Here is an 850000-nt window from a genome sequence, read left to right on the forward strand (position 1 = left end):
AATTAGCAGCGCCGGTGGGTTTCAAATGCGGCGATCAGCCTATGGGAAATCGTATAATACACTTTGTTATTGTAACAAAGTGTATTATACTGACTGCCTCCTCCGCTGATGGTCACTCGTCGTGCGACCATCAGAGAGGACGGCAGCCCTTACTGTGAGCACAGCAACACCTGTTTTTACCCACACAGACCCCCCGATCGCCCACCCCAGCCCTCAAGAACACCCCCTGAACACTCCAGCACACCACATTTGGCACCCAAGAACCCCCATAAAACCCATCAATCACTCCCTGTCACTACCTAGCAACGCTATCCCCTCGGTTAGGTCCCTAACTGCCCCCCTAGGGTCCCCTGATCACCCCCCCCTACCCTCAGATCCCCCCCAGACCCCCCTCCCAGACCCCCCCCCCCTGTATACTGTATACAGCTGTATAGCTGCCTTACCCACTGATCACCTGTCTATCACCCCTTGTCACCACCACCAATCAGAGCAGACCCTAAACTGTCCCTTGGGGGCACCTGATCACCCACCCAGACCCTCAGATTGCCCTCAGACCCCCCCTCCTGATAACCTCCCCAGTGCATTGTTTACATCTATTCTCCCCTGTAATCCCTCACTGATCTCCTATCGTCACCCCCCTGTGTCTGCCACCCACCAGATCAGGACCCAGTCTGCCCCGTGCGGGCACCTAATCAACCCCCCCACACCCTTAGATCGCCTTCAGAACCCCCCACCACCCCCCCCCCCCCCCCCACCCCAATCACCTTCCCAGTGCATTGTATTTGATTGTGCTGACATTCAATTTCATTGTGCTGACATTCAATTTCATTGTGCTGTAATTGTATTTGATTGTCCCGTGATTGTCCTGTGATTGGCTTTGATTGTCCCGTGATTGGCTTTGATTGTGCCGTGATTGGTTTGATTGCCCTGTGATTGGCTTTGATTGTCCCGTGATTAGCTTTGATTGTCCCGTGAATTGAGTGGCCTGCGATTGCCCTGTGATTGCCTTTGATTGTCCTGTGATTGTTTCTGATTGCCTCTGATTCCCCACTCGCCACCACCCCCCTGTCACTATCCTAGTGATCTAAAAACAGTGATCAGTGAAAACTGTCACTTTTTTGTATCACTAGTGTTAGGCCAGTTAGCTAGGCCCCTTTGTGTCAGTTAGTGCTCAGCCCACTGCACCACAGTCACTAATTAGCGTCATCACTGTTGCTAATCAACATTGGTACTATATAGTATCTGTAAGTGATCATTACTGATCGCAGTCAGATCTATTGGGGTCACTAGGATCCACAAAAAAACCCTGCAGTGTTTGCCCGATCAGGCCTGATCGTTCGCCTGCACTTGCGTTCAGCCCGCCCCACTGCAGTGACAGAATTTTTTTTCTGATCACTGCAAAAAAACACTGTACAATAGCTGTGGCACTGTAAACCTCAGTTTTGATTTATTTTTTTATTAAAACTCAGTGACCACAGCTTTCTACCTCTCAAATACTCCCTTTTGCTAGGTAGGTGCTCTTTTTTCTGGGTAGTCTCAGAGGAATACCCCCTAAATTTAGCAGACCACCATGGCAAGAAAGGGGTATTCCGATGATGAGGTTCTCAGGTACATGGCCCAGTCGGATGAGGACGATTGGGACGCCTCATTCGACGAATCTTCCGGGTCAGAGTTTGAACCTGAATTGAGCAGTGGCTCACTGACCGATAGTGATGACGAGGTTGAGGTCCCGGCTAAAGCCAGGCGTACCACACCCCATGTTGTTGGACCGCAGGTGGCGCAGGATCGGCTTTAAGGGCAGCAGAGTGGTGTTCGTGCTGGTCTGAGATTTCATGGTGGGGCAGGCACCAGCAGCACAACATCTCCTGGACCTAGCACCAGTACTTCCGTAGACCCTGGTGAAGTGAATGGAAGTTGAAGCATGGATGGAGCATGGAAGTTGAAACTGGTTCGGTGGCACGTGCAGTAAGATCCCAGTCGCAGCCACCAAGAAGACGGGCCCGTACTACCCCTAGTTTACCAGAGGTGCTGGCAAACCCAAATTGGCAATCCCCTGATTCCGCCGCACCCGTACTTCCCCCTTTCACCGCCCAGTCTGGAGTCCAGGTGGAGACAGATAATCTAGAATCGGCCCTAGACTTTTTCTATCTGTTCTTCACCCAGGATCTCTTAGACTTAATTGTGGCAGAGACCAACCGTAAGTCCACACAATATATAACCGCCAATCCGGAAAAGTTCCTTGCCCAGCCTTTTCGGTGGAAACCAGTCCAAGTTTCCGAAATTAAAATTTTTTTGGGCCTTCTCCTTCACACGGGACTAGTAAAGCAGAATGTGTTGCGGTCTTATTGGTCTACGGACCCAGCATATCATGTTCCCCTGTACTCTGCTGCCATGTCCAGGACACGATTTGAGAACATCCTGCGCTTCCTGCACTTCAATAACAACGAAACCTGTCATCGAAGTGACCACCCTGATTTTGACCGGCTCTACAAAATTCGACCCCTTATAGACCACCTGTCATCCAGATTTGCAGATGCTTATACCCCTGACCAGGACATCTGCGTAGACGAGTCCCTCATATGTTTTACCGGGCGCCTTCGCATCAAACAGTACATCCCAAGCAAGCGCGCCCGGTATGGGGTGAAACTGTATAAGCTCTGTGAAAGGGCCACAGGCTATACATCTTATTTTAGAGTCTATGAGGGAAAAGACTCAAAATTGGAGCCGGTCGGATGCCCTGACTACCTGGGGAGCAGTGGAAAGGTTGTGTGGGACTTGGTGTCACCCTTGTCCAGAAGGGGTACCATCTTTATATGGACAATTATTACACAAGTGTGGCCCTCTTTCAGCACTTAAAAATAGAAAAAATCCGATGCTGTGGCACCGTGCGGCCTAGTCGCCGGGGCTTCCCCCAATGGCTCATTACCACCAGACTTGAACGGGGGCAGAGGGCCGCCTTGTGTGCTGACCACCTGCTCGCGGTGAAATGGAAGGACAAGAGGGAGGTTTACTTCCTGTCCACCATTCACGCAGACACGACAGTTGAAATTCAACGGTGAACTGAGGTCATTGAAAAACCCCTTGTCGTCCACGAGTATAATACTAACATGGGAGGGGTGGACTTCAATGACCAGAGGTTAGCGCCCTATTTAGTTGCCCGAAAAACAAGGCGCTGGTATAAAAAAGTGTCTTTTTTACCTCATTCAATTGGCAATTTACAACAGCTTTGTTCTCTACAGTAAGGCTGGGAGAACTGGATCGTTTATTCAATTTAATAAACAGATCGTGGTGGAACTCCTGTATCCAGGAGGTGCCGTGGCCCAACCCCAAGATGCAACTAGCCGGCTGCGTGGAAGGCATTACGCCTATCCAATTCCGAGTACCCCAGGTCACCGAATCCGAAGAAAACGTTGTCGTGTCTGCAGCAGGGCTGGCATAAGGCGTGACACCACTGTTTATTGTCCCACCTGTCCTGACCAGCCTGGCCTATGCCTAGAGGAGTATTTTGAGAGGTACCACGAGCAGGTACACTATTAGAGAGTAGGGAACTCCAAACACAGCGGTAGGCACACAAGGGTCTCTCAGTGCTATTTCACACTGCTGCGATGCGTTAGGGCAAAATGCCTAGCGAAAGTCACACTTTGCGGTCCCCCCCCTACGCCGGAAGTGCTTGACTTACTAGTGCATGCCTACGTTACTGCGTGGCTTCTGTGGCAATATCGATCGGCCCGGAAGTTATGTTAGTCTATGGCGACGCAGTTCATTACTAGGCCAAATGCTACTCTTGTGGCATTCCCTGGAGGTCTGTTTTGGACGATACGGTGCGGCGGCTCAACCCACCGGATTTGTCAATATGCAGTGTGAAACCAAACGTCTGGTTTCGAGAGATCGTAGTACACAGGGCTGTCAGAAACCTCTCCTTTCACTTGGGACAAAATGCGTAATGTACTTTGCCACAACTCTGTGCGATTTGCACGTCGCACATTGTCCCATGGGGGAGGAGAGGTTTGTCCTCGGGAGGTAAGTTAAAAAAAAAAAAAAAAAACAGGTAAGCAAAGAAGTTAATGTTTGGTTTGCAATGTTAAGGTTTTTATTAAAAAAGTTTAAAGTTTATTAATGTTAATGAAGTAATTGCTTTGCTGCTTGCTTGTTTTTTGGGGGTTTTTTTGTATTTTTTTTCTCTTTTTCCATCCAATAACCTTCCAGGTGGACTGAGCGAACGACTAACCAGCTGCAGCACTGATGGTGCATCCTGACAGAACATTGCGCGTCTGTCAGCGTACACACAAGGCGGTGCATGCAGCGCTGCAGGACGAGATTTCTCCTCTGCAGTCAAAAAGATATGTTTGCCGAGGCATATGGGCCAAGGAGTGGTGTTGGGGTTCATACGCTTTGGCAAGCACTTTGTATCAAAAAAGAACTCAGGCAATGATTTATTCATCCACATCGATCGGTGTGAATGGATAAATCAGGTTTGCCAGGGCATACGAGCTGGTGGGTTTGGATTTTTGGGGCGGCAGCTCCTATGTCCTGGCAGACGCCAGGACATAGGATATTTTTTTCATCCACATTGATTGATTGATTGATTGATGTACATTTTTCCTTTCAGCCCAGAGTGCATTACCCTTATGCCCAATATAAGGAGTATAGCAGAAACTCCTAATACTGGCCATACATGTAATGATTGCAGAGACCCTAAAATGCCAGGACAGACCCCACGAATGATGCCATTTTGGAAAGCGGACACCCCAAAGTATTCCGTTAGATGCATGGTGAGTTCATAGAATACTTTATTTTTTGTCACAAGTTAGCAGAAATTGTGTTTGTTTGTTTTTTCACAAAATGTCATTTTCCGCTAATTTATGACAAAAAATAAAATTTTCTATGAACTCACCATGGCCCTCATGGAATACCTTAGCGTGTATTATTTCTAATATTGGGTCATTTGTGGGGTTTGTTAACTGTCCTGGCAAGTGGGGGGGGGGGGGGGGGTGCTAAATTGTAAGCACCCCTGTAAAGCCTGAAGGTGCTCATTGGACTTTGGGCCCCTTAGCACAGTTAGGGTGCAAAAAAGTGCAACACATGTGGTATCGCCGTACTCAGGAGAAGTAGTATAATGTGTTTTGTGGTGTATTTTTACACATACCCATGCTGGGTGGGAGAAATATCTCTGTAAATGACAATTTTTTTTATTTTTTTTACACGCAATTGTCCATTTACAGAGATATTTCTCCCACCCAGCATGGGTATGTGTAAAACTATAAATTGTAATGACTCTATTGTATGTGGAATGTGGTCAAAATGAGATGGGAATTGGTTATGAGGAAAAATATGATCTTAATAATTATTCTCTTATGCATCATGCCAACAAGTAAATATATAAGCTATTAAAGGAAGAGAATTGGCTCTTGGGTGCATAAGAAAATACAAAACAATCTTTATTATTTTGGTATTAACATACAAATAAATACATATATATAATTAGAAACCCCCTTAAAAACAGTGAATGATCCCCCTGGGCAACACAAGGAATAGTGAGGCTGCAGTCCTCACAATACCTCGCAAGAAAAAAGAGTTCCACTCCAAGTAAAAAAACCACAGATGATAAATCAATGTAAAAAATGGCTGATATGAATCCACTTGTAACAAAGAAGCTAAGCCTCAGAAGATCCCGTCACATCACAGTGACGCTGGTTGTTAGACACATGCCAGGCACCCACATCATAAAGGGGTGTATTTTTATTCATATGCTGTGACTTGTAACGATCAAGGAAAAGTACCCATGGAGCAATCCAGCATGAAAATACAGGTCCATAGATCCAGGATCAAAGGCGTATGGCAGAGAAATAGATAAGCCACAGACTGTTCCTGTATGCTGACATAGGTAAATTCTAACAATCCCCCAATCGCAGGGATACAGAGCCTTATGCACAGATGATAGAGGCACAATGTAGCAAGCCAGAGCTCAAAGGAGTTAATGCCGGCAGTTGGATATTAGCAAGCAGCAGGTGCCAAGCCAGCCATGCAAAGCTTCATAGTTACCATCCTGTAGTGCACGAAGTGGATCCAAGGAAATGCTGAAGCGTGGATATGGAGTGGCTCGCTTGTGTGTGCCCAGGAGATATGGCTGCCCAAACGCCTTACATGTTTCGCCGCACTAGCGGCCTTTTCAAAGGCAGGCAGCAGAAGAAACATCACCTCTGAACGCCAGAATGGCGTTTTTGAAAGCCGCCGCCGCCGCGCACGCCCCGCCCCCTTCACGCCCACATCGGACCAAGCGTCCGTAGAGCGTGTGGGCGGCAACCCGCTGGAGCGCAAATGCGCTCATGCGTGCCTCAACCAGGAATACTCGATAATTAATGCTGTCATTCAAACCTCTAGGTTCTGTTGCTTTTAGCTCAAAAATCTTAAGTTCACCATGGATTGTGATCAGCAGTCGATTCCTTTTCTTGATGTCAGAATTGTTGTCAGTGCCGACGGACATGTATCCACCCGATTATTTCGTAAACCCACAGCATCCAATGCATATTTACATGCAGAGAGTGCCCATCCTGAACATACAATACGAGGAATACCAACTGGTCAATACCTTAGATTACGACGTAATTGTACAGAAGATCCTGTCTTCGAAAGGGAGGCGAAAATGCTTCGCTCCCGTTTCAGAGAAAGAGGATATCATTATTGACATGTGTCTTTCCTCTTCATTCTGAATTTAATTTGATTTAAAGGAATACTATCGATGTATGCATTTATTTTTAAATGCTGTATGTTGTAGCACACATTAGGACAAGTACTAGGAGCAATTTGATTCCTCACACAGCTGTTCCTCTCAGCTGTAAAATCCTCCGTCAGTTTTGGCCGTCAGTGTTTGATACAAATGTATCTATATGCTGACTGCTCCCAGAGGGCTAAGCCCATGTCTGCACAGGGGAGTTGCTATCAACTCCTCAGTTTCTAGTTTAATTATCACCTTGCTGAAAGAATCTTATTGATATGGTGGTAAGGGGTTAAAGATTCTAGCAATGTGTGTTTATTATCTTTGCTTCTCTTGACTGATAAAGATACTAATAATGCTAATTGTAAACAGTGGTCTGCCCCTCTCAGCAGCTTGTAAAGTGGATGCAGCCTGGAGTGAATCACCTCAAGCAGCAGCCAGACTGAGTGTAAACACAGACTATTGTTTATAGCTAGTTATATTCCAGCAATATTACAGCTCATTTAGTTACCTGTTACCACCTCAGATCAGCCTATTTCTCCTCATGTCTCCTGCATGCTGTGAGTGACACAGTGAAATATATTTGTGAGCTGTGTGGCAGAGTAACCAAGCAGCTCAGGGTGACCCAAACTACTATGAGCTGTGTGAGAAATGAATTTTTAAGCAGGGATAGTGAGAGAGAGACCTGGGTGAATAAATAAAGTGCCCCTAGCACTAGTGGTAATGTGTACACTAATATACAGTATTAAAAAAAAAAGTCGTTTCAATCGATAGTACTCCTTTAATGCAATTCTGGGCCCTTTGCCTGTTTGGCTTCATGAGAGACACCCGGGATGGTTTCTGGCTTCATTTCCACCACACACGCCCTTTGGCACCATTGATGCCAAAATAGCGCTGCCATGCCACCCTGTGGGATCTCTCGTGAATGGGACCCATATTTATATGTTAGCATTTATGTATTTTTTGAGGTCACACCACTTTCGGACTCTGTTTTGGTCCCTAGGGATGTGCCCATTTTCTTAGTAATATCAATGTGTTAGTCCTTTTTCTTTGTTATTGTTTTTGTTTTTGTTAGCTAGTTTGTTTTGTCTTTTTAGACAAATAAAGCTACATATATCCCCGGATTGCCGCCAGGAGCTGATGCCCGCCCCTCCTCTTACTTCCGCCCGCCTTTGGGCTGTGCCAGGCGTCCCGCTATTCAGCCTCACAGGGATGCGACTAGTCGCTTCCTGGTTGAGGCACGCATGAGCGCATTTGCGCTCCAGCGGGTTGCCGCCCACACGCTCTACGGACGCTTGGTCCGATGTGGGCGTGAAGGGGGCGGGGCGTGCGCGGCGGCGGCGGCGGCGGCTTTCAAAAACGCCATTCTGGCGTTCAGAGGTGATGTTTCTTCTGCTGCCTGCCTTTGAAAAGGCCGCTAGTGCGGCGAAACATGTAAGGCGTTTGGGCAGCCATATCTCCTGGGCACACACAAGCGAGCCACTCCATATCCACGCTTCAGCATTTCCTTGGATCCACTTCGTGCACTACAGGATGGTAACTATGAAGCTTTGCATGGCTGGCTTGGCACCTGCTGCTTGCTAATATCCAACTGCCGGCATTAACTCCTTTGAGCTCTGGCTTGCTACATTGTGCCTCTATCATCTGTGCATAAGGCTCTGTATCCCTGCGATTGGGGGATTGTTAGAATTTACCTATGTCAGCATACAGGAACAGTCTGTGGCTTATCTATTTCTCTGCCATACGCCTTTGATCCTGGATCTATGGACCTGTATTTTCATGCTGGATTGCTCCATGGGTACTTTTCCTTGATCGTTACAAGTCACAGCATATGAATAAAAATACACCCCTTTATGATGTGGGTGCCTGGCATGTGTCTAACAACCAGCGTCACTGTGATGTGACGGGATCTTCTGAGGCTTAGCTTCTTTGTTACAAGTGGATTCATATCAGCCATTTTTTACATTGATTTATCATCTGTGGTTTTTTTACTTGGAGTGGAACTCTTTTTTCTTTTTTCTTGCGAGGTATTGTGAGGACTGCAGCCTCACTATTCCTTGTGTTGCCCAGGGGGATCATTCACTGTTTTTAAGGGGGTTTCTAATTATATATATGTATTTATTTGTATGTTAATACCAAAATAATAAAGATTGTTTTGTATTTTCTTATGCACCCAAGAGCCAATTCTCTTCCTTTAATAGCTTATATGTGTAAAACTACACCCCAAAACACATTAAACTACTTCTCCCGAGTACGGCGATACCACATGTGTGGCACTTTTTTGCACCCTAACTGCGCTAAGGGGCCCAAAGTCCAATGAGTACCTTTAGGATTTCACAGGTCATTTTTAGACATTTCGTTTCAAGACTACTCCTCATGGTTTAGGGCCCCTAAAATGCCAGGGCAGTATAGGAACCCCACAAATGACCCCATTTTAGAAAGAAGACACCCCAAGGTATTCCGTTAGTAGTACGGTGAGTTCACAGAAGATTTTATTTTTTGTCACAAGTTGGCGGAAATTGATTTTTATTGGTTTTTTTCACAAAGTGTCATTTTCCGCTAACTTGTGACAAAAAATAAAATCTTCTATGAACTCACCGTACTCCTAACGGAATGCCTTGGGGTGTCTTCTTTCTAAAATGGGGTCATTTGTGGGGTTCCTATACTGTCCGGGCATTTTAGGGGCCCTAAACCGTGAGGAGTAGTCTTCAAAACAAATGTCTCAAAATTACCCTTGAAATCCTAAAGGTACTCATTGGACTCTAGGACAGTAAATACACCCCACAAATGACCCCATTTTGGAAAGTAGACACTTCAAGGTATTCAGAGAGGGCTATGGTGAGTCCGTGGCAGATTTCATTTTTTTTTTGTCACAAGTTAGCAGAAATGGAATTTTTTTTTTTCTTCACGAAGTGTCATTTTCCGCTAACTTGTGACAAAAAATAAAATCTTCTATGAACTCACCATGCCTCTCACTGAATACTTTAGGATGTCTTCTTTCCAAAATGGGGTCATTTGGGGGGTATTTATACTATCCTGGAATTTTAGCACCTCATGAAACCTGACAGGTGCGCTGAAAAGTCAGAGATGCTTGAAAATGGGAAAATTCACTTTTGGCACCATAGTTTGTAAACGCTATAACTTTTACCCAATCCAATAAATATACACTTGAATGTTTTTTTTTTTATCAAAGACATGTAGCAGAATAACTTTCGCGCTCAAATGTATAGGAAATTTTACTTTATTTGAAGAATGTCAGCACAGAAAGTAAAAAAAGTCATTTTTTTTGACAAAACTTATGTCTTTTTTGATGAATATAATAAAAAGTAAAACTCGCAGCAGCAATCAAATAGCACTAAAATAAAGCTGTATTAGTGACAAGAAAAGGAGGTAAAATTCATTTAGGTGGTAGGTTGCATGAGCGAGCAATAAACCGTGAAAGCTGCAGTGGTCTGAATGGAGAAAAAGGCTCTGGTCCTTAAGGGGCGAAAAGACTGTGGTCCTCAAGTGGTTAAAGTTTGAAAATAAATAAATGTTTCAGTCACCATATGCCTCTCACTTCAGGTTCCCTTTAAAGGGACTCCGAACAGTGCAGAAACTATGGAAAGATGCACATCATTTTAAAGCTCTCTTTCTCCTCTTTCCAATGATATATAAACCGCCACCCTACGCCTTTTAGTTTTCGCAATTGAAATTGCCGCGGCCGCGATTTCGATCGCGAAAATAGAGAAAACTAAAAGGCGGCGTAGGGCGACGATTTAGGTGTCGTCAGAAAGAGGAGAGAGAGAGCTTTAAAATGATATCCATCTTTCCATAGTTATATTGTATTACACAGGGCGACTTTTTGTCAAAGTCAGCAGCTGCATTCAGCAGAATGGAGCTGCTGACACTGGGGAAAGTGTCGTCCTGTGTAATACAATATAACTATGACTTGATGGATATCATTTTAAAGCTCCCTTTCTCCTCTTTCTGACGACACCTAAATCGTTGCCCTACACCTTTTAGGGCCCTTTTCCACCAGCGCGTTTGCGCTGGCTGAATCGCAAAACCGCAAACCGCTAGCGATTTTACAATCGCTACGGTTTGCTTTTTAACATAGGAATCGCGGTAGGTCATTTCCACTACCGCGATTCGCTTTTGTCGGGAACACGAACGCGCGGCGGAGCGATAATTGCCGCAATTTTGCTATGCAGTGCATAGCATAGCAAAATCGAGGCCGCAAACGTCGGGGGAATCGCCGGTTTTGCGATTCAGCAATCGCTAGTGTTCAGCATGAACGCTAGCGATTGCAGGTGGAAAAGGGCCCTTAGTTTTCTCTATTTTCGCGATCGAAATCGCGGCCGCGGCAATTTCAATCGCGAAAATAGCGAAAACTAAAAGACGTAGGGTGGTGGTTTATATATCATTGGAAAGAGGAGAAAGAGAGCTTTAAAATGATATGCATCTTTCCATAGTTTCTGCACTGCTCGGAGTCCCTTTAAGCTGCATGTATTTGCAAAAAAGATTTGCATGATTCTGAAACAAAGAATTGTTTGCATCTCATTGACCATCCCTAGTTGTGTGTGAAGTGCCTATTAGGCCTGGAACCCACTACAAATCGCTAGCATTTTTAAGTACTTTTTGTAAGAGATTTCATGAGCGATTTCCGGTGCTTTTGGGAGCAATTTTAAAAAGTGTAAGCTTTTTGCCAGCGATTGTGTAGCGATTTGCGATTTTAATTCTGATTAGTCCTTTCAATATATCATCTATTTTTTTTTTTTTTTAGTTTTTTTTTTTTTTTTTTAGTTTGGAGTAAATCTCACTTAAATTGCTATTTGTAGCGATTCATGAGCGATTTGCCAGCGCTTCAATACTTTACACATTGAAGCACAGATGCTCCCAAAATGATGCATGTCCTGCGATTGCGATTTTGCTAATCTCAATCGCTACTGTGGAATTTGTTACATTTCTTTGCATTGGCAGAGTTTAGGGAAAGTGCTAGCGATTTAAAGCGCTCCCCAAACGCTCAAAAAAAGCACTGTAGTGGGTTCCAGCCCTCAAGCTAACTGACCACAGCTGTACCAGTTGCCTGTTTGTCCTGGTCATATCTTTGGCTGCAGTAGAGTCCGAATCAAACACCTGGAAAAAAAATGAGCTACCACATGCCTCTAAGGGCTTGTTCACACTACAAGAGCTTTTCTAAGGGCTCGTTTCCACTGTTGCGACGCGATTTCGCCGGCATTCCGACGCTTGTAAAAACGCATGCGGATGCGTTTCCGCATGCGTTTTTACCCGTGATTTCGCGTGCGATTTCGCATGGCAGGGTGCCATGCGAAATTAACCATGACACTGCCAGGGCAAAATAACATTGAAAAAGGTGCGAAATCGCACGCGAAATCGCGGGTAAAAACGCATGTAACAAACGCATGCGTTTTTACTATTAAATACATTAGCGGCGATTTGCACGGATTCCCGACGCAGGCGAATTCTGTGGGTCCCGTCGTGCAGATTTGGCCCGCCGCCAAATCGCTCCCGCACGCCGCACATGTGGAAACAGCCCCGGCCACTTCAGTGTAACAAGCGAATCCGCATCTCGTTGCCGCATGCGGATTCGCTATGGTGGAAACGAGCCCTTAGTGCTTTGTGATTTTAAGGCTGCTTTCACAGTGGGACGTTAAAGTCCCACGTTACAGCAGCCTGTAACCCAGCCCAACTCACAGCAATAAGAAAATCAATGGGCTGTTCACAGTGCCCACGTTGCGTTTAAGTATAACGCTGCACGTTAAATGAAAGCGCAGCATGCTGTGCGTTATACTCGTTTTTGGCTGTGTTAGACTGTTTGCACATGCTCAGTAATTTTTTTTTTTAAATGTGCCGCATGCGCCGTTTTCGTTCGATCCGTATCCGTCAGTACGCATCAAGAAACATGCGTTGCGTTAGGGGCACGTTATGCGACCTTAACGTCGCATCAAACGCAATGTCTTAGTGTGAAAGAGCCTTAAAAGCTTTTGCTAATGTTCTCCTATGTGTGTGTTCTCACTAGAGCAGTGGTCCTCAAACTAAAGCCCGCGGGCCGAATGTGACCCCCTGAGGCTTTTTCACCGGCCCCCCACTTTAAAAATCTATTACTTATAGATGCCGTCCAGTGCATCTTTACATATCTGAGACCCACATACAGAATAGCAGTGCTGGCACGACCCATCCACATGGGTCCAAATGGACTGCAGGTTGTCACCTGGGTATGTTTCACTGTCTGTAGTAAAGCTGTTCTTCGGGCGACACATGAATGGCTGCTTCTCCTCTGGAGGAGTTCACCTCTGTGTTGCAGGACATACTATCTGCACATGCTGTGTTGGGGGGGGGGGGTACTATTGGATTTGGTTAAGTGGGAGACATAAGGACTGCACATGTTAACAGGTAATAGTTTATACTACCTAGGCTCAATGTAATGATTTCTACATTTCATGTATACTTTGGCCCCCAGCAGTCTGAAATATGTTGACCCGGCCCTTGACCAAAAAAGTTTGGGGACCCCTGCGCTAGAGCGATGTGATTTTGTAAAAATCCCCTATAGTATTGCATTAGCAAGAGCTTTTAAAATCTTTAGCGCATAAAAAGCTCTTGTAGTGTGAATCAGCCACTTCAGGTTACCTGCATATATTTACATAAGATTTGCATGATTCTGAATGCATCTTATTGACCATGCCCAGCTGGGTGTGTAGTACCTATTAAGCTAACTGACCACAGCTGTAACTGACTTTTTGTAGGAATCTGCTGATTGCTGTGTTGTAGAGAAGCTGGCAGGTTTGGGCTGCTACTGGTAATTGGTTTTCTCTGGATTTCATACTCTTTCCCTGGCTTATTCTTTCATGTCCGTTAGTTATTTTTCCAATGTTTTAACTTTCCACACTGCACTGCAATGTTTTTGTTTGAGAGACTATTATCCTCTCAGACTAGCCCATCCTAAGACCCATCTTGCTGTACCCCAGAGCATTTACTTGGGTAAAGCTACGTAGCCGTGTCGCAATTTTTGAAGTTTTTTTTTGTGTGATTTTTTTTTTTTTCTGTGGTTTTGCAATGTGAGTATTTGTGCACTATTAAGCAAATAATGGGTACTTATCCGTTAGCCGGGCGCATCCGGCAGGTGGCGCTGTTGTAGCGAATTTGGATGCGCTGTTGTATCTAATTTGTATCTAATTCCATTCATAGTTACTGAACGTAGTACTGTGTGAATGGAAGCGCCGCAGGTGGCGCTAATTACATTGTTGATACGCACGATACAGTGTGTTAATGGCAAGGAATATACATTGTATTTGAAGTGGCCGGAATGAAAATGAAGGCGGCGGCAATGTAACACATGAAGCCGCCGCCGCCTTCGTCTGTTCTCCCCCTTTGCCCTCTCGCTTCTATACAACACTGCCAGCTGGGGGGGACACGCGTGTCCCCCCACAGTCGTTCGTCGCAAGGAAACAAGCAGGCTTCCCTGCCGCGACGAACGACTCTGGGGGGACACGCATGTCCCCGCAGGCTGGCAGCATTGTATACAAGCGAGAGGGCAAAGGGGGAGAACAGACGAAGGCGGCGGCGGCTTCATGTGTTACATTGCCGCCGCCTTCATTTTCATTCCGGCCACTTCAAATACAATGTATATTCCTTGCCATTAACACACTGTATCGTGCGTATCAACAATGTAATTAGCGCCACCTGCGGCGCTTCCATTCACACAGTACTACGTTCAGTAACTATGAATGGAATTAGATACAAATTAGATACAACAGCGCATCCAAATTCGCTACAACAGCGCCACCTGCCGGATGCGCCCGGCTAACGGATAAGTACCAAATAATGTTTTGTGACGCACAGAGATTGTGATCATCACAGTGCATGTACTCCCATGCAAAGTGCCTTAATCGTTTGTATTCACATTCATGTCTATTATATGCCGTCGCATGTTCCTTCGTAGGAAGATGGATCATGGAAGGCTCATTCTTTGGGTCGCGTCACTGAGCGTTCCCTAATCCATCTATCGGTGAGTTATGTCTTATGTGACTTATTTGAAACGATTCAGTTTCCCAGAATCCATGTTTACTACCACTCAACTGCTGCATAGGCATGAGCATGGATGGGCTGATTAAACAGGTGTGACCGCGGGTGTTTGGGGTTAAATTAAGTCTGTAGGATAGTGTGCGCTCCATTCCGCATTATAGCCGAACTGTGAGCCGCGTTCTCCTTCCTCCTTCTGCGCTTCCTCGTTCAAGCTGGAAAGAGGAAGCTTAGTAGTGAGTCATGGAATGCAGCTCATAGTTCGGCTATGATGCAGAATGGAGCGCACTATCCTATAGACTTCTGGGTAATTTAACCCCCCATCACCCGCGATCACACCTGTTTAATCAGCACCTCATTACCATTTCAATTCCGAGTAGCTTGCTACTTGAAATTACTTGAAAGCACATCCCTGGGGATGAGATAGAAATTTAATTTTAGGTACTTTTTGTTTTCACAACAGGAGACACATTTACAGTGTACAGAACTAGATCCTTGCACGAGGCTAATTAGATTTGGAAAGAAGCCTTGCAAAATTGATTGGTTATGTGTAAGTATTGTTATCAGCTCAGGTAGAGCACCTGCATAGAGCAGGAGAAACTGTGCAGTTTTTAATGTTTATTTTAGTTTGGGCTAATGCAAAAAGAGGATTGAAATCAAGGGGCTTTATTGCTGTCGGTGTCCCCATTCCTTCATTTCTCTGTGTCCTCATGAGTTAGCAGTGCAGCGTGGTGGAATCAATCAGCATAACGCAATGGGGTACCACATAGCGCGCGCGTTAACAGGTGCAGCGAAAGCATACTTACAGGTAGTCCCCGACTTGCGAACGCCCGACTTATGAACGACCCGCCGATATGATCGTCGCGATGTCATTTCCACACGGGGAAGTTTGAAAGAGCAGCTTCAAAGTTCCCCGGGTCCCGGCGAGATGTGCCGTAGCGGCAGCAGTTTTGAACTTACAGCATCGCTTAGCTTCCTGTATGTCACATGATCTACAGGAAGCAGTGCTGTATACTAGTTGGAGCAGGAGGTGGAATGGCTGGGATGGGCAGACTATGGCCCTGGGGCTGCATCCAGACTGTTCAGCGTCTCTGCCTGACCCATTCTCAGTGCGCACAGTTGCTTAGTGCTTCATGCAGGAGAATTGATTCAAAACACCGGCAGAGCAGAGGCTGTAAGTAACTTTGTGTGTAATGCATGTGACCTGTGCAAACACACCTGAGACATGGGTTAACCTCCCTAGCCTTCATTTTTCCCATGATTTATGTGCAAAAAGGGAGCCAATTCGTTTTCATAACCATTTATTTATTTATTTTTCCCTGTAACTTCCCAAAATGTGTCAAGCAAGGGTCTAGTATACAGTGCAGGAGAGTATTGACGTGTATGCATGTCAATACCGTTCACAGCATGTTTTGTATTGACTTGTATGACAGTCAATACCGCTAGGGAGGTTAAAGGGAACCTAAACTGAGGATATGGAGTTTTGCTTTTCAAACAATACCAGTTGCCTGAGGGCCCATTCACACTAGAAATCGCTAAACGCTAACGCAAAACGCTGTGCGTTTTTCTGGCGTTTTTTCCTAGTGATTTTTCACTGTATAGAGAGCGTTTTTCCAGCGATTAGCGTTTTGCGATTTTTAGTTCAATTCAAATACTTTTATTGAATTGCTAATCGCTCCAGAATCGCTCAGAAAACGCTGCATGCAACGCGTTTGAGTTTCAGCAAATCGCTAAACGCTTAGATGAGAACACTTCCATACACTTTCATTGTGCACACGTTTTTCAAATCGCTAGCGATTTTCAGCAAAGCTGAAATCGCTCTGAAAACGCACAAGTGTGAATGGGCCCTGACTCTCCTGCTGATCCTGTGTCTCTAATGCTTTTAGCCACAGCCCCTCAACAAGCATGCAGATCAGGTGCTCTGACTGAAGTCTGACTGGATTAGGTGCATGCTTGTTTCAGGTGTGTGATTTCAGCCACTACTGTAGCCAAAGAGATCAGCAGGACTGCCAGGGAACTGGTATTGTTTAAAAGGAAACCTCCATATCCCTCTCAGTCAAGGTTCCCTTTAAGTTACTGTTCGTGTTACTTCTATGTGTAATGCATCACTGCATGTTTGTAATGGTAATTAGGTACACCTGGCAGTGCTTTACGCATCTAGCTACTGTGTGTAACATGTCTACCGCTTAGGAGTTATGCTACATACACACTTGAAATCTAAATGAAAGATATCAGACCAATTTTACCCCCTTCCATGTAGTATGAGAGCCATACTCTACACAGTCTTTTCTATGGAGCTGAACTCAACATCCGATAAAAATCTTTGCAAGATGCTGGACACAAAGATGCTGTACACATTCAAAAGATCAGTATCTGCAAAAGATCTGTTCCTGCAAAATGCATTCATAGTCTATCTGCAGATCTCATACACACCTTGTTTAACAGACAATCATCTGCAGAATCAGATCCACCAGGATGGATTTTCAGATCTGCAAATGATTGTCAGATATGCAGATGAAGTCTGTTAAACAAGGTGTGTATGAGGATCTGCAGATATCATAGACTATGAATGCATTTTGCAGGGACGGATCTTTTGCAGGAACAGATCTTTTGCAGATACTGATCTTTTGAATGTGTACAGCATCTTTGTGCGCATCATCTTGCAAAGATTTTTTATCTGATGGAGGAGTTCAGCTCAATAGAATAGACTGTGTACAGTATGGCTCTCATACTACATGGAAGGGGGTAAAATTGGTCAGGTATCTTTCATTCATCTTTCAAGTGTGTACACACCATTAGGGCCTGTTCAGACTATATGCGTTCCTAGCCGTTTTCAGGGAACGCGTACTGGTACCAAAAACGCATAGAAACGGCTCCTAATGCTTTTAAATGGGCTAGTTCACATGTATGCGTATGAGACGCATACGTTTCTCATCCGCATTGCTGCACGCAGTTCTGTGCGATACGCATAGAAACGGACGCAATGAAAGTCTATGGGCGCGTATCAAAAACGCGTACTATTGCGTTTTTAGCGTCCGTTTTCCTCTGCGGTTCCCATAATTCTTTTTTTTCCCCTGGGTCACGTGTTTGTGCAAAACGCAATAGAAAACGCATTCAAACGCAAGAAAAACGCATGCGTTTTTCAACTTGCGTTTCTTTGAATTTATACGCGTTCTACAAACGCAGCAAGTATGAACAGGCCCTTACACGTTACCGCAGTTTTAATGAATATAGCGCTTTAATATGTAGATTTAGACCCCTGGGCCTGCTATACAGGCACTTTGCACAGATGCATGGCCTTTATAGGAAATTGATTTGCACACCAACAGATAGGTGGAAGTGCATTAAGGCCTCTAACGTCGCACGTTAGAAAATGTTTCAACGCAGACTAACGCACAGCAATACTAAGTCTGTGCGACATTCACAGTGCACACATTGTGTTTGTGTGTAACGTGTAGCATTATTAGAAAGTGCTGCATGCTGTGCATTATACATGCTATTAGCTGCGTTAAACTGTTTGCACATGCTCAGTAATTACTTGAAAGCATACTTTACATTGCCTTTATGCTCTACTGTATGCAACGGTAACGGGGCATTAAATTGCGTTGTGACTTTTTTGGGGCGTTGCATTGTAATTTGCCTTAAGGAAAGTTCTTTGTTACATGGGAATCCTCAAATGATTGCCCTATTTCATTCCATATTGTTTTTTTGCCTTGTTTTAGAAAGAAGAACACGATATTCACTCAAAACGAGAGATGGAGGAAAAGAGCATTGTAATAGAGATTCCAGAAATTTTGAAAAAGAAGCTGGAAGAGGACTGCTATTACATAAATAAACGCAAGCGGGTAGGTCTCTTGCACCTTTGGAGCTTTACATTTGCTCGCTAGAGTTGGGCCGAACCTCCGATTTTCGGTTCGCGAACCGGGTTCGCGAACTTTCGCGAAAGGTTCGGTTCGCGTTAAAGTTCGCGAACCGCAATAGACTTCAATGGGGATGCGAACTTTGAAAAAAAAAAATAATTATGCTGGCCACAAAAGTGATGGAAAAGATGTTTCAAGGGGTCTAACACCTGGAGGGGGGGATGGCGGAGTGGGATACATGCCAAAAGTCCCCGGGAAAAATCTGGATTTGACGCAAAGCAGCGTTTTAAGGGCAGAAATCACATTGAATGCTAAATGACAGGCCTAAAGTGCTTTCAAACATCTTGCATGTGTATACATCAATCAGGTAGTGTAATTAAGGTACTGCTTCACACTGACACACCAAACTCATCGTGTAACGCACCGCAAACAGCTGTTTGTGTAGTGACGGCCGTGCTTTACTGGTGCGCACCATGGCGAGAGTGCAGGGAATGCAGTGGCGGGTTCACTAAACAGAACAGGTATGCAGTGGCGGGTCCACTGAACAGAACAGGTATGCAGTGGCGGGTTCACTTAACTGCACAGGTATGCGCACTGATGCGGTGGGTTCACTGAACAGAACAGGTATACAGTGGCGGGTTCACAGCACAGGTATGCAGTGGCGGGTCCACTGAACAGAACAGGTATGCAGTGGCGGGTTCACTAAACAGAACAGGTATACAGTGGCGGTTCACTAAACAGAACAGGTATGCAGTGGCGGGTCCACTGAACAGAACAGGTATGCAGTGGCGGGTCCACTAAACAGAACAGGTATGCAGTGGCGGGTCCACTGAACAGAACAGGTATGCAGTGGCGGGTTCACTAAACAGAACAGGTATACAGTGGCGGTTCACTAAACAGAACAAGTATGCAGTGGCGGGTCCACTGAACAGAACAGGTATGCAGTGGTGGGTTCACAGCACAGGTATGCAGTGGTGGGTTCACAGCACAGGTATGCAGTGGTGGGTTCACAGCACAGGTATGCAGTGGTGGGTTCACAGAACAGGTATGCAGCCAGACAGGAACAAGCTAAGCCTAACTAATCTTTCCCTGAGAGACAGTCTGCAGCAGCTCGCCCTACTCTGACTAATGCAGGCACACGAGTGGCCGTAATGGCCGCCGCTGCCTGCCTTATATAAGGGGGGGTGGGGCTCCAGGGGCTAGTGTAGCCTAATTGGCTACACTGGGCCTGCTGACTGTGATGTAGAGGGTCAAAGTTGACCCTCCATGTGCATTATGGGGCGAACCGAACTTCCGCAAAGGTTCGCCTGCGGGACGCGAACGCGAACCACTGAAGTTCGCATGGAACCGTTCGCAGGCGAACCGTTCGGCCCAACTCTATTGCTCGCTAGAGCACGTATGCAATACCATGTGATGCTGTGCAGGTCTTTTTTTTTTTTTTTTTTTTTTTTTTATATACTATATATTTTGTAAAGAGATGGCCGTGCAAAATAACAATCCCCGCCTTCATGTTTTCTAGTTTGAGAAACCTCATCACCATTTTTACATTGTCCTTTTGGCAGGGTCTGTATTCTGGTGAAGAGGACCGCAAGCTGGGTACTCAGAATTTCCCTAAGGCCAGGAACACTTAGCAGAATCTCGTGTGTTCCCCATAGCACATAGTGGAAAACACATGCAATTCTGCTAAGTGTGACCCTGGCCTTAAGCGGCCGTCGCTCTCCATTCACTGCTACATTCACCTGATTGGAGTAAGGCCACATACACACATCAGACCATAGTCTTTTGAAAATGAAAGATCACAGACCAATTTTACCCCCTTCCATGTAATATGAGAGCCATACCTTCACAGTCTTTTCTATGGAGCTGAACTCCCCATCAGACAGAAATCTTTGCAAGATGCTGCACACACAGATGCTGTACAGACACAAAAGATCAGTATGTGCAAAAGATCTGTTCCTGCCAAAGATCCGTTCCTGCAAATTGCATTCATAGTCTACAGGATCTTCTAAAAAAATTAGCATATTGTGATAAAGTTCATTATTTTCTGTAATGTACTGATAAACATTAGACTTTCATATATTTTAGATTCATTACACACAACTGAAGTAGTTCAAAGCCTTTTATTGTTTTAATATTGATGATTTTGGCATACAGCTCATGAAAACCTAAAATTCCTATCTCAAAAAATTAGCATATCACGAAAAGGTACTCTAAACGAGCTATTAACCTAATCATCTGAATCAACGGATTAACTCTAAACACCTACAAAAGATTCCCGAGGCTTTTAAAACTCCCAGCCTGGTTCATTACTCAAAACCGCAATCATGGGTAAGACTGCCGACCTGACTGCTGTCCAGAGGCCATCATTGACACCCTCAAGCAAGAGGGTAAGACACAGAAATTTCTGAACGAATAAGCTGTTCCCAGAGTGCTGTATTAAGGCACCTCAGTGGGAAGTCTGTGGGAAGGAAAAAGTGTGGCAGAAAATGCTGCACAACGAGAAGAGGTGAACGGATCCTGAGGAAGATTGTGGAGAAGGACAGATTCCAGACCTTGGGGGACCTGTGGAAGCAGTGGACTGAGTGTGGAGTAGAAACACCCAGAGCCACCGTGTACAGGTGTGTGCAGGAAATGGGCTACAGGTGCCACATTTCCCAGGTCAAGCCACTTTTGAACCAGAAACAGCGGCAGAAGCGACCAACCTGGGCTACAGAGAAGCAGCACTGGACTGATGCTCAGTGGTCCAAAATACTGTTTTCAGATGAAAGCAACATTTGCACGTCATTCGGAAATCAAGGTGCCAGAGTCTGGAGGAAGACTGGGGAGAGGGAAATGCCAAAATGCCTGAAGTCCAGTGTCAAGTACAGGTCAGGCGCTTCTGCAGCTGTTTCTGGTTCAAAAGTGGCTTTATCTGGGGAATGCGGCACCTGTAGCCCATTTCCTGTACATGCCTGTACACTGTGTCTCTGGATTTTTCTACTCCAGACTCAGTCCACTGCTTGCACAGGTCCCCCAAGGTCTGGAATCGGTCCATCTCCACAATCTTCCTCAGAGTCCGGTCACCTCTTATCTCCTCTCCTCTTGTGCAGCGTTTTCTGCCACACCTTTTCCTTCCCACAGACTTCCCACTGAGGTGCCTTGATACAGCACTCTGGGAACAGCCTATTCGTTCAGAAATTTCTTTCTGTGTCTTACCCTCTTGCTTGAGGGTGTCAATGATGGCCTTCTGGACAGCAGTCAGGTCGGCAGTCTTACCCATGATTGCGGTTTTGAGTAATGAACCAGGCTGGGAGTTTTTAAAAGCCTCAGGAATTTTTTGCAGGGGTTTAGAGTTAATTCATTGATTCAGATGATTAGGTTAATAGCTCGTTTAGAGAACCTTTTCATGATATGCTAATTTTTTGAGATAGGAATTTTGGGTTTTCATGAGCTGTATGCCCAAATCATCAATATTAAAACAATAAAAGGCTTTGAACTACTTCAGTTGTGTGTAATGAATCTAAAATATATGAAAGTCTGTTTATCAGTACATTACAGAAAATAACGAACTTTATCACAATATGCTAATTTTTTGAAAAGATCCTGTATGAGATCTGCCGATCATCATACACACCTTGTTTAACTGACATCCATCTGCAGATCAGACAATCATCTGCAGATCTGAAAATCCATCCAGGTGGATCTGATCTGCAGATGAATGTCTGTTAAACAAGGTGTGTATGATGATCTGCAGATCTCATAGACTATGAATGCATTTTGCAGGAAATGATCTTTTGCAGGAACAGATCTTTTGCAGATACTGATCTGTTGAATGTCTACAGCATCTTTGTGTCCAGCATCTTGCAAAGATTTCTGTCTGATGGGGAGTTCAGCTCCATAGAATAGACTGTGTAGGCATGGCTCTCATACTACATGGAAGGGGGTAAAATTGGTCTGTGATCTTTCATTTTCCAAAGACTATGGTCTGATGTGTGTGTGTGTATGAGCCTTAAAGGATACCCGAACTGACATGTGACATTATGAGATAGACATGTGTATGTACAGTGCCTAGCACACAAATAACTACGCTGTGTTCCTTTTTTGCTTTATCTGCCTGAAAGAGTTAAATATCAGGTATGCAAGTGACTGACTCAGTCCTGACTCAGACAGGAAGTGACTACAGTGTGACTCTCACTGATAAGAAATTTCCCTTTTTTTAAGTCTTTCTTGCTCTCAGAAGCCATTTTCTGCTAGGAAAATGTTTTATAGTTGGAATTTCTTATCAGTGAGGGTCACACTGTAGTCACTTCCTGTCTGAGTCAGGACTGAGTCAGCCACTTGCATACCTGGGGCTTGATTCACAAAGCGGTGCTAACTGTTAGCACGCCTGTGAAAACCCCCTTAGCACGTCTAAACAAGCTTTTCGCGCATAAAACTTTATGCGCGCAAAACTTTATGCGCATAAAACTTTACGCGCGTACTGCACAGAGCGCAGGGCGCTCCGTGCGAAGTGCCCATTAAAGCCTATGGGACTTAGCGCGCATAAAACTTTGCGCGCGTAAAACTTTGCGCGCGCAAAGTTAGATGCTCGATCTGATTGAGAAATCCGGTGCTAACCTACTTAGCACCCTGGTTAGCGCGTCTAAAGACTTTAGACATGCTAAGTAGGTTAGCACCGCTTTGTGAATCAAGCCCCTGATATTTAACTCTTGTAGGCAGATAAAGAAAAAAAGGAACACAGCATAGTTATTTGTGTGCTAGGCAGTGTACATACACATGTCTATCTCATCATGTCACATGTCAGTTCGGGTATCCTTTAAGGCGCCATTCACACTTATCAGTGCACATTCTGCATGTGATTTCTTGAATGCTTAAATCTGCATTTGTGATATATTTTATTTATTTTTAGGGGGTGGGGGGTATTTTTGAGAGGAATGTCTTTGCAGGGTTTTTTATGCGCGTTTGTATGCACACTTTTCAGATTTTATTTTTTTTTTTTTCCCTCCGTGCAAAATCGCATGTGATTTTTCTGCACTGCTATTGACTTATATTGCATTTTAATTGGATGTCACACACAAAAAGCAAAGGAATGCTCTTCAGGTTTTCATTAACTCTATTCCCTGCATCATACAACATGCATTAACCACTTCAGCCTACAGCTTCGAAAATCTTATGCATCCGAGCAATGTTCACCTCCCATTCATTCGCTAATAACTCTATCGCTACTTATCAAAATTAATTGATCTATATCTCGTTTTTTCCGCCACTAATTAGGCTTTCTTTGGGTAGTACATTTTGCTAAGAGCCACTTTACTGTAAATACATTTTAACAGGAAGATTAAGATAGAAATGGAAAAAAAATATTATTTCTCAGTTTTTGGCCATTATAGTTTGAAATTAATACATGCTACGGTAATTAAAACCCATGCATTTTATGTGCCCATTTGTCCTGCTTATTACACCATTTAAATTACATCCCTATCACAATTTATGGCGCCGATTATTTTATTTAGAAATAAAGGTGCATTTTTTCAATTTGCATCCATCACTATTTACAAGCTTATAATTTTAAAAAAATTAATAAGATACTCTCTTGACATGTATATTTAAAAAGTTCAGACCCTTAGGTAACTATTTATGTAGTTTTTTTTTTTTATTGTAATTTTTTTTTTTTTTTTTTAATACAAAAATGTATTTGGGTAATTTTAGTTAGGGAGGTAAATAGCCAATTTTAGATGTAATGTAATGTATTTTTTTATTCAATACAGGTATGTGGGTGCAGTTTACTATTTGGCCACATTCAAAAAAATTCCTAGATGCAAACGATGTCGCATCTAGGAACTAAAATGAAGAGAAGTTGTTTCCTGGGGGCAGAAATACCACGCTCTCTGATGAGAAAGCGTCGGTATTTCTGCCGGGGACTTAGATCGGTGAATAGGAATTATTTTCCTATTCACTGATCGGGGGGGGCAGCGGGAGTGCGGGCGCGCGCCCGATCGCGCGCACCACACGGCTGCAGCACCACTGCCTATCTGGACGAATATATGCGTCCAGATATGGCGAAGTGGTTAAATTTGCATGCAAGCTGGAATTATTAGCATCTCATTGATCGTGTGTATGTCTATAAAATCCATTAGCCTTCTGCCGCTGGCCAGGATCCAGGTTGGATACATTCACAGGTTCCCTGCATTGGATCACTGGAGTTGTCGAGGACAGTATTCATGTACACTTTTTTCTTTTTCTTCAACACTGGTTTGCTTTAAACATATATTGGATGTAAAAAAGAAGAAAAAAACACAGTACCGTATATACACGAGTATAATCCGACACCCCCCCCCCCCCCCCACGCACAAATTTATACCCTAAAAAAACAGGGAACAATTATTGACCCGCGTATAAGCCGAGGTATATCCAGTATAGGTAGCCATGTGCAGATGTCTGCAATATGGGTAGCCAGCCATAGGTGCTCCAGTATAGGTGGCCAGGTGTAGATGTCTGCAGTATAGGTAGCCAGCCATAGGTGGCCAGGTGTAGATGTCTGCAGTATAGGTAGCCAGCCATAGGTGCTCCAGTATAGGTGGCCAGGTGTAGATGTCTGCAGTATAGGTAGCCAGCCATAGGTGCTCCAGTATAGGTGGCCAGGTGTAGATGTCTGCAGTATAGGTAGCCAGCCATAGGTGCTCCAGTATAGGTGGCCAGGTGTAGATGTCTGCAGTATAGGTAGCCAGCCATAGGTGCTTCAGTATAGGTGGCCAGGTGTAGATGTCTGCAGTATAGGTAGCCAGCCATAGGTGCTCCAGTATAGGTGGCCAGGTGTAGATGTCTGCAGTATAGGTAGCCAGCCATAGGTGCTCCAGTATAGGTGGCCAGGTGTAGATGTCTGCAGTATAGGTAGCCAGCCATAGGTGATCTAACATAGGTGGCCAGGTGTAGATGTCTCTAATATAGGTAGTCAGCCATAGGTGTGCCCCTTTCCCCATAGGCAGTGTGCCCCCCTTCCTCCCCTTGCAGGCTGAAAGATTATATAGAAGGAGAGGGGATCAGCGGGACTCAGCCACGGGCCGACTCTTCCCTCTTGTCGGGTCCCCTCTCCACGCCTGAAAAAAGAGCAGCGGCAGCTGGGTGTCTCACCTTCCGGGCGGCTCCAGGCAAAGATCTAATGTCTCTGGGCTCCTCCGTGTACATCGTGGCTACTACTTCCTGTTAGCCGCAATGGTACATGGAGGAGCCCGGAGACATTTGATCTTTGCCTGGAGCCGCCCGGAAGGTGAGGCACCCAGCTGCCGCCGCTGCTGCTGCTCTTATTTCAGGCATGGAGAGGGGACCCGACAAGAAGAGTCAGCCACGCTGAGTCTCGCTGTTCCGCTAATCCCTTCTCCTATCTAATCTTTCAGCCTGCGGGGAGGGGAGTAGGGGAGAGAGGAGGAGGGGTGCGCATTGCCTGCAGGGGAAGTGGGGGCGAACTGCCTGGGGGGAGGTATGCCTGGCCACCTATACTCTCTCGAGTATAAGCCGAGACCCCCACTTTGGGACCACTTTTTGGGTCCCAAAAACTCTGCTTATACTCGAGTATAATACGGTAAGTTGTTTTTTTTCTTTGTTTTTTTTATACAGGAATATGGAAAATACTTTAGATGGGAACAAGCCCATTGACTAACATGAGCTCTCAGTACTGATGGTAGAAAAGCCTGAATTAATGCACTAAGTGTGAATGGCACCTGATACAACTTATGAAATTTTTTTTTAGTCCTCAAAACATGTCTGTGTTACAAGCTGAGAAAGTGTGGTCAGTATTGAACAGAATGTAAGACCTTGTGTTTTTTTTTGTTTTTTTTTTTTCAGCTCGTTAAATTACCTTGTCAGACCAACATAATTACTATTTTGGAATCCTATGTAAAACACTTTGCAATTAACGCAGCGTTTTCTGCCAATGAAAGAATAAGGCATCCTCAAACTACTTCGAATGTCAACATGAATATACATTATATTCCACCTGAGAAAAAGTAAGGTTCTGAAGCCTTCTCTTCTGTCTTGTGCTGTAAAGTTTTAGAATGTTGAGGCTGTTACTTCAGAGTTAATGCCAAGACTGTAGTAAACAAGCAGTTTTCCTAATATGATTTGGCTGCAGATTTGGGAACTATCCACACAGTGCTGTCTTCAATGTTTTATTGCAGTCCTGTAAGTCATTTTCCACTGAAGATGGCTTACCACAGAAGTAGTTTGCTAGTAACAGTCCAGTGTTTCCAGGAACCCTTAAGAAGAGGAATATTGATGCTGCTATTGCTGGCTTGTGTAAACAAAAGCTAGTTTCCTAGCTGTCATGCATGTCCTCTGCGGAAGTTTTAGAGACCAGCATGACCGCCAAGCTTGTAATATTTTTGAGAGTGGTTGACAGTGGCATCTTATAGTTCTGCCAATGCAAGTTTCTATTAAAGCCCCAAATCTACCCTTGCATTTTTTTAAGGAATTCATTAAAATGCCGATTAAGATAAAAAAATGCATCTTTATAAAAAAAGCCTTGGATTAACTTGTGTTTTAACTTCCCTATCCATGAAGTTATTCAGTGCATGCTTTGTTTACTCAGTGGGGTAATTTGAACTCTTGGGTTGCAAATCAATGAGCTGTTGCAAATTGTCTACATTACAAATATTTTTGGGCGAACTGATATATTGAATGGGATGATACAGGCTTCATCAGCATTGGTCATGCTTATGTGTGCTTTTTCATATTTTTGATGATTTTATGCAGTTTTTTGTAAAATTAAAGTTTAGTTTTTTTTTTTTTTTTTCTTCACTATTTCATATCTTTGCATTTGGAATAATAATAATTTTTGGTACTGCATAGTGATATTTAGATACTCCATGCCTTCTTTTTTACTTTTTTTTTTTATATAGATTACTTTGGGCTGGGGATTTTTCCATATTTGATTGATTATACAGTGGTATGCAAAAGTATTCCGTTTTCCACATTTTGTCACATTACTGCCACAAACATGAATCAATTTTATTGGAATTCCACGTGAAAGACCAATACAAAGTGGTGTACACGTGAGAAATGGAACGAAAATCATACATGATTCCAAACATATTTTACAAATCATTAACTACAAAGTGGGTTGTGTTTCATTATTCAGCCCCCTTTGGTCTGAGTGCAGTCAGTTGCCAATAGACAATCTGATGAGCGCTTATGACTAGAGTGCACCTGTGTGTAAAATAATGTCAATACAAATACAGCTGCTCTGTGACAGCCTCAAAGGTTGTCTAAGAGAATCTTGGTAGTAACACCATGAAGTCCAAAGAACACACCAGACAGGTCAGGGATAAAGTTGGAAAATTTAAAGCAGGCTTAGGCTACAAAAAGATTTCAAAAGCCTTAAAGAGGAACTCCAGTGAAAATAATGTAGTAAAAAAAGTGCTTCATTTTTTACCATAATTATGTATAAATGATTTAGTCAGTGTTTGCTCATTGTAAAATCTTTCCTCTCCCAGATTCACATTCTGACATTTATTACATGGTGACATTGTTACTGTGGGCAGGTTATTTAGCTGTTTCTAGCTGCTCTGTCTGTTACAGACAGCTAATAACAGCTATTTCCTGTCTCTGAACATTGTTACATTGTGGCAGTTTGCCAGCAGTACCGCGGTATTCAGAGCCTCTTGTGGGAGGGGTTTCAGCACAAAATCAGTCACACAGCGCCCCCTGATGGTCTGTTTGTGAAAATCATTGTCTTTCTCATGTAAAATGGGGTATCCGCTACTGATTGGGAAAAAGTTCAATTCTTGGTTGGAGTTTCTCTTTAAACATCCCACAGAGCACTGTTCAAGCGAACATTCAGAAATGGAAGGAGTATGGCACAACTGTAAACCTACCAAGACAAGGCCGTCCACCTAAACTCACAGGCCGAACAAGGAGAGCGCTGATCAGAAATGCAGTCAAGAGGCCCATGGTGACTCTGGACGAGTTGCAGAGATCTACAGCTCAGGTGGGGGAATCTGTCCATAGGACAACTATTAGCCGTGCACTGCACAAAGTTGGCTTTTATGGAAGAGTGGCAAGACGAAAGACCTTGTTAACAGAAAATCATAAGAAGTCCCGTTTGCAGTTTGCCACAAGCCATGTGGGGGACACATATAAAAATGTGGTAGAAGGTGCTGTGGTCAGATGAGACCAAAATTTAACTTTTTGGACAAAAGCTATGTGTGGCGGAAAACTAACTTCACATCACTCAGAATATCAATGTCCAATATGGTGGTGGCAGCAGCATCATGCTCTGGGGGTGCTTCTCTTCAGCAGGGACAGGGAAGCTGGTCAGAGTTGACAGGAAGATGGATGGAGCCAAATACAGGGCAGTCTTGGAAGAAAACCTCTTGGAGTCTGTAAAAGACTTAAGACCGGTGAGAGGTTCACCTTCCAGTAGGATAACAACCCTAAACATAAAGCCAGGGCAACAATGGAATGGTTTAAAACAAAACATATCCATGTGTTAGAAAGGCCCAGTCAAAGTCCCGATCTAAATCCAATCGAGAATCTGTGGCAAGATCTGAAAACTGCTGTTCACAAACACTTTCCATCTAATCTGATTGAGCTGGAGCTGTTTTGCAAAGAAGAATGGGCAAGGATTTTAGTCTCTAGATGTGCAAAGCTGGTAGAGACATACCCTAAAAGACTGGCAGCTGTAATTGCAACAAAAGGTGGTTCTACAAAGTATTCACTCAGGGGGCTGAATAATTACGCACACCCCACTTTGCAGTTATTGATTTGTAAAAAATGTTTGGAATCCTGTGATTTTTTCATTCCACTTCTCACATGTACACCACTTTGTATTGGTCTTTCACGTGGAATTCCAATAAAATGGATTCATGTTTGTGGCAGTAATGTGACAAAATGTGAAAAACTTCTAGGGAGCAAAATACTTTTGCAAACTAATGTATATACTCTAAAGCCAGGGCTGTTGAGTTGGTACAAAAATCATCGAACTCCTCAGTTTAAGAAACCGACTCCAGGTACCCAAAATTGCTCTGACTCAGGACCACAGCCCTGTCCAAAGATTTGTTCGGTTTTGAAATTAAAAAAAAAAATTACCTGTTGAAGCCAGATTTAAACCTTTTACAGGCTGTATAATATGGATCCCTTACAGCAGGACTAGACAAATCCCAGGAGTCATATAGCCAAGGCTCGTTTAACATTTGCTTATGTCTCATTGATTTGATAGCTTGGCTTCTATATTCCATAATATTTTGTCCATCTGTTTCACAGTATTGTTGGTTGTTTTTCGTTAAAGGCAACTGAGCACCTGCTCTAAAAATATATAAAATTAACTTCCCCATATATCAATAGTGTCTAAATTGCACAATTGAAACAAACATGTCGCTAACCCAGTCAGACTTCAGTCAAAGCACCTGGTCTGCATGCTTGTTCAGATTCTATGGCTAAAAAGAAAGACAGAAAATCAGCAGGACAGCGAGGCAATTTGCATTGTTTAAGCGGAAATGACCATGGCGGTTTTCATATACCAGTCACTTCAGGTGTCTTTAACCATTTAACGACCGCCTAACGCCGATAGGGGTCGGCAGGTCGAAGTGGTGTTTCAATGGAAACGGCCGCTCGTTCAAACAGCCTGCGAGCCTCGTATTGCGGCTCGCAGGCAAAATGTAAACACGCGGGGAAGAAATCCCCTGTGTTTACATCATACGGTGCTGCTGTCACAGCAGCGCCGTAAAGAAGATTGGCGATCCCCGGCCTCTGATTGGCCGGGGATCACCGCCATCTGATAGGCTAAAGCCTATTAGAGGCGGTACAGGACGGTTCGCCGTCCTGTGCCGTCGGCCGCACAGAGCGGCGGCGATCAGACCTCCCCAGCAGGACATCCCCCTAGTGGGGAAAAAAGGGGTGGGAAGTCTGATCGCCCTGCAGCAATCCTGATCTGTGCTGCGGGCTGGAGAGCCCACGCAGCACAGATCATCCAAAACGAGCCTGGTCCTTAAGTGGGTAAGAATGAATCTGTTATGATCTCAATGTGTCAGCAAGACTGTATGGTGACATGTATACTAACTTTTTGTTCATTTTTGTTTTTTTTAGTGTTGAGCTTTGTAAAGAAATGGTGGATGGCTTAAGAATTACATTTGACTTCACCCTTCCATTAATACTTCTCTACCCCTATGAGCAAGCACAGTATAAGAAAGTAATCTCGTCCAAATTTTTTCTTCCCATAAAAGAAGTGGTAACTGTTGGCAATAGGTAACTTAACAGAAACAACTTTTTTTTTTCTTCAAATAATCAGCTGGTTAGTAGGAACACCTGAACTAGATATTTTTTTTTTTTTTTTTGTCCTCAGAACCCAGGAAGAGGTGTCGCCAAGCCCTCCACTCTTAAATCCTCCGACACCTCAATCAACAGATAGCCAGCCCACTACGGGCGAGTCTGTGACACCCAAAAGACGGAAGACTGAGCCAGACATTTTACAATCCCTAAGGCGCTCCACACGTCACAGTACAAGTTGTGATAGGATGTCTGAGAGCAGTGCTTCTCCTCAACCCAAACGTCGGCATCCAGAAACTCCTACCTCAATGCCCAAACTCTTCCTACACTTGGAAAAAAGTATTGGCTATTTTTATTTTATTTCATTTTGTGATCGTAAAATAAGCTTGTTATAAGAATTAGGGAGAGGTTTTTAAGTCTGTTTTTGTACTAAAACACTTTGATGAAAAGAAAAAAGGTCAATTGTGCAATTTGTCACAGTAGCTAAATGTTTGTATGAAAAAATGTGCACAGTTTGAAATCACTGTATGCAATTTCAACAGCATGATGAATGGAGAGTGAAACGGCAGACTTGCAAGCTAAGGCCTTGTTCACATTGTGTTCGGCTCGCGTGTCCGTCTGCGGGGTTTTTTTTTTTTGGGGGGGGGGGGGTTTTATGCACTTTTTTTCTGCGAATTTTTCTGCACGTTCGCTCGTTTTTGTGGCCAACTTTGTAAGCGACTTGTGCTTCCGTCTTTTGATCCAGAAAAAATTTTTTTCTCTCAAAACGCTCACACAATCGCTTGCCAAAACGATTGTGTGAGCGTCTTGCGTTTTTCCTATACCTTCCATTGAGTAAAAAATCGCCTCCAAAAAATGACCCAAGCACCGCTTTTCAAAGCGGATCACAAACGAACCGCTCTGATATGAACTCTCTCATAGACAATCATTGCACAAGCGCTTTCAGGGCGATTTTGAAATTCGCCTGCTCTTCAAATTTTACAAAAACGCCTATAATATGAACAAGGCCAGTGTTCTCCCCAGAATTTTTTTCCAGCCGGGTGGCATGAAAAAGTAGCCGGGTGGGAAATTAAAGGGAACCAGAGACGTTGGGGGAAAGGTTTTATACATACCTGGGGCTTCCTCCAGCCCCATAAGCCTGGATCGCTCCCACGCCACGTCCCCCGCTGCCTGGATCTGCCGGTACCGGGTCTTGTCATTTCCGCGAGTCGGCCGTAGGACGCGGCCAATTGTTTGCATCACAGGGGCTCCCTCCATATACCTACGCATGCGGCTGCAAACTGCGCAGCCGCATGCGTAAGGGTATGGAGGGAGCCCCTGTGATGCGGACAATTGGTTGCGCCCGCCGGAAGTGACAGGGCCCGGTACCGGCGATACAGGAAGCAGAGGATTGCGGCGTGGGAGCAATCCAGGCTTATGGGGCTGGAGGAAGCCCCAGGTATGTATAAAACCTTTTCCTAATTTTCCCTATCCTTCCTCTCTGGTTCCCTTTACGGTCACCATGTGTGGGGAAGGAGGGTGATGTTGTCTGCTACTACTAGGTGAGAATGGAGAGGGAGGATCATGCTGGGTGCTGCTTGCTGGGGAGAAGAGTAGGTGGAGCACGCTGGTTGTTACCTGGTGAGGTAGTCATGCAAGCCACTGCTGATAGGGGTAGAGGATTACACTAAATGATGCTAATGGAGAAAGAGGCATCTTGCACTGAGTGGTGCTGTTTTGATGGGCAATCAGATAAAGTGCTGCCAAAGCCGGATTAATACCAGAAAGGGGCTGTGGACAGGGTGACTAATTAGGGCCAAAACCACACATCCCCACAGACTGTTTTGTTATCTCATTCAAAAAGTCTCACAATAATTTTGGCTGACAGTAGTAGTAAACCCAGCGTAGACATGCTTGTTGTTTGTCTATGCTAAACAGCATGCACTACAAAGGAACATAAAAGTGCTTGGGGGTTTCTGCTGTGGCTTCTACCCTTAAACAAAATCAAGTACTGGTAAGCAGACATACATACTGTATACAGGAAATACAGTATATAGAGGACAGAGGGGGGTTGAGTAGAAAAAGGTGAATACAAACTGAAGGGAAGAGGAATAGGTGTGAGTCTGGGAGATAGATTGCCTTCGAGGGACAGAGAGAGAGTGTGAAAAGGACTGGGAAAGGGGAAAGAAAAAAAGAGGGAGAAAGTGTGTAAGAGACAGAGGAAAATGTTTAAGAGGGAGAGTGAGAAACAGACTAATGCAGAAAAGAAAATGTGAGTGCACAGCACACTGCAGGAAGTCTGCAGACTGATGTCCAGGACAGCTAGCTATGTAACGTCTCCGGGCAGAGCAGTGGGGGAAGGGAAGCAGTAGTAGCTAGCTGTAAAGTTTTCTAATACCTGTCTTGAGAGACGGCAGCTGAGTCACAAGGATTCCTTTGCTGGGGGGCCATTACTGATATCAGATAACCATCTGCCCTGCTGCTGCTCTCCCCGGCATGAATGAGCGTTGCTCCACGCTGTTCTCTGTGCCGTGACCTCTGATCGGGGAAGGCTGGGGAACGTGCTGAGAAAATTCCTGCATGATGGTAAGACAGGAGGAGAGCCCGTTCTCTGCACTACTCGGGCAGATCAGTGACTCAGAGGGAACACAGCAAGCCCACGTTCTCTCGGCTCTTTCTCTGTGTGCCCCGACCTCTTCAAAGCTCCCGCGGTCTGGCTGGCTTGTAATGTCAGGAGCTGAGGAGGAGGGCGGAGATTGTATCAGAGTGACAGCGGCCAGCTCCAATGCCAAAGCCGCTGTGCACTTGTGCTGGATGAGTGTGGAGGACGGCAAATATGCCGTAGACAGGGATTAGTGATAGTGATCACAGCAGCCGGGCGGGGACTGACCACCAGCCGGGCGCTCCGCCCAGTTAAAAGGCTCTGGGGAGAACACTGAAGTCCTAAGTCCTTAATGTTGTAGCAGCTGGTCATCCATATCAAGTGTCCATTACTTGCTCAGGCTCCATACATGCTAAAGCGATGTCAACAGAAATGATTGTTCTGCTATATCGGCAGCATACTTGTCTCCCTGTATGCCTTAAAAAAGGCACTCACCACACACACACACACACACACACACACACACTCACACACACGCCTACCTTAGTCTTACTTAGGTTGGAAGGTCCCTTTGGTATATTAACAGCTAACCAACCCTCTCTCACTCTGAGCATTTAGAAAAAGTGTTGGATACTGCACTGGGGGGCTGTTGGAGGGTTGATGCTGATCTGCCACTAGGCCTCCCTTTTGTGTTAGTCTGTGGCACCTGGATAGCCAGAGGGGGGGATCTGATGTGCTTGTGAGTAGAAATGGTCAATGCGATGCAAATACAAGTTGACGTGTGATTATACAGGTCCTATATGCAAATTCATACAGTTTGAAAATGGACCAATCAGATTCACCCTATCAGTACAACTCTGGGAATGTTCACATCTGTGTCGCAACAAATTCGGTTACCCATATCGCAGTGCTGGGTAACTTGTACATCGTGTTTCTATCTGGTTGTTGGAGGTAGATGAGATGGCTTTGTACACAGCAATGAGGCTTCTGGCTAGCTAGGGAGCTCCCACATTTCTAGCAACTACATCCTTTTAAGAATTGATCCTGGGTCACATGACTGACTTTTCCAAATTGAATTTATCTGAAACAGCTGCAGCAAGTATGAAAATTGTAACATTTACAAACCATAAAAAAAATGAAAGGGAAAATTAGCGATTTATGAAAGGTGTAAATAACAGATGAACTAAACAGTGAGTTCATACTCTGTGTTGTTGTTTTGCGTTGCAGCATGTGAACACGCACTGCCCATACATTTGTATGGGTATGTTAATATCCCAGTATTGTTACAGACCACATTATCCTAACAGACATTCTACAATGCATTTATGGATAATGTGTGCACAAGAAAATAATGTGCATATTTTATAGTGCAGTGTGTGTATTGCATAATATCTAGTTGTAGTGGTGGCATTGTGCAGCACACACAGTGTGAGCTTGACCTAAGGCCCTAAGCTGATGAAGCATTTGACTTCAATGTGCTGACCTGTAGCAAAACTAGCTGCATGCCTTTTGCAGGCGTGCGATACTATTGTAGCTCCAAAGATCAACTAACATTTATTTTTAAGAACTGGGTCAGCATTGGCACCTTTAAATTCTCACAAAGGCTACATTTCCGCTTTAGAATCAAGTTTGTTGCATGTGTTTTCACATATCTTAATATGTACTGTATTTTAAAACACACGTTTAGAGCTGCCGGAGAGATGGTGTAACACTTGCATTAATAAAAACCTTGAAAGTATGTCTTACAAATACATGATTCTAGTGTTCCTGCCTTTTTTTTTTTATTCTAGAAACACCTGTTCATAGTGGTTCATCCTCACCAATCACATTAACTCCCAGCAAAGAAGGGAGTTCTGTGTTCTCTGGACTAGAAGGAAGGCGAAACAATGAACTTAATGAGGTAACTTCAAGAGGAACTTGGAAGTACCGCGGGCAAAATGTAATAATATATTGTTTTCACGTATAAGGTTAAATTAAGATATTGTACTTTTGCTTGTCTATTCTATTCTCTTACAGATGTTGCTGAAAGTAATCAATATGGCAGTATTTCCTGGGTTGGGATGACAATGGTAGTTTACTTCCATGATTCTGTTCCTTCCATTGTGATGGTATTACCAGCAGAGCTGCAAACTGATGTCAGCCTTTGTAATTCAGTGCTGGGTATAAGTGGCAAACGGTTACCACTCGTTCTGGATTCACCTGTACCCCACACTTCAGCACTGAACCTGTAAACGGGGTAAGGGCAGTTCACTCACAGTTCACAGTTCAATGCGCTTCATGGCATGCACCACGTGACTCCGATACTGCCTCTTTTTGTTTTTGGAAGGAGAAAGTATGAAGTCCACATGAAACGTGCCATGAAGCATAAGCAGGTTAACCCCATCCCTGCCTGCAGGTTCAGTGCTGAGTGCTGCAGAAGCGTGGTGTTGGAGTTCGGAACTTCATTCACCTGAACACCAACACTGTTCAACATACAGCTATCCACTGTACAGCTAGTGCAAGAGATAACAAGCCCCTCTTCGGCCTATTCGCTAGGATAGTGCTGTGGAATCAAAATGTTGCCATCAAGATATTCAAAACCTGTTTTTAAGTCTGCAGGCTTTATTTGGTCTATTCCAGGCATGGGTAAACTTGGCCCTCCAGCTGTTAAAGAGAATCTGTATTGTTAAAATCGCACAAAAGTAAACATACCAGTGCGTTAGGGGACATCTCCTATTACCCTCTGTCACAATTTCGCCGCTCCTCGCCGCATTAAAAGTGGTTAAAAACAGTTTTAAAAAGTTTGTTTATAAACAAACAAAATGGCCACCAAAACAGGAAGTAGGTTGATGTACAGTATGTCCACACATAGAAAATACATCCATACACAAGCAGGCTGTATACAGCCTTACTTCTGAATCTCAAAAGATCACTTGTGTGTGTTTACCTTCTGTCCCCAGCTTCTCTCATGCACTGAACATTACAGGCTTCCTGTAGACAGCTCTGCCTATGTCGTTAATTCCTTAGTATGTGACAGACCAGCTCCTTTCACAGCCTCCAGAGGAGGATTTTTATCCAGCTCTCTTCTATCACTGATAAGATAGCAGAGAAGCTGCTGGCTTATGTAAATAAAACACACACTGGAGTGTGCATAGAGGAACAGTTCAACACTGAAGAACTTGGCAGCCTTCCAGACACAGGCTGACAAGTCTGACAGGGGAAAGATACATTGATTTATTACAGAGATGGTTATAGTAGAAAGAGCTGCAGCAAGCCAGATCACATTAGAATAGGTTTAGGAACTTGTAGGATGGTAGAAAAAACGTTGTAATTTTTGTTACAGAGTCACTTTAAGGAACTGCATGTCCCACAATGCATTGCAAGAGTCTGACAGCCACAGTCATGACTCATAAAGGCAAATGCATTGTGGGACTTGTAGTTCCTTAACAGCTGGAGAGCCAAGTTTGCAGATCACTTGTTCTATTCTTGTGGACCTTATCACAGGAGCAAGAGAACTGTAAATATAGGCGCACAAAATTACTCTACTTTTCCGAAGTTTTGCATCATTGAAAGCTGTGGTGTTGGCCATTGTTCTGTTTCAGCGTTTCATGTAATGAGTGTGTCGTGAAGGCTTTTCTATTCCTAGAGCTTGTGTATATGCTATTTTTTAAAGGACACTTGAACTGAGAGGGATATGGAGGATGCCATATTTATCCTTTTCAACAATACCAGTTGCCTGGTGGTTCTGCTGATCTCTTTGGCTGCAGTAGTATCTGGATCACACATACCTGAGGGCCAGTTTCCACTTGTGCGGTGCGAATCGCCGCGGTAAAAATTTGCATGCGGATGCGAATTTCGCGTGAGTCTATGCGAATTTTCATGCGAATTCGCATGGATGACGATTAATGCGAATTTAACCATGGCAATGCTGGTGTGTTTTTCCATTTTCTATACGAATTCGCATGAAAATTCTTAAACCCAAACCGCATGCGAATTTCATATTAAATACATTGTATGCGATTCGCATAGCGGCATGCGAATTCTGATGGCTCTGCCATGCTAATTTTTTCTGCACAGAAAACTGCAAAGGAATCCTGACAAGTGGAAACAGTCTCATTCACGTGTATTGCTATGCGAATTTGCATGTGAAAAACTCATGCGATTTCGATATAGTGGAAATGGGCCCTCAAACAAGCCTGCAGCTAATCTAGGCAGACTTTAATCAGAGCACCTGAGCTGCATGCTTGTTAATGGTCTGTTGCTTAAAATATCAAAGGCAAAGGATCAGCAGGACAGCAAGGCAACTGGGATGTAAATGGAAATAAATATGGTAGCCCTCATATCCCTCTCAGTTCAGGTATCCTTTAACAAAAGCAGACCATATCAGTGTAACTAGCTTCATGATCTTGTCAAATTCCTCTTTATTCCAGTTTTGTAAGGCATATGTACAGTGGCGTAGCTAAGGAGCTGTGGGCCCCGATGCAAGTTTTACATGGGGCCCCCCAAGCACTCTATACATAACTAATTGATACGGCGCACCAAAATCTACCAATGGCAACTACAGTGTCAGAGGTGCAAGAAGGGGATGGGTAGCAGTTTGTTAATGATTAACACTATTCAAAGTATCTATAGAAGTGATTATTATGCGCACAGGACCAATAGAGAGCTAATAATGCAGTTGAGGGAGGGCCCTTCAGGGCCCCACTGGCTCAAGTGCCCCGATGCGGTCGCTACCTCTGCAACCCCTATTGCTACGCCCCTGCATATGTACTTGCTTAGTGACTAAATAAGGCCTATAAACCTTAATTGCACATACAAAATTAAAGTTTTTGTATTCAACATCAATGCAGTATACTTAAATGGCATGTATTGAAATGCTGGCTTTGTCCTAAACAATCCAGCCAAAATTGTGTTTTCTTGAAAATGTATACTACTGTATATTTTGACCAGTATGAGTGTTGCGTTAAGTCCATTTTGCAGTCAGTCTTGTTCAGAAATGTAGCTCTGCTGCCATCTCCTGTTTGTATGTCACTCTGAAGGTTTAACTATGACTGCAATTTCTGAATCTCTATTCTTTTAGAGCAATGAAAATACATCAGTTTCTAAGTAGTTTACACATAAAGCTACTAATTCTATCACAAAGCATGTTAAATATTTAAGCCGATCTTCATGTAAAGTGTACTTTTTTTTTCTTCTTTTTTTTCCTTATTGCTTAGGTAAACCCAAAATTGAATAATGCAAATTCTAAAAAGTGCAGTCTACATTTTCATAGTTTTAGGACCACTAGGGCTTGTCATTTCTTTTTAGGAGATATGGAGTGTTGAACCTACTTCCTGTGAACTGCAAAGACTCCTGTTCCTGTAGAAACCTTTTTTCCTGTAAAAGTGGGATTCTGGGAAATGTAGTGTGGCACCTACTGTTTTTACTTTGTGTGTCACATGGACACATCTGACTTAAAGTGGATACGAGATGAACTTTTACTCATTGCATGTTTGATTGGTTTTTTTTTCCCTATTGTTTATAGGGCATTCCTCAAGCTAAATACTTTTTGTTTTAATACTCTAATTCCCTATAAACTAAACAAGCCACGCCCACAGGTTTTCAGAGAGCCAAGGCACGTTCAGACAGTAGCAAGGTCTCATGGGAGCTCAGTCTGGGCAGGAGGAGGGGGAGGTATTACTAGCCAGAGATTTCAGAGGGAGGAGGAGGGGGGGGAATTTAGGGTTGTTGTTTTTTTGTTTGTTTGTTTTTTTTTTTTTGTTTGTTTTTTTTGCTCAAGATGCAGTTAAGCCTGCCGATGCCATGCCCCATCAGGCATTTATAGTGCTCATGTTAAATTAATCAGGATCCATTGATCCTGTTTTTTTTTTTTTTTTTTTTTATTCTGTTGATCATTTTATGTAAGCCTAAAAATAAGACTATTTGGTTGCATCATGTCAGGTTGCATGTCGTGGAACCTGAAATGAGCGGAATTTGGAGGCTGACCTCTTCATTCCCTTATAAAGCATGCCAGTTGCCTGGCTTTCATACTGAGCTTTAGGCTTTAGTTATCACTTGCCTGCAAGGAGTGAAGTCAGACCAGAGCCAAAGCACCTGATCTGCATGTTCATTCTAGGTCAGTGACTTTATAGTATTAGATGTAGAGCATCAGACACCAGCTGGTATTATTTAATGGAGACCGAAGATGGCAGCCTCAGTATTCTCTCACTTCAGATTCTCTTTAGGATGCAGAGATCCAACTCCTAACGAAACACTGTAAAGGGTTTTGTACCGGTTGTTTCTTCTTGGTGATGCTTTATTGTGGCACAGTCGTTCATGTAAGACTTTATGCAGTCCACATTCTGGCACCCTGACAGCAATAAGTCTTCTGTGATTGTTCTTGGGATGGACCATGAAGATGTGTACAATCTTTTAGGTTTTTAGGAGGCCCTTAATTAAAAAAAAAATCTGTTCTATCCTATTTAACCAGTTCGCATTCAGTCGTTTTTCACTGCATCCGAGCAATGTTCACCTCCCATTCATTAGCCTATAACTTTATTACTACTTATCACAATGAACTGATCCATATCTTGTTTTTTCTGCCACCAATTAGGCTTTCTTTGGGGGGTACATTTTACTAAGAGCCACTTTACTGTAAATGCATTTTAAAAGGAATAAGAAAAAAACGGCAAAAAATCATCATTTCTCACTTTTCGGCAATTATAGTTTTAAAATAAAACATGCCTCCATAATTAAAACTCACGTATTGTATATGCCCATTTGTCCCGGTTATTACACCGTTTAAATTATGTCCCTATCATAATGTATGGCAACAATATTTTATTTGGAAATAAAAGTAAATTTTTTCCGTTTTGCATTCATCACTATTTACAAGCTTATAATTAAAAAAATTGAAATATTTCATCTTTACATAGATATTTAAAAAAAAGTTTAGACCCTTAGGTAAATATTTTTTTTTTTTTTTAATTGTAATGTTTTTTGGTTTTTTTCAATTAAACATTTTATGTGGGTATTTTTGGGAGGGTGGGATTTAAATTGTATTTTTTTTTTAGTAAATATGTGTATTTTTATTTAACATTTAGCTGTAGTTTACTTTTTGGCCACAAGATGGCAGCCATGAGTTTGTTTACAGTGACGTCACTCTAAGCGTAACACATACGCTTAGAGTGACGTAGGGGAAATAGGAAGCAGAAAAAGCTAGGCTTCCGAGAGAAGCTGTCGCTTTTTCTGCGGGGGAGAGGAATCAGTGATCGGGCACCGTTCACTGATTCGCTGGCTAACAAACCACGGGCCGGGAGCGCGCGTGCACGCGCGCGATCGGCCGCGGGAGCGCACATGGCTTCCTGGACGTGAGTTTCACGTCCAGGAATGTCAAATAGTTAAGCAATACATTGGTGTTTTATGTCCATGTAAATTACTTTTGTAGCAGAAGGCTTTTTCCTATAAAGAAATAGATTGAAAGCTGTTGGTTGTGGTAAGACATTTTCATGTAATCAGTTACAGCAGCATTCTATTTATTTTAGACAAACTGTATTGTCTGATTTCTTAATATAATCCCCACCTTTATTTAGCATATCTTCTTACAATATTTTTAATCCCCTTGTTGTATTGGTATCCCATGCCTCAACTATGAGGACGGTTCATGTTAATGCTGCTGAACAAACTGTTACGGGTGTTCTGCAGTCATGTGATAACCAGTGAAGGGAAATAAGTGAATATCTAACAGATGCAAGTTAAAAGGGAACTCCAGTGAAAATCCTGTAATAAAAAAGTGCTTAATTTTTACAATAATTATGTTAAAATTTAGTCAGTGTTTGCTCATTGTTAAATCTTTCCTCTCCCTGATTTACATTCTGACATTTATCACATGGTGCCATTTTTACTGCTGGCAGGTGATGTCACTGGAAGGAGATGCTGCTTGCTTTTCTGGCCATCGGAAACAGCTGTTATTTCCCACAATGTAACAAGGATCCCACAGTGTGATGTCACGACCTCAGAGCTGTGAGGCACTGACTTCACACTGTGGGAGGGGTTTCACCACAATATCAGCCATACAGAGCCCCCAATGATCCATTTGAGAAAATTAATAGATTTCTCATGGAAAAGGGGGTATCCACTGCATTTTAGGAAGAAGTTCAGTTCTTGGTTACGGTTTCTCTTTAAAGGCAACCAGAAATGACAGGAATTTGGAGGCTGGTATCTTTGTTCCCTTATAAACCATGCCAGATGCCAACTGGTATTGGTTATAAGGTAATGAAGATGACTGCCTACATATTCCTCTCACTCCAGGTTCCGTTTAAAGGGAACCCGAAGTGAGCATTTTTGTAAAACAAAAAGCTACCTTATTTATTTATTTTTTTGCAGGGGGGGGGGGGGGGGGGGCGCACGCTAGCTGGATCAGGTAGCCTTAATTACCGCCTCTCCTGTGGGCAGATAATTGCTTTCGTTGTTGGTGACCCCTGGGGTCACGAGGCTGCAAGCTCTGCTTCGTGTCTCATCACAGAGCACGGAGTGGCGGGGGAGAAGTACAGCTGCCCAAAGAGAGCTGGGGAAGAGAATGCCCCCAGTGGAGGTTTTGCAGGAGTCACTGGGGGTGGTGAAAGGCAGCCCAGTGATATTGTTTACAGCCCCCTAGCTATTAGAGGTTGCTGTCAGTTGCTTGTGTTGTGGAACAAAACAATCGGGGTGGGGGGGGGGGTGCGACCCATACATTTGAAGGCATAGAGGCCCGAGTGGGGATGGATTTCCTCACTGAATTTTATACTGTGGTTTTGTGAGTACCTCATCACTTTGTATTTATCCAGAACTTGACATTAATATATTACACCATAAGGGGCTCCTGGTCTCTCTCTGGGTTTTTCCTGTACCTCTAGGAAGTCTTGGGACTCCACTAGACTACACACCTCCCCGTTTTGCAGGAGTGTCTCTCCTGCAGAGAACGACCCTTCCCCCTTGAGATTGCTGACAGGCTGCATGTCTGCAATTTTGGGGTGGGGGGGAGGCGCAGAGAGCGGCGCATAGGGGACACAGAGGCATCTCATGGAGTAGGGACATGCCTCTGCCCCACATGCCATCTTGGGTATACTTTAAATTACCCAGAAAGGAATACCTTGCACTGCACATAAAAGCAAACAGCTGTTACTTTCTTGATGACCCTCATAGATCCCAGATTTGTAGAGCCCTCTGACTTTTGCTTGCCATTTAGTAGACAGGAATCCATATTAAATGCTTGAATTCCCATAGAAATCTGTTGTACGTTGGCGTAATACCACATTTCACCAGCAGACAGCACCCTGGCCAAAGAGAACCTGGGCATGATGGATGTAGCCCTTTTTATACTACTACACAAAGCGGTCCCACACAATTGTTTATGAATATTCTGTTTAATGCAGACAAGTGATTTAATTGTGCTGCTCCTCCACCGAAGCAGCACTCCATCTGTTCCAGAGTTTTTGTATCCTACTGTATGTGGCTGCAGAGCAGAAAAGCTATTTGGAGAGAGCGCTTAACATAAGGCAGCAGGACAGGTGGTGTACTGCAGATTGCAGTAAAATCCAACATGCAGCACCAGCTGTACTCTATTCAACCTGTGATGAACAGACACTCGTTCACAAAATAGACATCAGCCTTAACATAATGGCTTTTTTTTTTTGTCTAAAGCCTTTTTAACAATTAAACACAGTTTTCATGTATAAAGACAAGTTTAAAGTCAGAGGAAGTGGAATGTTTGTGCTTTTATGTGAAACTGCTATTAATGTGTTTTAATAGACCCCTAGAGAAAGCCATGATAACGTAATGAACGCTTGCTTTCTGTAGGTGTTGTCTTGGAAACTAATGCCAGAAAATTACCCTCAAAGTGATCAGCCCCCTCCTCCTTCTTATATATATGGGTCACAACATCTGCTCCGCTTGTTTGGTAAGAATTGTTTAATTGTTGTAAGCACACCGTTTCTTTGACACTTGCATAAGTACATCAGCAGACTTCATTTGGAGTGTATCAGCATAGAGCACATCAGTACGGTGCTATAATCTTCATTCACACAGAGTAATCAGTGTTTCAGTGTATTAACTGCTGTTAGAAGCTAGTCATATACAGCAAGCACAGGATCAGTCTAGGATTAATTTGCTGGAGTATAATCTGAAGGCTATCTTGCTGAATTTAATAGTGTTTATTATAAACCTGTTGTCAGCTATAATGCAATGGACAACTGATGAGAAGGAATTTTCCATGTTTCCCTATGAGTCAGTTTACATCTATGCATCAAGTTATGACACACAAATGTCAACCTACCCATAGGGAATTCTTTCTTTCTCCTCAACTGCCGTTGCATTATGCTGACAGGAATTTATTCAGTATAGGCCAGGCTTGAGCACACTAATGTGCTTCTGTCTGCTTTTCAGCAACACATCAATGTTACAGATGCTGAAAGCGGACAGAATGGATACAGGCCCCTTATGCTACGTACACACATGCGACAACGATCGTTCGTTGTCAACGACGAACGATCTTTTAATTGACGAAAGAACGACCGAAGTAAAGTTAGTTGTAAAAAGTGTGTAACGATCACATCGTTAGAACGAACGTTACACCACGTAAAAGCACTTAATGCGCCTGCGCATAAAATTGTAAAGTTCCTTGGAGAAAAAGAGAAATGCGCATGTCCAGCCTGGTACGAACGATCGTTTCCAACGATGTACCACTTTTGCTAACGATCGTCGGTGGTAAAAATCCGCCAAGACAGAACTTTGTTTTGTAGCGATTTGCCTCGTTCGTCGTTTGCCTTAATAGTCGTTGGTTCGTTTTTTGTAACGATCGTCGTTGGTAAAGATCGGGGAACGACTATAGTCGCATGTGTGTACGCACCTTTAGTGTGCTCAGGCCCTATGATCCGCTGTATGAAAGTCAATGAGATCTGAATAATTCTGGCTTGCAATTTAAGTTATATGCAGCTTAAAATTTGACCAGGGCAGTGGCTGCATTTGGTTGTCTCTTAAAACCTGCATACAATTTGTGTTAAATATGCTTGCAAGCTGGAATTCATAACCCCTCATTTGAAAAATAAAATTATAATCTGCTCTTCACTAAGAAACGTGCTCATCTGGCCCATCTGCTCCCAAAACTTCTATTACAACCTGATACCCCAGTGCAGTTTATCATAAAACTGGCCTTTAGCAATGCTTTCACTCCTCAATTAACTAACAAAAAAAATGACTCTACTTAAATTTTGCAGTCTCTTGAGAAATTAGGAGACAGACTCTGTAGTCTGCTCCCATTGGGCCCGATCCAGTTCCCCTTTTCTCCTAAATTTTCTCACAGGAGATAATTTTTTTTTTCATCTTCTGTTTAAAATAACCTTTGCACTCTGCAATTGAAAAATTACTGTCAATGTTATTTTGAGTATTTTCATACTTGGTAGTGGTGTAAAAGACATTTTGTATTGATATTGGGATCATATCGGGTAGGAAAAAACTTAGGAGAAAAGGTTAACTGGATTGGGCCCATTGTCTTGAAGTTTCTCTTGGCTTATTCCTGATCTGAGCAAACAAATGCCAAAAAAAGCAAATTCCACTTTGACTGAAACTGACAAATTGCATGTGAGGAAACTGACATTTATTGCTAATGCTAATTAGATTTAGGATATGTTCACACTGTGCCAGAGCTGTATCTGTATTGTACAAATGTGCTGCTCCACAATCGTTTGCAGGTTCCGCTCTAGACTGGAGGCATTACATGGCTTCACATGCTATTCATTGAAAGCATATAAATGACCTCTCTCAACCGCTATAAACCGTTTACCCATTTGTTGTTATAGCACAATGTTCCTGCTAAGTACACCCGATACAATTTTCTCTCAGATTTACCTGCCAGATCGACTTCCAGCATGTCCAATCTGAATTTCGATCGCTTTTCCACTTTTTTTTTTTTTTTTTTCTTCCTTAAAGAGTAACTGTCAGGCTGCAGAAGCTAATTTAAACCTCTATTCTCCTGTGTTAAACAGTTTAGACAGAAGCCAAAAGACATTACTAAAGATAAAAATCTCTCTTACATTTAATGTGTGCTTATCACCAAAGCTAAGCTCCTAAGGAGGACGCAAGCCGCATTCCATACTGCAAAGCATTCTGGGGCCCTCCCCTCGGCTGCTAAGGAGAAGACGGGATCAAGTTTCAGCAGCTTCTAAACTCACAGCACAGATAAATCTCCAGGAAGATTACTCTGCAGGAGTCCGCTATTGTTCCTAGCCACATGGCTCATTAATATTCACTGCACACTGTGTTATTCTGTAGGAGCTGTTCTGTGATCAGAAGCAGGCAGGACATGACGACACATTTGGCTTCACAAACATGGAACCTGCCATGGGCTGTCAGGAGCATCTATCTCTGCATATACTATATACAAATTCTGTGAAATCCAAACGTGGACAGTGAAATGCATATGTAATGTAAGTACAGCCAATCTTTAGCTACTGATATATGTGTTTATTTTCTCTGAGACCTTATACCTAACAGCTCCTCTTTAAAATAAAACTGGACGAAAATAGATCAGAAAATCAAAATTCAGATCGGACATGTTGGAAAAAATTGATCTGGCCGGTAAATCTGCCAAAAAATTGTATTGTGTGTACCTAGCATAACACATAGGTCTTTGCCTGCTTTGTTACATCTGTCTACTAAACCAGCTTTCAGGAGACCAGAACACAAACCAAAATTGCTGTGTTCCCTTATCAGATTTTCTCACTTCCTGTACCTGGCAGTCTCCATATAAACTATTAGTGGGCACACAGCACCGCAATAAAAAAAAACAGGAGCCTCTAACCCCTTTTACCAAATCATCCAAAACTAAACTAGGAACTGAGCTTGTTGGTGTTTTTACATTTTAGTTTTACGGCTATACTGAACATTACAAGATGACAGTGTAAAAACATTGCTATTTTTTCATCTAAGAATTTCCAAACTAAGTGGTGGTCTATCAATTTTATTTTCTAGTGAAACTTCCAGAAATAATGGGGAAAATGTTCTTTGCTGAAAAAAACCTAAAGGTTTTGGTCAAGCACTTTGAACTTTTTTTGAGGTAAGTGTTTTTAGAGGACTTAAAATTGACCTAGCTTTAAAGCGGCATTGTCAGCCCTACTATGCCAGGGAAAAAAACACATAGAGAAGTAAATAAATACTTGTTCTGCGTACATAACAATATATGGATTGTACTGTCCTCGTTTTGATTTTAGTGAATTTCATATTGTAAATAAAGAGCATTGTGTTCTGGCATTTGCCATTTTGCTTCCCTCTGACTGAAGCTAATCAATCATTTCCTCCCTTTTTTTTTCTATCTCCCACAAACTGCACTGTCACAGCTTGCTTTGTAAATGTGAGCACAGCAAGATCAGATTTCAGCCTCATGTCACTCTGAACTGCCCCAGCCAATCATTGAGAAGCAGGAATGTGGGAGGGGCGATGACAAGCTTCTTCTCGCCAGCAATGTTCCAACTAGAGCCAGGCTGACAGATGAGATTTATTACAGCAGAAACATAGAATTAGATTGTAGTGATTGCAATGCAGGGTAAGGTTCCAGGCTGCACAATGAACACAGCAGTGGGTAAATGGAATTTGATTTTGTGGCTGTCAATCCTTTTAAAAGTACTCTTAGCTTTAAAATGAACCTTAAACGGAACCTTAACTGAGTGCCTGGCAACCCTCCTGACCTCTGACTGCAGTAGTGGCTGAATCACAACCCTGAAACAAGCATGCGTCTAAACCAGTCTGACTTCAGTCAGAGCACCTGATCTGCTTGCTTATTGAGGGTCTCTGGCTTAAGAGCATTAGAGACACAGAATCGGCAGGAGTCAGGTAACTGGTATTTTAAAAGGAAAAATCCATATCCTTCTCAGTTTAGGTTCCCTTTAAGTGTGGTGGTGTGTGTGTGGGGTAGGGGGGGTTGAAGTTCCCTCAGTTCTCTCCCAGGCTTCTCCATTGTGCCACTCTGCCCCTCCAATGTTCATCAACTGGACCAGTAACTGGTTACTGTACATACCTGGTCCTGTTCACGCATGGCCGGAAATGTTCTCTAAAGCGCATTGATCGAGGTGACATGCTGACAGAACCGTCCATGTGCAGTAGTCCACAGATGATGATCCAGTCAGAGTTTTCAGAGGGGCATAACAGAGAGACCTGGGAGGAAACTGAGGGACACAAAATATTGACATTGGTAGATGATATGAATTAGTAGACATAATTTTTACAATGACAAATGTAACATTATAAAAATGTATAGCAAATTCCCATGTATATCTAAAAAGATCCCAAAGGGTGAGGGAGCCTTGCCTCTTGTTGGCTTATAATTGAAAGGAATAGGGGTAATATACAATATGTATACCTAGAGGCAGTATATTTTTTTGTTATATGTAGTAAGTGGCACAACTTAGCCAGACGAAATTATCCCCTTTGTGTGCATTCATTAGTGAGCAGCGGTGGCTGTGTCATTGCAGCCAGCCGCTGTCGCTCAGGGACGCCATCTCCGCCCTCCTCCTCAGCTCCCGGCAGCTGTGTGGAGGCGCGGAAATGCAGGTGAGGTCACACTCAGCTCAATTGTGCTTAAGATCGGAGAGGAAGCGCGGCTCTGTACTTAGTGGAATGTGCAGCCACTCAGCTAGACAGTGTCCTCCTCCTCTCCCTGTACTCTGTAGCTCATATGAGCTGAAGAGAGAAGAGAACACGCAGCCCTGTTCTTTGTGTAATGTTTTTCTAGACTCTCTCCTCCTCTCCCTGTAGAGGTCCTCTAACTCTGTCCCAGCCAACCAGAACTTTAGGATGCTTGACCCTTTGACCACCATGATTATCCTTTCCTTCCAGTGCTTTTCCCGGCCCTGATTAATGCCAGAAGTCTGTGTCACTGGTGTGTGGGCGCTGCAGCTTGGGGGGGGGGGGGGGGGGGGAAGCGAGCCAATGTACAGACGGCTACAGACTCGCCCAGGGCAACGGCAGACAGAGGCACAGAGTGATTAGTGAGAGGCACCCTGGCCCCTTTACAGCCACATAGCAATATCCCATGTGAGTGAGTGTCATTTCAACCAGCAGCTAGGTTCAGTCGGCAAATTTGAAAATGAAACCACCAAGATTTTTTTCCCATGTTTGCTATATACATGGGTGGTGTAAGGGGGAATATCTGGGGCCATAGCATGATATTGATAAGCTGCCTGCTTATCAATATCATGCTATGGGGCCATAGCATGATATTGATAAGCTGCCTGCTTATCAATATCATGCTATGGTCCAGAAATCCTCTTTTCCACACTGGGACCACCCATGTATGTAGGAAAAGCTGCTAGTTACATTGTCAAATCAACAGAAGGGAAGTTAGAATCTTAAAGGACACTTTAGCTGTTAAAGGAAAATGGCCAGTTACTTACCTGGGGCTTCTTCCAGCCCCTTAACCACTTGAGGACCACAGTCTTTCTACCACTTAAGGACCAGATCCTTTTTCTCCATTCAGACCACTGCAGCTTTCACGGTTTATTGCTCGGTCATACAACTTACCACCTACCACCTAAATGAATCGTACCTCCTTTTCTTGTCACTAATGCAGCTTTCTTTTGGTGCTATTTGATTGCTGCTGCGAGGTTTTTTTTTTTTGTTTTTTTTTTTCTTTCTTTCTGTGCTGACATTTTTCAAATAAAGTAAAATTTCTGTATACATTTTTGTCCAGATTTGTGCTACATGTCTTTGATATAAAAAAAATCCATTCAGTGTATATTTATTGGTTTGGGTAAAAGTTATAGCGTTTACAAACTATGGTGCCAAAAGTGAATTTTCCCATTTTGAAGCATCTCTGACTTTTCTGACCACCTGTCATGTTTCATGAGGTGCTAAAATTCCAGGATCGTATAAATACCCCTCAAATGACCCCATTTTGGAAAGAAGACATCCCAAAGTATTCACTGAGAGGCATGGTGAGTTCATAGAAGATTTTATTTTTTTTGTCACAAGTTAGCGGAAAATGACCCTTTTTTTTTTTTTTTTTTTTTTTTTTTTTTTTTGTGACGACAAAAAAAGTTTCCCTTTCTTCTAACTTGCGACAAAAAAAAAAAAATGAAATCTGCCACGGACTCACCATGCCCCTCTCTGAATACCTTGAAGTGTCTACTTTCCAAAATTGGGTCATTTGTGGGGTGTGTTTACTGTCCTGGCATTTTGGGGTGCTAAATTGTAAGCACCCCTGTAAAGCCTAAAGGTGCTCATTGGACTGTGGACCCCTTAGCGCAGTTAGGCTGCAAAAAAGTGCCACACGTGTGATATTGCCGTACTTAGGAGAAGTATTTATTATAATGTGTTTTGGGGTGTATTTTTACACATACCCATGCTGTAAATTATTTTATTTTTTTACACACTTGTCCATTTACAGAGAGATTTCTCCCACCCAGCATGGGTATGTGTAAAAAATACACCCCAACACACATTATACTACTTCTCCTGAGTACGGCGATACCACATGTGTGACACTTTTTTGCAGCCTAGGTGCGCTAAGGGGCCCAACGTCCTATTCACAGGTCATTTTGAGGCATTTGTTTTCTAGACTACTCCTCACGGTTTAGGGCCCCTAAAATGGCAGGGCAGTATAGGAACCCCACAAGTGACCCCATTTTAGAAAGAAGACACCCCAAGGTATTCCGTTAGGTGTATGGTGAGTTCATAGAAGATTTTATTTTTTGTCACAAGTTAGTGAAAAATGACACTTTGTGAAAAATACAATAAAAATCAATTTCCGCTAACTTTTGACAAAAAATAAAATCTTCTATGAACTTGTCATACACCTAACAGAATACCTTGGGGTGTCTTTTTTTTTTTTTTTTTCTAAAATGGGGTCACTTGTGGGGTTCCTATACTGCCCTGGCATTTTTACGGGCCCAAACCCGAGTAGTCTGGAAACAAAATGTCTCAAAATGACTGTTCAGGGGTATAAACATCTGCAAATTTTGATGACAGGTGGTCTATGAGGGGGCGAATTTTGTGGAACCGGTCATAAGCAGGGTGGCCTTTTAGATGACAGGTTGTATTGGGCCTGATCTGATGGATAGGAGTGCTAGGGGGGTGACAGGAGGTGATTGATGGGTGTCTCAGGGGGTGGTTAGAGGGAAAATTAGATGCAATCAATGCACTGGGGAGGTGTTCGGAAGGGGGATCTGAGGGTTTGGCCGAGTGATCAGGAGCCCACACGGGGCAAATTAGGGCCTGATCTGATGAGTAGGTGTGCTAGGGGGTGACAGGAGGTGATTGATGGGTGTCTCAAGGTGTGATTAGTGGGGGGAATAGATGCAAGCAATGCACTGGCGAGGTGATCAGGGCTGGGGTCTGAGGGTGTGGGCGGGTGATTGGGTGCCCTAGGGGCAGATAGGGGTCTAATCTGATGGGTAGCAGTGAGAGGTGGTGACGGGGTGATTGATGGATGGGTGATCAGTGGGTGATTAGATGGCAGAACAGATGTAAACAATGCACTTTGGAGGTGATCTGAGGGTAGGTCTGGGGCAATCTGATGGTGTGGGAGGGTGATCAGATGCCCGTAAGAGGCAGGTTAGGGTCTGATCTGATAAGTGGCAGTGACAGGTGGCAGTGACAGGTGGTGGTTGACGGGTGAATGACAGGTGATTACAGGGGAGAATAGATGTATACAGTGCACAGGAGGGGGGGGGGGGTCTGAGGTCGTTCTGAGGGTGTGGATGGGTGAATGGGTGCCCTAGGGGCAGATAGGGGTCTGATCTGATGGGTCGCAGTGACAGGTGGTGATTGATGGGTAATTCGTGGGTGTTTAGAGGAGAACAGATGTAAACAATGCACTTGGGAGGTGATCTGACGTCGGATCTGCGGGCGATCTGATGGTGTGGGTGGGTGATCAGATTGCCCGCAAGGGGCAGGTTAGGGACTGATTGATGGGTGGCAGTGACGGGGTGATCAGTGGGTTATTACAGGGGGGCTAGAGGCATACAGTACACGGGGGGGGGGTCTGGGGAGAATCTGAGGGGTGGGGGGTGATCAGGAGGGAGCAGGGGGCAGTTTAGGGCATAAAAAAAATTAGCGTTGACAGATAGTGACAGGGAGTGATTGATGGGTGATTAGGGGGATGATTGGGTGCAAACAGTGGTCTGGGGGGTGGGCAGGGGGGGGGGGGGGGTCTGAGGGGTGCTGTGGGCGATAAGGGGGAGGGGGGGAGATCAGTGTGCTTGGGTGCAGACTAGGGTGGCTGCAGCCTGCCCTGGTGGTCCCTCGGACACTGGGACCACCAGGGCAGGAGGCAGCCTGTATGATAGGCTTTGTATACATTACAAAGCCTATTATACATTTAGTTACCGGCGATCGGGCAGCTAGTAACCCTCCGGCGCTTCCGAACGGCCGGCGGGTTACAGTGCGAGGGGGCGGAGCCTGTCACCGGCGGCTGATCGCGCCACAAATGACACGTACGCCGCATAACCACGCCCACTGCCGATGAGCGTATTGCGGTCTTTTAGGCCCAGCCTTTGCCGCTGCCCATCAGTTGGGGGCTGTCCTTAAGTGGTTAAGTTGTTCTTGTCCCTTGCAGTTGTTCCGCACCGCTTTGTTCCTCTCTGAACGCTGCATGTGCGGCCACGAGTCACTCGCCTCCCATCACATTCCCGTGACTGGTAGCATTCTGCACCTGCGCAGTAAGGGCCCAGTTCCACTATTGTGTGGCGAAATCGCTGCGGCAAAATTCACATGCGGATGCGAATTTCGAATTTTTGTGCGAATTCGCATGGATGACGATGTATGCGACTTTAACCATGGCAATGCCGGTGTGATTTCATGCGAATTCGCATGAAAATTCGTATACCAAAACAGCATGCGAATTCCCTATTAAATACATAAGCGGCGATTCGCATGCATTCCACTTGCGAATTCTGCGGCTCTTTTGTGCGTTTTTTCACCGCTGAAAAAAACACACCTCAACAACGCTACAGTGAAAACAGGCCCATCCACTTGCATTACATGTGCGAATCTGCATGCGTTGGACGCATGCGGATTCGCGATAGTGGAAACGAGCCCTAACTAAAAATTGCTACTGTGCATGGGAAAAGCACTCCTGGTCACTGGAGCATGATCGAGGAGGTGCGAGGCTAAGTAACAGCAGCGTGGAATGGTGATGAGGGCAGCTGGAGGAACTGGAGAGAAGCCCCAGGCAAGTAACTAGCCTAATTTCTCTTCAGTTAAGTATCCCTTTAAGAGATTTCCACTACAAAAGACGGAGCATAGTCTGTCAATTTATTTGGGGGGGGGGGGGGGGGCTGGGTCCCACCTAGTGGCACCCCTTCATAACCTTCCCCACTCGGCTACTTTTTCATACTACCCGGCTGGAAAAAATGTCTGGGGAGCAGAAAAGTCTAGTAGTATCAGGATGTAGCACTCTCCTCTGTCTCTTGCCATGAGCAGGTGGTTGCAGATTTGGATGAGGGCAGTTTCAGTGTTGTGATGTTTCCTGAGGCCAGACTGGAATGCATCATAACTGTTGTGTTGTAAGATGTTGGCTTCTAGCTGGAGGTATACAGCTTTTTCTTAATTACCTCACCCTAAAAGGGAATGTTAGAGACAGGTATCTGGGTCCAGGGAAGGTTTATTTGAGGAGAGGCCTGATGATTTATTCCTTCAGTAAAGCAGGAAATATCCTTGATTTGAAGGAACAGTTTACAATGAGCAAGGAGAACACATCTTTAGAGATGGTTCTGATGGATGGGATTGTTTCATGAGAAAACTTTGTGCATGAGTGGGATTTGACTTTGGTCGTTGTGTTGCAAGTTCTTTGTTTTTGCTCCTATAGTACATATTGTATTCTCCCTAAAATTAACTAACACTTTTGGTTATACCGTAGTGGGTTGAAACACCCAACTGCTTCTTGCACCTTGGGAGTATTTTCAACAGAAGCTTCTCTGTTAGGCTGGCTTTTGTTACTGTACGTTTAATGCTCTATATCTTTGTGGTGATTTAAGTGCTCAGGATATGTTAGAGCCTAGTCTTGCACAAATACTTTCAGCCAAACTGGTTCAAAGGACCTGTGCGAACTGCTGCACTGAGAGGTGTACTGCTTCTTTTTTTCCTCTCCCCAACATCTAATAATGTGACTGGGCCCTGACCTCGCCTCCTTGCACTTACATTCACTGAAATGTGCAGTGATGATGTCACACTGGGGCCCTCTGGCTGGTCTCTGAAAGCCTCTGGAGGTGGCCATCATGTCAGAGCAAAGGGCTTCCTGCAGTCACTTCTAGAAGGGACCATGATGGTGCTCATGCTGCTCACCTACTATAACCTCTCTCCCCGTTCCCAATATATTGATATGGAGGAATTGTATCCTGGTATGTGTTGCAATTGGAGAGTGTGTGCAACAATGTGGTGCTGGGGGATATAAAAACTGTGTATTCACAGGTATTGTTAATCCTTTTTTTAATGCATTGTTTTACAGGTTTCTTGCTGAGTATCATGAAGACTTCTTTCCAGAGTCTGCTTATGTGGCTGCCTGTGAGGCCTACTACAGCACCAAGAACCCTCGTGCCATTTACTGAGATGTCATCCTTTCCGTCATTGACCCAGTCTGTGAACTGCTTGGATACCCTATGATTAAGCTGTACATTTCATGAGCGCTTTGTGTGAATTTGTGACATGAACTTAAAGTTTTGTATAAACCGACGAAAGGTAAAGGGAATTGGGACTACTACTGCGTTCCTTCTCAGCACTTCATGGTGGATGAAGAATTAACAAGATGTCAGTGTTGTCAGCTGACCTCATTTATTTGGAAAAGACTTGGTCTTAAGATTGTCATGTTAAAATGTTTCATAAATAAAATTGTACTTATTTAATTATGTACAATATTTTGTCCTAGTAATGTATGCACTTATTTTATTATGTACAATATTTTGTCCTAGTAATGTATCTACTGGTGGTATTAGAGTGGTGAGGGATAGCTTTGCAGAGTTGTTTCTGAAATCTGTTGTCAAGAGCCGGTTCACACAGAGGCTTTCATGTTGTCTACCGCCGGCCATGGCACTTGTTGTGTAAATGCTCCCATGCACATGAATGGGCGAGTTGTGATCCCTAACTTTCCACTTATAATCTTTATTTTTATCACTTATGTAAGTGGTCGATGGAGAAGCCTGTTGGAAGCTTCTCTACAATACAGAGCTTTGAACCCATACAAGTAAATATTCTGTAAGTTTAGTTTTTTTTGGCATAAAATAACTATTTAAAAAGTGTTACCATGTTTTTAAATTCATTGCCATAGATAATTTATTAATTATAACTATTATTGTTGATTCACTGGGATCACCTGTAATTTCATTTTAAGCTCCACGCCATGCTGCCTGCCCTCCAACCCAAACACCCCCCGACTTTCAACTTTTCAAACACCAGGTACCCCCAAAAGTCCACAGACAATAGCTTGTTAGCGTGTTTAAAGGCTCAGCTATGGGATTTTCTGGTCTTCATTGGAAAAAACAGCTCTCTAGGTTCCACTCAACTTCATAGTGCCTATGAAGTTCAGTGGAACCTAGAGAGCTGTTTCTTCAATGAAGACCGAGGAAATCCCACAGCTGAGCCTTAAAAGACGCTAACAAGCTATTGTCTGTGGACTTTTGGGGGTATCTGGTGTTTGTAAAGTTGAAAGTCTGGGGGCACAGACTGATATCGCCTGCTTTGTAGAGCGGACCCAAAGGGGCTGTTATTTCTGCCTGAAGAAAATTGTACTACTATGCCTGCTCACAGCGATGGGGTACAGTGTTTATATTTACCTTTTTTTTTTTTTTTTTTTTTTTTTTTTTTTTAGGTGACCCAGTGGTCAGGGCCAGCGCTGTCACAAAGACCTAGTGGGCAATTGCCCCAGACCTCTGCAGGGGCCCCTGCGCTGCCAGACGCAGCTGCTCCCTTAGGCCCATGCACAGCTGATGTCCCCCTGGTGACCGATGCTGCACTCCCCTCCCTGGATCAGATGTGTCCGAATCCTGCTCATCCCTTCCCATGCAGTTTTCCTTTCCTGTCTTCTCCCTCCAATGTAGGATTCAAGCAATGACAGTCACTGACCCTCAGTCCTGTTGACAGCGGCTGTGGTCTACACTACAGTGATGGCATTGTCCTTTATCTATAAGTGCCCCCGCTTGATGAGGTCATCAGGTCAGGACCCTTACAACACAGGAGAATGCCGGCACTGTACTGTAGACCACAGCCGATGTCAATGGCGGGACAGCGGCCCTGCCAGAAGAGGAAGGATCCAAAGTCTTCTCCCTTTTTTCAAGATGATTTATGCCTGGTACACACAATGCAATTTTGCAATCCAATTTCCGATCGTTTTTCTTATCAATTTTGTATAGAAGTGATCCGAAAATAGATCGGGAAAAAAAAACCAAAAGTCAGATTGGACCTGTTGTAAATAATCCTTTTGACTGTCAGTATGCAGCAGAATTCAAACTGCACAAAAGTGTATAATGTAAAATGTGTATGGTACAACACAGCATGGGTTAAAACACTTCACCTGGGGGAGGGGGCAGCAGAAGGGAAATGAGTGTACCTGAGGGGGTGACACAGCACAGGGGAAAGCAATGTTCACCATGCAGCGGAACTACTTCAATAAAAAAGGTATGAAGAATATGCATGCATTATTAATGCAAGATACACAGCATGCAATTTACAAACACATAGATGGTTCAAAACTATTAAAGACCAGCCCAATATGATTTTCAATATTTTCTATCATTGTTTTATGTAAAACTTTTATAAAAAAGAGTAATCATATCAGACATGTTTGAAATCATGAATTATACCCATGTAATGTGAAAATACATGGTTTGTACCTGACATAACACTAGCCCCGTTTCTAGGGGCAGGCCAGGTTGGTGTCCTGCTGGGCCACAGCAAGGGAGGGGCAAAGTGAAGGAGGGGGTTAATGGCACAATGAGATTCGGCCACAGGAAGGGGGGGGGGCCTGTCTCTTCCCTCCATCTCCTCGTTTCCCACTCCGTGCTCCCCTTTTCTTTTAAGAAATGTACAGGAGTGGAGTGTTAGTAAAAACTCACCTTCCGAGCTCCAGGCGATGATCACGCGCCGCCGGGCTGTTCTGTGTAAAGTGCCGGTTCCAGGAAGTAGTAGTAGCTCACACTACTTCCTGTGAGTGCGTAGAAGGAAGAGGATGAGTCAGGCCCTCCTCCCCGTAGCGGAGTCCCATTTTGTTGCTGCTCCCCCTCCTCTGTAATTCCCCAGCCTGCGGAGGAGCACATATACCTGGCTAACCTATACTGGGGTACCTTTGGCTGGCTACCCATACTGAGGCTAAAGGTGAGTACACACATCAGATAAGTCTTTGGAAAATGAAAGACCACAGAACTATTTTACCCATATTTTACCCATTTCCATGTAGTATGAGAGCCATACCTACAGTCTATTCTATTGAGCTGAACTCCCCATCAAAAATCTTTGCAAGATGCTGCACACAAAGATGCTGTTCATATGCAACAGATCAGTATCTGCAAAAGATCAGTTCCTGCAAAATATACGTTCCTGCAAATTGCATTCATAGTCTGATATCTGCAGATCTCATACACACCTTGTTTAATGGACATCCATCTGCAGATCAGATCCACTAGAATGGATCTTCAGCTCTGCAGATAATTGTCTCACCTGCAGATGGATGTCCATTAAACAAGGTGTGTATGAGATCTGCAGATATCCTAGACTATGAATTAATTTTGCAGGAATGGATCTTTTGCAGGTACTGATCTGTTGTGTGTACAGCATCTTTGTGTCCAGCATCTTGCAAAGATTTTTATCTGATGGAGAGCTCAGCTCAATAGCATAGACTGTGGAGGTATGGCTCATGCTATATGGAAGTAGGTAAAATTGGTCCCTGATCTTTCATTTTTCAAAGACTTATCTCAGGTGTGTACCCAGGGACACCTCTAGCCCCCCCCCCCCCCCCCCCATGAAAATAATTGTAATTCAGCACGGTGGCATAGTGGTTAGTGCTCTTGCCATGCAGCGCTGGGTCCCCGGGTTTGAATCCCAGCCAGGTCAACATCTGCTAGGAGTTTGTATGCTCTCCCCGTGTCGGTGTGGGTTTCCTCCGGGCACTCTGGTTTCCTCCCACATCCCAAAATCATACAGATAAGTTAATTGGCTTCCCCCTAAACTTGGCCCTAGACTATGATACATGCGCTCTACGATACATACATAGACATATGACTTTGTTAGGGAGATTGTGAGCCCCACTGAGGGCAGTTAGTGACAAAACAATATACTCTGTACAGCGCTGCGTAAGATGTCGGCGCTATATAAATACTTAAATAATGTTTCACTAGAAAATAATCATAATGTGGCAATCTTTTACTAGAAAATAATTGTAACGCAGCAATGGTTCACTAGAAAATAATCGTAACGCAGCAGTGTTTCACTAGAAAATAATCGTAACGCAGCAATGTTTCACTAGAGAATAATAATAATGTAGCAATGTTTCACTAGAAAATAATCGTAACGCAGCAGTGTTTCACTAGAAAATAATCGTAACGCAGCAATGTTTCACTAGAGAATAATAATAATGTAGCAATGTTTCACTAGAAAATAATCATAACGCAGCAATGTTTCACTAGAAAATAATCATAACGCAGCAATGTTTCACTAGAAAATAATCGTAATGCAGCAATGTTTCACTAGAAAATAATCGTAACGCAGCAGTGTTTCACTAGATGATAATCGTAACGCAGCAGTGTTTCACTAGAAAATAATCGTAATGCAGCGGTGTTTCACTAGAAAATAATCGTAATGCAGCGGTGTTTCACTAGATAATAATCAGAATGAGGCAATGTTTCATTAGAAAATGATCATAATGCAGCAATGTTTTGTGTTTGGCTGACTTCTAGTGCAGGGTGATGTGGAGGAGACAGCTAGGACAAGGTGGAGGTTCATGGATCTTGTTGTGGGCCACATGCGATTCTCTTACCAGATCCAAAGGCTGGTGGTGTGTGAACAGAGTTCTCCTGCAAATTCACACATACAGAGGTTGGCGCTCTTAGTGTGGTCCTGCACCTGTGAGTATACCTTTACTGTCCCCCTTGACACAAATGGCTATACATACGATTAGCCATCCAATAGGCTACCTACTAGCGGGATCATAGAATACATATACATTCGATTTTTTTCAAATCAGTACCCCCAATGTTCAGATTATATGTTGTAGCAACTACCGCAACTACTATCAAGCTAAGTGTGCACAATTCAAAAGTCCTTCAAGCTTTATGTGGAAGCACGTTAGCAAGACAGTTCAGACACTTCATATATCCTCTTGCCCCTGGATATAGTAAACAAACTCCTCCTTCCAATCCTCACTGCTCCTTATATCATTTCCCAAGAGAGGGTTTTATGGATAGTGAAGCCTTCACCACACCCCAGTGAGATGCACTCACCGTGTGTTAAGACCTGCTGATAGGTCAAATGGAGCCTTGGGACAGTTCCCGGGTCGTCCCCCACCACTCTGGCAATGTATCAGACCTCTTCACCTGTATACAGGTATTCTTTGTTCCCTTAGTACCTCAATAAAACAAATGCCTCAAATAGTGTAATACTGCTTCTTTAATAAAAAGGTTAAAAAATCCATTACACTCACAGATTAAAAGATGTCATCTGGCATAGAGTATTTTCCCACGGGCTCTCCCCCGTAATGTTGGCCGGTTGGCTTAGGCACACCCCAATGTATCTGCAGTCCACACCGCCGCGCGCTCGGTGAGTTCTCCTGCCCTGGGTGATGCCGCCGTCCGCGTGTGTATACTGGTCTCTTCCGCGTCCAGGCCCCGCCTTACATGTTTCGTCACTCGTGACTCATCAGAAGCTGGGGCTGGACGCTTCCAGAGACCTTTTACGTGTGCGACTCCTCCCCTCCCATGACGCATTACTATACGCGTCCTGCTCCGTCGTCCGCTCGCTTCCTGTTTGCGTTCCAGCTGCGCTCCATTATCTACAATGTGCACATCACTGATATGTATTCATTATCCGCTGCGTGCGCACCACTTCTACATATGCCGATGTTATTTCTACTCTGCATATACATTAATAGGCGGCCCGCCACATGTACCTTTGACTTAATAATCCTATCTCCCAACTCCATTAACTGAATTTAAAATTTGTAATTGAACAAACAATTTATAATGAACCTTTCAGCAGCTGGGCTGATACCTACATGCCCCCATACATCATATGTGTGCTCTTCTCTTTCTTAAAAGGACTTGTTCCCCCCCCCCCATTTTCCTCCTATCAATACCCTAAACCCAAGATCTTTATTTTGCATTCCCCTGGTACAGCTCAGCTGCCTCAGGTTTAACATTCCACACAGTCCCACTGCATACCAATTCATCATAAAATTTGTAGTTAAAACACCATTTTCATATATTCGAGGCTATTTGTATGTTTAACCAGTGTTCTCATATCCCCCCCCCCTTCTTTTTCCCAGAGGTCCATTGTTCCACTAGATCCATACCATAGGGACCCAGAATCATCCCCTTTATCTACTCCCCCAGAAAGCATACCAAGTCAATGTCTATATTAAGACCCTCTGGTCTAAGGGTCCCCATGCTATAGATCCATTTGGTCTCAGCCTGCGATACCCTCTTTATCCTATTGCTCCCCCTCCAATGAGGCAGGACCTTCTCCAATCCACAAAAAGATAATTCCTTAGGATCACATCTATGCTGGTTGCCAAAGTGTGACGATAAACTATGGTTACTGTATCCCTTCTTCACATTTCTCACATGCTCCCCCATCCTTTCCTTTAGGGTTCTCGTGGTCCTTCCTACATACTGCCATCCACAAGTACACCATGCCAGATATACCACATACCTGTCATTACAGGTAATGAAGTCTTTGATTTGAAATTCTCTACCATTACTATATGATGTAACCTTATTGGTCTTCACCCCTTTGCTTTCCCTACAAGCTTGGCATGTTCTACACGGAAAAAAACCAGGAGTCTGCCACCCCTGCATCCTCACTTGTTTTTTAGGCTCCACACAACCTGGAGCTATTATCTGTTTCAAGTTTTGTGCCTTTCTATATATAAATTTTGATTGATGTGGTATTATCCCCCTAAGTACATAATCGGTGGCCAGAATTCCCCAATGTCTACGTATTATATTCTGAATCCCCTTATACTGGGTGCTATACCCAGTGATGAATGCCATTTCATACTCACCTCCATTGTCCTTCTCCTTTTTGTCTTCCAGCAATTCCCCCCTTTCCATTCCTCTCACTGTATCCATCTGTTGCTCTAAAGTTGTTTTATCATATCCCCTTTCTACAAATCTATCCCTCAAAATTCCAGCCTGTTCATCATAATCCTGGATGTTACTACAGTTTCTTCTCATTCTCAAAAACTGGCCCTTGGGGATCCCCTTTATCCATGTGGGGTGGTGACAGCTCAATACAGATATGTATCCATTTCTATCCGTTTCTTTAAAATAACTCCTGGTCCCTACTTTCTCATCATTTTTTGTAATTTCCAAATCTAGGAAATGTATACTCTTTCTGCTTATTTCTGCTGTGAGGGTTATCCCCAGGTTGTTAGCATTCAATTGTTCCAGGAATGTTTTCAAATCATCGGGCCCTCCCTCCCACACAAAGAACAAGTCATCGATAAATCGACTCCATAGTTTTATTGGGGCCTGTCCTTCCACTATATTCTCTTCCCATTTCCCCATGAATAAGTTGGCGAGGCTTGGGGCATAGCTCGCCCCCATAGCGCATCCCCTATGCTGTCTATAGAAGCATCCATCATGCCAGAAATAATTTCTATCCAATGCGAATTTCAACAACCTTAAGATATACTCCTTTTGTTCATCCTCCAAACTGTCATCTTTATCCATGTAGTATTTCACTGCCTCCAACCCCAATTCATGCTGTATATTTGTGTACAGTGCTGCCACGTCAGCCGTGACCAATATATCCCCTTCATTCAAGTTCTGCCCTTCTAGTTTCTGGAGCATATGTTTTGTATCCTTCAATACATTAGGCAATCTGGCCACCATAGGTTGCAAATATTCATCTAAATACTGTTCCAATTTATGTGTAACTGACCCCAGACCACTGATTATAGGCCTCCCCGGGGGCTTTTCTTTATTTTTATGAATTTTTGGCACTTGATATATAATTGGTATTCGCGGGTTATCTGGCACAATGTACTTGAATTCCTCATCAGTTATTAACCACTTGAGGACCTAGGGCTTTCTACCCCTTAAGGACCGGCCACTTTTTTTCCATTCAGACCACTGCAGCTTTCACGGTTTATTGCTCGCTCATACAACCTACCACCTAAATGAATTTTGGCTCCTTTTCTTGTCACTAATAAAGCTTTCTTTTAGTGCTATTTGATTGCTCCTGCGATTTTTACTTTTTATTATATTCAGCAAAAAAGACATGAATTTTGGCAAAAAAATGATTTTTTTAACTTTCTGTGCTGACAGTTTTCAAATAAAGTAAAATTTCTGTATACATGCAGCGCGAAAAATGTGGACAAACATGTTTTTGATAAAAAAAAACCCCATTCAGTGTATATTTATTGGTTTGGGTAAAAGTTATAGCGTTTACAAACTATGCTGCAAAAAGTGAATTTTCCCATTTTCAAGCATCTCTGACTTTTCTGACCCTCTGTCATGTTTCATGAGGGGCTAGAATTCCAGGATAGTATAAATACCCCCCAAATGACCCCATTTTGGAAAGAAGACATCCCAAAGTATTCACTGAGAGGCATAGTGAGTTCATAGAAGATATTATTTTTTGTCACAAGTAAGCGGAAAATGACACTTTGTGAAAAAAAAAAAAAAAAAAAGTTTCCATTTCTTCTAACTTGCGACAAAAAAAAATGAAATCTGCCACGGACTCACCATGCTCCTCTCTGAATACCTTGAAGTGTCTACTTTCCAAAATGGGGTCATTTGTGGGGTGTGTTTACTGTCCTGACATTTTGGGGGGTGCTAAATTGTAAGCACCCCTGTAAAGCCTGAAGGTGCTCATTGGACTTTGGACCCCTTAGCGCAGTTAGGGTGCAAAAAAGTGCCACACATGTGGTATTGCCGTACTCAGGAGAAGTAGTATAATGTGTTTTGGGGTGTATTTTTACACATACCCATGCTGGGTGGGAGAAATATCTCTGTAAATGACAATTTGTTAATTTTTTTTACACACAATTGTCCATTTACAGAGATCTTTCTCCCACTCAGCATGGGTATGTGTAAAAATACACCACAAAACACATTATACTACTTCTCCTGAGTACGGCGATACCACATGTGTGGCACTTTTTTGCACCCTAACTGCGCTAAAGGGCCCAAAGTCCAATGAGTACCTTTAGAATTTCACAGGTCATTTTGAGAAATTTCGTTTCAAGACTACTCCTCACGGTTTAGGGCCCCTAAAATGCCAGGGCAGTATAGGAACCCCACAAATGACCCCATTTTAGAAAGAAGACACCCCAAGGTATTCCGTTAGGAGTATAGTGAGTTCATAGAAGATTTTATTTTTTTGTCAAAAGTTAGCGGAAATTGATTTTAATTGTGTTTTTTCACAAAGTGTCATTTTCCGCTAACTTTTGACAAAAAATAAAATCTTCTATGAACTCACCATACTCCTAACGGAATACCTTGGGGTGTCTTCTTTCTAAAATGGGGTCATTTGTGGGGTTCCTATACTGCCCTGGCATTTTAGGGGCCCTAAACCGTGAGGAGTAGTCTTGAAACGAAATTTCTCAAAATGACCTGTGAAATTCTAAAGGTACTCATTGGACTTTGGGCCCTTTAGCGCAGTTAGGGTGCAAAAAAGTGCCACACATGTGGTATCGCCGTACTCAGGAGAAGTAGTACAATGTGTTTTGGGGTGTATTTTTACACATACCCATGCTGGGTGGGAGAAATACCTCTGTAAATGGACAATTGTGTGTAAAAAAATCAAAAGATTGTCATTTACAGAGGTATTTCTCCCACCCAGCATGGGTATGTGTAAAAATACACCCCAAAACACATTATACTACTTCTCCCGAGTACGGCGATACCACATGTGTGGCACTTTTTTGCACCCTAACTGCACTAAGGGGCCCAAAGTGCAATGAGTACCTTTAGGATTTCACAGGTCATTTTTGTTTCAAGACTACTCCTCACGGTTTAGGGCCCCTAAAATGCCAGGGCAGTATAGGAACCCCACTAATGACCCCATTTTAGAAAGAAGACACCCCAAGGTATTCCGTTAGGAGTATGGTGAGTTCATAGAAGTTTTTATTTTTTTGTCACAAGTTAGCGGAAATTGATTTTAATAGTTTTTTTTCACAAAGTGTCATTTTCCGCTAACTTGTGACAAAAAATAAAATCTTCTATGAACTCACCATACTCCGTACGGAATACCTTTGGGTGTCTTCTTTCTAGAATGGGGTCATTTGTGGGGTTCCTATACTGCCCTGGCATTTTAGGGGCCCTAAACCGTGAGGAGTAGTCTTGAAACCAAATGTCGCAAAATGACCTGTGAAATCCTAAAGGTACTCATTGGACTTTGGGCCCCTTAGCGTACTTAGGGTGTAAAAAAGTGTCACACATGTGGTACCGCCGTACTCAGGAGAAGTAGTATAATGCGTTTTGGGGTGTATTTTTACACATACCCATGCTAAGTGGGAGAAATATCTCTGTAAATGACAATTGTTTGATTTTTTTACACACAATTGTCCATTTACATAGAAATTTCTCCCATCCAGCATGGGTATGTGTAAAAATACACCCCAAAACACATTATACTACTTTTCCTGAGTACAGCGGTACCACATGTGTGACAATTTTTTGCAGCCTAGGTGCGCTAAGGGGCCCAACGTCCTATTCACAGGTCATTTTGAAGCATTTGTTTTCTAGACTACTCCTCGCGGTTTAGGGCCCCTAAAATGCCAGGGCAGTATAGGAACCCCACAAGTGACCCCATTTTAGAAAGAAGACACCCCAAGGTATTCCGTTAGGTGTATGGCGAGTTCATAGAAGATTTTATTTTTTGTCACAAGTTAGTGAAAAATGACACTTTGTGAAAAAAAAACCAATAAAAATTAATTTCCGCTAACTTTTGACAAAAAATAAAATCTTCTATGAACTCGTCATACACCTAACAGAATACCTTGGGGTGTCTTTTTTTCTAAAATAGGGTCACTTGTGGGGTTCCTATACCGCCCTGGCATTTTACAGGCCCAAAACCGTGAGTAGTCTGGAAACCAAATGTCTCAAAATGACTGTTCAGGGGTATAAGCATCTGCAAATTTTGATGACAGGTGGTCTATGAGGGGGCGAATTTTGTGGAACCGGTCATAAGCAGGGTGGCCTTTTAGAAGACAGGTTGTATTGGGCCTGATCTGATGGATAGGAGTGCTAGGGGGGTGACAGGAGGTGATTGATGGGTGTCTCAGGGGGTGGTTAGAGGGGAAAATAGATGCAATCAATGCACTGGGGAGGTGATCGGAAGGGGGTCTGAGGGGGATCTGAGGGATTTGGCGAGTGATCAGGAGCCCACACGGGGCAAATTGGGGCCTGATCTGATGGGTAGGTGTGCTAGGGGGTGACAGGAGGTGATTGATGGGTGTCTCAAGGTGTGATTAGAGGGGGGAATAGATGCAAGCAATGCACTGGCGAGGTGATCAGGGCTGGGGTCTGAGGGCATTCTGAGGGTGTGGGCGGGTGATTGAGTGCCCTAGGGGCAGATAGGGGTCTAATCTGATAGGTAGCAGTGACAGGGGGTGATTGATGGGTAATTAGTGGGTGTTTAGGGTAGAGAATAGATGGAAACACTGCGCTTGGGTGGTGATCTGATGTCGGATCTGCGGGCGATCTATTGGTGTGGGTGGGTGATCAGTTTGCCCGCAAGGGGCAGGTTAGGGGCTGATTGATGGGTGGCAGTGACAGCGGGTGATTGATGGGTGGAAGTGACAGGGGGTGATTGATGGGTGGCAGTGACAGGGGGTGATTGATGGGTGATTGATAGGTGATTGACAGGTAATCAGTGGGTTATTACAGGGGAGAACAGATGTAAATATTGCACTGGCGAATTGATAAGGGGGGGTCTGAGGGCAATCTGAGCGTGTAGGCGGGCGATTGGGTGCCCGCAAGGGGCAGATTAGGGTCTGATCTGATAGGTAACAGTGACAGGTGGTGATAGGGGGTGATTGATGGGTGATTGATGGGTAATTAGTGGGTGTTTAGAGAAGATAACAGATGTAAACAATACATTTGGGAGGTAATCTGACGGCGGGTTTGCAGGCGATCTAATGGTGTGGGTGGGTGATCAGATTGCCCGCAAGGGGCAGGTTAGGGGCTGATTGATGGGTGGCAGTGACAGGGGGTGATTGATGGGTGATAGGTGATTGGCAGGTGATTGACAGGTGATCAGTGGGTTATTACAGGGAAGAACAGATGTAATTAATGCACTGGTGAATTGATAAGGGGGGGTCAGAGGGCAATCTGAGCGTGTGGGCGGGTGATTGGGTGCCCGCAAGGGGCAGATTAGGGTCTGATCTGATAGGTAAAAGTGACAGGTGGTGATAGGGGGTGATTGATGGGTGATTGATGGGTAATTAGTGTGTGTTTAGAGGAGAGAATAGATGTAAACAATGGATTTGGGAGGTGATCTGATGTCGGATCTGCGGGCGATCTATTGGTGTGGGGGGGTGATCAGATTGCCCGCAAGGGGCAGGTTAGGGGCTGGCTGATGGGTGGCAGTGACAGGGGGTGATTGACGGGTGATTGACAGGTGATTGACAGGTGATTGACAGGTGATCAGGGGGATAGATGCATACAGTAAACAGGGGGGGTGGTCTGGGGGGGGGGTCTGGGGAGAATCTGAGGGGTGGGGGGTGATCAGGAGGGGGCAGGGAGCAGGGGGGGGATAAAAAAAAAATAGCGTTGACAGATAGTGACAGGGAGTGATTGATGGGTGATTAGGGGGGTGATTGGGTGCAAACAGGGGTCTGGGGGGTGGGTCTGATGGGTGCTGTGGGCGATCTGGGGCAGGGGGGGGGGGGAAAATCAGTGTGCTTGGTGCAGACTAGGGTGGCTGCAGCCTGCCCTGGTGGTCCCTCGGACACTGGGACCACCAGGGCAGGAGGCAGCCTGTATAATACACTTTGTAAACATTACAAAGTGTATTATACACTTTGTATGCGGCGATCGCGGGGTTAACATCCCGCCGGCGCTTCCGTATGGCCGGCGGGATGTTGCGGCGGGTGAGCGGCGCCAGGCGGAGGCGGAGGATCGCGTCACTGATGACGCGATCGCTCCGCCCATGCCCCTACAAGGACCGCCGCCAATTGTCAATACGGCGGTCCTTGCGGGGTGCACTTCCCGGCCGCCAATTGTACATACGGCGGTCGGGAAGTGGTTAATCCTCTATCCATCCCCTCCCTCAATATCTCTCTAAGCTCCTTCATATACTTACCTGTGGGGTCACCCCTCAACAGGGTATACGCTTCTCTATCAGCCACCAGTCTATCCAGTTCTTCCTTATATTGTTCCTTATTAAGGACCACTACCCCCCCCTCCCTTATCTGCTGGACGCACCACCAGCCCCTTATCATCCAACATTTCCCGCGCAATCGATTTCTCCTTCCCTTTTCTGATTTCTGGCATTTTATTCAGATCATTAATAACCATGTTTTTGAAGACTTCGATGGCATTATAACTTCCATCCTTGGGATTAAAAGTAGATTTGTTCCTTAAATTGGTGTGTTTGAACCTGTGATTCACCATTTCCCTCCCCCTTATATCTTTTCGACCCGCAAAAAACTTTTTTAAGTGCAATTTCCTCGTGAATTTATTTATATCTATATATGTATCAAACTTATCCAGACCTTTTTTTGGTGCATATTTTAAACCCTTATCTAATAATTTCAATTCCTCCATATTTAATGTGACCCCACTTAGGTTATATATCCCTTCACCTATAGATTTCTCATCCTTTTTATTCCCCCCCTTCCCCCCCCTTGTGCCTCGTCTTGACCTTTTTCCTGGATATCCCAGATACGGGTTTCCATTCCTCTCTTCCCTCCTCCATTCTCTCTCCCCATACCTCGGGTCCATCCCTAAAAAAGGTTCAATCTGTCTCTGTTGTCTAATTGGGTCATATCTGTTAGAGATCGGTACATTGTAGTAAGATTGGGCTTCAAACCTCCCTTCCCTCCCATACCCCCCATTACCACGTCCTGCGTCTCTAGGTGGACCCTCTGTGCCCCCCGGGGGCGAGCCCGTGGGAAAATACTCTATGCCAGATGACATCTTTTAATCTGTGAGTGTAATGGATTTTTTAACCTTTTTATTAAAGAAGCAGTATTACACTATTTGAGGCATTTGTTTTATTGAGGTACTAAGGGAACAAAGAATACCTGTATACAGGTGAAGAGGTCTGATACATTACCAGAGTGGTGGGGGACGACCCGGGAACTGTCCCAAGGCTCCATTTGACCTATCAGCAGGTCTTAACACACGGTGAGTGCATCTCACTGGGGTGTGGTGAAGGCTTCACTATCCATAAAACCCTCTCTTGGGAAATGATATAAGGAGCAGTGAGGATTGGAAGGAGGAGTTTGTTTACTATATCCAGGGGCAAGAGGATATATGAAGTGTCTGAACTGTCTTGCTAACGTGCTTCCACATAAAGCTTGAAGGACTTTTGAATTGTGCACCCGTAGCTTGATAGTAGTTGCGGTAGTTGCTACAACATATAATCTGAACATTGGGGGTACTGATTTGAAAAAATCGAATGTATATGTATTCTATGGCCCGCTAGTGGGTAGCCTATTGGATGGCTAATCGTATGTATAGCCATTTGTGTCAAGGGGGACAATAAAGGTATACTCACAGGTGCAGGACCACACTAAGAGCGCCAACCTCTGTATGTGTGAATTTGTATTATTAAAAACAGAGGAGGCGAACTAGTGGTGTGCGAACATCTACCAGTCATATTAACCATCCGTGTCAGCGCGAAGTGTGTCTCAAGAGTTTTTTCAGTATTTTTACACACAACGCAGCAGACATGGATGTGTTTGAGTATAGAGCTCGAAGAACAGTTAACCTTGATGAGGTGTTTATTGATAATGGGGAAATAGGGAGCACAATGCAGCAGGAATTCAAGAAACTACACACTGTAATGAGTAAAGAACAGAGCACATGGTGGATCTAGCTGCTCTTACCAAATATGATAAAGAAGGAATTATACCCAAGAGATTAAGGTGGGACCTCATGGCCAATGATGGGGAGGATGATGAGTTAAATGATAAAGAGTGGGAGGAATATTTTGACAGATGTGGACAGGGATTGGTAAAATTACTCCTAAAAAGGAAAACTAGGAGGCTGGAAAGATTAGGGGGAGAAATAGATGAGATTAAAACAAAATTAGCACCAGTCAGTAACACAGAAGAGTACAAAGAAAGGTCCAAAAAGATAGCAGAAGTGCTGGACAAAAGTGAAAAAGAGATTAAAACAGAAAAACAAAGGAAGTTCCAGAGGGATGCCGATGCAACTAGAAAGAAGGAGGCATATAAATGGCAGATCAGAAAGAAGGAGGAGATAAAGGCAATGGAAATGAAGGAGAAATCTGAAGCTAATAATGGGAACATAAATGTACAAAATCCACCTAGGGAGGAGGTACGGATGAATGAGAATAGGGGAGAGAGTGGTACACCTTTGGGGGCAGTGGGTCACCAGAGAGGGGGGTGGGGGGGCACAGGGGGTCCACCTAGAGACGCAGGACGTGGTAATGGGGGGTATGGGAGGGAGGTTTGAAGCCCAATCTTACTACAATGTACCGATCTCTAACAGATATGACCCAATTAGACAACAGAGACAGATTGAACCTTTTTTAGGGATGGACCCGAGGTATGGGGAGAGAGAATGGAGGAGGGAAGAGAGGAATGGAAACCCGTATCTGGGATATCCAGGAAAAAGGTCAAGACGAGGCACAAGGGGGGGGAAGGGGGGGAATAAAAAGGATGAGAAATCTATAGGTGAAGGGATATATAACCTAAGTGGGGTCACATTAAATATGGAGGAATTGAAATTATTAGATAAGGGTTTAAAATATGCACCAAAAAAAGGTCTGGATAAGTTTGATACATATATAGATATAAATAAATTCACGAGGAAATTGCACTTAAAAAAGTTTTTTGCGGGTCGAAAAGATATAAGGGGGAGGGAAATGGTGAATCACAGGTTCAAACACACCAATTTAAGGAACAAATCTACTTTTAATCCCAAGGATGGAAGTTATAATGCCATCGAAGTCTTCAAAAACATGGTTATTAATGATCTGAATAAAATGCCAGAAATCAGAAAAGGGAAGGAGAAATCGATTGCGCGGGAAATGTTGGATGATAAGGGGCTGGTGGTGCGTCCAGCAGATAAGGGAGGGGGGGTAGTGGTCCTTAATAAGGAACAATATAAGGAAGAACTGGATAGACTGGTGGCTGATAGAGAAGCGTATACCCTGTTGAGGGGTGACCCCACAGGTAAGTATATGAAGGAGCTTAGAGAGATATTGAGGGAGGGGATGGATAGAGGATTAATAACTGATGAGGAATTCAAGTACATTGTGCCAGATAACCCGCGAATACCAATTATATATCAAGTGCCAAAAATTCATAAAAATAAAGAAAAGCCCCCGGGGAGGCCTATAATCAGTGGTCTGGGGTCAGTTACACATAAATTGGGACAGTATTTAGATGAATATTTGCAACCTATGGTGGCCAGATTGCCTAATGTATTGAAGGATACAAAACATATGCTCCAGAAACTAGAAGGGCAGAACTTGAATGAAGGGGATATATTGGTCACGGCTGACGTGGCAGCACTGTACCCAAATATACAGCATGAATTGGGGTTGGAGGCAGTGAAATACTACATGGATAAAGATGACAGTTTGGAGGATGAACAAAAGGAGTATATCTTAAGGTTGTTGAAATTCGCATTGGATAGAAATTATTTCTGGCATGATGGATGCTTCTATAGACAGCATAGGGGATGCGCTATGGGGGCGAGCTATGCCCCAAGCCTCGCCAACTTATTCATGGGGAAATGGGAAGAGAATATAGTGGAAGGACAGGCCCCAATAAAACTATGGAGTCGATTTATCGATGACTTGTTCTTTGTGTGGGAGGGAGGGCCCGATGATTTGAAAACATTCCTGGAACAATTGAATGCTAACAACCTGGGGATAACCCTCACAGCAGAAATAAGCAGAAAGAGTATACATTTCCTAGATTTGGAAATTACAAAAAATGATGAGAAAGTAGGGACCAGGAGTTATTTTAAAGAAACGGATAGAAATGGATACATATCTGTATTGAGCTGTCACCACCCCACATGGATAAAGGGGATCCCCAAGGGCCAGTTTTTGAGAATGAGAAGAAACTGTAGTAACATCCAGGATTATGATGAACAGGCTGGAATTTTGAGGGATAGATTTGTAGAAAGGGGATATGATAAAACAACTTTAGAGCAACAGATGGATACAGTGAGAGGAATGGAAAGGGGGGAATTGCTGGAAGACAAAAAGGAGAAGGACAATGGAGGTGAGTATGAAATGGCATTCATCACTGGGTATAGCACCCAGTATAAGGGGATTCAGAATATAATACGTAGACATTGGGGAATTCTGGCCACCGATTATGTACTTAGGGGGATAATACCACATCAATCAAAATTTATATATAGAAAGGCACAAAACTTGAAACAGATAATAGCTCCAGGTTGTGTGGAGCCTAAAAAACAAGTGAGGATGCAGGGGTGGCAGACTCCTGGTTTTTTTCCGTGTAGAACATGCCAAGCTTGTAGGGAAAGCAAAGGGGTGAAGACCAATAAGGTTACATCATATAGTAATGGTAGAGAATTTCAAATCAAAGACTTCATTACCTGTAATGACAGGTATGTGGTATATCTGGCATGGTGTACTTGTGGATGGCAGTATGTAGGAAGGACCACGAGAACCCTAAAGGAAAGGATGGGGGAGCATGTGAGAAATGTGAAGAAGGGATACAGTAACCATAGTTTATCGTCACACTTTGGCAACCAGCATAGATGTGATCCTAAGGAATTATCTTTTTGTGGATTGGAGAAGGTCCTGCCTCATTGGAGGGGGAGCAATAGGATAAAGAGGGTATCGCAGGCTGAGACCAAATGGATCTATAGCATGGGGACCCTTAGACCAGAGGGTCTTAATATAGACATTGACTTGGTATGCTTTCTGGGGGAGTAGATAAAGGGGATGATTCTGGGTCCCTATGGTATGGATCTAGTGGAACAATGGACCTCTGGGAAAAAAAAGGGGGGGGGGGATATGAGAACACTGGTTAAACATACAAATAGCCTCGAATATATGAAAATGGTGTTTTAACTACAAATTTTATGATGAATTGGTATGCAGTGGGACTGTGTGGAATGTTAAACCTGAGGCAGCTGAGCTGTACCAGGGGAATGCAAAATAAAGATCTTGGGTTTAGGGTATTGATAGGAGGAAAATGGGGGGGGGGGAACAAGTCCTTTTAAGAAAGAGAAGAGCACACATATGATGTATGGGGGCATGTAGGTATCAGCCCAGCTGCTGAAAGGTTCATTATAAATTGTTTGTTCAATTACAAATTTTAAATTCAGTTAATGGAGTTGGGAGATAGGATTATTAAGTCAAAGGTACATGTGGCGGGCCGCCTATTAATGTATATGCAGAGTAGAAATAACATCGGCATATGTAGAAGTGGTGCGCACGCAGCGGATAATGAATACATATCAGTGATGTGCACATTGTAGATAATGGAGCGCAGCTGGAACGCAAACAGGAAGCGAGCGGACGACGGAGCAGGACGCGTATAGTAATGCGTCATGGGAGGGGAGGAGTCGCACACGTAAAAGGTCTCTGGAAGCGTCCAGCCCCAGCTTCTGATGAGTCACGAGTGACGAAACATGTAAGGCGGGGCCTGGACGCGGAAGAGACCAGTATACACACGCGGACGGCGGCATCACCCAGGGCAGGAGAACTCACCGAGCGTGCGGCGGTGTGGACTGCAGATACATTGGGGTGTGCCTAAGCCAACCGGCCAACATTACGGGGGAGAGCCCGTGGGAAAATACTCTATGCCAGATGACATCTTTTAATCTGTGAGTGTAATGGATTTTTTAACCTTTTTATTAAAGAAGCAGTATTACACTATTTGAGGCATTTGTTTTATTGAGGTACTAAGGGAACAAAGAATACCTGTATACAGGTGAAGAGGTCTGATACATTGCCAGAGTGGTGGGGGACGACCCGGGAACTGTCCCAAGGCTCCATTTGACCTATCAGCAGGTCTTAACACACGGTGAGTGCATCTCACTGGGGTGTGGTGAAGGCTTCACTATCCATAAAACCCTCTCTTGGGAAATGATATAAGGAGCAGTGAGGATTGGAAGGAGGAGTTTGTTTACTATATCCAGGGGCAAGAGGATATATGAAGTGTCTGAACTGTCTTGCTAACGTGCTTCCACATAAAGCTTGAAGGACTTTTGAATTGTGCACCCGTAGCTTGATAGTAGTTGCGGTAGTTGCTACAACATATAATCTGAACATTGGGGGTACTGATTTGAAAAAATCGAATGTATATGTATTCTATGGCCCGCTGGTGGGTAGCCTATTGGATGGCTAATCGTATGTATAGCCATTTGTGTCAAGGGGGACAGTAAAGGTATACTCACAGGTGCAGGACCACACTAAGAGCGCCAACCTCTGTATGTGTGAATTTGTATTATTAAAAACAGAGGAGGCGAACTAGTGGTGTGCGAACATCTACCAGTCATATTAACCATCCGTGTCAGCGCGAAGTGTGTCTCAAGTGAGTTCTCCTGCAAGGCTGGCGGTGGAGGCTGTGCAGTTCATCGGGCAGGGGTCCTGTGTGCTCCTCGATTCAGCGCTGGAGAAGCGGGTCAGCTGATATGCCCTTTCGGGCGAGGAGCCTGTGTGCCACTTCGCCGTCGGGGGCCTCTTGCCTCTCTCAGCAGGGCTGGCGGATTCTTAGCAGTGCTGGTGGTAGCAGAGTAGATCGTGCGTGCAGATGGTGGGTTGGGTTGGGAGCCGCATTGGAGGCCTCTGGACTTGTGGTGTCGGCTGGCCACGTGGTCCGCTCCGCATCACTCGTGCAGCGGCTGCGAGGTGGAGGTAGGTACAGGCAGACCTGGTGATTGTCCCGGGACGCAATAGTCTGGAGTTGGAGAGCTGCGCTCGGAGAGGGCGTGCTCACCATGCGGGTGGCCGTGACCGCACGCGTGAGGTATGGAGCCTGGCAGGGACCTTGAATGTGGCAGCTGTGTAAGCTGAATCTGTTCAGAGCTGCTAACCTACTATACAAAGCAGCGCCTCCCTCTCCTGCAGCGCCCGAGGCAACGGCTTGGTCGGCCTGGTGGACCAGGCGCCCCTGTGTGTACCCACCTTAAATATCGCATTGTAAATAATAATCTCAAGCACGGGGGGCCCAATTTTTACACCCTTTCCCTGGGAGAATTTTAGCCTAGAATCTGCCATTTGCAAAGTAGCACTATCCGGATAAGTCTACAAAGGACAAAATTGTTAGGTAAAATAAAGTGCTACTGTGCAAATGTGGCCCGTGTAGGAACATTTTGTTGAATGGATTAACCACTTCCCGACCGCCTAACGCACAGAGGCGGCCGGGAAGCAGACTCTGCAAGGACCAGCTCACCCACAGAGGCGGCGGTCCTTGTAGGGGCATGGGCGGAGCGATCGCGTCATCCGTGACGCGATCCTCCGCCGGCACCTGACTCCGCTCACCCGCCGCAACATCCCGCCGGCCATACGGAAGCGCTGGCGGGATGTTAACCCCACGATCGTCGCATACAAAGTGTATAATACACTTTGTAATGTTTACAAAGTGTATTATACAGGCTGCCTCCTGCCCTGGTGGTCCCAATGTCCGAGGGACTACCAGGGCGGGCTGCAGCCACCCTATGTCGCACCCAAGCACACTGATTTCCCCTGCCCCAGATCGCCCACAGCACCCCTCAGACCCCCTCCCCCCCCTGCCCACCCCCCAGACCCCTGTTTGCACCCAATCACCCCCCTAATCACCCATCAATCACTCCCTGTCACTATCTGTCAACGCTATTTTTTTTTTATCCCCCCTCTGACCCCTCCTGATTACCCCCACCCCACCCCTCAGATTCTCCCCAGACCCTGCCCCCCCTGTGTACTGTATGCATCTATCCCCCTGATCACCTGTCAATCACCCCCTGTCACTGCCACCCATCAATCAGACCCTAACCTGCCCCTTGCGGGCAATCTGATCACCCACACCAATAGATCGCCCGCAGATCCGACGTCAGATCACCTGCCAAGTGCAGTGTTTACATCTGTTCTCTACCCTAAACACCCACTAATTACCCATCAATCACCCCCTATCACCACCTGTCACTGTTACCTATCAGATCAGACCCTAATCTGGCCCTTGCGGGCACCCAATCACCTACACGCTCAGATTGCCCTCAGACCCCCCCTCATCAATACGCCAGTGCATTAGTTACATCTGTTCTTCCCTGTAATAACCCACTGATCACCTGTCAATCACCCATCAATCACCCCCTGTCACTGCCACCCATCAATCACCCCCTGGCACTGCCACCCATCAATCACCCCCTGGCCTTGCCACCCATCAATCACCCCCTAACCTGCCCCTTGCGGGCAATCTGATCACCCACCCACACCAATAGATCGCCCGCAGATCCGACGTCAGATCACCTCCCAAGTGCATTGTTTACATATGTTCTCTCCTCCAAACACCCACTAATTACCCATCAATCACTCCCTGTCACTGCTATCCATCAGATTAGACCCCTATCTGCCCCTAGGACACTCAATCACCCGCCCACAACCTCAGAACGCCCTCAGACCCCAGCCCTGATCACCTCGCCAGTGCATTGCTTGCATCTATTCCCCCCTCTAATCACACCTTGAGACACCCATCAATCACCTCCTGTCACCCCCTAGCACACCTACCCATCAGATCAGGCCCTAATTTGCCCCGTGTGGGCTCCTGATCACTCGGCCAAACCCTCAGATCCCCCTCAGACCCCCTTCCGATCACCTCCCCAGTGCATTGATTGCATCTATTTTCCCCTCTAACCACCCCCTGAGATACCCATCAATCACCTCCTGTCACCCCCCCCCCCCCCCCCAGCACTCCTATCCATCAGATCAGGCTCAATACAACCTGTCATCTAAAAGGCCACCCTGCTTATGACCGGTTCCACAAAATTCGCCCCCTCATACACCACCTGTCATCAAAATTTGCAGGTGCTTATACCACTGAACAGTCATTTTGAGACATTTGGTTTCCAGACTACTCACGGTTTTGGGCCCGTAAAATGCCAGGGCGGTATAGGAACCCCACAAGTGACCCCATTTTAGAAAAAAGACACCCCAATGTATTCTGTTAGGTGTATGACGAGTTCATAGAAGATTTTATTGTCCTTGTGAATGCTCGCCAAAGATTCCTAAGGGCTCATTCACGCTAAGTGAATTGCAGTGAGTTTTGACGCACTACACATAGAGCTCTATTCTCAATGAGTTACCGCATGAGTTAAATTAGGTAGTGATAAACGCCGACCAAAATATCTCCATTTTGAAATTCACAAAAAAAATGTTCTCTCTAAATTACCTCATGCGGTAAAAGGGTGGTGATTACCTCAAAATTTATCTCCAATTTTAGATTCTCAATTGAAAAGTTGGTGTTAATTAAAGGGATACTATACTGTAGGGGGATCGGGGGAAAATAAACTGAACTTACCCGGGGCTTCTAATGGTCCCCCGCAGACATCCTGTGTTGGCGCAGCCACTCACCGATGCTCCGGCTCCGCCTCCAGTTCACTTCTGGAATTTCTGACTTTAAAATCAGAAAACCACTGCGCCTGCGTTGCCGTGTCCTCGATCCCACTGATGTCACCAGGAGTGTACTGCGCAGACACAGACCATACTGGGCCTGCGCTGTGCGCTCTTGATGACATCAGCGGGATCGATCACATGGCAACGCAGGAGCAGTCGTTTTCAGACTGAAAAGTCTGAAATTCCAGAAGTGAACCGGAGGTGGGGCCGGAGCATCAGTGAGTGGCTGTGCCAACACAGGATGTCTGCGGGGGACCGTTAGAAGTCCCGGGTAAGTTCAACTCATTTTCCCCTGACCTCCCTACAGTATCCCTTTAAGGATTTTTTTATCACCTAGAAATGGTAGGCGATAATGATCACGTCTCTGCTTTTGGCCTTCAGGATGGAGCCTTTTGAGCTTTGTTTGCTCGAGTTTATGTCCATTTTACATAGAAGGCAGAAAAGACTAGTGTGTCTAATCTCAAGGCGCACTTTCAGACCTCGTACAGTCTTTTTTAGATGATTTTATAGATGCCAAGGAGAAAATTCCTCTCTGCTCTAAAAGATAAGCAACAGCATAATAACCTTTAACCACTTGCCGACCGCGCACTCCTAACGCGCGTCGGCAAAGTGGTAGCTGCAGGACCAGCGACGCACATCTGCGTCGCCGGCTGCAGGCTAATTAATCAGGAAACAGCCGCTCGCGCGAGCAGCTGCTTCCAGTCAATTCACGGCGGGGGGCTCCGTGAATAGCCTGCGGGCTGCCGATCGCAGCTCGCAGGCTAAATGTAAACACAAGCGGAAATAATCCGCTTTGTTTACATTTTTACAACGCTGCTAACAGTAGCAGCATTGTACCAGATCAGCGATCCCCGGCCAATCAATGGCTGGGGATTGCTGTCACATGACAGGCAGGAGCCTGTTAGAGGCTGCACAGGACAGATCCGTTCCTGTGCAGCCTCCGATCTCCGGGGCAGGGAGGGAGGAGAGGGGGAATCCTGCGGTGGAGGGGGCTTTGAGGTGCCCCCCCCCCTGCCAGCCACACGCATGCAGGAGCGATCAGACCCCCCCCCCCCAGCACATCATCCCCCATGCTGTACCAGCATGGTATTTGATCTGTGCTGGGGGCTGTAGAGGCCACCCAGCACAGAACTTAAAAATCAGTGCTGGTCCTTAAGGGGGGGTAAAGGCTGAGTCCTGAAGTGGTTAAAGAAAAAACATTTTTTGTTACAGCTGATACAAATCTAACAAAAAATCTCCAGTGTATGTACTTCCTGCTTTCATGGAAGCAGACATAGGGTTAATATTCTGTGTTTACACATTAGCTGCTCTGCTGAGGCAGCCAGCTGGCACAGCTGAGAGCTCAAATTACAGTTGTGATTATTCACAGATGAGGGGGAATTAGACAGGCTAAATTATATACATACGAGGTGCATTTATATGTTTTCATTCTGTCCTGCGCAAGAGTTGAGGTCCAACTATAAATGTGACAGGCTTTCCTGGGTCGTTTCTGTGTAATGGGTGACAAGCATATAGGCTGCCCTACAGTGGTCAAAAAAAGCTTTTTTTCCTGTACATATTACTGTTTTATCACCTGTTTTACCACACTTTTATCAAACATTTATCACACTTGGTACATTTTTAGTGAATACTCACTATTTTCACTATTTTTAGTGAATTATCACTGGAGGTAATTTTTCACCCAAAAAAGTTACCGCACATGGTTTTGTGAATAAAGCCCATTATGTGCGTTTTACATGGTAACATGAACATCCACAGACTTTCATTTTAACATTCACACTGCAACAGTGAGTTGCTGTGCAGTGCATTTCACCTTGTTGGAAATGATTAAAACTCATGGAAATGTGTGATAGTGTGAATGCTAGCACATGGGATTATACAGATGAGTCCAGCTGAATCAGCTGGTTTCCTTTCCCTCTAAGTCACTTTACAGTGGTTCGACAATGTAGTAAAACCCATTTATTAGCTTTTTTTTAATTTGTGCATTTTTAATGCATTTCAACTAACTGACTAGTGTGCTGCTATGTTACAGGCATGTTGCTACGCTCTTTCAGAAATTGCCTCAAATTACTTCATACATGGCCAGCATTTTAGTCTATCCATTGGAAGCTTGCTTTACCCCAAGTAGACTCCTCAGTTCTGAATCTTAAAATTCAAAATGTGTAAAATCTGAATAGTCACAAGCATTCAAAGAAACTCACCCCCATGAGTGATATGTGGTAACATACTATAGGTTTTCCATTTCCAACGTTTCTGAAAAATAAGACTCCTCTTATCACAGTTATGCATCTTCCTGAGAGGTGAAATGAAAGCTGATTTGTATTGAAAAAGTCACCCGTACTACACAGACAATTGTGCAATTTGATGTTCGTTTTAGTAAAGCAGAGCGGAGGGGGGTGCCGATCGTCGCGGAAACGGCAGGGAGGTGAGTGGATCCTCTTTTCCCCCCTGCCGCCTCAGCTGTCAAACTGATCACTGCGATCAGACGGCGATCGTAGTGATCACGTGATCAGCAGCCATACGCGATGGCTGCTGATCACTCGGGGGAGATGTCGGCTGTCATATGACAGCTTAATCTCCCCCTCCGGGTGCGCACGATCACGTCGGGGGCGGAAATTGCGGGCCGGCGTAGATTTTACGCCGCATCAGGCTAGAACAGCCACAAGTGCGGTGTAGAATCTAATGCACGTGGTCCCGAAAAGGTTAAGGATCACTTTAAGTGATCATTCCCTAGTTTCCCTGGCTCTTATTTAGTACATTGCCACACAAAGGAAGTTGCAGGGCATGCTTCTTTACTTTCCTCTCAGACTTAACTAATGCAGCCTGATTGGCTGAAGCCTCTTTCCCCTTTGTTTCCCCCGCCACACCTCTGTTCCTCTCTGATTGGCCAATATTTCTCATGCTGAGACAATGCACTTTCTATTGCAGAGCTGGGTGGGAGTGCCTGAAGACTGGGAGGAGGGCGGGCAATGCATACACAATCAGGCAGAGGAGAGAAAGGAAGGAAATTACATCAGGATTGGCTTCTAGATAGACACAGTTAAAATGTAGAATCCTAAGAAGGATTTGGTTTTTTTTACTTAAAAAAAAAATGAAACCGTGAACAGTACAATACATATGTAAGTAGAGCATTTATTTCTCTCCTTATATACAGTGGGTTGCAAAAGTATTCGGCCCCTAGAAGTTTTCCACATTTTGTCACATTACTGCCACAAACATGCATCAATTTTTTTGGAATTCCATGTGAAAGACCAATACAAAGTGATGTACATGTGAGAAGTGGATCGAAAATCATACATCATTCCAAACATTTTTTACAAATAAATAACTGCAAAGTGGGGTGTGCGTAATTATTCGGTCCCCTGAGTCAATACTTTGTAGAACCACCTTTTGCTGCAATTACAGCTGCCAGTCTTTTAGGGTATGTCTCTACCAGCTTTGCACATCTAGAGACTGAAATCCTTGCCCATTCTTCTTTGCAAAACAGCTTCAGCTCAGTCAGATTAGATGGACAGCTTTTGTAAACAGCAGTTTTCAGATCTTGCCACAGATTCTTGATTGGATTTAGATCTGGACTTTGACTGGGCCATTCTAACACATAGATATGTTTTGTTTTAAACCATTCCATTGTTGCCTTGGCTTTATGTTTAGGGTCATTGTCCTGCTGGAAGGTGAACCTCCACCCCAGTCTCAAGTCTTTTGCAGTCTCCAAGAGGTTTTCTTCCAATTTTGCCCTGTATTTGGCTCCATCTATCTTCCCATCAACTCTGACCAGCTTTCCTGTCCCTGCTGAAGAGATGCACCCCCTGAGCATGATGTTGCCACCACCATATTTGACAGTGGGGATGGTGTGTTCAGTGTTGTGCAGTGTTAGTTTTCTGCCACACATAGCGTTTTGCATTTTGGCCAAAAAGTTCCATTTTGGTCTCATCTGACCAGAGCACCTTCTTCCACATGGTTGCTGTGTCCCCCACATGGCTTGTGGCAAACTGCAAACAGGACTTCTTATGCTTTTCTGTTAACAATGGCTTTCTTCTCGTCACTCTTCCATAAGAGCCAACTTTGTACAGTGCATGACTAATAGTTGTTCCATGGACAGAGTCTCCCACCTGAGCTGTAGATCTCTGCAGCTCGTCCAGAGTCACGATGGGCCTCTTGACTGCATTTCTGATCAGCGCGCTCTTTGTTCGGCCTGTGAGTTTAGGTGGATGGCCTTGTCTTGGTAGGTGTACAGTTGTGCCATACTCCTTCCATTTCTGAATGATCACTTGAACAGTGCTCCGTGGGATGTTCAAGACTTTGGAAATATGTTTGTAGCCTAAGCCTGTTTTAAATTTCTCAATAACTTGATCCCTGACCTGTCTTGTGTGTTCTTTGGACTTCACGGTGTTGTTGCTTCCAATATTCTCTTAGACAACCTCTGAGGCTGTCACAGAGCAGCTGTATTTGTACTGATATTAGATTACACACAGGTGCACTCTATTTAGTCATTAGCACTCATCAGGCAATGTCTATAGGCAACTGACTGCACTCAGATCAAAGGGGGGCAAATAATTATGCACACACCACTTTGCAGTTATTTATTTGTAAAAAATGTTTGGAATCATGTATGATTTTCGTTCCACTTCTCATGTGTATACCACTTTGTGTTGGTCTTTCATGTGGAATTCCAATAAAATTGATTCATGTTTGTGGCAGTAGTATGACAAAATGTGGAAATCTTCAAGGGGGCGAATACTTTTGCAACCCACTGTATGTGTGTTTTTTTCTGAGATAGTATGGTTGACAGCAGTGGCGGACACAGCCAGCAGTGGGCCCCTGTGCAAAATTGTAATTGTGGGCCCCCTATGACCTGCGGCGCGCGTAGCGCGCCGCGGCAAAATATGGGCGTGGCTAAATTAGTGGATAGAACCTGCGGCGCGTAGCGCCGCAGCAAAAAAATGGGCGTGGCAATGACCGGATGAGGGCGGAGCTAACTGTAACTTAAAGCGAACCCGGGGTGAGGGTTTATTTCCTTTTAAACAATACTAGTTGCCTGGCGGCCCTGCTGATCTATTTGGCTGCAGTAATAAACTGAATTACACCAGCAACAAGCATGCAGCTAATCTTCTCAGTTCTGACAATATTGTCAGAAACCCCTGACCTGCTGCATGCTTGTTCAGGGTCTATGGTTGAAAGAATAAGAGGCAGAGGACCAGCACGGCAGCCAGGCAACTGGTATTGCTTAAAAGGAGAGAAATATGGCAGCCTCAATATTATTCTCACCTCAGGTTCCCTTGAAAAGTGCAACGCAAAGACAGTGGGCCCAAGTTTTGGTGACCCTTTCCCCAGAAAATTCACATAATTGTGCAGGTTTTCTCAAGAAAATACACATATATGCCCAGAAAATACGTGCAATCATGTTGGCAGATATGCCCAGAAAATACGTGCAATCATGTCGGCAGATATGCCCAGAAAATATGTGCAATCAAGTCGGCAGATATGCCCAGAAAATACGTGCAATCAAGTCGGCAGATATGCCCAGAAAATACGTGCAATCAAGTCGGCAGATATGCCCAGAAAATACGTGCAAACAAGTCGGCAGATATGCCCAGAAAATACGTGCAAACAAGTCGGCAGATATGCCCAGAAAATACATGCAATCAAGTCGGCAGATATGCCCAGAAAATACGTGCAAACAAGTCGGCAGATATGCCCAGAAAATACGTGCAATCATGTCGGCAGATATGCCCAGAAAATACATGCAATCATGTCGGCAGATTTGCGAAGAAAATACATGCAATCATGTGGCAGACCTGCCCAGAACATACACCTGCTAATATAAATAAAACAAAAACATTTACTCACCTGCAGCAGCAGACCTCCTGTCCCAGCCTCCATCCGGCGCGCAGCTCCCATGGGTGGTTGGGTGGATAGGTAGCCTAGTGGGTGGGTGAGTGGGTGGGTGGGTTGGTAGCCTGGTTGAGTGGGTGGGTTGGTAGCCTGGTGGGTGGGTGGGTAGGTAGCCTGGTGGGTGGGTGGGTAGGTAGCCGGGTGGGTAGGTAGCCTGGTGGGTGGGTGGGTAACTAGCCCGGTAGGTAGGTAGGTAGCCCGGTGGGTGGGTAGGTAGGTAGCCTGGTGGGTGCGTGGGTAGCCGGGTGGGTGGGTAGGTAGCCTGGTGGGTGGGCTGGTAACTAGCCCGGTAGGTAGCCGGGTGGGTGGTTAGGTAGGTAGCCGGGTGGGTGGTTAGGTAGGAAGCCTGGTGGGTGGGTAGCCGGGTGGGTGGGTAGGTAGGTAGCCGGGTGGGTGGATAGGTAGGTAGCCGGGTGGGTAGGTAGGAAGCCTGGTGGGTGGGTAGGTAGCCGGGTGGGTAGGTAGGTAGCCGGGTGGGTAGGTAGGAAGCCTGGTGGGTGGGTAGGTAGCCTGGTGGGTGGGTAGGTAGGTAGCCTGGTGGGTGGGTAGGTAGCCTGGTGGGTAGGTAGGTAGCCGGGTGGGTAGGTAGGAAGCCTGGTGGGTGGGTAGGTAGCCTGGTGGGTGGGTAGGTAGGTAGCCTGGTGGGTGGGTAGGTAACCTGGTGGGTGGGTTGGTAACTAGCCCGGTAGGTAGCCGGGTGGGTGGTTAGGTAGGTAGCCAGGTGGGTGGTTAGGTAGGTAGCCGGGTGGGTGGTTAGGTAGGTAGCCGGGTAGCCGGGTGGGTGGGTAGGTAGCCTGGTGGGTGGGTTGGTAACTAGCCCGGTAGGTAGCCGGGTGGGTGGTTAGGTAGGTAGCCGGGTGGGTGGTTAGGTAGGTAGCCGGGTAGGTAGGTAGGTAGCCGGGTGGGTAGGTAGCCGGGTGGGTAGGTAGCCGGGTGGGTGGTTAGGTAGTTGAGTGGGTGGTTAGGTAGGAAGCCTGGTGGGTGGGTAGGTAGCCGGGTGGGTGGTTAGGTAGTTGGGTGGGTGGTTAGGTAGGAAGCCTGGTGGGTGGGTAGGTAGCCGGGTGGGTAGGTAGGTAGGAAGCCTGGTGGGTGGTTAGGTAGTCGGGTGGGTAGGTAGGTAGCCGGGTGGGTAGGTAGCCGGGTGGGTAGCTATCCGGGTGGGGGGCCCGACTCCTATCCTCCCTCCCTCCCTTCCTTCCTCACCTCGGGGGGCCCCCTCCCGATATGCGCGGCGGGAGAGTGAGCGGCAAATGCAGGAAGTCTTCAGGGCTCTCCAGGCATCCGCTAGAGGCCCAGCCGCTGAGTCTCCAATATGTCTCCAACTGGAGACATATTGGAGACCAAGCGGCTGGGCCTCTAGCGGATGCCTGGAGAGCCCTTCCTGCATTTGCCGCTCACTCGCTCTCCCGCCGCGCATATCGGGAGGGGGCCCCCGAGGTGAGGGAGGGAGGGAGGATAGGAGTCGGGGGGCCCCCGGGAATAAAATAATAAAAAAAAAAAAAAATATTAAAAAAAAAAAAAAAAAAGTACTTAATGCCATGGGCCCCTGAAGAAAACGGAACTTCAGGGGCCCTCGTGCGGCGGCACGGCCTGCACGGCCGTATGTCCGCCCCTGGTTGACAGCTCCTCTTTAAACTCTTATTTTTTCTTAAAGGGACATTTTTTTTTTGTTGAGATAGGAATTGTTTGGGAAGTGCTGTTAAGTATGGGTGTATACATTTGACTGCTAATCTTTGTTTACTGTTATCAAATTCCTTTCACACTTCCCTGCTGATTAGCCTGATTCTGACTGGCCAGTGAACCTTGAGAGGAGGGGGGATTCCCTCACACTCTATCAGTTAATCCTGTGTGTAAGAGAAAGTTCTTAGCAGCTGTCTCTGAGAGCTCTCTGCAGAAAGCAGAGGAAATGTATCTTATGTGCAACATAAACATTTGTAGTGTGTCAAACCTGATACCAGAGCCATTGCATATAACTCTGCTTCAATATTACACTGTTCTTAGCCTGTCCGACTGCAGAGATTCATCTCTGCAAATTAGACTTTCCAAACATAGCTAAAATCTACACACAGTGAATTACAGCTCTTGCCTCTGATATTTAACATGAAAAGTAATGCCATACAACAATATCCTGCGCCTAAACTAATGTTAATGATGTCCACCCTATTTGGGGAACCAGTAGTGATGCCAAATTCCACACCAAATTACTCCAATTCACTACTGTCTACTTGATATATAACATTTATTACAATATGTTATTACAAAATCACCCTGAACCCATTAAAAAGAGCAGTACTGCAATGACTCGCCTAAGCTAGTTACACAGCCGGCTGTGCCACACACTACGGTCCCCACTGCATACCAGCACTCATGCATACATGACAGTCATTATACTCCCAGGAGTCTCGATGTGCTGTCTGCAGCCAGCAAACTGTGCTCAGTTAACTCCGGATTATAACTTTTCTTTCATGCATAGGCTGTTTGCTAGGTGATGTGTTAAGTTAACATGTCCCATATAAAGCAGGCTGGATTAGTTGCATCATGGACGCTCACACTCAGCGCTAGTGGTTAGTGGCACAAGCATCTAGCACACATTGCATAGCATGGGTTGCCGCTGAGGGCTCTCACCACCTCCTGCGCATTGTCCCGCTCTGCCTGGATCTGTTGCACAGTCCTGTATTGTGTGTCCTGCGTCTCAATCAGTCCACTCCGCGCAATTGGCGTCTTGCATATTTACCAGCCTGCCACACAGAAACTCCTCCGTGATGTCTCAGTGTCTCACCGCCCGGGACCCGGATGTGACGTCACCGCTCTGCTCCCTGCATCACTAGTATCGGCTGCCCACCAGCCTTCGTCAGATGACCATGCTATGCGATGTGTGCTAGATGCTTGTGCCACTAACCACTAGCGCTGAGTGTGAGCGTCCATGATGCAACTAATCCAGCCTGCTTTATATGGGACATGTTAACTTAACACATCACAGCCTATGCATGAACAGCCTATGCATGAAAGAAAAGTTATAATCCGGAGTTAACTGAGCACAGTTTGCTGGCTGCAGACAGCACATCGAGACTCCTGGGAGTATAATGACTGTCATGTATGCATGAGTGCTGGTATGCAGTGGGGACCGTAGTGTGTGGCACAGCCGGCTGTGTACTAGCTTAGGCGAGTCATTGCAGTACTGCTCTTTTTAATGGGTTTAGGGTGATTTTGTAATAACATATTGTAATAAAGTTTATATGTCAAGTAGACAGTAGTGAATTGGAGTAATTTAACATGAAAAGTAGGAAAATGTTTACTCAGCTACTTCGACATTATTTGTACATTGTCATTTTAGAACACTTGGTTTGATAGTGTACCTTTAATTATTTTTTTTGTGCCACTTTACATTTGCTTTAAAAATTACAGTTTGTGCTCTGAAAAAAATAACATTTACTGGATCAACGCTACTAGTCTGGATTGAAGAAGGCCATAGAAAGCATTTCTGCAAGGTACCTGAAATAGTGGTTAAACTAAATTGGGTGAAGATGGTTGAATGTATATCTATAAAAAAAAAAACAACCTTTTAGCCTATTGCATTGTTAGTGAATAATGGCATTTGATGGTGTTTAGTTTTTTTCTCGTCTGCTAGCCGTAAAGATGACGTGAAGGCTGATTGTGGATTAAACAACATGAACAAATTACATGGGGAATATCAATCATTTCTTGAGCTCTTTTCTAATTTTAACTTCTCACTTTGCAATGTATTGATTGTTTTTTTTTTTGTTGTTTGTTTTTTTGTTTTTGTTTTTCCTCTTTTTGTTTCTATTTAAAGGATGCAGTTACTGTATGTATGAACAGGCTTATATTTTAGACAGCAAAGCATGCTTCAAAGCTGTAGTCATGCCAACTTAGGTTATATGCCTACGTTCTTCCTGGGGCAGCTTAAATTCACTGGGAACCATGTAGTGCCCCTATGAAAAGCAAACACTGCAGTACAGCAAATTGACAAAGCAAATGTCTCACTGACCTCAAATACCTGTGCTGAAAGCCTTCACAAGCTTAGTACGGCTGTTTAAAAATCATCACCGGCTTTCTCAGTATGACCTGCAGGCTAGTGATACTTTGCTACATTTTTAAATTCAGCTGGAAAAGCACTTACGGTACATGACTTGATTTTTTTTTTAAATTGTATGTAAACTCCTATGGCTAGTATAAAAAAATATGGCAAGTGCTCTCATGTCTGTCTTGGTAACATTTGTACATCTTTCAAGCTCTGCATAATTGTGTTCAAGTGCAGAGCAGTTTCTAGGCTAAAATGTACCCAGGGTGAGGGTGTAAAAATTGCGCCCCTCCCCCCTCGCGGAGCCAGGTATAGGTGCCCCCAGTTTAGCCAGATATAAGTGCCTGCAGTTTAGGTTAGCCAGGTCTAGTTGCACTCAGTATAGGTAGCCAGCTATAGGTCCCCCAGTACGGAGCAGTGCTTTTCAGCGCTGTTAGATTTGGGCGCAGCCATAGACTGTAGTGGGAATCAGTCTATAGCGACGCTCAGTGAGTAACGTTGGCTCCGTCAGAAGACGGAGCCGAAGTTGCTTAAAAAACACAATAATTCGGCCTCCAGCAATCGCTGGAAGCCGAATTATTTAATTCTCCCACTATCCATGGCAGCCTGAAGGGGGTATAGTAATTAAAACGGCCTGGACTTGTGCAGCAGCACAGGCTGCTGATCCTCAGCCATATACCGGCTGTATCCTGCGTCCAAGTCTACCGGCGCCGATTTCAAATGTACTCCCCCCAGTATAGGTAGCCAGGCATAGGTGCTCCAGTATAGTTGCCCCCAGTATAGGTTAGCCAGGTAGGTGCCTCCAGTATAGGTAGCCGGTATAGTTGCCCCAGTATAGGTTAGATAGGCAGGTGCCCCCAGTAGAGGTTAGATAGGTAGGTGCCCCCAGTACAGGTTAGCTAGGTGGATGCCTCTTATAGGGAGCCAAAATAGTTGCCCCCAGCATAGGTTAGCGAGGTGCCTCCAATATAGGTAGCCAGTATAGTTGCCACCAGTATAGGCTAGGTAGGTAGGTGCCCCCAATATAGGTTAGATAACTAGGTGCCCCCAGTATAGATTAGATAGGTATATGCCTCCAGTATAGGTTAGATAGGTAACTGCCCCCAGTATAGGTTAGATAGGTAGCTGCCCCCATTATAGCTTGGATTGGTAGCTGACCCCCAGTATAGGTTAGATTAGGTAGCTGACCCCCCCCCCAGTATAGGTTAGGTTAGGTAGTTGCCCCCAGTATAGGTTAGATTTAGGTAGCTGCCCCCCAGTATAGGTTAGATAGGTAGCTGCCCCCCAGTATAGGTTAGATTAGGTAGCTGCCCCCCAGTATAGGTTAGATAGGTAGCTGCCCCCTAGTATAGGTTAGATTAGGTAGGTGTCGCCCAGTATAAGTTAGATTAGGTAGGTGCCCCCCAGTATAGGTTAGATAGGTAGCTGCCCCCCAGTATAGGTTAGATAGGTAGCTGCCCCCCAGTATAGGTTAGATTAGGTAGGTGTCGCCCAGTATAAGTTAGATTAGGTAGCTACCCCCCAGTATAGGTTAGATTAGGTAGCTGCCCCCAGTATAGGTTAGATAGGTAGCTTCCCCCCCCCCCGTATAGGTTAGATTAGGTAGCTGCCCCCCAGTATAGGTTAGATAGGTAGCTGCCCTCCAGTTTAGGTTAGATAGGTAGCTGCCCTCCAGTATAGGATAGATAGGTAGCTCCCCCCCCCCGTAAAGGTTAGATTAGGTAGCTGCCCCCCAGTATAGGTTAGATAGGTAGCTGCCCTCCAGTTTAGGTTAGATAGGTAGCTGCCCTCCAGTATAGGATAGATAGGTAGCTGCCCCTCAGTATAGGTTAGATTAGGTAGCTGCCCCCCAGTATAGGTTAGATTAGGTAGCTGCCCCCAGTATAGGTTAGATAGGTAGCTTCCCCCCCCCCCCGTATAGGTTAGATTAGGTAGCTGCCCCCCAGTATAGGTTAGATAGGTAGCTGCCCCCCAGTATAGGTTAGATAGGTAGCTGCCCTCCAGTATAGGATAGATAGGTAGCTGCCCCCCAGTATAAGTTAGATTAGGTAGGTGCCCCCCAGTATAGGTTAGATAGGTAGCTGCCCCTCAGTATAGGTTAGATTAGGTAGCTGCCCCCCAGTATAGGTTAGATTAGGTAGCTGCCCCCAGTATAGGTTAGATAGGTAGCTTCCCCCCCCCCGTATAGGTTAGATTAGGTAGCTGCCCCCCAGTATAGGTTAGATAGGTAGCTGCCCTCCAGTATAGGTTAGATAGGTAGTTGCCCCCCAGTATAAGTTAGATTAGGTAGGTGCCGCCCCAGTACAGGTTAGATTAGGTAGGTGCCTCCCAGTACAGGTTAGATTAGGTAGGCGCCGCCCAGTATAGGTTAGATTAGGTAGGTGCCCCCCAGTATAGGATAGATAGGTAGCTGCCCCCCAGTATAGGCTAGATTAGGTAGGTGCCCCCCAGTATAGGTTAGATTAGGTAGGTTCCCCCAGTATAGATTAGATAGGTAGCTTCCCCCCAGGGTGGGTCGGTAGGTAGGTTGGTAGGTGATCCCCCCAATAATAAAGGGGGATGTCAGCCGCGGGGAGGGCAGCCCGACCTCTCCCTCCCTTCCTCTCCGGGCGCACTCCTGCTCCCCCCTCCGATGCAGAGCGGAGCAGCCAGCAGGGAAGCGCTAATAGTAACAACTCACCTCCCTGGTTCCAATCGCTGGTCACTAGCCGCTGGTCTCCTCCTCTGCACACACACTGATACACACGCTGCTTCCAGCTAAACAGGAAGCAGCGTGTGTGCAGAGAGAAGACCAGCGGCTAGTGACCAGAGATTGGAATCTGGGAGGTGAGTTGTTACTATTACAGCGCTTCCCTGCTGGCTGCTCCGCTCTGCATCGGAGGGGGGAGCAGGAGGGCGCCCGGAGAGAAAGGGAGGGAGAGATCGGGCCTCCCTCCCTGCGGCTGACATCCCCCTCTATTACAGCGCCCCTTCTTTAGCGCTCAGGGCGGCCGCACGGCCCAAGAAACGGCCATGTTCAAGTGGATGAAAAACAGTGATAATTAATAATTACACATTTTCTGCACACTTCTTTCAATAAAGAACAATGAAATAAAAGATGAAGCAAACTTCCAAAATGTCAGTAAATCAGTTTTGTGAGCTTGCATTAAAGTAACTGGTACTAAGCTGCCAACTTCTGCAGTTAATTGCAAAGCCCTCATACATGCTATCTAAACCAGTTTGCTAGATACTGTATGTTAGGATGAATAGTGGGAATAAGTAAAAAAAAATAAAAAATCCCTTGCCCAGTTCTAAGAATGGCAGCCGAAAGTCTGGATCCCCAGGGAGGTGGGTGAGAAACGCCTGCTGTGCACATTGTTCTGCATAGACCTCTGGTGGGATTACCACTCTTGGCATGTCTTTTACACCCCGAGCTGTACTCGTGATTACCGCTAAGGAGGTGAATAATACCAAGAGATTTGTGTTTAAGAGAAGTGGTCAGATAACTCATTGGAAAAATGTAGAGCTTTTGAAGAAACGTGTTGGCGAAACAAACATTTTGAGAAGATATTAATTGCAACTGTTATACTTCTCCTATGTTTAAAGCAGCAGGGACAGCCATACTATCACAGGAAAAAAGATACATTCTTGTGCTTTCCACCATTTGATTTCAGTTGATTTTATATAGTAAATAAAGAGAAAACTGTTCCAGGTATTTTCCAAGGCTCAATAGTGTAATGGTTGAAGATGTGTATACCGCACTACTTCCGTTAACAACTGGTCCATCAGACCCTCCCGCTGGGCGGACGTTCAGCCGACAGTGGCACGTGTGTACGTGCTGTTGGAAGGCTGTTTCTGAACAATCCGCCCAGCGGGAGGGTCTGACGGACCCATGGTTGCCATCGGTATGGCATGTGTACACACCTTAAGGGCTCCGCCTCTGACATAGGAGATCTAGGTTCGAATCTCGGCTCTGCCTGTTCAGTAAGCCAGCACCTAGTACTCTACACAGTAAAGAGTTCCTTGGGCAAGTCTCCCTAACACTGCTACTGCCTACTGAGTGCGCTCTTGTGGCTGACTCACAAACGTGAGTCTGACAGGAGAAAAGCGCTATACAAATATAGGCGGTCCATCGGCGTGACACGGTCGGCAAGTGGTTAAAAACGCGAATGCAATCTCTGCACAAAGCGCTTTTGTGAGTGTTTTGCATTTTTCCTATACCTTCCATTGAGGCAAATCGCCTCAAAAAATGGTCCATGCAGCACATCTGAGCAGATCGTAAACAAACCACTCAGATGCAAGCTATCTCATAGAGAATCATTGCACAAGTGCCTTCAGGGCGATTTGGGAAAAATGCCAGCGCTTCAAAAACTCCAAAAGTGCCTCCAGGGTGAACACACCCTTACTTCCTTTTTTTTCCCCCTCCAGCCTAAAATGGTGAATGAATTTGCAGCCCTCCAGCCACTAAGCTCTGTATCTAGAAAGTGCACTGTGTATCTAGCTTGCTTTGTAAACACATGTGAGCACACCATAGATTGTATTTCAGTAGCTTCTGCAGAGGGGTGAAGTGTATTTCCCTTCTCAACCTTGTGTCGCACTGAACTGCCTTCAGCCAGTTAGTGAGCAGCATGAATGTGGGAAGGGAGATAAGCTTTCCTCTCCTGCAATTTACCAAAATAGAGCCAGGCTGACTAAGATAAGATTAATTACAGCAGAACCATTTATGATTATATTGGAATGCTTGCAATGCAGGGTCAGGATGTAGACTACATAATAAACACAGAGCAGGGGGTAAATGGAATTTTACGGCTTACAATCCCGCTTTAAGTCGAGAAAAGAACATGCTAACGGAAATCTATACTTTTTGGTTAAAAATATTTTGTAAAGGTAGTTGAACTGTAACTTCATAGTACAACCGGTATGATCAATTAAATTAAATGCTTGCAATTTCTGCATTGGATTTCCAAGCTGCATGAGCTTGCATAAAATTAGCATGATCTTTGAATTATTAATATCTCATTGACCAAACCTACTTCCTAGTGCCAATTACTAGGTGTTAGCAGGTGAACAGCACATGAAGGAAGATCACAGGAACAACATGTGCTATTCTGTTTCCAAGTACGTTGTGTTTAACCACTTTACCCCCGCGCGTACGGATTTCTCCGCCCCTTTTTCCATCCTTTCACCCCCAGGGACAGAGAAATCCGTACTCTGCGCACTCCCGCCGCTGTCCGCGCTCCCGCTCGTAAACACGCCGCCCGCCGCTAGTAAACACGCCGCCGCCCGCTCGCCCAGAGATCAACGAACGGGAAAATCCATTCCCGTTCGTTGATCTAAGCCCCGCAATGATCTGCTGCCACTCGGCTGAGCAGCGCGATCATTGTGAAAAAATAACAAAGTCCCAGCCTCTTTCTACTTCCTGCAAGCGTCCGGAAGGACTCTTGCAGGTCGCATGAAACAAATTGGTAATGTTGCCATCTTGTGGCCAAATAGTAAAACTACACCCTAACCATTTTTTACACACAAATAAACTTGTTTTACACAAAAAATTAACTCCTTACCTCCCACACTCCCCAATTTTTTTTTTTTTGTAATTAAAAAAAAAATAAAAAATTTACAATTTAAAAAAAATACATAAATAGTTACCTTAGGGACTGAACTTTTTAAATATTTATGTCAAGAGGGTATAACACTGTTACTTTATAAACTATGGGCTTGTAATTAGGGATGGACGCAAAACTGAAAAAAATGCACCTTTATTTCCAACTAAAATATTGGCGGCAAACATTGTGATAGGGACATAATTTAAACGGTTTTATAACCGGGATAAATAGGCATATACATTTAATGGGTTTTAATTACAGTAGCATGCATTATTTAAAAACTATAAAGGCCGAAAACTGAAAAATAATAAATTTTTTCCCACATTTTTTCCTATTTTCCCATTAAAACACATTTAGAATAAAATTATTCTTGGCATAATGTCCCACCTAAAGAAAGCCTAATTGGTGGCGAAAAAAAACAAGATATAGTTCATTTCATTGCGATAAGTAATGATAAAATTATAGACGAATGAATGGAAGGAGCGCTGAAAGGTGAAAATTGCTCTGGTGGTCAGGGGGTAAAACCCCTCAGTTGGGAAGTGGTTAAATAATTTTTCAGTTTTGTCTAGTAAAGCATAGCTGGCTGCTGATTGAAAAGTAATGCCAATTTTTAACAATAAATACATGTGCTGGTATCTGTTTACATCATTTTTTCAATGAAAGCATTCTCTTTAACTTTCACTGCCATCACTCCTCATCATTGCTGTATTTGCCATTAAAGGACAACTGAAGTGAGAGGGATATGGAGGCTGGCATATTTATTTCCTTTTAAGCAATACTAGTTGCCTGGCTATCCTGCTGATCATCTGTCTCTAATACTTTTAGCCATAGACCCTGAACAAGCATGCAGTAGATCAGGTGTTTCTGACATTGTTGTCAGATCTGACAAGATTAGCTGCATGCTTGTTTCTGGTGTGATTCAAACGCTACTGCAGCCAAACAGGTCAGCAGGGCTGCCAGGCAACTGGTATTGTTTAAAAGGAAATAAATATGGCGGTCTCCATATTCTTCTCACTTCAGTTATCCTTTAACAGCCAAAGACTAGAACCACCCTGTCATGGCAGCCAAAGTACAGAATGAAGGTTAGGGCACAGTGAGCCACTGCAAACCAATCAAGTGACAGGCAGCCTATTGGACCAATCAAAGTCATGTCCTTTAAAGTGACTGGACCTGAAGGGGCTGAGGGCGGGACGAATGGAGCGCCCGTTTTTGGCAAAGATCCGGCGTAAGTTACCAGCGCTCGCTATACTGCACTACCGCAGCATAGTGTGCGCTCAGCACCCGCTTCTTTGACTGTGCTTAACTACGCACACTACTCTGCCACTAGCGCGCGTAGTGTGCTCAAAGTAAATAGTAAATAGCGCTGCTATATTAGCACTCGTAACTGTAATTTACTCTAATGCTTCATACACACTTGAGATAAAAGTCTTTGGAAAATGAAAGATCACAGACCAATCTTACCCCCTTCCATGTAGTATGAGAGCCATACCTACACAGTCTATTCTATGGAGCTGAACTCCCCAACAAATAAAATCTTTGCAGGATGCTGCACACACAGATGCCCATACACACTCAAAAGATCATTATCTGCAAAAGATCTGTTCCTGCAAAAGATCCATTCCTGCAAAATGCATTCATAGTCTATGAGATCTGCAGATCATCATACACACTCGGTTTAACAGACAATCATCTGCAGATCAGATTCACCAGGGTGGATTTTCAGATCTGCAGATAATTGCCAGATATGCAGATGAAGTCTGTTAAACCAAGTGTGTATAAGGATCTGCAGATCTCATAGACTATGAATGCATTTTGCAGGAATGGATATTTTGCAGGAACAGATCTTTTGCAGATAATGATCTTTTGAGTGTGTACGGGCATCTTTGTGTGCAGCATCTTGCAAAGATTTTATCTGATGGGGAGTTCAGCTCCATAGAATAGACTGTGTAGAGTATGGCTATCATACTATATGCAATGGGGTAAAATTGGTCTGTGATCTTTCATTTTCCAAAGACTGTTATCTCAAGTGTGTATGAAGCATCACTGTTTGGCAGTGCTATTGTTAGTGAATCAACCCCAAAGACTGGTCAATTTACCTTCCCAGGAGAGACTGCCTAAAAAGCTCTGGTGAGTGAATGAGTAGCTAGTTTTTGCAATTAATACATTTTTCATATTTTGTTAAAAACTGGGTGGTTTGTGGAGAACACTTCATATTTTGCTGCTACAAACATTTTTGATTCATTCTGTACTAAAAATTGACTCAGCAGCACTGAAAAGGCCTGGTGTTTCTTTAACAGTTTCACAGCATCAGAACTTTGTTTCTCTTATACAAGCCTCATTTTTAGCTGCACAGAAGAAAACTGCCCGGTCAGTTTTCCCCTGATGCTGTGCAAAGCATGATGGGATTTCTGATGTTGTTGTTCTCGTTCTGCTGTTTTGGTGCAATTTTTTTTTTACATTTTGAATTTGACATTTGAAGCCTAGTGTGTGCAGCTGGGAGGGGTTATCCGGACACAGGACAGTTGGAACTGTGTCTCATGCTCCCTGTCACCTCCTTTCAACCAAAAAGATGGCTGCCCCCATGAATCACAAACATTTGCCTGTTCTTTTAAAACAGTGTGGGTAAAAGATTTCATTACCTATCTATTCTAATTAACATAACTAATGTAACTTAATGACAGTAAGTTTGTTTAGGCTGAAGTTCCCCTTTAAGAATCATCTCTGTTAGAGGTGCAGTGACATAGCTAAGGAGCTATGGGCCCCAGTACAAGTTTTACACTGGGCCCCCCAAGTACTCTATACATAACAATTGATACAACACACTGCCAAGGACAACCACAGTGTCAGAGGTGCAAGAAGGGGATGGGGAACAGTTTTATTACTACTATTCAAAGCATTTATAGAATGATTTTTTATGGAGTGATTATTACAAGCACAGGACCAATAAAGAGCTAATACTGCAGTTCAGAGCTCCTCAGGGGCTGCAGGAGGGCTCCTCTGGCCCAAGGGCCCCAGTGCAGTCGCAACCTCTGCAAGCCCTATTTCTAAACCACTGAGGCTAGTCATGTGATTGGCAGAAAGTGGTATGGAAGCACAGAGCGTGCTACTGCCAGGAAGAACAGAAGAGACAGCGTATCACTGGAGCAGGCAAACATTACTTTGCTCCGCTGCTCTGCTATTTTTGGAGATGGTTTTAAGGGGAAAGGTGTGTAGATGTATGTATTTGATTTTCCCATTTACCAGGGGTTGGGGGCGGGCTTGGATCCAAGAAGGGAGCCCCATGCTAATTTTGCTGGGGGGGGGGGGTGGATTATTGCTTCACCTTATTTAAAGAAAACCTGAACTGAAAATAAAAGTCAAAATAAACATACACAAGTCATACTTACCTCCTGTGTAGTCTACCCCTCAATCTATTTTTCCTCTCCTGCATCCTATTTGTACACTGTGATCAATGGAATTCTCCGTCCTCCATTTTGAAAATCGCTATTACCCATAACAGCTTCCTGGTCAGCACACTGTTAAACTGTAACATCGCCCACTTGAGCCATAGGGAAACATGGACACATCAGTTCTCCTCTCAGCTGTAACTGACAGCAACTGATACATAACTGACAGCAACTGATATATTTCAGTTCTGACAAAATGTTGTCAGAACTGGAAGGGATCACTGTAAGAAGAAAATGGCGAGCTTCTGAGAGGAACTATTGGCAAGGCAACTATGTAATGTTCATTTGAAGTTACCTCATGTGTTTATTTTAAATAATTTTACTCAGTACAGGTTCTCTTTAAAACTGACGATGCTTCCATCAGAAACACTGTCACCGGAGTGCTCTTTGGATTGGAGGCAGTGTGCTGTCTTTCTTTTGCTATTTACATTGATGGACATTAGAAACTCTAGAGGGCCACATAAAATGGCATGGAGGGCCAAACTCAGCCCATGAGCCTTGTGTTTGACATCTATAGCCTAAAGTGTCTTGTTAAAATACTTGAAAAGTATAGTCATGATTTGATCATTTTTATTTTCTTTAGCGATAAGAAGCTACATTTTAACTCATCTTTATGATATTGTCCCTTGTGCACTTTAGATTCTAGATTATTTTTTTGTACATGATCTCTGCTCTTTGTACTGCCTTGTTGAATGAGATTATTGATGTAATGAACTTCAGGCATGTAGATCAGGTTTTTCTCCATGTAGAGGCAATGTAATAAAAGAATCTTTGTTAGTTGACATAACTTAGAGGAAGCTCACAAAAAGATAAATCAAAGTCATAATTGAAAGTAAACATTGGCTCAGACAACTCCATAAATTTATCTCAGACATCCGTTTCTGATGTCACTTCAAATACCACTTCTTGAGCTCAGCTCTTGTTAAATCCGCAAGTCTTAATACAATTAGTCCATTACTGTCTAAAGGGCACACATTGCTGTACACTTCCTTAAGGTGCATACACGCACAATTACAGTCACTGCAAGGATACGATCACTCTGGCAACAATTCAGGTTTAGAGTGAACCGAGCACCATTTTTAGCACCTAGGGCATCTCAATAGCACATTAACCCTTTCCACTTGGAGTTTTTTCCTAAAGGGAGTCGTTTCTGCTCGGAGTTTTTTTTTTTTACAGAAATGCATTCTCCCTCTTACTCTCTCTCTCATTTTAACATGGAACATAACATAGTAACATGGTATATCTTGTTTTAAAGAACACATTATAACGTTTAGTTTAATACCTTATTTGGACAGTTTGGCATCTTCTATTGGCTGGCAGCAGAGAAGAAAGCCAAGGTATGGTAAATTTTACAGCAATTTCCTGGGTGTAATCCTGGCTTGCGTGAGCAAGTTTCGCAATAATAGGTGGTTTTATGCTCGCCACCCGGTGTCTTCATGTCACTACACACAATGCTATCTTTGGTATTTCGATTGGGAATTAGAGAAATGAAATGCTGGCTACTATTTGGACGCTCCTCCACGTCCATTGCATAGGATGCCATTGCTCCTCTATGCAACTTTGCAAGAAATCTGCAATGGAATCTGCAGAAAAGAATCTGCAAGAAGGAATCAGCAAGGAATCAGTAAGGAATAAGCAAGAAAAATTAAATGCAGTGGTCACTTCCTGGTAGCGCTGATTGCGTACTTCCGGTTTCAGCCAGGGGGGTACTAGCGGTGTGGGCATATACAGTGGCTTGCAAAAGTATTCGGCCCCCTTGAAGTTTTCTACATTTTGTCACATTACTGCCACAAATATGAATCAATTTTATTGGAATTCCACGTTAAAGACCAATACAAAGTGGTGTACACGTAAGAAGCGGAACGAAAATTGTACATGATTCCAAATTTAAAAAAAAAAATAACTGCAAAGTGGGGTGTGCGTAATTATTCAGCACCCTTTGGTCAGTGTAGTCAGTTGCCCATAGACATTGCCTGATGAGTGCTAATGACTAAATAGAGTGCACCTGTGTGTAATCTAATGACAGTACAAATACAGCTGCTCTGTGATGCCCTCAGAGGTTGTCTAAGAGAATATTGGGAGCAACAACACCATGAAGTCCAAAGAACACACCAGACAGGTCAGGGATAAAGTTATTGAGAAATTTAAAGCAGGCTTAGGCTATAAAAAGATTTCCAAAGCCTGGAACATCCCATGCAGCACTGTTCAAGCGATCATTCAAAAATGGAATGAGTATGGCACAACTTTAAACCTGCCAAGACAAGGCCGTCCACCTAAACTCACAGGCCGAACATGGAGAGCGCTGATCAGAAATGCAGTCAAGAGGCCCGTGGTGACTCTGGACGAGCTGCAGTGAACTACAGCTCAGGTGGCGGAATCTGTCCATAGGACAACTGTTAGTCGTGCACTGCACAAAGTTGGCCTTTATGGAAGAGTGGCAAGAAGAAAGCCATTGTTAACAGAAAAGCATAAGAAGTCCCGTTTGCAGTTTGCCACAGGCCATGTGGGGGACACAGCAAACATGTGGAAGAAGGTGCTCTGGTCAGATGAGACCAAAATAGAACTTTTTGGCCAAAATGCAAAGCGCTATGTGTAGCGGAAAACTAACACTGCACATCACTCTGAACACACCATCCCCACTGTCAAATATGGTGGTGGCAGCATCATGCTCAGGGGGTGCTTCTCTTTAGCAGGGACAGGGAAGCTGGTCAGAGTTGATGGGAAGATGTATGGAGCAAAATACAGGGCAATCTTGGAAGAACACCTCTTGGAGCTGCAAAAGACTTGAGACTGGGGCGGAGCAGGACAACAACCCTAAACATAAAGCCAGGGCAACAATGGAATGGTTTAAAACAAAACATATCCATGTGTTAGAATGGCCCAGTCAAAGTCCAGATCTAAATCCAATCAAGAATCTGTGGCAAGATCTGAAAACTGCTGTTCACAAACGCTGTCCATCTAATCTGACTGAGCTGGAGCTGTATTGCAAAGAAGAATGAGAAAGGATTTCAGTCTCTAGATGTGCAAAGCTGGTAGAGACATACCCTAAAAGACTGGCAACTGTAATTGCAGCAAAAGGTGGTTCTACAAAGTATTCACTCAGGGGGCTGAATAATTACGCACACCCCACTTTGCAGTTATTTATTTGTAAAAAATGTTTGGAATGATGTATGATTTTCATTCCACTTCTCATGTGTACACCACTTTGTATTGGTCTTTCATGTGGAATTCCAATAAATTGATTCATGTTTGTGGCAGTAATGTGACAAGATGTGGAAACCTTCAAAGGGGCCAAATACTTTTGCAAGCCGCTGTAATCTACATGCTGGGGCACACTAGGGGAGAGAGATCGGGCAGTGTTAGGGGACTGATGTGCCTGCAAACCGCCGCTATATTTATGTGGTAAGGGTTAAAAATGCATTATTAAAAAAAACTTCCATTTTACCATTTATTTTTACATTTAAAGTTTTTAGCAGAGGTTTTATTGGCCTACTTCAGCAGGCCTGCCCATCCGACCCGTCCAGCAGAGATTTCAGACATCTAATGACTTAAGTAATTGTTTTATTGCACTCAAGAAGTAAACAATACATTTTAATCAACAGAGGAGGTCACTGGCGAACTGAGGGGGCTATTCCGGGTGTCTGGAACCTCCCCCCTGCACTGAGCTGTGTATTCAGCCAGGGAAGCCCGCATAATATAAACAGCCTCATTCTCCCTCCCTTCTTACTTCTGGTGCTTCCCTCCAGCTAATAGAATGAGAGAGGCAGCCCAGCTTCCCTCACAAGAAGATGCAGCCTGCAGTGAGAGAATGTTGATTATGGAGTCCTGGACTCTCCACAGCACAGAAGTGTCAGACATGATGAAATTAGAGTACAGGCAAGCTGGTAAATATACACAGCATGATGCAGAGCTTGCCTGGACTCAGGGTCTGTGGGCAAACATCTGTCTGGTCTCTCCCCATTGTTATAATGACTGCATGTGTGGGTAAGGTGTTTAACAAGCTGAAAAGTTTTTGACAGTCCCTAGACTCCAGGAGGGCTTCTTTCTGACTTGTGTGAGAGACTGACAGGGACAGGAGTCCGATTACAGGCAAGTAGCCTGTGTGATGTGGGCAGAGCCGGGACAAGGTCCTCCAGCGCCCAAGGCTGAGACACCAAAGTGCGCCCCTCCATCCCTGCCTCCCCAGCCGTCACACACTGATTGCTATTAGACTAAGAGGTGCCACAGGGCCCACAACCTCCCCAACACCTTAATATCTAGTTATCTGGCTTGCAGTCACTGCCATGTATCCCCTTTTCTTATTTATTTCTGCTTCAAACATAATTAGGAATGACAACTGAATGAATTCTGCGCCCCCTCCTACACTGCGCCCTGAGGCTGGAGCCTCTCCAGCCTATGCCTCGGCCCGGCCCTGGATGTGGGACTGCAATACAGATAAGTTCTCTGCTCCATCTCAGGCTATTCTCAATTTCTCCACTCCTCTCTCTGGGCTAGTGCACGCCCAAATGACAATAGCAATCGCTAGCAATTTGTGAGTGTGATTTTGTGAAGTGATTTTCAGAGCGATTTTTGAATGAATTGCCCAAAAACATGCTACATGCAGTATACCTGTGATTTTGAAAAAATCACAACGCTGCTGTGGGAACACCCACATAGGGTAACATTAGCCAAGCGCTTTTCAAATCACTGTTGATTTGAAAAACGCTCAGAAGCACTCTTGGTGTGCACCAGCCTCCTTCATTCACCTTTGTTTCCCTCTTCCCCTAGAGCTGGCTGTGTGTTCTTGTCATACAGGAAAGCTAAATAAAAGTGCAATCCTGGTGAGGCAAAATATTATTATTTAGTATTTATATAGCGCCGCCATCTTCCGCAGATGCATATATCCCTGCATCATATGGGTATCGCTTGCGCTATGTGACACTATGTAGCATATTCCACTGAATTGTCCAAACTAAGTCTATCTCCTGTTCCTCTCTTGGGGAGTTGTTCCAGCGCTGTACCCCGTTCACATTTGCTGCTACCAGAAGCCCTCAGAAACACTCGTGTCCTTGAGTACTTCCAAAGATAGGCAGCTCCGTAATACGCCAGCGCACTTTTGTGCATGGGCAGTATGGAGCCACCTGTATTCAGAAGCACTCGGGACATACGTGCTTCTGGATCTTTCAGGAACCCCCCCCTTAAAAATCCTGCGTTTGCCCCTGGAGGTGGGTAATTAGGACAACTGCTTCACAAAGATTATCCAAAGGGAATGTGTTAAGATAGCATCTTTGCCATCTGTAAATAAGGACAGTGAGAAGGGGAGGGGGGAACATGGCAGCTCCTATAGCCATTACAAATTCCAGGGTAAGAAAGGATGCTTAGTTCCCTTTAAGCCCTTTGCAGGTATGTCACTAGCACCCAGTGATGAATTCTGTTGCTATGAAGGGGGGTAGGAGGGGCAACACATGGCACAAGATGGAGTGGCATAGGTGGAAGGGGTAAAGATGGAGAACAATGGACTCAGCCGGTAGACCGGATCTCTTGCTGATGCACAATAGATTCTGGGCAGAGTTGGCTGAGAACCATCTAGTGTGTGTATGAGACAGTAACTCCTAAGAAAGTAAGATGGGGGGGCACATCCTTCATACCCTCCCCTCACCTGCTATTGGAGAAGGACATGGCTGTTGTAGCCACTAATCTGGGATGGGTGGCTATGGCTGTTGTGGCAAGAAAACTGTGTGATTGGTCTAGAGCACAGATGTCAAACCAATCCTATGAGGGCCGAGATCCTCACACATTTCTGATACAGCTCAAATAAATTGATGGGTCTGAATCAGGAAAGGTGTGGTCCATCAGGTAGAATACATTCCTTTCTTTCTCAGTCCATCCTAAACACTGGCATGGATCTGGCCCTCCAGTCCTGGAGTTCGACACATGTGGTTTAGAGTATCTTATATGTGTTAGTGGTTTGCAAGAGGAGCCTACCACTCAACATCCTATGAGAATGGGTGTGGTCTTGATATGAAGTTGGCATTGGGACAATTTGATGGCACTGCTAGTGTGAGGAGGAGCCAGGCAGTACATTCAGAGCCCATGTAGGCAGTGGCATATGAACACAAGGGTGCAGAGAGCGGCCCACCCCAGGTGATGACAGAGAGGGGTGATAAAGGTGGTGTAAGTCACACTTAAGTGCAGGTGCCTCTCTACTGCATGACACATTGAGGCCAGCCTGTAGCTTCTGTGTGAGTCAGTAAGTGTGTGTGTATGAGAGTAGTCCCGCCCCCTCCTCTGTCCTAGTGTTATGCTATGCTGTGATCTGTCATGGGAGATCAGAGAAGGGAGACAGGCTGTAGTGACATTCAGCCTCCCCTTTCAGTGAGACTTCTTCTCCCTACCCCCCTTCACTCCGGGCAGCACTAATAAGGTCCCGGACTTGCATAAATGAGACTTCAGTGTCCTAATGTTACCGTGCTACTTTCTAGTAAGTACTGTCAGACAGCAATAAGCGTTTCACTTGCGTGTGGTCCGGTATTGGTCATGGAGAGAATCCGAAGACATAACAACAAAAGTTGTTTAGGTGATACCTTTAATGTCTAGGAGAGGGATAGGAGGCGCCCGTGGAGTCAAGAGCTGGTTTGTAAGTATACTTATACTCTATGTTGTTATAACCAGGGTAGGTTAGAATAAGAATAAAATTCTCCTACCTTAAAGAAATAGTATGCTAGACGTGGTATCTTTAAACATTTCTTACGGTTTATTGTTCAAATAAGCACTTGACAGTCAAGTTTTATGAGTATAACAACTACACTAATACATACACCTCTTGGTGACCTGACGATATCACACCAGATCGGGCTCCTGGTCCCTCTGTGTCATTTTTGTTTATCACAAGAATCTTTAATGACTAACTGTACCAGATTCCTTTGCAAGCTTTCGAAACTTTACGTTTCTTCTTCAGGCATGTTTTAAGCCGCATCTACACGCATAGATGCGGCCGCGATGTTCCTTATCAATCGAGCCGCTGATGCGGCTCGATTGATAAGATCCGACAGGACGGATCTTGCTTCTGCCGATTCCCTGCTCGCTGCCCGCGAGGGGACAATGGCAGGGAATCGAGCGGAAGATAAGCGGCGCCGGCGGGGACAAGCGGGGAATCGAATGCGGCGGGGATGCGGAGGGCACGCGCGGGGACGCGGAAGAGGCGATCCGGTGGCTAATCGAGACGCCGGATCGCAGCCTCATCTACACGTGTAGATGAGGCTTTAGATCTATTCACTCCAAAGGCTCTATACAATAGGTAGAAACATCCACACGTTAAACAAATTAGCTAATTGCCAGCACCTAACCAAAGGTATACACAAACTCTAATTAAATTAGCTGTTAAAGAACAGGTGGTAACAGGTGATAACAGTTGATACAACAGGGCATAAAAGGTTGGAAAGCCAGCAGGGCCTGTACAGATTGGATGCAAGTTTCCAGTGGCAGCATCAAACAATGAAAAACGTCATCAGTTACCATATATATTGGCAGATCTGAGGGCTGCGGGGGATAGGTATTTGTGAAAGTTTGAGTGTCTTTCCTGTCAGTCAGGTAATGCTTTTCTAATGCTCATAATTCTCCATGAACCCAGGTTTGATATTAAGTCCATGTTTCAAAGTCCCGACCAGTTTCATGAATTCATGTTTCATGAATTCATATTCGCATGTCCTTCTTTCATTACCTGACTTAGAACCTACCCTTAATATGGTGACTCTGAAGTCCTCCATGCTGTGGCAGATCGCAATAAGAGAACAGAGACGCCAGCAGGATAAAAGTAGATAAAACCTCTAAAATTTGCTTGGAGGAAGGGGTGGACTTACCTCCAGTACAACGACTCGAAAGACTGTCTGATGAATTATAAACATTTATTAAATAGTACCCCAAGGATGCAACACGTTTCGCAGGCTCAGCTTGCTTCATCAGGCAATAAGATGGTGAGAAAGATTTTGCTTTTTGATATTGATGTTATCTTCTGGGGTAACACATATTTAGAGATCAGATCCAGATAAAGATAAAAGTATAAGATATTTTTTTTTTAATATGTTCATAAAAAGTATACAAAAATTATATATAAATATATACCATTATATCTATGCTCCAAAATAAAATTAATTCAATATAAAACGACATATGAGGGATAAAAGAGAGCGGCCAAGATAAAAGAAAAACGGTAAGGGGGGTGTTTAATATATATTTTTTAAAACTTCATTCAAACCCTCCCGAATGCAGGAGGCTACAAAATCATATATAAAGCCTGTGTATGTGAAAGTATTTTGTATGGTTCTGATCCAGCTCTGAAACATGCCTGAAAAAGAAACTTAAAGTTTCGAAAGCTTGCAAAGGAATCTTGTACAGTTAAGGTAGCCATACACTGGTCGATTTGCCATTAGATCAACCAACTGACAGATCCCTATCTGATCGAATCTGATCAAAGAGTATGGCTGCCTTTACTGCAAACAGATTGTGAATCAGTTTCAGGCTGAAACCGATCACAATCTGTTGAGCTGCTCCTGCCGCCTGTCCCCCCCCCCCCCCCCCCCGTATACATTACCTGAAGCTGGCTCCGGGTCCTCTTCTCCGCGCTGCACCACATCCCAGCATCCCGCACCGCATCCCAGCGTACACTGTGTCACTCCGTGACCAGGAAGTTCAAATAGAGCGCCCTCTATATACGCTGGGATGGAAGCAGGAACAGAGCGGTGCAGCGCGGAGAAGATGCCCGGGAGCCAGCGTCAGGTAATGTATACTTGATCGGATCGGCCGCCGCTAACGACGCGCTCCCTACCCGCGGGCGATCGACGGTAATTTCCCGCATGGCGCGATCGACGGTCCGATCCGATTTCGGGAGGAAATCGGATCGGCGGGTGTGTTTAGCGCGAACGATTGGCAGCAGATTCGATCCCAGTGATCGAATCTGCTGTCAAAACGGGCGCAAATCAGGCCAGTGTATGGCCAGCTTAAGTCATTAAAGGTATCACCTAAACAACTTTTGTTGTTATGTCTTCGAAGTGTTTCACTGCCAAGCTGCCAAGAAGTTTTGATTTACTGACCTAAAGTGAGGAAAAGAAATTCATTATTACTTATCTGGGGCTTCATCCAGCCCCCTGCATCCCTTCAGGTCCCTCACTGTCCTTTCAGTCTACTCTGTTGTGTGCCTGTCTAAAATCTCGCCGACTGGACCAAAAATGGGCTACTGCCCATGTGCTGTCTCAGCCACGCGCCACACATTCTGAGAGCATTCTGTGCATGTGCAGTTGCAAGTTTTACAAAATGCACATGCCTAAAATGCTGCCACCACTGGAGCTCGATCATGGAGATGCATAGGGCCGGGACAGCGCATGGCGTGACAGTTGCACAACAGAACGGACTGGGAGAACAGCAAGGGACCTGAAGGACTACAGGGGGCTGGGAGAAACCCCAGGTATGTAAAAATCAACTTCTTTCCCTCACTTTAGATTTTCTTGAGGCTGGTTTTTCACCAGGTGTTGCATTTGCAGTGCGATGCTCCACCTCCATCACACCGCAGCGCGGAAAACTACATTCATCTGACCCTGGGGCAGAGTGTGCCGCCAGGGTCATATGCATGAGGCCGCATGCCCTTTGCCGACCGTCAGCCTCAACCAGTGACATACTTCCTGCTGGACAGTAAGTATTGTACGTCATTGGGATTACTTTCCCCATCGTATTTGCATGCATGCTTTACAACTGCCGCCAACAAATTTACAATCCCCGCATCACCCATCTATTTACATGAGTGCCACCCTATAGTAACGCGCTGCGAGTTGGCGGTCGATCGGAAACTTCTGGCGCGACGCGGAAAGCGTTGCCTCGCATTGTCATTGTTACCCTGCAGCAAAACAGGTTAACGCAATGCACACTTGCTAGGCAAGTGTAAAAGGGACCTGAAGTTAATTACTTACGTATATGTATTGATTTAGCGTTGACATGTGCAGCACTTTATGAATTTAGGGTCCACAATCACGTCCTTCAGAGGATTTTACACTACCTACATTACCTTATTATGTGTTTGGGGTTTTCTTTACTTTGAGAGGGGAACAATGCCTTTTTACCTGTAGGATCACTTTGCCTAACTGTTTTGGGAGTAAATTTGGACCCACTGCGTTTGAGTTACACTATTACTTTACAGTTAGCTCTGCTCACATACTGTCATGGCCTTGGCCAATTATCGCCACTACAATGAAGCATGCTGCACTCACTCCTTTCCCCAAAATTTGACCGCAATGCACTTAGCAGGCCACTGTAAGATTCTTAGAGGGTCTTGCAAGGTATGGCCCTTATTATAGCCAAAGTGAACCTGTGTTTCAGTCAAAGATTATGTGCAGAGTTCTCTTGCTATACAGATTCTAGAAGGCCAGGCAGAGAGTGGAATAGAAGAGAGAACATTACAGGGAATAGTAAAAGGTCAGAACGCAGCATTATCTATGGGATGTGCAGACTAGCTGTCTGAGCCTGGGATGCCCAGGGCCATACAATGCCAAACAATGCCTGGTGTTTCTAAACACCAGTTTCTGAGTATTTAGGGTACAGGGCATCGGCTTCGCGCTTGCGCACTAGACGGATGTCAATCACAGAGTTCTGGATGTCAATCACAGAGTTCTATAGGCCAATAGCAAGCGTTTAATAGGGGTGACATCTGGAACTCGCCCATATCCCACCTTCGGGGGCGTGTTGTTAGTTAACACTTGTGGATCTGGAGGTTTCTCCTTTTATAAGGTAGATCCGTATAGGTTTGTAGCTAGCGCGCTCATATTAATCAGCTTTGCTCAATATCTGTATTATTAACTACTGATGTTTGCTTTGCTTCGTATGTTTTTCAATATAAGTTTGTAACCAAGATTATACCGAGTATCCCGGTTGGATACAATAAAGACTCTCTTAACTGCTCTGGCGATCAATTCTGTGAAAGTCTGCTATCGGCTGTATACTTTCCGAAGGTGATAAGGACCAGCACTAAGGCTGTCAGGTAGTCACACACAGGGACTAAATATTTGATTATTACAGCGACATTTAAATTTTTTTTGTTTGATGGGGGGGCGTCTATCAGCACCAGGTGTCAAATAACCAGGTACGCCACTGCCTGTAGGTAAGTATGTATGAGGAGTCAGATCTATCAGAATAGAATAGGTACAAAGGAAAAGCTGTTTATATACAAATTGCACAACCGGTATACAGAAACTGTGCAGTAAGGTCATTTCCAATACTCATCCCTCACAGAACTTCCACAGGAGGTCAGTATAAGGCTTCTTTGACACAAACTTTCAATCACATATTCAAGATTCATGAAAAATGACAGTTTTTCCAACATGCACTGAAAACAGACCTATTAATATCCTGTTATTTGTGTGGTAGCCTTGTGTTATATAGTAGCAACAGGTCTGATTAACAAACAGCCGACATTAAAGTTGATCCTCTGGCTCCACTAATTTGAGCTCTGAGTATCTTGTATGCTAATTGCTGCCAAATCATTAATGAACTCAATACAGGGACGTTTGAGGAAGAGCTAGTAAATATGCCAGCTTTTTATTCCTTATCTCCACTGGAAAGATTTCTTCTCACTTACTAATCGTGGTGACCATGTGAGGAAGATATATATAAAAATATACTCCTTAAAGTGAATCTTCAGTGTGATAAAACGCGGAAAAGCTGCCGCGTGTACTGACGGCAAGGCGGCTGATTCCGCGTCCAGCACGGCGGTTTGCACGCAGCAGCGTGCGTCTGGTGTGCCTGGGCCTATTAGTTCACACAGGCTGAGGAATACGCATGCACGCGCGCGCTGAGAGGTAGAACCTTTATGACAAACAAGGAGGGATCAGTTGACCAGGTTGGTCAGCTGACCTCAAAGCAAGTGGCTATTGGTTGATCGCGGATGGGTGGCACTGGAGAGCGCCGCGCTATATATAGTCACTGCTGGTCAGTCTCAAGTTGTCTGCCGTTGCGAACACTACGTGGAAGCACTCAGACCTTAGTCAGATCCTACAGTGTGTTAGAACCAGGAGGACCTGGGAATTCACACTGAGCCAGATTACTTCTGTGTATTATTGTGTTATCATTCTGTTATACTTCAGACTAGTTCCAGGATGTCGAGACCACGGACCTCACACCCAAGATTAGGGACTCTGTGTTATCATTCTGTTATTCTCCAGACTAGTTCCAGGGTGTCGAGACCACGGACCTCACACCCAAGTCTAGGAATACCCTGTACCATCATATTATACTCCAGACTAGTTCCAGGGTGTAGAGACCACGGACCTCACACCCAAGTCTAGGCATTGTTGATATCTGTTATGACCTATTGCATTCCTGACTATCCCTCTGCTTTCTGATTCGGTACCTACGCATATCTTATTACCTGTTGCCAACCCTGCCTGACTTTGGATACCGAATCAGCCTTCTGTCTATGTACCTTGTCTGTCTGTGTGTTGCCGACCTGGCTTGCCCAACCTTGAGAGCTATCTCTCTCCTTAACCTCCCCGGCGTTCTATTGAGATCGCCAGGGAGAAGAAAAACTATTTCATGCAGCCAACTGAAAGTTGGCTGCATGAAAGCCCACTAGAGGGCGCTCCGGAGGCGTTCTTCCGATCGCCTCCGGCGCCCAGAATAAACAAGGAAGGCCGCAATGAGCAGCCTTCCTTGTTTTGCTTAGATCGTCGCCATAGCGACGAGCGGAGTGACGTCATGGACGTCAGCCGACGTCCTGACGTCAGCCGCCTCCGATCCAGCCCTTAGCGCTGGCCGGAACTTTTTGTTCCGGCTACGCTGGGCTCAGGCAGCTGGGGGGACCCTCTTTCGCCGCTGCTCGTGGCGGATCACCGCAGAGCGGCGGCGATCAGGCAGCACACGCGGCTGGCAAAGTGCCGGCTGCGTGTGCTGCTTTTTATTTGAAGAAAATCGGCCCAGCAGGGCCTGAGCGGCAGCCTCCGGCGGTGATGGACGAGCTGAGCTCGTCCATACCGCTCAGGAGGTTAAGAGATAGTCTCCAGACCTGCTAGTGACATCCACCTTTCAGGTGTCACTCACCCACAGGTTCTTCCTACCTTCAACCTGGGACTCCACCCCTTTGGAGGTCTCAGGCTGTTGGACAGTTTTTGCACTTCTCAAAGGCAGTATCGCCCATACTGCCTGAGACCACCTGCTCCCCGGGTGGTCTTACTCAAAGTCATTACTGTTGCACCAAACACTCACATTATAAAGGTGTCCAGAGGTTAGTTATACTTAGATTATCGGTGATTCTGCAGATCATCAATAATCAGGTATAATCTGTATTCTTGGTGATACTGCAGATCACCAATAATCAGATTCTTTGTGTGTGCTGACACCGATCGTTACATTCAGACTAAAAATCGACTCAGCAGCACTGAAAAGGCCTAGTGTTTCTTTAACAGTTTCACAGCATCATAACTTTGTTTCTCTTATACAAGCCTCATCTTTAGCTGCACAGAAGAAAACTGCCCGGGCATTTTTCCCCTGATGCTGTGCAAAGCATGATGGGATTTGGGATTTCTGATGTTGTGGTGTAATTTTTTTTTTTTTACATTTTGAATTTGACATTTGAAGCCTAGCGCGTGCAGCTGGGGAGGGGTTATCAGGACACAGGACAGTTGGAACTGTGTCTCATGCTCCCTGTCACCTCAATTTAACCAAAAAGATGGCTGCCCCCAAGACAAAGATGGTAGCCCCCATGAATAACAAACATTTGCCTGTTCATTTAAAACAGGGTGGGTAAAAGATTATATTACCTATCTATTCTAATTAACATAACTAATGTAACTTAATGACAGTATGTTTGTTTAGGCTGAAGTTCCCCTTTAATTACAGTTCTTTGTTCAGCTGTCACTGGGCCAGGTAGGCCAACTGGATCCCAATCCCATACAATAATAACGCTTTTACAACTGGCCATTGCGTTAGCTGTCTGATGTACTGCCCCCATCGCATCGAACCGCACAAAAATGGCAGTCATATGACCCTGTGGCAGAGTGCACCGACAGAGTCATATGCATAGCGCCCCTCCTTTATGCTCCTTGCCGCTCCTCGCCACGTGATGTACTCCCTACTGGACAGGAAGTACGTCGCTGGGATTCATAGGTTTCCTTGTTGTATTTCTGTTATTCCGCACATGGGCGTTGCACCGCGGCCACCAACATATTTAAAAGCCCTGTGTCACCCATTGACTTACACACATTTTGTGCTGGTATGATGGGTTAAATGCCATAATTCTTTTTAGCCAATAACAAAATGTATGTACTCTGCCTCTAAAGGTGTGTACATACCGTATTTTTTGGAATATAAGATGCTCTGGCATATATATATATAGACACACCTAGGTTTAGAATGCACAAATCGGGGGGGGGGGGGGGGTTTGGAACAGTAAACTTAGGTGCGTCTATAGTGCAGGGTCGTCTTATGGACCTTCTACCCCTAAACTACCTCTATCTAAGCTACACTAACCCCTGCTGCCCCCCATTTACATTACATTACACTAACAGTAACTCCTAATGCCATACAAGCCACACTACACTACACTACATTAACTCCTGCTGTTCCACCACATAATTCCCCTCGTTACCTACATTAAATACAAACGTATTTCTTTAATACTTACCGATCCTAGGAAAGAAGGGTGCTGCTAGGGACACAGGAACCATAGGATTGGACTGCTCTAGATCCTGGATTGCTGCCGGTCTGGCATGATTGGAATCCCAGGTCCCTTGCAGTTTGGCTCAGAGTGGCAGGTCCCCGTTGTGCTGCCAATGTGCTGGAGGTGGAAAAGCAGTGACATCGATGGCCAGATTTCTCCTGAAGCCAGAGCAGCTGCAGGAGCCAAAGTCACGTGGACAGCTCCAGCTGATGGCCCATGTGGCCCAAGCTGCAAATCGTTCAATCTGCTGCAGGGCCGGTTTAAGCAACAATGGGGCCCCAGGGCAAAATAAACCTGGGGGGCCCCCCCAACATATACCCCGGAACAAAAATCGGCATTAGGGGACCTTTTTTGCAGCTGGTATAGTCAGGGTGTGAAGTCCCAATCGGTCAGAGCTCCACATTCTGGCTATCCCAGCCTGCATGGGGGACAAGGGGTTAAAAAGTTTCAGGAGGGGGGACCCCACATAATTAAAAAAAAAAAAAAAAATTCCCACACTCTAAACATAAAAATTTTTTGGGAAAATAGGAAAAAATGCCAGGGATCTTCATACAGCCATATTGCGGCTGTATAGCGATCCCTGGCCAAAGCATTGCGGCTGCGTGTGGACCCCCTGGAAACCCCGTCAGGAAATGTATTGCTCTTTCGTTTGATGCATGTAAAATTACACTACCGTTAGGTTTGCTACTAAAAGTGACATTTACCGCATTTAAAACTATACTTCTTTCCTTCTAAACTTTAAAATCGATTTTCTCAAAAACTATAAGGTCTTTTTGAAAAAATGTTTTTTCCTCTTATTCCTAATGATCTCCTTAACATATCCTGCAAATTTAGGGTTTCTAGCATTTAAGGTGGATTTGTTATTAACCATTAAAGTCGGCAGGTTTTTAAATGTTTTTTTTTTCCTTTGAAACTTTAAAATCGATTTTCTCAGGAACTATAAGGCCGATTTGAAAAATTTTTTTTTCCTCTTGTAGCCACTGGGGGCCCCTACAAGTTCTGGGGCCCTGGGGCAGCTGCCTCCTCTGCCTTAATGGTAGCGCCGGCCCTGATCTGCTGATCCTCTGCCATCCAGGGAACAGAGTGCAGGCTGTAAAGGAGGAGAGACGCTGATCCCCTACTTGTCCACCATTCAAGGAGAGCTGCTGATCCTCTGTCTGCCCACTAAGCCAGTACCTGTAGACTTTACATCAGAGGCGCTGCAGGAGCCAGAGTCAAGTGGGCGGCTCCAGCTGATGGCCCACGTGACTCCAAGCCGCCGATCGTTTTTGTCTGCTGATCCTCTGGTGTCTGGGGAGCAGCATGCAGGTTGCACAGGAGAACTACCAATCTCCTGCTTGTCCACAACTCCTCAAGGAGAGCTGCCGATCCCGTCTTCCCACCGAGCCGGTACCGGTAGACATTACATGGGAGGCGCTGCAGGAGCTCCAGCTGATGGCCCACGTGACTCGAAGATGCCAAGCGCAGAGCGTGCGCGGGTGGTCCGTATGCTGCAGGAGAGCCAATGCATGCTGCACAGAAGGAGGAAGCAGGTTGCAGGACTCCGTGCCCGCGGCTGGATAGGTGAGGCTTTCTGATATGTCCTGCACCTGCTTATAGGACATTTGGCTGTGCATCTGGAATATAAATGCACTGACTTTTTCTCCCCACTTTTTTGGGGAGAAAAAGTGTGTCTTATATTCTGAAAAATACGGTACATACTTCTTCACTTTTGTCGCCTGTTGGGGACCGGGACCAAATCCTCTTGAGCGACATCGCTGGCCAGCCTGTACAGACATGTGTCAGCTGTGTAGCAATCAATTTTTCTGACTAATTGTAACCCTTCAAAAATATGACCAATGTACCACACACATTTGTTATTTGTTGAAAAAATTAAGAAAAATTTCCAGCATTCCGGATCAATAAAAATTGAAAAAATGGTACTAATGCAGGGGGGTAGGCAATCATGTAAACGTGAAATTTAAGGGCTTGTTTGAAGGCATTAAAGGAGGGAGAAAGTCTGTTGGATGGTGGGAGCAACCCTAGTGAAGTCTTGCTGTTGCACGTGGGAGTAGCAAGTGCACGGTGCGGACAGTCCCAATTTGTTGGAAGATGGGAGGGGTCAGGCCAGTAAATGCCTGTGGACGAGATCGGAGGTGTAGGCTGAGCAGGTCATGTATACTGATTTTTAAGCCAAGCACAGAATCTTGAAGTTGATCCTGTAGTGGATGGGTAGACAGAGTGGAGTTGTAGGAGCGCTGCAATGGGAGCAGTTGATCAGTCTTGCTGCTGCATCATTACGAATTGAAGGGAGGCAATGTTGTTTAAAAGGAGGCCTGACAAAAAGGGGTTGCAATAGTCAAGTCGGCAGATGAGGAGTTTGGTAGCATCAGGGGAAAGGAAGGAACAAATCCTGGAGATGTTGTGAAGGTGGAAGTCGCAGGATTGGCTAATGTTTTGGATGTGGGGTGCGAAGGAGAGGGACAAGTAAAAAATGAGTGTTGAATGTACACAATTTCTGTCAGTTGAAGATAATGTTGAGGAACTGTCAATCAGCACTGAGGAATGTTATATTTTTGTTCATGGAATAATATAACAAAAGTTTATCATAAATTAAAAAGGCATAAAACATCAGTTCAAAAACTTGTAAATATAAAATATGAATAAATACATGCACTGCTAGTCGGCATAGTTTCCTATCCCTGGAACCTTTAAATGTTCTGTTAAAATGAACTTAAAGTGAACCTCCAGACTAAAAATCTACTGAGCAGAACTGAAAAGGATTGGTGTTTCTTTAACAGTTTCACAGCATCAGAACTTTGTTTTTCTTACCAAAGCATCATTTTCAGCTGCATTTTTAGCTAAGCTCCACCCATCAAAGAAAACTGCCTGGACTTTTTCCCCCCTGAAGCTGTGCAAAGCATAATGGGATTTCCTATGTTGTTATTCACGTTGCCTAGGAACTGGGAGGGGTGATCAGCACACAGGACAGTTGGAACTGTGTCTCATGCTTCCTGTCACCTCCTTTCAACCAAAAAGATGGCTGCCCTCATGAAATCAAACATTTTCCTTTTCTTTTTTAAAACAGGGTGGGTAAGAGATTATATTACCTATCTATTTTAATTAACATAACTAATGTAACTTAATGACAGTATGTTTGTTTAGGCTGAAGTTCCTCTTTAAAGTGTAATTTACAGCAAGTTTTGATATTATTATCACAATTAGCTGGGAATGTGCACGGCATGAGTGCACCTAGATGAGAACAATTAGAGAACAGCTTTATAAGTTAGGTCTACGTAGGGTAGTTTCTAAGCCCTCTGAGGGCCCTTTTACACTGGGGCGGTGCGTCAAATTGACGCACTGCTACCGCACTCCAATGGAAACCTATGGGGGAAATCATATTTCCTGCATCGCGGTGCGCTGGAAGTCCTTAATCTGACGCGCTTCCAAAACTACATTACCGTGTACACCTACGTCACTCTGCGTTGGACCGGAAGTCATTAAACTCTATAGTAATGCAGGGATTTAAAAAATGTTGGCGGTGACGATGAGACAACGTGCATGCACGGAAGCGTATTTTTACAATATGCTTCCATACACTTCCACGTTCCAAAACCAGAAAGTGACCGCAAGCATGCGTCACTTCCTGTTTGGCCGGATGCCTAACAGAATACCGTGTTGTAACGCGGTATTCCCTAAAGGCCTGTTTTTTGTGGTGTGGTGCTGACGCCAGATTGTAGTGTGAAACCGGCCTTAGGGTGGGTAAGTATCTCTGTGTACCCAGACATCAGAATCAAGTAGCCAGATACTGGCATTAAATGGACAGGAATGCACTCTCAAGGCAGCATGTCGTTATTTAACAGTATACATTGTTTTCCATGTGAAAATATGTTATTTCAACTGCACCGTATTAAGCAGCTCACACACTTTTATGTCTTTGTATTTTTGCTGTGGATAAATTTTACATTCGATACACTTCAGTAAAACATCAAGGCCAACCTACCATTTAAATCAATCTGACATTACATGGCCTACAGTCGGGTGGTTTATTGCACTGTACAGCTCATATACTTTTTAGAATTCATTTTATTACATATTTTTCGGGGCACTATTTCCAACTCAAGTGGCAAAAACCTGTGTAGAATATTAAGCATCAAACAGATTTTATGTATGAAAAACATAATATTTCAAAGGAGTGCTGTATAACTTTGTACTAGCAGCTAAATTGCCAAAAATACAATTTCAAATTCAGTGTACAATGCAGTGAAATTAGTCTTTTATTTCCAAATTCCTTTGCTAAAAAACTTTTCAAGAATGTCAGCACAGGCAGTTCAAAACTATGACTACCAAAAAGAATCCACTAATTTATGATGGAATATTTTGCTTAAAAAGAACTGTTATACCAAAAGATTAAAGTGGTACTCTGGAATTAGTTTAAAAAAAAAGTAATAACAATAATTTGTCTGATTATTATTATTATTAATTTAAGGCATGCCCACCTTTTTTCTTAGATGTGGACTGCATTTATTGTATTAAGTATATAGACAAGAGATTTAGTACATACAGCAATACCAAGGTATATGAAAAGACAAAAAAGACAAAGACAAAAAATATAAATTTGTAAGAGGATAATGAGTAGATAGAAGATGCAACTGGAGTCAGAAAGCTGTATCTAAGATAAAACTTGTTTGATGACCCCCAGTTTCCACCTCTTCTAACACTAGGTAGTTACTAATTTGGGGGAAAAAGGGGGAGTTGGTTTGATTGACAGAGCCACTATTTATTTATGTTCCTTCTTATTGGAAGCAACAGAGCAGATAATATTGGAAGACAGTGTAGGGTTGCCATCCAAACAGTGAGCCCTCCTTGTCACTGGCTGTGATGAAGGCTGAACCTACTGTTGACAGCTGACCAGGTCCAGGGTGGTAGGGCTATAAAATACACCAATGTTAGCAGGATGATCCCTGTCATGCTGTCTACAGTCATCAGCCAGTCAAAATTGCATATCTGATTTCTGCACATGGAGTTTTGGAAATCAGTGGAACAAAGCTGCTTTCAAACACCAATTTGGCATCTGTCAGGCTCGGCCATGCTCTATGCAGTGGAAACTCCAAAATATGCAGACGCCCAGGATTTGATGCAAGTGATGTTTATTTACAGTGAAAGGTACATGCAATGTTCGAAGAAGGGTTTCCAAACATAATCCAAGAACAGGTATGCAACACAAGTTCAGGAACAATATGCAGGAATATTACCCAGAGGCTGGCAAACAGATACAAGTCCAGGAACAGATATGCAGGTTTTCCAGGAACAGATATGCAGGTTTAACCAGGAACATGCATACAGGCAAGGAATCCAGGAACTCAGGACAGGAACAGGTATAAGGGGCATGGAATCCAGGTAACAGGCATACAGACATAGAATCCAGGAATCAAGACATGAACAGGCATTCAGGCATGGAATCCAGGAACTCAGGATATAACACTAGATACAAGACAGCGATCAGGAGCTGAGGACCAGCTGCTAGAGCTTTGCTAGACAACTCAATGCAACAGCAAAGCCTGCTTGGAACTCAGGATCCTAAATGCTTCCACTAATGGAGCAATTACCCTGCAGGTGATGGAACACTCCCATGCATATGCATATTGGATCAGATCCACTGCTAGCTCATCCCTGCAGTGGCAGACAGACCGAGAGTCCTGACAGCATCAAGCTGTCTAATCCACTGAATGATGAGCTTGCCTGGGTTGGGTTTCCCAACTACCCCGAGCAGCTGATATGACTGGGCAGTCAAATACACCGCAAACGTCAGGAGCACAAATCAGAGAGGAATGGGAACTTACCATCTTACTTGGGTCCCTGTCAGACCATCACCTGCTCCCTTTATTTGTGCAGGTTTCCTTTGGGTACACTGATTTTGTCCCACATCCCCAAAACTTACAGATTAAAGTTAGTTTGAACCCCAAAAAATCGGCTGTAGACTAATAATAATTTTTCCTGGTCTGGTTCAGATTTGGTTTTTTGGAACCCTAAGTCTGTTGTTACTAAATGAAGAGCATACACTTTTGGAAATGTAAGGTTGTTGACACTAATTGAAATGAAGAGCATACAAAATTAATTAGATAGCAGAACTATAAACAAACCAAAGATCTAGAAGGACAAAAAACTGTGCTTACATGCACAGAGGAACTCAGATGTAGGGAGACACTTCCTCCTGATAGCACAAAAGTCTGAGATTTGAAGCATCAGTTTAGAACATGAGGAGACCCTAAATAGTAAACCACACTACTAACTAATTTGGACAAGCAAGATCAATAAATATATGTATATGTAGCTAATATCAATAACATTTCAAAATGTGCAGAAAAAGCCCAACAGATACATGGCAATATAAAGTAGACAAAGAAGGCTAATAAAACGCACCAAACTGCTATGTATGAATAATGAAAAACGAAATGTTATTGAAGCATATGAATATAAAACAATTAAAAAGAGAACTTCTGCAATAAATCCCGTAATCAACAAAATAACATGTATATCTTCAATGGGGCAGCACATCACATGATCCAATAGGATAAAGTGCTAGTGAGGTGTGGGGAGGTGCTTGATGGCACAGTACTGTTCACATCTCCGTAGGTCTCCTGACACTGTCCTCTGCACTGTTGGTTCTCTGTGCCTCTTGCACTCTGGATTGTGGATTTCCTCCACATACTTTATATGCACTTCAGCCCTCTTTTTCCATGGACTTTTCACAGATTCCTCTTGATGGGCTGTTTTATGCTTGCATACTTGTTTGCTTTCACATCTTGAAATATAGACACTTATGAATGTGCCACTTAATTTAGGCTACATTGTACTGTATTTTTGATGCACTTTATTATTATCTTATGCACTAGCACTTTATCCTATCAGATCGTGAGATGTGTTGCCCCATTAAAGTTAATATGTTATTTTGTTAATTATGGGAATTATTGTCACCCAGCAGAAGTTCTGTTCTTAACCAGTTCGGCCTATCTGGACGAGCTTCCTCGTCCAGATAGGCACTGCTGCTTCTGCCGCATGGTGCGCGCGATCGGGCGCGCTCCCGCGCGCACACCCGCCGCCCGCCGCTAGCCCCCCGATCAGTGAATGGGAATATAATTCCCATTCACCGATCTAATTTCCCCGCAGAAAAACCGACGCTTTCTAGTGAGAGAGCGCAGTATTTCTGCCCGCCAGGAAACTTCTCCGTGAACTTTAGTTCCTGGATGCGAGATTGTTCGCATCCAGGACTTTTTTTTACTGTGGCCATCTTGTGGCCAAATAGTAAACTGCACCCACATACACTTTTAATAAAACAATTCTATTATTTTACATTTAAAATTAGGAGTTTCCCTCCCACACCAAAAATTACCCACATACATATTTTATTTTAAAAAAAATAAAAAAAATACAATAAAAAAAACCAACATAAATAGTTACCCAAGGGTCTGAACTTTTTAAATATGCATGTCAAGAGAGTATGTTATTATATTATTTAAAATTATAAGCTTATAAATAGTGATGGACACAAATTTAAAAAATGCACCTTTATTTCTAAATGAAATATCGGCACCATAAATTGTGATAGGAACATCGTTTAAACGGTGTAATAACCGGGACAGATGGGCAAATAAAATACATGAGTTTTAATTACGGTAGCTTATATTAATTTCAAACTATAATGGCCATGGAATTTCTTTCTTAATCTTCCTGTTAAAATGGATTTAGAAAAAAATAATTCTTAGCAAAATGTAGCACCCAAAGAAAGCCTAATTAGTGGCGAAAAAACAAGATATAGATCAATTCATTGTGATAAGTAGCAATAAAGTTATAGGCAAATGAATGGGAGGTGAACGTTGCTCGGATGCATGAGATTTTTGGCACTGCGGTGCTGAACCGGTTAAATAAAAATGTAATATCAAACTTATTTTGAGCAATTTTTTTGCTTAGTGGGAGCGTTATACAGTATGTATTTTATTGGTAAGATTCTAAAATATCTCCTTGGAGAAAAATGAATAGGATATGGGCCAATGGCCCTTATTCCTTTAACATTTTCTCCTAGTTGATATTTTCACACCTTATCAATAAAATATCTTTTAAGCCATCAGAAAGAAAGAAAATACTTAAAGGATACCAGAACCGAAAGGTTCTGGTAAAAATGATAGCTGCAGTGTGTGGGGGGTTAAAAGTACATACCATCCACTCCTCTGGCCCCCCTCCGACTACCGCCAATTAGCATGTGACGCTTGGTGTAGTGGAGCGCACACGCAGCCCAGAGGAAACAGAGGGATCAGCGTGCTTCTGAGCCGCTCGCTATGCGCCAGCCAGAAGTGAAGAGGGGAGGACATACTGCGCACACAGGCTGCAGTATGTCCGGGTCAAGCAAGTCGCCGGACACCGGGATGTATATTACACTAACCGCAGCAGACGGAGGGGGGCAGGAGGAGCGGATGATATGTACTTTTAACCCCCCACACACTGCAGCCATCATTTTTACCAGAACCTTTCGGTTCTGGTATCCTTTAACCAGTTAGCATTTCAGGGTTTTTACCCCTTAAGATTCCTGACTATTTTGGCAAGTCAGCTATGTGGCAATGATACAGCAATAATTTTTTTTATTACTTATGTCATCAACACATATTTTTTTAGGACAATCTAGGCTTTCTTCTGATAATATTTGTTTCCAATAATTATTTAATTTCATAGGCATTTTGTAGGAAAACAATTAGGCGTAAATGCAGAAAAGACAAAATTTTTTCATTTTACACTCTTTATAATTTTTACATGACAAGTGCCACAGTTATAAAACACCTCTAAATATATTATTTATTATATTATTTATTACTTATTCTGGTTAAAATGATACCCTACATATTCATCACTAGTTGGGAATGTGGCCAGCCTGTATGTTTGTAGCGATTGGATCCGATCGCAATGGCACACAGTTTGGGGACCCCAGTGCTGTACAGATACATTGCTAAGCAAAAGCATAGCGCTGTATCTGTACAGCGTTGGGTCTCGGAACTGTCACCCTAGTAATCACATCCGATCGCTATGGGCGGCAGCCATTAGAAGTGTCCACTGATCTTAAAGGCAACCTGAACTGAGTAAAATTATTGAAAATAAACACATGAGGTAACTTCAAATGAACATTACACAGTTACTTGTCATCAGTTCCTCCCAGAAGCTCATGTGGAAAGAATTATGGAAATTTATAATGAATCTGTTAATCTTTATATATATATCCTTTATATTCTTATGTGGCTATAAGGACCACATGCACAGAATCAGACTAGTGTGTTAGAGTGACACTTTAAGTAATGGAATTATTATTACCCTAAGAGTTATCACAATATCACTGAATATATGTTATATATGTTTTTGAACCATTTACTGTGCACAGTTTCCTATGTCCTTTTCAGTAAAATTCCAGAACACCTCCCTTCCCCCTCAGTGTCATGGTGTACTAGGCACAGAAGAAACGACTCTTTGAAAAGCAGTCTGAGCCAGTTTTCTGAAGGGGGGGTGACTTTGAAGGAAACGAAACTGAGGATATTGCTTCAGGGGACCTCCTTGAAAGGCTGACTTTCAGGACAGAGAGGAGTCAAGCGACCCCACCCAAAAGGAGAACTGAATATGCTGGTTGGACTTTTACCAGAAAGGACTGCCCAAAAGGAGGAATATTTTATCATATTAATTAGGATTTAAAAGTTCCCTGCACCCAGGAGAAATTCACTTTTCTACTGCTGTGCAGGGCCTGTGTTAGTTGCAGACTCTATATGCTGGCTGAGAAAAGTCCTTGGCCAAGTGAATAAAGATTTCTACGTTTTTGGCACTCAATGGAGAATGTCTCATGTGTAAGTTAATTTTCCTTTAACACTCACCATTTTCTTCTGACAATGATCTGTCCAGTTCTAACAACATTTTGTCAGAACTGAAATATATCAGTTGCTGTCAGTTATATATCAGTTGTTGTCAGTTATAGCTTAGAGAACAACTGATGTGCCAGGAAATGTCCATGTTTCCTTATGGCTCAAGTGGGCGATGTTACAGTTTAACTGTGTGCTGACCAGAAAGCTGTTGTGGGGTAATGGCCATTTTCAAAATGGAGGACGGAGAATTCCCTTAATCACAGCGGACAAACAGGACTCGGGACAGGAAAAAGATATTGAGAAATAGACTACGTGGGAGGTAAGTATGACCTGTGTATGTTTATTTTGACCTTTCATTTTCAGTACAGGTTTTCTTTAAGGCTAAGTATAGGTGACACAAAGGGTTAAGTAGTTAGTTAAGCATTAATACTTTGCTGGGGGGGAGGGGGTTGAACACTTTATCTTTTAATGTGGACACTGTCACGTTAAAACTTTTTTTTTTTAACTGTGAATTTTTTTTTCTGTTTACATTAATAAGTGCTGCTATTAGCAGCAGTCATTCACATTTAAGTGAGTGCACAAGCATGCATGAGAGCGTGCACGTACATGTGCACATGCAAGAACGACGGGCGCGCACTTGTGGCGGGGGTTAAAAGTGCAGGATGTGAATTTCACAATTGAAATTTACGGCCAAAAATCTAAACTGGTTAAAATAATTTTGACAGTACATATTCACTTACTTTTTGATATTTTTTCAATTACAGGGTGCTTAAAGGGAACCTAAACCGAGAGGGATATGGATTTTTCCTTTTAAACAATACTAGTTGCCTGGCAGCCCTGTTGATCTCTTTAGGTGCAGTAGAGGCTGAATCACACACCTGAAACAAGCATGCAGCTAATCCAGTCTGACTTCAGTCAGAGTACCTGATCTGCATGCTTGTTGAGGGGCTGTGGCTAAAAGTATTATAGATACAGAATCAGCAGGAGAGTCAGGAAACTGGCATTATTTTAAAAGGAAAAATCCACATCCTTTTCAGTTTAGGTTCCCTTTAAAAGTTATTTTAAATAGAATATGAGAAATTATCTCCCAGGAAAAAACGTAGGAGAAAAAGTGAATTGACTACGGGCCTGTGACTCTACATGTATTTATGTGACATTTTTTTATTCATGTTACCTTTAATAGTTAAATTGTCATAGTTCTTTTAAAGAGGAACTCCAGTGAAAATAATGTAATAAAAAAAGTGCTTCATTTATACAGTAATTATGTATAAATGATTTAGTCAGTGTTTGCCCATTGTAAAATCTTTCCTAATCTCCCTAAATTTACATTCTGACATTTATCGCATGGTGACATTTTTACTGCTGGAAGGGGGTCACTGGAAGTAGCTGCTGCTTGCTTTTTTGGCAGTTGGAAACAGCTGTAAACAGCTATTTCCCACAATGCAGCAAGGTTCACAGACAGGAAACTGCCAGGACCATGGTCCTCACAGTTTCCTGTGGAAGGGGTTTCACCACAATATCAGCCATACAGAGCCCCCTGATGATTCATTTGTGAAAAGGAATAGGTTTCTCGTGTAAAAGGGGTATCATCTACTGATTGGGATGAAGTTCAATTCTTGGTCACGGCTTCTCTTTAAAGAGAACCTGTACTGAGTAAAAATATTTAAAATAAACACATGAGGTAACTTCAAATGAACATTACATAGTTACCTTGCCATCAGTTCCTCCCAGAAGCTCGCCATTTTCTTCTGACACTAATCCCTTCCAGTTCTGACAATATTTTGTCAGATCTGAAATATATCAGTTGCTGTCAGTAAAATATTAGTTGCTGTCAGCTATAGCAGGTAGCTGTACCAGGTAATGTCCATGTTTCCCTATGGCTCAAGTGGGCGATGTTACAGTTTAACTATGTGCTGACCAGAAAGCTGTTATGGGTAATGGCCATTTTCAAAATGGAGGACGGAAAATTCCCTTGATCACAGTGAACAAACAGGACGTGGGACAGGAGAAATACACTGAGGAGTAGACTACATGGAAGGTAAGTATGACTTGTGTATGCTTATTTTGACTCTTAATTTTCAGTTCAGGTTTTCTTTAAGTAACTCATAAACACTGTAGTTAGTGATGTCATGGTAGCGTAGGGGATAGCAAGAATCCCAAGTCTAGGCCAGGACACTATTTGCTTGGAGTTTGTGTGGGTTTTCCCTGGGTACCCCGGTTTCATCTCATATCTTGAAAAGTATACAGATCTTAATCCCCCTCCCCCCCCCCAAAAAAATGGGAATAATGTGAACATAAAACAATAACTGACTATGGTACGGATTTGTTTGCGAGCTTCCAAGGAACAGTTAGTGACATGATGTAAAAGCACTGCGGAAGATTTCAGTACTATATAAATATGCTATAATAGTTATCTCCTAATTTGCTTGCTTTTATGTGATTTTTTACTTTCTGAAGATGCCAAACCATCCAAGTAATTGTTTTAAAAATGACTACATTTGCTTCGGAGGAACAATGACATCACAAAATTGTTTGCAAAATGTACTTGTAAGTGAATCTTGTGGATTATAAATGCTATTTTGCCATTGCAACATCCAGAGTTATAAAGAAATTGAATTCCAAATGTCGCCACTTGTACTACTGAAGTGTTACTTCTAATAGTTGGATGCATAACCATTATGATAAAATGCAGGCAATATACCCTAATTATTTTATTGGACTTCGAGAAAAACTAACTTGTAAAAATGAAATGCTTTTGTGAAAGAATCTAACATGAACAACATCAGAGCTGTTTCAGTCTCCCCACTGCTTGAAAACAATTGTGAGCAATTAACTGCTGCAACATCCCTGAAGCTCTCAGCACTCATAGAAAATGAGAACTCTCTTGCTGCAAATGTGGTTACATCTGTCTCTGGTTTCCATGTCAACACAGTTAGGCATATTTGTAAAATTCTGGCTTATGGTGTAGCTGTTGCCTGCAGCTCCCAGGAGATCATGTCAGTAAAGGTACACACAGTCAACACGATGGATAGTCAACAGAGCTGAACTGAATGGACAAATATAATGCTGAGTTTTCTACATTCATAATTGTAATTAAACTTTGCCAAACCTAATATAGTGATAGCATTTGTGATTACACCACATTCCAGTGGCCAGTACTGACTGAAGGTAACCTAGCAGCAATTAGTGCCACGTACAGATGAGAACATGGATGCTGCATTCAGAGCCCACATTTTATATACAAACTTCATGCACCATTCAAGGTCTTACTCATGATATTATAGTGATAGATTACAATATATATATATATATATATATATATATATATATATATATATATATATATATAATGTATTTTATTTTTCTCCCAGGTGAGCTGCATATGTGCTGCAAAATAAAAGATATGAGTTTTCTGCAGGAAGATTGCATAAACTCTGCAATGTGAGTTCTGCATGTGGTGTTTACCAAACAGTGTATGCTATGATAGCTACAGGTAAGCATGTTTTGCCACATCCCAGTCTCCATTCGGCTACATTGATTGGGTGGTTTTGAAACATGAATTTTCTGAAACTGCACGCAAGCTTTCTTTTGGTCCATTCCTGTAGACTAATAGGAGTCATTGGCAGGAAAATTCTAATTAAATCCCCTATGGAAAATTCAGCTTTTGAATTTACTCCTGAGCATTCCAAATGGTCTATGTGAATGAACCAATAAGTGGTTCTAGAAATAGCTCAGATGAGCTGCTAGGGATGAGTGTTGGTGTTCGAATTCGTTGTAGTGAGTGAATGTGAACATGCCAATATTCCCGACAGCCGCTGTTCAGCATCCGAATGAGTGGACGGTCAGGAGAAGGGTCAGGAGAAGTTTACTGCCCTGCATGTCACGTTACACTTCACGTGACTTCCTCCTTACGGTTTGGGTTTGTGTCATGGTAAAGACAAGTTGACACACAGGGCAGTAAACTCCTCCTGACCCATAACTGAAGCAAAAAGTATATAGAAGACGAACAAATAAAAAAAAAAAGCCTGAAGAACATGTTTCATTTTTGTGTATTTATTTGAAATAAAATAGTGTTCCTCTATACTCGAAAAAAACTTCTCTGGATTGTGCATGTAATTCATATGCAAGGTAATTTGGATGTGGATTATGGCAATAGAATGCTGGAAATACAATTAACAAGCGGACACATAATTGCATTCCAGTTGTTCTGGAGGTGTGTTTAGCCTACCAAGACAACAAATGGACAATTTGCATATTCAGCAGTGATGCACTGTGGGACACCTCAGATGCCCACTCCAACTTGAATACTTGCAAATACCTTCTGTTTTAAGAAGGCACATTTCTGTTGTGGATATGTACTGTTACGGATAGTCTACTATTATCTGTGCAACAGTACTTTCATCTGTGCGCTGATCAGCTATACCTAAACAATGCTCTTATTACTAATGCCGAAACCTGATCTCTCGCTAAAGTAAACCACTCATCCCTTAATCCCTTACTAATGCTCAACCTACTTCTCTACCCTAATGTAAATCTTTTGACTCTGGCCCTGTTCACAGTGGTCAGTTGTGTTGCAGAATTATTCTGCATTACAACTCACAGATGGGTCCATTCACATTACTGCCCTGTATGGGCTTGTTCACACTTAGGGTGTTTTTGCAGGGTTGTTTTTTTTTTGAGCACCAGCGATTTTAAAAATGCCTTAAAATCGCTTGTGCAATGAATCCTTATGGGATAGTTCATATCTCAACGTTTTGTCTGCTTTCCGCTCAGCAAAGCTTTGCATGTCCATTTTTAGAGCAATTTTGGAAGGTATTAGGAAAAGCGCAAAACGCTCACAAAATCGCTTTATGCGGCGATTGCGTTTGCGCTTTTAAGAATAAATACATAGTATTTATTATTTTCCGGGACAAAGCGTTCACTTCCTGACTTGCGTCAGGAAGTGAAAAAACAAATCACTCTGCAAAAGCGCTTTGAAAAGTGCTTTACAAAAAATCGTACGCGAAGGTAAGTGCCAGGAGGAGAAAAAAAAAATCACTCACAAAATCGCAAAAATGCTGGCTTCAGCGATTGTGATTTTAGATCTGAACAATAAAAAAACTAACAAAGAACAGTAGTTCCCTTAATAACCGCACCACTCAATGAGTAATTAATAAATTCATCATCTTTATTCAACAAAATACTAAAAACACATAATGGCCGCCATGCAATTACCATATTTGTCAATGCATAATAATATAATTTTGAGTGTGGAGTCGCACTTGCTTGGCTTCCATCAATTTCAGATGGTCAGGTGTGCAGATCCAATAGTCCCGGACACCATAGGACTCAAACTGTAGCAAATGAAGAAAAAGATCCGCACCACCTTCAGAAAAGCTTAGTCTGTTTTATTGGAAAAAGACATACAAATTTAAAAAGAACTTTAAGGCAGGACAGTCCACTGTTTCGGGCTCCTGCCCATCTTCATGCTGCCTAGTTCTGAAGTGACATACAAAAACACCAACATATATACAGAAAAACAACCAATCACTGAGTATATACTAATTAGAGGCCCTGATGGGAAACAGCCTATTTACATATCTAGTCACACCTCCAACTCACCCATTGGTGGATCTGAGCAAGATCCAAACATTCAAAAAATAACAATCAATAATGGCTGAATAAAAGATCAGGCATACCTCTAAGATGTATTGGCAAAATATCAGCCAAAACGCCATGGTGGAATATGCTGATTAGCAGAAAAAAGAAATAATCCAGAAAGTAACATTTTATTATAGAAAAAAAAAAAAACATCAAAATCCGCATGGAAATGACGCATAAATGCGTCAATAAGACGCGACGCCATATCCGCATACGCGTACAGATGACGCAATAATGCATATCCTCTATCCAGACTACTGATGACCAAAAATACGCATCTATGCCGGACGTATATACGCATGAGACAAGCGCTCAAAAAATGACGCATGAACGCATCAAAAATTACGCATCAATAAAACAACTGCCTAGAAAGTGCCACATGAACGCGTCCTAACTATACGCAATCTTTGCGACTAAAAATACGCGTCAAAATTAACCAAACACTATTGCGGGGACCCTGGGTCGCCTAGATTTTGGTGTATAAACAAAAAGAACATTGGATGGGACTGAAGCCATTGGGTAGCCTGAGGAGAAAGAGGCACAGTAGGTGAAAATAGTATGATCAGAGAGTGGATGGGGAGGAGGGAGGGTTTCTGAGAGGGGGAGGGGGGTAGGAATAGGTTGGGGAAGTTGTTCACATTAGTTAAGCTGACGCCTGTTGCGTCAAGACCAATAATCTACCTGATATGTATAAAGTGTGGATTTATATCAAAAATTTAATAAAACACTTTACAAAAAAAAAAAAATTAACCAAACACCAAAAAATGTCAAAAAGTAAAAAAAAAATGCCAAAAAAATGCTAAAAAAAATGTCAAAAAAATGTCAAAAAAAATTTCAAAAAAATGCCACAAAAATGCCATATATGAAAAAATTAATTCAGCAATGTCCACCAATGGTATACAAAATCAAATGATTGGTAGTATAATAAAAAATATCCAATAAAAGAAAGCTAATAAGGCCTATAAATATATACCTATGAGTTTATCAGTATCACCAATCTAGTCTCAAATCATACTCTTTATTTAACCCACTATTCACAGTGTCAAGTTCTCTGATCCATTTACATTCTAACTTCAATAATCTAGACAATCTCTCGCCCCCTTTATTATCCTGTTTAACCCCATCGATGACACAAACCCTAAGCTGACTAACATTGTGCCCAAATGTAGTAAAATGCTCTGAATCGGCCTGATCCACATTCTTTTTGCGAATGGTAGATTTGTGCGAGGCCAAACGATCTTTCAATCTCTGTGTCGTTTGGCCAACATAGCACTTACCACATGGGCATTTAAGTATATAAACCACCCAACGAGAATCACAAGTGTACCTATCTCGTATGGCATATCGTTTACCACTCATAGGGTGAAAAAAGGTATCACCCTTAATGAGGCTATTACAAATATATGGCTTTGTAAACAGGGAAAAATGCCACATTGCTTTGGTTGTTTATTAATATCAGAATGAACCAATTTACTCCTAAGGGAGGGTGCTCTTTTGTAACAGAACATAGGGGGGCGATTAAATTCCTTAATATAAGGTAATTAATCCCTAAGAATATTCCAATGTCGTCTAATACAACGTTCCACGTGACTACTGACTACACTATAAGTGGAGACAAATGCTACCCTATCTTGTTTGTCTTGTCTACCAGAGCCTCTCCTTCTCCTACCCCCACCTGGTCTGTTATCAAGTTGGTTTAGAAGTAATTTGGTAGGGTATCCCCTTTGCTTAAAGCGTACCACCATTTCGGGCAACCTCAAGTCTTGTTTGCCCTCCTGGCTGACAATTCTGTCAACCCGTTGGAACTGTCCACCAGGGATATTATGGATCATGTGCTGCGGGTGAAAACTCCTGAAATGTAAAATAGCATTCCTGTCGGTCTCTTTACGAAAAAGATAGGTCACCAAGTGTCCATCTTCCTTGATAACCATGGTGTCTAAATAAGAAATCATCAACTGATGATAATTGATGGTCAATTTAATGAAGGGACACTTCAAATGCAGGGAACTGACAAAATCAACTAGGGTCGAGTGTGGCCCCGCCCACAGACAAAAAACATCGTCTATGTAACGAAGCCAACATCTTGCATATTTCTGAAAAAAAGAATTGGTATAGACAAAGGCTTCTTAATAAAGACCCATAAAAAGGTTAGCATAGACAGGGGCCACACTCGACCCCATCGCCGTTCCCCTGCATTGAAGATAAAAAGACCCATCAAAAAGAAAATAATTTTCTCTCAAAATAATATTCAGGAGCGCCAGCAGGAAGGCCCTTTGAGAGTCGTCAGATATCAGACGGCTAAATGCTCACTTAATCCCCCGAAATCCTGGGGCAAAAATCCTTGACTTTCAAAGTCGTGGATTTTGCTGCCCGGGGGAGGCAGAGCTTTGGGCTGTAGCTCTGCCTCCATTCGCGTCAATCTGTGTGGATCTCCGCCTCTTCCCGTCCCTCTCAGTGAAAGATGACTAAGAGGGGCGGGAGAAGGTAGAGATCCACGCAGATTGACAGGAGTAGAGGCAGAGCTACAGCCCAAAGCTCTGCCTCTACACGGAAGTGATCCCCAAATCTTCCCCGGGGGATTTCTGGGGGATTAAGTGAGAGTTCAGTTGCGGGGATGCAGCGTTTCAGGTAGGGCATTAATGTTTAAGAGGACTAGGAAATAAGAAATCAAAACTTGTTTTTTGTGAGTCTTCAGACTCTCTGTAACCTCCCATCCTAACATAAAGTATTTCCTAAACCCCTAACCCTAAACTCCAAATGTTAAATTGAACTTCCCCCTACCCTACGCCCTATACTAAGGGTCCATTTTTCACAAGGCTATTACATTTGACATGCATTTTGCCATATGCAAGTTTTCAAGATATTTTATGTGAATTTTTACTTGACAAACGTTACATGGAAAAATGGATGTTTGGTGCACAAATCTACAGCAACATTTTTTTCAGCTCAGAACAGACTACATACAGTACAAAAAGACCACGTTTAAAACCACGTGGAAACTATTAAATCTATTAATTTTCACAATGCAAATTTGCACTCAGTGGAAATGGACCCTAACCCCACCACAATAATGCCTAATCCAAACCCCAACCAATGCTTGCCATTTTTCATTTCCCTTCTCCAGGGCTTTTTTGGATGCTGACAATTGGCTATTGTTTCTAGCGAATAAATTAGATGCCTGCATTTGGATATACTAAGGATACTTCAAGCAGAATCATCTCTGATTCCTGCTGTGGTTATGTTAAGGTGCCCATACATCTAGCAACTTGGTGGATGATCCACCATCCGATTCGATAATTATTATTGAATCGGATAAAAATCGTTGCTGCCAAGTGCATGCCTGATCAATGATGCGACCAATTGCCAATTTGATCGGAAGTGGTGCAAGATTTCAGGCCGTTGTGATCGATCGGGGGACGTGACGGGCTCGGACAGTTCACAAGAGATTTCTGCATGAAATTGATCAAGAAACGGCCTGCGGTGTACCGACAGCCGTCAGATCTTTCTCAAATCAGATTTGATCAGAGAGAGAGATTTGACTCTAGGTAGAATCTGCCCATCATCGCCTGATATATGGTTACCTTTATCGGGAATCTTGGCTACAAAATACTTTTCTTTTTCTCTCAGATATTCTGACATCACCTTGCAGGGGATGATGGAGGAGGGATTGAAATAGTTTAGAAAAATATACATATACTTAAAATATAGCTTTAAAATTACCATCACTATGCTAACAAAGAGTACTAGGTATAAAAAAACTTATTTTTTATAATAACTGAGAACAAGGATATATATATATATATATATATATATATATATATATATATATATATATATATATATATATATATATATATATATATATATATATAGTGTGTCTTCCGTACATGACCAAGTTTGAGAAATCACACCTTAAGTAAAATGGCTGACTAGCCATAAATACAAAGCCCATTTGTTCAGAGGTAAAACTGAGATCAGATTACCACTGCAGTATCTCTAATTCAGTCAAATCACATGACACTAAAAGCATATCTTGTTTCCCGTTATCTCAGTGGCAAAACCAACTGTCCTCCATTACAAATGCCATCTCCATCCGTGCTGCACCCTTGATATTAATGAGCACAATCTATCGCCTCTGTCTGATACTAAAGTAAATTTGGAGAAATCTACACATATGAACTATGACTACAGACTTATATTAAGAATATTTATTGTCCATAATGGAGAAAGACTTTGTAGGAGATGAATGTCAATATATTGATCCTACTCTCTGGGACACGTATGGTGAAGATGAGGAGAATGCAGAACAATTTATTTGCCAGTAAGTGAAATAATTCAATTATTATAAGATTGGGGCAATATATTTAATGATAAAAATTACATATGTACGGTAAATAGAAATTAATTTGATGCAAAAAAAATGTATAGCTATGTTTACCAATAAGGCAAATATGACTTTCTCATACAGCAGCAACGTGTGCATTGGGTCAATTTAGTTGAAACTGCTTTGCAAGAATGTTAGTAAGAGCGTTAGTATAAGACGAATCAAGCAGTTTATACAGTGAGCATATTGAAAAGTAGTTGGAAAATAATGAAAAATAACCTTATAATGTCTCTGTGAAGTTTTTGGGTTATTTTTGTTCCGCAAAGTTAAATAACAGAGTGAGGCAATTATATCATGTGCAAGCTTACAATGCCGAACCACAAACAGAAGACAAAATATTGTCCTTCGTAAATTAGTCCACGACAAACAGCTGATGATGTAATGAATATGTTGCAAATAATTTATTTTGATATCCAGTACTCATTTGATTACTGTATACTGCTTAAGAGTCAGAGTAACTGGATTATTTATTATCTATCTATCTATCTATCTATCTATCTATCTATCTATCTATCTATCTATCTATCTATCTTTCTTTCTTTCTTTCTTTCTTTCTTTCTTTCTTTCTTTCTTTCTTTCATTCTTGCTACTGTTTATTGTCTTCTCATTTCAATGTGTAGCTGCAGATGCAGTGGCAAAATGCGTTTATATTGTGCTCTCAGAGTAAAGATTTTATCCCATGTTACCGATAATTGCTAGCTAGTTAAATCCAATTCTCCCTTGTGCATAGAAGGTGAACACTGCGGGGTGCTTATGAACTGCAATGTATAGTCATGGAAACTCATGATCTTTATGACTTCCTTGATGATGCCCTTCATGTAACATATATAATATTATATTTGTTGGAAAAAAAATACATTGTTCTAACTACGTAAAGTTTGTCACATTGCATTATCCTTTCTATATTTAAAAATAAAGTACAGTAGACATTGAACACTGAATCTCGATGACAGAATACCTAGACAGCAGCCCATGGGGACCCAGAACCACCCAGAAGAGGTGATTTGCATATTCAGGAAAGATGCATCATGGGAAACCACGTTTGCTGATTTTAAAGCGGTATAAAACCCTGACATAATATTCAATAAAAACATGTTTTCCTACTTTTTATATGCCATACAGTTAGCATATTTGCTTTTGTGCATAAGTATTATTATTTATTTAGAAATTACAAACTTCCAAAGTACACTTTCTTGCTCTGAGAGCTGACTTTGCATTTTATTCATAACTGTGTTTTTTTCATTTTGAAATATAAGCAGAAATGCTTTCTGACTGTCTGTCTGTGTTCAGGAGAGTCTGCAGTGTCAGAGAAGTGTTTAGATTCCTCCCTTGATACAATTAAACACAAGATAACATTTTCTCCAGTCTTGGCATTGAGCTTTTCTGTCCTGTGTTTAACCCTTTGAATGCTGTTCTAGTAAAAAAAATATGCTGGTAGTATATACTATGCTGTAAATAATGTTTTAGAGCAAAGAAGATTTTCTAGGTTTCATTCCGCTTTGAGCTGAATTATCACAAAATTCAAATATATCAAAAAGAAATTCCCATTTTATCTCTTTCTTGCTCTCAGAAGCCAGAAGTGTTTTATAGTTGGAATTTTTTGAGTCAGGACTGAGTCAGCCACTTACTTACCTGATATTTAACTCTTTCAGGCAGAGAAAGAAAAAAAAAGGGAACACGGCATAGTTATTTGTGTGCTAGGCACTGTACATACACATGTCTATCTCATCATGTCACATGTCACTTCGGGAATCCTTTAAAGAATCTTGTTTTTCTTTCTTTAAAAATGTTGCTGGCATTACACAGGGCTGAGAAATAGACTTTGTGAATTAACATTTAAAATATGCAGTAAAATGAAATTATTAGAGAAAAGTGACCTCATTTTACTCGCAAATATTTCTGTTTGCATATTGGGCATATTATACGGTTGGCGCAGTGAGTTTATAAAGTTGTCCGCCGACAACCTTTTACTGCAAATGGCCACAATTTAAAAGGCGTTTTAGATAAAATGATAATTTGGAAACAGCACCATAATGAATCTGAGAGCCTTGTTTATTCTCAGGCTAAATAATGTGAAGCGTGAGATGCAGTCAGCCTCCTTAAATGAGTCACTTAGTTGTGAAAGTGACCTATGAACTGAATATATCTCAGACATCTGCCTTGTGCAGCAGCACCAATTATCTCTTAAAATGGGAGAATAATTCTATAATACATAAAGAATTCTGATATGAAATGTGCCAGGTTTTGAATTCTAATATTCTACAGGTAAGTTCCTTTGGGAGATATCCAACTCTCAAAATGGGCATATGGCCATCAACCTGTGATAAATTGCTTCATGTTGTATAATTCATACTGTATAATTTTATAGTAAGTACAAGTACTTACATTTTGGTGATGTATAGCTGAATAATACGACTTATTTTATTGGTGTGAGTGATGTTATAAGAATGTAGGACATACAGTATATAACTGCTTAGCTATCTTACATAGTTCCAGATAGCTCTAGTGTTTTCTGATCTCTTCCTCTTCCTGCAGCCTTAAGGTGTACCTGAAGGGAAAAAAGTGCCCCTAGGGAAGGCTTTCTCAACCAGGGTTCCTTGGGTACTCTGCAGGGGTTCCTTGGCATCTCCCCCCATTGTGGGGGTTGGGGGAAGTATGGTAAAGAGCACACTACAATAGTGGGTACTGTAAAAAGAAGCATTCAATTATGAAGAAGAAGAATAAGCACTAGAATAAGGATACATTATAATAAAGGGCACTGTAATAAGAGGTAATGACATAAACGGCCACACCAGACCATGTCACCTGCAACATAAATTCAGGGGTTACTTGAGATCCAAAAATCACTTGCAGGGGTTCTTTGAGATCCAAAAGGTACCGTATATACTCACATATAAGCCGACCCGTGTATAAGCCGAAGTACCCACTTTTCCCCAAGAAAAGAAACCAAGAAAAAAGTGATTGTTACATAGTTACATAGTTACATAGTTATTTTGGTTGAAAAAAAGACATACATCCATCGAGTTCAACCAGTATAAGCCGCCTTGAATCACAAATAAGCCGCCTCCCCAGTAAAGCCCCATCCACAGTAGCCAGATGTTCCCCCAGTACAAGTAAGCCCTCTCCCCCATAGCCAGATGTGCCCCAGGATCATACAGCTGTGTCTCAAGAAGCCACTAGATGGCGTCATAGATATGAGGCACAGCAATTGCCACACAGGAAGAATCCCCGATCATTGCTCCGCTGACACGTTGCTTGCACACTCTGCTCCACAAGCCAGGGGACACAGGTAGCGTTGAGCAGCACACTCTGCACACCATGTTGCTGGGGATGGGGGGCATGGACATAGTAGGGCACAAGCTGGTAAGAGCAGGATTACTAGTGCAAAATCCTTACGGTCCTCTGCAATTAACAAAACCTGCTACACCATCTGTTTTGCTACACTGACTCGCATATAAGCCGAGGGGGTAACTTTTCAGCACATTTTTTGTGCTGCAAAATTAGGCTTATATGCGAGTATATACGGTATTTGCAGGGTTCCTCCAGGCTAAAAAAAAAAGGTTGAGAAAGGCTGCCCTAGGGTTTACTTACCTCAGGAGGGGGAAGCCTTCTAAAGAAATTTCCCCCTTCCTCCTCACCAGAAGGAATCCAGTGCTGGCTTCACCGAAAACTCCCTTGCAAGCACAGTAGTGGCTATCCAAAGGGCTCTGGCGGAAATAGTGGAGCCTGATTAAGTCTAAGCTCTACTGTGCAGAAGCAGACAGTTCATACCTGCACAGCAGAGTGGAACCAATCAGGCTTTGTTATTTCCACCGCCGCATGTAAATATTTTTGTCAGTGTTGCTGTGGGGGAGCCAGCACTGGAACGAGCTGGCTGCGGAGGACAAGGAAAGCCTCATTAGGATACCTAGGCTTCCCCCTCCCAAGGTAAGTACCCTCCACGGTCACTTTTTCCCTACAGGTTTACTTTAACAGCTTGGCGACCACATAATTAATATTGAAAAAAAGAAAGTTTTGTGCGCTGCCTCACAGTCCACTAGAGAAATATAAGTCTTCGACCTCGTAGTCACCAGGTAAGGTCAGAGTATACAGTTCTGTTCTTCTTCGTATCCAGAGTACCTCAGACAAAAGAAAACAGAAAACACTTAATCGCGCAGACCATCAGTCCACCAGATCTTCCACCAACTAAAAACCCGTGTGGTTATTAAAAGGTAACACCTTCTCCTCGTGTTCCACCACCCGTAGGTAATAACCTCACCTTTAGCCTAGGCTGCCCAGACCCTACAGACAGCTATCAATGCATATGAAAACACCACTTCCGGGTTCCAGCTTCCTTCAGACCAATCACGATGACTCACACGATCCCGAATATGTTAAAAAAATATATACACATATATCATTGTGTAGGCTGCTAAAAAAACTCCTGGAGGGAGGTCACTAACCCACCAATTAGCACCGTGCTTCCAAATCTAGGGGACCACCAATCTACTCAAAAGTGATCCACCACCAGCAGGACCGTGCTCTCCTTGAATCCAGGCTGCCCCAATCACAGACAGCTTCTTAGCATGTTTGGTGAGCGATCCTCAGCACAGGCTTTTGCTCAGTATGTCACTCCCTCACAGTCAAAAGCCAAACAAGGCAGCCTACTGCAACTAAACAAACCTAATATAGTGTAAAATCATTTAATAAGATCAATGTAAAAAGAGTACTACTCACAAACATAATAAAAGTTCAGGCATATCATGTAAAAAAATTGTATATAATTATATAGAACACTCTCGGCGCTGGAAATGGTTACTATTCTACAAGCTGCGTGTTGCGTGGAGGGATTCCCCAACCCTCAAAATTGTACTAGAAGATTATATAAATCACTAACACGCGCTTAGTCAAATTTCAACACTTTATTTAAAATTAAAATGTTATATCCTCAATCATTACCCACACACACTTGTATTCCACATCCACACTCTCGAGAGGCCTCTCCACTTACTACAACCTCCTAATCTATCCTCCTTTATAAAATTAATTGGATATATATTTCCTAAAAAAGTAATTGATTGCGTAATGGATCTTCCGTTTTAATCCCTTTAAAATTGTGTCGCCACTTATTTGCAAAAATGAAGGGAAAGAAAAAAGCGTTACTCCACTCTTAATTTTGTAGAAAATAGTAAATGTCACTTTTTAAAAGCTGGCGATATGGTTAAAACTCACAATTTCCTTATTGACAAGTTCATCATTTCTTTAGAGCAAAAAATGGAAGGGGGCAAAAAGCATTGCTTCACTCTTAGTTTGCAAAAAAATACAATGTCACTTTTTAAAGCTGATCCATTTGGATTCATTTCTGGACATCTTCTGAATATAGTCCCCCCCTCTTTTCCCATGACTTATAACCTCTCTCTACTCTTGAATCCTCCTGAAGAAGGCCAACGGCTAAATCGGCTGAAACGCGTAAAGGTGTCTATTCAAGCTAACTGAATGCCCATATAAATCTACATAAGCATTGGGAATGGTGTACTGCTAGCGCGCAGCAACCGCCAGCAAAGTACCAAACAGCTTAGAGAGGTGACGTCACCCATAGTAGTATAAGCCAGTAAACAGAAGACGGGAAGAACGGAGCGAGCGGACTTCCGGTGACCTAGGTGGAAGTGACGTAGGCTGTCCAATAACGTCTATCTGGTAAGCGGCGGGCAGAAGGGGATAACCCTGGACGATCGGAGCGGCATAGAAGCTGACTGCACACGGGGGAGATAACGGACGGGACTCCCTAAAGAAGTGATGCACTTGCCAAAAAGGAAACTGTGAGTTTGTAACTACAACGCCAGCTTTAAAAAGTGACATTGTATTTTTTTGCAAACTAAGAGTGAAGCAATGCTTTTTGCCCCCTTCCATTTTTTGCTCTAAAGAAATGATGAACTTGTCAATAAGGAAATTGTGAGTTTTAACCATATCGCCAGCTTTTAAAAAGTGACATTTACTATTTTCTACAAAATTAAGAGTGGAGTAACGCTTTTTTCTTTCCCTTCATTTTTGCAAATAAGTGGCGACACAATTTTAAAGGGATTAAAACGGAAGATCCATTACGCAATCAATTACTTTTTTAGGAAATATATATCCAATTAATTTTATAAAGGAGGATAGATTAGGAGGTTGTAGTAAGTGGAGAGGCCTCTCGAGAGTGTGGATGTGGAATACAAGTGTGTGTGGGTAATGATTGAGGATATAACATTTTAATTTTAAATAAAGTGTTGAAATTTGACTAAGCGCGTGTTAGTGATTTATATAAATATCATGTAAAAAGTTCAGAGGACGTCTCCTCCTCCGTGCACTGCCACCTTCTGCCCGCTTAGCCACACCCAACGCGTTTCGTCCTATGACTCATCAGGGGCTATCAAACTATTTCCACATTATTAATATTATTTAGTATTTATATACTGTAGCGCTAACATCTTTTACAGCACTTTTACAGAGGATAGTCATGTCACTAACTGTCCCTCAGAAGGGCCCATCACAATCTTATCTATCTTGTTAGGTGCATATCTATCTGATTGATAGAGCAGCCAGTGGAAGGACATCTTGTGTCAGTTAGAATCTGGTGTTTATAAAGAATATTTTATCGTTTGTGAGCTGTGTGTTTATCTGATGTCTATTTACTTATCACTTATATAACTTTTGATACCTTCTATATAGTCTTTTTCTTGAAAGTAATGTTGGACTCTGAATACAAATACACACTTGTCCCTGTTTTCCTTTTTCCTTTATTATACTGCTCACAATGTAATCCCTACCATAGTCATGTCATGTCTAGCATAGTCTGTATCCATTTTTAGGGAAAGGTCAATCAAATGCCAATTGTAAGTTTTTGGGATATGGGAGGAAACCGGAGTGCCCATTGGCAATCCACTAGCTGGGATTTGTACCAAGGACCCAGTGTTACCCACTACGCCACTGTGCTGCCACATTGAGAATGCCAGTATGAGATGGGAGCCAGTTTGTTACCAAAATATTTAGCTTTGAAAGGTGAAATGGCCAACTAAAACAGAGACTAATACATTTAAAAATAAAAAACCCTGGGCAACCAATAGAGCCAAAAATACAGACTGATGCATTAGCTAGATAAGTTAATTGGTTAGAGATATATGAGTAAAAGCTAGGCACAGGGTCTCTTTCCAGTGAGCAATCTCATGTTAGTTCAGTTTAATATTTGTCCCTAACCTAATTTGACTGTGACAGTAGAGTTCCAGAGCCAATGTGTTGCCTTCTCAGACAGTCACATGCAAATAAAGGGTGGTGGTTACTACCCTCTCAGATGTGAATATAAATAAAAACCTCAAAAATACAACTGACGAATCTATGAATTATGGATCAGAGGTCAGTTTTAAAGAGTAACTGTTAGCCCCCAAATTGAAATTTAAATCTGTATTGCAATGTTTTATTTAGTATTTCAGTGAACCAAAAAGCCAATGCAGAACTTTAAAATCAATCTAATTTTTTTACAATGTAACCTTTTTCCCCGCTCCGGACGCAAAGCCGCATATCTGATACTGCTTAGCATGCAGAGCATGCCTATGTCTGCCCGACCCCCCTCTCCCCACCAGGACCAGGTGCCAATATATTCTCCCCACCAAACAGCTGACCGCTCTGACACGGAGAGAGAGCGGCAGCACTTCCAGCGCCGTCACCGCAGAGCAGCCGCCGCCGTGCATCTCTCACATGTGATTCTCTCACATGTGACTCGGCGGCGGCTGCTCTGCGGTGACGGTGCTGGAAGTGCTGCCGCTCTCTCTCCGTGTCAGAGCGGTCAGCTGTTTGGTGGGGAGAATATATTGGCACCTGGTCCTGGTGGGGAGAGGGGGGTCGGGCAGACATAGGCATGCTCTGCATGCTAAGCAGTATCAGATATGCGGCTTTGCGTCCGGAGCGGGGAAAAAGGTTACATTGTAAAAAAATTAGATTGATTTTAAAGTTCTGCATTGGCTTTTTGGTTCACTGAAATACTAAATAAAACATTGCAATACAGATTTAAATTTTTAAATTTGGGGGCTAACAGTTACTCTTTAAAGGATGTATGTACTTGTGCAGAACAGTTATCCAGAATGCCCTTGTCAGCCCCCATAAAGGTCTCTTCAAATTCCTGGTACCTGTTCTCCCATGTCCACACTAATAGGCATCGCGGAAATGTAGACATACAGTATGAGCTGAATAGATTAGCACACTCACATCAGTTGGCTGATGGTGTAATGGTTAAGGGCGCTGCCTCTGACACAGGAGACCAGGGTTCGAATCTCGGCTCTGCCTGTTCAGTAAGCCAGCACTAATTCAGTAGGAGACCTTTGGCAAGTCTCCCTTACACTGCTACTACCAATAGAGCGCGCCCTAGTGGCTGCTGCTCTGCTCTGGCGCTTTGAGTCCGCAAGGAGAAAAGCGCAATATAAATGTTATTTGTCTTGTCTTATTTGTCACTCTTTGTGCTCAAGATTTGTAAAATTGTAAACTTAATGTTTTATGTACTTGACCTTTCACTAGTAATGTTTTGGATTTTATATACAACAACACACAGAAGTGAAAGTTATGTTTTCAGAAATCCTAAAGAGTACTCCAATGCATTTTATTCATATGTTTCCAGTTACCTGTTTGCTATATTATTGGGGCACCACTGATGAAAACCATAAGAATGGTGCAGTGATAGTCATACATCTGTGAAGGGACATCCAGTTGCTTGACTAGGCGAATTATCAGTAATATTATTAATAATAATAATAAGGATTTATATAACACAATCATCTTTCATGGTGGTGCACAGAGTAAGAAACAGACAAGCTTACATACAAATACAGGCACTGGTACATAATAGAGAAGTGGTAGACAGTATTAGTATAGTAGTAGTAACCAATCTATAGTGATTGACAAAACATACTGCATTTAACAAAACACAAAAGGGGGGAGAAATCTGCCCAAGCGAGTTTACAATCTAAAGGACTAAAGGAATAGTGAGGGAAGAAAAGGGTTGGGAAATACATACATTTTTCATCCTGGGTTGACCCTTCTTATTTATTTACCTTGGAAGAGGGTGGATACTTGGGAGTACCCTTTTCCCTAAAAGGGGCTCACAGATTCTGCTATAACTCCAGCTTGATTAGACAGAATAACAGTTAGTGAACTGTCCAAACAACTCCCCAGTCTTATCACCTACATGAGGTAGAATAGTCGGGAGGGGGGGGGGGAATCTACCCTGCCCACCTCCTCTGCTCTGCTGAGACAGGTGTGTTTTTGTAAGCTACATCTTATCAGTGATTATAGTTCTAGTCTTTAGTCATTTTGTGCATTATGAGTACAATATATATGTATGCTATTTCACTAGAAGGAAAAATAGTAGTGTGGCACTCCCATTCAAATATGCAGTAAAAAGGAATAAAAAGCAAAATATACTCTCACCACCTTTGGCTGGGTCCTTGCTGTCAGTCACATGTGGGATGTGTGCTCCGTAAAGTCACAAGAAAAGAAGCAGCAAATCTATGTAATGGAGAGAAGAAAATACGTGCACCTTCCGCCCTCTGATACTCGTGTTTATTTCAGCAGTGACAAGTCAATCACATTGGATCCCTTATAGCGGTCTTCATGGTAACAAATTAACTTGTGAGGCAATGGTGGTGGAGGAGGTGGGTGGCGGATAAGGACGGCGGAGAGCGACGGCCGTTTCGTGTCACAAGGTGGAACGCAGCGTTACCAAGTGTCTCTGTGACACGAAACGGCCATCGCTCTCCGCCGTCCTCATCCGCCACCCACCTCCTCCACCACCATTGCCTCAAAAGTTGGTTTGTTACCATGAAGACCGCTATAAGGGATCCAATGTGATAGACTTGTCACTGCTGAAATAAACACATGTATCAGAGGACAGAAGGTGCACGTATTTTCTTCTCTCCATTACATACAATATATATATGTGTGTGTGTGTGTGTGTGTGTGTGTGTGTGTGTGTGTGTGTGTGTGTGTGTGTGTGTGTGTGTGTGTGTGTGTGTGTGTGTGTGTGTGTGTGTGTGTGTGTGTGTGTGTGTGTGTGTGTGTGTGTGTGTGTGTGTGTGTGTGTGTTTGTGTGTTTTAATTAATCATTTTTCTCTTATTGAAGCATTTACATGTCTTTATTCTATACAAAATGTTTTACTTTTCAGGGTGACATTATTAAATGTAGAACTTTTGTTACCAGTAAATAATTTCTTACAGTACATAGGTGTGAATTGTAAGCCTAAGGCCCTGTTCACAGTGCTCAGCTGCATTACAGAATTACTCTGCATGTGAACTCACTGCCCATACAACTCTATAAGGCTGTTCATAGTACTGGGTAAAACAGATCACATTATTCTAACTTGCTGCGTGCGTTATGCAGCTGACCACTGTGAACCCAGCCTCAGGCTGATTTCACAGTGGTCAGTGTGTACTGCAATAGAGACTGACCATAGACTTTAATACAAAGCCTGCATGCAGCGAGCTAGAATAATGTGATCCATTACAATGCAGTACTGTGAACAGGTTCCTAGAATTGTATGGGCAGTGAGTCAAGCAAAAATGAAATTATTTAATCCAGTAATGTTCTTGCAGTAATCATCCTACATCCATGAACATGTAAAAAAGATGAGTCCCAATTTTAAGTTACTGTGCATCTCCACATTCATGAGAAAAAGAGAGAACACCAAGAGCCCAATATAGTGTAGTATGTACTGGTAATGTATAATTGGAAGAGTAATAATATTAATTTAATACTCACAAACCAGGGTTACCAATTAGGCAACCACTGTCAAAGCAGGTGGGGAGATTGTCCTGACCCCACTCAGGATTAAAAAGTCGCTCTCTGTAGTAGAAGAAGGAAGGGTACAACCCTCCACCAAAGGTGGACCCGATGTAGATAATAGGATAACAGAGGCGCCAATAGGATAAAAAACATTAAAAGAGCTTAAAAACCAATCTTGGTAATAGAGGAGGCAGTGGTGGACTTACCTCCTCCAAGCAGAACATACGACTGTGGATTTTCAGTCAAAACTATTTTATTGGATACTCCAAATAAAGTGCAACGAGTTTCGCGGGGTATAAACCCACTTCATCAGGCAATAACAGTTAGGAGTAAACAGCATCTGCCAGTATCATCAGCACTGAGCGCCTCTGTCTGTCACAGAGGCATTCAGTGCTGATGATACTGGCAGATGCTGTTTACTCCTAACTGTTATTGCCTGATGAAGCGGGTTTGTACCCCGTTAAATGCATTGCACTTTATTTGGAGTATCCAATAAAATAGTTTTGACTGAAAAGCCACAGTTGTATGTTCTGCTTGGAGGAGGTAAGTCCACCACTGCCTCCTCTATTACCAAGATTGGTTTTTAAGCTCTTTTAGTGTTTTTTATCCTGTTGGCGCCTCTGTCATCCTATTATCTCCACAATCATGTGTGTACTTGTGTATTGTATGGTCAAGCCCTTCCCTGCCAGGCATTGCACTAGAACTGTAGAATCCATTTCATTAACTAACCAGTCTGTTACTGCACTTGACTGAGCTGTGGCCAGGGATGGTTCTCTCATGAGGCAAGGTGAAGCTTTTGCATCAGGTGGCAGAGATTACAGGGGCAGCATTTTTGTACTCTGTTCACACTAACAGCATGCAGTCAGAGTAGGAGGAGCCACACAGCCAGCCAGTGTGCAATTGTGTTGAGCTGCAGCATGTCATGTAAGAACATTAAATGAAGCAGAGTAAAGTATCAGGTGTTGTGCGATCATTCCAAATTGGGTTGGGGGGGGGGGGGCGGGGGGGCGCATCCTCACAAGTTTGCCTCAGGCAGCAAAAAGTCTAGAACCGGCCCTGGCTGTGGCATCATGTACATACATGCACAAGCTATTTCTTTCAACAGATACTGGTTTCACTGGTAATTATGTGTAATAAGATTAGGTCTGTGGAATAAGATGCTTTACTGGGAAACCTGATTAATCTTTATGTAAAATTACACAAGACTAAATGGGTTTTAATGATATTTAAAGCATGGAATTGAAAATCAAGATGAAATACGATATTTAGGTCAGTGCTGGAAGCAGTTTCTCTGGGCGATGCACTGGATTGCACATGACGTACGGAAGGCTCGCGTGGACAGAGGTAAACGTGATCACTTCTTGTGGCAAAACCTGAGTTTTCTAGGGCTTAATATCAGGCTGTGTGTATGCTGAATCAGTAAGACAAACATGTCATCGGTTGTCTTGAGCTTTGCTAGTAAACAATTGAGTGATCTGCAAATATGTCAACAAAAGACGACCATATGCTTTAGATCAAGCTTGGTTGTTAGGAAATAGACTGAACTTAATAATTATCTTTTATCTGCATGCATAGATATGTCACACACATATTTGTGAGTAGTTTATATGTTCAAACACATGTATTGGCATTGCTTTTTGTATAAGGGCATTGGAAGGCATAGTTACAGATATATGTATGTTTGACATGTTCTAAATGGGTACCCCCATCTGACTTCAGAACAGGCTGACAGTTTTCAGCAATGTCACAGCTTTTTCTGCAATGTGTACACAAAATGAGCTGCCCCCCTGAACATCATCAGGAAGTCTTTTAATCATATATACAAGTGAGATTGGGTTTAATCCTGCAGTAATCTCTGAACAACCTTGTACAGTTTCCGACTGATCACAGAACTGAGTAATTTCAGCTTATCCACAAGAATGATCATTGTGCCAAGTAGTGTAATGGGGACAGGAGCTACAGCCACATAACTGTGACTATGGCACCAATTTAGGAAGGTTAGAAAGCAGCGAGGAGCTTCAGTGATCTAGGAAATCAGGACTGGGTTATTTGAAAGATGATCTGTTATTAGGTGGTTAGATTCTCTGCTCTTACCTGTGTCATATCATATCATTATAGGGATTGCTAAAAGATATATGAAAAAGTAATTATGTGATTGCCAAAACACAAAGCACCTACCTACAGTGCAAATATTTGTAATATTTCTAAGTAGCTTGGAAATTAATTAGAAAAATGTTGAAATGCAGGTGCTGCAGATGTCTATAGTTCCATAACTGATCCCTCTGCGACAGTTCCATGTTGAGTGCTGTACAGATGAGTCACAAGCCTACAAGCTTGGGACATGTACTGTTACTATGGAGGGGAGTGGATGGACAAGGGTGTGATAAACAGAAGGGCTGCCTCTAGGGGTGTTGCTAGGATTCCAAAAGATCTGGGACACCCTCAGAGGCACCAAGGATAAAAGTCATGGCCATGACAGGAGGTGGGGAAAGCCAACTGTAATGTAACAGGGTAACTCGATGGAAGTGGACCAGAGTTTCTTCCCAAAACACAGTTAGGCAAAGTGACCCTAAAGGTAGATGTGTCACACACACACACACACACACACACACTAAGGCAGTGTTTCCCCCCATGCAGCAAACATTACTCCACATATGAAATGCAGCGAACATTACCCCACACACATAAAATGCAGCAAACACACCACATAAGAAGTGCAGAAAACATTACCCCACATAAGAAATACTGAAAACATTACCTCCCCTCCCCCCCACATATCAAATGCAGCAAACATTAGCCCCACATATCAAATGCAGAAAATGTTACTTCCACATATCAAATGAAGCAAATGTGGATGAGCAAAAACAGAGGAAATGTGCAAAATATTGGGCCCCATATTGCCTGAGTTTTGTTATAACTCTGTCTGTAGGTAACAGAAGAAAATAAGAAGTACTTTGGAAGAAGGTGGTTAAATACAATAAACATGTTGTTATTTATGTGCCTTGTGATGGCCTCTTTCATTGTTCACAGTAATAAAGGTCATCTGCCATGTTTAAAGCTTCAGCCTGACTGATAAGCCTAATAAGCCTCTGGACCTAGTAGCTTCACCTTCCAGTAGTTGATAAAACACCCGGCTACATATAAACAAAGGGTTTCATTATTTCTTGTAGGAAAATCAATGAATATGTAGGTAAAGGTATTGTACAGGCAAAGGAGTGCTATACTGATATAATATAAATGTAAATAATAAGGGTGTCTCTTGACCAGACAACCTCACATATAGAAAGCAGGTATTTACTGCGGCTACTAAAGCTAATTTCATTTTATTGGAGATGTTTTATGTCATGTTATTACAGCAGTTTGACATTGTGCGATGTGATTTGTAGTATCTAATATATCTGTTCATAAACCTGCAGGTCTGTTTATTTCTAGTCTATTTCCCATTGCAACTCATATAATCGAGATCCATTTGGTAAATCTAAACATAAAATGTTGTCATGTAAAGATTTATTGTGTGTGTATTGTTATTGTTCACCCTGTGTATTATGTACACTAACTTTTAATTCAATTCTTAATTGCTCCTGGAAGTCTAAAGTGACCCCGGGAAATGTGGAAAATATATATATATATATATATATATATATATATATATATATATAAAATATATATATATATGTATATATATATATATATATATATATATATATATATATATATATATATATATATATATATATATGTATATTTTACAGGCAGGATACCTGTAAAGCAGGGTTGCGAGTAAGGTGTTACTGTAACAGCAGATGAGGAAACTCACCACTTGGGCATCTAGAACTCTTGCAGCTCAGTACACATTCTGGATGATACTCAGCCAAGGCAGTTGTTCAGAACCATCTTGGCTGAGAATCTCGCATGTGTACAGGTGTCCCCTGACATTGCCTTAAGTTCTGGCATGCCAGATCTTTATCCATAACAACCAAATTGTTCTTCTCCTTGCTCAGCCCACTGGAAGCAACTCCATTGCCTGCCAGAAATCGATGTCCCTCTTCCCTTTTCCATAGACCATACAAAAAGATGTGTCCCTCAGCTGTAACCATTGGGTAGTACTGTACACCACAGTGTCCCTAAGGATCCAGCTCACGGTTCACTGCTGACATCAACTGAGTATGTGTACTTAGCTTAAAGGATACCCGTATTGAAAATATAGTGTTCCCTTTTACTTACCTGATGCTTCTTCCAGCCCCTGTAGTCTTGTAGGTTCCTTCCTGTCTTCCCAGTCTTCTTCCTTGATCCACTGTGTGGGCCAGTAAAGTGCATGACTTAGGATCTGTTAGAAAATAATATGGATGTGAAGTTTTATATAATTTCAAACGATTTATTTGAATGCTTTTTGAATGCTATATACTTAAAGAGACTCTGAAGCCAGTTTAAAAACTAGTTTTTGACCTTTTATTTTGCTTAAGGATGATGGTCACTGCTAAAATGCTGCATTCCCGCGGCAGAGCAAAGGTTTTATAACCCCCTAATCTTAGGGCAAAAATCCATGACTTTAAAAGTCATGGATTTTGCTGCCCAGGGAGGCAGAGTTTAGCGCTGTAGCTCTGACTCCATTCACGTCAACCTGCTCAGGGATCTCCGCCTCTCCCCTCTCTCAGTGAAAGACGACTGAGATCAGGAAGCTCTTCCCCGGTTTTTGCCCTGGGGATTTGGGGGTTATAAAACCCTCATTCTGCCGCAGGAATGTGGCGTTTTAGCAGTGGCCATCATCCTTAAAGCGGAATATAACCCTGCATTTCAACTTTGCTCTAAAACATTATTTACAGTATATTATATGCAACCAGCATTTTTTTTTTTACTAGACCAGCATTGGAAGGGTTACACAGGGCTTTAAAATCCCTGGAGATTTTTGCAGACGCATCCGAACTTGAGTTAGATACTTTTTGTTTACACAAATGTATCTAAGTGTTTATTGTGACTCATCTCTCTCACTGAGAAGGAGTTGGAGGACAGCCAAAGAGTGTGTAACATTTCTAAATATATACATATAACTAAATAGAATGTAACTATCTGAACGTCTGCACGGAACTTAAAACCTCTGTGTTTAACCCTTCCAATGCTGGTCTAGTAAAAAAAAAAATGCTTTTTGCATATAATATGCTGTAAATAATGTTTTAGAGCAAAGTTGAAATGCAGGGTTATATTCCGCTTTAAGCTAAATAAAAGGTAAAAACTAGCTTTTTTAATGGCTTCAGTCTCTCTTTAAAGAAACAGAAACAAAAAGGAAGGAATATAAAAAGTAAAAACTCATTGGAAAAGTTTATTGCATTAGGGTCTAAGTCACTTGGCTGTGATAATGCCTTTCAACATCAGCACTAAGGAGTACTGATCTACATCATTTTACTGTATATTAACCTCCATCTCCATCAGTCTTTGCAAGAATTGTTTCCGGTAATTCAGGCTGTATAACTTATGACTTATATACTAGAGATTATCTGTCTTGTGGAATTACATAATGGAAATTACATCTCTTTCTTATGATGAATCCTAAGAGAAATTAGGTTTTTAACTCAACTAACAGGCCTTTAAAAGCTCAACTATAGTTTTATTACATCACATACATTTTAATACAACTGTGAAATTTAAGTTCAGCCTCTCACTGCTCTGGAGGTTTAATGCAAAGGTAGCAAAACAAATACACAAGGGAAGCTTTATCCAGTTTACCCTTAAAGGACAATTGACCTGAGAGGGATATAGAGGCTGCCATATTTACAGGATTTACTTTAGAACAATACCAGTTGCCTGGCATCCTGCTGATCTTTCATGTATCAGTAGAGTCTGAATCACACACCTGAAGCAAGCATGCTGCAAATACAGTCAAACTTAAGTCAAACATCTAATCTGCATGCTTTCTCAGGGTCTATGAATAAAAGTATCAGAGGCAGAGGATCAGCGAGCCAGACAGGCACTGTGTCTTATTTAAAAGGACATAAATATGGCAGCCTCCATATCCCTCTCAGGTCTGTTGTCCTATAAAAAGGTGTGAGGGAGGAGAGTACATCTACCTTATTCCACTCATGGGACTTGATTCACAAAGCGGTGCTAACAGTTAGCACGCTGGTGAAAAGCCCTTTATCACTCCTAAACTCAGTTTAGGCGTGATAAGTTTAGGTGTGATAAGTTTAGGTTTGATAAGTTTAGGCGTTATAACTATAACACCAACTGGGTTAGCACCACAGTGCACAGCTGATCAAAAGTTTTGCGCTAGCAAAGTCTGGTGCACTTCGCATAGAGTTTAATGGCGCTGCTTTGCGTGCGGGACTTTGCGCGCGATCTAAACTTATCTAAACTTATCACGCCTAAACTTATCACGCCTAAACTGGCTTTTCACCAGCGTGGTGCAATGGTTATCACGCCTAAAGTCTCTAACTGGGTTAGCACCACTTTGTGAATCGAGTTTCGCACAGAAAAACGGTTATCGCGTGCAAAAATTTACATTTGCACGTTAACACAAATTTATCACGCGAATGCGACCATTAACGTGCAAAAATTAGCGTTAACAAATTTTTGCACGTGATAACCGTTATCACGTGAAATTTCGCGCAAAGCACATTTCACAGCATGCTAACGGTTAGCACCATTTTGTGAATCAAGCTCTATGTCTGTATTTGCTGCCTTGCTCTTTCCCCACCTTGCACCATATCTGTCTCTGCCCTTTCCTCCACCTTGCACCATATCTGTACCTGCTGCCTTGCTGTTTCCTCTGCCTTGCACCATATCTGTCTCTGTTGCCTTGCTCTTTCCTCCACCTTGCACCATATCTGTCTCTGCTGCCTTGCTCTTTCCTCTGCCTTGCACCATATCTGTCTCTGCTGCCTTGCTGTTTTCTCTGCCTTGCACCATATCTGTCTCTGTTGCCTTGCTCTTTCCTCCACCTTGCACCATATCTGTCTCTGCTGCCTTGCTCTTTCCCCACCTTGCACCATATCTGTCTCTGCCCTTTCCTCCACCTTGCACCATATCTGTACCTGCTGCCTTGCTCTTTCCTCCACCTTGCACCATATCTGTCTCTGCTGCCTTGCTCTTTCCTCCACCTTGCACCATATCTGTCTCTGCTGCCTTGCTCTTTTTTCCACCTTGCACCATATCTGTCTCTGCTGCCTTGCTCTTTCCTCTGCCTTGCACCATATCTGTCTCTGCTGCCTTGCTCTTTCCTCTGCCTTGCACCATATCTGTCTCTGCTGCCTTGCTCTTTCCTCCACCTTGCACCATATCTGTCTCTGTTGCCTTGCTCTTTCCTCCACCTTGCACCATATCTGTCTCTGCTGCCTTGTTCTTTCCTCCACCTTGCACCATATCTGTCTCTGCTGCCTTGCTCTTTCCTCCACCTTGCACCATATCTATCTCTGCTCTTTCCTCCACCTTGCACCATATCTGTCTCTGCTGTCTTGCTCTTTCCTCCACCTTGCACCATATCTGTCTCTGCTGCCTTGCTCTTTCCTCCACCTTGCACCATATCTGTGTCTGCTCTTTCCTCCACCTTGCACCATATCTGTCTCTGCTGCCTTGCTCTTTCCTCCACCTTGCACCATACCTGTCTCTGCTGCCTTGCTCTTTCCTCCACCTTGCACCATATCTGTCTCTGCTGCCTTGCTCTTTCCTCCACCTTGCACCATATCTCTCTCTGCTGCCTTCCTCTTTCCACCACCTTGCACCATATCTGTCTCTGCTGCCTTGCTCTTTCCCCACCTTGCACCATATCTGTCTCTGCCCTTTCCTCCACCTTGCACCATATCTGTACCTGCTGCCTTGCTCTTTCCTCCACCTTGCACCATATCTGTCTCTGCTGCCTTGCTCTTTCCTCCACCTTGCACCATATCTGTCTCTGCTGCCTTGCTCTTTTTTCCACCTTGCACCATATCTGTCTCTGCTGCCTTGCTCTTTCCTCTGCCTTGCACCATATCTGTCTCTGCTGCCTTGCTCTTTCCTCTGCCTTGCACCATATCTGTCTCTGCTGCCTTGCTCTTTCCTCCACCTTGCACCATATCTGTCTCTGTTGCCTTGCTCTTTCCTCCACCTTGCACCATATCTGTCTCTGCTGCCTTGTTCTTTCCTCCACCTTGCACCATATCTGTCTCTGCTGCCTTGCTCTTTCCTCCACCTTGCACCATATCTATCTCTGCTCTTTCCTCCACCTTGCACCATATCTGTCTCTGCTGTCTTGCTCTTTCCTCCACCTTGCACCATATCTGTCTCTGCTGCCTTGCTCTTTCCTCCACCTTGCACCATATCTGTGTCTGCTCTTTCCTCCACCTTGCACCATATCTGTCTCTGCTGCCTTGCTCTTTCCTCCACCTTGCACCATACCTGTCTCTGCTGCCTTGCTCTTTCCTCCACCTTGCACCATATCTGTCTCTGCTGCCTTGCTCTTTCCTCCACCTTGCACCATATCTGTTTCTGCTCGTTCCTCCACCTTGCACCATATCTGCACCTTGCACCATATCTGTCTTTGCTGCCTTGCTCTTTCCTCCACCTTGCACCATATCTGTCTCTGCTCTTTCCTCCACCTTGCACCATATCTTTCTCTGCTGCCTTGCTCTTTCCTCCACCTTGCACCATATCTGTCTCTGCTCTTTCCTCCACCTTGCACCATATCTGTCTCTGCTGCCTTGCTCTTTCCTCCACCTTGCACCATATCTGTTTCTGCTCGTTCCTCCACCTTGCACCATATCTGCACCTTGCACCATATCTGTCTCTGCTGCCTTGCTCTTTCCTCCACCTTGCACCATATATGTCTCTGCTCTTTCCTCCACCTTGTACCATATCTGTCTCTGCTCCTTCCTTCACCTTACACCATATCTGTCTCTGCTGCCTTCCTCTTTCCTCCACCTTGCACCATATCTGTCTCTGCTGCTTTGCTCTTTCCTCCACCTTGCACCATATCTGTCTCTGCTGCCTTGCTCTTTCCTCCACCTTGCACCATATCTGTCTCTGCTGCCTTGTTCTTTCCTCCACCTTGCACCATATCTGTCTCTGCTGCCTTGCTCTTTCCTCCACCTTGCACCATATCTGTCTCTGCTGCCTTGCTCTTTCCTCCACCTTGCACCATATCTGTTTCTGCTCGTTCCTCCACCTTGCACCATATCTTTCTCTGCTGCCTTGCTCTTTCCTCCACCTTGCACCATATCTGTCTCTGCTCTTTCCTCCACCTTGTACCATATCTGTCTCTGCTCCTTCCTTCACCTTACACCATATCTGTCTCTGCTGCCTTCCTCTTTCCTCCACCTTGCACCATATCTGTCTCTGCTGCCTTGCTCTTTCCTCCACCTTGCACCATATCTGTCTCTGCTGCCTTGTTCTTTCCTCCACCTTGCACCATATCTGTCTCTGCTGCCTTGCTCTTTCCTCCACCTTGCACCATATCTGTCTCTGCTGCCTTGCTCTTTCCTCCACCTTGCACCATATCTGTTTCTGCTCGTTCCTCCACCTTGCACCATATCTGCACCTTGCACCATATCTGTCTTTGCTGCCTTGCTTTTTCCTCCACCTTGCACCATATCTGTTTATGCTCGTTCCTCCACCTTGCACCATATCTGCACCTTGCACCATATCTGTCTCTGCTGCCTTGCTCTTTCCTCCACCTTGCACCATATCTGTCTCTGCTCTTTCCTCCACCTTGTACCATATCTGTCTCTGCTCCTTCCTTCACCTTACACCATATCTGTCTCTGCTGCCTTCCTCTTTCCTCCACCTTGCACCATATCTGTCTCTGCTGCCTTGCTCTTTCCTCCACCTTGCACCATATCTGTCTCTGCAGCCTTGCTCTTTCCTCCACCTTGCACCATATCTGTCTCTGCTGCCTTGCTCTTTCCTCCACCTTGCACTATATCTGTCTTTGCTGCCTTGCTCTTTCCTCCACATTGCACCACATCTGTCTCTGCTGCCTTGCTCTTTCCTCCACCTTGCACCACATCTGTCTCTGCTGCCTTGCTTTTTCCTCCACCTTGCACCATATCTGTCTCTGTTCTTTCCTTCACCTTGCACCATATCTGTCCCTGCTGCCTTGCCTTGTAAAGACAGGCTCACTTATCTGGTCTTCAAACCACATCTCCTTTAGTATATCACTAATTATAGAATTAGAATATTTTGATTAGAAGACCAGACATACTGAAATAACTTAAAATATGTGGAATAGCATAATAACATTTTTAATGATCTCACATACTACACAGTTCCATCATAAACATTGCAATGAAGCGAGACAGCTGAGTTTGCGCATATAGTGGCAATCAGTTATTCAAGCTGCTATACATCCTGTTAAATAATATTTGTGCTCTGCAAAGATTTTGGGATTGTGCAGATATATCAATTCAAGAAAGCCCAATAGTTGTTCTTTGTCAGACACAATTTCTGCCAAAGCCACACATTTAGCCAGAACGTTCCTGGTTTTAATTCAACAAAGACTGCTGGCAATGCATTGTCAAATTTTATTAATGCTTCAAGCAGTATAGGCTGTGAGTAAGGAAAATTGTGCATTACAGATTTGAAGTAAACAATCTATCTTGATTTATATACGTACATTCCATCTTTGTACGTGGCAAGAATATGAACTATGAATCTGGAGAGAATCTAAACACCTAACTATTACTGTTGTTCTACTGGGATGTACCTGCGGTAAGGCTGTGTGTTCAGATAATTCTTACCACATTTGAACACTGAAATAAAACACATAATGGTATATGGCTTTGGCTTGAAAGGTTATAAGGCAGAACTAAATTCTCCAAACCCAATTGCTCTCCAGGTAGTCATTCTCTGTTAGAAAATACTATAACAAAAAAAAACTATTCACAAGTTTTGTAGTAGACATAGTCCTGGCACAGTTTTGTCAATAAATATTTGGACGCTGATAAAGTAACAAAAAAGACAAGAGTCCTGGCAGACTCAAAGCACCAGAGCTGCAGCCACAAGGGTGCATTCAGTAGGTAGTAGCAGTGTTAGGAAATAGGTGCAGGTTTACTGAACAGGAAAAGCCAAGATTCAAACCCAGGTCTCCTGTGTCAGAGGCAGAGCACTTAACCACCAGTACACTACCCAGCCACTAACTGTGAGGCATGGGGGGTTAGGGTTAGGTACCACCAGGTTAGTTTAGGGTTAGGTAGTGCCAGGGGGGGATAAGTTAGTGTGGGCATCAAGAGGGAGGGCACATGTTAGGGTAGAATTATATTAGGTCATAGTAAAATATTGGTAAAGCTTAGTGGCTATCTGCGGCAATCTTTCTAAATTGGGCCCTTTTTACATGTATGCTGTAGCTGGGTGATTGTGTAAAAGTGCACATTTTATTACATAAATCACAAAATGAATACATATTATTGAAAAAAACACATATGCACCAGTGAGCATTCTTAATTGTTACACTAAGAAACTGCTGTAGTAATGGAATTGGACAAATGCAAAATTATGTTGAAAAGCAGATTTTGTTAATTTCAATGGTGCACAATGGTTGACGTTCCCATGGGTTAATATAATACTCAAGATAAGAAGCTCCTGAATTGAGCGAGGAACATTAAAAGGCTCCATAGTCTTAGTCCAGAAACTAGATTGTGAGCTGCTCTGAGAGAAGGTTAGTGACATGACTATGGCAAGTAATACTGCTGCATGTTACTGTATATTCCCAACAAGTACAGGTTATCTCAATGGTATAGCAAGTTCCCATATTTATTATACTTGATGTATGAATGATGAAGCGCTTGACTGAATCAGTTTTCGTGTAAATAACTTTCAGAAAACTAAGGATAACTGGTTCAACTTTGTGATCCCTAATGAGAAGGTGCCACTGTTTCTTGACTAATTTATGTATCTATTTATGTTGTTGCAAAGTCTAATATAGCCATATACTATATATTTAGCCATGTTTGCTCTTCATAGCTGTCTCCATAAACTGGAGGCAGATGGTAATTTAAAAGTTCAGTCATTATCTGTGAGAGTGAATTGAATGAGTTTTTTCAATTCATCAGCAGCATATTTTTGGTTTGGTTAATATGACATACTGATCATACTGATCTGTGACATACTTTAATCCCATCTTTGTGAGGAATATTGCTTTGAGAGACTCTACATTCTCTGTAACAGGCTGTGAATTTACTGGTAAGTGATGAATATTGTGGTATTTATTTAAAGTGTACCTGAATGGAAAGAAAATGCCCAAGGTAGATACTTACCTCATTAGAGGGAAGCCTCTGAACAGTCCAGAGGCTTCCCCCATCTTCCTCCACCTCACTGATCCAGCGCTGGGACCCACTGAACATATTAGACAAGGATTTGTCTAATAGGTTTGCGTGGCCACGCCTTTTCCTCCATACATGGGCGGCTCCAGGTGTGGGCTATCAGTGCACCTGCACAGTGTGACCATGCTCATTCACGGATTTTAAAAAAGTACAGGGTGCCAGTGAGCATGGGTGGGACACATGACGGTTGGAGAAGACTCAGTATTCTCCAGAGGCTTCCCTCTACCAAGATAAGTATCTGACTTTTTTTTGGGGGGGGGGGGGGGGGAGGAGGGGGCACGACTAACAACACAAGTTTGCTTTAATAAATATTGTGTTCTACAACTGGTAGTATGTTTGACTAGCAGCTTCAACTAGAGATCTGCATCTGGCAGTGTACCTACAATTGCTAAACTGGGCTGTTCTGTTCAAAAATAGCTGTATTCAAACAAACTGGTTATTGTACTTTTATGTAATCTTTGCTTTATTATAGAATTTCCATGGTCATTTTTCTGTCAAAACTGATTTGATCTAGAAAAGATAGCTGACTTTATTAAAGTGAAACTTAACTGAAAAGCAAAGTGAAGAGATAAACAATTGTATCTATCCTCCTACTCATGAAAATGACTTTTAGATATCCCACAGTTTTATATTATGTTTTAAAAGGTAAAAAGGCAGATTTATCGTTTCGTCACAGCTGAATGTAGCAGTCTGTCTCTGTGTCTCAGAGTGCTTAAATGTATGAACTATTGACCTTTTTTTATTTATCCTCTCTTGGCAGAGAAATGGGCCTAGGCTAGAGCAAAGTATTTCAGGGCCCGTTCCCACTAGGGCAATTAGCGGGTAAATCCCGCTAATCGCCAAAGTGCTAGCGCTAACGCAATAGTAACCTGATGGCAGTGATACCTCTGCCACGATTGCCATTGATCGCGGGTGTTTTACGATTAACGGCAATTGCGAAACGTGTTACCTGCCGCATTTTGCCGCGATTCTTGAACGATCATGGTACAGTGCTTGAACAAGTGCTGATCACGATCGTCGGGAATCACGGGAGTGTACAGTGATTTTACCATACTAATCGCGGCAAAATCACCCGCGCAATACAGTAGCGCTAAGGTTTTGCTACTATGTAGTGAGAAAGGGTTCTTATAGCTGTAATTCCTTATCAGTAGTCTGACTGGGTCCCGACTAGACAGTTGCATAGCAGAATATTAACTCTTTCAGGCAGAGAAAGAAGGAAAGCATCACAGCATATTTATTTGTGTGCTATGCACTTTACATACACCTGTCTATCTCATCGTACCACTTGTCAGTTAAGGTTCCCTTTAAGTGGTTAAACCATGTTCAAAGCATGTTTCAGCCATTCAGCCAAGTGGCACAGAGAAATCAATGTTGTAAAAAACATGTGTTTTCCACTACATTTCCATTAGTTTATGATCTACCACTCACACAACAGACTGGTGTGTGGTGAAGTCCCAACTCTTTGGAAATAGTTTTGTAACTTTTTGTTAGCCTGGTGAGTACCAACAATATTTTAGGATGTCCTCCAAAATCTTTTTATTTGACCAGATCAGACTTGGATAGTAAAGAATAGCGGTATTTCATTTTTTTAAATGTGGAAGAACACTCACACTTGACTATCATCCCCTTAATTCTTCTCCCAGTAAAGTATTAATCCCAGATGTTTGCATATTTCTGTCACATCCAAATACTATATGTAACTTTGGATCATTTTCATCAATAAAACAAACAAGCAAAATGTTTGGACTGAGTTGTGTATTTGGGGTTTGAGTATCTATATTTAGGACTTAAAGTGGACCCAGACCAAACATTTTTTTAATTCAAAATATTTAGTTGCACCACTCTGACACATGCAAAGATAAATAAACACTCCTTCAAGCCTATGAGCATTTCAGTGCATGCTTTTCACCCTTCTCTTTTCATAACTAGGGTTATACAGGTGGCAGCCATTACCAATTCCTACTTTGCCAGACACCTGCTACTCCACCAGTTTGCCGGTTTCGGCCCCGGCAATATGAAAGGAAGGGAGGGGTTACTCTAATAAATGTAAAATATTTTATATTTGTCATCATGCAGCTGAAAAAAGGCTGCTATTTTTATTATAATTTAGAAAACAGATTTTATTTCTGAAATCTTGTATTTTTTTATTTGGGTCCACTTTAAGTAAAAAAACAGAGATCACATTTAAGTTTTATTCATGCAGAAATATTTAAAATTCTGTATGGTTTAAAAAATGTTTACACACCAATTTATAATTGTTTTATGTATTCCTTTATGATTTCTTATTTCTGATTTTGTGATAAATAAAGGGTAGTTGTATTTAGACAGTAAAGACAATCCTGATGTGTTGTTGACTCTGTTTTTGCAACATACATCTAAGCTCTAGTGATATTGATATTAATGCTGCAAACTTACAAACTGACTATAATGAATTTGTGGTGCTTGTGTGGATGCCTATATTACTTATTGACTTACTAGCTGAGGTTGAAATATAGTTTTACACTGAGCAAAATCAGCAATCGAAGCTTAAAGTGCATTAGTTGAATACCTCCTACCCATCGATCTGTAGAATGGCAGTGATGTAAAGGCATTAAGCCTAAATAAGAAATATTATTGACAACATCTTCTAACTTCTTTGTTAATAACATGCATTTCACAAAGCTTGGGTTTGGGGTTCTATTACTTAGTTTCAATTATTTTAGACACCCTCTTCATGTAGCGAATAGCGATCTATATATGGAACTAATGTACTGATTCTAATGAAACAAGCATTACATAATATGAATATGTTGTAAAGCTATTTACATTAGACGTTTGAAATATGACCTGTGTACTCTGTACAATACATTTTAGTGTGGAGTTTAAATAAAGATCAAGCTGCTAGTTGGAGTTTAGCTTAGAAGAATCGTGAGCATGGGCATTCGTAATGTGTTAATACTTCAACTTTACTACATGACATTTCTTGGGCTTTGCAGCCTATTTGCACATCTGCAACCACCTGCTATCTTAGTGGAGGTGCACAGCTGTGTTTTCATTAATAACATGTCATTGGTCATGTTAGACATGTGCCTGTGACTGCAGCATCCTGGAATATTGGAAATCCAGGTGAGATACATGTACATCTGAGGGTTAATGTAAACGTAATGTAAGGATAAACAACTTCAAATAGCGTGTATCCTCCTAAAAAGAGAAATGTTTCTGAATATCACATGGCCACCTAGAGTGGGTTGCTAATATGAGTAGGGTACCTGTACAATACAATAATACATACAATATAACGTTTTAACTTATTATGTTATTTCAAAGACTGCTGTATTTGCTGGTAGCTGCATACAGGACCAGGACAAGGCCCACCAGTGCACCAACGGCTGAGATGTCAAAGTGAAATCTCCCAGTGATGAATTTCATACAACATTGTAGTCATTATACCCTCCTGGCCCCAAAGTACAGCCAATAACTCCTCAAGCACACATTCAGCCATTAACCTTCTGCCTGTAACTCCATATCCCCGCCACCATCACCCAAATGCATGCTGCCTGCAACTCCCCAAAACCCATGCTGCCTGTAATTCCCCCCTCTCTCCCACCCACCATCACCCATAGGGAGCCCCTGTCTCCATTTCACCCCTCACCTCCCACCATCATCCAAACACTTGTTGCCCTTAATTCTCCCCTCCCTCCCACCATCACCCAAACACTTGCTGCCCTTAAATCCCCACCCAAACACGTGTTGCCTTTAATTCCCCCCTCCCTCCCACCATCTCCCAAACACTTGCTGCCCTTAACTTCCCCCCTCCCTCCCACCATCACCCAAACACTTGCTGCCCTTAACTTCCCCCCTCCCTCCCACCATCACCCAAAGGGAGCCGTCTCTATCAATTTCCTACTTGTTTCATCCCGTGCAAAGTGATTCCCGCAGCAGAAGCCATCACCCCCATCACGTGAGCTGCTTTCTCTCTTCTCCCTTCACTCGCCCTGACCTCCGTGCTTTCGATTAGCTTCTGTCTTCTGACATCGGGAGGCGGGGCTACGCTACAGCACGGAGGTCAGCGCGAGTGAAGGGAGTGAAGGGAGAAGAGAGGAAACAGCGCACGCTGATGGGGGTGGCGGCTTGTGCGCGGAAATCGCTTTGCACAGGTTTAAAAAGCGCAAGTAGGAAATTGAATCCCTTTGGATGATGGTGTGTGGGAGGGAGGGGGGTATTAAAAATACACCGGTATATTGGCTATAAGTTGGGAAATTTAGGACTACTCGTGTATAAGTCCCCCCCCCCACACACTTTTATACTTTGAGTCAGTCCTAAATTTCTCGACTTATAGCCGAGTATATACGGTAATTCGATTTTCGAGTGAAAATGCCATCGAAAATAAGTTTTGTTATTTTTCATGTTTTTTGTAAACTTACGCAGTAAAATACAGCTTTTTCAAATTTTTGTGTTAAAAATAACGGTTTTCCACGTGTTTGCACTGTTCACTGTAAAATCTAGATTTTCGCTGAAATTTTCTTGAAATCGAAAATAGCATTTTCGATGCAAAAATTACCTCGGCGAAAACTCGCAAGCAACACTGCTCAGCATTTTTAAAAGTGCAAGACTAATTATTTTAATGCTGTGGCAATGATGGCTTAATCTACAACATGCATTTTCTATGCTCTGTTTTTCTTATGCTTCTCTATTTGTATTTTCTTGAAACTATTTATCTTTCTATGTTTAGTGAGATTATTCACCAAGCTTTAGTAAACCCATGTTGTCAATCTCACTCAATCACATGCTTGTTAATAAAGTTGTTTTTATTATAGTGCAATGTTTAGGTTTCCCATACATAAAATATTAGCGTGTTAAGAAGCTGTAGAAGATACAGGCCTTAATAATTTAAACATATTCAGTTATTTCTCCAGCAAACCAGGCACGTAAATCACAATGCAGTAAATTACCAATTGCAGCTTTTCTGTAGCAAACACAGGCCAGTTCTATTTTTAAAGACAAGGAATTCAGAGCATGTGGGGTCTTATTATCAGCATCGCTTTCTGTGCACCAGTCACCTTAGCAACTGGGAAAGAGAATGATCCTAATTAGTTATGTGTTATTGATTTGCGAGCCACCGATGCTGAGATTGGCTTTTATGTTGAGGATTAAATTATCTACGTATATAATTTAAATTACTTTGCAAACTGTGTTAATTGCAGAGATTGTGTGACACTACTAAAAGTCACTCAAACTGATTTGCTTTCGTTATCAAAATGAATAATCTTTTACTATGCCATCAGTGTATGTTTTACCTTAGAATTACGTATATAAAAATGAACATGTTAAGAGTGAAAATGAAATATGGAAAAAAACTTTAGCTTTGAGACCATGAGAGTTGCTCACTACCACTTCAATCACTATGATAGCATAATCACTATGCCGTCACACTTTTTAAGTGTAATCACTCAGAAACTCTCAATGCCTTGAGATCTGTGCCTTTGGATAATTATTAGAGTATCGTTGAAGTTTAGGTCGGTGTGTTAAAGAGGAGCTGTCAGCCATACTATCTCAGGAAAAAAAAACCAAATATATAAGTAGATAATTACTTGCTCTACTTACATAATATATGTATTGCACTGTCCACGCTATGATTCCTGTGAATCTTATAAAGGAAAAGTAGAGAATCCTATTCTAGACAGGTTCCATATTTACTGTGGCTATTTTGAAGCCAGTCGTGATGTAATATCCGCTCTTAGTCTCTTCTGCCTGATTTGCCCAACCTTCACTATAGAAAGTGCATTGTTTCAGCCTGAAAAATTTTGGCCAATCAGAGAGGAACAGAGGTGTGGGATGGGAAAACAGGAGGGAAAGAGGCTTCAGCCAATCAGGATACATTAGTTAAGTCTGAGGGGAGGAAGGGAAGCAAAAAAAGACAACCCAGCATGCCCTGCAAGTTCTCTTTTGTATACCAAATTTTCTGTGTACCAAATAAGAGTCATGTAAACTGGGGAATGATAATTTATCAACAACAAAAGTAATAGTAATTTTAACTTTTGGATTGGCTGATTAGCATCCTTATTACTTGTTTACCAGATAAAAATAAAGAACTGATTTTTTATTTTATGCCCGACAGTTACTCTTTAAAGTGAATCTATTCTGAATTCTTACCTTTACCTTACTCTTGATGTTCTTTAGTTCCAAGTGCAAAAATGTGCATGCAAATTTAGTTAATTACATACAAATAATTGTAATTTAATTACAATTGTAATTGTGAAATGTAATTAAACTTAATTGGCATGCATTTAAAAATCGGAATGCAAAAATCCACATAAAAAGTGCAAACAAAAAAATAAAGAATTGGATGTAAAAATTTGCAAAATGCAGCATCGCAAAAACAGAAGAATGCAAAAAAGCCAGGCAAAAATTGTAGATTAACCTCCCTGGCGGTAAGCCCGTGCTGAGCACGGGCTATGCCGCCGGGAGGCACCGCTCAGGCCCCGCTGGGCCGATTTGCATTATTTTTTTTTTGCTGCACGCAGCTAGCACTTTGCTAGCTGCATGCAGTGCCCGATCGCCGCCGCTACCCGCCGATCCGCCGCTATACGCGTCGCCGCAGCCGCCCCCCCCCCCCAGACCCCGTGCGCTGCCTGGCCAATCAGTGCCAGGCAGCGCGGTGGGGTAGATCGGAGTCCCCTTTGACGTCACGACGTCGATGACGTCGGTGACGTCATCCCGCCCATCGCCATGGCGACGGGGGAAGCCCTCCAAGAGATCCCGTTCTTTGAATGGGATCTCTTGATCTCCAATCGCCGCCGGCGATCGGAGGGGCTGGGGGGATGCCGCTGAGCAGCGGCTATCATGTAGCGAGACCTCGTCTCGCTACATGAAAAAAAAAACGTATTTGCTGCCCCCTGGCGCATTTTGACAAACCGCCAGGAGGGTTAAAGTGAGTGTGCAGGCACCCTTAGGGCCTATTTCCACACGCGATTTCAGGCTGCATCCAAAATCACATGCAGCCCCCCCCCCCCACAAAAAAACATAGCATCCACTGCAGTTTGCCACAGGCCGGAATCCATATAGCCGTACATGGCTGATTCATAAATGGATGCGGCACCCAGTGGAAATAGGCTCTAAGTCACAAGAGTTGAAATGCACACTCAGGCACGTGCAGAGGGGGGTGCTCTGGGTGCCCAGGCACCCCCCTTTTTAAAATCAGCAAAAAAGGCCCCTCTGATCGCGCAAAATAAGCCCCGCCCCCTACCGCGGTAAGCCCCGCCCACCCGCGAGAAGCTCCGCCTCCACCTGGGGCACTTTCAGGTGAAGAGGCCTGGATAGGAATCCTAGTGTGGCATACTGACCTCACCCTCCACCTAGGACCCATACTGACCTCTACCTCCCCAAGCACCCATAGGGACTTCTCCCTCACCCACAGGGACCTCTCCATCCACCTAGCACCCACAGTGACTTCTCCCTCCCCAGCACCCACAGTGACCTCTCCATCCACCTAGCACCCACAGTGACCTCTCCCTCCTCCTAGCACCCACAGTGACCTCTCCCTCCACCTAGCACCCACAGTGGCCTCTCCCTCCCCCAGCACCCACAGTGACCTCTCCATCCACCTAGCACCCACAGTGACCTCTCCCTCCTCCTAGCACCCACAGTGACCTCTCCCTCCACCTAGCACCCACAGTGACCTCTCCCTCCCCCAGCACCCACAGTGACCTCTCCCTCCCTCAGCACCCACAGTGACCTCTCCATCCACCTAGCACCCACAGTGACCTCTCCCTCCTCCTAGCACCCACAGTGACCTCTCCCTCCACCTAGCACCCACAGTGACCTCTCCCTCCCCCAGCACCCACAGTGACCTCTCCATCCACCTAGCACCCACAGTGACCTCTCCCTCCACCTAGCACCCACAGTGACCTCTCCCTCCTCCTAGCACCCACAGTGACCTCTCCCTCCACCTAGCACCCACAGTGACCTCTCCCTCCACCTAGCACCCACAGTGACCTCTCCCTCCACCTAGCACCCACAGTGACCTCTCCCTCCACCTAGCACCCACAGTGACCTCTCCCTCCACCTAGCACCCACAGTGACCTCTCCCTCCCACAGTGACCTCTCCCTCCCACAGTGACCTCTCCCTCCACCTAGCACCCACAGTGACCTCTCCCTCCAACAGCACCCACAGTGATCTCTCCCTCCCACAGTGACCTCTTCCTTCACCTACCACCCACAATCACCTCTCCTTCCCCAAATCTAGCAGTGATCCTGCCTACCCCAGCACCCACACTGACCTATCCTTCCCCAGCACCCACAGTGATCTTTCCCTCCCCCAGAGGCTACCCTCCTGTCCCCTGCAGCACTTACAGGGACCTCCCATCCCAAAAGCAGCACCCACACTGATCTCTCCCAACACACAGCATTCACAACTACTCCCTCCTCCAATAACTACAATGACCTCTCCCAGCACCCACAGTGACCTCCCCTTCCTCCAGCACTCATACTGACCTCTTCCTTCCACAGAACCCACAGTGACCTACCCTTCCACCAGCACCCACACTGACCTCTACCTCCCCCAGCAACCACACTGACCTCTACCTCCCCTAGCAGCAACTATGCCATCCATAGCAGTACCCACAGTGACCTCCCACCCCCTGCACCCACAGCAATCCCACCAATATTCAGCAACCACATTACACTCAACCAGTAACCCCCACTATAGCAAGCACCCAGTACTTGCACCAAGCAACTTTCACCTAATATGTATATCCGACCTCCATATAGCACTTAGTACTTGCATCATTCACCCTATAGCTGGCACCCAGTACTCACACCCTCTTGGCACAGTACTTGCACATTATCTGAACTCACATAAACCAGTACTAGCACCCAAAGTACCTGCACTCAGAATCCACATGACACACGATGCCCACCCCTAGCTAGCACCTAGTGCAGGAAATGCACCAAGTATTTGCACCAATGTACCTGCACCCAACACCCACATGTTTCATCTGCAGTAGTTCCAGTTGCACTAAGCCTCCACTTGGTGCCCAGCACAAACACCAAACACTCACATATGACATCTAGTACTTGCACCCAGAACTCACAAGGGCTTGAGTAACTGCAATCAACACCTACATGATGCTTGACACCAACCCATACAGCCAGAATGCACATGACACCCTGTGCCAGCACCCAGAACCCACATGGCACCCAGCTTCTGCATTTAGCACTCACATGACAACAAATACCCCACTAGCCAGCACCCATTACCCAGATGTTACCATGTACTCGCTCCCAGTACCCACTTGGCACTCAGTATTTGCACCTAAGACCCACATGACACCCTATAACCCCCATAATCAACACCCACATGGCATAGTACTCACACAGCACAAAGTTCCAAAGCCATTATATGCACCTAGTACCCATCCATGGCCAGCACTCAAATAGCAACCAGTACCCACCCTTGGTCTGAACCCATATGAGACTCAGTTCTCTCCCATGGCACACATCCAGACCACACATGGCACTCCCTGCTCACTCATGTCCAACACTCACATGGCTCCCTGTACCAATTAGCACTCGCATGGCACCCACTATTGTTTATCGCCTTCTGCTACTCATTCAGCACCCAATACAGCATAGCATCCACTGCAAATAAACACCCAATACAAACTGGACCTTGGTACCCACATCAGCTTGACACGGACTGTACTTTGACACATCGGCACCCACTGCAAATTAGCACAAACTGGACCTTTGCGTCTTACCACCCACTGCATCTGTGCACCCACTGCACCTTGGCACTTACTGCAGTTTTGCATCTACTAATGCTTAGCAACCACTGCATATTGGCAACCACTGCTTCTTTGCCTGAAAAGAAGCTTGGGTGCTGATCTAGAGGGACAGAGGTCCCAGTAATGAAAGGTGAATCCATGCCTACATCAGGCTCCACTGTGCCCACTCTAATAGTGCGCACCTATGACTGCTGATTTGAGGGTGGTGGCACCAAAGAAGTTGGTTGGAAGAAGACACAAGGTCTGCCTGATACTTCTATAAAGGTATAAAGGTGTGTGTGTGTGTGTGTGTGTGTGTGTGTGTGTGTGTGTGCGTGCGTGCGTGCGTGCGTGCGTGCGTGCGTGCGTGCGTGTGTGTGTGTGTGTGTTGGTGGGGGGGAGGGGTTAAGACTGCCTAGTGCTTTCTGGAGAAGGGGTATTACATACACAATTTAGCTGCCCCTTTTTCAAATTTGAGCACCCCCCCCTTGAGAATTCTCTGCACGGCCCTGTGCAGACTCATCTTTGAGTGTTTTCTCTTGTGTAGACAATCCTGTCTACTTGGGTCTGTTAAATTTTCAGTGTCATTTTCTGTTGATTTAAGTGAATAGAGCTGTGATAAACCGCAAACAACATGGATGGTAACAGAGATCAGATCACACTTTTAATTTAGCTGAATTGTGCTGATTTTGGTAATGTCCTTCAGTGGTGATTCTGAGTTAAAACTTGTTATTTACAGTATGCCTTAGATATGCTGTACATGCCTGATGTGTCATTTATGTAAGTACAATACAGCTGCAAATGTATCTCACTTAAACTGTGTCATCAATTTTCAGTAAAAATGTGGGAGATTTTGCAGAACACCAGTTTTTAGACAAAGCAACTATAGGTTTTAATAAAAATATATGAAGGCATTCATAGAAGCAGAGGGCTGATAACAGATGATGGCCAGATTGCACATATAGCCTGCCAATTATATTTATTTATTCATGCTCTGATTCCAGTTTGTCCCACATGTTTGAAATTAGACATCTTTAGTATAGTATTTTAGAAATATCAAATGTACCTGAGATTTGTCTAAAAGTCTGCATTATATGTCTGATTCTCCAATTTTTATAATTATGTTATTGAAATTCTATACTATGGAATCAGGCTCGGATTTACATCACAGGAGCCTATAGGCACAAACGTTCTGGCGTCCTAGTCTCCACCCACAAATCCTGACGGGAATGCTCAAAAAATCGCTCTGCAAGTGTGCTGGCTGGCGCAGCTGTCACCTTTTCCCTTTCCTCTGCCTAGCCTACTTAGCCAGAGGTTTCTCCCAGTATTAGGTAGCCAGAAGTACCCCCAGTATTAAGTAGCTAGAGGTGCCCCAACAATGACTTAGCAATAGGGGATGCAGAGGTTGCAACCACATTGGGGTCCCCGTTAGGGGTCCTCCTTCATCCATCTTATTAGCTTGCAAGTGGTGCTATGTTGGTAAAGAGCACCTCTATATGTGCATTGGGAAGTGATAATCCTTAACAAACTGTTTCCTTACTCTTAATACACACCTCTGACACTGAAATTGTCCTTGGTAGGGTATGGGACTTTCTATCAATAGAGTGCTTGGGGCCCCATTTAAAACTTGCACTGGGACCCCAAGCTCCTCAGGTACACCACTGTGCCCCAACTATTAGGTAGCAAGCAGTGCCCCCAAGTATAGGTAGTAAGAGGTGCTCCCAAATATTAGCCAGATCCTGTATTAGGGCATGTCCAGCATCCTCTCTATGGCGGGTCACATGAGAGACACACCCTGTAGCCATGGAGATAGGGCACTGGACTTGATGAAATCAGGTCAGCAGCATGTCTCAGTGGGCAATAGCGAGGACATCAGATGCGTAGACAGCAGGGTCTGATGTTAACACTCATGCACTATGCAGCAGTGCATTTTAACAATGCACTCACACCTGCATTCTGTTCTCAAAAAGCAGCGCTCAGTAGATACAGCACATGTATAGGGCATTTTTATATTCTGTACATTTAATATAATATTGGATGCAGCAGAATATGTAACAAAAAATGGACAGACTGTGAAGAGCTTAATTTCTCTAGTAGTCAAAGCGTACTATACCACTCTATGTGCCACACTCTGGAACCGCTGCTCTTACGGCAACATCCTGCGCTTCTGCCTTTGCCCTCTGCTGGCAATGACAGAGGGAGTTTCAGTGTGGAGCAGATTTTCACACATATTTTTAACATGTGCACTAAGCCCCGTTGAACACCGTCCCGGCATTCAGCTCTGTGTAACATGCGCAATAAGCCTCCGGGCCATGTTGAAAGTAAGGAGGACAACTGCGTCCGCATGGGTTAAAAGTGGTGGGGGGTTTAGTGAAGGAGTGTTGGATGGCACTAGAGGGTGCATGGCAAATAAAGAGAGACATACGACAGCTGGAAGAGTAAAGGGGGAAAATTTTAAAAAGGATTATACCACCTGCATTACAGGTGATATGTAGTAAGCTTCTCCTATAGGAGTCTTGTGCCACATATCCTGCAGCAAATTAATTCAATTTATACATTTAGAAAAACACTATTAAAAAACACACAAACACACCAGTGGTGTAGCTAAGGAGCTATGGGCCCCAGTGCATGTTTTACATGGGTCCCCCAAAGCACTTTAAACATAACAATTGAGACGGCGCACCAAAACCTGCCAAGGACAACACAGTGTCAGTGGTGCAAGAAAGGGATGGGAAACAGTTTGCTAATGATTATTATCATTCAAAGCATTTATAGAAGTTATAATTACAATCAAAGGACCGATAAAGAGCTAATACTGTGGCGGAGCGATGGCTCTACGGGGCCCCTCTGACCTAAGGGCCCCGGTGCGGTCGAGACCTCTGCAACACCTATTGCTATGCCACTGACACACACAATGCCCTATACATGTGTTATAATTACGTTGCAGGGTTAAATGTAGTGCTTTTGCGACGGGAGTCCCTCATTGTATCAATAAAAAAATAAGCAGCATAGTAAATGCAAAATAATAACTGCACTTTACTTACTAAAAACAGTGAGCCAGCATTAGGACCCTGCAGTCTAACTGTTATCACTACTGCTGGGAGAGGAGGGGGCAGAGAGAAAACTGAAAGGCAGAGTGCACACACACTACCTTCAGCAGACACTCTGGCAGGATTGATGCCAGGTGAGACTGACATTGTGTGTACATTAGATGCTATTATGCCACAGAACTATACGATTATGAAATACAACAAATATACATGACAGTACTGGAAAACATGCACAATGCTGACTTCCCACTCTGTAACTTAAAATAGGGAGTAACAGGAATGAGCGTAGTTCAAACCAAGCACCTCTATGATAGAGGCGTTCTAGTTACTCCCTATCTTGTCTGATGAAGCGGGCCATACCTGCGAAAAGTGTTGCACTGTGGAATAGTCAAATAAAGACAATTTTTGTCTGAAATTCAACAAAATCGAGTCTTCTTTTGGGAGGTCAGTCCACCACTACCTCCCTTTTTGTTTTAAATGTATTTTACATTCTGATTGGTGCCTCAGTTCAAGTGTTTCTTACCGGACTTTTTTTATCTGTCAATTTATTGATTGCGGAAGGTCCTTCCTTTGAGGAAAGGAAGAAATTGTTAGTGAGATCAGTACAGTCATTGTGCTGTCTTATTTTAAACAGTTTTGTTCCTGTGAAAGTAGCAAGTAGCATTTGTGGTGTTGAATAAATTATTTGTCAATTCTGTTTTATCGAGACTCAAGTGAGTTTTCTTTTTTTGTAAGAGGGAGGTGAGTCCACCTTAACATCCCCCTCTGCTTTTAAGCGGTTTTTAAAACGTTTTACTCTACTCTGGCGCCTTTGTGTACCGAGTTTTTGTTGTTCCTGTGAAAGGTACTTCTACACCTGAATATGAAAGAGCTTGTAATGTACTCTCTAATAGTGTTGGGCGAACAGTGTTCGCCACTGTTCGGGTTCTGCAGAACATCACCCTGTTCGGGTGATGTTCGGGTTCGGCCGAACACCTGATGGTGTTCGGCCAAACTGTTCGGCCATATGGCCGAACTAAGAGCGCATGGCCGAACGTTCCCCGAACGTTCGGCTAGCGCTGTGATTGGCCGAACGGGTCACGTGTAGTGTTGGGCGAACATCTAGATGTTCGGGTTCGGGCCGAACATGGCCGCGATGTTCGGGTGTTCGAGCCGAACTCCGAACATAATGGAAGTCAATGGGGACCCGAACTTTCGGGCTTTGTAAAGCCTCCTTATATGCTACATACCCCAAATTTACAGGGTATATGCACCTTGGGAGTGGGTACAAGAGGAAAAAAAAATAGCAAAAAGAGCTTATAGTTTTTGAGAAAATCAATTTTAAAGTTTCAAAGGGAAAACTGTCTTTTAAATGCGGGAAATGTCTGTTTTCTTTGCACAGGTAACATGCTTTTTGTCGGCATGCAGTCATAAATGTAATACATATAAGAGGTTCCAGGAAAAGGGACCGGTAACGCTAACCCAGCAGCAGCACACGTGATGGAACAGGAGGAGGGTGGCGCAGGAGGAGAAGGCCACGCTTTGAGACACAACAACCCAGGCCTTGCATGAGGACAAGAAGCATGCGGATAGCAATTTGCGTTTTGTCGCCATGCAATCATAAATGTAATACAGATGAGAGGTTCAATAAACAGGGACCGGAAACGCTAACCCATCACAGATGTTCATTGTTCATGTTACTTGGTTGGGGTCCGGGAATGTTGCGTAGTCGTTTCCAATCCAGGATTGATTCATTTTAATTTGAGTCAGACGGTCTGCATTTTCTGTGGAGAGGCAGATATGCCGATCTGTGACAATGCCTCCGGCAGCACTGAAACAGCGTTCCGACATAACGCTGGCTGCCGGGCAAGCCAGCACCTCTATTGCGTACATTGCCAGTTTGTGCCAGGTGTCTAGCTTCGATACCCAATAGTTGAAGGGTGCAGATGGATTGTTCAACACAGCTATGCCATCTGACATGTAGTCCTTGACCATCTTCTCCAGGCGATCGGTGTTGGAGGTGGATCTGCACGCTTACTGTTCTGTGTGCTGCTGCATGGGTGTCAGAAAATTTTCCCACTCCAAGGACACTGCCGATACCATTCCCTTTTGGGCACTAGCTGCGGCTTGTGTTGTTTGCTGCCCTCCTGGTCGTCCTGGGTTTGCGGAAGTCAGTCTGTCGGCGTACAACTGGCTAGAGGAGGGGGAGGATGTCAATCTCCTCTTTAAAGTCTCCACAAGGGCCTGCTGGTATTCTTCCATTTTGACCTGTCGGACTCTTTCTTTAAGCAGTTTTGGAACATTGTGTTTGTACCGTGGATCCAGAAGGGTATAAACCCAGTAATTGGTGTTGTCCAGAATGCGCACAATGCGTGGGTCGCGTTCAATGCAGTCCTAGGCCGAAGAGGTCATAGCCTAGGGTCACAAAAACCTGTTTATTTGGGCTATTTCAATGGTAGTGATGGTGACGTACATAAATCTCAGCCATGGCCGTTAGCAACGTCTGAATTTCACGAAATGTCTCATGCAGGTAGAAGACATATTGTTAGACTTGGATTCCAAAGATGGGGTCCCTACATCTCTGCAAACCAGAGTTACAGGGGTCCAAAATTGGTAAAATCCCCCATAGGCTTTCATTGGGCCTCCTATTTACAGTTCCAAAATCTCACATCTTTTCAAAGGGCAATTGATCAGCAGTGGCAAATTTTCTAGCATTGTAGGGACCCTTAATGGGGAACATGACTGGTGAGTTTCGGGCCCCTAGGCCAAAGAGGTCATAGCCTAGGGTCACAAAAACCTGTTTATTTGGGCTATTTCAATGGTAGTGATGGTGACGTACATAAATCTCAGCTATGGCCGTTAGCAACGTCTGAATTTCACGAAATGTCTCATGCAGGTAGAAGACATATTGTTAGACTTGGATTCCAAAGATGGGGTCCCTACATCTCTGCAAACCAGAGTTACAGGGGTCCAAAATTGGTAAAATCCCCCATAGACTTTCATTGCCTCCCTATTTCACTTTCCAAAATCTCACATCTTTTCAAAGGGCAATGGCTCAGCAGTACCAAATTTTTTAGCATTGTAGGGACCCTTAGGGGGAACATGACTGGTGAGTTTCGGGCCCCTAGGCCAAAGAGGTCATAGCCTAGGGTCACAAAAACCTGTTTATTTGGGCTATTTCAATGGTAGTGATGGTGACGTACATAAATCTCAGCTATGGCCGTTAGCAACGTCTGAATTTCACGAAATGTCTCATGCAGGTAGAAGACATATTGTTAGACTTGGATTCCAAAGATGGGGTCCCTACATCTCTGCAAACCAGAGTTACAGGGGTCCAAAATTGGTAAAATCCCCCATAGACTTTCATTGCCTCCCTATTTCACTTTCCAAAATCTCACATCTTTTCAAAGGGCAATGGCTCAGCAGTACCAAATTTTCTAGCATTGTAGGGACCCTTAGGGGGAACATGACTGGTGAGTTTTGGGCCCCTAGGCCAAAGAGGTCATAGCCTAGGGTCACAAAAACCTGTTTATTTGGGCTATTTCAATGGTAGTGATGGTGACGTACATAAATCTCAGCTATGGCCGTTAGCAACGTCTGAATTTCACGAAATGTCTCATGCAGGTAGAAGACATATTGTTAGACTTGGATTCCAAAGATGGGGTCCCTACATCTCTGCAAACTAGAGTTACAGGGGTCAAAAATTGGTAAAATCCCCCATAGACTTTCATTGCCTCCCTATTTCACTTTCCAAAATCTCACATCTTTTCAAAGGGCAATGGCTCAGCAGTACCAAATGTTCTAGCATTGTAGGGACCAGTGGCGTAGCTAAGGAGCTGTGGGCCCCGATGCAAGGTTTACAATGGGGCCCCCAAGCACTCTATACATAACAATGGATACGGCGCACCAAAACCTGCCAATGGCAACTACAGTGTCAGAGGTGCAAGAAGGGGATGGGGAACAGTTTGTTAATGATTACCACTACACACAGCATCTATAGAAGTTATTATTATGAGCACCGGATCAATAGAGAGCGAATACTGTAGTTGAGGGAGGGCCCTTTGGGGCCCCTCTGGCCCAAGGGCCCCGATGCGGTCGCTACCGCTGCAACCCCTATTGCTACGCCCCTGGTAGGGACCCTTAGGGGGATCATGACTGGTGAGTTTTGCCACTGCTGAGCCATTGCCCTTTGAAATGGTGTGAAATTTTGGAACGGTAAATAGTAGGCCCAATGAAAGCCTATGGGGGATTTTACCAATTTTGGACCCCTGTAACTCTGGTTTGCAGAGATGTAGGGACCCCATCTTTGGAATCCAAGTCTAACAATATGTCTTCTACCTGCATGAGACATTTCGTGAAATTCAGACGTTGCTAACGGCCATAGCTGAGATTTATGTACGTCACCATCACTACCATTGAAATAGCCCAAATAAACAGGTTTTTGTGACCCTAGGCTATGACCTCTTTGGTCTAGGGGCCCGAAACTCACCAGTCATGTTCCCCCTAAGGGTCCCTACAATGCTAGAAAATTTGGTACTGCTGAGCCATTGCCCTTTGAAAAGATGTGAGATTTTGGAAAGTGAAATAGGGAGGCAATGAAAGTCTATGGGGGATTTTACCAATTTTTGACCCCTGTAACTCTAGTTTGCAGAGATGTAGGGACCCCATCTTTGGAATCCAAGTCTAACAATATGTCTTCTACCTGCATGAGACATTTCGTGAAATTCAGACGTTGCTAACGGCCATAGCTGAGATTTATGTACGTCACCATCACTACCATTGAAATAGCCCAAATAAACAGGTTTTTGTGACCCTAGGCTATGACCTCTTTGGCCTAGGGGCCCGAAACTCACCAGTCATGTTCCCCCTAAGGGTCCCTACAATGCTAGAAAATTTGGTACTGCTGAGCCATTGCCCTTTGAAAAGATGTGAGATTTTGGAAAGTGAAATAGGGTGGCAATGAAAGTCTATGGGGGATTTTACCAATTTTGGACCCCTGTAACTCTGGTTTGCAGAGATGTAGGGACCCCATCTTTGGAATCCAAGTCTAACAATATGTCTTCTACCTGCATGAGACATTTCGTGAAATTCAGACGTTGCTAACGGCCATGGCTGAGATTTATGTACGTCACCATCACTACCATTGAAATAGCCCAAATAAACAGGATTTTGTGACCCTAGGCTATGACCTCTTCGGCCTAGGACTGCATTGAACGCGACCCAGGCATTGTGCGCATTCTGGACAACACCAATTACTGGGTTTATACCCTTCTGGATCCACGGTACAAACACAATGTTCCAAAACTGCTTGAAGAAAGAGTCCGACAGGTCAAAATGGAAGAATACCAGCAGGCCCTTGTGGAGACTTTAAAGAGGAGATTGACATCCTCCCCCTCCTCTAGCCAGTTGTACGCCGACAGACTGACTTCCGCAAACCCAGGACGACCAGGAGGTCAGCAAACAACACAAGCCGCAGCTAGTGCCCAAAAGGGAATGGTATCGGCAGTGTCCTTGGAGTGGGAAAATTTTCTGACACCCATGCAGCAGCACACAGAACAGCAAGCGTGCAGATCCACCTCCAACACCGATCGCCTGGAGAAGATGGTCAAGGACTACATGTCAGATGGCATAGCTGTGTTGAACAATCCATCTGCACCCTTCAACTATTGGGTATCGAAGCTAGACACCTGGCACAAACTGGCAATGTACGCAATAGAGGTGCTGGCTTGCCCGGCAGCCAGCGTTATGTCGGACCGCTGTTTTAGTGCTGCCGGAGGCATCGTCACAGATCGGCGTATCCGCCTCTCCACAGAAAATGCAGACCGTCTGACTCAAATTAAAATGAATCAATCCTGGATTGGAAACGACTACGCAACACTCCCGGACCCCAACCAAGTAACATGAACAATGAACATCTGTGATGGGTTAGCGTTTCCGGTCCCTGTTTATTGAACCTCTCATCTGTATTAAATTTATGACTGCATGGCGACAAAACGCAAATTGCTATCCGCACGCTTCTTGTCCTCATGCAAGGCCTGGGTTGTTGTGTCTCAAAGCGTGGCCTTCTCCTCCTGCGCCACCCTCCTCCTGTTCCATCACGTGTGCTGCTGCTGGGTTAGCGTTACCGGTCCCTTTTCCTGGAACCTCTTATATGTATTACATTTATGACTGCATGCCGACAAAAAGCATGTTACCTGTGCAAAGAAAACAGACATTTCCCGCATTTAAAAGACAGTTTTCCCTTTGAAACTTTAAAATCGATTTTCTCAAAAACTATAAGCTCTTTTTGCTAAATTTTTTTCCTCTTGTACCCATTCCCAAGGTGCACATACCCTGTAAATTTGGGGTATGTAGCATGTAAGGAAGCTTTACAAAGCACGAAAGTTCGGGTCCCCATTGACTTCCATTATGTTCGGAGTTCGGGTCGAACACCCGAACATCGCGGCGATGTTCGGCGAACGTTCGCGAACCCGAACATCTAGGTGTTCGCCCAACACTACTCTCTAAGCTTTATTGCTTTTGTAAATAGTTCATTAGTGTGTAGTATCAGTTTATTTCTATTTACTATTCACTTTTAAACACTAGCAATTGTTTTGTCAATTCTTCGGTATTCCCAAGATTTATATTTTAACCTTGTATTTTGATCTGACCTCAATTGATTTAAAAGATGCTAATGATATACCTTAAATGATAAGACTGCCTTCAGTATAAGGTATAATGAGCACTTTGTAGGTATCATGGAAAGCAGCCTTCACTTAAACTGGCACATGTCAATGAATGCTGAATAAATCATATGTGGAGTTAGGCAGTAATCACTGTTCACTGGATGAGATTCACCGACAATTTAAACACCTGTCTTTCAATCTCTGCTTTAGGCTGGATATCGTTCTCCATGCTTTCAGTTAACCAAAAATAATTCTCTTAATTTTTTTACATCAGCTGACATCATTATCTATGCTAAAGGAAAACGCTCATAAATGCATACCGTATATAAAAAACACTTGTCACTGGGACTGACTGAAGAAGGGAATCTGTGCTGTAATAGGGCCATGATATGTGTATTTTGCCTGTACACACAGTATGCCTGTACTGAGTTATAGGCACATTAGGTCGACACTATACACATATCATCCCTGCTGTTGCTACTCATATTTTTTAAATTATGTGAAGCAGACTTTGAGTGGGTAAAGTTGCTAAAAATGAAACCAGATTCCTCTATTTTGGAAAACGGTGATAACTTTTTTAGCCAAATCTGTGAAGCTTACTAAGCGCTCCTAAAGCAAAAAGGGAAATGCATTACAAGGTATCCAATGATGTCATGGAGAACTAGAACCACTAGAATTTTTGCAGAGGAACATATTATGTGCCTATTTACTCACTCTTCTCCTTGCATTATTATTAACTTCTTGCTCTTGTGCTGCTGAACACTTAAATAACATCCATGTTATGAAATAAAAATGATACTTAGGATATTTTTTTCAGTAGAGAAGCTTTTGACAGAATTTTTGCCTGCTAGAGAGATATTAGTAGTATTAGATATATTAAAAATGAGTAATACCTTCATAATTCCTGTAATCCAGCATTTTTAAATGTACCTTCGTTCCTTCTCAAATTGGAGCAATGCCCTGACCTTATGGTAAAAGTGGATAGAGATGAGCGTAATGGCGTAATTACGATTTCGAGAAATTTCGCGTAATTAGTGTAATTACGTTTATGGCCGTAAGTACATAATCGTAATGAAGAAGGATTTCGCGAAATTTCGCGTAAGCGTAATTTTCGCGTAATTTTCGCATTGCAACGGGTATTACGAAATTAATGCGTATGGCCATGCTCCCGAAGCGGAAAAGTTGACGCATGGATCAATGTTAGGTAGCCGCCGACTTTAAGGGTTAATAGCAAAGCCCCCTTAAATGCTAAGAGCCTCAAATTTGGAGAATATATTAAGGAGATCAGAAGGAATAAGAGGAAATTTTTTTTTTTCAAAAAGACCTTATAGTTTTTGAGAAAATCGATGTTAAAGTTTCAAAGGAAAAATGTAAACATTTAAAAACCCGCCGACTTTAACGGTTAATAGCAAAGCCTGCTTAAAGTTTAGGAACACCAAATTCCCAGGTATATTAAGGGGATCAGTGAAAATAAGAGGAAAATTTTTTTTTTCAAAAAGACCTTATAGTTTTTGAGAAAATCGATTTTTAAGTTTCAAGGGTGAAAATGTCTTTTAAATGCGGAAAATGTCCGTTTTTTTTGCACAGGTAACAATAGTGTATTATTTTCATAGATTCCCCCAAGTGGGAAGAGTTTTACTTACTTCGTTCTGAGTGTGGGAAATATAAAAAAAAACGACGTGGGGTCCCCCCTCCCAGACCTCTTTAACCCCTTTTCCCCTATGCAGGCTGGGATAGCCAGAATGCGGAGCACCGGCCGCATGGGGCTCCGCACCCTGACTATACCAGCCCGCATGGTCCATGGATTGGGGGGTCTCGGAAGGGGAGGGGCAGCCAAGCTTTCCCCTCCCCCTCCGAGCCCTTGTCCAATCCAAGGACAAGGGGCTCTTCTCCACCTCCGATGGGCGAGGTGGAGGCCGCGATTTCCTGGGGGGGATTCATGGTGGAATCTGGGAGTCCCCTTTAAAAAGGGGTCCCCCAGATGCCCACCCCCCCTCCCAGGAGAAATGAGTATAGAGGTACTTGTACCCCTTACCCATTTCCTTTAAGAGTTAAAAGTAAATAAACACACAAACACTTAGAAAAAGTATTTTAATTGAACAAAAAACATAACCACAAAAAAAGTCCTTTAATATTCTTAATTAACCATTAATACTTACCTGTCCCTTTAAATAAATGATCCCTCGAAATAGCCTCGGAAATGTTCTATCAGTTACAATGTAACAAAGTTATTACAATGTAACAACTTTGTTACATTGTAACTACGCCGCACCCGACGTCACTTGCCGCCGCCGCATACGCGTCTGCGCTGCACGGACCCGACAGAGCTCTGAGCTATATAGCTTTTAACTCTTAAAGGAAATGGGTAAGGGGTACAAGTACCTCTATACTCATTTCTCCTGGGAGGGGGGGGTGGAAATCTGAGGGACCCCTTTTTAAAGGGGACTCCCAGATTCCACCATGAACCCCCCCCCCCAGGAAATCACGGCCTCCACCTCCACCGCCCATCGGAGGTGGAGAAGAGCCCCTTGTCCTTGGATTGGACAAGGGCTCGGAGGGGGAGGGGAAAGCTTGGCTGCCCCTCCCCTTCCGAGACCCCCCAATCCATGGACCATGCGGGCTGGTATAGTCAGGGTGCGGAGCCCCACGCGGCCTGTGCTCCGCATTCTGGCTATCCCAGCCTGCATGGGGGACAAGGGGTTAAAGAGGTCTGGGAGGGGGGACCCCACGTCGTTTTTTTTTAATATTTCCCACACTCAGAACGAAGTAAGTAAAACTCTTCCCACTTGGGGGAATCTATGAAAATAATACACTATTGTTACCTGTGCAAAAAAAACTGACATTTTCTGCATTTAAAAGACATTTTCGCCCTTGAAAATTAAAAATCGATTTTCTCAAAAACTATAAGGTCTTTTTGAAAAAAAATGTTTTCCTCTTATTCCCACTGATCCCCTTAATATACCCTGGGAATTTGGTGTTCCTAAACTTTAAGCAGGCTTTGCTATTAACCGTTAAAGTCGGCGGGTTTTTAAATGTTTACATTTTTCCTTTGAAACTTTAACATCGATTTTCTCAAAAACTATAAGGTCTTTTTGAAAAAAAAAATTTTTCCTCTTATTCCTCCTGATCTGCTTAATATATTCTCCAAATTTGAGGCTCTTAGCATTTAAGGGGGCTTTGCTATTAACCTTTAAAGTCGGCGGCTTTTTTATATCATACGGAGCGTTACGGTTTAACGCGAAATTACGGTAGCGTTTAATGCGAAATTACGGCATGAACGAAACGCGAAATTACGCGTTGAAAATTACGCTTACGGTATTTTCAATTACGATTTTAATGGCAATTACGCTACCGTAATTTCGCATCATAATCGCAAATTTCGCATGCGTAATTTTAGTAATGCGAAATTACGAAAATTTCAGCTCAACTCTAAAAGTGGACAAATATCCAAAGCTCAGAGAGGAGAGGACTGTGGTTAGTGGTCTTATTGTAAGAGGTTCGTGTTGCTTTTTTGGTGGTATACTGTTGATTTTCTCCAGTCCCTCAGATTCAGTTTCTCTGCTGAGCAATGAGAAAAGGCATAAAGTGATCCTGAGCTGAAGCTATGGATCAAAATGAGATACTTACCCGAAGAGAGGGAAGCCTTAGGATCCTATTGAGGCTTCCTTCGGTAGTCTGGTGCCCCCCGTCGCTGAGAGTTGCTCCCCTCCAGATTGGGCCTTGTTCCTCCTCTGTTATAAGCATGGCTGTGCAGTGCAGTAGCCACCAATGCACAGTAGCATGGAGCTGCTCATACACGAGCGGCTCCGGCTTACTGTGCATGAATGAGCTTCTGTGTGGCAACGCTGCAGGAAGAGGAGCTGCGCGGCCCTGATATGATTAGCCACAATGCTTTTTTGCTAATCTTCCAGCGAGGGGGGACATTAGAATACTGAGGGAAGACTCAATATCCTGAGTCTTTCCTCTCTATAGGTAAGTATCTCATTTTGTACCTGAGCTTTGGCCCTGGTACTATTTATAATGCAAAAAAAGTGTTTGAAAGTTGTTTTATAGGATTCTGTAAAATATAAGTGTTTGTTTTTTTTTTTAGCTTTTTTGGTGTGTCTTTTACAAATATAAATGGGATTTTGGATGCTCATGATAATACCTTTACCTGGCAAGCCCTAGAATCTGGGTTCTTTATTTACATTTTTGAGAATGCATGGCTCTTGACCCTTAAAGAGGAACTGTAGTGAAAATAATATAATGAATAAAATTGCTTATTTTTGTACAATATTAATTTATAGTTTATTTAGTCAATGTTTGCCCATTGTCAAATCTTTCCTCTCCCTGATTTACATTCTGAAATTTATCACAGGTGGTGACATCTTTAGTCCTGCCAGGTGATCTGTACGGAATGTTCATTTCTATGCACATAGGGAGATATTGCTTGCTTGGCAATTGGAAAAAGCTGTTATTTCCCACAATGCAATGAGGTTCACATACAGCAAACTGTCAGAACCTTGGTCATGACATCACACTGTGGGAGGGTTTTCACCACAATACCAGCCACAGAGACCACCCGATGATCTGTTTGAGAAAAGGTAAAGCTTTCTCATGGGAAAGGGGGTATCAGCTACTGATTGGAATGGAGTTCAATCCTTGAATGAAGTTCTTCTTTTAGTGCCAGAACCTTTTTTCCCCTTTTCTTCTGTGATCACTGTGATTGGCTCACGGTTATCAGAGGGTCAGGAGCCAGTATATGGAGCTCATCTGTCATTAGACAGCAATGGGAGGTTGAAATCTACTCCCTGGCAGTGATAAGGGGCTCCAAACAGAGCATAAATTTCAATCACATACATCCGCAACCAGTGGGTGTATGCTGGAAAGTTCATGAATGAATGGTTTGCGTGATTCACTGATTTTCTTGCAGTGATCTATTATGGGAGTAACTTTTTAAAGACTATAGATATGGCATCCCTGTTAGCAGGAACTATGAAATATGTGCACGGCACAGGTGGCCCCTAGCCAGTTGTTGGGAATGGGCTCTAAGAATGGGAGTTTGGCGAAGTTACATTTATTTAGGAAGTGAGGAACAGAGCAAAGAGGTAATATGTATTAATGATGCATCTTGGGGAGAGTTGTGCTCCAGTACTCAGGTAACGGTGTGGGGTGGAGCAGGCCTCTGATTATGTTAGGGAGTATAGAGATGTACACATAATAAGGGGGTATGGTAGATAAACATCATGCCCCGAGGAGTGGGAACAAAAGCACAAAACATAGTGAAAGTGAAATTAGGTAACAATGTTTTGGATTGGTATGTATTCACCATGTAGTTATAGATGGCATGAGGGCATGGAGCAATAAGCCTGACGCAATGCAAGAAATGTGCCATGGCAGTGCAGCAATTATTCTTTGACTCTAAATATGATGGCCACTGGAGGAGGGAAATACACAGATGACATAATAAAGGAGTAATTAAAATACAACATTGGGTGGGAGGCAGGAGCAACACAAAACCAAAACATGGTGCCAAAAAGCATGGCGGAGGTACTGTTACCTCACCAGAATAACTCACAACAAGAAAAAACTATTTCCTGGAACTCACAGGTATTGAACTATGAATACCACAATATCATGGGAGCATGGGGCTGGCAATGGCTAAACCAGAAACAACAATCAAAAGGACAGACCCTGCTTCACATTCAGTAGAAAAAGTTTATTAAAGCATGAAAAACATCACTGCATAAGCACCATAGTGTTACTTTAAAATCATACTTCACTGCTGGTGTAAACAAGCGCAGCCGGCTGGGCTCACACATGCACCTTCCACTTGTATCACATCAGTCACAGCCGGGATCCCTTCACTCATCCACTGTATAGCAGGGGACTATCTATAAGTACAGCAAGCCAGAGTTCAGCAAAATTCCAAGCAAGGAGATGTAACAAACCCTGCATAGGGCTTAGCAAAGCCAGTAGAAGCACATGCAGGTCACAGAGGGCGAGGGTAAAGCATGGATTCATAAAGCCTGAAGCATGGAATTGCAATAAACCAGCTTGAATCTGCCTCACTGAGGCTCTCACCACTCAGGAACAGTTTCTGGTCATCTCCCATCTACTGTATCAGGAACATGGCAGTCTCTTAGCAGGCAGCTTTCACTACCCTGGGCAGTCCACATGCTCAGCAGGGCAGGCAGGGTCCTAGGTGTCTCATGCAGCTGATGGATAGCGTGTGCACACGTGTTTTGCCAGCCAGTGATCTCTCCAGCCACACAGACCTTCTCTTGTATGTCCTCCCACACGGTCAGCCGGCGCCAGGCTCCGTGGTAGGCTTCATGCAGGGTGTGTGGTCGGGCAGCGCTTGGTAGTCAGTGAAGAACGCCTTCACCACGCGTATCGGCCGCTTCCGGCCTTAATCATGTGATCTGGAGGCAGTAGTTCAAAGCTGCTACTTAAATAACGTCATGCAGCAGTGTAAAGGCTTCACCTCTCTTTGCTGCCATCATGTGGTTGTTTTCTTTAATGCAGGCCATGTATTGTGATTTCTCCATTCGCTTGAAAGCGGCCATTAGGTCGCCTCGTATCATCGCCATCTTGTGGATAATTCTCTAACTGCATTGTGTCCTTATTTTCCTCAATGCAGTACGCTTATTTATCATCATATATGCGCATCAGTACGGCCAAAAGGACGCTTACAGACCTCGCCATCTTAGCTTGATTTTCTCATATGTTTGTATATATCCATCCAAGCGACAACAGTTCAATTCCAAGGACTATTTTCTGTTATAGGTAATAGAAGCGGTTACGATCACACTGGGTTGCAAGGAGTGGGAGATATGTTATTCTTATACTTCCTGTCCTTGGCTATGTTATCATCATTAAAGTTTGGGCAGGTATTGATCTACTTAGCACACAAACCCCAGGTGTGTGCAATCGCTCCATATTTACCATTGATTCATAGCCACCCATATTTGCATCCATTGATGTCTGGCCACCATACTCACTCAGCTGTTCGTGACATTTGCACATTCATCTCACATCATCCTATCCATCCTATAGTTTAGGACATGGCTGACTGATACACCCTAAAACCCACACTAAGACACGTGTGTGCCCCTGTATGGGTCCCAGATATCATACTCATCAGGGATTATTTCACTACTGTTAAATTTAATTATCCGATCAAAGTATTGTGTTCCTACAAAAAAGGGAGCAAAGCTAAATTCAGTATTGAGGCCATTTGGTGTCAATGTGCCTAATTGGTATATCCACCGCGTCTCAATTTGTCTCAAAGTCTTGTCTAGGTCTCCACCTCTTGCCGGAGGCTCCATCTTATATATACCTTTAAATTTTAGTAAGGTCGGGTTAGCATCGTGGAAGAGGTGGAAATGTAGACCTACAGGTGATTTGTCATAATTGTCTTTACTCCTAATTATCGACATATGTTTTTGAATACGCTTTTTTAGTTCATTGGCTGTTTTCCCCACATATAGTAGCCGGCACGGGCATTCCAGTACATAAATTACATATTTTGTATCGCAGTTTATGAACTTTTTTATGTCGTATTGCCGGCTATCTCGTGCATTTCTAAAGGTAGATGTACGATCAACAAGGCTGCAGACATTGCATCTGCCACACATGTACATGCCTTTTGGTTGAATATGGGGGCCCAGCCACATTGTCTTTGCTTTTATCATGGTCGAGTTATAGTCTGATCTTACGAGCATGTCTTTTATATTGGGTGCGCGTCTAGCGGTCAGTAGTGGGCGCTCCCCCACCACTTCTCTTAGGGTCGGGTCCAGTTGTAATATATGCCAATTTTTGGCTAGCGTCCTTCTTAATTGTGACCAATGTGACCCATATCGCGTCACTATTCTAGTGGGTCCCTGTCCGTCATTATTACGGTGTCTTCTAGTCAGAAGATCTGGCCGCTCAGTTTTCTCGGCTCTGTCTATCGCTGTTCTAATTGTCCCGGTGTCATACTTCCTTTCCAGGAATCTTTGTTCCGTAGCTTTTAGCTCTCTTTTAAAGTCCGAGTCACGGGTACAGCTACTGCGTGCCCTAAGCATCTGTCCTACTGGTATCCCCTTAATTAATGATGGTGGGTGGAAGCTCCCTGCATGCAGCAATGTGTTGCCTGCAGTGGGCTTACGATAAGTTTTGGTTATGAGAGTCTTGTCATGTTTCTCAATCATCAGGTCCAGGAACGTAATTTTCATCTGGTCAATATCGAACGTCAACCTAATATTCCTGTCATTTTGGTTGAGCTGATCGAGAAATGTCATAAGTGCCTCTCCAGACCAGGAGCACGTCATCGATATAACGAATCCACAGGGCGGCGTGCGCCCCAAATTCCACATGCCCATAAACCTCACTGCTTTCCCATAATCCGAGATGCAGGCAGGCATAGGCTGGGGCGCAGGCCGCCCCCATCGACGTGCCCCTGATCTGGCGGTAGTAGTCTCTAGCAAATCGAAAGCAATTGTACTGTAAAATGAATTCCAATAGTTCCACGATGAATTGAGTTCTTAAAAGTGGAACTCCTCCTATCTCCCGCATGAAGAACTGTGTGGCCGCAATTCCAACCTCATGCGGTATGGAGGTATACAATCAAAGTATGATTTTAAAGTAACACTATGGTGCTTATGCAGTGATGTTTTTCATGCTTTAATAAACTTTTTCTACTGAATGTGAAGCAGGGTCTGTCATTTTGATTGTTGTCACCAGAATGACTCAACATCCATATTTGCTGTTTGCCATGCGTATGTGTTTGTCTGTGCCCTGCCCTGCCCCTCTGAGACATATTGCTCCTCCCTGAAGGCACACCATAATTAATGACTGCCTCTCTGCTTCACCCCACACCACAATCTTAGGTCACCTAAAATAAATGTAGTATACCACCATTTTTACTGCCAACTTCCCACCCATCTCCTTCCCACATATCACTCTCATTCTTAGTCACCTTCTCCTCTGTTAGGCTTAATATGACCTTTGCGGTACCCAAAGGGCATACATTTTCTAAGCCTGATTAGTGATTATGAAAACTGCAAAAACTTAGGTTATGTCTATAAAAAATTTTAATGAAACCTTACGGTAATTCAAATAAAAAACAAGTAAACCTTTTTTTAATATATTTCTAAACTTCTTATTTAAGTAAAACAGCAGCTAAAATTTTCATAAACAGAATTAATGACCATATTTCTTTTTCTCTGAAGCAGCTGTTCTACCCATACTATTGTACAGTATAGACAGTATAGACTATGTTATTACAGTATAGGCATCTTCATCTCTACATTAAACTGGCCTGCGCCATTTGAACACACTGCCCACAGAACATTTTTGAAAAATGCATGTGAAAATGCACATGCAACATAGCTATTATCAGAATCAAAATTGTTTATTTCGCCAAGCATGACTGGGTCCTGCCCGGAATTGGATTTGGCACAATACAAGCCTCAGAATAGATAATAGTATAGAAAATAGGTACACACCAAGAACATACAGTAAACGCAGAGTAACATTATGTAAACAGTTCTCAAAAACAACATGAAAACAATGATCAGTTAAACTTGTTAAACTTTTGAACATATGGTCAGGTTGACTGGTTGGCCGCAGCTTGTGGTGGCAGTATGTGAAGGAAGTTCAGGAGGCTGACAGCTGATGGAAAGAAGGAGTTCCTGTGTCTAGCAGTCCTGGAGGAAATGGCCTGCAGCCTCTGACCCAATGGGAGCGGGTTGAAGAAGCAGCAATCCGGGTGAGAGTCGCTGACGATTCTCAGTGCTCTAGACAGCAGTCTGGTGTTGTACAGGTGGGCAAGTGAGGGGAGGGGCCGGCCAATGATCCTCTCTGCTGATCTGATGACCCTCTGCAGTTTGTCACCAGCGGTGGCGCCAGCATACCAGACCAAGATGGAAGAGCAGAGGATCAGAATGTCTTGGGCCATGCAGAACTTACTCAGTTGGCGAAGGAAGAAGAGTCTCTGCTGGGCTTTCCGCAGGGAGGCAGTGATGTTGGCCTTCCAGCTGAGGTTGTGGAGATAGTCGTGCCCAGGAGACGGGCATAGGGTACTCTGGCCACCTCTGTGCCGTCAATGTAAATTAGGGGTTGGGGCAGATCCTCTAAAGTCAATGCTCAACTCAACAGTTTTAGCCGTGTTGATCACCAGCCTGTTCTGTTTGCACCAATGGCATATTCTCTCCACCTGCTGGTGGTATGCCTGGACATTATCCCTGGTGACAAGGCCAACAATGGTGGTGTCATCGGCGAACTTAATGACCTTTACAGAAACATTGGTAGATCTGCAGCTGTTCGTGTAAAGGGAGAAGAGCAGTGGAAACAGGATGCAGCCCTGAGGTGTGCCTGTGTTTGTGGTCATTTCTAGTGAGTAGATGTCCTCCAGCTTAACAACCTGGGTCCTGTTGGTGAGAAAGTCTGTGATCCATAGACGCAGGGTGGGGTGGACCCCAAGTGCGACAAGATTCTCCTGGAGAATGCGTGGGCAGATGGTATTGAATGCCGAGCAAAAGTACAAGAGTAGTATTCTGGCATATGCATCTGGTCTGTCTAAGTGGTCGTAGATGTGCTTCAGGCTGATATTTATGGCATCATCACTGGACCCGTTTGCCCTGTAAGCGAACTGGAATGGGTCCAGCAGGGAGAAGGTGGAAAGCTTAAGGATGGATAGGACCACCCTCTCCAGGGTCTTCATGATAACAGACGTCAGGGCCACAGGCCTGAAATTGTTGAGCTCAGAGACTGCCTGTTTCTTAGGGATATGGTGGATCTCTTGAAACATGCAGGGACTTTGCTTTCCTCTAGTGCAGTGGTTCCCAACCTTTTCCAGGTCGTGACACATCACGACAAACATTCAGATATCCGGGACACGTCACATCATGCCAAACATTCAGATATACATGACACGTCCCGTATGATAGACAAGAGGGGCTCAGTAACAATCTGATGATGCTGCAGGCACAATGAGGGGCTCAGTAACAATCTGCTGATACTGCAGGCACAATGAGGGGCTCAGTAACAATATGCGGATGCTGCAGGCACAATGAGGGGCTCATTATCAATCTGCTGATACTGCAGGCACAATGAGGGGCTCAGTAACAATGTGCTGATGCAGCAGGCACAATGAGGGGCTCAGTAACAATGTGCTGATGCTGCAGGCACAATAAGGGGCTCTGTAACAATGTACTGATGCTGTAGGCACAATGAGGGGCTCAGTAACAATCTGCTGATGCTGCAGGCACAATGAGGGGCTCAGTAACAATCTGCGGATGCTGCAGGCACAATGAGGGGCTCAGTAACAATCTGCTGATACTGCAGGCACAATGAGGGGTTCAGTAACAATGTGCTGATGCTGCAGGCACAATGAGGGGCTCAGTAACAATCTGCTGATGCTGCAGGCACAATGAGGGGCTCAGTAACAATCTGCTGGTGCTGCAGGCACAATGAGGGGCTCAGTGACAATCTGCTGATGCTGCAGGCACAATGTGTGGCTCAGTGACAATCTGCTGATGCTGCAGGCACAATGAGGGGCTCAGTGACAATCTACTGATGCTGCAGGCACAATGAGGGGCTCAGTAACAATCTGCTGATGCTGCAGGCACAATGAGGGGCTCAGTGACAATCTGCTGATGCTGCAGGCACAATGAGGGGCTCAGTAACAATCTGCTGGTGCTGCAGGCACAATGAGGGGCTCAGTGACAATCTGCTGATGCTGCAAGCACAATGAGGGGCTCAGTAACAATGTGCTGATGCTGCAGGCACAATGAGGGGCTCAGTGACAATCTGCTGATGCTGCAGGCACAATGAGGGGCTCAGTGACAATCTGCTGGTGCTGCAGGCACAATGAGGGGCTCAGTGACAATATGCTGATGCTGCAGGCACAATGAGGGGCTCAGTAACAATCTGCTGGTGCTGCAGGTACAATGAGGGGCTCAGTGACAATCTACTGATGCTGCAGGCACAATGAGGGGCTCAGTGACAATGTGCTGATGCTGCAGGCACAACGAGGGGCTCAGTGACAATCTGCTGGTGCTGCAGGCACAACGAGGGGCTCAGTAACAATCTGCTGATGCTGCAGGTACAATGAGGGGCTCAGTAACAATCTGATGATGCTGCAGGCACAATGAGGGGCTCAGAAACAATCTTCTGATGCTGCAGTGCCCCAGTATAGCTAGTATAGTGCCCCAGTATAGTGCCCCAGTATAGCCAGATTAGTGCCCCAGTATAGCCAGAATAGTGCCCCAGTATAGCCAGAATAGAGTATAGCCAGAATAGTGCCCCAGTATAGTGCCCCAGTATAGCCAGTATAGTGCCCCAGGATAGCCAGTATAGTGCCCCAGGATAGCCAGTATAGTGCCCCAGGATAGCCAGTATAGTGCCCCAGGATAGCTAGTATAGTGCCCCAGTATAGCCAGTATATTGCCCCAGGATAGCTAGTATAGTGCCCCAGGATAGCTAGTATAGTGCCCCAGGATAGCCAGTATAGTGCCCCAGGATAGCTAGTATAGTGCCCCAGTATATTGCCCCAGGATAGCTAGTATAGTGCCCCAGTATAGCCAGAATAGTGCCCCAGTATAGCCAGAATAGTGCCCCAGTATAGCCAGAATAGAGTATAGCCAGAATAGTGCCCTAGTATAGCCAGTATAGTGCCCCAGTATAGCCAGTATAGTGCCCCAGGATAGCCAGTATAGTGCCCCAGGATAGCCAGTATAGTGCCCCAGGATAGCTAGTATAGTGCCCCAGTATAGCCAGTATATTGCCCCAGGATAGCTAGTATAGTGCCCCAGGATAGCTAGTATAGTGCCCCAGTATAGCCAGTATAGTGCCCCAGGATAGCTAGTATAGTGCCCCAGTATAGTGCCCCAGGATAGCCAGTATAGTGCCCCAGTATAGCGCCCCAGGAAGGGAAGAGGACAGTCCTGCGGCCCAACTGGGAGCGTCCCGCGGACCACAGGCAGGTTGGGGATCCCCGCCCTAACTCACCCCTCCATAGCCACCACTCCGCCCCTTCTTCTCCCTGAGCCGCTCATTCGCACCGTGGCTCCGTCCTCGATGCGCTGCCTCCGCCCTCTGCCTGTAGTTAGTGCAGATCTACAAGAAAATGGCCGCCGCATGTCTGCAAATGTGAACATTTTCTTGTAGCCCTGAGAAGGGCGATCTGCGGGGGAGACGAGCAGGGGGAGCAGAGAGCGGCGACACATAGCTGGTGCTGCCGCGACACATGAATGTGTCGCGGCACACCGGTTGGGAACCTCTGCTCTAGTGACTTGGCAAAAATGGCAGTGAGGATGGGAGCAAGTCGCTGCACGCAGGTTTCAAGGCAGGCTGGAGACACGCCATTCGGGCCCGAGGCTTTCCTAGCATTTAGTGTAGACAGGAGGTGCAGAACATCATCCTTGCACACCTCCGGGGAGGGGGAGCTAAGACTTGAGACGTTGTTCTCGAGGGCTAAGGGGTAATTGGTGGGGACATGTTCCCTCACCCTGACGCTGCCTGGCTCTCAAGCCTGCTATAGAATTTGCTGAGCTCTTCCACTAATTCGGGGCTAAGTGATGCATGTGTGTGTGTGGGGGAGGAGGGGGTAGGGTTGCAGCTGGTGGCAGCTTTAAGCTCTTTCCATACAGCTCATGAGTCATTCGAGCGCAGGTTATGTTCCAACCTCTCAGCAAACTCCCTTTTAGCAGCTCTCAGATCCCACTTTATGTCATTCCTCACCCTCCTGTAGTCCTCCAGGATGCTCGACTTGTATGCCGCCTCCTTGCGGTTCCACAGTAGCTGTAGTTTGTTGGATAACCACGTCTTTTTTGTTTGGGTACACCTTGAAGAATTTGGTCGGCACACATGAGTTCTCGCAGAATCTGATGTATGAAGTGATATTTATAACCAGACTATAAAAGAATGCACACAATATGAGTTGCACTACATGGGCGTTATAACGCAATGTGCATAGCATGAATGAGGATTTATTACAGAAACTAAAAATCCGTACCATGTGAACATAAGCCCATAGTCCATCAGTGGTGCCTGTGGCACAGTTTAAGAACTACTGCTCTCTAGTAACTTCTATGTACTGTAATCAGTTTCTTCATTCTCCCTGTTATATATGGGACAATTCTTCTTCTTCTTTCTGTACTGGGTGGCCCAAATAAATTTTGTACATAATTAATGTTCTCTAACTAATGAGTGAAGCACAAGGCTGGCCAGTTGCAGTTATCAGTTATGTTGCTGAATGTAAATTACATTATTTTATGCCTTGGAGAGTCTCCAAATGAGTAATAATTCTCAGTGTTTTGTATACTTTCTTTAGGACATGGAATTAGCAATATATTCTCCCCAATAAGTCTAGAAAAATGAATCTCAGAAAGTGACTTTTTATGAATGCTAAAACTCTTCTGTAGAACATTGTGTCTGAATATCCAATTTTCTTTTCCTGCTGGTACACATTATAATATTGGCTGTGTCTCTATACTTGCGTCATAACTTATACGGTTTTATATTATTAGATGAAAAAAATGCTTATTTGAAAGTGTGAAACAAATCTAATATCAATTTGTAGATATAAGCATAAAGTACTGTTTAGTGTTCATCTGATCGTCATGACTGCAAGATAAATTGCGAACCAAAAAAAGAGAACAAAGCTTAAATTTGTTAAATTTTGTATTACCTTCCTGATGCACAATATTGAGTACATCAAATATAACAAACTGCCAGCTTTCAGAACTGCTGCACACCTTTCTTGAAATAGTTTGTTTTGCAATCATATTTATAAATTATGATATTCTGTATATGTGTAGACCAATGTCTACCAAAGTGTGAGGCATGTACCATTTGGAGGAAAGTGAAAGTTGCTGGGATTTTGCAGGCCGAGGGAGATTACATTCTGCATTACTTAGCGTCACCTAGTGGTTGCGCCTGGCTAACGGAATAGTACCAACAAAGCATATAACAGTCAATTGACAGTGTAACATAGTATACATCACAGTAGGGGCATGACAGAGCTTTTTAAAAGGAGTACAAGCACCTTCCACTATAATTATAGTAGTAGAACAGGCTAACCTCAAAAATGTTTTGGTATTATTACCGTATAGTACAAAACACCATAAGAAGTCAGAGACATTATAACAAGAGAAGAATAACATAAGGGCAAAATAAATGTTCATACGGGTAAACATCACAAAGCATCAATAATATTTGGGGTCACATCCATATTCACGATAACAGACTCAGTATTATGCAACCAAACCCCCCACAGCTTAGAAAATTTTAAACCAGATCATCTAGCCACCCAAGTCATTTGGTACAGGGGTAAGGCTGTATTTATCAATTGTTACCAAAGGGTTAAAGGGTTCAGAAGATGTTTTCCATTCTAGAGAAACTATTTTTTTAGTGTAAAAAAATAGCAATCTAACCAATAGTGTTTTATTACTACCCAAATGCAGATCATCCAGTAAGCCCAAGAGACAGGATTTGTATGAGGAGACCACATGAAGACCCAACTCATTATCCATAAAATGTTAAATTTTATTTCCGAATGCCTGTATCAATGGACAGTTCCATGCCATATATATAAAAGTACCTGGCCTAGTCCACATCTCCAACAAGCATCACTTATACCTTTGGAAAACCAAGAGATTTTTTGAGGCATATGGTAAATCTGGTGAAACCAGCGCAATTGTATGAGTTTGTCTCTGGAACTGAGCATGGAGAGGGAGATGGTATTCCATAACCATTTGAGGCCAAGTTTTAAACTTATTCAAAAAAAGATGATTGACGTATTTCACTCCCCTCTGAAGCCAGAAACCCACACCATCTAAAGACAGAAATTCAGGTAATTTCGGATTGCTCCAGAGAGGAGCACTTGATGAACAGTTGGATCTATTCTCACTCACCAGTCTCCGGCATTTATAATTAATAGTAAGGGCCTGTTTCCATTCCACGCGGATTCTGGATGCAGAAAGGCATTCATTGGAGTCAGTTTTTCTGCATCCAGAATTCGCGTGTAGTGGAAACAGGCCCTTAGGGAATATTTAAGAAAATCAATTCCTTCCGATACACATATATCCCCCCGATAAATAAGATTACATAATGCTCCGTATGAGTAGGCCATGTCTACCTCCGCATCCAGAGAAGCGTCATCCCTAATACAATGAAGCCACTGATACACATAGGTAAGTTGACCCACATAATAATATAATTGAAAGTGAGGAAGGGCAAGGCCTCCCTTGCTCATTGGTAAACGCAGTGTATCCAAAGATAGTCTAGGGCAGAGGTCTGCAACCTTTAAGACATAAAGAGCCACTTGGACCCGTTTCCGAAAAGAGAAAAAAAACTGGGAGCCGCAAAACCATATGCACAAATCGTTAGCAGATATGACCCCCATATGCACAAATCCTTCAGCAGATATGACCCCCATAAGCACAAATCGTTAGCAGATATTACCCCCATATGCACAATCCTTCAGCAGATATGACCCCCATATGCACAAATCGTTAGCAGATATGACCCCCATATGCACAAATCGTTAGCAGATATGACCCCCATATGCACAAATCGTTAGCAGATATGACCCCCATATGCACAATCCTTCAGCAGATATGACCCCCATATGCACAATCCTTCAGCAGATATGACCCCCATATGCACAAATCATTAGCAGATATGACCCCCATATGCACAATCCTTCAGCAGATATGACCCCCATATGCACAATCCTTCAGCAGATATGACCCCCATATGCACAAATCGTTAGCAGATATGACTCCCATATGCACAAATCGTTAGCAGATATGACCCTCATATGCACAACTTGTTAGCATATATGACCCCCATATGCACAACTCGTTAGCATATATGACCCCCATATGCACAAATCGTTAGCAGATATTACCCCCATATGCACAGATCGTTAGCAGATATGACCCCCATATGCACAGATCGTTAGCAAATATGACCCCCATATGCACAGATCGTTAGCAGATATGACCCCCATATGCACAGATCGTTAGCAGATATGACCCCATATGCACAGATCGTTAGCAGATATGACCCCATATGCACAAATCGTTAGCAGATATGACCCCCATATGCACAAATCGTTAGCAGATATGACCCCCATATGCACAGATTGTTAGCAGATATGACCCCCATATGCACAGCTCGTTAGCAGATATGATCCCCATATGCACAGCTCGTTAGCAGATATGACCCCCATATGCACAGCTCGTTAGCAGATATGACCCCCATATGCACAGCTCATTAGCAGATATGACTGCCATATGCACAGCTCATTAGCAGATATAACCCCCATATGCACAGCTCATTAGCAGATCTGAAAAAAAAAACATTTACTCACCTAGTCAGAAGACCTCCTGTCACGATGTCCTCCTGTCCGGACCTCCGGTCCCGACCTTGTGGCGCGCAACTCCCACGATCCTCCTACTACGTCACGTCCTGCCGGCCTGCATTACACTGCAGGGCTACGGGAAAATGGCCGCCCGAAGTCCTGCACTGCACTGGTCCGTCGGCCTCTCTGATAGGCTGCCGGCCAGCGACAGCACACGCGTCACACGCGCGCCGCAGCCAGTCAGCCACTGACACTGGAGCCGCCTAGGAGCCGCGGCGAAGGTGGAAAAGAGCCGCATGCGGCTCCGGAGCTGCAGGTTGCCGACCCCTGGTCTAGGGGCTCAGTTCGCCCATAAAAAACTTTGAACCATGGAATTTATTTAGGCAAAATACCCATGCCTAGTGCCCCTCCAACTTAAAATATTTGTTGATGTTCTGATTGCATCATACAGTAATTTAGTCCTCTGGCAGAATATGTCTCCTACTCCCCCAATGCAAGCATCAGACCTGAGAAAAGGAAACTGAGATAAAACTCCCAGTGCTGTGATTTACTTAATACAAAACCAAGAAAGGAAATAGTTAACTAGTACATATCAGCCTTTATTATGAAGACAGGATGTTTGCAAAGTGATTGATGTTAGCTGAATTCCTGTTAAGCCCAAATGAGACAGCTATTTCTTTAGCGATGAGATTGCATTTTATTACATAATTTTTTAAGCAATTGTGATTTCCATTGAATTGAAATTTAGCAAATGTATTTTCGATTTCTCTCCAGTCATAAACATTGCTATAGGAGGCTCGTAACACCCCTAGTAATGCTTTTTATAATTAACGTTTTAGCGGAAACTCAAAATCGAATCCCTGCTATGGTCTAATGTTCTTATCATTGTTTGAGGGCACCATTTGGGGGGGGGGGACACCAATTAACTTACCTGTATGTTTTTGGGATGTGGAAGGGAACCAGACTGCCTGGAGGAAACCCACACAAACATGAGGAGAACATACGTACTCTCCTGGCCCAGATTTAAAATTAAATATATAAACACAATTAAGCAGCATGGTGGTGTAGGTGTTAGCACTCTCACCTTGCAGCACTTGGTCCCCGGTTTGAATCCCAGCCAGGGTACTATTTGCACGGAGTTTGTATGTTCTCCTCATGTCTGTCTGGGTTTCCTCCGGGCACTCATGTTTCCTCCCACCTCCCAAAAACATACAGATAAGTTAATTGGCTTCCCCTAAATTGGCCCTAGACTAAATTGTCCCTAGCCTACAATACATGTACTACACGATAAATACATAGACATATGACTATGGTAGGAATTAGATTGTGAGCCCCTCTAAGTGACAAGACAATTTACTCTATGGAGAGCTGTGGAAGATGTTGACACTATATTAATACATAATAATAATAATAATAATAAAAAAGGAGTGCTGAAAACAAGAAATGTAGGCCTCTTTCACAGTGCAACGTTAAAGTCGCACGTTAAAACAACATTTAACGCAGAATAACTCACTACAATGAAAAATCAATGCCCCATTCACAGTGCACACGTTACATTGGTGACTAACGCTGCATGTTAAGTGAAAGTACTGCATGCAGTGCGTTATGCACGTTATTAGCTGCATTGGACTGTTTGCACATGCTAAGTAATAATTTGGAAACATACTTTTCATTGCCTGTATGCTCTATTGTATGCAACGATAATGGGGCATTAAGTTGCGTTGCAACTTTTTTGGGGCATTGCGTTGTAATTTGCTTTGCGACTTTAACGTCGCATCAAAACGCAACGTCCTACTGTGAAAGAGGCTTAACCACTTCCCAACTGAGGGGTTTTACCCCCTGACCACCAGAGCAATTTTCACCTTTCAGCGCTCCTTCCATTCATTCGTCTATAATTTTATCATTACTTATCGCAATGAAATGAACTATATCTTGTTTTTTTCGCCACCAATTAGGCTTTCTTTAGGTGGGACATTATGCCAAGAATTATTTTATTCTAAATGTGTTTTAATGGGAAAATAGGAAAAAATGTGGGAAAAAATTTATTATTTTTCAGTTTTCGGCCTTTATAGTTTTTAAATAATGCATGCTACTGTAATTAAAACCCATTAAATGTATATGCCTATTTATCCCGGTTATAAAACCGTTTAAATTATGTCCCTATCACAATGTTTGCCGCCAATATTTTAGTTGGAAATAAAGGTGCATTTTTTTCAGTTTTGCGTCCATCCCTAATTACAAGCCCATAGTTTATAAAGTAACAGTGTTATACCCTCTTGACATAAATATTTAAAAAGTTCAGTCCCTAAGGTAACTATTTATGTATTTTTTTTAAATTGTAAATTTTTTATTTTTTTTTTAATTACAAAAAAAAAATTGGGGAGTGTGGGAGGTAAGGAGTTAATTTTTTGTGTAAAACAAGTTTATTTGTGTGTAAAAAATGGTTAGGGTGTAGTTTTACTATTTGGCCACAAGATGGCAACATTACCAATTTTTTTCATGCGACCTGCAAGCGTCCTTCCGGACGCTTGCAGGAAGTAGAAAGAGGCTGGGACTTTGTTATTTTTTCACAATGATCGCGCTGCTCAGCCGAGCGGCAGCAGATCATTGCGGGGCTTAGATCAACGAACGGGAATGGATTTTCCCGTTCGTTGATCTCTGGGCGAGCGGGCGGCGGCATGTTTACTAGCAGCGGGCGGCGTGTTTACGAGCAGGAGCGCGGACAGCGGCGGGAGTGCGCAAAGTACGGATTTCTCCATCCCTGGGGGTGAAAGGATGGAAAAAGGGGCGGAGAAATCCGTACGCGCGGGGGTAAAGTGGTTAAATGTATTTCACACTTTAAGTTTTGTTTTTGCCTGTACATGGGTTGTCTGTATGAGGTTAGTATCAAGCATAATGTGGGATGGGAAGGGGAAGCTTAGTTTCAGGGAGAGATCAGAAAACAAAGCTTAAGCTAGTAATAAAGTATCCAGAGAGCAGATAAAGATGGGGTAGTTTGGTTAAGCACATTAACATAATATTGGAGTTAATGTGTCACACATATATCCCGTGTCAAGGTGATATCCAAGTGCACCAGCCGCAAATTATACCTTACATTTAAGCACTAATATACTGTATTTATGGAACCTTGTTACATTTTTGCATTTTAAAATCAAGGGGAAAAGACACAGAATGTTCTTTGTTTAGTTGCCATGAATTTATAGGCATGTGGGTATATACGGCTGCACAGTTACCATAGTAATGTTCATTATTTTTAGAATGGACTGATTCTTATGAAACATTCTGACATTAGAGGGCTAACTAATGATGATTTGTGGTCTGAATGATACCATGCACTCCTGTTACCAGAGTGACCTGTGATACACCAACAGCTGTCTCATTTGTGCCCTGAGGTAACGTCTCCTTCAGTTTAATCTATTCCTGTATCTTGTGCTTTAGATTCATATGTGAAATAATGTGCTGCATTCTGTAGAATGTTACGATTTATAAAGGAGTTGGTGACTAGAGATTCCATGGAAATTTCCAATCTGAAATGCAGCAATTTCATTTCCACGGATCCGCATGAGCATCCCTATTGGTCATCCCTATTGGTCAGTACCTTTAGCGAGGTCACACTTAGGCCCCATTCACATCTGAGCGGGAATCGTGCAGGTTCCCGCTCACCGCCAACCGCTAGCTAGGTTTTTAAAACCGCTTAGCAGTAGAGATGGCTCGAACCTCCGATTTTTGGTTTGCGAACCTCGAAAGCGAACCTCTGCAAAAAGTTTGGTTTGCGCGAACTTACGCGAACTGCAATGACTTCAATGGGGAGGCGGACTTAGAAAATTAGAAACATTTATGCTGGCCACAAAAGTGATGGAAAAGATGTTTCAAGGAGCCTAACATCTGAGTTTTTGCATGGGGGAGTGGGATACACGCCAAAAGTCCCGGGGAAAAATCTGGATTTGACGCACAGCAGCGTTTTAAGGGCAGAAATCACATTGCATGCTAAACTGGAGGGCCAGGGAGTGTAATTAGTGTACTGCTTCACACTGACACACCAAACTCACTGTGTAACGCACCGCAAACAGCTGTTTGTGTAGTGACGGCCGTGCTGGACTACTGCGCACCATGGCGAGATTGCTCTTCCTCGCTTAGTGATGTAAGGTAATGTTTGACTGCCTTATCAACTTTCGATGGTTCTTTCTCTACCATTTTTAAAGCTTACATCTATTTTTTTAAATACTTGTTCTGCTTGCTGTTCAATACCTTTAACGAGAATCTGTTATGGAGGGCAAGTCTGCCATTCATTCAACTGTGTGACTGATAAACAAGTTTCCATATTACTTTCTCAGTACCATGGTGACCACGGGTAATGGCCGGGTAATCAGGGTTCGATTCCGGTACGGAGTGGGAGCCTGAGAAACGGCTACCACCACCACACCTCCAAGGAAGGCAGCAGGCATGCTGTTGGCAAAGGAGCAGGTACGGCTACCACCACAAATCCAAGGGAGGCAGCAGGCATGGCTGTAGGTAGGACTTTCGAGGCCCTGCTGTTTATGAGACGATTGATCTTTAAATCCTTTAATGAGAATCTGTTATGGAGGGCAAGTCTGCCATCCATTCAAGTGAAAGGTATGCACTGACTGCCAGGTATAATACAATGTGCAGTCACAGATGCAGTGAAAGGTATGCAGTGACTGCAAACAGCTGTTTGTGTAGTAACGGCCGTGCTGGACTGGTGCGCACCATGACGAGAGTGGCTTTCCAGCCTATATGGTCGCCGGGCTGAGGTAGCTCAATGACAGAACAGTGACTGTTCAGCTGATCAAATTTGGTCTGTCCACAATGAAGCAACGACCTTATTATCTTGGATGTGCCCCCCCCCCCCCCCGAGACACTCATATAGCCATCGGTCATTGCTTCATTGTGATACGCAAGCCCCTTCACCTTGGTAAGGTAATGATCACGAAGGGGAATTGGCACATGTACATGCTTTTTGCTTTGTTGTTGCAGCTGCAGTGCAGCCAGAAAAATTAGGCAGCCATGTACACGCACCAGAAAAATTATTTTAGCGGCCACTGCTAGCAGCGGCCTTAAAAATTCAGGAATACGCCTGGACCCTGTTGGTGGTGGCGGAGAAGGCAGTCACACTGCGTGCAGGCAGAGATGCTGTGATTGAGGACTGACTTAGTCTTCGGGCAGGCCTGACCGTGCTTTGCAGACCACGTGGTCAGATGGACTTTTGACCCAACGCTGTGTGCCACATTTCCCCACATTCCAAACATTTCCACACCTCTGAGCCCTGGGGTGATGGCACTTTGGTGGTGGCGGCCGACTGAGTGTTACGTGGGGTGTCAGAATCACAGCAGGAGGAGGAAGATATGTCACGGTTCCATGTGGAAGCTGAGGAAAATGAGGTGTTCTGTGTTAAATAGTCAACTACGTTCTGACAATCTTGGGGGTTGATGGCACGCACCTTCTGAACACTGTACTTTGGTCCAGGGCAGCACAAAATCATGACAGCACGACCTCGAACAGACCTGCCAGGTGGCCTGCCTTTGCCTGTTTTGCCCATATTGGGGGGGATGAAGTGAAAGGTATGCACTGATTTGACTAATACAATGTGCAGTCACACAGGTGCAATGAACAGGTATGCAGTGACTGGTATCAATACAATGTGCAGCTGTCACGCACACAGGTACCGTGAACAGGTGCAGCGACTGACTGGTATATAACACTGTGTGTGCTCACGTAGGTAGGTAGGTGCACTGAACAGGTGGGTATGCAGTGATTGGAATTACAAATGTACAGCTGTCACACACACAGGTACCATGAACAGGTGCAGCGACTGGTGGTATATAAAACTGCATGCGCTCACGTAGGTAGGTAGGCGCACTGAACAGGTGGGTATGCAGTGATTGGTATTACAAACGTGCAGCTGTCACACGCACAGGTACCGTGAACAGGTGCAGTGACACTGTGTCTGCTCACATAGGTAGGTAGGTGCACTGAAGAGGTGGGTATGCAGTGATTGGTATTACAAATGTGCAGCTGTCACACACACAGGTACCGTGAACAGGTGCAGTGACACTGCATGAGCTCACGTAGGTAGGTGCACTGAACAGGTGGGTATGCAGTGATTGGTATTACAAATGTGCAGCTGTCACACACACAGGTAGTCACTGAATGTGCTGGGCCTGGCAGTGGCACAGTAGGAATTACCAAGGGGCCAAGGTCCCACCAGCAGCTGGTATGGTGTCATGGAGTTACACCACCACAGGACATAATCAGACACCCGTGGTGTTAAAACCGCTGCCATTAAAGTATAACTGTTGGGCATAAAATAAAATTCAATTATTTAATTGTATCTGGAAAACAAGCAATAAAGCAATAAGGGTGCTAACCAGGCAATCCAAAAGTTTAAATCCCTATTACTTTTCTTGTTAATAAATGATCATTCCCCAGTTTTCCTGACTCTTATTTGGTACACACAAAATTTTGTACAAAAAAGGAAGTCGCAGGGCATGCTGGATTGTCCTTTTTTGCTTCTCTACTTCCCCTCAGACTTAACTAATGCAGCCTGATTGGCTGAAGCCTCTTTCCCTCCTGTTTTCCTCTCCCACACTTCTGTTCCTCTCTGATTGGCCAATATTTCTCATGCTTAGACAATGCACTTTCTGTAGTGATGAGTGGGCAAATCAGACAGTTGAGAGTAAGGGAGGCAATTACATCAGGATTGGCTTCAAAATAGCTACAGTTAGTATGAGAAATGCTAAGAAGGATTTTCTCTTGTTTTACTATAGAAAAATCACTAAAATCAAAACGTGGAGAGTGCAATACATATCTTATGTAAGTAGAACAAGTATTTATGTACTTATATATGTGTTTTTTTCTGAGATAGTATGGCTGACAGCTCCTCTTTAAGCTGCATTTAAATTGTGTCATAATAGCACCTGTGGCAGCAGATGGGATGCTGAACTGCTTCATAGTAGTCGGGCTGCCCATCTTAAAGTGGATCCGAGATAAACTTTTACTCATTGCATAATTGTGTTCCTTTCATATAGTTTATTGGGCATTCATCAAGCAAAATACTTTTTTTGTTTTGTTTTGTTTTAATACTCTAATTCCCTATAAACTAAACATGCCTCGCCCACAGCTTTTTCAGAGAGCCTTGGCACTGTAGCAAGGGCTTATGGGAGATCAGTCTGGGCAGGAGAAGAAGGAAGTTACTAGCCAGAGATTTCAGAGGCAGAGGGGAGGAGGGAGGAGGAGAGCAGAGTGAATTTGTCACAGGCAGAGAGCTGGCGAAGCTATCAGCTTTGCCTGTGTGTAATCTTTACAAATAGCATGGCTGCCCTCATTGTATCACAGGAAGAAATAATCATATTCTGTTGAAGCTGTTTGTAGCTAGATTTGCTGTGTAAACTATCTAAACTTTAGATAAGATATATTAACGTTACTTGTTATAGTTAGTTTTTCATCTCGGATCCGCTTTAAAAAGGGCTGAGAGGCAGAATGTGGTAAATTATAAACACCTTTCTTTTCTTTTGCTATGAATTAACTAAAATATTCAGTTGGGAGAATAAGTCTAAGAATGGTTTATAGGAAAATGGTATCGGTAGTAAATGGTAATACTGTAATATATTTTCTACAGCTATAAATTAATTAGAAAGTAAGAAAATAAATAAAACACTATAAATCAAATGCATACAAAAAGAAAAAATAGGTTAAAAAAACAAGTAATTTTAATATACATATCTAAAACATATGCATGTCCTTAGCAATTTTTCAGTAGATCTGCATTGTTTTTCTAATTTAAAGAACATGCATGTCACAATTGGGAACCATTTCAATGAATCCAGATGTGGCTTAAAAATAACCATGTCATGATTTTCTGCATCGTATCAGATCATCAGATATCTGTTGGCATCACAAATAGAAAATTGCCATGTCATTAAATGAATTGCTGCCTTCAAAGCATACACCAATATACATAATTGGCCAATTCTGTCCACGTCCACTTCAAATGTATCATTAGGGAGCTTCAATTCATTGTCCGAGCGCTTCCTACAACAGCAGAGGACAATGTGCATCTGTCAATGGAGGAACCTATTGTATGGTAATTACTAGCATTGTCGCCCATTTGCAAGTTTATATAGACTGTTAAAATCATATGTCAGGTGGTTCCTTTTTACTTCTACCAAAATATATGTTTTTAGTTTTTATTATATATAAAAAAGAGGTAAATTATTTGTTTTATGTAGTCATATTTTGTTATGTGTGAAGACACTTAGAAAAAAAAAAGAGAATATATTTGTTATTTTTATTTTTTCAAACAGATTCATCATAATTGTTAATTCATCAGCAATATGAAATTAAAAAAAGCATATAATTTGAGAAGGCATATATAATACAATGCCATTTTTTGTTCACTACCGTTACTGTTCTTTCTTTCAAATTGCATCTGTCAGTAAAGTCGCACCACGCAAGAATCAATGGGATGGCTAACATGGGGGCAGCAATGTCTGCTGATTGCAGGAGAAAATCTGCATCATAATTATTCTTATCTCCTATCTTGCTCAATAGTTCTCTTCAAGCAAAATGTACTGAGATGGAAGTTACATGCTGTCCTTTTCTAAAATGACACAAAGAAAAACTATTTACTTCACCATGTTTTTACTTCCACTTTTTATGCAAAGGAACTGTAACTAAAAGCTTTGGAGCATTATTTTAATTCACTGCAAAAAGAGACATCTAGTCATTTTTTTATTCAAAATGATTTTCTTTTTTGTAATCCTGGCATGGGCTTTGTTTACAGGGCCAGATTTGTACTTTTAATCACCCTAGTCAGGGCTAGGCAAACTTTGCACAGCCTGCATGCTGCAGATCGCAGGCCGCATTCCTAAAATACCTTCTCTTCTCCCTTCCTGCAGAATTGTAAGCAGAAGGAAACAGAGGGTTAACACTCACCTAATTGTCACTTCCTGCATTGGGTTTCCATAACCACAGGGCATCACGTGACATGCCGTCAGTGTGTAACATGGCCATGGAGTTGCAACGGAGGCGATTAGGTGAGTGTTAACTCTCTGTTTCTGTCTGCTCGCAACTCTGCAGAGAGGGAGGAGAGGAAGCTACAGTGCACACAGGCCGTACTTTGCCCAGTGCTGCCCTAGGCCAATTGTTGACCAGTGCCCCCCCCCCCTTCTCCCTCTGACCAATCACAACAAAAGTAATTGCAATCAAAGTAAAGACCATTTTTAAATGACCATAAATATATATGTAGTGCCCACACATGCCTACCCAACAGGGGGAGTGAAGAAAGCAATCTCTGATCAGTATTGCTTATGGAATATATTATTGCCCTGTCATATAATTAAACATACCATAGGAGATACAACCTATTTGCTGAAAATTAGCCTAATATACAGATATACAAAGAATATCCTATAACACGAGGACCTGCTTAATTGATAAATATTTAAGTCAACTGTGTTACAAAATGCTATGTGCCAGGCATAGAATAAATTGCATAAGTCCAAGTTGTATTCCTAAAGTGCTAATGTGACAAAAGTGCATGCAAAAGGAAAATAGAAAAGTGGAAACACCAAATAATTAATGTGCATGTGTGGCCAAACAATCAAAAAACTGCCTGCAAAATAGCATAGAGCATCTGAAAGTCTATGTGAACCAAGAGTGTAAATGTTACATTTTTGTATCCAGAGAAGTAGTGGGCTGAGAGTGAAAAAATGTGAATAGTATAACCGCGGGTGCAAGACTAGGAAAGAATAGACACAGCCAAAAAAACAAGATTAGAGAACTGGTAAGACAATTGTGATATACAGTAGCTTACTAACAAATCAGGAGTGCAGGATCCATATAGCTGCTCTGCGTGCGGAGCCCGCGGTCAACCTCACTATTATATGTTCGCTTTCTCAAAATTACATATGCTGCAATGTGCAGTGCTGAGCGAGGCTGACAGGGACACAAACTGTATAATGCGGGATGCTTGCTGAGTCACCCAAGCCCTCTTTCCGCCCAAGACACTGGCCTCTGTGGCCTGTGCTTAAGGAGAACCCGAGGCATATTTTTTAAATCTAAATAGGACACAGAGGCATGTTCTGTGCACATTGACATGCCTCTGTGTCCTTCTATTGCCGCCGCCAGTCCCCCCATGGCTCTGCTGTCCCCCATGCAAAATAACGCCAGGCTAGTGACAATATGCTTGTTGCTAGCTTGCTATTTACCTTGTATTTGTCAATTAGCTTCTCTCCCCCGCCTCCTCTATTGCAGGGCTTCCCCTCCTCTGTCCCCTCACTCACCGCCTCCTTAAGCTTCCTCTAATCGGAAGCTAAGCTGTGACTCAGGAAGTACTTGGGGGGGCTGGTGGCAGCAATAGAAGGACACCGAGCCGTGTCATTGGGCACAAAACATGCCTCTGTGTTCTATTCAGATTTTAAAAATCCGCCTGGGGTTCTCTATAAATCCGTCTCTGTTTGTTAATTTGTATGAATTATGCATTTATTGTAAGGGGTCCACTCTAACAATGCCAACATATTTTATGTAGCTGAATGAAGATTCCTTCCAGCAGCAAAGACTAGTGATGAATAGGGAAAAGTGCATGCATATGTGTTTTTACCTTTTACTTTTAGTGGAGCCAGCTGCTACTTGCTCCAGATATGCAGAGAGTCACAGGAGTATGCATTTCATGGCTACATACCCATTGTGTAAGATTTCTATCACTTCCCACAATTTATGATATATTGGGTTAGTAAGTTAGTACAGTGTTTCATACTAGAAACTGAACTGTGCACTTGACCAGCCAGTGCACTGGGGAGCTGACAGTCAGTAAATTCATTACCTTCAGCCTCCCATGTGAAAGAGGCCTTTTAAATATGTACTGTACTGTACACATACATTAGTGACCCATAATGGAGTGGGTGGGTGCTACATTTTGTATATATTCTGGTACATCAGAGGATAGCTGCAGCTTTACAGTGCTTAAGTACAGGCAGAATGGTCAGTAATGAATAACACACATATAATTTGTTCATGTTGCACCCTTTATGATATTTTTCTACATAGGGACAATCTTCTGTATGTTAAAACACATTGCCATCAGCTACCACCTGGGCATGTATAGCACTGGATAAAGTTCATCTTGAATATTGTACCTTTTATTTGACAATTTACATGTTTGCATCTGATTAAAGAAGCCTTGAGCTATTGAAATAGTTAAATCCTGGATCTTGACTTGTAGGCAGTCTAGTGGATACAACCCAGTCTGGTTGACTACCTGGTGAATAATGCATTCTAAGTAGTAGTGTCAATTTTACACTCTAGTAATGCATGTGCAGGAAGATCGCAGCATCAGTAATGCTGCAAATGAACAGTTTTCATTCACGTTTCCACGTCTTCAAACTCACTCTAAAGAGACTGTATGCCAGGTTCCTGAAGTTTAATCTGGACAAGATTGAGCTTCTGATATTCCCGCCCCACACAGCTGCACCCCTCCCAGATATGCATATCATGATTGACAACAACATCAACCCTACCCCCCTAAGCCCCTATTGAGGCAGATACACTTCTGCAGACCGCAAACGTGCAGCAGGAGGCACATTTGCGGTTTGCTAAAAACCTCAAACCACTAGTGTGCACTATCTCATTTAAATACATTAGCCAAGCGTTTTCACAGGTGGGTGCTGTTTAGCGGATCACTGCTAAAACTGCTCGGTGTGCACTGGGGCATAAACAAAAGGCTACAGAATGTTTATGGAGATGAGACTATTAACAGGAGCAATGTGCACAAATGGATGAAGACATTTAAAGAAGAGGAAACCAGGACTGAAGACAAAGCATACAGTGAAAGACCATCAACTGACTACCCCTCCTTGATCAAAAACAAATTCTGTGTGACTTAACCACTTCACAGCTCCAGTACAGTATATCTACTCCCCTGCAGACTTCATCTAACCGCCCAGGGGAGTAAATATACGTACTCCCGCTGCTACCACTGCTGAAAGCGCTCCCGCTTATTTGTGCGCTCGTTCATGTTGCCATCTGCCCGCCAGGAGATCAATGAATGGGAAAGCAATTCCTAATCATTGATCTAAGTCCCCGTAGCAATTATCGGCGCCTTTTATGAGAAGCTGCACGATCATTCTAATAAATAAAAGTTTCCCATCTTCAGTACACTTCCTGTAAGCATACATATTTCGCTTACAGGACATATAACAAAAAAAAGACTGAGGCCATCTTGTGGCCAAATAGTAAAACTACATCTAAAAGTACTTTTTTTAAATGCAAAGACCTGTTTTTACATTTTAAATTAACCCCTTACCTCCCACACTCCCCAATAGTTACCAACATTTATTTTTTTTGTAAAAAAATACAATGAAATAAATTTACAATTATAAAAAATGCATTAATAGTTTTCTTAGGGACTGAACTTTTTTAATATGTATGTCAAGACGGTATAATACTGTTACTTTATAAATTATGGGCTTTTTATTAGTGATGGATGCAAAACTGAAAAAAATGCATCTTTATTTCCTAATAAAATATTGGCGCCAGACATTGTGATAGGGACATCATTTAAATGGTGTAATAACCGGTACAAATGGGCACATTAATTACGTGGATTTTAATTACGGTAGCATGCATTATTTAAAAATTATAATGGCCGAAAACTGAAAAATAAGGATTTTTTTCCATTTTTTTTTCTTATTTTTCCATTAAAAAACATTTATAATAAAAAAATTCTTGGCATAATGTACCACCCAAAGTAAGCCTAATAAGTGATAAAAAAAAACACATTTAACACATTTCATTCTGATAAGTAGAGATAAAGTTATTGGCAAATGAATGGAAGGAGCTGAAAGGTGAAAATTGCTTGGATGCTGAAGGGGTAAAACCCCTCAGTTGTGAAGTGGTTAAAGTGGACCCAAATTAAAAATACAACATTTCAGAAATAAAATCTATTTTCTAAATTATAATAATAAATAGCAGCCTTTTTTCAGCCGCATGAAGACAAATATAAAATTATTATTATTATTATTATTTTTTATTTATATAGCGCCAACATATTACATTTATTGGAGAAACCCCTCCCTTCCTTTCATATTGCCGGGACAGAATCCGGCAAACTGGTGTTGTAGATAGTGTCCAGCAAAGGAGGAATTGCTAATGGCTGCCACATGTATAACCCTAGTTATGAAAAGAGAAGGGTGAAAAGCATGCACTGAAATGCTCATAGGCTTGAAGGAGTGTTTATTTATCTTTGTATGTGTCAGAGTGGTGCAACTAAATATTTTGAATTAAAAAAAATGTTTGGTTTGGGTCCGCTTTATGAGAGAGCATGATGCAGTGTTGAAAGAATGTGTTTTTAGTTTGGTGATGATCCAATTACATGTCTTCAAAAGTTTTAAACATATCATTGTTGAATAAATAGTGTAGTAAGGTTGAAGCAGGTTATTTGGGAATGTGCGCTGGTTAGAGCCCAATGCAAAAGCGGCAGGTACTTGATTTGGCTATTGGGATTTTTTAAGTATTCAAACTAATTATGAGTCTCTGCGTTATCTCAGATGGCTACTATAAAGGCCCGTACTCACGGGCTGCAAAACTCGCCTGTCGCCAGCACACGTGAGCGTGTGGGCGACAGGCCGGCGACAGCTTCTCGCCAGGTCCCTCCGCGTACACATGCGGAAGAGGGACCAGCGGCAAGGCGGAAGCTGTCGCTGACGTTCCTCCTCCCCCCGCCGGAAGCTCACCGGAAGGTCTGTGAACCTCAATGGAGGTTGCTGTCGCTAGTCCGCGTACTCACGCGGACTAGCGACAGTTGCGGCGGGGGGGCAGCGGCGACTGTCGCCATGCGATTGAAAGTTTCAATCGCATGGCGACATAGCGACGGGCGACAGTTCGGGGGCGCGCGCGCGTGCGACGGCCCATACTCACGGGCGACCTGTCGCCGCAACACGCGCGCGCCGCGTGTTGAGGCGACAAAAGTCCCTCGTGAGTATGGGCCATAAGATACCCTATGTAACTATGAATGTCTTGCTTGATATCCAGGTAGGTGAATTGATTAGTTACATGGTAACATACAGTTATTTTGGTTTAAAAAAAAGACACCGTCCTTTACATTTAACCAGAAAAAGTGGTACATCACTAGCCTGCACCCTCACATATGCCAGATGATCCAGAGGAAGGTAAAAAACCCTTACAAGGCTTGAGACAATAAGCATTAAAAATCCTTCCTGAGGGCTCTGGGCAGTTAGGTAAGTGGCATAAAAGTTGTTGGGCTGATTTCAGAAAGCAATGGCTGTACAAGATGTTTAGTAATATTCATCCATGCCCAGGCCATTTCAATCTGCTTAAAGAAAACCTGAACTGAAAATTAAAAGTCAAAATAAGCATACATAAGTCATATTTACCTCTTGTGTAGACTACTCCTCAATTTCTTCTCCTCTCCTGCGTCCTGTTTGTCCACTGTGATCAATGGAATTCTCCGTCCTCTATTTTGAAAATGGCCATTACCCCATAACAGCTTTCTGGTCAGCACACAGTTAAACTGTAACATCGCCCACTTGAGCCATAAGGAAACATGGACACATCAGTTCTCCTCTCAGATGTAACTGACAGCAACTGATATATAACTGACAGCAACTGATATATTTCAGTTCTGACAAAATGTTGTCAGAACTGGAAGGGATTATTGTCAGAAGAAAATGGTGAGCTTCTGGGAGGAACTGATGGCGAGGTAACTATGTAATGTTAATATGAAGTTACCTCATGTGTTTATTTTAAATAATTTTACTCAGTACAGGTTCTCTTTAAGCTGCAATTTCAGGAATTGTGACCTGTTTGGCTATGCTTATCCATTCAGTCACTGAGAGGGAGGTGAGCCTGGAGAAACAGTGCTCTCTGGAGTTGCGGTATGGCAGGTTGAGTGCGAGGACAACCCAGGAGCACTTTCATTCTGGCTATGGGCAGCAGCAGGAACTTTTTAGGGCACTCAATGATGTCGCTGTGGTTACATTTAATTAACACTTCCCTATAAGGAAGTATGGTTTGGTTTCAAAAATAGTATGTATTCTTAAAAAATATAAAGTCTCATTAATATAAAGTATCAGGATATATATTTAGTATACATAAAACGGTCGTAAATGTTATTTATATTATGTCATGCTTATTTTACTTCCTGTATCAGTAAACTAAATATAAATTGCAATCACTTTGGAATAAATAATCCTATTAACAAAGGTTAACATTACAATTACTTTAATTAAGTACGTCTTGCTGAGATGTGTATGACCATTGCTATTACTAGAATCATTAGTGCATACCCACATAGTGGCAGCATGTCTGTGGGTCTGTAACACTCTGGAAAAGAAAAGTCATTTATATTGTAGCCTGCTGGAAAATTGGTCTGATTTGCGTTGATTGTCATTACATAAGGAACCACGAGAAAATCTCTTTGGGATTATTATGCTTGAGATAAAAGAATACCCTTCATTCCAGCTCTACAGAATGCTAAGATTAATGGAAAACATTATTAGGTGAAGAAAATACAGTTACTCCAGAATGGTCCTATAAGATAGCTTCTGACTGGGAGTGTTAAAACTGCTGCCAGTCACTCAGTTTGTGTTGGTGAGGAAAATAAGCAATACACTACTCATTCAGATAGTGGAAAAATCTGCAATGTTTTCATAGAAAAATTGAAAAAATGTAACGTTTTTATTTTATCGTGTGTGGCCATCTTTATACTAGTTTGACGGGAATCAGTTAACTTACCAGTATGTTTTTGGGATGCGAGAGGAAACTAAGCACAGGGAGAACATAGAAGAACTCCATTCAGGTATAGGGATGGTCCTGCCTAGGAGAACTCACAGAGAAGGATTCTGATTTCCTGTGATGACTTCCCAGTTTAACACGTGATCATGACCAGCAAATCAGAGCCTTACAAATCTTTCAGCTGATGAAACGGATCACATTCTACTCTGTGAGTTCTCCTATTCAGATAGAGTCCTGGCAGAGTTCTGAACCTAATGCTAGGAGTAGACCATGAGTTTTTTTTGGCAGATAGATGGCTCAATAGATCATTTCCGACAGGTCCGATACGATTTTGATTGTTTTCCTGATTGATTTTCTCATAGAAGTGAATGGAAAACGATCGTAAAATCAATTGGTCAGTAAATTTGCCAAAAAAACTACTACTATACACCGCAATGCCTAAATCTAACATAATGAACTGTATAACTTTCATTTGAAAGGAAAAAAATTAGAAGGAAAAAAATTAGAAGAAAAAAGAGTAATTTACTTTACATTCATTATTGAGTTGAATAACTGGTTAACATTCAATGAAAACAGTTTACCTAATTTTCACATTAAAACATTAATGCAACATTACTTTTAATCATATTTCCATGCTAAGTCCATATGGTTGCTGTGTGTGTTTATTCATAACTCATTTTCCTCAAACGTACAGAAGATAATGCTGAGATAAACATCTTACCTGCAATTATTTTTCTGCATTTCAAATAATTGAAAAAAAATAATAAAATACATTGAATAGGGCGTACTTATGGCAAAACATCTAACATAAAATGTTAGATAGTTACCCAAGTAGAAGGAACCCTCTAGATAGTCCAGATACTTCCTATCTCCTCCCCCCCCCACCCTCTGAACATATCTGACAAGAGCCTTGTACTTGTGGCCACGCTCCCCTTCTTGTCCAAGCGTGGGCGTACTGCACATGTGCGAGTTCAGCCATGCCTGCACAGTAAGCTGAAGCTGTTCATGATTGGCTTTGTGCTACTATGGAGGTGTTGCTGTACTCCCATGTGTGCAGTACAGCCACGCTCATACATGAAGGGGAGTGCAGCTGTAAACTAGAGGAAGGTTATGGCCAGCGGCTGTAGGGTTTGGGAGGACATGAGAAGTCTCACGAGCATTCAGTGGCTTCCCTCTACTTCAATGATTGTGTAACTTTTTTCTTCCAGGGACATTACAGGTTTCCGTTACAGATTTTAAAAACCCATATAGACAGAAATATTTCCATACATCTGCGTGGGCACTTTTTTGGATAGTTTATTTTGTGTGCATAGAAGCTGCTTGATAAGCTGATGTCAAGCAAGTCCATTCCTTGTATCACAGACTGGCATTGTTATCTCATCAGTCTCATCAGAGAGAAGCAGGTCATGGGATCCTGTAGCTTTCTGTACACCATAAGCAATGACAGGTTCTACTGAAGTGAATGTGGAAAAGGCACATGTTCACATTTCTGTATTCACTGCTGGCACCTTATTGCTCCGTGGACAGACAGGCTACAGGACTATTTATGAAATAATTGTTTGTTTGCCCTTGTTACAAATTACGTGCTTGGCATCTGGATCACACAGTTGTGTGTACCTGAATATACCACAATGGAGGCCATTTTGGGTTATTTTTAGGTGCAGGCATCAAGGTTTCATGGCCACAATTATCTGCATGTGCTGGGGCAACTTGTACTTTAAAAAGCACAAATGTAACTATGCACGTCCTGTTACCAGTCAACTCAGATAGCAAACATTGCTGTATACTCTGCTGATCAGATTGTGTCCATACCTTTGTATGTTATTTTTGAATCTGTGTTCCTATAGTTACCCTGCTTGTTATTGAACTTGACTTAAACTTTCCAAAGACTTTGGCTTGAACACAGCGTAGATTGTTCACCACCAGCCCAGACTTCTTCTAGTCTTACCATTTACAATAATCTGCCACCTGCCCAAACCTTTCAGTTTATCTTTGAACAATACATCCTTCAGACACGAGCCTGCAACTAGGCCCAAAGGAACCTCCTGTTCTCTCTCTCTCTCTCTCTCTCTCTCTCTCTCTCTCTCTCTCTCTCTCTCTCTCTCTCTAAGGGACAACACTAAAGCCACAACCTGGTGACTATTTGCACTGGAGCATTCGGTCACTCACTAGGGGTGGCAGCCTTTGCAGTGTGCTCTGGTGAGGACCAATAGCCACTTGGATTCCATGTCCTGAGGGAGCCCAGCTCATGCTAACTACTAATGCCAAGGTAAACAAGTCTACTGTTTTCTGAGAACCCTGCATTGTGATGACTATCAACTTTTTTTTGTTAATGCAATGTGGGACTGTATTTATTTATTTTTTAAATATACCTGCCCCCAAACCTCATTAACGCATTATTGACCATGCAGGATGGGTAACTAGGACAGCCAAATCCATGAAAGTCTTGGATATCAACCTACAATCTTAACTTAGATATAGGCACCTTTATACTTATGTCAGAAAATGCACTACTTCTACAAGAACATTGTTGCAATTACAAATGCGTTGGTATTGTCTTATTTATTTTGTGTTGTTGACACATTAACAGGTATTAGGGCCCTTTTCCACTATGAAATGATCGCAATCGCGTTTCAATTTCCACCATGCGATTGCAATTGCGATTGAGCTATTATACTCATTACAGTACAGCTCAATCGCATACAAAATGAGGCAGGAGGACGATTGCGCTTTGACCAAAATCGCATCGCAATCGGATCGCACTAATGGAAATTGCTGCTGCAGTTTCCATTAGTTTAATGTACCTTGCGATTTGCGATCAGAATCAAATTGCAAATCGCAGGCCAGTGGAAAAAGGCCCTTAACACCACAGAAAAAAAAAACTAGAAAGCACTCAGTTTAACCCAAGTTATATAGGCAAGTCCAGTCACAAGCATATGAACAGTATTTATTGATCCTGAGAATTTTTAGGAATACAAAATATGAAGAATGCATCAATTTAACTGTAATAGGTATAGCAATGACCTGTTTTATTGTGGCGAGTAGAATGCCATCATCCTCCATTTAAGAACAATAATATTTCAGGGATTTTTCAATATGCTCATTTCACATTTTTTGCACTGCAGTACTTTTTAATCTTGCAGTCAGTAGAATAATATTGTTTGTCATGCGGATTTAAGTGTGAAAGCATACATCGCTGTATTTGGTCTTGTGGCTTCTACATTCAGAAACATACTGCTGTGCAACAAATGACAACCCCTCAAGCTAAATAGTTCCATGTGCACCAATACTGTCAACTGCTCAGTGCAAATTCAAAGTGAGACACAATAGCTTCAATCCCTCACATGAAAGCCAGCACAGGTCTTTGCAGGCGAAAGCTCCTTTCACTCCGTTAAACAGCATGGACCTCTGTGATAATAATCCACTGGGACTTTTCACAGTGATTCAGTAAGTAATCAGACTGTAATGTGTCATCTGTGTTAACGTGCTTTAAAAGCTATAGATTCATTAAGTTATCAATTACTGTGAGGCTTGAGATACATATACTTGGGTTTCCTGGGAACTTTTTCTTGAAGGCTTATTCAGGCAAGGCTGTGTGCTTGTTCTCTGTAAATAGCATGAACGTCATTGCTCATTATTTCTCAGTTTTATAATTAGAGCGCTGGTGTGATGGCTCTATAAGCTTGTTCGCTTACTTCTCCTTTTGGCTATTTCAAGGGCAGGAGTTTGCTTTGATGTCTGCTGGTGATTTAACAGGAGGAAGGCTCCTGAGCAATGGAGGAGATATGAATGTATTTTCAAGTTTAGTGGAATTAATCTTTCAGCTTGCATCACAGCTGTAAAGCACAAAGCTAAACATGGTTCATGCAAGTAGGATGTGCTGACTTTCCAATTAAGGCTCAAGCAAAACTACACATCAAAAAACTTTACATGATTAATTTACAAATGCTAAAAATATACTTTTTGCGTCAGATAGATAGATATTTTTTACATACATTTGCAGTAACTCAATATGCCAGCCTGGCTATTTTATTTGAATTACATATGATATGTAAAAAATGATCATGTGTACTGGAGATGCCGTAGGATGGAAAAACAAAATACAGTAATGCATAAATCATGATGATTTTTGGGTTCATTTACAAAACTTTTCTCATGAATTATTCCTCATTCTCTGTATTACACCTTGTCTATATAAAAGCTTTTAAAGTAAACCTGAGACTGATAAAAATGAAAAATTGTACATACCTGGGACGTCCTCCAGCCCCCTAATCGGTCACTCGCCATCCTTTCGGGCTGCCTGGATCCTCCATTAGATGCCCCACTAACTCAGTGCATCAAAGCAGTATGCTTTGGCCTGGCCACGTGCACACGCCCCATCGCCAGAAACATGGGGAGCAATCTGAGCCTGCACAGTACTACTGCATTGTGATCTTATCACAACCCAACATTCTCAGTGTGAAATGTGGAGTATGAAGTTAGTCAGAAAAATTATTATTATTTATTTTGCTTGGAAAGTTCTGAAAAAATATGTTTTTGAAAAAAATTCAAATTAGCGCACGCCTTGCAATGCAGGGTAACACAAGTCATTTGTCACATGGGCATAACATGCTTGGTTCACGTTCTTACTGACACAGGCAACATGCCATGCCAAATCTGTCACAAATCATAAGTCGTCTTTGATTTGCCACGGTAATGTACATGCAGATAAAGACCAAAGCAGTCATACAGCTCTCCTCATGTCCAGCAAACAGGCAGGGCCAAAACTCTTAAAGGACAACTAAAGCGAGAGGGATATGGAGGCTGCCATATTTATTTCCTTTTAAAGAGACTCTTATGAAAAAAAGTTCCCCTGAGGGGTACACACCTCGGTAGGGTTACTCACCTCGGTAGGGGTACTCACCTCGGGTGGGGGAAGCCTCTGGATCCTATCGAGACTTCGCCCGTCCTCCTGTGTCCCACGGCAGTCTTGCTGCCGCTCACGGAACGCACAGACGACAATTTGTCAGGCTGTGCAATATTTACCTTTTCTGGCTCCAGCGGGGGAGCTGTTGCGGCTCTCCTCTCGGAAATAGACGGAAATAGTCGATCTCTGTCGGGTCCGCTCTACTATGCAGGCGCAGAAGACTTGCGCCTGCGCAGTAGAGCTGACCGACAGAGATCGGCTATTTCCGCCTATCTCCGAGCGGAGAGCCGATACTGCACCTGTGCTGGAGGCGGGAAGGTAAATATTTATATCCTCGACCGTTCGGAGAGCTTTATCGCTGCTGCCATGGGACACAGGAGGACGGGGGAAGCCTTGATAGGATCCAGAGGCTTCCCCCACCCGAGGTGAGTCCCCCAAGGGAAACTTTTTTTAATTACAGATTTTCTTTAAGCAATATGTCTTGCTATCCTGCTGATCCTCTGCCGCTAATACTTTTAACCATAGACTCTGAACAAGCATGCTGCAGATCAGGTCTTTCTGACATTATTGTCAGATCTGGCAATATTAGCCGCATGCTTGTTTCTGGTGTTATTCAAACACTGCTGCATCAAAATAGATCAGCATGGCTGCCAGGCAACTGGTATTGTTAAAAAGGAAATAAATATGGCAGCCTCCATATGCCTCTCACTTCAGTTGTCCTTTAAACAGGAAATTAGGCTGTCACCAGAATAGCTGTGCATTTAAGCAGAGGTGTTTCAATCACAAAACTTGCTGGTCAGAATTATAAGTATTCCTTCATGCATTTCCACTGTAAGTTTATCTGCCAGTCAGCAGAAAAACAGAATGCTGCCCAATCAGTATACTTTATGTTCTCATAGTTACATAATATCAGTTATCAGCCATAATGTTTGTTCATCACAGGTCAATTTAGGACCCATGGATTACAGACTTGTCAATGAGAGAAACATCTTTTCAAGGTCATGCTTCATAATACGTCATCTGCTGTGTGAATAGTTTGCCCCACTTCCTATAGACTTCTCTAATACTAAATTGTAATATTTTATTTTATTTACCTGCCTACATAAAATCAGTAACTACCTGCAAACTAACAGTGTTATTCCAACAGTGTGAGTTAAAAATATTTTACAGCAGTGCAAATAATAGCACTGTAACATATTTTACAGCAGTGCATAGTCAGGCATACTTTCTATCATATTGAATATGTCTTTTGTTTTGAGGGGATATAATGTTGCTCTTAGGTTTGCTCTATAAATGCCCTTGCTACATACCTCATCGGATCCACATTTCAATATAATACCCAGGAAAAAAATGAGCAATGAATTTGCTTGAACATTTATCATGTTTAGTGGGACAGACAATGTCTGAGTGTAATTGCTTTTGTCATTTGAGTCAGTGTTCAAGTCACCACGGGCAAATTATATTGATAATCTTTACATAGTCACTAGGCAATTTTGAGTGGCTGTGCAGAGCCTTTGATCTGGACTGTCTATTTCATGCTAAAAGGGTAATGTGCCATTGCAAGACAATATCTTTAGAGCCACTGGAGCAGAAAGTTATGTAGAATGACAAAAAGAAAGTTCCCAACATATCGGACAGACTAGTACAGGACAAAGTCATCCACATATCAATATACCTTGTCAGTAACTATTACAAAGCAACTTATGATTCTAAATGAATTCTGTATTCCTACTGAGCCGTACCTATTATGGATGATCAATGAGATGCAAATATATCCGAGTTCATGCAGGATTATGTAACTATTATGCAAATGTATGCAGCTTGAAAATGGGTCAATCATTTTAAACCTTGGTGGGACTTGATTGGTCCATTTTCAAGCTGCATATATTTGCATAAAAATGTACATAACCCTGCATGAATTTGGAAATATTTGCATGTCATTGATCATCCCTAGTACCTATGCATGCTTACCTTTGTCATTGTTCCTGGGTACAGTTATGTATTTTGGAACCTCATGGCTTGTAGAGAAATAAATATATTGATTATTAAACAAGAAAATATGAATTCGCTTAATTTTCAGTTTAATCTTCAAGTTTTTTTTTCCCCAAGATTAACCAGTAAATTAAATAAATAGGGTAATATACAAGTAAAAACATATTGGCAGTCAGCTGCACAGTGATTAATTTATCATTATCTCGTAATATCCACCATTTAATGGCCTACATCAACAACTCCGTAGAGGGAGAGCTATTTCGGTATAATCACATTGCAACTGTGCATTTTGACAGCACAGTGCTGAGCCTCACAGGGAAATGTAATGCAGTACATCACACTATTGTAAGCACTATAAATATGTGAGTCAAAATGGAAAATCTTCAGCTGTATACATCAATAAAAGTATCCTGTAGAGTGAAGCAAATTAGAGCAAATTAATCGTACCGCAATGTAATTGTTGTATACAGCTGAACTTCCTGTTAAGTTATTATTATTTTTAAAAAATGCAAGACGCTATAGTTTTGAAAGGAGCTATTAAAAAATGATAGCTATTTTCTGCTGTATTTTTCCAACATGAAAGTGAACTCTGGGGCTGTATACTAAGGAAATTAGGCTGTACCTCAAAATCCACTTAGAAAACCTGTACTTAAAATGAAAAATAAGTATTTCTACTTGCTAAAAGGTTTGTAAATACTTAGTATATGCAGCACATCTCTAGTATATGCAGCACATCTTTAGTATATGCTGCACATCTCTAGTATATGTTGCACATCTCTAGTATATGCTGCACATCTCTAGTATATGCTGCACATCTCTAATATATGCTGCACATCTCTAGTATATGCTGCACATCTCTAGTATATGCAGCACATCCCTAGTATATGCTGCACATCTCTAGTATATGCTGCACATCTCTAGTATATGTTGCACATCTCTAGTATATGTTGTACATCTCTAGTATATGCTGCACATCTCTAGTATATGCTGCACATCTCTAGTATATGCTGCACATCTCTAATATATGCTGCACATCTCTAGTATATGCTGCACATCTCTAGTATATGCAGCACATCTCTAGTATATGTTGCACATCTCTAGTATATGTTGCACATCTCTAGTATATGCTGCACATCTCTAGTATATGCTGCACAACTCTAGTATATGCTGCACATCTCTAGTATATGTTGCACATCTCTAGTATATGCTGCACATCTCTAGTATATGCTGCACATCTCTAATATATGCTGCACATCTCTAGTATATGCTGCACATCTCTAGTATATGCTGCACATCTCTAGTATATGCAGCACATCCCTAGTATATGCTGCACATCTCTAGTATATGCTGCACATCTCTAGTATATGTTGCACATCTCTAGTATATGTTGCACATATCTAGTATATGCTGCACATCTCTAGTATATGCTGCACATCTCTAATATATGCTGCACATCTCTAGTATATGCTGCACATCTCTAGTATATGCAGCACATCCCTAGTATATGCTGCACATCTCTAGTATATGCTGCACATCTCTAGTATATGTTGCACATCTCTAGTATATGTAACACATCTCTATTATATGCTGCACATCTCTAGTATATGTAACACATCTCTAATATATGCTTCACATCTCTAGTATATGCTGCACATCTCTATTATATGCTGTACATCTCTACTATATGAAACATATCTCTAGTTTATGCAGCACATCTCTAGTTCTCTAGTATATGCTGCACATCTCTAGTACATGCTGCACATCTCTAGTACACACTGCACATCTCTAGTATATGCTGCACATCTCTAGTATATGCAACACATCTCTAGTATATGCAACACATCTCTAGTATATGCTGCACATCTCTAGTTCTCTAGTACATGCTGCACATCTCTAGTATATGCTGCACATCTCTAGTATATGCTGCACATCTCTAGTATATGCAACACATCTCTAGTATATGCTGCACATCTCTATTATATGCTGCACATCTCTAGTATGTGAAACATATCTCTAGTTTATGCAGCACATCTCTAGTTCTCTAATATATGCTGCACATCTCTAGTATATGCTGCACATCTGTAGTACACACTGCACATCTGTAGTACACACTGCACATCTCTAGTACACACTGCACATCTCTAGTATATGCAGCACATCTCTAGTATATGAAACATATCTCTACTTTATGCAGCACATCTCTAGTTCTCTAGTATATGCTGCACGTCTCTAGTATATGCTGCACATCTCTAGTATACACTGCACATCTCTAGTATATGCTGCACATCTCTAGTATATGCTGCACATCTCTAGTACACGCTGCACATCTCTAGTATATGCAGCACATCTCTAGTATATGCTGCACAACTCTAGTATATGCTGCACATCTCTAGTATATGAAGCACATCTCTAGTATATGCAGCACATCACTATTATATGCAGCACATCTCTAGTATATGGGGCACATCTCTAGTATATGCGGCACATCTCTAGTATATGCAGCACATCTCTAGTATATGCAGCACATCTCTAGTATATGCAGCACATCTCTAGTATATGCAACACATCTCTAGTATATGCGGCACATCTCTAGTATATGCAGCACATCTCTAGTATATGCAGCACATCTCTAATATATGCTGCACATCTCTAATATATGTTGCACATCTCTAGTATATGCAGCACATCTCTAGTATATGCAGCACATCTCTAGTATATGCGGCACAACTCTAGTATATGCAGGACATCTCTAGTATATGCAGCACATCTCTAGTATATGCAGCACATCTCTAGTATATGCTGCACATCTCTAATATATGCTGCACATCTCTAATATACCAGCTGGTGCAAAACAATTGTCGGAGGACGGGGGCTCTGTGTGCAGGGTGTCATCTGGACGGGTGATGTAATCCTAAGGCTTTACAACTAATATTTGATACTACTATTGTTTTACACGTTGGTGCAATAAATGCTTCAAGTCAAGCTGCTGGTGCCCACGCTTTTCTATTGTGCTGAACATCTCTAATATATGTAAAAGAGAGAGAACCGAGAGCCCAATATAGTGTAGTAGGTACTGATAATTGGATAATGTAAATAAGAGTATAAGGATATACTCACAAACCAGGGTTATCTCCAGGCAACCACTGTAAAGGCAGGTGAGGAGATTGTCCTGTCCTCACTCAGGGTTAAGAAGTCTCTCTGTAGATAAGAAAGAAAGGGGTATCCCCCTCCACCAGGGGTGGATATTATATAACGTAATAGAGGACAGAGGCACCAAAAGGATAAAATCAATCAGTAAAAAGTCTAAAAATGCTTAAGAGGCAGTGGTGGACTTACCTCCTGCAAGCAGACACATAAAGCTGTGTATTCACAACAAAGTAGATTTATTGGTACACTCCAGAGGATGATCGCAACGCGTTTTGCAGGGTTAAACCTGCTTCATCAGGCAATATACAGTAGGAGTACACAACAGCAGTCCGTCCAAGTAACACCTGGCGCCAGGTGTTACTTCAAATCGCTCTGCTAAAGCGCTTTGAAAAGTTTGTTTGCTTTCTAGACGCTTGAGACTCAATATTTAAAATAGGCCTAACTAATATAGTAATATACCCCACTCTATATGCATGCAGTAAAACCTTGAACTGAGAGTAACTTGGTTTGAGAGAGTTTGGAAGTACAAGTAAACATTTTTGATGATTTTTTTTTTACTTAATATACAAGCAAGGTCATGATATACAAGAAAAAAAAAAGTATACATGCATCACTTCATCACAACTGAGCTGATAGTTCTCCCTTTGACACCGCAGGATTGTACTTAATATGAGTGTAGGAACTGTACAATGTCATAGTTCCATGAAATCCTCAAAAATAGGCAAAAGCAACTGTGGTTGGATACATTTCTTGTTAAAGCCACACACGCAAAAGGTTAGGGAGAACCAATAGATAATAATGATTTGGTTATAGTGACAGTCTTGATTACATATTTATTTTATACTGTACAGTCCTTTGTATCAAATATTTTTCTATAACTGTTTTTGGATTGTGGAACGAATCACTTGAATTAACATTAATTCTCATGGGAAAATTTGCTTTGATAAAAGAGTACCACGGTTCCACTGTAAAATGAACTTTGTATTAAATGGTAAAATACAGTAATTGAAAGTATATTTATATTAATATAACAGCAATTGAAACCAGTCTTTAGGAAGAATTTGGACTTCACCACTGTGAGGACTGCTAGCGATTTGTGCTGGTTGGTTGAGACTGCTGGTTAATTGAGTTCCAGATAACATTGACAATATAATGCCTTTAAAGCCACCAGGAAGAAAGAAAACACTGAAAATAATTTTGATAGTACTTTTCCCCTTACCTTTTGGTATTTTCTAGGTAGAAAAATGCTGAAACAATTGGTATTTTTTTTAATAAAGATGAAAAATTATCTCCTAGGAGAAAACTTAGGAGAAAAAGTTAAGTTAATAAAGGCCAAAGTGAATTGAATGAGGGCCACAGAGGTGACTTATTAGCATTTTTAACACCAAGTCAGCCGTATACTGTTTTCCAGTAGTTTTCCTGTAAAAAAAAAGATATAAGGCTTCCACTGTAAATCGCAAATCTGATATGGATTTGCACTTCCAGTTTGTGGTTTTCACTGGATGCCAGCAACACAAGAAGAAAAATACAGAAAAAAAGCAGCATACAGAACCTTTTTTAATCGCATACGAAATTGGAATCACATATAAAATTGGAATAGCATGTAGTGTAAAAGAGCCCTAACAGCTGTAAACTTAAATTAAAGATGACATTTAAAGTAATTTAACCACAACATTTGTGTAGTGAAGACATACAGTATGTTATATAAATATCCATACTAAAATGTACCTAGTAACACTTAAGCCTGCTTAAAATATCTTAAAGTTAGACATCAATCAATAACGTAATAGCCATACTTCTAATGGGAACACAAAGAAAATAAATATAATAAATATATTAAAAGCATGCATTTTATCATTGGGAAAAGTAAATATATAGGTGCGTAGAAGTTCACTTTTGCTGGAGTTGGTCACATCACTTATGGTTGAATATGAGTTATGTTACAAATAACCTTCATTTTCTCTATGTCCTTGGCTGGATTAAAAAAAGAAAAAATTTATTAAAATGATGTCTTTATTTGGGCCCTTATAAATGGAGTGCTGACCTATATTGTATAATGCATTAGTATCAATTGTGGGAACAACCTGTTCTGTCAACTAGTGGATACAGAGGCTAAAGTTGTTGCAAAGTGTGCTTTATGAGATGTGGTCATCACTACCATATATGTACAAGATTCCTTTAGCGATAACAGAAACTGTTCCGGAGTGCTCACATTTCCTGCTGATGACTGGAGTTACAGCATATTCATTGCACTATTATTAAATAAATCTCCAAGTTAGCAGGTGATGACAGCAGCTGAAAGGATGCATGACTCACTCAGCAAGCTGCTTATATTTTTATGTTTTCTATCTGCAAAGGGTTGGTAGTTACAGGTGCTTATAAACTTTAATGTTGCTTCAATCTAAGTGCGTAGCAGGACATATTCCCTCTATTGTATGACTGAGCAATTACATGAGGTTAAGGCATTTAGAACAAAAAATATATAATTTTTCCCACTTATATTGCCAGACTTGAACAGAACCTAAAATATGACAATTTAAAAGAATGTAACCATGGATATTGTCTTATCAAGGGACATGAAAGAAGCTAATGGCATTGAGTGACCAATAGCTATCTGCTGTGTTGAACATTTTTGTGAGTTTGTGAACTGTTTTGCCAGACCTGCATCTGAAGCAATCAGTCAAACATACCTAAACTTACAGAGACATATGTGAAACACGATGCAAATCATAGGTAGAAATTTCCAATGAAAGACTCAGGCCCATATTTAATACATGTATATTGTTTGCCTCGCTGCGCCTCAATGACCATACATTTAATGCTTCAATAAAATTTATTATAAAATTAATTGGTCAGGATAAAAATTAATGATATTGAAATGTCTCCCAAGCTTTTACTGAGATCAGCTGACCTCACCACACTGCATACCTTCATGCACACTGCTCCATTCACAACCTGGATTGGTTAAATCCCCCCCCCCACAAAAAGCCAGCTGCTGCCGCCCGTGATCGTGTAGGGAGATTCTATCCCAATTGCGTCTGGTAACAGGCTGCAGGCTTGTCCTTTGAATGTGGCAGCGTGATTAACACCCCAAAAAATAAGTGCATGCAAAATAGTTAAAAACATAAAAAATGTAAAAAAGGATTCCGTTAGTCACTTGTGTTATAATTCATAACATTCATATGCTCCGCACACCACGTATTAAAGCGTATTGTGGATAGATTCAAATTGTCAAACAATTCATAGCAGTCTTGCTGCTCCGCATATAGCGTGTGGCTGATAGACTCACGCGTCCTTCACTGAACGGTTAAGAAGTTCAAGACTGGCAGCCAGACTATGATAGTCCTTTCCCGCAGCTCAACGAGCTCCCTTGTCCCGGCCGGAGACACCAAGAGCCCGGAGCCGCTTGTAACTTGCGATGGTATTCTCCGTGGACCGGAAGTTTCAGGTGACGTCAACACTCCGTGTCCACCAATCAGGGCCTACGCGTTTCGGCAGGGAAGGCCTACCTTCATCAGGGCCTTCCTGATTGGTTCTCCTCCTCTGTCCTTTATCGCTGTGTCTCCACCTCCTCCACTCATCGCCATGGTAACTTATAATCACAATTCTTCTTCCATTTACGTAGGTTGCATCCTTGTTATTAATCTGTAAATGTTCTGTCTCAGAGATCCTTTAGAAAGCAAAAAGTTCTGCATCATTGTTCAATCCGTACGGGGCCAGACCATTCAAAGAATATATCCATTTTGTTACTTCTCTTGAGATTTTCTTGATAAAATCACCACCCCTCCAATCTTTCTCTACCTGTTTTATAGCATAAAATTTTAATGAAGTCAAGCTGCCACTGTGTTTTTCCTTAAAATGTTTACTCAAAGGAAATTTGTCATTCCCCCCTTTGATGTTATTAATATGCTCCCCAATCCTAGACAGTAATTTCCTTTTAGTTCTACCCACATACTGCTTTGGACAGCCACACTCTATAACATATATTTCTCCCATACTTGTACAATCTAAATTGTCCCCGATGTTGTACTCCTCATTTGTTACACATGATTTAAACTTACTTATGGGGTCTATGTGTCTAGTATTTCTACAAGGATTGCAGAAGCTACATCTTTTGAAATGACCCCCCCCTCCCATTTTTTCTCCCCCCTCTTAAAGGTACAGTCGGTGCAATGATACTACTTAAATTGGCGGCTCTGCTGAAGGTGAATTTGGGTTGTTCTGATAAAATCTCATTTAGTGTCTTATCTTGCTGTAGTATATGCCAATATTTCCCGACAATTTTCTTAACTTTATTGGGCTGTTGTGTATATTTCATTTTGATACTCAATGGTGGTGAAGTCGGTTGTCTATTTCTCGGTTTCAATAAATCCCCTCTGCTACAATTACGTACTTCCTCCTCAACCCTTTCTAATGTCAGTTCATTATATTTCCTCTCTGTGAATCTCTTTTTTAAGGTCACAGCATGTTTATTATAATCTGTCAGTTCTGAGCAGTTCCTACAAATTCGTAAGAATTGACTCTTTAGAATGTTAGTTAGCCACTTCATCATATGACAGCTATCCAGATATACAAAGCTATTTGTATCAACTTTCTTAAAGAAAGTTGTGGTTTTAATCTTGCCTGCTTCTATAAATATTTTTAGGTCTGAAAAATGGACCACTACACTGCTATATTCACTACTGAAGGATAAATTATACTCATTGGTGTTCATCCATGTGAGAAATGAATCCAATTTCGCTCCTCCCCCACCCCACACAAAAAAGGCGTCGTCAATAAACCTCCGCCATAATACTAGGTCCGCACCTGGGCTCTCTGGGCCCCCTAGAACAAACTTCTCCCACTACGCCATAAAAAGATTAGCGAACCCACGTGTGAACCTAGTCTCCATCGCTGTTCCTACCCGCTGTAAATAATACTGTCCATTATAATAAAAAAAATTGTGGGTTAAAATAAAATAAATGGCTCTCTCGATAAATCTGACCTGATCTAGTGGGATATCTGTAAGTGTTTCCAGAAAGAACCTGACCGCCTCCAAACCCCTCCTGTGGTAAATTACTGTATATAATGAACTCACATCGGCCACACATAATATATAATCATCTTTCCAGTCTAAATCTTCTAAAATTCGTAAAATGTGGCCTGTATCTTTAATGTATGATTTGGTTCGTATTACCGCTTTCTGTAAAAATTGATCTATATATTCTGATAAATTGGCTGTTAAGGATCCAATACCTGAGATGATTGGTCTCCCAGGTGGGTTATCCAATTTCTTATGGATCTTGGGTAAATGGTAATATACTGGTAACCGTGGATGGGTTTGGAGTATGTAATCAGCTTCCCTATCATTTAAAATTCCTTGTTCTTTCCCCTCTTCTATCAATATCTTCAATTCTTTCTGGTAATTAATGCTAGGGTCCCTTTGGAGTTTCAAATAGGTTCGATCATCAGCCAATTGTCTGTCAGCTTCTTTGTTATAGTCCCCCACATCTTAAACAACTATTACCCCTCCCTTATCAGCTGGTCTGATGATAATTCCCGTATCTTCCCTCAGTTTCCTCATAGCCTGTTTCTCCCTTATAGTCAAGTTGGAACTTCTGTCCTCCCGCATTTTTCTAATATCCCCCATTACCATTGTTTCAAAAGTAGTCATTGAGTCACTCATCTCGTGGGTAGGGTTGAATCTAGAGCGATTCTTTAAGTCTGTATGTATGAAGACTTCTTTACCCTCCTGGGCAACTATTGGGGGTTTCTTTATAAAATACTTTTTAAGGCATAATTGCCTCATATATTTCTTTATCCCTACAAATGTGATTCTTTATCCCTACAAATGTGATGAAGGTAGGCGTTCCCTGCCGAAACGCGTAGGCCCTGATTGGTGGACACAGAGTGGTGACGTCACCTGAAACTTCCGGTCCACGGAGAATACCATCTCAAGTAACAAGCGGCTCCGGGCTCTTGGTGTCGCCCTGATGAAGCTTGGTGTTGCCAAGCGAAACTAGTCGGTGATTGGCTGCATCCATCCAGCCCACTGACCTCCGACCCGCTAGGCGATGATGCGCTAGCAACTCCGCAAGCACACGTGGAGACTGGCGTCTTGCGGCGCCAGCTACCGGGAATAGATACTGCGTGAGAGGGCCGTGTTGATGGACGGACTCTGAGCGACCAGAGTGATTCAGCTCTGTGGAGACCTCCCACACTGGACGCCTGCATGCATGTGCATACTACCCGCTCCATAGCAGGAGAAGTTCAAACTGCCAGTGCCATCAGATCACACGCCGGATTACATCTCAAGGTGGGGGCCCCCTCTGGAATACAATATCTGCAGCCTGCCTGGGTGGCTAGCATAATATAGCCAGGTGAAGCTGAAGTGCATTACTCCCGACGGACTGTTGGAGGTCGTGAGTATCAACACTCTTGTGGTCAATGCAATGTTATTAGGCATGCCGGTTCCCTTGAATGAGACTTAATCACGTCTGTTCGTTTGTTGCTGGACATGCTTGCTTAGCAATTGCCACCCTTCTCCACGCTGCTTCCCTCTTGTGCTTAGCCCTTTGCGGATGGACTGTAGTTTGTACTCTATGCGGGGTACCCCAAGCCTGATTTGTATGTATGGGGAGGTGTGTCAGTACGGTTGGTGGTAAGCCTGGTGTTAATGACAACAGCGCTGTTGCTTTTTAGCTTCGTTGTTTGATGCAATAGTGGTCTCGTTTTCATGTTCAGCCAATAAAGAATTTTTCAATTTGCATACACCGGTGTGTCCCTAGGAGCCTTTTTTTCACAATTTTGTTATCACAATGCGGTTCAGGACCTTTTTCCAATCGGAAAGGTGATGCTTTAATACATTCATTATGTTCCCTCATATCTTGTCCCCTTTCCCCGTTACACGCGGCTCCGGGCTCTTGGTGTCTCCGGCCGGGACAAGGGAGCTCGTTGAGCTGCGGGAAAGGACTATCATAGTCTGGCTGCCAGTCTTGAACTTCTTAACCGCTCAGTGAAGGACACGTGAGTCTATCAGCTACACGCTATATGCGGAGCAGCAAGACTGCTATGAATTGTTTGACAATTTGAATCTATCCACAATACGCTTTAATACGCCGTGTGCGGAGCATATGAATGTTATGAATTATAACACAAGTGACTAACGGAATCCTTTTTTACATTTTTTATGTTTTTAACTATTTTGCATGCACTTATTTTTTGGGGTGTTAATCACGCTGCCACATTCAAAGGACAAGCCTGCAGCCTGTTACCAGACGCAATTGGGATAGAATCTCCCTACACGATCACGGGCGGCAGCAGCTGGCTTTTTGTGGGGGGGATTTAACCAATCCAGGTTGTGAATGGAGCAGTGTGCATGAAGGTATGCAGTGTGGTGAGGTCAGCTGATCTCAGTAAAAGCTTGGGAGACATTTCAATATCATTAATTTTTATCCTGACCAATTAATTTTATAATAAATTTTATTGAAGCATTAAATGTATGGTCATTGAGGCGCAGCGAGGCAAACAATATACATGTATTAAGTATGGGCCTGAGTCTTCCATTGGAAATTTCTACCTATGATTTGCATCGTGTATCAATATACATGTCCTTAAATCGATGAGGTTTTGAGCAAACCCCATAGCTCTTTCTGCAGCCCACACTATTATTGATACAAAGCGCCACAGTCATCCAATCCATATTTAATCCATTTTTCTCCTACATTTTCTCCTAAGTGATATTTTTACACTTGGTCATAAAATGCATTTTAAACCACCAGCAAGCAAGAAAATACTCAAAATAATTTTGATAGCACTTTTTCACCTACTTTTGGGTACATTTTCAATTGTAAAATGATTAAAGTTACTGTAAAAAGAAGATGAAAATTATCTCCTAGGAGATAACTCATGAGAAAAACTTAACTGCATATGGGCCATGAAATATCTGAGAGAAGATGCAGGTGGAATGGCAGGTCTTTAACAATAAGATGAAACTCTTTGACAATAAGATGTAAGTTCAATCTGCTGACATTGGGCCTACTGTCATCCCACCTTCTCTAATTAACTTTATAGTTCACAATTGTTACAACATGACTCTCCGTTCACAGATACCTTGGGTTTTTTCTTTAGAGCCCTGCAAGACATTACCTTTTTGCTGCCTGCTTAGGTATTGACCACTGATTGATGCTCTGACCTATCAACACCATCAGCAACACAGCTCATGCTTTTCTTTCCCTTACCTTCCCATACCTCCGCCCAACATGTTTTGTCACTAAGTGCGCCTGCACATGTTGGGCGGAGCTGGAATGCAGAAGTGAATCCATGTGTTTCTGGTGAGGATGGGGAGCGGACGAATCGGAGTGCACAGCAGCATCACTATCCCAGGTGAGCCTGGCCGGCAACACAGAAGCGTGGTACAGAGCCCACCAGTGGCTCACAAACAGGGGAGAGCCTGTCGCTAAATTACTCTATTTGACTTTATCTTCCATTTACATGTTAGTGTAATGTTTTTTATTATCATTAAATATCTATGGTTGTACACTCTGCAAGGCTTTTAATTTGAATGTTGGCTGGATACTGTTACATTTGGAGTGGTGAGGAGGGATCAAGGAAAGGATAAAGAGGTGGGGACAACTCATAAACGGTCCCAAGGTGTCCGCTAGCCCGAGAGACAATCTTTGAGCATGGGGAGTGCCAAACAACGGGTGTGGTGGAGGCTATCCCTGTCTTGAAAACGTCATTTGATTCCCTGGTGCAAGCTGGCCCTGATTGGCATATAGACTCTTATGTGATAATCATCTTATGCAGTGCACATTCAGGAGTGTGGACTTATATAACTGGACTATTGTGTAACGCTTCCTCTTTTTGGATAATAAAGTCCGACGCAGGGATTGAAAAGGGTTAAGTACATTTCATGGCAGTATAAAACACATTCTCCCCTCCTTCATACTAACACGAAGCCAACTTTTCCTCTGTTTGTGGCAACCATGATGAACATGTAGAAATAATCACACAAAATGAATATTTATAGAAGACGAAGCATATCGCTAAGATACACTGGTGTTCTTTCTCAGTAGATACACCCACAGCCTGGCAACAAAGGATGCAGGAAAGCAGGGGAGGACTGGGACCTTTTGGCCTGGGGGGACAACACAAACTAGAGGCCCGTTTCACGGCATCCCCAGCCCAAAGCCATAGCTTTCTTGTGTGCAAATCTTCAAATTGTGATGACTAACAGCCCCAGCCACACACACACACACACACACACACACACACACTATGTACCTGATGTCTAACCCCATTTCTCCGCACAATCTACCTGTCTGTCTGATGCCTAACCTTAAAGGAGTTATCAGGCTTTTTTTTTTTTACGAAAATAAGTGCTACTTACCCAGGGCTCGTCCAGCCCCAAGCTCCCAGCATGTCCCTTGCCGCAGCTCTGCAGTCAGCTGTTCGCTGCCGCTGCCTCCCAGCCCCTGGCGATGACGTCAGGCCAACTGCGCCTGTGCGAGCGGCGCTGTCAATCACCGCCACATGGACCAGAGCGTACTGTGCAGACGCAGAACTACTGCGCCTGCGCAGTACACTTCGGTCCACGTGGCGGTGATTGACAGTGCTGCTCGCACAGGCGCAGTACAGGCCGACACCCAGGTCAGACTGGTGCCATCGCCGGGGACTGGGAGGCGGCAGCGAATGGCTGACTGCAGAGCTGCGGCGAGGGACATGCTGGGAGTGTGGGGCTGGAGGAAGCCCCGGGTAAGTAGCACTTATTTCATTAACAATGCCTGATAACTCCTTTAAACAACACCCCCCCCCCCCCCCCACACACACACACACACACACACAAAACTACCTACCTGGTGATGCCTAACCCCACTCCTGCCCACCCACCATACAAACTACTTGTCTGACACCTACTCCCCCCCCCCCCCTCCAACTACCTGTTTGACAGTGCCTAACTGCCTGCCTCCCCCCTCCCCTGCCGCCAATCACACCACAAGAAGAAAAAACGTTCCCCCTCAGGCCAGGGTCAGAATGGGGATGATTATCACAGAAATTTTTTTTTAGAGGGCACTGGCCTGGGCAGAGAATTGAATTTGACAGCAGTAGCAGGCAGGCAGCAAAGTGTGAGTAACTCAGTGACAAGAAGGGAGAAGAGGTACAGAAACAAAAATTTTAAAAACCACCTTCTCCTCTGGCAACCTGGACCCGACCTCCTCTATCCTCCTGTCTCCTCAGTCCTACACCTCCTCCACAGCAGCAAGCAGCTATAGGTGGCATCTCCGACTCCCAGCCCCCAGAGTGTCCGACTCCTCCAGCCAGGACAGCCAGCCAGCCACTCGTAGCCGCAGCTCCAGGCCCCCAGCCCCCCCAGCACAGAAAGCTGAAGAGTGAGACAGCTCACTCCGACGACACCTCAGGCACAGCAGCACAGGGGAGGACTGTGTCCGACTCCTCCAGCCAGCCACTCGTAGCCACAGCTCCAGGCCCCCAGCCCCCCCAGCACAGAAAGCTGAAGAGTGAGACAGCTCACTCCGACGACACCTCAGGCACAGCAGCACAGGGGAGGACTGTGTCCGACTCCTCCAGCCAGCCACTCGTAGTCACAGCTCCAGGCCCCCAGCCCCCCCAGCACAGAAAGCTGAAGAGTGAGACAGCTCACTCCGATGACACCGCAGGCACAGCAGCATATTGCGGGCGGCAATGGCTCCAGGCGGGGGGCGGAGTCAAGCAGGGTCAACCCACCTGGCCGGAGAGGACCTAAGCTATTTGTGTCCTTGTGCCGCTCACATCCACCGCAGGAGCAGCCACGCACAAGGGCACACCACGGCCGGCCGCCTCAGCCCCTTCTTTAATTGGATACTTCAACTTGCTGGGAAATATCGCGCGAGGTTGCGATCCCCACTGCGAACCTGTCACCTGTGGTATGTCTGAGGCCGCTGCGTATAGCAGTGGCCAGCCCTGATTACTTAAGATTCGGGCAGCCCGGGGGGCAATTGCCCCCCGTCCCCCTGGGCCAGTCCTCCCCTGCAGGAAAGCATGATCTGCCAAATAGATGTCAGACCTAATGTACAAATGTTCTGTGTGAGCAAGTTAAAGATTTTGCTTTTCGGAAATGTGTAAAGGACAAATAAACAGGTGAAATGTAGCTTAATCAACTGGCAGAAGAACAAGGATTGAGGTGGTCACAATCGTATCCAAAATGCTGGAGCTGTCATTTTCTGCTCCTGTCAAGTTAGTAATTTTGTCAGTATCTCTTATTCTGCAGTTATGCAGATAGATAGGCCTAACATACCAGTGTCTTTTAGAGTTTGACAATATTGGAGAATTCAAGTAATCCTGCAGATCTGACATGCAGCTATTAAAAATTATCTGCTATTTAGTGCCAAGAGTTGTTATATATCAAGCAGGTTAGTGAATCAGATGCTGTTCAGATTCCTGTCACATGTGCAGCTGTGAATTTTAAAAAAAAAATAAGTCCAGAAAGCCCTAATTTAATGAAAAGCAATTGTCATTGTGGTAGTGACCAGGTCTGAAGTGTCACATCCACTATTCAATTAAACTGCCTTATGTGACTCCTGTGAGGGTTGCAAATTCAACTAACAGCTGAAGATTATAAATATATGAAAGGCAGGTTTGCTAAATAACTTACATTCTCCAGTGAGGAAATCTTATTAAATCAAATCAATTTGCTCATGCTATAGTTGACTCTACGTGAATTACAGCTTAACTGACGTGGAAGGGTTTTACTAGTCAATAGGGCATCTATAAGGTGTGGCAGTGGGGTTAGTATTGGGAATTAGAAATACAGAGATTTTAGGATTCAAGTAAGTGAGGAAACAGAAAGCCTAATGACAATATATGGGTAGAGATGGGCCGAACGGTTCGCCGGCAAACGGTTCCAGGCGAACATCGGGTGGTTCGCCTTCGCCGGCGAACTTTCCCGGAAGTTCGATTCGCCCCATAATGCTCTATGAGGGTCAACTTTGACCCTCTGCATCATAGTCAGCAGGCGCATTGTAGCCAATCCGGCTATACTAAGCCCTGGAGCCCCACCCCCCTTATATAAGGCAGGCTTCGGCGGCCATTAGCCTCACTCGTGTGCCTGCTAGAGACAGAATAGGGACAGCTGCTGCAGACTTGTTCTCCTAGGGACAGATTAGTCAGGCTCTTGCCTTCTTAGCTTGCTTAGCTGAATCTTATTGCTATAATAGCGCCCCAGAAAAGCTCTTTTCAGAGCTCATCCTGCTCGTGTGATCAATTTTTTTTTTCTGTGTTTGAAACTGACACTTGTGTTTCTTAGACAGCATTGCTAATTCATCCTGTTTTTCCCACTGCCAGCAGCAGCAGCACATTCAGTGACTACTACCTGTGTGTGTGAGACACTTGTGTTGCTTAGACAGCATTGCTAATTCATACTGTGTGTCCCACTGCCAGCAGCCCACCAGCATTCAGCAGCACATTCAGTGACACCTGTGTGTGTGACAGGGAGCTGCACATTGTACTACCTACCCAGTACTGCATTTACCTACTACTAGTACCTGTTGTGTTTAGTTAACCCACCTCATCACTGCATACACCTACGTTTGTGTTGAGTGAACCCACCTCGCTGCACATAACTACCTTTTGTGTTGAGTGAACTTGCGTCACTGCATATAACTACCTTTTAAGTTGAGTCAACTCACCTCACTGCATATCTACCTTTTCTGTAGAGTGAACTCACCTCACTGCATATAACTACCTTTGTGTTGAGTGAACTCAGCTGACTGCATCTAACTACCTGTTGTGTTCAGTGAACTCACCTCACTGCATATATAACTACCTTTGGGTTGAGTGAACTCACCTCACTGCATATCTACCTTTTCTGTTGAGTGAACTCACCTCACTGCATATAACTATGTTTGTGTTGAGTGAACTCAGCTGAGTGCATCTAACTACCTGTTGTGTTGAGTGAACTCACCTCACTGCATATATAACTACCTTTGGGTTGAGTGAACTCACCTCACTGCACATAGTACCTGTTGTGTTCAGTGAACTCACCTCACTGCATATATAGCTACCTTTGGGTTGAGTGAACTCACCTCACTGCATATCTACCTTTTCTGTTGAGTGAACTCACCTCACTGCATATCTACCTTTTCTGTTGAGTGAACTCACCTCACTGCATATAACTACGTTTGTGTTGAGTGAACTCAGCTGACTGCATCTAACTACCTGTTGTGTTCAGTGAACTCACCTCACTGCATATATAACTACCTTTGGGTTGAGTGAACTCACCTCACTGCACATAGCTACCTTTTGTGTTCAGTGAACTCACCTCACTGCATATATAACTACCTTTGGGTTGAGTGAACTCACTGCATATAGCTACCTGTTGTGTTCAGTGAACTCACCTCACTGCATATATAACTACCTTTGGGTTGAGTGAACTCACCTCACTGCATATCTACCTTTTCTGTTGAGTGAACTCACCTCACTGCATATAACTACGTTTGTGTTGAGTGAACTCAGCTGACTGCATCTAACTACCTTTTGTGTTCAGTGAACTCACCTCACTGCATATATAACTACCTTTGGGTTGAGTGAACTCACCTCACTGCATATAGCTACCTGTTGTGTTCAGTGAACTCACCTCACTGCATATATAACTACCTTTGGGTTGAGTGAACTCACCTCACTGCATATCTACCTTTTCTGTTGAGTGAACTCACCTCACTGCATATAACTACGTTTGTGTTGAGTGAACTCAGCTGACTGCATCTAACTACCTGTTGTGTTCAGTGAACTCACCTCACTGCATATATAACTACCTTTGGGTTGAGTGAACTCACCTCACTGCATATCTACCTTTTCTGTTGAGTGAACTCACCTCACTGCATTTAACTACGTTTGTGTTGAGTGAACTCAGCTGACTGCATCTAACTACCTGTTGTGTTCAGTGAACTCACCTCACTGCATATATAACTACCTTTGGGTTGAGTGAACTCACCTCACTGCACATAGCTACCTTTTGTGTTCAGTGAACTCACCTCACTGCATATATAACTACCTGTTGTGTTCAGTGAACTCACCTCACTGCATATATAACTACCTTTGGGTTGAGTGAACTCACCTCACTGCATATCTACCTTTTCTGTTGAGTTAACTCACCTCACTGCATATATAACTACGTTTGTGTTGAGTGAACTCAGCTGACTGCATCTAACTACCTGTTGTGTTCAGTGAACTCACCTCACTGCATATATAACTACCTTTGGGTTGAGTGAACTCACCTCACTGCACATAGCTACCTTTTGTGTTCAGTGAACTCACCTCACTGCATATATAACTACCTTTGGGTTGAGTGAACTCACCTCACTGCATATATAACTACCTTTGGGTTGAGTGAACTCACCTCACTGCACATAGCTACCTTTTGTGTTAAGTGAACTCACCTCACTGCATATATAACTACCTTTGGGTTGAGTGAACTCACCTCACTGCATATATAGCTACCTTTGGATTGAGTGAACTCACCTCACTGCATATCTACCTTTTCTGTTGAGTGAACTCACCTCACTGCATATACCTCGCTTCCCCCCGAGATGGACAAAATGGACAAACCAGGTAGAGGAAGAGGTAGAGGAAGACCCAGAGGAAGGCCACCTGGCACTGGCAGGTCTGTGCGAGGTGGTGTTGCTGTGATTTTGTGCGGACCTGGACCAAAGTACAGTGCTCAGCGGAAGGCACGTACCATCACTTCCCAAAATTGTGAGGACGTGCTTGAGTATGTAACACAGAAGACCTCATCTCCCGCAGCCAGTGTTACCAGCGCTAGTACAAGCACCACATCCGCTGCATTTGACACTTCGCAGGAGTTATTTGGTGGTGGTGGTGAAATCACTGATTCACAGCCACTACTGCAACAACAAGAAGAAGGCGCAGGTACACCACCTCATACGTCTGAGTTAGGTGGCGATAGTATGGACGTAATGTGTGAGGAGGGGCATGATGAACCACCTGAAGTTGGTGCAGTTGTGGAGTTGTCTGAGGAAAGCGAAGCTGGGCAGGAGGATTATGATGACGATTATACGGATGCCACGTATGTTCCCAATAGAGGAGATGACCAGGGGGACAGTTCAGAGGGGAGCCAGAGAGGAGTAGGAGGAGACGACTCCATGATAGAAGCAGAGGGAGCTCGTCCTCAGAAGCTGGGGGCAGTGTCCAGCGCCATGTATCGCCAGCTATGGCCAGCCAGCCAACATGCCCTTCAACGTCAGCTGCTGATGACACCGTAGCGCCATCACCCCAGGGGGGCTCAGCGGTTTGGACATTTTTTAACGTGTGTGTCTCAGATCAGAGCAAAGCCATCTGTTGTCTCTGCAAGCAAAAATTGAGCCGTGGAAGGGCCAACTCTCACGTAGGGACAAGTGCCTTACGAAGGCACCTGGAGAGAAGGCACAAACAGCTATGGGAAGAACACCTGAGGAAAAGCAGCACCCCTCAAAAGACAAGCCACACTCCTTCTCCTCTTCCTCCTTCAGGTGCATCGTCTTCATCCACTTTCTCCCTTGAACCTTCACAGCCACCCTCCTTCACACCGCCTCTGCCCTTGAGCGGTTCCTGCTCCTCTGCCCACAGCAGTAGCCAGGTGTCCGTGAAGGAAGTCTTTGAGCGGAAAAAGCCAATTTCGGCCAGTCACCCTCTTGCCTGGCGTCTGACAGCTGGTGTGGCAGAACTATTAGCTCGCCAGCTATTACCATACAAGCTGGTGGAGTCAGAGGCTTTCCTTAAATTTGTGACCATTGGGACACCGCAGTGGAAGATACCAGGCCGCACTTATTTTTCACGAAAGGCCATACCCAAACTGCACCATGCAGTTCAGAGGCAAGTAGTGTCATCTATTGCGAAGAGCGTTGGGTCAAGGGTCCACCTGACCACGGATGCCAGGTCTGCCAAGCACGGGCAGGGCCGCTACATTACGTACACAGCCCATTGGGTCAACCTGGTGACCGATGGCAGCAAGCAGGGAGTACGTGGTTGTTCAGCGGACCGACTTGTCACACCTCCATGGCTTGCAGGCAGGCCTCCTGCCACCTCCTCTCCTTCTCCTCCAGCAACATCCTCTTCGCTGTCAACCTCCTCCTCCTCAGCTGAGTGTCAGTTGAACTCTAGCGGTGCTGCCATCTCCTCTTCCTCTCCAGCTACACAGCCCCATCTCCCCAGAGCCTATGCTGCATGCCAGGTACGACGGTGTCACGCAATTTTAGACATGTCTTGCCTCAAAGCGGAGAGTCACACTGGAGCAGCTCTCCTGGCTGCTCTTAACAAACAGGTGGAGCAATGGCTGACCCCGCACCAGCTGGAGATCGGCAACGTGGTGTGTGACAACGGCAGCAATCTCCTTTCCGCTTTGAATTTGGGAAAGCTGACACATGTACCCTGCATGGCACATGTGCTGAATCTGGTCATGCAAAGATTTGTCTCAAAGTACCCAGGCTTAGAGGACGTCCTGAAGCAGACCAGGAAGTTGTGTGGGCATTTCAGGCAGTCTTATACGGCCATGGCATGCTTTGCGGACATTCAGCGGAAAAACAACTTGCCGGTGAGACGCTTCATATGCGATAGCCCGACTCGCTGGAATTCCACCCTGCTCATGTTCTCTCGCCTGCTAGACCAGGAGAAAGCCGTCACCCAGTACCTGTACAACTACAGTAGAAGGACACAATCTGGGAAGATGGGGATGTTGTGGCCCAACAGCTGGACACTGATGCGAAATGCATGCAGGACCATGCAGCCATTTGAGGAGGTGACCAACCTGGTGAGTCGCGCTGAAGGCACCATCAGCGACTTGATCCGCTATGCTTACTTCCTGGAGCGTGCCGTGCGTAGAGTGGTGGATGAAGCTGTGGAGGAGCGGGAACAGGAACAGCTACGGCAGGAGGAGTCGTGGGACCAATTTTCAGCCGAACCACAGGTTTCCTTAACACCTGCGGCACCACAGAGGGGGGAGGAGGAGGAAGAAGAGGAGTCGTGTGGGGAAGGAGAGGAGTCAGACTCGGATGATTATGAGGAAGGTGTTTCTGTGGAGGAGGAAGAGGCCGCAGCGGCAGAAGAACAATTGCAGCAGCCGTCACAGGGGGCTTCTGCTGCTCCACGTTCCCGTGGTATTGTTCGTGGCTGGGGGGAGGAAGAGGAGTTGCGTGACGTCACTGTGGAAGAGCAAGAGGAGATGGAGAGTACGTCTGGATCCGACTTTGTGCAGATGGCCTCTTTCATGTTGTCCAGCCTGTTGAATGAACTGTACTGGGTGGCCACGCTACTAGACTCTCGGTACAGGCACAAAGTGGCAGACCTGTTAGCAACTCAACACAAGGCGGAAAGGATGCAGCACTTGCAGAACAAGCTGTCAATTATGCTTTACAATGCATTTAAGGGTGATGTGACAGTACAACGCAATAAAGGTACCACTGGCAGTATTCCTCCTCCTCCTCACCAGTCCACGCAGGCAAGGACAGGACGCTCCAGTGATCTCGGGGTGATGTCGGACATGCGGACATTTTTTAGTCCAACGCCTCACAGTAGCCCTTCGGGATCCACCCTCCACCAACGCCTGGACCGTCAGGTAGCCGACTACCTGACCTTAAGGGCTTGATTCACAAAGCGGTGCTAACCTACTTAGCACGTCTAAAGTCTTTAGATGCGCTAACCAGGGTGCTAAGTAGGTTAGCACCGGATTTTTCAATCAGATCGTGCGCTAACTTTGCGCGCATAAAGTTTTATGCGCGCAAAGTTTTACGCGCGCTAAGTCCCATAGGCTTTAATGGGCACTTCGCGCGGTGCGCCCTGCGCTCTGTGCAGTACGCGCGTAAAGTTTTATGCGCATAAAGTTTTGCGCGCGTAAAGTTTTATGCGCGAAAAGCTTGTTTAGACGTGCTAAGGGGGTTTTCACAGGCGTGCTAACAGTTAGCACCGCTTTGTGAATCAAGCCCTAAGTGTGGATGTACACACTGCGACTGCGAGCAGCGATGATGAACCCTTGCTCTACTGGTTGCGCATGCTTGACCTGTGGCCAGAGCTGTCCCAATTTGCCATACAACTTCTCTCTTGCCCTGCGTCCTGTCAGAAAGGACCTTCAGTGCAGCTAGAGGCATTGTCACTGAGAAGAGAAGTCGCCTAAGTCATGACAGTGTTCAGTACCTTACCTTTATCAAAATGAACGAGGCATGGATCTCTGAGGGCTATTGCACGACCGAAGACTAAGTCAGTCCCCACACACAGCATCTCTGCCTGCAGGCCGCTTGACTGCCTTCCCCGCCACCACCACCAGGGTCCAGGACTCTAGGCGGATTCCAGAATTTTTAAGGCCGCTGCTAGCAGCGGCCGCTATACTAATTTTTCTGGGGCGTGCACATGCCTGCTTAATTTTTCTGGCTGAACTGCAGGCGGCTGCAACAAAAAAACAAAAGGCATGTACATGTGCCCATCCCCCTTCGTGATCATTACCTTGCCGCGGTGAAGGGGCTTGCGTATCACAATGAAGCAATGACCGCCGGCTATATGAGTGTCTCGGGTAGGGGTGGCACACCAAAGATAATAAGGTCGTTGTTTCATTGTGGTCAGACCAAATTTGATCAGCTGGACAGTCACTGTTCTGTCATTCAGCTACATCAGCCGGGCGACCATATGGGCTGAAAAGCCACCATCACCTGCACTCTCGTCATGGTGCGCACCAGTCCAGTACGCCCGTCACTACACAAACGGCTGTTTGCAGTAACTGCATACCTTTCACTGCATCTGTGACTGCACATTATACCTGGCAGTCAGTGCATAACTTGCACTTGAATGGATACAGTTTTAAACAATTGAAAAATACAACCATCTACATTTTCAAACAATTGAAAAATACAACCATCTACATTTTCAAACAATTTAAAAATACAACCATCTACATTTTCAAACAATTTAAAAATACAACCATCTACAGTTTCAAACAATTGAAAAAAAAGGCAAAAAACGTGCCCTCCGTAAAACATTCTTGGCAAATGCTTTCGATTTGGTTTGTCTACCGCTGGGTCAAGGGTCCATCTGATCACAGATGCCTGGTCTGCAAAGCACGGTCAGGGCAGCTACAGCATGGGTCTCAGCAGGCTCCCACTTCGGGCCGGAATCCAACCTTCATTCCCCGCCCATTACCTGTGGTGACAATGTCAGACTTGCCCACCTCCATATGATTCTCGTGAAAGGAATGTGGTGTCATCTTTGCCCGCCATAACTGGTTCTCGTTAAAGGATTTAAAGTACATTCATTTCAAATACAGCAAGCCCTCGATAGTCCTCCTGTATTGTTATTTTTGGTCACTACCTCGGGGCGGGCGGGCGTGCATGCCTGCCTGCTACCCTCCTTGGATGTGTAGTGGTAGCCGTTGCTCAGGCTCCACACCGGATTCCATCCCTCATTTTCCGGCCATTACCCAGGGTCACAATGCCAGACTTGCCCACCTCCATAGGATTCTCATTGTAGCGGTACTGAACAAGTACCGCTACAAGTAGAAAATGTAATTTAAAAACAAAACGTAAGATTTTAACAATGCCATGGAAAGTTGAGAAGGCAGTCACACATTACCTGACATCACTGAGTGAGGAAGAGCAATCTCGCCATGTTGCGCAGTAGTCCAGCATGGCCGTCACTACACAAACAGCTGGTAACTTGCGGTGCGTTACACAGTTAGTTTGGTGCGTCAGTGTGAAGCAGTACTCTAATTGCACTACCTGATTGATGTATACACATGCAAGATGTTTGAAAGCACGTTAGGCCTGCAATTTAGCATTCAATGTGATTTCTGTCCTTAAAACGCTGTTGTGCTTCACATCCAGATTTTTCCCCGGGACTTTTGGCGTGTATTCCACTCCGCCATGCCCCCCTCCAGGTGTTAGACCCCTTGAAACATCTTTTCCATCACTTTTGGGGCCAGAATAATTTTTTCTATTTTTCAAAGTTCGCCTCCCCATTGAAGTCTATTGCAGTTCGCAAAGTTTTCCGCGAACCAAACCTTCCACGGAAGTTCGCAAACCCGGTTCGCGAACCTAAAATCGGAGGTTCGGCCCATCACTATATATGGGTTGCAAATGAAATAAGCTTACTGCTCTTTGTTTTAATTGTACATATTTATACAGACAAGACACAGAACATTTATATCGCACTTCTCTCTTCGCACTTCTCTCTTTGCTGACTCAAAGCACCAGTCACTAGGGCACACTTAGTAGGCAGTAGCAGTGTTAGGGAGTCTTGCCCAATGTCTCCTTACTGAATAGGTGCTGGCTTACTGAACAGAAAGAGCTGAGATTGGAACTCTGGTCTCCTGTGTCACAGGCAGAACTCATAACCATTACACTATCCAGCCACGATAGAGTGAACAATTCTCCATGACGATTTACTTAGGGCAGTAAAAACTTCACATCGCTTCTGACCCCTCAGTGGAGCTTATAGTATTATGTCCCTGCCAGTAAGATTGATGAAACCATTTGATTTGAATCAATTTATCACGGGCACTAATAATCATGGACTTGTAAAGGCTCATATACATGGGGCACAACTGTCGCCACAAACACGTGGCACGCGCATGTTGCGGCGACAGGTCCCCCCGTGTGTATGAGGTGCGCGCTACGAACCGTCGCCAGTCAGAGCTGTCGCCAGGCGATTGACGTGGCCAATCTTTGGCAACAGATGTCACCGCAACTTTGCCGCAATTGTCGCTAGTCCGCCACGCGTACTGCATGTGTATGCGGACTAGCGACAGCAACCCATACTCCATAAACGGAGCTTCCGGCGGGGGGGGGGAGGAACATGTGGCGACAGCTTCCGCCGCATCTCTCTCCCTCTGTGCGCCGCATGTACAGCAGCTGCACAGAGGGACCTGGCGACGAACTGTCTCTGTTTGTTTGTTTTTTTTTGTCTGTTGCCAGACTTCTGTGCCTTGTGTGTATGAGGCTTAAGAGGACTCTAACTAGTTTGAATCTTCTAACCCAGAACTCTGTTTGCCTTTGTATTTTGGCCCTATCCTATCTACTGTAGCTGACTTCCTTCAGTAGAACAGAATATATCCTTGATCCTTGTTTAGATTTGTCCTTATCTAGCATCAAAAGTGTAAATTCAGAAGACTCAATGCAGACACCTGACAAGCCCATTTGGACTCCAACAGCATCCTGAAATGAAAAATAGTGGAACAGTGAGTGAAGAGGCAGGCCACTTTCACATTTAAGAAGGATTTGAAATTTCCTTCCCCCACAAATATATCCAGCCTGCATGATTCATTAAAAAAAAAAATAAGGCTGGCACTTGTGGGTTTATTTATATTTTAATTAATTTTTATAAAAAGTATAAAATATTAATATACCAGTAATATTTGAGAATTAATTATTAACAAAGACCTGACAAAATCCATGCTATTTGCTGGTAATCATTAGAGCCAACTGAAACACACAGTGAATTTTTATCATGCCATCAATAGCGTCCATCTATCTGTGACATAAATACACAACCAGGATTTCTTCCTGTTCATTAGAGATGGCCAGAACCTCCGATTTTCGGTTCGCGAACCGGGTTTGCGAAGTTCCGCAAAAGTTCGGTTCGCGCAAACTTTTGCGAACCGCAATAGACTTCAATGGGGAGGCGAACTTTGAATACTAGAAACATTTATGCTGGCCACAAAAGTGATGGAAAAGATGTTTCAAGGGGTCTAACATCTGAGTTTTTGCATGGCGGAGTGGGATAGATGCCAAAAGTCCCGGGGAAAAATCTGGATTTGACTCAAAGCAGTGTTTTAAGGGCAGAAATCACATTGAATGCTAAATTGCAGGCCTAAAGTGCTTTAAAACATCTTGCATGTGTATACATCAATCAGGGAGTGTAATTAGAGTACTGCTTCACACTGACACACCAAACTCACTGTGTAACGCACCGCAAACAGCTGTTTGTGTTGTGACGGCCGTGCTGGACTGGTACGCACCATGGCGAGATTGCTCTTCCTCAGTGATATCAGATAATGTCTGACTGTCTTATCAACTTTCGATGGTTCTTTCTCTACCATTGTTAAAGCTTACATCTATTTTTTTTAAATTACATTTTCTGCTGGCTGTTCAGTACCTGTAACAAGAATCTGTTATGGAGGGCAAGTCTGCCATTCATTCAACTGTGTGAAACTTTCGATAGTACTTTCTCAGTAGCATGGTGACCATGGGTAATGGCTGGGGAATCCTGGTTCGATTCCGGTCCAGAGTGGGAGCCTAAGAAATGGCTACCACCACACATCCAAGGAAGGCAGCAGGCACGCTGTGGGCAAAGGAGCAGGAACGGCTACCACACATCCAAGGAAGGCAGGAGGCATGGCATGCACGTCCCGATGTAGTGACCAAAAATAACAATACAGGAGGACTTTCGCGGCCCTGCTGTATATGAGATGAATCAACTTTAAATCCTTTAACGAGAATCTGTTATGGAGGGCAAGTCTGCCATTGTGACCACGGGTAATGGCCGGGGAATCAGGGTTCGATTCCGGTCCGGAGTTGGACCCAGAGAAATGGCTACCACCACACATCCAAGGAAGGCAGCAGGCATGGCATGCACGTCCTGAGGTAGTGACCAAAAATAACAATACATGAGGACTTTTTAGGCCCTGCTGTATATGACACTGATCGACTTTACTACCTGTAACGAGAATCTGTTATGGAGGGCAAGTCTGCCATCCATTCAAGTGAAAGGTATGCACTGACTGCCAAGTATAATACAATGTGCAGTCAAAGATGCAGGGAAACTTATGTAGTGACTGCAAACAGCTGTTTGTGTAGTGACGGCCATGCTGGACTGGTGCACACCATGACGAGAGTGCAGGTGATGGCGGCTTTCCAGCCCATATGGTCCCCGGGCTGAGGTAGCTGAATGACAGAAAAATGAGGCAGGCATGTACACGCACCAGAAATATTATTAAAGTTCAGGAATCCGCCTGGAGTCCTGGACCCTGTTGGTGGTGGCGGAGAAGGCAGTCAAGCGGCCTGCGGGCAGAGATGCTGTATGGGGAGCGACTTAGTCTTGGGGCAGGCAGCCAGTCACACGGCGTGCAGGCAGAGATGCTGTGTGTGGGGACTGACTTAGTCTTCAGGCGGGCAGTAGCCCTCCGGGATCCTTGCCTCATTCATTTTGATAAAGGTGAGGTACTGAACACTTTTGTGACTTAGGCGACTTCTCTTCTCAGTGACAATGCCTCCAGCTGCGCTGAAGGTCCTTTCTGACAGGACGCTTGAGGCAGGGCAAGAGAGAAGTTGTATGGCAAATTGTGACAGCTCTGGCCACAGGTCAAGCCTGCGCACCCAGTAGTCCAAGGGTTCATCGCTGCTCACAGTGTCTACATCCACACTTAAAGAGAACCAGAGACTAAGAAGATATAGATTTATACATACCTGAGGCTTCCTCCAGCTCCATAAGCCTGGATCGCTCCCATGCCGCCGTCCTCCGCTGTCTCTGTCCGCCGGTACCGGGTCCCATAATTTTGGCCAGTCGAACCAGTCGACGCAAGCGCAGTGCGCTCCCTCCGTACTGCGCAGGCGCATGCGTACAAAGCCGGAGGGAGCCCCTGCACATGCGTACAACTGGTCGCGTCCGGCGGAAGTGACGGGACCCGGTACCGGCAATAGAGGCAGCGGAGGATGGCGGCGTGGGAGCGATCCAGGCTTATGGGGCTGGAGGAAGCCCCAGGTATGTACAGCATAACATCTTTTCAATTTTTCAGTTACGGTTCGTCTCTGGTTCCCTTTAAGTCCAGGTAGTCGGCTACCTGCCAGTCCAGGCATTGGTGGAGGGTGGATCCGGAAGGGCTAAGGCGAGGCGTTGGACTAAAGAATGGCCGCATGTCTGACATCACCATGAGATTGCTGGAGCATCCTGTCCTTGCCTGCGTGGACATGGGAGAAGGATTACTGGCAGTGGTACCTTAATTGCGTTGTGCTGTGACATCACCCTTAAACGCATTGTAAAGCATAGTTGCCAGCCTGTTCTGCATGTGCTGCATCCTTTCTGCCTTCTGGTGAGTTGTTAACATGTCTGCCACTTTGTGCCTATACCGAGGGTCTAGTAGCGTGGCCACCCAGTACAGCTCATTCCCCTTGAGTTTTTTTATACGGGGGTCCCTCAACAGGCTGGACAGCATGAAAGATGCCATCTGCACAAAGTTGGATCCAGACATACTATCCATCTCCTCTTGCTCTTCCTCAGTGACATCAAGTAAGTCCTCCTCCTCCCCCCAGCCACAAACAATACCACGGGAACGTTGAGCAGCACAAGCCCCCTGCGAAGCCTGCTGCGGTTGTTCTTCTGCCGCCGCCTCCTCCTCCTCCAAAGAAACACCTTCCTCATCACCCGAGTCTGTCTCCTCTCCCCCAAATGACTCTTCCTCCTCCTCCCCCTCTGTGCTGCCGCAGGTGTTGAGGAAACATCTGATTCTGATGAAAATTGCTCCCACAACTGTTCCTGCCATAACTGTTCCTGTTCACGCTCCTCCACAGCTTGATCCACCACTCTACGCATGGCTTGCTCCAGGAAGTAAGCGTACGGGATCAAGTCGCTGATGGTATCTTCACTGCTACTCACCAGGATGGTCACCTCCTCAAACAGCCGCATGAGCCTGCATGCATTTCTCCTCAGTGTCCATTTGTTGGGACAGAACATCCTCTTCTCCTCAGATTGTGCCCTTCTACTGAAATTGTACAGGTACTGGGTGACGGCTTTCTCCTGTTCTAGCAGGCGAGAGAACATGACCAGGGTCCAATTCCAGTGAGTCGGGCTATCACATATCAAGCATCTCACCGGCAAGTTGTTTCTCCGCTGAATGTCCGCAAAGCATGCCATGGCCGTGTAAGACCGCCTGAAATGCCCACACGACTTCCTGGCCTGCTTCAGGATGTCCTCTAAGCCTGGGTACTTACACAAATTTTTTAATGACTAGATTGAGCACATGTGCCATGCAGGGTACATGTGTCAGCTTTCCCAAATTCAATGTGGAAAGGAGATTGCTGCCTTTGTCACACACCACGTTGCTGACCTCCAGCTGATGCGGGGTCAGCCACTGATCCACCTGTTTGTTAAGAGCAGCCAGGAGAGCTGGTCCAGTGTGACTCTCCGCTTTGAGGCAAGACATGTCTAAGATGGCATGACACCGTCGTACCTGACATGCAGCATAGGCCCTGGGGAGCTGGGGCTGTGTAGCTAGAGAGGAGATCGCAGCACCAGTAGAGTTGAACTGCCACTCAGCCAAGGAGGAGGAGGACAACGACAGCGAAGAGGATGTAGCAGGAGGAGAGGAGGTGGTAGGAGGCCTGCCTGCAAGTTGTGGAGGTGTCACAAGTTGGTCTGCTGCACAGCCACGTACTCCCTGCCAGGTTGACCAAATGGGCTGTGTAAGTTATGAACCTGCCCTGACCGTGCTTGGCAGACCAGGCATCCGTGGTCAGAGATGACACCACTTGCCTCTCAACTTCACGGTACAGTTTGGGTATCGCCTTTTTAGAGAAATAATTGCAGCCTGGTATCTTCCACTGCGGTGTCCCAATAGCCACAAATTTACGGAAGGCTTCAGAGTCCACCAGCTGGTATGTTAACAGCTGGCGAGCTAACAGTTCCGCCACGCCAGCTGTCAAATGCCGGGTAAGGGGGTGAATGGCAGAAATTGGCTTCTTCCGCTCAAAGATTTCCCTCATGGATACCTGGCTGCTGCGGGCAGAGGAGCAGGAACCGCTCAAGGGCAGAGGCGGAGTGGAGGAGGGTGGCTGTGAAGGTGCAAGGGAGAAAGTGGCTGAAGATGCTGCACCTGAAGGAGGAAGAGGAGAAGGAGGGTGGCTTTTCTTTTGTGAGCTGCTTTTGCTCAGGTGCTCTTCCCATTGCAGTTTGTGCCTTTTCTCCATGTGCCTTCGTAAAACACTTGTCCCTACGTGAGTGTTGGACTTTCCACGGCTCAATTTTTGGAGGCAGAGAGAACAGATGGCATTGCTCCGATCTGAGGCAGACACATTAAAAAATGTCCAAACCGCTGAGCCCCCCTGGGGTGATGGCACTATGGTGCCATCAGCAGCTGACGTTGAAGGGCATGTTGGCTGGCTGTACATAGGTGGCGATACATGGCGCCGGACACTGCCACCAGCTGTTTCTGATGACAAGCTCTCCCTGCTTCTTTCAGGAACTCATCTCCTCCTACTCCTCTCTGACTCCCCCTCTGAACTGTCCCCTTGGTCATCTTGTCTCTTAGGTACCCATGTGGGATCCGTATCATCATAATCATCATAATCATCCTGCCCAGCTTTACTTGCCTCAGACACCTCCAAAAATGCACCAACAGCAGGTACTTCATCATCTTCCTCCTCACACGTTACGTCCATAGTGTCGCCGCCTAACTCAGACATATGAGGTGGTGTAACTTGCTTAGCGCCTTCATCTGGTTGTAACAATAATGGCTGTGAATCAGTTAATTCCCCACCAATTAACTCCTGTGAAGTGTCAAATGCAGCGGCTGTGGTGCTTGTTGTATTGCTGGTGGCTGCGGAAGATGAGATGTTCTGTGTTAAATAGTCAACCAAGTCCTGACAATCTTGGGAGTTGATGGGACGTGCCTTCTTCTGAGCACTGTACTTTGGGCCAGGGCCACACAAAATCACATCAACATGACCTTGCACAGACCTGCTGGGTGGGCTTCCTCTGGGTCTGCCTCTACCTCTGCCTCTACCTGTTTTGTCCATTGTGTCCATATCGGGGGGGATGAAGTGAAAGGTATGCACTGACTTGACTAATACAATGCGCAGTCACACAGGTGCAGTTAACAGGTATGCACGGAGTGGTATATCATACTGCGTGCACTCACGTAGGTAGGTGGGTGCACTGAACACAACAGGTAGGTATGTGCAGTGATGAGGTGGGTGCACTGAACACAGGTAGGTATATGCAGTGATGGGTATTACAATGTGCATCTGTCACACACAGACAGGTAGCGGACAGGCACAGTGACACTGCATGCGCTCATGTAGGTAGGTGGGTGCACTGAAGTGAACAACCGGTAGGTATATGTAGTGATGGGTATTACAATGTGCACCTGTCACACACAGACCGGAAGCAGAAAGGCACAGCGACACTGCGTGCGCTCACGTAGGTAGGTGGGTGCACTGAAGTGAACAACAGGTAGGTATATGCAGTTATGGGTATTACAATGTGCACCTGTCACACACAGACAGGTAGCGGAAAGGTACAGTGACACTGTGTGTGTTCAATTCACGTAGGTAGGTGGGTGTACTGTGAACAACAGGTAGGTAGGTATATGCAGTAATGGGTATTACAATGTGCACCTGTCACACACAGACAGGTAGCGGACAGGCACAGTGACACTGCGTGCGTTCAGCTCACGTAGGTAGGTAGGTGCACTGTGAACAACAGGTAGGTAGGTATATGCAGTGATGGGTATTAGAATGTGCACCTGTCACACACAGATAGGGAGCGGACAGGCACGGTGACACTGTGTGCGCTCAGCTCACATAGGTAGGTGGGTGCCCTGTGAACAACAGGTAGGTAGGTATATGCAGTACTGGGTATTACAATGTGCACCTGTCACACACACAGGTAGTAGTCACTGAATGTGCTGGGCCTGGCAGTGGCACACACACACAGTAGGAATTATCAAGGCTGTCTATGCAACACAAGTGTCAGTGGTAAACACAGAAAAAAAAATAGATTACAAGAACAAGATTAGCTCTCAAAAGAGCCGTTCTGGGGTGCTATTTTAGCAATAAGAGTCAGCAAGGAGCAAGCTAAGAAGCCTACAAGAGCCTAACTAATCTTTCCCTATGAGAGTCTGCAGCAGCAGCAGCTGTCCCTTCTCTATTTACTGCAGGCACACGAGTGAGTAAAATGGGAGGCGATGCCTGCCTTTTATAAGGGGGGGAGTGGCTCCAGGAGGGAGTGTAGCCTGATTGGCTACAATGTGCCTGCTGACTGTGATGTAGAGGGTCAAAGTTGATCCTAATGGTGCACTATGTTTACCAAACTTCCGGTAAAGTTTGCGGTTCTCCGCGATTGCGAACCCCTGGAAGTTCACCGGGAACTGTTTGCCGGCGAATCATTTGGGCCATCTCTACTGTTCATGTGTTACTGCTGTTTATAAGGTCAGGCCAAAGCATGTACATAGGTCTGGTTGTGTGCCTGGCACCTTGTCTCTGTAGTCCCTGAAAGAGTGTTGCCTGAGAAATAGATCTGACTCTTCTTCTCAGAGAAACACACACTGAATCGTTAACTAAGCTTTCATGTCAACTCAGTGTGACTCATACCATATCAAAGTCATCCTGCATCAAACAGATATAAAGGCTGTAAATTACGATTTCAGAGAGAAAGAAATAACAGTTTGACAGTGTAAATACTTAAAAATCAGACAAATGTCATAGGATCTGTCATGCTTACTTTGTAGTGGTGTATACATTTACAACCTTTAGTTTTGATTATACATATGCATTTTATCACAATCTATCTATGCACAATGAAATAGGTCTAGTGCATGAAGATGCTCTCAATAACCATTTACATTGTAAATAAACATAGAAGCAAACTGAGATTGGCATGTAAAAAGTAACGGAATGTAGTGCTCCCAACGCCAACTGCTATATACATTTTTGTCTCTGTGTTCCCATTTTAAGCTGCTAAAAAAACGTACATTGTCCTGTAAAAAAACAAGGTATATGTATTCTCACACAAATACTTAGGGCCCTTCACACTGGGATGGTGCGGTAAATTTACCGAACCCCACCTCAGCTTGATGAAAGTCTGTAGGGTAGTTCATACTACCCTCATTGTGGTACGCTGCACCAGAGCATACCTAAATTGCTGTGTGGCTCCCCTGGCGACTTGCGGCGATCTGCGTCAGGCCGGAAGTCATGTAAGTCTATGATGATGCAGGGTTTTTTAAAAATGTTAGCAGCGGCATTGTGGGCGCGCATGCACAGATGCATATTTTTTAAATAAGTTTTTCAAACCACTAAGGGCTTGATTCACAAAAGGGTGCTAACTTGGTTAGCACGCCTAAAAGCCCCTTAGCACGCCCCTAGCCCTTTAGGGCATGCAAAGTTTCGTGCGCTAAGGTAGCGTGCGCAAAGTTTAGCGATGCACGGTGCACGCGAAACTGTGGCACCTGGTGCGCCCAAAACGTTGCACCGAGTGCGCCCTATTAAACATTGCACGGTGCGACATTTCACGTGCACCGCGCAACGCTAAACTTTGTGTGCGATAAATAAAAGCTTTGGGAGCTCTAAATGCTTAGCAGTGTAGTTAGCACGCACAAAGCTTTTAGGCGTGCTAACTGAGTTAGCACCCTTTTGTGATTTGAGCCCTAAGTGAGTTTAAGTAAACGTCACTTCCTGTTTGGATGTCGGCCAGAAGGGGATTACCACATATTAAAGAGGAACTTCAGCCTAAACAAACATCCTGTCATTAAGTTACATTAGTTTTGTTAATTAAAATAGATAGGTAATATAATCTCTTACCCACCCTTTCTTTAAAAAAACAGGGAAATGTTTGTGATTTCATGAAGGCAGCCATCTTTTTGGTTGAAAGGAGGTGATGGAGCATGAGACACAGTTCCAACTGTCCTGTGTCCTGAACACCCCTTCCAGTTGCTAAGCAATGAGAGCAACATCAGAAACCCCATCATGCTTTGTACAGCATCAGGGGAAAAAGCCTGGGCAGTTTTCTTTAATTGGACGGAGCTTAGCTTATGTGCAACTAAAAATTAGGCTTTCATAAGAAAAACAAAAAGTTCTGATGCTGTGAAACTGTTAAAGAAACACCAGGCCTTTTCAGTGCTGCTGAGTAGATTTTTAGTCTGGAGGTTCACTTTAATACGGTAATCCCCGAAGGCTTGTGTTTGGTGGTGCGGCCTCCAGGGCGTCAATCTCTAGTCTGACACCGGCCTTACATATAAGGGTATTTTAATAAATAGTTTTAAATAGTTTTTGAGTTGTTAGTGCTGTTCACGTTCCTATCTAATAAAATGTCCATAACTTCTACAGTAGCTCTAATAGGAAGTGGACATATCTCTCCAACAGGAGTAAAGAAAGCAATAAAGAAACATTATATTATGAAAACATGCTAGATGCAGCATTTGTTTTTGCCACTTTTGAGGGATTGCAATTCATATTTTAAATACAGTGCAATTGCAAAAGTTCTAAAATTGCAAAAATGTAAAAAATATGCGATTATCACATAAAAAACACAGTGGCAAAACGCTAGCGTATTGCGATCGCCAGTGTGAACAGGGCCTCAATGTGTGGTGTGGATTTTCTGAAATGGTGCTGTGCAATTGAAGAAAAAAAGTACATCACACCATTCTGTTCAAATTGTGAAAGACCTACACCAACTCATCTATCTCATACTTTTCCTGGCCTTTTATATCCTCCTTCATTATTCACACTTACCTACTACAGACGCCACATGTAACTAGATAAATAGGGATGAAAAGAACTGCTTTGTGTATAAATAAAAATATCACTGAAAGGTTAATTTTTGTTGTTGTTGTAATTCATATGCTAGTCTCTTGTGTGCAGTCTTTTCTTGACTCTCTGGTGCCTTTGCATACTTCAGCAACATAATATTGTAGTTCAGACATTTTGAAGATAAGCTAGGGCACTACAGTATGCAAACAGCAAAAGGTTTCAACAGTTTGACACGGCTTTCAAACACTTGCTTACACTTATGTATTCTCAAGGAGAATGTGTTCTTTTTTTGTTGCATTAAAAATAGAACAGATGAGAAAAAAAGCAAGATAAGATTTTGCTGCAGTATTCAAGTTTAATACCTCAGAACATAGCTGAAATTAGCTTCGGCTGTAGCAATGCTATGGAGAAAATAAGTAATAAATAAAGTGGACCTATCACTGAAGTTACAGTGCATAATAGCATATTTACAGTGGCTTGCAAAAGTATTCGGCCCCCTTGAAGTTTTCCACATTTTGTCACATTACTGCCACAAACATGAATCAATTTTGTTGGAATTCCACGTGAAAGACCAATATACACTAGTATACACGTGAGAAGTGGAACGAAAATCATACATTATTCCAAACATTTTTTTAAAATAAATAACTGCAAAGTGGCGTGTGCGTAATTATTCAGCCTCCTTTGGTCTGAGTGAAGTCAGCTGCCCATAGGCATTGCATGATGAGTGCTAATGACTAAATAGAGTGCACCTGTGTGTAATCTAACGTCAGTATGGATACAGCTGCTCTGTGACGGCCTCAGAAGTTGTCTAAGAGAATATTGGGAGCAACAACACCATGAAGTCCAAAGAACACACCAGACAGCTCAGGGATAAAGTTATTGAGAAATTTAAAGCAGGCTTAGGCTACAAAAAGATGTCTAAAGCCTTGAACATCCCACGGAGCACTGTACAAGCGATCATTCAGAAATGGAAGGAGTATGGCACGACTATAAACCTACCAAGACAAGGCCGTCCACCTAAACTCACAGGCCGAACAAGGAGAGTGCTGATCAGAAATGCAGTCAAGAGGCCCATAGTGACTCTGGATGAGCTGCAGAGATCTACAGCTCAGGTGGGGGAATCTGTCCATAGGGCAACTATTAGTGGTGCACTGCACAAAGTTGGCCTTTATGGAAGAGTGGCAAGAAGAAAGCCATTGTGAACAGAAAAGCATAGGAAATCCCATTTGCCGGTTGTCACAAGCCATGTGGGGGACACAGCAAACATGTGGAAGAAGGTGCTCTGGTCAGATGAGACCAAAATGGAACTTTTTGGACAAAATGCAAAACGCTATGTGTGATGGTATAATAACACTGCACATCACTCAGAACACACCATCCCCACTGTCAAATATGGTGGTGGCAGCAGCATCATCCTCTGGGGGTGCTTCTCTTCAGAAGGGACAGGGAAGCTGGTCAGAGTTGATGGGAAGATGTATGGAGCCAAATACAGGGCAATCTTGGAAGAAAACCTCTTGGAGTCTGCAAACAATTGGAGACTGGGGTGGAGGTTCATCTTCCAGCAGGACAACGACCCTAAACATAAAGCCAGGGCAACAATGGAATGGTTTAAAACAAAACATATCCATGTGTTAGAATGGCCCAGTCAAAGTCCAGATCTAAATCCAATCGAGAATCTGTGGCAAGATCTGAAAACTGCTGTTCACAAATGCTGTCCATCTAATTTGACTGAGCTGGAGCTGTTTTGCAAAGAAGAATGGGCAAGGATTTCAGTCTCTAGATGTGCAAAGCTGGTAGAGACATACCCTAAAACACTGGCAGCTGTAATTGCAGCAAAAGGTGATTCTACAAAGTATTGACTCAGGGGGCCGAATAATTATGCACACCCCACTTTGCAGTTATTGATTTGTAAAAAAATGTTTAAAATCATGTATGATTTCCGTTCCACTTCTCACGTGTACTCCACTTTGTATTGATCTTTCACGTGGAATTCCAATAAAATTGATTCATGTTTGTGGCAGTAATGTGACAAAATGTGGAAAACTTCAAGGGGGCCAAATACTTTTGCAAGCCACTGTATCTGCATCTCACTTTTCTGGCACCAGTCCTGGCACTGCCTTGATTAAAAAAAAAATCATTTATACTGCCTTCTCGGCTCCAGCTTCTGGTTCTAGGAGTTTTCAAAAACATGTGTTCCATAGGTGGCCTCCACATAATCTGTTGGTGAAAGTAGGGACCTGAATACCAGAGACAGGCTCCATGTTCAGCACAATTGATGTTCCTGACACTGAACCAATGGCAGGGACGGATCTGGGGGGGGGGGGGGGGGGGCAAGCGGGTATCTTTCCCCAGGCGCAGTTTGTTGAATTCTTTAAAAAGCGGCAAAATGAATGGCAATTTAGGCGCCAAAACCTGACCTTTAGGCGCCAAAACCTGACCTTGCCCAAGGCGCAACTTGGTCTTGATCCGTCCCTGACCAGTGGTAGAATGGAGAGGCCCCTTGTGATTTCCAGTTCTGACTTATAACTGTGGTGTGTATTTACCAGTTATCATACCACTGCCTGCTCTGAAGCTGTGCATAGTGTTCAATGACAGTCTGTTCACATGTACACCTGTATTATTGGTTTTCAGCTTTGACTATCTTCTTTTCAGCTGAGCAAATCTTAAGGGGCAAAACCAAGGATTTCTATAATGGATAAGATTAGGATGTCTCCTTAAACTTTGTCTCTTGTATCTTTTGTTACAGATTGCTAAGCTAGCTCATGGTGAACCAGAACTCCTAGAAGTGTGTAAGGGGCTAAAAAGGACCAAAAAGCCCTTTTATTATAAAAAAATAGGCAAAACAATTTTCCTACTTAAAACAGAAGGTATTTGTGAATATTCAGGTTGGAGTGAGTATAGGATGTCTCCCACAATGCATCACTGCTGCTGAATATGCAAATCGTCCCTTTGTTGTCTTTAAAAGCTAAACACACCTCCAGAATGGCTGGAATGCAATGATGTGTCAGCTTGTTAATTGTACAGAGCCACACGTATCTTTTCTGAAACTATCACTCAGTTCATGACATAGAGGGTCCAAATACTTGTGTGAAGCAAGTTCTGCCTGTAAACAAACCTCTGCATTTGGTAGCCTCTAGTTCTTACAATCACATCAGGCCTTTTATGATCATGAGAAAGAATCATTGCAATGTAAACATTACTCATAGATTTCTGTACAGGGGAGAGCAGGGGTCAGGCGAGAGCCATAAACGCCACATATTTTAAAATGTAATTCTGTGAAAGACATACAATATGTTTCAAACTGGCATGGTGTGCATGCGCAGCAGAGGGTTCACGTCCCTGTTGCCATGGTGATGTGTACACAGTTGATCCTGCGGGTAGCGGAAGTGTCAGACACGTCTTTAGCTAGTACAATTAGCTAGCTGATTCACTTTGTTGGATGAGATCCCCGCACTTTGGCCCAAGTGGCTACTTGTTAAGTGACAGGCAGCCTATTGGGCCAATCAGTGTGGGGAACTCGTCCTACAAAGTCACTGGACCTGACAGGGTGCAGAGTGGGACAATTGGAGCAGCTTTTCTTTTTGGGGGTAGCGTGAGTAAGTTTGTAATGCATACTACAGTAGTAGCGTGCCTACTTTGAAAATGTTACTTGCGCTGCTACACTAAGCTGCACTGCTTGAGCAGTGTATCTTAGTGAATCAACCCCTACTCATTTCTCTGTAAGCCAGATGTAGCCATCAAAAGAGCCACATCTGGCTCCCGAGCCATAGGTTCCCTACCCCTAGGGTAGAGTATGTGTCAACAATTCATGTGGAATAGAGTGGATAGAGAGGAGAAAAAGGAGAAAAAAATTATATATAAATAGAAAAAAATGCTAACTCTGGTATAATATCTCAAATTCCTTTTTTGCCATACTGATTATTAAGGCATTTTGGTAATCCCTCTTTGCCCTATTGATCAATTTTTGTGGCAATTATCTGACTCTAAATATGTAAAAAAAAATGCATGTTTGTTTTTTTTTAAATGACATTTTTTAAATTATTTGTCTTCTTTATTCATAAAGCACCACTATATTATTAGATTAAAAACATTAGTCAAGCTATAGTTATAAGGACATGACATCGTCGCGGGGGCAATGCATCTTCAGACTTGTATTCTATTGTTTCCCACATATGTGGCACTCAGTGCCTTAAGTTTTCTTCTTGATAATTTTATTGATTCATCGGAAATTATGATTGTTTATATTACATGATATGTGAATTTTGACTTTATGTTAAAAGAGACAAATTTCCAATTACTTTCCAAGTATGTGTGTGCTTTTGTTTGCTGGCAATATTTTGTGCAGAAATTGACTGAAATATTGTAGCCTGTAGGTATCTTTAAGTGATAGGGCAACATAGGATAGAGTAGGTAAAAGAGATTCCAACTGCTAGATATGTTGACATTTGGCAAGACTGATCCCTCTATGACGTGAAGTTGGGTGAGGTCAAGCAGTAGCACAAAGGAGGGCAGCAATTTCTGAAATGATTTCAACATAATCAGAATTTACTTGCTCAGTATTAGTTATGAGCATTCATATTTTTAGTTTTAGATGAGTTATCATTGGTAGTGCCCAGTGTGTATGTGTATTGGAGGGGGTGCATAATTCTAAATGTTAAAACTGCTCCTGGGAGTTAGTTGTTAGCTAAAGAACGGATGGGGAAATGTATAGAGGAAACAGGTTCTGAGAGTCCATTTGGGAGCAGCACAAGAAGAGTTGATATTGTTGTACGCTGTAAGATGTTATGTTTGAGTGCTGAGTGGATGAGTGAAAATATCAGTTTGGGATATATGTGTGTATAATGCCAGAGATGTATATGGGACATGACCCCTAATGCAATTAAAAGGCAATAAAAATAGTTTGAATTTTATTGCGGGTTGGACTGGAACAGCCTCTCCTGAGAATCTAGAGTGTGTACAGCAACACCCGATCCACTCGGTGGAACATCTCAGCCAAGATCAGGCAAAGGGCATTGTTCTCTAACGCAACCCGCCCCCTCCATCATGCACCACACTGTCAGTTCTCCCCTGTAATGAATGGCGGAGATGCCGCCGCGCGGTCTGGAGGCGGGGCGGCTGTATCCGCATTCAGACCGGCGGTTTCCGCACAGCGACATGTATCTGGTTTGTCTGGGCCTTCTAGTGCACATGGAGGGAGAGTTACGCTAGAAGACAGGACCTTTATGCCAACAGGAGAGGGATCAGCTGATCCGGAGGATCAGCTGATCCCAGCGGAACTCCTGATTAGCTGAGCAGCTGGGGGCGGCGCTGAGCAGTGCTGGAGTATATATAGATCTTGCCTTTCAGTTGCTGGTTGTCTGCCATTGCGAATACTTACGTGTGAGCACTCAGACCACAGTCAGATCTTACAGTGTGTTAGAACCAGCAGGAGCTGGGAATTCACACTTAGCCATATTACCTTTGTTTATGCTCTGTTATACTCTAGACCAGTTCCAGGATGTTGAGACCAAGGACCTCCCACCCAAGCTTAGGATTGCTGTGTCATTACTCTGTTATACTCTAAACCAGTTCCAGGGTGCTGAGACCAAGGACCTCACACCCAAGCTTAGGATTGCTGTGTCATTATTCTGTTATACTTTAGACCAGTTCCCGGGTGTTGAGACCAAGGACCTCACACCCAAGCTTAGGATTGCTGTGTCATTATTCTGTTATACTTTAGACCAGTTCCCGGGTGTCGAGACCAAGGACCTCACACCTCAGATTAGAATTGTTCTTATGTATATCTGTTATGACCTTCTGCTTTGCTGACCTCTCTCTTGCTTTCTGATTCGGTACCTCTGCCCATCTGTCTACCAATTACTGACCCTGCTTGTATCCGGTTACCGAATCAGTCTTCTGTCTTTGTACCTTATATGCTCGTGTGTTGCCGACCTGGCCTGTCTGACCTCCCTAGCTGTCACTCGTTCCCCGAGTGATTAGTCTGTCTGTACTTCCTTGGCACTAATCCACCAGGTGTCAGTTAGCTGCAAAGACCACCTGTACTTCAGAGAGGCCTTCCTGCAGTGCAGCCAGTGGTCTCTTCCCATTAGGAGTCCATTGGCTGCAGTACAGTCTGACTCCATTGCATCAGGGAATCACTGGCTGCTGCTCTATCTCATCTCTAGAGATAGCTCCTGCTCGGCCATAGGTCACCTGCTCCTCATGTGTCCACTGGCTGCAGTGGTATCTGTATCTCCCGCTCCATGGGAGATAGCCTTCTACTGTTGCACCCAAACATTTACACATTATTAGGTGTCCAGAGGTTAGTCATACTTGTATTATTGGTGATTCTGCAGATCATCAATAATCAGGTATACATCTGTATTCTTGGTGATACTGCAGATCACCAATAATCAGATTCTCTCTGTGTGCTGACACCAATCATTACATCCCCCTTTACAGCAGCAGTTTATGTTGCTATCCTGCAGATTGGCGACACGTCTATACAGCCTCAGCCCTGACCTGAGCCCCTACATTTCTCATATGCGTGAAGGCGAAATGCCATCCAATCTGCAACCATTAGGTAGCACACTGGCAGGAAAACTATTGGAGTCACACAGATATGTCCTTCCAGGTCAATTTATTGGAAGATGCCGGACTAAAGAGAGCCTAACAGATGTGATTAAGTGTACATGTTTACAAGTGGATGCTAATTACCTGTGCACTGCATTTTACAATTTTACAACCTGTGTACTACATATTACAATTACATTACAACTGTATGCTAATTACCCGTGCACTACATTTTACAATTTTACAACCTGTGTACTACATATTACAATTAAATTACAACTGGATGCTAATTACCTGTGCACTACATTTTACAACCTGTGTACTACATATTACAATTAAATTACAACTGGATGCTAATTACCCGTGCACTACATTTTACAATTTTACAACCTGTGTACTACATATTACAATTAAATTACAACTGGATGCTAATTACCCGTGCACTACATATTACAATTTTACAACCTGTGTACTACATATTACAATTACATTACAACTGGATGCTAATTACCCGTGCACTACATTTTACAATTTTACAACCTGTGTACTACATATTACAATTAAATTACAACTGGATGCTAATTACCCGTGCACCACATTTTACAATTTTACAACCTGTGTACTACATATTACAATTACATTACAACTGGATGCTAATTACCCGTGCACTACATATTACAATTTTACAACCTGTGTACTACATATTACAATTACATTACAACTGGATGCTAATTACCCGTGCACTACATATTACAATTTTACAACCTGTGTACTACATATTACAATTAAATTACAACTGGATGCTAATTACCTGTGCACTACATTTTACAACCTGTGTACTACATATTACAATTAAATTACAACTGGATGCTAATTACCCGTGCACTACATTTTACAATTTTACAACCTGTGTACTACATATTACAATTAAATTACAACTGGATGCTAATTACCCGTGCACTACATTTTACAATTTTACAACCTGTGTACTACGTATTACAATTAAATTACAACTGGATGCTAATTACCCGTGCACTACATTTTACAATTTTACAACCTGTGTACTACATATTACAATTAAATTACAACTGGATGCTAATTACCTGTGCACTACATTTTACAACCTGTGTACTACATATTACAATTAAATTACAACTGGATGCTAATTACCCGTGCACTACATTTTACAATTTTACAACCTGTGTACTACATATTACAATTAAATTACAACTGGATGCTAATTACCCGTGCACTACATTTTACAATTTTACAACCTGTGTACTACATATTACAATTAAATTACAACTGGATGCTAATTACCCGTGCACCACATTTTACAATTTTACAACCTGTGTACTACATATTACAATTACATTACAACTGGATGCTAATTACCCGTGCACTACATATTACAATTTTACAACCTGTGTACTACATATTACAATTAAATTACAACTGGATGCTAATTACCCGTGCACTACATTTTACAATTTTACAACCTGTGTACTACATATTACAATTAAATTACAACTGGATGCTAATTACCTGTGCACTACATTTTACAATTTTACAACCTGTGTACTACATATTACAATTAAATTACTACTGGATGCTAATTAACCATGTTCTTGTTTCAGTTAAAATGATTTGAACATATTATTTCATAATTTATTTTACAATTTGAATTTAGTAAGTAAATAGTCCAAGCTTTCCTTTCACCCTCTGCAAGAACCATGAACCAACAGTAAAATAAGATAGAGCAGTTACTCTAGCTGCCCACTTAGAAGCCTGTGCACAGTAATATAACACTTTTATGAGACAATAATCGCATCTCAATAACTTACCCACGTCATAAACAACTGATTCATTTCACTGTCTTTAAAACTGCTCTTTAGTTTATCATCCTCAGGAATAGCACATAGTTACGTAGGTATGGCATCTTTGTGCATTTATCTTACATGAGGATTATTGAGAAAGGTGAGTTAATGGTAAGCTCTCCCTTCCTGTAAATATAAACCGCCAATAATAAAATCTTATGTAGGATAACTGTCTACAGTAGCATTCTAAATATAGCCTCATCTTTAATTCAGGCTGTCTGCTTCTACTCAGATTTTAAAGACAAGAATGACATTTTTGTAACCATTGGATTAATTAACATGTTCAGTTATTTAGTCATCTCTATAACCCAGCACAACTAAAATGGTGAAATATCTGTTACTATGTGAATTATATATTTCTGATTACACTATTTTAATGTTTCATACATACAGCTAGGCAGGCATCAATGCCCATTATCCAGGGTACAAAGGCATGCACTGAGCTGACTGGCTTAGTTAACGTAAAACCTTGGAAACTGTCTACATTCTCTTTGATCTGCACTGTGTTTGATGCTTGCTGATCTCTACATCCAGCGCCAGGTTCTGCCATTTTACCGTCCAGGAGAAGGACTAGGATACAGGGAACCGATAACCGTAATAATGCCATCTATTAAAAAGGGTGCCTCATTCACATTAATGCAAATCTTTTCTCTATTGGCGCCAGGTGTATAAAAAGGTCGCCGCATTAATATAAAACAATTATTTTGTTTGTAAAACGGCATTGTGAAAATATAAAACAAATATATCGCTTTCATTTCCATACCAAATTTATCGATTATAATAACCCATTATTTATCAAATAATCATTTCTAAAACCATATAATTGTTTCCAAAACTGTTCCCTATGCTTTCTCAGAAAAAAATCAATTACATTTCAGCTTTTTGAACCACAATGAGAAGCTTCCGCTATTCTCACCTATGTTACAAATTATCTTTTTTTAACTTACTTGCTTAACCACTTGAGGACTGCAGGGCTAAACCCCCCTAGTGACAAGGCCATTTTTAGCTAAATTGGCCACTGCAGCTTTAAGGCCAAGCTGCAGGGCCGCACAACTCAGCACACAAGTGATCCCCCCCCCCTTTTCTCCCCACCAACAGAGCTCTCTGTTGGTGGGGTCTGATCGCTCCCCCCATGTTTATTTTTTTTTAAATAAATATTATTGTTATGAGATTTTAGGGAAAAAAACTGTTTCTTTAAATTTATTCCCTCCCTCCCTCCCTCCCCACAGCCGGCCAATTATGGCGATCGGCTGTCATAGGCTTCTGCCTATGAGAGCCGATCGCTCTCTTGTCCCCCATGGGGACAGCCGTGTCACACGGCTGTCCCCAGTGCAGCGCTGCTGCTCATCGCAGCGCTGCACAGTGTAAATAGACGGCGTAATCGCCGTCTAACAGTCTCCCGAGCGGCAATAGCCGCTCGGAGACTGAAGGCGGGGCGGAGCTCCGCCCTCCGAGCATGAGATGCGCGCGCACCATGCGCGCGATCTCATGCTAAACAGAGCCCCAGGACTTTACGCCAATTGGCGTTAGGCGGTCCTGGGGCTGCCGCCGCGGCCATGCCTACTGGCGCGACGCATGCGGCAGGAGGTTAAACTTATATAGAAAAAGTTAATTTTTACGTTTTGACTCATCCATTATCATTTTTTTTATTCTATGTTAAATAAAACCATAAACATTGATGTACTAATTTAAATTACACAAACAAAATGCGGGATTAAGGTTTGGCACCACCAAGAGGGGTCTTAGAGTTGGGCACCACCAGGGGGTTCTTAGGGTTAGGCACCACCACAGGGGTCTTAGGGTTAGGCACCACCAGGGGGGTCTTAGGGTTAGGCAGCCCCAAGGGGGTTTTAGGATTAGGCACCACCCGGGGATCTTAGAGTTAGGCACCACCGGGGGGGGGATGGGTCTTAGGGTTAGGAACCACCAGGGGGTCTTAGAGTTATGTACCCGCAGGGGGTTTTATGGTTAGGTAACACCAAGAGGTACTAAGGCCCGATACGCATCTGCATTTGCCAACGGGAACCGGCTGTACTGCAAGGCTCAAGTAGTGTTGGGCGAACAGTGTTCGCCACTGTTCGGGTTCTGCAGAACATCACCCTGTTCGGGTGATGTTCGGGTTCGGCCGAACACCTGATGGTGTTCGGCCAAACTGTTCGGCCATATGGCCGAACTAAGAGCGCATGGCCGAACGTTACCCGAACGTTCGGCTAGCGCTGTGATTGGCCGAACGGGTCACGTGTAGTGTTGGGCGAACATCTAGATGTTCGGGTTCGGGCCGAACATGGCCGAACTCCGAACATAATGGAAGTCAATGGGGACCCGAACTTTCGTGCTTTGTAAAGCCTCCTTACATGCTACATACCCCAAATATACAGGGTATGTGCACCTTGGGAGTGGGTACAAGAGGAAAAAATTTTTTTGCAAAAAGAGCTTATAGTTTTTGAGAAAATCGATTTTAAAGTTTCAAAGGGAAAACTGTCTTTTAAATGCGGGAAATGTCTGTTTTCTTTGCACAGGTAACATGCTTTTTGTCGGCATGCAGTCATAAATGTAATACATATAAGAGGTTCCAGGAAAAGGGACCGGTAACGCTAACCCAGCAGCAGCACACGTGATGGAACAAGAGGAGGGTGGCGCAGGAGGAGAAGGCCACGCTTTGAGACACAACAACCCAGGCCTTGCATGAGGACAAGAAGCGTGCGGATAGCAATTTGCATTTTGTCGCCATGCAGTCATAAATGTAATACAGATGAGAGGTTCAATAAACAGGGACCGGAAACGCTAACCCATCACAGATGTTCATTGTTCATGTTACTTGGTTGGGGTCCGGGAGTGTTGCGTAGTCGTTTCCAATCCAGGATTGATTCATTTTAATTTGAGTCAGACGGTCTGCATTTTCTGTGGAGAGGCGGATACGCCGCCGATCTGTGACGATGCCTCCGGCAGCACTGAAACAGCGTTCCGACATAACGCTGGCTGCCGGGCAAGCCAGCACCTTTATTGCGTACATTGCCAGTTTGTGCCAGGTGTCTAGCTTCGATACCCAATAGTTGAAGGGTGCAGATGGATTGTTCAACACAGCTACGCCATCTGACATGTAGTCCTTGACCATCTTCTCCAGGCGATCGGTGTTGGAGGTGGATCTGCACGCTTGCTGTTCTGTGTGCTGCTGCATGGGTGTCAGAAAATTTTCCCACTCCAAGGACACTGCCGATACCATTCCCTTTTGGGCACTAGCTGCGGCTTGTGTTGTTTGCTGCCCTCCTGGTCGTCCTGGGTTTGCGGAAGTCAGTCTGTCGGCGTACAACTGGCTAGAGGAGGGGGAGGATGTCAATCTCCTCTCTAAAGTCTCCACAAGGGCCTGCTGGTATTCTTCCATTTTGACCTGTCTGGCTCTTTCTTCAAGCAGTTTTGGAACATTGTGTTTGTACCGTGGATCCAGAAGGGTATAAACCCAGTAATTGGTGTTGTCCAGAATGCGCACAATGCGTGGGTCGCGTTCAATGCAGTCCTAGGCCGAAGAGGTCATAGCCTAGGGTCACAAAACCTGTTTATTGGGCAATTTCAATGGTGGCGAGTCTGACGTACATAAATCGCAGCAATGGCCGTTAGCAACGTCTGAATCTCACGAAATGTCTCATGCAGGTAGAAGACATATTGTTAGACTTGGGCTCCAAAGATGGGTTCCCTACATCTCTGCAAACCAGAGTTACAGGGCTCCAAATTTGGTAAAATCCCCCATAGGCTTTCATTGGGCCTCCTATTTACAGTTCCAAAATCTCACATCTTTTCAAAGGGCAATTACTCAGCAGTGGCAAATTTTCTAGCATTGTAGGGACCCTTAGGGGGAACATGACTGGTGAGTTTCGGGCCCCTAGGCCAAAGAGGTCATAGCCTAGGGTCACAAAAACCTGTTTATTTGGGCTATTTCAATGGTAGTGATGGTGACGTACATAAATCGCAGCAATGGCCGTTAGCAAAGTCTGAATCTCACGAAATGTCTCATGCAGGTAGAAGACATATTGTTAGACTTGGATTCCAAAGATGGGGTCCCTACATCTCTGCAAACCAGAGTTACAGGGGTCCAAAATTGGTAAAATCCCCCATAGGATTTCATTGGCTCCCTATTTCACTTTCCAAAATCTCACATCTTTTCAAAGGGCAATGGCTCAGCAGTACCAAATTTTCTAGCATTGTAGGGACCCTTAGGGGGAACATGACTGGTGAGTTTCGGGCCCCTAGGCCGAAGAGGTCATAGCCTAGGGTCACAAAAACCTGTTTATTGGGGCTATTTCAATGGTAGTGATGGTGACGTACATAAATCGCAGCAATGGCCGTTAGCAAAGTCTGAATCTCACGAAATGTCTCATGCAGGTAGAAGACATATTGTTAGACTTGGATTCCAAAGATGGGGTCCCTACATCTCTGCAAACCAGAGTTACAGGGGTCCAAAATTAGTAAAATCCCCCATAGGATTTCATTGGCTCCCTATTTCACTTTCCAAAATCTCACATCTTTTCAAAGGGCAATGGCTCAGCAGTACCAAATTTTCTAGCATTGTAGGGACCCTTAGGGGGAACATGACTGGTGAGTTTCGGGCCCCTAGGCCGAAGAGGTCATAGCCTAGGGTCACAAAAACCTGTTTATTGGGGCTATTTCAATGGTAGTGATGGTGACGTACATAAATCGCAGCAATGGCCGTTAGCAAAGTCTGAATCTCACGAAATGTCTCATGCAGGTAGAAGACATATTGTTAGACTTGGATTCCAAAGATGGGGTCCCTACATCTCTGCAAACCAGAGTTACAGGGGTCCAAAATTGGTAAAATCCCCCATAGGATTTCATTGGCTCCCTATTTCACTTTCCAAAATCTCACATCTTTTCAAAGGGCAATGGCTCAGCAGTACCAAATTTTCTAGCATTGTAGGGACCCTTAGGGGGAACATGACTGGTGAGTTTCGGGCCCCTAGGCCGAAGAGGTCATAGCCTAGGGTCACAAAAACCTGTTTATTTGGGCTATTTCAATGGTAGTGATGGTGGCGTACATAAATCTCAGCCATGGCCGTTAGCAAAGTCTGAATCTCACGAAATGTCTCATGCAGGTAGAAGACATATTGTTAGACTTAGATTCCAAAGATGGGGTCCCTACATCTCTGCAAACCAGAGTTACAGGGGTCCAAAATTGGTAAAATCCCCCATAGGCTTTCATTGGGCCTCCTATTTACCGTTCCAAAATCTCACACCATTTCAAAGGGCAATGGCTCAGCAGTGGCAAAACTCACCAGTCATGATCCCCCTAAGGGTCCCTACAATGCTAGAAAATTTGGTACTGCTGAGCCATTGCCCTTTGAAAAGATGTGAGATTTTGGAAAGTGAAATAGGGAGCCAATGAAATCCTATGGGGGATTTTACCAATTTTGGACCCCTGTAACTCTGGTTTGCAGAGATGTAGGGACCCCATCTTTGGAATCCAAGTCTAACAATATGTCTTCTACCTGCATGAGACATTTCGTGAGATTCAGACTTTGCTAACGGCCATTGCTGCGATTTATGTACGTCACCATCACTACCATTGAAATAGCCCCAATAAACAGGTTTTTGTGACCCTAGGCTATGACCTCTTTGGCCTAGGGGCCCGAAACTCACCGGTCATGTTCCCCCTAAGGGTCCCTACAATGCTAGAAAATTTGGTACTGCTGAGCCATTGCCCTTTGAAAAGATGTGAGATTTTGGAAAGTGAAATAGGGAGCCAATGAAATCCTATGGGGGATTTTACCAATTTTGGACCCCTGTAACTCTGGTTTGCAGAGATGTAGGGACCCCATCTTTGGAATCCAAGTCTAACAATATGTCTTCTACCTGCATGAGACATTTCGTGAGATTCAGACTTTGCTAACGGCCATTGCTGCGATTTATGTACGTCACCATCACTACCATTGAAATAGCCCAAATAAACAGGTTTTTGTGACCCTAGGCTATGACCTCTTTGGCCTAGGGGCCCGAAACTCACCAGTCATGTTCCCCCTAAGGGTCCCTACAATGCTAGAAAATTTGCCACTGCTGAGTAATTGCCCTTTGAAAAGATGTGAGATTTTGGAACTGTAAATAGGAGGCCCAATGAAAGCCTATGGGGGATTTTACCAAATTTGGAGCCCTGTAACTCTGGTTTGCAGAGATGTAGGGAACCCATCTTTGGAGCCCAAGTCTAACAATATGTCTTCTACCTGCATGAGACATTTAGTGAGATTCAGACGTTGCTAACGGCCATTGCTGCGATTTATGTACGTCAGACTCGCCACCATTGAAATTGCCCAATAAACAGGTTTTGTGACCCTAGGCTATGACCTCTTCGGCCTAGGACTGCATTGAACGCGACCCACGCATTGTGCGCATTCTGGACAACACCAATTACTGGGTTTATACCCTTCTGGATCCACGGTACAAACACAATGTTCCAAAACTGCTTGAAGAAAGAGCCAGACAGGTCAAAATGGAAGAATACCAGCAGGCCCTTGTGGAGACTTTAGAGAGGAGATTGACATCCTCCCCCTCCTCTAGCCAGTTGTACGCCGACAGACTGACTTCCGCAAACCCAGGACGACCAGGAGGGCAGCAAACAACACAAGCCGCAGCTAGTGCCCAAAAGGGAATGGTATCGGCAGTGTCCTTGGAGTGGGAAAATTTTCTGACACCCATGCAGCAGCACACAGAACAGCAAGCGTGCAGATCCACCTCCAACACCGATCGCCTGGAGAAGATGGTCAAGGACTACATGTCAGATGGCGTAGCTGTGTTGAACAATCCATCTGCACCCTTCAACTATTGGGTATCGAAGCTAGACACCTGGCACAAACTGGCAATGTACGCAATAGAGGTGCTGGCTTGCCCGGCAGCCAGCGTTATGTCGGAACGCTGTTTCAGTGCTGCCGGAGGCATCGTCACAGATCGGCGGCGTATCCGCCTCTCCACAGAAAATGCAGACCGTCTGACTCAAATTAAAATGAATCAATCCTGGATTGGAAACGACTACGCAACACTCCCGGACCCCAACCAAGTAACATGAACAATGAACATCTGTGATGGGTTAGCGTTTCCGGTCCCTGTTTATTGAACCTCTCATCTGTATTACATTTATGACTGCATGGCGACAAAATGCAAATTGCTATCCGCACGCTTCTTGTCCTCATGCAAGGCCTGGGTTGTTGTGTCACAAAACGTGGCCTTCTCCTCCTGCGCCACCCTCCTCTTGTTCCATCACGTGTGCTGCTGCTGGGTTAGCGTTACCGGTCCCTTTTCCTGGAACCTCTTATATGTATTACATTTATGACTGCATGCCGACAAAAAGCATGTTACCTGTGCAAAGAAAACAGACATTTCCCGCATTTAAAAGACAGTTTTCCCTTTGAAACTTTAAAATCGATTTTCTCAAAAACTATAAGCTCTTTTTGCTAAAAAAATTTTTCCTCTTGTACCCACTCCCAAGGTGCACATACCCTGTAAATTTGGGGTATGTAGCATGTAAGGAGGCTTTACAAAGCACAAAAGTTCGGGTCCCCATTGACTTCCATTATGTTCGGAGTTCGGGTCGAACACCCGAACATCGCGGCCATGTTCGGCCTGTTCGGCCCGAACCCGAACATCTAGATGTTCGCCCAACACTATGCAAGGGACCCCGAGCAGTGATTAAAAACAAAATCTGAACTTACCTGGGGCTTTCTCCAGCTCACCGAAGGTCGGGAGGTCCCTCGGCGTCCTTCTGGCTCCTCTCCCGGTCCCTCAGCAGAAATGGCCGGCGTGACTGTACTGCGCATGCGCGATTAACATTCTGACATTTATTACATGGTGACATTCTTACTGTGGGCAGGTTATGAAGCTGCTGCTAGCTGTTTTGGTTGTTGGAGACAGCTGTAAACAGCTTTTTCCTGTCTGTGAAGCTTGTTACATTGTGACAAACTGTCAAAAGTACCGCGGTCCTCAGAGCTTCTTGTGGGAGGAGTTTCACCACAATATCAGTCATACAGCCAGCTCCCCCTGATGGTCTGTTTGTGAAAAGCAATAGATTTCTCATGTAAAAGGGGGTATCAACCTACTGATTGGAATAAAGTTAAATTCTTGGTTGAAGTTTCTCTTTAAAGGAGAGGTCCAAGCTAAAAGAAAAATCAAAATCCACGGCGTGAGTCACGTCGTATAGCCGACATCATCAGGTTTGTACTGCGCAGGCGCAGAACATACATGATGACGACGTCGGCTAGACCACGGGATGCGTTTGGTGGCGCGCACAAGAAGCCGACCCGGAAGCCGAAAGGCGAAACTGTTCTCCTGAGAGTATTGAAAGTTTAATGCCATTTTGAACTTAGCCAGTAAAGCCTTCCTCGATTTATAGCAGTGTCCCTGCTCTAACGTGCTTCAGTCTGTATGTGTGGATGTGTGGCGAGTGACATTGGTGGTTGTGACAGGGTGGCCATCCCATGCTGTTTAAAGCACTCTCTATGTTTGTAGCTATATACTTAATAAAATGTATACTTTTATAATACTCATGACATTTCGAGCTTATCTTATATTGTTGGTGTTTGCTAAGCTTGTGGCCAGACACATGTATTCCACTGTTTAGTTACCACTTTCAGATGAAATTATATTGTTAATATCCATTTCGTTGATAAAAAAATATTGTTATTATCTACCAATACTGTTAGTTTTTTAAAGCGGAATATAACCCTGCATTTCAACTTTGCTCTAAAACATTATTTACAGCATATTATATGCAAAAAGCATTTTTTTTGTACTAGACAAGCATTGGAAGTGTTAAACACAGAGGTTTAAAGTTCTGTGGAGAGATATGCAGAAGTTCAGATTGTTACATTCTATTTAGTTATATGTATCTATTGAGAAATGTTACACACTCTTTGGCTGTCCTCCAACTCCTTCTCAGTCAGAGAGATGAGTCACATTCAACACTTAGATACATTTATGTAAACAAAATGTATCTATGTCAGCTTCCGATGCGTCTGCAGAAATCTCCAGGAACTTTAAAGCACTGTGTAACCCTTCCAATGCTGGTCTAGTAAAAAAAAAAAATGCTGGTTACATATAATATACTGTAAATAATGTTTTAGAGCAAAGTTGAAATGCAGGGTTATATTCCGCTTTAAGTGTGAAAGGTGTATATTATTGTAATAATAGTGGTGAATGAAAATTGTTAATAACCATAATAAAACAGTTCTAAAATCTTACTGACAAATTACTACAGCTTAACCTAACCCAACTCTCACACAGAACCCCCCCCCCACCTCCCACCCTCTCTGGAGACCAGATCAATGTGCAAAGAGTGTAAATCAGAGAAAGGAAAGATTTTACAGTGAACAAACATTGACTAAATAATGTATAAATGAAGATTTTAAAATAAAAGCAATTTAAATCATCAAGTTACATTCAGTAAAGTTCCTATTTATAGATAACTATGTCTTACTGAGCAGCGAGACCTCTGCCCCAATAGATATATTTTTATAGTGTGAGAAAACGCGGAAAAGCCGCCGCAAGTACTCAGAGTAAGGCGGCTGATTCCGCGTTCAGCATGGCAGCTTGCGCGCAGAGACCTGCATTCACTGGCTTGACGGAGCGCAGAGAAACCGCCGCATGCCCAGAGAACAGGGCGGCGGATTCCGCGTCCGACGCGGCGGTTTGCACGCATAGGCCTACTTCTGTCAGTACTGCTGAACGCGGAGAAAACGCCGCACGCTCAGACAGCGGTGCGGCGGATTCTGCATCCAAAACAGCAGAGGCATTACAACACGTCTGGTGTGGCTAGGACTGATAGTCCACATAGGTTCAGAAGGACGCGTGCGCGCGCGGAGAGGCAGAGCATTTATGACAACCAGAAGGGTGTCAGCTGACCAGGCCGGTCAGCTGACAATTCTTTCAGTTTTCATTGGTCCAGCACTTAGGGGAGGCGCAGGAGAGCGCTGGTGTATATATACTGGGTGCTGGTCATTCCTCTGGTGTCTGGCGTTGCGATCACTACGTGGTAGCACTCAGACCTTGTCAGTATCTGTGTTACATTAGACCAGTTTCCAAGGTGTTGATGACCAAGAAACTCACACCTTAGTCTAGGAAATTCTGTTATTATCTGTGTTATTATCTAGACCAGTTTCCAAGGTGTTGATGACCAAGGAACTCACACCTTAGTCTAGGAATTGTTGATTATTTGTTATGACCTTCTGCTTTCCTGACCATTCTTCTGATCTCTGATTTTGTACCTTTGTCATTCTGATACTCTGTTGCCAAACTCGGCTAGTCTTTAGATTCCGTATCTGTCTCCTGTCTCTGTACCTGATCTGTCTGTCTGTTGCCGACCTGGCCTGTCCGACCTCGAGAACTATCTTCCCCGTTTGGAGATAGTTCACAGACCTGTCAGTGACACTTCACCATTGGTGTCACTCACTCTCTGGTCCTTCCCACTCTCAGCCTGGCTCCGCCCCTTGGGGAGCATCAGGCCATTGGAAGGAATCTGTTCTCTGAGCAGTATCTCTTACTGCCCTGTACCCCCTTTACAGGGATCCTCTTCAAAGTATTACTGTTGCACCAAACACTCATATTACTCAGGTGTCCAGAGGTTAGAGATATATCTGATTATCGGTGATACTGCAGATCATCAATAATCGGGTATATATCTGTATTCTCAGTGATACTGCAGATCACCGGTAATCAGATCCTCTCTGTGTTACACCGATCGTTACATATAGGTTTTCTTACAGGGGAAATTCCATCTTGCTTCAGGTCATCAATTTAAATATTTAGGAATCACAATAATAAAATTGTCAAAAGAATTTAGCAAGTAGAATGTACTCCCCCTTGTAGACCCTATTAGGAGGTGCCTGTCTTCCTGGAACTTCCTTAACTGCCAAATCCCTCAGTTAGAAGAGTCAGCTTAATTAAAGTGCTCTACATTTTCCAACATTCATCAATTACAATTAAGAAAATCTTTTTTTTTATTTTTTTCTTTTAACAAAATAAATGGTATCCTGTCCTCTTTTATATAATGTGACAAAAAAAATCAAACTGAAACTCACTACAAAGACTGTCAGTACAGCTAGTCAGGGCCCTTGAGATCTTAGCATTTGTGTGTGTGTGTGTGTGTACACAGCATATATATATATATATATATATATATATATATATATATATATATATATATATATATATATATATATATATATATATACAGATTGTTATCAAAAGCAGTTGAGGGTGCTAATAGATGTTACAATGTTACAATAGTTTGTTAGGGTTGATTTTGGTGTTTTTCATGCTTTAATTCCTGAGCTGAGCTGGCTGAAACCGTTGCGCGTGTTGTTTACCTTGTGGCCAGCGCGACCCAGGCTTCTCTCCTGGCCACCTGGATCCCCTTTACCTCGATCTTGTTCTGGGATCCCGGTAGCCAATCAGGACGTCAGAGCAGCAGTGTGTGGGATGACCTCGGGCGCCTTGACGTCATGCAGGGGGTGGCACTAAATGTTACAGTGGATCTGAACTTTTGCACAGGGCAGAAGGAGAACATAGAGGAATGCGCTCTGTATGCAAATAGGGAGCTTAGCCTGTCTAATTCCACCATCTGGCCCCCGATCTGCTATACAGGGCAGAAGGAGAACATAGAGAATGCGCGCTGTATGTATATAGAAAGTTTAACCTGTCTCAACCCCCCATCTGGACCCTGATCTGCTGCACAGGACAGAAGGTAAACAGAGAGAAATGCTGCCTGCACGTATATAGAGTTTAGCCTGTCTAATTCCTCCTCATTTGTCTCTAATCACAATTCACAAGTTGCAATTTGATCTCTCTCCGTGTCACCGGAGTGCCATGGCAGAGATGGCAGATAAGCTCATTTGAAAGCACAGGATGTTAACAATATAGCCATTTGGTTCCCAACTGCTTCTGAGTTAAGTGCTTCCGCCTTACTGTTACCAATTTTTGCCTGGATTTTGACTACTCACTGCCTGCAAATGTCCTCAAGACAGTAGCGCTCAGTTCACATATTCCATTCTCCAGAATCTTTCCGGGCCTCCTTGTCATATGAACACACCTCAATAAAAACATATAAAATCTGCAATAGTGCAGACTGTGGGCATGACCAAAGGAACAGTGAGGAGGACGCTAACCACTATAGACAGCGTGAGACGAGAATTGCCATGGCCCGGGACCGGAGATCGGTATAATCTTGTTAATGCTTTTACTTGGTTTTATAATGTACGCGCATTACTTACTTTTATATTGATTAAATTTACAATTTTACACATTGGAAGAAATTGTGCTTGTATTTGAGGTATACACCAATAGAGCTTAAGAGGAGTTGTCCTCCAAGTGACTGCTTGAAGTATAGGACCTTTTGATGCAACAGTGAAAAGCAGGGTCTGCAGCTCTCTCATATACGCAGTGACGCTGAGCAGGGAACTATAGGGGACTGAGGGGAGTGTGTGATAAGCTGGTGGTGGTTTGCCATATCCCCTTTTACCCGCACACCTAGAGCTACGTACACACATGCAACAACGATCGTTCGTTGTGAATGACGAACGATCTTTTAATTGATGAAAGAACGACCTAAGTAAAGTTAGCTTTTAAAAGTGTGTAACGATCTGATCGTTAGAACGAACGTTAAATCACGTAAAGCAACTATTGCGCTTGCGCATCAAAATGAAAAGTTCCATGGAGAAATAGCGAAATGCGCATGTCAAGCCTAGTACGAATGAAACGTTTCCAACGATGAACTACTTTTGCAAATGATCGTTGTTGGGAAAAATCCACCAAGCTAGATCGTTCGTTTTTAACGATCTAGTTTGTCCGTCGTTAGACTTAATGGTCGTTGGCTGCTTTTTTTTAAACGATCGTCGTTTGAAACGATCGGGGAACGATCGTTTCAAACGACTATAGTCGCATGTGTGTACGCACCTTTAGGGAGTGGAGAAAGTCACACTGGTGGTGTTATGCTTAATGAAATAACAGTCTTCACTATTGCATATTTTATATGTTTTTATTGAGGTGTGTTCATATGACAAGGAGGCCCGGAAAGATTCTGGAGAATTGAATATGTGAACTGAGCGCTACTGTCTTGAGGACATTTGTAACTTATGGTTTGGTAACTATATATAGAGCCAGCGCACCACCTTGTTGTAAGTTCTGATTGTTGATAGCGCTGCATACTACTTGATTGAACTCACTGCCTGCAATCATCCTGGTAATCATATTGTAAAAGAACATGAGCAATTAACACAAGAATTCTCACCACAAAAACATTTCAGCATAGGTTTAGACACCAGCAATTAAAACATACTGTGTTAGCCCACTTCCACCAGCAGAAACTGAGAATTAAAATCTTTCATCTTATACTACTGTAGCATACTTAAGACACATAGGTTACAGCTCCTAATTCATTACTCCATACAGCACTGTTAAATGCAGAAAAACACAAATCTAGTTTAAATGTTAGGCAAAGCTGCCATCAGAAATGTCAGAATTCTGTTACTGGTCCTCCATGACAAAGGGGAAACTGCATTGCCCCAATATAGTTGTCAGCTTTGTCCCTCCTGTACCCTTGTGCTGGTAGCCTTGATGCCAGATTGAGGACCAGAGGATTAAGACATCTTCCTATCCATGAGATCATCTGCTGTAACTGGTTAATTCAACTATATCCTATATCAAACATCTTTGTTTCTATCCATTGGTTTTAACAAAAGTCAGAAGCTGCATTTCCAGTGCCCATTTAGCAAATAGACTGAAGCTTTTAGCCTATATCATGGGCATGCCTTAAAAGCACCCTTTTTTGAGAAAAAAAGGTTTACCTTTATAACTCAGTTATTTCCCTTTAATCTAATCCAAGGCCATCAAAACTCTAGAAAAGGGAGACCCTTTTATTAGCTACCCTGATGCTCAAGTACTGGATTGAATTAATAAACAAAATGATCCTCTTTGAGGACGTTTCATAGTACCATCACAAACGACCTACCACATTTAATCAGATTTGATCTAATGTAGCCATGTATTGAGTTGGATGAAAAATATCAGTAATTGTATATTACCAATATTCCACTATCCACTAGCCTCACACTTAAATAATAACTCCCCTCTGTAAGCAAACCCCTTTCTACATATCTAGCCCTAACCCCTGTCCTTAACCTCCTTAGCGATATGGACGAGCTCAGCTCGTCCATTACCACCGGAGGGTGCCGCTCAGGCCCCGCTGGGCCGATTTTGCTATTTTTTTTTTAAATCATGCAGCTAGCACTTTGCTAGCTGCGTGAGGGATTCGATCGCCGCCGCTCGCCGCCGATCCGCTGCTACCTGACGCGAAAGGAGCCCCCCCTGCATACCCCGTGCGCAGCCTGGCCAATCAGTGCCAGGCAGCGCTGTGGGGTGGATCGGGACTCCGGATGACGTCACGACGTCGATGACGTCATCACGATCGTCGACATAGCGACGGGGGAAGCCCTAAAGGAAATCCCGTTCAGAACGGGATTTCCGGATGGGCTAATGCGCCGGCGGCGATCGAAGGGTAGGGAGAGACGCCGCAGGGAGGGGGGAATCATGTAGCTAGCGCTAGGCTAGCTACATAATTTAAAAAAAAAAAAAAAGCAAAAAATAGTGCTGCGCTGCCACCCTGGCGATGTTAATAGAATGCCAGGGTGGTTAAAGAGGAGCTGTTAGCCATACTATCTCCCCCCCCCCCCAGTTTTCAGGCACTCCCACACAGTTCTGCAGCTATGTGCATCCTCACAAATCATTGTGTGACTTTGCAGACATGGTTTATCTGTATGGATCAGATTTCATCTGAGTCACTTTCTCAGCTTCTCAGCACAAGAAATATTGGCCACTTAGGCTAATAGAACAGAGGTGTGGGAGGGGAAACCAGGAGTGAAGAATCTTCAGCTAATAAGGCTGCATTAGTTATGTATGAGGAGAACAGGGGAGGAAAAAAAAAACAACAAGCATGCACTGCAACTTCTCTTTTGTGGCAGATGTACCAAATAAGAGCCAGGGAACCTGGTAAATGATATTCTATTGAGAAGAAAATTAAGAGAGATTTTTAACTTTTGGATTGCCTGGTTAGCATCCTTATTATTTGTTTACCACATTAAAATAGAGAATTGATTTTTGTATTTTATGCCTAACAGTTACTCTTTAAGCAAACCCCTCTTTACCTGCCTAACTCTGCCAAAGCAAACCCATCTTAAATTCCTAATGCTAATCTCCTGTGCCTCACTGTTAACTCTATCCCCCCCCCTACCCTATCCACCAACACTAACATTCCTAACCCTAATCCTAACCTTATCCTATAACCCTATTGCAGTATCTGGAGCTCCTTGGTGATATAGCTAAAACTGATATCTGATGCTCCCCGGAGCTGATATCCTGAGTTAGGCTATACAGTAGATGAGTCCCGATGCCTGTTAAATTACCTAATTCTGATGTCTGGCATTCGGCTATATGATAGAGCCCCAACATCCCTGCCAAACATCAACATTCAAACCAGCCCCCAGTGCTCAAATGAACATCGCTAGGAGGTGCCAAATTTAAAGGGACTCGGAGCTCTAAAAATAAACGAAATTGGTACTTACCTGGGGCTTCCTGCAGCCCACCGTAGGTCGGGAGGTCCCCCGGCGTGGTCCTGGCTCCTCTCCCGATCCCTCCACCGCATACTGCACCGCTGGGACGCTCTTCATCATCATGTCGGCCGCTGTGCATCATCACGGCGGCCAGCGTGACAGTACTGCGCATGCACAATTTAACCGTGCATGCGCAGTACTGTCACGCCGGCCGCCATGGTGACGCGCAGCGGCTGACGTGATGACAAAGAGCGTCCCGGTTCAGGAAGTGGGAGCCTGACACCCGGCCTGGGTGTCGGCAGTGCGGTATGGGGTGGAGGGACCGGGAGAGTAGCCAGGACCACGCCGGGGGACCTCCCGACCTACAGTGGGCTGCGGAAAGCCCCAGGTAAGTACCAATTTCGTTTATTTTTAGAGGTCCGGGTCCCTTTAAGTGATTCGAGAGTTGGGATACTTGGTCAATTTCCATAAAAGCAGTGCTCAATTAATTTAGTTACTACACATTTATCAAGTTCACACTTGCACTTAGATTCAAGTTGGTTGAAGTCTTGACCCCATTTTCACATGCTAAATACATCTCCCTTATGCTGTGGAAGTCTTTCTATAGCTGGTTTTGAGAGTTGGCACCATACAGCCATTATATATACTATGCTTGGGTAGGCAAGGGGGGCAGTGTAAAATCCCTAAGACCTGTAACTCTGTAACTACACCACTATATACCTAGCAGGCATACAGTCATTAGTTGCTAAGGAAGGAATCGTGCAGTTAATTGTACTCCTTGAACTATTTCTATTTTTATGTGGGCATTTCTCTGTTTTTTATGTCCATTTCACATTTTTATCTGTAACATTATATTAGTTTTTTTCTTCAATAAAATGTATTTCAAAATGTTATTAAGCTTCTCAGTAAAGCAGTACACAATAAATAAAATGTTGGCATGTCTGCAGACAATGTGTGAATGTAGGTGTTTATTTCACATATGTATAGAAGCCTGTGCCCAGGGTTTTAATGTAATATGTAAATCAGAGGAAATTGCTCTAACAATATTAAGCTCCTTTTATTAATATGTTAATCACTTCATAATATTACCATGATTGCATAATATGTTTATTTAGCTGGTAATTGAAAACCATTGTAACTTGTTATATGCTTCATTTTTTAAAATTGCTTGTTGCTTGGATGTTGGACACACACACACGTACGCATGCACGCACGCACGCACGCACGCACGCACGCACGCACGCACGCACGCACGCACACACACACACACACACACACACACACAGTCTATCTTTAATATATTGTGATGCTTTAACACTTGTGAACCCTTCTGATTGTTCAATCTTTCTATCTAAATACTACCTAAACGCAATCTTTTTCATGCAAGTCCCAAAGTTAAATTAGGGAAAACCCAATTAATCAAATGAGCTTGAGGGCCTGTTTCCACTAGATGCCGTGCGTCATGCGAGATGAGCGGCGGCACTTGTTGAGCGAGTACGCAGCCGAATCCTGGAAGCCATGCAATGCATGGCTATGGGATTCGCTACCACCCACACAAAAAATGCTGCAATGTTGGCTGAATCGCTAAGGCGAGCGATTTCGGACAATGGCTGCATTATCCACTATGGCAGAGTTTCCCTGTGTGATTCGCTTGCGGGGAAACTCTGTGAATTTAGCCCGATTTCTGCAGCAGTAGAAACGGGCCCTTAAACATCAAGTCTGTTGTTTAATCTATTGCAGAAAATAATTCAAAGTTACATATTTGTGTTTAGCGCAAGAACATTTACCTTTGCTTACAGTAATTGTGCCCCCTTCAGGTAGTAATAACTGCAAAAAAAGAAATGTTTCAAGTGGCTCTTGATCAGTCATTCACACAGGATTGGAGGAATTTTAGGCAATTTTTTTCTCTATTCAAAATCTTTATTGACAGTTTAGAAAAGGAGCTTTATGAGGAGAAAGATTTTAATCAAAACCCGTTAAAGCGAGGTAAAATTCTGTCATAACATTCAATAAGAATGTGTTTTCCTACTTTGTACTATCAAATTTGCTTTTGTGCATAAGTACTATTGTCTGTTTACAAATTACAAGTTCCCAAAGTACAGTTTATCTACTCCGAAAGCTGTAGATAAGTGTAGATGTTTCGGGGCTTTACACTTCTATACCCCACGAGGTGGGTCTGGCTGCTTCTGCTTTTTTTCTGAGGGAGCATTACCCTGACTCCCCCCTCCACAACGAATTTCTGATAGAGGTTTTGGAGACGGTTTTGGAGTACAATTGTTTTATGTTTGATGGTCGGTTCTACCGCCAGACCAGGGGCACATCAATGGGGGCTTCCTGCGCCCCAGCATATGCCTGTCTACATCTGGGGCTCTGGGAGTGGCAGGACATCTACCCCATGGGCCTCTTCCAGCTGCATGTCTTCCTATGGTTGAGGTTCATTGATGACGTGCTCCTGGTCTGCCGGGGGACCAAAGATCAGTTGCGCCAATTCATTGATGAGTTGGGCAATAACGAGAGGAATTTGAGATTCACGTTTGAAGCCAGTGGGAATGAGTTGACCTTTTTGGATCTGAGGATCCGTAAGGAAAAAGACAGATTGGTGACTAGTACCTATCGGAAACCGTTGGCAGGGAATACCTTGCTCCACTATTCAAGCCACCACTTGATTTCCCCAAAACAGGCAGTACCTAGAGGCCAGTTTCATAGGCACAGGAGAAATCGCATGTTGGAGCAGGATTTTGAGAGGGAGGGTTATGAATTGAGTTTCAGATTATTGCAAAAAGGATATCTTGTGGAATTAGTGGAGCAGGAATTCCAAAAAATGAGGGAAAAGAGTAGAGATGAAATCCGCGCAGAACAATCACCTAAGAAAAAGGTGGAAGATAAGGGGAATGGTGACCTAATTAGGTTTGTGACTGCTTATGGAGCACATTGGTATGGCTTACAGAACATATTGCAGAAACATTGGAATGTGTTAGTGTTGGATAAGAGGATTGCCAACATTATTGGTAAAATGCATTATATGACAGCAAGAAGGGCCCCAAATCTAAAACATATGTTAGTAAGGTCCGAGTTTAACAGCATACAAAAAGATACCTGGCTGGGCAGATTCCCCCAGAGATTGGGAATGTTTAGCTGTGGAAATTGTAATGTATGTGGGTTAGTAGAAAGAACGAAAACTTTTTCTAATGCTAAAGGAACAAGATCGTTTGAGATTTGAGATAACATCAATTGTGATTCTGAAAGAATCGTGCATTGCATCACTTGCCCCTGCAACCTCCTGCATATTGGGAAAACTAAGAGGGGATTGGGAACAAGGATTGGTGAACATGTAAAAAATATTGAAAAAGCAGAAAAGGATAGCCCATTGGGGTCACACTTTGAAAAATATCAAAGTAAGGACCCTTCAGGTCTGCGTTTTAAGGGGATTATAAAACAGAAGATACCCAGAAGAGGGGGAGATATTGAAAAAGAATTGTATAAGATCGAAACGATGTGGATCTATTGTTTGAGAACCAATATACAGCATAGCTTAAATTCTGATATAAATATGGTGTATTTTCTGGATTAGAAGATGGAACTGTAAGATTGAGGTGTATTATGATAATCTGAAGCAGCATCAGTGATGTGAATCGCTCTGTGTAAGAGGAATGGAAGCACTATGAAACAATTGTGTTGCTGAGAGAACGTGAGTGAAATCGGGGGTTAACAGGGAGGCTTGAATATTGTTGAATCCCTCCCCCATCCCTCTGTTGTGGAAGTGGGCAGAGTTGTGATGAAAAAGGATTAAAGGAAGAAAAAAATGACAAGCCTCTACCAATTTACGCTTTGAAAAAGCCCCGTGGACGGGGCGAAACACATCAGCAGGAGGGCCTGGTCCAATCTTGTGAGCGCTCACCCTTCCGAAACACCAAGCTGTGCCCGTGGAATCCCCCGGAGTAGTTTGGCGGCAGACAGGCGGCGAGGTGACGCACAGCATCAGGCAATAATGGAGACATGACAGCCCTGAGCGGAGCTCCCTCGCGAGAGGCGGATTGAAGCCTTCATACTGCCGGAGAGGGTAGCCTATCCAACACAGTGCCATTGGTGATGTATACATTATTTGCTGTGAATTGAGAGATAAAACTTTGTACGAAGTGCCTGCAATTTGTGTTTAGAAGATCTCAGTGGCGAGACAGTCAAATATACTTGGACTTTCCTATAACAGCTCCTTGATGAGTATTTAGAAATGGACAGTGATAGTGCTGCAATATTGCAGGTTGATCAGCTATCACAACAATACACCGTAAGGGATCAAGTGGTACAGCAGAGTATAGTATGGCCATACATTGAACTGTGTGTGAGTGGAGGCCTCGCGGTGTGCACTGGTGGCGGGCGCACACAAATGTCAATTGCGATCGGTGGACCAATCTGATTGGCATAGGCGTCAGCTGGGCGATCTGATTGGTTATTACCATCGCAGTGACAGTGGGATGATACATAACATAATTAGCGCTCTGGTTGTGACCAATGTTTTTTAATGGTTTTAAAGGGGAGGGTTGATGTTTTTTCAACTGCTGAACATTTTTTGTATGCCACAAATAAAGATTTTGTATAAGGACATGTAGAGATGGAGGTTTCATATCGTTTTGCATAGTTGTCCAGGGTACCTCTTATTGAGTAGTGCTATCGATCACATGTTGGCCACCCGATTCTTTGATAATTTACTGCTATTGCATTCTATTGCATAGTTGCGGTGTGTATATATATATATATATATATATATATATATATATATATATATATATATATATATATATGTATATATATATATATATATATATATATATATATATATATATATATATATATAGTGATGATTTCTCAGCTGTCTCTGCTTTTACTATGTGAAACAGCTCCATTCCAGCATGCTGCAAGTGTTTAAATTACTAGGGGCTTGATTCACTAAGACAAGGAGCACACCTTATCAGAGTTAACACGCCTTATCAAAGTTAACATGTCTTATCAGAGTTAACATGCCTTATACAAGTTAGCACCCCTTATCAGAGTTAACGTGTTATCAGAGTAGCATAATGAGCGCTACAAACTTATGCCTGCTAACTGGCAATGACGAGAGCTCCACTGGTCCTGCCCTGAGCCCCTGTGGGTCCAATCACTTTAACCACTTCCCGACCGCCCACTACACAGGGGCGGCGGGGAAGTGGAGCCCTGCAGGACGGCCTCACCCACAGAGGCGGCGGTCCATTTAAGGGCATGGGCGGAGCGATCGCGTCATCCGTGACGCGATCCTCCGCCGGCGCCTGTCACCGCTCGCTCGCCGCAACATCCCGCCGGCTATACGGAAGCGCCGGCGGGATGTTAACCCCGCGATCGCCGCATACAAAGTGTATAATACACTTTGTAATGTTTACAAAGTGTATTATACAGGCTGCCTCCTGCCCTGGTGGTCCCAGTGTCCGAGGGACCACCAGGGCAGGCTGCAGCCACCCTAGTCTGCACCCAAGCACACTGATTTCTCCCCCCCCTGCCCCAGATCGCCCACAGCACCCATCAGACCCCCCCCCTGCCCACCCCCCAGACCCCTGTTTGCACCCAATCACCCCCCTAATCACCCATCAATCACTCCCTGTCACTATCTGTCAACGCTATTTTTTTTTTATCCCCCCCCCCGCTCCCTGCCCCCTCCTGATCACCCCCCACCCCTCAGATTCTCCCCAGACCCCCCCCCCCAGACCACCCCCCCCTGTTTACTGTATGCATCTATCCCCCTGATCACCTGTCAATCACCTGTCAATCACCTGTCAATCACCCGTCAATCACCCATCAATCACCCGTCAATCACCCCCTGTCACTGCCACCCATCAATCAGCCCCTAACCTGCCCCTTGCGGGCAATCTGATCACCCCCCCACACCAATAGATCGCCCACAGATCCGACATCAGATCACCTCCCAAATCCATTGTTTACATCTATTCTCTCCTCTAAACACCCACTAATTACCCATCAATCACCCATCAATCACCCCCTATCACCACTTGTCACTTTTACCTATCAGATCAGACCCTAATCTGCCCCTTGCGGGCACCCAATCACCCGCCCACACGCTCAGATTGCCCTCTGACCCCCCCTTATCAATTCACCAGTGCATTAATTACATCTGTTCTTCTCTGTAATAACCCACTGATCACCTGTCAATCACCTGCCAATCACCTATCACCCATCAATCACCCCCTGTCACCCCCTGTCACTGCCACCCATCAATCAGCCCCTAACCTGCCCCTTGCGGGCAATCTGATCACCCACCCACACCATTAGATCGCCCGCAAACCCGCCGTCAGATTACCTCCCAAATGTATCGTTTACATCTGTTATCTTCTCTAAACACCCACTAATTACCCATCAATCACCCCCTATCACCACCTGTCACTGTTACCTATCAGATCAGACCCTAATCTGCCCCTTGCGGGCACCCAATCACCCGCCCACACGCTCAGATTGCCCTCTGACCCCCCCTTATCAATTCACCAGTGCATTAATTACATCTGTTCTTCCCTGTAATAACCCACTGATCACCTGTCAATCACCTGCCAATCACCTATCACCCATCAATCACCCCCTGTCACCCCCTGTCACTGCCACCCATCAATCAGCCCCTAACCTGCCCCTTGCGGGCAATCTGATCACCCACCCACACCATTAGATCGCCCGCAAACCCGCCGTCAGATTACCTCCCAAATGTATCGTTTACATCTGTTATCTTCTCTAAACACCCACTAATTACCCATCAATCACCCCCTATCACCACCTGTCACTGTTACCTATCAGATCAGACCCTAATCTGCCCCTTGCGGGCACCCAATCACCCGCCCACACGCTCAGATTGCCCTCAGACCCCCCCCCCCCCCCCCTTATCAATTCGCCAGTGCATTAATTACATCTGTCCTTCCCTGTAATAACCCACTGATCACCTGTCAATCACCTGCCTATCACCTATCACCCATCAATCACCCCCTGTCACTGCCACCCAACAATCAGCCCCTAACCTGCCCCTTGCGGGCAATCTGATCACCCACCCACACCAATAGATCGCCCGCAGATCCGACATCAGATCACCACCCAAGCGCAGTGTTTCCATCTATTCTCTCCTCTAAACACCCACTAATTACCCATCAATCACCCATCAATCACTCCCTATCACCACCTGTCACTGTTACCTATCAGATCAGACCCTAATCTGCCCCTTGCGGGCACCCAATCGACCGCCTACACGCTCAGATTGCCCTCAGACCCCCCCTTATCAATTCGCCAGTGCAATATTTACATCTGTTCTCCCCTGTAATAACCCACTGATTACCTGTCAATCACCTATCAATCACCCATCAATCACCCCCTGTCACTGCCACCCATCAATCACCCCCTGTCACTGCCACCCATCAATCACCCGCTGTCACTGCCACCCATCAATCAGCCCCTAACCTGCCCCTTGCGGGCAAACTGATCACCCACCCACACCAATAGATCGCCCGCAGATCCGACATCAGATCACCACCCAAGCGCAGTGTTTCCATCTATTCTCTACCCTAAACACCCACTAATTACCCATCAATCACCCCCTGTCACTGCTACCTATCAGATTAGACCCCTATCTGCCCCTAGGGCACTCAATCACCCGCCCACACCCTCAGAATGCCCTCAGACCCCAGCCCTGATCACCTCGCCAGTGCATTGCTTGCATCCATTCCCCCCTCTAATCACACCTTGAGACACCCATCAATCACCTCCTGTCACCCCCTAGCACACCTACCCATCAGATCAGGCCCCAATTTGCCCCGTGTGGGCTCCTGATCACTCGGCCAAACCCTCAGACCCCCTTCCGATCACCTCCCCAGTGCATGGATTGCATCTATTTTCCCCTCTAACCACCCCCTGAGACACCCATCAATCACCTCCTGTCACCCCCCTAGCACTCCTATCCATCAGATCAGGCCCAATACAACCTGTCATCTAAAAGGCCACCCTGCTTATGACCGGTTCCACAAAATTCGCCCCCTCATAGACCACCTGTCATCAAAATTTGCAGATGCTTATACCCCTGAACAGTCATTTTGAGACATTTGGTTTCCAGACTACTCACGGTTTTGGGCCTGTAAAATGCCAGGGCGGTATAGGAACCCCACAAGTGACCCCATTTTAGAAAAAAAAGACACCCCAAGGTATTATGTTAGGTGTATGACGAGTTCATAGAAGATTTAATTTTTTGTCAAAAGTTAGCGGAAATTAATTTTTATTGGTTTTTTTTCACAAAGTGTCATTTTTCACTAACTTGTGACAAAAAATAAAATCTTCTATGAACTCGCCATACACCTAACGGAATACCTTGGGGTGTCTTCTTTCTAAAATGGGGTCACTTGTGGGGTTCCTATACTGCCCTGGCATTTTAGGGGCCCTAAACCGCGAGGAGTAGTCTAGAAAACAAATGCTTCAAAATGACCTGTGAATAGGACGTTGGGCCCCTTAGCGCACCTAGGCTGCAAAAAAGTGTCACACATGTGGTACCGCCGTACTCAGGAAAAGTAGTATAATGTGTTTTGGGGTGTATTTTTACACATACCCATGCTGGGTGGGAGAAATTTCTATGTAAATGGACAATTGTGTGTAAAAAAATCAAACAATTGTCATTTACAGAGATATTTCTCCCACTTAGCATGGGTATGTGTAAAAATACACCCCAAAACGCATTATACTACTTCTCCTGAGTACAGCGGTACCACATGTGTGGCACTTTTTTACACCCTAAGTACGCTAAGGGGCCCAAAGTCCAATGAGTACCTTTAGGATTTCACAGGTCATTTTGCGACATTTGGTTTCAAGACTACTCCTCACGGTTTAGGGCCCCTAAAATGCCAGGGCAGTATAGGAACCCCACAAATGACCCCATTCTAGAAAGAAGACACCCAAAGGTATTCCGTACGGAGTATGGTGAGTTCATAGAAGATTTTATTTTTTGTCACAAGTTAGAGGAAAATGACACTTTGTGAAAAAAAACTATTAAAATCAATTTCCGCTAACTTGTGACAAAAAAATAAAAACTTCTATGAACTCACCATATTCCTAACGGAATACCTTGGGGTGTCTTCTTTCTAAAATAGGGTCATTAGTGGGGTTCCTATACTGCCCTGGCATTTTAGGGGCCCTAAACCGTGAGGAGTAGTCTTGAAACAAAAATGACCTGTGAAATCCTAAAGGTACTCATTGGACTTTGGGCCCCTTAGTGCAGTTAGGGTGCAAAAAAGTGCCACACATGTGGTATCGCCGTACTCGGGAGAAGTAGTACAATGTGTTTTGGGGTGTATTTTTACACATACCCATGCTGGGTGGGAGAAATACCTCTGTAAATGACAATCTTTTGATTTTTTTACACACAATTGTCCATTTACAGAGGTATTTCTCCCACCCAGCATGGGTATGTGTAAAAATACACCCCAAAACACATTGTACTACTTCTCCCGAGTATGGCGATACCACATGTGTGGCACTTTTTTGCACCCTAACTGCGCTAAAGGGCCCAAAGTCCAATGAGTACCTTTAGGATTTCACAGGTCATTTTGAGAAATTTCGTTTCAAGACTACTCCTCACGGTTTAGGGCCCCTAAAATGCCAGGGCAGTATAGGAACCCCACAAATGACCCCATTTTAGAAAGAAGACACCCCAAGGTATTCCGTTAGGAGTATGGTGAGTTCATAGAAGATTTTATTTTTTGTCAAAAGTTAGCGGAAATTGATTTTAATTGTGTTTTTTCACAAAGTGTCATTTTCCGCTAACTTGTGACAAAAAATAAAATCTTCTATGAACTCGCCATACTACTAACGGAATACCTTGGGGTGTCTTCTTTCTAAAATGGGGTCATTTGTGGGGTTCCTATACTGCCCTGGCATTTTAGGGGCCCTAAACCGTGAGGAGTAGTCTTGAAACGAAATTTCTCAAAATGACCTGTGAAATCCTAAAGGTACTCATTGGACTTTGGGCCCTTTAGCGCAGTTAGGGTGCAAAAAAGTGCCACACATGTGGTATCGCCATACTCAGGAGAAGTAGTATAATGTGTTTTGTGGTGTATTTTTACACATACCCATGCTGAGTGGGAGAAATATCTCTGTAAATGGACAATTGTGTGTAAAAAAAATTAACAAATTGTCATTTACAGAGATATTTCTCCCACCCAGCATGGGTATGTGTAAAAATACACCCCAAAACACATTATACTACTTCTCCTGAGTACGGCAATACCACATGTGTGGCACTTTTTTGCAGCCTAACTGCGCTAAGGGGTCCAAAGTCCAATGAGCACCTTTAGGCTTTACAGGGGTGCTTACAATTTAGCACCCCCCAAAATGTCAGGACAGTAAACACACCCCACAAATGATCCCATTTTAGAAAGTAGACCCTTCAAGGTATTCAGAGAGGGGCATGGTGAGTCCGTGGCAGATTTCATTTTTTTTTGTCGCAAGTTAGAAGAAATGGAAACTTTTTTTTTTTTTTTTTTTCTCACAAAGTGTCATTTTCCGCTTACTTGTGACAAAAAATAATATCTTCTATGAACTCACTATGCCTCTCAGTGAATACTTTGGGATGTCTTCTTTCCAAAATGGGGTCATTTGGGGGGTATTTATACTATCCTGGAATTCTAGCCCCTCATGAAACATGACAGGGGGTCAGAAAAGTCAGAGATGCTTGAAAATGGGAAAATTCACTTTTGGCACCATAGTTTGTAAACGCTATAACTTTTACCCAAACCAATAAATATACACTGAATGGGTTTTTTTTTATCAAAAACATGTTTGTCCACATTTTTCGCGCTGCATGTATACAGAAATTTTACTTTATTTGAAAAATGTCAGCACAGAAAGTTAAAAAAATCATTTTTTTGCCAAAATTCATGTCTTTTTTGATGAATATAATAAAAAGTAAAAATCGCAGGAGCAATCAAATAGCATCAAAAGAAAGCTTTATTAGTGACAAGAAAAGGAGCCAAAATTCATTTAGGTGGTAGGTTGTATGAGCGAGCAATAAACCGTGAAAGCTGCAGTGGTCTGAATGGAAAAAAAGTGTCCGGTCCTTAAGGGGTAGAAAGCCCTAGGTCCTCAAGTGGTTAAAGGACATATCCCCGCACTTTGATTGGCCCAATAGGCTGCTTGTCAAGTTTCCTGCCAAGTGACAGGCAGCCTATTAGATCAAAGTGCAGAGATAATGTCCTTTAAAGTGACTGGACCCGCCGGGGCTCAGGGCAGGATGAGTGGAGCTCGCGTAATTGCCAATTAGCGGGCATAAGTTTGTAGCGCTTGCTGTGCTACTCTGATAAGGCGTATTAACTCCGATAAGGCATTTTAACTTTGATAAGGTGTGCTAACTCTGATAAGGCATGCGATTTGTCTTAGTGAATCAAGCCCTATGTGAGTTACAATTAGTAAACAAAAGATAAGATATCACATCTTTGGATGCAGCAAGAAGCTGCCCGCTGAAATAGAAAGTGCTGTGTTAACTGGTTGAATGCTACTCTGCTACCAATTTTTTGTGGTCGTACGTTAGGAAATGCTGAGTTTCATACCACTTTAATGTAAAACCGGATGCTGGGACAGTAGAGGACCCCAGACTGAATATGTGCTGTAATTACAATGCCAAAGGCCAGAGAATTCTTTTTTTTTTTCACAGAACATTTTCAACTTCTGCTTTACCCAATCTTTTGTAGTTTGACTTGAGTTGTTGTCTTGATACATGACCCAGTATGTATTAAGTATCCGTTTATGGTGGGACACCCTCACATTTACCTACAGAATTTAAATGCATGAGACAGAATTCAATAGTTCTATCAATTATGGCAAGCCATGCTTGTATAGAAGCAATAAAATAGACTAAGGGCATATTCACAGTGGAACAGTGCGTTTAATGCAACGTTAAAGTCGCAACGTGTGTGTGTTAAGAGGTAACGCACTGTAAGCAGTGAGTTACCACAATGCAACATTTTCAATGCGACTTTAACGTCGCACTGTGAGCAGCCCATAAGATTAGCATTGCAGTGCGGTAAGCTGTGTTATAAGACTTTATAACGCAGCTACGCAACGTGCCACTGTGAATGCGACCTAAATCCACAATGGAGGAGGAGGTGCTCCCCAAAATAATGAAATATAACAATTTTATTAAATGGACAATTAAACACTCTGTAGATTTACCTATCGAGTGTCTGATTGTCCATTTGATAAACTTGTTTACCTTTTGTGGGTTGTCCCTTCGTTTTGGTGGTCAGACAGTTTTATTTCTTCTTATTTTTTATTCATGTATGTCATTATCTTTTTGGGCGCCTCCTCGCTCCAACTGTTACCTACACCAGCCGCCACGGCGTGGGGAGCGGGTTAGAGTCACAGGGTCCCATACCTCCAGACCCTGTTTTTTCAAGAGTGCGACCTGCCGCAAGAGCTCGAGAGAAGACGGCCCGGATTTTCCTCACTGGCATATTCACTGAAGTTGCGAGTCTTTGCAACTGACACTTGTGAGTATTATTCATTTTCCTATGTGGCTGCTCATAGCTTGGATATACTACACTATTGGTGGCTCCTGGTGTTCCTGTCTTACTTTTTGTTCCCTTTGGAAGGTTGTTCGACTCCATTGGACTGCACACCATTGCTAAATCCACAATACTGTCTCCATCACGTTTTACAGGCATGATAGGGCTCTTTTGCCAGAATGTTGTTTACCTTCTAGAAAACATAACACTTTTTTTTTCAAGCTAATGAGTCCTATTTTTATCTAATCTGTCCACAGAATCATTTTTCAAAAACCTGTAAACTGTACACTGGCAGCAATAATGTTTTTTTTTTACTAGTAATAGCCTTTTCCTAATAATAGCTGAATGGGGGATACCCAAGTTTGAATGGGGCTTCTACCGCATCCAGTCAGCATTGCTAACATAGTTCTACTCTTTGTGAGAGCCAAAGTTGGCTGTAAGAGAGGTTTAGTCAATATGTAGGCAGAAGTGATTGCAGGAAGAAGGCAGAGTTTGTGGGAGATGGCAGGAAGAGAGATGTATTCAATAGCCAAGCCGAGGTCATCAGTGATCAGAAAAGTAACCAACATCAAAAAAACCAAGTCAAGAACAAAAAAACCTCAAGCAGAGTAACACTAATCGCTCGTCAAGCTGATAAGAACTGACAGCAAACTGGGGCTTTCAGAAGGGGTAGAAATACCTTCCTTGACACTCCAGCAATGCTCAGTTGTAGGGAAGTATGTGCGTATTGCATATGCAAATACCCCCATGAGCATAAATAAAAAAACATGCCCACTGAAAAAGCTTCCAAAAGCAATTGGAGACAGGTTCTAACACTGTCTCCAATTGTTCCATGTTTGGCTATATACAGATATTGGCACTTCAGTTGGCCTAAGGAAGTGGGCATAGACCGCGAAACTCATTGCCAGTGCATAATAAACTCTTACTTGGTAATTAACCACTTCACCACTGAGGGGTTTTACCCCCTGAGCACCAGAGCAATTTTCACCTTTCAGCGCTCCTTCCATTCATTCGTCTATAACTTTATCATTACTTATCGCAATCAAATGAACTATATCTTGTTTTTTCCGCCACCAATTAGGCTTTCTTTAGGTGGGACATTATGCCAAGAGTTATTTTATTCTAAATGTGTTTTAATGGGAAAATAGGAAAAATGTGGGAAAAAAATAATTATTTTTCAGTTTTCGGCCATTATAGTTTTTAAATAATGCATGCTACTGTAATTAAAACCCATAAAATGTATTTGCCCTTTTGTCCCGGTTATAAAACCGTTTAAATTATGTCCCTATCACAATGTTTGGTGCCAATATTTTATTTGGAAATAAAGGTGCATTTTTTTCAGTTTTGCGTCCATCCCTAATTACAAGCCCATAGTTTATAAAGTAACAGTGTTGTACCCTCTTGACATAAATATTAAAAAGTTCAGTCCCTAAGGTAACTATTTATGTATTTTTTTTAATTGTAAATTTTTAATTTTTTTTTTAATTACAAAAAAAAAAAAAATGGGGAGTGTGGGCGGTAATGAGTTATTTTTTTGTGTAACACTCATTTATTTCTATGTGAAAAATGCTTAGGGTGTAGTTTTACTATTTGGCCGCAAGATGGCAACAGTAACTTTTTGTTTATTGCGACCTGCGAGCGTCCTTCCGGACACTCGCAGGAAGTACTAGGAGGCTGTGAGTGTTTTTTTTCACAATGATCGCGCTGCCCATCGGAGAGCAGCGGATCATTGCGGGGCTTAGATCAACAAACGGGAATGGATTTTCCCGTTCATTGATCTCCGGGCAAGCAGGCGGCGGCGTGATTACTAGCGGCGGGCGGCGTGTTTACGAGCGGGAGCGCGGGCAGCGGCGGGAGCGCGGAAAGTACGTATTTCTCCGTCCCTGGGGGTTAAAGGATGGAAAAAGGGACGGAGAGATTCGTACGGGCGGGGGTAAAGTGGTTAAACCATTGTCGTCTAGAGGTAAGCCACCTCTTTATTTCTAGTTTTAGTTGTTTTTAATATATTTTATACTTCTTGGGCTCTTCCTCCCCGTTGTGAGTTTTAAAGGGATCTTGAAATGAGAGGAATATGGAGGCTGTTGTCTTCAATCTCTAATAAACAATGCCACTTGTCTAAGTTTGTGCTGATGCTCTGACTTCAAAACATTAAGTCACTGGCCCAGAATGAGCATGCAGATCAGATGCTTTGATTCTGGCCTGACTCTACTTTCTACATTCCCAGAGCTTTTTCACCAGTTTTCACATTATCTATGTTACATTTTTAAGCCCCTGAAGAGCAAAAATACAATATCATTAAGGTAAGAAAAGTAATATTGAAATAAAGTTAATCAAGAACAACTTACTTTGATTATTTAACAATAACAATAACAATAATATTTATATAGCGCTTTTCTCCCTGGGGACTCAAAGCGCTGTGACCCTGCATTATGCAGTCTCAAAGGCTAGGGAAAAGAGGTGAGTTTTTAGCCTTTTTTTAAAGCTGTCCAGAGAGGGAGCCTCTCGTACTGATTGTGGAAGTGAGTTCCATAGAGTAGGGGCTGCGTAGGAAAAGGCCCGAGCACCAAATGTTAAGTGTATCCTGGGAATAATCAGCTTCATCTTGTTGGCAGAGCGGAGGGTGCATGGAGGGGCATAAAGTTCCAATAGATCCGCTATGTATTTGGGTCCCATGTGGTGTAGAGCCTTGAATGTCAGCAGGCAGATCTTAAAATTGATTCTACATTTTACTGGCAACCAGTGAAGAGTTTGCAGTACTGGGGTGATGTGTGAGCTGCGGGGGGCATTGGCTAGGAGTCTGGCTGCAGCATTCTGTACTAGCTGTAAGGGGCGCAGAACATTTTCTGTAGATCTGATGAACAGGGCGTTGCAGTAGTCTAGGCGGGAGGATACAAATGCATGAACCAGGGCAGGTAGGTCTTCAGCTGGGATAAGGTGTTTGATTTTCGCTATATTTCTTAGATGGAAGAAGGAAGACTTGACGACAGCTGATATCTGCTGTTTGAGTTTTAGATTTCCATCCAGGATCACCCCAAGGTTTCGCACAGAGTCTTTATACTGTACAGTATCTCCCCCAATTGCTAGTTTGAGGTGGTGAGCGTTTTGAACTTTATCCATCATGTGTGGACCACCTACCACCAACACCTCTGTTTTGTCAGAGTTCAGCCTCAGCCAGCTGGTGTTCATCCAATTTTGTAAATCCACTAGACACGCATTTATGGATGCTGATGGGTCTTGGGTGCCAGGCTTGAAGGACAGATACAGTTGTGTGTCATCTGCATAACAATGGTATCCTAGGCCATAGTTCTGGATTATTTTGCCCAGTGGGAGCATGTAGACTGCAAAGAGTAATGGTGATAGTACAGAACCCTGTGGAACTCCATAGGGAAGTGGCACTGGATTAGAGTAGTGTGTGCCCAGACATACTTGCTGTGTCCTGCCAGATAGGAAGGTCTGAAACCAGCTAAGAACAGTACCCTTTAGGCCACAGTAATTCTTCAGTCGCTGGATTAGTATTTAGCTTTTTATCAATTTTTATCAGGGTGAGGTGATAAATAAGTCATTTATGAGAAGTTTTGTTACAGGTGTGTGACTCAAAATGAACTAAAAAAAAGCTTAAAGAGAATCTGTATTGTTAAAATCACACAAAAGTAAACATACCAGTGCGTTAGGGGACATCTCCTATTCCCCTCTGTCACAATTACGCCGCTCCTCGCCGCATTAAAAGTAGTCAAAAACCAAAACAGGAAGTAGGTTGATGTACAGTATGTCCACACATAGAAAATAGATCCATACTCAAGCAGGCTGTATACAGCCTTCCTTTTGAATCTCAAGAGATCATTTGTGTGTTTACCTTCTGTCCCCCTGCAGCTCTCATCCACTGAATACTAGTGACAGGCTGTTTCTTCCTGCAGACAGCTCTGCCCCTGTCTGTAATTCCTCAGTATGTGTCAGCCAGCTCCTTTCACAGCCAGAGGAGGATTTTTATCCAGCTCTCTTTTCACTGATATCAGATAGCAGAGACGCTGTTGGCTTATGCAAATAACACACACACTGGAGTGTGCATAGAGGGGCCTGGAGGGCCAGGGGGCGTGTATAACAGATCAGCACGGAAGAGTTTGCAGTTTTCCAGACACAGGGCGACAAGTCCGACAGGGGAAAGATACGTTGATTTATTGCAGAGACGGTGATAGTAGAAAGTGCTGCAGTAAGCCAGAGCACATTAGAATAGGTTTAGGAACTTGTAGGATGGTAGAAAACAGGATGACATTTTTGTTACAGAGTCTCTTTAATGTGACTGCCAGGCAACTGGCATTGTTCATAAGGGAATGAATCTGGCAGCCTCCATATTCCACTTATTTCAGGTCCTTTTAATTTACCTACAAGAAGTGAGCCTGGTCAACTGCTTTTTCAGAGGCTAAATATACTGACAGGCTGTAAATTAACTATTTATAAATATTGATTCTGACTATGCTTTCTGGGATGCAATCTAAATTCTTTTGCAGATAAGATTAATTTGACTGTACTCAAGGTCTTATAACAATCCATAAATATCACCTTAATGATTACACACAACAAATGTTTTTGTTTGATGGAAACATTTGAAGATCCTTTTCTATGTCTTGTTCATTAACTTTGCTCAGATAATTACGTTTACTGCTTTTGTAGGAATGCATTTCAGACAAGTTGTCAACGTATGATGCGTAGTGGCTGGATAGTGTAATGGTTAAGGGCTCTGCCTCTGACACAGGAGACCTGGGTTCAAATCTCAGCTCTGCCTGTTCAGTAAGCCAGCACCTATTTCAGTAAGGAGTTTCTTGGGCAAGTCTCCTTAACACTGCTACTGCCTACTGAGTGCGCTCTAGTGGCTGCCTCGCAAGCGCTTTGAGTCCGACAGGAGAAAGGCGCTATACAAATACTGCCAATATTATTATTATTATGATTTTTTTTTTACTGTAATAGTACATTGTAATGTCTTACACACCACCATATAACCTATTTGTTGTGAACCACCCTCTTTTGATTAATTTTGTGTGTTACTCTTTATGTAATGGGATCAAAATGTCGTACTGACAAGAGAGTGTGAATCACAGCCGCTACACATGCAATAATTTCCCGAATGTGACTGATATGTGCAGGCAATGCATTATGATGCTTATCTAATAAAATAATGCAAATGATTGCGGGATGATTTATCCAGGCAGATGCAAAGAAAACAAAACTGCAACAGTGTAGTAGACGAAGAAAGGAAACAATTAGGCTTTAGTTGGTAAAGAAAAGATGCTGACTGGTTGCTCTTGCCAACCACTCCTATTTCCTCCACTTTTTTGCCTAGGCTTTGTTAGATTACTTGTAGTATAAACGTACTGACTATATAGAACTGGAGTAACCTGTAACAACTGACAGGGCCGGTTCTAGACTTTTTTGCTGCCTGAGGCAAACTTGTGAAGATGCCCCCCTCCTCAGTCAGGACAACAGTGCCACCTCAGTTCAAGAAGAGTACACAGTGGCCGGCACTATGAGATAAACTGTCAATGGCAGATTACTTCTGAGGAACTTATGGGAGATACAAAATACCACCTAGTTGCCAGCCTCGGAAGAAGCACCGCCGTGCGAAACGGCTGTAAGGCTACCCACTTTTTGCTCCGCACCCACCGCCACCCACCTAAGACATGGTAGGACATCTATCTCATACAACTTTGTATTGAATGTCACCCATGCACGGAATCACTGCTTGTGACCTATGTACCTATGATAACTACAATCAATTCACATGTATGCTTCACTTGATGCTTTGAACAGTGAATACACTTCAATCCACTGCAGTGCCTGATAATATTCATTTTCTTCTGAATGATCCACAACAGTGCCACCTCCTTCCTTCTGCTGTGCAAGTCAAATGAAACACTGCTTCTTTCCTGCCTCCCCCTCCTCATTCACTGCCACACTCCTCACACAGCACAATAAGCTGGTTTTCCCCAATAATGACCTCTTCACCTTGCTCTCCTCTCGCTTCTCCTCCTACTCTGCACACTCCTACTCTGCATGCTGTTACAAAAATGATGTCCCTGAAATCTCTGTGTCTGATGCAAATGTTTCATCTTGCTTCGTGAGAGAACCGGCCCTGACAATGGCAATTAATTTCACAACTCTCTAAACAAAGAAACTAACAGATGAAATGGAAATAGTTGTTACTAGGCTAGTGCACTTTTCACAAAGCCACTAGGGGCTGATTCATCAAGACACATGGCAAGAAAACCAGAGCAAAGCAGAAACAGCTCCCCACATCAACCAATTACATTTCAGCTAATAATTAATGTAAGCATTCTGGTTTGTGACTGTGGCAACTGCTTCCCTTTTGAAGCAGGTTATTTCGGCACATGGCGCTGAGCCCGTGCACCGAAGTTGTGTGCCGTCATATGACGCACGGTAATTCGAGGCTCTTGCGGCTGCCAGACCCCGATTTATATCTCCCTCCAAGTTGAGACAACTCGCAGGGGGAATAGTATTTAACGCCTCCTCGTAGTTTAGCGCCAGCAGGGAGAGCTATAATTCGGCTCGCCCTGCGCCGTACTGAGTGGCGCCCAGCCAATTTGTACTCTTCCCTTTTGCTCAATTTTTTTTTGTACCCATCATATAAAGCCAGCTTCATTTTGCCTAAGTGAAAAAAAACACTGATGGCTGCTAGGGGTGCCCGTTAATGGTACAATATTTTCCTCAGATGTGATCATTCTATCAGATTTGCAGGATCGTGAGTTTAGAAGTTAAGTGGAAGGTAATTATGAATTGTTCCCTGACAGGGCCAGTTCTAGACTTTTTGCTGCCTGAGGCAAACTTGTGAGGATGCCCCCCTCCTCAGTCAGGACAACAGTGCCACCTCAGTTCAAGAAGAGTACACAGTGGCCGGCACTACGAGATAAACTGTCAATGGCAGATTACTTCTGAGAAACTTATGGGAGATACAAAAATACCACCTAGTTGCCAGCCTCGGAAGAAGCACCGCCGTGCGAAACGGCCATTAGGCTACCCATAAATGGGTCGATTAGGGCACTTTCTTTCTTCAGATATGATCGTAAAATCAACATAGAATCATTTTACACAAAATTTTCTCCACATACTATATGGTTCCCTGTACTATTTATTATTATTTAGTATTTATATAGCACCAACATAATCGGCAGCACTGTACAGAGTATATTGTCTTGTCACTAAATGTCCTTCAGAGTGGCTCACAATCTAATCCCCACCATAGTCATGTGTTTTTGTATGTATGTATTGTAGTCTAGGGCCTATTTGGGGGAAGCCAATTCATTTCTCTGTATGTTTTTGGGATGTGGAGGAAACCAGAGTGCCCAGAGAAAACCTGGACAGACACTGGAAGAACATACAAACTCCATGCAGATAGTGCCCTGGCTGAGATTCAAACCGGGGACTCAGCGCTGCAAGGTGAGAGCACTAACCACTATGTCACCGTTCTGCCCAATTCGATCATACAAATCTGATCAAATTATCGCATCTGAGCAAAATATTGTACCGTTAATGGGCACCCTTTAGCTCCGCTCAGGGGCAATAGGGGGTGCAGAGGTTGCGACCGCATCGGGCCCCTGAGGCAGAGGGGCCCTCCCTCAACCATAGTATTAGCTCTCTATAGGTCCTGTGCTCATAATAATCACTATTATAGATACTTTGAATAGTGGTAATCATTAACAAACTGTTCCCCATCCCCCTCTTGCACCTCTGACACTGTAGTTGCCATTGGCAGGTTTTGGTGCGCCGTATCAATTGATATGTATAGAGTGCTTGGGGGGCCCCAATGTAAAACTTGCATCGGGGCCCACAGCTCCTTAGCTACGCCACTGGCTCTGCTGGAGTTTCTTTTAAGGCTGTGCATTTATGAACTTCTCATTTACAGTGCCACAGAAGATGATAGCGCTATATAAATCAATAGTAATCATAATTAGAATAATTTTTGTAATGAACTGGGATCCCATGCAGCATCTAGCAGTCTTATATTGAGAGATCCAAAACATTATTTATACATGTACATGCTAATTAAATGAAGATATATTTAGCACACAACATTTTTACAGTTGAAGTAGTCTTTTTGTGAAATATATTTGTACATTGAACTTGTGTTGTTTCTAAATGTAACAATAAACAAGTCCTGAAATGTAAAGTCCCCAGTTTGAGGAGCAGATATTTGTGTGCTTTGATTGAGCTGCAGGAAAGATTGATCTCTGCCTGACTTATTTGGAACAGGCATATTATCCTTCCACAAGTAGAGGAAAGGTGTGTTTAGCATAGCAGTAAACTCTGAGGCTAGCCGAATGATGTCAGTGGTCTTGTAGAGCAGAAGGCAGTAGTGTGAGCATTATGCAGAGGCAAGGGTGATTTACTGCATCTCTGAAGCTCTCCATCCTCTCTGTGTGCTGCTTCACTGCATGCACTGGCTGCTCCTACCTCCTCCCCCTCTTGTTTCTCTTTCACTGCCTGGGATCAGCAGTCTTCAATGAAGAAAGCCCAGTAAAGATGCTTGCAAGAGCTACATGGACACAATCTGATCACTGTAAAAAGCCTACTTGAAACTGTAGATGCGGCAAGGAGATTGAACACTGGCCATTGTCAGATTGGCAGATCTCAGCGGTCATATTGGCTGGGTGCAGGAACAGAATCAATGGTCTTTCTGAGTGATTCATTCTCAAACTGCAGACCTAGGATGATACCGTGCTGCATTCTGATGTAGGAGAAATCCTATATTTGTTTTAGCGTGTGGAGGCAGGGGGATGTTGCTAGACTGAAGGAAGACAAGAGAGCCCAGCTGCCTGCATGGACGTGTTCAGCTTTGCTAAGATTGCCAAGCTCTCCAGGTAAGTTTCGCACTTTCACATTGCATGGATGGGGAGCATGTGTGACCAGTGCTACTGTACCTCCTTAAAGAGCAAGAGTAGGAGGGGGCAAAAAGCAGGAAATCATCTACAGACACATTACTGCTGCTTCTACAATAGCCAAGCTCTTAAAATATAATTGATGGTTACAGTCACCTTCTAGTGACCAATGACTGTATGCTTGTGTGATCTTACATTTACATTGGTGAAATATGCTGATTGCCGGTTAGTGCATGCTGATTGAGGCTAAGATATCTTACCCCTTACTGTCTGATACTGTCAGTTTCATTCTGTGTCAGATTCTCAATGTTGCTATTTATAAGTAAATATCCAGAAACGTCCAGAGATCAAACTGTGCTATACTGCCACTGGTTGCTGCCTGCTATTATTATACAATATATACACACTGATGAGCCCTATATTGTATCTCTCTCTATCTATCTATTACATACATGTATCAATATGTTATGAAGCATAACTAATATGTATTTAGTAATGAATCTAATTCATGCAAACGATATAACAGAATTGCTTAAGACTTAATCAGGCCTTGATCAATATGGCAAGCATATTGTGTCTATGTCTGAACTGAGGTTAGCTAACAGCTGTGAGCACTGTTTTCATTTATGTTGCAGTAAAAGACTAAATTCTACTTATATTGCTGTGATGTGAGGGTATAAAGTGGCATCTTGTAAAAACTCCTCTTTATCTAACTAAGGAAAAAATTGAAAGTATGAACATGTGATGCTTGTGTGTCTATGAGTATGGCCTGCTTCTATTTTTTCTTATTCATTATATTTGTGTCGGAGTTCGGTTATATCATTGCAGATTATTGCAAATCAGATTCCCTGATGATCTGTATTGCTCTTCACTAGGTGCATTGCTGATAGGAAATGTGATTTTTTTTTCTTCAGTAATTGCCTTTAGGCTTTACAAATCAAGAAGGCCAAGGAAAAATACCTGATTTAACTTTTAAACTTTGTTTATATACAGGAGGATGCGTCCACTAAATTAAAAATATATGACATGCAATGTCAAGAACTGCTCATCATAGAATATAAATAGAAACACATATTGATCCATTCCAAACTAACAATTTAGATTTCCTGGTAGGTACTGGAGAACGAGTGCATTTGTATTTGTTTTGTGTCTGAGATTCTGATATTGATATACCTATATAGTCCTAGAACACCTGCTTTAGACAGTATTAGGGGCCCACTCTCACTATATATATTTATTTATGGAGAATGCAGCAAGAGGACTGTGTGGGCACAGGATTGGGACAGAATAACTAACTATGGCAGAGATATCTACCATTGCAGGCTCCAGACTTATAGGATCTAGAAATGTCATTAGACCCTGGAATGTACCACTTAGTCTTCTAAAGTGCCTAAAGTTTGATGTTTTAGAAAAATAGCTTCACAGCTAGGAAGGTGGATTCTATAGGCAATTAAAACAGCTGAGTTTCAGTTGACCTTCTCTTAAGGGCAGGAGCAGGATTACTGTCATGATAGCAAAGTTCCAAGTTCATGTTTGCAGAAGCTCACCCAGGCTTAGGGAACTCTAGAAATCATATCCTAACAGAATCCTAAGAGCTGCCATTAAAGTGAAACACCCCTTGTGTTGGAAGAAATCCATTTGGTTCAGCTGTAATCACTGAAAAGGTTTAAAAAGAAACTTAAAGTTTTGAAAGCTTGTAAAGAAATCTTGTACAGTAAGTCATTAAAGGTATCACCTAAACAACTGTTGTTGTTATGTCTTTGGGTGCTCTCCATGACTAACACCAGACCAAACCCAACCTTAAAGGTTGATGACAAATATTTCTGGTTTGCTTACATTGTTTTTCTGTGCATAAAAAACACAGCTATTTCAAAATGTGTTTTAAGAGAACAGGACTGTCAAAGTCTGCTGCGGTAACTGGATGAGTCTATAAGGAGCTCATGTTCTGTGCAGGTAGTGCATCATTCAGGAAGATGGCAGTATTTAGGCAATCTACACTCCAAAGACAGTATTGATTCCAGGTTTGCCAAGCAGAACAATTTCAGCTTTGGTTGGTTTTTGGAAGTTCATAACTGGCTGCAAACTGAAATATAAAAGGATTTTAATACTAATAATTGAATTACAAAGATGCCTGTGCAGCGGTGATGTACGTTTACAGCAATGTTTCAACCGAAGTGGAATTTAACAGTTTCCGTTATGTTAAGTGGTTAGATTGCCTTCTGTATTACCATATGGTGATGAATATAGCTCGGAAAGGAATATGAAGGCAGAGACTCGCTGTATTTAATAATCGTTACTGAACATTGATGGTAAGATTTCTTTTATCTTGTACATTGATTGCTGCGCCCCAACTGGAACGACATATTTACCTCATAAGTCTTTACCATCACATTAGGCAGATCATTTAGTGATTTGGACAAGTCAAATGAAGGAGAAAGAAGTGAGATAAACCAGCAAAAGGGAACCAGCTACAATCATGCTTTGTCAGCCAATAACTTGCTGCTTGACCTGCAACACTTCATTGTGAATGTAGTGTTCAGGGGTGTCCCACGCCAGCAGGAAACCAGCAATGCCTTAAAGCAAACCTAAACTTATGAGGTAATGAATTGTATGTGTAGTACAGCTAAGAAATACAACATCAGTAGGAAAGAAAAAAGTCTCATATTGTTTTCCAGTACAGGAAGAGTTAAAAAACTACAGTTGTTATCTATGCACAACAGCTTCTCTGAGCTCTACGACCCGCTGGGTTGAATACAGTCCTGTTTTCTGAAGCACGTAAAGCGGAGCTGAAGTAAAAAACAAAACTAAGAGTTTCATTTACCTGGGGCTTCTGCCAGCCCCTTGCAGCCGTCCTGTCCCGCGCCGGTCCTCCATGATCCTCTGTTCCCCTGTCGCCAGCTAGTTTTGCTTCGGTCGACTTGTAAGTCGATGGGCCACCGCGCCTGCGCAGGACAGGATAGCTGCAAGGGGCTGGCAGAAGCCCCAGGTAAGTGAAACCCTTTTGTTTTTTTATTTATTTTCAGTTCCGCTTTCAACAGCCAAGAAACAGTGAGAGACAGCTTGGGATAAGGTTTTACTGCTGGGAAGTTCAAAGGGTCATTATTTCTGCTTTGTGTTATAGCATAAAAGACAGAGTGTGGTTTCTAAATTGCAAATATGACAGAATGATGCAATGTTTTAAAAACAGCTATATAACTGAATATAGAAATATGAGACTCTTTTCTTTGCTACTAATGTTCTGTTTGTTATCCGTACTACACATACAATTCATTATTTCATACTTTTTTTTTTGCTTCAGGTTTTCTTTAACAAACAGTCATTTTATGACTGACTCAGCCTACCAGGTTCAACTGTCACTGAAATACCCCTTTTGACTGGATGAACCTTTTAATGTAAAAGAATAGTACTAAAATATCAACCAGTAATAAAGATAAGCAATTCCACACAAACGTTTGTTTACCCCTTTGTGTATTGAGTGATACTAATATAAAACATTCACTATTAACCCTTTTGATGTCAGTTTTCCATATTTTTTCCCTAACATCCCAAGTAATCACTTATCACTTAATAACAGTTCACTAATCATTGTGCCACTGTTTAGAAAAAAATCATTTAAATAAACACTAAAAAAGCAACATTAAAAAGATTAGCAATATAGGAAGCTGTATTCAGGCCCAGATTTACCTCACAGGAGCCTATAGGCACAAATGTCCTGGCACCTTAAACTTTGCGCTCCATAAATCTACAAATCCCCACCAAACTGAACCGCAAGTGTGCTGGCTGTTCAGCTGTCACTTCTTTCTTACTTCCCTTGCCCATCATAGGTAGCTACAGGTGCCCCTTAGTATTAGGTTGCCAGAAATACCCTCAATATTAAGTTCCACAGATTTCATCTGTGGAATGCCGACTCGAGAGCAGGGTAAGTAATCTCTCATGTACACTCTCATTAGGACTCTGCATAGGGAAGGAGGGAGGTGCTCAGGTAGAGGAGTGAGCCACATTTCCATCATCAGGCGCCTGTACACATGTGCCTACAGTGCCTTATGGAAAATCCGGCCCTGACTGTATTTCTAGCAAAAAGTTAAAGAATTGTATATGCAAAACTGTAACTAGCTTATAATAATACCTTTACTAAGCCAATTATTATAAAATAATGGCCCTAAAATTTATTTTACTTGACCCATATAAAGATACCTAGTCTGTAATGTAATATAAGTTTAATTTATCCCCATATGTTCTAACAGAGTGCCTGTAACAGTGAAATCTGCTGTGTGTAGAAAGGATATGTTTATTTTTGTGGAGAGGAGAATATTTTTCAATATTTTTTCAATATTTTATTGCTCTTGTTTATTATTTTTACTTTTATCTTTTTTTATTGTAGTTTCTCCACCACATAGGTCATGTAGTACCAGTATTATATTTGTACAGATCAGGTCCTCTTTAGAGATAACAAGGGTGATCAGACCTTAGTGTATTGCCTGTATGGTACCGGAGGACATCATATGCAGAGAGTTCCCAACTTCCTTCTAATCTGAGCTGCAATAGCTGATATGAAACAAGAAGTTTTCGGTACAGAATCCATTCTGCTTCCAGAACGGAGATGAGCAAACATGGAAGTTTATGCTGGCTCTTCTCCAGCTGCTTGACATCCTCTATGAGCCATTCTGGCCATCACAAAGGTGAGGAAGGATATGAAAGGCAGGCAGTAATTGTGGGTGGAGCATCATTGGGGGTTATATACAAAGCTGCCCAAACGAGAAGTAATTGATAGAAGATAGATAAGCTTGTTATCATTGTCATGATTGTTGCTATTATAATCAGAATAACCTATTTTGCCAAGTACAGACATGGGGTTGTACCCGGAACTGGATTTGGCTCATACAGGTTCTGGAAGGATGGGGTGAGGGATAATGTCTGAAAGCCAAGAGCCGAGGCTGCCATACTACGGCGCCACCAGCTTATAAACTTGTTTAAAGGCCTTTAACGAGTGCTGGTCTTTATTGGGTCTCAGTAGCAGGTACAACCATGATGGGCTCTACTGATAATTGGCAATCACAAGAAGGTGCTTTGACATACCTTTATTATGATTCCTTCCTGCACCTCCTCTGTGCCCTTGTAACACCTTAGATTTAACCAGTTCAGGACCACAGACTTACACCCACCTAGTGACCAGGCTATTTTTTACAATTCTGCACATGGCCATACAACTTAGCAGCCAAATATATTTCCCCCCCCCCCCCCCATTCTGCCCACCAACAGAGCTTTCTGTTGATGGTCTCTGATCACTGCTGCAGGCTGTATATTTTTTTTTTATTTCAACACTCCCTACCTCCTTCCCCCCCCGAGACCCCGAGAGCCAATCAGCATAATCATCTCTCATAGGCGTCAGCCTATGAGAGACGATTGTTTCTGAGCCTCTCCTGGGGACAGCTCAGTGACAGAGCTGTCCCCTGTACAGCGGTGCACTAGTTCGCAGCATTGTACAAGCGTTAGAAACCATTTTTTTACAATTTCCAACTGCTAGCCATGATCGCGGTCTAGCAGATTGATGTCAGAGCTCCGCTCCATCATTCAGCAGGGATGCGCACGCATCTGCACTTGTGATCCCTGCTAATCTCCACCCACAGCTCTTGATGCTGATCAGCGTTAGGCGGTCCTGGGGCTGCCACCTTCTCGACGCTTATCGCCGCTAGGCGGTCAGGAAGTGGCTAATAATTTTCTGAGTTACTGTTTGCACAAGCATTTGAAATGCCATGGCAATGCCTGGGCTAGTTTGGTTTTAACATTGGGGCCGATTTATCTCAACCACTATGAGTAAAATTGAAGTACAACTGGAGTAAAAGTGGAGAACTTATTCAGAGTGACCAGTTAGAATCCTTGATCTTGGCAGAGGGTTCACCTTTGTACCACTGTTGCTTCAATCTTCTTTTTGCAGGTTTTGGTATAGCTAAAGAATTCCTACTGTTCACTCTGAAACAAGGCTTCACATTTGCCCCAGATTTTCTCCTGATTTCCTTGCATGATTTTGATAATAATGTCCCAGAATAGGCTTTGATAGATATGCATGTCTGGTATTAGGGCAGCGGATGAAGCTAAGGTCCCACACATAAGAATATGTGTCTATAGAGTATGAGAGTCACATGAGTAGCTAGTTCTAGCTAGTAATGTTATCCAGTGTTGTTATTAAGAACTATGGCACCCTGCACCAACTAGTTGTTGCGGAATCTCTGAGTTGTTAGCGACTGCACTGGTCAAGATAAGTAGCTAGTGTTGATGTTCAAATTCGGATTATAGTTCCGAAGTCACCTGAACAGAACACCACACTTTAGCACCATTCAGCACTGAACCTGCGGACAGAGTCAGAGGCATTTCATTTACTTGTGCTTCATGCCATATTTCATGTAACTCCATACTTCCTTCTTCCAAAGCTGAAAGGAGAAAGTATCTTAGTCTCATAAATTCCGCCATGGACTGCAAGTAAGGGAACTCCCCGACTCAGTCCGCAGGTTCAGTGCTGAATGGTGCTGAAGTGTGGTGTTCAAGTGAATTCAGAATGTTCCAAATTTGAACACCAACACTATTTAGTAGCAGCTCCTTAGACATTTCAGTACCTGTTACTTTCCAGCATGTTTCTTGCCATACCTAGCTACAAAATTTCCTTTAAGGCTGCCCTACACAATACAACCAAATAATTCAGTTTTTATGATCATTTGATAAAACAATCAATTATAAAAGAAACATTTTATGGACTGATTTTGTTGAGAATTCGCTAAAATGCCTGTGCATGGCCCCATTTTAAGCAAGTCTGACTCAAATGAAGGCAACAAAAAATATACTGGGAAGAATCCGCTTAATTTGATGTTCCCTCAATAGAGACTACATGTTAAAGGGAACCAGAGAGGAACGGGGGGGGGGGGGGTGAAAAAAGAAAAAGATTTTATACATACCTGGGGCTTCTTCCAGCCCCATAAGCCTGAATCGCTCCCACGCCGTCGTCCTCAGCTTCCTGGATCCGCCGGTACCGGGCCCGTCACTTCCGGCGGACGCGGCCAATTGTCCGCATCACAGGGGCTCCCTCCATACATGTACGCATGCGGCTGCGCAGTTAGCAGCCACATGCGTATCTGTATGGGGAGAGCACCCTGTGATGCGGAGAATTGGCCGCGTCCGCCGGCCGACTTGCCGACTCGCGGCAATGACGGGACCCGGTGGCGGCGGATCCAGGCAGCGGAGGACGGCGGCGTGGGAGCGATCCGTGCGTATGGGGCTGGAGGAAGCCCCAGGTATGTATATTGCATCCTCTCTGGTTCCCTTTAAAGGACACCTGAAGTGAGAGGTATATGGAGGCTGCCATATTTATTTCATTTTACACAATACCAGTTGCCTGGCTATCCTGCCGATCCTCTGCCACTAATACTTTTAGCCATAGACCCTGAACAAGCATGCAGCAGATCAGGTTTTTCTGACATGATTGTCAGATCTGACAAGATTAGCTGCATGCTTGTTTCTGGTGTTATTCAGACACTACTGCAGCCAAATAAATTAGCAGGGCTGTCAAGAAAATTGTATTGTTTAAAAGGAAATAAATATGTCAGGTCCACCTTCTTCAGCTGTCCTTTAAGGCATTGAGTATTGTGACATTATTGACCAATAGAAACGTTTGTAAGTTCAACTCTCCCTGGACCTCATATATGAATTTCTAACTGTAAAACAGTTTATTTTCTTTGAACAGAAACCAGTCTGCTTCTTCATTTCCTATTACTAATATAAGGTACAAACTGGTTGGTAGGAGAGAAGCAGAAACATTTCTACAGTCAGACACTTCATGCATGCCCATTCATTATCATTTTCACTTTGGCAACCTCTCTGGACCTACCGGTCATTTCAATCACAGAGATGCTAGAGCTGTAACTGCAGATCACTTCTCATTATGTATTTGCTTGTCATATGCTCAGATTCGGTTGTGCTGCTCTGTGATAGGTGTGCTTTAGTTTCTCATGACAGTTTTCTCATGACACATTCTGCTGTCTGACCCTCAGGCTGCATAATAGGTTCCAGGCAGTCACACTGAGGCAGAACATGTTTAGTTTCACTGAACAGGAATTAGAATGTTGCCGGGGAGTCGGAGTATCATGGTGGTCTCCAGAGGCCTGAAGCTGCTGCTTTCCCTGGTAAGCTCCATTTTGACAGAATCTCTCTAATTCTACTGCCAGAGTAGTAGTCGGTATAGTCTGTCACGTCCTTTCCTGAAAACTGTCAGCTGTTGAACTGTCCACTTATTCCATTGTACAGAATATGACCTATAAGATAAACTATGACACTGAGGTGTTTGTTACTATGAAGAGAAAATCAGGTGTTGATGGCAGGGTGGTTATACAGTAGTTTACAATATATTTTCAATAGAAGATAATTCACGTTGTGACGACTTTTTGCATACAAATGCATTTAAAAAATTGCAAAATCACACAAAAGAGTTTGTAAAAAAAAATTGTTAATACAGAAACCTGCATGTGAAAAAATAGCACGCTTATTTCCACAGTGACAACTCTGGAACCACACTTAACCTTACATTCCATTATTTCTGAAGTTCTTTGTAATGTTTAATAATGTTTTGTTTTTTTAACCCAGACTCCCTGACTAAAACTTGGGTGAACTTAGAAAGAGAACAACCTAATATCCCAATCTTCAACCACCTAAACCTTATCTGGTCATCCCAACCTCTTCCTCGAGTCTCCCACCCCACAATATTAGCAATAATTCAAGCTTGGAAAACCCTAACCAAAATACAAGCTCATGAAGCAGAAGTGATTCCACCTAACATCCCTGTATCAGCACTGAAATCTATAATTCCCCACATTAATCTAAAACAATGGATAAATGCAGATATCCTGCTTCTCAATGACCTCTTTTCTCATTCCTCACTAATCACTTTCTCCTTCTTAAAGTGGAAATACAGCTTGATGACAAAGATGTTGTGATGATCCGCTCAGCTGGCTGCACAGGCAGACAGCTGTTTGTCCATTCCTCTAGTCTGTGGGCTGCAGGTCTCTGGAACAGAGACCTGTCTTTTCATTGCAAGTTTCTGTTCTGTTCTCTTGCTGGGGAATTTGCATACATTCGTTATGCAAATCCTCTACCTGCCTTCTTTGATGACTGGCACTATAAGAGCTTTATGTTTCCCAGAATGCTTTGCTGGTCATTTCCCTTCCTTGCTCAGTTCCTGATGGACACTGCTGGAGTGTCAGCCATTGCTATCTAGTATAGTTAATTCCTGGGGGTTGCTTTTGGCTCCCCTTCTAGCCCAGTCAGGTTGTATTATCTGTATTGCCTGTTCTGTCTTGTCTTGCCTGTTTGCCATTGTCCTGTCCCTATGGTGGTTGACAGGAAATGGTTCTGATCTATGTTCTTGGAGTATAGCTGGTGCAGCGGTTGCTACCAGCTATCTCTTCTGTTCTGTTTCCTGGGATTGCGCTAGCTACTTTGTGCTAGCGCTGGGGATCCTTCTGTTCTGTTTCCTGGGATCGCGCTAGCTACTTTGTGCGAGCGCTGGGGATCCTTCTGTTCTGTCTTGTCGGTCGCGATTGCGCTGTCACCAACGGCGGTTGATAGCGAATCGTTCTGTCTTGCTGAGATCGCACTAGCCGCTAGCGTTAGCGGCTGTGGATCTTTCTGATCTATGTTCCTGCTTGATTCACACTTGCTCTGGCGGAAGAGCGGTGGATCCTTCCTGCCTAGTTCTTGTTTTTCGTGTGTCTGTCTTGTCCGCTGCGCTTGCTACAGGCTCGGTGAGGTAACCGTTAAGCAAGCGCTCGCGTCCCCTGTTTCATGTTTGTCTGTTTATGGTTAGTTAGGCGTGCTTGTCTCTATTGTGCTTATCACGTGGAGATCGCGCATAACCGCTTGCACTGTTGCGAATGAGTGCGGTGTTCGCGGTTAGCTAGCGGTTGTTGTTTTCCGTATCTCCTTATTGTATTTGCTGTGCCTTTGCTACCCTTGTATTCTACTCTGTTCTGCCTTGTGTCACGTCTCGCGATCGCACCTCTCGCGATCGCGTTCCTATTTCGTATCTGCTGTTGTGTGTGCGTGGTCGCGGAGTGGCGACTGGATTGGCGCACACACATACAACCTATCCCTTTTGCTCGATCTCATTCACTATCGCCTCTCTTGCGATTGCATTCTGCGCTTCGTACAATTCCTGTCTGGCACTTGTGGAGGTACAGAGGATTGGTTCCTCTGCACTCCCCAGCACCATCTGCCAACAGGAATTTCCCTCTACAGGTGCGTAGCACCTTTTGCTGGGTTCCTGCAAATTATACGCTTGTGGAGGATCTCCGCCGTGTCAGCGCACGCGGTGTGCGCTGATCACGGGGAAAGTTCCACAATCATGACAGATGTATACATACCTACAAATATCTCATCTACACAAATCATCCGCTATTAATTTCAAATCTCTTCCCAAGAAAATATGGTAATTAATCTTCCCACACAAACAACATATAAGACCAAAAGGACAGATTTCCATTTACTATAAACTCCTAATATCCTCCTCAGGAAACCTACTCCAACAACCATTAAAGATGTGGGACTTAGATCCACAAGCTTCAATAACACTAGACTGCCTTAAAGAGACACTGAAGCGAAAAAAAAATATATGATATAGTGAATTGGTTGTGTACTATGAATAATTACTAGAAGATTAGCAGCAAAGAAAATATTCTCATACTTTTATTTTCAGGTATATAGTGTTTTTTCTAACATTGCATCATTCTATAATATGTGCAGATTACACATCACTCAGCATTCAAAATGAGTCTTTCAGAGCAGTCTGTGAAGTAATGACCTCTCCTCTAGCAGAGGAAAAGTAAATAGTCCAGGAACAGTTGAGATAATAAAAGTCAGATAACAGCCCTCCCCACGACTAACTTAGTCGGAGAGCTTAATGGCTTGTTTGCATAGAGATAACAACTGGAGTTTCTCAACTCTTCCTGTACTGGAAACAATTACACTGATGTACTGTATCTGATCTTAATGTTTTATTTCTTAGCTGTGCTACACATACAAATCATAATATCATCATTTTTTTTCCACTTCAGTGTCTCTTTAAGAAAGCCTTATCAGATCTAAAACATAACTCTAAATGCATCACACATCTAGAAACTACAAAAAAAATATTGTTTTATTATAATTGGTATCTGACCCCAACAACATTGATCACATTTTCATTCCGATACTCTCCCTTATGTTGCAGATTATGTAATAAGCAAGGATCCCTAGTCTATATTTTATGGGATTGCCCCTACATTATACCATTTTGGTCCCAAATCCTCAAAATAATATCTCTAATTACATCCCAGGTCACTCCCCCAAACCCTTTACTAGGATTATTACTAGTGAAAGTGGAAATATTCTCGACTCCACACAGAACAAAAATCACCCATATTATCTGTGCAGCACGTCAACTAATACTCTCCAATTGTGGTAACAACCAAATACCATCACTAACCCAACTCCGTAACCTGGTAGATCATAACCTAAACATGGAAACCTTATTCATCAAACGTTCCTCCCCTGGGAGATCAACTGACCACCTTTGGATCCCGTGGGAAGAGATTTCCCCTCATTTATCCTTATAATAACTCCCCAATCCCTCAAGAGGGACTGCCCCAGAAAGATAAAATATGGGAAAATTGGAAAACCCTAACTTTACTTCACAACTTAAAATAAAGTGGAATATAGACTTCTGGTCTCCCAAAACTAGATAGACCATTCTAAAATGCTGCAGCTCGTGTCCGAAAATGGGACATGTCCTGGTGCAGCTCTCCTGTTTAATCATAATGGTTACTCATATTTCCTAACAGTTATGAAGCCAGTAAACAGAGTTTAAACGGTTTCCTCTTGTGTTTTATAATAATATTCTTGGTACTGTACTCTCTGCTACTGTTCTACCTTTGCACCTGCTTTCAAATTATGATGTTATAGCATGACAGAAGAGTGATATGCTTCGTTGTATGTGATTATTCAACATGTATCTCATTTACAGTACTATAAGACTATGCTAGTACTGTTGTATTGTTCTGTATTGTTTGACCTATTAACCCAATAAAAACTATTGAAATTAATATATTTTTTTTAATACTGGACAGGTGTGTCATCTGAAATGGTGGTTCTAAAAAGTAGGGACCGGGTTCACACTGTCTTGAGGAGGAGAAAGTACAGGCATTGTGCATATGGCATTCATTAAATTTTTATAGATCCCATTAGTAAATCTGAGCAGTAGAAAAGGCTCCTCCATGGATATAAGTGGCCACAGCGACATTCGATAGTATACATTTTAAAATGCTTGGATTCTTAGGAGACAGACATATTGCTGGATGCACAGGTACAAGGCTTGTAGGAAAGTTGTGCCTCCTGAATATGCTGTAGGATAGATACAGACTCTCTCTGGCAGTGTCTTGTGACCAATGATGCTACTTCTTGCAGGAAGTTACTCTATACTGTTCATTCATTCAAACTGCACAATAGAGACACTGCAATAGTCAACACTAATTGTCTGCAGGGCCTGCTTTTCTTTGTATTTTGTGATTTCCCCAATTCCCACACTCCATTCATCTTACACAACCTTCACCCAATAGTACGTAGCCCCCCGGGTATGTAGCCATATGTGACCCCTAGTAAAGGTAGCCAGAGGAGCCCCAGGATTAGGTAGCCAGAGTGCCCATCATGCAGAGTGGTAAGCAGAGTGGAAGAGTGAAATGACCCACATCTCTAGGATCCATTGATGGAGGCACATGATGCATCTTCCTGCAAGGCAACCTGGTCTCCATTGCTGCACATTGTCTGTTATCACGTAACCTGCTGGTGCTGGTGGGTCGCATGAGGACAGATGCTTCTGCAGCCAAGGAGACCAGGACATCTACCCAGAAGATGTGTCATGTACATCTGTTTCTTGATCCTAGCGAGGGTAATCACTTCACCCCTCTGCTCCACTGCACCATCTGCATGGACTTGCTTCCTCCCCCTCCATCACTTCACCATGGATGGTGACCTGTCTCCAGGGCCAGCTTTGTACTCTTTACCACCCTAGGCCACTGTCACCAGCCACCCCCTTCAGTACCCCTTCCCTCTAGTAAAGGTAGCCTGATGACCCCCCAGTATAGGTAGCCAGATGACTCCTCCCTTCTTTCCCTCCAGTATAGGTAGCCAGATGGCTCCTCCTCCTTCCCTCTAGTATATGAAGCCAGATGACTCCTCCCCCTTTCCCTCCAGTATAGGTAGCCAGATGACTCCGTTAATCCTTCCTTTTCCCATCCCCCCCACCTTTCAGTATACATAGCCAGCTTGCCTTCACACCTCGTCTCCACTGCAGAAGCTTCCTCTTCCTTTCCATCTCCAATGCTGCCCAAGTCCATAGCCGCCGGCCACAATGCAAACATGCACAGAGAGCAATGTGGCCGCTGTACATGCAGCTAGCAGCAGAGTTCTGCGGTCAGGCACTTACCTGATCTCCCTGCATTGCAGCATTTGCAAGCTTGCAAATGCTTCACCAGTTTAGCCTGCTGCTTTGGTGCCCTTCCTGCTGTGGTGCCCTAGGCCATGGCCTAGGCCGGCCTTGGCCTAAATCTGGCCCTGCCTGTCTCATCTTCCCTTACAAAATGGCCTTGAAAAAGGTTCATGAAAAGCTGGAGGCAAACTGAACTACCATAGCTCTTGGACCCCTTAGCAACAAAAAAAGTTATTATTTTTTATAATTTTAGATTTTTATAACGCCAAAATCTGCTGAAGTGATTTACAATAGAGAATGAAAACTATTACTTAACCTCTTGCCGACCGCGTCACGCCGATGGGCGTGACTGCGGTGGCAGCCCCAGGACTTCCTAACGCCGATTGGCGTAAAGTCCTGGGGCTCTGTTTTGCAGGAGATCGCGCGCATCTGCTGCTTGGGGGGCGGAGCGGCTATTGCCACTCGGGAGACTGTTAGATGGCGTGATCGCCGTCTATTTACATGGTGCAGCGCTGCGATCAGCAGCAGCGCTGCACTGGGGACAGCCGTGTGACACGGTTGTCCCCCTGGGGGACAAGAGAGCGATCGGCTCTCATAGGCAGAAGCCTATGACAGCCGATCGCCATAATTGGCTGGCTGTGGAGAGGGAGGGAGGGAGGGTATTTAACCTGCTGAGCGGTCTGGACGAGCTCAGCTCGTCCAACACCGCCGGAGGCTGCCGCTCAGGCCCTGCTGGGCCGATTTTAATGAAATAAAAAGCAGCACACGCAGCCGGCACTTTGCCAGCCGCGTGTGCTGCCTGATCGCCGCTGCAGCGCGGCGATCCGCCGCGTGCAGCGGCGAAAGAGGGTCCCCCCAGCCGCCCGAGCCCAGCGTAGCCGGAACAAAGAGTTCCGGCCAGTGCTAAGGGCTGGATCGGAGGCGGCTGACGTCAGGACGTCGGCTGACGTCCATGACGTCACTCCGCTCGTCGCCATGGCGATGTGGTAAGCGAAACACGGAAGGCCGCTCATTGCGGCCTTCCGTGTTACTTCTGGCCGCCGGAGGCGATCGGAAGAACGCCCCCGGAGCGCCCTCTAGTGGGCTTTCATGCAGCCAACTTTCAGTTGGCTGCATGGAATAGTTTTTTTTTTATTTAAAAAAAACCCTCCCGCAGCCGTCCTGACGATTTAATCAGAATGCCAGGGTGGTTAAAGAAAAACAGGGTTTAAAAAAAAAAAAAGCCAACAATAATATTTATTTAAAAAAAAATAAACATGGGGGGAGCGATCAGACCCCACCAACAGAGAGCTCTGTTGGTGGGGAGAAAAGGGGGGGGGGTCACTTGTGTGCTGTGTTGTGCGGCCCTGCAGCTTGGCCTTAAAGCTGCAGTGGCCAATTTTACTAAAAATGGCCTGGTCACTAGGGGGGTTTAGCACTGCAGTCCTCAAGAGGTTTAAGGACTACTGTAGGGGGAAAAAGAGTTTAACTTACCCGGGGCTTCTAATGGTCCCCAGAGACGTCCTGTGCTCGCGCAGCCACTCACCGATGCTCCGGCCCCGCCTTCGGTTCACTTCTGGAATTTCTGACTTTAAAGTCAGAAAACCACTGTACCTGCACGGCTGTGTCCTCGCTCCCACTGACGTCACCAGGTGCGTACTGCATAGGCGCAGACTGTACTTTTTCTTCTAACTTTAACATCGATTTTCTCAAAAACTGTAAGGTCTTTTTGAAAATGTTTCTCTCTTGTTACCACTACCCTCCTTAACATACCCAGCAAATTTGGTGTTTCTAGCACGTAAGAGGGCTTTGCTATTAACTGCTAAAGCCGGAGGCTGTTGAAACATTTCCCACACTCTGCGCGAGAACTTTAAAATCGATTTTCTCAAAAACTATAGGGTCTTTTTGACATTTTTTTCCTCTTGTACCCACTGTCCTCCTCCACATACTCTGCAAATGTGGTGTTTCTAGCACATAAGAAAGCTTTGCTATTAACTGCTAGATTTGGCGGCCATGAACTTTCATGTAAAATGCGAATGCAAATTTTTTTTAAAAAAATTTGTGTTACATGCAAACGGCAAACAGCCTAAGTTCCGCCGGTATACTGTTGGGGCCATCCCTATGCAAAACCTATGCGATGTACACAGTGCAGCCGGTGCGATCTAATGGAGTGTGGTAATACATTACTGCATAAGCCACACATTAACAGTCATAGCACAGCATGCTTTTTATTGACTGTATGCTTGAATGTATGCAACGCAGCTGCACTATGTGCAACTTTTCTGTTCTTATGCATTCTTGTTTTTACAGGGAACGCAACGCAACACCCACTGTGAACATGATGATAATGGACAAAAGCTCTAAAACACTTGATTTGTATTAACTGTTCTACTTTTTTTTTCTGATAAAACAGTAGAAAGCATTAAATGCAAGTTCATAAGTACACTAAATAAAGTTGGTCTAAAGCAATTTCACAATTCATATGATTTGATGTGAAGAAAACTGCAGCTTTGCTGATGTTATTCTCAAACATGGAGAACAAAAGTGCTTCAGTTGCAGGATTTTCCAGATTTCTATGTGGGTAATCTTCCTAAAGGATTTAACTCTGATCACCACATCAATAAAGAAGCATTTCCAGCTCCAGCAGTGCAGATAGTGTTGTCTTCCAGCTATCCACCTTTTATAATCAGCACAGTGTAAGAAACAAACAATACTGCAGTCAGTAAACCTTTTCTCTATGTATCTTATCTATAAATAAATTACATGTTCTTCCTTCCTTATTAGAAAGCAGTGCAGACAGTCATGATTATGTATAGAGAGCAGCCACTCATAGCTAACCAATAATTTCCATGTGATGATTCTAAGGTAATTTGTACATTGTTCTCTACCTTAACTAAATAAGTCAGTCTGAAGCACAGTCATGTGCTCCTATACTTTCATCACAATACAGCCCCTTGTAACATCTGTGTGTATATATAGTCGGGTGCGCCTATACTTACATTATAATACATCCCCTTGTAAAATCTGTGTGTATACATAGGCATGTGTGCCCAGGGCTGCCTTCAGAATTTTCTGGGCCCCATACTCTGCAACCCTACGCTGCCCCCCACACTACACTCTGCCTCCATACTGATATTTTACTACAACTAAATCTAAACCTATTCTTACACTGAACAAAAACACCACAATGAGAGTAGCGCAGTATATGAAAAATTGCTGCTAAGCGGTAGTGGGCAGGTTCCAAACCCCAGTAATATGGAAATAGACAACAGTATATACTGTACCTCAGCGCAACCAGATAACAGACACCACCGCTGAATGTATGTAAACAGCTGCGGTATAGGATAAGATATTTGAGCGCTCAATGTTACTGCTCATGCAAATCTTTCCTGCTTATGAGCTTAGCGAAGTAATTGGAGCAATACAGTACCTCCTCCTGTAGCAGTAGACACTTAGTTTCTTTCAAAAGAGGGTACACAGATCTTAAAAGTAATCCCATATTACATATAATCACATATTCTACAAACCTTAGGTTTCCTGCATGGAAAGAAACCTTTTAGTTCATAGGAGGTCTTATTTCATGAATGCAGTTCTTTACAAGCTTATTCCCTAGGTTTTTTGGTCTTCTATACCCTATTTTCGGTTTACCTGGAAGTACAGGGCCGATAACCGGATCTTCTTTTAGAATTCTCCAATTATCTGAAAGCACCCTTTTGAATTTCTTATCATCACAGGAAAAAGTGGTGACAAAAGCAAATTCTGATTTACCCCGACAGTTATCATTCTTCCTCAACTTCTTGATCAATCTGATCTCTCTCCCCTCCTTCAGTACCTTCAATCTTTCTTCATATATGTGGATTTTATCGTAACCCTTCCCCACAAAACGATCCTGGTTGTGTGTACACAGCTTAAAGAGAATCTGTATTGTTAAAATCGCACAAAAGTAAACATACCAGTGCGTTAGGGGACATCTCCTATTACCCTCTGTCACAATTTCGCTGCTCCCCGCCGCATTAAAAGTGGTTAAAAACAGTTTTAAAAAGTTTGTTTATAAACAAACAAAATGGCCGCCAAAACAGGAAGTAGGTTGATGTACAGGATGTGCAAACATAGAAAATACATCCATACACAAGCAGGCTGTATACAGCCTTCCTTTTTAATCTCAAGAGATCATTTGTGTGTTTCTTTCGACCTGCAGCTATCTTCCACTGAAGTGTCAGGCTGTTTCTTCCTGCAGAGTGCAGACAGCTCTACCTGTATGTAATTCCTCAGTTTGTGAAAGCCCAGCCAGGTCAGAGGAGGATTTATCCAGCTTGTAAAAGATAATAGAGCAGAGAGAAGCTGCACTAATCTAAATAATACACAGGCAGTGTGCAGAGAGGGGCCTGGAGGGGGAGATGCATCACAGAACCACAACACTGAAGAACTTGGCAGCCTTCCAGACACAGGCTGACAAGTCTGACAAGAGAGAGATAAGTTGATTTATTACAGAGATGGTGATAGTAGAACGTGCTGCAGTAAGCCAGAGCACATTAGAATAGATTTTGGAACTTGTAGGATGGAAGAAAACCGGATGAAATTTTTGTTACGGAGTTTCTTTAAGTATTGACAATGCTATTCAAGTACCTTAATCAGTTTTGCAGTACTATTGTTTATAGGATGTAAATTTCACTATTACTGTAAGTTTCATCATAAAATCCTGTAGCACTTGTAAGATGTCAATAACATCATTCAAAAGCTTTAGCTATAGCATATTACCCATTATATGACAGGTGAGCACTCATGAGGATTCCTGACAGAACCAATGATGACTACTGTCTTGGATAAAGTTACTACTTAACAGATTTTTTGGGGGAAACATAAATGAACTCTCATTTCTTTAGTTTGCATGTTGAAAGATTCTCATTGCTCTATCATGGATGCTTCGTGCAGTGACCATTTACTACTATCATTTGGCTCTTAACTGCAAACAGTTTTTGAGCACATAAGAACAGGTTCATCATTGTTCTTTACTTAAAATTGTACTTTACTTAAAGTGGATCTGAACTCTTGCACAGGACAGAAGGAAAACCTAGGGACATTAACCCTGTATGTATTTAGGGAGTTTAGCCTGTCTAATTCCTCATGTGTGTCTAATCACAAGTTGTAATTTGATCTCTTCCCTGTGTCACATGACTGCCACAGCAGATATGGCAGATAAGCTCATTTGAAAGGACAGGCTGTTAACAATATGTCTGTTCCCATGAAAGCAGGAAGTAGACACACTGCAGATTTATTCCAGGATTTGTGTCAGCTGTAGCAAAGAAATGCTTTTCTTAAAGGTTATTATGCTGTTGTGTATCTTTTAGAGCAGAGAGGAAGTTCTGAGTTCAGGTCCACTTAAACTTGTCAAAAAATCAATATCAAATTGTTTTGCATTTAAAGTGTTTGGACACTTTCAAAACATTTTTCTACCTTTGCTTGCATGAGATGATTAGAGCATGTATGAGATAGAAACACATCACGTAATACTGTATTGTTTACTGTGGCCTTGACCTTTTTTAACATGTTTAATTTGCGAATATGGCTTTGTGAAAAGTCAGTAACTGCTAGAGGTGGTTAAAAAATGTGGATTGCATGAACATTTAATGCAACTGGAACATTTAAATACACTCTCGATGATTTTGATTGACTGGATTACTAAAATTTGCATCAAATGTAGTTACATGTCAAAATTAATAGCAACTAATTGACCAGTTTTATTATTCACAAAGCCTTATTCACAAATCAACTATGTAAAGAAAGTCTGATGGGTTAGCAGATTCACAGGGGATAAAAACAAGAACACCTAGCTGATTAACAAGGGATATTAGGCCTGGAACCCACTGCAAAACGCTATTGCTAATCGCAATTTCTAGCGTTTTTAATGAGTGGTTTGTAAGCCATTTCATGAGCGTTTGCTGGCGATTTTGGTAGCATTTTTAAAAAGTGTAAGCTTTTTGCCAGCGATTGTGTAGCGATTAGCGTTTTTAATTCTGATTGGTCCTTTCAATTCATTTTCATTTTTTTACAGTGTGCAGTAATGTAAAACCCCTAGCAAAATCGCTCTGTGCAGGTTTTGACGAGCGATTACGCCAGCGTTTATATACTTTACATTGCAGAAACGCTAACGCTAATCACTAAACGCTAAAAATGCTGCATGTTCTGCGTTTGCGATTTTGGTCATCACAATTGCTCTAGTTGAATTTGGCACATCGATTAACATTAGCTGAGCATTAAGGGAAATCGCTAGCGTTTTGAATCGTTTCCTAAACGCTCACAAAATCGCTTTAGTGGGTTTGAGCCCTCACTCTGACTTGTTTTAGTAGTAGACACTCATACTACACTTTCCAGTTACATTTCAGTCTGACCACAAGTGTTCTGTCCTTCTTATATGACTAGAGTTAAAGATTAATGTTATGTTCATGCAAATTGCAGCATAAGCCATCCTCCAATGTTTGTCCATGTTGACTAGCAATTTAGGTTTTCTTTATAACTTTTTGAAAATGTTCTGCTGACAAATCTGACAAATTCGGATGATGATATGATGGAAATTATTTCCTGTGCTTTTCTCTGGGTCTGTATTGAACTATTAGGCTAGGTTCACAAAAGGACATTGCTGTACAGCGTAATGGATGCATTGTAACATTGAACATTGCATTGCAATACAAAAGCAATGTGCAGTTCACAGTGCAGTGCAGTCTGATGGAGTGCATAACGCCAACGTTAGCAGTACAGTAAAGCATACTTTTCATTGTGTGTATGCTTTACTCTATGCAATGCAACATGCAGATAACGCGTTAGGCCGCTTTTTCAATCCATTGCGTTGTATCCCTGCTGTCACAGGTTATCATTCTGTTATATACCTTGACAAAGGGGACCCGCCGTGGCCCTGAAACGGTTGTTGGTGACTGGAATTAACAGGTTATGTGAAGATACCACACTGAGCTTGCATTGAGTGTGCGGACCCTTTGGATTTTTTGCTTCCCTGTTGTCACAGGAATGCAGTACAACGCCCCCTGTAAACCTAACCTAAGGGGCTAAAAATTGCAGCCTTACTGTAAAACATCTGTATGATTGAAGTACATAGATTTTTGCACTCAGAATAAGGTTAAAAATGTTTAGTGCGAATTTGCAAAACTATACTTACAATAGATTACAATTTTGCTTTGAATTTTCACCTCTCCTTCAACCAATATTCACTAATAAAACTGCTCTTCTTTCACATCCTTGCCACAATGCAGGAAGTACCCTAAAACAAGCTCCACGACTGCCTTCAATGAGTCCTCGTCCACCCCCAACAACCTCTCGGTGGGAGTCTCCCAAGGTTCGGTCCTTGGCCCCCTACTGTTCACCCTATACACATCCTCCAATGGCAAGGTTATCTCCTCCATGGGTTTTAACTATCATCTGTATGCAGATGACACCCAGATCTACCTCCACACCCCTGACATATCCACCACGACCATGGACAAGGTCTCCTCCTGCCTATCAGCCATCTCCTCCTGGATGTCCGCTAGGTTCCTGAAACTAAATCTAGACAAAACTGAATTTATGATCTTCCCAACCCGGCCATCCACGAACCTCCCAGATGTGCATGTCACTGTTAACCACACTACCATTCGCCCTACCTCTCAAGCCCGCTGTCTGGGTGTCACCCTGGACTCCGCACTCTCCTTCACTTCCCACATCCAAAACCTCACAAAGTCCTGCAACTTCCACCTTCGTAACATCTGTAAGATTCGCCCTTTCCTGACCTCTGCCACCACCAAACTCCTCATCCATGCCCTCATAATTTCCCGCCTTGACTACTGCAATGCCCTGCTGTCTGGTCTCCTTATGACCCGAACAGCCCCACTGCAGTCCATCATGAATGCGGCAGCCAGAATTATCCACTGCCCCCATTGCTCCACCGCGGCAGATCCCCTCCTAGAATCCCTCCACTGGCTTCCAATCCAGTCCAGAATCAGATTCAAGATACTGTGTCTGACCTACAAATCTGTCCACAAAACCTGTCCAACCTACATTTCCGATCTTACTCAGAGGTACACACCTAGCCGCTCACTCCGCTCTTCCAATGAACTTCGCCTAACCGCCCCCCGCATCAGCCAGTCCCATGCACGCCTCCAGGACTTCTCAAGAGCTGCTCCAACACTATGGAACTCCCTACCTCCACCCATTAGGGCAGCCCCCTCCTTCAACATCTTCAAGAAAGCCCTCAAAACTCACCTTTTCACTCTGGCCTACTACCCCTCACAAGTGCTCTAAACCCACAGCTGAACTCTGGTCCCCTACCATTCGTGTCCTTACCTCTCCCTCTAGATTGTAAGCCTTTGGGCAGGGTCCTCCTCCTTTTGTGTCCTACCTGATATTGCACCTCCATTACTGTGCACCCATGCTATGCATCTGAGTGAACCTAACTTGCCTAATCTCCATGCTCCATCCAGTGACTGACTAAGCATTACCTGGTACTCATACTGTGCTGTGTGATCTGGTTTTCTTGTATTCCTGTATTGTCATATTGCTGTATGTCACCCCTAAATATTGTCTGTAACCTAAATTAATGTTCAGCGCTGTGTAATATGTTGGCGCTTTATAAATACAATAAATAAATAAATAAAACAACAAATAAAATGCGCACATAGTGCAAAGAACTGCTTTCTTAAAAACACAATCAGCACCCAGTGCTTCACTCCAGCGGGATATGCCACCACCTTAGGGATATACACAACTGGGTTCTCCGTCTCGTGAATCCATTCACCAGATGGCAACAGCTGACGTTACGCTGCACAGGCCGCCCGGTTGGACGCACTGCCCCGAGTTCCGCTGCCAGGGTACTGAGTGGTCGTATGCCGGAAGCCTGTGGGAAACTGGTACAATAAAGACAAGTTTTATCGTGGAGCCGCCCGATGTTTCTTTTATTGATACGCATGAAGCAAGTCGCCATCTGGTGAGTGGATTCACGACAGGGGGAACCCAGTTGTGTATATCCCTAAGGTGGTGGCACATCCCGCTGGAGTGCAGCACTGGGTGCTGATTGTGTTTTTAAGAAAGTAGTACTTTGCACTATGTGCGCACTTTATTTGTTGTTTTAGGGTACTTCCTGCATTGTGGCAAGGACGTGAAAGAAGCACAGTTTTATTAGTTATAAGTTAGTTATATTTGAATTTAAAATTTTTAAAATCATGCACGAAAAATGCAAGCAAAAATGTGAATGCAGTAAAATGGGATTATAGCAAAACGGTTACGATTTTGCACGCCTCCCAAAGGAACCTTCCAAATATGCTAACGTGCAACCATGACATCACTTCACTGGTAAGTGGCATGCACAACATTTAATTTTCACACAGTCTGAACAGTTCATCTGCAGACAAACATTCCGTTAACCTTTTCTGTTCAGTTGCTCAATCAGCTCAGCTATCTTCTTTTCCTTGTAAAATCAGCCATCAACTCCATTTGATCCTGCCTTGAAAGTTTGTAGACTTCAGAAATAAATAATTGTCATATCATTATATGATAAGAATTATCTAGTTAGTTCTGATAAAAAAAAATCAGATCTGGCATTAACTGAGTGATTTCTTTTTTAATTTTATTTTTTATTTTGTATACACAAATAGTGAAAGTACAGCAACCATTTCTTTCAGTCAAGCAACTCTATTATTTATTGTGCAATAAGAAGAACATGTGGAGTTTCAGATCGATACTAGGATGTTAGGTTCTGGGAAAGTGACTACACCATGGGTACAGTATTAGAATCCGGTGTGCAGAAAGAAAGCTGGGGAATACACAATAGCTATGGAACTGGTATAATGTGAAAATATTGTATTTATTTTGCTTTTAAGCATCATATGTACCATTTTGGCAACTGGGCTTTTCAGTGCTGCCATAACAACAAATAAGTGGAATCATGGAGTTATACAGAGCATAAGCAAGACAAGAGTACATGTTAAAGCATCTGTCCAGCTTCACATTTCATTGCACCAACCTAATCACCCTAATTACCATTATATGGAAGAAAAAAAAGTTGTGATCACGTGACTGTCACTGATTGTTTTTGTCTTCCATAGCTCTTGTTTGGATATTATAAGAACATTTGTCTAAACTCTTCCCATCACTCTAGTTGCACCTTCCATGGACCAATATGGCTTAGAGGTGGAGTGCCATGCTGCCCATACCCCTTCTCATGTCCTTATTGGGAGGTATAGGGAGTGCTACAAAAATTGTAAGATATTGTCCTGGAAATACTAAGATACAGATGTGCCCAAAGAAACACTAACAATTAAAACAACTTTTTATTTTAATACTCTATATTAGGATACACATTACCACTAGTGCTAGGGGCACTTTATTTATTCACCCAGTTCTCTCTCCCTCTCTCGCTGCTTAAAAATAATCCTTCATTCCTCATACAGCTCACAAATATACTTCACTGTGTCACAGCATGCAGGAGACATGAGGAGGAGGCTGATCTGAGGAGGTAACAGGTAACTAGATGAGCTGTAATATTGCTGAAATATAACTAGCAGGGAGATGTATATACAATATTCCTGACTGACTGACTGACTGACTGACTGACTGGCTTGCTTGTGGTGTAACATTCCAGGCTGCATCTATTTCATAGGCTACTATGAGAGGGAGAGACACTGTTTGCAAAGGCATTATCAGGATCTTTATCAGTCAAAGAACAGAAGACAAGGAACACATGTTGCTGGAATCTTTAACCCCTTACCACCATCTAAATAAATGATTAAACTATACACTCAGGAGTTGATAGCAATCCCCCTGTGCAGGAACATAGTCTAGCCCTTTAAGAGACAGGAATTTTTGTATCTAAAACTGATGGATGATCTTACAGCAGAAAGGCAGAGATGAGTGAGGAAGGAAATTGCTCCTAGTACTTGTGGTAATGTGTGCCCTAACATACAGCATTTAAAAAATGCTTTAGGCAGGGAACACACTTGTTTTTCAGTTTTCTGTGCGCGTTTTTCTGCATACGTTTTCTGCACACCAAGTGTGTCTCTATGCAAGAAAATGTGCACGTTTTTTCACAGAAGCTAATGTAATTGATACAGAAAACTGACAAAATGTGCAGAATCATGATGCAGAATGTCAGTTTTTTTTCTGCGTGCAAAAAACACATTAAGGGCCCTTTTCCACTAGCAATCGCTAGCGTTCGCGCTAAACACTAGCGATTGCTGAATCGCAAGTGCAGGAAACTTCCCGGCGATTGCGTTCACGATTTTGCTATGCAATGCACTACATAGCAAAATCACGGCAAAGATCACTCCGCGGTGCGATCGCGTTTGAGTAAAAAACGAATCGCGGTAGTGGAAATTACCTACCGCGATTCCTATGTTAAAAAGCAAACCGTAGCGATTTCAAAATCACTAGCGGTTTGCGACTTTGCGATTCAGGATCGCAAACGCCGCTAGTGGAAAAGGGCCCTAAGGGCCCTAAAAAACTAATCGCGGTAGTGGAAATTACCTACCGCGATTCCTATGTTAAAAAAGCAAACCGTAGCGATTTCAAAATCACTTTAGGGCCCTCAGGGCCCTTTTCCACTAGCGGCGTTTGCGATCCTGAATCGCAATGTCGCAAACCGCTAGTGATTTTGAAATCGCTACGGTTTGCTTTTTAACATAGGAATCGCGGTAGGTAATTTCCACTGCCGCGATTCGTTTTTTACTCAAACGCGATCGCACCGCGGAGCGATCTTTGCCGTGATTTTGCTATGCAGTGCATTGCATAGCAAAATCGTGAACGCAATCGCCGGGAAGTTTCCTGCACTTGCGATTCAGCAATCGCTAGCGTTTAGCGCGAACGCTAGCGATTGCTAGTGGAAAAGGACCCAACGTGTGAATTAGCCCATTGCTTAAAATGAGTTCTCAGTTTTTCTGTGCAGAAAACGCGTACGAAAACTGTCAGATGTGTTCCCTGCCTGTATCAATAGTATTCCTTTAACTAAATTAACATTTTCTCCAAAATAATAACAATTTTCTTTTGTGACTGACCTGTGTGTATTTTAGTGTAACTAGGTACATTATGGAGAACCACCTCTCTGCCTCCAGGGTTGGAAACGTTTACACCCTTGCACCCACCCATCAATTAGGACAATGAGTACGAGTTTAGCATTTATATCGGAGTTGATAGCAGCAGGTACCCTTTGGGTTAATATAAAGGTGGATATCTGTATGTTTGCTTGCACTACCACACCTCTGCACTTGTGCTTTATCATGTAACCAAGATGAAGCCCCCTTTTAGGGGTGAAACACGTTGGGTTAGTGTGGTTTTCAATATACTTTTTCGTGGGGGTTGTAGCTCAACAAAAAGGTTTTACCCACATGTGTTGCTAATCATTGATTATACTGTGATATTCTGATTAGGAAGGTTGTCTCCTTATATGAGACAGTTGTTGGTTTTTATGTACTCCTATTAGTTTCACTTTTTGTTTGCTACATATGTTTCCAGTGGTCTCTTTTATAGAAATCCCTAATGAAGACGTTTTAGAGATATTGCTAAATTCTCCTAAGTTTTCTCCTAAGTGATATTTTTTCACATTATAAATAAAATACCTTTTAAAGGGAAGGTTCAAGCGAAATAAAAAAAAATGAGTTTCACTTACCTGGGGCTTCTACCAGCCCCATGCAGCCATCCTGTGCCCTCGGAGTCACTCACTGCTGCTCCAGTCCCCCGCTGGCAGCTACCTAGGAGGTCGGCGGGACGCATTGCGTACATTTTTACGCATTCCCGCTAGTGCAGGAACATTAACACATACATTTTTACGCATTGCTGGTTCAATGCGTAAAAACTAGCAGGAATGCGTAAAAATGTACGCAATGCTTCCCGCCGACCTCCGAGGTCGGCAAGCTGCCAGCGGGGGACTGGAGCAGCAGTGAGTGACTACGAGGGCACAGGTTGGCTGCATGGGGCTGGTAGAAGCCCCAGGTAAGTGAAACTCATTTTTTTATTTTGCTTGGACATTCCCTTTAACCTCTTGAGGACTGCAGGGCTAAACCCCCCTAGTGACCAGGCAATTTTTAGTTTAAAAGGCCACTGCAGCTTTAAGGCCAAGCTGCAGGGCCGCACAACATAGCACACGAGTGATTCCCCCCCCCTTTTCTCCCCACCAACAGAGCTCTCTGTTGGTGGGGTCTGATCGCTCCCCCCATGTTTGTTTGTTTTTTTATAAATATTTTTGTTTGTGTTTTTTTTTAAAAAACAGCTGTTCCTTTAAACCCCTTCCCTCCCTCCCTCGCTTCCTCCCCCCAGCCAGCCAATCATGGCGATCAGCTCTCATAGGCTTTACCCTATGAGAGCCGATCGCTCTCTTGTCCCCCAGGGGGACAGCCGTGTCACACGGCTGTCCCCAGTGCAGCGCTGCTGCTGATCGCAGCGCTGCACAGAGTAAATAGACGGTGATTACGCCGTCTAACAGTCTCCCGAGCGGCAATAGCCGCTCGGAGACTGAAGGCGGGGCGGAGCTCCGCCCCTCAAGCAGGAGATGCGCGCGCAGCCTGCGCGCGATCTCCTGCAAAACAGAGCCCCAGGACTTTACGCCAATTGGCGTTAGGCGGTCCTGGGGCTGCCGCCGCGGCCACGCCTACTGGCGTGACGCGGTCGGCAAGAGGTTAAGTCACCACCAAACAAGAAAGTACTCAGAATAATTTTGATAGTACTTGTTTGTCTGTGTTTTGTACTTTTTCAATTGCATAGAGCAAAAGTTATTTTAAACAGAAGATGCAAAATTATAACCTAGGAAAACTTTGAAAAAAAATTGGATCAGGCCCATTAGATCTAGTGTTTTAGTGGTCTGATATGAGCAAGATGAAGGTTGCAAAAGTATGCTGCCTAATAATGAACTTAAGCCAGGTTTTCCGGATCTCTTATGTTTTTAATCAATGTTCGTGCCAGGAGAACCTTCCTGATTGATGCTTTTTAAGGGAAATACCATCTTTATTAAAAAAAATACCATTAATATAGATTGCTGCTGGACAAGTCCTTCTTTACTTTAGTGGATACCTGAGTTGCAATGAAAGAGTGTTCTTTTACTTAACTGCAGCTTTTTCCAGCTCACGTAGCCTTTAGGTCTCTCACTGTTCTTCCGCTCCTCTTCCTTGATCCACTGTGCGGCCCGGGAAAGTCTACGACTTAGCCAAGTTGCGCACTACTGCTTTTACGTCTTAATGAACTGCACATGCACAGAACGTTCTCAGCCATGGGAGCATGATCAAGGCTAAGTCGCTGACTTTATCCAGCTGCCAGAGATGGATTAAGATGTAATGGGGCCCTAAGCAAGGTAGTAGATTTGGGGCCCCCTTGTGGTCCTTTTGGTAAGCTGAAGTGAAGAGAGATCAAAGATGGTGGCAGGTGGGTCCCTTGATACCCACTAGGCCCCGAGCACCTACTTAGGTTGCCTGGTGGATGATCCTGGTCTGCCAGCTGCACAGTGGATCAATGGAGGAACAAGGGGGGAGGGGGGGATGAGGCTACAGCAAGGGACCTACAGACTACTGGGGGCTGGAAGAAGTCCAGAGTAAGTAAAAAGTCACTCTTTCATTTTAACTCAGATTTCCTTTGAATCAATCCCAGAGCCCTGTGTCCACTGGCATCTGGTGCATAGGCCACTCCCTTGCAGAAAAAGTCAGTGAGGTTAGGTAGAGGGATAGACATAGCACCATGGTGCTGTTCTGCCCTCGGATAGAGCTGCGCACCAGAAGCTGGCAGACACAGGGCTCCGGAAGTGATTCAGAGAAAAAAGACTGGCAGGTAATTATAAAGTTATATTAGTAGAGGATCCATAGAATGTGACATTGTGACTGAATAGAATCTTTAATACATTAAATTATCTCTCTATTTCAATATACAGAGAGCAACACATTTTGAAAACTGACAGTAAGCTCTATTTGTTCCTCTTTGCAACCTTGGCAACAGTACTCTGTGTATCTGGTTGCCATGAGACTATCCAGACCCTCCCACCTTTCTGCGTGAGTCATTTGCGGCACAGGGCAGGATACTTTCTTATTCATTTTTAACACCTGGAATAATCAACTGGTTATAATAACCGTTTATACTCACACCAGTTTACATCAGACTTTGGCATGATTGTATTTTATATGTACATAAAGATAAAGTAGTCAAAGTGAAATAGTGTTCCTTGCATAATAGAACAGCAAACTAAAAGCACTGAATATTTCACAGCAAATGTGAAATTATCTCATTAAATGTTTTTTGCTAACCATGCCCATGTATACATAAATCCTTAACAACAATATTAAATTGTTGTTATATATGCATGATTAATAATAGCATAAAATAATATGATCTTCATAAATTTGAGAATTAAACATTTAGCAAATCTATTGCAATATATTACATCATTGTCACTCAGTGACATCAACACAATCAGCATTCAGACAGAGCAAGGAGATTGATGATCACTAAGACCAAAATAAAAAGGTTTCCTTAGATTTTTTTCAGGGGTGCGACATCAGAAACATAGACAGCAGAATCATTGTGTGAGGTTAGTGGAGATAAAAAATAAGACAAATAAACTGAATCCTTTTAAAAGATTTTCCAGGGCACGTCAGCAGCGCCCCAGCACAGCAGTAGCAGTGTTCTCAGCATATTTGATCAGGCATGTAGGTGGACAATGAAGAATAAGACAAAAATAGAATTCCTTTCTAATACTACAGCACAAAGGTTTACCATCTTTAGCATCTTACAGTGAGCAGTCTGCCCGGCAATGCAGAAGAACAAAAAATAAATATTTATAAATGCTTTATTTTCACAAGACTGGAGAGAAACCACTGGAGAAGCTTCGGTTACAGTATTATTAGGCTGGCAAGGTTGAAAATAAAAATGTAAAAAATCATTTGGATACTACCAGAATTGATCAGCAATCACCCACATATAGGAGTCGAATCTTCCATGTACAGTAGCAGTTACTCCCAGTTCCATGTGAAGCCCCTTAAGAATTTATTTTTATAGGCCAAGTACTGTATTTTTTGGACTATAAGACTCACTTCTAACTATAAACGCCTGCTTACGTGAACTACAGCAATGGATGAATGACAACTGGCTGAAACTAAATGCAGACAAAACTGAAGTCCTTCTGATAGGAGGGCAGAGCATGATAACAAAACAACTTAACTTGCAGTCTTCACCACTGGGAATAGGAGGCACGGATCTGCGCAGCTCTGATCATGTGCGTAGCCTGGGAGTTCTAATTGATTGGGATTTAAACTTCAGAACTCAAATCTCTGCTGTGGTGAAATCATCCTATTTTCACCTGAAGAACATTGCAAAAATCAAGCACCTCATACCCCCAGAAGATCTGCCAACCTTAGTCCACGCCTTCATCACATCCCGACTGGACTACTGCAATGCTCTCTACACTGGCCTTCCAAAAAAGGTCTTGTACCGACTACAGCTGATACAGAATACTGCTGCCAGACTGCAAACCAACCAACCCCGTCACTGCCACATAACACCAGTCCTGCACTCCCTTCACTGGCTACCTATAGAATGGAGGGTCCTATTCAAGATCGGCCTACTGACATTTAAATCCCTGAATAATCTAGGCCCTGGATACATGAAAGATATGTTGCAGCTGCGTAGCAATTAGTGTTGGGCGAACAGTGTTCGCCACTGTTCGGGTTCTGCAGAACATCACCCTGTTCGGGTGATGTTCGAGTTCGGCCGAACACCTGACGGTGCTCGGCCAAACCGTTCGGCCATATGGCCGAACTAAGAGCGCATGGCCGAACGTTCCCCGAACGTTCGGCTAGCGCTGTGATTGGCCGAACGGGTCACGTGGTTCGGACCCGAACGCGCTCTGATTGGCCGAACGGTCACGTGGTTCGGGTAAATAAATACCCGAACCACGTCATATCTCCGCCATTTGTCTGTGGGTTTAGCTTTGGGTAGGCAGGCAGGGTAGTTCGCGCTCCAGCCACGCTAGCCAGGGTCCCCCCTGTCATTGTGTCACTGCTGGGAACAGTAGTACACCGCTTGCTCAGCCACACTATATAGCATTCTGTTTACTGCCACTCTGTGTACCTCGCTCAGCCACACTATATAGCATTCTGTTTACTGCCACTCTGTGTCTGCTGGGAATAGTAGTACACCGCTTGCTCAGCCACACTATATAGCATTCTGTTTACTGCCACTCTGTGTACCTCGCTCAGCCACACTATATAGCATTCTGTTTACTGCCACTCTGTGTCTGCTGGGAATAGTGGTACACCGCTCGCTCAGCCACACTATATAGCATTCTGTTCACTGTTCTGTGTCTGCTTGGAATAGTGGTACACCGCTCGCTCAGCCACACTATATAGCATTCTGTTTACTGTTCTGTGTCTGCTGGGAATAGTGGTACACCGCTCGCTCAGCCACACTATATAGCATTCTGTTTACTGTTCTGTGTCTGCTGGGAATAGTGGTACACCGCTCGCTCAGCCACACTATATAGCATTCTGTTTACTGTTCTGTGTCTGCTGGGAACAGTAGTACACCGCTCGCTCAGCCAGAGTATATAGCATTGTGTTTACTGCCACTCTGTGTACACCGCTCAGCCAGACTATATACCATTGTTTACTGACACTCTGTGTACACCGCTCAGCCAGACTATATACCATTGTTTACTGACACTCTGTGTACACCGCTCAGCCAGACTATATACCATTGTTTACTGCCACTCTGATTCTGCTGGGAACAGTAGTACACCGCTCGCTCAGCCAGACTATATAGCATTGTGTTTACTGCCACTCTGTGTACACCGCTCAGCCAGACTATATACCATTGTTTACTGACACTCTGTGTACACCGCTCAGCCAGACTATATACCATTGTTTACTGAAACTCTGTGTACACCGCTCAGCCAGACTATATAGCATTGTGTTTACTTCCACTCTTTGTCTGCTGGGCCTGGGAACAGTAGTACACCGCTCACCCGCCTCTGTATAGCATTGTGCTCTGTGTCGCTGCTGGGAATAGTGGTACTGTATAGCATTTCTGTGCTGCCACTGTACTGCTGCCAGTCAGCGTGTACTGTAAGGATAAGTGAAATGAGGAAGAAATCCGGTGAAAGAGGAAGGGGCAAGGGAAGAGGTGTTTCCCCTGACGGTTCACGTACAGGCCACAGGGGAGCACCCACTCATGCAAGGCCTGGGTTGTTGTGTCTCACAAAGCGTGGCCTTCTCCTCCTGCGCCTCCTCCTGTTCCATCACGTCTGCTGCTGCTGGGTTAGCGTTGCCGGTCCTTGTTTATGGAACCTCTTATCTTTATTACATTTATGACTGCATGGCGGTACAAAGCATGCTATCCGCACGCTTCTTGCCCTCATGCAAGGCCGGGGTTGTTGTGTCTCACAAAGCGTGGCCTTCTCCTCCTGCGCCTCCTCCTGTTCCATCACGTGTGCTGCTGCTGGGTTAGCGTTACCGGTCCCTTTTCCTGGAACCTCTTATATGTATTCCATTTATGACTGCATGCCGACAAAAAGCATGTTACCTGTGCAAAGAAAACAGACATTTCCCGCATTTAAAAGACAGTTTTCCCTTTGAAACTTTAAAATCGATTTTCTCAAAAACTATAAGCTCTTTTTGCTAATTTTTTTTTCCTCTTGTACCCACTCCCAAGGTGCACATACCCTGTAAATTTGGGGTATGTAGCATGTAAGGAGGCTTTACAAACCACAAAAGTTCGGGTCCCCATTGACTTCCATTATGTTCGGAGTTCGGGTCGAACACCCGAACATCGCGGCCATGTTCGGCCTGTTCGGCCCGAACCCGAACATCTAGATGTTCGCCCAACACTAGTAGCAATCCCCGCATTCTCAGATCAACAGGTTCTAATAATCTAGTCATACCCAGAGTCCACTTGGAAACTTTTGGTCCCAGAGCCTTCTGTCATGCTGCCCCTACGTTTTGGAACTCCTTACCTCAACAGATCAGGACAGCCCCATCCCTGGACGTGTTTAAATCCAGACTGAAAACCCACCTGTTCAGTCTGGCATTTGCAGAAATATAACTTTTGTTGTGTGAATACTTCATCCTACTAATTACTGAATCTGAGAGAGCCTAAGCGCTTTGAGTCCTATGGGAGAAAAGCGCTATAGAAATGTTCTAGAAATGTTATTGTATTACTTCTTCTCCCCCAAAAGTGGGGAAAAAAGTGACTTATAGTCCAAATGCAGGGAGTTCCTGACTTGTGAACACCTGCCAATATGAACCTCCGACCCACCGCAATGTACTGTGTCCATGAAGAGGAGGATACAGGGGAATAAACGGAGGGATATATATTTCCCCTGGTTTTTGTCCTCTAATCCTAGGTGCGTCTTATGGTCAAGAGCGTCTTATAGTCCGATAATATAGTAACTTTACATGTAGGAGGGATGTGATTTAGCAATTGCCCAGTGACACCAACATATTATATAAAAATGAAATAGACAGTGCCCCCCTTCTAAGTGCATATCTCCATGTGCAGCCTCCAATGGATAGCAGACTCACTCAAGGGAATATGACCATCCTTCTCCTTTAAGGTTGCAGAGGTATGTTATTTTTCTTTAACCACTTAGGTCTATCTGAATGGATATATCCATCCAGATGTCTCCCATGCATGCTCCCGCCACCTTCTGTTTGCCCGGAGATCAATGAATGGTAGCACTGTTCCCATTCATTGATCTATGTCTCCGTATGAAAAACCGACGGCTTCTCTGAAAAGCCGCAATTTTTCTGAGTTTCACGTCATCCCTTCGGTTCCTGTAAGCGAGAGCTCTCACTTACAGGATGAAAAACAAAAAAATTGTGGCCAAATAGTAAAACTACATCTACATACCTTTTTTTTTTAAATATACACAATCAATTACATTTAAAATTATCTGTTTACCTCCCCACTCCAAAAAAAAACAAATAAAATTTGTAATAAAAAAACAAAACAAAACAAATTACAATAAAAAAACAACAACATAAACAGTTACCTAAGGGTCAGAACTTTTTTAATATGCATGTCAAGAAAGTATATTACTATATTTTTTACAGAGAACCTGAACTGAAAATTAAAAGTCAAAATAAATATAAAGACATCGTACTTACCTCCTGTGTAGTCTACTCCTCAATCTCTTTCTCCTCTCTTGCATCCTGTTTGTCCACTGTGATCAATGGAATTCCCTTACCTCCACTTTGAAAATGGCCATTACCCCATAACAGCTTCCTGATCAGTACATTGTTAAACTATAATATCGTCCACTTGAGCCATAGGGAAGCATGGACATTACCTTGCACATTCAGTTGTAACTGACAGCAGCTGATAGATAACTGACAGCAACTGGTATATTTCAGTTCTGACAAAATATTGTCAGAACTGGAAGGGACCACTGTAAGAAGAAAATGGTGAGCTTTTGAGAGGAACTGACAGTGAGTTAAGTATGTAATATTCATTTGCAGGTACATCATCTGTTTATTTAAAAATTTTCACTTAGTTCAGGTTCACTTTAAATAATAAGCTTGTAAATAGTGATGGACGTAAATTGAAAAAAATTCACCTTTATTTCCAAATAAAATATTGATGACATACTTTGTGATAGGGACATCATTTAAATGGTGTAATAACTGGGACAAATGGGCAAATAAAATACGTGGGTTTTAATTATGGTAGCATGTATTATTTTAAAGCTATAATGGCTGAAAACTGAGAAATAATGAATTTTTTTTTCATTTTTTCCTTAATATTCCCGTTAAAATGCATTTAGAAAAAAAATAATTCTTTGCAAAATGAACCACCCAAAGAAAGCCTAATTGGTGGCAGAAAAAACACGGTATAGATCAATTCATTGTGATAAGTAGTGATAAAGTTATTGGCGAATGAATGGGAGGTGAAAGTTGCTCGGATGCATAAGGTGAAACGACACTTAAAGGGAAGGTTCAGGGAGGGGATTAAAAAAATAAAAATACATTTCCACTTACCTGGGGCTTCCTCCAGCCCGTGGCAGGCAGGAGGTGCCCTCGCCGCCGCTCCGCAGGCTCCCGGTGGTCTCCGGTGCTCGACCCGACCTGGCCAGGCCGGCTGCCAGGTCGGGCTCTTCTGCGCTCCATTTCCTGGCACTTCTGCGTCCCACGCCAGCGCGCTGACGTCATCGGACGTCCGCCGGGCTGTACTACGCAGCTTTAAGGCTGAAGTGTTTAAAGGACACACCTGAAGTGAGAGGGAAATGCCATATTTATTTATTTATAATCATTATCAGTTGCCTGACATCTTGCTGAGCTTTCATGCATCAGTAGCGTCTGAATCCCACACCTGAAACAAGCATGCAGCAAATCCAGTCAAATGTCAGTTAAACATCTGTAAGCTTGTTCAGAGTCTATGGCTAATAGTATTAGTGGCAGAGAATCTGCAGGACAGCCAGGCATTTTGCATTGTTTATTAGGAAATACATATGTCAGCCTACATATCCTTTTTACTTCAGGGATGCTTTAACTGTTAATTTTACTTGATGGATCTCAGTCTCCTCCATATTTATGCATTTCAGAATGAGAGCATAAGGGTTGGCTACAAATGCCTCCCAATTTTGCTTTGACTATCTTATGTTTTGTCTTTTCTAATCAGCAGTCTATCTGGCACCCATTGTGCAGATACCATACTCATGGCAAAATATCACTGAGGATGGGCTGATATTGCTCATGAGATATTGGCAGTGATGCATCATTTTCCCATTACTATGTGTTACACGTTTTCACTATGTCATCAGTTGTCCAAGTGCATGAAAGTCCAGTGAGGGGTCATCAACAAAGACCTGGTTGTCATATTTGAAACTGGCTAGCTACCTCCAAGGTAGCCTTCACAGCCATGTGGAACTACTTCATCAGCATTCCTTTATTGTGGAGGTATCATTTCCCCACCCTATTGGTGATTGTATCTTTCTTAAGCAGAGTGCAGTTTATATATATAAAGAATTAGTACTGATATATGCCACATTTTACTCCCCTCATACTCTTTTCTCTTCAGTCTTAGCACTTTTCAGTTGACTCTCATACATTGCCAGTTTTCCCTGAGGAGGATTTGCATTGGTCTTATAAAGTGACCATTGAAAATCTTCTTCAGGGAGAAATCTCATTGGCTGATAAGCTAAGCCAATGGAGAACCCCAGCAGGAGGCTCAACAATGCTTTTCCGGTTCTCTCTGAATACTGTAGTCAAGCAGTGTTCCCCAACCCTGTCCTCAAGGCCCACCAACAGTGCAAGTTTTGTGGAAATCCACAGAGGTAGTTAATCAACTCTGTTGGGACACTAATTAACTCACCTGTGCATGTTTGTGGTTTTCTGCAAAACATGTACTGTTGGTGGGTGTTGAGGATAGAGTTGCTATAGTGCAGTAGAGCCGTCAAAAAGCAGTATGTCCTCTTGGCTGCCAGCAGCGAGAGGTAGCCAAGGTGCCAAGTGTATTTGGCAGAAGAGCAGCACTGTGGGAGCGTGAAGTGACGGGGTTGGGTGGGCTCAGTTTTTTTATGCTAAATAAGTAGAAAGTCAAAGATGACCTATTTACAAGATGGACACCTGAGGTCTCCTTTGTAAAGGATTCTCCCAGATGCCAAAAAAAGCCAGTGGCACATGGTCAATACAGGCTGTTTTACCTGCTCTGAGCAGGTGAAAAGTTCTTGCCTATGCTTGATGGGAAGCACTGCTTCCTGACCTGCAAAACCGGGAATTGCATATGGAAAAAAAGAACTTGCTGGGCGATTAAATCTCCAAAGGGAGTTCTTTTCCACATGACCAGGTGATAAATTAAATTGAATTAGGTGACATTCCCTAAGCTTCATTTTAGAACTCACCAGTTCTTAGTAATGAAAGTGCAGCGTGCTGTGCTTTATACTCGTATTTGGCTGCATTAGACTGTTTGCACATGCTCAGTAATGTTTGTTTTTGTTTTTTTAAATGTGCCGCATGCGCCGTTTTCATTCTATCCGTATGCGTCAAAAAGTACACATCACGTACGCATCAAGAGACGCATAACGCAGTGCAATGTAAGGTCCAACTTCAAAGCTAACATGCGTTGCATTAGGGGCACGTTATGCGACCTTAACGTCGCATCAAACGCAACTTCCAAGTGTGAAAGAGCCCTAAATTTAGAGACAACAAAAGGCAATGATTTGTACCCACACACACACAAAAAAACTCTTGTATCCCTCCTGTGCAGCAGAGAGAGATGCCTAGTAGCAGTCATTAAACAATGACAGTTGTTGTGCTATTGCTCTTGCACATCATGCTCTGAGTGGCTATGGAGAAATATGAGCAGGCAGCAGGAAACATGTAAGAGAGTAGCTGCACACCAATGCTGGAGGCTGAAAATGTCGTAAACCAGTTCATGCAATTTGCCAAACGTGGATAAATAAGTAAATCAATTTAATCCCCAGTTTGTTTACCTCTAGAAATAAATATTCAGACAGTCCACTTTCCCTGAAAATCTATACACTGTTATCATAATGTTGTTATCCGTTATGGTTACATTGCTTCAGGCATGTTTTGACAGAGACTATTATTTGCAGAGATGGGACGCCTCTATGGGGATTCGTTTCTCCACCTCCCTTGCCAATTTATACATGAGATTCCCATGTCGCCCATCCGGTATGGTATGGTTGGTATACTAATGATCTGTTGATCATTTGGAGCTGCCCTGCCTCAATTTTTTTTTTTTTATCCCCAACAACAGGAATTAGGTTTTTTTTTTCCATGGTACGTGATCATGGGCGTCCACAGAAAATTTTCCAGGGTGGGGGGGGGGCAAAAAGGTGGGGAAGAAGAAAATTTCGGTGAAGTTGTGCGGCGCAACATGAGGGTTACGTTGTGCGGCACGCGTAGCCGAAAAATGGGTGTGGCCATGGACAAGAATGTGGGTGTGGCCAAGGGTGGAGACACGTTTTCATGAACTTAGCAATGTGGAACATTAGATTAGGACAGTGGTGGCGAACCTTTTGGAGGTCGAGTACCCAAACTGCAACCCAAAAGTCACTTAATCTATCGCAAAGTGGCAACAACAATTTAAAGGGGAACTGAAGAGAGAGGTATATGGAGGCTGTCATGTTTATTTCCTTTTAGACAATACCAGTTGCCTGGCAGCCCTGCTGATCCTCTGCTTCTAATACTATTAGCCATAGCCCCTGAACAAGCATGCAGCAGATCAGGTGTTTCAGTGGTTCAGACTTGTAAGTCTGATCTGACAAGACTAGCTGCATGCTTGTTTCTGGTTTTATTCAGATCCTACTGCAGAGAAATAGACCAGCAGGGCTGCTAGGCAACTGGTATTGATTAAAAGGAAATAAACATGACAGCCGCCATATACCTCTCTCTTCAGTTCCCCTTTAAACTACATACAAACGTTTTAACTCATACATGAACATTATGGAAAATCCAAGTTGAAAATAAACTGTGAAGATAAACAATTTCATACATCCGACTCCTGAAAAATGTATTCTTTTTTTCGAACCTCCCAGTTTTATTTTGCGTTTTAAAAAGCTAAAAAAGTAGGTTTAATGCTATTGTCTCATATGATGATGATTCAGCTTTTCCCACAGTCTCGCAGTTAGCAATCATGTGACCCCCAACAAGACAAATTCAGCAATCATGAGGCCCCCAACAAGACACATTCAGCAATCTTGAGGCCCCCAACAAATCATGAGGCCCCCAACAAGACAAATCCAGCAATCATGATGCCCCCAACAAGACAAGTTCAGCTATCATGAGGCCCCCAACAAGACATTCAGCAATCATGAGGCACATAAATAGACTGCATTTCACATAAAAAGGCAGAATGCCCCCTTAATATGGTAGGCACCTCTCACCTGGCTTCTCAATTCTCCTCTACTGACTGCTGTGCCTGGCAATACTGTTTTTGGCTGGATTGGGGATGACGTGTGGGCTGAAAGGCCTTGCGGTGATGCTGTGGCCAGGCTGGCGGTGATGCTGTGGCTGGACTGGCTGGCGGTGATGCTGTGGCTGGGTTGGCTGGCGGTGATGCTGTGACCTGGCTGGAGAGGCATTTTTAATCCAATTCGGGTGGTGCCCACTTCTAACATAGATATATCCATTACGATCAGTGCTTTTAAAGTGATTTTTTTGTGACCAAGACCCCTCAAAAACCTGTATTGTGAGATCTAAAAAATTCACCTCGTGCCTACTGGCTTCAAAGGTTGATGTAATATTACAATCATTTATATTCAAGAATTCGAAAAAAGTGATCAAAGATTCCACGGTGCCCCCCCCCCCCCCCAAACTATAAAGAGGTCGTCTATATACCTCCTCCATACTACCACACCCCGTGCTTCAGTGCAAGCCAAGACCTCTTCCTCCCAAAGACCCATAAATAAATTTGCTATACTCGGGGCAAAGCCCACCCCCATGGCACAACCCCTGTGTAGTTTATAGGAATCACCCCATGCCAAAAATAATTTCTTTCCATAGCAAACTGTAAAACCCTCATAAGAAAACCTATCTGGAGCTCTGGTGTTTTTCCTTCCTTTCTCATGAAATATTAAACTGCCTTGATTTCCTTGTCCTGTGGTATGTTCGTGTATAGGGAGGATACGTCAGCGGTGACCAAAAGCATTTGTGCATCCACCACCCTACATCTACCAACACCTGTATGGTGTGTTTGGTGTCCCTAACGACATATGGCAACCTTACTACAAGGGGCTGGAGGAATCTGTCCAAATACTGGCCAAATCTACGTGGAGGAAGATGGCGTACGGCGTCCCTCTGCTTTTGTTTACTTCCGGTCGTGGCGTGCTTCCATTGGAGGAAAGTAGAGGATGACGTGCGGGAGGGGAGGGGAAGCGCTCATATTTAGTAACAACTACTCACCTCATTGGACATGCACCTGAGTCATAATTGACAGAACTAGTTGGGCGGGGTCTCTAATGAGAAAGTGGTTCAGTGTGGTGCACGGACGGCGTGAGGGATGACAATTTCGGGATTTCGGTCTCAAGTCTATGCCCAGCCTGGTGGCCACCATATGAGGGAGAGCCCATACATAAAACTCTATGCGCTTTATTACTTTCTGGACATGTGAGTGTGCATTTTTTATATTTTAATAAATTATTGAACGGTTTTACGCTATAAGAGGCCATGTGCTTTTATTTTGAGGTGTTTGCTTTATGAAGAACTTCCATACTATGCAAGTTGTGGATTGTTTGAGGCTGGGGATCGCCTGAGAGTATCCCAAGGCGCAATAGACCCATCTAACTGAGGGTCTGTGGATAAGGGTGAGTGCCCAGCCTTAAGGGTGTGGTGGAGGTGAATTTCACACAGAAATCTACGCATTATTGAATGCCCACTATTATTACTTGAAGAAGTATATGGGACTGGACAAAGTCTGTATGGACTATTGATCCTAATACTCAGTAGCAAGGACTTGCCTAAAGCAGTAGTGCGATCTGGGTTATATGTTGTTTATCTGTATAGTAGTATTGGAATCGTACACCACCCGCATAGCAATAGCTATTGTTAATTATCATACCAGCGCAGTGTTTTTTAAGTGTTTTTTTCTGGATAATGGAAGATATTACACAGGCTGCCCAGAGCAACTGCAGCTCTGGGCTTCCAATATCGCTACAAATAAAACACAATGGCAGCGCAGTACGATGTTGCGCTGCCTTAGTTCGCACTGTGCTGCCTTAGCGATAGCAAGCATTCAGACAGGAACAAGACAGGACTATAGATTGGAGAGTAACTAGTAGCAACCGCAGCTCACAGTCACGTCCACAGAAGCAAAGCAAGCAGGCTAATAACAGTCACCAGCAAGCATCCACCCAGGCAAGACTACAGGATAGAACATAACTAATAGCAACTGCAGCCTATAGTTACATTCCCAGAAACTAGAGTAGCAGGAATACTACCAGTCACCAACGTGGTGATGGCAGAATCCAAGCAATCTGGATAATGGACTTTACTGCCCCACCGCGGATGCAGCGAACGTCCATCAAGCATGGAACTAGGCAATACACAATAATAAGAAAAATAACAAATGGCTCAACTAACGGATAAATATATATTAGCAAGTCTGCATATATATTCATCAAGAACTAGCTAAAGCACAAGTAATGAGGTTGCATAGAACTATACAGAGTAACAAGGTGCCCAGCAGATCAGCGTACTGACCACTATGGAGGGCGGGGTATGAAATGGGAGGCATACTTTTATGCTGGCATCAGCCAATGGATGCAGGTATGCAAATCTCCACACAGCTGAATGGTAATCACTCAATCCTGAGCTGGCTTGATTACCATTTGCTAGCTGGCTGTGAATGCAAAGGAGCCCCATAAGAAATACATGCAGTATTATATAACAACATGCATGCAGGAAATCCAGGGCTATCTGGCCGCAGCTCAGCTGCAACAAGCAATTGGTGGAATGATGACAGCATCCTGAGCTGCCCAGAACTGCAGAGCGATTGCAAATGACAATGAGACCCATTGCAAATGCACAACCGAATGCAAGCAGATAAGCCAGAACTGTCCATTTGCAGCTCCACTGCAATGGACAGAATATGCTACAGGAGGGTTCCTTACACCTACAGTGCTTACCCGAATCATTCCCTTGCATCATGGAGGTTTGGTATCCTCTGTAGTTCTCAGTGAACCTATAATTTGTAACACCTTTTAAGTTATGATCATGAGGCTACACACCATACACTTTTTCTATAAGTCTAAAGGTCTGGAAACCAAGTAAAGTTGACGTAAACTTTAAGCTAGGAATTACTTTTCTGTTTTATACATGTCTTTTTTTCTGTAATATTGAGCAGATGATGTTTATTAAAATGGACCAGTTTGTCATAACATTTTTGTTGCCAGTGTGACGTCCCCGTGGGATATTCCACCTGCCTGTAAAAATTACACCAATTCCTTTAGGCAAGATACAGTGAAAACACAAATGTGCCTTTGCTTAAATACATATACAAAACACCCAGCACACAGGCATGCAGATGCACACAAGGGACAATGGGGTGAAAGCCATTTATCTCACCATATGCTTTTGTATTATGGCAGGAAGCTAGAACTCCTACAGAAGTTCTAAAGTGAACATTCAAATTCCATACTGATTGTATCACTGCTGGAAATTACATTCAGAAGAGTAGTCGCTGTTTACAGATTAGGCATACATTGGTGGTTGAAAGTTTGTGAACCCTTTCAAATTTTCGGTATTGTTTGAAAGTCAGATGATGTGTAGGTCACATTCATATAAAATATAGAACAGAACACAAGATTTCACAAACATTCTAATCAAACACCACTGATGCTCACCAACATTACTCTTTCGCTTCTTGTTTTATAATAAACAGTAAAATTCTCACTCAATGCAATTTACCTTGATGGACTGTTAACATTAATTTAAAAATTAAAGAGCTTTGTAATATAATTTTAATACTGCATTTTAAGTGCACTTATGAAAAATGTGCTATAACTAGGGGTTAACAACAAAAGGTCCGCACCAAACCAGGATCCCAGACAATGGCTTTATTTAGGACATATCCAATATAAAAATATGCACATGTACATGCATCAAAACGCTGACATGTTTCGAGCTATCTCAGCTCTTAATCATAGCTAGTTACAAAATGACAGAAAGTCCTATAAATAGGAGGACATCCTGTGCTGGCCACTCCCGACCCCACCCCAAAATGGGGGGGGGGAAAGGTAAAGAGGGGGAGTGGTTTACATGTGATAGACAGGTAATTACCTGTGAACACACTACAGAAGCAAAACACTGTACACATGTGTTAAAACAGTATAAAATACACAATGCAGAAAACAAGTACTGTACCAAAGTGAATGCTGTTAATAAAATATGGCAAAGAGCAGCGCGGTTGATCACAACATCAAATATAAGTATATGAAACACCTATGGCAAATAAAATCCCTGCCCATGTATGAAGGGACGACACATGTACACATATATGAGTAGACAGAAGTACCCCACTAACGTAGGTGGATCATGTGGGGGGGTTTTGTGTGTCGAGAGGAAAAGAAGGGGGGGGGGGGTTTGTTTGGCCACATTCCACCAGGCCCCTGAGGCAGAGAATAGCCGAACACTATCTAGGAGCAGGGTGGTCAACCACAAACATTTCGAATGTGGCCAAACACTTTAGAGAGGTACACGGGGGCAATATGATGGGTTTTCAATTTCAGGGAATAGAGAGAGTCAATCCACCGACAAGAGGGGGAGATTTGTATAAAATTCTTCGTAAGAAGGAGGCTATGTGGATTCATCGCTTGGGATCTAGGCTACCCCATGGCCTTAATGCAAGGTTGGACCTAGCACTCATCATGCACTAGCCTGTTCTACTTCCTTCAAACAAACCCCCCCCCCCCCTTCTTTTCCTCTCGACACACAAAACCCCCCCACATGATCCACCTACGTTAGTGGGGTACTTCTGTCTACTCATATATGTGTACATGTGTCGTCCCTTCATACATGGGCAGGGATTTTATTTGCCATAGGTGTTTCATATACTTATATTTGATGTTGTGATCAACCGCGCTGCTCTTTGCCATATTTTATTAACAGCATTCACTTTGGTACAGTACTTGTTTTCTGCATTGTGTATTTTATACTGTTTTAACACATGTGTACAGTGTTTTGCTTCTGTAGTGTGTTCACAGGTAATTACCTGTCTATCACATGTAAACCACTCCCCCTCTTTACCTTTTCCCCCCCCCATTTTGGGGTGGGGTCGGGAGTGGCCAGCACAGGATGTCCTCCTATTTATAGGACTTTCTGTCATTTTGTAACTAGCTATGATTAAGAGCTGAGATAGCTCGAAACATGTCAGCGTTTTGATGCATGTACATGTGCATATTTTTATATTGGATATGTCCTAAATAAAGCCATTGTCTGGGATCCTGGTTTGGTGCGGACCTTTTGTTGCATATCGTGGGCTTTGCTAACCTGATCGAGCACACTCCAGTGATTGGTGGGTAGAGCGGTGTTGACACTTACTTTACTAACTAGGGGTTAAACTGCGACTTACACAATTCACTACTATATTACAATATATGAAAAATTATATATAATGAAAAAAAAATACATTATAGAAAACATATTCAATTTTACTGCATGATGGGTAATTATTGGGCTACTATGAGTTCACCTACAAATATGAACAGTGATTTAAAAAATAAAAAGTAAAGGCTGTGGACCCATGTAGCTTTTTTTTGGAAGTTCCTTTGACAGGTCAATGACTGTATCAGGGGCAGTGTATAATTTCCCTTCTCTACTTTACTACTGCATGGGAAATCACTTTCAGTTTGCAACCTCAAATAATAATAATGTATTAATACATAAGTGTTTTTAAGAATAAAAATGAAGCTCCCCAAAGCCTTCCTAAACATGTAATTAACCATTCAGGAGGATAGCCAGGAAGACAGAACCGGTGAATGTGGGGATTCACCCCCCCTCCCCCCCAACACAGATGATTAGGGGGCTTATGTTCCTATCTGGTTGCTTCCTAGATAAAAGGGTAACCAAACAGCCACCCCTACCCAAGTAAATAAAGAAAAAGGTACAATGTTGTGCTGGTAGATGATACGTGAGTATATTGTATTTGTACATATGACCCCTAAGTGACTGATTAAGGTGAATCATCACTATCTGATAGATACGTTTAGAATTGCCAGCACACTAAATACATTGACAAAATATTTTATCCAGCACACTGGCAAATCTTCCCTCATAGTTTTAAGCTGCTTATGCTACCAGCAAACAAGACACAATGCAGTTTATGCTATTACAGAAATGGCCAGTGCAGTTACAAGCTGAAGGCATGAAATTTGTGGTATTCTGACCGGAACAAACAACCAGGATGTGTACTGGGCATTTATCCTCTTCAAATGCCTTTCCAATGTATTTAAATTCTGATAAATAGAGCCTTACAAGACCTCATTAAATTTCATTATGTTGTAAAACTTTCACAATTGATCAGAAAAAGAGCCAAAGATTAATGATGCCTGCACATCCTAACTAAAACATGTGAAACAAGAGGCCAATTGTTTTCTTCTCAATATAGTTCACATTAGTTTCTTCTCTCTTCGCCTGAAAGATAATCTTAGCACAATAATGAGTTTCATCAGTAATGTTTGCTTAATAAGTCAATTAGCAGAGACTTCAAAATAATGCATTTCTGACCATTGCTGAGGTTAAAGTTTTTGATGGAGTAATGCATCCCTTTAGTAAAGCTTAATTTCCCCTGCTCATTACTGGGAAAAATGTCCTTATGCTTTCCTTAGTAGGGATGGCAATGCACAAAACTCATGGAGAAGCATGTGATCAGTTTATAGATCTGTAAGGTTCTGATTTGCTGTGTTGACTTCCTGGTCTAACACATGACCAGCAAATCAGAGCCTAACAAATCTATTGTTCTGCTTAGCATTGCCATTGCTATTCCTTAAGGTGGCCACTAATGATCCAACCTTTTTTATCCAATCTTACCATTTCTATGTAATATAAGGGAACTGACTAAATTATCCATTCAATGTATTTACTCAATTTACTCTTATACTACATATATTTGGTAAGATTGGATGAAAAAGATTGGATCATTAGTGGCCACCATTAGCTTCTGCATAAAGCTTCTTACAAATCTTGGCCCACCATGTTAAAGGGATGGCAGTGTGGAGGCCCTGCACACATGCCCAACCCCTATAGATTCTGCAGTGGTTACTGGATTTGGGCACACTGCACTTCCTCTAGAACCAGGAGAGGTCAGGAAGAAGTTTCTTGTAGTGGTCATGTGACTGCCACCAAAAAGCTGATGTGATCTTTTATTTTTCAATGAGAGATGTCATGCTTGGACATTGGGTGAGGCAGTGATTTCTGAAAATCCTTTTCATTCCCATGTGCTCAAATACGTATGTACAGAATGATCAGACCATCAGGCTTCTGAAAGTCTGAATTTCTGTTTTCTCAGATAAATTATTGTTAGTTCATTTGAAGTAGCATTTCAACAGAGTTCACAGATGTCTCCGCAGCTACTGAACTTAGGCTCAACGGATGACATGTTGCTATTCAGTACCCTACTGGGATCAACCATACCATGAGAGTAGAGTAGAGACAGCAACTTAGATTTATAATTTCAAAGCTAACAATTCATAATGTTTTTGCTATTAAATTAATATAGCTAACAAACTGAGCTGAATTTGAAACCAAGGTTACATTGGATAGAGCTTTCTGCTGGCTTGGAAGAGAGTATTTTTGAGCTCTAGTCCATGAGTTCTTCATAACACCTTGATTTAACAAAAAATGATTTAAAAGTTCCACATTCAGTATTCTGCTACCATGATCATTTTTGGCAGAGGGCAACCAGGCAGTTGCCTAGGGAGCTATTTCCTGGCAGGGGCAACAAAGGACCATGACAAGGACACTGTTATTTCTTGAATTGTCATACACAGCTGCTGGGTAGATGATGGAAGAAATGCGTTCATAAAGTGAGCTATAGTATTTATCCAGTCCAAATAAGTTGGTAAAACCTAGAACAGGCCTCCATTCAGGCCAAAAACAGTGATTTAAATAGTACCATAATGGTTTGTCAGGATCTGTTAGTATGTTAGTGCGGTGTCCTAGTAACACAGTGGTTGAGTGATAATGGATGCCCTGCATAGGGCTTCAAAATGACCTGCTAGCTAATTGCTAACTAGATTATTGGAAATGAGCTTAAAACTTGGAGTAGACCAATCTCTCAATAATAATGGTTTTCAATGGAATTCCTGGCTCAGTGTACCTACCCATCTGTAGCATAAATATATTCTGATGACTCAGTAATCTAGAGTGCAGGTTTACAGTAGAGTTGGGCCGAACGGTTCGCCTGCGAACGGTTCCATGCGAACTTCAGTGGTTCGCGTTCGCGTCCCGCAGGCGAACCTTTGCGGAAGTTCGGTTCGCCCCATAATGCACATGGAGGGTCAACTTTGACCCTCTACATCACAGTCAGCAGGCCCAGTGTAGCCAATTAGGCTACACTAGCCCCTGGAGCCCCACCCCCCCTTATATAAGGCAGGCAGCGGCGGCCATTACGGCCACTCGTGTGCCTGCATTAGTCAGAGTAGGGCGAGCTGCTGCAGACTGTCTCTCAGGGAAAGATTAGTTAGGCTTAGCTTGTTCCTGTCTGGCTGCATACCTGTTCTGTGAACCCACCACTGCATACCTGTGCTGTGAACCCACCACTGCATACCTGTGCTGTGAACCCACCACTGCATACCTGTTCTGTTCAGTGGACCCGCCACTGTATACCTGTTCATTGAACCCACCACTGCATACCTGTGCTGTGAACCCACCACTGCATACCTGTGCTGTGAACCCACCACTGCATACCTGTGCTGTGAACCCACCACTGCATACCTGTTCTGTTCAGTGGACCCGCCACTGCATACCTGTTCTGTTTAGTGAACCGCCACTGTATACCTGTTCTGTTTAGTGAACCCGCCACTGCATACCTGTTCTGTTCAGTGAACCCACCGCATCAGTGCGCATACCTGTGCAGTTAAGTGAACCCGCCACTGCATACCTGTTCTGTTCAGTGGACCCGCCACTGCATACCTGTTCTGTTTAGTGAACCGCCACTGTATACCTGTTCTGTTTAGTGAACCGCCACTGTATACCTGTTCTGTTTAGTGAACCCGCCACTGCATACCTGTTCTGTTCAGTGGACCCGCCACTGCATACCTGTTCTGTTTAGTGAACCCACCGCATCAGTGCGCATACCTGTGCAGTTAAGTGAACCCGCCACTGCATACCTGTTCTGTTCAGTGAACCCACCGCATCAGTGCGCATACCTGTGCAGTTGTTCTGTTTAGTGAACCCGCCACTGCATACCTGTTCTGTTCAGTGAACCCACCGCATCAGTGCGGTGACCATATGGGCTGTAAAGCCACCAAAACCTGCACTCTCGCCATGGTGCGCACCAGTAAAGCACGGCCGTCACTACACAAACAGCTGTTTGCGGTGCGTTACACGATGAGTTTGGTGTGTCAGTGTGAAGCAGTACCTTAATTACACTACCTGATTGATGTATACACATGCAAGATGTTTGAAAGCACTTTAGGCCTGTCATTTAGCATTCAATGTGATTTCTGCCCTTAAAACGCTGCTTTGCGTCAAATCCAGATTTTTCCCGGGGACTTTTGGCATGTATCCCACTCCGCCATCCCCCCCTCCAGGTGTTAGACCCCTTGAAACATCTTTTCCATCACTTTTGTGGCCAGCATAATTATTTTTTTTTTTCAAAGTTCGCATCCCCATTGAAGTCTATTGCGGTTCGCGAACTTTAACGCGAACCGAACCTTTCGCGAAAGTTCGCGAACCCGGTTCGCGAACCGAAAATCGGAGGTTCGGCCCAACTCTAGTTTACAGTACATCATATGGTTATCTTATTTTAAAAGTTTTTTGTTTTTGCAAATGACATATATAAACAAAGCTGATTGAAAATTCTTAGTTATTTAAAAAGTTTGTTTTGAAAACATGAATGCACAATTAGGGTGTGTACAACTTATAAATCTACAGTATATTTGTCAAGGCATAAATTAGACCACACCAGGGATTCATTAAGCCCCTTATACATGCCAAATTAATGTTGCCTGACAGTGATTGGGACCCTCGAGCAACATTGCATTGCAGAGGCTGTGCAGAAGTGTCCTTTTTCTTAGTGGGAAAGGCTTCATATAAGGTTTTTGTGCTGGAAGGTTCAATGGTTCATTACTTCTGTTTTTCAACTCACTATTGCATATTTTTTAGTGCTACTAGAATTCAGTCTTTAAATGAAGCCTTACATTTAATGTAAATTGAATATAAATATATAGGATTCCGTTTGTATGTTCAAAACAGAAAGCAGAGGCTGTAGTGGACAAAGTATACCACACTCCTCCCCATCCCATCATGATCCACACTTAAAGTAGTCAGACCAAAACTGGGAGGAAGCAAGAGCCAGTCTACATCTGATGCACAGACCACTTCACTTTTCTTCCCCTTCCATTCTCACTGCTGTGATGTTAACTTCTTGTAGACAGCACTGCAGTTATGGCACATTGGCCTCAGTTCAATAAGATCATGCTGGGGTTAATAAGGCAAGAGAAAACTTAGCACACACATTGATCTTGCCTTATTAAGGTGTAGAGATGAGTTTTCACAGTGAGAGAGTTATCTTATCATTTCTGTCCTTAAGTTACCACCTCTGTAGTTATTTTCACATGCAGTCAATTAACAGCCTGTCTTTAAAGGGAACCTAAACTGAGAAGGATATGGATTTTTCCTTTGAAAAAAATACCAGTTGCCTGACTCTCCTGCTGATCCTGTGTATCTAATACTTTTAGCCACATCCCCTCAACGAGCATGCAGATCAGGTGCTCTGACTGAAGTCAGACTGAATTAGCTGCATGTTTGTTGCAGGTGTGTGATTCAGCCACTGCTGCAAACAAAGAGATCAGTAGGACTGCCAAGCAACTGGTATTGTTAAAAAGGAAACATCCATATCCCTCTCAGTTAAGGTTCCCTTCAACTTTAGAATTCTGTAGTTATTTTAAGGATTAATTAGTTAACTTTAGAGAACTCTCCTTAACTTAAAGGACAACCGAGATGACATGTAACATGATGAGATAGACTTGTGTATGTACAGTTCCAAGCACACAAATAACTTTACTGTGTTTGTTGTTATTATTTCTCTGCTTGAAAAAGTTAAACATAGGGTATGCAAGGGTATTACAGCCATAAAACACTTTCATGTCAGTACATGGCTTCTAAGAGCAGGTAAGAGATAAAAAGGGTCATTATTTCATAGATTTGAGCACTGACACACTTCAATGAAAGTGGCATTCACTAGAGACAATGAAACAGTAAAAACTTAATAACTAGATTGAAATATAAAATAAAACTGTGGGATATCTAAAAAAGTCATTTTTTGGAGACTGGGGATAGATACAGTTGTTTTTCCCATCAGTTTATTTTCCCCTCAGATGTCCTTTAAGGAAAGAAGAGTTAAGTTTACTACATGCCTTATCAACATGGTGATAACACTAAGGGCCCGTTTCCACTATCGCGAATCCGCATGCGTTGCCCGCATGCGGATTCGCACAGCCAATACAAGTGGATGGGCCTGTTTCCACTTGTCAGTTTTGCTGTGCGTTTTTCTGTGCAGGATTTTTCTGCATGGCACAGCCCTCAGAATTCGCCTGCGTGTGGAATGCAGGCGAATCACACGCAATGTATTTAATAGGGAAATCGCATGCGTTTTCCCCATGCGTTTTTTGCCACGAATTCACATGCAATTTCGCATAGGTACCCATGTTAATTCACACAGGCAGTGACATGGTTAAAATCGCATCACCCTAACCTATGCAAAATCAAATGCGAAATTGCGGCAAAAACCGCATGCGGAATCGCACCCGCATGCGATTTGCCTGCGGTGATTCGCCGGCGATTCCGCAACGCTATAGTGGAAACGGGCCCTAAAACAGCTCAGAAATGTTATTAACCACTTAAGCCTTTCTGGACGAATATGTTCATCCAGATAGGCTGTGCACTTTCCAGTGTGCAGTGCGTGCAATCGTGCGTGCTCCCATGCGTGCTCCTGCCTACTGCCGTTATCCCCCCGATCAGTGAATGGGAATATACTTCCCATTCACCAATCTAAGTCCCCCGCAGAAAAAACGACGGTTTCTCATCAGAGACTGCGGTATTTCTGCAAAAAAAAGTTCCCCATCTTCATTCTTTTTTCACTGTGGCCATCTTGTGACCAAATAGTAAACTACACCCACATAAATTTTTTAATAAATACACATGGGCGTCCGCACATAAAGCCAGGGGGGTGCCGCTGCCTCCCCCTGGCCGCTCGCTGCCCCCCCCTGGCCGCCGCTCACCCGCCCTGAAGCCACCGCTCACCCCCTCCTGGCCGCCGCGTCAGACCTCGATCAGGTGGCGACCAATAGTGCGGGTGCTAGGACCTAGCACACCGCACTGATATGCGGAAGTGAAATCACTTCCGCATATAGAGTGGGTGCGTCCGGCGCCCGCACTTACTGGTCGGGTCGCCGCTGATCGAGGTCTGAAGTTGCTGCAAGGTGAGGGGGAAGAGCGGTGGCTAGAGAGAGGGGGCACCTGTCACTCACTGCCTAAATGGGGATCCGTTACTCGCTGCCTAAAGGGGTCCCTGTCACTCGCTGCCTAAAGGGGTCCCTGTCACTCACTGCCTAAAGGGGCTCCCTGTCACTCACTGCCTAAAGGGGCTCCCTGTCACTCACTGCCTAAAGGGGCTCCCTGTCACTCACTGCCTAAAGGGGTCCCTGTCACTCGCTGCCTAAAGGGGTCCCTGTCACTCACTGCCTAAAGGGGTCCCTGTCACTGGCTGCCTAAAGGGGTCCCTGTCACTCGCTGCCTAAAGGGGTCCCTGTCACTCGCTGCCTAAAGGGGTCCCTGTCACTCGCTGCCTGACCTGGGGGGTCCCCTGTCACTTCCTAACCTGGGGGTCCCCTGTCACTTCCTAACCTGGGGGTGCCCTGTCACTACCTTACTGGGGGTCCCTGTCACTACTTTACTGGGGGGGTCCTTGTCACTTCCTAACCTTCCTAACCTGGCGCTACCTAAACTAGGGGGCAGCATTTACTTCAACCAGCCAAGCACAGCCCAGCATCACTGCCAGCCAGGTCACAGCATCACCACCAGCCAACCCAGCCACAGCATCACCGCCAGCCAGCCTGGCCACTGCATCACGCAAAGCCTTTCAGCCCGCACGTTATCCCCAATCCAGCCAAAAACAGTATTGCCAGGCACAGCAGCCAGTAGAGGAGAATTGAGAAGCCAGGTGAGAGGTGTCTACCATATTAAGGGGGCATTCTGCCTATTTATGTGAAATGCTGTCTATTTATGTGCCTCATGACTGCTGAATTTGTCTTGTTTGGGGCCTCGTGATTGCTGAATTCGTCTTGTTGAAGGCCTCATGATTTTTTGGGGGCCTCAAGATTGCTGATTGTCTTGTTGGGGGCCTCATGATTTGTTGGGGGCCTCATGATTGCTGAATTTGTCTTGTTGGGGGCATCATGATTGCTGAATTTGTCTTGTTGGGGGGCCTCAAGATTGCTGAATGTGTCTTGTTGGGAGCCTGATGATTTGTTGGGGGCCTCGTGATTGCTAAATTTGTCTTGTTGGGGGCCTCTGGGAAAAGCTGAATCATCATCCTATGAGAAAATAGCATTAAACCTACTTTTTAGCTTTTTAAAACGGAAAATAAAACTGGGAGGTTTTAAAAAAAGAATACATTTTTCAGGAGTAGGATGAATGAAATTGTTTATCTTCACAGTTTATTTTCAGTTTTAATGTTCATGTATGAGTTAAAACGTTTGTATGAAGTTTAAATTGCTGTTGCCACTTTGCGATAGATAAAGTGACTTTTGGGTTGCAGTTTGGGCACTCGGCCTCCAAAAGGTTCGCCACCACTGTCCTCATCTAATGTCCCACATTGCTAAGTTAATGAAAATTTGTCACCATCCATGGCCACACCCACATTCTTGTCCATGGCCGCACCCATTTTTCGGCACGGCGCGCTACGTGCACCGCACAACATAACCCTCAGGTTTTTCAGCGCGCACATCTTCTCACTTCTTCCCTGCCTTTTTGCCCCCCCTGGAAAATTTTCTGCGGACGCCCATGTAAATACATTAAATTACACTTAAAAATTAGCTGTTTACTTCCCCACACCAAAATTTACCCAAGTACATTTTTTTATAAAAAAATTTTCTTTAAAAAATTACAATTAAAAAAACATAGTTACCTAAGGGTCTAAACTTTTTAAATATGCATGTCAAAGTACTATATTAAAATACTTTTTTAAATTATGGGCTTGTAAATAGAGATGGACGCAATTTGAAAAAATGCACCTTTATTTCCAAATAAAATATCGGTGCCATACATTGTGATAGGGACACAATTTAAATGGTGTTATAAGCGTATAACATACATGGGTTTTAATTATGGTAACGTGTATTAATTTCAAACTATGACGGCCAAAAACTGAGAAATAATGATTTTTTTCCATTTCTTTCTTAACCAGTTTGTCCTCCTTGACGTAGTTGTACGTCAAGGAGAACATGGGCGCTCCCCCGCGCTCCCGCAGCCGATCACACACGTGCACGCGCGCTCCTGGCCGTGGATCGTTAGCCCAGGAATCAATGAATCGTGCCATGGTGACCGATCACTGAGTCCATCCCCCGCAGAGAAAGCAACAGCTTCTCTCGGAAGCTTCGCTTTTTCTGACTTCTATGTCCATCTAAGCGTACATTGTATGCTTAGAGTGACGTCATGTAAACAAACTCAAGGATGCCCTCTTGTGGCCAAAAAGTAATACTACATCTAAAAGTAAAAAAAAAATTAAATACACATATATTTCCCCAAATCAAATACTATTTACATCCCAACCTCCTAAAAATACCCACATAAAATGTTTAATTAAAAAAAAAACACTACAATAAAAAACAAACAAACACATAAATATTTACCTAAGGGTCTAAACTTTTTAAATATCTATGTAAAGATTAAATATATCTATTTTTTTTATAAGCTTGTAAATAGTGATGGATGCAAAAAGGAAAAAATGCTCTTTTATTTCCAAATAAAATATTGTCGCCATACATTGTGATAGGGACATAATTTAAACGGTGAAATAACCGGGACAAATGGGCAAATACAATACATGGGTTTTAATTATGAAGGCATGTATTATTTTAAAACTATACTGGCCGAAAACTGAGAAATAATGAATTTTTTCTGTTTTTTCCTTATTCTTACTGTTAAAATGCATTTACAGTAAGGTAGCTCTTAGCAAAATGTACTACCCAAAGAAAGCCTAATTGGTGGAGGAAAAACAAGATATGGATCAGTTCATTGTGATAAGTAGTGATAAAGTTATAGGCTAATGAATGGGAGGTGAACATTGCTCGGATGCATAGAGTGAAAACGACCGAGGGCTTAAGTGGTTAATATTCCTGTTAAAATGGATTTAGAATAAAATAATTCTTAGCAAAATGTACCACCCAAAGAAAGCCTAATTGGTGGTGGAAAAACAAGATATAGATCAATTCATTGTGATGAGTAGTGATAAAGTTATTGCAAATGAATGGGAAGGGAAAGTTGCCCAGATGCAAAAAATATACAACCCTGTGGGCTTAAGTGGTTAAAGACAGGAAATAAGCTTAGTGAATTGAGGCCTTTGTCATAATAATAATAATAATAATATGCCAAGCTGCAGTGCTCACCACAAATAGTTAAAGTTAACCAAGCACAATTTGTTTAGCACCAATGGTATCTCAGTATTTAAAATGCATGCCAATAATGCGGCTCATTATTAAAAAAAAATGTACCTCTTCTTTTTACATTTAAGAGTTTAGCAGAGGCTTTTTATCCTACATCTGAGGCCTGTCCAATCTCATAAATTTCAGGCAGATAAGGACTGATGTAATTATTTTATTGCACACATTAGCAGAGAGAGCAAACGAAAGCTGGGGGGAGACAGAGGATACTATGCTTCGAAGATGTTGTCTTCACACCTTCCCCTGTATAAATAATGGGCAGCTAGAAGGGGAGGGGGAACATGGCAGCTTCTATAGCTATTAGAAACCAGGAAAAAGGTGGCACTTGGTTCCCTTCTTTTAGCTACTGGAGAATATTAGCTGCTCCCTGATCTCTCTAGCAAGGTACATTCACTCTGCTATAACACAGTAATATGACTAGAAATGTATACCCCATCTCATGGGGGACTTCCAAGAGAATGCCAGAGGACCATGGTGCTAAATCCACAACATAATACAGAAAGGGTATGGTAATAACCTCCCGCTTGCACTTGTATGCACAGGATACACACAGCAACAGTTATATGTGACATAAAATTGTTTTGTGTTATATTTCAAATTAATAGGCCTCTTTAAATTAACAGCATTTTAATGTAGGATACCAGTTCTATATAAATAATGCATGTAATGTTTACTCTTACTTAACAACACAGTTGCCTTCTAATGAGAAAATTGATGTTACATGTCTATTCTAGTTCCGGATGTTCCAAACAAAGTCTCTTGTTGCCCAGCAACCAGTTATGAATACAGCTTTCATTTGAGAAAATCATTGCTGCAGGACATGTGCCATAAACAAATTGAAATTCTGTTCAGTATATATAAGACATGTGTTTAATTTGACACACTAATATGTTGTACCTGTCAGCTTTGGTTTTCTTGAGCACTTGGTTCTTGGCTCTTAAAATAATGTGCCAAACAACCATCAAATTGGACTAAAGTACCACTGCTTGTTGCAATAACTTCAATGCCAATCCTGTATGCAAGTGAGTGACTGAGGAATGTATACTGTACTTACAATAGCATTATGTAACCCTCTCACCATGCATGATATTCTTTTACTGTACAGCTCAGTGATGGCAAAGCTGAACGATTCAGAGCACTTCTGTGTGGCCACTGAAATGCACAAAAGCCTGTAATAGGGTAAATTAAAAAAGGCACAGCAAAAAAAGTGGTGCAGGGTGATGCCGATAATGGCTATTAAGGTTATTTAACGTTTCAGAAATGTCCTAAAACTTTAAATAACCTTAGTAATAAGATGTCATTATCCACATCTCTGATACATTACCTGGTTCCGGCAATCACGTCTCCTCCACTTCCTGTTTAGTGTGCAGGAGTCCTGCAGCCATCCAATCACCATGCGGGCACTGAAGCCGAATGATGATTGGCCGGCTGGAGAACAGTTGCAAACTAACAAGAAATTTAAGGAGACACAATCTCTCTCACCCTCACTCTAAACCCTCCCTCTACCTATGCCTTAACCTTACCACTCCACCCCTGCGCCTAACCCTGGACCTCTCCATCCCCGCTCCGCTGCCTAACACTAACCCCCCTGCCTGTACCTGACTCCCTGCCGCCATAGGCGGCAACAGTACAATACCCGATTAGTGGCAAGCAGGTTAAATTATGGTGCCCAATAAATAATGGGTGCTATGCGGCCACTATTTATCTGGCACGATAATTTACCCTTCTTGCCACTAATCGCGAATTGTACTACTGCCCCCTATGGCAGCACCTTTTTTTATAGGCGCTTGTCATGGGCCATTTTATCTGCTCCCTTGAAATATGCCACTATGATTTTTGCCATTTAGCATAACAGTTAAAGTAGAATCTACTGTATATAATCAGCAGGTTACATATTCTGTCATATAATAAAATAAGCAGCTAGCTATGATAAAAAGGTAGCAACAGCGATAACAAGAAGTTGCAGTGCATTTAAATTCACTCGCCATCTTTGTATAGTATTGATTTTCCTTTTCTATTTTTATACTGTTGAAAATATAGGTTTTGTGCTTGGCTGTTATGACTCCTGTCACTCCTGTCATTTGCTGAAAGCAAGGGGCTAGACCAGGCATGGGCAAACTTGGCCCTCCGGCTGTTAAGGAACTACAAGTCCCACAATGCATTGCAGGAGTCTGACAGCCACAGTCATGACTTATAAAGGCAAATGCTTTGTGGGACTTGTAGTTCCGTAACAGCTGGAGGGCAGAGTTTTCCCATGCCTGGGCAAGACACTGTAATGTAAAGACAAAGCCCCACATTGTAACTCTAGCCATGATATTTATACTGTAACCGCAATCTTTTGCTTAAAGGACCACTATCACGAAAAAGTTTAAAATGCATGTGTATGCATACTTTTAAGAAAAACATTTCTCCCAGAGTAAATGCACTATAAATGTATTGTCTCCTCTTGCAGATCTGACAGGTTTGGACTAGTCAATCTCCTCATGGGGGATTCTTATTCTTTACAAGAGCACTCTATGGAAATAATTTGTATAAAGATGCCAATCAGCCTACTTGCTTGCACACTATTTAGGCAGTTGAACAGGGCAACTGCCATTGAGTGAGTGCTTTTGAAAATAAAGAAAACCCTGAGACTCCCCCATGAGGAGGTGGCTTGGTCCAAAACCAGGTTTTTCAGATTTTTACAACCCTTCTTTAAGTGATAGCAACATAGGAGAGCATTATTTTATAGTGCATCTTACTCTGGACCAAATGTACATTTTATACATATGCATAGGCATGCATCTTAAAGTTTACAATTTATTGCTCCTTTAACCCCAGCCTAAAGTTACATTTAGTATAAACTTTGTCTTTGATAGTTAGGTTGCTTCTATTTGCAGACACTCTTGGTAGATTATAACAAATACAGTAGGTTTCAATGAGGCTCCACATAGTGTCCTGTGACCAAACCACACAGCCAGGCAGGAACCAACAAGTTTTACAAAGATTACAAAGCACTTAGTAGCTGTACTGCAATTTGACATAATGCTATTCAGTCAAATTGAATTTGATTGGGTGTTGATGGAAATGTCTAATGTTTGTACGAGTGGTGCTGGCAGGAATATGTGTATGTGGAGGAAGGGAGTGTGGAGGGAAATGGCTGCAGTGGTATATGAGCAATGTAATCATAGCATTTTACTGCAGCTCGATTAATATCAGACAGGGTTTCTCATGGAATCTTAGTATGAACTTATAGTCCAACTGGCTGTCAATAGTCCTAGACCAGGGGTCTCAAACTCGCGGCCCGCGGGCCATTTGCGGCCCTCGATACAATATTTTGTGGCCCTCGCTGGCAAAAGCTTCCTTATAGTTTGCTTCAGTGCTCCCAAGTAATCCGCCGCATCCCCGCCGCTAAACGAGGGCTGCAGAGAGCCCCCAAATCGCCCGGGGGGCAATCCGCCGCCATTTCCTGGAAGGGGCAGAGCTTTCAGCTTCAGCTCTGCCCCTCCTGACGTCAATCGCCGCATGGATCGCCGCCTTTCCCCGCCCCTCTCTGTGAAGGAAGAGTGAGAGGGGCGGGCAGAGGCGGCGATGCACCGCGATTGTGAAATTCCTTATGCGGCCCAGCCTCATCCTGACTTTGCTTCCTGCGGCCCCCGGGTAAATTGAGTTTGAGACCCCTGTCCTAGACAAATAAAGTGAATACAACGTTTTCAGCTTAATATTTACTTCTGTTAGCAACGATATTGCATTATTTAATAGGAATTACTTTGCTTGTGGCTTTTTTTCTATCATTGCTGAAATATGTTCTTCTAACTGTAGCCATTAAATGAGTTTTGCTTCGTAGATTATTTGATTAAGACCTGCGGAAATAAAAAAGATGATGCCATGAACATTAATCTCTTACTACCTTGCAAAAGGTGTTTTCAGGATGACTTTTTTTAAACAAAGCTATTGCTTGCTATTTTGTGATATGCTGATTGACTGTATGGGCTAGATAGATTTAATGACTTGAAATTGTAAAAAGGTGTAACACTTTGCTTGTGCCATGATTCTAACAAGCAATATAAACTGCTATATCAGCAGTATATCCTCTGAGCAGTATCTATTGGCGGGAGTTGTACTTTCCACAGTGTCTAATGCATTTATATCAGCTTTAAGAGCACAAAAACAAGAATTCTGTTCTTTTACTCTTTATGCTAAAGCTTAATGAATGTACTTAGTTTTGAGGGTACACATAGAATGTGCTCCTTCCAGTATTTTTATTAGAGCTATTTTACACCAGGCAGAATCACCTTTATTAAAATCGCAGAAGTGCTGCCTGTAGTATTTTTGCAGTGATTGTGATTTTGTAACAAGTATAGAAAAGCAAAAGCACTGTAAAAATTGCTTCAAAGGCACTTTTTTGTGTGTAGGAAATGGCCCTTAGGCCTGGAGCCCACTACAGCGCTTCCTGCAGTACTCTCTGATCACCAACATTCAGTAAAGTGCTGCAACAGTGGAACCCTATGACAGTGGTTCCATTTGCAGATTTGTGATCTCAGAGCAATTGCAATGTGCTGCATACAGGATTTTCGGAGCAATCCTAGAGCTATCACATCGCTACAGGGCCAAATCATGATTGCTTGGGAATCGTGTTTAAAAATGTGGTAATTTGCAATTTGGAAATGACAAGCAGTTTCTGAAATTGAAGCAATTGCAATATGCTGCATACGAGATTTTTGTAGCGATCCCGGAGCAATCCCATTAATTGGCTGCAGGGCCAAAGTGGAAATGATAAGTGGGTACTTATCCGTTAGCCGGGCGCATCCGGCAGGTGGCGCTGTTGTAGCGAATTTCAATGCGCAGTTGTATCTAATTCCATTCATAGTTACTATGGTAACAGGTGGCCGCAGGTGACGCTAATTACATTGTTGATACGCAACGTAACGATACAGTGTGTTAATGGCAACGAATATACATTGTATTTGAAGTGGCCGGAATTAAAATGAAGGCGGCGGCAATGTAACACATGAAGCCGCCGCCTTCGTCTGTTCTTCTCCCCCTTTGCCCTCTCGCTTCTATACAACACTGCCAGCTGGGGGGGGGGGGGGACACGCGTGTCCCCCCACAGTCGTTCGTCGCAAGGAAACAAGCAGGCTTCCCTGCCGCGACGAACGACTCTGGGGGGACACGCATGTCCCCGCAGGCTGGCAGCATTGTATACAAGCGAGAGGGCAAAGGGGGAGAAGAAGAAGAACAGACGAAGGCGGCGGCTTCATGTGTTACATTGCCGCCGCCTTCATTTTAATTCCGGCCACTTCAAAACTATGTAAAGGCAGAAGTGACTTTTACATCACTTCTAATAACACAATGCCACGCTGTAAAACAGAAATCAAACTGCACTTACGGATGGAACTGATAAAATGATATAAACAAAACGGCACTTATGCTTGCAAACATAATACATCTTGAGCTGGAAATTGCAAAATGCATTGCACTCCGAAAGGAAATAATAAATTCACTTATTATTAGCCACTTCACCTCTGCTAGTACAAACAGTTCTCAGTCAATATCGGGCTGTTTTCTCTCTTTTGTATATTTTTTTTATTACACAGGCAGCTCTACTGAAGTGTTCTTGACACAGATAATCCTGTTACATACTTTTTAAAGACAGGCAGGTCTTTCATTTAGTGCCGGATATTTTATCCTGTAAAGTACATTAAAAATAAAAAAATTCTACCTTTTGAAAGAAGATGCATGTTTTCATTTTGACAGGTCAAAAATATTTTTTTTAAAAACGTACCTGAAGTGTTAGGGCATTTCCAATGCTCCGAATTTACAGTGAAATCAATAGGCTGCCACCCAAATTGCATTTGTGGCAAAACTGTAATGTTACTATGCTATGTTTTGTACAGTTTATTTCTGCAATGTATCATGTTTATTTTAAACTCTGTTGGTTGTCAGCTATTATTGAGATCTTGTATTGGTGCTGCTTCAGATAGCTGTATGGGATAAATTGCTGAGTTGTCTGCAGCCGTGTTTACATATTCAAACAATGGCCCCAGATAAGACCAGGGCTAGGTCTTGCTGGAATCTTCTGAACTAAAGCCTGTGATAAGACCAAGGAGATCTAGGCTTCTCTGGAAACTTCTGTTTGAGGACTATCTAATGCTGGGTACACACGATATGTTTTTCTGTTCGAGATTCCATCCGATCTTGTTTTCCACTCGATTCTGTGCTCGATTCTCTTATTTTCCGCTCATTTTTCTTATGAACCTAAAAAACGATCGGAAGGAATATCGGACATGTTGGAAATTATCTATTGAACTAATCTATCGAGTGGAAAACCGTATGGTCTGTCCCCAGCATTAGGGGGAGCAGTGTTGGAGTGCGAGTGAACAGTCTGCGGTGTATCTGTCCATGGTGGTTTGGATTTTTACTATTGCGTGAGATACATTTTTTTTCTACTGCTCGAGATGGAATAAAGGAGAGATCTTCGAACTATTGGTCTTCCCGTGGTGTACAGATACTCTTCTCCTCATAGCATGTGGGGAAAAAGTGTATGGTATGCTGCAGGTTTCCGCATCATGCATGTGAATCACTATAGCCGTGCATTGAAGAGCTAAAGGGATTCACAAATGCCCACTTCATTCACGAATTAAGCCACTTGTGCAAAGTGCTGTGTTCTACTGGGGATGCGCAGATATTATTCCTGGATGCACAGCACTCGTACACAGTTGGCAACATGGCCAGAAGAAAAGAAGGCCTTAAGCAGCAGCGGTGGGCTCAAAGAGCTCAGGTAAGTATCTACATTTTACCCCACTCCTCATCGCAGAGTGGCTTTAAATGTTCAATATTACTATGATTTATAATGATGGTTAGCAAAATATGTATTTTTCTTCATTTCACACTTCATTTCTTTCATCACACTTCAGGCTGGTTTTGCACTGCCGGCCTGCAGTTGTAGTGCGGTGTGATTGACTGATCACTTTGCACTGCAACACCATAAAAAGCCTATGGAGATTACTGTGGCAGTGCGCAGTAATCTGCATTCTGGCTGCAAGCCAAGCAGGAAGTGAGGCTCTCTAGCACCCACTTCCTGTTGCCAAAGTTAGAATTGCGCAGAAGTGTAGTGTCAACATACACTTCCGTGCAAACATGTGTGGCAAACAGTTTAAAATATGTGCGGCACGATAGACTTACATGACTTCCAATCGCCGCTGTGCATGCTGGACACTAATGCGCGGATGCTCCAGCGTCACCCAAGTGGCAAATTGAGGAGTTCTGGCACATCACACCACATGAGTATGAAATGCCCCATAGACTTTAATTGGTGTAGCATTACCCTGTGGTAAAACAGGATAGCGCAACACACCACCAGTGTGAAAGGGGCCTAAGAGTTCTAAAGGCTTTCTATAGTGTCTGTTCTTTACCCACACATGGGATTGCTGTGATTGGCTAAGCAGAGATAATACATAGCCTGAAGCTGCTCTCCAGACAGCTATAGAGCCCACTGACAAGGAAATAGCAAGCTCCGAGGCTGCTACTCTTGAGGTGGACCATCAGCTGCCTGCAAACATATAAATGCTGGTTCAATGGAACTATGTGGATGAGAACTGCTGTCAGAATGCTGCATGAATACTGCACTAAGTAGATCAGTGGTTAATGAATTTTGCAAACATCCATAAATTCCCACAAGTGTGGACAGGGCCATTTAGGGATTCCATGCCATTGCCTGGATTGTCATTGGCCCTGGAGAGTGCCACGCCCAGATTAAGCCTGCCCACAAAAATAACCCCACGCCTGAACGAAGCCCCACCCCTGCGGGTGTTCGATCTCCCACTTTTGCTGCCTTTGTGCAGCAGCAGGAGGTTTGATGTCCTGAAGAGCATCAGCATAGCCAGTCCCTGGAGAGCAGACATGACAAGACACAGAACCCTTATTTCAGGCTTTTCTCTTAGCAGACTCAAAATGCCATAGCTGCAGCCACTAGGGGCACTCTATAGGCAGTAGCAGTGTTAGGAAGTCTTGCCCAAAGTCTCCACACTGAATAGGTGCTTGTTTACTGAGCAGGAAAAGCTGAGATTCGAACCCTGGTGTCCTGTGTTAGAGATAGAGCCCTTAACCAGTACACTATACAGCCACTCCACAAGGACATCACAAAGTCCAGATAGTGTAAGTTGCAGGTAGCCTCCACTGTGTCCCTCTGCACCTCCCTCTGTACCTCTGTCCATTCTTCTGTCTCCCTGTGCCTTCTTCTGCCCTCCTTTGTGTCTCCCCCTGTCCCACTGTGCCACCTTTTGTCCCCCTGTGCCTCCTTCTGTCCCCTTGTGCCTTATTCTGTTTCCTTGTGCCACCTCTGCCCCTTGTGCATACCTCTGTCCCACTGTTCTTCCTCTGCCCCCTAGTGTCTCCTTTTTTCCCCTTTGTGTCTCCTTCTGTCCCCTTGTGCCTCCTTCACCTCCCATGCCACCTATGCCCCCTGTGCCTCCCCCTGTGCCTCCTTCTGTCCCTCTTTGTGCCCCACTCTATCTCTCGTTGTGCCTCCTTCTGTCCCCCTGCACCTCCATCTGTCCCCCATTGTGCCTCCTCTTTTCCCTCTGTGCCACCTCTACCCCTTGTGTTTCCCTTTGTGCATCCTTCTGTCCCCCTGTGCCACCTCTGCCCCCTGTTTCTCCCTTGTGCCTCCTTCTGTCCTCCTTTGTACCTCCTTTTACTTTGTGCTACTTCTGCCTCCCTTTGTGCCTCCTTCTGTCCCCATGTAGCCTCCTTCTGTCCCTCTGTGCCACCTCTGCCTCCCTCTGTCCCCATTTGTGCCTCCTTCTGTCCCCTTGTCCCTTCTTCAGCTACCCTGTGCGACATCTGCATCAAACTGCCAGCCTCACTATATCCCATATGGCTGTTGGTATCTGAAACCAGCATCTCTGTCATTCATTGTGGGTAGATAGGCCTCCTGGAGATGTGCTGGAACCTTTAACTGGGAATGCCCTTTTTGTACTATGTTTAACTGATTGAAAATTCAGTTTTTACCAGCAAGTTTATTGGTTGTGTAATTGTACTTCCTGTGCAAAAAGCATTACTTTCACCTTGTAGTCTATTACTGAGTTCACTGTTTTTCATTTGATTTTGTATTTCTTTCCCCATTATGTACCACTGAACCATAAATTTCCCCAAATGTGCAGTATGCAGCAAGTTTAGCCTTCTGGGACATTTTCCTCTCTATACTGCTGCTTGCAGTCTAATTCCTGTACCACTCGATTCATACTACATCCAATTTAAATTTCTTTGATGGCTTAGTACAGAGTAAATTTGGCCTTTTGGGACATAGTTTATGCAACAAAGGCAAACACAGTACCAACTGGAAAATCCAAGCAGCAGTTAATAGCTTACTTGCCATTAGTCAGTAATTTACAGTTGCATCCATCAAAAAGAAGATGGCCTATTAAAAGATAGGTAAAGCTGAATCGCAACACAGGTTACGCAAAACAGTCTTTGCTCGCAGAGACATATCAGGGCTGAATGTGTCGTTGGTAAATTTCTGTTCCCTGGAGGAGATGTAGATCTATTTTTACTAATTTCCTTTTAACAAATCCACAACAAGCACTCTGAACAGAATATGTACCACTTCATTCAACTTCAAATGACAATTAGAAGAAACCGTTTTTTCTTTTTACCAAGTGGAGACATAATTGTTTGAGTGTGCAAAATGCAGTTAAAAAAGATACAATAAAATGGGTAGTGTGTGCTGGTAAAATGTGTTTTTCAAAAGTCAAGTTTTTGGTTCTGTAGCACAGGTAGTTCCCAGTTAAAGAATGAGATAGGGACTGTAGGTCTGTTGTTAACCTGAATCCATTCTTAAGTCAGAACACTATGCCATCGCTGTCCCCCGTTCCCCCTATGTGTCCTCTTCTGCCTCCAGTGTCCTCCTATGTGCAACCTCTGTTCCCCTGTGCCATCCGTCACCCCCTCTAGTCACCTCTGCACCTGTGTCCCCTTTGCCCCCCTCTGCCTCCACTGTGTCCCTCTGTGCCAAAACTGCCCTGTGTCTCCTTTTGTCAACTTGTGCCTTATTCTTGTGCAGCAGAAGCACCAGCGCTTCTCTCATCTGATCGGGCTGCCACCAGTTATAAGTGACTTCCTCTCATCCCTCAATGCTCCCTCTAGTGCCGGCTTCTTTTTATCACATAATTACACATGACATGCAGGAGAAGCTGGCAATAGGGGGAGCAGAAAGAGTGAGAGGTCGTTCATCACTGGAGACACCCCCGGAGCAGATGAGAAAAGTGCTGCTGCTTCTGCTGCACATACTCTTCAAGATGAATGGGGCTGGGGGAGCATAGGACAGGGAGTCTCCAACTGCATGTGGAGGGATGACATCATCACGTTGGGAAACAAAGCCAAATGCTTTTCTGATTGGTAGATCAGTGAGCACCCCAAAACAAACCATCGTCAGCCAGCCATGGGAAATGGCACTTAAACTCTTAGGTCTTATTCATTGTGTGTGGAGAGGTGTTTTTTTTAAAACCCTAATTCATCTTCCAAAAATAAACTGTTTGATTTGTAATGAAAAGTTAAACAGGGTTATTTTTATTCAGAGTTCAGATGTTTTACGCCCTAGAAAAGAAGAGTGAATCAAAGCATGTTAAATCTAAGAATCCGTTTGTGCATTTGTTTGTTCGGCTTTACTGAAAGTGGTGCCACAGAGCCAGCTGTACCATCTGCGGGTGAATTGTTTCTTTAGAAAGATTGAAATTATTTGATGTCAGGGTATTTTTCAGATAGGTCAGCAAAGCTTGTTTTACAAAATCATCTTCCAGTTTCAGAGACTAATGTTCGATGTGCTATTAACTACACAGATGTTTGATTTTTTGGGGGGTTTATTTATAATTTGGTGGCAATTAGGAGACTGGATCCAAGGAAATGATTTGCTCAGAAATCATGTTGCTATTATTCTGGGGATTGAGTTACATGACTGTGTCGCATTAGGAGTGCTGTCTCTACTGACAAGCAAAGTGACTGGAGGAAAGGGAACATTACATTGCTTATCCCCTCAGCAGAAACAAAATTTAGATAATGAACTCTTAATCTGCCAAACGGAATGGTAAATAAGTCCGTCAATTTGGAATGAATCTGAATACTTAAGGATCCTTATGTCATTGAAACACAGGATCCTCAGTGATTTGGGGGATTAACTCTATTTATCTTCAAATCACTCTGCTCAGGTTTTTATTTTATAACTCACAAGAAGAATACATAACATCTATGAAAAATACAACTGATCATTAAAGAAAAGTTACAATACTATAGTATTTTTATTTTCAAACATGAACATTTCCACTTTGTAATCAAATGAATGGTTTTGTGTATGGTGATGCAAAGTAGATTACAAACCAAAGCTAGCCAGAGTTCAAAGGGCATTGCATTCTTAATGTATTACCCATTTCAAGTGAGCTCATTTGCCTTCTACCATTGTGTTAACTCACAAAAAAATATCACTTCTGAAGTAGATACATATATATTTCTCAGTACTAACCTGAGCCCTAAGAGCTAGATGAAGGAAGCCTCAACTCAGATGAAAACCATTGCCTAAATGGTTGGGCTGGACTGTGAACAGAGATGCAGTTCCAGTTTTACAAAAAAAAATGTAAATCAATGGTCAGTCCAGATGAAGCAGCTGATCTATCAGTTGCGGTTATATGGCACAGAGGGGGTGAGTTGGGCACCTTATCAGGGTTGCCGACCTAATTTTTAATTTGTCACACGTAAGGATCACAGGCTTTTAATCTGCCCCCCCCCCCCCCCCCCAGTGACCAGGCTATTTTTTACAAATTAGGCCACTGCAGCTTTAAGGGCTCGCTGCAGGGCCATACAACTCAGCACACAAGTGGTTCCCCCCTCTTTTCTGCCTACCAACAGAGCCTTCTGTTGGTGGGCTCTGATCACTGCTGCCATGTTTGTTTGTTTTTTATTTTTAAATCAATTTGCCTATTTTTCTTCCCAGCCCTCCCTCCCTCCCCCTACCAGCCAATCACCGTGATCAGCTGACGTAGGCATCAACCTATGAGAGTCGATTGCTCCTGATCCTGTGTAGGGGACAGCTGAATGACATGGCTGTCCCCAGTACAGCGCTGACTTAGATCGCAGCACAGTACATTGTAAATAGATGGCGGTTTTGCCGTCTAACAGTCTCCTAGCAAAAATCGCCGCTGGGAGACTGATGATGGAGCGGAGATGCGTGTGCATCGGCACGCACGATCTCCTGCAAAACACACCCCCAGGACTTCACGCCAATTGGCATTGAGCGGTCCTGTGGGAGCCGCCGCATTCACGCCAATTGGTGTGGAGTGGTTAAGTAGTTAATACCATCCTTTCCTGATTATGGTACAATGCCTCTGTCTTACTATTGCTTTTTATCAAGAGAACCCCTATATTTTTCTTAATTTGTTGTGGGGAAAAAATGCTTTTCTCTTTTTTAAGACCATGTACAGTATCTCAAACACATCAAGAAAGGAAAGAAAAAGAAACAAAAGCAGGGGAAAAAAAAGAGATATCTGCTGGGTGCATTCAGGAAACCATGTGCTCTATGCATTTTGGAGGGGTTCTCAGTGTTGGGGGAAGAGAATCATGTTTAGACAACCATCTGCTATCAGGTAGGGCCATTAGTAATAGCACTACCTGTAACCATGATCTATGGTGACCATGTGTTCAGAAACTGCTCCATTCTGTCCTGAATGGTATAAATTATTTGTAGGATTTCTTGAATAAAATTAATCTCTGTGAATAAAGCGTCAGTGACTGTGTATCCTTCCAATGCCGTGTAATTAGACTTTGGGCAGCATTTATCATATGGCTTCTTTTATACACTTTAATCTGCCCAGTGTTATGTTGCAGCAGAAAGAAGGCTGGATCCTGTGGGATAGTGGCTAGATGCAGGGCAGGGGCCGAGGCAGAGGCGAGAGAGGCTCCAGCCTCAGGACGCAGTGTAGGAGGGGCACACAACTCACTCAGCTATCATTCCCCTATTGTGTTTGAAGCAGAGAGAAATAAGAAAAAGGGATACATGGCTGCGACCAGGGCCGCCATCAGAAATTTTGGGGCCCGTCACAAATCATCAGTACGGGCCCCCCCCCCCCAACTGAGAAATGTGCGTAGCCATTACATGTTGGCAGAGCTAGTTGGAGGCTTGCTGTCCACAAATTAATCACGAATAACCACGGTGGATACTCGTGATTCAAGTTAGCTCTAATTGCCACAGCTGAGCGGCTAGATGCGGCGGGGTTAATTACCCAGAACGCCGCTCTCCGCCCAGCGTTTCAACGAGGTGCAAGTGTCCGAATGGACGCGTTGCAAGACTCGATATCGAGCACTTCCTCCTTCAAGCCGGAAGGAGGAAGTGCTCCATAATTTTTTTAGAACCTCCCAGTTTTATTTTCTGTTTAAAAAAGTAGGTTGAATGCTATTGTCTCATATGGTAATGATTCAGCTTTTCCCATAGTCTCGCAGTTAGCAATCATGTGACCCCCAACAAGACAAATTCAGCAATCATGAGGCCCCCAACAAGACAAATTCAGCAATCATGAGGCCCCCAACAAGACAAATTCAGCAATCATGAGGCCCCTAACAAGACAAATTCAGCAATCGTGAGACCCCCAACAAGACAAATTCAGCAATCATGAGGCCCCAACAAATCATGAGGCCCCCAACAAATCATGAGGCCCCCAACAAGACAAATTCAGCAATCTTGAGGCAATGAGGCTCCCAACAAATCATGAGGCCCCCAACAAGTAAAAATTCAATCATTAGGCCCCCAACAAGACAAATTCAGCAGTCATGAGGCACATAAATAGACAGTATTTCACATAAATAGGCAGAATGCCCCCTTATTATGGTAGACACCTCTCACCTGGATTCTGACAGAGACCCCCAGGTAAGTTAGTGAGTGACATGGAGCCCTTTTAGGTAGTGAGTGAGTGACAGGGAGCCCCTTTAGGGAGTGAGTGAGTGACAGGGAGCCCCTTTAGGGAGTGAGTGAGTGACAGGGAACCCCTTTAGCTAGTGAGTGAGTGCCAGGGAGGCCCTTTAGCTAGTGAGTGAGTGACAGGGAGCCCCTTTAGGGAGTGAGTGAGTGACAGGGAGCCCCTTTAGGGAGTGAGTGAGTGACAGGGAGCCCCTTTAGCTAGTGAGTGAGTGACAGGGAGCCCCTTTAGGGAGTGAGTGAGTGACAGGGAGCCCCTTTAGGGAGTGAGTGAGTGACAGGGAGCCCCTTTAGCTAGTTAGTGAGTGCCAGGGAGGCCCTTTAGCTAGTGAGTGAGTGACAGGGAGCCCCTTTAGGGAGTGAGTGACAGGGAGCCCCTTTAGGGAGTGAGTGAGTGACAGGGAGCCCCTTTAGCTAGTGAGTGAGTGACAGGGAGCACCTTTAGCTAGTGAGTGAGTGCCAGGGAGGCCCTTTAGCTAGTGAGTGAGTGACAGGGAGCCCCTTTAGGGAGTGAGTGAGTGAGTGAGTGACAGGGAGCCCCTTTAGGGAGTGAGTGAGTGACAGGGAGCCCCTTTAGCTAGTGAGTGAGTGACAGGGAGCCCCTTTAGCTAGTGAGTGAGTGACAGGGAGCCCCTTTAGGGAGTGAGTGAGTGTGACAGGGAGCCCCTTTAGCTAGTGAGTGAGTGACAGGGAGGCCCTTTAGCTAGTGAGTGAGTGACAGGGAGGCCCTTTAGCTAGTGAGTGAGTGACAGGGAGGCCCTTTAGCTAGTGAGTGAGTGACAGGGAGGCCCTTTAGCTAGTGAGTGAGTGACAGGGAGGCCCCCCCCCAGCCGCCGCCGCTGCTTCCCCTACCTTGCCAATGCCAGCAGCGTCAGACCTCAAGATCAGCGGCGACCCGACCAGTAAGAGCGGGCGCTGGACGCACCCGCTCTATATGCGGAAGTGATGTCACTTCCGCATATCAGTGCGGGCGCTGGGTCCTAGCGCCCGCACTATTGTCGCCGCCTGATCGGGGTCTGACGCGGAGGCGGCGGTGGCTAGAGGGATGGAGGGAGGGAGCAGCGGCCAGGGGAGGTTGAGCGGCGGCCGGGCGGCACCCGCTAGGGCCGCGGCGGGGATGGGGCCCCCCTGCAGGCCCGGGCCCGTGACGGGAGTCACGGATGTCCCCCCTGATGGCGGGCCTGGCTGCGACTGCAAGCCAGATAACTAGAGATTAAGGTGTTGGGGTCCTGGGGCGCCTCTTACTTTAATAGCAATCAGTGTGTGATGGCTGGGGTGGGTGGGAGGGATGGAGGGGCGCACTTTGGTGTCTCAGCCTTGGGTGCTGGAGGACAGTGTCCCAGCTCTGGCTGGATAAGTGAACTGGTTAAGAGTGTCATAGAAGACCAGGGTTCGAATCATGCCGCTTTCCATTCAGTAAGCCAGTACCTATTCAGTATGATGTCCTTGGGCAAGTCTCCTTAACACTGCTACTACCTACTGAGCACATCCCTAGTGGCTGCAGCTCTCTAGAGCTTTGAGTCTAACAGGAGAACACATGTATACAAATGTTGGAGCTATTATTATCTTCTTTCTTGTATTTTTTATTTCACCCAGTTTTTACATTTTCACTTGCTAGCAGGTGCAGAAAAAATATTTTGTATACAAGATAACATCTGTGAACAGAACTCAAAATGTCTTCCATTCTGTTTGGTAGTGTCTATTTATAGTATAAATATGGCATATCTACTACTTTTTACAAATATGTATGCTGTTGTTTAAAGAGAACCAGAGACAAAGCACCCTCATGTATTTTAGCATATATATCAATGGGAACAAGACAGTAAACACCTACCCTGCTCTTTGTTTCATTCTTCTCTGCTAAATCTGCCTGTTATCAGCTGTGATAAGAATCCCCGACTGAGCATTCAGTCTAGCTTTCACCGGAATGATTATAGCTGAGTCAGTCTTCTGTGATGTCCTTTTAAGCCCAAGCCTGCCCCCTTGTGGCTCTGCTTTGCTGCTTCGAGGATAAATAGCAGGAAAGCAGAGCCACAAGGGGGCAGACTTGGGCTTGAAAAGACATCACAGAAGACTGACTCAGCTATAATAATTCCGTAAAAGCTCGACTGAATGCTCAGTCGGGGATTCATATCACAGCTGATAACAGGCAGATTTAGCAGAGAAGAATGAAACAAAGAGCAGTATAGGTGTTTACTGTCATGTTCCCATTGATATATATGGTAAAATACATGAGGGTGCTTCGTCTCTGATTCTCTTTAAAGGGAACCTAAACTGAGAAGGATATGGATTTTTCCTTTTAAAATAATACCAGTTGCGTGACTCTCCTGCTGATCCTGTGTCTCTAATACTTTTAGCCTCAGCCCCTCAACAAACATGCAGATCAGGTGCTCTGACTGAAGTCAGACTGGATTAGCTGCATGCTTGTTTCAGTTGTGTGATTCAGCCACTACTGCATCCAAAGCTCAGCAGGATTGACAAGGAACTGGTATAATCTAAAAGGAAACATCCATATCAGTTAAGGTTCCCTTTAAGGCTCTTTCACATTTTCTAGATAAAAACTATAGAAAAAACTGTACAATTTCCTAAATGCACACAAAGTTAACATTTTCTCTAAATTCTGCCATAAAGAAAACCCATCAGTCCTAAAAGAAAGTCACATTGTTTTGGGTACTGTAAAAGATAAATATGCTATGTTAAATGATTGAGGTGTCAAATTGCAGAGAAAAACAAACACAAATAGATTTACCATGAAGTAGATTTAATATCAGAGTAGCACAACAGTCAAAGTGATAAAATTCAGAATTAGTTTACAATGACTTAGAGTGAAATCACAAACCGAAAATTGATTAAATGATACTTTAAATGATCATTCAGAATTTTCCAACTGTTTAGATTTACTTAAGAGAAACTATTGCTTAGAATATATTACATTGATAATATTATTACAATTGTGTTATACATATTATTAAAATATGCTTACTCTAATTTCCATCCTTCAGCTGTAATTCGTATAGGTATTTAACTGGCATAATAAATATAATGTACAGTACATTTATGATTTACTGCTGAATTTTATTGAAAAACAAATGCCACAGGGTCAAAGCACAGGATTTTAGTAAGCGTGCCATGTTTCTGTTAACTTGACAACACCGCCCGTTACACACGGAAATGTTATCACAACCCACTTTCTTCCTAAACAGATGTTTTAGGTGGGTACCTATGTGTTGAAGTACACCGTGGTTTCTTGTATCTCTCTGTGGCATCAGTGACACATTTCCCTGCAGTATTTCCTTTCTCCAATACCCATAATAAGGCATAAAGGAACATATCATTCTCTTGGAGTAAACTCCAGAATTATTTTTCATTTTATACAACAAGGCAGTTAAAGAGCATGACTCCAATACATGGTTTTGCAACCGTCAGGGCAAACTGGCTGCAAGTGGGAAAGCAGGTAAAAGGTGAGTGTTAATGAAATCCAGTCACAGATATGCACTGAAAACAATATGTATCTTTACTTTAAAAGTGAGCAGTAACATTTTACTAGTCAGGGACTGTCCTGTTTTTCAATTGTATTTTTGTTTATGGTTAGCTCCAGCTGGGGTCAGTCTGTTGTACTGACCAATACACCGCTGGCTTGATGCTTGACCCCAAAGCATCATGATTCTCCATGCTTTAAAAGGCTTAAACCACTAGTGCCAAGGGCTTGCGTACCTAATGGAAACCTAATATATGCAAATACAGTATATACTTGGCTTATCAAATTAAACAAAAAGTGTTGAGTGAGAATGACCTTACCTGGCATATGAAAAATGTACTGTGCTTTTGTCCTAATGCCATTAGTGGTTTTAGGTGTGTTTGAGTCTTTCGTCAATGTAACAAATTCTGACTGGATCATTGGAGAGGCCTGGCAGAAGGTCTACAAAAGTTAACCTCTAGCCGACCGCCTCACGCCAATTGGCGTGAACGCGGTGGCAGCCCAAGGACTGCCTAACGCCAATTGGCGTATAGTCCTGCGCATCCTCACTTCAGTGATGGAGCTCCATTCCGTCATCAGTCTCTCAGCAATGATCGCCGCTAGGACAAAATCGGGTAGACGAAAAAAAAACAAATAATCATTTTTATTATTAAAAAAAAACAAATAAAAAAAAAACAGTGCCTGCAGCAGCGATCAGAGCCCACCAACAGAAAGTTCTGTTGGTGGGCAGAAAAGCGAGAAGGATTCATTTGTGTGGACGGATGTGTGGCTCTGCAGCAAGCCATTAAAGCAGCAGAGCCCTAATTTGAAAAAAAAATAGCCTGGTCACTGGGGGAGGCAGGTAAAGCCTGTGATCCTTAAGGGGATAAAATTAGGTAGAAGGCACAAGGTTTACAGATACTTTTGCTGGGGCTTCCCTTTAGTATTGTGATGGTAGTGAACCCTGGAGAGACATTGGCTGGTTGTCAGTCAAAATGTTTTCAGGACAGTTGATATAGATTTGAAGCATTTTTAGTGAAAATGTTTTTATATAAAATTAGATGTACGGTACATGCCCTACATAACTCTGGTATAAAATGAGAACGTCTTGCATACAGTATATAAAACGTAGATGTGTATAGGGAGCCGTGTCAGCTTAGTCTCGACAAAATGTTGAGGAAGAACATTCTTTTAGTATGTTTCTATAAAGTAGTTTCTTTAGTATGTGACACCACCAACATTACACAGTATTAGACTTATCATTTAACACTTATTCGATGGGATAGGATGGGACCATTTATAGCTAAACAAGTTATTATAACTAAAATGCTTTTAGAAATCTATTGACACAGAATGAATAACCAGCTGGAACAAATGTATCCAGCTAATGGCATATTTACTAAAATAATTTAATACAGACGTATCATTATTTGATCGGTTAAATCAGATTTCTCAGCATTTGTCTATGCTCCCTGTATTGTCTATTTGCATGTAATTACATCAGGATATGGATGCTTTCAGTGATTCTTTCTTTAGAGGGAAGTATTGAGGTTCCTAAGGCAATAAAATTACTTTGCCTCTGTTTAATCATTACATAGTTTCCTGTACACAGCGTTTAAAGGTTACAGCAAAATGAATGCATTAGTAAAGAATAGATACATTACAAAGGTGTTAGGATGCTTTAAGAGTAAAAAAAAAACCCCACATATTTCTTGTTTAGAATGAAAAAGGTGTATATACAAGCATTCTATTAAGTGCCGTACCCATGGTTCATTTTGACAGGCAATCGTTCATTTTGCACAATATAGTGTAACCGTCGCTTAATAAAAATTTGTTGAACGACATTTAAAGATGGGTGACGAACCACAATTATCATCCATTTTGAAAGACCCTCATGGCAGATCCCATTGAAAATGGACTTTAGTGAAAATATTGTTTCATTTGAATGATGCACTATTGTTCACTTCCGGTTGTTTGCACCATGCGAATGCGATGTTGAAAGATAGACTGGGAAACGATCGTTAGTCGGCAGAGTTCCCCAATTTTAATCTTTCGGTGGGCACTTAGCATTAGAATTCTAGGCATAATACTTAGGACACCAGTGAACACCTCTACTGTCCTCCACATCCTACTGTACACTAATTTAGTACTGACATAATTTTTTGTATTACTTTTTCAAATAGAGGACTTAGATTTGGAGAAAAACAACACAATCACTAATGTGTGGATGTATAAAATCTTTTCCATTTAAAAACTGTACTTGGAAAGTGTACCTTAAAGGATATCTATAACCTATGATACACATACATATAAACATATGTACCTGTTCTCTATGACTCACTGATCTTATTTCTGTAAATGTTGCCGCTCCCAGACGCTGTTTTCATAGGATTTTTTACATTTACTAAATATATGGCTGCATCTCCAGAACTCTTTCTGGATTTTCTTGCCCATATAGGAAAAAAAGCCAATTTAAAAATAAATAAGAAACCATTAAAATGGAGGCAGGGAGCAATTAAATTCACACCAATAAGGTCAGAGGGTCTCACTGAACAAATAAGTATGTTTCCTCATATGTATTGCAGTGTTCACTTACTTCAGTGTGTCCCGGCTCACTCTCTGCACTATGAGCTGGGTTGAGCCAGCTACACACACAAGCGTGCACACAGGGACTGGTGTTATGCAGGAGATGGCAGAGACAGGGTGGGAAAAAGTGAACAGTTCAGCCTCTTCCTGTCTCAATGTCTCTGACAATAATGTTGAAGATTTTAACGGCAAAATACAGGGACTGGCAGCAGCTTGGAGAATACTGACCCTGCAGACAGCTATGACAGCCTTCAAGGCTTATACCACTGCTGTCAGTTTACATTTCAGAATATGATTACGGTATCCTTTAAAGGGAACTGAGCACATTCTCTTTCAATGGAATCTCTCCTGGCATAGAAGCTGCCATGTTCCCCCCTCCCCTTCTCACATTCCTTATTTACAGAAGTCAGAGATGCTATCTTGACACATTGACACAAACTAGGTCTTTGAAGAAACAGTCCTAATTACTAACCCCCTTTGTTGTCTAATAGCATTGTTTACCTCTTGGTAATTAGCCCAATAAAACAATTAGGAACCTGAAAGCTCTGCGGCCGGGGACGGCCGGGCAGCCCTGCTGAAACAGGGTAATTAATCTACTTTGAATGTAAAATACAAGGTAAAATGAAAGTTTATTTTAATAATGAAACAGATTGTCGGCATGCATTTTTCATGTGCTATAGAAATGTCCTGAATGATAAAAAAGGTGCTCGGTTCACTTTAACTTAGTGGCAAGCAACTTAAATAGTCAATATTTTTGATATGCAGTTTTTCGTGAAAGTTACTGTGATGCCTGGTAGAGCTCCTGTTTTCCTTCAGCCACTATACCCCAATCTAGTGCTGTAGCTCTGAGCTAGGCCCACGGTCTTTACCTATAGACAAGCCCCCGCTTGAGCAGGACACTGGATATGTCTCCTGACTTCGGTTGTCCCCATGTCTTAACGTGCAAGGTATAGAGGCTGAGGCCAGGAAAACCAGAGTACCACCAGAGCAAGCAAGACTATGCAGCTGGGTGATATTAGGTAATAGAGCAGAATGCTCTTGTGGAGGAGATTACACAGATCACACCAGGAGCTATGAACAAGGGAGCAAGATTGCTCAGAGTGACTGCAGCTCTGAGCTTCCGATAACCGCCACAATAAACAAGACACAATGGTTGTTCATTGCGACCGCAGCACTGAGCATCTGATGTCCACCACACTGAGTAACAAGGACTGACAACAGAGAGACAGATAGAATGCTTGCCAATCTAATCACTGCCCCAGCGATAGCAAACATTCACACTGACTCGGACAAGACAAACAAGAAGGAGCATACCTTATAGCAACCGCTGCTATAGTCACATTCACAGGAACAGGACCAGCAGGAACAGACAGACAGAAGGATTGTTTGCCAATGTAATTGCTGCCTCAGCAGTAGCAAACATTCACACAGGTTCAGGCAAGAAAAACAGGACAGAACATAACTAATAGCAACCACAGCTATAGTTACATCCACAGGAACGGAATTAACAGGAATACTACCAGTCTCCAACGTGGTGTAGGCAGTCTCCAAGCTATCAGGAAAGTAAAGACTTCACTGTACCCTGTGGGTGCAGTGAACATCCAAGCAGGCAAGACAAGGTAATGCAATACAATTCAAACTTCACACAAGGAACCCATCAGTCAACTAAGGCAAAGCTAAACGCTATGACGGGCAAGGTGTGCTTTTCTATGGACATCAGCCAATGAGAGCCGACATGCAAATTCCCACACAGCTGAATGGTAATCATCCAATCCACTGTTAGGCTGATTGAAGACTGCAATCAGACTGTGAATGGAAAGGACTCTCATTACAAATGCATGCCAAATTATGCAACAATATGCATGTAAGAAATCCAGAGCTGTCTGGCTGCAGTTCAACTGCAGCAAACCATAGGTGGATTCATGACAACATCCTGAGCTGCTATGAACTGCAGAGTGATTGTAAATGGCAATACGACTTATTGCGAATACTGTCAAAACTAAGCATCCAAATGCAGGCAGAGAAATCAAAACTGCTCGGTTGCAGCTCCACTGCAACCGACAGGACATGCTACAGGAAGGATCCTTACAGTTACTTTCATTTGTTCAGTTTTTACAGCTTAAAGAGGAACTCCAGTGAAAATAATGTAATAAAAAAAGTGCTTCATTTTTACAATAATTATGTATACATGATTTAGTCAGTGTTTGCTCATTGTAAAATCTTTCCTCTCCCAGATTCACATTCTGACTTGTATTACATGGTGACATTGTTACTGTGGGCAGATTATGGAGCTGTTTCTAGCTGGTCTGGCTTTAACAGACAGCTATTTCCTGTCTGAACATTGTTACATTGTGACAGTTTGCCCAGAGTACCGTACGGTACCAGAGCCTCTTGTGGGAGGGGTTTCAGCACAAAATCAGTCATACAGCGCCCCCTGATGGTCTGTTTGTGAAAATCATTATTTTTCTCATGTAAAAGTGGGTATCAGCTACTGATTGGGATAAAGTTCAATTCTTGGTCGGAGTTTCTCTTTAAAGAGAAACTCCAACCTAGAAATGAACTTTATCCCAATCAGTAGCTGATATCCCTTTTTACATGAGAAATATAATGCTTTTCACAAACAGACCGTCAGGGGGAGCTGTATGACTGATTTTGTGCTGAAACCACTCCCACAAGAAGCTCTGGGACCGCGGTCCTTTTGGCAGTTTGTTACAATGTAACAAGGTTCACAGACAGGAAATAGCTGTTTACAGCTGTCTCTAACAGACAAAACAGCTAGGAGCAGCTATATAACCTGCCCACAGTAAAAATGTCACCATGTAATAAATGTCAGAATGTAAATCGGGGAGAGGGCAGATTTTACAATGAGCAAACACTAACTAAATCATTTATACATAATTATGGTAAAAATGAAGCACTTTTTTTACTACATTATTTTCACTGGAGTTCCTCTTTAACCTCATCCTTCAAGCTAATTTATAGTCAAATGATTTTGTAATCTTGTTTCTTCATATATATATGTGGCAATGGAAGACTTCATCATGAAGCATTACAATTCCATTCCAAGCCATCACAGGCCCTGCCAGATGATGAGCAGATGGCTTTACTGAGCATTATATGGCATAACTTGCTCTTAATTAATAGCCACTGGATACATCCATTAATTAAACACCTTTGCTACTACTTTGTTTCATCTTTCAATCTGTCTGCGCAAGAAATATTTGATCACTTCAAGTTATTGGTATTGAAGGGAAAAGGTGTTATCTAGTTAAGGTATATTTATCTAAATAATTAGAAAGACTAAACTGAGGTCTATGCACTGAGATCTCAGTGTTTTTTATTTATTTAAGTATTTATATAGTGCCGACATATTACGAAGCGCTGTACAGAGTATATTGTTGTCATGTCACTAACTGTCCCTCAGAAGGGCTCACAATCTAGTCCCTACCATAGCCATAGGTCTATGTATGTATCGTGTAGTGCATGTATCATAGTCTAGGGCCAATTTTAGGGAGAAGCCAATTAACTTATCTGTATGTTTTTGGGGAAGTGGGAGGAAACCAGAGTCCCCAGAGGAAACTCAAGCAGACATGAGGAGAACATACAAACTCCTTGCAGATGCTGATCTGGCTGGGATTTGAACCAGAGACCCAGTGCTACAAGGCGAGAGGACTAACCACCACGCCACCATAGGTATGTGTGTGTTTGTGATGTGTGTGTTTGTGGTGTGTGTATGATTAGTGTTTGCTGCCTGTGTGTTTATTGTGTGGTGTGTGTGTGTGTGTGTGTGTGTGTGTGTGTGTGTGTGTGTGTGTGTGTGTGTGTGTGATGATGATGCACAGTATGTGTGGTTGTGCTATGAGTGTGTATGTGTGCTTTGTTCCGTATCCCACTTATTTATATAAGACACACCTCAGTGACCACAACTGAAGTCTAAAATCTTATTGGTTGCTAAGAGTTATACAATTATTTGCATAGCGCTATTATATTAACACCTTTGGTGGTATTCCCGACCCATCCTGAGGGGGGTGGGGGAGGGGCAGATGCTGTTACTTGCAATCCGAAACTTGGGTCAGGGTAGCTGCAGGGAGGAATCTGCAGAGCGCACAGCAGTGTAGCATTTAGAGCTGACCTCCGCCAGGATCTGGACAATTGCAGCCTGTCTGCTTCCAGTCCATCAATGCTCCCCATCTCTCAGGTGAGATCATCATCTGTCTCATGACGGCAGATGCCGATCTCACCATAGAAATAGGGCCTCACCTGGAGGACAGGAGGAAGAAATGCAGCGCTGGATCCTGGGGAGGTGAGTGCTGGGCAGGGGCTGCTGGAAAACCTCTCTGGGAGTCTGGGGTATGATTCTTCTGGATTTTAGGGACTAAAAGCACAGAAAAAAATGGTACCGCTTTTAGATCCTAAAATCCAGAAAGAATCATACTGCCAGGGAAGTTAAATAAGCTCCACTCTTTTAATAGAGCAGGTTAAGAAAAATTAGCAGATAAAATATTAATACTGTTTATCTTAAATAATTCATGCAGTTGGCATCAATGTTGCGCTGTTGATCTCTGGACTAAAAAAAAAGTTATTTTTAGATATGTTTCATTTATGATACATTTTTCTTTCATATTTATCATGTTACTTTTAAAGCATGTCAGGTCAGTCTGTTAAACATAAAAAGAAACAAAGCAGCAGCAGATAGAAACTTGAGCTTGCCTCACCTCCATCTTACAGACAAATCAGGTACAATTTTGTATTATGTTGTATTGCCTTTCATTAACATTCCATAACTGGTTACATGTTCAGTAAAGCGAAACACATATTTCACAGCTCAGGTGTAATACAAGATGCAACCATCACCAAAACGCAGAAGTACCAGCGTGACCTGAACTGTCATTTTCCAGGATGGCAACTTGGAGAGGAAGAAAGCCTTGATCTCTCTTCAACACTTCAAAGATCCAGGTACTGGTTTTCTTTTTCTAGATGTGAATCATATTCTGTATGGTTAGATAAATTGGTCTTTGCTATGCAAAACATCTCCATCCTTGCATTTTTAATGTATATGAATGGTGACTTCTTACATAAAACAATATTGGTTGACTTTTATAGGCATATGGAACACAAAAATGTGCCTGTTTTTCATGTGATGTGCACCAATCACCTATCACTGCTACCGATCTGTTAATCCCTGCATACCCTGAAAACCCGATGCTTGACAATTCCCTCTGGGGAATAAAAAAAAATGTAACCTTGTCTTCATCTAAAATAGTAGGCTATGAATAGACATATAAAAAAAGTCTCCTGCTTGAATAATTAATGATCGGTTTGTGCAAGAAATTGATTACTGTTGTATTGTTCATAATGTCCAACAGTGAGAGGTCCTCCTCCATAGGAGTAAACATGCACAATAACCTGCTGATTTTCACAAAAAATCTACAGTCTGTACTTTGTGTACTGAGATGATTGTATGGAATATAGTTTGCTATGCACAATGTTTTGTGCATTGCACTTAAACTATTTATACATGATTCATTTTTATAATATCAAAATAGGTCTGCAAAAATTGATAGTGCGGTGACTCCTCCCCCTAACTTGTCATAACTCACTAGCCAGGGATGAGCTGGGAATTGGTATTATGTACTCTTCAAATCCCGCTCAATTCCTTTGTTTGCTACTGAGAGTACCCTGTGGCCACCACTGCAGCTACAGTAACTAAGGACGGTGTGGTCATGTGATTGGGTTCTGTAGTGCAATGCCCACTCTCCTTGAAGCTGCTGGTTTTCTGAAGGGATCCCTGGATCTTGTTGCTGATTCTTACAAAATATATTTTTCTGGAATGACAAGAAAAGGAGCTGGAAGTGTTAGGCTTGCTAATGAGATCTTGGAGTCACATGACTGACTTTTCCAAAGGCAAATTCTATGGAATGGCTATGTCAAGTACGAAAACTGGTAAATAATGCTATAGCCCTGTATTCACTATTACAAGCAATGAAAAATCCCTGACAAAGAGCTTAGCTGTGGACAGCATGGAGAGAAAGAGAGATAACCTAAGTATTGATTTTTCAAGTATGACTGTATCCCTGTTTCTGTTACATCCTGTCCAGCAAGAGAATAAGTCAATAAAGTAGGTCACTTGTTTTTGTGACAATCCTATCGTAACGATTGCTCGTTACCTACACACATCTCCACTGTCCTGCGCTGGATCCTGTAATGGTAGTGGAGTGTAACAATTGCTCGTTTCACTCCACCCACAAAGTCTCATGCAGCTCCTTGCTTTGCCGACCCGACAGACTTCCAGGTTCTGCGCCCCCCTGTTGCTAGGTGTACACGTGCGCCTCTCCTCTGTTTTATGCAGTGGCCATGGGCGGTACTGCATGCTCCGTAATTGAGAGCCAGGGTACCCTGTGCTCTCACTGTTAGGATGCTGTTGCATCCCTGGTCACAGCCATTACCTCCCTCCCTTTCTAATATGCTCTCTTCCAGGTTCCCTTTTCTGGGTCCCCCCTTCTGGCATTCCCTGTTGGCTTTCCCTTTTTGCTGCTATACTCTGCCTGTCAGTCTGCCTGATGCCAAACCTTGGATCCCCTCCTGTAAATCCCAGCCTGTGAATCAGTTCCTGCCAGTCTCCTCCAGACATTTATCCCTGCCTGCCAGATCCCTTACTGGAGAGCTCCCCTGTCAGTATATCACTGTCCTGTCAGTTTCCTTGCAGTCACTGCCCTGTCTGTCTCCTTGCATATCACTTTCCCACCCGCAACATCCCGGGGATTCCCCCTGTCTGTCAGTTCCCCTGCAGGAACTCTTCCAGTCAGCTGCACTATCCCGAAGATTCCCCCTGTCTGCCAGTTCCCCTACAGGAACTCCTCCAGTCACCCACAGCATCCTGGGTATTCTCCCTGCCTGTCAGCTCCCCTTCAGGAGCTCCTCCAGTCAGCCGCAACATCCCCGTGATTCCCCCGCCTGCTGTTCCCCACTGGGAACCTCCCCAGTCAGCCAGCTCCCTTCCCGGGGATTCCTCCAACTGACCGATCCCCTCCTGGGAACCCCTCCATTCTGCTTCTCACTTCTCTGAATTACCCAGCCTGTCTGTTCCCCTCCTGGGACCCCCACAGTCTACTCCATTTCTGGGTTTTCCCCTACATGTCCGTTCCCCTTCTTGGAACTCCTCCTGTCAGTACCCTACCTGGGATTCCTTTTAGGTTAGGCCTTCCTGCCCAGCAAGCCTGTCCTGGCCTGATAGCTTAATGGTCTGATCCGCTCGAACCCCCTATCCCGTTAGGTACCCTCTATTCTTCCCATCACTGGTGCAGTAGTCCTGGGGGTCGTGACCTGGCATGCACCAGGCAGCAAAGTAGTCCGGCCTCCTACTAGGGGTGATGGCCTATCATCCCTTACGGGGTGCGCTGGTGAAGACCCGTGCTAGAGTTGATTCCACGCCCTGGGGCTATTCGCTATTCGCCCCTTGATACCAGTGACAGGATCAACAGAATCCTAACAGTTCGCAAGAACCCTGACAGTTTTGAATTGTTAGTCTTCACTGCCTAAAATCAAAGTCATTTGGGCACTTATTGTATTATTAGCTAAATAGGGTAATGTTAGTGCGATAGTGTTTGTTCGGTTTATTTTAAATGTTAATATATTTGCGTTAAAGAGAGTCTGAAGCGAGAATAAATCTCGCTTCAGACCTCATAGATAGCAGGGGCACGTGTGCCCCTGCTAAAACGCCGCTATCCCGCGGCTTAACGGGGGTCCCTGACCCCCCAAATCCGCTCCGTACAGCGGGGGATCACTTCCTGGTTGGGGCAGGGCTAACCGCCGCAGCCCTGCCCCACGCGCGTCTGTCAGCGCGTATCTCCGCCTCTCCCCCGCCCCTCTCAGTCTTCCTTCACTGAGAGGGGCAGGGGAGAGGCGGTGATGCACCGCTGACAGACGCGACTGTAGGCAGGGCTGCAGCCGTTAGCCCTGCCTCCAGGAAGCCATAAATCACGACCATTCTGCGACCAAGTGTTGCAGTGGTAGCTTTGGGGGTGAAGGGACCCCCGTTAAGCCACGCTATAGCGGCGGTTTAGCAGGGGCACACGTGCCCCTGCTAACTATGAGCTCTGAAGCGAGATTTATTCTCGCTTCAGAGTCTCTTTAAGCGTTAAGGTGTATTCTAGGTTTAGTTTAGGGCTATGGCTGATAGCAAAACGATGTGCAGAGGCGCCAGAAGGATAAAAGATGTCTAAAAAGTTTAAAACATTCGGGTGGCGGTGGTGGACCAGCCACTCAAAAATGGACTTGATGCGTCAGTTAAGGAACATACAATTTATTCACATACTCCAAAGACAGTATCGCAACGCGTTTCACGGGCACAATCCCGCTTCATCCGGCATTCAACAGTAGGAGTATTACACTAAAAAAACGACAGAGATGAAACAGGCACATCAGAGTGCTGCACAAGTAATCCATGTAGATAATGTAATTAAAAAACATATAATATGCACCAGCGTTAATCCGACTGCATCATGGAATATAAGACATATAGTATGGTAACAGTTGCCAACTTTATACTGGTGGTAAATGGTGTTTAAAATAGTATATATATACAATACCCGGGGATGTGGTGAATAAAACGTATACAGGGATATGATGAATAAGGAGGTGATTAGAGAGACACCTCTATTGTGTCCAAATATCCTGTGTGATATCTTAGAGGAGAAGGTGCTGGGGGAAAAAAGAACCAGGAAGGTGTGGATTCTTATAAGCAGAATTTCTTATAAGCAGGGCAGCGGGGGGCTCTAGGGGCCAGGAAGTGAGGGAGGGAAAACGAGCACGTGAGGAGAAAGTATTTGGTAGGGGAGCGTGTAGCAGAGTACAATTAGAACTTCGGACTGCAATAAATAAATAAACCACTAAACAAATAAATAAACAAATAGCCACATTTACCTTGCGCAGGTCCAGTGTACGCTTGGCACCTCTGTGGCTTTGTGTCAGCGTTGGACCTTTAAATAGAAGTATGTTGGTCTGGAGGGGGTGTGGAGATGCGGGGGGGTGGTGGCCAATGGCTGCCCGTGATGTGGAAGTGTAAGCCAATCGGAATCCGTGTATGTGCGGGGTTCTGGCGTCTCACTGCGCCGTTGGTAGTAGGAATGCTAGTGAGGGATTAGGCGACAGGGATAGGGGGGCGTGGTACAATACCACGCCCCCCTATCCCTGTCGCCTAATCCCTCACTAGCATTCCTACTACCAACGGCGCAGTGAGACGCCAGAACCCCGCACATACACGGATTCCGATTGGCTTACACTTCCACATCACGGGCAGCCATTGGCCACCACCCCCCCGCATCTCCACACCCCCTCCAGACCAACATACTTCTATTTAAAGGTCCAACGCTGACACAAAGCCACAGAGGTGCCAAGCGTACACTGGACCTGCGCAAGGTAAATGTGGCTATTTGTTTATTTATTTGTTTAGTGGTTTATTTATTTATTGCAGTCCGAAGTTCTAATTGTACTCTGCTACACGCTCCCCTACCAAATACTTTCTCCTCACGTGCTCGTTTTCCCTCCCTCACTTCCTGGCCCCTAGAGCCCCCCGCTGCCCTGCTTATAAGAAATTCTGCTTATAAGAATCCACACCTTCCTGGTTCTTTTTTCCCCCAGCACCTTCTCCTCTAAGATATCACACAGGATATTTGGACACAATAGAGGTGTCTCTCTAATCACCTCCTTATTCATCATATCCCTGTATACGTTTTATTCACCACATCCCCGGGTATTGTATATATATACTATTTTAAACACCATTTACCACCAGTATAAAGTTGGCAACTGTTACCATACTATATGTCTTATATTCCATGATGCAGTCGGATTAACGCTGGTGCATATTATATGTTTTTTAATTACATTATCTACATGGATTACTTGTGCAGCACTCTGATGTGCCTGTTTCATCTCTGTCGTTTTTTTAGTGTAATACTCCTACTGTTGAATGCCGGATGAAGCGGGATTGTGCCCGTGAAACGCGTTGCGATACTGTCTTTGGAGTATGTGAATAAATTGTATGTTCCTTAACTGACGCATCAAGTCCATTTTTGAGTGGCTGGTCCACCACCGCCACCCGAATGTTTTAAACTTTTTAGACATCTTTTATCCTTCTGGCGCCTCTGCACATCGTTTAGTCAAGATTTCCACCCTGGGTGGAAGGGTGATATACCCTCTTTCTTCCTTCAGAGAGCGACTTCTTAATCCTGAGTGGGGACAGGTTTAATCTCCCCACCTGCCTATACAGTGGTTACCTGAGCGGTAACCCACGTTTGTGAGTATAATACTTACTTGTCATATTCATTCCAGTTGGTTCTAACATACTACACCATATTGGGCTCTCGGTTTCTCTCCTTTTATGGCTGATAGCAGGCTTACTTTGGTTGTTAGTGTAAAGGTGGCCACACACCATACAATTTTTTTTAAATATCTGTTCAATTTAAGAATTGCAATCAATTTTTCTGACTGATATCAACATTTCAAAAATATGACCAATGTACCACACACATATGATCATTTTTTCCCGAATTATGATAAAAATGATTGGAAACTCTGAGAAAATTGGTAGGGTGTGTATATTAATACATTTACAATCTAACACACACCACACAATCTTTAGAAAAATTGAAGAAAAATTTCCAGCATTCGATAAATATTGAAAAAAAACGGGAAATCCGATCGGATTTTTCGGTCAAATTAAAAAAAAAGCTTTCGATTTTTTCAGGAGACCTGATCATATTTATCGAATTGCTGTAAAATCAGATCATTTTATTGTATAGTGTGTGGCCACCTTAAGGCTTTATGTACAATGTGTGCATCTTCAGTGTACAGCAAGCTCGTGTACATATTGTTGCATGCAATAACACAGTGCAATGTGCATTTAAACAAACCTAAAGAGAAAATAAACTTATGATATAATGAATTGTACTACAGCTAAGAAATAGAACATTAGTAGCAAATAAATGAGTCTCGTATTGTTTTCCAGTACAGGAAGATTTAAAAAACTTAATTTGTTATCTATGGAAAAGAGCTTCTTTAAGCTGCTCGACCCACTAGATCAAATACAGTCCAGCTTTCTGAAGTAAGAGACAGTGAGAGACAGCTTGATATAAGGATTTACTGCAGGAAAGGTCAAAGGGTCATTATTTCTGCTTTGTTTTATAGTTTAAAAGACAGAGTGTGCTTTTAAAACTGCAACTGGATCAACAGGGATATGTGAGGGAGCAGGCTGCTGTTGTACTTTGTTCTGTGGTTGAACTTGATGGCCGTATGTCTTTTTTCAACCCAAATACCGTATATACTCGCATATAAGCCGACTCGCATATAAGCCGAGGTACCCACTTTTCCCCCATAAACCAGGAAAAAGTAATTGACTCGCATATAAGCCCCCACCCCATTATAGCTTCGGGATAAATAACCAAATGTGCTCCCATTATGAGACATCCCCTCTTTCCAAAGCCAAACAGGCCCCCAGTATGAAGCAGCTGACCTCCCCATAGCCAGATGTGCATCCATGTCTCTGCTAATTACCCCTCACATCTGCTTAGCACCCAGCCTCTTCTAGACACACATCCTGCTGACAACCAGGGACATTGCCCAAGACAAATCTTCTACACCCTGGAGTCTGGACTCTTAAATGCTGCTAACAGGAGTGTATTTCCCCATGATGGCAGATTAGAACTATCACCAGACAAACACAGGACAAATCAGTGAGGTGAAGCTGGACTCACCAGGGCACTAAGTGCTTCTCACTGATCTGCAAAGCTGCAGGCACAGAATGCACCTGATCCTTGAGACACACAGCCCACATCTGCCATAAATAACTTCATTCTATTCTCCTCTGCATGTCTCATCTCCATGTGCACTCACGAGCTGTCTTCCTGACTGCTGCCATCTACTGGGCATGTGCGGAAAATAGCAAAGCATGCAGGGAGATGTAGTTTCTTGAAGCCCTGAATTTACTTGTAACTTTGACTCACTTTACTCTGCTCCCTCCTCACACGCTGAAGCCGGGCAATGTACAGTTGCTTCTTGTATTCTCAATACTGCATCCTCCGTGGCAAGGCTGTGCTGTTATGTGCCAATAGATGTGTTTATGTGACAGGCAGCCACACGCTGTTATATTATGCCCGGATCTGTATACTGCCATGGCTCCAGCTCACTATCAGAGCTTCATGATAGTGAGCTACAGCCACAGCAATATACAGATCCGGGCATAATATAACAGCGTGTGGCTGCCTGTCACATAAACACATCTATTGGCACATAACAGCACAGCCTTGCCACGGAGGATGCAGTATTGAGAATACAAGAAGCAACTGTACATTGCCCGGCTTCAGCGTGTGAGGAGGGAGTGGAGTGAAAGTTACATCAAAAGGATGCCTGCTCCGTAATGCTGCACGCTCTGGGAACGCTGGGGAACATCAGTCTGTTTACTGCTACACTAACACGCGTCATGGGAAGGACAGACATAGCGGGGGCACAGCCAGATGACTCGCATAGAAGCCGAGGGGTAGACTTTTCAGTACATTTTTTGTACTGAAAAATTCGGCTTCTATGCGAGTATATACGGTAACTATATAACTATGTAAGAATGATGCAATGTTATTAAAAAAAACTATATAACTGAAAATAAAAATGAGACTTTTCTTTGCTTCTAATGTTCTATTCCTTAGCCATACTATACATACAATTTATTATATTAAAAGGTTTTTTTCGCTTCAGGTTTGCTTTAAGTGCATGTCAGTGATACCACTCACGTTGTATGAAATCTGAACAATTAGCTTTTTAAATGCACTACTTCAGCAATATTGATGTGTCTTGTTAGTTTAGTGAACAGTTAAGCCAAAATCTCTGCAAGCAAATTAAATGGTATTCCTTTGCATCCATATTACTGTGCCAAAATTGCAGGTGCCTCTAGTAAGGTTTAGATTGCCTCCATCATTCCCAGACTCTTACCTTACTGCCACTTTATGATGTATGTTTCACAAGCTATACCAGGTAGCAGAACTCTGCAAGATTAGTGGTGGGCCTGTGGTTTCTTGCGGCTGTAGCCGCACGCTATAGTGCATTGGAATTTGGCTACATTTGATTATACAAACACCCTATTGAGCTTTGAGATTGAGATATACAGCTTATGTCCTTTATGCCCACATTTCCTTCCCCTTTATACATTCCATTATAGGGCTGGCTGTGGGAGAGTTACCTACCAGGTTGAGTGGGGAAGTTAGTGTTAGATAGAGATAGTGGGAGGTTGGTGTTAGAAGTAGGCGGATTGGTTGGTGGGAGTTTGGTGTTAGCATTAAGGGATGGAAAGGGTTAGGGTGGGAATTCAGATACAGAAGGTGATAGAAGAATATTGGTATGATTACTAAAAAATACTAATACTTTACTATCGAGAATAGTAGAATATCAGTAAAATTACCAATATTCTACTACCGGTAGCCTCTATTTCATGTGTGCATTTTGTCCACCACTTTGCTTCTCTACACTGTTTATATTCGCTTGGCATATATATAAGGGGATGGGGAAAAGTTGGGATAATAAGGGGATGGTGAAAAGGAGAAGCGTGTATATCAGGAGAGTCCAACCACACTTCAGATGAAGACACTAACTGAGGTATAAAGGTGGCTCCTAATGATCCAATTTATAGCGAAAAATCATTTGAGCGATCAGATAATTCTGATTGGAAGTGAAATACCGTAATACATCTTTCAGTACACCATCAACGAACCAATTTTTTGCTTCCTATTTATCACAACCGACAAGAAAATCCAAATTTTGGAACAGCGAAAATTCAATCGGACGACTCTTGTTATAATCGTTTATAATCGATTGTGCCTATCAATGGTGCAAACATGAAGACTCTTTCCAACACATACAGTAAATGTTTCAGCCCGGTTATTATCGTAGAAAGCCGAGCAGGACGGAGTTAGCATGCATGAGCAAGGTACCGGCAAGTAGACTTTCAGGGATCCCACCGCTGGAATGAGACTGTGGAGAACAAGGGAAGCTTTTTTTTAGGATCCAGATGCTTTCCCCGCCTGAGATAAATACCCACTAGGGGCACCTTTTTTTCACTTGGGGGTTCCTTTAAGTAAAGAATATCTGAAGAATTCTGTCATTAAAAACCCTACAAAAAGTTTTCTTCACACTGGAGTTTTTTTTCTTATAGACCACCCATAACTGAACTTTAAAGAGACTCTGAAGCGAGAATAAATCTCGCTTCAGAGCTCATAAATAGCAGGGGCACGTGTGCCCCTGCTAAAACGCCGCTATCCCGCGGCTAAACGGGGGTCCCTTCACCCCCAACCCACCCCCCGCAAAAGTGTGTCGTAAAAAGGTCGCAGAATTTCCCTTCCTGGAGGCAGGGCTAACGGCTGCAGCCCTGCCTCCAGTCGCGTCTGTCAGCGGCGCATCGCCGCCTCTCCCCCGCCCCTCTCAGTGAAGGAAGACTGAGAGGGGCGGGGGAGAGGCGGAGATACGCGCTGACAGACGCGCGTGGGGCAGGGCTGCGGCGGTTAGCCCTGCCCCAACCAGGAAGCGCTTCCCGGGTGTATCGAGGGGGATTTGGGGGTGAAGGGACCCCCGTTAAGCCGCGCTATAGCGGCGTTTTAGCAGGGGCACACGTGCCCCTGCTATTTATGAGGTCTGAAGCGAGATTTATTCTCGCTTCAGACTCTCTTTAAATATAATTGTACAATCAAGGCGGGACTGGAAATAAAATCCAACTCATTCAATTTCTTATACTTTCATCGATACACAAGACATTTCAATAAATTATGTTAAAGTTATGCTCATTCATCGTTCAAGCTGTATGTGAACTCCGATAGCAGAATTCCCTTAAGGCTGAGTGCAAGATAGCCCAGTATTATTTTTTTATTTTTAATTAAATGATATGGTACATTAACATAAATCAATGTACCAAACTGTGAGGGTTGATAAGCCGTAGCAAGCAAATGCTAAATACAGTCTACCGTAGACATAATAAAGAGGTTCTTCTTAGATTTGTGATTTTGTTTTCTCTTAGAAAGGAGTAAGTAAAGAAAGGCTACTTTACTGTTTAGTGTAATTCACGTTGCAGCATATGGTAATTAGTTATTCTTGTGCTGGGAATGTGACAGATGGTAGAAGTAATGGTAATGATGATTATGTGTTTAAACAATGGTTGGTGTTATTGTTGTGCGTTGCATACATAGAAAGGCAGTGCTTACTTCCTGCAGGTTATGCAGCTTCCATGTTACGAAGGGGCAGGAGTTGCTTTCTCCCATTTAATGCATCCCCATAACACCCTGGTGTTACTTGCTTTGGGTAAAGAACTGTCCTACACTTGTGAGTAAAGCTTTGGCTTTACATGAAAGACTAGAGGTGAATTAAATCATTGCTGGCAGGATTCTTATCAAACATCCGGTCAGATCATAAAAATCTCCCTACTTAGTTTCATGAACATGGCAGTTTAAATCTGACGCTAACTAGTGGAAAAATGAAGCTCAAATGAGTGCACGTTTGGTTGTGTCATAAAAATGTCAGGGTTAATGGATGCAGCATCAATCGGCAGCTTGCTGGCATCATCACCAAATACATGGCACAGTAAAATTTGCCATTTCTAATTTTTTAAGCAGTAAAGTGTTTAACAACTGATGAATGGCAAACTTGACTGCTGATTTCACAAAAATTTTGCCTAGCAAAAATGGGGCCAATTAACTGTGAGATTTACCTCTTTAAATTTCACTATCTCTTACATAATGCACCTCTTGGCCCATATGCAATTAATGTTTTCTCCTAAGTGTTATATTGATATTATAGTGACATTTTTAAACTTGCCTTTTAAACCACCAGCAAGCTAGAATATACTCAAAAAACGGGCAGCATGGTGGCGTAGTGGTTAGCGCTCTCGCCTTGCAACGCTGGGTCCCTGGTTCGAATCCCAGCCAGGTCAACATCTGCAAGGAGTTTGTATGTTCTTCCCGTGTCTGCGTGGGTTTCCTCCGGGTACTCCGGCTTCCTCCCACATCCCAAAAACATACAGATAAGTTAATTTGCTTCCCCCTAAAATTGGCCCTAGACTACGATACATGCACTACACAATACATACGTAGACATAGTACTATGGTAGGGATTAGATTGTGAGCCCCTCAGAGGGACAGTTAGTGACAAGACTATATATACTCTGTACAGCGCTGCGGAATATGTCGGCGCTATATAAATACTAAATAATAATAATTTTCACAGTTGTTTTCCACCAACTTTTTGATACTTTTTCAATTGCAAAGTGCTGAAAAGTTATCCTATAGAGAAAATGAAAATGTATCTCCTTGGAGGAAATGTAGGAGAAAAAGGAAATTGCATATGAGTCCCTGGCCCTAATTCAATTCTCTTAAAGAGACTCTGTAGCGAGTCTAAATTCTCTTTTTTAACTTGTATTCATTTTAAGCACCATAAGCCCTGCTAAACTTCCGCTATCCAGCGGTAAAATGAGGGGTTTATACCCCCAAATCCCCTCTGCAAACTCCACCACTTTCTTGGTCGTGGATTTTGCTGCTCATGGAGGCAGAGCTTTGAGCTGCAGCTCTGCCTCCATGCTCTTCAATCTGCCGGCATATCTCCGCCTCTCCCCGCCCCTTTCAGAGAAGGAAGACTGAGAGGGGTGGGGGAGGCGGCGATCAGCTGGGATTGACGCATGAAGAGGCAAAGCTACAGCCCTAAGCTCTGCCTCAAGCAGGAAGCGCTCCCCGGACACAGGAGTAGGGATTTGAGGGGTATAAACCCCTCGTTTTGCAGCGGGATAGCGGCGGTTTAGCAGGGCTTATGGTGCTTACTGCTTAAAATGAATACAAGTTAAAGAAGAGAATTTACACTCGCTTCAGAGTCTCTTTAAGTTTTCTTTTAGGTGATATTTTCACATCATATCAATAAAATGCCTTTTAAGCCACAGCAAGAAAATACTCTGAATAATTGTTCCTTATTACCTTTAACCTTCTATTTAGTATTATTCAACTACTAAGTGCTAAAATGTTATTTTGAACAAAAGGTTAAAAATGATCTCCTAGGATAAAACTTAGGAGAAAGGGTTAATTGAGTCGCACAAGAGTATTTGGAAGGCTTCATTTAGTTATAGCAAATCTATTTATGTTTATCTGGCCTGAGTGCTGAGTCATTCTCACCTCAAGTATATGATGCCGGAATAATCTTTCATCAAACCTAGCCATCAGTATTGTATCATCTTTTTTCTATGAATCCACTTATTTATTTGTATCTCTGCCATTCATTTGAACAGAGAACCCGACCAACAAGCATGGGTGTTACGTTTTCACAAAAAATGATGGTACACATTCTCCACTTTTCATCTGGGGAAAACTATTTTGTGATCTGGTCATCACTTTATACATATTAGTGAATGGTGTAAAATGGTGTCAAAGTGGTGACCCCATCAGAGTGTTAATCCTGTATGAAAGCTGAAAATTACCAATTTTATAATTATGGCAGCATAAAATGAGCCATTGTTTCTGCAGAATTAATAGGAGTTGTCTGATGGATAGCCTCTTCCCTCTTTTATAAATATGTCCTATGACTCTTGCTAGCTTTCAAAGCTACAAAGTGTATGCCATGCACAAGCACAGGCAGAGCATTTTAAATTCCATTGCCTGCCACTGCAACCCAGCACTGTGTTGCCAGCCATGGAAGTAACTGCTGCCTCATGGAACTTCTCATATTCTCATATCTCATTATCAGAACAGTCTGTTAAGGTTGTAAACAATGGTACTTCCTCTCTGCTCCTTTATGTACCAAAGCCGGGACATTTCTACAAATTATGGGACTCCCCTGCAAAACTTTGATGGGGCTCTCCAACGTGCACATTCCTTTCCTTAAAGAGGAACTTCAGCCTAAACAAACATACTGTCATTAAGTTACATTAGTTAGGGAATATAATCTCTTACCCACCTTGTTTTAAAAGAACAGACAAATTTTTGATTTCATGAGGGCAGCCATCTTTTTGGTTGAAAGGAGGTGACAGTGAGCATGAGACACAGTTCCAACTGTCCTGTGTGCTGATCACTCCTCCCAGTTGCTAGGCAACATGAATAACAACATAGGAAATCCCATCATGCTTTGCACAGCATCAGGGGAAAAAAACCCGGGCTGTTTTCTTTGATGGGAGGAGCTTAGCTAAAAATGCAGCTAAAAATGATGCTTTGGTAAGAAAAACAAAGTTCTGATGCTGTGAAACTGTTAAAGAAACACCAAGCCTTTTCAGTTCTGCTAAGTAGATTTTTAGTCCGGAGGTTCACTTTAAAGTGTATCTGAAGTGACATGTGACATGATGAGATAAACAAGTGCAAACAGTACTAGTGCTAAAACCCTCCCACTATGCACGATAAACTATAAACCACAACAAAAAGGTTATATGAGTTGATAAAAATAGAATGAAGGAAGTACTTCTATATAAATCCAATGTTTTTTCAGATATGGCAAAATCGATAACTGATATTTGAACGATATTAAAAATTTGTTCTGTTACAGAATATAAACATAATGTAAGTTAACACAGTTAAAATGAAGGGAGTCAGATATTGCAAGAGTAACGTTTTTATCATTTGTGTCCACTCCACTAATACTTTGTATTGGTGTCAATGGCGATACTCATTTTGTCTGCAAGCGACTGGCACCCAAATTGTCTCCTTCCGATGGGGGGAATTACAATGGCCAGACTGGTTATATGAACTATGGCAGATTGACCCCTAGACTGCGGGGTCACCAAGGGAAGATAGGGAAAGGAGTGTGAATATTGGGAGGATACTATAAAAGTTTTGCTAGGGGGCCCTATAATAAAACTTCTATCCCGGTATCTGAGCTAATATAGTTCAATAAAAAAATACAGCTATAGTAACAAAATATCTGCTAGACATAAAAGGCATTGTGCACCAGATAAAAATATTACATCATTTACAGAGCCAGAACGCCTCCTCACATGACACACGTATGCACTATATTGGGTTTTACAGAAAGCTACACTTTGAGACACAAATATAGCTTTCTGAGGAAAAGGGGAATATGAACATGATTCATAACAACCAATGCTGCAGTAGCTGTCAGCAATAGGCATTGCGATCAGTTTGCATCGTCTCATAAAGATTTATTTCAAGTGTCATAACATTTCAGAGGTAGTGAGGGCAACATGAAACAAGCATTAAAATATTTTCTGTGCAACAGTAGATTTAGAAAAATGACAGTTGTATAGACAGTGACCTTTTGAACATACACTTAAATTGTTGCAAATACAGAACATGAAAGCTGGGCATATATTTTTCACATAATTATATGCTATGAAGCTTTGAATAAAACACTTCTTGGTTGGGATATAACAGTGTTTCATTTTATCTATATTTGCTTTAATGTCAAACAAGGGTCAATCTACAGTCTACTGATTATTAAGAAAATGATATGCTCATGCTATTGATCATATCCACCAATAAGCTTTTAATGGGAAAATCAATAGATGTTACATATTGTAGTGCGACATAGAACTAAACATAGTGGTGAAAAAAACAACAATCGCGTTTCTGCATGAAATGCATTAAAAAGTAATATCATTATATAAATAGACATGCGGTGGCAGACATGTTCAATAAGATAGAAAAAAAGCTAAATGCACCTCAATATGCTAACAAATAAATGGATTATTTGTTCATTATATTTAACTGCCATGCCTCTACACACATTGTTCCTTCTGCTCCAATGCCTAGGAACTAATGGCCATATACTCATCTGCTCTAGATTGCTTTCTCTTCAGGACTTAAGTCTGGCTCTATTGGACATAATGCACTCACAGAGGTGTATTAGGTTAGACTTTTCAAGCTGTGATAGCAAATATTGCCAGCAGGTGATGCCAACACGAGAAAACGGACAGTGAGCAGAGACAATGACTTGCAGTGTGGGAACTAGGTCCCACTATAGAAAAGGGTAGAATAGTGTAAACAAGTACTCAAAATAAAAATGCACTGTTCTTCTAGTTGTTTACACAGCACAAATATTGTTACATTTTGAACTTATAAAGTCTATGTCTTTTGGTAGCCTTTTTTGTCTTTTAGGTAATGTATGTGTTTACTCTAAATATAACACTAAATACGTAAACGTAATCACTGCTGAAAATTAAGGTTGTGCTTAATGGAGACTAGGTGTCAGTGTAGTGATTACTGTTATAAGCAGTTGTTCTGCATTTCCTTGTCCTGCTGCATATTTGTATCCTACTGGTTGCAGCTCTTCTCTGGGTATATGCTCCACATATTTTGTTATGTATTCTACTAATGTTTAAAAGCCTTGTATGTCATGCAGGGTGCAAGTAAATTTCTTCCATAATATACAGTATATGCTGATGATAGATCTATGTCCACAAAAATGACAGTTTAAAAGTGGTATGAAATTCAGCATTTCTTCTTTGCTCTAAAAGATTATTTACAACATAAAATCTACCACCTCAAAAAAATGCAAACAACATTCAAACAGTTAAACACAGCTCTACTCTGCAGGGGTCAAGGGGGAGCACTGTTAGCCTAGAGGGTGACTGGGGGGCTTGTTGTCACTGGCTCTGGGGCCTTTGGTTTGGCAATTGCCTCTCCCTTATGACCTTGTTTTTCCATCCATGATGTTTGATCAGTTCAATTAGTTTCAGCTGGAAATCGGTCAAAATTAAGATTGGCCGACCATTTTGGGGCATCGATCTCCGGCATATTCAATCCCAGGGATCAATTCTCCTTGGGAAAATCAATTAGTGTATATATTTCTATAGCTTCTGAATTCAACTGGTCTTAAACATATACTGTATGTTTACAAATGTACGGACAGTGTATCTGTAGTCACAGAAAATGATACAATTCTTTTCAAACCATACAGACAGACAGGTGACTGTCACCAAATGAACACATCAATTCACTGTTAGTGCATACCAAAATGCATTCAAATGTATTAAAAATTTAAATAAAAACCACAAAGATACTCACATAGAGGGCCCTTATTACAAGGGACCAGTCACTTAAAAACAGTATATAATGCACTTCCAGTACTATATCGAACAGATTAGTTGTAGAGTGTTGCCCAGTCTCCAAAGTTGTACCGGTTTCGGCATTGCACCGTCCTCAGGAGCAGATCAGCGGCGGGGTGACTGCAGCTATCACCATTTGATGTTTAGGTATTCAGCGCTGAGCATAATAGTGCAAAGAAAATTATACAGTGTATCATAATGTGAAAAATGCAATGATACAGAGATCCAATATGTCCTAGCTAAATTCCAATGCACTATTTTCATATGCAGTTGTTTTCATTTCATTGCTTTCATCTGGTAGTTGTTGTCTGAAAAATTCTGTGGGGATTCCCTATGGTATTCAAGCAGTAAACTACAATCTGCATATCTCCCTAAACAGCAGATCACTAAAGTGTTCTCCTCTCTCTCTTATCTCTTATTTAGACTCCCTCTTATCTAGCCTTTCCTAGATAGAATATGCTTTTATGCTGGGCATACACGGCGTCGAGGGGAGGATTATCAGTCGAGCCTCATGGCTCAATTGATAATATCCGACGTGTCCGATCACCACGGGGATCGATTCTGCGCTCGATCCCCGCGGGCGGACAATAGCAGCGAATCGAGCGGGTGATAAGAAGCGCCGGCGGGGATGAGCGGGAATCGATCCGCGCGGACGAGCGGGGATGCGGCGGGGGTCGATCTGGCGGCCGGATCGACCCGTGTATGCCCAGCATTACACACACCCCTCTAATTCTGTGAGAAAAAGTTTGGGCTATTTTTACCTCATGGCATGCTGATATAGTTGGAGCAAAAAAGCCCTTCACAAGGTTGAGAGATGCAACAAAGAACCCTCTTACTGACCCAGGGCCGGATTTAGCATAAGGCACTGTAGGCACGTGCCTACAGGCGCCTTATGACGCTGAAGCGGCTCCTCACTCCCCATCGCAGGGTTGCCAACTGCCCGCTCTGCGAATTATCGGTCCGCATTGGCACTTTAAGCTGTGGGACCTCCCTCCTGCCACCTACTGTACGCTCTGCTGTGACTGACTGTCAGACGGAAGAGGTCCCGCTCCTTCCTGCACAGCAGCCAGTCAGTGAGAAGAGAGCAGCGGCGGCAGATCCAGTACACAATTCGAAATGGCAGAGGCTGCCTGAGCATTCCAGTCCTGTCTGCAGCTGTCCTACCAAGTTTCTTCCTCAAGCCCGGACTAGTGCCGCTTGAGGTAGACAGGACAAGGGACATTGGCCACGCAGACATCACTAGCCGACAGACACTCCATGGTAAGACGAAACCTCCTCTCTTCATTTGTCTCTGGAGCCCTGAACAGGCCAGCCATGCTCACACAGCCAGCATCTCTCTGTCTAGTATGTCTGTAACCCTTTCACTGCTGCTGGTGTTAGCTGAGTTATCTTGCAGCTTTGGCTCTTATCTACAGTAATCTGTATTGCACAAACTCATGCACATGTGCACAGATTTTCTTTCCCTTAGGGCTGCACACTGATATATTGAATACCTCAAAAGCAGGACTGTACATTTAATGAAAACTTAAGTAAACATTATGTGGCTAGTGTAACGTAAACAGGGTTTCTTCTATCCCACTGTAGGCCTTCTGGTCCTGATTCTGGTCCATTCTGTGCCAATCCATTTTGCAGCTATTTCCTTTGAAAGTTGTATGTGCCTCCTCAACCATGCTCTTACGTTTGCTGAGTTTTTAAAAATTGTTATATAATTATTATTACACTAGTGACCTTATCCCATTTCAAAATGGGATAGGTCTGTCTCCGCGTGCCGGCGCTCGCGCACCCGACACGCACGGGCACCTGCCACGCGCACACCCACCGCACACCTGGCCGCCCGCTCACACGCCCGCCTGGCTCCCTGGCCCCGTCCCTGTCCTCCTGTCTGTGTGAGGCTGGGTTTGTGCTGCGCACATGCGCAGTAGCAAAAAAGCACAGACCAAGCTACACAGAGACAACTGTCCCTGCTGTATGCAGGGACAGTTGCCTATTATTATATAGGATTGTCATATGCTGAACATGCCTGACTAGGGCAGGTCAATTGAGGATGTGTGTGACCGTGCATGCTCAGTCAGCCAGCTTTTAGAGAGGCACAACTGCTGATCGGATCAGGCTGGAAAGACAGCGAGGGACCTGAAAGACTACATGGAGCTGGAGGAAGCCTAGGTAAGTATAAATCATTGTGTTGCATTGGTCTCAGCTTTACTTTAAAGTGATTCTTAAGGGAACCTAAGGTTTCAAGTGTATCTTGCCTCGGGCTTCTTCTAGCTCCCGTTAGTATTTCAGGTCCCTTGCTGTCTGTCCAGTCCGATCCGATCAGTACCTGTGCTCCACTAAAAGCTGGCTGACTGAGCCAGTTGCTGGCTACTGTGTATGGGTGTCCACATATCTCATCAATTGCTATCCTGTAGTCTGGAACATTTGGCGCATGCACTGTAGCAACTTTTACGAACTGCGCAAGTGTAGAGCATTTCCGGCCATGGCCTGTGTTAAGGGGCGGAGTGTAGGGCGCTAGAACCTCGGGGGGGGGGGGGGGGGTATTTATTATGGGCCAACTTACAAACTGTCCACATGCCTTTTCCTAATGATGTTTAAATCACCACATGAAAAGTACATTTCTCCCAGAATAAAATGCTCTATTTATTACTTTTCTCCTATGTTCCTGTCCCTTACAATAAGTAGTACGACTATGACCGATCTGACAGGTTTTTAACTGGTTCATCTCCTCATGGGAGATTCTCAGAATTTCCTTTATTCTTTACAAAAGCACTCCCTGTAAATGACCCACCAGCCTCCCTACTTCTTTGAACATTTTTCTGGCAATTGGACTGAGCAACTGTCATCAAATAAATTTTTTTTAAAATAACCTACTGTAAGGGACAATGACTTAGCAAAAAGGTTATAGTGCATTTTACCCTGGGACAAGTGTACATTTTATGCATATGCAAATACATACATGTTACATTTTACTATTTTTCATGATAGTGGTCCTTAAATGATGTAAATAATCTGCTTGTTGCATGTTTTGTCCATTTAGACTTTAAGGCCAATATAAAGGGTAAAGTGGGATAAACGGGATCAGTTTGCTAGCCAGAGCAATGGAAGATTGATTTTAATTGGTGGAGTTATTGCACTTTGCACATCTCTTCCCTTATCGAATGATCACAGTGTTGTCATTTTTGAGAAATGACCACTGCACAACTTGAAACTGTTTATGTATCGTGGCCTTATTTTCTTCTATGATTTATTATAGGCTTGTTAAAGAGACACTGAAGCCTCAAAAAAAAACAGTTTTTACTGTAGAGTTCACTTCAGCATTAATGCCCTACCTGAAACGCCGCATCCCTGCAGCTGAACTCACAATTAATACCCCCGAAATCCCCCGGGGAAGATTTGGGGATCGCTTCCGTGTAGAGGCAGAGCTTTGTGCAGTAGCTCTGCCTCTACTCCCGTCAATCTGTGTGGATCTCCGCCTCCTCCCGGCCCTCTCAGTCTCCTTTCACTGAGAGGGGCGGGAAGAGGTTTAGATCTGCGCAGATTGACGCGAATGGAGGCAGAGCTACAGCCCAAAGCTCTGCCTCCCTGGGCAGGAAAATCCACGACTTTGAAAGTTGTGGATTTTTTCCCCCGGGATTTCTGGGTTTTTAATTACGAGTTCAGCCAAAGGGATGCGGTGTTTCAGGTAGGGTATTAATGGTCAAGAGGACTTTTTTTTTTTTTGGAGACTTCAGAGTCTCTTTAAAGGGATACTGTAGGGGGGTCAGGGGAAAATGAGGTGAACTTACCCGGGGCTTCTAACGGTCCCCCGCAGACATCCTGTGTTGGCGCAGCCACTCACCGATGCTCCGGCCCCGCCTCCGGTTCACTTCTGGAATTTCAGACTTTAAAGTCTGAAAACCACTGTGCCTGCGTTGCCGTGTCCTCGATCCCGCTGATGTCATCAAGAGCGCACAGCACAGGCCCAGTATGGTCTGTGTCTGCGCAGTACACTCCTGGTGACATCAGCGGGAGCGAGGACACGGATGTGCAGGCGCAGTGGTTTTCTGACTTTAAAGTCAGAAATTCCAGAAGTGAACTGGAGGCGGGGCCGGAGCATCGGTGAGTGGCTGCGCCAACACAGGATGTCTGCGGGGGACCATTAGAAACCCTGGGTAAGTTCAGCTCATTTTCCCCCGACCCCCCTACAGTATCCCTTTAAGTGAAGTAGAAAACATCTTGTACATGAAATAACATTTTCAGAAAGTGTAACATCAAGTTGTAGTTGTGAGTAAAGAGTTGTGTCCATCCTTTAAGCTGCTATGCCAACTTATGGATTGAGCTGCTGAAATGATGAATTATGATAGCATGTGGCTTATCACTTGCCAGCAAACATATCAAAAGCAGTGCCATCAAGGTTTGCTTATCCAGCGCATAAAGCACGAGTACTGTTAAGAAGAATTATGTATAAACTCCACAGCACTGAAAAATAGACAAATCAAAGCACCTTGAGGAATGGTATGCTTCTAAAAAAGCTATACTGTAAACTTGTCAGGTTGGATATAAAAGAGTTATCGCAAACAAAAAATATTTGTTTTGAAGACAATGCCTTTTCACCTTACATTGCTTGATGTGTAATTAAACTTTTTGGGGTGAGAATCATGGTTAATATTGTAGGGCTGCCATTTATGAAAGTTTCTGATCTATAGCAATGCTATCTTGGAAATATAAACATAGTTAAGGATTTTTTTTTTTTTTTTTGCTGAAGTATGTATTGTTAAGCTATTCCTGCGATTGAAAGGACTTTAGAGTAACCCTGAACTCTTGCACAGGACAGAAGGAGAACATAGAGAAATGCACCCTGTATGTATTTAGAAAGTTTTGCCTCTCTAATTCCCCCTCATATGTGACTAATCACAAGTTGTAATTTCAGCTCTCCCCTGTGTCACATGACTGTCATGGCAGATAAGCTCATTTTAAAGCACAGGGGGCCATATGCAATCCTTTTTTCACCTGAGTTTTCTCCTTGGTGATATTTTCACAACTTGTAAATAAAATGCCTTTTAAACTACCAGCAAGCAAACAAATACTCAACATAATTTTGACAATACTTTTTCACCTACTTTTTGGTACTTTTTCCATTGCTAAGTGCTAAAAAGTTATTTTAAATTGAAGTTGAAAAATTATCTCCTAGGAGAAAACTTAGGTAAAAAAGTTAATTGCATATGGGCCAGGATGTTAATATGTTTGCTTCCATAAAAGCAGGAATTAGACACACTGCAGATTTATTGCAGGATTTGTATCAGCTGTAACAAAGAAATGTTTTTTTGTTTAAAGTTTATTATGCTGTTGTGTATCTTTTAGAGCAGGGAGGACGTTCTGAGTTCAGGTCTGCTGTAAAAATAGGAACATGATTTGAAGCCAAGCTACAGTGTGGTCTCCCGACAATCTGCTGTAGTGTAAGCCATGATTGATCGTTACATGGTAAATGATAAAAGCTTAGGAGGAAAAGTGCACAGAAGTACCGAGCTGTGATTAGATGTGATGTCACATGATTAATTATGGTTCCTCGCTACACTGAAACCTTGTTGACTTTCGGACAACCATGAGTGATTTTTGAATACGCATTACCGGTTGTTTATTGTAAATATCAGCAAAAACATTATCTGTTAACCTTTCCAAACAACATAAATGAGATATTTTGTATAAGCTGCACTGGGCAGTTATTCTTCTCCTTGTATGTGGTTTTTATAAGTATACTTTGTAATGTTATAAATGACTCGAAAAAAAGGTAGTAATAACAATCAACTTAATTTGTTGCAATAATAATAGGCACATATAACAAGTAATATTGATAGTTTATTCCAGTGAAAAGTAATGATAAAGTTTATTTTGCAAAACATGACTGGCCCCCAAATTGAACCTTTATTTTTTGATAGATGCTGCTCAGTAAAATCACACCCAATTTTTTTTTCCATCTCTCCTGGTTTCCCCGGGAGAATTTTATTTTGCAGATGTTCTCCATCTGCATCTGATCCACAGCAGAGCATATGGTTCCTGGTCTGTTAACATTTAAGGGATACTTGTTGCCTAAATTAAGTTTGTGTTGCTCTTTGCAACAAACACCTACATATAAAATTCTCACACCTTGCACGTTTACAGTTTAAGGGGTGTTATAGCCTGGAATTAAAATAAATTTATTTGCGGTTTGGCCATTTTATTTTGAACAAACATATTTAGTCTTTTGACAAACCATTTAAAAAAAATTGTAACATACACAGTGAACAAACAATAAAATGAGTCACAACAAAGTAAAGAGGTGCCCTGGTATAATAAAAGCATCTAAAAACATTTTAAAAATAATGAATAATATGAGGTATCTTACCTAAATGACGAAATCTCTGTAATTTTGTTTTTCAACAATAAAAGAAATCTTTGTAATTTATACAAAAGATTTTTATTAGCACAGGCAACGCGTTTCGCGGATCTCAGCCCACTTCATCAGGCCAATAGCAGTGCCAAATAGAAAAAATCATCTGGCATAGGGAGGCTCCCTATGCTAAAGGATTTTTTCTATTATGCACTGCTATTGGTTCGATGAAGCGGGCTGAGAGGTAAGATACCTCATATTATTCATTGTTTTTAAACTGCTTTTAGATGCTTTTATTATACCAGGGCGCCTCTTTACTTTGTTATGCTAAGTTTACCCCTGAACAGACACTGACCAAGGGGTGGTGACATACCACTAGTGGAGCCACCCCTGGTGGAGTCCCAATTTTTCTTTTTCCACTAAGAGAGCGACCATCACTCTGGTTCTGGATAGGACCGTCCCGAGTGGAGTCGGGTTCATCGTTGTCTCCACCTGCTTCCTATGGTTGGTTGCCCCCAGCAACCTTTCCTTGTGAGTAGTGCCTTTTACTTGCTTACATCCATTGTGTTTTTTACGTATTGCACTACTGGGCTCCCGCTTTCTGTCTCCTGTGCCTTTTCCTACAGGGTGCTGAACCACCCCTACCGTTATCGAATAAAATGAGTCATTTACTGTTTGAATAATTACTAACCAACATGAAACAATACAAACTAAAACCGATCACACATTAAATATTTCACATCTACTGAGTATCTACCAGTTTTTTTAAAACAGATCAAACGAATTTTGATATATTTTTTTATTCGTTCTTTGCGCCCTATCTTATTTTTTTAGCGTTAAACAAATAGAAACCTTTGATAGATGAACACTTATGCAATGTACTGTTTATGGTCCTGCTGAAAGCAGTTCGAAGAGCTATGCTCATCCTGTTTAGGGACCAAAGTTTTAAAGGGGATGCAGGTGCTGAGGCGAGTGGAGTGGTCAATTTACATACAGTACAAACAATCAATCAGTAACCCTCTGCACTCATGATACTCACAGCTGCTAGAACACTAGTGATAAAAAAAAAAAAAAACATCTAGGCTGCAAATTGTATTCGGTTGCAGAAATAGAGGATGTTATCTTCCAAAATAGACTGCATTCAACGGCATTCTGTACTAGACCCTTTCACCAGAGGAAACCTTTCTACAGAGGAAACCTCAACACTGGTGAAAGGGTCTCTGTTGCATGCAGTCCATTTTGGAAGCTAATATCCTCTTTTTCTGCAACCGAATACAATTTGCAACCTAAGGGTTTTTATCAATACTAGTGTTCCGGCTTGTTATAACATTCTTTTAAAAAAGTGTTAATTATGTGATTTCAGTGACTGCCTCTAAGGGTGTAGCTTTTTCTAAAAAATATGTGTAGCTAAGGTAAACAATGGGATTAAAGAGAAACTCTTATGAATGCAATATGAATAGATTCAAATTTGGCCAAGGCATGTGTCTATTACTGCACCACTTCCTTAGCCTACTGTTAGAGTTGCTAATGGAGGATATTTTTGTTATAGTTGTCTCGTTTCTCCCTAAGTAATGTTAATACAGAACCAACAAGAGACAAAAATATGCTGAATATAAAGATACATCCTTTAAGAAAATAGTGAGTCAGGCCTGTGCATTGGTATAGAATGTATAGTAAAATTCCATCTGGGAATATTTTGTGACTTTACTCACTTTTCTAGTCATAACATTTTGACAGTTTCTAAACATTAGGAAAACAGAGATGTTTATAATAAATGCCTGCCTGCAAGAACAATTTATCTATTACATTGTCTTATTCCATTAAGGATGGAACATAGATGTTGCAGTAACTACAGGAAATGCTAAGCAAAGTTTTAATCTGCAGGTGAATTAGAACTTTTGGGTCAGTAATAGTACTTCAATCCTAAATACCCGCTTTGCTGAGAAATTTGTGGATAAGGGTTACTTTTAGTCATTATGCCATGTTTTGAAGGTGTTCAAGTGATGTATCCACATCCTGGTTGTATCCTGGGTGAGTTTTGGTCAAGAGAATCACTTTAATGATTTGCAAGTACCATAAGTAGTGTTATACTGTTTACTACTGTTCAGTTCAGGGACAGTTTAGCCAAACTGGTCCAAATGTTTGGAAATGACTACCTTAAATAGCTTTTAGATAAATGGGGAATAACTCCTGACCACTATCCATCATTTCTCAATAATACACAAATAACTAAGGAGAGATAGATATTCATCAGATAAGGGCCCATATGCAATTTACTTTTACTCCTAAGTTTTCTCCAAGCTGATGTTTTCACAACTTGCCATAAAATGCCTTTTAGGCCACCAGCAAGCAAGAAATGTTTCAAAATATATTTGATAGCACTTTTTCAACAACTTTTCGGTAGTTTTTCAATTTTAACAAGCTGCAAATTTAATTTAAAGAGAAGATAAAAAATATCTCCTAGGAGATAACTCAGGTGAAAAAGTGAATTGCATATGGCCCAAGGAGAGATAAACCACAAGTTAAGAGTAATAAGGAAATATAAATTGTGAGTTAATAAGTGAGGTAAGATACTTCATGAAATAAGTTTTCTGAATCAACCCCAAACTCATGAAAAGATGGGAAATCCACAACAAGCAAAAAATGCTGATTGTTTTATTACTTTTCACAGCATTCACTGCGTCAACTTGCGCATTTGTGAAGTATTACTTTAGAATGACACTTTGCAGTCACTGAGATATTACTTAGCATTAAAAACACAGCAAAGCTGCAAAGTAATGACTTTTTAGTTTTATAAATAGACCTCTAAGGACACTTCTGCTAAAGAACACTTATTCTGTAAGTTTTTTCCTGAAGAGGGTATGTGTACTTATGACACCGTATTCCTAAGGGCTTCTTGCCAAATGCTGAAACATTCAGTGTTCTTAGGATTAATAGAAAACTATTTCTGAACACTAGCAGAAAAGAAAAATTGAATTGTTGCCTACGGCAACATTCAGAGCCCAGTATTGTCTAAAAAATAAATGCAAGTAAGTGACCATTTGTAATATCACTTCTTTCCATATGTATAAAGGTTCCTCAAGTTCATCTTTCAAGTGAAGTCTTCTAACAAGTAAGCACTGCAAATAGATACACCTCCCCTTAGTGTGAACAAACATCTAAAATATATTTCCTCACAATATAAGTGCTTATTTGGCAGTGTAATAAATGATGGCGGAATATATGCTAATGGCAAAGTGTGGCAATAAATATAGCTGCACTGGATGAGTTACTGCAGCAAGTTTTTAGATCAGTGTTTCTCAAACCTGTCCTGTGACTCCCCAACAGTGCAAGTTTTACAGGCAACCTCACCTATGCACAGGTGGGGTAATTAGTGTGTCAGCTAGGTGGATTCCATGTAGCTGAGACACTAATTACCCCACCTGTGCATAGGTGAGGTTGCTTGCAAAACAAGCACCATTGGGAAGTCATGAGGACAGGTTTGAGAAACACTGTTTTAGATACATAGAAAATATTGAAGGTAGGGCATTGACTGCTCACTCAACCATTTGTGCACTACTATCATTAATTTAATAGTCATTTTGATTTGTACTAATACACAATAGCACATTTAGTACATTATATATACTGTATACTGAGTAGCTGATTTTGGAAAAAATACAAATACCGGTATTATACACTCCATAAAGATTTTGTAGCTTGATCTTTGCCATGATTTTAATTCAACTTTCAAAGGGAATATTAAAATAGGTAACCACTGCCTGTAATTAATTCCCCATAGTTAATGTATTCCACAAGGATTTTTTTTCCTTATGCACATTTATTTTAAATCTTTTGCATACATTTTCAAAACTGGAAATTTGAACTGGCGTCAGAGATGGCCAATGGGATGCACATCATTTGAGCTTGCATGCAGCTTGGAATTGGGCTAAACCAAACTGTCAGTACATGTCATTAACCCAATTGCAAGCTGCATGAAACGTTATATGAAACCCTAACTTCCCGAACCCAAATTCCCCTAACCCTAAGAATACTAGCTTTTATTTTTTTTGGTTCTAATAGTGCTAATTTCATTTCCTTTAACCATAACTTACCTTACTCGTCTAACCTCAATTTCCTGGATACTTTTTTCTTGGAAACAGAATTCTACTAAATCTAATTCTTCTGACTCTAATACACTAACCGTAATTATTTTAAATGTACTACTCCTAATTATAGTTCTTCAAAATAAGGGTTTAAGGCTTAGAGATAAGTATATTATTTACTATATATATATTTGACATAAACCAAGGTTATTTGTTTCTAAAATGCCCCCCCTCCCCCGAGCATAATCTCAGTTTATACTCATGTCACTATACACACCTGGTGTCTAGTGGTCTCCTCTCCCATACAGCGTACCCAGTGTCCCACCCCTCTCCTATAGCATGTATATCCTGCTCTTCCTCCCTCCCTGCATTTGCTCGCTAAATGTTAGAGGTCATATTCAACATAAAGAAAGCCAAAGACTTGTTGAAAGCAGTGTGTTTGGCCCCAGATTGAGTAAAAAGCTTTTGCACCCCCTCCACTGCTAGTAAACTCTGCAAAGGAATGCAGGGGGGGGGGGAGGGAGTCAGTCATTAGACACCAGGTAAACATGCTATATGCAAGGGAGGGGACATAAGATAGGTTGTACGGGAGAGGGAGCGATGACCACTAGACACAAGGTATGCTGTACGGGGTAGGGATGGGGGAACCACTAGGCACCAGGAACACTGTATGGGAGGGGTATCCATTAGACACCATATAATGTTGTATTGGGGAGGGGGGAAACTACTAGACCCCAGGTATGCTGTATGGGGATGGTGGGGGAACAACTAGACACTATGTAATATTGTATGGGGTAGGGAGGGTAAAACGCTATACACCAGGTACGCTTCTTAGGGGAGGGAGGATGGACCACTATACATCAGGTACGCTGTATGGGGAGGGAGGGGGACCACTGGACATCAGGGAATTCTATATGGGGGATGGAAGCAGGGCCACTAGACAATCTGGAAAATAAGGGGATGCTCAAAGTATCAGCCTGGATTTCTACCCTAGGTTTATACTTGATTCAAACAATGTTTCTAGTTTGAAGGAAAAACGAATCAGATCGGTTCTTATTTGCGTATATACAGAAGGTGAATTAAGTGAGTTAGTGTTAAGACAATGAGGGTTTCAGAAGTTAAGAGAATTTAAGTTTAAGGAATTAAAGTTGGGCAAAATTTGATTCAGGTTAGGAAAATGGGTCTATAAGAATAAGAGGCTGCGTAGACAGTTCAGCTCTCATTTTAACATTACTTTTTATGTAGCTTGTTCAACAACTGCAGGTCGACTGCAATTCTTAAAATGTAAAATATATGTGAACATATACAGATAGGAAGTATGTTTCTTACAGAGTAAAATGAGCAATAAACTACTTTTCTCATATGTTGCTGTCACTTAATGTAAGTAGTAGAAATCTGACAGAACCGACAAGCTTTGGACGAGCCCATCTCTTCATGTGGCGTTCTCAGGGTTATCTTTATTTTCATAAGCACTTAGTGAATGGCAGTTGTTCCATCCAACTGCCAAAAAGTGTGCAGCTAGCACGCAGGATGCCCCGCATCTTTTTATAAATCTTTCAAGGAGTGTCTTTATAAAGCATAAAGGCCATGCTGAGAATCCCCTATGGAGATATGGACTAGCCCAAAACCTTTCGGTAATGTCAGATTTCTACTATCTACTGTAAGTGACAGCAACATATGAGAAAAGTAATTTGTGACTCATTTTAGTCTGGAAGAAACATGCTTCTTATTTGTATGTGTTTACATGTAATTTAAATTTTAAGATTTTCACGACAGTGGTCCTTTAACCATATTTTTTCTGACTCTAACCCTAACTCTGCTGTGCAATAACAGCTCATTCCTACTCCTTATAAAAGTCAAGTATTTTTTCCATGCCAGCAGGAGAATTTTTACCCAGGTATCAACAGGACCTGTTTTTGACAATCAGTTTTTACTGAGCTAGTAGACACATTTGTATACAGTTTTTTTGTGTGAAAATTCTCCCAGTGACGAAAGCAGCAATGTTGTGGTATGTTTAAGTCTGGCTAATGCTTATTTGACCTACGGTGACTGCTCATATGGCATCAAAACACCTAAAAATCAAAACTTTGCATGCACCTGCTTTGTATTTCAGTTGTAAAGCTTGATTGAAAGTTAACAAGAGTATGGTTTATTTTTGGAGTTCTGATATGCTGTGTTGGCGGATAATTGACTTGCACTGGGGCAAGGAAAACATCTGTTTGTTGCTAAAAAATAATTTGCAGAAGAACACTTCCTAATATTTGTTTTTTAATAGCTATCTCTAAGGATTCTCTGTGAATATCAGACAATCTGTTGTTTTCAGGAACAAAACTGTAATTCATTACCTTTTTTCTGAGGCATTTGCCAAATAGATATAATAATAAATAATAAAACACTGTATCTGAGAGAATAAACTGTTACATTTGTACTGTGTAATTTCATTAGGATTATATTCAATTACAATGAAAAGTAAAAAACATAAAATGATTTTTTGCTGAATTTTATTTTTTACTTATTATTTGTACTTACACAATCCATTAGTTAATATACAAATATATTTTGATGCTCAGTTTTTAATGCTTGCTGAGATTTCTAATAAGAAGGTCCAGCTCAACAGCTTGCCTGGTAAGTATATAAAATAAATATGAAAAGTTCTTCTGAATAGTAATAAAGGTTGAAAAAAGACTTGCACAGAAAACATGGGCACCACTAAATAGATGCAGCAATCAAGGATTTATTCCATATGTCCATTTACATGTGGAATCTCATATAGTTTTACAAGGTGCAAGAGAAGGCGCAGGCAGGCAGTTGCCAGGGATAAGTATCAAATGTTCCTATACTTATCTCTGAACCTTCCTACCCACACCTCCTCCTTCACCTTTTGTAACTGCATCCGATTTCACATCTGGATATCTTAAATAAATCACCTTGATTGTTGCAACTACTTACTGGTGCCCACTAGTAATGGTCACATCTAAGAGAACTCATTGAGAAGCATGTGATTAGTTTGGTCAGGTGACAAATATGAAAGTCTCTGATTTGCTAGTCATGATTAGTGTTGGGCGAACAGTGTTCGCCACTGTTCGGGTTCTGCAGAACATCACCCTGTTCGGGCCGAACTAAGAGCGCATGGCCGAACGTTACCCGAACTATCGGCTAGCGCTGTGATTGGCCGAACGGGTCACGTGTAGTGTTGGGCGAACATCTAGATGTTCGGGTTCGGGCCGAACATGGCCGAACTCCAAACATAATGGAAGTCAATGGGGACCCGAACTTTCGTGCTTTGTAAAGCCTCCTTATATGCTACATACCCCAAATTTACAGGGTATGTGCACCTTGGGAGTGGGTACAAGAGGAAAAAATTTTTAGCAAAAAGAGCTTATAGTTTTTGAGAAAATCGATTTTAAAATTTCAAAGGGAAAACTGTCTTTTAAATGCGGGAAATGTCTGTTTTTCTTTGCACAGGTAACATGCTTTTTGTCGGCATGCAGTCATAAATGTAATACATATAAGAGGTTCCAGGAAAAGGGACCGGTAACGCTAACCCAGCAGCAGCACACGTGATGGAACAGGAGGAGGGTGGCGCAGGAGGAGAAGGCCACGCTTTGAGACACAACAACCCAGGCCTTGCATGAGGACAAGAAGCGTGCGGATAGCAATTTGCATTTTGTCGCCATGCAGTCATAAATGTAATACAGATGAGAGGTTCAATAAACAGGGACCGGAAACGCTAACCCATCACAGATGTTCATTGTTCATGTTACTTGGTTGGGGTCCGGGAGTGTTGCGTAGTCGTTTCCAATCCAGGATTGATTCATTTTAATTTGAGTCAGACGGTCTGCATTTTCTGTGGAGAGGCGGATACGCCGCCGATCTGTGACGATGCCTCCGGCAGCACTGAAACAGCGTTCCGACATAACGCTGGCTGCCGGGCAAGCCAGCACCTCTATTGCGTACATTGCCAGTTTGTGCCAGGTGTCTAGCTTCGATACCCAATAGTTGAAGGGTGCAGATGGATTGTTCAACACAGCTACGCCATCTGACATGTAGTCCTTGACCATTTTCTCCAGGTGATCGGTGTTGGAGGTGGATCTGCACGCTTGCTGTTCTGTGTGCTGCTGCATGGGTGTCAGAAAATTTTCCCACTCCAAGGACACTGCCGATACCATTCCCTTTTGGGCACTAGCTGCGGCTTGTGTTGTTTTTTTCTGCCCTCCTGGTCGTCCTGGGTTTGCGGAAGTCAGTCTGTTGGCGTACAACTGGCTAGAGGAGGGAGAGGATGTCAATCTCCTCTCTAAAGTCTCCACAAGGGCCTGCTGGTATTCTTCCATTTTGACCTGTCTGGCTCTTTCTTCAAGCAGTTTTGGAACATTGTGTTTGTACCGTGGATCCAGAAGGGTATAAACCCAGTAATTGGTGTTGTCCAGAATGCGCACAATGCGTGGGTCGCGTTCAATGCAGTCCTAGGCCGAAGAGGTCATAGCCTAGGGTCACAAAACCTGTTTATTTGGGCAATTTCAATGGTGGCGAGTCTGACGTACATAAATCGCAGCAATGGCCGTTAGCAACGTCTGAATCTCACGAAATGTCTCATGCAGGTAGAAGACATATTGTTAGACTTGGGCTCCAAAGATGGGTTCCCTACATCCCTGCAAACCAGAGTTACAGGGCTCCAAATTTGGTAAAATCACCCATAGGCTTTCATTGGGCCTCCTATTTACAGTTCCAAAATCTCACATCTTTTCAAAGGGCAATTACTCAGCAGTGGCAAATTTTCTAGCATTGTAGGGACCCTTAGGGGGAACATGACTGGTGAGTTTCGGGCCCCTAGGCCAAAGAGGTCATAGCCTAGGGTCACAAAAACCTGTTTATTTGGGCTATTTCAATGGTAGTGATGGTGACGTACATAAATCGCAGCAATGGCCGTTAGCAAAGTCTGAATCTCACGAAATGTCTCATGCAGGTAGAAGACATATTGTTAGACTTGGATTCCAAAGATGGGGTCCCTACATCTCTGCAAACATGAGTTACAGGGGTCCAAAATTGGTAAAATCCCCCATAGGATTTCATTGCCTCCCTATTTCACTTTCCAAAATCTCACATCTTTTCAAAGGGCAATGGCTCAGCAGTACCAAATTTTCTAGCATTGTAGGGACCCTTAGGGGGAACATGACTGGTGAGTTTCGGGCCCCTAGGCCGAAGAGGTCATAGCCTAGGGTCACAAAAACCTGTTTATTTGGGCTATTTCAATGGTAGTGATGGTGGCGTACATAAATCGCAGCAATGGCCGTTAGCAACGTCTGAATCTCACGAAATGTCTCATGCAGGTAGAAGACATATTGTTAGACTTGGATTCCAAAGATGGGGTCCCTACATCTCTGCAAACCAGAGTTACAGGGGTCCAAATTTGGTAAAATCCCCCATAGGATTTCATTGCCTCCCTATTTCACTTTCCAAAATCTCACATCTTTTCAAAGGGCAATGGCTCAGCAGTACCAAATTTTCTAGCATTGTAGGGACCCTTAGGGGGAACATGACTGGTGAGTTTCGGGCCCCTAGGCCGAAGAGGTCATAGCCTAGGGTCACAAAAACCTGTTTATTTGGGCTATTTCAATGGTAGTGATGGTGACGTACATAAATCGCAGCAATGGCCGTTAGCAACGTCTGAATCTCACGAAATGTCTCATGCAGGTAGAAGACATATTGTTAGACTTGGATTCCAAAGATGGGGTCCCTACATCTCTGCAAACCAGAGTTACAGGGGTCCAAAATTGGTAAAATCCCCCATAGGATTTCATTGCCTCCCTATTTCACTTTCCAAAATCTCACATCTTTTCAAAGGGCAATGGCTCAGCAGTACCAAATTTTCTAGTATTGTAGGGACCCTTAGGGGGAACATGACTGGTGAGTTTCGGGCCCCTAGGCCGAAGAGGTCATAGCCTAGGGTCACAAAAACCTGTTTATTTGGGCTATTTCAATGGTAGTGATGGTGACGTACATAAATCGCAGCAATGGCCGTTAGCAAAGTCTGAATCTCACGAAATGTCTCATGCAGGTAGAAGACATATTGTTAGACTTGGATTCCAAAGATGGGGTCCCTACATCTCTGCAAACCAGAGTTACAGGGGTCCAAAATTGGTAAAATCCCCCATAGGATTTCATTGCCTCCCTATTTCACTTTCCAAAATCTCACATCTTTTCAAAGGGCAATGGCTCAGCAGTACCAAATTTTCTAGCATTGTAGGGACCCTTAGGGGGAACATGACTGGTGAGTTTCGGGCCCCTAGGCCGAAGAGGTCATAGCCTAGGGTCACAAAAACCTGTTTATTTGGGCTATTTCAATGGTAGTGATGGTGACGTACATAAATCGCAGCAATGGCCGTTAGCAACGTCTGAATCTCACGAAATGTCTCATGCAGGTAGAAGACATATTGTTAGACTTGGATTCCAAAGATGGGGTCCCTACATCTCTGCAAACCAGAGTTACAGGGGTCCAAAATTGGTAAAATCCCCCATAGGATTTCATTGCCTCCCTATTTCACTTTCCAAAATCTCACATCTTTTCAAAGGGCAATGGCTCAGCAGTACCAAATTTTCTAGCATTGTAGGGACCCTTAGGGGGATCATGACTGGTGAGTTTTGCCACTGCTGAGCCATTGCCCTTTGAAATGGTGAGAGATTTTGGAACGGTAAATAGGAGGCCCAATGAAAGCCTATGGGGGATTTTACCAATTTTGGACCCCTGTAACTCTGGTTTGCAGAGATGTAGGGACCCCATCTTTGGAATCCAAGTCTATCAATATGTCTTCTACCTGCATGAGACATTTCGTGAGATTCATACGTTGCTAACGGCCATGGCTGAGATTTATGTACGCCACCATCACTACCATTAAAATAGCCCAAATAAACAGGTTTTTGTGACCCTAGGCTATGACCTCTTCGGCCTAGGGGCCCGAAACTCACCAGTCATGTTCCCCCTAAGGGTCCCTACAATGCTAGAAAATTTGGTACTGCTGAGCCATTGCCCTTTGAAAAGATGTGAGATTTTGGAAAGTGAAATAGGGAGGCAATGAAATCCTATGGGGGATTTTACCAAATTTGGACCCCTGTAACTCTGGTTTGCAGAGATGTAGGGACCCCATCTTTGGAATCCAAGTCTAACAATATGTCTTCTACCTGCATGAGACATTTCGTGAGATTCAGACGTTGCTAACGGCCATGGCTGAGATTTATGTACGCCACCATCACTACCATTGAAATAGCCCAAATAAACAGGTTTTTGTGACCCTAGGCTATGACCTCTTCGGCCTAGGGGCCCGAAACTCACCAGTCATGTTCCCCCTAAGGGTCCCTACAATGCTAGAAAATTTGGTACTGCTGAGCCATTGCCCTTTGAAAAGATGTGAGATTTTGGAAAGTGAAATAGGGAGGCAATGAAATCCTATTCGGGATTTTACCAATTTTGGACCCCTGTAACTCTGGTTTGCAAAGATGTAGGGACCCCATCTTTGGAATCCAAGTCTAACAATATGTCTTCTACCTGCATGAGACATTTCGTGAGATTCAGACTTTGCTAACGGCCATTGCTGAGATTTATGTACGCCACCATCACTACCATTGAAATAGCCCAAATAAACAGGTTTTTGTGACCCTAGGCTATGACCTCTTCGGCCTAGGGGCCCGAAACTCACCAGTCATGTTCCCCCTAAGGGTCCCTACAATGCTAGAAAATTTGGTACTGCTGAGCCATTGCCCTTTGAAAAGATGTGAGATTTTGGAAAGTGAAATAGGGAGGCAATGAAATCCTATGGAGGATTTTACCAATTTTGGACCCCTGTAACTCTGGTTTGCAAAGATGTAGGGACCCCATCTTTGGAATCCAAGTCTAACAATATGTCTTCTACCTGCATGAGACATTTCGTGAGATTCAGACTTTGCTAACGGCCATTGCTGCGATTTATGTACGTCACCATCACTACCATTGAAATAGCCCAAATAAACAGGTTTTTGTGACCCTAGGCTATGACCTCTTTGGCCTAGGGGCCCGAAACTCACCAGTCATGTTCCCCCTAAGGGTCCCTACAATGCTAGAAAATTTGCCACTGCTGAGTAATTGCCCTTTGAAAAGATGTGAGATTTTGGAACTGTAAATAGGAGGCCCAATGAAAGCCTATGGGTGATTTTACCAAATTTGGAGCCCTGTAACTCTGGTTTGCAGGGATGTAGGGAACCCATCTTTGGAGCCCAAGTCTAACAATATGTCTTCTACCTGCATGAGACATTTCGTGAGATTCAGACGTTGCTAACGGCCATTGCTGCGATTTATGTACGTCAGACTCGCCACCATTGAAATTGCCCAAATAAACAGGTTTTGTGACCCTAGGCTATGACCTCTTCGGCCTAGGACTGCATTGAACGCGACCCACGCATTGTGCGCATTCTGGACAACACCAATTACTGGGTTTATACCCTTCTGGATCCACGGTACAAACACAATGTTCCAAAACTGCTTGAAGAAAGAGCCAGACAGGTCAAAATGGAAGAATACCAGCAGGCCCTTGTGGAGACTTTAGAGAGGAGATTGACATCCTCCCCCTCCTCTAGCCAGTTGTACGCCGACAGACTGACTTCCGCAAACCCAGGACGACCAGGAGGGCAGCAAACAACACAAGCCACAGCTAGTGCCCAAAAGGGAATGGTATCGGCAGTGTCCTTGGAGTGGGAAAATTTTCTGACACCCATGCAGCAGCACACAGAACAGCAAGCGTGCAGATCCACCTCCAACACCGATCGCCTGGAGAAGATGGTCAAGGACTACATGTCAGATGGCGTAGCTGTGTTGAACAATCCATCTGCACCCTTCAACTATTGGGTATCGAAGCTAGACACCTGGCACAAACTGGCAATGTACGCAATAGAGGTGCTGGCTTGCCCGGCAGCCAGCGTTATGTCGGAACGCTGTTTCAGTGCTGCCGGAGGCATCGTCACAGATCGGCGGCGTATCCGCCTCTCCACAGAAAATGCAGACCGTCTGACTCAAATTAAAATGAATCAATCCTGGATTGGAAACGACTACGCAACACTCCCGGACCCCAACCAAGTAACATGAACAATGAACATCTGTGATGGGTTAGCGTTTCCGGTCCCTGTTTATTGAACCTCTCATCTGTATTACATTTATGACTGCATGGCGACAAAATGCAAATTGCTATCCGCACGCTTCTTGTCCTCATGCAAGGCCTGTGTTGTTGTGTCTCAAAGCGTGGCCTTCTCCTCCTGCGCCACCCTCCTCCTGTTCCATCACGTGTGCTGCTGCTGGGTTAGCGTTACCGGTCCCTTTTCCTGGAACCTCTTATATGTATTACATTCATGACTGCATGCCGACAAAAAGCATGTTACCTGTGCAAAGAAAACAGATATTTCCCGCATTTAAAAGACAGTTTTCCCTTTGAAACTTTAAAATCGATTTTCTCAAAAACTATAAGCTCTTTTTGCTAAATTTTTTTTCCTCTTGTACCCACTCCCAAGGTGCACATACCCTGTAAATTTGGGGTATGTAGCATGTAAGGAGGCTTTACAAAGCACAAAAGTTCGGGTCCCCATTGACTTCCATTATGTTCGGAGTTCGGGTCTAACACCCGAACATCGCGGCCATGTTCGGCCTGTTCGGCCCGAACCCGAACATCTAGATGTTCGCCCAACACTAGTCATGATCACGTTCTAAAGCAGGATGTGATCATAGCAAATCAGCTTTTTAAATCTATCAGCTGATCAAACAAAGCACACGCTTCTCCTAGACATGACCATCATTAGTGCCCACATTTTATTCCCACAGTGTTTATAGTGTTTATTGTAATTACAGTGGCTTGCAAAAGTATTCGGCCCCCTTGAAGTTTTCCACATTTTGTCACATTACTGCCACAAACATGAATCAATTTTATTGGAATTTCACATGAAAGACCAGTACAAAGTGGTGTACATGTGAGAAGTGGAACTAAAATCATACATGATTCCAAACATTTTTTACAAATCAATAACTTCAAGGTGGGGTGTGCGTAATTATTCAGCCCCCTTTGGTCTGAGTGCAGTCAGTTGCCCATAGACATTGCCTGATGAGTGCGAATGACTAAATAGAGTGCACCTGTGTGTAATCTAATGTCAGTACAAATACAGCTGCTCTGTGACAGCCTCAGAGGTTGTCTAAGAGAATCTTGGGAGCAACAACACCATGAAGTCCACCATGAAACACACCAGACTGGTCAGGGATATTGTTATTGAGACATTTAAAGCAGGCTTAGGCTACAAAAAGATTTCCAAGGCCTTGAACATCCCACGGAGCACTGTTTAAGCGATCATTCAGAAATGGAAGGAGTATGGCACAACTGTAAACCTACCAAGACAAGGCCGTCCACCTAAACTCACAGGCCGAACAAGATGAGCACTAATCAGAAATGCAGTCAAGAGGCACATGGTGACTCTGGATGAGCTGCAGAGATCTACAGCTCAGGTGGGGGAATCTGTCCATAGGACAACTATTAGTCGTGCACTGCACAAAGTTGGCTCTTATGGAAGAGTGACAAGACGAAAGCCATTGTTAACAGAAAAGCATAATAAGTCCCGTTTGCAGTTTGCCACAAGCCATGTGGGGGACACAGCAAACATGTAGAAGAAGGTGCTCTGGTCGGATGAGACCAAAATGAAACTTTTGGCCAAAATGCAAAACGCTATGTGTGGCAGAAAACTAACACTGCGCATCACTCAAAACACACCATCCCCACTGTCAAATATAGTGGTGGCAGCATCATGCTCTGGGGGTGCTTCTCTTCAGCAGGGACAGGGAAGCTGGTCAAAGTTGATAGGAAGGTGGATGGAGCCATATACAGGGCAATCTTGGAAGAAAACCTCTGCAAGTCTGCAAAAGACTTGAGACTGGGGCGGAAGTTCGCCTTCCAAGTGTATTATACAGGCTGCCTCCTGCCCTGGTGGTCCCAATGTCCGAGGGACCACCAGGGCAGGCTGCAGCCACCCTATGTCGCACCCAAGCACACTGATTTCTCCCCCCCCTGCCCCAGATCGCCCACAGCACCCCTCAGACCCCCCCTGCCCACCCCCCAGACCCCTGTTTGCACCCAATCACCCCCCTAATCACCCATCAATCACTCCCTGTCACTATCTGTGAACGCTATTTTTTTAATCCCCCCCTGCCCCCTCCTGATCACCCCCCCCACCCCTCAGATTCTCCCCAGACCCCCCCCCCCTGTGTACTGTATGCATCTATCCCCCTGATCACCTGTCAATCACCTGTCAATCACCCGTCAATCACCCGTCAATCACCCCCTGTCACTGCCACCCATCAATCAGCCCCTAACCTGCCCCTGGCGGGCAATCTGATCACCCACCCACACCAATAGATCGCCCGCAGATCCGACGTCAGATCACCTCCCAAGTGCAGTGTTTACATCTGTTATCTACCCTAAACACCCACTAATTACAAATCAATCACCCATCAATCACTCCCTATCACCACCTGTCACTGTTACCCATCAGATCAGACCCTAATCTGCCCCTTGCGGGCACCCAATCACCCGCCTTCACGTTCAGATTGCCCTCAGACCCCCCTTATCAATTCGCCAGTGCAATATTTACATCTGTGCTTCCCTGTAATAACCCACTGATCACCTGTCAATCACCTGTCAATCACCCATCAATCACCCCCTGTCACTGCCACCCATCAATCACCCCCTGGCACTGCCACCCATCAATCTGCCCATGGGGGCAATCTGATCACCCACCCACACCAATAGATCGCCCGCAGATCCGACGTCAGATCACCTCCCAAGTGCAGTGTTTACATCTGTTATCTACCCTAAACACCCACTAATTACCCATCAATCACCCCCTATCACCACCTGTCACTGTTAGCCATCAGATCAGACCCTAATCTGCCCCTTGCGGGCACCCAATCACCCGCCTACACGCTCAGATTGCCCTCAGACCCCCTTATCAATTCGCCAGTGCAATATTTACATCTGTGCTTCCCTGTAATAACCCACTGATCACCTGTCAATCACCTGTCAATCACCCATCAATCACCCCCTGTCACTGCCACCCATTAATCACCCCCTGGCACTGCCACCCATCAATCTGCCCCTTGCGGGCAATCTGATCACCCACCCACACCAATAGATCGCCCGCAGATCCGATGTCAGATCACCTCCCAAGTGCAGTGTTTACATCTGTTATCTACCCTAAACACCCACTAATTACCCATCAATCACCCCCTATCACCACCTGTCACTGTTACCCATCAGATCAGACCCTAATCTGCCCCTTGCGGGCACCCAATCACCCGCCTACACGTCTCAGATTGCCCTCAGACCCCCCTTACCAATTCGCCAATGCATTAGTTACATCTGTTCTTCCCTGTAATAACCCACTGATCACCTGTCAATCACCTGTCAATCACCCATCAATCACCCCCTGTCACTGCCACCCATCAATCACCCCCTGGCACTGCCACCCATCAATCACCCCCTGTCACTGCCACTCATCAATCAGCCCCTAACCTGCCCCTTGTGGGCAATCTGATGACCCACCCACACCAATAGTTCGCCCGCAGATCCGACGTCAGATCACCTCCCAAGTGCAGTGTTTATATCTGTTCTCTACCCTAAACACCCACTAATTACCCATCAATCACCCCCTGTCACTGCTACCTATCAGATTAGACCCCTATCTGCCCCTAGGGAACTCAATCACCAGCCCACACCCTCAGAATGCCCTCAGGCCCCAGCCCTGATCACCTCGCCAGTGCATTGCTTGCATCTATTCCCCCCTCTAATCACACCTTGAGACACCCATCAATCACCTCCTGTCACCCCCTAGCACACCTACCCATCAGATCAGGCCCTAATTTGCCCCGTGTGGGCTCCTGATCACTCGGCCAAACCCTCAGATCCCCCTCAGACCCCCTTCCGATCACCTCCCCAGTGCATTGATTGCATCTATTTTCCCCTCTAACCACCCCCTGAGACACCCATCAATCACCTCCTGTCACCCCCCTAGCACTCCTATCCATCAGATCAGGCCCAATACAACCTGTCATCTAAAAGGCCACCCTGCATATGACCGGTTCCACAAAATTCGCCCCCTCATAGACCACCTGTCATCAAAATTTGCAGATGCTTATACCCCTGAACAGTCAATTTTAGACATTTGGTTTCCAGACTACTCACGGTTTTGGGCCCGTAAAATGCCAGGGCGGTATAGGAACCCCACAAACTGACCCCATTTTAGAAAAAAGACACCCCAATGTATTCTGTTAGGTGTATGACGAGTTCATAGAAGATTTTATTTTTTGTCAAAAGTTAGCGGAAATTGATTTTTTTTTTTTCACAAAGTGTCATTTTTCACTAACTTGTGACAAAAAATAAAATCTTCTATGAACTCGCCATACACCTAACGGAATACCTTGGGGTGTCTTCTTTCTAAAATGGGGTCACTTGTGGGGTTCCTATACTGCCCTGGCATTTTAGGGGCCCTAAACCGTGAGGAGTAGTCTAGAAAACAAATGCCTCAAAATGACCTGTGATTAGGACGTTGGGCCCCTTAGCGCACCTAGGGCTCGATTCACAAAGCGGTGCTAACCCAGTTAGAGACTTTAGGGGCTCGATTCACAAAGCGGTGCTAACCCAGTTAGAGACTTTAGGCATGATAACCATTGCACCACTCTGGTGAAAAGCCAGTTTAGGTGTGATAAGTTTAGGCATGCTAAGTTTAGGTGTGATAAGTTTAGGCATGCTAAGTTTAGATAAGTTTAGATCGCTTGCAAAGTCCCGCACGCAAAGCAGCGCCATTAAACTTTATACGAAGTGCACCAGTCTTTGCTAGCGTAAAACTTTTGATCAGCTGTGCACTGCGGTGCTAACGCAGTTGGCGCTTAAACTTATCATTCCTTAAACTTATCACACCTAAACTTATCATGCCTAAACTTATCACACCTAAACTTATCACACCTAAACTTATCATGCCTAAACTGAGTTTAGGCATGATAAAGGGCTTTTCACCAGGGTGCTAACTGTTAGCACCGCTTTGTGAATCAGGCCCCTAGGCTGCAAAAAAGTGTCACACATGTGGTATCGCCGTACTCAAGAGAAGTAGTATAATGTGTTTTGGGGTGTATTTTTACACATACCCATGCTGGGTGGGAGAAATCTCTCTGTAAATGGACAATTGTGTGTAAAAAAAATCAAACAATTGTCATTTACAGAGATATTTCTCCCACCCAGCATGGGTATGTGTAAAAATACACCCCAAAACACATTATACTACTTCTCCTGAGTACGGCGGTACCACATCTGTGGCACTTTTTTACACCCTAAGTACGCTAAGGGGCCCAAAGTCCAATGAGTACCTTTAGGATTTCACAGGTCATTTTGCGACATTTGGTTTCAAGACTACTCCTCACGGTTTAGGGCCCCTAAAATGCCAGGGCAGTATAGGAACCCCACAAATGACCCCATTCTAGAAAGAAGACACCCAAACGTATTCCGTTAGGAGTATGGTGAGTTCATAGAAGATTTTATTTTTTGTCACAAGTTAGCGGAAAATTACACTTTGTGAAAAAAAAACAATTAAAATCAATTTCCGCTAACTTGTGACAAAAAAATAAAAACTTCTATGAACTCACCATACTCCTAACGGAATACCTTGGGGTGTCTTCTTTCTAAAATGGGGTCATTAGTGGGGTTCCTATACTGCCCTGGCATTTTAGGGGCCGTAAACCGTGAGGAGTAGTCTTGAAACAAAAATGACCTGTGAAATCCTAAAGGTACTTATTGGACTTTGGGCCCCTTAGCGCAGTTAGGCTGCAAAAAAGTGCCAATCATGTGGTATCACCGTACTCGGGAGAAGTAGTATAATGTGTTTTGGGGTGTATTTTTACACATACCCATGCTGGGTGGGAGAAATACCTCTGTGAATGACAATCTTTTGATTTTTTTACACACAATTGTCCATTTACAGAGTTATTTCTCCCACCCAGCATGGGTATGTGTAACAATACACCCCAAAACACATTTTACTACTTCTCCCAAGTACGGCGATACCACATGTGTGGCACTTTTTTGCACCCTAACTGCGCTAAGGGGCCCAAAGTCCAATGAGTACCTTTAGGATTTCACAGGTCATTTTGAGAAATTTTGTTTCAAGACTACTCCTCACGGTTTAGGGCCCCTAAAATGCCAGGACAGTATAAGAACCCCACAAACAACTCCATTTTAGAAAGAAGACACCCCAAGGTATTCTGTTAGTAGTACGGTGAGTTCATAGAAGATTTTATTTTTTGTCACAAGTTAGCGGAAATTGATTTTTATTGGGTTTTTTCACAAAGTGTCATTTTCCGCTAACTTGTGACAAAAAATTAAATCTTCTATGAACTCACCGTACTACTAACGGAATACCTTGGGGTGTCTTCTTTCTAAAATGGGGTCATTTGTGGGGTTCCTATACTGTCCTGGCATTTTAGGGGCCCTAAACCGTGAGGAGTAGTCTTGAAACGAAATTTCTCAAAATGACCTGTGAAATCCTAAAGGTACTCATTGGACTTTGGGTCCCTTAGCGCAGTTAGGGTGCAAAAAAGTGCCACACATGTGGTATCGCCGTACTCAGGAGAAGTAGTATAATGTGTTTTGGGGTGTATTTTTACACATACCCATGCTGGGTGGGAGAAATCTCTCTGTAAATGGACAATTGTGTGTAAAAAAAATCAAACAATTGTCATTTACAGAGATATTTCTCCCACCCAGCATGGGTATGTGTAAAAATACACCCCAAAACACATTATACTACTTCTCCTGAGTACGGCAATACCACATTGTTATAAACTGTTCTTATCACCTTGCTTCGACACCAGTAACTTCTTACAGCAGTTACGTCTCACAGACTATTGAGATCACTTGACTCTCCACACAGCAAGCAGGAGATAGACTTTCTCAGGCTTCTTCAATGTTTACGTTATTTATTCAGGAAACAGGAATACAGATAGATACATTCATCATATCCTAGCCATGCCAATCTTCATGTTGCGTTACAAGCTCGTGATTAGACTCCCTGCTGAAGTCAATCAGGTACCTTCTTCCTAACTACGTTACACTAAACTACCTATGTACAGCATACATTATATCAGATTACAGAAAGGAAGAACATGCTTAGAGGTCCCAGTCGGCCTTGCGAGCTAGTGCGGAAGGAAGAAGCAGAATGCTCTCTCCATCACTCACTCCGGATTTAATACCGACTAGGAAAGAGTTAAATATGACATCATCTTCGCCACCCCCTAGATCAGATTATTGGTGGACCCACTCGTGGTGTCATCATACACACCTACTTGATTAATAATCAATGAGGCATTTGACCTATATGCAGAACTGTGGATGTTTAGTAAATATGGCTGATGTTTACTGTTCCTGTGGTGTACGTGTGGAGGTCAGAATAGGCCGATGGCCTTCTTTTGGGAACATGTTCTCAGTATCTGCGTGTATCCTCTGCTACACGCAGACCCTGAGATGCCTCTGCTTGCATCACAAAACCTCTATTTATTTTAAAGGCATACACTGCGGACAAGCCTTTTACATAAAACTCAGGCCAAGTAACTGAGGCCTACTTAAATTATAACACACATGTGTGGCACTTTTTTGCAGCCTAACTGCGCTAAGGGGCCCAAAGTCCAATGAGCACCTTTAGGCTTTACAGGGGTGCTTACAATTTAGCACCCCCAAAATGTCAGGACAGTAAACACATCCCACAAATGACCCCATTTTGGAAAGTAGACACTTCAAGGTATTCAGAGAGGAGCATAGTGAGTCCGTGGTAGGTTTCATTTTTTTTTGTCGCAAGTTAGAAGAAATGGAAACTTTTTTTTTTTTTTGTCACAAAGTGTCATTTTCCGCTTGTGACAAAAAATAATATCTTCTATGAACTCACTATGCCTCTCAGTGAATACTTTGGGATGTCTTCTTTCCAAAATGGGGTCATTTGGGGGGTATTTATACTATCCTGGAATTCTAGCCCCTCATGAAACATGACAGGTGGTCAGAAAAGGCAGAGATGCTGGAAAATGGGAAAATTCACTTTTTGCACCATAGTTTGTAAACGCTATAACTTTTACCCAAACCAATAAATATAGGCTGAATGGGTTTTTTTTAATCAAAAACATGTTTGTCCACATTTTTCGCGCTGCATGTATACAGAAATTTTACTTTATTTGAAAAATGTCAGCACAGAAAGTTAAAAAAATCATTTTTTTTGCCAAAATTCATGTCTTTTTTGATGAATATAATAAAAAGTAAAAATCGCATCAGCAATCAAATAGCATCAAAAGAAAGCTTTATTAGTGACAAGAAAACGAGCCAAAATTCATTTAGGTGGTAGGTTGTATGAGTGAGCAATAAACCGTGAAAGCTGCAGTGGTCTGAATGGAAAAAAAGTGGCCGGTCCTTAAGGGGGGTAAAGCCCTAGGTCCTCAAGTGGTTAAAACAAAACATATCCATGTGTTAGAATGGCCCGGCCAAAGTCCAGATCTAAATCCAATCGAGAATCTTTGGCAAGATCTGAAAACTGCTGTTCACAAACGCTGTCCATCTAATCTGACTGCGCAGGAGCTGTTTTACAAAGAAGAATGGGCAAGGATTTCAGTCTCTAGATGTGCAAAGCTGGTAAAAACATACCCTAAAAGACTGGCAGTTGTAATTGCAGCAAAAGGTCAGCAAAAGGTCGTTCTATAAAGTATTGACTCAGGGGGCTTAATAATTACGCACACCCCACTTTGCAGTTATTGATTTGTAAAAAAATGTTTGGAATAATGTGTGATTTTCGTTCCACTTCTCACGTATACACCACTTTGTATTGGTTTTTCACATGGAATTCCAATAAAATTGATTCATGTTTGTGGCAGTAATGTGACAAAATGTGGAGGATTTCAAGGGGGCCGAATACTTTTGCAAGCCACTGTATATACTTTCATTTGGAGCACACTAGTGATTGTATTAAGTTTGAGCTCTGTGTTATACTGTCCACATAGCAGCCAAAGGGCTGATCCCTGTGACTCCATATGGACATCAGGTGTGTAGGTAAGTATGTCTCTCCCTCCCACCAAATTGAAAAAAAGACATGCATCCACCATGCTCAACCTCTTAAAGGAATCATCAGAGAAATGAAAAAATGAGCTTTACTTACTTGGGGCTTCCATTAGCCCCTGGCAGCTGATATGTCCATCGCCGCAGCTCCGGAGTCCCAGGATCCCCTCCGTTTCAGATGCTGACCTTGCCAGGTCGGCATCTACTGCACCTGCACAAGCGCCACTGTCAATCACACTCACATTGTTGGAGTGTTCTGCACAAGCGCAGAACTGCTGCACCTGCACAGAACACTCCCAACCTGGCGATGTTGGCATCTGAAACTGAGGCGATCACTAGACTCCGGAGCTGCGGCGAGGGAACATATCAGCTGCCAGGGGCTGGAGGAAGCCCCAGGTAAGTAAAGCTCATTTTTTTATTTCTCTGTTGGTTCCTTTAAAGGAGTACTGTAGGAGGAGTAGAGGAAAAAGAGTTGAACTTACCAGGGGCTTCTAATGGTCCCCCACAGATGTCCTGTGCCTGCGCAGCCACTCACCAATGCTCCGGTCCCCGCCTCTGGTTCACTTCCGGAATTTGCAACTTTAAAGTCTGAAAACCACTGCACCTGCGCGGCCGTGACCTCCTTCCTGCTGATGTCAACAGGAGTGTATTGAGCAGGCCCAGTACGGTCTGCGCTTGCGCAGTACGCTCCTGGTTACATCAGCAGGAGTGAGGACATGACCACACAGGCACAGTGGTTTTCCAACTTTAAAGCCAGAAATTCCAGACGTGAACCGTAGGCAGAGACGGGAGCATCAATGAGTGGCTGTGCAGGCACAGGACCTCTGAGGGGGACCATTAGAAGCCCCGGGTAAGTTCAACTCTTTTTCCCTCTACCCCCCTACAGTAGTCTTTTAAGGCATCACGTTGCCACACCAAGAAACCATAGCTGTGGATGACCTTCAAAGTAATGAAAGTAATCAAACTACTGTTAGATGCAAGTACATAATTGGTAAAAACATCCAGAGAAAAGATATTCCACATCTTAACCACTAATGTGAAGAACACTTTCTTAACAGGTGGTAAAATTTGCTTTCCTCCATGTGTAGTTAAAGGGATGCTGTAGGGGGGTCAGGGGAAAATGAGTTGAACTTACCCGGGGCTTCTAACGGTCCCCCGCAGACATCCTGTGTTGGCGCAGCCACTCACCGATGCTCCGGCCCCGCCTCCGGTTCACTTCTGGAATTTCAGACTTTAAAGTCTGAAAACCACTGCGCCTGTGTTGCCGTGTCCTCGATCCTGCTGATGTCATCAAGAGCGCACAGCGCAGGCCCAGTATGGTCTGTGTCAGCGCAGTACACTCCTGGTGACATCAGCGGGAGCGAGGACACGGGCGTGGAGGCGCAGTGGTTTTCTGACTTTAAAGTCAGAAATTCCAGAAGTGAACTGGAGGCGGGGCCAGAGCATCGGTGAGTGGCTGCGCCAACACAGGATGTCTGCGGGGGACCATTAGAAGCCCCAGGTAAGTTCAGCTCATTTTCCCCCGACCCCCCTACAGTATCCCTTTAATGTTCTTTTGCACATACTTTGGGATAAAATAAAAACTAATTTTAAAGGCTTTTTGTAAAGCTTGACAGGTTATGTCCACAATCAGTCTCTATACCCCAGTCTATTTCCGTGACTCTGAGCCCAGCCCACGGTCTTCACCTATAGACAAGCCCCCACATGAACAGGACATTTTATTTGTCTCCCGACTACAGTTAATCCCAGGTCTTAATGTGAAAGGTATACAGACTGAAATAAAGTGGACAATAACCCCCCAGAGCCCCACTGAGGCAAGTATCAACAGAGTTCAAGAGTTCACAAGTGTCAAACTGTAATGGTGCCTTGATGATGAGGCCCACAATGGTGATAGGCAGTAAGCAGATCCAGTGACAGGTATGGGTGATCCAAGCATTAAACAAGAGTGTCCAGGTAACAAGCAGAGGTCGGTTCAGGCAGCAGGAAAGAGTATCCAGGTAAAAAGCAGAGGTCAGTCCAGGCAGCAGTCAAGAGTATCCAGGTAACAAGCAGAGGTCGGTCCAGGCAGCAGACAAGAGTATCCGGGTAACAAGCAAAGGTCAGTTCAGGCAGCAGACAAGAAAGGTGAGAAAGGTGAAAACAAGCCAAGGGTCAAATTCCAGATAAACAATATTAGTAAGTACGCACCCAGCAACTAGCCACAACTATGCTCTCACAGATGATGAGTGGGAGCAATCAGCACATTTAAATATAACTCTCATCCTATCAGTGGCCAGCCACACTCCACACAGCCAATCAGACAGCAGCACATCCTGCCTAAGTGTCAGCTGTAACATCAGCTTACACTGCGCTGTCAGCTGACCGCAGTCAGCTGACTACTGTTTACCCTTGCGGAGGGTGTACTGAGAACGTGCCCTCCGCCTATCAGGAAGTACGGCCGGCATTCCAGCCTGTACGTCATCAGCGAGGAACAATCGCCGAGACCCGGAAGTGGAGGTCTCAGCCCGCTTCTCGTCGCAACTTTCAGTATAAACATATAAGTTGATTAGGTTGCTGCTAAATTGTTCTTTCTACGCTAAATAAACCCAGTTTGTCTAACCTTTATTGGCAAGTGAGCCCCTTCTATCCCTTTTATTAATGTACTTGCACATTTTTTAATATGTTTTATTTCATTTTTTAGTACTAATCTAAACATTAATGTTGAATTTTAAAGATAAATAAAAAATACAACATTATATGTCAAACTTTAAACACGTGTGTATATGTACATTCATTCTGCATTTGGTCTAGATTGCTCAATGCCTTTAAGTGGATCTGAAACGCAGAAGTAGAGGTTAAAATATGAATGAGATTCTATTAAGCAGTGTTAACCTGCCTTGCTTTGTGTTCTGGCTATTTTTACACATTTGTTGTGCTTTCATGATTGTTTTGAACTTAGTGGGTGCCTTGGAGGCCAAAACCAAATGCTAATCATACACAAATGAAGTACTATTCAAGTCACTTATTCAAATGCAAATCAAAATGAAATGTAAATGTACACATACTCTAAAAGCTATTTTTTTATGTGTGATTCATTTCATTTCTGATTGTTTAATACCTCTGGAAAACTGCTAGGATGATATAAACTGCATTATTCTCAATAAGAGGGGTTGCCACTATGTATGGTGGCTTTGCAAATAAAAAAAAATCCTGATGGAGATATTTTACTGGTGCTTACTAGTGAATTTACATTCACAGTAATCAATGGAAAATACCTACTGGAATCACAAGCAAGTGTCAGTCAGCACCTAAGTGCAAGTAAGCATAAGTCAGTGCCCATTAAAACCATTAGCCAGCACCTGAAAGGTGGCAGCACCAGTTAATGCCTATCAGCACTGGGTAAAAGCACTAGTCAGCAGCGCTAGGCAATGCCTATCAGCATTGGGTAAAAGCACCAGTCAGCACCAGATAATGTCCATAAACACAAGGTAAAATACCTAGTCCGCACCAGCTAAAAACATTTGCAAGGGACAATCAGTGATAGTGGATCCCACAGGAACTTCCCAAACTGTCCTTCAGACCTCGGCCACAGTCTGGGCCATCCTGCACATTCCAACAGCACTCCTCTCTATATCTGAGCACAGCCATACTGCGCCATAGAGCCACTCGTGCTCGAAGAGGAGCATGGTCGAGATATTGAAATCTGACACATATGGAGTCTACATGATTTGCAAACCATCACATTCTGTTTTTTATTAGCATTTGGTATAGTGCAACAATTTTTTTTTGTAAATGGGATTAAATATACAAACAACTTTTTGTGTTCTAAAAATCTCATTCATTTTGCATAGCAATTTCAGTAATTTGTAATTCACTTACTTCAGCCAACAGTCTAGCTAGATGACACTCATTATGCATCTGTTAACTGTTAGGTACCTAATTGAAGATGAAAAGTGTCTCATAATGGTCTAAGTAGGCATGATCATAGCAGATGGTATTGGTGCAGCCTCCCAATAATTCCCCAAAATATCGCTGTCAGAGATTTAGATTGGGGACCTGATTACTAAGTAATCAGAAGGAGTCTCTGTCATGTGTGATCAATAAATAAGTTGTAGGCGGGCACCTCATTTTGTTTCCCTAATTTGAGATGCTGAAGCCTTGAGGGTGAAAATCAGCAATAATTATCTACTAGGGTTAAGCAATGAAATGGGGGAGTGTTTGTGTTGATAGGAAAGGGAATAGCAGAGAACCGACAAATGCTTATCCTAATGCAGTGTCCTTACTCACCACACAGAATCCATATGTGCCCAATATGCCAGCACAGAGTTATATCAAGAAATAAATCCCTGTTCAGGAATAGTTTTTCCAGTTTGATACAGATAGTCTCTTTCAACCATTTCTCAAATCAGTTTTCTTCTTCATCTAAAATGTAAACCTTCTCATCCTCAGAAGAGCATCCCTTATTAGTTATCTCTCTGGTGTTCATCCATACACCTACCCAAGGGTTGCTTGGTCTCCCCGATGTTCAAATAATTACACTCTTCTATATACTGGCCTGCATAAACCTAGCTGCTTTGCTTTTCTTTGAGTTTTGGATCATTAGGTTGTTCCTGTCTTAGCATGTTGCTGGGTAAAAATGAAAACAGGAATGCAACGTTCATTGCTTCTCTGACACTCCAGCTATGTACAGGATCAATATATTGCTGTTTCTCCTCAGTTTTTTTCTTTGGTCTGAAGCTACCTTTTGACATTGCTGTTGTGTTTACAAATGTCAGGTTTGAGTAACAACAAACATTTTAACTACTTAAGGATCGAACTAATTGAAATCTACCCTGTTTTGGGGGTCACCTGGCTGGCAGGGCATACGTTTCATTAGCCGCCGCTGCGCGCATCCGCCGTTTCCATTGCTGCTGCCGATCTCGCCGCTTAATCCCCGTCGTCTGTAGCCACAGCTCAATGGCTCTGCCTGTCGCTTTCATTGGCTCCTGGTCCTGTCTTTCAATGTAAGCTGCTCCCATTGGCTTACATTGAAAGACAGGGTCAAGAGCCAATGAAAGCGGCTCCTGACCGGCTCACAGGAACTCATAGAGATTACAGAGTGGGTGACCCAGGATCCCGACGTGCGGTGGTTGCGACGGGTATGTGCGGCGATTCGCCAGTATTCCATCGGAATTTAGCCGCTTCTGTACCAGCGGTCTCTGGTCCTTAAAGAGGAACTCCAGTGAAAATAATGCAATAAAAAAGTGCTTCATTTTTACCATAATTGTGTATAAATGATTTAGTCAGTGTTTGCTCATTGTAAAATCTTTCCTCTCCCCGATTTACATTCTGACATTTATTACATGGTGACATTTTTACTGTGGGCAGGTTATGTAGCTGCTCCTAGCTGTTTTGGCTGTTAGAGACAGCTGTAAACAGCTAATTCCTGTCTGTGAACCTTGTTACATTGTAACAAACTGCCAAAAGTACCGCGGTACTCAGAGCTTCTTGTGGGAGGGGTTTCAGCACAAAGTCAGTCATACAGCGCTCCCTGATGGTCTGTTTGTGAAAAGCATTATATTTCTCATGTAAAAGAGGGTATCAGCTACTGATTGGGATAAAGTTCAATTCTTGGTTGGAGTTTCTCTTTAAGAGGGCAGAGACCGCTGGTACTTAAGTGGTTAAACAACTCCCTGGTATTTGTTTTCCTTATGCATTTCCTCTGTGCTACCATCTAAGTCCAGTGGTGCAGAGTTTTGATAGTGCCCAGCGTGTGTTCTAGTATATCATGAGAGTCATTCAATGAACTAAATTCTGTAACTTTTTTTTTTTAATTTATAGGGGTTACAAAAAGCATTTTTCCTAGCAGCAGAAAGCGATCTATTGTACGGCAACACATTTCTGTTGCCTTCAAGGTTAAGAGTTAAAAGACATGTTCTTGCTGATTGTTGTCAGAGAAAAATGAACATGATCTCTGCAAGTAATTAATACTCTTGGCATAGCGCGGCCTATAATAGCCACTAATTGTGTGCAGGTGGAAGATATGAAAAAAAAAATATGGCCATGATCTGTAAATTCATGGAAGTGAGATTCTCTAAATTAAAATGATACATGCAGTCTATGTAAAGGGAACCTTAACTGAGAGGGATATGGATGTTTCCTTTTAAACAATACCAGTTGCTTGGCACTCCTGATGATCTCTTTTGCTGCAGTAGTGGCTGAATCACACACCTGAAACAAGCATGCAGCTAATCCAATCAGACTTCAGTCAGAGCACCCGATCTGCATGCTTGTTCTGGGGATGTGGCTAAAAGTATTAGAGACACAGGATCAGCAGGGGAGTCAGGCAACTGGTATTATTTTTAAAGGAAAAATCCATATACTTCTCAGTTTAGGTTCCCTTTAAGTGTATTGAGAAAAACGTCACCAATATAGATGACTTTGTTTTCTAGGATCTATGGTATATTTTTAAACTAACAAGCCCTTGAGGGCAATGCATTTGAGCATATTTTATCTACAGACAGTATGATGTCTTCCCATGCATATTCACTCAGTAAATCTGATCAAAGTTTTTCATTGAATATTTGACAGATGGTTTAAATAGTTTCTTAGCATATCACAAAAATGCACACACCAAAGTGATCTGTGCTCTTTTCTTATTATCGTGGCATAACGTGCCCACTGCTATACTGTAACGGAGAAGTATAGAGGAAACCAAACTTGCATGTACAGTATATGATTTACCTCTTAGAGGGTACCAAAGTGCATCTAGACTATGAATAAAATGCTGAACAGCTGGTCAGTATGCAAATGCTGTGCCTTTCTGCTCAGCTGACCTAGCTATTACACTCACTGAGCATTGACTTGTACGATTAAAGCTTAAACTTGCCTATTTCTGAAGCTAGTTTGCATTCTCATTGTTAATTCAAGTTTGCATGTCTCATGAGTACTGTGTGCAGTTACTAAGTCATGTCTAAGCACCATCTTTCATTTTTTTTTCTTTGGTCATTTTCCCACAGAGAGGAGAACTGCTCACCTTTCTATAACTTTGTTGGCAATCATTGTGGAAACCTTACAGTTTTTTTTGTTTTGGTATTAATCTTTAAAGAAGCTGTCCTGGAGTCATTTAAGGTCTTACCCCTTAGTCAAAAAGGAAAACTGGATCATAGGTTGCTATAGCAGACGACAGTGCAAAGTGTTTAATCTGTTAAAGTCCATCCTTAGGCAAAGATATAAAACTTAATCTAATAGTTTAGTAATCCTAGTGCTAAAAAAACTTTATCTATTTGTGTGAAATGAAGCTTCTTCAGCTAAAAACTTGCTTGAATTTTGGGTCATATGACCAGAAGCAGCTCAGTTGAGGAAGCTAGTGTGAGGCTCTGTGGGCGTGGTTGCTGGTCAGGGGCAAACCCAGGATTTTCAAGGGGGGGATTCCAGAAAGGTCTTTTTCAGCAAGCCGCACACTACCGTGCATGTGTTTGCCCACTAAATGTACAAAATGCGCTGTGTTTCCCTACAACAAATACACATGATGCAGTAGTGTTTCACCAAAATATATATAATGTGGCATTGAGTAGGTATCTAGATAACCTCCTTTATTATGGATAACCAAATTACGCCCTCTTCAGTATAGGGGACCAGATGACCCCCCATTTATCGCACAGATAGCCAGAGGAGCCCCCCCCCCATTTACAGTATAGGTAGCTAGATGACCCCCCAGTTAAGACAGGTAACCACATAAACCCCATTTATAGTATATAGCCAGATGACTTCCCGTTCAATAAATCCCCCCTTGTATTTCGCCAGATCCCCCTTCTATATATCCAGTGTATATGGTCAGATCTTCCTTGTATATAGCCAGATCAACCCTGTATCTAGTCAAATCCCCCCGTGTATATATAGCCAGTGTATAAAGTCAGATTCCCCTGTATATAGCCACAGTATATAGTCAGATATTTCTTGTATATAGCCAGATCCCCCTTTTATATAGCCAGGGTATATAGCCAGATCCCCCTGTATCTAGTCTGATTCCCCTCTGTATATAGCCTGCGTATATAATCAGATCCCACTCTGTATATAGTCAGATCCCATTTTGTATATAGCCAGTGTATATAGTCAGATCCCACTCTGTATATAGCCACAGTATATAGTCAGATCCCATTTTGTATATAGCCAGTGTATATAGTCAGATCCCACTCTGTATATAGCCACAGTATATAGTCAGATCCCACTCTGTATATAGCCACAGTATATAGTCAGATCCCACTCTGTATATAGCCACAGTATATAGTCAGATCCCACTCTGTATATAGCCACAGTATATAGTCAGATCCCACTCTGTATATAGCCACAATATATAGTCAGATCCAACTCTGTATATAGCCACAGTATATAGTCAGATCCCACTCTGTATATAGCCACAGTATATAGTCAGATCCCACTCTGTATATAGCCACAGTATATAGTCAGATCCCACTCTGTATATAGCCACAATATATAGTCAGATCCCACTCTGTATATAGCCACAGTATATAGTCAGATCCCACTCTGTATATAGCCACAGTATATAGTCAGATCCCACTCTGTATATAGCCTGCATATATAGTCTGATCCCACTCTGTATATAGCCTGCATATATAGTCAGATCCCCCTGTATATAGCCAGATCCCACTCTCTATATTGCCTGCATATATAGTCAGAACCCCCTGTATATAGCCAGAGTATATAGTTAGATCCAGTAGAGGTGACTGACATAGGGGAAAGATAGAGAGAGATAGGGAGAGTACCAGGATTGAGGGAGAGTGCAGGAGTACTCACTCAGCTGCTGGGCAGGACGAGTCACACAGCATGTCACTGCAGCCAGAGTTAGAGCTAAGAGCTTACTTTCAAATTGGTCTCTGCAGCCGGGAAAAGATAGGGGGCGGGGCGGAGCCTGCATCCTAAATGGAAACTGCAAATGCCTAGCAGTGCGGGGGAAACAAGAAAGAATTTTGTCGCGTCCTGCACACAAGCCTGGACTGTTTGTGTGCTAAACAGCTCTGGTGCCTGGAGCTGACTTCTCCACTCTCTCACCTCTGTGTGCTGCCTGTCATCGCCCCTGCTGAGTGCTGACATCCTCCCTCTGCTTCCGCTCTCTCTCCAGCCGGAACTAAAGATTTATTGTCGGCTGGGGAGGCCAGTGTCATTGCGCTGTGATAAAATAGTCCCTATTCACCTGCCTGCCTCTGCATTGCAGAACTGAGACGGGGTTAGGGTAAAAGCATGATGGGGTAGGGAAGGACTAAAGGGAAATTTTAAATAAATAAAAAAGACCATAGCAGCAAGTATCAGCCCCTCAGCAGGGGGGGGGGGTTCTGGGCATCGGTAACCCCCCCCCCCCCCTGGGTGCGCCACTGCTTGTGTTGTTTTGTTTTGTTTTCATTATTCTTAATGTTAGACTGCAAGGATACCGGCACAGACTGAAATGTTCAGAGAAGATTGCAGCCTATATCGCTGACAGTGTGTGGCACAGGAAGTTGCCAGTGTTTTGGCTAGTGATCAAGTACTATAGACGCAATTTTATTTTATGTTAGCTAGTGAACTCTTTGGGGGCCACCCGCAGTAAAATCTACACTGCACTTGTGGTTGCTTAAAGTGAACCCAAGGTGAGAGTGATATGGAGCCTGCCATATTTAATCCTTTTAAACAATACCAGTTCCCTGGCAGCCCTGCTGATCTATTTGGCTGCAGTAGTGTCGAAATACACCAGAAACAAGTATGCAGCTAATCTTTTCAGTTCTGACATTATTATCAGAAAAACCTGATCTGCATATGCTTGTTCAGGGTCTATGGCTGAAAGTATTAGAGGCAGTCTTTGGTAATTCTTCTTCTTTCCTTCCTGGTCCCATTGTTTTAATCCAAGATAGCCATCAGTCGTGCTCCTTCTGGCAATCAGTTTTATTGGTTGGCTTTGGTTGATACAATTTGGATTGGATTGCAGTGGGGTGTGGTAGCACCCCAGTGGAAAATTAGAGGTGAAATGAAACATGGCATCAACGTGCATCCTATATTTGTGAATACAATATGTGAAACTAATATCTGTTTTTTTAATATTAGAGCTAGATAAGTTGTTTTTTTTATTTCCTACTGTGTTTGTGGTGAAGTACGCTTGCTCAGTGCTGCGTGTGCCTTTATTTTACTCCTCCCTCCCTAATCCTAGATGAGTCATGTGCTACTTAGTGTCATTGCTCCCTTTGTCCAGAACAAGCAGGGATGGATGGACATCAAAAATGAAAAAAGAGACATACAGATGCCACTGCCAGACTGCTTACATATCACTTTAATAAAGACTAAAGCAATGCACTGTATGTTAAGTACAAATGATATGAGGATAATTAACTACTTTAAGACCGCCTCACGCCAATGGGCAAGACCGCAGCGGCAGCCCCAGGACCGCCTAACACCAATGGCGTCAAGTCCTGGGGCTGCACTTTGCAGGAGATCGCACGCAGGCTGCGCGCACATCTCCTGCTCGGGGGGCGGAGCTCTGCCCCGCCTTCAGTCTCCGAGTGGCGATTGCCATCTTTACATATAGTACAGCGCTGCGATCAGCAGCAGCAATGTACTGGGGACAGCCGTGTGACAGAGAGCGATCGGCTCTCATAGGCTGAAGCCTATGACAGCCGATCGCCTAATTGGCTGGCTGGGGAAGGGAGGGGTTTTCTAAAAAAAAAAAAAATTAAATAAATAGTAAAAAATATTTAAAAAAACTGAACATAAATATTGATTAACTGGGGGGCGATCAGACCCCACCAACAGGGCTCTCTGGGGGGAAAAGGGGGGGGGGAGAATCACTTGTGTGCTGTGTTGTGTGGCCCTGCAGCTTGGCCTTAAAGCTGCAGTGGCCATTTTAGTAATAATTAGCCTGGTCTTTAGGGGGGTTTACCACTGTGATCATCAAGTGGTTAAAACTAAATCATGCCCCATTTACCACCTGTCCAACCAGGTTCTCAGTTAATAGTAAATTGTATATCACTGGCTCTCAAATATTCCTGGCAAAGCTTCAAATATTTTCAGAATGATGCACATAGTAAAAAAAAACTGCAGCCTAAAGAATTATGTGTGCAATAGCCTCTCTATGGTATATGAGCATTTGCCATGAAACAACATTGGATACATATGTGCCCTTACTGCAAAATATTGCAAGGGATTAAGCCGCCACCATCCGTATTTAAGAATGCTCTTTTATTGAAATTGCTTCATAGTAGACTGTCACACTGAGTGTGCTCAGTAGATTATCTATGTGAAGCGTCACGTCAATTAAATAACATTAACACCTATCGATCACTACCCTGCGACCCCCTATTGGACATTAAGAACCAGATCACACAAATCATACAGAAAGCCTTAAGAGACAATCTTATTGATGATAATCTTGCCATATTCCTTCCAATTTCCTAGGACACCTGTCCTATAACTTTGTCCGAAAATTTACAAGTCCCTACAATGTCCACCCGGCCGACCGATCGTGTCGTGCATTGACTCGGTACTTTCACCTTTGTCCAAATATCTGGACTATATTTTACATCCATATGTTACAGCACAAAAATCTTACCTTAGGGACACGGCAATGTTTCTTGAGGCTATTGCCTCATTAAAGGACATTCCACATTCCACAAGTTTATTAGTTACAATGACAGTTTATTAGTTACAATGCATGTTGAGAGCCTCTACACCTCCATCCCACATGATGGGGGTGTAGAGGCTGTTCATCATACATTACCTAAATTTAAGGTAAGACTATCTTCTCACAAATCAGTGATTCGCAATAAATTAATTGCACAGGCGGTTTCAGCCCACTTTGTTGCGCACGGACATCACGTTAACCAGCTGTGGTGTCAGACCATTGAGGGTTTCCCCCCATTAAAAGGGGTGGTAGTAGGCTTAAAACACTACTATTTAGAGAAGTATTTTGGATAAGGACACTTGATTGTTTACATCCTAGAGGTTTGAATAGGGAAAATGACCTCACACCGCTGCTGTAGCGGCTCTCCGTTCGCAAGAGTTTATTTATTTGTCCGCAACAGTTTTTCTATTCCATCTAAAATTTGGATTAATATGGTTGTTTCCATGTATGACAATGTGTTATTATTCTGTGCTGCCTGCCTCTTTCTTTCAGCAGCACTGACCTGGCTGTGGCTGTGTCTCCGTTTCCATGGCGCTGCCCACCTCGGAGACCTGTTGCCATGGTAGTGGGGGAGTGTTGGCGCCGGTGTAGTGATGTGTGCGCGTCAAGGTACGCATGCACGCATTACTATCTTACATAGCATGTGACCTTTTCGGCGCACGCCCCCTGCCAGTGAAGCATCGGAGCTCCGATGGGCCACGTGACGCTGATCGCTCCCCTGCTCCAATGCGGTGGCTGCGCCTGGCTCCATGGGCGTAGTCAGGCCGCAGATGGCTGAGGGTTCTTCCTGGACGGACGTCAGTGCTGGTGGTTGCAGGGGGGGGGGGGGGGCAGCCATCCATTCGAATAGTTCTCAGTTTTCCATCAGGTCCTCTCTGATGTTTAGGACCTATGATTGGTTGGTGGATTGCCTACCTAAGATTGGTTGTTTGAATGGTGGGTGTGTATAAATATGTGTATATGGATATGTTATCTCAGTCTGTCACATGCTTGATAAAGGGAGACATCTCGAAAAAGCACTCAGTGTGACAGTCTGCTATGAAGCAATTTCAATAAAAGAGCATTCTTAAATACGGATGGTGCCGGCGTAATCCCTTGCTATGTTTGTATCCGGGTGGTTACCGGACGGCCTGGGCACAGCCAACTGAATTTTGGAAGGTGTGCCTCCTCCTCCATACTCACAATTTACTGCAAAACATTTATTCCTAAGCATACCTCCCACCCACATATACAATAGCCTTCCAGCTGACTTGTTTCCTCGGGTTGGATACAGGACCTCTGTGCCCTCAGTAATGTATAATCCGTGAAGTCCTCAACCATGGGAACTCCCTGTTGCTTCCTTACCATAATATAACCCCTAGGAGCGTAGCTTAGGAGCTATGGGCCCCAGTGCAAATTTTACATTGGGCTCCCTTAAGCACATAGCAATTGATATGGAGCACCAAAACCTGCCAAGGACAACTGCAGTGTCAGAGAGGTGTAGGCTGGGGATAAGAACAGTTTATTCATGGTTGAAACTAATCAAAGCACATATAGAGGTGATCATTAGTACTAATAAAGCTCTAATAAAGCAGTTAAAGGAGGGTCCTTACAGGGCCCCTCTGGTCCAGGGGCCCTGGTGTGGTCGCTACCTCTGCATCCACTAATATCACTACCCCACTGATAACACCTATGCTTCAGCAGCTAAGCCATGCTGTTATGTCATAGCAGGATTGTGATTGCTGAAGTGTACTTGGTTGGGGAGGCATGTTTGCAGTACTGCTAGAGGAAACCATGAAATACAGGATGAAGGTTTTTCAATTAAAGTGAATCACAAGCTCAAATATGGGCATAGGCCCATATGAAATTCACTTTTTCTCATACGTTTTCTCCTAGGAGATAATTTTTCATATTTAATTTTAAACAACTTTTCAGCACTTTGGAATTGAAAACATATAAAAAGTAGGTGAAAAGGTACTGCCAACATTATTGAGAGCATTTTTGTTGCTTGTTGTAAGGCATTTTATTAACAATGTGTGAAAATATCACCTAGGAGAAAGCACAGGAGATAGAGCTTATTGAATATATGGGGCCTAGTCTCTAGTTCCATCCTGTGGAAGTCTGCCTGGTCAGGCTAAAATGCATTGCACTCTATACAACCTATATACAGTACATTTTATTTTATTTATGCTTTCGGAATAGATGTGCAATAATGTATTGTGTTTCATTACGAAGAATTTTAATGTAGTGGCATCCATAACTGTTGACTAGAAAGTCTTAGAAATTATGAGTTATAGTTCCAGCATACTCCAGCATTAAATAATTAAGCTACTTTGCAGTAGCCACTGCTTAAAATTTTATAGAGCAGCTTCTACTTTTCAAATAGTGTTTTAAATTTGTTTGAATTCATAAATTAATAAGTGAACGCTGTGAATGATAACTCTTTCAGAAGAAAATGCCTATGTGCTCTCTGGTGTAATTAAACCACATTTGTTATGATCGTACAGTAATAATTTACGTAAGTGTATCTATTTTGAGATAAATCAATTACAGAATTAAAACCTCTTCAATTATATTTGGAGATTGTACAGCTCCAATGAAAAGGCCGAAGATTGATGAGATGAAATGGAAAACGAGTAATGGACTGAATACACAATACAGTATAGTCTTAAAGGGACTCCGAGCACCTCTTATGGGTATGCCTTTAAGACTCCGACCAGTACTGCAAAGTACTTAAAGATGCATACCTTTCTGTAGCTTGTGCTCTCCTCTTTCATTTGATGCCTGAATCGCCATTCGATTTCAATTTAAAAATCGCGGCTGCCATCTTGGCTATGTTATAACTTCCTGGTCACCCCTGTCTTTTCTGTTAGAGAAGTGCATCACTAAATGAAGCAGAAAGAGGAAGTGACACACATGGCCATTGCAAGAGGCTACTCTAGAGGGGTCATAGCACCACTTAGTTGGAAGTCGTCTGGCTTAAAGGCATGCCCATGAGAGTTGCTTGGAGTCCCTTTAAGTTTTCTTTTTAATTGATATTTGGACCAGTTTTTGCTTTATAATACATTTATTTAACAAATATGTGATGAAAGTGGACCTAACCCTGGAATTAACCAGTATCCACACCTAGGGCAGCCAATGCTAAGTTTTGATGGAAAAAAAGTGTTAAGTGATGATGATGCCACAAACATTGTACTGATAATTGGCTGATGGAAAATTATTTTGCAGTTCAACTTTCTTTTGCTCACTAAAACATGCTGCTTTTCTCACACACAGATCATCATGTGCAACCTACCCAGTGTCCTTCTCCCTGGGCACTTGGATTTGCATATGAGCAAGAGCAGCAAGTTTCAGTGAGCAAAGAAAGTTAGGCTGCAGATCATTGTCCACTGGCCAATTATTAGTGCTATAGGTTTTTATTTTTCCTTTGGTGGCTCTTGTAAGGGCCAAGAATACCTAGGTGAGAAGTAGGGAGAGACCGGGAGCCCAATGGTGCAGCATCGTTAGGTATAAGGAGGATAAAATCATATAAATATATACTCACAAAGGTGGGTTGCAGTTCCTGCAACCACCGTATAGACCTGCAGGGAATTAACCATCCCTGCTCGGTACTCCAGGTCCTGCTGGATACTGGATGGTTGCTCTCTTGTAGTACGATATATTTTCCAGAAAAACTGCAAAGTTATTACCTCCAAAGGAGGTCTGACTGGTAATGTAAGTTCAAACTGACTGGTAATGGGCAGAATGGAGGCGCCCAATGTATGTTCTAGTTTGGTATTTTTAAATGCAAATAGAAAAAATTATATAATAAAAAAAAATCCCCTATCCCCTATGTATTTTGTATTGACCTGAGGAAGCGGCCATGACCCATGAAACGCGTTGTAAGATTGCTTTTTGTATAAAAACTTTTTTCCAGTTGAACTGGTGTCTATATTTTATGGAGAGGTAAGCAATTACCTCTTTTTATTTTTTTTATTTGCATTTAAAAATACCAAAATAGAACGTACATTGGGTTCCTCCATCCTACCCATTACCTGTAATCAGTGCACTATCATCATATGACTGAGCTCCATTATAACAAAGAAGTAAGCTTTTTTTTAACAACAAAGGTAAACTATTTTTGTTGCTAATTTATTTTGGCTGACTTATGCATGGAGAATTGATCATTGTAGGATGTAGGTCTACTTTCATATCTAAGAAACAGGACAGTATGTAGTATGAAGTACGGCAAACAGGCAAAAGGTAGTGCATACAGGAAAGTAAGAACAATTGAAAACTTTAAAAGAAGAGCAGGAAGCATAGTAACATGAGTTTGAACTGTAAAAGTGCCTCTTAGTTGTAGGTGTGTTGACCAATAAGGCATGCACTTTTAGCTGCCAAGGACTATTCATTTGTCCTCATCAGTGCCAGGCAAAGAATTATAAGTATTATGTCTTGCTGCATGCATCAAAAGAGGGCATGCGGAAATGTGGGCTGTGGGTGAAGCTGCTAGTAGAATGCAATATTACTAATACATTTTACTATTGGGCTCTGGCTAATCTTCCACTACCTACTCCTAACACTGACCTCCCCCTACCTAGGCCTTACACTAACCCCCCATCTATGGCTACCCCTAGTACTGCCGGTGTGGGTTCCAGCTACTTATATTTTTGGTAGAGGAATATTTAAAACATTTAACCTCTTGAGGACCAGTGGTTTATACCCCCTAGTGACCAGGCAATTGTTTTACAATTCAGCGCTTCATCATCACTTTAACAATTTATTGCTCGGTCATACAACTTAGCACCCAAATGAATTTTACCTCCTTTTCTTGCCACTAATAGAGCTTTGTTTTGGTGGTCTCTGATTGCTGCTGCAATTTTTTTTTATTAGTTAAAATTGATTTTTTTTTAATAAAAAAACCTATTTCTTTTAATTAACTCTCCCCCCAAATTAGCCCTAGACTGCGATACATACACTACACTACCTATATGTAGGCATAAGCCTATGTATGGGATTAGGTTGTGAGCCTGCCCACCTGCACTTTGATGCCAATCAGCTTTAGGCAGTCCCCAACGAGCCACTCTCCCACCGCCCATCAGTGTTAGGTGGTCGGGAGAGGGTTAAAGTACCTTAAAATTGAAGTCCCGGTTGCTAATTTGGTCATTTAAAAATGCTTTTGTCCCTGATATTACACATTATTACCTAGATGCTTTTCTATGAACAAACTGAACTGTCATGCTGATGCCTTTAAATGCTGCATTACTGTCAAACTCTACTAAATGGCATCAACTTTCTAGAAGTATGCATTATTCTAATACTGGGAGCTGAAAAGTTACAAGTACAAATGTTGATTATGCCCATATATCATTTCTCCAGTTTCCAGAAATAAATAACTTTCCTGTAATGTATTGCCATCTCTGTTTCTTTTTTTTTTTTTTTTACTTCCGCTGCCACATTGTATTATTGTAATATTTTAAAATAAATAGAATGCATTGGTCCATATGCAATTCACTTTTTCTCCTGAGTTTTCTCCTAGGTGATATTTTCAAACTTGTCAATAAAATGACATTTTAACCACTAACAAGCAAGAAAACACTCAAAATCATCTTGATGGTACTTTTTTAACTATGTTTTTGTACTTTTTCAATTGCAAAGTGCTGAAAAGTTATTTTAAAAATAAGATGAAAAATTATCTCCTAGGAGAAAACTCATGAGAAAAAGTCAATTGCATATGGGCCATTATGTCTTATCAGGATATAACTTACAAGTATAATTTAGGATCTTGTTTGCTGATATGTAATTTATCTTAAGTATAAATATATATCTGTAAAGCAGGCCTATTGCGTCCCATGAGGTAAGGTGGCTGCTGCCGTGCAGCAGATAAACCCCAATCTCACTTAGTGAGATTCTCGTGAAATTGGCAGTCAAGATCACCATGCAAGGTTCACCATTCTTGAAGTGTGAAAAAAATAAAATCAACATTTTTTTACACTGCAATGTATAACATTGAGTTAGGGTTAGGCACCACCAAGTGGGGTCTTAGGGTTAGGCACAACCAAAGGGCATCTTAGGGTTAGGTACCACCAGGGGGGTTTTAGGATTAGGCACCACCGGAGGGGGGGGGGGTGTCTTAGGTTTAGACACCAGCACCCCCAGGAAAGGGTTCTATGTGAGAGTAGAGAGGAGTTAGGCCATAGGCATCTCTTTTCTTGGCTATTTCACTTTTCTCAGCTATATCATTTTTCTGGGCTATACCTGGCATCCTTTTATTACCGAATTTTATGACCAAATTTACATTTCTCTGCTATATCCAGCACCCTTTTATAACCGAATGTACATTTCTCGGCTACATTAGGAGCCCTTTTTTCCAGGCGCCCTTTTCAAATGAATGCCTATGCTGCACAATCATGAGGCCATATGCAATTCACTTTTGCACCTGTGTTTTTTCCTAGGAGAACATTTTTCATCTTTGATTTATAATAAATTTTTAGCACTTTGCAATTGTAAAAGTGTCAAAAAGTAAGTCAAAAAGTCTTATCAAAATTATTTTGAGTATTTGTTTGGTTGCTGGTTGTGAAAACTCAGGAGAAAAAGTGAATTGCATATGGGCCTTGGACTCCAAACGCCAAAAACTGATATGCACTGTGCGCACACATCAATTTTTCTGGTGCTTCGTGAATCAGGGCCAGTACCACCACAGACCATGCTGACTGAAGGTAAATGTACAGTCTGAACCTGTGCTTCCCAAATATTACTGTTCATTAAGAATAAAATATGTATAAATAAACTAATTATGTTAGGTTTGCTCATCTGTTCTGCACAGCCTGCTGTGACGAAAACACCATGGTAGCTGCTGTGTGGGCCATGTCGAACTGTTTCCTCACACCCTCTACACACTGCTCATCAAGTGGCATCCAGTCCACAGCATTTTCAGTAGCAGGCAGTTGTGACATTGAGGATGCCCATACCACAGCTGTTATTTTGGAAAGGATATAGGTAGAAAAAAAACAACGTTTTGTAAGAAATAATACCTTTTAATGGCTAACTAATAGAGTTAAATGATGCAAGCTTTCTGGGATCTAGTCCCCTTCTTCAGGCATATTTCCAGATGTAAGCTGAAGTAAAACACTGATGCAGGTAAATGGTAAACACGAAGATGACAGTTGTGTTGGTTACTGTTTATCCGTTAGGTGTCAGGTGATCAGCAGGCTGGAGCCAGTGAGTTAGTGCAACCATACATGAAATCCAGCAGGTTTCTGAAGATCATGAAGCCAAATCAATCATGTTACATAAGGTGTCATGAATCCTGTTCCACAATTTAAACCTTCTGTTAATGTCTTGAACATTTTCATAAATTTGTACTCAGAAACTTTTCTTGATTGATCATTTTTGAAGTTACCCTTAAGAACAAGTACTTTTAGATCTTGCATGCTGTGTCCTGGTTCACAGAAGTGTTGGCCCACTGGTGTGTCCATTTTACCCTCATTAATTTTAAAGCGGTGATGGTTCATTCTTGTGCGCAGTTTTTGTCCTGTTTCTCCTATATAGATTCCTCTTGAGGGGCATTTCATGCAGCGTATCATGTATACAACATTGGATGACTCGCAGGAAAATTGGTCTTGTATTTGATGATATTTCTGTGAGTTTGGTATTTTGTATTTTGGAAAGGATAAAAAGACATAGATTTTCTTCGATTTACTGTAAAACTCTATACGTCATACTTCCACACTACACAAGCCATTTTGTAAGTTAATGCCATAAAAATCACTACATTTTAACTTTTAACTCCAGTCTGAAATGCCAATAACTTTTTAGAAGACGTCCTGGAATCCGAAGAAACAGTATATTGCATCACTGGTGACAGTTCAAGCACTTCTGCCTTTTTCAGATGGACTTCATGTTCTTTGGGTCCTGGATTGGGAAAAATCATTTTTAGCAACATATGCAACTTGTCTGCCTCTAGAAGTAATCTTTATATAATCTTACTTTAAAATAGAAAAAAGACGCAATTAAACGCATGTCTAAAGGTCTGTACAGTATAAAGCAACACAAACACTTTAGATCATTGTCACAACATTTCTCCATTTTCCTTCTTCTGACCAGAGATTACTTTGTGCTGGCTTAGTCAATGTGCAGTCATTTGTGAAATTATTATTTCAAAGCTTACATTTTAGCCAAACAGGAGACAAATTAGATTTCCAGTCTTCTCGTAGAAAGTTATTTTCTCTTGTCTATGCAAAAGCTGCTTGTTACACATCGGGACACCAGGACACAGCTTTATGAAGTATAGCACATTTGGCAGACATTTAAATCTTTATTATGTTTAACGTTGCAGTCCAGCTATGTTCACCGATGGCTTGCTTGGATATTGGGTGGAGAATAATTTCTCCTCTCTTATTTTTTTTTAACTTTAATTTATAGATGCAGAAAAATAGGCTCTGACTCTTCTTCAAAGATAGCCACTTTTTACTACCCTGCCCAATTACAGGAACTATAGCAAGGTAAGCATGTCAGCTGACAGGGTTCCTGTCCTCTTACCTTGCCTATAGTGCCGATGACCAGCAGTGATGGCATGGACAGCTATGGCTGAGGCATCAGAAGACTTGGTCAGTCACATAACATTCATTGCTGCATTTTTTTAGAAAAGAGCCTTTCAGATTACAGAAGAGGAGGACCGGGGAGCATTGAGAGCCTTAAGGGAGAAAGGAGTATCTAGGGGCATAGCAACCAGGGCCCCTGGACCAGAGGGGCCCCCTAGGGGCCCTCCTTCAAGTGCTTTGTTAGCTGTTTATTGGTGCTGTGCTGGTAATTATCACCATTATGGAAAGGGATTAGCTTCTGAGGACTGTTAAGTGACATGACTATGCACTCTGTACAGTGCTGCGGAAGATGACAGTGCTATAGAAATACTAAATAATATATTTTAAGAAATGTTTTTGGTTGTTTTCAATGTGCTTTCAAAATGGTTTAATCTACTTATAACAATTTATACAATGATGTAACATGTAACAACAACATAAAGAAAAGTATTGTATTGTTTTTACATGAAAACAACTTTGTTTGTATCTCTAAAACATTGTAACTTGAGTCTTCTATAAGTAGCGGACTGTCTGTGTACACACACACACACACACACACACACACACACACACACACACACACACACACACACACACACACACACACACACACACACACACACACACACACACACACACACACACTTATACACATGCACACTCATACATACATACACATACACATACACACACAAACTATCACAACCAGACAGGACCCTGGAGGTCCTCTAGTAGGCAGGCATTTTAGCAAGTAAGAAGATCTGACACATTGTCATTGAAGCATGGAATTTGGCATACAAAGTGTGGCGAGAGCATATGCAGAATGTCTACAGAACTGATTTACGGAGCCACAACAGGCTGTATGTTGACACATAAACTGCTGCTAGAAACATTACTGTCCGCTATTCCAAAAAGATGATCATTGAGCTCTCAAAGTGACCCACAGTAGCATTTTCATCATATTTCTCTGCAGCCAACTGTGTTCATTGCAGTAATTATGAGATCTATTATTCATTGAAATATATTTTTACATAAATATATTTTATTTGGGCTTATGTTAAGCACGTAAGGTCAGCAAATGAGATGTGCGTAAGCTAATGCCGACTGAGAGCAGCAATTGTTGAAAGTGCCGACTGGCTGGCTTTACCATAAATACGAAAAAAACCTTGCAGATCGCAATGTGGTATATAAACCTATCGTTTCAATATTAATGTAATCCTAAAGCCCTAAAAAGCCAATAAAACCTAACTTGTATTAGCTGTTCTTAAGTATAATGATGGTACTCTCCATAGATATTGGTTGCAATATGCATGTAAGATGGTATCAAACATATAAGACGCATGCGGCTCCTGGACAAATCAGACACTGCCACTGACTTTAATAAAAATTATCGGCAAGCCAACGTCAAAATTGAAATTTTGGGCACACAGCAGTAGCGAAGCAGATGCTAGCGAACAGCTTGCCAGTGAATCTCTATGGGCATTCTGGCCCTATACTACTTCCGAGTCGCAATGTCCCGGAGAAGTACGCCTGCACATGTCTGCACGCGTCCTTTAGTGTGCATGCCCTGGACCAGCAGTGCGCGTCCCTGATTGCAATGATGCGCACTGCCGGGCCAGGGCTTGCGTACTAAAGAACGCGTGCAGACACGGGCAAGCATACTACTCCAGGACATTGCCCCCCCAGGAAAATAATCATAATGCAGCATCGTTTCACCAGAAAATAATCATAATGCGGCAGTGTTTTACCAGAAAATACACTTATTGCAGCAGCAGTTCACCGGAAAATATTCGTAAGGTGGCAGCGTTTCACCAGAAAATACACTTATTGCAGCAGCATTTCACCAGAAATTAATCATAGGGCAGCAGCGTTTCACCAGAAAATAATAGTAATTATCGTAATTCAGAATGGTAATTCACCAGAAAATAATCGTAATGTGGCAGTGTTTCACCAGAAAATACACTTATTGCAGCAGCAGTTCACCGGAAAATATTCGTAAGGTGGCAGCGTTTCACCAGAAAATACACTTATTGCAGCAGCATTTCACCAGAAATTAATCATAGGGCAGCAGCGTTTCACCAGAAAATAATCGTAACGGGGCAGCGTTGTCAGAAAATAATCGTAATGTGGAAGCGTTTCACCAGAAAATACACGTAATCCGAGCAGAGGGAAAGAGTAGAGAGGGAGAGGCAGCATAAGATGTAAGAGGGGGGTAGAGGAACAGAGAGGGGGGGGGATAGACAGCATAAGATGGAAGAGGGTGCAGAGAAACAGAGGGGAGAGGGAGAGACAGCATAAGATGGAAGAGAGTGCAGAGGAACAGAGAGGAGTAGAGACAGCATAAGATGGAAGAGGGGGCAGAGGAACAGAAAGGGGAGAGGGAGAGACAGCACAGCACTAAAGCACAGGTTTACAGCTTTACCAGCCTACAGCCTAACCAGCTTTCAAAAAAAAAATCTAGTATCAAAAGAGCAGGGCACATTCTAGCAGCGATAACAGTATTGGGAGTCTGCACACAGGACAGGAAGTGTTCTTAGCAGCCTGCCTGCATACCTTCTCTTCTGCCTGTGCATGCAGCTTATCATCTCTGGAGTAGTGATGGGTCGTTTGCGAACGAGCCGGCTCTAAGAGCTGGCTCTTTGCTGTGAACGACAAGAGCCGGTTCTCAGTTTTGAAAGAGCCGATGCCTCAGCCGCCCCACAGAGCTCTGCTTTGCTCTGCAATAAAGGGCGCTGAGGCATGTTGGGAGATGTAGTCCTCCTCTTGCAGCTTGTAGGAGTGTATGGGGCGGAGCAGAGAAGTAGCAGGAGGGATTGCCCCAGTCAGAGAAGCAGTCTGGAATTGTCATGGAGATGGGGGGGTTTTACTCCGATTCTGAGTGGTGTTTAGTGATATTTAATGAAGAGCCGATTCAGAGCTGTAAGGGCCGGCTCTTTAATGGGAGCCGATTCAGAAGAGCCGATTCTCCGAGAAGAGCCGGATTTCCCATCACTACTCTGGAGCAGAAACGTCCCTTCTCCCGGGCTGTGTTGCTGTCTTGTGCGGGGGCGGGGCTCCAACACGGACACATCACATTCTTCTCTCTGTGACTGCATCTGTCCCCTGGCTGTCTCGCTCCAGTGTCTGTGTGCAGCCAGTGACACAGGTGGGGGGTCAGACTGTCGGGGGCATAAGCTGGCTAGCCGCTGGCTCCTGGTTTGACTGGTGTGGGGCGGAGTTAAAGGCTGGGCCACACGAGGTAAACACTTTACCTGTGTGGCTACTGAGAAGAAGGGGCGCGGCTTTAAAGGAGGAGCCTGGCAGAGAAGAGCAGTATTGATTGCTCTATTGGCTGGGAAAAATTGGAGGTGGAGGCACTGCTGAGCACATGGTACCGGGGACTGAGTCGGGAGGTAATATAATATTAAAAAAAAAAACATGGTTACGGTAGCAGCGGCGGGGGAATGCGCCTCACCACCTCATGGCGCCCCAGGCAACCGCCTATACTTGCCTGGTGGGTGAGATGCCCCTGGTCAGGAGTCAGAAAGAGTGACTGTCCGGGGGAGGGGGCAGTTAAGGGATAGGCGCCAGGAAGGGGGTTTGTGCAGTAGGGGGTAGTTAATGGTTAGGTGTCAGGAAGGGGGAGTCAGGGGGGCAGTTAAGGGTAAGGTGTCAGGGGTAGGGGATCCTCCTTTAGCTGTAGTAAAATTTTGGCAACAGTAAACAATATTTTCGGCTTAGTCCAAATGAACAGCTGCTAGTGCACCTGCGTAGGATCACGGTAGGTATATATTTACCTCACCACTGTTCGGGGGTCACAGCACTGGATTGCCGGGACATGGAGGATGGGGGAAGCCTCTTTAGGATCCAGAGGCTTCTCCCTCCCAAGGTATGTATCAGTTTTCTTTAAAATTCAAAGGTTATACATATTTAATATGCACAAAAATATTGCACAATGAAATATAAACCACCCCTCCAAAAAACAATTTCTCCAGGGTAAAGGTTGATGCTGGGATGTATGTATGAACCAATACCACATAAAGCCTATGTAGCCTGGTGAGCCAATAAGTGAATGCCAAAAGAGGAAGTGATGGATGAGAAACAATGAAAAAGATAGGGGAGGTGAAAAAGCAAAGAGATCATACACAATGTGCTGTAACTACAAGTGACCAATGTAGTGCAGAGACTGTGTGATGTATAATGTGCACAGCGGCGTGAATGGACCAGGTGCAATGTGCACAGCTGTGCTTTAAGTGGAGAGGCTTACCAGGCTACGAGGTGGAGAGGAAGGAAGGGATTGAGTGACCCCCACTAAGGGCCTACCATACTATCTTTAGTTCTCTACTCTCCCTCATAAATACATATTGCTCGTTTAATACAGTCCTTATGGTTTATATTTACAAGACATGCTGTACCACATACAAGTACTAACTGCATGTAAGGGCCTCACTCTTTATTTAATAAAGATAAGCACTTTGATGGGTTTAGTAGACTCATGAAGCCAATTATTTACTAATTGCTATGTTACTGTATACCTCTGCTTTTTGACATTATGCTATTAACAAAAGCCATTTATGTGACATGTCCACTTTAAGGGAGGAACAAGCTCCTCAAATGATTTCAGTGGCTAGCGGCAAGGCTGCTGTCAGAGATGTCCCTGTCCCTGAAGGCAATTGCATCATTTTACTAATGGAAGCTGGATGATGGTAATCCAATACATTCTCACATGTGTCTAGTAAGCTTTTAGTTTGAGATGAAAGCACAATACAAAGAGATTGCTGATGTGGTATTGATATACCACTCTAGTTACTGGTTTCCTTATATCACTGAGGAGATATGCTTATAGGAAGGAATAACAACCATTATCTTTTGTTCCTCACATATATTTTAATCTTCTATAATAAAAACAGACATTCTAGAAGGTTAATTAGTCTGGCTGCATTACTGTATAAGGAAATATATGCAAGATAATAATTACAAATGACATAATGAAGATAAAATAGTTACTGTATATCATTTTGCAAACAACACAACTGTTGTGGGTGCCCATGACTTTTTTTTGTGCAACTGCTACAAGTATTTTCTGTAAATGAACTTATGAGATGATTAACCACTTCTCAACCACAGGTTTTTTTCCCCTTAAAAACAAGAGCAATTTTCAAATCACGTTCCTTCCATTCATTCACCAATAACTTTATTGTTACCTATCACACTGAAATGATCTAAGTATTGCTTTTTCTCACCACAAATTAACCGCTTAACAACTGAGGGGTTTTACCCCTTTAGCATCCGAGCAATTTTCTCCTTTCAGCGCTCCTTACATTAATTCGACTATAACTTTATCATTACTTATCGCAATGAAATTAACTATATCTTGTTTTTTTCGCAACCAATTAGGCTTTCTTTAGGTGGGACATTATGCCATTTTAATGGGAAAACATTATGTTTTCTCATTAAAACACATTTATTCTAAATGTGTTTTAAAGGGAAAATAGGAAAACATTTGGAAAAAAAATCATTATTTTTCAGTTTTCGACCATTATAGTTTTTAAATAATGCATGAAACTGTAATTAAAATCTATGTAACTTATTTGCCCATTTGTCTCGGTTATTACACCATTTAGATTATGCCCTATCACAATGTTTTTTCAGTTTTGCGACCATCCATAATTACAAGCCCATAATTTATAAAGTAACAGTGTTATACCCTCTTGATATAAATATTTAAAGATTTCAGTCCCTAAGGTAACTATTTATGTTTTTTTTTTATTGTAATTTTTTTTTAATTTAATTTTTTATTACAAAAAAAAATTGGTAACAATTGGGGAGTGTGGGAGTTAATGAGTTAATTTTATATTGTAAAATAATGTATTTGTATGTGAAAAATGTTTTTTGGTGTAGTTTTATTTTTTGGCAGGAAGTACACTTGCAGGAAGTTCATGGAGGCTGGGAAACTGTTTTTTTTTTCACAATGATCACGCTGCTTCTCATAGAAGCAGCCGATCATTGCTGGGGGGCAGAGATCAATGAACGGGAATGTTTTTTCCCGTTCATTGATCTCCGGAAGAGCGGGCGGCGGCGTGCACGATCGCGGGAGCGTGCGCACATGCGAGCGGGAGCGCAGACAGCGGTGGGGGGTGCGTATATCTACGCTCCGGACGGGGAACTGAAGTCCAAAGGAGCGTAGATATACTGTACCCGGGCGGCGAAGTGGTTAAGCTTTCTTTGGGTCATACTTTTTGCAAAGAATTATTTTATTTTATATGCATTTTGAAGGGAATAATAAGAAAAAAATCATTATTTCTCAGTTTTATGTGCTTCAAAAGATAAATCTACGTTTTATTTATTACAATGTTTAAATTGTGTCCCTAGTTCAATGTAGTACCTAGTAAAATGTATGGCGATAATATTTTAGCTGGAATTAAAGGTGCATTTTTTCCGTTTTGTGATTTTCTCAAAATTTTACCCTCATGACATACATATTAAATAGTCCATAAATTAACTATTTATGTCTTTTTTTTAAATGGCGTTTTTTTTTATTTTATTTTACAAATGTTTTATTTTGGTGACTATGGGGTAGGGGTGTAAGGGGTAACAAACAGCATTAGCGCGGTGATCGGGTATGGCGAAGTAAACAAACAAGAATGTATATCTACGCCCCTGGTTGTTAAGAGAAGTTTCCAGGCAGGTAAATATACGTACCAGCATAGTAAATAGAACATTAGTAACATAGAACAAAATTTCAATCTCAAAAAAAGGAATTTTTAAAATGCCCTTAAAACCCACCTGTTCAGGCTTACCTACCCCCCCCCCCCCCCCACCAGAGCCTTAATACATTCTGCTGCCCACCTTTTCAACAGGTGCTCCTAAAGTATCTCTACCCCTGCCCTTTAGAATGGTAGCCTAAGGCAGCCCCCCCCCCCCCCCCCAGTTTTACCAGTTTTATCATACATCCTAGCTTTTGGGCACCCCATTTGTGGACTGAATGGACTTGAACTATTATTACCGAAGAAACCTACCCTACCCTATATGATGCTGTTTATTGTAGTATATTGTTTCTTCGCCTGTGCTCCCTGTATGTCCTAACTATTATGTCAACACCCTTATATATTGTGCAGCGCTATGTTTGGCTTTGTTTACATCAGGGCTGTTTCTGTTCGCTTTTCACAGCGCACTGCCCTGTGCGATCAGCAAGGTATTGATTTTTCCCCTGTAACTAAATGTAGCTGGTTCACATCTATGCGCTGGGCTGAGCAGCGTTACAAAAACGTAGTGTTGCATGCATTTCTGTGCGCTGAGCTGTAAAGCGTACATCAATGCAAGTGAATGGGTGCGCTTTTTTAGTGCACAGAAGCGCGTACAAGCGCATAGAAGCGCATGCATTTTTTACCCCTAATTGAAGAAAGAAATACATTTACATACAAAAACAAAGTTTTATTGACGACTGCTGCTGCTACAGTAAGCAAAACGTGTTTTAAAGAAGTGCAGCACAACGCACAGAAACACGCACTAAAGCGCACACAAGCACATGCGTTTTTTTACCACACGCTTTCCCGCGTTTTTCAGTGCAGCAGATGTGAACGAGGCCTTATATGTTAACACTTTATAAATACAATAAATAATAATAACAACAAACAGCAGCCATGATAGTCTGGTGAGAAATCTCCTAGATTCTTCTGCAAAACGAACAGAAGTAATGATCCTTTGAACTTTCCAACACTCAAACATTATGAGCATCGTTTCCTCAGCCAGATTAAGGTGTTTTGTCTTCTATACTCTTTTAGGGATATTGACTTTCTGTTTGATGGCTTCATTTGCATAGACAGCAGTCTTACTCCTTGCTGTACAGGAAAACAGAAAGGAACTTTGATAAATACTGAAAAATTATTCATTGGTAAGGCTGTGAAAATGTTTCCTGTGAGAAAAGTCAGGAGAATAGTTAACTAAATTGGGGCTAAATATTGATAAGAAGATGATAATTATTGGTGTAATTATAACCTGGCTTGGTGTATAGCCAACACTTCAAATACAACAATGACAGTCTGTTGGATCCCTGTGACTGATCATCTTTACACTATATCTGTTGCTGTCCTATTTTTGATGTAATATCAATTATATTACTATAATATTTTTATATGATTAGTAAGCAATAGGGTTATATTTTACCCTCAAAAAGTGTCCAACATAAATCATCCACAAAACCATCAAAACACAACAAGTGGACACCTGAAATAGTTTTATCTTCCTGCCATCGTCCAACTGATTTTTGTACTACATTGCTAATGCTAACCAGCCTTTACGTATTGAAAAAAATTAAACTGTGCACTAAGAAGCTTGTGAAATGAAGATATATAGTTACCACCAGAGCCAACCTTTTTATTCTTCTAGCTGAATTGGGCTCATAGTAGTAGACAATGATTTCTAGGAAATCCAGTCCACATTTTTGGATCACACAAACTTTCCACTGCTCTCGGGGCTTTAGTAACTCAAGGTCAATGAAACAAATTTGAAAACGTTTCAGGATTTTATCAGAAAATGAGATATTTCTATAAAGCTGTTTAAATCTGATCCTGAATCTCAGTGACAGATACGTCCGCCACTGAACAGCCTAGAATCGGTGGTACAAAGTGTTATCGAGGGTTACATTGCCCAATATCTCCACACTTTCTAAGACATTTACGCAGCAAAGTATGCTTTAAAGTTTGAATGTGTCATTTGTGTGGTATTATTACCTTATTGGTCATTTAACTTGCTTTTAAAAAGATATTCTGTGATGATATTAGTGTCAATGAAAATGGAGCTTATTTGAAAAGTGCAAAAAGACTTTGCTTATTGTTGAGCATTAAAAGTTCCACGATATAGGCTTGCACTGGAAGAGATATTTTAGTGGAAATGTCACCGTTTAATTGTGTTGTATTTTTCAGCCGCTGAAGAGGTATTCTTTGTCTTCTTGCCATATTGCTCTTTTTTCTTCTGCTCATTATTTGTCCACTCCCGCTCTGTATCTGTATTGCCAACATCTTAAGTACAGTTGAATGGTAACCTATCTATGTGCAGTTCACACATAATAAGTAATTACAAGAATTTAAGTCACTGGGGCCAAAACCACTAAATGTGAGCACTGAAATGGGTCAGCCGCTTGCACAAGAACCGGAGAGGGAAATGCTGGCAAATGGAAAGGGAGAAAATAAAATAATTCCCTTTAAAAGCAGTCTTGCAAAATCTGTTTTTGATTTGACAAAACACAGAGAAAACCCACCCTGTGTGTATTTAGAGATAACAGCCTGTCGAATTCTCCCTTATCTGCTAGTAATGAGCCACTGTAATTTGAGCTATCAGCTCTGTCTGATCTCTGAGCCCAGGTGTTTGCTGTTCAGACAGGCTTTATGTAAACACAGGAGGTTAACCATTTCTGTGCTCCCATGAAACCAGGAAGTTACTACTCTGCAGAATCTCATCAGGAATTCTGTGGGCTGTAACAAAGAAATGTTTTTCTGTAAAGGTTATTATTCTGTTGCTTATCTTTTAAAACAGAGAGGAACGCCTGGGTTTAGGTACGCTTTAAGTAGGACTAAGTTTGATACCACAGGAGGGGAAAGAGGTAAAGTTGTACAAAAAATGTAATGTTGCTCTATTTTAAAGTTTAATGTATATAACTTCTTACTAACATTGCTTATTTAGTATGCAAAATCATTGATACTGTCATGCTAGATAGACGTCATGCACAATCGTTAATATCCAATTTAAGTGTTTACCGTACTTTACATGCTTGTACAAAACTGTTGTTTCTGCAGTGCTTTATGGAGAAAATTCTCCTTTACTGTCTTCCAAATGGGTGCATGAGCTACCATATTTAAGGATATGTGGGCCATTAAAACATTCAAATAGCACTGTGTTGTTGTTTTTTTTTGTGGGGGGGGGGGGGAGAACAATCAGCAGGGGCGCCTTTAGCCATTTTGTCACTCCAGGCGAGAAAACATGTGGCGGTGCCTCAAACCACCTCCCCCCCCCCCCCCCCCCCGTGGCACGCCACCCCCCCCCCCCATGAAAATAATCGTAATGTGGCAGTGTTTCACCAAAAAATAATAATAATGCGGCAGCGTTTCACCAGAAATTACACTTATTGTGGCAGCGTATCTCCAGAAAATACACAATGCGGGCAACGTTTCATCAGAAAATACACAATGCGGCAGCGTTTCACCAGAAAATACACAATGCGGCAGCGTTTCACCAGAAAATACACATAGGCAGGGCTCCACTTTCATGAGGCACAAAGTGGGACAGAAGGAGGCACAGGAGGACCAAATAAGACACACAGGGCAACATAGGGAGGCACAGGGGCACAGAGGCATGAGGGTCAGAAGAAGTCACAAAGGAGGACAGAGAGAGGCACAAGGGAACAGAAGGAGGCACACAGGGGAGCACAAGGAGGCACAATGGGCAACAAAAGGAGGCACAATGGGGGACATAATGAGACACAAAGGAGGACAGAAGGAGGCACACAGAGACACAAGGAGGCACAATGGGCAACAAAAGAAGGCACAATGGGGGACAGAATGAGACACAAAGGAGGATAGAAGGAGGCACAGGAGGACAGAAGGAGGCACACAGGGGGACACAAGAAGGCACAATGGGCAACAAAAGAAGGCACAATGGGGGACAGAGTGAGACACAAAGGAGGGCAGAAGGAGGCACAGGAGGACAGAAGGAGGTCCACAGAGGGGCAGCGGGTGGTACAGGGGGACAGGAGAAGGCATGAGAGCCAGAAGAAGGTACAAAAAAGGACAGTGGGAGGCACAGGGGGACTGAAGAAGGGACACAGTGGGACAGAATGAGGCACAAAGGGTGGCAGAAAGAGGCACAATGGGGGACAGATTGATACACAATGGGGGACAATAGGAGGCACAGGAGAAAAGAAGGAGGCACAGGGGGACAAAAGGATGCACAGGAGAAAAGAAGGAGGCACAGGGGGACTGAAGGAGGCACGGTGGGGGACAGAAAAAAGCACAAAGGGTCCAGAAGGAGGCACAGGGAGACAGTAGGAGGATCAAAGGGGGACAGATAGAGCTACAGGGAGACAGAAGAAGGCACAAAGGGGCACAGAAGGAGGCACAGGGGGACAGAGGAAGGCGCAGTGGATAGAGGTGGCAAATGGGGACTGAAGAGACACATGGAGACAGAAGGAGGCAGAGTGGGACTGAAGGAGGAATAGGGGGGCAGAGGTAGCACAGGGGGACAAATAAAGGCACAAGGGGACATAAGGAGGCACAGGGGGACAGAAGGAGGCAGAGGTGGCACAGGGGGACTGAAGGAGGCACATGGAGACAGGAGGCATAAAGGGAGACAGAAGGACAAACAGGAGGTCAGACATGGTACAAGGGACTCAAGGAGGCACAAGGAGACAGAAGGAGGCACCAAGGGGGGGGGGGGAAGGATGTACAAGCCACAGAGGGACACAGTAGCAGCTGCCTGCAACTTACGCTAAGCAGATGCATTAAAAGCAAGTAATAGTAGCACCCGTGGGTGCGGGCTTAGTCAGGGTGTGGCTTCATCCAGGGGGTGTGGCTTAATCCAGCAACATGGCGCCCCCTAGGACCAATGTCACTCCAGGCAATGGCCTGTACAGCTTATGCCTTTAGGCTTCCCTGGCAATCAGAATACAAACAAACAGTGCCATTGGTGGGATTTGAACACATGGCTTGAGCATCAAGGCAAAAATACTTATGTCTTCACCAGATGCCACGATGACTGTGATCAATTTAGACCCATTTGATAACCTACAAATATTTTATAATTCATTAGGAATGATGGGGGTATATTTACTAAACCGCGGCACTCAGAATAATGTGTGTAAAGTCTTACATAGGATGAGTAATGCATTGCATGTAATGTATTGCCTTCTGCTTTACTCATCGTGCAGTAAGGCTTTATGCTGTTTTTTTCTTATGACCGCTATTTAGAGACTATACCCCTATTTCACATAAAATGTGAAACATTTTGACTTACGTGATTGATTAAACTATCATTTAAGCTTTTCAGAGAGCAGCATTAAATTATGAGCTAGAAAATGATATTTGATTGTGACATTTCCTTAGAGTGATGCTGAAATCTAGCCATAGACAGCAATATAAACACATTATAACTTACTTACATAAAAATTCGAACTATATTTTTTATTAACAGATCATTGAAACTGTATGAGAAGAGGAAAATGTGATTTGTTAATTTCACGGCCAGGAACTAGAAATGTATGGAATGCAACCTAATGGAATATGACAGTGTTGGTAGAGTTGTGTGTGGATGTGATAATCATACTCAACTCATTGAAGACCTACAGTAATTTTAATCTTCAGAATAGTGTTGATTGTAATCTGCTCATTCCAATTTAGGGGCTAATAGAAAAAGCCCCCATACATGCTATCATCATCAAAAGTGTCAAGTATGTTAAGGGGCTAAGTAGGAAGTAAAAAAAAAAAAAAGACTGTGTAGTTTTTGAGAAACTCGATTTTAACTACTTAAGGACCGCCTCACGCCAATGGGCATGAACGCAGCGGCAGCCCCAGGACCGCCTAACGCCAGTTGGTGTCAAGTCCTGGGGCTGCAGTTTCCCAGGGAATGGGCGCACGCATGCGCGATCATTCCGTGGCTGTTCACGGAGCGGAGTTCCGTGAATAGCCTGCTAGCCGCCGATCGCGGCTAGCAGGCTGCTTGTAAACGTAAGGGGAAAGAAAGCCCCTTTGTTTACATGCATACAGCGCTGCGGTCCCCGGCAGCACTGTACGAGATCGGCATGTACGAGATTTCAACTCAGAAAAATGACAGTTTAAAAATTATTTTTCCTTTGTATTCTTAAAATCAAGTGTCTAAAAAACTACAAGGTCTTTCTGAAAAATTTGACTTGTTCCCAGTATTCCCCTTAACATACCTAGCAATTCTGGTGATGATAGCATTTCGCAATTTTTCCAGATTTTCCTGTAATTTTGTGTCGACTTTAGCGGTTAGTAGCAAAGCCTCCATGGCTTTGCTACTAACCGCTAAAGTAGATACAAAATTACAGGAAAATCTGGTAAAATTGTGACATTGGAATTCCGGATTATGTTTACAGTACATGCGAAATTAATTAAAATGTCTCCCGAAATTTCACATTATAATTTTGCATTGTAATTGCAAATTATGATACAAAATTACGATTATGTAAAATCTTTGTTCATTTTTGATATCATGCACACTCCTGAACTTGTTAAGCTGCCATACTACCTGTTTAACATATTAAATGCTGCCCAGATAGTACCAGATATTGTGGCAAGCAGGGAATCATGCAATGTTCATGCAGGACTCTACATTGTGACATTTTCAAGACTGAAAATATGATAAAGTCTGTCAGTTGGGTGACTATAACACTTGGGGAAGCTATATAGTTAAAACTTATATAACTTTTATAGTTGGGCGACTATAACTAACACTTGCACCCATCATAGCTTCTGCATTTCACTGGTGGTCACAGTGATGGGCTATATTAAGTGGTGATCACAGGGATGATGGTATATATTAACTGATCTAGAATACATTTAGGCAACAAATTGACAATAAGTGACATCAGAACACGAAAAAATGGCAAATATAATGCACAGAATGAACCTGTTTAAGCCTAAAGAAATACTGAGGTGAAAACATGGTGATAAACATAAGTATTGTTTTTCCCTTAAAATAAGACATCCCCGAAAATAAGATCTAACTTATATTTCAAGTATAAGTAGGCAGACCAGGCACCGTCACTCGTGCTGCTTTATTCCTTCTTTATGCCATAGACAAATGCATACAATACAGTCATCGTGCAAACAACTGCTTCAAACCTGGCTTCAGGATAGTGTGGAGGTGTACGGATGTTCAGGTGACCAGGGGGGAGTGGTAAAGGACGGCACTACAGCCGTTTCGCGCTGGACCGGCGCTTGTTCACGTGCGTGTGTCCTGTAAACAGTTTACTGCTGGCCCCCTCCTTCAGCAAATCGGATTTCCCTCCATTTTACACTGTGCATAATTCAGATCTCAGATCAGCGGGGAAAGACAGCTAAATTTGTAAAGTAACAGTATAACGTATACAGGAAGTAAACAGAGATCACTTCCTGTATATGGCGGCATTGATACTGTACAAGTTTATCTGCCTTTCCCCGCTGATCTGAGATTTGAATTATGCACTGTGTAAGCTGGAGGGGGATTTGACTTTCTGAAGGAGGGGGCCAGCAGCAAAGGAGGTAAATTGGCGATGGCAGCAGCGGGGGGAGAGGGGGAAATAGGCCTATTTACACTGGCTTCATAGTAGGGGGTTCTTCTGGCTATATACTGGGGGGGTTGGAGGGTGTCTGGATATACACTAGGGGTTTCTGGCTATATACTGGCCGAGATCTAGCTAAATACTAAAGGGGAGGAAAGGGAGAAGAAGTGCCCAAATATAAACAGCACCAGACCAATCAATAGTATCATAAATAGTATCAATTTTATTGGGAACAATTAACACAAATAAAAAACATCTAAAATCACCATTGGTGACAGCAGCGAGGTATAATAAATTATTGTATCCAAAAAATATATATCAAATCACAAGGTCCTCAAAAATCCTCAATATATCATAATAATACAAAATGTTATATATCACAATACCACAATATTAGCAGCATAAGTCCTAAAGACTCAAAGTCAATAAATGTGTCCATAAATATGCATACCATAAAATGCAAAAAAGTAAAAAGTATATTGCACAGTGATCCCGATTATAAAATTAAATAGTGAATAAGTAGGATATATATGTGTATATATCACAATAATTATAGGCAGTGGAAAGAGCGGAGTAAAGACTCTGCAAGTCGAGTATCCATTAGACAGAAATTCCGTGCAAAATAGGAAAAGAGGAGTGAAAGTTAAGCAAAGGACTTTCGTAAAGTGGAGGATGAGGGCCGTAAGCACCACCGCTGAATGCCGTAATGCATCTCGCGGGTCCAACCCGCTTCAGAAAGAGGCAAATTGTAAGTGCATGTAGCCGCTAAAATTGTGGTATTGTTATATATAACATTTTGTACTATTATGATATATTGAGGATTTATGAGGACCTTGTGATTAACTACTTTGGCCTCCTGGACGTACTAGCTACGCCCAGGAGGCCATGTGCGCGTCCGCGCGCTCCCGCGGCCGCGGATCGTTAGCCCATGAATCAGTGAATCGGGCTATGGTGCCGATTACTGATTCCTCTCCCCCGCAGAAAAAGCGACAGCTTCTCTCAGAAGCTCCGCTTTTTCTGGCTGTTGCGTCCCCCATACGTCCCTCTAAACGTATGTTATGCTTAGAGTGACGTCATGTAAACAAACTCATGGCCGCCATCTTGTGGCCAAAAAGTAAAACTACAACTAAAAGTTTACATCCCACCCTCCCTAAAAATGCCCAAATAAAATGTATATTATAAATATAAATATAAAAAAACAAAAAACATTACAATAATAAAAAAAACAACATGTAAATATTTACCTAAGGGTCTAAACTTTTTAAATATCAATGTAAAGATGAGATATTTCTATACTTTTTTTATTATAAACTTGTAAATAGTGATCGATGCAAAACGGAAAAAATGCACCTTTATTTCCAAATAAAATATTGTCGCCATACATTGTGATAGGGACATCATTTTAACGGTGTAATAACCAAGACATATGGGCAAATACAATACGTGAGTTTTAATTATGAAGGCATGTATTATTTTAAAACTATAATGGCTGAAAACGGAGAAATTATGATTTTTTTCCGTTTTTCTCTTATTCTTCCTGTTAAAATGCATTTACAGTAAAGTGGCTCTAAGCAAAATGTACCCCCCAAAGAAAGCCTAATTGGTGGCGGAAAAAACAAGATATAGATCAGTTCATTATGATAAGTAGTGATAAAGTTATAGGCTAATGAATGGGAGGTGAACATTGCTCAGATGCATAAAGTGAAAACGACTGAAGGCTGAAGTGGTTAAATATATATTTTTTGGATACAATAATTTATTATACCCTGCTGCTGTCACCAATGGTGATTTTAGATGTTTTTTATTTGTGTTAATCGTTCCCAATAAAATTGATACTATTTGTGATACAATTGATTGGTCTGGTGCTGCTGTGTATATTTGGGCATTTCTTCCTTCCTAGTGATGTTCTATTGCCCAATTAGCACACTCCTTTCTTAAATTTATACAATATAAGACCTAATATAATAATAATATATATCAATCTTTGATGGTGCTTGTCCAAAATTGATTTTGAAATACTAAAGGGGAATCTGGCTACCCTCACAAAATATAAGACTTCCACCAAAATAAGCCCTAGCACATGTTTTTAATAAAATTAATATAAGACAGTGTCTTATTTTCGGGGAAACACGGTATGTACAGTGCAAAGAATACAAATATCTAGGCTGTTTCTTTTTTTTCTTTCTCTGCCTGAAAGAGTTAATACTCAGGTATGCAAGTAACATTTTGTTTCCAGTCAGGAACTGGTTTCAACCTGGTTGGACTATAGAGAAACCCTCACTGATATGGAATTGCAGCCATAAAACATTTTCCTGGCAGAAAATGGCTTCTGAGAGCAGGAAAGAGATAAAAAAGAAGCCAATAGTTCATAGATTTTAGCTCTGGCAGACTTTGTCATTGTGCAGAGACAATGAAACATTAAAAACCTAAAAAGCAGAATTAGGAAGCTTGATGTCTAGGATAGAGGCAATGCCTCTTTCACATGGGGGACTGTAATCACCACAGGAAGCCTCTGAACCACAAGCTCAGTGACAACACTATTACTGGTATGTTCAGAAGTGCAGTGGCCTGATGTATAGGTAAATGTAAATAATACCATAGCACTTACCTTCCTCAAAGGTAGAAATGTAGATGTTATGGTCTACCCAGTTACAGGAACAAAATAATCTTCCCTGTTAAAATGAAATCTAAATCTACCAATTTTTCAGCTGCTCTGAATAATTAAAAAAATGCTAGTAATTGATCAGCATATGTCCCTGAGGAGAAACTATGCCAGTGCGAATTTACGCATCGTAGTTTGCATCTATGCATCGTAGTTCGTCGGTGACGTTTCAAAACTACGCTTACGAATTTATGCGTAGCGAAGTACCACTACGCGTAGCCTATGCCCACTATGCGTAGTTAACATGTGTATTGCGTAGTGAACTACGAATGCGTTACTCGCGGCTAATTCTCCACGTGCAATTGTATACATACAAATTTACGCATTGGAAAGGGAATGTACGCATAAAAGAGTTCCAATTATTAGCATATAAAGAGGAATTAATGCGTAAAATGTTCTGCATATTGACATAAGCATCTGCATACACTACGCTTTGCACTACGCGTAATTGCGTATTTTAACGCGTAATCTACGAAATGCGTACGAAACGAATATTTGATTTCGAAGCCGTAGTTTGGCGAAGCGTAATTACGCAAAACTACGCATAGTTCCAGCGTAGCTAAGTTGGCTGACTACGACCATCCCTGGTGAAAAGATCTTGGAATCGTTTTTTTGTGGGCTTTGAATTCAGCTCTGATTAAAAAGTATTCTTGGAGAGGAATGTATAGCTGTAAGCAAAGCAGTCAGCTTGGTGAAGTGACTACAGACTGCATTTTGAAACTCTCCTCGAGCAAACTCCTGATACGTGTGGCTGCTAATATTCATGCAGGATGACAGAAAACACCTTTGACATTTAACCAAGCAAACAGATTTATTATGATATGGGCTTCGGGCTTTGCAAGTGCATCTACTGCTATCAGACACCCATTCTTTACTATCCCTATTCACAAGTTTATAAGTGTTGTGATCGTTTAAAATAAATTAATATGAAAATGATATCCATTAAATTATAAATCAGAAATCACATAAAAGGCAAGACATCTCCACAAAGAACCGTTATTTTAAGACAGTCACAGCGCAAGTTATTTCTGAAATTGTGCAAAAATGGTTTAAAGTCTTCAGATAGCAAAAAGTCATAGCCTTGCATGTTGGTGCTGGATGATCTGAGCCCAGGATGACTGTAAGTCTTAATGGTGCCCATACACCGTACAATAAAAAGTTCGATTTTTCCCATTTATTTGACCAAAATGATCAAATCGAATGAAAGTCAAAAAGAATCTTTTATTTTAGATCAAGAAAAATGTTAAAAAAAATCTTTATATTCGATCTAACAAAATAATTAAACAAAATTATCTAATCGAAAAAAATGAAAAAATTGTATGGGCACCATTAGGTTTGGATCACACTGTCATTTAAACATGTTCCATTTAGCGTCAGCGTAATGAAATGGAATAGATCCAAACAAATAAGAACAGATCCTATGAATAGCATTAGGAGTCCATTTGTAACAGATCCTTTCAGTCTGTTTTGGCAAATAGGACACAAGTATGGGGAGTCTGCAATATATTCGAATTGAATGGTGGATGCGAATGTGTTGTGAGTATACTGAGCGGTGGTGACAGGTAATGGAACATATGGATGAAAAACTGATACTCAATGTTAAAAACATAAAAACTTGTTTTAAACTGAAAACGGATCAGTTTTTACAGGGTACGTTTTTGATCCATGCAGTGTGAACTGAGAATTATTGTGGTTTCAGTAGTTATAACCAGACTTATTTTAGAAAAAAATCTGAGCTTGTGGCTGCTTATTCTTGCCAGGGCAGATTTTAATGTCCACATTCGCGCCCTGCAGCAGTTCCTAACACTCTTGCCGACCCAGTGATGCTTCAGCCTACTTGCCCTGCTGTCACACTGACAGCAGACCTCCATATCTTGGTCAGGAGCCAATTTCATTCACCCCTGACCCCATGATCACTGTGAGCCAATCACAGTGATCATAGCTTGTTTTAAGAAAACCCAATATGAAAAAGGTTAAACAGAGAAATTAAAATGAACAACTGACCTCCTGGGCACCATGTTGATAACAAACAAGCTTAAAAGTGACCCGGCAGTAAACCATAGGAATATAAACTGACGCTATGAAGATAAAGTATCCTCAGTAAAAACAGTTTCAGTGGTTGGAGCAAGCAAAGTAGATGTGAATAAAGTAAACTGAGCTTGCTTGCTGAATAGTGAAGCCATCCATCACTCTAAAGAACCAATAGGTAGACTTTACAAGTCAAATAGAAGAAACTTTCTCCTGACACTCAGAGACTTCCTGCTGACTCTTTGCATAAATTCCTGCCTTGGAACTAAAAAAAGTCCTGTTGTGCAACTTTCTCTGAAGATAAGCTCTGATTACTTTATCATTATGTATGTTATGGCCAGAACCCAAAGTCTGGCTACTTCGGGTTCTGGCCGGGCAAAATGCACAGTGGCCGTCTCACTGCAGCCAATGTTAGAAATGAAAAAAAAGATTTCCTGATTCCCCGGCGGCCTCCTTATACTCTATGACAAATGAAGCCGGCTTCTCGGCTCTGATTCCCCAGCGGCTGCCTAATTACTGTTTCAATGTGTCAAATGAAGTCGGCTTGCCAGCTCTGGCTCCTCTCCCTGCCCCCCCTCCTATTTAGCTCTGGCAGCCCGGGACACTAGTGTCCCCCCCAGAGTCGTTCGTCGCTGCAGGGAAGCAGAGCGGGAATGCTGCAGACATTGCTTCTGCCAGCACCCGCTCTACAGAAATGAACGTCAGGAATCCCTGCTTCCCTGACGCAACAAATGACTCGGGTGGGGGGGGGTTACGTAAGTGTCTCGGGCTGCCAGAGCTAAAGAGGAGGGGGGGCAGAGAGAGGAGCCAGAGCCTGAAAGCCGGCTTCATTTGACACATTAAAACAGTAATTAGGCGGAATTAGAGCCGACGAGTATCGAGAGTATAAGGTGGCCGCCAGGAATCTCTGAAATCTTTTTTTTCCTTTCTAACATTGGCTGCAGTGAGATGGCCACTTCGCACTTTGCCCGACCAGAACCCAAAGTGGCCAGACTTTGGGTTCTGGCCACAACACATATACCATTTATATTGGTGAGTTCAAATCAGGATCACTTTAAAGGACTTACGAGGCGAATATAATAAAAAAAGTTATTTACCTTATTGCAACGGCAGACCTCAGACCAGACGGTCGGCGCCTTCCTTGTCATTTTCAGACTCTCCCCTATCTTAATCTATGCTTTATTAGATGACCCGACCCTCCCTTGGGTAGCTTTATCTGATGGCGATTAGAATCGCCGCTTTAAATTTCAGATGCCTGCGAAGTTTGCATAGCTGCTGTTGCGGCTGCGCATGTTTCCAGCCCTGTCTGTGGTCCATCCTAGCTCCGTGCATGCTGATATACGTCATGTGGGCATCCCCACATGACCACCCACATGACTAAGTCAGCCACGCCCCCTGTAATCATGCTGGCACAGCGCTGCTACTGTATGCTGAGGGGGTGCGGCTGACTGGAACACAACGTAGTCATGTGGGCGGTCATGTGGTGACGCCCACATGACGTATAACTCAGTGTACGGAGTGATGATGTGCCGCGGGCAGGGCTGTAATCCTGCGCAGCTGCTGCAATTTGAACTAAACAGACAGAGGATTTTTAAAGCGGCTATTCTAATCGCCCTGAGATAAGGCGACCCTGGGCTGGGTCGGGGCCTGCAATGATAAGGGGATTGAGAGAACAGTGCATCTGGAAATGTCAAGGGAGCCACGGATCGTCTGCACTGAGGTCTGATAGTGCACTAAGGTAATTAACTTTTTTTTTTATTCAGCTCGTAAGTCCTGTAAACAAATGTCTAAAACTTTTGAAGTCTCAACAAGCAACTTTTACTCTGTAATCCTAATGTGTAATATATTAATATATTATTATTATTATAATTATTTTATTTTTTTAATTTATAAAGCACCAACATAGTCTGTGGCGCTATAAAAGTAGGAAAACAAACAAGGGGTACATAATGATACAGATAATGATATACATCAAATATGGACACTGGTACAAAAAATACAGACTTAATGATTACAATGACAGATGTAACATGATGAATAAAATGTATAACAGAAATGGAGACCGAGAGCCCAATATAGTGTAGTAAGTTTGAACAATTAGAGACATATGAACATGTAAGTAATATACTTACAAACCTGGGTTACCATTCAGGCAACCACTGTATACGCAGGTGGGGAGATTAGACCTGACCCCACTCAGGATTAAGAAGTCGCTCTCTGCAGATAGAGGAAAAAAGGGGTTTTCACCCTTCCACCAGTGGTGGATGGATTGCAATAAGAAGATGTAGGAAGGAAGGGTTTGGGTTCCTGGAGAACTGGCAGACTTTGCAGTAGGCTACAGGTTCTACAGCAGGGATGGGCTGCACCTTAATGGGGAGGGTGCAGCTGCATTGGGGGAGAAGATGGCTAAACGGTTGGAGAAGATTTTAAACTAGGATCTGGGGGGAGGCGGGAGGATAAAGTCTCAATACGTAGACAAGATGAGGTAAAAAGACAGTGGGAACCTAACATTATGGGGGATGGAGAGGGGGGTGGGGACAGTTTAAAGATTAAGGAGGTTGGTAAAAATTCAAGTAGCCCATTTCATGTAAACAAAATTGGTAAATGTGGCGGTAAAAATATAAAGTGCATGGTAACCAATGCTCGGAGCCTTGCAAATAAAATAGACGAACTAGAGTTCATTCTGATTGACAAAGGCTATGACATTGTGGGAATAACCGAGACATGGATGGATGAAAGCCATGACTGAATAGCTAATTTAAAAGGATACAATGTGTTTAGGAGGGATAGAACAGGGAAAAAAGGTGGAGGGCTTTGTCTCTTTGTTAAGAATTCTCTTACAGCTGTCCTCAACGATGAGATGGAAGAAGATTGCGAAGATGTGGAGTCCGTTTGGGTAAATATTCATGGTGGAAATAAAAGTTGGCAATTGCTTATTGGGGTATGCTACAGGCCACCTCTTATTAATGAAGCTGCAGAACTGCGATTACTACAGTAGATTGAAAAAGCTGCAAGTAAAAATTAGGTCATAATTATGGGCGACTTCAACTTTCCAGACATTGGCTGGAGTATTGTGGCTACCCATTCTGGTAAAAGCAGCAGATTTCTGGCAGCACTACAGGACAATTACTTGACTCAAATGGTAACTGAACCAACTAGGGGGAATGCGTTACTGGATCTGATCATTTCTAATAGACCAGATAATGTATCAAATGTGCAGGTTCAAGAACATTTGGGAAATAGTGATCACAACATGATAACGTTTGATCTGGTGACTGATAGGCCACGGGGCAGCGGGACCACTAAAACTATGAGTTTTAGAAAAGCAAAGTTCAATCAAATTAGGCAGGCACTAAGTTTGGTGAACTGGGATAATGTACTACAAGGGGAAGACACTGAAGGGAAATGGCAAGCTTTTAAACTTATACTCAATCAATATTGTAGTATGTATATCCCATATGGAAACAAAATATCTAGGAATAAAAAAAGCCCTCTATGGATGAATAGAAAGGTTAAAGATAAAATGAAGAGGAAAAAGAATGCCTATAAGGTCTTAAAACAGGAGGGGACCGAGGCTGCACTAAGCAATTATAAGGAGTGCAATAAAAATTGTAAAAAGAAATTAGGCAGGCAAAGATTGAAGCTGAAAAACAAATCGCTAAGGATATCAAATCTAACCCAAAAAAGTTTTACAAGTACATTAACTCTAAAAAAAAAAGGTTGACTGTATAGGACTCCTAAAGGATGAGGGTGGGAACTCAATGGTGGATGACCAAGGTAACGCAGAGTTATTAAATGCTTTCTTTGCTTCTGTCTTCACAAAAGAAACAGCACTGTTGCAAACTACAGAGGCGGAAGAGTCTCAATCTTCTAACTGTAATATTAAATACTTAACGCAGGAAGAAGTGAAGGCAAGACTAAATAAATTAAAAATAGACAAGGCACCTGGCCTAGATGGCATGCATCCTCGGGTCCTAAGGGAGTTAAGTTCAGTTATAGATAAACCCCTTTATCTTATCTTTTGTGACTCTCTTGCAACTGGCAGAGTCCCAGTGGATTGGCGTACAGCCCACGTTTTCCCATTATTTAAGAAGGGCAAAAAATCAGATCCAGGAAATTATAGACCTGTAAGCTTAACATCAGTTGTATGCAAACTATTTGAGGGGTTACTAAGAGATACTATACATGACTTCATAGTAGAAAATAATCTTATTTCTCAGCATCAACATGGGTTTACTAAAGACAGGTCCTGTTTGACTAACATGCTCAGCTTTTTTGAGGTAGTGAATGCTAATATGGATATTGGGAATGCTGTAGATGTGATATACTTGGACTTTGCAAAGGCCTTCGACACTGTTCCCCACAAAAGTCTGGTGCAAAAGTTGAGGATGCAAGGACTGAGGAAGAGTCTGTGTTCATGGATAGGGAACTGGCTAATGGACAGAAAACAAAGAGTTGTGGTCAATGGATCATACTCAAAATGGGAGACTGTTAGCAGTGGGGTCCCACAGGGGTCTGTTCTGGGTCCAGTGCTCTTCAATTTATTTATTAATGACCTAGTAGATGCAGTAGTGAGCAATGTTGCTATTTTTGCAGATGATACAAAATTGTGCAGAATCATCAACTCTCAGGAAGATAGTGTCATATTGCAACTGGATCTGGATAGGATGGCTATATGGGCACATACATGGCAGATGAAATTCAATGTTGACAAATGTAAAGTCATGCATTTTGGACGTACTAATGGTCTAGCACCATACAAAATAAATGGGAGACAGTTGGGGACATCAAACTTGGAGAAGGACTTAGGAGTACTCATTGACAACAAGTTAAATAATCATACTCAATGCCAAGCAGCTGCAGCTAAAGCTAACAAAATTTTAGGATGCATTAAAAGGGAAATAAAAACTCGAGATGCTAGCATATTATTGCCCCTGTTTAACTCTCTAGTAAGGCCACATCTGGAATATGGAATTCAGTTCTGGGCACCACATTACAAAAAAGATATTGCAGTTTTAGAGCAGGTGCAGAGACGAGCAACAAAATTGATACGTGGGATGGAAGGTCTCACTTATCAATAAAGGTTAGATGAACTGGGTTTATTTAGTCTAGAGAAAAGACGCCTTAGAGGGGATCTAATTAACATGTATAAATACATCAGAGGGCAATATAATAGCTTGGCGGATGAGCTTTTTGTCCCTAGGCCTTCTCAAAGGACTAGAGGACATGATCTGCGCATGGAGGAAAAACGTTTTTGCCATTTATTTAGGAAAGTGTTCTTTACAGTAAGAGTGATTAAGATGTGGAATGCATTGCCACAGGAAGTCGTTATGGCAAACTCTATACCTGCATTTAAAGGGGGCTTAGATGCTTTCCTTGCATTGAAAGACATCCATGGCTACAATTACTAGGTAATGCCTAGTGATGTTGATCCAGGGATTCTATCTAATTGCCATCTGGAGTCGGGAGGAATCTTTCCCTTTAGGGGCTAATTGGACCATGCCTTGTAAGGGTTTTTTCGCCTTCCTCTGGATTAACAGGGATATGTGAGGGAGCAGGCTGGTGTTGTACTTTATACTGGTTGAACTCGATGGACGTATGTCTTTTTTCAACCAAAATAACTATGTAACTATGTAAGATACAGAGGCGCCAGAAGGGTAAAATTTACTAAAAAGTTTAAAAAGTATTTGGGTGGTGGTGGTAAACCAGCCACACTTAAAAACAGACACGGTGCTGTTGATTGTAGATACAATAATTTATTCGCATACTCCTAAACAATAGCTGCTAAAATGTATAACAGAGTGCAAGATATGAAATGACTAACAAAGTCCAAGACACAAAAGGGTGGGAGCGCCCTGCCCTCGTGAGCTTACAATCTAAGGGATGCTTGGTTGTTAACATGATAAAACATTGGCTGTCTATTCCATTTACAGGAGAAAGAGAGAACACCTAATAAATTATCAAATAGGAATGTGCAGAAAAGTTTCCTAAAATGCAAATGGATCAAATTCAGGACGTGAAAACTAAGTCAGCAAATAAAAGCCACTGCCAATAGCTGCCAGTCAACCAGTAACAGTGTTTATGAACTGCCAGTTAACCAACTAGTAGCTAGTGGCTTTTATTTGTCAGCAATGCTTTTAATTCTTAAATCAGTATCTGGAAGATATCTATCTATCTATCGATATATATATATATATGTATATATATATATATATATATATATATATATATATATATATATATATGTATATATATATATATATATATATATATATATATATATATATATATATATATATATTACAGCAGCTTTTGGCTGTACATCCTAGTATAGTAAATTCACCATAGTAGAAGCGATATAGCTATGAAGAAGACTGTTTCTGAGATTTATGGCAAAGCACAGCCACTTACAGCAGGCACACATTTTACATTTTTTGAATCAGAATACGAATGGATGTGCATTTTTCTGTTTATGTATTTTTAAGAGTTCTTGTTCAGCTCCACTTTACATACTTTGAGATTGCACAGATGGAATACAAGTGGCAGTTAACTGTCTTTGAGGACTGTCAAGGGAAAAAGAAGTATAACAATAGCTTCCCTGTGGCATGAAATGTAACAAGGTTATAGTCCCTTGCAGAGTAAAACTGCATTCTAGATACACTCTGATACACTACAAACTTTCTTTGCAAATAGAATGTGTTGGTTGAAAATTCAATAGAAACTACGTGCTATGGAATACACAATCAACACCTTTATTTGATGCTTGTTTTACAATTACGTTTGTTGTGTTGATTTAAAAATGTGTCTTGTATAAAATGTTTCCATACCATCCAAACACAGTACTCACATTTTTTATCAATCATATATAATATATTTCTATATTATTTAATGTACTAAAACAGAATTTAGTGAAAACTGTTTTTTGGGGAAAAAAATAACATTTTCATTTTTACTTTAACTCTAATCAGTAATTCTGCTATGCAATGGGTAATAAACATCAGGATTAGTCCAATTTACTTATAACATCTGCCCATTGCTACCTGGAAAGCTTATTTTTTGAAGACTTTTACAGAAGCGTCACACATGGTATTCCCTGACTGTATGCAAGCCAGATGTTATAATGTTTTACACTGAGAATATATAATAATCACTATAATCACCATTATCTATGCTAGGTAAGAAACCCATTTGCTTTTTTTAACTCTTTGTATTTAACAAATAACCAAAAAAGAAAAGGTATCAAAATGAGCAAAAATTCTTTGCTTCCACATAAGCTTCTGGTATATTTTATACATCTGTACAGTTGCACAGCTTCTCGAAATAACTGTGTGTAGTAAATTATTGAGTTACAATGTTACAGCAGTCATTGTTGTATATTTACAAATATTAAAGCGAACCTGAACTGAAAATAAAAAGTCTAAATAACCACACACAGGTCATACTTATCTCCCGTGTAGTCTATTCCTCAATCTATTTTCCTCTCCTGCATCCCTTTTGTCCACTGTGATCAATGGAATTCTCAGTCCTCCATTTTAAAAATGGCAATTACCCCATAACAGCTTCCTGGTCAGCACACTGTTAAACTGTAATATCACTCACTTGAGCCATAGGGAAACATGGACATTACCTTGCACATTCAGTTGTAACTGACAGCTGCTGATATATAACTGACAGCAACTGGTATATTTCAATTCTGACAAAATATTGTCAGAAGTGAAAGGGATCACTGTAATACGAAGAGGGTGAGCTTCTGAGAGGAACTGACGGTGATGTTAGTATGTAATATTCACTTTCAGCTATGTCGTGTGTTTATTTTAAACAATTTTACTCACTTCAGATTCCCTTTAAAGCAGCTGCATGGTGGGTGTCCATCTGCTGCATGTCTTAATCCTCGTACAACCACCCGACTTCAGACATCTGATAACAGCCACCTCAGCCAACAATCCGGTGTGTGTATGCCACCCAAAAATCCCCGACGCCCAACCTGAGAGCGATCTGACGGCCGGATCTACCCAACCCCAACAATGCTGATCACCCTGTGTTTCCATCACTCCCCCCATCCCCTGCATGACGTCAAGCGTGAGCCACTCGTTCTCCCTTTGTCGTCCCCCCACAGCAACACAGCATGTCGTCAGCTACACATCTGACACACGTGTGTTTAGCAGGGCTCAGCAATAACCCCTATGGGGATCAGCTTCTGATCCAGATGGGCGACATTAGTTGTGAATGTGTACGAGCCCCTACGGGGTAGGCCTGTTGGAAACTTAGTTTAAATCCGAATAGAAGGGTTGGGTATTGGAAGTTAAAATAGATGAAGAGTGTAGCTGCATTGCATGCCTTTGTTGTTCAGTCACTATTCAGTCAAATCCAACTCTTTGTGATACACAAGTTGTGTTCACTCTTTGTGAATACAAGTTTATAAAATAATGTTTCTTGTTGTTTGTAAATTATTCTTGAGCAGCAGGTGTGTGTAGCTCCTGCCAATGTTTTATTATGACACTGACTCCCTTTTATGCTATTAATTACGACTTGAAAGGCTGCACAAACTTAGTGCAGATACAAAATTGTAATATACAAACTTAATGCAGATACCAAATTGTAATATACAGTATAATTGTGTTTATATAAATTCTATCACAGTAAACAATAGGGTAGGAGACTAATGGTCAGGAAAAGGAATGTAGTATAATTTATGCTTACATGTTTCTAAAACATAAACATATTTAAAAGTAATAAGTAACTAGTTTGTAAGAAGTGAATGTCTCTGACAACTGCTCAGTGTTACCTCAGAAGACTACCAAATGCAGCCATTAATTCCACAGCGCTGAAACAAAGAATGCTAATTAGTTTTAAGTAGCAATGTCAAATAGTGAGTCACTGTTCCTGCACAAAAACTGTAAGGCACAAACAGAAGAAATGACTAATAAAAAGGTTGACTAATAAATAGGTTGAGGCATAATTAAGTGTCCAATATGTTCCCCGTGTCTTCCTAAATATGCATAATAATCATATATTTGCTTATATAATCAGATTCCATCTTAGTGATTTAATAAAAAACTTTACTAGTTTCAGGAGTCAGAACATACCACTGAGTTTTATGTGTGTTTTAAAGGGAAGATCTACGGAAAATAAAAAAAAAAATACTAATCCACTTACCTGGGGCTTCCTCCAGCCCGTGGCAGCCAGGACGTGCCCTCAACGCCGCTTCGGAGGCTCCCGGTCTTCTCACCCGACCTGGCCAGGCCAGCTTCCTGGTCGTGCTTCTCCTTGCGCTCCAACGTGCGTCTCACACGGTTGCGCTGACGTCATCGGACGTTCTAAGGACTGTACTGCGTAGTCGCAGAACTACTGCGCCTGCGCAGTACAGCCGGGAGGACGTCCAATGACGTCAGCGCAACGGCGTGAGACGCACTTTGGAGCGCACAAGAGCCCGACCAGGTATTATCCCTTTGTATCCAAAACATATATACCATATAGAATGTAATCAATATTAAGGCCTGCCATCTGAACATAGGTGATACATAAAATATTTCCCTTACTGATGCATACAAAGTTCTTAAGACCTTCACCTCTATGAACCTAAGGTATATACCCCTTTCTGGTATTTATTTATTTTTGTTCTCCACTTTTCCCCCTATACTTCCAGTGTTTATCTTAAATATACAGTTAACTGCTCCCTAAAATACTCCAGTACCCCACATTAGACATAGATGTTTAGTAAACCTTGTCTTCCAAGCCCAGAGTGGCCATGTTAATTGGAATGACAAGACATGTTGGTCAGTTTCTTTGTTAATTCCTTATAATTCTCTGATGTTGCTTGTATGAACAGAATATTATCAAAAGGAAATCTGATTTGTATGTTCTGTATCCTTGTTTGATAAAAAATGTTGGTACTTTTCCATTAGCCGGGCGCATCCGATAGGTGGCGCTAATTACATTAATAGTCACGTAACAAAAGTGTAACACTGTCAGCCGGGGGACACGCGTGTCCCCGAGAGTCGTTCGTCGCAATAGCAGTACAATAGCAGTCGCAAGAAACAAGCAGAGCAGGGAGGCTGCAGACATTGTTTCTGGCAGCACACGCCCTGCAAGAATGAATGGCAGGATTCCCTGCCGTAATGAACGACTCTGACGCGTGTCCCTCGACTGCCAGTGTTCTATACGAGAGAGGCAAGGGGGAGGAGACCGAGAGCCGAAGCTGGCGGCTTCATCTGTTACATTGCCGCCAGCTTAATCTAATGTAATTCTGTTATGTGCCTATTAAATTACATTTGTTTCAAGATACACTTTTGTTACGCGACTATTAATGTAATTAGCACCACCTATCGAATGTGCCCGGCTAACGGAAAAGTACCAAAATTTTCAATAAAAAAACTATTGAAATAAAAAAAAATAAAAATAAACACAGTCTATCATTTTTCTCTGGAGCTCCTAAAAGTAATAATTAAGTAAGTCAAGCTTTTTATATTTATTCATTGTTCATAGGAATAGGGACTTTTTTTTACTTTGATGTTAAATAGCCTTTAACAGGCAAATTGACGGCAAATTTAACAGGCAAATTGATTGCTTATGCTACGTCCAGTCATGATCAGGGGCATTACAAGATAAGCTGTTCTGCTGAGCTTCATTGTGTATTTGAAGTAAGCACAGGATAAATTGAAAATTGTTGCCAGTTTTGTTAAATCTCATGTGATTGAGTTTTCCAAAGGGAATTACAATGGAAAAGCTGCATCGAATATGAAAATTGTGGGAATAATGGCATAGCTACCTTTCCATTTTACAGTTCTTTAAACAAAAAAGTACAGTGTTATTTTAACATATTCTTACAAGTGTATTATTCATTGTGGTAAGTACTCAGAAAAAGATTTCTTTATATTTCATATTTTAATTTCTAAAATATGAAAAATTTCATTTTTTTAGTTCTTTTTTTTTGTATTTGCCAACTTTACCAACAAATGGAGCTCCATACAAAATTAAAATCCAGTAACAGGACTAAGTTTCATAGCCTAATGTTTGGATTTTATAGACTGTAGCCTGGGTAAGACATAAATGATGCATCTCTCTCGCCACTCTTTCATACAAGCAAACTCCAATCTTATTTACGTTATAATTTCTGAGGCTGCCTTAAGGCATTCAGGCAGTGTTGGGTTTTATAATTATTCAGTCAGCGTAATTGGAATGCAAAAATAGATGCAGTAAGTATTATTTGTAACAAAAGTTTAACATAATTATATTTACATAAAACACCAGGTACAGACTTTCCAATAATCATTTTGAAATCTACTTTGACAAGAATCAGCATAGTTGTCCTTAAAATCTTAAAGGACAACTGAAGTGAGTGGTATATGGAGGCTGCCATATTTATTTCCATTGAAACAATACCAGTTGCCTGGCAGCCCTGCTGATCTATTTGGATCCAGTAGTGTATGAATAACACCAGAGACAAGCATGTGGCTAATCTTGTCAGATCTGACAATTATGTCTGAAACATCTGATCTGTTGCATGCTTGTTCAGAGTCTATGGCTAAAAGTATTATAGGCAGAGGATCAGCAGGATAGCCAGACAACTGGTATTGTTAATGGCTGGATAGTGTAATGGTTAAGGGCTCTGCCTCTGACACAGGAGACCAGGGTTCGAATCTCAGCTCTGCCTGTTCAGTAAGCCAGCACTTATTCAGCAGGAGACCTTAGGCAAGTCTCCCTAACACTGCTACTGCCTATAGAGCGCGTCCAAGTGGCTGCAGCTCTGGCGCTTTGAGTCCGCCAGGAGAAAAGCGCTATATAAGTCTTTGGCCTCAAATCACTAAGATCATGCTGGAGATAATAAGGCAAGAGAAAACTTACCTCCACACAGTAAGAGAGTTATCTTATCTCTTCATTCCTTACGTTACCTCTTCTGCGGTTAATTTACCTCTTCTGTAGTTAAGTTACCTCCTCTGTAGTTATTTTCACACACAGTTAATGAACAGCCTGTCTTTAACTCTGGAGTTATTTTAAGGATTGAAGAGTTAACTTAAAGACAGAAGAGTTAACTTTAGGCTTGCCTGAGGTAAAATGTTTCCTGAATACTACATGCCTTATCACCATAGTAACAACTCTAGAAGCGTTATTAAAGACAGGAGATAAGCTTAGTGAATTGAGGCCTTTGTCTTTAAAAAGGAAATAAATATGGCAGCCTCCATATCCCTCTTGCTTCAGATTCCCTCTAAGATATCTTAGCTGAACATACACCAAAGCTGTATGAGCACTCTTTATGCTAGGTACACACGATACAATTTCCTGTTAGATTTACCTGCCAGGTCAATTTTTTCAGCATATCAGATCTTTAATTCGATAGATCTTTAATTCGATAGATTTCAGAAAATCGATTGGAAAATCAATCGAAATTAGGATCAGACATGTTGAAAAAAATCGATCTGGCAGGTAAATCTAACAGAAAATTGTATCATGTGTACCTAGCATAAAGGGGCCCATACACTTACACGATTTCCCGCCGATATACAGCAGATTTGATCACTGTGATCGAATGTGCTGTGAAATTGTTGCGCAAACGCTGACCAAACGTTCGATTTCCGTCTGAAATCGATCATTCCAGTCGATCTGTCCGCGGGGAAGATCTTTCTCGATTGCTGGCGGGTCGGGAGTGTGTCGATAGTGGCGTTCAAATGTTTGACGACCGACGCTAGCAGCAATACATTACCTGTTCCGCTGGCGTGTGTCTTCGCTGTCCCTTCTCCGCGCTGGGCTCCGGCTGGCTTCAGAGCGCCCTCTACGGCAGCAGCAGCTCCACAGGTTGTGAATCGGTTTCATTGTGAAATTGATTCAAAATCTGTTTGCAGTGTAGTCAGCCAATAGATCCCTCTTTGACCAGATTCGATCACAGAGGGATCTATCTGCTGGTCGATCTGGTGGCAATCGACCAGTGTATGGCAGCCTTAAAGGTAGCCATACACTGGTCGATTTGCCATCAGATTCGACCAACTGACAGATCCCTATCTGATCGAATCTGATCAGAGAGGGATCGTATGGCTACCTTTACTGCAAACAGATTGTGACCCGATTTCAGCCTGAAACCGTTCACAATCTGTTGTGGTGGTGGTGGTGCTGCCACCGCTTCCCCCCATCCCGCATGCCCGCATACATTACCTGCTCTGCCGGTGCGACTCCAGTCCCCAGGTCACCGCTGCTCCGTCTCCGCTCTGGTCTCCGGCCCCGGCATGCTTTACTTCTTCCTGCCCGGCAGGAAGTTTAAACAGTAGAGCGCCCTCTACTGTTTAAACTTCCTGCTGGGCAGGAGGAACTGAAGCATGCGGGAGACCAGCGCGGACACGGAGCAGCGGTGACCGGGCGTAGACGTGCCGGCAGAGCAGGTAATGTATGCGGCTCTATTGCGTCGGTCGTCGGGTACTCGAACGCCGCTAGCGACGCGCTCCCTACCCGCGGGCGATCGACGCTAATTTTCCGCACGGAGCGATCGACGGGATCGGACGAAAAGGATCAAAATTCGGCGTGTAGCGTGAACGATTGGCAGCAGATTCGATCCCAGTGATCGAATCTGCTGTCGAAACGTCGGCGAATCAGGCCAGTGTATGGCCACCTTAAGAGTTCATACATACACTGTGCTATGATTAATCCCTTACATTGTCTTGTGCATACAAAACAAAGTCATTTCCCATTGTAGCAGAGACTGTCAGAAGGGCCGCTAATTACCAAGTCTAGGATTGAGTAACAAGGACTCCTGCTCTTAGGAGGAATACATAAAGAGGAAAGCACCTGGACAGTTCATTCTCAAAGAGAGAATAGATTCTTAGGGCTTGATTCACAAAAGAGTGCTAACTGTTAGCACGGGCATTTTCACGCGAATTATCGCATTGCGCGCGATCGCGAATTTTCGCGCGAAAACCATTATCGTTTCGCGTGAAAATTCACGATCGCGCGCAATGCAAAAATTCACGCAAAAACGGCCGTGCTAACAGTTAGCACTCTTTTGTGAATCAAGCCCTTTGTGTGTAATAGAGTGCAAACTGAGCATACAGTCAGATTACAAAAATCCAAGGCATGAAAATTGAAAAGGAAGAAAAAATGTACCCATGTGAGATTTCATAAATACTTTTGCAGCACCAACATACAGTATAACATATACAGTATTCACAGCATTTTTTTTTTGAAAGTGGATTTTGGCTTTATATGCACCTAGGCAGATCATTGGTATTTGACATGGACACATTAGTACAGAGTAAAAAAAAAACTGTTGTATAATTGTTTACTATAATTGTAGTATTTAAATTGTCAAGGGGTTTCATGGGGAAGCTGGGGGCATTGCAGATGTCTGAAGCCCACTCACCAATCACAGCAGCACATGACAAAGTGCTGTTAAAAGTGGGAACAGAAGCAAAAGCTCCAGGGATACCATTGTATTGGCTCCCGTCACCTCTACTTTTCTGCAAGTGTCATTGTGATGGTAGGAAACACTTACAGTACAGCAAATCTTTCATGGAAGTCTATATGGCTATGCTCAAACAACATAAAAAAAAATCTCACATTCTTTACAGCAATTATTGTGCTGAATAATCTGACCACAACTGTGTGCTTAATATAAAAACATCAGAATATATAAGGCTGCCCACAGTGTACTTTCACTGACTAGCATTTATTGGTCTTTACATACCAACTTGATGAAAGCTGATATTTGCAATGAATTATCCCAAAAGTCAGGCATATCTGTACGTAAGTACTCAGGGCTTTCCGTTACATCAACTGACTAGAAATATACACAGCTTACAAGTAAAGAAACATGTGTCTTACCTTTTAATGCTACCAAATGAAAGAAAACAAATATATCAAAACCAATCTATGTATTTTAAGCTATTACAATATGAAAAATATAAATACATTACTGGTGATATATCACAAAGAATGTAGGGTTTATTGAAATTATATGGGTTTACAAAGTTATTGTACGTACTTTTAAAGGTGGTTCAAATGTCTTAAAAAGAGGTTTTAATCTATATTGCACTATTGATTTTAGCTCGTTTTTTTAAGGTTTTGATGTGTGGTGGCTACCATTACTTACAGTAAAAGATGTCTTACTGCTACACCTACCCCTCCATACTAAAAGTGATGATAACATCTGCACAAGGATGACTAGTAGTACAGAGAAATAATTAATAACAAGAGAGATTTAGATTGTAAGCCTTTGGCAGGATTCTCCCTTCTCTAGAGTATTCTATATGATTGTGTGCTCCTTGCCTATGACAGCCTTGTACTTGTATTACTGGGCCTACCTAACCAGCCCAAGCCGCATGATCATGTATCGTGTACTGTGCTTGCCATGTATAGCTTTGTCCTATGTTGTATAACCTTGTTATGTCTGTCATCCTTGTATCATTGTATGTATTTATTGTCCAGCGCTGCATAATATGTTGGTGCTTTATAAATATACACTGTTTGCACTCACGTAGGCAGGTGGGTGCACTGAACACAACAGGTAGGTATATGCAGTGATGGGTATTACAAATGTGCACCTGTCACACACACACACACACACACACACACACACACACACACACACACACACACACACACACACACACGTACCACCATGAACAGGTGCAATGACTGGTGGTATTAAAAATGCGTGCGCTCATGTAGGTAGGTAGGTAAGTGCACTGAACAGTGAACAGGTGCAGTGATTGGGATGGGAGTACAAATCTGCAGCCGCCTGTCACATACACACAGGTAGTCACTTAATGTGCTGGACCTGGCAGTGGCACAGTAGGAATTATACCAAAGGCAAGCTGCGACTGACTGACAGGGCTGTATATAATGCAAGTGGGCCACACACACACACACACACACACACACACACACACACACACACACACACACACACACACACACACACACACACACACACACACACACACACACAAAAATAGATCACAAGAGCAAGATTAGCTCTCAAAAGAGCTGTTGAGGGGTGCTTTTTTTAGCAATAAGAATCAGCAAGGCGCAAGCTAACAAGCCTACAAGAGCCTAACTAAGCTTCCCCTATTAGAGTCTGCAGCAGCTCTCCCTTCTCTAATTACTGCAGGCACACGAGTGAGTCCAATGCCTGACGCTGCCTGCCTTTTATAAGGGAGGGAGTGGCTCCAGGAGGAAGTGTAGCCTCCAATGTTCAAATGGTTAAGCAAAAGGTCCACGTTAGCACACCATTTCAAGATGCACATGCACACGTAATTGTTTTGGGGCCACGGCGGGTCCCCTTCTTCAGATAGTGCAAACAAAATGTTGTTTTGTTTGCACTATCTGAAGAAGGGGACCTGCCGTGGCCCTGTAAGGCTTGGTGGTGTATTCTCCACAGTCAGCATGCAACGCATGAGCTGGCGTGGAGGAGGTACACACACTAGCACCAGGAAACAGGCTATCCCTAGTATAGTGGAGGGGAGGACTGACTCCAATAGGAGATTGTGGCGCACAGAGCCGGTGCAGATCTGACAGCCACAAACAATGCTTTCGTTATAACGTCTCAGCGCAAAGTAGCGCTGAACGCACAAATCAGAACTGAGGAGATCAGGACAGGTAGACAGAATGAACGCTTGCTAGCTAGCGGCTACTTAGCGACAGCAAGCGTCCAAAACCAGACAGACTGGAATGAGGCAGCCAATGCGTTGCGGCGATGGCGTGCCTCACAAAGACAGGACAGGATAGTCAGAAAATAGCAGGATCGAGATAGATGAACGTAACACAGATAAATATACAATAAGTATGTTTTCCTAGCGTATTACAATTACAGCTATCAATGAAACTATTTGTAACGTCTGACTAACATATGTATATATCGGCAATGAACCGACATATGACATAAGCAGGAACGCTGACTAGGAATGGAGTAACACAGGGAACAGGACTCAGAAGGATTCGCTATCTCTTCGCAGAGATGAACGCAATCCACAAACGGTAACAGAACAGGATTCAGAAGGATTCGTTATCTCTTCGCAGAGATGAACGCAATCCACAAACAGAAACAGAACAGGATTCAGAAGGATTCGTTATCTCTTCGCAGAGATGAACGCAATCCACAAACAGGACCAGGAACAGGATAACTAGCTCAGCACGGGTGTTCACGGTACGCGCAAACTACCAAAACGTGCTGGAAAACTGACTAACTGAACACAGGATATAAACAGTTCGTGTACGTATACATCAGCGACACTGATGTATCACGTAACACAAATACAAGGAAAATAATAAACGTGCTGGTATGCATATATATTGGCAATGAACCAATATATGATGCAAAACCAGCAAGGTATCTTTAGAACAAGAAACACGATCGGGGGCTAAAGCGACAGCAAGGCAGGCTTAAGCTGAAGCTATGAAAACCCAAGGAAACCCTGCAGGAAGCAGATCTTTATATTGAGGTCATCCAATGGGAGCAGACATGTAGATTCCCACACAGGTGAATGATAATCAGTCACAAGCTGACAGCAGGGAAAGACAGACAAAGCTATGCAACTTGCATGGAAATAGATCAGAACTGCCTGAGCTGCAGCACTAATACTTCCAGTAATAGCTGCTGCAGCAGCGATCATTACAGTACCCCCGCCTTTAAAAGCGGATTCCAGACGCTTTTCAAAACCGAAATTCCCAACAAAATAGTCTGACTGATAATTCATGATGACCGGGACAGCCCGGCAAGACCGAATTCCAGAATCAGTCCCCACAAGACTGGACCCATCAGAACCAGAACCTACAGAACCACGCCCATCAGTACCACAAGCCCCAGTGTGACACCCATCAGAACCATGATTTCCAGAAGAAAGCCCTCCGAAATTCCCTGAGCGATACCCACCGCCTTCCAGGAACCGTTCAGAAACGCCAAAGCCTTTGCAATGCCCACCGGTACTGTCTTTACCAACACAAAACCCACTGTTGAACCAGTCCAAGGTACCAGGACAAGTTTTCTCAGAGACCTCCCAGAACACCTTGAAGCTCCAAAGAGATCCCCATAGGTCAGAACGCCCCTTAGGCTCACATGGAGAACTATCAAGAACCCCTATGGAACCTAGGGCAATTCCCGAGTCAGGGCCACAAGGACAAACATCAATATCAGGGCTTTCAGGGACCAGAACCATCTCTGGGCATGCAGGCAGACTGGCAACATCAGAACGTGTTCCCACTAAGGAAGCATCAGAGCACGCTAACACCTTAGACACACTTGGGCATTCTGGCACACAAAGAACATCTGGGCACACCGGCACAAGAGAATCCTCTGGGCATGTCAAGGAACTGTGAGCCTCCGGGTCAGCCAAGACAGGACCAAAACCAGGACTGGCCAAAAAAAAATCATCATGACTAAACTTCGCAACCACTGGACTTTTACACGAGAATGCTGGATCAGACTTAGATGTCGCTGATTCCAGCAAAGTCAGTAACAAATCAGATTCAGGGGCACCAACAAAACAGGACAAATCTTCTGATGTATGCACTGAACCAGATAGGGACTCCACAACTACCTCTGGACTGGACAGAGACTCATTTAATACACTGGATTGGAGCTCATGAGGCGCTGCAGAACAAGTCAGTATTGCAGCAGCCCCCACTGGACTAGGCAAAACTGAGGAATTCCCTGGACAGGAAGGGGACTCTGGAACCTCTGCCACAGCGGCCAGAGAACTAGAATCTTTCAGGATACAGGGCTGGGTTTCAGAAACACTCATCAGACCGGACTGAAATTCTGAGATTTCTATTATTTTGACCAGAGAATCAGAATTATCCATGTTACAGGGCAAGACTTCTGAAACATTCAGAGGACAGGGCTGGAGTTCCTCGGCTGTTACAACACTGGAGAGGGACTCAACATTGGTTAAATCAGACTGTGTACAGGGCAAGGTATCTAACACACTTGCTGACAAGGACAATATTTCAATGGCTTCTGCTTTGCTGGGCAGAAATTCATCAAGTTTTATTAGAGCAGACTGTAATTCCAAAACAGCTGCTAGACAAGTGAATATTACTGCAACACCAACTGAGGTAAGCAGTGCCTCAGACCCTTCTGCTAGAGGGTTTGAAATATCCAAAGTACTGGGTGAAGCATAAGACTCTGCGACCACAGCTTCACTGGACAGGATCACAGAACAGTCCATATTGCAGGGCAAAACCATGCAAGCACCTGCTGGACAGCATAATGATTCTGTGACCTGAGTTTCATTGGAGAGATCTACTGCACAATTCATGGTACAGGGCAAATTTATTGGAAAATTTTCTGAACAAGGTAATAATTCTGCGATTTCAGGTTCACATAGCAGATGCTCTGAGCTATTCACGAAACTAGAGCGAGGTGTAGAAACAGGAAGATCAAGACACAATGTTTGCGCATCTGCTGGATCAGACAGGAGTTGAACTTTATTAACACAGGTAATTTCTGCAGAAGTGTTTGCAGAGACAGGCAATATTTTTCTGGTGTCTGTTTCACTAAACAAAGAGTCATGAGTACTGGCTAGGCTGGACTCGGAAGTCAGCAGGACCTCTGGATTCTCTGCTGAGAAATTTGCGCAGGGCAAGGTTAAGAATGTATCAGTGGCTTCTGTTTTACTGGGAAGTAACACTGAGTTATCCATGGTACAGGGTGGAATTGCAGGAACTTCAATTTCACACAAAAAGAGCTCCGAATCACCTGCTGAATCAGCCAAAGGTGCTGAAGCAGGCGGGTCAGAACGCCAAATTTGCGAATTCGGAGTCACAAAAAAATCATCCAAAATCAGTTCCCACACATCAATCAAGGGAGCCACACAGTCATACCTACACACACCAGCCTCTATTAGGTTATAGGCTGACTTAATGCATGCGTTCAATACCATTTCACTTTTTGCACTGTAAAATTGACAAAATGAACTTGAATCATTCTTCCATTCACAGACCAGGGCTTCCATCTCTCCCCTCTCGAATGGAGGATCCCATGCATACTTAACAGGCAGATCATGGTTTGCAGATATGATTGTGGCAGGCACATGTATAGGGTTAATTAGCAGGTGATTGGCAGATTCCTTATTCTTAAGAATTTCCAATACCTGTAGCAAGTGTTGAACTGTAGTGTATGCAAACTTCCCTTGGTTCACAAATAAGTTGATTTGTTCAATACTCTGTAATATCTCATCATAATCATACTCAGATAATTCTTTTAAACAAAAATCTTTATTTTCCCTAGCCAGGGAGGAAAGTTCATTAGTAGTTTCATAAGTCCATTTAACTCCCCTGAAAGGCAATTGCATTTCATTATCTGTTAATGGCAGAATCTCATTATAGGTCTCAGTCGCTAAGGATAACGATTCTGCAGATTGGACACGTTTCTTAGAACGTTTGCGTTTTGCCTTTGACCTTGCGGTTTTTGGTGATTTATTCAAAGCTGCAGGAAAATTATCAGTAACACTTTCTGCTTGCTGCTTATTCTTGCAAGCAATTGAAGGAGCAGCTGATTGGCCTGCTGCCAGGAGTTCATTAAGAGGAAAAGGCAATGGATCTATGCGCAACCAGTTATGGATCACAAACGCTAGAAATTCCAGCGGTCTATCTTTCAAATCGGAATGATTGAGAACATCAAATGCCCACTGGAATAATTCCCCTTTAAACAAAATATAACTTAGTTGGAGTGCCCAGGTTGAAACAGGAGTCGCTTGGAGATCAGGATTGGTCAGGAACCTGGCACATTCAGAGAAAAACTCATTTTCTGTTTCAGAGCTAAGTTCTTCAAATTTCTTAAAGGAACAGGAACCATATTTAACAGTGTCATACTTTCTGGGAATCCCCCCCACAATGGGGATTGGTAATGGGGTTTTCATAATGTAAGGCTTGGTGGTGTATTCTCCACAGTCAGCATGCAACGCATGAGCTGGCGTGGAGGAGGTACACACACTAGCACCAGGAAACAGGCTATCCCTAGTATAGTGGAGGGGAGGACTGACTCCAATAGGAGATTGTGGCGCACAGAGCCGGTGCAGATCTGACAGCCACAAACAATGCTTTCGTTATAACGTCTCAGCGCAAAGTAGCGCTGAACGCACAAATCAGAACTGAGGAGATCAGGACAGGTAGACAGAATGAACGCTTGCTAGCTAGCGGCTACTTAGCGACAGCAAGCGTCCAAAACCAGACAGACTGGAATGAGGCAGCCAATGCGTTGCGGCGATGGCGTGCCTCACAAAGACAGGACAGGATAGTCAGAAAATAGCAGGATCGAGATAGATGAACGTAACACAGATAAATATACAATAAGTATGTTTTCCTAGCGTATTACAATTACAGCTATCAATGAAACTATTTGTAACGTCTGACTAACATATGTATATATCGGCAATGAACCGACATATGACATAAGCAGGAACGCTGACTAGGAATGGAGTAACACAGGGAACAGGACTCAGAAGGATTCGCTATCTCTTCGCAGAGATGAACGCAATCCACAAACGGTAACAGAACAGGATTCAGAAGGATTCGTTATCTCTTCGCAGAGATGAACGCAATCCACAAACAGAAACAGAACAGGATTCAGAAGGATTCGTTATCTCTTCGCAGAGATGAACGCAATCCACAAACAGGACCAGGAACAGGATAACTAGCTCAGCACGGGTGTTCACGGTACGCGCAAACTACCAAAACGTGCTGGAAAACTGACTAACTGAACACAGGATATAAACAGTTCGTGTACGTATACATCAGCGACACTGATGTATCACGTAACACAAATACAAGGAAAATAATAAACGTGCTGGTATGCATATATATTGGCAATGAACCAATATATGATGCAAAACCAGCAAGGTATCTTTAGAACAAGAAACACGATCGGGGGCTAAAGCGACAGCAAGGCAGGCTTAAGCTGAAGCTATGAAAACCCAAGGAAACCCTGCAGGAAGCAGATCTTTATATTGAGGTCATCCAATGGGAGCAGACATGTAGATTCCCACACAGGTGAATGATAATCAGTCACAAGCTGACAGCAGGGAAAGACAGACAAAGCTATGCAACTTGCATGGAAATAGATCAGAACTGCCTGAGCTGCAGCACTAATACTTCCAGTAATAGCTGCTGCAGCAGCGATCATTACAGGCCCCTAAACAATTGTCATGTCCATGTCATGTGCTTATGAAGCAATAAATTGAAGCATTTTGCATCTTGAAATGATGTGCTAACCTGGATCTTTTGCTTAGGTATTTTGAAGTAAAGATGAAAAATTATCTCCTGGGAGAAATCGTAAAAAATAATTGAATTAAATAAGGGCTCTACTATGTTATCTCTTCTGAAAATAATGTTTTCTCATCCCTTGAGAGTGTTATGTATTCAAAGGCAGCACTTGCATATAATTTAACTGTGAATTATTGCTGGTAAAAAAAAAAAACAACCAATAATGAGAAGAGGAACAGAGAAAATTTAAGAAATCTCAGTACACGCCCACATTTGGGTTTATCTTAGTTTGACTGAGGTAGTAGTGATTCTGAGCAAGGGAGAATTACATTCAGCATTTTTAAATGGTCGTTATTTTATCTCTAGATGGTGAAGTGGTCTGAAAGTCAGCATTTCTACTTTGCTCCAAAAGATTCCTCACAGCTTGAAAACTACTATCCCAGAATTTTTTTTTTTGCAGAACATCACTGAAATGGTTAAACAAAGCACTTTGTCCTGTTATTCAACTTTAAATCTGCATCCAAACTGGAGATAACAGTATCTTTGTTTGCATTAGAATGTTGATACATGAGTGTTAACACAGTGTAACAGGTGAAAAGGAGCTCTATGTGCTTCAAGCACACAAACAGCTCAGAACAGCTAATTAGAAGATGTTAATATATAATAAAAAGCAGTTTGAATAAAATGCAAGATAAACTACACTTTGGAAACTTGTAATTTGTAAAAAGACAATATTACTTATGCACAAAAGCAAATATGATAACTGTATGAGTAATAAAAAGTAAGAAAACACATTTTTTATTGAATGTTATGTCAGAGTTTTGGACCACTTTAATTTTAAAATATGCATTTGTGGTGTTGGCTCAGAATGAGCTAGGAATATGGAACAGTTGTATTTATTTTTAATTCAATACAGTAGGAGTTGGGGTAGATAAGTTGTTATAAATCCTAAATTCTGTTAAGAGCATCATCAGTGATCATGTTTGTGCTTCAATCTTAATCTACTAGCTCATAAAATCTTTTATAGCCCTGTGTTATATTGCAAGAACATGTCTCATATATTACATTGATCTATTGCATCCAAAGGAAAAATAACGTAGATTCAGCCTGACAGTTTGTTTGCGTTCTAGATCTAAATAGCATTTTTTGTTTGTACATTTTCAAATTCAAGAATCAACCATTGCCCCCGGCTCATTTATCCTTCTCTATATATTTAACAAACACACCAAGCTCCAACAGTAGACATTAAATTGGCTCCGCTCTCAGTGGACGTTATTCAGTAATATGGTTTATAGGCTAATTATAAGCAGTGCTCATAAGATATTTGTTTTCTGCATTAAAGTGTTGCTGGACCCTTGAAAAGTAAATTATCTTTAGTAACACTGCACATTGTACTTTGCTTATTGTTTTATTACCTTTTCCTAACACTGCACAGTAAATCAATGTTCTCACAGCACATTCTCCATGCTGGTAGAATATTAATTTACTGATGCAGCTCAATGGCCCTGCATGATCTCATGCATCACCTATCTCCAAGTCATGTAGATTTAAATTACCCACTGCAGAAATCATGAGAGAAATAAAGGCCTCCTGCTGTATTTTTAATGTATATGTTAAAGACCAATGTTTCCCATTTAAAAGAGCAACCACACCTATACCAATAATTTTCCCAGCACCATTTCGAGAAATGTTTAGTGGGAGTAGTTCATTTTGGTGCCTGGCGCTGAGCACCGAAGCTGGGTACCGTCATAGCAGCAATGCCAAACCCCAAATTACATCTCCTTCAGCTCGGAGGGGGAATAGTATTTAACGCCGCCTGGGAGTTTAGCGGCAGCAAGGAGAGTCGTCATTCGGCTCACCCTGCGCCAAACTGCCGGCACCATAATAACACGCACCCATGTTTCGTACCTGTCTAAAATGTTAATTTTATTTACAGTATGAAAACAAATATTTATAAACACTAGTACAGTTTCCAGAAGTCATTTGTTTAGGATGTGCTGATTAGGGTTGGAATCACATCTCAGTGGCCTATAGGGTTAAAGAAATTATTGAAGGAAAATCACCAGGAGTGAGTAATGAGTGAATAATCCCCTTAAAGGCAACCTTAACTGAGTACAAAAAAAAATGTTTTACTTACCTGGGCGGCAGATGTCCTGTGCCTGTGATGTCACTCACCGATCATCTGGCCCCCCGCCATGACTGTTCAGTTTTTAGCAGTACGCCTGTGCCGCTATGTCCGCAAGCACCTTCAATTGCTGTCCCATCCCAGTGGCCATCTTGCACCTGCGCAGTACATGTACTACGTACGTATGTACGCGTAGTACTACGTATGTATAAGTACTGAGCAGGGGCAAGATGGCTACAGGGACGCTAGAGGGACTGCACATGCACACTGCTCGGCGAGTGATCAGTCGCCAAAAATAAAACTGAGCCACGGCGGGGGACCGGATGATCGGTGAGTGCTGGTGTGGACGCAGGCCGTCTGCAGGAGGCTGTGAGAAGCCTCAAGTACGTGAAACTCTTTTTTGTACTCAGTTAAGGTTCCCTTTAACTATATTAATTTTTGCAGTTTATGCACCAGTTTAGGCTCAAATGTTTTCCCATATTTCTATGAGCACACAGTTGTACAACATTGTGATGTCTATGTGGAAGTTAATTTTTTAGTTAATGCCAAATAAATCACATTTAAAGTTCCTGGTCTAGATTCTAGACACTGGCCCCTTCCTGCAAAAATAACTGCCTGTGGTGTAGGCTGCAATTTTCTTAGAAAGATTTTGACTGTGCCAACTACCTTCAAGTCTGAACAGAAGATATAATGCAATCTAGACACTTGCAACCGCATCCACAGAATATGAAAGTGACTCACTCCACTCTGTTGCTTCTGGTCATATGATCACATACAATACAGAATTTATAGCTGCATAAAGCACCTTTCACACAAAAATTAGGAGAAGTCTGATTTGTACTAGGAGATGGGCTTCAGTCTTTGAATATTGTTGGACATTCATAAACTACACTTTAAAAGATTGCTGAAAACAGCATTTCTGCTGTTGAAAACACTGTGGAGAACATTTATCAAGAGTGTCTGAGACAAAATATTGGTAGGTTTTTAGAAATCTGTGCAGAACTGTCTCAGGCATCTTAACAACTCACTAGATAGTGCAGTTTCCTTCTAAAACTGTTGTAAAATAGGAGGAGTTAGTAAGGCTTTTCAGACAATGCAGTGTGTAAGGAAAATTGCTGTTGCTGAGGTAACCAACACATCTGCTGTATACTGGCAGGCTGTGAGTGAGGAATTCAGCAGGGGGAGGAGCCTTTTACAAATCTTGCCTAGCATGCACTGCTGCACTATCTGTAGAACTGCTATTAAGCACTTTTTAATCTGTGACAGTTTAAGGATGGATTTGCACTTTTCTTAACTGTAGTGCAGTTCTAGATATTCATGCTAAACTGCCACTATTAAGTAGGATTTAAAGTGTAACTGTCGGACATAAAATCAAAAACCAATTCTTTATTTTTATCTGGTAAACAAGTAATAAGGATGCTAACCAGGCAATCCAAAAGTTAAAAATCACTATAACTTTTTTATGTTGATAAATGATCATTCCCCAGTTTACCTGACTCTTATTTGGTACATTGCCGCACAAAGGAAGTTGCAAGGCATGCTGGGTTGTCTTTTTTTTTTTTTGCTTCGTTACTTTTCTCTCAGACTTAACTAATGCAGCCTGATTGGCTGAAGCCTCTTTCCCTCCTGTTTTCCCCTCCCAAACCTCTGTTCCTCTCTGATTGGCCAATATTCCTCATACTGAGACAAACGTTCTATTGCAGAGCTGGGTGGAAGTGCCTGAAGACTTGGAGGAGGGCGGGCAATGCATACACAATCAGGCAGAGGAGAGTAAGGGAGGAAATGACATCAGGATTGACTTCAAGATAGACACAGTTAAAATGGAGAACCCTAAGGAAGATTTTCTCTTTTTTTCTATAGAAAAATCACTAAAATCCAAGTGTGGACAGTGCAATACATTCATACAGTATGTAGATCAAGTATTTATCTACTTATATATGTGTGTTTTCTTTTCTGAGATAGTATGGCTGACAGATCCTCTTTAAGAATCTTATTATTATCATGCAGAATTGTCCTTTGCTTGTTAGAACTGTTTAAGAAGAAAAAATTATATGATAATGGTTTGATAAATCTGGCCTAGGGGGATCATGAAAGGAGATAAATAGACTTTTTCACACCTCCAATTGTATGAAAACTGATGGGCTGCTTTTTTGTACTCACAGTACACATTTTTTCTTATGCCTTCAAACTGATTCAAAAACAGCTAAAGAAAGTGTTTAAAACCTTCATTTCTGGTAACCACTGAAGGTGAAAAATTGAAAGGTAGAAATTACACATCTTACTACTATTTAGTTCTCCATGTAATGACATTACATTAAGTTATTCTTTAACCACATTTATCAAGAAATTCCGCTCCCCAAGTGACGTTCCACCACACAGATGGCAAATCAAGCAGCTTTTAATGACATTTAGTGTAACATAGCCAGTTCCTCAATATAATTTAGTTACACTTTTCTAAATATGAGAGTTTCCCATGCAGTAAAATGCATTATGATGCAGTAAAATGTCTGTGCTTTACTTGCATGCCTACAGAGAGGTGGAACTATCTCTAAGGGCTCGTTCACACTAGAGGTGTTTTCAGCCTTTTTTCAAGCGCAGGCGATTTTTAAAATCGCCCCCAAAATGCTTGTGCAATAAATGTCTTTGAGAAGGTTCATATCTGTGCTGTGCATTCAGCAAAGCGTTGCCTGGACCATTTTTTAGGCGATTTTGCTATAATGGAAGGTATAGGAAGAGCGCTAAATGCTAACAAAATCACTTTATTGGGCGATTGCGTTCTCGTTTTAAAGAATAAATACATTGCATGTATTATTTTACAACTCAAAGAGTTCACTTCCTGACTTGCGTCAGGGAGTGAGTTAAAAAAACGCTTGGGAAAAGAAGTTAGAAGTGTGCTTTTCACAAAAACAGAATGCCCACCCAAGAGCCGGGAATCGAAAAAAAAATTTGTGACAAAAACACCCCAATGCGAACGCTAACGCGAGCGGAACGCACTGTGAACGAGCCCAAAGTCACTATTAAACCCAGCAGTAGTTTATAAAAGGTTTCGTAACAGCACCAATTCATTTGAGTGTAATAATTCTACAAATACTGCAATTAATTTTAATTTCCTACTTATTAATTTTTGTATTATTATACCACCTTTATTCAATTCAATTAATTATAGTATTCCCTCCAGGATACCTAGCAATATTCATTATTAGGAGTAATAGGAGTTTGAAAACTTTCATCCAGAATGTAACAAGCAATTACATAGCTCAGACTGGTATGGGTGGCATGCATAGTTATAGGTCTAATATATATTAATATATATTAAAGGGCAATACAAATGTGTGGATGTACATAAGGGTGTACTTAGCAATGATACGTGTGCAAAGCAAAGGCCTCGTGGTTGCTGCTTTGCAAACATTTCCAATAGTGGCATGGCCTTCAGTCTTTAGGCATGAGTGCCCAGTGGAAAGTCTAATCTTGGTGCATACAAGACTTGTTGTACACCTTATGAGCGTAGTTGATTTAATCAGCCATGAATAATATAAGTATGTAATGTCTTACCTAACAACAAATTTGCAATTCTGTGCAATCTGTACTGTATTGAGGTAGCCCTGCTAAATACCATAACCAGCACAATCATCGCCTTACCCACATCTTTCTTTCTTCTTTAGTTCAGCAACATAGCTTAGGCAAATCCCCATTCCCAATCTGCAGGCTGTAAATGAAGCTCCCTCTGTTAGTTTGCCAGAAATGCACAATATAGTAGATATTGACTGGCATAGGTACAGCCTTCCTCTTTAAGTGCGTCAGCTGACAGTAAAAGCTTCAGTCCAATTAAATATATAATTAATACTATGCCTCCCCCATTCACCACTATACTATCAATAGCACACAAAATTAAAAAAAAAGACCACAAATCCTTTAATTTTTATTACAACAGTAGTGATCATGTGACTCCTGCTGGGCCCTGTGGTTACCAATAGTTGGGCCTTGTAGTTACCAATTGGTTGGGCAGTTCTCTTTGAGAGACTGCCCAATCCAAACTTTAACACACAACCACCACCAATGGCTGAATCACCCCATCCATAGACTACGGTACTATGAGATTAAGTGGCAAGCTGTCCCAACATCACTCACAGTTGGTCACTCCTCCCCTTCCAAAATGCCTACAATTTTTCCAGTTCAGGAGCAGGTTACTGCAGTCATAGTTTGACTATAAGAAATGTAATTATTCCTTAGTTAACTTGTTACTGGATTGTAGGGATGAGTGAATAATATGGCGATTTCCTTTTCTCCATAATGTTTGCAAAAGTGTCTCATTTTCGCACAGATGAGAACATTTGTGACAATATACTGTATTTTTGTGTGCATTTTTAAATGTTCACAGAGATGAAAATGCTTGCAAAGATCTATGGGCATATTAAATCAGCTATATGTTAACAAAAAATGTAGAGCCCGGTGAAGATGTAAATTTCAGTGTGAATATGACTGTCGAAAATGTGAGCCTATCCGCACTAAATTGTTAATTTCAAAGTAAGAAAAAGAGCAACTGGCACTGCTGTTAAGTGCTGTTTATTAATTCTGTGCAGTGTTGTATTTAGCGCAAGATGTTAAACAAAGTATGGACAAAGTATGAAGCGCCACAAGGCGTGAAACGGCTACAGGCTTTCTGTGCCCGCTCGCAATGATTGAGACAAGCTCCGGAGCCCCGGTATGTCTATTGTATACGTTGTTTTACATCTTGCACTAAATACAAGCTGCATGTAAGCATTGCACGGAATTAATAAACAGCACTTAGCAGCAGTGCTAGTTGCTCTTTTTCTTTGAATTTTTTTGCACCTCTTTACATTTTAATCGAGAGCACGCTGCAATCGTACCGGGGAAGAGATCCGCATAAGTATACATCTATGCACATTGTATTGCTGATTTGCTAATCTTCCTTTTTTACATGTTAAATTGTGAATTTTGACATTTTTGGAATGCAGACAGAATTATACAAAGGACACACTGAAAAACTTTCTGATAATTCAAAAACGAGATACTTTCTTTTTAACCACTTAAGGATCACCAGCTTAAACCCCCCTAGTGACCAGGCAATTTTTTACTAATTAGGCCACTGCAGCTTTAAGGCCTTGCTGCAGGGCCGTACAACCTAGCACACAAGTGATTCCCCCCCTTTCTGCCCACCAACAGAACTTTCTGTTGGTGGGCTGTGATTGCTGCTGGTGTGTTTGTTTATTTTATGTATAAATATTTACTTGTTTTTTTTTTAAATGAATGTTGCTATTTTTTAAATAATTTTCTGCCCCCGCTCCCAGCCAATCAGCGTAATCGGCTGTCATAGGCATCAGACTATGACAGCTGATCGCTTTAGTGCCTCCCAGGGGGACAGCCGTGATCGCCGTGATAGACAGTGATTGCCGCTAGGAGTTTAGCTCCGTCATTCAAGCAGAGATGTGCACGCATCGGTGTGCGCGACCTGCAAAACCCCGCCCCAGGACTTTACGCCAATCGGCGTTACGTGGTCGGCAAGTAGTTGATTGTTAACTTTAATTGTTCTTCTGATGCAGCCTAATGCGTACCTGCATAATCCAGATAAACCAACATAAAAGCATCTGTGACTTTTGCCGATACTACTGAAAAACCCTGAGATAATTTGTCATTGGATTAATATTTCATCTCTCCACAATAATATGTTAGAATATGACATAATGTCCCCAAGCTCTGAGATAATAAATCAGAATTTCAAGATAAGCCAGAATTGTGATCTAATTTATCAGAAATTTGAGAAAAGGAGTCAGATTTATGAGATATCTCGGGCTTCAGTCACCATTTCAGCCCGGTGTGTCATAGAAGCAATGATATACATGCTTAGCTGCACAACATGGTTACATTTGTACAGATTTGTGCTGTATCTGTGTACCTGGCACTGAATGAGTGTCTTAAACAGGAAGCACATTGCTAGGGGCTGCATGAAATATGCCTGGAAGCAATCTTTCAACCACATTACTTGCTGTATATCTACATATGTGCATTTCTGGGTAACTTCAAATCAACCCTCCTCATCTTGCAGCTCTCCAGCTGCTGTCAAACTAAAATCCCAGCATGCTTTCTCTCCATTTCTCCTCAGAATAAATGCTGTATGTTGTTCACAGCTCATGCTTCACTGTGTCGTTTTTTAGACCTGCTGAATAACCTCACGTTAGAAAGGTGACTGTTTAAGATGATCTATATTGTGAATGTTGATGCAACACACATAACCGTGCTTCAGAAGATCCTAAATGCCGCATATTTTATTCACAGCTGTATTCAGCACATGCAGCACAGCTGCAGCCCAACGTGGGATGATTGCAATGCGTGCTTAGACATTATTGAGGTATACACTTATCACAGCAGACCAAACACTTTACTTGTGTTAGATTCTGTAAATATGTTTGAAATACCAGTACTGCATATAGCTGGCATTATTCAGTGAAATGTCCTTCTACCAATAGATAAAGCAACTATAGGTGCAGTCATAGTAAATAAGACTACATTTGAAATTATGTTACAGTAGTTCCCAATTATCCCTCTTAAAAAAAAGATAAAACATCTTGTCTTAGGTACACTTTAATATAAGTGTTTATTTTCATATTGCTTTTCTTGCATTATTTTCAGCACTTTTTTGGTTGCTGGGTGTTCAAATATTAATTTGTAGAAAAAATAGTTGAAGGTGTAATAACTCATAAGATAAATGCTTCTTAGACAGGACCCATGGGAAGTCTCATCCTCCTACTCCCACCAAGTCCAGCCCCCCACTCCTCTCTCATTTCCTCCTCATCACAAAAACAGATGAGTTAATTGGCTTCCACCTAAAATTGGCCCTAGACTACGATGGTCATATGACTATTGCAGGGACTAGATTGAAAGTTCCTGTGAGAAACAGTTAATGACAAGACTATATACTCTGTGGGGAGGGGGGGTTCAGAGAGGGGAAAGTAGGTATTAATGTATTTTAATGTAATTTAATACATGTAAAATGTGTTGTTTTTTTTATCATGTATTGTTTTTTTGAACACTAGATGTCCTCACACTCTCTGTCTCTGTGAGACAGAGAGGGTGTTGTAAGAGCAAATCTCACTGACTTCTCATTTAAGCCATGAGCTTTGCTTACGGGCACTGTAATTGGTTCAGGGAAGGCATCTTCCCTTTCCCCAATCATGGCCCTGCGAGTCCCGGTGGTAAGCGCACCGGGGGGGGTGCTTGGCGCGATCGCGAACGGTAGTGGTGGTGAGGGGGGACGTTTTAAAGCATCTGTTAGTCTGTTAACAGGGACCAACAGGACGTTAAAAACAGCGGGTGGGTAGTAAACAGCAAGAAATTATGTGCATGTGATTTGATGGAAATATACATACAATCTCTTTAAAGCCCAAGTCTTTTATTTAACAACTATAAAGTCAGATGTATGAGAAATGCCTTTAGAATTCAGACTAATTTTCATAAAGCTAAGATGTTTTACCTCAGAACACTGATATATTACCTCAGAGACATAATCTTAGGTTTTTGACATATCTCACAGGACTACTGGCCACCCTTAAGATATATATATCCCTGTATTCGCTTGGACTGGGCTGGTGAATTACTGCATTGTGTACGGCTAGCTTGCAGACGCCACATATAACATATTTCAGTATTTTATTTTTTTATGCTTTTTATCTAATATTATATAAAGTTAGCCTAGTTTACACAAGTATAAATCATACAAACTGAAAACATTGTCCGTTCCATGTTTCCTGTCACATCAAAGTCTAGGTGCCGTCTCATTTGTTTCCACTATGGATCACTAAAACCCTTTAAAGTCAGCTTCTCCTTCTTTAATGATCCAGAGCTGCTCATTGTAAGGAATGGGAAGCACAGTAATTGGGAAGGTAATATCAGCCTGTGAAATTCAACAGCATGCCTGTAATGAGAGCTCATTGGGAATGCAGCCCTGGCTGTTTCAGCATTAGGCATTCTCCTCATGTTTCACATAAATGCATCCTGTCCTCATGAGAGGACGGGCAGTGCATTGCTTTTCCTCATTCAAACTATGTGTTAGGCTAAAGGAAGATTCAGCCTGTTCTAAACAGCTTCAAATATCTTGAACCTTTAAAGAAAAATAGATAGTTGTCTGCATTTGTCCATGGGTTGATCTGAGTGTCAGATTCTGTTAGGTGCAGTTAGTTGTTTTCCTTCTGCTTAGAATTACGGACTGCAGTATTGCGTGATCTACCTGATGGAGGCTAGGAGTGCAACAGCAACACAGGATAACTCTTCAGCCTGGAGTGTGTAGCTCTGGATCAGCTGCCTTCACCTGTTGTCTTCTGCTTTCTTATGTAAAGTGCTCATTGATCAGGGAAAGAAAAGCATGGCTGGAATGTAAGGCATCCCAATTTAAATGTCACTGGTTGTGTTTTGACAGCACATTTTAAGCAGTAGCTGCCTTCTTTTTAGTAGCTTTGTGTCTCATGTGCAGCGAAGGCAGAAGCTGTGACTTTGTCACAGCCCAGAAGCCATTTGATTTACTGTGAATGGAGAGCAGCAGCATCAGCAGCAGTACCAGAGAGGGGAGACAGAGGAGAGTCTTGAATGTGAACTTGACATGTTTATCCACAATGCATTCAAAGGGAACTGCAGAGTTCAGAGGCATCTACCCCTCTCTTAGTGATCTGCAGACATTACTTTACTCCCAGGCTCTTGGGATGCACACTGCAAATACCGAGTGAAGGTAAGCTGTGCAATTATTCCTCAAAGCTCTTCTATTCGTAGTCAGGTAGTGTGACGATGCACATTTCTAGAAGAAGCTATTTGTCATTGAGACAGTGATGACATTTTCTCTTGTTAATGCAATAGGTAAATAAATAATGTTATTATCTGATAGTGAAATGTTGCAGTGTCACAGACCATGCTTAATTCACCATAACCCAAGCAAAAAATGCAATAATATATATCTGTAGATCACCGTATATGTCTTTTTTTTTAAACTGTCACTGCTTCGGGGCACTTGATTTGATCCGTCTTGAAAAGCTCAGCGCTTTTGAGCTGATATTGGCACTATAAGGCCATTTTTCATAACATGGTTAAATGTATATAAGAATAATTGTGGAATGTGGGCTTCCTTTGGTGGAAGTTGCAAAACAAGCAGAAGACAAATGGCCCTGGGTCAGAGATCTACGCACATGGTGATAAATTATTTGGCATGGGTTTCTGCTTAGTACTTATAGAGTGGCGAGCCTTTTTTCTATCTAGAAGTATTCTTCTTGACATTCAAGTTAATAAGAGAGTTTCATCAAAACCGTATCTCTTTCTTCCTTTGTATTCAGGCATTATAATATGCTGCTAAGAGAATCCTTATGTTCAGCTTCTTGGATATTCATCCTCACATAACTTGGGTTTGATGGACATATAAGGCGTCTTCCAATAAAACTGCTTGTCTCGGCTTATTTGCATACTTGATATCTGTATTAGTTATCTGTGTGAAATTGATTTGTTTGATATGCAAGTTTATATGAAAGTTAAAGGATTAGGTTACACAAATAATATTTTTTACCATAACCGTAATGCTTATATTAATTTAATGAAATGAAACTGCTGAAAGCTAGAATCTGATTTGTTACTCTGGAAAAGGGGGTGTACAGCACTGGTCTATGCAACATCCAATACATTATATCCAGTATTACATAATATACTAAATGTTTGCTTGCATTGAATGATTAAGACCTAGCATTCTATTTAATTGGGCCAAAAGCAATATGCACAGTCAAATAGCCAATAGCTAGTGAGATTCTTATTTTATGCTTCCATATGATCTCCACTGATGGAATTAGAAACATGATCAGTCACTGTACAGTCTAATGTAATGTTGCTGCAGGAGATGTGAGGCATGATTTGGTTAAATGTGCACAAGCTTATAATATAATACAGCCCACTATATAAAATAACCCGCTATGTCTGTTACATTCAAGAATACATTCTTGCTGTGCTTAAGATTTGCCTCTCTATATGAGCTGACATTTGTTCCCTATAGACTGCTTTGTCCCTGTTGTACCCACACTGTTACATTTTCTAAGTTTGTTGCACTGCAGCCAACATAAGGTTTGCTATGGATGGCATTGTTTTTGTTGCTTAGCAATGAGAAAACTTGCTGTTACTGATTTTGGCTTCCATTAAAGCCCAACTTAGCTTTAAAATGGTAAACTGAGCGGCAGAATAGTGTGTGAGCACCTTTAGACACACTGAGGTGGGTTTAACCTTTTACATCATCACCACAAAAATCCCACAAGATATGATGTTTTATTTTTCAAGTATGCAATTATTAAAATAGAGCTTAGTCCACCTCCACAATTCCAAACTCAACTACAACAGCTGAAGTCAAGCATTACCTTATAATACACTCCAGTTTCTGTGGTTCCCAGGGTAATTATTAAATGGACTGAAGGCAAGACAAGACACAAAACATTTATTTTGTGCTTTTCTCCTGGTGGACTCAAAGTGCTTGAGCTGCAGCCACGAGGGCAAGCTTAGTTGGCAGTAGCAGTGTTGAAGGGGTCTAGACCAAAGACTCCTTGCTGAATTGATTCCTAGCTTACTGAACAGGAAAAGTCAAGATTTGAACCCAGGAGATTTTATGGCAGTGTCAGACACCTACAGATACATTCATCCTATCATTTTATCACATTAGTACATGATTGGTGGACTTTGGGATATGCTACCATTAAAGTTAAACTAAATATATCTAATGGATGAGCACTGCATATACAAATCTGCCAATGTAGTTTGAAAATATGAATAACATTTATAACATCTTTATTCTGTGCATTAATAATGGCATAAGCCATGTTCAGTATCCATGTATATCCAGAGATCACAGATGACCTGGAGGAGGTTCTTTATTAGAGAGATGATGATGATATCTTGTTCAGCACAGGGAATATAGAAGGATGGGTGGAGGGGAAGAAACCTTAGACCTCCATTTATGTACTGCTGATTTCAGTCATTGTGTTTTGTCAACTGTCCTGATTAAATATAGACACCAGCAATTTTTAGCATGCTATATTTAAACAAAGCACCTGATTGTGAAAAGACATGCAAATCCGACTACTTGAATAAAGTCCAAGTGGATACTCTAGGAAAAAGAAAACTATGACAAATACAGCTGCTGAAAGTGTAGTAATTAAACCAAGATATGGTTAAAACACTGTGTAAAACTACTCACTCTCTTAGGGCCCTTTTCCACTAGCGGCGATTGCAATGCTGAATTGCAAAATCGCAAATTGCTAGTGATTTTTAAATCTCTATGGTTTGCATGTTAACATAGGAATCGCGGTAGGTAATTTCCACTACCACGATTCGTTTTTTACTAAAGCGCAATTTTTGCAGCAATTTTGCTATGCAGTGCATTGCTTAGCAAAATCGCAATCGCCGGGAAAATGTAGGACTTAGCTGAATCGCAATTGCTAGCGTTTAGTGCAAACGCTAGCGGTTGCTAGTGGAAAAGGGCCCTTATGGTCACCTAATGGTAAAAACCTCTTGCATGGGTGACTAATGAAATGACCTGTTTCCAGTCAGCTTTGTTTACTTCTTCTTGGAGTCACTCTTCTCACAGAAGAATTCTTCTCATATAACAATAGTGTTAAAGTAACCTGACAAAAACAACATAGATTTTTGGGTCAAGGAAACATACAAGGAAAGTAAGGACCACAAACTCAAGAGGAAATATACTGTAGGTTGTGATTACTTACGTTCTGCTGAGGGCAATAAGTAGAAGAGAGATATGTGTTGAATCACTGAATAATGTGTTTCTCAGAGGTTCTCAGGTTTATGTGTACGTATATATATATATATATATATATATATATATATATATATATATATATATATATATATACACTAACAGAACTCAAGTCGTTAAACTTGGGGAGGTCACCTCTCAACCAAGGACAATGAACACGGGGGCCCCTCAGAGTTTCCCAGTGGTGTAGGGAGAACAGGCTGGTCCTTAACTCATCCAAAACCGTAGAGCTGATTGTGGATTTCAGGAAGCATGCCCCCTCCCCCCCACCAATCTTTATCAATGGCACCGAGGTTGAAAGAGTAACCAGCGTTCACCTTCTGGCCACCACCATCTCCAAAGACCTGAGCTGGAAGGCAAACACAGCCCTGACCCAGAAGAAAGCCCAGCAGAGGCTCTTCTTCCTCCGCCAATTCAAGAAGTTCGGCATGGCTCAAGAGCTACTAACGTGTTTTTACACCACCACCATCGAGTCCGTCCTCTGCTCCTCCATCCTAGTCTGGTTCGCTGGCTCCTCCACCAGAGACAGGTAAAAACTTCAGAGGGTCATTAGATCAGCAGAGAGAATCATTGGCAGACATCTCCCTTCGCTTGTCCACCTCCACAACTCCAGGCTGCGCACAAGAGCACTGAGAATTGCCGGCGACCCCTCTCACCCGGGCCAACGGTACTTCTGCAGACTCCCGTAGGTTTCGGTCCATCGCCACCAAAACCTCAAGGCAAAGGAACTCTTTCTTTCCCTCAGCTGTCACCCTCCTGAACCCCCTGTAGGTCATTCCATCCCCTCCACCACTGTATTCTGAACTGCACCTTGCCGCCCTGCTTGCTTTCTTATTTGCTTTTGTTTGCTTTTTTTGTTTTGCTTGTATTTATGCCTTGTTTGTTTATGCCTTTATGCATTTTATGTCCTGTTATCTATACTCTGTTATCTATACTTTTATCTCTACTCTGTTAATTGCTGTGCCAAGCCCAAATCCGAGCATGACCCTGTCGTGCCTGGCGAATAAAAATGATTCTGATATATATACTGTATATTCATATAAGGAGGAGACTTAGACCCACTTAAGATATAAGTGATTCCATCTTACACTACTGTGCCTTTATGTCTTTATCTTTTCGGGCACCTCTACACCCTTCTAGTATATGCAGATATGTATATGTATCAATGTGTCATTTTTCCTAATGTCATGACTTAAAGAGAACCCGAGGTGGGTTTAAGAATGCCATTAGGACACAGAGGCTGGTTCTGCATACAATGACCAGCCTCTGTTACTATACTGTGCCCCCCAAGGCCCCCCCCCTGCGCTCTGCTGTCTCCCATAAATAAAACTGCCGTGCTAGCGACATGCAGCGTGTCGCTAGCAGGCTGGTTACCTCTGAGTGTCTGTCACCGCTGCTCCCCCGCCTCCTCTATAGCGCCGCTTCCCGCCTGCACCCCTTCCCTCCTATCAGCGGGAAGGGAGGGGACGCAGGCGGGGAGCGACGCTATAGAGGAGATGGGGGAACGGCGGTGACAGACACTCAGCGGTACACAGCCTGCTAGCGACACACTGCATGTCACTAGCACAGCGGTTTTATTTATGGGGGACAGCAGAGCGCAGGGGGGGGGGGGGGGCCTGGGGGGGCACAGTATAATAACAGAAGCTGGGCATTGTATGCAGAATCAGCCTCTGTGTCCTAATGGCATTCTTAAGACCCACCTCAGGTTCTCTTTAAATTCAACTTTAAGAAGTTATAGTTTTCCATTAGCGAACAGTAATTTTTTAAATTTGTAGTTTTTTTAGAGTCTTTGACATTTACATAGCATTTGTGAATTTATTCCTAATTTGCATGTACTAAAACTTCAGTTTTATTCTGCTAGACTACTATTGCCTAACCAATATTATTATCAATCTGATTCAGAACTAGTATAATTGCTTAGTTAGTAAGGGATTAAAAGTAAGGTATACATATCCAATCATGTTCTCAGGAAAATGCTATTCTAGGGATGATTGGGTATATTATATGAACATGGGTTAAGCTCAATATTCCTGATTTCACTACATTTATATTGTTCTGCTGAACTCTAATTACAAAGCCTCACAGTGCCTGATGTGATTCCAAGACATAAAAGACTTGCTGGATGCCAGTCTTCTAGCTCCTTGGCAGTTGGCATTGCACACTGAGTCAATGCTGTGCATTTTTAACCTCATATGGAATGTTAAACTAATTGCCTTGAGAATTACAAGGGGACCTTTTGTGGCATGCCGGATGATTTTTTTTAGCAAGATGCTTTGTGATTTCTATTGGATTTGTGAAACTGTCTTCTGCACCATGCACTACTTTTCATCTCAGCATTTTTTTTTTAATTTTAAACTTAAAAAAAATTCAATAAAATAAAAAGAAAGACACAGCCTCTTTAACACTTCTCCTAATCCCTATGCAGTCATGTGGGGCTCTGCAACCTGGCCAATACCAGCCCACATGGTCTATGACCATGACCTTCGGTACTTTTCCGTTAGCCGGGCGCAACCGCTAGGTGGCGTTAATTACTATTCCCCCTCCAGGCCTCCATGGATAGTAGGGAAAGATGTAACTCCAGCGATCACTGGCAGCAGAGTTACATCTTTCCCTAATATTCATGGCGGCCTGGAGGGGGAATAGTAATTAACGACACCTCAGCGATAGCTATCTTTGCCTACTATCCACGGTGGCATGGAGGGGGAATAGTCATTAGAACCACCTAGCGGTTGTGCCCGGCTAACGGAAAAGTAACCATCTTTCTCTTCTATTGCAATGCCCCCTTGGCCCATTGTCCATATTATCCCCACCTCATGCTTGGGGAGATGGGAGTAACTACCCAACACATGAGATGGTAGGTCCTGGGGTGAGCTCATAATAGAATCTAATAATAGGGGGCACCAGATGTCCTTCCCCTCCCACGTAATTAGGTAAAGGGGGCATTTTTGGCCCCCTAAACATTTAGATAAAAGTGCTAAAAGTAAATTCTTTATGAAAACCCTTTTTTAATATGTGTACTTCTTTTTTCATCTGTTTATATACGTTATCTTCTGTTCTGTAATGTTCTTTCTTCTTCTGTGTATGTCTAGCTTGTAAGAAAATTGTAAGGGTCGGCACCACTTAGAAAACAATAGCTCTTTATTATAGCATAGCATTTAAAAATAGCTTTTTATTATAGCAATATAAAATCCATCAGCAAAAATGTATGAGGTACAAGAAATAAAAATTTCTCTACCTCATAAATTTTTGCTGATGGGTTTTATATTGCTATAAGAAAGAGCTATGCCAACCCTTAGGCCTTTTTCACAGAGCGTCGTTAAAGTCGCACGTTAGAAGATGTTTTAACGTGGACTAACGCACAGCAATATTAACTCTGTGCAACATTCACCGTGCACACATTGCGTTGTGTGTAACGTGTAGCAATATTTAGAAAGTGCTGGATGCTGTGCGTTTAGTAATACATCTGCTGCTTTGTGTGTGTTGCACATGCTCAGTAATGGGTTTTTTTTATGGAATGCATGCGCCGTTTTCGTTCCATCACTGTGCGACGAAAATGGCTAAAGAATGTACTATAACGTCCAAGTTATAGTCTTTCAATGCATTGCATTAGGGGCACATTATGCGAACCTTAACGTCGCATCAAACGCACCGTCCCACTGTGAAAGAGGCCTTAAACTTTTCTTTTTGGACTTCACTCCTAGTGCTGTGTGGACTGGGGGTCTCAGTTCACTTTATCTCCATATATGAGTGCTTTCCCAGATTAAAATTTTCTGTCTATCTTGTAAAGTCATTTTTTTCTAATATTATTGTATTCTTACCGTATTTTCATCTCTTAACTTCTCTCTTCTACTTTAAAAACATATTTTGTTTTGTTCTTCAATCATTCAGTTCTTCTGCCTTCTTTTTATTTTTTATAAATTCTTCATTGTAGAGTCACCCTGGCTGCAAATCAGCAAATACAGCTGACACTGCCGGGCACCACCAAATCACCACTTCCTGTCAAACTATGTCACAATAAGAATAAGGACGCCCCTAAAGAAATCATCATTAACTCTCCTTCTGGGACCCCTTGTTATTGCTTCATTTATTGTACCAATGATGATACTCCCTGAAAAAGGTTCCCCATTGGTCAGATCAAAGGACCAACAGGGAACTGTGATGTGATATGCAAAGATGCATCATTCCAGGGCTCCCTATATTCTCCTGTTAAGGTGGAACACTGACCAAGCATCTTTGAATGTTCTACCAGAATCCCTCATTGGTTTTCCAGCTTAGTTAGGGTAACACATAGATTTGGAGAGTGAGGTCAGGGGGTAGAGCTGGGAGACTGTAGGAGAAACAAACCTCCATCCAGAACATTCAATTACATGCCTCAGAGATAGGTTAAAGCTCATGTCATTTACTAGGATGGCCTTGGGATACTTGTACTTCACAGGAACGAAGTGTCGGGTAATTGTAAGACCACCATCTGTTTACAGGAAACCACTAATGCTCTAATAATCTTAAAGGGAACCTAAACTGAGAGGGATATGGCTGTTTCCTTTTAAACAATACCAGTTGTGTGGCATCCCTGCTGATCTCATTGGCTGCAGTAGAGGCTGAATCACCTGAAACAAGCATGCAGCTAATCCAGTCTGACTTCAGTCAGAGCACCTGCTTTGCATGCTTGTTCAGGGGCTGTGGCTAAAAGTATTAGAGACACAGGATCAGCAGGACAGTCAGGCAACTGGTATTAATTTAAAAGGAAAAATCCATATCCTACTCGATTTAGGCTCCCTTTAAGCCTTTAGGAGCAGGTGTTCATTTGCAGGTAATGCATTGTTGAAATGCTTAATTCCAATAGTTATAATTTACCGTAATTTTCCTTGACCCATTTTTTTTTGGGGGGGGGGGGGGTGCTTTAAATAAGTTGCAAGTAAGAAAGTAGATTTAATAAAATTGTGCTTTTACTATGTTCAGTAGCCATTATAGAATCAAAGTTTGACATTCTAATTTTTTACCTAAATATAAATCCTGAGAATGCTTATTGTTTAGTGTCTTTCAAGACTATATACTCAAGCCTTCCATCCAGTGATTATTTGCAAATTGCAAATTATGCTAGCTGTTCATTTTATAATTCATAAAGTGTTCTGCATGTTCAGCTTCATGGAACAATAATTATTATCACTTCTTTTAGAACAATGAGTTTCTAGGTAAACAAAGTGTTAGGAAAAAAATGACCAAAACAGTACTCCTCATTTTTCTAGCATCTCAGATTTTTTTTCCTTTCAAAATGTAACAATAAATGTTGAAAAAACCTCAATAACCTCAACTCCGCAAGGACACTGTTCAGCAGGAAAAAAATTTATCTCGCTCCCTCCTTTACACCACATACTCACTCGTTATTTTTTGTGCTGTTTTTCTTAAACATGTATCCCACATTTCTTCGTTCTTTCACAATCCTGGTTCCTGCCCTAATCACAATACTGTAGCATCCCTACTCCTTGGCTAGCCAACATATGCTTTCTTCATACTGAGGGCATTGGCAGTTATTCAGCTGTACGTGTGCACATATGTCATAGTAATGCTAGTTTGCCATTACTTAGCTGTAGAACCTATTCAGTAAGGAGTCCTTAGGCAAGACTCCCTAATACTGCTACAGTCTACTGAGTATGCCCCTAGTGACTGCAGCTCTCAAGTGCTTTGAGCTTGACAGGAGAAAAGTGCTATACAAATCTTGGTATTACGTGGCTAGTAGCTACTCTGTAAAACCATATCAATTCATGTCTTGCAATGATGAACACCAGAGACCTGAAACAGCTGTCTGCTCTGGATTATATGACTGTAAATTTAAATAAATATAAATAGGTTATAGGAACTCTGAACACCAGTAGATCTAGATGTAAGCATTGTCAAGCAGATAAAGGAATGATTTGTATATTCAGCTACTAACTAGGAGTTATATGTCATGGGAGGTCTTTTTTGCTCTTTTTTTTTTTTTGTAAGAGAACATTTAGGGTCATTTTAGTCCCTTACATGAGTGAATGAGTGAGGTATGGTCCACTATTAATCATGAAGCACATCTGCCGACATTAAATCAACAGATGTTGATTCAAGTAGTGACTTTTATAACTAACTGTACATAGTTTTCTTGCAAGCTTACAAAATCTTAGTTCAATTGTTACAGTGCAGAAAATTGAATAGTTATTTAGGTTACTAGGTTATCATCCTTAGTTCAAAGGTTTTCTGGTCCTGCATGCTTCAAAACCTTCCTTTCAGAACTATAACACTCATTTATTTAGCACTATGATTTGGCTGGTAAAAATGATGGCATGTTACCATATGATGATTATACTCACTGTGTCCTTATATAGAATGCCTATTTAGGATAATTATTTTTTTGTATTTTTTGTTAGGTTTAGACCACATTGCTGGAAGCGCATTAGTATGGTCTTTATTTGGTTTTTAAATGTCTCTGAGGCTTGCACAGTCTGCAGAATGTACTGTTGCTTTCTTTCGTTCCCCTGATAATGCTATCAGTAGAATTAAGTTTCTTGTTAACTAGTTGGTTTCTGGGGTTAGGTGGTTCTCTGAAGGCTAGAAAAAAAGAGCATGGAAAGATTTCTGCTAGAGACTCATCTTCTGTTATGATGGGCTGTCCCTTAACCCCCTTGGCGGTATGAAAAATACCGCCAGGGGGAAGCGCAACAGTTTTTTAAAAAAAATTTTTTTTTTTTATCATGTAGCGAGCCGAGGGCTCGCTACATGATAGCCGCTGCTCAGCGGCACCCCCCCAGCCCCGCCGATCGCCTCCGGCGATAGGCGATCAGGAAATCCCGTTCAAAGAACGGGATTTCCTGGAGGGCTTCCCCCGTCGCCATGGCGACGGGGCGGGATGACGTCCCGATCCACCCGATCCACCCCTCGGCGCTGCCTGGCACTGATTGGCCAGGCAGCGCTCGGGGTCTGGGGGGGGGGGGCCGCGCGCCGCACCGGATAGCGGCGATCGGGCGCGCGGCGGCGGCGATCGGGGTGCTGGCGCAGCTAGCAAAGTGCTAGCTGCGTCCAGCAAAAAAAAAATTAAGTAAATCGGCCCAGTAGGGCCTGAGCGGCACCCTCCGGCGGCTTACCCCGTGTCACACACGGGGTTACCGCTAAGGAGGTTAAAGCAACAGGGACAGCCATACTATCCCAGGAAAAAAAACACATATATAAGTAGATAATAACTTGTTCTACTTACATAACATACAGTATGTATTGTACTGTCTACTTTTTTATTTCAGTGAATTCTATGTAGTAAATAAAGAGAATTATTTTCCTGGCATTTGCCATCTTGATTCCCTCTGACTGAAGCCAATCCTGATGTCATTTCCTCCCTCCCTTTTTTTCTCCCAGAAACTGCACTGTCATAGCTAGCACGCTTTGTAAATATGTGAGCACAGTATAGATCAGATTTCTGCAGCTCACTGAACTGTCCTCAGATGATCGGCGAGGAGCAGGAATATGGGAGAGATGATGACAACCAGCTTCCTTCTCATTTGCAATGGAAAAATAGAGCCAGGCTGACTGAGATAAGATGTACTACAGCAGGAAATAATCTGAATAGATTGGAGTGCTTGCAGTGCAGGATAAGGTTGCAGGTTGCATATTAAACACAGAGCTGGGTAATGGAATTTGATTTTATGACTGACAATCCCGCTTTAATGATTTTGCATATGCCTTCTAGTTTTGAATTGTACATAGATACAAGTGAAATGTGTTTTTCTTTCTTTACATTACCAATAGTTTTCCTCTGGGTTTTAAATGCTGCATTTATGCTAGTGGAGATGGTTCTGATTCTCTGTCCTTATGGAAAGATTCAATATTCCTCAAAAGTGTTTATTGCTGTGCTGGGTGTCATGCATGCACAGTGGTATCTAGTGGCCTGGCTGTTTATGAAGGCGTGCCTTGTGTATTGTGGGTGAAAGCTGACATTGCAGTTGTGTTTGCCACTATCAGTGGTTTTCTATATATAGATGTGTGCTATTATTCATAGGCACTGAAGTGTCTAAGACTTTTACAGAGTTCATAGAGAAGTCTGTTTTTTAATTGATTGATGGGGGGAATGTGTTAAAGAGACTCCGTAACAAAAATTGCATCCTGTTTTTTATCATCCTACCAGTTCCAAAAGCTATTCTAATGTGTTCTGGCTTACTGCAGCACATTCTACTATCACCATCTCTGTAATAAATCAACTTATCTCTCTCTTGTCAGACTTGTCGGCCTGTGTCTGGAAGGCTGCCAAGTTCTTCAGTGTTGTGGTTCTGTGATGCATCTCCCCCCTCCAGGCCCCTCTCTGCACACTGCCTGTGTATTATTTAGATTAGGGAAGCTTCTCTCTTCTCTCTTATCTTTTACAAGCTGGATAAATCCTCTGAGCAGGCTGGGCTTTCACATACTGAGGAATTACATACAGGCAGAGCTGTCTGCACTCTGCAGGAAGAAACAGCCTGACACTTCAGTGGAAGATAGGTGCAGGGGAAAAGAAACACGCAAATGATCTCTTGAGATTCAAAAGGAAGGGTGTATACAGCCTGCTTGTGTATGAATGTATTTTCTATGTGTGGACATACTGTACATCAACCTACTTCCTGTTTTGGTGGCCATTTTGTTTGTTTATAAACAAACTTTTTAAAACTGTTTTTAACCACTTTTAATGCGGCGAGGAGCGGCGAAATTGTGACAGAGGGTAATAGGAGATGTCCCCTAACGCACTGGTATGTTTACTTTTGTGCGATTTTAACAATACAGATTCTCTTTAAATTTTGAGTGGGATTGCTTTAACTTGTTAACTCCTTTACACCTTATAATAGCAATATTTGTGTAGCAATGGTAAATACGTGGTTTCTGCTGTGAGATGTTGGAAATTTCCCCTCTAAGTCAACCATGAAAAAGTTTGCATATTGTGGTGCCATTTTGATGCTCATATCTGTCTCTATAAGTTGTTATCATTAAAAGGGTAATTAAGGGTAAGGATGAAGAAAATGAGTAATGAGCATTGTCAGATCCTTGGCACTGCATTGTTTGTTAAGTAAAAATAACAGAAATCTGTGACATGCCTTGACCCCCCCCTCCCCCCGTCTAGAATATCATGCCTTGACCCCCCCCCCCCCCCCCCCCCGTCTAGAATATTACTGTAAGCATGAATGGAAACAAGCAGTGTTTTGCTGGTAACTGTTGACTGTGAGGAGTTTAAGAAATCTGTTGTGTCCTGCAGGGAACTAGAGACTAGACTAGAGTCTTAAAATAAAATAAATAAATAAAAAAACCTAAAAAAAAACTCTTAAAATATTCATATTTTTATCATGGGTTTGTCTGGGTTTACTGGAGTATTTTGGGCAGCATGTAGAAGTTGCCAAATTGGTGATCCTCACATTGCACCGTTAAGCTCTGAAATTAGAATTAGTAGGCTACATAGTTAAATAGTTATTTGGGTTGAAAAAAGACATATGCCCATCGAGTTCAACCAGAAAACAAAGTACAACACCAGCCTGCTCCCCTGTAAGGCGTCTTTTCTCTAGACGAAATAAACCCAGTTTATCTAACCTTTCTTGGTAAGTGAGACCTTCCATCTCGTATCAATTTTGTTGCTCGTCTCTGCACCTGCTCTAAAACTGCAATATCTTTCCTGTAATGTGGTGCCCAGAACTGAATTCCATATTCCAGATGTGGCCTTACTAGAGAGTTAAACAGGGGCAATATTATGCTAGCATCTCAAGTTTATATTTCCCTTTTAATGCATCCCAAAATGTTTGTAGCTTTTTGTTTGTTTTTGTAGTAGGCATTGTCTTTTGATTAACTGTTACCTGTTTTCACCTTAGGACACCTGCATAGCAATCAACATAATAATAAAACATTATAATAATAAAATATTGAATGTCACAACAAAAACAGCACTTATGTATTTCTATGACTGGAAATGCACGTTCATTTTTAGTGTCAGGAGTTCAACACAAAGTGTTAGGTGAGAGGCTCTAGACACCAAAAGCAAGTGAATTAAATGTATTGAATGATCACCTTGACCTATAAATGTTCTGAAAATAACTGCATTGTTTGTACTATGTTCCAGTGTTATAAATGACTGTATAGTTGAAGATCGTTGTCCTATCTAGGCATCTTCTGAACAGAATTAATATATGTTGTACTCCACACAATTCTATCCTTGTCAACACACAATTCTACCTTACCATCACCATTAACTTACAGCTTCACTCAAAACCAGATTATATACTGTTATCATCTGTAAAATTGTATTATTTAAAGTTTACTAAATTTAACATCGTTGATGCACTTACATTTTTTTTTAAAGTAGTGTTTTTCATTTTACCTTCCCAGCAAAGGATGCAGCCAGCTATGATATTTTAAACATGCTGAATTATGCTTTCTTGAAGCCATGGCAACAGTGTATTATCTGGTAGACATAACCACTTTAAATGTTCATGTTGACATCACCATTTCATTTTGCAGTAGGTGTGGAGGGAATAGGTTTTGTTGGAGTGAACAGATTTCCATCAGGAACTAAATCATTAGTTTTCTTTTCCAGTTTACTCATATAGCAGGTTGGAATACCCCTTACCCCAGTCAGATAACTGCTAAAGTATGTCATTTCACAGTTTAGCCACACAAGGTGCAGTTAGCAATAGCAAGGCACATAGATGAGCTCTTAACAGTATAAGTAACAATATTGTGATGCATTGGTGTTCAGCACCAATTGGTGTACACAGGGCCGGCCCGCTCATGAGGCGGGGTGAAACTTTTGCCTCAGGCGGCACTTCTAGGGGGCGGCAACCGCCCGTCCGTGGGTGCGGGGGGGGCTGGCTGCTGAGCTGGAGGGGTAGCGGGCAGAAGGGGGGTATTGGGCCTAGTGGCGGGGAGGGGGGTCGGACCCCCCTCCCTCACCTGGGTCCCTCGATCTGTGCTCCACCTCCAGCTTTAAATGGTTACATAGCAGCCGATAGTAAGAGGGATGGGTGGGAATCACTTACCTCTTCTGGTTCCAGCGTGCGCTCCACTGATGTCACTTCCTGCAACGCCGCCCATTGTATTGTAAGTGGACGGCGTTGCAGGAAGTGATGTCAGTGGAGCGCACGCTGGAACCGGAAGAGGTGAGTGATCCCCGCCCGTCCCTCTTACTATCGGCTGCTATGTAACCATTTAAAGCTGGAGGTGGAGCGCAGATCGGGGGACCCAGGCAAGGGAGGTCCGACCCCCCTCCCCGCCGCTAGACCCAATACCCCCCTTCTGCCTGCTACCCCTCCGGCTTGGCGGCCAGCCCCCCCCCCCACGCACCCACGGCTGGGGGGGTCGGCAATTTTTTCTAAGTTTGCCTCAGGTGGCAAAAAGTCTAGGGCCGGCCCTGGGTGTACAGCAACCGCCCTGAACTTTTCTTCATCTGACCTGATCTCCGCCATTTTTCTCTATACCTAAACAACATTGTTTTACGAATGCACAGTCATCTTACCTAGCTAGCCAGAGCTGCATAATGTATTGTCTTTGTGTTGTGGGGGCTGCCATCTTGCTTTCTTCAAATTCTGATGACATTCAACAGCATTTTCCTGATATTATACAGTTATTTTCTAGAGTCTCTGAGATAACTAACTTTGTTTACACAAGAGGGTGAGGGAAAGTGCAGTGAGTAGCTACTATTGGCAACTGAAACTAATCAATAAAGGCTTGTACATACGCTTGACTTAAGTCAGCCTAGACGGCTGATAACGACCGTCTCAGTCAATAATCAAACGTGTGTACGGCAGACCCCGACCGACGACCCCCAAGCGATCCACCCGACGGATCTACTCACTCGATTGGCAGCCAGCTAGTTTGAAGACGACGCTCCCCCGCCTGACATGTGACATCACACATGTGCCACTCCATGCCCCCTCACATAGCTACAGTGCACGTCGTCCGCTACGCAACTGACATGCATCTGTACTGGCCGGCCCAGCTATATCACCAAGGGGATTGGGTACCGATCCCTGATGGGTGTCATCAATCACAGGTGTGTATGCACCTTAAGACAAGTGTTGATATCTCAGCACTGGGGAACTGCAGACCCCCCCCCCCCCCCCCCCCAAAAAAAAAAGGATAGTAATGCCTTGCTGTCTCAGAGGAGAAAGTACAGATGTGTTTATATAAGCCATTGTCGGTAATCTTTAGGGGGTCTGTAAGCCACAACGGGGGACCTGAGGATGTGGTGGGAAGCCTCTATAGGATCCAGAGGCTTCGCTCTTCTTAGGTAAGTATGTGATTTTTGACCTGAGCTTCGGCGTTGGTACACTTAAAAAAAAACAACACAACAACAGCACACATCTAGAGTTCAGATTCACATCCAAGGGAATGTTTTGGTGCATAAGAGTGCCCCCCAAGTTACTGTTTATCACTTTAGTGCAATTCCTTTTTTAACATCTTTTTCAATTACTTGCAACCTGCTTTTAAAGTTCACTAAAGTAGCCATTTCTGTCTGTATATATAGACTGTGGCAGTCTTTTAGTGGCAAGTGTATTCCATACTCTAGTGCTGATCCTACACAGTCCACTCTGTTTCTGCAGTGACTTTGCAACCTTTGTACTTGTAAGTCACTGCAACACTTCAGCAAACACAGTGACAGGTTTGCAATGGCAATTTAGACAACAACATGCAGGATAATAAGAAGTGGCCCAGTGAAGGATATTTATGACTGCACCTGCTCTGGTAATGTAAATCTGTCACACACTGCTCCTGTTTTGTGAGGAGCAACATCTGACAGATTTCATAAATCTCCACATATGTGTTATGGTATGTGTTTACATGAATAATTTGTAGCTTACTACCCTTTACAGTTGTGTTAGCGGTCACAAGTAAGTTTGTCTAGGCAAAAAGAAAATGTTAACTGTGGAAGAGTTTTATGGAGTCTGGCAGGTGATCAATGAGTGAGAGACTCATGGATATTAAAGACATTTTCAGCTCAACCTCTTCTTCCACCTAGTCAGACTCAAGCTCACAGTAAGTTCTGGGAGGTCACACCTCTCATTTTGCAGGTCACTTGGCCTGTGAAGGCTTAAATGTAGACACTGCTTTTCCTTAGAAGGAAGTAAGTTTTGAGTTTCATTGTATGGAATATCTTTGTTCTCTCAATCTGGATGTGTTGAGTCCTGAGTCCCCCATAAACAGCCCCAACATTAGATGCTAAAAAGCTCTGCAGACTGCTTGCTTTTACTGCCTCAGTTTATGATGGGTTTGTCAGTATGGAGGTAGGGGAAGCATGTTCATTAGAAGAGGTGGTCTGGTATTCAGTACTGGGTCATTCACTCTAATGCATCTTCAATGTTCTATGGCTATATAGGATTTTCAGCACAATACATGGCCTTGTAGAAGCTGCAAAGTTATATTCCAGGTTGATTGTACTGAAGCTGATTGGTGAAAAAATGTCCAGTTTTTTCTAGCGCACAACACATATCAACAATTCACTATCCTTTGGTCTCCCTCATAAAGCATTGTTGCTAAGTGTTGACTGTATTCGGAAAGTAGCATTGCCAACGGAAGTTGTGTACTTATTTTTTTTTTTTTTGGGGGGGGGGGGGGGCGACAGTAATACCAGATTGTAGCAACAGAACAGAAACATCATAAATAACAGACCCCTTTATAACTAGATGGACTAAAGATATATGCACGCAAAGTCATGTACTTTATATTTTTCCCTATGGTACTGCAAACCTGTAACTGTAGGCACAATCTAACTATAAAATAACTGCCTGTTTTAAAATGGTTTACACCATGGCTAACTAGTACTGACCCTGCAACACTGATGCTAAATGTCTGGTCTAATGTGATGCTAGAGTGATGCAATAACCCTCACTGCACCAAGCAATTGATGAAATTATTTCCAGACTTTCACTCATTAGACGATAAGAGAAAACTCTACATTCTACTGGGAGAGGAGGAATCCACAGTGACAATTGTTGCACGCTATGACACAGTATATGCCACAGCCTGAGCATTGCATACATCAACTGTGAATCTATAAAATGTCCACAAACTACTAATCCACTATACATCTACCCCACCCCCAGGACTCGCCCCTTTCATGTCCTACATTTCTCCTTGTTCTGGTAATACCTGCATGTATCTTTGTCATGCCAATAAAGCTATTTTTGATTTGATTTAATTTCATTTGATTTGAAGAAAAGTAAAATATAGTTTACAGCTATACTGTGCAGACAAGCATCACTGATGCACAATGCTTTGTTTAATGCATATATTTTTAGGCTGTAGTGAAATAAGATCCACAGTGCAATAAGCAGCAAAATCAGTTTACAAAACAGCAATACAATACAAATCCCTGAATAAATTGTACCATTCCTAACGCAAAAACCTTACACACAGTAGTAATCAGTGTCTCCCTTCCGCCTAAATATAATCCTTACTTTACTATGCCCTAGGCATAGCCATGATCTCACTAGCTAGCTCACCAGCAAATTCCAGTTTCTAAAAAATGTTTGGTATTTGAATACCATGAGTGGAAACTTACAGTATATTGCATTATCACAGACAATGAGTCAGAGGATTGTTGTACCAAACATGGGCCCCGATTCACTAGTCTACACTGTCTGCTGATAACTATGGAAATAGTGTAACTTGTGTAATGCACGCAATCTATATGTTGCAGGCATAGGGGTCCATCTGCAATTACATTTTTCTCCTAGGTAATATTTTCACACCTTGTCCTAAAATGGCTTTTAAATCACCAGCAAGCAAGAAAATAATCACAATAATTTTGATAGTATTTTCTCAACAACATCAATTTTAAAATGCTGAAAAGTTATTTTAAAGAGAAGATTACAACTTTCTTCTAGGAGAAAAAGGTAATTGCATATGGGCCAAAGTAATTGTATGTGGGCCAATTAAGTTTATTTCCTGAGTTATCGCCTAGGTGATATTTTAACATCTTGTCAATAAAATGCATTTGACCCGCCAACAAGCAAGAAAATATTCAAGATAATTTTGATAGTACCTTTCACCTACTTTTTGGTACTTTTTCATTTGCAAAGTTCTGATAAGTGATTGTAAAGAGAAGATGAAAAATGATCTCCTAGTTATTAGTGGCCTCAATTGAGGAAGGTTCTGGTTACTGGGGTCCTTCCTCCCATTTCTGCTATGGCATTGTGAAGTTGGTTCCAATACTGTCAATTACACAGTTATATAAAATCCTCTATATCACCACGAGTAGCTGTACATCTTTTGAGGATTTATGCGTAAGGGAGGTTAGACCAGACCATATTGTGGCGCAAATTTATAAGATTCTTCTGGATCTATACCCAAGTTTATTTGAGCATATTTTTTCACAATTGGAGGATGACTTAGGGAAATCTAGTTATACAGGGCAAGTCTGCCATACATTCAAGTGAAAGGTATGCACTGACTGCCAGGTATGCAGTGACTGGTATTACAATACAATGTGCAGCTGTCACACAGGGGCAGTTAACAGGTATGCTCGGAGTGGTATATTACACAGCGTGCGGTCACACAGGTACTGTGAACAATTATGCAATGACTGGTATTACAAATGTGCACCTGTCACACACACACACAGGTACCGGACAGGCACAGTGACACTGCGTGCGCTCACGTAGGTAGGTGGGTGCACTGTGAACAACAGGTAGGTTTATGCAGTGATGGGTATTACAATGTGCACCTGTCCCACACCGACAGGTACAGGACAGGCACAGTGACACTGCATGTGCTCACGTAGGTAGGTGGGTGCACTGTGAACAACAGGTAGTTATATGCAGTGATGGGTATTACAAATCTGCACCTGGCACAGTAGTAATTACCACCAAGGGGCCAAAGGCCAGCTGTGACTGACTGACAGGGCTGTATATAATGCAAGTGGGCCACACAAAAAATAAAAATAGATCACAAGAACAAGATTAGCTGTTGAGGGGTGCTTTTTTAGCAATAAGAATCAGCATGGAGCAAGCTAACAAGCCTACAAGAGCCGAACTAAGCTTTCCCTATGAGAGTCTGCAACAGCTCTCCCTTCTCTAATTACTGCAGGCACACGAGTGAGTTCAATGCTGACGCTGCCTGCCTTTTATAAGGGGGTGGGGCTCCAGGAGGGAGTGTAGCCAGATTGGCTACAATGTGCCTGCTGACTGTGATGTAGAGAGTCAAAGTTGACCCTAATGATGCACTATGAGGGCGAATCGAACTTTTGGAAAAGTTTGCGGTTCTCTGCGAACGCAAACCACAGAAGTTCGCTGGCGAACCGTTCGGGCCATCTCTAATAAAGGCATGTTACATGCTTTTTATAATGCCCACTTATCTTTACCTGTGCTTCCAGTACACAGTAAAGATTACTTGGGGTCAGGGTGTATTGAGTCCAAGTGGACTGACATTTTTCTTCCCACATAAGATTCCATGGGCCATATGCAATTACATTTTTCACCTGAGTTTTCTCCTAGGTGAGGTTTTTTAAAACTTGTTAATAAAATGCCTTTTAAACCACCAGCAAGCAAAAAAAAATACTTGAAATAATTTGGATGTTACTTTTTCACCAATATTTTGCTACTTTTTCCATTACAAAATGCTGAAAAGCTATTCTAAATCAAAGATGAAAAATTATCTCCTAGGAGAAAACTCAGGAGAAAAAGTGAATTGCATATGGCCTCATGTCACTACTTTTCACTAGCCACTGATTGGATGCTGCAGAGGCCCAGGAAATTAGAAAGAGGTGGTGCTCATATTTATATTGGAAAAGAGTCTGTGTGGTGTTAGACAATCATCACCATGACAACTAAGTACCGCTATGAAGCTTTGATCGATTAACACAGGGTCAGCAATGCATAAGGTGAACATAGGCAATTCCTGTCATTTTTTTACACCAGAATTATACTTTAACAGTAGGATTCCGTTTTGTTACTTTTTTTATTTTTTTTATTATGTTTTTCCTCAGTGATTCTTCTTGTTGTAAATAACTGCAAAAGATTGAAAACCACAGCAGTAAGATGGAGTGTTGTTTAATGTGTTGCTGGAGATACCATCTTTAGGTTGTGTACACTGCGACTCCAGTGGAATATAAGAAAATCTCCTTTTACATTGCATTTAATTGGTTTTCTCAGGCAGCATTACAAAGAAAAAAAAGGAATAAAAGTACAAGGGTGCCTCATTATACATATGATTCATTTACATGAATTTGAAATAACACAATCTGTTAGGTCAGCAATTATGTTGAATTGCACAAGCTGTTTAAAATAAAAACAATTCAGGCAGGTGTTTTGGTGATTCTTGAATGAGAAGCAGTAATAGAGAAAGATGAATATATTGTCTTCCCTCAACTTGTAGTGTTTTATTCTGTTTGATTTGGTAGTCTTCAGATATTGGCTATGATTTGGGACTCTAGACTCTAGATATGGACTAAAGCCTTGTGCACACTAATGAGAATGGCTGCCTGCAGGGATCGTGGCACAATCCCTTGGGTGATAAGCTAGCAATGTGTTCTATTGATATGGTGGTGGCTAAGCAGAGGCCAACCAGGCGGCCACCTGGAGCGCCATGCGGGGGGGGGGGGAGGTGCTGCCACGGAGGGACTGTTGTTTATAATTATATTCCACTCTTGTTGATGAAAGAAAAGCAATTCAGAAAATTACTTAGGATACCCACAGTGCTTTGGAGCACTTCATAAACAAACATTCCACAGAGCTGCACCTGACAGGATTAAAGATATCACCAATTGCAATGAATTTTCTACTGCAAATAAGGATGAGGAACGTAGATGTCCAGAAAAATATATAGCAGCCTAAAGAGCTTTATCTGAGAAAAATGTTTTAGTGCAGGGAAGTTCAAAGGGCCATTACTTCTGTGGTGCTGTTTTTCTCAGCTCACCATGGCAGCTTTGTCTAGGTTGCTGATTAGAAACCATTCTTAAAGTAAAGTCTTAGTGGATTGAACATTAACTTTTGTCAGTTCATTTCTTACGTTAATTATGTTCTCTTGAATTAAAAATGGATCCATTTTTTTTATCAAACTTGATTAAATAAAAACACTAGAATACATGTGTTGAACATATTGAAACCGATGCATGTGCTGCTAGACCTATAAAGGAAAGATTTCAATACCACAAAACATTTCTCTTTACCCTTTGTTACTAAATCATATTACTTTATGGCTGTGTTTTCTTTAATGAGCATACGCTTATTAGTTACCTTCCTTCAAAATTCCCTTCTTTTAGTTGCTAATCCACTTATTCTTAATCTTTAATAATATATTGTTGTCCATTGTAATTGATGTTTCCCTAGCTTAGTCTTTTTTTTCATCTAATGCTTTAGTCCACGTCATGTTCAGAAAGCAGCTACCTTGAAGCACAGCTTGTGCTATTTCTTCTTCAATTGTAAATGTATATGGCAAGTGGGTGCTGTACAAGGTGATGTGACTGCAAATAATCATATAAAGTATTCAGTGTCCGTCTCCTGCATGGTCAGCATAAGATAGCTGCTTTAAGCTCGGAGACATCGGGCATTTCATTATCTGTCCTCCACAAGCAGAATTAATTATTTTTACTTTGTAGGGGAATGCTGTCCAATTGCTGCAGTAATATCCAATATGCCATTGCAATGTCTTGTCCTAGAATATGTTATGCAAAAAAAGACAAAATAAAGTAAAACAAATGGAAACCTCTGAAAGCTTCATATTAATTGTAATGTTTTTTTTTAACCTTGTATTACTAGAAAGACATGGGTCTCCACCGACAGAAGCAATAGATTTTAATTATACATAATATGTTTAGAGGTTTAAAGCATGTTTGAAGAATAAGAAGCTGTCAGTTCATAAAGATTCATGGAAAGTGGAATATAAGAGAAATAAGAAGGGGTTGGTGACAGAGGACTAAGAAAAGTATCAGTGTTCTAGCAATGAGTTCAGCACATGCTTTACTGGCCAAAAAGGGCATGGGCTGGATGGCCTTTCTAATGCTGCCCATACACAGTACAATAAAAAAAAGTTTGATTTTCCCATTTGTTTGACCAAAACTATCAAATTGAACAAATGTTGAAAAGAATCCTTTTTTTTAATCAAGAAAAACAAACAAAATAATCATTATTGGAAACATTTTTTAGAGATTCAATTATATTCGATCATTTTCCGGATTTTGGTCAAATCGAACGTTCGTGTATGGCACCTCGAAAACAACTTTGCAATTTTTTCGATCTTACGGAATAATCAAATGAGATTATCTAATTGAAAAAAATTGAAAAAATCATATCATGTATGGGCACTTTTGACTTGATTCCTCAGGTAACAACTACAGGTCATGGTTCTAATATTCTTCACTTTACATAGGTGTTTTGGCCAATTAAAAAACAAACAAACAAAAAAACACGTTATGGATTCTGTGAAACAGAGTGAGAATTTCTTTTTTTTTTTACTGCCATCTGTGTTCACATGGTCCATCACTCTCTGTCCGCGGGTCCTCCATTGACCTCCAAGGCTTTTGTATAAGCCCTAGTGGCTTCTGGGACAGGTAATGAAAAACAGCAATATAAAAATTGACAGGTGTTGTAATTTGAACTGGCAGATGTCCGGTAGGTCAACAGAAATTTACCAACAGTAGAAGCGATTACAGAGGTGAATGTAGAGTGAAAATCAGCAAGGTCTCACTCTAACTTTCAACATGCTACTATTATGTGCTATGTGAACTGCCATTTTGTATTCTTAGCAACTGATTGGATGTTTAAAGGAAACCCAGAGAGACTTCACTGCTCCTTTTCTTCTGTAAACCAACTGGACTGTTGCAATGTGACAATTATATCAATGTAAACAGCTTAAAGAGAACCTGAACTGAAAATAAAAAGTCAAAATAACCATACACAGGTCATACTTACCTCCTGTGTAGTCTACTCCTCAGTCTCTTTCTCCTCTCCTGCGTCCCATTTGTCCACTGTGATCAATGGAATTCTCTGTCCTCCATTTTGAAAATGGCCATTACCCCCTAACAGCTTCCTGGTCAGCACACTGTTAAACTGTAACATCGCCCATATTAGCCATAGGGAGACATGGACATTACCTTGCACATTCAGTTGTAACTGACAGCTACTGATATATAACTGACAGCAACTGGTGTATTTCAGTTCTGACAAAATATTGTTAGAACTGGAAGGGATCACTGTCAGAAGAAAATGGTGAGCTTCTGAGAGAAACTGAAGGTGAGGTTAGTATGTAATATTCATTTGCAGCTATGTCATGTGTTTATTTTAAATAATTTTACTCGCTTCAGGTTCCCTTTAAGTAACTAATAAGAATCCCTCTCATCTGGCAATAAGCTCCGCCTCCCTGATGAAACTTTATTTGTAGGACATTCAAAGCGCATGTGCAAACACTGACTAAATAATGTATGAATTAATCTTGTAAAAAAATACACAATTTTATTAATTACATTATTTTCAGTACAGTTTCTCTTTAAGTTCCTATACAGTCATATTTAGATAACTTAAAAAGTGAAAGTACCATATGAAACAGTGTTCAAAACAATTGTACTTGTTAATTCACAGTTATGTTTTATTTCATGAACTTTAAAAAACAGAAAACAAAAGAAATAATCATTATTGCAAGTGGAAACATTTGGTTAACCTGGTAAGTTAGCATTCAGTAACATACCCACTGGAACATACAATGTCACAGCTTGTATTCAGCTAAAGCCACTGACTGCAATAGAAATCCATTATATGTTTAGAGCAAAAGCTGCTGGCATAAGGCTGAGAATGTTCAAAGACCCATTCAGTAAGTTTCCGAAAGATAAATTGGCATAACTAGTAGTTTTTGGTTGTGCTTTCAGGTCCCCTTTAATTTTACCAAAAATCACCACAGCTTTGAAGGACATTTGTAGCCAGGTACAGTATATATACATAAGTAGATAAATTCTTGTTCTCCTTACATAACAAATGTATTGTATTCCCCACGTTTTGATTTCAGATAATTTTATATCCTATATAATAATTCCCTGTGTCCTTGCGTCCTCCAGTGTCCCTGTGTCCATGTGGTTAGGCCAGCGCACATGCACGGAATGAGGGCGGATTTTGGATAGCACAGGAGGATGGGTGCAGGGGCGGGCATGTGCTCATTTGTTGCGGCGTGCGTGTGATCGTGTACACGCTTGAGCACAGCTGGATGCGTTTGTGCATGGCTGGGAGTGCGGCCGTTGCAAGGGGTGAGGTAGGAGAAGGGGTGAAGGGGGTCACGACCGAGTCCTAGCGCCCGTTTGTAATTGGGCGGGCTTATTTCTAGCAGTAAATAAAGCGAAAATAATTTTAGGCATTTTCCACCTTTACTGTCTCTGACTGAAGCCAACTCTGATGTAATTTCTTCCCTTACTCTTTTTTTTCTACTATGGCTAAAATGGTGTATGCACTGCCAGCCCTCCTCCCCACTGAGCTCTGTACTAGGAACTGCACTGTCATATCTAATTTGCTTTGTAAATACATGTGAGCAGAATATAGAGCATACAGCAGACACCTTTATGATTACATAATGATTGCAATGCAGTGTCAGGATGTAGACTACATAATAAACATAGAGCAGTGGGTAATTAGAACTTGATTTTATGGCTGTCAATCCCGCTTTAACACTGTAATGTCCAAGTGTAACACTGTTGAGCATCCTATCACATAGTATATGGAAGCCATGACAATTCAAAGAAGTGGTGGATACAAGAGAGATTCTGCACACCAAGTTGTGAGATACAGTTTCAATCTACAGACAGAACACACCAGGGAAAGTGACGCATGAATATCAGTGCTAAACAGATTAGCACTAGCCCAACTGGTTTTTTTATAAGGTTTATTTGAACTTTAAGCTATAAAGTGAATAAAATAGATTGTATAGTTGTAAAACAGATGTATGCCAGTATTTAAGTCTTCCATGTATCAAACTTTGCACAAAGCTGTTAATTTACTTTGGCTATGGAGGGTATCAAGTAAGAGTTTAAAGAGGAACTTTAATCCAGGATTGAACTTCATACCACTCAGTAGCCAATACCCCCTTCCCCATGAGAACTCTTTACCTTTTCTTAAATACTTTACATAATCAGGGACATCTCTATGGCTGATATTGTAGTCAAACCCCTCCCACAGTGTGATGTCAAGTTCATGACCCTAACAGTTCGCTGTCTGTGAACCCTGTTGCATTGTGGGAAATAACCGTTGTTTCCGACTACCAAGCAAACAGTATCTCCCTCTGTGCATAGAACTCCCAGTAAACTAACATTCTGCAGAGATCACTTGACAGGACTTAAGATGCCGTCACCTGTGATAAATTTCAGAATGTAAAAAGGGGCGAGAAAAGATTTTACATTGGGCAAACAAGTAATTTATAAATGAATATTGTAAAAGAATAAGCAATTGTATTCATTATGTTATTTTCGCTACAGTTCCTCTTTAAAGTCATCCTTTATTGTTTTTTGTACACTGATTTGTTTCCTTTAAGCGTTGAGCTTCTAAATTGTATATGTAATTGATGGAACCCCATTGTTGATAACACCTACAGTAAGCAGTTTGCAGCTCTGTAGTGTTAAAATACATTAAATTCTGTCATGTTCAATAAATCAAACCAACCCAAAATATACTAGAGAATTTCTGGATAGAAATGCTTTTGAAAGTAATCACAAACTGCAAAATGATATATGAAAGCCATTGGGGAATGGGGATGTGCTCCATTCCAAATAATGTATACTGACTAGCGTGCTTGTGATTTATTGTTTTCTTACAAAGTTATTATTATTAAACTTGTAAAATTATTTTTTGCACTAGTAAAAAGATACAACATGTATTTTTTGTTTTTATTGTTTGCTGAATGTGTATGTTTGAAATGTTTTGCTGTGTTTAATGTTTCGCAATTTAGTACCCATAAAATTCTGCCAGCTTTCATTGCTCCAGCTATTGTAAACGGTATTTAAAGATGAATTTATAATTAGCGTTAAGCTCAAATTTTGCCTAATTGTAATTTCGCATCAAAATTCACAATTACGATGCAAAATCATAATGGAAAATGTGTTATTAATTTTGCTTGTAATTGTAATTATGACCCCTAATTTTGAAATTTCTCCTAATTATGCAAAAATGCAAAATATGCTTCTTTGGGAACAAGTTAAAAAAATGATGATCGCAATGTGCTAATTTTGCCTATTCAGAATTATGCATAAAATTTGTGGGATTGTAAAATCACAGTGCAGATCCCTATGCATTTTGAATCCTAGCTATACCAGCCTGCATGGTTGTCAAGGGGTTAAAGAGGCCTAGGAAGGGGGATCCAAAAATGCATAAACTGTGTATACTGAACTCAGAATTGTATAAACCTCTTCCACACCACACATTATTTCCCCTTAAAAACCAGAGCAATTTACACATTCCCTCTCACATTAATTATTTTTGCCACAAATTAGACTTTCTTTGGGTGGCACTTTTTTTTTGTTGCTAAGAATTATTTTATTTTATATGCATAAAAACATAAAAAAGGAAAAAAAAAATATTTCTCAGTTTTCAGCAATTATAGTTTTACAATAAAATTGCTATGATAGACAAAACCCACACATTTTATCTGCCCATTTGTCCCAGTTATTACAATATTTAAATTGTGTCCATAGTACAATGTATGGTGACAATATTTTACCTGAAAATAATGGTGTATTTTTCCCATTTTGTGTTTCTTTATACTATATCAATAATTACTAGCTCTAATTTGTAAAAAATAATAGTGATATACCCTTATGACATAAATTTTAAACAAGCTAAGTCCCTAAGGTAGATTGTATTACTTTTTAAAAAAATAATAAGGCCCATATGCAATTAACTTTTTCTCCTGAGTTTTCACCTAGGTGATATTTTTAAACTTGTGAATAAAATGCCTTTTAAGCCACCAGAAAGCAAGAAAATACCCAAACTAGTATTGATAGTACTTTTTCATTTACTTTTTGGTACTTTTTTAATTGAAAAGTCCTGGAACGTTATTTTAACCACTTCTCAACCACAGGGTTTTTCACCTAAAAACCACAGCAATTTTAACATTTCAGGGAGGCAAGGGTTAATGGGTTTAATGGGGGTATAATTTATTTTTTTTAAAAACTCACTGATGCTGATCACTAACTAATGCTGTGTTAGTTATCTGAGATCCTCTCACAAGTGATCTCAGTAACTGTAACAGCATAGTGACTGATACAATGTTTACACACATTCTGCATGAATGAGCATTGTCATTGGCTTTGTGAACACATGTTCACATCAGCCAATCACGGACCAGCGGGTGCCAAACGCGTATGCACTTCCGCGTGCGAATTTAGAAAACATTTTTTTTTATTTTTTAAAATTGAAATTTATTAAAAACTGTAAGTACTTTTTGATTTTTTTTTTACTTGTTCTCTCTATTTCTACTAGCATACCTAACATATTCCAGTTTTTACATATTTATGTGAAAATCATTCTAACTATGCCTTTATAATTTTGTTTCCCATGCAAAATTTATTAATGGATTGCTTTAATTCTATTTCAAAATCATAACTACATGTAATCGTTATTGTGAAATGTATGCACAATTTAGCACAAGTGAAAATTAATACATTATGGTCATGACTTATAATAAAAACAAAAAACAGAAATGTGCCTTCTGCAGACTAAAGCATCATGTCTACAGACAACAACATTAATACTGGACACCAGACAAAAGGTGTAATAAATAGCTAAAACACAACTATGTTACCAAACAATAGATTATTAATTATGTATTTTCTAGATTTACTGCAGATTGCCCTGCCCAGACAATCTATCCTTATTTCTAGACAGGGCGAGACAGCAGCATACTGATAAGGCATCAATCTATGTCCCCTCCTGTAATATTACAAGATATCCAGATTAATTATGGAGGTCCAGACCTACTAGAATTTCTGTATGGGGCTAAAAGGAAAATTCTAGTAATTCTGGTTGTCCTCTATAATTTATCAGGGTATCCTTTTACCCTTCGGCCATGCAGTCTTACTATAAAGTCAAATCAATCCATACCTTGCATCGATGACGATGAAGTCCACAAAAGCTGGGAATGCCTGCTTGTAAGTTGAGTAATACGCTATGTAAAATGATTAGGTTATAGGTGGATATGTACCAGCTGTTCTTGATATTTGCCTACATTTTCATGGATATAAAGGAATGATCTGCATATTCACTCACTATGCTGAAGTGATTAGAAGAGTACTTGCTCATGTGACTTACATTGCACCCTCCCTGTTTTAGTGTAGATACCGAGCGTAAATGGAATTACATGAAGCTGATAAAAATACAGAATTGTGTTATGTTCTTTAAAGTTTTGCTGATTCCAACATTTAGAAAAGGTCTTTTCAAAATGTGTAAAATATTACACATCTTCATTGGGGGTGTGTTACTAAAGGTAGAGAAGAAAAGTGCAGTCAAGTGAACCTCTTCATATAAAAATGTAATTTACACAGGTGTTTTAAAGGAAGCTTGAAGTGAGAGGCATATGGAAACTGCCATATTTATTTCCTTCTAAACAATACCAGTTGCTTGACAGGGCCGTTGAACCCTTTGGCTGCAGCAATGTCTGAATCACACCCAAAGCAAGAAGTTTTGAATTAGTATAACACCATTTATTGGCTAACTTAAAAGAATAAGAGTAAGCAAGCTTTCGGCTATGCAGCCTTCGTCGGGCTTCAATCAATTCAGTCCCAACACACTCAGCCTAGGGGCAGAAACAGTACTGAAGCCCGGCAAAGGCTGTACAGCCAAAAGCTTGCTTACTCTTATTCTTTTATGTTAGCCAATAAATGGTATCATCCTGATTCAAAGCGTCTTGCTTTTACAGATGGCTAACACCATCAGTAAATGAATCACACCTCCGAGAAAATTATGCAGCTAATTTGCTTAGACATCAGTCAGAGCACTGGATCTGCATGCTTGTTTAGAGTCTACGGCTAAAACTATTAGGGTGCATACACACATCCAATTTTGATTGGCCATTGATTGCCCAATTTTACCCCTTCCATGTAGTATGAGGGCCAAGAGATTTTGGCTATGAACAGACTGTTTAGGTAAGTTCTCATACTAAATGAAAGTGGTAACATTGGCTAGTCCAAGTCTGTATATCCACACCTAGAGGCAGATGATCAGCAGGATAGCCAGGGAATTCCTATCATTGCAGGTATGCTTTAAAACCTAAGAACATCAGGGTACATGAGTAGGTATTTAAGCGACCCCTGATTCACTTTAAAGGTATATCACAATTATTACAATATGGTATTTAGAGTTATATAAATATGCACATATAAGCAGAGTATGGTCAGTTTCCATTGAGAACGGCCCAATCAGCACAGAGCAGAGCCAACCAGTTAAGTGTCTCCTCTGCTTTGTTTTTTGGGGATTTTTTTTTTGAAACCTTTGTTTATTTGCAGATTATTTATAGAGGTGACAATTGTACAAAAATATTCAAATAGCGCTGGACAATTACTGACCGAACAAGGGATCGCAATAAAAAGTCAAATTGTTAAATAACAGGTGTCCTGGGCCAACTAAAGGGCAAATGATTCACAATCAAATAGTTATTGTACATGCAAAATAATCCTGAGATCATTGCCATAAACATAACCAAAAAAATGTAAGGAAAACCATAAAAAAAAACATCAAAAGCTCCGCTTTATTTTACATCACATTTGTGTCCAGAATTGGATGTGTAGTACCATAGGTGGATATGGGCAACACATCTACTTGTCCTGAAAAACGTAGCTGGTCGGGAGTCTGTGTTCAGTTTAAAGTGTACCTGAGGCACGATGAGAAAAACATGCGTATTTACAGTGCAAAATATATTAATAACCAGGTTGTTTTACTTGTTATATTTTGCTGCCTGAAATAGTTAATTTTTAGGCATGGAAATGACAGCTTCTGTTTTGTCAGTAGCTTGTCAGGAATATAGTAAACATCACTGATAAGCAAATTACAGCTATACAAGTTTTACTGGCAGAATACAACTTCCGGGAGCAGAGGGAGATTTAAAAATAAAAACCCATCAATAGTTCATATATTTTTATTTAGAGACACTTAATAGGCTGCCTCTGAGCAGAGACAGCAAAGCATTCAATTTACTTTGTACATGTTTAAATATAAAAACAAACAAACCATGTTATATCTTAAAAAGTCATTTTTAGGAGAAGGAGGATACATACAATTGTTTTTCTCATCAGTTTATGTTCACCTCGAGTTCACTTTAACGGATCCATTTTTTTAACAAGTGGAAGTGGATCCTATTTTTAACAATAGTATCCGCTTCCTGTGTTCCTTTGACCTGCAAAAAATGTGCCCAACAGGTACGTTTTTGCAGCAAGTGGGAACCAAGCGGGAACCAAGTGTTACTAAGGTAGATTTGTGCTGCAATTCAGCAAACAAATAAATGTAAATTTACTGGTTTTACATTAGGAAAATATTCTTTTCACCCGGATTTTTTTTATTCCGCTGAGACTTTTGTTCAATTTTATTTATTCTTGTAAACACTTATTCTTTAGTGTTAATAAAAAGAAGCAGGGAAGGTTGAATAAATTGATATACATTAATAGGTTGTGCAAATTATTTAACATTATCACATTACTCTAAGCAAAGATAATCAAATTTCTACCTATACTTCCATTGTAAAACACTGCAAGCATATGGGCAAAGAAATTCCAAGCTGACAGGTATAACGGATTGTAGTGAATATATTATCATCTAACCAGCAGAGTAAAAAAGCTGCCTTCTGATTACCTTGTATATATAATCATTTAATAGGGTTATTGCACAGCATGTAAAATTAAGATCAACTCATTCTAGTTGTCTAATTAGTCTACCAATTTCATTTTTTTATCTGTCTTGCTGTACTAAACCATAAATTATCTAACGCAGATTTTTATTGCAGCTTGTTACACCATTTTAGGAAACTGCAAGGAAAATATATAAAGTAATAAAGAAATCTGCTAAAAGTAGGACTTTTTTAATGCACCATTTTAATGCACAATGCACCATTAAAAGCTTATTGGATTTCCAAGAAAATCACACTGAGGGCTCGTTTTCACTATTGCGGTGCGGAATCGCCTGGATTCCACCGCTGATTAAATCGCATGCGGATGCGATTCCCCATGCGGTTTTTGCCGCAAATTCGCATGCGAATTCGCATAGGTGAGGGTATATGCGATTTTAACCATGTCACTGCCTGTGTGAATTTACATTGGTACCTATGCGAATTTGCATGCGAATTCGCGGCAAAAAACGCTTGGGGAAAACGCATGCGATTTCCCTATTAAATACATTGCATGCGATTCGCATGCGATTCGCATGCATTCCACTCGCAGGCGAATTCTGCGGCTCTTTTGTGCGTTTTTTTCACTGCTGAAAAAAATGCACCTTAACAACGCTACAGTGGAAACAGGCCCATCCACTTGCATTACATGTGCGAATCCGCATGCGTTGGATGCATGCGGATTCGCGATAGTGGAAACGAGCCCTCATAAGGAACCCACACTATGGTGGTTTTCAGCATTCCTTTCTAATGACCAGATGATCCAGTGATGATATGGTCTGTGGCTTGGTAATAATTCTGACCTGCATGCACATTTAATGCAATATTTATGCAGGGCTGGATTTCGGGAAAAACCACAAAGGCAGCTGCAGCCCAAGCGGGAACCAGGACATGAAAAAGAGGTTACTACATATGAAAGAGGAGGCTGCAAATGGGGAGCAACACATGAAAAAGGGAAAAAGGATGCCCGAGGGAGCTGTTCATGGAAGAAGTGCTGCAATATATAGATGTTTTTACAAATGTTATTTGTTGTTGTTGTAATGTTACACATGGAAGAGGGGGCTGCACAAAGAAGGGGAATCCCAACACACTTGCTCTATGGGGCAGAAAAAGTATAAATCTGACCTTGTCTTTATGCAAAACTGAGATATTCAAATACCCTTTTGCTGTCGCAATTTCAAGCTCCATACAATTTACATTACATTTGTATGCAAACGATTTGCATCTCATTGACCATCCTTAGTGATGTCTATGTATTGCACCATGATTTCCAGGCTTACAAGGGTACTACGCACTTACTGGTGAAGATAATTGTTTGCTTTTATGAAATGCCATATGCTACATATAGCCTAAAGATCTTTATCCATTTCCTAGAAGAAAGTGACAATCTGCTCACTGACATGAGCCTGCGTACCTGCAAAACCCTTATGCTAGGTACACACGGTGCATTTTTTCAGTCGATTTTCCATTCAATCAATTTTTGATTCAGTTTTCCATTTGATTTCCCACTCGATTCTCTTATCTTTTCTTATCAATATCCATTCCCTTCTATGAGAAATCGAGCAGTAAAACGATTGAAAGTAATATCGGACATGACGGAAATTATCTATCGAACGAATCTATCGATCGCAAAAACGTATTGTGTGCACCTAGCATAAGTCCTATTCTACGTTACAGAACATTTATATAATGTGCATGCAATGTTGAATCCCTCTCTGTATTTCAGAATGTATTCTTTTATATATATCTCAGCAGAATAGCAAGTTGCTGCTTTGCTAATGTCTGGTAGCTTCAAAAGACTATTGAGAATATTAAAAACATGATTGTTTATAATTATTTTCTAAATATGACAGCAAATGGACAATGGTCATTAATGTCATGAAAGAGGTTACAACAACAACAAAACATGTGTAAAGCGCTTTTCCCCCGTGGGACCTTATGGGCAACTGTAGATCTGCTGAGATCTGATTTAATATTGAGTTTCCGATTTTTTTCCCCAGCTTTTATGTTTTCTTCCAATGCCAACGAAATAAATAAACATGGCAATGCCAAAGCATTTCTAACACTTTTCTAGGGAAAGTGGTGCATTTTCAGATATAAATGCAAAAGTGTCAATATTTGTGGTCTTCGCTGTACCTGCTCCTGGGTGATCTACCTGTCACTAGAGAAATATGGCTTTTAGCTTAATCTGTCTCTTTTTATTTGGCTGTCATTGATATATATCTGTCATTGGCACTATGTGCATATCATTGGAAGTTGTTGGCAATATGTGCATGTCATTGATATAAGCCTGTCACTACTATTATCTGCATATTTTTAAAACTTGGCGATATCTGCAAGTCATTGCAATAGGTTTGTCACTGGTATTATGTGCATATCATTGACATTTATTGGCAGTATCTTTGTGCCAACAGTTTCCGTTTGTCATTTTTGTTAATTGCAAATCTTTGTTTTCTTCCTGACATATAATTTTTACCTGCTTATATCAAAATCTACCTGAATGTGTTATTGAGTTTTAGCAATAATGTCTGCTTAGTACTTTGATATACTGTATATTTTCAGTGTTGTGTTTGCCCAGGGCTGGATATAGACCTTTTCCTGCTTGACGCAAACTTGTGGTTTGGAATGATCGCACAGCACCCAAAAAGTTTTACCCTCAGTATAGGTAGGTAGGTAGGTAGTCAGGCATAGGTGTCTCCAGTATAGGGTAGCCAGGTATAGTTGCCCGGGTATAGGTAGTATACTTGCCCCCAGTATAGGTAGTATAGTTGCCCCAGTAAAGGTAGCTAGTATAGTTGCCCCCTGTATAGGTAGTATAGTTGCCCCAGTATAGGTAGCTAGTATAGTTGCCCCAGTATAGGTAGTATAGTTGCCCCAGTATAGATTGTTAGTATAGTTGCCCCAGTATAGGTAGCTAGTATAGTTGCCCCAGTAGAGGTAGTATAGTTGCCCCCAGTAGAGGTAGTATAGTTGCTACAGTATAGGTAGTTAGTATATAGGTAGTATAGTTGCCCCAGTATAGGTAGTATAGTTGCCCCAGTAAAGGTTAGCGAGGTAGGTTCCCCTGTCCCCCTGCCTCTCAAGCTGCCGCTTACCTTCTTAAAAAGTGGCAGCCACCTCCTGCAGTAGGATAAGCTCGCTGGGTCCCCCTCGTCTTGTCCTGCTTGTAGTAGACCTCAGATCCACATGACACGCCACTGCTCCCATAGCAGCAAGTATACCAGAAGTAATTACTGCGGTGGCCAGGAGCAAGAGGGGTGGGCAGGATGATGACTGAAGCTTGACACCGCCTGAGGAAGCAGCATCATGGGTGGGATGGCCCTGTGTTTGCCCATAGGAGGAATTTTGACAATTTGACATGAAAGGCATCTTAGTAAGGGGGCTTTTAGGACCATTGTAGTCCCTTACACACCCCAATGAGTTCTGGGTCACCATGAGCTTGCTGGTTAGTCTGTGCCACATGAAAGGCAGTGATGTTTCCTTGTGGTTTAATAACATTAGCCATACTGTATTATTATGACCCCACCAACAGCCCATAAGGCCTCACTTCCTATTGTAATGACACACAGGGATGATATTGTGACCTTGAACATCACTGGAAAGAGAGTGACAGGGATCTCCACACACACAAACAAAAATAACATCTAAGAATGGCACCGTTTCCCAACTCAATACAAGCGTAAATACAATGTTGGCTAGTGTACAGCACTAAAACATTTAGAGCTATTTTATCTGATGGTTAACCTGCGTGGGTGAAACAGAAATGTTTTCTACTTTCAAACAACTGTGGTACTGCCAGACACAGCTATTGTTACAGTAAAGAGCAGTGTGTACAATCAGTCTGTTGTAAAAGACAAAAGTCTGTAAAAGACAAAGAATTATGACAATGTGACATAAGTGGCAGTAATATTTGCTTGTGGCTTAGTAATAACATGAGCCATACTGTATGGGAACAGGAAGTGCAGACCATAGCTACAGCATGTGACCTTCGCTCACATACTTTAAGTTACATATATTAATGCCTGCTTAGTAAATTGCTATATATTTTCAGTGTTTTTCCCCTTATGAGGAATATGGACGATGTGACATGAGGGGCAGTGATGTTTGCTGGTGGCTTAACATGAACAATGCTGTATTATTTTCACCCAGCCCACAACCAATGAAGACCATGGTCCCTTGTTGCCACATAGCAACATGCATACTGCATTTTCCCTCTGCTCCCTGATAATTTCAGATTTTCTTTCTCTAATAAAACCCAGTTTTGCCCAAAGAGTTGGGTGAAGAAGGCCAGGTCACCAATAATGTGTTTAAGGGCCGCATTATACGCTGCTGTGTTGGGTTAAATCATTTATTATGTAGTGCTGGATCTGTTGAATCAGATGACCCCACTAGTGGATCAGGCATCTGCTTACCATAGACACAAACAAATTCTTAGAGCCACCCCTGTAGATTGCTTATATTACTAGTGTATGTGGCTTTGTGATTTACATAGAGCCATAAACTGTTATTGTTATCCTCTCTTGCCTGTTTGTTTATTCCTTTGAGTGTTAGTTCTTCTTTAGACTTTAGGCAATGTGAAATACTTATTAGTACACGATTTCAAACTCAGCCGTAACAGCTTAAAGCTTTTATTACTTGGTCCTTTAGAAATGTTTCATTCAATCAGCGAAATAGAAAGCATTTAATACGCAATACCAAGGGCTATTTCACGTACATATTGCATTACCTGTATTTCTCTTTTGTATCACAAAATCTAACTAGTGCAGCAACAGGGACTTCTCCTGTCAGCAGTGACCCAACAGAGTAATTACAGGACAACTTGTAATGTTTTTTAACAAACCTCATTAGGAAACTGGTTGTTTTGGAAAAGAAGAAGATCCCAGAGTTTACTTTCAAGCCAAAACTTTTTAATGTAATACTGAAACAGATATAAATAGAATAGGGGGGATTATAACCTCTGTCCTTGTTTTTTACTGCTGTGTCAATAGGTAAAGGGATATCAGGACCCAGCGCTGCAAGGCTGCCCAATCATGATGAGGATAATGGTGTGCACCTCTTTAAAGTGGAACTAAACTCAAAATTTCCTCCCTGCTCCGAAAGATTAGCCACAGCATGATAACCTTCATGGAAAAAAAATCTTCTTATGAAAACCTTAAAAAAAACGGAAGTTCTTCTTGGTTTCATTTTTGCAAAGGATACTGAAAGGGTTAAGCTTCAGTGTTTACTATATGGAGAGCTGCCTTGACAGAGTTCTTCTGCAGTCTAGTCTAAGAACTAATTAGACACATTAACCTGCCTAAACAAACAGTGAACACAGAGTTGTGAGTTTCTTCAGCAACTATAAGTGGAATAAACACGTTTCATTGTGTGCTGTGCAACAGTTTGGGTCCACTTTAAGCAAGTGTAAGCAGGATACTAAGTTTGGGAGAATCGTTTTAGAAAGGACGACAAGATATATCAATAGCAAAACAAACAACTGTATTTTGAATCAGGGGGAGCTACAACCTTTCTATGGCTTCCATTGCTCTTCCTCTCTTTCTGTTCTAGGCCATGTTCACCTTTGCTGTTGTGTTGTGTTCCTTGGGATAGCAGGAACGGAATGCAATGGATCGGGAAAGCAGTGCTGCGCATTCCTTTGCATGTTGTGTAGGGTACAGTGAAGCATACAGTAAATGAAAAGTATTCTTCATTTTCATTGATAACACACGTGTTTAGCAGTAATATACCGCATGTAGTGTGTTACTACCATATCTACCACTACTAGTGCTCCTGCCGCACTGTGAATGTTGCATTTGTGGTGCATTGCAGTCCGGTAAGCTGCATTAAAATGTGGCTGTTACACTGCACCGCAATGTACCACTGTGAACATGGCCTAAATGACACACAGGGATCATTTTATTACGTTGAACATTACTCGAAAGAGAGTGACAGGAATGTGGCCCAACACAGACATTAACCATTTATGCCGCCTGGAGTGATCCTCCCATCCAGGCGGCTGCTGTGCTGCTGATGCGTGCTTCGGCGCACTCCCGTGTGCGATTGCACACGTACCCATGCACCCCCATGCCGCCCCTTTGTAGCCCAGAGACCAATGAATGTGAACATGGTTCCCGTTCATTGATCTAACTCCCCAGCAGAAAAACCGACAGCCTCTTATAAGAGGCCGCAGTCTTTCTGAAAAAGAAAGTTTCCCATCCACTTCTACATTTTTCAATACAATAAACACACATTATTACATTTACAATTAACCCTCCTGGCGGTTAATTTTTTTTGCCACTTAGGCAAAAATCCTTTTTTTTTAATTTTTTTTTTTGTTTCATGTAAAGCTACCAGAGTGGTAGCTACATGAAACACCACTAGAGGGCGCATGTGTCCCTCTAGTGCGATCGTCGCTGGCATCAATAGCAAACAGGGGAACGCGTATATAACGCGCTCCCCTGTTTGGCTTCTCCTGTCACCATGGCGACGATCGGAATGACGTCATGGACGTCAGCCGACGTCCTGACGTCAGATGCCTCCGATCCAGCCCATAGCGCTGCCCGGAACTCATTGGTCCGGGCAGCGCAGGGCTCTGGCGGGGGGGGGCCCTCTTGCGCCGCTGTGTGCGGGCGATCGCCGCAGTGCGGCGGCGATCGAGCTGTACGCGCGGCTAGCAAAGTGCTAGCTGCGCGTACAGCATTTTAAACTGAGCAAATCGCCCCACCAGGGGCTGAGGTATCTTCCTGCGCGGCATAGCCCGAGCTCAGCTCGGGCTTACCGCCAGGAAGGTTAACTGTTTGTTTCCCACACCAAAAATTACCCAAATAAAAGTTTTAATGGGAAAAAAAATTACAATTAAAAAAAGAAAACAACATAAATAATTACCTAAGGGTCTGAACTTTTTAAACATGCATGTGAAGAGGGTATATTACTAACATTTTTTAAATTATAAGCTTGTGATAGTGATGGACGCAAAACTGAAAAAATGCACCTTCATTTCCAAATAAAATATTGGTGCCATACATTGTGATAGGGACAAAATTTAAATGGTGTAATAACCAAGACAAATGGACAAATAAAATGCATAGGTTGTAATTATGGTAGCATGTTTTATTTTAAAGCTATAATGGCCGAAAAATAAGAATTAATGATTTTTTTCCAATTTTTCTTACTAATCCTGTTAAAATGCATTTAGAAAAAAATAATTCTTAGCAAAATGTACCACCCAAAGAAAGCCTAATTGGTGGCAGAAAAAAAGATATAGATCAATTCATTGTGATAACTAGTGATACAGTTATTAGGTAATGAATGGAAGGTGAAAATTGCTCTGTTGCATAAGGTGAAAAATCCCTGCGGGCTGAAATGGTTAAGGAACGCCTGTAACAAAAAATCTTCCTCTGGGAGATACAGTACTTACCTCGGGAGGGGGAAGCCTCAGGGTTCCAATGACCCAATGAATATAGAATAACATAATCTATACAAGTATTTTATAGTCAAAGCAAAAAACAATGGGAGCTTGGTTTACCAAGTTTACCAATTTTACCAAGTATACCAAGTCAAAAGGTTGCAAATTGTGATTATTCGATATTCTTTTTTTTGTATCGTGGAAAAAAGTGGTCATCAACTCTACATACTTTTCATTGGTCATCCTTTTCACGCATTCAGGGACCCTAAAGAGGCCAACTAGCTCCCTCCCCATGATTTCAGCCCAAAACATGACTCCGCTACCTCCTTCCTGATGTTGCAGCCTTGTTAGAATATGGTGGCCATCTACCAATCATCCTTCACTCCAACCATCTGGACCAACCAGGGTTGCATGGCACTCATTAGTAAACAAGACCCACTGCAGCCTTTTCTGCTAGTGAACATTAGTTAGGGGTGGCCAAATAGAAGGTTTATTCATAACTGTAATCCTCTAGAGGATCCTGCATCTTTATATTTGCGGGACTCTTGAGGTACCAGCAGCTTCAAATATGTGTGTGCTGCTTTGCAATAGCATTTTGCCAGCTGCTCTCTTAATCTGATGTATTTGTCTGGCAGAACCCTTCCTCATTTTGCATGAACCCGTGTGTGCACTAAGTCAGCCACAAATATTTTAACAGTACGATAATCAGGGTTATGTTTTTGTGAAATATCTAAGGTTTTCCTACCTTGTCCAAGGCATTCAACTATTGCACACTTTTTTGGCAGTAGAGAGATCATTTTTGTTCCCATATTCCTTGAAAATGGTGGTCTGCTTAATAATGTGAAATATCCTTCTTTAATAGTTTTTACTTTAATTAGGCTCACCTGGCAAACTAGTTATCAGAGTTGTCCGGGATTAATTTCAGTGATCAAAAGATCCCTGGGACACAATACCATGAGTTTAATTGAAAAACAAAATATATAATCCTTATGACACGTAAATACAATTTGCATAATAATTTGAAATGCAGTGTAGGGATCTATCCATGTGTGACTATTCATGGATATTACTTTGGAGCTGTCAGTCCTTACATAAATGCCATTTTTTAATTATGCAATAAACATATAACTTTAAGGTTATATGTTTATTCCACAGTTCACTTATTTCTTTGGAAATGGGGATTTGTTTTTACATTTACATAAAAACCCATACCGAAGAGCAACTATCATCTGGAAGTCCTCCTGAAAATGCCTAGTCCAAGCAAGCATGGGTTCTTAATCTTCCTCACTCGCTGATAGAATTGGGCTACAAATAAGCCCCCCTGATCAATTGTTCCTCCAAAAACCATTGTTGAGTGTATGGTGCCTCCAGACACACTGATTCTCAATTTAAATTGACTTAAAAGAAATAGTTAAGCCAGGCTCTCCATCTGGACTATTGCATGTCACAAGATTGTTGCTGTTCAGGTTATTTTACAATTACTGCAGAAATTAAAACAAAGTTGTTCCTATCAATGAATATTCATTTCTTCAGTAGAACATACAGTTTTTCAGGTCATGAGAAACGTGAATCGTTCACTTTACTCTATACAATGTTGTACAGTAATATGTTGACACTATAGAAAACAGGAAAAGCAACACATAAACAGGTGGCCATGCAAATGTCTCTGTGACCACTAGTCAAATGAATCAGTTCAGCCATGCTCAACTAAATAATAGTAAATAACTTATTTTAATGAGATTGCTTAGGTGCCTTGACATTTCATTTATTATGGTTACAAACCATGTTGTTGGCTGAATAAATTAAAAGCTGGGCAAGAGTAAAACCTGGAAGGATTGCTGTACAGTTTGTCTAATAGCTCTGTCTGCTGTTAAAAGTTATTGTTGTTTTGCAGTCATTATTTTGCAGACAGAAGATGAGCTGAACCTTTTGATTAATATATGTGAATTAATTGTCTTCATGCCCTAGTTGCTAAAGCAGGATTTAATACTGAGTTGTGACCTTGGATCTTTGTTCTTGTTGTTGGAATGGGTGTTGAGTACACTTGTAGTCCTTTTCCCAATGCTATATCAAGTGTTTGACGTGTTGGGTTGGATTGCAGCAAATGGACCTTTGCCTCAACTCAAAGAACAAGTAGAAAAGTCAGGTTTGAACTTGTTACTCTGTCTAGGGGGCTTAAATGAATGTCCTTGCAGACGTATTTTGGGCGATGGAAAGGATGTGCATGTGCTTTTTTATTGATTTATTGATGTAGTACATTTATTGAAAGCAGAGGGAGCTTTTGACTGCATTGTTTCAGTTTTTACTTCATGAAAAAAGTAATTCTGAACCAGACTGAGAGACCATTTAAAGGCTCAGGAACCCTTTACAGGTGTTTTGGATTAATTAACTGATTAGAGTCTGACTCTTTGAGCCTAGAATACTGAAGCTTTTCACAATATTCTAACTTTCTGAGATTTTGATTTTGGGGTTTCAGAAGCCATAATCATCCAAAGTATAACAAATGATAAATGTTGTAAGCCATAATCATCAAAATTATAACAAATAAAGACTTGAAATATCTTGCTTTGCATGTAATTAGTCTATTTCATATATTAGTTTCACCTTTTAAGTCGATTTTCTTTTGCACAATATTCTAACTTTTCGAGTTTCACCTGTATGTTAACTTCACAACTAAATTGTATTGCTTTCTACAATCTCTCTTTATGGTTGCATCAGATGAAAACTAACTGATTTTAGTATCAGTTTGAAAACATTGTGTATTATTTGCTTTCTTTTTACAAGATGACATTATTTATTGTTATTTGGATAACCCAAAATGCATAATTACACTTCATATAGCCTAAAAGTATGTGGTTGCCTTCTTATTGGAGTGGTTGAGAGGTCCAGGATCATTGTCTGCAACCTCTTCTTGTTCCGATCAGCCATCTTCTTCTCTCCTTTGCAGCTCTGTAATCACCGCTAGAGGTCCAGGCTGCGCTTCAGTCACAAGACAGTGAAGCCTGGACCTCTAGAGGCGAGTACAGAGCTGCAAGGGAGACAAAATGATAGCTGCTAGGAATGAGGAAAGGTAACTATAAATACAATCATGATTCCAATGCCCACTCTGCATCACATACACAGGGGGAGACTAGGGGGAGACATTGGGGCTTATCCACCGGCCACATATTTTCAGTGGTTTTTTTTTTGCAAGTAAAAGTGGCTGGATAGCGTACTAGTTAAGGGCTCTGCCTCTGACACAGGAAACCAGGGTTCTAATCTCGGCTCTTCCTGTTCAGTAAGCCAGCACCTATTCAGTAAGAGACCTTGGGCAAGACTCCCTAACACTGCTACTGCCTATAGAGTGCGCCCTAGTGGCTGCAGCTCTGGCGCTTTGAGTCCGCCAGGAGAAAAGTGCAATATAAATGTTTTGTGTCTGTTTCTACATTAGGGCGGGCTTATACTCAAGTATATACAGTAGTTTAAGTGAGCCCACTTTTCAGACATATTTGGAGTGTGAGCCCAGCATCTTGGCTAAAGTGGATCTGCAGGCTGTTACCACTGTCTACTCTAAAGTAAGCCTCAAGGCAGAGATGCAGCTGTGATGACTGGTTATTCTGCTTGCTAAAGAAAGGTGCTTTTAAAGAGCTGCTTTTCTTTATTAAAAAAAAAAAAGCTTTTAAAAAAATAGAATAGATATTATGAGGTATGTTCGCTAAAAACAAGCTTAGAAAGAGATTGTGATGTGCTGCTGATGGTGTGCACTCCACCATAGCATTGCTTTTTTGCAGTACCACGTTGAATAAGCCTGATACTTGATCGTATCAAAACAAAATAGACAAAGGTCACAAATAAAATGAGAACAAAGTCAAAAGCAACCTTTCTGTTATGGTGTTTAGTCAATTGCTGTAATAGCTGCTGTATACTGTGCAATCTACAAATTTCCACTTCCCATCTGGCTAGATACGTCTTTTTCAGATTTACAGGATAATATTTGCTGCAGTGATATACTGCGCACTAGTCCATTCCTTGGCTGAACAAATCTATAACTTACATGTACCTCTTACCAATGCACTATAATGCATTTTCATTTTGTTGAGTATATAGCAACAAGATACTAGAGGGAATGTACACGCCAAGGACTGAAAATCACTGGAGGGAAAAAACATTACTATTAAATGGAAAAGCTGTAGTACGAAAAAAAAAATGCCACCATTTAATATTATCCAGTAGTTTAATGTCTTGGGTTATAATTAAACCTGGGATTTTGCTTTGAGACTTTGGCCTTTAATGAACTAATTACATATGAAGAACAAACTATTTAAACAGCCAGTTCTATTTAAATTATCTCCAGAATAATCAAAATTATAATTACCAGGAGGGCAGAAAGAGAAAAATATTACAAGTCTAATTTTTTTCAATGCACTGCAGCATTTAAGCTAGCAAAATTACTAAGTCTTGGAAGGTATCTTGCAATATCCACAATAAATACATTGTCTAAGGATTGAAATGTGTTGTATTAGTAGCTGAAAATAGAAACACTGCTGAGTTAGGATGGGACAAGTGATATTTCCAGGTGCTATTGGCTGATGTATAGATTGGAGTGGGAAGGAATTTGTACTTTTAAAACAAATTTCCAAGCCCCACACTTAAAGGATACCTGATTTGAAACTACAAAGTGTTCTTTTACTTAACCTGGGGCCCCTGTAGCTTGTCTGTCACTCATTGTCCTCCTGGACCTCATCCTCAATCCGCTGTGCAGCCCAGTAAAGTGCACAACTTAGTTTAGTTGCGCACTACTGAGCATGCGCAGGAGCAGCTGCGCACCTCCTTAATTAGCGCTCCTGTAGTCAAAAGCATTCTGGACATGCGCAGTACATTAAAACTCATAACCACCTATGCACAGAATGCTCCCGGGTAAGGGAGTGTGATCAAGGAGCCGTGCTGCTAGGCCAGCACATGCACAGTAGTGTGTGAGTTAGCTAAGTCACACATTTTACTGAGCCATACAGCGAGTTGAGGAGGTGAACTGAGAGAACAGCAAGGGACCTACAAGACTACGGGGGCTGGAAGGAGCCCCAAATAAGTAAATGAACAATCTGTACTTCCAACTTGGTTATCCTTTAAAGCAAATTTGAACTGAAAATAAACTGATAAAATAATTAATTATATATATCCTCCAATTCCTAAATATTACTTTTTAAGAACTTTGTTGTGTTTAAAGGTGAAAAGAGTAGGTTAATCTTTTTTATTGTCTCAGCTGAATGACACTGATTTTTAGTGTTCCAGAGCCACAATGAACAATAGACGATTTTCCTGCATTAGTTGTCAGTAGAGATGGCCTGAACGGTTCGCCGGTGAACGGTTCCCGGCGAACTTCCTTGGTTCGCGACCGCAGAGAATTGGTGAACTGGGAACTTTTCCGGAAGTTCGGTTCGCCCCCAAAGTCCATCATTAGGGTCAATGATGCTTGCAGGCTGCTTGACTGCTCCGCCACCACCAAATTTTAAGGCCGCTGCTAGCAGCAGCCGCTATAATAATTTTTCTGGTGCATGTACATGCCTGCCTAATTTTTCTGGCTGCACTGCATCTGCAACAACAAAACAAAAGGCATGTACATGTGCCAATTCCCCTTCATGATCATTACCTTGCTGCGGTGAAGGGGCTTGCGTATCACAATGAAGCAATAAAAGCCGGCTATATGAGTGTCTCGGGGGGGGGGGGGGGGGCACACCCAAGATAATAAGGTCGTTGCTTCATTGTGGACAGGTCAAATTTGATCAGCTGGACAGTCGCTGTCATTTAGCTACCTCAGCCCGGCGACCACATGGGCTTGAAAACCGTCATGGCCTGCACTCTCGCCATGATGCGCACCAGTCCAGCACAGTCGTCACTACACAAACAGTTGTTTGCGGTGTGTTACACAGTGAGTTTGGTGTGTCAGTGTGAAGCAGTACTCTAATTACACTCCCTGATTGATTTATACACATGCAAGATGTTTTAAAGCACTTTAGGCCTGCAATTTAGCATTCAATGTGATTTCGGCCCTTAAAACGCTGCTTTGCATCAAATCCAGATTTTTCCCCAGGACTTTTGGCGTCTATCACACTCCGCCATGCCCCCTCCAGGTGTTAGACCTCTTGAAACATCTTTTCCATCACTTTTGTGGCCAGCATAAATTTTTCTAGTTTTTCAAGTTTCCATTTGAAGTCTATTGCAGTTCGCGTAAGTTCGCGCAAACCAAACTTTTTGCGGAAGTTCTCGAACCCGGTTCGCGAAACGAAAATCGGGGGTTCGGGCCATCTCTAGTTGTCAGTGAAAATTATGCTTTAGTCCCGCTAAGTCATTCTAGAGAGAATCTAATTTACATATCAGAATTCCTAACCCTTACAGTGATACTAAGGAAAAATAGCACAGCTTACTTTCATGCAAGAATGGCACCATACAAAACATGTATATCTCATCATGTCACAAATCACTTTAGTTACCCTGTAGCCTCCATGGCGGTAAGCCTGACCTGAGCACGGGCTGTGATTTCCATGTGCGCAGCGCTAAGCTGCGTGCTCTTCTGAACTGGGCCCCGTGCGTGATCAGCGCTGCCAGCGGGACCCAGGCTTCTCCCCCCCCCCCCCCCCGAACCTTTTTTCCCATTTTTTCAGCCGTCGGGATCCCCAAGTATATATATATATATATATATATATATATATATATATATATATATATATATATATATATATATATATATATATACTGTGTATATATATATATACTGTATATATATATATATATATATATATATATATATATATACACACACACATGTAGGTACATGTATGTATATGCTTGGACATGCATGCATGTATATGTGTAGGTACATGTATGTATATGCTTGGACATGCATGCATGTATATGTGTACATACATGCACATACATACATACATACATACATACATACATGTACATACATACACCTACATACATACACGTACATACATACATGTACATACATACCTCCATGTACATACATACATACATACATGTACATACATGTACATACATACATGTACATACAAACATGTACATACATACATAATAATAATAATAATAATGGCAGTATTTGTATAGCGCCTTTCTCCTGTCGGACTCAAAGCGCTTGCGAGGCAGCCACTAGAGCGCACTCAGTAGGCAGTAGCAGTGTTAAGGAGACTTGCCCAAGAAACTCCTTACTGAAATAGGTGCTGGCTTACTGAACAGGCAGAGCCGAGATTTGAACCCAGGTCTCCTGTGTCAGAGGCAGAGCCCTTAACCATTACACTATCCAGCCACACCACATACATACACCTACATACACCTACATACATACACATACATACATACATGCACATACATACATACATATATGTACATACATACATGTACATACAAACATGTACATACATACATACATGTACATACATGCACGTACATACATACATGAACATAAATACATGTACGTACATGTATGTATGTACATACATGTATGTATGTACATGTATGTACATACATGTATGTATGTACATGTATGTACGTACATGTATGTACGTATGTGCATGTATGTGCATGTATGTATGTACAGGTTTGTATGTACATGCATATATAGAGAGAGTTAAAGCCTCATTTGTCTCTAATCACAAGTTGTAATTTGATCTCTCCCCTGTGTCACCTGACTGCTATGGCAGAGATGGCAGAAAACCTTATTTGAAAGCACAGGATGGTAACAATATAGCCATTTTCCCAACTGCTTCTGACCTAAGTGCTTCTGCCATACTGTTACCGATTTTTGCCCTGATTTTGTCTACTCTCTTATTTGTACAGTTTCAAAATTCTTAAGTGTCTTTATAAATTTAATTAATTCACAAAATTTGTGTTCTAGTCTTTTATTTATATGCAGAATGTCTACCAGGCTTTATTCTGTCATATTTTGGTAAATTATGACTTAAGAATTGGAGGCCGAAAATTCTAGAAAAAAATGTACCGCTTTTGACTCCTAATTCCAAACAGAAATGCACCACCAGGGAGGTTAAAGTCAATTTATTCCTCCATGCAAGAGGGTTACTGCAGAGTGTACATACTGTAATTAAGTGCCACACTGTTTAGGTGTGTACTGTTTAGAAGCCCAGCTTTACATGTCTTTGAAGATGCATGACATTTAGATATGACTATATGGTTGGTAACATTTGGTGTGGTCTTCTATTGGCACATACACGTATTTAATTTAACACTAATGTAAGCTTTAATTATAATAGTGACCATGGATATCCCTGTTAAGAACGAAAACAGTAATAGTGGAAATAGACAAACCCAGGCAGGATCTTTGGCTTGCTCCCTTCAAGTTACAATGCAAGCAAATACAAAGTACACCCAGCCTAACCTACAATTGTCAGCATAATGCTCATTGATGGCTGATACTGTAACTGAGAAAATGTAGAAGATGCATGAAAGGTATGCAACAATGTCATATAGAGGTGGTTTAATACTTATTAAAATGCTATTCATAAACAAGCTTTAGAACCTTGAATCGTAATGTAAGGGAGTGTAATTGTGTTTTGTGTTTAGTAATTTATTGTATCACATTTCCTGTAAACGTGTGTGTATACATGCATATCTCATCTGGCACTGTATCATTTTTTTGCTCCCATATACATAGTAATTTCCATAACATGCTATTATTTCCTGTCATACTGACTGCAACGTGCCCTGATGTTCAATTAGTTATTAGTATATTTATGTCCGTTCCTTCACCTATGTGTTAAAAAGCAAAGAGCACATGAGTCAGATCAGGGAAGTAACTAAAAGTAGAGAAAATTGCCCTGGGTATAAATGTTACTCATCGGATGCAGCAAGGTGCGTGTCTAAAAGCAAATGTCACAAAGTCCTAAGCTATGTTTTACACTAAAAAATATAAATGCATCATTCTGTAAAACTACTATATTTCAGCATGGGAAAATCTGAAGTTTAATGTTACAAAACAAAAATACTTAAAATTGGAGAAAAAGAAACCCAAAAAGCAGCACCACTCAGTATGTTTGGTTTGGAGCATATTTACATATGCTCTTTATTATACATAATCAGTCAAACAAAATACCCTTCATGATGGTTCAGTATTAAAAACAATTTAAAAAGTACCCCATTAAACTCAAAGCCAATGGTAAGGTCATTTGCAAGTAACCAATAGTGAATAGTGAATTGTAATGTAAACCAGCGCTGGGCAAACTATGGCCCACGGGACATATCAGAATCAGAATCAGATTTATTCGCCAAATACGTCAATGACATACCCGAAATTGCTTGTGGTTCACATGGCATAGGCAGAGAATACATAGACGTTGACATACATCCAATACTACAATAAATATACAATACAAGAATACATAGACATTAACATACATCCAATAGATATACAGTACAGAGATATGCAATGGTACATGTTGCTCTTCCATTTGGAAACTATTTGAGGCAGGCATGTGGGGCATACACTTTAATCAGTTAAACCTCTTGAGGCCATTTTGTGCCGGGGCTTGGGGCCAAACTGCCCGGAGGGAGTTATGAAGTCCAGAGTGGCCCGCTGGTGGATGTGTTGACTACAGAGGGGGAGGAACTGGAATTTAACAGTAATATCCATCCCACGTGTGCTGTAAATCCGACCAGCGCCTTCCTCTTCTCCCCCCGCCCGCAGATTCGTGAGTGGGCGATAAGCGTGGGTTAACATTCATCTAATCGCCACTTTCAGCATCGCATCTCCATGTCAACAGGGAATCACATAACATGCCGTCGGGACGTGCCAGCATATTATACACTGACAACCAGCGTTGTTGCTATAGAGATGCGACGCTGGAAGCGGAAATCAGGTGATTGTTAACCCACGCTTATCACCTGCTCACGACTCTGCAGGGAGGGAGGAGGGAAAATATATTAGGAATGTGGCCCATGGTCCGCAGCATGCAACCTGGGCCGCATAAACTTTGCCCAGGCCTGATCTAAACCATAATTTGCATACAAGCAATACCTGTGATAATAAAGTAAAATTGCTAAACATCTACTCAATGATATCTCAAAAATGTATATATGGGAAAGAGTGCATAATGAAGACATATATTTAGCCCAGACAATGATGGAGAAAGTGCAGGCAATGAGGGACGGAGGACTCCCCCAAACAATATTGCTTTCTGCATCAGCTATGGTCAGAAAATGTAATTTGTCTGTGCATGCATGGAGATCCTGGTTGCATATAAATTTGTTGTATAGTGTTGTTTTGAGACACTCTCCATCCACAATAATCACTAATGGTGTATCTACAGCCTGAAGATGTCTTGTCTTAGAATGGGGAGGGGGGATATCAAACTACTTCTTTCTACAGGTCTGCTTTGACTTACTGCTTGTAGACACTTGAAGACAGGAAGTGAGGCCATATGTATTTTTTTCTGCAGAGATAACAGATAAGCAAAGATAACACAATACCTTCATATAACTTTTCTATGAATTTGGATATAAATTGTCTTTTCCACATTTTTTTAACTAACAGAAATCTTGTTTGAATTGTAGAAATATATTAAACTTCAAGTTTAAAGTGTAACTGTCGGCAGAGCCGGATTAAGGCTAAATGGGGCCCTAAGCAAAGTAACTGATTTGGGCCCCCCATCATGTTGTAATGGAATCAGAAGATGCAGCTGCACAGCAACATGCCGCACACACCGGGGCAGCCGAGCTACTGGTTGCTATGGGCAACAGCCCGCTTTCCTCTGTGGGTGCACAATGCAGGGAATAGCAGCAGCAAAATGCAGAGTGAGAGATGAATGGCTGGGACATTTGCACTCAGGGGCTGGGGCACCCCTGTGAAGAGGGCGCCAGATATCACAGCAGCAGCACTTTCCCCTGCATCTCCAGCCTGGCAATAGCAGAAAGCTCTGGACACCGCCAAACCGGAAGCCATTCCCAAGACAGAATTACATAACCACCTCCACCACCGAACAACCGATTTCATCCCAAACTAGACAGCCACCATGCAGCCTCCATCCCAGTGAATACGATAGTCCAGCAGAGAAGGCAGCCGCAGCGGGGGAGAATGACAGCACCAGATGACTCACATTCATCTATTGCGATCCAAGCAATAGAGGTCCCGTCATCCGGAGCCCATCTGTCTCCTCTAGAGTGCTGCCGCTCTGTTACTACTACTATTACTACTTCCTGTCTGATCTGAGAATCAGGAAGTTCAGAGCGAGCGGCTGCACTGTAGAAGAGACAGATGGGTTTCAGATGACTGGATCTCTATCGCTTGGATCATGGATAGGTGAGTGAGCGTTTGCCATCTGCTGCTATCATTCTTGCTGCAGCTGTGGTGCTCTGTTGGAAGGGAGGGAGGAGTGGGCAGCAGCAGAACACACAGTAGCAGGAGGGGGACCTAGGAGGAGAGCCTGGCTCTGAAGACAATCAGCAGCACACGGCATCATTTGACAAGACAAGACAAATAACATTTATATTGCGCTTTTCTCCTGGCGGACTCAAAGCGCCAGAGCTGCAGCCACTAGGACGCGCCCTATAGGCAGTAGCAGTGTTAGAGAGACTTGCCTAAGGTCTCCTACTGAATAGGTGCTGGCTTACTGAACAGGCAGTGCAGAGATTCGAACCCTGGGCTCCTGTGTCAGAGGCAGAGCCCTTAAAGTGACTCCGAGCAGTGCCTGTGGGTATGCCTTTAAGCATACCCACAACTAATTAATTACATCCTCACACCTACCAGCATGATGTTTGTAATTATATCCCCCTGGGTTCCTTATATTTCATTGCATTGTGCTGAATCGAGCTGCCGACTTTGGAGAAAAGTCATCCCGTGTAATACAATGTAACTATGGAAAGATGCATATCATTTTGAAGCTCTCTTTCTCCTCTTTCCAATGATAGATAAACTGCCACCCTATGCCTTTTAGTTTTCTCTATTTTCGCGATCAAAATTGCCATGGCCGAAATTTCGATCGCGAAAATAGCGAAAACTAAAAGGCATAGGGCGACTGTTTATATATCATTGGAAAGAGGAGAAAGAGAGCTTTAAAATGATATGCATCTTTCCATAGTTACTGCACTGCTCAGAGTCCCTTTAACCATTATATCATCCAGCCACCGCTGACAGGATGGCGAGGGCTGGTTTATGTGCTGATGGGGCCCCTTTGACTCTAAATGGGGCCCCAAGCGACTGCTTTTGTTGCCTGGTCAGTAATCCGGCCCTGACTGTCGGGCATAAAATCCAAAATCAATTCTTTATTTTTATCTGGTAAACAAGTAATAAGGATGCTAACCAGGCAATCAAAGTAAAAATCTCTATTACTTTTCTTATTTATAAATGATCATTCCCCAGTATACCTGACTCTTATTTGGTACGTTGCCACACAATGGAAGTTGCAGGGCATGCTGGGTTGTCTTTTTTTGCTTCTTTATTTCCCCTCAGATTTAACTAATGTACAGAAGCAAAAAAGGACAACCTAGCATGCCCTGCAACTTTATTTTTGCGGCAACATACCAAATAAGAGTCAGGTAAACTGGGGAATGATCATTTATAAACAAGAAAAGTAATAGAGATTTTAACTTTTGGATTGCCTGATTAGCATCCTTATTACTTGTTTACCAGATAAAAATAAAGAATAGATTTTTGATTTTATGTCCGACAGTTACACTTTAAAGGACCACTATTGTTAAAAAATTTATAATTTAAAATCCATATTTATAAGGAGTCCATTTCTCCCAGAGTAAAATGTGATGGAGCAGAGTATTCTGTACACGCAGATAGGCACCCAGTATAACTCTTTACTGAAGAAAAACATGCAGAGATGTATCATACACCACCATCAGGAAATGCAGCTTACTTAGAATGGAAAGGATGACAGAGTGAATGCAGGACAAAACAACACGATAGAGGTCATTGCAGCACTTTACATTTGAAATTTGACATTTTGTGGTTGCTTTACCATACTGCAATTTAACTAATATTGTTGTTACTACCTACAAAATGCACCATAAATTACTTTTCCCCTATGTTGCTGTTACTTGCCTGAAACTAACACACAAAAACAAGCTAGAGGGAAGGGGAGGAGCTCACCCCAGCCAAAGCTACAGGAGAGGAGCTAGGACAATTTTTGAAAGGAAACATGAGTCTGTTGGACAGCATGTGTAACATGACATGTTGTATATTTTGAATTTTACAATTGCTCATGATAGTGGTCCTTTAAATGTCTGCTTAGCTACTGAGGGTCAGTAACAGTGCAAATAACTTTGCATTTAGTTATGAAGAAAGGAAATAAAGTTGTGTATTCAGCAAGGGCTGGTTTACACTATACATGAGTGTTGCATTGCGTTGTAAAGTCACGGTCATGTTTTCTATTGCAAGGTCCATTGCAATGTCCCCTGCAGGTCCTGAGGGCATTTTCTGTCCATTGCATATAAGTTGTCCAATGCATTAAAACAAAGGAAAGGGGAGTAACTACAAATCATGGGCCCCCTAGCAAAATATAGATCCCCCCCCCCCAATGTTCACACCCCTTACCTTGCCATCCCTTGGTGACCTTCACAGCCGGAGGGCCTACCTTGCAATGATAATAAAACACGAATCAGCTGATTTCTACGTGCGGCTCTTAGAGCCAAGCACCGAAACTGAGCGTCGTCATAGCAGCAATGCTGTGATGCGCACCCCGCATAGCGGTAATTTGGGGCTCTGGCGTCAGACCCCGAATTACATCTCTCTCCGAGTTGCAAAAACTCGGAGGGGAATAGTATTTAACGCCGCCTCGGAGTTTAGTGGCAGCAGGGAGAGCCGTCATTCGGCTCTCCCCGTGCCGAACTGAGCAGTGCTGATATAATATGCACCCCATAAAACAAGTATGGCCACAAAATGATCTTCATATCCATGACAAGTCTAGCCAAAAAAACACTTACTCTGGAGGATGGATCCCTGGCTGCAGAGGCTGCGCTTCTGTAGTTTCACCCCTGGAAGGGCAATGGATATAGCACCCTAATTTTGAAAGAAACAATACACATTATGCAGTACTCACAGCACCAACCAATTCAAATCCATTGGCTTCAGTATAACTAGTTCATTACCATAGATTTGTATAGTGCACTATCTTATAAGTCCCAGTAGCATTTTTTTCCTTGTGCTATAGACACATTTGGCCTTTCCTGCACCAAAGCATGGGCACAGTCTGCCTGAGGAGAGTCTCTAATCACTTCAGCTTCCAGACTGCTGCTACCCAGAACTTGTTTCTAGCCATTAACAGAAAATTCTTGTAATGAACCAATCTTTCCTGACCCAGGAAGTGAAAGCGATCTAGCTAATGAAGGCACTGGCAATAAATTAATGAACACAACTGCTGACTACTTCCTTCGCACCTAATAGCTTTCATTTGCTAAGTTGCTTTCACTTCCTGCTTCAGTGGTAATGGGCATGTTAGGATAATTTCCCTCTGAATGAAGTTAGCTACTTCTTGGACTGAGACCAGTGACCATGCATGAACTTGTCCTCCTGAATGATGCATGTTTCCTCCGTACATATCTCTCAATTTAAACTCCCTTAGAACTTGCATACAAAGAATTTTGAGGTCGAGTCACTTTCAACCTTCATCCTGATCTCAAACTAAATAAAACTGTTTATTTATGTTTAGAAAAAGTGAGAAAGATGCCCTATGTTGAAACTTTAAAAATGTCAACTGAACTGCTGAAAAAGGTCCATTTACACAACCCCTTACACTTTATCCTCCAGGTGGTCTTGCACACCTCAGTCATAAACCAGGAAGGTGGTTGGCATTGCATATAAGTTGACAGTCAGCCACAGTCGAATCAATATCCACAAAGTGGCCAGCACACCTCAGTTGCATACCAAAGTCTTTACCCCACCATTTCAGTTCACCGACAGTTGTCGCGGGGCCTCACAAAGTAGTATGTATATGAACAAACATACGACTTTGTTAAAGCCAATAGCTGAAAAGACACATTTAAAGAGATTATACAGCTTAACCACTTAAGCCCACAGGGTTGTTCATTTTTTGCATCTAAGCAACTTTCCCCTCCCATTCATTCGCCAATAACTTTATCACTACTTATCACAATTAAATGATCTATATCTTGTTTTTTCCACCACCATTTAGGCTTTCTTTGGAGGGTACATTTTGCTAAGAATTATTTTATTCTAAATCCATTTTAACAGGAGGATTAAGAAAGAAATGGAAAAAAAATTCATTATTTCTCAGTTTTTGGCCATTATAGTTTTACATTAATACATGCTACTGTAATTAAAACCCATGTATTTTATTTGCCCATTTGTCCCGGTTATTACACCAATTAAATTATGTCCCTATCACAATTCATGGTGCCGATATTTTATTTAGAAATAAAGGTGCATTTCTTCAATTTGCGTCCATCACTATTTACAAGCCTATCATTTAAAAAATTATATTAACATACTCTCTTGACATGCATATTTAAAAAGTTCAGACCCTAAGGTAACTATTTATGTTGTTTGTTTTTTTTATTTTTTTTTTTTTTATTTTTTTTAATAAAAACATTTATTTGGGTAATTTTTGGTGTAGGAAATAAACAGTTAATTTTTAAATGTAATACAATGTATTTTTTTATTAAAAAATACATGTGGGTGTAGTTTACTATTTGGCCACAGTAAAAAAAAAGTCCTGGAAGTGTATGGTCACGCTTCTAGGAACAAGAAAAAAGACGGGGAACTTTTTTTTGCAGAAATACTGCTGTCTCTGATAAAAGACCGTCATTTTTTTCTGCGGGGGACTTAGATTGATAAATGGGAATTATATTCCCATTCATTGATCGGGGCTAACGGCAGGAGCGTGCGTGCGATCGTGAGCACCGCACACTGACAGCAGCACATCTTATCTGGACGAACATATTCGTCCAGATAGGCTTAAGTGGTTAAATTATACATTACATGGAATCCCTTCTGGTAAAAAGTCATAACGCCTTTCAGATCTCCCCTGAGCTCTGGAAGCCATTGCTTCAAGCCCATAGCCCCACCCCCTTGCAGCCAAGTGCCATGGCATCCTCTGTATCAGAAATACAGAGTGCCACAGAAACCTCACAGCACTCGTCTGCAAGGGGCTGGGCTATGCACTGGAAGCAATGGATTCAGGGGCTCGGGGGGGGGGGGGGCTGGGGGCTAAAGACCCGGTAAGTCGTTACAACTTCCTACCAGAAGGGAATTCATGTAATGTTTAATTTTAGCTGTATAGTCTCTTTAAGCTAATTCCAAATTTATGGGGTTTTTTACATGATATTCATAATCAATATGGCAAACCTTTTTCTCTGGGGAATCACAAAGCATGTAGTTGCTAATTTCTATTACATTTTAGATGATATATGTATTCAACACAGTGACAAAGAATCTCTTCATTTTTAATAACCGTACACCTTTTACACTTGTTTACCGCTCATTAAACAGCAGCACCCTTTTGACTGTCCAATAAATAATTGCAGTTAATGAACGCTTTCAGTTGTTATGTGTGTCTGTTTGAAGAAGAAGAATATATTCCTGAGCTAATTCACACAATCTTAGCAGCATTCAAGCAACACAGATTAGAAACTGTCAGTGCTCCAAATGTCAAAGTTAAAGCAGTTTTGTTCATCACAGAGAATGAATAACCAAAGATGCGTGAAGAACTTCACTTGTACCTTTATGAGGAAGCAGTAAGAGGTCTCTGAACGTTATGCATTGAGTACAAGAAGCTGCTATACTGCTGACAACAACATCGCCAGGGCTGGTCCCTCCTTTCCACTCTCAAAAATATGTATACAGTATATTAATATATGTAACACCTTGTTCTTGATGGAATTTATGGTGAGCCATAAAATGTAAACAAATTAATTTGAGCAAGTAAAACATAAGCCACAAGAAATAAAGCCGGAAGTGGAGGGCAGTAAATGTACCTGCTGTGCTGGCTTCTCATTTTTCAGCAAATGACCGCCCATAACCATTAGGGAGACTGGCACCGGCTACCCTGTTAGGTGACTATTGCTGCATGCTGTATATTAGGCATTCTGAGGACCATGGTTACACAATCTGTGTCTGCTAGCTGTACATCTCAGCCTGTTATCATCAATGCAGAAATACACTTAGCATAAATACAGTTTATATTCTACGGATGTGTGAAATATTTCCTTTCATCTAGTGACTCCGCTTGTTTTAAATTCATAATTAAGCTTATACAGCCTTCAATAAAATGATCTGATGCATGATGGGATAATGTCAAACAGTACTGCAATATACATTTTGCATTAAAATAGGTCATACCGTAAAATAATAATAATATATATATAGTATATATCAGGCCCACCTTTAAATCTGAACTACTGTAATTTAGTCTGAAAGGTGACTTTGGATTGTGCTAAGTTAGTTTTAAAAATAAAGCATTATGAAAGCACTTAGAGGGGAAAAAAGGGAAAAGTCTTACTCAAAAGAGAGAGAAAGAAGCCTTTTAGCTAATCAAAATGAAAAATTGTTTGGTGTATTAGTGAAATAGCTATAAATACAGTATCTGTGGTGTTCCCAGTTCAACTATTGCTTCTTTCAGTTTTCAGTGAATGTTTACTACTGTATGCAGATAACACCCAGCCAGAGAAGAGCACAGAAAGCCTCCCAGCTCCAGCCATGGATTTGGGGATGGAAAGGTTCCTCACAACCTATCTGTGGTCAGCCACAGATAATAACAATGTCCCTCTTGGTTTATGTCTGCAGACTGTCGATAGAACAAGCTTATTATAGGAAGAGTCACGTTGAGCTATGCTACATCTTAAAATGTAATTGCAATTTTGGATTTTAATTATGCTATGTGATTGCAAATAGTTACTTCTGAGATAAAACAAAACAGTAATTTGCTTGAAATGATTGTCTAACTGCCTGTAATTTGTTCCTGAAGTAGCAATGACAACATTATTAATGGCCGTAGCTGCCCGCTTTCACAGTGAAGAAGGGAAGAGAGTGAGTATTGCAGGTTTAGCCCAAAATTCCATGCAGTTAGCTAGACTTCAATTCCAAACCAGAGCTGAATTAAGGTCATACAGGGTTTCATTGTTGGTAACCTGGCTCTGTCATCAACACGGTGGTTTTCTGCTTAGTGGAGCGATAGTGGGATGATTCAAGGTATACATTTTCAGTGCATGGCATGGATTAATGTGGCTCTATGTGGTAGGACTTGAAACACCCAGAGTTAGAGATTCCCCAGGGCCAAAAGCCCTCTTACTAAAAGCCCTATGCAAAACATGTATGCATGTTGTATTATTGTGGCTCTGCACAATTAACAAGCTGACTCATCATTGCATTCCAGTGTTTCTAGAGGTCGAGCGCAGGAGATTTGAGTGCAGGCGGTGCCACAGTGTTTTAAAAGTAATTTGAGCACTGTCTTTTGACGGTGCCAAATTACTCACTGAGCGAAGCTATAGTCATAGGAATTACGACTATAGCTTCGCTCAGTGAGTAATTTGACAGTGCTCAAATTACTTTTAAAACGCTGTACTTCAGCCGCCAGCAATAACTGGAAGCCGAATTACATCTTTCTCCACTATCCATGACAGCCTGGAGAGGGAATGTAATTAGTGCCGCCGGGACTTGTGCAGGAGCAGGGTATGCCGTATATCGGCTTTATCCTGCACCCAAATCTCCCGACGGATATTTCATAGGTATGCCTGGAGGTGTGTTTATCTTTCAGGGACAGCAAAGGGATGCTTTGCATATTCATCTGTGATGGATTGTAGGAGATCTCATATGCTCACTCTAACCCGAACAGCCACAAAATCCTTTTGTTTTAAGAAGGAAAATTTCTATTTTGCAAAGCACATTCAGCGAGAGGGCTTTTTGGTCTTTTTTAGCCCCTTACACACTCCTAGGAGTTCTGGTTCACCATGGGCTTGTTGTGTAGTCTGTAACTCTACGTGGTTTAGGACCTTCCACATAGAGCCACATTAATCCATGCCATGCACTGATGAGGACCAACCAGTCTGAAACAGTTTGTATGCATGTTGGATTATTATGGCTCTTTACATTTAACAAACTGACACATCATTGATTTATTGTAGGAGACCTCATATGCTCACCCTAACCTGAATAACCACAGAGGCATTATTTTTAACATGCAAATAAATAAAAGTTAAGTTGTATTTTAAAGATATTTATAATCTATGATCAATATTAGAAATGCTTAGAAGTCTTTTTGTAACACAAATATGCATAATTTGACTGTGCTGATAGAGCTTGACTATGCCATGGAGATCTGTGTGCTGAGCAGATGGCAGGTTAATAAGTATAGTATCAGCAAAGATGGCACAGGTCTAGATGGGGTATAGAATCTAAGAGGGAACCTAAACCTCACCATTCGCCTCCTCTTATTTCCTCATGGGTTTGTGGTCAAGAACCTGTAGTAGACCACGGCTAACTTAGCTCCCAAATAGTTCTAGATCATCCCCCAACTAAAACTTCTGTTCAGTTCATTACCAGCAGCCTGAGAGTAGGAGCCAGCGGATAAAGAAAAGAGGTCAAGGTCAGAAACCATGACAAAGCAAATGATCCAGTGCTTTTTATTGCACCCAATTATGGCCAATTTTAAGGCAGCAGCACACATTAGCGTTAACATCAGAATTCAGTCATCTAGGTGAGTGCCGTGCTTAGGTCCTTGTGTGTGTCCAAAGGTCTGGCCATCATCTCTTCCCACATGCTACAGGCACATGCTATTACATGGGAAGATGTGACCACAGTCACCATGGCAATCAACCTGACAAGCTGTTTGCAGACTTGTTTTGATTTTTTTTCAAATTAAATGCATTCTTCTTTTGTGAACAGTCTTCATGTATCACCACAAATAAGAATACAATTCAGAAAGCCATTTGGCACTCATTTTATAAAGAAGCTGCCTGCGCAATTTTAATGAGGGGTTGGGTGCTTTTGGAACTTTCTGTTTAATAACACTGACAAGTAAAGCTTGATTAAAAACACAATAAAATTCTACACTGCAGTAACGATACAGCAGGGAGCTTGCATGTTCCATATAAATACATCTTAACGCACAAGTGTATAATTATTGATAATGCCAGCGACAATTAGATATAAAAATAATGTAGTGATCAGCATGTTGAAGAATGAATAGGTTTCTCTAGCATCATTAATTTACAAAAAATATAGTATGTGGATAGAACTACTAATTCTGAATGACGATATAGTGTATCACAATGGTTAAAGAAAAATAATGGTAATAATGTTGAATATTGTGTATTAAAAATGTGAGAAATTCCACGGCCATGTGATGGAGAGTGTTTTTTTTCTATAGGATGTTTCACTATCATTTTGGGATTGGGATTTTGAGGAATTATAATGGATTCCAGTACCATGGCTTAAAACTGGTGTAGGAATTTCTACCAATAATTTGATAGCATTATCTTAAAGAGTAGCTCAAGTCAACTGAACACATTTTTTTTTATTTTTAAAAATGTTTTAAATACCCAAGCGGCATTCTTGCTATTTGATTCTGTCCATTATTTGGATGGCACCAACAGCACTGCCATCTTCTGGATGGCTTGTAAGCATCCATAAATGGATTGAGGTACGTCATGAAAAGACCCTACATTTTTTATTCTTTTTTAGTATTTATATAGCGCCAACATCTTACGCAGCGATGTACAGAGTATATTGTCTTTTCACTAACTGTCCCTTGAAGGAACTCACAATATTGTCCCTACCATAGTCATATGTCGATGTATGTATCATAGTCTAGGGCAATTTTTAGGGGGAAGCCAATTAACTTATCTGTATGTTTTCGGGATGTGGAAGGAAACCTGAGTGCCCAGAGGAAACCCACGCAGATGCAGGGAGATCATACAAACTTTTTGCAGATGTTGACCTGACTGTGATTAGAACCAGGGACCCAGTGCTGCAAGGCAAGAGCACTAACCAGTACGCCACCATGCTGCCCACAACCACCTGTGGGTTTGGGTGAAAAAGTGATGAGGCACTTTTTATTGGGTGGTGCAGCTGCTGATTTTGACAGGGATCCATGCAGGACAAGTAAGAATTATTTTCTACATCTTACAGATTTTACTACAATCTACACTCAACAAAAGGATTATTAGGAACACCTGTTCAATTTCTCATTAATGCAGTTATCTAATCAACCAATCACATGGCAGTTGCTTCAATGCATTTAGGGGTGTGGTCCTGGTCAAGACAATCTCCTGAACTCCAAACTGAATGTCAGAATGGGAAAGAAAGGTGATTTAAGCAATTTTGAGTGTGGCATGGTTGTTGGTGCCAGATGGGCTGGTCTGAGTATTTCACAATCTGCTCAGCTACTGGGATTTTCATGCACAACCATTTCTAGGGTTTACAAAGAATGGTGTGTAAAGGGAAAAACATCCAGTATGCGGCAGTCCTGTGGGCGAAAATGCCTTGTTGATGCTAGAGGTCAGAAGAGAATGGGCTGACTGACTGAAGCTGATAGAAGAGCAACGTTTACTGAAATAACCACTCGTTACAACTGAGGTATGCAGCAAAGCATTTATAAAGCCACAACACGTGCAACCTTGAGGCGGATGGGCTACAACTGCAGAAGACCCCACTGGGTACCACTCATCTCCACTACAAATAGGAAAAAGAGGCTACAATTTGCACGAGCTGACCAAAATTGGACAGGTGGAAGACTGGAAAAATGTTGCCTGGTCTGATGAGTCTCGATAGAGTCAGAATTTGGCGTAAACAGAATGAGAACATGGATCCATCATGTCACTTGTTACCACTGTGCAGGCTGGTGGTGGTGGTGATGTAACGGTGTGGAGGATGTTTTCTTGGCACACTTTAGGCCCCTTAGTGCCAATTGGGCATTGTTTAAATGCCACGGGCTAACTGAGCATTGTTTCTGACCATGTCAATCCCTTCATGACCACCATGTACCCATCCTCTGATGGCTATTTCCAGCAGGATAATGCACCATTTCACAAAGCTCGAATCTTTTCAAATTGGTTTCTTAAACATGACAATGAGTTCACTATACTAAAATGGCCCCCACAGTCTCCAGATCTCAACCCAATAGAGCATCTTTAAGATGTGATGGAACGGGAGCTCCGTGCCATGCTTTGCTTGCATGCTTGCTTTTTTGCTGATGCTGCTATTGCAATACTGTTGCTTGGAATAGGAGTGTGCTGGGACTTTAAGGAAGGACTATACCACTGCTTCGCACTGCTTCATACCGCACACAGCCTGTGTATTCTTTCTGATCTCTCTGGACAGTCTGGAATTACATTAACACGGGCCCAATGCTTGGATTTGCATCCATACAGGCTTTTGGACTTCTTTGCTGTTAGACAGCTTCCATGAGTGGATTCAGGGGGCGATATTAACAAGGCCTTGTCTTATCAATTGGTGCATATGGTTGGTGTGCTTGGCTGAATGGATGATTGGCCTAGGGATTAGAGGGGACAGTTGAGGCTGTGACTGCAGGTTTAGTGATTAGGAATATCTGTCTGGGCAGTTTTAATGAATATATAATAATCATTTTTCTAATAATGAAATGTATACAGTTTTTCATAAATATTGTCTTGCTTGGGGTTTTTTTTTGGTCCATACCATCCACTATTTATTTTTCCTTCCTAATTGGTGTTGTTCCGTGCCCTGGATGTGCATCCCACAAATCTCCATCAACTGCAAGATGCTATCCTATCAATATGGGCCAACATTTCTAAAGAATGCTTTCCGCACCTTGTTGAATCAATGCCATGTACAATTAAGGCAGTTCTAAAGGCGAAAGGGGGTCAAACACCGTATTAGTATGGTGTTCCTAATAATCCTTTAGGTGAGTTTATATAAGAACAGCAATTTTATGTAATGGTTTAATTTTGCTTGAGGTGCTCTTTCAAGGACAACTGAAGTGAGAGGAATATGGAAGCTGCCATATTTATTTCCTTTTAAGCAATAGCAGTTGCCTGGCTGTCATGTTGATCATCTGCCTACATACTTTTAGCTATAGACCCTAAACAAGCATGCAGCAGATCAGGTGTTTCTGGCATTATTGTCAGATCTGACAAGATTAGCTGCATGCTTGTTTCTGGTGTGATTCAGACACTACTGCAGCTAAATAAATCAGCAGGAAAGCCAGGCAACTAGTGTTGTTTAAAAGGAAATAAATATGGCAGCTTCCATATACCTCTCTGTTCAGTTGTCCTTTAAAGACTGCTACTAGAAAACAGTGTGGCTCTAAAATGTATTACAAATGAGATCTATGTGACCATCTATGAGACCTCATGGGTCTAGTCTGCAAAGACAACAATCAGGGACCCTCCAACACTTTGTTACTGTGCATGCACCCAGATGCGGCCATTAATATGGATGGTTGGGTCTGGGAGCTGGCAGGCAGTTTGAAGAAAAACCTCAGCTAATGCATGGTTCAAAACATATATTCTATGCAACATCTGTTACTAAACCGGGTACAGTGTTGTTAAAGTACTGTACCACCTCCACCACCTCCAGCCACTTGTAAGTGCTACTCCCGCTATGGAAGCCGCTGACTGGCAGCAAATTCTCCACCTGTGTGCCATTTTCTGAGCCAGAACACAGTGATACAATCCATCATAACTGGAACATTTGTGACCATAATTATGAAGCCTCTTCCTCATGGTGACTCATCTCAGGCAGTTCTAATTATTCAATCATATTTATACCTGGGAGAGGCCATTCTTAAGGGGAACCTGAATTGAGAGTAATATGGAGGCTGCCAACTTCATTCTCCAATAAAAAAAATGCTAGTTGCCTGACTTCTGTTCTGATGTGCTGCCTCTAATAATTTGAGTCACTGGCCCAGAATGAGCATGCAGACTCTGGTCTGACTCCACTAGCTGCTCAGGTGTGTGACTCCGAAACAACTAAAGCCAAAAGCTCAGCTTGACAGCCAGACAGCTGTTATTGTCCATGACACAGGTAGCCTCTGTGTCCCTCTCACTTCAGGTTCCCTATAAGTACAGAAAGCCCCTGATTTGTGACTGGTATTCTAAAGGAAGACACTGAAATACTAGAGATATTGGCCAATCAGAACATAACCCTGGGCACCAAGATTTACCCAATAAAAACTTTCTGTGGTCCTCTTTACATCAAAGTGGTGAGATCCTCTTTCACCTTCTTTCTTCTAAATTGTCCTGTGACATACAGTACAAATTGTCCTGTGACATACAGTACTATGGTCCATAATAAAGGAACTTGATCTAAGGGATATCGTGCAGACACCCCTTCTTTGCTACTATGATTTTTTGTTTTGACATCTGTGACAATTATAATATGCATTTATAACGTAATTTGTTATTAAGTTTAAAGTAGATCCGAGATGAAAAACGAACTATAACAAGTAACTTGTCTATACATTGTATCTAAAGTTTTGATATTTTACACAGCTAATCTAGCTGCAAACAGCTTCAGCAGTTAATGATTATTTATTCCTGTAATACAATGAGAGTGGCCATGTTCTGTTTGTCACATTACACACAGGCAAGCTGATAGCATCTCCATTCCTCAGCCTGTGAAAACTTCACTACCCTCTCCTCCTCCCTCCTCCCCTCTGCCTCTGAAATCTATAGCTAGTTACCTCCTCCTCCTCCTGCCCAGACTGAGCTCCTATAAGCCCTTGCTACTAAGGCTTAGAGTGCCAAGGCACTCTGGAGAAGCTGTGGGCGGGGCTTGTTTAGTTTATAGGGAATTAGAGTATTAAAACAAACACAAAAAATATTTGGCTTGAGGGGAGGCCCTATAAACTATATGAAAGAAACACAATTATGCAATGAGTAAAAGTTTATCTTGGATCCACTTTAAGTTTGCTAATACAACTTTGGAATATGCTTTGTGGTTAGGAATTAAATTGTAATTTAACACTTATAGGTTACGCATATCGCCTGGATGTATGTTTTTTATGAATATTCTATCTGTTGTAGATGTATGTTTAATGTCCACTTATGTGTAGGGGAATACTGTAGTGTATTGTGCTAATGGCAAACTTTACTGACCACAGTATTCTGTTTCTGAAGATTTTGCCTTACCACTATAGAAACATTAAAGCCTTTTTTTTCTTTTTGTAGTCAGGCATTAACACAGTGTTCAGCCTTAGAGAACAGATGAGGTGATGGTATGGCTGTGATTGCAGCATTTAATGCCAGATTCAACTATAGAATCGTATTATACAGGGCAGGAACTCAGTATCTACATCTACTAAAGATGCGTGGGTGTATGAGCTATTCATTCGCTCTGAAGCTCTGGAAGAGGATATCATTAAACCATTCACATTCTACTTTCCCAGCATATAAATGCATGCCAATACGCCAGGACTCAGTCTAACATCTTCCAATAAGACTGCTGACATTCACTAAAAACAAATTGCAGTAAATAAAGTACTGTATAAGCCCAAAAAATTAAGTAGGTAGAAAAAAACAAAATTTTGTAAAAGTAATACCTTTTAATGGCTCACTAATAAAGTTAAATGATTCAAGCTTTCTGGGATCTAGTTCCCTTCTTCAGGCATATTTCCAGATGTTAGCTGAAGTAAAACACTGATGCAGGTAAATAGTAAACACTTAAATGGCAGTTGTGCTGGTTACTGTTTAGCAGTTAGATGTCAGGTGATCAGCAGCTTGAGCCAGTGAGCTCATGCAAGCATACATAAAATCTAGCAAGATCATGAAGCCAATTCAATCATGTTAAATAAGGTGTCATGGATCCCATTCCACACTTTTAAACCTTCTGTTATTATTATTATTATTTAGTATTTATGTAGCGCCGACATCTTCCGCAGCGCTTTACAGAGTATATTGTCTTGTCACTTAACTGTCCCTCTGAGGAGCTCGCAATCTAGTCCCTACCATAGTCCTATGTCTATGTATGTATTGTGTAGTGTATGTATCGTAGTCTAGGGCCAATTTTAGGGGGAAGCCAATTAACTGATCTGTATGTTTTTTGGGGATGTGGGAAGAAACCGGAGTACCGGGAGGAAACCCATGCAGACACGGGGAGAACATACAAACTCCTTGTAGATGTTGACCTGGCTGGGATTCGAACCTGGGACCCATCGCTGCAAGGCGAGATCGCTACCCACTATGCCACCGTGCTGTTAATGTCTTTAACATTTTCATAAGAAATTTTTCTTGATTGTTCATTTTTCAAGTTACCCTTAAAGGGACACTTAAGTCAAACAAAAAAAATGAGTTTTACTCACCTGGGGCTTCCAATAGTCCCCTGCAGCTGTCCGGTGCCCTCGCCGTCTCCCTCCGATCCTTCTGGCCCCGCCGGCAGCCACTTCCTGTTTCGGTGACAGGAGCTGACAGGCTGGGGACGCGAGTGATTCTTCGCATTCCTGGACACAATAGCGCCATCTATGCTGCTATAGCATATATCATATACCATATAGCAGCATAGAGGGTGCTAATGTGTCTGGGAACGCGAAGAATCACTCGCGTCCCCAGCCTGTCAGCTCCTGTCACCGAAACAGGAAGTGGCTGCCGGCGGGGCCAGGAGGATCGGAGGGAGACGGCGAGGGCACCGGACAGCTGCAGGGGGCTATTGGAAGCCCTAGGTGAGTAAAACTCATTTTTTTTTGTTTGACTTAAGTGTCCCTTTAAGAATAAGTGCTTTGAGACCTTGTATGCTGTGTCCTGGTTCACAGAAGTGTTGGGCCACTGATGTGTCCATTTTACCCTCATTCATTTTAAAGTGGTGATAGTTTATTCTTGTGTGCAGTTTCTGTCCTGTTTCTCCTATATAGATTCCTCTTGAGGGGCATTTCATGCAGAGTATCATGTAAACAACATTAGATGACTCACAGGAAAATTGGTCTGGTATTTAATGATATTTCTGTGAGTTTGGTATTTGTATTTGGCTTGTGCACAAGATATAAGGGCAAGTCTCACACCTTGTGTTATTGCAGGGTAATGTGCCTGGAGTTTTTGGTGTAGATAATGCACTTCTGATAATCATTTGTCTCAAATTGGGAGGCTGTCTGAAAGCAAGCAGTGGTAAATCAGGAAAAACATCCCTCAGGCGTTTGTCTTTATGGAGTATCGGTTGCAGGGCTTTCAATATCTTCCTCAGTGTCCTTAATCTTGGGTTGTAGGTGACCACTATTGGGACTTTGTTGTTTTCAGTCTTTGGGGTGTACTTCAACAGTTCCTCTCTAGATTTTAAAGAGGAACTCCAGTGAAAATAATTTAATAAAAAAAGTTTTTACAATAATTATGTATAAATGATTTAGTCAGTGTTTGCTCATTGTAAAATCTTTCCTCTCCCAGATTCACATTCTGACATTTATTACATGGTGACATTGTTACTGTGGGCAGGTTATTTAGCTGTTTCTAGCTGTTAGACAGCTGTAAACAGCCATTTCCTGTCTGTGAACATTGTTACATTGTGGCAGTTTGCTAGGATTACCGCGGTATTCAGAGCCTCTTGTAGGAGGGGTTTCAGCACAAAATTAGTCACACAGCGCCCCCTGATGGTCTGTTTGTGAAAATCATTCTATTTTCTATCATTTCTATTTCTCATGTAAAAGGTGGTATCAGCTACTGATTGGGATAAAGTTCAATTCTTGGTTGGAGTTTCTCTTTAAAGTTACTCTGTGTATTTGATCATCAACGATTTGTGGATGATATCGCTGATCTATGAATACATTACATAGCGACATAAGTTTTCTGTTTCTGTCCTCTGAATTAGAACATATGCGGTTATACATCAGAGCCTGGCTGTAAACAATAGATTTTTTGGTGTGTTCCGGGTGGAAACTATTCCACTTGAGGTAAATATGCCGGTCAGTTGGTTTACGGTATATGGATGTTTGTAAAAATCTATCTTGTATATAAATTGTGGTATCCAGGAAACTGACATGGAACTGTTAAAAAGCTGAGAGTTAACTTGATGTTCTGGTGGTGCTCTAAGAAGTTTTTGTGGAATCTGATTAATTCTTCCTGTAATGCTGTCTAGATTAATAGGATATCATCTATAAATCTGAAGTAAGCCCATGGTTTAATTTCACAAGTTGAAAGGAAGTTTTCCTCCAATCTGGCCATAAATAAATTTGCACACTGGGGTGACATTGTACTTCCCATAGCCCTGCTCTTTGTCTGTAGATATAGATAATTCCCAAATGAAAAATAGTTATGAGTAAGTATATACCTAATGATAAGTTGTATTGTGGGCTCTGTCGGTAGTTCATTCAGCTGAAGGAAATGTTGGCAAGCTGCAATACTGTCCTCGAGTGGGATGTTAGTATAAAGGGATTCAACATCCATTGTAGCCAGGATAGCTCCCTCTGGGATTGGACCCATGTAGTAAAAAAATAAAAACAGCTGAGTTTACTAAACAGTTTGTAAAATGTCAATTCACTAACGCTGTTACTGCATGGAAAATGACCTACATACCTATTTACCAACTAGTAAAGTAAATTACAGACTTGTGCGGTAAATTCCTTAAGAAAATGTAAATTCACAAAGATTAGAGCATGCGGTAAAACAGGTCAGATATTCAGTATTTTACCTCCAGCTTAAAGCTGTCAGTAACTAACACATAGGCATTTGAAAAGGTGGTAAAAGGGAGGAAACAGAGCAGGGAAAATGTGAAAACTAATTAAACTATTCTGGAAAACTGGAAAGTTACTAATAAATACATATTTCTACAATTTTGCAATATTATTATTATGTACTAATTAAAAATGGTTTATGAGATCCTACTGGTTTTGAGCTGAAGCAAATTTTATGTTAACCTTGGACTTGCACTTTACTTAAATTATAACAATCAGCATATCACAAAAAACAATTCTGTCTGTATCACATCTTTCATCCATTTTCCATGCACTACAATACTCGATCAAATACCAAATGAAGTACTGCATGATGCCTTAAAATCCTGAATAAAATACTGCATGAGGTAAAAATCTTAGTGATTGTCAAGCAGTCTTTTAGTAAATTTTCAAACTATTACCACATGTGTGAAAATCTTAGAGAATTTGTATAAAAAAACCCCAAACTCTAAAATACAGAATGCAGTATTTTACCAAACCTGTCTAAAGGGTAAAGGGGCCCATACACTGCTCAATTTTAGCCATCAATCAATTGATCAGAAATTGATTCTATCATTCGACTTGGCAGGCAACTGACAGAAATCTCTCTGATGATCTGCTACAAATCTATAAGTGTATGGCCCCCTTTAGTGAATTGAAACCATAGTGTTTGGGCCTTCCTCTGGTTTACTATTATATCTCCAAATTATCAGGGGGGGGGGGTGTCTGTGTTGCTGATATTGTAGAGAAACCCGTCACACAGCATGATGGAACCTTGTTGCCTTTGTAGGGAATCATGGCTGTTTCCAACTACCAAGTGAGTGTGTGTGTGCATATATACTATGTAAATATATATATATCCAGGGCCGGATTTACCACTAGGCACTGTAGGCAGGTGCCTATAGGCGGCAAGCATGTGAGAGGCGGGTACTGTCGGGTCTGATGAAGTCATCGCCGGTAATTCGCATCTCTCTGGGAAATGCAGAAAGATTTGGAGCGGTGCGTGCAGCGTCCACATCAAGTTGGGGCAGTTCCACTGAAGTAGGGTGGGGGGGGGACGAATAATGCTCCTGCTCTGGCCTTGATAATACAATCCCAGACCTTTCCTACTTTTACTTATGAGAGAGCAGACTATAGAGCAGAGACTGAGATCCACCTCCCTGGCTCCCCTTCCAAGCTCCTCTCGTTATCAGCTTTTAAAGTTTTCCGCTCCCCGTTCCAAGTGTATTAGTTGTGGCCACTTAACTCCGCCCCCGCTCTGTCCCTGTGCTACACGTGTTTCTTGCTTGCAATGCCGCTGGGACTGATCGTAAAAAGCCCAGCGAGTGCTTACCGTGGAAGTCCTGCAGCTGAGCCCTGAGGGGATCGTGGGGCAGCACAGACACGGCAGGTGAGAGACTGGGCTTTAGCACACAGGCTGTATCTGGTCAGAACTCCGTAGAGAGGGTCAGGCTGAACGACTATAGGCAAGGCAGCTGCATGTTTATGTTTGGCCAGGCTGCCTGTGACCTTTGCTGAACTTGTCAGCTGAGATCCTGGCCTCTGATATGGGTATGCACAGGATGTTTTTTCACTGTCCAGCGAGCATCATGAATGATGTCTGTGACTGCTCACGGCAGGATTCCTCTCCCCTATACAACCCTCCCTGGCTGCTTAGAATTCCTGGACTATAGTCTGCAGCACTGACAGGTAGGAGCTGCAGAGCAGTGTGTACCTTATATTGAGACAGAGAAGGATTCATAAATCAGATCATGCACATAGTGTCACAATGATAAGGGCATCAGGAGGAGTTGGGATCCATTAAAAGGCTGTGGCTGACGGTGACCTGTCAGGTGATCCAGGCTTTAGGAGTGGAGTGGAGGTAGGAAAAGGTTTCCAGAAAAATAGCAAAATATTTGTTAAAGTGCACCTGGGACCAAAATGACAACCGTACTTGCACAGGTGAAGTATGGCTGCGCTTGTGTCAGATGAGTGTGGCCACGATCAGATTATCCACATTACTTCAGCTGGAGGAACCCGGGCTGAGGACAGTATGGGAAGCTTCTCCTTAGGTAAGTATGTGTTTCTGAACCTGCAGTTTTGTTCTGGTTCTCTTAAAGGATTCAGAAAATATGGTTGTGCCTGCGCTAGCGATTAAAAACAGAACTCAAAATGCTCATTGTGTGAACCAGCCCTTACATCTGCTGCTGGACGAGGTAAAACCTTAGAGTACATGTGTTTAGGTGCATGGAGTTTTGAAATGTGTGGTTTAAAGGGAACCTGCAGCGAAAAGTGTATGAAGGATGCCATATTTATTTCCTTTAAAACACTACCAGTTGCCTGGCTGTCCTGCTGATCTCTTTACCTTCAGTAGTGTCTTAATTGCACACCTGAAACAAGCATGCAGTCAGAAACATCTGATCTTATGCTTATTCAGGGTCTATAGATAAAAGTATTAGAGGCATAGAATCAGCAGGACAGCCAGGCAACTGGTATAGCCTTAAAGAGGAACTCCAGTGAAAATAATGTAGTAAAAAAAGTGCTTCATTTTTTACCATAATTATGTATAAATGATTTAGTCAGTGTTTGCTCATTGTAAAATCTTTCCTCTCCCAGATTAACATTCTGACATTTATTACACGGTGACATTTTTACTGTGGGCAGGTTATTTAGCTGTTTCTAGCTGCTCTGTCTGTTACAGACAGCTAATAACAGCTATTTCCTGTCTCTGAACACTGTTACATTGTGGCAGTTTGCCAGCAGTACCGCGGTATTCAGAGCCTCTTGTGGGAGGGGTTTCAGCACAAAATCAGTCACACAGCGCCCCCTGATGGTCTGTTTGTGAAAATCATTGTCTTTCTCATGTAAAATAGGGTATCAACTACTGATTGGGAAAAAGTTCAATTCTTGGTTGGAGTTTCTCTTTAAAGTGGATGTGAACTCAGAACTTTCTCTCTGCCCTAAAAGATACAAAACAGCATAATAACAATTAAAGAAAAACATTTCTTTGTTACATCCAATACAAATTCTGCAATGAACCTGCAGTGTCTTCTTCCTGCTTTCATGTAAGCAGACATATTGTTAATATCCTGTGCCTTCAAATAAGCTTAACTGCCTTATCTGCCGTGGCAGTCAGGTGACTCGGGGAGAGATCAAATTACAACTTGTAATTAAACACAAAGGAGGGGTAATTTGACAGGCTAAATTCTCTAAATACATGTAGGGTGCATTTCTCTGTTTTTCCTTTTGTCCTGTGCAAGAGTGCAGGTCCACTTTAAAGGAAATAAATATGGCAACCTCTATATAATTCTCCTTTCAGGTTCCCTTTAATCCCACCAGAAGAAGTGGGTGTGACTTGGAGAAGGGTGTGACCTTGTTGAGGGGCGGAGTTTAGGGCGCCAGAACTTCTGTGCCTATAGGCTCCTGAGACGTAAATCCGGCCCTGTATATATCGTTTAGCCTATTACATCTGTCTGTTTTTTTTGAGTCTGCAATCAGTAAAGATGATGACCTGCAGGCTCAAACAACATGAATTATTATGTAGCGAGTATCAATAATTTCTTTATTTATCTTGTTAACTATTTATTAACTTCTCACTGTGCAATGCATTGCCTTATTTTTTCCTCCAACCACTATCTTTTGGTAAAGTTCCTTTCTAGTAACATTTTCTAAAATATAAGTAACTAGGTGACCTAAGGCCGTTTAAAAACAGGCTCTAGGTCAGTCCCCACCGCCGCATCGCACGGCCGCCCACCCGTCTCGCGCGCCTGCGAGCGTGCACGTGCCCGCTATCACCGCGCACACGTGCCCGCTCACGCATGCACACACGCCCAGCCGGCCCGCTCCCTAGCCCTGTCCCTGCGTGCTGTCCCAACGGCTGTCAGTGCTTGACATGTGCAGTAGCGCAAAGCACTGACACAGGGACAGACGTAGGGACACTTGCTCTTTATTAGGTAGTATATGTATAGCAAATGGAGCAGTTTTTTATTATCTTCATGAAAGCGAAGTTACACTTAAAATCCTCTTAGTGTAAGTAAAAAATCACAGGGCTGAATACATGAATTTAATCATAAATTGTTTATTTCTGCTATTCCCCACATGGAAATCTCCATTAGCAGTTGCATCTCATCTTGAAGTACATTCCACACTTATTTCTGCTTTAAAGTTAATCATAAAGAGAGTTTCAGAGCAGCCGGAAAACAAACTATTCTGGTATTGGTCTGTGACACAACCCATCGTTCTGCATCCAAAGTGCAGGAAGAGGGACATATTCTGTCTGCTGCATATTGTTACAGGCTTGCTTAATTGGTTGACATGAACAAATAAATGAAGCAGCTAAGCTGCCAATGCTAGTAATAAAGCAGGCATCGGGGAGAACACCGCTAGTATTGTACACTGTGTATATCTTCCTGCTCCTGTTTCACGAAATCTGTGGACATTTCAGCAAATATGCCAAAGGCTTTAAAGTACATCATAAGCTGCAAGCGCAAAACTCTCTTCCTGAACACCAGCCAAGAGAAAGAATTTGTTACTCAGTGGAGTTTAACATGCCATATGTTGTGGCAAGACATCAATCTATTATAAATCACTAGCTTGAGAAAAAAAAGAGAGAAGCAATGGAAGAGGTGACCCACTTTAGGTCTTATGAGCCCTACTGGCAAATTGTTCACTTTATGTTTCCAGTTACGAACTCACATAAGAAATAAATTCACTTAACTAAGAGCTATTCATAAGAAAGAGTGGCTAATGGCACGTAATGCATAGTGCAAGCAGCAAAGATGATTCGGGCTTAAGCAGCAGTTTAGCTTTAAAGAGACACTGAAAAAAAAAAGATGATATTATGATTTGTATGTGAAGCACAGCTAAGAAAAAAAACATTAAGATCAGATACATCAGTGTAATTGTTTCCAGTACAGGAAGAGTTGAGAAACTCCAGTTGTTCTCTCTATGCAAAAAAGCTATTAAGCTCTCCGACTAACTTAGTCGTGGAGAGGGCTGTTATCTGACTTTTATTATCTCAACTGTAAGTGAACTGTTTACTTTTTCTCTGCCAGAGGAGAGGTCATTACTTCACAGACTGCTCTGAAAGACTCATTTTGAATGCTGAGTGTTGTGTAATGTGCACATATTATAGAATGATGCAATGTTAGAAAAAAACACTATATACCTGAAAATAAAAATATGAGAATATTTTCTTTGCTGCTAATCTTCTAGTAATTATTCATAGTACACAACCAATTCATTTTATCATATATTTTTTTTCGCTTCAGTGTCTCTTTAAGCAGTTCATTGCAGTCTGCTCAGTTGTTGCTAGACAATGATACAGATGTGTTTCATTTAAATTATGATATACAGATAAGCAATAAATATGCATGGAACAAAAAAGTAAAAGAAAATACTATCAAACCCAAATAATTTCAGCAGTCATGTAACAACAATCTTAGGACCCTTTTAAATGTAATGCGTTGCTTTGTGTTTTTTTTCTCCATAGCAGTGCATTGTGAAAAAGCTTCAGTTTTTAACTGTATAATGTGAAAGAGGCCATAGGGAAACATGGACACTGGACTGCACTTTCAGTTACAACTGACAGCAACTGATATAGTGTAAAAGGGCCCTTACTGTGCAGCAGAGCTTCCCAGTCCATCAGCAAATACAGACAGATAAGCCTGCAATATGTTTCAATGCCAATAGGACAAGTTACTAGGTCTTTACCTGGGACTCTTATCTCACCACTTTACTGCTTAAGGCCCATTCACACTTGAAAAAGGCAAAACGCTAGCGCATTAGCGTTTTGAGCAGGTCATTTTACCGCGATTTTCACTGTAAATTACTGTACAAATCCGCGTTTGATAAGTGATCCTGGTTGACACTTCTATAGCATGCTAATCGCAATCGCTGGAAATACTACATGTAACGCATTTGTAATTGCTAATCGCGAAGCGTCCACAATCGGAGAGATCATGCCATGCAGTTACTATTGCACTAGCATTTTGTCGATTAGCGGTAAACGGTCGCTAATCGCCCTAGTGTGAATGGGCCCTTAGTGGCCTTTAGTTACAAAACTCACAATCCTTTATGCTAAGGCAGTTCTCTGCAATCACGGCAACAGTCATTGACTGGTATACAGTGCACACTCAAATTTCCATCTTCATTTGCCATGTAAAGTAATGAGATCAAATAGTTGGTGCTAAAAAAATATATCTTCTTTTTTTAGTATCATTTTTAGGGTTATTTTACTGCCAGATGACAGACAGCAGAATGATGGCATAGTACAGTATATCGTTCTCTTGCCATGCAAGATTCTAAGGTTCAAATGTGGATCAGGGCACTATCTGAATGGAGTTTGTATATTTTCCTTGCGTTTGTATGGGTTTCCTCCAGATACCCATAACCCCAAAAACAGATCATCCCAAAAACATAATAATACGTTAATTGGTTTCCCTCCAAAATTGTCCATGGAATAGTGTAGGGACATAAGATTGTGACTGTGGTAGAGTTTAAATCGTGAGCTCCTCTGAAGGACAGTTAGTAACACGACAATGCATTCTGTAAAATACTGTGTAAACTATTGACACATTCATTGAAGTATACCAGAGCTAAAACCTATGAACTATTGAACCTTTTTCTCTTTCCTGCTCCCAGAAGCCATTTTCTGCTAGGAAAGTGTTTTACAGTTGTAATTTCTTATCAGTGAGGGTCACACTGTAGTCTGACCCAGTCCTGACTCAGACAGTAACTGCCACTTACGGTACATACCTGATGTTCAACAGAGACAGAAAAAAAGGAACACTGCATAGTAATTTGTGTTCTTGGCACTGTACATACACATGTCTATCTCATCTGAGGCAAACTATTTGGTGCAAATGGAGGCTCCAGGCATGTATGGGCAGTAGATCTCATGCCCACCACTCCCCCTGTTCACCTCTGTTCCCCTCCATTCCGGTGTAAATGCCCCCAAAAGTCGCGGCCAGTTTGCGTGGCCAGGCTGACCAAGTTATGCACCGCTGTGCATGCAATGGCCCAGTGTCCAGTGTCCCTGTTCATGCTCCCAGCCAGGAGCTCCCTGCAAATGCATACTTTGTAATGATTTGTAGTGCACAGCATATTTGGATTCATTAAAGGATAAGTGAACTGAAAATAACATAAATATGTTAATAAGCCAAGGTAATATGATCAGTGAAATGAAAAAGAATGCACAAGTCATGGAAAAAAATGTTTCCATTAAAAGAGGACGAACCAACCACTATTTCTTAAATAATTTTAAGCTAATGAAAGTGACAGTGATAGACCTTCCCCTTGATGTTCAGCTTGTGTCTCGTTGGTAGTTGTATTTAGCTTCTTGTCTACCACTATAACTATTTTTCTGAACATTCTTGCCACCATGTTGAGGGAGGTTAGCTACAGTTACATGGACCTTAAAGTTCTGTCTGTAATTCCCTCTCGGCTTTCTCACATAACTCTCTCATCTGTTCTCTCTGCTCCATGTTCTGTGTGGGACACATAATAAAACCAAACAGCAGAGTGACTGACTACTTTTCTTCACATAGGATAAATGACTAGCTGCACGTTAACAGACATGTGATATTAATTAAAAGGACAAAGCTAGTTTGTAAAATCTTTCTACTCCAATTATTTTGCCCATTTCACAGAATATATCTGGAGGCTAAGCAATCCTTCATCTATTTTCACACTTCCATTGTTATACTCAATGACAGCAGCATGCAGGTATTATTGAACAATGGCTTCTCATTTAACCACTTTACAAGAGGCTTACAGCACTTTTTCAATGAGCTGCAAGGTTGGTTCTTTTTTCACAGAAAAGTACCAACAAATTTCTCTAGGACAGTATATGTAAAGTTAATATGCTGGTGAACCATTTTATTAAATGGGACCAAGTAAAACAAATGCTTCCCAAACAAATATGACATCCGGCAGGTTTACTAAATAATATTATTCTAAATAAAAATGAGGCACAAAATGTGTACTTCTGATTCCTTTGCTACAAAATGGAAAGTACAAGCTATAGAGGTGAAAGAACTTTGCTTGCTTATCTTATGCTGGGTACACACGATCGATGGGTAATCTGACAGGAAGTTGCATACTGTGTACATGTCCAAACTGCTCCCGATCAATAACGGGATCAATTTTCCCACAATAACTTCGGAAAATCAATCCGTTTATTGAATGGGAGCAGATCGGACATGACGGAAATAATCGCCCGATTCCTGTCTATCGCACGGGAAGTAGCATCTAGTGTACCCAGCATTACAACAGAGAAACCGAGAGAACCTGTTGCTGCAAAAGGGAACCTGTGGGCAGCACTGTATGAAATCAGCATTTTATATGGGGAGGAGAGGAGGAGCAATGGTGCAGCACACAATGGAGCAGCTTCCAGCGGGTGGGGTAAGGAGGGGAACAATGTTATATGGGGTTGTTGTGTGTTTAAAGATCCCGTGTGAGCTTGCAAATGGGTCTTTTTTTTTTAATTTCATGTTCACTGCAAATTTAAATGGAGATTTTATTCACAAATTATAAAATATTTGCACAGTACTGAGACATACTTACAAGTTTTAGGAAAGTGGACTTTCACTTTTACAAATTTACAGAATAGCTTAACAGATGTTTTTTTCTTCTCTTGCAGTCATAGATCAAAGTCTTCAGGGTGGCCTCCACCCACTGGGACCTGGAATTTGCCGCAGGGGCCACCTTATGGATGGGAGATGGCGACAAACAGAGACGGGAGAGACTTCTTCATCAGGTACTGAACCAAAATACTGTGTATTAAATAAAATGATGAACATAGGGACTAGCTAAACAGAATCATGCACACAGTATATAGTGCTAATTTAAACTGTAAACAACTGTAACTGTAAACTGTAACCAAGAAACTCAGCAGAAATTCAGCAGAAAAAAGCTGCACAGGAGACCAAGAAGACCAAGGGTGATATTTAATTTTGACAGAGTAATATAAGAACCTTGTGTTGGGAGTGATTTTTAGCATCTGTGTGATGTTCCTGTAGCATGGCAACAGTCCATTGTCTGGTGATTGAAAAGTCCCATATCTTATTTTCCATCTGCAGCTAGGAATCCTTAGGTTTTTTGTACTGAGTGTTTTTTTTGTATGCGGAGGGAGTTCCAAATCCACAAGGATACCAGAATCCCAGATTTCTGTCCACAGCTCATGTGCCGGCAATCCCAATTACCACTTCTACCTTAAAACAGGAGGATTAGCCATACTATGCCAGGGAAAAAACACATATATTAATAGATAAATACTTGATTTACTTACATAACACATGTATTGTACTGTCCATGTTTTGATTTCAGTGAATGTTATATAGTAAATGAAGAGAATTCTGTTTCTTGTGGGGGCCATGTCTTTTGCCCACAGTTAGAGGCTAAATCCTGATGTCATTTCTTCCCTTAACGTTTTTTCTTGTCTCCTCCAATCGCTGAGTCAACTGAGCCTTGCTTGTAAACAGGAGTGAGCAGAGGATAATGTTTCAGCTAGGCACCAGTCTGCTCAGCCAATCAGTGAGAAGCAGGAAGGTGGGAGGGTCATTGGCAATGGCACAGAAAAGAGCCTGGGGTACTGAGTAAATATATCAACAGCAGAGAGATTTCTGAATAGATTGGAGAGTTTGTACTTGCAGAGAGAGATGTCTGGCAGCATTTTAAACACACTGCAGTGTACTGCAATGCACTAGCTGCCCTGTGAACAATGCATAGGTGGCGCATTGTTATGACTCACCACAACTTAACCTTATAGGTTGCAGAAACAGCATATGAAAATTCAGACTTGCAGATGCAGAAAACATAAACTGCTATTTATTTCTTAACTTGGGAACAAACACAAATCATTATATATATTTATTAAGGAATATATTAGGTGACACCTTCGTTTAGAGCTTTACTTATTGGATTCACTGACAAGTTTTTTCAAGTTTAGGAATGGTTTATTTTTTGCTGCAGTGCAGTAGAGGTAGAACAGGGAACATCAGAGTTTAGCTATCGGTTGCTAAAGTGGACCCAAATTAAAAATACAAGATTTCAGAAATAAAATCTATTTTCTAACTTATAATAATAAATAGCAGCCTTTTTTCAGCTGCATGATGACAAATATAAAATATTTTACATTTATTGGAGGAACCCCTCCCTTCCTTTCATACTGCCGGGACAGAATCCGACAAACTGGTGGAGTAGGAGTTGTCCGGCAAAGGAGAAATTGCTAATGGCTGCCACGTGTATAACCCTAGTAATGAAAAGAGAAGGGTGAAAAGCATGCACTGAAATGCTCATAGGCTTGAAGGAGTGTTTATTTATCTTTGTATGTGTCAGAGTGGTGCAACTAAATATTTTGAATTAAAAAAAATGTTTGGTTTGGGTGCACTCAAGTCTGGTGACGTTAATATTATATATCAGATAATATTTTATAATTAATATTTTGATAAATCTTTGATTTATTTATGTTTGCCAAACACAATAAAGGAATAATATAAATAAAAGAGGAACTACATACAGTATTTCCTCTAAATTATGGTATCAATTGCCTCACTTGCCCCCTGTTTATGTATGCAGCCACCTCATTTTCATTATGATTCACGGTCCACCAGTTAAGCAAGTTTGCAATAAACAATGCACTTTAGGTGGTTTATTCAACAAATGTGTTTTTTCTCGAAGCACTTGTCTGAAAGGTAAAATAATCTGTTCTGGTTAAAATTACTATTTAAAATATCGGTATTTCATGACAGATGTGACCTGAAAATATATAGAAAGCTAAATGAACGATTGTGAAATAATAGTAATGCTGAACGAAAAACATGTATCTGCTATAATCACAAAATAATTCCCTAAAATCATGAGTCCACAGCTGGCACTTAAAGAGTTTGATAGATAATCATGACATGCATAGCATATTAATGCAAGTATTTACCGTATTCAAATGCAATTAGTAAAATAAAGATACATTTAAGTAAGAGGAAGAATTGAATTTGTGAAATGAGGAAGGACAGAAATATGGACGGTATTTGCAGAGCTGCATAGACCCTGGCAAGGGGCATGGATCTCCATTTCAGTTTGGGTAAGTGCACAGATGCTGCATTAGGAACCTTGAACACCTTGCAGAATTGGATACACATCCAGACCTCTGGGACTGTTTATCAGCAGAATATATTCTGTGCAAGGAATGTGATAGCAGAAACATGGAACTGCCATTATCTTCTGAAAGCTTAGATAAGTCTCAGCAGCAACAAACGGCAATGGCTCGGATATATTCCATGCTGCAGCTTACATTTTTATTATTTTCCAAATTAGTGACAACTAATGGATTCAAAGCAATCACTTTGAGCTTAACGTTTCTAAAATGCATTTTAATTAGTTGAAATGCAATGTTTCTCTTATTGAAATTTGTATTGATAATGATAGCAAGAGCGTATCTGTCTTTCCAGTTTTCTTCCGTGTTGCAGGATTCTATGGCTAAATGCATTTTATCTGTTCATATATTTAAAGCGGATCTGAGATGAAAAACTAACTATTACAAGTAACTTGTCTATATATCTTATCTAAAGTTTAGATAGTTTACACAACAAATCTAGCTGCAAACAGCTTTAATAGAAAATGATTACTTCTTCCTGTGATACAATGACAGCCGACATGTTGTTTGTAAACATTACACAGAGGCAAGCTTATCTGCATCTTGAGCAAAAAAACCAAATCCCCCCTCCTCCTCCCCTCTGAAATCGCTGGCTAGTAATACCTCCCCCTCCTCCTGCCCAGACTGAGCTCCCATGAGCCCTTGCTACTGTCTGAAAGTGCCTTGGCTCTTTGAAAACCTGTGGGCGTGGCTTGATTAGTTTATAGGGAATTACAGTATTAAAACAAAAACAAAACAGTATTTGGATTGAGGATTGCCCTATAAACAATAGGAAAGGAACCCAATTATGCAATGTGTGAAAGTTCAGATCTCGAATCCACTTTAAGGCGATAGCTGAATCTCAATTTGTGTGGTTCATGGGACCCTCTATAGGCTATAGCAATGTAACCTACAGACATGATGACAACTGCTGACTTCTAGCTTTTAAACTAATGTTTATGGATACAGCAGATGATAACCAACAGAGGTCTGCTCCTGGGAAGAATCATCAGCACAGGCAGTGGCATAGCAATAAGTGCAGAGGTGCAACCCCATCATGGTCTCCCTCAACCGCAGTATTGGCTCTTTATTGGTCCTGTGCTGGTAATAATCACTTCTATAGATGCTTTAAATAGAAGTGATCCTTAGCATTAAGGATTATTAGCACCTCTGACACTATGGTTGTCCATGGCAGGTTTTGGTGCACCATATTAAAGGGAATCTGTAGTGAAAATACACTTTTGAGCTAATTATTTGTATGTGTAGTACAGCTAAGACATAGAACATTAGTAGCACAGATATGAGGCTCATATTGTTTCCAGTACAGGAAGCATTAAGACACTTCAGTTGCTATCTATACAAATGAGCTTCTCTGAGCCCTCTGACTAATTTAGTCAGATTGCAATGCTATTTTCTGATGCCCTTATCTCGGCCTGTCTCTCACTGTTTCTTGTTTACTTAAGGTTTTACTGCAGAGTTAATGACCCTTTGAACTTTTTTTAGTTAAAAATACAGAGTATAGTTTGTAAACTGCAAATATTAGAGAATAATGCGATGTAAAAAATAAAGCTATATAACTGAAAATAAAAATATGAGACTTTTCTTTGCTACTAATGTTCTATGAATTACCTGTACTACACATACAATTCATTATATCATAAGGTTTTTTTGTTGTTGTTGTTGCTGCAGTGTCACTTTAATTGTTATATATAGAGTGTTTCGGAAGGGGGGGGCGCAATGTAAAACTTGCACCGGGGCATAGCTCCTTAGCTATGCCACAGAGGTAAAGGCTGCTCTTGGGATAAGTAATAATTGTGAGTGCTTGAGAAATGTGTTTCTGTTGGTATTATTAACATTATCATCCTTGGCAGAATGACCTTCAGATGGTGGGATTATTCCTGCACATTCAGCTACCACTGAACATCTATGAGGAAAAAATCCCATGTAGTTCAATTTTCACAATCAGCTTTGCCACTGGGAAAAAAAATTCTTGAAAACTTGTTTCCTTTTTGCTCTCCCTAATTTACTGGTCTATTGCATCCTGTAGAAGGCTACCTCTAATAATGTGGCTTATCATAACATGTGCTACTTCCCTTTCAGTGTGTCATTGTGTTTACTGTAACATGGTAACACTAAAACAAATGTAAACTAGGAAAATCAGTACGATGGGTTTGCATAAGCAAGCTGCTGTGTGCTGTAGTGGCAGGTACTGGTCATGGGTAATAATAATAATAATAATAATGGCAGTATTTGTATAGCGCCTTTCTCTTGTCGGACTCATAGCGCTTGCGAGGCAGCCACTAGAGCGCACTCAGTAGGCAGTAGCAGTGTAGGTTTACAGAGACTGACCCATACTGCTTTATTCATTCTTTCACCCATGGCTGAATTTTTTGGCATGTGATATGATACCATCATTCAACCTCTTTCTACAACATATATGTGGCTGTTGTAAGTATATGGTTGTTGGACCTTCACATAATAGGGGTAGAGTACTAAGGATTGACTACTGGAATGTAATATTTGTGAATTGTACCTAAAAGGAAAGAAGCAGGAAGGTTGCCTACAGCAGCTAAATGTGTTCTTTTTCATTCCCTTGCCAATGCCTAACATTTGTATAAGCCTAAAGATGATATCTGAAGTTGGGATTTGGGAAGGAATTTTACCCCTTCTAAAGATGGGCACACACCATACAATTTTTTAAATACATTTTTCTGACTGATTGTAACATTTCAATAAATATGACCAATGTACCACACACCTATGTTAAATTTTTCCCCAATTATGATAAAAATGATTGGAAACTCTGAGAAAATTGCATGGGTGTGTATTTTAATAAATTGACAATCTAACACACATCATACAATCTTTAGAGAGATTGAAGAAAAATATCTGGCATTCCGGACAGATAAAAATCGAAAAAAAATGGGAAATCCGATCGGATTTTTCAGTCGAATGAAAAATCCGATCGTTTTTATTGAATTGCCATAAAATCGGATCATTTTATCGTATCGTGTGTGGCCACCTTAAGGCTAATTTGCCCAAGTCTTGTAAGAGTTTTTTGTAATCCTCTGGATCAACTGGGTTATGTGCAAATTCAGGACAGTGATCTTTTTCTTTCTTTTTTTTCCCTTTTTTTCCTGGTTGAACTTGATGGACGGATGTCTTTTTTTAACCAAACAATGTAACTATGATATTAATATACATATATGCTGCATTCATGTTATAATAACCAACTTAGTTTAGGTCCACACTGCCACCTACTATTAAAGACTATTAAAGTGAAATGTGTTGTGAGCTTTGACCCCTCAACAAGAAAAACTCTATAAACAGCTGCTCAGAGCTTGAATTAGTAATCTAAAAGGTCACATCATTGGCTGCTGCTCAGAGTCAAAGGACTGCATTAGAGAACTGTAGGTTCACCCTCTCAGATCACAATGTATGCATTTTGTGCTGCTGAATGTCCTGATTGTACAGTGTGATGAAGCATGTATGTATCTATGCTCTCCACTGCTGTCTGTGTTGTACTATGTACAGAGCTATGGAAGATGTTGGCTCTGTATAACAGAACTGAAAAACATTAATAAGGTTCCCTTTATTTTTTGGGTGAAGCCCTATGAGGAGATGGACAAGTCCAAAACCTGTTGGTAAGAGGTCAGAGCAGTCAGATTACTTATTTCTACTGTAAGCGACAGCTACATTAAAAAAAAGTCATTTACTGTGCATTTTCTCTGGGACAACAACAACAAATAACAACAAATAACATTTGTAAATCGCTTTTCTCCCGTGGGACTCAAAGCGCATAAGCATGGCTCCGACCATCGTGGTACAGAGGAAGAATTTTATAAGTCTGGAAATGCCAGGCTAAACAGGTGGTTTTTCAGTCTGGATTTGAATAGCTCCAGGGATGGTGCTGTCTTTACTGGGTGTGGCTGGGAGTTCCAAAGAGTAGGGGCAGCATGACAGAAGGCTCTATCTCCAGATTTTTTGAGGTGTACTCTGGGAGTGACCAAGTTTATAGAACTTGCTGATATGAGGTTGTGAGAGGTGTGGTGCAGCTTCAGCAAGTCCTTCATGTATCCAAATGTACACTAAATATGTACTGTATGTATCAATACAGTATATATGTTACATTTCACTGCTTTTCTTCATAGTGTCCATTTTATGACATTAAAGTAACAAATTGACTTGTACAGTGATGACATATGTCATATATGTTTTACTAAAATAGAGTAACCCTTTGATGTCCAACTCCAAACAGGAGTGTTCCCCCTAATGGTCAGGCACTTCAACAATTTTGAAGTGCCTGACCATTATTGTTATTATTATTCAGTATTTATATAGCGCCAACTAGGGTTGAGCCGAAATTTCGCGTTACTATAATTAGCAAGCGAAATTTGCTATTACGGCACGAAATTATGGTAGCGTAATTGCCATTAAAATCGTAATTGATAATACCGTAAGCGTTATTTTCAACGCGTAATTTCGCATTTCGTTCATAATGTAATTTCACGTACAACTATACCGTAATTTCACGTTAAACCATAACGTAATTTCGCATTTCTTCGTAATTTCGCGAATTTCGTAATTACTTGTTAGCTATAAAAAGAAATACATTTTAATTTTGAAAATGAAAGTAATTTCGTTTATAATAGTAATTACTAGACACAGGAAAGTGTCTGGGTATTGGAGACTGTCCAATCATATTACAGGCTTCTTTTGAGATACATCCTAAACAACCAATTGTAGTTTGACCCACCCTCCTAGTATAGGAGTCTGTGTTCATCAACAGCCAGACAGAGAGTGATATATATTTCTGTTTATTTCTTTAAGTACTTGTTTTAAGTGTCAGTAACAGGCAGACACATATAATCCCTTTATGTAAGTTTTGTGTTTTCCACTGAGCCAGTGAAAGTTATTTGGATTTATTTTCCTTTTTTTTTTCTCATTTTCGTTTTTTGTACTTTTAAATTGTTTTATTTAATTTAATTTTGCTAGTTTTATTTTTTTTCCAACAATTTCTATTGTATTGTTGTCCATCCCCTACAATAAAGTTCTATCTGTGTTACTACTCCCCAAAACTTTAGTAACATGTCTGGAAGACGTGGTGATCGTGGCATAAGCAGGGGAAGTACTGCTAGAACATTTCTGTTCGGTGATTTGTCAGGCAGGGATCAGCCAGCCTCAGGCAGGGGACACTCCACATCAAATGTGGGACAATCAGTGACAGGCAGGGGAGGGTCTGATACAGGCAAGGTACAATCTGCATGAGCCAGGGGACAATCCACAGCAGGCAGGGTTACATCATCAGCAGGTAGAGTCTGCATTTCTTTCATGCCTGGAGGGATTCTGGGAGGCATCTCTCAGTCACTTCTCGGCACTTCTGTCAGTCTCCTGTCCTCGCTGGTGCTGTAGCACGTGCAGGCAGCCTCTTCCCCTATGAGATTGCTCAACTTCCTGTTGTTTTTGTTCGCATTAGCCAATCAGAAGCGAATCAGCGGTAGTCAGACGAACGCTAACAAATTTTCGCATATGAACGCTTTTTCGCGTTAAATAATGTAAAAACTAAGCATGCGCAGTTCAAGGGTGTATTGACAAGAATGTTTCTACGCATAGACCAAGCTTTTTCGCAATAATTACACTGTGATCAATGAGAGTAATATGAACTATCGCGAAATTACGTTACGTAACTATGCTTACAAACATTTGCATGCAAGGCAAACGTAATTTCGCGATACCCACCGTAACGCGAAAACTACGCGAAAATTAACGCTTACAGTAATATGAACTATCGTGAAATTACGTTACGTAACTACGCTTACAAACGGTTGCATGCAAGGCAAACGTAATTTCGCGATACCCACTGTAATGCGAAAGCTACGCGAAAATTACGCTTATGCGGAATTTCGCGAAATCCTTCTTCATTACGATTATGTACTTACGGCCATAATCGTACTTACACTAATAACGCGAAATTTCGCAAAATCATAATTAAGTCATTACGCTCACCTCTAGCGCCAACACATATTTTTCAGTGCTGAACAGAGTATATAGTCTTGTCACTTAACTGTCCCTCTAATCCCTACCATAGTCGATTGTCGTATTGTAGTCTAAAGTCAATTTATGTATAGTGCTGTGTTTGTACCGTTGTCTAGGGCCATTTTGGGGGGAAGCCAATTAACTTGTCTGTATATTTTTGGGATGTGGGAGGAAATAATTAACTTGTCTGTGTGTTTTGGGGATGTGGGAGGAAATCGGAGTGCCAGAGGACACCCACACAGACGCGGCGAAAACATTCAAACTCTGTGCAGATAGTGCTCTGGCTGGGATTTGAATCCAGGGCCCAGTGCTGCGAGGCCAGAGTGCTAACCACTACACCATTATGCTGCCCACCATGAGCTCCTTCCCTGATCATCACCTGCAGCACAGGCTTGCGGGACGGCGCAGTGCAATGCTCTCAGAATGCTGTGTCTGTGCCCGGCATGTTGAACAGCATCAGGGGCGCCGCGAGGCATAAAGCGAACCAAGCGGTCGCTTGGGGCCTCACAATCTTAGGGGCCTCGGCGGCTCCGTGACGTCGGCGTGACGTCACTTTTTCCCCGCAGCCCCGCCGGGCTGGCAGAGCAGAGCAGGGCTACAGGAAGATGGCCGCCGCCGAAGCCCTGCTCTGGAGACTATGTCTCCAGTACAGGGCTTCGGGTGGCCATCTTCCCGACCCGTAGCCCTGCATGAATCAGCGCGGGAGATTGGAGGAGGAAGCCAGGAAGGGAGCTCCGTGGGAACTGCGTGCCTGAGAAGCCGGCCGGGAGAGGAGACCAGGGAGAGAAGACTTCTGCCAGTGCCAGCCTGCCAGGTGAGTAAATTCTTTTCTTTTTGCAGCCGCAGCCCTAATTGCGAATTTGCGATTGATTTCTGCTGAACTGTGCCCTAATTGCATTTGATATCTGCTGAAAATGTGGCCCTAATTGCGATTGATTTCTGCTGAACTGTGCCCTAATTGCGTTTGATATCTGCTGAAAATGTGGCCCTAATTGCGATTGATTTCTGCTGAACTGTGCCCTAATTGCGTTTGATATCTGCTGAAAATGTGGCCCTAATTGCGATTGATTTCTGCTGAACTGTGCCCTAAATGCGTTTGATATCTGCTGAAAATGTGGCCCTAATTGCGATTGATTTCTGCTGAACTGTGCCCTAAATGCGTTTGATATCTGCTGAAAATGTGGCCCTAATTGCGATTGATTTCTGCTGAACTGTGCCCTAAATGCGTTTGATATCTGCTGAAAATGTGGCCCTAATTGCGATTGATTTCTGCTGAACTGTGCCCTAAATGCGTTTGATATCTGCTGAAAATGTGGCCCTAATTGCGATTGATTTCTGCTGAACTGTGCCCTAAATGCGTTTGATATCTGCTGAAAATGTGGCCCTAATTGCGATTGATTTCTGCTGAACTGTGCCCTAAATGCGTTTGATATCTGCTGAAAATGTGGCCCTAATTGCGATTGATTTCTGCTGAACTGTGCCCTAAATGCGTTTGATATCTGCTGAAAATGTGGCCCTAATTGCGATTGATTTCTGCTGAACTGTGCCCTAATTGCGTTTGATATCTGCTGAAAATGTGGCCCTAATTGCGATTGATTTCTGCTGAACTGTGCCCTAAATGCGTTTGATATCTGCTGAAAATGTGGCCCTAATTGCGTTTGATTTCTGCTGAACTCTGCCCTAATTGCGTTTGATTTCTGCTGAAAATGTGCCCTAATTGCGTTTGATTTCGGCTGAAAATGTGCCCTAATTGCGTTTGATTTCTGCTGAAAATGTGCCCTAATTGCGTTTGATTTCTGCTGAAATGTGGGCCAAATTGCGTTTTTATTTTCTGGTGTCTGGGGTAACTGTTGCTGCATTTATTATTTAATGGTCATAGTTGGCTATATTTGCTGTGCTACGGTTAAGCTTCGCCCATACAATGTCATGGCCGCGCCAATCTTTCGGCGCGCTACGCGCGCCTCAATCACCCCAACATCCATTTTTTCCCCGCAAACAGCCCCGCCCCAATCCGCCCTCCTGCTCCACCCACATGTCATGGCCACGCCCACTTATGCGGGATAGCCACACCCATTTTTCGCCGCGGCGCGCGAATAGGGCCTCTTGCTACAGTCCGCTTGGGGCCACAAAAACCTTAGCTGCACCCCTGAACAGCATGATGATGCTGCAAAGCTAAGCTGAGAGTCGGCTTTTAATCGCTTCAGCTAGGCATTCTGCTTATTACATTATCAGAGGGAACATGCTGTGCCTTCAGTTGCACTTTCATGTTATCACAACTGTTCCATTTCATTCTTCAGCTGGATGTCATTTTATAATAACTGCTTTTAAAAGCTTTTTTCCTTCACAAATATAACCCCAGCACACAGTTTGCAGACTTAATTTCTCTATCCCAACCCCCACAGCCACACATCTACTAACAGCTCACTGCCTCTTCTAGCAGTCTGTACAGGTCAGGCTATAGACAGTCTGTGTCAGAGAATACAGTATCCCTAGCAATGCTGTCAATACTACTGGGAGTTTCATCAGTGGTTCAGGGTGCATTATTACAATGGAAGTGCAAAGTGGAGTGTGAACATTTCTCTGATTTTTAAAAGAAAAAAACTTTAGTGATGAAGTGGTTGAAGTAAATCTGAAGTGAAATTAAAAACAAAAAAACAGATACTTACCTAAGGAGAGGGAAGGCTCTGGGTCCTATAGAGCTGTTCTCCACACGGTTCCCTCGTTCCCCTGCAGCCTTCTCGTTTAAATCTCCCACCGCAGCGGGAAACTTCGGGAGTCTTCGGGAGCCTGAGTACTCCCAAAGATAGGCAGCTCTGTACTGCACCTGTGCGAGTGCATGAAAGAGGGTGCTCACGCATGCACAATGTGGAGTAGCCCGTTTTCAGGAGCCCAAATGCTTCCAAAGACTTTTGAAACGCACCCCAAGCGGAAGAGAGCAGTCTGAGACTGCTAATGGGAGAGCCTGCGGGGACCCTGAGGAGAATGGGAAGGCGCTATAGGACCCAGAGCATTTACTCTCCTTAGATAAGTATATGTTTTTTTTTTGTGTTTAGTTTTTTTCAATTTTGCTTCAGACTTTAAAGAGAACCCGAGGTGGGGTTCTGACAATGCAATCCACATACAGAGGCTGGGTCTGCCTATACTGCCCAGCCTCTGTTGCTATTTCAATCCCCCCTAAGCCCCCCCCCTGCGCTCTGCTATCCTCCATAAATCACAGCCGCGCTGTCAACACACAGCGTGTCGCAGTGGGCTGTGTTTATCTCTGTACTGTCAGTCTGCCATCTCCTGCATAGCTCTGGTCCCCGCCAGCGTCCCTTCCCTCCCTGCTGATTGGAGGGAAGGGACGCGGGTGGGGACCGGATCTATGCAGGAGGCGGGGGGAGCACGCAGAGTGACAGTACAGATGTAAACACAGCCCGCACAGCGCGGCTGTGATTTATGGGGGATTGCAGAGCGCAGGGGGAACTTAGGGGGGGGGGGGGTTGTAATAGCAACAGAGGCTGGGCAGTATAGGCAGACCCAGCCTCTGTACGTGGATTGCATTGTCAGAACCCCACCTCGGGTTCTCTTTAAAGTCTGAAGCAAAATTGAAAACCCTGTCAGAACCCTGCCTCGGGTTCCTTTAAAACCATGTAACTGATAGATATAGAGAGAGACATGCCCTTCAATAGGCTCATTACTAGTCTGGGGTTATTGAAACATGAGTTTATTTTATACCTAAGATACAGTATTACATTACTGCTGCCATTTTTCTGCCATATTTCTAAGCTCAAATCTGCAGTTATTGATATTGTACTAATGTGCTTTAAAAGTACATTAACATAACAACAGTCACTTCAAATGATTTTAATATGGTCTGTGAATATATTTATTCCGTTTTTCTTTTTTTAATTTTGTTTTATAACCGCACTTTAATGATTTTTTTATCATTGCTATCCCACTGTGCACAAGCTTTGAATAGATTTGTGAGGTTTTTTTTTTTTTTTTTTTACATAGTGTTGTTATCTTAAATCTTGAAGCAAAAAAAGCAGCCAATTTTGACATAACAGTGCGGCAAGCCAGTGTATTCACCCAATATGTTGTTTTGCTCAATGTAATTTCCCACCTACACATAAAACATAAAAACACCATGGCAGATTTGCTATTGTTCTATCTTTGTCACTTGCAGTGAAGTATCTTATATTCAGTGGCAAGCTGTCCTGCTGAGCTTTGATCCATTTAGGTTGGCTTACGACTAGAACAAATCATTTGTTCTACAGAACTTTTCTTCCTTTTTTCCCCTACCCCTACTTAAAGTACTTCTGACCTGAAGTGGGGGGTGCTTGCATTTTATTCATACCTTTGTATATGTAGTGCTGTGACATATGTCACTGCACCATCCTTTTTGTCTAATGGAAAGGATGGAAAAAGGGGTGATGGGAACCCGGAGTAGGTGAGTTATGCTGTGGCATTTTTTAAAAAAAAAAACAGCCCTTTAAAATAAGGATCAGGAATACTTTAGAGAGGAGCAGTCAGCCACACTATCTCAGAAAAAAACACATATATAAGTAGATAAATACTAGCTCTACTTACATAACATATGTATTGCACTGTCCACATTTTGATTTTAGTGATTTTTCTATAATAAAAAAAGAGAAAATGCTTAGGATTTTCCATCTTGACTCTGCCTATCTTGAAGCCAATCCTGACATAATTTCCTCCCTTACTTTGTCTGTGTTTGCATTGGCCACCCTCCTCCCAGTCTTTGGACACTGCCACCCAGCTCTGCAATAGAAAGTGCATTGTCATTGTGTGACTCTGCAGATTCTCAGCATGAGAAATATTGACCAATCAGAGAGGAACAGAGGTGTAGGAGGGGAAAGCGGGAGGGAAAGAGGATTCAGCCAATCAGGCTGTATTAGTTATGTCTGAGGGGAAAATAAAGAAGAAAAGAAGAAAACCCAGCATGCTTTGCAACTTCCTTTGTGCGGCAGATGTACCAAATAAGAGCCAGGGAAACTGTGGGGAGTGATCTTTTATGGACAAGAAACGTAATAAGGATTTTTAACTTTTGGATTGCCTGGTTAGCATCCTTATTACTTGTTTACCAGATAAAAGTAAAGAATTGTTTTTTCATTTTATGCCTGACAGTTATGCTTTAACAAGTCAAGACACGTTTCAAATGCTATTTCAGTTCAGTGTAAGGATTTTACACTCAGTATTGCATATCCATTGCCATTTGCCACGTGTGTGCAGGTGATATTGTGGGAGGCCATGTCTATGCTTTTGTGAAAATTGCTGCTAATTGGGAGAATGTACCTTCTATATTCACATACTGTATGTACCACTTTTCATATATGACACAAGTTTGCATTGGCATAGCAAGTTGTATGGCAGAGGTTCCAACTGTGCCAGGGTCCAAAGACCAGAAGGGCCCACATGGGACTGTCCACCGTTACTACATTAGCTCTTCATTGGTGCTTCACCTTGTGTCAAACAGTAACTGTCCTTGCAAAGATAGTTTTGGTGGTCTGTGTCAGCTGATTATTATAAAACAGTGCTGCAGGGGAAAGGAAATGTAAAAATGTGCACTTGTCTTACCAAATACTAAACTCCCAAGCAACCATTGCTATAGGAGCAACCAATTTAACTCCAAGATCTCTGTAGACTTCTGGAAGACATTTACAGTAAAATAAGACACAGTAAATCCACTGGGCAAACAAAAGTGCTGTTGCCATGGGTTTAAAGAGGAATTGTCAGCCACAAAATCAAATTTCATTTACCCACTGCTCAGTGTTTAATATACAGCCTACATCCTCACCCTGCATTGCAAGCACTCCAATATGTTCAGAAATGTTTCTGCTGTAATAAATCTTATCTCAGCCTGGCTCTATTTTTGCTATTGCCAACGAGACGGAAGCTTGTCATCGCCCCTCCCATATTCCTGCTCCTCAGTGATTGGCTGAGGGCAATTCAGGGCTGAGGAATTGGCTGAGGGCAGAAAAAAAAGTACATAAAGTTCAAAACGCTCGACCCCCTGAATAACAAACTAATGGGTGCAGGATCTGGAGAGCCAAGCCAATCCACAGATATGTACAGAAGGATCCGCAAACCAAACAGTGGTTGAAAAAACGCTGGTATTCTTTATTCAAAAATTCCACATGACAGGTGCAATACAATCACAGAGTTCAACTGACGCGTGTCGAGCTTACAATCTGCCCTTAATCATAGTTCAATAAATGAATCATAGTTGAATAAAGAATACCAGCGTTTTTTCAACCACTGTTTGGTTTGCGGATCCTTCTGTACATATCAGAAAAAAAATTAATGGAGGAAATGAGATCAGGATTGGCTTCAGTTAGAGACTTAGACTGAAGATGGCAAATACCAGGAACAGAATGCTCTTTATTTACTATACTAAATCCACTGAAATCAAAATGTGGACTATACAATACATCTGTTATGTAAGTAGAACAAGAAGTTATCTACTTATACATGTGTTATTTTTCCTGGGATAGTATGGTTGCCCCTGCTGCTTTAAAATTACAGAAGTTTTTTTTTTAAACACATGCCCGGTTAATATAGCAATAATCTAAATGGTACTACCTATAGCTGTTTTTTTTTCCTTGCACTATTTAAACCTTATGGAAGTTAATGAAAGGATGTGCATACAATAAATACAGTAGGAAATGTGTCACTGCGCTGTTCCAGCATTCTACTGTATGTATAAATCTTAGTTAGTGCTTTATCTTTTTCATCTGTGTATGAGTTATAGCACCACACAGAGAGCCCACTGAACAACAAAGCTGCTTAAAACTCACTCATGTACTGGTAGTCCTTTTACAGAGGACACCATGTGCTGCTTCTTGCTTTACATGCAAGCAACAGTAGCACCAGTGGATTGTTGTCAGTACTGCACTCAGCGGGTGGCACTAGAGACACAAGACATGCAACTTTCATCTAGTGTTGTGTGCCGTATATGCTCCACTACAGCAACATTATTAGTCATAAGGGATGTCCAGAGCTGTGCTTGTTTTATACATTTACAGTGACGGTATTGTAAAAGTAAGTAAAAGAAGATAATGCTGTTTATCCTTTTTGATCACGTGGAGTATGTTTGATCTATCAATCAGCATGTTTTATTGATAGAAGAGTACACATCTATTTTGTGGCAAATAGGCTTAGACTTTGTTTGTACATATGTGCCTGCTGATAAGACAGCTTTGTTTAGGCTTATTCCTTAGATTTGATTCAGAACCTCTCTGGGCACTATTAATGTCAATTGCCCTTGTGCATGCAGTTTTCAAATGACACAATCCTTTGGAATATTGGTGTGTGAATAGTGAAGTTTAAACTACTTGTTTCTTTTTGCCAGGAAATGTTATTTTAGTGACCTGTCCGTATCCGCCGCTGCCTCCGAGCTCCCTCTTCATACACGTGCCCAACATGGTTGCCAGTGTAACGTGGGCACGTGTATGCAGACGGAGCCCAGAGCCAGCAGCGGACATGGACATGTAAAGTATACTGCAGCAGGGGGGATAAACTTATACTCATTGCATAATTGTGTTCCTTTCCTATAGTTTATATGGCATTCCTCAAGCCAAATACTTTTTTTGTTTTTGTTTTAATACTCCCTATAAACTAAACAAGCCTCGCCCACAGCTTCTCCGGTGCTTTGGCACTTTGAGACAGATGTAGCAAAGGCTTATGGGAGCTCTGTCTGGGCAGGGGGATACAAGCCAGAGATTTCAGAGGCAGAGGGGAGTGACATTTTCACAGGCTGAGGGCTGGAGATGCTGATCAGCTTGCCTGTGTGTAATGTGACAAACAGAACATAGCTGCTCTCGTATCACATGAATAAATAATCATAATCTGTTGAAGCTGTTTGCAGCTAGATTTGCTGTGTAAACTAATTAAACTTTAGATAAGATATATAGACAAGTTACTTGTTATAGTTATTTTTTCATCTCGGATCCGCTTTAAAGATTATTATGCTTTTGCTTATCTTTTAGAGCAGAGAGGACATTCAGTCCACTTTAATATATGTTCAGGTCCGCTTTAATATATGTTTCTGCCATATGTTCAGAAGGTGTGATATACTGTTCTGCTGCAGCTTCTTTCATTTACAGTAACTGAATATTTTCTCTGCTGCATCTCAGGCTCACCACCCTATTATAAGCAGCGCACGCCGGTAACCTTAAATGCCCTTAGTATCGTGTAACTATCTCTGTTTTATCAGGGCAGCTATCCTGATGTGCTCAGACTCTCACATCTTCAAGAGCATGCCGTAAAATAGACAGCTAAAATGGAAAAGTGTTTCATTTAATGCACTTACAAACCATTTTATAAAATAAAAATAGGACGTTACAGTGCATGTCCTTGAGATTCCTTTACTATTAGGATATTTCTTTTTTTAAGGGTACATTTATTTTTAAAGCAAAACGCACATACATATATGTCTATGGGAGCATAATGAATGTTACAAACACAAGTAATACTAACTTAGAGACAGAGAGCATACAATGAAAGTATATGGATTTGAAATATGTCTAACTGGAACACGTAGCAGTTTGTGACTGCTGTGCTGCTTCATGCATTCAATTAATATAACGGTGAAATATGATCTCTCCCACTTCAGCCTTCTAGTGAAGCTTTTACACTCAGTATTGTCTCTAATTTCAACACAAATCCAGGATTTGAATAAAGTCCAGATAATTTTATCAGTTTTCATTATCTACAACAATCTATCAGTTTTCATTATTTACAAAGCAACCAGGTAGCTTCAACTGGATACCTTGATGTGTTTTAGAGGATATTCTGTTACTCTTACTGAGCAACTTATTCATGAAGTTTATGCCCTAAGACACATGTCTTCTAGGGCATAAATAGCTGCATGGCTGTAGCTGACTTATTTTACATTTATTCTTTGTTTTGCTATTCCCTAGATAAATTGGTATCTTTACAGAATTGTTTTGCAAACAAATGCTGTATGACAAAAAACAAATTTCACAAATGTCACTGTTCATGTGCATTTTCAGTACAATCCCTTGTTATAGCTAAATATTTAGAGTAAGACATTTTGCATATCCCTACCAGTATTCATCTCCCCTATTATCCTAGAGCACAGGAAATACAACAAGATCAGACAGTGGGGTCAACTTCAAATGGATTTCCATTAAAGAGATCACTGGTTTCCCATTAAAGAAATGTACATTTTAAAAAACGTACATTTAAAAAAGGGTACTTTGGACACATGAGAAAGCCGCTAGTGGAATATTGGTAAAATTACTAAAATATTGGTAATATTTATTCATTTTTACTATGACCTGACCTAACCTTACCCTCACACAAGCCCTCCCTCTTTGAAGCCTAACACTAAGCAATGCCCCTACTGACGCTTAGCCCTTAGGACCCTCCCAGCGATGCTTATAAACAAGACAACCTGCTGATGCTCAACCCTACATTTTCTTCCACCATAATGCCTAACACTAAGGACCGTCCTGCTAAACCTAACACTAAGACCCCCCCCCCGTCCGCCGATGCCTAACACTAGTTAACTCTATTCTGGGTGCTGCCAAATTGGCCGTACTAGCCGTAAACCACAGCTATTAACATAGGCGCTTAAGGCAGCGTCCATTTTACTGGAGCACCTCCGGCACACAAATTAACTGCTTAAAAAAAGCCTTGGCTATGGCAAGAAAAGCTATGTGTAGAATGATATTTCTGCAGCAAAGTCTTCCATAACTTTTTGCCAAATATTTTTGAGTTTAGTTACACATTAAAGTTTGGGATCAGTCGTGTAGACTTAGCTACAGTTCAATGAAAAGTGGAGTAGAATTTGTGCAAAAATGAGGTAGACAATTAGATGAAAAATTCTGATTGGTCACTCTGAGTAACTATGTTGTCTCTGCTTCTGTTTGACACCAGATTTCCTCCAATTCTCTTTGCACCGGTTTTGTTAAGTATTTCTTATCTACCAACCACCCCTAATAAAAATGTCTTTAACTTTCAAGGATAATTATTTAATTATTCACTGTCACAGTCAAATTTTGTTAAATGCTCTTCAGCTGTTTAGTTCATCAATATTCACATAGGCATCCTGAAAATCTGCTTTCACCTTTCTTAAGTTTGTAATACATTCATGCAGAAATCCCTACAGTGTTGGTTTTACTGCAAATCATACTAATGTTTCTAATTGACTTTGCAAATCAAAAGCTAAGGTGAGATTAGATTGAGAAATGCTATGTTAGCCTATTGGGAACACATACATGTTGAATAGGTTCCTGCCTGATTAAATCCCTCCAAAGTTTACTGACTGGGGTCTGGCAGCCCCTTGACCTAACTTATTATTTTTAGTCTTGATGACTTTGACTCACTCTTCCTGGCAGTGACTTTGAACTTCAGTTTAGCTTAATAATGGTCTGTGGAGGGAGAAATAAAAGAATTACAGAGATCACTTTTGTGACACGCATTTCAAATTTTTAGACAGACAGATTAGGGTCAGGATTGGTCACCTGGAGGAACTGTACTGACACACTTCTCACAAACTTCAGTCTAATTCCAGTCTCACTTTGATCAGTAGATTTAAAGGTATACAGGTTTCTAGCTAGACCAGATTAGGATTGCTTTGTTTGTTTTTTTAGGGAGAGGAACAAACTAACATGTAGGTGGCATATACAATTACTAACTGACATATTTAGATTGACCTTTTGCAAAATGAAACTCATGTGCATGAGTTTTTTACAAACAGAAATAAAAACACTGCTACTATTGATTAAAATAGGAACATTTATTTCTCAAAAGACTGCAGTAATTTGCTACACAACTGCTTGATCAGTCATTCGACTGAACCATACATACTGCAAGTGAACATTAGAGTTGGGCCGAACGGTTCGCCGGCGAACGTGGTTCGCGCGAACTTAGGTGGTTCGCGTGCGGGTACCGCACGCGAACGTTTTGCGGAAGAAGTTCGGTTCGCCCCATAATGCACCTGAGGGTCAACTTTGACCCTCTACATCACAGTCAGCAGGCCCAGTGTAGCCAATTAGGCTACACTAGCCCCTGGAGCCCCACCCCCCTTATATAAGGCAGGCAGCGGCGGCCATTACGGCCACTCGTGTGCCTGCATTAGTGAGAGTAGGGCGAGCTGCTGCAGTCTCTCATATAGGGAAAGATTAGTTAGGCTTAACTTCTTCCTGGCTGCATACCTGTTCTGTTCAGTGAGCCCTCAGCCCACTGCATACCTGTACTGTGATCCTGCCACTGCATACCTGTTCAGTGATCCTGCCACTGCATACCTGTTCTGTGAACCCACCCACCACCACTGCATACCTGTTCAGTGATCCTGCCACTGCATACCTGTTCTGTGAACCCACCCACCACTGCATACCTGTTCAGTGATCCTGCTGCCACTGCATACCTGTTCTGTGAACCCACCCACCACCACTGCATACCTGTTCAGTGATCCTGCCACTGCATACCTGTTCTGTGAACCCACCACTGCATACCTGTTCTGTGAACCCACCCACCACCACTGCATACCTGTTCAGTGATCCTGCCACTGCATACCTGTTCTGTGAACCCACCCACCACTGCATACCTGTTCAGTGATCCTGCTGCCACTGCATACCTGTTCTGTGAACCCACCCACCACTGCATACCTGTTCAGTGATCCTGCCACTGCATACTTGTTCTGTGAACCCACCCACCACCACTGCATACCTGTTCAGTGATCCTGCCACTGCATACCTGTTCTGTGAACCCACCACTGCATACCTGTTCTGTGAACCCACCCATCACTGCATACCTGTTCAGTGATCCTGCTGCCACTGCATACCTGTTCTGTGAACCCACCACTGCATACCTGTTCTGTGAACCCACCACTGCATACCTGTTCAGTGAACCCGCCACTGCATACCTGTTCTGTTCAGTGGACCCGCCACTGTATACCTGTTTAGTGAACCCGCCACTGCATACCTGTTCTGTTCAGTGGAGTTTGGTGTGTCAGTGTGAAGCAGTACCTTAATTACACTACCTGATTGATGTATACACATGCAAGATGTTTTAAAGCACTTTAGGCCTGTCATTTAGCATTCAATGTGATTTCTGCCCTTAAAACGCTGCTTTTCGTCAAATCCAGATTTTTCCCGGGGACTTTTGGCGTGTATCCCACTCCGCCATGCCCCCCTCCAGGTGTTAGACCCCTTGAAACATCTTTTCCATCACTTTTGTGGCCAGCATAATTATTTTTTTTTTTCAAAGTTCGCATCCCCATTGAAGTCTATTGCGGTTCGCGAACTTTAACGCGAACCGAACCTTCCGCGGAAGTTCGCGAACCCGGTTCGCGAACCTAAAATCGGAGGTTCGGCCCAACTCTAGTGAACATATGCATTCATTAAACAGTGCATCGACCATGCATCTCTCAACCATCTTTGTAGAGGGCAATGCACGTTACAGCTCACACAGGGCATGATTTCTGGAAAGACCACAAAGGCCAGGGCCTTTTGCGGCTGCAGCCTAAGAGGGCACCCGGGCATGATAGAGGGGTTGCTACATATGAAAGAGGAGGCTGAAAATAGAGAAAATAGAGAGCAACACATGAAAAAGGGAAACTGATGCTCAAGGAAGCTGTTCATTAAAAAAAAAGGGACTGCAGTACATGGATAATACCTATGGAAGAGGGGGCTGCACATGGACTGGGAGGGCTCAAGAAAGGGTAGACACAACATACTTGGCCTACTGGCACAAAAAGTATAAATCCAGCCTGCAGTTGACACCATTTACAAATGTGTTCACAGTCACACCATTTACAAAAGATTCAAATGCGGTCTTGAGTCAGCCCCAATCTCTCTGCAAGGATCAGCAGCTTATTTCACCAAAAAGCCAGGCTAGACAAGAACAAAGGTTTGCCATAAAAATAATCATAAATAGAATAAAATTGTAGTACAATTGATTTTAGCCCTTAAGAGTGATCAAAAGACACGATTTATTCATTTATCATTTCACTTTGACTTAAGATCCTTTTACTGCTATTTATGGTCGTTTTGTCTAATCGCATGTGCCAGTTTTGCGAAACTCATTTTTGTGGATGATTTAGAAGTTTGACAAAAATCTTGCTAAACTGGATTGGATTGTGAGCCCCTCTGAGGGGCAGTTAAGTGACAAGACAATATACTCTCTTTAGCGCTGCTGAAGATGTCGGCTCTATATAAATACTAAATAATGATAAACCACCAGCAATAATTTTGGTCATCGCTAGTCAATGCATATCCTCTCTGCACAAAGTCTGACCATACTATTATGTCTAAAAATAGGAATGAGACATTTCAAGATGGAAGGTACCACAGTAATTTCATAAGATTCAAGAGATAATCAAGAGAGGGAACAAAGAAGTCTGTTTTTTTACTCCAGTTACTTGTCTCTCCTGTCCCTTTATGATGTTGGAGACACTAATGTGTCTGTAGTTTTGGTGTGAGACTAGAATAATAACATAAACATATGATTTAAGATCATAATCTACTTAATGTAAGTCAGAGACGCTGCTATGAATAAAATAGTGCTTATTAAATTACAAATAATTCCTCACCCTTCATCCCTCAATCATACCATCTTAGTCTGAGCTCTGATCAAATTACACCAACTGGGTCCTGCTACAATTTCATTTCAAATCTTTTCCTCCACAAAATTGCTCTACAGGAGTCTATGCCGTAAAGCTTATTAAAGCTAAATAAATTGTTATTTTATATGTACAGCATGTAACCTAGACCTTGATCCATTAAAAGCTGTGGCTATATAAATATGCATATGTAGTGGCAGAGTGAAGGCAACGTTAATTCCATGGAGACATCGAGAAATGTATTTCTAGCCAAAAGGTCAGCAATGCATTAGAGAAAAATGGGTTAGTAGTGGCCCTCTGGCAATAGTGTGTTGGATAATTTACAGTAAATTTTTAATACATTATTTTGAAGTGTCCTGTGTGCAGGATTCAAGTGTCATGTAGCCTTTCTGGAGACACGACTCCCAGTAAAATGCATTATTCACGATGTGTAAGGGAAAAGAAGAGGGCTGACAGATCATAGTTACTGCTTAAATACAAAAGGACTGAGTGGGATTCTTACTATAAGTAAGGAAATGTTACAGAAATCAAGCTTAGCAAGGGATGTATTATGAAATCTTCACTGAAAATAGTTGCTATAGAGACTGACCTAAAATGTATATTTTTGTGTTCTGTTATTTATTTTTCTCAATAATGTGCACAGCCTAGCCGAACATTTACATTTAATTTATAAGCAAAATTAGGCACTGAATCAGAATCAGATTTTATTAACCAACTAAGTTTATACCGGCGAGAAATGTGGTTTGGCAGATGTTCAACTAACACTGGCAATATACCAATCAAACAGGTACTATAAGGCTTCTTTTAGATGGGCAGCTGAAGATGGTACATTTATCATCCATCAGCTGCTCTTATGCACTCGCCAGACACTTACTAGCCCACTGTGGGTTTCTGCCATTGAGTAACACCCCCACATGTCAAGGGCTGCCACACAAGGTGTTACAACCGCTGCCATTAAGTTGCCTTTACATTGTACCCGAATGTCACTCGTGGCCTGCAGACTGCACTCTGAACTATTCGACAAGTGCAAAACAGGCCTAAGAATGGTTAGCAGTTTGAAAAGAGTTAATTTTACAAGCATACAGATCTTGGTAGACAGCTCCGTACTCCATCATCTGCAGCATTATTATGAGTATTAGAGGCAGTTGAGAAGTTTCTTACTAAGCACAGCCACCGCTTGGGGGAAGAGGCTATCTCTGTGCCTGGAAGTGTTTGTTTGACACAGTTGCCATCTCAACCCTAAAGGTGGAAGTTGGAAATGAAGTAAGCAGGGTGAGAGGGGTAAGTGGCAATCTTGTTGGTTCGGTTTTTGCACTAGCTGTTGCAGAGGACCAGTAGGGGGGCAAGCTGCAGCCAATGCAGATATTGCACAGGGTAGGAGCCTTTGCTGCTCAATTTTAACATCTGATCTACCTACCTATCCTATCTACCAGTTTATTTTATAAACTTCAAGGAATAACCATATTTTATATGCCTATAAAATAAGCAAGCTGAAACAATACCATGTTTCTTTGCACTATACAGAGTAAAACTAAAAGCATTGGGTCGTTGAAGTTAAATAATCGTATTCAATGCCAAGCCATTGCAGCTAAAGCTAATAAAATTTTGGGATGCATTAAAAGGGGAATAAAAACTTGAGATGCTAGCATAATATTGCCCCTGTTTAACTCTATAGTAAGACCACATCTGGAATATGGAATTCAGTTCTGGGCACCACATTACAGGAAAAATATTGCAGTTTTAGAGCAGGTGCGAAGACGAGCAACAAAATTGATACGAGGGATAGAAGGTTTCACTTACCAAGAAAAGTTAGATAAACTAGATTTATTTAGTCTAGAGAAAAGACGCCTTAGAGTGGATCTAATTAACATGTATAAATACATCAGAGGGCAATACACTCACCTAAAGGATTATTAGGAACACCATACTAATACAGTGTTTGACCCCCTTTCGCCTTCAGAACTGCCTTAATTCTACAAGGCATTGATTCAACAAGGTGCTGAAAACATTCTTTAGAAATGTTGGCCCATATTGATAGGTTAGCATCTTGCAGGTGATGGAGATTTGTGGGATACACATCTAGAGCACGAAGCTCCCATTCCATCACATCCCAAAGATGCTCCATTGGGTTGAAATCTGGTGACTGTGGGGGCCATTTTAGTACAGTGAACGCATTGTCATGTTCAAGAAACCAATTTGAAATGATTAGAGCTTTGTGACATGGTGCATCATCCTACTGGAAGTAGCCATAAGAGGATGGGTACATGGTGGTCATGAAGGGATGGACATGATCAGAAACAATGCTCAATTACCCCATGGCATTTAAACAATGCCCAATTGGCACTAAGGGGACTAAAGTGTGCTGAGAAAACATCCCCCACACCATTACACCACCACCACCAGCCTGCACAGTGGTAACAAGGCATGATGGATCCATGTTCTCATTCTGTTTACGCCAAATTCTGAATCTATCGAGACTCATCAGACCAGGCAACATTTTTCTAGTCTTCAACTGTCCAATTTTGGTGAGCTTGTGCAAATTGTAGACTCTTTTTCCTACTTGTAATGGAGATAAGTGGTACCTGGTGGGGTCTTCTGCTGATGTAGCCCATCTGCCTCAAGGTTGTATGTGTTGTGGCTTCACAAATGCTTTGCTGCATACCTTGGTTGTAACGAGTGGTCATTTCAGTCAATGTTGCTCTTCTATCAGCTTGAATCAGTTGGACCATTCTCCTCTGACCTCTAGCATCAACAAGGCATTTTCGCCCACAGGACTGCCGCATATTAGTTGTTTTTCCCTTTTCACACCATTCTTTGTAAACCCTAGAAATGATTGTTGTGCGTGAAAATCCCAGTAACTGAGCAGATTGTGAAATACTCTGACCGGCCCATCTGGCACCAACAACCATGCAATGCTCAAAATTGCTTAAATCACCTTTCTTTCCTATTCTGACATTCAGTTTGGAGTTCAGGAGATTGTCTTGACCAGGACCACACCCCTAAATGCATTGAAGCAACTGCCATGTGATTGGTTAATTAGATAATTGCATTAATGAGAAATTGAACAGGTGTTCCTAATAATCTTTTAGGTGAGTGTATAAAAGCTTGGCGGATGAGCTTTTTGTCCCTAGGCCTTCTCAAAAGACTAGAGGACATGATCTGCGCATGGAGGAAAAACGTTTTAGCCATTTATTTAGGAAAGGGTTCTTTACAGTAAGAGTGATTAAGATGTGGAATGCATTGCCACATGAAGTAGTTATGGCAAATTCTATACCTGCATTTAAAGGGGGCTTAGATGATTTCCTTCCATTGAAATACATCCATGGCTACAATTACTAGGTAATGCCCAGTGATGTTGATCCAGGGATTTTATCTGATTGTCATCTGGAGTCGGGAAGGAATTTTTTTCCCTTATGGGGCTAATTGGACAATGACTTGTAAGGGTTTTTCACCTTCCTCTGGATCAACAGGGATATATGAGGGAGCAGGCTGGTGTTGTACTTCGTTCTCTGGTTGAACTCAATGGACGCAAGTCTTTTTTCAACTCAGATAACTATGTAACTATGTAAAACCATTGGAACCCAAAGAGTACACAGCAGAATATCCATACATGTTAGAGGAACCAGCAGGAATATTTGCACTAGCAATGAAGCATTGTGTTCAGTAGCATTCACAGTATACCTTTTTATAGGGGTGGAATGGAGTTTTGGGATAAGGTTTAACCTCTGCATGTGCCCAATGTGTTTTCAGTGGATGGATCACTCATTCTGGACCTGCTTTACTAATGTTTTTCGGAGCTGGAGATCATTGGAGAATAAACTGTGCTTAAAAACTACCCTGGATTTAATATACATTTTCTGCTATTTGGTTGCAAAAATTCAGCTCTCACCTGGTTTATGTCAGGATTAGAAGACAAGACAATATCACATCTATATCGTGCTTTTCTCATGGCAGACTCAAAGCACTTTAGAGTTTGCTGCTTTCCATGTGGCATTATAGAGCTCTGCCCAAATACTCCTTACTGTTTTATGTACTGGCTTAATTTGGAATTCTAACTTTGGTCAAAGACTCGAACAGGTAGATGGGAGCAGGTTAATCAAATCACTTGGCATCAAGTGTCTTATACAGGGACATGACTTGAAAGAACACGGAAGTGTTATGGAAAGATAAACAACATTAACATTATGCAAATGCAATCATGCACACACATTCGCATGTGCTTTTCAATAAATCTAGATCAGTCTAGATAAAAAATTAAAAACTCTCACTGGTCTGTGCACAATTGCAATCCCTACTTTGCCAACTTTTCAGAATTTCTCACTATTGTCCACAGTGTCCAGGGCATAAATTAAAAACGTTTACCACCTTATAAACATTTTTAGTAAATTTAGGGCAAAGTGCTGCTCTTTTGTTTTTTAGTCTGCATCACCTAAATCGGGCCAAATTTACTACTGGTGACACGACAGGAAGTGAGTAAATACCTCCATTCTCCAACAGGAAGATAACAGTAAAAACAAATCTATGAGCAGGCGGTGCAACAACTGTTCATGTATCTGTCAGAAATGTTCTCTTACTTGCTAGCAGAACAAACAGTGGAGCCTGCAGAAAATAGTATCGGCAGTCAGTCAGTGTGTGGGTGTGTGTGTAAATTTTCTACAAATCCTGTACATTAGCAAAAGGCACAGAGAGACAGTGATGCAGGTGTTGAAATGTAAGCATCTTCTATATCACTGATAACAGATGATTCCATAATAAACTCAGTTAACTTGTTACTGTTTTCCAAAGCAATCTTTTAAACCAATGTTTATGACAGCATAAAGTTCATTTCACTTGCCATACTGAGCCAATTTATCTACATGACTCATTGTAAACACCAGAAGCGAAGGCAATGTTGTTTTCTTTCTTTGCACATTTAAAATGATTTGTCCATTACTGAGTGGAATAATGAATGAAATTTTATCAGAAGCACGGAAAAAGTCCAAGAAGCCTACTGAAGTTTTCTTCTATGTTGCAGTAGCATAATTAAAGATGATTTATTTTTTTATTTTGAGCTTAGAGGAAAAGATATGCAGCAGATTTTCGGTAGAGCTTTTCTGCTAAAGTGGTGGCAGATTGGGCATTTACAATATTCTAACTGAAGGAACACATTAGTAATATATTATGAAAGATTATCTTAGTTATTAATTCTTGAGTTAGTTATTAGTTATTAATTAATTCCCATTAACAAGACGTAATAAGTGATGTATGGCCTTATAATAAGGATTAGGGCAAATTAGCAAGATAGATGCAAAGAAAACTTCAAGTGGTCTGAAACGCTGACATAACATTCAATAAAAATGTGTTTTCCTACTTTTTATTACCCATGCAGTTATCAGATTTGCTTTTGTGCACAAGTAATATTATCTGTTTACAAATTACAAGTTCCATAAGTACAGTTTATCGACTCTGAAAGCTGCCATTGCATTTTCATAGTTGTTTTTATTACATATTAACATCTTCTAGTGAGCTCTTCTCAACAGTGTGCATACTAGAAGCAGCTCCTTCTCGCTCAGCACAGCTAACAATGTAACAATTGAGGAATGTAAACATCTCTGGATGTGGATCATCAGCTGAAGGGGATTTACAGTGCAGGACAAAGTGCTGTGTTTCACTGCTTGAATGCTGTTCTGATACAATTGTTTTATGCTAGTAGGTTTAAGGTTGTAAGGTTGAATCTTTTAGAGCAAAGAAGAAATGCTGAGTTTCAGACCTCTTTAAGCTACGAATCAGAGTGTGTTTCATTTAAAATGAATAAGCATGGCTAGGTGGCAAGCATTACTAGAGTCCTAGGTTAAATTTTGATAGGAATTGTACCCTGTTCCTTCTGTGCTCAGCAAGCAGAAGTTAGGAGAGAAAACACACAGCAGCAGCACCATGTGTTTCCTTCTCAAAGGCTCTTGGCCTACTCAAAACAAAAACTTTATTGAACAGAGTCTATCCAGCTTTATACAGACATATGAATACTTTTTTTTAACACTGCCCTCTGTGGACATAACTCGTGTTGCAACATAAGGACATAGCTGTACATAATAGAGCCTTGTACCCTAACATATCTCAAGTCAGAATACTATCTGCATGTACCTTTTGTCTTTTGTGGGCTTCTCTGGGAACCCTTGTTTTCTCCCACACTCCAAAAATATATACTCATATATACTCCTACACATATGTTAAATGTATTCCCCTGATACTGGCCCTTGACTGTAATAAGGTTATTGGTCTATGGCAGAGGTCATTAGGGACATTAGACTGTGAGCTCAGTATTTACATTAATTATTTAGTGTAAAAGTTCTACAGAAAATGTCAGAGCTCTATAAATGAATAATAATGATAATCATAGGTTGTTATTGATTGCAGCTGCATCACTTTTGTCTTTTTTACTTTTTTGCAGATGTTTTGATAGACTCTTGTTTGAGCTTTTGAATAATCTCTCTTGCTGCAGAAGATGTTTTTTGACCTATGATAGTGGTAGGAACTATATATACATGATGACAGACCGCTGACTTCTGTCACATAGGCTATGGTTTCAATGCCATTAGGTGGCCTATCCATGTTAGCTGCAGAGTAAATCTGCAAGGATGAATTTTCTCGAGCATTTAATACTTTTCCAAGATTTATTCAAATCATATTGTTAAAAAAAGAAAATGTTCATTCACACTGTCACTTGTGGGCCAAAGGACACTTGAGGGCTGGAAACACATAAGTTGGCAGCTCACGTTGCTATTCTGCTTGACTATTTCATTTAACTGTCAATTTATGGCTGATAGAAAATGCAGCACCACAGATCACACTCCTCTTGTACAAGATTCTCAATCATACTGGAGACATGCTCAAAATAAGATGCGTTCTGAACTGCATATAAACTGTTTACAACAAGAAAAACAAGAAAAACATACCACTGAAGTGTTCAAATATTACAATTTGGTTTGCATCATGATTTCATTCTAGGCGTTTCATCATGGGAGGTTACACTACATGTAGAGTTCCTATATTATCAGTACTGTTCCAGTGTGACTGAGCAGAGCACACAGCAAGAGATAGTGGTCTATTGCATTAGTTTATAAAATAAGACTGTTATTGTACTCCAGATATTACATTGTTAGACCGTGGGAAACAGTAAGATAAATCTTTCTTCATTTCTTTTTTTGTTAACTGGTCTTGTCATTTCTAGGAAAGTCAATGATGTTTTTTATGTTTTTTTGTTAAGTAACTATATTAAATCTTCTACACACAAAATCATCTTTCTCTGTAAATAGTAATGAATGATTGTTTTGTGTGACTTTGTGATGTCTCTACAAGTATACTTTTGTCTTCAGCAGCTGACCAAGCAGTGTTCACTTACAGCGGGTGGCGTGCTGTTTCTTTCACCCTGCAATCTACATAGTATTTAACATGCCAGTTGACATCGCTAAGCATATACTGTATATCTATAGAAGAATCACTTGAAAGACTAAAGATAAGTACAGATCATAGCTTTCAAGTCCTGACTATAATGTAAAGTATGTACACAGCTTTGCACATCAATAAAAGCATTATCAGAGACGTGACTATAGTCAGGGCCGGTGCTGCCATTAAGGCAAAGGGGGCAATTGCAACAGGGCCCCCTACGCTGCCGGATGCCCCGACTGGGGCCATTGCACTATGTATGGCTGCATGTCCAGGTATCACATTAGGCTATGTAGATCGCAGACATCTGGCTACCTCAGAGTGCATGTGAGGAGTCAGGTCAGGTGTGGGCAGTTCCACCAATTAGTACATCCCGATGCGGAAGCACAGGGCACTGGAAAACAATGTTGTGCACCTGATAGCAGAAGTGTATGTTGCAGTGCCGATAGTTGTCGGCAGTTGGAGAAGCCTGCCCTGGGAACTGATTTTCCTGGAGGGAGAAGGGGGGCCCCGTGTTACATTTACCCAGAGCCCCTGTGCCAATTGAACTGGCTTCGCACTCTAGCAAACCCACTGTCAAGCTTATTAAAGTGACACACTAGCATATATATTATAAAGCAAAATGTCTCGAGGGGTATTTAGGATGAAGTTACCTACAGCAGGGGTCTTTGGAAATGCATCCTTTTATACAGGAGTACATACTGTAAACATATTGAGAAACACTGGACTATAAACATACACATTCCTTCATTCTCTAGGTAAAGTATATACTTTTGAGTGATTATGTTTCTCCCTTCTTGGCTAGGTTGGTGTATGTTTTTTATGTGTTATTATCAGAGACATGAAGGTAGATCTTACAGCAGATGTACTGATGTCAACAGGCTCTATATTCAAAGTTAAAAGATGAAGATATAATCATCCAAGCGAACACAGCACTCAGTACATACAAATTGGAGCACCATTCAGTACATAATATTGCAAAGAAGCCTCTGCTTCAATAATCTAGTTGTTTTCCTATTATACATTTGACTGCTTCCATTCCTAAGGGCAGATACAGCTTTTAATATTTTACTTTTGATGTATTTTCACTCCTGCTCCTTGTCTAGCAAATTAAAGCACAGCAGAGTCTTCAGTGCAGGAATAGTTTGACTCTGAAGATTACATCTTGTGCTTTGCTTATAGGTATTCTGTGGTTATATATACTACACTGTTTTTTCCCCGAGATTCTGTATTGCCTAAAGTCCTATCTCAGATAATCTAAGTTACAACCCTGTTTTTTTTCCAGTTTCCATCAAACCATGTTAGCATCCTGCAAGCATTACAATATTCTGAAGTTGTAAACAGAAAATAAATAAATAAAAGAAACATTTAAATTAGAACTCCATTCTGCTGGTTTGCATATAGGAGAAAAGCGTGTTAAGGGGGCTGTAGTAATGCTAAAATCCACTGTTCCATTTTACGCATTCATGGTTCAGCCACCTTGCTTTCCCATCTTACTGTGTTGGGGTGTCAGGAATGCTGGTTGGTAGGATCTCTGTTTCCTCTATTCCTCTCACAAAGACACAAGCAGCAGCAGAGGCAGCAGAAGCCGGCACTAGGGGAGCCGTGCCGGACAGGAGAGGTCTGCAGTCAGCACATTGACAATGGATTGGGTGAGACACACTGTTGATACTGCTAATTATACAAAGAGGAGTGGGATACAGATAAAGGGAAGAAGTAGATACTGGGGGGGGGGGGGAGACACACCAGGGAGGGGAGTGGAAAGAGGGAGCTGGAAACACACAGGGGACACACTGGGGCCAGAGGGAGACACACTGAGGACAGAAGGGGGGACAGAGGGGGATGCACGGGGGATGGAAGGGTACACACTGGGGACAAAAGGGGACACATGGGAACAGAAGGGGAGACATGGAGGTCACAGGAGGACATAATATTTGGGGGAGAACATCTACAAGGCACTCCTAGAACATGTACACACTAGGTTTAGTATATTTATTTCCCCTGGTTTTTACCCTCTAAACCCAGAGCTGATTCATCCATTAGGCTAAACTAGGCAGTTGCCTAAGTCCTGGAAAGTATCTAGGGGCATGGTGGATGCTAGCCCTCTCCAAATTTACTAAAAAATCCAAGTGATCATCAGCGGTGGGCAAAAGCTGATATCTTATCTAGGGCCCCATTTCATTGTAATCCTTCTCTGTCTAAACCTAGGTGCGTCTTGTATTCCGGAGCATCTTATACACCCAAAAATACGGTATTTACTTATGAAGTGTACATTAGTAAAAAAAAGCTGCACTGAAGCTTCCAGCATGGGGCTGTGTCTGGGCAAAAATCTCCAGGTCTGCACTGAAAGAGCATTGAGCAATAGAGATCTCAGCATAAACTGTGCATGCGGAGTCTAGGGCTTAGCATATGAATGGCACATATCAGCAGCAAGGGAATGCTAGTCTAATGCAATATAAGAGAAGCGTCAGGCACACAGATAGGATCAGCATTGCAAGCCTATATAGTAAGGCAAAGACAAAGGTGGTAACCATCCAGGTGATGCTCACTGTGCTCAAGGCAAATTGACAGTGCTTGTAACACATCCAAAGCGAAGAAAAAACTATTGAGGCTCAATAATAAATGCGAGCAAAGACCATATTGGTGCGGTGGTGGGTCCACAGACAATCAGACCATATTGGGGGCAGACATAATTTGCATAGGCTGAGGCTAGGCGATCATGTTGTGCAATAACCTGATGGTGATTGGGGGAATAGATTGTGTAGGAGCGCTCCCTCCTGTTTTCATTGTTTTTCATGTTTTTTAAAGGATGACCGTGCCACTGTAATTTTTGTACCAATAAAGTTTTTTTATAAGCACTTGTAGGGACACTTGGCTTTATTCACTTATGAAAAAACTAATGAGTCATTTATTCACCAAACCAAAGGCTTGTGCAATGTTACAATATTTGAGGTAAACACAAAGAATAAAATAACAAGCATGAATACTTAGGGTCTTGGTGGCACTGGGGGCAGGAGTGTGGCCATGGGCACCAGGGGTACATGTTTGATGACCATTTAACCTGCCTGGCGTTCTAATTCCCGCAGCCCTGCGGCCACCGGAACGTTTTTTGCACATGTTTTTTTATCATGTAGCTAGCCTAGCGCTAGCTACATGATTCCCCCTCCCTGCAGCATCCCTCCCTGCCCTCCGATCGCCGCCGGTGCAATGACCCGTCTGGAAATCCCGTTCTGAACAGGATTTCCTGGAGGGCTTCCCCCATCGGCATGGCGACGAATGTTGTGACATCATTGACGTCATCGTTGACGGCACTGATTGGCCAGGCAGCGCATGGGGTCTCGGCTGGGGGGGCCCTGTATCGCGGCGGGTAGCGGCGGCAATCGGTTAAGACACGCAGCAAGCAAACTGCTTGCTGCGTGTTTAAAAAAAATTATTCAAATCGGCCCAGCGAGGCCTGAGCGGTGACCTCCGGCGTCTCTTGACGAGCCTAGCTCGTTCAGAATGCTAGGGAGGTTAAACCTTAACTTCCTCTGAGGCAAGTGTGCACTATTTTTGCTTTAAGAATGCTAGTCCAAGCCCATAAAAAAAAAAATATGACTATGTGATCATGCAAATCACAGAAGTAAGCAGTGTATTTTAGTAGTTAAAACATCAGTAAGGATTTCTTTACATTGACCCTAAACTACCCATGGCTGGGTTTCAGGCAAGGCCACAAAGGCCATGGCCTAGGGCACCAGGAAACCAAGGGGTGGGCTGTGGGCAGCAGGGTGGCAGCAGCATTTAGCCTGCCGAACATTCGTCCTGCTACACAGAGTTTGCACATAGTGGTGGGAGGCTACCAACAGCCGGATCTAGCACTCACGGGAAGAAGGGGCAATGAACAGGCACTTACAGAGATCAATGAGCTGCCTGTCACTCACCGAATGTGCTGCTCACCAAGGGACGGGGGAAGAATCTACACCGTTCACAAACTGCTGCTCTGCAACCAAGCTGCATTTGACATTCACATGTGAAGGCAATTTTGCAAACCCAGCAAGCCAGGTAATTAAAAAAGAATAATGCATAAAACGCTTTGCAACACACAAAACTTTTTGGATTGCACATTATGATAAATTCTGCACAACATGCATGAAAAAAAAACACAAACTAGTGCTTTAAGGTAAAATTTTATACAAACCAGCTTCATAATCAAGCCTTTATGCAATGCTTACCACTGGCAGCGAATGTCTTTATTTAATGAAAAGTGTAGCTGTTGACAGCAAACAACTTGGTAGCATATGGACAATACACAGACTGTAGAGTGTGGCATGGATATTTAGCCAGCACTGGAGCACCATGGTGGTCACTTCACGCTGATCAAACTCCCTTATGTCAGATCACATGACGCTGCCTAATACTGTGGGTTTTAGCGCATAAAGCTTTGCTGTAGGCAAAAACTACAGTTGACAGATCAAATAAAATTAGTTGCTTGGACAACAATGCTTAAAAGAGCTAAATATAAAGCACATGATTCCCTTGTCATTGATAGAAGGAGGTGGAGACCCTGACAGTGCTGTAGTTCATTGTTGGATAATAAATCTATTTGGGCTACAATATCTATAAGATCTCGACAGTAAGCCATGGACCATTTTTGTACTTATAATAAGGTAAGCAAGCATCATTCTGTCTGAGTGCCTTTCATGCAGTTATGTTGTTCTGTGTTTAGCTGCTTTGTATTTTGCTTCAGAGAGAGGAAAAAGGGAATAGTCACATCAGCTGTACTTAATGAGGAGAAAGCTTCTGTTCAGATGCTTCATGTTTAACTCCAGCATAGCTTGTACAGAATAAAGAGTAAAGCAATTTACAATTCAGAAGGTTGATGATTAAGAGCATCGCTGTATACCTGTGTGTAGTATTCATTCATATGACCATGTAAGGCATAGAATGCTGAAAGCTGTATTTGCATTTGCAAAGCAAATGTCTATCCCACAAGTTTATATCTGCTAAGCCAAGGAGGTGCAGGAAAGATGATTATATAATGACCGTTAACTCATGTGTAGCTATTCATCCTGTCATTTCCCATAATTACCTAATACATAAGTTTAGCTCAGCAATCAAACTACCATAAACACATATAGTAATACCTGTAAAAGCTCAGCCCATCGGATGCTGCCATAGGCATATAAATCAAATTGCATGTGCATGCATAGTAGCTGTCTGAATGGGATCCTGTTAAATGATAATCTCCTCATTTATCCATACTCTCTGGAATTCCCTGATAATAAAAGACTAGAGGTCAATAATGCTCTGGACCAGCAAGAGATAATTCTCTTCTTGATTGGAAATCAATTGAATAGTGGCCATCTATATACTGCCACTTTGCCCACATGAACTTGATTAGAATTCTGCACCTTAACGCAGTGTCAATGCCTAATAACTCCTACCCTCACCTGTTCCACAGAGCTTATCAAACATGCCCAATCACTCTTTCAATCCATAAACTGTCCAAACTGATTGAAAGTTGTCAAGTCAACAATCAAAGTAATTGATCCAGTCCCCAAAAATCTACCCGTGTGTGACCAGCCTAACCATATAACACGTCATTTACTGTATATGCATGCCAGTTTTAAGGTTTTTACAACTCCTGTTCAGTCTGTAGCCAGTAATGATTAACTAAACATGGCAAAAAAACTTAGGTTTGTTGTAGTGAGTAATTAATTTGTATGAGTAGACACAGACAAGAAAATAACATTTATATTGCGCTTTTCTCATGGCGGCCCCTAAGCACCATAGCTGAAGCCACTAGGATGCGCTCTATAGGCAGCACTACACAGTCCATTTTATGAGGGTGGCTCTGCCTAATTAAATATAAAGTACAATGCCTGAAAGAATCAGAGGGGCAGATTGACTAACTGCCGATAAAATTTACATGCACAGACAAGGGTGTAATATATCTCACCACAAGTCAAAAGATCATAGACTAAAAAATGAAATGTGTGGCCTGAAAGCATTAATTAGTGTGTTTTAGAAATATCTCTGTGTGTTTCAGTGCAATGTAATGTCTCTCTCTGTATCTCTGGGCCTGATGCCATTAAATGAGATAAAAGACTCACTGCATATGAGTCTTTTATCTCCCAACATTGCATCTAAGTTAATGAGCGATTCAGTTTTAATGTTACATATCTCTGTTAGGATATCGAGGCATTATGAGCATATTAATCAAGTAATACAGAGGGACTTTAAGTGGGATTTTAGATAAAACCTGGATGTGGTACTGTCTTCATTAACAAGAATTACTTATCACCTCTGGTTTTTAAATTTTGTTTTTTCAATCATTATTTTAAGAATTTTTTTGCTACCCCCCCCCCCCCGGCCTTTTTTTCCCCTTTCATCTCATGCTGGCCTATGTTGTCAGAGCCAGTTTGAGCCAGACAGCTTGTCAGAGCCAGTTTGAGCCAGACAGCTGGTTGAGCCAGACAGTACGGGGCTCCTCCACCTGAAAAATACCCTCCTACATGGTCTGTGACATGGTGTGGACTCTTCAAAAAGGGAGAAGAAATCTTTGCCTTCTTGTAAAACTCCAGCCATGTCAAACAAAATGGGCTCATCCACTTATTGCCCACGTGGTGATTAGCTGAAATCTCTATATAGTGCAACCCAATGAATAACGCTATGTTTTACACTACTATGAGTATACATCTGCCTGGATTGTTGTTATGGTGGTTCTTTTTTACCATGTCTTTATTGTTTGTCATGTTTGTGGCTCGCTACTATTGAGTAGCAACTTTGTAAAAACTCAATAAAAATTATCTTAAAAAAAAAAAAGTGTGCGTTGCGGACTGGTCACATTTGCAGTCTTATGGTCTGGAAGATGTACAGCCACACTTCTTTAGTGGTATGAAACTGGTCATGAGATGGAATTGCAATAATCAGAATATGAACTGCAGAAGGAAGCACAGCAAAAAAACTCCAAACATCTGAAATAGTATCCATGCCCCTCAAAACACTTACACAGTTTTTTCTTTTGTTTTTGTCTTTTGTTGATTCGTCAGAAAAGTTCAGCTATTTAATAGAAATTGCTGTATCAACAAGAGTTGCACAGTGCAGTTGAAAAGCGAGAAGAGAAACTACAGATTAAATTACTGGTGCTTGAACTTGGACAGCATTTTCTTCATGCCTTCACAGAGCACTTTCAATACCCTTTATTGCAACAATTAGGTAATTCTATGAATCTTGAAAAGATATGCAAAGCTCATTAGGTGGATGCAAATGAGTGCAGTGATGTGGGAGCAGGGACATTATACTTACCCTTTCATTAGGCAAAAATTTCTTACAGACAGCAAAGAGGGGTTAGATGTTAAATGTGCAAGCAGAATCTGACCCCTCCAGAGTATTCAATATGCTGCTTTAACCCCATTCTGATTAGAGAAAACCTTAAATTACTTAATTCCTTTTGTCTTCAGCAAAGCTTTATCCTCAGGTATTCTCTGAAATAAAATGCACTAACTGGTGGAAGAGGCAGAAAACTGCAGGTATAAATTGAAACCTTGCACTGTATCTATCCTTCCCTCCTTCCCCATCTTCCTGTTGGGCGTTTTAAACTCTGATGTAGTCACTTATCTCACGTGAAATTGGTGTGGGGTCATTTGGTTGGGGCCCAGTGAAGTCTCTCCTCTTTGCTCTTTGTGCTATTGTCTTCCTACTCTTAGGCATTTGGTGGTCTTCTACTTCTTCCTTCTTTCATTTTTACTATTTTTTGTTGTTCTTCCTTTTCTTGAAGCCCAGGTTTGCAAATATTATATGGAGTGCATCAGTACTGCCTCCGGTCAATGGGTAACTGCCTGGCATATTTTCAATCTATGGCCTCCTATTTTCTAAGATGCAAGACTTAAGCCCGATAGGGCCTCTGAGTCCGAGATCCCAAATAGTTGTGCACTTATTTTATGTAGTATATAATGTCATGTCAGCGCTGCAGAATATGTTGGCGCTTTAGAATTACAATAAATAAATAAATAAATCATTGTTAACACTCTTGGCTGTCGGCCTATAGTATTGTCTATTTTATTTGATATGTGATATGTTTGCAAGGAGTGCTTTATATAAAAATGGTCTTCTTAAATAAAGAATCTTTAAAAAAAAGAGAGAACTTGAGGTTACCTCTATTATGAACAAAGGTGCATTTGACTGCTCTGTTCTGACACAAAATATAGCACGCTGCCTGAACTCTTACATTAACATTTCTTACAGAACAGTGATTTTTATAGGGTCAGAACTCTTAACTCTGAGCTTTTGTTAAAGCCACACTGGAGATTTCAGAATGAGCTAATTTTCCTTGTAGGCAAAAGTTTCAACTCTAAAGATGAAGTACATCACTGGGCTCATTATTCTTAGGCTGTCTTGGGGCTTAATAGGGTTTTTTTGTGGAATCCATGTAGATGTGATCATCACTGCCTGTTGTTATTGCTTTGAAAGCTAAAATTCACCCATTTTCACTCTACTTCAAAGCTGTCCCAGCAAACACAGAACTCCTGCATTGACAGGTCCCCTTTTCCAAAGCAGGTATTTTGGGCACCAGCGGCACTGCGGTAAAATGGGGGCACCAAAGACCACAATGATAATTGTGGCTATGCCGCTACCCAGGTGGTAATTTACCCCCCGATAACCCCCAATTACCCCCCGATAAATATCTGGATTAGGCTGCCCACGCCTAATAAATTTAGTGGCGAAGGAGGTATGTATATCAGTTGAGGTTACAGCGGGCGATCAGTTAGGGTTAAAGGACTTACGAGGCAAAATAGGTTAAAAAAGGTAATTACCTGCATGAAATATCAATGCACGGAGGACGCCATCGGCGCCCTCCGTGCCTTTCCGCCGGGTCCCCGCAGCTGAATGTCCCCCCCGGGCCGGTCCTGACCCCACAGACCGGGTCGGGCTCTCCTGCCTCTTCCAATATGGCCGATGGAGATAGCCGCGGCTGCGCAGTCCACATATGCGCGAGTGCGGCTGCGCAGCTCTAGGGCCAACCCCCGATCCACTCTACAGGCTATTTCTCTACATATGTATATGTGTTTTTTATTTCTAGGTTAGCATGGGTGTCATTTGTTCTTTAACTCCACTCACCACTCTTTGTTATTGGCCTTAGCTGGTGGAAAAGTGAGACAGGCTGCTGACAGCTCATATGGCCATTTTACTTAAAGTTGTACTGAATCGATTATTAAAATGTTACCAATCCTATACAATAAAAACTAACTGTCCCTGTGTCATCCCTTCCCTGTCTGTGTGTCAGTGGATATTTGTACTGCGCATGTGCGCAGTACAGACAACCGTTGGGACAGGAGGACGGGCCAGGGAGTTGGGCTGGTACACGTGCGGCAGGCGGGTGGACGTGCGCACTGACTGGCGGCGGTGGCGGCGTGAAGAGACCATTTTTAAACGAGCTTAGGCCAACTAGTTACATATAAAAAGATAAAAAGATAACAAAAAGGACTGCAGATGAGCTGAACAACTACTAATGCAGTTTCACAGCGAGTGCATTCTTTCTGTTAGATGGTGCAGTACTTTACAGCACGTATTGCTATTAATATTTTGTAAAACTAATAATGTTAGCGCTTTAATTGCGAACTCATATGTAATGCTTTAACTTCATATCTGACCTTTCTGTAGAGACTTTATCGGTAATTTGCATTATCCTCCATGAGAAAATCCGTTTTCAGATTTTATGGAGTGTGATGGCCCTGCTTAGTCAGGTACTGGTTTGACTCATTGAGCAAAATTACTGTCCTCTGTAAGATACAGGAAGTACACTAGTTCTGAGCACAGAACCTCAAATGGGACCTTGTAAATTCTGACAATGACCATGGCAAGTTTTGGGTTTGCAACATATTAAGATCCAAGCTCAGGCCTGGTATTTTATATACATTTTATATAACAGAATTTAGAATAAATTAAAGGGAACCTGTGAAAAAAAGAGAAAAGGTAGATACTTATCTTAGAGAGAAGCCTCTGGATGATCTAGAGCAGGTGTGTCAAACTCAATCACGTAAGGGGCCAAAATCTAAAGCCTATTCTAAGTCAAAGAGCAAATTGCTTAGTAAGATTTGACATTTATTGAACAGTCTCAAGCTACGTGGCATAACTATAGCAAACATGGGGGGCAGCTCCTCCCCCTTCTGCAGAGTACTGCCCCAGTGCTACTTACCTGCCCCAGTGCTGCTTCAGTAAGAAAATCTTCAAGATGAAATGTGGCCCAAGGCAAGATGCTAGCCCGTGTGGGTTTGGATGCCAAGAGGGGGGGCCATGGGTTTTTGCTGCACCCCACCTCAAACTGACAATATTTCAACTAGAAACTGTCACCAGTGTGCTCCTCAGGTTGGGAAGGCAGTGTGGTGTCATTGTTCCTCTGCTTACAATGATGCACATTTGAAGCTCTGGAGGGCCATATAAAATGGCAAGGAGGGCCGCATATGGCCCATGGGCCTTGTGTTTGACTCCTGTGATCTAGAGGCTCCTCTGATTCTCCTGCACCCCACTGCTGCTTGCCGGGACCCTCCTCTTCTTCACAGCCTTGCTCCTTTCCATGTACGAGCATGGCCGCGCTGTGAAGGTACAAGTGTGGCATGTGTAGTAGCACAGAGCTGCTCATGCATAGAGATAAAAAAAAGCCATGCATATGTGGCTTCACGCAACTTGCACCACACCCAGTGCAGCCAAGCTTGTACACAGATAGGAGCACGGCCATGAGAACATATTCCACAAGGCTTGTCAAATATGTCCAGAGGGTCCTAGCACTGGAACAGCAAGGTTGAGGAGAATGGGGGAAGCCTCAGGACTATCAAGAGAATGGATAGTATAATGGTTGAGGGTTCTGCCTCGGACATAGGAGACCTGGGTGAATGTCTCAGCTCTTCCTAGTCAGTACACAGAGAAAGAAGTCGAACACCACTGATGAGGTGCTGGACCAATGTTTATAATCCACAAAAAATTCCAGAAGGTCCGCACACTCTAAAGTACCATGTCCTGTTTATTCAAAACACGTGACAAACCATTCCACAACCAACGAGTCGTTTCGGGGCCCCGTGGGGTCCCCTTTGTCAAGGCTACAGTACAGAATGGGCCCCGAAACAACTCGTTGGTTGTGGAATGGTTCGTCACGTGTTTTGAATAAACAGGACATGGTACTTTAGAGTGTGCGGACCTTCTGGAATTTTTTGCTTCCTATTCAGTAAGCCAGCACCTATTCAGTAAGGACTTCTTGGGCAATGGGCAAAACTCTCTGCGAGTCCGACAGGAGAAATGCGTGATACAAATATAGAAATTATTATAACTAATGAGGTAAGTGTTTAACTTTTGCTGAAATTTTCACCACAGGTATACTTTAAGCAGGAACAAGTTTTTTAAAACATTGTACTCTGCAACGTAAAGAGACAAATAAACCTGGTGCAGCAATGCATTGCTCCTCAACAACATCCAGCTGCCTGCTAAAAATCTTCCATCTCCCACAAAGGCAGGTTGATATTATGTCTCTCCGCAGCCTATAATTCATCAGGGACATAAGTCTTCAGATGTCCCCATCTCCTTTATGCCCATGTGACTAAAAGAGGGAGGAGTTCAGAATGAATGGGCGTAAAAAGATAGCTATAAGTCACTGAGGATTTAAACACTGGTATAGGAGTTATAAAATAATTTCTTGAAAAACTACAAATTTGTTTACAAAATGTTTTATGCATTATAATTAATTTAAAGTTATGTTATACTAAATGCATGTAGAAAAAGAATACTGTGCCCAGAGTGTTTCACAAACTTAATAATATATTATGTACCCTTTCACAAAAAATATTTGGACTATTTTACTTCTTGGTTCAGATGTCATACTACAGTGGCTTGCAAAAGTATTCGGCCCCCTTGAAGTTTTCCACATTTTGTCACATTACTGCCACAAACATGAATCAATTTTATTGGAATTCCACGTGAAAGACCAACACAAAGTGGTGTACACGTGAGAAGTGGAACGAAAATCATACATGATTCCTAACATTTTTTACAAATAAATAACTGCAAAGTGGGGTGTGCGTAATTATTCGGCCCCCTGAGTCAATACTTTGTAGAACCACCTTTTGCTGCAATTACAGCTGCCAGTCTTTTAGGGTATGTCTCTACCAGTTTTGCACATCTAGAGACTGCAATCCTTGCCCATTCTTCTTTGCAAAACAGCTGCAGCTCAGTCAGATTAGATGGACAGCGCTTGTGAACCACAGTTTTCAGATTTTGTCACAGATTCTCGATTGGATTTAGATCTGGACCTTGGCTGGGCCATTCTAACACATGGATATGTTTTGTTTTAAACCATTCCTTTGTTGCCCTGGCTTTATGTTTAGGGTCCTTGTCCTGCTGGAAGGTGAACCTCCGCCCCAGTTTCAAGTCTTTTGCAGACTCCAAGAAGTTTTCTTCCAAGATTGCCCTGTATTTGGCTCCATCCATCTTCCCATCAACTCTGACCAGCTTCCCTGTCCCTGCTGAAGAGAAGCACCCCCAGAGCATGATGCTGCCACCACCATATTTGACAGTGGGGAAGGTGTGTTCTGAGTGATGTGCAGTGTTAGTTTACCGTCACACATAGCATTTTGCATTTTGGTCAAAAAGTTCCATTTTGGTCTCATCTGACCAGAGCACCTTCTTCCACATGTTTGCTGTTCCCCCACATGGCTTGTTGCAAGGATTTCCTATGCTTTTCTGTTCACAATTGCTTTCTTCTTGCCACTCTTCCATAAAGGCCAACTTTGTGCAGTGCACGACTAATAGTTGTCCTATGGACAGATTCCCCCACCTGAGCTGTAGATCTCTGCAGCTCATCCAGAGTCACCATGGGCCTCTTGACTGCATTTCTGATTAGCGCTCTTCTTGTTCGGCCTGTGAGTTTAGGTGGACGGCCTTGTCTTGGTAGGTTTACAGTTGTGCCATACTCCTTCCAATTCTGAATGATCGCTTGAACAGTGCTCCGTGGGATGTTCAAAGCTTTGGAAATCTTTTTGTAACCTAAGCCGGCTTTACATTTCTCAATAACTTGATCCCTGACCTGTCTGGTGTGTTCTTTGGACTTCATGGTGTTGTTGCTCCCAAGATTCTCTTAGACAACCTCTGAGGCCGTCACAGAGCAGCTGTATTTGTACTGACATTAGATTACACACAGGTGCACTCTATTTAGTCATTAGCACTCATCAGGCAATGTCTATGGGCAACTGACTGCACTCAGACCAAAGGGGGCTGAATAATTTCGCACACCCCACTTTGCGGTTTTTTATTTGTAAAAAATGTTAGGAATCATGTATGATTTTCGTTCCACTTCTCACGTGTACACCACTTTGTATTGGTCTTTCATGTGGAAGTCCAATAAAATTGATTCATGTTAGTAGCAGTAATGTGACGTAATGTGAAAAACTTCAAGGGGGCCGAATACTTTTGCAAGCCACTGTATAAACTAAACTTACATGTTATTCATCACCAACCTCTTCTCACGTGTAGCTAGTTCTTTGTGATTTTGCCATTGAAAGAATGTCACTGAATGGGATTTTTTTTGTTAGATCCCATCTGTGCATTTTGCACAAAATTTCATGCAGGAACATTGCCACTTACATCTCTGTGACACTGGACAGCCAACTGAATGTTCTCAGCATAATTGTGATTTATTCCCCAAATACCTATGTAGACCTCAGCCCATAGGAGGTTGGGAACTCTGCAGTAAGCTAGAAGTAAGACTGGGGTAGGCAGAGCCGGATTATCGATCACCCACAAGGCAAACCTAGGCAGCTGCCGAGGACCTAGATAGAGTCAGATGCAAGCCCCTCCCCCCCACCCCACCCCACCACCACCCCCACCACCACCAATCTTATTAAAAGAAGCCAGGTGATCATCAGTGGTGGCCAAAAACTGCTATCTTGCCTAGGGCCACATTTTATCATAATCCTTTTCTGGGGCTAGGGAGCTTAAGTTGACTTTACTGTTGACTCACTGTTATGACAAATGTGCTTCAGTATGTGACAGTTTCAGTACTTGTACTATTGCTGAGTGGGTTTTAGTGTATCGAGCACAACTATATTATTTTCTCCTATACATGTTTTGTTCAATCCCAAAAATATTGAAGACATTGCATAAAGAGTCAAGTGAGCACAGATTTTATTATAGAAAATTACTTCTTAGAATTACTTCTTAAATTAGTCCATGACTGGGTGGTGCATGGATTATTAGTTTCTATTAAAAGTCTATATTCTTAGACAATTGGTCCTCCAGGCAGCACAGCGTATCCTTGGAAACTCCTGCTGGGAGAGCCAGATGTTTTGCTCATAAAAATAAATATACAACCCTGTACTGTATTACTAATATGTTCATGTGAATTGATATTTTACACAAATGTACATGAACTGAGATCATAAATGGATTAGACTCACTGACATGTTTCCATTACATAATAATGAATGTTGTGAACTGATGTACAGATTTATAGGTTACTGTCAAGTACTGGAAATATGAACATTGCACACTAGAATTCATTAAGAAGAGCTCTTAGAAACTAGGGTTTGGGGCTGTTTTTTTTCAGAATTCAGAGCTAATTCTTGATATATTCAATTTGCATTTAAAATATACCTATGACCCCTACAATTGTTCATACCACTACTATCCTTTTTAAGAATTCAGAGCTAATTCTAGATATATTAAATATATACCCATTACTCATACAATTGTACACATACCACTCCTATCCTTTTTTAAAATTTAGAGCTAATTCTAGATATATTCAATTTACATTTAAATATATATCCATGAACCATACAATTGTACACATACCACTACTATCCTTTTTAAAAATGTAAAGCTAATTATAGATATATTCAATTTACATTTAAATATATACCAATGAACCATACAATTGTACACATACCACTCCTATCATTTTTTAAAATTTAGAGCTAATTCTAGTTATATTCAATTTACATTTAAATATATACCAATGACCCATAAAATTGTACACATACCACTACTATCCTTTTTCAGAATTTAGAGCTAATTCTAGGTATATTCAATTTACATTTAAATATATACCCATGATCTCTACAGTTGTTCATACCACTCCTACCCTTATGAAATCAGTAGTGCCCTTCACAGTTACTTTGACAGAAAATATTACAGTAGCATTTCTTTATACTGCAAAAAAAGCAAGCATGTACTTCCTATCATTTTGTTATAGTTTAAATTTTCCATAACGCATCCCTGCAGAATTATGATATTTGTTTAGTTTTTAAAAGCTTGACCTACAAATTACTTGGATATGAACTCATTTGAATGCATTTCTGTCTAGTGCAGAATGAAAAAAAGAAAAGCTAGAACATGATTTCTAACAGAATCAACAACATCTCACCTTTCCTATTTTTACTGAGTTCATAAATAAAACTGTCTTTTTAGTCAAAGTCAATAAACAGGTATTAAACTGTTTATAGAACTGTATTACAAGAGTAGAGCCTACAAATATACTGTGTTTCTATACATCCCCTGAAACTACAGTAAAGCACAGTAGTTCAGCACAGTATTTCCCACTTAGTGGCTAAAATGAAACAATTAGTCTACCAGATGATGGAACCCTAGTTGTGTAAATTTCCCAGAATCCCAAAGACCAACTACTACACTGCAATTCAGACTTTTAAGAAAGAGTTTAGAGTGCATTGCAGATGTGAACAAGGAACAGAATTTGCACAAGACAAATGTAGACTGGAGACCTTGAAGAGAAATAACCGTTTGAATAAAAATTGTGAAGGGGAGTTCCCTTTTTTCAGTATTGCTGTTATTTCTTGTAAATATGTTTACATGTCAGTGTTGTTGTTTTTTTTTGCTTTGACTCTTTTGCATGCTGGATTAACAAATACGGTTCCAAAAGACCTTGGGCCATATGCAATTAACTTTTTCACCTTGTAAATCATTTTTCAACTTCAATTTAAAATAGTTTTTCAGCACTTTGCTTTGTAAAAAATACCAAAAACTAGGTGAAAAGTACTATCAAAATTATTTTGAGTATTTTTTTTTTTTTTGCTCATTGGTGGTTTACAGGGTATTTTATTGACATGTCTGAAAATATCACCTAGGAGAAAACTCAGCAGAAAAAGTGAATCGCATATGGGCCCATGACCCTTATTCAATTAACTTTTTTTTTCTTCTAGGTGATAATGTTTCATTTTCAGTTTAATATATCTTTTTAGCATTCTGCAATTGAAAAAGTTCCAAAAAGTAGGTGAAACAGTACTGTCAAAATTATTCTGAGTATTGCCGTATTTGCTTAGGCTCAAAGGGCACTTTATAGATAAGGTGAGGAAATATCACCTGGGAGAAATAGTGATGCACACAAATACAAAATATGGTCACCAATAATATTTGAGGGTTGTGTATGTGGTTGTTTTTTTTTTTGGGGGGGGGGGGGCAGTTGGGGATCACCTTTACTAGCAACTGATAAGTGTACTTTTTATGACCATATGAAGAACTTTAAGTGGTTTGGGGGGAGGGGTATTCCACCTACACCACCAGCTGATATTGTTTTGAAAACTAGGGCTAATGCCCAGATAACAAAATCTTACTGTTCTCTGTGGAGCTATCCTACTGTATTTAGTCTTATGCTATACATTCAATGCTTGCAAATTGGGCCAGTAGATAGAGCCCTAAATTAACATCCCATTTTCATTTTTATAATTAATATCTTCATACTAAAAGAAACATTTAAAAAGTAGTTTTAGAATTAAAATAAATAAAACAACAATGACAAAAATTATATGCATTACAAACATGCTGACAAAAATCAGAAACTATCTTACACTTTTCCTATTGCTATACCAGGTAGTATACTTAGTGTGGCAGCCCAATGTCCACACTATTTTTTATTACTTTTTGCAATGGGATTGATTACAAATAAAACTGAATTCCTTATCTGATAATTTTACATGCAAATACAAACATTAAAGAAAAAGCCCATTGCCAAAAACACCTTTATTCGATATAGACAGAATACTCCCATATTGCTCATAAACTTTAATGGAACAGGTAAAGCTATAAATGCACCATGCCACTAACTTTCAAGGTGACCTAACCAAACTTGATGAGTGGGGAGTAACTTGGTAAGTGAGGTGCAGTGTGGATGTAACAACATACATTTTTTTTTACCCTGGAAAGGAAATTGGTCTAAGCTATTTAGTGGTTTATGCCTCTTCCTGTGTCATCTGGGGCTCCTGAATGTGTTTATTTCCTAGATGCGCCTGATAGGTATTTACAGATTGTACATGCACAAGAAATAACATCTATGATACATCATTTGAAGGTGGTGGGTGGAATATGCAAATAAGTCTTCTATGCTCTTTAACCCAGGTGCACCTCAAGAACCGATGGTTTATAGTACAACTAGAGCTTATTAACTTTACAGAGACAAATATAATGCACATTACAAACAGCTGTTATAGACAGTTTTGGCTTTTATCACAGCAAGATTGTATAACCATAATTAGATTCAAAAATGATATGAGTGTAGAGTGTAGTCATTGATTAACTGATATAAGATACCATCAACATTACCCCTATTCCCTATGCATAAAATGAAACAAAATAGTATAAGTTGGGAAAAAACGACTGTGTGCTTGTTTTGTAGTTAAAGAGTAACTGTCAGGCTACAAAAGCTAATTTAAACCTCTATTCTCCTGTGTTAAACAGTTTAGAAGGAAGCCAAAAAGGCATTACTGAAGATAAAATTCTCTCTTACATTTGATGTGTGCTTATCAGCAAAGCTGTTAGACCCAAGCTCTTAAGAAGACGCAAGCCGCATACCATACTGCAAAGCATTCTGGGGCTCTCCCCTCGGCTGCTAATGAGAAGTTACAGGGTCAAGTAACAATAGCATGTAACTCAGTCCAGCGCACAGCACTGATAAATCTCCCAGCAGAGTACACTGCAGGAGTCCGCTATTGTTCCTAGCCACATGGCTAATTAATATTCACTGCACACTAGTGTTATTCAGTACGAGCTTTTCTGTGATCAGGAAGCAGGGAGGACATGACGACACATTTGGCTTCATAGGAGACAGACAAACATGGAACCTGCCATGAGCTGTCAGGAGCATCATTCTCTGCATATACTATATAAAAATTCTGTGAAATCCAAACGTTGACAGTGAAATGCATATGTAATGTAAGTACAGCCTATATTTAGCTACTGATATATGTGTTTATTTTCTCTGAGACCTTATACCTAACAGCTCCTCTTTAAATATAGTAATCATCAATGACAAAAATCAGATATGCTGTAGAGTGATTATTATTATTATTTACCCATCACGATATATGAGAACAACAACAAATACAGTAAATCCATCCAACCTGTATTAGTTGAAATGAAATGTATTTGTCCCTTGTACAACATGGCAAATCGAATTGAATCGAATCGAATCCCGATCGGACATGTCAGATTTAATTGAATCGTAAATAGAATCATAATTGAATCGCACAAATAATCGTATTGTGTAGATTGGGCTTAAAGGGACTCCGAGCAGTGCAGAAACTATGGAAAGATGGATATAATTTTAAAGCTCTCTTTCTCCTCTTTCCAATGATATATAAACCGCCGCCCTACGCCTTTTAGTCTCCGCTATTTTCGCGATTGAAATTGCCGCGGCTGCGATTTCGATCGCGAAAATAGAGAAAACTAAAAGGCGTAGGGCGACGATTTAGGGGTCATCAGAAAGAGGAGAAAGAGAGCTTTAAAATGATATCCATCTTTCCATAGTTACATTGTATTACACAGGGCGACTTTTTCCTAAAGTCAGCAGCTCCATTCTGCTGACTTTAGGACGACCCCTAAATCGTCGCTCTACGCCTTCTAGTTTTCTCTATTTTCGCGATCGAAATCGCGTCCGCGGCAATTTTAATAGCGAAAATGGCAAAAACTAAAAGGCGTAGGGTGGCGGTTTATATATCATTGGAAAGAGGAGAAAGAGAGCTTTAAAATGATAGGCACCTTTCCATTTTATGAATGAATTTTAAATATTAAGTTATTTTTTTTTACTAAACTTCCTCTTTAAGACTCCTGTATACAGCCTATTACTATATCAGCATTAAATGACACCTGAAGTAAGAGGGGTATAGAGCCTGCCATATTTATTTCCTTTTAAACAATACCAGTTGTCTGGTGTCCTGCTGGTCTTTCATGCCTCAGTTCTGTCCTAATCTTTTGCCTGAAGCAAGCATGCGGCAAATCCAGTCAAACATCTAATCTGCATGCTTGTTCAGGGTCTATGGGAAAAGTTATTAGAAGCTGAGGATCAAAAGGACAGCCAGGCAATTTGCATTCTTTAAAAGGAAATAAATATGGCAGCCTCCATATTCCTCTCTCTTCAGTTGTCCTTAAAATATAACTGACCAAGGACTGGACCATGTTTGGCTGCACATCATGCCAAGATTACTGAGGCTGGTGACAAATCAGTAGATGGTAGTTGTTAATCTTTTCACCTTTTCTATCCTCAGTGAGAAGAAGATAGAAACTGCTTAATCCCAAACATGTTGAATTGCTATTTCCTTAGCTAAGTCAGTGCACAGCATGACATCGGCCCATCCGTTACAATGTACAATATTAGTCTAGCTTAGGGGAAGATGCAATCATTGGTTTGTTTATGATGTATACAGAACAATCAGTCCGTGGCAAACAAATTTGTTTCCGCTTGCACACTTTAGCTGAGAAACCATCAATAACCAAAATTATGCAAGGCTATATGTTTCTTAGCTGAATTGTATTGATGAACTTAATCTAGATGCCAGTTCCCAGTGGATGTGTTTTCCCAACAGGGGTCCTGATAATTGCTCACATCTGAAACCCATCAAGATTAACAGTCTCATTAGTAAATAGAGAAGATAAGGTAATTAATCAATGAGTGGAATGTTCTTTAGGCACAAAACATTGGAGTATCGATTGTGCCTAGCAAATAAGTTACCATTGCCATTGTTCTTGCTTAATATTAGAATTAGAAAAACAGCATTAGTGTTTAAATTATTTGTGCATCTTCATTAAAGGGCAAAATTGTGCATGAATACATTTCAGGTTTGTAAACTTTAAGTATTTTTGGAAGCTTAGTATAAAAGCACTAGGTAAATAAAAGCAAGTGTAAAGTTACACTCCGCTTATACACCTTTTTCAAATTCAGTTTTTTTTTCTTTTATACAGAATATATGGTGCTGTTTTTTCAGTCCAATTGGATGGTAAAACTGATACACATACCTCATTAGTTGATCAGAAAAAAATGTATTGGAAAAGTAAAAATACACAATTAGACTATCTGGGTAACAGGACATAAACACGGCAAAAATGCATCCATAGATTTTTTTTTTTGATTTGCTACAGAGCAATATAAAAAGTCAGTAAGAAATGTAATACATAAGCAACGGATATCCAAATAATTCAAAGTACCAATTTAAATGAATGTTGCTGTATACAAGAGATCAAATCCACCTATAAATAATCACTCACATGCAGCAAAATATACATAAAAGTGAGTACAAGGATTAATTCTCCCACAAATTAAAGTAAGGACTTATTACCCCAGACTTATTACCCCAGTGAGGCGCTACTCCTGCTACTGCTGAAATTCTGTTTGTCCCCACGTTTGTTGCCTGATGAAGCGGGCGTGGCCTGCAAAACGCGTTGCACTTTTGAGGTACTATATAATAAATGTGATTACTATTATACAGACAGTCTTTTGTGTCTGCTTTATGGAGGTAAGTCCACCGCTTCCTCCAAGCAAATTTTAAAGGTTGTATCCACTTTTACCCTGCTGGCGCCTCTGTTCCCCGTTTGCTGTTATTACCCCAGAGAATGCTGTTTATGAGCACAGCTCCTTTCTCAGTGGATAATGGCAAAAGATGCAGGTTGGCAGACAGCAATATGCAGAACTTTAAGTGAAGAGATCTTCAAGGAGCTCAGAGTCTGCTGGTACATATGTCTGACAATAAACAAAAGGATTGGGACAGGAACATCTAAAGGCTGAACACAAATTAAAAGATGTGTCCCATTATCAAAAGTAAAGGCACCACTGCATAGCCTACAGTTAGCTTATTGCTATAGCCCTCACACCTTCATAGGTACTTTAGGGAGGGATAACTAGTATCCAGAATCTCCCCTAAGACCTGGGCCATTACAGTGTCTGGGGACAGGCACAAGTCGAGACACCAGAATGTTTGCAGACATCCTGCATCTCACAGCACCGTGCTGCCATTTGCACTATATGCCGCCCCTATCCTTCCTTTACGGTTACAGTTGACTTTAGATGTAGCAGTAGTGTGTCTGCACAGCATGGAACAGCTCTGGGGAACTTGAAAGAGCACAGACCCAGGTATGAGTACAGCCCTGTGCCCCTTCTGTGTGCTAATAAGAAGTTGGGACCATGCAAAATGCTTCACTTTCCCCTTCATTACAGATGTCAGCTGTCCTCATTATTATCTGTATTCACTGAATGTGCCGCAGAGGCCAGTGGATACAGATAACAATAACAATGCTTGCAATCAGCCCACTTCTCCTGTCCCTCCATCTCTCTCCCACCATACTCTAAAAAAATTTTTTAAAAGTAAGTTTGTTTTATTCTATTTACTATTATTTATTTACAGTATATAACAGAGACATCTTCTGCAGTACATTACAGAGTACATAGTCATGTCACTGACTGTTCTCAGAGGAGCTCACAATCTAATCCCTACCATAGTCATATTCTAATGTCCTACAATATTATTATATTGTGTGTGGCTGAGAGAGACCTTTCATGAATCCCCCTCTTGAAAATCCTGGGTTTGCTCCTGATCTTAATCAAATAGTTTCTGCCCTTTTTTACACTGCAATGTTCTACCTATGTGGGTGGAGTATCTTATACTATCACATATCAGTTCAATCTCCCTTGCATGTTGTGCATTGAAATCAATGTAATAGGAAGGATTAGTGCATGGCTGCATGGCCTAAAACTGGTGGCATGGCCTAAAACTCTTTGTACAAAGCCTCGTGCTGTGTAATGATCATTGTGCTACTTCACAGTGAAAGTGGCAATGTAGTGTTGGTTTCAGTTTCTCAATTTTCCTACTAAAAATAAATTAGTAAGCCTTGGCATAATAAAGAGCTAAGTGGAAGGTATGTGCACTTTCTGGATATTTGCTGTTCTCTTTGCCTTTTCCTATATCTTTCTGCTCCCTCCTCTCTAGGCTGTGTGTAAAATAGGTTAATTATTAACAAAAGCTTCATTCCAAACCACCAACCCTGCATCGCCTGCCAACTGACAATGATGATTCTTTGCACACTCTCCCTGAAGCTGGATAGTGGGATTTGCTAATTGCTACTTTGTGATCCTAAAGTAGGTTGGATCATAGTCTGAGAGGACTGGTGTATTTAGTGGCTGCATAGTGTAGTGGTTAAGGGCCCCGCCTTTGACATGGGAGACCAGAATTCGAATCCTGGCTAGGGTCAGTACCTATTCAGTAAGGAGTTCAAGGCAAGACTCCCTAACACTGCAGGGTGGCCTCTTGAGCGCGTCCTAGTGGCTGCAGTTCTTGAGCAATTGAGTCCGCCAGGAGAAAAGTGCTATACAAATGTATGGATTATTATTTAACAGACATCCATAAGCAAGAATTTACAGGAAGGCTAATGATAGTCCAAAATATTTAGGGTAACAGTATATATAGTAATATCATAAACTGGAGCTCCTCTAATATTTAATTAAAAGTGACTGGGGAAGTGATGGAACATCTTGTATAGGATGTTGTACTAGAGTGTGGTTACCCTTTTTAAAGCCAAATTCAGAGGCTTTCTGACTTAGACCAGTTTTTTTTTTTTTTTTGCCATATGTAGCTCAGTAATTAATTTTAATCGCCCTGTAATACTTTAACATTTTTAGAACTAGAACAATTTGTATGTGTTACACCAGTGTAAATTTCAGTTTTTTTATCTGATAACATCCATTTAATGACATCATAATTTTATGCTAAATTAAGCTTTCTTTGTAACACAGTGATATACTATTTGTATTGACAGAAACATTTTTAAAAACAATGAGCAATTTAAAAAAAGAAGTAATATTTTTTTTTTTTATTTAATTAATTCTACCTGGCATTTTGTCCAGTGCTGCTGATTGCAAGGATCTAAGTGATTAGAATTATTTCTTTTGCTGATTCTTGGTTTTTGTATTCTTTTTTTTTCATAGCATTTTCCAGTTGCAATCAGTCACAAATTTAGGGGAAGACAAGGGAAAACAGCTTCTCTTGGTAATAGGAAAATAAAGCAATGGGGCATTCTCTTACAGTGCAGGCCTCCTGTTCAGTGGCATAGCAAAAGGGGGTGCAGAGGTTGCGACTGCACTGGGGCTCTTGGGCCAGAGGGGTCCTGAGGAGCCCTCCCTGAACTGCAGTATTAGCTCTCTATTGGTTCTGTGCTGGTAATAATCACTTCTATAGATGCTATGAGTAGTAGTAGTCAGTTCCCCAATAGTAGTACACTGTTCTCCATCCCCTTCTTGCACCTCTGATACTGTAGCTGGTCTTGGTTGGTTTTGGTGCGCTGTATCAATTGCTATGTGTAGAGTGCTTGGGGGGCCCAATGTAATACTTGCACTGGGGCCCATAGCTCTTTAGCTACACCACTGCTCTTGTTTAATGGAGGACAGAGCATGAACAAACGTGTAAAGGGGGTGGGGAAGTGTGGAGCAGGTGGTGCAGTGTAGAGCAGGAAGCACTAGTGCTTGGCTACACTGCCTGACTTTGGCAGTCCAGTCATGAATTAGACACCTGAAAATATGATCGGCAAGGGGTTACAGATGTTATTATGATCTGATTGGTTCATTGGGTGAGAGGGCTATACACCACTTTCCTAAATCCTATCCTATAAATGAATAGCAACCAAAATAAAATGTTGTCAGGCAATACTGATTTGCAAGTCATTTTAGCAGCACTAAAAAATATGACTCTTTTAGCACAAAGGCAATTCTGTTTTCTGGGACCAGCAGTACTCCGCCTCTCTACCTTGCCAATAAGCAGAGAGGGAATTTAGCGAGTGTCGTGCCATAGTGACGTTCCTTACCTTACCATACTTCAATAAGCTGAATCAGCAATTAGTGCTGAATCTGATCACCGGTATATGGCAGGCATCTTCACACTTGTCAGAACATGGACTACAAATTAGCTAGGGTCTATAAATTGCAGCACATTCATTAAATGTTTGAATGGCCAAAAAATGACAAGCAGACTAGCAAGACTGTCCTCAAAAGTTTTCGCTGTGATATGTGATATATTAAATAAAATGATCATGTTGAAATTGTCATTCAAAGATGCCAAGATACTATACTACTGCCATACTAATAAACACCTGTCTACTTCTACAAAGGTGGAAGAACAAAATACCGCCTACTCTGCATAAGGAAGAATGGAAAGAAAATGTGGTACCTACCTAAACAAGCCTTACAAAGAATACACCACTGACATGAATATATTACATATAGCCTACCGCTCTCCTCCTGACAGAAGTGTGATTTGCCAGTATATTCACTGAGTACTTTTTTTAGGAACACCCATGATCCTGGTTTCACAGGGGCCTTGCGCCCAGGGCACATGCCTTAGTTCTGCCTGCAGGTGCCATGAATCCCCATTTACTAACTGCTATGAACTGCAGTTGGGAAAAAAAGTGACAGATTAATTATTTTTTTTAGAACAGATGTTCATTACAGCAGCCTACTGTGCACTGTACTGACATCCTCAACAACACAAACCTCATTAACCAAACACATGATTCACAGTGCTGTCACCTCCAGTGTTTGTATTGAGAACAAACTGCTGGGGAGGTTTGTGCTGCTAACATTGCATTAAAGGACAACCGAGGTGACATGTGACATGATGAGATAAAGATGTGTATGTATAGTGCCAAGAACACAAATGACTAGGCTGTGTTCCTTTTTTTATTTCTGTGTCTGAAAAAAGTTACAAATTAGGTATGCATGTAACAGTTTCTGTCCGGGTCGGGACTGGGTCGGACTATAGCATAACCCTCACTGATAAGTAATTACAACCATAAAACACTTTCCTGGCAGTAAATGGCTTCTGAGAGCAGGAAAAAGATAAAAATGGTCAATAGTTCATAGATTTGCGCTCTGGCAGACTTCAATAAAGGTGCCATTGAGCAGAGGCAATGCAACAGTAAAAACTTAAAAATGATATTTAAATATAAAATAAAACTGTGGGATATCTAAAAAAAGTCATTTTTAGGAGAAGGAGGATAGATACTATTGTTTATCTCATCAGTTTATTTTCCCGTTGGATGTCCTTTTAGCAGCTTTAAAAAAAACATGGATCTCCACCAGACTTTATATCAGTTAGTAGTTGAAAACATGGGGCACTAAATAGGAGAAACGTGCACTCAGCTTATCCCCAACCCATTGCTCACCCATAATCACTCATGAAGCAATGGGAACCTCCTAGCCCACAATGCAGAGAATTAATAAAGCATATGAATTGTTGTTGTTAAATATTTCCTGAGCACTATTCCAGCTAATCTATTTCCAGTGTGCATTAAGCTGGTTCTACAGTGTTGCAGAGCCACCAGTGTTGTTGCTCTGAAAAGTCAAGAAGCATGCCACCTGCTGGTTATTTTAGGTACTTGTGATACACTGATGATAAGAATTGACCGCATAAAATTGTAAATAATTTCCGGTTCCGGTGCCTCATGTAGGGGCCATGTCTTCCTGTGCCTTGCTATATAGCAACCTGTGCTAACCCTACCTTATCACTGCCTGAAATCCTCCCGGTATAGGCGGGCTATATCCCTGGACTGCTGCTACAAACCTCCATTAAAAAGTTTGTGGTGAATACACAGCAGAAGCTGCAGACAGCTTCCAAATCGAAGGACCGTGTGGTCTTCCATGCAGCAATGGCATCACAGTCTGACCAGCACTCAGCCACTAAAGAGGCAGCCTCCAACACTCTATAGAGGGGTAAGCTGGTCATAAACTATAAGAAATTGGCTGCCTAAAGGTGGCCATAAACCTGACGATTATGGTCAGAATCGACAAAAAGACACATTTATCTCTGATCGAATATAATTAGAGATACATTTGTCTCTTGGTTGAAGCTGTCCATAAACTACAGGCTGATTCCCATCCGATTTCAGCATGAAATCTTCAGGGAATCGCTGAGCCAGCTGCATCTGCAACGCTGCTGCCCCCCAATGTATAAACCTGCTCCCCCAGTGTTTGCATTTATACATTACCTGTCAGGTAGCAGCCTCTGTGCGGAGACAGTCCATCTTGCCGGGGCAGCTGCATAGCTGCATGCACGTGCACAGGCTAGTGGCGCATAGCGTCTGACATCAGACGCCATGCGCTGCTAGCATGTATGCAGAACCCAGCAAGATGGATGGTCATCGCGTTGAAGTTGACACTGGACAGTTAATGTATAAGTGTATACACCGGGCACATTTATACATTGTGGCGGCAGTGGTGAGGGTTTCGCCGTTTCATTGCTTGTTCCGAAAACGTCTGCCGTACCGCCGCACACCCGACCAACCAACTTCAGCCTGACATCTTGCGGCATGCACGATTGACAATGCGACCAATTTCCTTCCTGATTATAATAATTGAATTGGATGGTCGATCGGCCGCCAAGTCGTCTGATGTATGACCACTTTAAATTGCATCACATCTGCAGCATGACTTAGCTAGCATTCTCTCTAAAGCTATGGAGGCACACATGGCATCACTCACCTTGCAGCTGCAACAACATTACACACGGCTGAACGAGGTAAAACACTGCACTAGCTCCCTGAAAGATTCAAGGGCAAACCTCCAGAAGCATTTTGATTTGCATGAAAAAAACAGATCATACTGAGTGACAGCCTGTGTGGAGGACCTGGAAAATAGGTCCAGACCAGTGCTGGTCAAACTACAGCCTGCGGCCTATATGCACTGTGAATTCGGCCTACCACAGATGGACAGATTCCTCTACTCCCTCCCTGCAGAGTTGCGAGTGGGCATTAACAAGAGGGTTTACTCAACTTATTGTTGGCACGTACTGATGGCAACTGTTCGCCAGGGGGATATACAAGACATATTTGTTCTGCAAGATACATTTGGTGCTTTTAGAGGTCTCAGAATAAACAAAAATGTTTTTTGTCAGAGGAGGGAAGTATCAGTGTTGGTTTCACAAATTGTATCACATATCTTGGTATTATGGTCCCCAGGGATGCCGCTCAACTTTATCATCATAATATTACGCCTCTGATTAAAGCGGAATATAACCCTGCATTTCAACTTTGCTCTAAAACATTATTTACAGCATATTATATGCAAAAAGCATTTTTTTTTACTAGATCAGCATTGGAAGGGTTAAATACAGAGGTTTAAAGTTCCGTGGAGAGATATGCAGAAGTTCAGATTGTTACATTCTATTTAGTTATATGTATCTATTGAGAAATGTTACACACTCTTTGGCTGTCCTCCAACTCCTTCTCAGTCAGAGAGATGAGTCACATTCAACACTTAGATACATTTATGTAAACAAAATGTATCTATGTCAGCTTCGGATGCGTTTGCAGAAATCTCCAGGAACTTTAAAGCACTGTGTAACCCTTCCAATGCTGGTGTAACGATCGGTGTAACACAGAGAGGATCTGATTACCGGTGATCTGCAGTATCACCGAGAATACAGATATATACTCGATTATTGATGATCTGCAGTATCACCGATAATCAGATATATCTCTAACCTCTGGACACCTAAGTAATCTCTGAGTGTTTGGTGCAACAGTAATACTTTGAGGAGAGCACCCGTACAGAGGGTGCAAGGCAGTAGGAGGTACTGCCTAAAGAACAGATTCCTTCCAATGGCCTGAGGCTTCCCAAGGGGCGGAGCCAGGCTGAGAGAGGGAAGGACCAGAGTGTGAGTGACACCAGGGGTGAAGTGTCACTGACAGGTCTGTGAACTATCTCCCAACAGGGGAAAGAGTTCTCGAGGTCGGACAGGCCAGGTCGTCAATAGACAGACAGATCAGGTACAAAGACAGGAGACAGAATCGGAATCCAAGGACAAGCAGAGTTTGGCAACAGAGTATCAGATATAGCGATGTACCAATTCAAAGATCAAGAGAGTGGTCAGGAAAGCAGGAAGTCATAACAGATAATAGCAATGCCTATTCTTAAGGTGTGAGCTCCGTGATCATCAACACCCTGGAACTAGTCTGATATATAACAGAGTGGTAATACAGTTCCCTAGTCTTGGGTGTGAGTTCCTTGATCATCAACACCCTGAAACTAGTCTGAAGTATAACAGGATAGTAATACAGTTCCCTAGTCTTGGGTGTGAGTTCCTTGATCATCAACACCCTGGAACTAATCTGAAGTATAACAGAATGATAATACAGTTCCCTAGTCTTGGGTGTGAGTTCCTTGATCATCAACACCCTGAAACTAGTCTGAAGTATAACAGAGAAATCACAACACAGATTTTAGCAAAAGGTCTGAGTGCTACCACGTAGTGATCGCAACGGCAGACACCAGAGAAATGACCAGCATCCAGTATATATACCCTAGCGCTCTCCAGCGCCTCCCCTAAGTGCTGGACCAATGGGAAGTGGTAAAATTGTCAGCTGACCGGCTTGGTCAGCTGACACCCTTCTGGCTGTCATAAAAGCTCTGCCTCTCAATGCGCGCGCGCGTCCTTCTAAACCTGTGTGGACTATCAGTCCCAGCCCCACCAGATCTGTTTTGCAAAGTATCCGCTGTGCAGGACGCGGAACCAGCCGCACCGCTATCCGAGCACGCGGCGGTTTCTCCGCGTTCCGCCATGCGGACAGATGTAGGCCTATGCGTGCAAACCGCCGCGTCGGACGCGGAATCTGCCGCCTTGTTTACTGGGCATGCGGCAGTTGCTCCGTGCTCCGTCAGGCCAGTGGATGCAGGCCCATGCGCGCAAAGTGCCATGTTGAACGCGGAAACAGCCGCCTTACCTTGAGTACTCGCGGCGGCTTTTCCGCGTTTTCTCACAGCTGGTCTAGTAAAAAAAAAATGCTGGTTGCATTTATTTTTGTTTGTTTTAGAGCAAAGTTGAAATGCAGGGTTATATTCCGGTTTAATAAAGTTCTGATGGAACTATCGGGATGGTAGGACCTACCTACATTTCTGGGCAACTTTTATACCCTTTACAGACACTTCCTATCCTGTTGAAGCACAGAGATGTACAGGCTCTGACAAATGCTTTTAAAATGTTTTTATTTTACGGAAAGAGAGCGTGGATTCCCCTGGAAGTCTTGCAAAATCCCAAGGAATCGATAAGGGCAAAGTTGCCTAATCTAAGGGTGTATAATGTTGCTGATATTGTAAGACAAGGTAAGTAGAGATGGCCCAAACTGTTCGCAGGTGAACAGGAACCGGCGAACTTCCGTGGTTCGCGATCGCGGAGAACCGCAAACTTTTGTGGAAGTTCGATTCACCCCCATAGTGCATCATTAGGGTCAACTTTGACCCTCTACATCACAGTCAGCAGGAACATTGTAGCCAATCAGGCTACACTCCCTCCTGGAGCCCCCCCCCCCTTATAAAAGGCAGGCAGCGTCAGGCATTGGACTCACTCGTGTGCCTGCAGTAATTAGAGATGGGAGAGCTGCTGCAGAGAGAGCTATAGGGAAAGCTTAGTTAGGCTCTTGTAGGCTTGTTGGCTTGCTCCTTGCTGATTCTTATTGCTAAAAAAGCACCCCTCAACAGCTCTTTTGAGAGCTAATCTTGATCTTGTGATCTATTTTTTTTGGTTTTTTGTGTGTGGCCCACAGACACTTGTGTTGCATAGACTACCTTGGTAATTCCTACTGTGCCACTGCCAGGCCCAGCACATTCAGTGACTATCTGTGTGTGTGACAGGCAGCTGCACATTTGTAATCCCAATCACTGCATCTGTTCACTGTTCAGTGCACCTACCTACCTATACCTACATTAGCGCACGCATTGTTAATTCCACCATTCATTGCACCTGTTCAGGGTACCTGCCTGTGTATGTGTGTGTGTGACAGGCAGCTGCACATTTGTAATCCCCATCACTGCACTTGTTCACCTTTCAGTGCACTTACCTACCTACCTACGTGAGCGCAAGCAGTGTAATATACCACCAGTCATTGCAACTGTGTGTGACAGGTGCACATTTGTAATACCAATCCCTGCATACCTATTCACTGCACCTGTGTGACTGCACGCTGTTTAGTATACCAGTCCGTGCATACCTGTTAACTGCGCCTGTGTGACAGCTGCACATTGTATTGTAATAACAGTAACTGCTACCAGTTCACTGCACCTGTGTGACCGCACGCTGTGTAGTATACCAGTCCATGCATACCTGTTAACTGCACCTGTGTGACAGCTGCACATTGTATTGTAATACCAGTCCCTGCATACCTGTTCACTGCACCTGTGTGACAGCTGCCCATTGTATTGTAATACCAGTCACTGCTACCTGTTCACTGCACCTGTGTGACCGCATGCTGTGTAGTATACCAGTCCATGCATACCTGTTAACTGCCCGCCCGAAGACTAAGTCAGTCCCCGCACACAGCATCTCTGCCTGCACGCCGTGTGACTTCCTGCCCCATGACTAAGTCGGTCTCCACACACAGGGATGCTCATCCGGATTCCGGATAACCGGCTAACCCGGATATCCAAACTTTTTTTCACTATCCGATTCGGATTCCCGATTTTTTTTTAAATCCGGATAGCTATCTGCGGATATTTGGACGCATAATCCAGATATCCACGGATATTGCAGATATCCAGATCCGAAACCGATTACAAACATAAAAAACCCTCCTCCCTCCTCCTCCTCATGGATCTTGTCTTCCAAGGATTTGTAGGATGTCAAAAGCAAGCTCACGTACATTGACCAGGAATTGAACCCAGGTCAACTGCTTGGAAGGCATCTATGCTCACCACTATAAACATTACAGGCTGAAGCCAGCCAGTTCACTCATCTCTTCAACTACAAGAAAGGACCAGGAGTAGTCTTAGCTACCGTGATATCTATGTTACGGCAGGGCCCTTATTACACTTTCTCTTACAGGGCTATGGAAACCGTTTTGCCCATGCGATAAAGCGAGGTGCAAAAATTAAATCATGTCTAGCAGAGGATGGTTTCGATCCATCAACCTCTGGGTTATGGGCCCAGCACGCTTCCGCTGCACCACTCTGCTGCCACACAGTGAATGCTTAGTTGTAGGAAAAAGTGGCGTTAAACTTCTTGGAGCAGACTTACTTCCTCCCTCCAAAACACACACATACATCCCCATAAAATCATTTAGCAGCAACTGCGTGCACAGTCTCTGTGGCGCAAATTGGTTAGCGCATTTGGCTGTTAACAGAAAGGTTGGTGGTTCAAGGCCACCCAGGGATGGCCTTGCCTTTTGTGTTCAACAGTTGTCCGAAGAGAACCTCAGATTCCTTGTAAGGCAAGAGACACTTGGGCATGTAATATGTCAACAACAACAACAACAACAACAAATAACATTTGTAAAGCGCTTTTCTCCCGTGGGACTCAAAGCGCATAAGCATGGCTCCGACCATCGTGGTACAGAGGAAGAATTTTATAAATCTGGAAATGCCAGGCTAAACAGGTGGCTTTTCAGTCTGGATTTGAATAGCTCCAGGGATGGTGCTGTCTTTACTGGGTGTGGTAGGGAGTTCCAAACTCATCATGATCATAAGCACTTGTTTGAACAGTGTTTTCTACCCGAGGGAGGGGGAAATACAGCAGAAATACAGCAGAAAATCAATACTGAAGTCTACGCTTAGTTCAAGTAGATGCAGATCATGCCCATGTACAAGCTGAACCTGTGCTTTGTATATACCGGTATACAAACTTCATCGTCCAGTAAAATTTATAAGCTCCGTAAATGGTATTGTGAGGAAATTCTAATCATTAGTGAGTCTCATTCAATTCTTTGATAAAGTCCTTGACATTACTTTCAGTACTTTCAATTTTCTCTAGCATATGTACTTCCAGATGGCTTAAATCAAAGGCTCCCACTGTGCTGCAAAATGACCTTCTATTAAATGCCAAAGTGACTAGGACTAGTAGATAATTTTATTCTGTTTACCATAATAAGACAATAAAATTTTTTGAAATAGGGTACACAGTATATGGCTGCAAAAGATTGTGTTTTCTTGTTTTCTGCTGGTTTTATTGCCATTTCTACATAAATTCTGCTTGACATTAGAGCTAAAGTTACGTTTAAGAGTTAATTTGCATTATTGGGTGATGTCCAGTCTCCCATACTGGCGTCTTCTCATCAACTCATTTTCAAATTCATTCTCATGTCATTGTCTCATCTATGCAGGAAACTATTCATACGCATGTTGAAAGGGCACCTCTAACATCTCCAGTTCTTCTCAATGCCCTGAGTGACTGGAAAAAACATTCTACTCAGCGCTGTTTGAGCAAACAATGCTATGCAGTGTGTGTGGATTATTTGTAGGTGATGGGTTCACCAAAAAAGCCTACCAGGTGGAGAATGATTACTAACAATTAATCTTGTGTATTCAGGAAAGTGTCAATGTAGTAGCCAGTAGTTAGTTTATATGTTTGATCCCAATATGTAGTCCAAATAAGTCAATAAATATGAATTCATTTCAAAATGTTTATCAATCGCAGGAAGCTTTTATCTGTACTGTCCTTCTCGAAGAGACTGCCTGGTGATGTCACAAAAAAGCCAAATTCAGGGTACAGATATAAAGAGATGCTGTAAACATGAATTGCACAATCTATAGATCACAAATAAGAAAACAGAAAGCATAACTAGTTATATCTGTCAATGCATTCAGCTTGCTATGCTGAATTGTTGTTGCTTTAAAGAGGAACTTTAACCGAGGATTGAAGTTCATCCCAATCAATAGCTGATACCTCATTTCCTACAAGAAATCTTTACCTTTTCTCAAATAGATCAGCAGGGGTGTCTGTATGGCTGATATTGTGGAGAAACCCCTCCTACTGTATGTCATGACCATGGTACTGACAATTTTCTGTCTGAGAACCTCGTTACGTTGTGGGAAATAACTCCTTTTTTCCAACTGCCAATAAAGCACTACCACCCTTTGTGCATAGAACTCTCAGCAATGAACATTCCATACAGATCACCTGGCAGAACTAAAGATGTCACCACCAGTGATACATTTCAGAATGTAAATCAGTGAGGAAAGATTTTACAATGGGTAAACACTGACTACATAATCTATAAATGAATACTGTAAAAAGTAAGCAAGTTTATTCATTGTTATTTTCACTACATTTCCTCTTTAAATGCAACCATCCTGGTAGCAGATGGAGCCAATCTAATTCCTAAGCTGTTCAGGTTTTTACCCAGACCCAATGGTTGCCTTAAGTAGCATCACATATGTAACAAGCATGTCACCGAGGGGGTAGAACTCCTGATATGCATACTAGTTCTGGATCACTAAGTAGAGTACAGGTAATAGTCGCTTCTCGGCCTTTTGGCTAAGATCAAGTGTAGTATCTGTTCTTGAAATTTTTGGGGGGACCTGGAAGGATGGCACTGTGGCAGGGTGTCCTTCCTGGTCGTAATTCCCAGGGACTGATGGAATGGATCTATACCATGGTCGAGGCTGAATGGCTGAGGGCTTTGCTTAGGCGTACTGCCCCTGGAAGTGGCGCTCCAGGTGCACCCGAAAAAACCTGAGATGTGGCAGATCTCAGGCGGAAGTAGGGTGCTTTGGTCTGTACTGCCCATATGCAAAACCAACTAACGCAGCTACCCGGCCTTTTGGCTAGGGAGAGTGCGGAATTTTTATCACTCCGGCCGCAAGGTCGGGGCCAGCTTGCTGGCACGGGGACTTCGGTTTCCACCCGGCTCCCTCTCGGGGGAGCCACCCAGACCATGTGGACACGGTTGCCACATGGCCAGGCCCTTTGGGTAACCACTGGGCGCAGTAGGGGTCCTCCTCGGAGGACCCCAGGATCCTTCAACCCCTCGGGTGTTGGAGGATGCCACCCCCTGAGCCGAAGGCAAAGGGGGAAGGTTCCCTTCGGGGAACAACCGGAAGGGCCCTGCAGCATTGTGGGGCCCGTGGCTACTCGTGCACGTTTTGTGGGGGTGCTTTAGGGCACTCACGCTTTTTCCGTGCACGGGGCTAATAGCCTTGCTTACCCGGGACCTCTGTTGCATGCAACAGGGGCCAAGAAAGCTTAAAAAAAAAAAACAAAAAAAAAAACAGGTAATAGTCGAGAGAGAGAAGGTGCAAGAGGAAAGTAAATAGTATTTTTAAATGAAATAGAGATGACTGCCTTTATACCCACTGACTAAATGTTTCCCCAAGAAGGTAAGGTTAGTGTGATGTGTAGTTTTGAAGCTCCTAGTTAGTCTTAAAGGTACCGTGAACACATCCTGCAATTGTGTTTTGCGTCTCTTGCTTAGAACTCTCTGGCAATCTGCTCTTGCGACTGAACACTTGTGTATGGATTCTGACTTTCCTACACAGGCATTTGTAGACATTTAAATTATTGATTTGATTAGTATAATGGCATAGCTAAAGAGCTATGGGCTCCAGTGGGAGTTTTACATTGGCCCCACCAAGCTCTGCACATAACAATTGCATGATATGGAACACCAAAACCTGCCCAAAACATTGTCCAAGAGGTGCAATCAGGGTGGGGGAACAGCCTGATAATGATTACCACTGTCCAGAATGCATATACCATTGATCATTAACAACATAGCACCAATGAAGAGCTAATACAGCAGTTGAAGATGGTCCCCTGGTGGGTCCCTCTGGTCCAAGGCCACTAGTAGGATTGCAACCTCTGCCTCGCCTACTGCTACACCACTGGATTTTACCCAAAGTAAATGAAAAGTTCTGGCTTGAGTTCTACTTTAAATAAACCTTTAAGGCAGGGCAATAGTGTGCTCAGACTTAGTACTATAACTAAAACAACATCCTATTGTTCTAAATTCAGATATTAGTTCTGTAATTCACCTACCTGAATAAATCCCCCCAAATCAAATGATTTGATTATGCTGGTGTTACGTCCTTTCAAGTAAGTGAGTAATGAGATCAATTTCAGCATTAGCATTACCTTTTAAAAAGTGACAGTACCAAAATCGTATCTTCATTTTAAAGATCAATTACGGTGTTTCATGTTGGAATGATTCATCAAAGCTGTCTGTAACATCAAAGTTTATTCAAAACATTTTAAACTCACAGAACATAAAGCTTACCCAGAACTAAAAACAATAACTGACAACACTTACCAGTACGTTTTTTTTTTTTTTCATTCTGCTGGGTTCTTCTTCTATTACAATTTCTTTTTGCTACTGACGGAGAAAGTCATATGGTAGCTTTTGGGTTTCTTTAAGCCTTACACTTTCCTCTTTGTTCTGGGTCACCTATCAGCTGTTTGTGTATTCTGTAGAGAAAGCCATGACATTGCCAAAGTTAGGGAACTCATAAATGGAATCTAAAATCAAATGAAAAATTGGAGCAAGCAAAGAAAAACATTCTGCATGACAGTAGCAATTATTGGCCATGGTCAAATAAACCTGGGTCCTGAGCTTTCTCACAGAAGATGTTTTGCATTAGACAAAAAATGAACCTAATATTAGATGTATAATTGATCTTCAATGAAGGAAGAAATACCTAAAAAAATGTATTTTAAATGTAATTTTATTTTTTTATGCATCCCTTTCTTACTGTCTATGTCGAGGAACAGAATCTTGGCACTGCTGGTGTATAGAGCAACAGTGGCCCTTTATTTGAACAGTTCAGGTCAAGGGGCTTATCTTCTTCACTATCCACCCACCGTTCATTAATACTAGTATGGCCACCATGCATGCTAGCAGTTGGCTGATAGTGTAATGGTTAAGGGTTCTGCCTCTGACACAGGAGACCTGGGTTCGAATCTCGGCTCTGCCTGTTCAGTAAGCCAGCACTAATTCAGTAGGAGACCTTTGGCAAGTCTCCCTTACACTGCTACTGCCAATAGAGCGCGCCCTAGTGGCTGCAGCTCTGGCGCTTTGAGTCCGCAAGGAGAAAAGCGCAATATAAATGTTATTTGTCTTGTCTTTGTCTTGTTATCTAACATCTGTACTGTTTAAATAAAGGACCACTGTTGCTTCATACATTAGTAATGCTGAGATTCTGTTCTTCATAGATATTATCCACTTGTTTTGTCATCTTAGAGAGCACACTGATAGAAGCGGACTGCCATCTCTCTCACCCTAAATGGTAGTGCCGACTGTCTCTTATTTTTCCGCTTTCTTTGTTACGGGTCTACTTTAAACTGAACTCAAGACAAAGGTATTACTTTTCCTTTAAAACTGTGGATATCATTTATATTTTAAAACAAGTACTGTACTCCCAAGGTTGGTGAAGGACTTGTTAAACTGGCAGTATTGCCTCTATCCCTTCTCTCCAATGTCCAACATTTTCGAAATAATATATTAGAAGGACATGCTGCACCTTGACCAAGATTTTATCTGATAAATGTGTCAGGCAGCACAAGATGCTGTTGCAAAAAGCTGAACAGACAAAAACTAGAAATGCACTTGCTGGTAGCTCTTAGGGTCTTCCATAGCTGCAGCTAGATAATATCATCTATATATCAGATATTTTGTTCTTCCACACAGTGGGCTTGATTCACTAAACCATGATAACTCATAGCATGGCCGCGCTAGCGTATTTGTGCGCAATCGCAAATTTTTGCACGTGATCGCAAAATTTTGTGCGCGATTGCACATGAAATTGCTAGCGTGGCTGTGCTATGAATTATCACGGTTTAGTGAATCAAGCAAGGGATATAGCCAATCCATTGGCCAACAGAAAGTGAAGAAAGATCACCTACCATTCTGTAGCATTCAAAACAGATCCAGTCTGTAAATTGATAAAGACTGTGTAATATTTCAGTAATGTGTTATTTACCACCTCCACAGCTCTTCCTGAAGGCACAGAAGCTACTTCATATACTGATTATTTACAGCACTGATATATGGTCATGACAAGTTCCTTCAGTATATAGCAGCTGCGATTGGCTGACAAAAGGGCAGTAAATATCGAGAGCTTACCCAGCACCAGGGCAGACCCAACACTCCTGAAAATAGGGATGACTTCAGCAATATACAGCAGGGTACTATTTTAGTAACCTCTTAAAATATAAATGTAAGTTCATCACTGGCCACAAACTGCTAATGTTCCTTCTTCTTACCAGTCCTATTGTGTATTTTTTTATTTATGTAGAGTCTGTCAACATTCTTAAGTTTAATTGGCTGTTATGTAACTTCCGAATTTACATGCCATCGCATTATTTTAAATGAAATCAACATGTAGGTTCTTTCGGCAAGCTTCATTGCTTCTGGGCTCCATGTATTCTAGTAATTAACACTTTTTGTCATATCCCTTTTGTTAAATGTATAATTGCAAAGCACTCATACAAGTTAACAAGCCAGTCAGTAATGGAAATAATAAGGGTGTCATTTCTTGGGAGAAACTTTGACCACTCATCATCACACATAACCCAGAAAACTTGATGTTTCTTTTTCCATTCACTTGTTCACTGAACTATTAAGCTAGAAAGCAAACAGCTGAACCATAGCTTATTTATTATTTCTTCTTCTGCAGTCACTTGACGCAGGCAGGCACATTTGAAGACCCTCGAATTGAAAGTTGCCAAATCAACCCTCCTTTGCCGAGGAATGTGGAGATGAGGAGAGATCCGGTTCTGGGCTTTGGATTTGTTGCTGGCAGTGAGAAGCCTGTGGTTGTCCGTTCAGTAACACCAGGTCAGTTATGCTTCTTAAGGATATACATGCATAAATGATACAGTATAATATATATATTTTGCATATTTATTCATGTTTTGATATGTTTATTTCTTTATATAGCTTGTGCTGTCCTTATATGCATATATGTGCATTACCATACTTACTTTATTCTTCTTCAGTAGTGTTGGGCGAACAGTGTTCGCCACTGTTCGGGTTCTGCAGAACATCACCCTGTTCGGGTGATGTTCGAGTTCGGCCGAACACCTGACGGTGCTCGGCCAAACCGTTCGGCCATATGGCCGAACTAAGAGCGCATGGCCGAACGTTCCCCGAACGTTCGGCTAGCGCTGTGATTGGCCGAACGGGTCACGTGGTTCGGACCCGAACGCGCTCTGATTGGCCGAACGGTCACGTGGTTCGGGTAAATAAATACCCGAACCACGTCATATCTCCGCCATTTGTCTGTGGGTTTAGCTTTGGGTAGGCAGGCAGGGTAGTTCGCGCTCCAGCCACGCTAGCCAGGGTCCCCCCTGTCATTGTGTCACTGCTGGGAACAGTAGTACACCGCTTGCTCAGCCACACTATATAGCATTCTGTTTACTGCCACTCTGTGTACCTCGCTCAGCCACACTATATAGCATTCTGTTTACTGCCACTCTGTGTCTGCTGGGAATAGTAGTACACCGCTTGCTCAGCCACACTATATAGCATTCTGTTTACTGCCACTCTGTGTACCTCGCTCAGCCACACTATATAGCATTCTGTTTACTGCCACTCTGTGTCTGCTGGGAATAGTGGTACACCGCTCGCTCAGCCACACTATATAGCATTCTGTTCACTGTTCTGTGTCTGCTTGGAATAGTGGTACACCGCTCGCTCAGCCACACTATATAGCATTCTGTTTACTGTTCTGTGTCTGCTGGGAATAGTGGTACACCGCTCGCTCAGCCACACTATATAGCATTCTGTTTACTGTTCTGTGTCTGCTGGGAATAGTGGTACACCGCTCGCTCAGCCACACTATATAGCATTCTGTGCACTGTTCTGTGTCTGCTGGGAATAGTGGTACACCGCTCGCTCAGCCACACTATATAGCATTCTGTTCACTGTTCTGTGTCTGCTGGGAATAGTGGTACACCGCTCGCTCAGCCACACTATATAGCATTCTGTTTACTGTTCTGTGTCTGCTGGGAATAGTGGTACACCGCTCGCTCATCCACACTATATAGCATTCTGTTCACTGTTCTGTGTCTGCTGGGAATAGTGGTACACCGCCCGCTCAGCCACACTATATAGCATTCTGTTCACTGTTCTGTGTCTGCTGGGAATAGTGGTACACCGCTCGCTCAGCCACACTATATAGCATTCTGTTCACTGTTCTGTGTCTGCTGGGAACAGTAGTACACCGCTCGCTCAGCCAGAGTATATAGCATTGTGTTTACTGCCACTCTGTGTACACCGCTCAGCCAGACTATATACCATTGTTTACTGACACTCTGTGTACACCGCTCAGCCAGACTATATACCATTGTTTACTGACACTCTGTGTACACCGCTCAGCCAGACTATATACCATTGTTTACTGCCACTCTGATTCTGCTGGGAACAGTAGTACACCGCTCGCTCAGCCAGACTATATAGCATTGTGTTTACTGCCACTCTGTGTACACCGCTCAGCCAGACTATATACCATTGTTTACTGACACTCTGTGTACACCGCTCAGCCAGACTATATACCATTGTTTACTGAAACTCTGTGTACACCGCTCAGCCAGACTATATACCATTGTTTACTGCCACTCTGATTCTGCTGGGAACAGTAGTACACCGCTCGCTCAGCCAGACTATATACCATTGTTTACTGACACTATATAGCAGACTATATAGCATTGTGTGTACACCGCTCAGCCAGACTATATACCATTGTTTACTGACACTCTGTGTACACCGCTCAGCCAGACTATATACCATTGTTTACTGCCACTCTGATTCTGCTGGGAACAGTAGTACACCGCTCGCTCAGCCAGACTATATACCATTGTTTACTGACACTCTGTGTACACCGCTCAGCCAGACTATATACCATTGTTTACTGCCACTCTGATTCTGCTGGGAACAGTAGTACACCGCTCGCTCAGCCAGACTATATACCATTGTTTACTGACACTATATAGCAGACTATATAGCATTGTGTGTACACCGCTCAGCCAGACTATATACCATTGTTTACTGACACTCTGTGTACACCGCTCAGCCAGACTATATACCATTGTTTACTGCCACTCTGATTCTGCTGGGAACAGTAGTACACCGCTCGCTCAGCCAGACTATATACCATTGTTTACTGACACTCTGTGTACACCGCTCAGCCAGACTATATACCATTGTTTACTGCCACTCTGATTCTGCTGGGAACAGTAGTACACCGCTCGCTCAGCCAGACTATATAGCATTGTGTTTACTGCCACTCTGTGTACACCGCTCAGCCACACTATATAGCATTGCGTACTCTGCCAGTCAGTGTGTATATTGCTGGGATCAGTAATACTCCACTCACCGTCAACCACTATATGAGCTCAACATGAGTTCCCCAGAGACCTCCGCTGTGAGCAGCACTCCCAACAACAGCAACAGCCAACGCCCCACGCAAGCTATAACATCCACCCCAGCAGCCAGTGGTCAGCAGCAGCCCTCCCCGGAGGAGAACGTTGTGTCCATCAGTCCGTCGCCAGAGCGATTAATGAGGGCTGCCATTGAGGAGATGATGGGGCCTGATGTGGAGGAGGAGGTCTGGCTCAGGCCAGCATCCCAAGTTAATGTTGAGGACGATGAGGGGTCTGTGTCTGGGGATGTTGGGGTGGCAGAGGTGGTGGGTGGGTCAGACTCAGGAGAAGAGTTGTATGATGAGGATGATGATCGGGACCATCTGTATGTGCCTCAGAGTCCGACCCCGGAAAACATGTTGTATCGTGTGTTTAGGTACTAAAATCTGCGTTCCCTCCCAGTAGTGTTGGGCGAACAGTGTTTGCCACTGTTCGGGTTCTGCAGAACATCACCCTGTTCGGGGTGACTATATAGCAGACTATATAGCATTGTGTTTAATGCCACTCTGTGTACACGGCTCAGCCACACTATATAGCATTGTGTTTACTTCCACTCTGTGTCTGCTGGGAACAGTAGTACACCGCTCACCCGCCACTGTATAGCATTGTGCTCTGTGTCACTGCTGACAATAGTGGTACACCGCTCACCCACCACTGTATAGCATTTCTGTACTGCCACTGTACTGCTGCCAGTCAGCGTGTACTTTAAGGATAAGTGAAATGAGGAAGAAATCCGGTGAAAGAGGGAGGGGCAAGGGAAGAGGTGTTTCCCCTGACGGTTCACGTACAGGCCACAGGGGAGCACCCAAGAAAACCCACTCAATACTGCCCATGTTGTCCAGGACAACAACCCTCACAGATCCAAAAGAACAGGACCAGATAATTACTTGGATGACCTCTCAAGCGTCCAGCAGTGGGTTAAGCAGCACCAGCACATCACGCACGAGGTCCGAGTCCTCAGCCAGTTAAAGTCTGGGCTTTCTTTGAAGACTGCACTGAGGATGTTACCATGGCGATTTGCAAGGTGTGCAAGACCCGCCTGAGCAGGGGGAAAAGTATTAACAACCTCTCCACCACCAGCATGAGCCGCCACATTCTATCCAAACATCCCACTCTGTGGGCAAACGCGGCAGGACAGGGTACCACCAGCAACACTGCCTCCCTTGGGTTCACCAGACTCACCACCAGACCCGCCTCAGCAGCAGCAGTAGCCCAGCCATTGCGTGGTTCACAACATTCACAAACATCAGACGATGCTGACACTGTCACTTTCCGGACTAGTGCTCTTGAGGTCTCCCAGTGTTCATCAAACACAACAACCAACAGCCCTTCGGTGTGCAGCGCTACGGTTGAGTTGTCTGTCTCTGAGATGTTTGAGCACAAGAGGAAATTGCCAGCAAATGACCCCCGGGCCGTGGCAGTAACAGCCAGCCAGCATAGCCAAGCTTCTGGCCTGCGAAATGCTGCCATATCGAGTGGTGGAGACAAACAGCTTCAAGGGCATGATGTCAGTGGCCATCCCACGTTACGTTGTTCCCAGCCGCTACCACTTTGCGCGCTCTGCAGTGCCTGAGTTGCATGAGCACGTGGTCAGCTAAATAACCCGAAGCTTGAAGAATGCCGTTGCCTGCAAGGTTCACCTCACCACTGACACCTGGACGAGTGCGTTCGGCCAGGGTCGATACATCTCCCTTACCGCGCACTGGGTGAACCTTGTGGAGCCTGGCAGCGATTCCTCACCTGCTACGGCGCGGGTGTTGCCCACGCCGCAAACAGCTGGATAACAACAGCAGCACCTACCTCTCTGACTCCTTCTCCTCCAACGCATCTCAAAGCTGTACCTCATCCGGAAATGCTAACCCAGCACCAGCAGCAGTAGGATCGTGGAAGCAGTGCAGCACAGCTGTTGGCATGCGTCAGCAAGCGTTGCTGAAGCTGATCTGCCTTGGGGATAAGCAGCACACAGGGGAGGAAATTTGGAGGGGAATAAAGGAACAGACGGATTTGTGGCTGGCACCGCTGGACCTGAAACCGGGCATGAAGCTAGACACCTGGCACGAACTGGCAATGTACGCAATAGAGGTGCTGGCTTGCCCGGCAGCCAGCGTTATGTCGGAACGCTGTTTCAGTGCTGCCGGAGGCATCATCACAGATCGGCGTATCCGCCTCTCCACAGAAAATGCAGACCGTCTGACTCAAATTAAAATGAATCAATCCTGGATTGGAAACGACTACGCAACACTCCTGGACCCCAACCAAGTAACATGACCGATGAACATCTGGGATGGTTTAGCGTTTCCGGTCCCTGTTTATTGAACCTCTCATCTGTATTACATTTATGACTGCATGGCGGCAAAAAGCATTGCTGCTATATCCGCACGCTTTTTGTCCTCATGCAAGGCCTGGGTTGTTGTGTCTCACAAAGCGTGGCCTTCTCCTCCTGCGCCTCCTCCTGTTCCATCACGTGTGCTGCTGCTGCTGCTGCTGCTGCTGGGTTACCGTTGCCGGTCCCTGTTTATGGAACCTCTTATCTTTATTACATTTATGACTACATGGCGGTACAAAGCATGCTATCCGCACGCTTTTTGTCCTCATGCAAGGCCTGGGTTGTTGTGTCTCACAAAGCGTGGCCTTCTCCTCCTGCGCCTCCTCCTGTTCCATCACGTGTGCTGCTGCTGCTGCTGCTGCTGCTGCTGGGTTACCGTTGCCGGTCCCTGTTTATGGAACCTCTTATCTTTATTACATTTATGACTACATGGCGGTACAAAGCATGCTATCCGCACGCTTTTTGTCCTCATGCAAGGCCTGGGTTGTTGTGTCTCACAAAGCGTGGCCTTCTCCTCCTGCGCCTCCTCCTGTTCCATCACGTGTGCTGCTGCTGCTGCTGCTGCTGGGTTAGCGTTGCCGCGTGGTCCCTGTTTATTGAACCTCTTATCTTTATTACATTTATGACTACATGGCGGTACAAAGCATGCTATCCGCACGCTTTTTGTCCTCATGCAAGGCCTGGGTTGTTGTGTCTCACAAAGCGTGGCCTTCTCCTCCTGCGCCTCCTCCTGTTCCATCACGTGTGCTGCTGCTGGGTTAGCGTTGCCGCGTGGTCCCTGTTTATTGAACCACTTATCTTTATTACATTTATGACTGCATGGTGGTACAAAGCATGCTATCCGCACGCTTCTTGTCCTCATGCAAGGCCTGGGTTGTTGTGTCTCAAAGCGTGGCCTTCTCCTCCTGCGCCACCCTCCTCCTGTTCCATCACGTGTGCTGCTGCTGGGTTAGCATTACCGGTCCCTTTTCCTGGAACCTCTTATATGTATTACATTTATGACTGCATGCCGACAAAAAGCATGTTACCTGTGCAAAGAAAACAGACATTTCCCGCATTTAAAAGACAGTTTTCCCTTTGAAACTTTAAAATCGATTTTCTCAAAAACTATAAGCTCTTTTTGCTAAAAATTTTTTTCCTCTTGTACCCACTCCCAAGGTGCACATACCCTGTAAATTTGGGGTATGTAGCATGTAAGGAGGCTTTACAAACCACAAAAGTTCGGGTCCCCATTGACTTCCATTATGTTCGGAGTTCGGGTCGAACACCCGAACATCGCGGCCATGTTCGGCCTGTTCGGCCCGAACCCGAACATCTAGATGTTCGCCCAACACTATTCTTCAGGCCATGCTTTCTGCTTAAGAGTGTTGTACAGTAGTAATTTTGCTTTTCTGCTCCTCTCTCAGAGCATGACCGAGCCTACTAACTAAATACATGGTTAGGCGGCTACATTTCCCAGAATCCCATCTTACAGTACAAATGTGTGTTAACATGATAAGGTGAGACTTTGTAAGGCACAAGAGACAGGTTGAATAACAAATCTCTGGTAACTGGAAACAACAAGCTCTAGAGATGTTAAGCCTGTCTGACAAGTGCAGCTAAGCAAAAGATTAATCTCCAAGGATGATTCTTATAATTTACACAAATGTAAGTGTTTGCTTTCATAAATTTGCTTTGTTCATTATTGAGTTTAGTAGGGCCTCAATAAAGCCAAAGTCCATGAGAGCAGTTTGGCCACGTCTACAATTTCTTTTCACCCTCATAAACTGAGATTTGGGAATGTCTCTCTTCAGCATTTAGGTCCACATTTCTGTATGTATTTAAATTGTACAAGTAAGGGCAGAGGTCATTCCCATTGACCTGGTAATAGGATATCTTTCTCTCAGAATTACAAAGACTACACAAGGTTTCAGACTGGGCCATTCCCACCCTGAACATTGTACCAATATATCTTAGCCATACCAATGCATATCAATTGAACATATCTTTTGTGTACACAAAATCCCTTTAATACATCTCCATGAAAAGGTCAGCGTAGAATAGCACTTTATTCTGGCCTTGAAGTGGACCCAAACTAAAAATACAAGATTTCAGAAATAAAATCTCTTTTCTAAATTATAATAATAAATAGCAGCCTTTGTTCAGCTGCATGATGACAAATATAAAATATTTTACATTTATTGAAGAACCCCCCCCCTTCCTTTCATATTGCCGGCAAATAATCCGGCAAACTGGTGGAGTAGATGGTGTCCAGCAATGGAGGAATTGCTAATGGCTGCCACCTGTATAACCCTAGTTGTGCAAAGAGGAGGGTGAAAAACATGCACTGAAATGCTCATAGGCTTGAAGGAGTGTTTATTTATGTTTGTATGTGTCAGAGTGGTGCAACTAAATATTTTGAATAAAAAAAATGTTTGGTTTGGGTCCGCTTTAAAAAAGTACCAGGACACATTTCTTGAGGCTGTGGCTGGAGGGGGGGTACTATGGGTTGTATTTCTGATCTTTCTGTGAATATTTCATGAGAATAGCTTGAGAAAAAAAGCAGTTATTGCAATCCATGCTACGATTGCTGTATTGGATGACATTGCTGAGAACACTTGGAATGACTAAAGCTTACCTGGAAATGGCTTGGAATGGGTCCTTACTAAGGCTATAATGTCTTAATACTTACTGGATTCCACTAACCCCACTAGTGTCCAGATAGGCTATAGCTTGCACACAGAGCTTTTAAAGGTGTTCACCCAATCACATCCATCCATCACATCCATAGTGCCCAAGTAGATGATTACAATAGATGCTAGTAGATTCATCTACACATCTACGTATAAAATGTTACAATGGCTGTGGTACTATGAAAAATGTGTAAAATTATAGAAGTCACTAGAAACAATGATGATGCTCAGGGGCGTCGCTAGCCCTGTTTTAGGGGGGCACGTGCCCCCAATCTTTCCTGGGGTGCCACGGATCTCCGCCCGGCTGCCCCCTCTGTCAAGACAGCGGCTTCCTCCAGCCGCCGCGTCACTGACACTCGTCTCAGACCTCAGGATCAGGCGGCGAGCCGGCGACCAATCGTGCGGGCGCTAGGACCCAGCGCCCGCACTGATATGCGGAAGTGACATCACTTCCGCATATCGAGCGGGTGCGTCCAGCGCCCGCTTGTACATCTGGTCGGGTCGCCGCTGATCCTGAGGTCTGCTGAGAGGTAGGGGGGGAGCGGCGGCGGCTAGAGGGGGGGCCTCCCTGTCACTCACTCACTCACTCACTAAAGGGGCTCCCTGGCACGCACTCACTCCCTAAAGGGGCTCCCTGTCACTCACTCACTCCCTAAAGGGGCTCCCTGGCACGCACCCACTCCCTAAAGGGGCTCCCTGGCACGCACCCACTCCCTAAAGGGGCTCCCTGGCACGCACTCACTCCCTAAAGGGGCTCCCTGTCACTCACCCACTCCCTAAAGGGGCTCCCTGTCACTCACTCACTCCCTAAAGGGGCTCCCTGTCACTCACTCACTCCCTAAAGGGGCTCCCTGTCACTCACTCCCTAAAGGGGCTCCCTGTCACTCACTCACTCCCTAAAGGGGCTCCCTGTCACTCACTCACTCCCTAAAGGGGCTCCCTGGCACGCACTCACTCCCTAAAGGGGCTCCCTGGCACGCACCCACTCCCTAAAGGGGCTCCCTGTCACTCACTCACTCCCTAAAGGGGCTCCCTGTCACTCACTCACTCCCTAAAGGGGCTCCCTGTCACTCACTCACTCCCTAAAGGGGCTCCCTGGCACGCACCCACTCCCTAAAGGGGCTCCCTGGCATGCACCCACTCCCTAAAGGGGCTCCCTGGCACGCACTCACTCCCTAAAGGGGCTCCCTGTCACTCACCCACTCCCTAAAGGGGCTCCCTGTCACTCACTCACTCCCTAAAGGGGCTCCCTGGCACGCACTCACTCCCTAAAGGGGCTCCCTGGCACGCACTCACTCCCTAAAGGGGCTCCCTGTCACTCACTCACTCCCTAAAGGGGCTCCCTGTCACTCACTCACTCCCTAAAGGGGCTCCCTGTCACTCACTCACTCCCTAAAGGGGCTCCCTGTCACTCACTCCCTCCCTAAAGGGGCTCCCTGTCACTCACTCACTCCCTAAAGGGGCTCCCTGTCACTCACTCACTGCCTAAAGGGGCTTCCTGTCACTCACTCACTGCCTAAAGGGGCTCCCTGGCACTCACTCACTGCCTAAAGGGGCTTCCTGTCACTCACTCACTGCCTAAAGGGGCTCCCTGGCACTCACTCACTACCTAAAGGTGCTCCCTGTCACTCACTATCGGGGTCCCTGTCACTCACTACCTAACTGGAGGCGCCTGTCACTCACTAGCTAACCTGGGGGTCCCTGTCACTCACTACCTAACTTGGGGGGGCTACCATATTAAGGGGGCATTCTGCCTATTTATGTGAAATGCTGTCTATTTATGTGCCTCATGACTGCTGAATGTGTCTTGTTGGGAGCCTTATGATTTGTTGGGGGCCTCATGATTGCTGAATTTGTCTTGTTGGGGGCCTCATGATTTGTTGGGGGCCTCATGATTGCTGAATTTGTCTTGTTGGGGGCCTCATGATTGCTGAATTTGTCTTGTTGGGGGCCTCATGATTTGTTGGAGGCCTCATGATTGCTGAATTTGTCTTGTTGGGGGCCTCCTGATTTGTTGGGGGCCTCATGATTGCTGAATATGTCTTGTTGGGGATCACATGATTGCTAACTGCGAGACTTTGGGAAAAGCTGAATCCTTATCATATGAGACAATAGCATTAAACCTACTTTTTTAGCGTTTTAAAACAGAAAATAAAACTGGGAGGTTCTAAAAAATTGAATACATTTTTCAGGAGTAGGATGGATGAAATTGTTTATCTTCACAGTTTATTTTCAACTTGGATTTTCCATAATGTTCATGTATGAGTTAAAACGTTTGTACAGTATTTAGTTTAAATTGCTGTTGCCACTTTGCGATAGATACCGGTAAGTGACTTTTGGGTTGCAGTTTGGGCACTCGGCCTCCAAAAGGTTCGCCACCACTGTCCTAATCTGATGTCCCACCATTGCTAGGTTCATGTAAATTTGTCTCCACCCGTTACCACACCTATATTCTGGTCCATGGCCCACCCATTTTTTGGTGCGGCGCGATAAGCACGCCGCACAACGTGATCGTCATATTTTTGGCACGCTAGCTGCAGTGTGCTGAATTCTGCTGCCTACAGTATGTACAGTATACGCTGTTCTCTAGTGCTTGCACTGTGTGCTGATTTACCTCCAGTGTGTACAGTGTAAGGTGTTACTCTGTGCCTTTATTGATTGTAAACCAGCTGTATTGTATGCTGATCCCTGCTACTTTCAGTATGTACAGTATTAGCTGTAAAGCCTGGTACACACATGCAATTTTGATTAGCCAATTTTAGCTCTGTTCATAAAATTCATTGTCTGTTGGCCCACTTACTGCACGGGGGTGGGAAATTGGGGGTCAGTGATTGACCAATCAAAATTTTATGTGCGTATACATCTTTGATTTATGCCTATACTGATTGTAAATGATCGAAATAAAGGACAGGGGGCTCCGTCCAATATTTCGATGGGCAGGCCCGTTATCCGTAGCTTACACCGCTGCTAAGTTCATGTACATTTGGCCCCACCCATGGCCACGCCCACTCACCACATTGCCACGCCCATTTTTTGCCGCGGCGCGCTCCCCGCCTGGTGCCCACAGGTGCCACTGATCTCCAAGGACCCTAGAAACGCCCCTGATGATGCTCTTCTGTTTTAAATGGAAATACAATATAGTTACAATTGGTTCTTGTTCTGAGTAACTATGGTGAAATGTACCTGAAAATACTTTCTGACACAGCCTCCACAGTTGTATGTGTGTGTTGTGCCATATTTTACTAGGGCACTTCATATAAGGATTTGTGCTTCTTCATTCAGTCGCTACCTGTTTATCATGGGAAATGATAGGCATTGCTATTGGACAGAAGCTGGGATAAATAAATTATCCACATGGAAAGCTCTTTATTTCAATCAGAGGAGCAGACTGATAGCTTTGCATTGAACAAACAATAAAGCACAATCAATGCTAAGCAGGGACACTGTCTGGATGTGTAATGAGCAAACTTGTCTATTCCAAGTGAATATAGTTTGTTTGCAAACTATATATAGAAACACGTTTACATTAGACATTTTCTTTAAAGCAGACCTGATGTCTCCAAAAAGATTTCACAGGTCAATACATACGCACAATAACTATTGCCAATAGCAATCAGGACCCAATCGCTAAAGCTACAGCTCCAGTCACAAGTTTATACAGACATGTTGCTTAGCTACAGTTATGCTGGGCAAACACAGCTCGATTTTGCCGCTCGATTCTTCTGCTCGATCGATCCCCCGCTCAATTTTGCAGGCGATTCTCTTATCTTCCGCTCGTTTTTCTTATCTTTTTCCATTATCCTAGATGCAGAATTAAGCGGCGAAACGATCGGGCAGGAGATCAGACGTGTCGGAAATTATCTATCGAGCCATCTAAATAACTCAGAATCGAGCCGTGTATTCTCAGCATAGGGCAACATATACTGTTTCTATAGTGCTGGAAGGAGGCATGATGGGGCTGTACACAATAAAGAAGCTATCACATGGGAGGGGAAGGGAAAGAACAATGTGCTTGTTTGCCTCTACTGTTTAAGAGTCAAGCTCTGTCTACTGTGTGTAGAAGGCATAACGCAAAGATGGATTCATATTAAATGGGGCCCAAGGCAAGGTAGTAGCTATGACTCATCTTTATGGTCCTTTTGGTAATCTGAGGTGGGAGAGTTGTCAAAGAAAGTGGCTTTTAGTCCCCTGAAATTCATTAGGCCCCAGGCACCTGCCTAGGTTAGCTTGTGGATGACCCTGATCTGGCTTAAAGTGTACCTGGAGGGAAAAAGTACTTACCTAAGTAGAGTGATGTTTCTGGAAAATCCAGACTCTTCCCTCATCCCTCTTCTTTTTGCCATTCCAGCGCTGGGACTCCCAGAGCTCATCAACAAGGGCTTGTCAACAGAGCTCAACCACACTGCACAGTTGCAGACAGCTCTTCACCTGCGCAGTACTACGGAGTCAAACATACTCAGCAGAAAAAGTTGCTCCTTGCTACAGCACAGGCGCAAGCTGTTCTGCGCCTGCACAGTGCGGCCATGCTTGTTCACATACAGGAGCGCAGCCGCAAACTCCTGAGGGTCCCAGTGCTAGATCAGTGGCCAGGAGGAGGACATGGGAAACTTCTGGAACATTTAGACATTTGCACAGGTTTGCATTAAGTCTTCATGTTCCTTGCTGTCACAAAGCCTATCCCCTTTATCTCCAGCTGACAGCTGATTGTTACAATCTGCTGGGAGGGAGCTTTGGTAGATCCTATTTTTGCCTGTACTTTCATGCAAGGATGTCTTCATATAATGTCATCTCCCAGCTGGGACCAGGGATATCTGATGATGGGATGGTTGCAAACTTTTGGGAACATGGACTTTTGTGCGCACAACAACATTTCAAGGGACCTGGGTGCAAAACTCACAAATAGCCAGCGGCTAACACAACATCCCAAAATAAATTAGATTGTTGGTGTCACATATCCAACAGGCATGTGGGTTAAGCAGCTCTGTCGGCCTCAAGGCCAATCTCATAGATGTATCCAACATTGGACAAATGTCTGATATGAGATAAAAAGCCTAAGAGCAAACATACCTGAGGTCCCCACAGGGCCATGAGCCCCTAACCTCATAGGGTGCAGTCTGACATCGGGGGGCGGAACCATCAGCAGATTCCCCATGTGTCTCTGCACACACCAAACAATACACAGCAAAGAAATTGGTAGTCACCCAATCAGGCTGATAACCATCATGTGAAGAGCTCACAAGGCTGGGCAAATACATAGAGCAAAATTTAAAGAGACCTGGGCTCAAAACTCACAGATAGCCAGTGGCAATATTGTGCTCACAACAGCCTTATTTTATGACTCAGTCCATTCAAGAGAGATCAGTAAGGTGAACGAATGCAGCCTTAGGGCCTCATCATGCTATTTGTCGCATAATATGATATAACATGCAAGGACAGCAGAGGTCACTTCTGACTATATATACTAGCCTCTGCAAAGGCCAGGTTGTGACATCTGCAGGATGCATGTCTGCATATTGAATATCCGATAGATAGAAGAAGTGCAGGCAGGGCCCACCAAGACTTTGGAAGCATGCAGTTTAGTTTGCATGAAAAATATACGTTTACTAAAATATCTATATTAACGTCTAACATAAAAACTGATGATAAAGTCCCTTTAAAATGTAGCTGTTCTATGGTTTAATTACTTAGAATTATGCAACAAGCAATTATGCAGAATTTTACCATTAGCAGCAGAAGCTCGATATATGCTTATAGCCTTTGCTGGCAGGAAAGTGGAGTGATCTCCTGATTCCCCCCACATCTTGTCTCCTAGGTGACTAAATACTTAACTTCTGACTGAAAAGCAATTTGTATGGTGAAGTTGTATTATTTTTTTCCTTCTGTGTGCTGTTGCGGTCCTGAGAAAGGAACCCTATGCAGTCTGAAAACATTGACTCTGCGGAGTGACTATATCATGTGAAGAATGAAAGTGATATTTACTTTATCTTATTGTGAAGTGCTGGCTATCTCTGAAATTATTTTGCCACAATTAACAGCCCTTTGTCTCAGTAAATAACACAAGAATGCTTATATAATGCTTAAACAAATTGTTGTAATGTATACTGTAATATAATGACTGCTTATTTTCTTAACAAGAGAAACTGTGGATAGATTTGTAGGTTAGAATTAAGAGTTTGATCTGGATCCTTTGGTTAATTGGTAAACAATGAAGTACTTGACAGAGAGGAGCAACAGGGGAAGAGTGTGAAGAAAGATGACCTTCCAGTTTGTGTGTAAGTACGATCACTGATAAGTAATTACAGCCATAAAACACTTTCCTGTCAGTAAATGGCTTCCTGGAGCAGGAAAGAGATAAAAAGGGTCAATAATTCATAGATTTGAGCTCTGGCATACTTCAATGAAGGTGTCATTGAGCAGAGACAATGAAACAGTAAAAACTTAAAAACTACTTTTAAATATAAAATTAAAATGTGGGACATCTAAAAAAGTCATTTTTAGTAGAAGGAGGATAGATACAATTGTTTATCTCATAAGCTTATTTTCATCTCAGATGTCCTTTAAGCATCACCCATGGGTGGATATCTATCAAGTAAGCAAGTACTGTAAAAGTGTTATGTGCTATCTTATAAATAACATGGATGCAGCTGAAGTTGGGCTAGTGGGCCCAGAGCTCTCTGACATAACTTATATTATGCCAGCGGCGGGTGCTAGCGCCCTCACAAAGTCTCTGTCTGCTTAGAGAAACTTGGACTTTTTAAACAAGATTTGATAATCAGTTTAAGCATTTTGCTGCTGAGATGGGTATTTGGAATATGCAACAATGTGTGTGCGCACACTGCAAAAGGCCAAAGGGTGGCATTGTGTACTTCCTTGGTGTACATGTTCAGTCTGGTCTTCTGCACTGACACTGTCCAATAACATAGTTACATAGTTACATAGTAACGCTCTTGCAGTACTTCCTGTGAGAGCGTGATTGGACAGTGCAGTGCAGGAGACCAGACCAGCAGCTCTCGGCAAGTGATTCCCGCTCGCTGCCGCTGCTGGCTGCAATTTTGGAGTTGGGATCGTGGAAGGGGTGGGCCCTAGGCGAGGAAGGGGGAGGCTTCCCCCCCTCCCCACCGCTTTGTGCCCATTGCATTTTGTGGGGAAATCTGCCGCCAATCTAATTGCATTTTGTGGAGAAATCTGCTGCCAATCTGAATGCATTTTGTGGGGAAATCTGCCGCCAATCTGATTGCATTTTGTGGAGAAATCTGATTGCATTTTGTGGGTAAATCTGCCGCCAATCTGAATGCATTTTGTGGGGAAATCTGTTGCCAATCTGATTGCATTTTGTGGGGAAATCTGATTGCATTTTGTGGAGAAATCTGCCGCCAATCTGAATGCATTTTGTGGGGAAATCTGTCACCAATCTGATTGCATTTTGTGGGGAAATCTGTTGCCAATCTGATTGCATTTTGTGGGGAAAACTGATTGCATTTTGTGGAGAAATCTGCCGCCAATCTGAATGCATTTTGTGGAGAAATCTGCTGCCAATCTGAATGCATTTTGTGGGTAAATCTGCCGCCAATCTGAATGCATTTTGTGGGGAAATCTGTTGCCAATCTGATTGCATTTTGTGGGGAAATCTGATTGCATTTTGTGGAGAAATCTGCTGCCAATCTGAATGCATTTTGTGGGGAAATCTGCTGCCAATCTGAATGCATTTTGGGGGGAAATCTGTCGCCAATATGATTGCATTTTGGGGGGAAATCTGCCGCCAATCTGATTGCATTTTGGGGGGAAATCTGATTGCATTTTGTGGAGAAATCTGCTGCCAATCTGAATGCATTTTGTGGGGAAATCTGTCGCCAATCTGATTGCATTTTGTGGGGAAATCTGTTGCCGATCTGATTGCATTTTGTGGGGAAATCTGATTGCATTTTGTGGGGAAATCTGTTGCCAATCTGATTGCATTTTGTGAGGAAATCTGCCGCCAATTTGATTGCATTTTGTGGGCATTCTGTCGCCAATATGATTGCATTTTGTGGGGATATCTGCTGCCAATCTGATTGCATTTTGTGGGGATATCTGCTGCCAAACTGATAGCATTTTGTCGGGAAATCTGCTGCCATTTGACTACTTGATGAATTATCATGAGGCATGCAACTACTTGATTATTTTATCTAAAATGTATCTGGTCGGACCTAATCTCTGTGAATAACACCGCTACTTATTTTGTGTTTTTTTTTAAGTCTGCCCATGACCCATCATGACCATGCCCATGTTCCAGTGCATTGTGACACCCATTTATTTTTGCTGTGGCGCGCTGCATGTGGACATATCCCTATTGGAGACTGTCCTCAGACGTGCTCACAATCTATTCCCTACCATAATCATGCAAAATTTCTAGAGTACATGTGTATGTGAGCCCAAAATGGGGAGGGGATCGGAGGGGGGGGGGGTGGGGCAGGCTGAAACTTTCTTGGTGGGCCCTTAGTGTCCCAGTCTGACCCTGGTCTCCTTATTCCGTACGAGGAAGGGACAGGCACTATAAACACCTGAATGTCAATCCTTAAACAGTAGGTTACAGGTTCACTTTATGCACACACATCTGTGTATGAAAATGTGTAGAATCATTAAAACAAGGACCTGCAGTGAGCTGGGCCATGAGTTATATAGGATGTGTGCCATAGGGCAGATATCTATGTAAGTAGTGGATGCCTAAATATGAACTATGGGGTAGCCTAAAACCACTATTGAGAGATTTGCTATCAGAATCCATAAATGCACTGAACATAGCCAATGCTAGTAATCTAGTGTAACATGGTTGTTGTTTTTGTGGCGACATAGTCTCCTGTATCACCTGTATCACAGTAGCAGTGGTTGCCTTCAGTTACAGGTCAGTGATCATTCAGCGTCCTTTAAAGAGGAACTTTAACCAAGGATTAAACTTCATCCCAATCAGTAGCTGATACCCACTTGCCCATGATAAAATGTGATACATTTCAGAATGTAAATCAGTTAGAGGAAAGATTTTACAATGGGTAAAAAATGAGTAAATCATTTATAAATAATTATTGTAAAAATAAATCTCTTTTTTTCATTAAATTATTTTCACTGCATTTCTTTTTTAATATTAATGATTTCAACATTATTATAGTGCTTGTCTCCTGTCTGACTTAAAACACTAAGGATGCACTCTGCAGTGTTAGGGAGTAGGGATGGTCCAGCCTAGGAGAACTCATGCAGAAGCATGTGATCAGTTTGATCAGCTGATAGATTTGTAAGCCTCTGATTTGCTGGTCATGATCATGTGTTAAACCAGGAATTCATCGTAGCAAATCAGAGGCTTACAAATTGATCAGCTGATCAAACTGATCATGTGCTTCTCCATGAGTTCTCCTAGGCTGAGCCATTCCTATTAGGGAGTCTTGCCCAAGGACTCCTTACTGAATAGGTACTGACTTACTGAATAGGAACAGCCAAGATTTGAACCCTGGTCTTCTATGTCAGAGGCAGTGCTCTTAACCAGTACATTATCCAGTCAATGCTATAATGGCAACAAAATGCAAATAACTTGGCAGTACTTCATTATTCACCTGTAACATATTGCATGCAGATGTACAGAACAGACCTTATAATCCCCCAGTGTGTCCTGTTCCCCCAGAAAAAGTGGCCCCTGTACAAAATGGTTGGGAAACCCAGCCAGCACCTTACCCAGTGGCGTAGCAATAGGGGGTGCAGAGGTTGCGACCGCACCAGGGCCCTTGGGCCAGAGGGGCCACGAGGGTCCCTCCCTCAACCATAGTTTTAGCTCTCTATTGGTCCTGTCTGGTATTAATCACTTTTATATAAATTGCTATGTATAGTGTGCTTGGGGGGGGGGGGGGGGCCCGATGCAAGTTTTACATTCTGGGCCCTGCCAAGGCATAGCTCCTTAGCTACGCCACTGACCTTACCAAGAGGCTGCAGCCTGTGTGGCAGCAAGTGTGACCAATGAGTAGGTTGCCATTACCCTAGAATTCTGCAGTGATAAGGATGATACGATTTGCAAGGCATTGTCTTTCCTCCTCACCCTATTAAACTGGAATCTACAATGAAGTAGTAGCAGTAACAAATGTATCCTTTTTGTGGCGACACATTTAACGATTCAGGAAAGGTTGCAATTAAACTTCTAATCAAATACTTAGTTAAGTGAGCTGGAATACAACTATAATTAGTTCTATTTAGATGCATATTTGTTATGCTAACCAAATAGCCATCCTGCTATTCTTGAGCAGCAGTGCATTGAAGAGATTGATTAGAAAATAAAAAGGAAAATCTGCCAATCTCAGCCCTAAAATACATTTCTCTCTATAAAAGTCACCAAACATCATTTAAATGACTTATTTGCTGCGCTTACTGCTACATATTTTTCTCTTTTTCAGTTCATATCAAAGTGCAGCAGCTGATAAATTAACTTACCCATGCAGAGGCATTTATTTTGCTTTGCTTGATTCCTGAAGCAAGCTCATTCGTATGCTACATGCAGCCTGTTACAGACTGTTCCAAGTGACTAGACGTCACACACGTTGGGACACTGCTGACAGAAAAGATTGCAGTGAGAGAGTACAAATGAGCAAGCATAAGCCGTAACTTCAGGGCCAAGGATTCCTTCCTATTCCAAAGAGGTTATAAAACATGAGAAACAAACTCTCACAACAGAACAAAAGAAATTTAAGAGCAAGGCCACTTGGCTGTCAGGTTGCCTCTGGAACAAACCCTCTATTCTTATTTTACTTACCTGCCAAAAAAAGTACTAATCCACAAGGACATTTTCACCACGTTGCATGCCTATAACTGTGCTGGTGGCTAAATTCACTGAGTTGATGCGATCGGGTTATCAGAGCAGAATTACAAATAAGACCACAGCATTCACTGTATACAAGTAATGTCAGCCTTGTTTAAGATGTTATTATTATTATTATTATTATTATTGTGCATTTATACAGCACTGTATTTTCCAGTTGTAACTAAATGTCCCTTATTTTGCTCACAGTGTAATCCCTTCCATAGCCATAGTCAAGTAATGTTCCTGCTATAGTCTCATGGCAGTTTTGGAGGAAACCCAATAACTTACCAGTATGAGTTTAGGATGTGGGAGGAAACCAGAGTGCCTCCAGGAAACCCACTCAAGCACAGTGAGAATGTGCAAACTCCATGCAGATAGTATCCTAACCTAGTTGTGAACTTGGGATTGTAGTGCTGGCACTCACCACCACCTTCAATCAGTAAGGGGACAGGCAAAGCTGCCACTCAACAACCCCTCTCACTGGGATGAATAAAGGGGTTGCAGCACAGGCATCAAAGCCTGCAGGCTTCTGACAGCAGGCTTCAAGAGAGCGTCAGTGGAAGTTGTTTGTTCCTGGACCAAAACATAAAGCAACATAGGTTATGTGACGGTGCTGCTGACCTGTAAGATTGGGATACTCGGTGATTCTTTTGAAGCTTTGGAGAAGGGATGCAAGGGGGAAGAAAAGCTTTATGTGGTAAGGAACTTTGAGTCTCTGAAGTTGTGTGGAGTAGGGCCATTTCTGCCCTTGGTGAGGCCTTCATGCGGGTGAAATACACTTATATGCTTCATGTTAAATCACCGTTTTTTTAGGAAACTAATGGGCAGATCAAGTGTTTTTTGGCTCATACACAAGAGAACCCACTTCCCATTTGGTTAGTATTGTTTTAAGAATGTAGCGGTGCTGAGACAACTACAAACCTTGTTAACACATTACCAGCATTATTATGTTAAACAAGTACCCTTCTAGGCATTCACAAAAGCCTTGGTTGGTTGGGTGGGTCAGTCAGTCACAGTGCATAATAGTTCTATACAAAATAGTTTGTCTGGGTAGTTCTCAGATCCCCATACCCCAACTGGCCGCCTGATAACAGAAGCAAGGGTTTAAGGGAAGACCTAGTTGTCCTAAATTTGGATAAACAAGATAAGCGCTCTCCCCCCCCCCCCCCCCCCCGTTTTTCTGAGACACTATACAAATTGTATAGTGTTGCGTTTTTCTGAGACACTATACAAATTGGCCCAGTGAGTAACAGTTGAAGTCAATGAAAGACACAGGCATTTTTAATATTTAATTATCTTTGTCTTCTTTAAAGTTTCTCATCTTCATCAACTGCCTTTTACTGCAGTATGGCTCCTTTTGTGGTTGACAGAGGTCTTTTCTTGAAAAGCCACCATGCCCACCACTGATGGGAACAGAACTCTCGAAATGCAGGTCTATGTTGCCGTCTTAACAACAGGGATACATCCACAAATTAAACTTAATGCTGGGCCATGAGATAACATAATCAGACACACACAGGGCCGGTTCTAGCTATTACGGGGCAAAAGTAACTTGCCCCCCCCCCGCCATCCTCCACCGTAAATCCACCCCAAGGCTCTCAAGCTTGTTGCCAGATCCCTTCCTACCCCACCCATCACACAATATCATCAGGTGTCTATCTTATGTTCCCTCAAAAGAATTGTTGGGATCCCCATTATTTTCCTCCTCCTTTCCCCAACAAATGCAAAGTGTACACATAGCAGAGTCTTACATAATTCAGGCAGGACACAGGAGGCATCACTTCACTCTATGTTTCAGACTTTGGCTGTGTTTTAACCCTGGCAACAGGTAGTGCAAATTAGCCCTGTACCCATGGGTCACAATAGCTAGAGTTGGGGTGGGGAGGAGACACTTTGGGGGGGCCTCTAGAAGCTCTAGGGCCATGGGCCAATTGCCCCTTTTGCCTCTATGGAAGTGCTGGCCCTGGACACATAGTGTATCACATACTGTCCTGCTGCAACAGTTTACTAGTAATGTTGACACCTGCTGTTGAGTTGAGTGTGAGAAGTGGCGGAACAACAGGGGGTGCAGAGGTTGCAACTGCACCGGGGCCCTTGGGCCAGAGGGGCCCCAGGCGGCTCTCCCTCTACCACAGTATTAGCTCTTTATTGGTCTTGTGCTGGTAATAATCACTTCTATAGGAGCCATGAATAGCAGTAATCATTAACAAGCTGTTTCCCATCCCCTTCTTGCACCTCTGACACTGTGGTTGTCCCTGGTATTGTGTTGTATTAATATGTTATGTATAGAGTGCTTGAGGGGCCCAATGTAAAACTTGCACTGGGGCCCAGAACTCCTTTGGTACACTACTGGGTGTGAGTACTCTAGTTGAGAGATATTAAGTAATAAGTCTGTCATTACAGTAAAACTAGAAAAAAATGTATTATTATTATTTAATTAATTATATAGCTGCAACATATTATGCAGCACTAGACAATAAATAAGGTTACAGACAATGATAATATGGGTGACAGTCTCTGAAAGACAACACAATACAGTTTATAAGCTATAAGATGCAGAATGCCAGATCATGCACTGGGGTTGTAGTCACAGTTAAGGGATATAACAATTGTTTCTGCTGTGTCAGCAATTCTTGGAAGCCTTCTACACCAAACAATATACCATTGCCAGGGTTTTCTAGCAAGTTTGCTAGAAAATTATAGAAGCTGCAGACTGACATGTTTTTTATGTATGACATGCGTATTGAAGTTATATAACTCATTATCCAGCAGTGGAAGATGCAAAACATTTTAATATTACTTGAAATTGGTAACGGGGTGAATCAATGGAATTGGTCAGAGAGTTTGAACACTGATTCTGGCCTGGTCTTTTTAGCATACGTGTAGAGCCGGGACAAGGTCCTCCAGCACCCAAGGCTGAGACACCAAAGTGCGCACCCCACCTTCACCCCCACCTCAGCTGTCACACACTGATGGCTGTTAGGCCCGGTTCACAATAGCGTTTCGTACCAAAACTGTCAGCTCCAACGGATCCGTTGTCCGTTTGAACGGATCCGTTGTGGACTAGTTTAAATCTGTTTCCGGTCCGTTTCAGTTCCGGTTGTATCCGTTTTGCATACATTTTGTGTCAGTTTATGTTTTAAAGGGGAAGTTCTAAAATTAGCATTAAAGATAGCTATATATACACCAGAGCTCTGAATGATCTGTAAATACATTGTGGTCATTGTTGGAGAGAGAGTTTTCTGTTTGGACAATGTATCCAGTGTATTTCTACAGCTTCTGGCTTGGAATAGCCTAGTTTTTAATTTTCACCTACCACTATGTGGGACGGAGGCCTGCTCTTCGCAGGAGATGGTGGGTGCACCCTCTGCTCCTTGAAAGGTTGCCCCTGCACTTGGACAATCAGGTCCTAGATGCTGCATGGCCTGATGTCTTCCATCTCTTTCCAGAAATCAATGAACTGGGATGGATCCCACTCATGCAGCCCCGCTAGGCCCATGTCCCAAACAAGCCAAGATGGCCGCTGTACCATAGAGAGTACACGGGAAGCGGCTAGAAATGTCAGTTTTTATAGCCAGTGTGTTTTTAAGTTCCGTTTTCTATTGGTTCCTATTGCCCTATAACCTTCCATTTCAGATCCGCAGTGAGTAAAGGTCCGGAAAATTAGGGCCTGCAGCATTTTTTTGATCCGGGGACCGGAAAGTAGGTAACGTATCCAGATGGACGGATGTGTATGGTCCCATAGATTAACATTGGATCCGTTCGCGTCCGTTCCATTTGTACAGTATACGGTCCGGCTCCGACCCGCAAAAAAATGCTAATGTGAACCGGCCTTAGAGTTAAGGCCCATACACACGTCGGATTTCCGTGAATGACGAGTCGTTTCAACGTTCCGTCGTTCGCCCGCTAAATTGGGCGTGTGTACAGACTGTCGTTCACTTGATAAGAGTGAGTTTGAGCGATCCGCCGGGCACCCAACACCTTAATCTCTAGTTATCTGGCTGGCAGTAACTGCTATGTATCCCCTTTTCATATTTCTCTTTGCTTTAAACACAATAGGGGAATGATAGCTGAGTAAGTTGTGTGCCCCCTCCTACACTGCGCCCTGAGGCTGGAGCCTCTCTGGCCTCTGCCTCGGCCCAGCCCTGCATACGAGGATACTGAGTTTTATATCTAAACTAGGAAGATGCAAATTATGACCACTCTATGAATTTATGGTATGGCCTAGACACTTCACCTACCTATCTATCTATTTTGGACTATAGCAATGCCAGAGGTAGGCGCTCACAGTGCCTGCAGGGCACCTAAGTTTCACCTGCCCAAATAAGTAGTGCGATTGAAATGTTATCCTATATACATAAATTATGCATACTCTTCAATTGCATAAAAATACAAGACACTTCAGGTAGCAAAAACAATGACCCCCCCCAAAAATTAGCATACAGTTCTAATCCAGGAATCAAGGATCTATACACATAGCATCACTAGCTCCACGATAGTTCTCCAACTTATATGCTGTCAACAGTACAGTGAGTTCAAGTCCTTAGGTGGCTATAAATCTCCTCTCAGGTACAGAAGAAAGCCTTCACCACACCCCTGTGAGATACACTCACCGGATATAAGGACCTACTGATAGGTCATAAGGAGCCTTGGGACAGTCACCGGGTCGTCCCTCACCACACTGGCAAGATTTAATCCGAATCCAAGGCAGCTTCAGTATACTCTAATCTTCCTCAGCCTCACACCTCAATAAAAAGACTCCACATAGCGTAATACTGTTACTTTAATAAATGATGAGTCACGTAGTGATGAAACATGTAAGGAGGGGCCTAACGTGGAAGAGACAGCACGAACACACACGCGGCACGGAGGGATCTCACAGGTGGGAGGACGGAACTGACTGAGCGCGCGGCGGTCGGAAGTCCACCAGAGCAGGGGGATACCTGTGCCAGCCGGCCAACATAGCGGGGGAGAGCCCGCATGAAAAAACTCTACGCTGTTTTTACTTCATGGAAATTGTAAGTGCAACTGATTTTAAAGGTTTTATTAAAGTAACAGTATTACGCTATGTGGAGTCTTTTTATTGAGGTGTGAGGCTGAGGAAGATTAGAGTAGACCTGAGAGGAGATTTATAGCCACCTAAGGACTTGAACTCACTGTACTGTTGACAGCATATAAATTGGGGAACTATCGTGGAGCTAGTAATGCTATGTGTATAGATCCTTGATTCCTGGATTAGAACTGTATGCTAATTTTTGGGGGGGTCATTGTTTTTGCTACCTGGAGTGTCTTGTATTTTTATGCAATTGAAGAGTACGCATAATTTATGTATACAGGATAACATTTCAATCGCACTACTTATTTGGGCAGGTGAAACTTAGGTGCCCTGCAGGCACTGTGAGCGCCTACCTCTGGCATTGCTATAGTCCAATTTTATCTCCAGAGGGGCGACCCAGTGCACAATTACTGTTGTCAGCGCAAAGTGTGTTTTTTTCATCTATCTATCTATTTGTCTGTCTGTATTGTATAGTCATTTACTTTTTATATCAATGAATCAGAAGAATTGGTGAGTAGAAAAGAGATCACTGACTCCTCTGCATACGTTGTAGTGGCTGTTGGTGATGCAGACTCTACAGACTCAGAAATAATGACTGTAGACTGGGAATGAATAGTGTACACTCTTTAGACACATCAGTTACATTCTCCTCCAGTTCAGACTCAAGACTATCAGCATTGCTTGCTTTGTGTAGCACTGAAACGTGAATCTCTTAGCCACACATTTTGATTGGAATGTAATCTGAGAAATAATACTAAGTTAAAAATAGAATCTGACTGCCATTCTGTAAATGTTAAATGAAATAATTGAATCAGATTAGACACAGTGCTTTAGCCTTAAGGTGCAAATTAACAGTACGAATTTTAGTAATCGTGGCTAGCTGGTTAAGTGGTAAACTTAGACAAGCTGTATTGAAAATAACCGTATTAATGTTTTTGAGTTGTTGTTTTTTACAGTATTTAATTATAAATATTTAGCTATTGTTTGTCTATGTAAGTGGAATGAAATCCAGCATTTCTTCTTTGATCTAAAAGATGATTTACAGCATATAATACTAACACTTGCACTTTACCTTTAGAACCCCCTGTAAGGAGAAAATAGGTAAAGGTTACGTACCTCAGTAGAGGGAAGCCTTTGGATAATGCAGAGGCTTCCAGAATCATTCCCGAGCCAAGGGCCCTCTAAACATATCTAACAAGCACTTGTCATATTTGTTCTTGTGGCCGCACTCCTGCCCATGTACAAGTGCTGATGTACTGCGCATAAGCGCCTACAGTCCACACCTATGCTGTAGCATTAAGCCGCTCGTGAGTAAGCAGCTTTGTGGTACTGTGGACAATACTCGTGCATGCAGATAATGTTTCACAAAATTATTTGTGAATGCTTTCTTTATTGAGTCGAGAAGTTATTAAGATGGCTCTAATGCTGCTCTGAAAACAATGATGTGCATCAGCAACAGATCTCTCTCCCTGCCCTATATATACTTTTTTTAATGCTAAACTGTGTTTTGATATGTAATATAATATTCTGTGCCTGCCTCCTGACATTGGCCTGCCCACCCCCTCTCCACCCCACGCCCCAGGTAGGGCCCAGAAAGATCTGATCCATAGGCGTAACAATCACCCCTGCAACCCCTGCCATTGCAGGAGGGCCCAGAGCCTTTGGGGGCCCCTCCTCCTCTCTCTCCCCAACTGCAAGTGCAGCCAAATGGTGAAAAAAAATTCCCGGTTCACTCACAAAGACTGTGTGCAGGAGCGTGTGTCATTTTTTCCTGCTTCCAGACGCTGCTTCACAGCAGAACACTCTCTGCTGCCATTCGCCGGCTTCCGATCACGTGACCTGCATGGGAATCCGGGCCCAAGGGGGCCCCATCCTATCACTTTTGCAGTGGGGTCCTATTAAGTCTAGTTACGCCCCTGATCTGATCTCTGTAATGGATTTACAGTAAGTACTACAAATTTGCACTTTTACCTGCATGTTCATCAGAGAACAAAAAACTTGTTCCAACCTTTATAAACGAGGTGTTATAAAAGTGGCAATCAGGCTTTGAAAAGTGGAAATCTGTTTTCAGATGATCACGTTTTATAAACAGGTCCCTCATTATTACAGTCTGCCTGGGGCAGCTTGATGTACATTGGTACTGAACATTAGACAGGTTTTATGGTATTTCATCTTTTGCTGCAGACAGATGTGTCCACTCCATATTGAGTAGGAAACATATTTCTATTTGCATTATGGTATCATTTTTACAGACTTGAAAGAAGCCAGTATAAAGCAGTCACACTGTGTATTTGCTTGTCGAGGTTCATCAATGACATGACTCTGCTTTTAGTATTGTCTACATGACCCTGCGCTCTCTCAGCTGCCTTGCAATGCGGCTCATGTAAGCATGGCTCACCAGGGTGCGTGTCTCCTGCTGCTTACTGCAGAATTATCTTACTGGATCACCACACGCTTTGCTGTGTTTTCCTTATTATACATGAGCTTGTTTCATTAATTCTTCAACACAGAGCTTCTAGCTTCTACAGCTTTATTCTCTCTCTGTAGTTTCAGTCACTCACTGTTTCCACCTCAGTACACTGAGAAAGTAAAAGTGAGCATTAGGTGCAATAAAGAATAGGCACAGTTATTTTACATGCATAGATTAATGCATTGGGGTTGATGTAAATCTATCCATAGCTTCCACTGCACACATAACAAGATTTCCTCTTTTTCTCTGTTTGTCATTTGTGTCAGGCCTAGATTTACCTCACAGGAGCCTATAGGCACAGATGTTCTGGCACCCTAGACTTTGCCCTCCATGAACCTACAAACCCACTGAATGGCACCGCAAGTGTGCTGGCTACCCCAGCTGCCACTTCTCCCTTACTTTCCTTGCCCATCATAGGTAGCTACAGGTGCCCCTTAGTATTATGTATCCTGAAGTACCCTGCTCGAGGAGGGGAGTGAGCCCCCTTTCTATCATCAGCCGCCTGTAGGCACGTGCCTACAGTGCATTATGGTAATCCAGCCCTGATTTGTGTATTTCTTAACAGTTGATATTTTGAACTCTTGAATACCCAGACTAACTTTACTGTGTTATTATTGGTAGTCTGAACAACATTCTACGGTGATATTGCTTTTGAAAACACAAATCATTTATTACATTTAAATCCAGTGGCGTAGCTACAAACCTCTGGGCCCCGATGCGGAATCTGGATGTGGGCCCCCCCCCCCCACGGCAACAACAGCCCCCCTCCCCCGGCAACACCCGACGCACACACATATCCGAATCCCTATAGCCAGCTATAGGTCCCCCCAGTATAGGTAGCCAGGCATAGGTACGCCAGTATAGTTGCCCCCGGTATAGGTTAGCCAGGTAGGTGCCTCCAGCATAGGTAGCCAGTATAGTTGCCCCCAGTATAGGTTAGATAGGCAGGCGCCGCCAGTACAGGTTAGCTAGGTGGGTGCCTCTAATATAGGTAGCCAGAATAGTTGCCCCCAGCATAGGTTAGATAGGTAGGTGCCCCCAGTATAGGTTAGTTAGGTAGGTGCCTCCAATATAGGTAGCCAGTATAGTTGCCACCTGTATAGGCTAGCTAGGTGCCCCGAATACAGGTTAGACAATTAAGTGCCCCCAGGTTAGATAGGTAGGTGCCCCCCAGTATAGGTTAGATTAGGTAGCTGCCCCCCAGTATAGGTTAGATGAGGTAGGTGCCCCCCAGGATAGGTTAGGCAGCTGCCCCCCAGGATAGATTAGGTAGCTTTCCCCCAGGATAGGTTAGGTAGGTAGCTGGCCCCCCAGGATAGGTTAGGTAGGTAGCTGGCCCCCCCAGGATAGGTTAGGTAGGTAGCTGGCCCCCCAGGGTAGGTTAAGTAGGTAGCTGCCCCCCCAGGATAGGTTAGGTAGCTGCCCCCCAGGATAGGTTAGGTAGCTGCCCCCCCAGGATAGCTTAGGTAGGTAGCTGCCCCCCAGGATAGATTAGGTAGGTAGCTGGCCCCCCAGGATGGGTTAGGTAGGTAGCTGGCCCCCCAGGATAGGTTAGGTAGGTAGCTGGCCCCCCAGGATAGGTTAGGTAGGTAGCTGGCCCCCCAGGATAGGTTAGGTAGGTAGCTGGCCCCCCAGGATAGGTTAGGTAGGTAGCTGGCCCCCAGGATAGGTTAGAGTAGGTAGCTGCCCCCCCAGATAGGTTAGAGTAGGTAGCTGCCCCCCAGGATAGGTTAGGTAGGTAGCTGGCTCCCCAGGATAGGTTAGGTAGGTAGCTGGCCCCCCAGGATAGGTTAGGTAGGTAGCTGGCCCCCCAGGATAGGTTAGGTAGGTAGCTGGCCCCCCAGGATAGGTTAGGTAGGTAGCTGGCCCCCCAGGATAGGTTAGGTAGGTAGCTGGCCCCCCAGGATAGGTTAGGTAGGTAGCTGGCCCCCCAGGATAGGTTAGGTAGGTAGATGGCCCCCCAGGATAGGTTAGGTAGGTAGCTGGCCCCCCAGGATAGGTTAGGTAGGTAGCTGGCCCCCCAGGATAGGTTAGGTAGGTAGCTGGCCCCCCAGGATAGGTTAGAGTAGGTAGCTGCCCCCCCGGATAGGCACGGAAGCGCTGTAGGCGGAACTCACCTCCGTCCCTGCGCCGCTGGTCTCCTCCCGCTCTGTATAGATGTTGTTACACACTGCTTCCTGTTTAGCCGGAAGCAGTGTGTAACAGCAGATCTATGCAGAGCGGGAGGAGACCAGCGGCGCTTGGAACGCAGGCAGGTGAGTTCTGCCTACAGCGCTTCCGTGTGCTGCGCACTCTGCATCTGAGGGGGAGGGGGGGGCCCGGGGAGAGGTCGGACTGCCCTCCCCACGGCTGCAGCTCCCCCCTCCCAATAACGCAGGCAGGGATCCCATCTCCGAGTCCAAACGGACATGGGCCCCCCGGGCCCCTCCCCCGCCTCTTCAGGAGCCGGGCCCGGTCGCCGAGGCGACCGTTGCGACCACAGGCCCTACGCCCCTGTTTAAATCCCTAGTCTACACTCCTCAATTTTCCATTTTTAGTAAAGACAATGGCATAGATAGGGATCATTATAGCAGCCACAGCGGCTGCTATGTGGCCCCTCTCCAAGGGGGGCCCAGCAGCCAATCATGGACAAATAGGTCACCAGATCAATGGGGGTTGCGGCGGAGAGGACACTACTTGTTATCAAAAGTGTGCCTTTCAGAAACAGCTGTTTCCAACCTCCAAGCAACCAGTATCTCCCTCTGAGCATATTATATCTATAAAAAAAAACAACCTTTTAGCCAATCACAATATTAGTGGGTGTGGTTATAGATAATGTCGGTTGATGCTATCTATTTATTGCCTTGTCTGCCAGTAGTAAAGATGATGACGTGAAGGCTCATTGTGGATAAAACAACATGAACAAATTACATGGTGAATATCAATCATTTCTTTAATTTCTCCCTTTGCAATGTATTGATTTATTTATGTTCCCCTGTTTCACTAAAATTCTTCTTAACAGATTACAATGCACTTGTGAAAATGGATAAGGTAATTATCTGGCATAGTTTGAACCCAGCATTTGGTGTCAACAACTTTTATACAATATGTGCTATTATGCAGTAAAAATCCATTCACTGGCCCTTCTTGCAGATGATTGGGGTACTGCATCTAAACTAGCATGAGATGTAGCTCTGAATTTCTGGTAGACTAATGCTGTGTCGTCATATGGTCATTGCTTTGAGAGTCTAAATAGGTAAATCGCTTGCTTTCTAAGATTCACAACAGGTGTTAGAGTATTTATTTTTAATTTACCAGAGATTAGTTTATTTGTATTGGTCTCTACTCCTGTCTTGACTTTTACTATATAGTAATAATGTCTCTTGGTAGGCCAGTAGTGCTGTGACATTGAAGTAAATGAAAAGTCAAGGTAGCTGATAAAACATTCATTAACAGGCAGATAATCATTTTAATAATTCACAAGACTGAGGCTTTGTTTTGTTTCTCAGCTATTCTTTGGAGATGTTGCTTGGTCGTTAAATGATCATTAAAACAATGTTAACTCCTTGTAGGCGACTATTTCGAAGCAGCCATGTCGAACACTGTAATGTTAATCCTGAAAGCTGTGATAGGAAAAAACATATTATGTTAAACAAAAGGCACTTCTCTGGCCTTTGTTACAGGTATTTGTTGTTAGGTGTCTTTGGCTTGGTATCCTTTGTAGACATTTGTTCCAATAGAATGGCAAAACATGAGAGTGGTACATTGTACATGACGTGATATAGATAGTTTTACCTGTCTATCCTCTACTGAAGACCTATTGAATGGTCCAGTTTTCCAAACCTTCTTGTAGTACACAGGTGATTCTGTGCTAGCATTCTACTAAATGTATATTATTTTATATTTTATTTGTAATTCTGTACATAGATGTGAAAATTGTCCTGTTAGTGGTCGCCAAGAGCACATACCTAAACATGGTCCATGCATGCCCAGTAGAACAAAGCACTTGTGAATGGAGGAAAAATGCTGTGCATGAATGACTTTGTTCTGCTGGACATGCATATACCTTGCTCATACATTCAAAGTCCAAATGCACTTGTACACGGTGGGAGCAGGGCCACTAGAAACATATTTGACAAGCTCTTGTTGCATATGATTAGTGGGTCCCAGTGCTGGCATGGTGGGCTACAGGAGGAGCTGGGAAGGCTCTGGACTATTTAGAGTATTTCCACGACTGAGGTAAGTATCCAACTTTTGTATGATTTAATCACTTAACCACTTGCTGACCGCCCACTCATAATGCGTGTCGGTAAAGTGGTAGCTGCAGGACCAGCGACGCACATCTGCGTCGCCGGCTGCAGGCTAATTAATCAGGAAACAGCCGCTCGCGCGAGCGGCTAATTCCTGTCAATTCACGGCGGGGGGCTCCGCGAATAGCCTGCGGGCTGCCGATCGAGGCTCGCAGGCTAAATTTAAACACAAGCAGAAATAATCCGCTTTGTTTACATTTTTACAACGCTGCTAACAGTAGTCAATCCAATCAGCGGCCGGGGATCGCTGTCACATGACAGGAAGGAGCCTGTTAGAGGCTGCACAGGACAGATCCGTTCCTGTGCAGCCTCCGATCTCCGGGGCAGGGAGGGAGAAGAGGGAGAGGGGGAATCCTGCCGTGGAGGGGGCTTTGAGGTGCCCCCCCACCACCCACATGCATGCAGGAGCGATCAGACCCCCCCAGCACATCATCCCCCTAGTGGGGAAAAAAGGGAGGCGATCTGGTCGCTCTGCCTGTTATTTGATCTGTGCTGGGGGCTGTTGAGCCCACCCAGCACAGATCTTCGAAATTAGCGCCTTGAGCTTAAGGGGGGGGGGGGGTAAAGGCTGAGTCCTGAAGTGGTTAAGGTACACCATGGACAACATTCTCAGTAGTAAAAGTTCATCTAACTAACAAACAAATACAGAAAATTTATATTGCACTTTTCTCCTGGCGGACTCAAAGCGACAGAGCTGCAGCCACTAGGACGCGCTCTATAGGCAGTAGCAGTGTTAGGGAGACTTGCCTAAAGTCTCCTACTGAATAGGTGCTGGCTTACTGAACAAACCCAGGTTGCTCAGAAACAGCCTTATCAGTCCGCCGACAGCAAGTACACACGCGCTACTGTCGCCTAAAATTCCGCCCAGCGGGAGGTCGTTGGCGGCCCTAGTGCGTGTATATGCAACTTTACACTATCCATCCATAGTAATAGTTAATTAAACCAGGGGTGCCCATTAGGTAGATCGTAATCTACCGGTAGATCTCAAAAAGACTTCTGGGTAGATCCCACAGCCGCCTGCCTGAGTGTGACATACACATTCTACTCTGTCTCTGACTTGGATGAGCTTAGTGCGATATGCTGTCTTGAAGTTCTGCACAGTAGTGTAGAGCAGTTAATGCTCTCCGCTATTAATATTTATAAAATTACTATTTATACATGTATGCCAGAGACTGGACAGTAATTATACTGAAGTCAGTCACATTTTTTCACATTCCCTTCTTATTTGTTTATTTTTCTACTAGTCTTTCAATGAATCATGCCTGAATGATAGACGAGTGTTCTCAGACTAAAATGTAACTAATACGATCACAGACCTAAACTAAGAGCCTGAGTTTGTCAAGAATAAGGCAGAAATTAGTGGGAGTCCATTTTACCAACAGATATCTTATTCTCTGTATGATGTACCGTAATATGTGTTTCTTATTGAAAAAAACAAATTAAGGTAATAACTGCAGCAAAAAAATAAATAAATACCCATTATATCTTTCAACACAATGATAACTTGAGCTTCTTTCTGATTACAGGTGGACCCTCTGAAGGTAAATTAGTCCCAGGGGACCAGATCATAATGATAAACGAGGAGCCAGTCAGCAATGCTCCAAGGGAGCGAGTGATCGACCTTGTCAGGTACTTGATATGTTTCTGCTTTTAATTCTCGGTGCCTAGCAAGAGCCTTGAGCCTGTGGCCTAGAGTCATAAAACATCAAACCCAGCAGGACTTATGTTTTCCTGCACACACGCTCGGCTCAGTGAACAAATGTGAATTTAAACTGACAAACATACGAAAGGTGTCATCTTATGTATCATGTGGACAATAAGCAAATCATGGTAATAGTTTAAAGTGGAATTGATCATCAAACTGTTACAGTTGCTTAGTTTGTACATTATCTAGATGTCGAATTACCCAATTTTAAGGCTGGCACACCAATGGAAGCAGAAGTAGAAATCCAAGAGTGACTTATAAAAACTGTACTCAACCTAGTTTTGCAGCTCTTCTCTCACTATCACAGCCATTTTTGTGAGGAAAAATAATAGCATGTCACACAATGCCTGGATGACCAATACCATCTGCACATGCAGGCAGGAGTCATATGACAAAAAAACAAAAACACAGGGCTGGTCATGTTGGTTTCAGATTTTGACGAGGGACATCCAAAATCTGCAGAAATGTGGCTAAAGGTTAGGTTGACTTTATATATATACTCTGCTTTAAGATGGACCTAATCAGAAAGACTGTAGACAGTGTACATTGGTGCCGACTACCAGTGAAAGGAGAGGCTTCTAGATGGTATGTATTAATCTTGAAATTTAGAAGGGAGAGAAGCAGAATTATGTGTTTTTATGCTTTTTACTTTAACTTTTAGAAAGGTATTTTAGTACCATTTGATGTGCTGGCATTAAGGAGAACTCTAATTTTGCACAGCATACAATGAAAAGTCTTCATTCCACATACAGATGCTCACAACATTCTAACATGTGTAGGGCTTTGCTATTAACCTTTCAAGTCAGCCTATTGACTTTAAAGAGGGATTGTCAGCCAAAAAATCAAATTGTATTTACCCACTGCTCTGTGTTTAATATGCAGCCTGCAACCTTACCCTGCAACCATTGCAAGCACTCCAATCTATTCAGAAATGTTTCTGCTGTAATATATCTTATCTCAGCCTGGCTCTATTTTTGCCATTGCCAATGAGAAGGAAGCTTGCCACTGAGAAGGAATCCCTCTCACATTCCTACTCCTCACTGATTGGCTGAGGGCATTTCAGTGAGATGCTGAAATCTTATCTATGCTGCGATCACGTGTTTACAAAGCAAATTAGCTATGACAGTGAAGTTTCTAGGAGAAGAAAGAGTAAGGGAGGAAATGACATCAGGATTGACTTAATTCACTCATCCCTAGCGAAGAATTAACCTTAACCTATTTTAGTTCCTGGACGTAGTTTCTACATCCAGGAACCATGCGCGCTCCTGCGGTCGATCGCGCGCGTGCACGCGTGCTCTCGGCCCGCGGTTCGTTAGCCAGGCAATCAGTGAATCGGGCTATGGTGCCCGATCACTGATTCCTCTCCCCCACTGAAAAAGCGAAAGCTTCTCTCGGAAGCTGCGCTTTTTCTGACTGTTGCCTCCCCCATGCGTCTCTCTAGAGTGACGTCATGTAAACAAACTCATGGCCGCCATCTTGTGGCCAAAAAGTAAAACTACAACTAAAAGTAAAAAAAATAAAACTAAACACACATTTACATTATAAAACTATTGTTTACATCCCACCCTCCCAAAAATACCCAAATAAAATGTTTATTAAAAAAAAACAAAAAACATTACAATAAAAAAAACAAACATGTAAATATTTACCTAAGGGTCTAAACTTTTTAAATATCAATGTAAAGTTGAAATATTTCTATATATTTTTTTTTATTTTAAACTTGTAAATAGTGTTGGGCGAACACCTGGATGTTCGGGTTCGGGCCGAACAGGCCGAACATGGGCCAGATGTTCGGCATGTTCGGCCCGAACGCCGAACTCAATGGAAGTCAATGGGACCCCCGAACATGCCCATTTTGGGGGCCCTATGGGGTCGCAGGCATAAGGGGGGAGCATGCCCCGATCGCGGGGGGGGGGGTCGGAAATTCCCCCCACCCCCTCCGCTAGCGCTCCCCCCTCTGCCCGCTTCCCCATAAAAAAAGTTTAAGGCAAGTTAAATAGTACCTGGTGGCTGGAACTGGCAGTGGAGTGAGGAGGAGGAGGAGTCCGAGTAGCAGAGTGACGCATTGAGGCCGGGCAGCGGGCGGTTCAGCGGTAGTACCCTTGTGGTACTTCCGCCCTTTCTCTGACCTCACGTCCTCTACGTGATGACGCATACGAGGGTACGCGTGACGCGTACCCTCGTATACAGAGGACGTGAGGTCAGAGAAAGGGCGGAAGTACCACAAGGGTACTACCGCTGAACCGCCTGCTGCCCGGCCTCAACTCGTCACTCTGCTACTCGGACTCCTCCTCCTCACTCCACTGCCAGTGCCAGGCCAGCCACCAAGTACTATTTAACTTGCCTTAAACTTTTTTTATGGGGAAGTGGGCAGAGGGGGGAGCGCTAGCGGAGGGGGTGAGGGGAATTTCCGACCCCCCCCCCGCGATCGGGGCATGCTCCCCCCTTATGCCTGCGACCCCATAGGGGGGCCGTATTGCGGCATGTTCGGGCGAACAGGGCCCTGTTCGGCCGAACAGGGGCCCTGTTCGGCCCTGTTCAGCGGGCATTGAATAGTTCGGGCGAACCCGAACTAAAAAGGCCGAACACCATCAGGTGTTCGGCCGAACTCGAACATCACCCGAACAGGGTGATGTTCTGCAGAACCCGAACAGTGGCGAACACTATTCGCCCAACACTACTTGTAAATAGTGATAGATGGAAAACGGAAAAAATGCACCTTTATTTCCAAATAAAATATTGTCGCCATACATTGTGATAGGGACATAATTTTAACGGTGTAATAACCGGAACATATGGGCAAATACAATACGTGAGTTTTAATTATGGAGGCATGTATTATTTTAAAACTATAATGGCTGAAAACTGAGAAATAATGAATTTTTTTCAGTTTTTTTCTTATTCTTCCTGTTAAAATGCATTTACAGTAAAGTGGCTCTTAGCAAAATGTACCCCCCCCCCCCCCCCCAAAGAAAGCCTAATTGGTGGTGGAAAAAAACAAGATATAGATCAGTTCATTGTGATAAGTAGTGATAAAGTTATAGGCTAATCAATGAGAGGTGAACATTGCTCAAGTGAAAACGACGGAACGCGAATGGGTTAAGCAAACTGCACAAATTCATCAGGAATCGGAATTTATCACGGCACATCTCTAATTTTCACAGATTCTTAGTTGTTTGGAGTTGAGGCTTTAATTAGACCAATGTTTTTTTGGGGTGTCACTTTACTGTTGCATGCATGTCCCACAGTATGAACTAACTTAAATAAAAATAAAAGTTAAAATTTATCAAAAGAAAAAATGTCACTGGATCTGGAGGTGTTTTGTGCTCCCTACATAGCTTGTGTTCATATCCTTCTAATACAACAATACATGCAAACAGTTAGTGGGAAGCTGAAGGAGAACTTGTATCCTGCAGGGAAAAGTGACTCACACAAATAATTTCTGCTTGAGTTAGGTTGGACTACTGTACATGCCACCGTTCATTCAGTATTTACTTAGGGTTCATTCGGCTGCTTTGAATTATATTCCTCTGTTTAATGAATTGTGAAAAAGATAGCTGGTTTATGATTGCTCTTTTTTGCTTGCTATTCACTTCTAGCATCCTCTTCATATTAATTATCAGATAAAATCATAAATTAAATTGGGCATATAGATTTCAATGTTTTTACAATCCACTTAGCTGGTATTTTATGCAGCTAAAGATTAAAAGGAGTCTGAAGTAAAAATAAAGCTCTAAGTTAAACAATTATTTATACAGAAATACTCATATATTGGATTTTCCTGGATGTCCATAGTCTTATTTTGATTTTTAAGGTTTCAAAAAAAATCTCTGTTTGAAGATTTAACTGCCTCACTCTCACTTATCGCCACTGTTTATGTTTATTTAGCTCGCATACAGATTAAGGGCCTAAGCCCACTAACGCAGTTGTGTCCACTTCTGTCTGTTTTTCAACATCTGTAATGCCTAGTACACACCATACAATTTTCTGTAAGATTTTTCTGTTCGATGTTCTGTAATGCTGGGCATACACGGAATAGATTATGCGCCGGATCGAGCCGCTAGCTCGATCCCGGCGCATTTCCGCTCGTACCCGCCGGTGCCTGGATCGATCCCCGCTCGTCCCCGCCGGCGCTCCTTATCTTCCACGGGCGGGGATTGAGCGGGGTCATCGGACCTGTCGGAAATTATCAATCGAGCCATCAACGGCTCGATTGATAAGAAAGAAACTAACCGTGTATTCCCAGCATAAGATTTTCTGTAATTAGATTATTTTCTGTAAAGTACTGGTAGAGGCTGGTCATTATCTCTGGTGCATTGTCTTCTGGTTATCTCCTGCCGAGTAGAACAATGCTTAATTGCTTGGCAGATAGATGGTTAGGTAGATAATTTCCAACATGTTAGAAATTATCTATCTGGCAGGTAAATCTTACAGAAAAGCTTATGCTGGGAATACACCATACAATTTTCTGTAAAATTCTCTGTAAGATTTACCTGCTGTAAAGAATAGCGGAGATGCCGCCGCAGAGACTAGCGGCATGGCGGCTATCTCCGCGTATCAGCTGGCGGCCTCTGCCGCGCGGTTGAAAACTCGAGTTGTGCCTGGTCCTTCCATTGCTCACAGGTTAAGGGCTATGCGCGCGCGAGCAGAGCAACAGGACCTTTATGAAGCTAAGAGGGGAGTCAGCTGATCCTGCGGTCAGCTGACTCCAGCGGGCATCTGGATTGGCTGAGGGATGGGGGCGGCGCTGTGGAGCTTGCTGGGTATATATAGAGCAAGCCTGTCAGTAGCTCCGCGTCTGCTGTTGCGTATGCTATATTGTGTTAGCTCTCAGACCTCAGTCAGTTCCCAAAGTGTGTTAGAACCAGCCGGAGCTGGGAATTCACACTTAGCTAGATTCTGTTGATAGCTTAACCACTTCACCACTGAGGGGGTTTACCCCCTGACCACCAGAGCAATTTTCACCTTTCAGCGCTCCTATCATTCATTCGTCTATAACTTTATCATTACTTATCACAATTAAACAATCTCTATCTTGTTTTTTCCACCACTAATTAGGCTTTCTTTAGGTGGGACATTATGCCAAGAATTATTTTATTCTAAATGTGTTTTAATGGGAAAATAGGAAAAATCTGGGAAAAAATTAATTATTTTTCAGTTTTCGGCCATTATAGTTTTTAATTAATGCATGCTACTGTAATTAAAACCCATGAAATGTATTTGCCCTTTTGTCCCGGTTATAAAACTGTTATAAAATTGTCCCTATCACAATGTTTTGCGCCAATATTTTATTTGGAAATAAAGGTGCATTTTTTTCAGTTTTGCGTCCATCCCTAATTACAAGCCCATAGTTTATAAAGTAACAGTGTTGTACCCTCCTGACATAAATATTTAAAAAGTTCAGTCCCTAAAGTAACTATTTATGTATTTTTTTTTTATTGTACATTTTTTTATTTTTTTTTTAATTACAAAAAAAAAAATTGGGAGTGTGGGAGGTAATGAGTTAATTTTTTGTGTAAAAGTAATTTATTTGTATGTGAAAAATGTGTGGGGTGTAGTTTTACTATTTGGCCACAAGATGGCCACAGTAACTTTTTGTTTTAATGCGACCTCCAAGCGTCCTTCCGGAAGCTTGGAGGAAGTACTTGGAGGCTGGGTAAGATCACAATGATCGCGCTGCCCATCGGAGAGCAGCGGATCATTGCGGGGCTTAGATCAACGAACGGGAATGGATTTTCCCGTTCATTGATCTCCGGGCGAGCGGGCGGCGGCGTGTTTACTAGCGGCGGGCGGCGTGTTTACGAGCGGGAGCGCGGACAGCGGCGGGAGTGCGCAAAGTACGGATTTCTCCGTCCCTGGGGGTTAAAGGATGGAAAAAGGGACAGAGAAATTCGTACGGGCGGGGGGAAAGTGGTTAAAGTACTAGTGCATTGTTTATTTGTTATGACCTATTGCTTCCTCTGACTATTCTTCCGTTTGTCGATTCTGTACCTCTGTCTATCTGATTCACGTTGCCGACCCAGCCTGTCCCTGACGTTGAATCAGTCTTCCGATTCTGTACTTTGTCTGTCCGCTCGTTGCCAAACTCTGCCTGTCTGACCACTCTACCCGCACTGGTGGGCCCTGCCACCAGTGAGGGAAATCAGTTTCCTGCACCAATCTCCTAGGTGTAGGATACTGCCTTCTAGTCAGGATACCTGCTCTTCAGGTATTCTAGGCTGCAGTACTATCTGTGTCACTTGCTAGGCTGCAGTACTGTCTGTCTCACTCCAGCTTAGACTGCAGTACTGTCTGTCTCTCTCCAGCTTAGACTGCAGTACTGTCTGTCTCTCTCCAGCTTAGGCTGCAGTAACGCCTAAATTAAATCGGGCTACAGTACCAATTGTATCAACTACTCCTAGGCTGCAAGACAGTCCACTCTATCTGTCCTTCATGAGAGCTTGTGTGCTGCTCTACTGTGGCTCTCCCCTTATACTGTGCACCAAACACTACTGGGCTGTAGTACGCTCTGAATCACTTGATCTATAGGTGATCAGTTATCCAGCATTATTGTATCATCCACTTTAGCCTTCTTACCTGCAGTACTGTCTGACTCACCCCGACATTAGGTGAGCATAAGCTGCAGGCTGGGTCACCTGCTCCTCGGGTAGGCTCCTTCATCTGTATTACTGTTACACCTAAACACGATCCTTCACTGGTTGTCACGTGTCAGGCTATACTAGTATTATTAATTTATTGGTGATACTGCAGATCACGAATCGTTACACCTGCCAGATAGTTAAATTCCAACATGTTGGAAATTATCTATCTAATCATCTATCTGCCTAGCAAGTAAGCATTGTTCTACTCAGCAGGAGATAGCCAGAAAACAATGCACCAGAGATAATGACCAGTCTCCCCAGAAAATAATCTATTTATGCATTCTAACAGAAAATCTAACAGAAAAATCTAACAGAAGAATCTAACAGAAAATTGTATGGTGTATTCCCAGCATAACAGACAGTGCAGTGTGTCCTAGGCATAACATTGATGTGCAACTGAAAAGTGGACACAACTGCATTAGTGGGCTTAGACCCTAATGACGATCTATTAAACTTCTCATCTGGTCCATGCAGTCAGCAGTGTTTGCCCTAGCCACACACACAATTTTATTACCACTAATTAGTTAGAATTACACATCAGTCTACTGTAAATAAACTGTGGAGTATTGTATATATATATCTATATATATCATCATCATCATCATCATTATCATGCTACATCTCAGTTCAGGTACACTTTAAATAAAGAAAACCACTACATTACATTTTTGTTCACAACTGCAATTCCCTGATAATATCTGCCGTTGACAAATAGAGAGGCATAAGTATAGGTCTCATTGCTGATGTTACTTCTACTTACAGATATAGACTAAATGGTGTGTAAATAAGGTTTGGTATCCAATGCCACAAAGCCATAAATCCAGACTAATGGCCAGCACACCAAATAAAATAAATCATTTTATTCTTGATTAGTCCACATGCATACCGGTAATTCCAATTTTTCGGGGTAAATCAGGGCCCCTTTCTTAACGAAGTGGATTATCAGTAAAAATATCAGCAACTGAAATATATTGAGATTTTTCCAGTCTCATGCTAGAACCAGCTTTCTACATAAAAATAAAATAAGTAACAAACATAGTGACCCATGGATAAGTATGGCATGCTTGACATCTTGATAACCCTGACACATTTGTGTGAATTTTAGTCTGTTTGACTTTTTGAGTATACTCTACAATATCTGCATTAAATATTTCAATCCAGATGTAACCTAACTGTTTTCAAGCATATAACATGACATGCATGTTAATATGGCAGGTGGTTGCTTGTATACTATACATCACCTGAAACACAATTGCAACAACCATGGGAGGTTGGACTCTATTTTGGTTGATCAGCTGATGAGCCTGTAGGTTACCAAGGCAACATGAATGTTCATTAGCTCTTGGGCCTCCTGCATCACTGCATTATTTATTCTTGTTGTGTAACCAGTGTGTTTTCTTGTATATGTGTAACATTGATAATTTTATATACAGTATATATAAATATATTATTGTTTTCTGGAGGAAAAGTGACATCCTCTAGATTGTTTGCTTGCAAGGACAGGGACCTCCTAGTGTTTCTTGTTCTGATGTAATTTATCATATGAACATGCACCAGTATTGGTGATGTCTCACACCAATAATCAACATTGTCTGTATTTGTATTTTTATTGCTGGATGTCCTGATTGTACAGAATTTTGGACCACTCATGTATCTGTGCTCCCCACTACGTTTTGTACAGTGCTACGGAATATGTTGGCTTTTACATAGTTACATAGTTATTTGGGTTGAAAAAAGACATACGTCCATCGAGTTCAAAAAAGGAACAAAGTACAACACCAGCCTGTTCCCTCACATATGCCTGTTGATCCAGAGAAAGGTGAAAAACCCTTACAAGGCATGGTCCAATTAGTCCCAAAAGGGAAAAAAAATCCTTCCCGACTCCAGATGGCAATCAGATAAAATCCCTGGATCAACATCATTAGGCATTACCTAGTAATTGTAGCCATGGATGTCTTTCAACACAAGGAAATCATCTAAGCCCCCTTTAAATGCAGGTATAGAGTTTGCCATAACTACTTCCTGTGGCAATGCATTCCACATCTTAATCACTCCTACTGTAAGGAACCCTTTTCAAAATAAATGGCTAAAACGTTTTTCCTCCATGCGCAGATCATGTCCTCTAGTCCTTTGAGAAGGCCTAGGGACAAAAAGCTCATCCGTCAAGCTTTTATATTGCCCTCTAATGTATTTATACATGTTAATTAGATCCCCTCTAAGTCGTCTTTTCTCTAGACTAAATAAACCCAGCTTATCTAACCTTTCTTGGTAAGTAAGACCTTCCATCCCACGTATCAATTTTGTTGCTTGTCTCTGCACCTGCTCTAAAACTGCAATATCTTTCCTGTAATGTGGTGCCCAGAACTAAATTCCAAATTCCAGATGTGGCCTTACTAGAGAGTTAACCAGGGGCGATATTATGCTAGCATCTCGAGTTTTTATTTCCCTTTTAATGCATCCCAAAATTTTGTTAGCTTTAGCTGCAGCGGCTTGGCATGGAGTGAGAATCTTTAACTTGTTGTCGATGAGTACTCCTAAGTCCTTCTCCAAGTTTGATGTCCCCAACTGTATCCTATTTATTTTGTATGGTGCTAGACCATTAGTACGTCCAAAATGCATGACTTAACATTTTTCAACATTGAAATTCATCTGCCATTTATATGCCCATATAGCTATCCTATCCAGATCCTGTTGCAATATGACACTATCTTCCTGAGAGTTGATGATTCTGCACAATTTTGTATCATCTGCAAAAATAGCAACATTGCCCACTACTGAATCTACTAGGTCATTATAAATAAATTGAAGAGCACTGGACCCAGTACAGACCACCCAGTACAGGCTTTATATAAATAAATAATAATAATAAACCGTATGATATCATATAGGTCAGGGGTACGGATCGTTGCAAGATGTTAAAGATATACATATATTTAATTTGCTGTTTTGAATACACAGTTAAGTGCTTATCAATTTCTTTGCAAAAAGAAACTATGTATGGCTTCAACACATTGTAATTACAACTGTGGATTATGCTGTAAAGAATAAATGCACTACATTTACTGGATGTGTAGGCCAATGGCCATTACTCTGGATTTTTATGCTTCTGTGATCATGCCAATCAAGAACGCCTGCATTTTGGTCTAACACAAGGGTTTGTGAAGGGTCACGAGAGGTTCATTTTTTGAACCAAGCTCATATGATATTGTGTTATGCTAATAACCATATAGTATGTTACGGATACTCACGTAGCGAGACATTACCAAAACAAATTGTGCTGTTTCCATCATCAGATCTCTTCTGCACTCATTTTGAATATATAATTTGCTTTCTCATAAGCACATAATCTCATACAGCAACACCTACTATATATTCATATTGGAATTTACCCATTTATAACATTTTATCTTTCATAAGGTAAGAACACCACATTTACTCACTGGTTCACTGAATAGTAATAAAAACAATATGAATAACTACTGTAATAATACAAAATAATATTAATCAAGAAAGTGTGTCTATGTACACCATGATAAATTCTAAAACAGCACTGATTTATGAGTTATCTCTGCTTAAAATAGTATTTTTTTTTTTGTTCCCAGTGCTTTTAATATTTCCTCTTCAGAAATATTGTCCAGTCATGTTCATTTTTTAATGGGTTTCTTTTTTTTTTCTTAAAATTTTATATGCTGAATGACATATAATAGGTCTCTTTGCGAGACCAGTCTACAGATATAATTCCAGGGTTCTGAGTGCATAGTGTACTATGTGACGTCATAGAATAATTGCATGTCGAAAACAAAGCAATGACCATCTTTCTGTAGAAATATTATTCATTGTGAGTAAAATTATTATAGAAGCATTAATCCCACAGGAAAATAACCACTATAAACTATTGTTGTAGTAAAGGTCACTTTAGTTCTGTAACAGGTTCCAAATATATTATTTAGTTCATTGACATATCTATAGACAGTGGTTACAGCAATGATAACGTTTATCTTGTGATGTTCAAAATTGGCCATCATAGAGTAAAAACATGTTGGTAAATACCTTTTAGGTAAGATGTCCTTGAGGTCACATAACTACTGGCCACATGTCATCCATGCTTTGTATCGTTAAACTCTAGCTCACTGGCAATCTGCAATATGGCTTATTGTGACGCACTGCAGGAGCATATTACTATGTCTAGGTGCAGTGCTTAACCTCTTAGGCTTTGTTCACATCTAAAATCCAAACCGCTGACGCCAGAGATTTTTCGATTTGTTGCACGATTTTTTTACCTCCTCCCGGTGCTTACTTGCACGTTACTATTTTGTGTAAAGTGCTCTTCAAAGTGCTTTTGAAGAGCGATTTGTTTTTTCACTTCCTTCCTGATGCAAGTCAGGATTGGAAGTGAACTCTGAACTTTTTTTTGGGGGGGGGGGCAATTAACTTATCTTATGTTTATGGAAAAATGGGAGGAAACCAGAGTGCACAGGGTAATGCTGACATGATACAAACTCCATGCAGATAGCACTGAAAGGCAAGAGTGGTATCCACTTCACTACTTTGCCACCCACTATTATGGATACTTTATTACCATGGACACTACCTGCATGGTTTCTTTGGATGGGGGTTCCAGTTTCCCCCTAAAGAATATAGTACTTGAAGGTTAATTTGCTTTCCATTCACATTTATAGGGTTACTAACATTATGAGCGTCACTGTGAGACTGTTAGGGGTGAAAACTGTCCAGTGTTGTCTACACAGTACTAGGCAAAGTGTTGGTATGGCATCATGTATAAAATAAAACAGTTGTGTTTTGTACAGTTATTCATATACCATTTTCTAAAACATGCCTACAGATCTACACTTAAAATATCTATTTAGTTATAAATCAAACTTACAGTAACTGTTACTACTGTGCCATCCACCGACAAATCCACCGCCCTATTTGCAGATCACAGGTATGCAATAGGTGCTGATTTTGTGTGAAGAATATTAGAACCAGAATTTGTTCCTGAAAAGGTTAACTTCATTTGAAAAATGTGTATTCTGATTACAATAATAAAACAAAAAAGTATTTGTGCATGGAGAACTAAGTACTCAATTAGGAGGAGCAAAGTGGGAAAGCTAATAAACCATGCATATACATTCACCAAATCTCCGTAGCATAACTTATTTTCTAATTAAATAAGACCAATGTACTTTCCTTAGCACTATAAACTGACAAATTATGCATATTAACATTTATTGTAGGAAAGACAATGTTTGAAGAAAATCACAATGTTCAGCCCAAACAGATCACCAGTTCTGCAGGCAGAAATGACTACAGGCATATTATACAAAATGAACTTGTTTTTACCTTCCAGCCCTAATCCACAGTACATATGGGTTAATGATTTTGTGTCTAGGGGTACACATTAGTCAAAGCTAGCTGCCGTTATGAGATGCAACAATTGCAATGGTTACATAGATGAATATGTAGGTGGAAAAGAAAACGTGTCCATGAGCTTCAACCTCTTGTGCCTCACTGCACCTCAATCACTAGCCTCCCTAGCGGTATTGACAGATATATACGTCCATATAAAACATGCTGTGAACAGTATTAACATGCATACACATCAATACTCTCCTGCACTGTATACTAGACCCTTGCTTGACACATTTTGGCAAGTTACAGGAAAAAGAGGTTATACAAATTAATTTTATCCCTGTTTGCACAGAAATCCTGGGGAAATTAACCTCCAGGGAGGCTAGAAAAGAAAAGTCACAAGGGCAGAAACTATCTCCCTTACTGGATTAAGGGATCACCTTTCCATATCTAGCAATCCTAGCTGTGCCTATGCCCAAATTAAGCGGTTGGCACCCCAAAGCTGCAAATTTGGATTGTGGCCTATAGAGGCACTGATTAACAGTAGTGATGGGCCAAATATCAAATTTTGGGTTCGTGAATTTCGAATCCAAATCTCCGCAAAAAATCGAGAATCTCCATAGGCTTCAATGGCCGCCGACTTTAGCGGTTAATAGCAAAGCCCCCTTACGTGCTAGAAAAACCAAAATTTTAGAGTATCTAGAGGGGGCAGTGGCTACAAAACAAAAATAGACTACAGTATATAGTTTTTGAAAAATTAATTTTAAAGTTTCTTAGGAAAAAAGTATATATTTAAATGAGGTAAATGACAGATAATATAGCAAACCTAACGGTAGTGTAGATTTACATGTATTCAAAAGAAAGTGCAATGAATTTTATGACGGGGTTTTCAGGGGGAAGACCGCCTGGAAACCCCTCCGGAGTCACAATGCTTTGGCCAGGGCTCGCTATAAAGCCGCAATATGGCGGTATAAAGATCCCTGGCGACTTTACCTATTTTTTGAAACTTTTTTTTTTTTTTTTTAATGTTCAGAGTGTGGGGAATTTAAAAGCCTCTTTAACCCCTTGTCCCCATGCAGGCTGGGATAGCCAGAATAAGGAGCTCCAGCCCGCATGGTCCATGGTATGGGGGGCTCTGGGGGGTAGGGGCGGCCAAGCCTTCCCCTACCCCCCTTGTCCAATCCACAGCCAAGGCTCTCTTCCCCACCTCTGGTGCCCCAGGAGGAGGTGGGGGCGAAGACTCCCGGGGGGAGTTCATGGTGTCATCTGGGAGTCCCCTTTAAGAAGTGGACCCCCAGGTGCCCACTCCCTCCCAGGAGAAATGCGTATAGGGGTACAAAGTACCCCTAACTCATTTCCACAAAGGGTTAAATGAAAGAAAACCGCAACCACGAAAAATGTTCCCACGCCAATATCCTCGAAAATATCCTCTCATCTTGCGAGCTTGATTGTAGCAAAAGATCAAAGACAAACATCCCACACTATACAACGCCGCTCCCCATCGCACAGCACAGCTCTAGCTATATTCTCTATAGCTAGAGCATAAAAGGATCTTTGAATTTTGGCGCCAAGTCTCCCCATTGGTCTATTAACAGACCAATTGGGATCCTCCTGAACCTCCTGACTTGTAGCCACTGTCCCCCTCTACATACCCTGAAAATTTGGTGTTTCTAGCACGCAAGGGGGCTTTGCTATTAACCGCTCAAGTTGTCGGCCATTGAAGTCTATGGGAAAAATGTGAACGCAAATCTTTTTGTAAAAAATTTGTGTTGAATGCGAATTTTGAATACCGCTGGTTCGCTGCGAAGTCTCCGACCTCTTATTTTCCCCCATTCCTTTAGATTGTAAGCTCACTACTATGTGTCTGAGATTTTGTTGTTTATTTCATAGCTCACACTCTATTATACATTTTATTCATCATGTTACATCTGTCATTGTAACCATCAGTTTAGTATTTTGTACCAGTGTCCATATTTGACTGTATCATTATGTACCCCTTGTTTGTTTCCTACTTTGTACAGCGCCACGGAATATGCTGGCGCTTTATAGATCGATAACAATAATAATTAGTAGCACAGATATGAGTGTCATATTGTTTCCAGTACAGGAAGAATTAAGACACTTCAACTTCAGTTGTTATCTATGCAAAAGAGAAAGCAGTGCTCTTTTCTGAAGCACTTATCTCAACCTGGCCCATATGCAATTCACTTTTTCACCTGAGTTATCTCCTAGGTGATACTTTTAAATTTGTCGATAAAATGCATTTTAAGCCACCAGAAAGCAAGAAAATACTCAAAATAAATTTGATAGTACTTTTTCATTTACATTTCGGTACTTTTTTAATTGAAAAGTGCTGGAAAGTTATTTTAAATAGAAGGCGAAAAATTATCTCCTAGGTGAAAACTCAGGTGAAAAAGTGAATTGCATATGGGCCCCTGTCTCTCACTGGGCCATATTCAATTCACTTTTTCACCTGACTTTTCTCCCAGGAGATAATTTTTCAACTTTGATTTAAAAAAACTTTTCAGCACTTTTCAACTAAAAAAGTACCAAGAGTAGTTGAAAAATTACTATCAAAATTATTTTGATTATTTTCTTGCTTTCTGGTGGCTTAAAAGGCATTTTATTGACAACTTTAAAAATATCACCTAGGAGAAAAGTCAGGTGAAAAAGTGAATTGCATATGGCCCCCTGTGTCTTGTTTGTTTAAGGTTTTACTGCAGAGCTAATGACCATTTGAACTTTCCTGCTCTGTTTCATAGTTTAACTACTCTACGACCGCTCCAAGCCAATGGGCGTGGCTGCGGCGGCAGCTCCAGGACCGCCTGACGGCAATTGGCGTCAGGTCCTGGAGCCGACTACTGCAGGAGATCGCACGCAGGCTGTGCGTGCATCTCCTGCTTGGGGGGCGGAGCTCCGCCCAGCCTTCAGTCTCCAAGCGGCGATCGCCGCATCGGGAGATTGTTAGACGGCCCAATCGCCGTCTATTTACATGTACAGAGCTGCGATCGGCAGCAGTACTGTACTGGGGACAGCCGTGCGACACGGCTGTCCGTTCCATAGGCTGGGCAGTGATCGGCTGTCATAGGCTGAAGCCTATGACAGCTGATCACCCTGATTGGCTGGCGTGGGGAGGGAGCCACATTTATTAAAAAATAAATAATATAAATATTTATTTAAAAAAAATAAACAACTGTGGAGCGATCAGACCCCACCAACAGGGAGCTCTGTGTGCTGTGTTGTGCGGCCCTGCAGCTTGGCCTTAAAGCTGCATTGGCCAATTAAGTAAAAAAATAGCCTGGTCTTTAGGGGGGTTTAACACTGCGGTCCTCAAGTGGTTAAAATACAGAGTATAGTTTGTAAACTGCAAATATTAGAGAATGATGCAATGTTATAACTAAAGCTATATAACTGAAAATAAAAATATGAGACACTTTTCTTTGCTGCTAATGTTTTATTAATTACCCGTACTACACATACAATTCATTATATCACATGTTTTTTTCTTTGCTTCAGTGTCACTTTAAAGGTGGCTACTAATGAAACAATTTGTTGAACAATCGATTATGAATGATTCTTTGTATGAACGATCATAAATTATCGTTTGGGACCACTAACAGACAAAAATCTCCTAACCAATCCAATCAGATTAATGAAATCGATCCAAAATTGTGGTTCGATCCCATCATTCTGATCGGATTGGTTAGGAGACTTATGTCAATTAGTTGTCCCAAATGATCATTTACATTCGTTCATACAAAGAATTGTTCATAATCAATCGTTCAGAAAATTGCATCATTAGTGGCCACCTTTCACCAGATGTGATCTTTCCAAGCACTTTTTATGATCATAAGTAATCATAAGGTCATTATTGATTGGTCCTATAAATGGGACAATTAGGGCATTTTTTTTTCTTTAGATATGATCGTAAAATCCAACTGTCAGATCAATTACATTTTCTGTTCCAATCAACCAAATAATCGTTTTACATCAGTTTTCACCAAACACTGCACAGATTTCTGTACAATTTGATCATAAAAAGGGTGTCGAAAGATCGCATTTGATGAACAAATTGGGTATCTTAAGATGACATAATTTTCCCCAGTTTCTATTTCGATCTTAGTTCATAGCTGTATAGTTTAGTAGAAAAGTAATACATTCATATGAAAACAACTGTAAACAGTGAGAGAGGAATAATAAAGTAAATCAATACGTTCTTGGGAGAAACTGGTGGAAGCAATGAAGACAAGTGAACAGAACAAAAGCAGACATAATTAAGTGGAGAGGAAAATGATAAAACTGTCTTCTTTTACATTCACCTTGCCATAATTATTTTACCAACCAATCACACTTCATAGAATAAAAATGAAAATTGCAACACTGGCAATAGAATAATGAAGTTCTTTTTTATTCAGGGAAAATGAACTTCAGATTCTAATTAGATTTAACAAAATATAGCTAGCGCTCTACTTATTTATCAGTCTATAAACTTGAGCAAACCTCCTGCTTTGCTTGTCTCAAGGGTAGGAGACAATAGAGGGAAGAATATAGCAGATAAAAGAAAAGGGTAAAGGAACAGTATAATCTTTAAAGAGGAACTCCAGTGAAAATAATGTAATAAAAAAGTGCTTCGTTTTTACAATAATCCTCTATAAGGCCTCTTGCACACTGCAAGCGATTCCGATTCAGATTCCGTTTTTTAATCAGTTTTTACATCCGATTCAGATTCTGATTTGCAGTTTGCTCCCTGCACACTGCAAATCAGAATCTGAATCGGATGTAAAAACTGATTACAAAGCGGAATCTGAATCGGAATCGCGTGCAGTGTGCAAGAGGCCTAATAAAACCCTAATGTCTCTGCATCCCATGTCCCTGTGTGTGTGTGTGTGTGTGTTTGTGTGTGTGTCCCTGCTTCCAGACTTGACACCTGTGAACCTCATTGCATTGTGGGAAATAACAGCTTTTTCCAACTGCCAAACAAGAAGCAACATATCCCTGTGTGCATATACTGCAGACAGAGGTGGAGGATGGGCGAGCGGGGCGCATCTGTGCTCGCATTGCCGGGGAGTGGGAGGCAGCGCCCATAGCCTAGCGCCCGTAGCCTAGCGCCCATTTTTTAATGGGTGGGCGTTTTTACAAGTTATGTATAACTGATTTAGTTAGTGTTTGCCCATTGTAAAAATCTTTCCTCTCCCTGATTTACATTCTGACATTTATCACATGGTGACATTTTTACTGCTGGCAGGTGATGTCAGTAGAAGGAGATGCTGCTTGCTTTTTTGGCAGTTGTAAACAGCTGTTATTTCTCACAATGCAACAAGGCTTCCACAGTGTGATGTCAGAACCATGGTCCTGACATCACACTGTGGGAGGGGTTTCACCACAATATCAGTCATACAGAGCCCTCTGATGGACCATTTGTGAAAAGGAAAATATGGGAAAGGGCGTACCAGCTACTGACTGGGATGAAGTTCAATTCTTGTTTCAGTTTCTTTTTAAAGCCCCACTCCATTCACAGGTTTTTTACCTAGATCTGTGTAGGTTATTAGCAAAAAAATTGTTTTATATGTGTTGTAGCTCATCGATTAGCTGATATCAAGCCACTGGCCACTATCTACACCACAAGCTTTTACTATTGCAATATTTATGGTTCCACCAATTTCTCTCTGCCCAAGGAGGGGAATTCCAGAGCCTGCGGGATGAAGGGAAACCAGGATCCCAATGGTGCGGTATCATTAGGTCAAAGGTATAAGACAGAATTGTGGGAATTGGATACTCACAAGAATGGGTTGCAATCCTGCAACCGCCGCATGATCCTGCAGGGATTTTAAACCACTCTCACTCGGTATATCGGATCTTCCTTGGTCCGGGTGGTCACTCTCCTCCTTTGTTCTTCACTACTTGTAGAAAACTACTGCCAGTGGAAACTAACCCCTCTAAAAGAGATGTCTAAAGACAAGTGTGTTTATATGATGTTGGGGAGGCGCCCACAATGATGTATACAGGCACCCATGCTCAACACAGTTCAACATAATGGCCTCACTTCATAAAAGGCTTTGCGGTAAAAAAATCTGGGAGGGAAAATACCGCATTTGGTATATGAGACCTTTGTGTGCTAATTCATAAAGATTTTCACAGCTGCCTTTGAAGTTCGGTAAATTACCGCAGCCCATTGAGTGGGACAGCAAAAGTGTAGCGATATCTCTCTTTTGTTACAAACTGTAATTAAGGATCCCTGCACAGATGACTCACACAGACTTCCCTGCACAGATGACTCACACAGACGGCTCCCTGCACAGATGACTCACACAGACTTCGGCTCCCTGCACAGACTCACAGAGACTTCGCCTCCCTGCACAGACTTTCGGCTCCCTGCACTTTGCATTGTTAAGACCTCACCAGAGGTGTCGGTAATTATCGTCTGACTTACCGCTTGGTGAAGGCTTTATGAATTGACATTTCATGACAATTTACTGACGTGTTGGAGGTAACTACAGCCAAGTTGGTAATTTTCCTCACTGCTCGGTAAGTTCAGTTTTTCATGCGGTAACAGCCTTTATGAATTGACACTTTGCTAAGTGCTCGGGAAAGTCTGCTGTTTTCAGCATTACCGCATGTGGGAATGCTTTATGAATTGAGGCCAATGTATTTTATTGTTGTATTGACCTGAGGAAGCGGGCAGAGACCCACACAATGGGTTGTCAGCAATTATTTTTATATAAATATTAAAGATTCCTTTTTTCAAAATTCTGTTTTGAGTCATCACAAGAGGTAAGATATCTCTTTTTTTATTTCTGTGTAGTTACCCACTCCAGAAGACACACGTATTGGATGCCTCCCCTCATGATATAAACCCACTTTTAATATTGCTTGCTGTAATTTTCTTAGAGAGCTCTGTCTGTGCCTGCTCCCTTCCAATCTGAACAGCAAGATGATGCAATGCAAGCAGGCACACCCTCTAAACTTTCTCAACTCAGTGGCTTCTGGTCACATGATCACATTTTTAAGGCAGGAACTTTCACCACAGAAGCAGAATTTCACTGAAAAAGATCTCTACTTGGAGAGAATTTCTTTGTAAAATTCAGGTTGATTATGCTAAAGAATGTTTGCAATAAGGAAGCTGTATAGATGAGATGCAACATGCTGCACTTTACCTATAATCTGATTTAGAAATGTGGAGTGGATTGGAACTTGATGTTCTTAAGGGGAACCAGAAGTTAGGAGAAAACAGAGGCTGCTATCTTCTTTCTATATATAAACAATGCCAGTTGCCTGGCAGAGCTCTTGTTTTTTGTTGTTTTTGCATTACACAACTTCAACAAGCATACAACCAGAGAGTCACACCAGAGTCAAGGCATCTGAAGCATTCTCCTTCTGGATCAGTAACTTAAAGGATTAGAGGCAGAACATCAGCACAGAACTGGTATTGATTATTAAGTGAATGGGAACTGATTTAAAAAAAATTAGGCCAGATACTTACCTAAGGAGAGGGAAGGCTCTGGGTTCTATAGAGCTTTCTCGCTGCTCTCTCGGTCCCTGTTCCAGCACTGGTAGCTGTATTCAATCAATTTGGTCAAATGCTGCTCTCACTCTGCCTCGAAGGAGGCTTGAGAAGTGTTTGGAAGTCAGACAGGCCACTCCATACTGCGCATGCACGAGTGCCCTCTATCGCACACTCGAGCATGTGCAGTATGGAACTGCCTGTCTTCGCTAGGACTTGGCTCCCGAACACTTCCGAAGTCCCCATGGCAGGGGTTTCATACGGAGGACCTGTCGCTGCAACAAGGGAACCAGTAGAAGAGAGGGAAGGCTCTATAGGACCCATAGCCTTCCCTCTCTTTTGGTAAGTATCTAGTTTATTTTATGATTTCCAATGACTATTTCTCTCATTTCAAGTTCCCTTTAATGTTTTACGTACAATGCCTACAGTGGCCTTATCTGGCAAACCACCAATTACTCGCCAGATGTAAAAAGATTGGGATGAAAGGCTGTGTTCCCACTTCAGCTCAGAGCGGACATTTTTTGTCTGTTCTCCACTCATTGCAAAATTGACAGTGAACGGCTCCTACTTTATATATAGGAGCGGTTCACACTTGTCAGTCTGTAACAGATCCATTGCGGTAAGCAGGCTGCACATCTGTGCTGTTTGCGATAATCCCAGGCAGGCCAATGCGTTCCCCATATAGCCTATGAAGGTAACACATCTGCCCCGGGCTACAGCCGGACCACAGTGGATCATAGGAGTGGACACTTAACTATCCGCTCCCGCTGGCCACATGTAGTCCGACAGCAAATGGGAACTCAGCTGAATGGTTGATTTCGGAACTTGCACCACCTAAAATTGATCATCTGAAGCAAGTGAAGTGTGGTCCAGCATTAGTTGAGGGGCAGAAATGCAGACATCAAACCAACAAACATTGATTCCGGTAATACCTTTAACCTCATGAGCGTCATAACGCTTTGTTAGATTCAGAGTCTCCCAGTATAAATCTATTAGGTTATGTGGCTGCATAAAGCTAGCTAGTATAGCTGCAAACCATTCCCGATGCCCCCGATCCAGCCGCTATATACATACCAAGCCTCTATCCAGCGATCGCCGCAGTCTCCCTGCACAGCTCTGGTCCTCTCTTCAGGGCTCTTTCACTGGGCACGTGACGGCAAAATGTCCTCCGCCTCTCAGATGCTCCCGCAGATCTGCCTGCAGGCAGCTGCAAACATTTGGTACATGCCTTGGGGTGGCGCCTGTCTCCTGTATGAACAGATCAATAGGCAGCAGGTGTCTGTTAAGCATTACATGAAGCTGGTTCTCACACCACAGAAACTGTTCCATGTGTCAGCCTGCTGATGTGTGGATACAGATGTTAGGATCCAGTTGCATTACACAACAACTGGATAGTTTTCATTCTCCAGCAGATATTATATTCTTTTACTGCATTTATTAGGCGCCAACACATTACACAGCCCTGTACAATAGATAAAAGGAGTTAACATACAGGGTAGGACAAACAAGGTGCACAGAACAAGAAACAAGATCATGCTATGGAGTTGAATGTATTTGATACAATAGTTCAAGTCAGTTCTAGTTCATTAATGATCCAATGATCAAGCTGGAAACAAAAGGGGGAGGGCCCTGCCAGAGGCTTACAATCTAAAGTGTAGGGGAAGCAACATATTAGGTATGTCTGCTGAGAAGGTGCTCAAGAGGATGGTACTCGTATGGGGGGATAGGTAAGCATGAAAATGTGAGCTTTGAGTGCTCATTTGAAGGAATTAAAGGAGGGGGTGAGTCTGATGGCTGTTGGGAGTGAGTTTCAAAGAGTGGGGGCAGCCCTGATGAAGTCTTGCAGTCTGGAAGGGTGAAGTGCGCAGTGCGAACAGGCACAGGACAATGGAGGATCGGAGGGGACGGGATGTATGTGCCTGTGCAAAAGATAAGGGATGTAGATCAGGCAGGTCCTTTGCGCCAATTTGTAGGCCAAGCACAGGATTTTGAAGTTGATCCCGTAGCGGATGGGGAGCCAGTGGAGAGATAAGTCTGGATAAGTCAGATAGGCAGCTGAACTTCATGGCAACACCGCAATTCAGTTAGCCATGTGAATTAGCCTTGAATTAGCCCTGAATCTAAACGAATGTACATATCTGAGACTAAAAATCCAGGGTTAATACATTACTATTCACTAGGTATACATTTTTTATCAGGTAACACTAGATATACATTTATATTGACACACAATAAAATAAGAAAATACGGCCTACATATGTATAAGGATAGTTTACAGGCCTCAGGCTGTATAAAAATGAATACGCTCCTGACCTGGATGTATGTATTAGCAGGAAAGGATATATGCTAATTGTGTATCTGTGTCTGTAATTCCAGTAAATCACCCCCAGTGTAACCACACATATAGCATTTGTGTAAATGCCGTATAGAAAGTGGAGGGAGTTATCGGATGGCTGTGGGTGTGTTATCCCTCTGCAGCTTATACAACATTTTGTAGTAGAGCTCTTTTGCATAAGTGGAGTTGCATAATTATGTTTACTCCAATAGGCTTCACTTGTCGCCCACAGAATCAAATTGTACTATTCCATCCTAAGCGCATGTTTAGGCAAGGATGCACTTGAAAGGCGAGAAAAAAATATATGTTACATTGCATCTGCAAGTAGCTGAAATGAAACGCCGGTATTGACCCTGACATCATACAATAGAGATGATATTTCAGTTTCTGCAGCACAGAAATAACATTTATTTTCTATTTCCTACATGCCATTGCTTGCAATGTATTCAGACATTACACAGTCGCTACAAGTCTTTTATATTAATGTATAAGGTGCTTACTATTAAGTGGACATAGAGAATTTCTATAGCCATATTAATGCAATGCTGACCACTCACTATAAGATTCCTTATCAGGTTTTATCATTAAAAGCTCCTGAATGTTGTGTGAGGGATTACCTAGACACTCATATTACACAATGGTTGGCTGACAGTGCTGTAGTTGATCTGACACTATTCAAATCTGAAGTGAGATCTTGCTGACCAGCATTAAGTAAAACTCCATGCAGAATGTCCAGAGCACCTCTGGAGCATACATTTGAAAAAGTCGCGAGCTAATTTAGGTGCGACGTTAAACAACAACATTACTAGCAAAATCGGTAAATAACAATTTATGCACAACATTAACGGCCCGTTTCCACTATCGCGAATCCGCATGCGTTGCCCGCATGCGGATTCGCACAGTCAGTACAAGTGGATGGGACTGTTTCCACTTGTGCGTTTCCCCGCACGTTTTTCTGTGCAGAAAAAATCTGCATAGTAGGGCCCTCAGAATTCGCCTGCGTGTGGAATGCAGGCGAATCGCACGCAATGTATTTAATAGGGAAATCGCATGCGTTTTCCCCATGCGTTTTTTGCCGCGAATTCGCATGCGATTTCGCATAGGTATTAATGTTAATTTACACAGGCAGTGACATGGTTAAATTCGCATACAGCCTTACCTATGCGAAATCGCATGCGAAATCGCGGCAAAAACGCATGCGGAATCGCACCCGCATGCGATTTGCCTGCGGTGATTCGCCGGCGATTCCGCAACGCTATAGTGGAAACGGGCCCTTAATAACAAAATCGATAACAAAAATGGTAACTAGCGATTTAATAGCGGTATTTAATTATCAGTAAATTTACAGATAATGTTGAACCTAACTGTAACCTAACCTCTCCCTTCTCTCACACAGAACCCTCCCCTGGTGGTGCCTAACCCTATGACCCCCTTGGTGGTGCCTAACTTTAAGACCCCCCTGGTAGTGCCTAACCCTAAGACCTCCTTGGTGGTGCCTAACCCTAAGTCCCCCCTGGTGATGCCTAACCCTAAATCCCCCTGGTGATGCCTACAGTGATGCTCATCCGGAATCCGGATATCCGGGTTAACCCGGATATCTGACCATTTTTACGCTATCCGGATCAGATTCCGGATCCCGGATAGCTATAGAAATCCGCATAGCTATCTGCGGATAGTTTGATGCATGACCCGGATATCCGCGGATATCCGCGGATATCCAAATCTGAAATACTGTAACTAAGGTGATGACGTGGTGGAGCCAATCAGAGGGCTCCCAGCAGAAGCCCTAGCAACCAATCACAGAAAGGAACACTGGCCAGCCCCACTGTATAATAAGGAGAGCTGCCATGATGAGACAGATCGTTCTGGCTTGCTGAATGCTTCCTGAGAGACATGCTGCAGTGCTGGTGGCCTAGCGAGGGCTGCCTGTATACAGTTATAAACCTAAAGCTGTTCATTGATTAACCCCCTCACTACTCTATAGTAATCGTTATTTAGCTTGATTGATTATCTCATAGTGTGACAGAGTGTGTGCTGCACAGCTGCAGTGCTGTTGCTGGGCCAAGGGCTTTACACAGTGATAAGCTCAGTGATTAACCCCTTCACTATCACTACAGTATAGTTAAATCATTCATTAGCTTGATTGATGTCTCATAGTGTGACAGTTAGAGTGTGTGCTGCACAGCTGCAGTGCTGTTGCTGGGCCAAGGGCTTTACACAGTGATAAGCTCAGTGATTAACCCCTTCACTATCACTACACTATTGTTAATTCATTAATGTGTTAGTGTGCACTAGTGTCTTCTCCTTTGCTGTCTGACTGTCACTTGGCACGTGTCTCTTCGCACGTGGCACGTGGCACTTGGCACATGTCACTTGGCACTTGCCACGTGGCACTTGGCACGTGTCACATGGCACGTGACACGTGCCACTTGGAAAGTGCCACGTGACACGTGCCAAGTGACAAGTGCCAAGTGACACATGACACTTGGCAAGTGACACGTGCCAAATGCCACGTGCCAAGTGCCACGTGCCACGTCCGGCAGGCTCCTGGCAAACGTAACACCTGCTGCTGCTGCATTGCCCTGCTCCTGCTGCCTGTGCAGCTCCCACCGCCGGGCCAGGGTGCCACAGGCCACTGATACCACCTATATTTAATCCAAAACACAATTGCTGCATAATTTTTTGGAGGTGTCTTGGCTGAAAACTGTCATGTCCCAGTTGTGCGGTTGGACTTTGGACACAATGTGGGCTGCACGACCGCTGACTGGAACCTAGGCCTGATGTTAATTGACAGCCATTTTTTTTAAGTCCCCACATCATCAATTAGTGTTCCCCTTTGCAAAATAATGATGATACATGCCTCATTTACCCTAAAAAAAAACCTTTTAAAGCTATTTAAAGGGCACTTCCGGTTTTTCTATCCAGATATCCGAATAGCCCGGATATCCGCGGATAATGCAACCGGATATCCGCGTTCACGCGGATATCTAAAAGGCTGGATTCGGATATCCGAACCGGATCCAGATATCTAGGTATCCGGATCCGGATCAATTCGGATTTTAAAAAGCACTATCCGAGCAACACTGGATGCCTAACCCTAAGACCCCCCTGGTGATGCCTAACCCTAAGAGCCCCCTAGTGGTGCCTAACCTTAACACCCCCTAGTTGGGAACTAATTTAGGTGCGACGTTAAATAACGTCATTACTAGCAACGTCGGTAAATAACAATTTATGCGCAACATTAAATAACAAAATCGATAGCGAAAACCGATAACTAGCAATTTAATTGCAGAATTTAATTAACGGTAAATTTACAGAAAATTTTGAACCGAACAGTAACCTAACCTCTCCCTACTCTCACACAGAACCCTCCCTTGGTGGTGCCTAACCCTAAGACCCCCCTGGTGGTGCCTAGCCCTAAGACCCCATTGGTGGTGCCTAACCCTAAGTCCCCCCTGGTGGTGCCTAACCCTAAAACCCGCCTGGTGGTGCCTAACCCTAAGATCCCCTTGGTTGTGCCTAAGGGATCGGTTGAAAAGGGCGCCCGAGCTGCCTGTATGAAAAGGGCGCCGCCATAGACATCAATGTTATTTCTGGAAATATGGGCTACAAGGTGTAGAAAAGGGCGCCCGAGTTTTGATATAGGCTACAAGTGGGCTCCCCTTTGTAGCCCATATTTTTTCGGCTACAAGGTTTTCGGCTACAAGCGGCCTCTCCTTTGTAGCCCATATTTTTTTCGGCTACAGTAAGGTGCCCCTCTGTAGCCCATATTATTGACCTTTTTTTTGTAGCCAAAGTTTTTATATGGGCTACAAGCACTGTAAGCCGAATTATTTCATTCCCCCACTATCCATGGCGACCTGGAGGGGGAATAGTAATTAACACATCCCGGAGTTTTTTTCTAGCCGAAGTTTGTATATGGGCTACAAGCGCTGGAAGCCGAATTATTTCATTCCCCCACTATCCATGGCGGCCTGGAGGGGGAATAGTAATTAACACATCCCGGAGTTTTTTTGTAGCCGAAGTTTTTATATGGGCTACACCAGGTGCCTTGTTTTTTTTGTAGCCGAAGTTTTTATATGGGCTACACCAAGCGTCTTTTTTGTAGCCGAAGTTTATATGGGCTACACCAGGCGCCTTTTTTGTAGCCGAAGTTGGTATATATATGGGCTCCACCAGGCGCCCTTTTTTACCGGCGCCCTTTTCATGTAGACCCTGTGCCTAACCCTAACACCCCCTGATCCCCTGTACCAATAATACAATACATTTCAATTCAATTACAGCCACCCGCTAAATAGCATAACGGCTTTCTATATTACGATAAATGACAATTATGCCCACATATAGTGATAAATAACAATTGTGCCCACATACTGTATATCAATAAATAACAATTGCGCTCATTTTTGGCCGCAACTTTTTCAACTGCTCCTCCTCTGGGTTTACATTTAAGTTCCCCTAGTCAGTAGCAATGAAATGTAGGCAACTTGCAGCAGAAGTGGCAATACAGTCTGTTTATGTCACTCATCAGGTTAGAGACACAGCATGAAGCAAGGACTTCTACGGATGCCTAACCTTAACCGATCCCTCTCCCCACCACAAATTGTCTAACCTTAACCGACCCTCCCCCCCCCCCCCCCCGACCGATGCCTATCCCTAACTGCTCCCACCGCTATCCCAGCTGCAACATGCCTACCTGACCCCCCAACTGCTACATAATACTAACCATCCCCCAATCTCCATCCCCGCTTACCACTTCTTCCCATTGACCAGACAGAATGTTACATGTGCTGGATCACTGTTGGAGACTGTTGGAGGAGCAGTCGCCAGGACAGGTGAGTTTCTCCTTGTCCAAAGTCCAGGGGTCTCTATACACCTAGAGGAGAGAAACCTGGTGATCTGCTATCTGGGGCCCTGAGGAGGCAGAAAAAAAGGGATCCCAATGCAGCTTATGGGGGATTGGGGTTAAAGGGGCTCCATGTCATTGTTGCCTATGGTCCCCTGAGCCTAGAACCAGCCCTGGGTGGTGCGCAAACTTCCCCGATGCCTAAATTAACTTGATTTGATCTGGAGAGCTGAAAGAAGCCCAGTGTATTACATTTTGTTGACTTATCAGGAGCCCCCATGGGGAAAAGGACAGTGCAAATGTTCACTACCTTCCTCTTATCATTTACTCACTACTAGAGATGGTAAATGAAATGATAATAATTGAATGCACATTTTACGTGAATTTATGTAGCAAAGGAATGCAGCCGCTGCCTAAGGTTCAAATCCAAGCTTGATACAATAGCATAATAATAGTATAAATAATTGCTTCAACTCATAATAGTTAAAATATCATTGACCATCCCTGCTCACAACACCAATGTTAAATTGCACAACTGTTTCCCTGTTCTCCAATCTCAGAAGCAGTCACACTTAGGCCTTGCTTATACTGAAGCATTTCACTGCAATTAACCACTGAGTTTTACTGTTCCCCAACCACTCTTGCAAGGAAAACCCATTTCAAGTAATGGCCCAGCCAGTATATATGTGAGTAGTTAGAGAGCATGCAAAGAACTGGAGGTATGACAGCCCATACACCAGCTAGTAGTTGTGGCATTAATACTATAGGGTTAAAGCATGAATAGTATAGCACTAATTAAAAAAATAGCATTTGTCAAACTGCGACAATGAATGCATGAGACAATGAATATGCATGGCACATGTATCCAGCAGAGTTTTAAGCAGGTTGATAGAAAGGAGGGGAAATATTTACCATCTGTTCACATTGCACAGTAGGCACCATCAAGTATCCTTTCAGCTATGCAAAGCACAAGCTTGTTATACAGCTATTAAGGCATTTCATGTTCCTATGCCATAGCCTGCTAGTCGCTTTCTCGTTACACCACAAAAAATCAATCTTCATGTCTGCTCTATCATTTGTGATTCGTCTTTCAAAAGTTCTGCTTTTATTTCCCGGGGCCCTGCTTCAAAATACAGTTTTATTGATTATTTGGTCATTTAACAAAAAGTACACAATGTGCACAAATCATGATAATATCTTGAGGCAGAGACATTGCTCATGTTTCAGCGAATATGCCTTCTTGTAATTCTCATACACTTCTGGTTTGGTATCCCGTAGAAGTAACAGTATTGACTTTATGTACACATGAACTGAAGCTATAATCAAGGGGCATTTATTATCTATCATACATGCACTGCCGTTTATACAAGACCTTGCATTACTGCCACTTCAATAAATAATGAACGTTCAGAGGATTTTCCAGGAAATGTCTGATGATTATAAAGATTTCAAGGGCTTCTCAGGTTTATGTCAAAGCTTTCACCATTTTATCTTTCTTTTTTTTTTGGCTTGCTTTTTTTAAAATAAATGTTCTAAATATAAACATTATATACATACACTGTGACTTTTCTACATCACACATTAAATTTGCTATGAGCAGGTATGTTTTAGGATCCAGTCTTTGATTCCCTTTAATCCTCTGCTTTACCTTGTCCAATGTGGTAAGTTAATGCAAGGAGAAGAAATGTTTGCAATGGTTTGGTATCCCCAATACAGTATTATTAATATTTAGTATTTATATAGCGCTGACATCTTCTGCATCTTCAGGGAAGCTGGCAAAACGTCCAATTATCATCAGGACTGGGTAATTAGTATTGCTGTAATGTGTATTTATGGCCACTTGTCACTACATGGACTACTACTACATGGACATGCTAAACTAAATAGGAGGCACTATACTGGGCAAACACTATAATAAAAAAACCTATAATGGGTGTGCTATAATGGGGAGGACACTGTAGAAGAAGGTTCTATAATGGGAGCACTAAATGGAGACCCCATCCTATTGGACATTTAATAGGGACATTGTATTGCAAGAATGGTTTGAAAGCTGTAAGAATGGAAAACAGTGTTTAGCTACATCTCAAAACCATCTTGTAATCATCATATAAAATGTCTTCTTTCCCACATTTACCATTATAATTTTAATTACTTTTGCAAAAGTATGAGAAAAAGTACACAAAGTAGAAAAACTCAGTTTATTTCAAAATTGTCACAGTATATATTACTCATTGAAGCAGCAACAACATGGGCCTAATCCACTTCATTCTTTCAAATCAAATCAAAGATAGCTTTATTGGCTTGACCAAAATTCATACAGGTATTGCCAGAGCAAGGGGAAAAGGGGGACATGGAAGGGGGTGGGGTAGGGGGACAATGGCTAAGCAATCTGTGGACCTTTTTAGGTTTACAGCTCCGTTATGCTCCTCTCAGTCTGTGGAATGCTGTGACATAGAGTGCAGCGATTGTCACTGTGGATTCCTCTTCTCCCAGTAGGATATATGTTTTTCTCTCATCTTCTAATGTAAGAAAGTCTGGGAATAGTTCCACCTATTTCTCAAAGTAAGTGTCCCTGGTTGCAGTATATTTGGGGCAGTGTAGCAGGAAGTGGCTTTCATCCTCAAGGGTCTTCTGCTCACAGTGTTGGCAATAGTCTCTACTCCCTGGGTTTGTACATCTGTCTGTGTCTCCCAGACTCTATTTCGAGGTTGTAAGAACTCAATCTGTAGACACTCAGGATTTTCCTCTCTTGAGAGTTTTGGAGCTTTTCCCGGTATGGGGCCATTTTATATTCTCTTTGTAGAGACTGATATATGGCTAGCTTTTGTTACTGTTTAATTTAATTCCTCCATTTTTCCAAATAGTCCTCTTTGCTCTTGGCTGTAGTGTGTTTTATCTGGACTCTTTATAACCTGTGGATCAGGGGTTGGAGGGAGTATAGAGCTGACCACTACTTTCTTCTTAGTTTTCTTCTAGGTGATACACATCTAAAAGGCCTTTTAAGTCACCAGCAAGCAAGAAAACTTGTAAAAAGCATTTTTAAGTTAAGTGTTTAAGTTATTTTAAATAGAAGATGAACAATTATCGCCTAGGAGGAAACTTGGGAGAGAAAAAGTGAATTGGATTGGGTCCAATATGTGTAAATGGCATATTTAGCTGAATACAACTTGTCCTAATTTGCATCAGAATTGTTAAATGTGAAACTATAATGATTGAACACCAACCAGCATTGTTTGTATTGCAAATACTTTGTAATCTCCTCTCCCTCCCACACCAAGCACCTGTATGTGAATTATTTTAGGAAGTGTGTGTGTGTGTGTGTGTGTGTGGGGGGGGGGTTGAATAGTTGGCAACTTCTGATCCTCATCCAACCAACCTCCCTAGTGACTAACAGGTGGTGATATATTTGGCCGCACCCCTCCCATGTTGTAGGCTTGACCAACTACACTAAAAGGGGGGAGGGGCAGTTCGAGAGAGGTAGAGGATGCCTTAACTCCACTAACCGTGTACAACAGCAATGTCGGATTGTAATGTTTTGATGTTTTGCATAATGACACATTTTCATAATATCATTTTCAATGAATATTTTTTCATGTTTGCATTCGTATGAAATGTGATTATAAAATGGAGCTTGGAAGGCTTTATCGTACATTTCCTGAATGCTCTGAGCATATTTTTTCATTTATTAGCCCTCCAAAAAACATTTTTCCATATTCCAGAGTGATGCTGTAGATTTTGTACCTCATCTTTCATCTCTGATTCAGTTATAATAGATTTCAGTTGATTCTTTACAAGTTATTTATTGAGCTTCCTCATAAGGTAGTTTATAACAGAATGTCTCTGCTTTGTATGTCAAGCTGCATTAGCAATACAAATCATTGCTCTGTGTTCCATAATTTTCCCATTCATTAAAGACATTAAAAAAATGAAAGAAGATTTACTTAGTTTAGTCACATTAAGCCTGTGGCATAGTCTGATCTAATATTCTGCACAAAATTAAAAATAACTCATGAATGCTTCCTACTGATTATTTGGTTCAAAAGACAAGCACACTTCCCTTTTATGGATGCCACAGAAAGCCTTAGCATAAGAGAAAAGCACAGACTGGGCCGTATGAAGCACAAAGTACAGCGCGAGTTCATGGACCTTTTTCGGAATGCTTTTCTTAGCAACACATTGAACTGTTTTGTGATGGAAAGAGTAAAATACCTGGGACAACAGTTTATTGCTCTTAAAGAGAAACTCCAACCAAAAATTTAACTTTATCCCAATCAGTAGCTGATACCTCCTTTTACATGAGAAACCAATTCCTTATCACAAACAGACCATCAGGGGCCGCTGTATGACTGATATTGTGGTGAAACCTCTCCCACAAGTAACCCCTCCCACAAGAAAAGTTCAAACTTTTGTGGGAAATAACTGTTTACAGCTGTTTCCAACTGTCAAAAACCATGCAGCAGCTACATCACCTGCCAACAGTAAAATGTTCACTGGAGTTCCTCTTTAAAGAAAACCTGAAGCAAAAATAAACTTATGAGATAATGATTTGAACTTATGAGATAATGAATAGTACAGCTAAATGCCTGGTACGCACAATGAGATTTTCTGACAGATTTACTGCCGGATCAATTATTTCCAACATGTCCGAGCTGATTTCCGATCAATTTTCCATTGCATTGAATGGAAAATCGATTGGAAAATCAATCAGAAATCAGATCAGACATGTTGGAAATAATTGATCTGGCAGTAAATCTGCCAGAAAATCTCACTGTGTGTACCAGGCATAGAGAATAGAACATTAGTAGCAAAGAAAAGAGTATCATATTGTTTTCCAGTACATGAAGAGTTAAAACACTTGAGTGGTTATCTATGCAAAAGAGCTTCTCTGAGGTATTCGATCCACTGGGCTGAATATAGTCCTGTTTTCTGAAGCATTTAAAAGCCAAGAAACTGTGAGAGACAGCTCAAGATAAGGTTTCACTGCAGTAAAGCTCAAAGAGTCATTATTTCTGCTTTGTTTTACAGCTTAAAAGACAGAGTGTGGTTTAAAACTGCAACTGTGATAGAAATATGCAATGTTATAAAAAAAAAAGAAAAAAATCTATATAACTAAAAATAAAAATGAGACCCTTTTCTTTGCTACTAATGCTCTATTTATTATCCGTACTACACATACAATTCATTATATCATAAATTTTTTTCACTTCAGGTTTGCTTTAACCACTTGAGGACCGTAGGCTTTACCCCCCTTAAGGACCAGACCCTTTTTTTTCCATTCAGACCACTGCAGCTTTCACGGTTTATTGCTCGTTCATACAACCTACCACCTAAATGAATTTTGGCTCCTTTTCTTGTCACTAATACAGCTTTCTTTTGGTGCTATTTGATTGCTGCTGCGATTTTTACTTTTTATTATATTCATCAAAAAAGACATGAATTTTGTCAAAAAAATGATTTTTTTAACTTTCTGTGCTGACATTTTTCAAATAAAAATGAAGTAAAATGAATAAAATAAAGTAAAATTTCTGTATACATGCAGCACGAAAAATGTGGACAAACATGTTTTTAATTAAAAAAAAAACCATTCAGCCTATATTGATTGGTTTGGGTAAAAGTTATAGCGTTTACAAACTATGGTGCAAAAAGTGAATTTTCCCATTTTGAAGCATCTATGACTTTTCTGACCACCTGTCATGTTTCATGAGGGGCTAGAATTCCAGGATAGTATAAATACCACCCAATGACCCCATTTTGGAAAGAAGACATCCCAAAGTATTCACTGAGAGGCATGGTGAGTTCATAGAAGATTTAATTTTTTGTCACAAGTTAGCGGAAAATTACACTTTGTGACAAAAAAGAAGAAAAAAAGTTTCCATTTCTGCTAACTTGCGACAAAAAAAAAAATGAAATCTGCCACGGACTCACTATGCTCCTCTCTGAATACCTTGAAGTGTCTACTTTCCAAAATGGGGTAATTTGTGGGGTGTGTTTACTGTCCTGGCATTTTGGGGGGTGCCTAATTGTAAGCACCCCTGTAAAGCCTAAAGGTGCTCATTGGACTTTGGGCCCCTTAGCGCAGTTAGGCTGCAAAAAAGTGCCACACATGTGGTATTGCCGTACTCAGGAGAAGTAGTATAATGTGTTTTGGGGTGTATTTTTACACATACCCATGCTGGGTGGGAGAAATATCTCTGTAAATGACAATTGTTTGATTTTGTTTTACACACAAGTGTCCATTTACAGAGATATTTCTCCAACTCAGCATGGGTATGTGTAAAAATACACCCCAAAGCACATTATACTACTTCTCCTGAGTACGGCAATACCACATGTGTGGCACTTTTTTGCACCCTAACTGCGCTAAGGGGCCCAAAGTCCAATGAGTACCTTTAGGATTTCACAGGTCATTTTTGTTTCAAGACTACTCCTCACGATTTAGGGCCCCTAAAATGCCAGGGCAGTATAGGAACCCCACTAATGACCCCATTTTAGAAAGAAGACACCCCAAGGTATTCCGTTAGGAGTATGGTGAGTTCATAGAAGATTTTATTTTTTGTCACAAGTTAGCGGAAATTGATTTTAATTTTTTTTTTCACAAAGTGTCATTTTCCGCTAACTTGTGACAAAAAAATAAAATCTTCTATGAACTCACCATACTCCTAACGGAATACCTTTGGGTGTCTTCTTTCTAGAATGGGGTCATTTGTGGGGTTCCTATACTGCCCTGGCATTTTAGGGGCCTAAACCGTGAGGAGTAGTCTTGAAACCAAATGTCGCAAAATGACCTGTGAAATCCTAAAGGTACTCATTGGACTTTGGGCCCCTTAGCGCACTTAGGGTGTAAAAAAGTGCCACACATGTGGTACCACCGTACTCAGGAGAAGTAGTATAATGTGTTTTGTGGTGTATTTTTACACATACCCATGCTGGGTGGGAGAAATATCTCTGTAAATGACAATTGTTTGATTTTTTTTTTACACACAATTGTCCATTTACAGAGAGATTTCTCCCACTCAGCATGGGTATGTGTAAAAATACACCCCAAAACACATTATACTACTTCTCCTGAGTACGGCGATACCACATGTGTGACACTTTTTTGCAGCCTAGGTGCAATAAGGGGCCCAACGTCCTATTCACAGGTCATTTTGAGGCATTTGTTTTCTAGACTACTCCTCACGGTTTAGGGAACCTAAAATGCCAGGGCAGTATAGGAACCCCACAAGTGACCCCATTTTAGAAAGAAGACACCCCAAGGTATTCCGTTAGGTGTATGGCGAGTTCATAGAAGATTTTATTTTTTGTCACAAGTTAGTGAAAAATGACACTTTGTGAAAAAAAACAATAAAAATCAAATTCCGCTAACTTTTGACAAAAAATAAAATCTTCTATGAACTCGTCATACACCTAACAGAATACCCTGGGGTGTCTTTTTTCTAAAATGGGGTCACTTGTGGGGTTCCTATACCGCCCTGGCATTTTACGGGCCCAAAACCGTGAGTAGTCTGGAAACCAAATGTCTCAAAATGACTGTTCAGGGGTATAAGCATCTGAAAATTTTGATGACAGGTGGTCTATGAGGGAGCGAATTTTGTGGAACCGGTCATAAGCAGGGTGGCCTTTTAGATGACAGGTTGTATTGGGCCTGATCTGATGGATAGGAGTGCTAGGGGGGTGACAGGAGGTGATTGATGGGTGTCTCAGGGGGTGGTTAGAGGGGAAAATAAATGCAATCAATGCACTGGGGAGGTGATCGGAAGTGGGTCTGAGGGGGATCTGAGGATTTGGCCGAGTGATCAGGAGCCCACACGGGGCAAATTAGGGCCTGATCTGATGGGTAGGTGTGCTAGGGGGTGACAGGAGGTGATTGATGGGTGTCTCAAGGTGTGATTAGAGGGGGGAATAGATGCAAGCAATGCACTGGCGAGGTGATCAGCGCTGGGGTCTGAGGGCGTTCTGAGGGTGTGGGCGGGTGATTGAGTGCCCTAGGGCCAGATAGGGGTCTAATCTGATGGGTAGCAGTGACAGGGGGTGATTGATGGGTAATTAGTGGGTGTTTAGGGTAGAGAACAGATGTAAACAATGCACTTGGGAGGTGATCTGACGTCAGATCTGCGGGCGATCTATTGGTGTGGGTGGGTGATCAGATTGCCCGCAAGGGGCAGGTTAGGGGCTGATTGATGGGTGGCAGTGACAGGGGGTGATTGATGGGTAGCAGTGACAGGGGGTGATTGATGGGTGATTTACAGGTGATTGACAGGTGATCAGTGGGTTATTACAGGGAAGAACAGATGTAAATAATGCACTGGCGAATTGATAAGGGGGGGTCTGAGGGCAATCTAAGCGTGTAGGTGGGTGATTGGGTGCCCGCAAGGGGCAGATTAGGGTCTGATCTGATGGGTAACAGTGACAGGTGGTGATAGGGGGTGATTGATGGGTGATTGATGGGTAATTAGTGGGTGTTTAGGGTAGAGAACAGATGTAAACACTGCACTTGGGAGGTGATCTGACGTCGGATCTGCTGGCGATCTATTGGTGTGGGTGGGTGATCAGATTGCCCGCAAGGGGCAGGTTAGGGGCTGATTGATGGGTGGCAGTGACAGGGGTGATTGATGGGTGATTGACAGGTGATTGACAGGTGATCAGTGGGTTATTACAGGGGGGATAGAAGCATACAGTACACGGGGGGGGGGGGGGGCTGGGAGGGGAGTCTGGGGAGAATCTGTGGGGTGGGGGGGTGATCACGAGGGAGCAGGAGCAGTTTAGGGAATTAAAAAAAATTAGTGTCGACAGATAGTGACAGGGAGTGATTGATGGGTGATTAGGGGGGTGATTGGGTGCAAACAGGGGTCTGGGGGGTGGGCAGGGGGGGGGGGTCTGAGGGGTGCTGTGGGCGATCAGGGGGCAGGGGGGGGAAATCAGTGTGCTTGGGTGCTGACTAGGGTGGCTGCAGCCTGCCCTGGTGGTCCCTCGGACACTGGGACCACAAGGGCAGGAGGCAGCCTGTATAATAGGCTTTGTATACATTACAAAGCCTATTATACGTAATGATCGGCGGATTTCTGTATTGCTCCGCCCGCCGGCGCTGCTAAGTGGCCGGTGAGCTGGAGACTAAATCCCCGGCCATCGATCCCTGGCGGAGGATCGCGTCACGGATGACGCGATCGCTCCGCCCATGCCCGTACAAGGACCGCCGCCTCTGTGCATGCAGCGGTCCTTGCGGGATCCACTTTCCGGCCGCCCCTGTGCAGTAGGCGGTCGGCAAGTGGTTAACCACTTAAACGTGAGCGCGGCAGCAGTCCCAGGACCGCTCCATGCCAATTGGCGTGAACGTCCTTCTATGGGGCTAGCAGGAGATCGCGCGTGCCGATGCTCCGCTCCGCCTTCAGTCTCCCAACGGCGATCGCTGCTCTGAGTCTGTTAGACAGCGAAACTGCCGTCTAATTAGGCTTTACAGCGCTGTGATCTAAGGAAGCACTGTACTGGGGACAGTCGTGTGACATGGCTGTCCCCCTGGGACACAGGGGAGCGATCAGCTCTCATAGGCTGAAGCCTATGACAGCCAATCGCAGTGATTGGCTGGCTGGGGGGAGGGAGGTTTAAAAAAAAAAGAAATATTAAAATTTATTATAAAAATAAACATATAAATATTTATAAAACAAAACAAACACAGGGGGGGAGCGATCAGATCCCACCAACAGAGAGCTCTGTTGGTGGGGAGAAAAGGGGGGGGGATCACTTGTGTGCTGAGTTGTGTAGCCCTGCAGTGAGGCCTTAGGGGGGTTTAACATTGCGATCCTCAAGTGGTTAAGCAAGTTACTGCAGTGGTCCATCTAATGCTCATTTCCTCCTCTCCATCAGTGGGAAATCTGCTCCGTGAAGTGGTGGTGAGGAGTATTTTGGTCTGTTTCTAGTCACTCTATACAAGGTTTGTCAAACCGGTCCTACGAGGGCCGAGATCCTCACACATTTTTGATACAGCTTAAATGAATTGATGGGTCTGAATCAGGAAAGGTGTGGTCCACCAGGTAGAACACATTCCTTTCTTTCTCAGTCCACCCTAAACACTGGCATGGATCCGGCCCTCCAGGCCTGGAGTTCGACACATGTGCTCTATACCAAATACGTAGAACTCCAGTCCTTAAGGGCCATATACATGCCAGTGTTTAGGATGGACGGAGAAATGGAGAAATGTGTTCTACTTCATGAACCACACCTTTCCTGATTCATCCCATCAATAATGTGAGCTGTGCCAAACTTGTGTGAGGACCTCGGCCCTTGAGGACTGTAGTTCGACATCTCTGCTCTATATCCTATGTGATCCTTGTACCTTTAGGAGTTCTTGGGTTGATTTCAGGGGGTTAAAACAATCTATATATTTAATAGGCTAAGTGCCTCAACCTTCAAGCAAGAAGAAGAAGTAGTGCCCTGCACCCAGAGCCGGTACAAGCAAGAAGAAGGGGCCGGTCTAAGCAAGAAGAAGTAGCGACCTGCCCCCAGAGCCGGTCCAAAGAAGAAGAATGGGCCGGTTCAGAGCAAGAAGAAGAAGTAGCGCCCTGCCTCCAGGGCCGGTCCAAGCAAGAAGAAGGGGCCAGTCCAAGCAAGAAGAAGTAGCACCCTGCCCCCAGGGGCGGTCCTACACTTGCCGCCGAGCTGAAGGGGGTAGTGGGCAGGAAGGGGGTATTGGGCACAGCGGCGGGGAGGGGGGTCCACCTGGGACCCCCATCTGCGCTCCCCCTCTAGCTTAAGTTCAGCAGCAGCGGCCGCTATTAGGAAGAGGCAGTGGGCAGTTGGCTTTCGCGTTCCAGCGTGCGCTCGACTGTCATCACTTCGCGCGGCATTGCAGGAAGTGACGACAGTGAAACGCACGCTGCAACGCGGAAGAGGCAAGTCATCCCGCCCGCTGCCTTCTACTAATAGCGGCGGCTGCTGCTGCTGAACTTAAGCCGGAGGGGGAGCGCAGATGGGGGACCCAGGTGAGGGAGGGGGGTCAGACCCCCCTCCCCGCCGCTGTGCCCAATACCCCCTTCCTGCCCGCTACCCTCTTATGCGCCGTATGCTACGCCGCGGGTCCACTAGTTATAACTAATGAGTAAATAAGCCCAAAACTGTTTTTTAATTTATCAAAACATATAGGGATGTTATAAAAGTATTTAAACTCAAATATGGAGTGCTCCCAACAAATCCCTGCTCTATATAGATGCAAAAAAAAAACTTTTTAAGGGAGACTTGGTCTGAGAGGAATATGGGGACTGTCATCCTTATTCTATGTTTAATAATGACTTGCCTGGCTCTCATGGTCGTTTCAGTATTGAGTGCGTAACATGTCTACAACAAGCATGCACCCAGGCAGTCTGAGTTTCAAATAAAACGAACAGGATGATTTATAAAAATGTCCCAACAAAAAGCTAAAATGAGCTTCTCTGTAAACTAGAAGCCCATTTGTAAGGCATAGCTCTACATCATAGTGACAGTCTGTAATAACTTGCTGAGATCATTTAAATATGCTAAGATTGCTGAGATAATTAAAAATAATGAATAGTAACAGCCTGCATGGAAGTCTTCCTAGGTGCTACTAAAGAATACTAAAGAATGAAAAAATTTGTCTGCAGGACGGAAAAATGTCAACAGTTTGAAGCATATGCCTAGGCAGGACGCAGGGCCACCTTCCCCGCTTTCTGATTGGAGCTGGGGACAGTGCTCTGTGGTGTACACAACAGAAGACCCTGATGCACACTTGGGGACTCTCTACAAACCTTTATAGGATTGCTTATCAGTGGCTAAGCAGTGGCTGAGCAGATGTAGTCATTAGAACACTTGTGCAGAGAGCTTCTTCTCTCTGGACCTTTAGTTGTCAGGTTCTAGACAGAGAAAAGAATTTTTTTTTTCCTGGACTGCCAGAAGATTTACAGCCTTTCTAGACACTGCTGCACTCCAGGAAGTGTCAGGAAGGTCTGCATGACAGACGAAAGCTAGTGCTGCTATTTAATGACTTTCAGCATTATACCAGCAAGCACCCCCCTCAGAACTTGCAACTCTAGTCAAGCGTCTGATAAGTGCCTTCATGTGCTTCATGGTAGGACCCCCCTGGCGGGGCCCCAGAATCCCCTGGGCCCCATACACCACTCCTCCCACTCATGGTCTATCTTTGGCCCTGACAGGACAGATGAAGTGATAAGCACTGTGCTACTGTATGAGAGGGCCATTGTAGTGTTCCCTTCTAGAGGTGTGCATGGGGGTGGTAACTGCAGTAATCCCAAAGTAACCCACAGTGATGAGGATAGCTCAGTCCCCTTTAGGCTCAGTTCACACTGCACGGGTCAAAAACGAATCCATTTTCAGTTTCAAACGCATCCGTTTTTCATCCATGTGTTCTGTTCCGTCACCCATCGACACCTGTTCGGTATACCTGCGACACATTCGACAGACCTATCGATCCGGAATTATCACAGACAACTTATACTTGTGTTCCATTTGCTGGGACAGACCAAACAGATCTGTCACAAATGGACCGATGTGAACGGATTCATTGGGATCCATTCCATTTCGTTGCACAACTTTTTTTTTTGTACAATGTGAACTGAGCTTTACTCCAGTAGCAGTGTTGTAGGAATAGGGGATGAAGAAAACGCAATTGATCTTCAGTCCCTGGATACTGAGGCCCATCTAGAGCTGTTGAAATCTGATTTCCTTTATTCATTAGTGGCTGTAATGATCACCACTTTACGTGTTTTGAATAGTGTAATTATTTTTTGAACATGTTTATTGGCACATCTGCAAAGTAGACTATAACATACAGTGTATCGTATCCAAATATGACCAGGGTAGGGCCCTAATTGAGCCGACCTTCTGAATTACCGTAACATAAGCTATGACACCCAATTGGAGTTATAAGGCCACAGCTTTATTACAGTGTTAACATTAAACATTAGTTGAGCTGTGACAGCGAAACATTGAAATAAAAAGATGATTAAAAAGGGGGAGGGACAAGAAACACATCTTACAACAACAATCATATTTCCATTAACAGATGGCGGGGCGCTTGAGCGCTCTGCAGGTCCCTTGACAATGCCCTTGCGTGCTGGCCACTAGCCTTCGGCTTACATTATCACATTACACCACCACTCCTCACTCCATTATGCATTATCCATTATCATGATATTTCATTATGGGATCCTCTTTCGACTCATTCATTGGTTATGCCAGCTCAGTGGTGAATACTTTCTCGATGTCCAAAGATACGGCATTGCCAAGGACCCGCCCTCGGCTGCGACGAAGTCTGTAGGGATACAACAAGTTTGCATTGTTATGGGGTGTTCCCAACACCCCTCCTGCCACTTGCTACCGACGAGCAAGCGGCAATGGGCGGGTGGGTGGGAGAAGTTTGCTGTATCCACACGATCCAAGAAGGGAGGCTGAATGGCCAGCCCCCTGGTCTTATAGTGTCCTGGCCTCAGGCCAGGACACTCCACCTTTACTTCACACCTGGCGACCCTATTGTCTCTGGACAGTCCAGCTCAGAGCCCACCCGGTCACGCCCCTTCTCGCCCTAGCTTCGCCCAGCTCTCAGGTTACTTGACCAGGGTAGGGCCCTAATTGAGCCGACCTTCTGAATTACCGTAACATAAGCTATGACACCCAATTGGAGTTATAAGGCCACAGCTTTATTACAGTGTTAACATTAAACATTAGTTGAGCTGTGACAGCGAAACATTGAAATAAAAAGATGATTAAAAAGGGGGAGGGACAAGAAACACATCTTACAACAACAATCATATTTCCATTAACAGATGGCGGGGCGCTTGAGCGCTCTGCAGGTCCCTTGACAATGCCCTTGCGTGCTGGCCACTAGCCTTCGGCTTACATTATCACATTACACCACCACTCCTCACTCCATTATGCATTATCCATTATCATGATATTTCATTATGGGATCCTCTTTCGACTCATTCATTGGTTATGCCAGCTCAGTGGTGAATACTTTCTCGATGTCCAAAGATACGGCATTGCCAAGGACCCGCCACAGCATTCGTCCTTGCCCTCTCAAGGGCGAATGCCCGCCCATACGCAGAGCGCTGCCTCGAGAGCCTCTCTCAGGCCATATAAGAAGATGGTGTTGCCCAGATCATTTAAGTGCACGCCGTCCCTCTCCAGGTGCCCTGCCGGCCTTTCGAGCAGCGTGTGACGTACCGCTACCCCCCCAGACCTGAACATAAATTTCGAAATGGCTCTATTGATTTTTGCCCGAGACTGATTTAGGACCTGCTCGGGCTTGCGCGGGCGCCAAGTTAGCCTGGGGATGATTTCCGACCACACTATGGTCATATGGGGGCAGAGTGACCACATCCGCGTGAATAGTGATATTAGCTCCTGCATCAGTAGATGCTGCTGCATATGCCCGACGTCGTTACCCCCTATATGGACCATTAGCACGTCGGGGGACCGCCTTGCTTTCACTAACTTAAAAAATTTTTGGGCCAGCCTCACGACTGTCAGACCTCCCTGGCCCAGCCAGTGAACCTCCACGTTGTCGCTTACCTGCCCGAGGTGACGGTCTCTGTCTCGCTTTGCCGCTCGTCGCTCAGCCCGCACTATGTATGAATGCCCCATTATCCACACTATACATTTTCGTCGGCCTGTGAGGGATGATAGTCATTATAACATGCTACAGTACGAAAAAGAAAACAATTTTTTACGAACTGAAATCTGGACAGCGTAGTTCCGTCCTCGTGCCGCAGGAGCGGACCGGTTCGGTCAGACTGCCCCTGCATAAAACTTGTGTACAGTTGTACCGGGCAAGCCCTGCTCCCGGCCATCTCCCTGAGCCTAAGGGTTACTCCTTTGGCCCTCTGGTCCGTTTTTGACCTGGGAATGTGCACCCATAAGCTGCCGTGGGCTATCGAGATATCCTTTCGCTGTATCCCCCCCCCCGCTATTTCTATTGGGGCCTACCAGCTCCCCCACCCTTAAAGCTCCATGGAAAGCTAACGCAAAAGCCAGCTGGAACAGCCGAATTTCGTGTGCACTGCGGCAATGTACCTCCAGTGCGTTCAGTAGTTCGATCAGCAATGCCAGCGTGATGGGCCTTCGGCAATCCCCTCCCAACTCCTTCTTACCCCTACGTCTAACACCCTTGACCACCTGGCGAACCATGAAGACCTTGGTTAAATCCTCCTCCCCCCTTAACTTAAACAGGAACGCCAATGCCGCCATGGCCTTGTCCACTGCGGAGGGTGACGTAGCCGTGGCACATATGTTGTCTAGGAAATGGAGCATAAGGCTCCTTTTTTCTTCGGGATTCCCCGTTGGGCGCCTGATTTCTAAGTCCGTCCACCTATTCCATACCCTGTTGTAAGCCCTCCAAGTGGTTGGTGAGATGGACTGTCTCACCCAACTCGCCAGTCTGTCGAGACTGTGTCCCATAGGCCTGGTGGAGTCTGTGTGGGCCTCTCGTCCGCCTCTGGGGCCAACTTCCGAAAACGGTCCAGCTGAAAACGAGACAGTGCGTCAGCTATCCCGTTCTCCTTACCGGGGATGTGTACTGCCCTAAAGCTAATGTTATGCTGCAGACACTTTAGTACAAACTGCCTGATGAGACTCACAACTGGGGGTGATGATGAAGTCAGACTATTTACTGCTGCGACTACTGCCATGTTGTCCGTGCGAAATCGGACTGCTCTGTTGGCTAGCTCGTGTCCCCAGACCAACAGTGCTACTACCAGCGGGAAGAATTCTAGAAAGGCCAGGTTCTTCCCCAGTGGTGATCGGAGCCATGGGTGTGGCCACCTGCCGCTCACCCACCGTCCTTTGAAATAGGCTCCAAAGCCTGTGGACCCCGCAGCGTCGGTGAAGAGCTGCAGCTCCTCGTTCGTGCGCCACTCTTGGGGCCACAGTGTTCTCCCATTATAATCTGCCAGGAACGACTCCCAGACCCTTAAGTCATCTTTTGTCTCCCGGTTTAGCCTGATGAAGTGGTGGGGCTGCTGTATTCCTTTCGTCAGAAAGGCTAGGCGCCTGCAGAAGATCCTGCCCATTGGCATGACCCTGCATGCAAAGTTCAGTTTACCCAGTAGTGACTGTATTTCGCGCAGCGTCCTTTTCCTGGCTGCCAGGGATTTACCCACTTCAAGCCTGAGGTCACTCACCTTGTCCTCAGGTAGTCTAAATTCCATCGCCTCTGAGTCTATCTCTATCCCCAGAAACTTGATCTGCCTCGTTGGGCCCTCGGTTTTCTCAGCCGCTAATGGTACCCCGAATAAGTCAAATGTGTCTACAAGCGTGCGCATCAGCTGCCTGCACTCGCCCGACCCGGCCGGGCCCACGCAAAGGAAGTCGTCCAAGTAATGAACTATGCCTTTGGAGCCGCTCTCGCTCTTTACTACCCATTCTAGGAATGTGCTAAAGGCTTCGAAATACGCGCATGATATTGAGCAACCCATGGGCAAGCATCGGTCGACATAATATCTTCCCTCAAACTTGCACCCCAACAGGTGCAAGCTATCCCTGTGCACCGGCAGCAAGCGAAAAGCCGATTCTATATCTACCTTGCCCATAAGTGCCCCTTGGCCTTTTCCTCTCACCAGGGCTGTTGCCCTGTCAAAGGATGCATAGTGTACCGCTGCTAAGTCTGGGTCGATCCCGTCGTTTACCGACGTGCCCCGTGGGTGCGATAGGTGGTGGATGAGGCGATATTTACCCGCCTCTTTCTTGGGGACCACGCCTAGGGGTGATATGTGTAGATTGGGAATGGGTGGGTGTTGAAAAGGACCTGCCATCCTTTCCATGGTTATTTCCTTATCCAGTTTTTGCGCCACTACTTCTGGGAATTGGTAAGCGGATTTTAAATTTTTGCACCTGTCATTTGGGTAGGCCGTTTCGCATGGTATTCTAAACCCCTCCCGAAAGCCATATGCTAGAAGGTCGGCCTGTTCCCTATTGGGGTACCTATCTAGCCATGGGGCCATCGCCCCAACGTTAACTGGCGTGATTCCCTTTTCCAGATCCTTGCTCTTTCTTGACTCCCTGCGCATTTCTGCTTCTCTTGTAACATTTTGCCCCTGGGTGCCCGCTGGCCCCACAGACTGCGCAATCGTGCTTGTACCTGCATGTGGTTCCCCGTTTGCAGGTGTCATTGTTGTAGTTCCAGCATAAGCCTTTTCTTTGCTGGGCCAGCGAGGCATCCGCCCCGCCGGCACCCGCGTGAAAGGGGGTGTTCTGGCCCCCTTTGTACCCGCCCCCGTATTCTGGTTTGGCGGGGCTACTCAGCGACATCCATAGCATGATGTCCCTGTGTTCCCACGTCAAAGATGACCTGGCTGACATCCTTTGGCGAAACTGCTCATCGTATATCAGCCAGGCCTTCCCCCCGTATTTATGGTATGCCTCTCTGATGCCGTCTAGGTAACAGAACATTGCTGCGCATTGTTCTGGTGTCTTTTCCCCCACTATGCTGGCGAATATGTGGAACGCCCTGGACCAGTTGGGGAATGTCCTGGGTATCAACCTATACATCCTCCTTATGTCGTCCTCCTCCTTGCGGTGCTCCTTGCCCTTTTCCCATTTGTCTATGTTAAAGTTATCCAGGGGGAGCACCGTGAAAATGTCAATGTACTGACCCTTCCAAATTTTTTCCTTTGTTTCTTCTGACACGTGGAAACCTAAGGGGCCCGCAAAACAGATGTAGGTGCTGCTCTTAGCCGAATCGGCTAGACGGGGTGCCCGCTCGGGCTTCTCGGTCGCTGCCACCTCTGGGGCTGCGGCGGCCTGTGGTTGATCGATCCCAACCTCTGGAACCGAGCCGCACACCTCCGCCTGTTTCGCGGGCCTTGTTTCCTCACCCCCACCCCAGGCCCCCACCTGCTGAGTGGTATTATTTGCCCTAATGGCCTTTAGAATTTCCAGCAGTAAAGACCGCTGGTCCCCCTCATGAGAATCACCCTTAGTAGTTGTAGAAGCATGCATTTCATTGTCAGTCGTTCTGTTAGTCTCACCTGCTTGGTTCTCCGCTTCCTGGAGTGTCGCTGGTCCATCCCTTCGATGTGGCCCCTGAGCTACTTGCTCCCCGGAGCCGTGATGGGCGACCTGCGGAGGTAATAACAAAGAGGCGACCCCTTCTGCCCAGTTATACCGCTGCCGCGCGCCTTGCTGCTCCCGTCCTTCGGCGCTGCTGCTGGCCCGGTCTTGCGCCTGATCCCCCATCGTTTCCCACGCGCCTTCCTGGTATCCCCATCCGCCCTCTTGTTGGCCCCCGTATTGGCCCTGTTCCTCCTCCTGATCCCCCCCGCTCTCCCCCCCCTCTTCCGACGAACTCACCTCTGCGGCTTCCTCTGGCTGTTGCTGCCTGCCTCTGCCCCCTTCCCCCCCGCTGGGCCTCTGTGCTGCCGCCTGCCCCCAACCCCGGCTTCTTGCAGCCCCCCTGCCCGCTGCTCTCCTCCCCCCAGGCTTGCGGCCCCCCCCCCTGCGCTGCCCTGTGACCTTCCGTCCTCCTGGGGCCCCTTCTGTCTGCGGCTCCTGCCTCCCCCCACAAGCCCCAGGGACCATGCTGGGGCTCTGTGGTGAGCCCTTCACTTGCCCCGGTGCCTGGAGGCTCGGGGCTGGGCTGGGTCCCCTTCGGTGGCCATGTCTGTGCGGCCTATGGGTGGGGGTGCTAGGTTGGTGTCTGGATGGGGAGCGTGGGCGCCGCGCTGTGGGGGTTGATGCCGGGCCCCCCCTGGCCCCACCGCCGTGATCCCCTCCACTCTGGATGTGCTGGCAGGGGCTCCTGCCCGCATTGTCCCGGCGGCGGCCATTTTGCTGTGGGCTCCGGGAGCCAGGACGGCGGCCATCTTTGTGGAGTCCCGGGCTGCGGCCATCTTGCGGGGGCTCCTGATGGCGGCCATTTTGGGTTGGGCCTCGAGGGAGAGGGCGTGGGCCTGCTGCCTGCTGCCGTCCGGGCGCGTGATTCTCCGGACTCCAGTCCCCCTCCGCCTGCCCACTGCGCTCCCCGCAAACCGCCGCCGCTTCCTGGGCCCCAGTGTTCCCCGCGCTGGCCTCCGCCGCGATGGGACCTGCTTCCCCCCTCCCCCCACTAACCGCCGCCGCTGGTCTCCCCTGCCGGCTTGCAGCTTGGGACCGTGCCCCGCCGCCCCCCGCGCCGACCTCTGCAGAGATGGGACCTTCCTCCCCCCGCCTCCTACTCCTGGCTGGTGAGCCTGCGGGGCTGAAGCGGACCGGAGGCCTTCTTCTCCTCGTGCCCCCGGGCTGCGGGGCCCCCGCCAGGTTAGTTAGCTGGGCCTGAAGCCACAGCATCCCCTGCTCCCCGGGCAATGCCCGCACCCGGTCCCAGAGCTCCTGCATGGGGGCATCCATGGCTGTTCGCCCCTGCAGCTGCTCGGGATTGAGGAGTGTGGGCTGGGGTGGGAAGGCTTGTGGGGGTGAGATGGGTGGGATGCTAGCCAGCGGCCACCTGGGGCACTTGGAGGGTGCTGACTAGGCCCTGGAGTGCTGCGAGGGGGCTGCTGTGCTGTGTGGGATGGATGGATGGCACCAGCGGGTTGGGGGGGGGGGGGGGAAGGGAGCCTGGTGTGCCCAGAATCGCCTTGGGGAGAGACGTAAGGAGAGGTAGGGAATTGGTTGCCTGCAGCTGCTACTCAGCGCTGGGTGAGCTGGGCCACCGGGATGTGATGAGGTTTGGCCGGGTAGGGGCAGCCGGGATGAGTCTGCTGGATGGATGGGGCTTACAGGGGCTGCAGCTAACCACCGGGGAAAAGACTGCTGTAGAGTGGGCCTGATGCTGGGCGATGCTGGGGAGGGACTTCTGGCTAAGGCCTAGTAAGAAAAGAAACTCCACTTACCCCAGCCTGAGCTCCAGCGAAGTTTGCTGTATCCACACGATCCAAGAAGGGAGGCTGAATGGCCAGCCCCCTGGTCTTATAGTGTCCTGGCCTCAGGCCAGGACACTCCACCTTTACTTCACACCTGGCGACCCTATTGTCTCTGGACAGTCCAGCTCAGAGCCCACCCGGTCACGCCCCTTCTCGCCCTAGCTTCGCCCAGCTCTCAGGTTACTGGAGTAGCTCATAGCGGAAGAGAGCAAACGTAGGCAACAACCAAAAAGGTTGGAATTGTCAGATTGTATCGGAGTTCACAGGCATAAGTTCCACGTAACACATCTGTGTAGACTCCTTTGCAGCGAATAGCAGTTTAAGTTAGTCATAAACAACATTATTACAACAGGCAATAATACCTGAGCAAACAACTGTTCATGGAATGAAGGCTGTTTAGGTCTATGTTAATCAAAGAAAAATAATTGTGAATTACAACAGTTTTTGATCATTCACTACTGTCCTGAGAATGTAAAGAATTACATTATGCAGAGACTGTTAGATTTTTCTTGACTCATCCAAGCCACGATGAGCCCTCAGTACAGCTCTAGGATACAAAGATGGTGTTGGGGAGTAATATGATGGACCTGGTTGTGTAATATGCATAAGTACTACAGTACTGTGCTGATAAGTCTGCTTTTACATTCCTTGTTTGCTAAAATAAAAACTTCAACTATTTCTAATTACGGAGAATGCTTTTCAAAAAAGACAGATCTGGTACCAGAGTCAACCAAAAAGTGCCTGCTAAAAGGGTTTGTTTGAATGACTCTTAGTACCTAATCGGTATGTAGATGTCCGATTCATAAGCATGTACCGGAATTAGCAATATTTGTAGTGTTCATTTGGATTCTGAAGCTGGCTGTGGCAGGGCTGACATCCATTCTAGGAGTGATCTGGCAGCACTGCTATTTCCTGACATGCTTATCATCTGGAATGCATGTCTTGTTACTAAGGATGCTAATGGTAAGACCACGGGTAATACACAAGATGCTTGTAAGTGCCCCCCATGGCTTAAACGTGCTATTGCAATTTCATGTGCCAAATACCTGTGCTCTTATTAATGATGATTAGAGACAGGGACTGCTGTTTCCATCTGGAGTGCTTGAAGTGCTTGTCTATGTTTGTTTATCTGCTTAACAAAGAAACACAATATGGTTGTACAGCATTTTTGTTTGTTTCAGTTTATGAGAAATGTGTGGGGTGGTGATGAGGGGAATGATGATAAACTGCTTGGGAAGGTAAAGGAAAAAACTGATGGGGACCAACACAAATAGGGACAAGATTCTGCCTACACACTTGTATTTTATACCATGAAAGCAATATGTTTACTTAAAGCCTGAAGCGGAAAAAAAGTATGATATAATACATTGGATGTGTAGTACGGATAAGGAATAGAAAAGTCTCATGTTTTTATTTTCAGTTATATAGCTTTTTTTAATAACATTGCATCATTCTGTCACAGTTGCAGTTTTAAAAGCACATTTCGTCTTTTAAACTATAAAACAAAGCGGAAATAATGACCCTTTGAATTTTTCTGCAGTAAAACCTTCCCTCAAGCGGCAGGGCCGACGCTACCATAGAGGCAAAGGAGGCAGCTGCCCCAGGGCCCCAGTGCTTGTAGGGGCCCCCAGTGGCTACAAGAGGAAAAAAAATGTTCAAATCGGCCTTATAGTTTTTGAGAAAATTGATTTTAAAGTTTCAAAGGAAAAAAAATACACATTTAAAAACTTTAATGGTTAATAGCAAATTTTCCTTAAATGCTAGAAACCCTAAATTTGCAGTATATGTTAAGGAGATCATTAGGAATAAGAGGAAAAAACAATTTTTCAAAAAGCCCTTATAGTTTTTGAGAAAATCGATGTTAAAGTTTCGAAGGAAAAAAGTATACTTTTAAATGCGGTAAATGTCACTTTTAGTAGCAAACCTAACGGTAGTGTAATTTTACATGCATCAAACGAAAGCGCAATAAATTTCCCGACGGGGTTTCCAGGGGGTCTATACGCAGCCGCAGCGCTTTGGCCAGGGATCGCTATACAGCCGCAATATGGCTGTATGAAGATCCCTGGCATTTTTTCCTATTTTCCCATTTTTTTTTTTTATGTTTAGAGTGTGGGAATTTTTTTTTTTAAACTTATGTGGGGTCCCCCCTCCTGAAACTTTTTAACCCCTTGTCCCCCATGCAGGCTGGGATAGCCAGAATGTGGAGCTCCGACCGATTGGGACTTCACACCCTGACTATACCAGCTGCAAAAAAGGTACCCTAATGCTGATTTTTGTTCCGGGGTATATGTTGGAGGGCCCCCCCAGGTTTATTTTGCCCTAGGGCCCCATTGTTGCTTAAACCGGCCCTGTCAAGCGGTCTCTCATTGCTTCTTTGACGTATTAGTGCTCCAGAAAACAGTACTGTATTTGACCCAGTAGGTGAAAGAGCTCAGAGAAGCTCTTTTGCATAGATAAAAACTGAAGTTTGTTTTTAACTCTTCCTGTGCTGGAAAATAATATGAGACTCTTTTCTACTAATGTTCTATTTCTTAGCTGTATGACACATACAATAAATTATATCATAAGTTTATTTTCGCTTCAGATTTGCTCTACATGACTGGTTTTAGAAATTTGTGCAGCAAATTGTGACAATGAGAATTGTACTGTATGTGCAGAATGTAGAAGTGCTAGCAATGGAACTTTTCTCCAACTACTTACCAAATAACTGTGTCCATATGTATAAATAACTATACATCATCAATGTCCTTATTATTACCCAACACCCACTCATGCCTGAGTCACTTTCTGCATTTAATATTGTCTGTGTTCAGTAGAGCATTTTACAATTTGAATGCCTTTTTTTCCTACAGAAGCTGCAAGGAATCCATTCTCCTCACGGTTGTGCAGCCATACCCAGTAAGTACAGCCACAAACGGTCATTGCTTTTAAGGCCCCTTCTGATACTCACGTCCTGCGGGCCCAGCAACAAGTGTGGACATCAGTATAGCCGCATATGCATAATTGTTCTGAAATGTAAAACAAGCCAGTCAGCATAAACTAAGCATGCAATGAAAAATGACATAATCAGAGGTTATGGGGCATTGCCGAGCTGCTTGCACTCCTCAGCACCCAAAAAACTAGCAGACTGTACAGAAGACATTTACTATGATGCTCCCAATGATCATTTGGGAATATCGTCTGATGTTTGTGTAGAAATCCCTAATGCCCTGCTGTAGTTGGGTTCTTTAAATACTATTTTATTTTCGGCAGTGGGAAGATACCCCCTCCCCCTTATTGCAGGGGTGTGACTACAGGGGAGCAGCCCCTGCGATTGCAGAGGGGCCCAGAGCTGTAAGTGGGCCCTAATTACTACTTCACTTCCTCAGATCAGGTGTTTTTGCGGCTATACTGATGTCCACACTTCTTGATGGGCCCACAGGCTGTGAGGGTCAGAAGGGGTTAGCGAAAGAAGGGGTGTGAACATTGGGGGGTCCCTTCAAAGTTTTGCAGGGTGCCCATGATTTACAGTTATGGCACTGCCCCATTGTGCCCCATTGTATTATATATGTTTTTCTGCAGAGAGCTTAGCATGTGTGTGCTGACTGCTGAGATCACTGCCACTATGTCACTAAACAGGACTCCAAAATATGGTTTTAGGCAACAGATAAGTAAAGTCTGTGTGTGATTAAAGCCCAGCTAAACTTTTTAATTTACAAACACCAGAGTTTAACCTCTTGTAGTTCCAGGACATTGATTCTACGTCCTAATTAGTGCTGCTGTATGTTCCAGGACGTAGAATCTACGTCCTGCATTAAAAACAGCTGTCTGCTGCCGCGCGTGCCCGTGTGCACTCCCATGTGTTCACGTGACCGTACACAGTCTTATGAATGATTGTTGCTAGCTAATGGCAACAATTATTCAATAAAGTTAAGAAACAAAAAGTTGTAAAAGTTGAAAAAAAAATGTAAAGTGACATGGTCCCAATAAAATAAACTTTTTGTTTACTATCCCCATTTAATCATTTACCACAGCCTAGCCTATTAACCCCTGCAAAACCTATACCTGTTTTTAAACTTTTAATGACTGCCACCTGTAGCGTGATTGGATGCAATCGCTAGGGCGAAATATTCGGGCCCTGATGCTCTACAGATGTATTGATCTGCCATTGCCTAGTGATGCATCTGTACAGCTCTATGGCCCCTGAACTGTCACCCTAGCGAACGCATTCGATCATCGCGGACGCCAAGGCTGGGGATAACGGTCCGCCACATGCTCAGCTAGAAGTAAAATGTGGCATATGGGGTATCGCTGTAATTGTGGGACATGGTGTCATGTGAAAATTAGGAAGGGTGAAAAATGAAAAAATGGGTATTGTCTGCATTTATGCCTAATTTTTCCCCATAAAATGACTATAAAATAAAATAGATTTGGGAAAAAATATTACCTAAAGAAAGTGTAAATTGTACTGGAAAAAACAAGATATATATCACTAAGATGACATAAGTAATTAAAAAGTTACAGCTGTATCAAAACAACACAGCTAAAGTGTCAAAAATGTCAGGAACCTTAAAGGGAAGGTTCAGGGACTATCTGAAAAAATAAAAATCCCCATCCACTTACCTGGGGCTTCCTCCAGCCCGTGGCAGGCAGGAGGTGCCCTCAGCGCCGCTCCGCAGGCTCCCGGTGGTCTCCGGTGGCGCGCCCGACCTGGCCAGGGCGGCGGCCAGGTCGGGCTCTTCTGCGCTCCAAGGCCCGGCACTTCTGCGTCCCACGCCGGCGCTCTGACGTCATCGGACGTCCTCCGGGCTGTACTGCGCAGGCGCAGTAGTTCTGCGCCTGCGCAGTACAGCCCGGAGGACGTCCGATGACGTCAGCGCGCCGGCGTGGGACGCAGAAGTGCCGGGCCTTGGAGCGCAGAAGAGCCCGACCTGGCCGCCGGCCTGGCCAGGTCGGGCGCGCCACCGGAGACCACCGGGAGCCTGCGGAGCGGCGCCGAGGGCACCTCCTGCCTGCCACGGGCTGGAGGAAGCCCCAGGTAAGTGGATGGGGATTTTTATTTTTTTCAGATAGTCCCTGAACCTTCCCTTTAAAGAGAACCAGAGATGAAGCACCCTCATGTATTTTACCATATATATCAATAGGAACATGACAGTAAACACCTACTCTGCTCTTTGTTTCATTCTTCTCTACTAAATCTGCCTGTTATCATCCCTGATAAGATTCCCTGACTGAGCATTCAGTCTAGCTTTGCCGGAATGATTATAGCTGAGTCAATCTTCTGTGATGTCTTTTCAAGCCAAAGTCTGCCCCCTTGTGGCTCTGATTTCCTGCTATTTATCCTCAAAGCAGCAAAGCAGAGCCACAAGGGGGCAGGCTTGGGCTTGAAAAGACATCACAGAAGACTGACTCAGCTATAATCATTCCGGTGAAAGCTAGACTGAATGCTCAGTCGGGGATTCTTATCAGAGCTGATAACAGGCAGATTTAGCAGAGAAGAATGAAACAGAGAGCAGAGAAGGTGTTTACTGTCATGTTCCCATTGATATATATGGTAAAATACAGGAGGGTGCTTCTTCTCTGGTTCTCTTTAAAGTGAACCAGAGATGACATGTGACATGGTAGACATGTGTATATACAGTGGCAAGCACACAGACACTTATGTTGTGCTCCTTTTCGTTTTTCCCTGCCTGAAAGAGTTTATAATTAGCTATGGAACTGACAGTTTTTCTCCAGTCAGGACTCAGTCGGCACACTGATAACAAATTACAGCTATAAAAACACTTTCCTAAGCAGGCTGTGAGGGGAAAATATAAAAAAGTCAATAGATCACGTATTTTTACTCTGGGACTCTTGAGACACGGCCATTGACCAAAGACTATGAAACATTAAATCTGCTTTGTAAATGTTTATATATAAAATAAAACCTTGAGATATCTAAAAGAGTCATTTTAGGAGTAGAAGGACAGATCCAATTGTTTACCTCGTTAGTTTATTTTCATCACTGGTTCCCTTTAAGGGGTAAAAACCTTGGAACACGAACCAGTTAAGGACAATATACAAATTTCCTGCAGGCATTACCTGCTACCAGGTCTCCCTTTATTTATTATTTACGCTGATGAACCATGCTGCTGTTTATGAATGATCCGGAATGGCTGGGGAAAAGCCACAGCAGGCATGCAGCAGTGAAGGTGATTCCCTCATCATAAATAATTAGTAAAGAGAATATGGGAGCTTTGTGTAGTGATTGTAAGGCAGGGGAGACCCGGTGCTTATAAGTTTTATTGAGCTATAAATGACAGCTATCTGCCCTTCTAGCTCCTAAAGTGATGAGCAGAAAATGTGACTAAAATACTGTACAAATTCTGAACCAGAACTTTGCAAGCAAATGATCTGTCACTGTTTTTTTTCAGAAGGACTGTACAGCACAGAGCTGCGCACGTTAGTTATAGCATTGACAGGCTTGTACACAATATGGCAACCTGTGCCTGGACAAGACTAAAATCACTGGGCAAACAATCCAAGGCCTAACTACAGGAGAGCAGTCCCTGTGACAGCTCTGGGCCCCAACTACTTCTTCATTCCCATTGATAAAGGGGTCTATCCTTCAGATGAGGTGTTTTCGTGGCTACACTTGTTATGGGTGTGAAGATTATGATGTCCACACTTATTTTATGACCCTTTCATGATGGGGCCCCAGGCTAGGGAGAGGAAGGTCCATAAGACATCCCTGTACTACAGGCCCATAAGACCCATAAAGTCCACAAGACACACCAGGTTTAGTATTTTTTTTCTCTCATTTTTACCCTCTAAACCTTGGTGTGTCTTATAGTCATGGAGCATCTTATATTTCGAAAGATATGGTGTTTTTAGAACATTACCTTTTTTCCGTAGATTTTTATTTATTTATTTATTTTTTAAGCCCAATTCCAGTAAATATTAATTTTTAGTTTTTAATAATGCAATACATTATAATTTTTGATATCAATAATTTATGTTGGATCTTTTCTTTTCTTCAGTCCCCCAAATCAGCATTTATTAGTGCTGCCAAGAAAGCAAGGTTGAAGTCCAATCCAGTGAAAGTTCGATTTTCAGAGGAGGTCATAATTAATGGACAAGTTTCGGTAAGTACACATAAATACTATGTTCAGATATTTCTACTTGCTAACAATTTGTTAAATTCTGTAACTACAAACAGTACGTACAGTATGATTTATTACTACTGTTTAATTAGTAGTGGTATTATTTTATTTTTATCTAGTGAGCGTTTCACCCTTTTTCACCTTTTATAAGCATACAGATGAGTGAGTACTACTAAGAATGTTAACTAATTGTGGCTGATAAGGAAATGTATACAAAAGTAATTACATCCTTGGCATCCCATATAAGCTTTCCACTGAAGACGAAAGAACAGTGTTTAACTTTTTGAATGCTGTTCTGCTGTTTTTTTTCTAGTAGTAGGTCTTATGCTGTAAATAATTTTTTAGAGCAGAGAAGAAATGCTGCGTTGCAGATCAATTTAAAGACCTTCTCAATGGAATCGCAAGCAGTTGAGGTGATAAAGCCTATGACGAGGACTGTTAGTGGGGCTGGACAAGGTCCTAAACCCCTGCTGGTTTGGAACCTTTGACCTGGATCCAGTTATCAACTGCATGCATTGTTTCGCTGATGTGCTCTTTGAATACACAGGATGCTGCGTCGCCGCTCCTGATGGTATCCTGAGCATGACACGTGAGTTGACATCACTGGCATTGGTTCATGTCTGGACGCACTTACTTGTACACGCAGCTGGACCCACTGAGTAGGCGGGCCACAGCATAATGTGTATTCAAAGAACGCAGAAAATCAGTGTGTAGCAAGCACCCAAGGAGAGAAAAGGTGATGTGCTATGACTTGCAGTGTCTCTGCACTCCAGACACTCCAACGACTCCTCCACAGTCAAGTCAGCACCATCCGTAATAGTAAAGCTCTTTATTGATTAAACAGCAGCATGACAGTCATCATCATCAGCGACAGCAGCGCTGTTTTGGTCAACAGACCTTTCTCAAGCTGCACAGATTAATCTCACAGATTAAAGGTGACATTAATCTGTGCATCTTGAGAAAGGTCTGCGCTGCTGTTGCTGATGATAATGACTGTCATGCTGCTTTTTAATCAATAAAGAGCTTTATTATCACGGATGGTGCTGACTTGACTGTGGAGTATTCAAAGAACGCATGTGCCCAGCATTACCTGAGGAATTGTGCATGCGCAAGGATTACAGGGGATTAATGGATCCAGGTCAAAGGTCCTGACCCAGTGGGTGGTCAGGGCCTAGTCCAGCCCAATTTATAAGGAAAAAAAAGGAGGCGTTCGGGGGCAAACATAGGACACAGTCTGCGTCAGGATAGCTGTAAGGGGGAAAGTAGGTACAACATTTTTTTTACATCACGTCACCTCAGTTATCCTTTAAGTCAAATGGTACAGTACAGCCAATTAAGCATGGTTACCCCCCCCCCCCCTTCCCAATTTAAAAACAATCCCGGCAGCCATTTTACAGTCTGCCTTGAGTCAGTGGTAGGGAGAGCAGAAGCAGGAGATTTGGGCGCATGAGACAAGTGGACAAAAAGGGCGCCCCATTCACTCCCATTATAAATATCGTTTAATGGGCGCCGAACAGGGAAAAAAAGGCGCCGGAGATTATTAACTTTTTAACAAACGGCGCCCGGAGATTTTTAAGGATTTATAACTATGTTTGTGATGATTTAACTTTACAAAATGAGCCCGTGACGAATAACGTTTATAAAGATACTAAATCACTATTTCTAAAACATTTCTAAAACATTATTATCCACCCAAAAAAATTAATTACATTTTTTTTTTACATTTTTTATTTATTAATGTCTGTAAAACATTATTATCCATAGGGGGTCTTAGGTTTAGGCACCAACAGAGGGGTCTTAGGTTTAGGCACCAACTGGGGGGTCTTAGGTTTAGGCACCAACATGGGGGGTCTTAGGTTTAGGCACCAACAGGGGGGTCTAAGGTTTAGGCACCAACAGGGGGGTCTTAGGTTTAGGCACCAACAGGGGGGTCTTAGGTTTAGGCACCAACAGCGGGGTCTTAGGTTTAGGCACCAACAGGGGGTCTAGGGGTTAGGGATAGGTACAGGGAGGGTTTTTAACAAATGTAAATATAAGTTTCAGTTTACAAATAGGGAAGATTAACGTTTTAAGAATTGCCGATCTCATACACATTATTTAGTGATTTATAAATTCTTAAAACACTATTTGTAAACGAAATTCTACACAATATTTCAATAAATGATAATACTGTTTATCGTTTACACCACGCGCCCTTTTTTCCCGACGCCCTTTTTTGATGTACGCGGGAGAGCTGTTTGATGAACCAATAGATAGAAGTTCTGTGCTATCCAGTGCTATGTAGCTGATACCATAGGAGTTCTCCTGGCGTTGTCACCTGATGCTGTAAGACAAAGCATTTACATAATGCTGACCCAGTCTCACACTGCGCAAACAGCATATTTTGTGGCGCTATTTATTGGGGGGACAGCAGAGCTCGGGGGGACTGGCGGCAGCAGAAGAAGGACACAGAGGAATTTCACTGTGAACAGAACATGCCTCTGTGTCCTATTAAGATTTAATAAATCCGCCTCGGGTTCTCTTTAAAGGTCATTATGCTGTTGCTTATCTTTTAGAGCAGAGAGGAAGTTCAGAGTTCAGGTTCACTTTAACTGGCAATCTGCAGCCAAGGTCCCATGCATGGAACATTTGTGTTTGTTGCCCATACACAGGGCCGGTTCTAGACTTGTTGCTGCCTGAGGCATACTTGTGAGGATACGCCCCCACCCCCCGATTAGGAATGATAGTGCAGCACCCAACAATTTACTCTGCTTCATTTAATGTTCTCACATGACATGCTGCAGCTAAATACAATAGCACACTGGCTGGCTGTGAGTCTGTGAGAAACTAACTGCTCACCCTCAGCCACTCCATTCCTCCTCAGGAAGGTACACACAGTACAAACATGCTGCCCCTGAAATCCCTGCGCCTTATGCCAATGTTTCACCTTTCTTCATGAGAGAACTGGCCCTGCCCATACCAACCAGTCATATTTCTTGTTTTATCTCAAGAATCATGCTCAAATACCCCTTTTTAAAATTCGAGTTTGGTCGAATTCGAATAGTAAATTATTCGAGGTCAGTCGAATATTCGAGTCGAATAATTTTTACTATTCGATTCGACCTCGGACTTCGAGCTCACTATTCGAGTCGGTATTCGAGCTCACTATTCGAGCTGACTATTCGAATTGGCCTTAAATAGCTTCCAACACTTGTTTTGAGGGTGAATGATGCAAGAAACATCTTTTTTTCCAAGTAACAACAGCAAGTGATTATGTGGGGATGTTCCTTTAAAAAAAAATGTGGAAAGAGAAGTTGTGTCCTAAATTTTGTTCAGTAGTGTTACTGTATATACTTGTTCTTCTTCTTCTTTATCTTTCTTCTTCTTCTAGATCTTCTTCTTCTATATCTTCTTCTTCTTCTTCTTCTTCTTCTTCTTCATCATCATCTTCTTCTTCTTCTTCTTCATCATCTTCTTCTTCATCTTCTTCATCTTCTTCTTCATCTTCATCTTCATCTTCTTCTTCATCTTCATCTTCTTCATCTTCTTCTTCTACATCTTCTTCTTCTTCTTCTTCTTCATCTTCTTCTTCTTCATCTTCTTCTTCTTCATCTTCTTCATCTTCTTCTTCTTCATCTTCTTCATCTTCTTCTTCTTCTTCTTCATCTTCTTCTTCTTCATCTTCTTCTTCTTCATCTTCTTCATCTTCTTCTTCTTCATCTTCTTCTTCTTCATCTTCTTCTTCTTCATCTTCTTCATCTTCTTCTTCTTTTTCATCTTCTTTTTCATCTTCTTCTTCATCTTCTTCTTCATCTTCTTCTTCTTCATCTTCTTCATCTTCTTCTTCTTTATCTTCTTCTTCTTTTTCATCTTCTTCTTCATCATCTTCACGTATTTCTCTTTTCAATTTTTTTTAAAGAAATGCAGCTATTTTTGAGCGTAACAAATAGCTGGTGGGCGCACGCATGTTGGAAGCGCCATTGTATGTGCTCCCTGGCAGTGGAAACACAAAGACAGCAGGAGGTAAATTCAGCAGCAGGAGGAGGAGGATGAGTGTGTGGCAGCAGGCAGTCAATGAGGCAGGCAGCTCGCCGTGACATAATAGCCCTGGTACCTAGCGGTGATACCAGGGCTGTAAATAAACACAACAGGAGGTCCCAGACAGCGGTCGTGCAGCCCACATTGTGTCCAATACACAACTGGGACAACACAGTTTTCAACCCGGGCACCTCAGAAAAATTAAACCTTTTTTTTTTTTAATGGTTTTTTGGTTTTTGGTTTTACAACCAATATAGCTATTGTTTGACGTAATAGCTGGTGGCAGAGTGGCAGCAGAAGAAGGTAATGCTGTGTACCCTGGCAGTGGGAAACACAGACAGACAGCAGCAGCAGGAGGAGGAATGGAGGAGTAGGCGAGCAGCTATTGTTTGACGTAATAGCTGGTGGCAGAGTGGCAGCAGAAGGTAAATCATCTGTGTACCCTGGCAGTGGGAAACACAGACAGACAGCAGCAGCAGCAGCAGGAGGAGGTGTGGAGGAGCAGTGTGAGTGTGGCAGCAGGTAGGCAGCGTGACATAATAGCCCTGGTACCTAGCGGTGATACCAGGGCTGTAAATAAACACAACAGGAGGTCCCAGACAGCGGTCGTGCAGCCCACATTGTGTCCAATACACAACTGGGACAACACAGTTTTCAACCCGGGCACCTCAGAAAAATTAAACCTTTTTTTTTTTTTAATGGTTTTTGGTTTTACAACCAATATAGCTATTGTTTGACGTAATAGCTGGTGGCAGAGTGGCAGCAGAAGAAGGTAATTCTGTGTACCCTGGCAGTGGGAAACACAGACAGACAGCAGCAGCAGGAGGAGGAATGGAGGAGTAGGCGAGCAGCTATTGTTTGACGTAATAGCTGGTGGCAGAGTGGCAGCAGAAGGTAAATCATCTGTGTACCCTGGCAGTGGGAAACACAGACAGACAGCAGCAGCAGCAGCAGGAGGAGGTGTGGAGGAGCAGTGTGAGTGTGGCAGCAGGTAGGCAGCGTGACATAATAGCCCTGGTACCTAGCGGTGATACCAGGGCTGTAAATAAACACAACAGGAGGTCCCAGACAGCAGTCGTGCAGCCCACATTGTGTCCAATACACAACTGGGACAACACAGTTTTCAACCCGGGCACCTCAGAAAAATTAAACCTTTTTTTTTTTTTAATGGTTTTTTGGTTTTTGGTTTTACAACCAATATAGCTATTGTTTGACGTAATAGCTGGTGGCAGAGTGGCAGCAGAAGAAGGTAATTCTGTGTACCCTGGCAGTGGGAAACACAGACAGACAGCAGCAGCAGGAGGAGGAATGGAGGAGTAGGCGAGCAGCTATTGTTTGACGTAATAGCTGGTGGCAGAGTGGCAGCAGAAGGTAAATCATCTGTGTACCCTGGCAGTGGGAAACACAGACAGACAGCAGCAGCAGCAGCAGGAGGAGGTGTGGAGGAGCAGTGTGAGTGTGGCAGCAGGTAGGCAGCGTGACATAATAGCCCTGGTACCTAGCGGTGATACCAGGGCTGTAAATAAACACAACAGGAGGTCCCAGACAGCGGTCGTGCAGCCCACATTGTGTCCAATACACAACTGGGACAACACAGTTTTCAACCCGGGCACCTCCGAAAAATTAAACCTTTTATTTTTTTTAATGGTTTGTTTGGTTTTGGTTTTGCAACCAATATAGCTATTGTTTGACGTAATAGCTGGTGGCAGAGTGGCAGCAGAAGAAGGTAATTCTGTGTACCCTGGCAGTGGGAAACACAGACAGACAGCAGAAGGGCAGTACACAGCAGCCCACTGTAGGTGTAAAATGTGTGGCTGCAGGCGACGTAATAGTCAAAGTGAACCAGGCTGGCTTAGTGAGCAGGAGCCAGGAGGTGGTAAAGGGTGGTAAGGCACATTAACGATGGTTCCGGCAGCCAGTTCATGTCCCCCTCTCGCCGACAACAGGGGCCAGGAACTCGCCTTCCACCCACGCCTGGTTCATCTTGAGAAACGTCAGTCTGTCCACAGACTTGTGAGACAGACGTGAGCGTTTCTCGGTGACCACGCCACCAGCTGCACTGAAGCAGCGCTCGGACAGCACGCTGGAAGGGGGGCAGGACAGCACTTCCAGGGCGTACTGCGCCAGCTCGCTCCAGATCTCCATGCGCTTGACCCAATACTCCATGGGATCAACAGGGGCATCGCTGTCAAGCCCGCTGTACGACCCCATGTAGTCAGCCACCATGCGGGTCAGGCGCTGGCTGTGACCGGAGGAGGATGCTGCTGCATGCATCTCCTCTCTAGTCACTGCTGCCGGAGCCTCTACAGTCCTGTAGAGCTCGTGGCTGAGAGACAGCAGGTCTGTGGGGCGCTTGCTGCTGCTGGATGCAGGCACCTGCTGCTGCCTCTGTGCTGGCTGCTGGACAGTGGGGGTGGAAGGCTGGGGGAAGGCTTCCTCCAAGCGCTCAACAAGGGCCTGCTGCAAGCTCCTTATTTGTTGCGCTGGGTCTCCTCCTGCAGGCGGCAGGAACTGGCTCAACTTCCCCTTGAGGCGTGGGTCCAACATCATGCTGATCCAGATCTCCTCCCTCTGCTTCATCTGGATCACCCTGGGGTCCCTGCGCAGGCACGTCAGCATGTGCGCTGCCATTGGGAAGAGGCGGGCCACGTCTGCTGGCACATCGACGTCAGTGCTGTCCTCATCCTCCTCCTCTGCCGCCTCATCCTCTCTCCACCCCCGCACCAACTCAGCTGCGCTGTGCTGATCCCCCTCATCAGCAGCCAGGTCAGGGACCTCCACCAAGTCCTCCTCCTCCTCCCCCTCAGAGGTGGACTGCGCAGCTGGTTGCCGCTCCTGCTGGTCCAAGGCTGCCGCTCCCTGTTCCAGCAAAGCATCGAGGGCCCTGTTCAGCAGAGAAACCAGGGGCACCCACTCGCAGACCATAGCATGGTCCCTGCTCACCATGTTTGTGGCCTGCAGGAAGGGAGCCAGCACAAAGCACACCTGCTGCATGTGCCTCCAGTCATCATCGGGGACGATGGACGGGATGTTGCTGGTCTTGTCCCTTCTCTGAGCTGCGGAAACAGTGGCCAGGGCAAGGTACTGGTTGACAGCGTGCCTCTGTTCAACCAGACGCTCCAACATCGCCAGGGTGGAGTTCCAGCGAGTCGGAACGTCAAGGATCAGCCGATGGCGTGGCAGATCCAGCTCCTTTTGCACGTCTTCCAGGCTCGCACAGGCTGCAGCCGAGCGCCGGAAGTGACGCACAACATTCCTTGCCGTTTCCAGCAGTTCGCCCATCCCCTGGTAGGTGCGCAGGAACTTCTGCACCACCAGGTTCAGCACGTGGGCAAGACAGGGGATGTGGGTCAGGTTTCCCCTGTCTATTGCGGCAACCAGATTGGCCCCATTGTCGGCCACCACCTCTCCGACTCTGAGGCCTCTGGGGGTCAGCCAAATCCTCTCCTGCTCCTGGAGTTTGGCCAACACATGGGTTGCCGTCAGCTTGGTCTTCCCAAGGCTGACCAAGTGCAGCAGCGCTTGGCAGTGGCGGGCCTTCACGCTGCTGCTGAGGCGGGGGGTTTGGCCAGGTGTGCCGGAGGATGGCAGAGGATCGGAGGAACCTGCTGCAGTTCCCCTGACCCTGCGGGGTGGCACCACCCACTGTGTTGCTGCTGCTGCTGTGCCCGCTGCTGCTCTCCCATCCTCACCCCCTTCCACCAAGCTGACCCAGTGGACAGTGAAGGACAGGTAGCGGCCTGTCCCGAAGCGGCTGCTCCAGGAGTCCATGGTGACGTGGACCCTTTCACCAACCGCGTGCTCCAGCCCTCGCTCCACATTGGCCATCACAAAGCGGTGCAGTGCAGGAATGGCCTTGCGGGCAAAGAAGTGTCTGCTGGGGAGCTGCCAGTCTGGGGCTGCGCAAGCAAGCAGCGCACGAATGTCGCTCCCCTCCTGCACGAGCGTGTACGGCAGGAGTTGGGAGCACATGGCCCGTGCCAGCAAGCCGTTCAGCTGCCGCACGCGACGGCTGCTGGGAGGCAGAGCCCTAACCACCCCCTGGAAGGACTCGCTCAAAAGGCTCTGGCGTGGCCTTTTGCTGGCACGGGAATCAGCAGACACAGCGGAGGAGGCCACTGAGGACTGGCTGCCAGAACAGGCCTCAGTGTCGGCGGCAGGAGTTGCAGAGGGGGGAGGAGCAGTGCGTTTCCGCACTCCTGCTGGTGCTGCTGGAGGAGCAGGAGGGCGGGTGGCTGCTGTTGCTGCTGCTGCTGCTGAAGGCTGTGCAGTGATGGGTGTGGTGCCACTGCCAGCACCAGATGCCTTCAGCCTCTGGAACTCCTCATGCTGGTGGAAATGTTTAGCCGCAAGGTGGTTGATGAGCGAGCTGGTGCAGAACTTTAAGGGGTCTGCACCTCTGCTCAACTTCCGCTGACAGTGGTTGCAAGTGGCGTACTTGCTGTACACAGTGGGCATGGTGAAATATCGCCAGATTGGTGACTTAAACATCCCCCTACGGCATGGAAGCGCTGCTGCCTGTCTCCCTGTGGTGGTTGGGGGGGGGGCTTGGGGGGCTTGGGTGCGGCTGGTGGTGGTACTGGCAGATGCTGCTGCTGCTGCTGCTGAGCCTGAGACACCAGCAGGCTGTGGGACCTGCCTACTGCTGCTGCCAATGCTTGCAATGATGCGCCTCCTTGCAAGGCCCACAAGAGCATCCTCCTCCTCCTCCTCAGAGCTGCTGAGGACGACATCCCCTGGAGGTGGTGGCACCCAGTCTCTGTCTGTCACCGGGTCATCATCATCCTCCCCCTCCTGAAACATGTCCTGCTGGGATGAGGACCCCCCAAACTCCTCTCCTGATGCATGGATGGGCTGCTTGACTGTCGCCACAGTCTTGCTGTCCAATCCCTCATCCCCCAAAGTGCCCATCAGCATCTCCTCCTCAAGATCGCCAACAACAGCAGACAATTTACTCATGATGCCTGGGGTCAAAAGACTGCTGAATGACAGGTCGGCGAGTGACGGTGAACTGGCCTCCTCCCCAGACCCTGCTGGGCGGCTGCTGCGAACAGGGGTGGTGGTGGTGGTGAGGGTGGAGGCCTCGGATGCAGAGCTGATGGCGGGCTGCTCATCCTCCGTCATGAGTGCACCACAGTGTCTGCATCCTTTTCCTCAATGGGACGTTTCCGACCCGGCTGGAGGAAAATGGGAGCAGGTGCTACACGCTGCTGCTGCTGTGTCTCTGCAGCGTGAGTTGCAGATGCTCCTGCTGGGCGGCGCCCAAGGCGTCCACGGCCAGTGGCTATGGGAGGAATGTTAGCCACTGACGCTGCTGCTGCTGCTGCGGAACTGTGCATGGTGGCGCGCCCGCGGCCGCGGCTTGCCACAATGCTGCTCCCTCTCCTCCTGATTCCCTTGCTGCCCTTCCCCTTGCCCAAACCGCGCTGGCTGCCACTTCCAGACATCTTCAATGTTTTGGGCGTATAGAGAAAAGTTTTTTAAAAGGGCGGCTGAAAAGTGGGGTACTTTAATGGAGTGGGTTGGTTGGTGAGGTGACTGAGTGAGTGTCCCCTAGTACAGTAAGTAAGTAGTAACAGTCAGGAAGTACAACTAGCAGTTACAATAATCAGTAGTAATCACAAGTAAATTTAGTGTGTGTACACTCAGACAGTGAGTGCACGCACGCAGGAGCTAGTAGCCTATGGACAGTGACTGAGTGTCCTAGACTCCTAGTACAGTAAGAGTAAGTAGTAACAGTAAGTAGAACTAACTAATTACGATAATCAATCAGCGATCAGAAGGAAATAGAGTGTGTGTTGTGTGTGTACACTCAGACAGTGAGTGCACGCACGCAGGAGCTAGTAGCCTATGAACACAGTGACTGAGTGTCCTAGACTCCTAGTACAGTAAGAGTAAGTAGTAACAGTAAGTAGAACTAACTAATTACAATAATCAATCAGCGATCAGAAGGAAATGGAGTGTGGGTGTGTGTACACTCAGACAGTGAGTGCACGCACGCAGGAGCTAGTAGCCTATGAACACAGTGACTGAGTGTCCTAGACTCCTAGTACAGTAAGAGTAAGTAGTAACAGTAAGTAGAACTAACTAATTACAATAATCAATCAGCGATCAGAAGGAAATGGAGTGTGGGTGTGTGTACACTCAGACAGTGAGTGCACGCACGCAGGAGCTAGTAGCCTATGAACACAGTGACTGAGTGTCCTAGACTCCTAGTACAGTAAGAGTAAGTAGTAACAGTAAGTAGAACTAACTAATTACAATAATCAATCAGCGATCAGAAGGAAATGGAGTGTGGGTGTGTGTACACTCAGACAGTGAGTGACCGCACGCAGGAGCTAGTAGCCTATGGACAGTGACTGAGTGTCCTAGACTCCTAGTACAGTAAGAGTAACTAGTAACAGTAAGTAGAACTAACTAATTACAATAATCAATCAGCGATCAGAAGGAAATGGAGTGTGGGTGTGTGTACACTCAGACAGTGAGTGCACGCACGCAGGAGCTAGTAGCCTATGAACACAGTGACTGAGTGTCCTAGACTCCTAGTACAGTAAGAGTAAGTAGTAACAGTAAGTAGAACTAACTAATTACAATAATCAATCAGCGATCAGAAGGAAATAGAGTGTGGGTGGTGTGTGTACACTCAGACAGTGAGTGACCGCACGCAGGAGCTAGTAGCCTATGAACACAGTGACTGAGTGTCCTAGACTCCTAGTACAGTAAGAGTAAGTAGTAACAGTAAGTAGAACTAACTAATTACGATAATCAATCAGCGATCAGAAGGAAATGGAGTGTGGGTGTGTGTACACTCAGACAGTGAGTGCACGCACGCAGGAGCTAGTAGCCTATGGACAGTGACCGAGTGTCCTATACTCCTAGTACAGTAAGAGTAAGTAGTAACAGTAAGTACAACTAACTAATTACGATAATCAATCAGCGATCAGAAGGGAATAGAGTGTGTGTTGTGTGTGTACACTCAGACAGTGAGTGCAGTGCGCACACGCAGGAGCTAGTAGCCTATATGAACAGTGACAGTGAGTGTCCCTACGGGTACAGTAAGAGTAAGTAGTAAGTAAGTACAACTAAATAACAATAATCTATCAGTAATCAGAAGGAAATAGAGTGTGTGTACACACAGACAGTGAGTGAGTGCACACACGCAGGAGCTAGCTAGTAGCCTATAAACAGTGACAGTCAGTGAGTGTCCTACTCCTAGTACAGTATAACTACAATACTATTAGTAAAGGACAGCAGAAATACTGGTATAGATGAGAGAAATAAACAGAGGACAGCTGCCCACAGAGGCAAGGCCCCCCTGAGGCCTAAACCTGTAAGCTTGCAGCAGCTGCCTGTCTCTAATGTAACACACAAGCTACTAACTAAAATACAATGTCTATCTAACTAACAACAATATAGGTGTATATGGCAGGTGTAGGTGAGCAAAAACGCTAGGTAAATGATCACAATAGAGCACTTGCTAAGCCAAAGCACAAAGGAGCAACTCTCTCTCTGTACAAGTCTCAGGCAAGCATGGAGAAACGGAACATGGCGGCCGCTATTTATAGGGTAGGGGCTGGCCAGGGTCCCCCTCTGTGATTGGCTGCCGTCAGAGGGCCTGGGAGCCCTCTGATTGGCTCTAAGGACATCAATCTGGGCTATGACGCTATTCGAGCTCGGTACCGAGCTCGAATAGCGCCGGGTTGCTCGAATAGCTCGAATAGTGAATGGGCTATTCGAGTGTACTCGGATAGCCCATTCGAATAGCTCCAGCTATTCGGAGCTCGAATACCGAGCTCGAATAGCTGGAAAAGAGCTCGAATATTCGAGCTACTCGAATATTCGAGCTCTGCTGAGCACCACTGATCAGTAGTACAAATGTGAACTGGGAACAGTACAGATATTTTAGGGGAGCCAACGGTTGTTCTCAAGTCTACCAACAAATTCAAAAGTGATTCAAATTAGAAAACTTACAGGCAACCAAAAAGAGAACAAAATAATAGCACATGATTTTTATCATACATTATTTTTTACTTTTTAAGCACATTTTGATACAGATTTGCTTTAACTCTACTGGCTTCCATAGTTCTTGCTATCATGTTTGATAAATAGCAATTTAATACTAATAACACTTTTAAAAGGCCACTCAATATTAGTAGATGTAAAATACATAAATATGAGAAAGCTAAGATTATTATGCAAAGCATATGTGGAAAATATGTGAAAATCGCATTGCCATTAAATAAGCAGGATAATTGTGTTCTTTTGGATCAGCGAGTAGAAATATTTTTAGAGCCTGACTTTGAGCATAAGAAATCGTGTGATGATCTGTTGACAAGAATAGAAAGCTTGTTTAAAGCTTCAATAAGAGAAATAATCGGAGAAGACAACTGGGGCGAAGGCTGTTGAAAGCTTTGCTAAGTCTTATCTGAGTCACTGGCACCACAAAATCTGCTATTAATTAGTGAATCACCAACTCTAATACAATCCACAATGTTGTGATAAAAGCCAAGCAACATGTTAATAGCCTTCATACCACTGACGTTCAAAACAAGAGAAAAACGCCCACAGACTGCTTACAGCACAGTACATTTCCCTCAGAAAGGCAGTGCCGTTAACCCCTGTAATCCGATCAGCATTTAGCAATAATTTAATTACCATTGCTAAATTTATTTTTTACATAATTAAAGTGATTCTGAGCTAACATTATGCTTTTTCATCCAAGGCAATATATCGATTGTCAGTTATCTTTTTCAGATCACATATAGCCTCAGACCTTAAAGAGGAACTCCAGTAAAAATAATGTGATAAAAAAGTGCTTCATTTTTACAATAATTATGTATAAATGATTTAGTCAGTGTTTGCCCATTGTAAAATATTTTAAGTCCCTGATTTACATTCTGACATTTATTACATGGTGACATTTTTACTGTTGGCAGGTGATGTAGCTGCTGCATGCTTTTTTGGCAGTTGGAAACAGCTGTAAACAGCTATTTTCCACAATGTTCACAGACAGGAAACTGCCAGGAGTACCACGGTCCTCAGAGTTTCTTGTGGGAGGGGTTTCACCACAATATCAGACATACAATGCCCCCTGATGGTCTGTTTGTGAAAAGGAATAGATTTCTCACGTAAAAGGGGGTATCAGCTACTGATTGGGATAAAGTTCAATTCTTGGTCGGAGTTTCTCTTTAAGGTTCTACTAAAGCATAGCTTTTAATGTCTCTTTTTTAGAGGGATAGTCCATCTTTTGGGGCTAAATACCTGTCCTCCTTTGCACCTCAGTTGTCCCTGTTTTCGGTTTTAGGTAAAGGCAATTAAATATTTTACTTAGCTTTTGAAAGTGTCAAATCTCCATGTCCAACAAATGAATAATTTCATTGGTTAAAGTGGACCTGAACTCTTCCACAGGACAGAATGAAAACATAAAGAAATGCACCCTGTATGTATTTAGAGAGTTTAGAATGTCTAATTTCCCCATCTGTAACCAATAACAACTGTAATTTGATCTTTCAGCTGTGTCAGCTGGCTGCCTCAGCAGAGCAGCTAAATTGTAAACACAGGATGTTAAAGAGACTCTGAAGCGAGAATAAATCTCGCTTCAGAGCTCAAAGTTAGCAGGGGCACGTGTGCCCCTGCTAAACCGCCGCTATCGCGCCGCTAAACGGGGGTCCCTTCACCTCCAAACCCCCCACTGCAACACTTGGTCGCAGACTTGGTCGCTCCTGGAGGCAGAGCTAACGGCTGCAGCCCTGCCTCCTGTCGCGTCTATCAGCAGCGCATCGCCACCTCTCCCCTGCCCCTCTCAGTGAAGGAAGACTGAGAGGGGCAGGGGAGAGGCGGAGATACGCGCTGACAGACGCGCGTGGGGCAAGGCTGGGGCGGTTAGCCCTGCCCCAACCAGGAAGCGCTCCCCCGCTGCACCGAGGGGATTTGGGGGTGAAGGGACCCCCGTTAAGCTGCGGGATAGCGGCGGTTTAGCAGGGGCACACATGCCCCTGCTATCTATGAGGTCTGAAGAGAGATTTATTCTCACTTCAGACTCTCTTTAACCCTATGTCTACTTCCATGAAAGCAGGAAGTAGACACACTGCAGATTTATAGCAGGATTTGTATCAACTGTAACAAATAAATGTTTTTTTTAAAGGTTATTATGCTGTTGCTTATCTTTTAGAGCAGAGAGGAAGTTCTGAGTTCAAGTCCGCTTTAACTTTTTGAAAGCAATGTGTTTTTTCTGGTGTCTGATTTTGCTGGTAAAAAAAAGCATTGACTACAAATGCTTGAATTTCTGCACTCAGCAAACTGATTCATAATAATCTGCACAAAAAGAAGCGTGTCAAGGGTGTATTATTTGCTTGAATTGTTTTGCACTAGTAGTTTTTTTATTCTGTAAGGTTTCATTTACGTGGACATAGACAGTTGGGGTCCAAACTAAAGAAATTAAACACAACTTTTGCTGATTGCACTCAGGTACACTACACCTAATATATTTAGCCAAATAAAACATGTAACATTTGAAACAAGCTGTGTGCTAAAAAATGTGCAATCATCGTATCCCCTACAGCATTTAGTGGAGAAAAGATTTAATCATACTAGGCTTTCAAGTGGAGACAAGCAACAGTAATATGCAAATAATGCTAATGAAGGGCATCCCAATGATTTATACACAATAGCAACAGCATGGCTCCTTCAGTTCCCGCCCTCTGAAATCCCTACCTACCCTATGCTAGTTAATAGCTACTAGAAGCTTTGATTCACTAATGCCAAATTCTGCCTCCAGGGTGGAGTTAAAGAGAAGCCTTTAGCTATACTATCTCAGGAAAAAAAACACATATAATAGTAGATAGATACTTGCTGTACTTACATAACATATGTATTGGACTGTCCACATTTTTATTTCAGTGAGTTTTATATAGTAAATATAGAGAATCCTGTTTCTGTCAGTTTGCATTTTGGAATCCCTGTGTCTGAAGCCAGTCCTTATGTAATTTCCTCCCTTAAAGAGACACTGAAGCGAAAAAAAAATATGATATAGTGAATTGGTTGTGTACTATGAATAATTACTAGAAGATTAGCAGCAAAGAAAATATTCTCATAGTTTTATTTTCAGGTATATAGTGTTTTTTCTAACATTGCATCATTCTATAATAGATTACACAACACTCAGCATTCAAAATGAGTCTTTCAGAGCAGTCTGTGAAGTAATGACCTCTCCTGTACCAGAGGAAAAGTAAATAGTCCAGGAACAGTTGAGATAATAAAAGTCAGATAACAGCCCTCTCCACGACTAACTTAGTCGGAGAGCTTAATGGCTTGTTTGCATAGAGATAACAACTGGAGTTTCTCAACTCTTACATGGAAACAATTACTGGAAGCAATTACACTGATGTATCTGATCTTAATGTTTTATTTCTTAGCTGTGCTACACATACAAATCATAATATCATCATTTTTTTTTTCGCTTCAGTGTCTCTTTAATCTGTTCCCTCTCGTCTTTCTGATTTAGTATGCTTACCCGCCCTCCTCCTAGTCTTCAGACACTCCCACACAGCTCTGCAGCAAGAAGTGCATTGTCACAAATTTGTTGTGAGACTTTGCAGACCTGGGTTATTTGTATGGACCGAATTTCAGCTGAGTCACTTTCTCAGCTTCTCAGCACTGGAAATATTGGTCAATCAGAGGGGAAAAGAGGTGTGGGAGGGGGAACTGGGAGTCAAAGAAATTTCAGCCAATCAGATTGCATTAGTTATGTCTGAGGGGAAAAGGGGAGGAAAGTAAAGAAGAAAAAAAAACAGCATGCACTGCAACATTTTTTTGCGGCAGATGTATCAAATTAGAGCCAGGGGACTTGGTAAATGATATTCTATGGAGAAGAAAATTAAGAGTGATTTTTAACTTTTGGATTGCCTGGTTAGCATCCTTATTATTTGTTTACCATATAAAAATAGAGAATTGATTTTTGATTTTATGCCTAACAGTTAGTCTATCATCACTTAATCATTTATGCCTAACAGTTAGATCTATCATCACTTAGGCCTCGATTCATCAAGACTTATCGAATTGGTTAACGACAGTTCGGTAAAATACCGAATTCGTTAAGTTGATTTCAGGATGCATCAAATTTATCTACAGCTGTTAACGAGCATTCGGTAATAATTCGGTAATCATTCGTTAATGAGAAGGATGAAGCCGGCACCATCGATTAGCTCTTAAGGTTTTATTTAAAGACTGTCATCAGGTACATCATAGTACAATCAGCGACGTTTCGGAGCGTTGGATCTAGCTTCTTTATCAAGCCATGACAGTCTCAAAGTATAGCTGACACACTGAGTTTTAAATAGTACATCACATTTCAATACACCAATCAAAAACTGTCTAACTGTCTAGCCAATCCCCTTCCGCTATGTATAAAGCGGACTTGATGGGGAACTTCTCACGTATGGTGTGAGCCAATGAATTCAAAAACCACTCACCTGTGTGCATTCCCTATCTCCAACAGTTCGCACCAGCACCGCCCCACGCCACCCTCGCAAGCAGTAGTACACACCCATCATTCACACGGACCTGATGGGGAACTTGCGGGGAGGCAGCGCTGTAACGTCAGAGACGTTACCAGGGAGACGGAGAGGCTTGAGACTGTCATGGCTTGATAAAGGAGCTAGATCCAACGCTCCGAAACGTCGCTGATTGTACTATGATGTACCTGATGACAGTCTTTAAATAAAACCTTAAGAGCTAATTGATGGTGCCGGCTTCATCCTTCTCATTGTCTTCACTCAGATGGTACTGAGTTAGCCGTGGCACATCTACTGACATCTCCAGGGGGTAGTGCATATCTGTACCTACTACGGTAATCATTTGTTAGTGATGCGTTAAAACGGAAGAAAGTGCAATTCATGAAACCGAAAGTGGGCGTGGTTTAGCGTTAAATTTAGGATTAGTTATCTCCTTCACTGCTCTGTCGTTATTCCTGTCAGATCATTGCTGACAGAGAAGATGGAGCCATTTGAAGTGGTTATGTATCAGCTGAGAGTGATTCAAAGGCGCAGAAGGGCAAGAATAAGGTCTAGAGCCAGATCAATTTGCAAGAGAATAGATTTATTTGCTATGCCAGGACATCTGCATTTCTCTTGTATCATCTTGTAAGAGAACGCAGGCAGTGCCAGGGTTAACTAAATTGCTAGCTGCACTACATTTTTTTTCAGAAAAGTCTCCTATCAAGTCGTAGCTGGTGAAATTGTGGGATTGTCCCAAGCCGCTTCCAAAATCCTGGTCCATGTGTTAAGCCCTATTCAGAATGTTGCTACGTTGTGTTCAAAGGACTGCCTTTTACCCACAATTCCATGGGAATCTTATAGCCTTGTGTTAAATTACCGCTGTAAAATGGAAATATCGACACATTACCGAATGGTTATCGAATTCACACCGAATGCGGTAAAACCTTGATGAATACAACTAGAAATCGATAAACTTTGAATTCGGTAATTTAACAAACTGGAAAAGTTATCTCAAAGACAATGATGAATCGAGGCCTAATCTCTTATAGAAAAAAGTTATTTTAGTCTTTTTATTTTTGTACACAATTATAAACCTTTTCATTTTTACATTTCACAGGAAACAGTCAAAGATAATTCCCTTCTTTTCATGCCAAATGTTTTAAAGGTGTACTTAGAAAATGGACAAACCAAATCTTTTCGCTTTGACAGTGGCACTTCTATTAAGGTGAGTCTAACACCCCACAAAGGGATTAATGAGAAAAGTAGTCTCCAGTATAACATGATATACTGTTTATATTTATTCTGCTTGATGGGTTTTTAAAAGGTTAATTTCTTTATAAATGTTTGGATTTCAGTTCCAATAATAATGTTTATTTCCTCCAGCTCACCCCTAATTCACAGATATTCCCCATGGTCACATATATATATGTGTGTGTGTGTGTGTGTGTGTGTGTGTGTGTGTGTGTGTGTGTGTGTGTGTGTGTGTGTGTGTGTGTGTGTGTGTGTGTGTGTGTGTGTGTGTGTGTGTGTGTGTGTGTGTGTGTGTGTGTGTGTGTGTGTGTGTGTGTGTGTGTGTGTGTGTGTGTGTGTGTGTGTGTGTGTGTGTGTGTGTGTGTGTGTGTGTGTGTGTGTGATCAGCCTGTCATTTAACCTCCATACCATTCTTCCATGTGGGAGACCTGCAGTGTCAGAAAACAATGATCCCAATATGACCTGCAAAAGTGAGGATCTATGTAGGGAATGGAAGAATGGGTTGGAGGTTAAATGACTGGCTGGTCACACAACGTCCAAAACCCCTGCAGCAAATCCTAGGACATCCTTTGTAGTGCTCCCCACCGCCAGCACCACCACCACCACAGTAACACCTCTAGACAATGGACAGAATGGAAAGGAAGCTTATTGGTTATAACAACCCTTCCCTTCCCCATAAGTGTGGATTGGCATGTCCACTATTCCCCCCGTGCAGGGGCAAACCCAGGATTTTAAAGGGGGGGGGGGTTCCTGAAGGGCTATTTCACATTAGACAACGTGTGCAGGAGCCGTTTCCTGCACGCGTTAAATAGGCTGCGTCGTGTCGTCGGGATGTTGCGGTGCAACGTTGAGTAGTGGCAGTAGTAATTTATTAACCAGACGGGAAAATGCCGATTCCGGATGATAAAAAGCTCCTGGGTGCGTCATACCGCAATGCATCGAAACACAGCGTCGGGTGTGAAAGGTAAAATTAAAGTCTATAGACTTTCATTTTACCTTGGTTAACGCAAAGTTTCCACTTTGCGTTGAAACGCCGAAAAAGGGCTCTAGTGTGAAAGAGCCCTAAAGGTCTCCCTCAGCCATGCACAATATAATATAATAATAAATGTCCAATCTGCTCCTGATCGACAACGGGATTGATCAGGAGCAGTTTGGATACAGATAATAATGAGGACAGCCGACATTGCTAATAAAGGGGAAAGTGAAGCATTCACACAACAGGACACAGGGATGTGCTCATACCTGACTCTGTTAAGTTCCCCAGAGCTGCTCCATGCTCTGTACACACGCTGCTGCTCCATTCAAAGTCACCTGTAGCAGGGAAAGAAAGGGGGCAGTGCTGTGAGCTGCAGGATGCCTGCAGATATTCTGGTGTCCCCAGACACTGCACTGGCCATGGTCTGAGGGGAGGGGGGGGGGGGGTTCTGGGCAGCTGTAATCCCCCCCCCCCCCTGCGTTTGCCTATGCCTCTTGAAAGTGACTATGGGGAGCCAGACCATTTTGATAATGCAACAGCTTTCTTTTAGGTGACATCAGGAGACCAGTTGGAAACCCCAGCAAGGGAACCACAGGAAATATATTGTGCAAATGCGGCATTTTGTTAAGTGTTAAAGGGACTCCGAGCAGTGCAGAAACTATGGAAAGATGCACATCATTTTAAAGCTCTCTTTCTCCTCTTTCCAATGATATATAAACCGCCACCCTACGCCTTTTAGTTTTCGCTATTTTCGCGATTGAAATTGCCGCGGCCGCGATTTCGATCGCAAAAATAGAGAAAACTAAAAGGCGTGGGGCAACGATTTAGGTGTCGTCAGAAAGAGGAGAAAGAGAGCTTTAAAATGATATCCATCAAGCCATAGTTATATTGTATTACACAGGGCGACTTTTTGTCAAAGTCAGCAGCTGCATTCAGCAGAATGGAGCTGCTGACACTGGGGAAAGTGTCGCCCTGTGTAATACAATATAACTATGGCTTGATGGATATCATTTTAAAGCTCTCTTTCTCCTCTTTCTGACGACACCTAAATAGTTGCCCTACACCTTTTAGTTTTCTCTATTTTCGCGATCGAAATCGCGGCCGCGGCAATTTCAATCGCGAAAATAGCGAAAACTAAAAGACGTAGGGTGGTGGTTTATATATCATTGGAAAGAGGAGAAAGAGCGCTTTAAAATGATATGCATCTTTCCATAGTTTCTGCACTGCTCGGAGTCCCTTTAAGTATTCCATAGTGTTAAGTCGCGAGAGCAGGAGGAAGGTGGCAAAATAAAAATTCTCTTCATTCAGTGCACTGTGTATTTAGCACTGAAGCTGGTTTTTCATATCTACAATGTCCTTAGAAGCTGCAATAATTATTTGAAATTACAGTTTGTAATTAGTTATTTATATGACTGTAATTATATATTATAGATTATATAAATAATTTATAGAAATAAAATGATGGAATAAAGGAATATTGAAGGGTATTAATAAATCAGATACTTATATAAACGTTTTCTTTTTCTAATATGTATTTATAGTAATAAGTATTTATTGAATGCTTCAATAAAGAATAACAGAGTCACCCTGAACCTTTTGATGATATATTCCATCAGCCCATTCAGCCATTTCTGCAGTGGATATACGCTCTCATGTTCTTTGAGCTTTGTGGCAGGCGGCTGTTCCTCTCTAATTTTCTAGGTGACCCTAGTTTGTAACCTTCTGTTCTCAGTTATAGTCATTGTTTTAATGGTTTTCAGGTCCGAGTTACAGCTCTATAAAGAATTGTAATAACATACTGTTAGAGCTGTTCTGTGGTGAATGCCTGCCTTCAACACTGCCAACACTTAACCTAGCGACAACAACAAAAAGGTCTCTACTTTGTTTTTTTTGTGCAAAGGTACAGTTACAGATGTAAGCTTCAAAACATTTCCTTTTTTCAAATACAGCTTTATGGCCATGAGGCCGTGATCTACCAATCAGGCGGTCGCGATCTACCGGTAGATCGCGATCGACCTATTGGGCAGCCCTGCACTAGAGCATCTTTCCTTTATGGATCATGATAGAACCAACAGGTGGAATTTCAGACTTCACTCTCAAAGTCAGCTAACTGCTTATTGCTTTTACTGAGACAAGTGCATGGCAGCCGCAAGCCAGAGTAATAGCATAATATTAATATGTTGTCCTTTCCATCAAATCTCCAAAAAACATGTAATGTTCAGAATAATGTCAAATCAACACGTTACCCATGAAGTTTTATGTGAATCGTATCCTTCTTAGCTTGTGTGAGACAGAAATTAGAGCTGCCATTATAAGAAGATTATATGTTAATATCATCCAATCAGGCAGAATCATATCCCTGATCAAGTTTCAACACTTGGATTTGTAGATGACTGGAAAGTAGTGTTGCCCTAGAAGCTTCCAATGTCTCATTAGTGAGTGCAATGAGTCTCTAAGCTGTGATATTGCAACCAGTAATGTTTAATTGGTGCTGTAATCTAACTAATCCAAAATATGACTGTCTCCTTCCCCATTACTTCTTTCATTGTGCTTAACATTTCCCGTTTAACAATCCATGCCATCTGTCTGTGCCGCATGTGGAAGCAAAGCTTTGTAGGACAGATTAAAGCACACTTCTGTACACCTCTATTTTTAGGGGTTTATGTAAAATCTGTATAACTGTACTTGCCCCCAATACACATTCTATGTATGTTTTTTCACTGTGCATGAATTAGATGAACTATGCATTGCTCACAGATATAGCAATTTACAAGTAAGACATATGCACCATTTTAAACTCCAGCAGTTAGCACTGTTACTATTTTGAAAAAAAAAACATTTCAAATTTCCCTGTACAAAAAATAGACATTTGATCTCTATTCTATCAGCTAAATACACATCTGCAGTGGCGTAACAAAGGAGCTTTGGGCCCCAAGTACTGTATTGATTTGGGGCCCTAAAACCAACCAAGGGCAGCTGCAGTGTCAGGGAGGTGGAAACAGAGTAAGCAAACACTTTGTTAAGGATTACCACTATGCAATGTACATATAGTGGAGTTCATTACTACCATAGCACCAATAAAAAGCTATTAAGATGGATGAAGAAGGGCCCCTAGTGGGCTCCTCTGGTCCAGCTGCCCAGTGCGGTCACAACCTCTGCAACCAGAGGCGGACATAGGCCTGCGCAGATGCACAGGGGCCCCATGTCCTCTAGGGCCCATGCAGCTACACCACAGTTAGGGCAGATTATCCTCTAGGCCCTCCTACATGTATGTCTCTTTGTAGCTCATGAGGAACAGTGAAAGTTGCTTGTGGCCCAGTCATATACAAGTATAAAATGTGTGCTACATTAACACCGTGCCTACAGCATGTAACCAAGGTTCAAGAACTTTTATGTTATTCACATTAATGGATCCAACTATAATTTGTTATGACAGCATCCACTCACATGGAGCCCCCTTCATTTACTCTGCACTGGGGCCCGCTGCTGGTTTTGTCCGCCACTGTCTGCAACCCCTATTGCCCATCTTAAATATAATAAATGTGCAATGTCTTGTTCACTAAAAGATATGCAATTCTGTCCAGCCTGCCCCTTGTTTCAAATAGCCCAGCAACACATAACAGCAGAGATATTACAACTCCAGAAGCAGGCCTTGCAGACACAAGGGGTCCCAGGGCATCCAAAGAAGGGGGTAGGTGACTTCTTGTCTTCCCTAGCTGCCTCTGATACACAGCTCCCCCTCCAGAGCAGGTCTTGTTGTGAGCACGTTTGACATGGTGGCTGCTCTGTTATGGGGATGGGGTCATGGTGGCCACATTTTTTTATGAACCATGGCCCTGGGGGTTGCTAGGAGACAGAAGGATCTGAAGTGCAGAACATCCAAAAAAAGCAGCTCTGTGCTAACACCCTTCTCTTTTCTGCTGCTGAGCAACACAGGTTAGACAAAGCCCCTCCCCAGTCTTATAACAGGCTGACTAGATAATGCCGGATCACTGAATAATGGCGCACAGCGCCTATGCATAAAAATGGCACCGCATTAAAAAGATACTTATCGCTATTTATCGTTAGTACTTCATAATAATGGCGCACAGGGAAAAATGAAGAAAAACGGCACACAATAACGTTATTTATCAATAGCGCAGTTCATATGCCAAACAGCAGACGTTATTGCGCACAGTAACATTATTTATCAATAGCTAACCTACATAAGCCAAACTGTAGAAGTTATTTTACTGCAAAACGGTGAATGGATTTAATGTAACACTGTCAAGGTTACGGTTAGGCACCACCAGGGGAGATTTAGGGTTAGGCACCACTAGGGAGGTCTTAGGGTTAGGCATCACCAGGGGGGTCTTAGGGTTAGGCACCACCAGGGGGGTGCTTAGGGTTAGGCACCACCAGGGGGGTGGTTAGGGTTAAGCACCACCAGGTGGGTGGTTAGGGTTAGGCACCACCAGGGGGGTGGTTAGGGTAAGGCACCACCAGGGGGGTGGTTAGGGTAAGGCACCACCAGGGGGGGGGTTAGGGGTTAGGGATAGGTACAGCGATAAGCGACAAACGGATTAGCGGCAACACCATGCGCCATTAATCGCAGGCGCCATTTTCAGATGGATCCAGATAATGCAGCTCACTGGGTAACTTAGTAACTGGCTCATTATTCTCATGCTATAATCAAACTTGCATTGTCAAACTGTCAGTACTAATTACCTGATGGGCTCACAGGGTGGCTCTTCACGTTCTTATCTGAGTGTGCAGGTGCGCAAGGATCGCTTCAGGCTGACACTGAGGCATAATAAGGTTGTTTTACTGATTGTGAACAAATGAATGCATTCAGTCATTTTATTTTTATTGAGCACATTGTTGGAGCACATAGTTTTTATAGATAGAGTGCTTTGCACTAACTGTTTCCTGTTTTTGCAGGATGTTATAATAACACTCCAAGAGAAGCTTTCAATTAAGTGCATTGAACATTTTTCTCTGATGCTGGAACAAAGGACTGAGGGAGCCGGAACCAAACTTCTATTATTACATGAACAGGAGACACTATTTCAGGTTTCTACATTTTTCAAAATAATTGGCTTGGCATGTCTAATCAGCATGGGGCAAATGCAAAATCTCGCTGTAAGATTGCTTGAGGTTTAGAAGGTGAAAATGCACATTATTGATTGACTGAAGACCATCCAAGGTTTGCTTACAAGGTTTTCAGACAACAACATAATAATTGAATATGCAATCTATATATTACTACAGGGTATAGAATATACATAAGCATATAGCGAGTAATATGCAAAACACCAAAGTCCATTAAGGTCACTGTCTTCTCGTTGTAACTGTGTTGTTTTGCTAATCATCTGAAAAATGGAAAACAAAATACCAAAGAGAGAACAATCCTTCTTGAGGTTTACTAACGGCTGGTTAACCACTTGCCGACCAGAGGATTTTTCAGTGATCGGTGCTGCGTGGGCTCTGCAGCCCGCAGCACCGATCAGGAGTGCTGCAGGGCGATCAGACTACCATCCTTTTTCCCCACTAGGGGGATGTCCTGCTGGGGGGGTCTGATCGCCGCCGGCTGCATTTGCTTAGCGGGGGAGGGGCTTTTCAAAGCCCCCCTCCACAGCGTTCTCCGCCGTCTTGCCCGCTCCTTCCCTCTCCCTGTGAGCTGTGCAGGACGTATTTCCGTCCTGCACATTGAAGGATAGGCTTCAGCCTATCATATGCCGGCGATCCCCGGCCAATCAGAGGCCGGGGATCGCCGATCTGCCTTACGGCGCTGCTGCGCAGCAGCGCCGTATGATGTAAACAGCGGGGATTTCTTCCCCGCCTGTTTACATTTTGACGGCGAGCCACGATCGGCGGCTCTCCGGCTGTTCACGGAGACACCCTCCGTGAACTGACATGGAAAGGCCGAGGGGCCGTTTCCATGGTAACCTGCAGACGACCAGTTTACGGCAATCGGCGTTAGCTGGTCGTCAAGAGGTTAAAGAGGTATTCAACTCTGACATAACTTTCTGTAAAAACCTGTTTTCCTACTTTTTATTACACATACACATCTTATTTGCTTTTGTGCACAAGTTTTATTGGATGTTTACAAATTACAAGTTCTCAAAGTACAGTTTATCTGCTCTGAAAGCTGCCGTTGTAATTTATTGCATAGCTGCTGTATTTATATATTATAAAGTATCCAGCGAGAATGCGTCTTCTCCTGTGTACACTTTTGACTTGTATTCAGCAGAGACACTGCTAGCAGCATTTATATTATCTTGTTTGCTTTCTAATCAGATACTATTGTAATAAATTCCTCAAGTTTAGCGACCCCAACTGAAGAAGAAATTGCTGTGTTTAACTGTTTGAATGCTGTTCTGTTACCAGTGTTTATTTTGGTAGTACCTTTTTGCTGTAAAGAATCCTTTAGACCAAAGTAGAAATGCTGAGTTTCATACTATTTTAAGTTCCTGATCCATCGCCCTGCTGATAATATATGGCAATTGGAAATCCTGTTAGATTTCATCGCCTCTTATGACAGAAGTTTACAACCTCTGATCACTCACCATTGGGGATGATCTGGCCAAAACTATAATTTATACCAGAGAAGAGAATGGTCATGAATATGCTTTTTCCCTTGCAGAATTCCAGTTTCTCATGCTGAATGTCTTCCATGTATTTTACAAAAATGTCAGGGTTTTTTTTTTCAAAAAATGCAAAATGTTGCAAAAAATTATCATTGTTAAAATATAATATGTCCTATAAAATTCCACCAAAGCTAAACGGCCATATTCGCTCATCACTACTCAAAATGAAAAGTCTTCTTCATGCTGCTGATAGAATGGCTTCACTTGAGTTCTTTGTTGAAGCTGTCCTGCCATTTGCAGAGATGTATTTCTGGCCACACCCTGTCAGATTGATCTAGCAGCTTTGTATTACATCACCTAAGGGTGCCCATCCACTTATAGATGGGCCAAAAAAATATCTATGGAACTGCCAGATATTGCACTGCAGATAGTATTTTCCCCCTTGGGGCCCCAAAGCCAGCTGATAGGCCCCTCAGGTGTCCCCCAAGCTAATATGTTCCCCAGGGATCCATGCAGAATACACAGTGGAGTGAACTCACCACTTACCTACCTTTCAGCCAGTGGGCTTCCATCTGTGTCTTTCAACCTTCATCTCCCTGGCTCCTGCTCACTATGACCTGGCAGCGTACTCATGTAACATGCTGCAGAGTCATAGAGAATGGCTACCGGGGAGATGAAGGTGGAAAGACAAAGACCGGAGGAAGCTTTTAAGCTGGACAGTCACTACTAGTGGGGAAGACCTGGGGGGCCTTTCACTGGATATGGGGCCCTAGGAAATTGCCAAGCATTGTGCCATTGCCCCACCCCCTTTCAAGTTAGATCTTCCATCCAGATAGAAATCAATCAAAATTATGATTGTGTGAAGTGTGCAGTTAAGTTTCACTGTGTTGATATCAAACATCCAATTTGATTCTGCAAAAAAATACAGAAAATTTGCTGCATGACAGCTTGCTTAAAATTTTGACGGTTAAACGTTACAGAGCATTATTGCAACTTCACTGTTGGTTAATTCTGATGATCTCACAGATATCTAACAGATTAATCTGCCAGTGCGTGGCCAGCATCATGTGTGGATAGCTTATCAACATCTGCAGCAGTACTGCCAGCACTCATATTGTAGGTCTTTTTGCAAAAGACAACCTCTGGATATGATGCTGGGCATGTGAACTCAACTTCTGTGGTCAACTATGGCTAGGCCTAATCTGAGTGGAACATGTCCTGACTCCTGTTAAACTGCTGTCCTGTTAAATCATGCTGCAGCTCAGTTTCATGGTGGTGGCAAACGTCCTATTGCCCAGGGCATCTTTATGTAGAGCAACAATTGTCTAAGTTTGAATTCACACAAGTTCTCTTCTTCACACATGTGACTCACCTATCCAATAGCAGTAGCTATACTTTCTACACATGCTGCATGCACCTATTGCAGCAGCCCTAACACTCCTGAGAGTCTGTGAAACACTTCCTCTAACATCAGGGCCAATTAACAGCAGGTGGGTGGGGTTCCTGGTGTTCCTTGCTGCTCTGAGCCCAAACAAGCACGTGACCAAGTGCTGTGTAGCATGAAATGGCTGTGGTGCCAATCCTGTCACCCCTGCACCCACCTCATCCCTCCTGTCACTCCAATCACAAGCTGATGTATATGCCGATGTATATTTAAAGTGAACCTAGATGGCTGTACCTCTGATAAAAGCAATAAAGCAATGGTGAGACAGTGCCCAATCTATCTTGCACTAACTATTTAAAATCTATTGTCCCAATACTACATGGAGGTGATAAAATTGGTCAGTGATTGGCCAATCAAAACTGGATGTGTAAATGCATTCTTAAAGGAAACCTGAGACGTGTATACTACTGTATTTATACTTATGAGTAGCTTCCTCCAGCCCCATGTGGTCTGTGGTGGACTCCCTCGTCATTCTCCCTGACCACTCTGTTGTCCCGTGGTCACCTCTGGTACCTTCTTCAGTTGGACTCTTCTGTGCATTTGCAGCCCAGCCACACGCACTTCCTTATCACATTCTTGTGGCTGCGAGCATTCGCGCCTGTGCAGTAGTACTGCGTAGATTCAGGATGCTACCAGCCATGGGAGCGCGACGGCAGCGTGTGCGCAGGCCTGGGCCGTGCATGCACAGAACACCACAACTAGCTCCAACTAAAGAAGAGGTGACCATGGGACAGTGGAGAGGCCAGGGAGGACAGCGAGGGAGCCCACGGTCCTCATGAGACCTGGAGGAAGCCAAAAATATGTATAAATCAGGCACAGTGTACCATCTCAGGTTCACTTTAAAGCAATAACACCAAATTTAACCCATCTGCTCCACATTTACACCTGAGACCCTGTTAAAAAAAATGAAAATGTCTACTTGGTTAGAATTTTGACATTCTTCACTTAGGGGTGTACACACTTTTGTTGTCAGCGGTTTAGACATTAAGCTGTGTTGAGATGTTTTACAAGCTTTGCACTGATTACTTTACATTGTATGAAAGTGTTATATCTCCAGTGTTGTTCCATGAAAAGAAGTAATAAAATATTTGAAAAATGTGGGAAGTTTTCTCCCTATTGTGAGCTACTGTATATCATTGACACTGCTATAAATTTTCTGTATTTAAGTAAGTGAAATGTCATTTCTTGGCCTATGGCATGCCTAGGTGACTCAGAGGCCCAGCTCACACATGATGAGATGTTTGTTCAGGATAAGTTTTGTTCCAAAGGATCCAATCGACCTGCTCCGGAGGGACCCAGTTGCCTTTGAATATTTATATGTGCAGGTAAGGGATGAATTTTCATGTAATATAGCTGTTTGAGTATATGCATGATTCATAGCTATATAGTATTGCTGCTGTTTGCCCTTTAAGTTATATCATCTTGTAGGATAATGTAATTCAATCTAAAAATTATTCCTGCAGAAGAATTTGTCTCATAATGAATCTTAATGTAACTGCTGGGCTGTTGATGAATGCATAGAGCAGATCTCTTCCCTTGATAATTTATGCATATGATAAATGTTTGTGCTTATTAAAATGTAAGACATTGTCTTGCAATAACACTACCAGACTTGCTCTAACTGTATGCTATGTATCAGGTGCTGTTTGCTCATTCATTTTGAACTACTCTCTGCGACATTGTTATTACGTGAGCCTAATGCCCCATCTGCTGGTTGATTTCAGAGTTGCAATGATGTGGTTCAGGAGAGATTTGGACCAGAGCTGAAGTATGACATAGCGCTGAGGCTGGCAGCACTACAGATGTATATTGCAACAGTCACCACCAAGCAGACACAGAAAATCTCTTTAAAATATATAGAGTAAGTATGAGGCCTGTTTCAGCAGTGATGGTTTTTGTGACACATTCAAATTATTAAATGTATAGGTTTAAATATAGTCTTACATCAGCCCAAAATTATTAGAATCTCATTCAGTATGCATTCTGCTCTTTAGTCCTTACTGGAATATTCACATAGGTCCTGTGTCTGGAAGCACCAGGACCCCACGACTTTCTTTTGAAACCTGGTGGCTCTTTAGACAAGAATGGAGTCTAGCAAGAAATCACTTGATGGGCAAACATGTAAAAAGGGCACAGGGTCAATTTGGGCACCATGTGACCCCAGTAGCCTAACTAAGGAGCTTGGGACCACAATGCGAATTTTACATGGGGCCCCAAGAACTCTATTGATATGAAGCCCCAAAGCCTACCAAGGACAGCTGCAGCGTCAGAGAGGTGTATTTAGAGTAAGTAAACTTGAAAGTTTTAAATTTTAAATAGAAAGATTGCCCACAAATGCGCTCCTCGTTCTAATATCAAATTACTAATCACTTTACTACACTTTAGTTTAGCTCTATTGGATCACTCCTGCATAAAAAGTGTGTGTATCACTTTGAATAATCAATGAAGTTGGGGTAATATGCAGAGCGTTCAACAATATCTCGTATCTACTTTAAACTCAGTTTACATATATGCATGCAATCCCTAAAATGTCCTCATAGGATCAATATATAAAAAACAATAAAAGCCAAAACAGATGAAGTATAAAAGAACAAAAAATAAAACAAAAAGTCTCTGAAAAAAGTCCTTCAGACTTCTTGACACTATGTTCAATTTTCCACCGGCATCATCCAGCTTAATAGTATTAGATTACACTCACCAGATAAGATTGCTGATCAAATGAAAATCAGCAGAAACGGCTTCTGGCCCAGCCAGTAGATTCAGGTTTCCACAGTCCAGATATTCCAGGTTTATCACTCCCCACATGTAAAGGAAATGGAATGGCAATAGTGTGATACTGCTATAGCAGGGTATGATCACCAGCTTAAGTGCTCCCCGTTAACACAGCAAAGCATGCAGTGTGCCACCACCTTATAATAAATCAAGCCTCTCACCAGATTGTCTTGCTAACCAGAAGCAGGTCAGCAAACAGCGCTTTTTGGTGAGTATGGCATTCACTTGCTTCATATCACACTTTGCCTATGACTCAAAACAGGCTCGACATAGTGTAAATCCGTTTTTATTCAAAACTGTTAAAAAGTAGTGCACTTACAATTTAAAAACTTCTCATGCGCATATAAAATCCTACTGAGCTCGTCCTGGCGTCTCCTCACTCTGCCTGGCACCGCCCTACTAGTTTTGTCCAATGAGCACCAGCCCCTGATGGTCATTGGATGAAAATACCCAAATTACCTGCCTTGCTTGATGGGGGTTCTCACACTTATTCGTCCTATTTAATAATATCCAAGTGTCTCTCCATCCTATGTCCCTGCGTCAGTTAGAGATGGCCCGAACCTCCGATTTTCGGTTCGCGAACCTACCGCGAAAGTTCAGTTTGTGCGAACTTTCGCGAACCGCAATAGACTTCAATGGGGAGGCGAACTTTGAAAACTAGAAAAAATTATGCTGGCCACAAAAGTGAGGGAAAAGATGTTTCAAGGGGTCTAACAGCTGGAGGGGAGCATCGCGGAAGGGGGATACACGCCAAAAGTCCCAGGGGAAAATCCAAACACAACAGGTAGATATATGCAGTGATGAGGTGGGTTCTCTAAACACAACAGGTAGTATATGCAGTACTGGGTATTACAATGTGCACCTGTCACACACACAGGTAATCACTGAATGTGCTGGGCCTGGCTGGCAGTGGCACACACACAGTATGAATTATCAAGGCTGTCTATGCAACACAAGTGTCAGTGGGACACGGAGAAAAAAAAATCACAAGAACAAGATTAGCTCTTAAAAGAGCTGTTGTGGGTGCTATTTTAGCAATAAGAAATCAGCAAGGAGCAAGCTAACAAGCCTACAACTGCCTAACTAATCTTTCCCTATGAGAGAGTCTACAGCAGCTGTCCCTTCTCTAATTAGGGCAGGCACACGAGTGAGTGTAATGGCTGGCGGTGCCTGCCTTTTATAAGGGGGGGGGGTGGCTCCAGGAGGGAGTGTAGCCTGATAGGCTACAATGTGCCTGCTGACTGTGATGTAGAGGGTCAAAGTTGACCCTAATGGTGCATTATGGGGGCGAACCGAACTTCCGGAAAAGTTTGCCTTAGATGGCGAACGCGAACCACCGGAAGTTCACCAGCGAACCGTTCTGGCCATCTCTAGTGTCAATGCCTTTGCGCTACTGCGCATGGCCTGCACTGACAGCCGTTGGGACAGGACGCAGGATGGGCCAGGGGGCACGCACGGTGGGTGTGCACGCGCGTGGCCTCGCTGGGGTGGCGGCGGTGACAGACCTAGCGCCTTTTTTTAAACGGGCTAAGGTTGCCTAGTTTTACATAATAAAGATTACATTTTTTGTCATCTCTTTCATATTGCAGAGATTTGCTCACTTCCTGTAAGTAATGGGGACACAGATAACAACAGAAATCCATTTGTTGTGCTCTTTATAACATACATATAACTATTACACAACATGGTAGGGACTAGATTGTTGAGCCCCTCTGAGGGACAGTTAGTGACGACAATATACTCTGTACAGCGCTGAGTAATATGTCGGCGCTACATAAATACTTATATAAATAAATAAATACATAAATAAATAAATTTTAAGGTATGAAGAGAAATGTCCAGCCCCTCCGGAATCAGTGTGACCTCAGCATGACGGTAATGCCCTCTCTAAGTGCCTGTTCGGAACAAGATCGCCCACAAGGGATCCTAGGAAGGTGTCTAGGGCATGGCAAATGTCCAGGCGTCTGGCTGCCATCTCCTCTAAGGCCCTGCCCGCACTTCGTCTTGCCAAATAAGCCAGATGGAAAGCAAGGAGACTCAAAGCTGACTTCTTTTTTAGCACCCTATTTAACCTTAACCTGTGTCTGTGTACATCAGCAAGGTTTCTTTTGCTGGACTCGCCTAAAATAAAACTCTGGTTACTTTAAGGCGCTCTATTAACTGTGTCAAATATTTCTTTCTAATGTAATTAGTTAAAGCTAAAACAAACTTTCATATTGGTAATCATCCATGAAATCAGGCAACAGTAAATTAATCTGATAAAAAAATAAAATTGGAAAGCGAGAGCCCACTGTAGTGTAGTATGTAATGAGATCCAAGAGAGGAATGATACTCACACGCATGGGTTAAGGCACTAAGGCAACCATTGTGTGGGCTGGTGTAAAACATAAACCCAACCCCACTTAGGTTAAGAAGTCACTTCTTTTAGATATGAAAATAAGCGGTAACACCCATCCACCAAGGGTGGACAACAAACTGCTGAAGATTATGAAACAGAGGTGCTATGAAGTAAATGTCAGTTTAAAAATGGGAGGTGGTGGACTTACCTCCCAATTGATGAGCCTCAATCGCGTCAGATCCAATCAAACAAAAAAAAAACTTTATTGGAGTACACTCCAATTGTGCAATGCATGTCACAGGTAAATACCCGCTTCCTCTGGCAATAATGGAGCCACTGTCTTGCGGTCCTTTACCATTAGGGCCCTCCTAAAATTAACCTACTTTTTTTTTCTCTTTTAGTACAAATCCTCTTCACTTCACTACAATCCTCTTATATCCTGGGCAACTCTTGTACCAAAAGAGTCCCCTCACCTTCAGTGTTTCCAGCAGATAGACAGCTGGTCATGTGCTTCCCCCCAGAAGCACATGACCAATATGTTGCTTTGCTGATGCAACATATTGGGCATCATTTACAAAAACTTTTTTTTAAGGCTGGAGAGATATGGTCCAGCAAACATTTGAAAATATGATTGCAGTCAAGTGTATGTATGTACAGTGCAACATTTTTGCATTAAATGCAAGCTGTTTTGGATTTAGACTGATATTGCATCTTCTATTTTACTGACATTTAAGAAACATTATATGACCCAGGTAAAGGTTAGAAATTTTTTGCCACATAATAGATGGCATTTTTTAATACTACTAGGTCATTTTTGCTGGGTCAATTAGCTCCTCTACTGTTCCCAACCTTAGAGGACATTTGTAAATCAGGTCCAGAACCTGGACAACTGTGTTTTTGGGGGGGGGGGGGGGGGGGGGTTGCATTGTACTTCTTAAAAAGGTGGAACAAACAAAAGATATCTTTTCATGAAATAGTAAACCATATTTGTTTCTTTGGAAACATATTTTCAATCTTTTTTTCTCTTATCCCGCTCACCCCACCTCTCTTTCCTTCTTTCTTGAGCACACCTCTCCAATACACAGCTGCAATATGTACACTTTATCTTTTGTAGCAAGTGTGATTAGCCACATTTATTTTCCAAAGCAAAAAAAATATTCCCACAATTACTGCAGCAAGCTGTAGGAGCACTTTGCTAGAGTTGCGGGTCCTGGAGACAGCTACATTAGATTACCTACTTATTAAAATCACCTAGTGTTTATTACCTTGAGAAAGGGGGCTTTACAAAGCTCCAAAATGTTGGCTTGATAAAGATTACAAACATTTCATTGCAGAGGACTTCAAAAGACACATCCGAGCACAAGGAAAATAAAAAAAAAAATACACTTACCTGGGGCTTTCTCCAGCCCCTGCTAGCTGTTCTGTACCCTCGCCACAGCTGCGCTCACCGTTGGTGGCCAGGGGTCCCCTCTGGCGCAAGATCCCCACTGCGCATGCGCAAGACATCATCCGGTCTCAGTGGCATAGCTAAGAAGCTGTGGGCCCCGGTGCAAGTTTTACACAGAGTCCCCCAAGTGCTATATACATAACAAATGATACAGCGCACCGAAACCTGCCAAGGACAACCAGAGTGTCCGAGGTGCAATAAGGGGATGGGAAACTGTGTATTAATCATTACTACTATTCAAAGCATCTATAGAAGTGATTATTATCAGCACAGGACCAATAAAGAGTAAATACTGTGGTTGAGGGAGGGACCCTTGGGGCCCCTCTGGCCCAAGGACCCCGATGCGGCTGCTACCTCTGCACCCCCTATTGCTACGCCACTGTCCAGACTGTACTGCGCAGGGGCTGTAGTTCTGCGCCTGCGCAGTACAGTCCAGATGACGTCAGCGCGACCAGTGAGCCACATGCCAGAGCGCAGAAGAAGCTGACCCGGAAGCCGACCTGGCGAGGTTGGCATCTCCACCAGAGGGGACCGGGAGCCACCGGAGCTGCGGCGAGGGCACAGGACTGCTGCCAGGGGCTGGAGGAGGCCCAAGGTAAGTGGATTTTTTGTTTTTAGGTTGCTAGTACCTTCCTTTTAACTCTTCCACAGGAGAGAAGCAAAACACAGAGAAACCCACACTGTGTGTATTTAGAGATAACGGCCTGTCTAATTCTCCATTATTTCCTAGTAATGAGCGACTGTAACTTGGGCTGTCAGCTGTGTCTGATCTATGCCACGGTGTGCCGTTCAGACAGGCTATATGTAAATACTGGAGATTAACCCTGTATGTGCACCCATGAAAGAAGTAACAGCTCTGCAGCATCTCAGTAGGAGTTCTCTGGGCTGCAACAAATAAATAAATAAATGTTTTTCTGTAAAGGCTATTATGCTGTTACTGATCTTTTAGAGCAGAGAGGAAGTTCTGGGGTTAGGTCTGCTTTAAAGAGACACTGAAGCGAAAAAAAATATATGATATAATGAATTGGTTGTGTACTATGAATAATTACTAGAAGATTAGCAGCAAAGAAAATATTCTCATATTTTTATTTTCAGGTATATAGTGTTTTTTCTAACATTGCATCACTCTATAATATGTGCAGATTACACAACACTCAGCATTCAAAATGAGTCTTTCAGAGCAGTCTGTGAACTAATTAACTCTCCTCTAGCAGAGGAAAAGTAAACAGTTCAATTACAGATAACAGCCCTCTCCAGGACTAGTCGGAGAGCTTAATAGCTTTTTTGCATAGAGATAACAACTGGAGTTTCTCAACTCTTCCTGTACTGGAAACAATTAGACTGATGTTTCTGATCTTATGCTGGGAATACACGTTAAGTTTTTACTTTAGATAGATGGGTTTGATAGATAAATTCCAACCTGTTGGATCTGGTCGATTCTACTTTCGTTTCGATTCTCCTCATTCAAGTGAATGTAATTGATAAGAAAAGATAAGGAATCGAGAGGAGAATCGAGCAGTGAATCGAGAGTAGAATCGAACGAAAGCGAAAACGACGGCAAAAACGAACGCAAAAACGCATCGTGTATTCCCAGCATAAAGGGCCCTTTTCCACTAGCAGTCGCTAGCGGTTTAACGCTGAACGCTAGCGATTGCTGAATCGCAATTACCGGCGATTCCCCGACGTTTGCGGCCGCGATTTTGCTATGCTATGCACTGCATAGCAAAATCGCGGCAAATATCGCTCCGCCGCGCGTTCGCGTTCCTGTAAAAAACGAATCGCGGTAGTGGAAATGACCTACCGCGATTCCTATGTTAAAAAGCAAACCGTAGCGATTGTAAAATCGCTAGCGGTTTGCGTCTTTGCGATTCAGCCAGCGCTGGTGGAAAAGGGCCCTAATGGTTTTTTTCTTAGCTGTACTACACATACAAATCATAATATCATCATTTTTTTTTCGCTTCAGTGTCTCTTTAAAGGATGCTCAGAGGTGACACAACCCAACCAAAACATTTGATTTTGAGTTTTTTTTTCAGCAAAATTTATATTAAAGATCTAAAGAAACACTGTATGGTGTATGGCCAGCTTTAGGATGTGTGAATCTGGAATTGTACACTTTGGCCATATACCTTTTTTACATATAGATTCAAGTTGTGTGCGACTGTCTATATTTTGCCCTTTTAGATTTGTTCTTAAAAATGCAACACTTAACTATATCCTAAAAAATCTTGCATCAGAGTTTTCATTTTTTTCTAGAAGTTTAATTTCCCCCACTGTTTCTACATCTCCCAGCATTCGTAACCCCTGCTAAATACCAGCTATTGAATCTGACTTGCTCCACATTCAGAGTGAACCTACTTAAAGCGGGATTGTCACCATAAAAATCAAATTTCAACAGCAACTGGTCTGAATGTATTAAGTGATAAAGATGCTAATCCTTCATTCAAAACTTTTTCTGCTGTTATGATTTGGAGTTATCACATACTTAAGGAGCAATGGCCCTTCAGTAGTCAGTGCCAAACAGTTGCATGTTGGGGGTTCTTTTTATCTATAATATATTCCTCCTCTTCCATTTATTTCTATGCCTAGCTGCTTATCTGAAACACAATACTCTGCTCATTTGTGTTTACAAGCAAGGCTGAGGAGAAAAGAAAAAAGTAAATGGCAGAAATGACATCAGGATTAAGCCTAAACTGTGGGAAAAAGACATGGTTCCCACCAGGAACAGAATTCTCTTCATTTACTATATAACATTCACTGAAATCAAAACGTGGACAGTACAATTACATGTGTTATGTATGTAGATCAAGTATTTATCTACTCATATAAGTGTTTTTTTCCCTGGCATAAAATGGCTAATCCTACTGCTTTAAGCTGTGTACACACTTGAAAGATTTATGAAAGATCACAGACCAATTTTACCCCCCTTCCATGTAGTATGAGCGCATACTCTACACAGTCTATTCTATTGAGCTGAACTTCCCATCAGATAAAAATCTTTGCAAGATGCTGTACACAAAGATGCTGTACACATACAAAAGATCAGTATCTGCAAAAGATCTGTTCCTGCAAAATGCATTCATAGTCTATGATATCTGCAGATCCTCATACACACCTTGTTTAACAGACATTCATCTGCAGATCTGACAATCATCTGCAGATCTGAAGATCCATCCTGGTGGATCTGATCTGCATATGAATGTCTGTTAAACAAGGTGCGTATTGAGATCTGCAGATATCATAGACTATGAATGCATTTTACAGGAACTGATCTTTTGCAGGAACAGATCTTTTGCAGATACTGATCTTTTGAATGTGTACAGCATCTTTGTGTCCAGCATCTTGCAAAGATTTTTATCTGATGGGGAGTTCAGCTCCATAGAATAGACTGTGTAGAGTATGGCTCTCATACTACATGGAAGGGGGTAAAATTGGTCTGTGATCTTTCATTAATCTTTCAAGTTTACTGAAAGCCTAGGCTAACCCTTCCTTTTATTCCTGCTCTAATAGTGCATGTATACCATCTTTGTAAGGATGTTAAAGCGAATAGATACCTTTGGACTCCTAAAGATCTGTCCTGTTTATCTATAGAAGTGGAATTAGCTGTACCATACTGCTAAGCTTTTCTTCTATGTTTGCACATTTTGGTTGCAGTTGTAATAGTCAAAAGTTCAATTTCTGTGAAATGTGGGAGGACAAATAGCTATTTTAAATACTTGAGACAGCCCTTCTTCCCCTGGCAGATGGAAAATGTCTATTGCTCTTTCCCCCCTCTATTTTATTACTAATATCCACATATATCCACAATAACCTGCGGCCAAGAAGGAACAGAACAAAACTTCACATATTCTCGAGTACAAACTCTGACATGCTTGAATAAATGTATCACCGATTTACATTCATATTCATACATACATCTATGTATTAGGTCATCTTTATATAGCTGGGAAAGGGGGGGGGGGGGTATCCATACGCATTTATATAAAATATATAGTTTCTGAGCCTAGACGAGTGGACAAAGGAACTGAAATAAATTCAGTATTAAATTGGAATAATCCTTGGTCAAAAGGACATATATAATCCAGGTCCACTTTTCATGCCTGTTCGGTAGGAAAAAAAGAAGTTTGTATATTAATTAAACCAGCCTCTTGGAATACTCTACTTGCAGTCCATCATTTAGCTGTGGATATGGGGTGCTGTGCACACATAAGCACTATAACATCTCATTAGGTCCTGTAGATCCTGAGGAAGTAGGCATCACATAAAAAAAATAAAGGTAAGTGAAATATATTTAATTAGGCATTTAAAGACCAAGGATTGAACTTCATCGCAATCAGTAGCTGATATCCATTTCCAATAAGAAATCTTTACCTTTTCTCGAAGAGATCATCAGGGGGGTCTGTGAGGCTGATAGTGTGGTAAAATCCCTCCCACAGTGTGATGTCAGGACCTAGGTCCTGACAGTTTCCTGTCTATAAGCTTTGTTGCATTGTGGGAAATAACAGCTGTTTCCAAATGCTAAGCAACCAGTATCTCCTTCTGTGTATATATAAATCTATAGAAAAAAAGCCACCTTTTAGCCTATCACATTGGTAGGGGGTGTGGTTACAGATAATGCTGTTGGTGCTGTCTGCCAGTAGTAAAGATGACTATGTGCAGGCTGATTGTGGATCAAACAACATGAATAAATTACACGGTGAATATCAATCATTTCTTGATTCCTCTTCTATTCCACTGTGCAACATATCGATTAATTTTGTCCCCCTTTTTGCTACAGTTCCTCTTTAAAATGGTGAGGCTAGCGTTAGACATTTACATTTGGTCCTGTGGCTAGAAATAGGCTGCATACTATACATATGAATAAAAATATGAATAATAAAAACATGCCTGTCTCTCTACAGAAAAGAATGGGGTTTAGAAACCTTCCTTCCATCTGCTGTGCTGCAAAGCATGAAGGAAAAAAACATAAAGAAAGCACTGTCCCACCTCGTCAAAGCCAATCAAAACCTGGTCCCTCCAGGCAAAAAGGTAAGCCATTTTAATCTAACAAAGCTATAATGCAAGTAAGGAGAACATGAAAAACATCTTCTGCAAGGGCTGTCTGGGATTCGCCTTGCTGTGTGCAGGAGTATATAGATACACTAATACTTTTTTTCTGCATCAGATGTAGACTTGTTTGCATTATAAAACCAATGGCAATCTTGTGTTCTTCTATTATTGCCTGAAAATAGTTAAGATAACCTTATTCTACCTAACTGAAGTACATTTCCTAAGATACTTATGCATTTACAAAAAAAGGCATGATATAATCTAACACCAAATGGAAGTGCTTAAGTAGCTGCCGTCTGAAATAAATAGCGACTTTAAATTGTTACTCTAAAACAAACTTAATCCGTCGCCCACGCAAAAAGAATAGCATCGTCTTTATGGTGATTTTCGCCTTCAGCTTTTCATACTTGACCTGTGGCAAAACGATAACTATATTTTATAATGCAATTGTATACCATGTTCTGGAACATTTCTTAGTATTACAAAAGATACATAAATGATGAGGTGGATTTATTCCATTTTACCTATTTAGCTAATAACAGGAGTAACAATGGAGAAAAAAAATAGCCCTAATGTGGCTGTATCCATCCAGCGAATTAGATAATAACTTCACCAAGCAATCTCATCACAAGATCAAGCTGGCAACATAGAAAACTTTGTCAAATGTTCTCCCATATGTCAGTGTGCACAACTGTCAAACCTCCTTTTGTACTGTACCTTACACAACCACCTAAACACCTTGCTTGCTCAGACTTGCTGTATGCTATGGGGCGGGCCATCTGGGTTTATACTCATGTGCAGCAAAATTGTTATGAATTTGAAAGCTAGGGGTAAATTTACCAAACTTTAGCTTTTTTAAAACTATAAAGAAGAATAAAAATGCTTAGAAATAGAACATTTTCCCTTTCTCCTTGAGAGCAGTCATCATGGACCCTACTAGTTGATATTTACTTTTGCTTAAACTTCTCCATCTTCTGATACAGACACACACAGGAGGATTTCAGTGAAATAAGTACAGAATTATGTCTAGAAAGAAATCCCTAGAAGTAACCCTTGGAAAGGCGTGGTCAAACTTCACAATCCAATTGTCTTCATGACAAGCATGTGAACATGCACATTTGACAATTGTTCTAGAAAATAAACCTTCCTTCAGCTGAGATCCAATCACTCACTAACATGCCAGCTCTACCCTTTCCCACAATCTCCCAAGCCCCTTTTTACAATGGTCCTTTACCATCTAACCCTATGGCATTGCCACTAAACTGAATTGAGGGGGTGGCAAATAGCTGTCATGGACCTACAATAATCAGCAGTTTATGCGGGTGAATGGCACATGTGCCACACCCTCTTATAGAAGATCAATTTGATCAAAAGGCCGCACTCACGTCAGTGGGTAAGCTGGTGCCGGGCCCCAAGGCTATCAATCACAGTTATCATGAAGGAGTCCGCACACAGACTTATCGGAGCAATACACGTAAATTGTTATTGTCCCATCACATGTGTGTGAATAAATAGTCTGACCTGCATAGGCCTATGCAGGTCAGACTATTTATTCACACACATGTGATGGGACAATAAAAATGTACGTGTATTGCTCCGATAAGTCTGTGTGCGGACTCCTTCATGATAACTCTTACAGAAGATGGGATCATGGGAGACCAGTCTGCTATGATGATGTTGTGCCCCCTTCACTACATATACATTCAAGAAGCCAGTAAAAGATGAGGTGTATGGGCAGTCAATTAGCTATTATTCTGCACTGTGGTTTCCCATGATGCTTCACTCCTGAATATGCTCGTCATCTTTTAGTAAGAGGGTTTTTTGGTCTCTTTTAGCCCCTTATACTTTGCTAGTGGTTCTGGGTGACCATGAGCCTTCTGGGTATTCCATCATTCGGCACTGTTCACTGTAATTACTATTTAGGTTTCCTGTAGGTTTTCCAGCTTCCTCCTTTAATGTAGAAATGTACTGTTAGGTAATTTGTTTCTGACTTAATTTAAGTGGATTTGTGTGTGGATGCTTAATTGTAAGAGAAACATTACAGTACAGTATTAGATTATCGTCCTCTTTAGAGCAGAGGCTAATGTGCATGATTCTATACATTCTGGAAAGTGCTGTGTAATCTCTCTGCAGTGCTACTACATAGATTTGGGAATCAAATGCAAAAAAACCCCAAAAAAACCTAAGGCAGTTCCCTACCTTTAACTAGATAGCAAATTTAAATAATCTTATTATTATGTTTTTGTTTTGTTTACAGCTATCTGCTCTACAAGCCAAAGTGCACTACCTGAAGTTTCTTAGTGACTTGCGCTTATATGGAGGACGTGTATTCAAAGCTAAATTGGTTGTAAGTGCTCTATTATGCAATACTTTATGCACCGTCTTGAAAATTCAGGCACATAACTGCCCATAATTTTTTTTTTTTTTACTGCAATAAGCGCTTTCTGTATCAATCAATGTGTAATTAATTTTGAAAGCTGGTAAAATGGTCATCAATATTTTCTGGGCAATTTCCCTTATGTCTCCTAGATTGAGTAGACATGGAAATTATTGAAATCATTTTCCAGCTGTACAAATATACATGTTGCCTCGTTGCTTTAAATTTTAATATCCTTCCCCATCCATATTCATTTAATCAACAAATGCATTTATAATGTTTACTCCATTGCGTAATTTATTTTTAACCTTGGCTTGATAAATTGGTCAGCAGAGAACTAGAAAACGTAACCCTTCAACTTCCTTGTGCTTACAGCAGGGAGAAAAGCATTCAGATGTGACCTTGTTAGTTGGACCCCGATACGGCATTAGCCATGTAATCAACACAAAAACAAACCTAGTTGCCCTTCTTGCTGACTTCAGCCACGTCAATCGGATTGAAATGTTTACAGAAGATGACATCACAGTTAGAGTGGAACTTCATGTCCTTGATGTGAAAGTAAGTACAATTTAAAACCACTCATAACCGCTCCATGTAGCACCCAACTTTTTCAGTGACAGTAGAAGTTATGATAGCAACCAACAGGAAATACAACATTATGAACCATGCCTAGAGGCAGATTATAATGCTAGGCACAAACCATACAATTTTCTGGCAGATTTAGCTGCCAGATCAATTATTTCCAACATGTCCAATCTGAATTTTGGAAGATCAAAAAAATTGATCGAAATTCAGATCGGACATGTTGGAAATAATCGATGTGGCAGGTAAATCTGCCAGAAAATTGTATGGTGTGTACTTAGCATAAGAGTTCAAGCTGTTTCCTGCTTCTCTAACTGCTAGTTGTTAATGGTAGGATACGGGATTAGGGCTGTGTGGGTTTTTCATTATCATTAATAGCGATGAGCAACAATGCCAATATTGTGTTTGCACAAATTTTCCCAAAATAATTGGGAAATTCAGTTTTCGAGAGGGGATAGAATCTGAAAATCATTTTGCAAGCTCTGATAAAATACCACAAAGAAATTTTCGTAGAAGCAACACTATTGTGAAAATACATTTGCAGACATACTCAGGGGGTTGCCTGATGTCTGAATGGTTGACAAGGTGACAAGGTTCATGGGTCAATAGTATTGTATGGAATAACGGGAGTCCTAATATGAAGTGAAAGGAAGTTCGTTATTTTCACATTAGCAAGCATATTTTGAATATGGCCCTTATTTTAAAAAAAAATAATTTTTGCTTTACTTTCTTATATCTGCTTTCAGTGACCATAAAGTGAAAATATATTAAACATTTATTTTTGGAAGTATTTTTTGAAATAAAAAATAGCATTTTCAATGCAAAAATTACTTTTGGCGAATATTCGTGAGCAACACAAATCATAAATCTTTAGAAAACAAATCTTCCAAATTTCTGCAGATACGGCAGTTCTAGCAATAATATTGTTACCTATGCAAACACCAGAGCAATAAAACTGAACTGAAACAGGCAAAGCTTACTGAGAAGCCATGAAAACATTCATCCAGATAGAGTCCTACCACCAGAAGGTTTGTCTCTCGGTCAAAGTGAAACTTATGAAGTAGGAAGGAGGGTGCCAAACCTTGTAAAGCTGAGTACTCACCACCCGAAGGGTCCAGTGACATCCCCTTGACATTCTGCGATTCCTCTTCCTGCTCGAGATGTCACGTGATGTTACACAATGGCACATGACGGGTGAGAATTTCCCAGTCAATCGATCACGTTATTTTGCGCGGAGTCGCCGGGGATCTTAAAGATCCGATCCGCCATGGTGGTCACTATTGGCGCATCGCTAAACGTTGTTCGCGTGATCGCACGCCTGTACCTGCATCGTGGAAACAAACTCTTGCCAATAAAAAAAAATCATCAGGAAAATCACATGGTGGGTACGGGCCTTAAGCCAGCTTACAAGGGAAAAATTACAAATGGATAAACTTTCCTAAACTGTTGTCTTATGGATATGGCTACATTCACAATGCAAATCAGAATAGAGGGACAAGTAAATCTGAAAGTCATTTTGATACAAAATAATTCATTGATTTTTGAGTAGCAAGCATATGAATGAGATATTTTATTGAAAACTCACATTATTTAAATCATTACAATCATGAAGACCTTCAGTTGTTGCGTGAGTGTGAAATACCTTTAGAGGGATGTGGCCCTGGTCTGCTTTGTCCAGCACCCTAGATCAAGTATTGAACATAAAAAAACACAAATAAAATGTTACTCGTGTATCTAGGATACAGAATTTTTGAAATGCTTTTCATTGCTGTAGACAGTATCTCTATTTTCTGTAAATCCATAGTGTATACACTTGGCCCAGATGTATTGCTGTATCCAAAACATTCAAAACAATGCAACTGTACTGGTAAAGAGCATGTCTTAGATCAGTAAATATCTACCTTTTCAGCACACGTACCCCTTTGTGGGTGATCCCTTAGCAAATGTACCCCCTAAAAGTGGCTGTGGCCTTGACATGATGTGGGTGGAGCCAAATACTAGAGAAATACAGGTAGTCCCTGGTTAACAAATGGGATAGGCGGCGGCAGGTGGTAAGTGGTTTTACATGGAAATGGCTGCTCCATGTCAGTTCACGGAGGGTGTCTCTGTGAACAGCCTGTGAGCCTCCGATCGCGGCTCGCAGGCTAAATGTAAACACGCGGGGAAGAAATCCCCGGTGTTTACGTCGCAAAGCGCTGCTGCGCAGCAGCTCCGTAAAGGAGATCGGCGTTCCCCGGCCTCTGATTGGCCGGGGATCGCCGGCATCTCATAGGCTGAAGCCTATCAGAGGCGGTGCAGGACGGATCGCCGTCCTGTGCCGCCCATGGGAAGGAGGGGAGGGAGGGAAAGAGAGGGAGGACAAATATCGCTGCGGAGGGGGGCTTTGAGGAGCCCCCCCCCTGCTACACGCAGATAGCAGGTGGCGATCAGACCCCCCCAGCAGGACATCCAAAAGGGGGAAAATCTGGTCGCCCCGGCTGCAACACGATTTGTGCTGGGGGCTGGAGAGCCCACGCAGCACAGATCAAGGAAAACAAGCCCAGTCCTTATGTGGTTAATTTTTAAAAAGAAAGTTAATGCGAAATCTGCTGTTGCATATTTGTAGCAATTTTGGTAAAATCTGGTATCAGAGGTGACAGCTGACAACGTGTATCTGCAGAGGCATCAAGTCTGTTCCTCTTTTTAACTTTTGTGTCACAGTATTTTGCAAACCCACATTTGCACATATTTGTCGCTGGGCAGGAGTGACAGTATGATTGCCTTGCACTAGTCACGCAGTATAACAGCACACACAATGAAAATCTATGGGCATCAGCAAGGAAAAAGATTGGAAAAAAAAGAACAGTTTTTTCCACCACCAGCCTACCTATCCACTTCACTACTAACACCGCTCCTTCTCCTAATAATAGCTTTATAAAAGCTTTTGGGATCAGTATTTTTAACAGTGATACAGTAAGAGCTCCCTCTCACACGTCCAGCCACATGCAGCAACAGTCTACAAATGGCGCTGGATGGAAGAGCCTCTGCCACCTCCTTTGACTTCCCCTCCCCTTCCCGTGGCCTGCTCCTCTGCTCAACCATCCCCGCCCCACCCCCACCCCGAAAAACTATATTTTTCATGAATTGTATATGTGTATATAATACAATACATATATACAGTGTCTGCAGCACAGTTTAGAATTGATTATCAGCTGTTAATCTCCCCATAGCGCCGCTATGCTCCATACACAGGCGCTCATGGGGAGATGTGTAGTAGCCTAGCTAGCTCTCTGATTGGCCCAAATGCTGCCTGTCACAGCAGCAGCGCTGATTGGCCGCGATGGTGGTGCGGGCGGGAGCACGCGCTGCTGTGACAGGCAGCATTTGGGCCAATCAGAGAGCTAGCTAGGCTACTACACATCTCCCCATGAGCGCCTGTGAATGGAGCATAGTGGCACTACGGGGAGATTTAATAGCTGATAATCAATTCTAAATTGTGCAGTGGTTCTCCGCCATTTTGTCCGCAGCTCCTGGGGAACCCCCTGATAGGTACTGATGTACCCCCAGGGGTCAGTGGACCCCAGGTTGAGAACCACTGTCTTAGATGAGAATTCCTTTGTCTTGCAGACAGCAAACCACCTTAGTTGTGACCTTTGTAAACTACCCTTTGTAAACTACCCACCACAACCTAACACCAAATAGCTGTGAAATATCTCTGTCAACTAACACATATCTGGATTGAAAGCTTGATTGAACAAGGTCCAACTCCTCCTCTGGTGTCATTGTTTGTACTTGTTATCTATGCATATTCATATTGATTCTATAGTGCAACTTTAGGTGCTTGCACTTTATAACTAAACGTTAATAATAACAATTATACCTGGGAATTTTATAACTTTACTTTTGAAACATGCACTGCAAGACCTTCATTAACTAGAATGATTTCTTTATTTGTGATGTACGGCATTTTCTCTTACAGCCTATCACATTGCTTATGGAGTCATCTGATGCCATGAACCTAGCCTGTTTAACAGCAGGATATTACCGACTTTTAGTTGATTCTAGACGTTCTATATTTAATGTGGCAAACAACAAAAATACCGGCAATCGTGAAGCAGGTAAATGTTATTTTAAATCTTTAGCCACAGTTTAAAATAACCTTATGGGTGGTGTTGGTGTTCGAGTTCGGAACACCTGAACACTCCTGAACACCATTTCAGCACCGAACAAGCAGACATCAGGGGTAGTTTACTTGCTTGAACTTCACAGCACGTTTCACATTCCTCCTTCTGGCTTTGGAAGGAGGAAGCATCAGAGTCATGTGAAATGCACTGTGAGGTGCAAGTAAGTGAACTTTGCCTGACCCTGTCTACTTCATTGGTACTGAAATGGTGCTGAAGTGTGGTGTGCAGCAGTACTATCCATTTGTTCTGAATTCGATATGCCAAATTCGAACCAAGCAGATATGTCTGTTAGTCTAGCACAAGGATGTCAAACTCCAGTCGTTGAGGGCCGAGGTCCTCACACACTTTTAGCACAGCTCAAATTAATTGATAGGACTGAATCAGGAAAGTTTTGGTCCATAAAGCAGAATACATTTCTTTACTTCCCAGCAGGTCCTAAACACTGGTATGAATAGGGCCCTTGAGGACTTTAGATCAACACCTGTAGTCTAGCATGATGGTTGTTGGACCATCATTTGCACAGATGACAGCAATTTAAAGCTTTTACTTACCGTCAATATTCATATATATTTTCATTCCTGATCATGGGTGATTCCTTGTCATGAATTGTTTCTTCTTCAAAGCAGTTCGCCAATAAATATATATTTAATATAATTAAGGCCCCATTCTCAAAATTATTGTTATTGTACTGCATTTTTAAAAATTAAATACAAATCTGTTTTTTGAAAACACGTCTGTGATGAGCAGTGGTGTTATTCTGGCTATATCCTAATAGACTGGATTTAGATGACATGATCTTTCAACCATCATGTGACATCCAGTGATAGGAGTGAAGACTAGCCTATCCCTCTCTGAAACAGGCTTAACAGAAGGGCAGCAGATGTTAGTGAGAGAGGCTTGTGTTCATTGTGGGCCCCATAGACTTGAATATCTTTAAAGTAAACCTGAGGTGAGAGATGTGGACAGATGTGGAGGCTGCCATATTTATTTTGTTTTCAAATTCGCTTTTTTTTCTCTAGGCTTGTGCAAAGGACTGGAGAACATAATCTGCACATGGATAAAAAAAGGTTTTGCCACCTATTTAGAAAATAGTTCTTTAGAGTAAGAGTGATTAAAATGTGGACTGTATTACCCTAGGAGGTAGTTATAGCAAATTCTGCATTTGCATTTAAAGGGTGCTTGGATGCTTTCCTAGCATTGAAGGACCTCCATGGCTATAATTGCTAGGTAATTTCCGGCAGGGTTGATCCATGTTATCGGATTGTCATCTGGAGTCGGAAAGGATTATTTTCCCCTTTTAAGGATAATTGGTTGCCAAGCCTTGTAGGGTTCTTTGCCTTTCTTTGGATCAACTGAGATACTGTATGTGAGGGTGCAAGCTAGTGTTATATCATATTTTCTGGTTGAACTCAGTGGACATATGTCTTTTTTCAACCTAGCTAACTATGTAATTATGTAACCAAGGTACGAGTTGCAGATTGCTATTTAATAGGTTCTTTAACCTTAAAAAGTAAATATGTGTGGTAGATACTAGACATAAAAACGTGCTTCTATTTCTGAGATAAAGCACAAAGCCAGACGTTACACTTTCCAGATCCCTTGAAGGTAGTCCCTCTGATTAGTCCTGTAATGTAGGCCTAAAATATGACTTCTGATTAGCATGCATAGCTGGTAGCATGAAAAAAAAAATGTACAATTTTTTGGCTTTCTTAAAATTCCTTTTTGGGTTTTTTCCCCTAGGAAACGAAATCCGAGCTAAACTTAACTATCATGATTGCGACTGGAGTTATTTACCAAAATCAGCAATATTTGCTTATGAAGAAAATCAGGAAGCGCAACAAATATTTGTAGACTTAAAACAAAGAAATATTGATGTTTCAGAGAGTCCTTTACATCACAATGACCACAGGAGCTTGTACATAGAGACTACATTTAATTCAGGAGAACTTGACCAGCAGCTAACCAAACAGTGTGACCATATAGATTTAGAGAACAGCCTTGGTGTCAGTCAGTCATCATTACTGTCTCTCTCAGGGCTGGAACACTCTAACACAGCACAAGACTCTCCCAGGAGTGCGAAAGTGTCTTTTATATTTGGCGAACACAACCTAGACACCATAAATCCTCAGACACTTGGATATGAAAGATTGATGGATGAAAGCCCCGAAATGTTAGATAAACAAAGTGTAATTTACTTAAATAATGCCAATGACATCAAAGACCTAGATTTGGCATCAGATGCTGAAAGTATTAATTTTGCTGCTAATGCTGTTTATGCAAATATAGCTGAGAGTAAAATATTTGGAGCTGCAGATGGGATTGAAGAGCCCTTACTGCATGACATATGTTATTCTGAGACCACAGATGATGTTGAGGATGAAGATGAAGCCAGTTGTGAGGAAGACATCATAGTGTCGGAGGAAACTAGAACCGATATTCTTAGCATGTCAGGTTCCAGTGATGACATCATTGATCTGACCTCACTTCCGCCACCTGAAGGGGATGACAATGAAGATGACTTCCTGTTGCATTCTCTAAACCTGGCTATTGCTGCCCCACCTCCTGGTTTCAGAGACAGCTCTGACGAAGAAGATAGTCAGAATCAATCTGCCCAAGCTACCTGCATATCTAATGATGACATTCCTGTCTCACTAATTGATGCAGTCCCAACAAATGCAGATGAAAAATGTGAGACAACCTTAGAGGAAATCGTAGTCATTTCAAATCTACAAGCGATGCAAGATTTGACTGTATCAGAGGAAAGCCAAGCAGATGACACCTCAGGTTCTTTCACCATTGTGACGTTCATTCATTAGTATACATCACCCATCATTTCATCCCCTTAAGCCATTTTTTAATTTATTTTTTTGCATTTTGTATTACCAACTCCCAGTCTATTCCCTGTCTTATCCATTGGACTTTCAGTTGATTTTATATTTTAAATTTGCAACATACATGATTCTTAGAAGGTATGCTAATGGTGTAACAACTGTATGACAAAAATATTACTGTGTTAGTAAAGTGTCTATTAACACTGTCTTTTCTTTTGTGGAACACAGGTGTAACCATATTAAGAGCGTATAGTCCTGAATCATCATCTGATTCTGGTAATGAAACAAACTCCTCCGAAATGACAGAGAGTTCAGAACTGGCTTCTGCTCAGAAACAAATGGACAGTTCAGCTCGTGTAATTTTGTCGACTGGCGACGGATACCATTCTATGTTAGCAGAACAGACTGATTTTTCTACAGCCAAGATCCACACTGGAAGTATGTCTCTTAAATCTTCATCTTCCTTAATGAATCGGCAAGCTGTGGAACTGCAGTCAAAAGCTGTGCCTTCAAAGCAAATGCTTCATTCAGATAACATTGAAATGGAACCAGAGACCATGGAGACAAAATCTGTCACTGACTACTTTAATAAGATGCAGATGGGGTCATTGGTATATGCCTGCAAAAGGAAAAACAAACCAGACACAGAAATAAAAACGCATTTTGATGTCAATGTTGCTGTCAAAAAGCAAGTGGGTAAGCGAATAGAAAATGATGGTGAACTGAAAAAATTTGAAACTCTTCCATCAAAAGACTGTCAGCATCTCAGTAATTTTAGTTTAGAAAGAACTGCTTTTCGTAAGGACAATCAACGATGGTACAACACCACTGATAAGGGAGCAGGTGAAAAGTTAGCCGCCGGCACAATGTATGCTAAGACACTACCGAGGCTTACAGGTGTAGCAAAAAATGAAAATGAATGCAAGGACAACATGGGTACTGAAACGCCTCCTTCTGAACAAGATGATTTATTTATTTCCAATGCAAATTTCATTTCTTCTTCCAAAGAACTTGGTGATTCGGAGACTGATGACACCTCTGTAGAACATATTTCTAAGCTGGCAGACGCAGATCAGAGCATAAGTCGGATTTGTGAGTATCATGTCTCTAAGAATATGTCATCATTTCAGAGTGAAGGACAATTTTCTCTGCAGAGTTCTCAGTGTTCATCAGTGGATGCGGGCTGTAGCACAGGTAGCAGCTCATGTGCAACCCCAGTGGAGTCCCCAATGTGCACATCAGATGCAAAACATATTTTGTCTGATGGATCACTGAAGAGTGGAAATTATGTAAGCCCTGATGAGAGACAATGTATTGTTCCAAATCATGGGACATCATATCCAGAACTGCATCAACAAGGTGACACTGCATCTCTCAGGGTCAATGTCCCTGCACATACATCAGCGAATGCAGATCCACTGTTTGGAACCTTAAGAGATGGATGTCATCGGATTTCTAAAATTAAAGAAACCACAGGTACATCAATAACTGATTTATACATTGGTAGGGTGTTTCCAGTGAGTTCAAACTGGAACTTTAAACAATTGTGTTTTTGCTGTTTATTTTGCTAATATTTTTATTACAGCAAATTACTCGAACATGTTCTCTTGAACAATACAAATGTACTAAATGTACAAAATGTAAATGTAATGTTTATAGTCTAATGTCCCTACCACATTTTAGGGTCCACTGTTTTTGGAATTAAAACTTACTTACCAGTAGCTTGGTTGAAAAAAAGGTATTTGTCCACAATGTTCAACCAGGAAAAAACACAATCTTTTATCATCATAAATCCCAAAACAAAACAAACAAATAAATGCAATTTCTGGATCAACTTTCTACTTTTAATGCATGTAAATATAGGTAGTTCTTGATATGTTATTCTCCTAGAAAAACCTTGAATCCCTTTTTAAAGTTCCATTGTGTCCACAAAAACTAATTCTGATTTACTCACAGTAAAGCTCGTAATACATAAGTGGATAACAGCAGATTCAAAAAGCAGATGTAAATCGTCCAAATATTAGTGACTAATATCCCACCTCACCCCACTTAAACTTGATCAGATTTTGGTACAAAGCAATTAAGCGGTCAAAAATAAAATTTCAGGTTTATAGACTTCATGTGGTTGGGCCAGTCGATTGTCTGATTCAATCCAAATGATCAAATTTGCTGAATATTAACCTTTGCCTGCTTACCTTAACATGCCAACTGCTGCAGATCTCCCCTGGGAGGAGTACATTTCAAATCGGTGCCGGTATATGGCTGATCGTGCTTCTGCACAAGTCCGGGCCGTTTTAATTACTACTCCCCCTCCAGGCCGCCATGGATTGTGGGGGAATAAAATAATTTGGCTTCCAGCGATTGCTAGAGGCCGAATTATTGTTTTTTTAAGCAACCTCGGCTCCGTCTTCTGACGGCACCGACGTTACTCACTGAGCGCTGCAATAGGAGTGATTCCTATTATAGTCTATGAAGGCGCGGGCTGCGCCCAAATCTAGCAGCGTTGAAAAGCACCACCTTTAAATATTTAATTCAGCTTTTCCTTGGAAGATCATCCATGCCCCTCATTAACTAAGTGTCTCTCTGCAGAGGTGTGGGGAGTGTGGAGTGCATGCAGGGGGTGGCGCTATGCATATAACCCTGTTGGGAGCACTCTGCGGCCAGCAGGGTCATATGAATCGCCAGTTGCAGTGCAATGCGAGGGTGTGGAGCATCACACCTCAAAGCTCTCCTCATGTATAAAACCGGCCTCAATGTGCATGTTTTGGACAGATGGTTCACACGAGATGAACAAATCCTCCACCTTCCATTTGTTAAAGTGAAGAAAACCTCCTATCTATAAACAAGAATGCTGTAGATATAACCTCACCTTACTTGATCTGAAGAAGCCACGTAGATCTAGATGCCCTGCTAGTAGATTATAGATTCAATAGTAGCAATAAATGCCAATCTGCAGCTTCTACATCTAGCAAGCTAGCAAGATACTTACTTTTACAAAGAGAGACATGGATAAAAGGGACAGGGATAGAATGTTGTCCTTATACAAAACATTAGTAAAACATCAGTTTAGTTTTGGGCACCTATTTAGAAGAAGGATATTCTGGAAGTGGAAAAAGTGCAGAGAAGAGCCATTAAAGGGAACCTAAACCCTAGCAGCTAGTTTCGTTTTTGCCAACTCGGAGTCAGCGGGCCTCCACACGTATCATTACACTCGTTACCCCGGTAACAGGACACTATAGCGGGTGCCAATGTGTACAAAGATATGTGTTGACACCCGCTATAGCGTCCTGTTACCGTGGTAATGCCATGTCATGATACGCGTGGCGGCCAGCCGACTCTGAGTTGGAAAAAACGAAACTAGCTGCTGGCAGGGGACCAGAGGATTCAGGAGTGATGTTGAGGGCACAGGACAGCTGCAGGGGGTGGGTAAAAGCCCCAGGTAAGTGAAACTCATTTTTTTCTAGGGTTTAGGTTCCCTTTAAGTTTGTCTAGGCCATTTTTGATGTTATGTGTGGAATCTCTCACATTTTTTCTGCTTTTTTTGTGTTTTTCCAGTGCCAACAAAATAAATAAACATGACAATACCATTTGTAGCTACAACAATTTAATGGAGAAGAGGTGCATTTTCTGACATAAATGCTAGGGTGCAAAAAAAGGGAGCACACCGCTCTGTTTTCATAGGACAACACTGAAGATATGACACTTTATTACAATGTAAAGTAGTCAGTGTACAGCTTGTATAACAGTGTGAATTTGCTGCCCCGTCAAAATAACTCAACACACAGCCATTAATCTCTAAACCTCTGGCAACAAAAGTGTGTATACCCCTAAGTGAAGAATGTCACATTTCTGTCAGCGCCGAAACATGTCAGCCCGATCAATGTTTCGATCTATTTTGGGCTGAAATCAGTTGAAAGGATCGATTGGACATGCTGGAAAATATTGGTCGCAATTGTTCGATAGGGTGTTCAATATCATGACAACTGACGTATCCGACGCTGCTGTCTCACAAGTGTAAAGTTGCCCCCGTGCCCAGGTACAGTGTTTGAAAGTCTCACCTCTATGCCAGCATGATTCCTGGTCTCCTCCATCATTGCCACCATGTCTTCCATCACAGCAAGTGCCTCCATTGTGTGGCACCAGGAGCATGTGACGTCATAACACACGCCTGGTTCAACATGGTACAGGTGCTCCGAGTGACGGCGAACATGGCGGTGATGTCGGAGGAGGTCAGGAATCACCTTGGTGGAGAGGTGAGTTTTTATGGAGCAGGGAACCAGGGGGACACTTTATGGAGCAGGGAACCATGGGGACACTTTTATACTTGGGGGGCCGGTTTGCTGAAATCTATCGGAAATTGGTCTGCGGTGTATGATCAGACAACAGATCCCTCTCTCACCAGATTCAATCAGAGAGAGATCTGTCTCATGGTTAATATGCCCATATGGGCTGAAGACATGAATTACTGAAACCATCTCCTGTGGTCTGACGAGATAAGATAAGATAAACTTAGTTGGATTCAGATGGTGAACATGTACCATGACAAACTGAAGCAGAGCATGATAATGGCCACAACCACACCTTTAGAGATGACCACTGCCTTGCTAAAGAAACTGAGGGTAAAGGTGCTGGATGCATGTCTCCAGACCTAAACCCTATTGAGCATCTGTGGGCATACTTAAATGGAAGGTGGAGGAGCACAAGGTCTTTAACATCCACCAGCTTTATAATGTTGTCATAGAGGAGTGGAAGAGGAATCCATTGGCAATATGTGGAGCTCTGGTGAACTTCATACCCATGAGGGTTAAGGCTGTGCTCAAAAATATTTGGCACACAAAATATTGTCACTTTGGGCACAATTTTGACATTTTTCATTTAGGGGAGTACTCACTTTTGTTTCCAGTGTTTTAAACATTGATGGCTGTACACTGGGTTATTTTGATGCAACAGTAAATATACACTGTTATAAGCTGTACACTGACTACTTTACAGTTTATGTGTCATATGTTCAGTGTTGCCCCATGAAAAGATATATTAAAATATTTACAAAATTGTGAAAGTTGTACTCACTTCAGATAGATACTGTATATGCAGATGACAGCCGGACCTACCTGGCCAGTGGCCACCACTGACTTGTCCCTTCTGTAATGGGAAACAACCCAATCATGGATGTCTCACATGAACTTTAAATGCAGTCTAGACCACACTGGACTAATGTTCTTCCTTTTCTGATCTTCAGTAACGTATTTTGATATTAATTATACATACAATATACTTTTTTTCTCCAAGTATTTGAACAAGAAGCAGCTTCACACTGGCACACCTGTGATCACGCTGATGTTAGACCTGAAATCTCCTTCATACCTTTCCATTAGGGATAAGTGGCATAATTTTGTGGCAGAAAGTGTACTTCCACGTCAAGGAGTAATTCCTGTGCATGGATTTGTCCTCGAGGATTCATTCACATCATACGTGCTGTTATGCGCATTTCAGCAACGCGTATGTTGTGCGACATGCAAGAACGGCAGAAGTGCATAGATTGCACTTCTGCCGTTCAGATCATGCACGCTGTGCAGCAATGCGATGTGGTATCGCACTACTGCATGCATTTTTTGCCTAATCGAGGCACTGATCCATTCACTGTAGTGAGTGGAATCAGTAGCCCAGCGCACAGAAGGGCAGATGGTGTTCGATTGGGCACGTTGCATCCTGCTTGCACAGTCAGTCTGCGTCAATTATGTGAATGTGGCCTGAGCTCACTGCTGCGTTTATAAAAACGCATGAAAACTTATGCGTTTTCCAAATGCATTTTAATGTGTTTTAATGCATTAAACCCATTTCAAAAACGCTTGAAAAATGTGTGCGTTTTATGCATTTTTATAAACGAAGCAGTGGGCTTAGGCCCTGAATGCTGCTAATAGGATGGTGAGATTAACTTTACAATTAAATCTATAATGTACTGGATCCTGGTTATTACTTTGAAATAGGAAGTACTGTAAACATGGTGTACAAACCTTGGAGAAACGTAATTATGATTGATCATTACAGTTAAATTACATAAATATAAATCATCTGAATAGTCTTTTTAATTACCCTTTGGTTAGACTAAATTAGTATTTTGGTGAAGCTGTCTTCACATTGAGTAAAATTGACTTTAGTTACCGTATATATATTTTCAACGTACTTATTTCAGAAATGCTTAACAAAGATCTCTGCTTTTCTACTACCCCTAGTGTAGCTTTGACAGAACCTGCAAAAGGAAGACGAGGAGATGGCATGCCTGCAGCTACTAGTAAACACCCCAAAGGTGACCCAACTGCATCATCCAGCATTTGCTCAGACTCAAATGTGCCAACTCGGAATCCAGAATCTCTCCTCCATTTTCACCAAGGGTACCAGGCATGTGCAGCAGAACCCAGCCCACATCAATATGATACCATGGGAGGAAGTCTGAAAATGCCACATAACAGGAAGGTATTAAGACGTAGCAGCAGCGTCATTTCGAGATCTTCAGGCATGGAGGCATCGATCAAGAAAATTTCTTCAGTAAGCTTATGCTTGGATGCAGCAGAGGCGGTGTCCTCCAAACCAGAGAAAAGGTTTGAGCTCCCAATGGGGAAAAGGTTATCCAAAAGTTGTTCCCATAGTTCTGTAAATTCTATCAGTGAGAACAAGGACAGTAAACGATCTGCTACATCTGGTTCTATACAAAAGGTACAGAAACAATCAAGATCACTCCCTCTGCTCAAATTAGATGCAAGCAACTGGAGATGTCGAGGGCCCTTTAGTTATTGCTTCCAAAACAGGAAAAGCAATGGTGAAGAAGAAGAGGACGAATGTGAACAAGTAGATAATGGGAATAATAATGAGTGCAAAGAACTATCATGCGTATATGTACCACAATCACCAGCGGAAGGGCAAACAGGTGATATGCCCACCCAAAGTGGCAGCAAAGAGCTAGAATCTCCCAGAGCCACTGCAACAATGTCCGCAAAATACACTAAGGATGATCAGATTGCTGGGCAATCTGAATTAGATGTCCAGAACACAGACTTTGATGAGAAGATTGCCAGAATAAATGCACTAAAAGAAACAGTTTATGCAATACCAGATGGATTTCATGCTGCTCAAAAAGATGCTAACGAGTTACTCTGCCTAATACGATCAAACAACACTGGAAAGGGGGAAGATGCAAGGTTAGATACCCATGACCAGGAGCTGTCCCAATGCAAACAGCGTCTGTCTGTTGAGTCAAGACAGCTTGGAAGTGCCTGCAAGAAAATGGCCACCGCAGACAAAGGCCCAGACGAAATGCTGTCGGCCATGACTTCAAGCTTTCAAATCCTCTGTTGTCTAACAGAAGCCTGCATGAGACTAGTCAAAGCTGTAAGCTCAGAGACACAGCAGCAAGAAATAATAGAAAAAATAGATGAGGTGGTATTGAACTACATCTGTTTGCTGAAAGCTGCAGAATCAACATCAGTAAAAATGTTTAATGATCCCAGTGTTAAACTTATGGCTCGACATTCTAGTACTATGGCTGCCGTTGTAAGCACACTTACGCGTTCTCTTAAAATGCTTTTGAACAAATAAATTCAGAAAGTCATTTCATAAACTACCTTAATAAAGCCATACACAAGCCTTTTACTTTTACTTTACTTATGTATAGAACAATATAGATTGCATTACCTCACTCTTAAGCTCCAATATGTATTCTTCTTCTTATAGACACAAAGCTGAGAGACTAATTAGCAAAGAATGCTAACATGGTGCATCCTCTTGCAGAAGGTTAGCGTTCGGAAACACAAAGAATCATGGATGCTTATCTTGCATTATCTGCAGGCACATTATATGAACATGTAATCCTTGCTGCATCTTCCTCTTTTCCGCCAGCTCATGTCATGTTAGAGATAGGAAATGGAAAAGTATTGTAAATAGACAGTATTTAATATTTTAAATTATAATTTTTAAGCTCTGAAAATGATTAAATATGTTTCAAATCAAAAAAGGTACTATGATTTACTAGAGAATATATAAATATAAATATATATATATATATATATATATATATAATAAATTGATTTTTTTGTTCATGCTGTGTATTTGTTGTTCTTCAGTGGACGATATGATACCAGGTGTGTTACAAGTGTGCCTTTCCATAAGAACTGGTAAAAAGTACTGTATTTGGTTAGAGTAAGGCCTGGTTCACATTGACCTAAAAAACGGTAGGTAGCCGAGATGTAGTTGAACGGATGAGAATAAAGGCAAATTGATCCAATAATAACCAATGGATCTGTTCATATTGGCCCATTTGAACGGATATCTGCAGGATGTTCCGCCAAACAGACCGCAAGTTTTGGTCTGCTGCAATTTTTTTCCATGCGTCGCATTGACCGTGAGCTAATGGAGCAGAGGGTCATGGATGGAAAACTGATGCCACGCATCAGTTTTTACATGGATCAGTTTTCCATCCCTGCCAATGTGAACCAAGCCTTATGCTAAATACACACCATGCAATTTCCTGTCCAATTGATGGGAATCGGACAATTATTTCCAACATATTCAATCTGCTCCCATTCAATAATGGGATCAATTTTCCTAAGTTATCATGGGAAAACTGATCCTGTTATAAATCAGGAGCAGTTTGGACATGTACACACGATACAACTTCCCGTCAGATCACCCATCAATCAGATGGGAAATTGAATCGTGTGTACCCAGAATAATGTCCCTTTCAATGGAAGGCTGATGGCAGTGCTTACAAGCACCAGCAGCTTACATGCACCAGCTAGATAGTTGCTATCACTCTGCATAGACGATGGCAAGGTTTCCCCCCTATGGAGGCACATTTGAGTCTGGCTGCGCTCAAGCATGACATGTCCCATTTTTTTGCGCTGGGCAGCACTATTGTGTGTGAACTGATGAAATGCCTGGGGCTACATATGCTGCCATTCAGCTGCATGAAATTGCAGCCAAAAGGTGCTTGGGGCTGCCAGCCAGGAGACTGAACTTCCCGACGAGAGCAGTTCAGCCTCCCATGTGAAAGAGGCCTTACTGTTGGCAGAGAAGTACCACTGAGGGAGAGGTATAGGAACATACACTATTTTAGCACCCCCCCCCCCCCCCCCGCAAACTCGATACATTTGCTTATCTGGATAAGTCTGTGTGGGGATGATTTTAGAACAGCTGCGAGGCACAGCTGTGTGACGTAAGAAACTGCTCCTAGTACTTGTGGTAATCTGTGCCCTAACATACAGCATTTAAAAAAACAATGCTTCAATCAATAGATGTCCTTTAAATCATTTGTGGAAGGTAAATGAAATCCTGGAAACATGACTTGCTGAGTTCAGAAACTGATAAGCACTATTTAGTAATCTTCCCACAGACCTAAAGGTGGCCATACACTTATAGATTTGCAGCAGATTCGACCATCAGATAGATTTCTGTCAGATGCCTGCCAGGTCGAATCTGACAGAAATCTATCTGATGTGTGCCACACACTAGGAACCGATTTCCAATAGATTTCAGAATGAAATCTATTGGAAATCTATCTAAATGCATTATTGGACCATTAAGCCGCATCTACACGAGTAGATGCGGCCGCGATGCTAGTTATCAATCGAGCCGCTGATGCGGCTCGATTGATAAGATCTGGCAGGACGGATCTTCGCACCGCCGATTCCCTGCTCGATCCCCGCGAGGGGACAATGGCAGGGAATCGTGCGGGAGATAAGCGGCGCCGGCGGGGACGAGCGGGGAATCGAATGCGGCGCACGCGCGGTGAGCGGGGACGCGGCGGGCACGCGGAAGAGGCGATCCAGCGGCTAATCGAGCCGCCGGATCGCTTCAATGTCCCATGGTGTAGATGGGGCTTTAGATCCAATGCAACTCTATGGGCCATCGATCTGCTGGCAGCAACAGATCGTCCATCCTGTCAGATAGATCAAATCCATCGAAATCAATCAAAATCGGTCACAAATCGATCGATAGATTTGAAAGAATCGATTTCTCGATCGATGGCTGCAATCGACTAGTGTATGGGCAGTGTATTCACAGTATATGTAATAACCAGTGGTAGTATCATTCTCTGAACTAAATAATTAATTAATAATTAAACAGTAGGATATAGAAAATGAGGGGAGTGGAACCGACAAACAACGCATAGTTTACAAAAATATCAAAAATATTTTATTAATCCAAAGACTTGCTCACAAACAACACTCAGATTAGAATTATAATTAAAATATAGCTAGGTGGCCACCCCGTAATCACACCGGCGCCTTCACATTCACACCAAACCAGCTACTAAAGGATCTCCATATCAATGGGGTCTATTGCCTAAAGACCGGGTCAAATGTTCCTTGTCCATTGAAGGATGTAAACCCAAATCCACAAGGCTGTGTGGCAGCCAATCCACTTAGGCAAATGGTTTATAGAAAGAGTTCTAAGATATTAGTACAAGGTTCCAGCATGTTAAGCCACAGCAAGATAGTCGTGATGGCGGCCAAGCCAAAAGGAAGCACATGCAGCAAGAAAAGGCAGCATTGCATGCATGCACAGTAACAGTTCTTATCTTACCGACCAGTTGATATCAGGATTTCACCTGGATCTGGGCTACCAAGGTACCTTGCGTAGGTGTCACTCCGTAATCTGAGACACAATGAACAGGATTGACCCCAGTATGTTGAAATAGGGAGGTGATGTCTGTAGATCCAGGGAAGCAGGTGATCCAGCCAATAATGGCTACCGTATAGGGAGTAGATGGTATTGATCACTCACATACAAGTCTCAATAGGAGTTTGAAGTTTGACTCCAGTAACGGTGGATCAATGGAGTGGTGCCTACTCCAATAGCCTGGTCACAGTGTGCAGCGTGGTCCGGCAGAACAGGGAGCCCGGCATCTAGCTAAAAAGCACATCCACGCCAAGCGAACCCGACATGTTTCGCTGGCAGACAGCCAGCTTTTTCAAGGGAGGCGTAGCGAAAAAGCTGCTTCATTGCAGAAGACCTTTTGAGGACGCCGCCAGAGCGGCGGAAGTACGTGTGCTCCCAGCAGCCCCCGTGCCCCCCCCGCCCACCGGCCGGAAGCAGGAACTGATTCACCTGCGCTCCAGACGGAAAGCAGGAGGGCGGGCAAGCACTGTGACCCACCCCCAAACCCCCACACCCGGAACGCAGGAATTGCGCAAATACTGCGGCCCACGTGGGGGGAGAGGGGGGAGGACAAATGGAGCGTGTACAGGTAAAGTTCAGAAATGCAAAATTCACAATGCTGGTGGTGTATAAATGAAGTACACCACCCATCAAGCATATATTACTCAATATCACCACATACATAAGATAGATACATCAGAGTGACTTGATAGTGTCCCAAAATTAGAAATTGGTAAATTTAAGTAAGAGTGCATGGCCATTACAAATGATGCCATGCCTTGCACAAAAAAAGTGCATTAAAGAAAAAAACACACATAGGGGACAAGGGTGACACCCCATATCCATCTCCTAAAAGGAGCTATGACGGTAAGTACATAGCAGGGACATGAAGCTAATGCCGCAGTGGGACCCCTCACGTGAACACAGGGGAGGGAGTGCCACAGTCAATCAGAGTGGGAGGAAAGGCGAAAAGCTAAATGATTCATTAAGTCCAGGGGGCTCAGTGGCTGCCAGTTCATAGATCCAACGAGCCTCTTTTTGTAAAAGCAGACGGTCCAAATTGCCACCCCGTATGGTGCCATGTAACCGGTCTAAGCCAATAAATCGTATTTGGTCAAATCTGCCACCATGCATGGTCCTGAAATGGCGAGCCACAGGTGTCAGTACAGATAGGTCAAACTGGCCACCTTCTCTATCTCTCTTCTTGCCCCGGATGTTGGCAATGTGTTCACCAATGCAAGACCGAAACTCACGCTTGGTTTTGCCCACATAAAAGGCACCACAAGGGCAAATAAGTAAGTAGACAACCAAAGTGGTATCACAGTTTACATAGTGTGCCAGTGACCACTGTCTGCCATCCGGAAGCTCGACATCCCTTCCGACCCTCACATAGCGGCAGGCAGAACAGCCTCCACAGGTATATGTGCCTGTCACACGGCAGTGTCGTGATCCGGTGTTTGATCCCTGGAAGTGGCTACTAACTAAAATGTCGCCCAGGGAGGGGGCCCTTCGAAACGACAGTGCCGGTCTAGGGGGCATGAGAGGTCCAATCAAGGGATCGTTCTGAAAGATGTACCAATGTCGTTGCAGGATATTGGAAATTTCCGAGTGTTCATTACAAAAACGTGTAACAAACCTAGGGGTTTTATCCGCCTGTCCCCGGGTAAATGGTCTACATATCAAGGAGTCCCTCCTACTACAACGGGCTCGCTCGAAAGCCCTTCTTAGACATCTGTCACCGTATCCCCTCGCTCTGAATCTGGACCTCAATTCTCTAGCCTCACGTCGAAAGGCCTCCTCACCGGAACAGTTCCGGCGGATGCGAAGATACTGGCCAGTGGGGATACCCCTCACCATATGGCGGGGATGGAAACTATCCGCTCTGAGTAGGGAGTTTGTGGTAGTATCCTTCCTGTAGAGGGAGGTTATTATCCTGCCATCATTATCCACAGAGATCATCAGATCAAGAAAGGGGACACTTGTGCCCGAGAAATCAGAAGTAAAATGAAGATTTCGATCGTTTACATTCAAAATTTGAATGAATTCATTCAGAAGGGACACAGTGCCAGACCATATAATGAGGATGTCCTCTATGTACCTGTGCCACGACAAAATGTGGCACAGGTACATAGAGAGAGCCTCACTGGAAAAGACTTCCCTTTCCCACTCCCCCAGGTACAGGTTGGCATAAGACGGAGCACAGGTTGTGCCCATCGCCGCCCCCTGCACCTGGAGGTAATGGGTCCCCTCAAAGACAAAAAAATTGTTAGTTAAGAGATAGCAGACAAAAACATATTGTGGGCTACAAATTGAATCCCAAGCTCACTCAAGAATGTCTCTACTGCCTTTACACCCTTTTTGTGCGGGATGCTAGAGTAAAGGGCCTCCACATCGAGGGCCACCAATATTGTACCCACCGGTACTTGTAAGTCATTCAAGATTCGTAAGAGATGCGATGTATCCCTAGTATACGATGGCAGAGCCTGTACGTGGGGCTGGAGATGTTTGTCCAAATAGATACTTATTTTCTCAGTCTGAGACCCGCACCCGGAAACGATAGGGCGTCCTGGCGGTCTCTCTAGTCTCTTATGGACTTTAGGTAAAGCGTAAAAGGTTGGTAAGACCGGGTCTTTGACCTTCAAAAATTGTGCAGTCTGAGCATCTACAACCCCACGTTCCAGAGCTCCATCAATAATTTGAAAAAGGGTAGCCTGACATCGCTGGACCCTCGATGAGGAGGCCCGCACATAGCACTCCCGTCTTCTAAGGATGTCCATGCACATATCCCTATATGCCGGCACTGTCATCACTACAACATTCCCCCCCCTTATCAGAAGGTTTTATAATCCATGAATTCTGTGTTCTAAGGAAATCAAGAGCCGTACATTCCTCATTTGTTAAATTTGGCACCATAGACAATTTTTGACGTTTAGCCCTCAAAGCTGCAAATTCCTCCTCAACCACTGATATAAAAGTCCTCAGGTTGGGGTTCATGGAGCTGGGTGGAAAGAAGGTCGACCTATTGCGTAATCCAAGCTCAAATAAAGAGGGGGGGCGACTCACCGTGACAGCCGCGCTCATCGCAGGTGTCATGGAGCAAGGTATTTGTGAGTCATTTGATTCCGATTGGAGATTTTCTAAAATCTCCAATGCTTTCATGTCTTCCTCTGTCCACTCCTCTCCATCGCCCAATCCTCCCGAGGAAGCCGCAACTGTTTTTTTCTTTTTAGAGGCCAAAGACTCAAGTAAGATCCGCCTCCCAAAAAGGTGCAGATCGGTTACCAGGTCAAAAGTGTTTATTGTATGGGAGGGACAGAAACCAAGGCCCTTAGACAACAAAGAAGTAATTGGGGGTGGCAATTCAGAGCCAGTCAAGTTAATTACCTGTAAATCAACCCCCGTCTGATTCCCAGTATCTACTTCTTTGAAATCACGCCCTGGCCTCTGATCTGATCTAAAAAAACACTCTGTACAGGGGAGGAGCCAGATGAGCCCCCAGATGCTGAGTAGCCATCTGAATCGTCCTCTCCCATCTGTCCCATACCCTGGTAGTCCCCACATGGTTCCCTGTTCTTAGCTTTTTTATCTTTATCTTTCTTGGGATTTATGGGTCTTTTAGATGTGACGTGTTGGCGTGTTGGCCTGACTTTTTAAGTCTAGTGTTGTTACTGATAGGGCTTGTATTTGCTGAGCTGGAACTCAAAGATTCAGTCGGAATAGCACCGCCCACCGAGGAATCTGATTCGGTTGGAATAGGTGCTGATGGATTAGGGGGATTTTGTTTAGGTCTAGGCTTACGTGGATTCAGACGTTTTATTCCCCACCTATAGGCTTCTCCTATCCTGTAAGCAGTTCGGTCCCTTAGGACCTTTTGGTCTCTCTGGACTACCAAATTTTTATTAAACTTCCCAATGTGACCTTCAAGTTCACTGTTACGTTTTTTGTATAGAGGGTCCTCCGCCCACCCTCCAAGGGACTCGGTGACCTTTTTAATTTCTGTCTCTATATTAATCAGTTCCGACTCATCTAATTCATTCATCAATGACATGCAGACCTTGGCACAATTCTCAAAGTTGGTCTGCCATTTGATCTTAAACTCCTCGCTCAAATTGGACCTGTGAGGAAAAATCTGAAATCTAAGCCAAAAGGGTGAAAATAATTAGATTGTCACATGTGAAGAGCAAATATATACAGTTATTAGTGGGCTCTTAGGACAGGTTTGAGAACATCTGTGCTGGAAAATCAAGACACGTGCTACTAGTACTACATAAAGTGAGAGTCCAAGAAAAACTGGTTTGGAAGCCATGTCAGGTGTTTCATCTCTGTCTCTTTTGGGAGATTTCAGCTGGCAATGCATTTTGTTAGTTACAACTGTCACTGATACAGGAAGAGGTGAGAAATCTGTCCCTCAGACAACAATGAAAAGTAGACATTATTATAAACATTTTAGGCTGGTAATAAGCTGCTTTCGTAAAAACCGGACTATTTCTTGACATCTGTTTCCAAAACAATCTCATCCTGAGCCCCAGCCTGTCCTGTAAGTGCCTCAAGCACCTATTCTGCATACTTGTCCAAGGTCTGTTTCTTAAAGGGAACCTAAACTGAGAAGGATACAGATTTTTCCTTTTAAAAATAATACCAGTTGCCTGACTCTCCTGCTGATCCTGTGTCTCTAATACTTTTAGCCACAGCCCCTCAACAAGCATGCAGATCAGGTGCTCTGACTGAAGTCAAAGTGGATTAGCTGCATGCTTGTTTCAGGTGTGTGATTCAGCCACTATGTATCTGCAGGACTGCTGGGCTAAGGGTATTGTTTAAAAGGAAACATCCACATCCCTCTCAGTTAAGGTTCCCTTTAAAGGGACTCTGAGCTCAGCCAAAAAATGAAAGTTGTACTCACCTGGGGCTTTCTCCAGCCCAGTGCTGGTCGGGAGGTCCCACGGCGGCGGCCTGGCTCCTCTCCAAGTCCCCGCTCCGGAATGGCTGACCGGCCGCAGCCCGGGCGACACTCGGTTGAGTGTCGGGCTGCTCCTTCCGCGTATGACGCGGCTGACGTCACACGCCGGCCGCCTCACGTCATCACGGCGGCCGGCGTGGCAGTACTGCGCATGTGCGGTTAAAGCGCGCATGCGCCGTACTGCCACGCCGGCCGCCATGATGACGCGAGGCGGCCGGCGAGTGACGTCAGCCGCGTCATACGCGGAACGAGCAGCCCGACACTCAACCGAGTGTCGCCCGGGCTGCGGCCAGTCAGCTATTCCGGAGCGGGGACTTGGAGAGGAGCCAGGACGCCGTCGTGGGACCTCCCGACCAGCACTGGGCTGGAGAAAGCCCCAGGTGAGTACAACTTTCATTTTTGGCTGAGCTCGGAGTCCCTTTAAGGATACTCATAGTGATAGGGATGTAATAGGGATGTGGAGGCAGCCATGTTTATTTCCTTTTAAAGAATGACAATTGCCTTCTAGTTTCCCTGATCCTTTCAGCTGCCGTAGTATCTGAATTGCATACCTGAAACAGCATGCAGGTAATATGGCCAGACACCTAATGTTAATACTCATTTTAGGCCAGTAGCTGTAAGTAGAGACACAGGATCAGCAGGACAGCCAGAAAATTGACATATTAAGGCAGCCTTCACTTTCCTCTCACTACAGTGTCTCTTTAAAGTATTGAATATGGAGGATCAACAGGACAGACAATAGGTATTAATATAAGGGAAACGTTCATCTCACTACAGGGACACTTTAAACTAATACTATACAGTGGGATGCGAAAGTTTGGGCAACCTTGTTAATCGTCATGATTTTCCTGTATAAATCATTGGTTGTTATGATACAAAATACTAGTTAAATATATTATACAGAGACACACACAGTGATATTTAAGAAGTGAAATGAAGTTTATTGGATTTACAGAAAGTGTGCAATAATTGTTTAAACAAAATTAGGCAGGCGCATAAATATGGGCACAACAAAAAATAAATGAAATCAATATTAAGTAGATCCTCCTTTTGCAGAAATTACAGCCGCTAAACACTTCCTGTAGGTTCCAATGAGAGTCTGGATTCTGGTTGAAAGTATTTTGGACCATTCCTCTTTACAAAACATCTCTAGTTCATTCAGGTTTGATGGCTCCCGAGCATGGACAGCTTTCTTTAACTCACAGCACAGGTTTTTCAATTATATTCAGGTCTGGGGACTGAGATGGCCATTCCAGAACATTGTACTTGTTCCTCTGCATGAATGCCTTAGTGGATTTTGAGCAGTGTTTAGGGTAGTTGTCTTGTTGAAAGATCCAGCTCTTTTCCTCCATGCAAAATGCCCCTTGTTATGCCCAAATAACTCAATTTCAGTTTCAACAGTGCAAAGCACCTTATTCCAAAATGAAGCTGGCTTTTCCAAATGTGCTTTAGCATACCTCAAGCAGTTATGTTTGTGCTGTGGGCAGAGAAAAGGCTTCCTTTGCATCACTCTTGCATACAGCATCTCCTTGTGTAAAGTGTGCTGAATGGTTGAAAGATTCACTGTGACTTAATCTGCAGCAAGATGATGTTGTAGGTCTTTGGTGCTGGTCTGTGGGTTGACTCTGACTGTTTCATTGCTTCTGTCTATCCGAGATTTTTCTTGGTCTGTCACTTCCAGTCTTAACTGAGCCTGTTGTCTTCCATTTCCTCAATATGTTCCTAACTGTGGAAACAGATGACTGAAATCTCTGAGACAGCTTTCTGTATCCTTCCTCTAAACCATGATGGTGAACAATCTTTGTCTTCAGGTCATTTGAGAGTTGTTTTGAGACCCCCATGTTGCTACTCTTCAGAGCAAATTAAAAGAGGGGGGAAACTTACAACTGACCCCCTTAAATACTCTTTCTCATAAATGGATTCACCTGTGTATGTAGGTCAAGGTTCACTGAGCTTACCAAGCCTATATGAGTTAAAATAATTAGTTTTAAAGGTTTTGGAATCAATAAAATGACAACAGTGCCCACATTTATGCACCTGCCTAATTTTATTTAAACAATTATTGCACACTTTCTGTAAATCCAATAAACTTCATTTCACTTCTCAAATATCACTGTGTGTGTCTGTTAACAAACATTTTTTATCGTAACAACCAAAGATTTATACAGGAAAATCATGATTATGATTAACAAAGTTGCCCAAACTTTTGCATCCCACTTTATATAAAAAAAGTAAATAGTATGACTAGACATAACATTTTCCCAGTACAATAAATGGCATCATTAACCACTTAAGTACCAGCGGTCTCTGCCCCATTAAAGAGAACCCCTGCCACCGCCGCTCCCCCGCCTCCTCTATATCAGCACTCCCCGCTCGCATCCTTTCACTCCAATTAGCGGGAGGGTAAGGATGCGGGCGGGGAACGTCGATATAGAGGAGGTGGGGGAGCGGTGGTGACAGGCACCACATAGGCAAAAAGCCTGCTGGCGACAATCTGTGTGTCGTTAGCACAGCGATTTTTGTTACAGGGGACAGCAGAGCACAGGGAGGTCCTGGGGGCACACAATAGGGCAACAGATGCTGGTGATAGTGTGCACAATCAGCCTCTGTGCCTGTAACGATCGGTGTAACAGAGAGGATCCGATTATCGGTGATCTGCAGTATCACCGAGAATACAGATATATACCCGATTATTGATGATCTGCAGTATCACCGATAATCAGATATATCTCTAACCTCTGGACACCTGAGTAATATGAGTGTTTGGTGCAACAGTAATACTTTGAGGAGAGCACCCGTATAGAGGGTGCAAGGTAGTAAGAGATACTGCCCAAAGAACAGACACCCACCAATGGCCTGAGGTTTTCCCCAAGTGGAGGAGTCAGGCTGAGAGTGAGAAAGACCAGAGTGTGAGTGACACCAATGATGAAGTGTCACTGACAGATCTGTGAACTATCTCTTAACTGAGAAGATAGTTCTCGTGGTCAGGCAAGCCAGGTCGGCAACACACGGACAGACAAAGTACAAAGTCAGGAGACTGATTCGGTAATCCTAAGGCACGCAGGGTTTGGCAACAGAGTATCAGATATAGCGAGGTACCGAATCAGTGATCAGAAGAGTGGTCAGGAAAGCAGAAAGTCATAACAGATAATCAAACAATGCCTAGACTTAGGTGTGAGCTCTTTGATCATCAACACCCTGGAACTAGTCTGAATAATGACAAGATGGTAACGGTAATTCCTAGTCTTGGGTATGAGTTCCTTGATCATCAACACCCTGGAACTAGTCTAGAGAATAACACAGATAATATACAGTATTCCTAGTCTGGGGTGTGAGTTCCGTAGTCATCAACACCCTGGAACTGGTCTAGAGAATAACACAGATAATATACAGTATTCCTAGTCTTGGGTGTGAGTTCCGTAGTCATCAACACCCTGGAACTGGTCTAGAGAATAACACAGATACTGACAACAAGGTATGAGTGCTTCCACGTAGTGATCGCAACGACAGACACCAGAGAAATGACCAGCACCCAGTATATATACTATAGCGCTCTCCAGCGCCTCCCCTAAGTGCTGGACCAATGAGAACTGATAGAATTGTCAGCTGACTGGCTTAGTCAGCTGACTCCCTTCTGGCTGTCATAAAAGCTCTGCCCCTCAGCGCGCACGTGCGTCCTTCTGAACCTGTGTGGACTATCAGTCCCAGCCACACCAGACATGTGTTGTAACCCATCCGCTGTGCTGGACGTGGAACCAGCCGCACCGCTATCAGAGCATGCGGCGGTTTCTCCGCGTTCAGCCATACCGACAGATGTTGGCCTATGCGTGCAAACCACCGCATGGGACGCGGAATCCGCCGCCTTGTTCTCAGGACATGCGGCGGTTTCTCCGCATTCAGTCATGCTAACAGATGCAGGCCCACGCGCGCAACCTGCCGCGTTGGACGTGGAATTAGCCACCTTGCTCTGAGCACCCGCGGCTGCTTTTCCGCGTTTTCTCACAGTGCCCTACTAACATTATTAAATCCAACCTCGGGTTCTCTTTAAGGACCAGAGACTGCTGGTACAATAACAATGGAATCCCGACTAACCGAATATACCCGCCGCAACCCGGAATCCTCAGGACATCCACTCTGCCGTCTCTATGACAGCAGAGTCATGTGAGCCGGTCAGGAGACGCTTTAATTCGTTCCTGACCGTGTCTATCAATGTAAGCCTATGGGAGTTGCTTACATTGATAAACACGGCCAGGAGCCAATTGGCTCCTGACCAGCTCACAGGGCTCTGCCGTCATTGAGACAGGCAGAGCAAGTGAGCTGCGACGGAACACGGCGGGGATTCAGCGGGGAGATTGGTGGGAGCGACGAAAACGGCAGGTGCACGCTGCGATGGTGATTGAAATTTACATCCTGCCAGCCAGTTAACCACCAAAACAGGGAGTAGATTTCGATCACCTGGGTCCTTAAGTAGTTAAGTAAGCCAAAACCAAGGGGTAATTCAGATGCATTTTGTTTTTAAAGCATACCTGAATTAAAAATAAGGGTTGGTCATACCCAGGGGTTCCTCAGTGCTGCAATAGCTCAGAGTCCCCTTAGCTTAGCCGGCCTGTGCTCAATCTTTTTTCTCCCCCACCCCTGAGCCCAGTTGGAGCAAGGGCACATTCTCTGTCGTCTCCATGTTATCCCTTTGGTTGTGCTCTCGAACAGCTGTGCATAAAGATCAGGTGGGTTCTGGGTATGCACGGTTTGGATACATTTGTAATGGCACATGGGCAAGACACTTCTGGGCGGGGGCCGAGGTTACAGCCATGTGAGAGGGACCAAGCATGCACCCTTCATGCAAGCACGGGAGGGGGGCAAAGCAAGAAGGTGGAGGGGACACCAGATAAGCTGACATCAAGGTTATGGGAGACACTGAAGAACCCTCAAGTATGTCCAGCACCTATATTTAAATGTAGTTCAGGTGTGCTTTATAAACTGATACAGATTTTCTTTGTTAAGGGACATCTGATGTGTAAGGGGTATGGAGGCTGCCATATGTATTTCCTTTTGAGCAATATCAGTTGCCTGGCTTCCTGCTGATCTTTAATGCATTAATAGTGTCTGAATCACACACTTGAAAAAGCATGCGGCTGAGCACATGAGCTGCATGGTTGTTCAGGGCCTATGACTAAAAGAGATAGAGGATCAACAGGACAGCCAGGTATTATGCATTCTTTAAAAGGAAATAAATATGGCAGCCTCCATACCTCTTTCACTTCAGTTGTCCTTTAAATGTAAGCAACTTATTTCAAGATTCTGAATGTTATAGTCATTAAACATTATTATACCACAGGGCATCACTAGAGTATTCTCCACTTCTACGTTAAATTGTCCAAAATGTGATCATTAAGTGTAATTACAATTATATTACTCCAACATTCATCATAAATATCTGTCAGGAGCAACAATGTCAACACCTACAGGACATTCAGTTTTATAAATCACGGCTCCAGGAATTAAGCTGCTCCCTGAACAAAGTATGATCAATAACATCAATAGCTATCATAGCAAGATTCAAAGCAGAGCAGAAATGAATGAAGTCAAATGAGCTCAACAGGGAGTCCCATGAGCTGGATTCTATACCTGTGTACTCATGGAGCACTATATGGCTCTTTATAGGATCATATTAATCCATGCCTTCTGCTTACCTAGTGGATGGTATAATCACAAGCATCTGCATATTTTATATATACACTACGGTATTTAGTATTTATATATCACCAACATCTTCCGCAGCACTGTACAGAGCATATTGTCTCGTCATTTAGCTGTCCCTCAGAGTGGCTCACATTCTAATCCCTACCATAGTCATAGTACACTACATTGTATGTAGTGTAGGGCCAATTTAGGGGGGAAGCTAATTAACTTATCTGTATGTTTTTTTTGGATAGTAGAGGAAACCAGAGTGCTTGGACGAAACCCATGCAGGCATGGGGAGAACATACAAACTCCTTGCAGATGCCTGGATTTTGAACCGGGAATCCAGTGCTACAAGGCGAGAGCACTAGGCACTATGCCACTATGCTGTCCATGGATTATGTGGATCAAACACAGTGCTTGAATTCATTTCTAATGTGTGATCATTGTTTCCAGTAGCTGAAGAAAAAAATAAACTAGTAATAATGATGATTATTTACATATTTCATGAATTGTATGTATAGGGGGAAAAGTGACTAAAATGAACAAAGTCGTCAGGCTCAGCAAAAGTTGATTGCTGAACACTGGAAGAATGCAGTCTGGTCTGCAGAACCTCGAATTGTGCTGAAGTTTGGTGGCTTGGAATGTAGTAGGATGAGAGATTTGTTTGCATGATTGTGCAGCTGACATATAGGCAAAAATGTGCTTGATGAAGTCTTGTCAACATGAAGCAGAATCTCAAAGCAGTGTTTACAGTATCGCCATCTCCTAGAATCCATGCCAATAAGGACTGGGTGTATTTTGAGAGCACCACACAGTATTATTTGTGTGTAAACATACATATATCCAGGCACATCGCCTCTAGTTAGGACATTAAATAAATTATTAGGGAAAGGGAGGTGCTGAAGGGGGTGTGGTTAGAAAACAGCAAAAATCTATTAACCCTTCGCACACTCACATGCAAATGTTCAAACAATTGCATTCACAGATTCACTCATCCAGGCACAACTGTTATCCCTACAGCTAAATTAAAAGCCAGGGTTTTAGTTCACAGAAGAATGCATTCTTATGCTTAATCACCTATACTGCGCAGAAGTACCCAGGTAAACATAGGTGTCCTAACTCTGGCCCTGTAACATGCATAGTGCAGACATGCAAACACATTCATTGCATCAAACCTATCAATGGATTAGGAGCACACATCCTAACTTCCTCTCCTGGGAAAGACAGTGCATCTTACCAATCGCACAAGGGAGCTAATGTTATGTGTCCATGTGCACCATGCGCATACACCAGCATAAGCTGTCTGCATGCTGACAAACATACAGGGGAAGGGGGGAGTGCACCGAATTGGACCCTAGCCACAGGGGTCAATGATAAGAATAAACATACATATATCCAGGCACATCGCCTCTAGTTAGGACATTAAATAAATTATTAGGGAAAGGGAGGTGCTGAAGGGGGTGTGGCTAGAAAACAGCAAAAATCTATTAACCCTTCGCACACTCACATGCAAATGTTCAAACAATTGCATTCACAGATTCACTCATCCAGGCACAACTGTTATCCCTACAGCCAGGGGCGGCGCCAGGGGGGTGCAAGGGGGTGCTCGAGCACCCCCTAGAATTGTCCAAGCACCCCCTGGAGTGAACTGACTTCAGGCGTCTAAAAGACGCCAAGTCAGTTCACACAGCGGCAGCACGGAGCAGCAGGCAGGGCTACGGTAAGATGGCCGCCCGGAGCCCTGTTCTGCAGACTTCGAGTCTGCAGTGCATGGCTTCGGGCGGCCATTTTCTCGTAGCCCTGCTCTCTGCATGCAGGCAGGAAGTCTCGTCGTGACGTCGGGAAGGAAGAGGATCGTGGGCGCGCGGGCGCTGCGCGCCACAATGAGGTCGGGACTCGGGACAGGAGGTCGGGAAAGAAGGTCTTCTGGCTGTAGGTGAGTAAATGGGTTTTTCTTTTCTTTTTCAGGTGATGCTGATTGTGCATATTGGGGTCATATCTGCTACGGATTGTGCATATTGGGGTCATATCTGCTACGGATTGTGCATATTGGGGTCATATCTGCTACGGATTGTGCATATTGGGGTCATATCTGCTACGGATTGTGCATATTGGGGTCATATCTGCTACGGATTGTGCATATTGGGGTCATTTCTGCTACCGATTGTGCATATTGGGGTCATTTCTGCTACCGATTGTGCATATTGGGGTCATTTCTGCTACCGATTGTGCATATTGGGGTCATATCTGCTACGGATTGTGCATATTGGAGTCATACCTGCTACCGATTGTGCATATTGGGGTCATATCTGCTACCGATTGTGCATTTTGGGGTCATATCTGCTACCGATTGTGCATATTGGGGTCATATCTGCTACCGATTGTGCATATTGGGGTCATATCTGCTACCGATTGTGCATATTGGGGCCATATCTGATAACAATTGTGCATATTGGGACCATATCTGCCACCGATTGTGCATATTGGGACCATATCTGCCACCGATTGTGCATATTGGGACCATATCTGCCACCGATTGTGCATATTGGGACCATATCTGCTACCGATTGTGCATATTGGGACCATATCTGCTACCGATTGTGCATATTGGGACCATATCTGCTACCGATTGTGCATATTGGGACCATATCTGCTACCGATTGTGCATATTGGGGTCATATCTGCTACCGATTGTGCATATTGGGGTCATATCTGCTACCGATTGTGCATATTGGGGTCATATCTGCTACCGATTGTGCATATTGGAGCCATATCTGATAACGATTGTGCATATTGGGGTCATTGGACGTGTTTTTTGTTAAAATCTGCTCACATTACGTGTATTTTCTTGAGAAAACCTGCACAATTATGTGAATTTTCTGGGAAAAGGGTCACCAAAACTTGGGCCCTCTGTCTTTGCGTTGCACTTTTAAAGGGAACCCGAGGTGAGAATAATATTGAGGCTACCATATTTATCTCCCTTTAAGCAATACCAGTTGCCTGGCTGCCGTGCTGGTCCTCTGCCTCTTATTCTTTCAACCATAGACCCTGAACAAGCATGCAGCAGGTCAGGGGTTTCTGACAATATTGTCAGAACTGACAAGATTAGCTGCATGGCTTGTTTCTGGTGTAATTCAGTTCACTACTACAGCCAAATAGATCAGCAGGGCTGCCAGGCAACTAGTATTGTTTAAAAGGAAATAAATATGGCAGCCACCATATCACTCTCACCCTGGGTTCACTTTAAATTACAGTTAGCCCCGCCCTCATCCGGTCATGACCACGCCCATTTTTCCGCCGCGGCGCGCTTCGCGCGCCGCAGGTCGTCAGCTCCCCCGGAAATTGGTCCAGCACCTGCATAGCACCCCCAAAAAAATTTCCTGGAGCCGCCACTGCCTACAGCTAAATTAAAAGCCAGGGTTTTAGTTCACAGAAGAATGCATTCTTATGCTTAATCACCTATACTGCGCAGAAGTACCCAGGTAAACATAGGTGTCCTAACTCTGGCCCTGTAACATGCATAGTGCAGACATGCAAACACATTCATTGCATCAAACCTATCAATGGATTAGGAGCACACATCCTAACTTCCTCTCCTGGGAAAGACAGTGCATCTTACCAATCGCACAAGGGAGCTAATGTTATGTGTCCATGTGCACCATGCGCATACACCAGCATAAGCTGTCTGCATGCTGACAAACATACAGGGGAAGGGGGGAGTGCACCGAATTGGACCCTAGCCACAGGGGTCAATGATAAGAATAAACATACATATATCCAGGCACATCGCCTCTAGTTAGGACATTAAATAAATTATTAGGGAAAGGGAGGTGCTGAAGGGGGTGTGGCTAGAAAACAGCAAAAATCTATTAACCCTTCGCACACTCACATGCAAATGTTCAAACAAATGCATTCACAGATTTACTCATCCAGGCACGACTGTTATCCCTACAGCTAAATTAAAAGCCAGGGTTTTAGTTCACAGAAGAATGCATTCTTATGCTTAATCACCTATACTGCGCAGAAGTACCCAGGTAAACATAGATGTCCTAACTCTGTATTATTTGTGTGGTGTTCCTAATAAAGTGCTCATTCAGGGTAACCCTAAGCTATCATCAATATTGAAGGGATTTTTTAAGGGATTTTTTTTCTATAGATAAGCAAAAATTCTCCCTACTTTTGTAATCCTTTTTAATAATTAGTTTACCATTATCATTTACTTTTAACATTTGCAAGATATAGAGCAGAACCGATATTGCAAAAGTAGAATTTCCCTTCACAGGAAACCTGATTGATAGTCACTTTGAAAAAATAATAGCAAATAAACATTTCCACAAAAATATAATACATTTTCACTGAAACACAAGTTGAACTAATTTCCCCTTAAGGACAGGAGCATTTTTCACCTTTCAGCGCTCCCCCCATTCATTAGCCAATAACTTAATCACTACTTATCAGAACAAAATGATCTATAGCTTGGTTTTTTTTTTACCACCAATTCGGCTGTCTTTGCTAAGAATTATTTTATTCTAAATGCTAATTTAAATTCTAATTTTAAAGTGGCCTGAAACTCTGACATAATTTTCAATAAAAATCTGTTTTCCTACTTTTTATTACTCATACAGTTATCATATTTGCTTTTGTGCACACGTAATATTGTCTGTTTACAAATTACAAAGTGTGGTTTTTCTTACCCTGAAAGCTGCCATTGCAATTTATTATTTTTCTATTATAACTGCTTTTTTATTACATATTAAAATCTTCTAATGAGCTATTCTGAACACTGTGTGTGCCTGAAACAAAGGCAGTTTCTCAGAGAGTGTTTGTTTACATTCCAGTGTTGATACATTTGTGTTTTTCAAGATACTGTTATCCACAGTTTGGATACGGATTTGAAGCTAAATAGCAGGAGAAAGTGCTTTGTTTAACCATTTCAGTGATGTTCTGCTAGAATTTTTTTTCGTGGATAGTAGCTTTCAAGCTGTCATCTCTTAGAGAAAAGTAGAAATGCTGGCTTTCAGACCACTTTAACGGGAATCATAAGAAAAAAAAATGGAAAAAAAAATATTTCTCAATTTTCAGCCATTATAGTTTTAAAATAAAAAGTTCTACTGTGGATACAACCCACACATTGTATTTGCCCATTTGTCCTGGCTATTGCAAAGTTTAAAATATTTCACTAGTACAATGTATGGCGCCAATATTTTATTTGGAAATAAAGGTCGATTTTTGTGTCCATCACTAATTACAAGGCCATAATTTTATAAATAACATTATTTTTACATACATATTAAAAAAAAAAACAGTTCAGTCCCTAAGGTAACTATTTGTATTTTTTTTAATGCATAGAATGTATTTAGGTAACTATGGGAGAGGGTGGGAGTTAAGGGGTTAATTTGAAAAGTAAATATGTGTATTTTTATTAAAATAAATTAATGTAGGTATAATTTTACTATTTGGCCACAAGATGTCCTTGCGCATTATTTCCTGTTGGCGTACTATAAGTACATGAATAGGGAGTAATGCGTTCACGTGTTACTGTGGTAGTTACAATAATCGCGGCGTCTCATAGATGCCGGCGATCATTGACATAGGGACTTAGATGAATAAATGGGAACTGCGGGAGCACACACACACACACACACACACACACACACACACACACACACACACACACACACACACACACACACACACACACACACACACACACACACACACACACACACACACACACACACACACACACACACACTAGCATATATTAGAGCCCCCACAGAGTGCAGCACCTTTAGCTATTGCCCCATTTGTTCTCAGAAAGACCAGCCCTAACAGCATCAGCCAGACTGATTGTGGGACTCCTGTGGTTGTTAAACAGAACAACAGAAAAAGTGGGGAAAAAGAGAAAACTCAAGAAGTGCGATCTGCATCCACAGCACTGGCCTAATGTAGTGTGCAGCTCAGGATTCATGGTAACACACACACACACGCCCCCCCGCAGAGTGCAGCACCTTTAGCTATTGCCCCATTTGTTCTCAGAAAGACCAGCCCTAATAGCATCAGCATGCCCAAATATGCATGATGAGCGTAATATTCAATCAGTCACGAACAGTCCTCATAGGGTTAAACAATGAATGTACACCTGTGGTAAAAGAATATCATTATTTGCTTGCCTTTCGGTAGTCTAGTTTCCTAATTATGATTTAGACCATTTAGCCTTTCTCCTGAATTTTCTCAAAGGAGAAGTTTACCAAAGAGAGGAAAGGACAATACACAGAGGTGTATCAATCCAGTATGAACATACGTCTGTGCTTACGTAGGTAGCTTTGCATCGGGTCTGGTATACTTTAAGTCTGATAATGCTTTTTAAAGGACTACTGTAGGGGGGTAGGGGGAAAAAGAGTTGAACTTACCTGGGGCTTCTAATGGTCCCCCGCAGACATCCTGTGCCCGTGCAGCCACTCACTGATGCTCCGGCCCCGCCTCCGGTTCACTTCTGGAATTTCTGACTTTAAAGTCTGAAAACCACTGCGCCTGCATTGCCATGTCCTCGCTCCCGCTGATGTCACCAGGAGCGTACTGCGCAGGCCCAGTATGTCCCAGGAGCGAGGACACGGCAACGCAGGCGCAGTGGTTTTCAGACGCTAAAGTCTGAAGTTCCAGAAGTGAACCAGAGGCAGGGCCGGAGCATCGGTGAGTGGCTGCGCGGGCACAGGATGTCTGCTGGGGACCACTAGAAGCCCCGGGTAAGTTTAACTCTTTTTCCCCCTACCCTCCTACAGTATCCTTTGAATTACTTTTTAGTTCAGATATACTTGCTAGGTGCTGATTAATTTTTACTCTTAAAGCGGAACTGAAGGATCTTTTTTTAATACAATGTGATAATATGGGTATGTACCTTTAACGATGACATACCTCTGTGCGTCCTGTGGAGCTCTTTGTGTGTTCTCTCCATCCCGAGATTCTGCCAGTAAACAGCATCGACTTATAAGTCGATGCTAAAATCAGGCAGACGAGTCAGTTTTCCTCTCCCTGCAAAATGGTTTACTTCCCCTCAGGCCAGGTACCCGCCCTTTCTCCGCCCCACCAGTGCCACTCCACGCTCGTTCCTTCAGCGCAGCGTGAGCGCTGATATGACACATGAACGAGGAGGAGACAGGCCTCTGTACATTCCTTCCTTCTGATCCCCCAGCGTTAGGCTGTAAATCCACCCTCCCTCCATTGTGCATCCCTTCCTTCTGATCCACCAGCGTTAGGCTGTAAATCCCCCCTCACTCCACTGATCTCCCCCCTATTGTGGGCAGTGTCCCTGGCAGCGCTGTGAATAGGGCAGCGGGTGTTTTACTCACGGAGGCTCTTTCCAGCGATGAACGAGTATCCTTTTCTGCATCCAGCTCTGGGCTATTGTATACAGTCAGCCGCGTGTACTGTTTACAATAGCCCAGAGCTGGATGCAGAAAAGAATACTCAGTCATCGCTGGAAAGAGCCTCGGTGAGTAAATCATCCCCTGCCCTATTCACTGCGCTGCCAGGGACACTGCCCACAATAGGGGGGAGATCAGTGGAGGGAGGGGAGATTTACAGCCTAACGCTGGGGGATCAGAATGCACAGCAGAGGGACGGGGGATTTACAGCCTAACGCTGGGGGATCAGAGGGAATGCAGAGTGGAGGGAGGGTGGATGTATTGCCTAACGCTGGGGAATCAGAAGGAATGAATGTACAGTGGAGGGAGGGGGGGTTTACAGCCTAACGCTGGGGAACAGGAGGAGGAGGAAGGGATGCACAGTGGAGGGAGGGTGTATCAGCTGCTACAAATCTCCATGGCTGCGTTCACGAGCCTGGCTCGTCCATACCACTTTCAGCAACTGTTAGCTGGACGAGCCAGGCTCCTTCTTACCGCTTAACCGCTAGGGAGGTTATTACAAACAGTACAAGTGTACTCACAATGGTAGCTGGGCTCTTGATTGAGAGTGCACGAGAGGACAAGTTACGCATGTGCAGTGCTGTAATCCTCTCGTGCACGCTACCACAAAAAAAAAAATGCATACTAATGAGGAGCAGTAACCCGGAAGTTATCAGGCACTGCGGCCATCTTGGCTGAAACCAGGAAATTAATAAAAATTACAAAATACAGTGATTGCAGCAGCGGGGAGCGGCAAAAATCATACAGACAGATAGAGTTTATAATTTAGAATCTACTGGTATGTTTATTTTTATTATTTTTTCTATATTGCAGTTCCGCTTTAAGTTTTCTCCTAAGAAAAAAATGTTTTAACCTCCTGAGCGATAATCCCGAGCTGAGCTCGGGGTATGTCGCGCAGGAGGATTTCTCAGGCCCCGCTGGGCCGATTTGCATAATTTTTTTTTGTTACACGCAGCTAGCACTTTGCTAGCTGCGTTTAACTTCCGATCGCCGCCGCTCGCCGCCGATCCGCCGCTACCCGCCGTTCCGCGCAGCCCCCCCCTCCCCAACCCCTTGCGCAGCCTGGCCAATCAGTGCCAGGCAGCGCTGAGGGGTGGATCGGAACTCCCTATGACGTCAAGACGTCCATGACGTCGGTGACGTCATCCCGCCCCGTCGCCATGGCGACCAGGGAAGCCCAGCAGGAAATCCCGTTCTGAACGGGATTTCCTGCTTACTCTGATCGCCGAAGGCGATCGAAGTGGGTGGGGGGATGCCGCTGCGCTGCGGCTATCATGTAGCGAGCTCTGGGCTCGCTACATGATTTAAAAAATAAAAAAATTTAAAAAATAGTGCTGCGCCACCTCCTGGGCGATATAATTGTATCGCCCAGAGGGTTAATCTTCTTTTCAAAATACCTTTTCAGCACTTAGGCAATTGTACTAAGTACCAAAAAGTAGGTGAAAAGGTACTTTACTTTATTATTATTTTCTTGCTTACTGGTGGCTTAAAGTGTACCTGAGCAGGCAGGACACAAAGGTTTTATACATACCCGGGGCTTCCTCCAGCCCCATCCACGCATGTTGCGCAATCCAAAGACTCCTGGATCCTGCAGTAGAAGCTCCGTTGTCTTCGGCCAGTCGGCGCAGGTGCAGTTCTCCCCCGCGCGGTCCCCTGTTGCACTCCCACAGCTGGGAGGGTTCTGCGTCTGCGCAGTATTGCACAGGCACAGAACGCTCTCAATGGGGCTGGGCTGTGCATGTGCAGTACGCTCCGACTGGCAGAGATAACGGAGCTTCTACCAGAGTATCCAGGAGGCTTTGGAAGGCTGCGAGAGAGCGACAGGTGTGGAGAGGGCTGGAGGAAGCCCCAGGAATGTATGAAACTTTTATGTCCTGTCATCTCAGGTTTCCTTTAGCAGACATTTAATTTATAAGGTGTCTCTCTTTTCTCTTAGGAGTGAAGGAAACTTTAGTTCAGGTTTGCTTTCAAGAGTGGTGTCACACAACATGTGATGACAGACATAAAACACAGTGGCTGGAGTCTATCAGGAAGAGGTTTCTTCCTACATAGAATTTCATGTCCCTACTGGGGTGTTATCAGGTTTTTGCTGACATCATAGTTCTCTGGTTTACATTTTGCAAAACTGAGTTTGGGATATTTGGGGAGATTATTCAGTAGAATCAAACTTATTACACTTGTAGATGGAGTCTAAGTAACTTGCTGCATATATGCAATAAACTGAATTAAGCAGAATTACGTGCGTAAATGTGCATATGCTCTACTCATTGTGCTTAACTACTTCCCGACCGCCGTATAGACAAATGGCGGCCGGGAAGCAGACGCCGCAAGGACCGCCGTATTGACAAAATGCGGCGGTCCTTGTTTGGGCATGGGCGGAGCGATCGCGTCATCCGTGACGCGATCCTCCGCCTCCGCCTGTCGCCGCTCACTCGCCGCAACATCCCGCCGGCCATACGGAAGCGCCGGCGGGATGTTAACCCGACGATCGCCGCATACAAAGTGTATAATACACTTTGTAATGTTTACAAAGTGTATTATACAGGCTGCCTCCTGCCCTGGTGGTCCCAGTGTCCGAGGGACCACCAGGGCAGGCTGCAGCCACCCTAGTCTGCACCAAGCACACTGATTTTCTCCCCCCCCCGCCCCAGATCGCCCACAGCACCCATCAGACCCCCCCCTGCCCACCCCCCAGACCCCTGTTTGCACCCAATCACCCCCCTAATCACCCATCAATCACTCCCTGTCACTATCTGTCAACGCTATTTTTTTTAATACCCCCCCCTGCCCCCTGCTCCCTCCTGATCACCCCCCAACCCCCCAGATTCTCCCCAGACCCCCCCCCAGACCACCCCCCCCCCAATGTACTGTATGCATCTATCCCCCCTGATCACCTGTCAATCACCTGTCAATCACCCGTCAATCACCCATCAATCACCCCCTGTCACTGCCACCCATCAATCAGCCCCTAACCTGCCCCTTGCGGGCAATCTGATCACCCCCCCACACCAATAGATCGCCCGCAGATCCGACATCAGATCACCTCCCAAATCCATTGTTTACATCTATTCTCTCCTCTAAACACACACTAATTACCCATCAATCACCCATCAATCACCCCCTATCACCACCTGTCACTTTTACCTATCAGATCAGACCCTAATCTGCCCCTTGCGGGCACCCAATCACCCGCCCACACGCTCAGATTGCCCTCAGACCCCCCCTTATCAATTCACCAGTGCATTCATTACATCTGTTCTTCCCTGTAATAACCCACTGATCACCTGTCAATCACCTGCCAATCACCTATTACCCATCAATCACCCCCTGTCACCCCCTGTCACTGCCACCCATCAATCAGCCCCTAACCTGCCCCTTGCGGGCAATCTGATCACCCACCCACACCATTAGATCGCCCGCAAACCCGCCGTCAGATTACCTCCCAAATGTATTGTTTACATCTGTTATCTTCTCTAAACACCCACTAATTACCCATCAATCACCCCCTATCACTGTTACCTATCAGATCAGACCCTAATCTGCCCCTTGCGGGCACCCAATCACCCGCCTACACGCTCAGATTACCCTCAGACCCCCCCTTATCAATTCGCCAGGGCATTATTTACATCTATCCTTCCCTGTAATAACCCACTGATCACCTGTCAATCACCTGCCAATCACCTATCACCCATCAATCACCCCCTGTCACCCCCTGTCACTGCCACCCAACAATCAGCCCCTAACCTGCCCCTTGCGGGCAATCTGATTACCCACCCACACCAATAGATCGCCCGCAGATGCGACATCAGATCACCACCCAAGCGCAGCGTTTACTCTCCTCTAAACACCCACTAATTACCCATCAATCACCCATAAATCACCCCCTATCACCACCTGTCACTGTTACCCATCAGATCAGACCCTAATCTGCCCCTTGCGGGCACCCAATCACCCGCCTACTCGCTCAGATTACCCTCAGACCCCCCCTTATCAATTCGCCAGTGCAATATTTACATCTGTTCTCCCCTGTAATAACCCACTGATTACCTGTCAATCACCTATCAATCACCCCCTGTCACTGCCACCCATCAATCACCCCCTGTCACTGCCACCCATCAATCACCCGCTGTCACTGCCACCCATCAATCAGCCCCTAACCTGCCCCTTGCGGGCAATCTGATCACCCACCCACACCAATAGATCGCTCGCAGATCCGACGTCCGATCACCTCCCAAGTGCAGTGTTTACATCTGTTCTCTACCCTAAACACCCACTAATTACCCATCAATCACCCCCTGTCACTGCTACCAATCAGATTAGACCCCTATCTGCCCCTAGGGCACTCAATCACCCGCCCACACCCTCAGAATGCCCTCAGACCCCAGCCCTGATCACCTCGCCAGTGCATTGCTTGCATCTATTCCCCCCTCTAATCACACCTTGAGACACCCATCAATCACCTCCTGTCACCCCCTAGCACACCTACCCATCAGATCAGGCCCTAATTTGCCCCGTGTGGGCTCCTGATCACTCGGCCAAACCCTCAGATCCCCCTCAGACCCCCTTCCGATCACCTCCCCAGTGCATTGATTGCATCTATTTTCCCCTCTAACCACCCCCTGAGACACCCATCAATCACCTCCTGTCACCCCCCTAGCACTCCTATCCATCAGATCAGGCCCAATACAACCTGTCATCTAAAAGGCCACCCTGCTTATGACCGGTTCCACAAAATTCGCCCCCTCATAGACCACCTGTCATCAAAATTTGCAGATGCTTATACCCCTGAACAGTCATTTTGAGACATTTGGTTTCCAGACTACTCACGGTTTTGGGCCCGTAAAATGCCAGGGCGGTATAGGAACCCCACAAGTGTTCCCATTTTAGAAAAAAAGACACCCCAAGGTATTCTGTTAGGTGTATGACGAGTTCATAGAAGATTTTATTTTTTGTCAAAAGTTAGCGGAAATTGATTTTTATTGGTTTTTTTCCACAAAGTGTCACTTTCCGCTAACTTTTGACAAAAAATAAAATCTTCTATGAACTCACCATACTCCTAACAGAATACCTTGGGGTGTCTTCTTTCTAAAATGGGGTCACTTGTGGGGTTCCTATACTGCCCTGGCATTTTAGGGGCCCTAAACCGCGAGGAGTAGTCTAGAAAACAAATGCCTCAAAATGACCTGTGAATAGGACGTTGGGCCCCTTAGCGCACCTAGGCTGCAAAAAAGTGTCACACATGTGGTACCGCCGTACTCAGGAAAAGTAGTATAATGTGTTTTGGGGTGTATTTTTACACATACCCATGCTGGGTGGGAGAAATTTCTATGTAAATGGACAATTGTGTGTAAAAAAATCAAACAATTGTCATTTACAGAGATATTTCTCCCACTTAGCATGGGTATGTGTAAAAATACACCCCAAAACGCATTATACTACTTCTCCTGAGTACGGCGGTACCACATGTGTGGCACTTTTTTACACCCTAAGTACGCTAAGGGGCCCAAAGTCCAATGAGTACCTTTAGGATTTCACAGGTCATTTTGCGACATTTGGTTTCAAGACTACTCCTCACGGTTTAGGGCCCCTAAAATGCCAGGGCAGTATAGGAACCCCACAAATGACCCCATTCTAGAAAGAAGACACCCCAAGGTATTCCGTACGGAGTATGGTGAGTTCATAGAAGATTTTATTTTTTGTCACAAGTTAGCGGAAAAAGACACTTTGTGAAAAAAAACTATTAAAATCAATTTCCGCTAACTTGTGACAAAAAAATAAAAACTTCTATGAACTCACCATACTCCTAACGGAATACCTTGGGGTGTCTTCTTTCTAAAATGGGGTCATTAGTGGGGTTCCTATACTGCCCTGGCATTTTAGGGGCCCTAAACCGCGAGGAGTAGTCTTGAAACAAAAATGACCTGTGAAATCCTAAAGGTACTCATTGGACTTTGGGCCCCTTAGTGCAGTTAGGGTGCAAAAAAGTGCCACACATGTGGTATCGCCGTACTCGGGAGAAGTAGTATAATGTGTTTTGGGGTGTATTTTTACACATACCCATGCTGGGTGGGAGAAATACCTCTGTAAATGACAATCTTTTGATTTTTTTACACACAATTGTCCATTTACAGAGGTATTTCTCCCACCCAGCATGGGTATGTGTAAAAATACACCCCAAAACACATTGTACTACTTCTCCCGAGTATGGCGATACCACATGTGTGGCACTTTTTTGCACCCTAACTGCGCTAAAGGGCCCAAAGTCCAATGAGTACCTTTAGGATTTTACAGGTCATTTTGAGAAATTTCGTTTCAAGACTACTCCTCACGGTTTAGGGCCCCTAAAATGCCAGGGCAGTATAGGAACCCCACAAATGACCCCATTTTAGAAAGAAGACACCCCAAGGTATTCCGTTAGTAGTATGGCAAGTTCATAGAAGATTTTATTTTTTGTCACAAGTTAGCGGAAATTGATTTTAATTGTGTTTTTTCACAAAGTGTCATTTTCCGCTAACTTTTGACAAAAAATAAAATCTTCTATGAACTCACCATACTCCTAACGGAATACCTTGGGGTGTCTTCTTTTTTAAAATAGGGTCATTTGTGGGGTTCCTACACTGCCCTGGCATTTTAGGGGCCCTAAACCGTGAGGAGTAGTCTTGAAACGAAATTTCTCAAAATGACCTGTGAAATCCTAAAGGTACTCATTGGACTTTGGACCCTTTAGCGCAGTTAGGGTGCAAAAAAGTGCCACACATGTGGTATCGCCGTACTCAGGAGAAGTAGTATAATGTGTTTTGTGGTGTATTTTTACACATACCCATGCTGAGTGGGAGAAAGATCTCTGTAAATGGACAATTGTGTGTAAAAAAAATTAACAAATTGTCATTTACAGAGATATTTCTCCCACCCAGCATGGGTATGTGTAAAAATACACCCCAAAACACATTATACTACTTCTCCTGAGTACGGCAATACCACATGTGTGGCACTTTTTTGCAGCCTAACTGCGCTAAGGGGTCCAAAGTCCAATGAGCACCTTTAGGCTTTACAGGGGTGCTTACAATTTAGCACCCCCCAAAATGTCAGGACAGTAAACACACCCCACAAATGACCCATTTTGGAAAGTAGACCCTTCAAGGTATTCAGAGAGGGGCATGGTGAGTCCGTGGCAGATTTCATTTTTTTTTGTCGCAAGTTAGAAGAAATGGAAACTTTTTTTTTTTTTTTTTTTCTCACAAAGTGTCATTTTCCGCTTACTTGTGACAAAAAATAATATCTTCTATGAACTCACTATGCCTCTCAGTGAATACTTTGGGATGTCTTCTTTCCAAAATGGGGTCATTTGGGGGGTATTTATACTATCCTGGAATTCTAGCCCCTCATGAAACATGACAGGGGGTCAGAAAAGTCAGAGATGCTTGAAAATGGGAAAATTCACTTTTTGCACCATAGTTTGTAAACGCTATAACTTTTACCCAAACCAATAAATATACACTGAATGGGTTTTTTTTTTATCAAAAACATGTTTGTCCACATTTTTCGCGCTGCATGTATACAGAAATTTTACTTTATTTGAAAAATGTCAGCACAGAAAGTTAAAAAAATCATTTTTTTGCCAAAATTCATGTCTTTTTTGATGAATATAATAAAAAGTAAAAATCGCAGGAGCAATCAAATAGCATCAAAAGAAAGCTTTATTAGTGACAAGAAAAGGAGCCAAAATTCATTTAGGTGGTAGGTTGTATGAGCGAGCAATAAACCGTGAAAGCTGCAGTGGTCTGAATGGAAAAAAAGTGGCCGGTCCTTAAGGGGTAGAAAGCCCTAGGTCCTCAAGTGGTTAATACTTTACTCGCCCCGTTTTTAGAGGTGGGCAAGGACATGCAGCAGGTGGGGCGCAGCAGATGGAAGAGCGGAAACTTACCTTCCGTGATCCACACGCTGCATATCTTCTTCCTCCTTCTGTCCTATACTGCATCTGCATGGAACTGCATCTGGCAACTGCATCATAAGGCCCCATTCACACCTAAAAACTTGCGGAAGTGATTTTTCCGCGCTTTAACACAGAAAAATCAATGGACACTTTAGCGATTTTTTCGCGATCGCGTTTAGCGCTTCTATAGCACTGAAACGCGATCGCCGGGAAATCGCCTGAAAATGGTGCAGGCTACATGTTTGCATTTGGCGGTTTTGCGTTAATTGCCGGCGATTAACGCAAATCGACCAAGTGAGAACGGGCCCATAGGGTATCATTGCACTAGTGCTTTAAAAAGCGCTAGCGCTTGAACGTTTTGCCGAAATCGCCAGCAAAATGCTCTAGTGTGAATGGGCCCTAACAGTGTATTCAAGTCTACGAAGGGGCACAATTTTTACAGCCTTGCCCTGGGAGCTACATGGCCAAGAAACTGCCCTGGACTTTACACATGTTTCTGCTTAACACAGTTTATTGTATACACCCCAAAATCATAGTTCATGCCACCCTTGTGGTGCTCAAATGGTTCCTTTTATATTTTTCAACACATCAAATAACTAGAGAGAGACCTTTTTAATGCTTCTGACAAATACTGATATATCAGGTACTGGTTGATTAAACATTTATTTTATTGTTTTTTAACGAAAACAAAAGATCACTGTAGGTGCTGTAATAGTATTTAGGGTGTTGTGAGCATAATTAGTCATTAAAAAAGGCTGCATGCTTTCATTTTAAGGAAGTTTCTCATATCCCTATTTCCCCATTTCATTTGTAGAAAGGATAATGATGTTTGTGCATTTGACTATTTTTCCTTTATCTGAAAGATTCACAACTTATTTTGCAATGTCTAAAAAATATCAAGATTCTTTTATCTGTGACAAACTGCACGCATAAACGGAACAAAAGGCTCATAGGTCAATCTCACTAATGCAAGGTTAACAAACTATGTAAATATTTAAATGCAATTCTTGTCTAAATAAAGAACAAAGGTCTTCAACAAAAAATAAACTCCTGCAATAATGAATAGCATAAATCAATGTCTAAGTAGTAAGTACACACACACACACACACACATATATATATATATATATATATATATATATACATATATACATATATATATACACCTTGTTATTATGGAATTTAGTGGCAACAGAAGCATGTAGTGTGGAAAGAATGAAGGTTTCCTGCACTAAAAGGACCGTGTGCTAAAGAAAAATGAAGAAGAAGGGACCGCAATGCAATGGTGACTGTGAACATGGCTTAAAAGTTCAATGCTATTAAAGGACTTCTGTAATGAAAGGGATATGGAGGCTGCCATATTTATTTCCTTTAAAGCAATACCAGTTGCCTGGATATACTACCGATACTCTACCTCTAATACTTTTAGCCATAGAACCTGAACAAGCATGCAGCATATCAGGTGCTTCTGACAGTATTGTCTGATCTGAAAAGGTTATATGCATGCTTGTTTCTAGTGTGATTAACACAATACTGCAGCCAAATAGACCAGCAGGGCTGCCAGGCATATTGTTTAAAAGGAAACAAAATATAGCAGCCTCCATAAACCTCTTGTTACAGTTGTCCTTTAAAGAAACTGGAGAAATTTCTGTAGAGAGCTTTATTTTTTTTCAAGTTTCTCTATTATTATTATCTATTATTTGATAATACCATTCAAAAGACAATTATTTTACCCCAGGTTACTTTCTTACAGTATAGACTGTCTAGAATGCCATTGGGTCAGATACTGAGTTTGTATTGAGTAAAAGCAGATTGAATCATTAAACCTCCAGATGAAGAGTGCTTGAGTGGTGAGTTTTTTTCACCAATAGTTAAAAAGAATACATATCTGATTAGGACAAAGATTGATTGAGAGAAGAGAAAGGAAATATGCTTTCCAATCTGAATTTACCACTTTCCATCCATCCAACGGTTGCAAAGATTTGAGGTTAGTCAACAATGGTCTAAAGCACACCATATACACATGGATTTTTACCGGCAGATGCTTGTATGGTAACTAGCAAACAAACACAACGTACACAAATTTGAATATTACTCAAAAATAAAGTTTATATGCATACACAATTATACTAAGAAAAATCTGTCATCAGTGCTGTTTTTAATTAACCCTCTGGGAGATACAATTATATCGCCCAGGAGGGGGCGCAGCACTTTTTTTTAAATTTTTTATTTTTAAAATCATGTAGCGAGCCCTGGGCTCGCTACATGATGGCCGCTGCGCAGCGGCATCCCCCCACCCACTCCGATCACCTTTGGCGATCAGAGTAAGCAGGAAATCCCGTTCAGAACGGGATTTCCTGCTGGGCTTCCCCGGTCGTCATGGACGTCGTGACGTCAGAGGGAGTCCCGATCCACCCCTCAGCACTGCCTGGCACTGATTGGCCAGGCTGCGCAAGGGGTCAGGGAGGGGGGGGGCTGCGCAGCACTGCAGGTAGCGGGGATCGGCGGCGAGCGGAAGTTACACGCAGCTAGCAAAGTGCTCAGCTCGGGATTATCGCCCAGGAGGTTAAGAAACACAGAGAGCCCAATATAGTGTAGTATTTATTGAAAAACATGGATAAATGTAAGTGTGAGATGAACATACTTATAAACATGGGTTACCTCTTAGGCAACCACTGTAGATGCAGGTGAGGAGATTAGACCTGTCCTCAGTCAGGATTAAAATGTCGCTCTCTGTAGATCAGAAAAGTAGGGGTAGTTCACCCCTCCACCAGGGGTGGACACAGTATTATCATAAGAGAACAGAGGCGCCAGCAGGATAAAAGGTAATAAAAGTTTTAAAATTTGCTGGGAGGCAGTGGTGGACTTACCTCCGGAAAGCAGACTCAAAATACTGTCTGAATTAAACAAATAAATGTATTATTGGTACCCCAAAAGATGCAACGCGTTTCGCAGGCGCAGCCTGCTTCATCAGGCAATAAGATAGGGGACAAACAGTAGCTCGTCAGTAGCACGAATAGCACCTCCACATCTTATTGCCTGATGAAGCGGGCTGTGCCTGCGAAATATAAATGCTCTTATGTAATTCATAATTATTTCTCTGAAATATTTAACTGCTTTTCAACTTTCAAGATTAAGAATCACAACTAGAACAGCAGAATATGAAGTAGGGATCAAAATAACTTAATTACACTCTGCCCTGGTGGCTGACTCTGATCTCTGCCTGGCATATTACATCACTCTCAAATGTTTTTGTCTGGGAGTGCTGCTATATCTGTAATGTAAAGCAGCATTTATGTGCTTTGGCTTAGATTCAAAAAGCTTTCTAAAATAAGCATAGAATGATGCTTATTGATCTGCTTTTTTTCTTCATTGCCCTCCTTTATGTATTATTCTGAAACATCAGACATATTTTCAAAGGCATTGTTTCAGCTAGTTGAATGAAGCAGTGATTGAAGCAATGCTCATTATCCCAAACGCTAATATCAAATGCAGAGGCAATTTGATACAGGAAAACAAAGCCGACAACTATTTAAAGTATGTATTGTTTTGCATTGAAGGAATGCTATCCCAAAATGATCACAGTTCATGAGGATATTGTTGGCCTTCCAATGCACAGCATTTATTGTGTAGTATCTGAGATCTATTTTCTTTTTGACTTGCAATAATAAAAACATTCCCATTCACACTTGTATTCCACCAAGGACGAGTGGTTAATTATCTTTATTACATGGCTAAGAAGACGCAAGCTCAAGGACACAACAATGGTTATGGCTAAACAATAAAGGAAAGCAATCATAAGAGGAATTTATATTCAAAATTTCAACACATGAAATCTTTCTCAAAATTCTCAACTTAAAAATGTCTACTTTTTCGTTTACTTTAATATATTCCTAATAGCCTTTAATTAACCACTTGAGGACTGCAGGGCTAAACCCCCCTAGTGACCAGGCCATTTTTAGCAAAATTGGCCACTGCAGCTTTAAGGCCAAGCTGCAGGGCCGCACAACTCAGCACACAAGTGATTCCCCCCCCCCCCTTTTCTCCCCACCAACAGAGCTCTCTGTTGGTGGGGTCTGATCGCTCCCCCCATGTTTATTTTTTTTTTTATAAATATTTGTGTTGTCACTTTTTTTAAAAAAAAACCCTCTTCCTTTAAATCCCTTCCCTCCCTCGCTCCCTCCCTCCCCACAGCCGGCCAATTACGGCGATCGGCTGTCATAGGCTTCTGCCTATGAGAGCCGATCGCTCTCTTGTCCCCCATGGGGACAACCGTGTCACACGGCTGTCCCCAGTGCAGCGCTGCTGCTCATCGCAGCGCTGCACCTAGTAAATAGACGGCGTGATCGCCGTCTAACAGTCTCCCGAGCGGCAATAGCCGCTCGGAGACTGAAGGCGGGGCGGAGCTCCGCCCTCCGAGCATGAGATGCGCGCGCACCATGCGCGCGATCTCATGCAAAACAGAGCCCCAGGACTTTACGCCAATTGGCGTTAGGCGGTCCTGGGGCTGCCGCCACGGCCACGCCTACTGGCGTGACGCGGGCGGCAGAAGGTTAATAAGATTTCTTCGTGTGGCTAACAGAAGCTGAACATATTTTAACTGCATTTTTTGTACATTAAATAGTGAAATAAAGGTGTAGATTTGTCTGTCAGTTATAAATATGAAGAACAGGAAGAAGTGGAAGACTGGATCTCATGGATTACAGAGGACCTGATTCACTTAAGTAAAAGGTAACACTGATGAATTGGCAGCCATCGAAAATAATTAATGAAAAAGAATAAAAAAATGTACAAAGTTCATTAAAAAAATAGAATACTAAAACATAAGAATATACTTCAAGCAAACTTGTGGAAAAGAAAAAAACAACACAAAAGATACTAACCTCTGTAGAGGGTAACCTCTGGAGGATCCAGAGGTTTCTCAGATCTTTCTCAAGTCCGCCACTGCTCTCCAGGACTGTCTTATTCTTTGGGTCCATGACACTATTCGTGCACAAGCGTGACCGCACTGTGCAGGCACAATGATGGCCCACGCCTGCGTAGTAGCACGGAGTTGCTTGTGCATGGAGGAAAAAGCTGTGAACAAGCAGCTCTGTATTACTTATCCAGAAGCTTCTCTGTACAGAGGGAAGTATCTAACTCTTGTGGCTTTTATTGCTTCAGGTACATTATAATACAGTATCACTCAAAAATGTAAACTTTCTTAATATGAAAAGTCCAAAAAGCTACCAATTACAAACAGCTTAGTAAAGTAAATCTGAAGCTAATTAAAAAAAAATAGATACTTACCTAAGGAAAGGAAAGGCTCTGGGTCCTATAGAGCCTTCCCATTCCTTTCACCATCCGGACGTTCCAGTGCTAGATTCCCAGTTCAAATCTCTGCGGGAGGATTCAGTAGTCTTCAGGAGCCAGAGCGCTCCCCAAAACAGGCAGCTCTGTACTGCGCATGCGCGATCATGCGAGACAGCGTGCTTGCAAACGCACAGTAAGGTGCAGCCTGTCTTTGGGAGCACTCGGGCTCCAGAAGACTTCTGAATCCTTGGGCAGTGTCAGATCAGTCAGAGACTGCTAACGTGGAGACGGTGCTGGAATGTGGGGACTGTAGGAGGAACAGCATGGCTCATTAGGAACCAGGGCTGTGCCGAGGCAGAGGCAAGAGAGGCTCCAGCCTCAGTGCGCAGTGTAGGAGGGGGCATAACTTGCTCAGCTATCATTCCCCTATTGTGTTTGAAGCAGAGAGAAATAAGAAAAGGGGATACATGGCAGTGACTGCAAGCCAGATTACTAGAGATTAAGGTGTTGGGGGGTTGGCGGCCCTGGGGCGCCTCTTAGTCTAATAGCAATTAGTGTGTGACAACTGGGGTGGGAGGGATAGAGGCGCGCACTTTGGTGTCTCAGCCTTGGGTGCTGGAGGACCTTGTCCCGGCTCTGTTAGGAACCAAAGTCTTCCCTCTCCAGATGAGTATCTGTTGCTGTTGTTTTTTATATTGGCTTCAGACGCCCTTGTTACAGCCATATGAGTAGAGTATTACAATAATAAAATAAATTACACATTAAATAAACCTTATCAGGATCTCTAAACAATAATGAGTCATTTGGTATGTGATGCTCACATCAAAGCATCTGCCAGAGTTCAGGCTGCTGGTCAGGAGGTTAGTATATCCTACTCTCCCCCCCCAGCAGGATTTGGTTTCTGCCTCTAGAATTGCTTTAGTTACAATTGTAGCAATTTTACTCTTAAAGGATACTCATAACTTCTTCTATAAACAGTAAAGGGTTGTTCATACTTATTATTAGTCTCATATTTAAATTTTTAGATTTATAGCTTTTTTTATAACATTGCATAATTCTCTAATATTTGCAATTATAAGCCACACTCTGTATTTTAAACTATAATGCTGGGCATACATGGGTCGTTTTTGAGCCATTTAGATGGCTCGATAGATCATTTCCAACACATCCGATCTCCCGCCCGATCGTTTCGCTGCTCGATTCCGCATTGAACACAATGGAAAAAGATAATAAAAACGAGCGGAAGATAAGAGAATCGCCTGCGGAATCAAGCAGGGAATCGATCGAGCGGAAGAATTGAGTGGCAAAATTGAGCCGTGTATGCCCAACATAACACTAGCAGAGCTAATGACCCTTTCAACTTCCTGGGAGTAAAAAAGTTATCTAAATCTGTCTCTGTTTCTTTGATGTGTTAGTGCTCCAGAAAGCAGGGACCGAATTGGTGGTGGAGCTCAGATAAGCTCTTTTGCATAGATACCAACTGAAGTTTCAGTTTCCTGTACTGGTACCAATATTAGACTCATGCCTGCGCTACTAATGTAGCTGTACTACACATACAAATCATCATAAGTTTATTTTCACTGCAGATTCCCTTTAAATTTCTGGTTAGTTCAGGCTAAACCATTTCAGCCTAGGAAAAAGTCACGTGTGTAAGCAGATCATTTGAGGCAGAAAGTGTTGTACAGATGCTGCTTGCCTCTTTGTCAAGCAATTTGTACTGCTGCATGTATTGGGGGAAGGGGGGGGGGGGGGGGGGAGAAATCCACTAGGTTCTAGGTAAAATAAGAAATTACCATTTCAGCTGAGGAAGATCTAAAGTGTGTTGATACATTGCTTTGAAAAGCAGTTTTTAAACAATTATTTTTGGTTACTAACTGGTTGAAGTTACAGTTAAAAAAAAAAAAGTTTTGAAATTGAAATTTGAAGTTCATCTTTAATACACCAGGTGCATAACTTGTTCATAAAAACACACATGCATCAGCTACTAGCACTACATTTGATATAAAAAAAAAATCATGGTATTAACATTTCTCTTGAATACATTAAAATAAAATCACTTTTAAATAATAATATTTAAAAAATGCTTTACTGAACATATGTAACTTTATAATAAATCCTGAAAAGAAAAAAAAAGGTGGTATCAAAACTTGTTTACAAAAAGAGACATGTAGCGTATAACTGAACTAGGATGCCGAAACATTTTCTGCATCTTGTTTTAGTGATGTTTGTTTAAACATTTAATAATACATTTAAAATAGTACTGTACAGTCTACTTTAACTGTTGACTTTGATCAGAGATAACCTTCCAAAGCAAACAGTAGTATTACTTTGATTGGCAGCTTGTAATGACTATATGCAATGAAACCATAAACTGACCATTAAAGTACTACAATAAAGTGAAGCATATCCCCAGAAAAGCTGGCAGTATGGGGCATCACAGAATAGAATTGGAATTGTGGATGCTACGTAGATCTTCATTTTTAATTTTATTTAATACAATGTGCAGTGATTAAAGCACCGGTAGACCACTAAAGCAGAATCGGGTGGATTGAGGGTCAGACCATCAGTGCATGGTTATAGGTTACTCAGGCAAGGGATGCATTGTGGGAAGAAGCTGGGCAAGTAGGTGAAGTTTCCCACATTTCCCGCCCACTCTTTTCCTGTCTGACCATCCCCTGGGGCGGACTTCCTAATTCTTCCATAGCCGGCCACATGGCAAACTCGACTGCCGGGTTTATGAGCCTCTCACTAAGTAGTTTTGGGCCCAATCCACTGTGAATTTGACTTGGTCAATCTTGCTCACTCACCCCGTGACATAATCCACACTCCAACTACTGAACTCAAATATGCCCTTTTTTAGAAAGGCGCTTTATAAATGTTCTGGTTGCTGAAGCAGTATCTAACAGATGAAAACCCACAGACCTTGTAAAGTTACAGGTACAAAGGAGCTGTACAATCTGCAGCCACAAAGAAGGAATTATGGGCAGGGCCTCCACCATGCTCTGCATTGAAAGCACTTGAGGTAATGTATAACAAGTTCCAGTTACACTTCAAAAATAAGGTTGTGCCCCTGCTGACCCTGCCTAGGCCACAGCATATCTAGGATTTGCACACTTCTGGCCCTGGAAACAGACTCTGTATTTTAGCTTACAGGAAACATTCTATACTATTACAAGCAAAAGCAAATGTGCACAAATGGTTCCATGCTACTGAGCAGGCGTGAGCTCACTGGTGCCTATGCAGTGTGGTTGTACTCCTACACCGATGGAAGCACAGCCGCGATGATGGAGAGAGTCTCAGCCAGCAGAGGAGGGATTGTGGAGGATGGGGGAAGTCTCTGGAGCCTATGCAGTGTGGCTGTGCTCACAGATGGATGGAAGCACAGCAGCGACGATGGAAAGAGTCTCAGCCAGCAGAGGAGAGATTGTGGAGGATGGGGGAAGCCTCTGGAGTCTATGCAGTGTGGCTGTACTCCTACACAGATAGAAGCAAAGCCACGATGATGGAGAGAGTCTCAGCCAGTAGAGGAGAGATTGTGGAGGATGGGGGAAGTCTTTGGAGCCTATGCAGTGTGGCTGTACTCCTACACAGATGGAAGCACAGCCGCGATGATGGAGAGAGTCTCAGCCAGTTGTGGAGGGTTTGTGGAGGATGGGGGAAGTCTCTGGAGTCTATGCAGTGTGGCTGTATTACTACACAGATGGAAGCACAGCCACGATGATGGAGAGAGTCTCAGCCAGCAGAGGAGAGATTGTGGAGGATGGGGAAAGCCTCTGGAGCCTATGCAGTGTGGCTGTGCTCCTACACAGATGGAAGCACAGCCGCGATGATGGAGAGAGTCTCAGCCAGAAGTGGAGGGATTGTGGAGGATGGGGGAAGTCTCTACAGTCTATGCAGTGTGGCTGTATTCCTAGACAGATGGAAGCACAGCCACGATGATGGAGAGAGTCTCAGCCAGCAGAGGAGGGATTGTGGAGGATGGGGGAAGCCTCAGGAGCCTATGCAGTGTGGCTGTGCTCCTACACAGATGAAAGCACAGCCGCGATGATGGAGAGAGTCTCTGCCAGCAGAGGAGGGATTGTGGAGGATGGGGGAAGTCTCTGGAGCCTATGCAGTGTGGCTGTGCTCCTACACAGATGGATGGAAGCACAGCTGGGATGATGGAGAGAGTCTCTGCCAGCAGAGAGGGATTTTGGAGGATGGGGGAAGTCTCTGGAGCCTATGCAGTGTGGCTGTGCTCACAGATGGATGGAAGCACAGCAGCGACGATGGAGAAATTCTCAGCCAGCAGAGGAAAGATTGTGGAGGATAGGGAAGCCTCTGGAGCCTATGCAGTGTGCAGGGCCGGTTCTAGCTCCAGTGGGGCCCTGGGGCAAAAGTAACTTGGGGGCCCTCCTGAGCACCCCCAACCCCCTCCATCACTAAGCTGCCATAGGTAGTTCCCCCCAGTATAGATAGCCAGACCTCTCCCCAGGGTTAGGTAGCCCCCCAGTACTGATAGCCAGATGTGCCTCCAAGGATTAGGTAGCCTCCCCCCAGTACAAATAGCCAAGTATGCCCCCCAGGATTAGGTACTCCCCTCCCCCTCAAATAACAAGTGGCAGTGGTACCCCCCAGTATTAGGTAGTCCCCCCTAGAATAGATAGCCAGATGTCACTCGTTTTAGGTAGCCTTCCCCTCCCCCTATATATGCAGAGCAATGCAAGCTGAAGCAAAAGCAAAACTCGCCTGTCAGCTGCACCGAGAACTTCAGCAAGTCTTCTTCCCATCACACACAGTAATGAGGCGCCACTAGGGGGCAGCAGAGAGGAAACACAGATCTGTGCAGCAAGGAGACTTGCAGAAGTTCCCAACCCCGCTATCACGTGAATTTTACTGTAGCTTCCACTGCATAGCTCTGCATACGGCAGGTAGGGGGGCACTCGGGCGGGGGGGCTTCCTCCTTCGCCTGCCTGCCGCTGCCTCCCCCAGCAGCCGCAGTACCCAGCAGCCAGGCCGGATACATTGAATTTTAAACTATGCGATAGGACAGGCTTGGGGGGCCCCCTAGGCTCTGGGGCCCAGGGGCAATTGACCCCCTTGCCTTAATGGTAGCGCCGGCCCTGGAAGTGTGGCTGTGCTCCTACACAGATGAAAGCAAAGCCACGATGATGGAGAGAGTCTCAGCCAGTAGTGGAGGGATTGTGGAGGATGGGGGAAGTCTCTGGAGCCTATGCAGTGTGGCTGTGCTCACAGATGAATGGAAGCACAGCAGCGATGATGGAGAGAGTCTCAGCCAGCAGAGGAGAGATTGTGGAGGATGGGGGAAGCCTCTGGAGCCTATGCAGCGTGGCTGTGCTCCAACACAGATGGAAGCAGAGCCACGATGATGGAGAGAGTCTCAGCCAGCAGTGGAGGGATTGTGGAGGATGGGGGAAGTCTCTGGAGCCTATGCAGTGTGGCTGTGCTCACAGATGGATGGAAGCACAGCAGCGATGATGGAGAGAGTCTCAGCCAGCAGAGGAGAGATTGTGGAGGATGGGGGAAGCCTCTGGAGCCTATGCAGCGTGGCTGTGCTCCAACACAGATGGAAGCACAGCCACGATGATGGAGAGAGTCTCAGCCAGCAGTGGAGGGATTGTGGAGGATGGGGGAAGCCTCTGGAGGATGCAGAGGCTTCCCCCTACTGTCGTATGTAACTTCATTTTTTTAAAGGGGCACTATGGCGAAATTTGTAAAATTTAAAATATGTGCAAACATAAACAAACAAGAAGTACTTTTTTTCCAAAGTAAAATGAGACATAAATTACTTTTCTCCTATGTTGCTGTCACTTACAGTAGGCAGTAGAAATCTGACAGAAGTGACAGCTTTTGAACTAGTCCATCTCTTCATAGGGGATTCTCAGCGATGCTTTTATTCTTTATTAAAATATTCCCTAAACATCATTTAAACAATGATGCTGGCCAGCTTCCCTGCTCCCTACACAGTTTTCTGGCAGTTGGACAGAGCAACAGCCATTCACTAAGTGCTTTTGATAATAAATATTTCCCTGAGAATCCCCTATAAAGAGATGGACTAAAACATGGTCCAAAACGTGCAACATAGGAGAAAAGTAATTTATCTCATTTTACTCTGGAAAAAAAAAATCTCATTTTACTCTGGAAAAAATGTACTTCTTATTTGTATATGTTTGCACATATTTTAAATTTTACAGTTTTTCGCTGTAGTGCCCCTTAAAGTTACAGGGGTGCTTTAACCACTTGAGGACTGCAGGGCTAAACCCCCCTAGTGACCAGGCCATTTTTAGCAAAATTGGCCACTGCAGCTTTAAGGCCAAGCTGCAGGGCCGCACAACTCAGCACACAAGTGATTCCCCCCCCCCCCTTTTCTCCCCACCAACAGAGCTCTCTGTTGGTGGGGTCTGATCGCTCCCCCCATGTTTATTTTTTTTTTTATAAATATTTGTGTTGTCACTTTAAAAAAAAAAAACCCTCTTCCTTTAAATCCCTTCCCTCCCTCGCTCCCTCCCTCCCCACAGCCGGCCAATTACGGCGATCGGCAGGGGCGTAGCAATAGGGGGTGCAGAGGTAGCGACCGCATCGGGGCCCTTGGGCCAGAGGGGCCCCGAAAGGGCCCTCCCTTAACTGCAGAATTAGCTCTCTATTGCTCCTGTGCTCATAATAATCACTTCTATAGATATTTTGAATAGTGGTAATCATTAACAAACTATTCCCCATCCCCTTCTTGCACCTCTGACACTGTAGTTGCCATTGGTAGGTTTTGGTGCGCCATATTAATTGTTATGTATAGAGTGCTTGGGGGGCCCCATTGTAAAACTTGCATCGGGGCCCACAGCTCCTTAGCTACGCCACTGGCGATCGGCTGTCATAGGCTTCTGCCTATGAGAGCCGATCGCTCTCTAGTCCCCCATGGGGACAGCCGTGTCACACGGCTGTCCCCAGTGCAGCGCTGCTGCTCATCGCAGCGCTGCACCTAGTAAATAGACGGCGTGATTGCCGTCTAACAGTCTCCCGAGCGGCAATAGCCGCTCGGAGACTGAAGGCGGGGCGGAGCTCCACCCTCCGAGCATGAGATGCGCGCGCACCATGCGCGCGATCTCATGCAAAACAGAGCCCCAGGACTTTACGCCAATTGGCGTTAGGCAGTCCTGGGGCTGCCGCCGCGGCCACGCCTACTGGCGTGACGCGGGCGGCAGAAGGTTAATGTATGCACATGTCAAAGCGTACCTGAGATGATGTAACCCACAAGAGGGGGTATTTGCGATACAATGGGCTAGATTTATTCAAACCAGCCACAGGAGAATTGGAAGAAAAGTGGGGCAGAAGTGAAGATGTGGCTCATATTGAGCAACCTTGGGTCAAAAATCCTTAGTCTGGCATTTGCACCACTTTTGTTTTGCACTTGTTTTGATAAATCTGACTCTCAGTCTTTCATCGCGGGGTACATTCTCTAATAATGCTGAGAAACACTATTATAAGCTACCGTATGTTTGATGAGCAAGTGCATACATTTGATGTTTTTCCCCCACTATCCTGAAAAATCCATTTAGTAACCATCTAGTAATTTGTCTTGACAAATATAAGTTTTATACACTGTGCTAATCATTCAGGCCTATTGCAACCACTCAACGCTCCTTAGATAACACATTCCTGTTTTATAAAATGGTCTAGCAATCCCTTACTCTTAATAAACGTAGGAAGCAGTAACTAGATTCTCTTTGTCACTATCGCAATGTAGCATGAGATAAGGAAAATACATTCTTATAGGCAAACGAAATTCCAGGTCTAATTTATGGCAGTTCTATAATGAAATTTGAATTTACAATGAATGCCCGAAGTATGGTTCTTGCTTGAAAAATGTAAATGCTTACTGTACAACACTCTGCAGCACCATCAAGATCAGCTTTACGTTCAGCATCAAGTTCACATTGCTTCTTCTACAACTTCATCCCTTTACATGCAAACAAATAGTTTGTCAGTTTATCATTGTGGTCAACACCACCCATCTTCTCATTATATCTGACCATACATTCAGCATTGACAATGTTTTTGCCAGTTCTTCCGTCAATACATCTAGTGCCAATCATTGAGCAGGAATCAGTAGTAGTAAGCACATAAATATCTCTTTTGCCTTTCCATTCCAGGCACTGAAGAATCACTTTACTGTATATTACCTACATGCTCACTTGTTTCAGCTTTCCAGTTGTTACCTGCTTAGGCATATCACCCTGATTAGGCAACACAGTCCCAAATGAGCCAAACTTCCAGTCATACAGATCATGAAACATAAGGCTACTAAAGTATCTGTCAACATACACCATATAACCACATCCATGTATTTGATCACTAAGAAGATCCATCCCCACCCTATGTTTGACCATGCTCTGAGATTCTGTTTTGCTTGTATAGATTTGTCAATCAAGCTGTTTATCCTGAATTGAACCTACAATCCTAATATATTTTCACTTTTTTGGGTTGTAAACCCAAAAAGCAATGTGGCCTTACCACAGTATTGTATCTTCACCCAGTGACAAGTCACGTTCTGGAACACAGACTGCCGTAGTTTATTGAAGGTACCTAGAATTCATCTCTTTGATGTGAAACAAGATAACCTGCCGTCTGTTGTATGTTCCACCACCACACCATATGGAAACAGACTCACCAGATATGAAGACCCCAAAAGGCCTAATAGCGCATCGGGACACTTAGGGCCATCCCCTACCCCCACAGAGCCTTCTGCCTGGAACCGGGTCAAATCAAATCCTTATGTGTACACCTCCTTGCATCACAAGATATATCCTCAAAAGCAGAAAGAACCTCACATAGTGTAAAACTGTAAAAACTTTATTTGACTCTAAAATACTATTGCACTCACAGTATGAAGACTTAATTGTAGGGCATAGAGTTTTTTGTACGGGCTCTCCCCCGTTATGTTGGGCTCTGGCTGCCTGTGTATGTCCCGTTTGCTTTCCATTTTTGAGGATATATCTTGTGATCCAAGGAGGTGTACACATAAGGATTTAACACGGTTCCAGGCAGAAGGCTCTGTGGAGGTGGGGGACGGCCCTAAGTGTCCCAATGCGCTATAAGACCTTTTGGGGTCTTCATATCTGGTGAGTCTGTTTCCATATGGTGTGGTGGTGGAACATACAACAAACGGCAGATCCTATACACAGAGCAATGGAGAACTTTAATTGGATTGGGACTTATGATTGTAGCAACAAATTGCTTTCACTTTTTACTTTAAATTTTAGTAATTGTATGTAGGTTGTGTAGACGCTACCCTCTCTTAAAGGATTTTGGATTGTGCATAGAAGGAGCAGCTCCTACATTGTGCAGTATATGATCGCTGGGGGTATCTGGTTGTAGCGCCCGTCTCTAGTTTGGAAGTGACACAAGATCATATCCACCTTCAGTATCACCTGAAACTAGTTACAAATCATGACAGTACCAGCTCCTTTCAAACCCCTTTTATCCTTTTGGCGCCTCTGTTCTCTCTTATATAATATTGTATCCACCCTTGGTGGAGGGTTGCGACCCTTTCTACTATCTACAGAGAGCGACTTCTTATTCCTGAGTGGGGTCAGGATAATCTCCCCACCTGCCTTTACAGTGGTTGCCTATTGGTGACCCATGTTTGTGAGTATAACAACTATTACTCTTTGTCATTACCCCCTTTGTCAATACATCCTACACTATTGGGGCTCTTGGTGTTCCTCTGTTTATCTCGTATGACAGTCCCAAAGAATCGTGTTATAAGAACTTCAACAAACCAGTAGGATGACATATCAGGTAAGACCAGTGCTGGGCCGAAATTACGCATTAGCGTAATTACGCATCGTAATTCACTACAAATGCACCGTAAGCGTTACGTGTAAGGTTACGGTATTACGCGTAATTAATTACGCGTAGACCGTAGGTTACGTTATTACGCGTAACAAATACAAAGATGCTTTAGAGAGCTCTGAGCTATATAGCTCAGAGCTCTGTGTTCCGTGCAGGACGCTAAGTCACGCCGGCTCTCGCTGCCCTCCCCGCCTCTCCCACATGTCACCTATATACATGCTGGCACCCATGGGTGCCAGCATGTATATGGGTGACAGGTGTGGGCGGAGTGGACGGCGGGAGCCGGCGGGGACTTATGTATGCAGCGGCCGGCGGGTGAGCGGCAAGTGACGTCGGGTGCGGTGGAGTTACAAAGTAACAAAGTTGTTACATTGTAACAACTTTGTTACATTGTAACTGATTATATTTCCGAGGGTATTGCGTGGGAACTGGCTTTTAAAGGGACAGGTAAGTATTAATGGTTAATTAAGAATATTAAAGGACTTTTTTCGTGGTTATGTTTTTTGTTCAATTAAAATACTTTAATTCTAAGTGTTTGTGTGTTTATTTACTTTTAACTCTTAAAGGAAATGGGTAAGGGGTACAAGTACCCCTATACTCATTTCTCCTGGGAGGGGGGGTGGGCATCTGGGGGACCCCTTTTTAAAGGGGACTCCCAGATGCCACCATGAACCCCCCCCCCAGGAAATCGTGGCCTCCACCTCCACCGCCCATCGGAGGTGGAGAAGAGCCCCTTGTCCTTGGATTGGACAAGGGCTCGGAGGGGGAGGGGAAAGCTTGGCTGCCCCTCCCCTTCCGAGACCCCCCAATCCATGGACCATGCGGGCTGGTATAGTCAGGGTGCGGAGCCCCACGCGGCCGGTGCTCCGCATTCTGGCTATCCCAGCCTGCATGGGGGACAAGGGGTTAAAGAGGTCTGGGAGGGGGGACCCCACGTCGTTTTTTTTTAATATTTCCCACACTCAGAACAAAGTAAGTAAAACTCTTCCCACTTGGGGGAATCTATGAAAATAAAACACTATTGTTACCTGTGCAAAAAAAACTGACATTTTCCGCATTTAAAAGACATTTTTGCCCTTGAAACTTAAAAATCGATTTTCTCAAAAACTATAAGGTCTTTTTGAAAAAAAAAAAAATTTCCTCTTATTCCCACTGATCCCCTTAATATACCCTGGGAATTTGGTGTTCCTAAAGCAGGCTTTGCTATTAACCGTTAAAGTCGGCGGGTTTTTAAATGTATATATTTTTCCTTTGAAACTTTAACATCGATTTTCTCAAAAACTATAAGGTCTTTTTGAAATTTTCTTCTTCTGATCTCCTTAATATATTCTCCAAATTTGAGGCTCTAAGCAATTAAGGGGGCTTTGTTATTAACCCTTAAAGTCGGCGGCTACCTAACATTGATCCATGCGTCAACTTTTCCGCTTGGAAGCATGGCCTTACGCATTAATTGCTAGTATGAAATTACGCGTAAGGCAATAACGTAACAACCTGCATTACGGTATTCTTACGCGTAATTGCGTAAGGGCTATGCGTAATTACAGACATGAACGTAAATAAATGTCTACGCCGTAAGCGTAATTCCGTAATGCGTAATAGCGTAAAATTACGCGTAATGATCCGTAAGCGTAGTTTTTTCCATTACGCCCAGCACTGGGTAAGACCATCATGATATATAAAGCAAAAAACAGCTTGAGCTCCTCAGCATTCATGTCTTGTCGCTGACAAAATCAAGGAGATGGTGGCAAGATATCTATAAGGTTACTTGCATTGAATTGGGTGGCATACCGGTTCGTTTCCTCAGAAGGTACATCAGATCCTCAGAAGTCAGACAGAATAGCTGGATTAATACCAATGTAGTTTGATTTATTGGTACTTGAGTACCTGGCTGAACTGTGATTGGTATATTTGTTGGCTCAAAGCTTTGTCCATGTTGATGTAATGCTGGATTCACACCATACAATTTTTCGTCCGATTTACCTGGCCGATTGATTATTTCCAGCATGTCCGATGTGAGAATCAAACGATTTTTTGAGCGATTTTATGACCAATTTCCGTTAGTTTCTACGGAAATCGGTCATAAAATCATTCAAAAAATTGTTTGATTCTCAGATCGGACATGCTGGAAATAATCGATCGGCCAGGTAAATTGGACGAAAAATTGTATGGTGTGGATCCAGCATAACATGATGGTGAACATGAAACATTCTCCTGACCGCGACCTCGTCCTCCACACCTTCAAGATCTTGAGTGACTCCTGCCTCCACTGCATGCTCTTTGACATTTTATCCCAATACCCTGTTGTTCCTGGAAACAAAATACCTTAACTTGTTCAAGACCTTCAAAGTGCCCAATAAGCCATAAAAGCTGTGTTTTGCCTACCTGCTGAATCCAGCGCTGGAGACTTGGGGGCAGCCTGCGCCACCAAAGGCAGTAATAGGAATTACGGCTATAGCAGTGCAGAGGGAGTAACTTCAGCGCCATCAGAAGACGGCGCTGAGGTTACTTTTAAAACACAGTATTTCGGCTTTCAGCAATTGCTGGAAGCCGAATTAGATAATTCCCCACCATCCATGCCGGCCTGGAGGGGGAATAGTATTTAATACGGCCGAGAACTTGTGCGGCAGCAGGATCAGCCATATACCGGCTGTATCCTGCACCGAAGTCTCCCGTGCCGATATCTCTCGTACGCCTACCTGCAGGTATCTGTTCTTCTGCATTCAAAGATTCTGAACTCTCAGTCGAATCATTGTCACTGTCGGAAACTTCTAAATTAGATTCACCTATTAGTTCCTCCAACATCTCAACCGTAGAACATCGCCAGTGCAGCAAACAATACGTGTCACTCCCCGCACTCTCTGAACTAACTATGAAATGTCAGCTGTTTGAGCCTACCTCATTTGCATAATTGACTCCCATAGACGTCGGTATCTGGCCGAAGTAGTTTTGGCAAAAGGACGTATAGAGACATCTGTGGCATATGAACGCGAACATTAGGAAACATCTAAAGACGTCGGCAGAAGTCTGTGAATTAAGGGCACAACCACATTAACACATTGTAGTATGTTGGGTAAGGCGCTTAGCAAATATATGTTTTTATATTGTAAGGGTACATTCACATTGGCGTGCTCACTGTGTGGAGCAACAAATTGCAGTGGAATAACATGAGGCAAACATGTATGGTTCAGAACAACATGCGCATTTACAGTTGCAGTGAAGCAAAGTTTTCATGAAGTGCATGCTTCACCGTATGCCTTGCATTGCGCACATAACTCCCATTGCAGCATTTCCCCTCCATTGGGCATGCCTGTTTATACAAGGTACGCAACGCACACCCCAGTGTAAGACTAGGCTAAGGTTACATTCACAGTGGACGTTGCGCTCCCTTTAAAAGCAGGAACGCAATGGAACTTAAAAGTGGCACTGCACATTATCCGCGCATTGTGCCGCACACAGTCAATGAAAAGTATGCTTCCCTTTTACTGTGGACATGTGCATTTTGGGGTAATGCACTGCTGCATGCCGTTACACTGCACCAGCCGTACTATGAACATCACACAGGTGTTGCATTGCAGTGTTACGTCGCACTGTGCACGTAGCCAGGCTAGTTTCCACTTGCAGCTTCCTGCTCTTATCTGCACACTGTTTATGTTATTCTCTCTCTTTTTAAATTATAGTGTGCTGCAGCCAATAAAAACATGATTTAAAGAGAAACTCCGACCAAGAATTGAACTTTATCCCAATCAGTAGCTGATACCCACTTTTACATGAGAAAAATAATGATTTTCACAAACAGACCATCAGGGGGCGCTGTATGACTGATTTTGTGCTGAAACCCCTCCCACAAGAGGCTCTGGTACCGTACGGTACTCTGGGCAAACTGTCACAATGTAACAATGTTCAGACAGGAAATAGCTGTCTGTTAAAGCCAGACCAGCTAGAAACAGCTCCATAATCTGCCCACAGTAACAATGTCACCATGTAATACAAGTCAGAATGTGAATCTGGGAGAGGAAAGATTTTACAATGAGCAAACACTGACTAAATCATGTATACATAATTATTGTAAAAATGAAGCACTTTTTTTATTACATTATTTTCACTGGAGTTCCTCTTTAAGTGGAAACATAGCCTTAGGCTAAGTTCACAGTGCTCAGTTGCGTTGCAGAAAAATTCTGCATGTCAACTTACTGCCCCTACAATTCTATGGGCCTGTTCACAGTAACTGATCGCGTTATTCTAACTTGCTGCATGCAGACTTTGCATTAAAGTCTACAGTGGTTTGCAAAAGTATTCGGCCCCCTTGAAGTTTTCCACATTTTGTCATATTACTGCCACAAACATGAATCAATTTTATTGGAATTCCACATGAAAGACCAACACAAAGTGGTGTACACATGAGAAGTGGAACGAAAATCATACATGATTCCAAACATTTTTTACAAATCAATAACTGCAAAGTGGTGTGTGCATAATTATTCGGCCCCCTTTGATCTGAGTGCAGTCAGTTGCCTATAGGCATTGCCTAATGAGTGCTAATGACTAAATAGAGTGCACCTGTGTGTAATCTAATGTCAGTACAAATACAGCTGCTCTGTGAGGGCCTCAGAGGTTGTCTAAGAGAATATTGGGAGCAACAACACCGTGAAGTCCAAAGAACACACAAGACAGGTCCAAGACAGGTCAGGGATGACGTTATTGAGAAATTTAAAGCAGGCTTAGGCTACAAAAAGATTTCCAAAGCCTTGAACATCCCAAGGAGCACTGTTCAAGCGATCATTCAAAAATGGAAGGAGTATGGCACAACTGTAAACCTACCAAGACAAGGGCATCCACCTAAACTCACAGGCCGAACAAGGAGAGCGCTGATCAGAAATGCAGTCAAGAGGCCCATGGTGACTCTGGACGAGCTGCAGATATCTACAGCTCAGGTGGGAGACTCTGTCCATAGGACAACTATTAGTCATGCACTGTACAAAGTTGGCCTTTATGGAAGAGTGGCAAGAAGAAAGGCATTGTTAACAGAAAGCATAAGAAGTCCCGTTTGCAGTTTGCCACAAGCCATGTGGGGGACACAGCAAACATGTGGAAGAAGGTGCTCTGGTCAGATGAGACCAAAATGGAACTTTTTGGCCAAAATGCAAAACGCTATGTGTGGCAGAAAACTAACACTGCACATCACTCTGAACACACCATCCCCACTGTCAAATATGGTGGTGGCAGCATCATGCTAGGGGGGGGGTGCATCTCTTCAGTAGGGACAAGGAAGCCGGTCAAAGTTGATGGGAAGATGGATGGAGCCAAATACAGGGCAAACTTGGAAGAGATCTTCTTGGAGACTGCAAAAGACTTGAGACTAGGGCGGAGGTTCACCTTCCAGCAGGACAGCGACCCTAAACATAAAGCCAGGGCAACAATGGAATGGTTTAAAACAAAACATACTGTATCTATGTGTTAGAATGGCCCAGTCAAAGTCCAGATCTAAATCCAATCAAGAATCTGTGGCAAGATCTGAAAACTGCTGTTCACAAACGCTGTCCATCTAATCTGACTGAGCTGGAGTTGTTTTGCAAAGAAGAATGGGCAAGGATTTCAGTCTCTAGATGTGCAAAGCTGGTAGAGACATACCCTAAAAGACTGGCAGCTGTAATTGCAGCAAAAGGTGGTTCTACAAAGTATTGACTCAGGGGGGCACACCCCACTTTGCAGTTATTTATTTCTAAAAAAAATGTTTGGAATGATGTATGATTTTCGATCCACTTCTCACATGTACACCACTTTGTATTGGTCTTTCACGTGGAATTCCAATAAAATTGATGCATGTTTGTGGCAGTAATGTGACAAAATGTTGAAAACTTCAAGGGGGCCGAATACTTTTGCAAGCCACTGTATGTCCAGTGAGTCTCCATTGCAGTTCACACACATTTTAAGCATTTTAAGGCATGTGATATGCAACTGACCACTGTGAATCTTTTGCTGTCTGACACTAATATAAACACACTATTTATAAATAATGACACCGCATAGTACAGATGACCTGATCATTATTGAAAGTGCACATGTATATATACTTAGTCCAGCTTGGTAAGGTATACGGATGTTGTCCCTCACATTATTAGGTTAATGTAGAAGTCATGAGTCAGCAATACTGCCGTCAAACAGGATAATCATAGATATCCGTTCCTGAAGTCCAGGAGGAAAATCTGATACGTGACAGCTTTCATAGGTTGGTTAGAGCAAGCATGCAAATATGTACTGTATGGCCTAGTGCACACCAGAGCGTTTCGGCTGCAGTTTGCGATCCGCTTGCGGGTGCGGATCCGCTTGGGTAATGTATTTCAATGGGCTGGTGCACACCAGAGCGGGAGGCGTTTTGCAGAAACGCATACTCCCGGGCTGCTGCAGATTTTGGATTGCGGATGCGTTTCTGCCTCAATGTTAAGTATAGGAAAACCGCAAACCGCTCTGAAAAACGGCACTTCAGAGCGGTTTGCCAGGCGTTTTTTGTTACAGTAGCTGTTCAGTAACAGCTTTACTGTAACAATACATGAAATCTACTAGACCAGCTGAAACGCTGCAGAAAAATAAGAAAAAGCGTTTCAAAATCTGCTAGCATTTTGCGGATTTGCTAGCGGTTTTTGGTGTGCACTAGGCCTACATGTATATACTGACACCACTGTCATTTACATTGCAGAAAAGACAGAAGATAAGTCAGCTATATCATTCATCATCTGTGTAACTAGCTGGCCAGAAGGGATTTCTGTCCCTTTTGCCCTGCAGTTTTAATCTAAACAACTGTAAAATTAAATTACTGAAATGCAATTAATTTAACCCTATTTTTTGTATGCCTGTTGTTCAGAATACTCTCACCTTTGAAAAAAACCTAATAATCAAACAAACCTGAACCGATCACACAAAAATACAATTAGGCTTTCTTTACATTATAAATCGCAAGTGCTGAGCGTTTTCAAGCGATTCCTGTCGTTTTCTGAATTTTGTGTAAGCTCTTTTGATGAGCGATTGAGATTTTCACTTCCTGACGTCAGTCAGAAAATGAACTCATTGACCCTGAAAAGAATAAATACAATGGCCTTGATTCACAAAAGAGTGCTGTTAGCACGGGCATTTTCGCGTGAATTTTCGCATTGCGCGCGGTCGCGAATTTTTGCGCGCAAACACGGATTTTCCCACAAAATCGATATTGTTTCCACGCAAAAATTCGCGTTTGCGTGCAAAAACGTTATCGTTTTGCGTGAAAATTCGCACGAAAACGCCCGTGCTAACAGTTAGCACTCTTTTGTGAATCAAGCCCAATGTATTTATTCTTAAAAGCGTTTGAGAAATCACTATACAAAGTGATTTTTCAAGCGCTTAGCGATTTCCCTGTACCTTCCATTGAGCTCAAGCGCTCAGAAAATGGTACAGGCAGCTCTTTTGGAAGCGGATCGAAATCAAACCGCTCATATGTGAACACTCTCATAGGGAGTCATTGCACACTTTTAGGGCGATTTCTAAGATCGCCAGCACTTAAAAAAATATACGCAAACGCTCATAGGGCTTGATTCACTAAACCGTGCTAACTTATAGCACAGCCGCGCTAGCGTTTTCCGTGCGTTTTTGCCCACAATCGCGAAATTTCACACTCGAATTTGCGCCCGCGATTACGCATGAAAAATTTGCGATAGCTTGTGAAAATTCACGATTGCGCATGAAAACGCATGCAAAAATGCTAGCGCAGCCATGCTACGAGTTAGCACGGTTTAGTGAATCAAGCCCATAGTGTGAACAGGTCCTAAGGCTTGGTTTACAGAGTGGTCAGTTGCATGACGCACGCGATATAATGAGTGTGAACTGCAACAGAGACTGGACATAGACTTTAATACAAAGCCTGCATGCAACAAGGTAGAATAATGTGATCTGTTACAACGCAAGACTGTGAACAGACCCACAGAATTGTATAGGCAGTCAGCTGACATGCAGAAATATTTTGCAACACAACTGAGCACTGTAAACTAGCCCTAACTGTAAAGGTGCAGTTAGCTTTGAAAAACTGCTCTTGACTAGAGACAGTCAATGAGATGCAAACAATTCCAAGTTCCATACAATTTGCATGTCTGCATGCAAGCTAAAATGATTTGCATCTCATTGGCAATCTCTCTTCTTCACTAAACCCTGGTGGTCCCCATTAGAATCTGCACTTCCCAGATGGTGGGAGCATGACACACTTCCTGTGATCATACTCCTAACTGGGGAGCAGCCACGTGTGAGGAGAAGGTGGGAGTAAGAAGTTCTGCCTTTACTACACCCTCAGCAAATGGGAAACTACTAGGGCACAGCAAGGAGCAGCTTACAAAACTAGCATCCTAGAGCATAAAGGGTGCTTAAATCTCTAGTTCAGCCTCCCTTTTTTAATGGGTATGATAGTAAATTTGCATTTATTAGCTACGCAGAAGGTTTTTTGTGTTGCAAGTCTGTACTTTTTTTAAATAAATGCTCTGAATGTTCCAGGCAGGCTCCACCATGTAGCTTCTCAGTTCAGTGCAATTCTGTGCAGTTTTACAGGACACAAGCTGTCCAGACTCCTCCCCTTACACCACCATAACCCATACATTAAGTACCTAGAGAGTTGCTGGGAAGAAACAGCAAACAGTTTTACTCTCTGAGCACAGATCACATCCCAGCCCACCTCCTCCTTCTGACAGAGTCTCATATTGGTAACTGCAGAGCAGGCCACAAAGAGTAAGGGTGCGTACAGACATGCGACTATAGTCGTTTGAAACGATCGTTACCGACGGCATTGCCCGACGATCGTTCGTAAAAAGTGCACAAACGATCATTAAAACGACCGACCAACGAGATATGTCGTTGGTAAAGAACGATCCATTCTGCCAGATCTTTTCCAACGACCATCGTTCAAAAAGTAATGTCTGTACAACGATCGGTCGTTGATCGTTCGTTCTCAAAGCTTTGCACATGCTCAAACGGTTCTTTTTGACACTTGTGTTTGAAATCAGTTTATACATCATGTTGCGCACGCAACGCTCGTTCCAAGATCGTTCGTACACGAACGATGTTCAAAGTAGCCTTTCTTCAAACGATCATCGGCCGATACCTCCTTTAACATCGTTCGTCGTTCAGAACGAACGATCGTTATCGTATGTCTGTACGTACCCTTAGACTCCATACACAGGCTAGATGAAACTCATTCGATAACAACCCCCGTTGACGAGAATCCAGAGCGTGTACAGCAGCTGCCGACCCCTCTCGGTCAGTGATCTGTCCTGATGGTTAGCTTTGGATGAGTGACAGCTGAAAGCATTGTTTTTCTTACTTACCCCACCTGTTGCGTGAGGTCAATCCTGCACCGCTCTTCATAGGGTTATTTTATTAAAGAGTAACTGTTAGGCATGAAAAACAAAGTCAATTCTCTATTTCTAGCTGTTAATCATATAAAAGGAATGCTAAAAAGGCAATGCATAACTTCAAAATCAGTCTTACTTTTTTATTGCAGAGAATAATCCTCATGTCCCCAGCTCCTTAGTACGCAGTAATCAGCCGCAAAAGAGAAGTTGCAGTGCAGGCTGAAGGGCTGGGGGGGGGGGGGAGGGGGGGGGGGGTTTCTGCACAGACACAGCTAGTTCAGCCTGATTGGCTGCAGCCTGTGTCACTCTCACTCCTTTTCCTCTCATTGGCTGCCTCCCATGACTGTCCGTGTCTGCCCCCTCCCCACACTCCAGCCCGACAGGCATCTCTGCCGATTCATTTAGGCAGTGGCTGCCACCATTGCATCCATGGGGACCCCCGTCCCTGCTACCATTTCCTTAGGGATTCCCTGAATTTCCTTAGGGGTTCTCATGGATGTGGGGGTGCCGATATAATGCTCGCTATTGCTGTGCGGAGGAGGGGGGAGTAAGGGAGGAAATGACCTCACCATTGGCTTCAAAAACAAGGAACACCAAGAGCCCCAATAGTGTAATATGTACTGGTAAATGGTTACTAGATAGAGTAAATGTTAATACTCACAAACCAGGGTTACCATTAGGCAACCACTGTAAAGGCAGGTGGGGAGATTTTCCTGACCCCCTCAGGAATAAGAAGTTGCTCTCTGTAGATCAGAAAAAGGGGGTTCAACTCTCCACCCAGGGTGGACTCAATATTATGCAGGAGAACAGAGGCGCCAAGAGGATAAAAGGAAGCTAAATGAGCTTAAAAAACAAATTCTTGGTAAATAGAGGAGGTAGTGGTGGACTTACCTTCTCCAAGTACAGTAGACACACAACGACTGTAGTAAAGACAGTCAATATATTTTATTAATGAACTCCAAATATGCAACGCGTTTCGCAGGTTTGATCCCGCTTCATTAGGCAATAACAACGGAGCAATAGCATATGTGGTCAGTTGAAGAGCCAGGCACCTCTGTGTCAAACACAGATGGCCCCTGCAGCATTTCCGACCAATACATGCGACCAATATTGGGCTGAAATTGGTTGCATTGTCGATTGTGCATGCTCTTGGCAGCACCAATTCAATAATTATCTAATCGGATGGTCGATCGGCCGCTAAGGCGCAAGATGTATGGCCACCTTTATTATCATCTCACTGACCAGCTCTACTAAAAGCTAAAAAAAACTCTCAGGCTAAGTTCACAGTGGGACGTTAAAGTCGCGCGTTAAAACAGCATTTAACGCAGAATAACTCACTGCAATGAAAAATCAATGCCCTGTTCACAGTGCACACGTTGCGTTGGTGTCTAACGCTGCACGTTAAGTAAAAGTACTGCATGCTGTGCGTTATACACGTTATTAGCTGCGTTGGACTGTTTGCACATGCTCAGTAATGACTTGGAAGCATACTTTTCATTGCCTGTATTTTTTACTGTATCTGCTGTATGCGACGGTAACGCTGCGTTGCCACTTTTTGGGCACGTTGCGTTGTAAGCTTGCGGTGCGACTTTAACGTGGCATGAAAACGCAACGTCCCACTGTGAATCTAGCCTCAGTCCATTGTTAAAAAAAAATAAATCCTGTGTCATACCATGTCACTCACCTATAGACTTCAACTCCTTTATCTAATCTTTTTTTTTACTTTCCCTAACAGATTTGATAAGAAAAACAGATAACAATCATGTCCTTATAATCACAAGTGATACGGTTACAGAGAACATGGTAGTTGGAAGCCTAGTACACATGCAAGATGAAACTTGGCTGAAGCAGCTGATAACAACTGCCTCTCCCGAGAATCTTGCATATGTACCTTATGCTGGATCCACACGGTGCGTTCGCGCACTCGATTTCCCGTCGATTCGTTTATTTCCAACATGTCCGATTTGGATTTCGATGGATCGTTAGGTCGATTTGGCATACTTTGCATGCGAATCGACCTAACGATCCATCGAAATCCAAATCGGACATGTTGGAAATAAACGAATCGACGGGAATCGACGGTAATCAAGCGGGAAATCGAGTGCGCGAACGCACCGTGTGGATTCAGCATTACAACGATAACCCCATGCCTCGGCCAGCAATCATCAGCCTAGCAGATCCATCCAGCCAAAAGCATTGTTCTCCTCACCGCCACAATGCATGCCCATGGATGTGAGTACACAGAGATGTAGATTGCGGTGGTTGCAAGCACAAAACGTACCCTTAGACCCTGGAAATGCAGCACAGCTGTGGGCTTTCCTGTATATGTGGAATACAGTGAAGTATGGAGTCAATGAAAAGTATGCTTCAATGTCACACACTTTGTGGTAATGAGCGCACGGTTCGCACCACACCGATGCATTCTGAGGGCTGCATAAGTTTTATATTGCAGTGTAGCGTCCGTTACGTCACACTGCGGTGCCCCACTGTGAACGTAGCCGAAATCTGATAACCCTTTCCCCCCCACCTACAGGTATCTGCCCCCATGTCTTTTATAGAAGCAAAACAGTTCACCTATGCTTTTAGGGCTCAGCCACACTATAAGCACTTTTCTGAGCGCTTTGTGATTGATTTTCGATTTCTGAGCGCTTTTTAAAAATCACTCCCATTCACTTTTATTAAAACCGATTTTTATACGATTTTTACCGTGATTTTAATGAAAGTGAATGGGAGCGATTTTTTAAAAAGCGCTCAGAAAGCGCTAATCAATCACAAGAGCTCAGAAAAGTGGTCTTATAGTGTGGTTGACCCCTTAGAGTTATTGCAAAGCAAGGGCTGTACCACTATGGCCCTATTTTCACATGAACCATGCAGATCTGGGCACATGATTTCATGCAGTTTCCAGACACTGCACGCCTTTGTACACGATTAAATGCTTGTATTCTCCATAGCCCTGCAACATACTATTATGCTCAAATGTGCGTGGTGTAAAAAAAAAAAAAAAAAAAAAAAAAGCAATCTGCTATCAGTCTTTTTCCCCTTTATCGTTTCCGAATGTTCACATCCATATGTTGCATACACCTACAAGCTTATTTTCAGAAGTAATTTTGAAAAAGTTTTCCAAAATAGCTGCCACAGGCACCTAGATTATTTTAAAAATTAGATGCAGTCTGAGGCCGGTTTCAGACTACAGACTGGCGGTAGCGGTGCAGCTCATGGGCCGCACCGACAAAAACATGCCTTCAGGGATTACCGCGTTAACACATGGTAATCACCTTCTGGCTGACAGTCAAACTGGAAGAGACGCTCCCTTGCAATCACTTCGCGGTGGCATTGCGGCACATGTGCGTGGAAGCACTACGGAAGTGCACAGAAGCGTATTGTAAAAATATGCTTCCGCACACGTGTGCCGCAATGACACCGCGTAAATGTTTTAAACACCCTGCGTCGCCATAGACTTACATGACTTTCAGTCTGTCGCAGGAGCCGCACGGTAACGTAGGTATGCACTCATTTTAGGGGACTTCCGGAACACGGCACCGTGATTTAACACAGAATTACCTTGCCCTGCAGTAGGAATGCAGTAAAATGCTGCACTGCACCGCCCCAGTCTGAAATGGCCCTGAGGGTTAAGGGCTGGTTCACACTGGGGGTGACTGCCATGCACTTGTTGATTGACGGCAATCGGCAAAGAGCTAGTGTAGTGTCACTCTATGAGTAAGCTCATACTATCTGCGCATGCTGTGTTGGTGGCATACTATCTGCGCATGCTGTGTTGGAGGGCATACTATCTGCGCATGCTGTGTTGGTGGCATACTATCTCCACATGTTGTGTTGGAGGGCATACTATCTGCACATGCTGTGTTGGTGGCATACTATCTACACATGTTGTGTTGGAGGGCATACTATCTGCACATGCTGTGTTGGAAGGCATACTACCTGCGCATGCTGTGTTAGAGGGCGTACTATCTGTGCATGCTGTGTTGGAGGGCATACTATCTCCACATGCTGTGTTGGTGGCATACTATCTCCACATGCTGTGTTGGAGGGCATACTATCTGCGCATGCTGTGTTGGAGGGCATACTATCTGCACATGCTGTGTTGGTGGCATACTATCTGCACATGCTGTGTTGGAGGGCATACTATCTGCGCATGCTGTGTTGGAGGGCATACTATCTGCACATGCTGTGTTGGAGGGCATACTATCTCCACATGCTGTGTTGGTGGCATACTATCTGCACATGCTGTGTTGGAGGGCATACTATCTGTGCATGCTGTGTTGGAGGGCATACTATCTGCGCATGCTGTGTTGGAGGGCATACTATCTGCACATGCTGTGTTGGAGGGCATACTATCTGCACATGCTGTGTTGGTGGCATACTATCTCCACATGCTGTGTTGGAGGGCATACTATCTGCACATGCTGTGTTGGAGGGCATACTATCTGCACATGCTGTGTTGGTGGCATACTATCTCCACATGCTGTGTTGGAGGGCATACTATCTGCACATGCTGTGTTGGAGGGCATACTATCTGCGCATGCTGTGTTGGTGGCATACTATCTGCACATGCTATGTTGGAGGGCATACTATCTGCACATGCTGTGTTGTAGACATACTATCTCCACATGCTGTGTTGGAGGGCATACTATCTGCACATGCTGTGTTGGAGGGCATACTATCTGCACTTGCTGTGCTGGAGGGCATACTATCTGCACATACTGTGTTAGAGGGCATACTATCTGCACTTGCTGTGCTGGAGGGCATACTATTTGCACATTCTGTGTTAGAGGGCATACTATCTGCGCATGCTGTGTTGGTGGCATACTATCTCCACATGCTGTGTTGGAGGGCATACTATCTGCACATGCTGTGTTGGAGGGCATACTATCTGCGCATGCTGTGTTGGTGGCATACTATCTCCACATGCTGTGTTGGAGGGCATACTATCTGCACATGCTGTGTTGGAGGGCATACTATCTGCGCATGCTGTGTTGGAGGGCATACTATCTGCGCATGCTGTGTTGGAGGGCATACTATCTGCACATGCTGTGTTGGAGGGCATACTATCTGCGCATGCTGTGTTAGTGGCATACTATCTCCACATGCTGTGTTGGAGGGCATACTATCTGCACATGCTGTGTTGGAGGGCATACTATCTGCGCATGCTGTGTTGGAGGGCATACTATCTCCGCATGCTGTGTTGGAGGGCATACTATCTGCACATGCTGTGTTGGAGGGCATACTATCTGCGCATGCTGTGTTGGAGGGCATACTATCTCCACATGCTGTGTTGGAGGGCATACTATCTGCACATGCTGTGCTGGAGGGCATACTATCTGCACTTGCTGTGCTGGAGGGCATACTATCTGCACATGCTGTGTTAGAGGGCATACTATCTGCGCATGCTGTGTTGGTGGCATACTATCTCCACATGCTGTGTTGGAGGGCATACCATCTGCACACGCTGTGTTAGAGGGCATACTATCTGCACTTGCTGTGCTGGAGGGCATACTATCTGCACATGCTGTGTTAGAGGGCATACTATCTGTGCATGCTGTGTTGGTGGCATACTATCTCCACATGCTGTGTTGGAGGGCATACTATCTGCACATGCTGTGTTGGAGGGCATACTATCTGCGCATGCTGTGTTGGTGGCATACTATCTCCACATGCTGTGTTGGAGGGCATAGTATCTGCACATGCTGTGTTGTAGACATACTATCTCCACATGCTGTGTTGGAGGGCATACTATCTGCACATGCTGTGTTGGAGGGCATACTATCTCCACATGCTGTGTTGGAGGGCATACTATCTGCGCATGCTGTGTTGGAGGGCATACTATCTGCACATGCTGTGTTGGAGGGCATACTATCTGCACATGCTGTGTTGTAGACATACTATTTCCACATGCTGTGTTGGAGGGCATACTATCTGCACATGCTGTGTTGGAGGGCATACTATCTGCACTTGCTGTGCTGGAGGGCATACTATCTGCACATGCTGTGTTAGAGGGCATACTATCTGCGCATGCTGTGTTGGTAGCATACTATCTCCACATGCTGTGTTGGAGGGCATACTATCTGCACATGCTGTGTTAGAGGGCATACTATCTGCGCATGCTGTGTTGGTGGCATACTATCTCCGCATGCTGTGTTGGTGGCATACTATCTCCACATGCTGTGTTGGAGGGCATACTATCTGCACATGCTGTGTTGTAGACATACTATCTCCACATGCTGTGTTGGAGGGCATACTATCTGCACATGCTGTGTTGTAGACATACTATCTCCACATGCTGTGTTGGAGGGCATACTATCTGCACATGCTGTGTTGGAGGGCATACTATCTGCGCATGCTGTGTTGGTGGCATACTATCTCCACATGCTGTGTTGGTGGCATACTATCTCCACATGCTGTGTTGGAGGGCATACTATCTGCACATGCTGTGTTGTAGACATACTATCTCCACATGCTGTGTTGGAGGGCATACTATCTGCACATGCTGTGTTGGAGGGCATACTATCTCCACATGCTGTGTTGGAGGGCATACTATCTGCACATGCTGTGTTAGAGGGCGTACTATCAGTGCATGCTGTGTTGGAGGGCATACTATCTGCGCATGCTGTGTTGGAGGGCATACTATCTGCACATGCTGTGTTGGAGGGCATACTATCCGCACATGCTGTGTTGTAGACATATTATCTCCACATGCTGTGTTGGAGGGCATACTATCTGCACATGCTGTGTTGGAGGGCATACTATCTGCACTTGCTGTGCTGGAGGGCATACTATCTGCACATGCTGTGTTAGAGGGCATACTATCTGCGCATGCTGTGTTGGTGGCATACTATCTCCACATGCTGTGTTGGAGGGCATACTATCTGCACATGCTGTGTTGGAGGGCATACTATCTGCGCATGCTGTGTTGGTGGCATACTATCTCCACATGCTGTGTTGGTGGCATACTATCTCCACATGCTGTGTTGGAGGGCATACTATCTGCACATGCTGTGTTGTAGACATACTATCTCCACATGCTGTGTTGGAGGGCATACCATCTGCACACGCTGTGTTAGAGGGCATACTATCTGCACTTGCTGTGCTGGAGGGCATACTATCTGCACATGCTGTGTTAGAGGGCATACTATCTGTGCATGCTGTGTTGGTGGCATACTATCTCCACATGCTGTGTTGGAGGGCATACTATCTGCACATGCTGTGTTGGAGGGCATACTATCTGCGCATGCTGTGTTGGTGGCATACTATCTCCACATGCTGTGTTGGAGGGCATAGTATCTGCACATGCTGTGTTGTAGACATACTATCTCCACATGCTGTGTTGGAGGGCATACTATCTGCACATGCTGTGTTGGAGGGCATACTATCTCCACATGCTGTGTTGGAGGGCATACTATCTGCGCATGCTGTGTTGGAGGGCATACTATCTGCACATGCTGTGTTGGAGGGCATACTATCTGCACATGCTGTGTTGTAGACATACTATTTCCACATGCTGTGTTGGAGGGCATACTATCTGCACATGCTGTGTTGGAGGGCATACCATCTGCACTTGCTGTGCTGGAGGGCATACTATCTGCACATGCTGTGTTAGAGGGCATACTATTTGCGCATGCTGTGTTGGTAGCATACTATCTCCACATGCTGTGTTGGAGGGCATACTATCTGCACATGCTGTGTTAGAGGGCATACTATCTGCACATGCTGTGTTGGAGGGCATACTATCTGCGCATGCTGTGTTGGTGGCATACTATCTCCGCATGCTGTGTTGGTGGCATACTATCTCCACATGCTGTGTTGGAGGGCATACTATCTGCACATGCTGTGTTGTAGACATACTATCTCCACATGCTGTGTTGGAGGGCATACTATCTGCACATGCTGTGTTGTAGACATACTATCTCCACATGCTGTGTTGGAGGGCATACTATCTGCACATGCTGTGTTGGAGGGCATACTATCTGCGCATGCTGTGTTGGTGGCATACTATCTCCACATGCTGTGTTGGTGGCATACTATCTCCACATGCTGTGTTGGAGGGCATACTATCTGCACATGCTGTGTTGTAGACATACTATCTCCACATGCTGTGTTGGAGGGCATACTATCTGCACATGCTGTGTTGGAGGGCATACTATCTCCACATGCTGTGTTGGAGGGCATACTATCTGCACATGCTGTGTTAGAGGGCGTACTATCAGTGCATGCTGTGTTGGAGGGCATACCATCTGCGCATGCTGTGTTGGAGGGCATACTATCTGCACATGCTGTGTTGGAGGGCATACTATCCGCACATGCTGTGTTGTAGACATATTATCTCCACATGCTGTGTTGGAGGGCATACTATCTGCACATGCTGTGTTGGAGGGCATACTATCTGCACTTGCTGTGCTGGAGGGCATACTATCTGCACATGCTGTGTTAGAGGGCATACTATCTGCGCATGCTGTGTTGGTGGCATACTATCTCCACATGCTGTGTTGGAGGGCATACTATCTGCACATGCTGTGTTGGAGGGCATACTATCTGCGCATGCTGTGTTGGTGGCATACTATCTCCACATGCTGTGTTGGTGGCATACTATCTCCACATGCTGTGTTGGAGGGCATACTATCTGCACATGCTGTGTTGTAGACATACTATCTCCACATGCTGTGTTGGAGGGCATACTATCTGCACATGCTGTGTTGTAGACATACTATCTCCACATGCTGTGTTGGAGGGCATACTATCTGCACATGCTGTGTTGGAGGGCTTACTATCTGTGCATGCTGTGTTGGAGGGCATTCTATCAGCACATGCTGTGTTAGGGGCATAAAATCTGTTCTGGTTAAATGGGAAACATGAGAGCTTACCATCACAATAGGCACTGTCTACAATACCTATGCTCAATGTTATGTTTTTCTACATCTACCCCACAGAGCTGCAGGGAATCCACCGAGAATGTTGTGAACACTGAACACAGAGGTGTTGTCTATCACCCATAAACCTGGTTCAGATTGTGCATGAAGAATGTGTAATAGAGGAAGAATCTCCTCATTCTCCTGCAGAGTACCTGCACGTCATTCTTACATGTACCCACAGTTACACTGCCTAGGACCTGATAGATGTTCTTTGTTCCGGTTTGTACCTTTTACAAGTACTCTTATCAAGGACTAGTTTTAGTCTAAAGGGAATAAATATGGCAGTCTCCATATCCTTCTCACTTCAGTTGTTTTTTTTTTTAATTCCTAAGCGTTGGCAGTTAAGAGATGAATTTCATGTTACATACTTTCAATCAACAAGATTGTAATATGGAAATTAGAGGAGTCGCAGTCGAGGAGTCGGTGGAATCCTAAACTGAGGAGTCGGAGGATTTTTGTACCGACTCCACAGCCCTGATACTATCTGCACATGCTGTGTTGTAGACATACTATCTGCACATGCTGTGTTGGTGGCATACTATCTGCACATGCTGTGTTGGAGGGCATACTATCTGCACATGCTGTGTTGGAGGGCATACTATCTGCACATGCTGTGTTGGAGGGCATACTATCTGCACATGCTGTGTTGGAGGGCATACTATCTGCACATGCTGTGTTGGAGGTCATACTATCTGCACATGCTGTGTTGAAGGGCATACTATCTGCACATGCTGTGTTGTAAGCATACTATCTGCACATGTTGTGTTGTAGACATACTATCTCCACATGCTGTGTTGGAGGGCATACTATCTGCACATGCTGTGTTGGAGGGCATACTATCTGCACTTGCTGTGCTGGAGGGCATACTATCTGCACATGCTGTGTTGGAGGGCATACTATCTGCACATGCTGTGTTGGAGGGCATACTATCTGTGCATGCTGTGTTGGTGGCATACTATCTGCACATGCTGTGTTGGAGGGCATACTATCTGCACATGCTGTGTTGGAGGGCATACTATCTCCACATGCTGTGTTGTAAGCATGCTATCTGCACATGCTGTGTTAGAGGGCATACTATCTGTGCATGCTGTGTTGGTGGCATACTATCTGCGCATGCTGTGTTGGAGGGCATACTATCTCCACATGCTGTGCTGGAGGGCATACTATCTCCACATGCTGTGTTAGAGGGCATACTATCTGCACATGCTGTGTTGGTGGCATACTATCTCCACATGCTGTGTTGGAGGTAGGGCTGCACGGTTTTTCGGTTTAAAACTGAAACCGCGGTTCGTGGCAAGACGATCTGCTGATTGTCAGTACCTTTGGTTTTTCGGTCCACTGTCTGTAATACCTTGCTTCTGGCCCAGCTGTGCGTGGATTGGCCAGAAGCAGTGAATATGTATAAATGTTAATGAGCGGGGGGCGGATCCACTCGAGCGAGCGGCCGGCACATGCAGCATTACCAATCACTGGCTAGCGATGGAATGACGGCAGGGGTAGGCGGAGCTGTATGCTCTGTACAGCTCCGCCTACCGCTGCCGTCATTCCATCGCTAGCCAGTGATTGGTAAAGCTGCATGTGCCCGGCCACTCGCTCGAGTGGATCTGCCCCCCGCTCATTAACACTTATACATATTCACTGCTTCTGGCCAATCCGCGCACAGCGGGGCCAGAAGCAAGGTATTACAGACAGCGGATCGGGCATTGCGGACCATGAACAAACACAACTCCCTCCCCCCGCAGTGCGAAAAGCAGGATTTGAAAAAAATCGGGGAAAAATTGAAATTGCCATTTCTGAGAGAAAAATCGCAATTTCGATTTTCCCTAAAATCATGCAGCCCTAGTTGGAGGGCATACTATCTGCACATGCTGTGTTGTAGACATACTATCTCCACATGCTGTGTTGGAGGGCATACTATCTGCACATGCTGTGTTGTAAGCATACTATCTGCACATGCTGTGTTAGAGGGCATACTATCTGCGCATGCTGTGTTGGTGGCATACTATCTGCACATGCTGTGTTGGAGGGCATACTATCTGCACATGCTGTGTTGGAGGGCATACTATCTGCACATGCTGTGTTGTAAACATACTATCTCCACATGCTGTGTTGGAGGGCATACTATCTGCACATGCTGTGTTAGTGGGCATACTACCTGCGCATGCTGTGTTGGTGGCATACTATCTGCACATGCTGTGTTGGAGGGCATACTATCTGCACATGCTGTGTTGGAGGGCATACTATCTCCACATGCTGTGTTGTAAGCATACTATCTGCACATGCTGTGTTAGAGGGCATACTATCTGCGCATGCTGTGTTGGTGGCATACTATCGGCGCATGCTGTGTTGGAGGGCATACTATCTCCACATGCTGTGTTGGAGGGCATACTATCTGCACATGCTGTGTTGGTGGCATACTATCTCCACATGCTGTGTTGGAGGGCATACTATCTGCACATGCTGTGTTAGAGGGCATACTATCTGCGCATGCTGTGTTGGTGGCATACTATCTGCGCATGCTGTGTTGGAGGGCATACTATCTCCACATGCTGTGTTGGAGGGCATACTATCTGCACATGCTGTGTTGGTGGCATACTATCTCCACATGCTGTGTTGGAGGGCATACTATCTGCACATGCTGTGTTAGAGGGCATACTATCTGCGCATGCTGTGTTGGTGGCATACTATCTGCACATGCTGTGTTGGTGGCATACTATCTCCACATGCTGTGTTGGAGGGCATACTATGTCCACATGCTGTGTTGGAGGGCATACTATCTCCACATGCTGTGTTGGAGGGCATACTATCTGCACATGCTGTGTTGGTGGCATACTATCTCCACATGCTGTGTTGGAGGGCATACTATCTGCACATGCTGTGTTAGAGGGCATACTATCTGCGCATGCTGTGTTGGTGGCATACTATCTGCGCATGCTGTGTTGGAGGGCATACTATCTCCGCATGCTGTGTTGGAGGGCATACTATCTGCACATGCTGTGTTGGTGGCATACTATCTCCACATGCTGTGTTGGAGGGCATACTATCTGCACATGCTGTGTTAGAGGGCATACTATCTGCGCATGCTGTGTTGGTGGCATACTATCTCCACATGCTGTGTTGGAGGGCATACTATCTCCACATGCTGTGTTGGAGGGCATACTATCTGCACATGCTGTGTTGGTGGCATACTATCTCCACATGCTGTGTTGGAGGGCATACTATCTGCACATGCTGTGTTAGAGGGCATACTATCTGCGCATGCTGTGTTGGTGGCATACTATCTGCGCATGCTGTGTTGGAGGGCATACTATCTCCACATGCTGTGTTGGAGGGCATACTATCTGCACATGCTGTGTTGGTGGCATACTATCTCCACATGCTGTGTTGGAGGGCATACTATCTGTGCATGCTGTGTTGGAGGGCATACTATCTGCACATGCTGTGTTGGAGGGCATACTATCTGCACATGCTGTGTTGGAGGGCATACTATCTGCACATGCTGTGTTAGAGGGCATACTATCTGCGCATGCTGTGTTGTAGACATACTATCTCCACATGCTGTGTTGGAGGGCATACTATCTCCACATGCTGTGTTGGAGGGCATACTATCTGCACATGCTGTGTTAGAGGGCATACTATCTGCGCATGCTGTGTTGGTGGCATACTATCTGCGCATGCTGTGTTGGAGGGCATACTATCTCCGCATGCTGTGTTGGAGGGCATACTATCTGCACATGCTGTGTTGGTGGCATACTATCTCCACATGCTGTGTTGGAGGGCATACTATCTGCACATGCTGTGTTAGAGGGCATACTATCTGCGCATGCTGTGTTGGTGGCATACTATCTCCACATGCTGTGTTGGAGGGCATACTATCTCCACATGCTGTGTTGGAGGGCATACTATCTGCACATGCTGTGTTGGTGGCATACTATCTCCACATGCTGTGTTGGAGGGCATACTATCTGCACATGCTGTGTTAGAGGGCATACTATCTGCGCATGCTGTGTTGGTGGCATACTATCTGCGCATGCTGTGTTGGAGGGCATACTATCTCCACATGCTGTGTTGGAGGGCATACTATCTGCACATGCTGTGTTGGTGGCATACTATCTCCACATGCTGTGTTGGAGGGCATACTATCTGTGCATGCTGTGTTGGAGGGCATACTATCTGCACATGCTGTGTTGGAGGGCATACTATCTGCACATGCTGTGTTGGAGGGCATACTATCTGCACATGCTGTGTTAGAGGGCATACTATCTGCGCATGCTGTGTTGTAGACATACTATCTCCACATGCTGTGTTGGAGGGCATACTATCTGCACATGCTGTGTTGGAGGGCATACTATCTGCACTTGCTGTGCTGGAGGGCATACTATCTGCACATGCTGTGTTAGAGGGCATACTATCTGCGCATGCTGTGTTGGTGGCATACTATCTCCAGATGCTGTGTTGGAGGGCATACTATCTGCACATGCTGTGTTGGTGGCATACTATCTCCACATGCTGTGTTAGAGGGCATACTATCTGCACATGCTGTGTTGGTGGCATACTATCTGAACATGCTGTGTTGTAGACATACTATCTCCACATGCTGTGTTGGAGGGCATTCTATCTGCACATGCTGTGTTAGGGGCATAAAATCTGCTCTGGTTAAATGGGAAACAAGAGAGCTGCCCATCATAATAGGCACTGTCTACAATACCTATGCTCAATGTTATGTTTTTCTACATCATTTTATGCATGCTCCGGCCCCCCAGCAGTCTGAAGTATGTTGTCACCAGTCCTTGACCAAAAAAGTTTGGGGACCCCTACTGTAGTAAGTAAAACTAGTTTCTCTTTAAAAATGTGAACTGGTAACATTCTATCAGAACTGGGCCCTATGCAGAGGTCCACAATTCAGATAGATTTGGAACGAGTTGGGCCTTAACCTGGAAATTGTAACATTTGTATCTATGGCAACTGCATCGGGCCCCAAAACCGTCTGTAGAACGTTCTACAACAGTGGTAGGTCTGTTCCCACATGATGATCTGCAGCGTCTGTGAGGCAGGCGATAATGACATCCCGCCGCTCACAGCAAGCTACAGGTCGCCTCCTCTCCCATTCATGCCTGATAACAGCAGCGAGCGGCTAGACAGACGGCAGCATGGGGGAGGAGACTGAACCACCATGCACAGAGGAGGGGGGAGCTCCGGCCACCTCCATCACTTCCTTCCCAGCGCGCGTCTCTTCCCTCCCGCAGCTGCTTCCCTCCCCGGCAGCCACATGACTCTGAGCTGCGCACCAGCAGAAGGGCAGCAGGCATAGTATTCCTATCATTCTGTTATTTATCCACTCTTCTCTCCCGTCCGCACCCTTCCCGGATTCTCCCTCCCCTCCTCCTGGTCTCGGCGTGGCCAGACTCAGCCTTTCCTCCTTCTCCATCCAAGAGAGTGTCCTTCTGCCGGTCGCCATGCCCAATATCGTGCTCTTCAGCGGAAGCTCCCACCAGGACCTCTCGCAGAAAGTGGCGGATCGCCTCGGCCTGGAGCTGGGCAAGGTGGTGACTAAGAAGTTCAGCAACCAGGAGACCAGGTGGGTGAAGGCGGGACACGTGTGCTGGCCGGTCAGCCAGCTCTCCATCTTCCTCCATAACATTCATTGCATCATCATGCGTTGTAATGACTCATAGCATGCCCCAGTCACTGTGGAAACTCAGCAGGGTCAGCAGTGATGAATCAACTCACATTTCATTTTCCCTTAGTTGCTTAGGAGAGCTCCTTCCATCTGCATGGACACTGTTTAGCAGCACCTGTTTTATCGCTAGCTATACGCCATGCAATATTGATTATATTATGTCAGCAATAATCTCAATATTGATTGAATCTTGTCTAATCTTACAACTTCTTGGTAGTATGAGAGCTTCACTAAAGAACCAGTTCAAAGTATTATCTGTTGGATCTCATATTACATAGATATGGATGGTACAATCAAGATTGCATGCTGTATGAGCAGCATCCAGGAGAGCAAATTTCTAGTGTCCCCGGAAATCGGGGCAAAGTGACTGATATTTACAATGTTCTCTACAGAACATTTTTTTTTTCTGACAATGCTTGATCAGACATAATGGTCTTCACCGACCACCATAGATTTGAATTTGTAGAGAATTCGGTATGCTTTGAGATTCTTGCCCACTGTCTTGTAGCAATGCATTGCACTGTGTCACAAGAAGAATTTAACAACTAAGGTGACTTTCCCCTTGATTTTGTAATCTACAGTACTATATTTAACAGGGTACTCTGCTATATCTTTGCACAGGGCTTATCAGATTCAGATACAAACTACTAATTGACTGTTTGATTTATCTGTTGGTTCATTCACTTTCCTAATCTGATTACTTATGCTAAAACTCCATTCACACCCTAGACCACAGTTGTCCAAAAAGGAGCAATCCCTGATGGCACATATTTGAATTCAACAATGGCACATAAACTGTCTTCCGGTTAGCTTGTTTCTGGAACCGTGAAAGTGAGGATCCGCAAGTGCAGGATTCGCAGGCGATCGAAAAGCGATGTAAAAGTGTCCCTAGTGTGTCCCTGCCCATGCCGTCATTGGGAGACCTATTTTAGAAAAATCGCAGTCCACTTTCATATCATAAATGAGGTCTTCAGAAACATTGCACGCCAAAATAAGTTCAGGAGATAAAAGTTAATCACATTCAAATTATTACTTGTCCTTCCTGTAGCTTAATTCTATTATATTTCATTTGTTATGGAAAGTGCTGCTTAGACCATGCCTGTACTGTTTAGATCCAGACTGAGGCTGGCTAATGCTGGAATTCATGTGCTTACTCCCGCAGGGCATGGAGAGGAAGAGCAAGCACTACTGTGTGTAGTTTTGTCTTTCTAACCTGCTGATTTGTGGCCATTCAAGCTAGGCATCCTGTTGACTGCATTATTTACATTTCTAAAGTCTCTGTTCTCAGTAGTGTTTGGTTTTGTGAAGATTGTTCTTACGTCTTTCATTTGTAAAGGAGGTCATGGATTTGAAAGGGGATTTTATAATGTATTTTTTATTTTTATTCAATGATACATTTTTGTTTTACTAAAATGTTAACAAGGTAGAGACAAAATATTACCAATGGGTATTTATTATGCAACATGTGAAGCCTGCAGGTGCACATCCAACTTAGGCCTCATTCACATCATACGTGCTGCCATGCGCATTTCAGCAACGCGTATGATGTGCGACACGCAAGAACGGCAAAAGTGCATAGACAGCACTTTTGCAGCTCACATCATATGCGATGCGCTATCGCACTGCTGCATGCAGTTTGCGGAAAGCGCTGCACTGACCCGACCCATTCACTGTAGGGAATAGGATCAGCAGCATAGCTGTGTAGATGGCATGGGATCATGCGCGTTGCTTTCCGACCGCATGGCCATGTGAACGAGCCCTTAGTCTGACCATCCGGTTTCCTCCCACATCCCAAAAACATATAGATACGTTAATTGGCCCTAGACTGATACATACACTACATGAAACATACATAGACTACGGTAAGGATTAGATTGTGAGCTCCTCTGAGGGACAGTCAGAGACAAAACTATATATACTCTGTACAGCATAGCAGAAGATGTCTGTGCTATATAAATATTAATAATAATATCCAACCCAGCTGATGAAGGAACAAGCTGATTACTGATCTATTAAATGGTGGGTGCCTTCACAACACTTAAAGAAAACCTGTAACGAAGAAAACCTCCCCTGGGGGGTACTCGCCTCAGGTGGGGGAAGCCTCCGTATCCTATTGAGGCTTCCCCCGTCCTTGGTCCCACGGTGGCTAAAATCCTCCCGGAACGGCGGCAATGTAAATATTTACCTCCCCGGCGCAGTATCGGCTCTCCGCCTCGGAGATAGGTGGAAATAGCCGATCGCTGTCTGGCCACTCTACTGCGCAGGCGCAAGTCGCCTGCGCAGTAGAGCGGACCCAACGGAGATCGGCTATTTTCACTTATCTCCGTGTGGAGAGCTGCAACAGCGCCCCCCGCTGGAGCCAGGAGAGGTAAATAAATCAGCGCTTGTTGAGGGAGGATTCCGGGACTCTTCGGGCGAACCAGCACTGGACTGCCTGCAGCTACAGGAGTGGGGGGAGCCTCATTGGGACCCTGAGGCTTCCTCCTCCCGAGGTGAGTTTTTTTTGTTACAGGGTCTCTTTAAGGTGTGCAGACCTGTAATAGATGTCGCCCATCTCTGGGCAGGCCTGTACAGACGCAAAGTCGGCTGTGTAGCTGACAACGCGTTCTGTTAGGATACGGGGGTGGAGGGACAACGGAGTGGGGAATGAGAGATCAAAAGACTCGTCTGAGTCTCTTGGGGTCGGGGGCTGCCATTCACATGCCTGATTATCAGCTGAGGGGGTTATCGGCCTCTTCAGCCAACTGTAATCAAGCGTGTGTATGAGGCTTTAGTAAAAATGTCTTAGGCCTGGAACCCACTAGAGGTTTTTTTTGAGCGTTTAGGGAGCGCTTTCAATCGCTAGTGATTTCCCTCAATGCTCTGCCAATGCTAAATGGATGGGACCGATTCTACTAAAGCAATTGCGATTAAGGAAATTGCAGTCGCAGGACATGCAGCATTTTGGGAGCATTTCCATCCTAATGTATTCTATAATAAGCGCAGGGAAATCGCTCCCAAAATCGCGTGCAAAATACGATCACAAACCTCTAGCGATTGCATTAGTGCTTTGTGCTTTTCAGTGGGTTCCAGGCCTTAGTTGTATACAGTTTAGACATTTATCACCTAAAATGCCAGATTATTGAAGAGTACTGCACAGACATGCTTGCATGTACTGCATAGACATGCAAGCAGAAAATTCTGTCATATGGAGAGGGAGAAGATGAGCAGGAGGAGACTGCTGCAAAACCTAGCAGGGAAATGTAGCCAAGGGATTTTTAATACGTGGAACTGTCAGATGAGATTACAGTAGATCATTTGTGAATCAGATATTACTCTTTTTTTCTTTCTCTTTCTGTTTACTTCTATAGCTTTGACATCTTTTGCAGCATTTCAGAGTGCTTTGAAGAATTGATGTAACAAGGAGCGCAAGATCTAATGTCTCTATCATAATCTAAGGCCAGTTTTTGGGTAACCAATTTATCAGTAATTTTTTGGGATGCAGGAGAACATGTAGGCTGCGCCGATATTTTTGGTGACATATATGAACCTGTTACAAGGCAAGAGTGCTAGCCATTCGGGCATTGCTCTCCCTGCGTTTAAAATAAAAATATATTCCTGCTAGAGGGCTACCACCTGGTGTATTGTACAGCTTCTGCTTAAAATGCTTAAAATCAGGTTTTGCAAGCTTGGTAACAGAGCTGCATCCTACATTTGAAACATTGTTTAACTACACTCTTATGTGCATCTGATGTAGGGGTCACAGTTTACTGGACGAGTCTGCATTCTTGGCACAGGGAATCGTACGCGTTGTTCAATAAAAAGCTGCAGTTTCTTCCCTTCTTTCATTTCCCCCCCCTCCGCTGCAGAATACTGCACATTGCTCTCAGTGCGCTGCAAATGTGAATTTGGAAGCATTGTGTGTGTGTGTGCCCGCATTGCAGAAAACACAAGCGAGACCCGTGCCTGAAGGGTTTTCCCCCAGGCGATACAAGTACAGCAAGTATTTCCTGCTTAAAATGCAGCATTGCTTACAAAAACAGTGGCTAGCAGGCAGATAAGTCTGACTGGAAGAATGACCACTGCTCACAGAAAACATTTCGGGTGCCTTACAGCGGTCCTCCCACTCACTGTCGTTCAGATGCACACTTTTTTTTTTTTTTTTTATTTTTTTTTTTTATTCAATCTGTTTTTTGGATTGATCCCATCAATCTGATCATATTGGTGAGATAGTTTCTGATTAATTACCGTGGAAACGATTGATGTTCTGTTGATGACCACCTTTATCGACCCTTTCCAGATTAGTTACCTGTTCTGCCAATTTGCGCCATAATGCTGGGAATACACGATTTGTTACTGGCGCTCGATCCTGCAGGCGATTCTCTTATCTTCCGCTCGTTTCTCTTTTCTTTTTCCATTCACTTCTATCAGAAATCGAGCAACAAAAGGATCGAAAGGGAGATCTGACATGTCGGAAATTATCTATCGAACCATCTAATCACCTCAAACTAGTATATTCCCAGCATTAGATATTGGACAATCTTTCAGCAGAAATCTTTTCATATATAGTAATTGCATTACTGCCACCACTAGTTCTGTACTGTCCAATGCCATAGGGTGCGTACACACGCACTACAAAAGGAAACGACTGGTCTGCCGGACCCTCCCGCTGGGTGGTCTATAGCTGACAGTATGCGTGTGTGTACGTGCTGTTGGTGGACTGATGAGGCTGTTTCTGACCGATCCACTTAGCGGATCGTTCAGAAACAGCCTTATCAGTCCACCTACAGCACGTACACACGCGCATACTGTCGGCTAAAGACCGCCCAGCAGGAGGGTCCGGCGGACCCGTCGTTTAGTCTTGTAGTGCGTGTGTACGCACCTATACACATGGATGGGAACACCACTCACACTGCACCACTGGAGTCTGATCTAACATGATTTGGGGATTGATTAGAGAGCAGCAATTGGTTTTAATTTCTGCTTCATTTACGGCTGGGGTGTCAAACTTGAATACAAAGTGCCCTGAAATTGAACACTGGGACATAGTCAAGGGCCAACCTCAATGTCTATTTGGCCACCTTCTACCATTACAAAAACCGCCCTAGTGTCTAATGGCACCCCTCCAACCCCTCCACAGTTTCCTAGTGTCTAGTGGCCGCCATTCTCCCCTATAAAGTTCCATAGTGTGGAATAATGGTTTACGGTAATCAGAATTGAGAACCGATGGTACCACTGCATGCTTTAACTTTTTACTGATCAATGTCATGAGAAGCTTATGTGGCTGTCTATCCACTGCCTGAAAAATGGCCACTTATTAACTTTCCATTAACTATTCATGTCTAAAAACATCAACCCAGGGCCTCATTTTTAAATTTATATTTGGTTCATTATTTTTTATATTTTCTGATGAATAAAAAATGCACTTTTGGGGTTTATGATAGGACATTTTAAACCCTTCTTCCTGGGTGCAAGTAGGACAGCCATCAAGTGTTGATTGTAATCAGCTGGTAAGTCTTCTTTATCTCAGACAGACATGCTTGCGTGGTTTAGAAAGTGAAAGTTGCTGCGTCTAGAACTGCTTAATACTGATATAACACATCCTGAAGTTAGCTTTAATGCCCAAGCGTAAGCAGAGAGAAAACCAACTGACTGACAGGGTGCAGCAGCCTGAAAACTTTGCCCCATTCCAAGCTTGAAGTTGAAGGTTGTCTGCACATGCAGAACTTCCTTCTTTATGGCACTAGTTTAAAGAAGAAAACTCATCATGTGACCAGATCAATAATCAGTACAGTAAGTAGTAGCTGCTTTATTCCAACTGACGTGTTGCAATACATTAAGAACCTGTCAAGGTATGTAATTATTTCCCCAACTTTACACATAGTGGACAAAACTGGACCCTGAAGAGTTAAGCCTGGTACACACTTTCAAATATGATTGGCCATTCACTGACCAATTTTAGCACCTCCATGTAGTATGAGGGTGAACAGATAGTGAATACTTTGAGCAGATTGTATAGGTAAACCCTCATGCCACATGGAGGTGGTAACATTGGGCAATCAATGGCCAATAATTGCATGTGTGTACCATGCTTTAGTATTCTTGGGGCAGTAGTGTGTCTACATGCAGCTCTTGTTCAGCAGACATTCAGCTTTTTTTTCTGGTAAAGTAAACTGGCATAGTGCTTACACTGTGTGGAAAGATTCTAAAAACAGGGATCTTGTTAAAAGTTCCATAACCAAAAATAAAATACAAATTCTGTTCGGACGAGGAATAGTGCAGGATGACTTCATACTGTCATCTTTTGTGCTTCTTACACGTGCACAGTTGCTCTCGTCCACAGGGATCGGAACATGTTTCCCTTGGGCGACAGTTTAAGGCTGAGAGTTGTGCTCATCACTAGCAATACATGTTTAGCTATCTATGGAGAGGGTGTAGGAACATCAGAGTGGCTTCTGGTGAGCTGGGTATGGAGGGGAACAGCAGGCTTGGGCGGTTGTGCATCGCTGTTGATAAAGATCTTACACGCATGTTCTTTATGGGACGTCGGAGGACACCTATACACATACTAGATTATTGGCCCGAAAGTCCTCTAACTTTCCAGATCAGACAAAAGGATGCTGAAGTGTCAATGTCACAGGAAATTGGGTGTCTGCTGCCGTGGCACGGGTGACTAAAGGTGAACATACATCTATTGATTTTGCTATTTGGTTAGATCATTTCATGCATTCTGGACGGCCCCATAACCCACCTATTTCATAGTTTGCTACTGATGTCCCCATTTTATATCCATGTATCATTGGTGACTTATGTCCTGCATCAGGTGTTATTACCAAGATGGAACAGTATGCTTAAACAGTGCCAGCAAGGACCACTGTTCCAAAAATCTTCTAATTTGGATGTGTTTATATATATATATATATATATATATATATCTATATTATAAATTTTAAGTGCATTTTTTCCAGACTAAAATGAGCCATAAATTACTTCTCTCCTATGTTGCTGTCACTTACAGTAGGTAGAAGAAATCGGACAGAACCAACACGTTTTGGGCTAGTCCATCTCTCCACAGGGTATGCTCAGCATGGCCTTTATTCTTTATAAAGACACTCCCTGAAAAAGATTTATATAAAGTTGCTGGCCGTCCTCCCTGCTCACCGTTCACTTTTTTGGACGGAGCAACTGCCATTCACTAAGGCCTAGTGCACACCGGAGCGTTTCCGCTGCGGTTTGCGATCTGCTTGCGGGTGCGGATCCGCTAGGGTAATGTATTTCAATGGGCTGGTGCACACCAGAGCGGGAGGCGTTTTGCAGAAACGCATACTCCCGGGCTGCTGCAGATTTTGGATTGCGGATGCGTTTCTGCCTCAATGTTAAGTATAGGAAAAACGCAAACCGTTCTGAGAAACGGCACTTCAGAGCGGTTTGCCAGGCGTTTTTTGTTACAGTAGCTGTTCAGTAACAGCTTTACTGTAACAATACATGAAATCTACTATACCAAAACCGCTACACAAAACCGCAAAATGCTAGCTGAAACGCTGCAGAAAAATAAGAAAAAGCGTTTCAAAATCTGCTAGCATTTTTGCGGATCTGCTAGCGGTTTTTGGTGTGCACTAGGCCTAAGAGTTTTTGAAAATAAAAGAAATCCCTGATAATCCCCCATGAGGAGTGGGCTAGTCCAAAACCTGTCGGTTCTGTCAGGTTTCTACTACTTACTGTAAGTGACAGCAACATAGGGGAAAAGTAATGTATGGCTCATTTTACTCTGGGAGAAATGCACTTCTTATCTGTATAGGTTTACTTAAATTTTAAGATTTTTGCGACAGGCAATGTGCAGTACAATAGAATAAGTTTGAATTTATTCACCTGAATAATACTTGAATGGACTTGCGGAAAAATACAGCCAAACATGCTGGTAATCAGAAAAAAGTGACATTCAGAAATAGCAGCACTTTTTTTTTTTTTTTTATCCCCACATCTAGAGGCAATGGATCACCACGTTTATGTTCTTAGCCACTTTTATAATATGGTGATCAGACCTGATTAGTAGTTTTGAGGGCCCATGGAGATCACCACCTTGCACTGACCATCTCCTTAGGACATTAAAGTTTGATTGTTCTACACAAATACCCTTCAGTGGGCCACATACTGCAACTTATCAGTGGTCGGTCTCCGCTAGAACAAATGGTCTAGAGTGGCAGACCGTTACACTAGCTGAAATGATCTCGGATTGCCACTTTTGTGTAATTGTAATATGTTAATTCTGTGCTGGGGATGGTCAAGGAGATTCAGATAATTCTGAATTGATGCAGGACTATGCAAATTCTATATAGCGTGAACAGTGATCTCGCCCGAATATCTTTCCAGCTGGGTGGCATGAAAAAGTATCCGGGTGGGGCATGGCGGGGGGATGCTGGGCTGCGCAACTCTGCTTACAGCATAGGAGGAGGATGAGGCGGCAAGCCGATGATAAAGATGAAAATAGACCAATTGAATTCCACAAAGGTGGAATTTGGTCCATTTTCAAGCAGCATAAAGCTTCTGTGAGCCTGGTCACTAAAACCTGTTCCAATATTTTTTTTATATATATATAATTATGGCAAGTGGGTTTTTTAAAAGTGGCAAACTTTTTTTTTTTTTTTTTTTAATTATTATTAAAATGCTCCCTAGACTAAGGGGGCTCAAGTTAAATGATGTATTGGTCAGGGTGATGCCCCAGGGCCTTTTGTTGGACAACTCTTTTGTAAATGATCTTCTTAGGCCCGGTTCACACTAGAGCGGATGCAAAAGAGAAACCAAAAGCTGTCCATTTTACATCCGCTTGCAGCAGTTTATACTTTTGCTACGATCACGTGTCCTGCGTTGATCACATTCACCCGTACGCATTGTTGGTCACGTGTCCTGCCTTGTAGGGCGGGGTTCACATTAGAGCAGATGCAAAATGGTAAGCCGTCCGTTTTTGCAACAATTGATACTGCTCGTCCGCGTTGATCACGTCCACCCGCATGCATTGCCGCTCACCTGTCCCGCTGACGCTTGGTCCATCTATTTTCAGCCTGGAGGCCAAGAGAAGCACGGGGCTCTCCGTAGGCTGCATTTGGCCAATTCTTCCTAGTAACAGGGATAACTTTAATTGGTCCATCATGAACCAACGAGAATTCTCCCTGTTGCTGAGAATTCACATTGCTCTTTTGCAGCCCAGTGGAGATCCCCATGCTTATGCTGGTCCTCAGGCTGTGTACGAGGGACCAAGCAGTAGCGATTGGCAACTAGCCTAGTGAAAACGGACTGTCTTTTTTATAGGCTTTCATTGCATAAGATTTCCTGCCCAGTTTGGAAACTGCGTTCTGCAGGCGGATCCATGTTTTTTACATTAGGATCTGCTTCCTTTGCTATGTGGAGCTTAAAAAATGACCATGAACCAGCCCTTACAGTTGGATACCACTGCTCTGTGATCACATTTGTTTTTCAACTTTATGGCTGTGTAAAAAATGTATAACTGTCAGTAAGCTTAATTATTGTATTAAATATTGTTTGTGTAAGCAAGGTGTATGTTTACCTTACAAACTCATCAGACCGCTTTTGTTAAATGGCAAAGAAACACCACTAAGGTTGTTATAGTAATATCATATGACTTGCTCCTGAGCACTGTACTGATCTCATTCATTACTTAAATGCTAAGTTACAGTAATTGATTCCCATGGCTACATTAGATGATGAATGCAAATGCTGTGTTTGTGAGAGATGTCTGGTGTGTGCATGATTTCATGGCAACATCCTGTGATTATAAAGTATAGCTACATACTCATGACTTTATTTTTACAATTACTATATTTCCTCCTCCTGCTAGCTAAATGCTCATGCTGTAACTAAATCTTTTTTATGTTTATGCATTTTACCATGCAACAGCAGCTTGTTTTACTTACTCTGCTTCTTACAGGCTGACCTTTTTATACACTCTGCAGTATTTATAACCCTGAAGTGATCTTGGTCTAGTACAAGTCTAATGCTGGGGATACACGGTACGTTTCTGTACCGTGTATCGACCAGCTGATAATAATCAGCTGGCTCGATCAAGCCGCTCGACCGTCGCCCGCTCGATCCCCGCCAGCGGACAATGGCAGGGAATCGAGCGGCTGATAAGGACCACCGGCGGGGACGAGCAGGAATCGATCCGCGGGGACGCGGCTGAAGTTGATCCGGCGGCTAATCGGCCGCCGGAACGACCTGTCTATGCCCAGCATAATGCTTGGGATACACGGTACGTTTCTGTACCGTGTATCGACCAGCTGATAATATTCAGCTGGTCCGATCACGCTGCTCGACCCCTGCCTGCTCGATCCCCGCTGGTGGACAATGGCAGGGCTGATGAGGACCGCTGGCGGGGACGAGCAGGAATCAATCCGTGGGGAAGCGGCTGGTGTCGATCCGGTGGCTAATCGGCCGCCGGATTGACCCGTCTATGCCCAGCATAAAACCTGGTACACACATCCAGGCTTAGCTGCTTTTGTCACTACCATGTAACATGAGCACTTGCCTACATAATCTTCATAGTATTCAAAATCTCATGCAAT

General features: G+C 43.0%; 3 protein-coding genes, 1 long non-coding RNA gene and 1 pseudogene across 16 annotated transcripts in view; 4 read left to right on the forward strand and 1 right to left on the reverse strand.

Moving 5' to 3' along the window:
- The window catches only part of MSL3 (MSL complex subunit 3), an 85090-nt gene extending 30840 nt beyond the window's left edge, over positions 1 to 54250 (forward strand). For 3 of the 7 annotated variants that reach the window (XM_068268351.1, XM_068268352.1, XM_068268357.1), the window contains 9 exons: positions 15201 to 15287; positions 18460 to 18582; positions 26419 to 26579; positions 30655 to 30813; positions 30911 to 31173; positions 35206 to 35354; positions 43211 to 43310; positions 46379 to 46463; positions 53847 to 54250. In XM_068268351.1, coding sequence (XP_068124452.1) covers positions 15201 to 15287; positions 18460 to 18582; positions 26419 to 26579; positions 30655 to 30813; positions 30911 to 31173; positions 35206 to 35354; positions 43211 to 43310; positions 46379 to 46463; positions 53847 to 53946 — 1227 coding nt within the window. In that variant the 3' untranslated portion in view covers positions 53947 to 54250. The remainder of the gene's footprint in view (positions 1 to 15200; positions 15288 to 18459; positions 18583 to 26418; positions 26580 to 30654; positions 30814 to 30910; positions 31174 to 35205; positions 35355 to 43210; positions 43311 to 46378; positions 46464 to 53846) is intronic. The other 4 variants (XM_068268354.1, XM_068268355.1, XM_068268353.1 and 1 more) reach the window with 3 other exon arrangements.
- A 154566-nt stretch (positions 54251 to 208816) lies between these two features.
- On the forward strand, positions 208817 to 771714 carry FRMPD4 (FERM and PDZ domain containing 4). Of its 7 annotated transcripts, none has more exons than XM_068268359.1 (18): positions 208817 to 208904; positions 370062 to 370193; positions 562448 to 562564; positions 629650 to 629810; positions 661548 to 661650; positions 711116 to 711161; positions 715262 to 715366; positions 733013 to 733120; positions 739043 to 739174; positions 743341 to 743460; positions 743860 to 743996; positions 753591 to 753717; positions 755996 to 756085; positions 756491 to 756673; positions 760656 to 760794; positions 762601 to 763644; positions 763920 to 765167; positions 769930 to 771714. In XM_068268359.1, exons 1-18 carry the CDS (start codon positions 208858 to 208860, stop codon positions 771282 to 771284), a joined length of 5394 nt encoding a protein of 1797 aa, XP_068124460.1. In that variant the 5' UTR covers positions 208817 to 208857; the 3' UTR covers positions 771285 to 771714. The 7 variants fall into 7 exon arrangements, with proteins under 7 accessions (XP_068124460.1, XP_068124462.1, XP_068124461.1 ...); XM_068268360.1 differs by lacking the exon at positions 208817 to 208904 and adding an exon at positions 291031 to 291418; XM_068268358.1 differs by lacking the exon at positions 208817 to 208904 and adding an exon at positions 319415 to 319467.
- LOC137546209 (uncharacterized) lies at positions 349044 to 550844 on the reverse strand. Its single transcript, XR_011026200.1, has 3 exons — positions 550738 to 550844; positions 539189 to 539264; positions 349044 to 349100 (listed from the first exon to the last, which is right to left on the reverse strand). It is a non-coding gene; the product is annotated as an uncharacterized lncRNA (long non-coding RNA).
- LOC137554804 (U2 spliceosomal RNA) lies at positions 625497 to 625698 on the forward strand (annotated as a pseudogene).
- Positions 771715 to 838826: 67112 nt separating the features above from the next.
- The window catches only part of PRPS2 (phosphoribosyl pyrophosphate synthetase 2), an 83579-nt gene continuing 72405 nt past the window's right edge, over positions 838827 to 850000 (forward strand). The window contains exon 1 of the mRNA XM_068268366.1: positions 838827 to 839342. Within this exon, the coding sequence (XP_068124467.1) occupies positions 839221 to 839342 (122 nt within the window). The 5' untranslated portion in view covers positions 838827 to 839220. The remainder of the gene's footprint in view (positions 839343 to 850000) is intronic.

Source organism: Hyperolius riggenbachi, chromosome 2 (genome assembly GCF_040937935.1).
Source record: "Hyperolius riggenbachi isolate aHypRig1 chromosome 2, aHypRig1.pri, whole genome shotgun sequence".
Lineage (NCBI taxonomy): Eukaryota > Metazoa > Chordata > Amphibia > Anura > Hyperoliidae > Hyperolius > Hyperolius riggenbachi.

Excerpts from the sequence above, each read along its gene's own strand:
- FRMPD4 (XM_068268358.1), top strand. The coding sequence starts at position 319,415 with ATGAGGCTACAGCAAGGGACCTACAGACTACTGGGGGCTGGAAGAAGT. Across the intron at positions 711,162-715,261 it reads CGGTTGTGCAGCCATACCCA|TCCCCCAAATCAGCATTTAT; the intron begins GTAAGTACAGCC and ends TCTTTTCTTCAG. Across the intron at positions 743,997-753,590 it reads ATCTCTTTAAAATATATAGA|AAAAGAATGGGGTTTAGAAA; the intron begins GTAAGTATGAGG and ends GTCTCTCTACAG.